Source organism: Lepidochelys kempii, chromosome 3 (assembly GCF_965140265.1).
Source record: "Lepidochelys kempii isolate rLepKem1 chromosome 3, rLepKem1.hap2, whole genome shotgun sequence".
Taxonomy (NCBI): Eukaryota; Metazoa; Chordata; order Testudines; family Cheloniidae; genus Lepidochelys; species Lepidochelys kempii.
In genome coordinates this window covers 109,029,292-110,182,724 of record NC_133258.1, presented here as the reverse complement: position 1 = coordinate 110,182,724, position 1,153,433 = coordinate 109,029,292, and the positions used below count along the sequence as shown (strand labels likewise).

The 1,153,433-nt window shown below is 41.6% G+C and overlaps 6 protein-coding genes and 1 non-coding gene across 20 annotated transcripts; 2 read left to right on the top strand and 5 right to left on the bottom strand.

Moving 5' to 3' along the window:
* Positions 1–289,317: 289,317 nt before the first annotated feature.
* UTRN (utrophin) lies at positions 289,318–876,799 on the bottom strand. 10 transcript variants are annotated; one of them, XM_073337527.1, is made up of 77 exons: positions 876,255–876,799; positions 874,545–874,711; positions 776,933–776,994; positions 753,108–753,200; positions 752,489–752,653; positions 752,200–752,277; positions 747,739–747,831; positions 746,652–746,824; positions 743,101–743,216; positions 741,645–741,808; positions 740,774–740,974; positions 739,559–739,740; positions 738,667–738,817; positions 736,340–736,459; positions 734,107–734,208; positions 729,176–729,283; positions 728,413–728,592; positions 726,891–727,060; positions 722,717–722,840; positions 714,792–714,879; positions 706,521–706,759; positions 706,090–706,270; positions 695,102–695,247; positions 692,619–692,831; positions 682,647–682,760; positions 681,601–681,756; positions 678,919–679,089; positions 676,614–676,793; positions 675,719–675,853; positions 675,072–675,221; positions 672,865–673,026; positions 672,443–672,571; positions 669,537–669,710; positions 668,725–668,880; positions 664,515–664,685; positions 660,799–660,978; positions 657,751–657,879; positions 657,448–657,618; positions 656,335–656,496; positions 655,556–655,693; positions 655,009–655,161; positions 643,325–643,498; positions 637,862–638,050; positions 635,646–635,818; positions 628,105–628,255; positions 626,504–626,679; positions 625,043–625,178; positions 622,575–622,724; positions 621,347–621,431; positions 613,824–614,038; positions 612,464–612,581; positions 608,919–609,124; positions 606,328–606,482; positions 597,775–597,964; positions 496,381–496,553; positions 487,907–488,063; positions 448,778–448,907; positions 432,294–432,562; positions 429,927–430,073; positions 428,411–428,489; positions 424,659–424,719; positions 407,640–407,701; positions 406,213–406,287; positions 397,068–397,269; positions 386,407–386,492; positions 377,468–377,625; positions 373,775–373,941; positions 368,306–368,417; positions 347,155–347,291; positions 344,922–344,960; positions 344,625–344,690; positions 335,825–335,890; positions 321,862–322,020; positions 321,189–321,432; positions 306,128–306,236; positions 304,142–304,228; positions 289,318–291,533 (listed from the first exon to the last, which is right to left on the bottom strand). In XM_073337527.1, the coding sequence occupies exons 2-77, from the start codon at positions 874,621–874,623 to the stop codon at positions 291,442–291,444; spliced, it is 10,854 nt and encodes a 3,617-aa protein (XP_073193628.1). In that variant the 5' UTR covers positions 874,624–874,711; positions 876,255–876,799; the 3' UTR covers positions 289,318–291,441. The 10 variants fall into 10 exon arrangements, with proteins under 10 accessions (XP_073193628.1, XP_073193626.1, XP_073193627.1 ...); XM_073337528.1 differs by lacking the exons at positions 874,545–874,711; positions 876,255–876,799 and adding exons at positions 293,849–293,871; positions 816,538–816,678 and having other exon boundaries at positions 291,441–291,533; XM_073337525.1 differs by lacking the exons at positions 874,545–874,711; positions 876,255–876,799 and adding an exon at positions 816,538–816,678.
* Positions 876,800–920,037: 43,238 nt separating this feature from the next.
* On the bottom strand, positions 920,038–920,120 carry TRNAL-UAA (transfer RNA leucine (anticodon UAA)). Its single transcript has one exon. It is a non-coding gene; the product is annotated as a tRNA-Leu (tRNA).
* Positions 920,121–933,420: 13,300 nt separating this feature from the next.
* On the bottom strand, positions 933,421–960,452 carry STX11 (syntaxin 11). Of its 2 annotated transcripts, none has more exons than XM_073337522.1 (2): positions 959,933–960,452; positions 933,421–936,795 (listed from the first exon to the last, which is right to left on the bottom strand). In XM_073337522.1, the coding sequence occupies exons 1-2, from the start codon at positions 960,450–960,452 to the stop codon at positions 935,924–935,926; spliced, it is 1,392 nt and encodes a 463-aa protein (XP_073193623.1). In that variant the 3' UTR covers positions 933,421–935,923. The 2 variants fall into 2 exon arrangements, with proteins under 2 accessions (XP_073193623.1, XP_073193625.1); XM_073337524.1 differs by lacking the exon at positions 959,933–960,452 and adding an exon at positions 938,075–938,198.
* A 43,691-nt stretch (positions 960,453–1,004,143) lies between these two features.
* On the top strand, positions 1,004,144–1,005,281 carry SF3B5 (splicing factor 3b subunit 5). The gene has a single exon (XM_073337521.1). The coding sequence runs from the start codon at positions 1,004,471–1,004,473 to the stop codon at positions 1,004,729–1,004,731; it is 261 nt and encodes an 86-aa protein (XP_073193622.1). The 5' UTR covers positions 1,004,144–1,004,470; the 3' UTR covers positions 1,004,732–1,005,281.
* A 16,103-nt stretch (positions 1,005,282–1,021,384) lies between these two features.
* On the top strand, positions 1,021,385–1,108,055 carry PLAGL1 (PLAG1 like zinc finger 1). 4 transcript variants are annotated; one of them, XR_012158073.1, is made up of 9 exons: positions 1,021,385–1,021,661; positions 1,040,887–1,040,929; positions 1,087,405–1,087,560; positions 1,088,886–1,088,998; positions 1,091,399–1,091,548; positions 1,096,793–1,096,918; positions 1,097,853–1,098,349; positions 1,099,012–1,103,380; positions 1,106,796–1,108,054. XR_012158073.1 is itself a non-coding variant. In XM_073337518.1 (8 exons), the coding sequence occupies exons 2-8, from the start codon at positions 1,040,911–1,040,913 to the stop codon at positions 1,100,252–1,100,254; spliced, it is 2,304 nt and encodes a 767-aa protein (XP_073193619.1). In that variant the 5' UTR covers positions 1,021,385–1,021,661; positions 1,040,887–1,040,910; the 3' UTR covers positions 1,100,255–1,104,665. The 4 variants fall into 4 exon arrangements, 1 of the variants encoding a protein (XP_073193619.1); XM_073337518.1 differs by lacking the exon at positions 1,106,796–1,108,054 and having other exon boundaries at positions 1,099,012–1,104,665; XR_012158074.1 differs by lacking the exons at positions 1,021,385–1,021,661; positions 1,040,887–1,040,929; positions 1,087,405–1,087,560; positions 1,088,886–1,088,998; positions 1,091,399–1,091,548 and adding an exon at positions 1,094,988–1,095,074 and having other exon boundaries at positions 1,106,796–1,108,055.
* Positions 1,100,766–1,125,592, bottom strand: ZC2HC1B (zinc finger C2HC-type containing 1B; the record flags this gene model as incomplete). Its single annotated transcript, XM_073337520.1, has 9 exons — positions 1,100,766–1,102,051; positions 1,103,518–1,103,550; positions 1,108,997–1,109,517; positions 1,115,475–1,115,565; positions 1,118,708–1,118,801; positions 1,119,834–1,119,964; positions 1,123,909–1,124,047; positions 1,125,050–1,125,169; positions 1,125,509–1,125,592. Coding segments are annotated over 7 exons (717 nt in total), but the record flags the coding sequence as incomplete, so codon positions are not given.
* A 769-nt stretch (positions 1,125,593–1,126,361) lies between these two features.
* Positions 1,126,362–1,153,106, bottom strand: LTV1 (LTV1 ribosome biogenesis factor). Its single transcript, XM_073337519.1, has 11 exons — positions 1,152,379–1,153,106; positions 1,150,041–1,150,172; positions 1,149,011–1,149,202; positions 1,147,636–1,147,723; positions 1,145,321–1,145,465; positions 1,144,380–1,144,626; positions 1,142,617–1,142,744; positions 1,139,328–1,139,464; positions 1,138,970–1,139,022; positions 1,137,881–1,138,081; positions 1,126,362–1,136,263 (listed from the first exon to the last, which is right to left on the bottom strand). The coding sequence occupies exons 1-11, from the start codon at positions 1,152,379–1,152,381 to the stop codon at positions 1,136,150–1,136,152; spliced, it is 1,440 nt and encodes a 479-aa protein (XP_073193620.1). The 5' UTR covers positions 1,152,382–1,153,106; the 3' UTR covers positions 1,126,362–1,136,149.
* Positions 1,153,107–1,153,433: the final 327 nt, after the last annotated feature.

The following is a 1,153,433-nucleotide window of genomic DNA, read 5'->3' as shown; positions in this document are numbered from 1 at the left end:
TTGGGATCCTGAACTTCTGCTAGAGGATTGCAAATAGGTTTCAAGGGGCCACGACCATCCTTCTTTTAAGAATATAGGACTAGAGGGGCCTCTTAGGTCATTGAATCTAAACCCCTGGTATGACAGGCATATAATCCCATTCATAAACATCTTAAGAGCCAGCCATCTTAAAATTAGTTAAATGGTTTATCTCATTATTCCTAGTGGGAGGTTGTTCCAGAGCCTCACTCTGATGCTTAGAAACCTTCTTTCAATTTCCAGATTAAATTTATTCACGGCCGGTTTATACCCATTTGTTCTTTTGCTTTATGGTTAGATGGAAAGGGGTCCTGAAATGTCTGAGACGATCCTGAGCCTTTTTTTTTAAATGCCATGGACCAAAGCTCAGGAAAGGTTGAGAAACACTCTTACATCATCTTCCATTATTAGTACAGAATTCCTCCTCACACTATGTTCACCTGTGGTTTATCCAATTTTAAATAGTACACTTCTCTCCTGAAAGAACAGTCATAGACTTCTGAAGCCAGAAGGGACCATATTATGACCTCCTGCATCACACAGGTTATAAAATTTCACTCAGTGATTCCACAGTCTAACACTCTGTCAGAGTGCATAAATCTTGGGTAGAGTTTATTTCTTTATTGACTGGTAAATCTCTTCTGCTCTAACATGTACATTTCAAAGGGCTCTCACCCTGACCTGCCATTTAAATCAATTTTTGATAAAATTAGATCAGTCTGTCCAAAATAATTACTCCTTTTCATTTTGAAGGATGACAGCTTGCTTTTATTCTTTGCTTTTAAAAGCTGTGCCAATACCAGCCCTGTTCTTATTTGATTCCTTCATAAACTTTGGATTCTGAAATTAGAGGAGATTACAGCCTCTTGGATTAGTTGCCTAGACCCCATCCTCGAAAACGTACAAAGCTGGCAAATGAGCCAAAGGTTAGCCTTATGGGTTGATTTCTGCTTAGCAAATGAGAGGGTATTATGGTTCCCTTCCTATACATGGGGTATATAGCAATAGTCATAACAAAACTACTCTCTACCCAGTCCTTGTGGCTAAGCAATAAATGTATAGACTATCAAGATGGTCAATGGATTTTTTACTATCTGAGATACAAACCTTTGTCCCCCTTCTCCATTGAATCTAGTCTCCTGCTTATATTCTGCCATGATAGGGGCTGTTACCATCTTTTGAACAATGTGAGAGAAAAGGTGGCTGGTGACTGTCATAAATATAAAAGGAAGGGTAAACACCTTTAAATCCCTCCTGGCCAGAGGAAAACCCTTTCACCTGTAAAGGGTTAAGAAGCTAAGATAACCTCGCTGGCACCTGACCAAAATGACCAATGAGGAGACAAGATACTTTCAAAGCTGGGGGCGGGGAGAAACAAAGTTTCTCTCTGTCTATGTGATGCTTTAGCCGGGACCAGAGCAGAAATGCAGGTCAGAACTCCTGTAAAGAGTTAGTAATCAATCTAGTTAGATATGCGTTAGATTCTGTTTCGTTTAAATGGCTGATAAAGTAAGTTGTGCTGAATGGAATGTATATTCCTGTTTTTGTGTCTTTTTGTAACTTAAGGTTTTGCCTAGAGGGATTCTCTACGTTTTGAATCTGATAACCCTGTAAGGTATTTACCACCCCGATTTTACAGAGGTGATTCTTTTACTTTTTCTTTAATTAAAATTCTCCTTTTAAGAACCTGATTGCTTTTCATTGCTCTTAAGATCCAAGGGTTTGGATCTGTGTTCACCTATGCAAATTAGTGAGGATTTTTATCAAGCCTTCCCCAGGAAAGGGGGTGTAGTGCTTGGGGGGATATTTTTTGGGGGGAGACATTTCCAAGTGGGCACTTCCCCTGTTATTCTTTGTGTAACACTTTGGTGGTGGCAGCTTTTAACCTAAGCTGGTAAGAATTAGCTTAGAGGGTCTTTCATGCAGGTCCCCACATCTGTACCCTAGAGTTCAGAGTGGGGAAGGAACCTTGACAGTGACATCACATATAAGTGTTTACTTCTGGCCATAGGAATGTCCAATAGAGTTCTCTACAGGTAGTATCCTGGTTTTTGTGGTTCCTGTCTGTTGGTGCTTGCAATCATAAAAGAATGTCCTTATTACACAGAAAGCATCCCCTGTGCCCTCAATCCCTGTCATATGACCCCTTTTGGAGATCACAGAGCAGCACTTAGCAACCATATTGTGGGTTCCCTGGATCTGTACGGTATTCACTCCTCTACTGTATTTCAAGCAGATGACTGGTTCCTGATGTGGTATGAAAGTAGTCGCTTATTTCTTTCCTGCAACATTTCTTCTGCACCCAGCCTGAGCTTGCATAATATGAGTGGAGGGAAGGTTGGTCTATACACATCTGAGTAGCATTTGCACTTCTGATGTCATAGGTTTCCTGGGTTTGTGGGTTCTTCCTTTACGCAGTGGTCACCACATAGGTGTGGCCTGGCTTCCATCTGAGGTCCCCACACAGGATGGAAGTGATGGAATATTTGGTAACAAGTGTTCTGAGTGGTGGCTGGGTAGCATAGCCTCATGTGACAGCTGATTTTGAAAATCCTGTCTCATGAGTGTGCAGCTAGAGCCGGAGTCCCATATTTTCAAAACTCCAGCACTGCCCACCTTATTTTTTTGAAATTTCACTGGTGTCCAGAGCTACCAAAATAGAGCATGCAGATTTCCTGCTGTGCACACAGATCATCCCCTTTGAAAATTTCCCTGTACATTTTCCACTCACTTTTTGAAATTACATAGGTACCTTTACGCATGAGCTGTTAAGTATGTTTATTAAGCAGCCTTTCCTGTTTAAATTTAAAACACACATTATTACAACAGTATGTGAATATGTAACAGAACATCCTCTAACACTGGCCTTATGATTTCAAGCGTGATGTAGAACTTTAAATAGATCCTCTTAGAGAGAGAGAAACTTTCACTCAATTCCTTTCTTCATGCATAAAAAAAGGTTTAGGCTAGCTTCTAAATCTCCTGATGACAGCATCATATAAAATATCATTTTAAAATAAAATAACTAAATCACTTATTCCATATTTTCTCTTAACAAGAGAAAATTACTTCATTTTAGCCAACCACAGAAAAAGGAATCTTAGTGGCATGCTTACGTTTTGGCAAATTGTTTCTTAATCTGAAATTTTATTTTCCATGAAGCCTTGAAACTATTTCTGTTCGCTGCATCAAGGCTTCAGGCCTGTAATCACCAGTGATATGCATAACATTATTATTAATAAAATACATGTTTGATGAGCCCCATTCTCCTAATGTATTCAGGCAATACAAAACAAAACAAAACTCCACAATTCCCCTGCTTAAGAAAAATACAGATATTGAGCCAATGTGAAATGTTTTAATAATAGCTAGAACTGAGGAGCAAATTAGACCCTCCAAATAAAAATCCAACAGAAGGACTTGAAAAGCATTAGCAAGGAAGGCTTTGGATGCTTGTGGTTAAGACACTAGTTGGGGACTCAGGAGGTCCAGTTTCTAGCTCTGTCATAGAGCTCCCATGTAACCATGGGCAAGTCACATAATCTCTGCAATTCACAAATCTATAGAATGGGTCCAATCATACTTAATAGCTCTGACTCTTTGTCTTCTCTATCTAAATTGTAAGATTTTTGTGGCAGGTACCGTCTCTTAGTCTGTACCGTGCTTATAGCAATCGGGCTCTAATCTCAGTTGGGGTCTCTAGCTGCTACTGTAGTATAAATAACAAATGCTCTTTACAACAAACTCTTTTTTTCCAAGGTGGGGTGCATCCCACACCCGGAGTGTGGCAACAGACGGCCACGATAAGTATAGGGGAAGTCTGGAGCAAGCCTCAGAGAGAGTTATGAACCATATCTCAACCCCATATCTCAGACTTATCTCAACCCCAAACGCAAACCAAGTCCTGTTGCTGAACTTTGGGCACTGCATATTATTGGGTGCGCTGGTCACAGCACTCTTCCTCTTGGAAGTCTATGGTTTTAAAGGAAGTTCTGGACAGAATGTTATTACATTGTGAGGAAGAAGGGAACTTAACCCAATTAGTTTCTGTTTCAATCAATGCTGGTCAGGCACACTGTAGGGCTGCACATGAGTCTTTGTCCTAATATATGGATTTAAAAAATCCAATACATGACTAGAAAATAAAAAGGATTGACGTTTCACTTGAGCTATCCGTTCCCTCCCTTTAATCGGGCAAATAGACCTCACATGAGGGAACTCCCAGCAGGAGACCTTCATCCCGACCCTAAGGAGAGTTCAGTGAACTCCCAGGGCAAGCCGGACAGACTAAGCCTGAGTCAGCAGCCTAGCCAGAGAGATTTCTTGAAACCCTCTATGCGTGGGCAGCATTGTGGACTTTCCCCCACTTTGATAGACACTCTATTGGGGTTTGTGATTATCATTTTGACCCATCCGAAAAGACTTAAGAAGGCCCACAAAGGGCAGGACCCCCTTGCAAGTAGTGAGGAACTAGGGCCCTGTGCTGGAGCCACCCAGTGTAAATAATGGGGTGCAGTCAGGTTCTCCCACTATCTGGGGGAAGAACTTCAGGGAACTCTGTTATGCTCCCCAAACCACTCTGCTTAGACAAAATACAACAAACTTCTGTGTGGATTCTTCCATCCTCTCAGTGTGTGGTCCCCCCTTCTGGGTTCTGGTGTGAAATTTTGTCGCAAAGTGACATGCCTGCCACAGTTGCTTTTTGAGAGTGATTTGCTATAGGCTCCCTGTAAGTCTTCAATGTAGACTCTGTCTGCAACCAACTTCATGAAACAAGTTTGGGATTGCTCACAAAAGAGACAACGAATGCCATACTGTGATGATCATTGTGTTTTGACTTTGTCATTTGAGGTTTTTCTCCGACTCACTGTTCTTATTACTGATTCTCTATCTGTAATAAATAACACAAATGTGAATGACCTTTTTAATCTTCTTTTCCTTTTTATGTTACTTTTTTGTACATTACATTTCTAATGACCTTATTAAATGACCTGAATTTAATAAGATATAATACTTTAAAAAATAAGAAAAAAACATAAAATGTTAATGTCCTTGTTCTGCTGATGCCTAAGTGACCAGCAATCAAATTTACCTTCTACTGCCTTTTATGTGGAGAAAGATATATTTATGTGACTTTCCTATTTAAATGACCCAGACTAGTTATTCTTCTCTATAAATTAGCACAAGAAACTTGGATAAAGTTACAGTAACATGAGAAATAAGAAGTTCATTGTATAACATTATTGTTTCATAGGCAATTTGTAGTTGTGACCTCTTGCCATGCAACTCTTTGTTGCCTTGCAGTTTCTGTCATTGGCACTTCATGACAGTGATACTTTCAGATACAGTTATTACTCGTGACAAGATTTCAAATTGAATTCTTTGTTTGTATAGGGATCACTATCATGTGGTGTGGCCTTGATCCTTCCTTTATAACCTCCATTTGGGAGGTAAGGCAAGAAAAACAAAATTAGGAAGATATAAGGCTCTCTCTTTCCTGCTTTTCCCTTCTGCCCATGTTTGTATTTTTTTCCTCCTCCAAAATATAATACAACATATATTGCCTGTTGTCATCATGTACATTAGCTAAGCATTCATACTCTACAGCTGTATTCACTGCTTCACAGTTTAAATTGCAGTCTGTTCATTTGCTTGGTGAGCAAAGATACTGGGCATGTCTATACTACAGACTTACATTGACCTATGCGAGGTCAATTTACAGCCAGCGCATTAATTACTGGGGTGACTGATATCCACACTGCCCCCTTTCTGTTGGTGGTGTGCATCCTCACAAACAGTACCTACATCAACTGAAGAGGAGCAGTGTGAAGGGCTGAGAGTCAGTGCTCTCAGCTCCCTGTATCTCCCCACTGGGAGCTCTGCTGCCCTCCCAGGGTCTCAGCTCCCCACTCCTGGATGCAGCTGTGAAATTGACAAGACAGCCAACAGGTGATATAAGTAACGCAGTGTCTACACAGATACTAGGTCACTCAAACTACACCGACATAAGCCCTATGCCTCTTGTGGAGGTGGAGTTATTATGTCAGTGTAGTAGGGCACTTACATCAGTGGGAGCAGAGTGTACTGCCTTACATTGACCTAACTGTGTAGTGTAGACTAGGCTTTAGAGATTCTGGGAAAGGATCTTTTCTTCTTTACTGTGTATTCCATCCCCACACACACATACCCCTCACATTTTATCAGGATGTGGCCATACAAATGGGCTTTTCAAGAGCAAATGTACAATTCCCAGAGGGAGGGAGATTGTAAAAACTGGTGTGATGGGCTAATTAGACTTTAGGACCCTATCTGTGTCTGAACAATGGCCCTGATTCTGCTCTGACCATTTTTGCACCAGTATGACTTCAGTGGAGTTGTTCATGATTTACAGCAGTGTGAGATCAGAATCAAGCTTTACACCGTCCGAATATCATGTCAAATCATAAAATATACAAATAGATCATGTGAAAATTAGATTCTATTAAATTTCATATCTTCTAAAAAAAGATACAAATATTGAGTGTGACACATTAGTTCACATCCTATTTTGAAGCTCCTTTTGCATATACTGTTTGTAACTCTGTAGATAGTCTTGTGGTTAAAGCAGTGACCTGAGAGTCTTAAAATCTGGCTTCAATTCCTGGCTCTGCTACTTACTTCCTACGTGACCTTTAACAAGACCATCAGTGAAATAAAGATAACATCTTGTCTATTTAGATTATAAACTCTTCAGGACAGGGACTGTATCTTACTTTAGATATGTACAGTACCTAGCACAATGGGACCCGCATCTTGGTGGGTGCCTGTAGAAGCTACTGTGATTCAAATGACAGAGATAAAAATAAGCTCTCATTTTTCTCTTTTAAGAGACTGATACATTGACATGGTGGAAACTATCTATGGAAACATAACTATCTTATTTATTGTATAAGATGAACGACATTGACAAATTTCACGTAGTATGAGAGGAGTTTGTCTCATATAAAGGAAAACACAGATGTTCATATACGAGGCTGATAGCTGTTGTAGGAAGAGAAAGAAAGAAGGAAGGCAGATGTCATGTCTCTGATCCTGCAAAGACTTACGTACTTGCTTAACTTGAAGTCGCTTCATTGGGTTTCCTCATAATGCATAAACTTAAGCATGTGGATGCGTCTTTTCAGGTTTGAGGCCTATTTTTAAGTGTTTTGTTTAACTATAGTTTATTTTTAAGTGTAGGTTAAAATCAATCAAGACCTGATAAAATGGAAAATAACAGAAGATAGGAAATCACTAAGCTATGGAAGGAATATCTCACCCTAATTGGCATGAAGTCTCTTCACTTTTGTTTTTGAGGGCAAAATGATTACAAAGTTTTTAGGGTGACTGCCTCTCATATTAGCTGGGCATGCATCAGAAAATACTTCTGATTATTTTTGACCTCTCACCATACAACAACATGGCTGAATTGGAGTTCCTAATTTTCACGTTAGTATGCATTAACAGCCCAAGAAAACCATCTCTAAACATCCAACTCAGAATTTTCTAATGTGTTGCATAAGCAAAGCACTGCTACAATTAATATTTTTGCATAAAAAGAATAAAACTCATTTGAATCAGCTATACACTGCCTCCTCTCAGTGAAATGCTTCTATGACTCCACCTGAATGCATTCAGTAAACTTTTGTATACACATTTACAATATGTTGTTCTGAATATATTTATGACATTTCTTTTTATAGAAAAGTAATTATATTAATTCTCCAAGCTATCACAATATCATTATGACCTGGATTCCCAAGAGGTGTCTTTTAAAATTAAAAGAGATTCTGCCAAAGATTACATGTGGCATAATCTTCCCAACTAAAACTGAGTATGTAAATGTATCTGGGGAATCATAGCCCAGCTAATAGCTTCATCATCTCCCTTTTGAAGCACTATCCCTGGAAGTTTCAGTGGAGAACCTAAAATGCTTTGCCTGCTAAATGATTTACCAGCATTTCCTTTTGGTCACACCATGCAAAATTCGGCCAGGCCCTCAACCGATGTAAATCAACACTGATGTCAGGAGAGCTGTGCTGACTTACAGTGGCTGAGGGCCTGACCTGCTTCTATTCATTTGTTTCTCTGCCAAACCCTCTTCCAACAATATCATGTGCTAGTTGTTTTTTCAAGGCAGAAGCATGTCGAGAATGATAAAGTAGCCATGTGTAGTACATTTAATATCAGACTCTTGGGTGATTGCTATTTCATAAGTAATTGAGCATTTTCTGAACTAGGTTTTGTATGATCATTAATGTTATACACACCTCTTTGTATCTTATACTTTTGACTTCTATAGCATGTTCCAGTTCAGGATTTTGAAGTGGTTTACAAACATTAGTAAATTAAACCTCACAATTCTCCAGTGAGGCAGGTAAATTGTATCCTCGCAAATTTACATATGGTGAAACTGAGGCACAGAACATCAAATGACTTGCCCATGACAAATGGCTGTGATTGCAATAAAATTCAAGTCCTCATTTCCATTCCTTTGTTTGAATGTCAGGGCTATCATTTCCCCCTAATAAAATATGTATTATATATAGGTGTGTGTGTACGTACAGTTAATACATTGCTTTTATTTATATTACAGTAGCATCCAGAAGGCTCAATCAGGATCAGGCCCCGTTGTGCTAGGTGCTGTATAAATACATAAAAGATACAGTCCTTGCACCCAAAGAGATTATTTGATTCTTTTGCAAGCAAACATGTATACTTTTTAATATACATTTGCAAATGTTTTATGATTACAAATAGAATTGCTAGTAGATTCTCACATTTAGGAACACATGAATAGGTGATAAATAATTATATTCAGCCTTACATATTTGCATATTCATTCCCTCTTTGTGTGACATCTGTTATTTTTTTTCATGGTGCATTCTTTTGGGGTGCAGTTTAATTGAAATCTTATGATTAGTTTCACTCAGCATGAGAGCCCACATTTTAGTGAACATTTCCATCATCATGGGTAAGTGACAGGTTTCAGAGTAAGTTTCATGGGTAAGTGGTTATCCATCAGTAGTTAAAATAGTGTGGAGCACAATGGAACCATATCACCTGCTTCTCAAAAAGCAGGAGTAGCCTTTTGTGCTTCTACAAGGAGTACAGTCCATTTCCTATACGGTGACATGGCAGCACACCTCACTTCTCTCAGTTCTGCATTTTCATATTGTGCCATATCGGAAAGCATCATGTGACACCATCACACAATGAAACAACTGATCCAAGCATCCCATTGTAGCCTGCAGTTCTGAGGTCGATGATTCAGTGTGTCACTGCCTGACTCTGATGACAACTCCTGTACAATCTAGGTTGGGGGTAGGCTCAATCCTAGGAGCGTGGAGGAGAAAGGGAATTAGTAACGTGTGTACGGCTGCATAGCTAGTTAGAAAGCACTGGATGGAGGTTTCCTGTTAAAGAGGAGTGAGACCATATGATGTACCCCGGTGAAGACCACATACAGAGGGAGAAATATAGCTTTCCAGAGGCACTTGAATTATTATCGTATGGAGTTCTCAGGAAACATGAAGTGACTCAAGCTCAGTGCTGTGTTGCGTAAGGACACAAATATTAACTATCCCACTAGCACTGGTGGAGCATGGCACCCGGAACTGGTGCTGAATCTGACAGCCTACAGCCATCAAAGTCTATGGGTATGTCTACTATGCACACGAACCTCAGGCTGTGACTCAGGTTTGAGCCCAAGTCCTCCCTCCATCCATACACAAATCAGTCTGACTCAGGCCAGCAAGCACTTAGGACCTGGGTCCTAAGACCCAGGTGGGGAGTGGGTGTGGGCACGGGATCCTTCTCTGACTTGGGCCCAAGCTCTGTCATTTTGCAGTGTGGATGCAGGTCAAGTTGCAGACCCAAGTCAGAAGATTTGCATAATGCAGTATTGGTGCATTAGCACAGCTGTGTGACCCAACTCCAACAACTGTAAACCCAGGTTTACAATGCTGTGCGGGTGCAAAAGGGTGGGCTTGGAAACACCAAGCCTGGGTCCCACAGATCCAGCTTTGCAATTCAGTTACTTTATGAGATTCCCACTCCTCATAAGCTCTGATTCAAAGTCATTGCAATGGAAGCTACTCGGGTGTCTGTCTGAGACAGAGCAAACCTTGTTTAGAAAGGAACTAGTGAGACACTCTTATGTTTACGAAGCCAGAATCTACCATCAGATATGCCTGCTTCTGGCTCTCATCGATTTCAGTAGGAGCACATCTGAGGGCAGAATCTGACCCAAATTTTTGATCATACATATAATAGCACTATATGTATAAAATTAAAATGTAAAAATAATTAGCCATTGGGCTGCTTGTGCGGAGGGTTTTCATTGACTGGGACCCCGGGATGGAACAACCTGCCTAATTATCTTCGCAAAAAGAAAAGGAGGACTTGTGGCACCTTAGAGACTAACCAATTTATTAGAGCATAAGCTTTCGTGAGCTACAGCTCACTTCCTCAGATGCATATCGTGGAAACTGCAGCAGGCTTTATATATACACAGAGAATATGAACCAATACCTCCTCCCACCCCACTGTCCTGCTGGTAATAGCTTATCTAAAGTGATCATCAGGTGGGCCATTTCCAGCACAAATCCAGGTTTTCTCACCCTCCACCCCCCCACACAAATTCACTCTCCTGCTGGTGATAGCCCATCCAAAGTGACAACTCTTTACACAATGTGCATGACAATCAAATAGCCCAACTTGTCTGGGATGGGCTATTTGAACCCTGGTAAACGGCCACTGCAAGATCTAAGTGACACTTAGGCCCAATTTTGAATGCGTAAGTGGTACATAGAGCTTGTGGTGGTGAATTATTATTGAACAAGTTTATTATAGTAGAACCTAAGGACCAGCCAGGATGGGGAGCCCATTGTGCTAGGCACTGAACAAACAGTGGTAGATGGTCCACGTGCCCTGAAGAGCTTACAATCCAAATAGACGACACAGACAGGGAAGGGGTATAACGCAGAGAATGAACAATGTGATGGCAGCTAACTGCATATTAATTCCCCATTTTTGAAGGGGAAGGGGGTTAGTTAGGCAATAAGCTAAAAGGAGAGACAAGTGAAAGGAGTGGGGACAGTGATGGGCGGGGAGAAGAGCATAAGAGGTACAGTTGTGGAGTGAAGCTGAGGTGAAGAGACAGAGAGAGAAAGGGTTGGCGCAAACAGTCAATCAGCACAAGGCAGAGAAAATCCAGTCCAAACTGTAGAAAGTTCTCTGAATGTCCACAGGTCCCAGCTTTGGCTGCTTCTGCAGCTGCTCCTACTGGCTGTTTCCTCTGCAGTTTTTCCCTAATGACACATTAGTCCTGGAGCCTCCAGAGTGTGTGGGAGCTGTCACCCATACACAGTTCTGAGTATCAGGGTGGGGGTCCTGGCTGTAGGGGTGGGCCCAACTGGGTCTCAATTTACCCTTCTCTCCTGAGTGCAACAGTCCCTACTGCACTGGGTGCTTCACCCAGAGCAATTTTCTGCAGTACTCTTCTCTGAGACCACTTGCCTTAGTAAGAATCCAGCAGCACTGCTTCGTGAATTTAAATGGCCACCACCCTCTTCGCTCATCGTCTTTTCTCCTGTTTAGTTTTTCAATAAAAAAAGGAGCAATGACACAGTTTAGTCTTAATTGCTTTTATTTTAGGTAAAGGGAAAGAAGAACAAACCAACAAAGAACAGTATCTCTCTGATACAGGCTCTGCCAGCTGCCGCACAATGACAACTGTCTTTGCTGACAGCAAGCACATAGAAATTTAAAGGTGCAGTACCTAGAACATAAGCACCATGACTACATGACACGCCAAGCTTCCCTAGCCCTTCTATATGTGGGAGCAAAAACCTTGCTGACCCTCTTTAAACATTTCTTGGAGTGAAGTGCTACTGGAATAATCAGCGCCTATCTGATCTACTGCAATTGTAAGCCCAGTTGTTGGAAAGTAGGTACAAGTTCATAAAATGTTACAATAACCAGTAACAATGAATGCTGATAGAAAAGATATGAAAAGGAAACAGGCTGAATTAGCCCAAATAAAAGGGGTGACTGATGCTACCCAAGCACTGTGTTAGGGTCATGACTGATAAACAAGAAGAGAATAGGATCAGCAATCAGTGGGCCAAAATTGGTGTGTTGGAAGTTAAGCCTAATCAGTGAACAAAATAAATGTGAGAATGGCCTATGCCACTCATCACTCCTTGAAGTTTTAAAAAGAGAAACTTTGGGACCAAAGTGGCCAACAGGGCTCTTCTTCACTCCAGAACTTCTGCCATTCACTTTTTCTTTTTGCAAGTACAGACTAACATGGCTGCTACTCTGAAACCTGTCAATTATGGGGGTGTCCTCCTGACCCACACTGGTGAGGATGCCTGAAAATCACTAAATAACCAGTGAGTACGCCAGCCTGATACATGTAAGATCCTGTTGCTTCTTCTGTTGCTTCACGTGTTCCTTTATGTCCCCCACTATTTTTCTCCTGTGTTCTCGTTCTCTCTCTCTCAGCTTTTCATCTGATCCTAAGACCAGCTGCACCACACAGCACAACAAACCGGAATGAGGCTGCCCATTCAGCTCTGCCCTGTTTGAGAAGGACCAGTGAAAGCAAGGGACCCTACCAGATCAGTCGGGTGGCATCCCATAGCAAGAAATTAAGCCAGAATCTAGAATAACTTATCAAATTTCTAGCTCATGGTATCCATCCATGATTGACCAGCAACCTTGTATCCTGAGAACATCAACAAAAGCCATGTTTCCCCCACCTGTACTTTCCTATCTCTTTTCCCTCTTGCGTCTGTCTGTTTTGCCAAAAGGCAGAAAATGTAAACACTGTTCTCAGTGATCAATTCAAAATCCAACAGGGTTAATCCTTTCTTCCCCACTCTCAGAAGGATTGCATGATAGAACAGGAGGTCTAACCGATATCCTCTCTCTCAAAAAGGGACTTAATCAGTTTTGATTGTTTGCTTTGTTGGACAATTTAAGTTTCAAAATGCTTTGTTTTATTGTTGATTCTTTTCCACTTGTGTATCCCAGTCAATGTATGTTCCAATTTTGGCATGAATTTTCGTTTTTGTGCCTTGGAGCCAATCAGACCAAGATCTCTGTGCTCAAAACCTTGAACCTAGTTTAACTGTTCAGTGTTGCATGGTGACAAGGTCATGTTAATACCTTTGACCCTCTGGGCTCATTTAGCCCATCCAAGTTAACGCAACTGTGTCTCCCCTATCTCACTGTGATCTCTCCTCTCCTAGTTCTGCTGGCGTCCATTTTTAATGACGTAACTCTGTCAGGCCTTAAATTGGCCTCCTGCTCCTGGATAGCCTTTCCTTAACACACATTAATGCCTAGAAGCAGATTACTTCAATTGTAAGCTCTTTGAGGCAGGGACTGTCTTTTTGTTCTGCATTTATTTAAGCTCTGGAACACACTGGCTAGGGAGGTTGTGGAATCTCCATCATTGGAGGTTTTTAAGACCAGGTTAGACAAACACCTCTCAGGAATGGTCTAGTTATTACATAGTCCTGCCTTGAGTGCAGGGGACTGCACTAGATGACTTCCTGAGGTTCTTTTCATTCCTACACTTCTATGATTTGTACAGTACCTAGCACAATGGGTCCCTGGGACTTCTGGGCACTATGTGATCCATATAATAAATAATATGCTGTACTGGGCTCAGCTTCTGAATTACCACCTTGAGTCCTAATGTCTCCAAAACCTATGCTCAAAACCCTCTAAAACTTATAGTCAGGAAAAGGAGGAAGATAAAACCCAGAAGATTCCATCTGTGTGGATTTTGACAATAAAATAGAAATTATCTCGGATTAGATGGCTCTGGGAATTGAGAATGGAGTCATCAGCCTTTCACTTTGAGATCACTGGTTCAAATTCAGTCCAATTTGTGATTGAATGAAATTCTTTACTATCTAATGACAGCTCAGCAGTTCAAAGAAAACATTGTTTAGCTAAGTCTGGTGCCTCCTAGTGGACAGGAGTCTATATCACAAGCACCTATATCACAGCTGCTACTACTTGACATCCTGATCAGCAGCCTCAGAGGACCAAAAGGCTATTAATACTGCAATACCCACTCGCTCCTAGAGGTGCTCCAAGAAGTCTAGGTTTATGGTGTACTGGTAAGACAAAGTGAGGAAGCTTAAGAGTGGTTGCCTTCATTATACCTGTTCTGTGAGTAGAGAACATCAGCCTCCACTCGTCTCCATCTGGCACCTTTTACCAGAGCTAAATGTACACTGAGAAAGCAAACTAAAAGCATCCCATTAGGTTAAAACTGGCATATTGTATAACTCTAGGAAGTCTAGTCTTTTTTTTTTTCCTTTTGTGGACACACTCATTCAACCAGATAACTGTGTAGAAAGAGAGCAACTCATGTCAAGGGACATAACTGGGGCTGAGATAAGAGGCATTTCTGGTTGAGAATATGTTCACAGGCCATTGAATTAAATGGAAAGACTCCCCTTAGATTTCAAATGACTTTGGATAAGGCCTAAATGGAGGGTGGATACATGAGATTGTATAGTATTTAATGGCTTACCTTTTCTAATATTAGTGCTTGCTTTTCCTTACTACTCTCCCTGGGATATTATTCATGATGTGTCTGTGTAAGCTAATTCCAATGCAATGTTTCCATTCCACTTGCTGCCTCCCTCTTTAGGTAAGCAATCAGGTCACTCTATATGCAGGATTGTAATAGAACTATCAAGGGAGGTTTTTGTGCAAGGCAAAAATTTTTGGGGAAAAAAACACTATTATTTTCTTCATTAGTGTGTAAATTGGTAATTTTCCTCATTATTTTAAAAGAAAATATTCCCAAGAGTAAACAGGCAAAGAAGTTCAATTTTGGATCTATTTACTCTGGCAATATTTTTTATGCAAGAAGCATCAATGATTTTGTGTTGCATAGAAGAATGATGCAGAACCACTAATTAAACCCATTAGAACTTCTGTCACAGCTAGAGGGGCTTATAAAGTATTTGAGTTAATTAGGATAGAACTGCTTATATTTTTTTTCCAAATCAAAAGATTTAAGAAAAGAGAAACAAGGTGCCTGGTGTTATTTCAGGCAATGTGAATAAAATATAACATAAGTGTCAAGAACGTTTCACTTATTGAAAATTTCTGGTCCATCAAAAATAATTTGGATATTTTAATAATGTGGAATCTAAAATGTAATGTCAGTTTTATCTACATGTTAAGATGAGGCTGGAGTTTTGTGAATTGACCCCTAGGAGATATTTGATTTCTCTATTCGTATTGAGAGAACGTGATCCAGAATTACTTTTTCAGTAGTAGGGCAATCTTTTTCTCCAACCAAATCTCTACCTCTAGGCCATATCTACACAAGGGAAACTTGCTAAAGATTCACATACTGGCCCACCTCCACCAGCATTACCAACATGGGGAGTCCTAGTGTTGATGGGTTTCCAGCCACCACTGGCATTGTTAACAACTGCATCATGTGACCTTGTTCAGAGTAGAGCTGAGTGATTTGTTGTTTTGTTTTGTTTTTGTTTCAGTAAGAAGCTGAAAAAATCAGTTTGGGTTCAAAATGAACCTTTTTTTGGGTTCTGCAAACTGAAAAATCAATCTCTAATTCCTAGTAGTTAGCATTAAAAACACTGGTGGCCCATCTACATTATGGTTTCCAATCTTGCTACATTCTGGTGGAACAGAGCAGGTGTTAGCAGCAATGGGAATGTTTTAGAAAACATCTCTAGTGCAGACATCACTATAGTTGTGGGAGGATAGTTCTGTTTTCATGTCTACTGACTTCTCTGTCTATGTCTTCACTATCATTTTCAGCTGTCCCTGCCTACTGACTCAGCTCATGTTAAATGTCCTGGTGGTGTGGGCAGGGTCTACCAAGTTCCACATACACTTCAACCTCTCAATCTAACATGGATTGGGGAACGCAGGTTTTAGATCACTTGTCTAATGCAGATGAAACTCCTACTATACACAAGGCCTCTATTGACAGGGTGCTGATAGTGGTGATGGGTTTTTTGCAACGTAGACAGTAATTCAATATAGTAACCATATGGTAATGACTTTGTCACTGCCAACCTGCCTGCATTTGAACTGGTGAAGTAGAAATGAAAGGTTCTTTATCCCATTACCAATTTTTCAAGAACATCAATATCTGCACCAGAAAAATGAAAATGGACTAGTTCTCTACACATTCTAGTAGAAATGAAAGGTTCTTTATCCCATTACCAATTTTTCAAGAACATCAATATCTGCACCAGAAAAATGAAAATGGACTAGTTCTCTACACATTCTAGTGTCATAGAATTTAAGGTCAGATGGGACCAGCTCATAATTTAATCTGACCTCCTATATATCACTGGCCACCAACTCCACCCCCACACTAAACCCAACAACTGAAATTAGACCAAGGTATTACAGCCCACAGGAGACTCACCTATTATGTGCCATGGGGAGAGAATAGGCAGAGTTGAGGTGCACCAGTTCCTAAGGCCCTTGTAATGGCAGAGTATTAATTAAGGGACATATGTAGATTATCCCGGCAAGCAGCCTTCACCCCATGCTGCATAAGAAGGCAAAATATCCCCAAGATGACTGTCAATATGATCTAGGGGGGACATTCCTTCCTAATCCCACATATGGTGATCAGTTAGACCCTAAGCACGTGAGCAACAATCAGCTAGCCAAGCACCCAAGAGAGAATGCTCAGTGCTGCCTCAGAGCCCAGGCCCACCCCCTGTCCAATGTCCCATCTCCAGCCATGGCCATCTCTGATGCTTCAGGGGAAGACAACTAACCCCTTCCCTACCCAGGATACATGGGGGATAAGGGTGAATCCCTTCCTCACCCTGCAGGTGACTGGCTGAAAACCTGAAGCATGAGCTTTTAAGAACATAAGACATAAGCCAGAAGTGAGCCCCAGGACTGTTGAGCCCTGGCTCATACTATTACAAACAACCTTGTCATACAATCATACTAATAAATTTATCCAGCTCTCTCTTAAAATTAATTGTTTGCCCCCACAACTCCTATTGGGTGGCTGTTCCAGAGCCTCACCCCAGTGATGATTAGAAACCTTCTTCTAATTTCCAGCCTGAATTTGTTCATGGCCAGCTTACACCCATTTGTTCTTGGGACAACATTGTCCTTTAACTTAAATAGCTCCTCAGTCTCCCTAGTATTTGCCTCTGTGGTGTATTTATAGAGCACAATCATATCCCCTCTCAGCCTTATTTTTGCTAGACTAATCAAGCTAAGCTCTTCCAGTCTCCTCTCATAAGACAGGACCTCCATTCCCTTGATCATCCTAGTAGCACTTCTCTGCACCCATTCCCGTTGAAATTCATCTTTCTTGAACATGGGTGACCAGAATTGAACACTGTTCCAAATGAGATCTAAGCAGTGCCTTGTACAATGGCATTAACAAACATCTCTATCTTTACTGGAAATGCCTTGCCTGATGCATCTTAGGTTCACATTTGCCTTTTCAACAGCTGTATCACATTGATGGCTCATAGTCATCCTGTCATTGACAAACACACTCTGATCTCACTCCTGCTCTGTTGCCTCCAACTGATGCGACACGAGCTTGTAGCAGAAATTCTTATAATTAGATCCTCAGTGGATGCCCTTGTACTGTGTACTATTGAATTTCATCCCACTTCTGTCACTCCAGGCTTGAAAGTCATCCAGATCTTCCTCTAGAATATTTCAATTCTTCTTTGTATTGACAATGCCTCTCAACTTTGTATCAGCAGCAAACTTCATTAGCATATTTCTACTTTTTGTGTCCAGGTGTGACAGGGTTGGGGAAAACACCGTTCAGTGCGGGGCGAGGGCACCCCGTCACACTTCTAACTCCAGTCTATATACTCACCCTTCTTAGCGGGGAGTGAGGCCCAATGGCCAGAGTCAATAAATTGGCTCCAGACGGCAGGGCAGTAAGGCCCAGTGGCTAAGTCAATAAGTTCACCCTAATGAGACAGGGCAATGTGGCCCAATGGTCAGCAACAATAGACTTGCCCCTCTTAGTAGGCCTAGTAGCCCTAATCAGTACATTCACCCCAGGAAGACAGGGCAGTAAGTCCTAATGGACAGAGTTCATAGATTCACCCTCCTTGGCAGGGCAATGAGGCCTAGTGGCCAAATTCAGTAAATTCAGCCCAGTTTGCAGGGCCGTGTGGCCCACTGGCCAATGTCAATAGATTTGTCCTAGTTAGCAGGACTGTAAGGCCTAGCAGCCAAAGTCCATAGATTTGCCCTTCTCAGTATGGTAGTGAGGCCTAATGGCTAGAGTCCATGTATTCACCCCAATAGCTGGGCAGTGTAGCCCAATGGCCAAAGTCAATAACTTCGCCCCTCTTAGCAGGGCAGTGAGGCCCCATAGCCACAATCAGTACATTCGCCCCAGGAAGACAGGGCAGTAAGGCTTACGGGCCAGAGTCCATAGATTTGCCCTTCTCGGCAGGGCAGGGAGGCCTAGTGGCCAAACTCAGTCGGGAAGGGGGCTGCACAGACAAGGAGGGGGGTGGCAGCCCTGATAGGGGGGGTCCAGGCCCTCCCTCACCACTGGGCCCCAACCCAGGTCCCTGGTAGTGGAAGGCGCATGTGCCACTGAGTCAGCAGGCGGGTGGGGGGGGTTCCAACTGAAACATGCTGACTCAAAACTCTGGTTCACTAACCAGGCCACTGTCTAATTCCCCTGGGCTGCTTCCTACCATAGCACCCGTGTCTGGGTGTCTCTGCTGTCTCCAGGTTCCCCAGTCTGCACTGTCCCCAGTGACTCCTGATGTAGCGGGGTCTCAGTAGGCACCTTAGTGTCTGCTTGGGTTACAGTGTCTCCGATCTCTATGGCCTTGGGTTTTGGCTGATCCTCAACTAGAGCCAGCTGAGCACTTCCCTCCTCCCCAGCAGTCAGTCCCAACTGAGCTGAGCTGCTCCCTATTATACCAGTGCACCTGGAGCATGCCCAGTAGAGTAAAGGGGGCATGGCTTCCTCAACCCACAATGTAGGGTTAACCCTTCCCCATCCAGTGCGGGGCGAGTGCACCAGGTCATTAAAAAAAATACTAAATAAGATCAGGCTTGTGATTGATCCTTGAGGAACTACACTAGTAACCTCCCTCCAGTCCAATAGTTCACTAGTTTCAAATAGCAAAAAAAGGACAAACATCCCAAGGCTGACAAGTAATCAAACAAGTATGTTTGTTCTATCATTAAAGAACAGGGAAGTCACACAACTGTTGATGAGAGAAAAAAAACCCCTCCCAATAGTAACTAGTTTTATGCCCCAAATAGCAAACATATATAAGGAATATGAAATTACATTTAGAGCACAGTGAATATTAAATCCTTTTTTACTGTAATTCTCTCTCTAAGACTCAATCTATGGGTAGATGATTTACAACTCTAGCATTAAAATAAAAAGGAATTAGCGTTCACTCCTGGAGATATGGAGATGAGGCAATGGGACTCCCCTGCTCATTAGTGGGAGAACAGACATGTTGTGTTTGATTACTAGTCAGTCTTGGGGGTTCTATTCCTTTCTCATTGATTAAAATGTATAGAGAACCAGCCAGTCTGGTGATGTTTTCCAGGTATGGCAAGCAATATAAGATTGCCAAATCCATGTTTTAGCTAAGATATATTACCCTAAATAAATGCTGCTGTGAGCTGCTCATCAGAGATTGGAACAGTTTCTTCTAACCTTTTAAAACCCCTCCTTTCTAAAATAGAGAAGAAAAGAGATTTACAAAGTTCTGAAATCCACTTCAGTGGTTCCTAGTGTGCTTATGGATTAATCTGTAGTTGGTGCAACACAGCTCATCACTCTTCTTGTGCTGTATTGGAATTTTTATTAATTAATTTTAGTCTTTCTCTTTCCTCTATCTTGGGACACTGTTTTCACTGTGCAGGATAGAATCACTCTCACTGAAGTCAATGGCATTTTTATATATTCCATTGGGGGTATAATTAGGTATCCAGAAGAGGATGTTGAAAAGTCCAACCCCATCCCAATGCAGGATTCTTCACTATAATATATTCCATAATGCTCTAAGTTGAAATGACCTTTGTAATAGTTACCCCCACTTTCTGGAAAGGGAGTTCATGGAACAAATTCATAGTTCTGATTGGTGACTTATTGGTTCTGAATATGAGTGAAGTTAACAACTGATTTTTTTATTTAGGTACTAATATTTAACCTTCACTTTCTCTGCACTAGCTTAACTGGCAACCTCAGTTCTGACCTCACCACTTGTGCAGAATAATTGATTCTTGTTCTCTTTGTAACATCCCTTTAGATATTTATCAACATTATGTTTACTCTGTCATCTTTTCTCCAGACTGAACATGTCTAGTTCTCAAAATCTTTTTTGAAAGCTCTCACTGTCCAAACTTTTCATCATTTCTCTTGCCCTCCAATTATCTTGTTTCAATTTGTTTGTCTGTGTTTGTTCTGGAGTTGCTGATTAATGCTTGCCATCAGCTAAACAATTGTTTAATGAGAATCTTAAAATGAACTATCAGAGAGGAAAGGGAAGAGCAGGGTAAGTGAAGGAGAATGGAGGAGAAAAGAAGAGATAAAGAAAAGATAGCCATATTTTAATGGCAAAGCTATTTTGCTAAAGAAGTCCTCAATGGCCCTTTCCCCTCATTCAAAGTGTACAAGTTTAATTTTTTTCATAGTTTCCAAGGCCAGAAAGGACCGTTGTGACCATCTAGTCTGACCTCTTGTATAACAAAAAGCATAGAACTTCCTTCCCCTAATTCCCAGAGTAGATCTTTCTGAAAAACATCCAGTTTTGATTTTAAAATGGCCAGTGATGGAGAATCCACCATGACAATTTGTAAATTATTCCAATGATTAATTACACTCACTGTCAAAAAGGTACACCTTATTTCCTGTCTGAATGTGTCTAGATTCAACTTCCAGCCATTGGATCATGTTATAACTTTCTCTGCTACATTTTGAAAAGTCCACTATTAAATGTTTGTTTCCCATCTAGACACTTATAGACTGTAATCAAGTCACCCTTTAACCTTCTCTTTGTTAAGATAAATAGATTGAGCTCTGACTGTATCACTATAAGGTATGTTTTCTAATCCTTTAGTAGTTCTCACGGCTCTTCTGTGACCCCTCTCCAATTATCACCATCCTTCTTGATATTAAAAGCATTTTCGTGGATTTTTTAAGCTATGGCCATCATGCCAGAAACACTTTGGAGAGCAGGGTGGCACAGCAAGCTATTTTTTGTAGGCACAGTTCATGTTTCGTAACTCTTCTTACTTAACCTGCTTGCCCATTTACTAGCCTACAAACCTCTAAGCCTCTTTGGGAAAGGGAATAGGAAGGGGCAGAAAAGCAAGCAGGGAGATGTAAGAGAGGATAGCAAAGAAGGCCCAGTCTGTACTTAGGTTTAAATCATGATGCTAGCAGTAGTTCTATGCTATCAGTTTGCCTGCCCAGTGGTGGCAAAACTGATTGATTTGTGTCTCCTCCCTTCCTGCCGGCAGCTGAGAATCTGAGCCAAAAAGTGACTTATCTTACTATTTCCATCAGTGATAATTTTGGTCTACTGTATTTAGCAATATTTTTCATATTTCCTTATTCCTATGGAAGGATAGGGGTGCACAGTCTTCTCCATTTCGCAGAGGAATAAGGAAATACGAAAAATATTGTAAAATACAGTAGACCAAAATTATCACTGATGGAAAACTCAGATACTTGCTTTGTGAACTGTGGTTTCTACTAAAATGGCCAAAATATATCTAACACTGCATTCTCTAGATTGGCCAAGGCAGTTATCAAAGAATTCTTCATTAGGTTTTTTAAAAAATTGTTCTATATGTTGGCTAGTATATAGTCTCCGGATCCTCGTGCCCTTTCATCTTCGCTCTTTTATTGCTTTCCCCGTCCCAGAGTTCTCTTTGGATTCCTGGAGAACTGAAGGTCAATTAAAAGGTGGTCTAATGCTACTTGCTTGTTTAACAATATCCCATCTATATTGATGATGTAATTAAAATGTTACAAATTATGAATGCCACTAGAAAATGCTTAGTCATCCCTGCCAGACTTCTAGTCCTTGCTCCAAAGCATGGGAGCACTAGAGCTTGTCAGAAAAAAGGTCACTAGCATTCTTTTTAATGGGCAAAACCCCATATTTTCCCCCTAGTCTTGCTCTTGAAAATGGCTGAACTGTTTTGGCTGAAGTTTAAAAAAAAATCTTCATACTCAGGCAGACACCTGGTATGGAAAATGTTAGCTCAAATGGATACAGTTCGGCAAAGCTATAAGGAACTGAAACAGGGTCTTCTAATGGGAAGTGTCAAATAACCTTATTAATAGGTGGTGCTTATCATATAAACTATATACATATAAAAGTAACAATACTTTGTGGATACATATATACTCTTAACACAACAATAGATTATTTGAGCTAAATTTGATGTTGGTATAAAAGTATGCACTAGTCTACAAACTTAAATGGAGCTGCCCTCATTTACACCACTGGTAAATGTGGTCCAATGTCTGTGCCTTTGTATCAAGATAAGACCCTTATCATTAGCATAATTGCTTAAATGAATGTTCTAGTAAACAAAATGCAAACACAATATAACAAAACAATACTTTGTTGCAGGCACTGACATTACTTATAATAAGAACATGAGGAATTTGATAAATTAAGCCAATTTGAAGTAAGTGAAGAAAGACTAAAAGCTCTGGGAAATCTTATCTGAAATCCAAGCTGCAGGTGGTTCATAAAGCAGCCAAGTTATGGTGAGCATACCAAGGCAGCATTGCCTTCTCTTTAGCTGGTAAATGCTGTCTGTTCATAGAAGCCAGGGAACAATTGGCAGATGTTATAAAAACTAAGGAAGAAGATGTATAATGCATTAAACAAGAAGATGCTATCATTTAAAAACACTTAGATAGGCCCACTTTCCTTTACAGTAGAACCTCAGAGTTATGAACACCAGAGTTAAGAACTGACTAGTCAACTGCACTCCTCATTTGGAACCAGAAGTAGACAATCAAGCAGCAGCAGAGACCCATCCCCAGAAAAAAAACAAATACAGTACAGTACTGTGTATAAAGTGAACTACTAAAAAAATAAAGAGACAGCAGCATTTTTCTTCTGCATGGTAAAGTTTCAAAGCTGTATTAAGTCAATATTCATTTGTAAACTCTTGAAAGAATAGCCACAATGTTTTGTTCAGAGTTACAAACATTTCAGATTTAAGAACAACCTCCATTCTCGAGATGTTTCAGAGTAATAGCCATGTTAGTCTGTATTCGCAAAAAGAAAAGGAGTACTTGTGGCACCTTAGAGACTAACCAATTTATTTGAGCATAAGCTTTCGTGAGCTACAGCTCACTTCATCGGATGAAGTGAGCTGTAGCTCACAAAAGCTCATTCTCGAGATGTTTGTAACTCTGAGGTTCGACTGTATTTATCTCCTAGCTAAAATGACACAGTCCAAGGTAAATAATCATGTACTTGTTAGGAATGTAACTGTACACTGGCCTTGCAAAAATCCCATTCATTGACTCACTGGGAAGAAATGAAAGGGTGCATAGAGTGAATGCTGGTACAGATGTATGGAGTGAATGCACTGATTAGGTGCAAGTAGGACAAAGAGACATTGTGTCTGCAAATTTATGTAAATGTACATACATGCATGGCATGCATATAAATATATAAAATAGTTTAAAATATAAATTAGTAAAATATTTTCTTTTTTTCATCATCAATCATCAGACTGTAATATCTCAGGGGCAAAAAACCTTTGTTTCCTTACATGTCTGTCAAATGCCCAGCACACTCTTGACGCTATGTACATAATGATGACAGTAATAAATTATCCTGGTAAAGATGAGCTGAGTAGATTTTGTGCCTGAGCTGGTCATTTCATGATGGTTTGGCTGGGCTACTACACAGACAGATGCCCTCCTGATGAAATGCCAAGTACGTTCAAACAGTGTTGTCAGTTGGGATAGGTAGTTGATGAGAACCAGGGGTGCAGGAACAATTTGTACATTGAGGGTGCTGAGAGCCATTGAACCAAACTGTAAACCCTGTATCTGATGGAAACCTCTTCAAGCCAAGGAGTGCTGCCGCACCCTCAGCACCCCTAGTTCCAGCACCTATGATGGGAACCACAAATTAATAGCACACAACCTAAAAAAACGCACAGCAACCCTCATGACTAAAAGATTTAGTAACAAAGGGCAAGTGGTCTACACACACAAGGACTAGAGGCCTCTGCCCACACACAAAACTATTTCATGTGTCCTTCTCCCCTGCCTTGCCACTGTCCCCTTGCAGAAATGAAGATGTAATATAAACTGTCCTCCTGCCTCACCTAGAAAAGAGGATGTAATAGTGATCCGCTAGAGGGCATTGATACAAAGTTGGTCTTGGTTCTCTTACCACAACAGATAAGGGAATAAATGGGAGGTAAACCCATTGACGTTGGTGGAGACACATTGGTATAACAGTGCGAGATGAGACTCTCACCGTAGGTGTCTTAAGGTTATCTGTACACTCTAGGCTAATGAGGTTATGTACTATTAGTTAGGAGATAAATCAAGATAACTAAGCAAATTTCATGAGTTTTGGTTCACAGCAACCTCCTGTGTATTTCTTCTTACTTTTCTATTTATCTAAAATCCCTAATTTAGACTTGGCCTCCTGCATTGATATCCTAGCTATTACTATAGAGTAACATTGTGTTCCTGAGGAAAAGGGATCTGCACACCTTCTCTTTAGAGCTAGATTATCTATTACATCCCCCTTGTTCCTGGGTTTAGGGGCAAGAGAGAAGGTGCATTAAGGGATGGGTGGTTTATACTATGGTTGAAATGGTTATACACCCAAACAGATGTTATTCAGCACCCACAAAGTACTTCTTTCTCCCAGAAACTGCTTAGGATAAGGGACAGTGATTGCTTTCTATTGGCGTACCCTGCAAAAGAATGTTACTATGATCTCATTCTCATTACTCTTCTGCAGCTTATTTCGCTGTCGTTTGTCTTTCATTCTAATCTCAGTTGCCTCGTGATCTCAGCATTCCCCACGACCCCCCATTTGCCACTCCGAGCCATGGGAATAAACTGATGATTCTAAAGAGGTAAAAACAAAAGTAAATTCTCCTGCACAAGTTGCTACCATGGAACTCACTCCCTGAATGGAGGAAACAGCCTGTGGTAGAGTCCCTCTGTCTGTCCTCATTAATACCTACTGACAGATAGTTGCTCAATTACTCTAATTCTTAATTTTCTTCCTACCCTGCAAAGCTCCAGAACATTCTCTGCTCAGACTTGCCACTCACCACATTTTCAGCCCCTCTAACCACAGCTTTTGCAGCAATTAAAAATCAATGTACTTAGCGGATACCCCAAACTGTGATACTTCTGAAGCCCTCATTTACAGAGCCACAGCTGTGGGTTTCCATACGGACAGCTTTACGATTTCACCTTTTCCTTTTCTAATTAACTCCTGCTTGTGCTATAGTGTACATGAGGATTCTCTTTTACCCTTTTGCTGTTAACAATAAGTATCTCAGTTTTATAAGAAGTGAGATGAGATTGTAGTAAAGGGAAGTTTCAAAATGGCAGTGTTTTTTGCTTTGTGGATCTCCATCTTCAAACATTAAACTTTTAGGTGTCCGTAAGATACAGGTCCTATCAAACCTGTATTGTTCCCCTGGACACTTTTGAAAATAACCTGTCTTTGCTCTTTGCTGGGAATTGTACCCTCCGACATAACTAGAAAACAGAGGGTTGTACACAATCATTTACCTTTATTTGTCTTCAGGTTCAATGTCCTGCCCAGATGCATTACCACAAGGATTTTTTAAAAATTAATTTCAACTAATTTTGACATTAGCCTGTAAAATGAGAGGTGCAGTTCTCTGATCCTGAGTCAGTGGGCTGCCATTAGAGGCTACTGATTTTGCAATGCATTTGTACAACTTTCTTTAAAATCACAGAAATATTATATCAGGCCACAAGCAGATTGCGACAGTTTATGCCATTCTGAAACCAACAGGAATAATGCTTTGCACTTACAATAATAATACTTTTAAATGTGCAATGTTTGGTACAAACAAATTACTTACTGGATGTGGTACTTGCCTTTAAACATCTCAAAGCACTTTACCAACATTCACCACTCTATTATAGCGGTTTAATAGAGTGGTGACTCACATCCAATGTTTGTAAAGTGCTCTGAGAAACTTGAAGACCAAGACACCATATGCTACTGGCTTAGGGACAGAAACTATGGAGTTACCCCAGCATAAAAATGGTGGTATTGTGTAATATTATACCCATTTTACAGTAATATAAAGTTACTTATCTAGCAATTCAGTGTAAAGCCAGGAACAGGATCCAGGAATACTAACTCCAAGCCCTCTGTTAGAAATGCATGATCACATACCTTCTCTACTACAGGACATTTGTGTTCAGCACATGCAAATTCAAGATGTTGATTTCCTTCTGCAAAATATAAGCAAGATCACAAGGTGCAAATCCCAGATGGAGCTGACATGATTACAGGGCTAGCTGTACCTCTGCTGCCTTTGTGGTCTCTCTGAGTTCACCCTCTCAAGTGTCAGGCCCTATACCTTTACCGATCCTGGGACAGACTTCCACAATTCTCCCACTCTTAGCCTGGGCCCTGGGCTTACAGTAGTTGTGTTATAAACCATGCTTACCCAGAAGGTACAACTGAGTTCAGATACCTGCAGTTCTTCCCTTTGGGAATGTGTGACTAGTGGTAACCACTGATTATACAGCCTTCTTACAACAAAGTACTGTTTATTTTGCAATATGAGCAAAGCATTTAGAGAAAAAGGATTTTAAAAGAACCAACCGTCTACACATGTCTGTCTTCCTGAAAGGCTCACCGTTCCCTGATGGTAACCTAACCAGGCCTAACTTCTTCAGGCCCCCTATGCCCCATTTCTCAACTGGGATCTTGTGTCTCAGTCTGGTTCTCCTGAATGACGACCTCTCTTCCTTGAGAGAATGTTCCTTTTTTAACCTGCCACAGTTTTTTTGATTTCCTGGCCTTTTCCTGGCCTGGCTTTGTCTCTTAACAACACTTGATTGTTTCAGAATAACAGCCGTGTTAGTCTGTATTCGCAAAAAGAAAAGGAGTACTTGTGGCACCTTAGAGACTAACCAATTTATTTGAGCATAAGCTTTCGTAAGCTACAGCTCACATCATCGGATGCATACTGTGGAAAGTGTAGAAGATCTTTTTATATACACACAAAGCATGAAAAATACCTCCTCCCACCCCACTCTCCTGCTGGTAATAGCTTATCTAAAGTGATCACTCTCCTTACAATGTGTATGATAATCAAGTTGGGCCATTTCCAGCACAAATCCAGGTTTTCTCACACACACCCCCCCAAACACACACACAAACCCACTCTCCTGCTGGTAATAGCCGTTGCCAACTGTGCCCACATATCTATTCAGGGGACACCATCACAGGGCCTAATAACATCAGCCACACTATCAGAGGCTCATTCACCTGCACATCCACCAATGTGATATATGCCATCATGTGCCAGCAATGCCCCTCTGCCATGTACATTGGTCAAACTGGACAGTCTCTACATAAAAGAATAAATGGACACAAATCAGATGTCAAGAATTATAACATTCATAAACCAGTCGGAGAACACTTCAATCTCTCTGGTCATGCGATTACAGACATGAAAGTTGCTATATTACAACAAAAAAACTTCAAATCCAGACTCCAGCGAGAAACTGTTGAATTGGAATTCATTTGCAAATTGGATACAATTAACTTAGGCTTGAATAGAGACTAGGAGTGGCTAAGTCATTATGCAAGGTAACCTATTTCCCCTTGTTTTTTCCTATCCCTCCCCCCCCAGATGTTCTCGTTAAACCCTGGATTTGTGCTGGAAATGGCCCAACTTGATTATCATACACATTGTAAGGAGAGGTTTCAGAGTAATAAATTGGTTAGTCTCTAAGGTGCCACAAGTACTCCTTTTCTTATTGTAAGGAGAGTGATCACTTTAGATAAGCTATTACCAGCAGGAGAGTGGGGTGGGAGGAGGTATTTTTTCATGCTTTGTGTGTATATAAAAAGATCTTCTACACTTTCCACAGTATGCATCCGATGAAGAGAGCTGTAGCTCACGAAAGCTTATGCTCAAATAAATTGGATAGTCTCTAAGGTGCCACAAGTACTCCTTTTCTTTTTACTTAATTGTTCACTAAGGAGGCTGATACTGAGCCATTCTTCTTTTTTTTCCCTGTTTGTTTATCTCAACAGCCTCCTGTTAAACAAAGCCAATATATTTAAACATTTGAATAAATAGGTCAACAAACACTATTCATACATTATTACAGAGCAGCTCCAAATTCATCACAGAAGCTTCTTGAGTTTCTTCAATATTATGAACTGATTCTGAATTGAGGCTGCACTGTTTAAACAAGATTTTCAGCTGAGAATTACAGCATGACTTCAGTTTTATATAGTTTGGGGATAATTTTTATTTAACGGCCACTTCTGGTATTTGGATCAATCTGTTTGTGGGATGGTATTGAACAAAAGTTCCAGTATAGGTGCATCTAACGTAGCATGAGAGATCATCGTTACTAAAAGGAATACCCCAAATGAGTAACAGCTAGTTAATATTTAAGCTCTAGTTGTATTCTCTCTATAAAAAAAGTATAGTAGGATTCTATGTAAATTCTGTCTCAATGACTTCAGACAGAATTTCCTCACTTTTCTAGTTAAAATAAGTCTATTCCATCAGTTCTGAAACCTAACTCTGGAATTTAAGAGTCAAGCTATTCCATTTCTGGCTTGTGCACTATCACTGGGAATAAGGATTTTGCAATAGGCATTTAGTTAACAATTCTGATGATGATGCACAAACTGGAATAGAATTCGGCTTGTTTTCCTGGAATTGTGATAGCTCTGCGGTGCTCAGAGATGTAAAAGTAGTTAAAATTTATTTTTGTTGCAAAGTAGATATGGCCAAAAATATAAATAGGGAGATGATCTCTGCAATGGTGCCATTTTCACAGAAACTTTTCTGTCAATGATCTAACTTTAAAATGTAAGGCTTTGATCGTGCAAAAGCTTATGCACATGTATAACTTTATGCATGGTGAGTAGCACAGTGAGCAGTCCACTGACTTCAGTGAACTACTCCATATTGTGTACATTTTTATCACATTTTAAGTGTCTGGCCCAATGTTTGAATTTGAGGGAGAAATCTTCAAGCCATTATGGTTGTCAATACTCCATTAGTGGATTGGATGTAGCCGAGTTTTCAGTGTGCTACTGTTCTACAGAAATCGGGCTTCTCTTGGGAAGATTGTGTGGAAAAAATAAGAACAGTATATTTATTATTCTTGCCTTATTTTCATTTTCTATTTTTTTCATCTTTTTAATGTTTCAGTATCTCCTTCCTCAATTTTTCTTCCTTCTCCCCTTTCCCTGTACTTTTTTCTCCCCCTTTCCATGTTGAAACTAGAAAAGGGGTAGGGGATGGAAGAGTAAAAAGGGGGAGGAAGGAAAAAAGATTAAATGAAGACTCCAAAACTTAAATATTATTTTAAAAGGCTACATTTTTTAATTTTAATTGGAACATTTTGAAAATCTTTTTTCATGGACTTTTAAAAAAATATTCAAAACAATTTGGTCAACCTTAACTGGTTATCTGGTAAAAAGCCAAAGTAGTTTTGTCATGACCAAAATGAGGTATATCATTCACATTTCCCTGGGTAAGATGCTGGACCATTAAAAGGAAAGTCCTGAGGATGAGATTGAAAATAGCACTTTCCAGTTTTCACCATCCTCTATTGGCTGTAATAGTACTGGGTTTGTGTATTTGTTTTTTCATTCTTTTTATTGATCTTTCTCGCTCACATAAATGATTGCTCCAGAAACTCTTTCACAATCGCATAAAGTGCTTCTGTATTATATTGCCCACTACCCTCTGCATGTTCTCATAGCACATTTTATACAGGACAGCTATGGAAAATTTAAAACACAATTGCCATGTAAGCCCTCTGTTCTTTTCCTTGGGAGACATTGCTTCTAGTATTTAGGTAAGGGGACTTGAGTCACGCTGTTAAGATTTATTTCCAACCCTGTCAGTGACTCAGTCTGTAACTTTGGGCACGATATCTCTCTATGTCTCAGGTTTCCCATTTGTAATATGGGGATAAAAATACTTCTCTCTTTGGGAGTATTATGAGGCTTAATTAATTTAATATCTGTAGAATGCTGTGACACCCTTGAAGTGCTATAGAAGTGCAAAGTGACTGTGTTCTTTTTCACCCTATGTATGCACATGGTATGTATAGAATCTTCTGTAAGCCTTATCCTGGGAGCAAGGGGTGGCATAATCTAGGCTATAAATGTGTTTCATTTATTTGGTTTTCTTTTCTAACAGTTGCATGCACAAGAATAGACAACCATCAGAGTCAAATTCTCTCCTTCATGCAGTTTCATAAACAAGTGGAGAATCAAGAAGCGAGAGTGGCCTAACATCACCACGCTAGGCCCCACTTGGTCCGGCTCACTTTGTCAAGGCCAGAATATATTGGTTCCCTGCTGAGGCCACATTGATCCAGGATAATGCTTTGACTTCTCTCGCTCACTGACTCTGTTATGAGGAACACTGCGAGTGAAAAGAAGCTTCACACCATGATGCTGTTTTTCTGCGTGACGCCCAGCAGGGGTGGGGGGTGGGGGAGGAGAGAATAAAGGACAAATGAAGGGCAAGGGCGAATAAGGTTATAATTCTTCAGCTGCTGTCAGTTCCTTTCATGTGTCTAATGTTTTGCTGTATAAATGGAGGACATTACTTGTATCACAGAAGTCTTAAATCAAAGAAGAAACAAAAGCTGGCCGAAGGGACCTTCAGTGGGACTCATTAAAAGACTCCTCAGGTAATCAAATGCCTCTTTCTCAGGCCTGTTGGAAAATTAGTTATCTAATAATCGGTAGGTGGTAGCCAAAGACAGCCACCCATCTCATAGTCTGTGTCTCTCTAGCTAAACCTCCCAATGCACATGTTATCAATTATTGCTAGATGCCAGCCTCCAGCAGAAATTGCATAAGCATGTTGGAAGTGGTCTGCAGTCAGTGCTAGTGTTATCTGCACACGTAATGGCTATATGTCCTGTCCTTTGAGTTTTACATAATAACTTCATTAGTGTACGAAAACGTGTGTTTTTGTACTGGTAGATGTACGTGCATATATTTGTGTGTGTGTATATACATACAAACATAAATAAGTGTGTTTGTACATTTATGTGTAATTTATTCTTAAGCGTTCAATTTAGTGATATAGTAACCTTTGTCAAGGGAAAACATTTAAAGACATAATTTGGATGATATTCTAAGCTAGTACTTTAGCTTGTGTTGCATTTCCCAGATTTGAAATGCTCATAATTCAGCACAATTACTGGGAAGCCTGTGATTTACTCACATTTTGCATAGGATTTACAGCAAATACACATTGCTAGTGTAGGGCTTTTATAGCTTGCCCTCATTATGTCATTGTGACAAAATAACCCTACTAAAATATATCCAAATTATATAGAATATGCACTGATTATGCCAAAGGTTTTCAGTTCCTGAGAAAAGTTCTTAGTCATGCAATTAGATCATATTTTGCTACAGACAGGTACTTTTCCTAATGTATTGCAAATGCCCAAAATTGACCTAAGTAAGCTAAATGTTTTAAGCAAGTCTTAATCCACAAACTACATTGTGCTGCTAGATTTATGCATTACACTTCATCAGAGTGCAATTTAGAATCCACCTCACCATTTATGTCAGTAACAGTATCCTTTTTTTTCTTTTTTAATTTAGGTAAATTATAATATTTGTGATGATGAAGGCCTGCTAAACTCAGACTAGAGCCAAGACGGTTTATTTGCTGAAAATTCTTCCAGAAATCTCTGCCAAGACACACCAGTTTTGGCATGCAGAACTTCTATTCCCCTTTTCACAAACATGCTTCCCAACGGCATGCCGTGACAGTTTTAGTAAGTAAGTAGGTGGTACAACACAGCGTGCTCCATGCGGTGCAAGGTCACACAGTGCAGAGAATGCCATTTTGTGTGAGGGCCAGACAGAATCAGCCTGTTGGCCAGATTTGTCCCATTTGTGCCATTTGGACAGTGCACAGCCGGTCAGGTATGCAGGGCACGCAATGCCTTGCATACATAGACTGCAAACCACTGATGCTTCCTCAGGCTTCAGTGATGTCTGCTGTTCTCATTCTGTCTCTGCAGGCCCCATTAAAGTCTTTAGTTCCAATTATTTGCACCCCCCAGACACTATTCCTTTCTACAGCCCTGTAAACTCTGCTCTTGCTTATGTTCTCCTATAACATCCTCCTCTGGACTCAGTATTCGTGTCTCTTCTTTGCCTTCAACATCCTTCTAATAAAATCTACTGTTCCTCTGGTTCACCAACACCCTGCCCTCTTCCAGCTTTCTGTTCCCATCACTTGCCTCATCCTCTCCTACCCCAAAATATGGTGTTCATGGCAGATATGGCAACTTCCTGCAATATCCTTGGAAGGCATTGTTGTATTAAATTTATGTATCACTGTGGGCCAGGATTGTACGTAACTCTCTAGAGGGGAGATGTGACAGATATTGCAACCCCATGCAGTATCTTTCGGATTCATTGCTCTAAATGAATGGCTTATATATGATTGTGTTCTACTCCGTGGGGGACAACTATCACAGCTCCTCCAGAAACTAAAAACAGTGGGTGGCGATTAAGGCAAATTAACCTGATTGCACTCCCCCCTGCCCAAGAGGTACCACCTTCTGGAGAGGCTCACATATACTTTCCAGAGACCAACAGAAACAGATAGGACTTTTGGATAAACAGCGTGAGTTTAAACTGGCTCACGGCCTTCCGTCTGATCCAGCAAACAGAAAGGGCCTTATGTCCAAGGGGGGTTCCCAGTCCTTGCAGAAGGGTTGGAAGGACTTGACCTACTCGGGCTCCATAAGACAGAAGGGTGACCTCTGGTAAGTGATGAGTTTGTATGTAAGTTCTTTTATTGTTTTTAAAGTTTTCTCTTGCAATGCTTTCACCTTATGAATACATGTGCTTGAGTATAAGGGACTGTGTGGTAACTGGTAACTGCGGGCAATTATGCTGTTCATAGCCCTTGGCGAGAAAGCAAAGTGCAGATGCTGGCCTGTTTGGAAAGTCTGGCTCACTGGGAATATCAGAGTGTAAGACAGGGAATTGTGCAGCCTTGAAAACCCTGGTCAGGAGGCACAGAGACGTGGGTCTCTGCCCAAAAGAGGTGATGGCTGAGAGCTAGAAAGCTAAAAGTGGGTGCCTTTGGTGGATCATGGAGGGGTAATAAAGGTACAGCTGCCCTGAACAGTGGCAGTGTTCTCTCTCCCATGGGGGAAAAAGGAAGAAAATCACAAATACGGATAGAAAATGAAACATGTACGAAGAGCAAAAATATTTCTTTCAAACACCAATCTTAAATTCCTCTTACATGTAAGGACTGTTACTTAAACTGAGGAAATGAAAAGAAAATGTGATAGAGTTTCATTTGAAATAGCCGACCCCTCACGCTGAAGGAATCTGAAATGAGCCAACATGAGCTTTGCATTCTACTTTCTCTCCTCTGTTTTTTTTAAAAGAAACTGACATTATTTCAAACCTGTCATGTCTCATTCTAAATAATTTAAGAATTTGTACACTGCTGCTGCCGATCTTGTTTGTCTCGACCAGCAGTCCCCTCAGGATAAGGTGTTTATAGGTTAAAAAAATAAATGTTATAACTAAATAAATAATACTTTCAACTGTTCTGCTGGCATTCGCTTGTAGCCAGTGAAACAGAAGTGGGAGGCCTTGGAGAGCTGAGGGGAAGCAGCAAAAAACAGAAATGGAGAATCTGAGTGCTCTCTCCCAGGGAAATTTGAAATGCCAGGTACAAATTCCTTCATTTTAGATAAATTTAAGGCAATTCAGCCTCTCACTCCAGTTAAACTCAGCTGACAATAATCATGCTCACTGGACCTATCAAACACCCTCTTCCTCGTACACACACTCATGCCTCAGCCATTCTCTCATGCAATCACTTATGCTTATTCCCTCTCTCTCTCATTTCTCTGTCACACAAACATATGCACTCTTATGGTTTCTCGGGTGGGACGCGGGGGGGGGGGGGGGCAGAAAGCAGGGGAGAGTAGAGGGTGGGGTCCTGTGAGGCAGTGTGTGTGAGAGGCACAGGGCAGGGAGTGGGGGAGGGGTGGGAAGGAGTGGAAGGGGGCAGAGGACTGTGTAGGGATGAGGTGCAGAGTGGGGTTCTGGAGGTGGGGATTCTCAGGCACTTGGTGTGTGGGGGCCACAGGAGAAAGAAGAGCTGCTGGAAGCGGGGCATGAGGTGGAGTCCAGGTGACAGGCATTGGGTGGAGTTCCATAAGAGGAGGAGGAGCTGCTGGTTGCTAGAGGGGTGGAGCCTTTACCAAGGCTTCAGCCAGCCACTTTTCTACATGTGTTCCCTGGGGGTTGAGTATACTTTCCCTCAGGGGAAAGGCGTATAAATTTGAGTATCACTGACCAGTGTGATATTTTTCTGGTATATTGTTTTATCCTAGTGACAGAAATATTTGTGCAAAACAATTATGTGGTGACAATTATGTGGGAAAATGTGTACGTTCAAATTTTAAAGAAGTCACTTTAGATTGTACTTCTTTTAGTGTGTAGGTGCTACAATAAAGGCTGAACACCTGCTTCCTCTCAAAATTAAACTTAGGGTTCTTGTTGGCACACATCCCTCGATGGAAAACATCTCACCCTTAAATCAACAGACCAACTACCTATAGCCTTGCAATCACGACACAATACCAGAGCCACATCAATCATGAAGTTCAACTGCAATGAGCCCATGTGGAGAAAGGCTCTTGTAGGCAAAGGGTTGACAATGAATCCCCATGTGTTTGTCCAACCTCTAAATCAAATTACATTTCTGGAAGAGGTGCATGCCTAGAGACCCGAGTTATAAACGATACTTGCAAATTGAGACCCAGCAACATCTTGTGAGGTGCAATACTGCAAGCTGTGGTTTTCTGATGTTGTCAGCAGCTTTTCAGTTCAGCACAGCAGCAATCCAATTTAAATGGCCATCAAAGCAGAGCTGAATGCATTAAATGGGTCTCATTAATGTCATATTTAATTTAGTGGTTCAGTGTTGAAGATGTTCATCACTGTCCTTTGCTAAATTCTGAACTTGTGGCCAACAAGCTTTATAAATTATATTTACATCTTAGGCAAGATAAACATTGAAGAGTTCACATTTCCAAACAGAAAAGGAGTACTTGTGGCACCTTAAAGACTAACCAATTTATTTGAGCATAAGCTTTCGTGAGCTACAGCTCACTTCAACTGCTCCATGTTCTGTTCCCTTTTTATTTTTATATTTTTTAAACCTGCTACGGTTGGATGACCAGTTTTCCCTTGGTTACTGATCTAGAGCACCCTAGGAAATCTTGATGGGGAGAAAACCACAACAAGGCAAATAACACCTAATTAAGAACTTTTTGTTCGCTCACTCTCTTGCTGCACAGGTCAATCCAGTCTTTTCCCACTTTGTAGACCACTTGAAACGACTGGGACTTCCTACTAACCATAGAGATCTGGCTGCCCTTTACTAAAATCAAGGAGACTTGTATTAGATGTCCTTCTTTATGTGCCGAAGCATAGACCATACCTAAATAAACGAGTTCAGTTTGTCAACTCAGTACCGGAAAGATGTCAGTGAATTGGAGATCATTCAATTTGGAGAACAGCAACAAAAGTAATTGTTATATAATGGTTTGAGATATGAGAAAGATAATAAGAATTGATCAAATCATGGCCAATTGTGTATGTGGGAAGGAATAAGATGTCCATTTGCAAGTATTTAAAGAGTGTGAATATTAAGGAACAAGAGGTATTGGTTAACATCAGCAGCAAAGGAAAATTTAGGGTGAATATCAGGAAACATCCTAATCTCAAAATGTATTAGATTGTAGAAAAATCACCCAAAGGGTATTTCATTGCTTAAGTCATTTAAAACTAGCCTAGGCAAAACATGCTTTTCAAAAATCCTACCTGGAACGTGTAATTGACCTTAGAATCTTTAAAATTAAGCAAGTCGAACATAAAGGGCCATTTTCATTATTAGCGAATTCTTATGGGTATTCAGGTTTGGAAAATACTAAGGGTCAAATCCTGAAAGATGCTGAGCAGCTGCATTTCTAAGTCTGTATCTTCACTAAGAAGAAAGGCGAGTTTTTGGTGTGAGGTAAAATCTTTGTGAAGACAAGGCAGTTAGTAATTTTCACACAAATTAGCAGGTCTAGTGAAAGACTGCCTAGTCGCAGGATTTGTCTGTTTATGTTTATCTCCCATGCCTAATACAAATCTCACCTATCAAGGGGCGCCTATGCAATTCAGATGGCAATGGCTGCACAGTTTGAAAGCTTTGGTTCCAGCTAATAGGAGGCTCTGCGGAAAACAGAAGACATGGTGATAACAATTGACAGACAATGCTGTTTTGACTGACTAATGACAGTAAAGCACAGAAATTCTAACAATAATAACTCAAGAAGACTAAATGTAATATCAAAGAATCTCCCATTATTGAATTTTTAGTGGTATTTCCAAAGGTGGAGACACTGGGTATAACAAAGCTTTTTAAAAAAAATTTTTGCAATGAATTTCGAAAATCTTTTTGTTTCAAGTAATTTCAAAATGACCATGCTGTATATTTATTGGAAATGGTCACAGTAGTGCATTACTTTAGCTCCTCCTACAATCCCCTAATAGCAAAGGTCAGAATGATCATCAGTGAAAAAAATAATAATGCTGAGAAATTTATTGTTAGACTTCAAGAATTACCCCCATTAAGGTGATTGGGACAGTCCACTCCTCTCTTAAAGCTGTTGTTTCAGGTTGTCTGTTTGTGGATTCAAGAGGACAGCATTGCATTAGTTCACATTCAGATGGTTTTCTTCATAATCAGAAGTGTTTATTTTTAAAAAGAACTTCATGGGCCTTGAGGATACTCAGTACCTGACAGAAAGCACTCAGCAACTTATCTTCTTTGACTCTTTGACAGTAAGCTCTTTGGGAAAGGTACTATGTCTTTCCATATGCTTAGTAAAGTTCTATGCATACCTATGATGGTGAAGAATATTCAGTGACCAAGTGGAATAATAGCATGCAATTTATTCTCTTGTGCAGAAGTGGCTGCTTTTCAGTGATGGGTAAGTGATATCAATTTTGCTGCAAGTGGATTGGGATCCTTTGGGTCAAGAGGTGCTCTACAAATTTACGCATCAGAAAGGACTGGTTGAGTGTACACACCAGAAAGAGTGCAAGTCGAGTTTATGCACAAATGTAGCATTAGAGTTTGTGTTTTCCTTGTTTCAAAGAAGCTAAAGTGGTCAGAATGTATTTTGCATATTAATGCTGTATATTAATATATGTTATATTTTCTCATCCTTTTAAATTCATCCTGTTATAATGGCACAGGTTGCATTAGTTGGTGCCAGTCTAAGTGCAACGCTTTGATAGAACATGATATGGCATAAGATGGATGTTCAACTCCATAACATACTTTTTCAAAGCTTGTGTTGTTAAATTTTCAAATAGTTGAATGAGATTTTTGATGTCCTATCACCATATCTTTATCAGCCCAGTGAACAGAATGCCACACCAAAACTCAGTATTTTCAGCAACCTCTGGGTATAATGGCAACCACTGCATGAATTAGGTCCTTATTACAAGAAATAGCTCATATGATTTTGGTTAAGCTCTCACAGTGTGTTGTGTTAACTGAACTCTTCATAATGAGAACACAGTCTTCTGGCAGATTTGAGTTAATGCATTGGGTGTGTTATGGTTCTATAGTACACCATGTTCTTAGTGCATTTTGAACAATTTAAATATTAGATTATGCAAGTAGAACTCATGATTAGTTCTGGTTGGGAAAATGTTTTTTTTTCCGGTGGAAAATGTGGTTTCTTCAGTCATCAAATTAACTGAATTTTGCCATAAAATATTTTCAATTTTCTGCTGGGAAAATTGAAACAAAATGTTTAGTTTTGGATTGAGTTGACCGGAATTAAAACCTTTAATTTTGGGTTAATTCTCCATTAATTTGCATCTGCCTGAACCATCTTAGTACTTCGTGGGTATTGCCGTTGAAGTGCCTCATCCCCTATTTACTTCTGTGGACCCGGCCACATCTCCAGTGCTACACCCTGGTCTCCCTCTGGCTGAACCATTGAGGTGCATCATGGGAGCTGTAGTCTGGCAGGGAAGCCCAGCCCTTACGGGAGAATAGGGGCAAGATGCACCACGACAGAGCAAGCAGATGCAGTTAAATGTTGAACCAACATGTGGCACAACATTTTGATTCGGGAATATGACAACATTTTATTTTGATAGAAAAAGTTGAAATAAAACATTTGGCTATTTCCAAATCAAAATTCTTCTGAACCTTTTGTTCTGTGACAATTTTTGATACTTCACCTTTTCATCAGGATGAAAACAAGTGTCAAAATATCGGAATTTCCCAGAGGACAGAAATTCTGACTTTTGATCAGCTGTGCTCATGAGCCAGATTTCCAAGCTATCTCACTGGCTTGGAGAGAAGACTGTGGATATGAGAAAGAGAGCTATTTCAGGGAAGTGGTGGAGGAATTTGGGAGCTCTCCAGAGCTTCTTGTTAAAATTCTGCAGCCAAGTTGAAGGCACAGGCAGAAAAGATTTCCCTGGGTCTAATTTGAAGGGTCACCTCCTTTTTACAAAGAGCTTGATTATCCGTTCCAAATACAACTCTTCTCTCTGAGCTCATAACCTACTTCTGAAGAGCAAACTTTTGCCTTTGGAATATACAAGATTTCATCACATGTAAGGTATGCTTCAGAAATTGTCCTTGTAGAGTATAAGCCTAGTCCGCTATGAGGTCTTCCACCTTCCAGCACCAATGACTTCTCAGAGTAAATTATAAACATTTTCAATCAGTGCTGCTTAATATAATTTTGTCTGCCTGTTGTGTAGTGGTGCTGCCTGACTGCCTCCTTGCTTGTGGTCATTATGTTTCTGTGGGAAAAGAAATGAATAGATTTCCCTGTCTCTTTCCCCTCCACTATGCATTCACAGACAATCTCAGTGAAGTAGAAGAAAGGGAGACATGATTGAGAGGGCTTTGTCCTCTCTCCGTAAGAGAGTGTTGTTAAATATGTCGCCTTTGGGCAAGTTTTATCAAATAAATAAGTCTTGTAGTGCTCTCTAAAATTTGTTTGCAGTGTTGCTGTATGAGAGAGACCAAGTTGGTAAGGTAATATATTTTATTGGACCAACTTCTGTTGGTAGAAAAGGTTTTGAACTACACAGAATTCTTCTCTGCAGAACAGCTTTAAAAGACGAGCCTGGGAACTTAAATTCATAACGCTGCTGGACACTGATAGTCAGGGACATTGGTTTCATGGCTCATTACAACAATCTGTGACATACACCTGCCTGCTAACTGTTAATGGCCCTCTTGAAACCCCTTATATATAACAATCCAACCTTTATTGCCCACTCCATCTCAAGTGAGATCCTACAACATGTGTTAACCCTTATGCTTAACTATCTGTCCCAACTTGTATTTAGCTCAGACACTCTGATTTCTTTCCCCAGACCTGAAGGAAAACTCCAAGTAGTTCAAAAGCTTGTACCTTCCACCAACAGAAGTTGGTCCAGTAAAATATATTACCTTGCCTATCTTGTCTCTCTCTAAAATTTGTCAGACTTTGGATCATTCTAATCTCCCTTAGTAGTTCCTTGTGCCTCAGCCGTGAATACTTTATCTCAGGTCTCCTGAACTCATCCTGGGTTTGGTTAGCTGCATTGTTCCAGAGTGCATTGGTTAGCTGCATTGTTCCAGAGGAATGCCCTTGTCTCAGTGAGTCAGGGATGAAGAATCAGTCTCTACAGTAGCTACCTTATTTCCTGTCTGAATTTGTCTAGCTTCAATTTCCAGCCATTGGATCATGTTATACCATTCTCTGTTAGACTGAAGAGTCTATTATTAAATATTTGCTTCCCATGTAGATACATACAGCCTGTAATCAAGTCACGACTTAACCTTCTCTTTGTTAAACTTAGTAGATTGAGCTCCTTGAGTCTACTACTATAAGGTATGGTTTCTAATCCTTTAGTCATTCTTATGGCTCTTCTCTGAACCCTCTCCAATTTGTCAATATCCTTCTTGAATTGTGGGCACCAGCAGTTGTGTATTACATCAGCAGTCACATCATCATCAAACCAGAGTAAAATGACCTCTCTACACCTACTGGAAATTCCCTTGTTTATGTATCCAAGGATTGGCCACAGTGTCACACTGAGAACTCATGTTCAGCTGATTGTGCACTGTGACCCCCCCACCCACAGCCGTCCCACACACCACCACAAATCTTTTTTCAGAGTCATTGCTTCCCAGGATAGGGTCCCCCATACTGAAAGTATGGTCTACATTTTCTGTTCCTATATGTATACGTTTACATTTGGCCATATTAAAACGGACATTGTGTGCTTAAGCCCAGCTTACCAAACGATCCACATCACTCTGTATCAGTGACCCATCCTCATCATTATTTACCACTCCCCCAATTTTTGCATCATCTGCAAACTTTATCAATGATGGTTTTATGTTTTCTTTCAGGTATTTAATAAAAAACGTTAAATATCATAGTACCAAGAACCAATCTCTGAGGGACCCCACTAGAAACACACCAATTTGATGAAGATTACCCATTTAAAATTACATTTTGTGACCTAACAATTATCCAGTTTTTAATCCATTTAATGTGTGCCATGTTAATTTTATATCTTTCTAGTTTTCTGATCAAAATGTTACATGGTACCAAGTCAAATGCCTTGCAGAAATCTAAGTATATTACATCAACACTGTCACCTGCAATCTCATAAAAAAAGATAAATTAATTTGATGGGATCCATCTACCATAAATCCATGATGATTGGCAATAATTACGGTACCCTCCTTCAATTCTTTATTAATCAGGTCCCAGTATCATTCATTTGGCGATTTCTTCCAAGCCTGTTATGTATATTTGTTTAAGGCAAAGGTCTTGGAATCAGGAAACCTGAGTTCTATTTGATGAGTCTGACACACATTTCCAATTTGACCTTTGGTAAGTCACTTAACTCCACTGTGTTTCAGTTTCCTCATCTGTAAAATGGAAATAATATTGCTCACCAATCCTACTTCAGCAAGGTGTTGTGAAGTTAAATACACTGACATTTGTAAATTGTTTAGATGTTGTCTGATGGAAGGGGCTGCTAAAGTCCAAAGTACTGTATTTTTATTATTGTTTTATTATAAAACTGAAATCACAAGAAAAAGAAAATATGTTTAAGTTTTCAAAATTTCATGGCCCGGAAGTGAAGCTATTCAAACCTTATGAAAATCACACCACTTTTTCCTCCCCAGTGAAGAAGACAACTTCCTTTGTATTTAAATAACCCTCTTTCCTTTGAGGAGCTCAAAGCACTTTATAAATATGACTAAATTAAGCCCCACAGTGCAATAAATCCACGTAGACACAGTTACAGTACAGGCCCCTGTGGAACTGGTACTACAAACCTTGGTCTTTCAACTCCAACATAACCGACCTTCACCGCTGGAGCTGGTATAACAGTGGGAGCTATCTGCTAGTACAAGAAGTAGTAGGCCCTTCTATCCCTTATGTTGGCCAAATGCTTGAGAATGACATTATCACACACTTCACCAGTACATTACAACACCCCTTTAAGAAAGGCAGATATTATAATAGTCATTTAACAAATGAGCAAAGTAGGCACAATGGCCCAGATCTTCAAAGGTGTTTATTTAGACTCTTAACTCCCATCGATTACCTTTGAGGATCTGGGCCATTGTGCCTACTTTATCCATTTGTGAAATGGTTGTTATAATCTGTGTCTTGATTTCAATGGAAGTAAATACCTTTGAGGATTTGGGCCAATCTACTGAAATGATTTTTTTTTCAAGGTCAACCGGAGTCAGTGGCAGAGCCAAGACCAGTATCAAAAAGGCCTGACATTTCCTTGGTTGTTCTCAGCCCTCACTTTCCCTTCCTTTCTCACACACATTCTTTTGCAGAGCACTTTGAAATGAGAGGGGAGATGTTATTGTGGCTAGTGACTTTCTAGCCAAATGGTGGTAAAAAAATTCAGTACAAGGACTGGAACTATGTTTAAATTTATTTTATAATTCTACATAATTAGTCCCCCAGGGCTGAGTCAAGATTTTATATGGAAGACTATACTGCTACTTCAGAGATAATCAAACCAATGTATGACACTTCGTTCCCAACCAGATTGGCAATCAGCTGTAGCAATTCAGCAAACTGAGCCACAAGGCAATGTAATTAAGCAATAAGCCACAGAATGACATGCATTAGTAAGCTAGTGCAGCAAGCCTCAGATAGGCTGTGGGGCACGAAGTCTAATAATGCACATCCAGAAATAGCTGATTACTATTAGAACATGTGTGGAAAACAGCATTTGTACCTTATTTTTTCCTAATCATACAATAATTTGGAGGAAATGTATATGGATAATCAGAATATCCAGAGTTATAACCATAAGAATTAAAGATTTGATCCTGTAAGGTGCTAGGCACCCTGGCACTGATCCAGCAAAGCACTTAAGTATGACAAGAAGTTAGTGCATGCATGTGACATTATCAAAAAGATTCCCCACCACCCCCGTCCAATCTGCTTTGAGTAATCAGTGTCCAAAGCCAGTCTCCCATTTTTAACATGAAAAACCTCTTTAATGGGGCACCTATGCATCATCAAATTAAACCCAATTTCCAGAAAGTTTCTACTTGTTAGTCTCAATGGGCTAAACCAGAGGTGGGAAAAGTTGTTGGCCCAAGGGCCACATCGGGGTTGCAAAACTGTATGGAGGGCTGGGTAGGGAAGGCTGTGACTCCCCAAACAGCCTGGCCCCCTTCCCCTTATCCACCCCCTGACTCCCCCCCTCAGAAACTCCAACCCATCCAACCCCTCCCCAGCTCCTTGTCCCTGACTGCCCCCTTCCAGGACCCCCCACCCCTAACCGGATCCCTGGGACCCCACCCCCTATCTAACCACCCCTGCTCCCTGTCCCCTGACTGCCCTCTCCTGGGGACCCCCCCGGCCCCTAACTACCCCCCGGGACCCCACCCCTGACTGCCCTGACCCCTATTCCCACCCCCAGTCCCTGACAGGTCCCCGGGACTCCCATGCCTATCCAACACCCCCTGCTCCCCATCCCCTGACTGCCTCCCAGAACCTCTGCCCCATCCAACTGCCCCCTGCTCCCTGTCTGCCCCCCCAGAACCCCCTTATCCACCCCCCTGCTCCCCACTCCCTGCTCCCTTACCATGCCGCTCAGAGTGGCAGGACTGGAAGCCGCACCGCCCTGCCGGAGCCAGCCACACTGCCCACGTGGCGGCATGGCTGCAGGGGAGGGGGGTAACAGGAGAAGGGCCAGGGCTAGCCTCCCCAGCCAGGAGCTCAAGGGCTGGGCCAGATGTGGCCCGTGGGCCATAGTTAGCCCACCTCTGGCCTAAACTTACTCAAAATGGGAATAATTATGTATAGCGAGATGCAGCTCTTTTAGAGGTAATTATGGTAACCATACCGATATATGAATGAGACAATAAATGTCTCCCAAAGGTCTAGAAGATTTTCAGCCTCTTGGGTTTATGCACTTTTGGAAAATTTTATATCTACTCCTTTCTACTATAATTAGAATAATTACCAACTATTCCCACCAATGTAATTATGGAACTATTTTCCAGTTTCTTTGAAATAAACATGATTAATTACATCAGTCCCCATCTTCCCATATAGTAAAGTAGAGAAATACTGCATTTTTTCGAAGAACTCAGAAATTTTTCAGATAATCTCTTGGTTTATGGTCCAGCCCATGATTTATGGTATTTTCCTCGATAAATGTTTCTGCCTTTTTGAAAAGCAGTCTGCTTGCCTGAAAGTTTTTAATTTTGCAAATTATTTTTGTTTTGTGTAATAAGGTTCAATCCAGTCTTCTGTAGCACTGAAGGGAAGAACATAAAAACATTTGAAAAGGGAAGAATTACAGCTTTTCTGGAAGCAGAGAAAAAGGCAAAGCCACCTCAGAAACACAGAAGGAAGGGGAGCTGCACTGAAGTGTTTGTAGGTTGATGCAGGAGAACCCAAATAGCACCATGAGATATTTTTTCACAATTCTTGTGAAATTTCACAACAATGAAAATAAGTATATTTTTTGCTGGGCCCAAAGAAACATTGAAGAGAGGTTTTCTGAGGTGTCATGCCCTGAATTAATTCTATTCTTGGCCTTTGAGTCTTTCATGGGCTAACGTTGTGCCCTGAGGCATCATTCAATCTAGTGACGGACCTGGGAAGGGGTTATGCTATACAATATCCAGGAGCTTCCAAGTTCCGCCTTTAGCCTTACGTGCAAAACCTGCATAACACAGCTGTAACATATTCTCTGACTTCCCAGTAGAAACTGCCTTTTGCAATGACATAATGTTCAGGTGGAGGCATGAAATGATTAAGAATTCAGCAAAAACATGAATTTTCATGAGCAGTATACATTTTTATTTTCTCATAGATCTTTATCCACCAGGCGCTCAGGGACATTTCTCAAATGCCTGAGGACAGGCTATTTAGTGAAAACAAAAGTAACAGGCAAACAAAATGACGGAGACAACTCTAAAAGTCAATTCTGCCCAAAGTACTAAACGCATTAAAAATGTCTACTACTATCACCATCATCATTACTGAATATTGATAAATATTCAAAAAAAGAATTAGATAAATTCATGGCTGATAAGTGCATTGTTGGCTATTAGCCAAGAGGGTCAGGGATTCAACCCTCTGTTCTGGTTATCCCTACACTTCTGACTGCCAGATACTAGGACTAGACAACAGAGGATGGGTTACTCAATAATTGCCCTGTTCTGTTCATTCCCTCTGAAGCATCTGACATTGGCCTCTGTCAGAAGACTGGATAATGGACTAGATGGAGCATGGGTCTGATCCAGTATGGCCATTCTGATGTTCTTAAGTAGTGCCCAGAGGCCTCAGTCAGGAGCTAGGTGCCATACAAACATAGGGGTGAGGTCCCAGAGACCTGGAGACAGGTGAACATTGTACCTCTCACACCAATTAAATACCAGCAAAACAGGCAGAGGACAAATATATCCTTAGATATTTGACTACTGTTTATTCAATACTCACAGTATATCTGCCGGCAAAAATACTAGCACACTTGCCCAATTTTGTTGAATACTGACGTGTGATAAACATATATGATTTGGTAAGTCTGAGCAGAGTCTGTAGTTTTACTCAATTTAATAATACCATCTTAAACAACACATCTTGGATGTGTAAAGAGGCTCATTCTGTAATGGTGACATGCTGCTAAGCGGAGCGACTCGATGATCACAGCATGAAGTTTAAAATAATAAGTAACAGCCAACATGGATATGTCAAGTACAAATCATGCTGTACCAATCTACTTTCTTTCTTTGACAGGGTTACTGGCGGTAGACATGATATCTCTTGATTTTAGTAAGGCTTTTGACACAGTGCCACATGATATTCTCATAAGCAAACTAGGAAAGTGGGCTCTAGATGAAGTTAATATAAGGTAGTTGCAGAACTGTTTGAAAGAGAATAGTCATCAATGGTTCGCCGTCAAACTAGGAGGGTGTATCTAGTGGGGTCCTCACAGTGGTCAGTTATACAGTCCTGGGTCCAGTACTATTCAATATTTTTATTAATTACTTGGATAATAGCGTGGAAAGTATGCTTATAAGATTTAAGGATGACACCAAGCTAGGAAGGGGTTGCAAGCACTTTGGAGGACAGGATTAGCATTCAAAAAATGATAAATTGGAGAAAGGGTCTGAAATCAAAAAGATGAAATTCAGTAAAGCCAAGTGCAAAGGGTATATGCAAAAACTACTTGAGTGATCAGATGATTTACAGTGCAAACTGTAGTTTTCTGACCAGCTGGCATCAGCTAAATTTACAAAGGACTTTAGGACAAAAGGTGGGGTGGCCTCTTCTGATATACTTTCAGGATGTAAGGAAAAGAGATTGCAGCAGGATATGGAATGTTGGCATGTTGAGGATAGTTCAGGAATATTACAGTAAATTATTTCAGGAACAAACCATTTCTCCTTCCCAGCTGTAGCAGGAGTTGGACAGTACTGCAGGTTTTTCAACACTGGCAGATAAGGAACAGGAGTCACTTGTGAGACCAATAGAGGAAATGGAGGTTTGTGCAGCTAGCTTGTCATTGAAGAAAGGAACATCCTGGGGGCTAACAGTTTGAATGGCATTTTTTCAGAAGTTTATGGATCCACTCTCAATGATGCTCTTGTGCTGTCACTGATACCTTGCCTAAAGGCACACTGGGATCTTCCTTTTATGAAGGCTTTTTAATATTTTTTAAAAAGAGGATTTGGGAGATATTCCTCTTTTGAACACATATTACAAAATTTTGGCTTCCATTCTAGGCAAGGGTTTGAGGGAAATAGCAGGGAAATTATTGCATCCTTCTCAGTGTAATGCCGTTAAACATCACATGGTGACATTTTATGTAGTTTATGAGAAGTAATTGAGATTGGGCCACAGAGAAAATAGCAGGGTTAGCTTTTGATAGCGTGAATCTTCCTTCCTTATTGTCGGTCCTGTCTCCCACAGGATTGTATGGTTTTCTCCCACAGTTTATTAACTGACTGAGGTTCCTGCATGTTCATGCACTAAGCATCTCTTTAGTAAATGGGTGGAGGAGAAAGGCTATACAGACACATTTGGGGATAAGGCCTGGGTTTCCCTTGAGTCCACTGTTGTATGGTTTTTCTTTGCTGTGGGCAGTGAATGGTGACAGAAGATGTCAGGGATTAAGGGGGAGAGGAATTGCATGCTATGAATGGAAAGCCTCACCCATGCAGATGATGGCAGAGTGCTGGTGGGCAGTGAGGAAGGTAGGGACACATTCTTTGGCACGTCACATAATTATTCAGCTGTGGCTGCAGCAGTGATTAACATGAAGAGCAAGGCTTTGTGGGTGGGGATTTCAGGGTGCTCTTTCTCGCTCCCAGAGAAGTCGATAACTGTGATGAGTCCTCCCAGGGTGATAGATATTTTGTGATTCTTCTTTGGTGGTGATTCAGTAACTAAGGTGAACTGGGAGAAGTAGTTTGCCTCCCACCAGGTTAAGGTACTGAGGTGGAAGAGATGGTTCATGATATTGGCAAAAAGGGCGAGGTTAATTAAAACATCCCGGATACCCCTTAGCATTTATACAGCATATGTGTATCCTTCCCCCGGAAAACTGTGGGTGAAATTGACCGGGTTATTTTTACAGATGTTCTGGGGTAATGAAGAGAAGTATAATCTACCTGCCAGCTAAAGAAGGGAGTTTGGGGACAGTTTGCCCTGAAGATTTCTTGATGGTGTTGGGTTTTGTTTTCTAATTTTCATAGAGTTCACATGCATGGCCACTCATATGCCAGTGTTACTGGGAAATGTCACAAGGGAAGAAATAGAGTACTGGTAAGAAAAATGGGATGAGGCCCCTACAATTTTTTGTTTGTTTGTTTCTGCAACAGCACAGCCGACTCTCTCTTACATACAACTTTAAGATGCATTTCCCATTGGCAAGTTCAGGCAACAGCATTCTAGCACTGTGGCTCACAGTTTAGAGAGCACTATATCAGAGTGTGCTTCAGGAATGAGAACATAAGAATGGCCATACTGGGTCAGACAAATGGGCCATCTAGTCCAAAATCCTGTGTTCTGACAGTGGCCAATGCCAGCTGCTTCAAAGGGAATGAACAGTACAGGGCAACTTATGATACTGGATTAATCTTCTAGTTTTCAGGCCAAAGAGTCTGTGTGGGAGGGGGTGGATGATTTTTTCTTGTATTTGGGATTTATTCTGATTGTGACTGTAATTTCTCGTTTTTTATTTTGAAGTTTTTATTTCAATAAACATGAACAAACAGTTCATGAGTTCAACAACAATAACAGCAACAGTTCAACAATAAACATGAGTGCAAACAGGAGAATTTCTGAAATAACCAGCTAGAGGGAAAGAAAAACAGTAAACAGCTGAGTGAGATGAAGGAAAAATATTTGGGGTAGCTATGAAGTTATATTATGTATTTACTTGAAAACTGAACAAACATCTACCAGTTTTCATGATTAAAATGGCTTAAATTAAGGTAATAATAAGGAGTCCAGTGGCACCTTAAAGACTAACAGATTTATTTGGGCATAAGCTTTCATGGGCTAGACCCCACTTCATTGGATGCATGGGTTCTAGCCCAGAAAAGCTTATGCCCAAATAAATCTGTTAGTCTTTAAGGTGCCACCGGACTCGTTGTTGTTTTTGTGGCTACAGACTAACACGGCTACCCCCAATACTTAAATTAAGGTAGTTTCATTGAATAAATGCTATTAAACTTTTATGTATTCTGCCTCTGAAAATAATATTTTAAGGTGGCAGGAAAAATATGTTAAATAAGTAATCCTGTGGGAATAGCATTTACATTACCGTAATTAAATGCAATCATAACGTTGGAAATTATGCACAGAGAGGTTGAGGGCTGATTTAATACTCAGGGCAGGGAGCATAGAATGTAATTTATGAATTAAGGGTGTTTGCAGTGATAACTTATTGAAAGGAAAGAGGTAAAAGGGATAACGGAATGGGGAGATAGGAACAAAGTTTACAGAGGAAAGGCTGGGAAAAGGCAGTTAGGAAGAGGGAAAATGGGGTGGGATGAAGAAAGAAAGAGGAAAAAAGCAGCAGAAGGAGGGAAGGTGAAGCAGTGGAAAAGCAAGAAGGGAAGGAGGGCAAGGCACTGAGGCAGCAAGGTGCTTAAATACATGCCTAACTTTAAGCATATGTGGCGGAAAGGGGAGTAGGAAGGCGAAGGGGTATTGCCAGATCTGTGAATGAGAGATGCGCAGGATTTCTGTGTATGGAGTTGGGAACAATCTATCAATGGAAGGACATTGTTACTCAGGATTCCTGTCTATAATGGGTCAGTTATTGCACAAAATAAATCATGTGTTTTGGGAAAGGAAAAGACAGAATTAATCGGGGGTGGGGGTTGATTATGTGGAAATGTTGAACACATAGGGACATGGTGGTGGGTGCACAGGGAGAATCCAAAGGTTCACCAGGGAAGGAGAGACACAGAAGGAGGGGACCCAAAGAGGGGGGGGAACCCAAAACCTTCCCAACTCTCATGATACAGATGAACAGGAGAGAGGTATGGAGGCTCTCTGAGGGATAGAGTGGGGAAGATGCCCCACGACTCCCACCACAACCCTCCTGCTGCAGCTTCCCACATCCTGCCTTCCTCTTAGCATTGTTGCAAGAACTTCTGCATTTAAAACGGTAGTAACTTATGCAAACACCAGTTTTTCACGGGTGTAACTCATTGGATGTTTTCCTGATTTACACTAGGGTGTCTGAAGGGTGACTCGGGCTCAATCTTCCATAGACGTGTGATGGGAGATGCATGAAGACACAAGGTCTTATTGTTTTGGTGCAGATTTAGGGCAAATAATGTCCTTGTCTCATTGCCTGTGGAAGATCTTCTGGCAGTGGAAAATGATGCATCATAGTAAGGTAGCACCTGATTTAGGGGAATGCACAGTGGGTATGCAGCTCCGGTGAGATGCAGGGGTTTGCTTTGCAATGGCTCACTGCACACCATGAGGGCAGGTAAGGGTAGAGCATGTGTGGGAGAAGGCAGGGCTGGAAAATATGCTGCTCTGGAGCTTTGCCTCCTGTATAGGGGTGCTTTGAGAGCCATGGTTGCTCCTGCAGCTAGCTAAGACTAGAGCAGGTCTCTGCACACTCCATGGCATAGGATCAGAGGGTTCCTTTCCCCACTTATCCTCCTAGCCCCAGCTCAAATGCTTGAGTTGGTCACTGGAAAATGGATTTGCCCCCTTAACAAAATGTAACTCGCCATGCTGGCAAGTAGAGAATTCCAAATAAACACCAAGTGGACATTTTTGTTGTTGTTGCCATAAATGTTGAGTCGTGAAATGTTTTTAAATGTTCTAAAAAGCTACATATTGCACCTGAAATTTCAAAGTGTTCCATCTCTAAGGAAGCTGCTGCTTAATCTGTTTTCAAAATCACATAAATGCGCCTATGGGCTTGTGCAGTACTGGATGCGTTTCTGATTGATTTGCATATGCACCTGACTAGATAGGTGTCTAGCTAACCATGTGCCTGGGCAGGCAGAAGATGTGGGTGTACACTTCTAGAAGTGTGTGCACCACACAGGACTGCATATCTATGCATGGCAATGTGTGCCTACAGATTGACTGAAAATACAATGCCCAAGAGACTAAGATAGATTAACAGGCTAAAAGCAATGAGCTCTGTTTATCCGCAGAACAGGTGCAGCATGGGAAATGGCAGTGTAAGATTCCTTATACCAAATCCTTGTGCAGAAACCACAACTTGGGGTCTGGGCATGTCAGTAATTCATTCTCTGTATTCCTTCGGTCCTTGGCTTCTATGCCAAACAGAGCTAATCATGTTGGTGGATTCAGTGAAGTGGAGTCCTGTCAAATAGGAAATAGATTGAAATCAACCCATTTTACATATGATATCCTCCAGCCATCAGATGATAATGACTTTCTGTCACTACCCAGGTTTAGTGGATTCACACCAGCAACTTAGAGGAGAAGAGCTCTAGACCTCATAATCAATGCCCTGAGCAACTCAGTCTACCACTGTTAAATTGTTTTCAAGATGAGTTTTGGCTTCAGAGCAAAATTCAAGTTTCCCCCCGCTCTGAGCTGTATTGATTTATGGCACTAGATATTCAATTCTTTACTTGTGACTCAGAAACTGAATTTCCATAAATAAAAAGGGTTAGTGAAATATTGAAATAGATGGCTGTCTGAAAAATGCTTGCAACTCATTTTTCTTTATAAAAAAAAAAAGCTCAGCTTGGCTTGCATTTATAGCGGAATGAAGAGAATCTGTAGCCATGTGAAATGGGGTTTCAGGAAAGGTTTTAAGGACCAATTACCTTAAAATAACGTGGCTTTCCTTTAAATGCAGGGATATCAATAACAGACTGTTGTTCTTGAAGCCAATGATACTGGGGTAATGTAGCTACAGTGGTGCCTTTCAGCTTTTTGTTCAGCTATAAAAAGCAGCAGGGGCATCAAATATTGAAGAGCACATCAGGCATCTCTCTGAACTTATGTATGTTTGCTCAAGGTCTGCAACATTGTAAATGCTACTGGGATTTCACTCAGGTAAAAGCCTTCAGCACATTGATGTAGGTCAAATTTGGGGGCAGCTTTTTACTAAGTCGTCCTAAGGGATTACTGGTAGAGAAACACTAGAGGGGACAAGTCCAGTATTTTTATTTTATTTTAATGCAGAGAGCTCATCACTTTTCCATACCTCCAGGACATCTCAAAATAAGCATTCTGGGGGTAGGGGTGGGGATATCACTGAAGCAGAGTTTTAGGGGCTTAAGTTTTAGAAAGACTTAAGGATGTTAAACAAACAGTAAAGTAGGGAGTCACATCATCATCTTCTGAGGACATCTGTAACACTGAATTGCTTTAGGGTATTCTCTCTTCACAGAGGGTTTTACCATGATATTAATTAAGGAACTTTGCCCCCAAAGTCCTTTTTTGAAATCTTCAAAGCGCTCTGCAACTCAAACCAGATTTAAAGAAATAGACAAGAGTCTGATTTGAGAGGTAAGGGTTCATTGGGGTGAGTTTATATTTAACCACGTGCCTTCCGTTAGAATGCTAGAATTTTCCAGGTTGCCCGCTGAGTGAATGCTTCAATTGCGGGTGTGTGTGAGTGCACATTTTAACAAGCAGATTTAAACAAGAGGAGATGCTGCATAATATATCAGCCCACACAAAGAAACCTGTTACGGTTTTGAGCAAATACCAGCATATTGCATGATGAGCAAGTTAAAAACGTACAAAAATAAAAAAGTTACAAACCCAAGCAAATAAGGTTTAAGGTGCACTTCCACAACAAGACACAGTCACACTCAAATAACAACTGCATACCTCGCTCTCCTCCATTGTGTTGGTAACCTTGTAGTAGTCTCAGAAAAAAGCAGAAAGTATTGTATTTTATTTTTTATAGTTCGATTCAGAAAGTGTATTTTCTTTTTCGTTGTAAAAGCGTATTCATTTGGATATCTTTACTTGTCATGACTCCATCTGCCACCTGTTAAAAAAAGGATGCATAAGCACCCTTTGAACATCCAACTCTACAAAAAGCAACAAAGCATTTGTCTTTTTGAAAATGGCTTCCCCTATGACCACTAGGACCAAATAAACCTTGGTTTTTGGATTACTGAACGAAAACTGAATTTGTAATGGAATGCATTGGGAAGTTACATTTAATAGAGCCAGTAGCATTGCAAACTCTTTAGCTACCTTTGATGATGGTTCTGTTCTGTGTAATGAAATGGGTGCAAATCTGAGACTTTGTTTCTGATGCCTCTACTGATGTGTGGTATGTAGTAGATGGTGGTTGTGCAACTAGTGAAGTCTTCATCTCTGGGTGGAAGAGTAGAGGTTACGCAGAGATAGACAGGGAACTGGTTTGTTTCCTTTGCATTAGATCTGGTGGAATGGAGAGTCAGCTATTTTCAATGGATCTATGATGATTTACAGCTGAGGCTCTGACCTGTTTTGTGCAACCTACCTTAGTTGATACACCGTGTAGTGTTTGTATATATGGTTATATTGTGCACATACATCTGTCCTCAGTCTACAAATCGTTAAAGTGAAATTATAGTTAGAAAAGTGACTAAAAAGGGCATTGTGAAAATTCTATACTTATTCTCGTGCTGACTTCCCTATCAGGTACTGTGTGCTTAGTTTACAATGCTTGCAAAGTCTTAATTTTTGTAATGCATCAGCCTAACAAATTCAAGCCTAACAAGCTCAAATGGTTTTCTGTTTCTTACATCAAAACTTCTGCAATCATAATGGAACTGAAAGTTTCCTGGATGATTCACAAGACAGTCTAGACTCCAGTTCACAGTTGTATACCTTTGTTGGCTCTCCAATACGAAGAGGAGTAAATAGTTAGGGTCAAAATTTTCACACCTGGATGCCAGAAGTTAGGTTGATCTGATGTTCAGGATTGTTGAGCACCCACAAATCCCATTGAAAGAGGCACGTGGCTATCTCACCATACACTGTCATTTTATCTCACGTGTATTTTAAGGTCATGGTTGTTGCAATCAAGATCTCTTCTGAACAAGGCATACTAATGTTCCTTACTTTTACTCATAAAGCCATATATATATATATATATACACACACACAATGATTCATAGTTTAGTTCTAGTCAAAAAATAACAGATTTGTCTCCGTGCAATACCTACATGTCCTGTAAATGAGTCCCTCTCTCAGGCACTGCCTCCTTGGTTAGCTTTTTTTTTTTTTCGTATCGGGAAGAGGGCAGGGGCTGCTTTTGAAGGGTTAGTGACATCATGTTATCGTTTGATAAATGGTGTGACACTGACTTTTTGTGCTAGCGAGTGGCAAACAGAAACTTCATTTACCGCTCGTCACATCTGTACATAGAAATCATTTTGCCACTGTGGTATATGTCACTCTGCACAATGGGGACAAATGATGCTTAGAAATAGAGAAATTGAAGGATTTTTTTAATTATCCTTTTGCTTCCTTATTCAACAAGTCCCTAATTTAAATAAGGTTAAAATCACATTGCAGCAGTGCACCAATACTCTGTTTTAAATACATTTTGGCCATTAATGGACTTGAAGTTTACATTGGCTGTTTCTGTTACCTTTACAGCATAAAATCCTAAGGAATCATTCTTTGCCCTTCCCTGCCTTTCAGTCAAGCATCGCAAAGCACTTGACAAACATTAATTACACCTGGGAGCAAGCAGCTGTGGTAGTTAGTATTATGATGTCTAAGTAGGAAACCTGTTGTTGTCTCAAGCTCTGTGTGCAGCCACTGTTGCATTTACCATACTGGCATTTGCGAGCAGTTAATGACCAGATAAGTACCAGTGGGAATGCAGGAGTTCATTCTCAACATTTAGCTGAGGTTTTAATGAAAAAATGTCACATTCAGGAAGAATCCTGGGTAATGATTGGCTGAAAACAGCCATGTGATCAGTCTGTAGAAAGTGCATAATCCTAAAGTATGAAACAATGTTAACCAGTTAAATTTCATATCAAAATGATTGCAAACAATTGGCTGCAAACTTAGAACCTAACACTGCTCATAGTTTTATGTAGCTCCATTGATTTATTTGGAGCTATTCCTGATTAATCATAGTGCCAAACAAAATCAGGCTGTAAACTTTTTCTGGAGCTCCAGTTTCATTGCTTTCTTAGATCATTAGTTTAAAAATAACAGCACTTTCTGAGGTTTACATAGCTAGATGGATGTCTAAGCTAGGTGCTTGAATGACTGTAATGAAGAGTATATGCAATAATATATACATTGTCTCTCAAAGTAAATTAGACCTCAATCAGACTTTAGCTTAAAAGGTTAAATCACTTACCCCAGCCTACACAGCAAAAGGGAGCAATAGAATAGAACCCAGGATGCTTCAATTCTTGACCTCTTCCTACTTATTCCAAAATTATTAAAATCTAGCACCATTATAAATAAAATTAAATATGTATTTTACATTAGCAATGTGATCTCTGTTATTTCAGTAATGTGCCATTCCCTTGACAAAAGTATTCTCTATGAAGACAAAGACTGAATAAAGATAATCCTCACCCTTCAAAATTTCTGTGTGACAGCTTTTGTTTGACTGGACTCTTCGGTTTGGATTGCCAAATGGCAGAAGACACATTTGCCTGGATCCAAGAGACTGAGTACAAAAATGAAGCTGAAGATTATGCACTGCATGTCTTAGAAAGTAATTTGTCTTTTGCTGGCGCACTTTCGGGAAGTAGTAGTTTCTGGAGTAAGGCAGAGCATGGAGAAGTTTGGTTTAAAATATGCATCTGTTTCTACAGATCCAGATCGTGTAACTTGGTGAACATCACACTAAGGACACTGCAGTTATTGTACATTTTGTTTTTTAAATGAAGTTTTCTAAGTAAATTTTTAAGGTTGTACATGAGTGCTTTGTTGTCATATGCTTAATGTTTATGTACTTAAGTCTGGTTTTAGTTGACTAGGGCTCTGACACTAAGTGATAGAGTAGAGAATTGGGTCCCTGGGGTGGGATCTTTCAAAAGCAAAATTCCCAGTTACATCAATACTAGTCACTGCTGATGTCCACTATTCATTTTCTGTGTTGAATACACACACTATAAATGAGAAAACTGTTTAACATCAACAAACCTAGAGGGAAGGACAGTGCTGTAGAAAGCTCAGACAAATAGGTTTGAATAACAATTTCCAGTGATTCTAATAGATATTAACTGCATTATAATGCCTGAAGATGCTTTACATGTTGTAAGCACCACATGGCAGAATATCAGAGTAAGTGCTGTGGTATACAGTCCGCTGGAAGGGTACATCAACATTTGAGCGAGGGGTGTAATTTCCAGCCACACATATACTAGCTTTGATAAGGACAGCATGCTAAAATAGTAGTGTTAGCCAGGGTGGTGCAGGTGGAGGAGTAGGCTTGCCAACTCAAGTACAATCCCACCAGTACTCTAGGCATCTAGTCAAGTTGCTCAGGCTGTCCCACTGCCCATGCCGCCCCACTTCTATGTTTAGCGCACTTGCTCGATGAAAGCTAGCATGCGTATGGTCACCTGAGCTGGGAATTATACCCTCAGCTCACCTGTAGACATATCCTACATGTCTGGTTGTGTGCTCTGTGTACTATGAGCTCGAAGGCAAACGCTGTAGGTGCTGCAAACACTAGGCTCGACAGGCTCTAGGTCTCAGTGGATTCCTATAAATACACACTTTGAGTAATCGAGGACTGCTTTCCTACAGCTTCCAGAAACACAAAGTGCAAACACCCTAGGCCCAACTGCTTTTAACAGTTACAAGGAAAAGATCAACACAGATCATAACCCATCCCTAAGGACAGACGACACTAAACTGGGAGGAGTGGTAGATACGCTGGAAGGTAGGGAAACGATACAGAGGGACCTAGACAAATTGGAGGATGGGGCCAAAAGGTTCAACAAGGACAAGTGCAGAGTCCAGCACTTAAGACGGAAGAATCCCATGCACTGCTACAAACTTGGGACCAAGCAGCTAAGCAGCAGTTTTGCAGAAAAGCACCTTGGGGTTACAGTGGGCGAGAAGCTGGATATGAGTCAACAGTGTGCCCTTGTTGCCAAGAAGGCTAATGGCATTTTGGGCTGTATAAGTAGGAGCATTGCCAGCAGATAGAGGGATGTGATCATTCCCCTCTATTTGGCATTGGTGAGGCCTCATCTGGAGTACTGTGTCCAGTTTTGGGCCCCACACTACAAGAAGGATGTGGAAAAATTGGAAAGAGTCCAGTGAAGGGCAACAAAAATGATTAGGGGACTGGAACACATGACTTATGAGGAGAGGCTGAGGGAACTGGGATTTTTTAGTCTGCAGAAGTGAAGAATGAGGCAGGATTTGATAGTTGCTTTCAACTACCTGAAAGGGGGGTCCAAAGAGGATGGATCTAGACTGTTCTCAGTGGTAGCAGATGACAGAACGAGGGGTAATGGTCTCAAGTTGCAGTGGGGGAGGTTTAGGTTGGAAATTAGGAACTTTTTCACTAGGAGGGTGGTGAAGCACTGGAATGGGTTACCTAAGGAGGAGGTGGAATTTCCTTCCTTAAGGTCCGGTTTGACAAAGCCCTGGCTGGGATGATTTAGTTGGGAATTGGTCCTACTTTCAGCAGGGGGTTGGACTAGATGACCTCCTGAGGTCCCTTCCAACCCTGATATTCTATGATTCTATGACAGCCCAGTACAGGGAGCTAATGGCAAGCATCTCACTATCCTCTTGCCACCAACCCACTCCACTGTATCCTCTTGCTGCAGCTACTGCGAGCCACTGGGGATGGGGAGATGTCTTCCAAGTTCTTAGACTGCCTTGTCTTTGCGCCACAGTCAGCTTCTCTAGTCTCTGCCCCTCCTCCCATGCAGCCTCTGGTTCTCTCCTGCGCCTGCTCCCTTCTGACCTCAAGGAGTACTTCCCTTTCCTGTACTCTGGGGATTATGCAATCCTCTACTGGCTGTCAGACCTGGGCATAGCACAGTGCAGGTTCATTATAAGTCAAGTGCTTCTTATTTCATAGGATCCCAAAGCTCTTGGATACCTGGGTTAGGCAGAATCTGGCTGGGGGAGCCCAGGACTGGTACTGAACCTCTCACTTTCTGTCTCTGCCAGCACGCCCACCCCTGTTCCTTCTGCCACCATTGACACAGCCTCCCCACTCCGTCATGCCTCTTTGCAGCAGCCAGGGGTGCCCCCGGAATTTTTTCACATGGTACATACATGTATCACATGAGCCAGGGAGATCCCACAAATCACCACCAATCCCTGTGGAGCCATCCCCACAGCAGCCACTGGCCCCAGCACCTCACCCACCAAGTCGGCGCATACTCAGCTCCTGTTGGGTTGGAGAGCAAGCCCGCCACACACACACCTCGCAGTGGGAGCTCCTGGAGACAGAGGCGCGACCAGGCCAACCTGAGTGACACTGCAACCCCCATGCACCAGGTTCCAATGCCACTTGGTGTGGGAGCCTATCAAACCAGGGGCTTGCGGCAAAGTGCCCCTTTTGCTCCCCTCCCCACTCTGAGCATCCCTACTGCCAATGGTACATAGTGTATACCCAGCTGCAGGCACCATTTGTCACAGCTGCAGCTTCATGTGCCAGATAGCTAAAGAAAACGGGTCAGGAGAAAGTGCTGTGCAACTAATAACACCACAGGATCAAAGGCATTGTATTACCTGAACACCTTTAATCTATTCCTGACTAAAGTACCAGCGCAATACATAAAGGCCTTTTCAAATGATGTTGGCAGTGCTGTTGTAGCCGTGCTGATCCCAGGATATTAGCAAGACGAGGTAATATCTTTTACTGGCGCCAACCTATGGCTCTTGAAAGGAACCCGACAGACAACTATATACAAGAAACCCAGGGATCACCACATGTCCCTTTACAGAGCCAGGAACCACCCCAAACACACCAAAAAATCTGTAATCTACAGCCAGGCCCTCAGATACTACGGAATATACTTCGAGGACAAAGTCTGGTATATATAACTTACCACACTTAAAACCACCTTCTCCAAATAAGTACACTCCGCTAGAGAAATAGATTGCATATTTGGGCCACCCAAATACCCTGAGAGAAGCTGCTTCAATGTAGGGGCGAGGGGTGGGGGGGACCACCAACCACACATGCCTAGTTGTCATCTAGCATCCCACACTTACTACCCCAAACAATCACAATGTATACTCAGTGTGGGGACCACAGCCTGAAAGAAATCTTTCCCAGACCCTCCTCTTCTGGCCTTTAAACAACCATCCAACCTTGCCAAGCTGAACATCAGAAGCAAACTACCCACAGACTATGATGTACCAACACAAAGCTGTTATGCTTATACAAAGCACATGAGATCTTTTTATAAGGGAAAAGGCAACACCCCACATTTATTGAGAATACAGCAGTTAGCATATACTTTTCAGTCACACATACACATACCATGCACACAGTCCCGCCAGTCGATGTTTATAATTACCAGTCCAGAGTCTGGATCAAATTTAGTGGCCAGCCAGATTGGTCACAGAGGGGAGCTGGGCTCTGTCGGTCATGATCTGATGCTCCTGGAGTTGTTGGCAAGACGAACCCAAAGCCCCATGGCAAAGCACCCTGTTCTTATAGTCTTTTTTCCTCCGTTGAAGTCTGTGGATTTTGCTGTGTCAGTTTATGACTGGTTACTCCTCAGTGAGTGTTATCTTTTGATGGTCCAAAACACCTCCGGGAGGGTCATTGTGTCTGGTTTCAATTTAATCAATTATCTTATGGTTTAGGATGCCAGCCTTCACCTCAGGGTCGTCAGTCTGCCCCTCCTCAACCATGGATGCGCTTTGATGGTTCTCTGGTGTCTCTGAGTCTATTCACTCCTCCTCCCTTGGCCATCTGACTTCAAAAATGGCCTTCACATCTTATCTTTCCCTGATGCATACATTCCTCATTCACACAAACAGTTCTTTGCAGAGACCTTCAAAAGGTAACAAATAGCAGTGTTTTATATTGAACAAGAAAGGCATCATAAATTAGACCTTACTAAATCTTGTAACTGTCCTTTCCCACATTGGGGCCTGGGCCTCCGAAATTAACATAGACACAGACAAAATCCTGTCTGTTACTTACAAGGCATGAAAAGAAAATGGCTAATACTAGTATCCACTATCCTATTAATTTATTCAAATACCTTAATTCTTACTAAAAAACATACAATGTATATAGCCAAAACATAATCAATTATATAACACAGTACCCATGGTACAACAAAGCGGCACCAGACCCTGCCAGAACAACAGATGCAAATGCTACAATGATCAATATCCCCACAACACACCTGTCAAGATCCTGTGTCCTACACAAGCCTATCACAACATGTGGTATATCTCTAGTCCACTAAATGCCCCTATAACAACTATGTGGGTGAAACGAGACAATCACTATGCTCCAGAATGAGCTCACATAGAAAAATGATAAAAGACCAAAACACCCTATCACCTGTGGGTGAACACTTTTCACAAAACAGTTACTCCATATAGGACCCCCTCAGTCCTTCTCCTCAAAGGAAACCTGCCCAATACCTTCAAAAGACGAGCCTGGGAGCTTAAATTCATAACTTTGCTAGACACTAGAAATCATGGCCCCAATAAAGACACAGAATTTGTGGTGCCCTACAGCAGTCAGTAACCCCCACCCCCACCCCACCCCCCACACTTTGTCCAAGGACTACAGGGATGTTAACTGCCCACTTCACCTTGAATGGTCTCTTGCGACATGTGTTATCTCCTTATGCTTAACAATCTGTTCCACCTTGTGACATTCTGAGTACGTTTGCCAGACCTGATGAAGTGCTCTGTGCAAGCTCAAAAGCTTGCTTCTCTCACCAACAGCAGTTGGTCCACTAAGAGATATTAGCTTACCCACCTTGTTTTTTCAAATGATGCAATGGATCCAGCCCTGAAGGGTTTTTACCTATTCAAATAATAAAAGCACTTAAATATCTCAGTGTATAATCCTGCAAATCCTAATTTAAATTAACAATTGGAACACAAATTGGGGTGGGGGGAGGGGTCAGCAAAGGGACTCATCATGTAAGAACTACTTTCATGAGTAAAGATTTTCAAGTGTGAGCCCTCATGTTTGTTAGAGAGACATAAGTTATTAAATCAGAACCATTTACCACAGTAACTGTTTTTTATAAATTTACCTCTCCTAGGATGATATGCTCATTGCTGGGATGGGCATCATAATCTCCTCCTACATCTATCAACACAGAAAGAGGTTCTGGGTAAGCTCTGTGTGGTAATAGGCAGACTGAAAAAATGACACTCCATTTACTTCTTATACATCTTCTGATGTGTATCTTTTCTTTTTTAAGTGCTCATATGTCCCCACAGTACTATAGTGTCTGAGCACCTCACCATCTATGCCGGTAACCTCACAGGGATGCTGTGGTTAATAGTGTTAGCCCCATTTTACAGATGGGAAATTGAGGCACAAAGAACTGGAGTGACTTACTCAAGGTCGTGCAACTAACGAATTTGCCAGCTACACACTATAGCTTCCTCTCACCTCTCTGCTCTCGTACACTCCAGTGTATGGGGGATGGTATAGATACCATAGCAAAGAAAAAACCTTAATCCTCAAGATGTGTGCACCAACATCTTCGGCACCCCACATTACCTTATCACTGCTGCTTTTCTCCTTCTCTCCCCTAATCTCCCCCATATGTTTGTTCACACCTTTCATGCATCTTGACTCTGTAGGCTTGGCAAATGTGTTATGGTAATTACTGAAGTGCAGTAAATATGAAGCTGCTGTGGGACATCTTTTATTTATCTGTAATGCGTAATTTATCGGGCCACAGAAATAATAATAAAATAAACGCAGCGGATGAGTTATGAACATTATTAGTGTACATTGAATATGCAACTCCGATGTGTGTAAGCCTTCTGCCAGATGGTATTGGCAGCAACAAGGGGTTTAATATGCAGGGGTTCCTTTTAACCAGGGCCGGCCTTACAGGTGGGCGACCGCCCTGAGCGCTGTGGTCAAGAGGCTGCAGGAGGGCTGTGCCCACCCGGAAGGCAGGGGGAGGGGATAAACAGGGCCGCAATGTGGGAGCCACACACTCACACACGTTCCCACTCCACCCTCCTGGCAGCATGACACCTGCAGCACCATCCTGGCTCCACTTGCTGCTGTTCTGTCTGCTGAGTGGCCTCATTTCCCCTAAGAGCAGGCCCTGCTCTTTCCCCTAAGGCTGGCCCTGCTCTTAACAGAACCAACTCCTGCCCCCACCCAGAGATCAGGGAAAACTAGCCATCACCTCTGGGTACCCTTAAGGGTACATCTACATGGGGATAAAAACCCACAGCTGCCCTGGGTCAGCTGACTCGAGCTCACAGGGATTAGGCACCAGGGCTGAAAAATTGCTGTGTAGACATTTGGACTCAGGCAACACTGTCCCTCCACCAGGTCTAAACTTCAGCCCCTGGACTAGGGATTTCAGCTCCAGTAATCACTGAGATGAAAGGACGTTTTTTTTTTTTCCCATAGATATTTAGGTCAGAAGGAACCATTATGATCATCTAGTCTGACCTCCTGCACAACGCAGGCCACAGAATTTCACCCACCCACTCCTGCGAAAAACCTCACCTATGTCTGAGCTATTGAAGTCCTCAAATCGTGGTTTAGAGACTTCAAGGAGCAGAGAATCCTCCTGCAAGTGACCCGTGCCCCAGGCTACAGAGGAAGGCAAAAAACCTCCAGGGCCTCTTCCAATCTGCCCTGGAGGAAAATTCCTTCCCAACCCCAAATATGGTGATCAGCTAAACCCTGAGCATATGAGCAAGATTCACCAGCTAGATATAGATACTACAGAAAATTCTTTCCTAGGTAACTCAGATCCCACCCCATCTAATATCACATCACAGGCCATTGGGCCTATTTACCATGAATATTTAATTACCAAAACCATGTTATCCCATCATATCATCTCCTCCATAAACTTATCGAGTTTAATCTTAAAGCCAGATAGATCTTTTGCCCCCACTGCTTCCCTTGGAAGGCTATTCCAAAACTTCACTCCTCTGATGGTTAGAAACCTTTGTCTAATTTCAAGTCTAAACTTCCCAATGACCAGTTTATATCCATTTGTTCTTGTGTCCACATTGGTACTGAGCTTAAATAATTCCTCTCCCTCTCCAGTATTTATCCCTCTGATATATTTATAGAGAGCGATCATATCTCTCCTCAACCTTCTTTTAGTTAGACTAAACAAGCCAAGCTCCTTGAGTCTCCTTTCATAAGACAAGTTCTCCATTCCTTGGATCATCCTAGTAGCCCTTCTCTGTACCTGTTCCAGTTTGAATTCATCCTTCTTAAACGTGGGAGACCAGAACTGCACACAGTATTCCAGGTGAGGTCTCACCAGTGCCTTGTATAACGGTACTAAAACCTCCTTATCCCTACTGGAAATACCTCTCCTGATGCATCCCAAGACTGCATTAGCTTTTTTCATGGCCATATCACATTGGCAGCTCATAGTCATCCTATGATCAATCAATACTCCAAGGTCCTTCTCCTCCTCCGTTACTTCTAATTGATGCGTCCCCAGCTTATAACTAAAATTCTTGTTATTAATCCCTAAATGCATGACCTTACACGTCTCACTATTAAATTTCATCCTATTACTATTACTCCAGTTTACAAGGTCATCCAGATCCTCCAGTAGGATATCCCTGTCCCTCTCTAAATTGGCAATACCTCCCAGCTTTGTATCATCCGCAAACTTTATTAGCACACTCCCACTTTTTGTGCCGAGGTCAGTAATAAAAAGATTAAATAAGATTGGTCCCAAAACTGATCCTTGAGCAACTCCACTTGTAACCTCCCTCCAGCCTGACAGTTCACCTTTCAGTAGGACCCGTTGTAGTCTCCCCTTTAACCAATTGCTTATCCACCTTTCAATTTTCCTATTGATCCCCATCTTATCCAATTTAACTAATGATTCCCCATGTGGCACAGTATCAAACACCTTACTGAAATCTAGGTAAATTAGATCCACTGCGTTTCCTTTGTCTAAAAAATCTGTTACTTTCTCAAAGAAGGAGATCAGGTTGGTTTGGCACGATCTACCTTTTGTAAAACCATGTTGTATTTTGTCCCATTTACCATTGACTTCAATGTCCTTAACTACCTTCTCCTTCAAAATTTTTTCCAAGACCTTGCATACTAACAGGCCTATAGTTACCCGGATCACATTTTTTCCCTTTCTTAAAAATAGGAACTATGTTAGCAATTCTCCAATCATACGGTACAACCCCTGAGTTTACAGATTCATTAAAAATTCTTGCTAATGGGCTTGCAATTTCATGTGCCAATTCCTTTAATATTCTTGGATGAAGATTATCTGGGCCCCCTGATTTAGTCCCATTAAGCTGTTTGAGTTTCGCATTTACCTCAGATATGGTAATATCTACCTCCATATCCTCATTCCCATTTGTCATGCTACCATTATCCCTAAGATCCTCTTTAGTCTTATTAAAGACGGAGGCAAAATATTTGTTTAGATGTTGGGCCAAATTGGGTTCTTAATTGAGTCTGATCCGTTCTGTCTTTAAACACTGAAGAGACAGGTCATGCAGTATGGCGGACTCTTTAAATAGCAGCCACACCCCCACATAAGTGTACATGTCCCCACTCCCTCTGACTTCCACTTGGACATGGCATTACTACACCCTGCTTAGCGAGTGAGGCTGAATTTAGGGTTACCCTGCTAAATCAGGGTATATTACGTATAGTTCAGCCCTTTAGTCAGACGATAAGGATAACAACATTTCATTGCCCCTGCAGCCAATACTAAAGTGAATTTTAACCCCAAACAGCCAAGATCGATCACTTTCTCAAAGCAGCTCTATCCCTGATCACCTAGGAAAAGTATGTGTGTCTATGCAACTACAGTCACCTCCTGAGGTCTTCCTCAGCCCCAGTTCATCCATAGCTGGCAGGGGAGAGCTCATTCACACCCTGGCTCACACATGTCAGTTTTAGGTAACTGTCTAATCATAACCACCCTGGAAGTAAGGCACTGGAACCCTTTATAAGGGTAAAAGTGACCATAAATTACATGAGGACAATCTTTAGCTATATTCCTCCTAAGCTGTTACCATCCATATGGATGTTGTATCCCTCTTTGGATTTTTAGTGTGTTCCTTAAATTACTGTTCATGAGACTGATTCTCTTTTTCAGGTTTTTCTATGTTTGAAAAGTTATAAGGGATCTGTTTCATAGGGGCAACTACATATGCTTTGTCATATATAAGTGAATTGTTCAGCCTCACTTCCATATAATCTTCATAGTTTTTTCTTTTTAATGTCATAAAAGAGTGACATTCAGGTATGAATTTAAATGTTTCCCAAGATACTTTTCGTAGTGACTATGATTCTTTAATAAATCTGAAATCCTATGTTCTCATTAATTAACAAAAAGAGTGATTAAACAAATTTGTTTGAAGGAGTAGGTTTATATCTATAGATGGCACACTCTTATTTTTCATAGTTTCCTTGCAAAGCAGAAAACCAGAATCTGAATATACTAGCGGTGAATAGATTTCAGAGTAGCAGCCGTGTTAGTCTGTATCCGCAAAAAGAACAGGAATACTTGTGGCACCTTAGAGACTAACCAATTTATTTGAGCATAAGCTTTCGTGGTCTACAAGCTTATGCTCAAATAAATTGGTTAGTCTCTAAGGTGCCACAAGTACTCCTGTTCTTTTAGTGGTGAATAGTTTCTTATCAACTGCCTTAGGAACCACAAAAAGAACATGAATGTCAGGAAAGGGAAAATAAATCTTTTATGTACTTCTGCTGAAATTGATGGTATTACATAGGGGTGAATTTAGTAGCCCATTGCTTATCTTTGCACAGGCAAAACTCTACTGTGGGCTTGGGGATGATGGAACAGAGAACAAACAGGGTTAAAGATGATCATGTTTCTTGTGTCTGCCGTGGTCTGTCTTTTGCTGTCCTCTTCTAATCTGTGCTGTGAGACACTGAGCCTAAAATGAAGCAAAATTAAAGTGTTTCATTATAACTAGGGAAAGCCCATTCACTTACTATATCAGTATGGCCTATTGCTTCTAAAGATCACAAGTGCCAAGAATTATTATGAATACTTGAGGTCATGTCTGTCAGACTTTGGAATCAGAATGGTACCTTTCATAGCAATGAATAAAGCTGATGTAATAGTTCATACATGTATATTCTGCTTTTTAGGAACAGGAGAGATACAAACTTAGGGTCTAGTGTTGCAAACAGTTACTACTGGGAGCAGACTTCTCATGGTAGTAGGGCTTATTCACAATAGAAAATAGTTGTAGAATATTATGCCTTTAAGATATGGGTAAATGAAGACTGCAGTGGTAGTTTCTATTATTAATTTTTTGTTGAAAAAGCTTAATTTGTGACCTGAGAAATAGTGAAGTGTGTCGCCATCCATTGCAATGCTCAGTTTTTATGCCACCACTTTTTAGTTAGCAGATTTTGAGGAGTATTTAATGTTGGGCTCAGTCCTGTTCCCACTGAATTTCATGGCAAAACTCCTACTGATTGTTCCCCAGAGCAGAACCGGGTCCATTGTATGACTGTCTAACTTGAAGAATAAGAGAAACCTATGTAAATACATACAGCACCGGTAACTCTGATACAAAACAGAGTAAAGCAAGATCAGAATCTATACCCAGATATGGAGTACCCTTTGCTATAATTAGCAAATAGTAGAAACATGCAGTTCTTCTTCTTAAATTGCTACATCAGGACCTGAAATATTGTCTTGAATCTCTCTCTGTGCAGCTGTCTTCAAAAAGAGAGAACAGTGATTCTGAAAATGTTTGGCTCATATGGTCACCCATAGTACAAATAATAATGAACTAATAAAATAATAAGCTAAAATAGAGAATCCAGAAATGTATTAAACTTTTTTTTAAATTATTCTGGGTTTGATTCATTTTGATTTTCATGAGTTGGTTCCATTAGATTGAACTGAAGCTAATTTGTTCAACACTATTTAGAAAATCGCGCTAGAGCATGTTTCATTGGGTGTCTTTGCTGGTCCTTTCCTGTGTGCAAGTATTTAGTAATCTGATTGTTGTCAAGTACTATATGGCAAACTCCATCCAACTTTCCTGATTTCCCCACCACCACCTTTAGTTCCCCCAGAAAATACATAATCTTCTCCAAAGTCAATAGCTGGATAGATAAGCAAATGAGTGAATCTTTATTTTCCCCCTGACATATGCCACCTCTACAGATCTAATGCCAGCTGATAGAGTGATATGGTTATGCACCATAATCAAGTAGATTATGCACAGACTTGATTAGCACCAAGAATATTTTAATAGCCAAGTCAAAAGCAATCTGTAAATGTTTATTGATAAAAATAATTGGGAAGATAAATTCAAGCATGACTAGGGAGAACATATAAATATCAAAATTACGCTTCATTTAGTCAGTTTTAAATGAGTTCATTCCAAATATACTTCTGAAACTAATCAGAGCTGAGTAATGCCCAGATCAGGTTTACACGCATGACCTATGAATCCACAAGCATCTACAATAGGGTGACCAAACAGCAAGTATGAAAAATCGGGACAAGGGATGCGGAGGTAATAGGAACCTATAGAAGAAAAAAGACCCAAAAATCGGGACTGTCCCTATAAAATCGGGACTTCTGGTCACCCTAATTTACAGTAAGTTTCATCCTCTAGTTAGGGGACTGTCATTTGAAAATGCCTGGAGAATGGGAAGTTGGCTGCCTGAAGTAAAGCCTGGTACATAGCTGACATAAACTTTTTAGTGCTCCACTGCCTTTGTAAATCTACTCACTGTATGACAATATAGTTTCGATCGTATTCACTTGCTGTCCAGGCTACTGCTAAATGAACACCAGTCTTACACAACACACTTTACAGAAGTTCCCATGGGTAGCAGAAAGTGGACCATTGTGTGCTCCAGAAAACCATGCTCTACCCAAGAAAATGAAAATTTACTTCTCAACCTCTGCTAAGCTCCATATTAATACCTTTGTTGGATCACGTGCTGTTTGTTCCCCATTTAGGTATTCTTGCAGGCTGGCAGGGTACAGAATCCACATTTTACAGTCTCTCGCTCCCAGGATCCACCATTAGCCTCCCTCTTGTCACCAGGAGTGGGCAGGTATGTGAAAAGTTCCATTTATAGAGCTGCTTTCAGTTGTTGTTGCAAACTGCTTTACAGTAATTAATGAAGCTTCACAACACTCCTGACTGGTAGGTAAATATTGTTAAACCCATTCTACAACTGTGAAAACTGACAAATGACGAGGTTCAGAGACTTGATGAAGGTCATTTAAACAACAAATCAGCAGCAGAACTAATCATACAACACAGCAACTAGAGTTTAAAAAACAGGAGACTAAAATTAAGGGTTTAATTCTGTATTTCGGCACCTAAATAAATGACCTGATTTTCAGAGGTGCTGCTGAGGTCCAACTGCTCCCATTGATTTAAATGGGAGCTGTTGGGCACTCAGCACTTTTGAAAACTCAGGCAGGTGCCTAAATAAGACAGCAACTTTAGCCTCCTGGGCTGGGTTTTGGGGATTTGTGTGCCTCACTCCCCTTGGCTCCTTTGAAAATCCCAACCCTATTTTAAAAAAATTCTTGCCTCAGAAGTCCTGTCTCCCCATCCCTTGTTCTAAGCTTTAGTCATCACTTTCTCTCTCAAAATCCACACATACCTCTCAAACAACACATATCTCTAAAGTTCAGAAAAATGTTTAAACAGAATCCGTTTTCAAACAATTTCCTTTTTTTAGGGGAAAAAACACTGGGGATTTTCATTATTGCCAAGTTCAGAACAAAACAAAGCAAAAATACAAGTCTTGTCACTTGAAATTTTTAGCTCCCCGCGTTTCCTTTTTCTTTTTCAAAGAACTGTCTGAAATGCCAAGGATGGCTGAAAGAATAAGTCAAGTAGACATCTGGAAAAAATATCTTTACTTCAGTGCCAAAATGGGGGAAACTACCCTAGCAGTGAGTGGCACATGGATGCATTAATGGAAGTGTGATATAGCATGGTTTATACATACTTTATAAAATTGTTTTGGTAAATGACATTGCTGCCAACTTACCCTTTAAAACAGGTGATATTTAAACAATTTGGGGCTGATTCTTCTCTCGCTTGCATTAGTGTAAATCAGGACTGACTTCACTGAAGACAATGAAGTGATACTGGTGAAAGTGAAAGGAGAATTACGTCAGTTGGTCACAGGAATGTATTAGTTTATGCATCCTGAGGAGAAGCTGGGAGGCATTTCACACTCTAACAAACCCTTCATTAACTACAGATCTGGAGGCTGTTAATACTTCAGTAAAATATTTTCAGCTGTTTATCTCAGCAGTATTATTTCATTCTGAAAGGAAAAAAGTTATGGCTTTAGGTAAATATATTGTGATCTCCATCTGAATGTGATTACAAAGCGTCTCTAATGGATAAAGGTAAAATAGGAAAGTAAGTATTTAAAACCACTAATCAAAAAGAAAGATAACTTGAGTCAAAAGAGAAGAGCACAAGTATTTGTTACATTGTCTGACTTATGAATTGAGTCCATGGATCTATAATTTTTTGCAATATGTCTCATCCAGGCACAGCTCTAGTGGTTCTAAGGACACATCTCTTCCCTCAACACAAGAACAAACATCAATTCAAACATCCATTGTTGAGGTAGTGGCTGACTATGATTTTTGTGCAGGAGCGCCTCATTTCCATTAACCCTCAGAGAGCTGACAGTTGGCAAATATCTATCTGGGTTTTCAGGAGCCTGGCTGAGGTCACTTGATGAGCAGTTGAGGAGAGTTTCCTGTAGCAGTGATATTAGACACACTGGACCTCTTGCAGTCCCAAACTGCTTCTCAGCTCCTGGCTGCCAGCACCTCTCCTTGACCCCCATGTTGCACAGCACACCACATATGCCCACATCTCCACTGTCAGTTATCAGTATGACCCACAAGCTGGTAATCAGCAGCGTGGAAAATGGGAGTGCACACCTGGAGCGAGAGAGACAACTGGCTACAAGCCAGAACAGGTGCTGATGGCAACAGGAACAGCAGCATGGGTGAGATGGGAGAGTGACATGAGTGCATACACCATGGAGAGGGGCATTTATTGTACAGAACCCTATCCTGGGGTGAAGTCTCAAGGAGCTGAAAGGTGCCAGGAAGTCATTTTAACCAACAAAACCATAAAGCAAAACTCCTGTTGAAAGAAAGCACAGAACAGAACCAAAGAAAAGATGCAAACTGAGTTTAGCTTAAAGGATGAAGATTGATTAGAGCTTTCTAGGGTACAGTATTGTTTTAGTAACAGACTACAATGTCCCTAGGCTGAGAGAAAGCACACAAATGTGGGCCATTGGAAATTATTCTTGAGCTGTTAAGTTGGACATATCTTTTCAGGGAGCACATGGCAACTTCCTCATCAGAGTGAGGAAGCGAGCGGTGAGCATAGCAGGGCACATTAGTCAGCTTCATCTGGAACTCAAGCTGTTGGTTTTGACCTATAGAGCCCAAAGGGAAGGGTGATATTTTCTAAAGCACCTATGTGACCTAGCAGCCTAAGTCCCGTTCCCAAAAGTGAGTTAGGCAATTAGGACTGGGCAACTTAAGTCACTTCGGTGCTTTTTAAATATTTACCCCAAATGTAAATCACAAGTGAGGCAAGGCAAGGGATCATCTGTGTATGTCTACATGGCAAAAAAAAAGAATAAAAAAAACCCCACCCTGTGGCAGCGAGTCTGTAGCCTGGGTCTACAGACTTGGGCTCGCACTACAGTGCTAAAAATAGCCATGGAGGGTATGTCTACTCAGGGATAAAAGCCCAGTGGCATGGCTGCAGCTGGCCTTGGTCAGCTGACTCAGGCTCACAGGGCTAAAAATTGCTGTGTAGATGTTTAGGCTTGGGATGGAGTTTGGGCTCTGAGACCTTCCATCGTTGTAGGGTCCCAGAGCTTGGGCTCCAGCCTGAGCCTAAATGTCTACACAGCAGTTCTTCAGCCCCGCAGCCCAAGCACTGCAAGCCCAAGTCAGCTGACCCAGGCCAGCCATGGCGTTTTTTAATCCCCATGTAGACATATCCATAGACTCCCAGGCTCAGGCTCTGAAGCCTGAGAAAGGGGGGAGGTTTCAGATCCCAAGCTCCAGTCTAATCACAAATGTCTACTCAGCTGCTTTTACTGCCATAGCACAAACCCTGAAGCCTGGGTCTGTAGATCCAGGCTCTGGGACTCATTGCCGTGTTTGTCTGTTTGTTTTTGCCATGTAGCTATACCCTCTAGGGTCAGCTGCTGGAACCCCTAGGAACAGCAAATAGTGGGCACACTCAAAATATTTACTTAGGTGCTAGAGAAATTATCAGTTCTAGCATTATTCTCCATTTTAACTACAAGGAATATTTCTGAAACCTTTTCAAAATCTGGCCCTTAGGCACTTTAGAAAATGTTACCTAGCTGACCACTGTATTTACCTGTCAGTGTGTCCACGAACAGAGGGGTAAAGGGTGCTCCCCACCATTGAGCATCTGAAGAGACTCAATGTGAAGTTTCTAAGCTTTTGGGAGGAATCATTTAAATTGAAAAGAGAGAGAGAAAGAGATTAATTGAAAATATGTACAGATATGAGTCAGCGCTTATGCAACTGCTTAACACCAGAGTCAGCACTACAGCTATGGCATAATCTCCTTTGATACGTTGTACAGTATATACCATTATCCATGGATAATTAGTATATCTTTAGTTCCTAAAGAGCTTCTTTTTAACACTTTAATAGTTGTGACTATTTCATAGCATAGAGAGTAACAATTACTTCTATACAATGAGAATAGAAAATATTACCTGTGGGACTTCAAACAGAAATTTAATTACAAACCAAACAAGTGTATCACTTCATACCTGAAAAAGATAACATTAGGTCTGGTCTACCCACACATTTTGTACTAATATAGCTATGTCTGCAAGGGGTATGATTTTTCACCAAAATAGTTATACCAGGACAACTCCTAAAGTTGTCAGTAGAGTTATATAAGTACAAAGTTGCCTTATATCCATGCAGCTTTATCCCTCTTCCCATACAGGAAGAAGTTATAATAGGCTAAGTACCGTTGTACCAGTATAACAGTGTAACCAGGGAGATTGTAGTGTACTCTACTGGTACAGTTAAAAAGATACAACTTACGTTGTACACAAGACCCGAATGACATTGGAAAGCAGAATCAAATTGTCTCTGGTAACAAATCAGGGTTTCACTAGTGCAGCTTTTCTATATATTTAATACAATTTTGTCATTCGTGCTGCAGTTATGGGGCTTAGAGGAGTTTTTAACATATGGATTTTTCTATTCTGCTGAATTTCAAATAACTATTGTTTGCCAAGGGTCAAAAGTGGAAGGAGAAACTTTATGCGGCTCTTGATCCTTGCCATCCAAAAGTTATATGGCACATCAGTTCTTGTTCATCCCACAACAGCATGCTAAACTGTGTGCTGGCAACTGTGTGAGCCTGTCATATATCGTGCATAGCCAGAGTAAGCATGTGGTCATATTTTTCCCTGCCTGATGCCTAGTTTCTCATCTTCCTGCAACTGTAATACTGGCAGTGAGGCAAAAGGGTTGGAAATGTATGGGTGCAAACATGTATTCCACTACATTCATTTTGTCTGTATGTGACTGAATATATTTTGAAGGTTTCTTTCTTGGCCAGAATTAATTCATTGATCGATTCTGTTCTAAGGGAAGGAAGGACAGATCCTAGCACACCTCCTGTCCATTACTTTTTACCTCCAAAAAGGAGGAGAAGTTGGAGGTGAAGAACTGGTAGGAAAGCTCCACAAACTTTTTCTTCATTTCTGGTATAATGACAAGATTCCAGAAGACTTGAGAAACACTAACATTGTTACAATCTTTAAGGAAGGAGATAACCCAGAGTGTGGAAACTATCGAGGCAGTGCCTTGCTATCTACAGCAGGGAAAATTCTTGCCTGTATCCCCTTAAACCGATTACTTTCCCTTGTTGAGGAAATATTGCTGGAACCTCAGTGAGGTTTTAGACCATCCCATGGGACAACTGACATGATCTTTGTTGCCCGCCAAATCTAGGAAAAGTCTAAGGAGCAAAATCAGGACCTGTACATGGCTTCCATCGATTTGACAAAGGCCTTTGATTCTGTCAATCGCAAAGCCCTGTGGAAAGTGCTGGCCAGATTTGGCTTCCCTCCAAAATTTAGTAAGGTCCTAAGGCTTCTCCATAATCAGATGACGGCCACGGTTCTCTATAATGGCCTGGAGACAGAACCTTTCATCATCAAAACTGGGGTTAAGCAAGGATACCTTATTGTCCCAACCCTGTTCTCCATCTATTTAGCAGTCATTATGGTACTCGTTAAAGACCACCTCCCCAATGCAGTTGACATTCAATACAGAACGGATGGGCAGCTCTTTAATCTTCAACGTCTCCGCTCAAAGTCTAAAGTCCTCAAGGCATCCATTACTGAGCTTCAGTATGCTGATGATTGTGTCATCCTCACGCACACTGAGAATGATATTCAGTCCATGCTGGATTTTTTTGCACAAGCTTACCAAAGCCTAGGACTCTCACTCAATATTGAGAAGACTAAAGTGCTCAATCCACCTGCTTCAGGCCTTGCACATGACCCACCACAAATCACCATCGAGGGACAGACTTTGGAGACTGTGAAGCACTTTTGCTACTTCTGTGCCAACTTTCTCAAAATACAAAAATTGACAGTGAGATCCAGCACAGGATCCAGTGTGCAAGTGCTTTCTTTGGGAAATTCCTCCAATGCATTTTCATGGGCTGTGACCTACGGCAGGACACCAAGATCCAGGTCTGTCATAAATATAAAGGGAAGGGTAAACCCCTTTGAAATCCCTCCTGGCCAGGGGAAAGCTCCTCTCACCTGTAAAGGGTTAAGAAGCTAAAGGTAACCTCGCTGGCACCTGACCAAAATGACCAATGAGGAGACAAGATACTTTCAAAAGCTGGGAGGAGGGAGAGAAACAAAGGGTCTGTGTGTCTGTCTGTAGTCTTCTTTGTCGGGGATAGACCAGGAATGGAGTCTTAGAACTTTTAGTAAGTAATCTAGCTAGGTATGTGTTAGATTATGATTTCTTTAAATGGCTGAGAAAAGAATTGTGCTGAATAGAATAACTATTTCTGTCTGTGTATCTTTTTTGTAACTTAAGGTTTTGCCTAGAGGGGTTCTCTATGTTTTTGAATCTAACTACCCTGTAAGATATCTACCATCCTGATTTTACAGGGGGGATTTCTTTATTTCTATTTACTTCTATTTTTATTAAAAGTCTTCTTGTAAGAAACTGAATGCTTGTTTATTGTTCTCAGATCCAAGGGTTTGGGTCTGTGGTCACCTATGCAAATTGGTGAGGCTTTTTATCCAACATTTCCCAGGAAAGGGGGGGTGCAAGTGTTGGGAGGATTGTTCATTGTTCTTAAGATCCAATTGGGTCTGTAGTCACCTAGGCAAATTGGTGAGGCTTTTTACCAAACCTTGTCCAGGAAGTGGGGTGCAAGGTTTTGGGAAGTATTTTGGGGGGAAGGACGCGTCCAAACAGCTCTTCCCCAGTAACCAGTATTAGTTTGGTGGTGGTAGCGGCCAGTCCAAGGACAACGGGTGGAATATTTTTTACCTTGGGGAAGTTTTGACCTAAGCTGGTAAAGATAAGCTTAGGAGGTTTTTCATGCAGGTCCCCACATCTGTACCCTAGAGTTCAGAGTGGGGGAGGAACCTTGACAAGGGCTATAAGACAATTGTTCCTACACGCCTCTATGGATGTGAAACCTGGGTGACCTATCGACAGCACCTCAAGAGTTTGGAGAGGTACCACCAATGATGCATCCGGAAGACCCTTCGCGTCAAGTGGCAAGATCGCCGCACTAACACCAGCATCCTTGCTGAAGCCAATGTCACCAGCATCGAAGCAATGATCCTCATGCACCAACTTTGCTGGGCTGGACATTATGTGCGGATGCCAGAGTCTTGCCTCCCAAAACAAGTCCTCTACTCTCAGCTCACCCATGGTCAGAGATCCTGTGGTGATCAGAGGAAACACTACAAAGACACACTGAAAGCATATCTTAAGAAAACTGAAGTGGACATCACAAGCTGGGAAGATCAAGCCACCAACCACCCTCAATGGCACCACATCCTCCATCAGGCAGTAGCCTGCTTCGAGGAGAAGTGCCTTACCCTCGAAGCTGAAAAGAGAGAGATGAAGGAAAAAGAAAGAACTTTCTCCCAGCAGGCTGCTGGCCTGCCACAAAATGTCTGTATCTACTGTGGGTGGACTTCCAGTACCAGGATCGGACTCCTGAGTCATCTCAGGACCCATATGTAAATCCAGGGTAGAGATCATCTTCAAATCAAGGGATTCCCCAATCAATCACTTTTTACCTGAGATATATGTGCACGCATTGTGTTGTATGTGAACGAGCAAGCCACATCATTCAATAAATTGCAATTGAGTGTATTAGTTTTCAACTGGATTTTTAAATGGTGGTATGACTGAGGCGATGGAATGCAGACATAGTGTAGCTCACACTGTGCTGGCTCAAGCTGTCACAAATGTTTGGGCAATAGATTTGCAGAAGAATGACGATTGCACTCAGGTGTGTGCATTATCAGCAATACCCCATCATACCCCTCTTGTCAGGAGTAACGTTTTGTATATATATGCCACTTGTGACCTTCCTTTGAAAATTTTCAGTTGGCACATGCACCACTGATGCCTGTTGCTGCATATGCTAAGGCCGGACGTAGTGCTCCAAACACTTTGAAAAGGTAGCCCATGGTGATGGTTCCAGCTTTTAATATCCACTCTTTGATCAAGTCAGGGTTTTTTGTTTCTGGCTTTGTGGTATGAGGTTCTTTTTATGGGGGAAGGATGTGTCTGCATAGGGATTCTATTGACAATCAGACAGCAAACGTGAGCTGGAGGAAAATGTTCATATATAGCTAGTTCTTACTCGTATAACCTGTTTGTTGTCCAAAAAATTAATAGAATCTTATTTAAACCCTTCAACATTTACTAGCACTGTAGTTAAGTACAACCTAATTCCAGTCTAAGCAAGTGTGCCTCTAGTTTCCAAGGAATAATGTCAGTATGACACAATAGAACAAAAGTGTAAGTCACTTCCACAGCAGTCTCCTTAGTTTAGATTGATTTAGTCAGTACTTACAGCATGCACTAAGAGGTATAACTAGGTTCAAAAAGAAATCTGGAGGATAGGTCCATCAATAGCTATTTGGTCAGGGACACAACATGCTCCAGATATCCCTAAACGTCCACCTGCCAGAAGCTGAGACGGGATGGATCATTCGAAATTGCCCTGTTCTGTACACTCGCTCTGAAGCATCCGGCACTGGCCACTGTCAGAGACAAGATAATAGGCTAAATAGACCATTGGTCTAACTCAGTATGGCAATTCTTATGTCCAAAAGGAATATTGAGAGGAAAAGGGCAGCAATAAAATTCTAGAAAGAGAAACTTTTTTTGTCTTCAGAGGATACTTCCTATGAGGGTGAAATGCCAAATTTTGATAATTCTGGCAGGACTATCAGACCCAACCACTTAAACTGAAATCTGGAGCAAGCAATAGCTCACTCAGACACTGGAGTTTCTGAGGTCTGGTTCTATGCATCTCTCTGACTGAGCTGATGTGATATAACCAGGGCATGTTAGATGAAACTCACGTCATTAGAAGTGATGGCCCCCATCACTGGGTGCAGAATTATTAGACACTGACAGAAAGTGCTATGAAGAACATCCAGTTGACTCAAAGCATTCATAAATTCTTTGTCTCCCTTTTCTTTTCTTCTGGTGTGGGATTGAAAGCAGTTTTCTCTGGACCATTTAATTAGCCTGTCAGTATATGTTTGGAGGCCTGCTAATTCATGAGCCTATAAGACTGATTTATGGCGTGCGATGTCAGTACTCTCAGATGGAAGAAGAGAATGAAGAGAAGCTTCAAATCAAAATCACACCACAGCAGAACCATAGGAATGTAAGGCTGGAAGGGACCTCTAGTCCTTCCCCCGCCATGCTGAGGCAAGATTGAGTCTATCTAGATCATCCCTGTCAAAATTAATACTGAGATGTTTCTTTGTATAAGTTTTTTTTATTGTACTGCCATGATAGTGTGACTTCTTTGTTTTGTACAGGACCAAAAGAAAAAAAAAGCGGAAAGAGTAGAAACACATGCCACTGCCCTGTGGCCATAGTACTACCGGTGTCTCCTGCTCTAGTTATAGGAAGAGATCACAGAATTATTGCAGGATTCTGAGTCAGTGAATTTTCATTGAGTCAAAGATATTAAGGTCAAAAGAGGCCATTACAACTATCTACCCTGACTTCTTGCATAACCCAGTCGATAGCCTTTCAGCCAATAATTCTTGCCTGGAGAGCATAACTTCTGGTTGAGCTAAAGCATCTCTTTAAAAAACAAAACATATATTTTAGTAATCTTTAAATTGGGCCCACACTCTGCCTTGCAAAAAAAAATTGCTATTCAAAAATCTCCATTAGCCAAGTTTTGCTTTTTAAAACTAGAAGCTTAAAGCTGGGCTCCAAAGAGGGAAATCTTCAAAACACCTAAGGGATTTAGGAACCACAGGTGCCAGCTTCCTCCTTGCCCTGAGGGTGCTCAGCAACACCCAGGCCATGCCCCCACTCCACACCTTCCCCCAACCCCCACTTCTTCCCCCCCCAGTTCTGCCCTCTCCCCCAAGCATGCCCCATCCCTGCTCCTCCCCTCCTGCCCAGCACCTCCTGCACGCCGCGAAACAGATGATTGCGGCAGGCAGGACACACTGGAACGGAGGGGGAGCAGTTACTTGGCAAGGCTGCTGGAGGGGTAGGGAAGGAGCTGGCTGCCTGTGGGTGCTAAGCACCCACTAATTTTTTTCCGTGGAGCAGGCTTGGAGCACCCACAAAGTTGGCATCTGTGTTAGGAACCCAAGACCCACTGCAAGTCAATGGAACTTGCACCCTCAGTCCATTACACATCTAAAAATCAACCCAACATCCATATTTAGGGGTGGGATCTTAACACATGTACACACACACACACACAAAGGCACCTCGCTCACATTAGCTTTCAATGGAAATTGGGTGCCTACCTCCTTTAGGCACTTCTGAAAATCCCACATTAGGCTCCTAAGTGACCAGATTTTTGAAAGTGTTGAGTATCCTAGAGCTCCCATTGAACTCAATAGGTGTTGGAAAACCAGACCCCTTATTTAGAAGTCCAACTTCAAGGTCCTATGTTTGATTACTGTTTTCCCTGTAAACGGCACTTGCAATAAGTACTTTGTACATGTGTTTTAACCTTTTGCAATGTGGAGAGCCCAGATGTCTGTGGCTTCTTCCTCATCTGCCTTTCCAGTTAGCAAAAGAAACTGTGCCAATAACTTCTGGAGGTGCTCCACTCCTGCAGCTGTGTTCTACATGCAGGGAATGCAGGAGATTATTTTCCTACGGTTAGTTTGTTGGCTCCCAGACACTATTCCAGCAAACTGAAATTTTAGTTTTCCTTTGATATTCCCAGCTCCCTGCCAATCTCAGGGCAAGAGAAGAAGAGACCGGGACCCTCCTACCACTTCCAGCTGAGCTCCCAAGTTTTAGGGTTACAAGTCCTTCTTTTCTTTTTGCGGATACAGACTAACACGGCTGCTACTCTGAAACCTGTCATTTTCCAAGGGGCCGTCATTATGCCCAAGCAACTGCTTTGCATGCTATCCCTTGCACACAAATAACAATGTATGAATTCCTACTCCCAGCTAGGCCTGTGGTGTAATGTGCTTTGAGATCTATTGATGAGAAAAGCTAAACATTATTACAAAAAGCACGGGTGCCTTGCCTACAGAAATGTTTGTGTGCAACAGATAGACATGGATACAGCAAGAGAGGCCACATTTTGAAAAGCTGACTCTGAACATCAACAGGATTCATTTCCTAGTGCCACAGTCGTATAATTCCTTTTTTGAAGTGATACCCCTTTCACCAGCTGGGACGGAGTCAAAAATCCTGAGAGCTCAGGACAGTGCATTTGGCACTTAAACACCAGAGCAATACGCACTTTAGAAATAGCAGTGGAAGATTAGATTAAGGAAAAAATACAGCTGCATGGAGAGTTTTAAAAAAGTGAATAGGAGGTGAGGGCACTTAGAAACTTGAAGGAGGCACTCACCACCGCACGTTACCAGGCCTTTTATCAGAGTTTAACAGAAAATTTACTGGTTTCAGAGTAGCAGCTGTGTTAGTCTCTAAGGTGCCACAAGTACTCCTTTTCTTTTTGAGAATATAGACCAACAAATTTATTTGAGCATAAGCTTTCGTGAGCATCCGATGAAGTGAGCTGTAGCGCACGAAAGCTCATGCTCAAATAAATTGGTTAGTCTCTAAGGTGCCACAAGTCCTCCTTTTCTTTTTAGAAAATTTACTGTGTATTTAGTACACCCAGATTACCTGTACCTGAGTACAAGCATAATGGACTTTTGGTGACCTTATCAGACTTTTGTATATTTCCTCTTACTTATTACATATTTAGCACTATGCATGTGCATGGTGTTATCTCTGTATCCTTGACTTTGCTGTTTTACCCCATACCCATGCCATTGTACTACATCCCTACATTAAGTGTATTTACAAGATCCCTCCAGTGCTCAGATCTATACTATGTAAAGAGGACCAATATTGTGTAGAACTCCTCCTCAGCATGTCTACATATAGCAGATAGGATGAAAGAATTTAATGTGTCAAAATGTGTCATACAATTTAATGTGTCAAAATGCATTCGGTACTTATTTAACAATTAGTTATTAAGGAATCGAAGGATAGGGTCCTGGAGTTGGGGGCTCTTTTTTTAGGGTTTACTATATGTATTATAAAATCTGGTGCTGTCTATAATCTTCCTTCAGCTCACTCCTCCTCTCCTGTTTTCAGAAATATTTCTTCACTACTGAGCACCATTGAAAGAACCATGGACGACCTCCCACAGAGTAATGGGGCCCACTTATTTTATATACACACACACACACACGATAGGGTAGTTATTTTATTTTCCTCGATAGGGTAGTTATTTTAGCCAGATAATCTGTCGGTCATCTGGAAATATAATGGCCTTTTCCAGCTACCTTTAATTCCACATTAACAAGTTGTATGGAATAACTAGAAGTGTTCCTATATCTCAGTGGCATTCAAAGCTAGGGATGGGTTCTGACCCTTATTGAAAGAGGGAGTCCGATTTTATCCAGGATCTTTTACAAAATGGTGAAGTGCACCCTAATACAGAGCCCATTGTGCTCTTGGATGTTTCTTTAACAGATCTGCTCTAGGAATTATTTTGGGGGGGTTCTATGGCCTGTGTTTATAGGAGGTCAGACTAGATGACCACAATGGTTCCTTCTGGACCTACCAATTCTCTCTTACACATTGGGTTGGAGGGAGTTCTATTTTTCTCCCTTCCTAGGGGGCTTAATATTTTCCATGCAGTCCCAGTACATCCAGGAAATGTGCTTATCCATAGGGATGATTCTGGTACATTCTGATGGAAACTGTGGCCCGAGCACTTACAGAATCCAGCAGGATACCTGAGGAAAAACAAGGCTTCTTCCTTGGGAATAAATACGTGAATATACTATAACGTTTTCTGAAAAATTCATATCAAATAATAGAGTTGAAAACTGGGAGCCCAGCTTTTAGCATCACATGTGTAGGGCCATTTCACAAGGATTCTATTTACAGTGTTCAGGCACAGAAGTTCTACTCAATTTTATGCCACAGCAACTTTACCCAGTACAGGTGTTCAGCTTTTGTTAATATTCTGAATCAGTCTGTCCACATAAAAACCCATTCCATAAAATATGTATGCTCCTTTAATGTCTGGTTAGCGTTACATGTACAGTAGCCAAGAAGATGCTGCACTTCAATTATTCAGAACCCCCCCTTTCTCCCTACATACTGTACAAGTCACTATTTTCCCCCATAAGTTTGCCCAACTCAGAAAGGGACAAGAGGTTGTGAAGACACACCACAATGCTTCACTGTGAAATATGCCACTGAAACAAAATGTAATTGAAAAGGTAGACAAGTAAATCAAATGAATCAATTGCAGCAGCCTGAAGGTGATCCTATCAGGTCCTCAGTGCCAATTTTGGAAGTGAGCAGTGCTCACTGTGCATTAGGAATACAGTGTATTGTGACATTACTCAGGGTACAATCTGGACTGTTGAACAGCTATATCCCCTTAATTCTTTAGCCTGGGGTGCCTTTTACACTGCTATGCTGTCAGAATATCCATTCCCAGCTTGCTCAGCTTTCAGCATGCAAATTCACTCCCAGCTAAAACCATGAGCACTCTGACCAGTCACTCATGAATTACATACAGGATGACACCTGGAAGTTTGTAGTCCCAGCCTTGTTCCCCCAGAAATGTGTGTCTTGTTCAGTAGTGTGCTGGACAGTACAATGCAAGTTCAGAGAAAGTCCATCATTTCCGATGAAAAAGATAATGCACTAGTTTTATTATCCCAAATGGAGTTTCCCCACACACTTTAATCCAAATACACTGGTTAAGATAAGATAAAATAAGTTTATTAACTACAGAAAGATAGATTTTAAGTGATTACAAGTGATGCTGCATGAAAGTCAGGATTTGGGTACAAAAAAATAAAAAAGAGTAATACACATGCTAATACCTAATTTAACAAGCTAAGTGCACCTAAAAGCAAAGGTTTTGTCTCACCATATGCTGCTGTAAATTTCATAGGCTGGCTCTCCTTTCAGCCTGGGACCACTCCCCCTAGTTCAAGTTCTTTCAGAGTCCTTGATGTTCCTCCTGCTTTATAATTCAGTTCTTTGTATTAGAAACATCCTTGCTGAGTCATGGTGACACGCAATCCATTGTGGATGTGAGGTTTGAATTGTCCCTGTGAGGAAATGTAAATTTCTTGTTTGCACCTTCCTCCGCTGGAGGATGGCCACTTAAATGGGTAATGGCCTGTGAACACCTGTCTGGGATGCTAGTATGTCTTTGTCTCTGAAAAAGGTATTATCCAGAATTACGCATATTTCAGTAATAATACAATAGAATCTTATAACTTGGCATACAATGTTGCTACACATCTTAACAAGTTAATGGTATTCAGCAAATTTTGATTTTTCAAATGATATTTTGTACAAAATATGTATCAGTCTTGCAAAAGGGGTGACCATAATAGTATAGACTGTCACATATATATTTGGGCTTTGTAGAAGAAGGGGGAAAGGCTGAAAGACTCATGGCTATTATAATCTCACTTCTGGGAACAACAGTGTGTGAGAGAGACACTAACCATTTCCTGATAACCATTAGTAATAATAAAAGTCAGATCCTCAGATGATGTATTCTGGCACAGTTCCATAGATTTTTAATGGAAGTATGCTGATTTACACAAGCTGAGGACCTGGCCCTTGGACCTTACATAGCACTGTGGATGCTTTAGATGGGCAGGAATCACTCTTCCACCACTAAAACACAATCACCTCTGGGGCAGGATCTGGCAGTTGTTTCACAGCTCATGGTAAAGTTACAAAATAGTTTCGAGCAGGATATTAAGAAAAATATCACATGCCATTGAAACTGCTATGGAAATTTAGATATAGAATATAATTATTTCCTGATTGGGATCACCAGCTGTACGGCCACCTTTTTCTATACTCATGTTGCCAGTGACCAGCCTGCTTCAGCAAATATTTGCCTAGGCCCTCAGCCCAACTCTTCTCTCACACTCATTTTACAGATGTATAAAGCCACTGAACTCCATCCTGTTTGTGGAAGTAGATCCAAGACCAGTGAGAAGGGTGTCCTATTAGACACATCATGTCATCTTCCTCACAAACAACCAGAACACAAAATCCTTCTCAAAAGTAACCAGATAACCATTTAATAGCCTCTAGAACACATCTCCTTACAAGGGGAAAAACACTAAAAGAAAAGAAACTGGTAATCACAGTACTAAATTATAACCGGATAGAATGCTCCTTGCTTGCTGAAATCTGGTAGTGCACATATTGTGAGCACTGAATTAGACTTCTAGGAAAAATCTTAAAAGCATTGTTCTTTCTCTATCGAGTCAAGCTGTCCTTCGTGACCCATCTCTTAAGATGAAAGAGTGGCGTTTTGTCAGCTCTTCAGCTCCATCCAATGTAGAGTGTAATTCTTTTCTCTCTGGGTGGTAGATATAGGAAGATTTTTTTTCCCATAACAATTTACTTTTAATTAAAATGCATATTTCTGGACAATCCAATTAGCTTGGAGTTTTTCTTATGTTTTCAAACTAATTTCCTTCACACTTTTAGCACTTCTAAAAATATACACTGCCTTCTCTATTTCCATTAGCCATAAGGGTACGGACTCCAGGTCAGGGACAGTGTTAATTTTGTGCCATGTACAAAGCAAAGTGCACTGGGAATCACTCCCATTATTTACAATCTCTAGCTAAATTAAAGTGAGCTGTGGTTTTGCAAGGACCTTCAGCTAACCTGTCATGGCTCTGACTATAAAGCTCAGAATTTTCTTTAGATATGACGGGGGTGGGAAGTTAATCTTGAACTAAAGAAGGATTTTTTTGTGCAGTGTGGAGGAAGCATCTGTTAAATTTATTAACTGAAGTCTACAGTTGTCAATTGAAATGATTGCAGAATATCTATCCTCACAGCTGGAGAATGTTTACTTTAACAACTTCATTCCCAGAACCAGCTATGCAAATGTTGACTTATTCAGGAGAAAGGGAGACTTACAAAAATCTCAGAGAAAGTCCTCTCCACAGGAAAACCTCAGAAACCACACTTAAATTCTAATTACCTCATTTCACAGATCCTCTTCTGGGCCAGTGACCCTTCATAATTTCACCTGCCAGTCTACTCAGTACAGAAAGAAAAGAAAAGCTGTTATCAAAATACAACACTCCTTCAAAAACTAAGGATTTGTCTACATGGGGGAATTAATCTAGAATTAAGTAGGGTGTGACGTTTAAGCAGAATAGCCAACCTTGATTAGCTCCCTGTGTACATGTTCTTATTCCAAAATAAGAGTACATTATCCTGAATTAGCTTAATCTACTTCCAAAATAGATTAAACTCATTCAGAATAAGTCACTTTTATCCCAGAATAAGAATGTCCACACATGGAGCTAATCAGGAATAGTTAATTAGGAACAGCTATTCTGGAATAACTCTCCATGCAGACAATCCTTACCTTGTAATTTACATACCAATTCCTGCACTCAGTATGATGCAGGCAGTTCTTTGGAGGCTGCTTCAGAGATTAAAGGTGTTGTTGCAGTGTTAAAACATGGGACTATTTCACCAAAAGATATACATAATTGTACAGACACATATACACAGAGTTTATATACATGTGATGATAGGAATTTTCTTCAATTTCTTAAGATGTCTCCTAAAAGCAATCCACACAGCAGTGGATGTTGGAATACTGCGGTCATAAGAAATATTAATTTAGTGTCCTTCTCTATGATGGAGCTGTTTCATATAGTCCTTAAGGCTGAAGCTAGATTCCCTCCAGGATCCATGATGGATTTGAAAAACAAGGATGTGAAAACACTAGCTACAAGCTGACACCCATGTAAAAAACATTTTCTGGCCTTTGCCAGAATCAGCTCCTTAGGGGCAGCACACTGGGATATTTCCCAAAAAGAAAGTCTTAGATATATTACAATTACTTTTAGCAATGCTTCCCAAAAGCCAAAGGTTACTTGAACAGATGAGGGAGGGAGAGACACCTCATGCACAGAGACAGACTTTCATGTGTTTTTCTTTCTACCATTCCTCATATTCTGTCATATGCCTTCAGTGAAATTTTAGTAACGTTTTTCCTCTGCTGGTGAGCTGTAACAATACAGTCCTTGGGACTCTGACATTGTAATTTGTTGCCATGACAATGATAGTGATATAATAAATTAAGCTACTGCAAGGTCTCTGTGCCTCCAGACAGAGGCTGCAGGAGATGGGGGGCATAGAAATTTGATTTAAAACTTATGAGAAAATGTCCCCCGTCCCTCCCCCAGCAGCAAATATAGAGTATCTGCTGCTCCCATAGAAATTAATAGCAGTTCTTCCACGTACATCAATAGGAGCAGCATAAGGCAGAGTTTGTCGTGGAGATTATTATGCAGAAACAAGAGCCTGTGAGAAATAAAAGCTGCTTTGCAATCCCATATTAAAAATCCATTCTTGCTTTTTGGATTTTTTCTCTCCATGAAAATAAGAGTTAAAAGTCTGAGCAATGAGATTGGGTGGTAATCTCTAAAGTATGACACTTTGTTTTTTAAAAGGACGTGTTTGGCTATTTTCCTTGCTCAGGGAAGACAAATCCTCCTAAATAGGCTTTGCCAGTGATTACGGACCCAGTGGTCATGACACAGTGATATACAAGATGAGTGTCAAGTCAAACTGATCACTTAATGAGCGAAGGGCTTAAGACAGTATCCTTCAGCCCTCACTCACATGCATAGTCTTTAATCACCTGAATAGGTCCATTGAAATCAAGGATTAATATAAGTGAGAACTGATTCCATGGCTAAAGGTTGAGGATTGGGTCCTAAAAGAGACTAATTTTGATCTATGTCACCAACTATTTTCCTTTTCTATGATAGTAATAAAAAGCCACATCTGTCATTGGTTGTCTAGGCATGACAAATGGATGGTCTTGGTCCAAATATCAAGAGACAGCAATCTGCATGCATGAATGATCGTCAGAATCAACACTAATGATCATTCTTCATAGCAGTTTCAGTGGAGAGACTGAAGGCTACATATCTAAGGAGACCAAACTACCATTTCATTCTTAGATGTGAGCCCTCTCTCTCTCTCCAGTTCAGGATTCAGTCACACTGCCAGGGTGGGTAGAGAAACTTGCAAGAACAAGACTGGCTTCACCCTGCAAACTCAAACAGCAGCAACATTTTCAAAAGTGCTTAAGAGACATGTAGGCACTTCTGAAAAGTTTTCCATTGCTTGTGTTTGCAGGGCTAGCTAGTTTTTTGTGTCCCTGTAAGCTGAGCACATTTGATACAGAAAGAATTCAGGCCCAGATCCACAAAGGTACTTAGGCCCCTAAATCCCAGTTTTAGGCTTCACTGTGGTCTGCAGAACTTCTGTTCAGCTGCTTTCTCATCTTGTAAGCACCTAAACTCACTCAGCAGCTAAACTGTCAGGGTAAAAGTTTCCTAGGTGCCTATGTCTGACTCTGGCCATGCATACTGCTGCCTCTCTCTAGGCACCCAGATGCCCATCTTCTGCCTTAGCCCCAGCACAATCCACAAACTGAGGAAAGCTAGGCAGAGGAGCACCTCTCTCACCTGTCGGGCCTGATCTGGTAGGAATGCTCAGAGGCTGCCTACTGCTTCAGACTCCATTCAAAATCTGCCCATGGAAGAGATGGTGGTGACGGTGCCCACCTTATAACGTTTAGCCCTGTGGTTAAAGCACGCACCTGGCATATGGGAAAGCCAGGTTTAATTCTCCCCTCTGTCTGATGGGGAGAAGGATTTGAACGGGAGTCTTGCCACCTCTCAGGAGAAAGCCATAACCTTTGGAATATGTGATATTCTCATGTGGGGTTCCCTGTCACTCCTGTTGGAGTTGTTCCACTTTGGATGAACATTTTAATAGCCAGAGAAAGAATCAGAATCACTCTATGGTCTGATAGTTAAGGCTCCCACCTAGGACGGGGAAGATCCAGGGTGCAGTCCCTGTGCTTCAATGGCTCTCTAATTAGTTATACAAAGTGGAACAGCTTCAACGGGAGAAACTGACTGAACCCACATCAGACTATCCCATAGCTCAATAGTTAGAGCACTCCCCTGTAGAGGTGGGAGATCCCTGTTCAAATCCTCTCTCCACATCAAGCAGGGGGAATTGAACCTGGCTCTCCCACATCCCAGGTGAGTGGTTTAACCACTGGCTAAAAATTAAGGAGAGCATCACCACTGGCCACTTTGCAAGGAATGGGGCAGGTGCCTAACTCACTCACAAGAAACAACTTAGGTGCCTAAGCTTTCTTATCTGCAGATGGCAGATTCCCAGAGGTGGATCATTAAGCAGGGCTAGGCTCCTCCCCTCAGCCTAGATTTAGGTGCCCAACTCTGAGAGAGGCAGGGCACTTTTCTCTTGGTAAATCAAGACTAAAGTATATTGTTTCTCAAATTATTGTGAAGTAAGTTTTAGAATCTTATCAGACAATTGAAACTCCTTTAAGTATGGGCAAAACAATTTATTTAAGGGCAAGTCAAGTCTGTTTATTATTAATAATCTCAACAGTTGATAGCCAGGCAAAGTAGGCAATCTTAATTAAATCCAATGGAATCAAAGAAAATATTTAAACCAGTTACTTAGAAAAAGCCATTTACAGAACGGTTTTAAAAACAGGCTAATTATGAATATTAATAATCCTAAATCCAAATAAAATCCCACTATCTTTCTTTTCCCCCAGAGTTTAGCCCTGTCTCTTCTCCAGGAATACATGGTCTGACCACTTGGTGATTCACAGCAGAAACATTCAGTAAATTACGTTACAACAGCCTTTCGATATTCCAATAAAATCATTACAGGAGTTTTAAACCTAATTCCCTGGCAGTGTTAGTTAACTTTCTCTCACCAATCCATTTTGAAGTTTACGGGAGGTTTTACTTGAGCTGGTTTCTTCTGGAGACTTCTGTTTTCTTAGCTGTTTGAGGCAGCTTGCTTCTAGAGTGCTGTGTTTAAGCAAGGTAGCAGAGGGTGGGAGGGAAGTGATGCTTACTTCAGAGTCTTTAGGCCCTTCTCCTTCCTAGTGTCATGAAAGGAAAGAAAAAACACACCTCCTTCCAGCATGTTTAGATTCAGAATTTGTTGCTGTCACCCTTTCATTGGCTTTATGCCTTCAGGGTTGGCTCAGTTGCCAAGAAAGCAAGAGCTAAATATAACTTTGAAAGTTCTTTTGTTCATCCATTCTCTGAGATATTCTTTCAATTGATTAGAGTTTGACAGGAAATGAAATTCTGTTTTCAAAGAGTCCAAACAGTCCTGTTCTTTATAGAAAAGTCCTTAGTTCTCAGAACAGTCTTTTAAAACTAAGTAAGTCTTACAAAGCCTTTAGCTTAAATAATTAAAAATCTTATAATAATTTTTGGAGAGATGAATCTTGTCTTTCAGAGTTGGTTTAGGGTAGCCTGAGCACTGCCAGTAATTAATCAATTTCCTATTAATATACATATTCTATAATTAAATGGCTTCTTACACTAGTAATTAGTTTAGCATCAAATGACCTTGTGATATTTGTACATAAAACATCTTACTATTCACATAACAATGTTATCAGACAGTTACTATATGAAGACTTGCATTTAGATAAAAATATAAATTTTAAAAGACATTTATGCTATCTTCAGCATTTGAAAAAAAAACAAAGTTTTCAAATTTCAGTGGACACATGAGTTGGAAGTAACCAATATCTTCTATAAAAGATTTCCCACCATAAATATTCTCCAAGTTTGAATAAGGAAGACGTTAGTGTGTTTACAAAAGAAATCAATTTCAATAATATTTCTAGAATCCTTTGGTGAGTTTAAACTAAGGTTTCTCTTTGCAAAGATGAGGGCTAAAACCACTTTGACGTGGTTTATAGGTTTGATAACACACCCTAGGCCTGCCTCTTCTTGGAGTTTTCTAAATAAAAATAAAAACATCCTCACATTTTGACACAACCAGAACTCTTTCTCAATCACAAATAATTTACAAAATCTGTTAGACTAAGATATCCCAATTGGTATAGATATGATCTTTTACAAGAGGGATGACCCTATCCTTTGATAAGACTGTGATAGGTTTGGTTGCCTTTTGTCCAAATGGTTTCCCGATTTACTACCTACCATTTATAACTATATTGCAATTTGTAGTTGTCACAGATCAGTGTAACTGCACCTATATTTCCTCTCTGTAGTCTCTGGGCTCCCAGCCCCTCAGCTGTCACCTCTCTTGAGTGGAGACCTGTATCTCTCTCCCTCCTGACTGGGTTTGTTTCAGGCTGTACAGTTCCCTGCCGACACTGTGATATCCTCAGGAAGCCAGGCTGCCTAAACAGGCCAGTGTCTGCACTTTGCTTTCTCTACAAACGGTACGAACAGCTTTTGCCAGATACCACACAGAAAGCACGTTTCAGGTGAAAGAATTACGAGGAAACATAAAAACAACAACATTTCCTATGTGCTTGCTAACAGCTTATCAGAGATCACTCATCAATCTTATGGTGCCTCAGTAGGCCAAAGTCCTTCCAAGCTGTGATGAGTGGTGTTGTGTGTTACCTTCCTGTTCTGTTTCCTGCTTCCTGAACTCAGTTTAAAAATCAGGCTACTTATCCAAAAGTCCTTTCCTTGTCTGTTGGTGTCTGGAGAATTCAGACTAAATTAGTATATACAAGCCTCTCCAGGTGATGATTCTGGAGGTGTTACAACATGAGTGAATGTGCCTAATCACCCACACTGTTCTTAGTTCTTGGAAAATCCGTGGTCACCTCCACCTTAGAATTACATGCAATCCCTGTCCCACAATGATACATTAACTCAATATAGTAAGATCTCCTAAAAATATTTCAGGAAAATTGCCATATCTGCCCCAGTAATTACAAACTCATATAGAGTATTCTATACAAAGGACAGATCACAATAACTAACACTTATGTACATCTTTAAAAACACAGTATAAAAGAAAGTAGTATAGAATATTAAAGCAAAACAGGAGTTATAATGTTGGATTCCAAAATATGCGTAAACACACTTGAAGGTAATAAAGGCCATAAAGCCATGTTTAACTTTGACATTTGCTTGTCCTTTGAAGATAAGGTAGAAACCTCCTGAGACTCCTTTGGTCAGCTTGAATATTTCCTATAATTAAGCAAATAGATATGCATATGAGGTGCTTTCCTCCAAGCACATATATATGAAAGTAATGATAAATATATTGTGAGCTTCAGTAAAGGCACAGTCATGTTTAATGAGCTGATATTAAAATTATAATAATTTTAATACAATTTTGCATCAATATTGAGATCTCACTGACAGTGCCTACGTGCCTAACTCAGGCTTTGTGGATCACACTGTTGTTCCAGTGATTTCTAGGTGCCTAGAAGTTAAGCACCACAATGCTGAGCACTGCAATCCCTAAGTCCTTTTGTGGACCTGGGCCTCAAAGCCACTAAACATGGAATCCAAAAAGGCTATTTTCGCAGCTACTTTTCAGAGTGATTTGCACCCAGATCAACCCCTGCTTTTCCCACTAAGTACTGCGAATACACAGATGTCCATGGGAAAAACATGGGTATCTGTCAAGGTTCCTTCCCCACTCTGAACTCTAGGGTACAGATGTGGGGACCTGCACGAAAACCCCCCTAAGCTTATTTTTACCAGCTTAGGTTAAAACTTCCCCAAGGTACAAACTATTTTACCTTTTGCCCCTGGACTCTATTGCTGCTACCATCAAGCGTCTAACAGATATATAACCAGGAAAGAGCCCACTTGGAAACGTCTTTCCCCACAAAATCCTCCCAAACCCTATACCCCCTTTCCTGGGGAAGGATTGATAAAAATCCTCACCAATTTGCATAGGTGAACACAGATCCAAACCCTTGGATCTTAAGAACAATGAAAAAGCAATCAGGTTCTTAAAAGAAGAAGAATTTTAATTAAAGTAAAAGAATCACCTCTGTAAAATCAGGATGGTAAATACCTAACAGGGTAATCAGATTTAAAACATAGAGAATTCCTCTAGGCAAAACCTTAAGTTACAAAGACACAAAAACAGGACTATACATTCCATTCAGCACAACTTATTTTATCAGCCATTTAAACAAAACAGAATCTAACGCATATCTAACTAGATTGCTTATTAGCCCTTTACAGGAGTTCTGACCTGCATTCCTGCTCTGGTCCCGGCAAAAGCAGCACACGGACGAGACAGGCTTTGTTTCTCCCCCCTTCCAGCTTTGAAAGTATCTTGTCTCCTCATTGGTCATTTTGGTCAGGTGTCAGCGAGGTTATCCTAGCTTAACCCTTTACAGGTGAAAGGGTTTTTCCTCTGGCCAGGAAGGATTTAAAGGTGTTTACCCTTCCCTTTATATTTATGACAGTGTCCTACTACGGCGTTGGAACGATGACTATCTGACTGAGCTACAACCTGAAGACAAGATACTCTTTGGCTGCATCTACGCAATCCTGGAACCGGAACTAGCTGCTCTACATTCCTGTCTTCAGGAGAATCTGGGCAATGGGTTTAGCCCCTGTTCTTTTTGTCAAAAAAGGGGGATCCTGCACCTACGCTTGGATTACGGGACCCTCGGACAAGTAACTTTCAGAAACCTGTACCCCTCTTGCTCAACCTGGAGTTGTCTGACCATGTGCAAACATCCCAGTTATTCACTAAGCTTGACCTGCAAGGAGCCTATAACTGGTCAGGATAGGAGCAGGAATGGAAGATGGCTTTTCAAACCAGGCATGGCCATTATAAATACTTGGTAATACCACTTGGTCTCACATGCCTGCCTTTGAAGTGATGCCACTACCTAGAAGGGCCCCAGCACCAAATAAAGTGTACATGGATCATAAAAATTTATATCTTCTCAAGGCTAACATACTAAACCACAAACAACTCTGGGTCCTGTCCTGCACATGTTTTAACTTACCACCCCAGAACAAGGCCACCAAGGGTCACTCAGGGTGACTTGTACAGAACCACCATGCATCCTTACGCCCTGCAATTTTCTGGACACCACCATTTCCCAAGCCCTCATATCTTTAATCTGGTCAGTGAAGGGGGAGGAGCATCCTCCCAGGAATTCAAGATTGGAAGCAAGAGGTAACATCAGATATGGGATGGCTTACTCTCAGCGTACGGTCACCTATATGTTCTGCTAGGATGCCCACAACTGGAGGTACTGAGACTCAGCCACAACTCCTGATAGCAGGCTTCAGCCACCTCAAGACCCTTCTCTGGATTGCCTGCTCCTTCTGGTGTCCCTGGATGTGTGCAATTGTGCATTCCTAGGTAGATTCTTTCAAGGTATGCACTCATACCAAGAGGCTGCACACAAGATCGCTCGGCACTCTGCAAGCCACCTGATAGACCTTGGGAGGCCATCACCTTCAATTTTATAGTGGAGCTCCCTGTATCTGACAGTTATTCCATCGTCTTCACCATGGTCAAACAGTTAACCAACATGGCCCACTTTTCCCCCATTGCATACCTTCCCACCAGAGAAGAGATGGCTCAGCTCCTGGTGGTGCAGATTGTCTGTCTCCATGGACTCCCTAAACTGATCACATCTGACTGAGGTCTGCAATTTGTTTTGCAATTCTGGTGCAATACCCTGTGGCTGCTTGGGGTCTGTGCCTACACATGCTCCGCCTATTACCCCAGATCATTGGCCAGTCCAAGACAGTGAATCAGGTTTTAGAACAGTGTCTATGGCACTTTAAAATTGTCATCAGAATGACTGGTTAGCTTTCCTGCTCCAGGCAGAATTTGCTACAATAATGCTGATCATGTCTCCAGCAGGCAGAGTCCATTCTATTTGAACTTTGGGTTCCATCCCTGTCTCCATCTGGCTATACCTGCCATCTCCACAAACCCTGCAGCCATGAGCTGGGTCTGGCACATCCACAAAGTCCAGGAAGAGCTTAAGATGCAACTTGAAAATGCAAAAAGGGGGTACTAGTGATACACTGACCAGAAAGGCCCAATGTTTGCAGTTGGACAGAAGGTCTGGCTCTCAGCACAACACATGGACTGGTTTTGTTGCAAACTAGCCAGGTGATCAATCTAGTAACTGTCAGGCTCCGACTGTCCAGATCCAGCAGGGTTCACTCAATGTTCCATGTATTGCTGCTGAAACCGCATGTCAATAACTCCTTTGCTCACTGACAACAACTGCCACTTCCTCCAGTACAGGCCCAAGGTTATGATGAATATGAGGTCCGTGAGATTTTTGGATTCTAAAAATCAAACACTTCCCTCTGCTACCTCATTGATTGGTAAGGTTACAGCCCCAAGGAGTGCTCCTGATGATGGTCATCCAGGTCCATGCGCCTGACTTTGTAACAGCCTTCCATGCATTCCACCCAGTTAAATCTGGCCTGGTATGTATGTGGGGTGCCCCTAGAGAAAGAAGTCACATAAGGAATGGCAGGACTCAAACCCAGGTCAGCAGAGCCACCAAGCAACAGGCACCTCCACACCACTACTTGACAACAACAATGCACAAACCACTGCAGATGTACACTACAGGAAGTCCCTCCCATGAGATCTGATTAGCAGCTGCCTTGGAGGCTCCTGATTGGCCCCTTGACCTCATATAAGATCATGGAGCATACCAGGAAATGTCTAGGTAACAATGTGGATCCATGCTGAACTGTCACAACCAATTCTGCTCCCAAACCTCTGGCATCGGCTTTGACTTGGACTCGGACTCTCTCTCTGGACCTGAAATCTTGACACAAGTTCTAACCACTGGTAATGACCTCAGCCCAGAAATCTGACCTTGAGCAGCTCATGCCCTGACACCTGTCCCAGGACCCTGATTGTCCTTCCTGAATAAGCTATACCCCTTTATACCAATATTCCACCCATGAGATTTATCTCATCAAGACTCAGTGATGAGAATTAAGTCACAATTTAGCTTGTATACTGACACTTCCAGTTCTTCCTATTTATTCCCCATGATCCTGGTATTTGTGTATGGACATCTATGATTCCTCTTTGTCATGCTGTCTGGCATGGCTTACAACTGAGTGTGCCAAAATCAGGGCAGACTGTCAGAAAACAAGGCAGACACCCTAAATTGGTGGTATTTCCATAATTAGATTTCACCAATCCAGTAACAAATGTGTACTCCTGGATCACTACATTAGTCTTACCAGGGAGTCACAAACAGTCCCCTTAGGCTCTCCAGCCCCTCTTTACAGCCCAGACAAACTCAACTTTGTGATGAAAAGTTATTAAAACCAAAAATCATCTCACCATAGGTTACTCCCAACCAAGGGGTCGGTCACTTACCCCAGGTCAGTGGATACTCTGGATCTCACCCCAAAGACAATGCTAAGAAAAAGAAATGAGAGTTATTGAGACATTAAACCAGGTAAAATACATTAACTGGTGATTCCAAGTTTGTAGGTCCAAAGTGCTAGCAGAGATGTAATGACCTGCTAGCTTTCCATAAGTCTCTCAGGGTTACCCAACATAATTTTGGAGTTCTCTGTCCAATCGCTCAGTGTTTCACCGTGTCAGAATCCATCAGTCCAGAGATACAGAATCGCTTATAGCTGTTTTCCCCAGAAAGCAGTCTGGCAAAGGTCCCTTACAGCATGAGTCTATAGATTCCCCATTGCTGAATACAATGACCTGTGCTTTGCAGTTTGCATGCTTCTCCATTTACAGTTCTAAGGCTTCAATCCCATTTCATGGGCAATTAGATTTCAGATATATGCATAATGCGTTTAGTTACAGTAATTCAAATAATCATTCATTAGTTTTCATGAATAATGTGATAGCCAGAAACAATCCTTCATTAGTTTTCATGCAGTTTTATGCATTAAGTAAATTCTCATCCCAAAACGATCACACACTTTTGATCTGGGGTTATCTAATTACAGGGTCTACATATATAACAAATTGTAATGCAATAGCATTCAACTGGTTACAGATAAATGAAGACAATACTATCACATTGCCTTTGAACTATGCCAACACACAAGTGAAGTGGCCTGATCACTTTACAATGCCTTTTTGATTTCTATTAGCATGCGAATGAGTTAGTGTGCTGCCTTGGTCTGAGCGGGCAACCTGCAAGCCTCACAACCTTATTATAATTGCTCTCCTAACTTGTAGCCCTCTGTTAAGGTCACCCTTTCTTGTACCCACCTGTGGGCTTTTGTCAGCCTCTTTGAACCTAGTTTAAAGCTCTTCTCAGTAGGTTGAAGAGTCAGTCTCTGAAGATGCTGTTCTCCTTCCTGGTCAGGTGGACCCCATCTTTTCCTGTTATACCCATTCCCATCTCCTCACTCCAGTCTTTGCTTGTATGCCAGTGCCATGTACTGAGCACCCTTGCTTTCAGCTCCCCACCCATTTCAGCACTGGTGCCTGTGACATCCACTAGACCTGTTCATCCCCATCCCAGTCTTGGCATTCTGGAAACATGCTTTGACATGGAGACAGAAATGGGGGGTATGGAAGTGGTTTGCGGGGCAGAGAAGATGCTCCCTACGTTCCCCCACTGCACAGTTCTGACCCCTTCCTTTCCACACTCCCCTGCACTGCTCTGGCCTCCCCTCTTATCTGAGAAGTAGCACCAACCAATGTTACTGGAGGGGAAGATGCCCAACTTTCCCCTTTATGGCTCTGCTCTGTCAGCACTTTTGAGCTCCCAGCCAGCAAAGGTCCCTTTGGGAATGACCCATATTTGGAGAGGGATCACAGAAAACTACTTTTTTTGGAAACCCAATTCTTCATCGAACTCTAGTCAAACTGGGCTTTAAAAACAGCATTGGGATGTTCTGTCTTCTAGGGGTGTGCTGACACCTTAGTAGCTGTGTCAGAGCACAGTCTTAAGGGATGAAGGTTGGCAAGAAGGCAGAGGTCCCACTCTGCACCCTTGCAGCCCCCACACTCTGAATTGCTCTAACATGTCTTCTCCACCCCATTTCACCCTCACTGCTGTAATACGCTCCCCATATTCCCTAGCTCTGCTCCAGAAAAGTTATATCAGGAGCCCCTTGACCAAATGATCCAGCCATTTGCTTTCATCTGATCACACTCAGTTCCATTGTTCAGGAAAATGTAGCTCACGAAAGCTTACGCTCAAATACATTTGTTAGTCTCTAAGATGCCACAAGTCCTCCTTTTCTTTTTGCGGATACAGACTAACACGGCTGCTACTCTGAAACCTATAATAATTATGACTCATGCTCTTCTTATACCCTAACTACTTACTAGAGTCAGTCATCTTCCCTTTATTTCATTAATGCGGATTTCCATGACAATACTTTTGGTCGTAGGAAACAATTTCCAAAAGCAGCCTCTGTAGAAAGTAAGGACCATGCAGAACACATGTTCTCTGAAAGCTGCCAAGGGTAAGGCACATGAATGTAGCTCAGGTTCAATGACCACAGCATGTCTGCTTGAGCCACCCCAGTCACAGTTACGACAGACTGTCTGCAAACTTTTTGGCTTCATCAGAACCCTAATCTTTGCTGCAGGTATACAATTAATTCTCTTAGCTGCATCAGTTTAACTTGTTCTTACCTGGAGTTCCAAACTTCACTCCAATATCTTTTTGTATATTACTTCCTCAAAGGAGCAATGGAGCTGTGCATTAGCTGAGATCAATCCCAAGTGGGTAGCTTACAGTGACAGTATGTGCACAAAAAAATATAAGAACCAAGTGATTTTGTAAATATATGATTTTTATGAGGGGGTTTTTCTCAGGAACTTCTTGCACAAGTGACCCCACATTGAGCCAACCTACTGTACCCTTCACCCCCAAGAGGTACAGCAAATTGCAAGACTATCTGAATCAGCATATGGATTTTAGAGTGCTTAGAATAGTTGTCCTTAAACAGTAAGTGATTTTCAACCTGGACTATAGTAGAGCCTCTCTGATATAATATATATGCAAATACCATGGATGCCAGAGCACCTCCTCTGCTCTTTTAACTTCCCAAAGACCATCAAGAATCAAATGCACCATCTTTTGCTACTAAAACCACCAGTTTTCCCTTATGAGCTAAAGTAGAAAATCCAGTACTAGAGAACTATCATATAAATAGCTCTGACAAAGTTCCATATATATTTATTTCAGTAGTGGGCAGTTATGCACATGCACAAACACACACCGACTTCAGGGTGCTCTTTAATATCTTCATTTTACTACACACTTTCACATTCATTCGTAGAGCAAATTTGTTGCTCTCAGATCTCTATGGCAGTATTCAACTTTGATCTCCCACTCTCCCTAGATCTGTGGCTCTCTCCTTGATGTCAATGGGAGAGCTGTACATGGAGTGAAAGTATAATACCAAACGACAGGTTTCAGAGGAACAGCCGTGTTAGTCTGTATTCGCAAAAAGAAAAGGAGTACTTGTGGCACCTTAGAGACTAACCAATTTATTTGAGCATGAGCTTTCGTGAGCTACAGCTCACTTCATCAGATGAAGTGATGAAGCTCATGCTCAAATAAATTGGTTAGTCTCTAAGGTGCCACAAGTACTCCTTTTCTTTTTATAATACCAAAGCAGAGCAGTATGCTGTGTTGATCTGAGAAAAGAAATTTGCCTTTAGTGTTTTAACCAAGTTACAAGTGAAGATATAGGTCTCGCAGCTTGTGCAGATACCCTGCACAGATTTATAAGCCATTTTGCCATCATTCTGTCCATTTCTCACATTCTATATTTCCATATATCATTCTGATTGCAGTCAAGTTTCTATCCGCACAGGATCCTGCTTGTATCCTTGGAAAGGATGGAAGATATTTAATTTCCTAGAATTAAGGATAGAGGACACTGACAGGAGAGGAAAAAACCAAACACTTTCACATGGCAATAGAACTGGCCTTGGAAGGAGTGAAAAATGATAACTAATATTTAGAAATCTCTAAAAATCCCTAAAATTGCTTTTCTTTATAAAATAATGTTCTACATTTAAAATCCAATATATCATTGTGTACCTAGATTAGAATCATATGCCTAATGCTATTATAGAGGAGGAATTCTGGCTATCTTCAAGTATTAAGCTTCCATTTCTAACGCTGAGTTGGCCTTAAAAAAAAAACCACCTAGGATTTAAATTAGGACTGTCAATTAATCTCAGTTAACTTACACAATTAACTAAAAAAAATTAATCATGATTAATCACACTGTCAAACAATAGAATACCAATTGAAATTTAATAAATATTTTTGGATGTTTTCTACATTTTCAAATATATTGATTTCAGTTACAACACAGAATACAAAGTGTACAGTGCTCACTTTATATTTATTTTTGATTACAAATATATGCACTGTAAAAAAGAAATCATATTTTTCAATTCACCTCATACAAGTACTGTAGTGCAATCTCTTTATCATGAAAGTTGAACTTACAAATGTAGAATTTTGTACAAAAAACTGCATTCAAAAATAAAACCTTGTAAAGTTTTAGACCCTACAAGTTCAATCAGTCTTACTTCAGCCAATTGCTCAGACAAACAAGTTTGGTTAAAATTTGCAGGAGATAATGCTGCCAAATTCTTGTTTACAATGTCACCTGAAAGTGAGAACAGGCGTTCGCATGGCACTTTCATAACCGGCGTTGCAAGGTATTTATGTGTCAGATGCACTAAACATTTGTATGCCCCTTCATTCTTCAGCCACCATTCCAGAGGACATGCTTCCATGCAGATGCTGCTTGTTAAAAAAAAGCGTTAATTACATTTGTGACTGAACTCCTTGGAGGAGAATTGCATATCTCCTGTTCTGTTTTACCTGCATTCTGCCATATATTTCATGCCATAGCAGTCTTGGATGATGAGCCAGGAAGTGTTCATTTTAAGAATACTTTCACAGCAGATTTGACAAAATGCAAAGAAGGTACCTGCAAGTGTTGGGAGGATTGTTCATTGTTCTTAAGATCCAAGGGTCTGGGTCTGTAGTCACCTAGGCAAATTGGTGAGGCTTTTTACCAAACCTTGTCCAGGAAGTGGGGTGCAAGGTTTTGGGAAGTATTTTGGGGGGAAAGACGTGTCCAAACAGCTCTTCCCCAGTAAACAGTATTAGTTTGGTGGTGGTAGTGGCCAATCCAAGGACAAAGGGTGGAATATTTTTTACCTTGGGGAAGTTTTGACCTAAGCTGGTAAAGATAAGCTTAGGAGGTTTTTCATGCAGGTCCCCACATCTGTACCCTAGAGTTCAGAGTGGGGGAGGAACCTTGACAGTACCAATGTGAGATTTCTAAAAATAGCTACAGTACTTAACCCAAGGTTTAAGAATCTGAAGTGCCTTCCAAAATCTGAGCGGGACGAGGTGTGGAGCATGCTTTCAGAAGACTTAAGAGCAACACTCCGATGCAGAAACTACAGAACCCGAACCACCAAAAAAAGAAAATCAACCTTCTGCTGGTGGCATCTGACTCAGATGATGAAAATGAACGTGCATTTGTCTGCTCTGCTTTGGATTGTTAACGAGCAGAACCTGTCATCAGCATGGCCGCATGTCCACTCGAATGGTGGTTGAAGCATGAAGGAACATATGAATCTAGCGCATTTGGCACATAAATATCTTGTGGTGCTGGCTACAACAGTGCCATGTGAATGCCTGTTTTCACTTTCAGGTGACATTGTAAACAAGAATTTGGCAGCATTATCTCCTGCAAATTTTAACCAAACTTGTTTGTCTGAGCAATTGGCTGAAGTAAGACTGAATGGACTTGTAGGCTCTAAAGCTTTACATTGTTTTATTTTTGAATGCAGTTTTTTGTACATAATCCTACATTTATAAGTTCAACTTTCATGATAAAGAGATTGCACTACAGTACTTGTATGAGGTGAATTGAAAAATACGATTTCTTTTGTTTTTTTTACAGTGCAAATACTTGTAATCAAAACTAAATATAAAATGAGCACTGTATACTTTGTATTCTGTGTGGTAATTGAAATCAATATATTTGAAAATGTAGAACACACCCAAAATATTTAAATAAATGGTATTCTATTATTGTTTAACAGTGCGATTAATCATGATTAATTATTTTAATGGCTTGACAGCCCTAATTTAAATCTCTCCTTGGTCTACTAGTGATTACTGTCCTGTGCCTGGGACAGGGTAACTTTAGGGGAAGAATTCCACAATTTTGAAGGAAAGAAGGCTCTGGGAAGATTGTTTTTATATTTAAAAATGAGACCTGTCTGAAAGTGCCCAGAAGCTTTCAATGTCTGAAATTTACAATCTTAGTATTGCTGCATTTTATACCAGATGAAGGCTAATTAATATTAATATATCACAAACATACACAACCCCTTATGAATAACACCTTACATATGAAATGGTGGTTTTGTGTACTTTTCCACAACATAGGTACCCGGTTTTGTTTTGCTCAGTCTTTTGTATAATTAATCTGATGTTTTGAAAGTCAATGTTAATATATGGGCTAAATCCTCAACCAGTATAAATTGATGTAACATAAGAACGGTCATACTGGGTCAGACCAATGGTCCATCTAGCCCAGTATTCTGTCTGACAGTGGCCAATGCCATGCCAGATACTTCAGAGGGAATGAACAGAACAGATAATCATCAAATGGTACATCCCCCGTCACCCATTCTCAGCTTCTGGCAAACAGAGGCTAGGGACATTTCAGAGCATGGTTTTGCATCCCTGTCCACCCTGGCTAATAGCCATTCATGGACCTATCCTCCATTAATTTATCAAGTTCTTTTTTGAATCCTGTTATAGTCTTGACATTCACAACGTTTTGTAAATTCCTTGTTTACAGCAGCTGAAGATCTGGCTGGCTGTTTACTATTCATCCCTGATAAACACTCTGAGAGTCAGGCATACTTTGTCATCAGGAGGTTTAGTTGGACTATTCAGTGTTTTTTTGTTTCATTTTGTTTTGGTTGGTTGTCTTCCCTCCCCCCCCCCGCCCCTCACACACACTTTCAGGACAATTTCCTGTGGCTGCCTTCATATAACCCCCTCCCCTGGTTAGTTTGTGAGTTTTCATTTCTTATGTTGATGTTATATCACTTAAGCCACACACATATACTCTGTGGAGTTTCTTTGATTCCAGAAATTTATCATTTCTATGGGTTTTGCAAGACAGTAATTAGGAGTGAAAATTAAACTTTTATTTGGATTAAAATTCAACCAGCAAACAGCAGAGAAAGACTAATCTTACAAGGATAATGCTGCTCTACTGGAAACATTAGTGAGTGTTTGAACTGAAAAATCAATCTTACTGTTACCTTGGATGCATGGTGCACTGGCAAAACTAGGGACTGGGATGTTCCATGTAAAGCAGTATAATATTGGTCATGTTACATGCTGAAATAAGGCAATGTGAAAAGTTCCTAAAGTTATAAAAATCTTGTTTATTAACAGTGCTTCTGGCCATCACCTGGGAGTGATACCTGGCTTCGAGTTAACCCAGGACTCTTAGGCTCTCATCCTGCAATAAGCAGGAGGACCCTTGCCCCCACACTGAGCCTCATTCAAGCCACTGGGATGCAGTTGTAGGATGAAGGCCTTAGATTGGATCAACAAGAGCTGAGAGAGTCACCACCTAAAGATAACCCCTTTAGCAACTCTCTCACTGTTAAATGACTATATTACAGGTCACTGCCACAACAATTTTTCAAACATTCCTACCCCTATCCCCTGTGATGGCGAACTATGTCCACTGATACTGAGGGGAACCCAGACCAGTTTCTAGCATTCCCCCCCCAACAATGACTTGGTCTGGGTTCCCTCCAAAATCAACAAAGATTGGCTGTTGATTTCACAGATCCCAAGGGCCACCTCTGGACAGCTGTGGGGAGGAATATATGCAATCCATGTTTTTTGGTTAAAAAAAATCACTGACACAACAGCCATGCTACTTTCACAATGAAAAGGTTTAGAATGAAAAATGAAATGAGAGCTCATATTAGCCTTGACCTAGCTAGACTTCCAAAAATGGCGGGGCGGGCAGAGTACAACCCTGGGCTACATGGCCCACAAAAGCTAACTCTGACAGGATCAAACCCTACAGTGACTTTCTCACTTTGTCAGAATCTTCTGAGTCTGTCAGATTCCCAAAGCAATGAGCAGCATTTAACAGAGGAGACAATTGTCAGCTTGGGTGTAGAGTCGATGGATAATAAGGGCAGGGCTATTTCTGCTTTGTGCATCATACACTTCCCAAGCCTGTCTTGAGAGGAAAAGTGAGGTCTGCTAATAGAAGACAGTCTAAAGCCATAATGACCCCTCTCTTCAGTTAGCTCTGTTCACTCTGAATTTTAAGGCCAGACTGTGACTGGCCCTTAGCAAGTTTGCAGGGGGGGGGGGAATGAGGTGCCTTCCCTGCTGCCTGCCCCTGAGCTGGGCTAGTGCTTGTGTAGCTTGGGAGCACAAGCACTGTACACATCTAGTGCTGTCAGTATGGCAAACTTCCACAAAAGCAATGAAGTGAGTCAAGGCCGTGGCCCCACCTCTCTGCACACCAGCTAGTAGAGGGGAGTGCATGCTACACTCTGTCTCAGAGTGGCAGAAGTGCTATAATGTGTGCCCCCAAGAAGAAATCCTGACTGAACTCCACCCCTCCAGAGGCTCCAAGTGCAGTGTGGCCTGGCTGTGGCTTTAAAACAATCTAACCCTCTGTGTAAAAACGATGCACATGGAATGATTTTAGAAACCCCAAACATCTGATTTACCTCTGTGATCACAGTGTGGGTTATCCAACGCCAGCCAACATACAAAGTAATTGAAAACACTTGGGTCAGAAGGGATCGTACTGTGGTACTACTACGAATGAATAATTAAAGAAATCTAAATTGCAGGACTTCAGACAAAAACTTGTACAGTCTTTAAAGACCTATAAGTAAGGCCCTACTTGAATTGTGGGATGATTGTCAAATAATTGAGGCTGAGTTACAGACAAGACATAGAAAATTGTAGAAAAGTAATAATGGACCTTAGGTAATTGTGGTAATTTAGAAAAGCCAGAGAAGAACTATTTGTTTAAGAAAAATTTGCTGGAATAATATAAATACTCAAGTATTATGTTATACCTGCTAATTTTTTTTGATAACCAGATATTTTGCTGCAACTATATTACAGTCCTTAATGCGTGGGGCTGACAGCCACAGCCATAGCTGCTATCTGCCTGGGTAAATGGGTTTCTACTGTACTAATAGGGTAACGTGTGTGCTGCAAACTTCAAAATGTACGCAAAATTGTGGACTGTGCAAAGTAAGCTAATTAAAATCAAAATTGCAGTGAAAGCCTAATATTGTGTGATCCACAATTTTGCAAATTAAGTAGGCCATTACCTATAAAAACCAGTATCCACCCTTAGCTGAGTTTTTTTAAGGTCAGCAATGGGTTAATGGAAACTTTAGCTTCTTCGATAAAGCTGCCTAAAAATCAAAATGGATATATACAGGAAATGGAAGGAGGGACATGTCACTAAGGAAGTATACATGAGAATAATTTGAATGTGTAGGGACAAAAATCAGGAAAGCCAAGGCAAGGAATGAATTACAGCTTGCAAGAAATGTTAGACAACAAGAAGGGGTTCTACAAATGTCTGACAAAAAAAAGAAAGATCAGAGATGGTGTGTGTCCGTGCTCAATGGAGAAGGTAGGGTAACCAGACAGGAAATGTGAAAAATTGGGACAGGGGGTGGGTGCGGGGGTGTAATAAGAGCCAAAAATTGGGACTGTCCCTATGAAATCAGGACATCCAGTCACCCTAGGAGAAGGTGAGCTGGTAACAGAAGATGATAGAAAGGCAGAGCTGCTCAATGCCTACTTTGCCTCACTCCTCTCAGAAAAAACATCATGACTAGACAACTAGTGAAGTTACCATAGACAAAGGGGAAGGGATGCAGATCAGGATAAGTAAAGAACATGTCAGATCTTCTGACCAATTTGAATAAATTCAAGTCAGTGGGGCTTGATGCTATTCACCTCAGGATGCTGAAGGAATTAGCTGAAGAAATCTCAGAGCCAGGGGCAATAATATTTGCAAACTCATGGATGACAGGAGAGGTCCCAGAAGACTGGAGAAAAGGGCACTTTGTTAACCTCTTTTAAAAGGGGAAGAAAGAGAAGCTGGGGAACCAGTTCAGTCAGCCGGACCTCAGTACTGAGAAACTACTAGAGCAATGTATAAAACATTCAATTTGCAAATACCTGGAGGAAGAAGGGGTTGCACCAAGCATGGATTTGCCAAGAACAAATCATGCCAAACCAGCTTATTTCCTTCAACAGGGTAACTGGTTTGGTGGATAGGGGGAATGCAGTGGACATAATATACCTGGACTTCAGCAAGGCTTTTGACACATAGTTTCACATGACATTCTCATAAGTAAGCTGGAGAAATGCGGGCTCAGTGGAACTACCATTAAGTGGATACATAATTGGTTAAACCACCACAAACAGTAACTATTAATGGAATGATGTCTGATTGGAGGGAGGTCTGAAGTGGAGTTCCACAGGGATCTGTTCTGGGTTCAGTGTTTAACATCTTTATTTATGACCTGGCTGTAGGAATAGAGAGCATACTGATCAAATTTTCAGATGACACATAGCAAGGGGGAGTTGCAAACACTTGGGAGGATAGAACTAAAATTCAAAGAGATCTTGATAAATTGGAGAACTGGACTATAGACAACAAAATGAAATTCAACAAAGACAAATGTAAGCTGCCACACTTAGGGAAGAAAAACCAAATGCACCAATACAGAATGGGGGATAACTGGCTTGGCAGCAGCACTGCTGAGACAGGTCTGGGAGCTGTGGTGGATCACAACCGCAACATGAGTCAATGTGATGCTGTTGCAGAAAAAGCCAGTGCAATTTTGAGTTGCATTAACAGAGGCACAGCATGAAAGTCACGGGAGGTGATAGTGCCACTCTCCTCAGTGTTGGTTAGGCCTGAGCTGGAGTACTGTGTCCAATTTTGGTCACCGATGTATAGCAAGGATGTGGAGAAACTGGAAAGGATCCGGAGGTGAATGACAAAGATGCTCAAAGGGATGGAATGCAAGCCATCTGAGCAAAGGCTGAAGGAAGGGGGTATGTTTAGTTTGGAAAAAAGGCAATTGAAGGGGGACATGATGGTGGTCTTTAAAGGCTGCCATAAAAAGATGGAGAAAAGTTGTTCTCTCTTGCCACAGAGGGCAGGACAAGAGGCAATGGATTCAAATTACAGCATAGCAGATTTAAATTAAATCTCAGGATAAACTTCCAAACTGTAAGAACAGTAGGACAATGGAACAGACTGCCTAGTGAAGTTGTGGAAGCTCCTTTGCTGGAGGTTTTCAAAAGGAGGCTGGAGAGCCATCTGTCTTTGATAGTTTGGCCACAACAAATCCTGCATCTTGGCAGGGGGTTAGACTAGATGACCCTTGGTCCATTTTAACCCTAAGGTTTGATGATATATTGTTAATGGCAAAGGATGATGTCCTAGCATTTATATAGATGGAAACTTTCCAAATGTTTTAAAAATGCATCCCGACTGCCAGCATTTGTCATGTTATCATTACAAAGCAAGAGAGATCAAAGGTAGAAAGCACTGTGAGTCCAAATAAAATACCACAGTATTCTGCAGGAATAACTCAAACTGTTGTCATGCATCTATTGCACACTGTAGGGCTTTGGAGCATGGCTCCAGAATAAAATAAAGATTCCTTGTCCTTTGTTTTATATCTATTCTGTTGCCAGTAATGCTGCAAACTGACTAGCCATATACAAATGTTTTCTTTTAGAGTTTGTGAAAGATCCCCAAGTTGTTTTCTGAGACTACAGATGTATGACTCTCAAGTCAGAAACAACTGGTTGAGTGTTTTATCACTTCCAATGCCCCTTCCACCTCTAAGGGCTTGTCTATACTACCCGTGTCTAATATAGATGCAATAAATCAAATGATGAGCACTCTCCTGTTGATTCCAGTACTCCACCAGAATGAGGAGCACAAGTGGAGTCGATGGGAGAGCATCAGCTGTTGACTTACCACAGTGACGACACCGCGGTAAGTAGATCTAAGTACATCGACTTCAGCTACGCTATTCACGTAGCTGAAGTTGCGTATCTTAGATCAACCCCATGCGGTAGTGTTGACAAGCCCTAACTTACCACTTTAGGTGTCACTTTTATCATTAACACTTCAAATGCCCCTTTCACTCAGAAAGTACTTGGCAAAAAGAGGTGTCTCTAAATACATGGGATTTAAGCCTCCTTCAAAAGGCCGAGACAACAAATAATGTAGTGGGCCAAATTCTTCCCTAACATACCCCCTTAAAATTCCATTGGGGTCAGGGCAGAACTAAATTAATTCCATCTCCACTTACACCAAGTTGATGCAAATCTAGAGGTTGGGTGGTTGTTAGTTACAAATTCTATAACAAAAAAACCACTGTATAATAAAGCCTACCACTAATAAAGTGGCAGAAGGGGACATTTGTAACATATTTTAACAAAACAAGTCTAGTTCTTTATCATTAATTTTTTCAATGAGACTTCATGGACTACATTTTCAGAAATGTCTAGCTGTTTTAGGTACCAAAATTAAGCCATCTTCAAGGGGTCTGATTTTCTGAGGGCAGGATGCTCAGAACTTTCTAAAAACCAGTCCTCCTTACAGTATCTCAAATTGGGCATCCAAAAACAGAGGCACCACAAATGACGAATCACTTTGGAAAAATGAAGTCCATGTGTAAAACTTTCAAAAATGCCAAAGTCACTTAGGAGCCCAAGTCCCATTGCAAGTCATTGATTTAGGTGCTTTTAAAAACAGGACTTTTTTAGGTGCTTTTGACACTTTTTACCCCGTCTTTTATTTTCCCAAACAAAGGCTATCAGACATAATATTTCATAGGCTGATGGGGAGGCACGATGTCAAGCGTGAGCAGACCTGGGCTCTGTTTCCAATCTTGTTGCTGTCAAAAAGAAGCCTGTCAGAGGCTTTGTTTCCAGACTCAGAGCACCCAGCAGCATTTCATTTCCTGCTCTAGTGTTAAAGGATGGACAGGTTGCCAACCTTCCACAAGACCTATGGATACAAAAGGGCAGGGGCCTTCCTTGCCAACTCTGCCAAAGAGCCATGAGCCAATCTGGAATGTCCTGGAATGGGAGAACAGGCCAGTCTTTACATCTGAGAAGTCAGTGGAGCAGGTGAGGTAAAAGAAACTGAAGTTTTTTAGAGGAGATGCCTAACGGTAACTGCAAGGGAGGTCAAAGTCTGCTGTGGGGAAGGGTTTGCATGGAAAATGGAAGATGAACAGAGGTGATTTCAGTGTGGGGAGGAGATTCCTAAGAGCCTGTTGTAGGGTATAGGCAGCTCCCCAGATCCTATACTGGAAAGGGATCTTGTAGGGGACCAGAGGAGGAAATCACTGGCTTTGCATGAAAGCCATGAGGGCAGAGATAAGGGGAGGATACTGCTTCTCTAGTGCAGGGAGGATGGAGTAGGAGACCCAGAAGTTCCTGGTTTCCAAGCCCTGTGAAAAAATTCTAGTGAAGAAGTGGGCTTTGCCTGCGCTGTAGAAGCCACAAGCAGAGGAAGCATTTTACACCTTAAAAGAACACCTTTTATCACTCAAGACAATTATCTCTGATGTGAATCAAGTAGTCTGTCTGATCGTCAAGTATTGCCCACCTTTAGTGCTGCTGCCTCTCTTTATCAGAGCCTTTTCCTTTTACTGTGAAAGCCTTTGTGAATCCAGCCAGCAAAACATTAAATATTTTATGCCTTTTCTGTAATAAAAAAAGTCTGCATCTGTCTTAAAATGCTTATTTAAAGGGCTCATGATCAAACTACAGTAGCTGCAAGCTCAAAGAATTTGCTCAACGGTGGAACATCTGATGGGTGTCCTGATTTTCACAATGGGTCTCTCAATATATTCAGCAATGTGTTTGTTTAAATATTCACACTTGTTTGCTTATAAGCAAGCTTTTAACGTATTTAATTTTGGAGGGTACTCAAACTCACTCTCTCCTGGCCCCCTCAGGACTTGTGGTATGCCATTAATGCGTCCTCCTAAGGTATTATTAGCAGTTCCATGCTGTCATTCTGCAAGATATATTACCCAGAGGTAAGTTAATTGTTAGTTGGTATAAAATTTATGATGTGCTGTGAAGTGTCACATGAAGTGTTGCATGGAGCAGCAAAATAAAAAAGCAGAGAGAACAAGTAACTGCTAAGCCTTCAGGCATTGCATATACATTTATGAGATCCTCTACAATTCACTTCTCCAGCTTGTTTTCCTAAAGTTGCCATGGGTTTATTTTCAACTAAAATACAAAATAGTACCTCTAACATTCATTTGTTTAAAGTGAACTTCACTCTGTGATTAGTAAAGTACTAACAATGATGCCAACATTTACAAACATGTCCTTCATGGCAAACCCGGACCCATGGTAATGGCTCAGAGCTATCTCAACACTGTTGTAAAAACCTTCTGTGTTCAATTCCACACACCCCGATTTAGTAGGAGCCACATTAAGCCTTTTATTTGACCAAAGTTACTAAGTTTTCCTACTCACTGCCTGGAAGTGTTGCCTGAAGTATTATAGGGATTCCTTTGTAAGAGGGAAATGTCTCTCTGTAGAAGATTTCAACAGTCGCTAGATGTTTTCATGATGTTCATACTTAACTCTTCTACAGTATTTTACATGAAGAAAGTTCTATACTAACATTAACTAATTAAGCCGTATAACACCTCTTATAAAGGAAATAACTGCCTCAGTTGGCCCATTTATAAAATAGACATAGCATAGGTAAAAATGACTTACCTAGAGGTAACACTGTGCTTAGAACTCAAGAGTTCTTGACTGTCTAACCTTTGCGTATTCCTATTTCCCAAAGCTACTCTTCTATAGTGACTGTTTGCAAGTGCTGACTTTGATGGTGAGCACTCCCTCTACCAATTTCTAATGTACCCAATTACTGTGGTAATTGCTGAGATCCAGCTCCATGGTTATTGCACTATTTAAATCAGAACTGCAGAGATGCGGCTATCTTGGTTCAGTGGAAGCTCACAAGGAATGGATTAAGAGGAAGCATTCTTCCATGGAACCCTGTGCTGAGGAGTCTCCTACCCCTTCACAGACTGGATTAAATTGAGGTGAGCAGAAGAGTGAAAGAGAGAGAGAAGTTTGCGTTTCCTGTTTCAGAAAAACAAAAGTTCTCTTATCTTTTGAGGTGGAGGCCCATTGACTCAGAGAATCACTGCAACCTTGGCTTTCACAGGCCGCTAGTGATGCCTTTCGGATTGCCTGTAATACAGAACGAAGTGGTAGCCATTATAATAATGAACAAAGGACAAGCTATCTTAGAGTACCATTCCACTATCTGGTTTGCTTTTAGGGCTGGGTTCAAAGAGGTTCAGAACCAACTGACCAGTTTTTCCTAGAGATGAACTCTTCCTTGTTCTGTGGGTCTGGGGTGTATAGAATTGTTTTCATGACAGGATGTTGCAGAAATGTCTAAGTAGTGTCTGGCAAAATTAGCTCCCCACATTCAGGTTTGCTGCAGAAGGTTACATTATGTTCTGATTTATTCCCAAACAGTTTGCCAAGCACTATTTTGTTTACAAACCACCAGGGCTCAATTACAGAAAACTGCCATTTTACAGAAATCATTTTCAGGGTCTTACTCTTTCCTGAGGATTTAAAGCATGGAAATTTGGGCCCTGACATACATTATAAGCACAAAGATATAGATGAAGCATGGAGAACAAGGAGGCGCTGTCTTCGTAAAGCAAGGGTCCTAGAACACAGGCAGGGCTGGTCTTGGAAAATGCCGCCACACCACAAAATTACTTTATTGAGGTAGTTAACAGGAACCTGGAAAATTGAGCAGGAGCAGTGCCATCTGTTGGCAATGCCTAACATATATCATTTCCCTCATCATGATTAATGAATCACCACTCCGTAGCCCACATTGATCATCACTCTGTATTCAAACAGCCAATGCACAGCAGTGTTACTGTCAGGCCACTGGTTCGTGATGAAAGATACTGAAGGGCCAACCGTTCTCAGCAAGAAATTTGTCTAAATTAGCGTTTTCCTGCATTCCCTAGATTGTGATTTTTACTAATTTGTTCACCACTTGAAATGTTTGACGAAAGTTGTGCATGAACAAATTCCATCCTTTGGATTTGCTACAAGTTTGCTTGTTTGCCACAAGTATCAATAGTGAAGCGTCTAATTGGTCATCTAAGTCACATGGCATTGTGTCTGTTCCCTGACAGCTTTTTCAAGATGGCCTTGTGAGTGCTTCTGTTGTGAATATTTGCACAGATATAAATTTGTATGAATATTCGAGGGATTTTCTCATGGGACATTCTTGCAAATGTAAAGATATGTCACTTGCATTGATGTTTGTGGGAAACTAATAAATAAGGTTGTAAATTAGTAGAGCTGGTCAAAAAAGTGATTCTATTTTCCATGACAAATTTCAAAGAACATAAATTGTTCATTTTAATTGAAATTTGAAGAATTTTTTGGGTTAACACCCCTCCAAACCAGAGTTTTTGACAATGAAAATTGTAAAGCTGATTTTGTTTTCAGATTTCAACCCCCTCAGCCCCCAATGACTTGTGTTTTCAGTAAAAATAAATAAATAAAAACAGATTTATTTGCAGAAAAGAAGACTGGAGGGGGATGAACCAATTTGAGAAAAAAAGATGTACATCTAGAGAAATAAGAAAAAAGGTGCTTACCCAGGAAAAGGTAGTAAGGAACAGGCACAAGAATGTCTATGAACTGTTGGGAAAGGAAGGGGTAATTCAGGCAGAGTATTTTGTTTTTAGGTATTGTCTGAAAAAAGGCTGCAAAGCACTGGGGGTGGAATAATACAGGTATGCCCAAGGGATTTGTTTCTATGGGTGATTTTATAAACTGTGAACTGATAGCAGGAGCAAAATCATAAAGAAAGAGCCATTTGGAAAGTGGTGCCTTGGGAGCTATAAACACAAATCCTGTTGTTTGCTAACACCATTTATGAGCAGAATTCCCCATTTGCAATGTTACAGACTATGTCCTGAAAAGATCAGAATATATCCAGTGTTGCTTTATTTAATCTGCTCATTTTTATTCCTTTATTTTTCCTTACTACTCAAGGTGTCATCATATTCCCAGCAAGAGGGAACGTTTGCCGGAGGTGCAGCACTTGTCGGCTGCATTGGTATGGGAATTAAACTGTGTAATTTCATCCCCTGAGAGCCAAATTCTGCTCTCAGTTGCACTGCACACAGGAGTAACTCTGAATTCCAGAGTCACTCTGGATTTACACTGGTACAACTAAGAAAAAAAAAGAAGTAAGGCCTGAGAAGCTACTGTGAGTGGCAGCGTTCGAAGAGTCCTGACTTTTCACTAGCAATTAAAAAAAAAATCTTTTCTAGCATACTTAAATGTGCAGGGTAATTATGAGCAAGGAAACAGGCATTTCTTACATTCCCTGAAGACTGGGGGCTTATTATCCTCTAATGTAAATTGGTGTAAATCAGGAGTAACCCCACTGAAGTCAATGATGCTATCATGGTGTAAAACCAGTGTGTTAAGAGAATCCAACTCTGTGTCTAATCATGTTTTGCTTCATCCTAATGAGATAAAACAAATTCTTCCTGCCATCTGATTTGAGTTCTGTTAAGGGAGATAAATAGGTGCCAACACACCTTTCTACAAAATTCTATCTTAAGATACATGTCTTTGATGATGGGTTTGCATAGGTGTTGCCACAACCAAAAGTAAAACATTCAATTATTGAAATGTAACTTTTTCATCACTTTGGAAAGAAAATTTAGCTCAGATTTGTTTAGTAGCTTATCCTACTAATAATTTTTAAATAAATTACAAGACCCCTGTCCATAGCTCTAGGTGCTGTACAATAACTGAAGAAAACAACTTACAAATCCAATTCAAAATACAAACAGAAGGGTGAAATTCTCCCCTGTGCCAAGAGCCAGCACAAGGCCAATGCAAATCTCAAAATAAGCTTAAATGGCTTCATGTTGGCCCTCCCCACAGAAGTAAATTTTACCCCAAGTGAAACTTTAAGCCCAATCAAAGTCATTCATACTGAAAAACATCACCTCTGAAACTAAATAATAAAATTATTTTGCTATCTGAGAGAAAAAAGGGAGGAGCACCTTGCCCCACACCTGTTTGTCAACTGGGAAACAAACAAAAACAAAAGCCCCTGCTAGTACCACTGGAAGTGAAGTCTGCAGGGAGATACTCAGACAGAATCTGTCTTTGGCACAAGAGTTACAGCCAGTGTCACATGAGCTCAGAGGAAGAAGCCATGATCCAAACTGGAAGCATCCCTTCACATCTCCTTTTATCTGTAATCATGATGGACCTGTCTGAAATGTGATCCATATCTATTCATTCAGGGGATAATAAAAAAAAATTAAAAGTCCCTTTCAAAATGATATCAAATTTGTATCTACTGTAGTTGATTATGTGTAACTATTCCTGACAGTTTGGTGGAATAATCTGGATTGTGCTTCATCCAGAGATGCAGATATTTTGGTCTAGTCATCTTGAATATTACATTCCAGTTCATCACTGCCTTGAATCTTGTGTAGTCATTTCGATGAGTGTGAGGTAGATGTAAAATAGTACCATTCTGGTCTGATAGCATTTGACATCCCCTTGGCACTGGTATAAATGACTGTACAAGGCACAGGGCAACTGAGAATCAAGCAACTGAGCATCTTAGAAAATAATATCACTAGATACCAGAGACCAAGTCAAGGCTATGAAACTGGTGTCTGTAGTTGTTTCATCTTATTTGCTTAGGAATTCAATATTAGTCGCTTGTATCTCCATCTGTGTTTGTTTTTCCACAGAAGCTGTTAAGAGGAGAGAGAGAGAGAGATTATGTTTTAGAGGAGAGGGGGAGAATTTCTTTATCTGCATCTATTGAATTAGTTATATTTTGTGGCGTGGAAGCTGGTTCTATTCAGTGTATATTGGTCGTTTTTAAAATAAATTTGAGGTTCTTATAAATCCATGCTAAGTATATAAATATTAGATCTTTCAATTGGTTCCAAACCTAACTAGAGCTGCTAGAAAATTAACATTCTAGGTCAGGACTCAGAATAAGCCTTGTGGATGGGGGGAAGTGGTAAAGTTTTTGATACGGTCTCGCATGACCTTCTCATAAACAAACTAGGGAAATACAACCTGGATGGAGCTACTATAAGGTGGGTGCAAAACTGGTTGGAAAACCGTTCCCAGCGAGTAGTTATCAGTGGTTCACAGTCATGCTGGAAGGACATAAGAAGGGTGGTCCCACAGGGATGAGTTCTGGGTCTGGTCCTGTTCAATGTCTTCATCAGTTATTTAGATAATGCCATAGAGAGCACGCTTATAAAGTTTGCAGACGATACCAAGATGGAAGGGGTTGCAAGTGCTTTGGAGGATAGGATTAAAATTCAAAATGATCTGGACAAACTGGAGAAATGGTCTGCAGTAAATAGGATGAAATTCAATAAGGACAAATTTAGGAAGGAACAATCAGTTGCACACATACAAAATGGGAAATGATTGCCTCGGAAGGAGTCCTGCGGAAAGGGATCTGGAGGTCATAGTGGACCACAAGCTAAATATGAGTCAACAGTGTAACGCTGTTGCAAAAAAAAAGCAAACATCATTCTGAACGTATTAGCAGGAGTTTTGTAAGCAAGATATGAGAAGTAATTCTTCTGCTCTACTCTGCGCTGATTAGGCCTCAGCTGGAGTATTGTGTCCAGTTCTGGGTTTCACATTCCAGGAAAGATGTGGACAAATTAGAGAGAGTCCAGAGAAGGGCGACAAAATTATTCAAGGTCAAGAAAACTTGACCTATGAGGGAAGATTGAAAAAATTGGGTTTGTTTAGTCTGGAAAAGAGAAGACTGACGATATAACCATTTTCAAGTACATAAAAGTTTGTTACGAGGAGGAGGGAGAAAAATTGTTCTTAACCTCTGAGGATAGGACAAGAAGCAATGGGCTTAAATTTGCAGCAAGGGAGGTTTAGGTTGGACATTGGGAAAAGCTTCTTGTCAGGGTGGTTAAGCACTGGAATAAATTGCCTAGGGAGTTTGTGGAGTCTCCATCATTGGAGATTTTTAAGAGCAGGTTAGACAAACACTGTCAGGAGTGGTCTAGATTAGTGGTGGGCAACCTGCAGCCCGTGGGAATGGCGAACCGCTGCTACTGGGAGCTGCAGGTGGCCGTGCCTGTGGATGGTCAATGTAAACACTGTCTCGCAGCCCACCAGCGGATTACCCCGACGGGCCGTGGGCAGCTCGCAGGCTGCCCACCACTAGTCTAAATAATACTTAGTCCTGCCATGAGTGCAGGGGACTGAACTAGATTACATCTTGAGGTCCCTTCCAGTCCTATGATTCTATGATAATACATGGGCTTAATTCCATGCTCTGGCATGGATTTCCTATGTGACCTTGGGCAAGTCACTTAGCACTAGATCTACAAAGGGATTTAGGCACCTACTGCCATTTCAGGCACATAAGTCCAAAATTTTAATCCTCAAAACCTCTTGTTCATCAACTCCATAGATGCCTAAATTCCCTTGGCAACTAAATTTCTACTGGCAAATATCCTATAGCGACTAAATTTCTACCACCTGACTAAACTTTTGCACATGTGCAAAGCTCCCTAAATCCTGATGCTGCAGGGCTGCTCAGTGCCTAGCTCATGCCTCAGTTGCAGCTGGATTCACAGACTAGACATTCCCTTGCCTATCATGCCTGCAGGACCCAATCTAGTAGGTGAGCTCTGAAAATGCTTAACTCCATGTGAAAGATAACAACAATAGTACCCCACTTTCCTTTCCCCTATGTACAATAGCCAGTGATTAAAGTACTCACCCAGGATGTGGGAAACCCAAATTCAAATCCCCACTCTGCCTGATGTGGAGCAGGGACGTGGACCCAGGTCTCCTAGCAGAGTGCTCTAACCCAGGGGCTATTCTGGTGTGGGTCTCCTTCAATCTCTCCAGTTGAAGCTGTTCCACATTGTATAAATAATTAAGTAGTCATTGGAGTAGGGGTTTTCTACCCAGAGGCTATAGTAAATCATCACTGGGCCAGTGAATGAAGTATTTCATACAAAGTGGAATGACGACTACACCTGTTTCCCCCCCTCCGTGATCCCTTAAGGGCACACGCTCTAGGCTCCTGGCTCCATAGCCATCACCTCTCTTGGGTAGATACACATGTCTCTCTCCCTCCTGAACAGGGTTTTTCCAGGCTGCACAGTGCCCTGACTACACTGTGATACCCCCAGCAAGCCAGGCTGCCTAAACAGGCCACTGTCTGAACTTTGCTTTCTCTCTGAAGGATATGAACAGCTGAATAGGGCTGTATTAAGGGGCAGGCAACCCAGGCAGCTGCCTGGGGTGCAGGGCTCGGGGTGTGCCAGGCTCAGGGGGCTGTTTTTTGTTATGAGTGACAAAAGGAAAAATAGAATGTTTGAAGTAACACGTTTCAGGTATTCCGTATGTGGATTCGTTTTTCACTAACCGCCTAGAATGTTCTGGACTTTTGTAGAATCTCCAGACTTTGTGAGAACTACATTTTCCTCAAACGTCCTAGAATGTTGTCAGCCGTGCCCTTGTGGCTATATAAGGGGCAGGGCATCGCCAGTCAGTCAGTGAGATACAAGAATGAATTTAAGTGAAGTGAAAGCCCAGAGGCGATATTGTGAACCTTGTTTTATTGTGAATGTGTACTTGTATTTTAATGAGTTCAGACTCATTTAAGGATGCTGCAGAAAACTGCCATGTCTGTCCAAAATACAATGGAGAGCTATATATCCTACTCATCCCCCCTACAGACTGCTTGTACAATCCTCTGCATGCTGACAAGGAACATGTTCAGTGGCAAACTATATCAATTCTATACCGATGAGTGCAATGTTACATACCTGAGTCTCAGTACCGAGCACTTTTGCTGCCAGACGAAAAGCCAATCTCCAACAGGACTTGTGTGCTCAGAGAGACTCTCTACATTAAGAAGCTGTTGCGCTATCTAATTTTATGGGACAGAGGAGGAGGAGAGATCTGTAGCTCAAATGAAACAAAGATGGCAGCATTAATCACAGCTGTGGTGCAGCATGAACGTTAGGTATTAATAGAAACATGTAAACCATGAGAAATAAAGAGCTTTGGAGTCAGGTCTTGATGGCTGTGTTCAGACCATTAGAAGGAGATTAATAGGATGTGAGATGCATTACCGATCAAAGGTCTGCACGCAACTCTGAAAACGAATGTGTATTTGCCATAAGAGTAAACAGTCTCCACTGTAAAATGAAATATATAAGACTATGACAAAGCAGGGCACGTGACTCACCACCTCAGCGCCACCTGCTGACCGTCTTGGGGATTAGCTCTCAGCCCTTCCAGTCTGCCTTCGACTAGTAGTGTCACACCTGCCATCTTCTCTCTTTGGACCTGCATCACTCCCCAGACCACGGCATCCTCTTCTGGGCACAGTCCTCTGGCTGTGCCCCCATTCCGGTATCTCCCCACTTCTGGGGGACCAGCAGCCCTTAGTCCCTCCACTTACCTCAGCAGCCAACTGCAGTCCAAGGTCCAGCCCCTCGCCTCAGTCTGGATACCAGCCACTCTCCTCATTGGCAAGTGGGGTGCAAGGGCAGGGAACGACCCAGGCCTGCCCACTACTCTGGGTCCCAACCCAGGGACCCTATAGCCGGCAGCCACCTACTACCCTCTTCCAACCTGCTGCCTATTTTCCCTTGGCCACTTCCCCCATAGCCCTAGCACCCTCTCAGCCCTTGTAGCAAGGCCCCAGCCTGGCAATGTTCGGCCAGCAGCTCACCCTTGCACTCTGCTGCCCCTGCCTACTACTCTATCTATGGTGCTTCTTCAGGCAACCAGTCCTCCTCTCTTGCCTTCCAGGGAGAGATTCTGTTTGCGCTGCTGAGCAGCCCTTTATATACGGCCCTCACCAGCCCTGATTGGCTGCTCCAGCAAGCCTTCCCCCTATTGGTGGGCTCAATAAACCCTTTCCTGATTCGTGGGTTCTGTGCAGCCTCCCTGGTGCTGCTTTTAACCCCTTCTTCTCTCTGTGTGGGGCAGCCATCCAACCACAAGGACCCTTAAAAACACATGCTGGGAGGCCTGATTCTTAAAATCAGCCACCCCACTTTTACCTGTGGATTATGGAGTTAGATGTCTGCCTGCTTCCTATTTTGTCCACAATTATTTGTAGGCAAAAAAAGAGAGAAAGCAAATTAAGGCCCATAGTGTGTATGAAGTACAATAACGTGATTCTTAGCTTGGAGACTTGGCTTGCAACAGCTTTTCTACAATAGATAGAAACATAATTGGCTGGCACAAACAAAAAAATATCTAGAGCCAAAACAACAATATAACAATTGTTTATAGCCATTGGGTGAACTTGATACAGTTTAGTGGCTCAAATACCATTGAAAACTGCAAACGCTTATTTGAAACTGGCCCACACTTCTTTGTCTGTCACATTAGGCCTGGAAATCTCACTAAAGCATGCTCTGTTTTTAGATTTCTGGTATTATGTTGTGCCATGCAGATTAGATATGCAGTGTATTGACCTTTCTGTTTTCTGTCCTGTGTGATTCCAGGATATGTAGATGGAAAATCGAAACAGGTAAACAATTTCAGGCGTCAGACTGAGGTCTAGGTTTGGTCTGAGCTAGTTCATATTTTATCTGAACCAGCTTTGCCCATCCCATTACCACACAAGGACCTAATGAATTACAGCCAATTTTTCAAAAACTTTATTTCGTGCATACATACAATTATTACACTCAACCTGTTGCTTGCTCAAACACAAATTTTTTGTTGCAAACACAAATGTGGGATCTGGGTGTGCATATGTTGCACACACAAAACAAAGGCCATTTGAAAAGCTGTTGCTAAACATGAAAAGCAGTGGTTAAACACCAAGCAATGATTATTGCAGACGGTTGGCAATGTCAGGACATGGTACAATATACCAGGGTATGGTGCCAACATCCTAGGGAAGTAAAGCTTTCCTTTCACTCCTTGCCTCAGAGAACTATGCACAACTTCCATAAATAGGACAGGCAAGAGTACAAAGGCCTCGCAAAGAAAAGTGACATGAGACAGGGTCACCTTGCAAAAGTCTGCAGAAGGAACTCAAAGTCATGATCTTATATCATGACAGTCTGAGGAACAATATTCATAAGCACTTGACATTTCAATTATGGTGAACACTAGGAAGGCTTGAGTGATTAAAAATAAAAGTAAATGGAGTCAAGCACTGCATCCATTCTCTCTATATGAGACCTTAAGCCAGTGCATCAGTGCACAAGACTGAGCAAGAGACAAGAGGTTTATGAGATATAGTTTCAGAAAGATGCACCTGAGTGAAGTCCCTCTGCAGCTTCTATTCTGGTTTATAAACTCAGACATCTTTCAGTTTAACTTTTAAAAATCATATAAATTAAAGATTGAAAAGACCCGTTTATTCATCTAGTTCTCACTCATTTTTCACAGAACACAAAATGCACCCCTGGCTTCACCATGACCATCAAAGGCCCACAATCCTTTGTGGCAACAAGGATTATTCAGCTGGGGTCATATAGCAAGAACCCATGTCTGGGTTTGGTTGCGGGAGACTGATGTTTCATGGGATAATGGTTCGGAGTCTTCTTCCTTCTCCTCCCTGCCTTCACAGCTCTCACTGCTGCAGGTAACACTGGTTCAAGAGGCAGTTTACTCTTAACCTGCTCTTGCCCAATCCCTCTAGGTTCTAGAGTAGGATTATTCTGTCTCTTCCCCACCACCCCTCCCTGACCCAAACTTGTGGAATGTAACCTAACAGACATTTGCTCACTACCTGCTTGTGGGTCATACCATGCAGTTTGAGACTTATTGCTCTAGTTTATCCACCCGCAGGTTTCCTTCAGCGTATTCTTTCTCCAAGACTTTATCCAGTTTAGTTTTATTTGTCCCTGGCAGATTAATACTCCGTCACTTCCCTTGGGAGACTACTCCACGGTCTAGCAATTCACCGTCAGACAATCTACTATACAAACTGTGTTTTACAAGCTGCTGCTAGTTTTGGTTCTTCTCAGAAACAATCTCTCTGTTCCTAGATTGCTTTGAGATGAGGAAAGTAAGGAAGAGATTATGGTGATCTGTATAAAAATATCTTCCTGGGATTCCCCTCAGAGGGTAGCCGGACTTCCATCTGAGAAAAATATGTTGTAATTAGAGCTGTGCAAAATGTTCCTGCCAGTACATAAAAGCACCACCAAAAAAAAAAATAGCAGGGGGTTTCATTCAAAACACAAAAATTCAGACTAGGATGAGTTGATTATGAGTTTGTTACCAAACTGACCCCTGGGCTATTGAGTCTGAAGGGGAAAAACCCCGAAGAAGTGAGTAAATGCTTGTATCATCCTTATGAGGTGAGCATACTGCATTATATGCAGCTTGAATACCCTGAAACATTGGATGGGAATGTGGAATCTGAACCCAGATCAGAACTTCAGTTAGCCTCTCTCTTTCCAATGGGTTGCATGAAAACCTGGGATTAGAAACACCCCAGTACTTTGCAGAGTTAAAAACCTATATCCAATGCTGGCACTTGGGTCCATCTCTAGTTGCAATAAAGCAGAGTATGTTGCATAAGAAAAGTGATAAAGATGTGAAAATACATTAATTGAAATATGTCATATTTGAGATGGTCCATCCCTTTCATGGCTCAGGCTTAATGACTTCTGTCCTCAAGATACTCATTACCACTATTATCTTAAAGACAGGAGTTCCTTTCAAGTGTCATAGGGCAAAATGACTCCCTTTTTGTCAAAAAAGGAACCTCTGAAAGATTGGTCTTGTTTTGGCAACTGAGGTTATTCAACTGAGCCATCTTAAAGGGCTTTTTACTCTTGAAGCCAAAGTTGTTTTGCTAAGCTCTGAAAGGGTTGCTACCTCTGTTGGTAAAACTGTCATTTGCATTTACGATTGATATCCCACTTCAGTAACTTGTCATTAAAATGGACTAGGAGTTCAATATCTTTTGCCTTTTTCAACTATTTTCTCTCTCCACAAGGACTAACCCACTTTGGAGCCCAAACTCTTCTTGACCATTTGGAGAGTGGGACAGTCTGAAGAGATGCATCTGGCTTGTGTTTGACAACTGGTGACCCCATGCAAGAATAGATTTAACCAGTCAGCAGAACCCCTCCACCAGTTGGCATCTGGACTTGCATAGATTCATAGATACTAAGGTCAGAAGGGACCATTATGATCATCTAGTCCGACCTCCTGCACAACGCAGGCCACAGAATCTCACCCACCCACTCCTGCAAAAAACCTCTCACCTATGTCTGAGCTATTGAAGTCCTCAAATCGTGGTTTAAAGACTTCAAGGAGCAGAGAATCCTCCAGCAAGTGACCCGGGCCCCATGTTACAGAGGAAGGCGAAAAACCTCCAGGTCCTCTTCCAATCTGCCCTGGAGGAAAATTCCTTCCTGAATCCAAATATGGCAATCAGCTAAACCCTGAGCATATGGGCAAGATTCACCAGCAGGATACTACAGAAAGCTCCTGGGTAGCTCAGATCCCACCCCATCTAACATCCCATCACAGGCCATTAGGCCTATTTACCATGAATATTTAAAGGTCAATTAATTACCAAAATCATGTTATCCCATCATACCATCTCCTCCATAAATTTATTGAGTTTAATCTTCAAGCCAGATAGATCTTTTGCCCCCGCTGGTTCCCTTGGAAGGCTATTCCAAAACTTCACTCCTCTGATGGTTAGAAACCTTTGTCTAATTTCAAGTCTAAACTTCCCAATGACCAGTTTATATCCATTTGTTCTTGTGTCCACATTGGTACTGAGCTTAAATAATTCCTCTCCCTCTCCGGTATTTATCCCTCTGATATATTTATAGAGAGCAATCATATCTCCCCTCAACCTTCTTTTAGTTAAGCTAAACAAGCCAAGCTCCTTGAGTCTCCTTTCATAAGACAAGTTTCCATTCCTCGGATCATCCTAGTAGCCCTTCTCTGTACCTGTTCCAGTTTGAATTCATCCTTCTTAAACATGGGAGACCAGAATTGCACACAGTATTCCAGGTGAGGTCTCACCAGTGCCTTGTATAACGATATAAAAACCTCCTTATCTCTACTGGAAATACCTCTCCTGATGCATCCCAAGACCGCATTAGCTTTTTTCACAGCCATATCACATTGGCAGCTCATAGTTATCCTATGATCAACCAATACTCCCAGGTCCTTCTCCTCCTCCGTTACTTCTAATTGATGCGTCCCCAGCTTATAACTAAAATTCTTGTTATTAATCCCTAAATGCATAACCTTACACTTCTCACTATTAAATTTCAACCTATTACTATTACTCCAGTTTACAAGGTCCTCCAGATCCTCCTGTATGATATCCCGGTCCTTCTCTAAATTGGCAATACCTCCCAGCTTTGTATCATCTGCAAACTTTATTAGCACACTCCCACTTTTTGTGCCGAGGTCAGTAATAAAAAGATTAAATAAGATTGGTCCCAAAACTGATCCTTGAGGAACTCCACTTGTAACCTCCCTCCAGCCTGACAGTTCACCTTTCAGTAGGACCCATTGCAGTGTGTGTCCATCACATTTCTACAGATACCATTTGAACTAGAACCCTGAAGGCATATGACCAGTTTCCAAGCCCACTAGAGGGACAGTATAACACTGATGACATCTCTGCAGGTGTTAGAGCACCATCAAAGTTTTACTTTGGATTATAGAGAACCACTCTCTTATGTTTTGTTGTCAGTCAATTGGCAATGACGCTAATTGTAAGAGAAGTGTTGTACAATGTATTTATTCATATATTGTGTTTTTAAACAGTGGCAGGTACCGCTTTGACTCCCCTTGGCAAACACGACCAGCTTCATGGCTTGTCTTTCTATACTATAAGAGATGGCCTCCGCAAGAAAAGTTCATATGAATTAAATATAAATACTGATCTTGTAGCAACTTAAAAGAGTTCATGAATTAATTATAGCATGGTCATTGAATATTAGTCTTAAATTATGCACAGATGTGAATGTTATATTTATTGTCATTTAATCATACAAAGACATCTGTTAGAACATTAAAAAACTAGCAAAATTTTCCATAAAACAAAGAGCCATAGCTAATTTGCAGAATGTAAGGTAATTATTTGGCTTCTTTTTAATGAATGTACTGAAAATCCTGAATGACCATGACATTAGCTGCATGCCTAATGCTTTATTTTAGGACACCTTCCAAGCATCATGCAGAATAATGTGCACAGAGCTTAATGATCATAGTTTTGTATTGAACAGTTGGCCCCCTGGCACACATACCTTTCTTGTAAGTATGAAAAGTCTTTATAATTTGAGATGCAACATCTTACTCCTGCATCTGCCTCCTTACATGGGAATTGAGACAGGAGAAAGCCAAGCGAATTGCCCAAGGTCACAGTGTGAGTCAGTAATAGATCTGAAATTGGAATTCAGGCCCTATCCTTCTCCATTGTTCAATTGTCTGCTGTCATCTTACACAAAAGATGAAATTTAAATAATGTTAGGACTCAGCTAACACCACAAAAGCCCTCAATTTCCAAGCAAACCCCCAAACTCCATCCTTAACTTAGCCCGTTGTCTGTAAGTAATGTGAAGTCTTAAAGGTAAGAGATTTTAAGTATCTAACAATACTACTTCTGCATAATCTGGCAGGAGAAACAGGGAAATGTCTGCCTTAACTCTAAATGTCCTTACTTTTGTGCGTATGATTCAAATTCTTATCATGATCTGAACATTTAAATAATGATTATGGCATCCTGGTTTGTATCATTATGCTTAAAAGTTCTGGTACCATTTTAACCAGAATCTGTAAACTCTGAGTTCAACATAGAAAATTGTCAGCTTGTGTCAAACTTGATAATGAATGATCACACTAGTAGGGACTGGAAATATTTGTATTTATTTGTTATGGATCAAAGGCCTGTTTCTCCACTCACTTACACTGGGTTACATCATTGTAACCCTGCTGACTTCAATGCAGCTAGTCACAGTTTACGTGGGTGTATGAGAAGAATCCAGTCCTCGTGTCCCCTGCATAGATCTGTCCTTGTCAGTTGTGGAACTGGGCAGTCTAGAAAGTTGGAACCTAAATGACTGAACTAACTGGACATTTCTTTAGTTAAAAGCTGCCTTTCCTAGGTTTTGCTTAATGGTCAAGTCTCTTATCTTAGGATTATTTTGACTAACACCCCACACCAAGGATCTTTCACTATACATTTTTCAGGTAGTTAGCTCCTTACATCATGTGCCTGCAAGGGTTGGGGGGGAGATACCAGTGAAAGGAGGACACTCAGGCCTAAGAATAGTAAACTAGGCTTTATTGAAGGAAGGAAGGAAGGACTTACACTCCAATCTGCGCAGGGAGCCCCTAGGACACGTGGAGGGGCTGCAGGGGACTCTGGCGGTTCGGGACAGCTGACCAGGCAGGACTCCCCTGTGGGGGGAGTCCTCTGCGGAGCTATATTTTCCGCGCTTATCTCGGGGTTACATGGGGTCAACAGCTGGTTACATTCTTATATGTATGATTTATGCTTATTACAGAAACTAACTTGTTTACAGGCAAAAATATGCTGAGCTATGCTACAATATCTTTTGGCAGGGTTTGTCGGACAAAGTTCATTGAAACTGCCTGTATCCTTCGCTTACATCCAGTCACGTACTCAGTCCAGCACTTAGCTCCTCGCCAATCTTCCACAACCTTGCCCCTACACTCTACCCCTTGGCTGACTGAGGTGTATTAGTTACTGCCACCAGTGCACGGCAAGTGTGTGCACTGGTTTGGGGGTTGTTAGTCGGGCCAGGAGGGTGGAGGAGCAATTCACGCAGCATTGAAGAATGACAAACATACATACAAAGCCCAGTCATCCAATCAATAGCAGGAGCCCAATGCGTCTCCCCCAGGTGCCGAGATCTGGAAGCCAGGAGGTAAGCCACCGCCAAGGGTCATCCATACAGAAGCCTCAGAGCCCACGTCATGTAACACCTTCAAGTGGTCCATCACATTATGAACATCAGTCTCAATGCACTTATCCTGATTTGAGTAAAAACAACTTTCATTAATCAAGGCACACATGCCGCCTTGAGCGGCTAATAAATAGTCCAATGCCATATGATTTTGTAAGACAACTTGCAACAAAGAAGCTACTTCTAATTGCAGGGCTTGGATTGCATCTATGGTATTATTCTCTATAACCTCTAATGTGGGTGAAATATTTACAATAGCCCGCTCAGGTTTGGCCACCCCTAGCCAGGGGAGGAAAGCGTGGACAAACTGATGGAAGCCCGTGGGTCTCTGCACAATGGGGTTTGGGCTCCGTCATGGTCATGCCACCAATATGTAATTATGCACTGCATGAGTGTGCACTGCGGCCCATGGAATGCCAGCACTTGCCAACTGGGGGGCATGTGAGCAGTACCAACAGTCCGACTTGTTACCTGCTAGTGCCACTGATTGCATCCACTGGACGGCCGAGTTGTGGTGCCAAGTGGCTTGGGCACCTATTGCAGCTAAAATTAGTGCAAAGATTATGCCATAGAGAACATGCCATAGGGCCATCACAGGTGTCGGCCTTCAGGTGGCGTGACCAGGACACTCCATGGACCCACCCAAACTGCAGTGCGGCGGTTATGGTTGCCTGGAAGAAAGACACTTAGAGGGCACATAAATTGGGGTATCTTCCCCTTTTAGCAGTACGAGGTGAGTGTCTCCGGGACCATCAGCTAGGATTTCCCCTTCAAGTGGGTTATGTTTGGTGGGGTCGTGGACCCAAACTGCATGTCCAGTCGAGCCGAACCCCCCCATCCAAGTGGTGGGTGCAAGCGCATCCCCTTCCTGAACATTTGCGCTCGCAAATCAACTGCCCAATACGTTCGCCTTGGGGAAGGGTTACTGCCTGTGGGCTATTGTGAACCAAAAGCACCTTAACCTCCCTGGTATAGTCAGTGTCGATTACTCCCATTGCAACATTTATGCCCTTAAGGGCCGGACTGCTGCATGGGGCAATGCGCCCATAATAGCCTTGTGGTAGTCCTATGGCTAAGCCAGTACTTACAAGGTTCCGGCTATTGGGCTGTGGAGTGAGGGACCCGCAGATCAAGACCAGCACTTCCCGGGTTGGCCCGAATGGGGAGGTGGGCTTGCGGGTGCAGGCGCGCACTCACAACACATGCGCTCGATGACCTCCCCCTTGAATCTAGCGTACGGGGTGGAGCCGTACAGAGGGCGGAAATTGAGCACAGCCATGGGCTGGCGAAGATTACAGCTCCACCTGGCCAGGGACTCAGTGGGAGATAGTTTGTGTAACTGTTCTTTAAGCAAGCCATTCATGCGTTCAGTGAGCCTGGTGCCCTGCAGGTGGTATGCGATGTGGAACACCCACGCAATCCCCCATCTCCTAGCCCATTCTCTTACTTCCAGTCCCATAAAATGGGTTCCCTGGTCACTTTGCTCCTCAAGGGGGGGATCCGTAGTCGCGGATGAGTTCTTCCGTCCCCTTATAGTCTGCTCCTGTGTGGCACTCGTGCATGGGTATACAAAGAGCAGACCTGAATATGTGTCTACTGCAGTTAGCATGTATTTATGTCACTGACTTTCAGGCGGCGGGCTGATGTAGTCCACCTGCCATACTTCCCCAGGTTTCTGACCTCACTTCAGGTACCCCTTCTCTGCTTTTAAGCGCTGGGGGGAGAGCCTGGTACACTGTGTGCAGTGCTGGCAGGCATCCTGCTGCGCACTAATCGTCGTCTGCAAGCTACGATCGGTGGCCCATTGCATTGCTTTTTCCCCTCCCAGATGACCACTCTTTGATGTATCCACTCGGCCAGACCGGGGGCGGCTACTACATATACTGTGACTATGTCATCTACCTCTCTGTTGAATTGGGCCTCCTCTGATTCACCCGTCAGGTGGGCATCTACTTGACAGACAGCAACGGGCCTTTAGCTACAGGCATCCCAAATGGCAGGCTACATGTTGTAACCCCAAAGGGATTTGTCATGCACCTTCCAGCCAGTCGCATGCCAGACAGCCATCCATTGTGTCATGCCTTTATAGACTGCCCAGCTAACCGTATACATATAAAGGGGCCCTTGGTTCTCTGTAATGCATGCCGCCCGTAGTTCAGCCCACTGACTAGACAGGCCAGGTCCAGTTTCGAACAGTATTTCCTTAAGGCAGGGATTATATGCAGCCACTTGCCACCATTGTTCTGCCCCCCTGTACGAGGCCGATCCATCAGTGACCCACACGACCTCTCGTTGTTGTTCGGTTAAGGAGGCATAGAGAGGGGCCTCCATACAGGGGGGTTGAGGCACTTCAACCGGGGGGCATATGTGTGCTGGCCTCCAGAGGGCAGTTCCTCGAAGGTGACAGCACCCAGAAACCACGCATGCGCATCGGTAATGCTTGCCTGGGTCATTTGCATACGCAGCTGCAGGTAGTGTTTCCACTTCCATAAGGTCTGAGTCTGGCTACCCCAGTCCGTGTGAGTGGGCTTTTGTCCCAGACCCAAAGCGTAATCGGAAGCAGGGTACGCACCTTTACAGGCTTTGCACCCATTATGGGTTCAGTTTGCTGAAGGGCCCATACTACTGCAAGCAGCTGCTGCTCACGGGGTGTATAACGCTCAGACGAGCCTCGTAGGGATCGCGACCAATACCCAAAGGGGTCCTTTCCCGATGACGCTTGCTGCCATAGCCCCCATGAGGCCACATGGTCAACCACCGTTACCTCAAGTTTAAAGGGGATGCCTCATCTGCCTGGGCTCAGCACTGCGTGTTGGCTGAGTGCCTCTTTAGCCTGCTGGAATGCAACATGCTGCTTGGCCCCCCCACCTAAACGTGACTTTCTTCCAGATTACTGCTTGTATGGGCTGCAAGATGTACCCTAGATGGGGAATAAATGTGCGCCAATACCCAAGGAGGCCCAGGAAAGTTTGGGCTTGGCTTACTCTAGTGGGTTCTGGGAAGTGGGTAATTTTTGTGGGATCTTACTTTGAGACCCCGACCAAAGTATTCCCAAGAGGATCACCTCCTGGCTGGGCCCCTGGATTTTACTAGGGTTGACAGCCCATCCCCTGGCTGCCAGAGCCTGCAACACATTGTTCTTGGCCTCGGAGAGTGCCACCTCATCGGGCCCGCTCAGCAGGACATCATCAATATAGTGCTCTAGTACCACTCCCTCTGGAAGGACTAGGTCTTGACTAACCAACTGGTGGCAGATGGTTGGGCTATGCTTGAAGCAGCACAGTGAAAGTGTACTGCCGATCCTCCCATGTAAAGGCAAATTGATCCTGGCTCTGTGGGGCAATGAAAAAGAAGGTATTTGCCAAGTCCACCACGACATGCCACTGCCCTACTTGCGTCGCGAGGCGCTCCATGATGGAGACCATGTTGGGAACTGCTGCTGTCAGGATTGGGGTGACCCTATTCAGGTTGCGGTAGTCTACTGTCGTGCACCAGGTTCCGGCCTTTTCATGGACTGGCCAAATTGGGCTGTTAAATGCACTCATGATGGGCGAATGATGTCCGCCTAGAGCAGACCTGTAACGGTAGCGGTTATTTCATCATGCCCACCAGGTATCCAATACTGTTTGGTGTTGACCACAGTGGTGGGGGTCGGACGCACCATGGGGTCCCACTGCGGATGCCCCCACTTATGGTTACAACCGCTCGGACATACAGCGGGCGCCCAAAGGAAAAGGGTCCCCATTGGGTATCTATGGTCTGCCCTTGGAGGAGGTGGAAGTCAACGAATGGCTACGCAGGTGGTGTCGGAGAGAAGGCTTTGGATTCTTTGACCATGGGATGGTGTTCCATGAAGGAGGAGTGCTGGGCAGAGATGGGCTCCACCTTACGAAGAGAGGGAAGAGCATCTTTGCGAGCAGGCTGGCTAACCTAGTGAGGAGGGCTTTAAACTAGGTTCACCGGGGGAAGGAGACCAAAGCCCTGAGGTAAGTGGGAAAGCGGGATACCGGGAGGAAGCACAGGCAGGAATGTCTGTGAGGGGAGGGCTCCTGCCTCATACTGAGAATGAGGGGCGATCAGCAGGTTATCTCAAGTGCTTATATACGAATGCACAAAGCCTTGGAAACAAGCAGGGAGAACTGGAGGCCCTGGTGATGTCAAGGAATTATGACGTGATTGGAATAACAAAGACTTGGTGGGATAACTCACATGACTGGAGTACTGTCATGGATGGTTATAAACTGTTCAGGAAGGACAGGCAGGGCAGAAAAGGTGGGGGAGTAGCACTGTATGTAAGGGAGCAGTATGACTGCTAGGAACTCCGGTACAAAACTGCAGAAAAACCTGAGTGTCTCTGGATTAAGTTTAGAAGTGTGAGCAGCAGGAGTGATGTAGTGGTGGGAGTCTGCTATAGACCACCGGACCAGGGGGATGAGGTGGATGAGGCTTTCTTCCGGCAGCTCGCAGAAGCTACTAGATATCACGCCCTGGTTCTCATGGGTGACTTTAATTTTCCTGATATCTGCTGGGAGAGCAATACAGCGGTGCATAGACAATCCAGGAAGTTTTTGGAAAGCGTAGGGGACAATTTCCTGGTGCAAGTGCTAGAGGAGCCAACGGGGAGGGGGGAGCTTTTCTTGACCTGCTGCTCACAAACCGGGAAGAATTAGTAGGGGAAGCAAAAGTGGATGGGAATCTGGGAGGCAGTGACCATGAGTTGGTTGAGTTCAGGATCCTGACACAGGGAAGAAAGGTAAGCAGCAGGATATGGACCCTGGACTTCAGGAAAGCAGACTTCGACTCCCTCAGGTAACGGATGGGTAGGATCCCCTGGGGGACTAACATGAAGGGGAAAGGAGTCCAGGAGAGGTGGCTGTATTTCAAGGAATCCCTGTTGAGGTTACAGGGACAAACCATCCCGATGTGTCGAAAGAATAGTAAATATGGCAGGCGACCAGCTTGGCTTAACGGTAATATCCTAGCAGATCTTAAGCATAAAAAAGAAGCTTACAAGAAGTGGAAGGTTGGACATATGACCAGGGAAGAGTATAAAAATATTGCTCGGGCATGTAGGAATGAAATTAGGAGGGCCAAATCGCACCTGGAGCTGCAGCTAGCGAGAGATGTTAAGAGTAACAAGAAGGGTTTCTTCAGGTATGCTGGAAACAAGAAGAAAGCCAAGGAAAGTGTGGGCCCCTTAATGAATGAGGGAGGCAACCTAGTGACAGAGGATGTGGAAAAAGCTAATGTACTCAATGCTTTTTTTGCCTCTGTCTTCATGAACAAGGTCAGCTCCCAGACTGCTGCACTGGGCATCACAACATGGGGAGTAGAGAGCCAGCCCTCTGTGGAGAAAGAGGTGGTTAGGGACTATTTAGAAAAGCTGGACGTGCACAAGTCCATGGGGCCGGACGAGTTGCATCCGAGAGTGCTAAAGGAACTGGCAGCTGTGATTGCAGAGCCATTGGCCTTTATCTTTGAAAACTCGTGGCGAACGGGGGAAGTCCTGGATGACTGGAAAAAGGCTAATGTAGTGCCAATCTTTAAAAAAGGGAAGAAGGAGGATCCTGGGAACTACAGGCCAGTCAGCCTCACTTCAGTCCCCGGAAAAATCATGAAGCAGGTCCTCAAGGAATCAATCCTGAAGCACTTACATGAGAGGAAAGTGATCAGGAACAGTCAGCATGGATTCACCAAGGGAAGGTCATGCCTGATGAATCTAATCGCCTTCTATGATGAGATTACTGGTTCTGTGGATGTAAGCAGTGGATGTATTGTATCTTGACTTTAGCAAAGCTTTTGACACGGTCTCCCACAGTATTCTTGCCAGCAAGTTAAAGAAGTATGGGCTGAATGAATGCACTATAAGGTGAGTAGAAAGTTGGCTAGATTGTCGGGCTCAACGGGTAGTGATCAATGGCTCCATGTCTAGTTGGCAGCCGGTGTCAAGTGGAGTGCCCCAGGGGTCGGTCCTGGGGCCGGTTTTGTTCAATATCTTCATAAATGATCTGGAGGATGGTGTGGATTGCACTCTCAGCAAATTTGCAGATGATACTAAACTGGGAGGAGTGGTAGACACGCTGGAGGGCAGGGATAGGATACAGAGGGACCTAGACAAATTGGAGGATTGAGCCAAAAGAAATCTGATGAGGTTCAATAAGGATAAGTGCAGGGTCCTGCACTTAGGACTAAAGAACCCAATGCACAGCTACAGACTAGGGACCGAATGGCTAGGCAGCAGTTCTGCGGAAAAGGACCTGGGGTGACAGTGGACGAGAAGCTGGATATGAGTCAGCAGTGTGCCCTTGTTGCCAAGAAGGCCAATGGCATTTTGGGATGTATAAGTAGGGGCATAGCGAGCAGATCGAGGGACGTGATCGTCCCCCTCTATTCAACATTGGTGAGGCCTCATCTGGAGTACTGTGTCCAGTTTTGGGCCCCACACTACAAGAAGGATGTGGATAAATTGGAAAGAGTCCAGCAAAGGGCAACAAAAATGATTAGGGGTCTGGAACACATGACTTATGGGGAGAGGCTGAGGGAACTGGGATTATTTAGTCTGCGGAAGAGAAGAATGAGGGGGGATTTGATAGCTGCTTTCAACTACCTGAGAGGTGGTTCCAGAGAGGATGATTCTAGACTATTCTCAGTGGTGGAAGAGGACAGGACAAGGAGTAATGGTCTCAAGTTGCAGTGGGGGAGGTTTAGGTTGGATATTAGGAAAAACTTTTTCACTAGGAGGGTGGTGAAACACCGGAATGCGTTGCCTAGGGAGGTGGTGGAATCTCCTTCCTTAGAAGTTTTTAAGGTCAGGCTTGACAAAGCCCTGACTGGGATGATTTAATTGGGGATGGGTCCTGCTTTTGAGCAGGGGGTTGGACTAGATGACCTCCTGAGGTCCCTTCCAACCCTGATATTCTATGATTCTATGAGGTCTATACCCAATATGTATACATGAATCACATTCAGGTGATTAAAACGGTGACTCGTAGGTGGGGGGGGGGGTTCCTGATGGCCAGCCGTAACTGCATCGGTGCAGACCAAATGTCTGCCCCTCCAAGGCCGCTCATTGTTACCAACCAGCCCCAACAGGGCGGGGTGCCATGCAATATAGTCACCTCCACTCCTGTGTCCACAAGGGCCATTACTCATTGTCGCGCCCTGCTAGGCCAATAGATCTCTACTGGGACATAAGGGCAGTAGTCCCCCACTACATAGCGCCTTACCTCCAGGACAGGGGGGACGAGGGGGACCCACCACCCCGTCAATACTGGGCGGGCAGTTTCCATTCAATATAGTCTGCCTGTGGGGCAGACTGTTGGGGCCGCTGGGGGATGCCATCTACCTTGTTTTGGGGTCCCCCTTTTCATCCGGGCCCCCATCCTTTCCTTGGTACGCTGTTCTGGCTTAAGCTGTAACCAGCGTTTTAACAGTTCAGCATTGGTTTTCCCATCCACTTCCCTCAGGGGAATCTTTAAACATAGTATTGTGGCTAACCCTCTCCTTTTACTTCACATTCACCTGCCGCGGCTTTGTGGTTTTCATCATACTGTCAATTTCCGTTAATTGGATCATGAGCTGTGCCTCCACCAACCCTACGGCTCCCCCAACCATCGGCAAGATCATCGCCTTGAGGTGTGTGGAGGGGGGGGGCATTCCACAGAAGCCTGGTATGGGTCAGCTCTACGACGTCAGGCCCTTCAAAATGCTCAGCAAAGATGCCGGTGAGCATCCCCAGTGGCCGGAGCTCACTAACCCCCTCTGGGAAGGAGGCCCACTGTTCCAACCCATCATCCATGTCTGCAGGCAACCTCCAGATGATTTTGACAGCCATGGTCAACCATGCCATGAGGGAGGGATACGGATAACTCGCCTCCAAGTTGGCCCCTATCTTGAGACTCCTACGAAGGAGGGGGTCTCTGGTGAGGGAGCCCATCCTGCCTAGCTCAGCGGGGGAAAGGGTAATCGCATCTGCTCCATCGTCTCACAACCATAGCAGCCAGGCCAGCAGTGATTCCTTGGGAAGCTGCTTGAAACGCTGCACAAAATCCTGTATCTCGGGGGATTTATATTCCCAGATAAAATCCCTTCCTACCATTTGATCGTTCTCCCATGCGGTCCCTCGTATTGTGTCTCGACAATAGGCTGCAGTTGTGGGTACAGTCCCGCCTTCCCCCTCCCCGGGAGACTCGTCCCCACTTGTCTCCCAAATGTCCCCATCCCAGGTCTCTAGATTCCAGTCGCTTTGGCGCACCAGTGCGCATACGGCAAGGGGATGCACGTCTTGCTGTCCTCCCTTTCGCAACCAGCAGTTCACAATGTGAGCCGCCATAACCATGCATCGGTGCTCTAACCGCTCGGCCCATTTGGCCGTACTAGTGATGACTTCTTAGGTTAGTGAATGGGCCTCATTTGCTTGCTGCAAATCAGCCTCTAATCTTCCTATCCTCTGGCGCTGAACCAGCAGCGCCTCATCCACCGCATGAAGCGTGGTCAGGAAGACCCATCCCAGGTCCCCCACTGCTTTTCGCTCTGCGGGTCCTACTTTGTCCAGCCAGAGCTTGAATATCAGTTCCTCCAGCCTAACTGGGGTAACCCCCGGACCCTGCTCTAGTTCCGGCCATGCAGCGGGAGCAACCAACCCTACCAGCTTGCAAGCCACCGGTGCCCACCGTCCCGTCGAGGGCCACCCGGGGATGCGGCTCTCTCCCTCCCCCTTATCCTTCCTTCCTCAAAGAGGCATCCCTCCACTGGTGTCCTGTTCGTGATGCCAATTGTGCCTGCAAGGGCCGGGTGGGGGAGATACTAGTGAAAGGAGGACACTCAGACCTAAGAATAGTAAACTATGCTTTACTGAAGGAAGGAAGAACTTATGCTCCAATCTGCATGGGGAGCCCCTAGGACAAGTGGAGGGGCTGCAGGGGACTCTGGCCGTTCGGGACAGCTGACCAGGCAGGACTCCGCCGGGGGGGAGTCCTCTGCGGTGCTATATTCTCCGCGCTTATCTCAGGGTTACATGGGGTCAACAACTGGTTACATTCTTATATGTATGATTTATGCTTATTACAGAAACTAACTTGTTTACAGGCAAAAATATGCTGAGCTATGCTACAATATCTTTTGGAAGGGTCTGTCAGACAAAGTTCATTGAAACTGCCTGCATCCTCCACTTACATCCAGTCACGTACTCAGTCCACCACTTAGCTCCTCGCCAATCTTCCGCAACCTTGCCCCTACACATAGTCTATATTCATGTGGGAATTAAAAGGCTTTAAAATGACAGGTTTATTTTTATTTCCAAAATAACGATGCCACTAGTGAGTTACGTGAGATTCCGATGAAGTGGTGTGTTTAATAGGAGTATTAAGGGAAGAGTGCCAAGCGCAGTCCTATTCAGAGCCAGTGCAGATGTTGCAATTCAAGCCAAGCCAAGCCTTTAATACTGGCTGTTCTGTGATGCAGAAATGGAACCACACCAATGCAAACATCCTATTCACTAGTATATAAAAGCCACTAAATGCTTCCCTCTTCCTACCATTCAGACAACATTCAGGTTCAATGCCAGGGGTTCCAAAGCACTTTCATAGTGTAGTTCACATTTTAATATAGGATTGTCATGTGGCATTTGCCTTCAATCCTCCAATTCAGAAATGCCTAACATCCTGGGGAAACTACAGTGATTGTTTACATGAAAAAGCAATACCGGGAAAGGATTTATTCGTTTGCACCTGTCTTTAATGTGACTTATTCTTGTGAAAAAAATTAATTAGTTTCCCCTTCTATCTGTTCTGTACCTGTCAATCCCCTGTACCTCCTCTGCTAACTCCTGCCCTTTTCCTCCTCTCCCCCTGCATGTGCTTCCCAGTTGCTCCTGTTTTCCTGCTGTGCCATACTGCCTAGCAGGCTTTATTCCCTTTCCCCTGTCCCTTTCCCCTGCTTACCTGGACATTCCTTTTTAACAGATGGCTGGCAACCCACAGGTTGTTCCTATTTCTTCTCCCTCTCCTTTGTAGCAAAGGCCCCTAACACAAACATCTAGACTTCTTGTTTGCAACTGCCTTTATGGCCTTCCCAATAAGTCTTTGCAATTCAGAGCCAGCCTCCCACTACAAACCTCCTACAGGACTTTTCTTGGCTTGGTCCATGTTTTGTGCTCATGTCTGTTCCAGCATGATGCATACTAATTTCTTTCTTTAAGAGTGTGGTTTAACCCATTGGGCATTACCCATTATAAAACATAATTGCATCTTCCAGCTTGAATATTGGATGGTGCTATTTTTACCAAAGAACTGGGAGTGAGACTTTTGACGTTCTTTTAATCTAATATAATTTCTAGTTTGGGTCTTCTAATGTTTTGCTTGAGATGGTACTAGATGTTCAATTTCCCTTCTTTGTTTCTTTTGGTATATTGATTAGCAGAGCCATTCTAGTCCTTACACACCTCAGACTGTAAGTTCTGTGGTATTTAGACTTCTACTAAGAAAGCTCTGACATCAATTGGGATTCAATTGGGTTCATAAAAAAAAGTAAGAGCAGCAAATGATATTGGTTACCTGTAGCATTTATCGAAGATGAAAAAGCCATGCTGGAATCAGTGGGCCACAAACTACAGTGTTGTAAAAATAAAGTATTTTACTGTAACAGAATATTGATTTGCCACAATATTTAGTAATGTATATTAATATCCTATCATGAAACCCCTGCTGTTAGCAACTATTAGCATGCTCAATATATTCAGAGTATTTTTGGTTTTGTTTGAGAGAGGAAGCCAGATGAATGAATCCTAAAATGGAAACAAATTAAGATTTTTTAATGTATTTTAAATGAATATTTTACTAATGCTTTCAATAATACAAGAAACATACAACTAATTATGGCCAATCCAATCCAGCCTTGAGTGACAGAACATTGAAGAGGCCTAACAAACTGAAGTGTTTGAGACAGTTATGCAGCAAGTAATTTGTACTAACCCCCTAATCACTGGATCTAGACACCCCTTTTTCAGCTCTGGGTCAATATATGAATTTTGCATCTGGCCCCTTTATAAAGGTCAAAGCCAAAACCTCAAATCCAAACATTCCCAAACTTTGGGAAAGTTCAGATCCTAACAATGCAGCTAAAGCCCATAACAAACACCAGAGAAAAAAGGCAGGCACTGATAGGAAACCTACATTATTCATTACTCTGTCAGATGTTTTGAACTATTGCTCATATAAATGAATTTCTTTAAATAAAATGACATGGTGATTTGGTCTCCCCATTAAAAAGAGTGATAGTGACATGTGGTGGCCATCTGTCCATAGCTCTAAGAAAGAGAAAAATCACTTTTCATCAGAAAATCACCAGAAAAATCTCTGGTGTTTCCCATGTCTCAGGTGCATCGAAGAAAAGCCAAAATTTACAATATAGAACTAGAAAAACCAAATCAGTATATACATGATTGATAGTGATTTGTGATGATTGCAATACAATATTAAGAATTCTTCACAGACTGTCCTATTGGGGCAATTCTTGCATTTCTGTTCTTAATAACGATCTATTCAGGAAGCTTTAACAGGCTTACAAATCATTAATAGGTAAACATGAGAAATAAAACATCAGACATTACAACACTGAGCTTATTTTTTTGTTTAGAGAAACATTATGCAGTAAACATCAAATTTCTGTGCCTAGCAGGGTGTTACCATATTACAGAGTGAGCCTTTTTACACTACTCAGGATGTGTCATTTCAGCTGATTTTATTAAATTGAATGGAACTCCTGACTCTGTACATATTTATTGAAAAAGGTATGTTAATTGAACCGTTCATATTCAACAACATTGGGCAGGTGAGCTCGATTCTGTTTTGCAAGTGAAGGTGCTTTGAATATTGAATAAATAATAACCAAATATCTAAGTATCTATTTGTCTTCTGCCTATTTTGCTGGGGAGGTAATTGGTGCTTTAATTTTTCCATTACCACCCCCTCCCATATTTTTGGGCCATTCCTCTCATTTGGGGCCATTTTTCTTTTTACAGTCAGAGGCTATCCATAGCCTAGTTGCTACTGGCAGCTGTGAGATTAATTTTTCAATTCTTTGCACACGGCCATTTCCACGAAGAAAGCCTAGGAGGATACGACTTACCCATCAGTGTGCAGCAACGGCACACGTGCACCCTTTTGACATGCATACGTTCATAGATTGGAACGAGTGTCACAAGCAGAAAGACTACACATGTCATTTTGATCAGGGAGACGTTAACATCAAGAGCCATATTGATGAGTATCCTTCTGCTGTGTGATAAGGAAAGGGTCTAGCTTTGCAGTGGGGGAAGAATTTCTGTATTTGTCTAATTACATATCATTAGAAATTCTAATAATAAATGCTCATCTGTGGTGCCCTCTCCCTGCTGTTGCCCTCTATTTTTACTCCCTGTAAACAAGGTCCTTACAAATCTCAGTATGGGGTAGAATTTTAAATCTTCAGTTCCAATTATTTTCTCTCTTTCTGACACCTCAGCAGGAAACTGGAAACCTTATCAGCAGAGACGGGAGGGGGGGGAACCAAAATAGTTACGCTCCTTTCCTCTGAGAAATACATTGAGTGTGCCTGTGGAATCAATAATCTGTGATTGTAATAGAGAAATGGGGCAATGGACTTTTCACTCCTGAGTCTCAAAGACCGCTGAATCCCCAGACAGACTATGTTCAGGGAGGAGCATGGCTAGGAAGTCAAAGGGTGCAAATTCAGGCCCCAATCCAATTAAATTTAATGGGACAACTGACACATGAGTTTGTAGGATCAGGGCCTAAATATGCATTTTGTATATGCATTTCCATTGGAAGTCAGGCCAGTCCCTACAGGATGTGAGAAACATGGATCAGTTTAGGACTTTACATAAGACAACCTTATTGTTCAAGCCTTACCTTAACACTTCTACTGTGTTGCTACAGCAAATCCATTGTTATATTTTTCACTGTGTGCGATACACCATTTTCCAGCACCTAAATCTGAATAGTTTAAGTCGCTGATGGATGTCCAGGATTAAATTGTGGTAAACTGGTAGCTATTTAAATGACTTCTATGAAAATAAATGACTATTGCTAGAAGCCCAGCAATAATCTCCAAGCAGTTTACAAACAATGAATGAAGCCTCTTAAAACCCCAGTGAGACATTATTTTCTCCATTTTACAGATGGGGACACCAAAGCCCAGAGAGATTTAATTGGCCTTCTTTAGGATACCCAGTGAGTCCGGGGCACAGTCCCAAATGTTCTCACTCCCATTTCCATACATTAACCAGTACACCAGGCCTGCCGTAACTTTCATTTGAACTTCATTTGATTTTCACAAAAAGTTCTCCCAGGTTACTACTTACTATAGAGAAACAAAAGTATCAAAACTTTAGCCACACTCTTCTTAATGGGAATGGCATATTTAAGTGCAAATATCTAATGCAGCTTCCTCCAGTGTCCCCAGAAATATGCTTTGATAAATAATGGGGGTGAATCGAAAGCATGAGAAAACTGGATCACCAGAAAAAGCTCCTTTTTAACAATTTTTTCTTTAATTCTCATAAGAGAATTAAGTTGAGGTATTGATATTTGAATCCAGGGGCAACGTCAGCCTCTTCCCAGTGGGGCCAGGGGAGGTGGGCTAGACAGAAAATTGGGGGGGCTGTGCTATACATCTCAAACTGGGGGATGCACCCCCCTTCTCCCCGGGAGTGTAAAATGTATTCGGGTGTGGGGAACGGAGCTGCCCAGCGCTGAAGGCAGCGCAGAAGTAAGGATGGCTATACCACACCATGTCATCCTTACTTCTGTGTAATGTTTGACCTTTGCACTGGGAGGGGTGGCTACAGGAGGGATAAGGCAAATTTTGGAGTGGCTATCGCTCCCACAATCCCTCTTCCCTCCTCCCACCTGCACCACTCCTGTTTGAATCTTCTGAAGAATAGATGAGGAAGTGGAAGTCACTGCATTCGGAAAGGCAGAGAGGGCCAAACATTTGCAATAATACCCAGCCTCTTTTCAGCAACTCCTAACCTTCCCAGGCTCAAAGGGCCTGAAAAACAGTGGAGCCCCTTCTGTTCTGCTGTGCGTGAGCATGTGGAAGGGTGGCTGAACTTCTGTCCACAGTGGACTTTGCACAACCTGCTCAGCTGTCTCTGGCAGCATGAAGGGTGTGAAGGCAGAGTCAGTGGCATGGCTGGTAACTCTACACACAGGGTCTGTACCAGGCCATTGCTAAGACTACAGTACAGACCAGAGGCTTCAGCAGTGGCTGCATGTGCTTGCTGGGAGAGGAAGATTTAGTTGCAATTGAGTAGGTCCTTGCATGAATCCCAGGAACCCTGGTTTTCCGTGAGAGATGAGAATTTGACTGAGTACTCAAATACAAGTTTACTACATTTCTTTTTTAAATTATATCAGTTTAGTCCTGGTCAGAAGTGTCTGATTGACAGCCCCGGAGACTGAAGCCCTCTGCTTATTCACAAAACAAACAGAGGCAGTGAAAGCTTTCCTACACATCCCAGCCCAGTGGACCAGAGCCTGATTTGGAGGAACCCTCTAGAACAGTAGTTCAATTTCCATGCCCCCTTCAGTCTTTGGCTTCTCTAGTGAGCTCAGAAGTCAGCCAACTAACCATAGGTATGTTCAGGGTAGTCAACATTTATGACTTGGAGCCATTTATTGTGTACATGGCTAACCCGTGTATCTGTATGAACTTAATACTGTTACTCTTGTCCTCTTTTCTCCCTCTTCCCATCTATCATGTGTTATGCTCACTTGTTCTCTCTTGTCTTAAATTAGATTGGCAGCTCTCCAGGACAGGAATTATGTCTTCCTCTGTATTGGTACAGCACATAGCAAAGGGGGCCCCAGTGCTAAGTGGGGCTTGTAGACACTCCTGCAACAAATTGCAGTTTTGCAGGTTAGTGGCCAGCATTGCACATCTTAAGTGCACATGCCATGGAGTTGTCTTCCTCAATAGTTCTAGCCCATCAGGTCACCTTGGAATTCTACTCTCAGGCCTTGTACCTACAGAGTGTCACAACTGGTTCTTTCAGCTGAGCCTGATGACTAGCCAGGCTATCCTCCAGGCTGGTTAATGAACTCGGCTAGGTTGCATTAGGATGGCCTAATTGGACAGCCTGGCTGATTGGCTGAAGGAAGCCTGCAGATCAGCAGCAGCAGCAATGTTGCTGATTGTTTCTGCCCTGTTCCTGTCTTGCTCCAGTTCTGTGTTTCCTTCCTGGTTTCTGATTCTGGTTCAGACCTTTGGCTCTGGTCCCTAGTTTCTGCCTCTGGCTCCTGGCCCCCTCAGTCCAGTTCTAACCACTCAGGTGGGCTGCTGGTGTGTGGGCTCCTGACAAGAAGTAGCCTGGATTCATCTCCCTAACTCTCATAAGATTACTTCGTCTTTCTTGCAACCACTACATCACCTGTTCTCTAGGGAATACTCCTGAGTTCAGCTACATTTTAAGAAGTTTTGCACAACCAGAGGAGCTGTGCAAAGTACAGTAGGAGAAAAGCTCCAGGCATGAATAAACAACAACCCACCATCAGTGCCAAGAAATGCTCACTAGTAAAGAATGTTGTTGAAAACAGCAAGAGGATGAATCCTAAATTGTACTGGCTACTGTCAATAGATGAAGAAAGGAAATAGGATGCTTGGTGAAGCAGAGCCAGACCTCCATAACCAAGATAGATAATCCAAAAAAAAGTATGAGCGAAGCAGAAAGGGTGTGGGTGAGGAAGAAGCCCAAGAAAATTAAAGTTGTTCTTTACAGGCTGCAGGGGTGATTACATGAAAAGGAAAAATAAGAAGACGAAGAAGAAGCAACAGTAGCTGTTTGCATCTCCTGACTGAAGGAAGAAGTGCTTTAACACCCAGAATGCTGACATTTTTCATACTGCTAGCTAAGTGAATCTATAGGATGATATATAGGTCTGGATTTTACCTAGCCCTTACCTGTGTGAGCAGTTGCAGGAAGGGAGTAAAGAGCCTCCTCCCATCTTGTGTGACCTGCTTAAACAGGAGCTGCTCCCTAATTATTCTCTGAGGAGCATAAGAGGAGTGAGGACCAGGCAGAGCCCTGGCTCCACACATGCAGTAGAGTGTGTGTGGTGGGAGGAAGGAATATGGTGCACGCTTTAATAGGATATAACAATTTGCTTGCTCCTCCATGCTCTGAGGATCTCCAGGAGACATCTTTTGCCTAAAGGAGGCAGAATGCTTACCCTGAGGCAGCATGGCTCTGAACTGCCCCCAAAACGGTACTGTGCCTAAAAGACCCAGCCTTGCCCAGAGGTAATAAACGATGATGTGAGTGTGGAATTCATATCTGTTCTAGCTTTATGAAGCTTTCCCTTTATCTAGCTGATTAGTATCAAGAGAGATTTCTAAATATCAGGCTAAAACGCAAGGCTTGATCCTCCACTGCATGGCACATTGGGTAAATGTTTACACAGTTCCAATCTCATGGGCAACAGGCATTGCAGGCCAGGGGAGACTGAGCCTACCCAAACAGCCAGGTGTGACCCCACCCACACTCCACCCCAAGGCCGCCCTCCTGCTTCCTGCTCTTCCTCCTTGGCCCAGAGTGGGGGTTGGACTTGGGCAGCCAGCCTGTGGTGACATAGGGCACCTAGGGCCAGTGTTCAGGCCACCCGATGCTGGGGTTACCTGCCCAGCACTCCAGGACTGGGGGACTATATATATATATATATATATTTTTATATATATATGAGCACAATATGTTATTGTTGGGCAGGAATTTAAGAAAAAGGAATATAACTTGCAAATTAACTACTGGAACATAAATATGGCTGCTCAAACAACCTGGAAAGGGGAGGAAACAAAATCACACCTTCTTCTGTTGGAACAGTCTGGTGGTCCTCACCCATGGCCAGGTCTCCCAAATAAAGACCATTGGACATAAGATTTTCGGTAAAACAGAGGAAGAGCTTAATCCCAGTGCTGCTTATTCCAGAGAACAGGGCAAAGTTCTCAAGCAAGTTAAAAGAGAAGATGACGGTATGGGAGATAGGTGCCCAGGCACTTTTGAAAATGCCCGTAGGTGCCTATCAGCATCTTTAAGCACCTAAATATCTTTAAAGCCTGCCCTATAAAGATTTATGCAACTAGAACTACCCACATTAGTAAAGTTACTCACATGCATCTGCATTTGCCGGACTGGACCTTACACAGAGGTGAAAGTAAGCCGGTACGCCGGTGCGCCGTACCAGGACCGGCTTTCCGAGAGGGCAATTTAAAGCCCTGGGGTAGCGACGGCGGGGCTGCAGCAGGGATTTAAAGGGCGCCGGAGCTCCAGCACCCGCCACCCTCCCGGGGCCCTTTAAATCCCTGCCTGAGCCCTGCTGCCAAAGCCCTGGGGTAGCGGCAGCGGGGCTCCGGAAGGGATTGAAAGGACCAGGGTGGTAGCGGCGGCTGGAGCCCCGAGCCCTTTAAATCCCTGCCTGAGCCCTGTTGCCCGAGTCCTAGGGTAGGGGCGGCAGGGCTCTGGTGGGGATTTAAAGAGCCCCGGAGCTCAGGCCACCGCTACTGCCCCGGCCCTTTAAATCACCACCAGAGCCCTGCTGCCAAAGCCCTGGGGCGGTGGCGGTGGGGCTCCAGTGGGCATTTAAAGGGCCGGGGCAGTAGCAGTGGCTGGAGCCCTGGGGCCCTTTAAATCCCCAACGGAGCTCGGCCACTGCTACCCCAGGGCTCGGGCAGCAGAGCTCAGGCGGAGATTTAAAGGGCTCAGGGCTCCGGCAGCTGCTACCACAGCAGCGCCCCAGGCCCTTTAAAGCTCTGCCAAAGCTCAGAGCCCTGGGGTAGCGGTGGCAGCCGGGAGCCCCCAGGGCTCCTCAGTGATTTAAAAGGCCCGGGGCTCTGCTGCGGTAGTGGCAGCTGGAGCCCTGGGCCCTTTAAATCACCCCCGAGCCTCAGGGCTCCCAGCCGCCTCTGCAGCTGGTAGCTCGGGGGTGATTTAAAGGGCCCCGGGCTCCCAGCCGCCACTACGGCAGCTGGAGCCCTGGCCCTTTAAATAAGATTTAAAGGGCGCCGGGGATTTAAGGCCCTGCCTCTTCCGGTTGAGGCCATGCCTCTTCTGATTGAGGCCATGCCCCCTGCTCAGGACTCTGGCGTACCGGTAAGTCCTCTAACTTAGTTTCACCTCTGACCTTACATTAATTGAGTTACACTCATACCTCACTGAACAAATCCCCCGAGGCTTTTTGCCCAGATGGTGGGAGAACCTGAAACACCCAGTTATTTACCCCAGGTGTCTTCAACCTGCTCTTTACATGTTCCAAGGGGCCCTTGCTCTTTGCAGGCCTTCTTAAATCTAGCTGGCTTGCCCTGGGAGTTTGCTGCACTCTCCATAAAGTCAGAGTAAAGAGCTCCTGGCTGGGAGTTCCCTCCATGGCTTCAGGAGTCACTCCTTCAGTCTACTCACTGCTTAGAACGATCTTCATCCTCCCGCTCCATCCCCACTGCTGACTGCAGTTTCCTCCCTTTTAAAGGCCTCCTTGCCATGCATGCCTAACATATCTGGAGGCATAGGGCTAGCCTTGTCCCCAGCATCTCTCTGGGACCCTCCTCTCCAGTATGGGGTCTATACACCACATCACATCCTCATTCAAATTTGTGGAGTATTGCACATGGTTAAAACAAATGCATATATTTGTGTAAACTATTCTTTATTTGATCTTAAAACTTCTAATGCACAGCACTAAGTTCACCTAAACCTACCCCAGAAGTTGCTATCAAAAATGTATAATCTGTTATTTTTCTCTTTTCAAAGAAGACTTTCTTACGCACTCTAACCTTTCTCATAAATATTCTGCTACAAAATTGCAGCACATTCAATCTACTGACTGAGTCAGTTGACACACGCTGGTACAATCAACATAAACTGAGCTGTTTATTTGCAGGCTATGTTGCTACAAGTCTATAAAAGTATGTAAAGCTATTGAGTAAGTAGTCCACACAACACCCCTGGATGAACTACCAGAAACAAAGGCCTTTTTTCCCCTATGGGTAGAGCTAATCAAATGATGGGGGGAAATACATTTGTGAATAATTATTCCAAAATCCAAAATTTGCCATTAATATTTTATACAAAGATTGGTTTGACCAGTTTTAGTTGTGAGTTAAAGCAGGGGACCCTCTTTAAGGATGCCTCTCAGAAAAAGAATAGCAGTACGTCTCGTTCTGACAGACCACTAAACGGCAGAATAAAATACATGCTAAACACCAAGGATATTTTAGGAAATGTAAAAGGCTTACATGGGATCAGCAAATTTTACACTAACCAAGCAAATGTTAAAACAAAAGTAAGATTAAAAGAACTTGGCAGAATGAGGCAGGCTAAAAATAACTCTATTCAGGGTAAAATTAAACATAATACAGAGAAACTAATTGTACCATGCAGTTAAAAATACCTCTCTATAAAGGCCTATAAAAACAGAAAAACAACATAATAAACAACACTAGAGGAGATAGAGGAAGACACGTAAAGTAAGGAAAACAGGCCATAGTTTTCACAGAAGGTTTAAAGAGTGAAAGAGCAATCAAAAGCACACATCAAAGGGAGGAGAGATAGGTAGCGCAGAGAACTACAGCGTCAGCATCACCATAGGATCAAATCCAATTAAGGTTATAGTGGAAATGAGTGAGGTGGTTTCCTCCTAGCCTGTGGTGTTTGTGCACACAGGACAGAACTGTTAGACAATTTGACACGATTAGCCAAAGAAGCCTCGAAACAGAACAACATTCCTGCAGTAGTGTCTTTCCAGCAGTGGTTGCTAAACTGGTCCATGGGCTACTAGTGGACAGCAAAAAGCTGGCTGGTCGCAGCTGGCTGGCACTAGCTTTTCCTTTTTTCTAGCTGCTAAATTGAATAAAAAGACAGCTAGAATACGTATGAATTACTTTTCCTAATATTACCTGTCTACATCAGCAATTGCTGTCGTTCCATAGGGATGTAACAAAGGAGAGAGGAAGTGCTCCTCACAGTTGTGAATGGGCTAGGAGGTAGCCCATGTGATTGAAAATGAAAGGGGGCGTGAATCAACAATACAAATCTATTACCTTGTGGTCCACACTACAAATTTCTTGTGAGGAATTCTTGCTTTTTAGCATTGTATTTAGGATGTTGTCAGCTGTCTACCAGAATATCCATTATAAGCTCTCCTTTTCAGAGGAAAATATTTTGCAATCCACTTCATAAGAATTAGTGTCCCAATCAATGGCCATTCTTCCCTATTAAGTTAAATTCTCAACTAACAGAAGATACCATGTTATACCTTAAATGGTTCTCCATTGCTCCCAAATTGCTTCACTTCACTGCATGAGTCTGTTGACTCAATGAAGATATAAAGATAATTAGGTCTGCCTTTAGGAAAGGCAGAAAGTGATTTTTCCCCATACTGAGCTAAATGCTATACCAGAGAGATAGGATGCCAAGTTTTGGAGAAGACTTGTGATGCTGCTCACCTAAGAGAAAGAGGGCGTTAAATAGAGCTTTAAGAGGGCCTTTGCTGAACTATCACTGCAGAGGTCACTTGAGGAAAGCAGAATTTACACCCAGGTATCCCTCTGAGTCTTACTTTATCACACAAATACAGATATAAACAACAAGCGACAGTAAGTCCAGGTTCACTTTCTTGGGGTGGAAAACAGAGTGAGGTAGGAGGAGCAAATTTCAGCAGAGCGCAGGAGTTTTAGTTTCATAGAGAACTTTATTATGATAATTAAAAATATCCACAGATTTGAACGATTTGATCTTATTATTGCTACTGCTGTTCTCCCCTCTGCCTTACCTCCTGTTGTTTGCTATCCTGACTTGTTGCCTCTGCACTGGGACTTGTTGCCTCTGTAAGTTCCTGTTGTTTGACTGACCAAGGCTCAGAGCAAGAGAATTTTCAGGTGAGAGCTCCTCATGTCTGAAACTTACCTTGTCATAAAATCCATAAGAGAATGGGGTTTAGAGTTTCAGGGCACAATGAAGACCTTTATCTAACTATTATGCCAGACTCTACAAGTTTTTCATTTAAACAGGTTCATAACCTCGTCTGTCATTTTAATCTGCTTCTGAGTTTCCCAGACATCACTGCACTGTGGGCACTGCACAAAATAGGAGGCATTTTTAAAAAATGCATAAATGTCAACACTAGACAACACAAGTTGTCAAAATATGTCTTCTCTTAGTCTACCAAGGCTTTAGAATAATCAGTGCATGCATCCTGCTGGCAGTGGCAGAGGACTGAAATAGACTAAGATATTAGATTAGTAGTGGCAAGAGCAGCAAATATTTAAAGCTAAGGATATTCCTCAGAAACATTCCTCCCCTTTCCCCTTTGAAGATTGGGGAAATTTCAGTCTACATCCACATTGAGTCTTGGGCTCACCTCTTATCCTGCCTTCTTTCGAAGAACACTGAACTTCTCACAGAACTGAGGCAAATTCAGTCAAGCCAAATGCAATGGTATATCTGAGGACAGGGTTTGACCTGCTACTTTGGTCTTCCAATACCTGGGTGGTCATAATACAGAGTGTGTGTTCTTTAGCACTGTTCCAGATGTCAAGCACATCTTTAGGCTTTACTGCCAGCAACTTTGGCTAATCTCTCTACCATTCCACCAACCCAGTAATAGTCAGAGCTGATCAGGTTTAGTGGCGACTATAGCTAGAAGGAAACAACTCTTATTACTGAAATGGTTTACTGCTCTCAGGGTACGTCTACACTACGAAATTAGGTCGAATTTATAGAAGTCGGTTTTTTAGAAATCGTTTTTATATATTTGAGTGTGTGTGTGTCCACAGAAAATGCTCTAAGTGCATTAAGTACATTAACTCGGCAGAGTGCTTCCACAGTACCAAGGCAAGCGTCGACTTCCGGAGTGTTGCACTGTGGATAGCTATCCCACAGTTCCCGCAGTCTCCGGAAATGAGATTCAAAAGTTCATGGTTCTTTTCCTGTCTACCTGGCATGTGCATCTGAGTTGAGAGCGCTGTCCAGAGCGGTCACAATGGAGCACTCTCGGATAGCTTCTGGAGGCCAATACTGTCGAATTGTGTCCACAGTACCCCAGATTCGACCTGGCAAGGCCGATTTAAGCGCTAATCCACTTGTCAGGGGTGGAGTAAAGAAATCGATTTTAAGAGCCCTTTAAGTCAAAAAAAGGGCTTCATCGTGTGGACGGGTGCAGGTTTACATCGATTTAATGCTGCTAAATTCGACCCAAAGTCCTAGTGTAGACCAGGGCTCAGAGAGCAATGGCTAGCATACCAGCAGCAGTCTGACCTTCGATCCTTAATAATGGCACACACACACACACACACACACAGAGAGAGAGGCAGCTACTTTTACAGGGCATTGGGAACAGTATGTCATGAGTTTATGAGTAATGAAAGACTTCAAGGGCACTTTATATGAAATGGTGCTAAGTACTTTCTCTGCCCTAGCAAAGGTCCATTAGTTATCACTCTAATCGAGTCAGTGCATTAGTCTTCAAGACGAACTTTCACATTGGCATTCCTGGGAGGCTATGGAATGCACAGGAACAAAAGACAAGAAAGTCTGTCTGAAGTGTTATGTCAATATAATTTACTGTAGGTCTTGCTCTAATATCTAGTATGGCAGCTCACCATAAGATAAATGTGTCTCCTCAATTCACCTTGACAGGTAGGTGGGGTATCCTTTTTTCCTTATTGGCCAGATTTTCAACTGGTGTAAAATAGCATTGCTTCACTGACTTCAACAGAGCTACAGTGATTTACAAAAGTTGAAAATCTAGCCCTACCATTATTTTGTTCTTCCTTCATTTAGTTTCTTGTATATATCTAGTGTTTTTAATGTCCCATTTCACTGTCACTGTCAAAGAATCATCTACTGTTTTATTAAAATTTTAAGTGAACTCAGTGTGGGTGAAAAGTGCCAGATTGACAGCCCTAGAAACTAAATCCTCTAATTCTATCCATGGAGTTACAGCATGGGGAGCAGGAGTACAAAACAGCACCCTGAAAAACTGCTTCAACCTTTTGCCTGGGGTTCTAACTTACAAAGGTTTGAGGGCACTGCAACATCCAAGCCCATTCAATTCTTGGCCTCACTGTTGATGCTAATAGTGATGCTCATAATTAATGGGTAATTCTTGGACTGTAAATTGTGTTCTGGAAGACACTTGAAGAGTTAATACAAAGCCAGAAGTAGTATTGATTGCCTCAGTCAAGTCCAGCTTTTGGTGATAAAGCAATTACCTGTTTTGCAGCAGTTCTTGTGCTTTTTGATCCTGCCTGCCCCGCAACCCTGACATTGTGTCAGGACTGGCTGGATCCCACAGAGAGAAAACAAAGGGACAGGAATAAAGGCAGAAAGGGCAAGTAAGAAGAGGCTTTGTTTCCATCACTCTAAAATACCAGAGCAGCTGGAAGAAGAGGGTGTGCTGCTAGGCTACATTGAAAGATAGACAGTGGAGAGAAAGCAATTAAAACTGTGGAGGGCAGCAGAAGCAACACCCAGATGAGAAGACAAAGAGAAAAGCAACCAGAGCAGAGAAAAATAAGCTCTGCTGTAAGTGTATATGCCTCTCTACATTCCCTGCACTACAGAATGACACATTGTTTATGTGCACTTCATACAGTACAGCCAATTCATGCTATTTTATTGAGAGTCTGGCAACATGTCATGTTTTACTTAAAGCCCCAGTTCCTGGAAACAAGTAGAATTCTCAACGTTTATTTTCTGAAAAATGTATATTTCTAGTCCTCCTTATTGCAGTGGAAAGCTTGAAAATGTGACTGGGTGCACGCAAAAAGCTCAGAAACCAGAAGGCAAATAAAAAGAACCCCACATTTGCTGTTGTTTTTAAATATCGTGATTGGGAGGAGGGACTGACTCCTGAGTTTTGAACATCTGAGGTTAGCAATACTTTAATGTTTGAAATTTGAGCTGTTTAGATTGGACACAAAATCATACAGTATGTTACTGTTCTCTAATTGGATGAGAATAAATGTTAAAATCTGTTTCTGAATATTAATCCTTATGAATGTGACTTTGAAATTTGCTCTTTGTTAACTAGTCTACAATGTTCTTCTAAAATTCACGGTTTTGGTGAATGATAAACTAATTTGCTCAAATATTGATGGAAAGCAAAACACAAACAGGACACGGACATGGCTGAAGCAAATGTATATGAAAACTTGAACAAGTAATAGTGGAGGAGTTTTGGAGGATTGTCCGAGCAGTAGTCTACTAAATCCTGTTTTCTTTGGGGAATGGTAATGGTCCTGACTGTCACTGCAAAAGATTCAATCAGCTACCTGACTATCTAAAATATGTTCGCCAATTTCTGTGCCACTAGCAACCAAAATTCTAAAGTGGACCACCAGTTGGCTATGCTTACGGTATGGACATCCAACCAAGAATCAGCTTTTTTAGAAGAACCAAAAGAAATCATCAACTCTGACCAACCAGAAGGAGCAGTGCAAAACTTTTCTCAGTAGCTCTAGGAATCTTTCCAGTAGGCAGGAGAAAGGAACTGTACATCTACAGAGAAACATCCTGTGAAAATAAACACATTGCCTATCACCATTAGACAAGCTTTCCACCGCAGTAAAAAAAATCTCCCTGGACATTTTCATTCTGCACACTATTACAATCAGAAAACAAAACAATCAACCCTGTAAGCATGAGATGAAAGTAAAATTCAAGAAAAAAGTACATTTGAAATAAATCAGCATGATAAAGCTAAACTGCCTAGAATCAAAACATGCACACACACAGACCTGGAATTGAAAAATCATATGCTTAAGGGAAACCAAATCAAAGCACAGATTAGTGAGGAAAGTCTACAATAATCAGACTGAGGAATATACATGTGAATACCACGAATCAAAAACCTTACACCTCAAATGACTGCCATCTCTGCCGGTCACACATTTTTTCGTATCAGTCAACCCACACCTACAAAAAAATGAATACCAATTAAGAACTCTATAATAAAGATAACAATAAAAAGAGAACTCTGTTACCCACAGTTAAGAAAGGCATGAAGTGAAGGAGCATTTAAACAGAGGTGTTTCCAATAAAAACAAAAGATAAAAAAGAATCTGTTGGGAGTGTAGAGTGGGAAACTGAGCCATATTTCCACCCAATTTAGGGTTAATCAGTTTTTGCCTTTGTTTAATACTTTTCAGACAGAATTATTGTCATTTATAGTGTCTGGACACATATTTCTGACAGATGAGTAGTAACACACAAGACGGATTAGGTAAATGGGCCCAAACTACTGCATTCTGGGGCGCCAAGAATTCCTTTTTTCCTCCACGATGGTCATCACCTCCCCTGAGCTCCTGGTCTGGTCTTCAGTCTCGTTCTTCAGTTTCTGATCTGGCATTTCTCCAGTTTAGGGCCCATTTTCACATGTATTCTAATACATTTTCACATTCTCCATAGGGCTGTCAACTGATTTAAAAAATTAATCATAATTAATCATGCTATTAAACAATAGAATACCATTTATTTAAATATTTTGGATGTTTTCTACATTTTCAAATATATTGATTTCAATTACAACACAGAATACAAAATGTACAGTATTCATTTTATATTTATTTTTATTACAAATATTTGCACTGTAAAAAAAATTGTATATTTAAATTCGCCCATTACACGTACTGTGGTGCAATCTCTTTTTCATGAAAGTTGAATTTACAAAAGTAGAAATGTTAAAAAGAAAAAAACATGTAAAACTTTAGAGCCTACAAATCCACTCAGTCCTACTTCTTGTTCAGCCAGTCGCTAAGACAAACAAGTTCATTTACATTTGCAGGAGATAATGCTGCCCGCTTCTTGTTTACAATGTCACTTTAAAGCGAGAACAGGCATTCACATGGCACCGTTGTAGCCGACATCACAAAATATTTACGTGCCAGATGTGTTAAAGATTCATATGTCCCTTCATGCTTGAACCACCATTTCTGAGGACATGCATCCATGCTGATGATGGGTTCTTCTCAATAACGATTCAAAACAGTGCGGACCAATGCATGTTCATTTTCATCATCTGAGTCAGATGCCACCAACAGAAGATTGATTTTCTTTTTTGGTGGTTCGGGTTCTGTAATTTCCATCTTGGAGTGTTGCTCTTTTAAGAATTCTGTAAGCATTCTCCACACATCGTCTCTCTCAGATTTTGGAAGGCACTTCAGATTCTTAAACATTGGGTCGCGTCATGTATCTATCCTTAGAAATCTCACATTGGTACCTTCTTTGCATTTTGTCATATCTGCAGTGAAAGTGTTCTTAAAATGAACAACATGTGCTGGGTCATCATCCAAGACTGCTATAACATGAAATATATGGCAGAATGTAGATCAAACAGAGAGGAGGCATACAATTCTCCCCCAAGGAGTTCAGTCACAAATTTAATTAACACATTTTTTTTTTTTAACAAGCAGCATCAACATATTCTCTGGAATGGTGGCCGAAGCATGACGGCGCATACGAATGTTTAGCATATATAGCATGTAAATACCTTGCAACGCTGGCTACAAAACTGCTATGCGAATGTCTGTTCTCACTTTCAGGTGACATGGTAAATGTAAATAAACTTGTTTGTCTTAGAAGTTGGCTGACTGACTGTGTAGACTAGTAGGCTCTAAAGTTCTACACTGTTTTGTTTTTGAGTGCAGTTATGTAACAAAAAAATCTACATTTGTAAGTTGCACTTTCACAATAATGAGATTGCATTATAGTGTTTGTATGAAGTGAACTGAAAAATACTATTTCATTTGTAATCAAAAATAATACTATAAAGTGAGCACTTTACACTTTGTATTCTGTGTTGTAATTGAAGTCAATATATTTGAAAATGTAGAAGATCAAAAATATTTAATAAATTTCAATTGGTATTCTATTGTTTAACAGTGAGATTAAAACTGCGATTAATCACGATTAATTTTTTTTAATTGTGATAAATTTTTTGAGTTAATCGTGTGAGTTAACTGCGATTAATCAAGAGCCGTAATTCTCCATTACCTAATTTTCCTCCAATCACCATTCAACACATTATCACCCATTGATTTTTACATGACTCATGTACAAGTGTTAATCACCTAATGTCTACAATTTTCCTGCCAAATTTACAGTTTCTGGGTTGTGTTGCCCTGGGTCACCCTCTGTCTAAGTTTCCCAGAAACAGGGGAGGGGATTTTTTAAGCATTACGTCTGTATCTCTTACTTACATCTTCCAACACTTCACATTATTTATCTTGCCAACAATATCATTGTAAACAAATCAGCAAATTTTATCATAGAGAAATTAATGAAAATACACTTATGCCAGGCAAATCTTGCCCGGCATGTTATCTTCGGTATACTTACTCAATATCCATCATTACAATTTATTAAAAATATAGTTAACAATGCTTGTAATCTTAGCATTAGCAATCCTCCATTTTAATGTTATAGATCTGCACATGTTTTTATAAGTATATTATCGTCCGCTCCTCTCAATCCCCCTCAAAATTAGAAGGGGGTTATGGAGAGCACACTCTGATAGATTCTTTAATGTCAACATTTCTTATGTTCTACAAACACAAATTTGTCAGGGGATTTTTACTCAAAGTCAAAAATACTTGGTGCTTTTTTATAACTAAATCCCGTCTGTATTTTTTCTGTTACAAAATTTTAGGTTCTCTGGGTTTTAGGCATCAGTTTTTTGTCGGTTTTAATGATTCTTCAACAAGTCACAGAAAAAATTCCAACCAAAAATTACAAACAATATTAAAAATAAGCATTTTTATCCAGCCTCAATGGAATTTCCCTAAGAAAATTCAATATGTGTCTATAAAAACTGCTCAAATCAAGCAGTGCTGATAGCAAATTTCATAGCTTTACCCACAAGCCCAGCATTTTAAAAACCATTACTTTTCTGGCAATCACTGCTGTATTCATTTAAATGTAGTATATGGGCCAAAGATTTTAACACAACCCAGTCTCTGTCCAACTTTAAACATTGTTAAACAAGATTAGGTGTTTGGTATGCAGAGACCTCAGTTTGCTTCGTACCATGGCAAACACACCATTAAAAATCCTTTTATTAAAATACAAAAAAAGAAGGGGAAACAATTGAAGCATTTGAAATATAAGGTATTAAACAAGGTTTTCTGTGACCATTGTTGCATGGAGGGGCCACACTGAGCTTGTTCAGTCAGGGCAAACTGCAAAAGAATGGGGCAAACGATCCTCCAAACTGGTGGTTATTCTAATAAATATTAGAATATTGCACCCAAGTTTCATCTCAATGTTAATATTCCCTTCTGATCTCTGAATCAATGGACTATAGTAACAGACAGGAACCCTCTGGTTACATGGTTAACATCTAACAAGATATAAGTAAACGGATACCATTAATATTTACCTCTACTTCTCTAACCATATAGGTTTACATTTCAAAGCGCTAGTCTATCTAACGTGGCTTTGTTAGCTATTTATAAGGAATGGCCCTAATTTCCATGTATATACTTTTCTAATATGCCTTCAAAGGTTGAATTTGGGTCATTTAGCCTGCTAGTCGCCTAAACCTTTCTGGCTCAATGTCACAATTTCAATGTCTCACTTGCATGAGAGGAAAGTGATCAGGAACAGCCAGCATGGATTCACCAAGGCAAGGTCATGCCTGACTAATCTAATCGCCTTTTATGATGAGATTACTGGTTCTGTGGATGAAGGGAAAGCAGTGGATGTATTGTTTCTTGACTTTAGCAAAGCTTTTGACACGGTCTCCCATAGTATTCTTGTCAGCAAGTTAAGGAAGTATGGGCTGGATGAATGCACTATAAGGTGGGTAGAAAGCTGGCTAGATTGTCGGGCTCAACGGGTAGTGATCAATGGCTCCATGTCTAGTTGGCAGCCGGTATCAAGTGGAGTGCCCCAAGGGTCGGTCCTGGGGCCGGTTTTATTCAATATCTTCATAAATGATCTGGAGGATGGTGTGGATTGCACTCTCAGCAAATTTGCGGATGATACTAAACTGGGAGGAGTGGTAGATACGCTGGAGGGGAGGGATAGGATACAGAAGGACCTAGACCAATTGGAAGATTGGGCCAAAAGGAATCTGATGAGGTTCAATAAGGATAAGTGCAGGGTCCTGCACTTAGGACGGAAGAACCCAATGCACAGCTACAGACTAGGGACCGAATGGCTAGGCAGCAGTTCTGCGGAAAAGGACCTAGGGATGACAGTGGACGAGAAGCTGGATATGAGTCAGCAGTGTGCCCTTGTTGCCAAGAAGGCCAATGGCATTTTGGGATGTATAAGTAGGGGCATAGCGAGCAGATCGAGGGACGTGATCGTTCCCCTCTATTCGACATTGGTGAGGCCTCATCTGGAGTACTGTGTCCAGTTTTGGGCCCCACACTTCAAGAAGGATGTGGATAAATTGGAGAGAGTCCAGCGAAGGGCAACAAAAATGATTAGGGGACTGGAACACATGAGTTATGAGGAGAGGCTGAGGGAGCTGGGATTGTTTAGCCTGCAGAAGAGAAGAATGAGGGGGGATTTGATAGCTGCTTTCAACTACCTGAAAGGGGGTTCCAAAGAGGATGGCTCTAGACTGTTCTCAATGGTAGCAGATGACAGAACGAGGAGTAATGGTCTCAAGTTGCAGTGGGGGAGGTTTAGATTGGATATTAGGAAAAACTTTTTCACTAAGAGGGTGGTGAAACACTGGAATGCGTTACCTAGGGAGGTGGTAGAATCTCCTTCCTTAGAGGTTTTTAAGGTCAGGCTTGACAAAGCCCTGGCTGGGATTATTTAACTGGGAATTGGTCCTGCTTTGAGCAGGGGGTTGGACTAGATGACCTTCTGGGGTCCCTTCCAACCCTGATATTCTATGATTCTATGATTCTATGATTTTAAGAACATCCCTTATTCCCTTTTCCTTTAGTTGGAAACAGGTTTTAGAAGGAACCCCCCCTTGTTTGACAATCTCTTAGAGCAGAGTTTCCCAAACTGTGGTCCATGGACCACCAGTGGTCCATGAGCTCCATTCAGGTGGTCCGTGGATAGTTCCCTCTAAGGTTCGTGCTTGGGTGGTCACACACGAGAGAATGAAGGGCCACCCACCTCATTAGTGGAGCTGCACAGGCGTGGGTCCACTAATTAGGTGCCTGGACTCTGGAGAAGATGCACTTGTAAGGTGAGGTGGTGGCCTTGGGGGGAATAGGGAGTAGGTGGGAGGGGGCTGTGCAGTGAGAAGAGGGGGTGGGGGGAATTTGGGATGTATAGGGCTGCGGCAGCCAGAGAAAGAGGTAACTTTCCCCAGCTCCAGGGCTGCCGCCGCAGGGGAGAGACAGCCCTCCTTCCCAGCCTCAGCTGTGTGGTGGGGGAGAGACCCCCTCCTTCCCAGCCACAGCTCGGGGGCTGCCATGGCGGTGGAGAGAGGGCGCATCCATTGCATTAGAAAGGTAAGACTACAAATATTAAAATATGAGTTGTGTGCTTTTATTTGTAGAACAAAAAAAGATAATTATTATTAAGGGGTTTTTTTATATAGTGCTTTTATCCAAAGCACTTTACAATAGTTAGCTAATGGTACAAACAACATTTGGAAAGATCCTTAAGTGACCCGCTGAGACCCTCAGCAATTTTCAAGTGGTCCACGAAAAAAGAAGTTTGAGAACCACTATCTTAGATGGTATCAAAGATAGTAATAATTGTCCTTTGGGGGAGAAGAGAAGAAGTCAGCTGCGATGGCCTGGGGCAGTTGTTGCTGCTCTTATTAAAGTTCAATCCCATTTTATCCAGGTGAAGTTTGGGATTCAGCTGAAGCCCAGGTAGGTACCAATGTCATCTGGCTCCCTTTTTGCCCAAGTCTGGTCAGGACATCTCTCAGGATCAAGATGATGAAGGCCCAGGATCCCAGGAGGGGACAGCCATAATGGTGAAACTAGATCATTTTTTTCCATAAAGTCTCTTTCCTTAAGTACCCATGGAGGGTAGGCAGAATAGCATTTTGTCCACAAATTAGACCTAGTTTTCAACACACCGATTTTGGTTCACTTTATTTCTGGTTCCAAACTTTTCTTGTTATTAGCATGATCTTCATACAATCCTTGAGTTATATCAGGAGGCCTTCTTGTTTGTTGTAACTCAGTCTGTCTCCCTTTTGTACCTTTCCCCATCAACATTTGTTATATTAAGTTATTGTATCGTATTATGAATTTTCAAATACATTTTACCTGACCTCACAATTAGGGGAAATTTGTAGGCCCAATTATGATGACATAATCATAATCTGATTATCTATCTGTTATATCATTTCTATCTACATATTATCCATTTTTACACATGCACACAAAAAACAAGACAATCAGTCAATTTCATAACAATGAAGTGAAATTAATCCACTTATATTATGTTGTTTGTTTTGTAATATTGCATAATTTGGGTCCTGATTTAGTTGAATAAAAGACTGCATAATCCCATATTTAACTGTGAGACTAGGTGGTAAATTATGATTAAAGACAGAAAATAGCACTTGGGTTCAGTCAGATATCAGCTGCATTTGTATTAGCTATTTTAAAGAGAATAAAAGAAAATTCAATTTCAAGAGAGAAAATAAAATAAGAATGAAAATTCTTCTCCATAGTTTTTACACTATAATTAGTCTGTCTTGTGCCCAAAAGGATGTGGAAGAAAACCAGAGCATATTATCTGAGTGACAATGACTAATGAAAATAATAGTAAAGTAGTAACAGCTTTTTCTAATACAAAAAGGACCATTAGGCACAAAAATGCTGCTGTCGCACACATTGCTACAGGACTCTGGTATTTTCATGTGTTTATAATCAGTGGTTGGCTAATACTGCAAAAAGTTTTCCATTAATAACCCTATAAAATTTGTTCATGAATTTGCTTCAGCTGAGTTTACTGGAAGGAATACCTGATGACATAGCAAAATTTAAGAATATTCAGAATATTTTCTGAAGTGTGTTTTGAATTCAAAACCATGAGTATGTTAATCTTATTCAGAGAGTTAAATTTATTCTTTTGCCACTTCTAATCCCATTTTTGTTATGGGATGTCACTTAACTTCATGACTTAGTGAGGTTACTAGTTCAAATTGCAAACCAAAAATGTTTGGATAGTCATCCAAAATTCTGGATGCTTATTTAAAACACTGAAACTTTTGAGGTTCCCCCATCTACAGTGACAAGATAGCAGCAGAAGCACCACCAATGTCTTTTCTCAGCCAAACAGGTATATGGTTCAACACCCAAGAATAGTCTGAGACATATCACATGGTCTGGCTAACAGATTTTTTTCCACTGAATTATATAATGATTATAATATTATATATGTGTTCAATAACAAGGAAGCATCCCTGCAGTTTCTGTGTGGCAAACAAACGTTTGTCTAAAATAAGCGGTACTATACTCTGTCATGATACCAACTGGCAGTTAAACCAAACTTAGCCATTAGAAGAGTCCTACATCTCCAGTATGAAATTGCTGTGAGTGTTACCCTCTCACCACTTTTGCTGAATTAGAATAACTTTTCTAACAGAGAAAACAGCTAAAGAGAAACTTCCCAATGGCCAGGTCAGTCAGAGCAGACATGAATTTTCTCAGCTTGAAGTCAGTCATGTATCACAAAATCCTATTCCTGTAGATTTTAACTTCTTTGTTGTTATCAGATAGTCTCACTTGAGTGGGAACTACTGTATTTTTGAATATAAAGGCTGCTGGGAAAGAATTCAAATACTGCTCATTTGCATCATTTTTCTGAATCTCCATAATTGACTGAAGAGGTAATTGACTGCAGCTTGTGCTTAAAATGACATGTGGGCACACCAGTCTCTTTTAGAAGACTGAAAACTTCTAAATGTTTGTTACCATTAACAGAGATCCGATTTTTGACCCTGGGATATGAGGTTTTATTGATGTTACTAGGCCTGTACCTACCAAAATGTTCTGTTACTGTAGAAATCACTGCAGAACCCTAGAGGTCTTGCTTGCCTGAGCACATCCTGATTCAGCAATCGAAAGATGCTTCTTTTTCCCTCCATCCCTGAGCTCAAGATATACCTTGAAATCAAAAGCCTCGACCCATTTCTCTGGGGGTTTGAAATCCATTCCCTCAATCCCCACACAGGACAACAGGTTTTACAAATCTTCCTGGTCAGTTTTATATCTGTCTTGTGGGCAGAGCACCTACTGACAGCATGTGCTTGCCTTCCTATACAAACGTTCTGAGAAGAAGATAGAGGATTTACCTGAAGTCTTTGGTGAGATTTTCAAAGCTGCCTTGGACACACAATTCCCATTGAATCCCAGTCTTCATTTTGATTCCCTCTGCACCAGGTGCAAGTGGAATTTGGAAAACGTGGCTGGCCTGCTTTGCTTAGTTGATGTCTTTACCCAGTTTCAATGGCAGCTGCAAAAGGCTACTGCTGAGTCTTCTCTGGTGAGGTTGAGGTTAAAGTCCCCATGATTTTCCATTAAGTTGTGCTAGGGGCTACAAATATTTGAGACATCCATTCTGGGATGAAGCAACATAATTAAGACTAATTTCCTGAGCACAAACTGAGGGACAATGGCAATTATTTTGGAATTTCTACCTTATTTGTCAACAGGCTTCTTTTATTCCCTCTTCTGCTTTTATCCTTTGTTCTCTGCTGTATTTTCCCATTTAAAAATAGTTTCTCTGGAATACATTCACAAACAGAGTAACCATAATATAGCTGTGATTCAAAAGAAAAAAAAGAAAAACGTTCTAAAAAAATCAGATTTTTAAAAGAAGACACACTGTGTTCTTGTTGCACCCTGAAAACTCTGTTCTTGCACGCACAAACCAATATTTTTGCACAAATATTGGGTAACTTAATTATTTACATGTGCCAATTACCCAAATTATGAACACAAATACCACTTTGTGCATGCAAATGCAAGTTTTTGCTGGTGCAGGGGAAGTGTGTTAATCCATAATCTTTAAGCATTCTGAAAATTTGGACCAAAGTTGCGTCCTTTTTTTCCAAACCCCAGAAGCAGAAAATTCCTTTGGTGAGTTTTGAATACAGTTCAACAAGCCAGAAGATTGGATCTGGAACACCTGACCCAGTTCAGTCACTATCAAGATTAGAAGATCCTCTTTTTCAATTCATGGGCATTTCAGGGTTAGTTTAAGTTTGTACAAAGTTTTAGTTCATTTTTAAGTGTTTTAGAATCTGCTGATTTCTAGTCACTACTGAACTAGACTATCTTCAGATCAGGAGTGGAAATTTTAATATAGCAATATAAATCACCTGCCCCTTGACAAAACAAAAAATTTGAAAGTAAATAATTTGGTGCATTCTTGATAACATTACAGAAATTATTACCATCAATTCATTCTGCTTTGAAAATGAGAACAGGAGTTCAAGTCATTTTTAAAGTAAAATTTCTAATTTTACATTTGACACATTGAGTTGCCCTGTCTTCATCTACTGATCTCTGGAGCCATACCATTGTGTGCTGTGTTCCCATCAGATCTCATACGCTAGGCAATTTTGAGATGGGTCAGTACTTGGATGAAAGTCCTGTTAGGAATACCTAATTATTATAAGGAATGGGGTTGGTAATTGCAGTGGATGGCACTCTTCCTTCCAAATCTGTTTAGAAACAATCCCCTAGCATAGTGATAGGATACGATATGCTGCTAGAAAAGGTGCATTTCAAATAGAATGGTCTTGGAAACTTCTGTGCATGAAATACTCCTCAAAAAGTAGAAAGATTCATAATGAGTAGAGTGTAAACTCCATTGTCCTGGCCATATGTCCTGGCTATATTTCTCCATGGGTAATTTGCTAATCTAAATTCCCCTGGAAATTAAACAAAGTATTTTACCTCCTCTTTTAAACTGTTGTGTAGTTTATGGTGTACTCTGTTGATCAGCGGTACCACTCTCGGGGTTAATAATTGGTGGTGCTAATGAAGAAAGATTGATCTCCAAACTGTTGAGATTTGGAAGAATTGGTTTGGTATTTCACTGCCCAACCACCTACAAGTAGGTACATGGATATCTCATTGTTTGGAAGTAGTTGACCTTTTTGAACTACAAATCCCTCTCTAACAGGAATCATTTGTTTTTAAGATTCAAGGGAATGTTGAACAACTCAGTTACTCAGAGGCTCTCTGTCTGGAATGGAATTTCTTCAGTAATTTAGAACATCTATAACAAGCCATTAAAAGAGTGGAAGTAAAACTAAGCAAAAAAATCACTAATGACTTCCAATAACCATGTTTTCTAATTACGTTAGACATGCTAATGGACTTTCCAGTTACCATTCTGGAAGATATATCAGAAATAGGAATCAGAATTAGGATATAGTAAGTAGGCCCCCCCTACCCCCCGGGTTACCTGCTGCGGTGTAGGTTGCCCCCCTCGACCCGCCCCAGCTCCCCTCCGCTCCGCCTCCCTGGGCCTGAGCATGAAGCCACCACTTGCTTCTCAGGCCCCCCCAACCCCGGCTTCCCGCGTGAACATTTGTGTCACAGGAAGCCAGGGGAGGGGGCAGAGAAGCAGAGCGGGGCAGTGCGTTCAGGGGAGGAGGCGGAGCGGAGGTGAAGTGAGCTGGGGCCGGGCGTGCGGCGGGGAGCTGCCGGTGGGTGCTCTGCACCCACCAAATTCTCCCCTTGGGGGCTCCAGCCCCGGAGCACCCATGGAGTCGGCACCTAAGGTGCCACTTTTGATGTGATCAGTGGGGGGAGCGGCCGCTGCTCCCCCCCAGCTACACTACCCCGCCCCTAGGAGCCAGAGGGACCTGCCGGATGCTTCCCGGGAGCTGCCCCAGGTAAGCACCACCGGGACTCCTCACCTCACCCCCTGGCAGGTCGGTCCCTCTGGCTCTTAGGGTTCGGGCAGGGTGGGCACCCACTACGGTGGCCCACAAGACCCTCCTGCCCGGTTCTGGGGGCAGTCAGGGGACAGGGGAGGGGGGTGGATGGGGCAGGGGTCCTGGGTGAGCATCAAGGAACGTGGGGGGTTGGATGGGGCAGGAGTTCTGGGGGACAGGGGCAGGCCACAACCTCCTCGTGGGGTGAGGAGGGAACCGGTTGTTAAGATTTTGGCACCTCATCACTGCATAGACTCACACATAGGTGTGGGAAGTAGAGGTGTGGGGGGTGCTGCAGCCCCCACCCCCAATGTTTTATGTGGGGTCCCGGCTGCTGGTTGCGCATGCAGGGTCTCAGCTCCCGGCCCTGCACATGGGGTCCTGGCTACCAGTCCCACGCCCAGCCCTACACACAGGGTCCTAGCTTCTGGCCCCGCACCTGAGAGTCCTAGCTGCCAGTCCTGCACGCGGGGCTCCATACCTGCCCCCAGCCATGGCCCCGGCCTTAGTCCTCTTACCCCTCTCCAAGTCCCCCCCCAACCCTCCTGGAGACATGACCCTGCTCCCAGAGTCACCTCAGGGGGTGGGAGGGCAAGGTAAAAAGTTTGGGGATAGTTTTGCTGACTTTCAGCACCCCCACTATAAGAAGTGTTCTAGCACCATGGGACTCTCAGAAATGTAAGACTAGAAAGGACATAAGAGGTCATCTAGTCCAGCCCCCTGTGCTGAGGCAGGTCCAAGTAAACCTAGACCACCCCTGACAGAGGTTTGTCTTAAAAGCCTCTAATGATAGGGATTCCACAACCTCCCTATTCCAGAGCTTAACTATTCTTATAGTTAGATTTTTTTCCCTACTATCTAACCTAAATCCCCCTTGCTGCAGATTAAGCCCATTACTTTTTGCCCTATCTTTGGTGGATTGGAGAACAATTGATCATCATCCTCTTTATAACAGCCAATACCATATTTGAAGACCATTATCAGGTCCTCCTTCTGTTTTCTTTTCTCAAAACCAAACATGCCCAGTATATTTAACCTTTCCTTGTAGATCAGGTTTTCTAAGCTGTTTATCATTTTTGTTGCTCTCCTTTCATTTTCTGCATCTTTCCTAAAGTGCACTGCCCAAAACTAGACACAATACTCCAGCTGAGGCACCAAGCAAAGCTGAACAGTTACTTCCCGTGTCTTATATATGACACTCCTATTAATACACCCCAGAATATTAGCCCTTTTAGCCCTTGTCACTTTGTTGGCTCATATTCCATTTTTGATCCACTATAGCCCGGATTCTTTTCTGCTGTACTATAGCTTACCCAGTTATTCCCCATTTTGTAGGTGTTAATTTGATTTTTTCTTCCTAAATGTAGTACTTTGCACTTGTCTTTATTGAACTTCATCTTGCTGATTTCAGACCAATTCTCTAATTTGTAAAGATCATTTTGAATTCTAATCCTGTCCTCCAAAGTGCTCCCAGTGTGTTGTCGTATACAAATGTTATAAGCTTACTTTCTACTCCATTATGTAAATCATTAAAGTATTGAATATTAGTGGATGTCAGACAGACCCCTTGTGGCACCCCACTAGACACAGTATGAAAGTGTTACAAACTACACCTGAGAGGACACGCACACAACTGCTGCGAATTACACCTGGTAGGACACGCACACAACTGCTGCGAATTACACCTAGTAGGACACGCACACAAATGCTGCGAATTATACCTGATAGGCACGCATACAAATGCTACGAATTACACCTGGTAGGACACGCACACCAATGCTGCAAAGTATACCTGATAGGTCACGCACAGTTCGAATCTAGGCTGAGGCACATAAACAAAGTCCACAACTGCAGAGTTCCTAAAAGACACTAAGTTTATTACACTCGAGCGTGGTGCCCCCCTGTTAGCCAGGAGGGGACCCTGAATACAGATTATACAAAGGTTATATACTTTTTAGCAAAGCATGTTGCCCTCGTGTATTGGAAACCTTAGCCAATAAACAAACCCTTTTCTTATCTCCCACTTATCCCTGCTTGGTGCATTCCTCGTGCTAAACCAGTATGTTAATTACACAGCATGGTCCTAAAGCCATGCATCAGTAACTTTTATTATTAGGATGGGAGGCCTCACATCAAAGGCCAAGAGATAGGGAGTTAGAGACTGACAAAAAACAGATACTGGGAGTCAAGGCAGGCTGGAGACAAGGAGGAGGATTTTCACAGGGATTCAGTATCTAAGGATCACTCCTCCTGGTGTATGATGTGCTTGCTTTTAGACAATGGTGGGCCCCAAACCAAAATGGAGTCACATGTGCTAACTTTTCCTTAACAAAAGCAACCCCCTGATAACTATTTTTTGAGCACAGGTTTTCAATCACTTTATAGTGCACCCACATTAAAGTAATTTCATCTTGACCACATTTCCCTAGTTTGCTTACAAGAACGTGGGATTGTGTCAGCATGTTTATTAAAATCAAGGTAAATCACTCCCCCGCTCCATCCACTAAACCAGTAACCTGTCAAAGAAGTAAATTAGTTTGATGTGGCATGATTTGTTCTTGACAAATCCATGTTGGCTATTACTTGTCATCTGATTATCCTCTGGGTGCTTACAAATTGATTGTTTAATATGTTTTTCCAGCTACCTAAGTTAGGCTGACTGGTCCATAATTCCCTGAGTCGCCTTTTCTTCCCCTTTTTAAAGATAGGTACTATGTTTGCCCTTCTCTGGTCTTTTGGGATCTCACCCAACCTCCATGAGTTCTCAAATCACTAATAGTTCCAAGATTGCTTCAGCTAGTTCCTTAAGTATCCTACAGTGAATTTTATCAGGCCCTTCTGATTTGAATACATCTAACTTATCTAAATATTCTTTAACCTGTTCTTTCCCTATTCTGGTTTGTGCTTCTTCCCTCTTGTTGTTAAGATTATTTGTATTAACCATCTGGCTACTGAAGCAAAATAGGCATTAAATATTAGCTCTCCTTCCCCACTAAGTAGTGGACCCACATTTTCCCTCTTTCTTTTGCTCCTACTGTGCTTATAGAACCTGTCCTTATTGTCTTTATAGCCCTTGCTAAGTGTAGGTCATTTTAGGCCTTACCGTTTCTGAAGTTGTCTCTACCTGCTTGCTATTTTTTTTTTACTCCTCCTTAGCAACTTGTCCACTTTTTGTATGGTTCCTTTTGATTTTCAGATCACTGAAGAGCTCCTGATGCAGTCATATTGGCCTTCTACTATTTTACTTATCTTTTCTTCACATTGGGATAATTTGCTGTTGTGCCTATAATAGTGTCTCTCAGAAACTGCTAACTCTCCTGAACTCTTTTTTCCCTTAGATTTTCTTCCTGTGGGACTTTACCTACTAGTGCTCTGAGTTTGTTAAAGTATGCTTTTTTAAGTCCATTGTCTTTATTCTGGTGCTCTTACTCCTTTCTTTCTGTATGTCGGAGCCAACCCTCAGCAGTGCCAGTCCTCTGGCAACCCAATGAGTGCATAGAAGCTGTCTGATCAATTGCACCACCTGACTGGCTGCAGGAGTCTGCAGATAAATACTTAAGCTCAGGAGCAGCAGCAGTCCAATGGCTGCTCAATGTATTCCTAGCTTGCAGCTGCACTTGGTCCTGTCCCTGCCTCCACTGTCTCTAGCCTTGCTCTACCCCAGCCCCAGCCTGTAACTGCTCCCGTCCCTACCTCCTTCCTGACTCTGATTCAGAACCCTCGACTCCATCCTCTGACTGCCATTCAGGTTAACCCTTTGGTTTAGGTTTTGACCTCTGGCTCCCGGCTCAGACCCTCGGCTCCACCTTCTGACTGCAGCTGCGGATAACTCTTCAGCTTAGGCTTTGGTCTCTAACTCCACCTATGACCCTGGGCTTTGCTCCTAGACCTGTCCCATGTGGATGCAGGTCTAACTAGACTCTTGCTTCAACCACTAAGCCAGACTGCCCACAACTCAGTCACCGACACCTTAAAATCATGCAGCCTATCGTTTCATGTTCACTTTCACCCAAGTTTCCTTCCACTTTCAGATTCACAACCAATTACTCCTGCAAGTCAGAGTCAAATCTAAAATGGCAGTCCCATGACTACTTCCTCTATATTTTTTTTAAAAAACAAGAAATTGTCTGCAACACATTCCAATAACTTACTGGACATTTTGTGTTTTGCTGTATTACTTTTCCAACCAATATCTGGCTAGATGAATCCACATCCCCCAGCTCTTGTGGTTTGGATATTTCTGTAATTTGTTCTAGAAATGCCTCATCCACGTCTTCTTCCTGATTTGAGGGTCTATAGTAGACTCTAACATGACATCCCCCCGGGGTTTTTTTCACTTTTTATCTTAACCCAGAGACTTTCAACTGCTCTGCCTCTCACTTCCTTCTGTACTTCAGAGCAAGTGTGTACCTTCTTGATGTACAATGCAACACCTCCTCCTTTTTCCCCTGCCTGTTCTTCCTGAACCAGCTATGCCTTTCTTTACGAATATTCCTGTCAACATTTATCCCACCAAGTCTCAAAGATGCCAATTCTGTCGGAATTTTTCTTGTGTACTAAGACCTCCAGTTCTTCCTGTTTATACCCCATACTTGTATTTTTGTTTCAACACCTACGATATTGAGGAGAAGCTCAACAGTTTTCCCCCATTACTCCTATGACCTTATGAACATAAGTATTTTCACCGTTATATAACGGTACTACAATTATTTTCTTTCTTCTTTATATGATACCAGACATTTCACTGCCTGTTAGAATTGGTCGACTATTGTAGTTTACCCTGACTATAACTTTACAGAACAGAAATATCTCCAGGCTTGTTTGTATTCCGTAAGGCAATTAATTTAACATGTCCCCCTTACGTTTATGAACAATCAGCATTGCCTTGAGAAATATTTTGAGGCATGTCTCTGTTATCTCTGAAACGGTAAAACATATAGCTTCCTTGAGATTCTGACTATAGAGTGGAACTCCAAATTATGGAGAATTATTTCAGCAAGGTGTCAATTCACCATCCATTTGTATGCATGCAGCTTAGTTCACACAAATCATTGTACACAGTGGTAGAGCCAGGTTTTGCAACCAGGGAGGGTGTGAGTCATTGGTGGTGCCACTTTCAATTATTCATAGAGTCTAAGGCCGGAAGGGACCATTATGATCATCTAGTCTAACCTTCTGCATATCACAAGCCATAGAATTTCCCCAAAATAATTCCTAGAGCAGATCTTTTAGAAAAACAGCCAATCTTGATTTTAAAATGGTTGGTGATGGAGAATCCACCACGACCCTTGGTGCATTGTTCTAATTACCCTCACTATTAAAAAAGTATGCCCTATTTCAGTCTAATTTGTCTACCTTTAACTTCTAGCCATTGGATCAGGTTACACATTTCTTTGCCACAGTGAAGAGCCCATTATTAAATATTTGTTCCCCATGTAGGTACTGATAGTCTGTGATCAATCACTCCTTAACCTTTATTTTGTTAAGCTAAATAGATTGAGCTCCTTGAGTCTATCACTATGAAGCATGTTGTCTAATGCTTTAAACATTCTCATGGCTCTTCTCTGAATGCTCTCCCATTTATCAACATCCCGCTTGAATTTTGAGCACCAGAAATGGATGCAGTATTCCAGCAGCAGTGGTCGCACCACTACCAAATACAGAGGTAAAATTACCTCTCTGCTCCTACTTGATATTCCCGTTTATACATCCAGGATCGCATTAGCTCTTTTGGCCACAAGCGTCACACTGAGAGCTCATGTTCAGCTGATTATCCACCACAACCCTCAAATCTTTTTCAGAGTCACTGCTTTCCAGGAGAGAGTCCTCCATCCTGTAAATATGGCCCTATATTCTTTGTTCCTAAATGTATACATTTACATTTATCTATATTAAAGCACATATTGTTATAGCTATTGGCTTGCTAATTTCACCCATTATCATGCCTGCGTATTTTACACTCTATCATACCTGGCACTGCAACACCAATCTCAGCCTGGTATCAAGGGGCGGCCCTGGGGGAGGAGGGGTTGGAAAGCGAGTCCTCCCAGCACACACTTGGCAGCAGCAGCTCCTGTCTCATTTCGCTGCAACTCCTTTCAGGTTCGCCCCAGCCAATGGAGGGTCAGACAGGCCAAATTTCAGTGAGTCCCGTTGCAACACGGTGCATGAGGACTCAGCACCACACAATCCCATGCGCTATGTCACAAAGCCCATAGTGGGAAGCCAGGGCCAGCTCCATGGGAAACAAATTACTGCTGCTGGGTGAGTGCAGGGTAGGCTCAATTTTCAGCCCCTTTCTGAAAATTTGTGTTGTACACCCAGTGCTTGAATTATGGGGGCAAAATTAGAGGGCCCTGAATGAATGCAGATGTCCGGGAAGCAGCACAGAGCTAGGTGCCACAGTATCTCTTGGCCAGCTTCTGTACTGGCAGCCTCCATGTTGCTGAATTGAGCCGAACCCTGCTGTGGCAAGAGTGTCTTCTGCCCTCTACCTTTACCTCCTACCTTCTGCCTTGCCTCCTCTGCTACCCTTAATTGACCTTTGGCCTTTACCTGTTAATCCTTGTCTTCTGGCCCTGCCGCATCCGTTCCCCCAACTGTCCCTGACGTAGTACACCAAAGGTATATGTATCTCTTTACACACCAATGACAGATTTATATGAGTGTAGCCCATTTACATGGGTGAATAGGGTTTTGTGCATGTAGTGAACTCTACCATTCATGTGCAAAATGATATTGAGCAAGTGAGGCAAAGCAACAAATGCACCAATTGAGGCCATATGTTGACAATTCTGCCCCCAAACGTAAACTAAATATTTTATATCATTTTATTAATTATTTGATGTTGGTCTTGTTGTGGTCATTTTTTAACTACTCTTTAAGGCGCTTAGCTAGAAAGAATGTCTTGATTTGGGAAGTAAATTATTGTCTTCACAGCAGATCAAGTCTGCATTTTCCTTTAAATGCTATCATATATTACACCGTGTCTATCTGTTAGTTGAGCATGGATTTAAAAATGGAAGTTATTGACTGACTTTGGAGATAAAAAAAATACGGAATTGCATAAGTTACAATAATAACATAATTAGAGACCCAAACCTGTACCAGCTAATTGGCTCTTAGTGCATGCAAGAATAAAAAGCTTAAAGATTCTTTTATTGAGAATGACAATAGACAATATGAAAACATCCACGCATTAAACAAACTACTCCTGAAAACACTTAGAGAAAGCTGTTTCAACATAATATCATTGCTAAAGAAGGTGAGCACCTAATTAAAAGGAGACCAACTGAATGTCAGAGTCGACTAATCATGTCATCAGCCAATTAGGGGAAGCAGCAATTTCATAGGGAGATTACAAAAGCAATGAAGGGGGAGCACAATCATTTTGATTTAAAGTGGTTTTAACTTTAATCATGAAAGGCACATCTGTCATTAGCTGTATAATCTAAAATGGCTCTTTTTTAGTTCCCTTCAGCCACTGTAGAGCACAAAACAGTCACTTTGACTTCTTCTTCAAAAATGTGATGAGGTGATTAAAATGAAGAGAGACCAGTGAGTGTCTTCCTATCCTCTTGGCTGCATTCCTTCCAGCTCATTAACACTGTGGGCTAAAATTTTTCATGCCACATCTCAACTAGCCCTCTGAAAGGAGACACAAGGGGTGAACTTTTCTCTCTGTGCCGACTTTGAGTTGAAAATTCAGAATTGTTTTCTTTTATCTCTAATGTATCCAGATGCCATAGCAATGAGTGCCCTAGAGCCTTCTTGCAGTGTGGGGCCCAAAACTGGACACAGTACTCCAGATGAGGCCTCACCCGTGCCAAAGAGAGGGGAATGATCACGTCCCTTGATCTGCTGGCAATGCTCCTACTTATACAGCCCAAAATGCCATTGGCCTTCTTGGCAACAAAGTCACACTTGACTCATATCCCGCTTCTCGCCCACGGTAACCCCTAGATCTTTTTCTGCAGAACTGCTGCTTAGCTGCTCAGTCCCTAGTCTGCAGCAGTGCATGGGATTCTTCTGTCCTAAGTGTAGGACTCTGCACTTGGCCTTGTTGAACCTCATCAGATTTCTTTTGGCCCAATCCTCTAATTTGTCTAGGTCCCTCTGTATCCTAGCCCTACTGATTTGTAATCAGCTGCTGTAACCACTAGACTGTATTACAAACAGGATGGCTTAAAGCCTGAAAGAATCAATAATAGGATGCCAAGTGCTTTTCTCCAGGTCACTAGTTCTGATGTGATCAAGGTTTGGAGCAGTGAGCAAAATTCATATCTGTCAGCTCTTTGGTTGGTCTATGTGAAATGATAGCGGCCAAGTCATGTTCCCAATAGCATCACAAAATCACCAACACAACTGGCAGCAATTGTCACAGATTAGATTCAATGGGCATGGAAATTCAACTATTTTCATGTCCAGAGAGTGAATCCTTCCAGTTCAGGGTGAAATGGGAGGGGTTTCCTACGCTACCCTTCCATCTTAAATTAAAAATATGAGTAAATTCAAGGCAGGACAGCTAGCAGCTATCCAAGGTGCTGAGAAAGGACTACTATAGGAACTTCAGCTTCATAAGGTAGGATCTGAGGTATGGCATCCAGAGCTACAACAGCCTCTACAGAAAGTGCCCCCATGTTCCCCTGCGCGTTCTCCCTCCCCCCCCCCCCACCCACACACACACTTGTTCAATCTCTGTAGGTTAGCTCCAAGCGGGATTTTTTTCTTCCTCTTTTTCTCACCTTTTTTTTAGCCAGATTATTGTAAGAGTCAAATTTTTTTACCCATGCTCAGCCTTTCAAAAAAATCATGAAGGGATTTTTACCACAAAAATTACAGCTCTGCAATCTGATTTTGGAAACCACTGCACAACCTGTTGCAGTCAGAGAGCAAAGCCAATTGTCTTCATGCACAGAAAAGTGTGACGTAGGACTATACTTCTCATACCACAGTCTTGCAGACACAAACTTATTAAAATTTAGCACCACTCTCTCATGTTGTTTACTGCATTTGAGGCAGCAAATTAAGTAGGTAGAGTTCAAAGTGTGGCATGGCCATTTACTGTGCAGATATATTATTGGAAATATGTCTTTGCACTGTTAATCACTCATGCTATAATGAAGGCTGAATGGGAAATTAGGTGTCAAACAAGGCTGTATTTCTTTTGTGGAGAACTCGCCATATCATGAAAAATACTCTTGCTCGCTTATATTTTTTTTCCTTCCCTTGATTGTTTGGAAATAGCTTTCTTGGTACTTGGTACAGTCTCCTAGCATTTCTTTAACGTCTGCAGATTTCAAACAATATAATGACAGTAAATAATCATCCTGTACTTGAAATTCTATCTCCTTTATTTCTTGAAATGCAGAACAATATTTGAAAGGAGACCTGGAAACACAGTGCTAAGAAAGCTGAGGGAACAGCACAGCCAGGAGCATCAGAACATAGTTAAAAGATGGTGTCTAGTATCTCTTCAGTTTAATCAGTCATCTCAAAATGTTGATGAAGAAACCAAGGACTTCCACAGTGAGTGAAAGGAAACAATAAGAGCAGTTTTATATGGCACAACTTATGACAGATGTGCCCTTTGTGATTAATGTTAGAACCCCTTTAAATCAAAAAGGATTATGTTCCCCTGGAGTTTTGGGATTTTTTACCCTTCCCCAATGCAACTGCATAATCCCTTAATTAGCTGGCTGACTAATTGTTAGAGTCAGACCTACATCATTCATTTGAACTAGACATGCTCTGACTGACAGCTCTCTGGGTATAATTTATTTTACAAAGCCACTTTTTAAAACAAAGATATATCTAAAGTTTGTATTAAAGACTCTACCTTAAATTGTAAAAACTAACTTTTGCAAGGGAGTTATCACTGATTTCTTTAGTCATAAAATGAAGCCCAGGGAGGAAAGCAGATGTTGCATATAATTTGAGTGGAAAGTTGATGGCTCTTGGGTCTTGCTGAAGCTAAATAGTAACAAAAGCTATGTACTGAATTTGTGCAAGAAAGTATACATCAAAGGAACTGCATAGTCCAGGGAGCTGGAAATGAGACAGTAACAATATCCAGTCACTATCAATCAGATATTCATTCCAAAATGGTGACAATCTGATTTAGTATGAAATGAATTGTGTTAGTCCAGTTCCTAATGTGCAGGTGTCCACATCACAAACCAAAAAAAAAAATCTGTGGGATTAGCTTGGCATCTTTCTTAGGACTCTCAGTGGTATGCTATTGAGTGGGCAGAGGGGCTGAACTGTGAAACAATCCCCTCAGTCCAGTATTGGGGAACATTAGCTGGGAGGTATGTGGTAAAGCTTGCACTGCTACTGCCTCAGGATGAGAAGACTTCACTCTAGGGCTGATGAACATGTTGGAATGGCAGCCCCAAATATTTCCTACCAAAAAAGATGAGAGGAGTTGTTCTACCTATGTATCTCTGGATTTTATACTTCTACCCGTCACCACAGTATCTGATCATCTTCAGCATAAAATCAATAGCAATAATGAAGTGCCTAATGGCCTTCATGGAGTCTCTAGCATGTCTCCCTTTTCAGGGTCAAAACTCTGCTTGGGATTTTGGGTTGGTTAGGGTTTTGGAGTAGAGGGCATGTCAGCATTGTGACTGTCATTCTTGTGGTGGATAGACTTTTTAAAGAGGAAGGTTTTGGAAGCCTTGCCCTCGCTTTCAGTGGCAACAGGATGAGACCATGAGGGCCTGATTTTGAGAGGTCCTGAAAACCCAGAAGTCCAATGGGAGCTATGGGTGCTGAGCACCTCTGAACATCAGGACCTTAGTGTCTAGAACCTCAACACTAATGTGTGTGTGTGTTCATCCACCTCTAGTTATAACGTTTCCTCTACCACCCCAGTCCTGCCAGCACTTGTGCACATACACTGTACATAGTCCCCGTCCTTTTCACAATACCACGCACCCCATGCTATGGAATAAATGGTAGGAGAGCAGTTGGGGTGAAATATTAGGTGGCAGTTTAACCCCTCCTGATTAAAAGAGTTCTCATTTTAAACATATGCAGATTTAGGATTTTTATTTTCTTTTGACACAACACTAATTCCAGTCACGTCAACATAAAAATTGATGGGCATTCTTCAAAGCCACAGTGAGAGGCTGGGTAATAAACTATGTATCGCAAAAAACTAAGTTATGGTTACACAGGAGGGAAATGAAAACTTGTCTGCCAACTAAAAAGCCCTGAAACAAAACACAAGAGACCCCAGTCACCTACATTATATTCCAAAATTTACCAACTATCCTGTAATTGCAAAATATATCACAATAAAGGAAACTTTGCGTTTTACAAAATAGGGAATTTGGCTGGAAGGATATTAACTGCAAAATACCAAAGCCACAGCTAAAGGAAGTAATTATTGTTCCTCAAAGATTATTCCTCCTGCAGGAGTTATAACTACCTCATCAAACCAATTAAAAATGGGATTCTTACAATTTCTGTCAGCCATTTCTGCCTCAGATGCAGTAGGCAGGAGAGAATACATGGACAGTGTCCCATTAGTACAACTCACATTAGATAAAACAATATGCTAAATGCTGCCATAATGGGAAAGGAAATGGAAATTGCTATTTAAAACCCAGTGAAGGGAAACCTCCAGGGGAAGAGTGGCTTGTTATTGAACTTTACACTATAATCCAGGAAGACATTGGACTGTTTCAACAGCAATTGTAAGAGGAGTGTCTCTTTTCAGGTACCTGTTTTTTATGATAAGGAATGATCTAATAACTTGTGTGCCCAAACAAGGTCAGGAAATGGCCTTCATCATGCACAGAACTGCCTAATGTCACTGATAGAGATGTATTTGAAAAAAATCCTTTAAAAAGAAAAATCAGCCAGACTGGAACAAACCCTGCATAAAATGCACTTAGACCCTGAGAAGTGGGGAAGTAAGAAGGGTTTTGTAATAGGGAGATTAACTGCTGACAGTGTAAAAACAAAACAAAAAAACACACCCCACAAAGAATATAATTCAAGTGACATATGAATTGCACATTGTTGATGCAGTGTTGTAGCCATGTAGGTTCCAGGAAAGCTTGTCTCTCTCACCAATGGAAGTTAGTCCAATAAAAATATATTCTCTCACCTACCTCATCTCTGTAATATGCGTCTCAGGTCCTTGCAATTGTGGTTTCTATCATTGCACACAACGCCTTTGCTGGGGATGAGTCAGATTATGAATGTTTGCAACATGGTTAAGCACTCAGAGCCAGAAAATGGTAAGGTTCTACATGCAGCATTCAGTGTTAACTCTCTCAATCCCCTTGTGTCCATGCATTACAACAGTTTTTAATTAAATGCATGATTGCACACTATTTCTCAACTAATTCAACAATATGTTTTCCTGCAAGCTTAGATACATGTATAACAATACTTTTTTCATTCTTTTATGCTTGTACTAATCTCATTGTTTAGATAGATACTTTTGAGATGGTAAATTCTTGCCTCTCTATGGTATGTATTTTAACAATTTGGTGCCAGATTGTGATTGGCCTCTGAACACGTGTGCATGGTGGTTGGGTACAAGGTACTGGTGTTGGATCATGAAACAATTAAAGAGTTTCATAGAAAGGGATGCTTTCTTCTTACAGCAAAAAAAAAAAACAAAAAAAAAAACTACTAGCTTGTGGAATATAGTGCATTCTTTAGGGATGACAAGGTATGGCTGGCCAAACATTCTGAATTCTAGAATATCCATCAATAGACACTGGAGATATTCAAGCGGTGGTGATGGATGAAAGGTAAAAAAGATGAAAATCTAGCATGAAATGAAAAAAGTGATTTGGTTTTCCCAAAATAGGCAGTATAACATAAAACACACCACGGTGTCTGTACAGTTATAAGAACTAAAGGAAAATTCCCCTGCATTCGTTATTTTTCTTCACTAAATATGAAATCAAGCAGGTCTGGAGGATGCTTACATTTCCAAAAGAATGTATATATCTGTTTCATTATAAGGGAATCCAGATGTAGAGAATCTTTGCCAACACCAGAGAAAGTCTGGATCTGTCTGAAGAATGCACTGGAACACAGTTAGGAGGACTTTTCCTTTAAGAAGTCAAAACATACCAATAATCTTCACAGCCAGATTTTTTCCCCACTCCATATAGATCAAAAAGCATATTGGAACATTTAAATAGCCAGGAGAATTTATTTCAGATAAAAATGAGCTAACGATGTCCCATATCTGAAGATTAAATATTGAAATAACTTCTCCGCTCTATTCAATTTTGCACGATGTTGACAGTGATAAACTGCATGATGAAGTGGGAGTTCAGTTCAAGACAGAAATGATTCCCCCCAGAGGGGACACGAGGGCTGCTAGTAGTGTGATGGTGTAAGAGAAAAGTTAAATTAACATAATCAGTTGCATCCTGGTACACAGGCATTGGTCGGATAGTACTCTTGTCCGTTAATGGCATCTTTATGCGTAGGAGTGATTGCTGCACAAAAATAATGGAGATTGTTTTTTGTAAGACTTCCTTTAAGATGTGACCAACCACTGTCAGGATATGAACAAGGATTAAATTTCAAATAAAAGAGATTGAAAACAAATAGATGTTGCCCACCAAAAACTTTCCAAATGAGCCAGACTCTACCACTGCAGCAGCTAGCTTCACACAAACAGCTTTCATTAAAAAGACAGTCTGGAAGCATGTGTAATTCCTTGGGCATATTAGTGATAGAAAGGTAAGAAAGCTGGCATTTGATTCATAAAAATTGACAGAATCATAATTTCAATTATGTCACCCTCTGAGGTGGAGCAGGGGGATTTACTCTCAGCTCTAGGTCCTCTGGTTGCTGGAAATTTTCATAATACAATATCATAAATTAGTTAAGTTGGGTATCATTTGAAAGCCCTTTCTTCCATGAACACAATGGTACCAAACATGACAAACCTAGTAGATTAAAGATAGATATGGGGAATTCTATGCCAACAAAAAATTAAAATTCTGCGCACAATATTTTAAAATTCTCCATATTTTATTTGTCAAAACAACATGATATAATCACACCAGTTTCAATTATTTTTGGTAATTTATTGCAAAATACCTGTCAGTAAGTATGTTGTAATAACAGGCAACAAAAGATTCGGGAAATGTTTTTTGACAAATAGATTCCTTACTGGCATATTAAGAGAGAACTGAGCAATAATTCATTTAAACTACAATACAGAACTGTCTTTCCCTCCCCCTTTTGGCCCTGTGCCTCCACTCCCATTCAGCCCCTGCCCCCGTCTGTCCTTTCCCACTAGCCCTTATGAGCCCGTCTGCGCCCCCCCCCCACCCAAGCAGCCCTACACTGTCTGTCTCCCCCTATCCCATCTCCTGACCCGGCCCAACAGCCGTTGTGAAGAGGGCACTGCAGGTTCTTCCTCTTCCTTAGCTGGCTGGGAGCTGCTGCTCTGTTCTATTGCCACAGCACCCTGCAGTGGACAAAAGGTGGAACTGCACCAAACTTTCCAGCTGAAGCAGTTTACTGAACAAAAAATTAAAAATATGCATGGCACATTAATTATGCACATGTGCAGTGGTACATAATTCCTCCAGGAGTATATAGGTTACAAATCAATTTTTGGTTAATTATTAGGGCTGTCAAGCGATTAAAAAAACCAATCGCTTTTAATCACACAATTAACTGTGCTGTTAAACAATATAATATCATTTATTTAAATATTTTTGGATGTTTTCTACATTTTCAAATATAATTATTTCAGTTACAACACAGAACACAAAGGTACAGTACTCATTTTATATTTATAACAAATATTTGCACTGTGAAAAACAAAAAATAGTATTTTTCAATTCATCTAATACAAGTACTGTAGTGCAATCTCTATCATGAAAGTTGAATTTATAAGTGTAGAATTATGTACAAAAAACTGAATTCAGAAATAAAACAATGGACATCTTTGGAGACTACGAGTCTACTCAGTCCTACTTCTTGTTCAGCCAATTGCTAAGACAAACAAATTTGTTTACATTTACAGGAGATAATGCTGCCTGCTTCATGTTTACAGTGTCACCTGAAAGTGAGAACAGGCATTCGCATGGCACTGTTTATTTATGATATTTATGTGTCAAATGTGCTAAAGATTCATATGTCCCTTTGAGCAGGGGGTTGGACTAGATGACCTCCTGAGGTCCCTTCCAACCCTGATATTCTAGGATTCTATGCTTCAACCACCATTCTAGAGGACATGCATCCATGCTGATGACGGGTTTTGCTTGATAACAATCCAAAGCAGTGCAGACCAATGCATGTTCATTTTCATAATCTGAGTCAGATGCCACCAGCAGAAGGTTGATTTTCTTTTTTGGTGGTTCGGGTTCTGTAGTTTCCACATCAAAGTGTTGCTCTTTTAAGACTTCTGAAAGCATGCTCCACGCCTTGTCCCTTTCAGACTTTGGAAGGCACTTCAGATTCTTAAACCTTGGGTCGATTGCTGTAGCTATCTTTAGAAATCTCACATTGGTAGCTTCTTTGCATTTTGCCAAATCAGGCTGGCCTTACCATGAGGAGAACTGAGGCAGCCACCTCAGGTGCCAGACTGTAGGCGGGAGGGTGGGGCGCTCCACGAAGACCCAGAGTTTCAAAGTTCTGGCCCAAGCGAGCGGGTATGGGGGTGTCATTTGAGCTCCCTGCCTCAGTTGCCAAAATGTTGTGGGCCAGCCCTGGTGAAGGTGTTCTTAAAATGAAGAACATGTGCTAGGTCATCATCCAAGACTGCTAGAACATGAAAAATATGGCAGAATGCAGTTAAATTGGAGCAGGAGACATACAATTCTCCCCCAAGGAGTTCAGTCACAAATTTAATTAACACTTTTTTTTTCAAAGCGTGTCATCAGCATGGAAGCACGTCCTGTGGAATGGTGGCCAAAGCATGAAGGCGCATACGAATGTTTAGCACGTAAATACCTTGCAATGTCAGCTACAAAATTGCCACACATATGCCTATTCTCACTTTCAGGTGACATTGTAAATAAGAAGGCAGCATTACCTCCTGTAAATGTAAACAAGCTTGTTTTCTTAGCGATTGGCTGAAGAAGAAGTAGGACTGAGTGGACTTGTAGGCTCTAAAGTTTTGCATTGTTTTGTTTGAGTGCAGTTATGTAACAAAAATTCTACATTTGTAAATTGCACTTTCACAAAAAAGATTGCACTACAGTACTTGTATGAGGTGAATTGAAAAATACTATGTTTTTGTTGATCATTTTACAGTGCAAATATTTGTAATAAAAATAATATAAAGTGAGCACTGTACACATTGTATTCTGTGTTGTAATTGAAATCAATGTATTTGAAAATGTGGAAAAATATCCAAAAATATTTAATAAATTTAAGTTGGTATTCTATTGCTTAACAGTGCAATTAAAACCGCAATTAATCATGATTAATTTTTTTTAGTTAATCATGTGAGTTAACTGCGATTAATTGACAGCCCTATTAATTATACTATAACACAGGGATGCATTGCTTACACACACAAAAAAAAAGACATTGATCTTTGGTATTTGTAGGGAAGTTAGCCTTGACACGTAGGACTAAAACGTTTATCAAAGTCATCCTCAGTGTTATCTCCATCTAGGACACGATTGCTAGACACTGATCCTCATCTGTGCTGCATTCACACATCTCTGTATGAGGCAGGCTGCTAGCCTAACATTTGTAGGGTGGTAAGCATCTAGTCTTTGCACATGAGCATTTATTTAGCTGGAGTGTTGATTCAGGATTGCATAGTATTTCACACAACTCATATGATCATTCCATCCTCAAGACCCATCCAGGCCTGATTGAGCTGGTGGGTGGGGGGTGTAGTTTTGAATCTGCTCAATCGTCGCTAGAGACTTTCTAGCACTAACTTGTCAACACAATGAGATTTTACTGCATTATGCTAACAGACTACATTTCGGGATTCTCTATGCAGAAAAGGAGAGATGGAAAATGTATTTACCCACTTAGAGCAATGCCTCTCTCAATCTGCTGTGATTTGAAACCATTGCAGTTAGCAAGACCCAGATCCTCAAAAGGTATTTAGATAACTCCCTTTGATTTCAGTGAGAGCTAGGTAAGTGCCCAAGTACCTTTGTGGGATTGTTCTCAAGGTTCCAAACAAAGACCCAGCCACTGAGCTGCGGCTGAGTAATGATTGAGGTAACATAGAGTGGAGGGAAGGCAAGGGAATGTGAAAGTGACTTAAAGGTACATTTCTTTTCCCATGATGGAGGGAGATCTCCAAGGCTACATCTACACTATAAACTAGGGATGGGATTCCCCTGCTCCTAAACTCAGCATGACTCAGCCATGCCTCCACTGCTACCCATGTTACGATGTCTATACTGTTGTTTATACTCATGCTAGCTTGATGACAGCTAGTGCAAGTATGCATATACAAGCAGGGGATCACATCCCAGCTCATAGCGTAGACATAGCATTAGACAGCTAGGCCCAATCCCCTAGAAGATTTTGAGTATCGGGACTTTAAATTGGATTCTATGTTCAATGGGGAGTGGAGCACCAGGCTGGGGGTTCTCAGGGTCCGATGTTGCTGAGCAGGCAGGCAGGCAGGCAATGTTTTCTATCAGTTGGAGTATCATGGGGTAGGTAAACCCTGTCCCGGGTGTCAGGTCACATGTGGCCAGAAGAAAAGGCAGAGGCGGTACTGCAGCCAGTTAGGTTCTGTGCTGACAACCCTTATTATAAAATGTGGTAGTATTGCCTAGTGACTGGGGTCAATCAAGATGCCCTTCCACACAGGGCTGTGTGGCCCAATGGCTAAAGTCAATAAAGCAACCCTCCCAGTCAGGGCAGCATGGCCTAATGGCCAAAGTCAGTAGAGTGGCCCTTTCATTCAGAGAAGCAGAACCTAAGAGACTTAGTCAATAATGCGGCCCTTCCACTCAGGACGGTGTGGCCTAATGGCTGGAGTCAATAAAGCAGCCCTTTACAGGCAGAGCAGTGTCTCCTAGTGGCCAGAGTCAATAAAGTTGCCCACTTCTGGGGTATCGTGTGGTCTATTGGCTCATTGGGGAAGTGGGACACCACCACCAGTGTGGAGCCCAGGGTAGGGGGACTTGGGCCCTCCCTATTCCTCCAAGTCCCAGCCCAGGGCCCTTGCAATGGTGAGGGTGCTCACCACTGAGACAACGGGGATCCTTCCAAAACACACCAACCCATTTCCTGGTTCACTCAGAGAAAAATCAAAGTTTCCTGGGCTGCTTCTTACCCTTTCTCCCTCAGCGATACTCCACGGTCCCCCTGGGTCTCTGGGGTCCTCAAGTGATTTAGTCCCTGCCAGCATGGCCTCTTCTCTGGGCTCGGCAGACTGCGTGGAGTCCATCTGAAGCTCTACGTGCTGTGGCTCTGTAGTCAGAGCCTGTAGCAGCTCCCTGGAGAGAGCCTGCAGTCATATGCCCCCCCCCCCCCTTCAGCAGCTTGCCCTGATGGAGTTGGGCTGCTTCCTTTTATACTCTGTGTCCAGGCTGAGCACGCCCAGCAGAGTCAGATGGGCAGGGCTTCCTCAGCCTGCAGAGCACAGTTAACCCTTTCAGGGCTGGTGCAAGGTAGGTACACCCCTTCACATGGAGCTTCTTCTAGAGTGCTTGGAAAGTGGAAGTGTATAGTTATTGCTGCCCTATTTCAGCACCCAATTGCATTTGTTCCTGGAATTCCCAAATATCTGTGTAATGTACATATTTGATTACATTCTGTATATTTTCATCTATTTATACCTCACTAAGTTATGGGAAGGAAGTAGCTTCCTTCAATATTAAAGATGTTAAGCCAAGTTAAAACTTGTGCTATGTTTCTGTACAACATTTATGCTATTAAAGTTTCAGTTTATTTTCCACATGTGCCTTAATCTTTATAGTTTAAGATCTGGTTCCAAATAATTACAGGAGGTAAATCCTGCTTAAATAGGATCAGGGAAGCAGAAGAATGTCTCACATGAGGGATTTAGAACACTCAACTGACACTAGAATTTAAAGTCACCGTTAATTACCAAATGATGAAAATAATGTGTAAGTATTCTCCTGAAGTAACCAGAACTACCTGTTCTTAAATTTTAAAGCAAATTCTTTTCCCCTGTAGAGCAGGCAAGAGTCTTACAAAGTCTAGAGAATCCTTCAGGAAATCCGTTTTTTCCCCCATTACAATGCATGGTGTCTCTTATATAAGTGGTATCCTGCTACAGATAAATATACCACACAGTGGCTGAATACAACTGAACACTAACCTACCATTCATAGTAAAATGTTCTCATTAAGCACCTTTTAGTTCAAGATCCTTGCTCCAAAATACCATGCTATGACTGCCTGCAAATTCTCACTGAATGCAGCTGTTCCAGTAGCAACTGCTTATTGATGATCCTTAAGATTTGAGTAGGGTATAAGGAAAAGTCACTCAGGCAATGACTAACTGTTTGACTTACATTGTAAGTTCTTTGAGGCAGCGACTGTTTTTTTTGTTTTGTGTTTGTATAGCCCCTCGCACAATGGGGCCTGGTCCACGATTAGGGCTCTTGGGCACTACCACAATACAAATAAATACATACAAGATGAATAAACTGGATACAGTCTGCCCTCAGTTGTACTTGAGCAACCAAATTTTAGCTAATTGTAGTCAATATGGTCTTGTGGGTAAACTGAGGGCAGAATCTGGCCTATTTATTTAACCATGTAGAAGACTAGCGAGAGAGTCAGGAAGCCATATCAGAATCTTCTCAGTTGCTTATTCGTGAAGAAGAGAGAAAGCGGAGTTCTTCATTACCCCTCCCCATATCTTCTCATCATGAAGCCAATGACTTGGAGTAGGATGCAAGGTTCAGATACAAAATGGAAAGGAGGTTGCTTCACCCCCTGCCTTGCTCTTTTCCTTTTACTGAAGCAGCAAGGAGAACATTATTGATCTTCTTTTCCCTCTCTGTGTAGTCCCTTTTATCTCATTGCCTTATTTCTGACTTATTTTTCTCTCAGTGAGAGAATAGATTTTTTCCCCCTGAAAACTCAATGATACTTAGTAATTAACAAATAGAGATGTGCAAATTGTCCTTCTCCTCCTTGATTTGACCTGGACCACAAGCATCATCAAAATTATCCTGGAAGAGCTGTTTTTCATCTTTGTGGTGGGGCGGTTGCCCCATCCACTGAGAAAAGGGCTGGAACAGGCCTTTTGAGTCTGCGCAGACCAACAGCCAATCAATAAAGGCCTGTGGAGGGCCAATCAGGGGAAGGAAGAGGCAGCCAATCTACAGGCTGCCTAGCAGAGAAGAAGACAGTCTCTCTGTGACTAGTGAGGGAGAAGGACAGGCTCCTGAAGTAAGGGAGCCTGCCCAGCACTGCTCTGTCCAAGGTGCTGGCTCCAGGTGCAGGAGAGCGCTCCAGCCCCCTTACCTGCCAGGCTGCAGACCCTGCTACAGAGGCCTGAGAAGGTGCACAGGGCCAAAGGGGAACTGGCCCAGGGAAGAATAGGCGGACAAGAGGGGAATGAAGGATGGCAGAAAGAGGCTGCTGCTAGAGGGTCCCTGGGTCGGTACTCCCTCTTCCCCCCCTTACACTGTACCTGGCCACGGAAGATGGTGGCCAGTATAGACTGCATCTTGGCCCTGAGCTAAGGGGCCAGACTTTGGGTTGTGGTTGGTCACTGAAGCAGGCGAGAGTCCCAAAAACTGCTGTTAATGCCTCCCCACCCCCGAAGGGGGTGAGTCTGGAGTAGAGGGCACTGCTGGAGGGCAGTGTCCTGAAGCGGACGCCACCAAGCGGGGAGCAACGCAGGTCCCAGGGCAGCAGACCAGACAATGGGCAAGACACCATGCGCTGAGGACGCTCAGCGGCAGACAGAGCTAATTCCCAGAACAACCAGTGGGAGGTGCCAGCAGTGGTGAGTCTTGAACCCTGTCACAATCTGTGTGAAACTAAAAAGGAATTAAAATATCACATGGTGTTGTGAGATTTCCACCCTGAACTAAATACATTTTGAATCTAACCTTTTGACATTCTACCCATCATCACTAAGAACTAGAGAAGAGACAAGTCATTTTGGACTAATGTTTCTGGACTTTTATTTCCCCACAACCTCCTACCTCTCATACTGTGTTTTTTTTTCTTCCCATCATAGCGAGTACTCTTGCTCCTGAGGATATAGTTCAGGTCAAGACCCCCAAGATGCAGAAAGCCATGGTCACACTTTATAATAAAAGTATTGCAATTTTGGTGATTATGCTTTTTGATGAAAATTTTCCAGTAATTAATGTAATCAGAAGGTTAATTACTCAGTGCACCTTTGGTTTCAGAGCTCTTATAAGTACTTTTAGAATAGTATTTATGCTATAAGAGATTACATCCAACCCCTTCCGTCCAAACTATGTTAAAAGAACATTATGGTTGCAAAGTCCAGCACTTAAAAGTTAGGAAATGCCAGAATTTAGGTTGCCTGTGCAACCTTAATTTGCTTCTCCCACCTCCTCTTGAGCATTTTGCTACAGTCTTTAATTTTTCCCCACAGGATCCAGCCTTAAGTGAATTTAATATCACTTTATCTTCATCATTCAATGTGTGGCTCCATGCCTTATTTACCACACACCAACCAAACCATGCACTGGATTACAGAATTACTAAATTTCCTCATGGGCATCTCTTTTGTGCTCTCACCCATAATAGCTGAGTACTTCACAAACAGCAATGAATTTATCTTCACAACTTCCCCTGTGAAAAATAGGTGGTGATATTCTCATTTTACAACCAGGGAAATCGAGGCACAGAGATTATTATTTTTAACAACATCTAAATTGGGGGAAAAAATCCTCTAGTTTTCTGTGCCCAAATTGAAACACATAGGGCTTGGTTTTTTCTGAGTACTTAGCAGCATTTTATAGCGCTTTAAATGTTCAAAGCACAACTCCTATTGATTTCAGTGTCAGTAGCGGAAATCCATCGATTCGCGGATGATCTTTACCACGGATTTACATATTCGTCCCAAGATGACTCGGGAGTCTAATTCTGGAACCACAGATCCACCCGCAGTTACAGATATTTCCTGGCAGGGCAGCTGCCTGCTGGGAGAAAGTTCCCTCTTTTTCAGCTTAGCCAACCCTAAGCATCTTGTCCTCTAACTGCCAAGGTGCTTGTCCTCAGAGTGGGCCATTGCCAGATGGAGGATGTGGTGCCATTGAGGTCAGTTGGTGGCTTGCTCCTCCCAGCTTGTGATGTCCACATCAGTTTTCTTTAGATATGCTTTCAGTGGGTCTGTGTAGTGTTTCTTCTGATCAATACAGGATCTCTGACCATGGGTGAGCTGAGAGTAGAGGGCTTGTTTTGGGAGGTGAGAATCTGGCATCTGCACACAATGTCCAACCCAGTGGAGTTGGTGCATAAGGATCATTGCTTCAATGTTGGGGACATTGGCTTCAGTGAGGATACTGGCATTAATGCAGCGATCTTCCCATTTGATGAGAAGCATCTTCTGGAGGTATTGGTGGTGGTACCTCTCCAGACTCTTGACATAGGTCATCCAGGTTTCGCATCCATAGAGGAGTGTAGGGATGACAACTGACTTATAGACCTGAATCTTGATGTCCTTCTCTAGGTCATGATCCATGAAAACGTGTTGGAGCAGTTTCCCAAAGGAAGCACTTGCGCACTGGATTCTGTGCTGGATCTCACTGTCTATTTTTGTATTTTGAGAGATTTGGCTGCCAAGGTAGCAGAAGTGCTTAACAGTCTCCAAAGTCTGTCCCCTGATGGCAATTTGTGGTGGGTCATGTGCAAGGCCTGAGGCAGGCTGAAAGCACTTTAGTCTTAATATTAAGTGAGTCCTAAGCTTTGGTCAGTTTGTGCAAAAAGCTTTTTGAATTCAGTTATGGTTACAAGGGCTGAGCCCTTCTGCAAATCTGGCTCCATGTGTCTCAGGTTGGGCATCCAGAAAATGAGGAACACACAATCAGTGAACATCTTTGAAAAGTCTGGTTTAAGTGAATCTTGACTGACATCACACAGGAATTCTGTGGCAGAGGCAGGGATAGAATCCAGTTCTCCAGGGCAGCACTCATTTTCCTTAACCATGAGATCCTTTCTTTTCCTACAGGGCCCTGCCTCATTCACTGCACACCTTCCAACTTCTGAAACAAATGAGGCATGCTGAGTACAGACAAGTCTTCATCACACAAACCTATTTTTCCCCCCACACAGGGAACGAATGTGATCATGTAATTAATTGTAGATTGTATCATAATGCATACTCAAAGGGGGTTTGTAGCGAGGCGCACGCTGGACCCCTCTGGTTTCGGAGGAACACCTCAGCTTGACGCAACACCAAGGTTCTTTATTTACAGTTCTTTTCCTGCCACCACTTTCCACCTATGTACAAGTTTCACAGCCAACTTTGCCAAGTGCAGGCCTGGCTAGCAACAGATCAGAAGGCTCCCACCTCCCTCTGTGCCTGTCCTTTCTCTCCCCACCTTCCTGTGGCTTCCTCCCAGCCTTTATAGCCCAGGCTAATGAGGCTGGCAGGTGCTGCCCATTACCAGGCAGACACAGGGCTATTCAACCAGCCCCAATCCATTGGCAGGGGGTGATTAAGTGCTTCTCACTCAGCACCCGGTCACAGGGCTTAATTAAGACTGCACAGGCAACCTTGATTCTGACTTTCTCAGTTTTCAGTGCTTGACTTTGCAACTTTAACTTTTTTTAAAAAAAAACAACAGATGGATGTAATTTCCTAATTTTTTAAAAATACAGACTGAAAGACAGGAACCATGTTGACCCACAACAGGGGTCATCAGCAAGGTCTGGCCCATTAGAGCAACAGTCCAGAGCTCTATCACTTGAGCTAGTAACTGGTAGCAGTAGTAGGCTGTTATCTTCTGTGTAAAATAGTCACTAGATGGGAAGGACAGACACACTTTGCCAGTGGACAGAGGACTGTACAGACTAACGACTCCTGGGTTCAATTCCAGGTTCTGTAGGGGAATGTGCACTAGTAGTTAGACTCTCTGCCTCATGTCCCTAGTCTGTCTCGGTCCCTTTTTGCTGCTATCTTCCCTGTGCCCATACCTGGTCTCTGGGCCCTTACTATCTCTCCCTCAGCTCCTGCCTCCCCTTTGTTCCTATCCAGCCCCTCCGTTCCTGCCCCCATCCCACTCTGCCCCTATCCCCTCCTCCCCATTCCGATCCATCCACCACAGCTCCTGTACTAGTGTCCTTACAGTCACTGTATTATGAAGTGTAATTGGCAACACTTTGTTCTTTGGTTTTAGCAAGCAACTTTCTTTACTATTGCAAAAAGTAGTTGGAACTACATTGCAGGGTGAGGAGAAGAAAATGTAGGTTACATACCTGTAAGCTGGAAGTTCTTTAAGATGTGTGGTTCCTGTGTATATTCAACATGTGGATACACAAGCACATCATACACCTGACATTGGTTGTTTAGTGTTCACTGATCTGCACCTGCATGTTGCTTTCCTTATGCTCTGAACCAAGGGTGTAAGTCTAAAATATCAAGGATGTCTACAGATTCTGGAGATGACTGGTTACTTTGCACCAAGGAAGAACTACTCCATTTAGCCAGATAACATTTTTCTGGTGAAGTCTTAGATGGTGAATAGATTGAACTGCCTCCCAGCATTAGCATTCTAGGTATGGTGCCTGTCCAAATAGCAGGCCATGAAGTGAAGGGGGCCTGTGCTGGGATGTCTGGTCTTGCCATTTTCCACAGATGATGGACCCAGGAAGTGTTGGGTGCTGATGGGCAGATGCGTTAGCAGAAGGTCCAGAAACCAGAATTGTCTGAGCCAGTTGGGTGCTATAAAAATAACTTGAGCTTTATCATTTCAAATCTCCTGCAGAACTTTGATAACAGAGGGATGGAAGGAAAGGCATACTTAAGATGCTCTTCTATTATGGACAGACTATCAGCCCAGGAGCTGAGACCCAGAGTTTCTCTGCAGCAGTAAAGGGTGAACTTCTTGTTTGTTTAGGATGCAAACAGATCCCAGGATGATGATACCCGTAGTGTGAAGATCTTTTTCAAAATGGAATTGTGTATTCTCCACTCATGGTCCGTGGAGAAGTGGTTGCTGAGATTGTCCACTAGATAATTCTGTACATCTGGTGGGCATGTAGCAGAGAGAATTGTGGTTTCTGATGCACCACTTTCTTAAATTGCTTCTAAGCTGAGAGGACTGGATTTTGCTCCACCTTGTTTATGTAAAAGACAGTCATCATATTGTCTGACATTATTTGGACATGGCAAGATTAAATAAGTGAGAGGAATGCATTGCTGGCTAGATGACTAGAAAGCTGCTATGCATCATGGCTTCCTGGGAAGACTAAGATTTTCCAGCTGGACTCCCCATCCAATGAAGGATGCATCTGTGACAATAGTCACATTGTGGGAGTTCCTTTCGTCACACCCATACACTTGTTCTGGGTTCATCCATAAGCCAACGGAATCTGTGACCTTGGCAGGAATTGTTACTCTATTGCCTCACTGACAGAGAGCACATGAACACCAGACTAGAGCCAGGGCTGTAGGCAAGTAGGTGAAGTGATGAATGGTGTTACGTAAATATATAATGCCATATGGTCTAGAAGGGAAAAGCAGACCTTGACAGTGGCTCATGGTCTGAAAGTGACTTGTCTTATCAAATTGTTTGTATATTGGAATCTTTCCAAAGGGATTTAGGCCCTTGATGAGATCAAATGTAGGGTTGCTCTCAAAGTCTATAATCCTTGAGAGAGTTAACATGGGCTTTTCTTTGTTGAGACAGATTCCCAAAGCTGCTAGAAGATGGAGCAAGAACCAAGTCACTGATGAGACCTCCTGACTGGAGCGACCCATTAGGAGCGAGTTGTCCAGATACAGAATTATGTAGCTGTGATGTCTCATTTGGGCCACTGCTACTATGAAGACCTTAGTGAAGACCCTGGGTGCTGTTGTAGCCTGAATGGAAGTACTCTGAACTAGCAGTATTCTTGTCCTACCGGAAACTTGAGCCAAGATCTGAGAGAGGTCTTTTCCATAAAATGTTTTCTCAGCTAGAACTCTTGAGGTTTGAAGGGGAGACAAGTGACAAATGCTGCTCTTCACTGAGATATGCACCTCTCACAGACAATAGAGGCAGTGTTGATGCTTGTGGCTCACAGAGAAGGAGTGGGGGTAGGAGACAATTGTTAAACCCTCAAACTCTGGGCACAGTCTTTGCCCATGGGAAGAAACTCTCCAGGGCAGGGAGAAAAAACTAAACTATACTAACTCTGCTAAGACTAAAAGTTCTAACTAGACTACAATACAAAAACTATTTACAATATATTCATAGCTTCACTAAGAAGAAAGAAGCACAGACAAATCTGTGGACACAGAGGATTCTGACTCAGGCCAGTAAGAAGGAACTAGAGACATGTCAGTCCACACCGAGACTTACACCCTTGGTTCAAAGGACAAGGAGAGCAACCATGCAGGTAAAGACCAAACACCTACTTTCTAGAAATCTCTGATCTCAGGCACGTGGTGTGCATGTGTACCCATGTGTAGAATACACATGGGGACTAGTACTTGAAGAATCAATTACTCTTTTCCACTTTGGGTGCTTTACTGAAAAAAAGAAAAGCAAATTTAGGCACTTTCTTCTTCGTGAGCACAATTCTTTGCACAGCTGTGTTTGTAAGATTCATGTCATGCAGTTCATAGAATATCAGAGTTGGAAGGGACTCAGGAAGACCTCTGTGGTTTTACTGGTTGCATCATTTAACTGAGTATGGACACAGTGAAATGAACAGGGATGGTCAAAACAAGGTAATAGGAAAAACTGTTTCAATAGCATTTGGCAGCCTCATAGCAAAATATTTAAAGCAAGAGCACCATTTAACTGTGTACCATTCCCCTTATGTATTTTCAGTCTTTTCATTATCTTTTTGATATTAAGTAGCCTCATCCTAGCATTTTAAACTCCTCCTCAGTTATATTTAAATGTGTTACCACTCTTGGCAGGTGTGAACAATTAAGTCTAGATAGATTTAGATATTATTTACCCAATAAATGAGTCCCATCATCCACCCAGGAGTGCAACCAACCTTACATATAATTGCATGGTTTCAAAGGGAGCAATTGAAGATGTTTGCAGAACAGGTGCAGTATCTAGTTCAACAGCTAAATTTATACTATAAGGCAAAGAGTGGAATTAGAAAAGGTCACCTGGCAGCATTACACAATTGTCGATGTGATCACTTGTCACGGGCAACGAGGTTCTGCCTTCTCTTGTGTTCAAACTACAGAGCACAACAGTGGCAGCAGAGACCTCATTTTTGCAAATACTTTGCTAGAGTCTCCAATGATGTATCAGAGGTCTATTTTTCAGGGAAGAATGAAGTGGCCAGCAATACTGACATTCTTTTTTTCATATCATTGCCCTCTGCTATCAAATACAGAGAAGGAATCTAGCAAAAGCTAAAGGGTTGTGGGGTTTGGAACATCTGTTAATAATATCATACATGGGAATCTTAACTTCACATGCCATATGTAATGGGGCTCAACTCACCACTGTGGTGCCTCCTGCTGGCCATCCTGGGAATTCTCTCTCCTTTCACCAGAGCGCCCTCATCTAGTGGTGTCTCGCCCATCCTCACTCTCGCCTCCAAGACCCACGTTGCTCCCTGGACCATGGCGTCCTCTTCTGGACACAGCCCTCTGGCTGTGCCCCACTCAGTTCTGTCCTGAAAGTCCTCAGTCCAGCCACTTGCCTTGTTGGCAAACTGCAGTCTCTGGTCTAGCCACTCACCTCAGTGGCAAACTGCAGTCCATGCTCTGGCCACTCCCCTCAGTGGCAAGTGGGGAGGCACGAGGGGTGGAGAGGGGACCCAGGGCCACCCACCACCCAGGTCCAGGCCCAGGGACCCTGTAGCCAACAGCCATGTACTGCTCCTCCTCCTACTCTGCTGTCTGTTTCCCTGGGCCATTTCCCCACAGCCCTAGCACCTTCTCCACCCTTGTATCAGGGCCTCAGGGCTTGTCTACACTACCGCCCGGGGTCAATCTAAGATACACAACTTCAGCTACATGAATAGCTTAGCTGAAGTTGACGTACTTAGATCTACTTACCGCAGTGTCTTCACTCCGGTAAGTCAACAGCTGAAACTCTGGTCAACTTCACTTGTGCTCCTTGTTCTGTTGGAGTACCAGAGTCAATGGGAAAGCGCTCAGTGGTCAATTTATTGCATTTATACTAGATGCGATAAAGTGACCCCCTACCCAACCCCACTGGATCGATCGCTGCATGCCGATCCAGCAGGTAGTGTAGACAAGCTCTTTTCAGTCTGGCAGACATCAGGTGGAGCTCCCTCTTGCTCCCCTGACCCTGCCAGGCACTGCTCTGTCCATTGTGCTGTCTCTCTCTACCCTACTATAGGACAGTCCTCCTCCCTTGGCCTCCTGGGAAAGACTGCCTCTGTTCTGCTCAGCAGCCCTTCTTATGTGGGCCAACCTGGTGTTGATTGGCTGCTCCACCAAGCCTTCTCTCTATTGGCTGGCTCAGTAAGTCATCTTCTAATTGGCTGGGTTCTGCACAACCTCCCCAAGGCTACTTTAACCCTTCTTCTGCCTGTGTGGGGCAGCTGCCCCACCACCACCATTTTATCAGGACAATACTCACCAGCAAATTATGAGTAAGGTTACAATTTTTTCAGGGTTATTTTTTAGTAAAAGTCATGGACAGATTACAGGCAAAAAACAAAAATTCATGGGAGCTGTGACCAGCCCATGACTTTTACTAAAAATAATGGGGGGATACAGTGCAGGGGAGGGAAGGAATGATAGCTGGAGCCCCAGTGGTGGGGGGGATTGAGAGCCCAAGCCCCAACACAGGGGGTAGGGGGACTGATAGCCCCAGGGCCATGGGGAGGGCACAGTCCCAGCTCCAGACCCTGCTGCAGCCACGAGGAATGAACAGTCTTGGCTCCAGCCATGGGGGACGGGGAGGGTGCACCATCCTGTCTGCAGCCACGGGGGAGGAAGGGGAGGCACAGCCCTGGCTCTAGCTGAAGCTGTGCAGGGAGAGGGGCACATAGCCCTGGCTGAATCTGCAGGGCAGGGATGCACAGCCCCAGCTCCAGCCCCGGCTGAAGCCCTGGGGTGGGAGGTGCACAGCCAGACTCCTGCTGCAGCTGTGATGGGGGAGCACAGCCCCGGCTCCAGCTGAAGCTGCAGGTCCAGGGCACAGAGCCCAGCACTGCCCCCATTACTGACAGCTGATGTGGAAGTCACAGAGGTCTGGTAAAGTGACAGAATCCATGACCAAATCATATCCTTAATTATGAGTTTTCAAATGATACCTTACAATATTATTACAGTTATGTGTAGGCTGTGAATACAGGGCTATATTCTATCACAAGGATGTAATAAAAATGTGGCACAGGATTCCAGTTAAGAGGCTGCCTTTAGTTCCTGGCCTCAATGACATGAATCGTCATTAGCAAATTTTATATCCCACTCCCATATGCACTCATTTCAATGGTTATTGTTTCTCAGGAGTTCGTATGTGTCTGACATCACTCACTGACTTCGGACTTGTACATCACTAATACTGAGAGCAAGCCCAGGCCCCCTTTCTCCAAAATAGAGCCATTTACAATGGAGGGTCTCTAAAAGGCAATACTTTATAGTATTAATGGGCTTCAAATAACCCTACAGTGCAGAATCCTCAGCTGGTCAGTCTGTCATAGAGCTTTTTGGCCAAACCTAGAAATTATCACTGTTTGTTAAGCACACATTGGCTCCCTCACCTCTCCCACAGGGCTCAGTAATGATTTCTGCAACCAGTCACATCTGCACCATTAACAATAGTATGTTATCGTACTTATAGCATAGCACAGGTTGTTGCATTGACTTTTTGTTTTAATACAGTGGTTATGTGGGTGCATCTTCCCAGTTTATAAGCTATTAGAATAACTGAAGTCCTATCTCTGACAAAAAATTACCAATAGATTGTGGAATGCAAACAAATTTAAAAAGTCTGACTTTTGTCACATTTAATTTTTATATTTTCATTCTTTTAAAATAAATTCTATGTAAATATAAAAGTGATTCTGGAATAAAGTATTTTTTAAATCAACAGCTTAGACTGCAAGTTCCTTGGGGCAGAGTCTTGTTCTGCGATTGTACAGCACCTAGCACAATGGGGTCCTGGTCCATGAGTGGGGGCTTCTAGGCACTATGGTAATAAACATATTAAATACATTAAAATGCAACTGGAGACAACAAATATCATTAATCTGAGAGATAAGATAAGTGAGGTAGTATTTTAGGTACTTATATACCTCTCTTCCCCCTACCCATCATCCCACACACACCATAGTATCCAAGCCCTCAAAATCTAATGTGTTTATCGTCGCAAAAAAACCCATAGATAGGGAAGTGCTATTATCCCAATTTTAAAAATGGAGAACTAAAAACACTAAGTGGCTTGACCAAAATCACAGAAGATGTTAGCAAAGCATGGGATCAAACTACTTGAGCTAGCTTCCTAACCTCTGGACTGTCACTCTGCTTCTCTTCATTGCCTGATTTTCAGATTGTTGAACATGCAGCAGCTCCCATTGACTCAGCACTTCTGAAGAGGAGGACATTTATTTGGCACCTAAAAACAACATATGAGCCTCACCCATTTTTAAAAATATTGATCTTCATGTACATTTAGGCCCTTATCCGCCTAACTGATTCAAATGAGAGGAAGGGATTGCCTGTGTGGAGCAGTTTGCAGGATTGGGATAGTGGATGTTATTGTTGCAATATATTTCTTAGAATTTCAGATGTATTTTTATCTTTAAATACATTTAATTCTATACAAAGGTCAGCCGCCATATTTAGACCAGCCTTAGCAGGGTTTTCTGTTAGTGTACCCTGACTGGCCCATGCCAGGACTTTCATCTCATACCCATTTGGTTGGGCATCCTTTGCTCACAGGACTGGTATCTTCTCTCAGTCAGCCCTGACAGACAGAAGTCCCATGTTTATTCACAGAAAGGGTATACTGTAGACAGAGAGATGCCCCATACAATCCTGCCAAAGTGCATGACGGACTTGGACATACATCGTGGTGAAAGAGTCAGAGGTAAGACTTTTGATCAGTCTCTACACTCATTTGGTCCTTGGCATCTCTACCTACAGTGGTGCTAAGTAGGTCTCATTTTTGTCATGTGGATGCCTTAATACTGGATCAAGACCTCTGGCTCTTTTCCAAGAAGAATATAAAATTCAGATGGTAGTGGCTAGCTTTTGGTCACTACCATCCTGAGCTTGGTTCAAACAAAGGTCAACTAGAACTTTATTTTCCCTTACTAATCCCCCATGCCATACAGCCTTCGCCATCCCCCTATTCCATCATATTAGGTGTGACAAAGCTCTGTCCTTGCCTCCGCTGGTCCCGTATTCCCTGGCAGATCTCGCTAGGCTCAGAGGCTCACTGTGACCCTGCACATAACCCTTCTCTCTCTAGAGAGAAGGGTCAGTCTACTGAGCCACTTTCATCCTAAGCCAGCGAGGGAGGTGAGGAGAAGTTATCCTTCCTTGCATAGTCTCTGTTGTCTCCCAGTCTCAGTGATTAATCAGGGGGGCAAAGGTGGGGCAGGGGAGCCTGGGCCCACCCTCTACTCCAGGCTCCAGCCCAGGGACCCTAGTAGTATCAGTTATAGTAGCTGACCTTTTAGAAACATGTACAATTCCCTGTGCTACTTCCCCCACAGCAGCCCTCACTTCAAGCTCCACTTCACCCTTACCTCAGGGCCTCCTTCCTTGTGCCTGATATGGTATGTACTACTCAGCCTCTTCAACAGCGCAACTTCCTCCCACAGCTCCTGACATGCACACCCACCTGACTAACTGGGAGGCTTTTAACTAGTTTCAGCCAGCCCCTGATTGGCTTCAGGTGTCCCAATCAACCTAGTCTTCTCCCTGCATTCTGGAAAGTTCTTAATTGGCCCCAGGTGTCTTAATTGACCTGGAGCAGCTGCCATTTCACTTATCCTCGTACCAGGGATTTGTTTAACCTGGAGCTAATATCTATCTCCCACTACTTTTCTATAGTCATCTGGTAATACATCCATATGGTTTATACTCTTACTGCATAAAGGCCTTGAAAGAGAAGCATTAATGTAGTGTTGAAAGGCAAATCCAGAGTCTGGCAGGTCCTAGCAGATTATATTAAAGTGATCAGCCTGATGAATGTTCAGGTTCTGCTGCTTTTCTTTAAAAAAAAAAACAAAAAAACAAAACCTTGTCTCCATTAAGACTTTTTTTTTTAATTGTGATTGAAAGATGAAAGAGCCTCATGACCTTTAAGAAATCTTTCGCCCTCCTCTCTGCCTACTTCCTCCTACAGCACTCTTCCATTAAAAATATAAAAAACATTTATACTTTTCTTTTTAATTGAACAAGATCAGCTCCAGTTCCTGCCAGGCATCACTCAGATGCAAACTGAGTACTAATTGCAAGTACTAATACTAATAGTACTCAAATTGCAAGTACTAATAATCAGAGTCACTTGCTAGTAGGGATAGAAGCCCCTGAAACTGAACTCTCCACAGCAAGCTGGATTTCATTATGTTGCTTTTCTATTTAATATCTGCTTTTAAAGATTAGAGGAAGAAACTCTCTTGATGTATACCTGAGATTTGTTTACTTTGCTGATCCTTGCCAGATGATGAGCTGACAGTTTTCAATGTCCACAGCAATCATTTCTAGTCTCATGCGGACCTAATTTTGTCCTGTTGAGCATAAAGGCAGCGATACTGCAACATCTCAGGATAACTTTTATGACAGGTGTTAAATCACTGTGTATTGTATACCTATGCAATTATCATGGGCAAACTTCACACAGACACCTATTCCATATAAGTCAACGTCTGTGTTAGGACAGAAAGATTTTGCCTCATGTAATTCTATGATAAGACTATGTAAGTAAAGCTTATTTTTACTGTATTTCTAAGCTCTGCAAAGCAAAATGTTATAGTCTGTGGAAGTAGGGAGGATATTTGGGATTGTCTTTATTTACACTATTACTGCACTATAACTAACATAGTATCTATGGTAAAGCATAATTGTATATGCCATAAGAATGGCCATACTGGGTCAGATCATTGGTCCATCTAGCCCAGTATCATGTCTTCCAACAATGGCTAGCACACGATGCAACAGAAGGCATGAACAGGACAGGGCAATTATCAAGTGATCCATCCCCTGTCATCCAGTCCCAGTTTCTAGCAATCAGAGGTATAGGGATACTCAGAGCATGGGGTTGTGTCTCTGACCAGCTTGGCTAATAGCCATTGATGGACCGATCCTCCATGAACTTATCCAATTCATTTTTTAGCCCAGTTATACTTTTGGCCTTCACAACATCCCCTGGCAACACGTTCCACAGGTTAACTGTGCATTGTGTAAAGAAGTACTTCCTTATGTTTGCTTTAAACCTGCTGCCTCTTAATTTCATTGTGTAACCCCTGATTCTTGTGCTTTGTGAAGGGGTAAATAACACTTCCTTATTCACTTTTTCTACATCATTCATGATTTTATAGACCTCTCTCATATTGCCCCTTAGTCATCTTTGTTCAAAGCTGAACAGTCCAAGGCTTTTTAATCTCTCCTCACATGTAAGCTGTTCCATATCCCTAATCATTTTTGTAGCCCTTCTCTGTATTTTTCTTAATTCTTTCTTGACATAGGGCAACTATAACTGCATGCAGGGTGTGGGTGTACCATACATTTATATAGTGGCATTATGATATTTTCTATTATTATCTATTCTTTCCTAAGAGTTCCTAATGTTCTGTTAGCTTTTTTGACTGCCACTGTACATTGAGCAGATGTTTTCAGAGAACTATCCACGATGACCTCAAAATCTCCTTCTTGAGTGGTAGCCGCCAATTTAGAGCCCATCATTTTGTTTGTATAGCTGGGATTATGTTTTCCAATGTGCATTACTTTCCATTTATCATCACTGAATTTCATCTGTCATTTTATTGCCCAGTCACCCAGTTCTGTGAGATCCCTTGGTACTCCTCAGAGTCATTTTTGGCCTCAGGGCCCAGACATATAAACAAACTTTTCAATATTATTATATATTTAATCTCTATACTTATTTTTTCCTCCAGGTGGCCCAGCTAAATTCTGCTGTAATTAGTTCATTTAACACTAATGATTGCATGGCTTTTGCCAGGTGTTCTCAGAGAGTAGCAGATGAGTTGTTCCTCACAAATCTCATCTAAAGATCAGAAACTCAGTCTCAGACTCATGTCATGGTCACTGGTGACCCTCAAAAGTTATACGACCAGTGATTTGAAGTTCAGTCTTCTATTTTCATTCAGGAAGACAAGAAATAAACGAGGGAGGGAAATTATGTATTCTATTGTTAATTCAATCAAAATATATTCTAATAAAACAATGAATTGTTGAAAAGATTATCACAAAAGTGAAATTTCAGAAGGGTTATTTTTCTATAACTTGTCATGATCTTTTTTATCGAAACTTTTACTGAAAAATTTCAATAGCCATTCTGATAACATTTTCAATAATATTTGAAATAAAATATTTTTAAAGGCACAAAAATTTGTGCAAAACAAAAATTTCAATATTTTTAAAAAGGCCATTTTTCAACTAAAAATGCTTAGTTTGAAAAATTTTGACCAACTTTATTTACAATATTGGTGAATTTATTTGTGGGAAATTAAGGACCTCTTTGTGGAAATTTTAAGATATTGGCTATACATTTTTCAAATCATTTAGTTAAATGAATAACATCATCCTTTATATAAAACAAACTACATGCCAACTGTCTGAGTCACCTCCCGCTTGGGTTGTAGAATTATTTGGAATCTCAGTATATTAAATCCATCAGCATATTTTCTGATAATACTTATGCAAATATTTTTCAAGTTGCTACTACTTAGTTTTTTCCTTAGTGGGTGGAAGTTTTCTACTCACATTGCGGTGCTGACTTAAATTAGACGATTTTGTACAAGCAGAAGAGGTGGTGAAATACAGTATCTAGTTTAGTTCCATCTGGATATATCTCAATACCCCAAGCCCTAATTTATTTTTCACATCAAAAACTTGGCATAGTTCACTTGTGCATCTCTAAGGACTTAAAAGAAATATAACCTCACAACACAGCAGTTCTGTTCACAACATATAGCAAATATGTAACAGTTACTGAAGGCTAATCTGTCAGTGGGAATTTGATTCTATCTTACAGTGGTTTGAGAGGATTCAGTGTCTAGATCAGCTACAGTAGTGAAACTGTCATTAGACTGCAGACTTTGTTTAGCTAATATAATGTATAACGTTACTACTCAGATAATAGGTAGTGAATTGTCTCATGTGCCTTTCAAACAATTCCAAACACTAATGTGGCAAAGTAGATAGAGCCATTACTCACATCGTCCTTTGTGGGGGCCCCCAAAGTAGGTGCTCCAGGCATGGTCATCAGGTCAGCATGTTCCATTGTATGCCAGAGTACACAGGCTTTTAAAAGGGGGTTACACTATTGCCAACATACCTCATATGTATTCAATAATGGTTTCAGCCTCTTTTCCTAATACGTACTTCAACACCTCAATAATATTGGGATCCCAAATTTAGAAAGGTCAATTAGCCATGTATGTTATATTCATTAACATTTATGTCAATTAGTTGCCATGGTATACCTGCAGTTAGTACATGAAAGTTTCAGTTAATCTCAACATCCATTACATTTTTCCTAAAATTCCAACAGTCTATTCTTGTAGTTTTGTACTTCCCCTTTTCCCAGCACATAACAATTTTGTTTACGGTTATACTTACCTTGAGACTTAAGGTCACGAGTCAGTTAGTTCCTTATTGCAAGCTACTCATGTGGAGGTAGGCCTTGGTTATTTTAAGCTAATTGTCAGATAGGCCTGAAGGTCTTGCATTACAACAATATTTATGCCTTATCTATAAAACCTAGATGTGGCTCTTATACAAATGGTCACTACACTACTATAGATACACTATCCTCATCACCAGAGTAAGAACCTACACAGAATAGAACTAAACTGAAATACTGGTCTTGCTGCTGCCATGGTTTGCAGGATCTTATCAGATAGTCCTACATATAGTATATGTACAGGAGATGAATTCTGCAGTGCTCTAGGTAACTCTATACGTTATTGTAGCAAGACAGGACTCGCCCTTGCAGCGCCTCCTGCCGGTCTCTCAGAGAATTAGCTCTTCTGCCTCTGGAGCGCCCTCTGCAGGCCAGTGTCCCACTTGCTGCTGGTCCCCGTGTCCCTCCCAGACCCTGGTGCCCCTTCATCCTGGGGTGCTGCCCCCTGGCAGTATCCCCACAGTCTCAGGGTCCCCCTTCCCCAGGGAACCCCCACTTACTATCCCCACCTCACCTCAGTCTTTGGCTACTGCCAGTCACCCCTGAGCCCCCGCACACTGGGATAGACTGCAGCGTATAAGCCAATCATCACAGGCAAGGTGGGGTTTGGACCTACTGCCTCTTCCTACCTTTGGGCTGCCCCCTACAACCCCAGTACCTATCCAGCCTTACACTAGGCCTGCAGCCTGAGGAGTTTCCAAGCTGGAGCTCCCTTGGCCTTCCCCCAGCACTGCTCCAGCTCAGGAACTCTAGGACACTCCGCAGAAGCCAGGCCCTTCTCCCTCTACAACTAGAGAAGACTCTGGCTACTCCTAGCCCACTGCCCTCTTATAAGGGCCAGCTGAGGCCTGATTGGGGCATGGCCACAGTTGAGCCAGCTTCCCCCAATCAGCCTGGGAACTGCTTGCTCCCAGCTACAGCCCTCTCCCAGGACTGATTTCAAGCCCTTCAGAAGCAGGTGGCCACCCGACTACCAGAGGGAGGCCTCCCTCTTCTCTGGCTGCCCTGCTGGCTGGAGCCCTCCCTCTTCTCTGGCTGGAGCTCCTTCTCCCTCCCTTGAGCTGTTGCTGGTTAGAGTGCTCCTTCCCTGGATTGCTGCTGACACTGCTGTTGGGGGGGGGAGCCTTGCCCACCTGCCCCCTCCTCCACCTCTCAAGGGAGAAGCCAGGACCCCACTACTGCCACCCGTGAGGGGTCCTTCCTGCCTGGCCACTAGGGCTGCGGCTGCTGCTGCTGCTCCATTTGTCCTGGGGAGCTGCTGGAGCCTGGAGCAGGAAGACAACTGAGAGGATCATCTGCTGCTGGGGGAGCGCACAGACACTCTGGAGACCACTGTGGAGGGGACCATTAAGGACTGAGTGACTATCGAACTGCGCTTTTGTGGTGGGGGTCCTGACTGTCTGTGGGGACGTAGGGGGTGTGGTGTGGAGCCTGCCCCCTGGTCCATCTGTGTCCCCCCCAACTCCCACCACCAGCATTGCCCCCTCTACCACCACCACCACCAGCCACTTACTATCTGCCTCAAGCTCCTGCCTCTAGGACTCCGCTGCTTGCCTGGCCTGCCGTGCCCATTTCCACCATTTGGGCCTGCAGCAGAAGCCAGCTAATCATTGACTTTTCACAAGCACATGTGGGTGCACTTACTCCCCCCCGCTTTTTCTTGGACTGCCCCCTCCCCTCTGATTACAGCCCTTTGTCCCCCCCGATTCTTTGCTTAAGCCCTTTGCAAGCCCAGTTTGTTTTCCTGCCCTCCCTTTTCCCTCTGCGGTTTGGTTTGGTTGTCCCACCCGAGCCCTACAGCTAGCCCCTTGGTTCCCTTGCCCCACCCCCAGCCTGGTTGCTCCCCTTCCTTTATGGTAACCCCATTGCCCTGATTGGCCCCTCCCTTTGTGCCCCCATCCCCCTGTTTTGGTTGATCACTGCACCCCCCTGATGTTATTGCAACCTTCCCTCCCCTAGTGCACCTAGAGGAGCCAGACTTCCATCCTAGGTTGGTAACTGACCCCCCTCCCCCCAGTCCTTGATAGCCCCCATATCTGCCCCCCCCCATTTCAGTGCCCTCCTCCCCTGCCTGCAGCCTAGGGGGAGGAGTGGTTGACCTCCCTCCCCTCCCCCCCTTTTCTCCAGTGTTTTTCCCCTGCTCATAGCTCATTGTGGCGGGAGATCGACGGGGTGGGATCCCTGGGACAGACCCCGCCCCCCTGACACCTCCCCTAGCCTCTACTTCAACCGCTGCTGCCGAACCACCTGCTATCGCCCCCACTGGGGCACTGGCAGGGGCAGGCAATGGGGTGACCTCCACTGCTACCACGTCCCTCGCCCCCTCCAATTCTGGGAGAGCTCCCCCAGACGGCGGGAAGGGCTGGGGAAAAAAGAAGGGAGAGAGCCCCGCTAAAAAGACTAGGCCCTCCATGGCAGGGGCTGACCCACTGCTGCGGCCCTGCCTTTGGCCGTGGCATCCCTCCCCGCTGCTCCCTCCACCAGCACCGGGGGCGCCCCCCCCTGGCTCCTGGAGCGTATGCCCAGGTGGCAGCAGCCCTCCCCCCGCTGCCAACTACTACGTCATCTCTCCCATCCACCGCCGCTGTTACCATCTCTAGCGGCCGGGGCTCCTTCCCTACCTTGACCAGGAAGCACGGCGTCCGTTACCTCCTGGTGCCCGCCTCGCCCCACATGGGTGGTAGGGCCCACAGCCATTGTGGCGGCCTCCAGAATGTATGGCAAGGTCGTCTTCTTCCTTGCCTCAGAGGCTGCCACCCAGGAGGCAGTGGAGAAGGGCCGGGGGTGGGGTGTGCGTGTTCATCCCCCTGGAGCCGCTGGGGGATCTGGGTGCCCGTGTAGTCCTGACCTCCATTCCTCCCCCAGTGCTGCCCTCCCTCTCTACCCTGGGGAAACCGGTCTCTGTCATCAGCCCTCTCCTGCTGGGCTGCAAAGACCCCGCCCTCCGTCACGTTCTCTCATTCCGCCGGCAGGGCCAGATACAAGTGCCGCTGCCGGTGCATGATGGAGAGGCACTTGAGGGGTCTTTCCTGGTCCCCTACCAGGGGGCCCATTAGCGGGTGCATTATTCCACGGGGGAGGTCCCTCGCTACCTCTGCCAGGCGATGGGGTATGTCTGGAGGGACTGCCCCTTGGCCCGCATGGAGGAGCACCCGGGATGCCCGAGCCCCGGCAGGGCGCCAGCCCTGTCATTGCCGGTGCACCTGGCTGCCTGGCACCTGGAGCCACCCCTCCTCCTTCTCAGTCCACCACTGCTCCCGCTCGGGCCCAAGGGGTAATCCCCCCCAGTGTGCCCAGATGAGTGGGAGAGCCCTGCCTCTGCTGCATGCACTCTGACGGGGCCCGTAGAGGAGGGTGGTGGGGGTATTGCCAGGAGTGGGAGAGGGCCCCCCCAGGGGGAATCTGCTCTCCCTCGTGCTGCCCCACCATTGCCTTCCTAAGTCCCCAAGTCATCTTCCCTGCCCCCAGACCAAATCCCTGTTACTCAGCCTGCAGACAATGCCATGGATGGCTGGACCCTAGTACAGGGAAAGCGGGGCAAGTATAAGGCTCGCGCTCTGCTCCTGCCATCCGATGTGGAGGCCCGCCGGAAAACTAGGAAGGGGGACACCGCTGCTAAGTCTTCCACCCTGCCCACAGCCACATTCCATCCACCGGTGCCAGCTGGGGAAGACACGGCAGCACCTGAGATGAGCACCACCCCTCTGTCGGGGTCCCTCCCCATGGAGGCCTCTGATGGAGCCCCTCCTGCCCACTTAACAGCTGAAGCCCCTGCGAGTCCCAAAGCGAGCGTCGCCCCGGATGCTGGCGGGGAGGGCCCCGGGGTGGTGGGAGGTGATCTCTCCTCCATCTATGAGGAGATTGAGGCCCTGGGTCTGATCCCGGTCACCCAGCAGGAAGACAACCCTCTGCCAGTGGGCCTCAACCTGAGCAACCTCAACCTGGCCCCCCCTTCCCCATGCCTCCTCCCCCTGACCACTGCTTCTGCTCCTGTCTCGGAGGGTCCCCTGGAGTCTTCGACCTGCCCGGTCGCAGGTGGCACTCCACTGATGGCCACCGAGGCTGCTAAGGCAATGGCCAGTGCCTTGTGGCTGGGACCCGAGTTACCGGGGTATCCCCTGTTGACGTGCGGCAACCGACTTCCTTCCTGGGCGGGGGCCCCACTGAAAATTGCCCACCTTCTGATGCCATGGCTGTCACACCTGCTGTTGAGCCTGAGCCCAGCATCACTGGGGACCCGCTCCCCATCCCTCAGACCCCTGAGCCAGACTGAGGGGAGACACCTCCCAGCGGCCTAGTTATTGGGACCCAGGATCCCGCCTCTGTCCCTCTCCCCAACCCTACTCCTGACCCCGTCCCTATCCGCTCCACCTCCTGCGATGCCATTGCCGCCCCTGGGGGTGTCTCCTTCCCTCTCCTGGAGGGTGACCCCCAGAGAGCGGCCTTTGTGTTTCCCTGTCCCGACCCACTAGGGGTTGCTATCTTCCCTCCGCCGCCCCTATTGAGCAGGGGTCTGAGGCAGGCCACGTGGCGCCGGCCCATCGGGCGCCACGTCGAGGGTCCGCACCTTGCCTGCCCGTCTCGGTGGGCCACAGGGCTGTGCCAGAGGCCCCACCGGGGACTAGTGACCCCACCCCCCATCGGCTGTGAGAAGAGCTGTGGGAGTTTCTAGAAAACGTCTGTGGCTCCCGTAATAAGGTGCAGCTCACTCTCCAGCGATGAGGAGATTTTCATCAAATCCTCCAGGCAGTAAGGGCCCTTATGGGGGACAGTAAAAGGACCAGGAAGCAGGGCGCCCTGGCTTATCACCGGGCCCCCAGCTTCCGTGACTCCCTGCTCAGCTTTGGGATAGGTCACGGTTTGCTGCACGGCCCACTGGGGGCAGTGAGCGTCCCTGCCGGTGAGGATCCCCCCAGCCCTCCTCATGGCACCTATCACCTTTGCAACACTGAACACCCGGGACTGTAGGATGGGTCTCCGCAGGTGCCAGGTGCTCACCTTCCTTTGGGAGGGGGTTTTTCTGCAGGAGACCCATACGGATCTGGCCGTCGAAGACAGCTGGCGGCTGGAGTGGGGGGACAGGGTCTACTTTAGCCATCTCACAGTTCGTATGGCTGGAGTGGCGACCCTGTCCTCCCTTGACCTACGGCCCGAGGTGCTGGAGGTCGCTGAGGCTGTGCCGGGCCACCTGCTGCACCTCCGGGTCCGCATGGAGGGGCTCGTGGTCAACCTCATTAACGTCTATGCCCCTACATCAGGCCCAGAGTGGCTGCATTTTTATCAGCAGGCATCCGCCTTCCTCAGCTCCTTGGATCCCCATAAGTGCCTGGTCCTGGGCAGGGACTTTAACGCCACCCTCGAGGAACGGGACCGCTCGGGGACCAAGCAGAGCCTGGCCGCCACAGACATCCTCCAGGAGATTGTCGAACATCACTCCCTGGTGGATGTCTGGCGCGACCACCACCCGGACGATGTCTCGAAGTTTAACTATGTCCGGGTGGAGGCCCATCGGTCGTGCCACTCCCAGTTGGACTGCATCTATTTGTCACGCTTCCACCTTTCACAGGCCCACTGCTCCAGCATCCGACCAGCCCCTTTTTCAGATCACCATCTGGCCACCATGACAGCCTCGCTTAGAATCTATGAATCTACAGAAATGACAAAACCCAAATTATTAACCACCAACCAAACCACAATCAGCAAAAAATGATGTGCAAATGACTGAGACTGTACTGTATATTAAAATTAACCTTGTGTTATAATGGGTCTAGTTCTCTACTGTTGTGCACTTTGTGTAGTTATTTACAGCTGCAGAAAGTGAGTGTGAAATGCTACCATTGGTGTAAAGTATGGGAGAATTGTGATTTAGAGAGATCTGTGTCTATGTAACTAGATGTGAACTAGGAGCCATAGGCTTCCTATTTTGGGAAAAATGCATGTAGGAGGCAGGAAGGATCATTAATTTCCTCACCACCATCACATCAAGATACAGTTTTCCCCACAGGAAAGGGGTTTCAAGCCCCTAAACTGAAGATTTGGGACATCTAGTGAGACCCAGGACATCCACACAGCCCTTCCCCCATTGCGCCTTTCCCTCTCCCACCAGAAACTGGCAGCAGGATTTAAGGTAGCATGCCTCAGAGCACCCAGCTCTCAGAGCATTCTGGCCTTAGCTGTCAGGCTAGGCCCTGCTACATCCAAAAAAAAAGCAGAGAATCTGGTGTTTACTTTGTTTGAACCCTGTGATGCCAGTACGAAAAAATCAATTACATTTTCTTTGTCGTTGTCAATTTGACTTTATTTCACTGCATGGGACTCCTTTTTCAAAATCAATGATGTTGCAACAATGTAAGTGACAGATATGTTTTCAAAATCTGTGTGTTTTCATTCAGATTGTGATTAATAGTTTGAGAGGGGGTTCAGTATGATATGGATGAATTAATTATTTCCTCTTAGTTCTTCCAGCTTTCTACAATGAACAAAAAAAAGTAACATCCTATCAAAGATATTTAACTCTGACAAAAGAACCCAAGTTAAAAGAATAATTTAAATTGAGATCTGTTTTAGTAACTAAGCAATTGATATCACAAAATTGGAAATCCTTCTTATCCTAAAAAGAGACCCAATTTATGAGAGGATCTAAGTGAATTAGCTGCGGGGGAGGGGAGGGCAGGATTTCAGCCAAAAGACAGAAATTAAGTAATGTCACCTAGGATTCATAGTTCCTACTTATACTGTTATTCTGAGCGGTTCTGGTGACTGCTTAGGCCACAGACTGTGGTTGGCGCAAGTTCCATCAGGATACCGCTGCCGCAGTTATGTCGCTCAGGCAGGCGCAGACTTCTCTGATTGCGTCAGCACTGTGTGTACTCACCAGGAGTGCTTGTGTCAATGTGAAGTGAGGTGCACCACGAGTAAAGATCCCAATGTGCCATGTGCCGTTGTCTAGCACAGTGTCTTTTGGGAAATTTTTGCAACGTGCTGTAGAATCAAAATGACTGGAAGCTAGAGGTCAACTTTCTCCATCCCATAATGCCATTCATATCCTATAATTTTCATGCCTTTTTAAAAAATCCTTTAAACCTGTGTGGTGCTTTTCACATCTGCCATCTCTGAGAGAAGCATGGAGCCCGCAGAGCTATGCACTAGTCTCCAGAACATTGAAAATACAGGACACACGATTCTCCTGTACTTGCAAACCCCCAGGAAGTAGTGCAACAACAGGGGACATGACAGTTTCTTAAAGGAAAGTTTGCTGTGGGACAAAGGAAAAAAATTCAAGGTTGCTGGTGGCATTCACAGAGCAGCTGCAAACGGTGAAGCACCACTTCTGGGCCGAAGTCACAAGCACTGACTGGTGGGATCATAGCATAACACAGGTCTGGGACAACGAGCACCAGCTGCGGAACTTTCACACGCAAAAGGCCACGCTGCTGAATCTGTGGGCCGAGCTCACACCAGCCCTCGAGCAAGGGAACCACAATGAGAACTGCTTTGACAGTGAAGAAATAAATGGCAATCGCACTGTGGAAACTTGCAGTGCTGGCTGGCTACTGGTGAGTGGGAAATCATTTTGGAGTTGGAAAATCCACTGTTGGAGTTGTTGTCTTTAAGTGCATAGGGCCATTAATCATCTTTTGCTAGGCGGGACTGAGAGTCTCAGCAATGTGCAGTGGATGCATTTGGAGCAATGGGTTTCCCAAACTGGGGCACGGGGAGAGAGACAGTATGCATGTCCCTATTTTGGCACCAGATCACCTTGCCCCAGACAACATCAACAGAAAGGGCTACTTTTCTATGGTTACTTTTCTACATTGCCAGCCTATTTACTGCAATAGTGCCAGTTGAACTCCTTGCAGAGTGGCATGGGAAACAAGGAGGAAGAAACAAGGCAGCCATCCCTAGAAACATTCAGGAGAGGATTGCGGAGTACCTCCACGAAAGTTTCATCTCTCAGTAGGATAAAAGGGACATCCCTACACACATAACCAAATTGCTCTGCATACTGCCCGTCCCCTAGCCTAACCCAACAGAATGAAAAGCAGGTGCGAGCTCCACCTCTGTTTGTTGTATCTCTACTTCCGCTCATACGAGTAAAACAGTGAACAGTGGAAACCTTTTTCTTGTTAACTTAGGGATGGTCCAGGCACCATCTTTAAACTTAAACACTGTAAGGAAAAATGCATGCACACACTTATCCAAGTTTCCTTCCCCTTCATCAGGCTCATCTGGGATTGGCTGGACTGTGCCTCTCTCACACAGGCCCTGACTCTCTGCATGACTGCAGTCCCTTGCCATGTCTTTCTTCTCCTTCTGTTCTTGGGGTGGGGTGGGGTGGGGTGGGGGAGGGGGAAGTCTGTCTTACACTCCTCTGAGGTATCCTAAGTGACCTAAAGGGTGCTGGTGGGTCTTCACCAAGTAGGACACAGAGCTCCTCATAGAAGCGGCAGGTTTATGGCAAAGCACTGGATCTATTATTGCACTCCCTGGCCTTGTAGTATTCCTAGAAAAATCCCTTCACATGGCACAGCTTCTGATCCCTGTCGCACCCTGTGGCCTGCGTCTCCCATGCAATCTGCTCAAGGATATCCATGTTAGTATAGCTGGTCTGTAGCTGCGATTGCTCAGCCTCTTCTCCCCACAGTCCAGGACAACCAATAATTCCTGTCTACTCCAGGCAGGAGCAAATCTAGGGTGTGGAGCCAACATGGTCAACTAGGCAGTTGCACACAATGAGGGTGAGCTGCTAAGTGGGCTCACCAAGGTGGGAAATCAGAAAAAGCCATTTCAAAAACATGCAAGGGATTTAAAGGAGCAGGTGGCTTCCGGTCTCTGTGATCCCTGGGCAGTGGAGTTTAAAATGATGGCCAGCGCTTTGTCACAGCAAACAGGGCATTATGGGACAGCTGCTGTAGGAAAGTTAGGTTCTATGCCATTCAGGGAGATGGTTTTACTGTGTCATTGTAATGGGGCAGTGTAGGCTGTGTGGCCGTCCCTTCCAGTCACTCTCTGAGGGGGGCCATGCCTCCTCACTGCCATGTACTGTACAGGTGAGCTCAAAGGGGGGAATTAGCTGCACCTAGTGCTCCGGCCCTACAGCCAGGCAGAACAATAAAACAGTCTACGAGCCCCGAGGCAGCAAACAGTGAGTAGGCTCTGGCCTGCAATCAGGGCAGAGCGGTTAAGCAGTCTAAGAGCCCCAGGTAAGGGTGAGCACCTACAGAGTCTAGGGGCTCAGGTAAGGGTGAGCAAGCAGTAGGGTACCACAGACCTCCTGGCCTAGGTTGGGGTGGCAGGAGGTAGGGGAACACGGACCCATCCAACTCCACCGCATCCCGGCTCAGGGCCCTAACAAAGGAGGAGTGGTCCACCACTGGCTCAGTGGGGATCTGCAACTGGGTCAGCAGGGATCCACCCGCAACCCTTTATCAGGCCAACATTCAACCAGACAGTCATCTAGTTCCCCTGGGCTACTTCCTACCTCCCCAGGGTTTGGTACCTCTATACCATGAGGGTCGTCCGTTATCTCGGGGATCTCTGGCCAGTCCTCAAGGAGGCAGCCCCGGCAGCTCCTCTGCAGGCTCCAACAGCAGACGGAATGCATCTGTCTCCTGTGGCAGCTCCATACCAAGTGAGCTGCAGGGCCTGCCTTTTGTACTTCCGCTTCCTGTCTCGTCCTTCCGCTTCTGGCAGGGCGGGCGTGGCTCTCCTGGTTCCACCCACCAGGGGGTGTGTTGTGGTCCCTCCTAGTCACTCTCTGAATTGGGGGGCACATCTCATTACAGGCGTTTATGTCTGTCAGAGACAAATTTTCATGCAGACACATGCACACACGAGTCATTTTACGGTTTCTTTTAGATCACAAACTTCTTTGAGATGGCAGGTTATGTTCACACTCAATTAACATTACTGTTAGGATGAGGGAATCAGAAACCCGCTCACTTAAGACAAAAGGGAGCTGTCTATCTGCCCAGGAGTTTGGACGGAGTGGCAGAGGGCTTTTGCGGAATATTGTTAGTGTTTTGGAAAGGGGAAGGCAGAACACACAGAAGCTGAGAACAGGGAGAGAGAGGCAGAGGCAAAAAAACAAGAAAGCCAAGAAATAGCCTCTGAGCACAGCATGACCCTGGAAAAAGCTAGAGAGAGTGCTCTTGGGTCTAGTGTTGCATAAAGAGGGTTTGGGCAGTAAACTAAGAAGTGCTCCTTTTGTTCTTGGTTCCTCCTGAATTTGGCAAAGCAGGATTTTGTACCTTCCTTGTAAATAAACAAGACTGCATCAAAGAAAAACACAGACTCCATCAATTTCTACTTCCAACTGGAACATCCTCAGGGCCCCAAACTTTGACTAGCCACTTGGGTCAAAAAGGGGCAGCAGAACAGTACTCCTTGTGCTTTCCCTCATATAGCCACACAAAAGCAACTATGAGACAATATAGCCCATAGTGATGAGCTATAGCCCTTGTTCCAAGCAGCTTTTGTAAAGAAACACAACACACAGGGTAACATTTCAGTAGAGGGAGGATGTGGAGAGTATTGATGAGGAGAAGTGTGGAAGGATTGCTTGGGTTTGAAAAAGAGCATGAGTGCTTGGTTGATGAGGATAGGATGATAATTCCAGGAAGAAGATGCAGTGTTTTAGACAGCACAAATCTAGAATGGGGGAGAAGTGAAGTAAGGAGTAAGGCAAGCTGATTGAGAACGGCATCTGAGGTGGGAGAGGGCGTACTGGGAAATTAGAACAGAGCGGTAGGAGGGACATAATTATAAAACAAGGAGCTTGAGTTTGAAATTTTGTTAGGGACAGGAAGTTAATGGAGGTATTCAAAGTGGGTTAATTTTATCGACATTGGTGAGGCCTCATCTGGAGTACTGTGTCCAGTTTTGGGCCCCACACTACAAGAAGGATGTGGATAAATTGGAGAGAGTCCAGCGAAGGGCAACAAAAATGATTAGGGGTCTGGAACACATGAGTTATGAGGAGAGGCTGAGGGAGCTGGGATTGTTTAGCCTGCAGAAGAGAAGAATGAGGGGGGATTTGATAGCTGCTTTCAACTACCTGAAAGGGGGTTCCAAAGAAGATGGCTCTAGACTGTTCTCAATGGTAGCAGATGACAGAACGAGGAGTAATGGTCTCAAGTTGCAGTGGGGGAGGTTTAGATTGGATATTAGGAAAAACTTTTTCACTAAGAGGGTGGTGAAACACTGGAATGCGTTGCCTAGGGAGGTGGTAGAATCTCCTTCCTTAGAGGTTTTTAAGGTCAGGCTTGACAAAGCCCTGGCTGGGATGATTTAACTGGGAATTGGTCCTGCTTCGAGCAGGGGGTTGGACTAGATGACCTTCTGGGGTCCCTTCCAACCCTGATATTCTATGATTCTATGATCTCTCTTTCTCTCTCTCTATATATATATGATGTATATAGAAACATACTCATTCATATACAATGTATAAAACACCACACAAATTGTTTATCTCATATCTGAATACTGCAACAGAAGAAACATTTTTGTATGTGTGTGCTGTTTTTAGCTGTATACACACAGCCTATCCTATGAAAAGGAACCTCCAGTCTGCACTGCAACAACAGTATAATGTTTAGTAGAAAATTCTCTTTTATATGATACTGTGGCTATCAATAAGAAGTATTTTTTTAATGACTGGTTTGCCATTTTTTCGCTGTATTCCTATGACAGCAATTATCTCGTAGTTGCAGGTATTGTGACTGGGCATGGTATTTTTGTATAGTGTAATTTCCTCTGATTACTATATTGTGTAACATGAATGCTGCACTTCATCATGCTATACAATATCATTGCAAGTGTGCGTGGCTGCTGCCTTGCCTGTGGCTTCTGTGGATAAGGAAATGAAATATTAAATTGAAGGAAGACTTCTGGTTAACACAATTATTCGCTTACTGGACTGCACTTTCAGTATGCATAAAAGATAGAAGAAAACTGGAAAGAATAAGAAATTACACAATTTCTCTTCATAAAGATATTTTAAAAATCATCAAAAAGCAGAAATTAATTCATACAGAGTTCCTGTTACTAATGCTGACTAGGCTTTGGAAGCAACCAAAGTAATATCTAGTTATTTATATAATGTAATTAATGCAATACTGAGTGTCTAGGGGTTATTTGGGGATTATTACAAGTTTATTTGAAGCTTCAGGTTATTTAATTAGCATTTCTTATTCCACCCTGCATCCCAAATAGCATCATAAGACCACTCAGCCATAACGTATAGTTCCCTAGCCTGACAAGAATCTAGAACAATTTATACACTACGTTACACCAATGCTGTAGGTACAGTCAAGGTAAGCCAGTGATTTATCAGGTAATTATTGTGCTAGTCCCACCCAAACAGCAGTCTCTTCACTTGGTATTGCCTTATTGGACTTAACTCCAGATTTGTGCCAGGGTAACATAGCAGAATTTGTCCCTGTGTATTTAGTCTTGTAGAAGAGGTGAGATGGGGAGGAAGACATTCAATCCATTCATTGTTTTTCCTAGCTAGCACCTGGAACAGTTAAATGCACAGTAATTTTCCTGAGGCCTTGATGTGCTACTGCATGAAGGTTGTGCCCTTTAAACTACAGAATAATTACCTGAGTAATGATTCACTTACTGCAGTGAGAGTGCTGCAAATAGCAATGTCCTGTGTTCCTCTTGGCCTAGAATGCTGTGACGCTAGCCTTATGACTTCAGCAGAACTATTCCAGAGTTACACCAAGACAACAGAGTCTGGACCACGCTGCTGTCAAAAAAGAAAGGCACCTTTTTGTTTGACTCTTTAACCTTTGAGGACAGTAAAGCTGATGATGAGCTGCTAAGTGTGTGAGCTGCCATGAATGTAGGGCTGATTCTTGGAGATTAAAATCATTGAAGGTCACAAAGCTGCTAAAACTTTCAGAGATAATCGGGCAGATAATGCACTAAAGATTAAAAATGATCTATAGTTTCTGAGACTTGCTGTCACTCTTTCTGACTCACAGTTTGAAATGCAGTTGTGTCAGTATCTGATAGCCTGGTGAACTGCCCCAAAAAACTTCCACATGGGAAACTGCTGACCTACAAGTATGTTATTACTGGGAGAACCTTCACTAGGATCTAATGCTTCCAGGAGCGACAGAAAGAAGTAGGAGATCATACTCTGAGGACATAGAACTGTACCAGTGTCAAAAACACCTGACTTTTTCATTGATGAAATTATAAGTGTTTAAAGATTACACAGTTGTGTACAAAAGGGCTGACTGTAACTCTTTGCTATTTTAAGTTCAAGGGGGGAGGGAAATATTAGTTTCTGGCATAAGCAGTTTTGTACAGTTCACTCAGAGAGGCGGGCAGGTTTTTTGTTTTGTTTTGTTTTTTACAAAGGAAAATCTGCTCTTGGCTTCCTGAAAAAAAAGTGAAACATACTGTGATGGGTTGGATCACAACTGATGCGCCAAGACTACTTCTGCCCCTGTTTTCCCTGCCGGCTTGGGACTCCAGCACCCTGTCTTGTTGAGCCAGACACAGCAGTCTGCTCCAACACAGACCCAGGGTCTGAACCATGTGCCCCAAAGCTTCAATGGTAACTTAGCAAGGATCAGACTGATGAGTACCTACTGACACTCAGAATCACCATCTCCCTGTCCTCTTCAAGCACACAGATACAGGGATGAGGAAATCTACTGGCCTCATTTCTAAGCTGCTAGGAGGCAGGGGCTTCAACAGAGGTGTGTTGGGAAGCTGCTTAACTCTGTCTCTCAGCACCTACTGCCTCAGCCTCTTGTGTGGCGGCTCTGCATCATCTGGTGACTCAGAGTTCAATACCATTGACTTTCAAGTACCAAAGCTCCCAGTGCATCAAGGAGCCTTTGCTTGGTAGCACCCCCTATTTAACTAATCATGCTGCTGGGATTGAGTGTGGGGCCAGGTCTTTATTGACATGAATGATGCTGCTACTGAGTCCCAGTGATCAGAGTCTCAGGTTCTATCTTTCATGGTTTACTGGTCCATCCTAATGTCGGACTTATAGGAGTCTCCTTGGAGCATGTCTAGGAAGACTTGGAGGTGGACATACGTTGCCTGTACATGCCATCAGTTCTGGAGGAAGGGGCTGATTGCTGGGCTTCATTAGGATGTAAGATTTTAAAAAGGAAGGTTTTGGAGCATGAGAAACACCTGTGCGCTTTCAGGAAATAACACACTGGGCTTCAGGCTTCGAGAACTCATTCCTGAAGGGCTTAGTGCCATGCAGCACTGAGTGGAGCTTAGGCTGTCTTGAGACACACAGGATTGTTGTTGTAATGTTCCCTGGAGAGCCAGACACATTTGACTGTGAGTCAACCTTGCCAGTGGAACTGAAATAAAACCCTCTATTAAAGACCTACAATGGTGGTCTACATCACTGTTCGAACTAAGTCATCTGAACCCCAGTGACCCAGCCAGGGCTGCCACAGTGGGCAAATAATAAATAAGGTGAGAAAGAGAAGCCCCAGATAGGGAGCAAAGAAATCAATTTGTTTTTCAAATTAGGAAGAAATGCTGGGGGGGGGGGGGGGGGGGGAATTTAAAGAACGAATGTAACTACTTCATGAAAAGACAGTAAAATCACATGAAAAAATCAGGATTCATAGGCCAATAAATTTAAAAGGCCTTTAAGGACTGAATTTTTTCTTTAAAGCACACAAAGTTTTCAATAAAAGTGTTATCCCTACCTGAGTCTTTTTCCAATGGGGACTGACTTAGCAAACTGATTGGAGAGCAACCACATGCTTTTGACTTTTCTACCTGGAGTTTATGCCTTCCTTCTTACATGATTGTTGCCCTGCCCTTTGTTGAAGAATGGTTTTGCCCCTGCAGTTTTTACAAGCACAAATGATATTCTAGGCAATCCAGTTTAATTTCTACCTTAAGATGGTTTTGAATTGTTAAGTGAGTTCTGTTTGACACCGTTCCAGTTTTAATGGGCTTTGACACACATTCTGCACAGCTCAGAGGAAATGCTCTTCTTCATGAAGTGTAGGTGGAAACTGGGCTAGCAACAGTATTTATTGATTGATTGATTATTCAATAAGAATCAGGGCCACATTGTGCAAGGCACTGTATGCACATGTAATAAAAAACTCAAAGAGTTTATAATCCAAGTGCATGATGAGAGACAACAAGTAGATAAACAAATGAGGGAGGGAGGGAGGATAAGGTAACTGTTATTGTGTTCAGTGATGACTCATTGCTTAAGGTGTTTATTCTGTGTCTGATTCCAACTGGCTTTATTAGAACAAGAGCTTCACTGTCTGCAAAGCTCAGCCCTTAAAGTCATGAACAACCATGAAACAATCATGTCTAATACAAGTAGCTGTCACAGCACACCAACTTTCTAAATCAGCTGCATACCTAGTCTCTCTTCAACCACAGCTGAAACAGTTATCCCTAGCTTGGTTTCAAGTGCTTCCTGGGCAGGGCCTATATTATTAATTTATTTACTTCCCTCTGGCGGAAATTACTTTTATGTCAGCTTCATTCCAAGGATCTTTTCTTCTTCCCCTTGTCAGGCAATTCAGATAGGGAAAACCCCTTATAATCCTCACCGAATGGGCCTTTTTCAGTCTGTCTAAAACCAAGCCAAAACAGTGGAAAAGAAAATCACTCACAAGACCTTTGGAAACTAAGCAATATAATTCAAATTAATATTATTTACTTGGACATATTCTTGGCAGGCATGTAATTTTGCCTAATAAAGCTAAGTTATTCTACACACGCACACACACACACACACACACACAGACAAAGAAGAGTGGAAAGTCCCAAGGAACTCAATGGTGTGTACTGTAATTGTGTTCCATTAGTCTTTTTTCCTTCAGGTGATGCTAAGTGGCCTTAGTAATAAAAGATTACAGTGACAAAGGTTTTTACATTTCAATTAAGGGCTGTGATTAATGAATATGTTATCTTAGTATTAATGGACTGGCAGTTTGTGACAAGCTGAAGACATAATGGCTTCTACCATTACTTTTATGATAATAGATGTTAGCACTTTAATATTAATATTTCTCACATCACATCAATGTGGCAAAAAATCACCTACTAAATAAGGAATGATTAGAAAAGGGTCTCTGGGGGAAGGCCTTTTGGAAAAGAAAATACTCATTAAAGTATAAAGGAGAAAAGGGAGGAAACAGCTGGCAGGTCTCCAGGTTCTGAACCTTGTCTGCTGAAATTCCTGCTTGCAGCCACTGTTTCTCCATAAACTTGCCTAACTTGTGGAAGGAAAGGGATACAGGTTACTGTGACATACTGGGGTTCACCCAGGTTAGTAATGGCTTCAGTCACTGTCTGACCTATACCCCTGGGATTCTTGTGGCTGTGAAGCTTTGGTCCAAAGCTCTGACCCAACAGCCTTCCAGCAGCCCACGTGCCTTACCCTGGCTTTGCCAACCTGGGTATTGCTTGCAGGCTGACATTAGTGCCCTTCCAGCCCTGAATTCATCCCCAAATCATCGTACTGCAGTGAGCAGTCCCTCTCCCTGGACCTTCATAGAGAAAGAGTTAGGTTGGCTGCCTTTACAGAGACAGAAAAATACTCTAAGCCTTCTAGAATCAGACACTTTACTGAATTTACCTAGCACTGATGATCGATAATGAAAGCAAAAGAAGTTTATTAACACAAGAACATGGATTAAGTGATACCAAGAAAAAAAGATAAAGGTAGAAATGGTTATAAGCAAATACAAGTGAAAATATGCATCTGAAAGTCTAAAATTGAATCTAGCAAGTTACAGTCTTTGTTCAAGATGGTTTCTCTCACTCTCAGTCTCCTTTCCAGCTTTTTACTGGCAGGCTTGGCCAGGACCCATCACAGGGATCAAATCACTTGATTTCTTTGTCTCCCAAGGTGAAGGATAAAGATGAAGTCTCCTCTCTGTTCCTTATATCCCCAAAGGGATGTCTTTGTCAGGAAGGCCCCCGAGGACTCTGTCTCCTGTCTCTCTCTCTCTGTCTCTGAGATGCAGGAGCCATGTTAATTCCCTGTCTCCTAGTTCAGGATAACCACCCCTTCCCCCTGCGCCCCACCCCACCCGTTTAGCTCAATGGTTTTGTTTACTGATAATAAATAAATTAGGGTAAACCCAGATTCCTTTGTCTAGGACAGAACAGTTTCTCTCTTTCACCTAGGCTAGACTGTCTGGTCTCAAACATATTCTAGTAACATCATACATAACTAACAACTTCACACATAACGTTAAAGTGCATTTTACAATTATATTAGTAACCAGCATGTTATTAGCTTTTGTGTGACACCTCACAAGGCATATTTTGTACAAATATTATTGTGGTAGTGAATAGGATGTGAATATAGGGATGCCTGGTCACAATCACTTAGTAACAAACTGCATTGCATTTAATGTCCTTGAGACTCTTGATGCATCAAAAATACTCCCATTTATATTTTAGTAACATTGGGGAACGTACTAATGAGATAGCCTTGTTTTAATTCAGAGTCTACATATTTGTATAAGTATCTTATTATGTATTAATAAATTAAATACTTAAGTCAAGTCCTTTTATACATACCTGCTCGCTCTTTGTGGCTCCCTTTTGATTTATGGACTAACTCAACAGAACAAAAAAAGACCACCTAGTATCACAGAGAGGAGCCCAGTGGAGGAGTAAATCAGCAAAATAGTGACCCTGTTTCAAGGTAACTTCTGTTCATTACATAGGTTCGGTCACATTCAGCAAAACAACTCAAGAAACTCACGCACAGCCAAGTGAGTCATGAAAAATCCTCTGAAGAAATTAGACTGGGCTTCTGTTTGTTTCTGGATTTTAGTGATGCTCTGGTTCAAAACACTTCTTTTTGTCCAACATGACATTTTTCTTTGGTTGTTTTTTGTCTTAGTGCTTGTCTGCCTTGCCTGTTTAGGCCCTGATCCTGCAATGAGCTCTGTACTGGCAGACGCCCACTGAAGTCACTGAAGGATCGAGGTATTAGACTGTAAGCTTTTGGGGGCAGGTACCATCTCTTTCTCCATGTCTGTAAAACTTACCACAATGGAGCCCTTATCCTAACAGACCCCTTTGGTGTAATACAAATTTTAAAATAAAAATTAATCTATTCTTCCCACGGTTCTCCTCTTTTCTTCTCACTGTGTGTTGAAGGTCAATCAATCTCTTACTAATGCACTTTTTTTCTTAAATTGAATTTCATCCAAATGCACACAAGCATTTAACATAATAAGCAAGTCAGTCTGAACAAAGTAAGCATAGTACTTTAGTGGAAATAAAATTGTCAGTCCTAGAAGTCTCCCAGATTTTGGCAGGAACAAATGGTCAGTGGCAAATTCATGCTTGAAGTGTGTTATTTCATATTCTTCTTCTTCTTCCATCTTGACTTATTTTCCAATTTATAAGGTATCATCCAGAAAATGATGGAACTAGAAAAATGACCATACGACATAGAGGACCAACCATGAACCACATTTAATGGCTAATAAATAGTTAAAATGACCAATCCATGAACAACTCATCCAGGCTAGTCAGTCATTGTGCATACTTAAAATGAACAAAAGCATTTGCAGAAATCAGGATTGCGTCATGAAACGTTGGTAAATAAAAACAAAGGAATTCAGCCAGCTCAAATTGTTAGCAGGCATTTGACAGTGACATGGCATATAACATTTAAGATTTCTCTATTGATAGAAGCCCAAAATGATGTGTCAGGTTTCTAGAATTTCTTGTGAAAATTCCTGCCTCTCTCATTTTGAATTATTTTAGTACAGAAAGTTGTAATTTTAGCCAAAGCTTTTATGGCTAGTCTTGCAAGCTTCCTGAAGATTCCCTCCACCCCCACAGGTTTCTACAGAAAGTCCTGTAGGTATGGGTACTTTTTCAATAGATATTTATTTCTAGTTTACAAAATCTGTCCACAATTACCTCGCCTGGGCTACTGGACTAACTAAAGGATTTAAGAAAGGCTTTTGTTTATTATGTTTAGGTAGTTAGTCGGAGAGTGTCTCTTTTCCAACAAATGTATGCGCTCTCTCAACAGCAAGACATTTACCAAAAAAAAAAAAGTCTGTATTAAATTCCCAAATGCCCACTCTCTTGTATGGTGTATCCTGCTCATTAAATAAGGCTATACAAGGAATTTCTTTTAAAAACTGTGCTTTTTGTCCCACACAAAAATAGCTTAAACTGTTAGGGTCCCACTCTGGAACGTTTACAGAAAACCTCAACACTGTTGCAAAATCTTATTGTTTTCCATTCTAGCATCTCACTGGTGAATCTGCACCCATATTTTAGCTAATGTTACAAATTCTTCCTTCCTTCCTCCTTTGAATGTTCCTGGAATTTTCCTGAAATTCCTCTCTCCACACCCTGTGAGAAACTCAACTTTAAATGGTTATTTAAAAATGAAAAATTGTTAGATGTGAAGGATGTTTTTCAGTTTCTGGTATTATATTGAATACAGGTTGAAACAAAGGTCTTGCATATAGATGCTTACTAGCATAGCCGGGAAGAAAGAAAAATCAGCTTTGATGAAGGTGAGCTAATGCAAATGGGTATGAACAAGGGTGTTTCTATAAATGAATGAAGGTACTGAATGCCAAGTAATGTTATCTCTAAGCGATTAAACATCATGACTGGAGAAACAAATGCCTTCGCTGGCCAAATTAATAATAATTCTTTCCTGTGATCCAAATGGTCACCAAAGGGTGCTTCTCACCTCAAGGGAGTCTATGGTTCAGAAAACCAAAAAACCTCCAGCCAGTAATTTAGGTGTAGGATTCAGATACTCTTACTCATGTTGGGAAGTAACTTTACACCACAAGTAGCCACATAGAAGCCAATGGGCTACAAAGAGAATAATAAATAAGAACAAGCAATGACAAACAGTTTAGTAATTCAGCCCAATTACAATCACTCTGTCTCTCTCTTTGAGAACTTCCATCTGAAGTTGCACTTTCTAGCAGAGAGAGATCCTCTTCCTGTTGGGACACGTTCACTAGAAGAGAAGCTGAAATAGACGCTGATTATCCAGAATCAACAAGTTGATCCCATCTGTTTATGACAAACTATTTAGGCAATTTACTAATAGGCCCAGGATGTTGTGTTCCCCAAAGTCAGATCTTAACTTAAGTCCCATGCCCATATGATTACTAACTATCACGCTATCCATGCTATTATCAAGAATTTTACAAGTGGGAAGACTACTTTAATTCTATTTCTTGAAGAAAATGTTTAAAGAGTATTCACTTAAGATCTCAGCATGTATTTTTTAACCCATAGAGTTGCTTAAAGACTGGTTTTTCAAAAGGCTGGTAAACAGAAATCAGGAGTCAAATTCAAGTTAAATCCCACAAAATCTGTTTTAGCTAAACTAGAGGTTCCAAGTTAGGCATATTGACACCTAGAAGGATACAAGCAGTTGTTAAGGGGTCATTTCCAACCATCCCTTCTCATATTCCAAAATGAAAGGAGAGTCACACCAGGATTTGGGTGTGGAAAAGGGAGTCTCATTATGGAAAAAGTTGAGAATCACCCTGACCTAACTGATCTCCTTGTTTGCTCGCCAGGAACATGATGTGCTAATAATGTTCAAGAATTAGCATGAGAAACTGTTAGTACAATTTAAGATTATATGTCATTACCCCCAGCTAAAATCAACTTCAGTACTACTGACCTTTGCCTGGGGCACGACTTACGTTTGAACTTTAAACGATAAACCCTGGATGATAGCGATGACACCTTTTTCCGGCGTAACACCACCTGAAGAATTCTTCAAAAGGGAGCTCTCTGCACTTCCTTTAAGAGGGCCTGAATCTTCACTGCCTTGCACTTTAGGAAGTCACTTGCGCCTCTGCAAAATGGCAGTAAAACATTACTCTTCAGATTTGGTAGCATTTTTACACCTCTTTTTCACAGGTGTAGATGATCACAAAATTGCAAGGAAGTGAAGAATCAGATCCTGTACATGTCAGGCAAGTCTACGCTACAAAATTAAGTCTACTTAAGTTACTTTGACAAACAGCCACTGCAGTTATTAAATCAATTTTTCATGTCCACACTACGCTCCTTCTGTTGGCAGAGCGCGTCCTCCTCACCAGGAATTCTTCCACTGATTTAACTGTAAGCATGGAGCATTCTGGGGCACTGTCCGCGGAGCCGTGCCGCGAGGGGCTGGCAGCCCGGGCACCTTCTGCTCTAAAAGAAAGGACTCTAAAGTGCCTTTAAAGTTTTATTTTTAAACCTCCTCATAGTCAGTTCAGTGTCTGAGATATCATTCCAGTTCCACAACTGTTTAACACATAGTTGGTCAAATCATTTTAAAAATTGGAGTTTAAAATGCAAAGATTTGGGCATTAATAGCACTAAAAATAAAGATGGTGCATCATTAATCTGGCATAAACCGAAGCTACATTTTTCTTTTAACTTACTATTCTTTGACGGATGAGTGTTGTAAAGATAAGCAGTGGGGGGAAATGCTCCATTACAGTTAATGGACAGTATATGCAGACCATAGGGAGAGAGCGGGAATGGGTAGACAGCTAAAGAACTAATGAGTCAAAATAAATAATGAATAATCAAAAGATTTTCTCAGCTCTGAGACTAGCCAAGATTAAATGCAAATAGCATTAAAAGCTGGTAACAATCAATTATGCTGTTTAAATTCCCCTCGTATTCACCCCATAAGCCTATGTTGTACTTTGCAGGTCCTGGAATGATAAATGGAAATTCAGTTGAATGCTCCAATGGACACCATCATTCTCTGAATGGCATCCTCCGAACTGCATATTATGCAGCCCACAAAGGTTTAGTGAAAATCAACCATTAATACAAATGCATCCCAACAGTCGGGTTGGATGGCTCCTGGCTTGTATCAACACACTGCATCCCCATGATGTATGTATGATGAGGTGATCTGCTTTTCAAAATGAGAAGTGGGCAGAACTGTTTCAGAGAAGTCTGGATACCTCCAAACACCGAAGTGTAACTCTTCTGCCTGGTGTCAGTCACTGCCCAGTTCAGCAACAGGTCTCAGGGACCTCTCTTCAAATAAATATAATGTACGGCTCAAGTACCCACCTAAAATGTTATCCACTCCCAACATTTAGGAATTTAAAAATCTGGCATCCTTTCCAGGTGTCTCTTCGCCATTCACAAGCACACAGGAGTCCTTGGGAATATGAAACCACAAACACCTTTTATCTGGGAAACATAAAATAACCATATACTTACATAAAAATAAAACTAAGTAAATCCCAATATATCACAAGAATGGCTGACACCAAAGTCCCAGTTAATAGTTGTCCTGTTTACTGAGGCCCAGAACTCTTATGCACAAGACAGTTCCCACCCACTTACAGACTCATTCACAAAGCCAAATAGACTAAGTGGTAGTCAAGTGTGTGTCAAGGGTGGCTTCTCTGCACCAGTCCAGCAGCAAAGCCCACACTATACTTTTGTTCCAACATGCATCAACTTGGTCTAGCTCCACCAGCTCAGCTGCTGCCTACTCCAGATGAGGAACTCAACTCCTCCACCACTGGTCCAATCCACAAAGTAAGCTGTACATAGGGTTCAGAATCTATGGGAAGGAAACCCAGAGCAAAGAAGAACCCGTAAGGAGCTTAGACAGAGTGCTCTGGTCTCCCCTGATTCTGGCACAAAGGGCGGGGCTGGCTTGGCTCCGCCCACTAGGGGGTCTGAGGTGGCTCCTCCCCGTCAGGCTTAGAGGGAGGCCACTCTGCCGCACTACACTAACATTCAGTTCATAAAATGGTTCATAAAACGTCACATCTGCGGCTAATTTCCATTATCAGGTTCCTGCTTATGTTCAGAAAAGAAAATGAAGTTTGGCACAAAAGAATGTAAAATCAAAAGCAAGCTGGTATCAAAAGCTCTGTGGACCAGTTGTCAATGACCTTTAGTGTGTCAGTCACTGATGGAAATCTCTTGGAGTAATTAACAGTAATAGCATAGAATGTGTTTTGCCTCACAAACTTCTAAAAGCCCCAGATTCATTTAGATCTACAAAACACTATATTCTCTTGGTATTGGATATCTGATTTAGATCTATAACCACCATATTGTTTGGGTGCTGGATATCTGTTCCCCCATTAAGAATATCTTCACCTACTTTCATGCATCACTTTGGTAGTCCATCAGAGCTGCATGAGCTAAAAGTTGCTCACAAGGTGCTTGAGCCAAATGGAGTGCCCACAACTCTGGAGTTTACTTTCCTGACTGGTATGACAGCTCCAAATGGCTCACTTTTAGCTTGGTACAAGGCCTTTCTCTCAAGCTTTGGCCTAAATGAAGGGGGTAGGGTATATGGTTATTTACTTTGCTTTTATGAAAAATCTTTTTCTTTCTGCTTTTGGCTTAAAATGTAAAGACCAAAGACTGTGTACATCTGTAGACTTAGGGATAATGCTAATTCTTTTAATTATACATAGCCAAATAATAGATATCTTCTTTCAAAGGAGCATCTCAATTTGCATGTGAAGTGGCATAACCACAAAACCCCATGTACAACCAAGGAATGGAAATGGATTCAAGACCCTGGTCTGGTGGCATAAAAGAGCTGTAACTGGCTGGATCTGGTCCCCCAGGAACATAAGTTCTCCACTTGGTGTAGAGCGTCAGGAATAACCCCGTACCCTCCCTCTCATAGACTCCAGTACAGGGTGTGTGTGACAACAGCGTGGCTGGAAGGAGTGGAATGTGGCTGTGTAACAACTATTCTCAGCTGCCAGATGACTCCTTAATGGCAGTTCAGCAGTGGCTGAAGCAAGAATCCAGGGCTGCAAGGATGGCTTAAAGCAATCTTTGCCATGCCCACCTTGGATGGTGAAGTAAGTGGACCCAGCTCCACCCATAAAATCAAGTGATAAGAGGTCTACCTGATTTGCATAAGAAAATGTTGTTTGCATGCACGTCTTCCAGTTTATCTAAACATGCAGATGACCGCACACACAAAATTAGGGATCAAAGGTAGGGGACATACTGATCTCTCCTTGAAGACTTGATCCTCGTTGTTAAGTGAGTGAATGGTTTTTACTGCACTGATCTAAAGCAATACTGGAGGATGCCAGAAAATGGCATCAAGGTCTCTTTAGATCTCAAATAGAGTGAAAGAAAGCAGAACCATAAAAGGAACAACTGCTCGAGCCAGTTGTAGCCTCTTGTATAAAAATGCTGCATCTGCTACTAAAGCTGAAACTTTCCAGCTGCAGCGAGGGTCAGATACCGGTTTCCTGAATTAAGCTGCACACAGAGGGATGTCCAGGAAAGGATGGAAGAAAACAAAAAGTCCACAGCTCAGCTAAGAAATACGTACCCTTCTGCTCTCTTTTCATTGCTTTCTTTCCATGTTTATCCTTCATGCTATGGCAATGATGTTGTGTGCTAATAGCACCACCAGATGTATTCCTCGACAGATGCTTCTGGATGATTTCTCCAGCTACTGAATAACTAAGGTCTGATTCTCCATTGCCCTGCATATTGTGTAGCCATTTACTTATGTGCAGAGTGAGTATAAAATGCTACCACCATCATGAGCAAGTGAAGAATTCTGATTTGGTAGTATTTTACACCCACTTTGCGCAGTTGTAAATACATGACTGCACAAAAGGCACGGCAGTGGAAAAATTGGGTCCACTAAATTTGTTTGTCGGTTTTTGGAGAAACAATTTTTTGGGCAGAGTAGAAGGAGGGTTGGGTTACCCAGATATACTGGTACCTTGGCTATCAGTGTAAGTATTCCGAGCCCGGGCCAAATCTAATCATAAGCCAAAGAGATGTACTGACAGCTTTAATATAACAGGAATTAGATACCCCATTGGGGCACACTGAGATGTCGAGCTACTGAGATTGCAGTGTAATTTTTTTTGTCTGACATATCCATTAGTTGAAGTTCAGACTTATAGCTTTTGACAATAGGATCAATATAAAGCATGAAAATTTTCAAAGCTCCTGTATCTATTGCCTGGCTACCTTTATTTTTTTAATAAGCAGCTCGGTTTCCCTTAAAGCTGTTAACAATCAAGAGAAACAAATTGTGTTGCCTTTGAAGTGCCTGAAAAGGATCACTGGTATTAACATCTCCAAGATATGGACACTTTTAATACCATTTCCCAATTTGTGCCTGAAAGCTTAGTGAACAATGAGAGCCCACATTAATGAACACAGCCTTTCAATTAAAAAAATAAATAAATAGAGTCCAAGTCTTTGTTTAGCTCTTCATAAATTACTCTAGTTTCTTTGCCATTGTTTTCACACTCAGAGAGAATGTGAATATCTAGTGGGACTAGAGTATAGTAAAGAAGGGGCAACATTAGACTGTAATCAGTATAAAGGTCATTGTTTAATAAGGAACCTGGATATAAACAGGGCTTTGTAGATTTGTTTTTTCTAGTTCCCAGACTAATTAACAAGAACCTGTGTTGCCAAGCATCACCACACAGGGTCTGCCTAAAAGGGAGAGGATTCCTAACTACATGCTAGTGATAGCTCATTCATTTCATATTAGAAGTGGGCCCAAACTGGACAAATCAGTAAGTCAACTAGAAAATCCAACTGATGCTATGATGATGGAGAAGCAGAGCCACAAGAAAGTTCTTCATTTGAAACAGGGAATCTTCGCAGCTAAGTTTAAGACAAGCATTGGGTGTTGGAATGTTAGATTACTTTGGAGCACAGGTAGGCTGATACAAGTTTTCAGAGAAATAAAAATCTTTGGCCTAAGTATACTTAGACTGAGGGGGATAAGATGGATTGGATGAGGCAAATTATCATTGCAGGGCATGATTATTTTATATTCTGATTGAGAGGATGACAACACTGGTAAGGGGTAGGCTTGTTATTGAGCAAAGAAGCTACTAAAGGACTGAAAGAATGGGAACCTGTAACTTCAAGAATATTGACTGCATGCTTTGTGACAAACCATGCAAAAGTCACAGTTATTCAGTGTTATGCACCATCAGATGATAGGGATGAGCAGGTCAGACTGTTTCTGTGAAAGATTGCAGAACATCCTTGCAACATGATGTTGTTATCTGTAAGAGAAATCTAAATGCACAGGTTGATGATGATCATAGTGGAAAGAACTCATTACCAACAGACATGGCATCCCAGGACAGAGTGACAATGGAGAACATTTTGTTGAACTATGCAGTCTTTGCTTTGGAGTTCTTTTGGATCACTACCTCTACCTGGAAAAGTGCTTTGCATTCTCATTTTGAATAGGATGAAAACTGGTATTCATAAAGTACTCAGGGAAGGACAGGCTGGATTTCAATCTGTTAGGTCATATTCTGACCAGATCTTCACCTTGAGAAGACTTTTTGAGAAAGGCTTAAAATACCAGCAGAAGATGGTTTTTAACTTCCTTGATTTTACAAAAGCATTTGCTAGTGTCCACAGAGAAGCCCTTTGGACAATTTGAAGCACTATATAATTCCAGCAAAGACTGTCAATTTGATAAAAGCTTTATACCACAAGTCTGTGTGCTGCATTAGGATAGCAAGTGGAGACACGAAGGAGTTAAAGATGGTTATTGGTGTACGGCAAGGTTGAGTATTATCTCCCCCCAGCCCCATCTCTTCTGCATTGCTATAGACAGTGTGATGAGAAGGGTGACAGCTGCTGCAGAGGACACTGGTATTATTTGGGCAAGAGCTAAGCTCTGAGATTTAGATTTTGCAGATGATATAGTCATACTGAGCAAAAAAGCAGACGTGGCCAAAGTGGAACTTCATATCAGTACACAGAAGACTAAGATCACGGAGACAGGAGAGAATTCTGTCAATACTGGTGGATATCTTGATTGATGGAGAAGAGTATGAAAGAGCTGAGGACTTCATCTATCTTGGAAGTACAATAAATTTTAACGGCCGGCACACTAAAAAAAAAAAGTGAAGGCAAGCATCAGCAGAGTAAGTGGATCATTTTCCCATTCAAATTTCAAAGGGGATTTCAAAGGGGTTTACCCTTCCCTTTATATTTATGACAGGACTGAACAAATTAGCAATCAGGTTCTATTCAACAGCCTTGGCCAGGGGTACAATAACTGAAGAACCTAAAGTTTCTTCACTCCAGGTATATTTCCATTCACTGCCAAGACTAACAGAAAGCACAAAGTGATACATCTCTTCACTCCATGGAAGCTTATACTATTGATGGACACAGCATGCTCAAAGAGAAAAGTCAATGAAAGGTCTGTAGGAAATAGATTGATCTCACACCCTTCACTTATTCACACAAAAAGGAACACACGTCTATTCTGTGTCTTTTCGACCAGGAAGATCTGTGTGTCTCCAAATTTTTGACCACTGTTCAGAATGAGTGCTTTAGGATCCTGCTTCAGCAAAGCAGTTCAAGACATTCCTAAGTTTAAGCATATCCTTAAGTCCAACTGACGAACAATAGCCACTGTTTCATTAGCAAAGAGTGAAGCTGAATGCAGAACTAAATGTAGAACTTTATTAAATCCTGTGTACTGCCCTGTCCATGGGGCTGCATTGCTTCTAGCCTAATTCCATCCATTCCCTAGTTCTCCTTCCACAACAGTCCTTCCAGGATCATGGGCTCTCTGACTCCAGTTCCATTGATCGTGATTAAGGCTACATTTATGTCATGGAGGTCATGAAAGTGACAGAATCTGTGACTTCCAGAGACCTCCATCACATTCTCTGCTTCAGCCCTAGGGTCTGTGGGACTCTGGAACTGGCAGCCAGAGGAGCCCTGGCAGGGTTCTAGCGACAGCTGACAGCAGTGACAGGGGGCCCCCTCCAAAGTTGCAGCAAGAGGTGACAGACTCCTGAAGGGGCCCTCTTCAGGGTTCCAGTGACAGGAGACAGCCTCGCGTGGGGGAATAGGTAGGGGGCAAGCAGCTGGGATGTCCCATTTTCATTTTGGGAAATATGGTCACCCTGCAGCTCCCAGCTGCTCTGCGTGGAGGGGACCCCCCCATTCAGATTCCAGCTGCCTGTGGGTGGAGGGGGAACCCCACAGCTCCCAGCCACCATGGTGGCAGGGGAAACCATGGAGCTGCAGCAGCAAAAGTCACAGACAGGTCACAGCATCCATGAATTCTTGTTTATTGCCTGTGACCTGTCCATGACTTTTACTAAAAATAACCATGACAAAATCTTAGCCTTAATCATGATATAACTGCCAAAAGGTAATAGCTTCAAGAAAACATAATCCATCATAATCTTCTCCATAGGGAAGTTCTTGCACCTTTTCTTGGGTTGCTATTTTGAAATCCTGATGGCTTCTGTTTCCTCCTTTTGGAAAACTCCAAATCCATGACATTATTTTAGCTAGGATTCTGTCCAAGGAACTGGCTGCATCCTGGAGACCCCACCTGCTGTATGGCTGCATCAAAATACCCTAACATGTTAAAAAGGTATTTCTCAGATTTTGATTCAGTATGGAAATTAAACTACTCTGTCACTACCTAGAAGTGTTGCCTTCATGTAAGGTTTAAGGCATACTGGTGGGTAGATGAAAGAAGGTTGCATTCCTGCTGCCAAACTGTACTGGTTCCGTGGATGCTGGCATTTTCGCAAGCATTAAAATCTGTGCAAAAAATAGTGTCTAATAGAACACTGTACTGCAGCACAGAAAATAATAGAAGTGGCATGCATTAAATATGCTACCCAGTGGAAACCTGCAATCTAATCTTACCTAGCTATGAACATCACATTGAATTCCTGGCACTGTAATACCTACAGTGTTCATTTGCCTCATTTTTATGTTGATCTCAAGCTCATCCTCTTATAAAAAATGAAGAGATCAGCAAATATTCAAGATATTTTTATCAGCATTAAACAGTCATTGTATTCAATTTTCTCTTTCATTATGCATACCACATTACCCATTTAATCCCAAACAAATACACTCATATATATATATACACATAAGATTTGCCAAGAAGTTATTGTGGAGTGAGTTTATGGAGATCCTGAATTTCTTGTACCTACCTACCTACCTATGGAATGCATAATACATCAGGGAGGACTTACCAATGAGTGCTTTGTTCTATGGATAAATTATAAGTAGGGATGATTCTACGCCTGAGCCCCGACCTGAACATTCCAAAAGGCTGGGAAATTCTCATTGGAAGAGGATCCAAATTTTGCATCTAGCTTCTCTGAACAATAGGTGAAATCAGAAGCCCATATCAGAACACCTGAAACTTTGGGAAAGTTGGAATCTAGATCCAGTTCTGAACTTTGCAGAAAGTGCCACTTTCTACTTGGATCCAATAGGCTCCAATTAAATTATCTCACTTAGAGTCTTAAATTAGGCATAAATGTTTTATTACGAAGGGCTTTAAAGACTCTCACTTGTTTTTCTTTTCTTTTTTAAATCACATGGATTCAAAGGCTGAAATGTTAGAGAACTGCGAATCGATGAATAAGTTATGAAACACACTGAGGAGAAGAAAGTGCAGAAATACAAATCAGAATTCCAGCTCTAACTATGAAGGACATTTCAAGTTGCACTCACCCTGTCTCTGCGGATGTATTTTAAATAGGCCATCAACACAAGTTTTTCTTAAAAGACTGTTCCCTCCCCCTTTTATCATAACTAAGGATTGAGTTAATATTTTGAGTCCAGTGTTCAAATCCAATTTAAAAGGGTGGTTGCCCTGTCAGTTCCTTGATCCTCATTTGTTTAAAAATTGGCCCTCCCTTGAAGAAAGACAGGCAGGCAGGAGGGCCAGGGACCAGCAATTAGGGATTTGCATCTCAAGGTGGATGCAATCGGGACAGTCACCCTCCCAAATGCCAGAGTTGCGGAGAAGGAACAGGGAGAGGCAAAGTTGGTTTCATTGCCTCTGCAAAATTACAATTTGGGTCTGATCTCCTCCACACCCTTCTTCATTATAAGCAGGACTGCCACCATTACTCCTCTCAATGCTCAGGAAGACTTTTGAACTACAAAGAGCAGGAGAGGAAACTGGAGCTGTTTCAGCCAATCCTTCTCTACCCCTTCTGGATCTGGGTGAGCTGCAGTATTGCCGTCCCTGAAGAATTCGAAAAAATTAATAGCTGACTGGGATTTTAAATAAATAAATAGAATTGGGACCCTTTGTCTTTACCTTTTAGCACTGGAGCATTTGAAGTTCACATATGCAAGTTTTTCCTTACAACAGTGATGCTAGAAACTTACATTTATATAGAAAGCTGAGCTTCTCAGCTAATCACAGGTACGCAAGAGCTGAGGATTAAAGAAATACATCAAATATCATGAGAGTCAAAATAAACACATCAGAATTAGCAACACTGGAGCTTAATCCTTCGATCTGGGATGGGCCAAGGAGTGAGGGTCTAGCCAGACATAGCTTCATTTCTGCTACCCTCCAGGAAATTATGTAAAAGGTTGTCGTGTTAGGGAGCAAGTAGCCTGGCAGTCGCTCTATTACAAAATAGGGTTTGTAGAGCAGATCAGAACACAAGGTTCTTGTTTTCGCAGCCAGTGACATTGGCCACAGCTTTTCCTGCTCTCCTGCCTCAACTCCCTGGCATCTGTGGAATTTTGGGATGGTGCTACTCCCCCGCAGCTCTCTCTGCCCCAGCCAGAAAGATGTCTCTGGGGAAGAGCCATTATCTGCTTTCCTACCTGCCGATCTCTATAGTGAGCCTGTCCTGTCCCCCAGTTACTAATGTGACTTGGAATGAAGCATAGCTTGGATCCTGTTCCTGATCTCCAGCTGCCTGTAGGAATTCCTGGTGCTATTCCTCTGCCTGATAGTTGCTGAAGAATGTCACTCTTCATCAGCCATGCTACATTCTCCAGCCTTCCTCCTTGCTGTAGCCATGAGGGCTTAGGATACAGCAACTCTTTAAAGTCATAAGTGAAAATGTGTTTGATTGGTGTTATCTGGACCGGTGATCTGCTATGTCACTCCAATCCTTGACTCTGGGAGCCATCATTACCCTGCTCTGCTGTGAGAACCCCCATTCCTGGGCTGTTCACGCACAGCCTCTGGCATGTAAGCTGCTCCCAACTATTTGCAACTGAATGACACCAGCTAATATCTCCGGTCCCAAACACAACCCTCGGAACCTCTGTCTTACACTGTCCAGTTATGCTTGCTGGACGCTGCAAGCTTATCTGAGTTTGTCAATTTAACAGAGAAATTGATATGCACCAGGCTTGTTATCCCAAGGGGAGTCTCTGACATGCTTTAAACCAAATGCACTACTTCAGGTAGAACAAACAAACAGATTTATTAACTACAGAGATAGATTTTAAGTGATAATAAGTCTAAGCATAAGAAGTCGTATTTGGTCAAATGAAATAAAAGCAAAATGCATTCTAAGCTGATCTTAACACTTTCAGTGCCCTTACAATCTTAGATGCTTCTCACTACAGGCTGGCTGGTTGCTCTTCAGCCAGGCTCTCCCCTTTGATCAGCACTTCAGTTGCTTGGTGGTGATGTCTGTAGATGAAGGTGGAAGAGAAAGAGAGAGCATGGCAAACGTCTCTCCCTTTTATCATGTCCTTTCTTCCGTCTTGGCTTTACCCCCATCTTCAGAGTCAGGTGAGCATTACCTCATCGCAGTCCCAAACTGACCAAAGGAAGGGGGGTGACTCCCTCAAGAGTCCAACAGATCCTTTGTTGTTGCCTAGGCCAGTGTCCTTTGTTCCTGTGAGGCTGGGCTGGTTTTGTCCCATACATGCCCTGATGAAGTGTGAACTGTCCCTCTGCTTCTGGAGAGTTTTGCCTGGGCTTGCTTTAAGCCATGAGGACACATTTACAGCCTCATAACTATATACATGAAATTACAACCTACAATATTACTACAACAACAATGCTGAGTGTATCATGAGCCTTCTGAAGACACCCAACATGACAAACTTTGCATTAGATACCATACAATCATATTATAAGGATGAACATGGGGGTGCTGGGTGTTCAGTACAGAATGTCACACCCACCCTAATTTAAATATATAATAAACACAGACACACACACGATCACAATACACTCTGCTCCAGAGGGGCAAAGGACTGTAGTAATGGAGAGTGAGAGTTGTATGGGGCAAAACTTGGTGAAGTACTTGCTCAAACATTATGCATGGTTCCAAATAGTGCTCTCACACTCACTCTCTTTTCTGAGCAAGAAATTCACGGACACATTTTCATAAAGAAAAAAACAGGTTCAGCTCCCCAGCTGCAGTTTAAATGTCTCACTTGAAGAGAAGAAGAAAAGCAGCAGCAGCAGTCAGTCTATGGACCCAACATGACTTAAAAGATCGTCCCTTTTTAATCTTAATGACAGCATGTTGATATTTCTATGCATCAGCAAGAAAGTACACAAAAAGATTCATGGCCATTAGCATGTTCCCACTTCACCATAGTAACTTATGTTTCAAAACCAAAGCTCATCTTCATTCACAAGTGATACCACAGCAAACAAACATTAAATAAATGTATTGATTGGAAACATTTTACATCAGTTAGTTTCCCTAATAGAGGAATCATTTAAGAACACTTTACCAGATGCCCAAAAAGCCACAGTTGAGAAACCAACCTGGTTTAGAGGGGAAGTGAAGACAACTATTAAAAAAATAATAAATAACAAATGGAAGAAAGTGGAAGTTGATAGTAATGAATATAAATCAGAAGACAGGAATTGTAGAAATTTGCAAGGGGACACAAAGAGAACTCTATAGCCAGTGGAGTTAAGGACAATAAGGAGTTTTAAAAAATATATTAGGAACAAAAAGAATCTTGACAATGGTATTGGTCCAGTGTTAGATGGAAATGGTAGAATTATCAAGAATAATACAGAAGTATTCAATAAATATTTCTGTTCTGTATTTAGGGAAAAACATGAGAGAGTCTTATCATATGGTGATTACAACACTCTTTCCATTCTGCTTGTATCTCTGGGGGATGTTAAACAGAAGCTACTAGAGTTACAAATTTTTAAATCAGGAGGTCCAGTTAACTTGCATCCAAGAACTTTAAAAGAGCTGGCTGAGGAGCTTGCTGGACCGTTATTGCTGGTTTTCAATAAGCCTTGGAGCACTGTGAAAAGTCCAGAAGACTGGAAGAAAACTAATGTGCCAATTTTTAAAAAAGTAAATGGGATTACCTAGGTAATTATAGGCCAGTAAACTTGACATTGATCTCAGCAAGATAAATGGAGTAGCTGATATGGAACTCAATTAATAAAGAATTAAAAGATGATAACTTGATTACAGCCTATAACTATCTATGTGGGGAACAAATATTTAATAATGGGCTCTTCAGTCTAGCAGAGAAAGTTATTACATGACAATGTCTGGAAATTGAAGCTGCACAAATTCTTACTGGCAATAAGGTGTACATTTTTTAATGCTCTCGCACTCACTCACATTTTTTAAGGTCAGAATAATTAACCATTAGAACAATTTACCAAGAGTCATGGTGGATTCTCCACTGACACTTTTTAAAACACAATTGGATACTTTTCTAAAAGATATGCACTAGGGATTATTGTGGGGAAGTTCTGTGTGTTATACAAGAGGTCAGACTAGGTGATCAGAATGGTACCTTCTGGCCTAGGACTCTATGAACCTATGAAAATTAGTATTTTATAAAATGGGTATAGTTTTCCAATTAGAAGGTAAACTTTTCCAACACTGTATGTCAGCTAGCAAAAGGCAAGCCTCAAAAAGTTGAGTTCTGTTCTGATAAGCCCCCAAAAGTTTGGATCCTTACCTTTCTCTAGCTGTTTTTAACCATGCTATAGAATTTCATAGTGTGGATATAATTCTTTATTAAAGTCAATAGGCTGGCTCAAAAAGTCTATAAAATAGTTATTTTGTATTATATTCTAGAGGACTTTTCCATAATGGTTGTAGTTTGACCAATTAATTCTCCCATCCCTCAAGTTAAAATGTCAAGTTTTGTGAGGAAATATAAATGACATACAAAGGAAATTGCTAAAAATTTCCTTTCTCCCTAATGGCATCACATGCAACCTGTGCTGGCAAAGCTAGTCACTCAGTGCTCAATGGAGGTGTACGCAGCCATCTGGCCACTGTGTTTTTTTAAACTATTTTTACATGATTACTTCAAATAATGACTTACATCTCCTAAAAGTGAACATCAGTTAGAAAAAGAAAAAAACTTCCCAGAAGATTTGGCAGCATATCACAGATTACTAATGAGGAACCAAAAGTTGCCAAGGAGAATGGTCCCATCTCAGATGTCACTTTTGATAAATAGCTTTAAGTAAAGATGCCTTCAACAGGAACCTCCTGTCTCGGTGAAAACTTAGTTTCTGTGATAACCCAAGCCCTTGATTTCCTTGTAATGAACTAAGAAGCCAATTTCAAATTCTTCACAAAAGACAGTGTCACTAATTATTTCATACCCAAAATTTCCCCATCACTTTATTTTTAAACATGGATATTTTGCATCACATTCTCAGCTGATGTCAATCAATCTAGCTTCATGACAGCCAATGGAGTTATGCCAATTCATACCAACTGAAAATATGACCCTTTATTTGTAGATTGTTGGCTGTTTGGAGCAGGGATTACTTCATCTTCTGTGTTTGAAAAACACCTAGCATGTTTTGGGTACTACCACAATATACATTAATCATCATCATGGGTATAAATTTTAGAGAGTAGCTTTTCCCCTTTTATGCTGAAAGATCTTGTACTGTGAAGGCTATTTGTTTTTAAAAATCCCCATGATGTAATACTAATGGAAAATAATAATAAATATCATTACAACAACAAAACCAATACTGATTTACTAAAAGTTGCATCCATTCCCCTAAGTGTTTTTAAAACACCATTTGTGGGAGCTAAAGAAAATCTATTGTTTCCCCTGTGGAATACAGAGAACAATAAAACATGTTTATTTCAAGTTAATAAAACCAGAATCGCGAAGCTTCTCATCTTGTGTGCTTGAGAATGGAGACTGAAGACCCCAGATGACAAGTCAGGATACCTCACCAAGAGTCTGTGGTAACACTTACAAGAGTTTTATATCAGTGTAACTCTATTGACTATAACAGTTACTCCTGATTAATACTAGTGCAACAGAGATAAGAAACCTGAACTATTATACCATAGGGAGTCATCAGTGGCAGCCAGATGGTTGGTGTTTGTGCGTAACTAAGTGGTAATCAGAAAGCGTGCCTTTACTTAGACTAGTTTCCATATCTATGCAGAAGTTAATCAGGACATGTTTGCAGTGATGGCCTGGTTTAGTCATCAAAAGAGATTGTTTCTTGCATATCATCATATAACAAGACAATTTACCATGAGCCATGCCCCCATAATAATTCTGCTTAAGTTTTAAAGATAAATCAAGCATTAGTAGACTGATATGGTCACCATCCAGGGGTTATGGATCAGATAAATACACATTAAAAGGGATTGCATGTTGACCCATAAGATGTTTGGTGGCCTCTGAGAAATGAACTATTTGTCACAAACCTTTTCACAGTAGATAGGTGCCCACAGCATAAAAAAAACTCCACAACCTAAATAGTGCCCTTATAGCCAGTCTCAGGAGAAAGGCCAAGGACTGGACTGGCATGAAGATTGAACTATCACATCTTGAAGGCCAGACTGGAGGCAGAAAGCTAGTGCAGTTGGAAGAGCTTGCTCTGCCAGTCCTCTAAATTTACCTATTTTGTTGATAAACAGGGAATTTCTGTCTCCAGAATTGTCAATCTCACATTTTCACCAGGTACTGAATTTACACCATAAACATTAAAGAAAAAATTTAAAAGTTTCAGAAATCATTACATTACAGTCTGAAGGTCTTTACTAAAGAAATGAGGTACAACAATCCACTCTTCTAGCTGCTTTTATGATAGTACTGAGGTAAAATTACCTTCTGATGGAAGAGGGGCTTTTTATTAAATTGTAAATACACGACGCAACAAACACATGTAACAATGAATTAAGAGAGAAAACAGATGAGAAGAGGAAAGAGTCTTCATGAATTGTGGGATTCTCATTTCCAGTTAGTCTGTAGAAAGATAAAGCTTAGTAAATGTAAAACTAATCCTAAGGATGACAAAGAGAAAAGTAAATTCAGCTGGATCGTTAAGAGTGTTAGGAAGGTCTGTATAGATGCATAGATTATACACCAACAAACTAAACATACAAAAAATGGTTATACTCTACAATTAATTCAATTCAGTCTAACTTCCCCTGCTTCCCCTCCCCCGGCCCATTCACCCCTCCACCTCTGAACAAAGAAGAGCAAAAATTTCAAAAGACCTAAAGATGAGGTAGATGGAGGAGAAAGACTCCATGAGACAATCAACAAAAGAGAATTTAATAGCAGTATAGACACACCCTTCATGATTAATCACCATTGGGAGGCTCCTGCCACAGGCCATCTGCAGGTGTTTAATTGCAGTGTAGGCATACCCTAATTGGTCTAACTGGATTTTGAGAAACAAAAGACAGGGATTATTCCAAAAATGGTGAATCCTTTTGTATCAGCAATTCCATTTAATTAATTTAAAACTGAAATTGAACTTTTTCAATGTATTTAAGAAAATAAGACTAAAGAGTTTTTTGCACTATTAAACCATGTAGTCAGGACAAAGAAGTTGATAGCTCCCTCAGATAGAGTAAAAGATTATAGAGTCTGCAAAGTAAAGTTTCCCCTGCAATGAACTCAAACCCTTCAATTGAGATGTACAACGTATTAACCTACAGTTCTTGAAAATATGATAATAAAGGAAATTGGACTAATTTTAAAAGATATTCTCTTAGTGTGAGAAGGCATTTCAGACTACCTAAGTAAGGCTGAAGATGTCAGTTTTACGAAAAGATGGAGAAGAAGATTGTTAGTCTTTTTAGAAATTAAATAGAGAGTCACATAACATGAAGATATGTGACAACATGACAGTAATTTCAATAGACTGAAGTGTGAACCCAATTATCCCAAACAAATGAAAAATGCTCCTATTATTATATGTATAACTGTATTATTTAAACAATACCATATGTGTACTAGAGGCTTTATAGACAAATAAAAGGACCAGATCTGTAATTTAGACTAAAGAGAGCAATAAATAATGATGAACAAGTATGTGGGTGGGGAAAGAATCAGGAGGACAAGGGATATTATACAGAGTGATCATGAGATATGTTTCTGTTGCGTACACTTCATCTCTTAAACTGCTTGATTCAGCAGCAATGGAAGGCTTGTCAAAAGTCTTGCTGTTACTGGGGTCCTAGTGGGGAGCCAGCTATGATCACTCAATTAGGGTGAACTGCAAAGAATGGGGCAGACAATCCCCATACAGCTGGTGGATATTCCACTACTTAGATTCACCAACCCAGCATAAAACAGCTTCTTTATTACCTTACTGGTTACTCAGAAGTCCAAACAACACACTTCCCTAAAAGTGATCCAGCCTTAGGCCTCCATCCAGGTACCCACGTCAAATATGATGAAAATTTCTGTAAATCTTATTTCATCATATAAAAGAAAAGGTTCTACCAATCCCAAAGGATCGGACACATTACCTCCCAGGTTAATGAATGTTTCAGATCTTACCCAAATACACGCTACAGCTGGTTCTTATTAATTAAACTAAAATTTATTACAAAACAAGAGAGTATGGTTAAAAGATCAATATACATACAGACATGAGTTCAATCCATTGAGGTTCAGATTCATAGCAGAGATGGTGAGCTCTGTAGTTGCAAAGAGTTCCTTTAGAATTCAGTTAATAGGTTATAGTCCAATATCCAAATATCATATTCCCCATGTAGCAGCATAACGGGAACCTCAGTCTTGCGACTCAAACTTCCCCTGATGAAGCCTAAGCAGATCTGAGATGACGGAATCAGGACCCAAGGATCTTTTATACAATTTCATGTCTTTTGACAAGTTGGAGTTCAAAAGGCAATTAGCATGACTTTGAAGGAAGTCCATCACTGCCTTATGTTAAATCTATAGCTAAGTACCAATTTGCTTGTTCCTCCACCATTCACACATTGTTTGCTATACATTTCAAAGAGATGAATACAGAGATATCCTGTGTTTACAATTCATTTTAATGATCGGATGTTCTTTTGACCTCTGAATTATTAGAATACAGCATAGACAGGGACCATTGATTACATTGTCGACCCTATTCATACATATGTAAATACACAAAAACACAAACATTATCTCCCCATGTGTCTTTTGAGCGTTATTTATTTTGCAGAATGTATAACCCTTTCTGGCCATGCATCACACTTGCAAAAGGTTGTGAAGGAGGTAGGAGAAATTGCATGACATACAAGACCAGGGAGGATGTTCCAGGCAGAGAAGGCAGCATGAAAAACAGCATCTAGTGCAGATTCAAAACTGCAAACTGTACTAAGTTAATAAAGCATGGTTGGGCCCATTTACTTATCAGGGTCCCAACACACTGCATGTGCCTTCATAGCTGTGGGAATTAGGGGTGTTGGGGGTGCTGCTACACCCCCAGTTTTGAAGTGGTTTCCATTATATACAGAGTTTACAGTTCAGTTCAATGCCTCTCAGCATCCCCACTATACAGATTGTTCCAGCTCCCCTGCCTTCTACTGCAATGAAAGGCAATTCACCCACACTGAAGGTCCGATAACCTTTAGCAGTCATATTGTAGCCTAGCAATTCTTGTAGGATGATATACTCATATCATGCAGGAAAGACACAAGGGCCTCACAGAATACCAAGATTGAGGCCAAAAGTTAGTTTGGTGGCCCAAATTAGGTCAGAACCTAAACCAAAATGTGAAATCTTACTAGGCTTTCAGAATAAGCAGAAAGACCCAACTCAGAGAACTTTGATACCTATAGCCATAGGTGCTTGAACTAGGGGGCTGCCGCACCCCCTGGCTTGAAGTGGTTTCCATCATATACAGGGTTTAGTTTGGTTCAATGGCTCTCAGCACCCCCAATATACAGATTGTTCCAGCACCACTGCCAATAGCATTAGACTATGACAAAGAATACCCATAGGCTGGTGAGAGAAAGACAGATGTTCCCGTCTGATAACCAATAATCATTTTTATAGACTTTTAGAAATTCCGCTACTCTGTAGCCGCCACAGTACAATGGACATAGGACAACTGAAAGACATTTTTTCTTACGCAACATTGTGGAAGAAGGTCACATTTTCACCCCTCTACGTTCCACAATTTTGGGATACAATATTGGGGACATTATTTCCATCCTTCACTCTATAAAGAGGAACGGACTGGTGGCAAACTTTGCAACAAAGAGATCCTGCATTAGTTCTGCTGGTGTATAGAACAACCTCCATATCAGTCATCAGAGCAAACCCAGTTCAGCTGCTTAGGAGTTGACTGACCAGAAGTATTGAACACAAGCTGCTGGCATTAGCTGTAGTTACACTCAGAGATCCATCCTACATGGTTGTGTGTGACCAAGGCATTCAGTACAAAGGAAACAGTCAACATCTTCATCTGGCTTCAAACCCAGATTAATTGCTGTGTGACCCTAGTGGCAATAGTTTTATACCATGAAAACCTCCTAAGCTTACTTTTACCAGTTTAGGTTAAAACTTCCCCAAGGTACAAACTATTTTACCCTTTGCCCTTGGACTTCCGCTGCCACCACCAAACGTTTATCTGGGTTTATTTATTAGGAAAGCGTCGTTTGGAAATGTCTTTCCCCCCAAAATCCTCTCAATCCTTGCACCCCACTTCCTGGGGAAGGTTTGGTAAAAATCCTCACCAATTTGCATAGGTGACCACAGACCCAAACCCTTGGATCTTAAGAACAATGAAAAAGCATTCAGGTTCTGAAAAGAAGGATTTTAATAGAAATAAAAAGTAAAAAAGAATCACCTCTGTAAAATCAGGATGGTAAATACCTTACAGGGAAATTAGATTCAAAACATAGAGAATTCCTCTAGGCAAAACCTTAAGTTACAAAAAAACACACAGACAGGAATATCCATTCTATTCAGCACAGCTTAATTTCTCAGCCATTTAAAGAAATCATAATCTAACGCATATCTAGCTAGATTACTTACTAAATTCTAAGACTCCATTGAATGCATCCGATGAAGTGAGCTGTAGCACATGAAAGCTTATGCTCAAATAAATTGGTTAGTCTCTAAAGTGCCACAAGAACTCCTTTTCTTTTAGCCTTAATAAAGAGAGGTAACTCTTAGGGCTTGGCTACACTTGCAGACGTAGAGCGCTGGGAGTTAAATCAGCCTTCAGAGACCGCAGCAGGGAAAACACTGCCGTGTGCTTACACTATCTGCTGCAAGCCCACTGGCATGGCCACATTAGCAGCTCTTGCAATGCCACAAAGAGCAGTACATTGTGGTAGTTATCCCAGCGTACAAGTGGCTGCAGCATGCTTTTCAAATGGGGTGTGTGTGGAGTGTTACAGGGAGTGTGTTGTGTTTATGTGGGGGGAAAGACAGTGTGTTTTGGGGGGCAGAGAGCGTGTCAGCATGCCGTCTTCTAAATTCAGACAGCAGCAGACCCCCCGCCTCCGGTCTCTCTCTCTCTCTCTCTCTCACACACACTCACAGCATTCCACCATAATGGTTGCTTTGTCCTGGAGCAGATAAGCAGCCGGCTTTCAGAAACGGAGCTTTGAAAGGGGATATCCGCATGCCTGCAGCCGAATTCAAAACAATGACCAGAGGCGCCACTTGACTTCAGGGGATTATGGGACATTTCCGGAGGCCAATCACAGTGCAATAATGTAACACATCGTCCACGCTGACACCAAGGCATTTCAGCCGGGGTGCAGCAAGCTGTATGCTTCTCGTGAAGGTGGATTACCAGGAGCGCTCCAGCTGCAGAGTCCAGGCGCTCTAAGTGCCTTGCCAGTGTGGACACCGCAGGAATTAGGGCGCCCGGGGCTGATTTAATGCATTCTAACTTGCAAGTGTAGCCAAGCCCTTAATGAAAATAGATCTTTGAAAAGAGTCCTATTTACTGAGTTTATATACTTTTGGGATTTTGCTAATCAACTTGGCAAAACCATGCTCAAATGCCAGAAGATGACTAGCTCTGGATGAGGGTTAAGCTGATGACTCATCTAGATCTATTAATTCTTATTAAAGAATATACAGAAAAAGGAGTGGAGTGGCAGGGCTGGAGAAGGGATTGAGTGAGTTTAACTCTATAGAGCACGAAGCCAGATAGAAGGGTGCCGGGGACAGTTCTATGCAGAAGATCTAAACAATCAGAGAGAGAGGCAAAAAGAGGCAGTATAGCTTCACAAATAATAATGTTTTCTAGAGCTGGTCAAAAATGGGAAAGGAATGTTGCAAAAATAATTTAAATTTCTGAAGTTCTTTCAATTTTGCAGGGTTCAAAACAGAATGATTTTCAGTTTTATGCAAAAAACATTTTTTGATATTTCACAATTTTGAATTTTAAAATTTTTCAAATGTCATTGTTTTTCTTTTTTCTTCTTTTTCCCACTGAATTCAATAGAAAGAATGATGTCCAGAGGTTTGTTCTTCACTTTTTTCCCCCCTACTCTAACTTTTCAAATGTTAAAGAAATTTTGGAAAGTTAGAGTGGCAAAAGGAAAAATTAAAATTGGGAAATGAGAAATGACCTGGGGATCATCCATTTTGCTACATTTGTGGGTTGGGAATCCTAAAACAAGACACAAATTTTGAAATTTTCTATTTCAACCAAAGAAAATCCAGAAAACTTCTGGAAAATAAAACAAAGCTTTTTGCAAAAGATTTTGGTTTTGAAAAAGGTAATTTTCCTTTATAAATAATAAACTGAATGAAAGATTTCAGCCAGCTCTACTGTTCTCCTTATTCTAATAAAGTTCCTTTTTCAGTGTTAAAAGAAAAACTGGTTTCAGAGTGGTAGCCGTGTTAGTCTGTATCAGCAAAAACAACGAGGCATCCTTGTGGCATCTTAGCGACTAACAAATTCCTTTGGGCATAAGCTTTTGTGGGCTAGAACCCACTTCATCAGAAGCATTCAGTCGAAAATACAGTAGCAGGTATAAATACACAGCACATGAAAAGATGGGAGTTGCCTCTAACAGACCTAAAAGTGGCAATTCTTGAACAAAAAAACTTCAGAAACAGACTCCAACATGAAACTGCAAAACTGGAATTTATTTGCAAACTGGACACCATCAAATTAGGCCTGAATAAAGACTGGGAGTGGTTGGGTCATTATAGAACCTAGTTTCCCCCATACTAATTTCCCCCTACTGTTATTCACACCTTCTTGTCAACTGTTTGAAATAGGCCACTATCATTACCACTACAAAAGTGATTTTTCCTCCCGTAGTATCCTACCGTTAATTGAATTGGCCTCGTTAGACTGACCCCCCACTCAGTAAGGCAACTCCCATCTTTTCATGTGCTGTGTGTTTATATACCTGCCTACTGTATTTTTCACTCCATGCATCTGATGAAGTGGGTTTTAGCCCGCGAAAGCATATGCCCAAACAAATTTGTTAGTCTCTAAGGTGCCACAAGGACTCCTGGTTGTTTTTTTTAAAAAGAAAAACTATTTGTGATTCTCTATCACTGTCATATAACCAGCTATTCCCTTGAATTAAAAATAATTATCTGTCTAACAACAATGGTTATGTGTGTGTTTTCTTTAAAAAAAAATACACAGAATAAATTATTTGCATATAATCTTCCAGATAAATTTCCCATGAACTAAGTACAGGTTTAAAAAAAATAAAATAAAAACAAAAACCTCCTCTAAATCCCTTGTATTTGTAAGTGTCTTGTAATTTTCAATATCTTACTAATGCATTCAGAAAACAATATGGGAACCCTCCAGTGGGTAATTTAACACCAGTATGTTTGCATGGCTTCTTACCAGAGACTATTTCATTTATTGAATAAAGTGCCTGATATTTCAAAGCCATTGAGTTCAAATCCTATAAGGGTTGTAATTTTTATGAAATATTAATCAGACATTTTCTCTCAGAATTAAATTATGAAAAATTATACCATTCATGAGTTTTATCTTTCAAGTAATATTTGTCACCTAAATTTGGTTTATTGTTATTAGCTTTTAGAACTAACTAAGAAACGTGCTTTTAGGACTCTTTCAGAGGTTTTTTTAAAACTGTATCATTAAAATATTGATATGGTCAGAAAGATCAAATGTAAAAATGGCATCTTCTTACTCAGCAGATTGGCTCCAAAGATATATCTTATTACTATACAAAAAATAAATAAAGTGTACTGCTTTTCATTTATGTTAGCACTGCAGAGCTAATTTAACTCCGGGAGAATAAGCTAAATTCTCTTTTGGCTTATGCATCATCAGCAGAATTGTTACGTAACTTCCAACTGCAGGGGGAAGGATAGCTCAGTGGTTTGAGCATTGGCCTGCTAAAGCCAGGGTTGTGAGTTCAAGCCTTGAGGGGGCCATTTAGGGATCTGGGGGAAAAAATGGGGATTGGCCCTGCTTTGAGCAGGGGGTTGGACTAGATGACCTCCTGAGGTCCCTTCCAACCTTGATATTCTATGATTTCCCACTGGTGATGAAGTGTGAAATAGAAAGAACACAGACTGACTTACAGTTTCTGGGTACAGTTTACCAGACCAGCAATTAGAAAAACAACAGCATCTTTTGACTGGTAAATTGAGCAAATTTTATATGGAGACTCAGAGAAAAACACAGAGCATCACAAGGTCATTGTTACAGAGTCACATTTCATTGTAGAACCACATTTCTACTGCATTAGTGGAAAAATATGGGCACCCTCTACTGGTTAAAATAATAAATACGTTCAGATGAATATTAGTGTTTGTTGCAAAGATATGGGGTGAAATTTTGGCCCTAAATAAGTCAATGGGAATTTTGTCATTCACTTCTGTGGGACCAGGATTATTTATAGAAGAAAATAAAAAGAAGTATATATGCACAGTTCAGGCTATTTCCTATGGTTGGGGGGTATTGGTTCAGCCATTTGCCTATAGGCAGAACCCCAATAGCTCTGCTTTGGCTCACTTTCCCTGAGATCACAGTTGGTTATGACCCTTCCACTCACAATAGCAGAAGACTTAATGAAAAAAAAAGGGAATTCACACAAATGAAGGGGGCATGTTTTGATTATTAAGCCCATTACACAAATTGCTTCAAATCATAAACATTAGTTTGGGAATCAAGTCTTTATTTTTATTTCCATTTATCTGAAAGGACCATTGAACCAAAGGCAAACACATGGAACACTGGCAGAGTTGGAGCTTTGCTACGTTTGGGCTGGAAACTGAAATCCATCCTCACCCACATGGTGCCCACAGAAAAATCCCCAGACATTCCAACCTGAAGAAGCAACCATGATTAAAAATGAACAATGTGCTTCTGCCCACTCAAGGTAATGTAACACGTCGTCCACACTGACACCCGGGCGTTTCAGCCGGGGTGCAGCAAGCTAAATGCCTCTCGTGAAGGTGGATTACCAGGAGCGCTCCAGTTGCAGAGTCCAGGCGCTCTAAGTGCCTTGCCAGTGTGGACACCTCAGGAGTTAGGGCGCCCGGGGCACGATGAGCCTTAGCCCATATACCTGGACAGCTGGTAGTGTATTCTGAGCACTCGTACAGATTTCCTGGGACAGCTACTGCAAAAAAAGGATGATCACAAGAAAACCTGGACAGGTGGCACACTACTGTCCCTCTTCACCCTCCTCCAGTTCCTGTCACCCTCCACCTCTACTCTTCCCCATCCTCTGGCTCCTGGAACCCCTCTCCCCTCCCCTTCTATTTCTCACCACTTTGCATTCCAATCAGGCTGCTGCATCTTCCTCCTTGAGTCCTTGCTACCTGGGTATCAGCACTGAGGTCATTGAGAGAAAAGGAGAGACATTTCCCTGCCTGGAGCCATTGTGGCCCCTGGCAACAAGAGGAGCAATTGTAGGAAACATCATGCTCAGCACTTGTAGCCCTTGTCTGAAGTGTGCTCCGAAACTCTGTGTACACAGTGTGTGTGCACTCTAGTTGCACATAGGAGCAGTGAGGGAATGGAGCATTTTCAGTGCAAATGGAATCTTTGGAGAATTAAACTGCCAAACTCTAACAAGTCTCTACTGAGCATGTGCAAACTGAAAATTCAGTGACTTAGAACTTGGTCAAATTTAGGTATATTTTCATGAGGACAGCAAAAAGCACATCCCTGACACCAGGGCAACACCTTCCTCTCATTCCTCCCCCCATTCCAGACATTTCAAGTCTCTGCTCCAAAGTATGAAGGAGCAAGAGCTTCTCAAAGTGGTTGTAAGAATTTAATATGGGAGAAACAACCTATTTTCCCTAATCTCGTTACCAGAAATGGCTGAACAATTTTTGCTGAATCTTTCCAAAAAAGCCTTCAGCACAAGACAGACTCTTAACCTTAACTACAGTCAGCAGTTCCAGTTCCAGCTATAGTAGTTGTATTAAAAATATCTACTAGCACTAATACAAAAAATAAATTCTGTATATCTTGAGGATTCAAAACTATTAGGTTTTAAGCTAGGGAATGTCTTTTTTATTAACGTTATGTGTGTGTACAATACTTACCAAAGTCAGCCTGGAGGGCTGCAGTAGAAGTAAATATGAATTAATAAACTAATAGTCATAACGATAATGTCATACTATGAACCTATACACTTTGTGTCTATGATGCACATTTGATGAGGGATAAGGTTCAGGAATTTTTTCCTCCAAAAACTGATTCATCCCTAATAAAATGCCAGAGCTCGCGGTAGCTATAACATTGCTTACTGACCCATCACCATGGATGCTGTTTAAATGAAGATTTTCTTAACAACACCTGTGACTGGGATGAGGAAATTAGCTATTGAAAAAGAAATGTGTGTCATTAATGGTATATTGTGCATTCAGGGATGATGGGAGCTATTGCAAACAGAGCTCACTAGGACAGAAATATCCAGTTTTTTCAAAAGCCTGTTTTAAATTCAATTTATAAAGCCCAAACTGGGTTGACAGTAAAACCAAATCCTACCGAGCTATTTGTGACCTTGGCTCACATGCTGAGCCTCCTAAAGAAGACCAGAGATTCAGTCCATATACTATACACTTCCTCACTTAGTTTGTCTTGTTTTCCACTTGTTTGACTTCCATTCCTCTGCTGTCAATTTTCTCTCTTGCCCTACTCAGTCTCTACTTAAATATCAGGACAAGTGATTTGCTTGCTGTATGGTTCAGTATAATTGAAAGTGTTTCCAGCCTCAAATGGTCAAAAATCATGACTCAGGTCCCAACAAATCATAAAATTGGCTTAAAGAATCAAAGTTTTTTCAAAGGATACATTCTAGGTTTTTATTTGCTTTTGGTGAGGTTAGTAGTTAGGGTACACACAGGTCACTTTTCAGGCCTCTCTCTTCAACACTTAGGCCTAGAAACTTACTTTAAAAAAAAAAAAAGAAAGCTGAGATTGCCACATAAGCAGAGGATTCAGGAGCTGGGGCTTTATGACATACACCAAATATCCCAAGATTTATGAAAAAAATTCCAAGACCTGGTGACACTGCGACATTTCTTTTGTGTTCTCTTTAATGATGTCCTCTTTTAGCATCTTCTTTTGTCTAGCTGTAAAATCAATTGTAGCTGGTTTAGGGCCAGATTATGATCCCTTATTCACACTGAATAGTACCTTACACCACAAACAGTTCCACTGAATTCAGTGCAGTTAGGTACTACTTCATGTGAGTAAGAAAATACTCTGTAAAGGAGAGGAATGAAATGATGTTATGGAGTGATCATGTTATATAAAGATTTATTAATACTAATAACGCAAGAGAGAAAACATTCACGTGAAAAGACAAACATTCAACATGCCAGGCCTCTTTGCTAAACTAGGATATGCCACTGGGATTTGTTTTAAGCAGCTGTAAACTTTTCTGACATCTGTTTCATTGCTTCCTCATCGGCATAGCTGCTACTGAATATCAACAGCACAGGCTACCAACACAGGATGAGAGCGGAGTCAAATCTCATCTTGGGAATTTCTGCTCCATTCTGAAGTTAGGGAAAGTGAGGCTGTGATTTGCTAATGGTCAGGCAGGAAGTACATAAAAAAAGCAGGATCAGAGTCCAGATCTTGTGATTCGTAACCTTAATATTTCTTCATGAGCCCGCAGCAGAGCTCCTGCATATTGCACAACAACATCAGCCTTTAAGAGGACCCAGCTAAAGGGAGAGTGTTTTGACACCAGGATCCTGAAATAGTATAGGGAGAGGATTAAAGAAATCTGGGGGGGAAAGGGCCTAGAATCAATGACATTGATAGTCATCTATCCAGGATGTGCTGTTCTTGCAGTGAACAAAGCAAAAGAAAAGAGTCTGTTAACTCCAAAGCACATTTAAAGAAAGTGATTTTGGCCAAACTAGATTAACAGCAAATCATTTGAGGTAATTTAAATTGGTTGCTTACACCTTGAGTTTGTTTGATTTCTTTAACTCACCTGAACTTTCACCACTTCCTCTCCTAGCTTCAATTAATCTTGTGTTCTCCAAGCATTGCTAGAAATATAATATGCAGTACGATATTATGAAGCTTTCACAGCGTTCATGCTCTGCACATGTTTTCCTGGACAGGTTTCACAGCAAACAAGTCATGCTTTGCTGTCTGGTTAATCCTCTTAATAGAAGTGATGGGGAGCCAGGAGAACCAGCACCTTCAGTTTCCTCTTCGTTGTAACAAGTGGGTATACAGAGAAACAGCATTGACCCAGTCACTTCCCCGAACTCTACACACATTGGGGGACAGAATTTAACTATTTATGGATATATTTTAAGAGTAGACGCAAGATGTGTAACACATCACATTCTGGGTTTTCCTTGGTCCTGGTCTTTTCATCCACAGGCTGGCAGTGTCCATGTTGGCTATGCAGGCGTGTTACTCTGTGCCTGGGAAAACAGAGAAAGAAGCTTTTTTCAACAGTAATAACTCCCCCACTGTGTCCAGTATAAGGAGAGCTCTCTATAACCCGGGTCACTGCCATGCTAGGTTTGTGGGAGTATGCAAATAGATAGGCTAGATCCACAACACAGCATGCATGGTTAGTAGGTAGCTCATCTTCAGACATACCAAATATTCCCTTCAGGCACCCTTAAGCTTTTCTCCCATCTTTCTTCAGATCCAGCAGCAGGTTTCCCCCCGCCCCCCCATTTCAAAGTGTTCTCTGCTTTGAGAAAACGGTTTATTCCTTCCCACCATCACAGTGGGTTAATTCTGTTCAGAGAGGATTCTATGTTAGTAGTGATATATGTTGACATATGAGACTTGATAGCATCATTTAATGTGATGTTTCAAATGTGCCACTGAATATGCATTGAGACTGTACTGCAGGAAACAACCAGGCTGCTTTGGAATTAGGAGTGAAATATGGGAATCCATAGAGAATGTAGATTCATTATTGGGGGCTTGCAGGTTCTCTGTTTGCACTAGAAGATTTCTTGTCAGCTGTCCAGATGTCTGGCTATTTTAACATCCAGAGTATACTCTCTAATACAAACAGCGCCTTAGAAATGTCTACAAAAAATTAAGTGGTTTTTACTTTTAAATTAAATTATATTTAACATTTAAAAGGCCAAATTCTAAATGGTCCAGGAACACATGCACATATATGCTGCAAATGAAGAACACACCTGTATTCTGAGTGATAGTAATTCCCTTCTCCTGAGCCTTCCCGCCACCCACTACATACAATATACTCCAGAGCAGTGTGTGTTTGTATAGTGGAACTCTACATGGTTAGGTCAGAAGGCATACATGTGTAAACATGCAGATCTTATTCCCTGATAATAGACCCTCATTCCCCAGTAATATTGCCCCAATATATTCCTGCATGGCTTCAGTGTTAGAAGGCCAAGGGAAACTCTGAAGAATGGCAACCAATTTTCACAATGCCAGAATTTGCCCTTAAATGTTTTCCCTCATCTCCTTCCCTTAGGCAACAAATCTGCTGCGTAGTATCTTGAGGCTGTACTTATTCCATTGCATGAAGTAAAAACTATAAATGCACACTAAGTCATTTGTTCTTTACCCTAATCCAAAACTGGCCTTCTGAAACAGGGTATTGATATATACACCGAAGTACAGATACTAGCATATAGCAGACTGGGACTGGGTCAGTCAGAGCCATTTCCAACCTAAAGCACATAGCAATGGCAAATATACCAGTTTGTTCATTATTTTTTTCCTAGATACAAGGGAGAGAATGTTAAAGCTAAAAATAAATCCCAACACCTGTACTTTTTTCTTGTACGGAAAACTGGCATCCAACAGAACAAGATGACTAACCAGCTCGTGGTGATGAATATTCCTCCCACAGACAGAAATCTTACCTCACCTGTCTCTCCCCGCTGAACTCTGATTGTGCTTGTTCATGTCAGGCAAGCATTTGCAGGGCAAGACTGCAGGCTCTGGGAACGTGCTGAGACACCTTATGCATTTTCCTCCAGCTCTTTGCACAGCCATGTAGGTGCAGCCTGAGTTTAAAAATGACACACAACTTTGATGCGTAGCTGTAGATAGATTCTAAAGTACATAACCTGCTACATTAATTTTTATGTGTTTAATCATTATTATCAGCTGTTCAGTGCAGCTGCAAAAGTTTCAGGCATCCAAACATAAGTTAATGCTTGATTGCTTTTATAGGAAAGAACCTCCCTCCCTCACAACAACTTCCTCCGTTTCACTGATGTTTCAGATGCAACGCTATTTAAATTTCATTGCCAGTTGCATCTCATTTACAAAGGTAACAGAGTGATGGGAGGGGAGTATGAAATTGGGATTGAGTTGGTTGAACTTTATGGCTAGAACCTAGCCACATATTTCTTCTGTTGTCCGTACTTCTTCTAACAAATAAATACTCCCATGTAATGCAGAAGGAATTAATGTCAGTTTAACCAGTTCTGTGATTAATTTAGTTTTGCTCATTCTTACGTCACCTCCCCCCCCCCACCATCAGGAATAAGCTAATCTCCCCATCCTTTGACTTACACAGGTGTGCCAACCAGCACACTACATGTTCCAGAGGTTGTCTGCCTTTAATGACCATGTGCAAGTGTAGTGCTGCAGCCACACACTGTACATTTCAAGAGAAGATAACGGCCTATCATAAAAACTTCCTTCTTACCCAAGGGAGACTCTTCTCTCCAAGATCAGAGGAACATTCGCAGGCACATAAAAACTTTCACACTGTGTCTTCTTTTGCAACACAGACAAAAAAATTCCTCCCCAAATGTCATTCTATGATCAGAAAAAGACAAAAAGGATATTCGGTGATCAGACTGGACTCTGTGTCTGGAAGTTAAGTTACTCACACTCCACTGAGCCCATGCCTTATTAGTTTGAGAGATCCTGACACTCTTCTTGGGATAAAAGAAAAAATGACCACATACCCCGCAGCTTAAAATGTCTATGCTATTAAATCTGGTGAAATAGAGAGTGCTGGCCCATGTGGCCAGCTAAAAAAAAACAGCATGCAGAAGAAGAGAGCTGGACACCTTACTACAATGGAGGAGGAACTATCTTTGAAGAGCCTGCGGGCCATACCTCGTGTCCTGCATTACACAGTACATTGCGTATTACTATGATACTACCATACCTCCCAATGTCTCCCACATCTGCCTCTCTCCCTATTGTGAGATTGCACTCCATATGTTTTATGGAAATATGCTTATGAGTGTGAATATGATGTAACTGGAATATGCTTTATGCAAGAGGTCTCTTGTAAGGTATCATTACAAAGCTGATAATCGACTGAGTGTGTTAATCTTATTTGTATGCATGTATCATTCTTGTATCTGAAGCTAGAAATATGAAGTATAACTCTGAGGCCCTATTGTAATTATGCAAAGTATGTGCCTTTAATGATGGTTTAGAATCTTGATGGCTCCCATTGACTAGAACAATTGGTTGTAAATGGTTTATTTACCTGCAAGCCTTCCTGTGTGAGCCAGCCCAGGAAGAATGGAGGTTAGGGTCTCACAGGACATGTGAGCATGTCACCTCATACTGGAATCCATCTTAAACCTGGTGCTTTTCCATTTAGGAGGAGGGTTGGGGACCCAGAGAAACAAAAGATTCTTGCCTTGTGCCAAAGCTATAAAAGGGGGTGGAACAGAACAAAGGTGGCTGCCAGTCATGAGAACACCCCTGTTTTCTACCTAAGAAGTCTGCTAGAACAAACAAGGACTGTACCAGGGGAAAGGATTGGGCCCAGACTAGGAAGGAGTCTAGTCTGTGAAAGAAGCTTATTGGAACATCTCTGAGGGTGAGATTTTACCTGTAAACAGTTTCTTAATGTATTAGTCTTAGACTTACGTGTTTTTGCTTTATTTTGCTTGGTGATTTACTTTGTTCTGTCTGTTACTACTTGAAACCACTTAAATCCTACTTTTTATTCTTAATAAAATCACTTTTGTTTATTATTGAACCCAGCGTAAGTGATTAATACCTGGGGGGAGCAAAAAGTTGTGCATACCTCTCTATCAGTGATATAGAGGGTGAAAATTTTATGAGTTTACCCTGTATAAGCTTTATACAGAGTAAAACAGATTTATTTGGAGTTTGGATCCCATTAGGAGATGGGTGTCTGGGTGCTGGAGATAGGAGACCTGCTGAGCAGTTTTTGGTTTAAGCCTGCAGCTTTGGGGGTGTGGACCAGACCTGGGTCTGTGTTGCAGGAGGCTAGTGGTGTCTGGCTCAACAAGGCAGGGTTCTGGAGTCCCAGGCTGGCAGGGAAAATGGGCTCAGAGGTAATCTCAGCACATCAGGTGACAATCCCAAGGGCACCTCTGTGACCAAACCGGTCACACCTATGACTTCAGAGTTCAGGCCACTGTGTGATGTCCCTAATGATGCCCTTCATTTCAGGATCAGCATCCCTCATTGTCACTAATCTTGTGATTTAGTATGTCCCATATTGTGGCATTATAATTCCACGGCACCTTAGGCAACTGCCTATGTCATCTGTCCCTAAAATTGGCCCTGGGCAGAGCATGAATAGGAGATCAAAGGATGAGGTTACATACCATGAACACTGCAACTATATAGGCACAAGTTCAGGATGCAGCAAACCTCCAACATAAGCTCTAAACTCTGAATTCTCCTACTTCCCTCACTATGTGTCAAAATCTCATTTGTAGCTTGGATTTGTTCATTTTAACAATAAAACATGTTAAAATAATCTGTCAGGGAAAGTGCCTGAGAGTTGACCCAAAAGACTAAAGCAGCTGTAGTGATGGGAGCTGTTCTGCTGTCTCTGGTAAACGCATACCAGTACTTAGACCCAGAGCATTTCACATTAATATTATAAGAATTTTGTTCACCAGTTAGACTCTGACCTAAGGACAACCACATTATTTTGTATGCACAGTAATTACTCATCCGTTAATAGTCCTCCATCTATCCCACTCAATCCAATATATCCATATGATAGCACTATCTAAAGCAGCAAATCCATTTTAAAGCTCTACTGAAGAAAAGCTAAACAAAAATGTGTATGCCACGTGATCATTCAATACTACTCACTAGTACTGTTGACCTGCCATGGGAACAATAGTAGATTTAAAAATTGAAAGAAACTAACGACAAAACCCAAGAACTACACAGTTCTTCTCTCCCTTCACCCCATCCCACCTCAACCTTCCGGCCCACAATGACCCACTTGCTGTACATTTAACCTATCCACCAATGGCTGCTACACTATACCTATGAGTTACTTGTGTGAAACAGAAAATGACGTCACCAACTTTAAGTACAACCTCCAACTATCTCTGACTTTAATACTCATATTATCCTTGATAAATCACCAACCAGCAGCTCATCTCCACTCAGATTAAAAGGAAGTGTTGGACATATCTGGAATATTTACTCCAGATGCCAACACTGACTCCCACATGAAGCCGTTACATGGAAATCAGCTGGTGTGAGGAAATGTGGGTGTCTAAGAGAAACCTTAAGATGAACCCATAGCAGAGACGGCAGAACAGTCAATCTCCACAGTGTAGAGTAATGGAATCAGCAGTAAATGACAGAGAGGGATGGAAGAGACTCGTTTCCACCTGTGCACCACAGTTGGCTTGAGAAGGACATAATAATAGTAATAATAATGCGTAATTCCTTTATGGCTTTCCATTGGCTGGCAGGTTGACTCCCTAGGCCAGCCAGAGAGAAATGCTGTTTATGCCATGTATTACTTTCTACCTACTCACCAGTACTAGGGAACATAGAGGGTGACAAGTGGTTGGCATCCACAGTAGCTCACTTTGGCTGGCCTCAGGAATGGACCTGCTGGTCATTTAGCCGTTATGTCTGCTACCTGGGGGTGGCAAAAAGGGAGAACTTATTTCCACTAGGTTTTCCCAGAAGAAAGCTAGGCATTCCCAAAATTACCCACCCATACTATTCACAGCCCAGAAAACAGACTTTGATCTACAGCTACACTGCATTCCAGAAAAAAAATATTGGCCTCAAATGCTACTGCAGCATAATGCACCAAGATATTCTCTCTGATGAAGAAAGAGCAGTCTGTGTTGTATTTATGACAGCTTACTGATCAAAGCAAGACAGGCTCTTAGATGAGTACACTGTGTCTCTTACACCTTACCAGTGGTATGTGAACAACAGCCAAAGAAGACATTCTTTTTCTAACAGGATATTGGGATAGCTTTGAGGCTCAGAGAGCAGGTAGGATTCCTATTTCCTGCATTGCCACAGGGCATTGCACTTCTGCTGTTACCAATACATAGAGGCAGCAGCAAGCAAACACACAAGAAAACAGCTGTGCTCCAAATTGCTCCAAATTGCTCATTTCCTTCACACATGCACAGACCATACAAAAACAGCTGGATTGTCCAGTCACAAAGTATCACACCTGTCTTCTTCACTGGAGGCAATGTTAGCCAATGTAAAAAATACTTGGGGATTCTGGTTCACACATCTGCTGCTTCACCTGTTAATTTCATTTTATCATGCAGGATTTTCTTGACAGTGAACAGCAGACAACCATCACGTTGGAGCTGGTGTGCAAGATTTGGAACCATTTAAGCCACTCTATGAATAGTTATGAGATTTTTGCCCAAATCCGTTATCCTTAAAAACACACACACACCCTTGCAGTGCTTTAGGTAATCAAGCCTGATGCCATGCTACTGTAATGCTGACAGACCCCAGTCATCAGCAGGCAGGATCAAACCTGGGGCCTCTGGAGCTTAGTGCATGAGCCTCTACCGCATGAACTGAAAGCCATCTGGCTGTTAGCTAAGGCTGTAGAGCAGACTCATTTTCTCTCTTTCTCTCTCTCTCTCTAAGGGGTCTCGGTGCCACTAAATGGGACAGAACACCACACCCAGAAGGTGTGTGGGTTACCTACTTCCCCTAGGTGAGGAAGCGTGTCCTGAACTTGAGACTTTCCAGTTGAAATCCTGGACGAGCCCCCACTTGTAACACTGACAGACCCTGGTTGGTGGGAGGGATCGAACCTGGGACCTTAGTGCATGAGCCTCTACCTCATGAGCTAAAAGCCAGCAGGCTGTTAGCTCAGGCTGTAGAGCAGACTCATTTTCTCTCTCTAAGTGGTCTTAGTGCTACCAGATGGGACAGAACACCCACCCAGAAGGTGTGTGGGTTACACTACCTCCTACATGATTAAACTATCACTACTACGCTCTTATACCTCCTGCACTGGGGGCTTGGGGGCCAGGGGAATAAGGCAGGTCACGGGCAGCTGAGTGTAAGGAGAGAATTCAACCTTTGATTGAAATTCAACTCCACCATCACCTTCTTCTAACATCACTCACACAGAACTAGTACCCTATCTGATCACAAATCAGGACAGCTGATAGTATAAGAATAAGTGGTAGTGACACTGGTCTCTAAGGTCATTGAACTAAAACTTAAATAGCTAAAGTGAGCTCTGTTATTTAATACTGGAATAAAGGACGATCATTTAGTGTTCAAAAAAAAGCATCTGGCCAAACTTGCACCAACCCCCCTCACTCTTCTTCAGTTGCTTCAAGCTCCTATGGCTAACCCTGGAGCATCCTCCCCCAGGACCCCTCGCTATCCCCTCTTCACTTTGGAGAGTTATGCAGCCACTGTGGAGTGAGTGCAGGATGGGCTCATTTTCCAATTCCCCCAGTCCTTCCCTCTACAACAGGCTGAGATAGAAACAGAAATCCTCACACATATGCCTGACCACAGGGCCTGATGGTTTTACTCAGCCCCTCCCAAGAATATTTTCACCATCCTCCTATGGACAGAGGTGATGCTAGTGGTCAGAGGAAAGCAATCTGAAGAGTTTGCAGCCACAGGGCAGTCTCATGGGGTTGAAAACACACACTCACAATTGGTCAGTTTGGTCTGCGGTACAAGTGCTCCTAGATACCTCCTGAACGCTAAGCTCTCACATAGCAGCAACTGCAAGTAGTAAAAGGAGACACTAGTGAGCTGTAGTTCATGAAAGCTTATGCTCAAATAAATTGGTTAGTCTCTAAGGTGCCACAAGTCCTCCTTTTCTTTTTGTCCCATCCCAGTAGACAATGACCCAGCCTCAGCTTTACCAGCTTTCTTCATTTCTCATCTGGTTTATGGCAATGTGATATACCTGGGCATGAAGATACCATCCCTTAAGAAACTCCAACTAGTATAGAATGCTGCGGTGCAGTGGTTCTCAACCAGGCTATGTGTACCCCTGGGGGTACGCAGAGGTCTTCCAGGGGGTACATCAACTCATCTAGATATTTGCCTAGTTTTACAACAGGTACATAAAAAACACTAGCAAAGTCAGTACAAACTAAAATTCCGTACAGACAATGAGTTATTTATACTGCTTTATATACTATACCAGTGGTTCTCAAACTGTGGGAGAGTTTGTTTTAATGCAGTCACCAGAGCCAGCATTAGATTCGCTAGGGCCCAGGGCAGCAAGCTGTACGGTACTGAACCCAAAGCCTGAGTTTTTAAGTGAGGTGAAACTTGGGGCACGCCAGACAAATCAGACTCCTGAAAGGGGCATAGTGGTCTGGAAAGGTTGAGAACCACTGCTGCACTGCACCTCCTCAGCAGCACAGGCTACCACAAGGCCAAAATAACCTGTCCTCTGATCTCTATACTGAATCAATACTGCATATAATACTGAATCAACTCAAAATCTTGGTCATTATCTTTAGAGCCCTCTGCAGATACAAAAAAATTGGATCCGCATCTGATCCACATCCGCGATAATTAACTTGTATCCGACCCATGAGCCGTACTCCACCTTTTATATGTATCCACATCTGCACCAGCACTGTAAGAGCCCTGCGCAGATACAAAAATTTGGATCTGCATCTAATCCGCAAGCCGCAAAGATGGTAAACCATACAACGGCATCCATGGATGAAGATATCTGCGGATATAAAGCAGTTATCCACGGGTTTGCATGGCTCTATTTATCTTCACAGAGTTCAATAGCCTGGGACCAGAATACCTAAAAGATCATCTTGAGCTCAGGATGAAGACCACGGTTGATAACTCCTCTCCTCTGGCACAATGGAATTCTCTACATTGAGGGCAAAACTCATCTGTGCAGGAGATAGAGCTTTCTTGGGGGCTGGTCCAGGAATGTAGAATGAATGCCCAGGAGCTATGAACCATCACAATCTTCACCACCTTCCATTCCAAGTACAAGATGGACTTTTTTTTTTAACCTTGCCTTCTCTACAATAAACATATAGCAGCATGTATTTCACAAAAAATAATCAAAAAGCCTACAAGAACAAAACACTCAGTTGCACACACAGTTCTCCCTCGGGGGAGAAGCAAAGAGAGAGAATGAAGCACAGATGAATAATGACAGTCACATCACTTAATGTGCTACTGGAAGGTGCTCAGATACTACAATGATGAGGGCGGTGTAAGAACCTATATAGAATAGAAATGCTGGAGAGAGAGAAAGAGAGAGATCTGTGATTGCAAGTAAAATTATTAGTTAATTGCAAAGATTTTCTACTGCAAATATTTTTCAGAACTGTGTGCTAAATCAGAGACCTGATAAATCTGTACATCCATGGATTTCAAATATGTGAAACTGTTGAAAATCTGTTGTTGCTTCACTTTACTTGCCAAGGCCTGAGTGCTGTGTTTGTCCTCCAACAGCGGATGATATCACAATTGCAAGGCTTTGTAATGTTTGGTTTGCTTGGGTGGGTTATAAACTAATCTGTAGGCAGCAGCAGCTGCACCTAATGATTTTTAGTCAGAGGGAGAGATAAAAAGATTCAGGGGAAGACAGACGTTACTCATGCTCAGTCTCTGAAAGGAAGGGCATCAAAGCCAACAGTAAGTCATTCTGTCAGGCCGAGCTCCTATACATTCAGAGAAACACAAATTAAACCACTATTTGTCGTAGCACCTTTTAGTTCATGCCCTGGTTTCAGAAACCAGCCTGTGAGGTGCATTAATGTTGATGGCTGCTGCAGGTGCTCAGCACCTTTTAGCAGTCACACAGCATTTTGCAGGATAAGTCCATACAAATGCAAGAAGGTTGCAATGTTATGCCTTGAAGAGATTGGCTGCTGTTGCAGTACAAACACCAGTTCCTGAACTCAGGTCTAGGCAGATCATAGAACCAGACTGAAGAGGCAGTCATTTGATTAAAAGGATATTAGATTTAGGTGTGATGACAAAGCAGGGGGTGAGGACACGAAAATTTGTTTTTGGCAAATTTTGGTTCAAAAAGACAATCTCCTCCTGAGATCAGCTATTCTCACAAGAGTCCCATGTTCTTGGGCTGAAGACTAGTGAGAATAGCTGTTCCTGCAAATTTTTGGCTGCATACAAACCAGAACCATACAACACGTTCCTTCCGGTTCTGAAACTAACCTACAACACTGAAGCAGCAAATTCAGATCCAAGGACTTGAACCTAGGTCTTCCCTGAAATAGGAAGGGGGGTGGATTAGGGGCTGCGATTTTGGCCCATCTCTATTTTCAGTTTTTAAGTTTACATATGCTGTATATGCTATCAGACGCATGCCCACAGCTCCCATTAAAGTCAATGGGAGCTGCATTTTTTCACATATCCTTTTACTTATTTGGGATCTTTACCTATTAAGTGAACATTGCAGTTTATATTTAAGAAATTGGCATGCTGTAAGGGTACGTTAACATTCCAGTTTCCCCAAGAGCAATACATAGATACAATCTTATGAACCAAATGTTAACAATCCTTTGTGGCTGGAAAATGAAATGATGCAGCTGAAAGGACCTGGCCCAGGGACAACTGGGGAGGCGGGTGAGGGGAGGTGTGAAGATGGTCAGTCCTTATAATAGATTAATTGCATCCCAGCTGTTCACCTGTACCATCCTGTGATAAGGGCCTGTTGTTATAATCCTTCTGAAAAATAACAACTCGACATGCACAGTACTTCCCATGCTGTTTTAATGGGAGTTATGTTCCAAACTGCACATTAGTCACAGATTATTGATAGGACATTAAATTCCAGCAGAGCCAGAACAAGTTTTCACAGGAAGGTTTACTTCATAACTGTCCCACTGACTGCATGAAGCCAGGATGGAGGGAAGGGGAGCGTCAAGCCGATGTACTGTTCTAGGCAGCTCGGTATTATGCAAACCACAATTTATTTCACTGGGTGTTTGCATGAAAAAAGAGTTCCACGAATATAACAGTGGATCTGGAGGAGCAGCACAGAGGACAGTGTCAATTGTTTTTCTCAGTGCAGCTGTCCAAAGCAGTAATATTGACTGTGGGAAGTGGTTACTTTGCACTATCTGTGTACGTCTCATTATGAAGCCATGGAGTGATTTTCCTCCCCTTTGTTTTTTACACTATAATTAAAAATAAGACAATCCCCAAATACCAAATACTATGTTAAGGGCATTACTTAAACCAAATAAAGACAAGAAAATCTCTCCTTAACTTGTCCCTCGTTGCCCATGCTATACCACTTGTGAGGTCTCCTGTGCTTCTGAGACTCTTTCAGAGCTATTCTGAGATCACAAAGAACTCCCTGCAAACATCAAAAGATGAGCCATTTCTCCCTCCATAAACTAAAGAATATTGCGACCACTTTAATCCCTGCTTCTTTTGAAGTCTAAAAGCCTAGGGCAGATACTCGACTGCAAAATAAAACTTTCCTTGGCTCCACCTAGCAAGTGAAACACAAAATGACAATCAAATGAATTTCCTGAAGCCTGACACTCATTATTTATACAGCACCTAATAATCTACATGCTTATATCTGACCCTTCTTTTTTGATAATAATTTATAGGTAATATTTCCATTTTATTATCAGGGTTGTTTTGAAGAGTCTCTGAAAGCATAACGATCCTTCCGTTTTGTTTTTACTAGGGCTGTTGATTAATCGCAGTTAATTCACACGATTAACTAAAAAAAATTAATCGTGATTAATCGCACTGTTATACAATAGAATACCAATAGAAATGTATTAAATATTTTTGGTGTTTTTCTACATTTTCAAATATATCAATTTCAATTACAACAGAGAATACAAAGTGTACAGTGCTCACTTTATATGATTTTTATTACAAATATTTACACTGTAAAAATGATAAACAAAAGAAATGGTATTTTTCAATTCACCTCATACAAGTACTGTAGTGCAATCCCTTTATGATGAAAGTGTAACTTACAAATGTAGTTTTTCTTGTTACACAACTGCACTCAAAAACAAAACAATGTAAAACTTTAGAACCTACAAGTCCACGCAGTCCTACTTCTTGTTTCGCCAATCGCTAAGAGAAACAAGTTTGTTTTCAGCTACGGGAGATAATGCTGCCAACTTCAGCAAAGAAAGTGAGAACAGGCATTCACATGGCATTGTTGGCTGATGTCCCAAGATATTTACATGCCAGATGCACTAAAGATTCATATGCCTCTTCATGCTTCAGCCTTTGTTCCAGAGGACATGCTTCTGTGCTGATGGCGCTCGTTAAAAAAATAATGCGTTAATTAAATTTGTGACTGAACTCCTTGAGGGAGAATTGTATGTCTCCTGCTATGTTTTACCTGCATTCTGCCATATATTTCATGTTATAGCAATCTCAGACAATGACCCAGCATATGTCGTTCGTTTTAAGAACGCTTTCACTGCAAATTTGACAAAATGCAAAGAAGATACCAATGTGAAATTTCTAAAGATAGCTACAGCATTTGACCCAAGACTTAAGAATCTGAAGTGCCTTCCAAAATCTGAAGGGGACGAGGCGTGGAGCATGCTTTCAGATGTCTTAAAAGAGCAATGCTCCAATGCAGAAACTACAGAACTCAAATCACCAAAAAAAAAATCCACCTTCGCTGGTGGCATCTAACTCAGATGTTGAAAATGAACATGCGTTGGTCCACACTGCTTTGGATGGTTATTGAGCAGAATCAGTCATCAGCATGAATGCATGTCCTCTGGAATGGTGGTTGAAGCATCAAGGGACATATGAATCTTTAGTGCATTTGGCATTTAAATATCTTGCAATGCTGGCTACAACAGGTGCCATAAAAATGCCTGTTCTCACTTTCAGGTGACCTTGTAAACAAGAAATAGGCAGCATTATCTTCTGCAAAAGTAAACAAATCTGTTTGTCTGAATGATTGGCTGAATAAGAAGTAGGAACGATTGGACTTGTAGGCTCTAAAGTTTTACATTGTTTTATTTTTGAAGGCAGGTTTTTTTGGTACATAATTCTGCATTTGAATGGTTCAGCTTTCATGATAAAGAGACTGCACTACCGTACATATATTCGGTGAATTGAAAAATACTACTACTTTTGTTTTTACAGTGCAAATATTTGGAATCAAAAATAAATATAAAGTGAGCACTGTACACTTTGTATTCTGTGTTGTAATTGAAATTAATTTATTTGAAAATGTAGAAAACACCCAAAAATATTTAAATAAATTTAAATGCTATTCTATTATTGTTTAACAGTGTGATTAATCACTATCAATTTTTTTAAATTGCTTGACAGCCCTAGTTTTTACTCCTACTTATCTTCAGTCTCCCTACATCACAGTAACTATCTCTGTAGAGGAGGAGAGCTAGGTGCAGTCACTTCAGTGTAACTGCTGAATCAAAAATAGCTAGATGAGAAACTATGGAGAGACCCAAGGTACCTTCTGCACTTCAGGGACAGAACATGCTGCCTCCCCAGCACTACTACTGGACAAAGAGTGAAGGACTGATCATGATACACAGCCATTTATCTAGGCAGTCTTCAAAAAGGGAGTAGAATCAAGTGACCCAGAAGTCTTTGCTTGCCTGTGTGTATTCTTCATATGGCTTAATGGTTATATAGAATGCTTGCAATATTATTACAATTCAGCATAGTATTTGTGAACCCATGGGTTATGTTCATCCTGTCTGTACTGATGTTTGGGATTTGTATAACAGGTACAAGAGGAGAAGACCTAAATGGGAAGAAAGAAACAGGAAGGTGAGGTCCTGCTGAGAGGAGACAGCCAGGAGACTGAGAACTAGGAATTTGTTCTGTTTGTGTATGTTGCTGTGCTGTGCTTGATGAATCAGACTGGGAGAGGACAATTAATCCTGTTGTGTAAAAATCTGATGAGCAGGCTTTTCAACACAACTGGTACCATGACTCAGAACATGAGAGGTAAGCTTGTTCTGGTTTCCGATAATGGAGGACATTTGTGGGACAAGACCTTCATTATCTGAACAAGACATTTTTACCTCAGGTTAACTGATCTGTCAATTCACTCATTGTACTTTCCACACTTGTAAAAAGCTAGTGTGTTCCAACATGTTTGATACAGGCTATGGATGTAAAACACAAAATTGATAAGCAATTAACGCAAGGCAAAAAATTCTACTGAGGACAAGTGCTATATAATTTACCTTACCAAAAAACAAGTAATTATACTGTGAACACTACAAAGTCTCCTAGTTGAAATGGCATCTATTACTCCAACAATCCCACACAGACATTATCAAAAACTCCTAGCCATGTCCCCTTTTTGACTCTCTGATTCTATGAATATTCCTTTGCCTTGGTTCTTTAGTGAAGTGTTCTTATGAACTGGTGCTGCTCTATTCCCTTCATAGGCAAATATTTCTGCTGAAGCAGATCCCCGATAGCTGCCGACACGTACACACACAATGCAGATTGGTGATTACTATCTGCTAGTTACATGACAGGAAATCAATTTAACCTCCATTACAATATTAAACCAGTGGAAATTACATTTAAATTATCTTACAAAGTCTGACTCAAAGAAATTAAAGCTGAACCTTTGAGTTTGAGTTAAACCTCAACAAAGTTGTTTAAGTCACTATAGAGCAGGGGTGGGCAAACTTTTTAGCCCGAGGGCCACATCTGGGCATGGAAATTGTTTGGCGGGCCATAAATGATCACAAAATTGGAGGTTGGGGTGCAGGAAGTGGTGAGGGCTCTGGCTGGGGTGCGGGTTCTGGGGTGGGGCTGGGGATGAGGGGTTGGGGTGCAAGAGGGTACTCTGGGCTTGGACTGAGGGGTTCAGAGGGTGGGAGGAGGATCAGGAATAGGGCAGGAGGTTGGGGCACAGGAGGGGGTCAGGGGTGCAGGCTCCAGGTGGCGCTTGCTTCAAGCAGGTCCCAGAGGCACATCCCCCCTCCAGCTCCTACACAGAGGCGCTGCCCCCGTCCTCAGGCTCCACCCATGCAGCTCCCATTGGCCATGGTTCCTGTCCAATGGGAGCTGCGGGGGCAGCAGCATGTGGAGCCCCCTGGCTGCCCCTACACGTAGGATCCAGAAAGGGGGACATGCTGCTGCTTCCAGGAGCTGTGCAGAGCAGGGCAGGGCAAGCTCCTGACCCCACTCCCCAGCTGGAGCGCCAGAGCACGACAAGCTCCGGACCCCACTCCCTGGCGGGAACTCGAGGGCCGGATTAAAACTTTTGGAGGGCCGGATACAGCCCCTGGGCCGTAGTTTGCCCACCCCTGCTATAGAGCCATAATAGTGACTCACTCCATACAAATGCTTTAATCCTGAAAACACTTAGGCACGTTGTGTTGCCTACCCCAAATGTTCAAAAATCATGAGTCGGATCTCAAAATATAATGAGAGTGGCTCAAAAATAAGATATTTAAAATAATAAGTTGTGGGGAGGTTACTTGCCTTTTGTTTTTTCAGCCTTTAGAGTTTACATTTTCCAGCTTTTTCTCTGCAACCATGAAACCTAGAAATTAATTTTTTTTAAATGAAAGCTGAGATTGATTCTCGTGACTCCAGGTGCTGGAGCTTTAAGACCACCACCCAATATCACAGAAGCTGGCAACACTGCCAAGGTGAATAGTCCCATTGAACTCAATGGAACTAGCCACACATGCAACTGTTTGCAGGACCAATGCTTAAGGCTGCTACTAGCTTTCCATTATAAGTACAATATTTATGCATATACCAACTTCCTTTAAGAAATCCTGTTCCACTTTATTTTTATCATGTGTGGTCTCCTGCCAGATATCATGCATGTAAAAAAACTGAGATTAATTGAACAAGGAAGGCGTAGCAGAGATGGGAGAATTTTACTTAGATTTGTCTTTTCAGTTTCACATCTTTCATATATATATTTAAAAATAGATTGGTGTAGAAACTCCAGATTTGTTTTATTCCTCTGTCTGCAATAAAGAAAGTGCCTTTGAGATTTTTAGGGAAGGGTTGGGGTTAATTTCCCAAATACTTCTCTCTAATTCTGCATTATGAATTTCACTGCTCTCAGGTTGATATACTATAGGTAAGGCTCTGTGTTTGTCATGGAGGTCATGGATTCCGTGATTTTCTTGGATTTCTGCAGCAGCTGGTGTGTCTGGCCTGGGGGCTGCCTGAGCAGTTCGGACAGCCCCCAGGCCAGGCACACCAGCTGCTGCGGGTGCAATCTCTGCTCCCCCCCCGCCCCCCAGCAGCAGGAGTTTGGGTGTGTGTGGGGGTGCTCAGGGCTGGGGATTGGGGCAGTGCTTACCTGAAGCGGGGAGCTCCCCTCCCTCAGATCCTAGCTCCACATGCTGCCTTTGCCAGCAGACACCGCCCCCGCAGCTCCCATTGGCCATGGCTCCCAGCCAATGGGAGCTGCAAAACCGGGGCTTGGGGAGGAGCAGAGGCAGCATTTGGAGCTCAGGAGCCAGGTAGGGATCCCGCCCCAGCCCCACCAACCCTCCCACCCCAGCACCCGCAGGGCCTTCCCAAGGCCGCATCCCTCCCTCCCCCCATGGCCATCCCGAGTCCTCCCACAAGTTTTAGTCAGGGGTATACAGTGAATTTTTGTTTACTGCCCATAACCTGTCCATGACTTTTACTAAAAATACCCGTGACTAAAACGTATCCTTAACTATAGGACATTTGCAGCCACAGATTGCAGGTTCTTAAAACCTATAGATGGACTAGCAGGATTAAAATACAAATAAACTGTGGTTCTACTCTTTAAAGAGACTAAGTGTAGATTATGAAGATTTACCTTTGTTGTGTCTCAATGATGCCTAATCAAACGTGTTTACTTTACAATGACAAGAAACTTCTTATTGGCTTTAAAATCAACCTGAGTTCTTTCCTTCTTGTATATTGCCAACAACAACAAAGGCCAGATAAATGCCCGATGTATATCCTTCACTGCATTTCTTCAAATTCTGCCTTCACTGTGAAACTCCATTAGTGTCATTAGGCTTACCCAGCTGTAAAGCACACAGGAGTCGAGCAGAGGTTTCAGAATCTATGGCTTGATTCAAAATACAAAAAAAAAAAAAAAAGGGTAACTGCTAAAATATGCAATTTATCTATTGTGAGATTTCCTAGTGGGAACATTCACTGATTTGCTGGATCATCTGCCACGCTGCCTCTCATGCTCAGAAAAAAAAATTATACACCCAAAGATGCCTATAACATTCTTACAGGCTCTTTGTAAGGTAAATTGCAGACAGAATAGATTTTTCAAGGAAGTATGAAAAAAAGTGATGAAGGAGTATTGCACATAGGAAAAACATGGAAGCTGACTCCTGACATTACCATGCAGCGATTAAAGGATTGTAGGGAGCCAGGGTGGCTCCCCTCCGAACCAGAGGGTAAAGAGCCACTCTCTGAGCCTGAGTGGGCGGGGCCAGGCCAAGCTTCCACCAATCCCCGGAAGGAGATAGGTGGGACAGGAAGTACAAAGGGCGGGGCCCTCTGCCCAGTGAGGAAAGCACCAGGGAGGCAGGCAGACAGACACAGGCTGCTCCCTCGCAATCCTGCTGCTGACCCAGGCGAAGCCCTGGGCAAGGAGGAGCCTGACCGGGGGGGAAGGCCTGTGGCAACCTGGGCTGCCGGCCGCTGAATACCCAGAGGACCTGGAGGGGCCTGACGGCAGCCCAGGCCAGCGTGAGTCCGATACCGAGGGGGAGCGTGGGTGGCCCGCAGCGGAATACCTGGAGGAGATGGAGGGACCGGAGCGACCCGCCTGAGAGAGACCGGGTAGGAAGTAGCCCAGGGGCCCAACTACACCGTGGGGTGGGTGTGTTTGGTCAGCGGGTGCGGATTGCCCCGCTGACCCAGCGGCGGGACCTTCGCCTCCCACCACTGTCAGGGCCCTGGGCTGGAACGCAGTGGAGTTGGGTGGGCCTGTGTTCCCCTACCCCGGCGCTCCCCTGCCCGAGGGGTGCGCTACGGACTCTGGCCAGCACACCTTCCCGCTAATTCCCCAATGCCTGGGAGGTGGGGCCAAGGCCTGCCACGGAGACCATTGCTCTCCATTGCCCCTAGGGGCTCGGAGGACCGACCGACGCCTGTCACAAGGATATAATCTGAGCAGGCCTGTCTGAACCTACGCTGAACGACCATTCATGCGACCAGGCATCTGGCTTACCAAAATCCCAGTTTTCCAATTAGGTCCATGTTATGCCCAGGCAAAACACCATTGAAAGGTCTGCCAATGCAGACCTGATTGCAGGGCTGGGACCTAGCAGAGCTGGTAGAAGAATGCTCACAGCATATTTAAAAATGTTTTCCCATCAGTTGCCAAATAGGTCATTCAGTAAGGTATTATTTTCCCACTAGTCAACCAGCTCGCTAGATAAATACATCAGCAAATACAACTATTCTCTTCTCTGGCTTATTAGCAAATAATGTATTCAGAAATTATTTCTTTCAGTATCCTACCTGCTCTACTGGGTAGTGTTCACAGTGCAATGCACAGAGACAGCGTGATTACCACTTAGTGGCCATCAACAGAACTGCAGCCTTAGAAAAAATGGTTATTTTTTTCCATTCTCTAACTATGATAACCTGTCTGAACATATAGGCCCTGATCCTGCAGTTGGCTCCTCATGTGCAGACCCCCCTACCTACATGAAACCTGATCAGTGGGGCAGATTCTCAGGTGGTAAAAACTGTCGTAGCTCCATTGAAGAGCTGCCCCAATGGATCTCCACACAGGCTCAGTGTTCATGGGGTCAATTTCAGGATCAGAGCCTTAGACAGCAATTAAATGAATAATTTGTCATCTACGAGCTTAACATGCAATACATTAACAACAAATTCCATATATACAAAAACTTTTTTAGGTTATGTGCATGAAGGCATGAATTCAAAAGGACAGTATCAATATTAAGAAATAGTTTGCTATGCTGGGCTAAAAAGTGATCCATAAATGAACAGAGAGGCACTCTTGAAATTAACCTGAAGGACAGTAATAAATCTTCATTACCTCCAACCTCCTGAAATTTCAATAGGGATGCAACAAAATATAACTGACCAAATCCTCAGAGGGCTTAAACTCTGATTTAAATCTCTCTCACACAAACACACACACACAGACCCACACACACACGGGGCTATCCTGCAGTGAAATCCATGGAGTTATATCAGAAGACAACTACCTCAATTTTTTCCTAGGGTTTCTCTCCTAGTGCAGGGTAGGGTTGTGAGCTGCAGTTTCCTGGTCCATTTCCAACTAAGGCAATTATTCTTGGAAAAGTGTTGCTGGGGCTGTTAACTGGCTGATGCATTCTGTCTGAGAGGCGACTGCCTTTCAATGATGGGTGAAGCAGTGTCTGTATATGATCCATATAGCACTTCACAATCTTTCTGGATGAAACATCTTTTACTGGTTGTTTAACCTGTGGGACTGAGTGAAGCCATTTTGTAAGCATGAGGTATTATTAATACTCCCCCTTCGTGCAAGCCTAGGGAAAAATCTCACTTGGGTTTATCACAGATTTTAAAAAAATTCTTCATATTATGGCTTTGTATAGAAGTTCAAAGCTTGACTCATAGTAAAAAAATAAGTTTGATTTTTAAAAACAGCTTTTGTAGCCTTTGTCTAGGTGACTTAGCTTTAAAATGTTTAATTACTAATTTCAAAAGGCAAAAGAAGTGGCTATTCCTAAAGCCCACCTTTGCTCAACGCTTTCTTCTATCCAGTACTCCACAATACTTAAATGTCTAAAATATATTTGGGAAGAAAAATGTCATCACTTTGAGTGTTCAGAGATTTAACTTTGATCAGAAAATTTACTGGCAACTGTGTCATTGGTGGTGTAATAATCTATGGAGGTATGCTTCTAATTGACAAAGACAAATCCCTCTCACTTAATTCTACAGTGGGATAGGGGAAAATATCTATTTTCTTTGTAAATCCATATTTCCATGCTTTCATAGAGATGGATATAATCTCCTCCAATTGGAGAAAAGGTAATGGGAAAAATTACAAGAAGCAGTGTATTCATGAGTGTCCCTGTATATTAACTGCTCTTGAAAAGTGAATTAAAAGAATCCGACTATACTTCTTTTTATGTAGTCTATTGTGTTACCTATAATATTACATTATTAGCATAAATCCATATGCAATATGACATGAAGCAACCTAACTTGCTGTTCATATTCACTTTACAACTGCTTTAGTAATTGTCATGAAAAGAAATGCAACAATGGCAAACTGACAAGCAAAAGTTAGATTCCCAGACAGCTAATCCTGCTTTTTAGGTTTGGTTTACTTTGAACCAAATATAAAGCTATTATCATCAGTGTCATCAAGAGGCAACATTCAAGGGAACATTTTTTAATCACGGCAAAAAAGTTGATATTTCATCATCTGGCAAAGTTATTCTTTAAAACACTGTTTTCCCAGCAACTTCACACTCAAACATTACTTTATAAGGCAAAGGAATAGAAGAAGTGAGTCAATTTTCATACCGTGGTAGTCATATGCAAGCCAATGGGAATGTCCAGAAGGAAACAATGTCACTAATTGGCAAGGGGGCAACTGCACTGACCATCTTAAACAAGATTTAGTCTTTGAAAATCTACAGCTTAAAGACCAAATTATGAAACTTCAGTTTAACTGTTATTTCCATTTTAACATATGGATGGAAAAGCTGGAAATCCACCAAGTGTTTATACAGGCATTTCAATGCCTTCAAAAGCAAATCCCTTAGGAAAGTACGAGGTATTAATGAATTTATAACCAATACTGAGCTTCATCAGAGAATTCAATAATCATGAAGCTCTAATGTTACCCAGTAAAGAAGAGAGAAATATCTTGGATAAGTGTTAAGCATGAAGCAAGAGAACGCTGTTGCCTGCTGACTGTGAGGGTGTTGGTTCATGTTTTTGCTGTGACAATGCACAGGTTGATTATACCCCACATCCTGCAACGAAGATTCACTAACTGGGCAAATCAACTTTGGTGGCTGTCTGGCTACCAGCTAGCAGACAAAACAGTAAAGCCATTGTGGCTCTCAACACTTCTTTAAGGCATTTCAAATACTGCACCGTGTCGAGTCTCTTCCCTTATAAACTTTAAAAAGCCACCACTGGGAGGTGAACATCTAGGTCACAGCAGTGTGCCTAGAACAGTTTACATTTCAGATTGTTTTCATTAGTTGCAGCTCTGATATGTCTGAGTCTACGCTGAGGAGTAATCTTTGAACAAGACTCACACACAGCTGCAAACATCTCCCAGTCTTCTCAGTCACTAGCTGCAGCCTGTGTGCAGTGGGGAGATCTATGTGAGCCTCATTACTTTCTTCTGGTATTTTTTCCACTCTAAAAAGCAATTCACACATGTGATGTTTACCCCTCTGAGGAATGCATCTGCTGTATTTCATTGTACACTTTTTAGAAGTGCAGCCATGTAAATATAAAACTTGGTGAAATAACTACTGAAAATAGGTGATTTATTTTCAAATCGATATCTGCCCTGATTATTCCAGTAGCTTGAGAGTACTGAACCTTGGGGGGGGGGAGTGCTGAGTCTTACAAGCCTCAATCATCTATTGTCTTTTATGTTACCGCTGTGAAAAGATGGGAAAGAGATGCTGAATCTCTACAGAAATATCTAATAAGGCATTGTAACGTGATCAGTAGTTTAACATTTTTACCAAATTTACTTGACTCATTAAGGCTTTTTTGATGTATTTGGGGAGGGATGATCCCTTGATTCCTCCAGGACTTTGAAGAGATGCCCCCTTCATCTACCCTCTTGATGCTCACAAGCATCACGATACCACACATTGAATGCAAACACATTGCAAGTGGCCACAGGGCAGAGGGTAATTTAGCACAATTGTTAGAAAGTGCTTCATATGAATGTGACAGGTTTGTATTCTAGTTACATTGCAACATAACACTGAATTCAACTGGGGGAGTTGTTCAACCATGAGTAGAGACTGTTCACCTCTAAGGGGTTGCAGGGCTGGGTCCTCAGAGGGTAGCTTTTTCATAGAATCATAGAAAATAAGGGTTGGAAGAGACCTCTGGAGGTCATCTAGTCCAACCCCCTGCTCAAAGCAGGACCAACCCCCAACTAAATCATCCCAGCCAGTGTTGACAGATTTTAGGAAGGTCAGAGAACAGTCAAGATATTTGTCTCCCTACCCGCATCTATCATCAGGGTTTAAGATCGCCCAAAATAAAAACCAATAAGGGAGTGTAGGAGTAAAATGCAGGTATGTTTATTAGACCAACAACAGTCAAACAAGGTAAGTAAACGGGATATGCTCTAAAGGACTGCCAACACAGTTAAGTAAGGTAAATAGGTAAAGGTGACACTATAACTATACTGACTGTGACCAAAAAGGGTTTACTCCCTCTCCAAGATGGGTCCCAGGTAAGGGGTATGGGGAACTTGAAAGGTCTCTACCATTTCTTGTAGCTTATGTCTGGAGCTTCACGACCTCATGACGCAGATTGGGTCCGGAACCGACCAGGTGACTCAGTGGGGTGAGGAGTGGACCTCAGGCAACAGGTAGGTGGTAACTCTGCTTGATGCTGGTGATTCTTCTTTATCCTGCATCGGCGTGGCTGCAAGTAAGATCCAGGTGAGAGGGTGGCAGCTAGCAGCTCACCCTTGCGTGCAAGTGTGTTAAACCCTCCCGCAACCCTAAAGTGCGATGTTCTGGCTTATGCACCTGAGTAGAACACACTGCTGTGGTCCAGCACTCTGCCACTCAGATGGGCAGCCCCGTCCTTCTGGCATGCTAGCCCTTATATGCCCTACTGTTCCTGGTCAGATTGCATGTCACATGGTTATTTGGTTTCCCACCTTTTCGGTGGGAAGGGCGGAAAACTATACCTGAAGCAAAGCGGGAAGAAGGGCATCCAAGATGGATTCCTAGTTGTTGTTGCCAGAAATTCAAGATGGCGTGTGGTTATTAATGCCAAAACAGAAATTTCGCCCCTTCTGTCCCCTCCTTGTCAGCAACCATTCCCTTCAAACATCGGGATCTGATGCCGGCACACCTGGATTTCTTGTCTACCTTTCTGAAATTGTTGTGAGCCCACCTGTATTGTGACAAATGCAATATAAACATAAAAAATTGCAAAGAAAACAAGATCCTAAAAGATGCACCAATATGTGCCAGGATTCAGCAACCTTGGTGGGGGTCAGTGAACAGAGATTTCCACCAATTACTTATAGCCGCTGTCCTCTTCACTCTTTTGAGAAGAACCACTTCTATTTGTTCTGATGAGTGGTGAACGATAAGCATAGCTGATTACATGGTTCTATGACCTCATTGACATGCCTGGTGAAGTCTGGGTGCTCCATCAGTTGGCTGATAAGTGAGATGTTTAGTCCCAGACTCACCAGTTCGACATGGTCATAAAGATAGTACGTAGTTTGAATGGCTCTAGATGTCATCCTTTCTGATTGAAACATCACACACCTCTATGGTTAAGACAAAACATAAGCACAAGTTTGGGTGGATGTCATTATCTAGTCATTATTGACAGGCTGGCTATGGTCAGGGGTTCCTGTTTGATTAAGAAATGGCAATGTGGGTGGGGAGCCTTCTGAGGATATGGAACGGATTCTCCTCTGGTGTGACTCCATTGCCTTCAATGAAGTTAATCCTGATTTACTCTAGCATAAGCAAAAGCGAATCTGCTCTTATAAATTCCCCACTTTGGCCTCTTGGAGCTCAGTACTAGAGCTGTCCCTGTGCAAGATGGAATAAAACTGTTCTCTCTTTGATTTTAAATGCTGTTTCTGACCAGCTTTGTTTCAGGGCCCTGCCACAAGTCCTCAACTCACGGAGCACAGCCCCAAGCCAGGACAGCCTGCAGTCTTGTGATTGCAATTCAGGAAACAAAATGTACATACAAAATCAAAAGCATCCTTCATTCCAGTAAGGCTCATGTTAATTTCAGTTCTTAATCAAGCAAGCTTACTGATCTGTGGAGAGAGAGACTGTCAAACAGATGTATCCCAGGATACCTCTTGTTTGTCTACAAAGCTTGATTCATAATTTTTCATAACAAAATGAAACACAGGTTGATGTTTCATTTCAACAAGTCTTAGTGTTCAACCTCTGACTGAGTAAATTCATTACAGGAACAGGGCCTAGGATTTGGGGGAGGAAGTGACATTCTTATTCAAGTCCATGTTTTATCCAGTCAAGTTTTAATTTGTTCACATCTGTCTTTATGGAAAATTGAAAGGGGCTGTAATTACAGCCTGTTGGAAGTAAGTAGGTAAGAACCATACTTTCCGTTACTGAGGGGCCACTGGGATTAGAGAGAGGGATTTACATCTGGGCAGAGATTCTTTTTGCCTCTCTCTCTCTGCCATCTATTAAAACCTCATCACCATCACCCACCAATACACACTAAAAGGCATCTAGCAAAATCAGCTGAAGCCTCTCATGTGCCTCAAGGCTTCTGTCAAGAGAAGGTCAACAGATGAGTAGGAGAGGGCTATCTTCTCTTTCAAAGAGCTGCCTTGACTGAGTGTTACACTAATATTTTAACTGGGCCGTACTGGGAAGGAAAGTTTCCCCAGTGGCTACAGAGAAGCACTTGAGTCTCTTGAGGTTCTAGGAAAGTGAGGGGGGTGGGGGAGGGGAAGTTGTTTGACTTGGTTGTAACATAACATAACATGCCAGCTGTGCACACTGCACTCCAGCATGCAGACAGGTTACTGCGAAAGGCTGGGCTTTGCTTCTTGTATTTTGGGCTGTGATGTCATCATGGTTAGTGCTCTAGTTGGGTGTTGTTCCAGTGGGGACCACAGCAGGATTCACTACTGACTTAAAGTGGATGCTCTCTTCAGGCTGCGAGGTCTTTGGGTTCAGAGACAGATGATTGCACAGGCTTTCCTGCCACCATCACTTCCTTTTCTACAGCTTAAACTACTTACTGAAACAAGATACCACAGGGATGAGCACCTTATAAATGAGAGAGCTCTATTAGCAGTGCAACAAGGAATCATTTGTCTGATAGAAATAACCTGACCTTTCTGTAGTAGCTAGTTGTTTTTCAAAGCTTCATTCATACTAATTTAATTCTTGCCACAAGTTTGCCATAGGAAATATTATGATGGCTGTAAAGTGTTCGTTTTCCCCCAGTGACAAGAAACAATGACTAACCTGTTCCCTAACTGTTGTTCTTCGAGGTGTTGCCCATGTCCATTCCACTTCAAGTGTGCATGTGCCCAACTGGAGATTTTTCCCTCACTGGTATCCATCAAGGTGGCGTACGTGCCCTCTGCTACCTCACACTGCTGCACTATGGGCTGAAGGACAAAGCCAACCCTGGCCCACCCCCCAGTGCCTTCTTACCAAACAGACTTCTACACCCAGGAGAAGGAGGGTGGGTTGTGGAATGGACACGTGCAACACATCTCAAATAGGTCAGTAACCATTCCTTCTTCTTCGAGTACAGCACATGTCCATTCCACTTTAGGTAACTCGGGAGCAGTTTGGTCTCGAGGTGGGATCAGAGTCTACCTGAACAAGCAGAATGCTAATGCTTTCCTGACTTCCAAAGTGTGGAGTCTCTTTTAATCCTTATGAGCATGAGACTTTGGTAGAAAGAAGGTAGATATGCTGCCTGCTTGACGTAGAAGTGAGACCACTTTTGTGAGACATGTCAGAGGGACAAGTGAATTTTGTCATTGAAGAAGGCTGTATATAGAAGTCCATACAATTGAGCACGTAGTTCACCTGCTTTCCTGGCTGAGGTGATTCCAACAGTAAAGTCTACCTTCAAAGAAAGATTTAGCAAGGAACAGGTAGATAAATAGAACAATTATAAATCAGAGGATGAGCGGGGGGAGGAAGCCAAGATAGCTGCCAGATGGACCTTGATGGAACTAATGGCTAGACATTGTTTTAGGAATAAGAGAGAGTCCAGAATACAGCGCATTAGAGCCGGGTCCAGAGAAACCCTTGGCCCAGATGGAAACCCTCCTTCTACTTTGCCAGGTCAGTATACCTAGTAGATGTCTTTCTACTACTTAAAAGTAGATCATGAACTCTCTTTGAACAAACCACTTCCTGGGAGGTTAGCCACAGTGCATCCAGCTGTCAGGTGGAGGCCCTGCAGGTTGGGATGGAGGAAGTGATCGTGATCCTGAGAGACTGGGGCTCAGTCTGATGGTAGAGTCAGTGCCTGATTTTCACCAACAATCTGGGAAGGAGTGGAACTGAAGGAAATCTATATAGGAACTTGTCTCTGTAGGGCAAAAGGAAAGCATCTGGCTGTGACCTAATCAAGAACAAAACTGATGACACTTTCTGTTGACTTTCATTGCAAAGAGGTCTATAGGGGGAGGCCCTCAGAACTGGAAAATGCATCAGGCCATGTCTGGAAGGAGAAACCACTCATGATGACTGGTGAAAGATCTGATAAATTGTTCTGTACACCCATAAAGTGAGAGGTTTTGAGGTTAATTGAACTGGTGATGCAAAAGTCCCATAGCCCAAAAGCCTCTCTGCATAGCAGAGTCAACTGGCTTCCTCCTTGCCTGTTCACATAGAACATGGCTGCTGTATTCTCTGTAAATACAAGCATATTTCTTCTCTTGACAAGCCAGTTGACTAGCCCTCAACTCCCTTACATTTATATATATTTAAATACTGTGTAGGTCAGGGGTCGGCAACCTTTCAGAAGTGGTGTGCTGAGTCTTCATTTATTCACTTTAATTTAAGGTTTCACGTGCCAGTAATACATTTTAACATTTTTAGAAGGTCTCTCTCTATAAGTCTATATATTATATAATTAAACTATTGTCGTATGTAAAGTAAACAAGGTTTCCAAAATGTTTAAGGAGCTTAATTGAAAATTAAATTAAAATGCTGATCTTATGCCACTGGCCTGCTCAGCCCGCTGTCAGCCTGGGGTTCCGTTCACCTAGGCTGGCAGCAGGCTGAGCGGGGCCAGCATCTGGGACCCCAGACCAGCAGTGGGCTGAGTGGCTCAGCTCGCTGCCATTCAGCCCACTACTGGTCTGGGATTCTGTCCGCCGTCTCCTTCCAGCCAGGGTCCCGGCTGCCAGCCCCGCTGAGCCCGCTGCCAGTCTGGGATCCCGGCCCTGCGCACATAGAGTGGGTACCTACCTTCTCCCTGGTTCTAGCCCATTCTCTTCCTCTCTCTCTGCACTGAGCTAAGGGTGGGAGTGCACTGAACACAGGGCTGGGGGTGAAGGAGCAGGCTGGGGGCTGGGGTGCAGGGTCTGGCCAGTCACTAGAATGAGGGAGGGGGGTCAGGGTTGGCACAAGAGGTTTGGGTGTGGAGTGCTTACCTGGACAGCTCCCATTTGGTGCAAGGAGTGCAGGTGGGAATGTGGGAGGGTGCAGGAGCTCCTGTTTGGTGCTCGGGGTGGGGGTGGGAATGTGGGGGGTGCAAGAGTCAGGACATGAGGTGTAGGGGGGCTGGCTATGTGTGGGGGGTGCAGGAGTCAGGGCTGGGTATGTGTGGGGAGGGTTCAGGGGTCAGGGCAGGAGGCTGCGGTGTGGGGGGGTGCATGCGTCAGGGCAGAGGGCTGGGTGTGTGTGAGGGGGTGCAGAAGTCAGGGCATGGGGTGTGGAGGGGCTGAGTATATGCGGGGGGTGCTGAAGTCAGGACTGGGGTCGTGGGGAGGTGCAGGGATCAGTGCAGGAGGCTGGGGTGTGTGGAGGTGCAGGGGTCCAGGCAGAGGGCTGGGAGTGTATGTGGGGGGGTGCAGGGCAGAGGGCTGGGGGTGTGGGCTAGGCTCGTAGGGGTGCTCCCAGCCCCCTGCCCAGAGCAGCTCATGGCAGGGGGCTGGAGGGGAAATGCCGATTCCACCCCCTTCCCCAAGGCTGGGGGGAATGCGCTGTGAATGCGCTGCGGCTCCGCTGCTCCCTCTCCCTCGCAAGGGCCTGATCGGCAGCAGGGAGGGAGAGGAGTAGGGGCAGGAACCCAGCATGGCGGGGGAGGGGGGAGCTTGCCTGCCCTGCAGCAGTAGCCGGCAGGACCAAGCTTCTTCACTTTGCCCCCGCAGGGTGCGGGGAGGCGGAGAAGAGTGGGTCGGGGCGGGCACAATTTTTAATGGCACGTTGCTGCCTGCTGGGGTCCCGGCCCCGCTCAGCCCGCTGCCGGCCTGGGTTCGGCAGCAGGCTGAGTGGGGCCAGCGGCTGGGACCCGGCAGGCAGCAGCATGCCATTAAAAATCGGCACGTGTGCCATAGGTTGCCGACCCCTGGTGTAGACCATAAACCTTGTGTCTGTAGGGAACCCAGGTGAGCTCCCCAACCTAGGGCACAAGTGTCTGTATGCAGAGTTAAAGCTGGCTGAGGAGGGGCAAACAGAAGCACGCACGAAGGATTTGTCCACCCGTTTAGAGAGGACAAGATCTGAGTGGGCACTAGCACCACCATGTCTAGAGGGTAACGAACTGGAGAGTACACCAAAGCTAGCAACTTTTACAGTTTCCCGAGATGGTGCCTGGCATATCAGACAACGTAAGTACATGAAGCCACATGCTCCAGAAGCCTGAGTCAATGTTGTACTATCACGGTAGGATAAGCCTTCAGCAATGGCCAGTTTCATCTGAAATCCTGACAGAGGAATAAAAGCCTTGGGTTCTGTAGAGTCTAGGACCACTCCTATAAACTCTGTGTTTTGTACAGAAGAGACTTCTCTGTGTTGATAAGTTCTAGTGTATTGAAGATGGATTGGAGGAGAGACCGGCGGGACAGCACTTGAGCTTGGATTGGCTTTTCATCAGCCAGTCATCAAAGTACATAAACACGTGTATTCCTGACCTCCTCAACAACATCACTACCATCTACATTGTGAAAACTCAGGAAGCTATGGACAGGCTGAATGGTAACATTATAAACTGGTAATGGAATTGATGGACCATTAATATGAGGAATTCCCTATGGCTTTGATGAATTGCCACATGGAAACATGTCTCTTTCAAGTCAAGAGCAGCATACCAATGTCCAGGATCCAGAAAGGGAATAATGGAAGCTAACATGACCATGAGAAATTTTATTTTCTTCAGATGTTTGTTGAGCTGCCACAGGTCTAGTATAAGGACTGAGAGCTTCTTTTGCTTTCAGGATTAGGAATTAGCGGGAGTAAAACTCCTTCCCCCTGAATAACTGAGGAACTTTCTCCACGGCTCCCTGCCGGAGGAGAGATTGCACCTCCCAAAGAAGAGCTTCACTATAAGAATGGTCCCTGAAAGGGATGAAGAAGGAGGGATGTGAAGGAGGGATAAAAATAAATTGAAGGGTGTATCCCAATTCCACTGTGCTTTAGGACCAGCTGGTCTGAAGTGAAGCAGGACCAAGCATTTAGGCAGAGGAGTAGGAGAAGCTGGCACCATGGAAGCTGATATGCTGTCCTTGATAAACACATCAGAATATTTGCTTTGCTCCCAGATTGGCTACATGAATGAGGAGTTGCAAATGAAGGAGGGGTGGTCGTCTTCTATAACCTCTGCTCTTTTTCTTGCTAGCTCCTGGTAGCAAGGCATGAAAGTAGGAAAGTGGTGTGGCTGCTGAGGAGAGAACTTCCTTTTCTTTGTGGCAGGTGTATAAATGCCCAGTATTTTTAGCATTACCCAGAACCCCTTCAACCTATGCAGTTTGTCAGAGCAGGCTCCTCAATGGGCAGATCCTATATGATCTGTTGGACCTCTTGAGGGAGACCTGATGACTGGAGCCATGAACATCTATGTATTGTAATGGTCGATGCCATCCTGCAGAGTCAGCAGCATCCAGACCTGTCTGAAGTGAGGTTCTAGCCATTAATTTACCCTCATCCACCACTGTAAGAAATTTTTGCCTCATGCCTTCTGGAAGTCGGTCCTGAAATTTTAATACACTGTACTAGAGGTTAAAGTCGTAGTGTCCCAGCATTGCCTACTGGTTAGCAATCCTGAGCTGCAGGCCAGCCATTGAATAAAGCTTTCTACCAGACTGAGTATTTTAGTATCCTTTGATTTTGGGCAGATGCCTGCTGCCCCGCCCCCATGATCTCACTGCTTAGCAGCTGAGACCAACAACCACCCCAGTAGGAGGGGTGTAAAAATGCTTGTACCACCCCAGAGGGTACAAAATACTCACATTCAGCCCACTTTAATGTGGGTGGAAGGGAAGCCAGAGTCTGCTATAGTACTATGGTGGGCTCCAGAATAGCTTCATTAATTGGAAGTGCCATCCAAGGTGGTCCAACAGCAGTCAACACGTCAATCAGACTAGCAAAATCTCTTCCACCTGGATATCCAAGGTAGAAGTCACCCTCATTGATGGGGGGAATAACCTTCTGACACCACTGCCTTGTCAGGTGAAGAGGAGGATTGGGGATGGTGGAGCCTCCTCTGGTACAACCAAGGTGGGGATTTACGAGAGCACAATCCTCCTTTTCAGTATTAAGTGCAGTACTGTGCAAGGGCTTCCCACTGTACTTGGCAGGATGGGTCTTGACACCTACTTGAGGAAGCAGAGCTGGTAGGACTACATGCAGAAGATGACCTGTTGGAAGGCAGAAACCCCCAAAAGGTTCCAAAATAGGCATTGGTAAGGACCCAGAGCCCAATTCCTTCGAGACCATAGATACATAATGGCACGCCAAGATGGGCCCATCAGTAGGTTCCATTGGGGTAAGCCCTTGGAGGGTAATGGTGAGGTACAAGACATGACTACAATACGTATGACCCAACCTCTGAGTCCAAAGATGAATCAGCTTCCTCTGACCAATGGAGGGGCTGTTCCTATCAGTGCCAGTGAACAGTGCTGAGAGCCCAGAAAAGATGGCATGGGAGAGATTGCTGCTGGTTTCCCTCTGGATGGCACAAACAATGAAGCAATTAAAGATCTAGAGTGACCACAGTACCAAACGTTGGGTGGTAGTGATGAGTTGATAGCCGCTTGCTGGTGTGACAACCTAGATGGCACCACTAAACTCAGTGGTACCACTTCAGGGGCCTGTCGCTATGTGGCCTGTGCTGGCACTGGCATCAACAGTCTCACATGAGCAGATGACGGCTACAGGAAGTGCCTCAACTTTGAGTGCACTCTACTTCCTTTGCCCACATGCTTGCTGGACTTTGGTGACAGGGATCTCCCTCTCCCAGAAGCCGAGTCCTTCCGGGACAACTTGCAGTACTTCTTCCTCAGCACTGGGGAAGGAGACAGGTGCGAGGATCCAGCCAACACAGGAGGGCTGCTCCTGATGGAAGCAGGAGTGCTCGGCAGCCATTCTGAGCGGGAAGACTCTGCAGGAGGGCACAGAGCTGCCTCCATCTGTAGAAATTGAAAGTCTGGCTGCCATGTCTCTCTTGATCCTTGGTGTAAAGTCCCTACAAATGGAGACCAATCCCTGATCAGAGACTCTCAGAAACACTTTAGGCAACTGCACTGAGGGTCACTTACTGACACTGGCTTTCTGCAGGAATGACCAAGTTTGAAACCTGGTGACATGGGCATGCTTCAGCCCTGGTACCGAAACCCAACAAAGGGAACCAAAGTGCATAACAACACTGAAAAAGAGACAATACTAAAAACCACCCGACGCTAAAACTATGGCTAAAGCAGTACCAACTATGTACAGAATAGGCAAACTGGGAAAACTTGCAAAGGTAGGACAAGATGCTACAACAAATGTCACGGGCGCTAAGAAGGAACTGAGTGGGGATGCTCTGCCATTTATACCATTGTGCAGTGGCACGAAGTGGGCACATGCACCACCCCAGCTGGTACCGCTGAAGGAAAAAATCTCCACCAACTGTGCACTGAGTGCACACACAACGGAATGGCATGGACATGTGCAATCACTCGAAGAAGAATTGTTTGCATGTCCATCAGCTGTTCAAATATTTTTAAACAAGTATGTTGTGCTAGTTTGTATAGGTATAACAAGGGCGACTGAGGGGAAGAAAAGGAGGATAGAAAAGCTGCCTGCCCTAGTGCACGCATCGTTTATAGTCCTCAATGGAACTGACATTGTCACAAGCACTTGGCATTCATTCCTGTGTGAATGTGGCATGATGAATTCTTGGCTTTCCATTTATCAAGGGTCAGTGGATTCAAGACAAAGTTAAAATGGATCTTTAAAGTGCCAAGGGTTAGAAAACATGCCAGTTAAAGTCCAAAGGAATTTCTAAACCTCATGGCTTTGGAAGATGTAGAAGGGCCAGAATCTGGCATAAAACTTAAGTGACGATTCATGCTTTTATTACTTACTGTGACATTTAATTGCCCTAGTGGATGGTTTCACACACTCCCAGACAGAATTCTGTCCAGATTAAAAACTGCAGATTGTTACAGCAGAAATCTTGCCCACCCGAAGCATTTTCAACATGTCCACCTGTCAGTCTTTGAACTGACTACTCAGGTCTCATACAGATAGGATAGATATTCTGTTTTACAGAAAATATCTGGTGTGGCTTATTTTAGCAACTTCCTTGTGATTTATTCATTGAGTGAAGCATTGAGGTCCAGCCAAGAAGCTGCCCAATGATTCACACCTACAGGTGTAAAACCACCAGGCTCAGAGATTTATGTGTAGCCAGGTCCTTCAAATTGGGAATTGCCCGGTCTTTCTCGACACTATCTCTGTTTCAGCTTTCAAGTTTCATCTCAGACTGCACCTGTCTGATTTGCCATATTCCAAAGCACAATGAAGTGCTAATTTACTTTTCACTGAAGTACCTTGGCATTCAGCATCTGGAAGCGTGATGGCTTGATGTGATCCATCTATCTTTGACAGACTGATTCTCTATTAGTAACTTCAAACCTGATGACTTTTGTAAAGGTAAACAACAGGAGGAGAAGGTGGAGATATTGATAATACATGGCACTTCTACAGAGTCTTTTATCTAAGAATCTCAAATTTCTTAAACAATTGATGGAGCCTCACAACACTCTGGTGAAGCAGGCATTATTGTAATTTTGCAGATATGTAAAGTGAAGCAAGAGAAATGACATAAATCGCTCAAGGTTACAAAGGGAGTCACTTTCAGACTAGGATTAGAAACCATGGATGAAATCCTGGATCCACTGAAGTCAGGGGGAGTTTTGCCATTGACTTCAACCCAAATCTCCTGACGCATAGACCCATAAGCTATCCACTGGGCCATGCTTCCTTCCTCTTCATATAGGGATAACTGGGGAACATTACCTCATCAAGAGCATTTTAAGATGCCCATTGGTTGCATTTTTAAAGGGTCATCCTAATTTTATTGTGGCCTCTTTCAAGTCCAGCAAGCCTAGCTTGCAGGATATCAGAGTATCTCAAAATAAATGTTGGTAAAAGTATGGAAAGAGAGTCATAGGTGAGAGGTGCTGGCCACTTTGTTTCATTCAGTGTTGGAAGATGCTCAGATGTTACACGGATGGGTGTAGTATAAGTAGGTGAACAGAATAAAATCCTAAACTAAGGCTGATAAAACCTTTATATTTCATCATGACTTATTCTTTCTATAGCCATAATGTAATGATTCTGGCTGACCCTGAACTCTGAAAACCTCCTTCCATTTTTTGCCATCTTACATTGCTTTAGACATTAGGCAATGTGTTTTCAAATCAGATTGCAGGAGTTAGCATCTAAGAATCCCATGCCACTTCTCCTCGCAAGGCCTTGTTCATCATTTTAAAAAAAAATTGCCCTAAGCTAGTATGGTTCTTAAAATGAAATATCAAAGTGTTGTAGTTTTCTGTTGTTTGTTTTAGCTGTTTGATAAAAGATTAGAGTCTATTCCCTAGAACGGTGTTCAACACACCACAGAGTGCTCCCCAGTGAAAACAACCAAGAGATGGCAACTTCTATCTTGTTTCATTCCCAGCATTCAGTAGAATAACTAATCATGTCTCAGTGCTCTGAAAGCTGGTCAAGACTCATTCCTGTATGGTAGGTACTGTCAAATGCAAAGAACTGAAGGGAGAATGGGAGTCTCCCTTCAAACTGTGGATGTATCGATGCAGCTGTGCCACTGTAAGCTCTGTAGCATAGCCATAACCCAAGACTGAATCTCCTTTGTGAATCTGCCCCTCCTGGTGCATGGGTTGTAACTGGAAGCTAGCCAAGTCTCTAAACTCTGCCCCAACACCATGGAATTGCAAGTAGCACCAAATATGAGAGACAAGCTCATCCTTGCCATCCAGAATGCAGAAGCCAAGACAGTTTTAAGCTCTGGTAGACTCTGCCACTGTGCTTCGTGTGTGTGATTTTCTCTGCCGAGGAACATTTCATATAGCTGATGATTCCCGGGAGCTCTTTGCCTGTGAAACAGACCTGACCTTTTCAAGCTCTTTACTCCAGGGTGCTTTACAATAACTAAAACCATTCATTGAAACATCACCATGTAAACCAAGGTTACAAATCCAGCCAAGCTTGTAAACTGATGCCATTAACATTGCTTTTGTTATTAGGAATGATCATATGCAAATTCCCAGCTTTGTGATTTCACCCTTTCATCTCTTGATGGTGATAGAGTCAGGATATATTCATTGGCTTTAGCTACATCTCTCCTATGTAGTAGTCCTCTCTGTTCTAGGGCAGCTCAGTGTTAAGGTATAAAACAAATATCACCTGCAAAACCTCACCTGCTGCCAACTGGGCGCTTGTGCAGAGAATATCTTCAGGTATCATATACCTCCAGCTCTGAACTGTCATTAATCACAACACATCAAGGATATGTAACTATAGCTCCTCCTGGCTCCTGTCCTGGTGCAGCCCCAGTCAGCCACTCTGTCCCTCCCAGGCTTGGGGCAGGTTCTCAGCTGCTTCACTATGTGATGATCTGCTCCCTGTAGCCCTCTTGTCCAGAGCTCAGACACACACCCCGTCACACTCCTTCTCTCCACATCCCTGGAACAACCAACATTTCCTCTTCCCGGAGCAAATAGCTCTTCCTTCCCCTTAGGACAAGCTTTTAAAGGGGCCATGCTGTACTCTATAAACTACAAGGGGGTTACAAATATAACTATTTCTCTTACTGACACAAACAAAACAGTAGAGAGGGTTCCAATTACTGATTCAAGAAGAATGTAGTGTCCATCAGGTCATAGAGGATGGGGATTTCTCAGGTGTGCGTATACAGTATTCATCCATAGTTGCCATGTCTCCAATGACCTCATATTAATACCTGTAGGGCTAAAATCCCAGTAAGTTGAAAGTTAGGAATCAGAAAAAACTTTGTCCAAAGAAAGGCCCCAACACACCACCACCAACTTCATCACCTGTAGCTTTAGGAAAGCCAAACTTCAGCTAGACTTCTCCTTTTTAACCTGAAGCAGAAACACTTCTGTGCTCCAGCACCAGTCATACAAATCAATATTATACCCTGTTTAATACACACACTGATTTGCTGGTAATGTTTCAGCTCACAGAGCTTTTGTCAAAATGATTTAAGCAGACAAGTCATCTGCCGCCCAATCCGTAATCAGGTTTTCATGCTTAGGTTGTCCTAAATGCACATGTATAGGATCAAGGATCTTGCTGCTGGAAAAATTGAATTGCTCAGTTGAAAAACGTCACAGTCTTTCAACAGCCCATATCCTAGCTCTCTCTCTCTCTCGCTGCAATGGGTATACCAAGTAGGTAAGAGAACAAAACATTTATTTTATATCTTAATTTATTAAATGTGTCCTATTACAAGAAGCCTTAGTGTAAACATACACAATTGAAAACAACAATTACGGTTTAAAACCACAAGATTCCAGCTCTCTCAATTTACAAACACAGTCGTACATCCTACTAAACCTGCCTGCACCCTTCCTCAAGCACAACCTGGGGGCAAGAAGAGGATCCACCATGCCTACAAGGTCAGGAAACTAAATTCCAGAGTTGAGCAGCCTCCACTAATAGCATCCAATCACCTGCCTCCTTATACTTAGCTCTGGGAACGGAATTGCTTGAGGGCATCATTGCTAGAGTCCTGCACCGATAAAAATTTATATCCGCAGATGCAGACACCCACGGATATAAATCGGTATCCGCAGAACAGCAGGGCTCTCCCAGGAACCGCAGCAGTGAAAGGAGCAGAACATGGGGCCAGAGCGCCATGTCAGCAGCTCCTCTGGCACAGCTGTTCCGCCCCAGCCCCACCCCATTGGCAGCTGTCCCTGGTGGCACGCTCATGTTCAAGTGGCACACACGCCCCCGGACAGGAGATGCAGACAGCTGCGTGGAAGGGACGGGGGGGGGGGGGGGGGGGGTAGGAGGACCGGGGGTGGGCAGAGCCGGATTAACCTTTTGTGGGCCCGGCGCCCAACATATCTGTGTGCCCCATGGGGGCAGTAGAGCATGGTGCAGGGGGGTTGGGCCCTGGAGTGAGTGGCTGGCCAGGGGCATGGCATGGCGGGGCAACCCTGCTCCGCCCAGCCCAGGGTGAGGGCATTATTTACAAACTGGCAGTTGCCAGGCGCACAGTGGCCCACCCAGCCCTATGCTGCCAGCATGCCCCTTCCCCTCCAGGGGGGGCATGCCATGCCACAGAGCCCCCCCACCCAACACTGGAACAGCCCTCAAATTCCCTATGGCACAGCACCACCCCTGCCAGGATATAGATATTCAAGCCTGTCTGTAAAGACCTATACTTTAAGAATTTAGGTATATGTTTATCATTTAGCTAGTTATAGAGGCATAAAAGAAAGAATCTGTGTAAGGGCCTTCTCTCACCATGACAGTCAATCTGGGGCTGTTGGAAAGGTGAACCAATCTATCACCTCCAGAGAAAGGGAAGAGCCTAGAAGATGTAAAAGGAAATTTAGTTTGATAGTTTTCTGTCTGTTAAGAACTCAACTTATCAATAGACACAGCTGGGAAACCCTTATGTCTTTATAGATGTAGTTGTGAAAACCTCACTTCTGTATTGTTTTGTCATTATAGTTCTCCCTTTACTATTGTTTATTTGCATGGTCTCTGTTTGGTTCTGTGATTGTTTCTGTCTGCTGTGTAATTAATTTTGCTGGATGTAAACTAATTAAGATAGGGGGGATATAATTGGTTAGCTAATCATGTTACAGTATGCTAGAATTGGTTAGGTAAATTTCAGTAGAATGATTGGTTAAGGTACAGCTAAGAATATTACTATATAAATTAGGGGCAAACAGGAAGTAAGTTGGGATTCAAAATAAGAAAAAAGGAACTTGGATTTAAGCTTGCTGGAAGGTCACCCCAATAAACATCAAATTGTTTGCACCTTCGGACCTCGGGTATTGTTGCTCTCTGTTTATGCGAGAAGGACCAGGGAAGTGAGAGGGTGAAGGAATAAGTCCCCTAACAAGCCCCACCACAACTGCCCAGCACCTCGCACAGAACCCCCACTCCCTAGTGCCCAACACACACAGATCTTCCCCACCCCCTCACAGCCCAGCACCCCGCCCCTCCAGACGACCTGCCTCCCAGCTGCATGCACCAGCCCTGCTGAGAGGCGACTGTCTGCCAGTGCAGGTCCCATGGTGGGGAATAACTCCAGCCCCTCGGGAGCGGTACAATCAGCCAGGGCCTGCCCCAGCCAGCCTCCCTTAGGACCCACTTGCCTGGAGGGGCCCAGCCAAACCCGCATACTGTCCCACCCAACTGGCTGAGACTGGCCAGGCTTCTGCACCAGTCCCAGACAGCTCAGCTCTGGGGAGGCAGGTGAGGCCCCACAAGTGGTGGGAAGCGGAGACTTCCTGGAGCTGGAGGTGCACTGGGGTCCGTCCAGGGGGCAGAGAGAAGCCAGCAGGTGGGGCCAGGCGGTGAAGAGGAGCCCTCGGTGGGTAGGCCGGCCAAGAGGAGCAAGTGCTGGGCAGGATGGGGAGAGCCAGCGGGCTGCTGGGGTCTCAGGCACAGTGCAAGCAGAGCAGGGTAGTGCGCCTTCTGAGCATGGGCCTGGCTCCGTGGCATCACTGACCCCATTGTAAACCTGGCACTGGAGGTGGGGCTGCAGGCAGTACAGCTGCGCCAGAGGAGCTGCCGGCGTGGGGCACTGGCTCCTGGGAGCGGAAGCCCCACGTTCTGCTCCTTTTGCCGCTGCGGTTCTCGTGAAAGCCCTGAGGTTCTGCGGATACCCATTTATAGCCACAGCTATGAATTTGTATCCACACAAGACTCTAGCCATCTGAACTCAAATGTCTGGGCAGTACATGAGGAAAGGTGTGGTCTCTTAAATAGCCAAGACCCATTAAAATCAAAATCTTGAACTGATCATGTAACTGAATAGTAATCCAGAGTTTTTCTGCTGTAACATACTGCTGGCAGCCAGTACCACCAGAGGCTCCAGGGAGGCCCTATACAGAACGCATTCCAGTAAGCCAATATGGAGGTCTCAAATGCAAGTCACCGTGTTTGCAGAAAATGGTGTGTTCTAGCCCGAGAAAAGGGGAGACAACTATCCTGGGAAGGGGTTGGACAATTTCAAGCAGGTACGCCCAGGAGATAAGAAAGGACTCATAAATCCAAAACTGCTTCTTGTTTGTAAACCACCAGTTGAACTAAAGCACTGTGTCCCCTAGCTGGAGGCCGCAACAGGTTTAAAGGTTCATAAATTGTGTGTGTGTGTGTGTGTGTGTGTATGTGTAGGAGAGAGTTAGAGTGAGTTTGTCCATTGTGTGCTTGCTTGAAGATTACAGTGTGGTCTGTTTTGGGGGCTATGTGCTGAGCCAAGTGGCCTAGCAGGCTACGCTGAGAGCTTGCTATCAAGGCTCTTGCCTGCTATTCCTTGATCCCTAATCCCTTTAGGATCTTCTGACAAGAGGGCAGGGCTAACTCAGGGAGAAGAGGGGGGTTAAAAAGTCAGCTCCTAAACAACCAGTGGATCAACAGAGACTTTTGCAATGGAGTTTAGAGAGGGAGCATGAGAAGCAGCTACATCCAACAAACATTCTCTAAATTTAGGCCAATAAACATCCTTCACCCCCTCAAACAAACAAGACCCAGCAAGAGTAAAAATAATGCAGGCAGAAGTACAGCAGCAGAGTAGGGGCAATCCAGTTTATTGCACTGAATGCAGCAGATATGATTATGATGTATGTATGCATTCAGTGCTGGTAGCTTATAGCCCTCAGAGACAGGGTATGGGTTCCTGAGGACAGAGTGGCTGAACTGGAGGAGTTAATGGAGACAGAAAGGTACATAGGGGCACAATAGAGCAGTCCCACCCCCCCGTCTGACAGCCTGTGTGCTGTTAAGAAGGATGAAAATCTCAAAGAAGGAGATCATCAAGCTAGACTGTAGTGACACAGTCCCATAGTTGAGACCCTCCTTCCAGATGATATCATGGTATCCTCTCACACTGAGGATACCCATCTTGAAGAGGGAACACCAGTTACTAGAACGAGCAAAGTAATAGTGGTGGGAGATTCAATTATAAAAAATACAAGTGTTTGAAATCTTAATACTAACATGGGTGAACTAGAATGCCTGGCATAAAAGGAGAAAATTGATATAATGTGCATTACAGAAACTTGTTGGAATGCAGATAATCAATGGGACATGGTAATACCAGAGTACAAATATATAGAAACAACAGGGTAGATTGTGCTGGTGTGGGAGTGGCATTATATGTGAAAGAATGCATAGTGGCAAATACAGTAAAAATCGTAATGAACCAAACTGTAACATGGAATCTCTATAGATAGAAATTCTCTGCTTGAACAAGGAGTATAACAGTAGGAATATACTACCAACCACCTGACTTGGATGATGATGGTGATTGTGAAATGCTCAGGAAGATTAGAGAGGGTACAAAGGCAGAAAACACTATAATAATGGGAGATTTCAACTATCCTCATATTGACTGGGTATATATCACCTCAGGAAGGGATTCAGAGAGAAAATCCTTAGACACTGACTGCTTCTTGGAGCAGGTTGTCCTGGAGCCCACAAGGGGAGAGGCAATCCTTCATTTATTCATAAGCGGAGATGGGATCTTGTCCAAGAGGTGAATATAGCTGAACCACTTGGTGGTAGAAACCATAATGTAATTCAATGTATCATCTCTTCAGGGGATGGAAATGCCAAAGAAATCCACCATTGTAGCATTTAACTTTAAAAATGGGAACTACATAAAAATGAGGAAGCCAGTTAAATGGAAATTAAAAAGAAGTCACAAGGGTGAAATGCCTGCAAACTGCATGGAGACCATGCAAAAACACCATAATAGAGGCTCAAACTATATGTATACCCACATGAAAAATAAAAAGTAGTAAGACGACAAAAAAAAAAGCCACTAGGGCTAGCCATCAGATTAAAAGAGGTAGTTAGAGACAAAAAGACACCCTTTAAAAATTGGAAGTCAAATACTCCTGAGGAAAATAACAAGGAGAATAAATTCTGTCAAGTCAAGTGTAAAAGTATAATTAGACAGATCAAGAAAGAATTTGAAGAGCAACTAGCAAAAGACACAAGAACTAATAGCAAAAAAAAAATGTTTATGTAATCTGAAGAAGGAAGGCTGACAACCAGTCAGTGGGGGCCCTGTACCATGCTAAAGGAGCACTCAGAGATGATAAAGGCCATTATGAAGAAGCTAAATGAATACTTTGCACCGGTCTTCACTGCAGAGGATATGAGGGAGAGCCATACACCCGAGCCATTCTTTTTAGGTGACTATCTGAGAAACTGTCCCAGATTGAGGTGTCAGTAGAGGTTTTCGAACAAATTAAACAATAAATCATAGAATCATAGAATATCAGGGTTGGAAGGAACCCCAGAAGGTCATCTAGTCCAACCCCCTGCTCGAAGCAGGACCAATTCCCAGTTAAATCATCCCAGCCAGGGCTTTGTCAAGCCTGACCTTAAAAACCTCTAAGGAAGGAGATTCTACCACCTCCCTAGGTAGTATCACCAGGACCAGACAGTATTCACCCAAGAGTTCTGAAGGAACTCAGATATGAAATTGCAAAACTATTAACTTGTTATGTAATCTATTGCTTAATTAAGTCTCTGTACAAGATGACTAGAGGGTAACTAAAGTAACGCCAATTTTTAAAAAAAGGCTCCAGAGACTATCCTGGCAATTACAAGCCAGGAAGCCTAACTTCAGACCAGGCAAATGAGGTGAAACCACAGTAAAGAATAGAATGATCGGACACACAGATAAAAACAATATTTTGGGGAAGAATCCACCGAGCTTTTATAAAGGGGAATCATATCTCACCAAGTACAATTCTTTGAAGGGGGTCATCAAGCATCTGGACAAGGGTGATCCAGTAGATATAGTGTACTTGGACTTTCAGGAAGCCTTTAACAAGGTACCCTCAAAGGCTCTTAAGTAAAGTAAGCAGTCATGGGATAAGAGAGAAGGCCCTCTCGTAGTCAGTAACTGGTTAAAAGATAGGAAAAAGGATCAGAACAAAGGGTCAGTTTTCACATTAGAAAGGGGGAAAATAGCTGGGGTTCCCCAGAGTTCTGTATGGGGACTTGTGCTGCTCAACAAATTGATAAATGATCTGGAAAAATGAACAAACAGTTAGGTGGCAAAGTTTGCAGACGATACAAAATTAATCAAGATGGTAAAGTTCAAAGCTGACTGCAAGAGTTACAAAGGGATTTCACAAAACAGGGCAATAAAATATCAACAATGAATTTCATCTGCCAAGTGCAAAGTAATGCACATTGGGAAACATAATTCCAACTATATACACAAAATGATGGGAGTCTAAATTAGCTGTTACCCCTCAAGGAAATTATCTCAGAGCCGTCATGGATAAGTCTTGAAAACATCCGCTCAATGTGCAATTAGGAACCATTAAGAAAGGGATAGATAATAATAATGCCACTCTATAAATCGATGCTATGCCCATACCTTGAATAATGTGTGTTCAGTTCGGGTCTCCCCATGTAAAAAAATATTAGAATTGGAAAAGATGCAGAGAAGGGCAACAGAAATTATTGGGGGTATGGAACAGCTTCCATACGTGGAGCAATTAAAAAGCCGGGGACTGTTCTGCTTAGAAAAGGGGGAATGTGATATAGGTCTATAAAATGATGAATGGTGTGAAGAAAGTAATTGTTATTTACCCTTCCACGTAACACATGACCTAGGGGGTCACCCAATGACATTAAAACAAAAAAGCAGATTTAAAACAAATGTAAGGACTTCTTCACACAACTCACACTCAACCTGTGGAACTGGGATGTTGTAAAGGCCAAAAGTATAGCCAGGTTTAAAAAAGGAATTAGATAAGTTCATGGAAGATAGACCTATCAATGGCTATTAACTATAATGGTCAGGGATGCAACTCCATGCTCTGGTTGTCCCTAAACCTCTAACTATGAGAAACTGGGTCACTTAAAATTGCTCTGTTCAGTTCATCTGTCACTGACCACTGTCAGAAGACAGGATACTGGGCTAGATGGACCACTGGTCTCACCCAGTAGGGCTGGTCTTCTGTTTGCCAGCATTTTGCCCATGGGGATGAAAAAAAATACAAAAAGCTGATCCCATCTGCCTCCTGAGAAACCCCCCAAAGAAAGTTTGGGTTTAATGTTAGATGTCTGAGAAAGGGTGGGTGGGGTGTTCTGGTGTGTGTTTTCCTACTGAAAGGGAGTGAGTTTTCATTAAAGAAGAGAGATTAGGCTGCCTTTCTGGGAGGCTGGCCTAGCATATGGTTTTCTTACCTGGTAAATCAGATAAGGAGGAATTTCAGATTGCCCCGTAATCCTATCCCTTTCATTCAACCCTAGCCTTCATTCTAAACTGAGAGAAGAAATCCCACCACCTTCACCATGTTTTAACCCATAATACTCTGTGCACCACCAAGAACAGAGTATATTGGTAATTAACCTGGGAGAGTCTTGGGCAATGTTTTTAAGGCTGACGACAGCCAGCAAGACTTCAGATAGGTTTTCCTGGCCTTTTAGGGAAAACCAAAAATACCTCATCCTGCTGTAATTCCAATAGTTAGCAAATGGCTAATTAGACTTTTAATTTCGTCATGGAATGTTTACAAAATTATAAGAGAGAGCTCATCCAGTACTCTCAGTATCACCGAGAGACTTTTAAAAATACACAAATGGAGAAGGGATCGAAAGCTGAAGAAACAGGCACACAGTTCAAGGTACACACACGCACATTTTCTCTTTCTCACTGCTCCACTTCCCTATCCAGGGTCCTTTGGTAGTGTTGGATTCTATAGGGATCTCTTTCTGCTTTGAATACAACTCAAGATTTTTTTTTAGTTGATAGAAAGAGTCTTACTCTTCAACAGAAGTTTAGCGGTTTCTTTTGGGAGGCTTTTAATTTCATGACTGTGAAAATGTGCTTCAGCAAATACTTGTAGTCCTCATACGCAACCCAAAGTAATGGGGGCAGGGCCTGCCTCTTTAAGAGAAAGAATACCTCTCCTTTTCCTGGTTTGGAGCCAGAGCCCATAACGATGGCTACCATATCAAAGTATGGGAAGGGTGAGGGCCAGTGCCCATCTTACAGATTTTGTTTCTAGAAAAAGACTGCGTTTGTAGCAAACATACCCCTGGAAACAATGGAGGAAGTAGGTGAGGATGCTGGGAACACATCAGCTTTGTGTGTGTGAAGAGGGGAGAACTTTCTGGAAGGAGAGGTAAAGTCAGATTCAGCCACCAGGAAAGGCTCATTAATCCACTCTAGCATCTCTGGAGAATTGTGGGTTTGACCACTGACACCCCTTACCTACAGAAGTCATGACACCTAGATTCTCGGGCTGCTTCATGGAGACCTTTGCCTCCACAATCTTCTTTCCCCCTTTAGGGAAACTGCATGGACTGGTTTTGTCCATCACAGCTCAAGAACTGCTTCAGCCACTGCCTTGCTTGACTGTGGAAAGGGGATTTCATGGTGAAAGCCAAAATGGCCCTGTAGCGATGCGATGACTCACCGGTGTGGAGCCTCCTGCTGGTCATCTGGGAATTAGCTCTTTTCCAGCTTACGGAGCGCCCTCTGCAGGCTGGTGTCTCACCTGCCGCTGACCCCGTGTCCCTCCCAGGCCCCGGTGCCCCTTTAGCTTGGGGTTCTGCCCCAGAAATATCCCCACATTCTGGGTCTCCCTCCCTGGGGAACCCCCAACCCTCTAAATCCATCTTGCTTCAGTGGCTACTGCCAGTCATCATCTAATCCCCTGCTCATTGGGGCAGACTGCAGTGTAATGGCCACTCATCATTGGCAAGGGGTTAGGACCAGGTGCCTCTGCCTATTCCCAGGCTGCCCCTCTGCAGACCCCGTACCTTTCTGGGGCCTTACCAAGGCCTTCAGTCTGGGGGTTTACCAGGCTGGAGCTCCCCAGCTTCCTTTGCCCTTCCCCAGCACTGCTCCGCCTAAGGTACCTCGCTCTCAGGCAGCTAGCCCTTCCCACTCAGCTTCTGGCCCACAGCCCTCTTATAAGGGCCAGCTGGGCCCTGATTAAGCCAGCCACATCTGTGGTCAGCTACATAGTCAGGGCCAGCTCTAGGTTTTTTGCCACCCCAAGCAAAAAAAATTTTGGCCGCCCCCTCCTTTTTCATGTGAGGCTTTTACACATGTATCTGCCTGTACCTGAATTGGGGTCCTGCCAAATGAATTAACAGTATTGGGGTTCACCCCGGCTTTCAGCAGCAGCCACATCCTCTTCACGTCCCCCTGAGCCGCGGCGTTAGCCAGCAGGTCCCTCTCGCTGCCTGCATGCCTGAGGGCACCAAACAGCCAGCTCGCCCCGAGCTCCCCCACTCCACTGCGTTAACTAGCGGCACTGCTGGGACTGCCCAGCATGATAGATTTGCACCGCCTTTTTTTTCCTTACAGTCCCACCCCACCCTGATCCTGCAGGGGCACCTGTGTGCAGGGCTCCCCCCGCCAGCCATGGGTGACACCCCAGCCGCGGCAACGATCCCAGGAGTAACTTGGCCGTCGGCTCCCTGCTCACCTGCGCATGCGCGCTCCCCCTGCAGAGAGAGACCGCAGGGAAGCTCTGCCATTGCACAGGGAGGTGGCGGGGGCGGCTGCAGTGGCTGGGTTTGGAAAGCAATCCCTGCCCCTCGCAGGCGCCCTGCCGAGAGCTGTCCCCCTCCCCTGCTAGCACTGCGTGCCTTCATAGCTTTCCTCCGCCCTGATGCTTCACTCCCTGGACAGCCGGTCTCCTCTCCTCCCAGCTGCAGTGTGTCCCCCTGCCTTGCTCAGTCACCCCCGCACACGGGCATCCCCCCCACGCAACCCCCTCCGCACTGAGCCTTGAGTGCTCACTCTCTCCTGCAAAGAGGGGCGCCCTGTGGCTGGGCTCACGACCAGCTAAGCACCGTCTCCTCTACCGTGCCTTTGCCGCTTGACAGCGAATCTGGACCCAAGCCAGTCTCAGCCGGCCAAAATCGCTCTCCTGATCTCGACAGAGCGACCCACGTGGTGGATTTTTCCAGAAAAAAAAAAGAAAAAAGGATGGCCAGAATGCCACCCCTGGAAAGGTGCGGTCTCAAGCACATGATTGTTTTGCTTGTACCTAGAGCCAGTCCTGTACATAGTCAGCTTCCCCCAGCTTCACTCCCCTTATTTCCAGCCACAGCCCTCTCCCGAGCTGCATTTACCATTGGCTTCCCAGGCAGAGCTCTTGCTGAAAGGGCTATGGAGAGAGAGGCACTAACGGGATAGACAGGAGATGCATAAAAATGAATTTATTTGTCTTTAATGATTTAAGGGTTAAGTGTGATCTCCAAAGTGTGATGTGAGTACACTAAGGGTCTAATTTTCAGAGGTGCCAAGTGCATCTGTAAATCATGTCCTAGACCACTGTTCCACATCTCGCCTATTCCCCTTAAGAACATCGGAATGGCCATACTGGGTCAGAGCAAAGGTCCATCCAGCCCAGTATCCTGTGGGCAATGCCAGGTGCCCCAGATGGAGTGAACCTAACAGGTAATGAACAAGTGATCTCCCTTCCACTCTACAAACACACAAGCATACATTTAAAAGGCTATGCCCGATTGTGTTCCTTCCTTTAAAATTTTCTAGTAAATGTAGCAATTTTAAAGAAGATCAATTCCTATTTCAAATCATTTTTTTTAAATTGACTATTGGATCATTTGCAAATAAGTTGCTTTTCCCCATAGCTTGTTTTTTTTTTTTTTTAAATACAAAATGTATATAAGTAGCATCAACCAACCTTGTTTGGAAACTACAGCAAATTGTTTAAAATATGTATTCACATATTATTTGTAATACATACAGTATATTTTTTTTAAAGCAAGCAGTCAATTGTTTGGTTGTTTAAATTTAAATCTGTCACACAGCAGAGAAGGATTGCAGAGTGTCTGTGTCACCAAAGAAGGAAAATTGCAGAAGAATATGCAGAGATTTATTTTTTAATTTCCCCCATATGTTGTTTTCATAAATGTACCTTGAAGCCTGAAATACTATCCCACGGGAATAGTTTTTAAAATGTGGTTCATTTCCGAGCTGAGGAATATCAAAGCAATCTTGTGTTAAAAATTAATTTTATTTCAAATGAAATGTATAATATGTATCCAGATTAGAAGGGAGAAGAGTGATCATTCTCTACCACAAAACTCAAAAGAATGACATACCTTTTCTCAATGTTACTGCAATATACTCCTTTTATTTATTATTGTCTCAGAGGAAGAATGTTACAATGTAGTGTTTTAAGTAGCTTTTACTTGGCAGAAGAGTAGAGGACATAGCTTGCATACAAACACAGGCGGAAAAACAATTTTATACATAACCTTTCACAGACAGAACAAAAAAGCCACCAAATTGACTACTGAGACCTTTTGAATTCAGGGAATTTTTTAAAAGGATTTCTTACATTGATATGATGTGGCCTGGTAAAAACAAAATACCTTGCAGAGAACAGAGCATAAAGCTATTTTCAATACTACTCATGAAGATTGGGTCTGAGGTAGAAAGGCGGTCATGGCTTTTCCTCTTCTGTAAAACTATTTTCCTTCTCAAAATAACTCTACTACAAATATATTTTTTCATAGATGAAGGAATCCTATAATAGCCAGTCTCTCCCCATCCCACCTTGACAATTCCTCCATTTCCCCCATCCAAAAAGAATAATACTTATAATTTATACAGCACTTTTAATCTTCAAAGCACTTTACAGACACTAGCTAATTAAGCCTCAACACCTCTGAGAGGTAGGTAAGTATTATCATCCCATTTTACAGATGGGGACAACTGAGGCAGAATGGTTAAATTCCTTGTCCACAGCTTCATATGGAATCCGCACCAGAGTCTGGTGTAGAACCTGTGCTCAGACCATGCCTTAAGCATATACTGGTGAGTGAAAATTATGAATGTAGGACATTCTGGTAGGCACCACCTCAGTGAAGATAATTAGGTATTAACAAATCCTGATGTTTTAACTGCGTAACTTCTAGAATGAATACCAATAGAACTATCCAATTTGTAGCTTTTCAAGACCATTCCGAGATTTTCCTTCAACAACATTATTTTAGGATATGATTTTGTTTCCTCTCATTGTATCTGAAAATTGATTATTGCATGCCATTTACCAATCAAATATGTGTTCTGAAATTAAAACAAGTGTCCATGCAACACTGTAAACTCAACAGTGAAGGCAGAAGAACCCATCACCTGATTGCTAATTTGAATATTTGTATTGTAAATCAGTGACACAATCTTCCCAAAATTATCCCTACCTTAAGCACATAAATAAATGAACAACAAATGAGCCTTTCAACAATAAAGAGCAAGACTGAATGAAAACGTCCAGGGGCCCTGAACTGGTTTAAAGAAAATGTTCCAGCCCTGATATTATTGGAGAGGGCTTCTTAATTGATTAGACATTTCCAAAAGGAATACAAAACATGTGTGTACATTCAGATCTTATGTATAAGATCCCTGGTAACTGGTCTTTACTTTGCAAATTGGAGAATCAAGGCTTTAAAAAAATGTTTGGCACAACTTGGAACAACAAAGCTCTGTCTCTGCGGGGAAAATAAAATTGCATTTAGTTAGAGAGATCCTATTAAAACAACTTAAAATATTGTTAAGTCTTTATGTAGCTATCTCCTGATTTTTGAGTTGAAATAAATCTTAAAAACAAAAAAACAAAACTTATCAAACATAAAATCTTGAAATGCCCTTTTGGTGCATAGCATTTATTACTGTAGTTTTAAAAGAGGGTCTACAATTGTTAAATGGAGCTTAGCCTTCACACATTGCCACTATGATTTTTTTGTTAAATAATAATTGTGCAAGTTATGTGAACTTGTTATTTTGCCAATCTTGGAGACAACGGAAGGGTCTTCAGAAATCTATCTGGTTAGATGGCTGACACAAGTATAAATAACCTGTACAGAACAGTGAGGGTGTCAGAAAATAAATGTTTTTGCAATGGAAATGCAAAGAACTGAAAGGAATGTATAAATGTAACATTTTGCTCCGAACTCTATGCAGTTCTCTTTACTGTTATTAAAAAGAATGTATATAAAGCCCCCGCCCCCTTTCCCAATGCTATATATTTATACAAATCAATGACAAATGTATAATCATTTCCAAATACTCTGCTATTCATTAATTTACAGTTGCATAGAAAGGGAAGAAGGAGGAAAAAAAGAACATATTATAAAAACACAACTTCCTCATCTTTGGGTATTCAGTGTTTTACTATTTCAAGTAGAACACACAATCAAGCTGAACAGCATGTTCCAAGGTCCCATGCAGTCTTCTGACTAAGCAGAACTTGTGATTGGCATTTGTAGGAAAGGGCCATACTGCAGGTCAGGAAGTGTTGGTTGCCTTCGAAATGAATACTTCACATTGCCTATAGTGATGAGAAATAATGTCACAACAATATTTACATACATAGTCCTCTATGCAGTGTCCTGAACACCCATGACAGAATGCAAATACGAAATTTTGAGGCAATTTAAAATAAATGGGGTATTCCAAGTGTGACAGTGCCCCCCATAAGGCTTTTTGGAAATATGCTTATGAATGTATATATGACATAACTGGAATATGTGTTATGCTACATATGCCATGTAACATATCTATGTAAAGATTATGATCTACTGAATATATTCATCCTATTTGTATGCATGTGCCATTGTTGCATTTGAAGTTATGAATATTGGCTGTATACTTGTTTGATTTTAAATAACCTTAGTAAGGCATTTGGTCAGCTTCTTTAGAAAGGAATTGGCAAGTTAAGTGCCCAATCAAGAAGCATTTAATGAACAACGGATGTTGGAAGGCCCCAATCCACATAAGAAGTCTTTCTGGAGACATTCAAGATACCATGTGGGCAATGGCTGCTGCCTGTAAAAACGGAGTCATGCATGGACATGTGACTTGCCCAGGTGACTCCAAAACTCCATCTTGGAGCTGGACTTTGAATAGTAGAGAGGAGGGTGTCTTCTCCCACAAGAGAAAGTCTATTTAAGCCCATGGGAGACCCCTCCATTTTGTCTTCAGCTGGCTAAAGAGATAGCCTCTCCACCCCCAAGGATACCTGAAAGAAACTGGAACAAAGGACAGTAACTACAGGGGGTGTGCTGGACCCAGACTAGAAGGAGACTAGTCTGTAAAAGGAAGCTTACTGGAATTCCTCTGAGGGTGGGGTTTTATCTGCGTTCAGTTTTCTTAGATATAGACTTGCGTGTTCTATTTTATTTTGCTTGGTAATTCACTTTGTTCTGTCTGTTACTACTTGGAACCACTTACATCCTACTTTCTGTATTTAATAAAATCACTTATTAATTAACTCAGAATATGTATTAATATCTGGGAGGGGGTGCAAACAGCTGTGCATATCTCTCTATCAGTGTTATAGAGGGCGAACAATTTATGAGTTTACCCTGTATAAACTTTATACAGGGTCAAACGGATTTATTTGGGGTTTGGACCTCATTGGGAGTTGGGCATCTGAGTGTTAAAGACAGGAACACTTTCAGTTTAAGCCTACAGCTGTTAGGGGATGTGGTTCAGACCTGGGTCTGGGTTTGCAGCAGGCTAGCGGGTCTGGCTCAAACCAGGCAGGGCACTGAAGTCCCAAGCTGGCAGGGCAGGAAAGCAGGGGCAGAAGTAGTCTTGGCACATCAGTTGGCAGCCCCAAGGGGGTTTCTGTGATCCAACCCGTCACACCAAGTATTAGACTTATAGGCGCTGGATTCAGCAAAACACTTTAGTCCTTGCTTAACTATAAGCACATGCTAAAAATAAGCCTTTTAAAGTGCTTTGTGCTAAACGCTTTAACAATTTTAAAAGGGCCACAGAAAACTTGTATTACAACCATAGATGATAATGCTTAGCATTTATACAGGGAAGTGCCTTGCCCAAGCCTCAGAGTGAGTCAGTGGCAGAGCTGGAATTAATACACAGCTTCTAGCTTCATGCTCAATCCACTAGGCCGGGATACTTGCTTCCAAGCTCTGGAGCCAGGCTGCTTCCTGTACTCAGGGAATAGCACCCCTTCTCCAATGGGTGTGGAAATTGCGGAGTGACAGATTGGCAGTCTGGCCATCTTCTTACCACACTGTATCTCTACAAAAACTGGGGGTGTGGAACTTTCATCAGAGAACTCATGGGGCATGTCTGAAGTCCTCTGAGAGCCTGTTAAAAAGTAAGGTTCTTCTCTGGAAAACAATGCAAGTTAAACTAAGGGTTGGGGGTGGGAGGGATAAATTAAAGGGACTGCAGCCCCAAGTTATTTAGTCATTGACTGTAAGTCACAATTTAATTTATCCCCTTCAGAAATGATCATAATTTGGGAGAAGCCATGAAAATTAGACTATTTCTGTTATTTATAGACATATGGCATTACTTTCTCATATAATTAGTGTATATATTTACAGCTATTTTTGTTATTTATGTTTCTGCAATTTATAACAGAAGTTACTGAAGTTTTATTAGCAGACATTCCATCCAAGAAAAAAAGTGCCATCTGTTTTTGAATGACCTTTTTTGACTTACTGATACAAAAAATCAGTAGCATTTAAATCAAACTAGTTTGCTTTGTTTTTGTCAGCTGAATGCGTATACCTGAAAGCCAATAATTTGTTATAAAACCAAAGGAGCTCTTCTGCCTGTATTATATTAACACTACGGAAAAAGTGCACCATGCAACATGTACCATACCTGTGGTCTGCCAGCGAGACTTGCTGTAAATACACCAAAAAAAAAAAAAAAAAAAAAAGTTAAAATGCAAACGTACAGAATAGTACGAGAGTTAAATATTATTGTATTCAGAGAATATTTGCAACACAAGGAGAGGAAAATTTCATATGTGAACTTCATAAAATGTAAAAGCTGAATGGTGCTTTGAGGGCCAAGGCATAATTTTCTTAGCATCATAATTACTCTAATTTATCACATCATTGTAAACACTGAGCATGTGATTTGCTGACAGTTAACACTTTGTGTCTTATATATCTATACAATATTTAAGATTGCTGCATTTCAGTACTGTGAATGATAAATGTGGGTCATTCTCGAGAAATCTGGATTCAGTTAAGAGTAATAATATAAATATTATAAATATTGTGTTAACTATGTGGATAGCTCATTATAAGTGCAACCATAACAACAACAACTGATGATCATCCCTTAGGAATCAAAGACTATATGGACTTGTACACTAACTTCCTTAGGGTTACACTAAAGGACCAGGTCCCAGTAATGCTCTCCCTGTTAAGTTCCACTATAATTTTTTCCAATTGATTTTCTTTGGATACATTTTAACAGAAGAGGTCAGTGCTGTATTTAGCAAAATTTACAAAGCATATTAACAAAGGTGAGTGGAAGACCCAACAACTTAGGAGCAAGAGTAAAGGTCAGGATGTGGGAGGAAAGAAGCACACAAACACACAGGAATCTGTGAAATATCCTTGGCAAATATATAGTGAGCTATATTCCACAGCTAACTCCAGGTATTTACTTCATTAAAATGAATGCGTTTCAGGAAGTCTTTTAGAAATTGCTAGAGAACAAACAGCCAAAATGAGAAAGGAGGGGGTGGGGCAAAAATCTCAGGCAGTGATGTTTTCACAAAAGAACTGTTTAGCATCACGTTATGAAGGTTTCAGAGTAACAGCCGTGTTAGTCTGTATTCGCAAAAAGAAAAGGAATACTTGTGGCACCTTAGAGACTAACCAATTTATTTGAGCATGAGCTTTCGTGAGCTACAGCTCACTTCATCGGATGCATACTGTGGAAACTGCAGAAGACATCATATACACAGAGACCATGAAACAATACCTCCTCCCACCCCACTCTCCTGCTGGTAATAGCTTATCTAAAGTGATCATCAAGTTGGGCCATTTCCAGCACAAATCCAGGTCTGCTCGGCAGCTCTCCAACACCACTTTCTACAAGCCATTACCCTATGATCCCACTGAGAGTTACCAAAAGCAACTACAGCATTTGCTCAAGAAACTTCCTGAAAAAGCACAAGATCAAATCTGCACAGACACACCCCTGGAACCCCGACCTGGGATATTCTGTCTACTACTCAAGATCCATAAACATGGAAATCCTGGGCGCCCCATCATCTCAGGCATTGGCACCCTGACAGCAGGATTGTCTGGCTATGTAGACTCCCTCCTCAGGCCCTACGCTACCAGCACTCCCAGCTACCTTCGAGACACCACAGACTTCCTGAGGAAACTACAATCCATCGGTGGATCTTCCTGATAACACCATCTTGGCCACAATGGATATAGAAGCCCTCTACACCAACATTCCACACAAAGATGGACTACAAGCCTTGGATTTATGCTGGAAATGGCCCACCTTGATTATCATGCACATTGTAAGGAGAGTGGTCAGTTTGGATGAGCTGTTACCAGCAGGAGAGTGAGTTTTTGTGTGTGTGTTTTTTCGAAAAAAAAAAAAAGGAGGGGGGGTTGAGAAAACCTGTATTTGTGCTGGAAATGGCCCACCTTGATTTTCATACACATTGTGAGGAGAGAGAGTGGTCACTTTGGATAAGCTATTACCAGCAGGAGAGTGAGTTTGTGTGTGTGGTTTTTGGAGGGAGGAGAGAGGGTGAGAAAACCTGGATTTGTGCTGGAAATGGCCCACTTTGATTATCATACACATTTTAAAGAGAGTGGTCACTTTGGATGGGCTATTACCAGCAGGAGAGTGAGTTTGTGTGTGTGTGGGGGGGGGGGGGGCAGAGGGTGAGAAAACCTGGATTTGTGCTGGAAATGGCCCAACTTGATGATCACTTTAGATAAGCTATTACCAGCAGGAGAGTGGGGTGGGAGGAGGTATTGTTTCATGGTTTCTGTGTATATAATGTCTTCTGCAGTTTTCACAGTATGCATCCGACGAAGTGAGCTGTAGCTCACGAAAGCTCATGCTCAAATAAATTGGTTAGTCTCTAAGGTACCACAAGTACTCCTTTTCTTTTTACGTTATGAAGGTTACAGGTCAGAGATTAATAAGTCAGTGTCATTAAAACCTCTAGCTACCCCTTTGTCTGTAACAAATTGGAACAGATTGTGTTCACCAACTTCCCCTCTTTGGTACATGTTAGTAAACACAAGACAGAGGTTGTGACTAAACTACACCCTTTTCGGTCTCTATGTATTTATCTATTTTAAAGATACCCGTCTATCACGGATGTATGTACAGGCCTGTGCTCCTGTGTAAGACATCAGTGTACTAGTACAGAGCACATTTCATACCAAAGTGGGCATTTCACAAAACTAGACAGCCAATAAAAACAGAATGCTTTGCCAAGAGTGAGGATAGTCCAGTGCTTATGGCCCTAGCCTCGGACTTGGGAGACCTCAGTTCAATTCCCTGATCTGCCACAGACTTCCTGGTGATCTTGTGCTAGTCACTTAGGCTCTCTGTGCCTCAGCTCCATATTTGTAAAATTGGGATAATAGCACTTTCCTATCTCACAGAGGTTTTGTGAAAATAAATGCTATATCTATACTAGAGAGCTTGCAGCAGCACAACTGTACCTGTGCCAACGGGTGAGGCAGCAGTGGAAATGTAGGCACCTAGGGGACTTTAACAGTGTAAATTTAGGCACCATGGGATTTTAGGAACATCTAGGTTTAGGCAGTAGCTTAGCAGGGGTTTTGAGCATATCAAAGTGTCTAGACTTTGCATCTAGGCACCTAAAGTGAGAGTTAGGCCCCAAATCCTGTGGTTCTGGGCCTAAGTGCTCCCAGTTCTCAGGAAAGTGGTGGCACTGAGCAACTTCTAGGAGATGCTCAGTACCTCATAGAAGCAGACGTGCTGGCAGTTAGTGTAGAAGGTATTTAATACCCCACATTACTGAAAAGATGGGATTGCTGAAGCATCGTGTACATTCAGTCTACATAAGCAATGTAGATTCAACTTTGTAAAGCACAAAGGACTTCCAGCTGGGCTAGTGACAGACTATTACACGGCTCCCATTAATTACAGCAGCTTGGGGCATCTGGAGGAACTCAATTCTTGTTTGCTGCAATAAACAGTAGTGGACACGGTCTATATACCTTTATGAAATGGTTATTAAAGAAGTATGTTACCTGACATTCTATTTGTCATAAAAAGTCCTTTAACTTGATTATATGAATTATAATTATATGAAACCTGATCCAGGAGACAAAAGAAAAAAAATGGTAGTAGAATACACAACAGAACCTCTTCCCACCCTCTAAAAAACGAAAAACCTGGATATTTTTATCCGCTTTCAGCAGCAGAGAGCCTCTCTTTCCCAGAGGGAAAAACAGTTACCTATCTCTCGTAACTGTTGTTCTTCGAGATGAGTTGCTCATGTTGATTCCATTCTAGGTGCGTGCATGCCCATGTGCACAGTCATCAGAATTTTCTGCCTTAGCGGTATCCATAGGGTTGGCCAGAGTGCCCTCTGGAGTGCCACACTCATGTGTCAGTATATCAGGTGCTGCTGGCCCTTTGCCCTCTCAGTTCCTTCTTGCCAGCAACTCTGACAGAGGGGCCGCAGGGTCAGTAATGGCATACCAGTCTCCCGGATCCAGGGAGGAGATGATGGAGGCCAGGGAAACCATGCGGAACTTCAACTTCTTGAGATGTTTGTTGAGTCTCCACAGGACCAGAATGGATCTTAGGAAATAGTGGAAGTAGAATCCTTTCATCCTCATTTCCCAAGGGACCTCCTCCATTGCCCCCAGCTGGAGAAGGTTGTTAACCTCCTGAACAAGGAGTTGCTTGTGAGAAGGGTCCCTGAAGAGGGATGGGGAAGGAGGGCGGGGGGGGGGGGGTTGGCGGCCCAGAATTGCAGGGTGTATCCTAGACATACAATTTCTAGCACCCAATGGTCCAAGGTGACCCACAACCAGGCCAAACAGTAGGAACGAAGACGGTTGAGGAAAGGATGAGGTGGATCTGGGGAGTTGACTCTCGAGCGCACCCTCAAAATGAACACTTCTTGCCCCTGTGATGTTTCGCCAGGCCGGGTTGCGCAGGTGAACGGGAGGAGGAAGGGCAGCGACGACTAAAACTCGTGTCCCAAGGCCATGGCGGCGGCCGGAACTACTTCCTTGCCAGCTGAGGTGTATGCAGATCCAGCGAGTTGAGGGTGGCCCGAGTGTCCTTTAGTCCGTTCAGCCTTGCATCTGTCTGCTCTGCAAAGAGTCCAATCCCATCAAACAGGAGATCCTGGATTGAGGAGACTGGAACTGTGCCTCATGACCACCGCTGAGGTGACCACCCGAACAAGGTCCTTTACCCTTGGTCCTTCTTGCTTGGTGCCTGGTCATGCTTTTTTTACTTCTTTTTGGGCACTGGCTAAGGGGAACAGTGCCAGGTACAGCCCGGTGCTGAAGGTGCACTATGAACCGAGGCAGATGTACTGGGAGTGAGGCCAGGTGGAGAGCAGCCTCTATGAGGAGAGCTCTCAAACGGATGTTGCGCTCTTTGTGTGTCTTGGGACAAAAGTTCGTACAGATATGACACTTTTCTTTTACATGCGATTCTCCCAAGCACTTCAAAGAGCTGCCTTGGGGGTCATAACAGGCACAGACCTGTTACAGTCAGTGCAGGGCTTAAAACCCGGAGACCAGGGCATTCCCTGCCTGGGGCAAAGTCCCTGCCGGGACCCTAACTTACTAATTACAGTGCTTAACTGGTAAGTCACTAACTAACTACAGTAAACAAAACTATTTACAACTCTAATACACAGAGTGAAAAAGAAACTGCTGACCACTTGGCAAGGCAAGGGAGAGAGGTGCTCTGACCAACCACCCTGGGTGGTAAGAAAGAACTGAAAGGGCATAGGGCCGGTGGTGCCTGATATACTGAAGCATGAGTGCGGCACTCCAGAGGGCGCCATAGCTGACCCTTGCAGATACCACTAAGGCAAAAATCTCTGACAAATGTGCATGGGGGCACGCACACACCTAGAATGGAATCGACATGAGCAAACACTTGAAGAGGAATTCTTATTTTTCATAGTTAATTTTCCCCCTTTTTTTCCCTGGGGAAAAAAAACAAAACAATGTTTTCCTGACTACAGAAAAAGGTCAAAAGCATCTTATCTGTTGAGGATAACTGACTCTTATCATTGTCCCATGGACCAGTTAATGTCATTGCAAAATACAAAGCTTTCCCAACACATTCTATTTTGGATTGTAAGATTTCACTAGAGAAGGACTTCACTGAGGGACTGTATTTCCATTAGATTTTTTTTTTTTGAAATTGCAGCTATCATGAGTTTGCTCCCAGGCTCCTTACTGATTCTAACTCAGGGAAATTACATATTAAAAACTGGCTGTACTCGAACATTACACTCTTACAAAATGACAGACTCTATCTGTTATTAACTCACTCTACAATAGTGCCTCATCTCACGTCACACATGCTGAAATACTCAGCGACAACAAGTTGAGTTAAGGAATAATAACAATACATGTACTGCTACTAAATATATTATTTAGGGCTGTCGATTAATCATAGTTAACTCACACGATTAACTAAAAAAATTGTGATTAAAAAAATTAATCGCAATTAATCACAGTTTTAATCGCACTGTTAAACAGAATACCAACTGAAATTTATTAAATATTTGTGATTTTCTACATTTTCAAATATATTGATTTCAATTACAATACAGAATACAAAGTGTACAGTGATCACCTTATATTATTTTTATTACAAATATTTGCACTGTAAAAATGATAAAAGAAATAGTATTTTTCAATTCAGCTCATCAAGTACTGTAGTGCAATCTCTATCATGAAAGTGCAACTTACAAATGTAGATTTTTTTTTTTTTGGTTACATAACTTTGTAAACAAAACAGTGTAAAACTTTAGAGCCTACAAGCCCACTCAGTCCTACTTCTTGTTCAGCCAAATCGCTAAGACAAACAAGTTTGTTTACATTTACAAGAGATAATGTTGCCCGCTTCTTATTTATGTCACCTGAAAGTGAGAACAGGCTTTCGCATGGCACTTTTGTAGCTGGCATTGCAAGGTATTTACGTGCTAGATATGCTAAACATTCATATGCCTTTCATGCTTCAGCCACCATTCTAGAGGACATGCTTCTATGGTGATGATGCTCGTTAAAAAAAAATAATGCATCAGTTAAATTTGTGACTGAACTCCTTTGGGGAGGAGAACTGTATGTTCCCGCATTCTGCCATATATTTCATGTTATAGCAGTCGCAGATGATGACCCAGTGCATGTTGGTCATTTTAAGACCACTTTCACTGCAGATTTGACAAAAAGCAAAGAAGGTACCAATGTGAGATTTCTAAAGATAGCTACAGCACTCAACCCAAGATTTAAAAATCTGAAGTGCCTTCCAAAATCTGAGAGGGACGAGCTGTGGAGCATGCTTTCAGAAGTCCTAAAAGAGAAACACACCGATGCAGAAACTACAGAACCTCAAACACCAAAAGAGAAAATCAACCTTCTGTTGGTGGCATCTGACTCAGATGATAAAAATGAACATGTGTCAGTCTGCACTGCTTTGGATCATTATCAAGCAGATCTCATCATTAGCATGGACGCATGTCCTCTGGAATGGTGGTTGAAGCATGTAGGGACATATGAATCTTTACTGCATCTGGTATGTAAATATCTTGTAACACTAGCTAATACAGTGCAATGGGAATGCCTGTTTTCACTTTCAGGTGACATTGTAAACAAGAAGTGGGCAACATTATCTCCTGCAAATGTAAACAAACTTGTTTGTCTGAGCGATTGGCTGTACAAGAAGTAGGACTGAGTGGACTTACAGGCTCTAAATTTTTACACAGTTTTATTTTTGAATACAGTTTTTTCTGTACATAATTCTACATTTGTAATTTCAATGCTCATGATAACGAGATTTCACTACAGTACTTGTATTAGCTGAATTGAAAAATACCTTCTTTTGGTTTTTACAGTGCAAATATTTGTAATAAAAACAAATATAAAGCGAGTGCTGTACACTTTGTATTCTGTGTTGTAACTGAAATAAATATATTTGAATATGTAGGAAACATTGAAAAACCTTGAAATAAATGGTATGAATCAATCAATAAATCAATTGAACAGGTTATGATTAATAGACAGTTTCTCAACAGAACAGCAAATAAGCCATTACACTTCACCCATTGCTGTCATTAGTGGCTGTAAGAGACAACGCAACTCATCAAATGTGCACACAGCATCCATACACTTTTATCATAAGTAGAACTCATCATCCAACATTTATAGCAGAAGTTACTCTGGAAAATGCACTGAATAATACACATTAGATGTGTTTCAACATTAAATTACCTGCCCTCTTGATCTGACCCCTTCCCCTGCAAACTAACAAAAGAAACCAAACTCCTTAATGAAGACGAATATTGTACTATGCTTCAATTTTTAAAACTGAACACTACTTTACAGTTAGAATGGTCTTAAACCTCCCTCTCCCACTACTTATTTGAATCTGCTCCAAATGTTTCGATTACTCAGTATGTAAGAACCACAACATATCCATTTTGCACCACTGCTGAGCAAACGAATTAGCCTTTGGACCTACCTCTCAAAAACCAAATCTTAGCCAGATGTAATTTTAAATGAGTGAGAAAGAGACCTAAAATAAGGTTTATAAATAAAACAGCAGGTATAAATTTTAATCTAAGTGGGGCTACTCCAGCTTCATGAAAAAGAAACATAAAAAAGCACAGCTGATTGGGCTGCAGTGAAGGAATTTCTCAAAGTGAATTTCTGAAAGGAAATTCTATTTTGAGCAAATAGCACTAGTTAGCTAGTAAGATCTTTGCGATGGTTACTGGTGATACTTTGGCAAAAGTGGCTGACATTACTACTAGTAAACCCCAGAAGTTATATTACGGCTAACGGCATCCTGCATTGGAGAGGGAGATGGGGAAGGGGGGGACGACACCAACAGGAAGGGATCACATCAGCTGGAAGGATTGCGGCTAACTCTGTGAGGAATGCTCTGGTGGTGCTAGGGAAACTCATATCAGAGAGGGATGCAGAACCACTATTACAAGCTCAGCTCCACTCCCCAGTGTAGAAAGGGCATGGAGTTTAGAGTTGCTATGGGGAGTAGATTCTTCCACTCCTGTTCAGGGAAAGCACAGACTGGGATTATGGCTGTCTCTTGAACAGGAATGCAAGGGAGCTAAAGAACCCTCCATTCCCTGTGGGCCTGAGCATGTCCAACCATGATCTAACCCCATACTGCTTTCACCATTGCATTACAGGCCTTCACAAAAGCAAAATAAAAAACATGGGAGGAGGGGATACTTTTCCTTTGCATTTTCCATTCACTACAGTGACAAAGAAACAGTCTTATGGCCAAATGTGAGCGGCGCTGAGCACCTGCACTACTGACTGACATCAGTGAGAGTTCCTGCAGCATAGCACCTCTCAGAATTAGGCCCTTAACATGCACTATAGTGGCCAGTAATCTAGCACTAACTCAGGACCTCAGGGGACTGTTGAAACAAGCCATGTTTTGCAAGATACTAATTTGCTTTCTCAAAATGTGTAAAATGCATTTTCTCTGATGCAATTCTTCAAAGACACGCAAAGTGTGTCGGAGAGATAAAGGGCGTGTTTTAATAGGGTTCAGCAGAGTTTGAGAAACGGAATACAACACTGAGCGAATAGCTGACTTCTTTGGCAGGGATAAGAGATAGAAACCCTCAACATTTTTTTTCCCCTAGTGGCCATCTTCATTACTTTGTGGACATTTAAAACAAAGCTTTACAAAGATGCTATTGAACACCAGAGCTTTTATGGATGTTTTTGCTCTTGCTTAGCTAATACTGAAAACAAATTTGTTACATATTATAAACACAAGCTCCCTGCAACATCCCACAGCTAGGAACAATAGCATATACACAACGCTGGCAGAACTAAAGGGATTCTATCTTGTGTGACCAGAGAATGCATTGACAGTAGGAAGAGAGGTCAGCAGATACATGAATTAACTGCTGTAAAGCGCTCACAGGTGTGTGAGGTGCCTCCAGCTGTATAATCTTTTCCAGGGAGCCTTCACAGCACTGGAAAAGAGACCATGATTCTCTCTCCTCCTCCACCGCCAGCCTTCCTACTTCTCCCCATGGCTGGCCCAGTCTCCATGCCTATCTTGCAGGTCAACAGAGCATCCCTTCCATGGGGCATGGAGGAAGGCATTCCAAGGAAGGCAACGCAGTCTCACCCCTGGATGCTGGAAAGCCATGCACAGAGGGTGTTCTCACTGGGTGAATTTAAGTGGGTCAATCTGCTCAGGCTCAGGAGGCAGTGCGTGCTTAGCCCTTAGGGGAGAAGGCTATGCCTGGTGTCTCTCTCTCCTAATATTTTATATGGTTATATTCAAACTATTTGAAGATATTTTAATTGATGCTGCCTAGAAAATTGCACAGATTCCTGATCTGGGAGGTCAGTGGTGTGGTGAAGGACCCAATCCTGCAGCTCCTATTTTGCCCCCTAAATTCAAGAGAGATCACTGGCACCCAGAATTCCAGGGGCTACATTTACTACTGGTATACGTGAGCATAACTCTATTTTACATCAGCAGAGAATCTGGCTCTGCATCTTCATTTCTTCTTCTAGACACAATTGAAGATCCTGTTTGAAGCAAACTGCTTTTCTTAAAGTAGGCCACGTTAGAGTGAATATTTTTTCTTTTTTGAACACAGGATGACTATGATTTAATTTGGCTTCATTTTATCACTCGCTATGTACGTTAAACAGTTTCAAAGAACAGGATTACGCAGCCATCACATCTTGCCAAACGTTCTTATCAGACTTAAGCTTCATTTTTCTTGGTCAATACTCTGCATATGACCTATTTGCAAATAAGGTTCAGTCTCATATCTATACTGCTCCGTGTTAACTTTCCAGAGAATGACAAGGGGAAAGAAGCAATGGCGGGGGGGGGGTTGGGGAGGGGGAAGGGAGGGAGACAGATTTCACTATACTTAACACTTACAGCAGCAAGTAGGAAATGTGCTGTTGATTTGTTCCATGACATCTGTTAGATCTGTGCTGGTATCATGAGGTGGGCCTAACAAGTCATCTGCAGATATGACAACAAGATAAGCAATAAATTTAATAAGGAAAAAAAAAAAAAAGACAGATTCTGAAAGTCATTCCCATCTAACCTACCGGCTAAATGCTCTTTTATATTTAAACTGAAACCCCCTACTTGAAGCATTTGTAATGTAATGTGCAGGAATTGCTCATTGATAATTGACAATCTTGGGAGGGGAGGTGGAAGCTCAATTATCAATTTACAACTGATCTCGTTTTTCTACTTTTGAGGCTTAACCACTGTGCCTGAGATTTAACCAAAGGAAATTGCCCACATGAAGCAGAGTGTAAGAACTTACTGTTAAAATAAATAAATTATTCTCTCATCTTGACAGGTTTCAGAGGAACAGCCGTGTTAGTCTGTATTCGCAAAAAGAAAAGGAGTACTTGTGGCACCTTAGAGACTAACCAATTTATTTGAGCATGAGCTTTCGTGAGCTACAGCTCACTTAAGCATTTTTGGCAGCTGCACATTTGATATTCTGCTTTATTTTAAAACAATTTGCTGCACAATTTCCAAAGCAAACAAATCTGAGATTTTTCAAAAAAACATTTATCTTTCAGATAGTCTTTGTTCAATATGCATCAGCAATCCCATCAGTGCAAATGTTTTCCAGGCCATTTCCTTGTTTGTTTGTTTCTTAAAGGGCTTGTTAAATTTAGCCAATGAAATGATTAGGGAAATCCATTTACTTCACTTTTGGCAGTATTATTACAAAGCATCATATATAAATCTATCAGTTCATGAAAACAGCATGACAAAAGTTTCATGTCACATTTACATTTTTTATGCCAATACTGAAAGAAAATGCTTTAGTATGAAAAACAAAAATCAATATTTTTTAAAAAATTGTTTCCACTGCATTGGAATCAGATTATCAATAGTTCAATGATTTGCATATAAGGAGTGGTGGTTTCTCCCCTCTTAGCAAAGATTTAATCTCTGAGGCCTTGAGTCAGGAGTTTAACCCTATTAAGGACTTTAAGCACGTGCTTAAGTTCAACTGAAGTCAATGAGAATTTGAATTAAGTGATGTCCTGGTAGGGACGGATTTAAGTATGTGCTTCAGTGCTGTCCTGAATTGGACCCAGAGTCCTGTAGTAATATAGCTCCATTACTTTTACAAAACACTACGTAGTACTACATCCATACGATATTATTGGAATTAAAATGTACATCAACTGTTAAAATAAATGAATAAAGTATGTTAATTGAACAAAGTATGATGCATTAGTCTTGTTTTTTAGTGTTTATCTGCAAAGGTTTTCCCAGCCATTAGTGAAAATTATTGAGGTTCCAATAGAGTAAGGTTTAAAATGCCCATTTAGGTAAGATTCACCCATGTGCAGAGGGTCTGCACAACTTAAATCCCACTGAAATCCTAACAAATAAAAGTTTTTTCATCAGAATGTCACTATAAGATGAAGAGGTTCATTATATCCAGAATTGCATTTAGGACTAGGAAATTATACTATTTGCTGTCTTTAAAGAAAGAGTGCTTTGCAGCCTATCCTTATGATGTGAGATGCATACCATGGCTGTAGGTTCCTTCAGTCCGATGGGATTTAACTCTTCCCTCAGTGCATTAAGGGACTGTGTCAGTAATTCCCCTTCTCAGAAGGGACAGGAGACCAAGTAGTATACACTGTCATCCATTACTCATAAAAAAACAAGTCTTCTTTCCCCAAATCACAACACTATATTATTCTTCTCATGATGCCCAGTTCTGAAAACTCCTACTACCAATTGCAGTGAGCTTTGCACCCAGCAGTGTTAGCTACAAATTATAATGGGACTAATATTGCTACTTCAGGCACACATTAGTAAACCTGGTTGCAACCACTTGTAGACAAACACGGCACAATATTTGACCAAAGTACTAACCTGTCTGATGAAACTGTGAGCTGGTGTCCTGATCAAATGAGTAGCTGTGAGCAGAATACTGGGGTGAAGCACAGGAAGAGACTCCATTAACTCTGGAATCAGATTCAGGCTGAAAGAGGTTTAAGAAACAAAAATTCCATCATTACAGTAACGCAGAAGTTTACATGTACCAAGTTGCGCACGCGTGTGTGTGTGTTGTTCCCTTTTTAATCACTGTCATCCATTTTTCTTCCTTTTCTCTTCTCATGTTATTTCTTGTATCCTTTTAATTCTTCCCCACTCATCTCTGTTCCAACGTGGGTTGATCTTAGGAAGATATACTTTCTAGGAAAGTAACCTATAAAGAAGATTTGACCTTTCGATGTTGTCATAGTCAGCCTCCAATTAGCTCCATCATGTTAAGGCAGTGTTTGGCTGTGCATGTGTTCCACAGAGTAACAATCTCCATTACACAAAACAGTCCACTCTTCTTGCCCAAATCCCTTGGTCAGGCCAGGAAGGGATAATATGAAAGAATCTTACAAAGGGGCTTGGGTCTTCCATTAGACTATCTTGGAATCCTTAGGAGAGGTTAACTCCAAACTCTTCAGTCTTGTATAACTTTATAAAATTCTCCCCACACACCAAGTCAAGCAAACACTAGTTTTCAATAAGAATTATGTCCAAATGAAGTTTAAAACTTCAGCTGCTTTTGTTATAGCCTGTTCTAAAATGCATGGAGTGTGCATTTAAAAAAAAATGTGTGTGTGTGTGTAGACATGAATATAGCTGAACTGCTTTGTAATAGTGACCATAATGTAGTTAAACGTAACCTGTAGGGGGAGAAATACCAAAGAAACTCAAAACAGTAGCATTTAACATGAAAAATGAGAAGCAAGCTAAATGGAAATTAAAAGGAACAGTCACAAGAGTGAAACGCTTGAAAGTTGCATGGAAAAAATTTTAAATCATCATCATACTAAAGGTCAAACTAAAGGTATACTCCAAATTAAAAATACAACATTAGGAGGACAAAAAAATGCCACCATGGCTAAACAGAAGAGTAAAAGAAGCAGTTAGAGACAAAGAAGACATCCTTTAAAACTGGAAGTCATATCCTAGTGAGGAAAATAGAAAGAAACATAAATCTCTGGCAAGTGTAAAAGTATAATTAGACAGGCCAAAAGTGAATTTGAAGAGAACCTAGCAAAAGAGACAAAAACTAACAGCAAAATTGTTTTGAAGTACTTCAGAAGCAGGGAGCCTGCCAAGCAATCGATGGGAGCACTGAACAACCGAGGTGCTAAAAGAGCACTAAAGGAAGACAAGGCCATTTGGAGAAATTAAATGAATTCTTTGCATCGGTCTTCACTGCAGAGGCAGTGGGGGAGACTTCCCATACCTGAGCCATTCTTTTTAGGGGACAAATCTGAAGAACTGTCCCTGACTGAGGTGTCAATATAGGTGGTCTTGGAACAAACTGATACATTAAACAGTAATAAATCACCAGCACCAGATGGTATTCACCCAAGAATTCTGAAGGAATTCAAATATGAACTTGCATAACTACTAACGGAGGTATGTAACTTATCGCTTAAAATAGGCCTCTGTACCAGGTGACTGGAGAATAGCTAACATAACACCAATTTTTAAAAAAAGGTTCCAGAGGCAATTCTGCTAATTACAGGCCAGAAATCCTAACTTCGGTACCAGGGAGATTGGCTGAAACTATAGTAAAGAACAGAGTTATCAGACACATAGACAAACACAATATGTTGGGGAAGAGTCAACACGGCTTTTGTAAAGGAAATCATGCCTCACCAATCTATTAGAATTCTTTGAGGGAGTTAAAAAGTATGTGGACAAGGGTGATCCAATTGATATAGTGTACTTGAACTTTCAAAAAGCCTTTGACAAGCTCCATCACCAAAGGCTCTTAAGCAAAGTAAGCAGTCACGGGATAAGAAGGAAGGTCCTCTCTTGGATCAGTAACTAGTTAAAAGATAGGAAACAAAGGGTAGGAATAAAAGGTAAGTTTTCACAGTGGAGAGTGGTAAATAGAGTTCACCAAAGATCTGTACTGGGACAAATGCTGTTCAACATATTAAAAAATGTTATGAGAAAAGGGGTAAACAGTGCAGAGGCAAAGTTTGCAGACACTATAAAGTCACTCAAGATAGTTAAGTCCAAAGCTCACTGTGAAGAGTTACAAAGGGATCTCACAAAACTGGGTGACTGGGCAACAAAATGGCAGGTGAAATTCAATGTTGACAAATGCAAAGTAATGCTCATTGGAAAACATAATCCCAACTATACATACGAAATGATGGAGTCTAAATTAGCCGTTACCACTCAAGAAAGAAAACTTGGCATCATTGTGGATAGTTCTCTGAAAACATCTGCTCAGTGTGCAGTGGCAGTCAAAAAAGCTAATAGAACATTAGGAACCATTAGGAAAGGGATAGATAATAAAACAGAAAATGTCATAATGCCACTAAATAAATACATGCTATGCCCACACATTGAATACAGAATGCAGTTCTGATCACCCCATCTCAAAAAAAGATATATTAGAATTGGAAGTACTGTAGAGAATGGCAACAAAAATGATTAGGGGTATGGAACAGCTTCCATATGAAGACAGATTTAAAAGATTAGGACTGTTCATCTTAGAAAGGAGATGACTAAGGGGGGGGGATATGATAGAGGTCTATAAAACTGTGAATGGTGTGGAGAAATTTTCAGGGTTCCTAAGCACCCAAAACTACTTAAAATCAATGGGGGCTCAGCAGTGATGAAAATCAAGTCCTAGGTGACTCATGTTGGTGACCTAAAGATTGAGGCACCTAGTCAGAAGTTATTTCTAAAATGTTGGTTGTATTTAGTTTGAGTATATGTATATGTGTACATACACACACACTATATCTATATATCTATATCTAGATATATGCACAATTCTTGTGCATACACACACAAATACACATAAAATGTAAAAAGATCAAACTGTTGGTTCAATGTAACATAAATCCCTTCTGATATTTTTGAGTTTGTTCAAACATTCCTAAAAAAATTCATTTTGAGGAAGAGACTAGTCATGGAAAATTCCAGCTCCAGAGTTAAATATTTTGGGAAGCTATGAGTATGTGACAACAGGTGTTTGCGTAGGTTTGCAACCTTAACCACTGTTATCATGTATGCTGCTGAATGCAAATTACTCATCTTCCATGTTATTTAATTAAACCTGGAAAAAGCAGCCACAGAAATTATTTTAAAGAATAATATTTTAGGACTAAAGTGGAAACAATTACTGTTTAACATTCTGACTTTTAAAACTTAGACTGAAAAAGTATTTAGAATGACTAAGAATGATGTTAAATCAATGCAGGGAGTAGGAAAAAGATGGAAAAACATAACTCCTTCACTGAAAAACCCTGCTCTCCTTTCCAGCTCAAACAGCCTTAAGTGAAACATTTAATTTCCTCAGACAATTTCTAGCTAAAAGATACCTAGAAATTGTTTGACGATGCGAGTTTGCCTTCCCCTCCATATACAATAGAAAGAAATATTCCATTGAGCACTTTAACAAAGCTGTTTTTCCCCTCTCCAAACGTCACTTTTCTTTCATTATGACATTATGAGTACACAGCATAAATCAAGGAGCACAAGTCTATATTCAGCGGAGACATAGAAATGCTTTCAGGATCTCCAGGTGTTTTATTATCAAGAAGTTCACAGGCATGGTGGCTGACTGTTGTGTAGTTAAGTCACTTGCCATTCAACTTCAAGCTCAAATCTAACTAGAGAATCCAGATAAAATGAGTTTTTGTTGTTCTTAAAATAGTGAAGACCAAGGTAGTGAGAAAGCTGTCACAGACAATTTCGTACAGCTGCTAGTCTCAACTTGGGAAAAGCCTAGAACTGCTGTGGCACAGAGATTAAAGGTCAAGACAGACTGCTTCTTCTAGAACAAATCTGAGGTCAGTGGCATGGCAGCTGCCTACCTATCTAACAGGTGGACTGAGATTAGTAAGAGAGAGAACATTTGAATTCTCAAAGTTGCTAGAACCCTGGCTAGTTTTGGTCACCTCACCTTACAGCTGTAACTGTGAACAAAAAGGTGCAGAGAAGGGTAAGGAAGAGGATCAGTGTTATGTCTGGACTTCATACAAAGCAATACTATAGCAATCAACACTTTCAAATTTCACATACAGATAAACTGAATTAAGCCTGGTGAGAGATTACAAAACCAAGATTAATTAGGATAGAAAGGAGATCTTGAGGGATTTAGAGGTAGTGGTGAAAACAGATTATTTCCTCTTAATTATGCCATTTCACAGCATGAGAACAAGGAGCTTGCTTGGTGAATTCAACGGCAGTTAAATTTAAAACAAATAAAAGGAGATGCTACTGTACTCCACATAGTCTGTAGTCAGCCTACAGAATTCATTGCCACAGGAGGTGAGAATCAAATATTGCAGCTGGATTTTAAAACAAGCCTGTATAATTTTATAACCAGTAACATTTCATGCATGCACACTTTAATAAGGGTGGCTATGCCAAAAAGGATCATCAAATCTCACACTTCAAATGATTGTTGCAGAGGGCAAGAAAGAATCTAGGACTACACAACTGGCCAGATAAATTATTTTGCCTTCTCTGAAGAATCAGATACTAGAAACAGCATACCAGCCTTGATCCAGTATATATGTAAATAAATCAATCCATCCATATAGCTCCTTCAACCTGAGGATCTCAGTTTTTTTTTTTAAAATATCATATCCCCATTTTGCTGATACCGAAACTGAAAGTGTCTTGCCCAAGACTACACAATGGGTCAGTGTCAGAGCTGAGAACCCAGGAGTCCTGACTCCCAGTAAATGCTCTACCTACTAGAGCTCACTAGCATAACACTAAGCAGTCTACTTTCTCCCATGTCAACCACACACACACGTATCACAGAAAAGTTCAGGCACACATTCAAAACGAGGCAGGCAGCAACATTATACCAAATGAGATAAGAAAATAGGCCGAGACTTTCCCCTGCACTGGGGCTGCTTTGTGCCATGTTGCTGGACAAATAAAATCCAGAAAAAACAAAAGTAGTATAAGCATGTGCGCATTTTGCTCCCCAATCCAAAATCATTTTAATCTACAAACAAATAAAGAGAGGAGGTGCAGGCAGGCTCTTCTCCAGAGAACTCTGAAATTCTGAAGCAATTTTCTACATTTTAGTAGACACTTCAAAATAGATTTTGAACAACCTCTCTATGTCCCATGCAACTGTCTTCCCTCAAGAGGAAGCTGGCAGTGTTTAGAGGCTAGGAAGTGTATAAGAAACTCTCTCTTCTTCCCTTGTCAGCTGCTGTTGCTTTTCCATCCACTGGTGGGAAAGAAAAGGAGCCACAGGAAAAGTCAGCCAGGCATCAGCTTCCTTGTCCTGCACCCACCTCAGATTTCTTTGCTAGGTACATCCTTACTCCACTAGTCGGAGAATGAGGGAAGTTAGCTCTCTGCTTTTTGGCAAAAAGAGGGGGAGCTGTACTCTACCCCTGCTCCTCCTTATGGTCTAATCCTGTGCCTACTGAAGTAACTGGCAAGCTCCCATTGACTTCAATAGTGCAGAATCAGGTCCCATATGAAACCTCTGTTCAGTAGATTAGTCAAGTAGGAAAGAATCACCACAGATCTGTAAAGTACAGATTTGTAACGTCCCTAGTAACAGGGTCTTGTTTTTGAGTGCAGGACTGGCTTGAGGCACCAGCAAAGCAAGCAGGTGCTTGGGGTGGCACATTTCCAGGGGCGGCATCCGGCCACCCTTTTTTGCGGGGGGCAGTTGCGCTCTTGGAGCTGCACCACTTAGATGGGGCGAAGGCGCCGCACCCCTGGCCTCAGTGGGAAGGGGAAGCCCCAGCCCCGGGATGCTGAGCTGCCAGGGTCCAGCCGCTACCTGGGGAGGAGAGGACGAGTCCTGCCGGGGCCGCGCCACCGCATCTAAGCACTGGCTGCTGCGCTGCCTTGTGCCACCCCTTATATCGGGGCTTGTCGGCGCGGCCGGGCGGGGGAGGGGGCAAAGCCCCTGCAGGCGCTGGGAAAAGGTGACGTCACTCCCTCCGCTTCCAGCGCCGCCTGTGAGCCCCAGCCCCACCTGAGCTTGGGGCGGCAAAAAACCTAGAGCCTGTTTGTGTGGCATGGAACCTGTAGTTTCTAAAGGAGATGAAGACGGAAAAGAAAATAACTTTTTTATGTCTCCTCTTTACAATTAACATGTCGGTGTCAAAACTGTCACATGCCAGTTCTGTTTCATCTCCATGTTTGGCACTATAATCAAACAGACAGACAAACATGACAGCGTGTGTGTATATGAGAGAGTGCATGCATATGTCTGCTACGTTTGTTCCCTAAAGAATTTCCTTCAACGCTCTCAAATACAGATCAGACTGTTATGGCAGGACAGTTTTTAAGTTTTACGAGTTTGCTCCCCACACATCTGTACGTAGAGCCACCCACTCTGCATCTACTGGAGAAAGACGTACCAGTGCTTTTAGATTCATTGACAGGTTATTATCCCAAACAACGATCATGAGGTTACCCACTGTAACTAGGCAGCTGAGTGAGAAAAGACGGTCTTGCAGCTGACAGAAGACAGGAACAAACAGATGATGAGAAATGCCAGTGATGGCAAAAAAATTACTGTAAATAGGACAGTATTTTCAGACTAATACTAGTGATTATTATAAAGAAACATTGTGACAATCAGCTAACCATCCATCTCATCAGTGATGAAAAATGATCTCTTAAATCACATATCTTTAAACAGATTTCTTTAAGGAAGTCAATAACATTAAAGAAAAAGCAATAAATAAAATTTATTTGGACTTTCAAAAAGCTTTGATAAAATCCCTCACAAGAAAAGAAAGAAGGGACAGCGTTGAAGGCAAAGGTTTGTCATGGATTAGAAATTGGCTAAGAGACAGAAAACAAAGTAGGAATAAATGGTCAGTATGGAAGAAGGTTAATAGTGAGGTGTCCCAAGGATCCACACTAGGACCAGTGGTGATGATAAATGCATTAATGATCTTTCATATAAAATAAAGCAAAGAAATGCACCCTTGAAAGTACAACTGGAATTATTCATAAACACTGATGTGCTCTAAGTGAATCTGAGGAAAAAGACCAAGGTGTAATTGTAGACAACTCACTAAAAACATCTGTTTAGTGTGTAGTAGTGGGTAAAAAAGCAAACTAGATATTAGGCGTGTACTTAGAAAGGCATACCAAAAACTATGGAGAATGTTATGTAAACCAGCGGTACACCCGCTCCTTGAATATGGCACTCAGTTTCTGACCACCCCACCTCAAGAAGGGTAGAGCAGAAAGAGAAATGGCCTGGAAAAGGGCAGCCACAATGATTAGAAGCATCAAATAGCTCCCATATGAAGACAAAGGAAAATTAGAGCTATTTATGTCAGAGAAGAGGCGACATGATAGATGAGTTTAAAATAATGAAATGTAGAGTGAAGGTGAATTGTGCTCTTCCATTTACCCAGTTAGAAAGAACCAGGGGACACTCAATAAAATTAAAAGCCAAAGCTGCTACAATTTTTTTTTTTTTTGCACAACACAGAATTCACCTTAACTGCCAAATGATATTATTGAGAAAAAGAGCTTATGAGGATTCCAAAAGGATTACACAATTATATATACACACAATAAGAATATCCACAGTTATATTGGACGGAATAAAGAGTTTTAAGGAATGTAAACCCTCATACTTTAGGATGCAAGCTAATTATTAACTATCTGCAGTTCAACAGAAACTTCCCTGATGAGCATGTTACTGCACAACCACCTTTCAAGGAGGTTTTAAAAACCTTCCCCTGAAGCACCAGGTAATGGCTACTGTCATCTCAAGATACTGGACTAGATGGACCACAGATAGGAAGAAACAGTTACTCACCTCCTTGTAACTGTTTTCTTCGAGATGTGTTGCTCGTATCCATTCCAAATAGGTGTGTGCGTGCCACGTGCACAGTCGTCGGAAAGTTTTTCCCCTAGCAGCACCCACCGGGTCAGTTGTGGAACCCCCTGGAGTGGCGCCTCTATGGCACTCAATAAATGACCCTGCCGACCTGGTGCTTCCTCAGTTCTTTCTTGCCAGCTACTCCGACAGAGGGAAAGGTGCATGGGTCTGGAATGAATATGAGCAACACATCTCGAAGAATGACAGACAGTGAGAAGGTGAGTAACTGTTTTTTCTTCTTCGAGTGCTTGCTCATACCAATTCCAGTAAGGTGACTCCCAAGCCCTACCTCGGAGGTGGGGTCATAATTATGGAACAACAGATTGGAGCACTGCTCTGCTGAAGGCTGCATCATCTCTAGCATGCTGGGTTATGGCATAGAGAGCGGCAAATGTGTGCACAGAGGACCAAGCTTCCGCCCTGCAGATTTCCTGAATTGGCACATGGGCCAGGAACATTGTCAATGAGGCCTGCGCCCTCGTGTAATGGGCCATGGAAAGCCGGGGCTGGAACGTTGGTTAATTCATAGCAGGTGCGGATGCAGGAGGTAATCCACAATGAGATCCTCTAGGACAAGATCGGGAGACCTTTCATATGTCTGCTACCACCACGAATAGCTAGTTCGACTTTTGGAACAGCTTTGTGCGTTAGATGTAAAAAGCAAGCATTCATCGAACATTCTGAGAGTGGAGCCATTGCTCTTGGCTGGTCACATGAGGTTTAGGGTAAAACACCAGCAGAAAAATGCCCTGGTTGGAGTGAAATTGGGACACAACATTTGGAAGGAAAGGCGGGTGAAGCCTGAGCTGCACCTTGTCCTTGAAGAAGACTGTGTATGGAAGGTCAGAGGTGAGGGCCCTGAGCTCCGAGACCCTCCTTGCTGAAGGAAGGAGGAGGAAGGCGTCTGCAAGGGAGCCCTGGCTCTGGAAGGAGCAGAGCCTTGGGCACTTCCTGTTGCTCTGAGTGGTGAAGAGATCGATATGGGGTGTTTCCCACCTCTGGAAGATGGTGAAGATGACACCTGGCCAGATGGACCACTCGTGGTTGTGGAAAGATCAGCTGAGGTAGTACGATAACTCGTTCTGTGATCCTGGGAAATACGTCTCCTCCAAATGAATAGTGGGGCTATGCAGAACTCCCACAGCTGGAGGGCTTCCCAAGAGAGGGGAGAGGAATGGGCGCCACCCTGCTTGTTTATGCAAAACATTGCAGTTGTGGTGTCCATCCTGACTCCCACACATTGACCACTCAAGTGGACCTGGAAGGTCTGGCACGCTAATTGAACCACTCTCAGCTCCTTGAAGTTGATGTGGAGCGAGAGCTCATCTTGAGACCAGAGGCCCAGCATCTGAAGGTCCCCCAGGTGTACGCCCCACTCCCACGCCAACATGTCTGTTACCAGGGACGTGTCTTGTTGGTTGAACTACCAGCCCATGGACTGGAGGACATGACCTGGAAGAGTGACCACAGAGTCCAGACTGTTGCATCCCGGGCAGTACGGTGACGCAAGCCAAATTTGGAGAGGTCTGAGATGCATCCTGGCATGCTGTACCACATATGTACAAGATGCCATGTGATCGAGTAGTCTTAGGCAGGCCCTTGGTGTGGTGGTAGGGTACCATCGGAGACCTTAAATGGAGTCTGAGATAGTTAGAAAATGGGTCTTCAGCAGGAATGCTCTGGCACAACCTGAGTCCCGCACTGCCCTGATAAACTCTACCCTTTGAGTTGGTATCAGGGTCGACTTGCTCTTGTTAAGAAGAAGGCTCTACCTGATGAGCGTGGATACATATCTGTACTTCTACCTGGTCCCTGCAGTACCCCCGGAGCAGCCAGTTGTTGAGTTACCTGCCTCCAGCGAAGGAAGTCGGCAATGACTGATATGCACTTGGTCACTACCCGAGGAGCTGTGGACAGGCCAAAGAGGAAAACTGTAAACTGGAAGTGGTTGTTATTGACCACAAAACTGAGGTATCGTCTGAGAACAGGATGAATGGATATATGAAAGTGTGTGTCCTGGAGACTGAAGGCGGCAAAACTGTCTCCCAGATCCAGAGAGGGGATGATCGAGTTCAGGGAGACCATGCGGATCTTCAGCTTCACCATGAATCTGTTGAGACCCCACACATCTAGAATGGGTCTGAGACTCCCTTTGGCTTTGGGGATTAGGAAATAACAACCTTTCCCTTTAGCTCCTGAGGAACCTCCTCCATTGCCCCTGCAGCGAGAAGCACCTGCGCCTCCTGGATAAGGAGTTGCTTGTGAGAAGAGTCCCTAAAAATGGATGGGGAAGGGGGAGTGGGAGGGAGGGGAGAAGCAAAATTGGAGAGAATAGTCCACTTTTACCAAGCGAAAACCCAGCAATCTGATGTTATTTGGGACCAAGCACAGTAGAAGTGAGATAGACGGTTCAGAAAACAGGGTTGAGGACCCGGTCCATAGTCTGACACACCGTCCCCAGTTACACCTTCAAAAGGCCTGCTTAGAACCCAAAGAGGTGCACGCCTAGCCCTGAGTGGATGAGGGCTGGGACAGCTTCCATCTGCCATTTCTACAGCACTTCCTAGAAAAATCCTGCCTAGGACGAGGTTGGTAGGGACATTGAGGAGGCTGTGGTTTAAAATGTTTCTGCTGAGTAGCCGGGGTGTACACTCCTAGCGACTTGAGCGTACCATAGAATCATAGAATATCAGGGTTGGAAGGGACCTCAGGAGGTCATCTAGTCCAACCCCCCTGCTCAAAGCAGGACCAATCCCCAACTAAATCATCCCAGCCAGGGCTTTGTCAAGCCTGACCTTAAAAATATCTAAGGAAGGAGATTCCACCACCTCTCTAGGTAATGCATTCCAGTGCTTCACCACCCTCCTAGTGAAAAAGTTTTTCCTAATATCCAACCTAAACCTCCCCCACTGCAACTTGAGACCATTACTCCTTGTTCTGTCATCAGCTACCACTGAGAACAGTCTAGAGCCATCCTCTTTGGAACCCCCTTTCAGGTAGTTGAAAGCAGCTATCAAATCCCACCTCATTCTTCCCTTCCGCAGACTAAACAATCCCAGTTCCCTCAGCCTCTCCTCGTAAGTCATGTGTTCCAGTCCCCTAATAATTTTTGTTGCCCTCCGCTGGACTCTTTCCAATTTTTCCACATCCTTCTTGTAGTGTGGGGCCCAAAACTGGACACAGTACTCCAGACGAGGCCTCACCAATGTCGAATAGAGGGGAATGATCACGTCCCTCGATCTGCTGACAATGCCCCTACATATACATCCCAAAATGCCATTGGCCTTCTTGGCAACAAGGGCACACTGTTGACTCATATCCAGCTTCTGGTCCACTGTAACCCCTAGGTCCTTTTCTGCAGAACTGCTGCCAAGCCATTCGGTCCCAAGTCTGTAGTGGTGCATGGGATTCTTCCGTCCTTAGTGCAGGACTCTGCACTTGTCCTTGTTGAACCCCATCAGATTTCTTTTGGCCCAATCCTCTAATTTCTCTAGGGCCCTCTGTATCCTATCCCTACCCTCCAGAGTATCTACCTCTCCTCCCAGTTTATTGTCATCTGCAAACTTCCTGAGGGTGCAATCCACACCATCCTCCAGATCATTTATGAAAATATTGAACAAAACCGGCCCGAGGACCGACCCTTGGGGCACTCCACTTGATACTGGCTGCGAACTAGACATGGAACCACTGATCACTACCAATTGAGCCCAACGATCTAGCCAACTTTCTATCCACCTTCTAGTCCATTCATTCGATCCATACTTTTTTAATTTGCTGGCAAGAATACTGTGGGAGACCGTGTCAAAAGTTTTGCTAAAGTCAAGGAACAACACGTCCACCACTTTCCCCTCATCCACTGAGCCAGTTATCTCATCATAGAAGGCAATTAGATTAGTCAGGCATGACTTGCCCTTGGTGAATCCATGCTGACTGTTCCTGATCACTTTCCTCTCCTCTAAGTGCTTCAGAATTGATTCCTTGAGGACCATGATTTTTCCAGGGACTGAGGTGAGGCTGACTGGCCTGTAGTTCCCAGGATCCTCCTTCTTCCCTTTTTTAAAGATGGGCACTACATTAGCCTTTTTCCAGTCGTCAGGGACTTCCCCTGATCGCCATGAGTTTTCAAAGATAATGGCCAATGGCTCTGCAATCACATCCGCCAACTGCTTTAGCACTCTTGGATGCAGCGCATCCGGCCCCATGGACTTGTGCTCGTCCAGCTTTTCTAAATAGTCCCGAACCACTTGTTTCTCCACAGAGGGCTGGTCACCTCCTCCCCATGCTGTGCTGCCCAGTGCAGTAGTCTGGGAGCTGACCTTGTTCGTGAAGACAAAGGCAAAAAAAGCATTGAGTACATTAGCTTTTTCCACATCCTGTCACTAGGTTGTCTCCCTCATTCAGTAAGGGGCCCACACTTTCCTTGACTTTCTTCTTGTTGCTAACATACCTGAAGAAACCCTTCTTGTTACCCTTAACATCTCTTGCTTAACATGTCTTGTACCCCTTGAGTCTTTTAGGCTATGCAGCCTGGAGTCAGTTTGGGCTGCAAATAATCCCGCCCCATCAAAGGGCAGGTCCTGAAGGGTCTGCTGAACCTCAGGTGGCAGATCTGCGGCCTGCAGTCATGAGCGTCTCCTCATGGCTATACTGGAGGACAAGGTGCACACCACTGAGTCTGCAGCATCCAGTGAGGACTGTAAAGAGGTCCATGCTACTGCCTTGCCCTCCTCAACAATAGTCCCAAACTCCTTCCTGGATTCTGAGGGTAACAGTTCCCTATATTTTTGCATGGAGTTCCAGAAGTTGAAGCTGTATCTGCTCAGGATGTCTGCTGATTAGCAATCCTGGAGCTGTAAGCCTCTGGTAGAATAGACCTTCCTGCTGCAAAGGTTGAGACCTTGACCGGTGCCAAGAACGGTACTTCTCCCAAGACAGGGATCTGTGCCAGGATGGTGAGCAGTGCCGCTAGTCCGACCGGTGCTGCGAGTCCGAGCGGCGTGGTGAGATGGATCAGTGCCGCGACTCAGAGTGGTGCCTTCTTGTCGATACCGGAGAGCGGTGCCTTGGAAATGCAGGCGGATGCAACATCGCTGGCTTGCCTTGGGATGGTGCTGCCTTTGGTGGCGCTGGAGGCTTGTCGCGGAGAGCCGGGTACTGCAGTGCCATCATGGCAGTGAGATCCCTCAAGGCTTCAAAGGTGCCTGGGGTGGATGGTAGCCCCATCTCTTCCACCACATGGCTTGGGGAGTCCAATGGCACCGGATTCAACGGTCCCCTTTGTGGGGCTGAAGTCGACAGTGCTGGCATCAAAGCCCTCGGCGCTGGGACCTCCTCCCTGGGACGTGCTCCATTGGCCAGCTCTGAAGGAGTGGGTCTTGAAGGTGGAGATCAGCTCCTAACCTGCTTCCATGTCGCTAGGGTATGGGACAGTTCCCACCGACTTCGGTGCTGGGGAGTGGCGGTGCCGCGGGTTTCTGAGCTCAGCATCTTTCCGCAGTGCTGCTTCTGCCACGGATGCTGGAGCGCTCTGCACGGATGAACTCTGTGCCGGGTCTTGCCGTGCCGAGGCGGATTGCGGTCTCAGTGCCACCTCCAGAAGGAGCTGCTTTAAATGGAAGTCCGGCTCCTTTTTTGTTCTAAGGCGAAACCCTTTACAAATCCTGCATCTATTGGCTTGGTGCACCTCCCCCAGACACTTTAGACAAGCGTTGTGGAGGTCACCCATTGGCATGGGCTTATTGCAGGACTTGCAGGGTTTGAACCCTTGGGACCAAGGCCTGCCCCGAGTCTGCAAGGGGAGACTACCTGCAGAGATGAGAGAGTAGCTCAGTCTTTGGAACTGTTTATTTCTTGACCTTTCTTCCAGGACTGTCAACAAGGGTATGAATTAGTTCTTAGGTGTTAATAATAGAATAGAATAAAATAGAATAGAATAGAATGCCAAGTGTGATGTCCGTTTGATCTGATATGGCCAACAGGTTCATTCAGAACTGGACTAAGACCACACACTTGGCCCACCTGTGTCAGGGAATATTTGTCACATTGAACTAGGATTGATCAGAACTGGTGATCTAGAAGGCAAAAGTGATGTACCATCTCTGCAAATTTCTCAAGTTCCCAGATCCAAAACAGTGCAATCAAAACAATGCTTAAAAGCCAGCTTTTTCTGTACCTAAACAAGACTGTCAAAAAACCCACCCCATAGTTATTGGCATTTTCAAGAAAGAGGTAGGTTTCTCTACTGCAACTTTCAGTTGTAGCTACACCATCATTTTACTGCACATACCAGATGTATATATGTGTTACTCAAAAGACTTGGTAAAGGAATTGTCTAGTTTTCCCCACTTTCCTTAGGAATTAATTTCTTCACTGCCTGCGAGACAAACCTCTTCGTCCTCTCTATCATCATAATTCTGAGCAATGGTGCAGTGCCCAACTTTAAAAGCCAGACCAAGCTTTTGGGGAAGGAGTGATAAGGAGCAGAGAGATATGGGCGAGGCAGGTATATTGTGTGGCTGGGCCCACTGGCTGAAGAGGGAGATGGATTTTTTTCCTCACTTTTTTATTTGTTTTGAGAAAATTGCTGCACTTATTTTTGTTATTTAAGTAGTTCTGAAATTTTCATAGATGTCAAAAGTGCCTTGAGCTCTTGGAAGGAAGGAAGGAAGGAAGGAAGAACGCCAGCCATATTATTAGCATGCTGAACATGCCGGATGATTATTTGGTTATTGGCAGGAGGGTGCCAAAACTGGCAGTTTTAGGGATAGAAAATGTTTTAATTGCCCCATGTGACAGGTTTTATCAATGGGGGATTTTTGAAGCATCATTTTGCTTCAAATTTTGTTTTTTGCTATCGCAAATATATTTATAACTGAAGGTAGAAAAATACACACCCTTTTCCAGACCATCAATAAAACTGAAGGCAACAGAGTAAGCTAATAAAGGGAGAAATGTCCACAAAACATTTAATGCATTTGCATTGAATGCAAAAAAATTCAACGCCGACATGAATGCCGTCTCACAAGCATGAAAGTTGACGGAGGGCGCCACTACTTATTGTACCTGCTCAAGCAGCTGCCGTAGCCGGTGAAGCTGAGATTCTAGCTGTTTATTGTGATCTTCCAATATTTGCATTCTGGCCTCCAAACGACCTTTGTGCTGCCTTAGGAGTTTGGCCTCAGCAATGAGCTCAGCATCTTCAGAAGTGTGCTGGGGCGATACAATGGAGTCTGGGGGGGAGGCAAGAGGGTTTATTCCTCTCCGAAGATGTTGTTCCTTTAGCTGCTCATATTCCACCTGGAGACTCCTAATACAATTATAAAGAGAAAAAGGAGATTACATTTCATAGCAGCATACATGACAACATAATTTAATATATTTCCCCTAATTCAGTGCATCTTTTCATTATCTATATCTTTGGAGCCTAAGTACCTTATACCAAGATAAAGTCTAGGCTTCCAGTGTATGATAAATTAGACAGCTGCAGCACAAACTAGGAGGAGTGAAATTGCTACTTTGTTAGACTGTCTGATCACAGGCCCAGCAACTTAACTTACAAAGGGCCATTGTGAAGAGCTAAAACTCTGATCAGGTTTTCAGCAGAAACTGAGACTTCAGTGCCCATTTCAGTTCCTTTTCTCATTTTGTCCAAACAACGATTATGCAGTGTGTGTGCACGATTAAAACAGAGTTAATGAAATGCCAGTTCAGACGCTGCACCGGAAGATTACAAAACCTTTGCTCTTCCTCGAGGTTGGCAATGATGCGCTCCAACTCTCCCCGTTCTTCCTTTTCCACTGACTTCAGGATTTGGGCAGGACTCTGCGGTTGACTCACAGGCGACTCTCCTCCCAGAGTTTGACAGTACTGCTGGATGAGGGCATGTTCATCCTCTCTAGAATAACAAAGCAACACAGATGGAAACAGCTCATGTAAATGTACTTGATACCCCGGAAGTATAAATTAGCCAATGATCTAACAGCTTTGCTAAGTTTGTCTTTTTAAAAAAGGCTGGCACGGAGGTAAGTTGGTCTCCAAGAGTTTGGGACACAGCTGTCAGTTATGTGTGGGTGAACTATACATATCCATATTTTTTCTGACTTGCTCCCGGCATAAATATACTGCAGGATTAAAAAATCCACATGAAAAAGACAGATGTTCTGTATTAGTGTAAAGCCAGTTTAATTTAAATGCACATACACAGCACAATGGCTGGTGATACTTCTAAAAGAAACAAAGAAAAAAAGAATCAACTACTCCTTGATGTCTTTTGCAGCAGTTGTGTATTTTAACAACACACACCTGACATCTAGTGTACTTTGAGAGATGGGAGAGAAAATGCTAGACATATGTTTCACATCCTAGTAAAAATTATAGATGGGAATATTCACAGATATCTTAGCATGGTCACAGATCAGAGATACAGAAAGAACTGTGTGCTTAGCAAAGTGGAATGGTTGTGGCATTAAAGAGGAAACATGCTTATAAAATATTCTGTGAAGTTTTTATAAGCATAACAAACACAAGTTACAAATTGGTCTTTTCCCCCATTTCTTAAGATTGTGGTTCTCACATAGGCAACATACTCAGGTTCTTTGAGGGAGGTAGCTAGATCCTTCTGGCTAGAGCAGAAATTATCTTGTGGTAGGCGGTATGGAGGACCTGAGGGATCCAGTAATGGCTATTACTATTTGGCTGAACCTGCTTTTCTAGATGCATCATCCTTCCCCCCACTTCTAAGTCTATTAAATAATCCTGCTTTTTCTCCCTAATAATCTTCAGATGGATAGGAGGTAGAAGATAGACTCTAAATTCATTCTCTTCTTTAAAGAGAAACTACTGAACTACAAAAAACTTGAATGCTAGAGAACTTTCTCGATAAATTCCAATCTTTACACATCGGCTTACAAACAAAAGCTGTAATACTTCCTTCTGTACAGCATCTATCAGACCAACTGTACCCCAAAATGCTCTAGAATTAAAGAATGAATAATCACACAGGGAGAAACACATTAACAGCTACAGATATGTTTTGAGATAACATCTGGGAAAGTGAAAGAGTGAGTGAAAGACAGAGAGATGGAAAGAAAATTCTAGATGGGAACTAATCACAGAGGAGAGACTCCCTACACCAGATGTCCTGAGAATGTGGGAGGGTACAGCGCTAGATGCTGAATAGGGAGAAGAAAGGGAAGGGACAGGGAACAAGAGAGGACAAGACTTGTGAGGTAGGCTGAATCTAATCTGACAGTGGATGCAAAGAGGGCTGTTTTGACACTACAGGTGAAAGCCTAGTCCATTGAAGTCAATGAGTATTTTGCCACTACAGTGGGGCCTAGGATTTCACACGAGGAGGACAGTTTGGAATCAGTAGAGGGTGTTCTTTCTTTCTTTGTTTTGGTGTTTTTCCATAAGGATGGGAGTGGTACAGCTATTTTACATGGGAGAAAATGGTTAACAGCAAAAAGATATGATGAAAGTTCTGTGTGTGAAAATAAAAACCAATTCCTCTAAAAATAATCCATAATTCAGAAAGATAAAAAGACTAAACCATAAACTATTTATTATTGAATGTATAGCCATCTCTTTCCTTAATTCATGTCTTCAACACTCTTTCATTTAAAGGTTACATTTTAGACATTTATTAGGAATAATAAATTCTTTGCCATTTTTGATTGAAACAATTACAATTCACCCAGCATAACTACGGCTGAGAGAATTCTAATGCTAACATCTGTCTTAGGCTATTACAAAAAAACCTCTGCAAAATGCTCCTAGTATTGACCTCTGTCTTCCCAAAGAGGGAAGTCCTTGTCCCACTCAGACACCTATTTTGGAATAAACTTACTGAAAGTCTTTTCATGAAATAATAAAAATACTAATTGGAGTTAAAACAGATATTTGCTGTTCTGAGGAACTTGGAAGTGATTTATTTTCTTAAAAATGAACATACAACGTTGTTGGGTCTAATTTAGACAAACAGTAGCATCCTGCTACACAAACTATTTCTCATCAACAACGTTTATCTCTTGTTATGAGTTTTTCGTCAACGAACTAACCCATAACTCCTTGATCCAACTAATGGTGCAATGGACATAACCAAAAGTAACCTGAGCCAATGCCCTATACTGGACATACTTAAAATGACAACTGGTTATGTGGAAAATATTTATTTTTGATATCAAATGTAATGGAACATTTAAAGAGACCTTTTTTTAATAGAATAGGGCCAATAAGCAACACACACTTATGTAATACCATTCATCCCAAAACATTCAAATGTACAGTCACATTTTAATTATTTGAAAAAATAGCTGCTTAGAAGCAGACTCCTTTGATGAGAGACAAACCACAGTTGTGGTGGTTGGTAACCAAGAGGAATTAAACACTCATATATGTGAATTACAAGCCATCTTTATGGATGGCAATGACTTCTCAAAGATACATCAAGTCATCATCATGAAGGGCATTCTCTATTCTCACAAATGCATTTAGGTAATGTATATAAGCCCTAATGAGAATTATGAACATAAACTGAGTGTGTATGTATGTTAAACCTTCTTTAACTGGGTACACTGCTGAGGCAAGGACTTTCCTGATAGCTCACTGCATACACAGCAAAATCTGTGCAAAAGACCACTGCTATTAGGTAACCTCCTAGAGACAGTGCCAAAATATCCACAAATGTATGCAGTAGTTTTCTGCTCTTTATTAGAGGATCACTTCTACTAAGTGACTGGTGTAAGCTCATTGAGTATTTGCTTCCAGTACGTCTTCCTGTACACTAGTTCCTATGTTAGAGTAAAATGGAAATATCTCCAATATTTCTCTGCTTGAGTATAAGTAAACTACTCACTATAAGCTGTTACGTGGGCTTCTGCTTCTTGACTCTAGCTGGATTTACTTCTTGTCATTTAGGTATGAAAGTTTGGGGTTTTTATCAAATACTTATATGTTAAGTAACCCAAAGTGAAAAACCACCAATTCCACCTATATCATGTGACAGTCCTGTCAATTGTTTCAATTCATGCTGTTTCAGTCCACATGCATTCATTTATGTTACAAGAATTAAAAACAGAATAGAGATGAGAAGCTCCTTCCTCTATGCTCCTGTTTTGTGTAATAATCTCTCAACTGGTGCAGGGATGCCTCAGAGCTCCTGGACACTGGGCAGTGGGGCCCCCAGGAGCTCCTTGCCATCGCGGATGGACCCCACAGCTCCCAGCTGTTGTGGGCGGCAGGGCAGCAGGGATGTCCCGGAACTTGGAGCAGCCATGGGCGGTGGCGGTGCCCTGAGCTTGGACCCATGGGCAGTGGGGGGAAGCCGCAAGCTCAGAGCCGGGCCCTTCGGGTTGGTGTGAGGACCCCATAGTTCTCCATTTTGTCATGCATATTTTTAGTAAAAGTCACGAATAGGTCACGGGGTCCAGTGAATTTTTCTTTATTGCCTGTGACCTGTCTGACTTTTACTAAAAATATGCATGACAAAATCTTAGCCTTATTGATTAACACTGTTGGCAGGGGTAGAAAGAGATCAATGTGCAGGTTGTTTTTTCATTTTTCTTATACTTACAAAAACAAGCCCCTTTGTCCTTTCTTCTCCCAGCTACTTTCATAACTCAGTGAAACTCATAATTGCTTCTTTTCCAATAACCTAGTTACAAACTAAAGGCCTGATTCAAAGACCAGTGGGAATCTTTTTATTGACCTCAATGGACTTTAGAGCAGATCCTAAAACATTAGTGAAAAACTGCAGTAGCTTGCCCATGTTCTTCCTTTATCCACCTTAAAAATATTCTCCAGTTATAACTAAGATTATTGCTTAAGTGTATTTCAAGGGAAATTATGATGTTGCATAAAGCCCTAGAATATTTGTAGGGCTTCATAGAATAGAATCATAGAATATTAGGGTTGGAAGAGACCTCAGGAGGTCATCTAGTCCAATTCCCTGCTCAAAGCAGGACCAACACCAACTAAATCATCCCAGCCAAGGTTTTGTCAAGCCGGGCCTTAAAAACCTCTATGGATGGAGGTTCCACCACCTTCCTAGGTAACCCAGTCCAGTGCTTCACCACCCTCCTAGTGAAATAGTGTTTCCTAATATCCAACCTGGACTTCCTGCACTGCAACTTGAGACCATTGCTTCTTGTTCTGTCATCTGCGACCACTGAGAACAGCCTAGCTCCATCCTCTTTGGAACCCCCCTTCACTCTTCTCTTCTGCAGACTAAATAACCCTGGTTTCCTCAGCCTCTCCTCGTAAGTCATGTGCCCCAGCCCCCTAATCATTTTCATTGCCCTCCGCTGGACTCTCTCCAATTTGTCCACATCCCTTCTGTAGTTGGGGGACCAAAACTGTACTCCACGTGTAGCCTCACCAGTGCCGAACAGCGGGGAATAATCACTTCCCTTAATCTGCTGACAATGCTCCTACTAATGCAGCCCAATATGCCATTGGCCTTCTTGGCAACAAGGGCACACTGCTGACTCATATCCAGCTTCTTGTTCACTGTAATCCCCAAGTCCTTTACTCCAGAACTGCCGCTTAGCCAGTTGGTCCCCAGCCTGTAGCGGTGCATGGGATTCTTCCTTCCTAAGTGCAGGGCTCTGCACTTGTCTCTGTTGAACTTTATCAGATTTCTCTTGGCCCAACCCTCCAATGTGTCTAGGTCACTCCGGACCCTATCCCTATACTCCAGCATATTTACCGCTCCCCTCATTTTAATGTCATCTGTGAACTTGCTGAGAGTGCAATTAATAAAGATGTTGAACAAAACCGGCCCCAGGACTGACCCCTGGGACACTCCGCTTGATACCAGCTGCCAACTACACATCAAGCTGTTGATCACTACCCATTGAGCCTGACAATCTAGCCAGCTTTCTATCCACCTTATAGTCCATTCATCCAATCCATACTTTTTTAACTTGCTGGCAAGAATACTGTGGGAGACCGTATCAAAAGCTTTGCTAAAGTCAAGATATATCACATCCACCACTTTCCCCATATCCAGAGAGCCAGTTATCTGATCATAGAAGGCAACCAGGTTGGTCAGGCATGACTTGCCCTTGGTGAATCTATGTTGACTGTTCCTGATCACCTTCCTCTTCTCCAAGTGCTTCAAAATGGAGTCCTTGAGGACCTGCTCCATGATTTTGCCAGGGACTGAAGTGAGGCTGACTGGTCTGTAGTTCCCCAGGTTCTTTTTCCCCCTTTTTAAAATATGGGCACTATATTTGCCTTTTTCCAATCCTCTGGGACCTCCCCCAATCACCACGACTTTTCAAAGATAATGGCCAATGGCTCTGCAATCATACTAGCTAACTCCCTCAGCATCCTTGGATGCATTAGATCTGGACCCATGAACTTGTGCTTCTTAAAATCCTGGAAGCCATACAGAATCACCCCACTCAAAGCGGCATGTTCTTGGACATACTGAGAAATGCTGGCAATTCTAGCCTCACTCTTCAGGTGAGAAGCGAGTGCCACAACACAGCACTGAACCAGACCGAAGAGACAGAACATTGTGAAATCAAGTTTTTTGTTTTTTGTTTTTAAAAAAGATGGTCTAAAACATTCATTTAACTGATGAGTGCAACTATTTCTTCAGGGCTGTTGTGAACGAATGGCATCATTTCGAAGTGCAGAGACATCCTTATGGTGAGAGAGAGACGTTTTTGTGAAAAGTTCAGGTGATACACGAAGTAAAATATTTCTATTTTGGCTACTTGAATTAGTTTTTAAATAGATACCAAAAAAGCACTGTCTAAATTACAAATTTATTCATTAAGCACTGACGTCTAAAATAGAACTTTTTTAAAAAGTGCTCCCAAAGCTGAATTCTTATATGTTAAAGTCCTGTTCTGTCATTTCTGGCATGACGTGATAATCTGTGAATTTTTGCATAACATTTATAAGACACTGAAAAATGAAATTTACAAATGATAATGTCTGACAGAACCCTCATGGTACTGCTACTAGCTGCTGTGACTGCAACAGATAAATACAAACTGATAAAAAAAACTACTAATTTTTTTTTTATTTCGAACTCTACAATCATATTCATTCAGGACAAGAGATTTTCTCCCCTTCTCTCTCACTGTGGCTACCTCACATGGAATACAGAGGACAAAGATTGGAAGTATTGATTTGTCCATTATAAGCGGCACATTCTTACAGATAACATTCCTGTTCAATGAACACCAGATAAAGGAAGAAATCTACTTAAGGAAAAGATGAATCTTTGCTATGTATCTCTCCCTCAACCTTCTGTCTGCCTCACTAAATTATTGGTCTGAAAGGCAGGACCTTGTGTCTGCACTAACAAATCTCATGACAGTAATTAAGATAGATCTATTAGTGGCACTGGAGTTTTAATTCAGGGTTTCATGATGACAGAATGGCCTACAAGACAAGGAAGCAGCAAATGCACTCTGGCAAACAAACATTTTGATATTGCGAATCCATTACACTTTCTTTTCCAGAACTGATAGGGGACGGTAGGCAACAACCTCTAAAAGCAGAGAATCAAAATCAACTCCTCAGCCTTTTTCAGTAGTTATTCCACTGTAGATTTTCAGCTTACTTTGATTCAAAATCAGGATCATGAAGATGGAGAAGTTATAAGACTGCACTGTAGTGTTTAGTGCCTGTGCCATTTAGCAGAATGACAGCACTAAGGTGTAAAAATGGGCTGCAGGAAGGTCAAATTTAAGAGAGGTGCATCTCACGTAACAAGCCATGGAAACCTGCACTTGAAACACGCTATTCTGTGTGTGTGTGTGTGTGTGTGTGTGTGTGTGGATATCTTTAAATAGGTGTGTATAGATTGTATGCATAAGTATATGGAGAATAAGGGGCAAATGGGTGTAGTTTCCCACGTCTTTCAGAGCATTCAGTCTGAGCTCTAAAAAAAGATCAAGTCTTTCTGACAGAATCATTCTGAGCTCTGGTGGATTCTTGATTCTATTTGATTGAGAAAACCAGATAGTAAATTAAATCTTATGCACTAACCTGAACGTGCTGGTGATAATTGTATTTCCCCCTTTGACCTAGCATTGTTGTGAAAAATAGCAAAATCCTGAAGGTTCAACATCGTTGTCAAAATTTCTCTCTCCCGCTTTCACTTTTGCTTATCTGTTCTTTTCCCAATTTATTGCCAACTGAAATTAATTTCTCTCTCTGACTGGATGGTCTTTAATTTCTTGATTGTCACTAGCTGATTTAGGCACTTTGAGGGAGAACACAGCTGCTGTGCTGCTGAATGTTCAAGGTAAGTTCTAACACGGCACAGTTTTTGGTGGCATGTTCACCAGCATTGGCAGCATAGAAGGTGTGGAGTGAGACTAACAGCAAAGGGATTAATGAGAAATGTATTGTCTGTCGTAGCAGACATATGTGCATATTCTAAATAGATCTCAACCTTTTAGGTATGGTACATGTACAGATTTGATAGAATAGTTATATAGGATAATATAAAAAGTTACTTCTAATTATACATTGTGGCATTTCACAAACATTTAAAAAGTAGAAGAGAAGAAAAAGTTAGTTATGTTAACAAAAATTATCAGTATTTACTGATACAGTACTGAGTTTTGGCCTATTGCTTTATGCAGATCATTACAACTTATTTCATTAATGCTATAGATTAAAATGAGTATAAATTCAAAATAATTATTTTCTCAATAATGTTCATTTTCCATTTACTACACTAAACCAGTGTTTCTCAAACGACATGACCAGGATCTCTGTGAGACACCAGAACATTTGGGGAAAGAGTATGAGGAATATCTTAATCTTTTTCCTCATGATCATTCTGAGTTTAGATTCAACAAAGGGGAATAATCTATTTTATAAATGAATAGCCATTAGATTTAGCTGTATTTGCTAAAACTAGGGATGTCAAACGATTAAAAAAATTAATGATTAAAAAAATTAATCACGATTAATTGTGCTGTTAAACAATAGAACATCATTTACTTAAATATTTTGGATGTTTTCTACATTTTCAAACATATTGATTTCAATTACAACACAGAATACAAAGTGTACAGCACTCATTTTGTATTTATTTTTATTACAAATATTTGCACTGTAAAAAACAAAAGAAATAGTATTTTTCAATTCACCTAATAGAAATAACGTAGTGCAATTGCTTTATCATGAAAGTTGAACTTACAAATGTAGAATTATGTACCAAAAAAACCTGCATTCAAAAATAAAACAATGTAAAACTTTAGAGCCTACAAGTCCAATTAGTCCTACATCTTGTTCAGCCAATCGCTCAAACAAACAAATTGGTTTACATTACCAGAAGATAATGCTGCCTGCTTCTTGTTTACAATGGCACCTGAAAGCGAGAACAGGTGTTTGTATGGCATTGTTGTAGCTGGCGTCTCATGATATTTACATGCTAGATGTGCTAATGATTCATACGTCCCTTGATGCTTCAACCACCATTCCAGAGGACATAGGTCCATGCTGATGACGAGTTCTGCGAGCTAACAATCCAAAGAAGTGTGGACTGACACACGTTCGTTTTCATTATCTGAGTCAGATGCCACCAGCAGAAGGTTGATGTTCTTTTTTTGGCAGTTTGGGTTCTGTAGTTTCTGCATCAGAGTGTTGCTCTTTTAAGACTTCTGAAAGCATGCTCCACACCTCGTCCCTCTCAGATTTTGGAAGGCACTTCAGATTCTTAAATCTTGCGTCAAGTGCTGTAGCTATCTGCAGAAATTTCACATTGGTATCTTCGTCGCATTTTGTCAAATTTTTAGTGAAAGTGTTCTTAAAACGAACAACATGTACTGGGTCATCATCCGAGACTGCTATAACATGAAATATATGGCAGAATGCAGGTAAAACAGAGCAGGAGACGTACAATTCTCCCCTGAGGAGTTCAGTCATAAATTTAATGAACGCTTTTTTTTTTTTTTAAATGAGCTTCATCAACATGGAAGCATGTCCTCTGGAACGATGACTGAAGCATGAAGAGACATATGAATCTTTAGCACATCGGTCATGTAAATATCTTGCAATGGCAGCTACAACAGTGCCAAGTGAACGCCTATTCTCACTTTCAGGTGACATTGTAATTAAGAAGTGGGCAGCATTATCTCCCGTAAATGTAAACAAACTTGTTTTGCTTAGCTATGGGCTGAACAAGAAGTAGGACTGAGGCCTGGTCTACACTGGGGGGTGGGGCGGAGGAATCGATCTAAGTTACGCAACTTCAGCTACGTGAACAACATAGCTGAAGTCGACGTACTTAGATCGACTTACAGTGGTGTCTTCTCCGCGGTGAGTTGACTGCTGCCGCTTCCCCATTGACTCCGCCTGCGCCTCTCGTGGAGCTGGAGTACAGGAGTCGACGGGAGAGTACTCGGGGTTGATTTATCAAGTCTAGAGTAGATGTGATAAATCAATCCCCGCTGGATCGATTGCTTCCCACCAATCCAGCGGGTAGTGTAGACATACCCTAGGTGGACTTGTAGGCGGTAAAGTTTTATGTTGTTTTGTTTTTGAGCGTAGTTATGTAAAAAAAACCCCCTACATTTGTAAGTTGCACTTTCATGATAAAGAGATTGCACTACAGTACTCATAGGAGGTGAATTGAAAAATGCTATTTCTTTTAGCATTTTTACAGTGCAAACATTTTTAATTAAAAATTATATTGAGTGAGTACTTTGTATTCTGTGTTGTAATTGAAATCGATATATTTGAAAATGTAGAAAAACATCCAAAAATATTTAATAACTTTCAATTCCTATTCTATTGTTTAACAGTGTGATTAATCACGATTAATTTTTTTCACAGAGATTAATTTTTTTTAGTTATTCGCCTGAGTTAACTGCGATTAATTGATAGCCCCAGCTAAAACTAAATTAACCTACAAGAAAAATTAACAGGACCCCCTTGTTCAAATGTTTAGAACATTCTTCCAGAATTAATGTAGCAAAGGCTATGAAGGAAAAAAAATTCTCCTTTTCTTTAACAGATTTACATCAGGAAGGTCCTAATATTTTGCTTGATTTAGACACATTTTGGACACTCTGCATTGGACACTTTCCATGCTTATGTGCTGGCCGCCCTTCCCGCAGCCCCCATTGGCCTGGAGTGGTGAACCACGGCCAGTGGTAGCCATGATCAGCTGAACCTGCAGACGCGGCAGGTAAACAAACCGGTCCAGCTTGCCAGGGGCTTTCCCTGAACAAGCGGCAGACCGGCTTTGAGAACCACTGCTTTAGAGCATGAAAGTGTGTTAACAAGCTCATTAACAGGGTTCAGCTGACAAGACAGAAGTAGCAACTTTCCAATGTTAAAAGTGACTTTGCCCCTATTACAAGTTTGCAATACACTGAAGGACTCTCAGGGATCAATAAAATAATACCAAATAACAGAGCTCTGATTATGAGCAGTACAGAATTTGATTTACAAATCAGTAATTCTCTCCTGAGGCCCAGCAGAATGCACTAAGATATAGGGATTTTGCCCAGATAGGTTTATATTAGATGAGCCTGAGATTAAAAATTTTGACCTAAATTTCAGCCACCCCATAAAGTTCAGGTTATTCACATCCAGAGATTTCATTTCTGTGGTATGTTGTATCTAAAAAACCTTCAGATGGGCCTGAACCAAAATCCCAGGTATTACAGAAGTTCAGGACCTGAACTGGGATCTGGATCTGAATTTCATAGATGTCTTCTATATCTACAGTGGGCCTGTGACAGGGGCCCATTGATGGTTCACCACTCTGTGTCATCAAGTCTTGTCAAGCATTACATACTTATTATAGCCAACACACTGTTGTCATAATCTGAATCTAAAAGATTTCATGTAAAGTATCATATACAAAGTGGTAAGATACTGATAATCATTGAGTGGTGTATGTATGGGGTATGTACTAGAATAATAAATACGTACTAGAATTATGTTCTTAAAATGTGTTTGGAAAGCAATGCACAAGCCCAGTCTGCCTTAGACAAAGAATGTGCATTTGCTTGTCAGGTGGAGACAATGAAGGTACATTTACATAGAAGCTAAATAAAGCTAGTAAGCAGGGGAGAAGACAGCATGCTGCCCATGCCCCAGCAGAAGAGAGAAACTTTATCTGGGGAAATGCTACAGAAGAATACATTTCAAAGGTTTACAGGGCTATCCAAAGGGGGTCTGAACTTCAAATGATAAGCAATTGAATCAACTAATTGTATACGATATTCCTGTATTATAAAAGTGTATTCAGTAAACCTGGGACACACTGTTGATTAAAACCATTGTGAAATGTATGCATTAACACTATATAAGGAATTATGGATACTCACTGATATTATGCTTTAAAGTGGGACCAAACACATGGAGAAACAGGTTTTCTCTCAAACAGAAGGGAGGGCAGCTGTCTCCAATGTAAAATTAAGCATTATGGAATCAAAACAATGGAAGCCCTGTTTACATATGAATCAGTGGGGGAGAATGGAAAATCAACAGGAAGAGAAGAACAGCAGGAAAACGTCCTGCTTCTTGTAACAGGGTCAATAAACTTTAGGAGATATAAGCGGAAACAAAGTCATTTTGGTATTCTTCACCTGAAGAGGTAAAGGAACTGAGCAAGGTCCTGGCTAGAGAGTCCAGTCAGCTATGTTGGAAAAGAGACTTGGTGAGAAACACTTCTTTGAACAAGAGACGCTACTTTATTAAATCAGATTTTGGTCTTAGAAGTATATTTTTACTTTTGTTTGCTCGTGCCCCATTCTATCTTTATTCCTTCTACTTGGTATCACTTAATCCTATGTCCTTTTATTAGATAAACTTGTTTTACTAATAATATAAACCAACACAGTGCTGTGATTGAAATAAGAGAATTTGTCAAATTCCAGCTAAATTAATGAGCTGTTGCTTACTGACTCTTTAAAGAGCAGTAAACTTAACTTCTGTGAGCATTCTGTAAGGGGGCTAGACACGGCAGGGAGACATCTCTAGGGAACTCAGGAGTTGGGGCTTCACTGTTTGTTACCTACAAGGCAAGGTCTGGACTGGCAGAATCCTGAAGAGTTTGCTGGCAGAGCAGACAGGCTAGTATGTCATACAACTTAGCAGTAGCAAAACTTTCACTTGCTGAGGCTCAGAGGAGTAGCAGTAACTCACAATTCTGGGAGCCCCAGCAGACTGTCACAGGGCCAAATCAAAATTTTAAATCAAAACACTTTTCAATTTTGTGGGGGTTATTTATTTAGTTATTGGATCCAATTATTCCAGTTCAAGCACATCTCAAGTAAAGCCTGAAAAATACCTGTAATCAGAACCAGGGCGCAACTGGAAAGAAAGAGTTAGTGTTGCTGCCCTCCTTGACACCTATGGCTCTGCTCTTACAAATACTTAAGCACATGTGTAACTTTTCTCTACAGAATCAGGACCTAAACTTGGAAGTCATCCCAGCATCATAATAGACAGAATTTACTGAATTAACCTTTGTTATGAGGCTTGAGACCAATTTCAGACCCAGGAGTTTTAAACATTCAAAATCTTAGGACAAAAGAGGGGATGAATTACTAATAAAATATTACATGTGCAAATTATGTTTTAAATGTTAGAATACATGGTGTATCTGTCTCGCCATCTTATTAGATTCATTAACTGGGAAATAAACTACTCAACCAAATGTGTAGGCATTTAGCAGCTTTCAATTTTTCCTTTTATGAATACAAGCCAAAAGGCAGTGAGTTTGCAAGTTTTTCAAGTGAACCAAGAAAGGATAGCTCTGCATTCCAGTCACTGATGAACTCACTAGTAAGGAAATATGTGAAAACAGATTTAGTAGCTTAAAAATTGTGAGAGCGAGAATGCACCAAGTGTGCAGGAGTATGGAGAAGACTTCAAGGTAAACTTAAATGTTTCTTTGAAACAAACTTTTTGAAATTTCAAATCACTAATGAAAGTCATACTTAAACGTAATACATGATTAGGTTTTAAAATAATAAATACATTAATTTTAAAAATGAAAGGGCTTTCTACCTAATGAAAATTGAACAACAAAGATCTGTGTTTCCCCTGCAAGAGCTGATAATATCACAAATAGCTAAAAAGAGGCAGGATTTATCTTCCTATGCTTGGACGTTCACAAAGCTCCCAATTTCGGTCTTGGCACAGACATAAGAAGTTTTTCAAATATTTTTGCTTGACAATGAAAAATTATTCATATTTAATCTATCAGGAATTTGGTATCTTTTTTATTCAGCACATCAGTTCATCTCAATTAAAGCTTTTTATAAGCAAAATATCCCATAACGCTAATAACAATGTGTCTCCGTGTAGATGAGCCAATAGCTGGCAAAATCAATATAATTGTTCTGCATAAGTAACAACACAGTTCTAGCACTGTATATTCCTCTACTGAATAACTTTTTTCTCCTTTAAATTAATGGGCTAAACTAGAATGAATTTATATGTGCCTTTCAGCTGAAATGATCCAATTTCTTGAGGCAGAACCACTTCACTAAATGACACATCAAGCTGAACAAACCCTGCCAATTTATACCATTACTGCTTGGAAGCATAAAATTTATGCAGGCTTTTTTGCGCCCCATTTATTACCTACTTTGATTGGGACTAAAATTCAGCACTGCAACCAATGAAGATTATATTAATTAGACATTTATAATCAAATGAGTTGGCCTTTCCCAGTAGCTCTAATTGCTTGATTTACTTACACACTTCCTGTGGTGGAGCTGCTGTCTGTCAACAAGGAACCATTGGTCCTTTCCATTTGTGCCAGCCTGAAAGAAAAGAGAAATGTGACTTTGGGAGACCATGCATAGAAAACAGACTGGGATCATTCTATTTGGGAGTGTTTCAGATATGCCAATTCTTGAAGTTGATGAGGGTTGAACCCCTAAACTGCTGGTAGTTCACAGAAAAGGCAATGTGGATGGATGGATGGATGGATGGATGGATGGATAACAAAAACACACTAATAACTAAGGTGTTCCAAGTATTTTAACAAAACTAGAAAATATGGTGACATTATAGGTTTATCCACAGAAAACAGAATTGGTTAGTCTCTAAGGTGCCACAAGTACACCTTTTCTTTTTGCGAATACAGACTAACACACCTGTTACTCTGAAACCAGAAAATAGAGCGCAGTGGTATGAACCACTGATATGGATGGACTTTTATGAGAAAACTAAGTGAGTTAACAAAGTCTGCCTGCCCACTCATCTGCAGCAAGTACATTATTTGGCAATCCAATAGAAGACCATTAGATTTTCATTAGCATTATCACAATCATCATGGAACCTTTGAAGCTATGCTCAAATAAATACTATTGCACAATGGACAAATTGACCTATAAAGTATTAACAGACATATTCCTGGAAAAATCATAAATTAATATAGAATAACCGTGGGGAGCTATTGCCTGTATTTCCCATTTTAATAGAATTAATTTAAAGGTTTGGGTATTACATTTTTATAAATTAAAAATATAAACTGTTTTTGTCATGCTATCTTGCAGACATATTATCTTGTTATTGTATAGTTTGCGCAGCATTATGGAAAGAATAAGATAAGGAACACAGAATGACAATCATTTAAATTGAACGCTCATGGAGCAAACATCATCTTGGTAATTTGTTTCTTTAAAGATGTGCTAGAAATTGTTTCAGGTCTATTCAGTAGTTTTCACTGCATAAAAGGAATACAAGCCATTCTAGAAACATTTAATGGTGTGTGTAGATCCATGGGTGGCACAGACAACTCCCCTTATTACTCTACTGAATATTTCTATGGAACCACCCTCTTGGAGTCTACAAAACCGGAAGGATGTCTCTTAACATTTTCAAATCCAATAACTGACTAAAAATAATTAAAGAAATCACTGAAGATTAAAATAGAAGACAAGAAGAATTTCCAGCGCTGGATTTATCTTGTTGATAAACGCCTGAAGTTGAAGGAGTTCAACCTGGTTACAAGAGATTTACTGAGTTAACGTTGGAAATAATGATGACTCTAATGTGCAATAAATAAAATAAAGAACAACAGAAACAATCAAATATCTTTCATCAAACTTATACTGACCTCAGGAAAGTGAAATTCCCTCCTCACGCCAGGAGTACTTCCCGTTCAGAGACCTGAAACCTGCACTACCTCTGTCCTCTGGGAGTTGGACCAAATAACCTAATAGGTCTTTCTTTTCCTGTTCTAATTTCTAGGATCCTAGGGAAGCTACTATGGCATTCACTATAAAGAAAAATTACCACTTACATTATATAGACATATTTGAACTGAAGAAAAATATAGTGTGCACCACCCCATGGCTCATTTTTGTTAGTTTTCTTTTTTGTCTAAGAGCAAGTTATTTAATCTGTAAATGAATTAGCCTTCTTTGAAAAAATTAGAGGCAATGAAGGAAAACCTATTATAAGATAAAGGACTCTTGATATTCTTGGTCACCTTATTCCACTGAAGTGGAGGCATGGTATAGCATGTGATGGAATAGCACTATCTAGACTGGATTGTGTATTTGGAAGTCACGTTTTTAACTCATAAGATGGCATTCAGATAATCCTCTATTTCTAGACCTTGATCTCCTGTAGATCTTCAGCATTAGCTCACACTGAATAAGCCTGCAGTAATAACAATCCTAGTCTCCATCTGTAATGTTGCCCACGTAAGCATCTATGTGGCCTTGAAAAAAATTCTAAATTTAACTTCAAGGCACCCCTGTAAAATAGAAAAGTGGCATAACTATCACTATTTCACAGAAGGGCAAGCTGAGGCACAGAGTGCTTTAGTGACTTGCCCAAGGTGTCTCAGCAACTCAGTAGCAAAACTAGGAATAGACCCAGATCCTCTGACTCCCAGGCCTGCGTTCTAGCCCAGGGGTGGGCAAACTTTTGGCCTGAGGGCTACATCGGGGAATAGAAATTGTATGGTAGGCCATGAATTCTCACAAAGTTGAGGTGCGGGAGGGGTGAGGGCTCTGGTTGGGGCTGTGGACTCTGGAGTAGGGCTGGGAATGAGGAGTTTGGGGTGTAGGATGGTGCTCTGAGCTGGGACCGAGAGGTCTGGAGGGCAGGAGGGAGATCAGGGCTGGGGTGGAGCTGGGGATGAGAGGTTTGGGGTTGCAAGAAGGTGCTCCATGCTGGGATCGAGGGGTTTGGAGAGCAGGAGGGCGACTAGGGGTGGGGCAGAGGGTTAGGGCGTGGGGAGAAGGCTCTGAGCGGCACTTACCTCAAGCAGCTCCTGGAAGCAGCAGCACATCCCTATAGCTCCTATGTGTGAAGCAGCCCCTGACCCACAGAGAGTGGCCGTGCGGCTGCTTCCAGGAGGTACGTGGTGCAGCCCCCAACCCAGTGTCCCAGCTGGAGCATGGCTGAGCCATGTGGTGTGGCCCCTGACCCGGTGCCCTGGCTGGAGTTCGTGGGCCAGTTTAAAACGGCTCGCGGGCCAGATTCGGCCTGCGGGCTGTAGTTTGCCCACCCCTGCTCTAGCCACTACATCATACTTCCTCCCCTGTTATTTTAGTCCTGTGAAGACATGTTTGGAACAGTTCTCAACAGCACACAGAGCCTATCATTACAGTTTACAAAACTCCTCAAATAGACATAATGGTGGAAAATGAGGATGGCTGTGGAAAAAGTGGACTAATGAGGTAAGCACTGGTGACATGGCAGAGGGGGTGATATAATGTGAGAGAAAAGCAGCTAGATAAATAAGGGCAGCATTGCAAAGAGCCTTGAAAGTGAGGACAAGACATTTGAACATGATGTGATGGAAAAATGGGGGTCGGAGGATGGATTCAAAAGCAAGAGGGAGGGGACAGAGTGATAGGCAGGGGAGATTATATTTGTGGCTGTGTGTTGAAGGAGGATATTGGGAAATGATGGGGACAAGAGTTTTAGCTTTGTAGACCGTAAGAAATTATTCTTATAGAGGTTCACATATGGCCTCCATGTTTGGCAGAAGGGACAGGGAACAGCTGAAGAGTCTCCCAGGTTCTGGACTGGAGAGACAGGGTGGACATTGGTACTTACTAAAACATCCTTGGTAAAACAAATGTCTACATGATTTTAAGAAAGTATCCCTAAGTTTTCAAAATGTAGGGATGGGCATTTTAGTTCAATGCAACTCCCATAAATATCTATACTGTCTGGTTATATGGGCCCATGGGTCCCATGCCCCACCCATATTCTGGGGCTGCTTTGGAGCTGGCACCCCCGCAGAGGAGAAAGCCCCCATACCAGCATTCAAGCTGTGCCAGAACGGAGTTCTGGAACTTCCTTTTGGAGCCAGAAAAGCATTCCAGAACTTCTGATCCAGCTCCCCCTTCCAGAATGAGTGATGATGGCTTGGTAACCTGGGAAGACCCACAGGGAACCCAGGGTACCCCTCTCCTCCTGGTGCAGGCCTAGAAGAAGAATAGGTGGAGGCAGCAAGGATGCCACCTCCTCATGCTGCCTCCTCTACATCTTCTGCTTCTGGGCCTGCTCCAGAATGAGTGATGATGGCCTGGTAACCAGGCTGCCCAAGTTACTGAACCACCATTTCTTCTTCTGGAATGGGGGCCCTCCTGGGCTTGCCCCATTTATTGAGCTGCCATCTTTCCATCTGGAGTGGGAGTTAGGTCCAGAGATTATTTTAATTTTTTTCTCTTACCTGGGGGATCACCACCCCCCAGACACTCAAGTATAGGGTGCTCCATCCCCTACATCACTGCTGGAAGATTCACCCCTTGATCCCCACCAAAAATTTTACAAATCTGGCTTTTATGTAAAGGTCAATGGTCAACAAATGACTAAAACTTGAGCAGCTCTGAAAATGTGAGCTCTGATCGAAAGACCGTTGAAATTAATTGATGTCAATGGGCTTTGGAACAGACCTTTTACTGCTTTAGATTATACCCCAGTTCTGATACACAGCCACCATTGATACATGTCGAGTATTAAAGGGCAAGATAATACCCAGACTTTTGTTTAAGATCATTAAAGTTCTAACAATTAATTTGGTGTAATGCAGGAGACACTAGAAGATATAAAGAAGACAAATATCTCCTTTTATAACATCTTGGCGCCAATATTTTTAGGGTTGTGACATGTACAGAATTATTGATGCCAGTCAGCAGAAGAAGTGAGTCTAGAATTATGCTCTCCTGGTTGCTATTTATTATTTGTATGCTTCTCTGCTCCAGAAATTCTGAGTCCTTATCCTTGGGATATTGTGTTGGTCCTTAATTGCTGAATGTATGTTTATTAACTCTTTTCTGTTCTGAAACCAGAATCATGCTCAGGTTGCCCCATTTCTCATTTATATTGTATCTTTGAGGTGGGGGTAGTCTTTCTTAGGGGTTAAATTGATTCAGCTGCTTGGGCTGGGACAGTAGGCAAGGAGGGATGTATATCCCCCAGAACTGAGAGACTCAATATGTAGCTGTGACAGAGAGACCAACCAGCAGAGGTCACCCGAAGTCTGCCTCAGAGACAGCTCTAACCGTTGGGCTACAGGAATGGAGCATGGCTTGTGGTCCAGGCCTGGCTGGGCCAGACAATATATCTAAGTAGCCATTTTGATTTTGGGACCTGCCAATCAGAATAAAAGGCTTGAGATTGACAGCTTCAATCAATTTTGCTTTTGCAGCTTTGCTGCAAAGACCACCTTCATTTGTTTACATTTTTATTGATTTAATAAAGCTATAGTCATTGTGCCTTTTCTTGTGAGGTATCTTTCTGGCAATCTCCTAGAATGGAAGATTAGACAACCTACACAGAATAGTCACTGCCAGCTACGCAAACAAATTATGTTACTATTTATAGTATGAACAATATTTGTTGAATATTTTAAAACACTTGACTCCTTCCCTAAGTAACTGAAAGGGGGAATTCAGCACAAGAGCTCAGGTCAATCATAAATGTTCTGCATTTTGAAGGAGAAATACCAGTTGGACCAATAACAAAAAACAACCCAGTTTTAATATGCAGGCATATAAAACTGGCATGCAGAAGATAAGGTGTCACTAAAATAATTTCACTTCTCTTAAGCATATATTAATAGAAGGAAAACAGTTCCATTAATTTAAGAAGGTCAAGTTATACAAGTAATTAGCATTTTCTTTTAGCTTCTGAACATGGTAGGTACAGTTATAGTTCTGTAATCCTCAAGGACCCATCCATCAGTAACATGTGGTTCAGAACACTTCCAACTCCCCTTTCTATAGCAGTATGACCATAATCAGGATTGGTCAGGCCAGCATGGAGTCATCACAAATGGGACTAATGGAATTATCTATTATGGTACCACTTACTGCTCTACAGTAATCTTGAAGTGTGGTTTTCACCTGGGCTCTATGAATCATAAAATCTAAGTGCAACAGGATGAATAAAGGATAGACAGACTAAAAATACTGACATCACTCCGATGGAGGCCAACTTATTTCTTAAATCCAAGTTTCCTTGCTTTTGTCTGGTTTCAAGTTGGGCTCAATGGAGTTGTGCATGTTTTTGTGTGTAATTATATCACTGACCTATTTTTTATTGTCACATGGATATTGGTGCTACATTTTCCCACATGAATGGCACATATCTGAGCAACTAAAGTGCTTATGATTTTAGCCTTTAATAATCATAGAAATGTAAGGCTGGAAGGGATCTCAAGTGGTCATCTAGTCCAGCTCCCTGTGCTGAGGCAGGACTAAGCATATCAAGATCAACCCTGTTGCATGTTTGTCTGACCTGTTTTTTTAAACCTCAAGTGATGAGGATTCCACAATCTCCCTTGCAATCCTATTCCAGAACTTAACTATATACTTAGAGTTAGAAAGCTTTTCCTAATATCTATCCTTAAGCCCATTACTTCTTGTCCTACCTTCAATGGACATGGAGAACAATTGATCAGAGTCTTGTTTGTAACTGCCCTTAATATATTTGAAGACTGTTATCAGGTTCTCACTCAGTCTTCTTTTTTCAACACTAACCATGCCCAGTTTTTTTTTAAACCTTTCCTCCTAGGTCAGGTCTTCTCAACTTTTTATCATTTTTGTAGCTCTCCTCTACACTCTCTCCAAAACTATATATAGTATTCCAGCTGATGTCTCCCCAGTGCTGAGCATAGCAAGACAATTACCCCCCATGTCTCCTGGAAATACACGCCAAAATGATATTAGCCTTTTTTGTAACTGCATCACACTGTTGGCTCATATGTAATTTGTGATCCACTGTGACTGCCAAATCCTTGTCGACAGTACTTATTTTCTAGTCAGTTATTCCCCATTTAGTATTTGTGCATTTGATTTTTCTTTCCTAAGTGTAACATGTGGCACATATCTTTATTGTTCATTTCAGATCAACTTATTAAGGTCATTTTGAATTCTAATCCATTCCTTGAAAGTGTTCACAACCCCTCCCAGCTTGGTGTCACCCATAACTTGTATAAGCTGCTCTTCACTCCATTATGCAAGTCAATAATGAAAATGTTGAAAAGTACTGGAGCCAGGACAGACCCCTATGACACCCCACCAAATAAGTCATCCCATTTTGAAAGTGGCCCATTGACAACTACTTTTGAGTATAGGCTTTCAACCAGTTATGTATCCACTTATATTTATTAATGGCAAGACGAGAAGGACAAAAACATTAATTGTCAAATCAAAATGAGGAAGTTGTGGCTGGTAATAGGTAGCACTTAAGTGTTACTTTTCCCCCTTGTATGTATAATTGGTCCTTTTCTGATTGCATTTTCCTTTACAGCTACAATGTTTTTTAAGATGGTTTTGAAGCTGTTTCTTTGTGGTGCGTTTAGATAAATTCAATGGCAAGTTATACCAAATTATTTGATTTTGACTAGCAGATATAAGCTCTGCATTGCTTTTAAAAACAGAAGAAATGAAATGTGAGGAGACTAGATATTTCTGTTGCAGTGCATAAAGCAAAACTGGTAAGCTCCTGTTCTAGATACAAATCAGCTTCTTTGTTGTCTGAAGGTGAATTGTAAGCACATACCTCTAGGGTTGAACAGTGCTGAACGTCCCATTCTCCTGGGCGCAAAGAGGTGAAATGCCCATACAGTCACTGCAGCACTCAGCAGATCCTGGCAGCATAGCAACTCTGCCCTAGTAAAACACACTGGGGTACTGGCTCCAAGTATGGCCCTAGAGAATCTGTCACATAGTCCAGAGGTTCTTAACTAGGGGTCCAGGGCCCGCTAGGGGCCACAAGCAGGTTTCAGGGTGTCCACCAAGTAGGGCCAGTGTTAGACTCGCTGGGGCCCCAGGCAGAAAGCTGAAGCCCCACTACATGAATCTGAAGCCCGGACCCCCACCACCCAGGGCTGAAGCCGAACCCTGAGCAATGTAGCTTTGTGGGAGCCCCTGTGCCATAGGGCCCCAGGCAACTGTGCTGCTTGCTACCCTAATGCCAGTCCTGGCTTTTATATGCAGAAAACCAGTTATTGTGGCACAGGAGGGACGCGTAGTTTTTAATAGCATGGGGGGGGGGGGGGAGGACCTCTGAAAGAAAAAGGTTGAGATCCTCTGACAGTCTATTTGTAACAATTTGTTCTTCTGATATAGAACAGAAATTCACTATTTACAACTGGAGCTGCAAATACACATTTACAAATACAGCTGTAGCCTCAAGTGAAAGGAGGGGAGGTTTACAAAATGGCTCTGAGGTTACTTTGCAGAAAATCATTTATGCTCCAAGAATTAGGACTTATTCAATGAAAACTTTCTTTCAGAAAATAATATATTCTATAGTCGCTAAATAAGAAAATTTTATATTAGGTCAGCAACTCTTTCCCAAAACAGTTAGTATGCACGATGCAGAAATCTCTTAGAATCTCAGGACCCCAGAGATGAAAAAGACCTATCCAGTCCCTAGTCCTTCTTCCCACATGATACAAGATTGTTTCCTAAGGAATTGTCAAGAGTTTTGTCCCATCTACTTTTTTACTGTTATGACTCAAATCACAGAGCTTCCACCATGTTGCTTGGGAGACTAATCTACAATCAAATATACTATTCTACCGCCCTCTAAAAATGGATGCAAGTAAATGCAATACTTCCTCAGTTTGTTTCAGAATCAAATTAAATGGCAGTTTATTCCTTACTTATTTTACCCTCCGCTGAAGTTCAGTGGTTAAATTGATATTTTCAATTATGTACCTTTCCATGCTGGGTCTTTATTTATGAAGACTAGACATATTAGAAGGTCAGAATAGAAAGAAACTAACATTTGCAGAAATCCCACAGTAATGCTGCAACACTATCCATTCTATACTGATCAACAACAATTTTGATGTATGTATTTCATTCAATATCATTACATTTTAGTTAGGATAACTCCCCAAATCTTGGGGTGGAAAGATTTAACTTTCCTCTGGGTATTAAAAAGTCATGAGACTTAGTCATGCCTTTTTAATAAATACTGTCCATTCAACATAACATACATTTCACCCTGCAGGAATCAATCCCAAAATGCAGAGGTGCAATTAAAATAAGAAGTCTGTATGTTTCTTACCTGGTGGCATACTGCTCTATCCTGGAGTGTGTGTCATCATGAAATAGCTGTGGAGACTGGGAGGGACTATTAAAAGAAAATAAGCACAAAAATGTTAATAGTATCTAATGTAATCTAATTACAGAGACAAGGGTTTAAAAAAATTTAAGACTGATGAAGTTGTCAAAAAATAGGCTGTTATGTGGGCTTTTGGCCAGGTGTGTATAACAGGTCATACAAATAGGTAAGCAATTAGTCAACATTAAGAAAACAATCAGCATATTCAGCTTTCTAGATACAAGAGTTGTGCATACTCACTCATATTGCTCTGGCCACATACTGATGAGTGTGATAGGACTGCAAAGAAGAAAGAAAAAAGAGAAGGAAACGACAGAACAAAATCTTTACTGCAATTAAGCAAGAATAAGGTGTAAAAGCACAAACTATCTACCAATCAGCCCGCCCAGATGATTTACATTAGCAACATCTATGACACAGGAAAGCAGTAGCAACAGAGACTGCCGTGTGCCATGTGGAGGATAGGACAGTAACTGAAGCATTTCTTAAAAAAAGGGAGTTTTAAAAAATACACCATCACCACCACACATTGAATTAATCATCTAAAACTATGCCTAACTTGTTTAAATTTGGAATTTCTTATATTTAATTGCTGGGACTTTTCTTTAAAGTTACTTGTGAAACTGAACTTATAACAACTTATTTGTAGAAAAATTAAAAGGCTAAAATCAAGGTTATTACTACAATATTTTTCTATTACATAGCAAATAACAAACAAATATCCTATAAGGGAGAGGTTTTTCTTAAAGACAAAATACTTATGGCTGTTTTCATAGAATCATAGAATATCAGGGTTGGAAGGGACCTCAGGAGGTCATCTAGTCCAACCCCCTGCTCAAAGCAGGACCAATCCCCAACTAAATCATCCCTGCCAGGGCTTTGTCAAGCCTGACCTGAAAAATATCTAAGGAAGGAGATTCCACCACCTCCCTAGGTAACGCATTCCAGTGCTTTACCACCCTCCAGTGAAAAAGTTTTTCCTAATATCCAACCTAAACCTCCCCCACTGCAACTTGAGACCATTACTCCTTGTTCTGTCATCAGCTATCACTGAGAACAGTCTAGTCTAAGTTTTATTGCTTATGGAAGCCCTGATAACATCCGTCGAAGTGGGTATTCGCCCTCAAAAGCTTATGCTCCAATACGTCTGTTAGTCTATAAGGTGCCACAGGACTCTTTGCCACTTTTACTGATAACATAGGCTACAGCCACCCTTTGCAGAGAGACTATATGTATGCTTACCTCATAGCTTGACAATACACCTTTATCCCGACCTGTTGAAATATCCCTACTATTCTAATCCTTAGCCACTCCTAAGCTGGACTACCAATTTGCCAGGGAGGTTGAAGTGTTCTCCGACTGGTTTTTGAATGTACAATGTACATTGGCCAAACCGGACAATCTCTATGCAAAAGAATAAATGGACACAAATCAGACATCAAGAATTATGACATTCAAAAAACAGTAGGAGAACACTTCAACCTCCCTGGTCACTCAATTTCAGACTAAAAGTTGCAATTCTCCAACAAAAAAATTTCAAAACCAGACTCCAACGAGAAACTGCAGAATTGGAATTAATTTGCAAACTGGACATTATTAAATAAAGACTGGGAGCGGATGGATCATTACACAATGTAAAAACTATTTCCCCATGCTAATTTTTCCCCTACTGTTACTCACACCTTCTTTTCAACTGTTTGAAATGGGCCATCCTGATTATCACTACAAAAGTTTTTTTTTCCCCTCCTGCTGATAATAGCCCACCTTAATTGATTAGTCTTGTTACAGTTGGTATGGCAACACCCATTTTTTCATGTTCTCCGTGTATATATATCTTCCTACTGTATTTTCCACTGCATGCATCCGATGAAGTGGGTTTTAGCCCACGAATGCTTTGACCAAATAAATTTGTTAGTCTCTAAGGTGCCACAAGTACTCCTCATTTTTTTTTTGTGTTGATACAGACTAACACGGCTGTTACTCTGAAACCATGCATATATGTTTTAGAATGGTTTCATTCACTTTAAGACAAGTATTGTGTTTATAGCACTTGAAATTCCAGGAAATAAAGGAAAGTCAATTAATGGAATTACTCTCATTGTCTCTTCAATGCATCTTAATTTTTGTTCTACTAAAAGTGGCCTCTCCTGACAAGTAGTAATAAATAACTAACTAAATAAAAATAAACTGTTCTCCATGAGAAAAGTTTACCAAAAAAAAAAAAGAATTCCAACTTCACTTTTTTCTGAATTCCATGACTTTATGGCAACATATTTATACAACCAAAGTATAAAATTATTTTTAGAAAATAAGCAAAGAAAGTAAAATAAAACAAAAAAGGGTTCACAAAAAATATTCCCTCACTAAGGTTCTGGTACGATTGCTTCACATTAATTTTGTTTTTGATGGTTTTTTTAAGGGGGGAAGAGGCTTCTGAACCACATGGCAGAGATCATGCTTCATTCAAACTTACGCCTCCAAGTTATCGCCTTCAAGAACTGTTTGCACAGGAAGGTAGCCAAGTCGTGGGTGCTTAGCAAAATACTTCTTTGACCGGAACTTGTTCTTCAGCACCTTAGTGAAGTCGCGTACATCTTCTCCGGATGTTGTCTAGAACAGTAGAGAAATAAAATTAAACATTTCTAATTGGCACTGGGTTATATCTTAAATAACGCTGGAAGAGTACATATAGGGGAACTTCTAAAAGCTGGTGATTTTATACTCTATGAATAGCCTGAAATTTACATTAGCAATAGTGGAAAAATGCATCGCCAGGATTTGTTATGCTGGCTTGAAAACCCACAGCGCTTAAACCTGTTAACAATGAATACACAAGGTTTCTTTATATTTTATGAAATGATGGCTAATAAAAACTAGAAGTTACAAGCCTAAAAAGGCAACAAATTATAATCAAAATGATAAAAAGTAACAAGCTATTTTGTTTAGAAACAATTACAGTCAATTCTACTCACAAAAAAGTATTGTGTTCTTTTAACTATATAAAGCAGTTCTGATGATGTATTCTATAGCACTTGCTTCTCTAACCCCTCTCTCCATTTACATGTCTGAGTACTGGTAGGGCAAGAAAGCATATACTTTATCAACAGGGTCACGTAAGAGACTAATGCATTCTACTTTTCCAAAAGTGCCACAGAGTATTGAATGACCTCTCCATTGTCTGATTGAACTGAAGAGAGTATCACAAGTAGTAGATTGCCCACTCAGACTCCATGCTGGGTCACTGATTTAATATTGCCTTTAAAAAAATAGGTATTATCTGCTCAATCATAAGAACTCCCCTGCCTGCAACACCTGAGTTTTCCTTGGATGCTTCCTGGTCAAGTTACCAGAACTAATCCTACTTCTCCTTATCTGTATAACAGTAGCTCCTAGAGGCCCAAACTAAAACTAAGGCTCCATTGTACAAGGCTGTATAAAGACCTAGTAAGAGGCAGTCCCTGACCTGAAGAGCTTACATTCTAAGTGTATGTCCATACTGCAGTATAACAGCTGCAGCTGGCTGACATCAGCTGACTCAGGCTAACAGAGCTTGGGCTGAGGGGCTAAAAAACTGCAGTGTAGATGCTGAAGCTCAGGCTGGATGGAGCCCAAACTCTGAGACCTCATGAGGTGGGAGGGTCCCAGGGCCCAGCCCGAGCCCGGAAATCTACACTGCAACTTTATGCAATCTACAGAAGCTCCACAAGCCCAAGTCAGTGGACACGGGACAGCCACAGCTGTGTTATTGCAGTGTAGACATAACCAAAATAGAAAGACAGGCAAAGGAAGGATGGAGAGGAAAAAGACAGAACGGTGAAGTGATTTGCCCAAGGTCACACAATAGGTCTGAACTTGGAATATAACTCTGGTGTCTCATTACTTCCAGTCTAGTATCCTATTCACCAGACCCCAAGAGCCTAAACATACAAGTTATGGCCATCAATACTCTCAGAAGTCCTTTTCAAACTGGCACACATTCATTTTTCATCTGTTTGGAATGACTGCTTTTAACATTATCTATATCGATTTTAATTTGAATGGTGATGGCAACATCTCTTTCATCTTAGAGTTCAGTAACTTCTGCTAAAGAAACATCAGAAAGAGTATAAAATTTGTCGATGGGTCTTACATGAAAGTGACCTAAAAAACCTCAGGAAGGGAGTTGTAATTTTTTTAAAACTTATACTTAAAATGCATAGAACTGTTCCCATCTGTTCTAGCTATACCATCTTCAGCATGCTTCTAATTGCAGTACCAAAAACCAAAACCAAACTAACAAAAAAAAGACTATTTCCTTCCAAAAGCAGCTATTCGTTGAAGATCACAATGGAATCCATTGCTTTACATACAAAAGGACTCTTTCCAAATGGTTCTAGGTGTTTTCTCCTCACTACAAATTATAAAATTACATGAAACAGCATATGATATGGTGTCACTGAACGACAGAAAATTCTATGTTGGAAGCAGCTCATCAACATAAAGTGCTGCTAAAGCTAGGTGGAAATCCACAGTGAAAGCAGAGCTATTAACATTTTTCAGAGTTGTAAATTTTTTCCCCATTAACTACTGTAACAACCTCAGATTGAATAAGTCAAGCCTTTCCTGCCTTTTATTTCTTACTGTGAAAAGAGGTAGCTCTCATCCCACATGTTTAAGTATCTAATGTAGATACACCCGAGTATTTCATTATATATTTTTATGCAAACTGAACTCCCCCCAGTAACAGTATATGATTAAATTTATGACAGGTTTCAGAGTAGCAGCCGTGTTAGTCTGTATTTGCAAAAAGAAAAGGAGTACTTGTGGCACCCTAGAGACCAACACATTTATTTGAGCATAAGCTTTCGTGAGCTACAGCTCACTTCATCGGATGCATCGTCTGATGAAATGAGCTGTAACTCACGAAAGCTTATGCTCAAATAAATTGATTAAATTTATGTGACCACTATCTGTTCGAAACAGTTTCTTAAATCTGGTTGAGAAGCGTTTGAAGAGCAGCATAGAATACAATGAGCAATAAGGTAGAAAAGCTAGAATGGAATTCACGGGTCCTTTAAGCTCCAGAAGATATAACCCGGTGGGCTCCCAGGGAACAGCCTCACAAGATCAGTCCCAGAAAACATCTATTAGACTCTCAGATTATCCAAAAAATAAACATGAAGCCCAATGGGGTCGCCTACTTTCCTGCAAAATAACCTGAACAGATGGAACTCTGCCACAAGGCCAATAAACTAAACTTCTAATTCTTGTGAACTATAAAAACAAATGCCTTTTAATCTGCCAAAATGTTTCTCTGGGGTACAGTTTATGTGGTATGACAACCTGACCTAACTGCTTAAAAGGACCGATTTGGTTAAGAAACGAGAAATAGAACACACTAAGCACTGATATATTAATAATGGGGGAATATTTTATCTATGTTAAATGTGTATAAGTCAGAGCTTGGAAGAATCATACAAACAAACCATCATGTAATTACAAGTCAAGTGTTAGTCATGGGTGTGCATGTAGCTGGTGTTGCACGGTATTCTAGGGTTGCCAACTTTCTATCTGCAGAATACTGAACACCCTTGCCTTGTGCCTTCCCTGAGGCCACGCCCCTGCCCCACCCTTTTTCTGAATCCCTGGCCCCTTCCTACTCCCTCCCTCTCCTCCACCCTCGCTCACTCGCTTATTTTCACTGGGCAGGGGGTTGGGGTGTGAGAGGGAGTGAGGGCTCTGACTGGGGATGCGGGTTCTTGGATGGGGCTGGAGATGAAGAGTTCAGGGTGTGGGAGGGGGCTCTGGGAGGGAGTTTGAGTGTGGGATGGGGCTCAGGGTTGGGGCATAGGAGGGGGTGAGGTGTGCGGGCTCCACGTGGCTCCCAGAAGCGGCAACATTTCCCTCTGGAACTACGGAGCCGGCGGTCCAGGCAGGGGCAGTGCGCAGAGCCCCCCTGGCCACCCCTATACCTAGGAGCCAGAGGGAAATGCTGGCCGCTTCCCAGGAACCATGCTGCAGGCGGCCAATCAGACTTTTAACAGCCTGGTCAGTGGTGATGACTGGAGCTGCCCAAGTCCCTTTTTGACCGGGCATTCTGATTTGACGCCTGACAGCCCTTTAGCATATGTACTAGATATGCTAAACATTCATATGCCTCTTCATGCTTCGGCCACCATTACAGAGGACATGCTTCCATGCTGATGAAGCTCATTAAAAAAATAATGCATTAATTAAATTTGTGACTGAACTCCTTGGGGGACAATTGTATGTCTCCTGCTCAGTGGTTTACCGGCATTCTGCCACACATTTCATGTTGTGGCAGTCTCAGATAACAATCCAGCACATGTTTGCTTTAAGAACACTTTCATTGCAGATCTGACAAAATGCAAAGATGGTACCAGTGTGAGATTTCTAAAGATAGCCATAGCACTCAACCCAAGGTTTAAGAATCTGAAGTGCCTTTCAAAATCTATGGGGGACGAGGTGTGGAACGTTGTCAGGAGTCTTACTGAGCAACACTCCAATGTAGAAACTACAGCACCTGAACCACCAAAAAGAAAATCAACTTCTGCTGATAGCATCTGACTCAGATGATGAAAATGAACATCGTCAGTCTGCACTGCTTTGGATCGTTATCAAGCAGAAACCATCATCAACATGGAAGCATGTCCTCTGGAATGGTGGTCAAAGCATTAAGGGTCATACGAATGTTTAACATATCTGGCACATAAATGCCTTGCAACACCAGATACAACAGTGCCATGCGAACACTTTCAGGTGACGTCGTAAATCAGAAGCAGGCAGCATTATCTCCTGTAAATGTGAAAAACTTGTTTGTCTTACCGATGAGCTAAGGAGGACTGTGTGGACTTGTAGGCTCTGAAGTTTTACACTGTTTTGTTTTTGAGTGCAGTTATGTAAAAATAAATAAATAATTCTACATTTGTAAATTGCACTTTCACAATTAAGAGATTGCACTATGGTATTTGTAAGACGTGAAATGAAAAATACTCATCTGTTTTACAATGCAAATATTTGTAATCAAAAATAATAATATAAAGTGAGCACTGTACACTTTGTATTGTGTTGTCACTGAAAGCAATATATTTGAAAATGTAGAATAGAACAATAAATTCTATTATTCTTGAACAGTGCGATTAAAATTGTGATTAATCATTTTTTTATTGTTTGACAGCCCTACTACATACTATACTAACGATAACTATTAAGCTAAGATTTAAAACTATTTACAACTATTTTATTTTACAAGTTATGATTTAGGCCATGTGGGAGCTAGAAGAAACTGGAGAGGTGTTGACCCGGACTGCCTCTTATGCCCTCAGTTGGGAGCCTGAGGGAAGCTACTGCACATGTGCGGGTTAACGAACACTGCTTTGAAGAATTTCTGTACTTGGGCGCATGGCATGCATGCATGCATACTCACGTGTGGAATACATCTAGGGACCAGCATTAGAAGAAGAACCAAAAGTCACCATAAGCAACACAACTGAATGCTGTTACAATTTTTATAGTGTATTGCTGAATGATGTTACTCTACACAACGAGCTGAGAAGTCATACCAACAAAGTCAGTTCATCATTTGGCAGACTGTTAGGCAGAGTCTGGAAGCAACATGGTAGTAAGTTTCAAACCAAGCTACTAATAAAGTAGTCATGCTTGTTGTATGCGTGTGAGACCTAGCCCTATTTCAGGCATCACATTAGGCTTCTAGATAAGTTCCATATATGAGGTGTGTGCGCCATACTTTGCATCAAATGGAAGGATAAAGTTACCAATAAGATTCTGGAACACAGTCACTTCACAGGAACTGAAGCCACGCTTATTGCATCAGTTATGCTGGGCTGGTCGTGTGTTGAGGATGGACAACATCAGAATGCCAAAGCAGTTGCTGTATGGTGAACTGAAAGTGGGCAACCACAAACAAGGCAGCCAGAAGAAATGCTTCAAGGACACACTGAAGCATAACTTGAAACACTGCAACATTGACACTGACAACTGTGAGTCATCAGCGACAGATGGATCATGTTGATGAGCAGTAGTCAACGATAGGGTTACCCAGTTTGAGATTAACCACTGTATGGATCTCGTGACAGACGTTGAATCGTAAACAGCAGCAGACTGAGGCCTTGTCTACAGTACCAGGGAAAGTCGAACTAAATTACACTACTCCAGCTATGTGAATAACATAGCTGGAGTCGACGTAGTGTAGGTCGACTTACCACAGTGTCTATACCATGCTGTGTCGATGAGAGACGCTCTCCCATCGACTTACCTTACTTTTCTCATTCCAATGGAGTACCAGAGTGGACCGGAGAGTACTTGCGGTCGATTTAGCAGGTCTTCACTAGACCACTACATTGATCCCCGCTGCATCAATTGCAGTAGCATCGATCCCTGATAAGTATTGACCTGGCTTCAGCAGTCACAGTTTATAATTCCTTCCTTGACATCCAACTATCTATGAACTTCATGCGGAAAAGACTGCCACGCATGAATTGGTCTTTTTAGTCACAACTGTACTCACAAAATGTAAAACCATTATCAGTGTGCCATCTTTGATTACGAAGGATGATGATAACATGGGGAACAAATATTTGATAGTGAGCTCTTCAGGCTAGCAGAGAAAGGTATAACACGATCTAATATATGGAATATGAAGCTATACAAGTTCAGATTGGAAATAAGGTGTACATTTTTTAAAGGTGAGAGTGATTAACCATTGGAGGAATTTACCAAGGGTCATGGTGGATTCTCCATTACAGGCAATTTTAAAATCAAGACTGAATGTTCTTCTAAAAGATCTGATCTAGGAATTATTCTGGGGAAGTTCTAGGGCCTGTGCTATACAGGAGATCAGACTAGACGATCAGAACAGTCCCTTCTGGCCTTGGAATATAAAAATAATCCCCAAAACAAATAGCCCCTCACCATAGTACATACCTCATTCACCGCCTGCACGAATTCTCCCAGCACAACAATACAACAAGCACACACAACAACCCTAAACATACACAGCTCCTCCTGGTAGCACACACTAACACACTCAAATCAATACAACTACCCACACAACAACACAACCAGCACACACAAAATAATCCCAAACATCACTCTGAAGATTATAATGTTGATGCGATGAAAACAGCTACAAGTATGGTTGAAAGCTCTTTTTGTTTAGACCATCACCAAGTTCAATCATCACTGGCATTTGTGGTCTGTTACCATCCAATTCTGAAGCCATTTTCACCCCCCTCTCTTTTTTTTTTTTTAAAGGCACAACTTTATGAATTATACCCATGTGACAGCAAAAGGCTTTCAGCTACAAGTTATTTACATTAAAGTAGTACTCCAAACACCTGACTGTGCTAAGCATCGTACAGAGTAAAAGATTGTAATCGGAGATTGTATTGTAATGCACGTGCACATGAAACAAAGTTTTATATTTGTGAGGATGGCCTTATTATTACTCACAAATGATGAAGCTATTATTGAATTATGCAGGCAACCCTAAAGAAGTGCCAGGAAAGCCTTTGCAACCCAGCACACCATCAATTATTCTCCAACAATCCATACATTCTACAAAAAATGTTTTAGACATGTTTTAGTGAGTTTTAAATGTTTAGTGAGTTTTGTATCCCTCTGCCTATAAAGTCAGGATGACTCTGTATCATGAATCCAACTATACTGTATGAAGAAAATTCATAAATACTAGAAGACATATAAAATAGATTTTACATATACATGGGTGTTGTAGTTTTAAGGTGAGACAACTCTGGATCTTAAAGGGCTATAAGCTACCTTTTGGAAAGCTGGGAAACTCTCCAACCAAATGGTACAAAACGTATCAGTTCCTTGCCCTGAAAATTCATAATACGTTGGAGATTAAGACCCTGATTTTGAAAAGCACTTATGTGCTTAACTTTAAGAATCTGTTTAAATCCATCCCTATCCAGCAAAACACATAGGCACATGTTTACATTAAGTGATTTTTTTTTTGTTTGTGAGCTGTAAGATGGGTTAGTAGGCAGAGTATAAATGACAGTTTCAAAGGTGCATCACAAATGACCTTATTGTATGGCTATCACTAACAAGTAAAAAGAAAAGGAGTACTAGTGGCACCTTAGAGACTAATCAATTTATTTGAGCATAAGCTTTCGTGAGCTACAGCTCACTTCATCGGATGCTCACTAGTACTCCTTTTCTTTTTGCGAATACAGACTAACACAGCTGCTATTCTGAAACTAACAAGTAAGTGGAGTTTGCATGCCACTACAGAAGCACTGTGAAGATTCCTCTCCTGGAGGTGATGATTTTGGAATTCTTAGCTACAGGAATTCTTCGCCTGTCTCACAGTGAGAGTACAAACCCAAGATGTCATTACATCTTGTACCTTGGGAAAAATAATATTTTTTAAAAAATATATCACACAGAAATTGATCTTTCTGCAATTTCAAGAGTAACCATCTGATTTTAGAATTTAGCAAACTGGAAGGAAAATGGGAACTAGGCTGCCAAATGTCAGAACAACTATTATACAAGCAGTGCTAGAGACAGGAAGCAATATTCACTTTGACACAACTGTTTGGATTCAGACTATTCTGATCAGCTGTTCAATCTTCTAAGGGCATGGATTAATCTCTGAACTCTACAGCTGAAAATAATGTTCTGCATTTGAAATAGCCAGATTCATCTTCTTTCAGCACACTTGTTATTTTCCTCCTTCTTCACAGAACAAAGTAATTCTGATAAAAACAAAGTGATAAGCTTGAAGGAGTGAAAGCATCGTAAAGTGGCGCTTCCCTGTGCCAATTTGTTGCTTACAAAATACTCAGACATGCTGTTTAAATGCTCAGGAAAGTAACCGCCTTCTCAAAACGTCAGCAACCATTACATTTTTGGGGTGTTGTCCTAGAGGAAGGTTCTTAAGAGGAATAGTTGAAAGGAAGCTTTATTGTGTCTGAAACGTATTTTTCCCCTGAGGTCAAACCATTGGTTGGACTAATAATTTTTGACATCTTGCCTATCGTGTTATGAAATTCTTCAGAGAAATACAATATTGGTCAGATTCCTTCCAAGGTAAGATGTCAAGAATAATTATAACAACAAAGGAGCAATCCTCAGAGAAATTTGCATTTCAGATTTGAAACATTACCAGAAGAAACTCTAGAAAGGAGACAACCCTACCTATTTCTTACATCACTTTTGACAGCTCAGTTTACCACGAAGAAGCAAACCAATGACAGAAGTTGCAAATCATATACTGTAGGCAGAGTAATGAAAGAGTAAAGAAATTAGTAGTGCTCTAACAGGAGCAGGAAGGCAGGAGGTACCATGAGCTGAAGAAAAGGACAAAAGGATCTCAATAATAGTAACCCCAAGCATTACCCATTAATCTGCCTCAACAGTAATGTCCATCTTGCTTTAGAGAGACACAGTGAGTGAGATAATATATTTTATTGCATCAGCTTTTGCTGCTGAGAGAGACAAGCTTTCAAGCTTACACAGAGTTCTTCTTTAGTTCTGGGAAATGTACTCAGGGTGTCACAGCTAAATACAAGGTGGAACAGATTGTATAGAATAAGGAGTTAACACATATTTCAAGGGACCATTCAATCATAGAATATCAGGGTTGGAAGGGACCTCAGGAGGTCATCTAGTCCAACCCCCTGCTCAAAGCAGGACCAATCCCCAACTAAATCATCCCAGCCAGGGCTTTGTCAAGCCTGACCTTAAAAATATCTAAGGAAGGTGAAGAGGCCCATTAATACCTCTCCAGTCATAGGGTGAGGGAGGAAAAAGATAAAAAAGAAAAGAAAGCAGGGGAGGGGGGGTTAAGTGGGTTACAGATGGTCGTAATAAGCTATAAATCCAGTCTCTGTTCAGTCCGTGATTTTTAATATCTAACAAAGTTATGAATTTAAGCTCCCAGGCTCATCTTTTGAAACACACCAAGAAATCTGTTATCTACAGCCAGTCACTCGTGTACCACAAAATATACTCCATGGAGAAATTCCGGGATATGCACCATAACACACTTAAAACTGCCTTCATCAAACAAGGACGCGCCATCGAAGTAGAAGATCGCCTCATGGAACAGGCCACCCAAGTATCCCAAGAAAACTCGTTTCAATACAGAAATAAAAACCACTCCGACCACACATCCCTAGTTGTCACTTACCACCCCACACTGGAACCTATACAGAAGGAAGCTCCCTTCAGACCAGAACCCACCAATTCAAAGTGGCACCAGAGCCTGCCAGAACAACAGATGCAAAGCCTGTAGACATATCTTCACAGCTACAATGTTCAACACACCTTTCAAGGTTCATAGGTCCTATACATGCCTATCCCAACTTGTGGTGTACATCATCCAATGCACTAAATGCCCCCAACAACAACAATACAAGACAATCATTATGCTCTCAAATGAACTCACACAGAAAAACGATAGAAGACAAAAACACCACACCATGGGTGGGTGAACACTTTTCACAAAGTGATCACTCCATTTCTGATCTTTCAATTCTCATCCTCAAAGGAAACCTGCATAACACCTTCAAAAGACAAGCCTGGAAGCTTAAAATTATAACTTTACTAGACACTAAAAATCATGGAGTGAATAGACATACTGGATTTATGGCTTATTACAACAATCTAGAACCCACTTAACTCCCCTCCCCTCCCCTCAGCCTTTTCCCTTATGACTAGAGAGGTGTAATGCATCACTTCATCTTGAATGGTCCCTTGAAATCTATGTTAACTACTTATGCTAAACAATCTGTTCTACCTTGTATTTAGCTGTGATACTGAGTACATTTCCCAAACCCGAAGAAGAGCTCTGTATAAGCTCAAAATCTTTTCTGTCTCACCACCAAAAGTTGGTCCAATAAAAGATATTACCTCAGCCTTTTTGTCTTGCTAAGGGGAGTACTTTTCAAACATTGCTGTGGTTCAGTTTCATATACAGACTATGTAGCACCTTTATCATACTGCACAGCGGATAAAGCTGCTTGAGAGCATTCTAGATGGATATGATGGTTGCTCACTCTAAAGCAGCAACAGCTTTACAGATTTATTTTTGGATACTTAACACTTAATACAGTATATCCTACCTCTTACAGTCAAGGTACACAAAGACACACACAAGCAAAAGCAACCTCTGTAGAGCTGTAAAAACACATATGACTGTTGAGAAGGGTCAATGGCCCTAACTCCACAAACCCTTAGGCATGTATTTAAGTGCTTTCCTGAATTGGGTTTATGTTCTGAACTGTGGGAATGGCTTTGAAAACGGTTACCTGTCTCTGCAAAATTATCTATGTATGAATTATTATATTAAAATTATGATTCCCTCCCCTGCCCCTCTTTGTTAAAAACATTTTTGCCAGATAAGGGAATTTAATGGCTGGACAGGTTGAACATAGTTATTGGGATCAAGCATTTGTGCTGGATGTTTACATAGAAAAGGCCTAGTGTAAATCTAGGCATTATTACTGTTTTGGATTTCAGGCCAAATTCTTAGCTGATGCAAATTAACACTCAATGGAGCCACGCTGATTTATACCAACTGAGAATCTTGCCCTCTGGTTTCACTGCCAACTTAAAAACAAAATCTTGAAGCTGCTTTCCAAATTATCCTGATTATTTAAATTTATGGCCAAACCAGCTTCTGAAACAAATCCCACACACTGAGTTGCTTATCCAACCACGACTCAAAGGTTTTCCCCTCCTATATTTAGCCCAAGTTGCAGATTTCAGTTTTACTTATCAACTATGAGGCATTTATATTTTTCTAAAATATTTATTGTAATGTTGAAATTAATACATTAACAACTTTGAGACATTAAGAGACATTTGTGACTAGTTCAAATTTGATTCATCTATGTTTACATAGTGCTTTGCCAATATGGGGCCAAGAAAGACTTACATTGGCTTCTGTGGTCACTTTGGATCAGGTCTATAAAGCTCTCTAAAAGTGCCAACTATCATTATTGTACGTAAAATGTACACGTTTTCTGTGCTAGAAATGTATATTGAAATAACAATGCAGCCTACATGGATTGTGAGACACAAGTCATTGTCTACAATGCCGAAGAAATTGGGTTATACCACGGCAAACACAAACCATGTTACAAACTATTGCTTTTTGAGAGATTTCCATTTAAAGGATTTAAAAAAAAAATCTATTCTCTCTTTCAAAGTTTTTTGACATTACCTTGATTTAAGTGAGTTCAAGATACAGAGGGGGCTGCAAGGCAATCCATCAACAGAAATAATGTTGTTAACTAACCATTTAAAATAACATTGACTTTGTTTTTAAATCAATTATTTCTGAGCTACCTAGAAATAACTGGTCCAACAGACGGGTTTCAGTACACCAGAGCCTCCAGCTTTCTACATGGCTAGAACTAGAGGGGAGCTTTCAGCATGGCCTATGAAAGGCCCCAGCCCCCCAGATCTAGCCTCAACAATATCCGAGTAGTATCTCTGCTTGGACAGTTTGAGACTATGACAATTGCATGTCCATCCCACCTCCTGGGCCTGTCCAACTTCCTCTTCCTCTCCGTTCTCCCATCTCTCTTTCCTCACTTCACCTTCCCTACTCCAGCAACGTCATCTCCTCCTTTTTCCTCATTCTCTCTTTTCACCCCATCATCCCCACCAAAATTACACCAGATGAATTTGCATGCCAACTTGCGCCCTGACCTCTTGTTTATATGCTGTACCTCTTTTCCCTAATATATTTTTAATGTTTGGGCTTTTTAGGCGGAAAGCTCTTTGGGATGGGAGTGGAAACTGTCTTTCTACATGTTTGCATAGCACATAGCACAACAAGATCTTGATCCCAACTGGGACCATGGGGCATCAGTGTAAACAGGGTGACTATTACTGCTCATGTGAATACCACAAATATTTGTGTCTGTCACATATCAAATTCCTTGCTTCAGGCTAAAACTTGAAGAAGTCAGGAAGGAATTTTTCACAGCCCACATTTAGAGTATTGCATATATCTAGCTAAGTGCACTGTGTTTTCTGTCTTGCCTCCCCAACATATCTTTGACTAGCACAGCAGGAAAGGATATCTTATTACATGGATCAGTGGTCTCAGCTGGTATGGCAAACAATGTGTTTTGTTCTTACAATTTTCCACATATTCCAAATATTAACATATACAAAGGTTACTATGGATATAAGCTGAAGAAGGGGAATTGGAGAACCTGACCTGGAAAACAGCTACAATTGTATGCATGTGTGGCAAATATATTCTAACGTTGTTAGGACTTTCTGGTTAAGTCTTCTCAGGAGGAAAATAATCCGACAGTGGCTATGGCTTTTGAAAAGAAAAGAAAAATGTACAAAAGTAAAAATCAAATGGAAAAAGATGACTTGTTTCATCCACACAATCAATATCAATAAACATGTTGTGACAAAGTTCCTCCCCTGCCTTGGTGAGTCCTGTGCTTATTGGCAGACTTGCTTACCTCAGAGGTTCACGGCAGCCCTCAGTTTGGCCACTTTCGTGGCTCAAATCTGCCGTTTACTCAGTTAGCCTCATCACTGGCCAGCATGGGGAAAAGGAAAAAGAACAATCCCCGCAGTCTCTGCTGATCATAGAATCATAGAATATCAGGGTTGGAAGGAACCTCAGGAGGTCATCTAGTCCAACCCCCTGCTCAAAGCAGGACCAATCCCCAATTAAATCATCCCAGCCAGGGCTTTGTCAAGCCTGACCTTAAAAACTTCTAAGGAAGGAGATTCTACCACCTCCCTAGGTAACGCATTCCAGTGTTTCACCACTTAGTGGATCGGGGAACAGGCCAGAGACCTTCCCCTCTGGTGGAACCCACAGTCCAGGTCAACTCCTCCAGTATCAAGTAGGGAGTTGGGGGGATGGAGGGAACCTGGGCCTGCCCTCTAGTCTGGGTTTCAGCCCAGGGCCCTTTGGATTGCAGCTGTCTACAGTGGCTCCTGTAACAGCTGTGTGACATCTACAACTCCCTGGGCTACTTCCCCATGGCCTCCTCCTAACACCTTCTTTATTCTCACCACAGAACCTTCCTCCTCATGTCTGATAATGCTTGTACTTCTCAGTCTTCCAGTAGTACGCCTTCCCACTCTCAGCTTCTTGCGCCTCTTGCTCCCAGCTCCTCACATGCCCACCACAAACTGAAGTGAGCTCCTTTTTAAACCCAGGTGCCCTGATTAGCTTGCTTGTCTTAATTGATTCTAGCAGCTTCTTGATTGGCTGCTTGTGTTCTAATCAGCCTGTCTGCCTTAATTGTTTCCAGAAAGTTCCTGATTGTTCTGGAACCTTCCCTGTTACCTTACCCAAGGGAAAGGGACCTACTTAACCTGGGGCTAATATATCTGCCTTCTATCACTCTCCTTTAGCTATCTGGCCTGACCCTGTCACAGTGTACAATGTTAACTACTCCCTTCCACACAGATACTTATCATTTGATGAAAAAGAGAAGGCAATGCAGAGCTTCTTGTCCTCATTACAGTGTAAGGTAAAAAATCTTTCCTTCAAACTAGGGAAACTTGACATAAGTTGGCTTATGTCAGACCTGGAACACAGTACAGAGAAAACCAAGAACTGAGGTATGTGAAAATACGATACAAGAAAATGAGACTGTAACCAAACACTGACTTTAAAACAAGATTGTTTTTTAGAGCAAAAATTAGAAATTCAGGAGAAGAAATTGCATATCCAAAATGTTCCAATTTTAGCGATCCCTGTTGAAGAGGAAGGAACTTTTCTTACATTATGTATTTGCAAATTAATCCTGCAACTGCTAAGACTTAACATTATGGATGGCTAAAAGAAGGCATCTTAAACCAGATCCTCCAGGGCACGAACATGCTAAGTACCATTGACTTCAATGAAAGTTAGGCGCCTAAAATACCTTTGAAGATCTGGACTCCTGTTACTAGTATGGGGTGACTGCAAATAAAACAATGCAATGTTAGGATGAGCTTGACTATGCCAAGACTTATGATTAAGCATCTGAGTATGCCCAGCAAGAAGTAGAGCTGATGTCAACTGATCTAAGAACTGGTGTGACGGCTGTTACCTTCGCTGACATACTGAGCACACAACAGGAGACTTCCGAGTTCCAGAGCTAAAAGCATGCTACAGCTTGAGATAAGAAGCCAACATATTCTAGCAGGGGTTGTAACAGACTCAAGCCCTCCGAGAACTGGGCACAGAGGGGGGACCTGTAGCACACACAGCAGCACTTAATAAAAGTATCAGGCCAGATCTTGGTAAATGTGACTCTTGCGGTTTCATGAAATGTTTTATTGTGTTAAAAGTTATATCACACCAAAGGAGGAACAATTACTTCCTTCAGTTCCTCTCAATTTGCAAATGAATCTTATAGGAAAATTCTGCCAATTTAAGCAAAAGTTGAATTTTTTCTAATTGCCATGCGGGCTGCAGAGGAAGCACTTAAATCAGGTGATGGTGATTCTCCACATGATGGGCCCAGCAGCACTGCAAATTGCTTTTATATGGGAGAAGGAAGGAGAAAAAAGGTTTTGGCACAGATTATAGATAAATGTGAAAGATACGCTAATGTAAGGATATTAATTATGAGCTGGGATATTTTACTCTTATGAAACTGACAAAGCTCAGACACGAATTTGGGGAGTATACAATTCCTTAATGACTTCTGTGTGAAACATAAAATGGCCATAGAGGCACACTCTGTTGCAAAAAGTTGATTTAGCATTGACCCAAGCCACAGCGATATATGAAGAGCCAATCAAAGAACTGAAATGTAGACTCCGATTTCAAGTGACTTGACAAAGAAAGAAAAGCTAGTCTATATGGCATCATTTCAAAAAGATTGAAACTAAATGTAAAAGAAAACAATGAGCAATTACAAGAAAAAGGTTAAAAGATGTTATTGATTAGATGAGGTCACATAAGCCAAGAAGTTATCCAAGAGTTGGCTGAATATGCCAAAATGCAACCCCCCCCCACCAAACTATGTCATACAGCAAAAGCCAAAAGCATCTTCATGACTGGAGAACTGTACAGAAATATCACATCTCTCTCTGTAGGTTCAGTGTCTGCAGCACAAACTGCTTTACTTTGGCAAATATAGCTATTCGTTAGCGTCAGAGTTCTGGACTGTAAATTGGATAGTGAAGTATAATTCAATGTTATCCCAAGGAAAACATAAAAATGATAGTTAAGGAAAGGGTACTGAAATATAAAGTAAACCTTGTTTCATATTTGGGATATAAAATACTAGCAGAAGGACAAGTTATTATTATAACTTGTTTAAAGGTTGGTAAACAGACCTCATTTGTTGAGTATTGGAAAGGAAACCCACCTCCATATGGAATACCCCAGAGAATATTAATGGCAACAGTCACAGAATTAACAGATACACGCATTCATCAGCAGAAAGGAAAAAAACAGGAGGTAGAATAAAGATTAAGCAGTTGAAACATTTTGAAATATTTACATTTTAATATTTAATAAAAGTTGTTAAAATGCAGAGAATTAAGCCATTTGAAAGTCATTACTGCAGTGCTGCCTTCAGTTTTTTGAGTTTAAAGGTTGATTTTCTTTTAAAATATTTTCAGGTTTTGTGCGTAAAACATGCAGCTGTGAACACAAAATGCATAATTGCACATGCAATTTCTGCTGGTTTACTTTGCAGTTCTGTGCACAGTTACTTATTTTGTATGTGCAACATGTTTTTTCTGAATCACAGATATAATTTTCAAAATATAGGTCGCAGTCAGCCAATTAACTGCTAGGGAAGATGAGACAGGAAAAATGGGGATGTAAAGAGAAAACTAATTACAGAATATGGAAAAAAACAGAACTGACTTAACAAAACTGTGATATAACATGAATATCAGCTTTCCTCAGAGTAGTTTCATTTATATAGCTACAGTATCTGGCATGCTAATTTACCAGCCCAATCCTACCATTAAAGTTTACAAAATTAATGAACTGAAATGTAATGTAACTCATGGCTATACCACATGATAATGAACCACTAGTGCTACTCAATATCATTTGAATTCTGCTAATAGAGATGTACAACATGCAAAGGGATGTTATACTAATAAGCCCACCTACTGCAGTAATGGAAAACAACCAAAATTTATCTAATGCTTTCTCACTCTGAGGATCCCCATAGGGTTCATGCATCAATATAAGAAATGAATGAAAGAAGGTCAGATTCAAACCTGAATTTTGTTCTTTGGGTTGTATATTCAAGGTATAGATGTTTGAACAGTTGTACTTAAGATGCAAATCCAAACACTATATCCTTTATTTTTGGTGATTTGAGAGTTCACACAGGTCACATATCAAATAAAAAAGCAAACTTTAGAAAACAAAAACACCAAAAATTATACTACCATCCTCGTACCAGGAAAATAAGAGGTTACTCACCTTGTGCAAAAACTGTGATTCTTTCAGATGTTTCCCCCTCTATGGGTATTCCCCTTCAGGTGCACATATGCCTCCTGAGCACTTGATTGGATACTTTCCATTGGCCCACATATGCACCTTATAACTCCTCATGCTGGACACCGAAATTACATAGGGATGCACAGGCGAAGTGCTCTCAGTTCCTTCTCCACCTGAACATCCCATAAAGAACTGTCCAAAGCACAGGGGAAGAAGGGTGGGTAATTGAATACCCATCCAGGCACACATCTCAAAAAACTGCAGTTACTGCATGAGATGAGTAATCTCTTCTTCGAGTACTGTCCCTATGGGTGCTCCACTTCAGGTGGCTTCCGAGCACTATTCGAGGGAGGAGGGAGCTTCATAATTGAGTCTAGAACTGACGTTAAGTGCTTGGTACTGCAGTACTATCAGATCTGGCAGCATGGATCAATGCACAATGTTTAGAAAATGCATGTATTGATGTCCATATAGCAGCCCTACATAACTCAGACACTGCCATGTTCTTGAATAATGCTGCAAATGTTGCTTGTGAACAAGTACAATGTGCTATTGCCCTTCGGTGGCTGCATCATAACAAGTGATAATACACCCAGATATCCATCTCAACAGTCTCTGAACAGAGATTGTGGCCCCTTTGAATCTATCTGCGAAGGAGATGAAAAGTTTAGGTGAACTTTCAAAATTGTTTCATACTACCTAAGTACAAAGATATGAAAACAGTTCTCTTGCAGACAGTTATGTGGTTTTGGAAAAAACACTGGTAGATTAATAGATTGGTTAAGAGGAAATTCTGACAGTCTCTTAGGTAAGAATTTAGGGTGCAGGCGTAAAGAGTTTGTCACTGAAGAACAGTGTAAAGGAGGCGGCGGATGGGATCTGCCATCAAGGCTCCAAACTCCCCAACCCTACAGGCCAATGTGATGGCTACTAAAAAAAGCCATCTTAATAGACAAATGGAGAGAGAGCAGATTGCCATAGGTTCGAATGGAGATCTCTTAAGGTATTCTAGTACTAGGCTGTGGTCTCTAATCTGGGGACAGAGAGTCCCCAAACATTTAATAAACCAAGATGACATAGGGTGAGCAAATATGGAGAACCCTTTACTAGGGAATGAAAGGCTGATATTGTGGCCAAATGGACCTTAATTGAACTGACAACCTTATTTCTTAATTGAACTGACAACCTTAGATCCAACAGGTAATCCAGGATGATTGAGAATGGCACAGCTTCAGGCAGACACCACCAATGGAAAAATCTTTTCATTTCTTCAGGTAAGTAATACAGGTTGACTCCTTTCCACTGTTTAGAGCAGTAGGATCCTAATCCTGTGAACCATGGAGGAACCACAACCTGAAGTGGAGAACCTGTAAGTGGGGGTGAAGCACATGTCCCGCATCCTAGGAGAGGAGATAAGGACTGGTCAGAAGCTTGAACAGCCATTGAATACATAGATGAAACAGGTAAGGGTACCAAGCATGTACCAAGGACACCAGCCAGGTTGGTACTATAAGGGTAACTTGGCCTTGTCCTGCCTGAATTTATCACCCTCAGTATTAGCGGTATTGGGGGAAATGTAAAAAACAGATCCTTCTTCCAAGACAGAAGACAGGTATCTCCCAAAGAATGGTGCCCCAGATCCCTCTTGAGAAGAATAGAGGGCACTTCTTGTTCCTGGAGGTGGCGAAGAGATCCACTTCTGGAAGTATCCCTCTCTGAAATATATTGTGGAGAATTTGAGAGTCTAGCTTCCATTCATAGTCCTGCAAGAAGTCACTGCTGAGAATATCGGCTGTGGTGTTCCGATTTTCATGACAGGGTTGATGTCATGGTAGGCATCTACCATTGACCACCCAACCAGGAGAAGGAGTGGAGGAGGCTGTGATGGGTTCGGTCACAGAGACCCCCTTGGGACTGTCACCTGATGTGCTGAAACTACCTCTGAGCCAGTTTTTTTTGCCAGCTTGGGACTTTAGAACCTTTCTTGTTGGGATAGACACACTAGCCTGCTGCAACGCAGACCCAGGGTCTGAACCATGCCCCCAAAGATGAAGACTAAACTGAAAACAGCTCAGCATGTACTCCTGTCTCTAGCACCCAGACATCCAGTTCCCAATGGGATCCAAACCCCAAATAAATCCCTTTTACTCTGTATAAAGCTTATGGGTAAATTCATAAATTGTCCGCCCTCTATAACACTGATAGAGTGTAATGCCCAGCTGTTTGCTCCCCCAGGTATTAATCACTTACTCTGGGTTTATTAATAAACAAAAGTGATTGCACTAAGTATAACAAGTAGGATTTAAGTGGTTTCAAGTAATAACAGACAAAGTAAGTTACGAAGCAAAATAAAACAAAACTAGGGGGGAAGGATAACTCAGTGGTTTGAGCATTGGCCTGCTAAACCCAGGGTTGTGAGTTCAATCCTTGAGGGGGCCATTTAGGAATCTTGGGCAAAAATTGGGGATTGGCCCTGCTTTGAGCAGGGGGTTGGACTAGATGACCTTCTGAGGTCCCTTCCAACCCTGATATTCTATGATTCTATGATTTCCTGAAATTTGGATCTAATGAGCTAATGCACCAGCTCCATAGGTTCATGGCTTGATGATACAGAACATGCAGGATATATTGTCTTTCATGACCCAGACTGATATCCACCGATGAAAGGTAGGAAATGAAAGCAGGCGTCCCTGACTTGTGGAAATTGGTTTCCTGAGGTATCCATTTGTCCTGAGTCATGAGGTCATTGACATGAGCTCCCCATCCCAACAGTGATGTGTGTCTTGTCATAGTTACTCATGGAGCGGAGCGACAGAAATAAATGCCTTCACAGACACTGAGTTGATCTTTCCACCACTCATTCGGAGAGTATCTGTCATAGGCCTGTCCATGGAGCTTCTGTCTGTAGAATAGGTTGTTCTGAGCCAACCCAAGAAACAGCAGTTGAAGGTGTATATATCTTTCCCCCACCAGTAAAGTAGCCTTAGAGTTCTTTAGTGTGTACAAGGACTCATCCCTGGTCTCCAAGAAAAGCTTATGACCACTGAAGGGGAACAGTGTTCTAGTCTTCTTTCAGAAACCTTGAGAGTTGGAGTCATGACACCCTGCATGTAACTACAGCGGTGGAGATGGACCTTGCAGCAGCAGCAGCAGCATCCAAGGATGCTTGAAGAGTGGCTCTGGCCAATAACTGATCCCCTGAAATGATGGACTGGATAACCCTAAACAAACTATTTTAGAAACTGTAAACAAGATAGCTAAGGCATGCTCAAGGTGAACATGTTAAGGCTCTATCTCAGGCTAAGATGGTTGAGAAGGGCAGTTCATCTGTGCATCCCTATATAGCCTTGGCATTCAGCACAAAGACACAGAGCACATGCATGGGCTGAACAGACACTGCTAACAAAATCTCTGATCAAGGGTTCAAGAGGCGCATGCACACTGAAGTGGAGCACTTATAAGGACACTATGCGAAGAATTACCAATTATTTTAGTTAAATTTCACAGAAAACACCTCGTAGAAACAGCCTTAATTGAGAATCCCATGACTACTTACATCAGCAAGAAGATGCACAGTTGTGGAAATTAATGATGGTTAGTTACTGCAAGGGGACTTTTCACATTGCTTTTTGGGGTGTCCTTATAAAAAATAAGCTAATTTTTTTCATTTCTCAGCAATGATCTAATTAAAAAATCCAAATAAATATTATGAATTCAGAGGAAAGGCTGGCATATTTCCAAACCAGATTTTGATAAAGTAGGCCAACTACTGGGCCTGGACAAATTTATCATGTACTTTGAAAAATACTGAAGTTTATTATGAGTACACAAATGTTTATAATGCAGTAGTAGCAAAGTGTATCCATCTAATCTAACAACGCCTCTTCCATACAAATGCTTATGTATATTGTAGGTTTCTTCAATACTGTACATTTGTTTTACAAAAGAGAAATCTATCTATATTAGGACTATAGATTGCCACCCCTTATCTGAGAGCCTTCCCTGTAAAATCAACAACAAGAGCAAAGTCCCTAGTGGATTTCATGTGGAAATGCAGCAACACAAGCCATGGTAGAGTCTATACCAAAAGTAGGCAGCCTATTTAGCTGTCAAAGACGGTGCAAGAAAAACTAGACTAATGCAAAAATAATCTACTGGAAACAGTTAGTAAATCAGCACTCACAGGTATACAGTACTCCACCATTGGGTAATTTAATTTATGGCCCTTAGCTGTACGGCCAGAAAAGAAACAGCTCTGGCAGACATCATAGTTGAAATGTTTCAGGCTCCGGTACCTGTGGAGATATTAAGCAGAGTTATTAAGTCATTTACCGGAGCTTCCTAAATTTAAGTTCTATTATTTGCTTGCTATTAAATCTCATAAGGTAAATTAGCTTACTTTCTCTCTCTTTTGTGTTCTTAAAAAAGTGGAGAGGAAGTTGCTCTTTGAAATGGTGACAGCTCATTTGACTTGGATGCTCTGTAACAACAGCAGTGCAAGGGGGACACTGAGTTTGTGAAGCTAAGCTTAGAAACCACCATGTTTGTCTTCATAGATTAAATTGTGGGAGCATGGCTCATCTGCCTGATGTGGTTAAGTCACATCAGTTTCATAGCGAGCAGCAGACCAGAGAGTGATGCTGCCAGCATCACGTCCAACTGCCTTTGATTGTCCTAACCCGATAGATCAGGTACCAATTTTGCAGCTGGAGGAACTGGAGGTGGCCTTTCCATGTGAGATCAAGCAAGGTTTGAATCCACGATCTACCACTGAGCCACTGCATCTCTATAATACTGCCTGATATAAGACACATGTTTCAGCATACTGCTTCAGGATGTAGCCCATTGTCTGTGTATCCATGACATGACACCTCAGAATAGAAAACCTTGCAGAACATGAATTCATATGCGGGGAGTAGAGGTTGGCTCTGGGAGGTATAATGTGAAAAAACAGAGTTTATAATTCTACAATTTAAATCCACTTTTAAAACTCGTGGTTGCTTGAACACATTTTTACAAAAATGTGCCTCAGCAATCCTTCTGTGAACATCCTCAATTTACCACCTTCCTGTGCATGGTAGAAATCTTTCCCTGTGTAGCAGCACAGCACAGAAACAACAGTTAGTAGAGACAGAAAAACACAGCAGTATCGCAGGGTTGGATTTAGGATCTGTGTAGAGCCCCATGCAAGAGCTTATGCATAAACTGCACCATTCTAGAATACAGGAAGACTCCTCTGACCCATAATTTCTCCCCCCCACCCAGTCTCCTTGCTTAAGGGGATCATATTTGCTATTGACCTATACAGGCAGCAAATTTCAGTGCCCCCCTCTACCCAATACCAACTCAGCTGCACTGCCCAGCAAATGTGGTGGTGAAGCTAAGGGTGCACAGCACGCACTCACTCCTGTATGCCTAGACCTAAGATCCAGGTAGCCCATATAGAAGTGTAAGGGGGTTCTTACCCTTACACCTCTGGGCAGGTGTGCAGCCTGGCTCAGATCTAGCCCCAGTTAGAGAGAGCAAATAAAAACAACCCCTCCAAAATATGTTGCATGTATTTAAACTGCACTTGCACATATGCTCTGGTATGTCTTGATTTCAGCTATCAGAACCGAGCAGGGGCTGCTTATGAGTGAGCCAATTCAGGCTTGCTTTGTGTGGCTTTGGTCTACAGAAGCCATGATGTTTTGTTGGAGGGATTTAACATTCTTTTCTTTTTTACTTCTATCTCAATTCTCGGAAGACTTCCAGCCCCACAATTTGCCAGAAGTCAAGGCTGTAGCAGGAAAGGTTGCCTTATCTTTTGGCCCAAGTCCCAAGAAATTAAAGGGAGTAGTGGAGCTGGAATCTGTGCTGTTATGATTTTAGGGTAGTGACTTCCAGTAGCTAAAGCAGATTTAACTAAAAATGCTGAGTTACTGTGTACCAACATGTGAGAGAAAAACAGAATTATCCTCCAAGTAACTTTATGCAGTAGAAACTAGAATGGCTGACCGTGTGAGCACAAGGGCTCACCTTCTAGTTTACGTCTTATGTTCCTGAAAGGTCATGCTTCAGGGCTTTAGCCAAACACCTACATGGGTCGGGAAGGGATTCTCCCCTTACATTCCTTGTATTCTGGTGGGGAAAGGGTTTGCTCTCCTTCATCTGAAGCATGGCTGGAGATGGGACATGGGATGGGGGTGGCCAGGGCTCTGAGGCGTCACTGAGCATCCCCTCTTTCACATGCTTGACTGGCTGTTTCTTGCTCACATGCTCAAGGTCTCTCTGATTGCCATATGTGGGGTTGGGAAGGAATCTTCCCCCAGGTCAGATTGGCAGGGACCTTGTGGATTTTTTTGTCTTCCTCTACAATGTGAGAGTGCAGGTCGCTTGTCAAGATTATCTGTGTACATTGCACTTAATCATTCCCCTGCCATTGCAAGGGGCTCAGGAATTGGTGTGCCTCAGTCCCTCCTATTCTCTCCCTGTGGCACATAACAGCCTAGTCTCCTTTGGCCTATAATACTTGCGTCTAATTTCAGTTGCTGGGTTTAGTGCTCAGGTGGTGTTGGTGGCCTGTGATATACAGAAGTCAGACTAGGTGATCTGGTGGTTCCTTCTGGCCTTAAACTCTATGACTCTGACTCCACTCCCATGTGGGTGTCCAGGTCTTTGGGAGGGAGGGGCTCTTGCCCCTCTAGAGGAGTCTGAGCTACCTCCCTCATATGAGGTGTGATATGGGGCCTTGCCTTACCCCACTGGGGGTATCTGGTACTGCGCCTGGTATGTATGCAAATAATTCCCACTGGCTACCACCAGATTCAGATGAACAGAGGGAAGGTAGGGTAGACAACCTTTGTTTTTTTATTATTAGCGTTAGAATGGACTCCTATGGGGAGTGTGAAGGGGTTGTAAAAGAAGATGAATGGCTCGTACATTTCAGCAACTGTCAGGTTAGCAGAATAAAGGTATGTGTGGTAATGGGGCATACTGGGGCACTGCTGAAAGACGGAGTGGCATTTCCTGGCTTTCAGGCATTTGAATTTTGCTCAACGCAACGTTCACCAAGTGACCTTAATGCTGCATTAATGTAGTTTTTTGTCTTTGAACAGTATATACCTTTCTTAAAACTAACAGCTCAGAAAGACTAAAAGGCATTTGCTCCCAGGAAAACCAATGAAGCCCAACAAATTTTGGGTTAATAGGCCAAGCCATTTTGGAGACATGATGTCCAAAAAAAATTAGGGATTTTTTCAGAAGGTCAACAACAGGGAATTTTAAAAGAACACCGCCTTATGCATCCTGGCCACAAAATTTAAAAGCCTCTACTCTGATTTTTTCCAAAGTTCCCAAGTGAAAAAATAAAGGTATACTGGGATGAGATGTGATGTGAAATTTATGAGGAATTGGTTTCTATTTTGGGAAAGTTCTGGGGGTGGTGCTGAAAACTGAGCTCATAAAGGGAATTTCAAACTTCAACTGTTGAGCCACTACCTCATTTCAAACATTTTGATCTCATAGAGTAGTATAGGATAGTATATATCTATAGTATAGTATAGTCATAGTATAACCTTTCCTAAAGCTGGACAGTTCTAAAACATGTCAGATAGATTTGAATTTGCAATCGAGTAATTGCTTTAGTCACCTTACAGAGATTTTAATCCTACTCGTTTGGGCAATATTTAATGGAGAGAAAACCTAAGCGTTTTTTGTTTTGTGATGCATAAGAATGTGTTTGTGTATAATTTATAGATTTACTTTTAAGGTACACTGATGCAGCTGTTTATATGATTTATGCAGGGCCCCACATAAAATATGGCCAGTTAAATCACTCTTTGCCATGATGTTATATAAACCTCTGGCTGTGTTGTATAAACTGCAAAAAAAAGCTATTTCCCTGCCATCTTCCTGCTCTCAGCTTCTGTCTGTCTGTCCTTTTGACTTTCTTTTCCATCTCTGTTTTTTTTGTCTGTGTTTTTCCCATAGAGGGAGTTGAGTAAGATTCCTGCGTTTGGGCCCTTTATTGTTGCTCTTAAAAGGATAGAGGGAGAGGCAAAAAGAGGAGATTTTTTATAGTTCAAACGAGCACAAGAGTCACCTGTCCCACCAGACCTACTCTCAGAATGGGCTGAATTGTCTTGAAGGGGACATGAAGGAGAGTTGTAAGAGGCAGAAGCTGCCTTCTGTAGCTCTTAAATGTCACAGGTTACTTTCATGCACACAACAAGGTGAAGGGGAAGTGATATGAACCTCCTAAACCTTGCTCTGCTCTTGTATGCTTTTATATGCATGCTTTTATATTCCATAATTAGTTGTAACAGATTTAAAGTGTGGTCACCAGCCAATCCAAATCATAACATTTTTGGGACTAAGTTGGAGAATTTTCACTGTCTTTTTCTTTAAAAATTTCCCAGGCTTCTTTTGGACAGACATGGGAAGAGAGACCTAAGTTAGATTGTTTAGTGCTTTTGGAGAGAGATTGTACAGAAGACTTATCATAGCAATGTATTAATGCTCGAGCCAAAATGAAGAGAGATTGCAGCTTTAGGGTATTTTAATATTGGCTAGTGTCCATTACGTTGGCATGATTTGCTGGAGAGCATAATGCCAGACTCAGTGTAAAGTATAAACATGAACAAATATATATAAAACTTTCCAGCTGCTCAGTTCTATTTCTGATGTCTACAGAGTACATAAGCTTATTTATACTTCATTCACTGCCTATTTGCCCCCACTGATGCAAAGACACCTCTGTGACAGCATTTCTGTTATACGGGTCAATCACAGAGCCCTTTAGAGTCTATCAGCACCATCTGCAGGAGGTAGAAAAATAAACTAGCTCTGGGGACACAGCAATGAAATCCAGATATTGAGCAGCCTGAGGAGAGCAAGATGAACTCATCTGTCAGATGGGAGGGCAGTGGCAAAACAAAGAAGGGCAAGTAATTTAGCAGGAAGATATGATCTATTATATTAAGAAAAACCCATTAACTAGGGCCCTACCAAATTCATGGTCCATTATGGTCAATTTAATGGCCATAGGATTTGAAAATTGGTAAATTTCACATTTTCAGATGTTTAAATCTGAAATTTCAGGGTGTTGTAACCGTGGGGGGTCCCAACCCAAAAGGAGATGGGTGTGTGTGTCACAAACCTGTTGTAGGGGGGTCATGGGATTGCCACCCTCACTTCTGTGCTGTCTTCAGAGCTGGACAGAGTGGGAATGAGGGGGTGCAGAACTATCAGCAGCCAGGAGAGATACCCAAGAGCAGCCCTGCGGGGAAAGAGCAAGTCCTGTCCTGCCCCAGCCCTTTGCTGGGGCGCTCCCAGCAGCACAGGGAAGATACAATCAACTCTACAAGCGTCCTCCAGCTGCAGGAAACTCTGGGGCTCCTGCCCAGTCCCAGAGCATCCTGCAGCAGGTGGAGGCACCTGGAGGTGAGTCTAGTCTTCCCCCCCCCCCCCCCCCCGAGCAGCTGTGCAGGGGTATGGACAAGTCCTGTTGACTCCTGTCCCTCCCCAGCCCAGCCAGAGCTAGGAGGCCCCTTTGCTGGGGTGCTCCTAGGAACAAGGGGACATCAGATTTCATGGGGAAAAGCTTATTTCACGGCCCTGAAATTGGTAGGGCTCTACCCATAAAACTCTGTACCAATTCCACTCTTCTTACCTAAAGCCAACAATTGGACATTCCTTGCAGATGTTGCACTTGGCCTGGTGTTTTGCTGTTTCTGCAGCTGCCACTCGGTGTAGAACTGGTAGCCATACCATAGACTGTGGCTCCAAACGCATCCAGTCTATAAACTGCTTTACGCTAATTTCCGGCTTATTGTGATTCTGGTGAAGGAAAACCAAAACACAACAACAATAAAAGCGTAAAACACAAGATTTTTTTTTTTCATTACTCTATTTTAAAACCAAAAATCAACCCAGCTGTAGGCACTGCACAAAAAACCCAACAATATAATTATAAATATGAGAAATAAATTTAATTTCATTAAATTTCAAGCAAAGAAACAAATAAGGTGAGCCTGTAAAAAAGGAGGAAAAAAGCCAAAAAGGGTAATAAATATGGGGCTACCAGTGACCCATACTAAAAATTATCTTTGAAATAGAAGCTGTTAGAAGGAATTGGAAAGTCAAGGGAAAGAAAGATCTGCACTGACAGGCTACTTTTAGAAAAGGCACCCTTGCCTGCTGACGTAAGATGCGGCAACAGGCCACCTAAAAAGCATAAAGTATTTGAGTGTAATTACTCATTGAGGTGAGGCTAAAGGAAGTGATAACAATGTTGGCTATTTTTTTTAAAAAGTCCTAAACATCGCAGAATTTAAATTAACATGTACACAAATCTAACAAATAATAATTTAAAGTAAATCTTTAGGCAACCACATTATCATCACACTTGTTCCATGGCAAGCAAACATGTTTGTGCAGTTTGAATATGCTGAAACCAGTGGAGAAACCTTGATAAAATGGAAATATATTAATCATATTTGATGATCATAAGGACATGTGCTATTGTTCTGAGTTCCTGGCAAGAGAAATAAGACACAGCCTAAAAAACATCAATGGTAAGCAGTAATGCATGACCAAAAGTGACTCCAAGATTCTTAACCTACTCATTGCACAAATGAATCCCTCCCAGTAAGTGGTAACACCAAGGAAGACAGTAATAATGAGCTCTACCCATCAGCAAGACATTTGTTTTCACAGAACTAAGGACACCATAGCTCTGACACATCCAGCTGAAAATATCATCCAAGCACTCCTCTAGAGCAGAGGCTTAACTGGCAGGGTCCACCTGACAAGAGAGATGTAACTCTATCGTCAACAACATAATGATACCCTAGTGTGTGTTTAAAGATTATCTTGCCAGGAGGCATTATGCATACACTGAATATCACGGGATATGAGATTGATCCTTGAGGGACAGCACATCAAATACCTTATTGGTGACACACAAAAAGTCTGTCACCAACAATTGAATCCTCTCTTCTAGATAGGACTTGAACCACTTCAGGCCAGGACCAGAAACATGAGCAATATCTCATATTTACTGAAGCAGTATACGAAAGCTTAGGAGAGGTCCAGAAGGGCCAACCTGCAAACTGACCTTGATCTTAATCTGGCAAATTACTCATGAACCTAATTAATAGATTCCAAAGCCAGAAGGGATCATTGCTATCGTCTAGTCTGACCTGTATAACACAGGTGATAGGAATTATTTTGGGGAGGTTCTAACAAACATGGTCTTAATTCCAAAGGAAGACCAGAACCCAGATTGGAAACTACCACTTATCTCTTATAAAAACAGTTTATACCACTCAATCTTTCTGAGCGCCGAACTAACAAGGGAATAAAGCACAAAGATCACTGAAAAAAATCCCAGATGCCGCAATAAGGAAAGGTAAAAGAAGAGATGTTGCCCCTCTTCCACGGAAGTCTTCTAACATTCTCTTTTGTAGGATTTAACAAAGTCACAATACTATTAAATGTCTGACATTTCACTTATAGAGATTAATTTATATACAGCATAGTGACTTTTTATTCCCTATCTGATTCTTAGCATTGCTCAAAGACAGCCACATTCACAAAAATAATAAATGCAACCAACGTAATTATCACTACAAAACAGCTAGAGCCTTGGGCATCCTTTACAAATTCAAAATTTGGTTGTGTTCCATTAGAACGTCTTCTCTTTCCTCCTATCTTCCCTAAAAAGACAGACATCCCCTGCAGTCTAATCAACAGCCTGCATACAGCTGAACTGCAGTCCTGTACTATGATCTGTCTGTTGCATAAAGACTCCAGACATATAAATGACTATGTTGCAAACATTGTGAAATTGCCAGCTCCCTTGTAAAAAAACTAACACTAAGTCATCTCCTGATGTGTAGGATCAAAATTACTAACATCACTCCCCTGAACGGCTGAGATGAAGCCTTGTTCCAACAGAAGAAAGTGTGTTGTTCCCACAATATAAGGCTGCCCAGAAAATGTAACGCAGGGTAAATAATTGCTACTATCAGTTTTAACAGGGCTGAAAGCTGCCAAGACTGCCATAAGCTTAAGGGTTTTAAGATACTTTCAGATGCACTCAGAATAATTTATTTTCCTGCACGGATATGTCATTCACTGGAATTACCTTTTACCAAAATCCTCAGCTTCTTGTTTTCCAGAGCATGCAGGTCTCTGAATAAAACTTAACTGATGAATTATGTTTTTAAACACCCACCTGTTTATTTTGTATATGCCTTTTAAAAGTGGAGATCAGGAGCATACTGTACTTGTGAGAGGAAGGATTGTCCATTGGTCAGGGCACTAACTTAGGACTTGGGAAACAGAGTTCAATTCCCTTCTCTGCCACAGACTGTGTGATTCTGGGTGAGTGACTAAGCTTCTCTATGCCTCAATTCCCCATCTGTAAAACTGGGATAATAGTACTTCCCTACCTCTTCAGGGTGGTGTGAGGATAAATACATGAAAGACTGAAGTGCTTTGAGATCTACTGATGAAAATTGCTATATAAGATGTATTATTATTTTCAGTATGGCCATTATCCAAATACAACACTAGTCAATAATTTGACTCATTTTACATACAACCCACAAAGAGAAAACAAAAACCTTTTAAAGAAATTTCAGATGTCTTGGATGGTTTTGACACAACAAATCCTGCATCTTGACAGGGGGTTAGACCCTTGCGATCTCTTCTAACTCTGTTCTATGATTTGTGTGAAAGACAGACAGAGAAGAGTCATGGTTACCACCTTAAAACAGGTTTTAAACGTTTTATCACTATGGACTGGGCATACTCTGTCTTTTTTCTTTACTATAAGAATAATAAAAACAATCCTTACATTATAGTTTTGCCATTAATGGGAGCTATAGGTGTCACTGAAAATCACACCAGTTATTGAAGTATGTAAATGTGGATGCAGCTTTCTGCCTTTATGAATCCAAGTTTAAAAATTTTGACCTATAGCTGAATTACTTTAGAGTGAATAAAAATGTGTAAAATTATTTTTTCACATCTGTAATATGTATTTCTTAATATAGCTCTAATGCATAATTGTTTTTTAGGGTGATCCAGTCTATTTCTTGAAACCATTTACATATTTTAACTCTTGATCTGCCTTCTGTTGGTCTTCCATGAAAGAGCTGCATTTAATACTCATTCTAATTACATATTTGGATATACAGTGTGCCTTTTATTATTTTTACACTTTACTATGAAGAGACTGTCTGCTAATGCCACAGTTGATTTTGACCTAAATAAAGTTTCTGAATTTATAAGGAGGTACAAAACAAAAAAATACAGCTGACGCATTTCATACATAAAGAAAGGGTGTTGAGCTTACCTGCTGGAAGCAGCTACGAACACTGGGTTCAATATTACTGCCACCAAAAGCTGCTACTTCTCCAAGCTGCCGGGGGATCTGGATGGCATCATGAAGCAGAAGGCCAAGCTGCCTCTGGTCACACATTTCTGTAGGCCCTGCCACTTCCTTAAAGAGATCTGCAATACAGACAAGAGTCGATGGCTCATATGGGAAAGTCATTTTAGTCTCAGTCCGGTCTTTTTTCTTTTTCTAATTTATTTGTCAGCACTTCAGCTCTATGGGTTTTATAATATTTCCTATTCCAAATGTAACTACGATGGGTTTGATTCTCCCATGGCTTACAACCGTCTTATCTTAGTGTAAATCAATTAACTTCAATAGTGTTTTTCCTGATTTACACTGATGTAAATGAGGATAGAATCAGACCCAGTAAATGTAGTTTATGCTGCTTATTTTAATATTCTTTACAACAAGAAGTGGAATAAGCACTATCGTATCATAGCTCCCGATTTACAATCAATTAACTATCTGATAAAAATGTGGGAAATACCACAAAACAAAATAATATAGGATTAAAATAAGACATTATATTATATTTATTTTTGCAACTTATAAAGTTTTCTGTGTTAACACAAGTATGATAACTGACAACATTTTATGCTAAAACTTGAGCTATCAGTAGATAGGAATGGGATAGAAGAAAATTTGCATCTGAACTGAGAGATATCAGACATGGTACATACAAAAGTTGAAAGATTTGAGAATCAGCCAACCGGTCACTGATCTATCTACAGCTACTTATGCTACATCCCTGGATAATCACATCCTTCCACGCACTTTCCCTTCGCTGGTCCCTCCTTTCCTGCAGCACATGTCAACCCCTGGGGCATAACTAGAAGTATTGGGATGATATTAAGAAAAGAAAAATTGAGGCTGAAAAAGATCAGGAATACAGTTCCTGATAATGAGACCTATTGGACATTGGAATAGTTTTTCAAGGGAAATGTTGGAAGCCACTTGAATCATTTAATATCAGGCAAGACAAGCTTTGTAGAATAGTTTGTAGGCAACAATTTTGCACTGACTACTGAATATGGATTAGATGCAAATCAAACAGGTCTCTTTGGGGGGGAAGGGATAACTCAGTGGTTTGAGCTTTGGCCTGCTAAACTCAGGGTTGTGAGTGCAGTCCTTGAGGGGGCCATTTAGGGATCTGGGGCAAAAACATTGGGGATTGGTCCGGCTTTGAGCAGGGGGTTGGACTAGATGACCTCCTGAGGTCCCTTCCAACCCTGATATTCTATGAATCTTCCGTTTTTCACTTCTATAAAGTCCAACCACTCAGGAGACAATTGCATTAGTTGGAGGTTTCTGCCTAAATGATCAGCAACTAAATAGATAAAAGGGTGGCCATTTAAACTGTTATTAAAAACTTTAGCTGTTGAGATTAATGGAGCAGTGAAAAAAATCTAAGAGCTGTTTTTCCAGGGTGGTGACTGGAGTCTCAGGAAGACAGTAGTGCAGCAATTTATATTCACGCGAAAGGTTTTTTTTGACAGTTAAGAAGTCAAAGGGTTAAATCCTGGACCTCGTGAAGTCAATGGAGATTTTGCCTCCTCTGTTGCAAAATGAGGTCTTTCATACTTTTTAATTAAAGAATCTATTTGTACAGTTTTCCATATATTGCACCTCTTATCATAACACACGTGTTGTTTAAGAATGAGTATAGTTAAAAAAACCCATCTGACTACATTTCTGAGGGAGAAGCCGGCAGAATCTGTAAGTGTAAGCACTTTGCATAAAAATTGGGCACAGATGTTTTTTGGTATGGTGGTTGGGGGTCATAAGAGGAATTTCACAAAAGGGACATCTGGGTTATCAACTGCATTTTGGCAATTTTGACGTATTTCTTGCTGGTTTTGGCACCCTCGTCATAGGCTTTCAGAGTCCTGGCCAGTTTTCTAGGGAACAGCAGTTGGAGTCATTTTTGTAGCAACTACGGGTCACCTTTGCAGAGCTGATGGGAGGACAGAGCTACCCCTCTGAAGTGTTTCTGCTGGTCTCTGTGCATACTAAAAGTTGATGCAAACGCAGGCACAAGGGCTCGGCAGTCACTGTGACTGGGAGAAAGGTGGAATAGCACATCTTCTCAAGTCCTAACCCTTCCATTGATGATGGGGGTAAAAAGATGAGTTAAGAGGGGGTAGGGAGAGAGAAAGGTGATCAGTTGATGGTGATCTAGGTAGGAGGTGGTTTTTTTTTTTTTTTTTGCAAAAGGGATTTGTTTAAATCATTCACAATCCCTCCCTGTGAATTACTAACCCAGAGAGACTAACTGTGCTGGGGCCAAGTGCAGAGAGAAGTCGGGGGCACCCAGCACCAGCAGCTTGACTGTGTTCTGCAGGGGAAAGGAACCTCCTGAATCAAGAATACAATAAGCCATAGCTCCAGCACTTTCTGACCAACTGACTTCAACTAGTCTAGAAACAGGAACTCTGGCAGGTGAAGAGGCTGGCGGTGGCTCTGATACTGAGGGGGAGCGGCAGGGGACAACATGTTGATAGCAGCTCTGATGGGGAACACGCGGTGTCTGTTACTTTAGTAGCGGAACCCATCAATCACTCACTGAGGATTCCACAACCCATAGACTCCAAGAAATCGTCTACAAGTTGAAACCAGTAAGTAGTTTAAATTCAGGGGGAAAAAAAAGAAAGAAAAAAAAAAGGTTCCCCTTCATCAAGATGGACAGGACAGGTGCGATGGGGGAGCTGCGAGCTTAGACATATTAGAGGTATGGGGGACCCTAATCTAATACTCCCAAATTCCTGAGAATGCACACACATTCTGATAAATACAATTCTGTGTCATTCAGATTCATAGATATTTAGGTCAGAAGGGACCATTATAATCATCTAGTCTGACCTCCTGCACAATGCAGGCCACAGAATTTCACCCACCCACTCCTGCGAAAAACCTCTCACCTATGTCTGAGCTATTGAAGTCCTCAAATCCTGGTTTAAAGATTTCAAGGAGCAGAGAATCCTCCAGCGAGTGACCCGGGCCCCATGCTACAGAGGAAGGCGAAAAACCTCCAGGGCCTCTTCCAATCTGCCCTGGAGGAAAATTCCTTCCCAACCCCAGATATGGCGATCAGCTGAACCCTAGCATATGGGCAAGATTCACCAGCCAGATACTACAGAAAATTCTTTCCTGGGTGGCTCAGATCCCATCCTATCACAGGCCATTAGGCCTATTTACCATGAATATTTAATTACCAAAACCATGTTATCCCATCATACCATCTCCTTCATAATCTTATCGAGTTTAATCTTAAAGCAAGAAAGATCTTTTGCCCCCACTGCTTCCCTTGGATCTTGCTTATTGGAGAAGAGTCTTTGAAGAAATATGACCACAGGTTGGTAACTACAATGCACACGAGGCAGTGCAGGAAAGTTTGTTCAACACTTTCCTGCACTGTTTGTTCCCAGTAAAAATTCCACCACAAGTGTGTTGTCTGTGTCTTTTGCTGGCAAAGACTGCTGAGCCACCAAATTACATTTTAGCGCTGTCAAACCAGAGCCATTCAAGCAGCTACAAAGAGCCCAGTGACAGAGACTCCATAATTACAATGAAATATGACCTTAATTAGAAGCATAAACGGAGAAAAAATGTATTTAAGACTAATTTCATTTGTTCATGCTGATTGTCTCAGAAATGGGGTCTATTTTCCCCACCTAAAAATAAAATGCAGTACTAGCAGTTCCAATCCTTACAAAGGATGAGAGGCCATGGGGTTGATTCTCCCACAGTTGAACTGGAAAGTCAATTTTCCAGGGTCTTGTACATTTCTTGAAAACTGAGTTACTCAACCAAAAGTAGAGATCTTTCAATGAACAGTTTTCCTCGTGGCACCCCAAATCCTTCAGGTCCTGAGTCCTGGATGGCATCGTCCCAAAAGCCAAGGAAACAGTAAATTTGAGATGTTTTCTGTCAGTCTCAAAGCTTGTTTTAATTGCCATTCACACTCATATCCTGGGGATGAGTTCCAGATTCAGTGCCAGAGTTCAATAAATAATTTAAAACATATCATTTATTCAAGTAAATTTACCTCTGTTTTCTGCTTATGAATTATAAGCAAGCAGAATGGGCTTTTCTTGAATGTATTTGTTATTTGAATTTTGCCAATTGTTTTCAATTGTGGATTGATTGCAAACAATTTTCTGTGACTACCTGATCATCATTCTTCAAGTTATGTTTCTTAGTTGTGACAGGTCAGATAAGTCACGTAGTGGTGCATCTGTTTCCTGTCTGGATGACTGTGAAAGAACTCAGTCATGAATAATCACGTGTGAATTTAAACTTTAGTTTCTGTGAATACTTACATATGACTTTGAAGTTTGCTTTCCAAGAGTATTTGTGCCAGTAGAACTAAATAACTCACAAATGGCCTATTTTTTCTGCAGTATAAATGATGTTATGTAACTAATTGATAGTAATGACACTGTATAAAATAACTGACAATAATAGAAAGAATTGTAGAAAGAATAGTAAATATGGCAGGCGACCAGCTTGGCTTAACAGTGAAATCCTTGCTGATCTTCAACACAGAAAAGAAGTTTACGAGAAATGGAAGATTGGCCAGATGACCAGGGAGGAGTATAAATTTATTGCTCAGGCATGCAGGAGTGAAATCAGGAAGGCCAAATCATACTTGGAGTTGCAGCTAGCAAGAGATGTTAAGAGCAACAAGAAGGGTTTCTTCAGGTATGTTAGCAACAAGAAGAAAGTCAAGGAAAGTGTGGGCCGCTTACTGAATGAGGGAGGCAACCTAGTGACAGAGGATGTGGAAAAAGCTAATGTACTCAATCCTTTTTTTGCCTCCGTCTTCACAAACAAGTATGGGCTGCACAGCATGGGGAGGAGGTGACCAGCCCTCTGTGGAGAAAGAAGTGGTTCGGGACTATTTAAAAAAGCTGGACGAGCACAAGTCCATGGGGCCGGATGCGCTGCACCTGAGGGTGCTAAAGGAGTTGGTGGATGTGATTGCAGAGCTATTGGCCATTATCTTTGAAAACTCATGGCGATCGGGGGAGGTCCTGGATGACTGGAAAAAGGCTAATGTAATGCCCATCCTTAAAAAAGGGAAGGAGGAGGATCCGGGGAACTACAGGCCAGTCAGCCTCACCTCAGTCCCTGGAAAAATCATGGAGCAGGTCCTCAAGGAATCAATTCTGAAGCACTTAGAGGAGAGGAAAGTGATCAGGAACAGTCAGCATGGATTCACCAAGGACAAGTCATGCCTGACTAATCTAATTGCCTTCTATGATGAGAAAACTGGCTCTGTGAATGAGGGGGAAAGCAGTGGACATGTTATTCCTTGACTTTAGCAAAGCTTTTGATACGGTCTCCCACAGTATTCTTGCCAGCAAGTTAAAGAAGTATGAGCTGGATGAATGGACTATAAGGTGGACAGAAAGCTGGCTAGAAATTGTCGGGCTCAATGGATAGTGATCAATGGCTCCATGTCTAGTTGGTATCAAGCAGAGTGCCCCACGGGTCAGTCCGGGGGCCGTTTTTTTTTTTTTCCAATATCTTCATTAATGATCTGGAGGATGGCGTGGACTGTACCCCCAGCAAGTTTGCAGATGACACTAAAGTGGGAGGAGAGGTAGATACCCTGGAGGGTAGGGATAGGATACAGAGGGACCTAGACAAATTAGAGGATTGGGCCAAAAGAAATCTGATGAGGTTCAACAAAGACAAGTGCAGAGTCCTGCACTTAGGACGGAAGAATCCCATGCACTGCTACAGACTAGGGACCGAATGCCTCGGCAGCAGTTCTCCAGAAACATTCCTAGGTGTTACAGTGGATGAGAAGCTGGATATGAGTCAACAGTGTGCCCTTGTTGGCAAGAAGGCCAATAGCATTTTGGGATGTATAAGTAGGGGCATTGCCAGCAGATCGAGGGACGTGATCGTTCCCCCCATTCGACATTGGTGAGGCCTCATCTGGAGTATTGTGTCCAGTTTTGGGCCCCACACTACAAGGAGGACGTGGAAAAATTGGAAAGTGTCCAGTGGAGGGCAACAAAAATGATTAGGAGACTGGAACACATGACTTATGAGGAGAGGCTGAGGGAACTGGGATTGTTTAGTCTGCAGAAGAGAAGAATGAGGGGGTATTTGATAGCTGCTTTCAACTACCTGAAAGGGGGTTCCAAAGAGGATGGCTCTAGACTGTTCTCAGTGGTAGCAGATGACAGAACAAGGAGTAATGGTCTCAAGTTGCAGTGGGGGAGGTTTAGGTTGGATATTAGGAAAAACTTTTTCACTAGGAGGGTGATGAAGCACTGGAATGCGTTACCTAGGGAGGTGGTGGAATCTCCTTCCTTTGAGGTTTTTAAGGTCAGGCTTGACAAAGCCCTGGCTGGGATGATTTAGCTGGGGATTGGTCCAGCTTTGAGCAGGGGGTTGGACTAGATGACCTCCTGAGGTCCCTCCCAACCCTGATAGTCTAGGATTCTCTGATTTTAATAGTAATGAACAACAGGCATTTTGTTTATTCTGTTCCTAATATTTCAGAATTAGACTAGGTTATATAGTTATTAAAGCAACTAATAAACATTTTAACACATTCATTAACTCTTTGTTTGCTGTATACCTCTGGTCTACAGCTCAGGAAAGCACTTAAGCATGTTCTTAACTCTACCTCTATTCAAGAAACCACACAGGCAAGTGCTTAAAGTTAAGCATAAGGATTTTCCTGAATGGGGATGCTTTCTTGAACTGGGGCTTTAAGTGTGTACTCTTTTCTTAATACAACTAGGAATTTTATTTGATCTAGCTTCTTCCTTATATCACCTACACAAATCTGCAGTCTTACAAAGATGACTGGGAAGCAGTTTAATTATATCAGGAATTGCTTCACCAAAACATGTTTTCAGAATGCATCTGAGTCAAAGTATTCCTAACTTGTATGGGACATGAACTTGGCTTTGTGTGGTAGATAAACAGACAAACTAATAAGGTAAATGGAAGAATAGCCCAGGGGGAAATTGTTCTTCATTTCCCATAAAACCAACTTGCCAAAAGCAGAGCAACAGAGGAAGATGCTACCAACAATCTGTGCTGCTTTGAGACAATCTGACCACATCAGATAACACTTCCACCCCTCTAAAGAAAAGTCTTGTATTGTCACAAGCTCTGGAGGTTCATCAGGAGGTGGACACTAAAGCTGACAATTATGAATGTCAAAACCTGACATACTGAAAAAGAACTGAATATAGAAATTAAAATATAAAAAGATATTTTATGTTAAGTGACAGAGTAACTGTTGAAGTCCTAAAGAAACAGATCAGGAAGCTATTTAGATATTTAAAGTCTCTTTGATACAATGAGTTTTAGAATTGAACTTGTGATTGTCTTAGTACACAAATCTTCTGAGACAAGTAAGTTAACCTTTTGTGCCCCCAAAAACCAGAACTCTTCACTTTAATTTGTTTCTGAAGAGTGCTGTAAACTTGTAAGTCAATTATGCAAATTTGTACTGGCGGTCAATTGCCACTTTTGTTTTATATTAGAAATAATTGCTGAAGTTTACCTTCACCTAGCCAATTTACTATTCAACTTAAAAGTTTGTATTTAGTCTCTACAGGAATATTTGATCAACAAGGTCTATTTTACATTGTTGAGGGCAATTTTGAGTTTGGAAAAAAAAAATCAACCTCTGTGAAGTTTTCCTAATATTTTGGTTGGTTCTTACCATTTTATCAAGGGAACCTAACCTTTAGATCCTACAATCAGCTTTTCATTTTTCACAAATCCCATTCTGCCACCTTATTATGAATTTTGATTAGTTGTATAGAGACTCAGCCCTCCCCCTTGTTCATGAAAACAAAGACCAATTCAGATGAACTAAATCATGCTAGGGAATAAAAAAATGCACAACATGCTGCGGAGAGACTATGACTGTACAAAACCACAGATGTTGAAATTGGCCCCAAGTCACAAGATTTTTGCTAATTTAGCCATGGTAATCAACAGTTTACATAAAAGTGCTCTTTTTAAAAGCCAGGAATATATTCCCAAAGAGCTCCACAGTTTTCTTTGAAAGGTATAACAAATATTCTCTCTATATACTATTACTTACTTCTGTTTCTGCAAAATCTGTCAGACTGCTACTCCCATAAAAACGAACTTTAAGTTCCATAAGTCCATACTGTATTAGCAGCCCTCCCCTAGGACTGCACTAGTCCTTTGTTCTGAATTACTCATAAGGTACTGTACAGTAGAATGTCACTCTATGTTTCTGCAAATATTTTTGCTAAATGTTGCTATTTTACTAAAGGTTTCCAAAATGTCCAACACCCTCAATATTTTCAAAATATCTAAATCAGTACAACTTCATGCCTTTGTTCTGTTACATTGGGCAAGGTTTTAGCAGGAAGTTCAGATGATGGAGCAGTATCTGCAAAGTGGCAGTCATCCTTCCTCAAACAGACCCATTTAATGCTGCTGCTGTATGTTGGTATATTTCCTCGCAGCAGTTTATCGAACCTATGCACTTGTTCCTATCAACTCTGACTTGTTTGATTTTTCCGTAAACTGAACAGATGAATGTTGCACCATTTTGTTAAACGGGTAAAGGATCATTCCAAATATACGTAAAACAAGACTTTTTCTGGCTTCTCTATAGAAACCCTGTACAATTACTTAATCCCACTTTACCATATGATGTAACTGCATAATTTACAAGTCACGGCATAAAATCTACTTGCCCACACTTTACCCCAGTGACCAATGACAGTGAAAAAGCTCATGTTATTCTACTATCTCATCCAAAAATATTTCTTATCCTGGGCAAGAGGATGATTTTGCTTTTGTTTAAATCATGACTCAGTGTCTTTTAATATAAAAAGTACAGATTCACACATTTTATGAAAGAAGTTCTTACTTACATCTGTACTTTTCTTCTAGAAGACCCTTGGAAAGAGACATCAACCCAATCTTCAGGGACTGGACTCTGATTTTTCCTGTCCGACCCCTGAAATTGCACAAAACTATTAGAGAGCTTAAATACAGTTAATATTATAGTATAGGTTCATTTCAAATTCAAAACACCTGGCAAGTTATACAAACTATATCTAAATTCTTTAAACAAGATACTTCAGGTCTTTAGAACAGATAATCACATTAAGGGAATTCTCCTTCACAAAAACTAAACTTGGGTACACGTCATCTTAACATTTCACATTACCCCCAAAATGATGAAATTTAGCACTATAAAAATCATAGCCTTATTTGATAAATGTGATCTACACAACAAAAAGTACACACCAGCAGACAGCTGGGAAGCACACTGCACAGTGAGAGATGGGGACTGTAAAATGAAGCTGAGCTCTTGTACTGTACAGATTCATTAATGTTTTTTACCCACTGTGCTTCATCTTTCTTTTTAAAACATTTTGGTGTATCGATGCACCAGTACATAAACAGCTGAATGTAAATGCTAATTAGAGAATGTGGAGCTGTTCGCAATATGACTTCAGACTCATGCTGTCTGACATTTTAAAAAATATCAGGATACACACTGGGCTCCAAACGATACAATTTTAAACCCATAAGCAAAGTGCAGTTCATAATTGGTACTAATGTGATAAAGTTAGGAAATGGAGAGAAAGGACCATCATTTAAGAAAATTCAAAAACTGCACTAATTAAGGACTTGCTGATTTTTGCCTTTACTAATGACCCTTCCAACGCTGAAAAATATGCACATGCTTCATTTCTGACATGGTGTGCATGAGAGGAGTTGTTAAAGCAACACACACGTTTTTGTTTTCAAATAAACAAACAAAAAATGTTTTGAACCAAAAAGTGAAACAAATGGGAAATTTGTCAAAACCAGAACTGTTCACAGGAAAGGATCGATTTTGATAAATTGTTACTTTCTACTTCAAAAAATGTTGTCAAAAAATTCTGGACCAATTCCAGTCTCAATCTCCGCTCCCAGGCTCCTAGTCCAATTTCAGAATCTCCCATTCACCCGATTCTTTGTCCTCATCCCTGTTATTAACCGATGCCAGTTCTTCCCCCGATATACCAGCTCCTTGTCAGATCTACCTTCCCTTCCCCATCAATACCTTCCCTACTGGTTCTCTGTCCCAGCCTCTTTGCCCAGCCAGACCAAGTGTTTCTCTTGGCTCCTCATCCAGTCTCAGTCTCCTCGCCATCTACTGGCTCACATTCCCATACAGCGCATTTTCCTCCCCAGCTCCCAGTCCCCCGGACCAACCAGTCCTAATCTTCCTTCTTGCTCTTAGCCTTAATCTCTACCCATCCAAATCCCCAAGACAATTTCTCTCCCCCTTTTTCTTGCCAGCCTCCAATCCTAGTCCCCCTATCTGGGCTCTTTGTCTCAATCTACTCCTCCCAAACCCCAAACGTGCTCATTGCCTTAATCTACTCACACAGCCCCTCAAACACAGGGTGGAAGAGGAAGCTGCCTGATTTGAATGCAGAGGGATAAAGAACCTCTCTTCCGCCTCTGCATTTGAATCAGGAAGCTTCCTCCTCTATGCTACCAGGACCTGGACCTGACACAGCACATATTAGCCCAGAGCTGCAACTACAGGTTAAGTCCCGCTCAGCCTAGGATGAAGAATGCCCAGTACACAGAGCATCTTTGGGGAATTTAGCTGTTAAAATATAAAAAGTTTGCACTGAGCATGTGCAAAATGCAATTTTGCACAGGCCTATAAATTGGCCATATTTGGGTGCATTTTTACAGGGATAGGAAACCAAACATCCCTAACACCAAAGCCACACCTCTCGTCACCTTCAAGTCCCTACTTCAAAGCATGGAGATGCTAGAGCTTTCCAAAGAAAAGGTCACCAGAATTTTTTAGGCTGGGCAAAACAAGGTATTTTTCCTGGCCTCATTTTCTCAGAAACAGCTGAACCATTTTCACTGTTATTTTCAAAAAAAATTCACACTTAGCATGGAAAATTTTAGCCCAAACAGTTGAAGTTTTGCCAAAGTTATAAACAGCTGAAAACAGGTTCCTATAATGAGAAGCGGATAATCTTAATAGGGCACAGTGCTACCAGCCTGACCTATCATTTGAACGCAACACTCCAGAGTCTAACGTCACTATACTGATCTAATGACATTTGGTATGACACAACTCAGATGCATCATCATAAAGATTACATGGACAAGACAATGTAATTTACTGTGCACCTATCACTGCAGCAACTCAAAGTCATGATTTGTTTGTTACTTCACTGTGGGATCCAAATTGAGAAGAGTCCATAAAACCATTATAAGATATGTTGGAGCAAAGTTGCCAGTTCTTGATTAAAAGAGCACAATATGTGAGCCAGCAGGAAGACTGGAATTTGCTGCCATTTGACCTAATTTCAAGTAAAAAAATGGGACAAGATAAAAAATTATAGTAAATACAACATCTATGAATGGATCACTGGCAATTTTACAACAACAAAGCCATGATTCTTTGTAGGAGGAGCAAACCACAAATGAAAGATAATGAGGTGGCTCTAGGAGAACAGCTTTGAGTCTTACAGAAAAGCTTGGGTCTATAACATTGCCTAGCATACGCATCACAGACAATTGGACACACAGAACGCAAGACAAAAAGCACACCCAGCCTTTCAAACAGGCATTTATACAGAAAAGACCCCTCACTTCAGGAGACCTTGACATTTGAAAAGATTAAATTTCCCTCCAAAATACAACCACCTGATAAAGTAGTTACAAAACCAGCGGAAAACCCATACAAGTTTCCCTATGGACACTATGTGGTTCATTTAGGGTTCTTTGAATTACTTTCAGATAAAAAGAATGGGTCATTGACCACCATAGGGAAACACACTATACACCACATATTGTGTTCACCTTAACACAGGTGAAGCAACTGCTTCGGGGGGGTACTATATTTTACTGTAATCTATAAGCTTGTTAGCCCATTTCCATGTAAGTGACACATATATTTCCTAAGACTGGACAATGTATGATATCCATAAGAGATAATTATGTACTTATTTATTTATATGTGCTTTCAGATTAATAAAATTTATGTAAGTGTCCTAGTGCAATAACCTACCTGTGAGATTTATTTAAAAACCCATACGAAGTACTTGACTCCTCACACAAACACTTCTCTTCCCTCTATAAGACATTTAAAACTATTTCACATTGTACCTATAAGTTATATTTTCAATACTGTATTTTTAAAGGTGTTCTAGACAAGCCAAAATTCTCTCAAGGAATCGAGTTTAAGGCTGAAACATATTTACAGGCAGATGCTAATCAACAAAATAACCTTTTGGGTCCCTGAGAATATAAAGGCTGCAGGGAGTCTGCTCCTTTTTTCTATCGAGCTTGAAGAATTAATAATTCTCCATATGTCAGAAAATAGCAAACACAACAGACTTCATTGTTGCCAACTGTCTCTAAAAAAAAATTGCTTCTTTTTAATGGCCATATACATCAGTAAGTGAGTTTTACCACAAACTGGGAAAAGTTCCATCTGCAAACCACTAATTAAATCTCAGGTTGACAAACAGATGCTTTTGTAGGAAGTTTAATGATTTGAAACACTGTATATGTATAACATGATGCAATAAACAAAGGAAATGTCAGGAGACAAATTATTTCCTTTCTAAAGGACATTTCAAAAATGGCAATTTAAAATGATTTCCCAATCTTTAATATTTTTGGGGATGGAGAGCGAGGGGGTGAAGATGGAAAGAGAAAGAGAATATTTACTCTCTAATTTTGAGTGACTAATATTTTTCATATTTTGTACCCTAAGACTTCTGTAATCAGTCTAAAGAGTTTCGTTTCAGACATCATATCAACACTTTCAACACAATAACCAAATAATGTTCCAATGATAAATACAGAGGAATCAGAAGTTAATATTCTCCTTTGACACTATCCATTTTCTGATACTAAGCATGCAACAGCTTCCAAGTCAAGGAATGTATCTGAACCTGCCCCTCTCTCTGTTTTCCACTGATACATTTGTGATGAACTGGAAAAAATGTAAAAAGAAAAGGAGTATTTGTGGCACCTTAGAGACTAACCAATTTATTTGAGCATGAGCTTTCGTGAGCTACAGCTCACTTCATCGGATGCATACTATGGAAACACTTTCTACAGTATGCATCCGATGAAGTGAGCTGTAGCTCACGAAAGCTTATGCTCAAATAAATTGGTTAGTCTCTAAGATGCCACAAGTACTCCTTTTCTTTTTGCGAATAGAGACTAACACGGCTGTTACTCTGAAACCTGGAAAAAATATCAGCTCTATTTCTTATGAATATTGTGTGTGTCTCAGTTTCCCTGTTCAACAGACTAACACGGCTGCTACTCTGAAACCTGTTCAGCTGTGTATTGCTACCTGCCTGAAAGCATAGAGTTAAATCGAAGGAAGCTGTTAAGGCGCTGATGAGGGGCCCAGAAAGAAAGTTAAAATAGTGACATGATAAGACAGCCAGGTACCCAGCTTTAAGGGAGTTAAAACAACAATGGCTGGGCCATCAGTTGAGGGGAGAAGTCACCTAGCTGGTTGTATCCAGGCTAGGATATCCTATGGATGGCTCTGGAGCTGTGAGACTATCCCACTTTGCAGAGTCCTAGAGCCTAGGCTCAAGCCTCAGCCCAAATGTCTGTACTGCAATTAAACAGCCCCCTTAGCCTAAGCCTTGTGAGGCCCAGCCAGCTGTCACAGGCCAGCCACAAATGTCTAATTGCAGTGCAGACATACACTCAGAGACAAGAGAAGACTGCAAAGAACCTGGGCTTTTTCTCCCAGCTCAGAGATGGAAACTAAGCCAGATCTGCACCAGTGATGAATAGAAAGGTTAAACTTAGGTAAGAGAACATGCACATAGGTCTCTTATTTTAAATCCACTTTTCTAAGCACTGTGTATCTTTTGGGCAAAATAAATCATGCTTTGTTTTGAAGAAGCTGTCTCTTACTGCAAACGTATACTGTCACAGACTCCCAAAGAGAAACCCCATGGTGTGGGTGGTGTCTTAGAGACCTTGGAAGGCGGGACTGAAATTCTCTTATTTCTCCACAAGCAAGGCAACATTGTCAGCATAATCTTGGTCTGTGGCACCCATCGGACTGCAAACGAAGCCCTGATCTGAGGCTGGGCAAACTGTGGACGCCACCCCAGGAGAGAAAAAGGCCTGAGGCCTGAAGTTTGAGGAGGTGCACTCAGAAAGACCCTTAGTGAACCTAGGCTGGTAACAGTCACATTAGTTATCTAAGGGCACAGCTTTCAGACCCTTCTGTGGCTCCCCGTCCCCTAAGAACTTCACAGGATAAATACATGGTAGGTAAAGCGCCTCGCTGGTTTATAACTGCTGGTTGGTCAGTCAAAATGTAAATGAACCTAACAGGGGTGAGGGAGGAAATTCTCCTCAGTAGGTTGGAAAAAGGGAACTTGGCACTGGGGAAGATGGGAATCCCTCATCTATCAGAGGCCCACTCTGCTGGGGATCCTTCTGGGCCCACCCCAACTAATCATAAGTATTTGGGTGACAAGAGCATATGGAGAGAGTTCCTGTGCCCCACATATGTACCTCCTTCGTGGGGGATCATGAGGGAGGAGATCTGTAATGACGTACATAGAAACTGATTAGTGATGTTTTAATGAAAACTGTATATTGGTGTGATTTTGGGACTGTTTTACTGTATGAAGTTTAAATCAATAAGGTGCAACAGCAGAGGGTTGAGGGGGAGGGAGACAAGAACCGCCCTGGAGTACTTGGGAGATGCCTCTGCTCTGTTCGTTTTGAAGTGGGAAGAGATATGTGACAACTTGGGGAATCTATGTACAACATATGAATTCTGACTGATTTTATGAAATCTACAAATAAGTAACCTATAGTGTGTATTAAAATCAGCCATACACATATCAGAGATCACATACCCTATCTGGAAACAGCTACAGGACAATCAAAGCAGTCATTTACATGGAATGACTCTGCCTGGCAATACAGTGAAATTTGGCCAAGCTGCAGGACACTGGTTTTCTGTCCCGTTCATCTGCAGGGAGGAGGGTTGGAGAAGTGGAAATGCTGCAGCAGCAAAAAAGCAACAAGAAATAAGGTGTTGGAACTGACTTTGAAAAATTCAAACTCTATGAGGTCCAGGAAACACAGAGACGTACTTTCCAAGCTAGAAGGAACCTTTTGATCATCAGATCTGAACAAGCTGGAGGGAGCGCGTTACATGGGCCAAGAGAATGAACCTGAAAGCTGATCAGGAGCAGAGGAGGGTCTGGGGACCCTGAAACAACTGAACTAACACCCAGTGAGCACTCAGTGTAGTGGGGACACTGGAAGGAGGGATTTTGTGGGCAGATTTTGTCCAGTAGGGGGGCTCAACCAAGGCTGTGAGAGAAATATAAGCTTGGAAGAATTTGATTTAAGGGGGAGTAAACATTCCACTGTATATACACAAACCATAGAAAAATATTTCCATTGATGAGAAGCAAAATTTACAGATAAACAAAGTGAGAAACTTCCGTTTAAGAACTTAGAGCCCCACCTTAATGTGTATAAAACGTGTTGTAATGAAGGCTGCATAAAGCACGTATTTACAACTCTATTAAAAATTATGGTCTGACCCCTCGCCACTGAATTTTCTGTAACTGTGAACATTTAAAATGACAAGAACTGAAAAAGTGGTTAAAAATAATCAAAATTATCTGTCAAAATTATAAAAAAAAAAGAGAATCAAATTCTGACAAGCTTACAGATACATAACTATACAATAAATGACTGAGATGTTCCCTGTTGTAGCCCTAGAATTGTGGAGTTATTTAGGTAGAGTAACTGATTAAAATAATTCTGAGACACAAGGTGAGTGAGATAATATCTTTTATCAGAGCAACTTCTGTTGGTAGAAGGTACAAGCTTTTGAGCTACACAGAATTCTTCAGGTTGGGGAAGGAAGCAGAGAGTGTCTGAGCTAAATACAAGTTGAGACAAGATTGTTAAGGAGAAGGGGTAACCTGTGGTAGGCAGTCACTTGAAATGAAGTGGGCAAGAGTGGGTTAGACTGTTACCCATAAAGGGTTTGAAGTGGGCAACTAAGGGTAGAAGGCAGTGTGGCATGTTACAAATTGCTGTAATGAGCCATAAAACCCCAGTGAAGGCCACACCTTTTGATGTCATGAAATTTATGAATTAGTTATAGAGTTATGAATTTAAGTTCCCAGGCTTGCCTTTTGAAGGTGTTTTGCAAGTTTCCCTTGAGGACAAGTATTGAAAGGTCAGAAACAGAGTGATCACTTTGTGAAAAGTGTTCACCTATGGATGATACGGTGTTTTTGTCTTTTATTATTTTCCTGTGAGAGTTCATTCAAAAACGTAGTGATTGTCTTGTTTCACCCACATAGTTGTTACTGGGGCATTTGATGTACTGAATGGGGTACACCACGTGTTGGATAAGCATGTATAAGACCCATTAATCTTGAAAGGTGTGTTGTGGAATGTACGATCATTGTAGCAGTGGAGAGATACCTACTAGTTTTTCATCTGTTGTTCTGGCAGGATCTGGTGCCACTCTGAGTTGGTGTCCTGGTTTATGGGGAGTTTGCTTCTGATAATGAGCTTGGAGAGGTATGTGTGGGGGGCAGGGAAATTTGGTAGTCTAAAGACCAGCAGAGGGGCTTCCTGAAAGATTTCTTTCAGGATATTGTCCCCATGAAATATGTGTTGTAATTGATTGATGATACCTGTAAGGGTTCCAGTGTGGAGTGGGAGGCGACAATTATAGGGAGTGCAGTCAGTGAGTTTCTTCTTCCTGCAGTGAAGCAGGTTCGCCTGGGGTATTTGGGTGGCCCTTTCCATGATGCAATCTACTCTTCTGGTGCAGCATCCTTGTTTGGTGAATGAGGTTTTAAGTGTGTTAGGTGTGTATCTTGGACTTTCTCCTTGGAGCAAATTCTGTGGCATCTGAGTGCTTGACTGCAGGTAACAAATTTCTTGGTGTGTCTGGGATGGTTGCTGGATCTGAGGAGGTAAATGTGATGATAGGTGGGTTCCTTGTATATTATTGTTTGCAGCATTTTTTAAGTTGATCATGGTGTCCAATTGATGCTGGTATGGGAGTGGTCTAGAGAAATGTTGTAGTGGGTAGTGGTAGTGGTTGGGTAGTGGTTGTTTAAGTTGTGGTGCAAGTCCATCCGTCCAGAGAATGAAAATATCATCTATGTATCACTGGTTTCGTGGTGCATTTTTCTAGAGATTCTTCCTCAAGGTGGCCCATGATGAGGTTGAAATTGGGGAGCCATCCTAGTACACATGGCTGCAAAGTGTTTGTCGTTAAATGTGAAGTGGTTGCGGATAAGGATGAAATGGATGAGTTCGGTGATGTGTTTTGGGTGGATTTCTGAGCATTGTGTATTATCTTGTGTGTGTCTGAGGCAGGCAGTGATGCAGTCATGGTGAGGGATATTGGTGTATAGGGAAGAGATAGTCATGGCCAGGATGGTGTTCTGAGGGAGGTTGTTAATATCATGGAGTTTCTGGAGTAAATTGATAGCTGCTCCTTTGTCCAGAAAGTAGTTTAAGGGTGGTTTCTATGAGTCTTGATACTTCTTTGGTAAGAGTGTCATGGCCAGATATGATGGGTATGCCTGGGTTCCCCGGTTTGTGTGTTCTGGGAAGCATGTAGAAGAAACCTGGGGTAGGTTGTGGGGGGATGTGGTTGCAGAGTTTTTCTTAGAGTTGTCTGGGGAAGGATTTGATGGTATCTTTAAATTCCTTTGAGTTCTTCATAGTAGGAGGTGTGAGAGTTGTCTTTGGCCTCATTGACATAGTCATCGCAATTAAGGACTACACTAGTGTCCCCTTTGTCTTCAGGTTTGAACACAATCTGGTGGTTGGATTTCAGGGACTGTGTAGTTATCCCCTCAGTGGTAGAGAGACTGTGATGGATGTAGTGTCTTGAGATTTCAGTGTCAATTTTTTTTCCTGAGGCATTCGATGTTATGATCCAGTGTGTGGTTTTGTTCTCTGGGAATCAGATGATTCTTATTTCTGTCAGTGGGGATGTGGTAGTTGTAGATAGTGTCATCTTTGTTGTGAAATAATTCCTTAAGGAGGAAACGGTAGAAGAATTCTTTTTGTTCTCTTCATTAGTATATTATCAGGTTCTGTGGTTGGGCAGAATCAGTCCACTGGAGAGTTCAGATACTTCAGTTCTGGTTAGGCTGGGGTGGGCAAACTTTTTAGCCTGAGGGCTGCATCTGGTATGGAATTTTTATGGCGGGCCATGAACGCCTGGTGAGGGAGGGGTACTCTATGGAGTGTAGCATGGGAGGGCTCTATAAGGGATGTTACCGAGGGGGTGGGAAGGGAAGACTCATGGGGTGTGGCGGCTCCACAGCGGCAGTATTGGGGACTCCTACTGGCAGTGACACCAAGGCAGCCGTACCAGGTGCGGCCCCTGGGTGGTTTTGAGGCTCTCGAGGTCGGGGCCGTAGGAGACCATGAGGGGATTGGGCATGCTGCTGCGTGGGGGGGAGAGGGGGGAGGGGCTGCCACATAGGAGCAGGGTTCTGATCCTGGAAACACTGTGGTGAGGTCACGACTACGCAGCGTGACTCTGTATGCTGGAAGATGGTGCTCATCAAGGGAATTATGAGTTAGGGCTGGGGATCGCCAGGCAGGTGGAGCGGGGCAAGCTCCTGACCCCACTCTCTGGCGGGAGCACTGGGCAGTCAGAGCGGGGCAAATCCCTGACCCTGCTCCCCAGTGGGAGCTTGAGGGCCGAATAAAAACGTCTGACGGGCCGGAAGTGGCCTACAGGCCGTAGTTTCCCCACCCCTGTGGTTGGGGTAGTCTTGCTAGGCGGATGTTGTTAGGGTGTTCTTCAGTGTCCATGTTGCCCAGTGTTCAATATCTTGGTTTCTGCGGGAGCCGGTTGTTAGTTGGTTGTGGAGTTGTAGTTAGTTTCACTTTTTGTGTTTGTGTTGGATGGCTGTTATCAAGTTTTTTTTTTTTTAAGAGTTATTTTGTAATTCTGGCCATTTGTTACCTTTAAATTTGGAATGGATGCTATACAGGTTGCAATGTTTTCAGTGCTTCTCTGGTTCGGCACCCAGCACAGTAACACTAATTGCCAAATGAAGGACACACCTCCTTTACATTTTTTATGCTTCTAGGGTAGCATTTTCCACACATACATACATACGCTTGTATTCCAGGGCTTTTGAGTAGGTGGGATAAGAAACAGGTGATTTTAAATACCCATAGTATCACCAGTGAATCGAATCAAACTCAGTGTCACCAGTGAATCAGACAGAAACTTTATCAATAGGAACAAATGCATGTTTTTCACTGAAGTATTAATTGAAGTTTTGCTATCACAGCTTTTCTCTCACCACCCAAAAAGAACATCTCAAAAAATAGGTAGACAAATCTAGAGTGCTACGCTCTAGAATCTTCTCTTCTCTACACATCATGCCAAGTACAACCCCACTGAACTCACTGTACACATGGTATACATTTTGTGTATACTACACTGAAACAATGAGCTACACGCTGTAAATAAGAACATGTTACTTACGTATCATACACGTTGAGCAGCCAGTTGAGACACATATCTACACAGAGAGGAACATTCACCAGGTCCTTGTACTTCTCTTCAAGTCCAGTGTAAGTAGTAGTGAGACAACTGATCACATCCTGGACACCAAGGAGCTGGTCGTTTTGGCTCAGCTTGTGCTCTTTGAAAACTTCATTTGTTCTGTTCAAATCCAACAGGTCCACTAATAACATAATAAAAAACAAAACAAATAACAATGATGCCTCATCACTGGATTCACTGTTTGCCTCCTGAATCCTCATGTCATTATAGCATTAATTACAGGCAGGTTAGCTGAAGCAGCGGCTTAGCTGTACTAACACTGGTGAAACACTCCTGTTAAGCAGGGAGCTACAGCTTTGGCTGTTTTTGTTTCTTGTTTGTTTGTTTTCTGGGTTAGTTTGGGTTTTTTAATCTTACAAGCAAACAACAAAAACACTCTGCTACTCAGCATAATGTTTAAAAACAGCTGATGAGAACTGTATGATCAGAGAATTCTGCCCTCAGCTGCAGAATTCAGATGGGATTCCACTCACTTGACTGAGAGTCTTCTGCAGCGCTCAGAAAGCAGAATCTGGCCTTGACTGCTAAGGTGTCAAACTAGCATTGAAGGGCTCTAATAGTGTAAAGCTGTGAAAATTCTTTGATCATAATATTTGATAGTAATGTGCATTACGGATGCAATGAGGACTGATTAACTGAATAGTAGATGCAGAATTATGAAGATTTAAAAGAAACTAAGCCCTGGTCTACACTAGGACTTTAGGTTGAAGAAAGCAGCATTAAATCGATGTAAACCTGCACCCGTCCACACGATGAAGCCCTTTTCTTCGACTTAAAGGGCTCTTAAAATTGATTTCCTTACTCCACCCCTGACAAGTGGATTAGTGCTTAAATCGGCCTTGCCGGGTCGAATTTGGGGTACTGTGGACACAATTCGACGGTATTGGCCTCCGGGAGCTATCCCAGAGAGCTCTATTGTGACCGCTCTGGACAGCGCTCTCAACTCAGATGCACTGGCCAGGTAGACAGGAAAAGAACCACAAATCTCATTTCCGGAGACTGCGGGAACTGTGGGATAGCTACCCACAGTGCAACACTCCGGAAGTCGACGCTTGCCTCGGTACTGTGGAAGCACTCCGCCGAGTTAATGCACTTAGAGCATTTTCTGTGGGGAGACACACACTCGAATAAAACCGATTTCTAAAAAACCAACTTCTATAAATTCGACCTTTTCATAGTGTAGACATACCCTAAGGAGAAGCAGCTTGATGTAATTTTCATCTTATATTTTTATCCTGTTAGTCAAGGTGATAAAGTGCATAGTCATGCAAAATCTTCAGGCTCCCTCCATAAAAGAACACACTTCTGCTATGAATTTCTGATGGATAACAAGGAGTGGTGATACTAAAAAGCACACTCAAATGTAATAGTGATCATGAAAATCTAATTATCAGCTGGATGATGAGAAAGAAAAGGCGGCTTTTATTGAATTCTTTCAAGTCACTTTATGTAATGAAAAGAGGCATATCTTTGTCTAAAAGAAGGAAGGACAGTAAAAGCCAAATGGTGGCATAATTCTCAGTGACATCTTTAACTACACAAGTTGGAATTTTAGCAAGAAGTAGTGGCAGTTTCCTGGCATCTTTTCTCATATAACTACAGTATCTATAGCATGAATTTGAAACTCCATCATTCAAAACTGTTTCTTTGTGGGCAGAGTTATTAGTGTATTAACAGTATAAATGTCACTTCTCAATGGAAATAAGTCTTGACAGTTCTAGGATGAATTATAAATTGCTGTATACCAGGATAAAATAAGGACCCAAGAATAGGGTGACCAGATGTCCCGATTTTATAGGGACAGTCCCAATTTTGGGGTCTTTTTCTTATATAGGCTCCTATTACCTTCCACCCCTGTCCCGATTTTTCACATTTGCTGTCTGGTCACCCTACCCCAGAAGGGCATCAGTCTTTGTGCAGCGTCAGATTGGTTCAGCATTGCCTGAAAAATGAAATACGCAGAAAACAGACACCATAACGGCAAAAACTAGAATGTTACTGGATGTCTAGCTATCTTTCTTCTGCCTATGAGCAATTCAGTTGAACCTCAATGTTTTCTTCTACTACATAGAAGGAGATACATGATTTAAAGAAGCCTATGTTCCCTATCCCCGTTTTGTCCAATCCATTTTCCTACACACCTTTGTAAAAATGAGACTAAGGCAATAAAAGATTTCCTGTATATTCCTTGCTTTTCCCTTTCCTGACACATGCATATTGTACTCTGACTTTACAGCACTCATCCATACAAGATATTAGATTCTTGTAGGTTGTTTTTGAAGGAGAAGTTATTGTCAGATATCTCAGGCTTGGGAAAAAACACTACACATGCACAGGCTGGATAGGGGAGGACTAACTATAGCAAACCATTTGTTGGAATGGTAGCTACTATGCCTTGCAGTATCAGGGTAACATTATACAGTAGTTGAAATGAGTGAAATATACCCAAAATGGCACACAAGAAAATTAGAATTCAAAGATTGAAACATACACAGTACAATAATCTTTTATTTCATATTCTGGGGAGTCAGAAGCAAGACTATAAAGTACTATCAATCTTCAAACATATCCAGTCCAAGAGGGTTGAAGAGTATGTCATTTTTTTCACACCCCCTGTGCGTGAAATACAGGAAAGAACTCAGAATTGTAAGGTTTCAGAGTAACAGCCGTGTTAGTCTGTATTCGCAAAAAGAAAAGGAGGACTTGTGGCACCTTAGAGACTAACCAATTTATTAGAGCATAAGCTTTCGTGAGCTACAGCTCACTTCTTCAGATGCTTCAGAATTCTTCAGATTCTTCAGATCTGAAGAAGTGAGCTGTAGCTCACGAAAGCTTATGCTCTAATAAATTGGTTAGTCTCTAAGGTGCCACAAGTCCTCCTTTTCTTTTTTCAGAATTGTAAGGTTGTCATAACTGGTGTCCTTATAAATTGTATTATTATTCTTTCTGTGTTGGTAACTGCAACTTCCCCAGTATTAAAACAGAACATCTTCATCCTTGTTAGTTTATTTCATTAGGGCAACGGGAACTTCCCACCCCTTTTGAATGCTAAAAAGGAAGTAATAATGTCTGGAACTGGATGTTCCTAACACAGTGGCCTTTGCAATGAATACCTCTGTGCAAGCAGATAATAGAGCTACTCTGTTGACTCTAGGACTTGACATGTTATGCTTATGAAGATCTTCTACTAACAGCAGCGCTTAAGATGCTGGAGGAATTCAGCTTTTAAGCTTTATACCTCACAATACATGAAGGAACTGAACACACTTTAAGGGCAGTATAGTTAGAGCACTTAAAGGAAATATTTCATAGTTATGTAAATTAAGCTAATAAATCAATGCAAGTGTAATCATGTCTTGGATAAGACTAATTGCTTGTGGAGTATGGCAAGAAGGAATTTACCCTATCCCAATGTATAGCACTGCTCATCTGGCTGGTTTAATCTGGACATAGGAGGTAATCATACAAAGCCATTAGGTACTGCCCTCAGTCAGAGACAGTATACTGAATTCTACAGACCTGTGGACCAGGTCGCAATACCACGCACTCACTTAAGTGAAGTTCTTTCAGTTCATGTGCAAATCTATACCAGTGGATGAGTGGACAGAAAAAAAAAATCTCTCTTCTCAAAAGGTCAACTTTTTTAATACAGCAGCAAATAAGTTAGAGGGACAATTTTGTGTACTCCATCATATCCATGCAAATGAACTAGGTCAGTCTCTGGCTGCTGTACATGGCTACTGATAATTATATTTTGCACTGAAATAGCACCTTACATGAAAAAAATCTGAAAGCACTTTACTAGTATATTATACTAGTTTCAGAGATGGATGAATATCACAGAAGTTAAGTTTCTTGTTCAAAGTTGCACAGTGAGCCAGTGGCAGAATGGGAGAATAGAACCCAGGAAGCCCTATCTCCACTAACTCGCTCTTACCATTAAAATTCTATCTTTCTGTTGAATGGACACAGACTGTAAACGACAGCCCAAAACCTGGATTCCAGCAGGGTCCTTAAATTATGTATTACTTAATTGGGTTATGCAGCTCTACTACTGCGTTACCAATTTACACTTCAAAGTCAAAGTTCATTAAGTGTCAGTAGGCTTAACACTCCTTCAGTTTTGTCCTTGCATTCTTCTCAAAAAGGCCTTTTCACAGTTATGCACTCTGCAGCTGTGACAGCAAATTGGCACATTTCACAATCTACAGTGACCCTATTTGTAGTGATTCAATTTGACACTTTCTTTGCCTTAGTGCATAAGCCAGACATAAGCCTTTCTGAAGTGTTGTACATTCAGATACCTTTAGAGACATTCCACATTTAAATTATGAGAAATGATTTTCTTTTTTCAATGGAAGGCAAATGACAACTTGGTCCAAGGGGTGAATGAGAGAGACACAGCAGACATGTCCGCACCCTTCCTAAAAAAACCCCAAAATCAAAAGCAGAATTATAGATTTATCATTTTGACTCTCTTTATATATAGGCTACCCTGAAGTATCTGCTGATGGTGCGCTCTAAATATCTCAGTAGTAATCCTAAGAACAGAAATGTTCTAATTACTATGGTCACAAGGAATCAAACTGTACCTTTGGCTGGATGTCAGGTATTCATTTGTAAGCAAACAGTGACAGAAAGAACAACATAGATTTTTGAAAGTGTCTATAAAATCAGGCTAGCAAATATAGAGTTTGGGTAAAGGAGGCAAGAAAGTGTGTTTGGAAGCTGAAAATTCCTCAGATTAGTTTGCTTTGAGGTGCAAACAGCAATGCGTTTCTCAGCGATCCGTATGCCTCCTGAGTCGTCCTCCTGTATTAAATAAATCCATTTTCCAAAACACATGTTCAATTAAGTTCGCAGATTTCTTTGGCTGTCTCTCCTTTCTTCAACTTGACAGCTACATTCTCACACAAGAGACAATGAGATTCAGGACATAAGAGTTAAGAACAGCTATACTGGGTCAGAGCAAAGGTCCATCAAGCCCACTGTCCTGTCCTCTGATGGTGGCCAATGGCAGGTGCGCCAAAGGGAATGAACAGACAGGTTATCAAGTGATCCATGTCCTATCACCCAATCCCAGCTTCTGGCAAACAGAGGCTAGGGACACCATTCCTGCCCATCCTGGCTAATAACCATTGATGGACCTATTTTCCATGAATCTATCTAGCTCCCTTTTGAACCCCTATAGTATTGGGTATTTATAAGTAGGGGTATTGGAACCCCTATAGTATTTATAGTATTGACCTTCACAACATCCTCTGGCAAGGAGTTGCACAGGTTGACAGTGCATTGCGTGAAAAAAACACTTTCTTGTGTTTGTTTTAAACCTGCTGCCTATTAATTTCATTTGGGGGCCCCTTGTTCTTGTATTATGAGAAGGGGTAAACAATACTTCCTTATTTACTTTCTCTATACCACTCATGATTTTATAGACCTCTATCATAACCTCCCTTAGTCGCCTCTTTTCCAAGCTGAAAAGTCCCAGTCTTATTAATCTCTCCTCATACGGAAGCCATTCTATACCCCAATCATTTTTGTTGCCCTTTTCTGAACCTCTTCCAATTCCAATATATCTTTTTTGAGATGGGGTGACCAAATCTGCAGGCAGTATTCAAGGTGTAGGCGTACCATGGATTTATATAGCAGCAATATGATATTTTCTGTCTTATTATCTATCCCTTTCTTGATGATTCCCAACATTCTGTTCGCTTTTTTGACAGGTACTGCCCATTGAGTGGATGATTTCAGAGAACTATCCACAATGACGCCAAGATCTCTCTCTTGAGTAGTAACAGCTAATTTAGACCCCATCATTGTATATGTATAGTTAGAATTATGTTTTCCAATGTGCATTACTTTGCATTTATCAACATGAAATTTCATCTGCCATTTTGTAGCCCAGTCCCCCAGTTTTGAGAGATCCTTTTGTAGTTCTTCGCAGTCTGCCTGGAACTTAACTATCTTGAGTAGTTTTGTACATCTGCAAATTTTGCCACCTCACTGTTTACCCCTTTTTCCAGATCATTTATGAATATGTTAAATAGGACTGGGCCCAGTACAGATCCCTGAGGGACACCACTATTTACCTCTCTCCATTCTGAAAACTGACCATTTATTCCTATCCTTTGTTTCCTATCTTTTAACCAGTTACCAATCCATGAGAGAACCTTCCCTTTTATCCCATGACTGCTTATTTTGCTTAAGAGCTTTTGGTGAGGGACCTTGTCAAAGGCTTTTTGAAAATCTAAATACACTATATCCACTGGATCTCTTTTGTCCGCATGCTTGTTGACCCCCTCAAAGAATTCTAGTAGATGGTGAGGCATGATTTCCCTTTACAAAAACCATGTTGACTATTTCCCAACAAATTATGTTCATCTATGTGTGACAATTTTGTCCTTTACGATAGTTTCAACCAAATTGCATGGTACTGAAGTGAGGCTTACTGGCCTGTAGTTGCCAGGGTCACCTCTGGAGCCCTTTTTAAAAATTGGCATCACATTATAGCTATCGTCCAGTCATTTGGTACAGAAACTTGTTTAAATGTTAGGTTATAGATGACAGTTAGTAGTCCTGCAATTTCACATTTGAGTTCCTTCAGAACTATTGGGTGAATACCATCAAGTCTTGGAGACTTAATACTGTTTAGTTTATCAATTTGTTCCAAGTTCTGTTCATGGTTCTGTTGCTGGTCAGCTGGGTGACATTGGGAAAATAACTTCTTCTCTCATTGCCTCAGTTTCCCCATCTGTAAAATGGTAATAATACTTACACCTCCTTCGGAAAGCACTTTGAGGTCTATGGATGAAAAGAACTATATAAGAGCTAAGTGCTGTTATTCCTGCATCTTCCCACTTTGCAATGTGGGAGGAGGGAAAGAGAAGGCGGTTCTTCCCCAAAACTTGTTAAAAGCACCATGAATTAAGATGGATGGTTAGTATCTCCACTTCAATTTTGCAGGGGTCAGGCTGAAAGTCAGCACTGTGTTTGGATTTTGAGAGAGAAACCTTGTAAAGTGACATTTTTCAGCTGAGTCATTTGTAGTCATTTTGCACTTCATTAGTTCTGTGGAGACTTGTACTAACCAGTCAGCTGGATCCTGGACATGCAACTAAGGTTAGAGACCTAGAACAAAAATAAAAGTGCTACCACTAACCCACTGAGCAGAGTCTGAATATTCCTTTTGCACCTGTCATATTTTGATTTCTCCTTCCTTCCGGCAACTGCCTTTCAAATGGCTGCTGTGACCCCTCTTTCCAAAAGCTCCAGAAACGAAGGCTTTGTAGTATGAGCCACCCCCCAAACCTTGCAGTCCTGTTGTCAGAGGTGGGAAACCAGTACAGTCCCCAAGCGGTGAATCTGCAAGCAGGAGTCCTAGCCAATCGCTTGCTCCACTGGTACTTCAGACTGGCTATCCTTTCCTCTCACTTCTTCCCACATACTCTACAGACTACTGTACTGTAGACACTTGACAGTTGATTATTCCATTTATAATACAAGAGTCTGATTCCTGAGTTCAAATCAGAGGAGCTACAAAAGCCATACAATATTTTAAGCCAGTTGTTGCCAAATTTATAACAAATCCAAGTCTTGGCCCCCTCATGCACTACTATAACCCCCTCAATACCTCACACTGGCAAGGTTCCCATATCATACCTGTTTTTACCCAGTCTCTCCCCCTTACTGCTGTTCTCTCTTTTAATTCCTGTCTTTCTTCCTTTTCTATGTATTTAGTGGCTTTTTCCTTTCCATTTTTATTCTTTATTTTACCTTTAGCTGTGTCTCCCCCAGTCCCCTCCTCGTTTCCTCATCAATCTTTTTCCTCCAGTTTCCTATTCCTTCCGTCGTCCACTTCCCTCCCAGTTTCTTCCCCATCTGCATCTCCCCTCCCCTCCCGCCTTCTCCCTCACAAATTCAAAAAAACAAGAACAAACCATCAAAGCACTACTCCTCATTTTCCACTGAAACCGACCTCCTTAAGAGCAATAGACAGCAGTCCAAGGCCAAGTTAACTCTGCCAAAACAGTATATTTCTGTTTTTCCTTACCCTGACTATTCATAAGAATTCAGGGGAAATGCTGAGTGAAAGGATAAATCTCAAAGGAAGTTAAGGCCCTGAGCAGGCCACTCAGATGAGAATTTGGGATATCTTGTTTTGAGGATGAGGAAGCAATTGACAGTTTTGAATCAGAAGGACAGTTCTAAAATCAACCAAACAAAATCCCCAGATATGCTACTTCTAAGACTTCCAAAACTGTACATGTCAACCTTAAAAACAAGCCTTTAAACCACACTTTAATAATGAAATAACACAAAAGGACTTCTCAAAAGAGTGTACAATACGGAGCATGTGCAATGCACTCCTGCTTTCTGGATACCTCAGAGAAAAAACACTATATAAAGTGAAAACTATTGCTATTAGTAGTGTATTTGTTTTCCACAACTTTCCTCTATTTGTAAGGAACGTTTACAGCAAACCCATCTAATAAAGTTAGAAAATGGACTAAAGTAAATTTACAGACATTAAGATCCTTTACCTGCACCCCAACTCTGAGCAGTTTACACAATTTGAAGTTCACACAATAAGAGTCATTTTCTGTCAGGGCAAATATTTTTGTATTAAGTATAACAGTTATAAAAGATGATGAAATAGCCCAGTATTGGACTTGATGATCAGAGATCAGCTTCTTAATAAGAGTAATTTCCTATTGCATAGTATCACTTCACACTATGGATTGTATATATATGATGCACATTTTCAATTTTTTTCCCCATTTGCTTTTCAAAAAATAACCAGGGGAGAAAGCAAGTTAATTTAGCTCATTCCGCTGATCTGCCCTCCTTTGTATTCATTAACTTTGTTAATTCGTAACAGTGACAAGGGCCACGGGCAATTAATGTCATTTTTTGGTGTGAATGATGAACTATCAAGGAGACATCTGACCCCCCCACCTTTTTCTCTCTTTCTTTTTATTGATGTTAGTGTCTTTAGGATCAGGCCCACCCTCCTTCCCCCAAGTACTGCACAGAGTGATTAATTCATTTTGAAGGATAAACTTACAGCATAATGCTTTTTGCAATCTTCGGATTTTGATGGCTGTACGGTATGCAGAGAAACGTACGTTGTTCAAGTCAGCTGAAATATTACAGAGCAGAAATATTAGTGGTTTCTAAATAAGCACCAATACCAAGAAATCCACAAGTCTTCCTTGATACAATTTCCTAAATCATCATATATCAATAAAGTTTGAGGTTAATTTCATTTTACAAAGCTGGACAGGAGGAAGGAATACTATATTTCAAATCAAAATACAAAGACAGCCATGGAATTAGGACCTTAAAGTCAACAGAAAGACTTCCCCTGGACTTCAGTGGGTCAGGACCTTAGATATTATTACATTTTCAATGGTGTGCTCAGTATTTTCCAGACAAGATGAGGAAAAAGTCCATCTCCCAAAGAACTCACAATCTAAAAACAGACAATGTACAAATGAAGGATAGGGGATATGATACAACAAATGTCAAAGTGATTGAGTGGTGAAGTTTAGCAAGAGTCTTCCTAGCTATGATTTCCATAATGTAATGATTTTGTTAACAACTCTGAGATGGGAACATGGATGGATGGATAGATAGATGAGCAGTCAGAAAGATATATACTACTAATTTTACAAACTGTTAAATACAGTCATATCTTTTCCAATTTAATAACGTTTTATCCTTGCATTCCTCAGACAGAGGGCATTTCAGAGTAAATGCAGATGTTTACATAGGTATGCTGCTGAACCAGCCCTACCCTACCATCATAAACTAGGCTTTATTGCTCTGAGTCATTGCAAACCTTAGCATTCTACAGGCTATGCATCCTTGCTTAAATGCACAGGGAGCCTGAGTCCTATGATCACCCGAGGATAGAGATATAATTGCTATTTGAAATTAAATAAATAAAACAAACACGACATTACAAGGTAACATCACGGAAAACATTCTATTGAGTTAAAGTTGTTTACTGAATAACAATACAGATTGTGTGATTAAAATACAAAGTTTCCTAGCTCTAAGTCTTCAGTCACGTAGCCAGGTATGCTTAGTTAAATTCATGACAGCTCAGTCATGGTCAGCAGACAATGAGATTTTCAGTCAACCCGTTAGAAGTGGTCCCCACATTTTTCTGGCTCATGCCCCCCCGACCCCTGTCTGCACACTGCCCACCAACCAGGGCTGGGAGCAGGGCTGTGCCTCAAAGGGAAGAGAGGAGATGTGGACGGGGTAAGGGGGCCAAGGCTGGGGCCAGGAGCGGAGCCAGAGCCTGGGGCCAGCAGCAGAGCCGGGTGGTGCTTGCTCCCCGCCCCCCGGGGGGGCTAGCTCGGGCCCCAGCTGCACCCTCCTGAACAGTCCTCTGTGCCCCCATGGGGGGCACCCCCCACAATTTGGGGACCTCTGTGTTAGATGAACTCCATAAAATTGTTTATGTAAAAGAAGTGTACTCACCTAGGGACTGGAAGAGTTCAGACATTTTAGGATGATCCCAACAGGTTGTTTGTGTCTGGTGACTATAAGAGAATGAGAGAAGCAAAGTTTGAGGAAAAACCCCCGAAAAGAAAACACATTTTGCGGCACATACAGATTAAACTCTTTGGTTATAAGCAAAACAGAAAAATTCCTCAGCTCTTATATCAAATTACAAGATTTGTATCATCCAATTGCTCGAAGCATTTGATCCAATAATAACTTGTAAAATAATCATCCCATATTTAGCATCCAATAGAATGATTTATTTCTGATCCTTTTTCAGTCCTACTTTTGTCTGTTCTCTCTCACTGTATCAGTTGGACTCTGCGTCTGAAACCAAGATGACAACTAATAAGGTAAAGATGCAAATTCCCGGCTATCTCAGCGTACCAAACTCACTTTTAAATTAAGTGTTTTTACAAAAGGGAGGCTTTTATTCCAAAGTCTTCATTATGCATTTGCAATTAGTCAATATCAGAATACAAACAGTGATCTTATGACTTATCCATAACGCTTTTAATGAAGCGCATAATAAACTTTCTCACATGTATATCTGTAGCTACCTAATGTCACAAGATGACTTTCTGCATTTATGCTCTCAGAACATGAAGATACAATGAACACCACCTTTTAACAGCATGGGTTAATCTATCAAAGTATCATATATCCAGCCATGTGGATAAAATGCAGCTTATCTCATGCCCAATGAAATCTCAGTTTTTTCATCAGTGATGTTTTGGTTCTATTTCTGTATATTAATTGCTGGAAAGATGACACATTCATACCACACACAGGTGTTTAAATTTAAATCTAATTAATTAGACAATTAATATACTGGATGTTATACTTAAAAAACCACAACATTCCTGCTAAGAATTAACTAGTTAGTACTGTAAATGAAATGATCCCAGGTTAGAGAATTAAGCAATATTTAATGAAGCGGAAAAACCTACTGTCTTTAATCTTTGTTTTCATTTGAATTTGTCAGCAAACAGACAGAGATAAGCATAAACAAATGTTTTCATAAAATTACTTAATTTCTGAATGAATAGAAATGTTACCAGGCGTGAGAAAATGTGCTAATTGTAGCTTTTTTAAGAGAGGACAGTAATTTGAGGACTCTATAGATTTGTCATACTCTTAAAAAAAGAAGGGGTATTTATTTGAACTTGTCAGTAAGCAGACACACAGATAAGCATAAGCAAATGTACGGTACAAAATAAATATTAAGAACTGGCTACATTTTAACTCTTGATAGTTTTGATTTTTTAAAGGTTCTCTGCTTGTTGTACTTTTTTTGGTAGAAGTTATTTAGCATATTATAACAAAACAAGGTGGCATGGTACTGTGACCAGGATTTACCAAAGAAGTGAGGGGGGAACAAGAACGATGTCAAGGTTTGATAAGCATCCAGGGGTTCAAACACTCTTTAAAAAAAAGTCTGGACTGAAAGTCTCATGAAAATAAACTTTCTTGGGACATTTCTGACATTCAGAAGAACTGGGTTTCTTATAAAAGAGTATCCAAATATTTCAGAACCTTAAAGCAGAGAAAGTTTGTTTCAAATCTGGCTGTCAAAGCTTCCTGAGCAGAGGGAGGCACTTAGTTTTCCCATATACAGACGTTTCGTTCATAACTGAATTACAAGATGGTATTTTGCCATTGAACTCAGTGGGCCATATCTTCAGCAGGTGTAAATGGAGGATCTGGCCCAGTCATACCTTCAACCACTGCTGTAGAGAGAGGAAGCGTTTGTTCTTTTTTACTAAATATTTCTTGACAGTCATTTGAAGGCAAAAAATAGCAGCATACCCAAGTGACAGGACTCTACCCAACTTACAGATTCGTCTGTTAGACCTGAATTCAGGAAAGAATTAAGCATCTGCTTAAATCCTATCCATCTCTATTCAGGAAAGCAATTAAACATGTTAATTAACATTACACACATGCTTAAAGTTACAGATATGCTAAAATGCTTTCCTGAACAGGGACAACTTCCTAAACTGCAACCTTAGACAGGTTTCAGTTTCATAATAAAATTGTGTGAACTGAACACAAAAAAGTCAAAGCCTTGATATCCTGGACTAGAAAATAGTGCCAATGTCAAAAGAAACACATCCAATCATCGCAGTTTTACAACTTCTAAAAGGAAGCCTTAAAAATGCCACTAATGTATGCCCTTGTCTGCAACAAAGTCACCTGAAAGAAAACAGTAACATTGCTAGATTTGACAGTTATTCCCTGTCAGACAAACTAATAAATCAGCAGTGAAACCAACTCCGAAAGAAAGAAAACCCGTGTTTCTTGGTCCACTGTTGGCACAGGGCTATGGCAATTTACTGTGCTGCATTCTGAATGATTCTAGTGTAGCAATAAATTAAGATTCCTAAACCAGGGTAAGGGGCCTGTATAGCTTCAGTAAATGGGAATGGCAAATGTAATATAATGGTCTGCATTGATCAGCCCATTAAGTAATCTGAGAACTAGTGCCTCAGCTGAAGAGGCAGGAGGCTGATATTGCCAAGTGTCTCCAATACACTGTTAAGTGAAATGCTGTCATTATCACCTCAGCTGTTTCTCACTGGCCTACATTACTAGCATCAGCTGTATCCATCAAACTGTATGGTCACAGCTAAAATATGGGCCATTAGTAAAGCTCATTTAGGAACACTCATTTGAAGCAGTAATGAGTCTCGCAAAAAAAAAAAAGCGACTGGTAAGTGGAACGTGGTAGTTTGAGAAACACTTTTAAACACTGTTTATATCCGATTTTTAAAAGTTAACATTTCAAAGGATTTAAAAGCTAAAATATTTGTTATAGTCCAATCCCCAGATGGAAGTGCATATAATAGATCACGCTCTGGTTCACCCCAAACCCTGTTTATCTGACTGTGCCTTCAGTGTCTTCACACACTTAGTACTTTGCTGAATCAGGGCCTCTGTACCTCAGTACACTCATCTGTAAAACAGGTATTATGAAACTTTACTACCATCAGCTGGAAGGTGCTGTAAATGTACAAAATTTTAGTATTAGCTCCTATTACCTATCAAAAATAATGATGAAATTATATTACCAGTGATGGCTCAAAATTTCTCCTCCCCAACACAGAATTATTATATTCTATTAGGCCCAAAGAAGTGGCATTTTTCTCCTTAAGAACTACTGTATAGACAATTCAGTATATTTATGACAAAGGGGGAGGAACCTAAAACAACTTTTACATAGAAAACGTAATCACTTCAGAACATCTTTTTAACGTCTACTGTAGAATGCCAGGACTTGTGACATCTTCACTGGCATAATCGCGGGCAATCTGGACTCCTGATCCTGTAGGATTAACATCCCCAAAATTGGATAACTAAGTGTTAAAAACAGTCTGGGATCCCTGGATAATTTTTCTTTTAATTATATCATTATTATTAAAATTACATATATACATTTCTGTGGCACTCTTTAATTGAAAATCTCAAAGGGCTTCACAAGTGTTATTTTAGCCTAACCATATCCCACATGAAGTGTTATTTTCCTATTTCACATATGGTTAAAAAATGAGGTAGAGAGAAGTTAAGTGAATCTGCCCATGTTACACAACCCAAAGGTAAAGTAAAGATTATACTCTAGGAACCCTCTCTCCCAATGCTCTGCACTTTACACTATGCCTCGCTGCCTCCCTGTCATGGAATAACCACCTGGACAACTGAATTTTCCCTTTGATATGAAAAGATAAAGAATGTCAACATGAGATCTGTGCTATTTATACAAAAATCTTCCCAGAACGCAGCCATTTTCAACAATTACCCCTATAACTCTACTAAGATCCACTATGTTTCACCAGTTGGAGTAGCGCATTCTGAACATGTCTGTTCATGGACTAATGGATTTTTAAAGACCTCTCTCACTCCTTTTATACCGGTATGCTTTTGGTCAAATGCAATTCCATCTGTTAGTAAACTGTATGAGAAAGGCAACCCTATGACCCATAGAACTGAAAATGGGATATAGAACTTTTTTCCTCTAGGTTACTGATTCAATATAGCCCTGTTTTCTAGTGACCAAAAAGTTATTACTATTGGATAGCTGCTAGGTGTTTACATGAAATGAATTTGGTTGTCTAAGTCTTATTCCCAGAGGACAAAGCTTTACATCATAAAACCACCACTCATAGTTTCCAATCTTGTTGGCAGGTTTAGCAGAGAGGCTTGCTCCCAGCCACAGTGCAGACATTCCCTGAATGACCCACGTGTTGGAGGTGACCCATTCAGGTGAAAGCAGCAGTGCATTGTCACTGCTGCTGCTGGTGGTGTCACTGTTCATGTTATATCTCTTCTGTGGATTACAGACTACAGTTTCCAGGGCAGAAAAGCTGGCACCTTTCATACACACTGTGTTCAAACACAGAAGCACAAAAAAGCTATATGAAAACTGCAAATGAGGGCACATTGGATAGGGCTGTAAAAATGCTACGATAGCTTCATATTAATAAGGAGTTAAAAAGGAACCAATCTCAATGATGCTATTTCTCACAACAAAATTGTGTTTGATGACAATTTCATAACACACCGGGACTTTTTATGTGCACACAAATCGAATTTCACAGGAAGAATGAATGCGTGTGCAGGTAACCTTAACATGCAACAAATAAGAATGTCAGTTAGAGAGTCATTTTAAGAGTTTCAAAATAGGAGGCAAGCAAGATACACCAATTTGTGTGGATTTGGTTTAAAAAGCAGCCCTCTGAAATGAGACTCATCTTTCTGTGCTGTAGACACATTAGCTTTTGTGCTACTGATGCATGACTAATACAAATAGACCAACCTATAAAAACTGTGCTTAGAAAGTAAAGAGGCTCATAATGCTGGATAGACTCCTGCAAAGATGACATGGACTTGCAGAGACTGGGGGTAGAACTCTCTTGCTGTGTCCTGATGCCTCTTTTATGCATACTCAAGCCATAGTGACCAATATTGGTTATGATTGCTCAGCAGGGATATCTTCCAGGCACAGTAAGGAGCCATTGGATGCTTCTTTGCTTTTCTGATATCCTGGCTAATAGGAGAGTAAACACGCAGAAAAGAAACTCTTTTGACAACAAAGAAAACCAAGAAAAACTAGTAAAATTAAGACTAAATTTTCCCTTAAACCTTAAAAAGAAAACCAACCAACCAAAAAAAACTTGTAAAAGGTGTTGTACTAACAGCCTCAGAGACCAAAAATAGCTACAGCAGGGTAATGACAGTGCAACCTTGTCACTATCCTACCAATGGGCTTCAATCTTTTTCTGAAAGTTCTCCCTGGTCAGAGAGGTAGTGACAATTAGGGGGAAGAGATTTCAGTCTCAATTCCCATTTAGGTCTGAACCCCCACTGAGACCATGCAAGGGTAACATTTAGTGCAAAGTGTCATGATGGTTTTCACCACACAGCTACCATAGTCAATCCTTACAAAATTCAGTTACTAGCAAGATGTGAGATATAAACACGGGGAAGCTAAATTATGGTCTTCAAGCAATTCAAACTGGGCAATATTTAGTTCTATCTCAATGATTTCAACTCTCTCTCTCAAACTGCAAAGCTAGAAACAGGACATTTATATTATAGGAAAGGGGAGATTTCTAGTTTTCCACATTAGGAGGCACAGCACTTTATCTTAGCTCTAGAAATCCCAAGAAATCTCACTTTAAATCTGTGACATTTTCAGGCATAGAAAAGCTATTTTAGGTATTTTTAGAGGTGTTTTAGATTTATTCATTTTAAATTTGGTCCCTTTTTGAGCCCTGTACAATTGGACTTGTGACAATTACAGTGCCTGGATTTGTAGAACTGTCTCGATACAAGTTTTTAAAACTCTGACACATTTCTAAAAGTGTGTGTCTTTTGTATAAACAGCATATACTGAATACATGTATTAGCAGGAGTGTCGTAATCAAGACACGAGAAATAATTCTTCTGCTCAACTCCGTGCCGATTAGGTCCCAGCTGGAACATTGGGTCCACTTCTGGGCACCACACTTCAAAAAGGTGTGGACAAATTGGAGAAAGTCCAAAGAAGAGCAACAAAAATGATTAAAGGTCTAGAAAACATGACCTATGAGGGAAGATTGAAAAACTTGGGTTTGTTTAGTCTGGAGAAGAGAAGACTGAGGGGGGACATAACAGCTTTCAAGTACATAAAGATTGTTACAAGGAGGAGAGAGAAAAACTGTTCTTCTTAACTGTCTCCTGATGGAGACATGATGGAGATAAGGTTTAATTGATATTGTTTGGGATAATTGTTCACTTTAAACTGTAAACAATCTGGAACAGGTCTGTCTGTTTTCTCTATTTTGTATAACACCTAACACAATGGAGACCCAATCCCAACCGGGGCCTTCTGAGTGCTAGCATAACAAATATTTATTTACTGCCACCTCTTTCAATAACTTAACTTGACGCTTTGGCACTCATGAATAGCTCAATCATCCCAAAGTCTGTACATCACACCACCTTGTACTGTATTAATTAAAATATTCCATTACACACAAATCCTTCGGTGAAAAAACAAAAATGAGTAGTTGGGGGTTTGACATACTGGATCCAACAACACTGTTACGATGCCAAAGTGACCTAAGATGGCAGTATATGTAAGGATAACCTACTCACATTTGGCAACTGGATAGAAGGAGGAAAACTATTTTTCCCCACTGTTTTCTTTCTAAAGTTACCACTAGCTGACTCATTAGACAGAGATACCAGTGTTAGTGGGAACTGTGGGGAGAAAAAAAAATGTCTATTTTCAAAATATAGTGGAAGTGACTGTAGTATATATAACGTAATGAATCCTACTTGCTGCAATTAGATTATTGTAAAAAAAACAACACAACATAAAGCAACCTAGTATACAATCTAAATGAGTTAAGAAGAGGGTATGAGAATCAGATTTATGTTTAGTCTGCAGTTTGGGTTCAGATTCAACTGCTGAAATCTCCTAAAATGTCAACATGGTACTTATAGTAGGATATGATATTTATTATGTAATTATAATTTTGTTATATGTGGATTGTTTTTCTTTTGTGCAATTATAAAAAAGACTAACCATCTTTTCACTTGCAGTTAGGGCTGTGTTGATCCCAGGGTATTAAAGACACAAGGTGGGTGAGGTAATATCTTTTATTAGACCAACTTCAAAAATTACCTCAGTTATCTTATCTTTTCATTGGTTCACAGAAATAGCTAAATACATTTATGAGTCAGATCTTGTTAGGCAGTCAATAAAGACTCAAGAGTACAATATCTCAATTACCACCTGGAGATGAAAGACAACTGTTCTATAATGGATGCATTGTACCAAAATAGCATAAATATGATAAGACTGTGGTACGGAGGAGTTTCACAAGAGCAGCTGGTCTACCAATTTAGACTGAAACCTCACAACAATCTTCCAGGAGATTTTAAGAAGCTTCCCAGTCAGAACCAGAAAATAGGATCTGATCCAGCACTGAAGCCACAGTAGTAGATTTGGATCTAGACATTTGACTCTGAACTCTCCTACTTCAGAAAACTCAAAGATTCCACCAGCAAGTATTTTCCTTCCTTCACACACACAGTCAGTTCAACAGTGCTATCAATCTCAACACACACCAAAGAACTGAAAAATGATTGCATTTTTCATACAATCCTAACATAATCTGTTTTATTTATTATGCAAACAACTGGACCCAATTCTATTGCCTCACCTGTGTTGAATAGCACCTTATTCCACAAGCAGATGAGTGATTTCATTGAGACTACTTGTGGAATAAGACATTACTCAACTTGACTGAGAGAGGCGAATCAAGCCTATTATGAATATACCTCTGAAACAGGTCTGTTTGATGGGCAGTGGGCAAGTAGGCCTTACAAGGTCTACAGGAGGGTCCAGAGAGAAGTTCCCAACCTGCGGACCATAAGAGGCAAAAAGGAGTGGAGTTCTTCTCTTGTGGAACTTAAGAAGTCTGCAGGAGAGCAATTCTTCTGCTACAGACATGCCAAGCTCCAGGAGGTCCCAGAGATAATCTGTGTGGGAGTGGGTCTTTTCTTATAGCTTAGACAGAAAAACAGAACTGTTTCACTGACTACGCCACAAGGCAGTATTTTTGATACTGAATTCTTTTTCTGTTGGTTTCACATATGCGACTCATTCGGCAAAAGTATGTTGTACATCTCATTCTCTAACAAAAATTATTGACAATATAAAACCATATTCTACAATATTCCCAGTAAGATACATTTCATGAGAAATTTGAAGCCTCCCCCAAAATAAGACCAACATCACAGCATGAACAGATTTATGTATTAATAAAAATAAATACAACTGGTTACAACTAATAGTGTTATAACTTAAAAATCTGAAAATTAATAAACTGAAAAAATAGCCCAGGCCTTCAATTTTAGAAGAAACTGGGGGCAACATCAAAGTTTTTGTCCTCAACTCTCAGACACGAAAATTTCAGATACCAAATTTATCATACAACCCATGTGTTATCAACTCCATTTGATGATAAACTTTCTAATAATTCCCTTTGCCAAATAATACATTTTTAACATTTGCTGGACATGTCTGTTAAAATGGTAAGTAATGAAATACTTAACAGTGTTGCCATTTAAATTGTTATTGGTAGGTATAAGCGTTAGCCACTCAATTGAGTTGAATGGGACAGTTCGCACATCTCAGAGGTATTGTTTTAGGCTGCCTGCAGACTCAGGAATACTCTAGTCACGTAATCAGGTTTTCTCCATAACAATGTAGGTTAGAGGTGGGAATTATTTTTGTAAAATTCCAAAGCGTAGACAAGGCTAGAGCTAGTTCTAATACTGATTTGGCTCACAGAAAATATACCCTGGCATGGTGTATTTCTGAAGATGAAGTTTTTTGGATGGGATGTAAAACTGAAGTTGTGATCTCTAATAGTCTCCAGTAGTCATTAATAGTCTCTAATAGTCATTAACAATTCCATGGCACTTTACAAGCTGGCACTGTTGTCCTGGCTAAATTCCAATTGGAGGAATTACTTCCTGCCTGTCTAAGCTCCTCATACAGTTTCATCTGGATACAGCATATTTAACTTCCTTTCTTAAACTACTGCAAAAGTGTGCTGTAAAACAGCCAGCATGCTGTTGTAAGGGCAGCTGCATTTCAGTAGTGGGTGGAGTAATTTCTGTATGTATACTGTGAACTCCCTTAGGACAAAAAGCACTACCTGTAATTCTTAATTAGAAAATGAAGGCTAGTGGTAACTAACGAAATAATCTCAAAATTAAAACTATATTACATTTGGAGGCAATTTAATTATTATTTTCCCCTTCAGTTCACACAGAAGATGGTATTATGAATGGGGCCAGGAGGAAGAAAAAGATTTACTTCCAGAGTCAGTGGATTTTTTTCTCTCCCCTAAACTAATGGTACAACTGAGATCAGAAGAGAAAGAATTGTTCTGAAGGAAGACTTGAAAAGTACAGCATCATTCCTCACCCTGGAGAGTTAAATGTGATATAGAAGGGGATAAAGTAGCTTTTAAAATGTTTTTGATGATGCTAGGTCCTTTTCAAGATCATTTAGAAGTATGTGATTACGGATTTTGAATTTAGTGGCTTGATGATGATGATTGCTGGGACATCACTGCCCTTAAGTAAAATGCCTTCTACAATATTAAATTTGCTTTGATCCCTCTCATTTCCTTTTGAGTTCTTCTGGACAGTACAATACCTAATACATTATAAATATGGAAAGACTCATAACTGTAATAGGATTAGTTGTGTTTAACTGAACACCACTGAGAAATGCCAGGGTAATTATTTCTTTCCTCCAATCCTTTCACTGATGACATATTCCTCAAATTTATTTACAGACTGTGAATTTTAATGGATGTATATTTCAATGTCGTTTTTTAAAAAATGAGTGGATGTAAATTTTCATGGTTTTTTTTAAAAAATTTTGTATGAATATATATTTCCTTACGTTTTATTTTTGCATCATCTATATGGAGGCCAAACATGCCTTGTGTGCTTCAAATGGTTATAAATAAAAAGTTGCAGAGAATGTCCATTAAAGCCCACATATCTTTGCAGCACAGCCAATGAAAAATGCATTCAATTTACTGCTTGCTCAAAGAAATCAATTTTTGCCTCTTGTAACCATTTCTCCAAACAATAGTGGATTATAAATACTGTGAGACTTATATTCTATCCTTCTCCATACGGCTCATTAGTCCCAGTCTTTTGGACACGTTCTTGTCAAAAAGTTCAAAAAAATCAACTTTCCTCAAGAGCATTTAGATTCTACAGATGTAGACCTCAGTCACATCCTCAGTTTCAAACACCGTCCACTGAATTCTACTACAATAATTAACCCAAAATGACAGAACTATGGAACAATTTGGTAATATTTTGCATTAAGAAGAGATAGAATAGAAGTTAAATAGGACCAAGAAAAATCTCAAAAGCCACTTGGCAACTTGTTTTATGTAATAAAAGATTTGAACAGGAGGAAACAAAATAACAGAGTAAATTGTATATATTAACAAACATGTATGTTCAATTCAATCAAATATTTTCACTGTGCAGAGCATAGAAGCATAAACAGCTTCATAAATCTGGGCTCTAGAGAACGAATCTCACGTCCATGGAAACCAAACTCTCTCTCCTCTTCAAAGTACTCCACTGGTTTTCCTCTTGCTTAAGTAATAGGGGGCCAAAAGGGTTTTGTGCAAACCTCTCTTAGGCACATTACATGTAATTGAATAACTATACAACACCAGAACCAGTATGCACATCAAAATTAGTGAACAGGTGGGAGGGAAAAAAGCCAGCAATAAAACCCTCTTTTTCTTTGAGACATCCCTGTCTGGACACATAATAGCCTGTTACCATGGGCATCAGGCAAGAGACAGAACAAATGCTACTTATCTCAAAATACAGACGTTTTAAATCGTTTTGACACTCTCCTTACTTACAGATCCATTGCAGGCTAAAACACACCCTCCACCTTCTCAGAGAGAGTTTCCTAATTTGTGAAAAACACTTCCCTTATTTGTGTCATAAAACTTGTGAGGATGTAGTATATTTTCAAAAAAAATCATCATCCTAACAGGTGTACTTCTGCAGAATCCCAATTCAAAGGTAAGATTATCTGCAACTCATCTATCACATTCTCACTCTCTGAATATCTCTGACAGATGTCAAACATTGTATCGTACTCTTTGTAAGAGGGTGGCTTGCTCTTAAGGGCTGAATGCCTGGGGCCAGACAACCCTGATTACTGAAAAGGCACACCTGGAAGAGATCAGGTGATTCCTCTATAAAGGAGCAGTAGGTAGCTGCAGTGAAGGGGGTCTGTTTAGGGAGACCAGAGCAGGAAAAGCTGGACACAAACTGCTGGTAGTGAAGAGGCTCCAGCAGAAGACCTTGGGAATGGAAAATGAGACTACAGGCAGGAAAGGCCTGGGAGTGACCCAATGAGAGGGTAGAGAGATGGACTCTGTTTTGGGATGCTGAATTTTATTTTCTATGAATAAACCCAGACCCCAACAAGGGGTGTTGTGAATGGCCCCCCAAAAGGGTGTGTAGTGTATATTTAAGAAGCCCTTTGAGGGGGAAACTGAGGCAAGGAGACACTGTCCTAAGGCTACCAGGGGGCATCAGCAGGTGGCAATTCATTGATGCTCTTATTCTCCCCCTTTTTCAGTTCATTTTTATTCCTCAACTCAGACGAAAGGATATCCAGTTTATTAAGCCCCATCTCTCTACATACAACCCCGACAGTAAAAATGGCACAAGCAGCATGCCTTAGGATATCTCCTTGAGACCATTAATCTTAAATATAACTATTCTTGAAAGAAATGGGATGCTGAAAGACATCACTGCCTAGACTCCAGGGCAGCCCTGCTTCTCTTTCAGCTTAAGTTATGCGTTATATCAGCTCAAGGTTTACACTTCATTTAAAGACCAGACCTTGGCCTAAGCAACCAGAGAAGCCAGCGAACAGAAGCAGCTAACAGGGGAGTTTTGAGAGGGAGTTTGGAGGGAGAGTGTGAAGGGGGGCTAGATTCATTTAACATTTTTTAAACTTCCTTAAACTTCATGCCAAAACCACCCCCTGATAAAAAGAAAACATCAACAAAAGAATGAGCTGCAGGATTAAAAATAAAGAGAATGCAGGCAGTAGTCCAGCAACAGATTGGGGGCTTTCCAGTTTAATGTACTCAATGTGGCATGTATGATTGATTACCTGCCCTATGGGCAGGTGGTGTATGTTTGCGTTTGGTGCAAGGAGCTCCTGACTCTCAGAGACCGTGTATGGGCTTTGGATACCAGAGTGGCTGACCTGGAGGAGCTAAGGGACACAGAGGTATACAGATGAGACTTTCCAGGACACAGCAAAACAGTCCCAACCCCTGGTCTGACAGCCTCTGTGCTGTTGAGGAGGATGAAAGTCTCAGAGAAGGAGAGCATCCAACTGGAGCAGAAGAAAACAATCCCATAGATGAGACCCTCCTTCCAGAAGATGTCATGGTATCCTCTCACACTGAGGATCTCTCTCCAGGGCAGGGAACTCCAGTTACTATAAATTATAAGATGGGTGAACTAGAGTGCCTCGTATTAAATGAGGAATATGATAGAGGTCTATAAAATCATGATTGGTGTGGAGAAAGTAAAGAAGGAAGTGTTATTTACTCCTTCTCATAACACTAGAACTAGGGGACACCAAATGAAATTAATAGGTAGCAGGTTTAAAACAAACAAAAGGAAGTATTTCTTCGTACAATGCACAGTCAATCTGTGGAACTCTTTGCCAGATGATGTTGTGAAGGTCAAGACCATAACAGGATTCAAAAAAGAACTAGATAAATTCATGGAGGATAGGTCCATCAATGGCTATTAGCCAGGATGGGCAGGAATGATGTCCCTAGCCTCTGTTTGCCAGAAGCTGGGAAAGGGCAACAGGGGATGGATCTCTTGATGATTACCTGTTCTGTTCATTCCCTCTGGGGCACCTGGCACTGGAAGACAGGATACTGGGATAGATGGACCCAGTATGGCCATTCTTATGTTGAATCCAGAAATATCATTAGGAAAATTAAGTGACAAGCTAATCTGTACATTTGTCCAAGAACTCGTTCCTTGTATAAATGGTAATTATTGCAGATGTGAGATTTCTCTCTTGAATTGTACTGTCAAAGCACACGAATTGTTCAATTAAATATGTTTTTAATTATGGCATTGTTTTCCCTCTCTTCTCTTAACTAGGTCTGAAAGTAGGGAATGGACATAGTTTAGGGTTAGGGTTATACCAAAAATATATAAATTTAAATCTGGATAAAATGCCTCAGCCTGATAATTCCCCAAAAGACAAAATTAAGAATCAGCTTTTTTCTGACACTTTTTTTGTTCTGTTTTCCATAATTCAGTACTTTCCTTACCTGCTGCTGGCAAGTGTGAAGTTTGGAGACAGTATGCAATGAGAAAATAAGGCAACTGCCAAGGAAAGATGGCCTAGCAGATTGTGAAGCTATAAATATTTAGCATTCTTCAGCGTGCTTTTAAAAAACAAATAAAATCTGCCTATTAAATATCAGATTGTTCTACTTTTTTTCAAGGCATAAATATCAAGGCAGTCTACATCAAGCTTATAGTAAAGAAAAAGCTCTGCAAAAGCCTTCTTGTGGGGACAGTGGGTGAATTTTCTACTTCAATTGCTTTGGCCTTGCTTATTAAAACCAACCTTTATAAAAATAGACAAATGATGAAAAAAATCTAGTGGGGACATTAAAAGACTCTTCCACTCGCTGCCTACACTTGACCATTCCCCTTTTATAATGCTGTCTTAATGATTATTGAATGATGATAGTGCTTTGTCTAAAAATCCTGACTGGCCACAGCAAAATTTTACAGCCAAGTTTTGTTTGTTTATTTCTAAACCTCAGGTGTAAAGTTAGTTAAAAACAGAGAGGTTAGAATGACAAAATCCGCGGCTCGACTACAGCTGGAATTAGCCAAATTTCAGGCTGAGGAAAAACAAAGGGAACATGAAAGACAGATAGAACTCATGCGGCTGGAGAAGGAAGTACAGGAGGCTGCCCACAAGAGGGAAATGGAGGCAAGGAAGCATGTGGAGGAGGAGAAGGAAAAAGAGAGGAAGCATGTGGAGGAGGTGGAGAAGATAAAGGCTCAGCGGAATATACCAACAAACCCTAGCAATCCTTCTCCAGGTACCACTTCCCATCCCAGAAAGTTCCCCACCTACAAGGCAGGTGATGATACTGAGGCCTTCTTAGAAAACTTCGAAAGGGCCTGCCTTGGGTACAGCATCTGTGGGGCTGCCAGATTAAAGTAACTGTTTTGCCTGCTTTGCGATCATCCTTGTTGAATCTTTTTAAAAAAATCCTCCGCTTTATTACATAAAACATGATTTTATTTATTTCAGCTAAATCTCTTGTTAGCAAACTCTTCTCTTTGGCCAGCTCTGATAATTTTATTCTCTTTTTATGTTGTTTTCCACCAAGGTAATTAACAAGATATGACTGGAAAGACTCAATACTCTGAATTTCTTAAGCAAGGATCTACATAGTTGGTCCAGACTCAAATAACGTGTAGCCTGCTTTCGAAATATATATGCTATGTATGTTTAAATTGTTTCTCTTTGCTAATCAAAAAAGTGCATTAAAATTGCAAAGTGATGCACTCAAAAAAGGCAGGAAATGCAAAGATCATGTTGCCAATGCAACTGTATCTCGCTGCTCTCAACCCCCCGATATGCATGCGTTATTATACATTAACTATAATATAAGCTTTCACATGAGATGCCTGCCTCATTCAGCAAGCAGGCTGGGGAAGCCCCCAAATGCACAGAGTGCGCTAAATAACAAAAAAGAAAAGAAAAGAAAAGATTAAGGGAGAGAGGCAGCAAGCTGTGCAGTTAGCTAACAGACACCACTATGCTCTGTCATAAGCTGCAGACAGGTTGAGAAGGAACTGGAGAGGCAGCGGGTATACTTTGCCCCAGAGCACAATGGGGAGGAGGGTGCAGGCATGGACCTGCAGAACTGGTGATGAAAATCTGCAATTAAGGGTGCATGGGTTCGCAGATATCTTGGTGTGGAGCAATCATAGGGACATTACTCAAAGAAGAACCCCAAATGTTAACTGTGGTGAGGGGGAGACCCATGATGCTACTATAATGACTGAGAGTGAGCCCCACAGTGCTCCTTCCTGTCAAGAGAAGGTGATGAGGTTCACAAAGCAGCCCAGATGATGTAGCTGTGAGGTACGAGGAGCCTCTACAGGGCTCTCATAGCTGCTGGTGTCAGAGAGGATCAAGCACCACAAAATCCAGCATTAATTGTAGGTTGGAAGAAGATGCACCAGTGACTTCTCCCCCTCCTACCCAGAGATACAAAGCCGTGAAGAAGGGACAAGCGTATCCAGAATGAGAGAGGCAATTTGGGAGATGCGGGGGGAGGAAGGGATCCCTTCCCTCTCCCCCAAACTATGCGTAGCTTGGCAGAACCTCTATCAGTACTAACACCTCTTTATCCCCAAATGCTCCAGCCATTGGAGGATGAGTCAGTGTGAGCAAGGATGAGTCAGTGTGATCAAGGACATAGCAGCCAAACTCACTTCTTCAAGCATTTAACTTCCCTGCACACCTAGCACTGCAGACATGGTTGCACCAGTTTTGCAGCTGCCTGAAGCAGGGTGGCCTTTTGAAGCACTGCAGAAAGGGAGAGGCACTATAGACTATGCTTTTTCAGTCTCCTCCTTCTCACCTCAGCTCCTCTCCCCCATCCTGGGCATGAAGGAAGGAATCTCCTACTCTGAGGAAGAGTAGGAAAGGCTGGGCAAACACAGGCAGAGAGACAAAGAAATAGTACAATTAACTTCATATTTAGAACACCCAAATATTTCTAAAATAGTTTTTAGTGAGACTCTGAATGCGAGATCTACAGATAAACGACAATGTCATGTACTGCAGCATAAAGGTTTTGATGGCACTGGTTTGGGATGACCTACGATGCTCACTCATAGATATGCTACAATGAGGAGTAATATGGCCCTTCCAAACAGACACTGACAACATTTTGCATGGACTTTCCCCCACTCAGAACTAAAACAAACTACTCCTGGTTTGGTTTAAAATGGCTGTGCATTGGATATTCCAAAACAGCATTTATCCCTTTTGCAAACAGCTGCTGGTTTCCTGATAGAGCCATGATCTTTGTCCTTCTAGCATACAGGAGAAAGTACAGGTATATAAACATCATTATATAAGAAAACTGATTGCAAATGATTTTTTCCATTAGAACACACTGAATGTCTCCACGAAGACCTATTTCCATTATTTACAATTTATTCAGCAAATAGGTTAATTTTATGCCAAGTCGGTATTTCAAAAGCAAAGAAAAAAACTAGGAGAACAGGAAAAGCAGAAGGATCAGCCAGATGGCTATGCATATAGGAGCTCTGAACAAAAAGAAAAACAACAAATTTCAACTGTAAATCATTTACTTTTTCTTTGTAAAAATTAGTCACTACAAAAATGCTTCTCAACTATGGACTTTGTCATTAAATGATTGAGAGTAGATATACCATGTATTCAGACTTTTACAGAAAAACATTCCCCCCCCCCCTTTTTTTTTTCCTCTACGGGTTAGGCTTTGAATGAACAAGGTTCTTAAACATGTGCCAAACTTTAAGGACACGAGTAGCCCTATTGGCTTCAATGGCACTACTCATGTGCTTAAAGACAAGAATGTGATTAAATAAACTTGCTGAATCAGAGCTTCTATGCTGGATGATTTGTATACATTTGTAAACCAGTGCTCATATTGTAGAAAAAATATATAACACATACAGCATGATACATTAAGCTGTGAGTATGCTGGTAACATTTCTTCTAATATTGTAACATTAGGTTCGTAACAGGCTTAGCTCACAAAACTCTTTGCTTTCTTTAGTGCAGCTAAATGAGAATCAAGGCCAACTTACTTGATGTAATAGGGCACTTTGTTATGTGAAACAGATCTCTGCCATGGAAGCTGAACTGAAGCTGGGGGGAAAAACATAGGAGGTGGTGATTAAACAGCACCTGTCTTAAAAACATGATTTCTTTTTACATTTAAACCCTCTTATAATAAATTAAGTGGAAAAGGCTCTAATTTTCCAGTCAGGCTTTCAGTAATTCGGCTGGAGAAAACCATGGTAATATATCAGGGTGGTGTTATCCATCCATTTGATGCCAAGCAAGAAATAAAATAAACAAATATGGTGATTCCATTTCAAAGAAGGATAATAAATTGTAGCTTAGTAAGCCATCCACTCAGAAGCAGGCTAAGAAGGTATTTTAAAACTTTTTCCTATTTGCAGCAATGGGTTTCAGAAATTACAAGCAATTTAAGCTTTGGAAATATGGGCCTCCACTACCATAATTAATATACTACAATATAATGAAAAAGAAAAATAATAACTACGCTATTAGTTATTTTCCTCAGCTCCTGTTTGCAATCCAAATTAACATATATTAATGTTCTGTGAAATACAGAAAACATTAGACCGATTCCCATGCTCCTGGAGACAGTAATCTGTGCAAAATTTATGTAAATCTGACAGCAAAAAAGGTAATCTGTAAAGTCAGGTTGCCCTATAACACACCCACAGATAAGACATACAAAATGTAAAATACAGTACAATTCTGTTTATCTAAAAGTCTCAGGAGACACCAGAAATCTTTAGATGAAGAGTGAGGATAGGTGGCAGATTATCTTCAAAGTGGCCACATGCTGGGCATCCCCGTATACATATTCCATACCTCCACATACTTTATATCTCCCCAGAGGACATAACCAAACTGGTGTTTGGTTAAACAGTTTCTACTATATGGGAAATTCACTTCATCATATTCACTGTGGAAGCAAATGATATTTGTTCTTGAAAGAATAAGAAGGAATAATTAACCAGCACAATGAGACGAATTTATATTCAACACACAAGCCAAAGTTAGACCCCGAACGTTAGGCATCAAACCCCATATTTAAACATCTAGGCAAGTGGGATGAAAATCCTGTCCACATTGTTCAGAGTTAATAAATTAATTTACTAAACAACAGATTAATTGGGGCAAAAATATGAATTTATGAAAAAAGTCTACATTTTATATGGTATTGAAAGAATTAAGCAAAAATTCTGTGCCACCCATAAAGGGGAAAAAATGTATCCATATTTTAATAAGTGTTGCTAATTTGTAAGAAAAAAAGTTCCATGACCAAGCAGTCATTTTATTTTCTCATAATTTGAAACAAAGAGAATAGTAGGGCTTGTATTTTAAGGATTTGTAGTGTGGAGGAGAGAAAGAAAGAGTGAAATCACACGGATAGGCCAAGATAGCAGACAACTTTAGAAATATGTTGCTTTCAGACCTTCATTTCCTAATATTGTTAGTGATTGCCATTGATTTCTGCGGTACTATTATTTGAATGATGTTAGCTAACTGAGAAGATTAGCCCTCTCTGAGTTTTGCTCAGATTTGACTTATTAGTTATGAGTGACTGCAGATATTCTGCACTGGCAGGCAGAGAGTCTTGATAATATAATAATAGATTTATCTCTAATTCCTGTGGATCAAGTGATACCATTCTTATTTAGAACCATACTCAATAGAAACATTGTCCATTTTCTGTGCTGCATGAACCTGTGCAAAGATGAATTTTTTTTAAATCATTATTTATGGGTGGAAGATGAACAGAGTAATTATTGATTCTGGGCCCCAGTACGAATATTGCAGATATTAGTAAAAGGTTGGATGCAGTTGAGGGAGGCATTGAAGAGGGTGGCTGAAGGCTTTGGTTGAAAAGTACAGCAGGCTGAGTCACAGAGCATATGCAGATAACAACTGATTGACATTAATCTATTCTTCTAAGAATACAAAAGATGAACTATAGAGTTCTGGAACTGTGGACCTGTAAAATAAATTAAAATGAGCAAAAAATCAAGCTAGTATTTCTGAAAGCTTTGAGATAGTACCATGGGTTTCTTTTAGGGAATTATGGATTATTTTATACTCATCTACATTAGGGATGGCTAAACTTGGCCAACATGAGGGTAAGCTGTAAGGAGCCCAAGGATTCCAAGTTGAGAAAGGATGCAATTAGATTGCAGATGTCTTCCCTCTCATAAAATGTTGGTGGGATGACAGAAATAGATCAGGAAAGAGCTGGAGCATGGGTTGGGGCAACCTACTGAGATTGCTTCAAGCTCTCCTCTGTGTCAGGTTGTCCTTTGTAGAACAGGAGTGACTAGTGTTTCAGGATTGACTGCCAATCCCCAAAAGGGACATTCCTCAAGAACAAAGCTGAGGCATGCTGGTAAGGCAGCTTGAGGATGCTTCTTTAGCTGTACTAATTCTAAGACTAAACAGAGTCCTCCAGTTTCCCAGGCATTCCCTGGTACTATTGAGGTATTTTATTTACTAATTTGTGCAAAAAAGGTGTTAAGTGGCTCTGTTCTCAGGGTCACTGTTGAAGTAACTGGCAGGACTTAGAGGTACCAGCTGGTCTGCAAATAGGTCCCATTTTGGAGGAATTGCTCTAAAAATCTTTGTCCTATGTGTGACCTGTATTTTTGAATTAAATGTATGACACTGCACCTCTTTCACCAGGCTCTTTATTTCAAATGCACTTGTGGGTTTGAAATGAGAATATGGCTGTTACATTTCCTGAAAAGGGGACAATAGGTATCTAGGGCTTTTGAAATTATTTTAGGGTATTTGGCTTGTCAGCTGACAAGATGCTCCTAGCATTATGTCACGTATCAGCATACAATACATTGAGATCTATGGAATCAAAAGTGGAATATAAGAATTAAGTCATTTATATGACACTATCTGCCCATCTCAAAGCACCTGAACAGAATACATGACAAAGAGCTATGATTATTATGGCAGTGTTCATCTAAAAACTAGAGACAGGCCTGAATTAACACCTTATATCTAAACATACTTGAACTTCGGGGGTGCTGGTGGGTGAGAGAAAGATTCAGAAACCAAACATGGATCTTTATTCCACAGTTCCATTATGTTTCCATAATGGAGCAAATGTTGGCCATGAATCTGAAAATCCCATAAATACTTGGGGGTTCCAGATCTATATTTCTAATAACTCAGTACATGGGAATAAATAAATAAAATTGTCTCTCCAAAGAAGAAGGAAATTGTTAGACTTTTCGCCTCATTTGAAATTCTGAAAAGACAGAGCATGTCATACAATGAAACTTTTGATTAGTATGGGTTTTTTGTTTTGTTTTGTTTTTTGAAGAAGTTTGACCAGCTCGTGTCTTGTATCAGTTTGGTAGCTAAGGTTAGAGGTAAAGATAATTTGAATGAAAAGAATATGGATATCAGAGGGCAAAAGGACAAGAACTGACATATATCACACTCTCTCTATATAAAAAATAGATGCTTGGTGGAGAAAAGCAGCAAAACCTGCAAACAAAGAATGAGTGGTTAGATAGGTAGGAGTAGAACCATTGTGCATGGAGACACCTAGGTGATCCATGAGGATGGAACAGTATAGAAAGCTGAAGAATGAGGAGGAAGAGGGAATCGACCCATCTGAAAGAACGGAGTAGTTAACTACAAGGAAGATAAACTTCCCGATGTTACGGGTCAGTGAAGGGTATCATTGTGAGAGGGGTGACTGGAGTGAAAACTACTGTCTCAAATTTATCAATTAATTATTAGCACCTACTGGAGAGAAAATGTTGAGATGTAGGGCCAAAATCCTGGTGTGCTTCCTGTAGCAGTTTAAGGCGATCCTCTACAGATACCTATACACAAACAAACAAAAAATAACAAGGTTTCTTATTTATTTCATAAAGGAGGAGTCACAATAAAAACATTGGTTTGCATTCAATTCCAAATAAATTTCATGTGTCTTCCAGATTTATTTATTCTCAGTTCATTTACATCCACTGTTTTTCTTTTTAAAAGCAAGGTAACGTTGCACTTGTGTAAGCAATGCAGATCAATAACGAACAACAGAAGTTTCATGGTGACTAAAGTTGTCCATTAAAATTTCTGTTTTATTTCTCCCCATTTCTCTTGTCCAACTATCTGTAGTCAGCAGGCCTCACTTTGATCGTATCAATCTTACAGCTGCCTTTACAAGATGGGACCATTCTGGAGCATGCTTCTTCACTGGCTGACAGGATGGCCAGACTTCCTTCTGGTTTACTAATTAAACTTCACTAAGCATATGCAGCAGGGGCTTGGCTGTTTAGCTAATTCTCTTTAAGGCAGAAAATCATTCCAACACCAAATTACATTTTAAGAGACAAGGAGGGATGCTTCAGAAATGTTAATAACTTTGCCTCCCAGGACAGCTTGTTTTGAGCCTACTAGCCCAGGAGCTTACATCCAAACTCTGCAGGTTCCCAGCAACAAAGATAAAGATAAAGGAGACATATTTTTTCCCTCTTTCAAAACATTTTGATTTCCCCAATTCCTTCTTTATGTGGCAGGAGACAGTCTGAGATTTGGGGAAATCAAAATTAACAGAAGTGGATTGACAATAAAAATACCATAAAAGATAGTGGTTCAAAGGGAGTGGGTTAAAAGATTGGTAAACTGATAAATAAAGAATCCTCATTATTTCATTCAGCATAAAACTGTAAATGAACTGAATAGATACACAGGTTCTGCCTTACCAGTCCTAGACCACTGAAGCACCAGTGAAATATAAGCCGTATGAATTCACTCCAGACCCCCCAAGCATGTTTTGTTATCCTAAACCTTCACTTCCTTTCCCCCACCCCATGGTCCCAGACCTATCAGTGTTCACATTATTCATGAAAAATTCCCTATGGAAACTGGACATTTAAAAAAACAAAACACTTTTACACAGATGGCAACACAGCAGAAATATATGTGCCAACTTTCAAAAGTTTCAATAACTATGATTTATGGAGTTATTTCAGTGCTTACAAATTGGTACAAATATTGCTAACACACAGATGAAACAAAAATAAGATGTAGTCTCTGAAGAATAATGCAGTCCCTTCAGTGAGTGAACTGCTGAGAGAGCAGAAAAGGGAGGCTATCAGTCAAGACAGTGAAGGAAAGACAGCTCCTTTCATTGCTATTTGCCACTATGGAAACAGAGTCAAGAGAGCAATAAGGGAAAAATAGTAATAATTTGTTTTGTAAGAGAAAAAGAAGAGTACTGCTGAAGCACTTCCCCCTTCAGGGAAAGGAGGAGGGCATACCTGCAAAAGTTTCCAGCGCATATTCAGGTCATCCAGCTGGCGAGACATCTTTAAAGATGGATGAAGGTCAAGTGGAGACAGCTGACTAGATAAATCATTCACTGTTTTAACTTTCAAGTTGATTGGTGCAATCTCTTCTCTGAAAGCCTGATAGGAAAAAAAAAAACACACTTGGCTTGACCACCATCTTACAGAACAGAATAAAAGCTTGCATGCCAAAGAAAAAACAAGTTACATTTGGTTGACACTGACACGGCAGTATAAGGTGGCTATGCTCAACAAGAGCATGCAGAGGAGATAATCAGCACTCTCTCTGGAGGAAAGTCTATTTACTTAAATAGTCTGACTGTAAAGGATTCTTCCCAGTTGTATTATTTCACTTTAAATCCACTCCAGTACACAGGGCCCATATAAAGCCTACTTACATCCCACTTAAGCCATCAAAATAGGCCTTAAATAAGTTTTTGGGAGTGCATAGGGCTTGTGCGGTCATTCTGAACAAGAGTAGATTTCATTCAATACTGCAATATTCTTCAGTGAGTTTTAGTAATACTAAAAAGAAAAGGAGTACTTGTGGCACCTTAGAGACTAATAAATTTATTAGAGCATAAGCTTTCGTGAGCTACAGTTCACTTCTTCGGCTTCACTTCACATTCATGAAGTGAGCTGTAGCTCACGAAAGCTTATGCTCTAATAAATTTGTTAATCTCTAAGGTGCCACAAGTACTCCTTTTCTTTTTGTGAATACAGACTAACACAGCTGCTACTCTGAAACCTTAGTAATACTCGTTCACATAAAAGATTCTTAAACCAAATCTATTGAATAAGCCTGACTATTGTTCCCTGATCAAAAGCTGCTGGCAAAATCTTTATTCAAATACCTCATTACTGAATTAGCAAACAAGAGGCAGTGCATCTTCCAAGGAAAAAGAATAGAATACTTTATGGGATTCTGACTGTACAGTTAAAACAATTATGATTAAAAAGAAGAAGAAAGGTTTTCTGAATCAAACTAAACTAAATATAACATTAAAAAGTAAAAAGTTTTAGTTATGGTTGAAAATATGCACTAAATGTCTTTCTTGCTGTGAGCAGGTAAAAGTAATTGTTTGATGTTGTGAAGAGCTTGACTAAATGTCACTGAACAAGCCAATAACAACTAGAAAAAGAGAAAGGTTTTTTGGACAATCCAGTTATTCCCTACCTTCCCTGAAACTATGCCTAATCAGTCCCATTCACAGCAAGAGGGGAAATTTTGGTTTGTGGGCTGCCTACAGTCCTCCACAACTCTAGCAGATCTTTCTGATTTCCATAACAATGAAAATTTAATAGACTTTGCTTTACCCTCCTTTGCAGGAATGACATCAAGATATGACACACTGTTTCTTAACACAAGAACAAAGAGCTATTCCCTGCAGCATGCGAGAGCTTGGTTTACTATCTATATGAAAATGGAAAAGGGGGAGGAATGTATGCATTACTCTTCTTAAATCAACTGCAGTCTGGATATAAATCAGCTTTGACTGTGTTTGACTCAAAATTTCTAGGTTCCATTGAACCTGAAAGTCTGAGCAAAACTTCAGAGGACGGAGATGTAAAGCCCTAGTCATGTATGTATGAACACCAGTAAAGTGAAGCAGTCAGATATACTACTTACATAGTACCATACATGCACATAATTATTTGCAATACATATAAAGATGGAATCTTTTTGCAAATGTTTACATGCTAAGATGGTTGATCCTTTCATGAGTAACTTTACATGCTAAGGTCAGAAGTAAACCTGTGCATTTGAGCATGGCTTTGATCACTGTGTATTGTGCGTGCTATATGTTGGAACTGAAAGATTTTGTTGTGAAGCTAAGGAGTCTGAGTGTTTCTAGGTATGACATAATTTCGGTACTACGGAATATGAAATGAAGTTAGTGACAATTATAGCTGTTGCCTTAATTCGCAATTTCCTTGAAGTTTAATAATTGTGTTATAGGAAATGCCCTCGAGCAAACTTAATTATAAGGCCTTGTCCATACTGTAGGCGGCATGCCGGGTATGCTTACCTAGTGAAAAGCAGCCTATGTTCACACGGCAGCACGTAGCCACATGTGGCAGTGAAAGGCTCTGGTGGGGGAGGCAGCTCCCTGATACTAGAGCCTTTCACTGCGGTGAGGAAAGGCTGTGGCAGAGGGGAGGCAGCAAGGAAGGGCTTTAGCTGTGAGGAACTGTTAGAGTGTTTCCCTGCTGCCGACCCACTGCCAGAGCCTTTCCTTACTGCTGGAGCCTTTCCCTACAGTAGGGAAAGGTTCTGGCTCTGGGGCTCTCTACCCTGCTAAAAACAGTTGTTATATTCACATAGAATTTCATGCTTACTGTAGTTTTCTCAATGTGTTCCTGCAATGAGTCAATCAGTAAATCTCCTACTGATTTCCAGCCATTTCGCACATTCTCAGCCTCTTTCAAGTCAGCATCCAGGTCGTCCATGGCACACTGCAAGTCTTTTAGTTTCTCTGATGCTTTGTCCACTAGCTTCTGCCAATTGTTGGCACTGGCATTCAGGCTCTCCCATTTCTCTTTCACCTCTGAAGACTGCTTGCGCACAGCTTTGGCAATTCTCTGTGCTTTCTCCTCAGGAGTCAACTCTGCAGTGAAAAGGTAGTTTCAGGGTTTAGGATTTTTTTTTTTTTTAAAGCTGCTGTTCATTTTTGGTTGAACAGATTTAATTCTGTACAAGGAGCACATTCAATAAGACGTCCAGCCAATTCAGAGCTCATCATAATCCAGCAGATTTTTCTTTAAATAACTCAACAAGTAAAGTCCAATAAAATAAAATGAAAAACAAACTTTATTCTTAAAGAACAACATGGCTAGGATAATTGCGAAGAAATTCATCCTCATTTCCATGCATTACAAAAAGCAAGAGCCTAGGACTGGCTATTGGTGTTTGTGGTACCTCTGGAATCTGCAAGGTGTGCCACCTCACTTTCCCAGTTCATGAACCTCTGCCCCAACCCAAATCTTTTTTCTCTCTTAACTCTCTGTTAAAGTGAATCACGTTTTCTCAGTTTCACACCTTAAATATTTCCGCAGCTCTGCAACAGTGATTTTAATGTTAATGCCCCACTTAAACAGTCATATAAATGGAGTACTGCAAAGCTAGAGCTGCACAACAAAACCAAAAACAAAACCAGGATTCCTAACCAAAATGACAGAGTTGAGATTTTGATGCACATTCCTCATTAATTTCAATGCTTTATGTCTAAATCCTCTAAGCAGCTTTGAAAACTGCACCCAGGATCCCCAGAAAAATCCCATTTATGTCAATGGAGACCTGTTATAACTCAGCAAACAAAGCTGAAGGTAGGATAAATATGGCAAGGATGGGTGCCTTAGTCTTAAGAAGATAAAATGGATGATGAAACTGATTATGTCTGGAAGTTTTTGTTTAAATCCCACTCAGAGTCAAGACCTGAGCATGCATAGTATTATTTGACATTACTGTAACTTACAAACACACTGTCTAAAGTTTCACACTCTGACAGTATGTGTTAAGTATGCATATGCCGGATCTCTTCCTTCTTATAAACAATTGGTGGGAGCCTGATAAGTGGTCTACTAGCAGCATGATGTGTGGACATACAGGAGTTCCAAACTTGGGACTGAGCAATGGCTCTCATTTTCTAGAACAGGGACCGAGAATGCACTCAGCTTGTAAAGAGAAGGCAAATCTCCATTTCACACTCAAGCAAGACCTTTTGGCTGGCACTCAGAGTGGCCTCAATGAGCTCTGGTAACAGCTTCATCCAGCCTCTTTCATCTGAGGGAATGCTGCTGTCACAGTGACTGAAACAAAAAGTAACTCCCAGAGGACTCCTCTTTCCTGTGTGTGTGTGGACCCTCCTCCACAAACACACAATTTCTGCAGGCACATAAATACTTGGAACAGCAGAAGAAAATTATGGTGCATAAACCAAAACACACACACACACACACAATGTTACATGCACCTAAAAATAAGCTAAATGTTATTACACTCATGCCTTTGTACAGAAAAGCAGCAGCATTTTAGGAACATTTCATTTATGCAGTTTTAACCATTAAAGGTGAATGTTGTCTAGAAATATAAGGAGGACATTAATGAAAAAAATGAAAGCAGCATTTTTATTGAAAGAGATCAAATGAGTCAAATAACCTTCCATCTAGTGGTGGGTAGCCATTAAAAATATCTTTATAACTGACTTGGCTTATCAGTCAGGCAGCTGTAAAAAAGAAACAAAGGGAACAGGTTTTTCCTTCTTTGGAGGACCAAATGTTATAGTCAAAAGTATATTATTGTGATGGCAAAAATATATGCTATTAATATGCCTCTAATGAAGGTGAATACTAATCAGTTTGTTACCCCCTGGTCTCTAACACTTGCAACCTTGCTGGGGATAATTAACACAAAAGAAACTTGTAAAAATATTCAAGTCCGTACTACTCATATTTTAGCTAAGAAAAGCAGACATCCTTAACTAGGGGTAAGAGTGGATGGAAGGACCTGGTTTAGATTTAAAACAGAATTGCTATTAGCCCATTGTGTGAAGTTTGAAAAACGTGTTTATTTATTGTGAGCCCCTGCCTTTCTTTCTTTTGGTACACACAAGAATGGAAATACCATCAGCATCTATTTGACAACAGCTGAAGGCAGAAGTACTTGAAGTTTTCTGAAAACCCCTGTTTTCCTATGATTTTTTTTGAACAAAATGCCATGACAAAGCCTTGTTGGAAACTGCAAAACAGCTTGCAAGAAATTTTATTGCTGACTATGTAAACAAAGAAAGGGAACTAAAAAAAAATTCAACAGAACATGCACAACAGTGGAACCAGAGGCTAATAGGTAGACTGGAAATAAGACGTAAATTCTTAACAGTAAGAGTGTTATAGACTATACCCCTGTATTCATCCCTTGAACACTACTGTGATAATTTTTGTACAAAGTATGCCTTGTGGGGTATCATTTGAAAACTATAATTTGCTGACCATTATTATCTTGGTAAATTATGTGTGAGAACGTTAGATGTAAAGTTATAAGATTTCACTGTGCAGTGTTACTTAAACATTTTCCAAGTCTGGGGAATGGCCAAACCAGTTCCTCTGAGACAAAGGGCAAACTGATGCCTCAGCCAAGTCTAAACAAGGTCAATGGGCCATTACCTGCTAAATGGTCATTCTTTGGCAGGAAAGGGGGCATGGGTGAGAATTTGCATTTTAGCAGAGAAACAGCATTGGGTTCCTGTCCAAGCAGACTTTTTGTCTCCTGAATCTCATCTGGAAATAACTCTCAAAGGAGAGAGAGGACTATAAAAAAGGAGACACCACAAGAGCTCCTCCTCCTCCTCCTCTGTTCTCTCTATTCACTGCAGCAGAGCGAGGGTGCTGCCTTTACTCAGGTACTGGATGGATCACTTGATGATTGCCCGTTTTGTTCATTCCCTCTGAAGCACCTGGCACTGGCCACTGTCGGCAAACAGGATACTGGGCTAAACAGACCATTGGTCTGACCCAGTATGGCCAATCCTATGGGTCCTGGCCTAAGAAGTTTGGCTAGTAATAATGTTGAGAACTTGTGGTGAGAAAAACTTAAACTACATTAAATTTAGTGCAAAGTTAGACACTAGTTGTGTTTTAAATTTATTTTTCTTGTAACTATTTCTGACTTTTATGCCTCATTACTGTATTTGCTTAAAATCTATTACTTTGTAGTTAATAAATTTGTTTTATTGTTTTTATCTAAACCAGTGTGTTTGACAAACTCGATTTAGGATAACAGGATTTGTGCACATCATTTCAATTAATAAAATGATGGACTTTATATGAGCTGGGAAGTACAAGACATACATTTCTGGGGGGAAATCTGGGACTGGGAGTGTGCTGGAGTCACCCTGCAGTATAATTCAGGTTGGTAAAAGTTTGAGTGTGATTGGCAGGTTGCAAATGCACAGAGACATAACTGGGAGTGACTTATATGCTGGAGGCTGTTTGCGAGCAGTCCAGGAGTGGAGACAACAGCAGCAAAGCACTGCAGGCTGAAGGGAAGGGATGAGACAGCTACTCACTAGCCTAGATTGTACCCTGGGTATGTCACAGAGGCTAATTAACCATTAGATCAATTTACCAAGGGTGGTGGTGGATTCTCCATCATTGACCATTTTTAAAACAAGATTAGATATATCCTAGGAATTTGGGGTAAATTCTATGGAGTGTACTATACAGGAGGTCAAACTAGATGATCACAGTAGTCCTTTCTGGCCTTGGTTTCTATGATTGTCAGTTTCAGAGCATTATTTGAGTTCTAGAACTGGGGAAAAAAGCTCTTAAAAATGTAAAACTATTTTGAAGAAAGTCTGAGAAAAGGCAGAAAGAAGTTTTGTACACCCAATCTTACTAGATGTTTCAGGGAAATATTCCAAGCAATTCCCAGACTGCCACGAACTATTAAGGAAAACTTCCATCTGTGTACATTTTAGCCTGCAGAGCCATAACTGAGCCAGATGCTGACCATGCTTGGAGATATCAAGGATTTTATGGAGCAGACTTCCAGGGACACTTGTGACAGAAAGCTGGGGCTGCACAGGTAGATGTGATTAGTCAACAGGCTATGTAGAGTCCCGGGCACCGGGAACTGGTAACCTAGGCATGACGAAGACCCACTATTTGTGACATTGAGAGGAGAAGAATGGAGGAAATCATCCAAGAGATGCTTTGAGAAGAATTCTGACTAGGGATGTTAAGAACCACTGGGGAAATATGAGAGGCAGAGATTCAATGTTGTTCTAGATTTGTTTGTTTGTTACAATTTTATTTCCTATAGTTAACGTGCAAATCTCAGACTCTACCCTGCCACCTGAACAACTCCACCACAGGGTTTTGCAACACAGTTTACCTTATACATTAAACTCAGTTTTCAGATGAACTTTTTACCCAAGCCTTTGCAACAGATTTCTGCAAAGGGGAGAGAACGGTCATCTAAAAGCTTTTAGACAGAATCAACTATTAAAGTAATAAATTATATAGACAGGGCAATAACAGAGGGTTTGAATACTTGGGGATAGATAGCAAGGGAGTTTTCATTTTAATTCATTTGGGAATTATTCATGTTAAGAGTTTACAACTGCCATGAGCTTTTCTAAAATAATCTGAATTGACTAAAATCCAGTGACAACAAGTCAATTTACTGATCGTAAAGTCCCGGGACGATTTAAAAATAATTTCTTGTGTACCAAATATACTGATGCTGTGATAAAAAAACAAAATGTAATAAATACTTTCCATTTGGTTTTTTGGAATAATGCACTTGCAATTAGTTACTTTTCTGTACAGTATAACAACTTGCAGGTTTTATTTAGAAAATTGAACACTGTTAAAAACTAAGAATTGTTTATGATAAAAGATAATGATCCTCTTTGGAGGATTTAACAACTAAATAAGAGATAATCTGACATCTCTGCATAAAATGGTGATGAGATATAGGGACTTAATTATCTTGGTCAGGTGGCTAGTGACAATTTGAACTACTCAAGCCACCAGCTAACTGGCCTCAACTCTGGAAGAATGGGAAATCTCTCTGAGAGCTGTTGGCTGATCGGTATTGACAGTAGGCTCAAGAAAGGCCTCATTCTCCAACCTGATTCGAAAGCAAGTATGACAGCACTTGATGACAGTATTGGGTACAGAAATCAGAAAAGTATTCTACACTGAAGGGGGGAAAAACACTAATAAGGTGACCCTGAGAAGATGGTGGTGATGGCAAATGTTGGGGAAGAGAAGAAGGAAGATTCTTTTACTTGGTTTGTCCTGCTAGCTAAAACCAAACAGAAGCACACGTGACAGATGTTAGTCACATCCCTTACTGTGTGGAAGGCACCTAGAAACCACGGTGACAGGTGTAAGAATCAGAACTGAACAGAAATAAAAATAGAAACATTATCCTGATGCTGTTGAAAGGCATGTGAAAGTTATTTGTTAATTCACTGTCACTGTGCAAACATGACTATTGCATTTTATTTGAAAAAATACCTGTTGTATTAATGTGTTGAGACTGTTTTATTTAACTTTAGAAAACCCTTGGGGGTGCTTATCAACTTGCTTTACAAAGACATTTACTATGGAAATAAAGCCAGATAATTAGTTTTATGAGGTATAAAATCATTTAACTTCTATTCACTTAAGAGACGAATTCATCTTGCATAACTATATTTGCCATTGTCATAGCCCAAAATGTTAACAAGAAACCTCTTATTTTTTAAAGCAGAGAATACATTTGCAGTGACTTTGGTTCCATAGTCTAGAACTGTAGACCTGATTTCATAAAAGATGATTTAACAGTGACAATTTTCCTGGGGTTAGGAAATCTTTTCATCAGTCCATCATTAAACAAGTTGGCACAGGGATACAAAACTCCTTTATGTTGTGACAAAAACACCATACACTCTTTATTACTTTTTTTGTCTTTTGATTGATCAGTCTCTTTTTGATGGTTCTTATTACATTATCTCCACTTCAGCAGCTGCTCAGAAAGTAAAAAAAGCTCTATAATCATCAGACCATCTGGTTACCAGAGAGGAAAAATATTAACGGACCTTGGAATCAGGGAAGAGAAAAAAGAAATCCACTGCTCTGGTTGCAACTGCTTCATTTCAATAAGCGTCTTTTGTCACAAAGTGATGAAAATAGCAAACGTTTTTCTAAATGTCTAGCGGAGGTAAACTGCAATGGGATGTGAACTTCTGAAACTGAGCCTTAGAACACTTATTTTGAGAATTAAGGCAAGCAAACAGGTTTCAAGGAGTGGACAATATGTAAAAAGGAAAATATTATGTATGAACAGTATGTTGCTTGTTTACAAATTTATTTTAGAGAAGTTAAGCTGCTCCTAGTTCTACCAGTTCTTGGTTTTTTGAGCACTTATTCTTCTTCATTTCTCAATCAATAGAAAAAGTGATCATTTTAGGGCCTGACAGGAGCTAGTGGTTTCTCTCTCTCTGCTTAGCAATCATTAAATTTATTTTCCCTTACCTTTACTATGCTCTTTAAACAGCATAGAAGAACTGGAGCCGATTTAATGTCCATTCCCCCAATTATACAGAACATGTTCTCTCTTCCACGGTTCAGTGGGTCTTTGCAGCAGAAAGTGATGGGTGCAAATGACACTGTCATCATTATAGCACTTTCAGAGCATTTGAACAGGCATAATGGGATACTGTCAAGTTCATAATCGGAAGAATCCAACAGTATTGTCATCACATAATTATGTCTAGCATCACTCCAATGAAAAATATTCTTCAAGCTTCTAATAACCCTGGCAGAAAACTTGCTTATAACAAAAAGTACTACAGGAACAAGAAGTTTAGATAATAAGAAGCAACTGGGTACTACAAAATGTAGCAATTAGGCAAATTCAAAGCAGCCATCCACGCAGGGATAACATGGCATGCCACTAGTTTCTCATAATTCATATATCTACTGTGCATATAGTTGGGGGGGGGGGTGAAGATAGTTGATCATTTTCATCTTAACCCTTTGGTTTTTCTCTGATTAGCACTGAAAGTTCTTGAAATCAAAGAAAATTAAAAAATGATAAAGAATGAGGAAAATGGCTGCAGGATAAAAGACAAATTTTTTTCAACCTGGAGATGAATGAATTACTAGGAGCAAAGAACACTGAATATCTGAAGAGTGAATTCGTATATTGTGGGTATTTCTGGGAAGAACAGTATAAAGTCATCAATAAAGGGAAAGAAGAGGGATGCTAGTACTACATGCGTCCCCTGAATATTAAATGCAGTGTAGTTGAAGCCATGTCGGTCGCAGGGCCTGTGAAAGGAGGCCTACTTGCTGGAGGATTCTCTGCTCCTTGAGGTCTACTTGCTGGAGGATTCTCTGCTCCTTGAGGTCTTCAAACTACAATTTGAGGACTTCAATAGCACAGATATAGGTGTGAGGTCTTTTTTAGGAGTGGTGGGTGAAATTCTGTGGCCTGCGTTGTGCAGGAGGTCAGACTAGATGATCATAATGGTCCCTTCTGACCTAAATATCTATGAATCTATGAATCTATGAAAGAGAAAGTGGGTGAGGTGATATCTTTTATTGGACCAAATTCTGTTGGTGCAGGAGACAAGCTTTCAAGCCACACAGAGCTTTCCTTCTTCAGCAGCCATTGCATTAACATACCAACAGGTAAATCTGAAAGAGAACTACTATGACAGGAAAAAGCAGACTTCTCTACTACAGATTAAGCTGAAAACTCACACAGCAGAACTATTTTTTGAGCTTGTCAGAAAAGTATATTAACGCTTATTCCTAACCTTTTCTATTTTTAAAAGGGAAAGTCAGAAAAAATATAGCTATTTATCCTTTTTATTCTTTGCACTGTAAAATTATTTAAATTTAAAAACATATGGGCCAACCTAGTAAGTGATTAATTTCATGGGCCAGTCTCTTGGCTCCCAAGCACAGTGGAAGTACCGGAAAGGCAGAGTGCTTCGCCCCTACAGAGAAACAGCACTTCAGGTGCTCTGCAGCATTCCTTTGGTCACAGACTTTGACAGGTGTTCCACCTCTCCCCAGTAGGCCAAGAGGGGTCCTGTGATACAGAGGAGAGAGCATGTGAGAGCACGTACACAAGTGACCAGTACAAGGTACTCAACTTTTTTTTTTTTTTTAACCAAAAATTGCTTCAATTTTGCAAAAGCGTTGTGACTTCAAATCAGGCCACAATATTTTTGCAAAATGGAAGCAACTTCATGGAAGTGTAAGGCCCAACTCTCTCATCAGTGCAGAGTAGCTGAAAAGCCAGCTTTAACTGCTCCCCTGTCCCGATGACTCCCCACTGTGTAAGAGGAAAGCTTGGATGGCACAGAGCTGGGGTAGCATCTCTAAGCCACCCCTTGCTTTCTGCAGTCCCCGGTGAACAAGACATTCATCTGGAGAAAAGAGGCAAGACAGAAGCACCCCTCTGCTGTGGTGGTGATTCTAGGCAGCCCAGGATGTGGTTCTGCTTCCTGATGCACTGGGGGTGAATGGTGTGAGGGCCTAATGTTCCTCCACCAAAGACCATCTATAATTTTAGTGGCACAGAGGCCAGGCCTGGCAGTTCCCGGAGGATGATGGAAGAGACAGCTGTCCATCCCCTAAAGACACCTCACTGGTATGTTAAAAGGTGACTAAAATAAAAAACATATGATCACAAGCCTTCTCATCAATCAGCCTGTTAATCGGCTGCACTATTAGCAGCACCGGTGGGAGACCTAGTACTGACACAGCTCTGGTGACTTCTGGAGTCTTTACAAGCATGTGTCAATTAACCCTGATCACTAAAAGTATATCTACACTGCAGTTAAATGCCTGCAACTGGCCTGGGCCAGGTGGACTTGGGCTAAGGGGCTGTTTAATTGTGGTGTAGATATTCAGACTCGGGCTGGAGCCTGGGTTTTAGGGCCCTGTGAGATGGGAGAGTCTCAGAGCTTGGTCTGCAGCCTGAGCCCAAGTGTCTACGCCGCGATTAAAGAGCCACTTAGCCCGAGGCTCATGAGGCCAAGTCAGCTGGCACAGGTGAGCCGTGGGTTTCTAACTGCAGTACAAACATATCTTAAAATTCCCGTTGGTGCTGTTGATGGCATTGGTAGGATTTTTGGGTAACATATCTGTGCCTGAGAGGGCTGGGGGGGGAGATACCAGCAAAAGGAGGACACTCAGGACTAAGAATAGTAAACTACGCTTTATTGAAGGAAGGAAGGAAGAACTTACGCTCCAATCTGCACGGGGAGCCCCTAGGACACGTGGAGGGGCTGCAGGGGACTTTGGCCATTCAGGACAGCTGACCAGGGAGGACTCCGCCGGGGGGGAGCCCTCTGCAGCGCTATATTCTCCGTGCTTATCTTGGAGTCACATGGGGTCAACAGCTGGTTACATTCTATATGTATGATTTATGCTTATTACATAAACTAACTTGTTTACAGGCAAAAATATGCTGAGCTATGCTACAATATCTTTTGGCAGGGTCTGTCGGACAAAGTTCATCGAAACTGCCTGCATCCTCCACTTATGTCCAGTCACGTACTCAGTCCACCACTTAGCTCCTCGCCAATTTTCGCAACCTTGCCCCTACAATCTCCTAGTGTATCCATGGCACAGTGTACACATTATAGGAATCAATACTGCTCTGGAAACATTCTGGGGTCCACCTGGTAAACAAATTGGTCTATTTGCTGTCATATTACAACACTAAAAATAACCATTATATCCTCAGGTTCAAATCTCACTTCCCCTACTCCAGCTGCCCAAAATTCGGTTTTAAAAATCTCCTCTTTGGCCATGTGCAGGATTCCAATGCCACCTCTGGATAGGGAAAGAGGGTGTTTACATCCCTGGCCACTTCTTGTGCTTGTTTATCTGTCACACACCTGTCCACTAGTGAGTTTGAGACGACTTCACCTAGAACACCAAAGAGCCAACATATAGTAAAAAAATTTGGACTTTACCACTATAGACTGAACTTAAACTGGTGACCTATACGCCTGGCTAAATATCCCTCCTCCGCTCAGTCAGTCAGGCATTACATCTTTGGTAGTTATAAAGTTGTAACCTTAGTACGTCTCCACTCTTCCACAGAAGCTTTCAGAAAAGACAAAGATGGGTGAGACCAGAAATTGTAATATAGGGAGAGATTTTCAAAAGAGCCTAAGGGACTTAAAAGCATATGCTCCATTGACTTTCAATGGCATGTGCGTGCCTTATTCTTAAGCTCTTCAGCACATCCTCACGCCCTTATACAGTAAACCACCTGGGGTTGAAGGGAGTGGCTTTTCAGGCCTTCTAACAACCAGCTGGTTCAGTATCTTGGTAGGTGTATGGTTACTAGCTGCACTGGTACTTTGGCAGAAATCGGTGTTTCAGGCAGCAGTTCAATTCCCACCCATCAGACAAAATGATAAGTTTTAAAACTTTGCTTAAGTCCTTTATTGTATTTTTCCTTGCTATGGATAAAAATATTATATCAGGGAATTTATCTCACTGCATTGGGCAGCAGGAAAAGAAAAAAAGCGGTTCCCCTTCATTTATATATGAAACATGAACACATGCCAGATGCCTGCTAGAATAACTAAAGTATATGCATGTAATTTACTGATATATGATATTGTTCTGATGCAACTGTGGTATATTTTTGCATTTCTAATTTAAAGGTAGAACAGATGGTGAACATTAAATTAATTTAAAGTGATGTGTCCATCAAAATAACCTTTGCTACCAAATAATTGCTCACTAAGTGGGGATTTGATCATTTTCACTAGCTTTCTACACTAGCAATGCACATTGATATGACTGAAGACTTCTGGAAATGTTCGCAATTTCACTGTATCATCCTGATCTGTCAGCACTTTATTTTATAGTACACTTCATAAACTGAATTTTAAGGACAGGAATGCTTACCATATCAAGAAGATCATATGGTTGATCTGTGGTTAAGAAGCCCAAGGAAAGAAATTAACATTCTGTTTTTCTGTGTTTTTCATGGGCTGTAACTTCACTAATAATTCTTGGATCTGAGAAACTAATTGGAGTTATGTTCTTGATCTAAATGTCTGCCAGCAGTTAATTATACTCCTCTAAATTTTCTTACTATATATCATGGACAAGTGACAACAAAGCTAAAAATATAAACATTTTCACAGTGCCCTTATCTTGTTGATTTATAAAATCTAGCAGCTGGTTTATCAGTCTACTGTATTTAGAAACTAGAAGTTCAAAAGCAAGAAACAGGCTTGTTCTTTTGTGATGATGTGATCCCTGGGGAGATGAAGATGAAATCAGAAGAAAAAACAGATGGGATAAGAAAGAACTCAAAAAATTAAAACTTCCTGGATTATGGAGGTTCAGTGTTCAGAAGGGCCAGTTACTGCACGGTTGCAACATAAGGCCAACACGCTAAAAGGGAACAGCATCAGAGCTAATATCATAACCTAAGTGAATGTACTTGTTATCGTAGGACATATAACAAGATCTTATTACATGTAATACAGCAATGGAGTTAATATAAGGTATCTTGTAATGCATGAGCAGGTATTGTACTGTTCTTACAATGTATCACCCGACAACAAAGAATTGATGTAATTGTTTAGGGACTTTTTAAAGTATCTTTTCTTTGAGCAAACCCCACACTGATTTGTGTGGGCTCACCTCCAAATTTTGTCCAACACCTTCAAACAATGTATTCCGTCCCTTCCACAGAAAGTGTAGAGGAGCAAACAGGCCTCGCTAAGTGGCTGTAAGGTTAACAGAATCAGGCTCTCGTGAACTGAAAAGGGAAGTGAATTTTTCAATTGAGGACCCAGCGCAGAGAATGCACCATTTCCGTTCTCCTTGCACTTAACCCCCAGGGTATTAGACCACGAGCCTTGGACAATTTCAACTATCGTAGTATCACAAAAGAATAGAGGCAGTCACTGAAGTAACTAGAACCCAATCCGCTGAAGGTTGTATATGAAAAACCTTAAATTGGATCTGGAAATAAATAGGAAACAGGAAAGAAGTTGGAGCACTGGTGTTGAGGTGGTTTCTATAAAGGATATTTCTAAAACAGGCACCCTGCATACTATCAGGCAGCAAGTTTCAGAGTGGTTTTAAAGTACAGTCCCAAATAAAGTGCCCTGTCGTAATCAAATCTTGTGCTGAAAAAGGTGTGGATCCTGTGGCGAGATCCACATGTAAATGAGTGGACACAAACCTTTTGTTGAGTGTCAGAAATAAGAAACAGTATTGACCACTCACACTATACCGAATGCTCAGAACTAGTTCTGGAACCAACAGGCTGTGCATCTGAGTAATAATGAAAAGGAAACTTTTCCAACTAGGGAGCAGGGATCTTCTCCACCAATTTCTCCAGTCCACTAGCATAACCTCAGTCTTGTGCAGGTTCAGTCCTCATCTAAGCCGCAAGCCTCACAAGTTACTCATCTTATTATTCCACATGCATTTCCTCATCACCTTTCCATATGTTCCATACACCCTTATTATATTGCAATCTGAGGTCCTATCTACACAGGAACAGAGGAAAGTCAATTTGGATCTATAAGGGTATGAATTTATATTGCATTAGTTAAACCTCATTAAATCCTTTTGTGGAGATATTCATACAGAATGAAATTGCCCTTAATTCAGATTATCTTAATTTACTTCAAAAGTGTCCACATGGGATTAATGTGGTTTAACTAACATGCTTTAAATTCTCACCTTTAGTTGATTCAGATTAACTGGCCTGAATGTTCCATTGCAGACAAGCCCTAAGATACTGTTGAATACTTAATACCTGCCTACACAGAAATTACATTTTACATAAGTCTGAGCATAAATTAGCTAATATCAGGCTAAATAATCTAATACAAAAACTAAATTATAGTATAATTCAATGTATCTTTGTAAAGTGCCTTTCATAAAAGAGTAACAGAGAACGCTTCAAAGACAATGTCTGAAAGGAAAAAAATCTGACAGGATCTATTTAAAAATACCATCAACATCTATGACACATTCTTGAAATATAGTAATTTTGTTAATTGAGTAGTTATTGTGTATTTTCAGATGTAGAGAGAGATCAGTGAGATTACCAAGTACTTTACTGTTTACTGAAGACACTGAATTGGTCTCATATTGGAATTAGTTGGTCATCATTTTGCATTATTCTGGAACTCTCATTTCACTACATGCACATATTACCCAGACCATAAGGGTATTTATCCCAGGTATATCCTTGCACAATTGGCTATGATGCATTAGAATTGTGTGTTTTGGGGAAGAGGATTTTTTTTCTCCTTACTCTGAAACACCTGGTGTTGCCCCCAGTGCAAGAAGCGGGTTACCAGACATGTTCTCATTAAGAAAGATGAAAACCCTAACTCTTATTTTGTTATTATCTATATAAGAGTAGTGCCTAGAGGCTTTAATCTACTTCTGGATATCATTGTGCTTGATAGACTGAAAGAAAGTCACTGCACACTGAAAACTATGATCTAAAGGCAAGATTCTGCCACACCTACTCCTGTAGAATAGTACTTTAATCAATGGGATTATTTGCGTCTTTAATAAAGTGGAAAAAGGCATAACAAAAACCTGTGTCTGGAAACTGAAGCCAGACAAATTCAAATTAGAAATAGGGCAGAAATTTAAGGGCTGATTAACCACGGGAACAAACTCCCAAGGGAAATGGTAGATTCTCCATCTCTTGATGTCTTCATATCAAGACTGGGTGCCTTTCTGGAAGATACACTGCAGCCAAACACAAGTTATTGGTCTCCATACAGGGGTACCTGGGAGAACTGAATTGTCTATGACATACAGGAGGTCAAACTAGACGATGCAATGGTCTCTTTCTGGGCTCAAACTCTATGAATCTACGTACAGCAAGGTACTGTTTTTGCAATATGATATGTGGACAGGAGATATTCATAAAACACTCTCAGACCACCAGCCTGCCAATTATCATTTGGCAGTTTACTATGGTCAGCCAACCTCCTAGTCTGTCCCCACTACCTTTTGAATATTACAAGATACTATGTTTTCATAATATTGTACTGTGAGAATTTAACATGTGTATCATCATCTAAAGATCACTCTCGTGTTTTCATTCAACACTGACCAGCTTACAAAAATCAAGTCCTGACAATTACTGCTGAATAAAAAACACCTGGCACTAGTGGTGTGTTATGATTTGGCACAGATTGATTTGGGTACTTTTACACATTTTGAGATGTAAGTTATAAAATTTGTTGAGCTCATGACTGGCTGAATGAGCAAAGCTAAAATCGGAATATATTATTTTCATCTTCATGACACTTCATGCAATGTTGGCCAAACAGCACATTTATTATATATGCAACATATCAAATAAGATGCAAAACTACCAAATTTTGCATAACATACTCCTGATTTTTCAAAATAGCAGGAGATAAGATCTAATATAACAACCAAGAAGTAAGTATTAGTCAACGAAAAAAAGGTTCATTTGTTTTAACCAGGAGGTATTCAAACTATGCAACGCAAAGCCAAAGAAGGGAATCAGAAATGAGGAAAAGAAAAAACTCTTTGTGGTAGAAAATTACACAAAAGTAAAGTCAGATTGCTATAACATTAGTTATTTTTAATTAACATTAAGTTGAAAAGTCGTCTAGGAAGGCTCTACAGGATGTATGAAATCAGGAGAATGAATATTAACACAGGCCAGAAATAATCATATAATGACTTTGCAAATTATATAGAGTACTGAATGATATGCATTTGCATGGTAATTCAGATTTCTGCAGATTACTAGTTTTTTTCTAGTACAATTACAATGCAATTTTCAGCAGTAAGATTTCATGATAACAGAAGAGATACAATTATGAATTCACTCCACAGATATATGATACACTTCTACACCGATATAACGCAGTCCTCAGGAGACAAAAAATCTCACCGCATTATAGGTGAGACCGCATTATATCGCCCCCTGACAGGCACTCACCGGCAGCTGCAGGAAGCGGAGAAACGTGACACCAGCCCGCTCCACTCCGCCAGCTCCCAGCCATGGCGCTCCGCTTCCCGCCACCGGTGAGTGCGGGGAGGTTGGGGAAAGGACGTCCTCTGCAGTCACTGGTGACAGGAAGTGGAGTGACGCAGCCCCAGCCCGCTTTGCTTTCCTTGTCCTGACCCCAGCCGTGTCACTGGGGGGTTGGGGAAAGGTCCCGCACTCACCTGCGGCGGGAAACGGAGCACCGTGGCTAGGAGCTGGTGGAGTGGAGCGGTCTGGAACCGAGCTGCTCCACTTCCGCCACTGCCGGTGAGTGCAGGGGGGGATCCCTTCCTCCAAGCCCCCCTCCCCGAGTGACACGGCTGGGGCTGGGGCGAGGGAAGCTAAGTGGGCTGCTCCTGGCGCCCCGCTAATCTCCCAGGTCACTCTGGGACTGCGGGTCCCCCAAAAGTGCCCCCCCACAGCTCCTGCCTCCCAGACCCTGGTGGGGGGGGGGAAGAGCCCCTGACCGCCTCCGAGACCCTCTGCCCCTTATCCAACCCCTCGGCCCCGGCCTGACACCCTTAACATGCTGTTCAGAACAGCATGTTGGAGCTTTATTGCGTTGTATGAGAACCCGCGTTATATCAGGGTAGAGGTGTACTTACTGTATGTACTATGTACTTATACAATTATTACATTTTTTTTTTCTTTTGAACAATTATGAATAGACTTACTACTTTTTCTCTGGTTCCTGAAAATAGCTAAATATGAGTCAACTCTTGCAGTCATTAAAGAGTTAAACATTCAAATAGCTTAATTACCACCTAGAGATGAAAGACAACTGATCTAGAACAGATGTGTTTCATATTTCATCAGGCAATTCCAGAATCTATTTTGGTTAATATTTTACAAAGAGTAATATATGCAGATTTTAATGGCTTATGTTCCAATATTCTTCACAATCATATTTCAGGTGCATAGCTTTGATATTGAAGCAAGAATATACAAAATTGCACTGATGTTATCCATATTTTGAGTTTATAATGAAAGGCAAAAAATTCCAGATGTGCCTCCTCAAAATGTTTTTGATATAAAATATAGCCTTCTGTGATTTATTTGTACATTTCCTCCTTCCATCATTGAACACTGGATATTTACAAAGCAATGAGGGTTATACTTGATCAATTTGTAGGATGTGAAATGCCCAATTGCTTTAGAAATTCTAGAAGGCTACATAAATAATGAGCTATAAAATGTATACTGGGGACCTAAAAAGTGGTTTGATGTTGCAACATTCATTTTACATGTTCCAAATATGAAGAAAACAGTAACTGACCCGTTTTTGAGTGCAGGTTTTTCCTTGGTTCTTCAGGGCCCTCGATTGGTTGGTCGGCAAGGAAAACTCGTGCCTGGTCTATGGCATTCAGAATGGTTTGCTCTTTATCCTTCAGTTCACGCCTCAGTGCCTTATGGAAGGGAAAATGAGAGTTGCATTTGTAACTTAATGTTTTGTACAACAGGCAATGTAGCAACTGCTCCATTTTCATCCCTCTGACCTGTGTAGTGAGTGACTAATAGTCAACATTTAATTCATGTTGCAAGACAAAAATTTAATTTTGCAAAAGAGAGATGGGAAGAAAATGAATTTAGACTGCAGAGGTTTTTGCAGAACTAAGTTAAATATGTGAATACAAGAAAAATGATGATGATGATGAGTTTAAAATATTCACCAAAAGGAAATTATTATACTTGAACTTACACAAAAACACACTTCGAAGCCTTCATTACTATCTGAAGGATTCATAGGATATAATAGACTGCTCTGACTTTTTGTTGTTGTTAGCCAGAGTGAAAAAAAAAATACATTCAATGGAACACAAGCAGATAATTTCACAACTGGTAATGAGAACTGCAGAAGTATTTTAAATACTTCACAATATGTTACGTTAAAAAATATGAAAATTAAGAGGCAGGAACAAATTAAACTACACAGAATCAAAACTCAACCAAAGAGAACATATTATGAAAAGACAGTCTCCAATTAGCGTAAAATATTTTCAGCCTGTTACGCCAAGGCAATTGCAATTTTTCTTTGAGAGGTTTTTCATGCAAATGTAAATGAATCTCAACAAACTTTATTCTATAGTGCTTTTGTTCTTTCATTTGTAAAGGGCTGTGTGTGTGAATTTAACCTTCCTCCTTTGAAGTCTTGTGTTTATGAGCAGTGCGTTCCAATATTCTCTTCTGAAAAACATTTAGCTCCATACAATCTTTTAAAATGATCCTTCTCAGATATAAATAATTTTTCATGAAACATTTGCATGTTACTACTACTGTAAATACACAATAGCATACCTTTAATGCTATGTATTATGGTTTTCTGCTTTTAAATATAATTTTTTACATCTCTAATTAAAAATAAATGTTACTTTCACTGAAAAAGGCCAGTCACTCCCCACTGCCCACAAGAAACAGCATAGTACTCCAGGGACTGTACAACAGAACACACATCTTTTTCCCCTATAAAAACGAGTTCCGAGTGGAAGGATAAGAGCAGAAAGCAGGAAAATGTCTTACTATCTTTTTTCCAGATATTTACATATGGGGTGACACACACTAAGGCCTCAATTATGCAACTGGATCTACATATGGGAAGACCCAATGGGACTCTATATGGACACAACGGTCTGCTGCACGGATCTGATTGTAGAATCAGGGCTTAAAAAGCTCGATTTTAACCTCCATTCTGTTTTGCAACTAAATTCTAATCTTAATCCTCCTCCCTATTCTCTCCCCAAATTTTCTTCACAGCAATGAACACGTGAAAATAACAGTTTTTCCTTTGAGAACACACATGGCCATTCCTCAGAACCAACACAGGGTATAGCACATCATACTGAAATTCTCCTGCACATTTGACATTAGGAGGTGTCGAAAGCACAGCATTCTCAACACCAAGGGCTTGACCCCAACAGGTCTATTCATATGAGTGAAGACAAGAATGCATATATTTGTGCATCAGATCCCTAATTTTAAATAAGCCTTACTGACCAGCTTTTCCTGATTTAAAACTCTACCCCTCCGTTTAGAGGGCATTTTCATTAGAGATAGTACAGTATGCTGGATACGTTATTTTAAAAGTCTGAAAGACAATTCAAGCCAGATAATCTTTCACTGATTTTCTGCTCACCTTACTTTCTAATTCCTTACTTGCACACAAAGACTACATGCACATTTTAGCAGTCGTGAGGCAGAGGGGAATGGTACTGTACTCATTTCACAGCCCTTCCATTGTTATTAGATATTCGTAGTACATCAAAACAGTTCCACTAAGCACTTAACTTCATGAAACATGAAACACACACACACACACACACACACTAAATTAAAAGAGTCTTTTATAGTACAAAAAGAAAAGGAGTACTTGTGGCACCTTAAGGTGCCACAAGTACTCCTTTGCTTTTTGCGGATACAGACTAACACGGCTGCTACTCTGAAACCTTTTATAAATACAGTATTTCTTTTATCACCACCTAGTCAATTAGACTCTACATAACTAGAATAAAAAAATCAATGTGGGTAAATAAGATCACATGACAACTAGTACAAAGTCAGATAATTTCTCAATAGTTTTTAAACTAACCGGCCCATAACATTTCAATATAGAGCACAAAGCTAAAATATAAAACTTGTATGTCACCAGCTGCTGTCTGGAATTCCTTTCCTCCAGTTCTATCCCATTCCCACCCCCTGCCCTGGATTCTGTCTTCCACACTCCACTGAAATTGTTCTTGTCAGTCACTAATGACCTCTTCACGGTCAACTTACAGAGCCTGTAATCCATCTACCTTTGTTAATCAGCCTTTCCGGTTTCTCCTCTTCCTCCTCCTGCCTAATTGTATCTTCAGCAATACAGTTAGTGGTCATCCTTTTCTTCTTTCCAACTTTTGGTGTGGGTCACACAGGGCTCTGTCCTTTCTTTTCTCCTATATATCACACATCACTAGACAATCTTATTTACTTGCACAACTTTACCAGTCATCTTTTTGCTGATGACTCTCAAATCTCTCTCTCCATTCCAGACCTGCTTTCCTCCATGCAAACCCACATCTCTACCCATCTTTCTGAAATCTCTTTGTGGATTGATGTCCAGCCATCAACTTAAACTCAACATGGCCAAACATGACCTCTTGGTCGCTCCTCTTCCCCTTGCTTCATCACCATAGATAATAATATCTTCTTCTCAGTCACTCAGGGTTATAATCTGGATCCCAACATTGAGTCAGCCCTAGCTCTAGAGACATACATCCAGACAGAAATCTCATAGCTGCTTCTTACATGACCTGTCTAGGATTCAGTCCTCCTTCTGGCCATTCCATCAAAACTCTCATGTATTGATGCCTAAAAACTTACTCTTCCCAAGTCCATTCAAAATTCTGCTGCTATAATCATCTTCTTGGCTTGTTGCTCGGACCATGTCAACCTGCTCTTTGAATCTCTCTGCTCACCCCCCACCACCCCCCCAGCTCTGCATCAAAGCTTTGTATATTTACCCTTATGGACATTCACAGCTTTGCCCAGCTCCAGTTAACTGATTGTGTAACTTAACCTCTTGTTTACCACTGACAATGTTCCATTAGCTTTCCCAGACTTCACTCCCCACCATGCTGCTTCTGCCTCAAACACCTCTGGTGCACTCTCACACCAACCCTTATGCATCAAAAATACTCTCCATAAAATTCCATACCGACTCTCCTTATCCTTCTTCAGATGCATCCTTTAGTCTCATTATAATGCATGCAAAACCCAGCCTCCTGACTTAGGCAAGTGATGAACTGCAACTATTTAAGCCCTACATATCAAGTCAGTCCACTTCAATATTTAAATTAAACACAGAACAGATTACAATAAACCTCTTAGGAATCATCTACACATTACCAAGTAAGAGACCAGTCCTGAAAGCACTCTGTATGCAGGAACTGATTCTAGATAAGGAAGTAAGGCAGGAGGTCAGTATCACTGGCATATGCATAAGTTTCCTTGGGTGAGCCTTGGATGCAAGTCTCTACTTCTGAAAGTTTGTTGTTTGTGTATCATTAAAATAGAACTTTAGCTTTAAAATTTCTAGGATAATATTTTTTGTGCAAAAAATACATTTATTTTAAAATGTTTGTGGGTTGGTTTGGTTTTTTACCCTCTGAAGTGAGAGATTCCTTCAATGTTAACTCCAAATTAATGAAGTTTTTCATGTAAGGGTTTCCATAGGATTTTTCAACCCCTGAATTTTTCAAAAGTGTTCAGAGAAAGGAGTCCATGTGGAATCTGTGCAGAAATTCAAGCTAAGCTTTGAAACTCTATAAGGACGGATCTCCCCATCTTCCTAGATTGCCTCTAGTTTACAATCTCAAACACTAACGAGACTCTTCCCTCATCTCTCATTTAAATTCTCTCCATGACTCCTTCTTTGGTTCTCTGTCTACCATGCCCTCCATTATAGTTGTCTGACTTGAGACTCCATTTAATTGAGAACTTTATCTAGAGGATGAGGAACATATGGGCATTAAGTATGCATAGGGGCATGTATACTTGATTACTTCCACATCATCAGTGGAATTCCTCATCATTAATTCCTCCCTACTGTGAGATCCTTCAGCATGAAAGGGATTTTACAGATGAAAAATTAATATTCAAATAGCAATGATTTGAGAGTAAAAATTAGTGTCTTATTTGTGCAACATGCCCTGTAGTTTACATATATCTAAAGCTACTTCAAAAATATGCTCCAACCCAATCTTCTTATTCCTTATTTCTTTAGCAGTACTTAATTTCCTAGTCTGTTTTTGTGCCAGTAAAAAGGAATAGCAAAGAGAATATGTGATGCAATAATAACCGAATCTATCAGCAATATCCTACATTTCCTTCCAGACAAACTTTTCTGCAGTGTACAGATAATGAAAAACAAAAATCCACTTGTAAGTCTACTCCTTTGCTCAAATTTCATTAATCTGAAGTGGACTGAGGACAGGATTTGATTGGAAATTCAGATCTATAAGAACACTATGGAGAATAAAAATAAGACATAAAAAAACCTATTCAGAATCATAAAGAAGGCTGTAATAGTAAATTTTACTACTATATTAAAGATTTTGGTATAATACCTGTGAAATGTATGAACACATTTTTAAGTTTCAGTTAGTTTTGCAATAGCTTCATGGACTAAATTAGTTAAGGCATGCACAGTGCTGGCCCATAACTGGCAGCTTTGAATGCAGTCTGGGTTGCGGTTTACTGTAGCTGACTAGGTGATGCTGCAGAGATATTGGGAAATTTTGGCTCACCCTGTGCACATCTATGGTCACTATACAGCAATTACATTGTTAGGCTAAAGTTACATTCCTTAAGCAGTGGTCACATTTATTTATATTGTTGCAACTTTATGGCAGTTGTCTTTGCCCTGTTCTGGGATCAGACTGGTATAACTGAGACAAGCTGCTAACTTCATTGGATGGGAGGACTTTCAGCACGGAACTGTCCCCAGCAGTACAAGACCAGCAAAGAAAATGTGGGACCATTCGCCGAATGAATCTCAGTATGGGAGCTTGGGTACTCCCCCCCCCGCACACCTCCTCTGCAGCATGGAGTGAAGATTCCCTGCTAGGATCATCTGGGCACATCTCACCTAAATTACTGCCTGCCATTGCAGGGGCCTTGAGCATTGGCGGTACCTCAGTCTCTCCTCTCCTCTGCCTGTGGCACACCACAATTTATTGTCCTGAGGACTGAAACACTTTGGTTTAACTGGTTGGGCTCAACACAGGGAATTTGGGTGGAATTTAATGACCTGCAACATGCAGGACATTAGACTAAATGTCTGATCCTACCTCATTTTCTCTGGCATTCACTATGTTAGACATCCAACATAGTGAATACCAGTGATAATGAGGTAGGATCAGAGGCTATAATAGGGAAAGAACAAGTTAAAAATTACTTAGACAAGTTAGATGTCTTCAAGTCACCAGGGCCTGATGAAATACCTCCTAGAATACTCAAGGAACTGACTGAGAAGATATCTGAGCCATTGGCGATTATCTTTGAAAAGTCATGGAAGACGGGAAAGAACTCAAACGACAGGACTATCTATAAAAAGGGAAATAAGAACAATCTGGGGAATTACAAACCAGTCAGCTTAACTTCAGTATTTGGAAAAATAATGGAGCAAATAATTAAGCAATCAATATGCAAACACCAAGATAATAAGGTAATAAGTAACAGTCAGCATGGATTTGTCAAGAACAAATGGTGTCAAACCAACCTGATAGCTTTTGCTTGACAGGGTAACAAGCCTTGTGGATGGGGGGGTGGGGAAGGAGGAAATGGTAGATGTGGTATATCTTGACTTTAGTAAGGCTTTTGATACTGTCTCACATGACCTTCTCATAAACAAACTAGGGAAATTCAACCTAGATGGACCTACTATAAGGTGAGTGCATAACTGGTTGGAAAACCATACCCAGAGAGAAAAGGAGTACTTGTGGCACCTTAGAGACTAATAAATTTATTTGAGCGTAAGCTTTCGTGAGCTCAGCTCACTTCATCAGATGCATTCAGTGGAGAAAAAAATAAATGTTAGTCTCCAAGGTGCCACAAGTACTCCTTTTCTTTTTGCGGATACAGACTAACACGGCTACTACTCTGATTCTCAGAGAGTCATATCAGTGATTCACAGTCAAGCTGGAAGGGGATATTGAGTGGGATCCTGCAGGGATCAGTTCTTGGTCTGGTTCTGTTCATTATCTTCATCAGTGATTTACATAATGGCACAGAGAGTACACTTATAAAGTTTGCAGATGATACCAAGCTGGGAGGGGTTGCAAGTGCTTTGAAGGATAGGATTAAAATTCAAAATGAGCTGGACAAACTGGAGAAATGGGCTGAAGTAAATAGGATGAAATTCAATAAGGACAAATGCAAAGCACTCCACTTAGGAAGGAACAATCAGATACGCATATACAAAATGGGAAATGACTACCAAGAAAGGAGTACCGCAGAAAGGGATCTGGGGGTCACAATGGATCACAAGCTAAATATGAGTCAATAGTGTAACACTGTTGCAAAAAAAAGCAAACATCATTCTGGGATGTATTAGCAGTAAGCAATACTCCGTGCTGATCAGGCCTCAACTGGAGTATTGTGTCCAGTTCTGGGCACCACATTTTAGGAAAGATGTGGACAAACTGGAGAAAGTCCAAAGAACAACAACAAAAATGATTAATGGTCTAGAAAACATGACCTATGAGGGAAGACTGAAAAAAATGGGTTTGTTTAGTCTGGAGAAGAGAAGACAGAGAGGGGACATGATAACATTTTTCAAGTATGTAAAAGGTTGTTACAAGGAGGAAGGAGAAAAATTGTACTCCTTTACCTCTGAAGATATGACAGGAAGCAACGGGCTTAAATTGCAGCAAGGGTGGTTTAAGTTGAACATTAGAAAAAATTTCCTAACTGTCAGAGTGGTTAAGCACTGGCATAAATTGCCTAGGAAGGTTGCGGAATCTCCATCATTGGAGATTTTTAAGAGCAGGTTAGATAAACACCTGTCATGGATGGTCCACAAAATACTTAAGTCTATGGGGTATGATAAACCAAGTTTCATATTTTAAAGGCTCTTGTAGTAAAAGTCATCAGGTTAAAGATTCCACTGAAACTTACAAGGGAAAGGGGAAACAAGAGCACAAAATCTGACTGTCAGTCTAGTAAAAAAAACCCTGCTCTTTAATCCTGAGTTTAAACAGCGTTGATCAATAACACAACCGTCCTCCACTTAGTCTTTAAAGACCTACCACAAAGCAACATTGCCGTCTACTGTTACATTTTATGCAAACTCTCAGAAAGCAACAATAGAGCAATGGCAGCATTCATTTCACAAGGATGAGGAACATCCTTCTGACGGCTTGAAAATGACATGGTAATCCCTAACCTCCTATACACAAGTCTTCTGTCATCTAATGTTGGTTCTCTGAGGTCATGGAATAAACCAAAACTAGTAAAATTAATAAAATCATTATCCTATGATATGCTGTCTATTTTGATTCCTTCTTCCTTCAATAACTCTGAAGGGTATGGTTGACCAATTCTAATTTGGGATTTCATGTCTATTCCATTACACCAAGGCAATCTAAGACTATATGTGCCATCTCTTCAAGGGAGATTGTGATGGGGCTTCTGCTCCACACAGCCCCATAAGCGGTTAATAGAGCCCCAGGGAGGCTGCGCAGGAGGCAGCCAATTGGAGAGGGGCTGCAAGGAGTAGCCAGTCAAGGCCAGGGGGGCCCATATAAGAAGGGCTGCAAAGCAGATGGCATGCTGAGGCCCTGAGACAAGGGTGGAGAAGGTGCTAGGGCTGTGGGGAAGTGGCCCAGGGAAGTAGACTGAGGGATTGGAGGGGACGCAGCACATGGCTGCCATCTACAGGGTCCGTGGGCCAGGACAGGGCTGGGTGGGCGGGGCCAGGTCCTCCACTGAGGAAGTGGCTGGACTAAGGGACTGCGACATTCCCCTGGAAGGGGGGAGCACAAAATGCAGCACAGCCAGAGGGCTCTGTCATGAAGAGGATGCCAGGGTCCTGGGAGTGAGGTGGGTCCCTGGATCAGAAGAGGGTTCACTGGCTAGCAGAGCTTATCCCCGAGACATCCAGCAGGGGGCACCACAGTGGTGAGTCACACCCAGTCACAGAGCTATTTATGAGTATATGTGACTTCTCATATTAAATAATGCTATTTGAAAGCTAACATTTTCTAAATCCTTCTTCAACCAACGGAATGTATTGAACTGAGGACTTCCAAGATTTCTGATGGGAATGCTTTATACCAGAAGTGTTTCCTCTCTCGAGGAATTACATTGCTGTGAAAACTTTCACTATTCATGATTTTTATGTTATATGGTATACCACATAGCACAAACTTCTTTCAGAGTTAACTTAAAATTTCTAGCATAATGAGTGGGCTTCCAAAATTAGATGCTACTGATTTATAGTCCTTCATTCTTTTTTTGTTGCACAGGCTTACATAGAATATCTCAAAGAGCAAGTCTACTTAGAGGCTCAAAGACAAAGCTAATTTCAATGACAACACATGAAATAATTTCTTGAAAACAGAACACATTTAAATCAGGTTTCATTATGCACCCCTTTCAGTGAAATAAAGGCACACATTACTGGAACTCAAATCTGTTTCCTCATTGTAGCTTTATGTAACAATCAGCTCTGCTTGTGTTTAATTACCTAGTCATTCTTCACCAGGTGTTGGAGAAACTACACTTTCTTTTATGTTTTGAATGGAAATAAAAAATAACTGAGCACCGAGAAGTGTTGGAGATAAGCTGTTTCTATAGATCACAGAGAAATCAAGTTTGTCACTGGCAGCTGTTGCAGAACATTAAATATGTCTGCATCATGAAAGCATGAACTTGATCAAATAAAAAGAATAGAAAAGGTAAATGTAATAATGTGTAGTGACTGTTCCTCCATGTCAGTCAATGCATCTTCTTGCTGTTTCATATGAAGTCCATAGAAGAAACATTCTAGTCTGTGTGTGTGAAAAACCAGATATAATTACCCCCAGGTGATAAAACTATGCTCACAAGCCAAAAATAGTATTTTTGTCATAAGAGGCAGGTTTTATATTACATTCTCTCTCAAACTTCAGCACTCAAACAAAACAATAAACAACTGTGACATATTCTAAATGATGCATTTTATTCTGTGTTTGACTACTGCATTCAGTTGTTACTTCAGACTTCATCTATACAGGACCACTGATATTTATTCTCATTTATACACCCCTGAAAGCATGCATGGTGCTTCACAAAAATATGTAAGACAGAATCCCTACTAACAACCTAAACTAAAGCCTTGTCTACACTACTGTGGCAAGTCAACCTAAGTTATGCTATGTAAATAATGTAACTGGAGTCGACTGATGTAGCTTAGGTCAACTTACTGCAGTGTCTCCGATGAAGTGAGCTGTAGCTCACGAAAGCTTATGCTCAAATAAATTGGTTAGGCTCTAAGGTGCCACAAGTCCTCCTTTTCTTTTTGCGAATACAGACTAACTCAGCTGTTACTCTGAAAAGTGTCTACACTGTGTTGCGTTGACGGGAGATTCTTTTCCATCAACTTACCTTACTCTTCTCATTCTGGTGGACTACTGGAGTTGACTGGAGAGCACTCTGCCATCGATTTAGCGGGTCTTCGCTAGACCTGTTAAATCAACACCTGCTGCATCGACCGCAGCAGTGGCAGTCTACCAGTAGTGTACACATGGCCTCAGATAAGACATAAGAGATGGTGATAAACCACTGGAGTGGGGAATGTAGTAAAGGGGGGCAAAAGTAACACACTTATCCAAAAAGAAAAGGAGTACTTGTGGCACCTTAGAGACTAACCAATTTATTTGAGCATGAGCTTTCGTGAGCAAAAGGTAAGATTCAGAAAAACTGCAATCTATTCTCTTTTAGTTTACCAAATGCTGCCTGGGAAAACTATTGCTATATACAAAATTAGAGTGATAACCCTTAGCTCACATAACATGAGAGGGGGGAATGAAGTTGCTCCTGAACCACAATAAGTGCTATGCAGTACAACAGCCCTGCAGAACTTTCTGTGACTTATAGGGAAGGTCAGTCAGAATTTAAGATCATAATTCTGAGTAAGGGAGAGAATTAGACTATGTATGCTGATGATCTCTTACTAGAAGGCCATAAATGTTAGCTTAACTAGGCCTTTTCCCTTAATTTATTGAAAATGATATTCACACAAAGTACAAAAGGTATGGAATTAACAAAAAGCATGCTAAATGTCATCATTCTGTTCGATTACTTTGCATGCCTTTCTTGTTCCCCATCCATCCTGAAAATACTACCAAGTATGGTACTTCTCAACATGACAAATCCTATTCAGTTTAACGTGACTACTAATAATATTAAGCACAATATATGAAAGTAAGTGTGTATAGAAGAAGGCCATTAGAACATAAGCTCGTTGAAGCAGAGGCATTGTCTTCAGATTTGTTTTTGAAGCACCTAGAAAAGTGACGACACTACAGACATAAAGAAAAGGCAATAATATTCTATTTTTGACTCTGTGAATTTGTTTCCTGTAAGTACCATTACTTTCTCTGGTACACACGTGAGATTTAGTATATGAAATCTGAAACTAGGGGTATTCTTCCTGGAAAACAATCAGACCCTTAATGACATTTTTTGTCATTGGAATATCTATGGTTACACCCCACACATAAGTATGGGCTTTCACCTCAGTATTTATACTTTTTGCATGCTGTGTATACAACCCATCTGAGGCTTTTAATAGTCTTTGCAGTCTTGTAGTTTAGAATCACACATGGCTGGTGCTTATAATTACTCCTTAACATCTATAGAACAGTCAAGTTTGTAAAGAGCTATGAAATTATAAAGAACTATACAGTAGAATATATATTAGTATTTCTATAAATACAGTAAATTGAAATTCTCCACCTGTACCTATTGGGGTACTTTTGTAATGCCTCACAAATAATTTAAAAAGTAAAGAGGCTCTCATTCCTCACCCCTTCCTTCTTCACTTGTATGGGATAGTTTCAAAGGTGGACAGTTATCTTCTTCTTCCTCTTTTTAACATAAGAATTTTGGAGCTGCAATTAACAATGTTCACCTACAGAGATCTTGAAAGACTCCGGCAAATATGTATTATTTCTTTCAGGGACTAAAAGACACCTAATATTTATTACATCGTAAGTTATAGATAAAGGCACAATTTTAATATGATGCCATTGACACAACTGTATTGCATTCCCACATCTATACTGGAAAAATTAATATAGGGTTAATATTTTTGAGAGAAAGATGTAAACCTGTAGTTAACCACTCAGCAAAAGGGAACAGTCTGTCCCTTACTGAAGAGCTGCAGTAAGCATTTCCACCCCCATGAACATGACAGAGTCTGAGTATGTCTAGGAATGAGACAAGGCACTGCTTAATTGAGTAAAGGTTACTAAGTAGGAGGCATAATGATGTTCATTAATAAGTCTTCCACTGACAGTAATTTTACATAATTGGACCTCATAATTCAGAGTCCTCTGAAATGAGACTTTTATTGTTTGCACTTCTAGGTCAATGATTGTTTCAGCTGAGGAAAGGGCCTGGGTTATGTTGCTAACAAAGTTTGAAGGGCCCTGCAGAACAGACGGTCTTCTCCTCAGCCACTGGAAAGTTTGAATGATTATGAAATTCGGTTTTGAGAGAAAAAACCCTGCTAAAATGTTACACAGCATGCCCCTAAAAGGCTAGCTGGTGCCAGAGTGCCCACTGTCTTGGGATGAGTTTTGTTACAACTTTGAGATCTTTGTTGTCATATAAAAGTAACCTGAAAGATTAAAGAAAAGGAGTACTTGTGGCACCTTAGAGACTAACCAATTTATTTGAGCATAAGCTTTCGTGAGCTACAGCTCACTTCATCGGATACATACTGTGGAAAGTACAGAAGATCTTTTTATACACACAAAGCATGAAAAAATGGGTGGTTACCACTACAAAAGGTTCTCTCTCTCCCCACCCCACTCTCCTGCTGGTAATAGCTTATCTAAAGTGATCACTCTCCTTACAATGTGTATGATAATCAAGTTGGGCCATTTCCAGCACAAATCCAGGTTTTCTCCCCTCCCGCCCCCCTCCCCACACACACACACACACACACACACACACACACAAACCCACGCTCCTGTTGATCGCTCTCCTTACAATGTGTATGATAATCAAGGTGGGCCATTTCCAGCACAAATCCAGGGTTTAACAAGAACATCGGAGGATGGGGGGTGGGGGAGGAAAAAAAAGGGGAAATAGGTTAGCTTGCATAATGACTTAGCCACTCCCAGTCTCTATTCAAGCCTAAGTTAATTGTATCCAATTTGCAAATGAATTCCAATTCAACAGTCTCTCGCTGGAGTCTGGTTTTGAAGATTTTTTGTTGTAATATAGCAACTTTCATGTCTGTAATCGCGTGACCAGAGAGATTGAAGTGTTCTCCGACTGGTTTATGAATGTTATAATTCTTGACATCTGATTTGTGTCCATTTATTCTTTTACGTAGAGACTGTCCAGTTTGACCAATGTACATGGCAGAGGGGCATTGCTGGCACATGATGGCATATATCACATTGCTGGATGTGCAGGTGAACGAGCCTCTGATAGTGTGGCTGATGTTATTAGGCCCTGTGATGGTGTCCCCTGAATAGATATGTGGGCACAGTTCGCAACGGGCTTTGTTGCAAGGATAGGTTAAACCCTGGATTTGTGCTGGAAATGGCCCACCTTGATTATCATACACATTGTAAGGAGAGTGATCAACAGGAGTGTGGGTTTGTTTGTGTGTGTGTGTGTGTGTGTGTGGAGGGGGGGGAGGGGAGAAAACCTGGATTTGTGCTGGAAATGGCCCAACTTGATTATCATACACACTGTAAGGAGAGTTATCACTTTAGATAGGCTATTACCAGCAGGAGAGTGGGGTGGGGAGAGAGAAAACCTTTTGTAGTGGTAAACACCCATTTTTTCATGCTTTGTGTGTATAAAAAGATGTTCTATACTTTCCACAGTATGCATCCAATGAAGTGAGCTGTAGCTCATGAAAGCTTATGTTCAAATAAATTGATTAGTCTCTAAGGTGCCACAAGTACTCCTTTTCTTTTTGCGAATACAGACTAACACGGCTGTTATTCTGAAACCTGAAAGATTAAGACTGCACTGCAGCAGGGCAAATTCCCAGCTGCAGCTCTGTCTCCAGCCCTCAGCGATCCATCCACTCTGAATTTCTCAGATAGCACGTATTCAGGGCCCCAGTTTTGGGAGGTCCACTGTGCATCTTGTGTATTCACTGCATTTGGGGAGTTTGTATTTTTGTCTTCAAGAAAATCATCTAATATTCAATATCCGCTTTATATTTGGCAGCATGTTTGTGTCAAGCCAGGGCTCCTCCTTCCTGACTCTCCCTTACTTAAGCCTCGCTCTCTTATCAATGACAATTTTGGCATAGAACAGTAAATGGGGCAGCAAGCTTGTTTTCCTTCAATGAAATGTGTGCCTATTCTTTAATGGAGAGAGCAAGCAGAAAGAAATTAAAAAAAGATAATGTTAAAAAGATCTGCTAGAATACAATTCTTTTTTGCTCATCCCATGGTTTCAAAGCTAAATCAGCTAATACTAGTTTAAGGCTGTTACAATATGACAGCTAAAAAAGGGCAGAAGAATCATTACATTTGATAGCACTAATAAAACTACACAAGAAGTGGATGAACACAGACTTACATTAGGATTGGTATGCGTATGCTATAACAAAATTCTTACAGTGCTTTAAAAAAATCTGATTAAGTTCCATAAATGAACATTTAATATGAAAATTCATATTGGTTCCACCCCAGTAACAGCAAAAATGATGTCTGAGTCAGAGTGTGGCGTGTGCATGCTAACGACCGGGAAAGAGTCCTCTACGGTCTCTCAGCATATAGTAAATCATGCCCCCAGTGGAATTTTCAAAAACACACACAGAGGTAGGGAGGAAGAACCATGATGACTTCTGCTTCTTCCATCTCTAAGTACTGTTCTATCTTCATTAGACTGTAAAAAGGCCCGTGTCTGATGCTTTTCTCTTTGATGGAGGAAAGAGACCCGGTATTTTTCTCAACTTTCAAGGTGGCACTTTACAGTGGTGCTAGCTTTAGTACTTACTTTAAAATAGCTATATAAACTCCTTCCAATTATACAGATGCTTTTATGCCAAAGGATTACGTGTTTTATCGGAAGGAGAATTAACCCTATCATCCTGGAATGCAGCCACCCTCTGGAGTAGAAACACAGCAACCATCCTCTACTAGCAATACTACAAAGGCTAGACGTTTTATTTTATTTTTTGTGGAAGGATCTGATAGGGGTGAGGACACAGAGCAACTTCCCCATGGAAAATTTGGAACGCAAGATTAAGTCGTTTACACTTGAAAGTACAACCAGTACTTGGGAGCTAACCAAGGATTCTTGCAGAAGAAAACTTCAATAACCAGAGGTGATCACACCCGCTGTTTTACATCACACTAAAAGGAGAGCACTTCCAAAGCATAATGCCTGCTAACGCCATGCAAAAAGATTGATTAAACACAGTCTGAAGAGAAGAGTGCCATCTACTGAGCCATCACCACAATGGCCTGTAGAAACTAGGTTTTCCCTGGGCTTTCCAATAAGTAAGTACACAGTTATGTAAAACAGAGCTGGGCTGTCTCTCAATCACCATGAGTTATATGTTATAATACAACTGATAAAGAAAGAACACTATATATTCCTTATGATTCCCCCTTTCCAAACTCATCACACAGATACAAGGTGGGTGAGGTAATATTTTTTATTAGACCAACTTTTGTTGGTCCAACAGCTTCTGTTTCACCAACAGAAGTTGGTCCAATAAAAGATAATACCTCACCCTCCTTTTCTCTCTAATACACTGGTGATAAGTTTTAAGCACACTTGTGCATTTCAGGAAGTTAATAGTCCGCATCAGTGGTGAAAGAACATGTTTAATGTATTGATGTACTCTATGGTTCATCCAAGATTCAGGTAGGAACATGTTTAATGTATTGATGTACTCTATGGTTCATCCAAGATTCAGGTAGCAGCAAGTAAGTGCTATTGACCAACCTGTAGGTAAGGCACATACAAAAGAAGAGCTGGTCAGCTGCTGAAACTCTGAATAAGATTGGAAGTTTCAATATTGGTTTTGAGAAGCTGCTTACTAGAAACATTCCCATATGAACACAATGCATTATTCACAGTAAATTAATGTTAATTTAACAAAAAAACTAATAAAAGGTAACAAAACAAACCCATAATAATTAAGTTTCCAACTTCTTACATGCATTTATTCTTACATAGTTCATGCTTTTGTCATAAACTAAGGTTATGACTATACTTTGAGCAAGGGTTATAATTTCCAGCTTGAATAGACATACCTGCACTAGTTCTAGTCCACTAGAAACAGAGTGTAACCACAGCAGCGCAGCCCCACACACACGTACCGATCCAAAGTGCTACGTATGTTCTTGGGGCGGTTAGCCCCTCCTGCTGCTCACTCTGCTGTGGCTGTACTCTTATTTTTAGCTTGCTATCTCAATCAGAACTAGCGCATATATGTTTCCTTGAGCGGGAAATTTCACCTGCAGCTCAAAGTGAAGACATACCCTATATATCAGGAGACTGGGAAGAAGGCAAATTCTTTAGTCATTTTCATTATATTTTAAAGATATTTTAGTAATTTACATACTTTCACTGCTAGATTAATTGATTGGACCAGATCATTAACTAAGCCCAACTCAGTAGCTTTAGCAGGATCTGTGAGCACTTGCAAAGGGGTTTCTTTCTCATTGACAAGGCACTGGATGATGCAGGGACCACTTTAAAAAAGTTTCAAAAAGAATGGATACCAGTGTCTCTATCCTAGGACAGGACTGCGGACAGCCAAGGAACTCGACTGTCAAATGCACTTAGGCCTGGTCTACACTGAGGGGGGATCGATCTAAGATATGCAACTTCAGCTACAAGAATAGCGTAGCTGAAGTCAACGTATCTTAGATCGACTTAGAATCACTTACTTTGCATCCTCGCAGTGCGGGATCAACGGCCGCCACTCCCCTGTCGACTCCACTTCCGCCTCTCGTCTTGGTGGAGTTCTGGAGTCGATGGCAGAGCAATCAGCGATCGATTTATCGTGTCTACACTAGACGCGATAAATCGATCCCCGATAGATTGATCACTACCCGCCAATCCGGCAGGTAGTGTAGATGTGGTCTTAGAAAATAACATAAGAACGGCCATACTGGGTCACATCAATAGTCTATCTAGTCCAATATCCTATCTTCCAACAGTGGCCAATGACAGGTACTTCAGAGGGAATGAACAGAACGGGCAGTCATTGAGCGATCCATCCCTTGTTGTGCAGTCCCAGCTTCTGGCAATCAGAGGCTAGGCACACCCAGAGCATGGGGTTCCATCCCTGTACATCTTGGCTAATAGCTATTCATGGACCTATCCTCCAAGAACTTATCTAATTATTTTTTGAACCCCATTATAGTTTTAGTCTTCACAACATCCCCTGGGAACAAGTTCCACAGGTTGATTGTGCGTTGTGTGAAGAAATACTTCCTTTTTGTTTGATTTCATTGGGTGACCCCAGGTTCTTGTGTTATGTGAAGGAGTAAATAACACTTATTCACTTTCTGCACACCATTCACAATTCTGTAGACCTCAATCATATTCCCTTTTAGTCGTCTCTTTTCCAAGCTGAAAGGTCCCAGTCTTTTTACTCTCTCCTCATACAAAAGCTGTTCCATATCCTTAATTATTTTGTTGCCTTTCTCTGTACCTTTTCCAATTCTAATAGATCTTTTTTGAGATGAAGTGACCAGAACTGCATGCAGTGTTCAAGGTGTGGGCATACAGTCCTTCTACTAGTAGTAGAGGGAGAAGGGGATTTAGTATAAAGAGATCTAAAATGAAAACTCAGAGATCACCTAATAATCTGACTCAAGGTTCAGACAATAGAATCCTTTTGGGAAAAATCCTTAGAAGTGCCTACATGACTTAGGAGCCTAAGCCCCATTGAAAGCACTTTGGAAAATGTTACCCATTGAGTAATGGCATGTCCTACAAATCCCAGATAGCACCATATTCCTCCATATTTCAAACAGGAGTGTCTGTCTCTAGAAAAGGTTGCTCCTTTCCTATGTTCCCCAAAGGGCTCCAACAGGAAATTATAACGGACCCTAAAAACAACAGTTTGTCTAAAAAAGGCTAAGTATTCCACAGCTTGCCCTTCTCATTTATTTTTTTAAAAGTTTATGTCCTAGAAGCATAAGAGAGCACATCACAGCCAAATGGAGCACATATGATATATATGCCAAAAAGAAATAATGAAGGACAATTCATGGTTCCTATAGATTTCCTCAGAAGAATGAAAAACTTCTATATTTCTGATATTGTAAAATATCTTGTTTGTGTTGAGCACTGCCAGACTATATAAACGAAAGACATCTTCCAGGTAGCAGAAAGCAAAGGTGATTTGATAATACCTGTGTAATTGCCATAAAAATTAATTATACTGTCAATTATTTCACAATCTCTAAATATGTGGTATTTGAATAACTCCACTAAGTATGGCACTGCAGATCAAACAGATCATTATTTTAATTAAGTATCCTTCTTCAAACTAGCCCTGGATGATTCACTCTCTGCAAAGGAAAGGGAGATGGATTACCTATGGAGATGGATGGAGAACTCCTCCCGTCAGCATAGGTAGTGTCTATGCTGAAGCGCTACAGTGATGTACCTGCAGTGCTGCAGCTGTACTGTTCCGAGTGTAGACAAGTCCCGATATAATGAAGTCAGAGAGTTTAAGGCCAGAACAGAACACAAAACCATTTAGTCTGACCTCCTGTATAGCAGAGGCCAATACCACTTCAGCACCCACATGTTAAATCCAACAACTGAAATTAGACCAAAGTTTTACAGCCCACAGAAGACTAGACTATTATGTGTCACAGGCAGAGGAGGGACAAAGGAGTACCAATGCCCGACGCCCCCACAATGTCAGGGAAATGATTGTGAGATGTATTCATATAATCCTAGCAAGATATATCCATATGATCCACACCCACACACTTCAGAGGAAGGTGAAAAACCCTTTAGGTCACTGCCAGTCTGACCTGGGAAATTTGTTCCTGACTTTACATAGGTGATCAGTTAGATCCTAAGCATGCGAGTGAGAGAGAATGCCACTTCAGAGGCCTGGCCTACCCCACCCAGTATCCCATCTCCAGCCATGGCCATCCCTGATGCTTCAGAGACAGGGGATTAAAAACAAAACACACTCGCAGAATATACTGGGGGGCTGGGGGGGTTCCCTTCCTGCCCCCTGCTGGTGACCAGCTGCAACCATGAAGCATGAGTTTTTAGGAACATAAGACTTAAACCAGAAGTGAGCCCCGAGACTGCTGACCTCCTCCTCTTACCATCACAAGCAACCCCCATCATACACATGCACTCAAATTTGCCCAGCTCTCTCTTATAATTCCTTAAGTTGTTTGACCCCACAACTTCTATCGGAAGGCTGTTCCAGAACCTCAGTCCTCTGATGGTTAGGAACTTGCTTCTAAATTACAACCTAAATTTGTTCATGTCCCATTTATACCATCCATTCTTAGATCAACACTGTCCTTTAGCTTAAAGAGTTCTTCACCCTCTCTGGTATTTACTCCCCTGATGTATTTATAGAGAGCAATCATGTCCCTCCTCAGCTTTCTCTCTGCTAGACTAAACAAGCCAACCTCTTGCAGTCTCCTTCCATAAAGTAGGCCTTCCATATTCCTAATCATCCTAGTAGTTCTTTGTACCTGTTCCAGCTTAAATTCAAATGATGAAGAAAACAGCAATATAGGACTTAAAATTCTGTCCTCTGGGGAAAAGGCAACACATTATGATGAATAGCACTGAAACATCAAAATGCTCTCTCAAAAGTATTTCAAGAGACGACATCTTCAAGGATCAACCTTCAAAACGAGGAAGTGACCCATTAAAATAGGGACCCTTCCTCTTGAGATGAATTGCCGCAGCTGACGTATATGCAAGATCATCCGAGTAGATAATGCAACTTCCTCATTATAAGGAAGAGTCCCTGGATTTATGAGGCTACCTTCTTTGCAGCAGGAAAAGGAAGAAAATGTACGTGCTCCACACTGACCCTGATTAGCTTCCGACTGTAAAACTGCACAATATACAACATATATTAACACAGTTTGGTACAAATTTTGTCTGAGCTATATAAACCCTTAAACAGGTTTTATAATGGAAATGTTGAGACAATCTCAAACGCAGCAACCATGGTTTGCAGGCAGTGATTGCTACAAGTTTTGGCTTTCATTATTCTATTTTATAAATTAGTAAATTTTATATATTGTAAACAAACATTTGATTTCTTCAGTTTGATATATTTATATTCATGTTCAAGACGACACCGGATACCATTTGGAGTGTGCCACTTAATTATCAATATCACTCAAACATTCTCTGTCAGAGCCAACACCACTATATCTACCTAGATTTATTGACACCCATCACCACACAGTAGCATCTGAGTGCCTTTCCAGCATAACACAAACAATTGTGTCTTTCTCTTCCTTGTTTGCCAGCTTAGTTTTTTGTTGTTTTGTTCTTTTTAATGATTATGGAGTATAAAAAAGTGGGAGTGTTGGTATGAGTGAAAGTAGTGGGCTAGAAGGATGTGGTTTCAAAACCCAAAATTTAGCCTCATATCTAGTGCTGACAACGCAGTGCAGTAATGCAAGGATGTTGCATTGTCATTCTGATGATATATTAAACTCCTGCTTCTTTCTACTCTTTCTTTGAGGTTGTATTGATGGAGGAAGTTAAAAGTACCATTGCATTAAAAACAAACAAAAAAACCCCACCACACTCAAATGACAAAGTCATTAAATGAGGTCCTAAAACAGGTTTTAAATAAATGTGTGAGTACCAGTTGAGGGCACAAATTTGCCTGCACAGTCACTGCATTACCTGTGTGATATATATAAAACTACTGTAAAATTTGGAATATTCTTTAGAGAGCATGATGCATATTGGAAATATTTAAGAGTATTTGAAAGATATATAAGATTATTATGTATACTTTGGTTTTAAGATGGAAAGAGCTATGGATGATATCCATGTATAGGAGATATCCACACGGGAAAAAAAATATTATTCACCCTCAAGGCCTCACACATCACCTCTTCACCAGGACTTACTCTAACATCTCAAACTCCTGAGATGCTTCAAACAATTGCCATTTTGAAAATATCAACTTGCCATACAAATGTTTCATTTTCCTCCTCTCAAAAGTGGAATTTCCCTTCTAAAATTACACCAGCCTTAGATTGAGGATAGACAAGATTCAGCACTGAAATAATGAAACTCACAATACATAAAAATGTAATCACAGTTTAAGATTGAGTATCCTACAGCTCCATGAGGCAAAAAACAGGAACTTTGTACTACTGCTAAAGGAGATCCCCTGCTTCCCCAGCACTTGTTTCTAGCCCTGAAAGGGCATAAGGTAATATACTTCAAAATAGTTCTATTTTTTGTTATAAAAAGCTGTTTCAGATAATTGTAGAATTTTTTATAGCTCCTTCTGAGCTCTGTAGTTAGGCTCATGATAACTATAAAAACACAAACATTTCTAAAATAGTTTCTCTGTAACATGACAGACCAAATCTATGATGTGTGACCTAACAAAGGTTTTATTAGCACTCCCTTGGATCACCTTCATAATGCACCCATCCCATACTCATGCTGATAATACCTTCATACGCCTCACATCATCATGTATTTTCACCCGGAGTTTACCTGACTTCACTTGTATGTGTGTATAAAATGCAAGCACACATACAATTGATCACACTTTGAAGTTGCAAATACCTGTCCATATCAATAATAAAGTGGCTCCTTTACTTGTCCAAATGTTAGAATTTGCACCCATAAAAATCCACTACAATACATGGGTCTGGCCAACACAGCCTAAAAAAATTTGCATGCAGGGTATTTACACCAGAAAAATGTTGGCTTGTGTAAATCCCTGTGCAATTTTGTGCATGCACCAGTGGAGCCAAGGGGGTGAGAATCAGGCCATTACATTTGTTACATAATAGGGGTTACATTTACACACACATTCATTTCAAGTAGTTAAGATTTCATATCACTGGAGAAAGCACATATAATATATTGATTTGCACCATGGTTAATCCCAAATTGAGGTAGCATCAGACAAGTGCTATGAACCAATTGCAAGTAGAACATACTTTGACACAATCTCTGTCTGGCTTCAGTATATTTCAGACTGAGTAACTGCTACTGAAAACTTCTGCGTAAGTAGAGGCCTTATCAAACCCAATTAATCCTCCCTTTGAGATTTTAAAGGGAAACTGAAGTGATTATCTCTAATGTCTTAGACAGCTTAAATGAAGTCACTAAAAATTGCACACGCAGTCCTAGCTCCCAAGTAGCTAAATCTTCTTTTTCTTTGCAGTGACAACCAGGACAATACGAACAACAATTGACTGCAGAGGCAACAGTAGTAAAATACTACTCTAAGAGAAAACCCCAAGATTGTAGCATTTCATCCAAAGCCTTTGATACAACATACACAATCCAGGGAACTATTTTTACCTGTGAAGGTGTAATTCAATTGCATTTACCACAGCAGCCATTCAATGTTTGTTTTTCTACACACCTGATTTTTATCTCTTTGGCCTGGTCTAAACTGGGGAGGGGGCGGGGGGCATGAGCTAAGTCGGTCTAAGTTACGCAACTTCAGCTACAAAAACAGCGTAGCTGAAGTCGACGTACTTAGAGCTACTTACCGTGGTGTCATCACTGCAGTAGGTCGACTGCTGATGCTCCCCCATAGACTCCGCCTACACTTCTCGCTCCAGTGGAGTACCAGAGTCGACTGGAGAGTGCTCAGTGGTCGATTTATCGCGTCTTCACTAGACATGATAAATCGACCCCCGTTGGATTGATCACTCCAGAGGTAAGTGTAGACATGCCCTCTGACCACTACTACAATCATCTCTCCCATCATTCCTAGCTCCCCAAGATCAGTCTCTCTCTCTTTCTGCCCCTTCTTTACCCCAATCTCTCAGCAGCCTCTTGTTTTTTCAGAGACACGGTGGGTGAGATAATCTCTTTTATGGGACCAACTTCTGTTGGTGAGAGGGACAAGCTTTCCAACTTATACAGAGCTCTTCTTCAGGTCTAGGAAACAGAGTGTCACAGCTAACTACAAGGTGGAACAGATTGTTTAGCATAAGTAGATAATACATATTCCAAGGGACCATTCAGTGTGAAGTGACAAATTAACACCCCTCCAGTCTATAGAGGGGACAGGAAGTCAGGAGGGGGGGAGGCATTCGAGGGAGGGAGTTATTATTGGGTTATAGATTATTGTGGTAAACCATAAATCTGATGTCTCTATTCAGTCTGATTTTTAGTGTCTAGCAAAGTTTTTCAAACATTCTTATAGCTGACAAAATCTAAGGAGTCTAATAAATACACTTAGACCACATGTAGGGGTGACGTCAATGTGATTAATTATATTTGTTTTACACCTCTGACTGCCTCACCTATTAATCTCTCTCTGCCAGAACTACTGCTAATATTTCAAACATCTGATCTGTTTTAAAACAGAGGGACCAATCACATAAAAAAATAAGTTGGAAAAAACTGAGTGCAAACTCACACATTCTACATCAGTGCTGCAGGAGACATCAATGGGATAGTTAAAACACATCTGGGGAGTAAACAAGTGGGTCTTGTCCCCCTCTTTTCTTATCAGTAACTGCACCTATGATAGGTTTCAGAGTAACAGCTGTGTTAGTTTGTATTCGCAAAAAGAAAAGGAGTACTTGTGGCACCTTAGAGACTAACCAATTTATTTGAGCATAAGCTTTCGTGAGCTACAGCATCCGATGAAGTGAGCTGTAGCTCACAAAAGCTTATGCTCAAACAAATTGGTTAGTCTCTAAGGTGCCACAAGTACTCCTTTTCTTTTTGCACCTATGATTCTAATGGTAGAACCAGAGTTCACGCATCCCTGCATTTTTCTGTCCCTTTCTGGCATATGTTTGTGTGTATAATATAGAACAACTGCCTGTGTGAAATCCTCTGCCTTGCTTAATTACTTCCAGATCTCTCCAGAAACCAAGCTTGGCAAAGACATTTGCCTTGGTACCATGTACATAAAATTGTCAATGTCTGAAAAAATTACATTTCACAAAAAACAAAATGGGAAAGGTTTGAAAACACAAAATGGATAAGCAAAAACAAAAGGTGTGAAATTACACCTGTAATTTACTGCCAGTTTCACTCAGCCCTAGCAACAGGAATAAAACACTAATGACCACAAAACATATTTATTTTATAAATATTGGTTAAACCAGGCTGAAGGCACTAAATTAAGTTGTAAATTGCCTGTGGTAAACCTTCAGATTTCATACACACGCACTCTTTCTATCCAAGTAAGTTTGTCACTTGATTATTTTACTTTACCTGGGATTTTCTAAGGAAAAAAATCAAAATGAATTATCCCCAGGAGAGGCATTTAAAAAACATTTTAATGCTAAGTGAAATCATCTTCCCATTTTGCCCCATGCCATTGTTTCCCATAACAACTGTTCACACAAACCATGCACCTAGATCAAAAACATGCAATCATATAATGTAGTTCACTGTAAACTTGAAGGAAAAAACCCACTTGTACCATCCTGCAATAATTAGCATTAACTGCTGTTTGGAGTACAACACGATGATTGTCTATTGATGTATAACAGGAAATCATTGAACATGAACTGATATTAAATGGTTCAGATGTACTGAAATAGTGTGAAATGGGTTGGTGCTTGAAAACACATTTCCATTAAGTAAGCGGATACTAAGTGGGCTTGACTGTACAGGTATATTTGCACAAAAGGTCGCTCCATCAGACAGCTTTGCAATGCATTTATTATGCAAGTTTACATACTTCATTTCCTTTCCCTGCTTTGTTTGTAAAGTGTACAAAGGTTATTTATTTATTTTTATTATTACTCAGGCAGCAAACCAGCGTCTTTTCCACAGTGCACTATAATGTAATTTAAATGAAGCTGCTCTTTTTAAGGCAATATTAAAAAGAATTTGGAGCTGTAGCAAGCATACATATATCTTAGCTCTGCCTGTTTCACAATACTGCCTTGCATTACATGGTCGTATTTTACTTTTTCCACAGGGCCCCTCACCAAAACTGGTCAATGAACAAGGCCACTGTTCAGTATTTCTTCCGAGCCTCATTGAGCCATGGACCCACACTCTGAACAAACACTGAGTGCCATTTAAGTTTTGCCCGAAATAAGGAAGTTTTTTTCTTCCCTATAGACTTGTCCACAAGGCTTATCAATTTAGTATCTGAGTGCCTCAAACACATTAATGAATTTACCCTCAACACACACCTGTGAAGTTGAGAAATAACGCTATTCCATACGTTACAAATGGGAAACTGAGTGATTAGGTGATATTTTTCCCCAAGGTGACAGTCTGTGACAGAGCCTAGACCAGTGGTCACCGACTTGTCAGTCTTAGAGGATCTCCCAGTCTATTGCAATCTCCAGTGCTGCAGTGTGGCTGCTGCTAAGGCAGGTGCCTGCCCCAGCCCCAAGCCACTCCCGGAAGCGGCCAGTGCGGCCCCCGGACCTGGGGGCGGGGAGCCTCCCTCCGCATGCTGTTCCTGCCTGCAAGCACTGCCCCCTGCAGCTCCCATTGGCCGGGAACAGGGAGCTGTGGCCAATGGGAGCTTCAGAGGCGGTGCTTATAGAGAGAGGCAGCATGCAGAGCAACATGCCCCACCCACCCCCAGGGGCTGTAGGGACGTGGCGAGGGGCCGGGGCGGGCAGGCAGGGAGCCTGCCTTAGCCTTGTTGCTCTGCCAACTGGGAGCCGCCCCAGGTAAGTGCTGCCTGGCAGGAGACCCCACCCCAACCCCCTCTCAGAGCCAGCACCCCATAGCCCCTCCTGCACCCCAACACTCTGCCCCAGCCCAGAGCCCCCTCCTGCACCAAAACTCCTTCTCAGAGCTTGCACCCTTCACCCCCTCCTGCACCCCAATTGCCTGTCCCGGCTCATCCCAAAGCCCCCTCCCACACTGCGAACCCCTAGGCCCCAGCCCAGAGCCCACACCCCCTCCCAAACCCCTACCTCAGCCCAGTGAAAGTGAGTGTGAGGGTAGGGGAGAGCGAGCAATGAAGTGGGGCCGGGATGGAGTGAGCAGGGCTGGACTTTGGGGAAGGGGCAGGGCAGATCCTGGGTTGCCCTTAAATTCAAAAAGTGATTTTGGGCATAAAAAGTTTGGAGACCACTGGCCTAGAGCCTTAACCACAGAGCATTCTTCTTTAAGTAGACTCTTGCCATATTCACAACACACCATACAATTCAGTGGTCAAAGAGATATGGCTGCTCTAAATCTCAGACCAACTCAGCACACAGCCTAGCTTTTTTCTCTGCCCAGTGCGCAAACTGCATAGGTCAGAAAAAATAGCATGACCTTGTGTATGTGTGGAAGGAAGGCAGAAGCAGCTGACAAAATTAGCAGAATCTACTGACCTTGCAACTGAATTGATTCTCAGCCTTTGTGTTTTTTACCTGTTAGTCCTGCTCCCCTCTCAGGGGAGGAACACACTGAGAGTCTGCTGTGTGTGTAAAAGCATAGCAGCATGGGTATCTGCCTGGCTCTGAAAGTTTCCAAGCCGCAAAGGAGACTGAGACCCTGTAGATGCCGCTGCTACTACTAGATCACGGCTAAAAATCCTAACAGGACTCTAATGCCAGTTCGACAAGACATACCACACTCCTGAATGACATAATTATACCAACCTAGACCCTGGTGTAGGAGTGCTACATCGGCATGAGAGCTTCTCCTGCTGACAAAGCTACTGCCTCTCGGAGAGGTGGATTAAGTATGCCGACGAGAGAAGCTCTCCCATCGGCATAGGAACGCCTTCCTTAAAGCGCTACACCAGTGCAGCTGTAGTGCTGTATGTGAAGACAAACCCTAGGGTCTACTCAGTTTTCTCCTTTGTGCGCGCCTTTCTATTAAGGGCTGGTCTTCACTGACACAATAAGATGGGAGCTAAATAAACTTGAGTTACAGTGCTGGAGCTAGCCTAGCTGGAGTAAGAGTAACTACATTCCAAAACAACACTCCAGTTACACAGAATGGTTTGATTAGCAGCAGCAGTTATTGGATTAGGAGAGTGATTAGATTATCTGATGATGAGATGTTGTAACTCAAACTATTGCATCCTCCCTGCAGTACTAGATTGAGCTTCAACAGCACTCAAACTTCAACCTGCACCCTCTGAGCTCTGGTCTACACTACAGAGTTAGGTTGACGTAAGGCAGTTTACATAGACCTAACTCTGTAAACATCCATATTAGAATGTACCTCCCACTAAAGTAATTTGCCCACTACACCGACTTAACTCCACCACCATGAGAGGCACAGAATCAATGTTGATGTAGTTAGGATGACAGTGTCAGTTGAACACTGCGTTGCTTACACTGACTGTTGCTGACTTTCAGAAGCCGTCCTGCAAAGCCCCACAGTGGCTGTTAAACCAGTGCAAACTCTCCTGGTGAGGACATGCACCACTGAGACAAGGAGTGAAGTGTGGACATGCAAAAGTGATTTAATTACCGCAATGGCTGTACGTCAACATAACTTAGGTTGACTTAGTTTTGTAGGGTGTGTCCACATTGCAAATAAATAAATAAATAAAAACAGCAGCGAGTCTGACTCTACAGACTTGGACTTGCTGGGGTCATGCTACAGCACTAAAAATAGCCATGTGGACATTCCTGCTGCCCACTGTCCTCTCCAGGTTTCAGAGCCTGAGTGGGAATGGCTACACTGCAATTAAAATCCTGCAGCTGGCCAATGCCAGCTGACTGGGCCTGTGGGACTTAGGGTAAGGGGCTGCTTAACTGCTGTGTAGACATTCGGACTCAGGCTGAAGCCTGGGCTCTAGGGCCCTGTAAGGCGGGGTTTTAACACCCACTTGGGCTAAAACACTCAGGACAGGTCTACACTACAAATTTACCTCAGTATAGCTATGGCGCTCAGGGGTGTGAAAAATCCACTACTATCCTATGGGCCGGATATGTACTACTAGTATTTGTGAAGTAGTAACATAACGCTTTCATAAATCAAAATGTCTGTAACTTTGTTCTTTTGGAAACTTACTTCAACCATGTAAAATGATGAGTCAGCTCTATTTTCCTGTATTTTTTAAGAATATATGAGAACTTCTTGTCCATATTAGTATCTATAGGTTTCTAAGAGATCATAATTTCAGCAATATATAATCCTATTTGAGGTCAGAATAAATTTTATAAAACAATCTTGTTATTTGAATCCCTACTGAATGGTTTGCTTTCCTTTTTAAATCATATATGTTTATTTAGAAAAGTAAACTTGGTAACCACAATGCTATGAATCTTATGGAATCAATATATTGATACAATCTTACATTGCATAAGTTTAGACTAAATTCTTTCCTTACTTCCATATAAATTCCACCAAAAATATCTAAAGAATTAAACTCAGGTATTCAGATAATAATGTATGGTTTCCATACCTTACATCCATTGAAACTGCTCTTGCCAAAGTCTCTACTGCCTCTCCCTAGCCAAAAGTTCAGAACCACTATTCCATCCTCATCCCCCTTGACCTGTCAGCCGTCTTCGATGCATTCAAACCTTCGCTTTCCTTGAAATGTTGTCCTCCTTTGGCTTCCATGATTCTGTTTTCTTCTGGGTCTCCTTCTACCCCTCTAATATCTAATCCTTTGGAGAGTCTGCCTCATCCCACCTCCAGTTTTCTCCAAATTCCTCAGAGCTCTGTCCTTGCTCCCCTTCTCTTCTCTCTTGATACCTTTTCTCTGGGTAATGTCATCTGCAAGACCTTTGTTCACCTACACAGATAGGTGTCATCAAAAATGTATAAAGTACAGTAACTCACTTAAAGTTGTCCCGGTTAACGTTGTTTTGTTGCTGATCAATTAGGGAACATGCTTGCCTGAAGTTGTGCAATGCTCCCTCATAACGTTGTTTGGCAGCCCCCTGCTGTGTCCACTGCTTGCAGGAAGAACAGCCTGTTGCTGGTGGGGGCTTGGAACCAGGGTGGACCGGCAGCCGCCCATCAGCTCCCTGTGCCGCAGTCACCCAGCAGGCTGTCAATTGCCGGCATCCCCCACTGCCATGTGCTGCTCCAGCCCTCTGCCTTGGAGCTGCTCCCCGGAGCCTCCTGCTTCGGGAGCGGCGGGGGAGTGGAAAAGGGGGGGGTTCATGTCAGGGTGTCCCACTCCCCCCCGCTTACCCCATTTCCATAGGGGAGGGGGGACATGACAGGGCTCAGGACGGAGTGAGCTTCCTGGCAGCAACTTCTGTCTCAACTTGCTGATCTACTTAAAAAGGCAGTGCACTTAGAGTGGGGTCAGCATACTTAAGGGGGCCTTGTGCATCTCTCTCTCTCTCTCACACACACACACACAAAGTGTGTGTCTCTGTCTGCTATGCTGTCTCCCCTCCCTCCATTCGTGCTGCTTTGTAGAGTGTGAGGCCACATTAACAACAATGGGTTAATCAGCTGATTGCTAGTTCATCATTTTGCAGTAAGGCATTCCCTAGGAAATACCCCACCCTCTGACTTCACCACCTCAACCAAGCTTCACAATCATCACTGTGTACCAGTATTAAACAGTTTGTTTAAAACTTATACTGCGTGTGTGTGTGTGTGTGTGTGTGTGTGGTGAAAAAAATTTCCCTGGGACCTAACCCCCCTATTTACATTAATCCTTTAGGGGAAATCGGATTCGCTTAACATCATTTTGCTTAAAGTTGCATTTTTCAGGAACATAACTACAACATTAAGTGAGGAGTTACTGTACTCTTCATCTTCAAAGCTCTTTGCACAAATTAAGTAGCTATTCCACAAGACAGCCTTATGAGACTGGTAAGTATTAACCTCCTTTTATAGATTGGGAAACTGATGCAGAAAAGTCGACTGATTTGTCCCAGGCCATAGATGGAGCCTACATCAGGAACTAGGAGCATCTTCTGATGTGATCACTGTAATTTATCAGAATTTTTATACAAAAGTGCTATTACCATATAACTCTTTGAAAACCTAAAATGAACTGTTACAAGGAAGACTGGGAAAGAGCCAAGAGAGTGAAAGAGAAATCAGACTTGAAACAGACTGGCATTAATGAGAAATATGGAGTAGTAAAATAGGAATTAAAAAGTGAGTTGCCTTCATTCTGACACTTCTTTCTGGCACAGCAAATAACCCCCTAAGAGAAGAGTTAAATTACATCTGAGTTTTCAGTAGTATGTGAGGCAGAATGTAATCTTTGCCTTAGGTATATTTTATACTGCTCATTTTTATTTACTTTTAATTCCTCTCAAATTACTAATATACTTTTCTTTACTTAAAGTATTTTTGGGAATATTCACCTTGGGCTGTTTTGAAAGAAGCAAAATGAACTTCTGGACCCTGGTGCAACACATTACTCCACTTGTAAAAGGCTCCTGTTCATTTGAGTAATGTGGTCTTGATTTTGCAGCCCTTACTCCTGGGAGTAATACAAGTATGTATTCTCTTTGAATGTAAATCTTCTTCAGAAAAATTGACATGATCACGGTTATCAAAATCAAAAGCCAAATTTATAATTAATTTGCAATCCATTTCTTTCCTCCCACCCTAAGACTTCTCAGTAGCACACAAATAAATCAAGCAAACATACATTTAAAATTACATTATATTGTACTTATATATAGTGCCTTTGAAGCTGAGCACTGGGGAATGCTAACAGAAGGAGAGAGCAATAAAGCAAATTGCATTAAACAGGAACAAATAAATCAACAACGGGCATTTTGGAGTGAGAACAAAATATTAGGTTTACAAGGAGGAAGAGGGGTATCAAATCATTAGAATTAGCAACACTACAATGAGGAAAAGATTCAGGACTTATTAAAATGAACTGAGAGAAGATGATGTTTACAAAGAGCTAAATGTGGATAAAGTCTGGGGTGAAATCCTGTCCCCAATAAATTCATTAGCAAAGCTCCCTCTGATTTACTGCTATTTTTAAATGGCAGTGGCAAAATGATTTGTAAACTGGCTGGGTGAATATGAGTGAAAGAAGCAAAAAGGCAGGCATGGAGAAGTGGGAATAAAAAAAGGGAGGAAATACTGACCAGTTTGGTCGATGGCATTAAATGACGATTTCAAATCAACAACCTCAACAGAAGAAGCTAGTGAAGGGAAAAGAGGCAGCACGTGAGAGTAAGGCAAAGCAAATGCTGTATGATTTTGGGCTGATCTGCAGTTGCTGAAGAGAGACTTTTGGAAGACCAGCAAGGAGAGCACAATAGCAGGGCCTGGAACAACAAACAGGAGGTTGAGGAGTTTAGTAGCATTAAAAGTAAATCTTGCAGATATGTGAAATGTTTAGAAGATTTAACAATCTAAGAGGTAGGGTAAGCAAAGAAATTTCCTGGTCGAAAATAACGCGAGGGTTCCCAGTGCTGACAAGTGGAAGGAATATCATTGAAAAGTAATTTTCTCTTGGTCAGATTTAGCGAAATTTAATTGGCTTGTTTTACCAAAGAGAAAAGAAAATCAAAAGAGAAGCTGAAGGAAATCAATTGTTCTGTAGCATGCACGCACACCCACCAATAAATATGGGGAATGTAGTTGAATGGTTTAATTTAAAGATTGCTAATAAACAAAGATTTACTCTAATTTGTACGTTTACAATATTTATGGCGACAATGAAAGCATAATTCTAAACTAAATGCCCACGAACCTCACTATAATCACAACAAACAGAACCAATCACTGAGCATATGTCAGAAAATAGAAATATTAAATATTTGGCATTTGGAAGAACAAGGTTCAAATCCTGAGTGTTTTGCTCTGTAAATCAGAAGAGGGCTGCAAGTAGTACTGTGGAAAGATACTTCGCCCCAGAGAAAGGGGAAAGCATGCCACACACCTCTGCACTGAAAACCCTCTAGCCAATTAAGGATTGGCACTGATGGAATCGAAAAGGAGACCCATCATGTCATCCTTAACTGGAAGGCAAGTGATCCCAACATTAGGACTTGAGGATGAGTGATAAAATGGAATCCCTTGGTGTTCATTTACAAAGGCAGACATTTGGTGTAAGAGGTGGAAACATCAGTTACTGCACGGGTGATTGTAGAGCAAACCCCCAAGTTGATAGGCTGGGGCTTCAGAGTTGGTTTGTTAAAGAGCACAGGGTATCCAACGCCGAGTTCTGGGAGATTGCATAATGTTGTACGAACGTGTCCACTGACATCCAGGTGACGGCTCTATAAATATCCCTAATTGGCACGTTGTTCAGGAAGGCTACTGAAGTGGAAAGCGACTGGGTAGAATGTGTTTGAGTTCCTGGTGGAAGTTGTAGATTATGTTGCCATTAGCAGAGATGAATGCACTCAGAAATCCATTTTGAGAGTGTGCTTGTGTCAAATATAAAGGGAAGGGTAAACCCCTTTAAAATCCCTCCTGGCCAGAGGAAAAATCCTCTCACCTGCAAAGGATTAAGAAGCTAAAGGTAACCTCGCTGGCACCTGACCAAAATGACCAATGAGGAGACAAGATACTTTCAAAAGCTGGGAGGAGGGAGAGAAGCAAAGGGTCTGTGTCTGTTGGTATGCTGTTTTTGCTGGGGATAGAACAGGAATGGAGTCTTAGAACGTTAGTAAGTAATCTAGCTAGGTATGTGTTAGATTATGATTTCTTTAAATGGCTGAGAAAAGAATTGTGCTGAATAGAATGACTATTTCTGTCTGTGTGTCTTTTTTGTAACTTAAGGTTTTGCCTAGAGGGATTCTCTATGTTTTGAATCTAATTATCCTGTAAGGTATCTACCATCCTGATTTTACAGAGGTGATTTCTTTACTCCTATTTACTTCTATTTCTATTAAAAGTCTTCCTGTAAGAAAACTGAATGCTTTTTCATTGTTCTCAGATCCAAGGATTTGGGTCTGTGGTCACCTATGCAAATTGGTGAGGATTTTTACCAAACCTTTCCCAGGAAGTGGGGTGCAAGGGTTGGGAGGATTTTGGGGGGAAAGACGTGTCCAAACTACGTTTCCCAGTAAACCCAGTTAGAGTTTGGTGCTGGCAGTGGATATTCCAAGGACAAAGGATAAAATTAATTTGTACCTTGGGGAAGTTTTAACCTAAGCTGGTAAAAGTAAGCTTAGGCGGTTTTCATGCAGGTCCCCACATATGTACCCTAGAGTTCAGAATGGGGGAGGTACCTTGACAGCTTGGATATGGCAGATCTCTTGATCTTTCTGCAACACACAGAAATAGTCATGATGCCTTTCTAAATGATTTAGTTCTTTCGAGATAGATGTTAGAAGAGCGCTGGCCTTCCAAGGTGTGCAATGTGGCTTCTTGCTTATTTTCATGCGGCATGGGGAAGAAGGACGGAAGGTGAATAGGTTGGAACTTTGGGTAGGAACTTTGGACATGGTCTTTAAGTGACGTTACCTTGGAAGAAAAGTGTGTACGAGGGTACATCATGATGGCCCCTATTTCCCCTACCCATTGAGCAGATGTGATGGCTACGAGAAGGGCTGTCTTCATGGATAGGTGTATATAGCAACAAGTTGCCGTGGGTTCAAACAGGGAGCTGGTGAGGCAGCATAAGAATAGGCTGAGATCCCAAGATATGGTGAAATCTCAGACTTCTGGGTAAAAGTTTTGAAAGTCCCTGAGGAATTGTTAGGTTATTGGGTGAGTAAATACCAAATGACTCACAATGGAATGTTGTAATGGTGGCAAGATGTACTTTAATGGAGCTTGTGACCTTTTGAGCTCTAGGATGTAATCCAATATGAATGGTAAAGGAGCAGTCAGCGCTGAGACATGTATGTTGTCGCACCAAGTCTGGAACCTTTTCTCTTTGTGAAGGTACATATAGCGTGTAGTTAAGTGTCTGCTATTTAAAAGGATCTCCTTTAGCCCTTCAGAACAAGTCATCTCAGGGGCTTGGAACCATGGAGGAGCCATGTCTTCAGATGCAGAAGTTCCAGTTTCAGATGGTAAATTTGGCCTGTGTCCTGAGGAGAGGAGGTATGGAGCTGGTGGAAGGGTTATCAGTGGACAAATGTGCAAGAGGTAAGGAAACGATATTTTTCGGGGCCATGTTGGGGCTATTAAGGTGGCTCTGGCCCATTCCACTTTCATCTTGTGTAGCACTTTGAATAGTAACTCTTAGAGATTGATGTGCAACATTGACTCTAATGGGGGGGCCACTTGCCCTGTGCTGTATGGTTCTGTAGGTATGCCCCTCAGATGAATAGGGAGATGTTGGTTGTCAGTATCAGGGAAGGTGATGGCTGGAGGAAGGGGACTCCTGTGTAGACATTGCGGGGTTTCATCCACTAGTCTAATAAGTCCTTGACTTTGAGTGGTATCGAGAAAGATTTATTCAGACTGTGTCTGAGTGATAAGTAAACTGTACGGAGCCAGACCTGGAGGCAGCACATCTGTAACTTGACATGTTTTACCACAAATGTGGTTGCTGACATACGACTGAGCAATCTTAAACAAGTTCTGGCTGACAGCTGCGGACTGGTTCGTACGGTTGTAATTAGACTATCATGGCAAATCTGTGGGTTGGTAAGGCGGCTTTGATCACCACTACCAGTGCGAGTGGGGCCCAATAAATATCAGTTGTTGTACTGGTGTCAATGTTGATTTTAATGTGTTTATTTCAAGGCCTAGTCTTGAGAAAAGGTCCATTCTTCTTCAAATGTCTTCAAGCGTGTCAGCTCGAGAGGGAGCTTTGATTAGACAATTGTCTAGGTATGGGGATTTTATAATTCCTTGTTTAAAGAGGTGTGCTGCTACCACTGTTAAAACCTTGGAGAACACTCTGGGTGCTGTGGAAAGGCCAAAGGGCACTTTGTACTGATAATGTTCCGACCCCAGGGCAAATCTTAGGAATTTCCTATGAGAAGGGTGTATGGTGATATGGAAATATGTGCCTTGGAGGTCGAGGGCTGAGAACCAGTCCCCCTGTTCCACTGCTGGGATTATTGTTGATAACATGACCATCCTGAACAGTGGTTGTTTCACGAACTTGAGGTTTCTCAAATCTAGGATCAATCTCCACCTGCCATTTTTCTTTTGCGTTATGATGTGTTTGGAATAAAATCCTTTCCCTCTGTGTCAAAATGGGACTGCTTCTATGGCACCCAACCATAGCAGGTGATTTATTTAGTTTCGCAGATGGTGCTTATGGGAAGAGTTCCTGAAGAGGGAGCAGGTAGGGAGCTGGGTAGGCAGAAGGGAGAGGAACAGAATCGAGTACCCATTGCTGATGATTTCCAACACCCACTTGTCAGAGGTGATCTTCTGCCACATTGGGTAGAAGTGGATCATATGGTTACCAAATTAATGGAGTATCTTCAGTGGTTGCAGCATGTGATCCAGGGGGAAGCATCTCAGGGCCTCAACCAAATTTTCAAAACTGTTGATTTGAGGTGGATGGGTGAGGTGTGGATGACTATGTTGAGGTCTGTCTACTCTTGGGACATAGTACTTCTTTGCGGGGACATAGTACTTCTTGTCCGCTTGCTTACACATAGGAGGTATCAATGCTGGGGTATGCCAGATCACCTTGGCTGAGTCCAATAAGGCCTCATTGACCGGGAGTGCGATTTTAGTCTATGTTGAAGTCTGCAATATATCCAGCAGCTTGTGCTGTAATTCTTGCACTTCCTCCAAGGGGATTTGGCGAGAGTCTGCTATTCTACAAACCAGTTCTTGAAATAGTTTAAAATCATTACCAGATGTTGGAGGTGGTGGCATAATTGCCTTATCTGGCGAGGACAAGGAGATGTTGGTTCTACCTCAGGTTTGGGAGGAGAGTGCCGGTGTCGATCCTTCTGATTAATGGGCGGTTTGTGAAAGTGTTGCCTCTACATAGCACAAGTGTCCCAATAGGGCTAGTGTGGAGAGATAGGCATGTAGGGTGGCATCCACGGAGTGCGTGTACCAAGATCCTGGGTTGGTTCTGGACTCCTGATACCGAGGGCGCGTATAAGGTTCGCATTGTGCAGTCCCCTGGCACATGGGGGGAATGCATGGTGTAAACCTCTTCATCTTCTTCCTCCTCCTCACTGGAGAAGGGGGAGGAGGGCCTACATGGTGAAGGAGATTGGTGCAGTATGGAGGAGTGGCAATTCTGGGGTGTCAGAGACAATCAGGTCTCTCAGGAATGGAATTCTTGTTGTACCAACAGCAGCAGCATCAGGGCTAAGGGTCCCAGCAGACGCACCTTGCAGTGCTGAAGCCCCGAGCCCCGGCAGGCGTACCCAGCTCTCGAACTTCTGAAGACTGTTGTATGTGGCTCGGAGGGTCAGTAAGTTTGGCCGCCCCGATCTAGGCACTGGTGAGGACAATGCTGATGGTGCCAAACTTAGTCTACATTCTCCCAATTCACCAGTAGGTGGCACCAAAAGGTGGTGCCAAAGCACTTGGTCCCACATGTTTAGTCGGAGCAGCCAGTGCCAACTGTGCAGCTTTGGGCCTGTCTTTGCTAGTACTATCTTCCGTGGTCCTGCCCTCTTAGGGTTCTTGGACTTATCAGTAGTGACTGTACCGGAAGTCCCCAGGTAGTCACTAGAGCAGAGTCTGACTGTGGAAGATGTTGAGGCTACTGACCTTGTGGTGGGACCCTTTTTCCTGGGATGGCTCCTTGAGAGGCGAGCTCAAGGTCCATTTCTTGCCATCTTTGTGAGAGTCTTTTCTTTTTACTGTGCACATCGAGCGCGGGGCGGCAGATGACAGTGCCGGCAGTGACCGCTGTGAAGGAGAGATATTGGGGCCACAGTCTGAGTCTGACCGCAGTGCACACGCCATCATTAACATTTTTAATTACAGCTCCTGTTTTTTTCAGGTCCAAGTCTTGAAGTTGAGGTAGTCAGTGCACATCTGTGGTATATGCCCCTCTCCCAAGCAACGAATGCACCGTGAGTGCCTGCTGCTTATGGGGATGGCCTCATGGTAAGATTAGCACCTCTTAAACCTGGGGGATCCAGTCCTAACCCCGTGTAAGGAAGAAAATAGAAAAAAAATACTATCCTAGCCTAAGGAGTAACAGAGAGGAAGTTTTTTTAAAAAGGCGGGGCAGGAAAATGTAAGAAATGGAAATAACTATCAACTATAAACCTTTAACAGAAACTGTTACATTGCTAAAGGCAGTAAAGATTCTCTCATCAAGGTCTCTGCTAGAGATTCCATCCCACATCAAGGGCAATTGAGAAGGAACTGAGGGCAGTTGGACTGCACAGCGTTATACAGTTGCCACTCGCATGTGCAGCCCATGTTGCATCCCTGTGTGTAGGATTAAAGTGCACCTAAAGTGGAGCATCCATAGGGACACTACTTGAGGAAGAAAAGAGAAATACCACATGCATAAGCCTTTTAGAGTTGATCAAAAGAGATCCTCTTCATTTCACGTCCTAAGTAGGGACAAGTCAAATATGTTGGAGGAAGAGAATCAGCAAAAAGATCTTTTTCGATTTTCATAGAAGAGACAGCAATTGCTCTGTTTGATGTAATACTGAAGTAATATACAGTACCTATTAAATATAGGAACATAAGTGTTGCCATAGAGGATCAAATCACTGGGTGCATCTCATCTAGGTTTCTCCCTCTGGCAGTAACCAATGGACAATGCTACAGAGGAAGGTGAAACACCACATCCAAATAGTTCACACTTGGGTAGGTGCAATGACATACATGTGGGATGAGAAGACAGGATGTTAACTAAAGGATCTCTTCCTCCCAGCAAAGATAAACGTTAGAAAATAGTGGTTCAACCTACAACTCAAAATTATTTATACATACATATACACATCATACATACACACAAGAAATCTGTTCATTTCATTTTGTTGGGTGGTGTGAGAAAATGCTCAGAATCAAATCTAAAACCAGACATTGTTCTTGGACATCGTATTTCAGCTGACAGCGTCAAATTCTGCTGTGCCTGGGACTCCTATTTAACCCAAACAGCAGTATACTAGGGAACTTTTACTGCACAGCAGCTGTGTCCACCCACACAGTGCATGGCAACAGGGTCCACACGGACAGTTAGTGCACGGCTTGCTGGAGTGCTGCAGGTTTACACCGAACCTTGCCTCATACTAACTGTTCATCTAAACATACCCTCAGAAGCTGCACATCTGCATTTAAAAACAGTATTTGGCCCACAATGGGGTTTTGTTGTCATTTTAAATAGATTATTTAAATTCTGGAAAATGAACAATTGTGTAACAATTGGTAAGGATGCTCCAAAACCGCATCTCTATAAAGATATACTTGGTGTGTTCCATAATCTATACCTAGCTTCACCCTCTCCCATAATGTGAAAGAGTTACTCCTTAAGCAGAGGATAGGGAATATGGAGTCTTGATGTTTTCTCCTTCATGTTGCCACTATCTCACTAGTACCTAGGATGAGTCACTTAACTTCTTTGTTCCTCAGTTTTCCTATCTTTGGGTAGAACACCCATTTTTGTGAAGCATTTAAGATCTTTAAATGTTATATTAAAGGTTTGCTTTCCATGTAGTACTAGCATACAGTATGTGCTAAAGTTCATTTGAAGACAGTTAACACCTGTTTGACAGACTTTAAAATATATATTTATCTGCTCCAGTCTTTTATTGTCTATCTGATCTTAAAAAACCCTCTGTTTGATCACCATAAAGTATTCACATAAGTTGCTCCTGCAACAGCATGATTATTTTATTTCTATTTCTTTTTTTGGCCAGGTGGTGCGGGCAGAGAAGATGAACTGTTATGAAACAAAGATCCTGTATTTAAGGAAATACCTTTATTAAAAATGAATGCATGAAGAGATACATAGGGTACCAAAAAAGATTTTTTTTTAATTTTCCTATTAGGAGTTAGCAGCTCTAAGCCCCTCAAAAAACCTTACTAAGGCAGAGCATCTTTCTTTTGGTCAAAAAATTGAATGTGAAAAATATTTACATCCCCACTAAACAGTCATAGAAAAGAAACCAGTGTGTTATTGTGCAGAACTACTCAATTTGACAAGTTATATACATTATGATTAAAGTTATAATGCTCACTACCAGGATACATTTGGTTTAATAAGTATATTTACTGTACTTTGAGGCTTTTGTATGTGTATATTTTAATGTACACCAAGATATTTTAGGATTCACTAAACAACACAGAAAAGCTAGATGACAAAATGTGAGGCCTAACTAGTTTTCTTTTTGTGCTTGTAAGCAGTTCTGAGTCTTTGAAAACAAAACTATCCACTAAACAGAAAAAAACAATACTGGCCATTTAACAGTATGTGGAGAACCTTTAAGATAATTCTACTAAATTTAGAGTCAACATTGTTTTACAGTTCTTGCTTAGTTCTTATTTTTATAGGGTCTTGATCAGTTCTGCTCACAGAATGATAGACTTACCTGTTAGAAGATGAAGAAAACCAGGAAATGGACCAAGTTTTTCTTCAGTAAAAATATATAAATCAGAAACCATTCTGATGTAATTTTAAATAGAGTTTCTAAATTACTCTGATCTGGTAAGAAAATGTGGCCATGGTTTAAAAAGGTACACTTCTCAAGATTTATCATTAGGGGAAATTCAAATCTATTTCTGCTTATTCCTTTATTTTAATATATTTAGTTTCTAAATGCAGCCAACTCACTTTACAGTGGTCATACTGTTGCTGTAAAGTTGAAACATCCCCTCCAATGGGCATCTGCTTTTTCAGCTCTTCATCTTTCACATTCAGCCATTTGATTAGCTCTTCCAGTGATGTCAGCAGCCTGTTCCATTTTTCTGCACTTGCCTCCAAGTGGGCCCTGCAAAAAGATAAAACAGTGTCCTACTCAGAGGCTTGCCCTATATCCAAAATCTACTACATTTTATTTGAAGAAACTTGTCCCTGTTAGAACAGGAACACGTCCCTAACACCTACATGCAAAATAACTGCTTGAATGTGCATTAAAAGTCACCACTTTAAATCATTTTGCACTGCAAAAGCAAATTAGTCTGAGAGAGAACAGAATGTGGACGAATGTCTGTCTGATGTGTGAATCTGCCTCAAACAATGCAGAGTGCATATCTGAGAGGGATGAAAGAAAATCCCCACTCTCTGTTATGAATCTGAACTTGTAGTGTACAAATTACATACATCTAATCTTTGCACCAAAATACACTATTTCTGAACTTTTGAGGCAAACTTAAATCTTTGATGCCAAGAGCCCAAATCTCCAAGGCTGAAAGAAATGATGTACACCAGCAATCAGCAATCATCAGAACTAAGTAATTATGAATGGCTGAAAAGTAGGGCTGTTAAGCAATTAAAAAAATTAACCATGATTAATCGTGCTGTTAAACAATAATAGAATACCATTTATATAAATATTTTGGATGTTTTCCACATTTTCAAATATATTGATTTCAATTACAGAATTACACACTTTATATTTTTAATATCAATATTTACACTGTAAAAATAAAAAATAGTATTTTTCAATTCACTTAAGTACTGTAGTGCAATCTCTTTATAATGAAAGTTGAACTTACAAATGTAGAATTATGTACAAAAAATTACTCCATTCAAAAATAAAACAATGTACAACTTTAGAGCCTACAAGTCCACATGCACTTACTTCTTGATTCTTGAGCCAGTTACTCACACAAACAAGTCTGTTTACATTTGCAGGAGATAATGCTGCCTGCTTCTTGTTTACAATGTCACCTGAAATTGAGAACAGGCATTCACATGGCACCGTTGTAGCCAGCGTTGCAAGACATTTACATGCCAGATGCACTAAAGATTCATATGTCCCTTCATGCTTTAATCATCATTTGTGAGGACATGCGTCCATGCTGATCTGTTCTCTCTTTTAAGGTCAGGCTTGACAAAGCCCTGGCTGGGATGATTTAACTGGGAATTGGTCCTGCTTTGAGCAGGGGGTTGGACTAGATGACCTTCTGGGGTCCCTTCCAACCCTGATATTCTATGATTCTATGATGATGGGTTCTGCTCAATAACGATCCAAATCAGTGCAGACCGACGCATGTTCACTTTCATCATCTGAGTTAGATGCCACCAGCAGAAGGCTGATTTTCTTTTTTGGTGGTTTGGGTTCTGTAGTTTCTGCATCATAGCGTTGCTCTTTTAAAATTTCTGAAAGCATGCTCCACACCCCGTCCCACTCAGATTTTGGAAGGCACTTCAGATTCTTAAACCTTGGGGTGAGTGCTGTAGCTATTTTTAGAAATCTCACATTGGTACCTTCAAATCTGCAGTGAAAGTGTTCTTAAAACGAACATCATGCTGGGTCATCATCTGAGACTGCTATAATATGAAATATATGGCAGAATGCGGGTAAAACACTCCCCCAGGGAGTTCAGTCACAAGTTTAATTAACACTTTTTTTAACGAGAGTCATCAGCATGGAAGCATGTCCTCTGGAATGGTGGCCAAAGCATGAAGGAGCATACGAATGTTTAGCATATCTGGCATGTAAATACCTTGCGATGCTGGCTACAAAAGTGCCATGTGAATGTCTGTTCTTACTTTCAGGTGACATTGTAAATAAGACGTGGGCAGCATTATCTCCCATAAATATAAACAAACGTATTTCTCTTAGCGATTGGCTGAACAAGAAGTAGGACTGAGTGGACATGTAGGTTCTAAAGTTTTACATTGTTTTTTCTTTTTGAGTGCAGTTAGGTACCCAAAAAAAGCTACATTTGTAAGCTGCAGTTTCATTCATAAAGAGATTGCACTATGGTACTTGTATGAGGCGAATTGAAAAATACTATTTCTTTTGTTTGTTATTTTTACCGTGCAAATATCTGTAATAAAAATAATATGAAGTGAGCACTGAACACTTTGTATTCTCTGTTGTAATTGAAAAATTTATATTTAAAAATGTAGAAAAACATCCAAAATATTTAATAAATATAAATTGGTATTCTATTGTTTAACAGTGCAATTAAAACCGCAATTTATCACGATTAATTTTTTGAGTTAAATCGCGCGAGTTAATTACAATTAATCAACAGCCCTACTGAAAACACAGTGGTGGCACAGGCTATTTACTACATTAAGCCTGAGTCAGTGATTCGTTTCTGCAGTATTGTGCAGTAATGCAATTAAAAAGCATGCCCTCACTGTAATTTCTCTTGATAATAAGAAAAGGAGTACTTGTGGCACCTTAGAGACTAACCAATTTTTTTGAGCATAAGCTTTCGTGAGCTACAGCTCACTTCATCGGATGCATACTCTGAAACCTCTCTTGATAATGGTAGACATTCCTGTTTCCTTTATTTCTCCCTCTGCTCCATTCCAAGCTATCCTGACATGGGACCTTCAACCAAGATTAAATACTTAACAGGCAGTTGTGTAATCTCATGCCACTGCCTTTCTACTGTACCATCAATATACCTAGTATTTTCTGTTCTCTAGCTGCCCTCCCTACAACGTCTAGACAATTGTAGTAATGTCCCTCTGTTCTACTTTAATTCCGGTCATTCTGTGCTTTTGTCAATTAATTTTGAACCCAACATATAAATTACTTATACTTGTTAACAATAATTTCACTTGCCACATGTCAGCCAGGTTACAGAGCAGAATTAAATCCTTTTCAATGTAACTTGCTGCTAGCTCCATGGTCTCTGCTTTTTTGTTATCAACAAGCAGTATTATATATATTTGGTTTCTGTCTTTTTTTTTTAAATACCTGCTATTTCAATTTTTTTAATCCATTTTAGCTGTTACTCAGACCTTAACTCTTTCAATGCAACACTACTTTACCTGCCTTCTTCTGTGCTGTCATCTTAAATAGCAGTTCCAATGAATGCCCAATACTGACCGTTATTAATCTGGCACTACTTGGAGGTGCATATGAAATATGCTGGAAGGTCTACTTCAAGAGGATCATTTTGGTGGGGTTGTGATACTTAGGAGGGGTGTGTGGTTCTGAAGTGAGGGAGGGATACGAGGTGGATGAATTGGGAAGCACTTGTCATTGGGATTAGATGGAAGCAAGATTAATTTGTAGAGGCAAGGTGTCTCCAGGAAGGTTGAGCTAGGAGGATATAGGGAGAGGAATCTGTTCTCTCTTCACCCTAATCCATGAAAGCACTTAAGCACCTATTTTGTTTTTAGCAAGTACTTAAATGTTTTCCTAACAGACATGCACTTAAGCAGGTGATTTCCTAAATTGGTGCTCCTAAGCTTCCAGCCTCCCCACCATTCGTCTCTCTTAATGCTGAATTCAAGCCAGCTGTCTATATGCTGAGATTGAACATACAGCCAGCTTGCTGCCCCACACGGACTTGTGAAATGAGGTACTGCAACGGAGTACAGAGCATGATGTTGGAATCCACACACTGCCTTGCTCCACAGAATCTTCTAATTCAAAAGGGAGAAAGCCAACAGAAAAGTAAGTGGCACACTTAAACCTATTAAGGCCTGAACCCAGCTTTAAGGTAGAGAGGGAACCAAGGGACTTCAGTGGGAGGAGTCACACAGAGGGCAGAGACAGAGTGCCTCCAGCAAATTCTGTTGAATGGCAAAACCCTAGTTTCAGCAGAAAGGTCTGAAACCCCAGGACTGCTAACTCAAGAGAATCTCGTAAATAAGTATCCACTGCCATCCAATAAACCACATGCAAAATCACTGCCAAACAATACATTTTCAGAGTCCGCTCTTTTAAATCTAATAAAGATTATGTCCCCTTATATCAAGATACTGCACTGTGCCTACAAACTTCAACAGTATCTATTCAAAATATTTCACCCCAAAGGTGGCTGTGTTTCAAAGCAATATGAAGAGATTCATGTGCACAGTTTGTATTTACATATTTTAATTTAAACTTTTTGACCATAAGCCCCTCTTAAAAATAATAAACTCAGGGAACTCCTAGGATTCTCAACACTCCGCCTTCCCCTTAATCAGTGCATTGCACCAGCCCTCCTTACAGTAGATGGAAATGGTATTATGCTTTCTACCGCATATGTTATTGTTCTCTTTTGCACCTTTTAGGAAAGAGGACCACATGTTGAGTTCACTGCTTTGCTGTTGAACCAACAGACTGGCCTTTTATTAAATAAAAGAAATCTCTCTAACCGCAGTTGATTTACTTGTACTGAAATGAGACATTTGTGGAGATTTTTAGGTCAAATAACAATTAGATTTAAAAAGAACCAACCTATCCATCTAAGTTGCTCTCACCTCTAAAAGCTGGTGTTGCCTGAGGTTTTACAATTCTGTCCCAGTTATTTAGCAGACTTCCCATATGCAAAATGAATTGAAACTTTGGAAGGAAAAAATATGTCACTAGTCAGATATTTAAAGGACACTTTAACAGTGTTTCACTGTTAATTTAACATTCCCTGCAATAACATTAATCATAAATGAACTCATTTGGCATTAATGTGAATTTTGTGGTATACAATACGAGATTAAATTCACTATTATTTATCATTAATGAGTGTCCATTTGTGTGCCAGATTAATGACAGTGTTAGAATATTACCAGCATATGGTTTCAAAGTCTGGTGGAACCCAGATGTTCAGAAAAAGCCATTAAAGTAGTATAAAAGTACTGCTTAGGAATGAAAATGAGTAAGTATCTCACCAGAAACATTGTAAAGAGGTATAAAAGAAATGCACACTTAATGTGAGTATCATGGTTTATTTTAACCCAACATTCCTGCTTTTATTTTCAATATTATTCCTTATAGAAGTGTGATATATAGCTGCCGTAGATGAGTGGACACATGCTCAAATCTACAAAGGAAGAATTAGGTTTTTGATGGAATTCTGCTCAGGGTATGTGCTAAGCAGCAATGGAAAAAACATCGTCAGGTTTGGGTTTCAGCCACAAGGTTCAGTGAATCCATTTTGTAATCTCATTGTATTTGTGACACAGGCATCAGTAGGGGAAGAGCTAGAACTAGGGGGAAACTATGTGGGTCTGGAAGGCATCTTGAGTTTTGGAGACTTTTTGCTTTTCTTTTGTACCTCATGGAGAAAAGATTTTTGTCCCTGTTTGGAGACTGGTCCCACTCTAGATAGTGCTTCCCACTCTAGATAGTGCTTTTCTCTGCAAGGAAAGCTTTGACTTTCTGTGCCCCGGTCACTGGATTCATACAAGAGAACTTCCCTGAGAAGGCCATTTGAAGTGGACTGGGTCAAGGGATTTGGAGGTGGGGGAGCAGTCAGTGGGGGATTTATTCCAAAAGCATCGCAGGTTGGTGAGGAAGGATGTGCCTGCTGGATCCCAAGCATTGAACTAGGCTGATATTCCTTCTGGAGATGTCCCTATCAGATTCTTGGCTGGAAGGGAGGAAGGCAGAGGCCACAAAAAGCAAGCCAGACTAGAGTGAGACTCTGCAGGCTGAGAGCAACTGTGAAAGAACTCCCTTTCTACGAACCCTGAGAGATTCTTCTCACAGCTGGAGCACCTCTTGGCCTTTTGGCTTGCTCTGTTTGGATAACTCCATCACACTGGGGGACAATGGAACAAATGGAGGAAAGAAGTTCAGTGGGTGGTCTCATTCAGGGAATCACTCTTCCTCTCCCACACTTCCTCCTCTCACCCCACAAAAAACCTTTTGTCCCCTATACAAAAAGGGCAGAAGAGGAAAAAACACCAATCACTGATGCCCCAAAATTCTGCTTTAAAAGACAGGCCTCTAATGTAGAAGACAGGAAAATGCTGAGCTGCTGCTCTGTTCATGTTGTAGACAGCAGAGAATCAGGAGTGAAAGTGGAATAAGTGTGGTCAACTCTTAAAATTCCTCTGGTATTAGCAAGAAGAGAGATGCAATCCAGGTATCTGAGATTGTGGGCAAGGCCACAATTGCCAGAAATGTAAATTTTGCAGTAGCTTCTGGATTGTATCTGAAAGTACACCTCTAAATGCTGGCAGCCTTTCCAAACTATAGCACTCTTTGCACATGGCAACAAGCACGGAAACTAATCATTCTGGATAAAATCCACTCCTGTAAACAGGGCTAGCACTAGGCTCGATGTTCCATTGGAGTCTCACTTCAGTTTGATATTAAGGGTTTAAACTGGATTTAAGTGGTGCATGGGACTTGTGCTAGCCATTTGCAGGGTGAATTATACTCAAGAGTGCCTATTTCAATAAGGACTAAAGCCCAGATATGAAAGTGCGCATGATTGGAAATTTTATTCTGTAAAAGAAATGGAATAATCCTAATCTGGGCACAGTACAAAAACAGAACACAAAATCACAGCAAAATCAGACTTTTCAAACATCAATATTAGCCTATAAATTCGATTTGTGGTTCTTCCCAGACCTATTCTACATTTCACTTATAGTTCACCTCTCAATCCAGGCACAGCAAGGAAACAGAAGCATAAAATGCAAACAATTAGAGAGAAACAGTCTTCACACAAACAATATTTATCATTTCTGTCCCTCTCAGATTTTTTCATTATTATTTTATTCTTCGATTTAGACAATAGAACTATAAGTGAAGCATGGGGCTGAATAGGCAGAATCACAAACATTTCAGTTTCAATGGATATTAGAAAAGATTAATCTGTTCTGTATATGTTACTCCAGTTTGTCGACAAACTCTTTCCAGACTGTTTTTAGTTGTAGTTCATATTCAGAGTGACATGCTGTTCAGCAGCATAGTGGATGTCAACAGTAATCACATCCACACTGCTAACATTAATGATGTCCTGTGGACAGCGTGTTCCATGTATACACAGAAATTTAAAATAGCTTTATATCAAAAAAGAAAGTATTTCCACAAACCTTCCTTTTAAAATAGCAATCACAGTTTTGTGCACAGCCTCTTGCCTCGGAATTAATGACTGACTGGGGTAAATGGCTCGAGGGCAATTTGGACCATTAATTTCTCTCAAATGATCATTAATCCCCAGGAAAGGTCAAGTAACTCAGCTGTAATTGCTGGAACTCTTCAGCTGTTGATTAAACTGTAACATACGAACGGCTTTTAATCTCCCTCTTTTGGTGATTTATTCGGTGAGTGAAGCTCATGGAAGTCCAAGTTTAAAGAAACTTGCTTCAACTAATCACAAAGCAGGTCAGTCTCTGCAAGCTCCCTTCCAAACTCTGTTGGAGCCCTTAAATTCCAAAATATGCTATTCTGGCTGTGGGCTGAGCAGAGGCTGCCCCTTGGGCTTGTCTGTGTGACAGTTCAGCAATACGGCTAAGAGGAGTCTAAAATTAAATGATGCAGTCATTTGTACCCTTAGTTTATAATTTAAACTGTTGTGCCAAAATTCAATTCGATTGAATTTTCTGGCCTTTGGAGAATTAATACGGATACTTAAGATTACTGGAATAGAACACAGTATAGTTTGCTTTAATCAATAGCAAAGTAATAGCTATTAAAACCTCTGTAAAGGCATTTACAAATAATTAACTTTAATATAGGATTCAGTTTACTCCCTACAACAACTATAAGATAATATTGTCTTCTTACAAAACGATATTTTAAAGATTTTAATGGAGACTCTTGTACAACATTGGATTGGATGTTCTAAAAGATATACTTTGGGAATTATTTGGGGGAAGTTCTATGGCCTATATTATATAGGAAGTCAGACTAGATTATCAAAATGGTCCCTTCTGGCCTTGGAATCTATGAATCTGTGAACATTTAAAAAGGCAGGGTTTTTTTTTCCACTATTAGGTTCAAAATAAAATAAATGAACACTCCTTTTGCCTATCTACTCACTTTTAAACAATTTTTCATAAATCATCATCTGCAAAGATCTTCCACAACACACACACAAAAATACAAATCCACATACCCAGGATATGAACCGTATAAAAGTACTAACTTCAGTTAAAAATATAGATTCTCTTCACACCAGATGTAACTCTACAGAGACCTTCTGATTTGCAACACTGAGATAGGAGAATCAGGCCCACTTTCAGAAGACCTTAATAGCATGTGCAGCTGTAACCTGCCAGTTTGTACACCACTGAAGAGAGTTACCTAAGTAGTTAAACCTCCATGGTTAGCAAGTGCCCAGAGTTCTTATATCTGAGCCCAAAAGTCTTTTAAACAAGAGAATACAGCAATATTTTAGAACAACAATGAAAGCCAGACATTGTCCCATTCTTATTTTGATGCTTCTGTTACTAACCTGATGCCAGCTGACTTTGCTTTCAGGTCATTCCAGCGCTGGTTCATGTCATCAAGACGGTGCTGGAGCAGTGCCGCTTCCTCCGAGTTTCCCAAGGCTTTTACCATTTTCTGTCTGTTTCCATCAATGCTCTTGAAGATGTCATTGTGGGCATCAATCTCAGCCTGGATGTCCTGGAAAAACAGAGAGAAAAACTCAGGTATGTTAGTTCTGTAACCAGAGCAGAAGGGATATATTTGTTATGAGCTTCCCTCCCACCACACCTCTGATGAAATTTGCCAGTTATCAAGATGGCAACATTGGAACTATTTTGCAACATTTTCTTCTAAATAGAAAATTTCCCACTATCTGGATGTTTGCAGAAAAAAGAGCCACATTTCCATGAAAATTTGTAGTTGTGAAATTTCAAGGAGTTGCCAAAGGAGGAAGTAACTCAAGCCCAGGCTGTCTAGAGGACTGAGCACACTGCTAGGAGCCAAGAGACACGGAGCTTTATTTCCACCCCCAACTAGCCTTAATAGTACTTTGCAATTGGATAGCACTTTACCACCATTAATCCTCAAAACATATAGGTAAATAACTATCATTATCCCTATTTTATAACTGGGGAAATGTGAGTTATAGATATTAAGTGGGTTGTTCAAGACCACATAGCAAGCCAATGTGGGAACTAAATCTTCTGAATCCTAATCCTATGCCTAAAGCCTTCAGACCAGCAACCCCCAAAGCAGGTGACTTGACCTTTCTGGCTGGCACTTTCAAAAGAGCCGAAGGAGCAAAGAACTCAAATCTCATTGACATTGCTATTATAAATATTAATAAATAATACAAATAGCAGTTAGGTTCCTCACTGTCCTTTATGCCTTTGAAAATCTTCCCCACCTGACACCTGTCTATATGTGGCTCCAGAAATGAAGTCCCCTACATTTTCAGATGTCATTTAAGGTGACTACCGCTACTCTCTTCTTCCTCCACTATACAACATTTACAAATGCACTCCCAAATCTTAACAGGCAAAAAGTATGTGATCTCAAGCTTCATCACACTCACTTGCCCCTTAGCTCTTTAAAATAAAATACAGCGGGAATTTCATGTACATATCCAATGAGATCCACTCACCCTGCAGTGCTTTAGGCTATATTCTAGTTAGAAACATTCACAGTGTATTTCTGCAAGTTAGACCTAATTTTACTGACTACTACAGCAATCACTAAAATCTTTTTCCAGTTCAACTACTGTACACTAGCTTTTGCGATATATGGTACAGTATACATGAGAGGGCAGGATACATGTTATACTCTGCAGTAGATACTACCACTGGGGAGAAAAAAAATTAAAGTAAAAGTAGATGGCAAGTTCCTCATTTCCCAACCCTCCAGATGAAATGGAGTATATTCACTGATCTCACATCTTCCCCAAAAGACATTACTGTAGTCCATCAAACCAAGCACGCCACAGCCTTCATTAAAATAAAATGCAACAGCACTGACTGACATTGAAAGAAGCTCCAGTATGATCAGCCACTGTTTTCTAACATCTGTGTATGAATGTAGAAATAGACAAATGTAAATGAATGAAAGAGCCCTGGAAATCTCAATGAGATCAAACAACAAAGATTATTACAGAAACCTGTTACAGATACAAACAAAAACTTCCTTTTTCAGGGGAAACAAGTATGAAATCCCTTAAAGGTTTAATTCTTCCAAACTCTCTTCAACATAGGCCATCCCTTCCCAGTGGGCTTTTAAACACACCCCCAAGTGGGTGGTGCTGCATCTAAAAATGGCTGCTACACATACGACAGACATTGGGAATGCACTGAGTGTTGATGTTCACTTGGGATGCTGTGAAACTTATAATTATACGCCTTCAAAAAATCAGATGAACAGCTGAAAAAATGAAATCTTTGGGGGAGAGTCTATACTTGACAGAAATCATGGACTGCAAAAACATGTATATCTCTGTTCCTTCAGAGGGCAAGTAAATTACTCCCTGTGCCAGTGAACATGGCACAGTAACTCTGCCTGGCACTGCCACTGAACTGCCGTGTGGCTTTGGGCAACTCACTTTGCTATTCTGTGCCTCAGTTTCACCCATGTAAAAGAGGGACAATGATACTTGTTCTGCTTTGAAGAGCTAGATGATATTAAATTTCTCATCATGCTGAGAACAGACCTTATGAAAGGGGTATTACGGGAATGAATTTGCACTGCAGTACTGGAACCTGAATTATGCAGCAGCGCCATCAAACTCCAACAACCTTCATATATTCATGAGAGTATCTGTGGTTCTGATCCTTCATGTTCATACATGCAGGCAGATCCCTGCAAATGTGTAGACACCTTAAAATCAACTAGACTCTGCACAGTTGCAAAGGGCTGATCTTGTAAGAATGGGAGATTAGGTAAGATGTTCATAGATAATAGATTGGGTTGACATTTGAACTATGTATTTCACAGACCTAGCCAAATCTCCATCTCCAATCTTACCTCTCCGACACTTAAGTAGCAAATCCAAACTGATTTCTAATTTTACAACAAAAATATTTTGGGCTATTCAGAACCTCCAATCAAAATTTCAGCCCTGATTTCATTTAAAAAGGGACACTGGTTAGTATGTTCACTTAGAAGGTCAAAAATAATGTTTCTTTCAAAATGGTTGTGATTCTTGTATTTGAAAAATGCTATGTTATGTTGAACAAGCCACTATGAATTTATTGTCTTTGCATTCCTGTTCACATGATTCATCTATGATGCCCATGCTACTGTTTCTATGCTCCTTTGAGGAGTACAGTACAGTTCAGTGAATAAGCTTTAGTAATTAACTTGTCTTCCTATTGTTGACCACCTCTGGTTAGACAGAAACACATACTACCAGTTGCTACATAAACAAACACAAAGTGGTGGATCAGTTTCTACAAGAGCAGAGACATGCCTCAACAGAGCTTATGAAGACAATCAGAACAGGGGCTCCCCTACTACACACATCAGCAAGCCCCTGGCACAGATGGTGGGTGTGGGCAGGGTGGATGGTGGAAGGTAACGGATGGACATAAGAGCCATTTATCTGCACTGGAAATATAAAAGAAAATAAATTTGTTAGTCTCTAAGGTGCCACAAGGACTCCTTGTTTTTATTTTTAAAAGAAAAGACAGTTAGCTTTTCTGTAACTGGTGTTCTTTGAGACATGTTGCTCATGTCCATTCCGTATTAGGTGTGTGTGCTCGCCACATGCACCAGCGCCGGAAGTTTTTCCCGTAGCAATATCCATAGGAGACCAGCTCTGGCACACTCTGGAGTGGCACCCGCATGGCATGGTACAAGGGGCACCGCCGCCAGCTCTCCCCAGCCTCAGTTCCTTCTTGCCAGAAGTTCTGACAGTGGGGAAGGAGAGCGGGTCATGGAATAGACATGAGCAACACATCTCGAAGAACACCAGTTACAGGAAAGGTAACTGTCTTTTCTTTGTCGAGTGCTTGCTCATGTCCATTCCATATTAGGTGACTCCAAAGTAGTACCCCTGGAGGCGGGGAGGAGTTCAAGGACATGTAGATTGCAACACAGCTCTGCTGAACCCAGCATCGTCTCTGGCCTGCTGAATAATGGCATAACGTGCCGTGAACGTGTAGACAGAGGACCATGTTGCCACTCTACAGATGTCCTCAATAAGGATGTGTGCCAGAAAGGCCGAAGAGGATGCCTGAGCTCTAGTCGAATGGGCTTTGACAACTGGCGGCGGGATTGCCGCCAGGTTGTAACAGGTCTGTATGGAAATCCTCTGTGAGGACACCAGAAGGCCCTTCGTCCTGTCTGCTGTAGCGATGAAGAGGTGAGTCAACTTACAGAAAGGCTCTAGGTGAAAAACTCTAGGTATGCTCTAGGTAAAAAGCCAAGGCCATTCAGATGTCCAAGGCATGCTGCCGCCTCACCTCACTGGTCTTGTGCAGCTTAGGACAGAACACCGGGAGGAAGATGTCCTGGTTCATACGGAAGGTAGACACCACCTTCGGCAGGAAGGCCAGGTGAGGCCTCAGCTGGATCTTGTCTTTGTAGAATACCTTGTACAGCAGTTCTGAGGTCAGGGATTTAATCTCAGAGACTCACCTCGCCAATGTCACCGCCACCAAGACAGAGACCTTCCATGAAAGGTGGGAAAGGGAGCAGGAGTCCAGCGGCTCAAAGGGCAGGCCCAGGAGCCTGGAGAGGACCAAGTTAAGATCCCACTGTGGGACCAGAGTCCATACCTGCAGGAAGAGTCTCTTGAGGCCTCTCAACAATGTGACTGTCAGGTCATGAGAAAACACCATCTGGCCCTGGATAGGTGGGTGAAAAGTGGAGATGGCTGCTAGATGCACTCTAATGGAAGAGTGTGCCAGATACACTGTACGGAAGAGCGCAAGGGACAGATGCTATGCTCGGATGCCCCCTGGGAAAACCTTATCCACTTGGCCAGGTAAGTCAGTCTGGTTGAGGGCTTCCTGCTTCTCAGAAGGATCTGTTGGACCTCATCTGAGCAGGTCTGCTCCTCTAGGTTCAGCCACACAGCATCCATGCCGAGAGGTGGAGGGACATGAGGTTGGGGTGCAGGAGCTGACCATGGTCCTGTGACAGCAGGTTCAGTTGGTTGGGCAGGGGTTAGGGAGGGGCTGTGATCAGTTCACGAGCATGCCGAACTAGTGCTGGCATGGCCATGCCGGGGCGATCGTGATAACCTGTGCCTTGTCTCTCTTGATCTTTGCTAGGACCCTGCTGTTGAGAGGAATCGGAGGGAACGCGTACATCAGGTTCCCTGACCGTGACTGGAGGAAGGCATCAGAGAGGGAGTCCTTGCCCAGGCCTGGCAATGAACAAAACCGGTGGTATTTCCTATTTGGCCTGGTGGTAAACAGGTCTACAAGAGGAGTTCTGCACCTCTGGAAGATCATGCAGGCTACCTCTGGGTGTAACAACCACTTGTGGTGAGAGGAGAAGTCCCTGCTGAGGTGATCCACTAGCCTGTTCTTGATGCGAGGGAGGTGACAAGCTTCCAGATGGATTTTGTGGTTGGTGCAGAAGTCCCAGAAACAAGTGCTGCTTGACAGAGAGTCAACGAACATGCTCCCCCTTGCTGTTGATGTAGAACATCGAGGCCGTGCTGTCAGTCAGGACTCTCATCACCTTGCCTGACAGGTGAGGTAGGAAGACTCTATGCCAAGCGGACCGCTCTGAATTTTTTGACATTTATGTGTAACATCATCTCCTCCAGGGACCCTGGGTCTGGAGGTTGCCGAGGTGCATGCCCCAGTCAAAATCCGAGGCATCCAATACCGACTTGATGGAGTGATGGGGGATGTCGAATGGAACCCACCCTAGGACGGTCGTGCAATTAGTCCACCATCGCGGTGAGGTGAGTACCGTCAGGGGAATGGTAATGACCTTGTCCAGGTGATCTCTGGACTGGGAATAGACAGTCACCAGCCATTGCTGCAGGGACCTCATCCAGAGTCTGGCATGGTGGACATATGTGCATGCTGCCATGCGACCCAGCAGGTGCAGGCAAACCATGGCCATAGTCAGGGGGAAGACAGAGACTTCCGCGATGAGGTTCATCAATGTATGGAACCTTACTAGAGGCAGGAATGCTCTGGTGCAGGTCAAGTCGAGCACCACTCCAATGAATTCGATCCTTTGCACCGGAACTAACACAGACTTTTCATCGTTCACCAGAAGGCCCAGGGAGCGGCATGTGGCTTTCAGCACCACAGCATCCTCTTGGACCCGAGAACTAGAGCTTCCCTTGACAAGTCAGTCATCGAGGTACGGGTAGATCTGGATACCCTGATTCCTGAGGTAAGCACCCACCACCGACATGCACTTGGTAAATATTCTGGGTGCTGTCGCCAGGCCGAATGGGAGGACCGCCAACTGGCAGTGGCAGGGGCCCACCATAAACTGGAGGAAGCTCCTGTGACCTTGAAAAATCACTATGTGGAAGTATGCGTTCTTCAAGAGCGGCATACCAGTCTCCCGGATCCAGGGAGGGGATGACAGACGCCAAGGAGAGAACGCATAACTTTAGCTTCTTTAGATACTTGTTGATGTCCCTCAGGTCCAGGATGGGCTGCAAACCGCCCTTGGCCTTTGGGATTAAGTAGTACCAGGAATAGAACCCCTCGTTCCTGTACTTGAGAGGAACTTCTTCCACTGCACCCAGTTGCAGCAACCCCTTTACCTTCTGTGTGAGGAGACTCTCGTGAGAAGGGTCCCTGAAGAGGGACAGGGATGGGGTGGGGTAGAAATAAACTGTAGGGTATAACCCTCCACCACAGTATTGAAGACCCAGTGGTCTGAAGTTATAGTGTTCCATGCAGGAAAGAAAAAAAAGTTGGTCTCTTTGACCAGCAGAAGCTGGTCCAGTAAAACAGACTACCTCATCCACCTTGTCTGACGAATATTGAAAAAAGCCCCAAGGCCCAACTGACATCAGTGGGAGTTGCTATTGAAATAGCCCCAAAAATGAGGCTTCCTAAAATTAATGACCACTTTGAAAAGTTTGGCCCTCAACTGACTTGTCCAAGGTCACACAAAATCTGTGGCAGAGCTGGGAACAAAACCTAAATCTCATGAGTTCTCCCATTCCTGAACTTCAAGCTACAAGACCAAACAGGTGGTTAGGAATTGTTTGATTTGTTAGTGACAGCACAGTGGATATTTTAAACAGTTATTTCGATAGCAGAGACATTACCCACCAGATTATAGCAATTTATTACAGAGTAGGGTTGCCAACTTTCTAATTGTACAAAACCAAACATCCTTGCCCTGCCCCATCCTGCCCCTTTTCCGAAGCCTCACCCCCTGCCCTACCCTTCTCCAAGGCCCCTTCTCCAAACCTCCTGCTCTCTCCATCCCCTCTCCCTCTGTCACTCACTCTATCCCACCCTCCCTCACTCATTTTCACCGGGCTGGGGCAGAGGACTGGGGTGTGGGAGAGGGTGAGGACTCTGGCTGCGGACGGAGATGAAGGGTTTGGGGTGCAGGAGGGGGCTCTGGGCTTGGGGTGGGGCTAGAAATAATGTGTTCTGGGTGTGTGAGGGGGCTTCAGGCTGGGATAGGGGGTTGGAAGGCAGGGAGGGTGAGGGATACAGCTGGGGTGTGAGCTCTGGGGATGGGGGATTTGGGATGGAGAAAGGAGGTAGTGAGCTAGGGCAGGGGGTTGGGGCATGGGAGACGGTTGGGATTAGGGTTGTGGGCTCTGGGAGGGAGTTTGGGTGTGGGAGGGGGCTGAGGCAGGGGGTTGGGGTGTGGGAGGGGGTTCAGGGTGCAGGCTCTGGGCAGCACTTATCTCAGGTGGCTCCAGAAGCAGACGGCATGTCCGGCTCCTAAGCAGAGGGACCAGGGGACTCTATCTGCTGCCTGTGCCTGCAGGCACCGCCCCTGCAGCTCCCATTAAGCCTCGGTTCCTGGCCACTGAGAGCTGCAGAGCTGGCACTTGGGGCGGAGACAGTGCATGGAGTCCTCCTGGCTGCCCTGTGCCTAGGAGCCAGAGGGACATGCTGGGAGCTCCCCGGAGCCGGGTAGGGAGCCTGCCAGCCCTGTGCCACAGGACTTTTAACAACCCGGTCCTGCTAACCAGAGCTGCCAGGGTCCCTTTTTGACCAGATGTTCTGGTCAAAAACCAGATACCTGGCAACCCTATTACAGAGTGAAATTCTGGTCCTAAACTACACAACAGTATTCTGTAGCAGCCATGTTTGAAATGGCTTTTTCAGAATGGAAACACCATAGGACCCTCAATTCAGACTGCAGTAGCACAAACTGTGCTACTATAATTACTGCCACTCATGTTTTTGTTTAGATTTTGCTTGTTTATTCATATATGTGTTTCCATGATGTTACATGCAGAGCCATAATATTTTCTTCTGAAAAAGGTCTTCAGAGCCTGCCCTCCACTAACGGTCAAAATATGATGGGTTGGAGAAAACTCCTTATTCCCAATCTGGGGTTTAAGCAAAAACAAACAGAATGAACTTTTAAGTAAAAGGTAAAATCTCACTCTTTTCTGTTCTTAAGAAACTCGAACCCCAGAATACTGCAGTTATTTGGTTATGAGTACTAACGCACAGAAGTTATGTTATTAGCCACTGTGGATAAAAAGATGTATGTCAGGCTTCGCTAAATAGCATGTTAACGATACACAAAATCATATTAAATAATAATATAGTTTAATAGTTAAAATTCATTTTGGAAAAGTCCTATACTATTTAATACAAAATTATAATATTTCTATAGGTTTCTTTGTGACAACTGCTTAGAATTTAATAAATATTTTTCTTCTCCTGTAAAAAATCTATAGCGTTTTAGAGAATTTCTATAGAACTCCATTAAATTTCTATAAAAAGCTTCTGGTTTCATTCCCAGCAAACTCAATATGAATTTCCCATAAAGCAGAGACTATAATAAGGTTTTAAGAGTGATAATCCCCAGAGGACAATATCCCAGGCTATTTCACCATTGTGGCTTTATTTTGTCACTCTCTCCATCTGCCACCTTCTAACTCCTGACCTCTGAGGTTTATGAGTGCTCCACAAGGGAACTCAAATGCCATGGAAAGCTCTTTCAATTGGAATAACCCATGAGTGTCAATTGCAACCGAATGGAACAGCAACATGCCAGACAGACATCAGCCAGGACATCTCTATTTGATCACTACCAATGAGGGCCCACAGTGGTTAGCAAAGCAGTGGAGCCACCTTAGGGCAGACTACTTGCTCTGTTTTGAATCAGATACATTATTATATTTACCTACTACTGCTGTAAATTGTCTGTGAGTGCATTTGTAGGTCAGATTCAATGCTCACTAGCCTCCATTGCAGGAAGGGCTTTGCATTTCTTATGGGGAAGAATACACATTAATTATGTGCTTTTCTCCCCCAAAGAAAAAAAAAAAAGCTGCAGCCAAAAAGAGACCATTAAGAAATAGGAGGAGGATAGCGTCAAGAGAAACAAGGGACAGATTTCCTGAAGGGGCACTTTCTTCTAGCCCCAGAAGAGAATTCTGACTTTTGAAGGATTCCTCCCATCTCCTATGCCACAGAAGCCTGAAGTTGTCTGCTTTTAGGCAATCAATTCAGAAGGAATTCACACACAGAAGAGCAGCACACATGTACATGCAAACCCTTGGGCAGAACTGCCACGATCATAAATCCAGTACTGGCAGAACTATGTATAAAGAAAGACATTAAACCGTCTAAAATGTCACACAGACAGCACTGCCTATCATATCTATTGTGATTACTGTGTAAGTAGGTCAAAGCAGTATACAAAAGCAATCGGCTCGAGTAGGACAGTAACTTAGTGTTTAAGCTCTCAGATACTTTCTAAAAAAAGAGTTTCAAAGGAAAAAACCCTCTAGATAGTATTTTTCATCTCCTTATTTTCCATGCTCATATTATCAAAAGTCTTGCACTGTAGCAAGGGTTTGCAAGAAGCTGACTCAATTCTCAATCAAACCTGTAGAAAAGCTTAACAGGGGACATGCAAAATGGTTAAGGATTCTTTTAATAACATGAACTATTTGTTTTCAAAGCTTGAGATTTCAAAGTGTGTTGACATGTTTTAATTTTCTTGATACTGTACAAATTCTGCAGCCCAGTCATGTGGCAATGACTGAATGTCTGAAGGGCAGCATAAATCTAGTTCTACTAATTCCAGCAGTTAGATCTTTGGGACTGAATAAAGCCAAAGCAGCACAAACCTCTTCAGTGTAATGTGACTCTGCTTTTGCATATGGGTTGCTCAAGCTTTGGGAATTCCATCTGGCTTCTGCATTACCACCACAGTAATTCTCTCCTCACAACATGTATTCATGCTTCCAGAAAGTTAGGAGTAGCTACAAAGCACAATCTCTCATGATGCTAGTATTCCTGGCAGCAAACCATTCTGCCAAAGGATGAACATGATGTGTGCATGTGTTTATTGGTGTCATGGGGGAAAAGGCACATGAGGAAGAGTTGTTCTGAAAAATACATATTCAAATTTCTGATCACAGTTCAAATAGTGAATGTTACATGAATATTATTAACATTCTTCTACAGTACTTAGTTATTCTCCTATACCATATTAGGAAACCCAACACAAAAGATAAAAGGATACAGCAAGCTTTAGACAAAAAAAAGCAGAGAAAAGCGGAGATTTGTAAATTCTGCCTTTTGTCTAAAACTGCTACAATCAATTCTTTTAACAGGAATAAGATACTGGATGTCTTTCATTGGCACATTCAAAAACACAAGGGAGGATGTGAAATGTGCAGACACGAGGGCTCTATATGGTACAAAAGAAATACACTAGTGCTAGCTACTACCACAGCTACTTTCTAAACTGTCATTAAATGGCCCAAAGGCATCTAGAAGAATGAAGCTTACTAACATCTGGTGTCTGACCTAAGCTTTTAAGACAAACAGCAGCAATTACAGCACTAATGTCCAGATATTGCCTACAATTACTGACTCTCAGAGAGGTTAAGTGTAGCACAAGATTTGTGTTACACGTACTATATACTTATTAAGAAAAAGCACATGTACACACAAACAGCCTTTTGTTGTCAAACTGTCACCTGCTGTTACCAGCTGTCACTAGAAGACACTTTTTCATTCATAATGGTGGACCTGCAGTACAGTACCCATCTCACTGTCTCTGCAAACTAGCTGAGAAGTCGCAGATGAAACTGCAGTTGAAGATACTACAGAAAGCTCACAGCTATCAATCTTTTCAGAACAGTGGTACTACTGATTTTGAAATGAAATGAAATCATTGAAACAAACCATCCCTCCCGTAAGAAGAATAAAAAACCTTCACTGTATTCAACAAATAACTTTAGTTTCAGTTTCCATCAGGGACTACATTGGTAATGTCTCTTTTAGAGTTGTTTAGGTGACAAGTATTTATTTCTAACAAAAATTGCATACAGAGTGTGAACAGTTTTTAGGATTTTAGGGCATGGGTGTGTGGCTTTCTCCCTTTCCTATCAATAACCTACAATTATTTTTAAAGCTGAACGCTTAGGAAAAACAACATTTATTTGCCCTCCCAACTGTGGCTCTGTATAACACCAGCAGATTTACTGTGTATTTTCCATGGAAAAAAAGACTGCATGAAAACACAGTAAGTGGAGCCAAGCTAAAGATTCTGTTACATGAACACATACTACTGGTCTCAGAAATGCTGACACTTAGGTGAAAGTGGTACGTTTTAGATGAGTCCAAGTACCATACACTCTGATCAGTGTAATTGCTACACAACCAAGCATCCTGCCTCACAGCATTACAGTTATCAAGGGTTTAGATAAGGGAAAAAGACTAAAACTAGATTGGGATGAGGAAGAAGTGATGAAGGTGTGGGGAGAGTACTATTCTTATTTGATAAAGTCATTATACTGTTAAATTCACTCAGATCTTTTAGTTTCACAAAAACAATTTTCAGTTAAATTAACAGCAGGTTATGGAGCATTCTCTCCTGATGTCAAATTACATGAAATCATGAAAAGCACCCTTGTACTCAAGGCTGAGCAACGCTGAATACTTCTGTGACTTATTTTAAAAAAGAGAAAGAAGGTGATTGGCAGAGTAAATGCTACAACAATACCTCTACAGACTGTGAAGGAAGAAAGAGAGAGAAAAATATTACTTTTAAATATTTGGGAGTTGACATCTAAGGACCTAGACAAACAGAAAATGAAGTTGGTAAAATTAGAATGACCTGCCCTTTTGTTTCTTTATTTGTTTGAAAAAAATAATACCTTGAAACTTGTCTCCTCGTACCTTTTCAAATTTTGTCAGCAACTCCTGTAAGCTGAAGGTCAGGCCAATCATGGTTAGGTGTCCCTTCGAGCCTACATCTTTCTGATAAAGATCCTCCAGTCAAGTCTATAGCCGCCAAAAAGTTTTGTGTTTTGTTTTTTTCCCAACTATGCCTCCTTTAAACCCTGAGGAAAATCCTGAGCACGTACCTCCCTTGCACTGTACTCCTTTGGTGGAAGCTTACATTGTATCAACATTTTAGTGTTCCCACTGCACCCACTTGTTCTTATGGGCTGGGCAGTTCAAAGTGAATGGACTCGATGCTATTTTTTCTGTTAACCAGGTTCCATGATGCTGGCATGTTCTCCTTGTCTCTCTAGACGACCCAGGATTCCCTTTTGTTCACCCCCTCTAATGACCTGCAGGTCCCAACAGTTTTCTGCTGGGCCCCGAGCTCAACGTTTGGTCTCAATTACACACAGCATAAGAAGCTATATCCTCGTGGCGTGCAGAAAGAAAAAAGCACACTACTCCAATCTTGTTCCACTCAGGAGATTTTTCCCCAAAAGACATTTTTGGGTACAGAAACCAAACGCCATCTTCTTTAGAGGGATTAAAATAGGGCGAAGTAAACTTCGGTCTGAAGAAAAAGAAGAGATATCACCAAAACGCTGGACAGGAGGCCACCCCTTCTCTCACTCACTCTCTTTCAGCCACCAGCAGATGTGTTGCTATGGTAACGACCAAGCTAGTTTCAGCCCATTTCCTTCTGTCGGCCTAGCGTAGGGGATGCTGTCGTGAAACAGAATTAAGGCCCAGTTTAAAAGAAAAAAGTTGCTTCCCCTATTTAAGCGAAACCTCCAACAAAGGATCACGTTGTCACCTCTGAAACCTTCGCTGGGGATCTCATCCATAGAGTCCTTCGCTGCTCTGCCAGCAGTGTGCTAATCTATTCCCCAGCATTTGTTTGTTGTTTTACTCAGCATCCTCCCTTCCACCACCCCACATGCTGCTCAGCAGCTAAGCTCACTCCCACTTCCTGGAGGCCTCCCTTGCTGCAAAACATTAATAACGCTAAGAAGTGCAAAACTCCTGGACCACTAGCCCCCCACTTCTGCACTTACTCATCACACTTCCCTCTCCTCAAGAGGAAACCGGGATATTTAATCGTTAAATAGGTTTTTTTAAAAAACTGTTAAATGAACTGTAATATTGCAACAAAAGCCTACACACACACACACACACGAACGTCTTATTACTTCATATGCAGATTGTTTTCATTTGAGGCCTTTGCTCTCATTTCAGCAAGAAACCTGACACCTGAAGTTTGCATACTAGGGAATCTCAATTTAAAATAATTTCCACTTGAAACAGTAAACATGCGTGTGGCGGCCTGTTGTAGCTATCAATATTTTCTGTACATCGCTTATTATTCAATTGGCAAGTGCTTCAATATGCTTTCCAGCAAGTGAAAAATACAGTAATAGTTTAAAAAACAAACCTAACACTCACAAAGTATCTCTGTTATGGCTATCACTCATGTCACCCTTCTGTGAGCCATGCGATGGTTTCACTTTTTTCTTCTTCATTATGTCACTATTTAGAGTGCCAATAAAATTATTATATGACAAAACTGTTCAAGTGACAGATTGTTCACTGTCTGCGGTATGTTCTCTAGAGACAGGGGGATGTTTTTAAGATGAACATGTTTTGTAAAATACATTAACATGAGCAGGATTTTACTGCAATAATTGGTCTTTACTTTGTTTACATGTGTATGTATAAGTATGTTACACACATGAACACACCCAAACAAACTAGACAAATGTTCTACAGAAATAAAATTATATTCATAATATTATGTGATAAAATTAGAATAATTTAGCTATGGGTTGCCAACTTCCTAATTGCAGAAAACCAAACACCCTTGCCCTGCCCCACTGCCCACTTCCTCCATCCCCCCTCCCTCCATCACTTGCTCTTCCCCACCCTCACTCATTTTCATTGGGCTGGGGAATGCGGTTGGGGTGCGGGAGAGGGCAAAGGCTCTGGCTGGGGGTATGGGCTCTAGGGTGGGGCTGGGGATGAGGGGTTTGCCATGCAGCAGGGGGCTGTGGGCTGGGAGGTTTAGAGTATGGGAGGGGGCTCCGGGCTGGGAAATGGGGTTGCAGTGTGGGAGAGGGCTCCAAGCTGGGGCAGGTGTGTGGGAGGGGGTATAGGTTCTGGCGTTCGGAGTGCGGAAGTGGTCTCCGGGCTGGGGCAAATGGTTGAGGTGCGGGAGTGGGTGCGGGATCCGGGAAGGAGGTGGGTGTGAGCTCCAGGAGGTGCCGACTACAGGCGGCTCCTGGGAAGCCGCAACACGTCTTTCCAGGTTCTAGGCGGAAGGGCAGCCAGGGGACTGTGTATGCGCAGTGAATTATTCCCTAGGAGCCAGAGGGACATGTTCCACTTCCCAGGATCCATGTGGAGCCAGGCAGGAAACTGGGCAGGGAGCCTGCCTGCCCCGCTGAGCCGCCAACCAGACTTTTAATAGCTCGGTCAGCAGCGCTGACTGGCACCATCAGGGTCCCTTTTCGACTGAGTGTTGTGGTCAAAAACCAGACACCTGGCAACCCTATTTAGCTAACCAAATTCATAGACAGTGAATCAGGAATTGTTTATATTCATTCAATTTTTTTTTTAATGGAAAGCAATAGCTGTCAATATATTACTAGTGAAAAGTGAGTTCAGCTACATCCGACTATATCTGTATTTTGCAAGGACTCTTCTCCCCTTTTATAGTCTGTATTTCCCTTAAATTAAATTTCTTTTCATAAACTCTATAAAACTGAATCCTGATCCCTGAAAACCTTCTGCATTTTACCTCCATAACAAAGGCTGCCAGATGGCTTGTGGGATTGGTAGTTCACATAGAGCTTTCACCTGAGGTGGCTGGTTTCAAATTTGCATAAGGAGAGTTACTAAATAATTGTTATTCTCCAACAGACTTGCTGGTGGTCTCTGTGCAGTTCTAATGAGCAGGTATCCACACCACAAGACAAACACATTGGTACTTATTGGCCCAATTGACATATAAGCAGATACCTTAAGGAACAAATGGACATGGAGACTGAACTACTTGCTCAAGGTTCACTCACACGGGCACAACATTTTGGGGTTATATGCAAGGCTGCTGCAGTGTTGTGCTCTAGTGACAGAGGAATGTAATCACCAAAGCTGCCTGTCACCTTTCACCAGCACTGAAAATGCACTTTGAGAAAATATATTTTTAAACAAAATGAGTTTATTCAAGGGTGACATCAGGCACTGTATTTAAACATACAAGGATCTTTGGGAAAATCCTCAGTTGGTGAAATTGTCATAGCTCCATTGAAGTCAAGGGAGACATAACATTTACCACAGCTGAAGACCGCCCCCCCTCCCACATGAGCAGTTCAGAGAGTAGGATTCTTTACTTACTCACAAGACCAGAAAAGATAGGTAAAGTAAAGGGGGGTTGCGCACTCCCCGCACCCAACCAACTCAACATATAAAGTATTGTTAAAGGTCCATTAGTTTTGATGGTACCCCATCGAAGTCAGTGAAGAAAGCATGCGTTAAAATGTTAAACTACCAAGTCATTTTATTATACTAAGAGTTTTCCTCTTTTTATATAAAGGCTCATTTTAAACTCCCTAATCTTCCATAATGGATCCTATTAAGATCTAAAATATAGACTAGTCTGATTGGTTTTAGACGTATTAACTGTGCTCAATTTTCTTCTTCTCTAAATTAACCATTTACTGAAAAATCTGAAAATAAATATAGTGTGTCAGAGCCTTAAGACTGTACCTGCCCTGCAGGGGGATTCCATTGAATTCCTGTTTATACAAAACCCCACTTCTTTTCTGCAGGATACAGAAATTTTAGGTCTGATTCTTATTGACACTAAGGTCCCTTTCCATTGCACTGGCAGCGTAAAGGGGTTGGCTTTAAAGTTGGCATAAATTACATTTACACCCACATTAGAGGTGTCTTTACACTACGCCCATGACCCCAGGCCTGTACACAAAGTGCATACGTCAATTTCTGTTTGACAGGAATACTCTTATGTTGCGTAGTTGGAGACAGTAATGGGCAGCTCCCAGTTACCTATCCTATCATTCAAAAAATCATACATTCCAAAACAAGATCTATTTTATATCTTACACGAGATGTAGAAAGGTAAGTAGAGTGAGGTGGAAATGTATTGAATTGTCCTGTAGAATTCTGTGAAAAATGTTCCAATACACAATTTACTATTAACCTAACGTTTTCTGTAAATTGGCTCCTCAATCTGAACTGTAAAAGTAGCAATAAAAGTTCTTGATGCTCCTTCACGTGAAATGAAAATAGACTAATATTCACAAAAGTCTCCACTGGTAAAAGAAAAAAATCCTCACTCATTTAGCTAGATTCTATTTTGCCAAATACTTACTATAGTCTTTGTGGGAAAATAATTCTGTAGACATTGAATGGTGGTGTTGGGTATAAGAGGTGCCAACCATGGATGCTACATATACCATAAAAAGTTACACTATTTATTACATATTACTGTTTAAATTTTCATGATCAGCATCATAATTTTGTATAAAAGAAACAATGCATCTGTTGTTGATAACAAAAATGGAATATAATAATGAAAGGTACAGCTCACAGAAAAGTCTTAATTCAATACCAGAGTTCTAAGAAGCTGACATTCTGCCAGTTTAAACCTTCATACAAATACCTCTGAGCTAATCTTCTAGGAATGAAACAAGCTTTCCACTAACAGTACAGTAACTTACTCCTGGGGGAATTCTGCATCACTGCACATGCACAGAATTCATGTCCCCCTTAGATTTCTTTGGTTCCTTGTAGAAAAATTACTTCTGAAAGGGAAGCTGCAAGAGCAGTTACACGCCCCTCCCCGGCAGCAAAGGCATGTTGGTTTGGGTGCCCGGAGCAGCCAGTAGCGATTTAAACCACCGGGGCAGGAAAGCTGGGCACTCGTGCGAGAGAGAGAAGACAGAACTTGCTATATTTTGGCTTATATTTTCAATCAATTAAATGGCCATATCATCTCAGAAATAACAGTTTTCAATGAAGATCGCATTGGCTCTAGTCACTTTCCAAACCTGGATTATTCTCTCAATTTACAGTGAACTCAAAATCACAGAGGAAGCAAAACAGTTGATTCTGCTCAGAACTGAAAGTCTGGCTAATCTTTTAATGTCAAAAGATTGTAGTTTCAGATCAGCGATCCTAGCACCCATAACCATTCATAAAATGATCTTTCCTATTTAAAAAGGGACTCAATATGTATTGATTTATTATAAACTGTGTTTTTTTCTTTTGAAGTTAGTCTTAAATTTTGGGGTATTTTTTAAAAACCTTAATGCAGAACATACCCCTACTAGAATAGTCAGAGAAATACTCCACCAAGAGCATAATTAATCTCTTTTATATAATCTCTGGATATCTACTGAACAGTTCTATGAAGACAAAAAAGGCCATCCACTTCATCAGCTGAGAGATATCAGAGTTCACCTCAGGAGAGGCATAACTGAGCCCAGCATGTTTATACCCGTTATATTTTTCATACATCTTTTCATCAGAGTAAGCTTCCAGCTACTGATCAGGCAATTGACACTCATTATCTCTATGTTGTCCTCAAAAGAATTTGGATGCATTAATCAATGAATAAACTGTGAACTTTCTAATCTGCATAGCTTTCAAGGATTATAGAGAAATACAATTACAAAACTGGAAAAGATAAATTACTCAAACCTTTACCACCAGCTAACGAACTTATTCCACACTCTTTCCTACCTGTAGATATCTGTCTCAGTTTATCATATGCTCTATCTATTAAACATGTGTGCGAGTTAGATGAATACTCTTAATCATCATAACTCCCATAACCGCATTGGGGCACCATTATGGATAAGCAATCAACCAATTGTCTCCACCCCTGACAATTGTGCGTCAGTGCTTGAGTCTCGGCAAAGTCCATTCCTGTCCACTCTTTTATGTTGTCAATCCATTTCTTCTTCTGTCTACCTGTTCTCTTCCCCTGTACTGTCCCTTGGAGGATGATCTTGTATAGGACAGATGATCTTGTTACATGGTCATAACACTTCAGCTTGCACTTCTTCACGGTCATCAGGAGGTCTTCATGACCCAGAGCATTGGGTGATGATGTTGCAGACCTCTTCATTAGTTATGTGGTCGAAGTAAGAGATGCCCAGGATTTTACGGAAGCATCTCATCTCTACCACCTGTATTTTCTGTTCAAGTTCTGCTGTAAGGGTCCATGTCTCACATGCATACAGAAAAATGGAGATGACCAATACGTGCAACAGTTCCAGTCTGGATTGCAGGGAGATGTTCTGATTTGTCCAAATTGGCTTTAGCTTTGTCACTGCTGCTGTTTGCACAGTTCTTGCCCGAATTTCTTCCCTAGATTCTTCATCAGTGATGACTGCCCCCAAATACTTGAAGTGTTCCACTGTCTCCAGCTCTTGTCTACTGAGTGATATCTGAGCTGATCCCATCACATTTGTTTGTTGTCAGCTTGGTTTTCTCTGCACTGATTTCCATATTTTATGGAGGTTTCATCCAATCGTTTCACAAGGTTGGCAAGTTCATCTTCACTGCCTTCTGGCCATCAATGTCATCAGCAAACCAAAGATTTGAGATTGTTTACCCCCCCCCCCCCCCCCCCCTGCAGTGCATATGTGATCTTCTAGGGCAGGGGTGGGCAAACTACAGCCTGTGGGCCGAATCTGGCCCACAGGATTGCTCCCTGTAGTGCCGCAGGCCCCGAGTGGCTCTCAGAAGCAGCCAGCACAAGAAATCCTATGCCTTTGACATGTTTGTCCTCTCCATTATAATAGAGTATATGGCCTTCTTCTGTTAGTACCTCTCCAAAGTTCTTCCATCTGACCTCAGAGATTCCTAGGAGGTGCCAGGTGTATTGTTCCATTTCGTACGCGAGTTCTTTCAACCTCCCTATTTGTCCCAATGTCCTTACATTCCACATGGCTATGGTGATGTTATCTCTTCCACAGATCCTCTTGGTTGGGGTTACACCAGTATTATACTTGCAGCATCTGCCCTGGTGGGAGACGGATGGTGTGGTCATTATTAACCCGGGCTCCGATATGGACATCATTGACTTGCTCATCATATGGCGTGTCCTGGGCAAATTTCTAACCTGGCAGAGCCCATCCCTCTCCAGGCAGCCCCCTTTTAGTTGCCTCTTACAACATGCAGGAGGAGCAGTGGGCTTATTCTGTCCCTGGATCCACAGGTCATGCTTATCTCAAAAAAAGAAAACCTCTCACTTTCATATCACACATCCAATGCAGAAGATCACAGACATGGTCACCACCCACTGAGAGCAATAATAATCTCCATGACAAGGACAAAGAGTTAAGTTAATATTTGGCCTTCATTAATGAAGTTGCCATCTAGTAACTAGAGTAGGGGTGGCCAACCTGAGCCTGAGAAGGAGCCAGAATTTACCAATGTACATTGCCAAAGAGCCACAGTAATAAGCAGCCCCCCATCAGCGCCCCCGTCCCCCCTGCTTCCAGCGCCTCCCACTCACCGGCAGCCCCGACGATCAGTGCCCCCTCGCCACACTTCCCAATCAGCTGTTTCATGGCGTGTAGGAGGCTCGGAGAGGGAGCGAGGGCACAGCAGGCTCAAGAGAGGGGGCGGAAAGGGGTGGAGTGGGGGCAGAGCCAGGGGTTGAGCAGTGAGCACCCTCCAGCATATTTGAAAGTTGGCGCCTGTAGCTCCAGCCCCAGAGTCGGTGCCTAGACAAGGAGCCACATATTAATTTCTGAAGAGCCACATGTGGCTCCGGAGCCACAGTTTGGCCACCCCTGAACTAGAGCATCAACCTTTCCTTTTCCTAGTGACCCGAAACTGAAGTTACTATGATAGGACTTTAGTTATTTTTTTTTTGTGTGTGTATATATTTTTTTTAAAGCAGCACTTGTCAGATGATTTGTAAATACCTAGACAGCAACCACACTCTTCTTTTGCTGAAATTTCCAACCCGAGTGAAGTTATTACACGCTGAGCTAAAGATCATCACAGAAGGATGTTTCTTATTAGCTTTCAGTATGTGGAGCTATTGTGTCAGCTAAATGGTTCACATGCAGATTTTAGCATTGGTCTGTCGAAAAGAGAACATCTACATTTGAAATTATGAATACATCATCTTTACTCTTGGAATAAAATCTAAACTGCAATATCTATAACTGTGAATTTAGCACTGACCAGAACAAGGAGCTTATTTAAAGAGAGGGAGCCTAGGGCTCCCTCCTCCCCCAATGGTACTTATCTTTCTGGGAACAAATAGATTAACATAAAAAACTTTTTCTAACATTAGGGTAAGAGATACATTCCCACTGTAACATCTTTTCAGAACCTCAGTTGAAGTCAGTTGAATTGAAGCCCTTGCATCTTCTAAATGTAACAATGTTCCTAGCACATCTCTTTATTCTTAATCTCTTGTATTTCTCTATATTGAAATTGGCAGGTTTCCATGCATTAGTCAGGTAACATAATGAACTTTATGTTATAATATTCTGACATCTCCTTTTCAGTTCAACCACCAGCATAGCCTCAAATATATCTAGGTATTTTGCAGTTCAATCAGTGAAAAAAACCTACAATTAAATGTTAAGGAAAAGTAAGTAACATGTGCCCTGATTTAAAACATTTTAAATTAAATAATGTTTTAATCTTATTGGATTTAATCAACTAACCTTAAAATTCAGAGGATGGTTTTAGTTTCTGTTTTGGGGTGGGGAGGAGCACAAGGGAGTTGAGTGATGTATTCTGAACAAATAATGAATGAGAGAAAGTGACAGAAAAGATTACTCATAGCCTCCCTTATAAACACTGGAAAAGTTAGGTTAAAATAGGTGACTATTTCTTACAAATGACAACAATCTGAGATTTCCAATGTGTAAATGTATTTATGATAGTGAAAGTGCTTCTGCTGCATTATATATGCTTCAAGCATTTTGGGTCAAATTCTGTGGACCCCTTCACACATGTGCAAAACCAAAAGCAGAAAAAATTCAGTGTTCCACTGAGCAGGAAGCAGAATGACTTTTCACCTTCTGTGTACAAAAAGGAATTAGCACTATGGTGGCTGATCTAAGCAAGAACACTGAAGGTGGCCAGAGGTGAGCGAGCCACGAAGGTGTGGCTAATGAGATCATGTATAATACGGATCCCCTGACCCAAAAAAGCAACTAGGGAAGAGAGTTTCAGCTTTCTCCTACGTACAGTCTGCAGTAGGAGTCATGGAGTTGCTCCACATGGGCTATAACAGATGCAGACTCAGAATTTAATTTTTTATCCCCAGATACATTTCCCTGACACGGCAGCCAGTTTGTTTTCTTGGGCTGTGTGTTCTATTTAAGGATTTTGTTTCTGGTCTGTGCCTCAGTGAGATCCCTAATTAAGATAAACATGACAAAATATAACTTTCACTGTAACATTTGCAAAGAAAGAAATGGCAAAGGGAGGAGACAGCGCAAATTAAATGCGCATTCAGCCAAACAAAAGTAAAGTGCTCTTTTCAGTTCCTGTGCAAAAAAGGAACTGAAAAGCTATTGGGAAAAAGTGGGATTTGGGATAAACCTGAAATAATTGTTATACACATGCCTAAAGCACTCATCAGCATATCTGGGTGCTTTTACATAAATCCTTCTTATACAAGGGATGACCCCCCCACATACACATTTAATGCGTGCACAATGCCTGGTGCTCTTTGATCTGAGGTGATAAGGCTGATCGTTGGTTAATCAGAGGCTGTATTTTATTCGTCACTAATGCAAATATCACTTTTGGTTCCAAATTCAAAAATTTAGTTTGCCTGCACCTAACCAATCTTTACTTACATAGAGAAATAATGAAATGATGAATAGATTTTATGTACAGCAGTTTTGAACATGCTCTTATGATCATTGGTTTGGCCAGCAAATTTATTGTTAGCACTGACCTATTCCAGCACTTCTCTCTAACACCTCCACTACACTGAGCAGTGAAAGATGGCCACATTTTCATTTGTTTTTTCTTTCCCACAACCTTTCCTCTCAATATAAAGAAGATTATATAGAAGACAAAGTAAAAGGAACGTTAAAATAACATTGGAGCTATTTTCAGAGCTGCTGAGTAGTTGATGTTCCCGCTGAGGACAGTGGAAGCTGCAGATACTCAGAACCTCTGAAAAAATCATGTTTTATATATTTTAATCATTAGAATCATAGAATCTCAGTGTTGGAAGGGACCTCAGGAGGTCATTTAGTCCAACCCCCTGCTCAAAACAGGGCCAATCCCCAATTTTTCCCCAAATCCTGAAATGGCCCCTCACGGATTGAATTCACAACCCTGGGCTTAGCAGGCCAATGCTCAAACCACTGAGCTATCCCCCTCCCCCGAAAAGCAACTGGAATACAGTAAAAGCCAGCTTGTGAGGAAATAAAGCCAATCAAAATATGGCAGGGCACCAAAAGGCATTGCAAATAGATGAAATGACTCTTTTCACTGTGTCAAATGTACTTTGGAGGACAAGAGAGTCATTATTATTATTTTTGTAACAAAGCACCTGTTTAAAGAACGTATTTCCCATAATGGTACTAGGTTGTACATTTAACAAGTTTCTGTAGCAACTGGCAAAATCATGTTGTATCTTCACTTCCCTCAGTGAAGAAGTAGTGTTTGATTTATGTTATATTTTAAGGAACATATGCAAATACCATATATTTATTTAAAAAAATCAAGGTTACCATTACTATCCTTCGAAAATGACGACAGCAATATGGTATGACTCACACTTAGCTTCACAGGAAAATGAACCAGCACAATAGTTTGACTGCTATTTTTTTAAATATTATGCTGTTAAATAAAAGGTAGACCATATGGCTAGACATTCTCATTAACACTTCTTCATTCAGTCCTCAGCCTCTGAGATCTGCATTAAAATGCTGTCAAAATTGGCATACTACATATCTTCACATGGCATTCACTGAATACACAAAGTATAAAATAACTTCATCAGTACATTTTGCAAGATAGTCTCAAGATGGATCTTTTTGACTGTTCAGCAGAGTTCTAGACTGTGGCAGGCAGAAAGAAGCTGAGTGATGTTCAAACCAAAAAAAACAAACATTTTTTCATACTGAGGAATGGAAGCCACTAATCTAAAATGTTTTCTAGAAAGGGTATGAGTTTTAAGTAATCCCACACACAGAACTGGAGGGCAGAATAAGAGGCATCACTCATGGCTAGTATATTTTTAAGTTCATTTCCTTTTTGAAACTATGTGTCTGGTTACAGAGGAGAGCAGCATTAGCAATTCTAGACTCAGGTCTTTGTGGGACGTGCCTGTGCCCTACTTTGACAATAGCAGCCACTGAGGCAAATGAGGTCTCTGACAGGAATGAAATGAAGTTCCACTCTTAGAGCAAAAGAACTCCCATTGATTTTTTTTCCTCTTTCAGCTGACGTAAATAATTAAGTAACCATAAATTTGACAAGGAACAATTGCTGCACTGTCCCTTATATGTGCATCCTGAAAGGCATTTAAAATCACCATGAGTAGATGGAAAATGGACCAATGTCAGTTCTTTTGAGCTATTATACAAATAGCAATTCACTCTGTGCTACAATGCAACCTGTAGCCACAATCATCTACCAATGAAAAAATGATGGCTTAGTGGTCTAAGCATCAGTTTAAAATTCCTCACAGTAATTCTGAATTACTACTAGGGTGACTAAGCCCTTCATCCTTCCAAACAAGTTCCATGCAATTTATAGATATGACCATTTTTAAAATACCAACCACAGAACTAATCTGTGCTGCATGGATATTAATATTCCAATGGCATTTGTCATGAAAACAGCGGTTTGCCACAGTAACCTTGACCAAAATTTTCTTTAATCTTCTATCCCTTTGATCTGCCACATTTCCATGCTATTGTGATGGCTGCCCTCTCAGCTGACAGGCTGGGGATTGAACTGGGAACTTCCACAGCTAAGAGCATGAGCTGCTATAGCTCAAGCTAAAAGGTCAAACCTCTGTAACTGGGAGCTAAAACAACTCCTATCCTTGGAGCTGGGCAGAGAGGGGGACCTATAAAACCTACTCACCCATGAGTTACACGAGGACCTGTTGTTTCTGCATGCTTGGACACTATATTAAAAGGAGGGTGGAAAGGATGTATTGTGTTTTATCCAAATTAAGTTCCTCCCTCAGACTTCTGGAAAGTTCTTAATGTGGTCTTTAGTTTGACAAAATGAGAATGCCATGGTTCCCAATGCACACTGACAGCACTATGCAAGGAAAAAATAGCCCGCTATAGAAACACATCATAAGCATTATTTCTTATCTTAGCCCTCTTACAGCTTGCAAGTCATTTTCCCCACAGCCAGATCTGACATCTTAACTTGGCTTAACTCTCACTCAGTGACAAACTAGTTTTTTCTAAACAGACAAAAACTGTTGCTAATTTTCTCTCTCTGCAGGGTAACACCTGAATTTCTACTATCACAGTCCCTGAGCAATCAGATTCTCAATGAACCTACATCATGTCAGCCACTACTCACGAAGGACCATAATCATAAAAAATACATTTTTTTTTAAAAGTAGTTGGGTTCCGCTTAGCTGAGCTCAATGGAAGTCCACAAAATTGCTTCCAACTGATTAAATATATCATTACCTGTGAGGAAAATGGTAGCTTTGGCATTAATACACCTAAAAGTTAGTTTTGAATTGTTTTACTTAATGTAGCAGCTCTGATTCCTGTCAGAGATAAAGTAAGTGTCATGACAACCAGCACCATTTTAAGAAAAGCTTTCAGAGTTTTTATTGTAGTGCAGTTAGAGATCAGTTAAGCTTTCCGTACGACATCAACTTTTTTCACATAGTTAGAGCTTGGTTGGTGTCAAATGGCACCAGTCATATTCAGATTTTAATTTCTCTCTTTCCTTAATATTTTACAAAAGATCAATAAAGAAAAGGGGGCATGACTGTACTGATTTCAGACTTCCCAGTTCAAGAAATAAAATAATCACAATAGTAAGAAATACAAATTAGTCTTTACCATGGCTCTGGTTTAAAAGCAATGATGTCCATAACTTTTTGATTTATAATCACAAATAATTTTAATAAAAGCATTAGGCTCAGAGGGTTTGCAAGTAAAAGAGATCATAGAGGCTTTGCACATCAGATGGCAATTAATATCACCCCCACCCCAGAACAATGTGGCTAATCAAGTAAGTTACACACAAACTTCTAACTAGCCCCTAGCTGAAGAGTAGTAGAGGGGAAACTGAGGCTTGTATACAAGAAAAAAGATGTTGCAAGCTTGAATAGACGTAGAGCTCCATTCAGTTTCCAATTCTGCCAATGTATTACTGTGTCACCTCAGGCACCCTCTAGTCCAAATGACAAATAAGAACACTTGGCTGTAAGAATTTAATTAATTAATGTTTACAAAACACTTTGAGATCCAGGGAGGGAAGGTGTTAGCAAATAAGATATTGCTACTGTTACATCAGAGAGAGGAAAAAAAGGGGAAGAGCAAGATGTTCACGAAGGCTGAAGCTCAATCTGGTGCCATGCTCAGGAGTTTCACCAAACTGGATCCTCCTTGTATCTGAAAAGGTTCCCCTATATTCTGGGGGTCTATAATTTGGGAAGTAGTGCCAAAGGCAGCAGTATGGGGCTCAGAGAAATCTGAGGCAAAAGGATTAAAAAAAAATAAAAAAGAAAAAGGAGGCTATATATTGACATAACACAGCAGTGGACAAATCCCTGAAAATGCTAATGCTGATCACTGTATAAATTATAGCATAGAAGAGAACTATTAGAATTCTACTATGTGCCTCCCTCTCACACACACTGATACTGGAGTATCTGTAAATAATGAGAGAGCCATGAGTGACTTAAGAAAGGAGTTGAAGGCTTAATTCTATTTTCTTGCTTTTTGGAGTATAAATCATAGACATATAGGGATGGAAGGGACCTTAAGAGGTCCTCAAGTCCAGCCTCTTGGGCTGAGGCAGGGTCATTTAAACCTAAACCATCCCTGACAGGCGTTTGTCCAACCTGTTCTTAAAAACCTTCAGTGAGGGGAATTCCACAATGTCCCTTGGAAGCCTAAGCCAGAACTTAATTTATAGTTAGAAAGCTTTTTCTAATATCTAACCTAAATCTCCCTTGCTGCAGATTAACCCAGTTACTTCTTGACCTACTTCCAGTGGACATGAAGAATAAGTGATCACAGTCCTCTTCATAACAGTTCTTAAGTTATTTAAAGGCCATTATCACTTACCCTTACCCCCCCACCCCATCGTCTTTTCTAAAGACTAAACAGGCCCAGTTTAACCTTTCCTCTTAGGTCAGGTTTTCTAAATCTTATCATTTTTGTTGCTTTGGATTCTCTCCAATTTGTCCACGTTTCCTAAAGCTCAGAATTGGACACAGTATTCCAGGTGGGGCCTCTCCCGTGCCAAGCAGTGTGGGACATTTACCTCCCACATCTTATGTACAACGAATTTCATCCTTTGTGACAGAGTTACTAGCCTAGTGGACAGGGGGAAGCTCTAGACAGTGTCTTGATTTTAGTATTAATTTAGATGGGATATATGAGCAAAAGATGTTAACATAAGTTAGTCAACATCCAACATCATACAGTCTTAAACAAGGTTCAGGGTTTACTATACAGGGACCTCAACCTGCTTAGTACCATGGCAAAGACGACATTACAAATCCTTTTAACCTTTTATTAAAAATAAAGAAAAAGAAGGAAAAACAGTTAAACCTTTTGAAATGTACAGTATTAAAAAAGACTGTTCCTTTCCCCTTTGGATAGAGTTTTTAGAAGGAAAACCCCCTTTATTTGAGAGTCTCTCTTTCATAATATGAAAGATGGTAATAACTGTCTTTTTGGGAAAAAGATGTTAGTTAAAATGGACTGAATCTGCTGTTGCTGTTAGGATGAAATGGGATCAGACTTTATGTGATGGTTGGGCTTCAGCTGGAGCCGGTAGAGGTGGTGATAGCTGGATTTGTCTCTCCTGTCAGGACATTTCGCAGGATCAGGATGACAAAGGGTTGTGGTTCCCAGAGTCAGTGGGAATGGCAGCCATATTCCACCTACCATTCCCTCGTTATTTTGGCCTAGTTTTTGACATACCAATTTGGGGTCACTGATTTTTGGTTCCACGCGTCTTGTTTACCAAGCACGATCTTAATACAGGTTTTGAGTTATATCAGTAGGCCTTTTTGTTTGGACTGATTCAGACTATCTTCCTATCCTATCTTTTCCCGTCAACATTTGTTGTTATAGGTTATTGTGACGTTTCATGAACTTTCACATACTTTTTATAGTTTAGCTTACAATTAGGGTAAATTTGAATGTCCAGTTGCCACAACAGGCTTTTGACACAGACCCACAAGACATTCTTATAAGCAAACTAGGGAAATGTGGTCCAAATAAGGTGCGCAGCTGGTTGCAAGACCATACACAGGGTAGTTAGGAGGATGTATCGAGTAGGTGCTACAGAGGTCTGACCTGGGTCTGGTACTAGCCAATGTTTTCATTCATGGCTTGAATAATGAAGTAGAGAGTATGCTTACAAAATTTACAGGGTTGCAAGCTCTTTGTAAGACTGGATTAGAATCAGAGTAACCTTGACAAATGGAGAATTGGTCTGAAATCAACAAGATGATAGTCAATAAAGACTAGTACTTAGGAAGAAAAAATCAAATGCACAAGTAGAAAATGGGGAATAACGGGCTATGTGGTAGCACTGCTACCCAGAATCTGCTGGGGGTGTATTAACAAGAAATGCTTTAGCTAACCCAAGCATCATAAAAATAGTTATTGACTATTGCCTGTTAGATGGCAATAGTTGTGATTAAGCACAGATAGGCTATTAGCCGTCACTGATCAGGTTTCTGTGGATTATTATTGAACAGTTTATTTTTCAGGATGGAAAGGCAGGTTTACACGATACGCAGCTGTCATGCCAGTGAGAAAATGGTGAAAAACACCAAACAAACACCACACCCACGCTGCATAAACTTCATTCAGTAAACATCATATTCCATATGTCACCACCGGTTGAACTAATGGATGGAGGAAAGCATCCAGTGGCTGTAGATAAGCATTTGGCATTTTCAAAAACAATATTTTTAAAAAAATTATCAACTAGAAAAAGGTCTTTGGGAACAACAGCAACAAAGAAAGTCTGCAATCAATACATATACACACAAAAATATGAAAATGGAAACAGTACCAAGCATAGCCTGTCGTGGATATGTTCACAATGTTACCAATGTTAGACTGACCCAGTTCAAAATTATCCAGACCTAATTTTCACTGGATTCATCTGAAGGAAAAGAGCATGCATGGTATGATGATACCTTGATGAAAGGTGAACCTGTTGTGTGGAAAACCTGTAAGAAACTCATCCATCTTGCAGTTTCAGCAACTGGAATGATATGGGTATGAGGCCAAAATTGCAAGTATCTCAAATCCTCAGGAAAATGCATCTTCCAGTTTTTTTTCAACACCAGATTGGGTAATTGAATACTAAAATAAGAAAAGTATTCAGCCAACACAAGTTTGATATTTTGATAATAAATTAGCTATAAGACCTTGCACCTCTAAGGAGCTCAATTATTGCACTGATGGCATCCACAAAATTCTTCATAACAAACTAGACTGAACAACCTCTGATGGGCATCGTTTGCAGTCCAACTTGATTGGCTTGGTTTTGAGTATTTCAGACTGAAAAACTACTCTTGTTTTTACTACTCTTAATAGCCTCTCAAAGCTCTGCAAAAAGATTCCAGAAACCAGACACAATATTACTGGCACATCATTTTAAAGGATGTTGTGAAAATATATTAATTTTTATGTAGTGCTTTGAACATACAAAACCAAGTAAATGTTTATCATCATTATTATTTAATAAGAAATTATATGGCTGTTCAAGTCTGTATTCTACAGGTCACAGGAAAGGGCCTCTACAGTTAAAGTTGCAGAAGAAAGCATCCAGTGTTTTCACTTGCTCGTAAATTTCCAAACCAACCTAATTAGAGCTAAAAAAATTTATGTTTGATCCCTACCCAAATGAGACCTTGTTGATGGTTTTTAGTTTTGTTTTGTTTTTTAGTTTGTGCAAAATCCATTCAACCATTTCTGAGGCCTGGTGTATACACAAATGTGCACTGGTTTAATTAAACCAGTACAAATTCTTATGCAGACTCTCCTACCGCTGCATACTGTGGCTTATTTTGGCTTAACTTAAACCTGTTCCTAATCAATTTAGGCTAAACCAGATAAGCCTAGTTTAAACCAAAATAAGTGTGGCAACATAGCTCTTTTGCACTGGTTTGATTAAATCAGTTTAAAATTGCAAGTTATATGAATGCAATTCTGTACCCAGAGAAGACCTGAGTTATGAGAGAGTGAAAAACAATCTGCTTTCTCTTGTAAAACAGTTCTAAGCTCAATATTTTTGACAGTGCTGCAGCTAAAACAGTTAACTTTCAAACATGATAGTATTTTGTCTCTATACTGAGGACTAATGGTTTTGCTTATTTTGAAAATTATATACATTTTCCTTTACTTGACATACATATTTGAAATTTGAGAACCGAGCATTTGCAGCAGAAAGTGTCCTCACATATATCACTTATATGCTGTGCTTCTGTGCACCTGCAGTTTTTTTTCCCTATTATTTCTAAGTTCCAAAAACAGTAACAGCAAAAGGATGCCATACCACAATCTTTAGTATAGGTTCTGCCATCGGTATTAATTAGGTCTTGTTATACATATGTATTTCCAATATCTGTCTTTCTGTTTAAATAGGTAACTTTACTTAGTACTTTTATGCTGTAAAATGTATAATAAAATTCCAGATTTTTGACAGATTTTAGCTGTTCATTTTCAAGAGTTGCATTTCATGTCAGCATGTCAAGAAAAACACATATTTTAACTATTACTTAGTACATCCTTCCATTTTGATTTCTCATGCTAAATTCAGGCCTTCTTCAGCACTCCTTACTCATTCAAAACTCTTACTGACTTCACTGAGGGTCTTTTCTGAGTCACAAACATAGAATGAGTGAAGAACAGCTCCTTAAATCACATCTCAATCTAAAGCAAAAGTAAGGACAAGAAGAAGAGAGAAAAACAAGTTACACTCAAAGAAAATTAAGGCCAACCCTTATTAAGTGACTATTCTCTCTCTTCACAAAAAGAAAAGGAGTACTTGTGGCACCTTAGAGACTAACCAATTTATTTGAGCATGAGCTTTCGTGAGCGAGCTGTATGAAAGCTCATGCTCAAATAAATTGGTTAGTCTCTAAGGTGCCACAAGTACTCCTTTTCTTTTTGCGAAGACAGACTAACACGGCTGTTACTCTGAAACCTATTCTCTCTCTTGTTGAGCAAATCGCTTATTTCCATGTTTATGCTAACAAACCTTTCTCTCTTCAGCAACTATGTGATGGGGTGGACTAGTCCCGCCACACCAGAGACCGGGGGAATGCAAAGAAGCTCTGGGCTGGCTGCTGGAACTCAACCAAGACAGAACCCTGAGGTAAGGGTGAAGAATGAGCTGGGGCAGCAGGGAAGCGGCCCAAGGAATCAAAGCAGAAACGCAGCTTTGGGGACAGGGCAGACTGCTGCTATCTGCAAGGTCCCTGGACTGGGACTCAGAGTAGAGGGCAGGCCTGGGTCGCCCTAGGGTTGCCAACTCTTGACTGACGCTATTCCGGGAGATTTTTTTTCCCCAACGTGACAATGTCATTTTCTTAAAATATCCTATTAAAATCTTCCGGATGGCTTTCAATAGGCACCGGGAGATCAACGCCAATTCTGGGAGACTCCAGGCCAATCCTGGAGGATTGGCAACCTTAGTGCGCTTCCCCCGCCCGGGAAAGTGGCCTGGACTTTGATATACCCTAGAAGGGGAACTGAACTCTTTTAGTGGCCCCGCTGAAGACTTGGGGCCAGAAAACCCCAGAGATGCAAAGAGTCTCCAGGGAGGGAATCCTGGGGGACATGGCCTCTCACCAGGTCCAGGACCGCTTGAAGAGCAGGGGCAATTCAAGGGAGCCCAGAAGGGACAGAGAGAGTTCAGACCAGGGTACTGTGATAGGCCCTGCCAGACTGATCAAGGAGCAAGCACAGGGATAGGGCTGCAGATAAATGAACCTTACAGAGGGCACTCTGATAGGCCCCCATTGGATTTATATCCTGGAAGGGATTTGATTTATCTCACATACAGACTGTGTGCGACTCAGCCATTGGTCACTGAAGACTCATCACAAAGCAGAGAGAAAGTGCAGGCATACGTACTCGGCCAAGGGGGCACTTGCAAGAGGTAAGTGCACCCCATCACAGACCACCACATATCCTTTCCAAATCCTTATAAAAACGAGTGAATGAAAAATCTTCTTTATACTAAGCAACCAACAAGACTCCCTGGTAACAGTTAACCACATATACACAGACCTGCCAACATACTGTCAACAAAACAATACAAGTTAAGACCTGGTTTAATAGAAAGTTGCAAATATTGAATAATTATTATTACCTGGCTGACCCCACCCTCATTCCTGCATTCATTTACTCTCTGGACTTAACATCCATCATTGAGAGGAGCTACCTCTTTTGGACCTTGCCTGTATTTTGTCTATATACACCCAGGCAAAATCTTTGTTAAAATGGAGTTAAGATTGGGGTGTTGTAAACATTCCAAACCAAATGTTATTTAAATCAAAAAATTCCAAGTTAAGGTTAAACTTAGGGCTTGTCTACCTGGTGGGGTAATGCACACTACAGGGGTGTCATTTCTAATGGCCGTTAACATGCTGAACGTTAATTGTCCCACGAAGGCCCTTCTGGTGCACCTTAAAGAATCCTAGGGAGTTTTTACCATAGTACTGTTTGGATCCTTTATGCGTGCATTTTCATTCCTTAACACATTTTGATTTCTTTTAAGTTTTTAACCTTAACTCTGAAATTCCTGAGTTTATAACTCTGTTTTGGGATAATTATTATATCCTTGTAATTTACTTTACCCTGATGATGCTGTATGGAATATGTGGAACACCTTATGATATGGTTGATACCAATATTATAAAACTGCAAGGAATCTGACCAGATATGCTGTGTGAGGTATCTGTGAAAATGTTATAAATTTCCAAGTATGATCATCTTTTTAATATGTTTGTATCATCTTTGTATTATAAGTTATAGATATGTATGGTATATCTGTATTTTAGAACTTGTGTTGTGTTTCTAGGTGACACCACCAGACAGATTGGCATCAGCATTGCCTAGTCTGTTCGATGGCCCATCAAGGGTCATCAGCTATACAAAGAATCCATTGAAAGGAGCCAAGGGATATGACTTAGCAAAGCATATAGAGACATGCCTATGGACAAAACTCTAAGACTTTTCCATGTCCATGTGATGTGAAGCTTGTGTTTGGGACACAGGAAGTACAAGCTATGTGGCAAAAGGAATATAAAGGGCAGCTGCATCTTCTCCATTTTGTCTTCAATCCTGCTTCTTACCTCTGGAGTAACTTTTCTACAAACAAAGCTCTGAATGACTCATCCAAGCTGTGGATGTGTTCCAGAGGGACTTTACAAGCCAGCAAACTCACCAATGCTGCTAAGAACCTGATATATGGACTTGGAAGTCTCTGTATGCATCTGACTGCTTTACCATTTAACAACTCTCGTTTTTTTTTCTTTATAGGCACTAAAGGATTGGCTGGCAGCGTGGTATTTTGGGTAAGATCCAACCTAATATTGACCGGGCAATGTGGCTGGCCCTTTGCATAGGGATCAGAGTTTTTTTAAATAACTTCTCACTGTACTGTACTTAGGTGCTGATTGGGAGCCAGAGAATTGACATACAATAAGGGGTCTGTGTGGTTTTTTTTTTTAAACTTCTTGATAACCAGTGTGAGAGATCAGAAGTACAGTTTGTGACTGGTTGGTGAGTTTAACTTCAGAGTTAACCACCACTTTTGGGAGTATCTGCTCTCCCTTTTGCAGCCTGCCCTGACCTTGGCATTTTCAATGAGGGCTACCACAGGCACCCCAGGTCACAACCCTAAATTACTGATATGTGCTGTTCAGTTTTAACTCTATTTTAATGTAGCATGCCAGAGAATATATACTAAATACAGGTTTCAATATCTGAAAAATCTGTCTCGTCAGCAGAGGCTGGTGCCTAAAACCTTCTCTTTCAGAAAAGCTCATGAAGAACAGTTCTCTGTGTAAATGGCCACCACCTCCCATTGTTCCCAAAGAGAGTGAAACCAAAGAATGTGGTGGGGCATGGGCTGTCAGAAAGAAGAGATGAACATACAGTCCGACTGAAAGCAATGAGAGATACATGTGTTTCTCAAAGTGGGCACCCGTGGCTTCAGTTCCATTAAGGAGGATTGGAGATGCCTGCCATTTTGAAAGAAATCTCTGTTGAAGAACATTACTCTTCAGCTTCTACTAAACAAGAAACTTTCAGATGTGAATAACTGAAAAAACCCATTGATCTTAAAAAAAAAAAAACGTCAAACATAATCTATGTAGAAAGTTTAAATGCGTTTGAAGCTGCTGCATTATTCTGATATTAAAATCATTCAGAACAAAATTAAAGTGTGAAACCGGGTTCTAAATTTCCTAAATACTTACTTTTTAAACTAATTTTAACTCCTAAGCTACACAATATATTTACTTGTAAATACTTAAACTCATTCATACTCAGAGTGAGACTAAACCTCAGCTCAAGTACAAAACCAAAGCCAACCTTAACTATGCAGCCACAATTGACATCTCCATACTTTAGTCCATAAAAGCCATATCAGTCTTACAAAGGCACTTTAAAGAGCTTAAAAATGCACAAATGTTTGCTGCTATTCTTGTCTAGGTTACTCTTAGCCTGGTAACAAACAAATGTGAGACACTGGTCCTTTAAAATGTATTGTTATAACTGAAAAAGTTGTTTGAAGCAAAGGAGAAAAAAATGTTTTTAACCTGGATGAAATTTATGTTGTTTCCACATTCATATTCCAACTAATGGTCAAATTCACAGTATTTTTAGGGTATCTGTGTGGAATAGCAACAGGTCAGAACTGGAATAAATTTGAGACTAAAACAACTGAGCAAAGGTTGAGGAGATACAGATTCAGAGATTTTAAGGCCAGAAGCAATCATCTAGTCTGACTTTCTGTATAGCACAGGCCATAGAACTTTCCCAAAATAATTTCCTGCCGGGTATCTTTTAGAAAAACATCCAATCTTGACTTTAAAATAGTCAGTGATGGATTAATTACTCTGACCATTATTTCTGAATTTGCCTATCCTTAACTTTCAGCCATTGGCTTGTGTTATACCTTTCCCTGACAGACTGAAGACCTATTACTAAATATCTGTTCTCCATGTAGGTACTTATACACTGTAAACAAATCACCACTTAACCTTTTTGTTAAGCTAAATAGATTGAGCTCTTTCAGTCTAGTACTATAAGGCATATTTTTTAATCCTTTAATCATTCTCAGTGATCTTCTCTGAGCTCTCTTCAATTTATTAACATCCTTCTTGAATTGTGGGCAGCAGAACTGGACTTAGTATTCCAGCAGCAGTCAGAAATACAGAGGTAAAATAACCTCTTTGTTCCTACTTGAGATTCTACAGAGGGCTATAGCAGACACCAACTAGTACTCATATTGTGCTTTATCTGTTGGGATACTGATCTATAAGCATTCAAGATCATTTTCTTCTGAGTTATCACTGACTCAGAAACAGGTAATGCCATTTTTGCCCATTCAATCCTTTCTAAATAGGTTATAACCATTGACTTTAACACTCCAATTGTGAGAATCGTCTCACCAGATTTCAGTAATATCAACTAAGTTGAGTTTATACGCACAAATAAGCAATTCCAATTCCTCTTATTCGTTACCCAGGTGCCTAGCATTGGTGTTATAGGAAATTAAGAATTTTTCCTCTTCCTTCGGCTTCTTGATTAATTTTGTTCTCAACATCTCAATCTTGTGCTGAGCGCTCTTATCTTTCCCTTTTTTTACTCCTCTCCTGCTATTAGTTTAAACCCCTCCTGGATGCCACACAATGCAATGGGGAATGATTTCTTGTAATGACTGAAGGATATAGAGCTGATTAAATGGTACCTACGAATCAGTTCACTTAAGCTCAGAACTATTAATGAAATGAGAAACACTTGCCTCTCTCACCAGCTTCTAATTAAAGGCTTGTTTTTCAGGCTCCAAGTCTTAATCACCCAGGTACACTTGACTTTTTCACTGTTTTGTCATTCAGTAATTGGTGAGCTGGGGAACAGAGTGCAAGCAGAATTTGAGGAACAACAGTGTGGCCAACTCTCATGATTTGTCATAAGTCTCAGGATAATTATTGTTTACTTTAAAGCCCCAGCTCCTGGAGTCAAGTGGATATGTGATTATTTCAGCCTTCATTCTTAAAGAAAAAGCAAGTTTCTAGCCTTTGCGGCTATGGAGAAAGCTTCAAAGCTTCAAAATGTGACCCCAGTGCACGGTAAAGGCTCAAAAAGCAGAAGGCAAACATTATTTTTACATAATCTCATGATTTTAAAGCCAATCTTATTATTTTTGGTGAACTCATGATTTTTGAACATTTAGGGCTGGCAATACTGGAATGTTATCATTGGTCTCATGCTGGACCACAAATCTCTCTTTAGCAGTAACAACATGAGTCATATTTAAACTGAGTCAGAATGACAATTGAGCGGATCTACAGTAGTTCATTGCAGTGCCATCTTGCAGCATGGATTCAAAAAGTGACCTAAACTCCCACAGTTTGGGGCTGATGAAGACAAAGAGCAATAAAGATGGCATGAAATCAGTATTACACATGAGGAAGCAACAGCCTAATCTAAGCAAAGGGCCTAGTGTCATTAACAGCAATACAATTTTCTGAAGAATAATGTTCCACTCTTCCAACTAGAGGGAAGGGTCGTCTGCAATTGTTTGGAGAAGGGTTATGATAGGAAAAAAAAATCAGATTCCAAACTGAAGAGATCGCTTTGCCAGCGCTGCAGTGACTATGGTGGAAAAAAAACAAAATTAAGGAAGGGTATATACAACAGTGAAATTGGGAGAAAGAATCATTCATGTATTGAAGCAACTAAAACTTTTTCAAAGGAGGCTACAAACAGTGCGGCACCCAACTCCCATTACATTTCAATAGGATTTAAGTCCGTAATGTTATAAAACAAGAAAGCCCCACACAATAAATATTACTCTCTGGAATCAATACCACCCTTTGGGGGCATGTGAAGTAGGTTTGGGGGAGGAGGAGAAGCAGCAATTCATGCTAATTCGCAGAAAGAGAAAAACACTTCCATCTGACAGCTCCCAGCCACACAACAGTCTCAGTATGACAAATATAAACACTGACTTACTAAAGAACTGATTGTTTAATATAAACTCCAGATCTATATTTTCACCCACAAAGAACAAGACTGCAGTCTACGTCTCAACTATATAAATTATTAACATTACTTACTCAAATATGGATAGTACAGTGAACACCACTGGGATTTTTGCTATTATTGCTGCAGTATCTACAAGGCATTGTGATGAAAATTTTACTGCACGAGCAACTTCCCCATGAAATTCCCTGGTAAACAATAGAAGCAGGAGCAACTTTTAAATTTTGCTATGACAAATGAGGGGCTACAGGAAGCCTATATTGTTTGCTTTTGCAGATAAGCCTCTTAGCCTAACTGATGTGCACAATGATGGCAGAAGTAAATAACAAGGCAGTTGAAAAGCTGTGATGCTTGTTAAAGAAAAATTTTAAAACAAGTTATGTAAACCTTATCTGCAATTTTAGAATAAATACATTTAAGATTTATGTGGAGGCAACTCCATTTTAGCAACAGATTCTTCAGTATTACACATCTAGTTACTATCTAGTCAGACTTTTTTGTTGTTGTTGTTAACATTAGGGTCGTATGAAATAGAAATCATCTATTAAAATCTCCCCCTTTTTTAATGAACTTCATATTTAATCCGGTTATGTTTTCTAGTCAAAGCCATAAGGCATGAGATACTGAGACCTCACAAGGGCTACTGATGACTTATGCTCCTTCACTCTGCGGCAAGTGGACAAAGAACTACAGCATCTTCTCTCACAGAACTGGATAAAGGGCCAATGACAGAGGAAGGAGAGAATCCAAAAAATATAGGAGAGGTAAAAAAGTGAGAGAATTCTGTTTATTTTTTAGATAAGAAAAAATACACATGCTATCATAAAATGTTATACTACAAATGACTATGAGCCCAAGTTATGGTGTTGGGGAGGCTATAAAAATGTATCATCAAAATGGCTAGAAATATGAAGAAAAAATACATTCCCACTGTAGCATGGTTTTTTTCTTTTATTTCCCTCCTCATTACTGGAAGATTTTGTTATAGAGCCTGGTTAGAGGCAGTGAATCTTGTCAATTTCCAATAGCCAAAGCAAGAGCAACTCTGTAGCACACATCAGCATTTGAAATTATACAACTATACAAATTAAAAGCAAAAATACAAAAGTGCAAGATAATCACCAAGGTAAGACAAAATCAGATCAAATAATTCCTGTAGCCCCAAAGGGGGCTGGCTATCTTAACAGGCAAGTCTGCCCATGTCCATTTCTTATGGAAATTTAAAGAATCATCCACATACAATAGGTTGAATGGAATACAATCAACTTAAACACATCTAACTTTTTTAAACTGTTATTGTTACAGTACATACAAACACTAACTAAAAAGAGGAGAGAAATCTATTCCCAGTTTACTTTGTGCATTTGGCAACCTTGTTGTGTAGTCAATTTCACTGTTAGTCTTGTCCAGCCCTCACTTAATCTAACTGTATGTGTGGGCCTTTCACACAGCAAAAGGGGAGAGAGAAAAATGTAAATATAGGAGAAACTGGCTGTAAAATTCCAAAGAGTGGCTGGGGGACCAAGAGGCAGGTGTGGTACCTGAAAGTATTTAACTCCCCAACACACACACACACACACACAAACTGACTAGATTTAAAGAGCAAGTACCAAAGAAAATCAGTTGTTACAAACTAATTTAGACTGAATATTTGACATTTCTTCAAACTGTTACATAAAGGTTTCAGAGTAACAGGCCGTGTTAGTCTGTATCCATAAAAAGAAAAGGAGTACTTGTGGCACCTTAAAGACTAACAAATTAATTAGAGCATAAGCTTTTGTGAGCTACAGCTCACTGCATCCGATGAAGTGAGCTGTAGCTCTCGAAAGCTTATGCTCTAATAAATTTGATAGTCTCTAAGGTGCCACAAGTACTCCCTTTCCGGTTACATAAAGGCAGTGTCATGACCCACAAACCTCGAACCTGGGTTCACAGGAGTAGCCACGCTTCAACTCTCCACTTGGTAGTCTGCTGTGTCTTTGTATTATTCAGTGCTGACCAGGTCCAGGGCCAGCCTTAGGAGTAGGCCATCCGGGTCACAGCCCAGGGACACTATCGTCAAGGGGGTGCCGTGCAGCAGTGCGGAGGTATGCTCTGCATGGGTACAGTCAGCAACTGCTCCCGGCTGGCAGGGGAGTGCTGCGTGAGGGGGCATCCAGATTTCTCCCCGCTCCCTCCCGGCAGAGGAACATGGGGGAGGCAAGTGGTGACGCATAAATACTGCTCCCCCCTCAACGTTCCTCTGCGCCCACTTAGGGGGACTGTGAGGAGCAACACCAAGCACTCCATGCGTCCAGGTCACTTTCCCCACCTGGGCTGTGCTGTGAGGGGAGTATCAGAGCTGCTACTCTCCTGCCCTCCCATTATGCAACCCAGGTGGGGAAAATGACCTCGATCCAGGGAGCCCTGATACTGCTCCTTGTTCCCCCACCGCAGCTCCCTAGGGGTGACAGAGGGGCAGCGTTCCAGAGGTTGGGGGGGTTGGGGGGGGGAGAAGAGGGAAATGAGAAGCAATGCCAGCTGCTCCGTGCATCCAGGTCAGTTTTCCCATATGGGCACAGGAAGGGGGTGCAGGGATTAGGCGAGAAGTGGGCACGGTCCAGGGGTTAGGGGCAATGGGGGGGTGGGGAGCCCACAGGAGTGCCAAAAGACAGGTTTGCCCAGGGTGCCATTTTCCCTAAGGATGGCCCTCTCCATGACTCATGAAGCCCTGCCCCAGTTTAAGGCTCCACCCCGGTATCTCAGCAGCAAGTCCCAGAGCAGCTGATTGGCCCGCTGGCTCTACTTAAGCCTAGAACAGCAAGCTGTCTGAACAACTGGGATCCAACCGCTCTAGACTGCGTACTTTGTGCCTCTTGCTCTTCCAGCTTGACTTCCTGGCATCCTGACCTGACTTGGCACCTGATCTCTGACGTTCAGTTCTAATCTCTGGTTTTGTCTCCTGCCTCCGACCCCCTCACATCCTGATCCGGCCTGACTCTGATTACCCACTCATGGTTCCAATCCCATGTTTGTCTATTCCTTCTCATCTCCCAGTTGACTCTCGACTCCTGACTGTGGATTCCAGCTCTGACCATTAGGTATGGCTGCCCATGAGCCAGCCTTGATGGGCAGTGAAAAAGGCCTTTCAAATTTGAAAATTAACCACTCTGTCACTGCAATATTATGAAAATGGAAACAAATGTTACTGCTTAAGTAAACCTACAAAGGAGAACGCCCTGCTGCTGCAGAAGCAGCCATCCAGCCCAAAGGAGTACCAGCTCATTTTTGACACGTGCTTCTGAAGTTGTACTGACGTTGCTGATAATATCAAGGGAACCAATAAGAATGTAACCAATAAAGATTGTACTGGCTCTTCCCTAAAAAGCAACAAGTGGAGGAGCAGGGCAGGAATGCAATTTTTGCCAACCCGAAATAGTCTAAACTAATAAGGGGGAAACATATTACTTTTCCAGAGAGACAGCAGTACAGAGAAGTAAAAAAAACATTTTGAAAGTTTCTAATGCATCTACTCAGTAAAAACTGAATGAAGCCGATTCATTCACAAACCTATAAATATTGAAAAGAGAATTCCTTGAGTATGTAAAATACATACCACTGAATAATACAAAGACACATTCTCTGCTGCAGAATATTACCTCAGACAGTACCTGAAACATTATTTCTTTTGAGATAGGGTCCCTTCTGAAGTTTGTAAGTTATTATTTGACACACAACCCTACAATCTCTTTAGAAATTGGCTAATTTGATAAATTGATATAGCAGATATGTATGTATTGTTTTAATGTGAAAAGAAATCAAAGTATTACTTATGAATGGAATACTAATATCTAGCTTTTATATAGCATTTTTCATCTTTGTAGAATGCTTTACAAAGGAAAGCTGTATCATTACCCACAATTTACAAATTGGGAAACTATAAAGATTATGACTATTTTGATAGTCTCTTTCTCCACTACTGTTCATATGCTGTTTGTCCTATTTGTTCAGGAGTATCGAACCCATTCTATGGACAGGGAAGTCAATATTTATTTATGATCAGTCGTCACAGACAAATATTTTGGAATATGTAATACCCTTAATCCAGAGTAGAACTTCAAATCATATCAACAAGCGGTTTCCAGGGAAAGAATATTGCCTGTAAGTAGTAATTACAATTATTATTTAATCATTGTTGTCTGCTTATTATTTATTCAGTAATTTCTCATATTCAGCATCATTCAATGGGAAAATGTGGTCCCCTTTAAGAGTATTGCTATTTCACCCCTTTGTTTCTCTTCTATCCTAATCCTGCTTTCTATGTTTCTTTCACTCTTCCTTGTCTTCGTCTCTCTCATCTGCATGTTCATTCCACTGTATTTCCTTCCCTTCAGTAACTTCCACTGTACTTTTTACTCCCATCTCTTATTCCATCTCATAGGCTAAACTGATCAGCAACTAATAGTGAATACTGACATTTAAAGTGTCATCATTAGATTTGAGAGTTAACACCCACTACAAATTACTGGGAAAGGAAGCATTCACGTCTCTCAGGGTGACTGCTTCATGCTGTTTGCAGGCTCAGATAGTATACACTGCATAGGTTACACTACGTTAATATTTGGAAGTATTTTTTCTTCAGAACCGTGAGGGCTAGAAATTAAAATTTTTGAAATGAACAAAGACTTATATTCTGCATAATCTGATAGGTAGGCCCTCCCTCTAAAAACATCAAGGCAGACAGATATATCCAGAAGGCCAGAGTTGAGATTCTGTACTGCAACACAGAACTCATAGCCTGGGGGGCAGTTGTGCCCTCCCAGTCCTGAGATGTTCTAAGGCAGTGATACTCAGACTGAAGCTCGCGAGCTGCAAGTGGCTCTTTAATGTGTCTCCTGTGACTCTTGGCAGCACAATATTAAAACACTGTGTGATTGCTAATTTGGCTCCAGACATATGAGGTCTCAGTATCACTACTCTAAAGTCTATGGCTCCCATCGTAATTTAGAAAGCCCCACCAGGCTGCATAGGCATGAAAGAATTTCAAATTTTATGAATTTGCCAATTAGATTTTAAAGCTGAAATCTAACAAGCTAGGTTTGTCAATTGGATAGATGTTATAATCATTAGAGATTGGAATCAAATAGAATAACCCCTTTTTACTGAGTCTAGGAAGCATTAGTTTACTAATTTTAATGCTGGGTATCTTGTTAAGTCTACAACTCTCTAGTGAGTAACCCAAGAAACCATATTATGGATTTTAAATCCTTTATCATTCCAAGCAAATTGGCCTAAAAGAAATTTGAACCATAACTTCAAGCAATTGCTTTTGATATTCTAGACTTGTCCCTTTTGAACCCATCCATTCAAATAGCAGGGACCAAACACTCAGAGGTGCCTTAAAGACAAGTACATCCCCCCGCCTTGGAGAAATGTTGGAAGGGAGATAAATGTGTTACATATTAAAGAAATGATGATCAGAAGTAAACTCGATAAGAAATCTTGATGATTTGCATTGTTCTTTCATATAACTGCTGAGCCTCAATCTTAGTCACTGACAGTAGCTTGAAAGACTGTATTGGTCGTTCAGTAGTACATGCCTTGAACATGGTATGTATCCTATGTGTATCCAGAAAATATAATTGTAATACCTTATTGTAAATGATCCAAAATATCAATAATGAAAGTCAGCCCTACACTCAGAAAGGACAATGGCAATTTACACCAGCTACGGATATACCTCCCAGCTTTCTTCTTTTATTCTGTATATGTATGGACCTAAAAGGCTGTCTTACTGATTTCAATTTTTAAAAAAATCAAAATTATACTGTATAGATGAGGTTACGGTATCTTACAATTAAGTCAAACGGGCAGAGTCAAGAATATGATGTAACTCCTGCTTCCTGTCCAGTCAGGCATTAGTGAGAAGGCAGAGCTGTATACAGCTCCTGTGTAAGCCTACTTGCAAAACACCATTGTTAATCAGTGCCTTTGGGCTGTATAGAGTAGGTTATTTGTTATTCCCTCAGCCATCTATACTTCCACTCCTCCTTTCCTCCGCCCCCCACATCGCACAGTATAAATGCGACATAATAAAACCACAAGTATTTCACCAAATATCTTAAGTTTAGATTCTAGTTTCAAAGCACAGTAAGGAACTAAGACTGTATTAATATCAATGGTGGATGAGCTCTTCTGCGCAGTGGTAGAGACATCTATACTATGGATTTTTTTTTTAAAAAAACATCCTCTCTTTAATCTGATACCGTAGATCTGGAGGTCATAGCTTACTTACAGGAGTGGTCGATTGGCCATCCATTGGTTCATTCCTTCCATTCAGAGATCACAGAAGCTAGAGGTTACGCGTGGTGCAACAGGGTGTATCCTTTTTATTACCCCTCCTGTCCAGTGTGTTGGCCAGCAGGCCAACATGTCTAGCAATCACTGTGCAGGTGACATTCATCTCCATCTCTTTTTCATCAAACCCAGATTCTGTAGGTTTGTCTACATTAGAGATCTAGATGAGGAGAGCCCAGTTACAACTTTATCCACACAAAGTGAACTGCTGCTTGTGAGCAGAAGGAAGTACCTAAAAGCATGGGCTGTGGACAAATGTTTGCAAAATGGTTCACAGCCTCAGAGCCCTCCTAGACTCACTGCGGCTCTTCGATACCCAGGTGGTGGCAGCAGCAGTGACTTGTACTGGATTTTGAGTCCTTGTAGCTGGTCAGGAGACTGCTAGTTCTCCTCTTCTCTCATTTGGACCAGGTGACCATGCCCCCTGGTTCGCTCATTTCGCACTATGCTAATTTAACAGACTTTATTTGGAGCTATAACCGGAGCATCACCTGGTGCAGTATACGCCTTCCCATTTCCTGAGTGGAACAGTCTATTATAAGAACACTCCACCTCTCTTGTTGCTGTTGCTGCTGCTGCTGCTGATTTTAGAGCAAGCAAGTGTTGAAATCTCTAATCTAGCTTCCTATTTACCGATGAATACAATTTAAGTTGTCATCAATTATCTTCTTTAAAGCCCTGCAGAGTGTGGTATATGGTTCCAGGAGTGACTACTACTAGTCTTATACACCACTGGGGCAGTGAGGTGCTTTTAGTTGGTTCCTAGAGTAAGATTTTTTTAAAATCCAAGGCAGGGCCCTCTCAGTCATGGACCTCTGCCCTTGAAATGCATTTCCCTTAGGAGTCCTCAAGAGCCCAGGTTTGACAAGCTTCAGGTCACAGAGTGTAAGGTCCATTTACATGTAAGATCCATTTGCATAGTAGTTTTTATTTGTTTTGATTATTAATTACTTTGAGTGACTTTGGATTGACATTTGATCTTACAACACATAGGCAATATTCAGGATAACAATCAATTTTAAAAGGCTTTATCCAGATGCTCATGAAATGTTTTTGTATTTACTGTGCCCTATGTTGCCATAGCACTACGATAACGATACAAAATAAGTCTCATTGGGCTGCTGACTATGAGATCTAATTCTCAGACTTCGGGGGTAGCGTCCCAAAGTCAATTAACTACTCCACAATTTCACCTTTTACTTTAAAAGAAAAGGAGTACTTGGGGCACCTTAGAGACTAACCAATTTATTTGAGCTCACGAAAGCTCATGCTCAAATAAATTGGTTAGTCTCTAAGGTGCCACAAGTACTCCTTTTCTTTTTGCGAATACAGACTAACACGGCTGTTACTCTGAAACCTTTTACTTTGTGGCTTATCATCAATTAAACGTTATCGGTCCCAAAACCATAAGGAATCACAAGAATGATGAGCACACCATAGAAATCCAAACAAGGCTGCTTTTATTTTACTTATGGCTACAAAACAATACATGGAATTAGAGTCCAGATACCACTATGGTGGCCATAGATGCATAAGTGAGGGGAGAATTAATTTGCCCATGACCAATGGACACATTTTCCATCACTGTAGCAGGCGGAATGCTGCACAAAAGCTTAATGGTGTGAACTGTACTGTTAACAGGAGGGGAGAGAAACAATTATTCACAGAACAATTCAATGACTTTTTCTACTAGAAGTAAAAGCTACCTTGTTCATGGATTAAAAAGTCAGTCAGTAAGTCATTTTAAAATAATTCCAGCACCCAAAATTCTCTGCATTTCGGAGTTCACAAAATCCTCCCAGTTGGGATTTATCCCTATGGTAATGTATGTTGTAAACACTTCTACAGAAACATTCTTCACACCAATAAAGTGCAAGGAATCTGCATGGCATCCCACACCACTTTGCCATCTCTCAATTTTAAGACATGTATTTAAGGCTGTCCTCTGAGGATCCCAAATAAATATTCAAAAGCAATTCTCACCTACTACTCAGGAATATACTAACGCTGAAAATCACACACAGCCTAACTTCCCTCTAAGCTGTGCAGCTGCACAGCTGCCTATTAAGCCCCGCGCAGGGGCTCAGGCTGGGGGAGTGGCACCCCTCCCTCAGCCCAGCCCCAGCGCGAACCTGCCGCAGCCAGGGGAGGAGCTCCTCCCCCAGCTCAGCCCAGCCCCACTGGAGCTGCTGCGGCCGAGGAGAGGCACCTCTCCCACAGCCCCGAGTTGCTGCGGCGAGAAAGGGCCAGGGGGAGTCATCTCTCCACACTGCAGCCCCGGGACAGCCTGTACCCCAAACCCCTCATCCCTGGCCGCACCCCAACCCTCTGCTACAGCCTCGAGCCCCCTCCCATACTCCGAACCCCTCAGCCCCACCCCTACCACATGAATTTTTGTTATGTGCACCAAATTAATTCCGCACATGGACGTAAAAAATTAGAGGGAACACTGCACACAGCCCACACATATTAGAACCCATATAATGTGAGAAAACTTCTGGTGAAACTTCTACAAGCCTGCAGAGAACCTGCTGCTTTATAGGATTCTGTGTGTTCTATTTTCTTCTGTTCTCTCAGTCCTCCAGCCTATAGGCATTCCTATCCAGGTTCTCTCAGTGACAGTCAACCAGGATGTGTAATGGAGAGAAGAAGTGACACTGATGCTAATCATCAAGAGGAATACTCTGACAACTCTACTTTGTCTAGTAGTTAGTATATCACTTAAAAACAGACAAGCATTGCAAAAAATGTCTTCCTATCCGAACGCATGAGTAGTTACAATCCTTCATTTCTTTTTAAGGACAGAACCAACTAAAAGTGGTGCCTTTGGCACAGTCTCTTTGGAAGAATGCAGCTAACCAGTGCTGTAGATTTCTAGCAACATGCCCCTCAAATACATTAATTTAATATCACATTTTAAGTTGCTGTGTTGGGTGGTCTCATCCCAGTAGTTTCAGTATGCATAGAAACTCAAACACAAACTCAAAATAATTCAATCAAAAATTAAACAGAAAATGTCTCTGAAAACAGTACCCCGTCTCCTCCTCCTGCAAATATTTCTATCAAGCTACTGTAGCAGCGTTTATTACAGCAAGTACTGTACCATTAACAAGTGTCAACAAGGGAAAACTATGGAACATACCATTTAAAAGATATGCTATCTTCTACAAAAAAAAAATGCCCTGTGCAAGTCAGCTAAAAAGAAAATTAACTGTAGCTTGCAACTCTGCACTAATACAGTACCCTCACTCTTTGTAATTGCTGATGTAGGGGGAAATTGCTCACTTTGCGAATCCAGCATGTCTTGACTTTTCTTCTTGAAATTTCAGAGCTGTACAAACCATATCTTTGCAAGTGCATAGTAACAATTTATTAAACTGCAAATTAGGTGGCTTTACCTCTACATCTTGGGAGAGGGATTGCAAACAATATAAATGTATAATAATCTGGTATTTGCAACCAATTAAAAACCAGTTAATTACATTTAAGAATAATTTTGGTTTAGTATCTGAGAAAATAATTTTCATTAACTCGTAATTAAATGGAATTTGTTTTTCTACAGAATAAAATATTTATATACAGGTTTTCGCAATTAAAAAGATATTCCCAAGTGAACCTTAATTGTATCTGCAATACTCACTACATGACTTTTTCCTCTTATAATTCGCTGACAAAAGCCACCAGTGGACATGAATCAGATCAAGCATCAACTAAGACAGACAGAAGTCTACATTATATGAAAAGCACTATATAAGCAAGTCTTGGTCAGTTCTCTAGGCAACAATAAAATCAAATGGAAACCAATCAATTCTCAGTTGTACAAAGGTCATTATATATTTTTAAACAGTTAGTTTGAAAAGAAATTCAGACTTTTAAATTATGAGTAAATAACTCTGAAGAAATTACCTCTTCCTCTCAACCTCTCTCCTGTGGAATTATAAAGCAGAGTGGAATCATGATCCTGTTCTATATTACATTAGAAATTAGAAACCCAAGATCTTTCAGCTTCTTACAAAGTCTTTTTGGGTGTAAGAACAAAAAATGGTCCACAGGCATTCATTCTTCTTATTTTTATGTGGTGCAGAGCTTATCTAATTAAGCAACATATAAACAAAAGAGTGAAAGAAGAAATCAATAAAAAGGAACATGGCACATCTCGTTAGTTCCACGTCTTTTTTTAATGCAATGATTGTGAACACGGCCCAGAGGAGAAGATTACTATTTAAAAATTTGGCAAAAGAAGTTTGTTTAAAGGAGAAATTTGAAGGAGGAGAAAGCGATGGCAATGGCAGGGAGGGAAAACTCCACAGCAAGGAAAACTTGTAGCTCCTAAGTGCAAGAAGTCTGAGTGCACTAGACCAACCACCACTTTGAACTACTGGTTAAAGCTTCACCAAAACGAAGGTGCAGGAACACAGTTGCAGAGCTGGAATATAAAAATTTCTGTAGTGCATCAACCCACATTTTGAATGCATCATGAATCACCTCGAGTCTCATGTGTCACAGGTTGTCCATGTACTATAAATTGCCTGGACCCATTCATCATTAACTTAATGAAACATTAAGGGCGGGATTTTTGAAAGCACTTAGTGTTGGCTCAACAAAGCAGAGCATTATATATAGTATATAAAAAGAAAACTTGGGCCACTTATTTCCCTTATACCTCTGAGGAAAAACCTACACACACATTCTCCAAGATATCAATAGTTTTTGGTATCAAAAGCTACTGGATGCCTACTCGCTGGATGTGACTGGGTTATATTACTCTTACAGCTAAACTAAAATTATTTTCAGGGCAAGAAACAAGCACATGCAAGAGAACAGAGACCAGAGAGCTATTTTAATTTTCAAATTTCTTCTTCATAAAGTATCCTTTTCTCCTCACCGGACAATAAATGGTCCATATGCATTCATGCTTCTTTTTATGTGCTGCAGAGCTTATCTAATTAAGCAACATACCAACAAAAGAGTCAAGCTTCAGAGGGGTAGCCGTGTTAGTCTAGATCTGTAAAAGCGGCAAAGAGTCCTGTGGCACCTTATAGACCAACAGACATATTGGAGCATGAGCTTTCGTGGGTGAATACCCACTTCATCGGATGCATGTCGTGGAAATTTCCAGAGGCAAGCAAGCAAGAATCAGTATAGGGATAATGAGGTTAGTTCAGTCAGGGAGGATGAGGCCCCTCTTCTAGCAGTTGAGGTGTGAACACCAAGAGAGGAGAAACTGCTTTTGTAGTTGGCTAGTCAGTCACAGTCTTTCATAGAATATCAGGGTTGGAAGGGACCTCAGGAGGTCATCTAGTCCAACCCCCTGCTCAAAGCAGGACCAATCCCCAATTTTTGTCCCAGATCCCAAATGGCCCCCTCAAGGATTGAACTCACAACCCTGGGTTTAGCAGGCCAATGCTCAAACCACTGAGCTATCCCTCCCCCCTTTGTTTAATTCTGAGTTGATAGTGTCAAATTTGCAAATGAACTGAAGCCCAGCAGTTTCTCTTTGAAGTCTTGTCCTGAATGGCTGCAGGATGGCTATCTTTAAATCTGCTATTGTGTGTCCAAAAGAGTGAAAGAAGACATCAATAGAAAGAAGCATGGCACATCTCCTTAGTTCCACATCCTCCTTCTGGCTCTGTGGATAAGGGGAAAGCAGTGGACATGTTATTCCTTGACTTTAGCACAGCATTTGATATGGTCTCCCACAGTATTCTTGCTAGCAAGTTAAAGTAGTATGGGCTGGAGTGGAAAAAGCAGTGGACAAAGCAGGCAGCTGACAAACAACGATATAAGGGAGCATTTCGTAACTTTAAACGAGCACGTTCCCAAATTGATCAGCAACGTAACAATGAAACAACTTATTGTTAAGTTGAGGGACGACTTTAAGTGAGGAGTTACTGTACATTGATGAGCAACAACAAAAAAGCCTTCTACTGGTGAATGAAAGGCTGTTAATAGCCACCCAGCAAACCTTGGCAGAACTCATAGCAAGACCTAAAATTTTTTTTCAACAGGTAGTCTAGAACAATAGAGGGCAAGAAAAATCTGACAACGGGTACAGCAGAGATGGTAACTCTTCCATTTCTGAAAGAAAAATGCATCCTGTGTTACTCCTTTGTACTATTTAACACGACCTGTTGCACGTCTGTTGAACAGGAAGTATCTAACCCAGACAACTATCAAGGAGCCATGCCTGGAGTTGCAGAACTTCTAGACTGGGGTGAAGTGCCCAACTAGCATCCTGAAACAAAGATGGGAACTGATAGGAAGTGTAGTGGTGGACAAGAAGTAAGCCCAATGAGATAAAGGTACCAACATTTTCTTGGCTAAGTTAGTGCAATCAAAATGACTTAGGCCTTGCCTTGCTTGATCTTGTTGAGAACGTTCAAGAGCAACAGCATTGGTGGACACATAAAAGAGGCCCTTCATCCATGGAGATAAGAAAGGCATCTTTCAGTGACTGAGAATCAAGTCCTCCTCTTGAACAACACTTCTTGCATTTTGCACTGGCTATGGTGGCAGAAAAGCCCACTTCTGGAAATCTCCAGGTTAGAAATATGCTGTTGAGGATTTCTGAATCTAACTCCCACTCGTAACTCTGAAAGAAGGGTCTCTGAAGTTCTTGGCTGATGGTAAGAAGCTGAGAGAACTACCTGGTTGGCTATTGCACCAATTACAGAGCTTTATCGCTTTGGCACAGAGTGAGGGAGAGTACGCCCCACCCTGAAGATTGATGTAGATCATGCAGGGCAGGATGTCTATTGTGATCTTGATGGATGTGGCTTTGATCAGCAGAAGGAAGTGGAAGCAAGCCTGAGGACAGCTCTGAGCTCCAGAATGTCAGTATGCAGAAGGTTCTCTTGGGGACACCATTTGCCTTGGATGGTGAGGGATCCAAGATGAGCTTCCCATCCCAGAGGGATGGGTCTGATATTGTTACAAGAGCCAGAGGAGCCTGAAAAAAAAAAAGAACTCCTGTACAGACCTTGGAAGAGTTCACCCACCATTTGGGCAAATCCAAAACCAATGGGGAACAGAGACCTCTCTGTCGAGATTGTGCTTGTCTAGCAAATCCAAGGAGGAAGTTGCTTCACAAGACCAAAGAGAGAAAGCACAATTCCCAACTGCCATGTACCACAATTTCCCATTCTGTGCCTGTTCATCTCTTCATTCCGCTGTTCCCCTAGAGTTTTTGGAGCAGTCATCCAGGGAGGCAAAGTTTCAGAATACTTTCCTGTCTGACTCATCAAACCTCTCTCCATTAGGATTTTGGGTATACTCACTGCATCCCCCAACAAGTCTCCCAGTATTACTCCTAGACTCCACCCCTTCCACCCTCCCCGAGTATGATCATGTGACCATGCAGGACATAAGTGAGATTAAAACCTATAGCACAAACCCCTGCCACATCTTCATCACGGCTCAGTCAGAATGCAGCAATGCAATATATCTAGGCATGAAGCTTTCACCGCTTAGGTAACTTCAACTGGTACAGAATCCTGCACCATGTCTCCCCAGCATTTTCTCGGCAACATAGGTTACCACAAATACATCAAACCTGTCTTCTGCTCGCTATACTGGCTTCCCATAGACTATTGAACCAAGTTTATAAGTAAGAACCTATATAGAACAGACTAGAACAAAACTTCCCTAGACTTTGAATGTTAGTGCACAGAAGTAAACAGACTCAGTGTGTCTGCTACTTTTTGCCTCACTCCAATGGGCACCATGCAAGAGAGGCAGAATGTGGGTGGGACCTGCTTTCCCAGCATTCTAGCCAGAGCAACTGAGTCAGTGCAGATGATGGAAGGGATAATAATCACAACTGGCCAGGGCCAGAAGCAGATTGTTTTTCTTTTGTACCATGGGGAAATTAGAGAAGGAATCTCAGCTGCAGGCTGTCCTTTACATAAACTAATATTGCATATGCACAGTCTAGTCTTTAGGCATTATATGGCCACTCTTAAGAATAAAATAGGATCAGCCTCCATGGTAACATAGCCAAGGAACTGTCATGGCTTAAACAGATACTGAAGCTGGTTTATTTTGGAAAGCGCTCTGAGTAGGCAACCATCACTTGAAATGTGCTTTAGATAGTAGCTTTCAGACTTCCATATTTGTATTAATGCAGACACTATAGATAAGCTTCTGAGCCATCAAGGTCCCTTTATTCAGGACCTGGAAGTTTAATCATTACCCCGTAGAGTAACAACAATCTTTGTAAGTGGCTTATGTGTCTCAGGAAACTTTTAAAGATGGGAAAAACATATGTCTGTTTTGAAGGATAATTGCATATTTATTGCTGTCTGTTAAGACTGCTGCTTCAGTGACTCTTTTCACAGAGGCATCCATCTCTTTCCTCCCCTTTAGTCAATAACTGATTTTCTAAAGCACACAGTCTCAGACCTAAGTTTGAAAGAGTATCAATTATGCATGTCAGGATTTTCAAAATCATTAGCAATAATTGAATATTCTCTCACTATTAATTGTTTTTCAGATACTTCAGAAACATCTTAGTGTAAAGGAGAAATGGAATCCATTGATTCTAGAAAACAACAACAACAAGAGGCCAATAGTACAGCATTTACAAAATACTAACTTCATGGCAACGGTATTGCTGCTGATGGTCTGCTGTTTCCATTGAGGAAAAGACAGAATAGAGGAAACATGCTAACAAAGACTAATAATCAAAAGATGGGAGAAGCTTTTTAGAACACAATACATTCTATAGTATCATAGTTTTGCCACTTCTTATTGAAAGAATCATATTAGGGCAAGTTATATATATGAAGCACTTGTCAGACAATTCCTGAGTTATTGCCAACAGAAGTATCACCTCACTGGAGTCTTGCAAAAGTGTTATCAGTCTAAAGATAAATGTTCTTGTGATTCAGTTTACGTTGAAAGCTCAATTTTCCAGTACTGGCAATGGCAAACAAGAAAGCCAACAGAGTCAGGAACAGGATATGAAAATCACAGCATTTTAAGAGGCTCAAATAACAATAGCCAAATAAGATAACAATTAGTTCTTAACTACTAGGTATTTTTTTAAAGCTTTGTGTTTCACCCAGATGTATACTACAAGATTCCAAATATTCAAGGTTTAATCATATTCCTTGAAGCCTTTCCCACACTGATCCCTGTATAGTCAGTAATGAAATTAGATGGAGAAAGCCCCTGGAGGGGATGTCTCTCTATTTATAATCATTGTCACAGTCTAGTAGGGATGATTAATGTCAGCTGAAGTCATTTAATAATTTGGGAGTCTACAGTGCGGGACATGCAATTTCTTACTGCAGTAATTAAACACTCAACTCCTTTTTTTCTGTTGACCCCTGAACAGCTCGAAGGACAAAACACAATTGCACTGTCAACCAAGACTACCATACCTACTGTACAACTCTAATATTCTAGCTGCTACACTACAAAATAACTGTTTGGCAGTTCTAGGTTTTTAATGACTCCACTGACATCTTTCCTAGCCTGTACTATATGAGGACACCAGAAATTCAAGAGGGATTGTGCTCTTCTACTTGCTGTAGCAAAAATCTATTGTGTCACAGGAGTTTCTGTAGAGCTCACCCTTGATTCTGAATTTTAGCTATAGGTATTCATATGAGTATTTCAGACGTAAGATACTGACTCGATGTACTCATACTCATTAGCCTGTAAATATCCTTCTGTCATAATAATCAGTTTCACATTAAAAAAATTTACAACTACTACATTAGTATCTCAAATCACGGGCTGCATATATAAGCAGATTTACATTCCATAGCATTTGTAAGGCAAGCTAACATCATCTAGTCCTATATTTTTTAATTGAATTCCCACTTTTTTTTAAAACTGTATATATACATACACACTTACACAAGTATGTATTTTCTATATATAAAGTATTATAATTACTATCCTCTTAAATTAGCATACTTCATATTTTCCACATAGCACTTAATATCGTTCCCAGTCATTTTGTAACCGGCAAAATATGATGTGTACATCATTTCCTACTATTGCATAAAATATATCAGCAGAATGTGTTTTCTCTCAACCGGATTTACAAGGTCACGCCATCTATTTTTTTAAAAATTCAACAAATAATGAACTGCTTTCTTGCAAGAGAACATGTCTGCAAAATGACACAAATGGTTTTTACCCTTTAGGAACAGCTTCTTTAGAATCATTTATAAAAATTAATCTCAGGCTACTGTCAAATGTAACACGAAATATATTTATAAGCAATCTCTAGTCCATTTACAGGTTAATAGGTTGACATACTCATTATCCCTTTTTATTATATTTGATCTACCATTAGTTCTGAGGGGGGTAAAATAAATGAAGCACAGTATTTGATTTTAAAGGAGCTAATTCATCATTCATCATTTTAAAGGAGCTAATAGAGATTGAGTCTGCTCCCATAAAAGCCAACGCAAGACCCTGCACTGAATGAAGGCAATGGAAGTTTTGTCTTATAAGTGCCCAAACCTTTTGAGCAACTGCACCAGTTTCATACACTAAGGGCCAAATCCTGCTCATCCTACTCTGGTTAGCAATATATTGTGACATTCAGTGGGACTGCTTGTGTGAATAAGATAAGCAGGATTTGGCCATAAACCCTTGACTAACAGCTCATCTTTCTGCCAGTATGCTACTCTGTATTTCTCATTCATTTATGATTCTTCCAACCCATAATGAAGCTTAGGCTCTCCAACATCTTAGAACATAAGAATGGCCATATCTGGTCAGGCCAAAAGTCCATCTAGCCCGGGATCCTGTCTTCCGACTGTGGCCAATGCCAGGTGCCCCACAGGGAATGAACGAAACAGGTAATCATCAAGTGATGCATCCCGTCGCCTGTTCCCAGAATCTGGCAAGCACAGCTAGGGACACCATCCTTGACCATCCGGGCTAATAGCCATTGATGGACCTATCCTCCATGAACTAGTTCCTGAAAGAGCACATACAATTGATTGGACAACCAGTTATCTAAGCTATGTTAATGAAATACAATTTTACACTATTTCATCTAACAGATAAACCACGAATCATAAGGAGCTCTTTCCTGAATAGGACACCCCTAAACTTTCACTCCAATTGCAAAAAAGAAGCAAAAAAAGAGTATGAAAATTCCTACAACCATAATGGAGATAAGGTGGAGGAAAAATAGAATTAAAAAGTAGTAGCCAAAGTTTCTCTGTATTTGTCATTTAAGGATTATAAGCTTTAGCTGTACAAGACGACCAACACTGAATGATTCTACCCATCTCCTCCTCTAGGCCCAGTCCCTCTGCTGCGTCTTCTTACGACCACCCCCCCAGGTGCAGGGACAATTTGAAACTTGCCATTCATTTAAAAGCTAAATAGTGTAACTTCTGGTTCCAAAGTTAAAGTTTAGTTAAGAGCGTAGCATAAAGATATGTTGTATGAACCACTTAATTGTTCTTCTAATTGATTTATTAAAAAGATAATTTAAAATGTTGAGCCAGATTCTAAAGTCAATAAGCTGTACCATTACACTGGGTAATTTATTGTGCTTCTCAGGTGGCTGACAACACTTGGTCTAAGTTTTTAAAAAGTGACTAATAATTTTGCATGATTCAATTTGTGGGTGCCCAACTTCAGACTCTTAAAAAAACGCCTAATTTTCAAAAAGTACTGGGGCACCTACACTCTGAAAACCAGGCCCTTTTAAGATGTCTCAAGTTGGACATCCAAAATTTGAGACGCAAAATGTCACTTTCGAAAATCTTTGGTTGTTTTTCAGCCTTATGTTCACAATGCAATATATGTATATATCAGTAACCTGCTAAAAGACACCATGCTGTAGCCTGTGACTATATTAAAATACAAAATTTCCCCCACAAAAAAAATAGTGTAATTTTCCTGTTACAGCACAAATAAGAAACTTTTAATCAAGCTGCAGTACTACGACCTTGTAGAGTACCTTTTACATATGTAGACCCAGCAATTACAGTCACAAAGCACTGTGGTCACTGATATAATGGGCTACTTTCTAAATGCTGACAAAACCAAACAGCTTTATTTGAAGTGACAGACAGGTTTAATTAAAGCTGTGAGCTTGTGAGATTTCCCCCTGTTCCGAGATAAAAATTTTCATCTCTCAGAAAAGAAAAAGTTGTTTTGTTAACAGACAATATGAAATCTGTAAAATGTTGAATAGAGAAATTTTATTACTATAAAATAACTGGTCACTGCTCTTGGACTCCAGAGTGCAAAGAAAAAGCTTTTTTAAAATGACAAATACCTAGAGTGCTACAGCTCTAAAAACAGTTCATATTGGTGATAACTTGACATGCAGTAAATGTCTTCTGCGTCTCCCGATGATAAAGATAAAAGAGCCATTTTTCCAAAAGGGACTTTACTTGGTTAGTTGCATGGAGCCTTTGAATGCTGCTAACATTGTTACGCTACCAAGCAGTCCCTGCTCCAGATTGCTGAACTGCTTCCAAACATGTTTTACTTATTTTAAAAATTCAGTACATGTCCAGCTCAAATGATTCCTGGAAGCACCTGACTCTTCCCAACCAAAACAAAAAATTCCACTGTAATAAGCATTCCAAAGTATCATCTTTCAGAAACTGCATGAGTTACAAATAGCTTCCATGACCCACATTTTTAATGGCCCAACACACCCCTCCCTGAACTTTCTTCAGTGCTCCAACTTTTTATATGGTAATATGTACATACACATTCAAAAAAATCAAGTTTGTGTCTCTTAGTTGCTAATTAATACAAAAGTAATTATTTGGCTGATGAGGTGCAGCACTGAAACACCTCTAAGCTTAAGTGAAACTCCAGTCCTGAATAATATTACGTTAAAACTCTGCATGATTATTCGAATTCCTTTTGTACAATTTTAGAAACTTACGCAAAATGCACACAAAAAATGAGTTAAAAATGCCTGAGTGAATATTTACTAATATCACACTATTTGTTACAGTTACCTATGTTTGCTATAATTATAGGTGTTTCCTATTATTTAAAATTCTAACGTTTCCAGTCTATTCTCTGCATCCAGAGAATGTTCCAGGTCATGTATACACTGACTGCTATAGATTTTCTTCCTATTAATATGGTAATTGTTATTGATCATACAACTTCCTTTAAGCCATTAGTGTGCATACTAGCCAATAACTTTTCTTCACTGGTTGGTTTTAAGTGACAGCAATAAGCGACTAATAATTTCTTAGATCTTACCACAAAGGCTTCTTGGTATTCAATTATTCTGATATACCATGCAAGAAAATTCTCTGCATAGTAAGGTAAATATTCAGTATGAGGCTTAGCAAGATAAACAGCAGGACAATGGCTCACAACCTCCAGCTAATGATTGATTGATGGGCGATCACTCATTGCCAAGTATGATCATCTTCCATAGGAGTTATGCATCCTCAGGTGGCTAATAAGGCCAATCCTTGAACCACAAGTTCTATTGCAATGAGGGCAGATGTTTTCAGACTCAGCAGTAGGCTGTTGACCATGACTGGAAGCCAGTCTCTCCTTCCTTCTGCGCCTCTTGTCCTCTTCAGCTTGTCAGCGAGCAAGTTCAAAATGCAGGGGACCATCATGTGGGAGGACTTTACTCCATTTTAAGCGATCCTGGGCAAGTGTCTCCCAAGTGTCAATGTCAACATTACTGAAGGACAGCCTAAAAAAGTGTAAGTCCTTATAACTGTTCCATGGTCTACCCAAGTTACAGTACCCTTCTTTCAGCTGAGAGAACAGGACATGTTTTGGGAGGCGATGGTCTGGCATCAGGGCAACGTCATCAGTCCAGTGGAATTGCTGACAGATGATCATTGTCTCGATACTGGTGGTCTTTGCCTCTTCCAGAACACTAATATTGGTGCACCTGTCTTCCCATTTGATCTTCAGAATCTTATGAGGCAGTGTTGATGGTGCCTCTCAAAGACTTTCAAGTGGTGTTTATAGGTTGTCCAAGTTTCGGTCCCATACAACAGTGTTGGGAGAATAATGGCTTGATAAACAAGAAGCTCGGTGTCTGTTCAAATATCGATCTTCAAAAACCCTGTGCCGTAAAGAAGAAAAAGCTACGCTGGCACAGCTTAAGTGATGTTGAATTTCTGCATCAATATCTGCCTTGGATGAAAGATGATTTCCAAGGTAGAGGAAATGATCGACATTCTCCAGTGCCACTCCATTGATTTTGATAGATGGGGCAATTAATACCTCATTTGGAGAGGGCTGATAGAGCACTTTAGTCTTCTTGATATTAAGAGGGAGACCAAGAAATATGTAAGCATCGGCAAACATATTCAAGATAGTTTGAAGATCTTTCTCAGAGTGGGCAAAGATTGCATTGTCATCAGCATACTGAAGTTCGACAATAGATGTTGTTGAGATTTTACTCTTGGCTTTCAGCCTGCTAAGCCTCAACAGCTTTCTGTCCATTCTGTAAACGATTTCAATGCCAGCTGTAAACTTCCCAGCAACTAGGTAAAAAAAGAAGGCGATAAAAACCGCAAGCATGGTTGGAGCGATGATACAGCCCTGTTTTACTCCTGTTTGTACTTTGAAAGGTTCACTCTGGGAGACAGTGCTGTTCAGAACAGTTGCTTTCATGTTATCATGAAGCAATTTTAGGACACTGATGTATTTATCAGGACATCCAATCTTAGAGAGTATAGTCCAGAGGGCATGGCGATTCACTGAATCAAAGGCCTTAGTTAAATCAATAAAAGCCATGTATAGTGGTTGGTTTTGCTCCCAACACTTTTCTTGCAGCTGCCGTGCTGTGAAGATCATATCCACAGTTCCATGACATGGTCGGAAACCACTCTGACTCCAGTAAAATTTCTTCTGATAGGGGCAGAAGGCGAGTTGCAAGGATCCATGCCAGAACTTTGCCTGCAATGGCTAGGAGGAAGATACCACGATAATTTCCACAATCCGCTTTATCCCCTTTCTTGAAGAGGGGTGACAATCAGGGCATCCCTCATTTCACTAGGTATCTCCTCCTTTATCCAGATTTTAAGGATAAGCAGGTAAAGCTGCCGAATTAGCTCTGGTCCACTGTCTTTAAAGATTTCAGTAGGGATCCCATCTAGACCTGCTGCCTTGTTGTTCATCTGCTTGGTAGCATTGTGTACCTCATACAAATTAGGAGGGTCTCCGAGCTCATCCCTAAATGGTTGATGAGGGATTTGCTCAAGGACTTCATCTGCAACCACAGAATTACGGTTAAGGAGATCTTCAATATTCTCTTCAGCGAGAATTGATGGCTTTGTTGTCCTTCAGAAGTGTGGTTCCTTCCTTAGAGCAGAGAGGATTCATACAATGGCAAACTGGCCCATAAACAGCCTTGGGGCACTAAGGAAACTGCATGTATTGTGGATGTCCGCGAGATGTTGGAGTTCTTGTGCTTTCTCAGTCCACCATTTGTTCTTGAGTTCTCTGGTTTTACATTGGACTTTCGCCCTCACCTTGGCATGGGCTTCTCTCTTGATATTACAATGTATGTCATTCTGCCAATGCAATTCTCACATTCCCACACTTTCCCTGACCACCTTCTTGTTACTGACCTTCTTGTTATCTGTAGAAACCCTTCTTGCTACTCTTCAAATCCCTCCAAATGTATTTCGGCCTTCCTGATTACACCCCTGCATGCTCAAGCAGTATTTTTATACTCCTCCCTAGTCATCTGTCCAAGTTTCCACTTCTTGTAAGCTTTCTTTTTGTGTTTAAGCTGAAGCCTTATGTTTAAGCTTAAGCCTTTTTGTTTTTGCTCTCCCCTGCTTGTTAAAGGCATGATGTATGCTGTGAAGGTGGTGGGACTCCTTTATAAATAAGCTGCACAAGGATCCCTGTGTAGTCTGTCGATAGAGACAGAAGCAGGACCAAGGAGGCCCTGTTACAGTGGCATATTTAAAATAGGGAGGTAAGCACTGTCAAGGTCTATCACAGGAACACCTGAAGCTGTAAGATCTCAGATTATGTAGTCCATATTGTAATAATTTGTAACACTCATCCCTGGGGACCAAACTACACTGGCCTCCATCCTCACTTTCTCTAGCACCACTGACCAAACCATTATCCTCACAGTCACTCATGGCTGTACCTTTGGGGACAACTTCAACTTCTTTTCTTTCTTTCCCCCACCCAGGCTCTCTCCAAATTTTGTCAATTCTCTCTAGGACATTTCTAAATTCTATGCGTTTCTCTCCATCCCCACTGCTGAAACCCTGGCTCACACCATGCATCTTTCTCATCTTAACTCCTCATCTCTGGCCTTCCTGACTCAGACCTTTTCAATCTATTCAACAGACGATAGCTAAAATAGCATTCTTCTCCAATTGTTTCAATCATCATATCCCAACTCCTCAATCTCACATTCAAGGCACTTCACAACTTTTTTTCCCACCAACGTCTCAGATTTCTGTTCAATCTCCCATCTAAAGTATTATATCCTGTTCATTCTTCTTGATGCCCCATTTATTTGGAAGAAGCTTAGTCTTCCAGTGCATTAAGCTTTCTTGTTCTTTTTCTATAATTTCTCCTCAAAACTTGATACTTTTCTATTAATGCCATCTACTTCTGTCCTCTTGTTCACAGTGGAAAAATTCAGCTAACAAGCTGCATTTAGCAAAAAAGAATTACACTCTCTAACACTCATCCCTTCTGTCTTTTCTCTATTTTTATAATTTAGGTTGTGAGTTCCACTGGGTTTTTATTTTTATTTGTGTAAAATATGCCATGCTTACTTATAGTACTGTATAAATTCTATGCAATAATAATTAAAATAATCTGCTGCCAACAGAAAATTGCAGCTGGATTAAATTAAACAATGTTTTCTAAATATCCTCATCTGTTGATTTTGCTGGAAGATGTTAATATTTAAGATGACTGAGGCATTCATGGATTTGGTTTGCTTATCCCCACAGATTGAAAGTTCGTAGCGCTTTGTTCCTCATCATGATCAAACGGAAATATCTTTGAGTCTGATTTTAACAAAAAAGTCTGATTTTAACAGTCTCTATTCAGCTTCAAAAGTGAGTGCCCGCCAGACCCCGAGGCTCAATAGCAGCACACCATGTTGGCTACCCAAGCACAGGTGCAGCCCAAGGGACTGCACTCATTGCTTTGATTGCACTCACTGCCTGGACAATCAGCAGCAAAAGTCACAACCACAAACAAAAAGCCAACAAGCCCTGAGGATGACAATATTTTGTTGCTGCTGCCAGTCATTAAACCTGTTATAGCAAACATGGCAGACTCTTATCAAGTCATTTTTCATTCAAACCTGTCAAATTCTGTACAGAAAACTTTTAATCCCTTTAGTGACAAGCTACCAAAGAGCCAGAAGGAAGAAGACAGAGAGACCAATTACAACTTTTGACTGTTGAACTCGCCAGTTCCCAGGTGCTCTTGCTTACATTTGGGCATTTATCTTCACCCCACATATGTACAAACTTCACTATCTTTATTTACCTCTAACTGGAAAGACAGAATTTTACTGTAATTGTACATTTAACTCACCCTGGCATGAAAACTTAACAACCCAGTCACAAAAACTAAACAATAATGAAGAGCAAATCAATTTTACTTGATCATTAAAAAAAAAAATACTTGCCATGGACAAGCAGATTTACCTAGTGGCATAAAATCCTAAAAATATATTGTTAGGTTCCTGGGAGATAAGGGAGAGAGGTCTAGAATGAGGAAGTAACATTAAATATTTCATACATTAAACAGAATTTGTCTTTGTTTTAACTCCATGATAAATCCCATGTTTAATCTCAGGTGGGTATACAATAACAGCCAACAATTCAATGAGAGAAAAGATGGATGAGGTAATATCTTTTATGGGACCAACTTTTGACAGGGAGAGAAACATGCTTTCGAGCTCACACAGAGCTCTTCCTCGGGTCTGGAAACAATCACAGTGTTACAGCTAAATACAAGGTCAAACAGATTGCTTAGTTTAAGTATTCACCACACATTTCAAGGGACAATTCAAGGTGAGGTAGCCCATTGACACCCCTCCAGCCAGCAGAATGGAAGATAAGATGAGGTTGTTAGTGGGTTACAAATCATTGTAATAAGCTATAAATCCAGTATCTCTATTCAGTGTATAATTTTTAGTGTCTAGCAAAATTATGAATTTAAGCTCCCAGGCTCGTTTTTTGAGAGTGCTCTGCAGGTTTCCTTTGAGAATGAGGACAGAGGTCAGATCAAGAGTGATCGCTTTGTGAAAAGGTGATGTGGTGATTGTGTCTTTTATTTCCCTATGCAAGTTCATTCAAGAGTGTAGTGACTGTTTGATTTCACTGACATAGTTGCTACTGGGGGATTTAGCGTACTGGTTGAAATACACCACACATTGTGATAGGCATGTGTAGGACCCATGCGTGACACACTGTCCTTCGAAGTAGCACCCTGGAACCTCCATATTCACCACTGTCATAAATTATGATGTGTTGTACAAAGTATGCCTCGTGAGGTATCACTTTAATATCCTGTTGGATTGTATGTGCTATCTTGGAGTTATGAAGTATTGCTGTGTGGATTACTGAAATATGCTGTGAGATTGGGAACACCCACAACCAGCCTTTCAGTTACAACAAAGGAGTAACCATTGATAGCCAGATAGTCATTAATGGCTCATTAACACACAATCCACTATCCATCTTAAGAGAAGGCACATACACAAAGGAAACTGCTTGACCAACGGGGACTGTCTGACCCCCAAGTCACAGCAAAGATCTTTCTAGCAGATGGAAGAAGGTATAAAAAGAGAGATAGTGACATCATCGCTTAGCCTCTCTCTGCCCCCATCTAGAAGAACATCTGGGGGACAAAGATTTTGAACTAGGGAACTTTGGTCCCAGGCTGAAAGTTAGTCCCAGTGTACTGAGGAACTGTAACCTGCTTGTACCATCTGTCAGAGTGAGAAAAGCTGTTTGATTCAACATCTGCTTAGACTAAAAGTTTAGGATTTAGAATGCGTGTTTCTATTTTTATTTCTTAAGGTAACTATCTATGACCTTTATGAATACCACTTATAATCACTTAAAATCTATCTTTCTGTAGTTTATAAACTTACTGCAATGTTTTATCCCTACCGAGTTTGTCTAAGGGTATGTCTATACTACCCGCCGGATAAGTGGGCAGCAATCGATCCAGCGGGGGTTGATTTATTGCATCTAGTCTACGTTAATCATTTAGCTGAAGTTGCGTAATTTAGATCGATCCCTCCCGAGTGTAGACCAGGCCTAAAATACTTGGGAAATCTGCTCAGGTTACAAAGATTGGTGTGTGTCCACTTTCCTATGAAAAAGTGATGATCTAAGTAATGGACTTACATTAGTCAGGCTTCTGACCAGTGCAAGATGGTACAGTTCTGGGGTGCAAGACTGGGAAGCTGGGGAAGAATTGGCTGGAGCCTCTCAATTGGCTGAGAGATCATTCATGTCCCTGCCCATGGATTTCTGTTTAAGTGCAGTGACTATCAGAGGTTTGTAGCTTGACATCAGCATCACAGTGTGAGAGGCTGCCCAGGTTGGTGGGTTTGAAGGTCTCAGCGGTCCCACAGTCCAGGTTGCGCCCTGGGGACCCCATCACACCATGGATCTTGAAAGGTGTCTTGTAGGGGGCATTGATCATTGCAACAGTGAAGATATGTCTGCAGATTTTGTATCTGTTGTTCTGGCCGGGTCTGGTGCCACTTGTTGGTGTGTGGGCAGCTTCCTTCTGATGAGCTTGGAGAGGTTGCGGCATTGTTTGAAGGCAAGAACAGTAGGTTTAGGAAAGATTACTTTAACATGGGGTCCCCACTGACTATGGGTTGTACTTGTTTGACACCCCTTATGGGTTCCAGTGTGGTAGGTGACAATTCGGGGTGGACAGTCAAAGGGGGGTTTATTTCTGTACTAAAACAAGTTTTCTCTGGGTCAGTGGGCTAATTTCTGCTTCAATTCTCACAAACAAATGCCACTGAAATCAATGGGAGTTATCAGAATGCACCCAGGAAGAGAAATTGGCTTGAAAAGTATATTGTTTTGCTGGGGCAGTACAGTACATTAAAGTCATGCAAACCAAAACATTATCTAAGCCAAGGGTCCTCAAGCATTTCCCATATCACAAGCCCCTTTTCCATTCATGACCACTCCCCCCGCTTGGTTGGGACCCCTTTCCCATTTGGCAATGTGGAAAGGCAAGATGGTCATGACTTCCTAACATTTGTTCATGAACATCCTCTTTTCTGCCACAGCCTCCCGGTGAATTAAACCATGTGTCATAATAGCTTGTACAACACACTGAATTCTAGGCAGAAGGCTGCTGTGTTTTTTGGTCATGGCTCAGGCATTATCAGTCCAAATATCAATACAGCAATGTCAATCCAACCCAGCTGCAAGCTTATTGTTAGGAAGCTTCGAAGATTCCAGCCCCCTAGCCCCACCCCCCCATTGCACGTCCTGTCAGTGGAGAACAAAACATGGTTCCCTCCCCTTCATATTGATCCAATAATAAAAGTTTGACAGAAGAATATACAACTTTAGTTTCACTCAGTTCTGTTGAGAAGTACTACCTCCCTTTACCTTTTCTGAATGGCTAATCCCAAACACCTGCAGCCATGTTGTGAACTTGTTAGCTGACTGCAGGAATTGCTGAGCCATTGACAGCAGCAGATCACACCTTAACTTTAACAACATCCACAGCATATGGGTGGAGGGGTGCACACATGCAGTCAATGTTTCCCTAGTAATGAGATGCTTTTCAGTAAACAGTGAAACCAAGTACGATTTCATGTTTACAGCATTGCCATTCAATGAAACAGCCTTCTGATTTTGAAAACCCATAGGCATATGCTTGAGAAATTCCATCAGTTTCTTCAAGGTGGATGTTGGGTCTCCAAATAGCTCAGCGCTCCCTCCTTTAAAAGGCCATATGCATGCCCTAATATCCTTTGCCAGCTACCAGTGACAACTCCTTTGAAGGGAGGTTGCAGCCACTTTGCTGCTTGGCTCCATGGGACAGTGCAGGGAGATGCATTGTACTCCAATTCAGAAGAAAGCTAGAGAGCAAGAGGCAGCTGTAGGCTAGTCCCAGCATGGCAGGGAGACAAGACAAAATGTGGAGTGCCTGGCTGCAGCAAAATGGTGGATTCCATGGTAAAAAATGCTGCTGAATTATCCGAGGTTCTCCTTACAGCCAGAGGTACTGAAACTAGGGGTCCTGGGGTGGAGCAACACCCCCTGGCTTGAAGTGGTTTCCATCATATACAGGGTTTACAGTTTTGTTCAAAGGCTTTTAGCACCCACACTGTAAAAGTTGTTCCAACACCACTGCCTACAACCATTAGGGTTAGAAACATTTATTTTAAATAAAAAGGAAACCGATTGAGAATCCTTGATCTAAGACACATATTACTCAGGAACTAATTAATGTTTTTCCCAGAACATTTATAGGAGATGCAGAAAATCCACCTGCATTGGCACCCACATTACTTAGAAGAAACAACAGCTTGGCACAGTTAAGCCCACGGTCAAGCCCAGGAGCAAAATTAATAAACGCAATGTTCAACTGACCAAAACAAAATAGGAGAAAATAAGATTTACCATCAGCATTTTTCATTTAAAAATGTAACTTTACTGAACTGAGAGCAAACAAGCTTTTGTTTGAAGACTCACTGGTGCTACTGCAAGCCTTTCAAAAATGTGATGGTAAATGAATAACTCATTATGCGTCTCCAACTGGATCCAGCTCACTGAGCTGTACAACTGGATCATTTACTGTGAGCTACAGGAAGTGTAATAGACGGAGGGAGTTAGCATAAGAGATACCAGGTTAGTCTACTATTTGCAGGATCAGATATGGAAATATAAAAAGTACATTAATTGCTGTGTGTCCTGTATTTGGAAAATGCCTAAGCACATTTTGTATGCAAAGTGGTTATAGCTGAGTCGGTCCCAGGATACTAGAAAGACAAGGTGAGTGAGGTAATATCTTTTATTGGACCAACTTCTGTTGATGAGAGAAAAGTATTGAGCCATAGGGAGGTCTTCTTCAGGTTTGGGAAAGGTATTCAGGGCTGGTCTCCACTATGAGGAGATCAACGCTGCTGCAATTGATGTAGCAGGGATTGATTTAGCGGGTCTAGTGAAGACCCACTAAATCGATGGGAGCGCGCGCTCTGGTCAACCCAGGTACTCCAGCTCTCAGAAAACAGTGAAGGAAGTCGACTGGAGAGCGTCTTCTGTTGACTCAGCACCATGAAGACACCGGGGTAAGTCAACGTAAGCTACATCAACTCCAGCTACATTATTCACATAGCTGGAGTAGCGTAACTTAGGTCGACTTACCCCCATAGTGAAGATGAGCCCTCAGAGTGTCTCACCCAAATACAGAGTCAAACAGATAAATTAGCATAAGCAGTTAGCACACATTTTAAGGGATCATTCAAGGTGAAGTGGCCTGTTAACAGAGTCTTCTGGACAGAGAACTTAAACTCCCTCATATATTTCCATCACAACTTCAACCCATCTATTAAACTCTCTGTGTAACATTCCCACTCTAACATGAACATCAATATCAGCTTCAACAATAGAACCAGACAGACAACTATCTACAAGAAACCCAAAGATCACCACACCTATCTTTGTAGATCCAGCAACCACCCCAAACACACCAAGAAATCAGTTGTCTGAAGCCAGACACTCAGATACCACAGAATATGCTCCAAGGAGAAAGTCTGGGATATATGCCTCAACACACTCAAACCTGCCTTCACCAAACACTCCACCAGAGAAGACGACTGCACCATGGAATGGGCCACCCAAATACACCAAGAGAACCTGCTTCAATACCTTCCACCACACATCCTGAGTTGTCACCTACCACCCCACATTGGAATCCATACGGGGTATCATCGAACAACTACAACCCATACCCCATAGGGACCACATCCTGACAGAAATCTTTCTTGAACCCCCTCTTCTGGCCTCAAACACCACCCCAGCCTCTCCAACCTCATCATCAGAAGCAAGCTACCCACAGATCAGGACAAACCAACTCAAAGCAGCACCGGACTCTGCCACAGAAACAAATGCAAAACCTGCAGATGTATTTCCACTGCTACAATGATTGACGCCCCCCACAACCCATCTTTCAAGATCCATAGGTCCTACACATGCCTAGCATAACATGTGGTGTATCTCACCTCCAATGCACTAAATACCTCAATACCAACTATCTCAGGGACACCAGACAATCCCTATGCTCTCAAATGAACTCAAACAGGAAAATGATAAAAGACAAAAATACCATATTGCATGTTGAACAGTTTTCACAGGTGATCACTTTATATCTGACCTCTCAGCTCTCATCCTCAAAGGAAATCTGGCACAGCACTTACAGAAGTTAAGCCTGATCGGTTAAATTCATAATATTGCTAGACACTAAAAAATCCTGGTCCTAATAAAGACACTGGATTTATAACTTATTACAACAATCTATAACCCATTAACCTCCATTTTTGTCCTATGACGGGGTGTTAACAGGCCACTTCACCTTGAATGGTGCCTTAGAATGTGTTAACTATTTATGCTTTTAAACAATCTGTTTGACCTTGTATTTGGCTATGACAGTCTGAATACCTTTCCCAGACCTGAGGAAGAGCTGTGTGTACCTTGACAGTCTGTTTCTCTCACCAGCAGAAGTTGGTCCAATAAGAGATATTATCTTACTCACCTTCTCTCTACCACATTTTTGGCACTTCCATAATAAAAAATAATAATTCGAATAATGACAACACCTACACTAATATCAATCTATGCCATAGGTTCTGACAATATAGAAAAACAATTATTCAATAATAACTCTTACCCAAACCTTTATTCATCATCCCTGTACTTATTGGTAAGGCACACATAATATGTTGTTAAACATTGTTCCATGTTTCAAGCCAACCTGGCAAAAGAGTCAAGGATCATGCTGGCAGCATGACTGAGTTGGGCAAAAAAATTGCTAGTTAAGCTTAGCCCCTTCCAACAGAAAGATTTTTGGCAGGGCCCCAATCCATATGGCAGTCATCCCACAGAACACCATTTTTACTGGTAATTCTACAGGTATTTAAGCACTGCACTTTTTTTTTTTCAGATGGTTTTTAAAGTAAAGTAAAGGGGGGAAGGAATGAGTGACAAAGATGGAAATTAGAGTTCATCAGAAGAAGAAATGCTGAGCCTTTGATGTGGTATAAGAAGAATGACATAGTTCAAAAGTCCTATCCACTCTGAAAAACTAGGGAGACAGTAAATTTAGGCTTGGAATTTATTTCCTTGAGGTTTTTTATGTTAGAAATGTAATATTTCAACTTATTCTGTGGCAATATTTTTTTTAAGAAGGCAAACACACACCCAAGGGTGTCATTCTTCCATTCCACCCCAGGAAGAGGTCAATGTGTGCTAAGCCTAAGTGCCGCCCCACTGCATCCACACAGCACAGTTTGAAATCAAACACATCAGTGGAAAGCACTGCACATCATCATAGCAGCACCGTCAGAGCTGACCCATCATTGTGAAAACAGTCCCTATGCATGAAGAATAAATTATTTTTAAACAATTTAAAAGCCAACAGTCATGAACAAGGAACTTTAAAAAGCACCAGGCATCCTCTTTTCCCCAGAAATGTGGGAGGAGAAAAAACAAATCAGATAAACTACTTTCCTCTGCAACAAAAGGGCTGCCCGAATACAAACACTATTATTAACACGAATAATGTTGGGTTTTTTTTAAATGTAGTTTCAGTGATTTTTTTAAAAACTTTTAATTAACACATTTAAAACTGGTTGCATACTGCTCAACCAAACAAGGGCATGCTGGTGGGAGACCAAACATGTTTCTTAATATAAAGTCACATTGATTTAAAACAATGATAAAAACAGAGGGACAAGGAAACTGCAATCTGAAGCTGGAGGATTCCTGCATCAATACTGTAGAAATCATAAGATTGCAACCTTTTAAACGAGCACTGATACAATGACCTGACTCCAACAATTAGTTTCCAAGGAACTCCTGTGAGCCAAATAATTGAGAGGCTCACTCTTACCATTTTGATTTAAAAAAAGGAGTAAAGTCTATATGGGAAATAAAGACAACTGCTGAGTTACTGATGAAATTATGGGATTATTTTACTTGTAAAGTCCCCTAAGCAGGGACATTCTCTTCTTACTTGCCTCAAAGAACTAGTACACTTTTGGTGCAATGCAAGTACTTCAAATTCCAAAGAGGTTGACTAAGATTGTATCAGCATCTTCATTATAAACTTCTTTTTCCTCTAGAGAGTCTGTGATTCAATAGGTGATTCCCTGAATCAGAACTGAAGCATCAGCATGGTATTAAAAGATACTGTGCTATCAAAAGACCCAACTTTCAGATGACAGGTAAAAAACAACACCCTAATGCAAGCAGTCAAAGATTCCATGTCATTTTCTCAATAATAGGAACTACCTCAGTGCTTTGATCTAATTCTAACCTGAGCTAGTGCATTTCACTTACCCAATTTCACCTATCACTTTAATGGGTCAAGGTGACCAACACTACTTCTCCCTAAACAGCTTTGCTATGTTGCTGAGACAGAGCAGCTGCCACATTCCACCTTTCCTCCCATTTGGAATGTATGGTCTGTAATTCTGGAAAGGCTAGCAAATGATGCCATATAAATAAGCAATATTAATTAAGGCATAAGAAATACTACTTTGGTCATCTGTTTGGAAACCAACAGTATTAACTAAATGCTGGATGGGAATAAAATGGTTTACAATGTAGCCAGATCTGGTGCTAACAGCAAATTTTTATATTAGGCATCTACAACTAAATAACAAAAAAGGATACAGGGTTCAGAGGGAAACAAAGAACACTCAGCATCAACCACATTTGATTAAACCAGAACCTGAACCACTCTGGTGACAAGCAACAACACTGTATTTTATTTAAGTTTGCTCATTACATCACACTAACATTTTCCTCCCATCCCACCCCTCTTTAAAATTTAGCATCACAAATAAAGAATTCAGCCCCTGTAACAATATATCCGACAGGACCATGAAGAAACAGACATCATTTAAAGGGCAGCCTTAATTTTTCTAATTTGTTTCTCTGGGCAATTTTTCATGCTGCCCACTATGCACCAGTCTCTCTGATTCAGCATGCCTATCCATTTTAAGTTCCTCATTCAACTCCCTCCTAACAGCCTCTCTCTTTTCCAAGGCTCTCACGAACTGGGTGGGATTATATATTTAAGAGGGATGGCATTTAATAATTGTGAGAAGTTGATAGTGAGTAGAGTTCCTCATTTTATTTTATTTTTAGTATTTGGGGAGGAAGAACACTTTAAGGAAAGAAAACAAACAAAACTGTTTAAGAAAATTGAGGTTGTAAAGCTTACAGAATCTGTTTTATCACTGTCTGAAGTTATGCCTTAAATGATCTGCACCGCATAGGCCTAATGGGTTCAAATAGACGCTGAATTGCCTTGCTTTTGATACTTAGTCTCGTATCGTATTTTTAACTCAGCCTAGTGTACCAACAAAATTACTGTGTGCCTACATATTTATCTTTCCAAAACATATTATTCCTTTCACTCTGGAAAGGACATTATTTTTATGTTGATTGAAATATATTTCTTTTAACGACGGAACTATTTCAGTAGTCGAAACTGAGAACATTACAGGTCAAAAGAGAAATTAAATGATTCACACTGCATTAAAAATTCCAAGTCCCAATAACACTATAACAGATTTTAAACAAACAAACCTATTACGTACACACATGCTCTGCAAACAAAATGAAAAAATCCACAAAACAGCTGTTCTGCTTTCTATTCAAAGTTCATAGGATTCCCCACCATCACCACCAATGTCCAAATATCACAAACTAAACATCAGAAATGGGAGCGTAAACATTCAATATATATGTTAACCCTACAGAAATCACGCAATCCCTTTTATTTTGAAGATGTGCCGGGCACTAGTCCTACAGCTCTCCAGGGGATCAGTACTTCTAACTGAACACTTTCAATTCACTGTCGACTTTGATCCAATATGATTACCACTGTTGGCACTACAACTTTTGGAGGGAATTTCCTTTATGCAGATTCCATGAATGGCCAAGACGATAATGTATAACCTACTCTTCAATCTTTGAAAACTATCCTAATTAGCGAGACTTAAGTAGTAAGAACAAGAGTTGAACAGTCTTTAAAGTGTAAAGTGGCTATATAAATGTATTCAGTAACACAGAAAAGGTTGCCTATAACAAAATAGCTAAAAGTGGGAAAAGGTAGGAGATACATAAGAATTTTATCCTGCCAGTTTTAATTACAATACTTTTTATGATAGTTGATTTCTGTATGTGGGTGAGGCATGTTTTTTTTTAGGTTACTAGGTTTTGCCGAATCGGATAGGTTTTGCCGAATCTCAGTCTTTAACTCCATCTATGATTCTAAAACCTGCAAAAGAAAATGGCTAAACCATACTAATTTTCAGGCTGATGTGTCAACTATTGTTTTTTAATCTGGTCATCTATCTTTGTTTATTTTTCTTGACTGATAATTTTAGAATTATTATAGTTTCATAGGAATCCTATTGACTTTAAAGAACTATTAAAATGATGGTGTCCCCTTCTGAACAGGATATACTCTACTGAGAAAATATACCAAATATTAAAACACTTCCTCGGAGCCAAAAGGCCTGATGTATTATGGCTGGAGCCAATAGGGGGAAAAAATAATTCCAACTAATATTTTTAAACTGAACTGTTTACTTACTATGGACTACCTTTTTCATTTATGGAACAACTGAACCCTAACTTCTGAAAGGTTTAGGCTATATTTTTATTAGTTATTAAACAAAAGAATATAGATCCCTACCTTATGGAAGATCGATTAGTCAAATTTACCTTGTATAAAATTGTTCAGAAACTAAACCGTTGACTTCCGTTGTAATTCAGGAACATCTCAAATAGAAACAAACCAAGCACTTGCTTGGGAAGTTCTCTCTCCAAATATTTACCATATCACAGATTTTCAAGGTATATGGCATACCAAAGGATACTCTGCTTTTGACAAGCTGTGTTACTACACACAAAGAATGTTACTTAAACAATAAAAGAGAAGCGATTGTAATTTATCTCTTAACCATTTTAATTTGTGTGTGTGTTCTGGGAATGACTTCTGTTGGGAAAATAAGAGCTGATCATCTCTAACTTTCCATACTGGGGTCATTATTATTGTATATTGGTTTATTTAAGTTAATCAGAAGAGTTAAGAGTGCTGAATTTCAAGTCAACTGGAAGTGCCAAAACCACCATAGAAAATTTGGTGGAGGGGACAGCTGATTTTCAGCAGGAGTTGGGAAAAAACAGTACTGGTCCCAGTGTAGGTTTACAGAAACCCACAACCCTTTTCAACCATCCAGAAGAGTGTGCGAGTATATGCACACATACATGTGCACACATAGCTTTAAGAGGAGGGTAATCCCATGAAGACCAGGATGGGACACTGACAAGAGAGGCAACTTTCTGAGGACTCAAGGAGAGGGGACATTTATAGATTTGTCTGGTACCACTCATTTCTTGGAATCCAAAGACTTTTACCACAGTATGCTTTCTGAGCCAGCAGCTTCATTAAACAAACGTGTCAATAAACCTAACAAACTTCCTTCAAATGTTAGATTGCTCTATAAACAAAAGATTTGTATGTGTATTGAAGACAAAAACAAGAAAGTACCAGTCTACCATTTTGTCAAGAAGAATTTGCAACTTATTGCCTGGCATAAAGAAAAGAAACACAATAGAAAAATTAAAAAGTGGCACAGCAGTCTTTTGTAGCAAATGCAAGTAAGCTATAAGCACATATGGTTCACTAACCGTTTACTAACCCTTTGTAATTCCCACCAGTTTAATTTGCTGTGCTTTCAGTGATCAGCCTCGAGTTATTATTTTGCCTTCTACTTTATTTTCCATAAAGTGTTCACTGCTTTGACCTGTGGCTCAAAGCTTTCAGACTTCTGTACCCGTTTCAGGAGTCTGATTTGTTGCATACCCTAAGTTTCACCTCACTTAAAAACTACCTGCTTACAAAATCAGACATAAAAATACAAAAGTGTCATAGTACACTATTACTGAAAAAATGCTTACTTTCTCATTTTTTACCATATAAAATAAATCAACTGGAATATCAATATTGTATTTACATTTCAGTGTATAGTACACAGAGCAATATAAACAAATCACTGTCTGTATGAAATTTTAGTTTGCACTGGCTTTGCTAGTGCTTTTTATGTAGCCTATTGTAAAACTAGGCACTATCTAGATGAGTTGATGTACCCCCAGGGGTACACATACCTCTGATTGAGAGCCACTGGCTTCAATGTACTCTCTGTAGTTTGCTCCATTTCTGATAAGCCAGAAGAAAACAATGAGCTCCTATAAGGTTCTAAAATCATCCTTCTGAATTTGTAGTCCCTTTCTTGATTAAATAAATACATATAACGTCTTTTACTTTCCAGTGCCTATGGGAAATTGCATAATAATTTCTGTGTAATGAGGTCTATGGAACAGTCCTAGTACCCTTCAACCTTTCTTCAAAGGGCAACAGATAAAGCCTCGTTCCCATTAATGATACTTAATCTCTAGTTTATTTAGAAGTAAAATGACACTGCCAATGTTTTAATGAAGGCATTTGGGCATAAAACAGGTGTTTTTTGTTTCAGTAGGTTTCTGCTTTCTGACTCCTACCAAGTAATTATTTTTAAAGCAGAAACTTCAAAGAGTGATACATTTGAAAGAAGTGCTTCACATATTCTCCAGTCCTACCATCAGTGAAACTTTTTATATGCTACAGTATGACAGCAGGACATGTGCGCTGCTTAGCAACTAAATCAAGTTAAATTGCATAAAACCACAGTTTAATAAAATAATTTTTATTTCTTGTGGTGTCTTATATGGCAAGAAGGAATTTAAATAAAAAAACCAAGAACATACTTGATCATTAGAATGTTAGACTAAGTCACACCACGGAAATAGTAAACCAAGATATTCTGCTCCCATGTCTTATCTCCTCTTCCTACCCACTTTCTGCCCCTGTACCTTGCTTAGAGGAATGCAAAGGTATATAGAGGATTTTTCCAAGCATATTCCAAAATAAATATTTATTTCTCCACATGCATGCATGCACGCACACCCCAAGAGGTGGCCCAACTGTGGCTCACGAGCCAGCTGCGGCTCTTTTACCAAGTGCTGCTTGCGGAGCCCCCACACCAGTGTTCCCTCTCATTTTTCCCCCGCATGTGGGGAATGAATTTTGTTATGTGCATCAATATGGAGGTGATGTAGGACACAATGCACATAACAAAATTTATGTGGCGGGGGTTGGGCCGAGGAGTTCAGAGCATGGGAGGGTGCTCAGGACTGGGGCAGATGGTTGGGGTGTGGGGAACGGGGTGAGGGCTCTGGCTGGGGATGAAGGGTTCAGGACTGGGGCAGAGGGTTAAGGTTGGGAGGGCTTTAGGGTGGGGCAGGAGATGAGGGGTTTGGGGTGCAGGAGAGGGCTCAGGGCTATAGCAGGGAGAGAGAGGAGCACCTCTCCCCACCACGGCAGCTCCATGCCTGGGGCCGTGGGATAGGCACCTCTCCCATGGCTGTGGCAGGTCTGGGCCAGGCTGGGTCGGGGCTGGGGCTGCGGGAGAGGACTCTCTCCCCACTGCAGCCCTGAGCGCCTGCACAGTGCTTAATAGGCTGCTGCATGGCCACGCAGCTTAGAGGGAACTTAGCCCCATTCTCCGCCTACTATAATGGGGGCGGGGCAGTAGAGATCAGGACCTCTGCCTTGCAGAGGGGTGGTAGGGTAGGGGCTTCTGCCGAGCGGGGCAGGAGTCTCAGGGTTTCTGCCCCGAGGAGTCAGGGGGAGAGGCCCTCAGGCTGAAGCCTGAAGCCCTGAGCCCCATCAGGCTCCTCTCACAGCGCTGAAGCCCTAAGCCCTGGCCCCCCAGCAGGTGTTCCCCAGCTCTTGAACTTCTGAAGATTTGTCCTATGCAGTTCACAGGGCCAGTAAGTTTGGCGACCCCTCATACATAGAGTTCATTCCTGCATATAAAAATCACTGCAAGAAGAAATCTTCTAACCTTAAAAAATAAGACTATTCACTTCTCATGCTCTGGTTAATAATAATGCCTATAACAAATATTGCACAATTCATTATTAAATACTGTGATCAAGAAGAAACTTATTGCAACCTGATCATGCACTTGGATCCCCTGGGTGGACCACTACAACTATGCAGAGCTCTACTGGCTGGAGGATTACCCATACACAGCTAATTGTCGGATTGAGTCCTACATATGAATCTTGTGGTTGTGAACCATACGAGAACTTTTTAATGCAGGACCACACACGCTATATTTTTAGGGTGAACAAAATTCTCCAAAATTTCAGTGAAAGGGGGAAGGAACATCTGAGTGTAGAACAATATAAAATCCACATGCTATAGACTAAGTCACAAGAAGAGTTGCATGCAAGTTCTACTAAAAGGTACTTGATGAGAAGCACATAAAAAGTATCATGGCGCATGTCTATGAATGCCTATTCTATGCTTGCCCAGCTGGTTCAGCTCTCCACATACTAGTTAAAAATGAGAACCAACATTACTAATTAGGATTATACTTAACGTACTTAAATTATAATGAAAGAAATACAGTAGAAATCTCATCAAGCCATCTTTTTATCCTCTTCCAAACCCAGATGGCAAATCTTAGAACACATTTTCCTTTCTTCAGTAACATCTGCCTTCTTAGCAAACTCATCATTGAGTTCTGTTTACAACTTTGAAATTGCTTCTGCATCTGCAGGACAAATGATTTATCTCAAGAGAACTAAAGTGTCTCTCTCTTATTTTAAACTAAGTCTATTTCCATCACACAAGCTGAAATATGTAGCTGACCTTTTCCATATGCACACAAAAGTGGGCATTATAAGATACATAGCACAGGTAAGTAACAGCCGATGAACAGCTCCATTGTGATCACATTGGAAATACTGCAGTTCAGTTCTCTGTGTGCCCAATTTGACATGAAAAGTATTGACAAATTGAGTTTTTAGAAGAACAAGAAAATGATCAGGGAGACTGGAGGAAAACATTTTGTAGTATTCAACCAGCTTAGCAGAAACTCAAAAACACTACTAGTAAGACCAGACAACATTTGTTAACTTTAGCAATAGCACATAGTAGACTTGGTATCACCTCCTCCCAGACCAAGCATCCTCTCAATTAGAATATCCAGTTGAGTTGCTGAAGATTTTGCTTCCAGAGAGGGAAACGATCTGGCAAAAACAAATCTTCTATTCTAAGCAACAACCACCCATCTTCAGGAAATAGCAAGTAGTGCGAAAAAGGGAGGTAAGACTGAATAGAGGACTGTAAAATGCATAGTTCATATTGGACTATCTTGGAATCACTACATAGAGAATGACAGAGGAGCCATGCGCAGAGGCCAAGAGATGCAGTACACAGTACTTAAACAAATGTAATTGATCGTGAGGCAGCTACTATATAGATCTCTGTTGCAGAGGCCATTTTGGCCCAATGGAGTGAGTAGAAGAAGCTTTAATAATAGTAGCTGTTTGGATATTATGTACAGCAATCTTTTCTAAAACAGCATTTTATCAAGCTGGCTATGGAAAATTTGAAGGATTTGGTTCCGAGAGAGAGAGAGAGAGAGAGAGAGAGAGAGAGCCGCGCGCGCATGGATGATCTTCTAAATGATTCATTAAATTTCAGATATATTTCCACCACTCTGCTGACATCCACATTTCCTCATGGTGGTTCTGGCTGGGACTGAACGATAGAAAGTCTGTTCAGAGAAGTGCTCAAGGTGGTTTTATTCCAGCAGCAGTTCCCAAACTTTATAAGTTTATGCACTACCTGCTGAAAAATTGCTATGAAGTAAATCGATGGGACATCAAACACAAGTACAGATTTGGGATCCTCTGCTCTAAGGTACATAAAGCAATTTTGTCATTTTAGAAGACACAATATGGTTTTTGAATACAGAAGCAGCATTTTCCACTAACCCATAACCTTGGCAAGGGACTGCGTTAGAAAGCAGATCTCATTCAATAGAAGTATACAGATATAGAAAGCAGGCTTGAATAGAAGTAAACATACAGACAGTTGAACTCTCACATAAAAGAAAATTTGACAGACTGCTGGCAGGGCTAACCATGATGATCTCAGAAGTATGGTGCCTTTGGGGGGCTCAAAAAGAAAGGAGTAGGACCATGAATGATTGGCATTATAGATTGTGCTTACCTAAACTTCCTCTTGAACAGAGAGAACTTTTCTCACATAGCCATATACACCAAGAAATAAAAACCTCCCAAATAAAGTAGACTAATTAGGAGACTCATTCTGATATGCTGTGGATACATGGACTTTAGTCCCGTAAGAGCAATTTGCTGGTCCACATACGTTTCCCAGCTCAGTGGGCTGTTATCCATTGTAAAGAGCTTGTAAATCCAGAATTTGCAGCAAAGTTCATTCCATCACAAAACTCCTGTTTTTCCACTATCTGCATGACTGGATAACCTGATGGAGAACAATGACTCAGTCTTTGTCTGCTATGTGAGGAGCGAATCCTGAATTAGAGATATCTGTGGCAGTCTCTCTGCTAGATTGGGGATTGCTTGCCTTGAATGCAGGTTTCAAATCATACTTGTGGGATTTTCAGGAGTTGGCTGAATATTTAATTTGAGAGCTAACTCCTGACTTACAATGGCAGAGTCTTCAGGTGGGGAGATACTAGGAGATCATATTACAGTCTGGGCCTCTGCTGGATAGGGTCTGTTGTTAGGAGTTCTTGTGCTTTCCTAAGGAGTCTCTACTTCATCTTCATCCTCCTAAGACTCAGAGCATCGTGTTTGAATGATGGTTGAATGATGCCAGCAGGCATGGCAAAATTCCTATCCTGTGACAAGTAACAATGGTGCCTCCAAAACTGGGTATTTCCTCGACTTGGTGTGGTAATACTCAATTGCTCCACCCAGCTGAGTAGACATACAGATTACAGAGTTGCTTTTCACTTCCCTAACTCACCCCACCCCAGAATTAAGTGTGTAAAAATAATAAATGTAAGTGTCAAGAAATTAAATACCAAACCAGGAGGTGGAAGAGAGGTTATGGAAAAATCAAAAAATGGGGTGTGGGTGTAAATATAAACAAAACTGACAAAGAATCAACTTCTGCACCGATGCTGGGACAGTACCAAACAGAAATGGACGTCTAAACATATTAAAATCAGGTTAAACAGTGCTAAACAAGACAAATCATCATATATAGCTTTATGCCGTAGGCTTTTTAAAGGACTCTAAATCACAGTCATCTTCCACACTCTGTGGGTAATTGGACTTAGGTCTGGAAAGAATAAAGTTTAAAGCCTTCCTATACCAGTTTTCTATTTAGCTGCCTGTTGTATTCTGTCCCAGAGTTGTGTTTCAGACAGTTTCACAACAGAAGTTAACGAGCAGATTTATTTTCTCTTTTCAGTCCTCATGTGGAGGCGATACAAACATTTGATATCTATGCAGTCTTCCTTTTTGGCAAATTCCAAATTTTTTTAGCATAATGCCATCTATACATTTCATGTTACCATTATCCTTCCTGACAGGAAGTTTTCCTGTTTCAGCAGCATGGCTAATTTCACAAGTTATGGCCTCATTTCAATAACTGCATATTATTCTGGCAAAATTGGGGGGGGGGGAAGGGTGTGATCCATTTCCCCTTCTTTTGCAAACCAAAAATTCCATAACAGCCATCTGTTTTTACTCTTTGTCTAGTCCCCACTCTTTGTAATCTACCTTTCCCACAGGAGAAGCTTGTATATTGTTTATTTTTAGATCAGTAGGGAATCCAGTAGTTCTTTTATGGGTAGACTAGCAGTCTGACAATTTGGTTTCCTCTGATATTTTTTAATTTTCCAAATCTAACCAAACAGCTGAGACAAATAATAACAGATCCTCTAAAAATCAGCTGAGTGGCATAAAAATAGCTTATTGGAATATATAATAGTTGGCTCTTAGATTGCACCTTTCATCTCAAAAGCTTAAGGGCTCTCTTTTTATCCTTGTGATTTTCCACAATTTTGAAGAGAAAGACGTTAAGTGATTTGCTCAAGAGTGCAGTGGAGTAGTTGGGAACAGAACCCAGGACATTTGTTCTAGCCACTAGAAAAACACTGCCTCATTTTTCAATTGATCAGGTGAGCTACAATTGCTGGCACTGTTATTCAAAGGACTAATGCCCACACTTTCAAAGCTCATTCTCTGCTGCAAACCTCAATTTAAGTCATACAGCCACATTTTTTCTAAGCATTTCAAACAATATCAGCAGATCTTGATTTTGCTGGTTGGGTGCAAGTCTCTGTTCTATTAGGGAGGTTGGTTTCCTGCTCCTGAGAAGGAAAGAAGAAAAATAAGTCTGCATTGCAAAAAATACATCAATGTCATTCTCTGAACATTCCATGCTGCATTGAGTGCTGTGGAATCTTGCGGCTCATCATTTCTGTCACTACCAAAGAGTTTTGCCCTATAGCATAGAACTACAGTTTGGGTACCAGGGAGGATAAGGGGGAAATTATCCTACTGTGTAGGCATGCATTTAAAAAAAAAAGTTGACAAAATTAGAATTATATGTAGGGACAAAAAGTTCATGAAAATAATCAGATACCAGGAATCAAGTTAATTTAAGGACTCTAAAAACCTTGATTTTCACAGAGCTTCAGTTCCAAATTTTACAGCACAGGCCCATTACTAATCAAATCTCTCTTCTACTATGTTTCTATTTCCTTTTACGCATGCTCCTGCACAAGGAGAGATTTTATCACATTATTTTAAAGAATCACAATTCTGACACAATGTTATTTGCCTCAAGACAAAATCACCACACTTCTCTCAGACTGTTAATTTTTTACAGAAAGAAAAGGAAGCAATTCAGAGCTGATTGTTTTGTGACGCTATTAGGCTATATACAGTGAAAGATCAGACAAAGCAGATTTTCTTTTTAGTGAAAATACCGGAGGGAGTCTGCATGTTTCTGCTGTTCAGCTGCCAGTGGCTGGCAAATACATAGTGGCCCAGCAAATACCATTAGGAACCGTAAAGATCTTTTTATGGACAAGGGGGAAAAAAGTGTGGTCTCCTAACAGAGAAATAGGAAAGGGTAAGCGTGGGACATGGGGAGTATTTTGGAAGGTATGTCAGTTTCATTGTGTGTTTGTTCTCAAAGAACTTGAAGGGAAGAGAACAATCATGAAAAACAAGTAATTTCCATTGTGCTGTGAAAGATTAAGTGATCCTATTTTGACTGCTGTTTGGGCAGGGGAAGGAGTGAGGGATTCTCTCTATTCTGTAATGTAATGTTTGTATTCTGTAGCCATTGAGTAATTCTTTTGCATCACAGAGTGAACCAGAGTGACAGTGGTTGAACTGGAACATTTGAAACGGAACATGAAAGATAACTGGTTGGCTCAGTGGGCTAATATTGTGTCCTTCCTCTCAAACATGTTAGTTCAAACTGAGACCAAGATGGCAGTGAGAGAAAGCAGTGACCTCAGGTGACTGTTCCGGAACCAAACCACAAAGGCCACCACAATTAGCACTAATTGGCACATTAGTGGTCAGCCTCAGCAGAAGAGGCAAGAACTGAACCAACACTGAGACTGAAGTACCCATCCCTCCATTAGAGCATGGTCCTTCCGGGTCAGGGATTTCGCATACTGCTGGGACAATGTGGAAAAGCTTGCATTCCCCTGCCAGTCCACAGATTCAGTGGTCACCACTGCACAATTAACATTTACAGCATCCTAGTATTTGTATTTGTCACTGTATTTGCTTATTGTATACACCTATACTTATTGTAGAATAGAAAATACCACCATAAGGTATCAATGGCACCACAAATTATTATTTTCTTTAGTGACAACCAAAATGAACATACTACTTCAGTCTACAGGACAGTCACCCTCACCTTTCACCAACAGTAACTTTACACTCACACACCATGTAGCAAAAATTATTTGTTTTCCAGTGAAATGCTTTGTAGCAAACTATGACATGAGCTGTACATTAAGCGAATATGGGACAGTGCAACGTAAAGCCGAAGCAAGTCTGCAGTTATTAGCTCAGCAAATTTTAATGTAAGATATTCAGTTTCACGTGTGACCTGGGAACATTTGGTCTCCTCACTCTCTGCACCAGTTAAGAATGGGAGAGTAAGAGGTGATAGGAGTTTACGTTGCATCATTCTGTCAGAGTTCCTAATGCCTGGGGTGGCACTTCAACTTCAAAAGAGGTTGCTTATTTTTCTAGTTGTTCAGCGAGTGCAGTATCCATGCTATTAGTTTTGGTGATCTGTGTGAAACAGAATTATGTTATATTTGGAGAAGACAGGCAGTTTTGGAGGAAAGAGTTGGTGAATCATTATAATCCTTCCTTGGAGCCATTCAGAAATGCTAAGTACAGCTTGAGGGAGACATTATGAAACAGTACATCACGTATGACTTTTATGCAGGAATATGGGATTTGGGCTGAGGCAAGGTCACAGTTGGATGCTAGTGGGACAGAAAAAGAGTTCTTGCACTGCAAAAAGAGTAGCAATCAAAAAGTGCTGTGTAAAATATTATAGAGGATATCATATATCAAATATTGATCCAGTTCCTGTGAACACATGAAGTTCAAGGAAGTCAATTTTCCCATTAATCCTACGCTCAGTCCTTAATAAATCTACCCTATATTTTGTCTTCTTTTTTGTTCTTTCTGCATTGGCAACGTTGAGCTGTCTGTCAGCTCAACAAGCCAGACACACAACTAAACCTGATGTGATTTCTAAAGAATGTCATAAAATACTTTTTTTTAAAATAGTGATTTTAAAAAAATTATTATTATTATTTTTTTAAATACAGAGTATCGGGCTTTAGCCCTTGCTAGAGAAAACCTAAAAGATGCTCAGGAAGAGCAAAAAGCCTGGTATGATAAACATGCCAGAGAGCGTTCCTTCAAAGTAGGGGACCAGGTCATGGTCTTGAAGGCGCTCCAGACCCATAAGATGGAAGCGTCATGGGAAGGGCTATTCATGGTCCAAGAGCACCTGGGAGCTGTTAACTATCTCAAACCCCACCTCAAACCTAAAGTGTACCATGTTAATTTTCTAAAACCCTTTTATTCCAGAATATTAAAGTTTTGTCAGTTTACAGCCCAAGGAGGAGATAACGCTGAGTGGCCTGAAGACGTCTAGCACAAAGGAAAAAGTGAAGTGGCATGGAAGAGGTGAACCTCTCTATGATCCTTGGACACATGCAGTGACAGCAGATTAAGGAGCTGTGTGCCAGCTTCGTGCCGATGTTCTCAGCCGCCCCAGGTCGGACCGAACAGGTGTACCACTCCATTGACACAGGTAATGCTCACCCATTTAGAGCCCAACCTTACCGGTGTCTCCTCAAACCAAAACTGCTATAGAACGGGAGATCTAGGACATACTACAGATGGGTATAATCGGCCCCTCTGGCAGTGCATGGGCATCTCCAGTGGTTCTGGTTCCCAAACCAGATGGGGAAATACGCTTTTGCGTGGACTACCGTAAGCTAAATGCTGTGACTCGCCCAGACAACTATCCACTGCCACGCACAGATGAGCTATTGGAGAAACTGGGACGTGCCCAGTTGATCTCTACCTTAGACTTAACCAAGGGGTACTGGCAAGTACCACTGGATGAATCCGCCAAGGAAAGGTCAGCCTTCATCACCCATGTAGGGCTGTATGAATTTAATGTGCTCCCTTTCGGGCTGCGAAATGCACCTGCCACCTTCCTAAAAACTTGTAGATTGTCTCCTAGTGGGATTGGGAGAATCTGCAGTCACCTACCTTGACGACGTGGCCATCTTTTCTGATTCATGGGCAGAACACCTGGAGCACCTACAAAAAGTCTTTCGAGCGCATAAGGGAGGCAGGACTAACTGTTAAGGCTAAAAAGTGCCAAATAGGCCTAAACAGAGTGACTTACCTTGGACACCAGGTGGGTCAAGAAACTATCAACCCCCTACAGGCCAAAGTGGATGCTATCCAAAAGTGACCTGTCCCAAAGTCAAAAAACAGGTCCAATCCTTCTTAGCGTTGGCTGGATATTACAGGCGATTTGTACCACACTACAGCCAAATCACCACCCCACTGACAGACCTAACCAAAAAGAAACAGCCAAATACAGTTCAGTGGACTGAAGAGTGTCAGAAGACCTTTAACCAGCTTAAAGCGACACTCGTGTCTGACCTTGTGCTAAGGGCCCCAGACTTTGACAAACCGTTCCTAGTAACCACAGGTGCGTCCGAGCGTGGTGTGGGAGCAGTTTTAATGAAAGGAGGACCGGATCAAGAATTCCATCCTGTCGTGTTTCTCAGCAAGAAACTGTCTGAGAGAGAAAGCCACTGGTCAATCAGCAAAAAGGAATGCTACGCCACTGTGTACACGCTGGAAAAGCTACGCCCATATGTTTGGGGACAGCGTTTCCATCTATAAAGTGACCATGCTGCGCTGAAGTGGCTTCACACCATCAAGGACAATAACAAAAAAATTCTTCGGTGGAGTTTAGCTCTCCAAGATTTTGAAATACAACACATTTCAGGAGCGTCTAACAAGGTGATGACGCACTCTCCTGTGAAAGTTTCCCAGAATCAACTGGTTAAAATTGTCCTTGAAATGTGGAAAATATTGTTAGTTTCTATATAGTCAGTAGTGTATCTAAAGGTACATGTGTCTTATTAACTCTGTTTTCTCCTAGAGCTCCAGGAAGAAGTCACAGCCAGTGTGGAACTGGCTGTCCAACACGATCTGTGATTTGGGGAGGCATGTCAAATATAAAGGGAAGGGTAACAACTGTATAGTATACAGTACTATAAAATCCCTCCTGGCCAGAGGCACAAAATCCTTTTACCTGTAAAGGGCTAAGAAGCTCGGGTAACCTGGCTGGCACCTGACCAAAAGGACCAATAAGGGGACAAGATACTTTCAAATGTGGGGGGGGGGGGGAAGGTTTTGGTCTGTCTGTCCTGCGTGCTTGCCGGACACAGATCAAGGAATCAAGCAATCCAACTCCATTAGAATTAGTAAGTACTAGCAAGGGAATGCGTTAGCTTATTTTTGTTTTCGCTTGTGTTTTTCTCTGTGCTGAGAGGAAGGTGTATTCCTGGTGTTCTTTTTGCAACTTTAAAGTTTGGCCCAGGGGGAAATACTCTGTTTTTGAATCTGATTACCCTGACAGATTCGGGAACTAATTTCATGGCAGGAACCATGGAAAGCCTTTGGGAAGCTCATGGGGTGAATCACTTGGTTGCAACCCCTTACCACCATCAAACAAATGGCCTGGTGGAGAAGTTTATTGGAACTTTGGGGGCCATGATACATAAATTCGTAAATGAGCACTCCAATGATTGGGACCTAATGTTGCAGCGGTTGCTCTTTGCCTACAGAGCTGTACCACTGCCCAGTTTAGGGTTTTAACCTCGCAGCCATACACAAGTTCAAATGGTGAAGGGGCCATTACAGTTGAAGGAGTAATGGGAGGGGTTTATGCCTTCTCCAGGAACTAACATTCTGGACTTTGTTGGCATAGCTGGTCTTCACCAGACGTGCTACAGAAGCACAGTTGTGTCAGTGCAGTGGCACCGATGTAGCACAATAGTGTTCCGAGGGTTCCCTCCTCCCCCAGATTTGAAAATATCTTGTCCCCTTATTGGTCCTTTTGGTCAGTTGCCAGCCAGGTTACCTGAGTTTCTTAACCTTTTACAGGTAAAAGGATTTTGTGCCTCTGGGCAGGAGGGATTTTACAGTACTGTATACAGGAAGGTTGTTACCCCTTCCCTTTATATTTATGACAAGTGTAAAAGAACAAAATGTCTCAGGTCATCCGGTCTTAATACCAATTGTGTGAAACTTGTTCCCTATTATAGATCCACTACGATTTTGTCCAGTTTAGTCTCAAAATGGGTCAGATGTTGAGGGCTCTAACGAACTACTCCCCTTGGGAAGTCACAGGGTACTAGATCTTGCTGTCAAAAACTTTTCTAGCTATTTAGTCTACATAACTTATTTTAGTTCATTCTAGTACTCTGAATTATTACCCCCTTATTGTACTAAATAATTTATATCTTTGGTTAGCGGTTACACTCTTCAAATATTTGGAAATGGCTACGTAACATCCCAACACTCAAATACTGGCGGAACTCTACATCTTTAAGACTTTTCATCTGTCTTTATAAAAAAATTCCTCTAGTCCCTGATCATTTTACACTCTTCTCTGATCTTCCTCCAATTTATCACTCTCTCTTTTGCTACAGACGCTCAAACCCCAACATAACATTTGACATGTGGATGGTTATCTCCCTGTCCCATGACATAATGCCTGTGTAAATGTAGCCCTAGTTGCCCTGGACTTTTATTTACCACCCCTCCACTGCCACACATACACCCCAAATCAAGTCTAATTTGATGTTAATAAATATTTGAAGTGTGACAGCAGATATTACTGTTTTCTAAATTTCTCCCTCCCATTGAGTATTTATGTTTCGAGTTATTTTTCCCCTACCTTCATTTTTCAAACTTCAATTTCATTTCAGGAAAAATGTGGACAAATTGGAGAAAGTCCAGAGAAGAGCAACAAAAATTATTAAAGGTCTAGAAAACATGACCTATGAGGGAAGGTTGAAAAAAATTGGGTTTCTTTGGTCTGGAAAAGAGAAGGCTGAGAAGGGACGTGATAACAGTTTTCAAGTACATGAAAGGCCGTTACAAGGAGGAGGGAGAAAAATTGTTCTTCTTAACCTCTGAAGATAGGACAAGAAGCAATGGGCTTAAATTGCAGCAAGGGAGGGTTAGGTTGGACAGTAGAAAAAGCTTCCTAAGTATCAGGGTGGTTATGCACTGGAATAAATTACCGAGGGAGGGGTGTGGAATCTCCATCATTGGAGATTAAGAGCAAGTTAGACAAACACCTGTCAGGAATGGTCTAGAGCAGTGATTCTCAAAGCCGGTCCACCGCTTGTTTAGGGAAAGCTCCTGGCGGGCCAGACCAGTTTACCTACCTGCCGCGTCCGCGGGTTCGGCCGATCGTGGCTCCCACTGACCGCAGTTCGCCACTTCAGGCCAACGGGGGCTGCGGGAAGGGTGGCCAGCACGTCCCTGGCCCGCGCCACTTCCCACAGTCCCCATTGGCCTGGAGCGGCGAACCGCAGCCAGTGGGAGCCGCGATCGGCCGAACCTGCAGACGCAGCAGGTAAACAAAGCAGTCCAGCCCGCCAGGGGCTTTCCCTGAACAAGCTTGAGAACCACTGGTCTAGACAGAGTCCTGCCATGAGTGCAGGGGACTGAATTAGAGGACCTCTCAAGGTCCCTTCCAGTCCTATGATTCATTTATATTTTTGCCTACATTTTTAATCTTTACTTGAGTTATTTCCCTGTTCTCAATTATGTTCAAAACTCCTTCTAATTTAGAATTAATGTGCTGTTTACCTCACCTCTAGATCATCAACTTAAAGTAACATTAACACCAACCAGACCTAAAGCAGACACTGATGGAACCACAGTAACCACAATGTCCTAACTAAATACACTGCAATTCATCATAAGCCTGTGTGTAATACACTTTAACCAGTTTTCAATCCATGCAAGACAGGGCTCATTCCAAAGCAATATCAATTATTTTTTCAGAATCAGACTGAGATATACAATATCAAATGTTTTGCTGAAATCCAAATGGATTGATTCCCTTGTTTTCCCTTCATCCACAAATTTAGTAATTCTAACAAATTCCAACAAAAAGCAATCAATTACTCTTTGGCAGTATCTATTTATAAACTCTTCTCATATTTTTCATCTGTTTTTCTATAGATTTTTAATTATTTTCTCTCTCAGTAATCCTTCCATTATTTTACTAGGGAGAGGAGAGACACATCAAGGACAGTCTCCAAGATGACTTACTTTCTTTGAAGATCAGTACTAATACGCTTTTTTCCAAGTCTTTCCCAATACCTCATTAAGTTTTCCATGACTTTTTAAACATAAATTATCAGTTCCTATATTGCATATAAACTGAGCCAGTTGAGCTGCAGATGTTCATATTTCCAAGTATTACATTGCCTGTTTTTTAATAGGATCTTTCAGACTTCATAGTTTTTTACATTTCTTTATTTTGCTTGTTGGAGACAGATTCCAGATAGGACTTCAGTGTTCATTTTTCAATAATCATTCATTTAATCCCACTCAATCTATTAGTTAATTTCTCTCTAGCAATCCTTTCCTCTCAATTCTTATAAATCCTTTAGTCTCACTAGCACTCCACCAACCTACTTTTATGGCTCTTAATTGTCCCATGTAAATCATTCCTCTTCGGGTTGCCTTCAATTTACAGTGAAGATTTTTTTTTAAAACAACCTTCAGATCTTTGAGTGGTACTTTATAAAAAGCATATTGGCCACTAATTGTTCTTTGCCTTCATTTTTTTTTAAAGATATTAATAGTGTGTTGCTTTTCAATCATCATACTTCCGTCAGGCTTCTTCCAGAAGGGCGGATCTTAATACTGCCTCTCATCAGATATTACTCACTTGATTTCTCAATTCCTCAAAATTCACTCTCATGAAATCTAATATCCTTACACTAGAACTTTCTTTAAATTCATTCCTTATTCAAATAGCTCATGTTTCCAAGGTTTGCTTTTGTTCTTATATTTGTCAATGTACATTTCTTTGGTGGCAGATCTTCGTAGATGGAAAATCTGAGTCCCATGGCTTGTTTGCAGGGCAAGTTGCTGAGCAGCAAGCCAGGGTGTGAATCTACAGCACACCAGCTTGCTGTTTGTCCCATGTGAACACTGCTACAGCACAATAAAATTTCCAAATGCAGCAGCCACACTCTGGGACTTTCACTGTGCTGTTAATGCAACCAGCCAGCTCTGGGATTGTGATTACATTTACTCTCCCTTTAAGGGCTCTTCACACCAACAGAGTGATATAAAGCAGCTGTAGTATAAATGAGAATTAGCTCCAGAGTTTCTACTATTGAGATAATAAATCTGCCTTATACATAGTTCAGGAATGCCTTTGATGATGTGCATATGGCTGTACTTGTCACTCATCAAATATTAGGCAGCTAAACAATGCCACAAGTACAGTTTTGACCACCCCAAGAGTTGCTTCAGGAAATTCTGGTTCTCTCTCTCCTTGTGCCCTTTAATTCTGCTATTGTTTCTCCTTTTTGCCCCCAATTGATTGCCACTACTTCATCAGCTTGAAAAGATGTCAATACTTTACCAAGTTCAGACCATTTAACTATTAAAGGTGAAATCCTGGTTCCACTGAAGTCAATGGAAAAACCTGTATTGACTTCAGTGGGCCACAATTTTACTCTAGCCTTTTGCCACAACAATCCCTATATTTTTTTTTTTTTGGCCTTATTCCCAGTCATGTTTTCCCAACTTCCATAAGACTGTAGCACTCTATACCTCAAAGCAACACCCATATTCACCCGTCATATAATTATGATATATTTCATACAAAGCATGCCATGTAAGATATCATATGAAAGGTCATAATCTGATTAAACAGATTGTTCTGTCAAAACATGTATTGCATTAGTGTGTATGTAGTTATGAGATTTTGCTGTGTGGTTGTTACTGAAATATGTTGTACATTTAAAGAGTCTCTACTGCTAGTTCCCCAGTGACAACAAAGGAGATGATCCACTCCTAGGAGAGTGTTAAGCGACCATCAATCAGCAGGGGAGTTATTAACAAGGGATTTACAATGCTGTAAGAGGACTGCACCAGCACCATACAATGGGGGATTGCTCAAAGCCCACCGGGACACGTCTGGACTAGTGTTTTCCAGGCACATGGACTGAGGATATACAATGGGGTGTGGCATCATACCTTTACCTTTTTCCTTCTCCACCAACGATGGAAGCAACAGGAACACTGGGAAGACAAAGATGAACTGAGGAAACAGACTGTGTATTAAAACTGTAACCTAGCTGCAACATCCATTGAGGTAATAACAACTGCTTGATCCAAATACTGCCTAGTCTAATAAGGTTTAAGATTTAGATTGTGTGCTTACCTTTTATTTTCTTTGGTAACTATCTCTGACCTTTTGTGCCAACCACTTATAATCACTTAAAATCTAGCATTCTGTGGTTAATAAATCTGTTTTATATTTTAGCTAAAACCCATGGGAAATCTCAGCTCAGTTTATAAAGGTTAGTGTGTGTCCTCTCCAATCAAGGGAGAGGTGGACTGGGTAATAAACTTACACTGGTCAGCCTTCTGATCAGGGCAAGACCGCACAGTTCTGGGGTATAAGGCTGGGAGCATTTGGCTGGTACCTTTTTCAGTGTGATTTGTGACTGGTTCAGGGAGCATTCATGCAATCTAGCTGGGCGTGGGACCTCACATGCTGTTGTACTCGGTGATAAAAGGGACTGGAGGGGTTTGGTGCTTGTCAGTAGCAAAGCATTGTGAGAGACAGCTCAGGCTGGAGAGTTAAGGGGGAACAGTGGTACCCCAGTTCCAGGTCTTACCCCGAGATCCCATCACAAAGTTGTTGCTACTTTCAATATTTGAGGACATCACCAATGTCACAGTGAAAGGTGACTCTGAGCTACCTTAGTGTTCATTATATTCAATATCTTCATACACGTTTTAGATAATGGCATTGAAAGTCTGCAGATGATACCAAACTGGGAGGGTTGCAAATTCAAAATGATCTTGACAAACTGGAGAAATGGTCTGAATTAAATAAGATGAAATTCAATAAGGACAAATGCGAACTACTACAATTAGGAAGGATCAATCAGCTACACAAATACAAAATGGGAAATTATTGCCCGGGAAGGAGTACTGCAGAAAAAAGATCTGGGGTTTACAGTAGATCACAAACTAAATGTAACACTGTCACAAAAAAAGTGATCATCATTCTAGGATGTATTAGCAGGAATATTGTAAGCAAAACACAAGTAGTAATTCTTCCACTCTACTCAACACTGATAAGGTTTCAACTGGAGTACTGTATCTAGTTTTGGGGACCACACTTCAGAAAAGATGTGGACAAATTGGAGAAAGTCTAGAGGAGAGAAACAACACTGATTAGAGGTCTAGAATATATGACCAAAGGAGGAAAGATTGAAATAAGTCGGTTTGTTTAGTCTGGAGAAGAAAACTGAGGGGTGACATGATAACACTCTTCAAGTATGTAAAAGGCTATTATAAAGAGAAGGGTGACAAAGCGTCCTCTTTAACCACTGAGGATAGGACAAGTAATAATGGGCTTATATTGCAGTAAGGGAGGTTTAGGTTAGACATTAGGGAAAAACTTCCTAACTATTAGGGTAGTTAAGCAAGGGAGTTTGTGGAATCGCCATTGTTGGAAGTTTTCAAGAACAGGTTAGAGAAACACCTGTCAGGGACTTAGTCCTGCCTCAGTGCAGGGGACTGGACTAGATGAACTATCAAGGTACTTTCAGTCCTACATTTCCATGATTCAAAACTTTTAACATCACTATGTCTTAATATATTCACTAACAGTAGTGAAAATAAATAGCAGAAAAGGAGGAACATTTTTAAAATATGAATTTATACATATTTTATGTTTTAATTTTTTTGATGAGCACATTTTTTCAGAAGAATATTCTCTCATATACCAGCTCTTTCCAATTCTCTTTCAAACGGTCTGCATACATGCTAATAGTGTGTAGTAATTCTCCAACAACATAATACATATTTCAAAATGTTCACTACATTTACCTGACTGAGCTATAAAACATTTTATCATTTTTGTTACAAGCATTCATAAAAGCTTTTTAATTTCATATAGTGTTTTCATAAGTAATGTTGCAGTTTTAGCTTTAGGGGAAAGATCACATGTTTTATACCTTCTCATGAAGCAATTTTTCTAGTCTTCAGTGATAACCTCATCCACTCCCAAAATATCTGAAACCAGTTTGGACGTAACAGTAGAAAATGTGCTATTTGAATAATCTTGCATTGGATAATTGGTCTTTTAGGTTATTCCATCTCTTACTTCTGAATTCTATGACGCAATAAACTATTTAAAAAAAAGATTTCTGACAAATAAGGCAAAGTTAACCATTGAATGATGACATTCTAGTATGCTCTGGTACAACGTAACTGTTGTCCTGCTACACATACTAGTTATGTCCTCAAGTGATTTCAATGTACAAAAATAGTTATGTAGCAAGTTCAGTGGAGGAGGATCATCAGAAAAAGAGTTAAGCATTCTTCATTGTCTTCGTGTCTTCCGATCATCTTCCAACATTCTAAATGTAGTTCAAGGAAGGGCTGAGTTTTGTTTCTGCTTTTAACAAATTTACAGCCTGAAGACTCTGAGTTTTAAGTTATTACTTTACCATGCTGCTAAATTAGAAGAAAAGCCATTCTGATTACAATTTGAGGATAATGCCTGTTTTTGTTTATGATGCTCTAATTAAATAAGCACCCTGTTTGTCTGAGCATTCATATTGCTGATGCTAATTTCTTTGCCATGGCTGACTTTCTCACTAACTTCAGAAGGGGCTTCTTTTACATGGAAAGTAATTAGTATTTGCTAGGTTATGCAATAAGAAAAAAAAAACAGTGAGGCACCAATCTGTTCATTCAATAAAGCATTCAGAACCCTAATAATGATTATGTAACTTCTCCTGCAGAATTTAACTGTTAACTCTATATTTCCACAAATATACAAGAGACGTATATACTGCATTTTTTCCAAAGGTTTGAGGAGGTGGAGATGACCACTTGAGTGTAAATAATGATTTCCTTAAAAGCTATTTTCAATTTGTAATTTAATTCTCAGAAGCAAAAATGGTTCCATCATCAGTCTCAGATATCACTGCCTTACACTGACACCTGCTGGAAGTGGCTGGGTTTGTAAATATTTCCTTTTCTATCAGTAGCTGATTTAGCAGGGCAGGACAATTCAAACTCCAGTTTAAATCACCAGGCTATCTATAAGAAAAACATACAATATATAATCACAAATTTCCCAGAGCCTACCATTCAGTCAGAAAATGTTTTAAGTAACAGCTTCTTTAAGATTTTTAGAATCCCTTAGGTAGATTTAAACTCAGAAAACTATATACGTGGTTAGTTTCTAGACTTCCACTTAGGAGGTATTGTTTCATATTCTCTGTGTATATATAAAGTCTGCTGCAGTTTCCACGGTATGCATCCGATGAAGTGAGCTGTAGCTCACGAAAGCTCATGCTCAAATAAATTGGTTAGTCTCTAAGGTGCCACAAGTACTCCTTTTCTTTTTACTTAGTAGACAATTACTGCTGCTATTACCTCCCATCTATAGTATTCATTGATTACTAGCAAGTTGACAAACATTCTGTTACAAGGTAGTTTATCTACAAACATAAAAATGACTAAAAAGATGCTTTTATGTATTCATATTTACTAGTAATTTTTCAAAAGAGAGAATGAATGTTTTCTTCTCCATTCATAAAAAATTGCTTTATTTGCATTACAAATGTTCTTTACCAAAGCAAAGTATTCATTGTTAAAATGACAAACAAAAAGTACTGAAGCAGATATGCTTAAATAACTTGTATTTACACAACAAACTAGCTATTCTCAATTGTTCATTTCTGTGAACTGAAACACCACTTAGCTACATTATGTAAATAGGGGACAATTTCAAATGTATATACAAAGGGAGTACGATCATCCCAAAAAGTCAAAACTCTATCCATGCAAACTTACATTCTATTCAACTGGTCAAGTTTGGAAGTAATGAAAGAATATAAAGCATTTGGGCAATGCCTTTGTAGCTTATTTCACCTCCAAATTTCCCTCAACAGAAACTCTCTCACACTGATGCAAAACTTCATGATTAGCTAGCAGCATGCCATTTTCCAATCCAACAAAAAATGAACACTGAGAACTTTTCAGTTTACCTTCAGACATACATTGGTTTACACACCTCATATGTAATTTGTGTGCATTTTCAATATGAAACAAAAAGGTTTAAAAACATCATAAGCACCAATTAACCAACAAATGGATTTCATGGTAATATCAAAATACCCTGTTTTTCTCATGGGCATGCACCTCTCCCAATATCTGTACTGTCAAAACTCATGAAAGAGAGAATTCACCTGTTAGGCTCCAATAACCCATGATAGCATCAGGCTATGTTAACTGCCTAAGAAATGGCTTCCAAAATACAGCACAAACTTGCATTCAAAAGTCTCACATCCATGAAGTGACAATCCTTTTTAAAAAAAGCTGACTTCAAGTGGGCTGCTTAGGATATTTCCACAGCAACAAAGTTGTCCAGCTGTACCTGTGCAAGTTATGGAACAATACTACAGTCCTGCTGGAATCTGAACCTTCGGTCTCAAGGAATGAGATAATAGTTCTATTCAAACAAAAAGTTGTCAAATCTGTCAACATGATTTTCATCTAACTTTTTTTTTTAATTTTGTAGAACACTAAAAAAATTAGAATCAGAAAATAGAAGTGCTAACACTGTTTACTAACCTGCTGAAATCATATGCTTGTTTAAAGTTTGTTTCAACTCAAAACCAAACAAAAAATAGGAATTTAAGAAAGCTGAAGTATCCTGGATAATGACTAAATAGGAGTTGAAAAACTATAACATTTGCCAGAACATAACCATCATCCCTAAATAAATAAATAGACTTTTAGGGAAGGTAATTGAATATTAAGAGTTCCTTCACAGAAATCCTTAAATGTTATCCAAAAACATTTTATCAAAAAAAAAAAAAAACACTTCAGCAAATGCATTTAAAACATATTTCACATTCTTGAATAACTCACATATATGTATGTACAACAGAATATAACAGGCTTTCAAAATTTACTTTCTAGGGTAGGATGCCTTCTATAGGATGCCCATCTTATTTGTTGGCTTTTTGAGATAAAAATAAGGTCTACAGACTCTCAAAGGTCTGTTTTTTCCCATTTTTTACTCACCTTACAAAGCTTTTGGTAACGTGGAGAAGAAACTGCCATCCTCTGCAAGCAATGCAACAAGACCACAACTTTCTGCAGAGATGTTCTCACCACAGCCATCATTTTAAGTTTGCCACACTTCTGAAGACACCTCAGAATTTGCATTATAAATGAAGAGCAACTATGATTTCCTCCTGGTCACTGGACAATGATTTGCCAGCTCTCTGAGCATGCTCGCTTCCAGGATTGCTTTTGACAGCTACAAAGCTTTAAATGTCTCAAAGGCAAAGGAGGTTCATACAGCATAAGTTTCTCTCAATTGAAAACAAAAACCAAGAAAATAAAACCCTTTACAGATCCTCCTAGCTAGTATATGCTCAGCTCAGCATGCACAGAGAAAGAACGAAGTTGTTGAGCAGCCGAATGTCTGCTACCATACTGGAATGCACTAAACAGCAGAGAAGATTGTTAACTGAAACATTAAAGCTGCAGAAACAAAACAGAATTCCCTTAAGAAGACAGCTCCAACATATCCCAATAGTTCTTCCCTTATAGCTGTTTTATAGTGAGAGAGAGAGAGAAAGAGAGAACACGAACATGGCATTCACTCCCTCACTCGGGAGAACTGTGTTCTCGCTCTCAGACTAAATGCAGCTCTGGCAGAGCTGTGGAGTGAGTGAATAACAGACCATGTTATCAATCTTGAGAGAAGAGCAGAGGGACACCTGCCCTAATTATATCAGCCATATGTTAAGGGCTAATAAATCATATACAGGCACATCTCAAAGCTAGATTATTAATAAAAAAGGAAAGACTGCTGGGGACAAATCTCTTTCCTGTGAAAACTCTCCTAAAGCTAATTCATCCAAAGGGCTCCCAAACGAATAATTTCCACGCCAGTAAGCATGAATATTTTTAAGATGCCATTTCCAATTAGAACCTTTTCCTGAATGACTCATTAAGAAACGGAAAGAACAAGAGTGAGAATATGATTTTGGCAAACTGAACATTTCAAGTCACGATCACGATCCCTAGACAGGGTCTCCACTGCCTTGAATCCTCAGAGGCAACACTTTGATGTATATTCACCGTAAAGCAATATTATTTAAGCAAGCTATCTAACAGCAGAAATAAGACACAACAATGTGGGAATTTTTTTTATACCTATAACATACTCCAGGTGTAATCCAACCAACATACGTAGCCATATTACAGCACCACCACATCCAGCCGCGTCTTACTGCTTAGAGGGGTGAGTCAACCAAGACATTTTCTTTTCTATTAGAGGTGCTGCCAGAACAAACATCCAAAAACATCAACACAGCAGGAAGCAAAACAGCCAGAGTTTTAGATACACTGGACAACGTCACTGCCTCAAAACAGAGACAGATACAACTTTGATTATAGCAGGTATGGCAGTCAATGCAAACTGGTAAAAAAAAAATTAGTGTTCTAGAAACCCATCAAAAAACAGTGCACAGTGAAGAAAGAACACCCAGTGAGCAAAGCCTTTTTGAATTATTTTTACATTCATGTGCATGGCTTCCACTATCATGGCATCCTAAAAATTCTCCAAATTAAGGGAGGGAAAAAAACACATTGCTGATGGTAACCACATTGCTGAAAGAACAGGAAAATGCACTTATACATATACACTTACACTTATACAACTACAATACATACCAAAACAGAACAGAAAAAAATATTAAATTAACATATTAATTAGAATGTTGGGTCTCAACCTGGGGTGTCAACCCCCCAAGGAGAGATACCAACAGGTCCAGGGGCTCTCGACCGCCTTTTCTTTCTTTATGGATAGATAGGAGAGCAGAGGAATGTCCAGAAACTATGGGAATTAAGAAAATAAGAGCTTCCATACTGGATCAGACTACAGTCCACCTTGCCCACTGTCCTGACTCCTGCAGTGACCCATGACAGAGATTCAGGGGAGTATAAAGAACAGGACAACTATGGAGTGACCCAGCACTGTCTTTTACTCCCAGTTTATGGCAGTCAGAAGTTTAGGTTTTATCTGAGCAGGGGGTTGCATCCCTGCCGAGCCTGGCTAATAGCCATTGATGGACCTATTTCTCTATGAACCTACCTAGTTCTTTTTTTAACCCAGTTATGCTTTTCGCCATCTCAACATCCCCTAGCAATGAGTTCCACAGGTTAGTTTTGCATTACGTGAGGAAGTACTTCCTCTTGTTTGTACTCCACTTGCTGACTTAACATAGGGTGACCCCTGGTTCTTGTACTGTGTGAAAGGGTAATACTTCTCTATTCATTTTTTCACACCATTCATGATTTTACAGACCTCTTTCATATCCCTCATTAGTTGACTCTTTTCTAAGATGAACAGTCCTAATCTTTTTACTCTCTCCTTGTATGAAAGATGTTCCATAACCTCGATTATATTTGTTGCCCTTCTCTGAATCTTTACAAGTTCCACCATAACTTTTTTGAGATGGGGCAATCAGAACTGCACACAACATTCAAGTGTGGGTGTTCTATAGTCTGATATAGGGACATTATGGTATTTTCTATCCCTTTCCTAATAGTTCCTAACATAGTTAGCCTTTTTGACGGCTGCTGTTCATTGAGTGGATGTTTTCAGAGAACTATTCATGGTGATTCCAAGATCTCTTTCTTGGATGGTAACAGATAATTTAGAACCCATCACTGTATAATCATAATTGGGATTATTTTTTCCAATGTGCATTACTTTGCACTTAATGTTGAATTTCATATGCCATTCTGTCAAGTATCAAGGGATAGCCGTGTTAGTCTGTATCCACAAAAACAACAAGGAGTCCGGTGGCACGTTAAAGACTAACAGATATATTTGGGCATTAGCTTTCATGAGTAAAGCTTCTTCTTCAGATGCATGAAGAAGTGTTTTTTTACCCATGAAAGCTTATGCCCAAATAAATCTGTTAATTTATTAAATAAATAAATTAAATAAATAAATCTTTAATGTCATTCTGTTACTCAGTCACCCAGTTTTGTGAGATCCCTCTAACTCCTCACAGTCTGCTTTGGACTTAACTATCTTGAACAATTTTATATCATCTGCAAACTTCTCCACTTCAGCTTTCACCTATTTTTCCAGATTATAAATGAATATATGTTGAACAGCACTGATCTCAGTACAGATCCATAGGGGACCCCGCAGTTCACTTCTCTCCATTGTGAAAATGACCATTTGTTCCAATCCTTTGTTTCCCATCTTTCAACCAGTTACTGAACCATGGGAGGACCCTCCCTCTTCATCCCATGGCCACTTAGTTTCCTTAATAGCCTTTGATGATGAGAGAGCAAGTCAAAGGCTTTCTGAAAATCCAAGTACAACTATATTGACTGGATCACCCTTAGTCTTGCTGATTCCCTCAAAGAATTCTAATAGATTAGTGAGGCATGACTTCCCTTTATAAAAGCAGTGTTGACCTTCCCCCCCACCAATCATGTTTATCTGCTAGGTGTCTGATAATTCTGTTCTTGATTACAGTTTCTACCAATTTGTCACCCAGTGCTGAAGTTAGGCTCACTGGACAGTGATTTACAGGATCTCCTCTGAGGCCCTTTATAAAAATCAGAATTACGTTATGTACCCTCCAGTTATCTGGTACAGAGGCTGATTTCATTGTTAAATTGCAGAACTACTAACTATGGTATGTAACCTGAGTTCCTTCAGAACTCTGGGGGTGAATACCATCCATTCATGGGGACTTATTAGTGTTGAGTTTGTCAATTTGTCCTAAAACCTCTTCTACTGACACATCAATTTGGGACACTACTTCAGATTGGTTGCCCAAAGATAATCTCTCTGATGTAGGAATCTGCTCTGCAGTGAAGACCAAAGTATTAATTTAGCATTCCTGCAAGTACTCCTTTGTCATCTATTGGCCTCACTGTAGGGCAAGTTTTGTGCTTCTGATATACTTAAATCATTTTTTACTGTTAGTTTTTGCATCGTTAGCAAGTTGCTTCTCAAATTCCTTCTTGGCCTGCCTCATTATATTTTTATATTTTACTTGCCAGAGTTTCTGCTCCTTCCTATTTCCTGCATTAGGATTTGTCTTTCAAATTTTTAATATGCGCCTTTTTGGCTCTAATGGCATCCATTAATCTGCTGTTTAGCTATGGTGGCATTCTTTTGGACCTTTTACCATCTTTTTTGATATGGGGTATACGTTTATATCCCAAATTAAAGGATTAAAACTTTTCTTTGTAACGTGGGGTGATAGCATACAAGAGATTTGAGCCACTGAATTAGGATATGAGATCTGGCACAGGATGAAGATGAGAATGGAGACTGCAACCAGTACTACATGCTCATTTTTAGACTGCAGCATTAGATATATTCTACAGAGCTAGAATACAATTTACCTGTTCACCTAGAAGATGCACACTTTTTTTCCCAATGTCTAGCCTGACTGGATAGCCAATGTCTAATTTCAGGTTTAGTTTGAAAATCTGAAAAAATTAATACAATTATGTATCTATTATTAATCTGCATATTATCCATGTGAAAGTCTCCATATATCTTTCTAGTGCATCAGTCAGCATGGTATGGAGGCACCAATTAAAATTAATATTAAGGCTCTGATGAATTCACAGAACCTCAGGTATTGCATAGCTTTGAAGTGACCACGTTATACATTGCTCAGTTTTAAATGTTTCAAGTGCTGGCGTACTCCCTTTCAGACAGAGCGATAAGCTTGAAGAAGATTCTACGTCCTTGCCTTGGTTCCCTGCGAAGCAATCGGTTCTCCCCCCTTCTGTATACTCCCTTTTCTGAGAAATAGACAGCATGTAGGAATATGAGAAAATTAAACACTTCCTGTCTTAACTTGCTTTTGTGTTTTTCCATTTCTTTATTCTCTGCTCGCACTCTCTCCCGATTTTATTCTTTTATCTCCACATTAAATATTATACATTTCTCTATCTTTGTAATTATTTTCTTTCCTCTTCCTGTTTGCTCTTCATTTTCCCATTACCAGGCTCTATCCCTAGCTCACTTCCCCTCTTCCAGGTCTCCTATGCATACATCCCCCTGCTTATACCTGTGCTAATGCTGGCTTGTTCTGCTGCACCCTGTGTTCGTGATGGGATAATCCCTTCTGCATGGAGTCTGTCTAGAGCCAGCCTTCTTCATTTAAGCAGATTCTTCTGCCCTACACCAGCCTCCTCTACCACAGCCTATGCATTGGATTGGATGGTCCCCCAACCATAAGTTCTTCCTCCTTGAACAATTTTAAAATAGATTTCCCAGCTGGCCTTTTGGCTTCCCACCTCATTCTCACCTCCTCATTTGACCGTCACTAATGAATCAACTATTCTACTCACCAAAATGGCCGCTCCTCAAACTCATCTTCACTAAACACTGACATGGCAAATATCATATGAGAGCAATTTCCCCTTCTCACCTATCACCACCTCACTTCCAGGGCATAGCCCACCTACAATTCCATCCAGTCTTTTTGTAATCTCACAGCCATCAGTACCCTTGATTTCCACACCATTCTCCATCCCCTTCTCTCTCTTCTCTCAGCTCCTCTGCCTCCATTCAGTCCTTCCCCCAAAGCAGAATTATAGCAACACATTCTACTCACTCCATTTTGACTCTTTTTCCCCTCTTATCCACCACAAAGTCTGTTCCTTCAACCCCCTACCCTGACTTACACTCAATATCTGATGCTGCCACTTCCCTTCCCATGCCACTGAACACTTCTGGACTTCCCATGGCAAAATAGATTTCTTCCACTGCAAATCTGCCCTCTCCTCTTTCAACTGTACCATTTTCTTTGTCACCCATTTCATCCAACACACGCAAGGAATTAGACCACCAATAATAACAAGGTTGATGACTAGTTAAGTTCATTTTATCTATTTTAAAAAACAAAAAAAACTTACAAATGATTTGGAACCATCAAATTATGCAACAGCTAACCTGTCGGAATCTAGTCATGTTACTCTAGTCCTCTCTTCTGTTATTTGTTAAAACCTCACTTGTGTCTTGTTTCAAATTAGATGTGTCACAATCTGAACACCTTGTAAAGTGCTATTCAATCAGTGTATAGTTCTCCTAAAGAATCTCCCCTTAAAGCAAGGACAGTATGAGCACAGCACATGTTTTGTAACCAATTTGATTTAGGAAATACAATGCCTTGTACATTTAAACACATGAAATTGTGAGATAGACAGAGTTTCATGTTAATGTATATACCACAGCACCAGGGTTAAAAATAAAATATTTTGAATGTGAACAGATTGTGGGTCTGAGTCTGGAGTAATTTTATTTCTCTTTCCTGTAGGTATAACAAGAAAGACTAACTGTACAGTGCTGAAAGAAACATAAGATAAAAAACAAAATGTCTGAAAACACAAGAATACACTTGGAATTATTACATCAATACAATAATATGAAAATCTATACTTTTAGAAGACTAATAATCATCAGAAAGTGAAAGTGACCTTGGAAGTTGGGGGGAGGGAATTTATTTCAAAGTCACTGAGTAATGAAAGCCTTTGATATGTACTATAGTTAAACCTTTCATATTTGAAAGGGAATTTAAAATTATGTGTTGACTCATGGGTAGGTTAGGAGACTATGCTCCCTCTGCTGTGCAGTGCAGAACAGAGCACAGCCATGGTAAAGATAGAAAACAACAGTAAAGGGTGTTGAACTAAGGGAGGTGGACAAGTGGCTGCGCTTTAACTTTCTTAGCCCCAAACAGTCACCTCTAGCTTCTCTGTGGCCACAGAACAAGAACTCTGCTCCTTGTGGATGAGAAGGAAGATCTCTGTTATTTTAAAAATGGAAACTTTGTACAACTACAGAGAGCTGATCACACCTCGTGACACAGAGACCAAAATAAGGCCTCTTCTCCACTGTCTTACCCCTTGTGTACTCATTTTCACCTGTGCAGAGGGGGTGTAAAACACTAACATTCTGATTTAGCCTTTGAACAGGTGTAAATGACTACAAGGCAATGTAGAATCAAGCCCTCCACACACCACACTATCTCAGATCATTAACTCTCTGTTGTCCCATTTCAGATCCCTTACATCTCCTATTTGTATACAAAGTATTATTACAGTATTTCCCATCTGTGGTGGATTTACCTCCTGCTTTTGTGATTATTAACCATGGAAGGCTTTTTTTTCCTTTTTAAAGGAGAAAATGCTAATTCATGGAAGATAATTACAGACTACTATACCACCATGATACAATAGTTACATGAACATATCTAGAGAGAAATATTCTGATTGGCCACATTAAAGCATTGGCCATACTATGTCTGCTATACAATAAACTACTCTTTCCCTAAACTTTTGTTATCACAGATTTTAGATTAGTTAGTTTCATTTAAATTATATAGATATGCTTAGATCAATTGCACAACGGATTCTAACAAGCTCTTGCTCATTAAAAACTACTCGAGCACCATCAATTTAGACCATGAAAAGATATTACTCCAAACTTGGGGCTGGACTGTGTGGCTGACCTATCTATTGTGCTTTCTTTCCCCACAGAAAGAAAATACATTACATTAGATGATAAAGTAAACTAACTGAAGGAGAAACAACATATTAAAAAAATTAGGAAGAAAGGGGGATAGCTGTGAAGGAAATTCACAGGATGTCAACAGGGCAACCAAAGAATCCATATTATTTCAGAAATCATTTTAACCATTTATGTCCTAGCACAAATGCAAAACATGGAAAATTATTTTAATCTAGTGGAATCCAACCTTTTCAGCCTGAGGTCCAAACATAGCATTACAAAGAGGTCAAGTGTCTCCAATCAACCCTTTGGTACATATTTTCTGCCCTGCTCTCTTCCAGTTGTGCCCCTAAGGCAGAGCCTGTGTCGCCCTCCCCACATATTCCAGTAAAGAGGCATGTTGGGTATGGAGAAGGGAAGTAGCTGGAGTGTGCTGACCCTAGGGGGAGTCTCCTGTCTTCCCCTCCCCCCGCCATCCTCCTTTTGGCCTTTCCTGAATGGCTGTGTGAGGGAGGAGGAGCCATTCTTTGCTAGGTATTCCCCAGGCCCAGGGAGGAATACCTAGCTTTCCCAGTCTGGCAAGGAAGTAGGCAATGGATCAAGCAGAGCCACTTTCTCTTCTCACTCCCATGTAATGCAGCTGGTTACCAGCAGGGGAACTGCTGAGCAACAGTGAAGGGATAGCAACAACTCAAAGCACTCCCGGCTAACAACAGCTCTGCTGCTGGGGCTGCAAGGAAAGTGCCTAGGAGGAGGGGGGAGTGAGGGAGGCATCTGAGAAGACATACCTGTGCTGCCTAGTGGCAGGGCAGAGTCAAGCACTTAAGTTAAACAATTGGGTGTAGCTAAGGGGGCACATTTTCAATTCATAATATACATTTTCTTCTTAACACAGCTACCCACCAGGGTCACAATTTAGAACCTGAGGGATGCAGACTGCCCAAGACAAAGGCTGGACACCCTTGCTTTAATCCCTAGTAAGGATTCTTATATTTCATTAAATCAATAACTTCCTCCATACCCACTGCCATTTTGAAATACTGTTTTCATGAATAAGATGCAGGATTTCCAGTTTATTAGGCGCCTTTTCCCTGTCAGATTCACAATAATAAATGTGTAAATAGTAAATGTAAAAACACACACACAAACACACTCTCGTGCTCTTACCTGCATCTGTTTTTTCAGTTCCCCAATACAGGCACTGTCCTCCAGAGCAGTCTCCCGCTGGGATGCATCTGCAAGGACATTAACTGTAGTTTCTGCCTCTTGCATCCACTTGAGAAAGCCCTCTAGATCCTTGACTAAGGCTTGCACTATCTTCAGTTCAACCTCCAAGGCATTCTGCCTATCACCAGCTCTGAAAGCACAAATAAGACAGGCATCTCAATTTTTTTTCCATCAAGACATACCATATCATGTGAATCATAAATGCAGATACTATAAGATGATCTCAAGATTCATTAAGATAAAACACTAAGAAAACTGTGCAGACTGTTCCCACTTGTTTTCTTGTATGTTAGGTCATTGGTTCCTGGAATGTTGCATCTGTATCTATCATTCTGTACTGGATATATGTAGTACACCCCAAACCCCTGGATTTGTGTGAGGAAGATACAAATTATTCAATAAAACCTAACATTTCCATCTATGTGTTATCATAATGGCTGTGTGACACTGCAAGTGTGAGAAGCTGTTATTGCCACATTTTGAATGTTTTTCTCACTGCTGTTAGCAGTAGCCCGTTGCTGTGAATGGAAACCATTTCCCTAAAATTGAATATATTTTACACATTACAGCATTGTGGAATATTGAATAGGTGTACTTCATTTGCATTTGTTTAGGAGAGCCAAATGACTTCCATACCCTAAAAATACAGGGCTTCCACAAACATAAATGGTATTTGCCTTTATGTGACAGTGTGGACTTAACACTAGCTGACAACAGCCCCCATTAGGGTGGAAACATCTAACTGTATTGACACCTCTTGCCTTTGATAATTTTCTTGGTGAAAATCATTGAAATGTTGCAAAACCAGTTACCTCGAATGACCTTAATTTCTCCAAATTGGTGGCCTTATGCCCAGCATGACCGCCTCACACTGGAAGCTAAAATAATGTTTGCAATTCTCTATACCGATAGCCTTTTGGTACCCTAGGAAAGAAGTGTCATATTTAACATCTGTGGGTTTTCTTTTCTCCCTGTGGTCAGGAGTATATACCTAAAGAATGTGCCATATTTCAAAACTATAAGCCCAAAAAGATACTGGTTACAACATCCCTCGGCCCACACCACTTCCCTCATTGGTCTGGAACAATGAACCGCGGCCAGTGGGAGCTGCAGTCGGCCGAACCTGCGGATGCTGCAGGTAAACAAACCAGCCCAGCCCATCAGCGGATTTCCCTGATGGGCCGCGTGCCAAAGATTGCCAATCCCTGTTCTAGCTCAAAAGGCCATGTGAACAGTAAATCAACTGATAACCTTTTGGTAATATTTGACAGAAAGGTCAATGGTCAAATCTGAGATTTTTCCATACATAGCAGCTCATAAGTAATAAGCCAAATTTAAATATTATGGATTCAAAAAGACACTTAAATGACTGAAATTGCATTAAACAGACTTGAAGTATTGCTAACATTCAGTGGACAGATCAAAAAGTCAAATTTGGGGGAACCGGCTCAGGCCCATATCTAATAAAGAGCAAGATTTTGCCAGCCTCACTCATGCTGAATAGAAGCTTTGTACCAAAGAGTAAACTCAACTACTAGGATACCTGAATATCTGGCAGAATCTAGTCCAAAAGAGACATACAGAAAGGAGAATTCCAGTGTGTGGTTTCCAATTGTATAACCACACACACTTGTGAGCTTATAGTGATTTCATCATAATAAATCACAAGGGATAGTGTCAAAAGGCTGCAGAGCAAAGCCTCTCAAACTGTGGTCTGCGGAACACTGAGCTCCATTCAGGTGGTCCGCAGATACTTCCCTCTAAGGTGTGCACCTGGATGGCCAGACATGAGTGAATAAAGGGCCACCCACTTGCAGGCATGGCTCCAGTAATTAGGTGCCTAGACCCTGGAGCAGACACACATGTAAGGTGAGGTGGTGGCCTTGTGGGGGGATAGGTGGGAGGTGGCAGGGGGCAGTGCGGTAAGAAGAGGGGGTGGGGGAAATTTGGGATGTGCAGGGCTGCGGAGGCCAGAGAAAGAAGAGACTTTCCCCAGCTCCAGGGCTGTGGCTACCAAGGAGAGACGGCCCTCCTTCCCAGCCTCAGCTCTGTGGCTGCCATGGTGGGGGAGACAGGGAGAGATCCCCATCCTTCCCAGCACCAACTTCGGGGCTGCTGTGGCAGGGGAGAGATAGAACAACTTTATTACAGAAATGTAACAATTCAAAATTGTTAGTTAACATTTTTTAAAAAAAGAAAAGGAGTACCTGTGGCACCTTAGAGACTAACCAATTTACTTGAGCATAAGCTTTCGTGAGCTACAGCTCACTTCATCGGATGCATTCAGTAGAAAATACAGTGAGGAGATTTATATATACACAGAACATGAAAAAATGGGTGTTTATCATGCACACTGTAAGGAGAGTGATCACTTAGGATGAGCTATTACCAGCAGGAGAGGGGGTGGAGGGAGGGGGAGAAACACTCACCAGCAACCACACATCACACAACAGAACCACTAACCCAGGAACCTATCGTTGTAACAAAGCCCGTTGCCAACTGTGTCCACATATCTATTCAGGGGACACCATCATAGGGCCTAATCACATCAGCCACACTATCAGAGGCTCGTTCACCTGCACATCTACCAATGTGATATATGCCATCATGTGCCAGCAGTGCCCCTCTGCCATATACATTGGTCAAACTGGACAGTCTCCACATAAAAGAATAAATGGACACAAATCAGATGTCAAGAATTATAACTTTCATAAACCAGTCGGAGAACACTTCAATCTCTCTGGTCACTCGATTTCTGACCTAAAAGTGGCTGTTCTTCAACAAAAAGACTTCAGAAACAGACTCCAACGAGAGACTGCTGAATTGGAATTAATTTGCAAATTGGATACAATTAACTTAGGCTTGAATAGAGACTGGGAGTGGTTGAGTCGTTACACAAAGTAAAACTATTTCCCCCCCACCACCACCCGCCACCCCCAACTGTTCCTCAGATGTTCTTGTTAACTGCTGGAAATGGCCCACCTTGATTATCACTACAAAAGGCCTCCCCCGCACTCTCCTGCTGGTAACAGCTCATCTTAAGTGATCAGCCTCCTTACAGTGTGCATGATAAACACCCATTTTTTCCATGTTCTGTGTGTATATAAATCTCCTCACTGTATTTTCCACTGAATGCATCCGATGAAGTGAGCTGTAGCTCACGAAAGCTTATGCTCAAATAAATTGGTTAGTCTCTAAGGTGCCACAAGTCCTCCTTTTCTTTTTGCGAATACAGACTAACAACGGCTGCTACTCTGAAACTCAACATTTTTAAAAAATCTCATTTACCCATTACCAGTTATACATAGCACAGTATGAAACTGAATTTGATGATGTTTTTTCAAAATATGGACCAAATAAAAGTGAGTACTTTCAGTAGGACTCTCATTGTATAGGCACGTCTACCAGTAGCTGCTATCCAAAATGCTGCTACTAATTCAGTAAACTGTCTCTTCCCTCCAAGTCAGAACTAAACTAACACTCTCATATGGTGTCAATGGCAAAGTGTTCATGAAGAGGCTGCTGTTTAGAGGAGACATAAAAGCAAAATCCTCACCACTTGTCATTTTTGTATGTGTACGAGTTTCCCTGTTATTTTGGCCAAAATTCTAACCTTGTACATTTACATTCAACCTCCTTACATTCTCCTTAAATTTTAAATGAAGGAATGAATTTTCTTCCCCTCCTTCCTGCTGTACTATGCTGTGCAGTGTTTGCTCAATAGTATTAAGCAGTTGCTGTGTTTGAAGCTACAGGTGGCTGAATTTCAATAGTGGTTGAAATGATCCATAGATGCAAGACCTGATTTTAGAAACAAAAGAAGTTTCAGGTTACCAGTTCCCTTCAGGATCAAGCCCATGGTTTGTACATTAGTTTATTGGCACTCTGGAAAAGCATTGCATAAATGCAAAACAACTGTCATTTAAACGCAACAAGTCTAATGTTATATTTTTATAACTATTCTGTTCAAAGAAATATCACTTGAATAATCCCCATCTTTTAGAAACTAAGTGGTTCCTACACACTCCAAATTCCGGCTACTGCCAGATAAACTATTGACAGAGCAGTACCCTTTAATTTAGCCCTGCCTCCATGGCTTGATGCTTCTGGCTCTAGATCTGGTGGGAATATGCCTGAACATTTATCTTCTTATTGAGGAAATAATAATGGAATGTTAATTCAAAGGATAGGGTGCTTAATAAATATGTTGTCTAATAATAACGCAACACCCTCTAAAATTAAAGCAATGTAACTCAAAGAGAGTAAGAAATAAAGACGTCAAAGCAACTAGGAAGTCTTGACTTCAAAATCATTTTCCTCTGTAAGGATTTCCTTCACAAGCAAGGGAGTAAGTTTGAAAGTGAAATAGCGATGAAAACAGAACAGTCTGGAAATAAAGGTGGCTTTCAAAGAAACAGACAAGCTTCAAAGTATACCTTGACTTTAGCAAAGCTTTTGATAGTCTCCCACAGTATTCTTGCCAGCAAGTTAAAGTAGTATGGATTGGATGAATGGATTATAAAGTGGATAGAAAGCTGGCTAGATCGTCAGGCTCAACAGGTAATGATCAATGGCTCAATATCTAGCTGGTAGCCAGTATCAAGCAGAGTACCCCAGGGGTTGGTCCTGGGGCCACTTTTGTTCAACATCTTCATTAATGATCTGGATGATGAGATGGATTGCACCCTCAGCAAGTTCACGGATGACACTAAGCTGGGGGAAGAGGCAGATACTCTGGACCCTATCCCTACACCTCCAGCATGACCTATACAAATTGGAGGATTGGGCCAAAAGAAATCTGATGAAGTTCAACAAGGACAAGTGCAGAGTCCTGCACTCAGGATGGAAGAATCCCATGCACTGCTACAGGCTGGGGACCGACTGGCTAAGTGGCAGTTCTGCAGAAAAGGACCTGGAGATTACAGTGGATGAGAAGCTGGAGATGAATCAACAGTGTGCCCTTGTTGCCAAGAAGGCAAACGGCATATTGGGCTTCATTAGTAGGAGCATTGCCAGCAGATCGAAGGAATGATTATTCCCCTTTATTCAGCACTGGTGAGGCCACACCTGGAGTATTGCATCCAGTTTTGGGCCCCCCAATACAGAAAGGAGGTGGAAAAATTGGAGAGAGTCCAACAGAGGGCAACAAAAATGATTAGGGGGCTGGGGCACGGCTTATGAGGAGAGGCTGAGGGAACTGGGCTTATTTAGTCTGCTGAAAAGGAAAGAGTGAGCAGGGATTTGATAGCAGCCTTCAACTACCTGAAGAGGGGTTCCAAAGAGGATGGAGCTCAGCTGTTCTCAGTGGTGGCAGATGACAGAGTAAGGAGCAATGGTCTCAAGTTGCTGTGTGGGAGGTCTAGGTTGGATAGTAGGAAAAACCATTTCACTAGGAGGGTGATGAAGTACTGGAATGGGTTACCTAGGGAGGTGGTGGAATCTCCATTCTTTGACGTTCTTAAGGCCCGGCTTGACAAAGCCCTGGCTGGAATGATTTAGTTGGGGTTGGTCCTGCTTTGAGCAGGGGGTTGGACTAGATGACCTTCTGAGGTCTCTTTCAACCCTAATCTTCTATGATTCTATGAATCAAGACAATTGACCCAGATTTGTAAGCCTAAGAACTGGTGCACTGGACAGGAGGATGAGCTGAACTTTACACCTAATTTCATCACTTCAGGAATGATGGCCACTGCACTAAATTTTAATATCTCAAAACTTTCTGCTTGATTGAAATTGAGAGAAAGGACTATAACAGGCTTACATTCTATCACTTTCATGCTATTTGAACTAAAGCTGAAAACATGTTATTAAGTATGCTCTTCATATTCCAGCAGCATGATTAATATATCAAATGGTTTGAGAGTGATGATGTGGATAACCTAGGAATTTTCCGTTTTTCAGTTAGAAGAAAAACTAGGGCTTATGTGATGGCCTAGTGGTGATCCACACTGTTATAAAAAAGACTTAGATACTTTTCATTTCATTCTCAGAAACTGCAAATCCAAAACTAAAAGAAAAGAGAGAACTCTACCCTACACCGTAACCACCTTTTATGACAATACAGCAAGTGCAGTCAGACTCCAAGAGGAGTCCAAATCCAGTCATGAAAGGACAGAGTCTCTGACAAGGGTCTTCCAAGGTTGTGGAATCCATACTGGATGAAATTCAGACTTCCATAAAACTGCAGAAGTGACACTGGACTAAGGAGTCCATAGGGAAAAAAATATGTGAATTCTATTAGTAAAGCCATGATCAAGAACAAGAAAATCATTCCCCTTTTAATTTTAGGCTCTTCCCAGCCCGGCCCGAACACTAAATTCCATCAACTTGTTTTTCAGATTCATGCTAAAAATCAATACTCTGCGCAGGGGGGGGAGAATGTGTCAGGAAGAAACAACTGGGATGCTGAAGACATGGAATGTAATCCATTATTGAAGCTGTGAAGATACTGATGAATTACCATAGTTTTAGCCCTTGAGTATAAAAATGTTATTAGCCACTGTACAGCATATCCAATTTACACCACATCAAACTGGAGGGCTCAATCTCTTTAATGTCAATAGCTTTAAAATTAGCTGTTGAAAATTTAAAGTTCTGCTGGAATTATGTTTTATAGCTGTATTGTAATGCTATGCAGAACAGTGAGTCTTCCAGCTCAAGTAACTAAGGAGAGTCTTCCTGGTTTCTCCATGCATGAATACTGCCAGAACAGACCATGTAGCACTTCTAAAATGATATTGTAAGCATAAATCTTTATTTAACGCATAAGCCATAGAACTGAACTTTGTGCACAAAACAATCTCTTCCCCACCAATGCCCCATGTGAAGTAAGCCTCAGATTGTATGGTATATATGGCCTAGGTTGCCAATCACATATACAAACTGAGATTTTTACTTCCATTCTTTTTTCATTTGGGCAATTACAGTAACAGCCATAGGGATGACCCAAAATCCCAAATCTGAATGTGAATGGGTGATCAAAAAAGGACCTGATCCATGAGATCCTCAACACTATGAAGTGGCCCACACTATGGAAAAAAACTGGGCATCTCTGCCATAAACCAATGCCTTTTCCCACAGTGTGCCTGGAGCCATAGGAAGTTAGGTGCCCAAATCCCAGTGAACTTAAATGGGTTTTCAAACTCCTTTGAAAATTCCAGCATATCTCTCCAGACACATCTAAAGAGGGATATATTTTTGTTCTCTCTCTCTCTCTCAAATCATCATGTAAGATGAGCTACAAAGTTTTATGCCATTTCAGTTGTCATCTCTGGAAATAACCAGGAAAGCATTTGTATATATTCCATGCCACATCAAAAGTGCAAACTACTAAGGTAGAGTTTTCCCTCCCAGGAAGAGTAACAAGATTCTATACACTGCTTCCTTCATTACCTCTGATACTTACTGCATGCCACTGCAGTCACCTCCTCCTCTCCCATTAGGTCATAATGCCACTTATACAAAACTTTCATTATCCATCTCTCTCTTCTCATTCACTTTCAGCTACAAAAGCAGTTTCGTTGGTTGTCGTTATTTAAAAAGACTTTTTAAACACACTGAATTTTTCCCCTAATAATAATGATTCTCCCTACTGAATCATCATTAAATGATTGGGCCAGACAACTATCGTGTTTTAAAGCTTTTGATATTCAAAAAATATCAGTCATATACTATTCTTGTATCATTTGTCTGTCAGCTACTAAAAAATATAAAACAGGAGTTGAATGGAGATTTGATTACCTTTCAGGCAATATACACACATATATATGCACATATACACAAGTGGGACCATATTTTTACTGAAAGGAAGACTTTCAGCACCCAAGTAACTACATCTTTATCAGTGAGTGTAAATAAGTAAATTTCAAGCGGAGAATAATTTACTCTTCTTACAGCTCCTCAAGTTAGATACTCAGGTTGAAAAATAAAAGGTATCACATACGAGACCCACAAGAAATGACAAACTGGAGGCACTTCAGGAAAAGGATCACCAAGATCTGAAGAGGCTCATAGGAATTAACGTATGTCAGAAGACTGAACTGAATACATATAGACTCACAAAAAGGAAACTCGGAAACCATCTATAACTATCCAAAGGTGCTGATTTCAAAGAAGGGAAAGAATTGTTCCAAATGTTGCAGACACAAATGGCTAGGGGCAAAGAAATAAGACTGAACGAAGGAGAAATTGTGACTCTACATCAGAATTTATTTATTTATTTAACAAGAAGATCAATACGTGTATGGAAAAGTCTTCCAGGGTCAGTTATGGGAGTTCCCATAATGAGAAATACTCAAAAATAGACTCCTTCTGATATATGTGACTGTTGAACAGGGATAACCCTACATGCTACAGAAAATGAATGGGATTACATGACCTATGAGGGCCTCTCATATCCATGAGTTTATGTCCAATATTTTGACTATTTAAAACTGCAAGATCTAGATTTACCATGTACAATATTTACATTCAACAGAGCCTTGAAAAAGTTACCTTTGATTCAGGTTTATCCAAGATGTGTTTAAGTGATCAGTGATTTCTTTCACCTTCCTTGTGTCATCATCACTGTAGTCCAGAAGAAGTTTATTAGAGAGGTCATTGAATGCAGCCACAGTTATGTCCCCTTTACGCAGCTCTTGTATTAGCAGCTAAGGAGAAATTTCAGAATAAGTCAATAAAAATAAACAAGGCATCAGAGCAACCTTAAAATCAAAGTCTGATTTCTTATATTTTGAATTTTGTTAAATTATTGCACACATAGACTATAAAACGTTTATGTGTATATTTTCTTGTCTGACGTAAATCCCCTAATATTAAGGCACTACAAATTTCAGTTGATGCTAATGAACTATTCAAATAGAAATATGAGAGAAAAAACTTGCCAAAGAGAACAAGGGACTACACAAATTCTTTTCTGCATTTCATTGCCCATCTTTGCCAGCTGTTAAGCAAATACAGAGTAAAAATAAAGATGAACTTCAAAATCAAAATATTTTTCAAAAAGTCTGTTTTGTATAATTTTTCTCGCACTGTGTTCCACATAAAACCTCTAAAATATTATGAGACATGCACCTCCTGCCATTAAAAATGGGAGGAGCTGGAATTTTTCTTCAGGAGCTGTAGGCCTGTTCTCTTTATAGGGAATGATATGCCATACTTGGTAACCAAAGATCAGAAGAGCATAATGCACGCCTGCTTACAAACAAACCAATAATATGCTGCTGTACATTACATATTAACAACAGAGAACATAAGAGGAAAATTAAATTTAAAAAAGGTTTAACGTTAAGAGGACAAAGCTCAAACTGCAGAGTATATGAGAGAAGTGCATTATGAATGGTTATTCATAATGTGTGAATACATTAAATATATTTTTCCATAATCTAAACACATTTAGTCTAAACTCTTCATTTTGCATGCTTCACTCATGCTACATTATCCATCATGGTATATTTATTAACAAACATTTAAATTATGTCCTTTAACAAACAGTGAACCATTTTACTCCCACTGCAGATGGGTTTAACTCTAGTCCACTGCTCTAGCGTATCTGGTGGGCACTAACTCTAATATCCAGAAAGGGGGTTTAGGTGGCAGTACAAAAGTGAAAGGGGAATACTGACGGGGCTCTCATGCCTCCCTAGTTCTGGGTGCAAAGGATTGGAAATATATGTGCTTCACACAGTACAGGCACTGTTGATGCTTTTCACTGACAGAGAAGGAGCAAGGGCAGGAGATGCAGTTCTTGAATCCTGGAACTCTGGGCATAGTCCCAGGACTGCGGGATTGTCCCCAAAAGGGGCAAGGGAGTGAACTTATCCTATCCCAATTATAAGCTTACTAACTATAGACTTATTCTAATTAAAACTAGATATATACAAACTATTTATGAGTTTACTTTACAGATTATGCACTGAAGGAGGACACGATCCCAACTCAGGCCATGCAGCAGTAAGAAGGAACTGGAGAGGCGTCAACCCACACCACCCTTTATGCCCTCGACCAGGAGCGCAACGGAAGCTATTGCACATGTGTAGGTCAACTGACACTGCTCTGAAGTATTTCTGGACTCCAGCACATGGCATGCATGAGTACCCACATGTGGAATATACCCTCAAGGAGGACCAGCACTCAAGGAAGAATATTTGAATGCTTTTTGGAACATTTGATGAATTCTCACCACATTTTCTCCCGCCTCCAACCCAACTTTTATCTTAATCTCCTCCCCTTAGACTATTTTTTCTAAAATTACATACTGTCTCTATCCCTTCACTCCTCCACCCAGCCCAAGAACAACCCACATTGATTGAGTTTCCTCCTCACTTTTGATTGTGAACCTTTAGTTCATCTTGTCCTACTCCTCCCCTAGCCCTCTCTATCCTTCCTTGTATCAGAGAGGCATGGCCAATCTCTGAGACACTCTCATGTCCTATGAAGGTAGCAACCAGCCCTGAGGCAGTTGGATTTGCTAATGTACTACAATGGATTTACTGGAATATCAAAAGCAGGGTACCTGATGAGGGATAGAGAACACATTTATTCAAAGAGATTCATAATAAGAGGTCCTTAAAAGGACCTTGCACTCTGCATTTGGGGTGACAATTCAGGTCAATTTTGGAATCAGTTGGCCCATCTCTAATAATTACTTCCACCGTCTCCAGTATGACTAATAAGTTGCTGTGAAGTAACATGCACTATGTTCAGTGATTGTATGATAAGCTTGTGTCAGCACATTGCATTAATCCTGTGCTTAAGTAAGGGAATTTATTAGATGGAGATATTAAGTGAATGTGATACAAATATATCGGTTATATAAACATATACAGACACACTCGCACACGCACCATAAACTCACTACTTTTCACCAAACACGACTCTCGGGAATTCTGAACAAAAATAAACGTGGCTATTTAGAATATATAATTATATACAAACAGAGGTATATACTCAAACAAGCACAGAGAACCTGTCAAAGGATGTTATCAATATTGAATCATATACTTCTAAGTCAGAGAAGACCTTAGGCTGACCCAATAACTTCATACAGTCTGAGGAAGGAATTAGGAAGCATGAACAAATCTTACTTTGTTTTCAGAAATCTGTTTGATAAGTGTCTCTTTAGGAGCCTGCAGAAGCACATGCAGACGGATATCATACTGTCTTACGATTTGTTCCATTTCTTGCCTCTGCTCATCCCACTGCATGCTGTCAGAAAGCATGTATTTTAGCTGCTGCTGCCGTACCTCCACACCATGCTGAGTATTGTCCCACTGGTTCTTGACCTTCTCTACTGCAGAGGAGAATGCAGAAAGTTATAACCTGAAGTTCACATCCACTAGCCAGGACTTCCTTATCTATTGTTTCCTGTGACCACCTGAAATGGAGCAAACCACCTGTATACAGAGCTGCTGCAAGACCCATAAAAATACTTCTGCCGCACATCAGGAGTATTCATACTCGCAGAGGCAAGAGAAAAGGGCAAGTGGTTATACAGATTAGCCAATGGGTAAACAGTAGTGAACAGGGTTAGGAAGACTGTTTTTATTAATGCATATATAGTCTGTCCAGTACAGTGATACACAAAATAATGAAGTGTGGGTATAAGGCCACATCTACACTAGAAAAGGTTTGTCAGGATAACCATTGATAGCTGGCTAACCTTCCGAGCAAAGAGACAGCTTACAACTGCAAAAAAGCACTTGTGCCAATATAGCTTATACTGGCCTCTTGACTGCACTAAGCTATACCGGTCAATACGTTTTTATGCTGGTATAACTGCCTCCACACTAGAGTTTTTGCCAATATAGAAATATCACCCAAAAGAAAAAATAATCACATCCCTAATCTACATTACTATACCAAAAAAAGTTTCTAGTGTAGACTTGGCCTAAGTGGCTTTTACAATAATATACAATAATCATTCATTACAATGTATTTCCTTCAAATATTACCAGTCCAAGAGCTGTCAAGGAGATTTAGCTATGTTGAAAGTTAAAAGGGGGAGTAGCAAACCATTCTGTTACTAGAACTAGAGGTAAACAAAGAAAGAAAGGTCAGATTTTTCAACTGTGAAATTATAAAATGTCCTATTACTCTAGAATTTTGACCAGTTTTCATCATACTTTGAAGAAATATTTTCCTTTGCATTTAGAGTAAAGCTAGGCAATGTTCAGCACTAACTAACTATACCAGCCTAAGTTACAGGAGTGGCTCATAATAAGGTTCATACAGAACTCAGTTTCAGCCTTAACAAGGAGGAGACTCATCTCTCCTGAACACATTTAAATCCTGCCCATCTTGCTCACACAAATAACTCTCTTAAAATCAATTTAAGTAATAATTACCAACGAGTTATGTAAATAAAGCCTATAGTCGGGAGCATATTGTTCCACTGATTTTTAAGAAATCTATATAGAGTTTTACTTATATATTAATGGTAAGATATGGGTCTCTGTTATTTATCTACATGAGGCATATTTATTATTATTTTAAAAATAAAAATTCTTTCAAATCAATTAGGGTTTCTATGGACAGATTTAGAAACTTTCTGTGCATAGATAGGAAAACCACTGTCACAGCCAACCGAACAGATAACTTAAAGTTTGACAGTATCTGCACCAATTCTAAATGACATGGTAATTCTATTACAGTCCTTGCCATTTTCCTTCAGTACTGCTACTTCCATCACCTATGGATAGTATTGATTACATTGTTCTGTTGTATATCACACTCCTGAGCACATCCTGAGCACGGCTTTTATAGAAAAGATTCGCACTTATAATAATAGTGCCTCATGTACATAGGACAGATTTTTTTTCTAAAGAAAAATCTTGTGTACTTATTTCCTTTCTATTTCTAATGCTGTCTATTTTAGGTACTTACATGACCCCAGCTACCATAATATCTGAGCAACTCACAATCTTTACTGTATTTAACTTATAATACCTCGATCACCTTTGTTCTGATCTGTGGAAAATCAAATGGCCTGTATTCAACACAGATAATAAATAATACTAAGTATGCTTGATTCCAATTTATATTTGTTTATCAGCTCCAGGGGTATTTATTTTGCTGTTAAACAGATATAAGTGGGTATCAAATACACTTGGGTACTCAAGTCATTTTATTTTCCACATCTGAACAAAGGCAAAGAAAAGGGCCATATTTAATTTAATGGCACTTGTATGAATTCTAATCCCATATAAACGATTTCAAAGTATTCTAAACCATCAGAGTTCTCTTATCTGCATGAGGGCCTCTTTACTCATCCTTCACCAGTAAGAAATGGTACACTCAGCTTCACAACTCTCTCCCTGAAGAATGTTGACAATAACTTGTACCAGAAAAGCTATTGTATTGGTACATAAAATGTACTAGAGTCACCAACTGCAACCTGAGAGCAGCTTCAGGATGATTTCAGAATGATTTCAGTAGTGCTAAATTAGAGCTATGAAGAAAGAGCTCCAGCACCCCTAACAGAAAATAGAAAAATGTTACTATATTGGATAAATGTTAGGTTCAAAAGCAAACAGCAGTTGCTGATAAAAAAAAAATCAGTGATTTCATTAAAACAGCAGAAGCAAAAACAACAGAAGTGAAAATGGTGTAATATTCTGCACTGGCTAATGTACTGAAGAGGAGAATCTCCAGAGCATTCAGGTCTCCTCTGCAAACCTAGCTGAAAAAAAACTCCTGAGACAACTATCAACATTGGCTGTCCATTTAAACCAGGACCCAGATTTTTAAAAATATTTGGGCATTGTGGCGCTTATCGTTGCAATGCTTAACTTACTTAGACAACTAAATCTCATTTTCAAAAAGGACTGCCAATAGGATTTAGGTTACTAAGCATCTAACTCCCTTTTGAAAATGAAATTTAGTCTTTTAAGTCAGTTAAGCGTTGAAACATTGAGTGCAGCAATGCCTAAGTAGCTTTAAAAATCTAAGCCCAACTCACTGGCTCTGAAGTTTTTATGGCACATTATTACAGACAAGAAATATCCTTTCCATATTACAGATCAAGACATTTCCCCCCATTATATGCTCAATTTGACCCTCCACTCTTTATCTCTATTAAAGATTCTTTCCACTTTCAAACACACAACTCAATTATCTTGGCTTTTTCTTTTTTTCCTCCGATTCCCCAAACCCAACAAACAGGGACAAACACTATCAGAGTCTTTATTGCCCTCAGTTACAAAGTGTTGAGAACACAGCAGTTCATAATGAAATAAACAATACATTAATTCCTTTATACCACTGAATATGATGGAGAATAAGCAGGAAGAATTTTGCAAGCCGTTCTCAAGCCTTTCATGAGCTACTCTGTACTGAGCTATCCAAGATATCTCCCCTCCTCCCCCCATACTTAAGAAATGGACAGTAAAGAAGCAGGAACATTTTAATTAGTGATTAGTGATAAGTGTTTTTAAATAACACTGGGAAACTGAAAGTCACTTGACTGTTTTGACTGCTAAGTCCTACATGCGTACAAGCTAGTCTGCTATAATTAGGGAAAATGTTCATACTTTATTAAGAAAGAAAATAAAAGTTTATTTTAGTACAATGAAAAACTGATTATGCTTGCAAAAAAATATATATATATACACATATATGAGAGAGAACTTACATTTTTCTGTGATCACTGTCCTAACATCTGAACTGGAAGTTTTATTTTTCAAATTTTGAGCCAAAGTAAAAACAGAATCCAACTGAGGATGGCGCTGTTCTAAATCCTCCTTTGTTATCTGTAAGAATCAATATTAGATTTTTTTAATTACAAAATGCAAATTTTAACATTATAAAAACATTTTCTGGACTACATGCAGTTATGAACTTAAGACAGATTGTGCTTCTAGACAGCTGTTCCCATCTATATTTTACATCTACAAGTATAACTTACTTTCAGTGTCACGGTATCATAAAGCTACTTTATTTTGATTGGCTATTATTGAAGATTCTGAAGTGCAGATTAATCTATGTGAGCTACACATTAATTGGAAGTGAAACACAATATTTTCGGCTACCTCTTTTTTCTCTTTTGTAAATTAGTTTCTCACTATAAAACCTAACAAAGCTATTACTAAAGAGTAATCATTATTAAAGGGGAAAAAGAAAATCAGCCTGTTTGAGGTAATCAAAAATGTCTTGTATCCAAAAATGAGAGTATAACATGATTTTTGCAAAGTGCTGCCTAATTACTATACCAAGATGTAATGAATGCTATGAAGTTAAAAGAAAATCTTAACTTCTCTAAAGCTACTATACACTGAATTCTTCTTCGAAAAATTCTGACATTAGAAGTCACAATACAATGAGTTGCTCAGGGTTTGCCTAGTTTTTGGTCATGTTTTAACTCATATTGATTAATGTACAATTAACATAAGTAAAATGATCACAAATGCTAATGTAGACACTCACAGATATCTATGCCCAGTCCTGCCTCAGCCCCAGGTGGACTATGATCAGGAACAAACATTTGTGAGTGCCTAACATTAGCATTTACAATCGTTTTTCTAATTTAAAATTAAATGGAAATAAATTAACTTGCATTATAATACAATCTAAAATACCCTTATATTGCACAGATAACAGCATAGCTTTTTAAACTGACCAAAAGCTGATGTACTTTCAACAAAAGGCATATACCAGCAAAAGATTTTGGTAATGCCCCTACATATATTCACTCTACATACAGCACTTTTTCACAAAATCAGAAGGTCTAGGCATAAAAACAGTATGGCCCTGGAGCTGTAGGATATCAAGGGCTTAACAGGGGAAAGAAGAAAAACAATTTTAGAACTACAGTATATATAACAAATTTTTATTTCTCAAACAGTCATTTTCAAATAATTTTCACTAGCTGCAGTAAAGTACAATGATTTTCTCTTTGTTTCTTCCCTCACAGAATATATGGAAATTAAAAAAAAAAAAAAAAACCACTAAAGTTGTGTATTATCAAGATTACTAGTTTCTCCAGTGACACGTACTTTCATTCGTGCAATTGTACGATTGATCTCTTCTGCATTTCCCACAGTGACTATGTTCGACTTGAGCATCTGGTCAATCAACACCAGCCAATCAGCCAGTTCAGTTGTAGTTTTATCCAGATCAGCAGGTGCAGAAAGTTCCAAAGCCTGCTGAGTCTGTACAGGAGCTTCAAAGGGAGAGGATAGTAGCACCACGTTTTGGACAGCAGGATAAGCTGAAACAATAAATATAGTCAGCATTTTAAAAAATATTCTTTCCTTAATATTTAAAAAAATCAAGTCCAAAGTGACACTGGTAAGAACTACAAAAACCATGGCATTTTCTGCAAGATCTACAAATTCATGCCAATGTGTACAGAGAAAGAATAGCAACAATGACATCTGAAGCACCTTGACAACAGCACACACAAAAAAATCCTTCAGAGAACACAAAATACGTCACTTAATTTTACGCCAATAAAGAGTGACCCAATGATTCACATTAATTAGAAAACAACAACGGTTTCCAAAGAAGGAAATGTTGCAAAAATCAAACCTGAATCACGATTACTTGAGATACAATAACTTGCCGAACTAAAAATATCAGGGCCAAAGAAGAGTGCATATGCCCTGGACATGTAGATCTTGTTTCCAGTTGGGTAGGAAAGGGAACTACTGACCCACTCTCTGAAAGAGAAAAGTTACTTACCTTATAGTAACTGGCAGTTCTTCAAGATGTATAGGCCCTATCTCTATTTCACTGTAAGTAGGCATGCACTCCATGTACCTGGAGCTGAGAACGTTGAAAGCAGTGGCCATTGGTCCACACATACACCCTGACTCAAGCAGACCAACCGCCTCAAGTTCCTTCTCCACCATGAATCAGAGATGATCTGCGGCAGAGGGGAAGGAGGGTGGGTAGTGGAATAGATATATGGACCACACATCTTGAAGAACCTCCAGTTACTATAAGGAAAGTAGGACTTGTGGCACCTTAGAGACTAACCAATTTATAAGAGCATAAGCTTTCGTGAGCTACAGCTCACTTCTTCAGATGCATATCGTGGAAACTGCAGCAGGCTTTATATATACACAGAGAATATGAAACAATACCTATTCCCACCCCACTGTCCTGCTGGTAATAGCTTATCTAAAGTGATTTCCAGCACAAATCCAGGTTTTCTCACCCTCCACCCCCCCACACAAATTCACTCTCCTGCTGGTGATAGCCCATCCAAAGTGATAACTCTTTACACAATGTGCATGACAATTAAGCTGGGCTATTTCCTGCATAAATCCAGGTTCTCACATCCCCCCCACCCCCATACACACACAAACTCACTCTCCTGCTGGTAATAGCTCATCCAAACTGACCACTCTTCAAGTTAAAATCCAAGTTAAACCAGAACATCTGGGGGGGGGGGTAGGAAAAAACAAGAGGAAACAGGCTACCTTGCATAATGACTTAGCCACTCCAAGTCTCTATTTAAGCCTAAATTAATAGTATCCAATTTGCAAATGAATTCCAATTCAGCAGTTTCTCGCTGGAGTCTGGATTTGAAGTTTTTTTGTTTTAAGATAGCGACCTTCATGTCTGTGATCGCGTGACCAGAGAGATTGAAGTGTTCTCCGACTGGTTTATGAATTATAACATTCATAAACCAGTCGGAGAACACTTCAATCTCTCTGGTCACGCGATCACAGACATGAAGGTCGCTATCTTAAAACAAAAAAACTTCAAATCCAGACTCCAGCGAGAAACTGCTGAATTGGAATTCATTTGCAAATTGGATACTATTAATTTAGGCTTAAATAGAGACTTGGAGTGGCTAAGTCATTATGCAAGGTAGCCTGTTTCCTCTTGTTTTTTCCTACCCCCCCCCCCCAGATGTTCTGGTTTAACTTGGATTTTAACTTGAAGAGTGGTCAGTTTGGATGAGCTATTACCAGCAGGAGAGTGAGTTTGTGTGTGTATGGGGGTGGGGGGGATGTGAGAACCTGGATTTATGCAGGAAATAGCCCAGCTTAATTGTCATGCACATTGTGTAAAGAGTTATCACTTTGGATGGGCTATCACCAGCAGGAGAGTGAATTTGTGTGGGGGGGTGGAGGGTGAGAAAACCTGGATTTGTGCTGGAAATCACTTTAGATAAGCTATTACCAGCAGGACAGTGGGGTGGGAATAGGTATTGTTTCATATTCTCTGTGTATATATAAAGCCTGCTGCAGTTTCCACGATATGCATCTGAAGAAGTGAGCTGTAGCTCACGAAAGCTTATGCTCTAATAAATTGGTTAGTCTCTAAGGTGCCACAAGCCCTCCTTTTCTTTTTGCGAATACAGACTAACACGGCTGTTACTCTGAAACCTATAAGGAAAGTAACTTTCTCTTCTACTTCGAGTGCTGGTCCCTGTGTGTATTCCACTGTGGATGACTGATAAGCAGTACTCATATAGAAGGAGGGTACGAGGTTGCAGATGGCAGAGCCGAATGAAGGATTGCTGTTCCAAAAGATGCATCTACAGAGGAGCCTTGTACCAAGGCATAGCATCTAACAGAAGTATGGACTGAGCTCCACAAAGCCGTCTTACAAATATCAAGTAGAGGCGTTTCTTGAATCCATGCCATAAATGTTGCTTACGTTCTTGTGGAATGAACTCTTATCCCACGAGGAGGGGGAAGATTAGACAACTGATAGCAGAGCAAAATATGGCCAGAGATCCATTCTGAGATTGCTTGAGAGGATACAGCCTGACCCTTTCCATTATGGTGACAAAAAGTTTAGGGGATTTCCTGATTCTTTTCATTCTCTGCAGACAAAAGGTTAAGGCTCGCCAAACGTTGAGGGAATGGAGCCTCCTTTCTTCTAAGGTTGCATGAGGTTTTGGGAAGAATACATATAAGTGAATAGACTGGTTCAAGTGAAATTCAGACTACTCTGGGGTTGAATTTAAGGCGCAAATTTAATGAAACCTCATCCTTATGGCAGGATTGGCCATCAATGGCCCCTGATCACTAACCCTCCTGGCAGAAGTGATTACTACCAGTAATGAGACCTTCATGGACAGGAGAGACATGGAGCAAGAAAGCTAATGGTTCAAAAGGAGGCTTAGTGAGTACTGAGAGAACAAGGTTCAAGTTGCATTGAGGAACAGACTTTTTTAATAAGCGTAGGGGTTCTGATTTGGTCTTTCCAGAATCTGCTAGTCAGAGGGCATGCAAAGATCAAGTAGCCCTGTGAGGGCAGATGGTATGCACCGATTGCTGCCAAGCACACCCGTAAGGAACTGATGGACAAACCTGCTGTCTTCAAGGAAAGAATATAGTTCAGAATTAAAGAAATATCTGTGGCTTCTGGAGAAATAGGTCTGATGCACTCAGACAGAGAAGAGATTCCACTTGGCTAGGTAACAATTCCTAGTGGAATCCTTCCTACTATTAGAAAGGATGCTCTGTACAGCTTCAATGCACAATTACTCTAAGGACGATGCTCATTTAGGCTCTGAGATGTAGCAGACAAGGATCGGGTTGCCTGCTCTTGCCATTCCACTGAGTAGGGAGATTGGGAAGCATAGGAATAATGGTCAGTGCCTCAGATGACATGTGTAGGTGGTCTGGGAACCAAAATTATCTTGGCCAGTTGATGACATTAAGAATAACTCATGCCCTGTCCTGCCGAATCTTGCGCAAAACTTGAGGCCGTAGTGGAGGGAAGGCATAGTTCATATGATCTGACCATGGAAGATGTAGAGCATTGTCCTGTGAGCAGCAACCCAGGATTCCTCTAGAATGGCATATGTTACATTTTCTATTTATTTGGGAGGCAGACAGGTCCCTGGAGGGGGACCCCTCCCCCGAGCAAAAATATTGTTTACCACAGAGTTGTGAAGCACCCATTCATGATCGACCACAAAGTGTCAGCTGAGAGTCCGTTAGCACATTCTGGTTTCCTCGGAGGAGGACTGCCAACAGGGTAATCTGATTATCAATACACCAGTTCCACAGACTAACTGCTTCTGTGCACAGAGGGGTGGATCTTGCTCCAACCTTTTTGTTGATGTAAAAAGACTGTTGTGATGTTGTCTGACATTATATGGGGATGGTGACCCTGCACAAATGGGGGAATGCTTTTGCAAGCCCTTTGAACTGCTTGTAGCTCATGGACTCTCGAAACATCCAGGGGCCTCGCACTGCACTGTTGTTCACATGAGCTCCCAACAGGGATGTGTTGGTAATGATTGTCCTGTCCCATGTGGAGGCAAGGAAGGGAACGCAAATGCACAGCTGGAGGGGATTCTTCCACTATGACAAGGATGACATCCTTTTGCTGGGAACAGTCACTATGGTGCTCACAGACTGTTGGTTTGGCAAGTACATAGTTTGAAGCCACGCTTGTAGGCAAAACAAAGGTGGAGTCTAGCAAAAGCTGTCACATACGTGCATGAGACCATAAGTCTTAAGGGAGAGAGAGAGAGAGAGGGGTCTTGACAGGCACTCTGTGGCTGGCGATGAATCTGTCCCGGAAGTCACAGATTCTGGGATTTTATGAGATCTCCGTGACTTCTTGAAAATTCCAATAATTCAATCCAGGGTGGCAGGGCTTGGGCTCCGTCTTCAACAAATCCGTGATTTATTGTTTATTGCCTGTGTCCTGTCTGTGACTTTTAATAAAAATACTCATGACAAAATTGTAGCCTTAGTTATGATCTAGTCTATGATAAAGTTCATAGCTTGAAAAAGCTCCGTCAATAAAATCCACAAATTTCGAACAATTCAGGAAGTCATACTTTCCCTGTAGCGCTTGGTAACTGGCTGTCCTGAACCACAGGCTAGAAGAAGAAAAGGACTTTCATTCCCAATAAGTTGAGACATTTGCCCTCCTTATCAGTCGGGGTAGATCAGGGTTGTTGCCTAGATCACTCTGCAGTGGCTAAAGAACAAGAAGTATGGTGAGAGAACAGGAATTCTGCCTCTTTGACAAGGCCATAGTGCCCTTTTAGGTATGGGGGTGCAGGTAGCTCGGATATTCCAGAGCACTCTAGCTGGTTCCAGGATGGCTTCATTAACTGGAAGGGATATTGTACTGGAGCATGTCCAAGGGCTTGGTTTAAGGATCCTGAACATTCTCGAGGAATCTGCAGCTCCCCTACAATTCTTTGGAGTTCCTGGAATTGATTATAGTCATCATGGGGAGATGGAAACAGAGTTACCACCATGTCTGGCACTTAAGATGGCAAGCTCATCGGATCTGATGGAAACACTGGATCCGGTGCATACTCCTCCTCAGTAGGGTTCAGGGGCAGCACCAGTTGTCCCCTCAAAAGGGAGGGGAGGGATGACTCCCTAGCAGACGAGACCAACAGGATGGCACTGGTCCGATGGGCGCCAGTATGGCCAAAAGGATGGGTCAAATGGGGGTCATGGTGGTCAACAGTTATGAGGTGCATGGTAATGTGAAGGTTGGTCACAAGTTGGCCCAGGATCTTCTGACTGAGAAGGTTTGTCCTGGAGAAACAGGGCATAAAGGTTCATTGGGCAATTCAGAATTTCCCAAAGAAGAAAAAAAATTGATTCCAGTTCCATAGGTAGTGCCCATGGTGCTGCTGGAGGAAAATCATAGCCCAGAGATGGAATGGGAGACAAACTCCTTCCAAAGGCCAGCTTCTGTGGTGGAGTTGTAACCCTCTCAAAAGGGAGGGAACCAAAGAAGTGGAAGTCTCCGGATCTGAGAGCGCGAAGATGTCCTCAGGAGGAGAGTAGGTCTCAGCTCTTCCCAAAGTGAGAGGATTCTTGTGTGTCTGAACCACTGGAGCCACAATAAAGACAGTCTGTGCCACAACTGTTGCAGATGGTACCATGGGTGGCCAACGCTCTCAGCAATATATCTTCATCAGTACCACCAGACCACGATCTGCTGCCAGTGAAGCCCTAGACTTCTGAGCTTTCTTATCAAGCCTCTGAGACTTAGTACGTTCCAAGTTCTCCTGGGCTGAGCTATTACTCAGTTTAGGCAAGATTGGATCCGACTTCTTCTAAGTGGATTTGAAGGAAGACTTAGCCTCTGGTTTATGAGAATGCTTCCTGCTCTCCCACAAGACCCTACCAAATGCTCTGTTGGAGCACACTCCTTCACTCCTGATTTGGCAAACTCCTTGCTTAGCTTGGCTCATGCATAGGGGACTGTGGTTAGGGGTTCCCTAGCCGTGATCATATTGGGCCACACGGTGCATCAGGAGGCAAAGTTCTCACCCTTCCCGGGAACAAATGGCAGATACTGCACCCTGCTGCAATGTGGGTTTCCCCAAGGTGTACAAGGAGCATTAGTGGTCATCGCTGACTGAGAAGGATCATGGGCAGGAATCACAAGTTTTGAAGCCCAGAAACCTGGGCATAGCCTAGTATCCAACCCAGACCACGCAGCAGTTAGAAGGAACTGGAGAGGCAGTCAGTCTACCCTGCGCTTTGTCTCTTCACACAGAGGCAACAGGTGAGCCGGGTGAGACACTGCTTTCAAAATTCTCTGGCTCCAGGCCCATGTGTACCCATAGTGGAATACACATACATACCAGCACTCAAAGAAGAACTGAAGTATTTCTTCCATTATGGCTAGGTCCAAAACTAGTACTTTTGGTGGAAAACCACAAGATCTTTAAAATTCTCAACACAGAACTCACCTCAGACACAAACAACTTAGCTACTGCTTAAGGTCTTGCACAGATTTAGCAATTTACAGCTTGGCCTGATGTCTGGTTGGATGGAGCAGAAACAACAACACTTCTAGTCTGGTCCCCATCCCTTCTTTCAACACTCAAACCTGGTTACATTGAGGGCTCCCAATCTTACAAGTCAGGTGGCTTAGGGATGTGCATATTTTAAAACAAACACTTCAACGCATCACCAGATCACCTTCCAAAAACTCCACAAATTACAACTGCTCTTGGTTTACTTAGTTCCAAAAACAGATAACAAGTTCATCAAGCAGAAGTTCAAACCATGGAATTTTGCCTTCCAGTAACAAAAATTATGAACCATTGTTCACCTAACAGTCTTGATTTCAACTCAAGTCAATACAGACCCTTGACAGGTTGAGATTATAATAAAGTGTTTTGCTCCATTTAAGTTTTCCTTGGTAAGGAATTTTGAAAAACATTATGAATCCATTTACTTAATTTCAGATTGTAATCTCTTTCAGGCAGGGACTGCATTTGTTGTGTGTTTGTACAGCACCTAGCACAATGGGTTTCTGGTCCATGGTTGGGGTGCCTAGGCGCTATGGCAATACAAACAACAAACAAGCAGTTTTATTAATCAACAGTCAACTCTCAAGCAACAACAAAAAACTGTAACCTGTCCTTTTCCCCAATTAAGTGCTCCAGTGTTGCCAATAATATAAAAGCAGTCCTAAATACAAGGATGCAAAACCTTCATATTATAATCTCCACTTCACCCAAGTTAGTACAATTATTATTTTTTTTACTGCAAACAGGATTAAACTCAGCCAAATTAGACATGACCGTAAAATATGTTTTCTGCTCATCACTCACCAGAAGGCTTTGCCTGTGTCACAAGATGGAGCTGCTGAACATATGCCTCGAGTTCTCTCACTCTGTCAGGTACCTCTTTGAACAACTATAGCACAGAATGCAAGTGAAAAAAATACCCGTAAGAATGTTTTTAACAGCTACAAAGAAACACTTATTAACATAGCTAAACTACTGATCACAAAATACACAAAAATACTAACGCTATGTTTACAAAGAAGATTTCTTTAGACAGCAAACAAAGCATCATAGAAACCGATCATTTAATAACCACAAGCAATGTCACCCTGTGCTCAAGTTTCGTTTTTATATCTATCTATAGTGTAGTGTTTTATATATGAGTATGTCTGAGTTAAGAGTCAAACAGAACAGAATTTAGAGACAGGTCAAAGACCCTCTTTTCCGCCCAAGTACCCAAGCTGTGACCCATTCACTGCTAGTTGAGATATTAGCAGAGGCACACAAGATGTACCATAATATGAGGTGAGGTTTTTTTAAAAATTTAAAAAATTATCCCACTACTAGAGCCAACCAAATTTAGTTACACTATTATTTTGGGGAAAGGAAAGGAAAAGAAAAAGGAAGAGGGTTACTTGGCTTGAGGAGGCAGCAAGAGAGATACAGGCATCTTTTTCCTCCCCACAGCTACCAAATCTCTCTTCCCCCTGGTAAATGCTCAGATTCCTGACCCACAACCAAACTGTCCTATCAATCTTCTCCCACAACCTCAATCACACTACTCCAGTCTCTGGTATTCTCCTATCTTCATCTGGTCATCAAGCCAAAGAGGTCACATTTCATTAGAATTGCTAATTCCTACTATCTAAAAGGAAAGAGTTTGGTTTTATTCAATATTTGCTATGATAATTGCAAACATTCGATTTCTTAAGAAGATATTTTGAAAGGTCAATTTCTAATTGATACTTTACAGCTTGTTTAAAAAAAAACGCGGTCTAAATCTAGCTCTTTGAAAGAAAACCAGTTCAACCAGAAAGATCCAAACCAAAGGAGAATTCATATGAATTGAACAATTTTTACATGAGTTTAGCACTTAAGACATGGAACAGTACTTATGCTCTACACTATGGAGTCTAGCCTTCCCTCGACATGCATGGACAGCTTCCAAAAGCATTAGTGGGAGTCACACGTGTATGGAAAGGACGACAGACCTCTGTCTAATAAACTACTAGACATGCTGACTACACATAATCAATATGGAGAAAATACACACCTTGTTCCATTTCATGCTGATAGTCCTTAAGGTGTCAGAAATTCTCTCTTTTTCCTGAAAACCAACGCTTTTATCTGAAAGTATCTCAGGTTCAGTTCTGTTCAACCATTTCAGTTTTTCTCCTTGTACTTCCATTTCCTCAGTTAAGTCCTACAGGGGGCAAGAGAGAGCTTTAGTCTGAAGACGACTGTGCATGCGCGCGGGCAGACACACACTCACACACACTCACTCTAATAAATGTTTTAGTTAACTAAAGAATTTGACATTTGGAGAGTTCATTAGGAAAAATTAACCAAATCAAACAGCATATAAACTAGAGATCTAATAACTAAAGCCCTGCGTGGATACAAAAATTGGTATCTGCATCCAATCTACAATCCACAAACATCTGCAGATATCCGCAAATTTGCAGGGCTCTACTAATAACATCCCAAACAGAAAACATTCAGATTATTTAAAAACTTTACTTGATTATCAGAATTTATTTTCTTCCTACATGAAACACAAAAATCTGAGGAACTGAAACTAAAAGAGAATAGCAAATGGATCTGCTTTTATACATTACTCATGAAAGCTACTGAACTGCTATATGCATACTTGGGTTTGGTTACCTTTTGGTGTAGCCAATATATTCAGAATTATAAAGCACTGATTACCTGTGTCTCCACCTCAGTTAAAACTACAGTCTGTACCAGTTTTCAAGTCTTTAAAAACTAAGGCCCCAATCCTGCAACAAGCTCCACACAGGGAGACTCTTGAGGCCTGTGTAAAGAGTTTGTGCACAGCAAGCTGAGGATGTAAATCTACAGCGCACGAGCCTGCTAAACTGAAAAGTTTCCTAGTGCACGATAGCAGGGTCCACTCAGCTACTCAGCATGCAGCAAGTTAGTGAGCTGCAGATTTACTCCCCAGTTTGCCCCAGACTAAGTCAATGTCTAGAAAAGCACACATGCAGTTTGTTACACAATCAAGACCCAAGATTGCGCTGTTTTTTGTTTTTTTGTTTTTTTGGGGGGGGGGGGGAGAGGTTAAGAGGAAATTTTAAGTAAATGGTTTTGAATAAAAAGCCTCATTATCTTATTTTGATTCCTGAATCTTCCCCCCTTATTTACTGTTGCCTGTGTTAATGTTACATTGCAGGGCAGATCCAGCAAAAAGTTTTTCCCTGTGTGTAGTCCCCAACTGACTTCAGTGGGATTATACATGGGAAAAACGGTCTGGGTTCAGGGCCTCAAACTGTAAGCACTGCACAACAGGTCTTCTGTTTGTCTGTAAAGCACCTAGCACAACTAAATAAATAATTACACTGTTAAAAACAAGAACAACAACATGTAGGCAACCATTTATCCATCCAGATTTTTATATAATTGACGCTCATCAGACTATCTGAGTGCCTATAATGATCATTAGTAATACTTTCCTAGCAGGGTTCGCGCCCCCCAAAGTGTGGGCAGGGAGGATATAATGATCAGGAAATAAGATTAGCTGGCAGGGAGAATATAATGATCAGGAAATAAGATTAGCTTTGATAACTACTGGTTGGGCACTATACAATAAACTGTACTCGAATGAACAATTGATGTAATTGTAACCAATTTACCTCATTTAAACAGATTTGGAGAAAGTTTGATTTTTGTATTCTATTTGGGGCTAATAGTTGAAATTTCAAAGTAGTAGCATTGCCAGACAGACTGATCTGTTCCAGTCTATTCAGGTCCTGACAGCATTCTCTCATTATCATGCTCACAGATACAACAGTATTAAGTTATCGATGTTCAACACTGATAAAATTTAAAAACAAAAAAGTATTCCATGCTGACTAAAAGGACAATTAAAAAAATATTCAGCTTCCCAGTAACAGGACACAGGTGTCATTGTTTACATATATTTTAGTTGGCTATTTACTTGCTTATTTACCTTAAAGTACAATAAAACATTGACACACACACTGGATAACTTTATAGTAATCAAATGCATTGTGATATTAATTATAACACTTCAACCTCAAAAATGTTAATATGCTTTGATAAGTAAAAACACACTTCAAACAAATTATAATTACGTGCCCTTGTTATAATTTTTGATGGTATTCAGTCTGTTTAGTCACATGGAGATATATAATGTTCGCAATTGCCCTTACTATTTCACATGCCACAAATTCTTTTTCAGAAGTGCCAGGTGTTGTTTTTGAACTGAGAATATAACAAAAACACTCTAAGGTTCCACGGCATAAGTATGTACTGACTTACTGCATCCAATGGCATCTTCTCCTATCTCATACACAACTCTCAATTGGCCCTCAGTAAAAGCTGTCCCTTATTTTGGTAATTAATCCCATGTCACTTTATGCCATACTATTTTTCTTGTGCCTCTCCTCATTTTGGATATTTGTCCCACATTAGGACCATGGCAGATTCAGAATTAATGAAAGACACACATGCACTCATACACATTTTAATCCATCTTGCCTTTAATTCTCGCAGGTTTTCTTCAGGGTTGAATGTAGGTCTCATTTCCAGGGAATTTTCTACATTTTCCAACCAGCAACTAAACTCATCCAACTTCTTCCTGTAGTCCATTAGCTGCTGATCCTCTCCTTTCAGTCTAAAAAACACAAATCCCACAGCGGATAAAAGACTAAAATGAAGCAAATCAACATACATGATTAAATGGAGACAACTTGATTAAAAGTGGAAGAAAATACATGTTTACTGAGAAAGACACTTGCAGCAAACCTAACATTTGCAAAATGTCACATTCAAATACTAAAGCCTGTTGAGGTGTGAGACACTGCTATAACAGCAAACACATTCCCACACTACCTCCAATGTGACATGCAGCTCTCTGTTTTACACTAATGAGAGTTACCAAAAGAGTTGGTTTTGCTGATCAACGGATTCTTTCCTCAACCATAAATAAGCAAATCACATTCCAACAACTATGGCTTAAACTTTACTTTAAAAATCTCCGAATAGGTTTATTCCAAATAAAATATTAAATTAAAAAGTGCACATGAACCAAGGCATCACAAAGCCAAGTTTCAACAATTACTAGGGCCTAATTTCTATAAGACACTAAAAGACCATTGTCTGTGAAAATATTTAGGAGAGCCTCTAAACATGCAAACATTGGGAAAGGACATTTTCTTGTAGTACATGAAAACTTACTTGGTTTCGCCTAATATAATAATCAAGAAGATTTTATTTATTTTCTATATTCAGCAGAGAAGACTAAAAATTAGATTTGTTTCAGAAAACTCAAAAATAATATTAATTATGGGGATTTAGAGTCACAATTTCTATTAAAATTAAATGACACACAGGCATTTCATATCCCACATAGATATACTGAAAACGTGTACTTTTGCTCAGACTACCCTTGAACTTTGATCTTTTACACAACATTTACAGTACTACTTCAAAATGGATTCTGATCTTATTTATAAACTGTCCATTCAAAAAACAAACAATTGTGTATGAGTCTTTCAACTCCTACAAAAAAAATGTATTTTCTCTTTGTGTCCTCTATTACTTTGTTTTTGGATTTCAGACAATACGTTCAGGTTATTGAAAATTAAAGATCAGCAGAAATGTACTTACAGCTAATTCCTCTGGGTAAGGTTGAACTGAACGTAGCAGTGGTCCCTCCAAATAATCCGATTTTGCAGTGAAGCCATTTTAAGTGGAGAAAACTGGGGGGGGGGGGGGGGGCTTGTGTTTGTTCGTGTTAACAGCAATCTGAGTAGTCAATTGCTGATGCTTTTATGAGAAAGTGGTTCTATGAGGCAGTTTGAAAATGGAGTCGAAATGTCAGGAAAATTCACACTAATGATAGTGTGCAATAGAATCCTATACCTCCTCTGGACTCTTCTAATGAGATTTTCCCCATCATATCTGCTCAGACACCCAAATTTCTGATTAACTTATTACCTCTGTTGTCTATCCACGATCTCAGCAGTAATTGCTTTCCAGCGTTTATTTAACCCCGCCAGTTTTTCCTGCAGGAAGCTCCCATCTGTAGTGGAGAGTTTCTGTATGATTCCTTCCCCAGTTCTGTTCAGTGCTGAAAAGCTGGTCTGATGACTGCTGACTCCTTCTTCAAGTTCCTGTCACAAGTATGAAAACCACGCAGAATTTTATTACTGACCTAACCTGACTTTGATTTATGGTTTATAACATTGAGAATGCATCCTGGCTGCATATTATTTTACCAAAAAGAGCATTTTAAAGAAACTTTACATCAACAATATGCAGCTTTAAACGATAGATTAAATGCTCGTTATTAGTAAGTTGGCTTAGACTTAATAAATATTTTTAAAAGACTGATGCACAATCGGCTATTGAATACAACTGAATACAGGATAAAGGAACTGACTTTTACATGGTTAGTATTAGCATCTACATTCATGCCCTGATGTTTTTATTAAGTGCTACATTTTTTTCTTTTTTTAAAATTGCCCACAGATTAAAATTATTTTTCACCAGTTATTCTCTGAACTTGTGTGCACCGTGTACTTGTAACCTTACAACACTGTAACTGGGATAATTTTGGCCATGCTGCCATAAGCTGCGGAGATCACAAAAAATCCAGGCAACTGAGGAAAGTTAGATAAAGTCAGGTTCAAACCTTAACCTATCCCTCGGGGCTAGAAAAAGCTTTTTACATTATTAGTACAGGATCTCTTTGTGCCTAGAACAGAACTGACTATGATTCCAGGAAGAGAAAGGAAATGCCCTAGAAGAAAACGCCCAAGAGCACTAAGAACAAGAATAAAATTCAACCAATTCTCAGTGGATCATAAATTTCTCCTGTAAAACACAGGTATTTAACATTTGGATTTCTAAAATATAGATATAAATATAGATATATATATAAATATAGATACCTGGTATTTATATAGGGTATTTTTTTATTTGGGGTTTATTTTAAAGTTATGCTTTAGCCTCTTGCTTTTAGCTAAAACCTTAATTTAATTTTGTAAACAGAAAAATTGCTTCCCCTTTCTTGGTGATACATGAGAAGAACCAGGAAAACAAAATCTGAAAAGGCAAAACTAAAGCAAATAAAATTACAGTTTTCTGGAGTCTTTACACAAGACAGTTTTATAAAAACAAAACAATTGTGCTTGCTTTCTACTCAGAATGGAAAACTAAACCCTGCAATAGCCAATTATAGATATACTGATTATTTTTAAAAGTATACCCAATTAAGGACTACAGTACACATTAATTCTAATATATTTTTAAAAGTACCCAACTGAACCTTCATATAGGAAAAAAAAAATCAATAGAAGACAGGGACAAAAGCCCTGTTTTCTAACCCCTGATTAAAAAACTTTAAAAAACAATTAACTGAAATTACAATCAGAAAAGCAATTTCAAGTTACACACAGACCTATTTTCCTGCGAAACTTTAGAGGACCACCACAATTTCAATATATATTTTTATTCATGGGCAGATTTGAATTTTTGGCTCAAATCCATGCTCAACTTTTGTCAGCTTCCCTGTCCTTTGACTGAACGCCACGTACCTGTTGATGCATCCCAGCTGTCTCCAAATCCAGGCTACCATCTGCAGCATGGGCATCAGCCAGTAACCCTTCAGCTTCTGTTATCCACTGTGTGAGGTCATTGAGATCGCAATGGAACTGCCTCCAGTCTTCAATTGCTCTGTCAAAACAACTGTTGGGGAACAAGAAAGGGTTTCAAAATTACCTAGACTGTTTCAGGGAAAAGACATGGGCTGACCTATTTATATTTAATATGAAGAGTAGTTAATTCATAACAACTTGTCCTGCAAAATAAAAAGGCCTGATATATTACATTTAAGTAAGTCTTGTACACTGAACAGTTCCTGTCATTGCACTGACTGCGAAAACCAACCACGCAAACCATCACTGCCTTCTAAATTGAAGGAGCTGAGGGCAGGGCTGAGGAATATTTGGTTTCCATGACTGGGGAAATAAAGATTAATTAGCTGCAGCAAAACTGGTCTGCAGAACAATTTTTTAAAATAGTTCATACATCAGAGGGCATGAAAAATTAAATATGATTAATTGCTCAGCTTGGGTTTTTTGCTCACAAAACCACGATTTCCTGCTGCCAGAAGCCTTAAAGAGTGAAGCTGATCTTCATCACACTGCACTGATTGTGAGTGTTACCACTCCACTTCCATTGGATCAGAAATAGACCTGCACACAGTAGTTCCCACAGACTTTAGTACACAGTAAGTTTCAATATATTTTACTTTTGCAGCATCATTAATGTTAAGTTTAACTTAAAAGGCAAACATTTTCTCTGGCATGCAAAAGGACAAGTAGAATAGTAGTATAAATGACGTTTTCATAGTAGCTAAAAGGACAGCGACAGTAGGCGGACACAGGAATTTTTTTTTTTAAATAAACCAAGAATATACTCTTCAGAAAACCATCTTAGCCAGGCACGTGACTTTTATAATTTGTTGAGTGCTGACGGTATCTCTGCACTGTGTAGTAGATAAGATCTCTGTCCCCAAAGGATTTACAGTCCACGTAAGACAAAGAATACAGAAGAGACAACACACTGATGGACAAGATCATGTCTCACTTCAAAATACTGCATTTTGTTTGCCTTTACAAAATATAAAACAGAGGGCAGATATCCTCAGCTGGCATAAATCTGCATAGCTCCATTAATGGATCTGGAGTTGAGATCTGGTATGAATTTAAGAAGGCAGTTCATTTTTGAAGACCGAAATTAAGACATGGTACTAGTTTGCACAGTAGGAGTATGAACCATTTTTCCATAAACTTCAATAGGAGTTGGATCTAGAGTTCCACTAGAGAGGACAACCTCAATGCTTATGTATACAATGATATTTAATAAGAAATAAGTTTCACTTGTCTTTATATCATGAGATACCAAACCCTACAGATGTGAACCAATTTTAAACTGTGAACACAGCATCTTTTTGCCAATCTCAAATTTTTCTTTGGTTTCACACAACACTAATATATGTTTAATTCATCCTTATATTTTTGAATTCATCATTCTGACTGGCTGTCATAAATGTAAAGGGAAGGGTAAACCCCTTTAAAATCCCTCCTGGCCAGAGGAAAAATCCTCTCACCTGCAAAGGGTTAAGAAGCTAAAGGTAACCTCGCTGGCACCTGACCAAAATGACCAATGAGGAGACAAGATACTTTCAAAAGCTGGGAGGAGGGAGAGAAACAAAGGGTCTGTGTCTGTCCGTAGGCTGCTTTTGCCAGGGATAGACCAGGAATGGAGCCTTAGAACTTTCGTAAGTACTCTAGCTAGGTATGTGTTAGATTATGATTTCTTTAAATGGCTGAGAAAAGAATTGTGCTGAATAGAATGACTATTTCTGTCTGTGTGTCATTTTTGTAACTTAAGGTTTTGCCTAGAGGGATTCTCTATGTTTTGAATCTAATTACCCTGTAAGGTATCTACCATCCTGATTTTACAGGGGTGATTCCTTTACTTCTATCTAGTTCTATTTCTATTAAAAGTCTTCTTGTAAGAAAACTGAATGCTTTTTCATTGTTCTCAGATCCAAGGGTTTGGGTCTGTGGTCACCTATGCAAATTGGTGAGGATTTTTACCAAACCTTTCCCAGGAAGTGGGGTGCAAGGGTTGGGAGGATTTTGGCGGGGTAAGACGTGTCCAAACTACGTTTCCCAGTAAACCTAGTTAGAGTTTGGTGGTGGCAGTGGATAGTCCAAGGACAAAGGATAAAATTAATCTGTACCTTGGGGAAGTTTTAACCTAAGCTGGTAAAAGTAAGCTTAGGAGGTTTTCATGCAGGTCCCCACATCTGTACCCTAGAGTTCAGAGTGGGGGAGGAACCTTGACACTGGCCATCTTTGTAGACAAATTTGGAGTACCTGTATAAGTTCAGATATAAGGTTGATTTAATTGTATCCCATTAGGAAATACCAAATCTAACTTTTCAGTTATTTACTTGCTGTGATTTAAAAAGTTACGATTTTGATGGTTGCTGATTGAGTTAGATCTAATCTTTGCCAAGACGCATGCATATTTCCTGGCCTAGATTTTTTTTTTCTTAATGTTTGTTTTACTTTGTTTGTATGGCTTAGTTTTAACTACCAAGTTCAGTTAAATTGGGTTAGCTTACATCTTACAAGGATTGAAGGATAGGCTTATCTGGGCTTCAACTTGTAAACATGAATGTTTCCCCAAAATGAAATCTGTATATTGTAATGCAACCCATTTAGAAAATGAGCAACATTTAGTTTACATACAGCTTTAATCTAAAAAGTTTTGCAAACTGAGTATACTTTAGACAAGATCAGTGGTTCTCAACCTATTTACCCTTGTGGAATGCATACATAGCTTTCTGGGTGTTATGTGGGCAGCATCTACACAATATATATACTACCTGTATGGCCCCGAGGCTGTCACATGAGCCGCAGCTGTGTGTTAATTGGGCCACAAGCAGCCCACAGGTTTATGAACCATTGAACTAGGTACAAGCGTTCTTTCTTCAGAGATCACTGTTTATTGTTCATCTTTTAAAAGCCAATGAATGAGAATGTAACACCTTCTGATTTCTTCAAATAAACTGTTATAATATCCCAACAGTAACATTTTAAGAACCGTGGGCCTGGTTAGAGTCCAAATGGCTCCTTCACATTAACATATACAGTGACTTTTACATTTAATTTTTTCATCACAAAAAAAAAAAAATCAAAGAACACACGAACACATGGGGAAGTCAAAGCAGGTAATGGGAATTAGTGAAAAAAAGAAACCTTCCCAAACACACCTTACTTTAAGAAATTAACCCAGTAAAACGATTTCTACAACTAAATGGGAAAACTAGTTCTCTTTTATTGCCAATGGAAACATTTGAACACCTAAGCAGGTCTCAATGCACTTGGTGAACACCCTTGGAGCTGATGACAGCTCGTAGGGAAGTACTGTGAGATGGGTCCCTGAAAAGAGCAGGAGGTGAATTGGATAACGTATCCCTCATTTACTGTGCTGAGCACCCACTTGTCTCACATGACATTTTCTCAAACTCAGTGGAAAAGGGACAGGCATGTTCCAAAGGCAGTTGATATAGTTAGTGTGCAGTCCTCAATGGAGCAGTCAAAATGACTGCATGAAGTTTGTGTTGTCTGGTAAGAAGGGCCTGCTGTAGACGAAGATGACTAATATCTTCAAGGAAGTCTTGACATTCGAGGAACTATATGACCTCTGCTAAAAAGAGGATCTACAGTAAGGGTGTGACCTAAACTGTTTATCTTAGTCACTGGAGTGTAAACTAATATACAAAGTATTGAACAGGAGTCTTTCAGTTTGCACCCAGTATTTTCTGTTTCAGGGTGGTAGCCATGTTAGTCTGTATCAGCAAAAACAAGGAGTCCTTATGGCACCTTAGAGACTAACACATTTATTTGCGCATAAGCTTCGTGGGCTAAAACCAATTTCATCTGATGCATGGAATGGAAAATACAGTAGAGATACATAAATACACAGCATTTGAAAAGATGCGAGTTGCCTTACCAAGTTGGGGGGGAAGGGGGTCAGTGCTAATGAGCCAATTCAATTAAGGTAGAAGTGGGCTAGTCTCAACAGTTGATAAGGAAGGAAGGAAAAAATGACTTTTACAGTGCTAATGAATTCAGTGTAATCAAGGTGGCCCATTTCAAACAGTTGACAAGAAGGTATGAATATCAGCAGGGGGGAAAATTAGTTTTTGCAGTGACCTATGCAATTCCAGTCTTTATTCAGGCCTAATTTGATGGTGTCCAGTTTGCAAATTAATTCCAGTTCTGCAGTTTCTCATTCGAGTCTGTTTCTGAAGTTTTTTTGTTTTGTTTTGTTTTTTGAAGAATTTTCACTTTTAAGTCTGTTACTGAGCATCCAGGGAGACTGAAGTGTTCTCCTATGGGTTTTTGAATGTTATAATTTTTGATGTCAGATGTGTGTCCATTTATTGTTTTGCACAGAGACTGTCCGGTTTGTCCAATGTACATGGCAGAGGGGCATTGCTGGCACATGATGGCATATATCACATTGGTAGATGTGCTGGCTGATGTGGTTAGGTCCTATGATGGCATCCCTTGAATAGATATGCGGACAGAGTTGGCACTAGGGTTTGTTGCAGGGTTTGGTTCCTGGGTTAGTGTTTTTGTTGTGTGGTGTGTAGTTGCTGATAAGTATTTGCTTCAAGTTGGGAGGCTGTCTGTGTCATTGCAAAATAGTTTAGACTCTTCAACACCCTTCAAATGGTAAAACTTCACCTATATTTTGCAGCTTTTTCAGAATGCCAGAAACCTGCAGCCAGGAAGAGTACATTGTGGAAATCACAATGTCACTGAACACAAGGCTGTATCAGCAATATCAGTAGCTGCCTGAAGGGATATACTGGCCATGAGATACCCCTCTGAAACTAGAGCCATAAACTGTTCTTTATATTCCTCTGGCAACTTGTCAACAAACTTTGAAATTGTAGAGAAATTAATAAATATATATTTAAACAAAAAAGCCTGACAGTTAGCCACTCTCTTTTGAAGAGAAACGGTAGAGTAAGTTTTTTGGTCACATAAATCCAGCCTCTTGAATTCTTTGTCTTTTGGATGGGACTAATGGGATCATTCATTAATGACCATGACCACCAAGGAATCAGAAACTGGATGGAAAAAAATCAAAATCTTTTTGATCGATTTGATATTGTCTGTCCACACACTTGACCTTAGGTGATATAGAGAAGTCTGCCAGAGGGTTTTTGCCAGCTCCAGAAAGGCTTTATTAATAGGAAGAGAACCCCTTTCTGTGGGCAGGAGTTGATAAAACATCAAGGATGCTGTGCAGGTTTTCTTGCACAATTTCCATGTACATTCCTAAAGAAGTGGCTACCCTCGCCATGAGGTTCTGGAAGACCTCTAAGGTCCTTCGGTGTGGGGTGGGGGAGGAGGGGAAAAGAGGAGATGTCCACTTTGGAGTGATGGCTTCATCTGCAGAAGATAATTAACTATGGGTAGGGAACATCCAGAGGTTCCTTCATCATTTCTCCTTCCTCCATAGGGTCCAGTACAGTGGGTGAAGGGATGGTAGCAGGATCATGGGTAGAGGTTTCCTGCACTGGGGGAGGAGTAGACTCTCTTTTAGAGTAAGATTTAGAATCCTTCAGCGCACCCCAAGACCAGTAAGACACTGCACTGCCTGAGTCATCCATGGTGGGAGACACCATGCTGGTGCCTCTTCATAAAAAAAACTAGCCCTGTTTCTTAGATCCTGTCTCTCCAATAACAGGTCTAATAGGGCAAACTGAAGACTTCTAAAGCAATAGAGTTTCCTCCCTTTCAGAGACCAGAGAAGAAATGTAGATTTCTTCAGAATAGGGAAGAGCAGTCCCATTGGTGCTCAACGTGGACTGGGAGACACCCACGAATACAACAAAAATGAGGATTCAGGTGGTTGGAATGCTGATAAAGTGATCAGTTCAGATGATGTCAAAGGAGCTGGTGCAAGTGCTGCAGAAGTCACAGAGGTCCGTGAAAGACACAGAATCTGTGACTTTGAGACCTCCATGACAGATTCGCAGCCTTACTGATATTCTATGAAATTAAATAGGATTTTACTGACTTTTTTTTTTTAAAAAGAGACAACAATGGTACTTGCTTTTAATTATGTCACCAAAAAAAAAAATCCAGAAAAATATATTATGTGCCAACAAAGCAAGGATGAAAGAAAATAAAAATTATATATATATATATTTCAGTCATGTGTATAGTATATCAGTCAAAATACTACCATGACTGGCACCCTATATATATATATACACACACACACACACACCATACAGAGAAGAAGCAGCATGCATAAAGACATCCCTTTATGTAACAAATTGACAGAGGAGGATGGGGAGTAGTATTTTTAAATTTCTTCACGTGTTATAAGATGTGCATGTTTTACAGGGTGAGGGTTTAAAAAAAGTGTTCAAGACTTCATTTGCATAGTTATCCATTCTTGTTACCTCCATTCTCTCCCCTTTTAAATGCTGCAACTACAAATGAGCTCTTTCAATACTTTAAATTTACTAGTACAGCCCAGTTCAACTTGGGAACTACTGATTAAAGAAATCGCAATCCTTAGTATTAAATGTTAGCAAGATCAGACCCTTCCAGTTTAATTAATGATAACTTCCTGAATTCCATTAGAACATTTTCACCGTTTTACAACCACAATGGAAACTTCTTATAAAAATGGTCCGTGCATTTCAAACAATATAGCAGTTTTACAAGTGATTAACTGTAACAGCCAGCTATTAAATTATCTTTTAAGTGTAAAACATCCTACAATTGTGTCCAACAGTTAGCTTTCAGTTTAAGATTTTTTTTTAAAGAATTGAAAACATTCATATTTGCTCAGTGAAAATACATGAAATTTAACTTGTACTCAAAAACTGTAGTTCTAACATGCTTAGCCAATCAGAAAAGTTTAAAATATCTGAAAATTTATTATTGTTCATGTTAAACTAAACATAGGAGATCTCATCTGTTTTCTTATACATTTACTTAATTGTTCTTTCAGGATCACTCAGCTGGAAGCAATTTCTTCTTATTCAGCCACATTTCAATGTAAAAACATTTACATCACAGATTATTGCTGTTTATCATGCACACAGTGCCACAGGTGTATAGCATTTTACCAAACATTTAATATACATAAAAGACAACTCATAAAAACTTTTTGAAAACATATCCCATTCAACACATTCTCTATTAAACCAGAGCTTTGTAATATCCTTACAAAATAAAAGTTGCAAACATTTTGCTATAATGTAAGAATATTCTACACTATCAAGTAAACCAATCATTTAAGATATTCTAGCTAAGGCGGATTTTTTTTAATAAAAACCGCAATACAGTTTGTATGATAGCCAGTGTTAAATAATGTTCAAAATTATTTTGCAGCATTGAAATAGGAAACGTGCTGATTAAACTCTTTGATTAAGTTTTGTAAATAGTTAAAATTCTACAAACATAAAACAGTTACCACTATTCACATTAAAATATATTCCTATAAAATCAAACAGACTTACCACTTCTGATCATTGTACATCCTATTAATCCTGTCCCACTCTGCATTCAGCTGTGTTAGTGCATCTCCTATTTGAATTGCTTCAGGTCCAGATGCTTCCAGTATAACATCAGGTTGTTTCTCATGAATGACTGCAATCTGGTCCCCAAGTTTATCCAAAACGTCTTTTATGTTCTACAAGCACAGTGATGGCACCAACCCGTTAGTAAAGTCAACACCAGCAGGAAACAAGAATAGTCAATAGCCCCTTCAAAAAACATTGTGAATATTGCCAGTTGAATAACCAGAAATGGAAGACACTGGCTATCATGGGAAGAGCACCAGCAGTTGATAAATCAACAGAGAAAAACTGTTTTCAGTTGCACCTTTTTAATCGATCCTTTCCACAAGCTTATAAGACGACAACAGATATTTAAAGCCAATCGTTTTTTAAGTTAAGGGAACAAGTAGTATTAGAATGAACCTCACTTTTTCTCTTATTCTTTTGAGCAAAGACTGCACTTGCAATACACTGAAGGTTAATTTATCTCTTTCTTCCTCGTCTCATAAGAAAAGGGATAGTTTAAATTACTCCCCACCTTACCTGACATACCCCGAACTGCATTAAAGTAATGTGAACATTTTAACTTTAAAGAACAAAAAGATTTCAGAGTTAATACTGCCAATTCCAAAGATATTGCAGTATTGTGTCTAGGTGTTACAGAACATTACACAGTTCTGGCACTATTTTGAGACTTCATGATCTAGATACAAAGGCATATGGATGAAATAGCAGAATTGCCTTGTATTTATCAATTGTAGTTTCATCATTTCCACAAATCCCATACAAGTCTGCATGCTGTTTTTTTTTCCAAATGTATTTTAAATAATGTGAGATTGTCAAAAAGAAAAATGTATGGGACACTATTACTTAAAACTATGATGAGCCTTTTTAAACCCATACAGTATTACTACCATCACTGGAATTCCTCCTCGGTGGGTGCACATATACAGCAAGGAGGGAATAGGGACTGAAAACAGCAGCATCATCACAATGGATTAAAACACCCCACCCTGACAAGGCATGATGTTATAGTTATGTATGCTTTTGAAAACCTTTGGGTGAGTACCAGTAATTGCTTTTCTCAGTGAAACAGTTCAGCAATTTTAATTCTCCCTTGCTCCAAAAACTAATAAATGGTACTAGTCCAGAAGTCCTCAGACTGAGGTCTGTAGAGAGCTGGTGAGTCACATGTTGCTATATCTTTCTCCTTGTTTCCAGCTGCTTTTATAGAACTTCGTAAAGAAATTACAAAGACGCACCAGGACATGTATACAAGCAGCAGGCAACAAGCAGAAGCAGCAGTCAGCTTAGCTACCTCTGTTAGGGGACATTGCTACAAAGGGAAGCTTGTGCAGTGAATGGGAAACATCAAAAGGCAAAAAAACATGAATGGAACAGAGACGTATATGTGGGATGAGGAATGAAATGAAAAATAAAAGGAGACCAGCTATAAGTTTCAAAAACTTATAAAGTAAACGGGACTTAAGACTCCTAAGTATCTAATTCACTTCTGAAAATGGTCTCAGGTGCTTTGGAAAATTTTACCCAGCAAGTTACTTTTTCAAAAACAACAATTAACTAAGTATGTAAGTAGTCCAATTGACTTCAATTGGAATGAGTTATGGGCTTAGGTGCTTTACTGAATTGGGACAGAAGTATTTTCATGCTTAAAGTTAAACCTTATTTGCAGTAAACTCAGCTATGAACAAATACTTTCCTAATACTTTTCCAACTAACAGCTACGGTTACTACAGGGATATGTGTATGAAATCACGATTGAGACAGTGGAAGGGAAGTTTACCCATTAGGCTCTCTCTCTTGAAATAAGATGTTGATCACATTGTGAAAAAAATTGGAATCCCTGTAGCAGTCAACATTTTAAACAGACAACTGTAAAATTTCACTGAAAGAAAACAACCACTTCTCACATCTCTACTTGCCATTTCAAACTTGAGTGTTCCAAACAGAGAGAGAGAAAATATGCACTGACACGTGACAGTTACGAACAGCAGCTACAGTGGGAAGGACACAAGTAGGATTTATTTATTATTTTCTTCACGATATATATTGAACCAGTACACTACACAAGTTGAAAATGTAACCACTGAATCATTTCTTGGTTTTCATCCTTTTTTGTTGCTCTTTTTGCAATACAACACTTAAATTTGCAATACCTTCAATGAGTCTTCCTGAGTAGAGAAGTCCTCATAGACACCAGTGTTTAGCTCTGGTGCATTCAGCAACAGTTCAACATCGGCCATAGCCAGCAAAACTCTGTTAATTTCAACGAGGTATTCATTAGGGAAAGGAGAAGCCATAATTCCTGATGGATAGTTGCCTTTTAACCTCAGGACAGGGATCGCCTAAAGAAACATAAAAGGTCATTTAATTATTTATTCTTCTCAATTTAATGCATTTTGGAAAAAGAAAAATCCAAAACAAAAAGGCTACTGTTACAAATGAAAAATTTCTACTATATTCAGAGTAGGCATTTTCTAAATTAAAAACAAAAGACATAAGAGTTCTTTCTATCATTCTCAAAATTACCCAATATCAGGATTATACCAGCAATTAATTAATTTATTTTTTAAATCCTTTTAAAAAAAAATCTTTTTAGTTCTCCCACCTTCATTTTTGTACCTCATGCCATAACACTTTCTCCCTGGACTCATGTTTACAGGCAACAAATGGAAAGAAAAGATAGTCTCTGCTTTCCTGGTTGTCAGTGCTTTACTGAAGACAAAACACAGTTGTAAATTTACTCCAGCACATCCCACCATTTTTCCTCCCCGTCTTCTTAGCACATTTTGCTCCCTAAAGAATTTTTAAATATCCTCTCGTAAGTTTTAAGCTTTGCATGGGATGACTAAGGCCCTAAAAGGATTTAAAAGCATGTGAGCACTTTTCCAGCAAGTACTAAATATTCTTGCTGAAAGATGCTTACATGGTTTCCAGCATCAAAGTGCCTCACTTTCCCTCATAATGACAAAATACTGCAACCGAGTGCCATATTTGTATGTATACAGCATCCACTGTATCCATTTTCCAGCCACAAAAGATTAGCAACTTCTGGGGCCTCTGGAATCATCTGATGTGGCTCCTATAGACCAGAATCTGTTTGGGTGAATTTCTAGTTAGCAGAGAGGGAAGCACTGGAGGTGGTAAAATGCAGCTTTCTTCTATGGCATGTGATATAGATGACATAAGTGCACTGGAGAGTTCCTGGAAATTAGCTCCAGGTGGCCTAGGTTACATCGTTGCCATATCTGGAAAAGACAGTAGTCACAGGTATATGAAGCAGATTTTCCATGGGCTGAAGCATCCTGGAAATGGTTTCCTGTTTCAAAAGCTTGTTAAGGGACAGAGGACACTGTGTTGTCAGAGGACACTGAAAACACCAGAGCTTTAACATAAACCATAAAAATTAAAATCTTGCAATGAACATTCTCTACTTCACCTGCTGTATGTAGAACACACTATCATGCTTACATGAAGCAAATGAGCTGACAAAACTGCCTGATGGTGCAATGAGTATCAGAGCTCTATATTATTTGCAAGTTCCTTTGTGTTTTGATCAAATGGCTTAGTAAGGAAATTGGAGAGGAAATGGAAGAGTTCTCTCTTATAAGTAAGAGGTTGTGCCAGTTTATTGAAGTGCCTACAGAACCAGTGTCCTATTTGAACTCCAATTCAATGCCAAATCTACTTGTACCTTTTAAAATATATAACAGTCCCACAAGGTACTTTGGGGGGAAGTAGGGGAGAAGGTGAAGTGATGCTGACTGTAATATTCTAAAAAGTGTTCTTTGTAATGACAGCAGCGAGAACATTAGTAACTTCAATGCCTTTAATATTGCCTCCGCTGAATTGTGTAGACATATTGAATAGATCACTCTTAGTACCAACATTAAGGTTTGCTGCCAATTAGCATGATGGTAGAAACACATATCAGAAGAATTCATCTAAATTTTCATCCTGTGTCTACCACTCTATATATAAACCATAAAAAAATTCAAAGTTACTCTAAAATTCATGATTGGGGTTTTTGGTAAACTCACTTCAGGTGTTCAGCTACCAAAGCAGGGTAATTAACTGCACCAGTAACAGCATGAAGTGGCATTTTTTCTTTCCTTAAGCTATTAAAAGTGATCTTCAAAAAATACCTCTACTTACAAAAGGTCTCTTCCGCAGCTGGGTCTGCAATCCTTAGAACAGTATTGAGGAAGATCAGCTTTTTGTGCTCCACTCCAAATGAACAGACCAGTTATTCAATCTCAGGAAGACTGAAGGAAAATTGGCAACTTTTGCAATTGATTTCTGCATAGCTGCTGTTCATCTGTGATATTTTGCATTTTCTTCCTCCCATTGTGCGGCTAAATCTCTTACAGTTGCTCAAATCACTCAAACGACATCTGGCCTCCTCATCATCCACTACCCAAATGTACTTCAATGGTCAGTGAGACAAACAAACAGCTCTCCTTCTCCCTTGATATAATAATTCTGTGTTTGATCAATAGCAGTGGCTGAGAAAACACACTTGGGTCTTTCACTCTATGAACTTGTCAAGCTTAAAGTTGAATTCAATGTCTGGATATTTCTGGGCACCTTAAACACGTTGTTCAAATCTACTAGAACCCAGTGGGCATAATCTGCGTGGTCAAGAGTAAAAGAACCACAGAAGGGCACCTAGCTGTTGAATGAAATTTATCTCAGGTACTGAACACTTCTAAGGAAGGATGCCAAACTGCAGTGCTAGCACTGGACTGAAACTGGACCGTCAGGGCACTGCCACAAGACTACTAATTCATAACATGTTATGTCTCAGCCATTTATCATGCACAAAAAAAAAATCATGATGTACAAGCACAAAATTGGGTCTAATGCAATTGAGAGCATAGTTAAAACATAGGGGCTTAAAATAATCATAAGAACAGCCATACTGGGTCAGACCAAAGGTCCATTTAGCCCAGTATCCTGTCTTCCAATGCCAATTGCCAATGCCAGGTGCCCCAGAGGGAATGAACAAAACAGGTAACCATCAAGTGATCCATCCCCTATCGCCCATTCCCAGCTTCTGGCAAACAGAGGCTAGGGACACCATCCCTGCCCATCCTAGCTAATAGTCATTGATGGACCTATCCTCCAGGAGTTTATCTAGTTCTTCTTTATAATCTTGGCCTTCATAACTTCCTCTGGAAATGAGTTTCACAGGTTGACTGTGAGTTGTATGAAGAAATTCTTCCTTTTGTTTGTTTTAAACCTGCTGCCTATTAATTTCATTTGGTGGCCCCTCGTTCTTGTGTTCTAGAATATCAGGGTTGGAAGGGACCTCAGGAGGTCATCTAGTCCAACCCCCTGCTCAAAGCAGGACCAATCCCCAATTAAATCATCCCAGCCAGGGCTTTGTCAAGCCTGACCTTAAAAACTTCTAAGGAAGGAGATTCTACCACCTCCCTAGGTAACGCATTCCAGTGTTTCACCACCCTCCTAGTGAAAAAGTTTTTCCTAATATCCAACCTAAACCTCCCCCACTGCAACTTGAGACCATTACTCCTTGTCCTGTCCACTGGGAATAGTCTAGAACCATCCTCTCTGGAACCACCTCTCTGGTAGTTGAAAGCAGCTATCAAATCCCCCCTCATTCTTCTCTTCTGCAGACTAAACAATCCCAGTTCCCTCAGCCTCTCCTCATAACTCATGTGTTCCAGACCCCTAATCATTTTTGTTGCCCTTCACTGGACTCTCTCCAATTTATCCACATCCTTCTTGTAGTGTGGGGCCCAAAACTGGACACAGTACTCCAGATGAGGCCTCACCAATGTCGAATAGAGGGGAACGATCACGTCCCTCGATCTGCTTGCTATGCCCCTATTTATACATCCCAAAATGCCATTGGCCTTCTTGGCAACAAGGGCACACTGCTGACTCATATCTAGCTTCTTATCCACTGTCACCCCAGGTCCTTTTCTGCAGAACTGTTGCCTAGCCATTCGGTCCCTAGTCTGTAGCTGTGCATTGGGTTCTTCCGTCCTAAGTGCAGGACCCTGCACTTATCCTTATTGAACCTCATCAGGTTTCCTTTGGCCCAATCCTCCAATTTGCCTAGGTCCCTCTGTATCCTATCCCTGCCCTCCAGCGTATCTACCACTCCTCCCAGTTTAGTGTCATCCGCAAATTTGCTGCGAGTGCAATCCACACCATCCTCCAGATCATTTATGAAGATATTGAACAAAACCGGCCCCAGGACTGACCCCTGGGGCACTCCACTTGACACCGGCCAACTAGACATGGAGCCATTGATCACTACCCGTTGAGCCTGACAATCTAGCCAACTTTCTACCCACCTTATAATGCATTCATCCAGCCCATACTTTAACTTGCTGACAAGAATACTGTGGGAGACCGTGTCAAAAGCTTTGCTCAAGTCAAGAAACAATACATCCACTGCTTTCCCTTCATCCACAGAACCAGTAATCTCATCATAGAAGGCAATTAGATTAGTCAGGCATGACCTTCCCTTGGTGAATCCATGCTGACTGTTCCTGATCACTTTCCTCTCATGCAAGTGCTTCAGGATTGATTCCTTGAGGACCTGCTCCATGATTTTTCCGGGGACTGATGTGAGGCTGACTGGCCTGTAGTTCCCAAGATCCTCCTCCTTCCCTTTTTTAAAGATTGGCACTACATTAGCCTTTTTCCAGTCATCTGGGACTTCCCCCGTTTGCCACGAGTTTTCAAAGATAATGGCCAATGGCTCTGCAATCACAGCTGCAAATTCCTTTAGCACTCTTGGATGCAGCGCATCCAGCACCATGGACTTGTGCATGTCCAGCTTTTCTTAATAGTCCCTAACCACCTCTTTCTCCACAGAGGGCTGGCCATCTACTCCCATGTTGTGATGCCCAGCGCAGCAGTCTGGGAGCTGAGAAGGAGTAAACAACACTTCCTTTTTTACACCCTCCACACTGGTCATGATTTTATAGACCTCTATCAGATATCAATAATGACCTTTGATGCAGTATCACAATAGTGGATAGGCACTGTTAGAAAAAACTCGCAACAATTACGCATATGCTGACTGCACAATTCTGTCGTGACAGACAGATCTAGAAAATTTATAAACCAGTACATGTGCATGCTACTATTTTCAGGGTGTCCCTATATGTTCATTTTGTTCAGATGCTTTATTACTTCACCAACTTCAGTGATTTAATTCTGAAGACATAAATCCAGCTCTCTCTTCTGCAGCCATGCAGGTCTCCCCGGCCTTGGAACCAGTGTGCTTCTGCTGCAGAAGGAGAGGGCAGTCTCTTTGCATCATCTGCATCATCATCCTTGCTCTCTTCAAAATCTTTCCTCAGCAGAGCACAAGGTGTAAAAGAAGACTGAGAATGGACAAATGCCTAAAAGTCATGTAGGACAACTAAGGTGCACTAACCCACATGCTGTGGTTCTGCAGCTACCTCCATGGCAGAGGATGAAGGATGCTACAAATTATTGCAGCACGCATGCCAGTATGCACTGGCCAAATGCAAGGCTCTGGATTTCATTCAAATGGATAGTTCTTTTGACTTATCTTTCTGTCCTGCTGCATTATAACATACAATTGTTTACCTTCCATTAGAAAAAAAGCTTACCTGGGATTTGAACTGCATCTGTTGACATACAGCAAACTGGGTTTCAACTTGTTGCCAGCGCTGACAAACAGTGTGCTCTGCTTCGCCAACTGGGCCATATTGGGACAGGTTGCTGCTCTTCTTCTGCAAAGCAGTGAATTCCTCGCGGTGCTGTTCAAGCTCCTGAAGCAGTTCCTGCAGAGTACACCTAATTACAGCTGGCTGCAATCACTGAAAAGTTATTTCCCCCTTTTCACGCATCATTCAATGGGTAAACACACCAGAGTGGTGTATGTATATTACTACACTACTGCTTTATATATTCAGCTTTTCTCCTCCTTAAATGTGGAGATGCAGACCCAACAAGGCCTGGGGAGGAACGGTAATTTCTGCCTCACGTAATTATGTCCCTTGCAAGTTGGCTCACTCCAACTAAATCTCATGTAAATCTGGTGTTTTTCTTTTTAAAAAATTGTAAGCATGGAAATTTGGTGCCCAACTTTATCTTAAGCACCAACAGATAAAAAGCAAATCAAAGATCAAGTGGTTGAGCTATTGCCTTGGAAGAGGTGACTGGATGACCTAATTGTCTTTTCCATCTCTAATTTCACTGCTGAAAGGACAGGTTTATTAAACGTTTTGACCCATATCCTCAAAGATATCTAAGGAGTCTAACCCTTATTGCTGTCAAGGGAGATAAGCACCTAAATACCTTTGAGGATCTGGGCATCTCTCCTTACAAAATACACATCTTCAATACGAATGGAGAATACTCACTCAGAGCATACATTTTATACAATAAGGTACCTCAGTTAATCAAGCTTCCACTGTATTCCCATCTTTGCAAATAAACATCCTGTTGGTCAGGGAAATCCAGCATTTCAAACCACTCTTGCCATACACACTGAATTCTGGAAACAGGCTTTTTCATTTGAGTATTGAGATTGCTGTGTCAGTTTTTCGTGCTCATCCGAGTTAAATCTATGCAATCAGTGAGTGCGCAAATTTTCTACTTAACTACTGCAAAAGAAATTGCTCACATTTACGAAATCCTGAGGTCTTTTTAAGTAAGATGAACAACAAATACAGAATAAGAGGAAAAATGGAGAGCTTTACTTAACTATGAGAGAATATTACTTATGAGCCTCTGGTGGCTGTGTTCTGACCCAATTAAATGTCAACACCAGTGTATCAGGAAGAGAACAGCATGAATACCAGCAGCAAATTCCCTTTCAATCTGTAAAATGATCATTTGTTCATGTCAAATAATTTTCTAAATCTTGGGGGTGAGGGAGGGGAGTAATCTCAAGGACTTTAGTCCACTAATTTCCTCCTGCAATTTAAGAATTCATTTGCCTTTATCTCAGCTAAATCATGGGGTATAGCAAGGTAGGAAGAAAATCTAAATGAGAACCATCCTCTTGAAATTGAAAGCGATTTTAAAAAAATGCCTTCACACTGAAGATCCAGCTAGAAAAACACTCAGGGAAAGTTTTACAAAAGCTATAAACTCCTGATTTATGCTTCTCCAGACAATATATATTTCAAATAAACTTTGTTTCAGTATGGGTGGGCAAGGGACACATAGCATATCATCAATATTTCAGGAAAGACTATCAGCCATTCTATAGAATAAGCGTATAGAATAAGCGTATACAATCCTAAGTGGGTAGAGTCCATCCCACGCCTAACAAAAGTATACATTTATTGAGTGTTAAAGTCTTCCCCTTCCTTGGCCCTGGTTTAGTAACAGAAAGGTAACTCTTAAGTAATACTATATGAAACCCAAGTCTAAGCTTTCTTCCCAGGCCTATCTAATCCAAGAGTTGTTTCCCTCAAACTTGCCCATTCCAAATACTAGCTCCATCTTCTTGAGCGCTTATCTCATGGTTGCATATTGAGCTAGCTGCATCAGTGAGTTAAAAAAACTCACCGAACACTTTCCAATCAGGATCGAACCAGAAGTTGGAAATGCATCAGGCAAACACTGGCAGCTTAGCAGAGAGTTGTGTCAGGTTTCTAAACTGGGATACTTCCAGGGATTTTTCCTCTTCCACATAAAGCAACCTTACTGAGATCACAGGCACACAAAGAATCAAAATGTTTGCCCTTGCTGGGGGGAGGGAGGAGAAATTAAATGCTTTATCGGGTGATTCAGCATTTTTCTAGTTTCAGGATCAGACTGTCCGTTGGCTCCACAGGAACTCTATGGCAACTGGGTTCATCTCGACTGATCTTTCTTGGGAGCACAATTTCTCACTTCAGAAATGTTGACATTTAAAAAAAAAGCCTCCGGGGACATACTTGCTAGCAAGAGTTCAAGATCACTCAACTAAACAGATAATACACAAGCCACAAAAACAAACCTCTGGAAGTGGAAGTTTCACACTCTACTCAAAGCGCACCTCAGTATCAAAAGTCTGGGGGTAAAAGGGTATGAAGCAATATCGGCACTATACTATCTGAGTTTTAGACCATTACATTTGAACAGCTCATCCTCTCTGTAAATCCAACTGATTTAACAATACTGGTTACGTCTGGAAGCTAGATGATGTTTTCAAATAAAGTAACTGATTGTGAGCAACCAACCTCCACATGAAAATTCTGGTCTATCAACATTCTGTGCTACGTACATACATTCCTACATGATTTTTTACATACAGGAGCCACCTTAAAAATTTACTAATTGCTTTATTATTTAAATGCCTTTGATTCAGGAAAGCATCCTGTTCAGCAAAGCACCTTAGCATGGGTCACCTGAGTACTCAAATTATGAGTAGCTGTCTAAAGCCACATGTATCCTTATCCCATATTGAACCCGCATTTGCCCTCCTCCCACTGAGCATTCATAGATGCACGGATCTCCCTCCTCTCCCACTGTCTACTCCAGAACTCACTGCATGAGGCAAGTCAATGCTATAAAAGCTCTGAAGGCTGCAGAGGTGCCTTTTTCCTTTCTTCTCAGTGAAGATTCCACCTTCCTATCAATAGGTCCTTGCATAGAAAAATTACTCTTTGAAGGATCTTTGTTAGGGAAGAGAAAGCTGGGATGCTTGATGCCAGTTTTGCTTCAGTCTTCACTAAAAAGGTTAATGATGACCCAATACTCAACCCAATTAATATTAACAGGGGGAAGGAATGCAAGACAAAATAGGGAAAGAACAGATTAAAGAACATTTAGGTAAATCAGATGTATTCAAATCAGCAGGGCCTAATGAAATTCACCCTAGGGTACTTAAGGAACTAGCTGAAGCAAGCTTGGAGCTATTAGCAATTATCTTTGAGAACTTCTGGAGGATGGAAGAGGTCCCAGAAGACTCGAGAAGGGCAAACATAGTATCTATCTTTAAAAAGGGGAACAAGGAGGACCTGGGGAATAATAGACCAGCCAGACTAACTTCAATATCTGGAAAGATACTGGAACAAATTATCTAACAATCAATTTGTAAGCACCTCAAGGACAATAAGTTTATAAGGAATAGTCAGCATGCATTTGTCAAGAACATATCATGCCAAACAAACAATTTCCTTCTTTGATAGGATTACTGACTGAGTGGTAAGGGGGAAGCAGAACACATGATATACCTTGATTTTAGAACTGTGTTGGACATATTTGCTTATGAGAATGTCATGTGGAACTGAGGGAAAGGTGGTCTAGATGAAATTACTATAAGGTGGTTGAAAGACTACACTCAAACAGTAGTTATCAACGGTTTGCTGTCAGACCGGGAGGGTGTACCTAGTGGGGTGCAGAGGTCAGTCCTGGGTGTGGTTCTAGTCAATATTTTCATTAATGACTTGGATAATGGAATAGAGAGTACATTTACAAACTTTGCAGATGACACCAAGCTGGGAAGGATTGCAAGCACTTTGGAGGACAGGTTTAAAACTCAAAATTACCTTGACAACGTGGAGAACTGGTCTGAATTCAACAAGATGAAATTCAATAAAGACAAGTGCGAAGTACTTCACTTAGGAAGGAAAAATTAAATGTACAACTACAAAATGGGGAAGAACTGGTGAAAAGGATCTGGGAGTTATAGCAGATCACAAACTGACTGTGAGCCATTAATATGATGCAGCTGCAAAAAAAGGCTTATATGATTCTGGGGTATATTGAAAGGATTGTTGCATATAACATATAGGAAGTAATTATCCCACTCAGCACCGGTGAGGTCCCAACTGGAGTTCAGTGTCCAATTCTGGGCAACACATTTTAGAAAAAGATGTGGACATATTTAAAAGAGTGTAGAGGAGACTAACAAAAAATGATAAAAGAAGATTTAGAAAACCTGACCTATGAGGAAAGGTTAAAAAAGCTGGGCATGTTTAGTCTTGAGAAAAGACGACATGGGGGGACTGGACACCAGTCTTCCAACGTGTTATCAAAAGGATGATGTTCAGTTGTTTTCCATGTCCACTGAAAGTAGGACAAGAAGTATATGGGCTTAATCTGCAGCAAAGTAGATTTAGGTTAGATATTAGGAAAAACTTTCTAACTAGGATAGTAGTTAAGGTCTGGAACCAGCCTCCAAGGGAGGTCATAGCGTCCCTATCATTGGAAGCTTTTAAAAACAAGTTGGACAAACACCTGTCAGGGATGGTCTAGATCAGTGTTTCTCAAACTTTTGTACTGGTGATCCCTTTCACACAGGAAGCCTCTGAGTGTGACCGCCCCTTATAAATTAAAAACCCTTTTAAAAATATTTACCACCATTATAAATGCTGGAGGCAAAGCAGAGTTTGGGGTGGAGGCTGCCAGCTCACGACCCACTATGTAATAACCTTGCGATCCCCATAGCACTGGTGCTGGACTTGATGATGACTCAAGGTCCCTTCCAGCCCTATATTTCTATGATCTCTGGAAGGGTAGTCAGACTGGATTTGTTTTGAAGTACATTAAAATGCAGCCTTGTTCGCCTGTATAAGGTCTTAAGATTTTGTGGGAAATTACATTTCCCGGCACTGAGTGGAAGCAGTTCTTCATCCCACAAGGAGACCTAAGACTCCATTGGTTTACTCGTTTGTGGCTTGCTTCCTCTCAGAGATTATGTGTCAGGAATGCACAGTAGAGAAAAATCCAGAGAACTGGAAGGGACCCTTGGGTGAATGGTGAAGATCTGAAATCTGTGCTGAGAGGCCCCCACTGTCTTTCCTGTCCAAACCCATCTGGACTCAGTGTCTGAAAGGGATATGGGCAAGGTGAAAGATTACAATGGCTCACCTCAAGATTAGACAACCTCAGGAGTTCTTTAGCTATGAGATTTGTCCTTTGTTTGATGGGAAGCCTTAAGAGGCTCTTTGTAGAGTATGAGGGGGAGGAGATTGATCCTCTTGGGAATAAGCTGCTGTCTGACATGCAGGGAGATCTTAAGCATCCTGTGAAGTAAATATAGTCCCATTTTAATATGGCTTGTCTCAGGGTGCCTGCCCCCTGGTGCAGCAGTAAACCCAGACGGGTCATGCACATAGGCAGGAGTGATTAATGAAGTACCTGATAGAGCAACCAGATACAGGTTCAGCTAACAGATGTTGGGACTTAGAGTCCATCATTAACAGCCCACTGATCCTGCAGGTACACAATAGAAGGTTAAATGAGTTAAAATGCCCATCTAAAGGGGATTACCATTAATGTGAACCTGAAACCTTAATGCAGCTATCACGATATACAAAGTCGCTAAGGACAGCAGACCAGCTCTTATAACCTTATGGCTGTCATAGGTAGCTGATGCAATGGGGCACTGAATGACATGTATCACATTAATATTTCATGCTGTATAGGTCTCATTCGGAGCATGAACATTCCCCATCCCCCTCTTTAATTGGTCCTGAGTTTAAAAAGTTACTGAACAATTAAAGAGATTGATTGGTTTTAATTATGAAGCTTCATAACCAGAAATTCAGAACTGACTTCACAGATTGCCTAACCCCCAAGCTTGTCCAAGAAAGTACTTACTCCTTCACAGGGCTTTTCATTGTTACTGCATAAAATATTAAACTAATTGTCATATCAGCCAAACTATCTTGGTAGGATGAAAAGGAGAAATAGAAAAAAGAATTCGTAACCTCAGCACCTAAACACACAGATTTCTGGACAGGAACTAAATCAATAAATAGTGTCTTAGCGGAAAGTCCTCTCAGATTATTTGGGAACTTCTAGCTGTTTGGGAATCTAACTATTACACACAATAGAATTCTCATAAGTAGTTAAATATTAATTCTCAGACAAAAATTATCTTTAAAGAATTATGAGGTTACAAAGTGAAGTACTCAGAAGTTTGCACATGAAAGTGAAAGTTGCTTATGCAACCTAAACTGCACCCTCTTTTGCATGTACCTTGATAGTCCATGTTTTTTACATGATCACATACTAGTACTCAAATAATGCAAGACATCAGAATCATATTATTTTATACTACCTTGAGTAAGTGTACAGAACTTTATGCATAATGTAAAAAAATTAGTATTCTCAAAGTTTAAGAGAAATTATTTCATATGTTTAATATCTAGGTTTCATTTTTATATTCCACTGAATTACAGAATATATCATTTTTCTTTAGAAAATTAGCACACAATCCAGCAAAGATTTATGCACGTGCTTAACTTTACACACACTGAGTATCCCCACAAACTTCAATGAGACTTTTTATATTGTGTAAAGTTAAGTACACATATAAGTCTTTATACGATCAGGGCCTGACATATTAATATTTGTTTAAAAAAAAGAGGAGAAACCTAAGAAAAATATTATACATATTTCCAAGTTAAAATTAACAGAAAATAAATTTATGGGGATTTAGTATGTAATTACTTCTTTAGACAAATTTATTCTTAAATTGCGTATAAATGTGAGGAAGGGGTCCCCAAAATTGATGGTATCATGTTCCCCTGTACTTTTATCCGTATGAAAATGGTTTGTTTCCTTCTTCCAGTATTTGGTGTGTATGTACCCTTCATCTTCTATTTATGTTATATGCACACATTTTTAACACCATTTATACATGGCTGCATAGAATCCTAATGCTGCAAAGAGTTCTCTATGACACAGTGTTTCCCATGCCACCAGCTCCATTAACTTCAGTGAGCTATTCATATGCAGCTCACTGGAGAACTGAGACCACATTTACATTTTATTTACAGTAAAGCTATTACATTGTAATGGATTTAAACAGGACCACCCAAACCCAATCAATTCAGTAGCTCTTTACAGAGTAAAATTCAAATTTATGAAGAGGACCATAATAAAATACAATAAAAAATAGATAAGGTAATACAAAAATCTCTTTAAATACATATATTTCAAATTTTAAGAGATACATATGTACATGTATATTAAAACTGAATGCAATTAGAACGAATGGGTGCCACTGGAGGATGGTGGGTACATAGCTTTACAGCGCTCTTCCTCACCTCCTACAATCCACAATCATCAGCAGCTGGATTGCTTCCCCCCCTCCCCCATTTAACATTCGACAGATATTATTCTACAACTCTTTTCTTTTAATACATTTATGGATGCTGCACCATCTCCAGACATTCTAAGAAATCCTAAAAGGTACAAGCTGTCAAATCGCCCTCTTGCAGCCAAGATGGCCAACTAGGGAGAGGCTTCCCTTCTGAGACTAGATGAAATTATGGACTGGCTAAAAGTAAATTTTAAGTGAACAAACTATCTTGAGAAAAATATCTGAAGACGTAACAGATCAAAAATATTACTAGTACACATCAAGCTAATTTGCAAAGTTTGGCATCAAGATTAGAGGAAGCTGAGAACCTTAACTAGAGACAGCACTGAACACTTGCCTGTAATAAGTATTTATATACAAAAAAAAAACCGGTTACTTACCTTCTCGTAACTGGTGTTCTTCGAGAGGTGCTGTTCACGTCCATTCCACATTAGGTGTGCTCGCGTCACGTGCACAAGCATCGGAAACTTTTTCCCTTAGCGGCTCCCGTCGGGACCCCCTGAGTGGCACCACTGCACCGTGCATATATACCGCTGCCAACCTAACCCCCCCCGAGTTCCTTCTTGCCAGCAACTCCGACAGAGGGGTAGGAGGGTGGGAAATGGATGTGACCACCACATCTTGAAGAACAGTTACGAGAAGGTAAGTAACTGTTTTTTTCTTCTTCGAGTGCTTGTTCACATCCATTCCACATTAGGTGAATCACAAGCTTACCTCTGGAGGAGGGTAGCAGTCACAGAACAACTGCTCAGAGGACTGCTCTGCCAACTGCCGCGTCCTCTCTGGCCTGATGGTTGACCGCGTAGTGGGTGGTGGAGGTGTGCTCCGAGGACCAGGTGGCTCTCTGCAGATCTACTGGATTGGGACCTGTGCCAGGAAAGCCGTGGAAGTCGCTTGCGCCCTGGTCAAGTGGGCCCTGACCGCCAGGACCAGAACACCTGCGAGCTCACAGCACGCCTGGATGCAGCTTGTAATCCAAGACGAGATCTGCTGCGCCGACTCAGGGAGGCCGTTCATCCTCTCTTCTATGGCCACGAACAGCTGCACAGATTTATGAAAGGGCTTGATGCACTCCAAATAGAACGCCAGGGCTCAACGGACATCCAGGGTGTGTAGGCTGTGGTGACTCGGGTCCGTACAGGGTTTTGGAAAAAACACTGGTAGACAAATGTCCTGGCCCAAATGAAATTGGGAGACCACCTTAGGGAGGAACTTGAGGTGCGGTCGGAGCTGCACCTTATCCTTGTGAAACACTGTATACGGTGGCTCAGAGGTGAGAGCCCTCAGTTCAGACACCCTTCTGGCCGAGGTAATGGCCACCAGAAATGCCACCTTCCAGGAAGGTGGAGGAGGGAGCAGGTAGCGAGGAGATCAAACGGGGGTCCCATGAGCTTAGAGAGGACCAAGTTAAGGTTCCAAGAGGGCCTGGGGGGCGTGAGTACAGAAACATCCTCTCTAATCCTTTAAGGAACCATCCAACCACTGGGTTGGAAAACACCAAGCCCCCCAAAAACCCTGGATGGAAGGCGGAGATGGCCACCAGGTGGACTCTGAGTGAGGACGGGGCCAACCCCTGCTGCTTGAGGTGCAGGAGAATGGCTTGCACCGGGGCCTGGCACGGCTATACCTGTCAGGTCTCACACCAACAAGAGAACCTTTTCCACTTGGCCATATAGGTAGCCCTGGTAGAGGGTTTCCTACTGCCAAGCAGAATCTGCTGCACAGAAAGGGAGCACTGGCTCTCCAAGGCATTTAGCCACAAAGCTTCCATGCCATCAGGCGTAGCAACTGCAGGTCGGGGTGGAGAAGCCACCCGCCGTCCTGCGTGATGAGGTCTCCGTGTAGGGGCAGGACTACCGGGGCCTCCACCAACAGCTCTAGGAGCGTTGTGTACCAGTGCTGGTGGGGCTACGCCGGGGTGATGAGGACCACCACTGTGACTCTGCGTACCTTGAGCAGGACCTTGTGTACCAAGGAGAGCAGGGGAATCGCATACATCAAGCCCCCACCCCATGGGATCACAAACACGTCTGCCACTGACCCAGGCTGTGGTCCTGGAATGAGCAGAACAGCGGGCACTGGGCCTTGTCCCTGGTGGCAAACAGGTCTACCCGTGGAAACCCCCACCTGTGGAAGAGCAAAAGCACGACATCCACTCTGAGCGTCCACTCGTGCATGCGATATGACCTGCTGAGGTAGTCCACCTACTCATTTTGCGCCCCCGGGAGATAGGACGCCTCGAGGAAAACAGTGTGGGCTATACAAAAGTCCCAGAGGAGGAGAGCCTCGCGACAGAGCGGCGAGGAACAGGCCCTGCCCTGCTTGTTTATATAAAACATGGCAGTAGTGTTGTCTGTCAGAACTGTCACGCTGTGACCACTCAGAGTGGCGTGAAAGGTCTGGCAGGCTAGACGAACCGCTCTGAGCTTCTTCACATTGATATGGAGTGACCGCTCTGCTTTGGACCACAAGCTCTGAGGTCCCCCAGGTGAGCCCCCCATCCATGGTCTGATGCGTTGGTCACCAGCATCAGGTCCGGTTGTGGGATGGCAAAGGGGATGCCTTTGCAAACCACAGGCTGGGACTGCCACCACAGCAGGGAGTCCAGCACGTCCCTTGGGGTTGTCACTAACAAGTCCAGGGGGTCCCTGCCCGGGCAGTACACCCAAGTGAGCCACGCCTGCAGCGTCCGAGTCACAGTCTGGCATGCTTGACCATGTGTGTGCATGCTGCCATGTGGCCCAGCAGCCACAGGCAGCACCTGGCCGTTGTCATTGGAAACTGGTGCAGGGAGGTCACTGCTTGCTGGATAGCTCAGAATCGGGATACTGGAAGGCTTGCCCTGGCCTGCACCGCGTCCAGAACCGCCCCTATGAATTCCACTCTCTGCGTGGGCATGAGAGTGGACTTGAGGACATTGACCAGGAGCCCCAGCTCACGTCCACAGACGCGGAGCTCGACCGAGACCAACTCCAGGAGCGATGCCGGGATGGTGTCCTTGAACGGCGCACCATTGCCAGCTTACCCCTCAACAGCACCAGCGGCAAGGGTGCCGGCGGATTCTCCCTGTATAGGAGGAGGCTCATCGCCGACAGCTCAATGAGGTCCTTTGCTGCCTCAAAGGTTCCAGGCGTGGAGGGCTGACCCATTAAGTCCTCGAGCCCATCGTCCGCACTGAGCTCACTGAGGCCTGGGCTCGGTGGGACTCGTGGTGCCGAAGCCACTGGTGCCGCGCCAGTACAGCGGCCTTCCCGCTCTTCTTGGTGCTCAGGACCTTGGAAGGCGCCGGCCTCCTATGCCGGGAACGTCCGCGCCTTCCTTTTGGCCGCGCCACGGGCCGCACCAGGGAAGACAAGCGGTGCCGGGGCCTAGTCTGGTGCTCTGGAGCCAACAGCTTTTGGTGTTTAGCCGGTGCCAGGTCTCCCGACAGCTCTGAAGCAGTACACACCGAGGAAGCCGGAGCTGATGTCAGGTGCTCTGGGCCCGGTGGCTGCAATGCGGCTTCCATCAACAACTGCTTCAAACGAAAGTCTCTTTCTTTCTTTGTTCTTGGCTTGAACGCCTTGCAAATCTTACACCGCTCAGTTTGATGCTCTTCCCCCAGGCAACGTAGACACGAGCTGTGGGGGTCACTAACTGGCATAGGCTTGCGGCACGTGGCACAACCCCTGCGGCCCAGGGCGGGTGCTGGAAGCCTCCAAGCACCTAATCACTTAAGTGTCCACAACAAAGGTAAGCTAACTAACTGATAACAGCTGTATATAAGAGAAAGGCTAAGGGACTGCTCTCATACGAGAGAGAGAGAGAGGTTGTTCCAACGCCGTCACAGACGGGAAGAAGGAACTGGAGGGGGTCGGGCCGGGAGGGGGTATATATGCACAGCGCAGTGGTGCCACTCAGGGGGCCCCGCCGGTGCGACGGGAGCCACTAAGGGGATAAGTTTCCAATGCTCGTGCACGCGACACACGCGCACCTAATGTGGAATGGACGTGAACAAGCACTCAAAGAATAACCAATTTAAAAGAAAGTTAGACAGGGGTTGCTACTGCTCCCCCAGTAATGATAAGACAATGCTCCAGGCTAATCCCAGACTGACACAATGGAAAAATTAATACAACCCTTCTGGACACACTCCTTACCATGATGGCATCAAAAGAATATCCCTGAGCACCAGCACACAACTCTAATATGAAGTCATTTATTACCTTCACTCTTAATTTTTTAAACATCTGTATTTACCTGTAGTTTTTGTTCATCTTCGTCTCCGTGCAGTCCTGACAGATGGTGCTCTGTCTCATTCAGCCAGTTCAATAGACTGTCCTGTTCTCTCTTATATTGTGAAAACGCAGGGGAGAGCTCCACCATCTGCCTCCTTTGAAAAGACTTCAGTTCCTATAACAAAATAGGCATGGGGGGATACGCAGTGTGAGAAAAATTAATGGGGGGGGAGCGGGGTTTTACTTATTTATTTTAAATCGAGCTCAGATTCTGTTTAGTATGGGGGTTAATTAATTACAACAAGTTCTGATTGGCTCGGGGGACAGATTTAAAAATTTAGAAAATCCAACTGCAGAAACACAAAACTATAACTTTGGAGAATATTTTGGAATTAGGGATCACTGAGTTTCAGTCAGTCATTTTTTCTGTATGTACAATAAATATGCTGAAGGCTTTCATCCCCAAACCATGCTACTATGTGGTCACAATCAGATTTCAAATCGGCTTCCAGAAGTCCACCAGGTAGACTGCACCAGAAGTCAGTCATGTTAAAACTCTGAAGTCACACCTTTACATTGTTGTGCCTTGTCTGCAGAAGCAACAGCTGCAAGCGGATCTTCTCCCTCTTGTTGTCCTCCATGGGCCGCTGTAACACTTGCTCCCCACTCCGTAAAACCTCCTCAATCTGGGCTCTCTCTTCATCCATCTGAAAATTATAGAAGCCTATGGTCATTTACAGAAAGCCCAAGTTAGAGTATTCAAAATGGATTTGCTGACTGCCTGAATGCTAACAAAATTAACACTCAGACCTGTTAAGCATCCCACTGTCACCCAAAACAAATTGGAGCTGAGAAATTCCAGTTCTCCACAAGCATCAAAGACTAAAGGACATATAAAGCCATCATTAAAATAGATTGAGACAGGATGGGGAGTTCTCACTGCACCAGCCAAAGAGCAGGGGTGAACAAGGCAGACCGTACAGCTTATCCATGCTAGGGAGAGGAGGAGAAGCTACTCTACTCATCCCCTCATTCTGCCCCAGCCGCTCTACTTTACTGCTGATTTAAAGTGGTTTTCAGTCAAATATCCTTAGAGGTTTTTAAGGCCCGGCTTGACAAAGCCCTGGCTGGGATGATTTAGTTGGTGTTAGTCCTGTTTTGAGCAGGGGATTGGACTAGATGACCTCCTGAGGTCTCTTCCAATCCTAGTATTTATGCAATTGTGGTATTACATATTCATTGAGATATCAAAATTTCCTTTTCAGAGAGATCAGTTAATTCAGCAGTGTATTTTAAACAAACAAAGAAGAGGTGATCAAGCTGTTTAATTTATCCATTACTCACAAACCTTTTCATCTTCATCACTTGATTCCATGTGTTTTTCCACAACTTTTAACATGTTTTGTAAATCACTCTCAAATTTGTCAAGGTCTGCAGAAGCCACTCCAGGTTCCTGGGGTTCTGGCTCGACAGGAAATTTATAAGGCAAGGGTTCCTGACCAACAAGTATCTGTAGCACAAAAGCAAAACAAAAACCACACAAATTAAGGGCTCAATCCTGCAAATACTGAAGTAACTCATGTAAATGTGACTCTCTGTGTAAGTAGTTATCAATATGCATGCCTGTCTGCAGGATCAGGCCATAAAACTGTATACTGAACTATTTATTTTCAGAAAATAAAGCTAACCTCCTCCCTGCCCAAACAAACAGTATTACTCACCCCAGGATTCAAAAATCCTGAATGAGGTTTCCCCAAAATCAGGAGATTTTAAAATTAATTCGTTTGGACTGTTTTCATTTGGTTTCTGGTATTTGAGCCTTTAAGGTTCATAATTTCAAGCTATTTTCCACAACCAAAAGGGCAAGAAGCTTAGCTTTCATTAAAAAGAAAAGTGAGACTCTCATCATACACATGACCATGACAGAAAAATACCAAAATATCATGGGACTTGTAATGAAATCACAGGAGTTGCCTCATTACAACAACTAGAGATAACTAGGTAGAATGTTGGTACATGCCAGAGACTTTCTGCCAATGAATTTCAGCCCGCAGGCCTCTGGCTAGCCTAGTCCTGTGGCCTTTCTCTAACAGAGACTGACAATCATGCCAAGATATGGATTTACTTTATCGTCTAAATAAATGACTACTGGATAATAGGTTAGTGCCACTTAGGGTGACCAGATAGAAAGTGTGAAAAATCAGGACCGAGGTAGGAGGTAATAGGCGCCCAAATAAGAAAAAGCCCTAAATATCATGACTGTCCCTATAAAATTGTGACATCTAGTCACCCTAGTGCCACTACACCCTTTCACGTATGATCAAATTCAGGATTCAAACCTGCTGATTGCTAGGTGTGACTGCTCCCTACAAAGCTGTTAGTAGTAGTATACCCACGCAGACATTCAAATGTTTTTAAAATATAAATTAACTTCCTGGTTTTGTGACTCTTTCTTGCTCACCTTAGCACTTTTGATGTGCTGTGACACCTTCTCAAAGTTCCGGTTCAGTTCAGACAACTTCGGTTCTACAAGTTCACGGCATGACACACCACGACTGTTCATTAAGATAACGGCTTGGTCTCGCACGTTATCCACTCGAAGACTCACATCATCCAATTCTGATATCAAACGCTGAGAGGGAAAAGCAGCAGAAAGTTACTGCAGTGCACAGAAAAATCAACAGAAAAGCTAGCTCAATCTCACATGGAATCAAAAAGTGCTATTATTTTATAAGTCCCTGCTTTAAAAGATTAAGTTTGCAACCTTCACTGTTTCTTCCTTTTTGCTCACTGGCTTTTTCTCAGTCTCATCCAGCAGAGCTTCAGCTTGATAGAGCCAAGTACTTATGTGGGCAACATTCTCATCAAAGATTTCCAGCTGACTCTGATGATTCTGGAAAGGGAAGCAAAAAATATATCCAAGTAATAAAAACAAAAATATTTGTAAATGTCCCAGGTAGGGAAATCCTAAATGAAATATAAAAATGCTACCCATTCTTTAGGAAGAAAAATACTGAACATTTTATAGCACTTTTCACACCTTCAATCAACTTTATAAACGTTAACCAATGAATCTACACTCTGATGATGTAGGTAAGAGTTAGTGTCCCAGTTTTACAGACAAGGAAATGGACAAAGGTAAAGAAGGTGTTTTGCACAAGGCCACACAATTCTGTAGCAGAAACAGGATTAGAATTTAAGAATTCCCGTTTTACAACATCATAATTTCATCACTAGTCCACTGTGACTATTGGAAAGTCATGCATTTTCCCTTTTTAAAAGGATATTTTTCTCCCCATGTAGCTGTGTAAGAGACCTACACAAACGAAAAAGGAAAGTGACGGACTCTACAGGAGACATACTGAAATGGACTGTCAGATTCACAACGAAAATGCAGGACAAAAACAGAATATTTCCTCTAATCTCTATCAATTATAGTAATCTTAGATGTTTCATAACAATAGTAGGTAAAAACAATTCAGACTAAAATGTGATTTTGTTTTTAAATTGAATACCCTTTTTGTATAGCTTTCAGTGTGGTTTTGATGTTTGTTGCCATTTATGCAATTCCTGTCCTCTGATTCATCACATCCGATATGCATTTCTCACTTTACAGATAAATAGTCATGCGATGAATATACTAATCCTTCTGCTCTGATTGGCTCACATATTTAGAATTTTTAAGCTGTGCGCTAGCAACAGAAAACACATGCATCTCTGCACTCCCTCTGTCTGATGCTCCAAAGTTCCCATTGGGGAGAAACACGATAGTTATTTTCATGGAAGAGGCTAGGAAGAGAGAGAGAAAGAAAAAGAGAAAGAGAGAGGAAAGGAGAGAAATGGGACAGATAAGCAGAACAGGGGGCCAAATGGGATTTCTTTTTTAATTTAAGACACAGATATAGGGCCCAATTCAGGAAAGCATCTCTATTCAGGACAGCACATAAATTTAAGCATGTGTTTAAGAGCTGTCCTGAGTAGAGATGGACTCAAAGCAGGTCCCTATATGCTTTCCTGAACTGGAAAAACCACCCTTAAAGTATCAGTGTATTACACAATCACCAGCTGAACCACCAGGAGCTGGGGAAGCCACCCACAGAACATTCAGCGTCCCGTAGAGTGGGGGAGAAAGCAGTATTTTGTATTGCTCAGCAAGGATTCTTCCAAGCGGATGAAGCAGCAGCACTGGCAGACTCCAGAGGGCGAGCAATCCATCACTCTTTGCTTGTTTTTTTTCTTTACAATGCAATGATGCTAACCACAAGCGATATAGCAACTTACTTAGAAAAGGTTACATGGAACTATATACCACCCCCGGAAGTCATCAAATGAATGATTCATTAACTATGTTGCTATTTATTTGTATTGTGATAGCACCGAGAGGGTCCCAATCAGGATTGGGAACACATTGTGCCAAGAGCTGTAGAAAAGCATAATAAGACAAAGCCTCTGCCCCAAAAGGCTTGCAGACTAATCTGAGAAGGTCACAGATGAGTATGATTGTAATGAGGACCAAAAAAAGGAGGGGGGGGAAGATATTTAAAAGTACCAAAACTAGTTGGGGGGGGGCGGGTGTTCAGGAGAGGGGTGAGGTGGGGGTTGCTTTATTATTTTGGTTTATTTTATTCTATTCCATAAAATCAGCTATCCCCAACTAATGACTAAACCATTACAGGATACATTATTTCTTATAGGTGTCACAATAGAGATGGGTCTTGAGGTGACATTTTGATGAGAAGAGGATAGTGACCTTCCATCCAGATTAATTCAGGGGAAAGCACTACATGTATAAGGAGGACGGTAGAGAGACAATTATGGGATAAGCTGACAAATGGGTGGACAAGACTGGCATCACTGGTGGACCAGAAGAGGCAAGAAGGTGTCACAATAAAGGACTCGACAGGACAAGTAGGGCAGAGCAGAGCTACAGTAGACCACGAAAGTAAAGACAAGAAGCTAGAACTTAAGTGGTGAAATAGAGGATGCCAGTGTAGGGTTTTAAAAGGGAAGTAATGAGATCTGTGCAATAAGTAAACATGGTGATGCTGCCAAAGTGCATTTTGAATGGATTGGAGTGGAATGGCATGGCATGTGTGATACGGTGACCAGCAAGAAAGAAATTGCAGTAAGTCAGACTGGAGAAGATGAGGACCTGGATAAGAATTTAACAGTGCAGCCAGAAAGAAAAGCCTGAATGTTGAAATAAAAATATATCACTGTTTTTATTCACTATGACTAAGCATCACTTCCAATGTAGTGAGTTAAAAATGACAACTTATCTGTCTGCCTCAGGAATTTATGTAGCTCCATCACTGTAGCAAGTAGGCACTAGCAACGTGCATTCCATTCCCAAAAACCATGTGGGGGCCAACGTCTGTAAGCTAGTCTGAAACGCATACTATCTCAAAAGAATTTCCCAGCTTCCTCATTTCATGTCTTCATCACTTCACTTGCCCTGGCTGCACAGCAAGTGGGCTGCCAAAAAATCTATCCCCCGCTTCCTTTAAGACATTGGTTCCCAAACTGCAGTGGGGGGGAAGTCAGGAGACAGGGAGCGGGGGGGGTTAGATGGGGGGCACGGGGGATTGGATGATGGTAAAGGAGAGGTGGGGAGCATGAGGGTTTCTCGAAAATTAAAAAGGGGGCATGGTGCCGAAAAGTTTGGGAACCACTGCTTTAAGACAATGGGCACAGTGGAAGCTTTACTGTCAAAGTAGAAAGAGGACTCTAAATTGTTAGTGGTTGGTTGGTTGAGGGGGCGGGGGACAAGAGAAGAACCACACACAAAATATTTTATTCACAAACAATTTACCAACAAGGTGTTGCACCAGTCTTCAGTCCAGGTCCGAACTCGACTCCAGCCAGCATTAAGAACACAGAGCTTCTCCTCCAGTGAAGTCTCGCTGCCTTCCACCAAGGCCTGGAGCGCTGCACTGCTCTCTGTGATGGTGTTCAGATCAGCTTTCCTTCTTTCCAGCTCTCTCAGTACATTCTGAAACAAGAAAAACACTTAATAGGATACCGCCACATCCAGTGGATCACAAAAGCAAGAAGGCAGTTAGTATGTTTGTTTTTTTAATGGTTTATTGCTTTTCACCAAAGAAAGGGTGTGCATTCTGTCTGTACATCACGTAGTGGAAAAAAATTACGTTCATTCAGTCAAAAAAATCTTGAATATTATTTAACTATTTTTGAAGCAAGTATTACCTAAGCAGATAGTTCATTTACAGCACACACTGCCAATCACTACAATACAAAAACAGCTGTGATTTTAAGAAGAGTCCTTTTCACACTATAAAGCATCATAAAGAGTGAGATTTTCAAACACACTCAGTATTGGCCTAACTCTGCTCCTACTGAAATGTTTTACCATTGATTTTAGTGGGAGAAAAGTTAGAGCAATGCAAAATGCTTCTGAAAAATCTCAACTTCCTTTTGCAAAATCCCATGATCATTTTTCCATATTTTGTTATATTACCACAATGCTTCTATTGCCATGTATGCACATATACAACAGACAGAACTATTTCAATTAAGTGTTTATGTCTTCCTTAAATTTAAAAGTCTGTGTGTCACCTTGTTTTTCATCATGGCATGTGTTTAAATATATTATAGAGTGCTCAAGAATTTTATTAGCCAGGGGTAAAGGGAGTTACCATACAATCACCTTTGGGCTCTCTCATACTTATAAGGAGGATTTCAATAATACAGTTTATTACCTGAAAATAAATAAATTGATACCGTGAGGGAAACCAAATATATAGTTCAAACTCTCATCATATAGGGTCACTGTTCACTAATGTACTCAAATCTGGTTATTTACAAAGCTCCCTGATTTATATAATTATGGAATAATAGAAACGTAGGGCACCTTGAGAAGTGACCAAGTCCAGCTCCCTGCACTGAGGCAGGATCAACTAAACCTAGACCATCCCTGACAAGTGTTGTTCAGCCTATTCTTAAGAACCTCTAATGATGGGAATTCCACAACCTCCCTTGCAAGCCTAACCCAGAACTTAACAACTACCCTTATAGTTAGAAAGTTTTCCCTAATATTGAACCTAAATCTTCCTTGCTGCAGATTAAGCCCATTGTTCTTGTTCATGTTGCCTTCCGTAAACATGAGCAACAACTGATCGCTGTTCTCTTCGTAACAGTCCTTACTATATTTGGAAACTGCTATCAGGTTCCACTCCCCCCCCCACCCCGTCTTCTTTTCTCAAGACTAAACACGCCCAGTTTTTCAACCTTTCCTCATAGGTCAGATTTTCTAAACCTTCCCCCTCATTTTTATTCTTCTCCTCTGGATTCCCTTCAACTTGTCCACATCTTTCCTAAAGTGAGGGGCCCAGAACTTGACACAGTACTCCAGTGCCAAGTAGAGTGGAAATTACATACAACATCTTACATACAACACTCCTGTTAATAAACCCCAGAATGATATTAGCCTTTTTTTCAAATGCATCACATTTTGGGCTCATATTCTATATGTGATCCACTATAACACAGATCCTTTTCCGCAGTACTACCCCCTAGCAAGCTATTACACATACTATATTTGTGCATTTGATTTTTCCTTCCAAAGTACTTGGCACTCATCCTTATGAAATTTAATCTTGTTGATAATTCAGACCAATTCTCCAATTTGTCAAGGACATTTTGAACGCTAATCCTGTCCTCCGAAGTGCTTGAAACCCATCCCAGTTGGTGTCATCTGCAAATTTTATAAGATACTCTCCATTCCATTACCAAGTCACTAATGAAAATATTACAGTACTGAACCTCAGACTGACGTTGTGCGATCCCACTAAATACACTCTCCCAGTTTGACAGTGAACCATTGACAACTACTCTTTGACGATAGTCTTTTAGCCAGTTGTGCACCCACCTTACAGTAATTTCATCTAGAACATATTTCCCAAGTCTGTTTATGAGAATGTCATGTGGGACAGTGTCAAAAGCCTTACTAACATCAGGATATCTCACATCTACTGCTTCCCCCACATCCACTAGACCAATAAACCTGTCAAAGAAGGAAATTAGGTTGGTTTGGCATAATTTGTCTTGACAAATACATGCTGACTATTTCTTATAACCCTATTATCCTCAAGGGGCTTACAAATTGAGTGTAACAGTACCTTTCCATATATATTATAACTTTATATAAAATATATAAATATTATTGTACTTCTCTTTCTCTCAGAGAGAGAGAGAAGTACTTTGAGCCACTCATCCATCCTTCGGTCCATTAGGTGAATAATTATTTATTGATTAACCTCAATGTTCTCTAACTACAGCAACAAATAATGAAAGACAAATAAGCAATTAAGTTAGAAAAATGTGTTGAGTTAATGGAAAATATGACTGCTGAGTAACTATCGCATCAGATATAACATGACTGTATTCTTGCCAATGCAATTTTGCAGTTGTGAACAAATCAGGGAACCTTAAATAAATTTCCATGTATCAGTGTGATCTATAGTATAAATCCTTTAATATAGAATACATTGAGCTTGTCAGAATTCCCCCCCCCCCCCTTGTGGAAAATTTCAATTTATCCTTGAAAAACCCAAACGGTTTCTACAAAATTCTAGAATTCTTCAGTTTTTCCAGCAAAAAGTCAAAATTTTCCACAGAAAGCAGACAAAAAACCCCTTTCCATTGAAAACTCAATTTTCCACCTAAAACAGTTTTGATGGAAACTTTCTGAACAGACCTGTTGCTATGATAGTAATATTAATGTGTTCATTGATTAACACCATATTTATTAAGGATTAAGAACTATGTAGGAGACATTATAAGATAGCTAAACAGCTAATTCTTAACATCATTAACATTGTCCTGGCATTTATACAGAATAAATAAGCTCACAGTTTAAGATATTTGTGATACCACAGATCTGATTCCGCAATGATCAACTCCAGTAAGAACTAAGCATCTAACAGGCTTGGGAACAAATGGGGAAGTCCCCAAATTCCAGACAGAGTCACTGCAGCGTTAATGCAATAAAAATAGTAATTGATCTAGGAATTATAATTATGGCGGTCAATTAATCACAGTTAACACAAGCAATTCACTTAAACAAATTAACTTGATTAAAAAATTAATCACAATTAATCAGAGTTTAAATTGCACTGTTAAACAATATAAACACTTTTGGGTGTTTTTGTACATTTTCAAATATACTGATTTCAATAACAGAATACAAAGTGTACAGTGATCACCTTATATTATTTGTATTACAAATATTTGCGCTATAAGAAAGATAAAGAAAAGAAATAGCATTTTTCAATTCAGCTCATACAAGTGAATCAATATTTGAAAATGTAGAAAAACATCCAAAAATGTTTAAATAAATGGTATTCTATTAACATTGATTAAATGTTTAATGATTAAACTGCATGATTAAATGTTTAATGATTAAACTGCAATGATTAAAACTGCAACTGATTTTTTTTTAATCTCCCAATTAATCGTGATTAATTTTTTTAATAGTTTCACAGCCCTATAATAAAATAGCTTGCTTACTTTAGCCCAGCCAATTTCTGTATCCAGATCAGCAAGCGAACTCTCTGAAGTGGACTTCTGTACTAATTCAGTCTCTGTAAGGGCTAGCCATTCTGACAAAGAAGCAGTTTCTTTCTTCATTTTGCACGCCAGCTGCAATGCACGTTCCAGGTCTTGTTTCCCCTCAGTAACCTGCAGAAAGAAGCCAGCAATTAAAACTCACTTGAACACATAAAATAATGGCATTGTAAAGTTGTCTTGTATTGCAAAGTGCCCTGAAAAGAATATTAAGTTCTTTACAATTTTTACATCTTACTATAAAGAACAAAATCACCAGTTTCCTCCCGCTAACTGATCAACAGTTGAAACTACATAATACACTTACACAAAGAACAGAAGAAACAAATGGGCATGTCACTTCTTTACAGCTACTAACTGACAAATTTAACCACTGACTAGGTGATCACTAACAGACTGAAGCTTAAAGCTAAATGAACTTAAATGTAATAGTTATTATGAAAATGAACATTCTGTTTTGTTTATAATCCTGAATCGAAATGTTACCTCAAAGTGTTTTATATTCACTGAAGTCTAGTTCCATCCTCCCTGAAAAGGAACTCTGTAAAAGTGGCATTGGGGGATTCCATTTCTATTGTGTCCCAATGGCTTCCACTTCAAATGTATTGAGCATACTAGTAGTTTTTTTCCCCCAACTCAACTATGGGTATCAGAATCAAAATGGATTATTTCATTCTTGTTCATCACCAGTAATAAAGATCTGCAGGAAAACCTTTGTAACTTCACATGTCAAAAGTGCCATTATTGCCTTCAAAGGTAGTGCACCATGAGGGCTGACCGGTACTTTCTAAACAATTCTGCTGATGATGCATAAGAAATATAATGCAACTCCCTTTGAGTTAGCGGTTCTACAGGTCTAACAAAAGCATTCAAAAGTTTTGGGTATTTAAATTAGCAGACGTCCCTTCAAATACACTGAGGGAGCAGATTTGTTGAGTAAGGTAGTGCCATTTTTCAGTTACTTTCCAGAGTAGAACCACACTAACGTATGAGAGAGAGACAGAATGAATCTTCTCGAAATATCAGCCAAAGACTATGCATTTACCAACCAGTAAGATTTTGAACAAAAATCAAGTAGTAATTGTTTATGTATTTATTTTAAACAAGCCTAAGACAATTCTAAGGCCCAGCCAGTGATTACACCAGAATACATTAATCAGTTAAAATTGTCATATATCCCTCCATAAGAGAAGACATGGTATATATTAGATAGTTGACAAATTATTTATAGATGAGATTTTCCCTCCCCCCGCCCCCGTGTTTAAGAGGGGGGGGGGGAGAAATATTTGTTATTTAGGTCCAAGTGGATGAAAATGAAGGTATTACTAGCACAAAAACAATTACTTTAGGTTAAAAGACCGAGATATTACGAACCATCCTCACTTGTCCAGATAAGTCGAGACTGTAACATTAGTAGGCAAATTATATTGCCAAAAATGTATTCAAAATCTCAACAATAAGAATTTATCTTAGTTTAGTATTTGTACTTGTATTCCTTTTGTGTTACCAGAACAATACATCCTCAAAAGTTCTGAAAACAAAAATACCTTGGCTGTAGTTTTAAATCTTTTTCCTAAATGGCTTTGGAATGCTGTAAGCAACTCTGCTCTTCTAATAGGCTGTCACAGATTTTTCTACCCAGGTGCATAACGAGCAGTTAATGCACAGGTCTCAGTGGTATCTTTATTGGTCTGAATAGCCTCCACTTCAAATTGCTTCCTGGAATATTTTATTGTTCTGAACATGTGTGAGTGAAGTAATTTGGCCATATACCATAACTTTAGCTGAAGAATGCTACATTGCGAAAATTCTGCTTCCTTTTAGATTTTATGTCTTAGCTAAAAATAGAAGAAAACAAGTTTTCTACTCTTTTCTTTATTAAATGTTTGTCCAAAGAATTATATTTTCTTTAGACTGGGCACGTACATCATTCCATGACTGAAGCAAAAATCTGAATCAGTATCTAATGGAGTTCTTAATGTCTATAACACTATTAGTTTGCACTGTTGTTGTAGCAGTGCTGGTCCTAGGATATTAGAGAGAAAAGATGGGTGGGGTAATATCTTTTATTGGACCAACATCTGTTGGTCACAGACAAGCTTTCGAATGACAGAGTTGCAGAAGAGTTCTATGTAGTTCAAAAGCTTCTCTCTCTCACCAACAAAAGTTGGTCCAGTAAAAGATATTACCTCATCCACCTTGTCTCTTCACTAATGTTACTTGTATTTCCTAAAATTTTCATTTCACTCCCATCATGAAGGAAAAACTTGTCAAATGGATCTAGCTATCCACCAAATCATTTCTAGTGACCTAAGCACCCCCGGAAGACCAAATAATCATAAAAGTGTCTTGAACGGGGTTCAAAAAATTGCTGATGAACACACCTTGTTTTAGGATTTCATACTATAGGTTGCTAAAAGGAGATATGCTATAAGCCTGCCCAAAGACAACCCAGACGCACAGCAAAGAATGGAAACGACCTTGCCTCCATGAGGAACAAAAACCACCACCTACCATCAAATTGGGATAGTAAGGAGGAGCAGGTTTCAGAGGAACAGCCGTGTTAGTCTGTATTCGCAAAAAGAAAAGGAGTACTTGTGGCACCTTAGAGACTAACCAATTTATTTGAGCATGAGCTTTCGTGAGCTACAGCTCACTTCATCAGATGTTTACCGTGGAGGATCTGCTCCACCATTCTGTTCAAAAAGTGATTTTTTTTTTAAAAGACTAGAACAAGCTAAAACCAAAACTACTGTATCTGTGATCATGCTGCAATTACATGAATACAAACTGACAGGTTTCAGAGTAACAGCCGTGTTAGTCTGTATTCGCAAAAAGAAAAGGAGGACTTGTGGCACCTTAGAGACTAACCAATTTATTAGAGCATAAGCTTTCGTGAGCTACAGCTGCATCTGATGAAGTGAGCTGTAGCTCACGAAAGCTTATGCTCTAATAAATTGGTTAGTCTCTAAGGTGCCACAAGTACTCCTTTTCTTTTTATGAATACAAACTGTTACACTTAAGCTCTGATCGTGCAACTGATTATGAATGGATGCAGCAGTTTGCCTGCACAATGTCAGTTCATAAACTTTAAACCCAGAAGGGATCATCATGATCATCTAATCTGATCTCCAGCACTTTGCAGGCCACAAAACCTTGCTCACCCACTCCTATCAGATCTATAACATCTGGCCGAGTTACTAAATTCCTCAAATCATGTTTTAAACACTTCAAGTTACATAGAATCCGCCATTTAGACGAGTTTCAACCTGCAAGCGACCTGTGCCCCATGCTGCAGAGGAAGGCAAAAAAATAAAAATAAATAAATAAATGGGTCTCTGCCAGTCTGACCTGGGGGAAAATTCCTTCCCAACCCCAAATATGATGGTCAGTTGGACCCTGAGCATTTTGACAAGATCCAATGGCCACCTGGGAAAGAATTCTCTCTTGTAACTGAGAATCTAGTGTCCAGTCTCTGATCATTGGGGATATTTGCTACTAGCGGTTTTATCACATCATCCCATTCATAAACTTATGAAGCTCAGTCTTCAAGCCAATTCAATTTTTTGCCCCCACTGCTCCCATTAGAAGGCTGTTCCAGAAGTTCACTCCTCTGATGGTTAGAATCCTTCATCTAATTTCAAGCCTACACTTGTTGAAGTCCAGTTTACATCAGTTTGTTCTTGAGTCCACAATAATGCTCAACTTCAATAACTCCTCTCCCTCCCTGGTATTTATCCCTCTGATATATTTAGAGAGAGCAGTCATATCTCCCCTCAGCTTTCTTTTGGTTAGGCTAAACAGGCCAAGATCTTTGAATCTCCTCTGAGAAGGCAGGTCTCCATTTCTCTGATCATCCTTTTCTGCACATGTGCAGTTTAAATTAATCTCTCTTAAACATGGGAGACCAGAACTGGATACAGTATTCTAGATGAGATCTCACCAGCGCCTTGTACAATGGTACTAAGACTTCCCTGTCTACTGAAAATAACTTGCCTGATGCAACCTAGGACTGCATTAGCCAGTTGCAGGATCACAACCTTAATTTGAAACTCTGAAATCAAACCTACCACTGCTCATATATGAGTATTTAAGAAAAGGAAAAAAGATAAATGCTCTATATTATATGGTATATATTTGTCACTCTTCTTACCTGTGCACCCAGATCATTATAAAGAAATTTTAGTGCTGTGAGTTGTTCATCCATTCCTTTTGGATTGTCTGTTTGCTGTTTCTGTACAATCTGCCTTCCTGTCTTGATTACAGTCTCCACCTCAAGCTTCACTTCACTTAGAGTTTTATACAGTTTCTGAAACCAGAGAAAAATACATTTTAGCTACATTTTAGATTTAGTAGGTAATCGTTCCCTGGGACTGTTAAGAACTTGGACATCACAATGCATATAAATGCTGTGTATCATCTTCTTCAGGTCAAGTAGTAAGAAGCAAAATGTTTCATCACAGATCAATTCTCAAGTTTCAGATGATCCATTTTCCACTTTATTATTAAACCGAATATTCATAAAATTTACTGTGCATCACCACCAAAGGAGCTGGCAGAGATTTCCCATGATCCCTTCTCTTTTTTTACATAAAGGTATTAGAATTAAGCTAAAATGAAAAGCCAAGTAAACACTTCTCTCTAAAGTGCATGTTGCCTCCAGAACATGAGCAATAGCCAGGGTGGGGAATTTTGATAAGTGTTGTACTACTTATATCCTGTAATTAACAAAGCATTACCTTTATGACTATGTATTTTCCACTCAAAAGTATTACAACTTTTATCCAAGCCTTTACCCAATAACAGTTCTGTTTGTATACTGTGGCAAATTATATAAGCATTTACTTTAATCAAGATACAGAACTAAGCAAAAAATCCTAAGCACATCATTTTAGAGAAAGAGAATGTTATATATGGGTTAAATACACAAGATTTGGAAAAAATCCACCAATAAAAGTACTTTACCATACACTTGTCCAGGTGACACTGGATTACATCGGGGTCAGTATCCTTCACATCCAAAACATGGAGTTCTGCCTTTACACTATCCAGTACCCGCTTACAGTCCAACATGCGCTGCTCAAAATTGGCTGGTTTCTGGAAAAGTTGATACTTTGTGGATACCTCTCGGAGTTTCCTCTGTTTATAAGACACCAAAAGGGATCATTTTAAATTAATATCTGAGCTTCGAAACAATGTTTATAACTTCTCCCTTCAGATTCCATTTCTTTTTTCTTTTATCATAATTAAATAATTCAATGCATGAGTATGCCAATTTCTTAGTACAATTTAACATGACATTATCCATCCTTAATTATCTTTCTTCTGCAATACAACAGGCCTCAGACTCTACAACACATACTTCCGAAGTAACAGTTCCATTAAAAGAAAAAAATCCCTTTAGCTCTCTGCATTCCAGTCTATGACACTTAAGGAATTAAGTTATTTGCTAACTCCTTCCCCTGGTACTTTCAGCTCCCATTTAGACCATTTTTCTTAGTAGCAGCCATGTTAGTCTGTATCCCCAAAAAGAAAAGGAGGACTTGTGGCATCTTAGAGACTGGCCAATTTATTTGAGCATAAGCTTTCGTGAGCTACAGCTCACTTCATCGGATGCATTCAGTGGAAAATACAGTGGGGAGATTTATATACACAGAGAACATGAAACAATGGGTGTTACCATACACTGTGTAACGAGAGTGATCAGGTAAGGTGAGCTATTACCAGCAGGACAGCGGGGGTGGGGGGGAGAAACCTTTTGTAGTGATAATCAAGGTGGGCCGTTTCCAGCAGTTGACAAGAACGTCTGAGGAACAGTGGAGGGTTGGGGGGAATAAACATGGGGAAATAGTTTTACTTTGCGTAATGACACATCCACTCCCAGTCTTTATTCAAGCCTAAGTTAATTGTATCCAGTTTGCAAACTAATTCCAATTCAGCAGTCTCTCGCTAGAGTTTGTTTTTAAAGTTTTTTTGTTGAAGGATACTCACTTTGAGATCAGAAATCGAGGGACCAGAGAGATTGAAGTGTTCTCCGACTGGTTTATGAATGTTATAATTCTTGACATCTGATTTGTGTCCATTTATTCTTTTACGTAGAGACTGTCCAGTTTGACCAATGTACATGGCAGAGGGGCATTGCTGGCACATGATGGCATATATCACATTGGTAGATGTGCAGGTGAACGAGCCTCTGATAGTGTGGCTGATGTGATTCAGCCCTATGACGGTATCCCCTGAATAGATATGTGGACACAGTTGGCAACGGGCTTTGTTGCAAGGATAGGTTCCTGGGTTAGTGGTTTTGTTGTGTGGTTGCTGGTGAGTATTTGCTTCAGGTTGGGGGGCTGTCTATAAGTAAGGACTAGCCTGTCTCCCAAGATCTGTGAGAGTGATGGGTCGTCCTTCAGGATTGATTATAGATCCTTGATGACGAAAAAGCACAAGAACAAATCCACACAGACAAACCCCTGGAACCCCAACCAGGGGTATACTATCTGCTACCCAAGATCCATAAACCTGGAAATCCTGGACGCCCCATCATCTCAGGCATTGGCACCCTGACAATCCGTTGTCTACAGCCAAGCTCTACGATACAACCGCATTTGCTCCAACCCCTCAGACAGAGGCAAACACCTGCAAGATCTCAGTCAAGCATTCTTACAACTACAATACCCACCTGCTGAAGTGAAGAAACAGATTGACAGAGCCAGAAGAGTACCCAGAAGTTACCTACTACAGGACAGGCCTAACAAAGAAAATAACAGAACGCCACTAGCCATCACCTTCAGCCCCCAGCTAAAACCTCTCCAGCGCATCATTAAGGATCTACAACCTATCCTGAAGGATGACCCATCACTCTCACAGATCTTGGGAGACAGGTCAGTCCTTGCCTACAGACAGCCCCCCAACCTGAAGCAAATACTCACCAGCAACCACACAACAAAACCACTAAGCCAGGAATCTATCCTTGCAACAAAGCCCGTTGCCAACTGTGTCCACATATCTATTCAGGGGACACCATCATAGGGCCTAATCACATCAGCCACACTATCAGAGGCTCGTTAACCTGCACATCTACCAATGTGATATATGCCATCATGTGCCAGCAATGCCCCTCTGCCACGTACTTTGGCCAAACTGGACAGTCTCTACATAAAAGATTAAGTGGACACAAATCAGATGTCAAGAATTATAACGTTCAAAAACCAGTCGGAGAGCACTTCAATCTCTCTGGTCACTCCATTACAGACCTAAAAGTGGCAATTCCTCAACAAAAAAAACTTCAAAAACAAACTCCAGCAAGAGACTGCTGAATTGGAATTCATCTGCAAATTGGATACAATTAACTTAGGCTTGAATAAAGACTGGGAGTGGATGTGTCATTACACAAAGTAAAACTATTTCCCCATGTTTATTCCCCCCCCCCACACACACACACACACTGTTCCTCAGACGTTCTTGTCAACTGCTGGAAACGGCCCACTTTGATTATCACTACAAAAGGTCCCGCCCCTGCCCCCCCCACCCCCTGCTGGTATCAGCTCACCTTCCCTGATCACTCTAGTTACAGTGTGTATGGTAACACCCATGGTTTCATGTTCTCTGTGTATATAAATCTCCCCACTGTATTTTCCACTGAATGCATCCGATGAAGTGAGCTGTAGCTCACAAAAGCTTATGCTCAAATAAATTGGTTAGTCTCTAAGGTGCCACAAGTCCTCCTTTTCTTTTTTGATTTACACCATGTAAATGCATCCACCATTTATTTTTAAAACCTGGTTGACTGCACAAAGTGATTTGCAAGTGGACAAAAGCGGTTTACAACTGGAAGCTGACTGAGTCTAAATTCATGGCTGGGATTTCTTTACCTGCAGGACATCCAGCTGAGTTCCACCACGAGGGGACCTGCATTCAGTGGAAGCTGAGGGCAGTGACCGTGCATTTTTCTTGAGCTCCTCCAAGGTGGATTCATGAACTGTGATTTCTGCTTCAATTTTCTGCCAATATGTAAAAATGGGGGGGGGGGGTCGGGAGGGGAGATAAAGGATACAAAACCCTTAGGGTATGTCAGATATCGAACAGTAAATCCACTCTGAAGAAATGTACCATAAATACTATGAAGTCTATACTGACTTTGATGACTGCTTGCTAGGTCGAATGCCATTATGTACATTACAGCAGCTAGTTTAATGCATCCTTCCCCCACACAAACAGAATATGCTACTCCAAGGAGGTAATCATCTTCATACAACAGAAAATCTTATGCAGTGAAAAAGCTCTGCTGGAATACCTGGGCCTCCCGTGGCAGCTGGAAGGCATCTATTCTATCAGTCAAGTAGGAAGCCAACTGTTTATCCAGCTCTGTTAAGTTTTCCTGCAAGACCTGCAGCATGTGATCATTTTCCCGCATGGTGTGAAGCTGCTGTTCCAAAGCAATCTGCCTGCTCACTGCCTGAAGGGGAGGGAAGTATAAGGAGGAGTTGTTCAGCACCAGTATTTTTAAACTTTGTCTCAGAATATGAAAAATAAATTCACACACAAAATAGTCATTAAAAGGAACTCCACACAGCACTGCCGTCTGAAACCTGGTGTGCAATTTATACCAGTAATTGATAATAAACAAAAAGAGTAACGCAGAAGGGAAACTCTGATGCTATGTCTGAGTTATTGAGAAAGTCTCTTTTTAATCACCTCAGTAAACAGAGGCAAAGTAGTTTGTTAAAACAGCTATGTTTCATAAATTGGATCATACAGGATTTGGGGAATTTGTAACATGCATCAAAAAACACTTCTTCTTGACTAGTATACAAACAAGTATTTCCTTTATGAATAATAAACTCTCTTCCCAATTCTTTTTCCATTTGTTCAAAAGCAAAAAGGGAATGTTACCTGTAGAATCACTTCTCACAAATGAATGCCAGTTCCCCTACCACCAGCATACATGCACACAAGAAACAAAACACCTACCTAACTTCCAGATGACCACACTAAAAAGTATCATCAGTGCAGCTACCAGGAAAGAGGGTTATTTGGAAACAAATAACCAAAGTGTAAAAAATCTAAGAATAATATTGACATATACATTTTTAAAAAGCACACCCCCACACACCATTCCAAGATAGGGCAACCAATTATCCAAATACACTGGACTCAGACTATGCTTCTCTGTCCTTACCCTTCAGGTAGGAGCCTGGGTTACGCAATTATGATGTGTAAATTTAATAACCTGAGATGCAGCTACCATTTCACTGCCCATTATATCTATATCACATATTTCAAGACTAGAAGGGTCCATTGTGATCATCTAGTCTGACTACCTCTATAACACAGGTTTTTATAACAGAGCTTCACCAACATAATTCCTACAAGCATATATTTTAGAAAAGCATCCAGAGTCTTGATTTAAAAATTGCCTGTGAAGGAGAATCTACCACAACACTCAGCAAATTGTTCCAATAGTTAATTACTTTCATTGCTAAAAATTTCCACCTTATCCAGAGTCTGAATGTGTCTAACTTTCAGCCATTGGATTGTGTTATACCTTTCTCTGCAAGACTGAAGAGCCAATCATCAAATATTTGTTCCCCATGTAGAAACTTCAGGGTAACCAAGTCACCCCTTAACCCTCTCTTTGATAAACAGATTCAGCTCCTTAAGTCTACTACTATGAGGCATGTTTTCTAACCCTTTAGTTATCCTCATGGCTCTTCTCTAAACCTTCTCCAACTTATCAACATCCTTTCTGAACTGTGGACACCAGAACTGGACACAGTATTCCAGCAGTGGTCACACTAGTGCCAAATACAGAGGTAAAATAACCTCTCTACTCCTACTCAAGAGTCACCTGTTTATGCATCCAAAGACTGCATTAGCCCTTTTGGCCACATGTCACAAAACATGAAGAGGAGAAAAATAAATACTCAAGACTTCAATGTCAGAAGGGACCATGATGATCACCTAGTCTGATCTCACGCAATGGCCTCCTCACATACTTTATTTCAGTTTGACTTTGTTCTAATCATATTCAAGAATAAAAATGGCAACCGTACATGTTCTTTCAGTGTTAGGGAAAATGTGCAGAGATCTGCTTCTGGCACTACAGTTTTGCTAAAATATAGGATAGTGGAAGAGGAAATTTAATCTGGAGTACTGGGATGAACTCCATTTCAAAGCGCATTTTAAGTTTTGAAAATGAAATCTCCTCCATTTTGTCACAGCTATTTGGAAAATGAGGTAAAAAGATACTGTAGCTTTTCCAATAATAATGAATTAATAGAAAAATAAACGATCGTGGATCTGAGTCTGATGGCGATTTTCTACATCAAGTATGCTTAACACCATTGTGAACACTTTTCTGTATTACTGCCTTTCAGTCTTGTGTCCATGATTTGAATGGCCTAACCATAACCATTTCAGCTTTTGTTCAAACCCATCTGAGTGCACGAAGCTGACTGTGACACTTAAAGGCTTCCTCCCACCACACCCCCAAATTCTTACCAAGTGACTTAATTCTTCATAGCGGGCATTGAAAGCCTCCAATTTTTCACTGATGATGTCATCAAGAATCCCTCCATCAATCAACGTCTGACCAAGCTCCCGAATCTGGGTTCGATTATCAGCTGGATGACGCAGGACAGATTCCAGGGACTAAACAAAGGAGAATGACAACAACTGTTAGGATGCTGAATTTTGCTTTGTTTTTAGAATTCAAATTTTGGCTGTACGCAGAGCACCTTTTATACTCCAAATGTTCTCTAACAGAATGCGTTAGGTACAGCTAGTGCAGCGACTGTAGAGGGCAAGTTCAACAATCGTTATGTTTTCAACAGGTAAATCACAGCACTTATTTGCTATTCACAACTACCCCAAAATGAAGGCTACTGAGACGACTTAGCAATTTATATGGGGCAGAAAACAACATGTAACTGTATCTCTAAATGATACAAAGTACAATAATCTTTAGGCTCCCTCATAACTGTATCTCTTCACTGGTTATCTTTACAATTATCAGTTCTGTAGATTTAAATAAATTATATATTCATTTGACATAGGAAATGAAAAGTTCAACATACATTTTTGTATGTATATATACACATTTAACAGGGCTATCTGAAAAGTCACCAATCCAATGGGATGACTAATACCTCAAGAGCTTCATTGACAGCATTCAATTTATCAGGTAGATTTTCTGTGCTTTGCACCCTTTCCTCTAAAGAGTTTAGCCAAGCAGTTTCTAGGTCCAGATACTGAAGCAGCTCAACCCAACAGGACCATACCTCCTAAAGGTAATACAAAAACTGAAATTAGCCTAAAGAGCATTTATTCAGATACCTCTGAGCGTTCCAAGTATGAACAGATTTGCCTAAGATAGTAGAACAACGAGCACTATTATTCATAAATGCAACAAAATTCGAACACACGTTACAGTAGGTTCTGGAGTTGGATAGCAAATGCTTTTTTTTTTTTTTTAAGTTGGCTCCTGGACACAAGAATAAGAAAAACAGTGTTTCATAATGCAAAGAATCTAGATATCTGCAAATCACATAATACAGCATAGGAAATTTACATGCAGAATTAATATGTACACTCATATCATCATACCATACCACTCATCTGTCCTTCGTAAAAAGGACCACATTTACTCCGATCCCACACGAACCTATACTTATTTCAGTTTTATTATTAGAGTTAACATTTAAAATGATAAATAATAATGTTGTTCTGTGGAGATTCTTTTTGCCATTTTGGAAGCAGTGGCAACACATAACAGAGCTGTGTGACAGTACTCCTTGGCTGGAGAAATGTTTATTGCAGTACAATATGTGGGCCTAGTTATTGGACACAGAATCAAATCAAAATTAGATGGTGCCTTGTGGGTTCCAGTAACCTACCCCTGAAGAAAAAGAAAGTGATAGTAAACTCTGTGTTCACAAAAGACATTGGATTTAACGATGAAACCTCACATTTTAAGTGTCCATCGCCATCTTTTTCTTGTGCCTCTTTCCTGAGTTTTATTAATTTGAGAGCTATGAATCGTACCTCTAAAGTGTGGCATTTCCCCCGGATCCGATTACACAGTAGTTGGTAGTTCTCTAACACAATGTTAAGTTCCGATGTCAAGTGCTGACCACCAGATGGCACTTTTGCAGCTAACACCTTGATATTGTCTTTCAAAATCTTCACCCGCACTTCTTTCTGCAACACATCCTCTTTCGCTCTCTAGTCAAAAAGATGTATTATTTGATCAGCTTCTGCTTAATTCAGTGCCCCCCCAGTAGTTAACATAAAACAAACCAAAACAATTTACTAATCTGATAACTAACCATTAAATGTTATTCTAATTATAGGCTTAAAAGGCTCATCCTTATATTGCTGTAGTTACGTATGACCTGACCAAATGCTGACTTGCACACATTTTGACTGAAGCCCGTGTGTTTGTGCATATTTTACATGTACACACGGATGGTAAACAAATACACACAGAATGGTCTATTGAGAGAATAGGGAGCTTCCCAAGACTTCTGAGCAGCAGAAGATTAAGCACACATGCTTTTGATATGTGGATCTGAATCTTGGCTGGCAGAACTTAATTCCAACAGAACTTGGACCCCAATGGACAATAAGGGATAGGAGAGAAGAGCACAAAGTGAAGTCAGTAGAGATTCAGGTGGGAAAGGGATTGTTGGCCCAAGCTATCTTATATTGTCTCTTGTGCTGAAATTTACCATACTGCAATATTATGGCTCAGAAGACACCTCATAACGCAAGCAGAGTAGCATGTTAAATACATGTTAAGTGGCAGCAAATGGCAGGAGGGTAGCACACATGTCAAGCCAAGGACGGAGGCAGTTTGGCCCAAAAGAGAATGACAACATGAAATGACAGCCTCCTTACCAGAAAAGATATTATCCTCTCTAGGTTAGAGAAGGTAGAGGTAGGTCAGACACCACAAAAAAAAAAATGCTGCCCTGGGGGTCCTTTTCTCATTTTTCTCTGTAGGCCCTCGCCTCCACAGTTTGAACCATATGCACATGGTTCTGTTCACGTATTCTTTTAGGATGGGATTTTCAAAAGCGCTTATCGTTGGTTTAATTCTGCTCCCACTGAAGGCAATGGGAGTTTTACTATCAATTTCAATGACAATGAAATTAGGCTTCTGAAAATCCTTGAAGAGAAAAATCTCTTTTCCTTTCAAATATTAAATGCAATCCCAAAATAATACCCTTTATCAACAACAGAAGAGTTTGGTTAGATATTAAGTATATGCTAAAACTATGGTCAACCATCTAGATTATTACAATGTTCCTATCACATTAAGTAGTATAGGGTATGAATCTGGACTAAACAGACACAGACTGCACTCGGATTTCTCAGACATTTATTCTACTGAAAAGACGCAAGGAGGTTCTCTGGCCTGTGTTATTCAGGATGTCAGATTAGAAGATCATAATAGTCTCTTGTGGCCTTGACATCTATGAAAAACCCTTGCTGAAAACTGCTTCACAAAGACTCCTTGAGAAAAGCAATTTATAACTTTGAATGTAGATGTGTCAGGATAGTAGAAAGTAAAAATAAACCCTATATTTAATATTCTACTGGATAACCTGGGTCTATAATTGTTTTAATGCCCAGACAAAAATGCTAGTCAGTTCTGTACCTCCACCCAAAAAGATTAGATCATATAGCCATCTGTTGGGTCAATGATCTATATTCAACAAGAATATATATTTTAAATTTGGGACTGCTGGCCTGGAAGTTGAGAGGAGCAGGGACAGGGCTGCTTTTCTGACATTAAAGTCACAAATTTGTCTTGGTTACAAAATACAAAGCAAATTTGTTTTAATTTTTTTCCCCACATCAAGACACCATATTTATTCAAGGACATATGACCCAATGGCTGTAAATGGATGGATCAGTTTATAGAATTGCTAATTTACGTAAGTATAATACCACATTTTCTCTTGTTTTCTCAATTTTTGGCTCCTGCAATAAATTTCTATTGTTCTCACTTTTCACATCTTTCCTTCTCCCCACGCCGACCCCGACCCAATTTCCTACAGACATCAACCCTGCTTGTCGGTCCGGGTGGGTAGCCTTTTATTATGGAACTCTTGCTGCTGTTTGCCCAATGAGAAAATCTGCTTATTCAGCCTGTGCTTTAAAAATTAAAATTCCATAAAGTGTAGTTGAAGAATAGCACTAATCTTATCATGAGCAGAACACCCTTCCAAGTAAGTAATCATCATATAAAACTCAAGGTAAGCGCCCAGACAAAAAGTGTTAAGTGTTGTTTTTTATTTGTTTATGCGTAACCAGGTCTTTGTAATGATCTAGTATTTCTGACCTTCATTTCCTCTACAGCATTCTCTAGTTCTTCTGGAGATTTGTACTCAAAATCTCTCTCCAAGTACTCCTCTTCAGCCTGCGTCATCCATTCTTGCATCTCTGCCAAATCCTTCTTCAAGTTTACAGTTTTTTCCTGACTTTCAGACAACCGATTTTTTTGACTAACAATCTAGAAATGTCAACAAGAAAAGTTACGGTGGTTTCACTATTTGAAGTTGTTCACATCATTTGAAACGCATTTTAACATAGACTCAAAGTCAAGTAATTAAATACCCTCAACCCAAACATTTTTTACAGTTCTCTTTTTAGATAAAAAGATTCAGAAATTCAAAACTAATAATTTTAGCTATTTTAAGCAGACCAAGCCACCTGCTTCCATGGAGGAAGACCAAGATCTGGCGTGGACAAAAGATACGTCTTTCCTCTCTGAGTATAGTCTGGTGACACTCCCAGAGATACTAGAGAGTATCAAGTGCCCTTCGGTGTCCTATCTTTTTAGTTTATAAGTATTAATAAATAAGTAGTCACTTAGGAACTTCACAGGTGTCCCTATGTTGCTCACCATGGCCACTCAAGACACATTCTCTTGCTCCAAAAGTACAGCCCCCGCCACTTTAGCTAAAGAAAAGTCACAGCAACAAGCAGTATATGGCCTATGGCACATGGATGTGTAATTATTTTTCTATCCAGAAGAGGTACAAACACATTCTGATTAATGTGGAGACCAAAGACTGGAGAGGGAGGATCAGCACTGGAAAACTAACAGTAAAAAAAAAAATTTTCAGAAGGGTTTTGAAGGATGGGTCAAAAATTGGGTGGCACACAGTGTCAGGAATAATATTCCAGACCTCCCAGGCAACTTGAGAAAAGGCCTACAACTGTCTGTTAGGGAAAGAGATAAGATGAACAACAGGCAAGTTGACTTGGTAAATCAGATAATCTTTAACTACAAACAACTAAAAACTGAACAGGAAAAAGATCTAAAGCAATGATACCCATTAGATATGGGAATAATGCATTTCAACTTTTAGTGCATTTGTCAGAGGATTTACTGGGCCTGGGTTGAGCTTTCAGCGTTTTAACAGTTGAATATATAAGGTGTACTGTAATTTAGAAAACAGAAGTTTTGTTTTAGGAAACAAAAACTTTATTTTTTTACCAGCAGTGAGGAATTACCAGTCACTCTAGAGAACACATTTTTTTAAACTCCATCGGGGGACATTATAACACAGAAGATGGCTACTATTTTCCTTTTAGGGTAAAATTTTAAATTCGGGCCTGTCAATCTCAAACCTGTTCCCTTTTGTAAGCCACTTTCCAGACATGCCCGAGAACGCTTCCTAATATGGAGCTCAACTGTATTGAGTGGAAAACCGATGGACCAGTTTGAACAATGCATTAACTAAAATTAACCAAAAGGTAAATTAACTGGATTTTTGATCATTTATTGTAAAATGAAATACTGATTTGACAAGGTACAATATTAAAACTATATTCCCTTGTGACAGAGTGCTGGGAATCAGCAACTTAACCAGCACTCTGGTCACTGTTTAGCCAGTTAAGCCCTGGGCATGGCCTGATTAAGAAGAGGCGTTTCTGATTATTAGTTCAGATTGGGGTTGTGAAGCTAATGAGCCCATTAACAAGGAGACTGGATAAAAGAACACAGGAATAAAATGCAGGAGACAGAAAGAGACAGACAGACAAGACTAGCAGGACCTGACAAAAGGCAGTTCTCTGGGAAGAGAAACTTCTCACACATACATGCTTTGGAAAAGGAGTAGTAGTAAAGATACATAATATTGTAAATACTATGACTGTACTAATATGTAAAAGCTAGGGTGACCAGACAGCAAATGTGAAAAATCGGGACAGGGATGGGTAGTAATAGGAGCTTATATAAGAAAAAAGACCCAAAAATCGGGACTGTCCCTATAAAATCGTGACATCTTGTCACCCTAGTAAAAGCTGGAGGAGTGACACTGTAAATAAACCGCATGGTGGTATCTACAGAAGGGAAGGTCTCTGTGCAAAACAAAAAGAGGACAAGAGCAATGGGACCCCGTCACATACCTGTTTTAAAAGTCTTCCACTATTATCATTAAAAATGATTTCAATATATTACTTTTAAAACTTAAACTAAGGGCCATCTATCTCCCAGAGCCACAAACGCAACTCCAAATGAAGTCAATGGGACGGTGTTTTAAGACCTCTGGCAATAGAGCATGCGTGCTGCAGGCTGTTCTGTTCAACAGAACCAAAAGGGCACATCACAGGATGTTAAAATGTGACTTAAACATACTTAATAAAATGAAACACATGCGCTGGTAAAAACTATTCTTGATCAGTCATCTTTTCTTTTGATTTATCATTGTATCAACAACTTTTTGAATTATAAACATTTAAAAATTAGAAACAGACATTTACCTCAAAAAGTTCAGTGTCAAAGTAAAGCATTGATTCCTTGAACAAGCCCATCATACCATTTTTTCCTAGCAGGCTACAATATCAAACTACAAATTTCCTTTTTAAACAGATTTTATAAATGGGATGTTACATCTAAAGGCTTGACTATTCTATTATTACCCATCTAGCCCATTAACACCCACAGAGTAAAAAAGCAATGAACAGTTACAGTACCAGATAAAACAAATAAGTAGTAATGCTATCAGTTACTGACCTGTTTGCTCAGTTTCTCCCATTTTGCCTCGCAGTCGAATAGCCTAGACTTTATCCAGGTATCAACTCCTACAACAGGCTGGCTTCTTAAAGTGGACTCTACTTCTTTCATCTCTTTCAAAGTCAGCTCAGTCTTTTCCATTTCATTAACAAACATCTAAACATGTATCAGAGAAAGAACATGTTAACAACCCCTATTATGGGAGTACACGAATTATGCATTTATTTTTGTAAGACATCTGTACGATATGCATTCCTGTCATTTTTATTTTCTCAAATACATCTGTACTAAAGGCAATGAGACACCAAGATAAATATCAATCCTATTCATATACCAGTCAGCAGAGTGTGTACCATAGGCATAATAGACAATATAACTATAGCCCACCTGACTCAATCATTACATCATTCAAATTAATATTCAAAAAATGCCAAATGCCTATATTATCCTCTTGGAACGCCACGGGTTTGAAGAGGATGCACAAGTGTTTTGGACATTTCCAAATTTCCAGAAACAAGGGAAAGCCACACAAACAAACTGACTACGTTTCAGGGTTTATTCACATGCTCTCAGCGAAAATTCATAAGCATTGGGGGATAATACTACTAGTCATTGGTTGGGAAGAAAGGTTGAGGCCCAGAACTGGGGAGTTGGGAGATTTGCATGTGGTTCTTGACTCTGCGCAGGACTTCTTTTATTACCAAGGAAAGTCACTTTTTCCTCTGTCCCAGGTCCCTCATCCATAAAATGTGGGAAACACTTACCTATCTATCATGGGAGTTGTGTAGCTACATTATATTAGATATTTGTAAGCATACTAGGAGGCCTGGAAGAAGCTCTCTGAAGTGCAATGTATTATTAGGGTCAAATGGATTGAAGGGCTAATTGAAAAATACAACCTGGACAAGAAAAAGATGACAACAAAGGGAAAGAATTTTTGCCATGCTTCACTGAACGTGTCACACACTCTGTTTAATAACAGCAGCAAAATAATAAAGATGAGAAAAACACTATTGCAGAAGGTTCCCTAGATAAGCAGAACTCACTGTGCATTGGTCAAGCTGTCTTTGAAGCCCTTCAGAATCTCCTTGGATAGCCTGTTCTTTCATTAAGAAGTCCTTCACACCATCCATCCACTTCTGAATGATTTTTGAATCAGCCTGAATTGAACACAGTAACTCCATGATGAACAGCCTATAACTACAGCATTTCAACAGCTATCAGTAACAAGGGAGGACAATTTTAAAAGCTGCTAGCATAGCTTCAATTTCTGTTCTGTTTGAGAGATTTGTTTCCCACCCTCAGACTTATATGAATGTTTGTAAAGTAATACATGCAAGTAACAAAACTTCTAAATACAGACTGCACTGATCCTGGCCACTAAACAGGTGCACAGAGGAGGGGGGTGAGTACAGGGTTAAGGAGTTTCTGCCCACACCCTACTGTAAGGCCTCTGTGAAGACCAGGCACAACTATAGGCCACTTTGTAGACAGGAGTGCAGGGACTGCCCCCGCCATATTCCCCAGAAATGCACTGTGCCCAAGGAGGTGGGGCCATGAATCCTTTCCCTCCCCATTGCACTGCACTGACACAGGTAGGAATGGTGCACACTGTATCTCTTTAAAAGGTGCAGTACCAAGGATGCTCCTCCTCCGTGCCTGCTGGGGACCACTGGGAGGCATTTTGCCTTTCTAAGGAACGCAGATGTGTAGAAAATGTCACACCTGATCACAATAATGATACACTAAATCCAATCGCCTATCTCAGAGTGGCCATTACCAGATACAGGGAAGTGTCTTAACTCTTATCAGTTAGCTTATGCCCTGAAGAATGAAGATTTGTATCCCTTCTAACAAAAAAGTTTTATCCTGTCTAATGTAATTGTGGATGTGTAATATTGTTATTTAAGCCTAATGTTTTAAAACCCCTGATATACTCGCTGCTTCAATTATATTTGGGATAAAGAGGTCCTTGGGTTAGCTACACTTTGCAGAAAAAAAGTATTCATTTTCTCATTTTTCAATTTGTTGTACCTCAGTTTCACTTTATGCTGACACAACCATTCCAATACAGAGCTGTTCCTTAAAAGCTACAATTGAGTCTTATAAAGTATATATTCCATACTGCATTCCAAAGCTGAAGAAAGGTATGTCTTATTTCATTGGAACCTTGTAACAATAATACTTTCAGGATCCAAATATGACACTGCCAATTTCTAAAAAAATATCTGCATTGGAAGCCCATTAAAGCACTGCAGTACTTATTTTTGTCCCAAATCCACTATTGGAAAGATTTATGGTTAGATTCTTGACCTTGTTTTGTTCCTCCTCCAGCTTTTGGAATTTTCTGCAGCTGATTAGACTGGTTTGTGAAATCAGTTTTCAAAACAAACCATAGGAAGCTCCAACAGTGAAACAACAGTTCCATATGAAATATGTATTTACTTAAGACTAAGATTTGACAGTTTACTTAAGCACCTGCTTAACGTTAAGCACATAACTAGTCAAACCAAATGCAATAGGATAATTCACATGCTTTAGAGTTAGGTATGTGCTTAAGTACCTTGCTTTTGAATGTTCTTATTTGAAAAACCAGAACATTAAGATTGTTTGCAGTGTTGTTGTAGCCATGTTGGTCCCGGAGTATTAGAGACACAGTGGGTAAGGTACTGTCTTTGACTGGACCAATTCCTGTTAATGAGAAAACCAGTCTTTTGAACTTACTCTTCTTCAGGTCTGGGAGATGTAGCAGTAATGCTGAGTACCTCTCTCAGACCTGACAGGGAGCTCTGCATGGGCTTAAAGGCTTGTGTTTCACCAACAGGAGTTGGTCCAATAGGAGTTATTACTTCACCTACCCTTGGGTCTCAGACAGTTGAGATGTGGTTTCATCTTAATTAAATTTCATACTCTGGATGCCCTACATCTCTGACTGCCAGATGCTGGGACTGGACGACGGGGATGGATGACTTGATAATTGCCCTGTTCTGTTCACTCCCTCTGAAGCATCTGGCATTGGCCACTGTCGGAAGATAGGATACTGGGCTAGATGGACCATTGGTCTGACCCAGTATGCGTCTTATGTTCTAGGTTTAATGAAGTAAATACTTACACATCATGCAGAAAGAGAATGAGTCAGTCAAATGCATAAGGCAGGGGGTGTTTTTTTTTTTTTTAAATTATACCCTAAATTTGGATGAGGTCAATAATAGGACAATTTCATCCCAACTGGAAACAAAGATTACCAACTGGAAACAAAGATTACATGTACTGAATATCAACATGAGTCCCTATAAGAAGCATGTGCAATATTTCTTTGCAGTAGGTTAAAGAAAAATGAAAGCAAGAGTATAAGTATGCAAACAAGAGAACCAAATATTACAATATGGTGGAAGTATGATAATCTAGAAAAGAATTTGAGGAGGGAAGAGAGACGAAAAAGATACTTAGCATTCCTTTTAAAACAACTACAATGCACAGACAATCCAGGAAGTTTTTGGAGTGTGTTGGGGACAACTTCCTGGTACAAATGCTGGAGGAATCAACTAGGGGCCGTTCTCCTCTTGACCTGCTGCTTACAAACACAGAAGAATTGGTAGGGGAAGTAAAAGTGGGTGGCAACCTGGGCAGCAGTGACCATGAGATGGTTGAGTTCAGGATTCTGACAAAAGGAAGAAAGGAGAGTAGCAAAATACGGACCCTGGACTTCAGAAAAGCAGACTTTGACTCCCTTAGGGAACTGATGGGCAGGATCCCCTGGGAGGCTAATATGGGGGGACAAGGAGTCCAGGAGAGCTGGCTGTATTTTAAAGAAGCCTTATTGAGGATGCAGGAACAAACCATCCTGACGTGCAGAAAGAATAGCAAATAGGGCAGGAGACCCAGCTTGTCTTAACAGTGAAATCTCTGGTGAGCTTAAATTCAAAAAGGAAGCTTACAAGAAGTGGAAATTTGGACAGCTGACAAGGGAGGAGTATAAAAATATTGCTAGAGCATGCAGGGGGTGTAATCAGGAAGACCAAGACACAACTGGAGTTGCAGCTAGCAAGGGATGTGAAGGGTAACAAGAAGGGTTTCTACAAGTATGTTAGCAACAAGATGATGATCAGGGAAATTGTGGGACCCTGATTGAATGGGGAAGGCAACATAGTGACAGATGATGTGGAAAAAGCTGAAGTACTCAATGCTTTTCTCCCCCCCTCAGTTTTAACAGACAAGGTCAGCTTGCAGACTGCTGCACTGGGCAACACAGTATGGGGAGGAAGTGAGAAGTCCTCAGAGGTGAAAGAACAGGTTAAGGAAATCTGGACATGCACAAGTCCATGGGTCCAGAGTGGGAGGGGACCCAATGCATTCAAGGGTGCTGAGGGAGTTGGCTGAGATGGTTGCAGAGCCATTGGCCATTATATTTGAAAATTCATGGCGATTGGGGGAGGTCCCGGAAGTTGGAAAAAGGCAAATACAGTGCCCATATTTTAAAAAGGGAAGAAAGAGAACCCAGGGAACTACAGACCAGTCAGCTCACTTCAGTCCCCAGCAAAATCATGAAGCAGGTCTTCAATGAATCCATTTTGAAGCACTTTGAGGAGAAGAAGGTGATCAGGAACAGTCAACATGGATTCACCAAGGGCAAGTCCTGCCTGACTAACCTGATTGCCTTCTATGATCAGATAACTGGCTCTCTGGATATGGGGAAAGCAGTAGATGTGATATATCTTGACTTTAGCAAAGCTTTTGATACGGTTTCCCACAGTATTCTTGCCAGCAAGTTAAAGTAGTATGGATTGGATGAATGGACGATAAAGTGGATAGAAAACTGGCTAGACTCTTGGGCTCAACTGGTAGTGATCAACGGCTTGATGTCTAGTTGGCAGCTGGTATCAAGTGGAGTGCCCCAGGGGTCAGTCCTGGGGCCAGTTTTGTTCAACATCTTTATTAATGATCTGGATGATGGGATGGATTGCACCCTCAGCAAGTTCACAGATTACACTAAAATGGGGGGAGAGGTAGATATGCTGGAGGGTAGGAATAGGGTCCAGAGTGACCTAGACAAATTGGAGGATTGGGCCAAAAGAAATCTGATGAGGTTCAACAAGGACACGTGCAGAGTCCTGCACTTAGGATGGAAGACTCCCATGCACTGTTACAGGCTGGGAACTAACTGGCTAAGCAGCAGTTCTGTAGAAAAGGACCTGGGGATTACAGTGGACGAGAAACTGAATATGAGTCAGCAGCGTGCCCTGGTTGCCAAGGCCAACAGCATATTGGGCTGTATTAGTAGGAGCATTGCCAGCAGACTGAGGGAATTGATAATTTCCCTCTATTCAGCACTGGTGAGGCCACACCTGGAGTACTGCATCCAGTTTTGGTCCCCCAACTACAGAAGGGATGTGGACAAATTGGAGAGAGTCCAGCGGAGAACAACTAAAACGATTAGGGGGCTGGAGCATATGACTTACAGGGAGAGGCTGAGGGAACTGGGGTTATCTAGTCTGCAAAAGAAAAGAGTGAGGGGGGATTTGATAGCAGCCTTCAACTACCTGAAGGGAGGTTCCAAAGAGGATGGGGCTAGGCTGTTCTCAGTGGTGGCAGACAACAGAACAAACAGCAGTGGTCTCAAGTTGCAGTGCAGGAGATCTAGGCTGGACATTAGGAAACACTATTTCACTAGGAGGGTGGTGAAGCACTGGAATGGGTTACCTAGGAAGGTGGTGGTATCTCCATCCTTAGAGGTTTTTAAGGCCCAGCTTGAGAAAGCCTTGACTGGAATGATTTAGTTGGGGTTGGTCCTGCTTTGAGGAGGGGATTGGACTAGATGACCTCCTGAGGTCTCTTCCAACCCTGATCTTCTAGGATTCTATGACAAAGACATATAATACAACGTATATTAAAACTCAGGGCCAGATCATACCACTTATGTTCTCATGTGGGGGTGGTCCTCTTAATGCACAGATATGAACCATTCTGCACAAAATGGGAGCGCTCACACTTATTTGGCACCGCCCCCACCCCTGCCGAGGGCCTCTCAGCTGTCCACTTTCCATGTGGAGAAAAGGAGGGGAGACGGTGATGGCCAGGGGGGCGTATATCATAAGACCCTTAGGAGCCCCTTCAGAACTCTACCTAAAAAATAGGACAAACTTCTCTGTATTCTCTCTCCCAGGTCAGTCCCTGCAAGGAGGAACCCAGGGACAGCTGCAACCACAGAGCAGGAGAGATCCCTGCAATTCTCTTCCATTACTAGCTGTGCTACCTGAGAGAGATAAGAGGCCAGAGCCAGTGCAGGAGGCTGAAGAGACGTGTCAGCTTTAGGGGCAGGCTTTGTCGCCTTCATGACAGGGAGGCAAACCCTGCCATCCATGGACAAGATGCTGAGGAGGAATCCTTCTGGATATTTCTACACAACAGTCCCTCCCACAGCTATCAATCCAGCGGATGTGCGAGTGTGATGGTCTCTTTAGAGTGGGATCATTTGCCAAATAGTATTTTCTACAATATTTTCCACTGAAATTTGTAAAGCTGCGCACCATTTAACAAAGCTGAATAAAATTACTGTTTCCTCTCTTATTTCCCAAAGTGAAATCTAAACACACATTTTAGTCCATGTGCCACTGATGACCCACAGAATTCGCTTCCCACAATTAAGGGGAAATTCCATGGTCCCTTGTAGCATAGTCCAGTGAACAGGACAGGCTCTGCCACTGACCTGCTGTACGACCTTTGATAAGTCACTTCACTCTCTGGGTTGCCTATATGTAAAATGGGGATAATGATATTTGTCAGGTGTAGATCTCAGAACTAAGTGTTCATATTGCTGCAAAATGTAAATTTAAAAGCATGAGAAAATTGATTAAAAACAAAACAATAATCATATAAATGCAAACTATCTTCATCAGGATCTCACTTGCTTCAACTCACTCCCATGTCTCTTGCCTACCCACTCATCTATCTGCTTTACTAAGTCTGGGTATAGAATATCTATGCAAATACAACTAGTTTACAGATTAGATCCTCCCTCCCCTGGCACTGCAAACTTCACTCTGATCTGCCCAGTCCTAACCATGAAGTTTTTGTTTCAATCTTCATGTTTAAACTATGATGGTTTTTAAACTACAGCATCCCGGGATATCACCGCCAATGTATGCGCTAACAAAGCTCTTCAAAGGAACTCGGAAGCTACAAATATGCAGCTTTATGTAGGTTTGTTCGTTTATTGATAGCTTTACAAAACATTCAGGAAATGCTGGCAAAAACTATCAGAAAAAAGTTTCAGTGTATTAAAAAACACCCACATTTAAGCCATTTGAAGAACCTCTCCTCAGGCACCACCACTGCACATTTCAGAATACTCCAGTACGGTCTCCTTCTGCAGTTTTCTTAAGCTTTTCCCCTCTGTTAAAACTATGTACTGGTACCTAGTTCCCCGCTGGGGAAAAAATTCTGTTCTTAGATCTGCACAGCAGAACTCAACTTCAGCATTCTGTTCTCCCTATGTCTCCAGAACTCCTATTGACATCAGTAGAACATCAGCAGCCTTGACATCAGTGGGTGACCCAAACACACAGGGAGGGCAGTACACTAACATTGAGTACTACTATGAAGATCAGAAAGGAGAGTTTTTCCCTCAGCTTGTAGCTGCATCACATCACGGAGATAATTCTGATACAATAACGGAGTACGCTACCTTGTTCTCTCATGCTCATGTGTATGCAAAAGGGAGCATTTTCAGGGCCCAATCCTGCACAGGATAAGCATGTTTAAGTGGGTGAACATGGGGATTATTCAAATGACTGCAGTAAATGTTGAATTTGATGTGCAACTAGTTACAAGAAAGATATTGCAATTACAAGAAATTAGAGGGAGTTCTGAAAAGAACTGCAAAACTGAATGAGGAGCTGAGGCAATACTTAAAAAGTTAAGTATCTATAGTTAAGTGAGAACTAAGAGGGAACCATTGTAAGTCTACTAGTAATTTGAACGATGTGAACATATGGAAGAAGAGGAGTTATTTAGCATGAAGGGCAATACTAGGAAGAATGGGGTGAGATTAAGAAAGGGAAATTGTAGGCTTAACATCAAGATAAACCTCTTAAAAGTGAGATGCATGCAGAATAATCACCAAAGGTTTTGGCTGAAATTCCATCACTTGGCAGGTTTAAAACTAGACTGGGGAAAATCCTGGTAAATTTACAACAGGGAATAACCCTGGCCAGCCAGAGAGAATAAGTAGATGACTTAAATGGTCATTTCCAGCTCTAGACTATAAAACAGAGATGCTCACCTTAGGCCTTCTCCAACTCACTGAAATCAATGAAAAGGATTGCCATTGACTTCAACAGAAGTAAAATCAGGCTGCCCCCTGAGCTCAGACCTTCCCTACTTTTTAAGATCCCTCAGATTGGTGCCATGAAAGTAGCAAAAAAGTGAGAGTTTTGATGAAACAGAGTGAGCATATCTTGGCAGAAATGGATCTCCACCTGATCCTGGGCTGCATAAATAATTAAGCAGCAACTATTTTTTAAACAAACCAGGTATTTCTGATAAAGTAGACAGACCGCTCGTACTCCTCTCAGTATTACAGGCAACAGGACTTCCCAGTAATAAACAGAAAGCAGCAGATAGCTTCCTTCTGAGAACTCCCTTCACCTCCCTCTAATTTCAGACTGCTTTGTGGATTCTATTTACAAGTTTATTAAATAGGGGCATATTTCAGTGATTGTTATACCAATACTCAGAGAGCTTGCCCAGCCAGTTACTCAGGGGTAAACTGGAAGCCAGCTCCAGATCTAGGATGAATAATTAGTAAATAACCTAGCAAAATACTCACATGAGCATGTGAGTGTATACTCTGTCCCTACGAAGGAGTGAGGCTAGGATTTAGCACCACAAGTATGTTTTTCCAAGCTTATGGTAGCAAATCCCAACCATTTTTTCATTTATCAACCTTAATCAGCTTATCCAGCTTTGACTAAAACTCTGCAAGCCAGGCCTATGTTACTTAGCCATACCATTAACAGTCTCAACTTAGGCAAATGTAGGTCTCCACTGACAAGTTCTTAGTATCAGGGTTGGCCACCACCCAAGCACCCCCTCGTGCCCAGAGGTGCCTCTGCAGTAATCTGCTCCTGTAGACTTCTTCACATGGGTCCCCAAAATCAAGACAGTCCAAAAGAAATTAAAACATTCCTAGCCTGGGGTCCATTTTATTCAGTCCTCAGAAATACACAGGCCCTCGAGGCCCCAACCCCCATTCAGCATCTCTCCCCACTTCATTAGAGGGTTAACAACCCCTTTTTCCCAGAGCTGGGCACAGTTCAATGTCTCTGCAACAGTCAAATCTTTCTCGTTGCTGCAAGCTAACTCCTCTGACTTGTATTTCCTGAGCATTCCCCAGCTAGCTACAGCCACCTGCTGCCTTTTACAGGGAATTTCCTGATCCCGCTAAGGCGAAGCTCATCCTGTAATCAGCGCTGACTTAGCCTGAGGCTCAGCAGCCCATAGGGCAAACCACCCTGTTACATCCTTGTCTGGATTAAAATTTCTCCAAGTAAAGTGTACATTCTACCCCCCACTCCCACCCCAAAAGTAGTGGGATCAGAAGAGGAAAAAAGCACTCTCTCCTTTCTCTGAATCTTATGCTATATTATAAAACATATATTCTTCAAATGGAAGAGAATATAGAGATTATTCAAAGATGTTTAATGCATATTAAAACATCTCCAAATAAGGCAGATTCTTGAAGTGGAAATATAAAATTCAGACAGCAGTTCAATTTGAGAGCTCAGCATCTCCTTTGTCAGCAATTTCTAGCTGCAAAACGGTGGTAAAGGAAACTTTATATTCAGAATCTGGAACTACCATAAATGGACTAATTAGGGATAGATGAGTAGATCTCCCAGACACACATTTTTTACTTTCTAGATTTTGAAATAAAGTAAGAAGAGGAAGCCCAGATCTGAAATGTATTCAAAATGTCTGCTTACACACTACACTAATCACATTAGACACACCAATGACTCCTTATTAACGGACAGGCTGGTTTTTAATCTGCTCTGATTGGCACACACTCTCCACTTCATAATTACAAATGATGGTTAGTACTATATTTTTTGAGCTACATTTTGAAAGCAAGTTATGATGCACTCAATTTTCATGTTTTTGCTTCCCCATAGAGATAGTACAGATTAATAAACTGAGAATGGGAAGGCGACCCAGAAGTTAATTTAAATCCATTTTACACAATGAATCTGTGACACAGAGCAAGTAATCCCTCCCATTCTAAAGTGAGGCTATTTCTTTTCCTTCCTCAGAGAACTGTTGCCGAGGACTGCTTGAAAAGCGTTTTAAAAAATGATGAAGTACCATACACTGTAAATGCTAATTATTCTTACTAACCATTACCCACCTTCCTGAGATTTCAAAGACTAATTTTTAGAACTGGAAAACCGTTCCTGTATATCACCCTCCTTTTCCCCTTACTCTTTGAAGGCTCTGTGCCAATCCAATACTACACTTAATACAAACTCAACTTCAAGGGACTCAGATTCAGCAGCAGAAATGGGACTCTTACTTTTCAGACACAGAAAAGCAAAACATTTAAAGCTGTATTCTGTAAGGTGCTGAACATCCCTGAGAGGCGCTGAATGCTCTCAGCTTCCACTGACATCAATGAGAGCTGAGGGCACTCAGCACCTAGCAGGAGTAAACTCTTAATGATAAACTTGACCCTTGCCATTCCAGAAACAGAGTAAAAAGGAGGATTTTTTTTTAAATAAAAATTCTCAGATGATCAAAAAGTAAATCAGAGGTTTTAAAATTGAGAGACTCATGACAACACTACACTATGAATACTTCAGCATTCCCTGTGATAAGATTTTTATATTGTACTTAAATCTGTGGCCAATACATATTTAATGTTGAAGTCAAACATCAGCTGGATTCATACTTGCATAGGGAGAAGGAAAAGGACTTTTACTGGGTATGTAAACAGATATAAACCCAAATATTTTTCACTTTACCTCAAATATTCTCAGTTTAGAGACAATTTCCTCTAGTAGGTGAACATCATTAGAAAACTTGACCTTTAACTTGTCCCATTGCTCCTGTACATGCTTGAACTCTTGCTTGTAGATCTTTGCTATATCAGAGGAAGCATGTTTTTCCAAAGCTTTTGTTTCTGCAGCAAGTTTATCTACGGTGGGTTTCTGGCCTTCTATTGTTTCACAAACAGTCTGCAGGGAGAAAACAGAAAAAGAATGTACATATGAGTAGTACTTTTAGGGTTACCATATTTCAAGTTCCCAAATAGAGGACACTGCCAGAAGGGGAGAGTTGTGGTGGGAGAGGGATACAGCAGCCGTCACTCTCTGGCCACCCAGCTCTGAAGGCAGCGCCATTGCCAGCAGCAGAAGTAACGATGGCAGTACCAAATCATCGACATTTGTTCATATTTCAAAAATCGGCCCAGACCGAGACTGGAAAACCAAAAAAGATGTCCTGTCCAGGAAAACCCAGACATATGGTAACCCTAAATACTGTGATATACCCAGTATGTGCACACATGCAAATAGTCTACATTAAGGAATTTGAGTCAAAAGAGGCAGAAAATGGAGCTAAGACACTCCCTTCAGCCTCAGTGTCCCATTGATATTGCATGTTATCACATAAATCAAAATATGTTACAGGAAGCACTATGGAAGCAATGGCTACCTTGGCTTTTGGTGCTGCTATACCAGTTATAATATAAGATTATAGTAATAACTATAGGTGTCATGATTTTTAAAGTTCTAAAGAGCCACAGGATAGGCCAAATACCTAATTTTCAAATATTAACTACAAAGAAAACCCTCACATCCTTTGAGACAAATTTAAAATAAGAACCGAGATCACCACAGTTTTACTTAAATCAGGCATTTCTGTTAGTGTTCTGAAGTTTGGTTTTTTAAAAGAATCCCACAAAAATGCTAATATTTGCACCCATTGCTGACTTGTGATGATCTCTAATTACACGTACTGTAATGGAGAAGTTTTCTCCTCTATGAACATTTTAACATTTTCAAATTCACCATGTAATTAGTGAGAAAAGACACACAGGAAACTTATTTTGTGCTTCCTCTTATGACTGGCACTTGCTTATCAGTCTGTACAAACTGCAAAGTGTCCATCTGATAAGTCTGTTTTCAGGCTAAAGTTTCTGGAAAGAAGATGCACTTTCTGTAAAGGGGTATAATGATATACCTGAGTGGTATAATGATGACTAACGCAATCCCAACGTAAGCTCTATGCCACAGGCACTTATGGCTCTTTGTTAGTGGTGAGTGAAGAGAGCAGACAGACTCAGGTTCCTCCTACTCAACATCATCTGAGATCTTTGCTGCCCTCCACTATAACTCTCATGTCTCTCTTTCTTATACTATCATACATCTGCACAGTATCTCTCTTCAGGTCCATTAGTCACAGAGGTGGAGTGGGATTCTTAAACAGAAGTCCAGTCAGACAGACCCCAGAGACTAAAAAAATGGCATGTTCATGATTTCCAACAGCTCATGTACTAAAGGCTTCTGCCAACTTTAAATTACACAGCAGCAGTATCAAAAGAGCAAGCTATAGAATTCCTGCCATATTGTAATCAGCTGTCTATAAAGTAAAGCACTGATAGCCTCACTTACTGGGGATTTTAACACCCCCAAATACCCACCCACAAAAAAAAACCCAAAAAAAGAAAAAAATTAACCAGTGATTAGTCTTCAGCAGAGTTCCTCCAGCTTCATCTCCTACACTAATGCATAGAAAAAAGTTTCTCCATGCACAGCGTAGTTACAAAAAGGGGTGAGGAGGGGAGAACAGTTAATTTAGGGGGATTTTTTTTAAACAGTTTAACTATTTGGAGAGAGAGAGAGAGACACACACACAGACACGAAGTGGGAGGTTCATATATTTATATAGCAGGTTTTGACAAAGATATCTACTTACTTTATAAAAAGAACAGGAGTACTTGTGGCACCTTAGAGGCTAACAAATTTATAACAAAAAATAATTGGTTAGTCTCCAAGGTGCCACAAGTCCTCCTGTTCTTTTTGCGGATAAAGACTAACACAGTTGCTACTCTGAAACCTTTACTTACTTTATATACATGCAATAATAGTAAGTGAAGTCTCACTTCTCTCGAGCTACAGATGTTTTAAAGCAATGGTCTCCACGGTTCCAAAGGGCCAGTACTCTTTGCTTCTGAAAGGCAGGTCTTTCAATAGCTCACAGCTATACTTCTTCACAGTTTAGGATAAAAAAAGATAGATTCCTTACCCAACTGAAATTCCAAGGTGATGGGAAAAAGTTTAAATTATCCCAATTCATTTGGCTAGAGAACACCTCTAGTCACAGTTAAGCTGGCTAAAGCACTGGGATGTAGGATGGGAAAAAGCAGCTGCATTAATGCTTCTTTGGGGTAAGTAAATTATCAAGACCACCAAATTTCTAGATGCAAAAGTGAAAATAAACGTACCTTTGTCTGCTGCAAAGCTCTCTCAGCCTTACTTGGGTCACCCGCGGCACTCATGATGGACGGTACTTTACTCTCCAATTCATTCAATATATCTTTCAGCCTCTCCAAAGTGTCCAAGTAATCCTGGCTAGGCTGGCATTCCAGCTCTGTTTTTGATAAAAAGGTTGCTATTTTTAAAAGAGGGAGGAAATGGGCACAGAATGTTTTTATTTCTAAAAGGAATTAAGCTATATTTCATATATTTGAATGAATGCTAGAACACAAACTCCTGCAGTCAAAATACTGATTATCATGCTAGCAATTCAGGCCAAAATATGCAAAGTGCTAGGACTTCATGGAAAATTTTTTGGTGGGGGTGGTGGTAGTTTATCTGTAGGTGTAGTTGTTGGTGTTTTTACATAATGAAGTATCAGAGGGGTAGCCGTGTTAGCCTATATCCACAAAAACGAGGAGTCTGGTGGCACCTTAAAGACGAACAGATTTATTTGGGCATAAGCTTTCGTAGGTAAAAAACCCCACTTCTTCAGATACATGGAGACATAATGAAAAGAATTTACAAAATGAAGTATCAGTAAGGAGGAGGAGGACTCTTTCTTGTTGCGGTTTTTAATTCTAGGGAGTCTTTAATCCTAGTTTTAAAAGTGATTTAGGCACTTAGGAGCCTGAGTCTCATTGAAAGCCAAAAGGACTTAGACACTTAAGACCATTTTTGAACATGGAACTTAGCTCTGAAAATTTTAACCTACGTCTAATATTCCTGAAGTAATAACAGGGAGTGAATCCATTCTGGCAATACATCAAATAATATTTGGAAACACTGAGGAGCAGCCTAAAACTAGGGACCTATGAATCAGCAAGTTAGTATGTGTTGTGAACTGTTTGCACATCTTTATTTATTTTTAGGCTTGGCAGAATTCTTTTTTATATAATTTTGATGGATAATATTTTTTTCAATTTTTATTTATTTGAATTTTCATTTGTAGGAAATCAGGGAGCAGAGAATAGGGGCATCAGACAATTATTTAAAGTACAGTAGATGTTGGGATTCAAAAAGTTAAAGTTTTATAATGATCAAAACAAACAAAGTATAGTCTTAAGTCAAACTCTGATAAGCTCCCAAAGTAACATTTTTCTTACTTTGCCTATCTTGAAATTTCAGTCATCAAGGAAATATTTTTTCCATCAGATTGTGTGTGTGAGGTGAAATCAATGTTTATTAACCTTTATCAATAAAAATCTAATCCTTGCAAGCCTATTTATTTTTAATTAGGTTTCCTGCTTCTGACTTCTTTGGAATCTCAAAGGATTTGTTAGTCTAAGGTGCCACAAGTATTCCTTTTCTTTTTGCGAATACAGACTAACACGGCTGCTACTCCGAAATTTGGCATATTAGTTTGTGTGTTTCAGAAACTACCAACACAATATTTAATTTAAAATCAGCACTGAACACGATTATGGCTATCAAAATAGTACCGCAGTATGTGTACTCTCTGGCCTCGGATACATATGCAACATTCTTCACTGCCACCACCAAAAATTAATCAAAAGGCTCACTTTCAACAATGGGTTGTTAAAACTATCAGTGCTACTTCATACCATTTCTAATTGAATAATAAGTGAACACTTCTGGAGACAATTAGACCTATCCAGCAGCACCATTTCTCAAAGGAAGCCATATCAGTTTTAAAAGGAAAGCTTTCATGATATAGCAAGTAGGAGCACAGTGTTTAATCAGTGAAACCTGCTGATAAGGAACTGACAGTGAAATTGCAACCCTATTTGAAATAAAATTCAAGTTGCAATTCTCAACACAACATTCCTATGGAGCTGTACAAGCTTATAAACTCTGCAGATTCCAAGCACCAGTACTTCTCACCATTGTAGGAACTTATAAATGCTGAAGGTTCCTTCTATTTGCAAGCAATTCAAATTATGTTAAACCACAAAAAACACAGTATACTGCACTATATGCAGTTTCCACTACATAAGAAAGTTTTTTTTAACAAACAATAGGTTCTTTTATAAAAGTTCGGAGAGTACCTTGGGGGCAAATACCATGCGCCCCAATCTGCAGACAAACTACACTTTCAAAGACTATAATCTACACTGAATATATTATCTGACCCCTTTAATTAGGATGTGTTTCCTAGGTAATAAATGGTTAAAATATATGGTCATTCATAAACAAACAAGCTTACTTCAAATGATTTTCTAGATATTAAAAAATCTCAAGCATATTCCAGTCACATCTTGCAATGATCTACTGCAATGTATGTTACCAATATATCTGTTTATATGCACGTGCACTAAATGATAATAATTACAAAATAATTCATCACAATGAGCATGATAAAACCCCATAATTTAAGCATAATACGTGGGAAACTTTTCTGACAATGTGAGTTAAAGAGTTCGTTCCTTACGGGATGCATTAAATAGCTGCCCTAATAGCATAGCATTTTAATCTATTTTTATTGCACTGGAAAGACAGCTTTTCTCCTCCCCCAACTGGAGCCAGCATAAAACACTTCATCCAACCTCTTTGAAGTATAAAACAAAAGACTATGGGGTGAGGAATCTACTTATAGATCAGTGCACTTGATATTGGGCTGTAAAATATTAAAAGCCACATATTTGTGCACTACATTTAAAATCCCTCAGAAGCCAGTATGCATGACTTGAATGTTAATAGTGAAGCTTTAATGATACAGAGAGGCAAGGAGAATGTTCCTGAGAAGCAGGTCAAACTCCTAAAAGCTTCAAAGATGGAATTCATCTTCAGACAAGTATTTCCAAAAAGAATTATGTATGCTCGACAAAGCTGAAAGAGAAAACAAATTTCTTATGCACATTTCAATTTCATAGAGCTCTCTATCTTCCATTCTTCAGTGGCATGTGGTTGGCTAATTTACCCTGCACTAAAGTATTATTTATTTCTATAATGCCACAGGCGTACCTAGTTCTTTATCCTGTATCATATACTTCAAATATGTTTTGCTAATTAATTAAATTTAATTTCAGGAATGCAGCATCCTTGCATAATCACTTTTCCCATTAGGGAAGAACATATTTAGCAAGGTGCATGGAGGAGGTAATCTGGCACTCCAATTTTCTGTTACATTCTATGGGCCTCATCCAAAACCCACCGATGTCAATGAAAAGACTCCTGAGGAATTCAGTAGGCTCTGAATCAGGCCCCATACAAATAACTATTTAAATTTAATCATCAGTACATAGGAAAGCAATTCTTTAATCTAATCATGAACTGTCCTGCTTGCGCCTTCCTACCAAGTGACAGTAAGTAGCTGTTTCATGGGGTTCTGAGCTCCCATTTTAGACATGGTAATAATAGTGGAAGCCCACCATTTTAATTTGCTAAAGTAATTACACACCTTTCAGGATTTTTAAAAGTTGTTCTTTTATGTATGAGTTTTAGTTAGCTACACTGAGGAAAAACATATTTTGAATTAATGTTTGAGGGCCTCATCTAAAACCCACTGAAGGCAACGCAAGCGTTTCCACTAACATGAGTGGACTTTGAATCAGGCCCCTGCCCAGAAATGCCGAAGCTAAGGCTTTGCATGTACACCTTACACTTTAGTCTATGCAGTTACATATTATACTCCTGGGGGAATTCTGCACCAGAAATTCTGCAAATTTTATTTATCAAAAACAACACTATATAATCACACCAGTTTCAAATATTTTGCTAATTTATTTCAAAATACCTGTGAGCAAGTATGTAACAATATTGACACACAAAAAATATCCCTTAGGAGGCAAGAGTTAAAGAAACCTCTAGAACAACTCAGTTCCTGTTTCTTTGCCCCCTCCCCTACAGAGCCCAGCTGGGGGTCCAGACATATCATCCCCTCCCCACAGAGCCCAGTTATGGGGCCCCACCAGCCCAGAAACTCACACCCCTCACCCCCCCAGAGGCCAGCTGTGGTCCCCACCCCACCCATGGCCCCCCCTAGCCCAGACACTCACAGCCCCTACCGCCCCAGAGGCCAGCTGCGGTGCCCATCCAGACCAGACACTCACACCCTCCTCTCCCCCACAGCCCACTTGCAGAGCCCCCCTGGCTCAGATACTCACACCCCTTACTCTCCTAGAGCCCAGGGATCCAGAGGGAGAAACATCCTGACGCTGGGTCCCAAGCTTGCAAAGAGTTTCCTACACACTTCCTTCTTCCCTCAGGGCATGCTGGGAACTTCCCCGAGTCTTGTCTATTTGTGAGCGAGGCTCTGCTGGGTCCAGCAGCCCCTTGGGGCAGCCAACATCTCTGCAGCCCATTTCTGAGGTGGGGGGGAGGGGGAAATTCTGCACACACAACATTTATTTCTGCAAAATTCTGCATTGTGCAGTGGCACATAATTCCTCCCCCTCCCCCCCGGAGTAATATTATTTATTTTGAAGAGCCCCTGCCTTATTTCATGTCAGAGTGATTGGTGAATGAGACTAGAGGCCCCTTACTACATTCAGTGAGGATGATGTGCACTGCATGAGGTTTATAACTTTGTACAGTAAAGCATTTAGCAGTCAAAAAATTCTGAAGTTAAGGACGTCTGTGGAATCTTAACTCTTTGCTACCACTTTTGCTGTATTATGTTATAGTCTTGAATGAAATGGTCACATCCCGTTTTTCTCCATAGGATCACTGCCTTGTTCAACTCACAAAATGGACTGTGCGCAGAGAATGAGGTAAATGTTCAGTATTTTTCAATGTAGCCAAAACTGATAGCACTGAAGGTCTATGATCCAACAGACTATGAAATATCAAACAGCACATAAATCACACTACATTTAAATATAGTTCAGGCATAGATACTGAAACAAAGTTCACATAACTTAGGATTTATTTCATGCAGAAGAATGCTACTTTTTTGTAAATAAAGGTACATATATGCCCATGTTATCATTTACTAAGTTTAAAATTGGCTAAAAATTAAGAATATATTAGAAATTTTAATAGTTTTGCTTAATGAAAAAGTAGTTGGACATCTTTAGTTTACAAGCATATATGGTAATACAGATATAGGTCAGTCTGGCAGGAGCCCATCCAAAAGCTCTGCATCAGAGGAAATGCTACAAGTATATGAAAGATCTTAATAAAAGACCTAAAATGAGATTCCCGAACAGATCATTACCATATATGTGTTTGTGCGTTTACCATTTATATATTTGGCTGCAGTTAATTACAAAAATAGCTCCATCAAGAGGTTATGGTAGTACATGAAGTTACTAATTGACTCCATGAAAGAGGTAGATATTACCACATCCGAGGTAGAAGCTAAACTTGAACAGCTTAATGGGACTAAAACAGGGGGCCCAGATAATCTTCATCCAAGAATATTAAAGGAACTGGCACATGAAATTGCAAGCCCATTAGCAAAAATTTTTAATGAATCTGTGAACTCAGGGGTTGTACTGTATGACTAGAGAATTGTTAACATAGTTCCTATTTTTAAGGAAGGAAAAAAAGTGATCCGGGTAACTACAGGCCTCTTAGTTTGACATCTGTAGTATGCAAGATCTTGGGAAAAAATTTTGAAGGAGAAAGTAGTTAAGGACATTGAGGTCAATGGTAATTGGGACAAAATACAACACTGTTTTACAAAAGGTAGATCATGTCAATACAACCTGATCTTCTTTGAGAAAGTAACAGATTTTTTAGACAAAGGAAACTGAGCGGATCTAATTTACCTCGATTTCAGTGAGGCATTTGATACAGTTCCACATGGAGAATTATTAGCTAAACTGGAAAAGATGGGGATCAATATGAAATTGAAAGGTGGATAAGGAACTGGTTAAAGGGAAGACTACAACGGGTCACACTGAAAGGTGAACTGTCAGGCTGGAAGGAGGCTACTAATGGAGTTCCTCAGAGATCGGTTTTGGGACCAATCTTATTTAATCTTTTTATTACTGACCTTGGCACAAAAAGCCAGAGTGTGCTAATAAAGTTTACGGATGACACAAAGCTGGGAGGTATTGCCAATTCAGAGAAGGACCTACAGGAAGATCTGGATGACCTTATAAACTGGAGTAATAGGATGAAATTTAATAGTGAAAAGTGCAAGGTCATGCATTTAGGGATTAACAAGAATTTTTGTTATAAACTGGGGACACATCACTTGGAAGTAAGAGGAGGAGAAGGACCTCAGAGTATTGGTTGATCACAGCCAATGTGAGCCGCCAACGTGATATGGCCATGAAAAAAGCTAATGCAGTCTTGGGATGTATCAGGAGAGGTATTTCCAGTAGAGATAAGAAGGTGTTAGTACCATTATACAAGGCACTGGTGAGACCTCATCTGGAATAGTGTGTGCAGTTCTGGTCTCCCATGTTTAAGAAAGATTAATTCAAACTGGAACAGGTACAGAGAATGGCTACTAGGATGATCTGAGGAATAGAAAACCTGTCTTATGAAAGGAGACTCAAAGAGCTTGTCTTGTTTAGCCTAACCTAAAGAAGCCTGAGGGGAGATATGATAGCTCTCTCTAAGTATATCAGAGGGATAAATACCATGGAGGGAGAGGAATTATTTAAGGTCAGTACCAATGTGAACACAAGAACAAATAGATATAAACTGGCCATCAGGAAGTTTAGACTTGAAATTAGACGAAGGTTTCTAACCATCAGAGGAGTGAAGTTCTGCAACAGCCTTCCAAGGGAAGTAGTGGGGGCAAAAGACATATCTGGCTTCAAGACTAAGCTTGATAAGTTTATGGAAGGGATGATATGATGGGATAGCCTAATTCTGGCAATTAATTGATCTTTGACTACTAGCTGTAGATATGCCCAACGGCCTGTGATGGGATGTTAGATGGGGTGGGATCTGAGTTACTACAGAGAATTCTTTCCTGGGTGTCTGGCTGGTGAGTCTTGCCCACATGCTCAGGGTTTAGCTGATCGCCATACTTGGGGTCGGGAAGGAATTTTCCTCCAGAGCAGATTGGCAGAGGCCCTGGGGGTTTTTCACCTTCCTCTGCAGCGTGGGGCACGGGTCACTTGCTGGAGGATTCTCTGCACCTTGAAGACTTTAAACCATGATTTGAGGACTGCAATAGCTCAGACATAGATTAGACGTTTGTTACAGGAGTGGGTGGGTGAGATTCTGTGGCCTGCATTGTGCAGGAGGTCAGACTAGACGATCATAATGCTCCCTTCTGACCTTAAAGTCTATGATTCTATGAAATATATTTCACTGAAACCTTGCATATATTCAATAGTTTACTGTCTGACTGCAACATGTGGAGTACCTTCAAATCCCCTTCACTTCACAGTAGCAGCTGAGGGCACTCACAGCCTTGCAGGATAAAGCCCATAGCCAGATAAGATCCCCCCCTACATCTGTGACCTAAACAATAACTGTTACTATCACCTATTTTTTCTGCTTGACAGAACCAGTTACTGAGATTCAGAAGATGAACTCAATAGCATAGAGGCTACCTGTGGTACCCAGAGCTACTTCCATTACAGTGGTTGAACAGGTGAACTAAAAGGCCAGTTCAGCCCTACATAGAAGCCAATATTCAAGCACTGACCCATGCACCCACACAAAAAAAAAGGGGGTGTGTGATTTCACATCATCTTGCTACACACTACACCTCAATTTAAGTAGTCATGAAGAATGTAAAAAAGATATTTGGATTTTGTGAGATTTAGCTGGTCAGATGAATCCTCTAGAACAGTGGTTCTCAAACTGGGGTCACCCGGATGGCGTTAGACTTGCTCAGGCCCAGGGTCAAAGCCCAAGCCTGGGCCCCATCGCCCAGGGCTAAAGCCTTCAACCCAAGGCTGTCAGCCCTGGCTGATGGGACTTCAGGTTTGCCCCCACCCACAGCCGGGCTCAGGCTTTGGTTTAGTCCACCTCCCACCCTTCCCCCACCAGGGAGAGCAGGGCTTGGCCAGGCTCAGGCTTCGGTCCCCTCTTCTGGGGTCATGTAGTAATTTTTGTTGTCAGAAGGGGGTTGCAGTGCAATGAAGTTTGAGAACCCCTGCTCTAGAAGCTCTCTAGAGAGTCACAACTAATGAGACTTTCTGTAATACCACATCTCTCATGGATCATATACAACACAGCAGCAGATAGGACTGAAACCTGCATTGTTGCCTATTTTACAAGTTTCCCCATCTCCTTTTTTTGTCAAATAATTATTCTTTTCCTCAAAATTAATTTTAATCTTGTTCCCTTACCAGTCATTCCTCCAGAGTTCCCTCATATCTGCTATACAGCAGTGTTTCTCAACCTTTTGGTTACCATGGACAGGGTTGTTGCCTTCCTAAATTGTGTCAGGGAGACCTGTCCACAGACCAGTCGCTGAGAAACACTGGTATACCGGAACTGAGAAACTCTTTCTTTTGCTTAACGTTTCTTCTGTGTAATTTCAACCAAATTTGCAGACACCACCAAAATCAGAGGTAAACAACATATAGAACTGCAAAGTAACCAGCAAAAGGTGAGAGCAGTCAAGTCTGCAGGCAACAAGAAGAGGAGACTTGATGTTAAAAAAAGCTGTACACCCAGGAAGAAATAAATAAATAGCAGCCACGAGATGAGAAGATGTACCTAACCAGTTGCACCACTATGTTATTTTCACCTTGTCTGTATCTCCTTAATACAATCCTGATATTAATTTTTTAACATATAAAGCCATATAGTTGCTGCAGGAAATGTGGGAGATCAGATTGGGAATTCAAAATGGGAGGTTCCTCAAGAGTTATTTCAAGTGTGATTCTATTCTGAAACCGGTCCCCTCCAGTTCTATGAGATAGGTATATCTCCATATTATAAATAGGACACAGCAGATCAGTTATTTGTGTCTATTTAGAAGCCTATAAGCTCAGCAACTAGATCAGTTTTCACTACTTTTTACTCCAATTGGCACCAGAGAACCAACACAGCTTCTTATGCACCAAGAGAAATGCTTGTTAATTTTCCATCAGTTACACCCACATGGAGGGCAGTGAGCACAGATAACACTGCAGGCCTAATTGCTAGAGATATGTAAACAGCTATCTTAACTTTCATGGGGCACTGGAGGAAAACTACAGAGAGGAGCCAGCCAGAGACTGCAGCTGGAAGGGGCAGAAGTAGCCAAAGCGGGGACCACCTCTGGACAATCAGAACTTTTTACAGTTTTAACAGGACTTTCTATTTCCTGTGCTGATTGGCTGTTCACTCTAATCACCCCCTTCCCTCACAGCCTCTTCCCCTTCAGCTTCACTCCAAACCTGCTCCTCTTACCCTCTTGTCCTACCCCCTTTACCCCCTTCCCTTTCTATTTAATTTATCCTCTTCCGAACAAAATCCACCCACAAAAAAAAGTGGAACTAATGTGTTGTTTGCTGTGATCACAAGGTTGTCTTTGTTTGTTACGACCCTATGTTTGTCTCATCTATTTGGCTTATAAGTAAGGCTACAATTTTGTCAGACATTTTTAGTAAAAGTCAGGGACAGGTAATGGGCAATTAACAAAAATTCATGGAAGCTGTGACCTGTCCCTGACTTTTACTAAAAATATCCATGACAAAATGGGGAGAGAAGAGAGTCTAGCACCCTGCCCTGCTATGGATTCCCCTCCCGCCACACAGCACTGCCAGCAGGCATACCCCGCAGCTCCTGGCCACCAGCAGCTGCGGGGTGAAGTCGCAGAGGTCTGTGGAAGTCACTGATTCATAGCCACCAAATCATAGCCTTACTTATAAGCTCTTCAGAGCAGGGTCCAACTACTACCGTGTGTTTGTTTGGTGCATAGCACAATGGGGCTTCCACAGTAGGTTGGGTCTTAGTCATAACTAACTTCATAAACATGATTAATAATAGATCATAGGCTAGCAGAGCTAGCAATAGGACATGTTTTTTAAACTTGTAAATTGAACACATTTGATAAGGAAATCAGAGACACAAACATGGAACCTTACTATTATTATATGTATTATTAATTATTTTGATTGCTGTAGTGCCAAAGGGCAGCAATCCGGGCTCCATTATAGCCACCCGAGAATCATGTGAGATGGTTCCTGTCCCAGAGAGTTGACAATCTAAGTCTAAGACAAGACAAAACAGGTAGATACAAAAAACCAACAAACTACGGAAGTACAAGGCAATATGGAGACAGATAACTTTACAGGGGCACTTTACAGACTTTTAGAAGAGAAATGTATTTTAGACATAGTTCTCAAACTTTTTCCTATTTTGTAGATTGTGGCCTAACCAACCAGCCAACAATCAGAAGAGAACTAAGTTTCTCAGCAGCACAGCAATTTATCCCATAATTTTAGCATATACAATTCATAAAAGCATAAACGTTTCCTTTCTTAGACTATAATTGGCTGGTGCTGGGTCTGGTCCTACAATGTGTATGTCAAAAATTCCCACTGTAGTCAACAGGAATAGTGGCAGAGTGAAGGATTATAGAACCAGACTGATAAATGTATCACTTTTTTAATTTATTATACATAGTTCCAACAGTGTACTAGACATCTTCATAAGGGGTGAACTGTCCTTGACAAGAATAGTTGCAAGCGGTTTCTTTAACTGTTATATTTATAATAGTGCACGGTATAATTAGGTTTCAAGAGCAATAATCTGTCCTTATATTACCTTTCAGAAATTCTAATCATTCTTTCAGCACTTTCTATCATTTTCTGAAACTCTCTCTGGATATCACGGACTTATAATGTAACCTACTCTAAGAACTAATGATCTGTGGATAAAAGAGGAAAATGGAAAAGCTACTTCTACATTTCTACACAGATACAAATTCTACATGGCACTTGCAGTGCGACTACATGATGTATATAGTATGTCAATGAAGACCTAAGACAATCATACACATTATACAGTGCAGCACCACTTCTTTGCAGGCTCGGAGAACATCAGACTATGCACCAAAAGAGTATGTATCAAAATCTGATTTTTAAGAGGGACAGAATCAAAAGAGGCATCAATGTGATTTAAATAGAAGAAACGGAATATTTACCTTTATTCAGCTGCTGATGCCATTCTTCCAATTTCTGTCTGACAGATCTGAAGCGATCAGTAAAACTGCTCAAGCTGTCTTGGATGAAATTTGGAGCAGCAGGTTGGGATGTGAGCACCTTAGAGGTAGCAGTCTGATGTTCAATTTGAGGGCACAGACTTAACAGATGAGTGAGCTCCCGCTGTGAAAAAATTAAAAAACACAAAAACAAAACAAGACATACATTTAAACCATTTGTATAAATAGTTGTGCTATGATTATTCAACAGATTTAGGATAACCTTTTCAAATGCATCTAAGTCCCATTAATTTTAAGTAAGACTTGAGTGCTTTTGAGCTGATTAGTTTAGCCTGTGTCAGAGTAAGGGTGATCTGGGGTATTCCGTTCTTCTATAAGTTTGATATCAAAGTAAACAAAGTTGCCAACCTTACCTGACATGACTCTTTCAGGGCTGTTAAAGATGGTTGTTGCAATGATGAAGTGACATTTTTTAGCCACACCTCCTTCTCATTTATAATCTTCTCAAGTTCACCCATTTCCCTAAAGTATGTGTTTATTTCATCCTGGTATTGTATCTTTCTTGCCAGTTCCTCCAGGTGCCTGATCATCTCTTTCCACTCTGTCAATATCTGTTCCAGGGCACTTTTCACATCCTCAGTAAAAAGTTCCTCTGAGTCAATGAAGGAAATAAACCATTGTGGTTAGAGAAACTGCAACACATCTTGATTTACAAGTATCTAATCATTACATTCTTCAGATATATTAATGCAAATATATATGTTTCATCTATAATCACACAGGTGGTGGTTTTTTTTGTTTTTGTTTTTTTTTACTTCCAAGTCAGCCTTCCTTGAAACTATGTCAAATAGTGGTAACAAGCATTTTGGCTTTTAATTTCATGCTTATAAGCAAGACTTAGGGTATGTCTACACAGGGATAAAAAAACCCTGTGACTGGAGTAAGTCAGCTGATTCAGGCTCAGAGTCCAAAAATCACTGTGTAGATGTTCGGGCTTGGGCTCCAGCCCAAGCTTCAGGATCCTCCGCACTCACAGGGTCCCCCAAATGTCTACACAGTAATTTTTAGCCCTGCAACCTGAGCCCCACAAGCCCAAGTCAGTTGACCCAGGCTAGCCACAGCTCTGAGTGCCACTCACTCCCTCTGACAAACAAATTCACAGTTTACAGTGATGAGCTGCCACCCGTTTTTTATTTTAAATATTGAATTGTAGTTTGCAAGTTAACATTTAAACATCTTAAATCATTAAATAAAATTAACTTCATTAAACAATGGGCTTTTTAATGAAGTTTTCCCTGCAGCTCTCTAGAGTCACTGTTGAAAAAGGCAAGCAGCAAACTAGAAAGCATCAGTCCCTAACTGTACACTGGGGTCAGTAAATTTGTTGAAAGGGTGGATGGAAATGCTGCATTGTCAGGCTGGGAAAGAGGAGGAACAGTACCAAACAATGTTACATTGCAGACAGATGTGATTAAGAACTAGATGTTAATAAGAATAATAACTGCAAAACACAAGCTGACAAACACAAGGCTATTGCCAGCCCACAGAGACTGAATGAAGCATTTCTCTAGCTCTCACACACTTTTTTTTAAAAAAAGACTGAATAAATTTGAACAGCCAGTACAATACATGCCTTGAAGATGTAATATTGTAACACGAACAGACTTCACCCACACACTTCTCTCGCTGTGTTTGTATTTTTTTTCCCTTGTGGTTGGTAAGTAATTGGGGATTTTGTCTACGCTAAAACGTTATATATATGCTTGTCTTCATCACACTGCCTTGAAACTTGCAATCACTTTCAGTGCTGGTAACACCACGATTTGTAGTAGAAACTGTGGCTTATGTACAGTGATCTTACAGATACTTTCCAGATTCATAACCTTCATCCCTGCAGCACCATTATTAATAAGACATCCGATGAGGTGAGCTGTAGCTCACAAAAGCTCATGCTCAAATAAATTTGTTAGTCTCTAAGATGCCACAAGTTCTCCTTTTCTTTTTGCGGATACAGACTTACACGGCTGCTACTCTGAAATCTATTATTAATAAGGTATCTGGATATTCAGGTATATGAAGAATTTGTAACTTTAATTAGCAAGGCTATAAAATCTAATACTCTAGTATAATGATTGAGGCACTCTGAATTACAGCCTAAAATAATCAATAATTCAGATTCTTAAAAATACACTTTATAACTTGCAGTTGCAAGTTTATGTTGCTATTTCTGTTTCAATTTGCCAAATCCTTATACAAGGTGTATTTGGATGAGACCTTATGAAGTATATGCACTAGGTGAAGAAGTCATAAATTTTAAAAGAGAAATCTACATATTTTCTCTTGCTTGACATTATATATTTTTCCCCTCAACAGAAAAGTTAAACAATACTTCTATAATATCGTATTGTTAAGTGGCGCTAGCTAAATTTTGAAACATGTGTTTTACATTATAATCAGTATGTAGTGCTTGTTAAGGCCAAAGACCTTCATAGTTTAGAGAAGAATAGATTCCTCCCAGAAAAAGGTTCGAAACCTAGAAACAATTACAAAGCAGCACAAGTTTTTACTGTCTAGCTTTACACTGAATTAGCTAGCTCATGAGGTTGTGAGAGATTCTGACCCATTGTAACAGAGACTCAGGTGCAACGTTAAGCACTCCTATATTCTCACCCTATACACTATTGTAATAATCTTTGTACAAAATGTGTCTTGTGAGGTATCATTTGAAAACTAATAACTCAACTGAATCAACTGATTGTACACAGTATTACTGTATTATAAAAGTTTATAAAGTGAGGTCTTCTCTGAAAGCTAATGACACACTGGTGACTAACATCATTGTAAGATGTATGTATTAACACTATATAAGAAATTACATATTGATATTAGGCTGTACTGTCTGCGGAAACAGGAGAGGATGTCACAGCTATCTACCTGTCTCCTATGTAAATTAAGCATGGTGGAATCAGAAACAACGGAAGCTCCATTTACTTAGAAATTATCGTGGGGACGGGAAGCCCACAGGAAGGGAAGAAAAGCATGAAGTCATCCTGCCTCTTGAAACAAAGACCACATCTAATCTACAGACCTGTATCAGCATAATTACATTGCTCAGCGGAATGGATTTTTCACACCCCTGCACAACATCGTTATACTGAGCTAACCCCATACGCCAACAGGAGAGCTTTTCCCATCAACATAGCTAATCCACCTCCCTGAGAGGCGGGTAACTACACCGACAGGAGAAGCTCTCCCATTAGCATATGTCATAAATATAAAGGAAGGGGTAACCACCTTTATGTATGCAGTAACATCAAATCCCTCCTGGCCAGAGGTACAGAATCACTTACCTGTAAGGGGTTAATCAGTTCAACTAACCTAATTGGCACCTGACCAATGGGGAAAGAAGATACTTTCAAATCGGGGGGGGGGGGGTGTTTGTTCCCCCTCAGGACAGAGGAGAGACCAAGCAGGTAAACCAGCTCCTAAAAAGATACCTGAAATTATACATCTATAATTACAGAAATTGTAAGTAAAGGCAAACAAATGTGTTAGCTTGTGATTTTTCCCTATGCTAAGAGGTAGTTTTATTCCTGTTTTTTGTAACTGTGAAGTTGAGTCCAGAGGGGAGTCCTCTGTGTTTAAAATCTTTTATTACCCTGTAAAGTTACCTTCCATCCTGATTTTGCAGGTGTCATTCTTTTACTTTTTTCTTTATAATAAAGTTCTTCTTTTAAGAACCTGATTGATTTTTAGTGTCCTAAAAGCCCAAGGGTTTGGTCTGTGCTCACTTTGTTAAACTATTGGTTAGTATATTATTCTCAAGCCACCCCAGGAAAGGGGGTGAAGCGGCTTGAGGGGATATTTGGAGAAATAGGGACTCCAAGTGGTCTTTTTCCTGAATCTTTTTCTAAATCACTTGGTGGTGGCAGCAGTTACGTCCAAGGACAAGGAAAGGATTTGTGCCTTGGGGAAGTTTTTAACCTAAGCTGGTACTTATAAGCTTAGGGGTTCTTTCATGAGGGTCCCCACATCTGTACCCCAGAGTTCAGAGTGGAGAGGAAACCCTGACAGCATACAAGCATCTTCACTTAAGCACTGCAGTTGCACCAATGCACATTTTAATAATAGTGTCCAAAATAATAAAAATAATGCCCAAAGTCATTGAATTTTGGAACATATAAGCAAGGAGAGAAGCGGTCTTTGTCATCCATCACTCGACAGACACACGAGGCCAGAATTCTTGCAAGCTGAGAGGATGCCCTTCAACCAAAAGGTTGAAATATCTGGAACCAAATGTATGTGAGTAACCTGCTTAGGCAAAGATCTTTCACCTAAGACAACAGGGGAAGCTAGCACCTTATACTTTCGTTGAAGGTCCTTACCGAGGGAAAGTCAGCCATGGCTGGGAAGAAGAATGACTGGTGAGAGCAGGGTTTTGGAGAGGAGCCCAGAGTTGGAGCGCGGAGCAGCTCCAGAGCAGTGGAGCTGCAGGTTTTTGCCTGGAGCTGGAGCAGAGCCGGAGCACAGCTCCAAAGCCTTGGGCAAGAGAAACCATTTTGAACAAAACCTGTATCTTTCTAGATCAAGATTTAGACTTTTAGAAGCATATTTATTTTAGAAGCATATTTTACTTGTAACTCTTTCTATCTTCATTCCTTATATTTAAACTCACTTCAAGTCTGGGATATACACCTTAATCCACTTAAAGCTGCCTTCTCCAAACAAGGCCACTCCACCGGAGTAGTATATCAAATCATGGAACAAGCCACCCAAATACCCCGAATCTGCTTCAATACAGAAATAAAAGCCCATCCAACTGCATACCCCTAGTTATCACCTGCCTCCCACACTTGAACCCAGATTGGGTATCAAACAACTGCAACCCATGCTCAATAGGGACCTCATCCCAAAGAAAAGCTTTCCTGAACCCTGGCCTTCAAACACTTCTGGCCTTCAAATACCACCCCCTGACTCTCCAAGCTCCTCATCAGAAGCAAGCTACCCACAGACCAGGACACACCAACTCAAAGTGGCAACAGATGCAAAATTTGCAGACTTATCGTCACCGCCACAAAGATCAAAACTCCCCATAACACACTTTTCAAGATCCACAGATTCTACACATGCCTAAGACAAGATGTGGTACACCTCCGTCAGTGCATTAAATGCCCCATCAACTATGTGGGTGAGACCAGACAATCACTATGCTCTTGAATGAACTCACTCAGGAAAATGATAAAAAGATCAGAACACCCAATCACATGTGAATGAACACTTTTCATAAAGTGATCAATCTATTTCCGACCTATCAATCCTCACCCTCAAAGAAACCTGCACAACACTTTCAAAAGATGATCCTGGCAGCTTAAATTCATAGCTCTGCTAGATATTAAAAATCGTGGACCCCTCTTTTTGTCTTAACACTGCAGAGATGTTAATGAGCTACTCAACCTTGAATGGTCCCTTAGAATGTGTGCTAACTACTTATGCTAAACAATCTGTTCCATCTTGCATTTAGCCATGATGCTCAGAGTACCTTTCCTAGACCTGGAAAAGAGTTGTGTGTGGCTCAAAAGCTTGTCTCTCTCACCATCAGAAGTTGATCCAATAAAAGATATTACACCACCTACCTTGTCTCTGTAAATCCTAATTTTGTTAATAAATTTATTTCACTTTACCAAAAAGAAAAAGGAGTACTTGTGGCACCTTAGAGACTAACCAATTTATTTGAGCATAAGCTTTCGTGAGCTACAGCTCACTTCATCAGATGCATACTGTGGAAAGCGTAGAAGATCTTTTTATACACACAAAGCATGAAAAAAATACCAGCAGGAGAGTGGAGTGGGGGGAGGTTTTTTTTTTCATGCTTTCTGTGTATAAAAAGATCTTCTACGCTTCCCACAGTATGCATCCGATGAAGTGAGCTGTAGCTCACGAAAGCTCATGCTCAAATAAATTGGTTAGACTCTGAGGTGCCACAAGTACTCTTTTTCTTTTTGGGAATACAGACTAACACGGCAGTTACTCTGAAACCTTTCACTTTACCATAAACCAACTCAATGCTGTGTTTAAAGAGAAAGGAGTATTCACCCCAGTTAATAAGCTTGTGATGTGTGTGTGTCTCTAAATGAACCATATTATTTCTCTGAACTACCCAGGAGAGGTTAGACATTGCAGAACACATGGTTTTGGTAAAATTTGGGAGTAGGAGTATGTTGGGGGTCACCCTGCAAGTAGCAACCATGACTAGTGGAAGCTAGAGCAGGAATGTGGACAGTCTGCTGGGGTCAGAGCACCTGACCCACAGCTGTCTAGCACAAAGACATTCAGGATGCAACCTGCATGCTGGCAGGCTGGCTGTGAATGGTCCAGGTTGGGAGCTACAACAGCAAAGCACTGAGAGACACCTAAGGTAAGGGGTTATCATTGTCTGCCACCACACTGGTCTGGACTGCACCCCCAGAAAGTGACACCAGGTCACTGACAAAATTAGAGATTTGAGCACTGGCAGGAAAAGAATAGTCTGGCTAGACACTCCTAGCAATAAGGGCTTTCTGAGTGGGAAAAGCCAACTGTTGGGTAGCCTAGCAGAAGTTTTATGAAGTCTATCAGAAAAAATGGTCAACACCAGTGGTGTGCACTATTAGGATATAGATATTCAGGCCTGTCTGTAAAGGCCTGTACTCTAAGAATGTAGGTGTATTCTTATCACTTGGCTAGTTCTAGAGGTATAAAAGAAAGAATCAAAATCACTGTCTGCCAGTGTAAGTGCCTTCTCTTACTGAGACAGTCTGAGGCCCTGTGCTTAGGCTAAGGCCTTTGGCTAAGCAGCAGAGGCAGCCATAAGCTGGGAAGCGACCGGTCACAACCTCACATTCCAAACTAGTCACATTGAAATAAGGTGCTATTGGGCTGTTAGGAATACAATCCTGTCCTGATAGTGCCTATCACCTCCGGAGAAAGGGAAGCGCCTAGAAAATGTAAAAGGAAATTTAGGATGCTGTCTGGCAAGAACTCACTTATCAATAGCTGGGATGTGAAATCCTCACTTCTGCATCGTTGCGTCATTATAGTTCCCACTTTGCTATTGTTTGTCTGTATAATCTCTGTCTGGTTCTGTGATTGTTCCTGTCTGCTGTATAATCTGGGTGTAAACTAATTAAGGTGGTGGGATATAATTGGTTACATAATCATGTTACAATGTGTTAGGATTGGTTAGTTAAATTTCAGTAAAATCATTGGTTAAGGTACAGCTAAGCAAAACTCAAGTTTTACTATATAGTCTGCAGTCAATCAGGAAGTGGGTGGGTGGGTGGGTGGGTGGGGGAAATGGGAACAGGGAATGGGGGTAAGGAAGTTGGAATCATGTTTGGCTAAGGGCAGGAATGGGAACAGGGACACAGGTAAGGCTCTGTGGTGTCAGAGCTGGGAAGGGGGACACTAAGGAAGGAAACTGGAATCATGCTTGCTGGAGGTTCACCCCAATAAACATCGAATTGTTTGCACCTTTGGACTTCGGGTATTGTTGCTCTCTGTTCAAGCGAGAGGCCAGGGAAGTAAGTGGGTGAAGGAATAAGCGCCCTAACATGCACCACAACACTTTTAGTAAGGCATGCAACTTTACACGTGTATGCGAGGTCATGACCTCGTATTGCGAAGGATCCCATTTTGTAGAACATGTGGCATGATCTCTCATGTGTGTGAGATCACACGGTGTGGAGGATGCAATCTGGTTCTTCAAAATGCTGTCCTCCATGAAGTGTTCAGGGGCCAGACAGAATCATCCTACGGGCACAGTCAGTCCTGGGGCATGCAATGCAAGTGTTGCATACACAGACATCACTGTCAACACGCTAATGGTGGTATGCATCACCCCTTTTACTAGCTGAGAGCTCTGCTAATCATAACTATGGTGCCAAGGTGCAATTGTGGACTAGACCTCAGAGCAACAACCATTCTGTCTCCAGAGTATGTGAAGAGCTGCTTTACAGAACAATGAGACATGCTTTACTGACAGCATTTCATTATATTTATTGGAATTATTATCTAGGAATCCTTTGGCATGGCTGAAAGATTCAGCTTTCACTGATGTTAATTATAAGTTTTCAAAAGTTCGGGTTTTAACAAACATTCACTTAGATTAGGTCTCAAGCTGTGATCGTCTTCTTTGCGCCATGGGTAGTGACTGTATTTCCAAAAACACTGACGAGAGTTTTTACACAGAGTCATAAACATGCATAAAGTAGACAAATATTCAGAGATAGATACACTGATATTTGTCCAATTCAAACTTTGCTCTAAAACGGCAGGCCAGTATGCAAGTCTTTAAGACACATGCTTTGTGTAAGATTCCAAAAGAACAATATATAATTTGAACATTGCCTTTTCCAAAGTCTTCAGATCATTGGAAATAAAACAGAAACCCTAGGAGGAAGTGAATGGACACACACTACTTTAGAGAAATGTTTTCAGAGCTGACCTTTTGTTATTTTTGTTAACATTCACATGCATTGTGTTCACCAACACAATTAAGACCCATTCAGCTCTCTAGAAGAGAAGAGTTGAAGAAAGGCTTAATCTGGAAAAGTATCTTCAATAAATGCCTCTGTTTCCACTCAGTCAAGTGCTTACATCACTTGCCTCCACCAAAACAAAATGAAAGAACTTTAAAGATCTCTTACCCTTTCCCATTTGATCCAACAGATTCTGTCCGCTTTGGCTCAGATCATCTATCTTCTGGCTTTTCTCGGCCATTTCTTTTTCTAGGGCCTGTGAATCAAATCCCAACAAAGAACGTAGTTTCAAAGATGGGCATTTCAATTGACATAAAAACTTTTTCAGTACAGCACGTAATACGTACTTCCCTGCCACTCCCCAGATAACTCAGGATTTCTTTAAGGAGATTCCAGTTGCAAACAGCAACACATCTTTGAGTGTTTTCTAGTCATGTTTCCTTCAGAAACTAGTGCAAAACTGTATTACATAGTAAAACTTACTGGTCACAAAAAAAGCGAAAGATTAATCATAGTAGCAGGATACCAAAAATAAAAGGTGACCAAAACAGTCTAGTGGGCCAGTGATGGTGAGATGTGGACCCTTTCATATATGAATTCCAATTCAAACCTGAAACATGCAGCATGTGACTAACTATTTAGCAGCCATTCAGTGTCCCATGGGAAAGTGACTTTTCAGTTAAATTCATATTAAAATACAGTAAAAAGTACAGTTGGAAATCTCAGAAGAGAACAGTGGGGTGAAGGTAACAGCCCACTTACTCAGCAACACGGGCCAGCAAGGGCACACCACTCTACACTCTCTGTACTGGCCTCCCAGGGAATATTTTATTCCCTGCATTTAAAGCCAACAAGCATTTTCTCCCAGTGCCAGTTGCAAGAAGTTGATAAAACACTGCAATTTTATTCCTAGTGTTGTTGTAGCATTCTTGGTTTTTTGGTTTGATCCATGTTTATTAAGTTTAGTCTAAGTCAAATTCAGCCAATGGGTAGAATTTCCTGGCCTTTTATTCTTGAATGCTTAACTCCCATGTTCTTTTCCAGTTAATTTTGTGTGCCTTAAAGGGCCTCATTTTGGTCTCCTAGATTCATAGATTCATAGATATTTAGGTCAGAAGGGACCATTATGATCATCTAGTCTGACCTCCTGCACAATGCAGGCCACAGAATTTCACCCACCACTCCTAAAAAAGACCTCACACCTATATCTGTGCTATTGAAGTCCTCAAATTGTAGTTTGAAGACCTCAAGGAGCAGAGAATCCTCCAGCAAGTGACCCGTGCCCCATGCTACAGAGGAAGGCGAAAAACCTCCAGGGCCTTCCAATCTGCCCTGGAGGAAAATTCCTTCCCGACCCCAAATATGGCGATCAGCTAAACCCTGAGCATATGGGCAAGATTCATCAGCCAGATACTACAGAAAATTCTTTCCCGGGTAACTTGGATCTTACCCCATCTAAAAACCCATCACAGGCCATTGGGCCTATTTACCATGAATATTTAATTACCAAAACCATGTTATCCCATCATACCATCTCCTCCATAAACTTATCGAGTTTAATCTTAAAGCAAGATAGATCTTTTGCCCCCACTACTTCCCTCGGAAGGCTATTCCAAAACTTCACTCCTCTGATGGTTAGAAACCTTCGTCTAATTTCTAATCTAAATTTCCTAGTGGCCAGTTTATATCCATTTGTTCTTGTGTCCACATTGGTATTGAGTTTAAATAATTCCTCTCCCTCTCTGGTATTTATCCCTCTGATATATTTATAGAGAGCAATCATATCTCCCCTCAACCTTCTTTTAGTTAGGCTAAACAAGCCAAGCTCCCTGAGTCTCCTTTCATAAGACAAGTTTTCCATTCCTCGGATCATCCTAGTAGCCCTTCTCTGTACCTGTTCCAGTTTGAATTCATCCTTCTTAAACATGGGAGACCAGAACTGCACACAGTATTCCAGGTGAGGTCTCACCAGTGCCTTATATAACGGTACTAAAACCTCCTTATCCCTACTGGAAATACCTCTCCTGATGCATCCCAGGACGACATTAGCTTTTTTCACAGCCATATCACATTGGCAGCTCATAGTCAACCTATGATCAACCAATACTCCAAGGTCCTTTTCCTCCTCCGTTACTTCTAGTTGATGCGTCCCTAGCTTATAACTAAAATTCTTGTTATTAATCCCTAAATGCATGACCTTACACTTCTCACTATTAAATTTCATCCTATTCCTATTACTCCAGTTTACAAGGTCATCCAGATCCTCCTGTAGGGTATCCCTGTCCTTCTCTAAATTAGCAATACCTCCCAGCTTTGTATCATCTGCAAACTTTATTAGCACACTCCCACTTTTTGTGCCCAGGTCAGTAATAAAAAGATTAAATAAGATTGGTCCCAAAACTGATCCTTGAGGAACTCCACTGGTAACCTCCCTCCAACTTGACAGTTCACCTTTCAGTAGGACCCGTTGTAGTCTCCCCTTTAACCAATTCCCTATCCACCTTTCAATTTTCCTATTGATGCCCATCTTATCCAATTTAACTAATAATTCCCCATGTGGCACAGTATCAAACGCCTTACTAAAATCTAAATAAATTAGATCCACTGCGTTTCCTTTATCTAAAAAATCTGTTGCTCTCTCAAAGAAGGAAATCAGGTTGGTTTGGCACGATCTACCTTTTGTAAAACCATGTTGTATTTTGTCCCATTTACCATTGACTTCAATGTCCTTAACTACCTTCTCCTTCAAAATTTTTTCTAAGACCTTGCATACTACAGATGTCAAACTAACAGGCCTATAATTACTTGGATCACTTTTTTTCCCTTTCTTAAAAATAGGAACTATGTTAGCAATTCTCCAATCATACGGTACAACCCCTGAATTTACAGATTCATTAAAAATTCTTGCTAATGGGCTTGCAATTTCTTGTGCCAATTCTTTTAATATTCTTGGATGAAGATTATCTGGGCCCCCCGATTTAGCCCCATTAAGCTGTTTGAGTTTCGCTTCTACCTCAGATATGGTGATGTCTACCTCCATATCCTCATTCCCATTTATCATGCTACCATTATCCCTAAGATCCTCTTTAGTCTTATTAAAGACTGAGGCAAAGTATTTGTTTAGATATTGGGCCATGCCTAGATTATCCTTGACCTCCACTCCATCCTCAGTTTTTAGCGGTCCCACTTCTTCTTTCTTTGTTTTTTTCCTATTTATATGACTATAGAACCTTTTACTATTGGTTTTAATTCCCTTTGCAAGGTCCAACTCTACTTGACTTTTAGCCTGTCTCACTTTATCCCTACATATTCTGACCTCAATAAGGTAGCTTTCCTTACTGATCCCTCCCTTCTTCCACTCCCTATATGCTTTCTGCTTTTTCTTAATTACCTCTCTAAGATGCTTGCTCATCCAGCTTGGTCTACAACTCCTGCCTATGAATTTTTTCCCCTTTCTTGGGATGCAGGCTTCCGATAGCTTCTGCAGCTTTAATTTAAAATAATCCCAGGCCTCCTCTACCTTTATGAATTTAAACCCATAAATTCTTCAGTCCAATCCACTTCCCTAACTAATTTCCTTAATTTTTGAAAGTCAGCCCTTTTGAAATCAAAAACCCTAGTTGCAGATTTATTTTTGTTAATCCTTCCATTCAGTTTGAACTGAATTAGCTCATGATCACTTGAGCCAAGATTATCCCCTACAACCATTTCCTCTATGAGATCCTCATTACTCACCAAGACCAGATCTAAAATGGCATCCCCTCTAGTCGGTTCAGCAACTACTTGTTGAAGGAATCCATCAGCTATCGCATCTAGGAAAATCTGAGCCCTATTATTATTACTAGCACTCGTCCTCCAGTCTATATCTGGGAAGTTAAAGTCTCCCATGATCACACAGTTTCCATTAGTATTTACTTTATTAAAAACATTAAAAAGGGCTCTATCCATATCCAAATTAGATCCCGGTGGTCTATAGCACACCCCAAGCACTATCCTAGGGGAGGCTCTAATAGTTTTCTTCCCCAATTTAATTATTGCCCAGACAGACTCAGTCATATCCATTTCATCGCTTCTTATTTCTTTACATTCTATCTCATCATTGATATACAGTGCTACTCCACCACCTTTACCTTTATTTCGGTCTTTCCTAAACAGCACATACCCTTCAATACCTGTAGCCCAGTCATGACTACTATTCCACCAGGTCTCTGTTATACCTATAATATCTGGTTTCACTTCCTGCACCAGTAACTCTAGTTCCTCCATTTTGTTACCTAGGCTCCTTGCATTAGTGTACAAACATCTTAATTTTTGCTGTTTGGCCTCACTCACATTCTGTACCCTATTAGGCACGGTTATTTTACTACCAGTATAACCTATTAGACTTGTATCTACACTGCCCTTCCTCCTACCTACAGCTGTATCCACTCTTACTTCATTTTCTTTCCACTCTATGCTAAATTCTGGCGTGGAGATTACCTGGACATCTCCCAACCATCTCCCCCAAATTCCTAGTTTAAAGCTCTCTTAATCAGTTGTGCCAGCCTCCATCCTAGAAGTCTATTTCCTTCCCTACTCAGATGAAGTCCATCCCGAGAGAACTGTCCTCTATCCATGAATGCCTCCCAATGGCCATACATCCCAAAGCCCTCCTTATAGCACCACTGCCTAAGCCATCTATTGATAGTCATAATCTTGTCACACCTTTGTTGCCCTTCTCTAGGAACAGGCAAAATCCCACTAAAGATCACCTGAGCCTCAATTTCCTTAAGCGTCCTCCCCAGCCTAACATAGTCTCCCTTAATACTTTCCAGTGAGAATCTAGCCGTATCATTTGTTCCCACATGAAGGATAATTAGGGGATTCTTTCCCGCTCCCTTTAGAATCCTTTTTAACCTCAGGTCTACATCCCGTATCTTAGCACCTGGAAGACAGCACACCCTCCTATTTTCTGGATCAGCTCTGGTTACAGGCCTATCTATTCTTCTCAATAAAGAGTCCCCAATCACATAGACCTGCCTTTTCCTAGTGACGGTGCTATTCTCCAGTCTATCCCCTGTTCCCTCTGGCTGCAAGTTTTTTCCATTCCCATTCTCCCTTGTAATCCTTTTTAACCCATCCTGTATCCTCCTGGGGCTCATATTTGGTGTAATCTCCATTAACTCTTCCCCTTTTCCTATAGGACTAACCGCTCTTCTCTTCTTCCTTGCCCTGTCACCTTCAGTGACTACCTGCTGAGCCCCTTCTTCATTTTCCAACTCTGCAAACCTATTCTGAAGCTCTATTTCTCCTTCACTAGCCCGTCTTTTCCTCTGCCTAGTTCTTTTAGTCACATGCTTCCACTGACCACTTTCCTCACCCAGTCTCCCCTCAAAATTCCCTAGTCCTGCTTCCATCTGCAAGTCTGAGCTTTTCCCTTCAGATACCTCATGTCTTTGCTCCATAATCTGCTCAAACCCCTTCCTAAACTCTACCAGACTTTCCACCTGCATCTCCAAACCTCTGATCTTTTCCTCCATCAGCTCTATCAGACGGCATTTCATGCAGACAAAACTCTTACCAGGTGCCCCCTCCAGGATCATGTACATACCACAGCTTCCACATCCAGTCATCTTCATTGTGTCATCTGCTACATGGGTCACTCCCACTGCCACCTCTGAATCTGTCATAGCCTTCCCACCTAAATCCTGTTAATCTGGGAAACACAAACCACACCAAAACACCACCACCCACAGCAAAACCAAACCCCACACAAGCACCACAAGACAAACTCCGCTTTCAAACTCCCACTCAAACTCCCCTGTTTACAGCTCTGTTTGCTAGCTCCTGTGCTGCTGCAGCTGTCTCCTAATGTCTCTGGAAAACTTTCATAAATTCACAGGAGTAGGATTTGGCCCCAACTTAACAATAAGTGAACAGTGTTATCCGCTGAGTAGAGCTAACTGCAGTAATTTACACTGTGAGCTGCAGAATTCTTTAAGTTCTGTTAAAGAATGCGTCGAATCCTGTGAAATCTGAAGCTTCCAATTTGCCTAGAAAGTAGATATTGCAGATGCAAGCTTCTCCATGTTGTCCTGCCTACACATTTTTAATTTATTCTTTTGAGAATACCCTGACACTTGCAAGATCAGGGCTCCAGGCGCTTTTATTTTTCCCCCTCTCTCCATACCACACATCATTGGAAGTGAAACTGTTAATTCTTTCAAATAACTGAAGTTTCTTTTCCCTCCTATCATTTCCCCCAAAAAAGCTTCTTTAAAAATAATTGAGTAATGAGGGAAATCTGAGTCGAATTGATGAGCTTTCAAATGTGGTGTGAAGGCAGAGAGATTCATGGTCATTTTGATACATTCTGGGAGTGAAGTCTGCAATAGATGCTGGAGGCCTAGAAACCTGCCCTCTGTAGTAATGGGTGTATTGCTGCAGTGTGATTGTGTAGAGGGAGATGGTTCCTCAGATAACCTGTGCCAGCCCTGTGGAGAGCGCTGAATACCAAAACCTCAACCTTGAATTTAAATTTCTTAAATCGAAACTGTCAAAATCATTTCCCTTCTTCCTTCCTTTTTATTTTGGGGGCGGGGGGCAGTAATTAAATTATTGGTTCAGATTGGCTTCTTTAACTTATTAGTAAATATAGGGCCAACGTTTTGAAACTGGAGTGGCTCCATCTTCCTTCTTAGCTCTTCTCTCCTTTCCATTTCCCAACATATCCATTGTGCTCAGGTCAAACAGCTCAGCTAAATAATCCTTCACATCCTTAACCCACATTTCACTGGGTTTTTTTTATTTTTAAAATCTCACACACACACCAGGAACCCCCTCGCTACTCCCTCTTGCGCCATCCATCTACCCCTCCTTCCAGTTCCCCCTCAAAATAAATCTTCTTGAAGGGATGCACAAGCCACAGTCTCAAATTCAATTAACTTTTTAATTATAAGCCCTCCTGATGCATGCCAGTGACCTCACAGACTTATTGTTTGCACACTCATCCTTTTCTCCATCAACTCTTCATGTTTGTCACCTTCTTCTACTCCTGTCTTAACACAGACTCCAAGCCTGCAATTGACAACAGACAGGTGGAACTGCTACATTTCCCTGGAACCCTTACTTACTTAAATGGGGCTCCACAGGGGAGCATGCTGTCTGTGTGCTGTAAATTGCAGAATTGGGATCATACTGTAAACTCTTCTGGGCAGGGACTGTTTTGTGAAGAGCCATGCACATTTATGGAGGTTTATGAATAATAAAATAATAATAATAATAGCAGCAGTAGCTATAACATCCTTCCATATAGCCTCAATGTCATCTTTTTGCACTGGAGCCTACTCAAAAGTGAGCCTCCTTCTGGAGACTTACATATGCACATTAAGATTCCACAAGCAGATTCAAGTACTGCTAATATTCCAGTAAGCTTTTGCAAAGACAATGCTTCAAAAAAAAAAAAAAATGGTGACAAGGATTCAGGCTTCCAATGGCATGAATCCAAGACAGAGGAGGCATAGCTCCCACAGGGTCTTGTAAATTCTACACTGTCTCACAGGTTGGTGACAGTTTTATAGCAACAGTACTGTATAAAGCATATAATTACAGGGACTCTGACCTATGCTAAGATTCTAAGTAGTAAGATTCCAATTACTTTAGCAATAAAACACTTCAGGCTCTTCTGAGGGATAGGGTGGGCAGAGGGTATGCCTCCAGGGGATTGTGTATAGAGACTGCCCACAGCTGTATACTTCCCCAAAGTTTCTTGAGTTTTCAATCAGTCCCCATCTCCAGTTGTCAGCCATGAGGCCAAAATAAGTAGCCAGATAGAAAACACAATAATCCTCAAGAAATGCACTTATTACTACACTGAAGATAGATATTAGCAAGAAAAAAACCCCAACTCCCAGTAAATCAGTAAGCATGACCTTACAGCCACAATATCGCTTATAGCCAGAGAGTTCCACATTTGTCCAGCATTCTAGAGCCATTTAACAATGGGACTTAATCCACAGAAACCTCTCAGATCTGACTGTACCACCAACTGATAGCAAGCAAAAACTGACACAATAAACTATTCACTGGAACATCCTTCCATCTTCTCAGTTTACCTTCAACTTTTCTTTCACGTTTGCAGTCTCTCTCATCTTCTTGTATTCTTTGATCTCTATGGCCTGAATGGCAGTTTTTGATTTCAAAATCCAGTTCAACAGCTCAGCATTTTCAGCATCAAACCTGGTTTAAAAGGTCAGACAAAATTTTTCATCATTTTTTTTTCTCCCCATTCAATCATTGTGTCTTTTATTTAGTTCCCCACGTTCCTCCATCAACACTGAGAAAGCAAGGTGGCACACATACATTCATGTATTTTCACATTACTGTCCTACCACAAGTAAGCAGCGACAAACCTCACTGCTTACAGGTTTCAGAGTAGCAGTCGTGTTAGTCTGTATTTGCAAAAAGAAAAGGAGTACTTGTGGCACCTTAGAGACTAACCAATTTATTTGAGCATAAGCTTTCGTGAGCTACAGCTCACTTCATCGGATGCATTCAGTGGAAAATACAGTGGGGAGATTTGTATACACAGAGAACATAAAAAAATGGGTGTTTATCATGCACACTGTAAGGAGAGTGATCACTTAAGATGAGCTATTATGAGCAGGAGAATGTGGGGGGGGGGGGAGGAGAAAACCTTTTGTAGTGATGATCAAGGTGGGCCATTTCCAGCAGTTAAAAAGAACATCTGAGGAACAATGGGAGGTGGGGGGGGGGGGGGGGGGGGGATAAACAACGGGAAATCGTTTTACTTTGTGTAATGACTCAACCACTCCCAGTCTCTAATTCAAGCCTAAGTTAATTGTACCCAATTAGCAAATTAATTCCAGTTCAGCAGTCTCTCGGAGTCTGTTTTTGAAGTCTTTTTGTTGAAGAATAGCCACTTTTAGGTCAGAAATCGAGTGACCAGAGAGATTGAAGTGTTCTCTGACTGGTTTTTGAATCTTAGAATTCTTGAAGTCTGATTTGTGTCCATTTATTCTTTTACGTAGAGACTGTCCAGTTTGACCAATGTACATGGCAGAGGGGCACTGCTGGCACGTGATGGCATATATCACATTGGTAGATGTGCAGGTTAACGAGCCTCTGATAGTGTGGCTGATGTGATTAGGCCCTATGATGGTGTCCCCTGAATAGATATGTGGACACAGTTGGCAACGGGCTTTGTTGCAAGGATAGGTTCCTGGGTTAGTGGTTCTGTTGTGTGGTGTGTGGTTGCCGGTGAGTATTTGCTTCAGGTTGGGGGGTTGTCTGTAGGCAAGGACTAGCCTGTCTCCCAAGATTTGTGAGAGCGATAGGTCATCCTTCAGGATAGGTTGTAGATCCTTGATGATTTGTTGGAGAGGTTTTAGTTGGGGGCTGAAGGTGACGGCTAGTGGCATTCTGTTATTTTCTTTGTTGGGCCTGTCCTGTAGTAGGTGACTTCTGGGTACTCTTCTGGCTCTGTCAATCTATTTCTTCACTTCAGCAGGTGGGTATGGTAGTTGTAAGAATGCTTGATAGAGATCTTGTAGGCGTTCGTCTCTGTCTGAGGGGTTGGAGCAAATGTGGTTGTATCATACAACCTGGCTGTAGACAATTTTTTCATGTTGTGTGTATATAAATCTCCCCACTGTATTTTCCACTGAATGCATCCGATGAAGTGAGCTGTAGTTCACGAAATCTTATGCTCAAATAAATTGGTTAGTCTCTAAGGTGCCACAAGTACTCTTTTTCTTTTCACTGCTTACAGACTCTTTATTAAACTGCCATAGTGAAAACCATATCATCATCAACTTCCCTTGCAGGAACTTTGATGCAATGATACCATTTGTTTTCTCATTTTACAGATACCTTACAACACATGACATAAGGTCCTATAGGATGCATCTTACAATGCTATAAGCATAAGAATAGGTTTCCCTAAAACAAAACAAAATTAAAAATATGAATGAGACAACTAAGGACTTTTTTTTTCCAAACTGTAAATATATGTAAAAAATACATATTAGCTTAAAAGAAGAACCAGCAGCTAAAGAACTACATAATAATTCAGAGAGCAGCTGGCAAAAGCATTATAAATGATCAGCTGATTGAGAAATATCTTATAATCTGGCTCTTCAGCTACACTAAGGGCTTGTCTACATAGGAAAGCTAAGCCACTATCAGCTAAGGTGTGAATTTAAACCAACATATTTACACCAGAATAGCTCACCATAAAAGTGACTTTTTTAGGTTTAGTTTAAACCATTTCCAAAAGTGACAAATTAAACAAGAAAAAAATAAAATAAAAACAAACACACACTTGGGACTATACCAGTTTAACTATATTGGTTTAAAGTCACACTTTAGATTATACCAGTATTACTTTCCCATGCAGAACAACAGCCTGTAATTAACCCAGTGAGAAACTAATTCCAGCAAGTTACTGTTAATTCAGTCAAACTGTTCATGGGAGAATTTGCAAGTTTCCTGCCATTGTTCATTTATTGGCTCAAATGTGTGTTGCTGGGAAGTAACAAAAACATCGACTGAAAGTTTAACCTGTTTTTTCCAACTCCATTTTCTGATACAGCTTTCACACTAGTAAAGGGAGATGGTAAAATGAGGCAGGATCAATCACTGCCTTAAAAAGCAAAAACAGTTTACACAGCATTATGAACCTCTAATTCAAGAACTGTAAACAGAGAAGGATGATCTTATGGTTAAGACATCAGACTGGGACTAAGGTGCTCTGGATTCAATCAGACACTGCGCTACAGACTTGTCAGGTGACTTCAGACAAGTTCCTTTATCTCTCTGTGCTTTAGTTCTCCATCTTTAAAATGGGGATATTTTAAGCTATAAAAAGATACAGCTATTTCTTACCATGTGTAAGAACAGCATCTAGCACAGTAAAGCCCTGCTCTTGGCTCAGGCCTCTAATATTAATAAAGTACAGAAGACAAACCGCTGACTGGTCAAATAAACTATTGAATTTTTCAAAATAGAGAGTAAACGGAAAATGACTATGGATAAGACAAGTGCATGCACAACATCTACTCTGTTCATTTATCTTGACCATAGTAATTTAGTTTTCGTTACAATATTTCATAAAGGACACTAAAGTACATTTTGCTAAAACACACCACACACCCAAATGAGTTCCTTGCAATGAGACCTTAATACCTTCTGGTCTCTGCTATTAAATATATAAGAAGGCTGGGGGCAGACCACCAGTTTTTCTGTCCAGATAGTTGCGACAATGTATTTTAATGCAATTACAAGTAAATAATAAATTAATAAATTATATATTCCTAAATAAAATAAATATTACTTGGCACTTGCATGGTGCTTTTAATCTAAAGATCTAAAAGTGCTTTACAAGGGAAATTATCTCCCTTTTTCAATGGGGAAACTGAGGCACAGAGAGGCTGAACACCACATTTTTCAGTGGTCTTGAGCACCCATAACTCCATTTGAAGTTAATGGGATCTGCAGGTATTCTGTATCTCTGAAAACCAGATGGTGAATTGACTTCCACAAAAAACACACAGTGAAGCAGAGACAGAGCTACAAACAGAACTCAGGTCTATGAGAAAATGTCTTCTAAATAAATAAACGAACAAAATGGAGATACATTCACTTTTTGAGTGGTGGAAAAATTCATGATTATTCGTTACACACCAATTTCCAGAAGGTTGTGTGTAACATCCTTAAACCTTTGCACAAGTGGAGGTGCAATGCAGAGCATACGTCACTGTCAGAGATGGGGACCTACCAAGTATAATTGGGGCCCGCACTTATGTGAAAATAACAGATTTTTCTTTTGAATCACAGTTTGGAGGGGAGGGGGGGAGCGGAATCAAAAAAACAATTGTGTCAACCTGAAACAAAATGTTTGGCAAACCAAAAAGTTGGAAAAAAAACACAGATGATTTTTGAAAACTCATTTTTTAAAACTTAGTTTTGAAATGTACTTGAAATTTTGTAAAGTCATTCTGAATCAAAAATTCAAAACACATTTTGTTTTAGCTTTTCTTTTAAGGTTTTTCTTCCCCCGGACAAACAAATGTACAAGCTCGCAAAACGTTTTGGTCAACCCAAATTTGCATTTTTTGTTTAAAAAAGTTTTGGCTGAAAAATTTCACCCAGCACTAGAGGTTATAGATATTTCTTACTTGCATAAAGACAATTTCATATATAAAGACTAAGGAAAATAAGTTTAAAATATTGTCTAGTGAGTAACAAATACCAATAATGCATTCTTACCTTTTTTTTGCTGCAATATCCACGGGTATCTGCCTTTTCTTCGGTGGTGGAGGTGGTGGTAGTTCCTGTCTGGATTCTTTTATCATTACCTGCTCCTTTACAGAAATCATTTCAGTAACTGTCTTCTGTGAAACGTGGGACACTCCGACATTTCCCACAGCCTGTGTTACCTACACAAAAAACGATTTAGCAAATAGAGTTTATATTTTACGGGACAAATTCTGTGTGGTTTTCCTCCCCCCACCCCCCAATTCAATTATATTTACATGTCATTCAAACCCATTTAATAGTTAAATTAAATTAAATAGTAAAATCAATCTCTTTTAGACCTTCTCATCTGTAGATCTCAAAGCACTTCAACAAAAGAGTTAAGTAATATTATCCTAATTTTTCCAGATGCAGAAACTAAGCATCAAAATGCTCAAATTGACTGAAAGTTTGTAGCAGATTGAGTAAATATAATCAACAAAGCAAATGACAGATTTTCATTCACTGGTAAAAACTAACACACGGGGGAGGAGAGGGGAAGGAGGAAGAGGAGTTGTTGTTTTTAAGTATAACACAGAACTTTAATGTTTATGCTGCCAGTTCATCACAACTAGACTCCAACTATGCAAAAATTGACATACAATCCATAGACCCATTGGGAGTCTATTGACTTTACAGGGCTTTGGACTGGACTCATGGGAGTGCTCTAGACAGTTAAAGTCAAGCACGTGATTAAGTCTTTTTCAGAAATGTGGCCTAGCTCAGTACTTCTCAAGCTATCTGATGTAAGGAATTGGCATTTTTTTTTTCCCAATGTGCGCGCAGACCGGCAGCCGATGGCTCGTGGACCGGCACCAATCCACTGACCACCACTTAGAGTCGCACTGGCCTACCTTACTCATCACTCCTTACTCAACGGGAGTTTTGTCCAACTAAGAAATACTAACTGGAGCCCTAAATAGCAAGATATATGTTGTAAACATGCAAGCTTTGCTCTTATTCTTGCATGCCAAAATAAACGTTTACTTCTATAATTTCAATATATCACGGTAAATCTGAGAAAATGTTAAGAAAAAAATCACACTGGTCTAAATTCAACCTTGGTATAACTCCAGGTACTTATTTATTCTGACTTCTAAAGTATCACCAATTCAGCCAATCTCAGCACCCTTACAACAAAAATTCACATAATCAATAAAATTCCAAACAATATAAAATAAACTATTTTGCCCACCAGTAAAATATAAACATATTAATAAGCCCTCCCTCAGCCCCAACCTGAATGGAAGAAATTGAGCCCCACACAGCTGTGTCAAAAAGGTTAACAAATTTGGGCTGTGACAGACCAAGGCAAGTTCACAGAATTACATCAGGGATTAATTTAGACATAAGTAACTGAATGAACCTTCCTTTACCAAAACTGGTGCCAAAGGCTTTGATGAGCAATTCTGTCCATGGTGACAAAGATTTTTATTTTTTTGAGTATATGGACACATCTCGAAGATTGAAAGACAATTTAATATTGTTTGCTTACCTGATTAGAGAAGTCCTCAAGCTTCTGAACTAAGCTGTCCCACCTCTGAGTTAGTTCCTCCAAATCACTGTCAATTTTCTTTGAAGCCCTGTTATTCCCAAGGAGCTGTGCCACATCCTGACCAACCTCACTTAGCTGATCTAGCATGTGACGCTTCATTCCCATATCTTCCTTCAAAATCTGACATTTAAAAATATATATATATATCACTGAAAGGTCCCAAATATTTCCCCACCCCTTCCCAGATTTTACTCAATTTTTCTCTTAATTTCATAGACAAACTTATCCCATGATCTACATGAACTATGTTTTAAAAACAATTCTTTATCATGCAACAAGAGAAAGAATTTCATAAAAAATCTGCCCCGGAATCAGCTATTATATTGCAGAGTATTCAAGAGTACACATACTCCAAAATTTAGTATAGGTCTTAGCTAGCACTAGGAACTATGGAAAGTGTCTTTTATTGAAGTCTTCAGTGAAACAATGGGAACTGCTGACCGCAGAGGCAACTGGTCATAATGCGGCACAGAGAACCAGAGTTTGCCACAATAAGTTAAATACTCAAAACAGATGTCATTTTACAAAGAAAGAACTCCATGAAGGACTTTGACACACATAAGGAGGGAAAGTGTGGTCTGATTTTCAAAGGTGCTGAATGTTCACAGCTCCTACTGACATCCAATAAAGTCAAGCCAAAAACATGTTACTTATTCATGTTTTCTAAATTGACAGGGAAGAAGACCAGGATACCAATACTCACAGCCAGTTTTCGAACATTCACACTCAGCTCTGTTTGATCTCTGAAGTTCCTTGTTTGGACTTTATTTAAAGCCTCCTCTTTTTCAGTTAACCAAGCTTTCAACAAGCACTGAAGAGGAAAAAGAATACAGCACTTCTGAAACATACTACAGTGTCAAACAACTCATGGCAAATTCCTCCTTTCAGATCTTCTTGTTAGATCACACCACCACTGTTCTGCAATCCTTACACGCAACAAATTTCTATTGGCATTAATAGGAGTAGCACACATGTAGGTATAAAAAAATACTAGATTAGCTATCTGCCAGAAATTCAGCCTGAATTTACAAATTATTATACCAGAGTTAAATGCAGTGAAATATTTAGAATAATCCATTTTCCTTCTCATCACTAGCAGGCCCAGTGCTCCAAAAATCTTGCTCTCAGGACCTGTCAGTGCTTCTAGCCTTGGCAGCTTGTCGCAACCAACTTTCAAATCACATGATTCTAATTACCAGCCTTGAATCTTTCTCAACTTCAACTGAAACACAGTTTTAGCAGGCAATGCCTCACAAACTGCTAGAGACAGACTGACACTAAGGATACACTACTGTCGAATTTCACAGATGAGGGGTGCTCTAACTTTTTCATAGCATGGAGCACATCTTTAAGGAGAAACTGTTTCATGGCTCCTCCTCCTCCCATCTCATCTGGAATTGTGAAGACCACTGTCCTTCCTCATCAGTGGTCAAATACCATCGTTGTGGTAACAACAACAATGCCTTATGTGAAAAAATGTTAGGAATTTATATTAGCTTCTTTTAATATAATTTAACAGCTGGAAGCAATAAGGAGCTGCCCATGTCCCATCCAACATTCCATGGACCACAGTTTAAGAACCACAGGGACACAGGGGTTTTTTTTTTGTTTGTTTTAAAGCAGCCCTAGTAGTTCACTAGACATTAGACTATAAAACGGTCACCAGGATCCTCCATCTAGCTGTGCAGTTTTGGCATTGGCCCAGGACTGATTAGCAACTCCTGGACCTAAGACTACTTTAGTTTTCCCTTCCCATATAACCTGAGTACATAAATGTATAGACAGGAAAATATACGGGTGATGAAAATGCCATAAAGTATGAAAGTACGAAGCCACACCACCACATATTCACTGGAAAAATTAAGCTGATGTTCCAGCCAACACACTTTATGTAACTGAGTTAAGAAGCTGTTCAACGTGAATGATTAATCTCTGCTAACTTAGCTGACAACGATAACCCGCCTCCAGAAACAAACAATATAATCATTACAGTGCTAAGAAAGGAATGGCAATGACTGACTAATGTGTTTCCTGAGTGGTAAGAATTATGCTGCCTCGGCAGTTAGGTGTCCAAAGATTCTTTAAACACAGTCACCAAAAGACTGATGCATCTCTGCTCATTCATCCAGCTGCCTGGTGCAATGGTGGAAGCGACAGCAGCTGACTGATCTAAAATATTTTTCTCAATGACAAATATTTTCCTGGAACTTGAAATTAGTTCTAACTTCAGTATTTCTAGTTAACTTAGTTTTCCTGGAACATATTAAGCTTGGTAGTTACAGAGGACTGATCCCAAGCCAGTACCTCAAACTGAAACAACTGTTGCTTTAAACCACTTAATTATTTCTTCAGATGAAAGGACATTTTGGTAAAACACTGACATTTCCACATCACCACACTCACTATATTTTAAGTATACAGTAAAAAACCTTCAAGGATTTTTCACTTTCAGAGTCACACAGTTCATGTACATTATGTAAAATACTTGCACATGGAGACTCATGTGTAAGTTGCACTCATTTCCACTGATTAAGCTGTTCCCATTTCCCGGTTAGCAAGCAATCCTCCTGAATGCACATCTGATAAGAACTGCACTTGCAGCTCTGCAAGGACCAGAAGCACATTCACATAAGCTACTTTGACATGGGAGTAGTTGAGGGCCTGTACCCTGACCTGGAGTGGGATTAGTGGCTCCTCTGTTCATCTCCTTGACTCAGATATAAGCCTACCCCACACAAAAACTGCCATAAAATTTTGCTCTACATTTCTCTGCTTATACAAGAATATATGTATGACATTTGAGAGACCAGTTTCTAAAAACAGCAGAGTCATGCTAGCTACAATCAGAATTAACGGTAGTCTATAGAAAACGTTACTGTAACATGGTTCCCAGATGAAAAAAATCTCAGGCCTGGTATACACTACAGAGGTTAGGTCAACATAAGACAATTTATGTCAACCGAGGTCTGTAAGCATCTACACTAAAGTGTAGTTCCCACTGACATAAATTGCCCCCTATCTTAGCTTAACTTCACCTCCATGAGACGCATTGCGTTATGGTTGATGTAGTTAGAGAAATGCAGCGTCTGAGTAGGCACTGTGTTACTTACATCACCTGCTGGCTGTCAGCCCTGTGCAGGGCTCACAGCTGGAGCCGTCCCCATCCCAGGGTGACAGCTCAGCAGCAGGGCTCCAGCTGTGAGTGCCCCACAATGCCCCACACAGTTAAGTCGGTGGAAGCACTCCTGGGGAGGACACGCACCACCGACAGAGGGGGCGTAGTGCGGACATAAACCACTGCAGCTGCACATCAACCTAAGTTAGGTTGACTTAATGGCATTGTATAGGTCTGCTCTCAGTCACAGAAGCCAGGCTGGAACCCTGCTAGCTACAACGGGATAGATACCTTTGTTCTACACCCACCAGCCATAGGACCCAAACAGATTTTATTTTTCATAGACGTGAATAAGCATATCTTTATTCTTTATAGCATTTCATGCCTCTATTTAAGAATACCAAGCTGCCAAAGTACTGCCCAACTATTGCTATTAAACAGGACTACAGAATAAGCACTAGCTCTCAAACAAGGGCTCTGACTATCATAGCTGAAGAAAGCACCCAGTGTGGCTGTTTACGCTAAGACTTAAATTGTTATTTTTAACATGCTGTGCAAATAAACTTAAGTGTAGTGTCACATCAAGTAGGCTTAAACTCATATTGCCATCTCTTTGTATCTCAAAATTATGTAAATAAATCAGCAAATATTGAGATAGGGCACGTACCTCATTCTATTAAAGTGCCTGTTTTATTTTATATCCATAACTATAAAAATATTAGTCACAGGATTGATTAGCTGGCTGCAAAACAATGTGTTTGTGTGAACGCTGGCAGCACATAGAGCACGTTTGGGAAAGATTCTAGAATTACCAGGCTGCCAATGAGTTAGTGATTCACTCTTACTTTGCTCTCAGGGTCAATGACCAACAGTTTCCATTTTACTCCATTCTTGACCGGTCTTAACCGAAATAAAACAATCTGTTATTTAAATACTGTTTTACAGTTTGAATATAAATCAGATACAAATCCTTTAACTATCTCACCATTACACAGACAAACATGCACTCATGGGTGGCAGGTATAATAGGCAAGGGGAGGGTAAGCCACCCCAAACCCAGGCCACGGCCCCACCCATGCTCCACCCTGAGGCTATACCCTGAGACTGCTCCCTCACTCCCCTAAAGCTGGTGGGGGCTCAGCTCAGGCCAGTGGCCTGGAGCTTGGCCGGCCAGCGGCAGGCTCGGGCAAACTGGTACTCAGGCCGGCATCTGGGGCAGGTGGGCCATGGCTCAGCTCGGCTCCTCCAGCCACAATGGGGAAGAGTGGCAGAAGGGGTGGGGCTAGCCTCCCCGAAGGCGGTTTCATGTGCTGCCCATATATACATGGTTAGCTAACAAGACAGGAGAGTCCTATGTCCATGGGGTCCTAAGTTGACAAATTATCCTCAACACTCCACAAATATTGATCCTGCAAGATAAGATGCTCAGAACTGCATTGTGATGCAATGACTTCTATATTAAAGTCACTGGAAATGCACACTGATATTATTATGAACGAGGAGTAAGGATTATTTATTTTAATAATGCAAGAAAAATGAAGCTGGAATGCAAAAATGTGCAACCGATAATTTTATTTTCTACAACACTTCACCTGTGGAACACACTGGCACAATATATTACGGCAAAACAATCATTTTAATTTTTTAAAGGATTATATATTTTTACAGTTATGAATACCACTACATTGGACAGGATAAAAATGTGCAAACTCTCATGCCTAGACTTAAGAAACTTCTTCCTCGGGGGCTTGAATAAAAGGGTCACTGTGTTCAGGAACCCAAACCAGAATGACAACAAAATCCAACTCCACAGGGCTGTTTTCTCCCTGAGAGGAGTTAGTCCTTCATCAGAAAAACAAAACAAGAAAAGAAAAAAAAAAAAAACAAGCTCCTTCCAGGTTGCCCCATATCCCAAATCCTCCTTTGTATCAAGTGGAGGAAGAAGAGCAACCTGGTCCCCTTCACCAGGCCCCAGTCCAATCCTTTCCATTGGAGATGAAGCTCCACTCATCTCTCACTGGCAAACCCTCTCCACCCTGATTCATTGAAAACCTGAGATACTTAATGGCTTCTCTTTCATAAGGCACAGCTCTTCGCTCCAATCTTCAATGTATTAGTTCCCAGTTTCCTTTATTTAGTTCTGAAACCTCAGGCAGTTCCTACTACATGGATTTTTAATCTCAACAGAGCAAAGGGATTTAATTACTTCATGATTCAGCTACTAACAGGTAGGTATTGTATCCTACCACATCACATTATTGTTCATTATCAGGGTTTTAAAGTTTCCTCAGGAGCATGGTAGAGACAAGGTCCTGGATGAGACTGGTCTGAGCCACTACAGTTATTCCTACATTACTTTTATGTACAGGTTGGCAGGTCCCAAGGAGAAGAGATTATTTTGCATCTTGTAGCAAATAATTTTACAGATGAAAATTTTAGTTTGTTTGACAAATGTTTTTGGTAGTTACAACTGTAATGAGTTAGAATCAGAATTTTGGGATAATTGCACAACTTCCTACCTGCTCTTCCACAAACTCCTGCCACAGAATCTGAATGTCTTGCAGCTTCATCCAACGTTCCTCAGTCCAATGACAAACTGCTGTCCAACGCTCGCCAAGTCTCTACAACAGCAAGAAATGTTAATGAGCATTCAGTCACACTTTGAAATGCATAAAAAGCTAGATATTCAAACACATGATTTTCTCTAAATCTCTATAACCTCTTTCTAAAATGAAAATTATCCAAGCCTAGAATTGCAATTATTGTTGTACATAAAGTCAAAGGAGGGAACTTTTAAGAGTCCTCAACAGGTGGCCTAACTCTGAAAATCCCACATTTTATCATCTCTTGTTTTAAGCCAAGTAGTAGTGTTTTTAATGTAGGACATTTTGGGGAAAATACTTTAAAAACTACAAGAAGTTATTTAGGCAGTACATAAAAAGGTCAACTCTTCAAACAGCAATATACTTTACAACCAAATTTCACATGTACATATCAACCAAAATTACTTATACAAAAGAGAAGGTTAAAAAAAAAAAAAAAACTACTGTGAATCATAGAATATCAGGGTTGGAAGGCACCTCAGGTGGTCATCTAGTCCAACCACCTGCTCAAAGCAGGACCAATCCCCAATTAAATAATCCCAGCCAGGGCTTTGTCAAGCCTGACCTTAAAAGTATCTAAGGAAGGAGATTCCACCACCTCCCCAGGTAACGCATTCCAGTGTTTCACCACCCTCCTAGTGAAAAAGTTTTTCTTAATATCCAACCTAAACATCCCCCACTGCAACTTGAGACCATTACTCCTTGTTCTGTCATCAGCTACCACTGAGAACAGTCTAGAGCCATCCTCTTTGGAACCCCCTTTCAGGTAGTTGAAAGCTGCTATCAACTCCCCCCTCATTCTCCTCTTCCGCAGACTAAACAATCCCAGTTCCCTCAGCCTCTCCTCATAAGTCATGTGTTCCAGTCCCCTAATCATTTTTGTTGCCCTCCGCTGGACTCTTTCCAATTTTTCCACATCCTTCTTGGAGTGTGGGGCCCAAAACTGGACATGGTACTCCAGAGGAGGCCTCACCAATGTCGAATAGAGGGGAACGATCACGTCCCTCGATCTGCTCGCTATGCCCCTACTTATACATCCCAAAATGCCATTGGCCTTCTTGGCAACAAGGGCACACTGTTGACTCATATCCAGCTTCTCGTCCACCCTAACACCTAGGTCCTTTTCTCCAGAACTGCTGCCGAGCCATTCGGTCCCTAGTCTGTAGCGGTGCATGGGATTCTTCTGTCCTAAGTGCAGGACTCTGCACTTGTCCTTGTTGAACCTCATCAGATTTCTTTTGGCCCAATCCTCTAATTTGTCTAGGGCCCTCTGTATCCTATCCCTACTCTCCAGAGTATCTACCTCTCCTCCCAGTTTAGAGTTATCTGCAAACTTGCTGAGGGTGCAATCCACACCATCCTCCATATCATTTATGAAGATATTGAACAAAACCAGGCAGAGGACCGACCCTTGGGGCACTCCACTTGATACCGGCTGCCAACTAGACATGGAGCCATTGATCACTACCCGTTGAGCCCGACAATCTGGCCAACTTTCTATCCACCCATTACTTTCGCATAGTTCCACAAATGAAATTGCATTAAGGGTAAAATTTTCAAAAGTGTCTAGTCTCTTAAGAGTACAAATCTACCAGACTATCAATTATCTTCTGTAAGCTGGATTTGTCCTCCAAAGTGACTTAAGCACTCTTAAAAATGGGTTTTGGACTTTTGAAAATTTTACCCTGAGCAATTTTATTAATTCTTTATGTTATAAGAAATGAAGAGCAATCTCTCAGAGATAACAATGATTTAATAATTTGTTTACAGCGCAAAAATGTGTCCAATTTTAAAATTCCATTAAAACTGATGTGTGGGGTATTATCTGTATTCGGGCAATGACAAATTAACTTCTTATTTTGGGGCCTGTAAGCCAGGTATTCTGCAAACACCTTTCTATGCTTCAATTCTAACATTTTATTTCAGAGGAATAAAGCATATGCTAACAAATCATAGGTGTCAAAATACACTAGTGACACCTAGTGAAGTTGGAGAAAAATTATGAATTAAGCTAGTTTACAATTAAGAGGTACTATATTTACAGCAGCTTCACAATTAACTATCAGATAACAAATGGACGAAAACCAAGCCATCCTACATAGTTTGTAAGTAATGTAATGTAGTACAACAAACAGTACAAAACATTTACCTGCAGTTGTTCTTCCAGTACAGCTGTGGCACTCTCACCACTGTTTTCATCAACAATCACCACCATGTGGGTCAATGAGTTTACCTTAACCTGCTCTATCTCAAGATCATTCTGCAGCCCCTGGAAGTACAAATCAATGGTTACAGGAACTAGATGGGGGTAAAGAGACACCTTTTTGGCCATAGCCGTTAAAACTGTTGCTGTGGAAAAGTGCTAAAGACTCAACAATTAAGCAAATGTTTTATTAAGGAGAGCCATATCTATAATGTAACTAAGTACTAGAAAATGCAACTAGAAAGTGTAATGAAGCTAAAATACATTATTTCAGACGATGGAAGATACCAGGCAATAACAAAAAATTATATATTTAGTTTTTACCAGCCTTCTGTTTTCCTTTACAAAAAAAATGTTCTTTGTGCTCTCACAAATAAAAAGGGATCTCTGAAAATTCAAATGTTTGGCTCTCAACAGCTAATGACATTCTGAACCTCTAATGATGCATGTAAAAAAGCTAAGGGTTTCTATAAAATGTGTTCCTATACATAATAAAGTATCAGATTGCAAGTATAACAGCAGATTAAATTACTTACTATGCACACTTGTCTTAATAGGTTTTGATGGAACAATAATTACAACTAACTGTACAGCTTTGATGATATATATTGGACACTATGTTCAGAGACAATACTGACAAAAAAGACTACACAACAACTACAAAGAACATGTAGGAGAAGAGAGATACTCCTGTTATTTAGCAATATAGAAGTGTAGGTATTGTAAATATCTAGGTATTACACAACAACATGTATCACCAGAGTACCTCTGCCCCAGAAATACAGTTTTACATTTTCTATAGCATCTTTTATCCCAAAGGATCCTTGGTCCAGTAGATACAACACCGGAGTAGGATTTGGGAGATCTGGGTTCTATTCCCAGCTCAGCCAGTGGCCCGCTGGGTGACCTTGAGCTAGTCACTTTATCCTCATTTTGAAGATTGGGTAAGTGAGGCACAGACAGATGATGATACTGACTTCTGCAAAGCACTCCGAGATCCACTAATGAAAAACACTATATAAGAACTATGCATTATTATTCAAAATCTATATACTTCAAGCCACACTGAAATGTAGCCACTACTCAAGATGGAGGAAGGAAACAAACACTGCACTCAACTCACAAAACTGTGAGGGGCGGGGAAATTTTTACCAATGCCTTTCAAGGGCAAAGCCTACTATTGTGGCAGTTTTTATAGCCTCTCTAATGCCCTTTTCCCTTAAGATACATACCTTACTGGGAACCGGGAAGAAGGTCAATAAGCTACGTCCACCTCAGAATGAATGTTCTTTTTAATGCTTACCATAGAATGCCTTAAGAGTGATGAGCATTCAAAAGCCCTCTCCCCTCTAAAAGCACCTGGGGCAGAAGGCAAGACTCTGCTCTAGAAACTTGGCTTAGAGCCATACCACTAGTGGAGTGCTGGGCAAATAAAAGAGCAATTTCTTCTTGGCTTAGTGGTTTGTTGGATGGTGGTGTTTTTTTGGGGGGGTGAGGGGTGGGGTGGTTTGTTTTGTAAGTGGCAAGAGGTACAGTGTACTTGAGCACACTCTGCTCTTCATTATGGATAAATTATTTGTTATTTTTCAGCCCCTCTCCTACACAGGTAACTTAATGAAGAATTTTTTTATGCAGCAAACAAGGCAAGATATGCAACTTCCACTAAAGGTGCTTTACTCAGTTAGTAATCAAAGTGCTTTCAAAACTTAATTTTTGAATTAATTGTCATGCTTAATTGTCATGCACATTGTGTAAAGAGTTATCACTTTGGATGGGCTATCACCAGCAGGAGAGTGAATTTGTGTAGGGGGGTGGAGGGTGAGAAAACCTGGATTTGTGCTGGAAATCACTTTAGATAAGCTATTACCAGCAGGACAGTGGGGTGGGAATAGGTATTGTTTCATATTCTCTGTGTATATATAAAGCCTGCTGCAGTTTCCACGATATGCATCTGAAGAAGTGAGCTGTAGCTCACGAAAGCTTATGCTCTAATAAATTGGTTAGTCTCTAAGGTGCCACAAGTCCTCCTTTTCTTTTTTCAAAACTGTCCAGTTCTCTTCCTTTCCATTACCATCCCCTTCCACATCAAAACTATCACGCATGGGCCTCAGTGTACAACCAGATCTGAATCTTTCCTTTAAAAAAAAAAAAAAAGAGGACCGTGAAGTGGCTGCCACAATTGTGTTTCTCCATTGTAGCCGTCACTAAGTTTAGAGCTTCCGAGTATTTTTTCCTATATCATGTGTATTACAGAACAGGCAAAAGCCATTTACTTTATGTACTTCTATCTGTTTTTGAAGTGACTCTAAATCTTCAGCAAAGGCCTGAGATTCCATCTTTTGAATGCGCTCTTCTGTGACTGTCAGCCAGTCAGACAACTGCTGCAATTGCTTCTTCTGCAGTTCCATCAACACATCATGCAGGCTGCACATGGGAGAAAACAAAGGCAGAGTAATTCCAGAAAGGCTTTTGCAAGTAAAAAGCATAAGATCTAGGTATAAATAAGAGGAAAGCCACATAGCCATATCTAAGTCATTTATGTCTAAATAAAATTGTTCGGCATTTAATTCTAAACTCAAGAAAACATAGTTAAGCTTCTGTTTACTCCTCAAAAGTTAGTGAAATATGCCACCAGGGTACATAGAAATACGCTCAGAATTTCTAACAGCTTAATTGTTTCTTGCATCAGATGTTCACTCTTAACGACAATGTCAAGAGCAGCAATGAAATGCAGTTTCCCCCTTAATGACTGTAATAAAACGTAGCAGGAAAAAATCCTTCAGATAGTCCTTAGTATATAATAAATAAATACCACCCTTTACAATGACTGAAGGCTTTTATTTGTTTGAGAACTTAAATTATTACAACAATTTTAAGACTATTTGCTACACGTAGAAGCACTACACTGCATTTTCAGTCTGGCACCTTCTACATTATATACATATAAATATTCGCATTAAAGTAGCCAAGAACGCAGTTTTTTTTTCTCCTTCTTGCTTTGCTGAAGATGGGTTACTGAGCCACAAACAGGATGGATTTAATGCTACAAAATGACACGTCCATTCTGAAAAATCTGATATTAGGCCTCAAAAATCAGGCTAAATACACACGGACTTCCATTAACTAGTTTGCCAGCTATTCAAGAAGTTTTAGGGCACAACTCACCGAGCTTGCCTGTCCATGCTGTCCACTCTTAGAGCTTCCCATCGAGAGTTTAGCAGTTTCATTTGTTCCTGGATCTCATTCTCCTCTTCTTCTGATAGATTGCCCTGTGCTATCAATTGGTTCCCAGCCTGCAGTACACTACCCACACTACTCTGGTGTGCAGTAAGCTCCATCATAAAAGCCTGGAAAAGGTACAACAAATGACATCTTAATTTGTGAGCTGCCATCAGGAGTTTATAACAGTCTTAGTAAATTGATAATGTTCAAACCACAACGCTGCAGAATAAGCTGGCATCATCAAAAGCACAAGCACAGCAGACCTTAACCCACTGGTCTCTACATCAGAAAATTTCAAAAGAACTGCCAGGATGTGTTTCGGTAAAGCAAAAGAGGTGGCAAAGGAATAAAAATAGATCTTTCCCAAGAGAAGAAGTTGCAGGTTAGGAGACAACCTTTAAAAATAAGTTCACTAACAAACATATTAATTGGAAACATTGAAAACCAAAAACAGAACGAACTGCAAAGAAAGCAGATACGTTTTCAACTATGGAAATAAGAGTTTTATTTATTTATTTATTTAACAAAAAGTCCAAAAAATGTGCACATGGGAGGGGGTCTTCTCTTCTCTATATATGGTCATACAGCTCCTACACATGGAGAAGGCAACTATTGTGAAGGTAGCTCTATTTTCTGATGACATGTGATCATATATTTTACATTGACAGAAACACAGACTAAAGTATCTAACAGATTTTTTCCATCTCCAGCACCTACAGCTTTTAGCAACATTATACTTACAACCAGAAACCTCACACTAATAAATCGGGAAACAGCAGGACCAGCTCCTCCACTGGTGTACATCAGCATAGCACCATTGGATCTGGCCCATAAATCATGACAAAGTCTATAATATTCCCTTCAAATAATGTAGAAGTTGAGGAATGAGGACAAATTGTGCACTAAAAGTAACATTCTAATAATCAATTATTTCTATTATTTAAAAAAAACAAAACAAAAAACCCAAAAGGTTAAAACTCAAAATCTAATGCGCAAAACAAAGCATGATGCAAATGACACAAGCCTTAAAATATCCTACAAATGTTCAGTATAAATTTAGCAAAAGCAACACAAATGAAACAGAAGGGTGTTTTTATAGTATCAAGAACTAACAATTTTAAGAATGGGCTGGAAAAAGACCTGCCAACACAAACTTACTTCATGGGTAGCAAACTGCTCCTTGACTTCTTCAACATCACCAGATATGTTATCTTGCTGATATGTATCTTCAGCTGAAAGCAACCATGTGAGGACCTCTTCCAGAGCTTCTTGGTAGCTGTCCAAGTCCATATCCACCTCAGTCACAGTGCTAGGGGTTTCTGCTCTAGAACCTTCATGTTCCTCTTCAGGTGTTGCACTCTACATAGCAAAGAGGAAAGTAACATTTCTTAGCAACGCAGAAATGTTGTTTCCATAATTGGCACAAAACACTGATTGTTTAAGATCCTTTGAGTACTTGAGCGATGTGACAGTGTGTCTGTTATGCCAACTCTTAACATATTAAAATAGGATAGTTGGTTACTTTGTAGACTAGAGGGGCCAACTGTCAGATCTGATTATTTTCCTTTTTTTTCTCCAAGGGTAATACAGAATCTAGAGGTCACCACTAACAAATAAAATCACCCTCATTAGTGTTTATTAAATTAAGTCAGCAGGTGACACTGAAGTAGAGCGGAGGAGTACCAAAGAAAAATAAAAACCTCTCCCCACGCAAATTCAATTCAGGATCAGGAGCCACCATGTCCAGCACACCAAGATGAATGAGAGCGATGGGCAGAAGCAGGAAGCTTAAAGCGTTAAACTTTCCAGGACAAGTAGACAATTGTCGGTGTAGGAAAAGGGAGCGGGAGGAGAAGGAAAGGCAATGCTAGAGTGAAGATGAGAGAGAGAGAACCAGGAGGAGGATTGTCAGGGTGCAATTTTAGTATCCTCCAATGAATTTTGCAGGGGTCAGGAGAGCTACCGGTATACCTGAACAGGTGAAAATTATAGCCAAGAACCTTCCAGACCTGGATGGACAGAAACATACTTGCTGTATATTAAATGCTCCTCCTTCACATTCCTTTTTGTATCTCCTTGGAAGAGTCTCCACCTCGCGGATGTCTTCCATGGTGACTTGCTGAGGAAGGACCTCAAACAAAGAGGTCAAATACATGATGATAGATTTTTTGTCAGGAAGCTGTACAGCAACATCTACACAGGAAATTTTAAAAAAATGAAGTGAGACTGCTTTTCTAGAAAATCTCCTAGATAGCTATGGTGTGGTCTGTATACCAGAAAGCGTCAGGGTCTAAAAGTTTTATGCCAAAAGGTCAGGCCTTCCTTCCCCAATGCATCTGGAATGGCTAACAGATCAGAGCAGCACCAGCAATGGAAAATGCAAGTAAATAAATAAATAATAGTGGAACAACCCCCTTTACTTCTTGGAATGCTAGAATATTTTTGGTAAGAGGTTGGAGAGATTCTGCCCCAACTTTTAACTTCATGTTTTAAAGCTGATCCCCAACTCTTCAGAGCAAAGAGGCTCCTGAAATCAAGGATTTTAGTTTGGAAAGTCTTGGGAAACTCAATGCTTACAAAAGCTGAGCAGAGAACAAAACAGAAAGTCCACATTCTGTCAGTCCCTACATAGTATAGGCAGTGCAGCAGAAGCTACCAAATCCTATAAACATACCAGTTTCCTCAGAGCTGCAACAAAACCATAAGTACAGCCCCATACCATCCCAATGGAGAGTCAGGCCCCATTATCCTCACTTGGGGGGATACACTGGGTGATGGGCTTAAAGAGCTCTCTCTAGACTGAATCTTATCTCTATACCTGTACCTCTAGGACTGATCACCTAATGCTGTAGAGGCCATCTGCTAATCTATTATGCAGGATATATCTTTGGGAAGCCCAGAGTCCACTCAGAGCGGTGGGGCTTCAGCAGAAGTCATAGAAGCTTGGTAGCAAGTGCTCCCACAGGTGAAGCACTTAAGCAGTTAATAAGTGGCTACTGCTGTTCAGTGGGCATAGAAAGCAAAGTGGGTTTGTGTATGAGAAGAGCTACCCAGTATATAGTATTTAATGTTTTACATGAGCCTGAAAAATGCTTAGTTATTTATAGTTTGAACTCCTACACGTTTTGACATGTACAATTATAATCAACTCATACTTCATTTAAAAAAAAAAAAAGAACAGATTGCGAACCAGTTTTTGCTTCTTTCTCTTCCTTAACCAAGGATCATCATTTGTTGCATCACTTAATTTTAAATAAAAACAATCAGTGAAGACAGATGTCACTGTTACACATACACACACACACTCATCCACACACCCCCCTTAGTAACTGGATCTCTCTTCAAAGACAATGGCTGAAGACAACAATAAGTTACAACTGGAAAACAACTTGACACTGTATTTACATTAAAAGTAAATGGAAGTACATTTTGAACACTTATCTCAAAAATGATTTTCTAATCAAGAGCAAGCAAACACATTTTACCTTCAGGATCTAACAATTTTTCTATTCCCAGGTGGCTTTTGGCTATGGTGAAAGCATGTTCTAGTCTCTCAGTTGGGGTCAACTTAGTAACTTTATCCCAACTGAAGAGCTCAGGTCTGAAAGAATAAGGAAAACAAAATCAACCGGGGGAGAGGCGGGGTGAGGAACACCTCACACACATCAGATAGTGTTACAATACAATTACAGATTTTAAAAAGAGTAACCGAGACCCCAAGCAGAAAACTCTAGTATGTGCAACAAAATTCTGAACATATTTGAATCACTAACTTTATATCTATATGACTGTAGTTATATTCTCATCCCATGCCACATAATACACTCTATAACTGCTATTTTTGTAACAACATTTGAAGAGATAGAGTCAATTTTAAAAATGTACAAATCTATTATTAAAATATTTATTTTTCAGCATTACTGCAGAGTATTTACTTTTTCTGTTGCACTCAGTTTGGACAACGTAGAAGAAAAAGTCAGTTTCCCTCTTCTTTCGAGTTACTATGATTAGCATGGCATTGCAGCGTTTGAACTGCAAACATCACAGGGATAATCATTTCCCATTTTTTTTAAAATACAGACATCGTGAATAATTGCCATTTTTTCATAAGATTTCTAAAACTTGGTAGAGGAGGGATGGGGTGGGTGCTTAAATGCAACTGAAATGAATACAGAGCTGAGGACAGAGGCAGATTTACAGTAAAAAACAGGGTGCCCTGGCACGGCACCCCCCAGTGACAGGGCCCCAGGGCCGGGCAGCTGCGGAGGCAGAAGCCTGGTCCTGCCGGCTCCTGGGGCTTCTGAACCGACCAGCAGCCAAGCTCCCCCGTCCCCCGTCTCCTCCCCTGAGCGTGCCGCGTTCCAGCCCCTTCCTGTCCCTCCCAGAGCTTCTCGGGGGAGGAGGTGGAGAAGAAGCAGGGCCTTGGGGAAGCAGGTGGAATCGGGACAGGGAGGAGCAAAGGCGGGGCCGCTGCACTCCCCCTACACATACACCCTCCACCCCCCTGCCATGAGCCAGTCAGGGCCGGGGTCTGTGGTCTCAAGTTGTGGGGATGCCCCCAGCCCCCTGCCTTGACTCCTGCATCCCCTCACGCACCCCCAGTCTCCTGCCCTCTCTGACTCCTATACCCCCTATTCCCCCACACCTTGAGCACCAAAGGGGAGCTCCTGCACGCATACCCCACATTCCTACCTGCACCCCCCTCGCACCAAATGGGAGCTGCCCCAGGTAAGTGCTCCACACCCCAACCTCCTGCACCAACCCCGAGCCCCATCCTGTATCCTAACTCCTGGACAGACCCTGCACCCCAACCCCCAGCCCGCTCCTGCACCCTAACTCCCTCCCAGACTCTGCACCCCCAGTCCACCCAACTCCTGCACCCCCTCACACACACCCAGCCTTGACTCCTGTCCCCCCATCCCATCCCCTTGCCCTCCCTGATTCCTGCACACACCCAGTCCCCTGCCCTCCCTGACTCCTGCACACACATCCCCAAATCCCCACCTGCACCCCTCGCACCAAACAAGAGCTGCCCCAGGTAAGCACACCACACCCCAACCCTCTGTCCCAGCCCTGAGCCCCCTCCCACACCCCAACCCCCAGCCTGCTCCTGCACCCCAGCCCTGAGCCCCCTCCCGCACCATAAGTCCTAGCCAGACCCCACGTCCCAACTTTTTTTTTTTACACATTTTTTTACGTTTTTTTAATAAACCGCTCTTATCCAAATCGCTTTACAAGAGTTAGCTAACAGTACAAACAATATTTGGAAAGATAATTAAGTGGTCCACCAAGACACTCAGAGATTTTTAAGTGGTCTGTGGAAAAATAAGTTAGACTACAAAAACAATCAAGGTACCTCACTTTATTTTCATTTACTTCCTATTACCCATAGGAGGAGGAGGAGGAAGAAAAAAAGAATGAAAAAGGGGAGTGGAAGGGGAGATGAGAGAATGTTCTTTTTCTTGGCTGGGTCCCAAGGAAGGGCCCCAAAAATTAAGCTGAGCACAGGGCCCCACTAACTCTAAATCCGCCACTAGCTGGGGAACAAGACTGAATAGGGAGTTAAAGGTTCTGACATGTAGGAAAAGGTTAAAAAGCTCTAACATCTAACATAAATAGGATAAATTGCAACTAATAGGATTTTAATAATTGACTACAAACACTAGAAGGAGGGTTAGAAAAGGATTTACAAAATGATACCCCTATGTGTAAAGGAATAAAGTAAAGAGAAGGAATATTTAGGTGACATTAAAAAAAAATCCATTAGGCAGCTAGGAAGTTGCAATTTTTGCTGATAATAATTTCACACCTCCTAATATTTTTGCTACCCTGTCTCGCCTGAACCCCATCCCAAACTGTTTGTTCATCACATCACATCCCATCCAAATGTTATGCTTTGCGTTTTGGATTAGAAGATCACCGAGGCAGGGACCGACATTTAGACAATGACTGTACAGTACCTGGCACAGTGGAGCTGTGATCTGGTTGGCCCCTAGGGGCTATAACTATACATTTTAAATGAATAATTATAAAATTATACTGTGGAATAGCTCATTCTGGGAAATGATGGATCCTGAAACATTTGTGAAATTTAAAATTACACTGGACTGACCAAAAGCAGAAATATCTGATGAAAGTCATACTTTTTTAAAAAATTAGGAATGATTATTTCTACAGACTACCTAACACACCTCCCAAGACAAAGAATACATGATCTTTGCCCAGAGCAGCTTAAACAATACCTCTCAGAAGAAGGGCCAAGGGAGAATAAAACACCACAGGATAGAAACAAAGAATTGTATTATCCTTTGATTCTTCTGTTAAGTAATGTATGCCAACTGTGTGAGAATAATTACTTTGTCTCTCAAATCACACTTACTCAAAACTAAGAGGGAGCCATGGTGCCTGTATTACTTGTTGATTTGTTTCAAAGTGTTCCTTTATCTACTCACTAGAGATGCTACAAAAAACAAGCTGGACTGGAGCCTTTTTTCCAAGTGTTTTCAGTTTGGGGGAAAGGAGTAAGATGGTCTAACAGCCAAGATATCCTCTCTGTAAAGATGTATTCAGCTTGCTTTCTAGTTAATGTAGGTCATTTGCGATTTAAAACACTCCAGTACTTTTATTTTTTGGTAATTGAAAAGTGAGCAAAGGAACAGCGGAAGTTACAGTGTAGCCCTGGCTTTGCCCTCTGCAAGTAAGTAAGTGCTGGATTGGCCAATTTCCCTCCATTGTTAACATAACCACACCAAAAAAAAAATAAATCCCCAAAACTAAAAAACCCATCACCAGTGAATCATTTAAATAGTCTAAAAGCTGTTGTCAAGTATCAGGGGGTAGCCGTGTTAGTCTGTATCCCCAAAACACAACAAGGAGTCTGGTGGCGCCTTAAAGACTAACGGCACAGTCTCTAAAGACCTTCAGTCTTTAAGATGCCACAGGATTCCTTGTTGTTAAAAGCTGTTGAACACTCCAAGATGAAGAAGCAAAAGCTGCTTATTGATGTAGCTGTCTAATCATCTAATATGTCACTTACTTGTGCCTGTGGATCACAGCATTAAAGGCAAGTCCATCAGTCCAGCTTGTGGTAAAGTTCAGAACATTGACCTGACTGTAAGGCCTTGTGGATTGCCGAACCCAGCTCAGCAGGATTTTCTCACTGTTTGTCTGCTGCAAGTTTGACATGATGTCCTTCATGACATCTTTCACCTGCAGAAAGCAAATAATCAGTCACAACTACAATTTTACACAAGTTAACTGTTGATCTGCCAAACCAGCATTTAAGCTGAGTTGTTGCACCAACTGGTATCAGAGTTCAAGACACTGTTTTCACTAAACACAATAAGTTAGCTGCAGACAGTGAACTGAGGAAGGGAGCCTTTAAGACACTTTGCACCCTCCTGATCAAGGGCTGCTGTGTGTGCAGAATGGGACCCTAGTGTAACAGTCTACGACTGCTCTACGTTACAACAGCATCCCCAGTGCTGCCCAGGCTTGCACGGCATACACTATGGCTCTGTCTCCTCCTGTCCTTGGTTCTACCCCTAGCATGTTCCCCTATACTGGGCCTTGTAGGGGGACGATTCCACATGGGGAATTCTCCCGAGCCTCTTACATGCCATTTGCTGCTTTTATATGATGCCTAAGCAGAGACCAAAGTCCCTCCCAAAGCATCCAATTCTCCTCTCACTCATGCTTGTGTAAATCATGAGTAACTGCATTAAAATCGGGGAGGTACTTTGGTGAGACACTAAAACCAGGCCACAATTACAGTACCGAGGCCATTCTGCTACAACACTTTAAAAATACCTTGCAAGTAGTTCTGTACAGAAAGCTTGAATAAAAATGTAATGCTATTGTCTCCATTTAAAATGTTTCTGTGTGGTAACAACACTAAGAACAGAACCAATTGACTGAGTACAACTGGACACGCAATTAGAAAGTGCGTTGTGGGATTCAGCCAACAGAAGAGGTCAGAAACTAAACTCTGATCTACACTAATTACAAACTCAAAAGAAACGTGATATTTTCCACGCTAGAGGACAAAGAAAGGTTTGTAAGAATTTAAAAAGATCAACGTGGAAATTCCTGGAAAGAGACCCACCTCCCCAAAGCTTCCTCACCTGCCAGTGCAAGATGATGCTCCACAGTAATCCCAGCGTCAGTTTGGGATTTCCATCAACAATGTCAGTCCCTCCTATATTCACCAATTCCACCTGGAGGAGACATTAAATTAACATTTCTCACCAAGGATTTGAGTGTCCTCCCATTTTCTTATCTACCAACCAGCCATTAGCAAATGAACAGATACATTTAATTTTGTGGAAATTGCCAAGCAGAGCTGCTCTCTTCAGAAATCTTATCTGAATTTGTCATGAAGGCAATCAGAAGCAAAATACATAGGCAACAGAGTAAGGGTTCAATCCCGACCAGCAATATAGGGGGGTACCAAAATCAACCAATACACAGGCAAAATGCAGTAATTCATCTGTTTTGCAAGGTAAGAGGTAAACCTTAATACTATAGGGCATTATAGAGCCATGGAAGTGTCATAATTACAAACAACTTTAGTTTTCAGATTGACACAGGAGCCACACATGACAAGCTTTGTATGTGGTAACACAGTGTCCAAGGGAGAATCAATTTGCATTCGTTTTAACTGAAGAAGTTTAATTAGGGCTTACTTCAACAAAAATTATATTTAATTTTTCAGGAGGGGCTGCAAGGGGCAAGATGACATTGGTTTTATCTTCCTTTTTAAATTTCCTTAATCACTAATGATCTCTGCTTTTTTCTTGACACTTCCCCTCTTGTTTTAACTTGACCTCATCACTTATGGAAGCTTTTGAACTCTTCTTCATTTCTATTTTACACTGAGAAATGTAAAGTTTTTGAAACAAACTCAGTTCTTACTCCTTTTTTCACAAGAGAGTACAAATGAGAGTCAGATTCCACAGTTTTTCCTCAGAGAGTTGAATAAAAGGGGCGGACCAATGAAAAGAGCAAACTGCCTAGAAAGCTGTGTGTAATGCCAAGGTAGCGTTATCTTTTAAAGTTAAGCAGTCCATAAACAATGTCCATAAGATGTCTTAATGGGAAGAAATCTGAACTGATAAATTTAATGTAGGGAAGCCAGAACTAGAGACTGGAAATTCTCTTTTTGGGTTATGAGCTCTCCAAATCCAAAATGGACAATGGGATAGCATACCTTACAGCAGCAAATCTAGAGGCTATAGAAGAAAGGCAATTAAGGTGACCATGGTGCTATTCCCAAAGGCAACACCACCTCCACTGCAGTATCAAGCACTCAGTGGAAGAACTTAGATTACGCCTGGGTTGAGGCACTTCATAAAGCACATATACGTGTGTCAGGTGCAGCAGCAATTTCTTCCTCTACGCAGAATGGGGGTCATTAAGCTCACAGAATGAATGTGAACAGAGAAGGAAAGCAAATTCCACTCTGCCTTACACAGTTACTCTGATACAACAGTGAATCTCTTTCCTGCTATCTCATCTGATAAAGCATGTTTTGTTCAACATCTTTATTAACGATCTGGATGATGGGATGCATTGCACCTCCAGCAAGTTCACAGATGACACTAAGCTGGGGGAGGGGGGGAGAGAAGAGGGAGATACGCTGGAGGGTAGGGATAGGGTCCAGAGTGACCTAGATAAATTGGAGGATTGGGCCAAAAGAAATCTGATGAGGTTCAACAAGGACAAGTGCAGAGTCCTGCACTTAGCATGGAAGAATCCCATGCACGCTACAGGCTGGGGACCGACTGGTTAAGTGGCAGTTCTGCGGAAAAGGACCTGGGGATTACAGTGGATAAGAAGCTGGATATGAGTCAGCAGTGTGCCCTCATTGCCAAGAAGGCCAATGGCATACTGGGCTGTATTAGTAGGAGCACTGCCAGCAGATCAAGGGAAGTGATTATTCCCCTCTATTCGGCACTGGTGAGGCCGCACACGGAGTACAGTGTCCAGTTTTGGGCCCCACCCCTCTACAGAAGGATGTAGACAAATTGGAGAGAGTCCAGCGGAGAGCAACGAAAATGATCAGGGGGCTGGGGCACATAACTTACGAGGTGAGGCTGAGGAAACTGAGCTTGTTTAGTCTGCAGAAGAGAAGAGTGGTGACGGATTTGCTAGCAGCCTTCAACTACCTGAAGGGGGGTTCCAAAGAGGATGGAGCTCAGCTGTTCTCAGTGGTGGCAGATGACAGAACAAGGAGCAATGGTCTCGAGTTGCAGCGGGGGAGGTCTAGGTTGATACTAGGAAACACTATTTCACTAGGAGGGTGGTGAAGCACTGGAATGGGTTATCTAGAGAGGTGGTAGAATCTCCATCCTTAGAAGTTTTTAAGGCCTAGCTTGAAAAAGCCCTGGGTAAGATGATTTAGTTGGTGTTGGTCCTGCTTTGAGCAGGGGGTTGTTCTAGATGACCTCCTAAGGTCTCTTCCAACCCTAATCTTCTATTACTAGTTGGTGTCTGCTATAAATCACACAAGGGAACATGACGACGAGCTCCTTATGCTCCTATCTATAATGTGTAGGGAAGAAAAAGCTGTGTGAACATGTGGGACAGGACTTCAAGTTAAGTGACATGTGCTGGAGGGTAATATAATTTATGCCAATGATTAAAGGATTAGAAAACGTGATTTACAGTGACAGACTCAAGAAGCTCAATCTATTTATCTTAATAAAGAGAAGGTTAAAGGGGTGATTTGATTACAGTGTATAACTACCTATTTGGGAAACAAATTTGATAATGGACTCTTCAATCTACCAGAGAAAGGTATAACCCAATCCAATGGCTGGAAGCTGAAGCTAGACAGGATGGAAATAAGGTGTACATTTTTAAAGGTGGGGGTAATTAATCACTGGAACAATTTACTAAGGGCCATGACAGATTCTCCATCTCTGGCAATTTTTAAATCAAGAATGGATGTTTTCCTAAAAGATATGTTCTGTGAATTATTTTTGAGATGCTCTACGGCCTGTGTTACAAAGGAGGTCAGACAAAATTATCAGAATAGTCCCTTCTGCCCTTGCAATCTCTGAATTATCACCAATACTACAGATTCTTCAGTCTGCCTATGTAACTCCACTGAATTAGTGCCGAGTGTCACCTTTTCAACCAATCTTTCTGTTTGTTAGGAGAATGAAACTGACATGGAATCACTGGGACAGACATGGAACCTCAGAGTCACTTTTCAGGAAGACACACATTTTAAAGCAGCAGAAACTTATGTTTTTGGAGAGACAGTGAGGAAGGCAATGGGATGGGAAGGGAGGGAGAGAGAGAAAAAATAGTCACCAATGCAGATAATTTAACCATAACACTGGAAAGACAACTAGGATGCAAAGAGGGGAACACATTATAATGGAAGGACTCCAAGTGCCGCCTGCTGAAAATTATTTTGTAAAAGGTGTGATTTAATCTGAGTGGAGAAGGAAAGGTTCTGAGAACACGTAACAGAAATGCTTATGGTTTTGGAACCTGTGTGATTATAGACAACTCTTTCAATATCCTCTCTGTATCTGTACTAAATCCTACATCCAACCCTGTAACTATACAGTATGAAAACCATTGCATGTTCTGATCTTCAAATAGCTTTTTCTATCATCATATTCTAAACTATTCTGCTCACATGAGTGAACTGAAGTCACAGCAATCACTGTAAATTTTGACATCTAGTACTCACCTGTTCCTTAGAATTTTTTTTTTAAATGCTCAATACTAATTCTTTCAAAAGTTATTGATATTTTATAGCCCCTAAGCTCCTAGGTAAGAGGGAAGTAACAAATATTTTAACAAATGTTCTCTAAAATTATTGTATGTATTACAGCAATGGAAAGAGCAGAGCCGTACTGTGCTAGGGATGGCACAAATTATAGAAACATACTCCCTGCTCCAGAGAATTAACAATCAAAGTCTCCAATCCCACTAACATTCAAGCACGTGCTTAAAATTCAATATATTGTATTTTTAATTTTAAATAATATCTATCATGTGTTATTTCTAAGGCCTGTTGCCATTAGACCAATTGAGGATTGATCAAACGACTCTTCAGGACACTTCTACCGGCTGAATCATAGAGATTTCTAAAGAAGCCATATGTGCCATATATAGTTTACATACCAAAGGTTTGGTGAAGTAGTGCTCAAACACTACTATCATGAGTGCATCTAAGAAACCAGATTAAATAATATTGATTCAATAACATACACCAACTAGAAGTGATAATGACTTATAAGCGGCAAATAATGAGAGATGAAAACGTAAAACAGTTTAACCCACACAGAGAACAAATGCCTATAACCATTCAGTTCCTCTTCATCAAAATCTCATCCAAAACTATGCCATTTTCGTAACATCTTGCTTGCATTTAATTATTTCACAAAAATATTAGACAGTTGAAAATACTGACCACCTGAATTGTGAATAGTTTTCATTGTCTGGTGGCATTTTTATTTGCTATGTGCAACTGGCTTATGATCTGCAATTCCAAGTCTTATCTGAGAAGACTTATTAAACCAAAATTACCACAAAAAATATTTTAAGTTACAATATAAACTTACACTGTTCTGATGTAAAACTTGCAGTACTCTGTTGACATTATTTAGGGCATGTACTCTTGTGGAACCACGTTCTTTGGGCTAAGAATAAAAATACAAAGTTACATTTTGTTCGTGTCAAAACACTTGACAGTTGAAAACAAACAGAAAAACGGGAAATTTGTCATTTTATCCTGTTATTTTTATAAAGAAAAACAGAAAAATAAGGAAAACTGCAGATTAAAGAATGTTTACTGAACTATGAAAAAAAGAGTAACACTTAATACAATACTCCTTATATGTTGAAACAAACCTCAGTTTCAGAATGTTTCAAATTTATACAAAACTTCGTAAGTTTTAAATTTTCAATGTGCTGCGGAATTTTGTAGTGGTAACATAACTGCCTTGTGGAAGTTCCCAAGTGGGGGGGAAGGTGAAGTTTTTGGCAGTTCGACAGAGCAGCTGGGATTATTGGCTCCTGGAAAGGAACAAGAAGCAATTTGTTGTTTTGACACCCATAAGACAACTGAGGCCTTGAGCACTGGGGAGAGGCTGCACTTCCTCTTTTTTCATGCCCTACTTTGGGTAGGGGCAAAGAGAATTTAAAATTCAAAGCAATACTTGACAACACCAGCCACTACATTTCCCCTGTGCTACCACAATCTGATTCGTGCAGCAGGCCTGCGTGGAGCCCTATTGCCCTACTGGTGCGAGGATCTAATTGCAGGATCAGCGCCATAAAGCTTATCGTGGACTGCCACAAACGGGTATCAAAGCATGAAAGACTCTCCCTCTTGTGATGCCTTGCAACTTCAATGGGCTTTAGATCAAGCCCAAAGTTACATGCACTACCATAGTGGGATGTTTGTATTTAGGAAGCACAGGTCAGGTGGTTACCATCCTTCACAATCACTAACTAATACTTTTCTTACCAGTGGATTTCCTGTGAGCCCTTCTAGAAGATCCAAAAGCTTCCTTCCATCCTTGAGCTCTGTGAACATATCCTTAATTGGTGGCTTCCCACTCTACAGAAAAAAAATAATATGGGAACAAAATGAGAGTTTTATTTCAGCAACAGAAGCCTCTTTAAAATTAGAGAAATTTTAATTTTTCATCATATTTTCAATTCACGATTACTGTAATAAAGGAAAAAAGAAGAGTCCCACAACTGTGAGTTGTGGCCATCCTCTACAGATGAAAATTCTTTCCTTACCTTTTTGCTTTCTCCTTCACTGTACATCTACAGCCTAATATCGACACTCTCTGAGCACCCCCAGCTCATACTAACTTTAATGTAGGTGCTTCAACACCCCAGGGAAAAAACCCCATGTGCTATACTTTTGGAGATTTCTTTGAGAAGAAATGTTCTGTTCTAGCTACACCTAAGGCAGAACCAAGACAGATTCTCAACAGCAAGATTCTTGGCTAAATTCTCTTGGTGGTGTTGCTTTTCATTGTGGGGATGATCCAAAGCTCACTGAAGTCACTGGGAATCTTTCTGTTGTCTTCAATGGGCTTTGAATTGAGTCCTTAGGAAGGAACACCACCACTTCTGTCCAGATCAGTTGACTAGAAGATGCAGAAATTGGGGTTTCCATTAATATTTTGAAACTGTTCACTTTTTTCCCCCAGCCATGTATTCATTTTCATGGAAAAAAAGTACAGGAACAGAATCCCAGTAACCATTTCTACTGAAATGGGTACATAATTGGTGTAAGTTAGGCAACAAAATTGTAATATCAATCCTTTCCTATACTTCCCTTTAGTCTCATTATCCATGGATCCAATCACAGATTCTATGGAAATGGGACTGGAAAAAACACAGGCAGCCGGTAGCCAGATTAGTGTGTTACATTCATCTACTGGCTGTGTGATATGCAGATGAGTGCCAGATTGGAGAACAAAATAATTCCAAAAGGTGTCTAATGTCCATAACATTTCAGAATTTCACTACACCATCCCCTTAACTACATGCCACTCTTTTTCAGAAAGCAAAACCCGTCAATTTACACAGTTATGTCAAGTAGTTGTGCTATTACCACATTCACTGTCCTGGCTCCTCTTTCCCCAATGACAGGTTTATAAAAAGAGACAAGAATTGCCGAGTTCTACTAATACATTAAAGCAGAACTCACGCTTTGTAACATCAACACAATTGCAAAACGGGATTATTTACATGTGACCCGAAGCAGCCAATTTTTTTTTAATAATGTTTATTGTTTCAAAGCTACTTTTTGGTTTCAAAACTTAAAACCTTAGTTAGAGCAACAGCTGCCAGAAAGGTCTGATACTATTAAAAGAATTTATAGAATCAAAGTTAAGCTATTTCAGACACTGAACCACATTGTGATCTCGTTCACATCAGCATAATTGCAATCAAAGTGCAGTCCCCAGTTTTAACTAAAACCATCTGAAAAAAAATAGTAAGGATGCTCATGTAACTGACACAGCTCAACGTTATTTTTTTTATTTTTATTTTTTAAAGTAGCAACCATCCAAGATTTCTGACATTAAATTAATGCAATAAACTTTTCTGGCAGAAGGGTTACCAGTCAATTACTGTCTCAATCGATTTTATAAAAAGTGTGTACAGAGCGTATATATACACACACAAGTCTAGGATAGAGAGAGCAATGCAATGGACATACTATAATTCCAAACAGAGTAATGATGAGATAATGTGCACAAATTAGAGTTTATGAGCAGGAACATTACATATCAGTATTTAATAAGTGTAACTATACCCTTCCAAGCATGGTAAGACCACCACATATTCACACTATTCGCATATGCTTTTCAGGTGATGTATGTGTCGTACAGTTCAATCTCAACCTTTAAACTTGGCCTGGGATGGCAGAATGGGAGAAAGGAGAAGGTGGAATTTTTTGGATACTCCCACACAATGTGGTGTGCCACGGGAGCAGCTCGGCCATCACAAATTACTTTTACCACGAATACCAGCATACAAGCCAACTTAATTTAGGATTGGATCAACGGATAGGTGATGGGGTCATGGCAATTAAGGTGCACGAGTCGCTGCTCCTGTTGATTACAAACTACCTGACCATGAGGGGCCAATGGAAGCTTGACTAATTGGAGGAAGCCCCAAGGCCCCCCTTCCCCCCCCCCGCCCCATAAAAGCAAGTACCTGCTAATGTGTATGTAAATGGTTGGGCTAGGGGGCTACTACAGAGTCTACCCCTGCCCAGTTGCTAAATAGCAGAACCAAAGGTGCCAGATTTGTGGCCATGGGGAAAGGAAGAGGGTAGGGAAGTTAATATTCCGGAAGTCCAAGGATTTCTTTCCCTCAGGAATCTGTTGTCGTTGGTTTGATGCACTGATAAAAGTTTCCTACAATCTTGCCAATTGTCTTACAGAAAGAAGAACAAGTATTCTATTGTGTGTCCACGGTTATAGGCTCGAGCTATGTGTGCATCACCCCAGAATTGCATTCCTCTTCATATTAGTGGCTAACACACACACACATAAAGATTCACAGAGATCTAGAAAATGTGCAGAGCCTGAAAATACCAATATCAAATATCCTGACGTGCATTTTGATAAATAGCCCACAAGCAACTTTTCTGTCTCTGCTGTGGGATTGTAACAGTTTTGTTGGAGAGGATAAAAAGATCTTCATTGTGCTGTATTACATTTAGGAGGTTCTGGACATATACCATCTGATTTTTTTCCCAACTTGGATGTTTTAAGTATACGAAGAAAAACATGATTATTTCCTGCTCTGAGACATTTTGTTGTGCAGGTCATGATATTTTTCCATCTACAAGTAACTTTCCACATACTGTACTGCTTGAAAAAGTTTCGATCCGCTTTTCCAAGAGAATGGTTTTATTTCACTGGCATCAGAGCAGCACTTTCTTCTGCCAGTTTAAACAGCCATCAAAAGAGCTTTAGATTATTTCTGAAATTTAAACTACTCATTTCTGCTTTACTACAGCATTCATTATCCTCAAAACAAACAGATAGATAAAGCAATATTAAAAAAACTGTTTTGTAGATTTGTAGAAAGCTTCCAGAGAAAACAATGCACGGTACTGGGATGAGAACTAGGGTCAGATGATAAAATAATAAAGGTATCTTAGTACTTTGTTAGATTGCCATCCAATATGCCTTGGGAATTATTTTTCCTTTTTTCCCCCCAAAATAGAGAGTCATAGAGCATAGTTTCTGATATAATTCACTATTTTGTAAATTTTGCTAAGCACTTTGGACCCTTGTAGGAAGGGAACTACATAAGTGTTATTTTTATAGCAATGTGTTAATGGCCAGATACAAAGCCCCAGGAAATCAATAGAATAACTGTCTCCCAATTACTTCAATGGACTTCAGATCAGGACTGTTAAAAAAAAAAAATTAGCAAAATTTTCCACCACTGCCATTTACACCGATGCAAAGTGAGAATAAAATGTTGCCATTCGGAACTGGTGTATTTTATATTCACTTTTCACAGGTGAAAGTAACTACACAAGGGCAAAGCAATGGAGGCCTAATGATATCCCATAAAACAGCCATTTTATCACTGAAGAGATCAAAACGGAGGTACTAAACACTATTAAAGTGACAATCAGACAAATTAGACCAGGACCTGAAGCCAGTGGCAAGTGCAAACACATCACGCCATCAGCCAGGAAGTAAGAGAAAATGAAAGGCGGAAGAGGAGTCCAGAAGAAACAAATTTTCACCCTAATTACACCCTAATTATCCTTCATGTGGGAACAAATGATACGGCTAGATTCTCGCTGGAAAGTATTAAGGGAGACTATGCTAGGCTGGGGAGGACGCTTAAGGAAATTGAGGCTCAGGTGATCTTTAGTGGGATTCTGCCTGTTCCTAGAGAAGGGCAACAAAGGTGTGACAAGATTATGACTATCAATAGATGGCTTAGGCAGTGGTGCTATAAGGAGGGCTTTGGGATGTATGGCCATTGGGAAGCATTCATGGATAGAGGACAGTTCTCTCGGGATGGACTTCATCTGAGTAGGGAAGGAAATAGACTTCTAGGATGGAGGCTGGCACAACTGATTAAGGGAGCTTTAAACTAGGAATTTGGGGGAGATGGTTGGGAGATGTCCAGGTAATCACCACGCCAGAATTTAGCATAGAGTGGAAAGAAAATGAAGTAAGAGTGGATACAGCTGTAGGTACAGAATGTGAGTGAGGCCAAACAGCAAAAATTAAGATGTTTGTACACTAATGCAAGGAGCCTAGGTAACAAAATGGAGGAACTAGAGTTACTGGTGCAGGAAGTGAAACCAGATATTATAGGTATAACAGAGACCTGGTGGAATAGTAGTCATGACTGGGCTACAGGTATTGAAGGGTATGTGCTGTTTAGGAAAGACCGAAATAAAGGTAAAGGTGGTGGAGTAGCACTGTATATCAATGATGAGATAGAATGTAAAGAAATAAGAAGCAATGAAATGGATATGACTGAGTCTGTCTGGGCAACAATTAAATTGGGGAAGAAAACTATTAGAGCCTCCCCTGGGATAGTGCTTGGGGTGTGCTATAGACCGCCGGGATCTAATTTGGATATGGATAGAGCCCTTTTTAATGTTTTTAATAAAGTAAATACTAATGGAAACTGTGTGATCATGGGAGACTTTAACTTCCCAGATATAGACTGGAGGACGAGTGCTAGTAATAATAATAGGGCTCAGATTTTCCTAGATGCGATAGCTGATGGATTCCTTCAGCAAGTAGTTGCTGAACCGACTAGAGGGGATGCCATTTTAGATTTGGTCTTGGTGAGTAATGAGGACCTCATAGAGGAAATGGTTGTAGGGGATAATCTTGGCTCAAGTGATCATGAGCTAATTCAGTTCAAACTGAATGGAAGGATTAACAAAAATAAATCTGCAACTAGGGTTTTTGATTTCAAAAGGGCTGACTTTCAAAAATTAAGGAAATTAGTTAGGGAAGTGGATTGGACTGAAGAATTTATGGGTTTAAAGGTAGAGGAGGCCTGGGATTATTTTAAATTAAAGCTGCAGAAGCTATCGGAAGCCTGCATCCCAAGAAAGGGGAAAAAATTCATAGGCAGGAGTTGTAGACCAAGCTGGATGAGCAAGCATCTTAGAGAGGTAATTAAGAAAAAGCAGAAAGCATATAGGGAGTGGAAGAAGGGAGGGATCAGTAAGGAAAGCTACCTTATTGAGGTCAGAATATGTAGGGATAAAGTGAGACAGGCTAAAAGTCAAGTAGAGTTGGACCTTGCAAAGGGAATTAAAACCAATAGTAAAAGGTTCTATAGTCATATAAATAGGAAGAAAACAAAGAAAGAAGAAGTGGGACCGCTAAAAACTGAGGATGGAGTGGAGGTCAAGGATAATCTAGGCATGGCCCAATATCTAAACAAATACTTTGCCTCAGTCTTTAATAAGACTAAAGAGGATCTTAGGGATAATGGTAGCATGATAAATGGGAATGAGGATATGGAGGTAGACATCACCATATCTGAGGTAGAAGCAAAACTTAAACAGCTTAATGGGACTAAATCGGGGGGCCCAGATAATCTTCATCCAAGAATATTAAAAGAATTGGCACAAGAAATTGCAAGCCCATTAGCAAGAATTTTTAATGAATCTGTAAACTCAGGGGTTGTACCGTATGATTGGAGAATTGCTAACATAGTTCCTATTTTTAAGAAAGGGAAAAAAAGTGATCCAAGTAATTATAGGCCTGTTAGTTTGACATCTGTAGTATGCAAGGTCTTAGAAAAAATTTTGAAGGAGAAGGTAGTTAAGGACATTGAAGTCAATGGTAAATGGGACAAAATACAACATGGTTTTACAAAAGGTAGATCGTGCCAAACCAACCTGATCTCCTTCTTTGAGAGAGTAACAGATTTTTTAGATAAAGGAAACGCAGTGGATCTAATTTACTTAGATTTTAGTAAGGCGTTTGATACTGTGCCACATGGGGAATTATTAGTTAAATTGGATAAGATGGGCATCAATAGGAAAATTGAAAGGTGGATAGGGAATTGGTTGAAGGGGAGACTACAACGGGTCCTACTGAAAGGTGAACTGTCAAGTTGGAGGGAGGTTACCAGTGGAGTTCCTCAAGGATCAGTTTTGGGACCAATCTTATTTAATCTTTTTATTACTGACCTGGGCACAAAAAGTGGGAGTGTGCTAATAAAGTTTGCAGATGATACAAAGCTGGGAGGTATTGCTAATTTAGAGAAGGACAGGGATACCCTACAGGAAGATCTGGATGACCTTGTAAACTGGAGTAATAGGAATAGGATGAAATTTAATAGTGAGAAGTGTAAGGTCATGCATTTAGGGATTAATAACAAGAATTTTAGTTATAAGCTAGGGACGCATCAACTAGAAGTAACGGAGGAGGAAAAGGACCTTGGAGTATTGGTTGATCATAGGATGACTATGAGCTGCCAATGTGATATGGCTGTTAAAAAAGCTAATGTCGTCCTGGGATGCATCAGGAGAGGTATTTCCAGTAGGGATAAGGAGGTTTTAGTACCGTTATATAAGGCACTGGTGAGACCTCACCTGGAATACTGTGTGCAGTTCTGGTCTCCCATGTTTAAGAAGGATGAATTCAAACTGGAACAGGTACAGAGAAGGGCTACTAGGATGATCCGAGGAATGGAAAACTTGTCTTATGAAAAGAGACTCAGGGAGCTTGGCTTGTTTAGCCTAACTAAAAGAAGGTTGAGGGGAGATATGATTGCTCTCTATAAATATATCAGAGGGATAAATACCAGAGAGGGAGAGGAATTATTTAAACTCAGTACCAATGTGGACACAAGAACAAATGGATATAAACTGGCCACTAGGAAATTTAGATTAGAAATTAGACGAAGGTTTCTAACCATCAGAGGAGTGAAGTTTTGGAATAGCCTTCCGAGGGAAGTAGTGGGGGCAAAAGATCTATCTTGCTTTAAGATTAAACTCGATAAGTTTATGGAGGAGATGGTATGATGGGATAACATGGTTTTGGTAATTAAATATTCATGGTAAATAGGCCCAATGGCCTGTGATGGGTTTTTAGATGGGGTAAGATCCAAGTTACCCGGGAAAGAATTTTCTGTAGTATCTGGCTGATGAGTCTTGCCCATATGCTCAGGGTTTAGCTGATCGCCATATTTGGGGTCGGGAAGGAATTTTCCTCCAGGGCAGATTGGAAGGCCCTGGAGGTTTTTCGCCTTCCTCTGTAGCATGGGGCACGGGTCACTTGCTGGAGGATTCTCTGCTCCTTGAGGTCTTCAAACTACAATTTGAGGACTTCAATAGCACAGATATAGGTGTGAGGTCTTTTTTAGGAGTGGTGGGTGAAATTCTGTGGCCTGCATTGTGCAGGAGGTCAGACTAGATGATCATAATGGTCCCTTCTGACCTAAATATCTATGAATCTATGAAATTTAACAGGTTATATAATGAAAACTGGTTACTCACCAAATAACAGAATCAGATGAGAAGTTTTAAGGGACACTATCATTTGAAAGCTACTTAACAGACCAAAATTAGTAGAAAGAAAAGGAGTACTTGTGGCACCTTAGAGACTAACCAATTTATCTGAGCATAAGCTTTCGTGAGCTACAGCTCACTTCATCGGATGCATCCGATGAAGTGAGCTGTAGCTCACGAAAGCTTATGCTCAGATAAATTGGTTAGTCTCTAAGGTGCCACAAGTACTCCTTTTCTTTTTGGGAATACAGACTAACACGGCTGTTACTCTGAAACCTGTCAAAATTAGTAGATTCAGATACTCCATTTAGGGTGACCAGACATCCCAATAAAATCGGGACTGTCCTGATATTTAACCCTTTGTCCTGCGTCCCAATTGACGTACGATCAGGATGCTGTTTGTCCCGATATCCAGGTGAGGAGGTGAGCAGCGGGCAGGGGAGTGAGGAGGCAGGCAGGGTTCAGGGGTCTCACGGCAGGTTGGGGGAGGGAGGTCCAGCGAAGGAGTGAGGCAAGCACCAGGCACGTGCTTGCTCTTGGCGAACAAGCTTTGGAATCCGATCCAAAATTAACTGAAGTCCCACATTTATTTTAAGGGGTGGGGGCAGCACCCCCAGAAAGCTCTGCCATCAGGAAGACTCACTCTGTGGCAACAGAGAGGAAAACTCACCCCAGCCAATTGAGCCTGGAAGGCTGCTGACCCCTGGCCCAGCCCCCAGGCTGAAGTGTTCCAATGGCTCTCGGCACCCAGGGCTGAGTGACAGCCCTGGAGCGGGGTCCCCCCTGCGCTCAGGGTGCCCCTAAGAAGGGCTGGGCAGGGCAGCTCGCACCCAGAGCCAGGCAGTGAGTCCCCCGGGGCTGGATCTGTGGATGCAGTGGAAGGGCTAGAACTGCCGGCTCTGAAATGAGACACGGCTCCATGTTCAATGGGGGGGCTGCCAGAAGCTGGCAGCTGTCCAGAAGCTGTTTCCAAGCTTTTCTTTCCCCACTGTTTTTCCACAGGGGGAGCGGGGGAAGGAAGGTGCCCCACAGAGCTAATAGCAGCAGCATCACCAGCAGGGCATGCGCAGACCGGCCCACCGAGCTCACAGCAGAGCCAGGGAGAAGAGGTGCCCAACTACACCTGGGGCGGGGCTGCTGGAGCTCTGCACGTGCTGATTCCACTCAAGGAAGGTGGGGGCTGAGCACTGCTAAGCTGCTACCCAGGTCACACTGGTGAGCGGGGGGAGGGGGAGCAGCGTGCACCTGACTCAGCACAGTGTGAGTGCCCCACACACAGCAGCCTAGCTGTTAGCCACAACACCCCGACCCCAGCTATTCCCAAGTTGCACAAATCGCATGGCCTTGACTCCTCCAGTGGGGATCCAGACATTGCCTCTCTGGGCACAAACAGCTGCTCTAAAGGGAGCCAGAGTTTTCAGAAATCAGCCCCCGCCCTAGAATTATTTTACTGCAACAGGAGACTCCATAATCACGACTGACAAGCAAACTCCTGCTGTCTCCTTCTGAATGCTCCATTCCAGAGGGAGGGCTCCAAGGGTGCTTCAGTTACCACGCTGGCCTCAGTGGAGTCACTCCAGATTTGCACTGGTGTAAATGAGGGTAGAATCTGAAGTTTCAGGGGTGCATGCTGCCTCAGCCTCTTGTTGATTCCCCAGCCTAGGTGGAGCGTGGGACTTGTGATGAAAGACACCACCACACTGAAGAGATGAGCTCAGAAGTTACAAGTGGTGGGGTCATTCCAGACTCCTAGAAAGTCCTCCCCAGTGAAAGTAAATATTTCTAACACACTGCCTGGACCTCTGGGCACAGGCTGGGGTGTGACTGTTGGCAGTAGGGATGTGCTCTGTGGGTTTTGCTTGTGCAACTGACTCAAGATATTTAGGGCCAAATCCTGATACAAAGTCTTCCCTGGGGGTAATAACCTGTTACCATGATTAGGCTCCCAGAGTATACTGTGATTTGGACACAGTATAGCTGGGGTGGCCAAACTGTGGCTCGCAAGCCACATGCGGCTCTTTTAACATTAAAGCGTAGGTCACAGAGCCCCCAACAGCTCCCCTCCCGCATCTCCACCTACCAGACTCTGGGTGGAGCTCAGGACCTCAGTCTTGCAGCAGGGTGGTGGAGTAGGGGCTTCTGCCCATCAGGGAGAGGAATCTTGGGGCTTCTACCCAATGGGGAGCACCTGCTGAAGCCCCGAGCCCCAGGAGACACGCCCCATCGCTCAAATTTTTGAAGATTGTCATATGCGGCTCAGAGGTCAGTAAGCAGGGCTGGCTGTAGGGAGTGCGGGGCCTGACTGGAATACCTGCTTGTACTCACCCAGTGGTGCTCCAGGTCTTCGGCGGCACTTTGGCAGCCGGTCCTTCACTTGCTCCGGGTCTTCGGCGGCACTGAAGGACCAGTCGCCGAGGTGCCGCCTAAGACCCGGAGCAAGTGAAGGACCCACCACCAAAGTGCCGCTGAAGACCCAGAGCGCCACCGCGTGAGTAAAACTTAAAAAGGTGCCAGCGTGGGGCCTGATTCTGGGGCACAGGCCTAAAGCTGGCCCTGTCTAAGTTTGGCCACCCCAGCAATATAGCCTGCTCAAATCCATGCAGGGCTCAAAGACCCGAGAGGGGAAATGGCTAAGCGGGAGGGCAGGGGAAGGGAGGGTGTATTAGGGAAAAGCCAGAACTCTCTATAGGCCAACCCAAAGCACATTCAAGGGATTATCATCAAATTACTTGTATTGTCTCCTTGCGAGAGGCAGGGTCTGGCAGGGGAGTGAGGTGAGCGGACGGTGGGTGGGGAGGGACACAGCAAGCCAGCAGCAGGCAGGGGGGTGAGGTGGGATGTGGGGACAGGGGGCCCCAGGAGAGCAGGAGCTGGGCCAACGGTGTCCCAGTGTGTCCCGATATTTTTCTGTTGCCATCTGGTCACCCTAAATTACATTGGCCCTAAATCCTCCTGACAATTGTGACTTTACAAACACATTTTTATTCTTTTTCATTGTTCTCTCTTATTACTGAGTGAAAGACACACACACACGGGAAACTAACAGAATGGCTGTACAAGTGGAAAGATTAAATTGACCGTACACAGGAGTGCTGTTAGAGGCACAAAGTCACATACAGAAAAAATAAAGATTTTTCCTCTGATCTCTCATTATGTAATACATATAATAATAGCAAGTAGATGCATATCACTTTAAGTCAATAATGTCCTTTTAAACGGTAGACACTATTAAAACAGCAAAAATTATTGAAGGAACAGTGCAGGTGCATGAGAGGGAGAAAAAAGGATTTATATATTGGACTCAATTTTCAATGTTGGGTGCCCAACTTGAGACACCTAAAGGAGCCTGATTTTTAAAGGGTAAGCACTCAGCAATTCTGAAAACCTGGTTTCTTTAAGGAGTCAGTTTAAGCATCCGAAAATTGAGGCAATCAAAAACACTAATGAAATTTGAAAATTTAGGCCGTGTGCTGAAAACATTTAACTGACAAAAGGAAAGGAGTACTTGTGGCACCAATTTATTTGAGTCTTTAAGGTGCCACAAGTACTCCTTTCCTTTTTGCGAATACAGACTAACACGGCTGCTACTCTGAAACCTGTCATTTAACTGATACACATTTCCCCTTCTCATGTTATATCTCTGAACCATTCAGATTCTCTCTGTTGACTGAAATAAGACACATACAAAACCAATCTAGAATATGACCTAGTGAGAAGCCCCATTGATTACATCTATCCCATCAGATATCTCTACCAGGTTCATCACTACTGCAGTGGAACATCTTAAAACATTTACTCTGCTCTAGATCAGAGACCAAAAAACCAACCTAGATATTTCTTTTATCCCTACTTTAATGAACAAGAACGGACTTTTTTTCATCTTAACTGTACTATAATAATTTCATGTCAAAGCCACCTTACTCCCACTCCCTCAGGCTGCAAGTTTGATGCTGTGCCTCCTTGTAGCTCTCCCCAGAATTTCACCCCATGGCTTCTAAACTTGATCGGATACTCAACGGGCCAGTGAGTGTGACGGAAGCGCTGAAGGATGTGCTCTGAATGAAGTGTGCTGTTCAGCAGACAAGTTGCTGGCTAAACTCTTCACCAGGTGGCGTTTACTTTACAGTCACTAGCTGCATTTTAAGATACAGCATGTTGGTCAAGCCTGGAGGTCATAAATGCATAGATTACCGAGACTCATTTTATCTCTGACAAGATAGGCCAAAGTCTCTTGGAAAGCTGGAGGTCATTTTGAGTGCTGTTGCTCTCTGGGTATCTAAAATTCAGGAGGATTTTTTTCTAGGCTACAACCACTTGGACAATGATGGTTCAGACACGCTCTCTTGAAGGAGATGTTTTATTGGCTGATTTTTAAAAAGTGTTTCCCTTTATGCACAAGCACCATTGCCATCTTGCCTGAGATTAGGCATCGATTTTTCATCCAGGAGTTGATCTCAGTCAGGTGCTGCAACAGTAATAACAGATACCCAGCTATCTTTTTCCGGCATTTCAAAACACTCATTGCTGGTTTTTAGATAGATGTTGAAGAATACAGGGAAAGAACGAAGCTTTGAAGAACTGTCCAGATGAGAGAGCTCCATAAGCAAAGGTGCTGCTGCCTACCGTAAACACCCTGGGTACTATTCATCAATTAGGAGCAGAACCAACACGCTGTGTTTACTCCTGCCAGATTTCTGAGCAGAACCTCACAGTAGCCAGAATTAAGCACTACAGAGAAACAGAGCAGAACAAGGATGGAAGTTTGCCAGTTAATCATATGAAGACGTGCCACTCATATTGTTTTGAGCCATATGACATGTAACCAGGTTATCTGAGAACACATGTAGCTTAAGACAGCTTTCAACTAGTTTCTCAATTACCTTCTTAGAACTGACTGACTGGATACAAGTCAGTAATTGCAAGGTCAGTTACCTCAAGCTTCAGTTTCATGCATACCAGTGAGACTGTTCCGTGTTTAGAGGAGGGAAGTAGGCAGCAGTCTTTGAAAGAAGCCCCCTCTCTCACTCTGTGAGCAGCAAGCCCAGATGCTCTTGGCCATCATTCACCAACCAGAGCGGATGTGGGTCAGTGTCACAGACAGAGAATCAAATTTCCTTCAGTGTATCTAGGATTACCTGTTGTGCAAATGGGTTGAATTTTGTAAAGGAGGGTGTAGCACCATTAGATCAGTGTGGAGCTATGCTAAGTGTTCCTCCTCCCTGAAATTTATATGATATAAAGTAAGATCTGGCCTACTGAAAGTTAAGTCGTCTTATACTACTAACAACTCTCAGATAATCCACTTACATACGTAAGCTTCTGCTGCTAGCTTGCAAATCTGTGCAGTTTTATTAGAACAAATGACTTCCTGTATTTTTCAATTAAACATCCTTAAGTTTCCATTTATTACTAATAGAGAAATATTTCAAATTCAATTATGATGAAATAAGAGGGTTCACAAATTCTCATTAAGAAATTTCCTTTTTCTAGGTTGTTGCTTAGTTTATTTTATGTTACAGGGACTGTGCAATTTATTTTGTTTTTACAACCTCAACTGTTTGCACTCTGTGTTTTACTTGTAATGTATTTTAGTTTATAAACAAAATCAACTCACAATCATAAAATCTGTAAACAAAAGCCATTATAATAAGTAGTGCCTGGTTACTTTTAGCAGAATTTCTTGTAGCAGAGAATTTAACATGCTCTCCTTTCTCATTAAATGAATTGAGGATAGCTTGTGATAAAAGTATTTTAGTAACAATGTGTCAACATGGGGGGTAAAACGGCCTGCAGAAATCCAGCCTCTGTTAAAATCCTCTGCTTACAGAAACATTAGCAAGAAGAGCAGCAACAAAATAAAAGAGTCATGATCCCTGTCAGCTTCATACTGATGCACCTTAGGGGGCACCAGGGAAATGGCGTGTACTGGAAAAGCGAAGGTATAATTCTCCACCAGCTGTGTGGTGAGACTCAACAGGTTCCAGTGTTTAAAGCAGTGCTGGCAAGAACTATAATAAAGTATTAGGTCATCCACAGCCTCCTGAAAACCAGTCATTTAGCCATATTTTCCCAGATAGCCTAAATTATCTTGTGAAACGGTTGGGGATTTTTTAACCTGCAAAATTGTCCAGTTTGTGCACCCTATAAGATGCTAAGTAGTTAAGTCAAAATTGGGACATTCCCATATAAAATTATGGCCATGTGTCAACTCTAGTCTTGCAGGCATGGAGGTTAAATCAGGGGAAGAGATCAATGTAGTTAAATTAAGTAACTAGAACACAAACTATTTATTATGTTTTAATTTTTTTCCCCAAAGAGATTATGCTAATGACATTTGCAATTTAGTTACACTCCTCAATAATATAGGCACCAAATAAAAAGCAAAGATAACTTGATCATGCCCAGTGCCAAATCATGAGTCCAGTACATGGGAACTTGATGTGGGAAACAGTTCAGAAAGTGAAAAGGTCATTGTACAACGTACACGATTGCGTCAACAAATAAAATCTGTTGTAGCTTCCCAATTTCTAAGTTTAGACCACAACTTGAAAATATTTCTGTAAATAAAGATGTGAAAAAACTTCTTTCGTATATCTGGAGGACTAATAGAAAGGAGGACAACAGGGCCCAACATACACGAACACAAACAGAATACATTTTTCAGGCCCCAATTTAGCAAAGTACGTGTGCATGTGATTCATTTAAGCATATGCTTAAGTCTTATTCTCTTTAAAAGGACATAAGCCCATGCTTAAGTCCCCTGTTAAATATACTTAAGCCCTTTGTGGTCTTCTGTCTTCTGGTCTTCTTACCAAAAAGCAACTAATAGAATTAAACATTAATGCTGATGCTTTTTAAAAAATAAAAACAATCAAATAACCAATTAAGTCTCCAGAAGACAGGTGAAGAGCAAGAAGATTCATCATTGAGCTATAGTGCAAAGTTTAATTAAACAAAGATGACAGATATAGGTTAAAGTATTTGTAGAACTGAAATAGGGAGGTTACTTACTGTAACTGGAGGTTCTACAAGATGTGTGATCCCTATCTGTATTTCACAGACTGTTACGCATGCGCACCATGCATCCGGAGCTGGAGAAGTTGAAAATAGCGTCGGTTGGTCCACGTATGCACACTGGCTCACCTCATGCCTCAGTCCGAGGGAATAAAGGGTGGGGAGGACCAACCACCTCTCCACAGTTCCTTCTGTACCGTGATTCAGGTCAGATCCAAAGTGGAGAGGAAAGAAGGCAGGTAGTGGAATACAGGTAAGGATCACACATTTCAGAAAACCTCCAGTTACCTCCCCTTCCTCTTTGAGTGATGTTCCCTATTGTATTCCACTGACAAGCAGTACCTAAGTAGGAAGAGGGTGCGAGGATACAGATCGGGGTGACCAAACCGAGGCTTGCAAGCCGCATGCAACTCTTCTACACTCAAAATGCAGTTTGCAGAGCCCCCTACACCACCACTCCATTCTTCACCTACCAGACTGAGGTGGCAGGAGCTCAGGGCTTCTGCCCTGAAGCAGGATAGTCAGGCTAGGGGCTTCTGCCCTGCAGGGAACAGGGTCTTGGGGCTTCAACCCTGGAGGAAGCAGATTTCCTGGGGTGCGGGCTTCAGCAGGAGTGGGGCTAAAGCCCCCAGCCCTGGCTGACACGCCCAGCTCTTGAACTATTGAAGATTATCATATGTGGCTTAGAGCATCAGTAAGTTTGGCCACCCCAATATAGATGCTAGGGCTGAGTGGAGTATCACCACCCCAAAGGAGGCATCAGCAGAAGAGTCCTGCCCCAGGGCATAGTGTCTTGAAAACGTACGAACGGAGTGCCATGTCCATGCCATGCTACTTTACAGATGTCCAGGAGGGGGACCTCCTGAAGAGATTCCATAGTTGTTGCTTCCATAGTTGTTGCTTGCACTCTGGTGGAATGAGCTCTTACCCCATTGAGGGATAGAGGGGAGGGAAAGTTCAATAGCTGATAGAGTAGAATGAAACCCGAGATCCATTTGGAGATTCTCTGGGTAGAGATGCCGTGCCCTCTCACTCTTTCCACTACAGTGATGAATACTCTCAGGGATTTTTTTAATTGGTTTTGTTCTCTGCAGGTAAAGGCCAAGAAGGCCTGCCGAACATTGAGGGAATGGAGTCTTCATGTCTCTCCTGAATCATGTGGTTTTGAGAAGAACACTAAACTATTAAAACCGCTAAAACTATTTACAAACTAGATTATTCTTATTTTGTAGAGCAAAGCCGAACCTGTGGACATTAAAGGTTCCAACCCAAACTATGCAGCAGTGAGACGGAACTGGAGAGGCAGTCAGTCCACCCTGCCCTTCATCCCCTTGGACAGAGACATGAGGTGAGCTACGGCGCACACGCAGACCAACGGACACTTTTCAAATTCTCCATCTCTGGACTCATGGTGCACCTGCATAATTCTGAGCGGAATACAGAAGATAAAGATACCGCCACTGTACTCTCAGAACATAAGAAACACTATTGACAGTATGTTGAAAAGAAAAAAAAAGCAAACAAAATATGGAAGCAAACTTCAGATCTAACAAGCAGGTAAGAAACATGTTGCAACAGAAAATCCATGATTTATCTGATCACCTGCGAATATACTGAGCCTGGTCCCACTGAAAATGATAAAAGATATTATTAATTCTTGCTCATTTTTCTCGCCTGGGTTCATGCATGCATGCTACAGACAAAGATCCTTCCTTTCTTCATCCTCTTGAACTGGATTTTTAAAGAGTAAGTTTTGAATGTCTATTCTTTTGATTTTTTTCCCTTAACTAGTTAAGAATATTTCAGTTCAAAATTAAACATAATAAAATCACACTGAATGGGCAGACTATTACTTTCATTTCTAGCTCCTAACTTAGAGGCAAACTAATTGATTCATATTACTTTTATGACAAATGCCATTTATCCTCACACAACATATTAAAATTAAAAATGAGGATATGTTTGCATATCAAGATTACTTTACCAAAAAAAAAAAAAAAAACAAAACAGATTAGAGCACTATTCTGAGCTCTGGTAAGAAGTAGGTAGAAGTAGAAGAAATAAGAACAGGCCCAAACACTGAACCTGAATGTTTTCAAAGGTTTAGATCAGTTCAGATAAATACAGTTTATGCCAATACAAGAAATGTTCTGTCCCCAAACTGATGCTGATATTCCACCAATCTGCTAGGCTCTAGCTATCTTGCTGAGCCAGGTTACATCTTTCAGGGTAAATGGAATGCAATTTAGCAAAGGAGAATCTAGATGAATTTTGAAAAATGTCTCCTACTGCAAAAGTAACAATAATTAGGTTAAGGAATACTCTACCAAGGAAATGAAAGACGTTTCTTCTCTTGAGCCACTCAAAAATTAAACTGGAGAAAGTACTACAGATATCTTGGATTGTATTTCCTTGGACAGACAAGACAACTTAACAGATCGTTATGACCTCTATTTTTGCAGGATCCATACACTGCACATTCCATAATCTCCCTGAATCAGACACACATAATCCTTTTTGCAATGTCTCTGGCCTGGAGAATCCCCAAATCATGTGAAATTGTAGACAACAGCAGGCCCAGGCAACATAATTACAGATTTATCAGACTTGCCAAGACACTGCAGTGCATTTGGCAAAATGTCAAAAAGGTAAGGGGCCCAGCGTTTGTTGTGTGCTAAAACAAACCTTAGATTGGAAGAGAGAAAACCAAAAAGCAGTAATGCTGAAAGAGACCTAAAAGTAACAGCAGAAAGAAGATTTCACGTGACTTTTCAGTCACAAAACAAAATTAATGTCTCATAAGTATGGCAGAAAACATTTAAAAAGCTACTGTGATTTTAAAATGCATACACAAGGGAATAATCTTACAAAACAGGGATCTAAACCGTCCCTCTCTAATAACTCCAGTTCAGAAAAGTACTTTAGCATATAAACAGCTCTTTAGGAAAGGGACTATATTTGTGTATGTTTTTTCAGTCTTTAAGACAACTGGACCAGGAACCTGATTGGGGCATATGGGTGTTATCAACGATTACTATTTTTATTTATTTGTATTAACGTTATTATAGGCAGAGCTGATAGCACCACCTATTGCAGCTGCCCACTACTTCCAACTGTAAGAATATGGGGTTTCAGTTACTTATAACTTAGCCAAACTTTGACCATTTGAGCTGAATTTTTCCATGACAGGTGTCTGCCTCAGGTTGAATATTTCTGCCATTTCTGAAAACAAGACTAGGGAAAATGTGCATCATCCATGTTAAACAATTCTGGAAACATTATCTTGTAGAAGCTCTAACACCCCCATGCTTTGGAGCAGGAACTTGAAATTTGCCAAGATGACTACCTTTGCATCCGGGATGTGTCTTTTGCTATACATGTGAAAATCCATCCCCCTTCCCTGCCTACAGGGTTCAGACCCAGGGCCTTGATCTGTTGCAAGATCGCTCAAAGGCCCGCACCTGACATAAGGAGTTCCCTCCACATCAGCATTCCACCTTGGCACCCGAGGAGGGGACAGATGGCAGAAAGGCGTGGGGGGCTCCCTCAGGCCTCCTTCATAATGGACTCTGTGAGGGGGACAGCACCAACCCCCACTGTTGCCAGAGCTTGCTCAGCCAGCTCCACGCACTGCACTTTCTCAGGGCGTGCAGAAGCAACCCTATTGGCAGTCACCCTAGATGCCTTTTAGAGGCGGTCTAGTTCGAGGAGGGGGAGATGCTGGGCCCACAACTTGCTGAGGCTTTCCCCCTGGTAACCAGTACGCAGTCCTCCATGGTGTTGGGGGCTGGCCAGTGGCGTTGGGTCCAGGGAGTAAGGGCAATGGGATCAGGACTTGGGGAGAGAGGGGGTGTGAAGATGGGCAACAGAGAAAGGGGTGTTCTTCCCCAGAGATAGGCCCCAGACATTGCAGCAACCTCCTCTTGCATAGACACCCCAGATGGCTTTTATCAGCAGCAGGGTCTGTCCACTCGGCTGGGTTCAATGATGGGACCATCCCTGGCATCCAAGTGAGACTGTCAGCTGGTGCTGGTGGAGGAGGGGGAACTTGGCAGGTAGGATCACCAGTGGAGGCAAGGCCAGCATCCCTCGAGACGTTCCCCAAAGCCCAGCAGGGGGAACACTGAGCCTTTCCCTAAAGAGAAGTGGGCCCAACAGGGCATTCTAGTTGGGAACGAGGAAGGATGTTCCAAACTCCCCACACACCGCCGCCAGCAACTGAATGGGGACTTGCCAGCAGAAAAGAAGTCATGCCTCCTGGTCAGGGTGGGGAAGAGGAGGCAGTGGCAGCAGTAGAGGGTGCAGGGACCACAGCAGATGGCACTGGGACAGCAGACGGAACCACAGCCACCTGTGTGTAGGCCCTGGGTGCTGAGGAGCCAATGCCCCTAGAGCTGGTGGATGGATGGCAGGGGGACAGGGAGCCACAACCGACGGTGTGGCTGCCGCCACGGAAGGAGCTTTTTGGGCGGGGATCTTGCCCTTTTTCCTGCCATGGCCCTTTCCGACAGCTATGGGGGCCCCCTTGATGGCAACGGTAGTTTTGGCAGTACTGTCCCTTCTTCTGCCTGCTGGTATCAGCAGCGGCGCTAGTGGTGGTTGCCACAGGGGCAGTTAGGGGAGAAAACCTAGGTGGGGCAACAACAATAGTTAGGGGTCCCCATCCCTCAGCCCCGCACCCCACACAAGGCAAAGCTGCTAGAGAGAAGGACTCGCATATAGCCTGCTCAGAGTCCACCTTCAAAGTCAGATGATGGGAACAGCCAACCAGGGGATGGAAAGAAATGATCAAGGGAAGCGTGGGGGGTAGGGAAAATAGAGGCTGACCGCTCCTCCCCACTAGCTTACATAGGATGCGGGGGGGGGGGGGGGGGCAAACAAAACAGGAAACGTTAACAAAATAAAGGAAGGAGGGCTTGGAGCATAATAGGCAGTGTGTGGGGAAGCACCAGCTCCTTCAGGTGAGGGGCACCAGTGAATGGGGGATCAAATGAAACAGGAGGTGGACCACAAGAGCAGAAAGTGCACAAGTGCATGGGGCAAACAGGGCCAGGCAGGGCAGAAGACAAAATAGTAAGCAGAAGGGGTCTGGGTAGGGGACAAACAACAAAAAGCGTGGCTTGGGTGGGCTAAGGAAGGCAGTTAAACAACAACGTGGGCCCAGGAGGGCCAGGCAAAGAGGGAAACTGGCACAACAGGGGAGGTAGGCAAACAAACAGCAAAAAGCAGGAAAGACCAGGCAGGGCAGGAGAATTATATAGCAAACAGCAAAGGGGCATAGGGGTCAGGTAACAAGCAAGTCCCCACATAAAATGGGTAGGGAGGAGCTGCAGAGAGGAGGGGAACCACATGCGACAACAGGAGCAGCAAGCTGCAGGGGAGACAGACCATGTGAGATAGGGGGCTCCAAACCATGAGTGTTGAGCACTTACAGCTGCAACTGAAGTTTATGGGAGTTGGGCTTTGAATGTATAAAGTGCTATAAGTACTATGAAAAATCAGGTACTATGGGTCTCAAGTTGGGAACCCCAAACTTTTGACCTAATATCTGAGTTTTCCCATCTATGAAATGGGGATAATATCTCACACACACCCCGCATCTCACAGGGACATAGTGAAAATAAATTTAATATGTGTGAAGCACTCACATGCTAATGGATGCCAGAGAAAAACCCATGAGGATTATTAATAATTTAGTCTTCAGAGCAGGGTTTCAATAGGGTACAGTAAACAACAACTGGGGCCACACACTGAACAAAATATTGAATAGCTGCTCATTAATTGAACACCACAAACTGAAGTGAGTTCCTTGTTAAACCCAGGTGCCCTGATTAGCCTACCTTAATTGAGTCTAGCAGCTTCTTGATTGGCTGCAGGTGTTCTAATCAGCCTGTCTGCCTTAATTGTTTCCAGAAAGTTCCTGATTGTTCTGGAACTATTCCTGTTATCTTACCCAGGGAAAAAGGATCTACTTAACCTAGGGCGAATATATCTGCCTTCTATCACTCTCCTGTAGCCATCTGGCCCAACCCCACATAACAGAGGGGAGGGGGAATTAGATGTGGCACAGGTAACCTTAATTCTGGCATTTCCTAATTTTTGAGTGCTTGACTTTGCAACCCTAATAATGTTCTTTTAATGTAGTTTTTTCACATGTTAATTATAAGCATAGATTAAATTAGAGGTGACAGAGGGAGAAGGGGTAAGGACAGGATAGGAAGTAACAATTGTTCGAAGAGCACACATTTGAAGGATAAACATTTACACCCGAGTATAACTATGAGTAGCAGTATGCAATTAAAAAAAACGTTTTCCAGATATTCACTCTAAACCTTCCTGACAATTGGTTACATTATTTTGTGGAATAGTCTTTTTTGGAAATTGGCAGAAGTCCTATAACCTGTCTCTTAACAGTAAATTGGACAACACAATAGAAAATGAATATTAAGGAACAGATTCCCCTGGCTTAGTTGTGTTGGTTTGTAGCTTTCCAGCATTTTTGCAATTTATAATTGTTTCCACATTTAGCTTTTATGTTGAGTACATATTAATAAGATGGGGTATTTTTCTGCCCATTTTTCTTACAATACCTGAAAGTGTACAATTTTTAAAGTATATAGATTTTTAGAATTAGCTGGATCATCTTCTGATGGTGCCAGCTTCATAGACTTGCTGAAGTCATATGAAGCTGGGTATACTACAGCTTTCAGTAGTTTGAGGCTTAGCAGAGTAAATTAACTTCCTTCTTTACCACTTAAACTATTTTAAACGAACTCTGTTTTATAAAAAAATTGATGTGCAATTGGGGTGTAATTAAACTGCCAGTGTAATTCTTGGAGTGATGGACGAGACAAAAGAACAACATTGTTCTATACTGTACAGAAGTTTTTTAAACTACTTCCAATTGGTTTAATTAAAGTTCAAGCAATTTGTAAAGTGCATGAAACTGAAGTGGCTATGAAATGGCAATATTTTCTATTTCTCTGTACATTAAGTTGTTTTATACAGCAAGTACAGCATAAACTATTTTCCACTCATTTATACATTCAAATGAAGGGTACTTACAGTAAAATTAATGTTCAAGTTCCTAGAGCCTGAAGTTAGAAATTCTTTAAGCAATTTCTCAGTTTTATATCCATTTATATTTTCTGTGACAAACTACATAAACCTACCCAATTTCTCTCATCTTCACATTTCTCTATCGTGAGAGATGTGCCAATTAATCCAACTGTGATTTACAGAAATTACATTTTAAGCAGCCAAAATGATTTCATAAATACAATATTTTGATGAGACTGCTTTCAACTACTAAGTATTCCTGTCTCATTTCCTTAGGTTCTTAAAAATATAAGCTAGGCTAATATATTATCTTTCTACCTACACCTTTTATCATGTTCATCACCACAGTATCCAAGTGCATTAGTCTTCCTAAGCTAGTGCCCTGCCTGTGCAAAATAGCCATACCCAGTGCTTGAGCTGAACGTGAAAAAAAAATTAGAAGTGCATCATACAGGTGATCACTTTATGCCCTAGAGTACAAATCTTCTAACCATTAACTGAGCTTGCATAACTTCATGTGTTATTAATGGGTCATGAAATTGCCCAGATTTTTCTAAATCCAGCCATAGTATTAGACTACTTCCTGTGAAAGAGAATCCCACAGGTAGAATGTGTGTCACGTGAAGTGCCATTTCTTTTTATATATATATATATATACATATATATATATATATATACACATATATACATATACACACACACACACACACACACACATATATATATACACATACATACACACACACATATATATACACATACATACATACACACACATATATATACACATACATACACACACACACACACACACCAGCCCTTAATTTCATTGCTTGACATTTTAAGTTACATTTGCCCATGTCACATCAAAAATTATACCTTGAGATTGAATAAATAGAAAACACTTGTCCTTTCACTTGAATTGTGATATGCTAATGAAATAACATTGTCAATTTTTCTGTTTACATACTGATTGGGGCCCAAAATAGGGAGAAAAATATCACCATGCTTCAAATTTTTCTCATCTTGTTTTTGCTTTTTCCCTTTGTTCATTAAGCAGCATTGAGAAGGTGGTGTCCGGCATGTTCAACTTACACACTCTTCTCCCCAAACTAAAACACTGGCCAAGATTATCTTGGCTAAAAGCTAAGAATCTCAGCTATCAGCCAAAATGAACCTTCAGACCAAAATGAATAAAATCATACCAACCTTGCATTTAAATGATATACTGTAATTTGGAGAGTCGAGGGGAGGGTAATCAAACCTCTACATTCTGCAGACCAAGCTACAGCTTTGAGAAGTCTATGATATTATCATTTCCCACAACATTGTCACAAAGGTTTTTAAATTTGTCTCCTCGTACTCATCTTCAAACACTGGACTTCACATGCATGTACCTTTCCACACTAGTTGTCCTATTTTCAGTAGCCTTTCTGGCCAAGAAAGAGATGTTCTTTACCTGAGGCCAACCTGGATTCCTCTTTTCATGCTATTAACTAGGCAATAATCCCATGGCCATTGTGTTTACTGAAGATGGAACCTTGTCCATAATCAGCAGAGTGGCATAAAGCAAGGTTTAAAATAGCTACTTTTCTTCCCTGTGAGATGTTACAACTTCCTTTCCCATCCCAAAATAAGAAGCAATGTCCTCAATAGGTTTTAAGTCACAGGAAAGTTAGAGTGTGAAAGCAAAGGAGTGTGCAAAAATGAGTGAACAATTATCCACCAATTCATAACCAAGACTCAAACTGGAAGCACCTTGTGGATGAGTGGAAGTTCACTGACTATTTTGTATGAGTAGAAATGACTCAGCATCAATATAGTGGAGACTAGTTTTTATAATCCACACTAATGCACTCAGGATATTGTATGCAGAGTTAAACTATGAACCGAACAGACACTGCCATGCAGAAAACTGTAGTTCTTAACACCTGTATATATATAATTGTCTCTCACAAACTAACAAGAGTATATTGGTGCAATACTTTTGAGGGGATACAGTGTGTTTAGTTGAGGGGGAAGGGGGGGGAGAGAGAAGGAGACATTACCAATATTTTACTTAAAACATATATTCTGCCATTATACATTTTACTATGTTTTTCAGAGACAGTTCTTCAAAATTTTGAGCCAAGTAAATTTAGTAAATGCTAAAAGCCCTGAAACAAAACATGGCATCTAGAACTGAAATTTATTTGATTTCTATTGGAATTTTTGAAAATTATTTCTACCTTGGAAAAGCGAGCATTTATCCATTTTGTAAAGGTCTTCTTCTGTACATCATTGTGTTCATCTAGAGAGAAAAGAGGGGAGGGGGAAAGAATGAGTGAACATTTATTCTTTAAATTCCTCAAATAAGAATACCTCAATCTTGGGGTGTCAGAGATAGCATTTCAAAATAAACAATTCCAGCCTCACTGTGAAGAACTTGCTGGCTACTTTGCAGCTAGAATTGCTCAGATTCAGACCAAACCTCCTGCATCCAGGGTAGAGGGCAATGTCATGACTGCAAGACAGCAACTGTGGAATCTATTGTGTTCAAGTTACAACCAGTGACAGTTTATTTCTGGAAGTGGTGGGGGCACTCTGGGCCTCTACATATGCATTTAACATTCAACTACCTGAAAGGAGGTTCCAAAGAGGATAGATCTAGACTGTTCTCAGTGGTAGCAGATGACAGGACAAGTAGTAATGGTCTCAAGTTGCAGTGGGGGAGATTTAGGTTGGATATTAGGAAAAACTTTTTCACTAGGAGGGTGGTGAAACGCTGGAACGCGTTACCTAGGGAGGTGGTGGAATCTCCTTCCTTAGAAGTTTTTAAGGTCAGGCTTGACAAAGCCCTGGCTGGGATGATTTAATTGAGGATCGGTCCTGCTTTGAGCAGGGGGTTGGACTAGATGACCTCCTGAGGTCCCTTCCAACCCTGATATTCTATGATTCACATCCCTCCTGGCTGCTAACCACCAAGTGAGACAGTGGGCTCTTTGCTGGTAGAGCCTGTCAGCACCTTGATACCTGATAGCGTGTTACCAAGGAGGCATTGGTGAGGCCCTTACTCTATTATTAAACTCTTGGTGCTGCTAATCTCATTGATCTCCTAGTTTGGGGAAATGCTAATAGAGAAGGCTATGGCAATATTCACAGTATTCAGACTTCCTTAACCCTAGGCCTGGATTAGAACCTGTGTGGGTGATATTGGATGATCCCCTCTTGGCAATCGAATAGGCAATTCACCCACACTGATTTTTAACTCTGTCAGTTGCTTTCAATATAGCCGATCATGGAGGTGCTATTGTATTGACAAGGTTTCAGGCCTTAAACGAAAGCAGATGGACCTCTGAAGTGGTTCACTCCTTTTAATATGGAAGGACCCAGGTGGTCATTATGAACTATTGTACACCCAGCCCAAGAACCCCTCAGAATAGAGGACAGCATGATTCTACTCTGTCCACTTCCTGTTCAACATGCATATGAAGCTGGTGGTATACTGTCTGCAACATCCGTTGAAGTGAGCTGTAGCTCACAAAAGCTCATGCTCAAATAAATTGGTTAGTCTTTAAGGTGCCACTAGTACTCCTTTTCTTTTTGCCTGCAATAAGTAGACGATACCATCTGGAACAAATGCAGTGGAACAAATGATCCAATATCTATTGGATAAGACATGGACAGGAACCTATGGAAATCATGAAAGTGCCCCAAACCACGATCTTGTACATATTTTCTTCCTTGAAATTGATTAAATGTATTTGTAACATTCATTCCATGCAAACTCCATGAAATTCAATCCTTTACTGTTGTGGATTTTTCTTAAAAAAAAAAAACCCCACGTGATTTGCACAGGGCCCTCGTTGTGGGTGAGGACTAGCAGCTAAAACTTAATCCAGACAAGACAGAAATAAGGTTGTTGGGTAGGAGAAAATAAACCAGAAAAATTTGTAAAAATTACATCATCCTTCATTAGTTATGAAACAAGCTTGCAATTTAGGGATATTATGAGATTTAAAACTACCACAGGATGACTAGGTTGAAACCAGGTTAAAGATATGTTAAAGATATGTCAGAGTACTTTTTTACCATCTGCCTTGTCGTTAGAGTCACCTTGTGTTTCAGATTCAGACTTTTTACACTTATCTATGTCTTTGTCACCACAAGTTCAGACTAAACACATTACTTTGAGCTACACGTTGAGCCTATTCAGAAGATTAAATTCATCCAAAGCATAGCAGCCTTTTAAATATAACAGTCTCACACTGGACACAGAACCCTGATGATGCAAAAACTGCACTGGCTGACTATCAGCATCTGAATGGAGTTGAAGGTGTTGGTTTTGATCCATTAAAGCCTTAAATGTTTGGGGACCCAATTACTTAAAACACCAACCCCTCCCCATGCCACACTGCAACAGTTCTGGTTAATACAGCCATTTGAAATGGCACTCCCAGGACATTACAGAGAAGAGGGAGCTGCCAGCCTGGCATTCTTCACCAGGTCCCTTGACTCGAACACCTTTCCCCTATGATCCTCGAGGGCTCAGACATACTGACAAAGCTTATCTATTTTTTCAGACATTTGCTAAGAGGACAGAATAAGGGTTGGACGAGGGTATTTATTAGCATGACATAATTAAGTTTGGGGGCCGGAACTGATAGCGACTGTATGGGTTTAAGCATTTCGTATTAATTTTGGGGATTAATATGAATGGAAAGCCTTGTAGGGGTGCCCAGATTATCATCCCAGTGTTTAACACAAAAATAAATAGATAAATAATAGATGAGATGAAGACTGAAATACTGAGCATTATTCGCTAATCTCCATCCCCTACCAAGACCCCATCGATATGCACGTAGAACACATCTTTTCATGGGCTTGATTTGTCTCTTTGCATTCCTAAGCCTTTGAGAGAACCAACACCAGTAATTTAAACCAATATTTGAGGGTTTAGGTGAATTTAATTTGGTTATCATTGAAAAATAATAAAGCAGGTTTATTAATGTTTGCAAAAATAAAAGTCTCAATGATCATGTAAACCAACAATGATTAAGAAACAAATGAAACAGCATTTGCAGTAAACTGTCATCTGACCTTCACCACCACAACCCCATGCACACACTCCGACACCCCACCAGGAGTTTACAGTTAGTGCTACCCCAGAAAAGCTTTGCTCTATAGGTTTCCTCCCCCTCTCCCCCCAGTTTTCAGACCCAAGGGCTGAAGTACTATCTAGGCATTTATACCATATTCATCACAGTGGTATTTGGGGGCAAGGATTGTGTGGGCAACACAAGCATCTGTCAATGCAAGCAACTGGACTAGCAGACTATTTCATTTCACTTTAAATGGGAACCCCTTGTTTTTTCAGCTTCTGACAAAGTGACAAAAATACACACACTCACTCCAATCCTCTGTTTTAGGAATTTTCTACCTACCCTACATCAAGGAATTTATGTGACCCCATCAATTTAACAACTAAGCATTCTTGCAACACAAAAAGTCACATTTACTTTACGGGTTTCAGAGTAACAGCCGTGTTAGTCTGTATTCGCAAAAAGAAAAGGAGTACTTCTCTAAGGTGCCACAAGTACTCCTTTTCTATTTACTTTACGTTTCTCCAAAGCATCCTGCTCACTTTCAGAACCTGTGGATGTTACTTTCCCCTCCAGGCCACACTTTTATATTTGATTTATAAAGCTCTGAAATTAGCATTTTAGTCATTAGTGATTATAGTTAATGAGAGGTCATGTCTACTGTTCATTTATAAATCCCCAGGAAGAGAATTTCAGATCTGAAAGGCTGATGTACTATTAACTAGAGCAACACACACAATGCCCAATTAATTTTATGTGCTACCTGTCTGTAAAGGTAACTTCCAGAGACTGACATTATGACAGACGACAAACTGTTTCCACGGCATGCATCCGATGAAGTGAGCTGTAGCTCATGCTCAAATAAATTGGTTAGTCTCTAAGGTGCCACAAGTACTCCTTTTCTTTTTGCGAATACAGACTAACACGGCTGTTACTCTGAAACCTGACAAACTGTCTATGTTTGACCAAATAAAATATTACCATTCAGTGAAGCATATGATACAATATACACACACCTTCATGTGCATGACATTAACTTTAGATTTTTCAGGCATATGCCAATAAAATTCTCTCTCAAAGAGAGACAGAAATAAGTAAACATTATGAACCAAAATTATGTTCTCAGTTACACATGCGCAACCCCAAAGTCAATGGGGTTGCATAATGACAGTACAGAATCTGGTACATAACTCACTCAATTATTACAGAAACCATTCCCTCGGTTAGTTTCTTACTTTTTAGCCCTGCCCTCAGTCATTTAATGACCTTTCCTTTGAACAGTTAGTTGCTGATCCCTCTTCCCAAGGGATGACATCACCCAGAAGCTCTCAACTGAGGGTCCGCAGCCCCCCCAGCCCTTTAGGGGGGCCACAGGGCCCCATGGCTGAAACCCAGAGTCCTGAGCCACAGCACTCCTGCTTATAGCCCTGCGGGGAGTTGCAGGGCTGAATCCTAGAGCCCCGACACTCCAGGGGACATACGGAGAGCTGACACTCCCTCCCCCCCCCACCCCGCAAACTGCAGTGCCTTACCCAGAGAGGAGCAGTTCCACCCACACACCACCTCCTCTCCCTCCCTGGCCCCCATCCCCTGCTGGGCCCTTGATTGTTTATAACATTTGGGGGGGGGGGCGCGCACCTCAGAAAGAAAAAGGTTGAAAACCCCTGCCATTAACAATAGCAAAAGACATTTTCAAACTCTCACAACAAAGAGAAAAGAAAAAAGGATTTTCTAGCAGGTTGGTTGTTGTCTCTTGTACCATGTTGTGTAACAGGAGTATGTTTGTGTCACTGGACTGCACTCATAACAAATGGCTCTTAAGATCAAATGCCAGAGCTTCATTCTGAAGTTTAAACACCTACAGAACACACTGGCAGCTTTGCATATTCCTCCACCGCAAACATTATCCTTTCAGTTGATCAGGACCTTTTCATACTCCAGTTCTGTTCTAGTTTTCAGCTTTATGCCTCCTTTTTGTTCCTGAAAACACTATTCATACTGATATACATATAGGAGGGGACCGCACTGAGTTGTGCTTTGCCCTTCACTTAACCTCTGCTTCTAGTATTCACCTTTAAAGCCAGCCTCCTACTTTTACCATTTACATTACACTTGAACTATACCGGATTTTTTATTTATTTAAGACAAAAGATTTGTTCAGGGATAGTTGGAAGAGCACATTTTTGTCATGAAAAGGGCACTGGTGAGGTTTTATGGGCCAGATCAAACAGTCCCACTGCCTTTTGTGTCAACCAGTCCAGCAAGAGTGAACGAGGGTCAACGTTCATCTAAGTCATCCTTAAATTTGCCTTGCACCCTTTGTTTAAGCTTCTAATTTTCTACAAAGAAGGAATTTAGAAATAAAATAAGGAATTAGCCTCTGGGTTTTCAATTATGGTACTAGGAATGTAACAAAATTAGAAATGCCTATTTGTCTAGCCTTGGGGTAGGTACACTGTATTTATCATAAATCTCTCCTCACATCACACCAGTATGAGTTTACAGAAGAAAGGGGAAAAGTGCTCAGTTTTTCTGGGCGGGAAAAGCAGTTAGCATTTGTAATGTATTAAGTATACTTAAAAATAGAGATTTACTCACATATGTCATCATAAAATCTGTGTATGTATTATTTACAAAACCGAAACCACTTAAGTGTTTACTTCCAATTAATGGAGTAATACAAAAAAGTCAAAATAAAAATGCTGTCAGTACAGTAGGATTTCATACAGTGGCTAGCACAAGCAACCCTGATGCCGATCAGGGCCTCTACCATTACCATAATATAATTACTAAATAATTATCTTAATGACTGTCACTGTTTAAAAAGATAAACTTAAGATTGTTAAGCAGATCCCCTCCCTTCTCATATATGACCGACATTAAACAGGAATCTGGGAGGAGTAACCTTTCACCTCCATATTGCAAGTCTGCATTTCGCCCAGGTCAATAATGACCACAAGTCTTACCACTTTCCGACGCTTTGGTTGTCCATGTGAAAAGAGCTGGGGGTCTCAGCCCAGGTCCTAACGTACAAGTATCTACATGCCAAAATTGGCATCCTTGTTGGCAGTATCATTAGAGAAGCCAAGAATCAGTTGAGGACGAACACTAACCCCCAACACTTTGAGGTGGTCAGTGCAGGTTAGGGTACAGAAAAATGGTTGGGGCATGACAGAAGGAGGCTGATAGGAAAGGAGGAAGTAATGGTGGATTGACAATCATTTAAATTTTTAAAAGGTCAGCCAGAACTATGGTTCTTTAATATCATCATGGGCCAAATCCCACCTCACAATGAAGACAAACTTTGGTTATTGACTTCAATAGGACCTGTGTCTGGCCCCTTATCTCTCCATAAGGCCCTGTCTATATTGGGAATTTGCCCCAAAATCCAGTTATCAGTGGCTAGCCACTAATGTACTTGCACTGGTTCACTCTACTACCGAAAAAAGAAAAGGAGTACTTGTGGCACCTTAGAGATTAACAAATTTATTTGAGCATAAGCTTTCGTGAGCTAACGCTCACTTCATCGGATGCATGCCGTGGAAAATACAGTGTGGAGATTTTAGATACACAGAGAACATGAAACCATGGGTGTTACCATATACACTGTAACGAGAGTGATGGTAACACCCATGGTTTCATGTTCTCTGTGTATCTAAAATCTCCACACTGTATTTTCCACAGCATGCATCCGATGAAGTGAGCTGTAGCTCACAAAAGCTTATGCTCAAATAAATTTATTCGTCTCCAAGGTGCCACACGTACTCCTTTTCTTTTTGCGGATACAGACTAACACAGCTGCTACCCTACTACTGAAGTAAGGCAAAACTAAAAAGATAGGGTAATAACTCCACCAGCGCAAGTAACGATGGTGCCTGTCTGCATTGGGGCTTGCACCAACACAGCTACATCAATGACCGTAATAGTGGTAAAACCCCAGCGTAGGCAAGACAAAGGAATACAAGATACAGCCTCTTTAAAAAAAAATTACACCTCACTTAACTATTTCTTGGAATAAATTACATCAGAAACAAAACACCAAAGAGGAGGAATCGAGGACCCTGACACTCTCATGAGAGTATGCTGCAAGTCTCTGAGCTAACAGTATTTGCTTGACAAAATACAAAGCTTACCTGGAAACTGGTGTCCCAGCTGCTAAAGAGATACTAAAATAGCTGTTTGCATACCTCCCAGCTAAAATATTCTGACATGCCATGTTGCCAGTCTCTACACATAAAAATGAAATTTAAAAAGAAACTTGAGAGTGCAAGGCTCACAGACACATCAATGATACTGTGACATCAGACAATAGGCCCTTTTCAGACACCTACACATATCAGTCAGTTACTGCACTGTTTTTACATAATGACAATGCAGAACTAAAAATGCCAGGCACAGTGTCATAACACCTACAAAGTACCTACTGTAGGTGGCAGTCTCAAAGGTTATGGTTAGGAATCCAGGGTTGTTCTGTTGACTCATATAGGGCCTGGTGCTAAAATCCTGCATTACGATTACTGATCATTAAATGGGTACAAAGAGGAGCAGAGAGCGCAAACAGGAGACACAGATGAAGGTTAGAGTAGAAGGAAGGTCCAGTGTCCAGTTAGGGCACTAGACTAAGATTTGGGAGAGCTGGGATAAAGTTGTTGATCACAGATTTCCTGTGTGATCTTGAGCAAGTCACCTGACCCTCTCAGTGCTGAAGTGAGACTGGGCCAATTAACTGGCTATAGAGATATGGAAAAGATAACTATGAACTAGATTTGCATAACAGACAGTAGGTATTTGCATTTCAGATGGAGGTTACATTAATATTATAATTGATTTCCACATATTCATGTGCTCCCATTTTCCCTTTTTAATCTCTCTAACCTAGGAATTATTTGGCTCACTTGCATTCATGGAGGTGACTCACCAGTTTTAAGATCAGAAGTGATGATTATAATCACCTAGTCTAATCTCCCGCATAACATAAGCCATAAAATTTCACCAAGTAACTCCCACATAAAGGCCATCTGTGTACCAGAATGAGAAGACATCCAATGGATGTTGATTAAGAGCTGAGAAAAATATAGCAGTAGAGATATTGTTAAGGGGTGGAGGAAGGCCAGGCAGGCAAATGAGGACTATAATTTGTAGCTGTCCAGATGTATCTCAACTATCAGTTTTTCACCTGGACATCTTACGATCAGTTATGGCAACAAAAATGATTACAAATCCAGTGGACAATATCATGAACAACCAAATGATCCAGGCACTCAAGAGGCTGTTCAACATTTCAAGGGGGAAAAAGGACATGGGAATCCACCCATCTCCAATTATTCTGCAATATTCTCTTACCATCTTTACTACATCTTGTATTTTTTTTAAAAAGTAAATTTTGTAAAGGCTGTAACTGCTGACTTGTAAAACAGAATTGATACAAGGTGAAGGACACATTTTGGTATTCCATAGCAGAGGTGAAATTTCCTGCTTGAGAGAGGACGGCCGAGAAAGGCACAAGGCTAAATGCACAACAATGGGAGTCAAACAACTTGAACACCACATTTAAGCAATAACTAAGTTTCAGGATCATGGCAAGCAGTACTAGACTACTGTATGCGAAGAGGAAGCTACATCCTTCTTCCATTTAGCTTACCATAGAAGCCAACATGTATAGGTTCATTTCAAGATTTTACAACTAGGATTGAGAGTCTTAAGCAGCAAATCACCACACATTTTGTTCACAATGCTGGGATTAAAGATAAAACTGACCAACTTTGAGTTCTGAATTAAAAGCAAGCAATTAATTAGGAAAATTAGTCTACTATCCCAGTTGGAATGCAATGATAGGAGAGATTCAAATTCTTGGACCACACCGATCACTCTTGGCATAAAACTCACTAGTTTAGTTCTGAAGAGATTATACTCAAACTAGAAAGGGTCCAAACAGGGCTCGCTATTTTTAAAAGTGTCCCAATTGTCAATTTATAATTTATATTTATTGTTGCAAATCTTGATGTATGTGGGAGAACTGTTGATGGTAAAGAACTTTAATTTAGCATGAAAGACTAGAGAAAACTTTCCTGAATAGTAATGTGTGTTAAATATCCAAGGAGAAACACTATCACACAACTGACATTTAATCATTACAAATCAGATCAGAATACCAGTGATAAAACAACCTACAGTCTGTCTAGAACTTAATTATTTTCTGTGTGCCTCAGAGACAAAAAAGGTTTTGCAAGAAAACGTCATGCAGCAAATATTAGGGAACATTTCAAACAAAAAAAAATACATTCTTCTCACCTGTGAAGATATTCATGTTGACAGGGGTATTTCAGTAAGATAAAAGGAAAGAAGAGAAGTTGTTATGTACACTACAGATAATTCAGAAGTAAAAAAGATGTCATGCAGGTTAAACCTGCTCCAGTATAGGTTAGCATGGATAACGTTTAGCGTAATGGTACAGAGGTAAAATGTTAGTGTAATACTAAAAGCCATGCAACTATTTGTATCCCTCTGCTGAACTCTTTAGTAACAGCCTAATCCTGCAAAGTGGTTGGCCTCTCCTGAGTGGTGACTTTATTGAGTGTTGAGGGAACTCACAAGAGGTGCTGAGTACTTCACACGATTTGACCCTATCATCATAACCCTATGCCACCAACGACATCTCCCCTCCCCCCCTCCAGTCACATGTGAACTTTATAATCACATTTGTGCTAAAGTCAGGGCACTAACTTTTCATACACAAACAAAAATAGACTCCAATGGATGAAAAAATTGAGGGGAGTGTAAAATAAAAATATTTAACTGTATTTAAATAAATTAATGATGCTTAGACATGCCTACAAAGAGGGTTAACTAAATACCAAACAACACAGGCACCGTAGCCACCATTCCAGTTTATTTCAGCAGATGACAAATTAACTAGGGTTATTTAAAATAAATGGAATTTATACTAGGCTGTTAAGAAAGATTTATGAAGTAAGTTGCAACCTACTGTAGTGAGTCTGTTAAACTTGTTAAGTATAGGTATAGTTTTGCTATATTTGGTTGCCTCAAATTTCTGAAAATAGAGGAACAGATGTAAGCCAAACAGGATATTTATTGGGTCATTTCCATAAAAGGTAATGGAAAACAAATTCTTTTATAAAGTAGTAATTAACCCACAGATTTAGAAAAGAAAACCGTAAAGAGTTTTTTTTTTTTTAAGAGAAAATTGTGATAAGCCTCAAAATTAATTTTATTTTTTTTGCCACTTGAGTCACACTTCTCTAGATAAAGATAGAGATGGGATTTAAAGATTGTACTTCAAAATAATAAACTTCATAAATCTCAAACACAACAGTAACAATAATAAATGATTGGTTTTCCTTAGAACTTTCATCGGAACACCTCAAAGCATGCTATAAACATTTAGGCAAGCATCACTACTCATCTGAAGTTGGTATTATGATCACTTTCCCATTGGCCAAGTTGATAAATCACTGGGTTAAGAGATTTGCCCAAGGTCATACAGCCAGTCAGTATGAGATACAGGAACAGAACCTGGGGAGTCCAGCCTGCCAGTCCTCTTAGGTTTTTAGGGATATTTTCTAGAAAACATACATATTGTGCTGTTGGGTTCCCAAAAGCCCTTTGATTCCCATTTACCTGGGAACTCCTGTAGCACTTTACAAGATCAGAGAACCCTGTACACCAACCATATCACAAATAAAAAAGACCCAGTGAGCCAGAGAAGCATGATAGAACAATGCGTTCCCTCCCCCCGGCCTCATCCCTATCCACTAAAACAAAATCGGAACTACTCTCATTCACTGGCAAATCATCTTTCCTTCTTTTTATTAAGCTACAAATGTTACTTATTGAGATCCCAGATTTTCATTCCATTGTCATGTGTGGCTGACACCAGTTCTTATTCACCAAATGACAGTTCTCTGGGATTCCTCTCACAAAAGGAGTGAAATAATGGACCCTTCCACTCGACCAGACAGGATATATTACTAAGAAATAACCTGCAAGATGTTTAAGTACTAATCAGCTCTGCTATAGGCAGTCTAAAATATACACAAAACAATACAATTACCCTTACCAATCTTGAGAACCACGTCTCCAGTCTGATAGGACTCTCAATGCACTGAACCAGTGAGACTGGAAAAAGAAACAAACCAGCAAACTTTCGATGCAGACTACCCTTTAGCTCAATATGCTGTAATCCAGATCCTGTCACCAAACCCAGCAATAGAAGGAAGTCCAACTTCTAACTTAAAATGGTTTACATTCAAATGGATGGATTTTCACATGGCCACCTCACAGTTGATTTTTTTTCTTCTTTTGTCCTCCAAATACACCGTCAAGAAAGTATCCAACACGATAGAAAAGTAAACATACAATTTACCAGTGTAAACTATGCGCCTTAAAAGCCTCCTTAAACCTGCAAGACGTAATTGTTCACAAAATTTTAAGATCAAACAGGACCACTGTGATTGGCTAGTCTGATATCCTATAATACACAGGCCACAGGGCCGTTAATTCCTGACTGAACTAGACCATATATTTTAGAAAATCATCCCATCTTGATTTAAAAATTGCCAGTGATGGAGCATTCACCACAACACTTGTTAAGTTGTTCCAATACTTAATTATCCTCACCATTAAATATTTGCACTAGTAGAACCTCAGAGTTACAAACTGATTGGTCAACCACACATCATTTAGAATTGCAAGAACGCAACGGGGCAGCAGCAGAGACAAAAAAAGAATATATAGGACACTACTGTGTTATAACCTAAACTACTACAAAAATAAAGGGAAAGTTTAAAAAAAGATTTAACAAAGTAAGAAAACTGTTTCTGTGCTTGTTTCATTTAAATTAAGATGGATAAAAGCAGCATTTTTCTTCTCCATCTTAAAGTTTCAAAGCTGTATTAAGTCAATATTCAGTTGTAAACTTTCAAAAGAACCACCATAATGTTTAGTTCAGTTATGAACAACCTCCATGGCTGAGGTGTTCGTAACTGAGGTTCTACTGTACCTTTGCCTGTATTGAAATGCAGATTATTTGCTTGTGCCAAGCTTATCAAGTGACCCAGATCACTCTGAGTTCATTATCATCTTCATTATTTACCCCTCCCACAATGTTTGGGTCATCTGCAAACTTTATCAGTAAGGATTTTATGGTTTCTTCTAGGCCATTGATAAAAGAGCCTATGGCCAAGAACAGAACCCTGAGGAACTTGACTGGAAACACTCCCACTCAGTGATTCCCCATTTACAGTCACATTTTGAAATACATCAACCAGTTTTAAATCCATTCAATGTGTGCAATGTTTATTTTATATCTTAATCAAAATGTCATGTGATACCGTCAAACACCTTACAGAAGTCAAAGTCTGTTACTTCAACGCTATTACCTGTATCAACCAAACTTGTGATCTCATGTGGGGGAAAAAAAAAAAAGAGACATGCAGTTCGTTTGCCAAGAGGTATTTTTCCATAATCCATGTTGATTGCCATTAATAGTATTACCTTCCTTTAATCCTTTGAGTCCCAAATCAGCCATTCCATTATTCTATCTGGGATCAGCATCAAGGTGACACACCTATAATTACCCAAGTTGTTCTGTTTACCCCTTTTAAGAAAGAAACGCATGAAGATTGTGGGACAAGTAGGTGACAGAGGCTAGCATTAGTGGGGCACAAGGCAATTAAAATCCCATTATTAGTTGAAAGAGACTGGGTCAAAAATCATTTCAATCCATGCAATGTGTTAGGAAAGCCAGTACAAAAAACCCCACAAAAACAAGAAGTTATCAAAAGTATCCCTGCACACTTGTGGAAGTATAACATTGTATAAGTATAACATTGTATAAGGGGACATGCTGAATACATTGTATATGAGAGGGCATGCCAAAACATGTTACAAAGTATCTGAGGGAACACACGTAGGGACAGTTAGCTTTTGAATGGAGAAGCAATTAAGATAGAGCCAGCATGTCTAAGAAGCAGGCATCAGAATGGAAGGTGTGAAGGGCAATTAGTTAAGTTAACTGGAAGCTGTTAAAGGAGATTGTTAAGGGTGGCAGGTAATTGAAGATACGTGACTGGTCTCAGGGATCTCGAAGGGTGGTGACTAAAATCTTTTTCTTCTTTTGTCTGTAACTTCTCTGTAACTTGTTCTCCAAAAAACTGTATAAATTAAGAGACACAAGCCCCACTCAGGGGGCTCACTTCTAAATGTATTAGCAGAGCAACTTTGCTAATAAAACAGAGTGGTCTGATAAATTGTGAGTCTGAGTCAAACTTTGACACACTATAGTTTGAGCCAAGAAACTTCTCAAGTGGGGGAAAGGAATCCACTTCCTTCGACAAAAAGGCATACTACCCTCTTTAGTAATGCTCTTTCACTTGCCTCACTGCCAGGGAAAGGTGTTCTGCGCAGTCATGAGCAACGGGCCTTTGCACAATAACGTCGGACTACATAAAGCTTGAATGGTTGAACATATGCAAAAACTACCTTTCTGAACAGAAATATAGCAGATTTTTATCTAATATATTTCTTGATTGCTGCCATTTGAGGAGGAATGAGGAGAGTATAAATGGGGCATTGGAGTAAAACGCCATCTCTCATAGAAGGTCCCTTTTCCTGGCACCTGTTACAGAATTTTTGTTTCTTGCAGTTTGAACAGGATAACAGGCCTACGCATGGCTGGCCCTACAGAACTGGTTTTCAAACTTTTTGAGCTGAGCCTCCTCTCCCCCCCGCCCCCTTTAGAGTTACAATTTTTGGTTTTGCCCCGCAACTCAGACAAACAACAGTGGGTCTTGGCTCTCTCCCCAAGCCCCGCTGTGCTGAAGCCCGAGCCCCGCTACACTGGACTGAAGCCCAAGCCGCCTAGTGTCACCATGCCCCTCTAGAGGGAGTGTGCCCCACTGTATGAAAACTTCTGCCCTATGTCCTAATTAAGCTCCCATTACCTTCAACAAAATAGTTGTCATGGAAGCCAATTTACCCCCTGAAGTTGAATACCCTGCCTGATTAACTGCCTTGACAGTTCATAAATTCAGTCCTACCTACTAAAGGAAAGCGTAACTATCTGCGCACTGAAACACAAGTTTTTATACAATTAACACTACCACTGAATATCAAATTGGTATGACCCATGTTATATACAGGTAACCCTATGCTTTGTAGAGCTTATTGTAGCTCACCACAATAACTTCTTGCTAGTTATCAATGGTTCACTGTCAAACTGGGAGGATGTATGTAGAAGAGTCCCACAGCAGTCTGTCCTGGGTCCAGTACTAATCAATATTTTTTATTAATTAATTGGATAATGGAGTGGAGAGTACGCTTGTAAAACTTGTAGATGATACCACTGTGAGCAGGGTTGCAAGCACTTTGGAGGACAGGATTAAAATTCAAAATGATTTTAATAAATTGAAGAATTGGTCTGAAATCAACAAGATGCCATTAAATAAAGACAAGTGCCAAGTACTACAATCAAAAAGGGAAAAAAAATCAAATGCACAACTACAAAATGGAGAACAGCAGTAGTACTGCTGAAAAGGACCTGGGGGTTATAGTGGATCACATATTGAATATGAGCCACCAATGTGATGCCATTGCAAAAAAGCCTACTAACATTCGGGGGGGGGGGGGGGAGGGTATTAACAAGATTGTCATAGGCAAGACACAGGAGGTAACTGTCCTACTCTACTCAGCACTGGTAAGGCCTCAGCTGGAGTACTGTGTCCAATTCCAGGTACCACACTTTCAGAAAGATATGGACAAATTGGAGAGAATCCAGAGGAGAGCAACAAAAATGAGAGACGGTTTAGAAACCATGATCTAAGGAGGAAACGTCAAATAACTGGGCATGGCAAGTCTTGAGAAAAGAAGAATGAGGGATCATCTGATAACAGTCTTCAGATATGTTAAGGACTATGATCAGTTGTTCATCATTGCCACATAAAGTAGGACAAGCAGTAATGGGTTTAATCTGCAGCAAGGAATATTTAGGTTAGATATTAGGAAAAACTTTCTAGCTATCAGGGTAGTTAAGCACTGGAATAGGGAGGCTATAGAATCATCAATGGAGGTTTTTAAAAACAGGTTAGACAAACCTGTCAGCAATGGTCTAGGGTACACTTGATCCTCCCTCGGTGCAGGAGGCTGGACTAGATGACCTCTCAAAGTCTCTTCCAGCCCTACATTCTATGATTCTATAAAATGTTCCCCAGGATAAACTATACCTAAACGGATTTCAGAGTAGCAGCCGTGTTAGTCTGTATTCGCAAAAAGAAAAGGAGTACTTGTGGTACCTTAGAGACTAATAAATTTGAGCATAAGCTTTTGTGAGCTATAGCTCACTTCATCAGATGCATTCAGTGGAAGATACAGTGAGGAGATTTACCTACATAGAGATCATGAAACAATGGGTGTTACCATACACACTTTAAGGATAGTGATCACTTAAGGTGAGCTATTACCAGCAAGACAGTGTGGCGGGGCGGGGAGAATCTTTTGTAGTGATAATAAAGGTGGGCCATTTCCAGCAGTTGACAAGAACATCTGAGGAACAGTGGGGGGTGGGTGGAAATAAACATGGGGAAATAGTTTTACTTTGTGAAATGACCCATCCACTCCCAGTCTTTATTCAAGCCTAAGTTAATTGTACCCTGTTTGCAAGACAACCCCCAATCTGGGGCAAATACTCACCAGCAACCACACACCACACAACAAAAACACTAACCCAGGAACCTATCCTTGCAACAAAGCCCGTTGCCAACTGTGTCCACATATCTATTCAGGGGACACCATCGTAGGGCCTAATCACATCAGCCACACTATCAGAGGCTCGTTCACCTGCACATCTACCAACGTGATATATGCCATCATGTGCCAGCAATGCCCCTCTGCCATGTACATTGGTCAAACTGGACAGTCTCTACGTAAAAGAATAAATGGACACAAATCAGACGTCAAGAATTATAACATTCAAAAACCAGTCGGAGAACACTTCAATCTCTTTGGTCACTCGATTACAGACCTAAAAGTGGCAATTCTTCAACAAAAAAACTTCAAAAACAGACTCCAACAAGAGACTGCTGAATTGGAATTAATTTGCAAACTGGATACAATTAATTTAGGCTTGAATAAAGACTGGGAGTGGATGTGTCATTACACAAAGTAAAACTATTTCCCCACGTTTATCCTCTCCTACGCCCCTCCCCCCACTGTTCCTCAGACATTCTTGTTAACTGCTGGAAATGGCCCACCTTGATTATCACTACAAAAGGTCCACCCTCCCCCCCCCCCCCCCCCGCTCTCCTTGAATGGAGTATCAAAAGAAATGAGAGAATACAGAAATGGAATTTGTAGTGAAAGGGAAGCCAATCCTAGACTGTCAGAGCATATCAGGACTTTCCAAAACTCCAAGCCAAGGGATTTCCGCAGACAGTTGCTCAGGTAAGTAATTGTGTACACATATTCCACGCCCCATGCTTTACTTATTTTTTTAATGGGACTGTGGTAAAGATAAGTGAGTATGATCTGGATTTCAAACAAACACCGTTACTAAAGGTTTTTCTGATGGAACTGCAGCATTGGGAACATGGAAATCAGCATCCCATTTTGTACACACAGGAAAAAAAGGGTCATCTAATTAATGTAGAAGACTGGAAATCGGACAACTTTCCCACAGCTTCTGGTGACATGGTGTCTAAGTCAGTTAGATCCACAAAGACAATGCACATTAGAGAAATTTCCTGAGCAGTTTTAAAACGTCTTTAGAAATTTTAAAACCAGTTAGAACCATAGTGTTTTAAGGATGCCTGAAAGACTTCTAGTGAACCAGTCTGAAAACTAAGGGTATGTCTACACAGCTTGCAACAGTAAGTCTCCACCCTGAGTGGACAGACTCAGGCTTGAGGGTTTCGCACTACCATGCTAAAAACAGCTGTGTAGACATAGAAGCTCGGGCTGGTTCTGAAGCCTGGAGAGGGGGATAGGCTCTAGAGCTCAAGCCACAACTTCAAAGCTCTGTCTACGCAGCTATTTTTAGTGCAATAGCAAGAGCCTGAGTCTGTTGACCCAGGTTAGGAGGCTCACTGCTGCAGGCTTCCACAGGCTGTGTAGGTGTGCCATTGGGTGACTAAAGTAAAAGCTGTCTTGAAATTAGTGCAGAAGAGAGAGAGAGAGAGAAAGAAAGAGAGAAAGAGAGACCACATTAAATGGCCTAAAACTAGGTCCACACTTTCACTTTAACTAGATATAAAACTGGATAATACCATTTTAAAACTGGTTATAATGTTTCTCCAGTAGGGGAGACAAGCGCTATGTACTTTGGCATGCACTGCTTTTAAAAATGAATACTAATTGCCTCACAGGAGCACTGTGAAGATTGTTCCCTAGAGTTCTGAGATAACTGAATGGAAGTGTAAGACAACACATTAAAAGTTTCCCACCTCCCCAGCCCTTGCTGTGGATGTAGGATGTTCACCCTGAAATGCTGATGAACAATCGACGTCCATCAGGTGCAGTACTGGACTAAATTAACATGGTGATGGAATTCAAATAAACTGAAGGATCACTGGACAATACCATCATTGTGGGTCACAAGTCTGCTCCTTTGACAGGGCTGGGGGAGGTTATGTGGTATCTGCATCTTTCCCTTTGAAGAGAATAAATCTAGTTGTAAGCAATGAGGATCAAAGACTCTTAAAGAAACATAATTAGAACTGAACTTGCTACTACTGGCTTCCCTCTTTGACAAGATGGAAATATGGTTTAAAAAGTAGTTAATTTTTAAGGGTTGTGTCTTTATGAGAAATAGGTATGTCAGGAACTGCAGAATCAATATGTCAAGTTCTACACATGGCAAAAAGAGTCTGCAACAACACTGGTCATTACCCTGTCTCAATTCTGGGGAAGCAGATAATCTACAAGGCTAAAGAAATGAGGAACTAAAGTAAAAATCATTTATTCTGGGAAGTGCAGCTTTAAAAAAAAAAAACCTAAAACACAAACCAAAAAAAAAACAAAACAGAAAAACAAAAAACCCTGCATTGTGCATAGTTTGCTAACTAAAATAAAACACTCTAAACCCTTTCGAAGATTAGCTTATTAAAACACTAGTAAAACTACCCTCATGGTGAGGGAAAGCACTATACACTGGCTCAAGGCTCCAGAATACTCCAGTGGTTGATGTGACATCACAATACAGAGCAGCACACTGGAGAAGCTGACAGTGATCTGAGTAGTGCCTGAACACCGTTGAACTTTAAAACGTGTTCCCTCCTACTTAGGTAATTTACCTAACGATCCTTTCATCTGGGTACTGGAGCCATTCAGCATTCATACTGCTGAAGTTTATTACATTTTGACAATTCCTTTTGCAGTGAAGCAGAAAAGCCCTATACTAAAATATAGCAATGGGTACGAAAATTGTGTTTGCTTAAACATCATAAGACATACAGAGAGAACAACTGTGCTTCAAAAATGGGAAATACTATTAAGTGGAGTCCCTCAGGGGTCACTGAAGATTTACTTTTCTCTCTCTCTCACAGTGACTCTATAAACCAACAAGATGGAGAAACCTGCTAAAAATTAGTTAAATTCATTTTACACACATTTCCAGAAGCAGGGAGCAATAAATATAAAGTGATTTGTACACACTCTGGGCAGACTATGAAATTCAATGGTTAAATAAAATAAATAAATACATACATACCATACTTCTCATTGGCTGAAGTACATAAATAGAAGCATCAAATGAATAAAACTAATAAAGCAAGAACATTATAATTTCTAAAGCACGAGAATATCACTGCACATCTCTAGAGAAATGTCTCAAAATGCTAGCAATATGCTGAAACATGACTGTATCATAACAGCCACAGGATGATCTGGTGAAACAATATTTGGCCAGTACAGACCTTGCTAGAAATACCCCTTAGTTTTGTTCACTACCTTAAAAAGAAACAATTTGGCTATAATAAAGGCATAGTGTATCTGACCTAGGATTTAAATGGTATTTTTACTTGTCTTCACAGCTCCACTGATATAATTTAGGAAGACAAAACAATTTAAAATAAAACATTACATAGCCAGAGCTATTTATAAGCAACTCCAGACTAACACGGCTGCTACTCTGAATCCAGCCCTATAGTCAATCATCTCTGTATCATGCAAGGGCAAAATTAGGAACATTTTAACTGTTAAACTTTGCCAACAGGCTATATAAAATAAAATCATTTTCCTTCTTGTAGTAGCTCAAGAAATTGTTGGCTGGTCACCACAGTTTACGCACAACAATTATTGAATCACTATACTTTTATAAAAATATGGCAGTTTTAATAATGTGGCACTATTTATATTCTATATAGTACTGTGGTAATAATGGTTACACCATCCAATGTCCTGCGTTATACATTAGGACCAAGCTGTGCATCAGGGACCCTTGCAACACTACTTTTTTTCCATCATTAGTCTCCTCTCTCTGAGTCCCCAGTGCAGTACAATGCATACTGTGTGTCATATTTCATTTGGCATTAAATTAAACATATTTCACTCTGTCAGAGTTTTCAGAACACTACATATTTTTGCATTGCAACACAGACCTGAATTGTGGAAGTTGTCCAGGTTTGGCAGCTGAGCAGGGAACAGATGTGGCTTCTGCTACTCACGACAACATGGGAGGAAGTTTTGGTGTTTGAAAAGTGTAAGCAACTAAATCCTCAACTGCCTCCTGTCTGCCAAATACTTATGAGATTTATCACATCCTCCTTAGCCAGAATTTAGCGAACTCCATTTTCCATATGTAGCTCTTAAATCTTCCCACTTTTTTAAAGCACTCAAGCCCCTTACTAATTTTAGGTTTCAGAGTAGCAGAATTTTAATAATTCTTCTACAATTTCGCTGCAGTTTTTAAGTCCTCTTTCTGCTACTGAGTAGCTCAAAAGAAATCACAGAATTATAGAAGGGATCCAATCACAGCCATGAACAACATTTACCACCATATCAAACTGAAAGCTATCTTTGCTGTTATCTACCACCCCTTAGACCTTTCCATAGCATTACTGCTTTCCAAGCCTGTTCTTCTAAAATTGTACATTATGCATAACATGTATTACAGAAAGCAGAAAACACTTAATCGGCTATAAGGGGGGAAAAATACATGATGTATGAAGGAGCATAGTAAATCATTTGCACCCTGTTTAAAACATCATGAATGCAAGCAGCAACACTCACTAGTCTTGACATATGTGAAACACCTTGACACACGTGTCAAAATTCTGTAATGTCCATGGGACTTACCACTTCATGGTCACTGGGGGAGGAATTCTTGTGACTGCACTTTCAATCTTTATGCACATGCACAGCTGGCTAGAAGACGTTAAAAATCAATCACTTGGCTGCTATTTTTTATTTTTTTAATTCATATTCAAGAAGGAAAATACTTCTGATATCAGTCATTCGCAGTTCAGTACTTCTGGAAATCTAAGGGCATTTTTACACTTGGAGCTGGGGGTGTGATTCCCAGCTGAGGAACAAAATACCTGCACCACCTCCAACTGAGCTAGCATGCTAAAGATAGCATACCCATGGCAGCACAAGTAGAAGGAGGAGCTACTGCCCCATGTCGGATGGGCATTTCTGACAGGCACACAGTGAGGGTGGCTAACCCCCACCACCACCTGCGCTGCCATGGCTAAGCACCATTTTTAGCACCCTAGCTCTGATTAAGCTAGCACAATGTGTCCTTAAACTAGTAATCATAACCCCAGCTCCAAGTGTAGACATACCCAAAGAGAGGACCCTGTTTGAAAAGTCCTTCGGTGGCAAGTAACCAAAGTAATCCTTCATTTACTGCACTGTATGTGGAAAACTCTGGTTCAATTTCCTCTCAGAATCTCATCACCCAGGCCACTGGGGCTTTGGAAGGCTACACACAGGGGTGAAAGTAAGTCAAGTGACTTACCAGTACTTTGGGGCCAGCCCCAGCCCACCCTGTAAGGTAAGTGCCCCCCTACCAGGGTAGCAGCAGCAGCAGCCCAGAGCTCCCCTCTTCTACCACCCGGGCCCTTTAAATAGCCGCCGGAGCCCTGGGGAAGCAGCAGGGCTCCAGCGGCTATTTAAAGGACTGGGGTGGCAGAGGCAGCTGGAGCCCCGGCCCTTTAAATAACCTCTGAAGCCTCCGCTACCCCAGGGCTCCAGGGGCTATTTAAAGGGCCCACGGCTCCCCTGCTTCTACCGCCCCGGTCCTTTAAATAGCCGCCGGAGCCCTGGAGTAGCGGTGGCAAGGCTCCAGTGGCTATTTAAAGGGCCCGGGCGGTAGAAGCAGGGGAGCCCCAGGCCCTTTAAATAGCTGCCGGAGCCCTGCAGCCGCTACCCCGGGCTGCAGTAGTGGGGCTCTGGAGGCAATTTAAAGGGCCTGGGGCTCCAGCCACTGCTGGGAGACCCAGGCCCTTTCAATTGCCCCCTGGGGTAGCCGGGCTGCCCCAGTACAGTGCACCGGCTCTTGCCAGTAAGCCATACCAGGGCCTTTAGGACGGCAATAAAAGACTCATGGCACAGGCAGGGTTTCAGAGCCCGGGCTCCAGCTGAAATTTCACAGCCCAGCAATCCCAGCTTGAGTCAGCTGACCGGGGTGCTGAGACTTAGTGCCCATGGTTTTTTTTTATTGCAGTGTAAATATACCTAAGATGGCTGTCAAAGTCAGAAAAAGAAATGGGGAAGAAAACTCTGCAAATACCTGAAGAGAAGATCCTAAGGCAGTTTGTAGGAAGAGGAATGCATTCACAAAGCCTTTTGCTCAAGAAAGTATTAGCATGCCCAAGCATTGTCTCTAGCAGATTATATTGGTTAGCAATTTTTTATATTTAATTACAACCTTTTCCATGTACGAGGTTTGCTTTCAATCCCACAGAGAGCAACACAATGAAAATTAAAAAAAAGGTAACTTGCCAAAGGAATAAATAAATAAGAACTCCAAAGCCTCAGTTGTGTCTATAATCAGAGTTGTTCTACTCTTTCAATTCATGTCACTCTGGTCCATTATTATTCCTCAAGCCTTTATGTGGCTGTGGAAGAAGAGAAAGAACAAAGGATGACTACTAAGCTTTTTATCCTTAAAATCTAGAAACTAATTTGGGTTCATTAAGTGAGCATTAAAAGATAACACACACAGGTTCCAGCTGCCAAGCTGGAGTACCTAGATTTCATGGCAATAAGTGCAATGTAAAAAGCAAGTTAGATCGTGACATCCGCCTAACAGAAGTCTGTTTTTATCGGTTCTACCCTCTTACCTGTGTATACTTGAAGAGTAGACATGGAATAAACTGAGGCGCCATTATCATTCAGAACAAAGGGTTTGGAATAATACAGGTGACCTAAAATCGTATTTCTTTACTTTACCAATACATATTCAGTTGCATCATCTGGCTCCCAAGAAAGCATCGTTCTGCAATTTCACAAGCTCTATGCACCTACCATGAAGCATTTAGGCACCAGGGGAGAACTGATACGAGGTAGTAGTTTTGTATACTGCATGTTTCTCATTTTATTTTTGGGGGGTAATTTTATATTCTTTTGGATAGCGTTCAAACAGTTGGCGCAATGACTATTCCCTGACTCTAGCTCAATCTATCCCTTTCTCTAGATGCTGCTAAAGCAGTCATGGCTCATAAAGGTTCTCTTGAAGAGCAAATTTTACTTTTTGACTGTACCAAATGACTTCATTTTTGCTGATGACATTGTTCTGCTTAGATCAGCATAGCTCCAAATGGAAGAAACAACAAGGCAAAACATATGGCTATCAATGTCCCCAAAGCAACCATCAGAATAGATAGAAATACTTGAAGTAGCAAGTTATTTTACCTAACTACGGAGTGAGATGTGCAATGATGGCGACACCATGTTAGATGTCAACCAACGAACACCAAAAGCAGCAAACAACTTTTCCCAATCTTTTCAAGTTTATGAAAATAGCATGACTGGAATGGATACAAACATACACATTTTTGACACCAGCATCGTGCCTGTCATCATTTATGGAAAAGAGCCATGAAAATCTATGACAAATTGATAGCTAGGTTATTCCAAAGTAAATGCCTGCAGAAGATCCTCAGAATTAATTAGACTTGCTTGCAACATTAGAAAGTCTAAGTAGAGCAAACCAACCTAAAGCATCACACATGGAGAGAAGAGGATGATGGATATATTTAGGACATGCTAGAAGGATGCCGCCACCACCACAACTTCCAGTTCAAGTGATAATATGGACACCACCTGAGAACATTACATTGAACAATAGAAAAAAGCCAAATACCTCAACATGACACTCAGAAGTCCGAACAGACCAACACAAGAACAAAAGTGGTGGAAACAGCTGGACACCTCATGCACCTGAATGTGCAGGAGAATAAAGAGAAAAAAGAAAGAAAGAAATAACATGCAAATAGTGTTTTGGGAAAAGATATCCCTGGATCATGGACTTATGCACTCCCACCCCACTTGCAAATTAATCAGTTCAAACGCTGCTTTTGGAATTCCTTGCTTCAAAGAACCAGAAAATATTCTGTTGCTCATATATTGACTGTTCCTCATTGACTGGACAGTGGGGCAACACAGGAGCTACTCCTGAAGAAAGTGGATTTTAAATAATTTACAGTTCACCTTTCGAAGAAACTGTTACTCAACTTGTTTTACACTCATGCCAGTCAAACAGGCAAAGGTAGCTAGCTATTCGGGAGGAGGGCTGATACTGTGGCTTAGCAGTGGGTGCAGCAGAAAGGGAGACTCAGCCAGCAGACTAAAAGCAATTGCCAGATGAGGGAGCTGTCATCTGGGCAGTCAGAGGAATCCTCAGCCACCCCATTTCAGGCACTACTTTCTCTACACAACACAACGGGATCTTAGGGTACTGTATTCACTGCACTGTTAACCTAGGCTCTTAACCAGGTACTCCTCACACAAAAACATCTCTGTCCTGTGTTTGGAGAGGAGTTAAAACCGGGCTAGTTACACAGTTGGGAGGGCATGTTAGAGTCCAGTATCTACTTTAACTCAGTTTGGAAATTGCTCACTTTGCAGTGAGAACACAAGCAAAAAAAATAAATAAATCACTCAAGAGCGGATAGTTCTCAAATACTCTTCCCACAATTGCCCCAAAGGACAGACTAGTTCTCTCACGGTTGACACAACTGACTGGAAAAGATACCTACAACATCTCAGCACAAAGAACCATAGGATACACCCCCAGACACACATGGGTAAATGCAGAAACAGTGAGGACACAGTAAAACAGGCAGGGCTTTGCTGAGGAATGCTCACACCCAGTAAGCTAACCCAGGTGCCCAAACTCAAGTTAACTGTAAAGTGAAGTGGGGTTAGGGATCTGGCCCATGGTCTACACTTCCTTTAAAAAATTCTCTTCTATAGTTAATATGAACTTAGACGTCTGACAGTACTGAAACAAAAATTTCATCAGAGATGAAAATTGTTGGGATTAGTGTCTATCCGGGCCCTTAAACACCTTCCTATACATATTCACCCCCTCATCCTATAATGATTTGCTTCACACTTGTGTTAACAAACAAGTCACAAAAAGGAAAGAAACATCTTAAGGGGAAAATCTTAAGGAAAACAGCAACAAAGTACTTAGGTCAATGAGCGATATACATTTTCAATTAAATTCAATGGGTTTTGCCCATTGAATAAGCCTGGTAGCAAGGAAAAGTAGTCAGGTTTTGTTAAATGTTAAATCAATTTAGAATCCTGCATTATAAGTTTGTGGAAGTTATATAAGTTTTGAGGAAGACTATTTAGGGACAAAAAGGAGAAAACCCACACAAACCAAAGCTATGTCTACACTTAACACACAACTTTCACTGTAGCTCTTCAATTTAAACATTCACTACAGCTACAGTTGGGAGGGGTTCTCCCATTGCTATAGTTAAGCCACTTCCCCAAGAGGTGATAGTTAGGTTGAGGGAAGACTTCTTCTGTCAACCTATTGCTGTTTACACCAGGGTATTAGGTAGGGTGACCAGATGTCTCAATAAAATCAGGACTGTCCCGATATTTAGTTGTTTGTCCCACATCCCGACTGATGTATGGTTGGGACACCATTTGTCCCGATATTTTGCTTCGGCCGCACTCTGGCTTTTTTTTTTTTTTTTTTTTTTTGCGTGGGGCGGCAAAAAACCTAGACCTGGCCCTGGCCTGCGGCTGCCCTGCCAGGTCTCCTGATATTTTGTTCTTGTCATCTGGTCACCCTCGTATTATGTCAGCTTAACTACACTGCTCAGTGGCGTGGACTTTTCACACCCCCTAGTAATGTAACTGAGTAGCCCTAATTTTTCACCATAGGCCAGCTAAGGTTGCCAATTTTGGTTGGACATATTCCTGGAGATTTCATCATATGAACATCTTTATATAAAGATCACTCCAATGCCTGAAGACTCCAGGACAATCCTGGAGGGTTGGCAACCCTAAGGCCAGCCCTGAGAAACTACCTGTAAAAGGGTATTGAAAGTCTACAGGGGGACAGCAGAAATTCAAATAAGAAATCAAAGGACTTGGGAAGGGTGGCTCCATGTAATTAGAAGAAAAGGCTAACCACAGGGAGTAGTCTCTACTAACCTAAAGATAAACAAAGTGATACTTGAGAAAGAAGATAATAAAACAAACACTCAGCCTAGCCGCTTCTTGTTTTTCAGTGTCACTGAAACCAGGTAAGAACTTCGTTCACCTATTTCAGAACATTACATCCCAAATTTTTCTGTACTGTTTGGGATTGTTTACAGAAGTAAGAGTCCATGCTTGGAGATCCATTTGCAGGATAAGGTCTTAAATGAGAATACAAAGAAAGATGACAAAGATCTGAAATAATGCCTCCTAAACACAGAAAATGGCCTTGCATGACTAAGGGTATGTCTTCACTAGTAACGTTAAGGCATAGTCGTGGCACCAGCACTGGGAGAGAGCTCTCCCAGCACTATAAAAAACAAAAACAAAGACCACGAAGAAAACCACCTCCACAAGGGGAGTAGCTCCCAGTGCTGGGATTGCTGAAACTTTGCAGTGCTGAAACTTGCAACACTCAGGAGGGTATTTTTTCACACACCCCGAGCGCTGCAAGTTTCAGCACTGTAAAGTAGCAGTTTAGACAAGGCCTCAGATTCAGGAGACCCGTCTCTAATAAAATTCTGAACTTCTGTGCTGCACTATCTACTGTTCATTTTAATAGAGGAAATCGGACTAAGTAACTATCTGCACCCCGAAGTCTATTGCCAGTACACTTAAATGAACAGAAGGCAAAGCACAATGGTACATATTATGGTTATTACCACCAGTAATAATAATAGAGCAGATGTCAGCCTGGTGATATAGCTGTTCCCCCTTGCCCACTTCCCTCACAAGAAAGATTAGGAACCATTGCTCAGGAGGAACACACGGCTGTCAAATAGTTTCTATTGGAAGTCCAGTGCTTCCCAAATGCTGCAGGTAATCTTGCAGACAGTTTATTGTCAGTGTTATCTCTGCCACGCTCTAATGGATTTCAGTATGGAAAATAACATACTGCCAAGAATTACTAATTTAATGCTACAGTAGGAGTATCTGATATAGGATCAGTGATTGGTTGAAGGGGTTTTGTGTAAACAGAACTTCTCAAATGATGAAGACATCAGCAGAAATAACAGAAGTATTAATCAAAAGCCTTTAAACACTAATGTTTTTATTCATAAAAAAACAAACAATTTAAATGGCTCCTTAAATAATCAAACATCACACTAGCTCACTGTTTCCTTATTTCACAGATGGAGACCCTCAAGTAGTAGCTGATTATTTACTGGTGCATGCCTCTGCTCTGTAAAATGCTTGAGGATACTTAATAGGACAGTGTTATCATTTGGAACAAGCAGCTCTGGTAAACTTGCCTTGACTTGCTTCCTATCATATTAGAATGCAGTTGGTCATGTGTACGTGGGTTTGTGTGTGATGTGATGGTCTGAAGAGGTAAGACGAGAAAGAGAAGCCAAGTCATTAGACTTCAACAAAACACTTGGAAAATGTCTGACTCCTTTCTCTGAGTAATCATATACCAAGTGACTATAACATATGGTTAAATCAATGTTATTTCTCCTATGTGACCTTGGTGTGAGCCAGTAAAATACACACACACACACACACACACACGCTCCCCCCCTCCCAATTTAACAGAAGGACTCCGCCATTGGAATACTCTCTACATTTAGCAGAGAAAACAGCTGTGTGGTAGGCGTTTTCAAGATCCTTCAGACAATCTAAGAAACTCTGCCAACTTCAGTAATGGAAATTCAAATACTGAACACAAATCAAAGCCCGGGGCTGGTCTACACTGGCAACTTACATCAGCATAGCTACGTGTCTCAGGGTGTGAGAAATCCATGCCCCTGAGAGACAGAGGGCAGCGCTACACTGGAAACTTCAAAGCGCTGTTGCTGGAGTGCTCCCATGGCAGTGCTTTGAAGTGCGAGTGTGGTCGCCCATGAGCACTGGGAGAGAGCTGTCCCAGCGCTCCTGGTAATCCACCTCCACAAGGGGATTAGCTCCCAGCGCTGGAAGCACGGCTCTCAGTGCTCGAGCTCGAAGCCTGTTTACACTCATGCTTTAAAGCACTCTGACTTGCTGCGCTCAGGGGGGTGATTTTTCACACCCCTGAGCCAGCAAGTTAGAGTGCTATAAAATTTAAGTGTAGCCAAGCCCAGAGTTATCCCAACCTATCCACCCCTCTCCATCCCCCCGTGTAGACTGTAGTAAATCGACAGAGGACTTCTTTTGTCAACCTAGCTATCACCTCTCGGGAAGGTGAATTACCTACACCGACAGCCGAATGCCTCCCATTGGCATAGGCAGTAGTGGTTTAAACAAACCTACGCCCCAGGCGTGGTCTGGACTGAAATGTTTTATCTGTATAGCTACATTGGGCAGTGCTGTGGAGAAAAAAAAAAAAGAGAGAGAGAGAGCCAGAGGCCTCTGTGGTGCCTCCTAAGCAGCCATATGGCTGCTATCTCATTGCTCCCCACTGCTAGATCCCTGCAGGAAAGGACCTGCCAGGAGGAACAAACAGGTAGCAGTCACAAGAGCAGGGACTGAAAGTGAGGAGAGCCAAGTATCATCCCATCTCCCCCTCAGCTACCAGTTAGAGCATCCAGTCAGGTCCCAGCTTCCACAAATTCCCCCACAAACCCAGCTATACTTTTCTTCTCCAGGTTATTCAGCTATGCCTCCTGGACACCCCTTCCCCCCAAATCTACCTATCCTCCAGCCCCACATCTTCTCCCAACCATCCTCCTTTCTGGACATCCCAAACCCAGCTTCCCTCAGCCACTCCCTCCAGCTCCCTCACCCCCCACTTTTCACTCAGACAGCCCCACAAAGACAGCTGTTCTTGCTTCTCCCCACCCCCAACAGCTGCCTCCGACTTCCCAAAACACCCTTGAGCACACACTAACTTGTCCCAGCTACCAAGTTTTGTGCTGCTCCATTTCTTACCCCTGCCACTCCTTGAGGCAGGACATACAGAACTTAACCTGAGGTTTGTGGTCATTTGCAAATAAGTTGCATATTAGCAAATATTTGCCATAAAATGTCACATGAGGCTACATGAGACCTGGCCATTCTGTACAGCCTAAAATACACAAAGAGGCAACAGTTACTCTTTGTTCCAGGAAGCTCACACAACTTTCACTAAAGTCCAGAATAGAAACAATTATCAATCAAAGGCTAAGAATTAGATGCTAAGATAATGTTTTCAACACCTGATAAACTTTTCCTTTGTTTCTAATGCACTTGATAATCAACTATCCCCATACCCCAGTACTCCCACTTCCAGTCGCATTATTAAGTTCAGGTATTTAATTGTTCCTTCCAAAACAATTAAAAGGCTCACTGTTACATTTCTCACTTTTTGTAGGCTGCCCTGAAAGCAGGATTTCCACTGACATTTCGTGAGGATAACCCTTCATACGCCAAAATCAAAGCAATGGGTTAAAGTATGCACATATTTTACAATATCAGATTATTACTATTCTTAATCTGTGCATAAGTGAAAGGGGAGGTTGTTTTGTTTTTTGTTGCTAACTTGCATTCTTACATCACATGCGCACCATGCAGAACGCTCCAGTGATCAGCACAAGATATGCTCTTACAGGCTTATACAGAGTAAATAATAAGACACCGAACTGTCAGACAGGGCTGCATTTGCCTGCTGGCCAATATCAAAAGGCTGTAGCAAGCAGGCAAATACACTGAAGTCTTGTTCACACACTCCCATTTAAGATCCAGATTCAAATATCCTTAAAAGCTGGTAAACACAACCCTTGCTAAAGCTCACAAAATTTAAGGGCTCCCCAGCATTCACAGGGCTAATGGCTTTAGAATATTAATACATCTCCACAAGGTTAATTCTTCATTGACTTCAGTGGAACCCTGATACTAGGTACCTTCAAAATGCAGTCTGTTCTAAACTGCTTCAAAAAGATCCTGAGCTTTCATGAGTGTGGTTCTTCAAGATTCAGAGCCAAATATTACCATTTTAAATGTGAGACTTAAGTTAATTCCTAATAAACTCTCACCTAAATTTGCATAGTAATGTAAATTCCTAGTTATGTTACCCAGCAAAATCAGGAAATTCCATATTTTTTATCTCCTAGACTACTGTCCGAACCAATAGGGCTAGCAAGGAGTCAATTATCCTGCACTAGACTGGTCACCTAGAAGCAACCAGCTTTAAACCTTCTTGGTCCAGGACTATCCCTTACGGCTCCTTCAGCATCTCCATAGGCACCCAACTCCACACAGTCCTCAATGGCAATGGGATAGTGCCAATAGGCAAGCGTGATTACCATTGGATTAGGCACTGGCAAGACCTCATCTGGAATAATACATGCAGTGCTGATCTCCCATGTTTAAAAAAAAAAAGTGGGACAGGTGTAGAGAAAGGCTACTAGGATGATCAGAAGAATCTGTCTTATGAGAGGAGATTTAAGGAGTTTGGCTTGTTTAGCCTAACAAAACAAAGGAGGAGGGGAGAGCTGATTGTCGCTCTAAATAATCTAGAGGGATGAATGCTAGGCAAGGAGACGAGTTATTTAAGTTAAGGGCCAATGTGGGCACAAGAAAAAAAATGGATATAAACTCATCATCCATAAGTTTAGGTTTGAAATTAGATGAAGGTTTCTAGCCATCAGAGGAGTGAAGTTCTGGAACAACCTTCCAAGGAGAGTAGAGGGGGCAAAAAAGTAACTTGTTTCCAAGAATGACCTTGATATGTTTAGGAAAGGGATACTATGATATTGCCTACAAAAGTATATGGCCCATCTGCAACTGCTATTAGCAAATATCTCCAACAGCCAGAGATTGGACTCTAGATGGGGAGAGCTCTGAGTAACTGAGACTTCTCTCTCAGGTATCTGGCTGGTGGGTCATGCCCACATGCTCAGGGTCTAACTGATCGCCATATTTGGGGCTGAGAAGGAATTTTCCCACAGGTCAGATTGACAGAGACCCTGGGGAGGGCAGGGGTCATCTTCCTCTGCAGCGTGGGGAACTGATCAGGTTTGAACTAGTGTAAATGGTGGATTCTCTGTAACTTTAAGTCTTTAACTCAAGATTTGAGGACTTCAGCCAGAGAACATGGGACTACTACAGGAGTGAGTGGGTGAGGTTCTGTGAACTGTAATGTGCAGAAGGTCAGACTAGATGATCATGAAGGTCCCTTTTGCCCTTAAAGTCTATGAGACAGTTCAACCAGGGCCCTCATTTTCCTCCTCATTTCAGGTAATTTTGTCGATCCCCTCAAAACTCTTGCATCACAGTCTCAGTCAGCTGTTCCCTCACCCTTTCTTCTCACTCTCTCTCCACTTATGTCCAGCAAACGTGACAAAGAATCTATATGAAGAATTACATCTTCTAATCATCCCGGGGGACTCCCAGAGACCTAACCAGCCCCTGAATCCCAGAGTCAAGAACAGAACCTCCCTTTCAAGGCCCTACCCTTCACCTGGATAGGAGACCCTCATTCAGGGGGATGGGAATGGCAGTACAGTTCCTTAAGGTAAGCATACAATTCAATGAATGAAACTTAATCAGCTCAATTTAGAACATTCTTATAATTGTTCAAACACAAATACCAGTTTTTAAGATTAAGCTTACCACTCTTATCAGTAAGCACTTTAGGGGCTGGGACATAGCCCTCTTTTGTGTTTGTGCAGTTCCTAGTGCATTGTGGTCACTAGCAGAAATGAACTAATAATTCATAATAGCATTTCTGTAATATCAATAGTAGAAGAGCTCTGCAATTCTTAATGACATTCCTTGTCTTAGCTACAGCACAGAAGTTTTGTACAGATTTCCTTGCAAGTCAAGATCTGAAAAAAGTTGTCCGAAATTTCACCGTCATTTAGTAGGATAGGCCCCAATTCTGCAAAGTCAAACTTGCTGAATTTTACTCAGTGTAGAGTGTTCTTGGCAATTTCAGCAAGGCTCCACTGAGCAGAGTCTCCCCACACTGAACAGATTGCAAGGTCAGGGCCCAAGTCTTCAATACATAAGCAACTCTATGGATTCCTTCAGAACATTGATTTTGTAAGGTGGATTTTACTTTTTAAAGATTTTTCTCAGCACTAGGCTGAAAATCCTCATCTTATGAATTGCAGAGAAGATCCTTTATCATTATGGATTCCATGATTTTCTTTTAGTATTTTGCACCCCAATCCTGCAACAGAGCCCCGTTCAACTTTATGCAACCGCATGTGGGTGTTAGGATTCGCCCACATGAATACCTTTAAGGACTCAGTCCACCAATTAGTATAGTCATGGATTCTAGAATCTTATCTCATATGATTAACAGTCTCATGACAACCTACTTTTACAAACTGCATTTAAATTTTCCCCCCTTCCATTTGTGATATCTCATAAGATGCAAATTATATATAATCTAATTGACTTCTCAAAGAACTCGTTTGGTTCCATTCTTGTGGATAAAATAAACAGAAAGATGTGGAAAAATTTTTATATCAGTAGCTGCTGTTTTAATTTTTAAAAAACCCACTACATGCATTTAAAAATTATGTCCCAGAACAAAATATATTCAACTTTTGTATACTTTTTTTTTTTTAAAAAAACACTTTTTGCTTATATCCTCTGAGAAGCTACAAAACATTTTCCCTACTAGTTTTGTCCTATATTATTTAGCAACCCTGGATTTTATCTGCATTATTTTTGACTCTATTGTTTATGTTCGCAGTAAAGGAATGATCCATGTATCAGTATAATTGCATCTGGCAGTTTCTGGGATTGAGGTTTGTTAGCTAGCTGGTGCTTTTTCTAAATGTACAAGGCAACAATGCAAAACTTCAAGAATCAACCAAAGCCTTTTTGTTGATTTTCTTAAAGGAATTACCATAACAATTAAAAATCACTTTTTAAATGTCTAAATAATAAGAAGGATCTTTTTAAAGAAGAATTCAAATTATCAGAATCTTTTCCCTCCAGCTGATTTAAAACATTCCAAAGCAGATTATAAGAAGACCTTGTAACACATATTCTTCTTCTCTCAAATTATTTCTGTGGCAGAATAAACCAAATTAGCAAAGCCCACTTAGAAGCCCACATTGCTACTTAGGATTAGCTTCTTTTACATATCAAAAGTCACCAAAAAGTAAAACAAAAAACAAACAATCACACCACTAGAAGTCTGCAACACCAGCAACACAGATTTATTTCTATTTAGAATTTAGGCTCAAGCACAAACCTAGAATAGGAAAAGGACCTTTGTTTTTATTCACTTAGGTGTAAGAATATTCAGAGTAGCAGCCGTGTTAGTCTGTATTCGCAAAAAGGAAAGGAGTACTAGTGGCACCTTAGAGACTAACCAATTTATTTGAGCATAAGCTTTCGTGAGCTACAGCTCACTTCATCGGATGCATTGGAATCACATTCCAGGATTAGATCAGGATGCTACAGTTCTCTATCCTTTTCTCTAGATATCTCTAGATATCTTCCGTTACTCCTGTAGGACAGACCCTCAGGAGCATTTCTGAAGTCTGGTCTGTGAGACAGGTTGCCAGCCACTTTCTGTTTGGAATCTACCATTCTTTCTCACACACATGCATTTTCTGCAGAATCCAAATATTTCTGTGTGACATTTTTAAGAAGCATCACATCACATAAGGAAATACAAGGTATAATATGACATTTTTCCTGGAGAAGAAAAGAAAATCTACCCTTTTTTGGGGGGCAAATATAATTTACTTTTGCTTGTTTTACCTGATTACTATCGGTCTCCCCACACATGCTGAAAATGAACTTTACACACTGGCTAGTTTTCAGTATCTTCCCACAGTTACCCTCAGCTGCAAGCTCTCTCACAGCAGTGTTGTGCATGCCACCAGTCACTGGCTGAGAGGTTAATAACTCATTTTTTAATCCCAAGCGTAAATCCAGACTGATTCTCTTGTGTGAAATGCACTGATCTACAAATCAAGCAAGGATGATGAAGCCATATTAGTTAACTATCCCATTATATACAATGCATGCAGTTAAGTCACATTAACTATTTCTTCTCAAAGAAGTAGTGTCATGGTTGAGGACTGATGAACTCTCTTTCACAGAGTTTACTAGGGCATGTATAAATGCTTGAAATCTACTCTAGAAATTGCAGTTATTTGAAGCCGTCTTTAGCAGTATGTTCAGTTTGCACGTCTGCTCTAACCTATGCCATTTTGTACACAGAACACAGCCTAACATTCTATCTACACTATTAAAACCTAGCGTGTTCCAGTACCGGATTACAAACTGGTAGTGCTCAAAATGGTTAAAAAGCAGTTTACTCTCACTTGTCTAGAGTAACTGAACTGCATCTTACTCAAGGATTCTACAGCCTTGCACTCCAACACTTGTGTGGTTCAGTAAGATGGTTAAAACATAATCTGGTCCGATCTGCACAGGCAATCCTACACAATGTTTTAACTCTCGAGCATTACCAAGTTATCACTGGTCTTGCTTACATCATAGCTTTTACTAGTGCAAACAGGACAGAAGAGTGGATAGATGTCTACTTGAACACCACCCCACAGAATCCATTCTGTAAAGGAACCAGCTTGAGAAACTATCTCCCTTCCTCTCAGCATTCAAACACACACACACACACGTACACATCCTCACTGCATTTATGTGTTATCATATGAAAGTTACTTTACTAAAAAGGTATTCCCCCCCACACTTAGTTAAATCTCATCTTTGACAAAAATATTTTTTAAATTCTAACATTTGAATAAACTTCCAAGAAAATTCAAAGTTTCCAAAACTATACAGAGATTTATACCTAACATTTTGTTATACATTATTTAATTTTGTGGAGGTGTTTCCATAATCTAATCCATCTGGACATCAAACCAACTCATCTGTTACAACCTACTTTTTTAAGCAGAAACTTCAATCAATCACTTTCTCCATCGCTCCTTTAAGATTAATATATAAAAATTTATTACAGAAATCCATTTCACCATGACTCATCTTACTTCCCCTCCAAAACAATTACACATTTAATTCAATGAAAGGATAGTCCAGGAGTCAGACCAACTCACTTTTTGAATTACTTGCTTAGTAAGATTTACAATACACTCCATCCAGAAATAAAATTCACAAACCAGGTCACATAACAGACTGTATTTCAGCCATTCTTGTACTCATAGCTGACTAGAACAGGAAGCATATGGTGCCGTTCAATTAAGGGTCAGAGCATTTCAGTGGAAATTCATGAAAGTGACAACATCAAATTCATGGTCAGTCTAGGGAGGATCCCTGTTTCCCACAATGCTGCAAGTACACAAGGATTGTTCTTTATTTTTTTTGCAGAGGGTTGGGTTTTGGGGGGAGAGAAAGAGGGAAACTGTTTATCTTTTTACCTCTCATGGTTACAAAAATTACTCTGAGTATAGAGAAAAATATCTCTCTATTTTTCAGTTGTTTACTCTGAGTTTAATAACACTTAAGGGATAGTCAGCATCAATAGTTGCCATCATTATTAGTCAGTTTCCCATGTTGCTCATGTGGGTCCCTTTACGCAGCAATGGTAGAGAGAAAAGGGTTAGAAAAAATTCCTTGAAAAGCCATGAAAATTGACAGAATGGCTCAAGGGGAGGTATTCAACCTGAAACTACTTACAACTTATCCTTACAAATCGATTAGATATCAAGTTGACTGTATCCCTTTAATATATTTCAAGATAAAAAAGTTAAACAGCAGAGTGTTGCCAAAAGGAAATAACTGCATGTATACAATTTTTAAATGTTTCTAAAAAGCAAAACGCAAAAAATTAAAATGATTGAAACAATAACGTCACACACTTACAAAACGCTACCAGCGTATGGGATGGCACAGAGCAGGAAACTGTGTTTGAACAGCTGAAGGAGGCAGGACCCTCATTCTCTCTCCCAGTTAAGGTCCAAACTTAGAAAATCCAAGGCCTCTCTAGCTGGACCAAGTCACTGGAATCAAACCAGCTGAACTGAAGGTCGTCAGATTGCATCATTGAGCACCACATCCAGAGCTTTGAATGAGGCAACAAACCTATTCCTAACTATATAGAGCTTGTACTCCATGATCCCTTTAGCATCAAGACTAAGAAAAAGACAAGAGAAAGGCACTGCAAGATTAAACCCACTCAGGGAAGAATGTTTATTTCAGACGTCCCTGATGCAAGATCATCTCATACCCAATAGATTCTATTTATGCACTCAACTGAAAACTCCTTACGCAGAGGAACAGTTTGTGCATTTGCCTGAACAGCCAGTACATAACTCATCACTCCTAAAAAGGTTTGGGATGAGTAGAATGCAAAAGGAACTACATAAAAATGAAATATTTTACACAACCCAACTTAGCCGTGTACCACCATACCAGTAGATATCACAGAATCCAAGAGCTTAGAAGAATTCAAAAGAAGATTCAATCTTCATAAATGTAATGAGACTATCCCATTCAATCAGAGAAAAAAATTAGTATGGTAATAAACCCCCCAGGTTTCAGGGTGTAAAACAGCCTCTAATTAGAAACATCCACTATAGAGAAGTTAGTCCATAATTGCCCACTACAGGGTTTCTTATGCTTTTTTGAAACATCTAGTACTGGCTCTTGTCAGACATGGGGCACTGGACTAGCCACGCGTCTGGTTTGAATTTTTACAGACTGTTGTATGTAGCAGATCACAAAAATATGCAACATCAGCACCCTAGGGCATAGATCAGATTCAGCTGGGCCTTGCAACAAATGCACAAATACACTTTCAGGCCAACCCAAGCAGCCACCCATTTCACTGTGACCACATTGCTATTTTTAGCATGCTAGCTTGAGCACAAGTAGCACGTGTCTGTGTAGCCACACTGAGAAGCACACTCCCAGGTGCAGTTGTAGACATGTCCTTAGAGAAAGAAGAGTCTTCCTAATAGTTTGGGGTTTTTTTAATATTTGGGTTTAACACAAGGAATTGGCAAAGGGTTTAGTCTAGTTCTTTTTTTGTCCTAAAACAGTTTAATCCAGCCCTAGCTCATACGGTCAAATATCAGATTTTTTCAGAAAAAAATTATGGTGATTTCTAGCAGTGGTTCTCAATCAGGGGCACACATACCCCTGGGGGGGGGGGTACATCAAGGTCTTCCAGGGTGTACATCAACTCATCTAGATATTTGCCTACTTTTACAACAGGCTACATAAAAAGCACTAGCAAACGCAATACAAACTAAAATTTAATACAGACAATGGACTTGTTTATATTGCTCTATAGCAGTGGTTCTCAAACTGTGAGTCAGGACCCCAAAGTGGGTCATGACCCCATTTTAAACTTGCTGTGGCTCAGGGTTGAAGCCCAAGCCCCACTGCCTGGGGCCAAAGCCTGAGGGATTCAGCACTGGGGATCAGGTTACAGGCCCTCAACCGGGGCAGTGGGGATCACGGAAATCCTGACTCCGAAGCTCAGGCTTCAGGTCCCCCTCCCGGGGTCATGCAGTAATTTTTGTTGTCAGAAGTGGGTCATGGTGCAATGAAGTTTCAGAACCCTTACTCTATACACTGAAATGTACGTACAATATTTATATTCAAATTGATTTTATAATTGTATGGTAAAAATGAGAAAGTAGCAATTTTTTAGTAACAGTGTGCTGTGACACTTTTGTATTTTTATGTCTGATTTTGTAAACAAGTAGTTCCTAAATGAGGTGTAATCTGGGGTATGCAAGACAAATCAGACTCCTGAAAGGAGTGTAGTAGTTGGGAGGGGTTGAGTGACACTGATCTATAGCACCCAAAAGGGGTCAAAGCCTGGAAAATTTACAGACCTGTACATTTGCTACAAACAGTCAAACCACCATTAAACCACATAGTCAAAGCACTGCAAACTGCAGCTTTTTATACATGACTGAAAAAGATTTGGGGGTTGTGGTGGATAATCTGAACATGAACTTCCAATGCAACACTGTGACCAAAAGGACTAATGCAATCCTTGAATGTATAAACAGAAGAATCATGAACAGGGGTAGAGAGGTTATTTTACCTCTGTATTTGGCACTGCTGCTGGAATAATGTGTCCAGCTCTGGTGCCCACAATTCAAGAAGGATGTTGAGAAATTGGGAATGGCTCAGAGGAGAGCCACAAGAATGATTAAAATCAAGATTGGATATTTTTCTGAAAGATATAGTCTAGCATGTGGGGGAGGGCGGCGGGGAGAGTTCTTTGGCCTGTGTAATACAGGAAGTCAGACTAGTTGATCACAATGGTCCTTACTGGCCTTGGAATCTATGAATTTCTGCTAAAAAGCTCTCTCCTTCGTTTTTCACCATCTACTTTCCTGTTTCACTTATGGTCCTTTGATTATCCATCTATATCCTGAAAGGTCTTTTCCACTCTAACCTCTCTCTCTCTTTTTCACCCTTTCAATGTTTCCGTTTACTGTTTCTCTAAAACTCCCTCATTCTTTGTTTAAAGAAATGTTTCCTTTTTCAATTTAGCTTCTTTTCTCGATCTTCAGTGTTTCCCTGGAGAAGATCCAAAGGAATGCAACTCACAGCTAATCTGTGGATGAACTAAACTCTTGAGAGCTTTCACAAAAGCAGCGTTCATCAGTTAACAAAACACACTACTTACAATACTGTCTTCTTCCCCCAAGCCTGTACTCTAGGAAAAACAGGTACAAAAGATACAAAAGAGTCCTCCAAAACAGCTTTTCATTCAAGATGGAGAAAGGCGAAGCTCAAAATGTTCCTTCTGATCAACAGTTCAGGCTCAAGACAAGCCTCCCAACTTTTTTCTAGCCCTGGCAGATCAAGAGATCTGACCTTAGAAATGACCTGCTTCTGATTAACATTTTGTTTTTATTTCACTTCAGCTTTAGTAGGATTCAAGAGCATCCCAGCTCTCCAAAGTCTGTGGAGCATTGTTAGCCAAACCCTTGGATCCAACTCCTACTGAAATCAATGAGTATGCCCAGAAATTTCTATTGACTTAAATGGGAGTGAATTGGGCCTTTAAAGCTTAAGGACCAGATGCAGACCTTATTTAACTAGTATAAATGCAGACCAACTCCACTGCTCCAAATTTATGCAGAAGCAAGCAAAATCAAGAATCTGATCCCACAACTTTATTCTACTGGAAATGGGGAATTCCTCTTCTAAAACAGCATAGGTTTCTTGCTTTAGCAGTTCACAATCCCGCAGCAAAAAATTGGGTCAAAACTGAAATTAAATAAAAGCAATGGGCCAAACTCTCTGCTGTTTGACTTTAAACCAGCAAAACCAGCTGATGGACCTGTGCCAATTTACATCAGCAGTCAGCATGAGGCAATTATTATCTCAGATCTGACGCCCTGCCATAGCTAGAGTACCATCCAAAAAAATGGAATTCAGAGATATTGGAATCTTGAATCTGTTCCTGCTCTCCTGGTCTAGTTTTTTTTAGTCCTGGTTCCATACTTCAGAGCACTACAATTTTCAATTCCTAAAGAAGTTTCAAACAGGAAAAGAACATGCATCCAGGTTTGTCTCCCCACAAACCCCATCTGGGTTATTTTCAGTTGCAGCAAATCTCATTCATCTGTCACAAAAAACATTAAAGATGCCTTTTTTCAAACTTGGATTAAAAAAAAAAAAATCATTTCAGCAACTGTGCTGAAATGTGAAGGGAGATAAAGTTGTTAAAAGGAAGTATGTACAATCCAATATACTCAAATCACAATAAGCAGAACTTTATTATATATGCTTAATTGGACAATTAAATCCAAAAGATCCAGTGTTTCTCTCAGCTAACAGGAAATGTCAGCAAGACTTTCCGATCTTGTCTATACTCACTTTTCATACTCCAAAGTGCATTCTCAAGGAAGCCAGTCAGTGACAGAGTAGACATAATTTTAATAACTAACTTCACCAAGTTAACACTTCAGATTTTAAAATATATATCAATTCCAAAAGGTGTTACGTGACAATTGTCTAGCAGCAAATGCTAACCAGCCACAATTCACATAGTGCTTGCAGCAGAGTTGTGCCCCAAACAGCACACTGTAAACTATCCTTCCCATGGACTGTTTCCTGCCATGCCTTTAATGTCACAGCGCTATTAGACTAAACAAACAAACTGTATTAACAAAAAAATGGCTAGCAAAAGGTAAAATTTACTTCCCTGTATCTCCACTCTTGGAAATATATATGAGACTTAAATATGCACTTACCTGGGGGACGAGAAGAAGCCTGGATAGCTGTATGCCCAAGAAAAGCAAACATATACTTTTTCCACTGAACTTTTTTGATTGTCTGAATGCTCATGATCAAGCTTAATGTTTAAAAACAGGAAAAGTGAAGATGCAGAGGAAGTGCACACCACTAACAGCATGAGAACTGCATGCTGGGATTTTTGGAGGGGGAGTAGAGGAGAGAATTGGTTTTTCTATGAAAGAACTGGACTTAACCACAATGTGAGCCGACTCAGGAAACACGTAAACCTTTTACAGTTGAAGAATGTATGCATATAACAGACTTGAACTAATTAAAGGTGCCCCCACGTAACAATTTACCAATACAGTGTTTGTGTTCTTGACAAAAATAAACTTTGTCTTTCTGCTTCCAAAGCAGTAGTTCTACATACCGAAAGTAGAAAAGAATCTGTGGCTGTTCTAGACTATTGAAATGACATGGAACATCCTTTAAAGGCTATGAAAATACTTTTTAGCATTTAATTTACAAAATGCTGTAATGATAATAAAATAATATTTATCACGGATATAGCACTTTTCTTCTTAATTCATTATAGCAACACTCCTGTAAGGCAACTACCAGAAAGTACTTTCATCAAGTATTTCAAAGCAGTGCAGGAGATTTAGGCATAAATCTTCCATTAAAATGAATAGAAGACGTACAGCTGAACTGATCTGAAAATAAGCTCTGTAATGTAGGCATAAACAAAGGTTGAAATCCTCAATGTGTAGAAATGTCAAGTAAGACGGAGGCAAGAATAGTAATGTTCAGTTTTAATAATATGAAGTAATATTAGCACCACAGTTAATAAGAAGTTAAAAATCATATTTGTATACACAAATACCCCAGGGTGTCCCTTCAAGAAGCACAGGACACACAACTCCCTGTTCTCCCTTTGGTGTTCTGAAATCAACAAGCACGAGAGCTCTAAACTCTGGAATTAGCTAGTTAAATGTCTTTCAGTTTAATTATAAAATATATTTGTAATTCAAGGCTACATATTTTAGGATCTTAATCTGTGTTTATGTATTCACAGGGAAGGTAACAACAGGTAAGTGATGTATGATGAAGAATATATTACAGACAGAGGGAGAGCTCTGTACAGAAAAGATAAAATAGTGCAAAAAAGGATGCCATGAAACTTACCCTAGGTACTTTTGTATTAAAGTATATTTTAAGAATAGTGCCCACACAGCAATGTAGTGGATTTCTTTAATATATCAGACTGATGAACTTCTCCCAAACAAATTTTACCAAGACATATCCCATCCAGGTCAATTTTTAATAAAAGAAAAATTACTTAAAACTAGGGCTGTCAATTAATCGCAGTTAACTCACGCTATTAACTCAAAAAAATTAATCGCAATTAATCACACCGTTAAACATAGAATACCAATTAATATTTAATAAATTTCTTTGGACTTTTTCTACATTTTTGAATATATTGATTTCTATTACAAACACAGAATACAAAGTGACCAGTGACCACTTTATATTATTTTTATTTAGGATGACCGGATAATATCAGGACTGTCCCGATATTTTGGTTTGCAGTTTGGGACCACACATACCTGGGGTCCCGGGCTGGCGGCACTTATGTGGGGCAGCTCCCGCCTCCAAACAGGGAAGTGGCCACCGGCAGGTGCCCACGGTGCAGCCTTTAGCTAGGCAGAGAGACAGCGAGAGGGTCTCCGTCTCTGCACGCTGCACTGGTTCTGTCCTGCCCAATCAAAGCTGCGGGGGCAGGGCTTGCAGTCGCCAGCAGCACGCAGAGAGCCCCCTGCCCTGACCAGACCCTACCCTAGGAGCCAGAGGGACCTGCTGGATGCTTCCCGGGAGCCATCCCAGGTAGGCACCGCCAGGACCCCCCACCCCCAGCAAGTCCCTCTGGCTCTTAGGGTCGGGGGCTCTGCAGGCTGCTCCTGCCTAAAAGCCCTGCTCTGCGGCTCCAGCAGCTCCTATTGGTGCTTTTCCCGGCCAATGGGAGCCACGGAGCTCGCACTTGTGGCGGGCGCAGCACATGGAGAATCTGGAGTCCCCCCTCGCCACTCTGACCCTAGGAGCCAGAGACCTCCCAGCAGGGCAGGTGAGTGCGGCCAAGGAAGGGGGTAGGGTGTCATGGAGTGAGTGTCTGGGAGGTCTGTGGGGGGTGCTGGGCTGTGAGGGTGTGGAGGGCACTGAGCAGTGGGGGAGGTTTCTGTGTTGCTAGGCAGTGCGGGCCTGTTGGGGTGTGCTGGGCAGTGGGGGAAATCTGTGTGCGTCAGGGCACTGGGCAGTAGGGGTCTGTGTGGGGCATCGTTCAGTTGTAGTGGGGCTGTGGGGAAGGGCACTGGGAGGGAAAGAGGAAGGGGAAAATCTGTGTCTATTGGGAAACTAGCAAGTGGGGGGGTTCTATGTGGGATGCTGTGCAGCTGTGGTGGGGCTGTGGGCACGGGGGTGCTGGGTAGGGGTGGCAGTGAGCACAGCAATGTGCATTTGTGGTGGAATGGCTTGGAGGGGCTCTGGGCATAGTAGATTCAAGGGGTGCGGGGCACAGTGGATCCAGGGGGGCGCTGGGCAGGGGAGCTGTGTGGCGCAGCATGGGCCCACCCCTAACAGGAAGGGGCATGCTGGTAGCACAGGGCGAGGTGGACCAGTGTGCCTCTGGCCATGCCATGCATGCCCCATTGCCCCTGACCGACCCACCCCTTCCCCGCTGCTCACCTCCTCATCTGAAGGCGGGGTAGGGAGTGATGGGGTGGGTCCCGGCATTACTTATCTGGGGCGGCTCCCAGGAAGCGGCCGGCAGGTCCCCGAGGTAAGCATCAGCTGGGCTGAACCAGCAGTGTGGCCCGGGCCAGTCCCAGGGCAGGGAATCACTCTTGTGAGCAGTGTGATCAGCCAGGACAGGGCCTGCCCCACCACGTTTCTTCAGGACCCACTTGCCTGGAGGGGCCCAGCCAACCCCCCCCCCCCCCCGCCACACACACACACTCTCTCACCCGCCCCCACTGGCTGACTCTGGCCCCTCTGCTGCACCGGTTCCAGGCGGCTCGGCTCTGCGGAGACAGGCAGGGCCCAAGAGGTGGCAGACACGAGAGACTGTCCAGAACTGGAGCTGCACTGGGGTCCAGCCAGAGCAGGGGGCGGAGAGGAGCCAGAGGGCTTGGTGGGATCTGGGGGCGCAGCACAAACTGAGCGGGTTATGCCAGGGCCCCTTCTGAGGCCTGGCGCCACTGAATCACCATTGTAAACCCGGTACTGAGAAGACTGCCCTTTTCTTGAGGCTGGGAACAAAAAAGTCACACTTAAGTTCAGTTGTTTATGACCAGGCTTCGCACTGCACCAGATCCAAACCTGCTCTTGACGAACGAGCTGTGGGATCCAGCCGATCCAAAGTGAACTGAAGTTGCCCATTTATTTTAAGGGGCGAGGTCAGCTCCCCCAGAAAGGTATGCCATCTGGGTAACTCACTCTGCAACAACAGAGGAAAACCCACCCCAACCAATTGAGCCTGGGTGGTTGCTGACCTCCTCTCTGGCCCACCCACAGGACTGAAGTGTTCCAATGGCTCTCAGCACCCAGGGCTGAGTGACAGCCCTGGAGCAGAACCACTCTGCACTCGGGGTGTCCTTAAGGAGGACTGGGCAGGCCAGCTTGCAGGGAGCCCTGACTTCCAGAGCCAGGCAGAGAGTCCCCTGAAGCCGGCTCCGTGGATGCAGCAGGGGGGCTAGAACCGCCAGCTCTGAAATGAGATGCGGCTCTGTGCTCGATGGGGGAGGCTACTAGAATCTAAGAGTTGCCATTTCCAAGCTTTTCTTTCACCTCCTGTTTTTCTATGGGGGGTAGGGTCAGGTGCCCCACAGAGGTAATAGCTGCATCCTTCCCCCAGCAGAGGGTGTGCAGACCAGTCCACCTAGCTCATGGCAGAGCCAAGGAAAGGAGGCACCTGCCTCTGCACGTGCTGATTCCCCCCAGGGCAAGCCGGGGCTGAGCACTGCTAAGTTGCTGCCCAGTTCACTTACCCACATTGGCAAGCAGAGATTGCACCTGGCAGCGTACATCTGCTTGATGTACAATTGGGACGCCATCTGTCCCGATATTCGGGTAAAATTTAACATTTGCTAGTGAAATAGAAAATCACTCTATTGAGAATGTCCCATTAAACCAGACTGTAATCTGTTCTCTACTGGCAATTTTGATTTTTCAGGTTTTCAAGTGTAATGCAGTTTACAGTAGGGATATGTAGTTTACAGTTCTGAACCACAGTGCATACCCTAGGACAGACTACAGTGGGCACGTAATAACATGTAAGCAGCACAGAGACTGCACGGTTTTTTTCAGCGGATAGCTATCTAGCTAACGGTCTTCAGCCAAAATCCCCACCCGAAATGGCAACGGTAAGGGAGGAGCCAACTACCAAAAACAAAACAAAAACAAAAACAAAAAAAAGACAGTGCAGATACAGGACAGAACGGGAAACCACTTACACCTGGATTCAGAAATCCTACGAGTGTGATTCGAAAGCTTTTTGTAAAGCATGCAGGAAGGAAATTTAGCATTTGCCATGGCAGTGAGTCTGATGTTAAACATCATGCTGATTCAAAAAATCATGAACAAAACCACCAAGACTCACAAGAGCAATACCTCGGGGTCTCATTTTTTCAGCAGGCCAAATGAATCCTTCAACAAGGTTAGCGCTGCTGAGCTAACTCAAGTTTACCACACAGTAGTCCATCAGTACTCCTATCGCTCAAGTGACTGTAAACTTAAACGGACGCCTACCCAGTTTCCAGATTCAACGATTGTGAAGCACGTCAGCTGTGGCCGGACTAAAGTAGAGTCATTGATCAAAAATGTGCTGTCACTGCTCTCGACAGAATTTTTAAGAGACCTCAGCAAGCCAAATGGTCCCTATTTCTCAGTTGCCACAGATGCATCTAGCAAGGGCAACGTGTAAACTTTCCCCTTATCACGGAGATACTGGACACCCGAACATGGGGTCCAAGATAAACTGTTAGACTTCTATGAGCAAAGCAAAGACTGCAAAGGCAATAAGCAACACATTACTTGAAAAACTTGCGACACAAACTAGACCTAAACAAAGTGTCTTCCTACTGTGCTGATAACGCAAACATAAATTATGGAAAGCGACAATCAGTGTACCAGAATTTAAAAAAAACAAACTAAAATATCTTGCCTGCAAACTGCCCTGCCCATGTTATGCACAACGCCGTGAAACATGCTAGCAATACCCTACAAGTTGACATTGAGACTCTGGTGATTAAGACATTCAATCATTTCAGCAGTTCTGCTAAGAGAGTAGCAGCATTGAAGGATATGTTTCATTTTGTGGATATGGAGTATGCCACTTTACTACGCCACATTCCGACACTCTGGTTGAGTCTTTTCCCAGGTGTAAACAGGCTTGTAAATACGAGGCAGGTTGTTAGAAACAAAATAGTCCTTATGGGCAGTGAGACGTGCCCAATAATCTCGATGGATGCTGTTCTCAGACATGGAAAACTGAACCAGGGGAGGGGCCTAGCAAATTTGAGGTTCACCTGTTTTTTCTCCAAAATGTCCCATAAATCTTCAGTGATACCGTGCTCTGTTTGAGAGTATGACAGCATGCGAAGTGTATGCCCTAATGAATACTCTAAGAATTAAACTTCAGCAACGGAAGAACAACAAATTCTTTGGCTTCAAAGTTGAAAATGCTTTAACTGAGATGCTGCCTGTCACTGCTGCATGTCTCCAGAAAGACTTCATGAAATTTTACAATGTGTCAATCCTATATTTGGAGAAATGGTTTGATTTTTCAACAGCTGGCTACTTGTTCAATACCCAGTGCTTGAACATCAAAGTTAATAGGGCATTCGAATACAAGGATCTGTCTGCGACCATGACAGCTGTAAATCTCCAGAAAACAGTGGATCTTGAGCAGATCTATGAGGAGTACTGTATCATCAAAGACATCAGCTCCAAGTTGGAGCTTGGAAAATACTCAGCTGGGGAATTCTGGTCTCAAGTGCTAAGAAACAAGGACGGTAGCACTGAATTCCTGAACCTGACAAAGCTGGTGTCATACATGCTCAGTATACCAGTAAGCAATGCATACGCAGAGCGTGTATTTTCAATCATGAAAGATGCACGTACTAATGTCCGGAATCGACGCAGCATAGACTTGGTACGGAGTGAAACGCTTGTCAAAATGAATTTCCAGATGAGTTGCAAGGACCTCTACAGCTTTGTAATTGCCCAGAAGCAAGTCATGACGATGGCAAAGTCATCCAAGAAGTACTAGACTTCTGGCATGTCTGAGAGGTATGCAGATTGTGAAGTTGATTTATTGACTGAATAAAAAACCCTGCCCTTTACATCTGTATGTTTAAATATGGATTACAACCAAGTTTATAATTTAGTCAGGGGGCCCATGACACTCCAGACCTCTGTGACTTCATTTGCTTCAGCTGTCAGTGGCTGAAGCTGGGGCTGAAGGCAGGACTGTGGGCCTCCTCTCTGACTGCTGCTGGAGCCAGGGCTAGAACTGGGACCCTTTGCTCCCCTGCCCTGCAACTGGGTCTGACTTTGCAACCAGGATCCAGCGTCCCTGTCCTGCGGCTTCAGCCGGGGCTGGAGCTGGAGCCCCGTGGTTTCTGCTGGGGGCTGGGACGATGAGTCCTTGCCCCGTGGCAGCAGGGACCATACACCCCTCTTGCAGATTCCTAGGGTTGTGCGCCCCCTCTCATGGCTCCAGTCGGGGCTGTGCACCTGTGGCTGTCTTCCCCCCCGCTCACCCAATGTATCCTGATATTTCACTCTTGTGATCTGTTCGCCCTATTTTATTACAAATATTTGCACTGTAAAAATGATAAAAGAAATAATATTTTTCAGTTCACCTCATATAAGTACTGTAGTGCAATCTTTTTATTGTGAAAGTGTAACTTAAAAATGTAGGGTTTTTTTGGTTACATACCTTCATTCAAACAAAACAATGTGAAACTTAGAGCCTACAAGTCCACTCAGTCCTACTTCTTGTTCAGCCAATTGCTAAGACAAACAAGTTTGCTTACAGTTATGGGAGATAATGCTGCCTGATTCTTATTTACATCACTTGAAAGTGAGAACAGGCATTCGCATGGCACTTTTACAGCCGGTGTTACAAGGTATTCACGTGCCATATATGCTAAACATTCATATGCAGCTTCATGCTTCAGCCACCGTTCCAGAGTACATGCTTCCATGCTGATGATGCTCGTTTTAAAAAAAAAAAAAAAAGCACGTTAATTAAATTTGTGACTGAACTTCTTGGGGTAGAATTGTATGTCTCCTGCTTTGTTTTACCCGCATTCTGCCATATATTTTATGTTATAGCGGTGTCGGATGATGACCCAGCACATGTTCATTTTAAGAACACTTTCACTGCAGATTTGACAAAATGCAAAGATGGTACCAATGTGAGATTTTTAAGAATAGCTACAGCACTCGACCCAAGGTTTAAGAATCTGAAGTGTTGTCCAAAATCCGAGGGGGACGAGGTGCGGAGCATGCTTTCAGACATCTTAAAAGAGCAACACTCCAATGAAGAAATTACAAAACCCAAACAACCAAAAAAGAAAAATCAACCTTCTGCTGGTGGCATCTCACTCATAATGAAAATGAACAGGTGTTGACGGTCCACTCTGCTTGTCATCAGCATGGCTGCATGTCCTCTGGAATGGTGGTTGAAGCCTGAAGGGACATATGGATCTTTAGCGCATCTGGCCCGTAAATATCTTGCGATGCCAGCCACAACAGTGCTGTGCAAACATCTTTTCTCACTTTCAGGTGACATTGTAAACAAGAAGCGGGCAGCATTGTCTCCTGCAAATTGTAACCAAACTGGTTTGAGTGATTGGCTGAAGTAGGACTGAATGGCCAGGTAGGCGCTAAAGTTTTACATTCAAAAATAGAACAACGCAGTTATTTTTTGTACATAATGCTACAATTGTAAGTTTAACTTCATGATAAAGAGATTAAACTACAGTACGTGTATTAGGTGAACTGAAAAATACTATTTCTCTTGTTTTTTTACAATGCAAATATTTGTAATCAAAAATAAATATGAAGTGAGCACTGTACACTTTGTATTCTGTGCTACAATTTAAATATATTTGAAAATTTAAATAAATGGTATTCTATTATTGTTTAACAGCAAGATTAATCGTGTGATTTATCACAATTAATTTTTTTTAATCACTTGACAGCCCTGCTTAAAATTCAAGGTTCATTACTGCTAACGATTACACACAGGTGTAGGCCCAATCAGCTCCCATTCATCAAGATATTGACATAGTTAAATGTTTTCAAAGTCAGGCCCTAAATTTGAATCTATGTAATAACACTCACTGATGTAAAACTAAATTGTGTTAGATGTGATTTGCAAAGGAGTCACTTATAGAATTAGCAGGTTGCAGGAACAATAAGACATTAAAATAATCTAAAGTCAAAATGAAACTAGGGCCTCTGCCAAAATATCACACTGGATGCGAAACACATATCAACTGCAAGAGCTGGTAACCAAGACAGGAACATGCTGAGTTTTAGGAAGTAGCCTTAATACTAGAGCTAGGGGATTGTTTAAAAACAAAATCCTAAGTGTTCAACACATGCATTCTAGCTACAAACTACTTCATTCATTCTAATAAGATGGTCTCATTCCTACTACTACAGAATTCAATAGACCATTTATTTAACAGCTATCTGTCTAGGGTATGCAGTCTCTTTTATTCATTCGGGTGTTGACAACAGTAATCAAATTTTATACATACCACTGGCTCTATTATAGCCCAACAGTCACTGGCTGGTTGCCTAGTTTTCTTATCATCCCACAAGATTTAAAAAAAAACCAAAAAAAAGGCCAAAGAGAATGAGAGTGTAAGAAGTGGAGCAAAGGCATTTGGTTCTCCCACAAGCAGAAACTAAGAGTCTTTGACATATAGCTACCTATTACCAGGTAAGAAGAATATTCAAACAAGGACAGATCGACACCAGCACAAAGCAAACAGTCTTTAATAAATAGTTTTTTCAGGAATATAGTCTTGAGGCACGTTTGAATAGGGATCATTTTCCTTTAGGAAACCTCAACTCCACACTTAAAAAATGGAGTCTACATCCACCAGCTCAGATCACACCCCCAGGAAACAGAGGGCGGGGGGGGGGGGCGGAGAAGGAAAAAGGGTTGTTTAAAAAAAAAAAAAAGAGAAGGAGAAGACGGTGGGCGGGGGGGAAAACATACTGCATCCTGTTATTCTAAGGCAGGGGTGCCCAAACTACAGCCTCACGGTCCATACTTGGTCCGCCAGAGCATTTCATAAGGCCCGCAGCCTGCCTCAACGCTGTATGCTAACAGCCGATTCATTAGCATTGTGTCATGTTTACATTATTTTAGTTTACACAAATGTGTACTTAGATAATGCTGTATATAGAAACAACCTTGGCTTAATGGTGAAATCCTAGCGGATCTTAAACATAAAAAAGAAGCTTACAAGAAGTGGAAGGTTGGACATATGACCAGGGAAGAGTATAAAAATATTGCTCAGGCATGTAGGAATGATATCAGGAGGGCCAAATCGCACCTGGAGCTGCAGCTAGCAAGAGATGTCAAGAGTAACAAGAAGGGTTTCTTCAGGTATGTTGGCAACAAGAAGAAAGCCAAGAAAAGTGTGGGCCCCTTACTGAATGAGGGAGGCAACCTAGTGACAGAGGATGTGGAAAAAGCTAATGTACTCAATGCTTTTTTTGCCTCTGTTTTCACTAACAAGGTCAGCTCCCAGACTGCTGCACTGGGCATCACAAAATGGGGAAGAGATGGCCAGTCCCCTGTGGAGATAGCGGTGGTTAGGGACTATTTAGAAAAGCTGGACGTGCACAAGTCCATGGGGCCAGACGAGTTGCATCCAAGAGTGCTGAAGGAATTGGCGGCTGTCATTGCAGAGCCATTAGCCATCATCTTTGAAAACTCGTGGCGAACGGGGGAAGTCCCGGATGACTGGAAAAAGGCTAATGTAATGCCAATCTTTAAAAAAGGGAAGGAGGAGGATCCAGGGAACTACAGGCCAGTCAGCCTCACCTCAGTCCCTGGAAAAATCATGGAGCAGGTCCTCAAAGAATCAATCCTGAAGCACTTGCATGAGAGGAAAATGATCAGGAACAGCCAGCATGGATTCACCAAGGGAAGGTTATGCCTGACTAATCTAATTGCCTTTTATGATGAGATTACTGGTTCTGTGGATGAAGGGAAAGCAGTGGATGTATTGTTTCTTGACTTTAGCAAAGCTTTTGACACGGTCTCCCACAGTATTCTTGTCAGCAAGTTAAGGAAGTATGGGCTGGATGAATGCACTATAAGGTGGGTAGAAAGCTGGCTAGATTGTCGGGCTCAACGGGTAGTGATCAATGGCTCCATGTCTAGTTGGTAGCCGGTATCAAGTGGAGTGCCCCAAGGGTCGGTCCTGGGGCCGGTTTTGTTCAATATCTTCATAAATGATATGGAGGATGGTGTGGATTGCACTCTCAGCAAATTTGCGGATGATACTAAACTGGGAAGAGTGGTAGATACACTGGAGGGGAGGGATAGGATACAGAAGGACCTAGACAAATTGGAGGATTGGGCCAAAAGAAATCTGATGAGGTTCAATAAGGATAAGTGCAGGGTCCTGCACTTAGGATGGAAGAATCCAATGCACCGCTACAGACTAGGGACCGAATGGCTAGGCAGCAGTTCTGCGGAAAAGGACCTAGGGGTGACAGTGGACGAGAAGCTGGATATGAGTCAGCAGTGTGCCCTTGTTGCCAAGAAGGCCAATGGCATTTTGGGATGTATAAGTAGGGGCATAGCGAGCAGATTGAGGGACGTGATCGTTCCCCTCTATTCGACATTGGTGAGGCCTCATCTGGAGTACTGTGTCCAGTTTTGGGCCCCACACTACAAGAAGGATGTGGATAAATTGGAGAGAGTCCAGCGAAGGGCAACAAAAATGATTAGGGGTCTAGAACACATGACTTATGAGGAGAGGCTGAGGGAGCTGGGATTGTTTAGCCTGCAGAAGAGAAGAATGAGGGGGGATTTGATAGCTGCTTTCAACTACCTGAAAGGGGGTTCCAAAGAGGATGGCTCTAGACTGTTCTCAATGGTAGCAGATGACAGAACGAGGAGTAATGGTCTCAAGTTGCAGTGGGGGAGGTTTAGATTGGATATTAGGAAAAACTTTTTCACTAAGAGGGTGGTGAAACACTGGAATGTGTTACCTAGGGAGGTGGTAGAATCTCCTTCCTTAGAGGTTTTTAAGGTCAGGCTTGACAAAGCCCTGGCTGGGATGATTTAACTGGGAATTGGTCCTGCTTCGAGCAGGGGGTTGGACTAGATGACCTTCAGGGGTCCCCTCCAACCCTGATATTCTATGATTCTACCTAACAAATATAAATCAATACAGGTGACTTTAAATCTTATTGGAATATGTAGAATCTGTTAAACCTAAGCACAACCTTGCGTGGGCCAATGTGGCCCTCCTGGGTAATAAGGATGGGCAGCACTGTTCGAAGGCACAGAAACACCATCACCACTCTCCATCCTGGCCCCAATATCTATTGAATCAGGACAGGGGCTTCTTCTGTCTGGTCCAAAAATAAAATTAAAAGTGAAAAACTATAGACTAAGAGGATCGGTGTGCAAGGGAACAGAGTCCCTAACTTACACAGTCTCTTCAAAGCATCACAATCTTCTTTAAGACCATATTATAGTTCCTGGCCTTCTGGCTCTGGGAGGTTCTGGAGTCTGTCTGCTGCCTGGACTAGGAGGAAGGAGTTCTATTCTCTCTCCTGGCACTTCTTTTTAGCCCTTTTCTACCATTTCCTGTCTATCTTATTGTGGGGTATGTACACCTGATCACAAGCACTTTACATTTATCATTGCAGTTGCCCACATTAACACTGCCTTCTCTTGCACATCAAAAAGCAAGTCAGCAAAGGATGGCTTGCTTTAATCGGGGGGGGGGGGGCGGGGGGGAGAGACAACTTGACTTTCTTATAAGCAATACAGCTAGATGGCTAGTTAGCGAATTCTTCCTTTTTTTGGAGATGTGGGGCTAGAAATTTCTTGCTCCGGTAGGAGTAATATAAGCATTTTACTTGTTCCCAGGGCTACTGTCCCAGCCTTCCTTTGCCTCCACTTTATGTCCCTGCTCTAATGAACTCTTAGCTAACCCCTTCCTTCCCTATCCTGTTTTACTGTGTGGTATTAACATGCCACCCATCATAAGCTCTTTTTATTATACCATTTTAATTCACAATACTAAGATCACCCTTGGTCAGCAAAGCCAATCAAAGACGACATTTAATAACTAGGCTACGCAATTTTGAAGTGATGATGAGCCAGAAAAAAAAAAAGTTAGGGGAAATGCTGAAAAAGGAAGGAGAGGAAAAAATGTATTATTTTAAACACCTTAACTAAGTCTCCTGCCCACCCCCCAAAAAACAAAATAACGTACAAAAAAATTCTACCCTGGTTTGAAATGCGACACATGATGTTTCAGGGGAACTGGTTTCATTTTGGGGGACGTTGAGAATTGATTATAAGGTTTAAAGTGGGAAGCAAGCTCACCTTTGAATTATAGAACTGTTAATTCCATTGCATAGTAAAGTAAGAGGATTTCTCATCTCTTTTGAAACTTTTATTCAAACACCAGAATTTTGGGCCGATTTAAAATACCCTGCTCAACACAAAAATAAAATTAAATTAGGCAGTACGATGTTCAGGTGCACAGGTAAAAGGAACAACTTTGCTTTTTTTGCTCAGAACAGCATTGCAGAGAGGGTATTTGATGGGATTCCCAGGGTGCAACCTGGACTGTGGAAACACTGAGCCCTCTGTCCACCAACCTGGGCTGCCTCTCACGCTGTGATGCTGTTGGCAAGCTACAAACCTCTGGCAGGTACTTCACTTACACAGCCATCCACAGGCTGGGACACACTCAACTGAGTGACATGAATGCTTCTCCCAGACACTCATGAATCAGCAATTGAGAGGCTACAGCCAATTCCCCTCAAGCCCCCAGCCTTGCATCCCAGAACTGTACCAACTTGCCCTGGTCAGGAACCTGACTAGTGTGTAAGTTCATTACCCAGTCCACCCCTCCCACGACGTGGAGAGGACACACACTAGCCTTTGTAACCCAAGCAGAGATTTCCCAAGCACTTCAACCAATACACATGGTTTTAAATAAAATATAGAACAGAAAATCTACCTTTCTGCAGTTAATAAGTTATTACAAGAGGTAGGCACAAAAGGTCAGATATAGTTACCAAAGAAAATAAAAGGTAAGCACACAGTCTGAGTCCTAAACCTTACTGTACAGTCTAATATGTGGATCAAGCAGTTTCTCACCCTACTGGTTGTTGTGGGTAGGTTACAGTCCTTAATATACAGGTTTCCCCTTTAAGCCTGGAACCAGTCTCCTCAGTTCAAGTCTTTGTCTTCCCAGAGCTCTTGTTGCCTCCAGCGTAGTTGGGGGAGGGGAAAGGGGACAGTGGCATCATACTATTATCTATTTAGTATCCTTAGTCCATGTGCCTGGAAAACACTAGTCCAGACATGTCCTGGTGTGCTTTGCTGAGTCCTGGAGTTGAGCAATCCCCATTGCGTGATGGTTGCACAACTCTTACAGAATTGTAAAACCCTTGTTTATAAAACTTTCCTGCTGATTAATGGTCATTTAACGCCCGCCTGGCTGTGGATCACCTTTGTTGTCACTGGAGAACTAGCAGTGGACAACTCCCAAACTCACACCATATTTCAACCACCATACAACAAAGTCTCATAAATTCATACACACTAATGATATACGTATTTTGACAGAACCTAGAACAATGGATTTGAGCAGATTATGACCTTTCACATGATATCTTACATGGAATGCTTTGTATGAAATACCACAATCATTTATGAATGATGAATATGGGGGTTACAGGGCTCTACTTTGAGGTATGGTGCGTCACTGGGTAGTCAACCTGGAAGAAATGTATCATCTACATGGGCACTAAAAGGACAAACAGCTTCTATTATGCAAAGAGAAGAGGAGATGGTATCAATCATTTTTAGAACCCATAGAGCTCTTTTTAAAAAAAAAAAAAAAAAAAGTATTCTTCCGCCAACTGATTCAGTTTCATTAATAACAGCACCGATGTGGCTGTGCAATAATAGCTAATCAACTGACTCATTTTGCAAAAGAGGTAATTATAGATTACAAAAATCTTAAATCTTTCAAGAATCCACAGTTTCATTCACTTTTTCCTGAAAAGTGTTCCTGACTGGTGACATTAAGAGAAGCCATATTGTGGTCCTTTTCAAATTTCACAGAGAAAGATATTTCAGAGACAGTATCACAGAACATCTGGAAAACCATAAATATTTAGGAATAAGTTATTATTTATATTGTAGTAGCATTTATAGGACCCAGTCATTGGTCAAGGTCCCCACTGTACAAAAAGGACAATCTCTATCCCTAAGAGGTTACTGCTTAAGTACAAGACAAGGGACAACATATAGGAGGAACACAAGATAAGACGACAATCGTAGTTACCATGACAGTTGTTTCAGCACACCAACTGCCCAACCCCGGTTAAGTTTTTTCTAGGCATCACGACAGAACAGAATTTTAAGAGGGATTTGAGGAAGGCCAATAAGTTCGCTTTGCAGATGTTTATGAGGAGCCTCACGTGTGAGTGGCAGCATGGGAGAAAGCACAAAGAGCATGTTTGAAATTTTACCAAATGGGTGACGAAGACTGGCATCATATGCAGACTGGAGACAGGAGCTGACATCTCAATAGCTTCCTGGGAGTATCTTAGTAAGCCCTCAGTCAAGTTCATCAGGAGAGCATCCACAACACCCACATTAACAGCATGAACAGCCAGCTCTATCAGAGACTTCGAGCTTCTGGAAGCCTCTAGTTCAGGGGTTTTCAAAGTTCATTGTACTGCAACCTCCTTCTGACCAAAAAAGTTACTACATGACCCCAGGAAGGGGGACTGAAGCCTGTGCCCTGCCACCACAGGCAGGGGGGCTAAAGCCAAAGCCCAAGGACTTCAGGCCCGGGTGGGAGGCCTGTAACCTAAGGCCCGCTGCCTAGGGCTGACACCAAAGCCTGAGCCCTGCCTCCCAGGGGTGAAGCCCTTTGGCTTCTGCACCAGATGGTGGGGCTCGGGCTTTGGCCTCAAGCCCAACAAGTCTAATGCCAGCCCCAGTGACCCCATTAAAACAGGGTCCTGACCTCCAGTTTGAGAACCACTGCTATAGTCCACACAAGGATGCTCACAGGTTCGTTCAGACACTAGCAGACACATTTACTTAATACTTATCCTTATGGTTATGAGTCAGTGCTTTCATTTAGAACAAGAGTTTATCAATAACACTGATAAAGGAAGTTTTATGTCAATTATTTTTTAAATCACTACAGGTTTAAGTGTAGGATTTAAGCATGTTTGCTTATTGTTGAAGTAACTGCTAAATTAAGTTTAAATGGAAAGAAGACCACACAACCAGCAGAAGTTTGTCCAGGTCTTCTTTTCTATGAAGATTTTTCTCAAACACATTCTTATCCAGATCTGCCATTCCATTATACTTTAGGCCACCTCAACACCGTCTCCCAACTGGAACATGGACCTAGGATTGGAGACAACTCTTTTCAACAAGCGCTCTGGCAGGGATAGAGACTGATTTTTAGGTGGTGCAGGAGGTAGCCAGTTATTGTGGGTGGGCAGCTGGCTGGAGTTGGATGATGCTTAGAAGGCAATATTTACCAAGGGGAGAACACACATACAATTTTATGGGGAGAGAAAAACCATTTTGTAAATGGTGAGACACTATAAACATGGAATACAACAATACCATCTTCACAAAGTCCCTTCTCAGAACAGAATCACACTAAGACAAAGCTTAAAAATAAACTTGAACAAATAAGAAACTTTTTTCAATACAGAATAGGTACAGACTCTTTACCTGAATCAAGAAAGATAAAGTGTGTTATCAAAAAATGGTATTCCCAACCCCATAAATGGGTTAGAGTGAGTCTATAAAATATTAATGAAGCTGCTATAGATGGGGGGGGGGGCGGGAGAGTGGCATTGCATTACTTTACCCCACAGGCGACTTGCAACTGTTGCTAGTAGAGGGGGAACATATTATGAAACCACTCCCCACAAATATAAACAAACCCTGGCAGAAATCTCAGGGAGAGGTGACCCCACGTGTCTCCCCCCGCGCCAACATTGCCTAAACACAAATGTAGGGTAAAGGAAACTGGGATATGATGTTGTTCCAGTTTTATTTCCACTGGAGCCCTGCACCTGCTGTTGGCTTCTCACTGTACTGTATACGTGACTTCTACAAGATAGAAAAGGAGTACTTGTGGCACCTTAGAGACTAACCAATTTATTTGAGCATAAGCTTTTGTGAGCTACAGCTCACGAAAGCTTATGCTCAAATTGGTTAGTCTCTAAGGTGCCACAAGTACTCCTTTTCTTTTTGTGAATACAGACTAACACGGCTGTTACTCTGAAACCTGTTCTACAAGATAGGAGCAGCTACTATACACTTCCTATTTCCTCTCCAAGTCCATATCCTTGGGGGATAGTGGGTTGGGTTTGTAACTGATCTGAAGAGCAGCTGCTCTTGCTGAGCTGTTTATGAGTTTAAAAATCTAAGCTGTCTCAGTAGTGTGTACCATGCTGATGATGGAGGACAGATTCAAGAGTCTGAGACTGATCCGTCGAAAGACTAACTGTGTCAGAAATGGTGGGTTTTCCCAACAGTGGCTGCTAGCTAAAACTTGCAGCAGTGTCACTATTAAGGAACATGTAACACGGTCACTGTTATATAGCTATTAAATGAGTAATAGGAAAACCATTCCATTACTACCTAGATACATATCTCTGGTGATGAGAGCACTCTGCCAAGGCAGACCCACCCTGAGGAAAACAAAATATGAAATTCCTTTTGTTTCTACTAGCCTGACTCAGATGCGCAAGAGTGATGTGACAAAACCTGATTTGGACTTGGTCACAGAGCTATTCTGTCAAACTTATATTTGTTAAATCTCCAGAGGCATGAGCTAATTGAATCTCTAGCCAAACACACGTACATCATGACATATTATATATAAAAATCTAAGATAATCAGTTTCAGAAAGAAAAAAAAAAAAGAGACCTGAGACTATACACTAATCTATGTACAAATCTAAGGACAGAAAGTATCACTTATATCACAGACAGTTCCTACAGGTCAGTCATATTGGGTAAAACTTTCAAAAATGTTTAAGTGACACAGGAGTCTGAGTCTCCACCTCCAAAAATAATAGAAATTAACTCCTTCCCATATAACTAAAGTCCAGTAAACAGCTTTCTAAAGTTAAAGTTATGGCCATAGACATGTGTTTTTGCTGGATTTGTATACATAGGCACCTTAATTTTTATATTAATAGTTTTATGTATCCTCTCTAATTGTACTTTATGTAGGTGTTAAAATTTATTTTTAAAAGACCAAGCACACAAACAAGAATACTCCTTGCCCTTCATTCCAAAATATCTATGTGTCACTGCTTCACTGAGCCCAAGAACCCTGATCCACATGTGGTACTGAGATACGCTTCACTGTATGCAGACAAAGTGACCAAAAAATACTACCAACAATGATAAAATTTACAGAAAGACAAAAGAAACCTGAGAACATATTAGAGTTTGAGAACATATTAGAGTTTGATTTAAGAATATTTACTGTGTATATTTTGACATGATGCTCACAATTTGTATTTTAATGGTTATAAAAGCTTTAACCTTTTGAATCTCAACATCATTAAATAATTAGTCTGACATTCCTTCCCCATAATTTCACCCAACTGTGAAATTTTAAAAAGGATAAAATTTGAAAAAAAAATGCGTAAGACCCCACGTTTCATGCAATTGTGAGAGTTTAAAATCAATAAAAGTCTAAAAATGCTTAAACATTGATATTATCTGTCAAAATTATAAAAGAATAAAAATCTAACTCTGCCAAACCTATTTCTAGTTAACACTGTTATCGAGGGATGAGGGAGGGAGAAATCGCTATCCACACAGGTCAGAGACCACGTTACAGCTGTGCTTACAGCAAATGTGTTTTAACGTAGCTATCACTGATGTGGTTTCATCACAGTAGGGATACGGAGCTCTAAAATCTTTGCAAGGGGCTGTTATAAAGTCATACATATATAGTCTAGCTATTTCACCCTGGAGGAATAGAACCCCTAAACATCTTCTGTTTTATGGATTAGATACCACTGTGATAAGTGCAATATAAAATCCTTAAGCAGATATTTATAGATTTTATATAGGCTATTTTAATCCCAATGGTACTAAAAGACATTCTCTTCTGGCACCGCTACCCATTGGCCTGTTGGAGGATCAGACTCCACACTGAGATGTTAGTAGGCTACCAGGTATCTAAGCACCAGCCCACCCACCACACCCCCCCCCCACAGTTTCTCATTACAGTATTCTAGGCAACACCCTTTTCTCCTCCACACAAACATTCTCTCTGCCTGTATTTACTAAGATATCTATGGGTCCAATCCGACACCCGCTGAAGCGAGTATGAGGCCTGCGTGTAATATCCTTAAAACAGGCTAAGGAAAATATGAAATCAAGTTTTGTAGAAGAGGTGAAGCACTTCCCACCCAACTGCAGGTGCTGAAGCCAAATAGTTCATCCATCCACCATGTGACAGGAATATGCGGTCCATAATGTATTTTTAAATATTAATTTTAAATATGAGAGAGCAAGAGTGCACGCTCATACATGAATTCATTTCAGATTCTAAATATCTACCTGATATTTCAGGACTCATTCAGTTTGGTTAATGGGTTTTCAACAGCACATCATCTCTGTAGTACGCATGGTAACGTGCTTTAATTGACTGATGCATAAAAAAATGAGCCTTCTTCATCTAGTAGAATTATAGGTCATCAAAAAGATACGGATTTTTGTGAAAAAAATCGAACTATTAAAGCAACGTCTGCTTGTAAACAGCATCCTCTAGATGTAAGGTTGTATAGGTCTTGGGGTCTCAAAACAATACCTAAATCTGAAATAAAATTGAAGGTGTCCGTATGTAGTTGAATCCAATAGCTTGGCTGCAATTGCTTAAGTATTTGCATTAAGAACCTAGTGCTTTAGAACTACTCTGTCAAAATTCCTTCTATACTAAAGTACATTTAACACTCCTTATTTCCATGCCCAGTAAATTTATTCATAATATTTTTCAAATACACATTTCCATACTAGTATTAACAGGACCTAAATACATATTAATACAGTACAATCAAATCAAAAGACCTGCTTTACTAATGTCTCCACAATATTGGCTGACATAACATAGATAGATACAGCTAATATCTTGGAGTTATCTACTGAGCCACTATTCTTATTCATGCTGTCATGTGTTTCTTTCAACCTATACTGACTCAAGGAAGTGGCAACACAGCCACATTTTGAGACACTCCAACATGAGTGAAAACAGAGGTGTCTGACAGCTAAGTAGTAAGTTATATCTAAACTTAAAAGGAACATTTCAATAATTCTTTACATTATATGCATTGCATATATGCAGAATAATGTTTAATCCTCCAATTACTGCAAATGCCTACAAGCTACCTTGCGTTCAAGACCAGGCAAATTCACTTGGCCAGTAAACCAGAAAAGAAAGAAGAGTGTACAGTCTTGTCTATACTAGAAAAGGTTCCAGTACAACTATCCCAGCAAATTCTCCTAGGGTAGATGCCACTGATACCAACAAGAGTATGCCTTGTCAGCATAGCTTATACTGGTTCTCCAACAAAGTAAGTTATAATGGCAAAAACACTCTTGCCAATATAACTGCACATACACTAGGGCTATTAAAAGCATAGAAATGTTTAAAAAAAAATACATCATCAACATTGCTCTACTGGCAAAAAATTCTAGTGTAGTTTTCAGGATTAGCTGTTTTGTTACAAAACCAGAGGGCAAAATTGGAGCCAAAGGATCTCTCGCGGTCCTTAACACCTTGCATATAAATGCAAATATATCCAGGTTCTTCATTACCAAGGCACATAGAGCAAATGAATGACATAGCTCTAACTCTGAATTTTTTTGTATACTACTTAATTCAGTAAAATGTCAACCAGCGTCTCGCACCAGCACTGCCTATTACTGCGTATGCCCTACTCATCTCTTCGTCTGTGGTTCCTAGCCCCCTTTACACTCTAACGAACTGGGAAATGTGTATTCTTATTTATGAATATAGTACATGCCTGTGTTTATGGGGAGTTACTTGCTAGGGAGCTAGATCAAAGAGGATTGTTAAAGAAACCAAATCAAGAAAGGTGTCAAGGCTGACCCCCCACTCTGGTACTGAGTGCAGAAGATGGGGGCCCACAAGGATTCTAAAAAATAATACTGGCAACTCCAGGCTTGTATTAAACTTCCAAGGTTACAGCTTTTTTTTTTTTTTAAACTTTGGATGGGTAGATGCTGCCACCAAAGTGCAAAAACCCCTTTGAGAACCCAGGAAGGCACTCTTGGGAATTCCTTCCTTCCTGTGGGGTACCCTCAAGCCCTTTTACGCCCCCTCCAGGGAAGAGCTGAGAAAGAAAAAGTAAATCAGCTGTTGCCACCAGCTAATTAAAGAACATGGACAAACCTCTTAGGGACACAAAAATCCAATCCTGTTCTTAAAAGAGAGAAATTTTATTAAAAACAAAAAAAAGATAGAAAATAAATCTGGAATGTAGGCTTTTTGCTAGATTTTAAAAAAAAACAAATTACACGGATTAAGCATCAAGATAGCTTTCTTGAGGTCCAGCTTAAAGGTTACAAGCAAAACAAAAGCACCCAGGTTAGCACAGAGGAGTCCACAAGCCATAAAGAAATAAAAAAGATAAACCTAATAGTATCTTCCTAGACATTTCCTGATCTACTTACATATCTGGGGTTTTAAATGAGTAGCTCCCAAACTCTTACAGCATAGCTGCAGCCCCTTCTCTCTGGGAGAACAGACAAACAAAGGGGAAGTTTTTTCCCAATTTTAAAAAGTTCTAGACTTCCATTAGCTCTTTGGTCAGGTGCCCACTCCCCTCCTTTGACCTATGAACTTTTTAACCCTTTACAGGTAAAGCAAGTAGAGAACAGCCACTAACAGGGATTTTATAAATAACTGGATGTCCATAAAAGGGAGTTTATACACACACACACACACCTCATTTATCACAAAAGGCAAAACAACGGCCCAGATATGAAGTATCCCTGCAAAACATTCAAACACAATAGCAAGGTTTCTAGCCATGACAGGAAGATAGAGGACAAAGCAAACAAAATCATTATAGACCCGGGCTCAGAAAAGAAAAGGGGATGGGGGGTTGACCAATTTGGGAGCAGCTGCCTAACGGATGTCAGTCAAAAGCTGAAAGACTGGGACTGACAAAGAGACAAAGTCAGAAGGAGGTTTCCTGCAAGCCTAGAGTCCATGGTATTATGCTTTGCTTTACCTTTTTAACCCATTATACGGTATCCCTGTTGTCTCATAACGGTGCCCCCTTTTGAAAAGGCTGTCCCTTTGTCACTGCCAACATTTTCTGGTTGCCTAGCTTATGAAGCGGAGAATGCGTCCAATGGGGGTCCAAGCTCCTTTGGACCTGCTGAAGAGCCACACTGAGAAACAGAGGTGCTGAAGCCACGGACCAGCCTTGGAGTAAGGGAGTCATGGGGCTCCCTCTTGAGAAAAATGGAGGGCCAGGGATTATCCTGTGGGACCATGACTTTTTCATATAACTTATCTCATTCATATACAGTTCCATATATTCTAACTGAAGTACACTGTAAGAGTTGTATGAATGATAAGTTACAAAATTGTATTGCACTGTACCGCTTTGCTTTTTTCAGCTTCTGGCATAACCACAGCATTACTCTGAAGTTGTTTTTTAAATTTGTTTGTTTCTTTGTCATCACAGCGCTTTTGACCTTTCAGCACATTAACATCCCACTAAAGGGATGTTACTGTTTAAAATAACTATTATTTGTATTACAGGAATGCCTAAAGGCCCCAACCAAGATCAAAGCCCCATTGTGCTAAGCACTGAACAAAACATAGTGAGAGATTCTAGAGTCCCTGCCACAAAGAGCTTACTGTCTAAACCAGTGATTCTCAACCTGTTTACCATTGTGAGCTGCATATGCAGCTCTGTGTGTGTGTTATGTGGGCTGCATCCACACAATATACATACACACTACCTGTATGGCCCTGAGGAGGTCACATGGGCCGCACCTGTATGTTGATTGAGCTGTGGATTGAGAACCGCTCGTCTAAACAGATAGGACAACCATGGGGTGGAAGAGGAAATAGAGCCATGAAGAGGTGAAATGACTTTCTCAAGGACAAACCTAATCTGTGGCAACTCTGGGAGCAATCCAGTGCTCATTGTCCATTGGAAACACTGGCTCTCCAATGCCCAATTTATGGTGGGTTATAGTCTGGGATGGTAGCTGAAACCCAGGTTCAAGCTGCAGAGCAAACTTTTATCGCCTGAGTGAGGCTTAGGCCTTGCCTAAGAAAGAAAGTTACACCAGCTTAACTAAAAAGGTGTTATTTTTAAAGCAGTTTAATTAAACCAGTGAAAACCTCTTTTTTGACACTCTTATTTCAGTTTAAAAGTAGCATATTTCAGTTTAGCATAAACTGATTCCTAATGACTTAATCTAAAACTGAAATAGGATATTAGTTAAAATTAGAGGGGGAGGGGGTATTTCTTTTCTTTTAAAAACCACACTTGGAGGTAAACGGTACAATTTTATGTAGACAAGACCATAGGCAGTGGCGGCAGAGTTCTAGAGCACACAGCCAAAAGAGCACAAAAGGAATATGACAAGAGATTCCCATGCAAAAAAAGAATTCAGGTTCAAAAGGTGTTTCAATGAAGTTCAGCTAACAGCTCCTTCCTGTCTATCCCCATCCCCCCCACATACATACACATGATCGCTCTTTGTTTACATAAATTCTACATTTTTTAAAATGCCAAAAGATCTGGAAGTGAACAGTTAAGGAATCCAGCCAATATCTCACCCCATAACCCTTCATCAGTCACTGTCACGCCACTGTAATTAACTTTGCCTCCCTTATTTCATTCTGTAATTTAAATATATAGTCAGTACTGTGTAGAAAAAAAGATGACCATGCTTTTGTGCACCACTGGTGCACAACTGTGATAAATCTTGTACAAAGTATGTTTTGTAAGGTATCATTGGAAAAGTTGTCATCTGTTGAACAATATCCTGTTTATGTGTGTTTTATCATTGTATATGAAGTTATGGATCTTTGCTATGTGTTTGTATCCCAAACATGTTGTGTTCTACCCACAAGACAGGTTTACATCAAGACCAACCAAGGTCAATGGGCCATTAAAGAGAGTCAGCTTCCAGTGGGACCCGCCTCCGGATGCCTCAGACACATATAGACAATGGAGGTCCAATGACTCAGCAGGGCACATAGAATATGTGATCCCTGACTCCATGTTTGAGACAGTAACTTTCCATGCAAATGGACTGGGAGGTATAAACTGGAGACTGTAATATCGCCTTCTTGCTTCTTTCCTGTTCCACATCTCTGGACTATGATTTCTAACAGGGAAGCTTTGAACAATGGACTGAGGACCCCCAACCTTTTGGGTGATCCAGAGAGACTTGCTGCAAGCTAGCAGATTTAACAGCACTACTATTATCCTGATCTATAGGATCTGAAATCAACTGCAAAGTATGTGATTCACTTTAACGATTTAATAATTCTCTTCTTAAATATTTATTTATTTATTTAAAAAAAAGGACAAGTTAGTTTACTAAAGACTGGCTACCAGCGTGGTGTTTGGGTAAGATCCAGACATACATATTGACCTGGGGTGTGTCTGGTTCTTTGGGACTGGAAGAACCTAATATATGTGATTTCTGGTTTTAATAATCATTTATCACAGAAGTCTCGTTTGTCTGGGTGGTGCATGAGGGGCTAGAGAGCCTGAAGGGGACTGTCTGTGGCTTCATAATAAACTAGTATAGAATTTTGGAAACAGACATCTGTTACTGGCTTGGTGAAATCTTACAATAAAACATGCCCTGTTTTCTGACAATCTGACCTGAGGAGACTGGCGCTTTTAGATGTGTCCCATTCCAGGCAGCATGACAGATACCATGCTAAAGCCCTCATCTTACAGTGATAAAGGCAGGTGGACCTCATGCCCCAGCCCCAATGAATTCAATGGGGTTGAAATCTGCATGGCTATTCAAAATAAATATTGCACCAGACCGTGCGCCTTGGTTTTGGTCCCTTTGTGTAAAGGGAGCATAGAGATACCCTAAGAGCGTAAGAGAGGATAGTGGCCTCCTTGGAGGGCATGAAGCTAGAATAGCAGGATTTTCACACCTGATGGAAGTGGTTAGTAAGGGGTCAACAGGAGGCACAGTGGAGGTCTACCATTCTGACAATGATCAGAGTACTCTGAAGCAGCCTTCAGGAGCCATTTTGGCAGCCAGTTGGGCCAAAGATCCAGGGAGCAGGCTGAGAGCCACTTTCGCCAGTAATCCCTGACCCAAGCACCGGTCAGCCAGACCTAGATAAAACACCCACGGCATGATCCAACTGTCATTGATTTCAACAAGAACTGACTGGAACAGAACTACCTGAGCATACTTATGAATCTACACAAAGCTATTCTGGTTTTGTTTTGTTTTTTTTAAAACTCTGCAAACTTCTCCTGATGACAGAAGTTGAGCTGGAAAGCTAGTCCCCTAATATGGCTATTTTGCTACCTCTAGATACTACCACAATTACAGGCACAAGAAAGATCAACAGCACTGATACTGCCCAGTTACTGTAATGACTGTTTGACCAACTCCCACTCTCTCACCAGATAATCTTTGCTCAAAAATACCAAGAGAAGAGAAACTTTATGGCATAACATATTTGACGTTTGTCCTAGTGCTCCAGGTCAAGAGTTTCAATGACAGGCTAGTCCCACAAAGACTGAGCAAATTAAAACCTCTACTACAATTGCACAGATTGTTAGAAGTCATGCCAGGATCGTTGGTGTGCTTTTCTTTGGAAATACAAGTATGGACACTTAAAAGAACATGTAACTACTCTGAAAATATTCAAACACACTTTCACCCACTCTGAATTTTGGCTCCTGCTTCATATTAACAGTCAAGAGTCTGAACAACAAAGCAACATATTTCAAAGCAGAATAGTGACTAATTTTCAATTTTGAAGCACATACTCCAAAACCTGAGTGTACCAAGTTCTACTTTCCAAACGCATCCCAGAGTGCGAAAATTGCTCCATCAGATAGTTGAGGCCTAAAAAGAGGAATACCAGATTGAACAGAATGGCTAAAAGAGGACTCCCACCAATCAACTCACACAGGTTATTTAGTATAGTAAATGAAGTTGCCAAATTCCTTTAATTACAGATTAAAATTCCAGGATTGCACAGGTATCTGCCATCATGTCTACTCCATGTAACATGTAGAGAATCTGGGCAGAGAAAGGCCAGGCTGTATGTAGCAAAAAGCTGACAAGGTATACCACCATAAATGAACTGGGGACTAACACAAAAGAAAATAAGAATCTGTGGAGGGTAATAGCAGCGAACATTGGCAGACTCAGATCAGTTCTTTGACTGCAGGGCGTGCAAAGGGATGGCTCACGGTTACAAGAATACAACCACAGAAGCACTAACTCCAAAATGAGATACAGTCTCCCATCTCAGGAGTGAGGTAGCAGGTCAGAGCTTCTGATCTGCACTTCCAGATATTAAACAGGAATCCTGCAAGAATTTAAAATTCCAAAATTGCATTAATGTTTCTCCAAGTGCTGAGGGTCACAGCCAAGGACAATTAAAACACCAATGACAAGAGTGAGGAAAGTTCCCACATCTCTTACATAGTTCTGTTGCTTCAGCCTGTCAAGCTGTCGAAACACCGTAAGAAAAGAAAAGTATTCTCACTCTGGTGTCCGGGCAGCATTCTGTAAACAGGTTATTTTTTTTCTGCCACTTAAAAGCCTCATGCAATTTTAGCTGGACAATGTATTCTTGGTTTCCTGCCCTACACTGAAAAAATGGATAAGACAATCCACCCCAGAGGGGGCTGGATTTCCGTCAAAGGAGCATTAGACGGAATTAGACTTTGTCTACACTGGCACTTCGTCAGCAAAAAAAAAAAAAAAACACAACTTTTGTTAAACAAAGGTATTTAAAGAAAAAAAAAACACACCACACACCCCAAACGACAGAAGTTTTACAGACAAAAAGTGCCGGTGTGAACAGCACTTTGGCGGCAGGAGCACTCTCCTGCCAACAAAGCCGCTGCCGCTCATGGAGGTGGAAGTTTTTTTGTCGGCAGGAGAGACCTGTCCTGCCAACAAACAGCAGCTATGCTGCGTGCCTTTTAGCAACACGGCTGTAGCGGCACAGCGGTGTCACTAAAAGCCTCGTAGTGTAGCCATAGCCTTAGTGTTTATAACTTGTCCATCAAACAAAATATGTTAGAGTGCAAAATATTGTTCTTATAAACAAATTAGTTACAATATTCCACATAAGATGTAATTAAACCATACTAAGTCTGGCAGCATTGTCAGTTTAAAAGAGTCCCCAGAATGGTTCTGAAACAGCCTGAGTATCCAGTTTAGTTTTAGTATATATATTATACATAAAACATGCGTGCACACACACACCAACTTACTTTACTTGCAAATCTATAATGCACAACACTGTAGTATCTAAACACTTCCCAAGTAAGCAAGGACCCTAGTGGACTTCATAAAGTCTTCTGTTCTCCCTTCCTTGCTACAAGCAGCAGGACATGCAACAAAAGAGGAGAAACCACTCCGTGTACACATGCATGTGTCTAAACATACATGCACTTATTGAGAGACTGGTCATCCTTACCTAGCCTGATAGCAAGTGTGAAAAAAACAGGACACTTTCAGGAGGTGAGGGGATATAGTTACGTATATAAGACAAAGCCCCCTATTATTGGGATATCTGGTCCTCCTAGGCTAGATAGATATGTAAATTAGAACAAACCTAATTTCTATACAAAAAGAAAAAGGAGTACTTGTGGCACCTTAGAGACTAACCAATTTATTTGAGCATAAGCTTTCGTGAGCTACAGCTCACTGCCGATGAAGTGAGCTGTAGCTCACGAAAGCTCATGCTCAAATAAATTGGTTAGTCTCTAAGGTGCCACAAGTACTCCTTTTCTTTTTGCGAATACAGACTAACACGGCTGTTACTCTGAAATTTCTATACAGTAACTCCCCACTTAACGTCCTCTTGCTTAACACTGTTTTGATCTTACGTCCCTGCTCAATAACAGAACATGCTCCATTTAAAGTTGTGCAATGCTTTGCTAGAACATCGTTTGGCTGCCTGCTTTGTCCACAGCTTGTAGCCCCTCTATCAGCTCCCCTACGTCCTGTCCCCCCCACCCCTGCCTCCTGCCTGCCAGTAGACCAGGCAGATCAGCACCCTCCCGCTCCTCCCCCCCGCCTCCTGCCCAGGGCAATCAGCTGTTTTGCAGCGTTCAGGAGGGAGGGGGGAGGAGCGAGGACACAACGTGCATGAGGAGTAAAGGGGGAAAAGAAGAGGCAAGTTAAGGGTGGGGACTTGAGGGAAGGGGTGGAGTGGGCAGGCCGAGGGTTGAGCCCCCCTGCCCCTGGTGCTTGCAGAGTAGAAGCTGCTGCTGCACAGCGTGCTTCTCCTAGCCTACAGCACCTTCAGCCTCCTTGCCTGCCTCATTGTCTCCAGTGCCAGTGGGCTGTGCCTGTGTGGGGTAAGGTGGGGGAACCTCCCAACTATAATACTGTACAGCAAAAAAAATTTCCCTGGAACCTAACCCCCATATTTACATTCATTCTTATGGGGAAATTGGATTTGATTAACATCCTTTCACTTAAAGTCGCATTTTTCAGGAACATAACTGCAACATTAAGTGAGTTACTGTACTAAAAAGTGATTCCCCAACCCCTGAATAGGTCTTATGAACAACAAATGCAGAACACGCAAGCCGTAGCACTTCAGTGTAGACACTACCTATGCTGATTGGAGGGGTTCTCCCATCAGCATAGATAATCCACCTCCCCAAGAGGCAGTAGCTAGGTCGAAAGACTAATTCTTCCATTCACCTAGCACGGTCTACACTGGGGATAGAGTCGTAATAGTTACATCTCTCTAGGGTGACCATATTTCCCTATGCTGAATACGGGACACTTGGTAAAGTGACTCACATTCAAGCAAGTTTAACAGCAATCAATCATGCTGACATTCAAATTAACATCAAGTTGACTGAGCCCGTTAAAAAGAAATACTACGTAGTTGGATTCTTTTTTTATTTACCTTCTTATCTTTAAGATTTTAGAGTTCACACAGGGAGGGATCACACACACACGCCCCCAGGACAGACCCACCTCTCCTAGTACCATGTCTTCTCGAGGAAAACATGGGGGAGCACGCAGTGGGGCCCCCACCACCACTCCTGTGTCGCTAGAAGCAGCTTGTCCTTTCCTGCCCGCACCGTGTCAAAAGGCAGCTAACGCCTCCAGGCTACTGCTGGCCACTCACATAACCCAGCCGCCTCCTGTCCCCCAGCTATAGCGTGGGCAGGAAGGGGTTAAGCCTTAAGGATGCATTGTGCACTTGGACCCAGGGAACCTGACTGCAGGGACTTCAGCAAACTGGGCCAGAGAGGTGGCTCAGCAGAGGAGGGTGCCTAGGGGACAGAGCAGCCCGTGCTCCCTGGGGGCAGGACCCAGGACAGAGAAGGGAGGGTAAAGAGGGTGCTAAGCCCCTGCCCTGGGGGCTGCTGTGGTGCCTGCTGGTTTGGGGTATGAATAGGCTGGGTATCACTCCCTACCACCACCACCACCCCCCTCCCTCCAGAGCTTAGCTGAGGGGAAGAGAGGCTTCCCCAAGCCAGCGCTGTGCAGGGCTTGGCTCTTCCTGGCCAGAGGCCCGGGCCAGAGGGTCTTGGGCTTTCCTAGGGTGGCAGCCCAGCCAGAGGCAGCAGGAGGAAGGAATGAAGGAGCCTGCCGGCCAGGCTGTTAATGAGCTGAGCGCTCCAACCCAGGGCTGGTTCTCCACACAGCACTGGGAGCAGGACGTGCCCTGCTGGGGCAGAGTGGGGAATATAGAGAGCAGTGGGGCATGAGTGGAGGAGCAAATGGGCAAAACAGGGACAGGACAGCAAGAGGGGAAGCATGTAAAGGACCAATGGGTGGGCAGCAGAGGTCACACGTAACTGTGGCGCCTGCCTGCACTCACCAACCCACCAATCACCGCAGCTTGCAGCCAGTGCCCACCAGAAAACGGGACCGGGCGGGGGGGGGGGGGGGGGAGGGAGGAAGGAAGGAGAGAGAACACCTTCTGGCTGAGAGCATGGCAGTGTGGGCTCACCGATGGACCAGCAGGGGAGAGAACGGCCATTCCGTGCGCTTCATCTTCACCCCGCCACCAACCTTGCACACCCACCCCCCATTCTTTGCCACTTGACCCCCCCACTCACTGATGGTGGGAAGGCAGCTGGCGAGCAGGGATCCGGCCAGTAGCAGGACCCACAAGTACTGATGGGCAGGGGGAGAAGAGACAGAAAATACTGGACAATTTGCCCATTTTCAAGAAAAAGTCGGAACACCTGCAGGAGAACTTAAATATGGGACTGTCCCTTTAAAAATGGGATGTCTGGTCACCCTACATCACTTGGGATGAAAAATCCACATGAGTAATGTAGAGTTCCCAGTGTACAGCATCCTAAAATAAAAACACAAAGTAATTCCTCCCTTGGCTGAGAAGGAGCACATAAGGTTCAGACAGCAAATAAAGTCAAAGAACCAAAAGAAAGCCATATACAGTACATTTGGAAGTGAAATTAGATTTTCATTTTAAATAAGTCAAGCTCAAGAAAGCTAGCCAAATGCTGCTACCCCCACAGAACTCTGCGTGCTTATTTGTGGCTGCCCAACTGGGTGGGGACCTTTTCACGTTGATGCACAATTGTAAGATTTTCCAGCATATTCATGAAATTGCAAACCTCCCCCTGCTTGCTCATTTTAGCAGCTCAACCACAGTTTTCAATTTCACACACACACACACACCCCATCTAAAAACAAACCTTGAAGAGGGTAGGGAGGAGTTAGGAAAGAGAAATGTACAGAGACTATAGAAAGAACAGCTAGCAATCCCAAGCAGGGATTTTCAAATTCAGAGTCAGATCCAGAGCCCAAGAAGAGGTGTGTGTATTAAATGTGTCATACCATAAAGGAGAGCAAGAGGCAGTAGGCTGATGACCCTAAGTCATTTGTCCAAGATGCACTCTCTCTCTCTCGTCCCCATTTACCTAATGCACATAGATTTAGTCTAGCTATATTTTGACTTTTTAAACAAATACTGAATGACAAAAAAAAAGTGTATGCATTTTCCCTGCCTGGTATTTCATTCATTCTTGAGAATGAATTCTGTTTACAATCAAGACAGCTGCTATTCAAGGCCATAGATTGTAAGCCATGCAATTTATTTGGGCAAGGAGAGGTCCTGCAAAAATCACAGGTCCCCTGACTTTTCAGATATTAAATACTAAAGAATATAAGAATGGCCTTATTGGGTCAGACCAATTGTCCTTCTAGCCCACTATCCAGTCTTCCAACAGTTAACACTGCCAGATGCTTCAGAGGCAATGAAAAGAACAGGGCAATTATTGAGTGATCCATGCTGTCTTCCAGTCCCAGCTGCTGGCATTTAGAGAGTTAGGGATACTCAGAGCATGGGATTGCATCCCTGACCATCTTGGCTAATAGCCATTGATGGACATGTCCTCCATGAATTTATCTAGTTCTTTTCTGAACCCACTTATATTTTTGAAGTTCACAATATCCCATGGCAATGAATTCCACAGGTTGACTGTGCATTGTGTGAAGTAGTACTTCCTTACGTTTGTTTTAAACGTGCTGCCTATTAATTTCATTGGGTGAGCCCTGGTTCTTGTACTTTCTGGAAGAGTAAACACTCCCTCCACACCATTCATGATTTTATGGACCACTATCATATTCCCCCTCCTCCCATTGTTTCTCTTCTAAAATGAAGAGTCCCAGTCTTTTTACTCTCTCCTCATAAAGAAGCTGTTCCATATCTCAATCATTTTTCTTGCCCTTTTCTGTACTTTTTCCAATTCTAAATATCTACATTGAGATGAGACCACCAGAACTGCACACATTATTCAAGATGTGAGCATACCATGGATTTATATAGCCGTATTATGATATTTTCTGTCTCATTTTCTAGCCCTTTCCTAATGGTTCCTAATATTCTGTTAGCTCTTTTGACTGCTGCTGCACAATGAGCAGATGTTTTCAGAGAATGGTCGATGATGTCTCCAAGGTCTTTCTTGAGTGGTAACAGCTAATTTAGACCCCATCATTTTGAATGTATAGTTGGGATTATGTTTTTCGGTGTGCATTACTTTGCACTTGTCAACACTGAATTTCATCTGCCTTTTTGTCACCCAGCTGTGAAATCCCTTTTAACTCAAATTTAATTGACATAAAAAATGACTATTAAAGACTTGTTTTCGATTGTGGAGATGGTACTGAAAATTTAAACTAGTTGATGCGATTTGGAGTTTGTCACAGTGATCCACAAAGTCTAAGGAGAAATCTCTGAATCAATTCACAGTTGTGGACAAGAAATGGTGCCAAACGTGAATGCTACCATTCACAATAGTAGAGCTGTCATCACCAAAATACGCCGGCCTAATACCAGCTTGCAAAAGTTTTAACTGACAAAAATGCTAGTGTAGACAAAGCCTGAGTTAGAGAGCCTGCCTACTACACATTAGTCATACTAATGCCAGTGATTATCTGTAAGCAGATGAAGTATGAGAAGGAAACTCATTTCACAGTTTTACCTCTCGATTAAGAGAAGAAAGCTTTTCTACAATATAAACACAAAGAAAATCTCAATTGAACAGGAAACCTGAAAACAATTCTTTAAAAATAAATCAATGACTGTTAGTAAAGAATAATTGTGTGTCCCAGAGATACTGTCTTAACAGAAACAGGTCTTTGGTGATTCAAATTTAAGTGGGATTAATACCACAAATGATACCCTTCATGCACCAGAATAAAATCACTCTCCCACTTCACAGCTCATTTAGAGACTGCATAATGAAACAGACAGCAAGAAGAACAAACAAAGTTAAAGATAAGTGAGTCAAGTAAATTTTTAGTAGCCGTAAACATATTGGTGTCTCCCACTGAAAAAACATATACCCATGCTTGAGAGTGAACTACTGCAGTTAATCAGCCCTATCGAAAGATTACACCTAAATTTCTTGGACTGCTGAACTGCTTTAAAAAAAGATTCCAGTTTCAAGCAATCAATAGACATTAAGTGACAAGAATTACAAAACCTTTGATATGCCAGGAAAAATCTCCAGCTACAGGAAAACCACAAAAGCATCATCCCACTATCAGCAGAAACAACTACAGAAGTCTGAAAAGAGAGACGAAAGAGAAGATAGGGTGAGTGGCCAAAAAACAGAAACCCACACATAGGAGAAAAAGAGATCAGAATCCAAGGGGCGGGATAATTACAATCCAAGGCACAAATTACAACAAGGGAATATTTTTAAATATTCTGATGCTTAATTTATCACTTTATATCTTCCAAGACGTCTTAAAGGCAATTCCAAAAGGGATATGAGCTATAATAAGAAAAGGAGTACTTGTGGCACCTTAGAGACTAACCAATTTATTTGAGCATAAGCTTTCATGAGCTACAGCTCACTTCATCGGATGCATACTGTGGAAAGTGGAGATGATCTTTTTATACACACAAAGCATGAAAAAATACCTCCCCCCATACATCCGATGAAGTGAGCTGTAGCTCACGAAAGCTTATGCTCAAATAAATTGGTTAGTCTCTAAAGTGCCACAAGTACTCCTTTTCTTTCAGCTATATTGAGTCTCCTTCGCTATATTAAACTGGAAAAGGTTTCTAATGTATTTTAAGGTACTTCCCACTTTCATAGACCCAGACTGATACGTGGTGAAAGGCTTGTCTGTAACAAGTCATTACTTGAAGTAAAAATTTAACAGATCACATTAAATTTTGGCTAGATCTGGTTAATGAAGAAACTACTGACAGAGGGTAGAGTGTCCTGATCTTTACATCTTGACTTTTCATTACCTATAACAGACAGTAAAATTTACTGAGCTTTCCACCTGTACAAAGCTGCATAATTTATCTCTCTCCACACTACACAAAGCAGGTTAAGAGGGACTCCTATTTCATTCAGTCTATTGTTTTGCCCATTGTTTACCTGCCACACATCCTGTATCCAGTTTAAGTAGAGCAGGTGGGTCAAGTGTGACACAGGCATAATGTAACTGAGTGTGCATGTTACGAGGGAATTGTCTTGTAGATACTAAGGGTATATCTATACTACCTGCCGGATTGGCGGGCAGCAATCAATCCAGCAGGGGTCGATTTATCACGTCCAGTTTAGACGCGGTAAATCAACCCCAGAGCACTCTGTCGACTTCTGTACTCCAGCACCACGAGAGGGGCAGGCAGAGTCAACGGGGGAGCAGCAGCAGTCAACTCATTGTAGTGAAGACACCACAGTGAAGAAGTCTAAGTATGTCGACTTCAGCTACGTTATTCACGTAGCTGAAGTTGCGTAACTTAGATTGATCCCCCCGCTAGTGTAGACCAGGCCTAAGCTACTCAAGAACCATGTCTACCACTATTTCAGTCACCAGAAATCAAACTATTTTAACAACCAGCTCTATTCTTCTGATTTGTATGGTCTCTATCCTTCCAGATTTGTTAAACTTTCTTCTTCAAAGTGAATATATTTTTCATTCCTAACACTGGCTCCCTTCAGTCTGGGCAGGCTGCCACAGAAGAACAAGGACCATTCTGAAAAGAAAGTCAGCTTGAAAAGATTAAAGGAAAGAAAGTGAATATTCTTCAAATCTTTCCACTAAAGTAAAATTCCTCATTTTATTGGAAAAAAGAATTCCGCCCTATTCAAAGAATGAACTGTACAACAGCCCAGAATAAAGCACAATGGAGATGAGTCAATCCCCAGGCCAATTTGACATTTTCTGTTAAAAGTTAAAACTCACTCAAAAAGAAAATCAAACAAAATATCATTAAAACCTGAAATTAAGTTGGGACAACTGTTGGGGGGGGGAGGCTACAGGACATTTCCCCCACACATACACTCAAAGTTTAAAAAAACAAATCTGAACGAACAAAAATTACCATCCATCAGAAAGTTAATGTATTTTTTTTCTGGAGTAGCAAACTGGCAGATTTGATTCCAATTTTTCTTTACTAATAATCTATTTTCAAAAGATTTTTTTAAACACAAAATGCTCTCTGCAAATAAACTGTTGACTTCACCTGGAGCAGCCTAAAAGACCCTGAAAGATTTTCTGCCATTTTTATAACACGTATCCGGTTTGACTCAGGCCCTGATTCTGCAATTGGATCAACATAGTGCAGACCCCAGGGCCATATCAAATCCCATTGATTTCACTGGGGCTTCACACACATGTAATCATACTGATCCACTTGAGGAGACTAGGCCCTAAGAATTTTAGGAAATTCTCCCACCAGTGGTGCAGCTCTGTAAGTATGAGCAGCAATAGGAACACTACCGAAGGCCAGCCCATAGCATTTTTACCAATGTTAACTAAGTAACTAGCACGATCAGAGAATTCCCCCAAAATTCTCAGGCTGGACACAACAGAGATGCATAAGCAAGGGGGCAGGCAAGTCTGCCATGCTTTTTAGCTAAAAACAAGCCTAAAAAGAACCGCAAGACAGAATTAGAGTCTATAAAAATAACTGTGATGGAGTACATGGGAGTCCTGGCACTATTCTTTGGAAGGCTTTAGATGTTACACAAACTTTGTATTGCGGCTAGAACCCTCTTTACTGGATTTTTCCAATAAATTGACCACAAAGCATAGAATATTACCTCCACACAGCTGGTGTCCATCAAGTCTCTCGGCTAAACAAGGAAAGCTACGTGAGGTTGAAAGAGTCGTCTCCAGGCTCCATTGCTGATGGCCAGATTGCAAATACTAGATGTCCCCGCATTAAGCTAAAAAGTTTGGGTACTAAGGAGCATTTCCATTTGGAGGGGGCATTCTGTACAATCATTGTGGTTGGGGGAGGGCACAGGAAAATGGAACAATCAGACAAGAACTCTCTTGTGGTCAGCAGCATCTTTCATCCGAAGATTTCAAAGATTAGTTATGCCTCTCAACACCCTTGAGAGGCTGGTATTATTTCCATTTTACAGATGGAGAAACTGGGGCAAAGTTCTTAGCCTGTCCCATTTCTTTCCACCATTATTTCATCTTGCTCTACGTTCAATTTATTTATTCCCTTCAAGAATGCCATTTTAAAACCTTGAATAAAATCTCTGCTTCATCTGTATTCTTATTTGAAGACATATTGAAAGTACTGATCTTTTTCAAAATTAAATGTATGGTTATACAAATTACACTTAGTTATTTATACCACACGTAAGGGGAACCCTGAAATGGAATTAGAAATTAGTTAACCCTGAGCAGACTTGTCAAACTAGTTATATGTTATTATGGAAAAAGGTAAATTGTAATTACAGGATCAGTTCTCATTAAACTATTAGAAAAGAAAAACCCATTCATCTTTTTCCACCACACTCTCCATTATGAAGTATAATTATTTTGTAATAAGATTGTAATACAAAAAGCTTTGCAATTGTAGAGCAGTAGGTTAAGATAATGCAATACTGACATTTGGACAAACAAGAGCTAATTATTCGTAAAACGAGGAGACAGACTTGGAAAATTTGAGATTCAATACACCCACACCTGAAAGGAAAAAAAAAGGGGGTGGGGAAAGAGAAGAATCAAAGACTATTAGAAAATACAGCATTTGTATAGTAAGTTAGAGGCAGTTCCTTTTAATAAAGGTACATAATTCTCTCTGGTTAAACTATTTTGATTTGGCAGCCTTTTGAAATTTATACGAACAATTGCATTTTTTTTTTAAATCTGAATACTCTGTATAATTCCTCTGACAGATAAGGGGCCCCACAACAATATAGTGTTTAAGAAAACTCAAGCCATTGTAGAGACAACTTAAGATCCCCATACATTTCTGTGTCTATTACATCCACATCCTTGTCCTAACATTGTAGTTTCATTGTCTGACAAGACTTGGAGTCCTTCTATAGTGAAGTACGCTGACTGGACACCCAGGTGGCTCAACCCCAGTTTGATGTATGCAATTTCTTCATTCACAAATAAAAGAAATGACACAGAATGAATATTTTTCTAAGTGTTCCACAAGAAAAAAAAAGTTACACAAGGTTTTAGTAAAAAAATTATTCAAGTTCAGCTATATTCACCACACACTTGCAGCATAAGGCGGTGAATAGAGTTAACTGGACAAATTCCAGGGAAGCATATTTGTCACAGTTTACAGATTCATCAAAATCAAAACATTTTGCAGAGACTGTTCACTTCCAATGAAGTTTCAACAGAACTCAGAGGCAGTATTTCTACATCTACATGGTCACCCACCCAACTCCTCAGGACTTTGCCAGGCAGGATGTCCTAGAGCAGTCCACAACTCTGGGGCAGCCCACCATGCAGACGGCCTGGCACAGGGGACCCACGACTCCCATAGTCCATGGCTCTGGGTCAACACGCCAGGGCACGCCAGAGCCACAGCTCCATTCCCTTTCACAGAGGATGTCAAAAAATATATATTTATTTTCATTCCAAACTGAAACAAAACCAAGTTCTGAATATCAAAACCCTCCCAAAATTGAATTACCTTTCTCTGCCCAGCTCTAGTGGTGAGGTTTGTGATTGTCCTTAGTTCAAGTTCATGCTACAGTCTCCGGACTGGCCTCCAAGAAAGCTGTTTCCGATACAGAGGATCTTTACCTTTATGACAAAGTTCCACTGTGCCTAAGGAGTGGAGTTGTTTACCATGATCACCCAAAGCTCTGGGGTGGAGACCTTGTAGATTCCTTGGGCCCAGGCCACAGAGCACCCAGAAAGTAAGGACCAAAATCTTGAACCTGACTCAAAATTATATGAGAGCCCTGTGTAGGAAGCAGAGGACAGGTCTAATGTGTTTGTAGTAGCCGGCATTGCTGAGGAAATATGTTGTAGCACTCTGTACTACTTGGGAGTTTGCAAAGCACTGAAAGCTTCAGGCCCAAGTATTTTGCTGCAGTCCAGTCAAGCAGTGACAGAGTACTACACCCGTACAGTATTTGCAGAATGAAGGAGATCAATTGGAGTTGGCTCACACAACAGAATTCACAAAACTTCAGTCTCTTAAAGAACCCCACATAGTATGCAATGCATAGACAACAAGCCCCTCACCTTCTCTTTCACGATTCACATTGCCGAGAGGCAATGAATTCTGCCTCAAAACTGGGAATTTTGCTACCGTGATCATTGATTACTGAATAATTCAGTAACATGTGCAGCTCTTGAGAAAAGAAGAGGAGGGACTGGGTAGTGTCAGCTGAACCACTGAACAGCTACCTCATGAGGGAATGTCAGGGTAGTTGCAGGAGGAAGCAGCTGTTTTTCAGGGCTCCAGAACCCCACCAGAGCAGAGCTCCAGTCATATAAAGCACAGCATGGAAAGCACTTTCCCTAGCTGCAGTTACACAGAAGTGGAGTTCCACTCTTATGGCACCCCAGATGACAGCAGTTTTCTCCAACAAGCCTGGTCATTTTCCCTCCAAGACTCACAGCTTGACCACTCAGCCCCTCCTGCCCAATATGACACTGCATTCACTTCATGCACCAAGACAGGCGCATACACCTTAAGAACTCAAAATGGCAGGCAGGCAAGCTCAGAAGTCCGAAGTTGGCTGTAAAACGGCTTTTCCCCCCCTCCAATTTATACAGCTTCTTGACAAAAAAAGGTAAATCATCTACACAGTCACATAATCCCATTATATTCAGAGCCTGGATTACAGTCCCCTCTTCTCTGATGTCTAAAGTGTTTTATGACTGCTAAAGCAATCTGTACTTCAAGATGACATTTTACCCTCATCTGTCTAAGTGAATTTACTGTGATAGCCAAATAAAGTCTTTCTGCCTCTTCTCATGGACACTATGTAGGGAATTCTACCAGAAGCGTGGGGGACGGGGGGGAAGCTTTGGGGAAAATTTACCTTATCTGATGACCTGATTAAGAGACCATAATAATCAATCTGGGCTGGCAAAATCTCTTCACTGCTACAACCTTTCCGGACTAGACCTTAATGACAAGGTCCTGTCAACCGTACACAGGCAGGAGCAGAATTTTCCTTCCAACCTTTGCCTGTCCCATCTACCCAACAGGTGCCTGCACTTCAATGGTTAAGTGATTCCTGCACCTATACAATAAGCCACTTTGGAATTCTTCAGGTTAAAAGATAAAAGTTTTGTTACAAAAGTAAAATAAAGTTGTTTTCAATCCATTCAGTCGATCATTATCTCCTGGCCTAACCTCAAGACACAGTAGCTTCTTACACAACACAAGCTTCCATTATAAAAGCCTATTTTGATCATCTAACTTTGACTTGGAAAATGGGCTGAGTCCAGGGGTGAAAGTAACTTACCAGTACGCTGGGGCCAAGCTCTGGCCCCTGGAATGGGGGGGCCAGGGCCAGTCTCAGCCCACCCTGTAAGATAAGTACCCCATCCCCTTCTCCTCCTTCCCCCCCCCCCCCCGGCCACACAGCTATGTCGCTAGAAGTCAGGCAATGTAGCCACTGTTTGTCGGCACTTTTGCGGACAAAATACTTCCACCCCCAACAAGAGGTATTCGCATTGTTGACAGGAGAGCGCTCCTGCAGACAATGCACTGTTCACACTGACACTTGCCCCAGCAAAACTTTTGACTTTCGGGGGGAGGGGACAGGTGGGTTAGCACCTTTGAACAACAAAAAGTTGTGTCACTCAACTGCAAGTGTAGATGTAGCCTAAGTCTCTTTATTTTCCCTCAGTTTGCCTCTGGCACTAAATTTGTTGCTCCTCCCTATAACTTGTTTTAGAGGGAATAAAGTGCTAATTCAGATTTGTAGCTACAGCGAAGCTATTGGTGGGGATAATCCAAACAAGTCCCATGGCAAGTGACACTTCCCCTACTCTTTACATTATCTCCTTTGATAAAAACACCAGTATTTGTTTTAATCAACATATTCATTCTTTACGATTCTGGAACTCATTGGCATGGAGCTGCTACAGGGTCCAGTCATGCACAACCGTGTCATACATTTATTCAAGAACTGACTGGTTTTGACTGGATGGTTGAAGTGGAAGCCATTTGGGATATTTCATTAGCTGCAAATTTTTCAAGTCAAAGAAAGCAAAGAACAGATCTCATCCTTGTGTCTTCTTTATGGGGATGAAAATCCACATTAGTATCCTTGTTTCGTATTATTGCCCTATATAAAGTGGTAACTATATAACTCTGCCTACTGATAAAAGCAGTGATAAGAATATATTAACATAAAACCCTTTCTCTCAAATTATTGGGAGAAAAGAGGTCAAAGAACTACTGAGAAATCTTTGCTCACAAAAGATCTAGAAAGATAGGTCATGGGGCAGTTTAAAAAAAGAAAAAAGAAACCTACAGTTCACATGGAATTCATTAACATTATGCTTCCAAACTTCTAAACCCATTTCCTTTAATATTTCATGACTAAATAAGCACATTTCTCAACTGTTGATCCAGGCAAACAAAGTCTGAAGCTTAGCTGTTCTTAGCTTTAATTGTGTCCACACCCTCATCCTCCCTCTGAAAGAAAAAGAAAAGAAAAGAAAAAAAAAAGACGGTATAAAGATGTGTGAGAGGCCTGTCCAGCATTCTTGTGAAGGGGAAGGCACTGCCATGTGCAACGGAAGTTGGGAGGGACATCAGAGTTCAGTTCTCCTCCTCAGGTCATAAGAAAGTAGACATGGCAGGCACTGTATTGAACCTAGGGGAATAAAAGAGATTTCACTCAACTATGAAGTGGCCTCCTCTAGCTAACTAATGACTGGTCTCCAAAGGGAGACATGTCTAGCCCACCTCAGCTCCAAGGAAAAACCACCACTTCTTTTTTTATATATATAAACACACACACACAGAGTATGAGACTTTGGAGAGGATAGAGGGGAATAAAAAGAATACTGGATAGGATCTTGAGGGATCCCAACCTTCTTATTAGGAGCAAGGAGGATAGAAAAGAAAAATCACATGTAATAAGAAACAGACTATAAATGTAACTAGTTTTCCAACCTTTACTCTATGTGAACAAGAGTAAATCTCAGCAGCAGTTATGACACTTGAGCAGCTGGAGAGGGAAGCGGGGGCGGGCGGGGAACTAAAAGAGGCTGTGTTTATACTATGGGCACTACAGCAGCACAGCTACGACACCACATCTGTGCTGCTGTCGCATCCGTAACATCGATGTTTCCTACGGCAACAGGAGGATTTTTCATTGCTGTAGTTAATCCCCCATCCCAAATGGCAGTTGGTAGGTCCAGGCGTTAGGTCTGCATAACTTTGGTTCTCAGGGGCGTCAAATTTTTACACTACTGAGCACCGTAATTATGTTGATCTAACTTAAGAATGGTCAGACCAAGTCAGACCAAAGGTCCATCTAGTCCCGTATCCAGTCTTCCAACAGTGGCCAGTGCCGGGTGCCCGAGAGGGAATGAACAGAACAGGTAAGCATCAAGTGATCCATTCCCTGTCACCCATTCCCAGCTTATGGCAAACAGAGGCTAGGGACACCATCCCTGCCCATCCTGGCTAATAGCTATTGATGGACCTATCCTCCATGAATTTAGGATCTAGTTCTTTTTTGAACCCTGTTATACTCCTAGCCTTCACAACATCCTTTGGCAAGGAGTTCCACAGGTTGACTGTGTATTGTGTGCAAGAGAACCTTGCCACTTTTTAGCTACCTGCCATTACATGATCTCAAATGAAAAAAACATTCCCCATTCAATTACTGTTTCTCATCAGATCCTACCTGTATTTTATCATCTTTCATCCTCTCCTCCTCATTAGGACAGAGGGAATCTCTTTTTATAGATCCTCCCCTACGGGATGTCTGAACCATGTGCTCCTCCGCACCTGTCAGCTTTCCCCCAGCCCTTAGTTTAAAAACTGCTCTAACTTTTAAGCGTAGACCAAGACAGACTATATGTTCCATGATCCCAATTCTGTTCAGCTTTCACAATTGTTACCAGCACAGCTCATCTTCATGGGAGGAAAGGGAACCTACTCCAGGCACCCCAAGCAGCAGAAGACAAGCCTAGCAGCTACAGTGGAAGTCAGAAACTCTGAAAAGGTAGATGCAAGTGTAGCAAAGAAGGGCTGGAGGCACCCACAATGATCTACAGCAGCCGCTGGTCACAGTTTTCTTTAAAACTAAATTTCTTTTCCCATAGCCCAATCATTTGTACCTGGCTAATTAGGAAACAACTGTTTTCTTGCTGAAAGTTAATGAAGCATTTGAACTTGTATAAGATGCACTGACTTCAAAGAAGAGCAGGTGGGGGGGGGGGAGAAATTCACTAGTAGCTGCTGTCACACTAGTTCATCATAAAAATTGCCATTATGCACTCTTATTCCCCCTTCCCTCTGCTCAATTATGGAAACCCTGGTTGTGATTCTAGAATTAAGGTGGAGCTGACTTTTGCATTTCAAACAGGGATTCAACCACTGTTATTTTTCAAGATTACAGTGCATCCTCCCCAAAATTACAGTACTCTCTTTTTTAGGACAGAATCAATTTTCTAAGAATTTATAAGTGAATCCATTAGTTAGTTTAGGAGTTAGAATGAATTAGAAATGGCGCCTCTAAGAAATTTATTACCTTGCATCAGGCCATTCTTTCGTCCAAAATGATCTTAATAAAATAATGCAAACTTGAGAAAAGGAAGGAGAAAAAAAAAAAAAAAAAACTTTGAAGCATTTACTGGAACACTAACCTCAAATGAGATACCCAACCACTGATCAGGAGGAAGAAACTTAAGCAGTCTTGGCATCCTGCTGGATTCCTCACTGCTCCTGGACACAAAAACAGTAGCAGAATGGAACATTTTCCTACTATCTTCATGAGCCCAGAGAGCACATCCCTTCTTCTCCAACCAGGTCCTTGGCACTGTGATAGTCTAGCCTTCATTACTGACCAGGCTAGACAGCTGCAGTTCCTTCTATCCAGGGCTGAAGACAGACTCTCACATCACTCAGTAGCTGATTTATTGAGCATCAAAGGCCAGAGAGAATACCATCACTCCTGTGCTCTGTGACTCCTGATTCATTCACCGATTAAATTTAAAGTTTTGCTACTAATCTACAATGCTTTGAATGGGCTACAACCAGGCTATATGAGTATTTAGTTCCTGGAAAGTTGGGGTGAAAATTTACCCCACACTAGCTTGCCGGGGACCGACCGTCCAAGTTGACCCTGCTAACGTGCATTAACAGTTTGTTAATGTGCTTTGATCTAGTCCTCCTTGAAATAAAAACTAGAGCAAAGCACATTAACAAACTGTATTCACAGGGTTCACACAGACAGTCCTCAGCAGACACACCGCAGTTTGCCATGGATTAAAGGCATGGCTACACTAGAGTGTTTATTTAACTATTCCCCCAACAGCATAAATGCCAGTGTGGACAGTGCTATGTGAGTATAACTTATGCCAGGGGAGGTGGAGGGGGTGATTTATTCACACCCCTGAGCAACACAAATAATGCCAATATAAGATGTATTGTAGACGTACCCTAAATGTTCACGTATACAACCCTGAAGAGACCACTTATCAATCCCCAATCAAACAAGTTGGGGACACTCTAAAAGGACACTATAGGTAAGCCCCATATAAAAATTCCTGAGCACAGGTGCAACAGTCAAAGCAGGAGAAATCTGAACATGTAATGCCGTCCCAGAAGCCACCAGACAAACCCAGACAGTTTTCAGAGTTAACTGCAAGTTCCATCTCTTCAGGACAGCTTTTTCCCCAGCAAAGGGCCTTCCCCCACTACTGAAATCTGTTTCCATGGAGTCCTGAGAGGAAAAGAGCAACAGCACATATTTCTGAAAAGTCAAGACAGAGTTGGGGCTCCCTTTGTGAGTGATTTATGCTAACCCTAGTTGTTGCTCAATGCCAGGTTATATCAGATAGATGTCTCAGAAGAAATTAAGAAAAAGGGTGGACCTGTTGTGGCATTTAAATACCATTTCACCCAGACTCATTTTACATTAAACAAAAACATAGCTATGTAAAAGCTGTTAGAGACCAGAGATGCGCATGCTACTCCCAATATGCACTTCTCTAACTGCTCAAATAAATTCATCTAAGCAGTACTTTCCTTTGTGCATCCAAAACTGTTTGCTTTTCATTTTCTTCCTATTAAATACCATCCAAAATATTTAGAATGTTATCCAGGACAACACTTTTTCCTTCTCAGTAATTTGTGACATAATATTTGAGGGGCATATTCCTTCTAATTCCCTCCCTTGACACTTCAAATGGAGTGGAGGAGGAGGAGGGAACCACACATACATTTGATTTAAAACAAAACAAGCCAGTACAGAGAAATTAACAAAAACTATTTGTTAAATGGATTGTGAAAATTTTTCAAAGTATTTTGTTCCAAGACTCAAAACCTCACATTTCTCCCAAGCTAACTGCATAAGCCAGCATCTGCCCTTAACTGTATGTATGCCTGTCCAATTCCACATCCTTCTTAACTGAATTACTTTGTTCCACCTCCACCAGGTTTTGTATCACTAGCAAATTTTTAAGGCCACAAGGAACCACTTAGACTACCTAGTCTAACTTCCTGCACAACACAGGCCATAACTTCTGAGTGATTAGACCAAATTGTCACATGTTCCTTCTCAATAGCCCATGGAAAAAATATTTTCTTCAACTATATACATCCTAAATACCAATCCACATGTGTTACTCAGTCACAATTTCTTTCCCTCACAAGTACCCAAAAAATTTTAAATATACAAGGCACTACTTTGTCCGCATAAATATGCCACATTCTATCAACACAATATGCATGCCAATCAGCAGTTTTCCCACAGCTCTTCCTCAGGTAACAAGACAAATTTCAACCCTCTCAAACGTGAAAGAAAACCTAAAGCACAATAGGTATATTGCTTAATTTTCAGAGGTGCTCGGCACCTGCTCCAATCTATGAAGTCATAGATACAGGAGTTGGCAGAACCTCTGAAATCAGGCAAATGTGCTAAATGGGATGAAGGTGTTAGTCAGCAAGAATATTACTGTAGTGGTTTGGAGCAGAGTTATGAACCAGGACCTCATTGTACCAAGCGCTGTACAACACAGAACAAAAAAGACAGACTATACGGTTTTGGGAGCAGAGACTGAGCATAAGACAAGAGATGGACAGACAGATAGGGGAGTACAAGGAAACAATGAGACAATACTGGTCAGCATAACAAACAGTGATCTCAGCACATCAGCAGCCTTGACGTTATCAAGTTTTTTTGTACGCATAACTGAAAGGGATTTTTAAGGAAGGATTTATATTTTAAAATCCTAATAAATAAATAATAATAAATAATAAGGGGGTAGAGGTGTAAAGCTTTTTCTAGACTGTACAGTGAATACTTTTTAATGCCATCACTACTCTAGACTATGCGATGCCCTTTCACTTAACAGCTCCTCTTATGCTACTGAGGCCCACATTCAAAATTGTTCAGCCAAATCAGAAAGGAGGAGTATATTGTGCAGGAGTACTCTGAACCTCACACTAATAGGATTTCTGGACACTAGAGGAAACTGCAGCTACAGTACACTTTCTGTAGATAGTCTTCTGTCATGATTTCCAGTTTTGGAATATCCTTTTCTAGGTACAGTGAGTTAGATTCTCAAACCTGCTCTGTTCCCTCTGTATTGCACAGGCAAGGAAAAGGGAGCAGAAATTGCCCGTAGCCAGCTGAGGATATCCACACTTCTTCTCCAGCGTGTGGGAGGCCCCACAAGCACAGAACTGGCTCTGACACCTTCTACTTTGCAGCCTCTATCTCAGGAGTGGGGAGAGATGTGCTGCAGGAGGGACCAGAGTTCAACTGGAGCCCCTTAGCTTCTCTAACCTGGGAGGGGAGGGGGCACCCCTGGGGACAGTAATCAGCTCCCCAGCAGCCCCCTCATTTTGCCAAGCCCAGCAGATGCACAAGGTAACTGACCCTCTCCTCTGCCCCATACTTTATTGCTTTGCGTAATCTGTTTGGCATTTCCTCATTTTGGCTTGGTTTGTTTCCTTCCCCACCCCCCAAACATTAGCTACGCTTCTGTATAAGCCTTCCTCAAGTCCAAGTCAGTTATGCATGACTTCCTCAGGTCAATTTTCTCATTACTTTATCCAATCACTGTATCAGATTTCTTGACCGTCCCTTAAAAATAACTCAGACATGTCCTAAACAAATCGCAGTTTTCACATTCACAGATTCCAAGGCCAGAAGGGACCATCATGATCTAGTCTTCCCCAAAATAATTCCTAGAGCAGATCTTTTCAAAAAACTGCCAATCTCTATTTAAAAATTGTTAGTAATGAAGAATCCGCCTTGACCCTTCATAAATTGTTCCAATGGTTCATTATTCGCACTGTCAAAAATTGACCTCTTATTTTGAGTCTGAATGTGTCTAGGTTCAACTTTCAGCCATCAGATCATGTTATACCTTCCCCTTAAAAAACAGTATGCAAAGTGTTTTTTAAGTGTTCCTTTATTCTGTCTCCATTCAGAGTTTCCACTGCCTCTACAGCTGTTCCGCCTTGTATTGAGCTGTGACAGTACGTTTCCCGGGCCGAAGAAGAGCTCTGCGTAAGTCTGAAAGCTCGTCTCTCTATCCCCAACAGAAGTTAGTCCAGTAAAAGATATTACCTCACCCACCCGTCTCTTTAATATCCTGGGACCAACACAGCTACAACTACACTGCATTTGGCAGCTGCTGGAATTTATAAAACTGCAGTTTCTTGACTAATCCCATGGTCTTGGCTAATGGAAATGATTCCACACAATTTTCTCTCTAGTCCCCAGAGGTTTATTTATCTATCTGCCCAGTAACTTTTGCAGTTACTTTTAAAATTCCCTCCCTTCACTTGGAATAAAATAATCACTTTCTGAAATGCTAGTTCATTGTGTATCCATTCTTAATTCCAGAAATTTAATAGAGAAAACCAGACTCCTGATATGCGCTGACCATGAAGTTATCCTTTCATCAACGTAAGTCCACCAAAGGAAACCACAGCCCCTGGCTGCCAAAAAAAAAAAAAAACCACTACACACAACACACCTTAGTCATAGTTTAGATTGTTGTTTTATGCCAGCTGCAGTAAGTGCAACTCTCCCCTACACCAAGCTGGGAGCATTTCAGTATGCAGGAGGAGGAACAGCTGCTCTCTTCGGACTTTTGAATTTCCATCAAGGGAGGGTTACTCTCCATCACAATGAAGGCAGAATAACGTATTCAGAACATGCATAATATATACATCTACAAATATTTCACAGCAGAGCATCTGTATCAGCTGGAGGATAGAAAGATGGTCACAGTCAATTTGTTCTCCCTCTGTTCCCCACCCCCCAAACACACTGAATTATAATTTTCCCAGGCTCTTTGCCAGTCCTCCAAAACCAAAAGTGTTACTTAAAACATTGCCTTGCTCTTCCCTTTTCATAGAGGTGTGACACATTGTGCCTGGTATAATCAAGAGTGTTTACTCTACTAGGAGGAGTTTTCAGTGAGAGGAAAGGTAAGTAATTTTATGAAAGATGCCAGTAGTGACATAGCTAAGCCTTGCTAAATGGCTTTAGTATATACTAGTACAGTACGACAATCTTTAAGAACATTATATGTAGGATAGAGAGAATTAATATGTTTCCACATTTGATTAGACTCATCCCCGCCCTGCTCTCAAACTTGTGAATGCTAAAATCTTCCTCAAAAGAGAGTGTGTTAGTTAGGGGGGTAGGGTTGACAAAGAATGTCAGTGGTCTGTCCAGGCATGTTACCTATACTTGTGTTTTCACTTTCCTTTGAATCGGTCTGTCATAAATATGGGAAATATGTTTGCTTAAAATCTATTACTTATACGATTCCAGGAAATAAAGAAGCTAGATATGAAGATTCACGGCTCGCAAAAACAGTGGTAAAGACACTGTAGCCATTAAAAGCAGAAGGAGATGTGAAAATACATGAGACCTGCAATTATATTGATGGGAACCAAAAATAGGTTAAGAATTTGAGGAAGAGGGACCCTCCCTGTCCCCACCTCAAACTTCTCAGTGGTTGCAATTCTAGTGCAATATACAGTGAAGCTTGTTTGGTTTTTGTCTCTCCATCACAGCACTCCTGCATGGGAGTGCAATTTGTTAATGCACTGACCGCTATTTATTTGTATTACCATAATGCCAGTCATAGACCAGGATATCCAGTACCCACGACCCTTCCACTGATTTCAGCCAGGCAATCAAGTCAGGTTTGGAAGTAGGAAATTCTGCTCAGAGAGGTGAAATCAAACCAGATTTCTGTACAACACACAGAACAAAAAGATTGTAAGCTCCTTTGGGAAGGGACAGTCTAAATATAAGGCAAATCACAACAGACTGATACAGGGGAGTAACAAAATAATGAGATATTAGTGACAGGTCATGACAGCTACCAAAACAGGTTGTTCCATACAACAAAGGCTAAATGCAATATTTTACCATTTATATAGTATCTTTCAACCTGAAAGATTCATATACATATACTAAACAACTGAAATACACCCTGTCTACAGTAGAGTGTGGAAATCATCCAGTATTCTGCATAAGGACAAGGGGTAAGGAGATTTTGGCCGAAAACACACTGATAGAACCCAATCCTATAACAAGACTCAAATGTCTATTTTTAAAAATGAGGAACGACAGTAAAAATTTTGTTGTGCAACAATCGGATATTGTACTGAAAGGGGAGAAATAGCCTTGTGGAGTCCTTGGGGGTAGAGATAAGGTAGCAGCAGCATTTAAGGGACATTGATCAACTCTAACGGACCAATTTTTAAAAAGTTCCAGGTTTCTGATCAAGCACTATTTGAAAATTCCTTTAAAATAACAAAACTATTGCTGCTCCCCTGTTTATGTTTATAAGGTCTGTTTCAGTTAGCCATTTTCTCCCTAGCTAAATAACTATACACAAAGTGAATACGTACACAAAAAAAGAGAAGCATCTGCTAACTTAAGTTTTAGCAATCTCAGGGGTTACTGAAATAGTAATGCCTGTAAAATTTTCTGATGTGATTTTCAAATTCACAAGGCCCCATTAATTTGCTATAGACCCACAGTTTGAATTTAAACCACCAAAAAAAATTTAAGCAATCAGAAGCCCCAGTGAGAAAAGGCCTCATCCAAAGCCCATTTGAAATCAATGGGAGTCTGTTGACTTCAGTCACCTTCGGATTCAGGCCAATCCCTTCTAGTTCAAATTCTTTTATTAATGTTTAACAAGTTTCTGATTGCTACAGTGGTACATATGTGCAAATGCTCAAAGTGATACCATAACCAGCTGGTTTCCTCTACATCAGTCAGTCAGTCAATAGCTGCTTCACCTGGCAATTTTTGCACTTTAAAAAAAGATAGATATCTAGATACAGAATTAGGACATGTGTTGCACACAGTATATTCAACAGTCACTGTTTTATGGGCCAACATCCAAGAACTATGGAATGAACATGTCTCCTTCTCAAAGCATGTCCCAGGGCAGGGAGATCTCTTAGCAAAACAGCCGTTGACCATCTAAATATCCTCACGAAGCAGTCATACTTCTCTTCAAACAACAGCGTCAACTCCCAAAAGTGATCCTCACCAAAGAGCTCTCAAAATAAAAGTACAATTTTTAGATCAGTTCTTCCAAGACCCTGTCAACCACAATTAAAAATGAAAGCTAGATCAGGAGAATTAAGCTCCTACCAATCTACTCTTGTACCTTAAAATGCACCTGAGGCACTCAGTAATATTCCAGAAATGTTTTGCCTGTCTGTCTTACTGTTTAATTATATACACATTACTGTTCAAACTATCATGACAGATTTCAAGTGCGGGTTTTTCCTCAGTGTTACATAATTAATCACAGAAAAAATCTGTTCTTTAAAAAAAAAAAAAACCACACTGATTACAGCACTGTTCCCGACCCACCACACACAATAAAGCAAGCATCCCCTGCTTTCCTTCTTGAAAGCTTCTGTTTGAAAACCAAACACAAATGCACAGATTTCTCCAAAAGGATCTTTTTAAAAAAAAAAAAAAAGCTACATTCTAGATTACATATAAAAATTGTTTGTGTTATGGAAAACATCCATTAAAATGATTTTTGTTTTAAGGAATAATACAGACATATGTAAAGTTTGAGCTATGCCCATTTAATGTCTCCAGATGCCTGGAATACCCTTTATAAAATGGTAAATATTTTACTTAAAAACACAATATAACCATTCAATTGACAGATATGCTATCATTTTTCAAGAAAAAAAACAAACACACACCCCACACAACTAATATTTGCACACTAAGGACTGTTCTACAGTACATGGTTATTTCTTTGAATTAGCCAAGTTAATTCAAAATAAAACTGATTCCGTCCACACGACCAAACAGTTTTTCGATTTACAGGGCTCTTTAATCCAGTTTCTGTACTCCACCTCAGCAAGTGGAGTAGCGGTAAAAATCAAGATTGCAGTTCCGGATTACAGGTACTGTGGATGCAATTTGACGTTACTGGCCTCCGGGAGCTATCCCAGAATGCTCATTTGTGACTGCTCTGGACAACACTGTCAACTCCAATGCACTAGCCAGGTAGGCAGTAAAAGCCCCGGGAACTTTTGAATTTAATTTCCTGTTTGGTCACCGTGGCGAGCTCATCAGCACAGGCGACCATGCAGAGTCCACCATCACAAGAGACCACACAGTCCCGGATTCGCAGACAAGCGCCAGCATGGTCCAAACAGGAGGTACTGGATGTCATTGCATGTTGGGGAGATGAATCGGTTATAGCAGAACTACATTCCAAAAAACCACCCACACACGCAAATACGTACACTAAAGTCTCCAGGGCCATGACGGAAAGAGGCTACTCCAGGGGCACAGAGCAGTGTCGTACAAAAGTCAAGGAGCTCAGGCAAGTGTACCAAAAAGCCAAGGAGGCGAACGGGCGCTCTGGGTCACAGCCCCATACATACAGCTTCTACCGTGAGCTGCGTGCAATAATAGTGGGTGACGACACCACTACCCCACCACTGTCTGCAGACACCTGCAACGGGGGAGTTGCACGGAGCGAGGAGGATGAGTTATTGGAGGACGAAGAGGACGACAGTGCACAGGTGGCAAGTGGGGAATGTGTTTTCCCCCCCAACCAGGAACTATTCTTAACGCTGGAGCCAATAGCCTCCCCCGACTCACAAGGCGGGCTCCCGGACCATGACCCTGGAGAAGGCACTTCTGGTGAGAGAGAGCCTGATAGGAGCCATGCAGTGTGGGGAAACCCAGCTGTGCTGGGCTGTTCACGTTTAGTTTAAAGGGCTCATCCCTGCTCAGAGCCTCAGAGCCACACGGTGGGTGCGGGGGTTGTGTGAAGCAATCATCCCAGAGAGCCCGCAGGCCCTCTTTATATGGCAAGCCCACCAGGCATTGCTTGCTGTGGGAAAGGGGGCGCGGCAGTTTGAAAGCATTGAAATGAATGCGGAAGCAGCAGAACCCCGCATGCCCCTAGGGCTTACCATGGTTGCCTGCAAGCTGAATTCCGTTGCCCTGCCGCCCGTGATGGCTTACTCACACCAAAGGGGCAGGCACTTCAGTATGAAGCAAAATGGGACCTTGTACAGAAAGTACCCAGCACACATTCTATAAATTGCCTGTTGCACTGAGAAAGTGTCCTCTTTGTTCTCTAAAATGTATCTTTTAAAATACTACCCTCCCTTTTCCTCCTCCCACAGGTGCAAATGTTTCAACGCCCCTATCTACTCCGTCCCAGAGGCTGGTCCAGATTAGAAGGCGGAAAAAAACGAACTGAGGACGACATGTTTGCTGAGCTCATGCAGTCCTCCAGCAATGATAGGGTCCAGCTGAATGTGTGGAGGCAAACAACTGCGGAGTCCCATAAAGCGTTCAATGAACGCAAAGAGAGGAGGGACGCGCACAATGAGAGCAGGCAAGATGCTATGCTCAAGCTCATGGGGGAGCAAACTGACATGCTCTGCTGTATGGTGGATCCAATGAAGGAAAGGCAGCAAGACCACGGACTGCCACTGCAACCCCTGTGTAACTGCCCTCCCTCCTCCCCAACTTCCACAGCGTCCTCACCCAGACGTTCAAGAACACAGGGGTGGGAAAGAAGGCTATGGGGACCCACACACTCAATCCCAGAGGATTACACAAGCACCAGAAGGCTGACATATCCTACATTTTGATTTGGTTTCCGGACTTGTCCTTCCCTTCCCCTCAACCCCCCTAACCGAATCTCCCCCCGCTTCCCCGGTCTATTTCTCATTTCTCTCAATGTGTTGTGCAAGAAATAATAAAGAACTGTTTTTAAACCATTGTGACTTTTTTTTTTTTTTTTACCACACACGGAGCGGATAATTTCAAGAGAAACAAACAACTGTCACACCATACCCTGCCAGTCATGAAACTGGCTTTCAAAGCTTCTCTGATGCACAGTGCACCCTGCTACGCTCTTCTAATGGCTCTGTTGTCTGGCTGTGCAAAACTGGCCGCCAGGCAAGTTGCCTCAACCTCTCACCCCACCATAAATGTCTCCCCTTTACTCTCACAGATATTGTGGAGCATACAACAAGCAGCAATTACAATTGGAATATTGGTTGTGCTGAGATCTAACCGAGTCAGTAAACTGCGCCAGCGCGCTTTCAAACATCCAAACACACATTCTACCACCATTCTGCACTTGCTCAACCTGTAGTTCCTCCTTACTACTGTCCACGGTGCCTGTGTACAGCTTCATGAGCCATGGCATTAAGGGGTAGGCTGGGTCCCCGAGGATAACTATAGGCATTTCAACATCCCCAACAGTAATTTTATGGTCTGGAAAATAAGTCCCTTCCTGCAGCTGTTCAAACAGACCAGAGTTCCTGAAGATGCGAGTGTCATGCACCTTTCCCAGCCATCCCACGTTGATGTCGATGAAAGGTCCCTTGTGATCCACCAGTGCTTGCAGCACCATGGAAGAGTACCCCTTGCAGTTTACGTACTGGCCGCAGCAGTGTGCCAGGGCCAAGATAGACGGAACACATATCCCTATCGCCCCACCACAGTTAGGGAACCCCAGTACATTAGCGCCATCCACAGTGGTCTGCACATTTTCCATAGTCACTACCCTTTATAGCAGCTGGTCAATGATTGCATGGGCTACTTGCAGCACAGCAGCCCCCACAGTAGATTTGCCCACTCCAAACCGATTCGCGACTGACCGGTAGCTGTTGGGCATTGCACACTTCCACAGGGCTATGGCCACTCGCTTCTCAACCGTGAGGGCTGCTCTCATTTTGGTGTCTTTGTGCTTCAGGGCAGGGGACAGCAAGTCATGAAGTTCCACGAAAGTGGCCCTACGCATATGAAAGTTTCGCAGCCACTGGGAATCATCCCATATCTGCAACGCTATGTGGTCCCACCAGTCTGTGCTGGTTTCCCAGGCCCAGAATCAGCGTTCCACAGCATGAACCTGGCTCAACGCCACCATGATCTCTCAATCACCACATGCCGTGCTTCTAGGAACATCTGTGTCCTTGTCCTCATCAGTATCGTAATCGCACGGTCATCGCTTCCTCACCTGGTTTTGCAAGTATTGCACGTACTGCTGGTTAATGCACGAGGTATTTACAATGGTGAAAACTGCAGTGGAGACCTGAATGGGCTCCATGCTTGCCGCGCTATGGTGCCTGCAGGGTAATCTTAGAAAAAGGGTGTGAAACGTATGAGAGCAGAGTGGCAGCGGAAGAGGTGCTGTTCAAGTTCACAAGTGTCAAACAGAGGTGGGAAATGGTTGTCTTCGGTAGCTTTCAAGGAGGCAGGAGCCCAGGGCAGACAACATGGAGAGGCTCAGTAGCGCAGCAAGAGTGGGAGAGCAGAGTTGGCAGCAGAAGCTGTGCTGCTCGGTTCACGATGGCTGAGCAGAGTTGGCAGCAGAAGCAGTTGACGAGGAAAAGAAAGTAGATATTATAGAGATTACATAGGAAGACGAGAGGAAATGTGAGGTGGATTCATAGTAGCAGGAGAGCAGTGGTGCACCATACTGCACCGTCTGCTGAAAGCAGTATGGCATCTGCACGCCAAAAAGGCACGAAATGATGGTCTGCCATAGCTTTCACGGAGGGAGGAGCGACTGAGACACACCCAGAAACACCCACGAGACTGTTTTTGCCCAATCATGCACTGGGAGCTTATCCCAGAATTCCAATGGGTGGCAGGGACTGCAGATTAGCTACCCATAGTGCACCGCTCTGACATTCGATGCTAGCCTCAGTACTGTGGATGCACGCCGCCCAATTCATGCGCTTAGTGGGGACACAAAGACCAAATGTATAAAAATTGCTTCCAAAAATTCCAATAGAATAATTTCAAAATAATTTCATACTGTAGATGTACCCTAAGAAGAGAGGTTAACAGTAAATACAGTTCTTCTGCAAACCTTGGGTTGGCTTCCATGTAGTTGCCAGCGTTAAAATAGTTATTTCTCAATATAGTTTTGGTCACAATCATATGTTATTCTAAACATACAATAGATTTAAAAAAAATAAAATCCATTATGCAAAACAGCTTTAATACACTATCTAATCAGAGTATGTGCCTATATTTGTCTAGTCTATGTAGACTCTCTCCCAAAATTTGATTATAACTAATAAATCCTAATCAGACATACTTTAAAAAAAAAACCACAACACCTCACACCCTCAAAAGATTCCTCTTTAGTATTATGCTTTACAAGAAAGGTTACTGAATGAAACCAAATGTGTTTATGATTAGTCAAACAAACTAGGGTATTCTCAAGCATTTATGACTTGCACTTCTGTGGCCTTTGTATCACTGTCTTAGAATATGCTTTCTTACTGAACAAGACAGTATTGGTAATGCATTCAATAATGTGTTTAAAGCCATTTATGTACTGGGTAGGTCTTACTAATCCAAAAATATGATGTACCACCCTCACAATCTGAACGTACAAGAATTCCCATGCACAGTGAATTTAATCTTTGAATGACAGAACTAGATCTTGAACTAAAACTTTTCTATAAACGTTAATATTTTTCCAAATATTCTTATGATACAGTTTCGCAGACACTAAGGTTTTATTTTTAAAAGGTAGGCATATAAAAAGATCCATCCCCCTGCAAATTGGTTATGAAACTGTGTAACCCAGGATTCTTTTTCTTTGTGTAAACAACGTTTTTAAATTGTTCCATCTTATTTTTTAGTACTTAGTTTTTTGTACTTTTATGGCAAATACATATCATATGGTATTTCTACAGATTATTCATTCTTCCCATCCTCCAACTGTATAGTGCACTTATTTTTCTAAGTTTTTCTTTAAAATTGTATATTTAAAGTAAGTTCTAGTTCATTTTTAATTCCGTAATATTGAGAAATAACAGAAGACAAATGCACTGCTACGCATGCGACATATCCTAGCAGATCTGTAAGGCCTGACATATTTTAATAAATTATCATGAGTAAACACCATTTTAGCTCAAATAGCTATTTCTATAATTTTCTATGCATTCATACGATCTGCTTCTGAATTTTCCAAAGCCAGCTAATTAAAGCAGCAAATCTTACAAAGATTGGTCATGTACTCAGTTTGATTGTTTTCTGAGGATTATATTATCCACTCACAGGCAGCGAAAACTTTTTGCTGGTCTGCATTCTTTCCTTGCTGCCCCCTTTTTGAAATACTGGACATTCCACTGAACACAAGTTACTATTTCACGGCTAAATTTTGCTCCCTAAATTATTAAAATAATCCAGGCATCTTAAACATCTTGTCTGGCAGCTTTGTTTAGTTAGAAAAAGAACAAAAACAATGAATGGGAGAAAAGTTGGAAAAAAGTTTAACTTTTGAACCTCAGGGTCTATGGTCATTTATTATTGTCTGGCCCTTACCCATTGTGTGATTCCCCCAACGCTTTTCCACAACAGTGAAAATGTAAATTGATAAAAATGCTTTAAAGTACACACTGATATTTGTCAAAATTATAAAAAATAGAAAGATTGAATTCTGCCAATCCTACTTATAAGTGGCACTATATATTACCCTCCCACAGAGGACTCAAAGTAGCTGCTTTTTTAAAATGCCTATTAAAAAAAAACCTGCACTACAGTAATGAGACATTTTAAACAAATATTCTGAAAATTTAAATTGACTTATAAAGAAAATTCTGACAAGCAGCTGTTTTCTTGCTTCCACTATTAATTAAAAGTTGTGCATGCATACTTACATCTCTAATCTCTATCTTGTCCCATCCCATATCCTCCCAAAAATATATTTGTGAAGTCAGCTGTTACAAATAATTAGGGAGCATTTTATGAGAAGTGAATTATTTTACAGTAATATTTTTGTTGGACTTTGACCATTTGTATCTCTATCATGAACAGCAACCCAAACTGAAAATACAAATGATAAATGGAACACTGGGTTCTTTCCCATTAAAGTGCCAACATGAATATCGCTTTAACTTAGCATTTTTCTTTTTTCAGTGGGTAAGAGGAGGGGAAAAGTATGCAAAATATATATTTTAAACCTGGCAATTAGCCTTTACTTTGTTGCTGTCTATACTTGGATAGATTATGTCCCTCTCATTAAAAAAAAAAAAATCACTCCTACAGGCTTAGTTAGAGGGGCTGGTTCAGATCTCAGCTATGTAGTGTAATAATTAACTTTAAAATGTGTAGCGATGCATGCTGCATATCTGAGAGCCAAATTTAGTCCTTAGGGGTTTTGAAAACAGGATTTAAAAAAAAAAAAATCCCATTTTTCATTTAGGCTAAAGTTGAATTAAGTCACTTCTGATTTTAGTATAAACAGATCTTAAATATATAATTAATTTATGAGATGAGAGAAGTAAAAAGGCCTACTGTAGATAGGTGTAGGTCCATATCAGAACGGAAATTACAGCACATTCTATTTATACAGAGGACTCATGAAATACAGCAATGATTCCGCAAAATGCCTGCAAAAATTACAGTATTTGTTAAAAGAAAAGGAGGACTTGGGGCACCGTAGAGACTAAAAAATTTATTTGAGCATAAGCTTTCGTGAGCTACACAAAACACACACAAAAAAACAGGTGCTCACCAACCCAGACTCCTTGGCTTATAGTAGACATTTCCAACCAGGTCAAATATAGTCCAGAATTTGGAAAATATCTGAATGAAACCACAAATATTGTTTCACAAACTGCACTTCCAGAAGTTAAGAAAAATTTTCTACACTCTGAACTTGTGCACTACGAAGAAAAAAAAAGTGGAGCTTCCTAAAACTAAGCTGTTTTCACCAAAGGCCTGATGCAAAGACATCTGAAATCAATTAAAAGATTGCCATTGATTTCAATGGCCTTTGGATCTGGTCCCAAATTTATATCCTACTTAATTTGATAGATAGATGGAGATAAATAACCTGATTATACTAATTGCATATACATAATTTTGAGTCTGATCTATCTGCATTTGCACTAGGACACAAATATATTTTGTAATTACGAAGCCATTTTGTTACTATTCATAAATAATTGGAAAAGTTCCAGTTTGTTACATTGTGGATATCAAATCGTCTGCCTTTAGGAGAGAAAAAGATAGCCTTTAGGATAAAACACTGAATTAGGGATTGGAGCGTATTCAGTTTTTGGTTCTGCAAAAAGATTTCCTGGGTGCCCTTAAACAAGTCATTTCACCTTTCTGTGCCACCAATCTGTAGAACAGGGTAATAATAGTTCCCTACTTCATAAACATATTTTAAGAATAACTTCATTAATGTCTGTGAAGCACTCACATACAAAAGTGATAGGAACTACAAAAGGACCCATAAGCAGAACATTTAAAAATAGTTCTGAAAAGAACATTAGCCAGAAACTGGTTTCTTTGACACAAATGGTTTTGGTGCAAGACACACCTGTGGTGCTAAAGTGAGACAACAGCAGCAGATCAAAAAAAGTAGATTAATTTTTACAGAGTACTATTAAACATGTAAAGCACCTTACAGTGTTGCAACCCTGTAATAGCCATTCTCCCCAGCTTGAAATAAACACAGAAGCAGCCGCCAAAACTTGGTTGCATAAGCGCACTTATTTAAACACATGCTTATTTACAAAAGCAGAGGTAATTATAATGCAGGAGGTGGAGCTTAAATAAAAAGATTTGGTTACCAATGTAGAGATATCCAATTATTTTTATACATACACACACACATTTCAGTTGTATCAATAAACTCCAGTTAGAATCAGTGCCTCCGTGTGCTAGACGCTACACAAACATACAGAAAGACAAAAAAAGTCGCAGGAACTTAAGAACAGGCCCTACTGGGTCAGACCAAAGCTCCATCTAGCCCAGTATTCTATCTTCCGACAGTGGCTAATGCCTGGTGCCCCACAGAGAATGAACAGAACAGGTAATCACCAAGTGATCCATCCCCAGTGGCCAGTTCCCAGCTTCTGGCAAACAGAGACTAGGAACTTGTCAATTAAACAGTTTGTCTCACATTATGTGATGCATTTTCATAATCAATGGTCTATAAAGAAAGAGATATACAATTTTGCTTTTCTGCAACCTACCAGATCTGGACTTAATGATATCACTGAATTCATTGTGTCCTCCACCAGGTCCTTCCTCTTGATCTGAAACCGTGGCCATTCTTGTACAGCCTTGAAGTTCTTCGCTGGTATACTCTAAACCCTTCCAAAAACAGTTCCTATGTACAGGACTGGTTTACCATTAATACCTAAAATATAGAAGGAAAAAAGTAGTTAAAAATTGATCATTCCATATATTAAACCAGAAATTATTATTAAACTCTATACAGGTGAACAATGGTATATGCTTGACATTCATACATGTTTTCAGTGTATATCAAATGTTATAAATATCACGGTCATTAAAAAGTTCTGTTCCTCTTCCAATTAAAGAACATTTTAACATAACAAACAAAGATTCAAATTTGTTTTCTACTCCGAGTACAAGTCAGAAAGAAAAAACACAGCCAAGGAAACTGCTTAATGTTAGTCTACTGGGAAGTGCAAAACATACAAGTGAAATGAAAGTGAAGTCATTACACTTTAAATTTACTTGGGACATCAAAGACAGACTTTGGGGCAAAGATCAAGAATTATGAAGCTTGTCATAATTGGACTATCAACATTGTATACCTAACTTTTAAAATCTTAGGTATTTGGAAATCAGTTCCACATTTCTTCCAATGCAACACTAATCAAACCACTATTAAGAACATTACCCTCACCACTTGCTAGTCCCGCTCCACAAAACAGAAAAACTCAGACGGGCTGGATTAACCCTTACTGGTGTGCAAATTATAAAGGAAGCAGTTTGCCCTCTACCCCAGAGCCTGGATAGGTTCCCAAACTTTATATAAATATTCCTCACCAAGTTATATAGGGGGTTCAGTTACTTGTCTCCTATGGAGTTTAGACACATAACATAAAAGAAGAACGTGATTTTTTCTTCTTAAATCACATCTCTTTCCCCACCCCCGACACACACACACACAAACGTGTTTTCATCTAAATGACACCTGCAGAGAGCGAGAGGAGAAGAGAGAAAGAAGTAGCCTCAAGATGCTATGTGCTGAGAAACAATTGTAACACATTGGGTGGGAGGAGAGGAAAGTGACCAAACAAGAGGTCAGATCACTGGAGCAACAACAATGCGGGCTGCAAGTGGGATTCGGCTGGCACACGACCACCTGCCCCCTCCCCGCCCCCGAGTGACCCGGAGCAACCTTTACACCTACGGTCCCAAGCTGTATCTTCCCCCACGGTCGGCGCTAGAGCGGCCACAGCCCGCAGGGCCCCTGAGCCGCGAGGGGCCAAACCCCCTTGGGTCCAGGCGTCGCCCTGGCCCTGCCTCGGGACCTGCTGCCAACCCCACAGGCCGTTACCAGCAGCGGGCACCATGCTATGGGCATTGCTCTTCCCACGCGCGCCCCAGCCCCGCTGCGAGGGGTGGGAACGGCACCTGCAGCTCCGAGCGAGCCGCCCGCGGCCCCACACGCAGGGTGTGAGCCCTGGCTCCCCTCCAAGGGTCTGGCTGTCGTTACCCCACCCCCACCCCCCATTCGTGCCGGGGGCTCTCTCCACCCGCGCACCCGGGGCTGGGCAGCTGTCGGCTCCCCACGCCGGGAGAGAGGAATCAAGTCCCGCAGGGGGAGTGCTCGGCCAGGACCCCTCCGGAGCTGGGCACAACACCCCCATCCCCTTCCTCGCGGAGGCGCCGGCGTCCCGCCCCCGGGCTAGCGCTCTCTCACTCACCTCCTGCACGCCGCGCCCAGCCCCCGCTGCACCCCACGCCCGGGGCCAGGGAGCTCGGGCTCGGCGTGAAGCACCCCGGGCTGCAGCTCCTCTCCCCTTCGCCCGACCGGGCTTCCCACCGCCGGGGCCGGGACAAGCGGCAGCGGGTGCAAAACAAAACAACCAAAAAAATTTTTAAAAAAAGCTGTTCCAGCTGAAGAATTCCTGCTTCGCCTTCCCACCCCCGAACCGCCTCCTCCGCCCTCTCGCCGCGTCCCTCGGCAGTAGGAAGCGGCTCCAGCCGCCTCCTTTGCAGACGGGCTCTCAGCAACTTTTTGTACAAGCTGCTGCTCCTCCTGCTGCTGCTGCTGCTGTGGCCCCCGGGGTTTCCCCTTTGTTTGTAGGTGAGACAGGACGGCGCTGAGGCTCCGGGCAGGGCTGGCGCTCACCGCGCGCGCCTGCTTCCCTCCGAGCAAGCGAGCAAGAGGTGGCGGGACAGGCAGCGCCCGGGCTGCGAGTGCTCCCAGCTGCTGCTGCGCCTGGAACTTTGTTTGTTCCCAGCTCCCCTCTCCCCGCCCTCCGGCGAGAGCAGTGGCGGCGGCGGCTGCTGCAAGCTGGCGATGGGAAAGTGGCGTGGCAGCGTCATGTGACCGCCTGCCCTGGCAATCAGCCCTCGGAGATCCTCGGCACGGGGCGCCAGACCCAGCTCCCCAGCCCAGCCTCTGCTTGCCCTCCTTTTTGGGGCGGTCGCTCTCCCCCTGCGGAGTGGGTGAAGGTTAGAGGCCGTGTTTGCAACTGACTCCAATGAAGTGAGCTGTAGCTCTCGAAAGCTTATGCTCAAATAAATTGGTTAGTCTCTAAGGTGCCACAAGTACTCCTTTTCTTTTTGCGGATACAGACTAACACGGCTGCTACTCTGAAACCTGCATATTCAGAGACGCCCATCCAAACCACACATTTGCATGTACAAATGAGATAATGACAGGTTTCAGAGTAACAGCTGTGTTAGTCTGTATTCTCAAAAAGAAAAGGAGTACTTGTGGCACCTTAGAGACTAACCAATTTATTTGAGCATAAGCTTTCCTGAGCTACAGCTCACTTCATTGGATGCATACTGTGGAAAGTGTAGAACATCTTTTTATACACACAAAGCATGAAAAAATCTCTCCTCACCCCACTCTCCTGCTGGTAATAGCTTATCTAAAGTGATCACTCTCCTTACAATAAGAAAAGGAGTACTTATGGCACCTTAGAGACTAACCAATTTATTTGAGCATGAGCTTTCGTGAGCTACAGGAAGTGAGCTGTAGCTCACGAAAGCTCATGCTCAAATAAATTGGTTAGTCTCTAAGGTGCCACAAGTACTCCTTTTCTTTTTGCGAATACAGACTAACACGGCTGTTACTCTGAAACCTCTCCTTACAATGTGTATGATAATCAAGGTGGGCCATTTCCAGCACAAATCCAGGGTTTAACAAGAACGTCTGGGGAGGATAGGAAAAAACAAGGGGAAATAGGTTACCTTGCCTAATGACTTAGCCACTCCCAGTCTCTATTCAAGCCTAAATTAATTGTATCCAATTTGCAGATGAATTCCAATTCAGCAGTCTGTCGCTGGAGTCTGGATTTGAAGTTTTTTGTTGTAATATCGCAATTTTCATGTCTGTAATCGCGTGACCAGAGAGATTAAAGTGTTCTCCGACTGGTTTATGAATGTTATAATTCTTGACATCTGATTTGTGTCCATTTATTCTTTTACGTAGAGACTGTCCAGTTTAACCAATGTACATGGCAGAGGGGCATTGCTGGCACGTGATGGCATATATCACATTGGTGGATGTGCAGGTGAATGAGCCTCTGATAGTGTGGCTGATGTTATTAGGCCCTGTGATGGTGTCCCCTGAATAGATATGTGGACACAGTTTGCAACTGGCTTTGTTGCAAGGATAGGTTCCCTGGGTTAGTGGTTCTGTTGTGTGGTATGTGGTTGCAGGTGAGTATTTGCTTCAGGTTGGGGGACTGTCTGTAGGCAAGGACTGGCCTGTCTCCCAAGATTTGTGAGAATGTTAGGTCATCCTTCAGGATAGGTCCTTAGGATAGATCCTTAATAATGCGTTGGAGGGGTTTTAGTTGGGGGCTGAAGGTAACAGCTAGTGGTGTTCTGTTATTTTCTTTGCTAGGCCTGTCCTGTAGTAGGTGACTTCTGGGAACTCTTCTGGCTCTATCAATCTGTTTCTTCACTTCCACAGTCGGGTATTGTAGTTGTAAGAATGCTTGACAGAGATCTTGTAGGTGTTTGTCTCTGTCTGAGGGGTTGGAGCAAATGCGGTTGTATCGCAGAGCTTGGCTGTAGACAATGGATCGTGTGGTGTGGTCAGGGTGAAAGCTGGAGGCATGTAGGTAGCAATAGTGGTCAGTAGGTTTCCGATATAGGGTAGTGTTTATGTGACCATCGTTTATTAGCACTGTAGTGTCCAGGAAGTGGATCTCTTGTGTGGACTGGACCAGGCTGAGGTTGATGATGGGATGGAAATTGTTGAAATCATGGTGGAATTCCTCAAGGGCTTCTTTTCCATGGGTCCAGATGATGACGATGTCATCAATATAGCACAAGTAGAGTAGGGGCGTTAGGGGACGAGAGCTGAGGAAGTGTTGTTCTAAGCCAGCCATAAAAATGTTGGCATACTGTGGGGCCATGCGGGTACCCATAGCAGTGCTGCTGATTTGAAGGTATACATTGTCCCCAAATGTAAAATAGTTATGGGTAAGGACAAAGTCACAAAGTTCAGCCACCAGGTTAGCCGTGACATTATCAGGGATAGTGTTCTTGACGGCTTGTAGTCCATCTTTGTGTGGAATGTTGGTGTACAGGGCTTCTGCATCCATAGTGGCCAGGATGGTGTTATCAGGAAGATCACTGATGGATTGTAGTTTCCTCAGGAAGTCAGTGGTGTCTCGAAGGTAGCTGGGAGTGCTGGTAACGTAGGGCCTGAGGAGGGAGTCTACATAGCCAGACAATCCTGCTGTCAGGGTGCCAATGCCTGAGATGATAGGGCACCCAGGATTTCCAGGTTTATGGATCTTGGGTAGTAGATAGAATACCCCAGGTCGGGGTTCTAGGGGTGTGTCTGTGCGGATTTGATCTTGTGCTTTTTCAGGGAGTTTCTTGAGCAAATGCTGTAGTTTCTTTCGGTAACTCTCAGTGGGATCAGAGGGTAATGGCTTGTAGAAAGTGGTGTTGGAGAGCTGCTGAGCAGCCTCTTGTTCATGTTCCGACCTATTCATGATGACGACAGCACCTCCTTTGTCAGCCTTTTTGATTATGATGTCAGAATTGTTTCTGAGGCTGTGGATGGCATTGCGTTCTGCATGGCTGAGATTATGGGGCAAGTGATGCTGCTTTTCCACAATTTCAGCCAGTGCACGTCGGCGGAAGCACTCTATGTAGAAGTCCAATCTGCTGTCTCGACCTTCAGGAGGAGTCCACCTAGAATCCTTCTTTTTGTAGTGTTGGTAGGGAGGTCTCTGTGGATTAGTATGTTGTTCAAAGGTATGTTGGAAATATTCCTTAAGTCGGAGATGTCGAAAATAGGACTCTAGGTCACCACAGAACTGTATCATGTTCGTGGGGGTGGAGGGGCAGAAGGAGAGGCCCCGAGATAGGACAGCTGCTTCTGCTGGGCTGAGAGTATAGTTGGATAGGTTAACAATATTGCTGGGTGGGTTGAGGGAACCATTGCTGTGGTCCCTTGTGGCATGTAGTAGTTTAGAAAGTTTAGTGTCCTTTTTCTTTTGTAGAGAAGCAGAGTGTGTGTTGTAAATGGCTTGTCTAGTTTTAGTAAAGTCCAGCCATGAGGAAGTTTGTGTGGAAGGTTGGTTTTTTATGAGAGTATCCATTTTTGAGAGCTCATTCTTTATCTTTCCCTGTTTGCTGTAGAGGATGTCGATCAGGTGGTTCCGCAGTTTCTTTGAGAGCGTGTGGCACAAGCTGTCAGCATAGTCTGTGTGGTATGTAGATGGTAATGGATTTTTTACTTTCAGTCCTTTTGGTACCATGTCCATCTGTTTGCATTTGGAAAGGAAGAAGATGTCTGTCTGTATCTGTACAAGTTTTTTCATGCAGTTGATAGATTCCCACTCCATACGGCTAAATGCAGTGCCTTGCATAATGACAGGTTTCAGAGTAACAGCCATGTTAGTAGTAATGACAAAGTTCTTGGTTCAGGCTTGTAGCAGCGATAGAATAAACTGCAGGTTCAAATCAAGTCTCTGGAGTACATCCACAGCTTGGATGGGTCATTCAGTCCTTTGTTTAGAACTTCAGTTTGCAGCAAAGTACCAAAAGGACTGAAGGTAAATATCCATTACAATCTACATACCTGGATTTGTGCTGGAAATGGCCCAACTTGATTATCATACACATTGTAAGGAGAGTGATCACTTTAGATAAGCTATTACCAGCAGGAGAGTGGGGTGGGGGGAGGTATTTTTTCATGCTTTGTGTGTATAAAAAGATCTTCTACACTTTCCACAGTATGCATCCGATGAAGTGAGCTGTAGCTCACGAAAGCTTATGCTCAAATAAATTGGTTAGTCTCTAAGGTGCCACAAATGAGATAATGGTGCACACAATTTTGCCAGTTTGTACATGCAACTGACAGGTAGTGTAGAAATGCTAGACTTTGTGGACACACCAGATGTGTCTAGCTTTAAAAAGGTGGCCCTATCTGTAGTCTACCTGTTCAACAATTTTCCAGCCTAGGGGTTTTCTCCTCCGCTATATATTTTCTGACACTTTTCATTATCCTTTGCTAAATATTTATCAATTCTCTATTTACCTCATTCTTCCACCTCAAGATCTTCCTGTAGATTCCTTTTCTCTTGAAATTTAACAAATAACTCTCTGCGAGGAATAGCAGGAGAGGAGACTGGAGGAGTTTGCATTGGACATTTGTTCTGTGGAATAACACTACTGAGGGGCAAAATAAAACGCAAGGGAGATGCTATAAATATATAATTTACTGCATCCTAGCTTCAAGTGGAATGAGTTTGTAAATAATGTGAAGGGATGTTAACAACTGCAACAAAAACAATGCCCTGAGTTCACTTTAATATGATTTGCTATTGTGAGCACAATCACATTTACAGTTAATTTTAAAGTTGTATGTTGAGTGATTTTAAAAAATGACAGAACAATTAAACTCATGCAGATTTGTGTATCAAGAGCAGGAGCTTGCTGTCCTGAAAATTTCCAGACAGGGGCTAATTCTCCTGGGCATGTCTCACATATTTGCAGAACAGTTAAAGTCTCAGATTGTTTTGTGTCTCACACCATTATAACATTACTTCCATATATAATGACATTATACCATAAATTGAGAACCTCAGCTCATGGGGTATTGACAGAACATGAAGGCACACCGGTTGTGACATTATTAATCAAAGTATTTATATAGCATCTCCCTTGACTATCTTGCCTGTTTAAAATGTATAAGACAAGGACTGTGTCTTACTATGTTTGTGGAGCATCTAGTACAAGGGAGTCCTGATTTGGGGCCTTTAGATATTAATGTAATAAAAATAATTTTAAAATTATTATGATATAAATGCCAGTCGACACTGAGAAGCGGGATATATTCATACTTACCCTGGTAGAGACTTGGTATTCATTGCCAACAGCAAAAACACTGAATAACAGTGGTAGATTTCAGGCCAGAAAGACAAGTTAGGTACTTTGTCACCACAGTGAATGTGTCTATTGGCCCCAATGTAGCAAAGTCTCTTAGACACCTCCATCCCTAGACAATGAAGTGAGACACAATGTTTTCTTTCATGTGAAACATTTGTTAGGTAGATCAAACAACAAGACACACGCATGCACGTACGCACACACACACACACACACACACACACACACCCACCCCTTAAATTATTAAAACCAGTCTGTCCACAATACTGGAAGATCACTGGACACAGCAGGGAATAGTGCAGAAATTGAGAGCACTGATTTTATCATCTTTATCAGTGATGTTAATAAAATCTCAGACAGTGAAGGCTCAGAACTTGCATGTCAAAGAAATACTGTACTAGTCTTACAGTTAACGCACAAGACTCAGAGGCAGAAGGTAATTTAGGAAAAATAATCTCTCAGAACAGGGAGTCAGTCTTTTTGTTCTGAGTTTGTATGGTACAGAGTTTTGTTAATGGTGTAAGGCCTAGCACCCTGATCTATGATTGGGCCCCTACACACGACTGCAATATAAATAATAACAATCATAACAGAAGAACTGACTTTTATTCCTGAGTCTGCCATAGATTTCTTATGTGACCTTGGGCAAGTTACTTAATCTCTCTGTGCCCCAGTATCCCTACCGCTAAAACAGAGATAATAATACTAAACTACATCCCTACAGTTTTATGATTATTCATATTTTGAAGCACTTGGATATCCTCAGATCTCAAATTACAGACATTATAGAAATGCAATGTATTATTTATATTAAAATATAATTATGTACTATATAACACACCTCTATAGGTGTGTTATATAGTACATAATATATACATATACACCTCTATATGTATAGTTTGATAACTTGTTAGAGTTTTTTGTTTGTTTGTTGTCTATTATATGTGACCCCGATAGATCAGTAATAAAAAATAACTTGCACGTATACAGAAACACATTTTGCTGCTTGCATTCTGCTTTACTAAATGAACAAATGTTTGCATACATACTGTATTGCAATTCCACTATTATCCCAGTAATTCCCAGTGTATACTGAATATCTATCCTTCAGTGCCTGTTCAGTAAAATTCCAGAACACAGCTTCCATGAATATAATAGCTAAAGATGACAAACACATAGATCTCTATGATTCGATACTTATCCAAGAGCAAGGAGTATCCTAGCAAGCTGGGGAAGAAAAAGAAGTAATTTTTCACTTCTGTTGCTACCTAGAGGTCTAGGATTAGCAATGAGTCTAGCAACGTTTGAGTTTGCCCTAATGTATGTAGGGAAATCTTCACTGAAAGGATGGAGAAAGAGGTCTGTCTTTTGGAAACTGGAGTGACATGATCAAAGTCGCTTCAGAGAGGTTACCAAAGAGCCATGGGATGGTAATATTTTCAGTCCTTACACTCTGGGGCTGGATTCAAAGGCTCTATATCCCATTACAAATTCTCTCAGCATCCAGTTACAATATCCTGACTTTCATAAACTGACACCCACACATCACCACACCTATCTTCACAGATCCAGTAACCACCACAAACACACCAAGAAATCTATAGCCAGGCACTCAGATACCACAGAATATGCTCCAAGTAGAAAGTCTGGGATATACACTTTAACACACTTAAAATCACCATCACCAAACAAGAATACTCCACCAGAGAAGTAGATTGCATCACTGAATGGGTCAACCAAATATCCCGAGAGAATCTGCTTCAGTGTGGAAATAAACTCCCCTCCAACTGCACACCCATGTAGGGTATCATTAAATACTTACAACCCATACTCAAAGGGGGCCACATCCTGAAAGAAATTTACTGAACATCCTCTTCTAGCCTTCAACCAACCACCCACCCTCTCCAAGCTCATCATCAGAAGCAAGCTCCCCACAGACCAGGACACACAAACTCAAAGCAGCACCAGAGCCTGCCAGAACAATAGATACAAAACCTGCAGACATATCTCCACTGCTAAAATGATCAACACCCCCCACAACGAGTGGCCGATTAGCCACTGGGCTGACTGGGCCCAACTGAAGGGCCCCCGGAAAAAATCCACTGCTGCGCAGCAAAAGCCTGGAGCCCTGTCTGCCAGGTGGATGGGGTGGGGGAACCCCCGAGCCCCGACCCGGCTCCCCAGCAGCAGCACTCAGCAGTGGGATGGGGGAAGTCATGTGTCCCCCCCCCAACCAGCAGCCCTTGTCCCCCGCAAAAGCCACGGGATTGGGAACCCCCCCCCAACAGCCTCCTTCTGCAGCAGAACCCCCCCAGACAGGGGAAGCCCCAGTGCCCCCCACAGGATGGCAGGGGAAGCCCCGGTGCCCAACCCCACTCTCTAACAGAAGTGCTGGGTGGGTGGGGTGGGAGAATCTGCAGTGCCCCAACCTTGGTCCACCACAGAAGCACGGAAGGTGCAGGGGGAAGCCAAACCCCCGTTGCAGTCCTGGGACTGGAGGAACTGTCACTCCCCACTGTGCACTGGGGCCGTTGCATGAGGACAGGGCTTCTCCAGCCTTGGGGCCACAGTGGGGGGTGGCAGAAGGGAGCAAAAGGGTTTGCAGGGCTGCAGTAGGGGGCAGAATGGGGGGGTCTGGGTGGAACAGGGACAGGTCCCGCCTCCAGGGAAGGGGCAGAAAGGGATGGGGCTGTGGCTGGGGCTGAAGGCAGAAGGGTTCAGAGAAGAGCCACCTACTTGGTCTGGCCAGGATCCCAGGAAACCTTAATCCACATCTGCCCACAACACACCTTTCAAGACCCATGTGTCCTACATATGCTTATTATTAGAACATGTGATGTATCTCATCCAGTACACAAAATGTCCCAATAACAACTATGTGGATGAAACCAGACAATCACTACTCTTTTGAATGAACTCAACAGGAAAATTATAAAAGACAAAAACACCCGATCACCGATAGGTGAACACATTTCCCAAAGTGATCATTCTATATCTGAGCTCTCAGTCCTCATCCTCAAAGGCAATCTGAACAACACCCTCAAAAGATGAGCCTGGAGCTTAAATTCATAACTTTACTGGACGTTAAAAATCATGGACTGAACAGAGACACTGGATTTATAGCTTATTACATCAATCTCTAACCCTTCCCTCCCTCACTGCCACCTTGACTTGAGGGGTGTTTATGGGCAACTTCACCTTGAATGATCCCTTGAAATATGTGTTAACTCCTTATGCTAAACCATCTGTTCCACCTTGTAGTTAGCTATGATACTCAGAGGGTTTGTATACACTTAAACCCCCTCTGACCACACACCCCTAGTTGTCATTCCACACTGGTATCATTAAACACTTATAACCCATACTCGATGGGGACCCCATTCTGAAAGATATCCGTCCTGAACCTCCCCTTCTGGCCTTCAAACAACACCCCCAACCTTGCCAACCTAATCATCAGACGCAAGTTCCCCACAGACAGGACACACCAACTCAAAGTGACACCAGATCCTGCCAGAACAATAGACGCAAAAAATTCTTCCATTGACCTAGCTCTGATCTACACCAGGGGTTAGGTTGGTATAACTATGTCTCTCAGGAGGTGTGGATTTTTCACACCCTTGAGAGACGTAGCTATACCAAAGTAAATTCCTAGTGTAGACCCGGCCTAAGTATATCTCCCAGACCCAGAGACGAGCCCTGTGTAAGCTCAAAAGCTTTTCTTTCTCACCAATAGAAGTTGGTCCAATAAAAGATATTACCTCACCCACCTTCTCTCTCTAATAAACTGATTCTGACAGTTACTTAAAAAGAGGTTAAAGCATTAAACCTTTCCTGTAAATACATTAATTTTGTTTTAATCAGGTGGGATCTTTTTCCTCTTTACATTTTAATAGTTATTTTTAATGTTTTACACAGAAGGGGCATCATTCTGGGTCAGAACTGTCTACTACTCTGTGTTTGTACAGTGACTAGCACAAGGAGGTCTCTGATTCTTGGTTGCTCCTTGTGCCGCACTGTAATAAACACAGTAACATTTTCTTCTCTGAACTGCACTGTGCCAATGGAAGGTGAGTATAATATCTAAGACAAGTATTGCCATATGGACGTGGGAAGAGAATATTGCCCTAAGGTTTGAAACATGCCTCCATTCAGACAAGTGATCAAACTCTGTGCATTCGTCCTTTAGATTGTAAATAAGGCAAAAAGCACAGAAATTCTTTTTGTAATGCGTTTATACAGTGCCTTGCACAATGGGGTGCCAATCTTATTGTGGTTTTTAGGTACTTCTGTAATGTAAATAAAAGTTATAATAATGTATATGCTACACCTATGTATATTTTAGGGCTTTGGATTGTAATGGTCTGCACAACTGCGAAAGCAATGAATAGCACAACAGTGTATTCATTCAGGCATAAAAAGGGCTCCACAAGAACATTTGTCTAAAATACTTCAACAAGACCCCTTGATTGCTGTGGGACTTTAAGATTAAATCATGTGACATGGTCTAAATTTATGTACAATGTAAAAGAAATGAAGAAAAATACATGAAGAGCTGAGAAACCCTCCAGGGAAAGGAAAGGAAGGAAAAGCAAGGGGGATAGCAACAGAAAGCATGAAGAAATTGGCTGAAATGAAATGTATCCCTCCAATTTTGGCCCACATCAGTAAATACTTTTGTTTCCTTTGCTCTCCTTACCGCTATTTTTAGGATGCACTCATGATTGATAGGTTTACAATATAACTAAGAACTTCGAGGTCAGTACCTGGTGATAGACTGCTATAATAATACATGTACCCATTCATCAATGCTTTGTCATGATTTCAGAAAACCATTCTATATTAAGAAAGACATAAGATACCATATGGATTGCTGTGTAAGTAGAACAGCTTCGTTGTCCTTATCTGCAGATCACATCATGTTGTCATTCTCAGTTAATGTAGCAGGTAGATTGTAACTTGGCAGGAATTTTTTCTTCAGCACTCGTATCTTTAGCTCCGATAACAGTTATACAGTGCTTCCATGTTGATATATTATAAAAATATGTTAGTACAAGCCTCTTACTATTTTGGTACTTCATTTTCTCAGAAGACAAAACAATACATAAACAACAAACATTATCTGTAAACTTAGAAATATACTCCATTGTATATATATGAACACAGGAGTATCTATATCATGTGCGATCATGCTGTCCATTCACAAACTCTTGTCAAGTCCCTCAGAAGGTACTTACAGTTGTTTCTAATCTTGACTAGCCAGATTATTTTGGTTTATCTGTACATTTTGCTCCTCATTGGCCATCCATTTTCATGACTTCAGAAATACATTAAATAATCCTGGTTCTTGTGTGAGCATTGGGATACCTCCTGTTAACTGTTTGCCATTTTGAAAATTCACCATTTATTTTTACTGTTTGTTTTTGTCTCTCTTAGCCAGTTTCTGATCTATGACAAAACTTTACCTAACTAACTTTTCCATAATAACCTCTTGTGAGGGACTTGATCAAAGGTTGTTGAAAAGTCCAGGACAATGATATCTACTAGTTCATCTTTATTTTCTCCTTTTGGGACATGCTGAAGGAATTCTAGTAGTTTGCAAAGGCACTTACCCTCTCACATTATTTCATCTATGTGTTTTGTAGCTTTTTTTCCCTTGAATTATTTTTCAACCAGTTACTCGGTACCAAAACACAGCTCACTGGTTTGCAATAACTCGGAGAAGCTCTAGCACCAGTTTTAAAAATAGGTAAAACATTTGCTACCCTCCAGCCCACCGGTAGAGTAGCTGAATTTAATGAGAGACAGCATAGTTTTGTTAATAGTTCAGCTATTTCTGTGATTAAATTCCTTCAGAACTCTGACATGTATATCATCCAATCCTGATGACTTGTTGCTATTTAATTTATATTTTGTTCCAGCACCTCTTCCTCAGTTCCTGACAGTGCCTCACTCTTATTACCAGAAAAGAGGAGGTCCGGGGTAGGAACCTCAGCAACATCTTCTGCAGTGGAGACTGATGCAAAGAAATTAACTAGCTTCTCTGCAATGTCCTTATTCTCCTTCATTGTTCCCTTCACATGTCATTAGCACAGCAGACTCTCTCACAGGCTTTCTGCTTCTGATGTACTTACAAACTGTAATGACCAAGATCGGGCCACCTTTAGAACCACTCTCTAGGGTGACCAGATAGAAAGTGTGAAAAATCGGGACAGGGGGTAGGGGGTAATAGGCACCTATAAAAGAAAAAGCTTCAAATATCAGGACTGTCCCTATAAAATCAGGACATCTGGTCACCCTACCACTGTCACACACAGATCTTGCCTCTTGCATGGAAGTAGAGATTCAAGGTGTGTCTGCAGTACCATCTATCACCATCCCCAGGTCCTGTAGATAGGGTGGAGTCAGGGTAGGGTTGGGGAGTTGCACTTTGTCCTCTCTTGTCTGACAAAAGTTGCCTCCAAAAACTAATACAGATTCTGATTTTTCCACAGGTCCCTCCTCCTCCAAGGAACCTGGAGGCAGTACAGCAAGAGGGGGTCCCTGGTAGCCTGTCTCCACTGGAAGTTCCGGAGAGCTGAAAGTAGAAGAAGCACCAGAGACCAGAACTGCTACAAGGGTTCAAGGCTTCTGCATAGATGACCTTGGCCTTCTTCCATGGATCAACAAAGGTATGTATAGAAGAATCTTGTTCCAACATAATGTATGACCGACCACCTCTGTAGCTGAAGTTACACATTATTTAATTATGATTATTTATTATCTGCATTGCTGTAGTGCCTACAGGCCCCAATCAGGGATCAGGGTCCCAGTAGGCTAGGCCAGTGGTCTTCACTATTTTTGAAGTGGGGGCCACTTTGGCAAAAAACCTTCAATGTGAGAGCCCCATCAACTACTAAATTAAAACATTGATTACTACTCCTTAATGATGTAATGTTACAGAGCCACTCGTGTAACTAGAACAAAGTCTATTTGTACAATAAAATGATACTCCTTTTATAAAATAATAACCAGGAAAATATATGGAATTAAAAAGGCACCTATGCAAATAAACTTTTTAAGAGCAGAATCATTGAAAACTTACTTTAAAAACTGGATGAGCAAAAGTGTACCTGTTCCTCCTTGACTTTGTTCATGCAGTATTTGTAATCTGTCATCCCAATACTAGTAAGGCAGTCCAAATATTATTTGTTCCTCTGTTTTCTTTTCACAATATTCATTGTTGAAAATAGAAAAGGAGGACTTGTGGCACCTTAGAGACTAACCAATTTATTAGAGCATAAGCTTTCGTGAGCTACAGCTCACTTCCTCAGATGCATATCGTGGAAACTGCAGCAGGCTTTATATATACACAGAGAATATGAAACAATACCTATTCCCACCCCACTGTCCTGCTGGTAATAGCTTATCTAAAGTGATTTCCAGCACAAATCCAGGTTTTCTCACCCTCCACCCCCCCACACAAATTCACTCTCCTGCTGGTGATAGCCCATCCAAAGTGACAACTCTTTACACAATGTGCATGACAATCAAGCTGGGCTATTTCCTGCATAAATCCAGGTTCTCACATCCCCCCCACCCCCATACACACACAAACTCACTCTCCTGCTGGTAATAGCTCATCCAAACTGACCACTCTTCAAGTTAAAATCCAAGTTAAACCAGAACATCTGGGGGGGGGGGGTAGGAAAAAACAAGAGGAAACAGGCTACCTTGCATAATGACTTAGCCACTCCAAGTCTCTATTTAAGCCTAAATTAATAGTATCCAATTTGCAAATGAATTCCAATTCAGCAGTTTCTCGCTGGAGTCTGGATTTGAAGTTTTTTTGTTTTAAGATAGCGACCTTCATGTCTGTGATCGCGTGACCAGAGAGATTGAAGTGTTCTCCGACTGGTTTATGAATGTTATAATTCTTGACATCTGATTTGTGTCCATTTATTCTTTTACGTAGAGACTGTCCAGTTTGACCAATGTACATGGCAGAGGGGCATTGCTGGCACATGATGGCATATATCACATTGGTGGATGTGCAGGTGAATGAGCCTCTGATAGTGTGGCTGATGTTATTAGGCCCTGTGATGGTGTCCCCTGAATAGATATGTGGGCACAGTTGGCAACGGGCTTTGTTGCAAGGATAAGTTCCTGGGTTAGTGGTTCTGTTGTGTGGTATGTGGTTGTTGGTGAGTATTTGCTTCAGGTTGCGGGGCTGTCTGTAGGCAAGGACTGGCCTGTCTCCCAAGATTTGTGAGAGTGTTGGGTCATCCTTTAGGATAGGTTGTAGATCCTTAATAATGCGTTGGAGGGGTTTTAGTTGGGGGCTGAAGGTGACGGCTAGTGGCGTTCTGTTATTTTCTTTGTTAGGCCTGTCCTGTAGTAGGTAACTTCTGGGAACTCTTCTGGCTCTATCAATCTGTTTCTTTACTTCTGCAGGTGGGTATTGTAGTTGTAAGAAAGCTTGACAGAGATCTTGTAGGTGTTTGTCTCTGTCTGAGGGGTTGGAGCAAATGCGGTTGTATCGCAGAGCTTGGCTGTAGACGATGGATCGTGTGGTGTGGTCAGGGTGAAAGCTGGAGGCATGCAGGTAGGAATAGCGGTCAGTAGGTTTCCGGTATAGGGTGGTGTTTATGTGACCATTGTTTATTAGCACTGTAGTGTCCAGGAAGTGGATCTCTTGTGTGGACTGGACCAGGCTGAGGTTGGTGGTGGGATGGAAATTGTTGAAATCATGGTGGAATTCCTCAAGGGCTTCTTTTCCATGGGTCCAGATGATGAAGATGTCATCAATATAGCGCAAGTAGAGTAGGGGCTTTAGGGGACGAGAGCTGAGGAAGCGTTGTTCTAAATCAGCCATAAAAATGTTGGCATACTAGGTATACGTACTGAAAAATAATGACAGCATTTTTTGCACACAATGTTTCAGAGATGGGTATTGTGTATCAGGGACCATGTTCCAGAAAAGATAAACACCTGTATTAAGTTCAGACTTCTTGTCATTTGTCTGAAGTTACAAAATTTCACTCTCCAGTTTAGCACAGTTATTACAAATGTCTGTGATAATTGGTGACAGAGATGTCACTGGTATGTGGAAGGGGTTCTCAATTAAATTTAAAAACTCATTGTACTCCATTATGTCTTTGAATCGAGACTCGAATTCCACCCTTAATTCTCCCAATACTTGTACAAATGAATTGTAATTGAAAATGTTTGAAAAGCTCAGGATTTTCTAAGGTGACTGCTCTGAGTTTTGGAAGGTGAACAAACTGCATGTTGGGAATGAATAATGTCATAATCTTGTTTTGAAAAGCAGTTATGACATGCAACATGTTACTAGGAAGTTTCTGTTTCCCTTGCAACTGGAGATTTAGTGCATTCAAATGGCAAGTGAAGTCAGTCAAAAATGCCAGCTTAATTATCCACTCTGGATTTTCTAAGTCTTTCTCCTTCTTCCCTTGCTTTCAAGGAAATCATGAATCTGAGGAAGGAGACCCAAAAATCTTTCAAGGACTCTGCCACGAGAGAACCATCTCACTTGATTGTGCATCACTAGGTCACCATAGCTTTCAGAGTAGCAGCCGTGTTAGTTTGTATTTGCAAAAAGCTCACAAAAGCTTATGCTCAAATAAATTGGTTAGTCTCTAAGGTGCCACAAGTACTCCTTTTCTTTTCAGGTCATCATACTCTGTCTCATATTCTTCCAGTAATGCTCAAAACTGTCGGTGATTCAGCGCTCTTGAAACAATAAAATTGACCACCTTTACAACCAACTGTATGACACTTTGCATTTCACTATTTTTAGTTTACCCACAATTGCTTCTTGGTGTATAATGCAATGAAACACGTCAAATTTGGGTATTTCTTTTCATTTCCTCCTCAGGCCAATCAATCCATTCTCCTTCCCTCAGATATTTGGTGCACCGTCTGTACACATGAAAGTTAGCTTTGTCCAGTCCAAGTTATTCTCAGCAAAAAAAATCAAGCAGGGCAGTTAAAATATTTTCCCCTTTTGTTTGACCTTTCAAAGGTATTAAACACAGCACTTCTTCCCGGAATAATTCTTCTTTGGGGAAACGAACCCAGACACACAATTGTGAGACATCACACATATCTGTACTTTCATCCACCGCTATGCTAAAACACGGTGCTACTAAAATATCTGCAGTTAACTGTTGTCAGATTTCTTTTCCAATTTCCTCCACCCTTCTCATTATGGTTGTGTCAGACAGTTGCAGCCCTTTTATTTGCTTGAGGATTGCATTTTTGTTATTGAAATCAGCATACAGGATTTCCGCAGAGGCAAAAAACACTCTTTAGCAGTCTCTGCCTCAGTAAATGCCTTGTTATGTCTTGCTAAAATCCATGCGATTTTGAAAGATGCCTCTGTCAAACATTCTGCAATGGACCTCGATCTCTGTATTATTGTTTGCTGGCCTTTTAGTGAAGCAGCAAGTTGTTCAATTTTACTTTTTCTTAGGTTCCTTCCAGGTGGGCACTGTTGTGTAATGGCATTCTAAACTGCTGCACTTAAAACCAGAACACATCTGCTGACAAATTAAACAAATAGGTTTCATACATGTTTCATTAAAGCACAAAGAAAAACTCAGTCCACTTTTCTTAAAACTTTTGGTTTTCATCTTCCAAAGCACGTACCTTTCTCTCTTTTTTTGGCTCACTCTGTGAGGGGGCTCAGGGCTGGGGCATGGGGTGCAAGAGGGGCTGGGGGGCTGGCCCCAGGAGGCTGCAGGTTGGGCAGTGGAAGAGACATGCTGGTCCAGCATAGCTGGCACTGCGGTACTCATGCTACTCCTGGCCTTAATGCTGCAGAGCTATTCAGAACCTGCCCATTGAAGGGGGCGGCACTTACTTCAGGCGGCCCCGGCCCCAGGCAGCTTCTGGAAGGGGCCAACGCACCCCTATGGCCCCTCGGGGGGCAGGTGGCTCTGTGCGCTGCCCTCTCTGCAGGCACTGTCCCCACAACTTCCATTGGCCATGGTTCCCCGATTCCAGCCAATGGGAGCTGAAGGGGTAGTGCTTGCAGGCAGCATGCGGAGATCTCTGCTCCCCGCCCCGCGGGGCCACGGGAGCGTGCTGGCCACTTCTGGGAGCAGCATGGGGTCGGGGCAGGCAGGGAGCCTGCATTAGCGGTAGCCCTGCTGTGCCACCAGAGATCACCAGAGATCACGATCGACAGGGAGCCGCATTTAGGGTCTATAGGAGCCACCACTGGCTCACGGGTCTAGAAGTGAAAAACACTGGGCTAGGCACTGTAAAACATAATACACAAGGCTGTCCTTGCCCCCACAGAGTTTACACTCTAAACATATGATAAGAGTCAACAGGTGGAGAAAAACAGAGAGACGGAGGGAGTGGGAGGACAAGTGAATGGTGAAACAATTATATTGAGTACAGTGAGCAGCAAAAACAACATGCTCACCACCTATTACGGCTTTATTAGATTTGGTTGCTTCTTTGATCTCAGTCAACATGGTTATCTCCACTCAGAAACTTTTATCTCATTAGATTCAATGGAATATATATACACACACACACAAGGTTCCAAAACAGACGCAAACACACAAATATATATATATAAAATCTCTATTATATATATTTATATAAAAATTTATATATATATATATATATTTGTGTGTATAATTTATCATCATTTAGACGATAACCACCTTAAGAACATTACATAAATGCTACATTAATGAACAATTATAGCCATCAATTTACCTTCCTGGTATGATTTTCTTAACTGAACTAGACAATTAAAAACAGCAACAACAAGGTATCTTTGTAAGTCAGGAAGCTTTAGGTTAATAAAAAGGTGTGTTCATATTATGGGCAGATGTAAATTGTTACTCAAAGTCATGTTTGATACAGATTGTTTTCCATTTTATTTATTTTTATTCCATTTGTTTCCAAGTTGTTCTGATTTTATCAGTCTGAGTTATAGACTTGGTTTCGGCTTGATTGGTGGCCAGACATATAACACACAATGGTTGGGTAGACAAATTGTAATTTCTTTCTTTTTAAAGGGAGTGTCATTTAGTGGTTAGAACAGGGAACTAGGTTCTTCCACTGGCTTATTATATAAATTTCAACAATTCCCTTAACCTCTCTGTGGCTCAGTTTACTCATCTGTAAAACAGGGGTAAGAATTCCTTCACAGACGCTTCAATAACTCATGTTTGTAAAATAAAGCGCACTGACTGAAAGATGATACAGAAATGTATTTTACAAATTAATGGTCCCACATTGCTGAAAATATTTATCATCTGGAGGATCTGAAAGATAGGGTGGATTTTTGGGGGTCTGTTTTGTTTTGGGGGGAGGGTGTAACACTTAGTGGGCTTAGTTCCCAAACCCACCTTTTTATTCCCCTGATCCCGAGTTAACCAAACGCTGAAATGGCCCCCAGCACAGGATGAATTATAAGCATGATTTTAAAAAATGACCAAACAAAACCCATTTAAATTAAACTGTGATTTGTTTAATTTAGATCAATGTTGGAAAATTTAAATCAGATTTTTGTGTAAATTCGCTAGTTCTTTATTTTCTTCCCACTATAGAGTCTTCAATGGCTCAAGTGGATGTTGTGTACCTGTGCTGGCTTTAATCTAGCTAGCGCAGCTAAAAATATCAATGAAGACACAGCAGCACAGGCTTCAGCGGTGGCCATATGAGGCTGCCCAGGTCCCTGAGTTTGTACTTGTGTTGCTAGGCCACACTGAAGCTCATGCCACCATGTCTTTGCTGCTCCTTTTCGCCACACTAGCTCTCTGTGATCACACCTTTGATTGCAAGACAGACATACTCTGAGATGTTTTTGAAGCCCCATCCATAGGTGCCTAACTTTAGGCTCCGAGCTTTGAAGAATTTAGCCTGTATGTATTAAAACATTCAATAACATTATTAATACACTGAAAGTCTAAATCACTTTTCATTGTCAACACTGAATCAATTGTGTTTTAAAGTGACAAAGATTTGATGTTCTAAGTGAAAAGCTTGTCATAAAAATATAATTTTAGTCCCTAATGTTGCAAACACTTATGCACATGCTCAACTTTAAGCACATGAGTAGTCCCTTGAAGTCAATGGGTCTATTCACATGAATAAAGTTATGTACCTGCTTAAATATTTGTTAGGATAAGGGCCTTTATTTTATTTTATTTATTTTGCTGACAGCAGTTTTGTAAAATGAAATAAGATAACCATCCCACAAGTAGTTGCTTTTTTAAAAGAGCATTTATAAATTTAGTTCACTATATATTTTTATCTCCATTTGCAAAAGGACAAATTTTAAAATTAGTTTTACAAAGCCTCAACCTGATTTAAATCAATTGTCTTTTTTTAAAAATGAAGTGATTTCAATCTTAATTTAAATCAGTGATTTCAATTACCTTGATTAAAATCACTCCACCATCCCTAAACTCGTCTACACTGTAACTGGAAGGTGTGACTGGAGCTTGTGTAGACCTACCGGAGCTAGCTTTGACTGAACTAGCTTGCTAAAAATAGCAGTGTAGTCATGGCAGCATGGGACTGAGACAATGGGTATGTACTCTGGTGGCTAGCCTCTGACACCACAGCTAAACTACTATCTTTATTGAGCGCTAACTCCAGCAAAGCTAGCTGAGAGATGCCTACACATCAGTGGTGGGTGACCTGCGGTCTGTGGGCCACACGCAGCTTGTCAGGATAATCCGCTGGTGGGCCGTGAGACAGTTTGTTTACATTGACCATCCATACAGCCCATGCCGCTTCCCGCAGCTTCCATTGGCCAGGAACGGTGAACCGCAGCGACTGGGAGCTGTGAGTGGCTGTGCCTGTGGATGATCAATGTAAACAAACTGTCTCACGGCCCACCAGCAGATTATTCTGATAGGCTGCAGGTTGCTCACCACTGTTACACATGCTGCAGCCACACCTCCCAGTTGCAGTGCAGACATTCCCTTTCAGCAGCCTTTAGGCTAGCCCTTGCCTACAGCAAGATCTGGTGGAATGCCACATGCTTTGCTCTCCCTTCCTCCCCCCTATGCCGAGGTGGGTGGTATAGATCTGGCCATGCCAGTTTTGCGGCTTCTGAGGATTCCTCTGTGTCAGAGGAAAATCTTGGCTGCCCCTTTAAGGCAGCTTTCCAGCTGCTTATGTGTTGCTGGAACCAAGAGCAAGAACTGAGCCCAACAGATGTTGCGGTTTTGAACAATGTATAAGTCTAATTTATATTCTTGGGACTATTTTCAATGTGCATGCAGGGCTGGATTTTCAGTAGTGATGAGCACCCACAATTCCAGACAAAATCAGTGGAACCTGTGTGAGTTTAGTATCTCTGCAAATCAGGCTTATGCATTGTATTTTTGGTCTTTATATACTTGGCATAATGGGAAAAATTCTGCATTCAGACTCCAATGGGAATTGCATGCATGCAAGTAAGAGAAGAACTTTGCCCAATGTATGCAATTCCTTAGGAAATTAGACATTTTCCAATAAAACATTTTTTGCTGGCTATTTATATTATTTTGAAGCCAGTTATTTAACTGCTGTGCTAGAATTTCTGCATGTAATCATTCCTACTCCATTTTCTTCCATGAAGCAGACCTGAACCCCTGCCAGGCAAACTGCCTTGAAATCACAGCAGACAGAGAGGGAACTTTTGAACATCATTTACTTTGGGACATTCTAAACCAAAGCCAAAAATGATCTTCCAATCCAGACAGGAACTTAAATAAGTCCAGCCCTGCCAAGTACTTTATCATTGTAATGCAAAGAGACAGAGACCACAGAACCATCTGAAAAGATAATTGAAGCCATTTTGATGTTCAGGGGGAAAAAACAGTTAAGCCTTTTTTGAAGGCATTATTGGACAGACTGAGAAGAGGAGGGGGAAATGGAAAAGACACACTTAGAAAATCAGTGAAGTCTGTAAACTGGAGTTGGATGCTGATGAGCAAGTGAAAATGAAATGTTATAATTAGTTCTTGCTAGCAAAGAAGTCACAGCAACATTCCTCATTTCAGAAAATAAGTTTGCCATTGAACAGAGAGAGGATTTTGCTGAGCGTACAGGGATCAGATTCTTTCCAAAGGAACTAGTATGCTAGCACATTATTCACTTGTAATATAATATTCAAGCACTGTACAATCTTAGGGACCGATCCTGCGAACATTAGCTACCAAGAGTAGTGCTTACTACGGTACAGTAGTGCTGAAAGCTCCAACTGAGACGTGCGTGCCATCATGCTAGACCATATACAGACACGTAGGAAGACAGTCCCTGCCCCAAAGAGCTTGTTGAGCCTAGGAAAAAAGCTCTATTTTAAAACTGAAGTGTAACGAGGGCAAGTTAAAACATTTTAGCTAACGTGTTTTTAAAAAAAAACACTTTTTAATCCTAGTCAAGACAAACCCAAAGAGTTTATAATCTAATCAGAAATGTGATGCAATAAGTGTAATAAACAATAGCTGTAAACAGGAGCGGCTCTAGGCACCAGCAAAGCAAGCACGTGCTTGGGGCGGCACAATTCCAGGGGCGGCATTCCGGCCACCCCCTTTTTTTTTTTGCTTGGGCAGTTGCGCTCTCTGAACTTGGGGCGACAAATTTTTTGCTTGGGGTGGCAAAAATCCTAGAGCCGGCCCTGGCTGAAAAGGAGAACGAGAAGAAGAGGATAACAATAATAAATCACAGGCTTATAAAGTTTAGCTTTGGGTAGAGTTTGAGGTTTTTAAATCATTTGAAATTTTTTAAAAAAATAAATAAAATCAGCAATGCTTACACAATCGAGCAATCAACAGTTTTTTGTCGGTATCAGCAGAAAGGAGATTTGAAGGAGAGATTTGAATGAGGAAAAGGTAGTGGCATCACAGGGCTCAGGGAGGGTGTTCCATTGATAAGCAAAGCAGGTAGAGATTTGTGGGAGCAGCTTCGCTGAAGTCCCTGGGGCCACTCAAGGTAATAAGCACATTGCTCAGTAGTAAGTGGGATCAAACCCTCATCTTCACCATGATACTTGTTTCTTAATTGTATTGATTTAATTCACTTAAGACACAAAAAGCATCTTCTCCAGACTCCAGGTGCCTTGACAAATAATTAAAACCACAATCCTTAACAAGAAACAAACAAAGCAAAGCAAAAAAAAACAACCCAACAACATCAGCAGAACAGCAGCAAATCCCACCCAACAGCCAATAAATATTCATAAGATGCCTATGAAGTACGCACTGGGTAGAGGGTAGGGCAGCAGTATTTGCTGCGCTACTTCAGAGTGCGGTTGCCCCTGCCAACACAAACCTCAGTTCCAGCAGGCTCCAGCCAGTAGCATCTGATAAGGGCCCCTGTTCAGGGTTATGAGCAAAGGCCAAGGATAGACCCAGCAGAGAAGGCAAAATACTTCCCAAATGATGGGGAAGGCAGATGAGCTATGACCTAAGAACCATCTGCTTCCTGGTGTTCCCAAACAAAATCACCACTCTATATCTCCCCTATCCCAGGAGATAGAGTGAATCAAGAGGCATCTGATAAAACATGCTCCACACTTTAGACCGAACTCCATAATGAGTATGGCGTCCCTAACTGATTTGAGAAAATACACCAGGTTTGCCACTTGGAATGTACAAACCCTAAATAAGGTTGGGAACCAGGTTTCGTTAGTCCAAGTGTTGAAAAGATACAATGTTGCAGTCGCTGGGATAACCAAGTTGAGACTCATGAAAAATGGGGTTAACATTCTGTGGAGGATGCAAGTGTACTGTACTCTGAAGGAACCAGCCATACAAATGGGGTAGCACTTGTCTTCTGTCCACCCTTTACTAAATCACTTACAATGTGGCACCCTATTTCTGATTGACTGCTATAGGCCAGGTTGATACATCGCCATGGGCAGCTGTCCATCATGATAGCCTACGTGCCCACCGAGGAAGCTACAGACACTAATAAAGATTAATTCTGTCAGCAGCTTACAGCAGTGACGTACTTTGTTCCACAGCAAGACAAATTTATTATACTTGGAGATATGAATGCTGCACCAAGTTGTCCCAGAAATGGCTTTGAGACTACTATTCTCGGGCCCTTCTACTCTAGAACCATAAATGACAACTCTGTGAGATTTCTCTCCTTTTGCAGTTCTAATAATATTATCATCACTGGCAGTTGGTTCAGGCACTTAGAGGAAAGAGCTGGTTCATATACTGGAATCATAGTATAGCAAGGTCATATTGGGTCTACAGAGGTGCAGAAGCCCTGGAAAATACTGACCATTGTCTCCTTGTTGCTAAAATGGCAATTAACCCCCAATTTCTGCACAAGTGCATCTGTTATGACACATTAGGCACAATGCATCTGTGAAAATTCAGCACTTGCTAACAAGTACTCTGTCACAGCGCATAACAAATGTGACACACATGGCACTGTCCCGGATGATGTAGAATCACTTTGGACAGCCACAAGCACAGTCATCTAAGATGCAGATGCCATTCCCAAACTGAAATGCTACAAGAGATGTCCTTGGTTATCTGATGAGACATTTCAAATTCTGCAAAAGAAATCTGAGGTGAGACAGCACCATGACGACACTGAATGTAAACATTTACAAGCTATTTTTTGGGCAAGAGCAAAAGTGGATGATGAAGCTTATTTTGGGAACTTGGCAAAAGAGGCAGAAGAGGGAATCAGATCTAATAAATCACGGCCTGCATTCATAGCTATTCTGTCACTTTTATCCAAAACTGGACTTTACGTGTGGTTTAAGACAATAAATAAATTGGCAGTAAATTGTCATCAAATGGGAGCAGCCAGCAAGACATCCTAAGAAGTATCAGTTTAGTAGCCTCAGCCATGAAGGATCTGTATAGAGTCTAGAGCCAAAAAAAGATGAAATTATATACAAAAGTATGGATTTATCAAATCTGTGTACTTCTGATCCTCTTATGCAGACCTGCAAAATGGATGTTGCTTAAACAAGAGAGCAGGAGGCTGAAGGCGTTTCATGTATGTTGCCTTTCCAGAGACAACTACTGAACAAAAGATGGTTTGATTTTATCCGTAATAGGAATGTATTATTGAAAACTGGCCTCAATAGGATTAAAGTAATCATTGGTCACCGCTGGCTGGTACTTTTTGGCTACATAGCTTGCCTCAGAGATAAAGTCCCTGCATGTCTAGACCTGAAGATCAGACTTGGGGTCAGCAGGGGACATTGCCTGGCCATGGACTGGGAACGGTCATGAATGCTGTCATCCATGATTAACCTGACAGCACCAGATTCAGTAATAATCCTGTGGAGTTTTTGGATGCCTGGAATAAAGCTGTATAATGAGGCCACAAACATTCGGTGGTATAGATCCTTGCTGTTTAAGCGTGTCGTTGTATGAAATATCTACAAAGTAGAACATGAACTATTCTTTTCAAGGCTCTATTACCATTTGTTGTCGTTACTGTTAAATAAATAAAAGCTAATGTAAAACCATATTTGAGATCAGCAATGGGCTGGAGTTTTTCCAGGTAGGTAAGGCTACTTTGCACCACCACTTACAGCTTTCAAGCAACAGCAGGCTCATGAAGAATCTCTTCCTCCACAGGGGAACGCTCAGCTGGCAGAGATGGCTCAACCATTTCCTATGCCAACCATCCTGATACCTCAGCAGCCACCACCTTTACTTCAGTATAATGAGACAGGGGGAGCATGTAAGGACTGTGCCAGGGTCAGAGAGTGGGCAGGAAGAATATAGGAGGGAGCGGGGCAGAGCTCAGCTCTACTCTACCTAGTCCTCCACTGGCTTTAGTTGGAGCTGCCCATCTGAAGCCCTAACTTGCACTCGGGGCAGGCAGCCCTGACTCAGAGTGCTGCAAATGTCTCCTTGCAGACCCTCTTTGTTCCATCCAAGCTCCACTCAGAGGGAGTGGAGAATAAAGCCCAGTGTGTTTATTGTTTTGCCGCTGAATTTAAAAAAAAAAATCGATTCCTAGTATTTGAAGAACATAAGTCTTTACAGGCAGAAAAAAATATTCAGCACCATTCATGGGGTTTCCCAACTATGCCACCACAACCAGGGGATTAGAGTTTCACTCGTTCATGTGTGCCCCCTCCAATTGCCCTCTGCTGTTTCTTCTTAGTTTTGTTGGTGCCAAGAGGCCTCACTGGAGGAATTCAACTTTCTGATAGTGAAGATAATTTCAGAGAATAAACATTGCAGATGTGGCTAGAAACAGAGCTTCTTAGGCCTGAGAGGATGCAGTGAACATAGACCTTGGGACCATGGCCTTTTGGGAAATGTAGGTTAGCAATTAGATGGTCGTTTTGTTGCAGGCGTTGTCGATTGGTTAATTTAGAACATGATTTTACAACAGGAATCTTTCTATTCAAGGTCAAGGGTGATTTACCCATTCTGTTTGCAGCATACCTAAAGTAAAGAGGGGATTTTTCTTTTGAACAGAGAGGAAGATTTAGATGGTTGGGTTATGAGCATCTCTCCTCCTCTAGGCCCCAATGCTGCCAAGAGAATCATGCAGACATCTCCCTCTGCCTACAGGGAACCACAGTAATGTCTTCAGTGGATGCCTGAGTCTGCTCATATGCTTCTTTTTGGAGAATAGGGTCCAAATAGATTTGCAAAAATAATCACTGAAGCCTTAATTATCTGTTAGTAAAACAATGTACAATAATCTGCAGAAGAGGTGTTATGGGCACACAGTAACAGGTTTCTAAAATATAAGGTAGGATGGTCAGAAGAAGCAAATATAGAAGTTCAGATTACTGGTTAGTTGTGCTTCTTGTTTATACCTCCTTGGACATATCTAGTTGGTATAGCTGATGAAAGAAACATACAAAAACATTTTTTAAATGGCTGTTTAGGTTTTTTTTTAATTTTCTGCCCAACTCAAATAATAGATTATTTATTTGGGAAAAGAAATTATTTATTTATTACATTCCTAGTGTGCCAAAGCCACTCAAAGTTTTCAGAGCAGTAGACTGAAATAAATAATGTATTGTGCAAATGATCATGCAACCCCCTACCACCACCAAAAGATACAGAAGATACAGAATGCAGCAGAAGGATAAATAAAACTGGCTGAATATTTTGAGTTTCAGAACAGATAATATAGAGGATTTACTTTGGCTTCCTCCATTCCTATTACAAATAAATCACAGAATAAGTATTTTAAAAATAGCTGTTGGTCCCATTCATTACATTATCAAATGCTACAAATCTTCCAAAGGACTTTCTCCTTTTTCCCACTGAATATCTCTTCCCATGAATGTTTATTTAAACCTGGATTTTTCTGGCAGGATAGCAACAAATAGACAGAAGCAGAGTAACAGCAGCAACAGGAAAGAAATGTTAACAAGTTAGAATATGAAAATTAAAAAAAAAATCCTTTCAGTGCTTTTGAGTAAGCCTACAAATCCCTATAGTTGGCTCAAGCATTTTGCTAATCCAAAGCCTTACACCTCCAAGACACAAATTCAAATCCAGCCAAAGTTGTCACAGACTGAACATTTCTGTAATGTAATAATGGCTTTTTGGCAGCCTCACCTATTTAAAATAAGAATAATAATGATTTTGCATTTATTTAATAATTAAATTCCTCCACTTTATTTAAATCATCATTTCATTGGTGGGCAAAATGATCCTATACAATCAATCATTTTGATTTGACACACAGACTCTAATAATATCTAGCTTTTATACAGCACCTTTTACCTGTAGATGTCAAAATGCTTTACCAAGGAGGTCAGTATCATTATCCCCATTTTACAATGGGGAAAACAAAGAGTTACCCAAGATCACTCAACAGGTTAGTAGATGAGCCAGGAATAGAACCAGGTTACCTCAGAGCTAGGCCAGTATGTTAGCCACTAGGCCACAGCACCTACTGTAGATAGTGTGATAGTATAATGATATGTAAGTATAATTTTACCCACCACTGGAACACAGCTACCTCTCTGATGAGTAACAACTGTTTGAGGCCCTGAGCCTGCAATAGTCATGCCAGTGACTAATGAGGGTAAAGTTACTTGCATGTGTAAGTGTTTGCAGGACTAGGGCCTGAGACTACACAAGAAAACTACACATTTCAACACAGAAGGCAAAGGCTACTCTGTCAAACTGAAATAAACTAGAATATAGGTAAATAAAATGTAATTACACCTGTGAGCATTTAGCCAGGAAATCAGGGTTAACACCTGTACTCTTCTCAGAAGAGATGTAGGATGCTGCCACCTCCATTTTAATTCCCAGCCAAAAAAATGGGACCTCTAAGAGCAAAGCAATTTTCTAATACCACTGTAGGGCCATTGGCTAAGTAATGACTAAGGGTATGTGTAGACTGAACTCATGGAATATGACTGCCGCTTGAGCCAACATCACCATGCTAGCTTTAATCTAGTTTGCTTGGGTAGCAGAACAGTAAAGCTTCAGCACCATGAGCTAGCCCCACACGTAATTACCCACGGTTCCTGGAAGGTCTGTACAGCCTGTGCTGCAACCATAGTGCCGACTCCATGGGTGTTCCAAGGTTGGCGCACCCACAGGGAAAAAATCAGTGGGCACTCTGCACCCACCGGCAGCCAAGCTCCCCGCTCCGCCTCATCTCCTCCTTCTCCTCTGCCTCCTCCCCTGAGCGCGCCGCGTCCCCACTCCTGTGCCTACCTCCCAGCGCTTGCCACCACCAAACAGCTGTAGCAAGCTCTGGGAGGGAGTGGGAAGGAGCGGGAATGTGGCACGCTCAGGAGAGGAGGCGGGAAAGAGGCAGGGCCGGGGCAGGGATTTGGGGAAAGGGGTTGGAATGGGGGTGAAGTTGGGGTGGGGATTTTGGGGAAGGGGTTGGAATGAGGGCGGGAGAGAGCAGGGAAGGGGTGGAGGAGAGGCGGGGCTGGGGGCAGATGCGGCTCGAGCACCCACCGGCGCCAGAAGAAGTTGGCGCCTATGGCTGCAACAGCTTCCCTGGTCCAGGATCTAGACTTTTAAAGCTAGCTTCGGTATTTTCATTGGCTCTAGCTGCAGTCACACCCAGTTATTGCAGTCTGGCTATGACCCAAGAGAAAAAAGTGCCACCTACTGAAGCACCAACCCCTTTCTGCACCTATGTTTTCCTTAAGCAGCCTCCCATCCAAATATTAACTGCTTCAGTTATGAGCTCTGACAAGACCATATGAGATGGCAACTAGGCAAATGTCTAATCGCACAAACCCAAATACCTCTGGCCCGCCCTGCCCCTGCCCCAAGGCCACGCCCCTGCCCTGCTCCTTCTCTCAGGCCCCACCCCCCACTCATTCCAGCCTCCCTCCCTCCCTCGGTTGTTCACTCCCCCCCACCCTCACTCACTTTCACTGGGCTGGGGCAGGAGGTTGGGCTATGGGAGGGGGTGAGGGGTTTGGGCTCCAGGAGGGAGTTTGGATGTGGAGAGACTGCGGCAGGGTGTTGGGGTGCAGGAGGGCGTTTGGAGTGCGGACTCCAGGAGGGAGCTTGGGTGCGGGAGGAGATTGGGTCAGGGGGTTGGGATGTGGAAGGTGTTAGGGGTGCAGGCTCCAACCAGGAGGTGCTTACCTCAGGCAGCTCCCGGAAGTGGTGGCATGTCCAGCAGCGGCTCCTAGGCTCAGGGGCAGCTAGACAGCTCTGCACGCTGCCCCCACCCACAGTCACTGCCCCCGCAGCTCCCATTGGTCGAGATTTCCTGTTCCCAGCCAATGGGACCTGTGGAGTTAGTACTCGGGCAGGGGCAGCGCACAAAGACCCTCTGACTCTGACATGGCGGCCACTTCCAGGAGCAGCGTGGAGCCAGGGCAGGTAGGGAGCCTGCCTTAGCCCTGCTGCACTGCCAGACTTTTAGCGGCCTAAAATCTCCCAGATTGGCTTCAGTAGCCTCCAGGAGATCAAGCCTGATTCTGGGAAACTTCCAGCCAAATAGGGAGGGTTGGCAACCCTAGCGGAAGCACTGAATTACCAAGGATTCAGTCTTGTGTATCTGAGCTCCACTTAGCACAGAGGAGAAAGGGACCATCGGGAAGCCAATTAAGAACCCTGATTCAGTTCTGGCCTGGCCCTGGCATTACTTAGAGCAACTGAGGGGTTACTTTAACTCACAGTAGTGAGGAATTGGCATAATGGAGCCCAATTCTGCCACATCCCCAGCGCACCATGCCTGTATCAGGCTCTCTCACCCAACGTCTTGTCCACCAAAGTGGAGTGAGGGCCTGCTCCACAGGCTCTGCTGGCTTTTTGACAGCAGGGAGTTCCACTCTGCAAGAAGAATTTTCCACTAACCTTTTCCAGCTGGAATCCATGCTCTTTGTGTCACCTGAGTGGCACAAAGTGGTAGAGCAGATTGGAGTCCCAAACATTTATGTAGTACATTATTTTTCAAAGTGCTGTCCATATAGCTTTGCAAACTTCCCAACACCTCTAAGCTTTGGAGTATGATGAGGTCTCAGAATTACCAGTGAAGCAGGCAATCCCTTAACAGGAAAGTGGCAAAGGCTTCTACACACACTATTTCTAACCAGCTGAGAGGTTTATTTGTAATAGCACCGATAATTCTGCTATCTGAGCACTCTCTGGGTTACTTGGATTGGCACAGAGAAGTCCTCTGTAGGGTTCATGTGATCTTCAGCTCTTCTCCCTTTTGGTATTTGGAAGCTCTGTTTGAGATGTGGTTTTGGTTTGGTTTAGGGAGTTTCCTAGTGGTGAGAGGATAATGATAAAACTTTTCTATCAAAGAGGAAGGTCTTGCAGCACAGCCTAAAAGTGGTATACTTTTTGATTAGTCTAATCTCCTCTGGGAATTTATTCTGCAGTGCATCCACTTGACTGAGAATGCTTTGTCTCCTATCTTATTTGCTTTGACCTGGGCTTTGTGATCTGCATTGCCTAAGAAAGATACAATTGTTTGGGCATTTCACAGATGAAGATTCAGTCTCTAATGTAGCTGGGACCTTGTTACTTAATGGCTTTGAAGGTCAATTTAGATGTGGAGTGGGAGCTAGAGGACTGTCCAGAGCAGAGGGGTAATGTGCTCAGAACAGGTAACCCAATGGAGGAGGCTGCATTCTGCTCATGCCTTTGCATTGTTTTCACATGCAGTTTCAGAAAATGATATGAGGTCTGGACTCACAGCAGGCCAGGAGTCTGTGTGCTTTCCCAGACAACTTCCTGGGCCACCCTCCAGGGTTAAATTGTGAGCACAGACCAATCAGAGGGCCACAGAGTGCTATCGCGCTGGACTCTTTGGGTGATACTTCCCGTGGCATGTAATCTCCATGGTGCTCCTTGGATGTAGGTCTGCATGGGCTCCTAGTTGAGATGTGGGAATGTCAGCTGGCCCAGGCTCTGTAGATCCAGCTTCCAATCCCATGGATCCTTATATATGGATTACAAGGTCCAAAGTAAGCAAAGCTTCCTAGTAAGCAAGAGATGGATTAAGGTACTTTCTGACACTACCTGATCATCCTAGACTCAGTGCCAGCATGGCTGATGCTGGGTGGGGGAAGGAATCTTTACTTGTCAAGGAACAATAACCAAGGAACCTCAATTGTCATGAGTATGGACGTGTGGATTCAGGGGGAAAGAAAGTAAAAGACTGTCAAGGAAAAAAGTCTTTGACTAGTTTGTTGTGTCACACTGAGAGTCCCCTACTGCAGATGCATAACATGGATTTTGTTTGAACTTGCATTGTTTTTTAAAGCAGATGTTTACAAAGAGAGGGCACGAAAGAGCTGTTGGTTAAACATAAGGTTGTATCATGTGGCCTTTCTGGCCCACAAGCTTGTGCATGTGACCATATACAATATGTTTAGTCTACGCCATCACTCTAGCTCCTGTTATAGCAGAACCAGCCTACTGTTCAGCTGCTCAATGGGACTTGGCTGACTCAGCTACCACAAAACCATCTCAGTCCTCCAGTAGTCCAAGTCCAACGCAAAATCAACTGCTTCTCGCAACTGGCATTCACACTGAGCAATCAAAAGGTTATAAAGCTCTGTGCAGACAGAATCTTACCAAGTTAAGAAAAGCTTCTGTCACCAGAATCTCTCAGGCTCCATTGTCTCAAATACATTCTGCTCATTTTCCACTTCAACTCATAAGCCAAGTCTTTCCCTTCCTATTCAGTTTCCCCCTGCCCCTGCCTGATGGAGGAGAATGCTGATTAGCTAAGACCAGCCTCGTTTTGTCGCTCCACATCACAGAAAGGGTTCTCTCCATTTGCTGCAGAGAAGGCATATACCGGTCATTTCCTTGATCTTGAGCAGGTCTCTCCACTAGACTCAGAACTGGGTCTATCCACTCCATCATACAACTTTATCGACTTACACTGATTTTTGAGACATTATTACCAAAACAACTAAACTCTGCAGGAGATAAAGATACCAGATTAATAGAACAACACTGATTCCATGTCACCTACCCCAATTATTCTACCACATTAGGGAGGCAAAAGAATAGGATCCCATTAAAGCAAAAAATAATAGCATCCATTAGTTTTAGGGTGAGAAAAGCTATCTGAAGATTATGATCAAACAAAAATGTCCCACATTATCCTTATTGGATAGTCCAGTGCTTTTATGGAATATAATACAGTCAAATTTATTATCATATTGATACTATTTTAAAGCAGTCCTGTTCTCATGCCAGGATTATTTGTAGTTGTGGCTGTAAGCCTTAAATTAAAATTTACATATAAAAAAAATTAAAAATTGCACTAAAGAAATTTATTCTTCATTTGACTTAAATTGTCATTAAGGAACCATTTTGCCTAATGCAAGTCAAATTTCTATTTTACTTAAGATAACGTATACCTTTATATGCTAGATTTGATTTTATTGTAGTGACGGAATTATGTATTACATTTTCACAGCAAATCATAACAACATATCTCCTATGCTTAATGAAGGGCTGAACACCTGGCTTTCCTTATAATTACGCAAACTTTGTTTTTGTCATAATAAAATAGAGATTGTTAGTATTTTGGGTGGGGGAAATAATTCAAAAATCCAAGGCAGAGTTGCTGATAGTGCCACAGCTCATTTAGTTTACATATTAGAAGTCATTCTGAAACTGAGGTTGAACTGGGTGGAACAGTGTTACAAGTGTTTAAACCATGAGAACAGTATTCTTAATATAGCTGTGTGCAACTAACACAGTGGGTGGAATTCCCAAAGGAAACCAGTAAATACTGTTACCATATGTTAAAATAACTTCACTTTAAAACCCTGAAAGCTGTAATCATATTGATATGAATGTGCTGGAAAAACTGAAATGCATTTTGGCTCAAGAAGCTAATGTTTTGTTGACAGATTCTTCACAGCAACAGGCACCAAATGCCAACAGTAGAAGTACAAAAAAAAAGGCACAAAAGTGTTATAAAGTGGGAGGAGGCAATAAGTTGAAGAATGCAAAGTAGAACCATGCAATGTGCTAAAATGCAAATGAAAGTCTGTCCCTTTAACACAGACAGCAGGGTCTTTCCCTATACCCCATCCCCATCTGTAGTGTGTGCATATGAATGGAATACAAAAGGCTTTATCTAAGAATGCCAAATACCCTAAAACACCAGGCCTTTGACCTTATTCTGACCTCAAGAGGCAACAGTAAAAAGACTCTAGCAACAGAACACTTGAGATATTACAAGCTATGCAAAAAGCTAGGCAAGTACAAGTTTAGGTTTGAGATTTTAACTGCACAGCAGTCAGGATATTCGGTGGTGGTTCCCACAGCAAATTTAACTTTGGCTCTTTTTGCATATGCACTCCAAGAAAGCCTTTTGTTTTTCACATGATCTGCCCTTAAACAGTAATTTTTATGAAATAATACAGTGTTATATATGTATATTTAAGGTGCTATTTAAGGTACAATTTAGTGGGAGTGCAGTACTAAAAATCGTTTGATGAGTAAATACAATACAGCAACCGTTTTTAACATGCTGGGTGCATTAGGTATGCACATTCTAGGTAGACTGCTATGGGTGCTGCACACTGGGATAAAAGAGATCATATTTTATAAATCTAAAATATAAATAGACAAATAAACAAGCCCTGGCTTCTTTGGCCACTGGTAGTACCTGGCCTGCAGTGCCATTAATTTCAGAATGTAAAGGAAAGGGCAGCTCTGTTCCCTATCCTCCCACTTTCTCTGATTGACCAGATGCCTCAGGAGAGTGGCAGGAGCCAAGAAACAAAAAACAAGGGGCAGAGAGCACTGAAGGACGTGAGAACAATGGCGCTGTCATGCCCTGGGTCTGCTTCCACTTCCTGCTCATACCAGAAAGCAAGGGATACAGCAGGCAGCTCTTTAAGCTGTGGTTTACCCTCCTGCAGCTTGCTCCTGAGTGGACTCAACTTCCAGAGCAGCACAGAGCCCTATACTGGGTTGGGAGAGAAGGAGGGCAGAGCTCCAGAAAGATACAGAGAATCCCCTGAGGGAAAACAATGGGACTGAGAGAGCAGTGTTGAATTGTGGTCCAATGGAGCGAGGCCTGAGGCTGCAGTGAACAAGACACAACGTCCACTAATCAAAGATGAAAACAGAAAATTTTCCACAAATGTTTCCATTTTTGTTTGGATTGGGTCTCATGGTTCATTCCAGCCCACGGGATAACTCTCTGGTCTTGTGGATGCTGTCTCATGCATTCTTATGCATGCCTGAAGCTTGGAATGTTCACTGAATGCAGCATCAGTAATCTCAATACAGAGCCAATGCAGAGCCTTTGGAGCCTGTGAAGCATGCCCATACCCCCTACCTACGCTTAATCTTGGGGAATGGGAAATGTCAGGACTAATCTCAATTTAAAAAAAAAATCAAGCCCTTCTCCTTGTGAAGTGTCTTGAAAATGTAAATTGATCACTAGGACTGAAAGGCTGTCATTGATTTCTCCTAATGTGTGCTTATTTGGAGTCCCTCTTACAGCCATGAACGGTTCTGTGAAAACCATGCTCTTAGTTCCCTCAGTTTTTGAGAGCATCTCAGACTAACTTTGTGGCTGTGTGCAGAAGGACCAAATCAAGCTCCCTCTCAGTCAACTGCCTCCTCTACTGATTAGCCAGCGTAGCTTCTGACCACAAGAAGGAGCAGCTCAACAGCACGAGAAGCAACATGGTCCAGTAAACAAAGTCCTGATCCTGCACCACTGAAATCAAAGGGACTCTGCTTTTTACTTCAATAAGAGCAGGATCAGCCTCTATATGTAGAACTGGTAGCAAGGGACATTGTTATACCAATAAAATAAAAACCAACAGGATCTTATTAAAGGGAAAAAGGCAAAATACCACATTTTGTGTGAATACAGGAAGAATCATAGTAAGCAGTTATAGCTATAATATTCCATTCAATTTCATATTTATTCACACATTCATTCACACACACACACACACACACACCACACACACAGGTTCTGCAAGGTTGGCATCATAGTTACCAGCCTTAGAGTTGCTCATGCCAAGCCACTGGCCAGGTGGCCTGGACATGAGGAGGGAGCAGGGCCTTGTCAGATGCTCATCTGATGCTCCTGGAAGTTGGTTTGCAGAATCAGACCCCAAAGTTCTCACTTTCTAGAGTCCATTTGTATAGGAATTTCTTCCTATGCCAGTCTATGGGAATTGCTTCATCAGCAGATAGCACATTCCTGACGGCTCCGTGCTGCTAGATGTTATCCTGTTCTTTGGTTCTCCCATTCTTGAGGCTGTTGGGTGGATTCCAGTCTGCCCTCCAGGGGGCTCCTCTGGTTATTTCCACTTGACGCCTTCTTCAGCAGATGGACATTGGATTCTTAGGCTGGCACCTCCCTGATCATTCAGTTATTATCCACACCAAGCATCCATCCACATACATCCTCTATCTCTATTTTAATCACAATTGAGAATACAACAAAAGGGTGGGGAGTCTCTGGGTGCTGTTTCTGTTGTTACAGAGTATTGCTTTGAGTCTCTCTCTGTGAATTGCTTTGAGAACAGACTCTGTCTTAGAATGTACTAATGCAATTAGCAGCTTGCAAGTTTCACACATAGAGGGAGAGAAACAGTACCAAAAACCAAGAGACCTCTTAATTAGTAATACCCTGGAATTTAAACTATGGGGAATCAAACTCATTTGTGATTTTAATACAGAACTTCTTTAGTATGATCCAACAACATCTGTGTTCTAACCCCAGCTCTGATGATGCTGCCTTGTCTGGAAAGTAGGGCTGTCAAGCGATTAAAAAAAAATGAATCACAATAAATCGCATGATTAAAAAAATTAATCATGATTAATCGTGCAATTAATCACACTGTTAATAGAATACCATTTATTTAAATATTTTTGATGTTTTCTACATTTTCAAATATATTGATTTCAATTACAACAGACTGCAAAGTGCACAGTGCTCACTTTATATTTATTTTTATTAAAAGTATTTGCACTGTAAAATAACCAAAAGAAATAGAATTTTTCAATTCACCTAATACAAGTATTGTAGTGCAATCTCTTTATCATGAAAGTTGAACTTACAAATGTAGCATTATGTTAAAAAAAACAACCCTGCATTCAAAAAGAAAACAATGTAAAATTTTAGAGCCTGAAAGTCCACTCAGTCCTACTTCTTGTTCAGCCAGTTGCTCAGACAAACAAGCTTATTTGCAGCAGATAATGCTGCCCACTTCTTGTTTACAATGTCACCTGAAAGTGGAAACAGGCATTCACATGGCACTGTGGTAGCTGGTGTTACAAGATATTTACATACCAGATGCAGTAAAAATTCATATGTCCCTTCATGCTTCAGCCACCATTCCAGGGGACATGCATCCATGCTGATGATGGGTTCTGCTCAATAACAATCCAAAGCAGTGCAGGCTGATGCATGTTCATTTTCATTATCTGAGTCAGATGCCACCAGCAGAAGGTTGATTTTCTTTTTTGATGGTTCAGGTTCTGTAGTTTCCACATCGGAGTGTTGCTCTTTTAAGACTTCTGAAAGCATGCTACAAACCTCATCCCTCTCAGATTTTGGAAGGCACTTCAGATTCTTAAACTTTGGGTTAAGTGCTGTAGCTATTTTTAGCAAAAAGAAAAGGAGTACTTGTGGCACCTTAGAGACTAACTAATTTATCCGATGCACCCGATAAAGTGAGCTGTAGCTCACGAAAGCTCATGCTCAAATAAATTGGTTAGTCTCTAAGGTGCCACAAGTACTCCTTTTCTTTTTGCGAATACAGACTAACATGGCTGTTACTCTGAAACCAGCTATCTTTAGAAATCTCACATTGGTACCTTCTTTGCGTTTTGTCAAATCTGCAGTGAAAGTGTTCTTAAAATGAAGAACATGTGTTGGGTCATCATCCGAGACTGCTATAACATGAAATATATGCAGAATGCAGGTAAAACAGAACAGGAGACATACAATTCTCCCCCAAGGAGTTCAGTCACAAATTTAATTAACACATTATTTCTTTAACAAGCGTCATCAGCATGGAAGTATATCCTCTGGAACGACGGCTGAAGCATGAAAGGACATATGAATCTTTAGCATATCTGGCATGTAAATACCTTGCAATGCCAGCTATAAAAGTGCTATGCAAATGCCTGTTCTCACTTTCTGGTGACATTATAAATAAGAAGAGGGCAACATTATCTCCTGTAAATGTAAACAAACTTGTTTGAGCAATTGGCTGAATAAGAAGTAGGACTGAGTGGACTTGTAGGCTCTGAACTTTTACATTCTTTTATTTTTGAGTGCAGTTATGTAACAAAAAAAAATCTACATTTGTAAGTTGCAGTTTCATGACAAAGAGCTTGCACTACAGTACTTGTATGAGATTAATTGAAAAATACTATTTCTTTTATCATTTTACAGTGCAAATATTTGTACACAAAATACAATATATATGAAAATGTAGAAAAACATCCAAAATATTTCATAAATTTAATTTGGTATTCTATTGTTTAACAGTGCGATTAAAACAGTGACTAATCGCAATTACTTTTTAAAACTGTGATTAATTTTTTTACTTAATCGTGTGAATAACTGCAATTAATCAACAGCCCTACTGGAAAGCTCTTCCCACACCTGCTGGCCAAGCTCTCACTAATATCCTGGGGGACATGGATCAGCATTCACGTCGCACTCCCCGTCAGTACTTGGCCCAAGCCGGGGAAGCTAATGAGCCAACCAGGAGACCAAATGCGGATGAATCCTAGTCATGTGCCACCTGAGGCATGTTGCACATATGCTAAGAAGAAGACTCACATCCTCCTAAAAACTTGCTTCTGCCATTTAACCCAGAAGAAGTGAGATGGTGGAAATGTGCATCAAAACCAAAAGAGGTACCATAACCCTCCAGATGTGTACATAGCTTACTGAGATACGTAACCATGGGATCTTAATATCATGAGGCCTGTCTGTCCTTTCCCCCTTTTTTGTCTGCTTATGACCTTCATTTTGTTGTCTCTTGACAAATTTGTCTCTTGACAAGTACTGTACAAACTTCTGGCCAGGGGCTGTTTTTGTTTGTTTATGTGAGGAGCCTAGCATATTTTGGGTGTTCAGAAAATAACTAGTAAATAATTATCAAAGTCTTGATCCTGCACTCCCTTAAGAATTAGAGGTGGACAGGAAACATTTGTCCCATTCTGTGAAAATTTTTCAGATTTCAAAACATTTCCCATTCCACTATGGGACAAAACAGATCTTTTAATTTTTTTCACATACACATGCATCACATGCGCGCATGCACACAATAGGCTTGTAGTCAGAGCACTCACTTGAACCCAAGTCTCCCATGTCAGTCCACTAACCACACAACCCTTTCCTGAAAAAAGTTTGGTTAGACAAATCAGTATGTGCTGACAGAAAATCATTCAGTCAGATTCCCAACCAGCTCTACCTGGTGGGGTGTTGTGATAATGAATTAGTTAATGGTTGTAAAGCACTATGTAACTGCTAAAATTCACGAAATACACATAACCCCTCCTGTATCTACTAGAGGCTCCCAGATCTCCAGTTTAGGTGTTGAGAACTATGCATTGACCCTGGCACAAGCAGCTGGGTTCCACTTCTCATACAGCTGGAGGGCTGGTGATAACCTGAAGATTCCCTGCTTCCTTTTTATATAAAATAACTCAGATTTGGGGGAGGAGGAGTTGGTGATGTCAGATGGGCAGAACAAGCAAACATACAATCAATCACCTCCCTTAGCCCACGCCAGGATCCTCAGACTGACCTTGTGCATTGTGGTGTTGTCCCAAGGACAGGAGTTGGCTAGATCTGAGAAGCAAGAAAAATAGTTGGTAGCAAGTTGATTAGTTCCTTTCATCAGGTGAATGGGGTTAGGGAGCATCAATTTTAGTCTTAGCCCAGGATATCAGGAAGGATAGATCTATCACTGGACAGATTGAAAGCAGAAATCTGGGATCAAAGGTGAAGTGCATTTATTTCAAAATGTTAGACGCTATGAAAATGCTACATACTGTGTGCATCTTCATTTTACGTTATGCTCTGAACTTGTTCTTACGGATTTTAGTCAGTCCTCTAATTACTAATATTTGTCTCTGTACACATGCATCAAACTGCATGGATTCTGGAGTTAATTTAGAGGGAAGAGCACCACCTACTGGCTCACTTCCTGTGCTTTTCTTGACTGGAGGTTTCTTAAGAAGAACTTTTAAATAGTAGTCACTATTTTTGGATTTCAGCTGTCAGGGTAGGATGCAGCTGTCTTGCTACAGTATGGCCCACCTGTTTTTTTCCAGTTTATTTCTTTCCTTGATAGGGATCAGGTTGATAAAGTCTGTGCTGCATCTCCTGGGAGACACAATACAGAAGGTGAGGCCCAGAAGCATGAGAGGCAAAGCAGGTTTTACAACTTCCTGCAGGTTTTACACCATCCTGCATTGCCTGGATTCTGGGATGCTGCAGGAATCAAAATGACCCAGATGAGTATAAATTTGAGCAGCAGCCTTATTGCCTATGGGTGGCTCTGCAATCCAGAACTTCCATAGCATTAAGTATTACAGGTTCACCCTTTCCCACTCCTTCCCTTGCCCCTCTATACATGCCCCTACACCAGGGACAGCAAAGGAGTACAGCATAAGGCTGTTCACATGAACCCTATGCGATTCTCAGACCATTGCCTCTCCTTTATGAGCAGAGCAGTGTACAGGGCCTGGAGAAGGGGCCATAAGCTGACCCAAGATCTTTTGTGTTCACTATAGTGAACACAAACAACAAAATAAATACTTCCCCAGGACAAACTATTGGGAATAAAAGCAACAGGAAAATATCATGGCATACCTGATAGACTCTGTAGTGAATAACTCACTTAAATCTCCATTTCATGCAAGTAATTTAGGATTACAGGTTTCTGCTACTATTAGACACAAGCTCAGGCACTCCCTTTTAAATAGCTTTGTCAGTTACCTCTGCAGCATGTTAGGAAATATTTCTAAAAATGCTCTGACAGTTATTGCCAAAGCCAGCCCTGGGGTATCACTGTTTCAAATATATTTAAATGAGATTTGTCTGGGAAATAAATAAAATATTCTTCTGAGCAGAATTAAATACATTTGCCTCAATGCCGAAAAGTTTTAATCCCTGAAACTTTTTTAAAATGTGTGCTCTACATACAGAAAAGGGATTACACACAGCAAAAGCAGTAACTTGAGACACTTCCATTTTTAGCGATATACAGAAACAGTTATCAAGTGAAGACATGACTTCAAGAAGAAGAGCATGGTCAATTGTGTCAAAGCTGGCTGACAGAATAAGGAGGATGAATATGGAGTACTGGTTCTGACATTTGCCAAAGAAGAGGTGTCAAGGTTCCTCCCCCACTCTGAACTCTAGGTACAGATGTGGGGACCTGCATGAAAACCTCCTAAGCTTATTTTTACCAGCTTAGGTTAAAACTTCCCCAAGGTACAACCTATTTTCCTTTTACCCTTGGACTTTATTGGTGCCACCGCCAAGCGTCTAACAGATATATAACCAGAAAAGAGCCCGCTTGGAAATGTCTTTCCCCCCAAAATCCTCCCCAAACCCTACACCCCCTTTCCTGGCAAAGGCTTGATAAAAATCCTCACCAATTTGCATAGGTGAACACAGACATAGTCTAAACTCTTGGATCTTAAGAACAATAAAAAAATCAATCAGGTTCTTAAAAGAAGAATTTTAATAGAAGAAAAAGTAAAAGAATCACCTCTGTAAAATCAGGATGGTAAATACCTTACAGGGTAATTAGATTCAAAACATAGAGAATCCCTCTAGGCAAAACCTTAAGTTTCAAAAAGACACAAAAACAGGAATCTACATTCCATTCAGCACAGCTTATTTTCTCAGCCATTTAAAGAAAACAGAATCTAACGCATATCTAGCTAGATTACTTACTAAATTCTAAGACTCCATTCCTTTCTGTTCCCGGCAAATGCATCACACACACAGACAGAGAGAGACTTTATTTCTCCTTCCCTCCGACTTTTGAAAGTATCTTGTCTCCTCATTGGTCATTTTGGTCAGGTGCCAGCAAGGTTATCCTAGCTTCTTAACCCTTTACAGGTAAAAGGGTCTTTCCTCTGGCCAGGAGGGATTTTAAAGGTGTTTACCCTTCCCTTTATATTTATGACAAGAGGTCACTAGAGACTTTGGCGAGAGCAGTTTCAACTGAGTGCAAGGGTCAGAAGCTAGATTGGAGAGAGTCTAGGATGGAATTTGAGGAGAGGAATTTCAGAGAGTGATTGTAAACAGCACACAATGAGATTAGAAGATTAAAGGGAGATGGCACAATAGTTGGAGAGGCAAGTGGGGCTCTCGTCCTTGACTAGGGCTCCTAGACACTGTAGAATAATTAATTAATAAACAATAATAATAATAATGGCTCTGCAATGCTAGTCCTTCAGTGAGGGGTCAAACACCTTAACTGGCCAGGGCAGTTGTCTGAATGCACTATAGTAGGTTGTCTTTGGTTGATTTCACTCAGAGTATAACACGGAGTTCATATTTTGACAAAAATATAGCCCACGTAGTCACAGTTATATCCATATAAACAGTGTATGTAGACCAGGCCTAAGATGGTGGATAAGGTTTAAATAGAAATCAAACCCAAAAGTGGCCTAATGTCCAGAGATACCAGCTGAGTCAGTACCTAGAATGAGGGAGAACCTCTTGCCTATAATCTGGTGATCCACTTTGGCCAACACCTAGGCGTGGGGTTGATAAATTCTGAAGGGAATAGCACATAGTCCTCCACAGCCAGAGAGAGGGTCATCATAACACAGAATTCTTGAGGGTGGCAAAGGAGTAATCCAGGAAAACAAAGGAATCCTGTAGGATGTACTCTACTCCTAAAAATGCTGTGATAATTACACCCCATTTAAGAGAAAGGAAGACAGTTTAACAAATTCATATTGAAGAAAACAAACTGCAGCAGATATTACATTTGTCTGCTGCCTCCAGTCAAAAGCCTGTCTTGAGAGGCAAAAAGCGTGTGTTTTTCAATCCTTCTAGCTCAGTCAGGTTTCTTTAATACAACTGAAAAGGCCCTGTAAGATGCAGGCTAACCTGTTTGAAGCCATGTTGTCTGATCCTGTTGGAGTCTAGGCAATAATACAGCTCGCTATGTTTTCACATTTGTTAGCCTGCTTCTTACAGAAGTTTTTCAACCCTGTTAAGCTAAAGACATTGACCCAATGTGATTGAAAAAAAAACCATCCTTTTTTGCCTCTCAAGAGTAATGCCGAAGAGTAATGGGATTAAGAAGTAAAATTCTTAAAAGGTCTGTTTAGAACTAGTATTATGTATGGATTTGGACAAGGAAGTAGACAAAGAATTAATGAAGTCTGGTTGACAACACTCAATTGTTGCAGCTATTAAATCTCATAGATGATTGGGGAAACTCCAGATAGAATCAGACACACTGGAGGGATTGAATAACACTACAGATGTTGAATTGGAACTTGGATAAATGCAAGATTACATACACTGACAAAAAATAGTCTAAACTCAAGTACCAGTGGCTCCTGCATGGGTATCCTGCAAGGGCAAGAATTAGGCATCAATATTGGTAGCTTATTGAAGACATCATCCCTTTGTGCAGCAGCAGAAAAATGAAAATAGGAGGAAAAATGAAAATAAAAGGTCAGTTCCTGCTCCTGTTGAAGTCAATGGCAAAACTCCCATTGACTTGTATAAGGGGGAACATATTTCTTGACAGGTTTCAGAGTAACAGCCGTGTTAGTCTGTATTCGCAAAAAGAAAAGGAGTACTTGTGGCACCTTAGAGACTAACCAATTTATTTGAGCATAAGCTTTCGTGAGCTACAGCATCCGATGAAGTGAGCTGTAGCTCACGAAAGCTTATGCTCAAATAAATTGGTTAGTCTCTAAGGTGCCACAAGTACTCCTTTTCTTTTTGCATATTTCTTGAGTGCTTCCTGATGGAGGAGTGTGGTACTGCAGTATTTTTCTCAACTCTGGCACCCCCTGCAGGCTGCCAGCCAACCTTGGTGGGTCTTCAGCAGCTTGACCCTCTGGCCACATCACAAAGTCCAAATGCACCCCCACCAGGGCAGGAAAGAGTCTAGCAAACAGATTATTTGCCCTCTCTAGGGTTTTCAGCTCTGGGTCCTTTAAATTCAGCCACTTGTTCAGGCTCCCAAATAAGGCCAGTTCCCTTCTTAAAGTTTATGGCCCTTTACCTGTGACCAGTGGGGAAACCTGGGCCTGTCCACTACTCCAGTGTCCAAACCAGGGACCCTCGACACGCTCTGCTGACTCCAATCTGTTATGGCTATTTCCCTGACTCTCTTCTTACCAGGCCCCTTTTATCTCCAAACCTATCTCAGGGCCAGGGTCCCCAGGTTCTGCTCAATTGTCAGGGTGGGGAGCAGCTTCCCTCCCACCCACCCACCCCCAATCCCAGCCACAAACTGAGCAGCCTAGGCCCTGCAGCTCCTCTTATCTGAGTTTGCTAGGCTCTGGCCATGTTCCTTGCTATCTTGTTCCTTACCCTGCATTTCTTAGGGACCATCATTATATGTGCTTCTAAATCCCCCAACCAAGGGAAAAACATGCCACCCACTGGCTCCTCTAAACAGGGTGGGAGCCCCCTTCTTGGGCCATTTCTTCCACACTCTTGACTTGAACAGCCTTTCTGCTGCTGCCTCCCCAGCTGCCCTGGGCCTGGAATCTCCTCTCCGCATGTCTTTCATGTCTCACTAAATCTGTTTCTGCTAAGTCTCTGTCTCCATTTGTACTCCTGTGTCTGTCCCTGTATTTATCTGTCTCTACATGTGCATATTTCTGCATGTTCTATGTCTCTCTCCATCTGCATATGTAAGTCTTCATATGCATAGCTGGTTTCAGAGTAGCAGCCGTGTTAGCCTCTATTCGCAAAAATAAAAGGAGTACTTGTGGCACCTTAGAGACTAACAAATGTATAGCTGTGTCAGTGTCTGCTTGTCTGACTTTTCCTGCTTGTGCATCTGTCCCTGTATGTTTCCCTGCATTCAGACTGTGTATGTATGTCTCTCGCTCTCTTGCTGTGTGTTTGTGGCTGCCTGTGTGTGTCTGCAGGTCTTTACTTCTGTCGTGGCATGCCAGTGTATCTATGTGTATCTGTTTCTGCATGTCTGTGCATCTCTCCCTGTGTGTTTGCATGCTTGTCCCTGCATGCCTGTGTCTCTGGAAGTCTGGGCGTCGACCTCTGCACGTCTCTCTGCCTGTCCATGTGTCTGTGTGTCAGTCTTTGCATGTGTCTTTGTGTGTGCATCTCTGTCAGTCTCTGCATGTATGTGCGTGTTTCAGTCTCAGCGTCTCTGTACCTCTCCCCCTGTATCAGTTCCTGTATGTCCGCATCTGGCATATTTGCCCCTGTTTGTGTGCAGAGACCATGCCCGAAGGAAGCCATGTTTACTCTGTGGCGGGAGGATTTTCCTACACTAGGGGTGCTGTGATCCCGGAAGATGTTTCTTTACACAGTTCTGCACAGCCCCTGTCCCCATGTGCAAGCAGCAGCCACAGCTCGGTTACATGCCACTCTTCCTGGTGTTAAGTTGGGTGGCAGGCAGAGGCTGGGAGTCTCCCTGGGGCATGACTGGGGTTTCGGCATTGGTTACATTGCCTCCTTGTGAATTTAACGAGCCCAGGGGAAAAAAACATCAGCTACCAGGAGTGGGGTTCGAACCCACGCGGACATGCGTCCATTGGATCTTAAGTCCAACGCCTTAACCACTCGGCCATCCTGGTGCAGGTGCAAGACTTGCACGAGGACACTGCTACATAGCTGCCGCCGCCAAGCCTGACTTGCCCCATCTACGGGAGGAGAACGGGGCCATTAGCCCCCAGCGGGGCCCCCCGCAGCTTGTCATCGTCAGCGCGGGAGGGCGCAGAACCCAAAGCAGCGAGCGGGACGCGCCGGGAGAAAGGCGGGCCGCGCCCGCGCGGGGAGAAGCGGGCGGGGGATTTAGTGTGAGAAGGGCGGGAGTCGCGCGCTCCGCCCGGCAGCGCCAGGGCACGGCCTCACCTCACCCCCCCCGCCGCCCCACGATGGGAGCGCCTGGACCGGCCGCCCCGCAGCCAGGCCGAGGCACGGTGCCCCCGGAGCGCCCCCCTACTCCACACCCCTCACTGCAGCCCCCCAATCCACATGCCACTCCCCCCACATACTGCACCCCCCCACTGCGTCCCCCATCCACACCCACACTGTGCCCCCAGACTGCATCCCCAATCCACACCCCACATGGCACCCCACACTGTGGCCCCACTCCACACTGTTTCCCCCACACGCTGCACCCTCCAGCTGCACCCCCCACACTCTACCCCCTGTTTCACCCACCCCTGGACACCCCACGTGGCACCCCCGCTGCGCACTCCACACTCCTTCCCGCCATGCTGCACACCCCACACGGCAACCAACTTCCTGCACTCCTTCACTAAATAAACCCGCACCCATTGCACCCCTATATGCAGCCCTGCTTATACGCCACACCCCACTGCACCCCACATCACCTCCCACATGCCTCAGTGCACCCTCCCCCACCCACGACACCCTTCACTGCCCATACACCTGCACCCCATACGCACCAGTACATTCTCCATACACAGACACTTGCACTACTGTATCCCCCCCTAAAAAAAAAATCACTAACACACTCCCCTCCCTCACAAACAGCCAGACAGAGAGCATGGAAACTTCTGCCTGACAAAAGGGTAAATTTTTCTGAAAAGTTGTAATTTCTGGAGTTTAGAATAAAAGTACTTCCACCCCCAGGGTTCCAGTGCCCTTGTTGGGTCACCAAATGAAATTAATAGGCAGCAGGTTTAAAACAAACAAAAGGAAGTATTTCTTCACACAGCGCGCAGTCAACCTGTGGAACTCCTTGCCAGGATGTTGTGAAGGCCAAGGCCATAACCGGGTTCAAAAAAGAACTAGACAAATTCATGGAGGATAGGTCCATCAATGGCTATTAGCCAGGATGGGCAGGGATGGTGTCCCTATTCTCTGTTTGCCAGAAGCTGGGAATGAGCGAGAGGGGATGGATCACTTGATGATGACCTGTTCTGTTCATTCCCTCTGGGGCACCTGGCACTGGCCACTGTCAGAAGACAGGATACTGGGCTAAATGGACCTTTGGTGTGACTCAGTAGGGCCGTTCTTATGTTCTTGTAGTGCTGTGTCATGAAAGTGCCACTCTTAATAACCATAACAGGCTACTGACTTTGCTCCATTTTGCGCAAAGCCAGCAAGAAGCAGGTATCATGGCTGAAATGCTGCCCCTCACTTTCTGTTTAATTTATGTAATAAAAGCAGTCTTCCCTTTCCCCTCAGTCTTTCCCTTTAGAGGTCTTCCCTTTCCCCTCAGTCCTGCATGTGGTACACACCCTTGGGCCTACATGAAACTGAAAACAAATCCTTCCTTGCTCTATTTCACACTTATGGAACAAATGACATTTTGTTTGTTCTTTGGCCATTTAATTAATGCTCTGAAAATGAGATTAAGTTGGCAAAACAGTCACATTCTAAGGAAGTGAAACCCTATGGTGCAAAGTATTTCCTGGCAAAACTGTGGTTTCCTTAAGGAAATGAAGAACTGTTCAGAAAAAGTCCCAATCAATTGTGATAATGAAGAGACCATCAGTCTACCAAAAAGGAAAGAAAGAGAAGAAAACAGACACTAACTTTATTATTTACTGACATTTTACTTATTCCCATTTAATTGTATACTGGAACATACGTGCCCTGGCTGATAGAAACAGGCTTCTCTACTTAAACAGGTTTCTTTAGGGGGGAAAATGTTACTCCTGGAATTGTATGGTGTCGCCACACCTTTCCCTTCAAAGGCATGTTCGGTCCCACAGAAATCTGAGCACTATGTATGACACATGAAATCAGGCAAATAGTTACATATTTTCTGTATGTAATAACTAAAGGCAAAAGCAGGATTTGACAATGAAAAATGTTTCATGTCTTTCAGTTCTTCTTTTTCTATAAATATATAGATCATTTTATATTGAGGTTCCATTTATAAATAGCATATATTAACACTTTAACAAATCATAAATCAGTTGCTAGTGTCGCACAGGTCACTACATTGCTTCTAATAATTTATAACTCCTTTAGCTGATGTTCTTGGAATTCTATAACATATGCTATCTATATTAATGGGTCCTAAGGTTAGCAGTGCTGGATTTACAATGGCGCCAGTGGCACCATGGAGCCGGACCCATGCTCAGAAGGGGCCCTGGCCTGCTCCGCTTGCACTGCACCCCGAGACTCCTCCAGCCCGCTCCCCTGCCCCACGCCCACCACTTGCTCCTCTCCACCCTCTGGCCCCACCTGCCAGATAGGTCAGTGGACCCAGTGCACCTCTGGCTCCAGGAACTCTCTGCTTCCCACCACCTATGGGGCCCCACCTGTCTCCCCGGAACTGAGCTGCCTGGGACTGGTGCAGAAGCCTGGCCAGTCTCGGCCAATTGGGGCGGGGGGCGGGAGACAGTGAGGGGGGCTTGGCTGGATCCCTCCAGGCAAGTGGACCCTGAGGGAGCCCAGCCGGGGCAGGCCCTGGCCTGGCTGATTGCGCCACTCCCAAGGGGCCGGAGCGATTCACCGCCCTGGGACCAGCCCTGGTTGCACTGGTTCCTCAGCCCAGCAGACAGCCACCTCCCAGCAGGGCTGGTGAATGTGGCCAGGAGGCAGAGAGTGGGGTTGGACTCTGGGGAGGTGTTCTGGGCTGTGAGGGGGGAGGGAAGATCTCTGTGTGTTGGGGCACTAGGGAGTGGGGGTTCTGTGTGGGGTGCTGGGCAGTTGTGGTGGGGCTGTGGGCCTCTGGGCAGGGGTGGTGTGCAGGGAGCTGTGCATTTGTGTGTGGGGGGGTGGGTGCTGGGCATAGTGGTTCCAGGGGACTCTGGCCATAGGGAGTCAGGAGGGTGTTGCAGAGCTGCCGACTTTCTGATTTCCCTGGGGGTGCTTGACCCCCCGCTCTCCCCCTGGCCCTGCCCCCACTCTACCATTTCCCCCAAGGCCCCACCCCTGCCCCGCCTCTTCCTGCCCCATTCTGCACCCTCCCCCGAGTGCCCCCCATCCTCGCTGTGACATTGCACTCTATATGATTTTTATGAAAATATGCTAATGAGTGTGAATATAATGTAACTGAAATATGCTTCATGCAAAAGGTCTCTTGTAAGGTATCATTACAACGTTTATAATCTACTGAGTGTGGTCATCCTATTTGTATAAATGTATCACTCTTGTATCTGAAACTAGAAATATGAAATATAACTCTGAGGGCCTACTGTAGTTATGCAAAGTGTGGGCCATTAATGGTGGTTTGGAACCTTGATGTCTCCCATCAACCAGGACAACTGACTGTGGATGGCTCTGTTTGCAGGCAGGCCTTCCTGTGAGTCAGGCTGGGAGGAATGAAGGCTTGGGGGTCTCACAGGACATATGATCATGTCACCTGGTACTGGAATCCATCTTAAACCTGGTGCTTTTCCATTTAGAAGGAGGGATGAAAACCCAGAGAGAGACAAAGGATTCCTGCCTTGTGCAAAAGATATATAAGTGGGTGGAATAGAACAAAGGGAAGCAATCATGAGAAATCTCCGAGCTACCACCTTGAGCTGGAACAAGGGCTGTACCAGGGGAATGGATTGTGCCCAGACCAAGAAGGCATCCAGTCTGTGATAGAAGCTTATTGAAACATCTGAGGGTGAGAGTTCATCTGTAATCATTAGGTTTGGACATGCGTGATTTTTTTTTTTTTTTGGTTTGGTAATTTACTTTGTTCTGTCTGTTATTACTTGGAACCACTTAAATCCTACTTTTTGTTATTTAATAAAATCACTTTTTACTTATTAATTAACCCAGAGTATGTATTAATACTGGGGAGGAGGGGGGCACACAGCTGTGCATATCTCTTTATCAGTGTTATAGAGGGAGAACAATTTATGAGTTTATCCTGTATAAGCTTTATACCAGGTAAAACGGATTTATTTGGGGTTTGGATCCATTGGAAGCTAGGCATATAAGTGTTAGAGACAGGAACACTTCTTAAGCTATTTTCAGTCAAGCCTGCAGTTGCTGGGGGATGTGGTTCAGACCTGCGGCTGTGTTTGCAGCAGGCTAGTGTGCCTGGCTCAAACCAACTGGCAACTTTCCCAGCTGGCAGGGAAAGCGGGCTCAGGGGTAGTATCAGCACACCAGGTGGAAGTCCCAAAGGGGGTTTCTGTAATCCAACCCATCACACTCACTTCATCTCTTCCTGCCCCTCTCCCTCTCCCTCCTCCCCAGCGCCTCCTGCCCGCCACTGAACAGCTGATCAGCAATGGGCAGGAGGTGCTGGGGGGAGGGGGAGGAGCTGATCAGTGGGTGCTCAGCACACGCTATTTTTTTTCTGTGGGTGCTCCAGCCCCAAAGCACCCATGGAGTTGGCACCTATGGGGTGTTGGGGGAGGAGGGCTATGTGGATCGGTATGGGCCCACCCCTGAGGGCAAGGGGCATGCTGGCATCACAAGGCCGGGCGGGCCAGTGTGCATCTGACAACTGCTGGTTTGTAAATAGTGTCCTCGCACTGGGCTGGGCAGAGTGGGGCCGCCCCTGCCATACCATGCCCCATTGCCTTTGGCTGGCCCCACACTCCGGGGACTGACCTCCCCGTGCCATGCTCCATTGCGGCCCACAAATGTGTTTGGCTCTGGGCCCACAAAAGATTAATCCAGCCCTGCAGGCCAGAAGAGACCATTGTAATCATCTACACTGACCTGTAAAACACAGGTTATGGGATTTTCCTGCATTAATGCATGTGTGAATTAGAACATATCTTTTAGCAAAACACCTGTACGTATCTATAACATGCTCATGACATTAATGATTTATTAAGCCATATTATTATAACATATGACCAATGTAATACACATACAACCACACATATGATGATATACACACAGGACATTAAATGTCATGTAATATATTAGTAGCCAGAACCCCAGATCAAACCAAACATGCCTTTGAATGGAAAGGTTGATCAACTCTTGTTATTAGAAACAAACAAACAAAAAAACCCCAAACCCCACTGTTTATATTATACATAAGAGAGAGAGAGACTCACTCAGGTCTAGTCTACTCTACGAAGTTAGGTTGACGTAACACCTTGCGTTAACTTAGTTGTGCATATGTCTATACTTAAATTTTTCTCCCACCAGTGTATGTGCCCCATTATGCTGTCGTAGTAACATCAGCTCCCTGAGCAGCACTAAGCCATGGTCAATATACGGAGACTGACACAACACGACTGTAGACCCTATGTTACCGATGTCAACCCTAACAGTCTTCCAGCTGCTGTTCCACAATGCCCAGCACTGAGCACTCTGGTCACAATTGTGAATTCCACTGCCCAGGTGTCACACATACTTGGAGTACCCCCCTCCCCCTAAATCCTTAAAACCCCCACAAATGCTTGAAATGTCTTTTTCTGGTTGTCGAGCCTGGTGAGCACACCTCTATCTGCTCTCCGTTGTTCTGAGCAAATGCCCAGCTGACCATACGAGCTACACACTCCAGACATGCTCTACATGGAGTAGACAGGAGATTTTAGATTTCCTGGACCTGTGGGGAGAAGATGCTGTGCAAGCACAGTTCCAAGCCAGCTGTAGAAATTTTGACATCTATGAGTAGATTGCTTGGGAAGTGCAGCAGGTGGGTATGACAGGGACCAGCAGCAGTGTCACATGAAAGCCTAGGAACTGCAGCAGGCACAGTAGAAGGCCAAGGAGGTTAACTATTGATCCAGTTCCAAGCCACAGACCTGCCACTTTTACGAAGAGCTGTATGCCATACTTGGAGGAGACCCTTCCACCACCCTGCATGCCACCGTGAATACCTCAAAGGAGCTTGAGTCACAGGCCCCTGCCATGAACCATGAGGAGGAGGAGTGGTATAGTGGCCAGGCGACCAGAGAGTCCAGCTGTGAGCCAGGACCTGTTTTTGACTGCACCAGATTCAGCCAGTCCCTGAAGCTGAGTATGGACGATCCTAATAGAGGGGAAGGAACTTTGGGTAAATGTGTAAATACATTTCTCATTATGGTGATGTCCCCCTCCCCCGCAACTTCGTTATTATCTGCTTTTCATTCTCCTCCAGAGTTAGGTGGGAGGGCATGCATAGCAGTTTGTTTCTGTAAATAGGGATGTCACTTGAATCCTCCTGAGAGATCTCAATGAAACTTCCATGGAAGTACACTCTGTAATCCTCTCCTGAAGGTTTCTGGGCATGGCAGCCTTATTTCTTCCTCCACAGTAGGACACTTTCCCATGCCAGTCAGTGATAACTCCAGCAGGCACCATCGCAGTAAACAAGCTAACGGCATATGGGCCTCGTTGATTTTAGGATGCCAGCAGCAGCTGTGCTCTCTCTGCCATTGTTAACCTCAGGAGTTAGACATTTTCTAGAACCACTGCCTGTGGAAAATGGTGCCAGTATTCATGACCAGTGTCCTATGCTAATAGTTTCATGGAACTAAGCAATTGCCTCCTCATTTCCCTTATCCCTGGTGGGTCAGACTCACCACGGCTTGAGCTGAGAGTGGTACCAACACAAACACTCAAAACTAGAAGTGTCAATGAGCATGTTGTGTTTCACACTTTAGGGGAGCAAGGGAAGGGGGGAGTTCTGAATGTTAAGTTTTGCTTTCCATGTTATACTAACACTGGGGCACCTAGCATTGGCCACTGTCGGAAGACAGGATACTGGACTAGATGGGTCTTTAGTCTGACCCAGTGATGGCTGTACTTATCCTCTAATATTTTTATGTTCTTAAGAATAGTACTTCTGTGAGTTTTATCTGTAGCTGTGGCCTTGAGAGGGTCCCCTTCCACACTAGTGGAACAACTGGTAGGACATGGTCTCTGAGATTCTGGATGTCAGTGCAGCATCAGACCTTGAACAGAGGGCATGGAGGGTGAATATTGCCGACTGTATGGAGATGGAAAGAGCAGACAGGAGAAAGACACAGGAAAAGGAGAGAGGGATACACCAGGACATACCTAATGGGTCTTCTCCATCAGCAAACTCAGATGCTGCAGTGTAGACTCCTATGGAGCTCCAGGTTCAACAATCCCAGGCTCGACTCCCATTGCAGTCTGTGGAGAACTGCAGCATAGCTGTTCCCTAAGCACTCCCCCGCCCCTACCTAGTATTCTGCATGGCCTCAGGGCCTTCACATCTGCTTCCACTTCACGCTGGGAGAAAGCGTGGACAACCCCAGCTTCATCTACACTGACGTGTGAGAGCCACGGTTGATATTTGTGTAGCTACAATGGACATCAGTGTCTGCTTTATTTATTAAGGTTCCTAAATATTTTTAAGTTAAAATGTATATACTTTTAAGTTCTTCAGGAAATTTTTGAGCTATTTTCATAAGTGAATAAAACTCTTTTGTTTTGAAAGTGAGTCATCTTCATTAGTTTACAACACATGGTGTATAATGCCTGCTGGCAGTAAAAGTAATGGTCTTGCATACTCACAACCCATAGGATCAATGCCAAACAGTGTAGTCATAAATGTATAGCAAGCCCCCACCATTAATAAGTGCACTGTCAGGAAGCACCACACAATTCCTAACAGGCCCACAAACTGCAGTACCACGTTGAGTCTAGTACACTACAGCACATTAACAATGAGCCACAATAAAGTGCTCTTTCAAAGCCTCCCTGAGCTGTATAGCTCCTCACTGAGTTAATCAGATAGCCCTTGTGTCTGGCTGTTCAAACTCAGCAGACAACCGCTCACCCTCCAACCCTGCAACAAGTTTTCTCCCCTTGCTTAACAAATATTATACAGGACACAATGGGAAGCTATACCCACTGCAATATTCTTTCGCACTGACATCCGGTCTGGTGAGGAAACACCACCACTGTCCCTTCAATCTACCAAAAGCACATTCAACTGTCATTCTGCACCTGCTGAGCCTGTAGTTGAATCTCTTATTCATGCTGTCAAAGTGGCCACTATATGGCTTCATGAGACAGGGACTAAGGGGTAGGCTGGGTTCCCCAGGATCACTATTGGCATTTCAGCATTGCCAACGGTAATCCACTGCTCAGGGAAGAATGTCCCTCCTTGTAGCTTTCTGAACAGTCCTGTGTTCTTAAAGATGCACATGTCATATACCTTCCATGAGCAGTGCACACTGATGTTGGTGAAGTGCGGGCACGACCACGTAGCCCATTCTGCTGATGTACTCTGGGGCCAAAATAGGGATATGCGTGCCTCTATTGCTGCACCACAGTTTGGGAACCCCATAGCTGCAAAGCTATCCACTGCATGTTGCCGAGAGCTGCAGTCCTGTGTGGTTGGAGATAGTTAATGGGCCCAGGCACTTGCATGAAAATGGCCTCCACCGTGGATCTTCCCACTCCAAAATGATGTCTCACTAACTGGTAGCAACATGGTGTGTAAGTTTCCACAGCATGAGAGCCACTTGCTTCTCCACTGTCAGTGGAGCTCTCAGTTTGGTGTCCCTGTGTTGGAAGGCTAGGGGAAGCTCGGCACACTGATCCAGGAATGCGCCCTTGTGCGTCCGAAAGTTCTGAAGCTGTTGCTCATCATCCCAAGCCTGCATTACATTGCGGACCCGCCAGTCAATTCTCGTTTCTTGAGCCCAGAAGCAGCTCCTCAATGAATGCCACCAATAACCTTGAATTGGTTCTCGCAATGACCCACAGCAAACTGACCACCAGGAAATCATCATGTTCCCCACAGTTCTTCTTGTGGCTCTGCAGATACCAGAGGATCATGCATCCTGTGCTTGCAATGCTTATGACAATAGCGCAGAGACATGCAGACTGTATGGTGGCCAGCTACAGGTCCCATGTGGGCTCATGGGAAATTGAAAATAGGCACAAAAATTATGGGGTAGAGATGATATAATGAGATGAAGAGCATTGCATTATGGGAAGTTGACCCCTTTTTCCCAGTTACCTCCGGGGGGTCTCGTTTCTGCCTCACCACTCATTGCCACAACTTTCCAAGTGTCAGCGTCCTTATTGGTGGCAGGTTGCAAATTGAAATTCCTACCTATGGTGCACCACACTGTGCAACAACACAAGCCCTCTTAACGAGTACATGCAGCACTGATGCAAGGAATCAAGTATGCAAGTGCACAAGTGATATGCTAAATGTGGTAGCTATATGCTGCTGTAACTTGCGTCAGCACAACTTTGTAGTATAGCCATAGCCTTAGTTTGTCACCCAAATTTGGGCCTTTCCCCATAAATATATCAGGAACTGTCCCTGACTTCAATAGGAATTTACAGGACTTTACAACAAAAAAGTGTTAATATGACTAGATCCAATCATCACTGTCCATCTTCTTTTTTGGTTAAAAATAAGTGTTCTTGGTTGCTAGGCAAAAGTAATCTTGATAATTGTCTTTCTTTCACAAATTGCAAAATCATTAAGATAATGGTTCTGAGAGAAGTGAGAAGGAGCTGGATAAGTAATATAATTAAGATTTCCTTAGCATTATGAATATGTGGCCAGGTTAAAAGTGACATACAACAGTTTCCTAAGAAGGAGCAGTTCTTCCTTGTAGTACAATGAAATGCTGACACCTTTCAGAGACATTTGGCTCCTAGGTGAACAAATCACAGGCCTATGCAAAACTAGAATTGAAACAGCTGGGTGTGTGCACATGTCAATATGTATGCACTGAATGCAACGTCTCATTAAGTAACATTCAGTCACTATTTGAACAATGGGGTATTAATATTTTAATTTGTTAATTGATAAAAATACATATTTCAGTCATTAGCCCACCCCACTTCAATAGTATTTAAATTATTGTAATTCTTAATCTAAAATATCCAATTATTTTCCACCTCTCCCCTTAATTACTATTTTAATTATTTTATGACTAAAATTTCCTCTCTGTTCTCAAGCACTGAATTATAGTGAATGTTTATTATTGAAGGGAATTGTCTATTATTGAAGGGAAACTGCATATTTTACAGTTTGTGCCACACCACCACATATTGTTTGTATAAATGCCAATGCTTAAAAGTAACCTCTTTAGCTAACAGAAAAGGACTGATGATCATAAAAGTTGAGAGGCTACAAGATAAATATTTTTAAGAACGTTTTCACTCTTCTGCAATTTCCTGACAAAATCTTTTAAGCATTTCAGATCAGCAGCATCTACAAGAACCTGAATGCTGAAAAGCTTCCCTACAGATGTGTACACAAGCACTGCACTTCACAGCTGTTTACAATTACCTATCACCTTCTCTGCAGTAACATACAGAGGAGTGAGGATTTCGCCTATGTATAATTTTAGAAGCACTGAAGTTTTCTGGAATTTCACACTTTTAAGTAGCCTCTGCTAACCCTGTTGTGAAATTACAGAAACAGCAGACAGCAAGCTCCATTTTAAGTTCCTTCTATTTGTAAATGAACCCAAATACTACTACATTTGTTGTCCTCTAAATTACAGAATTGTAGAGATGCTTCAGTATTCTCTGGGGATTCCATGTTGGCACCTACAAACTAGTGAATCTGAAATTTGCTGGCATGGCCCTTTTAAGATTGAGTGTTCTGTGTTGACCTGCATCTTTTGTGTGTGAGCTCCAATTTCTTGCAGGTTCTCTCCTTGAACCAATAATTATTTGCATGGTGAGGCTGTTTCCCACAGTTAAAACACACAATGTTCGAGTGTTCTTCATGTTGTGCTTTCTGCTTGACCCAAATGTGCGTTGCTCAGTTTTCTTGATACTGTTGCAACTCTCTGGCATCTTTACTAGACGTCTCCATTGCTGCTGGTGGTAAAACAGAAGCACAATGGTGAGATTTGGGGCTTATAACTGGGGAACCCATCTGAATGTCTTTGCAGAGGTCCCCCAACTTTGTAAAGAGGTGGCACTGAATGCTCCATCAACCACTGAAATAGCCCTGCTCTTCCACAGCATAGGTCCAATATACATAGGCCCTACAATGAAACTGGTAAATGGAATGTGTAAAACTGTCTCTTCCGTACTCTCTCATTATTGTATATTTCCCAGGGTGTTTGCAAAACCATCCTATTTGTGCACAGTGTGCACCTAGAGCGCTAAAGTTAAACATCTGCATTTTGTCAGCACATTTCAAAAACAGGGTTGTAATTGAGACTAGGGCACAGTGGCTGGTTGTTTATTACATTTCTGAAGAAAAAAGTATTAGGTTCACATGAAAATCACATTGTGTTTTATCTGCTGTAGAGGCAGTCATGTAAACGGTCTATAAAATGATAGTTCATTTCCTGTCATAGTCATATCCTTTTCATTTTTAGAGAGCTCTGAAGCATCAAGTCTTGCAACTGTGCCCATCTCCTTTATCTTCCAGTTGTTCCTGGCTTTCTGACAAGGCTGGAAAGTTTATTCAAATTTCTAAAATGTAACTATATGTAAAATTAATGTAACAGTCTAGTGTGCTGGCCAAAAATCCCATAAATATCACAAAGTAAATAGAGGGCTGCCAATAGATATATTCCATTCAGCCCAACCCCTCCTCAGTCGCTTTACAGAAAAGAGGAAAAAAGTTTGGGCCAATTACTCTATTTTTATTGCTTTGATGGAGGGAGACGGGGGGGAAGACTAGACGCTGTACAACCTTTTTTCCTAGATGATTCTCTCAAAACAAGTGCCAAAGAGATGCCCCCTAGACTGCTGCAGTTCTTGGGGTGGCCTGAACCCTTCACATTGAAGTTACAATTTAAGAGCGTTCTACCCCAATAACTCAAAGCAAATTTTATAAAGTGTAGCAGAAACATTGAACCCTCAAAGGTGCAATAGAGTAACCACTAACATATAGCATTGAATATTCCTCATCCATTAGTGAGTGCATGGTATGAGTAATACAATTTTTCCTTCAATGCTAAGCGCATAATTTTAGAGGAAGTGCAGCACTGTGTTAGGGCTCGCTTGGTTTTCAGTTCCCCTCTGCCAGTACCAGGAGGATCCTGCCACTGTCACCAATTTCCTCATGAAGCTCCTGCCATTCCCCTCACTTCCTCTTTCACATTAACTGCCTCCTCCCTACTCCTCAAAGCCAAAACAAACCAAAACACCTTCTTTCTTTAAGGCCATTGCTCCTGGCTCGAATCCTGTGGCTTGGAAGGTAGTGCCGTGTCATTGGCAAAAGGAGGGTACATGCAATCCAACTGTTTGCATCTCCCTAAGCATGGCTCTAGATTTACTCCAGCTCATTTTCCCCATGATTCCTTCCATTCCCCAGCTTGTTTTATAAATGCACTGACACGCTATCAAGCCCCTTTTATCTTCTTCCCCCACCCATCCTATGGGAACCTGACATTGTGTTTCATTCTTTGTAACTACAGTGAAACCCATCCTTTCCAAAACACTATGTAATGGTGACAAGGCAAGTTCACAGACTGGTAAAGTCAAAAAGCAGAGCATTAAGCAATACACATTTACAAGAAACAGAACTCTTAATTCTTGAAAGTAGTTCACTATTTAACTTCACAAGCTTTAGATTTCTTAAGAATATATTTTACAAGATATATTATATACTAGATATAGTTTTTCCATCTTGGACTAAACTATTAATTGGGGATTGCCAATCACAACCTGTTTGGATGCATGCAAGCCTTAACTACTTTCACAACATAACTGTATTTTTCTTGTTTCAAAATAGGTTTCTTCTTCTTGCTTATCTCAGTTCCTTTCCTGTGTGACAGTGAGGATGCAGCATTAGAATGGATACTAGCAATGTGATGTTTTAAATATGATCTTAAGGATCTCTCCGAGCTGCTGGATTTAATGTGTACCCCTTTTTACAATGGAGGAATGTTTAAGATTTTCTGAAAAAACCTGAAGTGTGAGTTACATTGGCAGGGAACAATAGCAGGACATTTTTTCACATTAATGTTTCAGGCACACATGTGAGTTGATGAAAGAGGGTAATGTTTGGTAATGTGACTTTTTCCAAGTTCCACAGAATATCAATGTGCATGGAACCATTTAGATCTGCCGATTCAAGGTGTGACTCTCTGCATCTTTACCATTATGCTGAAACACTTTTATTGCATTTCTAGATATATACACGTACAAAAAAGAAATACAATTAGAACATTTACATAACTTTATCATAAAGGGGGAGGAAAAAGCTACAATACACAGAGCAAACAGATTCACGTTTTTCTGGGGCCCGATTTAAATCCAGATTATGATATCCTCGCTTTGTACCTTTCTTCAGAAACAGTCTCACTCACTTGATTGGGACTACTTATGGAGTAAGGTGCTACTCAACATGACAACGGCTCTTAAATATTAGTAATGGGTGCCAGCCAGTCCATTTGACGCCCCAGTCTCTTCCCCCTTACAGTTCAGATTTGAATTGTTTGAATTTTCCCAAGCAAATGTAACACTGATGGCTTCAAGACTTCACTGTATACCACAAACATTCTCTTGTTTGAGGCTCATTTGTCCCCTACATAAATTCTAGCTAATGAACACATGCAAATACAGGCACAGGTGCTTCATATAATATTTAGTTCAAAGCAGTGACTTTCAGCTTGAGAAAAAAAAAAAGTTCTTGTCCACAGTTCTTCATCTAACTCCCTCATCCTCCATGTGGCAAACCTGTCCAGCAAGCAACATTTTCTTGCTAGGCAAAGAAAGCTTAGAAGTGTGTATCAATTTGTTTTTGCAAGGCCTTATTGTTTTATAAGTAATTTAAAATAATTTGTTACAATATACATTTAGTGTGCAAAAGACAGAAAGAGAAACCTTTCATTGTGAAGGGTGCAGAAGGATAGCTGGGAGCATCTGGGCAGGAAATCACCAAAATACAAATGTGAAATGTTAAAATATAATATTATTAAAAGGACATAAAAAAGGGGAAAAAGTTAACCAAACAGAAGATCTCTGAAGTCACTAACTTCTGGAAAGGGGAGGGAAAAAAAAATAAAAAGTCTTGTATGAGTTCAAAGTACCAATAAATCACAATGTAGCAGAAAGCTGCTTAGAAACACATACTGTAGTTGGAATATTGTGCATACTTTTGGCATTGCCCTCTGTTCTCATTAGGACTAACACGGAGCACAAAGGACTTCAAAAGTAAGGGCCAAATTCTTCAGCTTTCAATCAAGTGAAACCAATGTAATCAATTAAGGACTGCAAAATTTGGCCTTAAATTTCTCTCTTCCTCCCTTTTTGTCCAAACCTAATATGGTCAATCAGAAATGGTTTTACAGGAAGGAGGGAAAACTTTTCGAACCCAATAAAAGGAAGTGTAATTTTGACTCCAAAATGTTGGCTCATACAGGAGTATTGAATAAAGGCGTCTATTCTCTCTTCAATATGCAGTTGTTCCAGAGGCAGAAGACAGTCCTATCTGTCTTCATATACAAACCAGAGTAAACATTGTTATTAATACCTTCATGTTAACAAATACAAAACACAATATATCAATACATTGTCTTACAAAAATAAGCATCTATTTACAAGGTAAATCTGTCACTATAACTTCAAATTTGTGTGTGTATGTGAATCACTAAAATGTTGCATTTGCCTTCCAGACAAATGTCCATTTATGGGTGTTAAGTCACATTTGAGAAGAGATGGCTGCATTAATTTTATTTATAGGGCTAAAAATCTTTGAAAAGTTTGCCATGACCATTTTCAGTCCTCCAGCAGATGACATTACAACCTTAAAGAACAACATTAAAACAGAGTATTTAAATGACTAAAGTAAAGAGTCAATTGAAGAGAGGTCTTAATTTTTCAGTGTTTCCTGTGACCTGGTCAAAATTCTGGTGTGTTCACAATGATGAAAGGGATGGGGGGAGAGGAATGAATACTTCTTGGGACCGAGTTTGATCTTATCTACACTGGAATAGATCAAAATTCACTTCGTTCATTTCAATGGAGTTCCACTGGTGTAAAACTAGTGTGAGATCAGAATCAGGCTCCTTGTGTAAAAAGGTTTAAGAAAATAATTCTATATTTTCTGTAAATAGTTTAACAGACTTACTGTTTCTTCAAATGAATGTGGCAATGAATTGCTTAAGGATTGCATCACATGGGCTCCAAGTTTCCTAAAGGCAGGCAAACTTACAAAGCACCACAGAATTACATCACTACAGCAATAGAGCTGTACCCTATGCAGTCTCACTGTGGAAGATAGAAAATAGCCATCTCGTGGTACACCAACACTCATCCTTCATCGATTAACCGATTAGCCTTTCATTCATTCTTTTAAATTAGGTGGTGTCAGGTTGGAGCATGTATCATTTTATGAGGCTCTCTTAAGCACTCTAGCCTAGATTACAACCAAATAGGTTAGGTTTGAATTTTATTTATTTTTTTTTTAAAGATAATAAAATTTGCCAGCAACATTTGGCTTTTATTAGCACAAAATCTAAGACAAGGGGTAACCACCACCCCCCCAAAACCAAAAGCAATCCTGTTCCAAAGAGTAGCCCATTTTAAAAGTACTATTTCAATTGTACATTCTTAGGGCACATTCAAGTTGGTCTGTAAGGCTTGAGTAGGAGAATCAGCTTTTGCAGCACGAAAAGCAACAGCAGAGGAGTGTTCGACAAGGGTGTTTCCGCCTGTATTCCAAAGCTTTCCTCACCTGACATTTAGCCTCTCCTACATAGTCCTCAACTTTTTCCACGTTCAGTTGAATGATGTCGAAGGTGTCAGCCTGTTGCTCCACCAGTAGTGCCACCTGCAGAAAGAGCTCATGAACTTCCCTGATGCGAGTCTCCAACTTCATCAACTCTTTGTGTCGCGTCTCTATCTCATTCAATGCTGCACGAGCCCCTCTGACATCAGACAGGAGATTCTCGGAGAAAACGTCCCACTTGCCTTGCTCAATCATGTCCTCAATCTGGTTTCCGGAAACATCCTTGCCCATGATCTCCAGCTGTCTCTGGATCCGAATCTTGCAGTTCTCCCGCTGGTTCATCTCTGCCTCATTGTACTCAAACATGGCTTCCTGAAAGGCATGCATGAGGTCAACATAGTGATTCTTCGATACACGGGTTATGACAGACATCGTGCCATGTTTTGTTTCAGCATCTTCACTGAAGTCTCTCATTGTCTGGAGTTTCCTGTGGATGCCTTCTCCACGGGCCTTGATGTCTTTGGCGATGCTGTTAGTATCTCGTTTGATACTACTAAGACGGCGCATGGAGGTAAGAAAGCGGTTATTTTGTTTACCTAGCCGTTTGACGTCCTCTTTCAGGTGGAGGTTGTCTGTTCTGATACTCTGGACATCTTTGTAAAGAGCTGCGAGGGCATCATCAGTCTCGAACAGGAGGATTTCATGAGGTAAAATCTCATCATCCTCATTGTTAGGAAACTGTTGGTTATAAAGCCTAGCTAACTCATACAGTTCATATAACCGGTCTTTCATCCTGCCTGTAGGCAAAGAGAGTTGGGGAGAAGGGAAAAAACAAAAACAAAACAGAAAAATTAAAGAATGTATTAAAATGAAAAAAAAATTTTTTTTTTAAAGTTTCACATTTAAAGTATCTTTGCATAAAACACACCACAGAATACCAGTTTCTCTTAAACTTCCCTGCATCGCTTGACACAGGTCATTGGATTAGAGGTGCTAAGACACTGGCACTTGAGTCCCCCTGTGGTAGCAACAGGGCTCAGTAAATTCCCCCCGCCCCTCCCACTTTTTTACTCATGCATTATTGAAAGCTGTGCATCCAAAAACCTGTCAATAGTTAAAATAAAAAAACATTGCCATGATTCTTGTAAACAAATAATTAAGGTTTAATAAGAAGCTTGCAGTCATTACTGCAGTGTGTAGAACAGCATAGATCTAATTGAAAAAAAATCAAGATTCCTCTGCACCTAGATGCCTTCTAGACCCTAACCCTTTACTGAATCACTGACCCCAATGATCAGAAATTCTGCCTTTGCAGTTCCTGCCTCAGTGAAACCTGTCAACATGTTTGCAGAGTACAAACACATGCACAAAAAATGTAGCAGGGAAAGAACTGGTTACAAGGATTGATAGGGAAAGGTTCAGGCTGGGATTTTAGGAGAGGAGGGGGGCACCTAAGGGGATCCATGTCTGTTAAAGCCCAATTTTGGTGTCGTTCAGTGAGCGCTAAATGTGAAGCTGTCAAGGTTCCTTCCCTACTCTGAACTCTAGGGTACAGATGTGGGGACCTTTATGAAAACCCCCCTAAGCTTTTTCTTACCAGTTTAGGTTAAAAACTTCCCCAAGGTACAAACTTTGCCTTGTCCTTGAACAGTATGCTGCCACCACCAAGCGTTTTAAACAAAGAACAGGGAAAGAGACCACTTCGAGAAGTCTTCCTCCAAAATATCCCCCCAAGCCCTACACCCCCTTTCCTGGGGAAGGCTTGATAATAATCCTCACCAATTGGTACAGGTGAACACAGACCCAAACCCTTGGATCTTAAAAACAATGAAAATCAATCAGGTTCTTAAAAGAAGAATTTTAGTTAAAGAAAAGGTAAAAGAATCACCTCTGTAAAATCGGGATGGTAAATACCTTACAGGGTAATCAGATTCAAAACATAGAGAATTCCTCTAGGCAAAACCTTAAGTTACAAAAGGACACAAAAACAGGAATATACATTCCCTCCAGCACAGCTTATTTTACCAGCCATTAAACAAAAGAAAATCTAATGTAGTTTCTAGTTAGATTACTTACTAATTTAACAGGAGTTGGAAGCTTTGCATTTCTGATCTGTTCCCAGCAAAAGCATCACCCAGACAGACAGAACCGTTTGTTCCTGCCCCCTCCAGATTTGCAAGTATCTTGTCCCCTCATTAGTCATTTTGGTCAGATGCCAGCAAGGTTACCTTAGCTTCTTAACCCTTTAAGAAAAACCCTCAGATGAAAGGGTTTTGCCTCTGGCCTGAAGGGATTTTACAGCACTATAGCATATAGTATATAGAAAGGTGGTTACCCTTCCCTTTATATTTATGACAGGAGCAGACGCAGAACCAACTCTTTATAGAGCTAAATAAAAACTAAAACTAAACATCAGATTATCCTAGTGGCACGCCTCTTCCATTATTGGAGCACTGTATGTTTATTTTCAAAATCTTGGTACTTGAGACATAAAACTAAACTATCGACAGCAAATACAAGAGATCAAATTTACTAAAGCAAGGATTCTGTGGCACTGCAATTTAGAACCTGGAATTCCATGACAGGGCCGTTTAAATTAAAGAGAGTGATTACTGAATTAAATAAGAACATGAATAATGCAATAAGCATGCTGCCTCTAGTGTTCTATGTTTTGACACTAAACTGAATTTTACTCTGCCTTACGTTTTCATTTTTCAAGTGCATGTCCACGCTAGCCTTTACAAAGATGTTAACTACCATGAATTAATTGACACTAAATTATTTCAAGGTTAAAAAAAAAAAAAAGCTTAGTGTAGACATGGCCAAAGGGTATAGGTGTGGACCCAGTGAAGACAATGGCAGTCAAAAATGCAGATTTATGATCTGTTGCATAGTTTTTAAAAGTTAAAGAACAAAAACAAAATCCTAATTGCAGCCCCCTCACACAGTAACTACCCTCTTTGACGCACATACCTTAAAGTTTTGTAGAACAGGCTTAGCAGGAATCTTGCTAGGGATTTTAAAGAGCTTTTAAGCCACAATTCTGCAAATGCTCATGCATACGCTTATTTTTATGAACATGAATAATCCCACTTAAAGACACTGGACACATGCAAGTGTTTGCAGGATTGAGGCCTTAGGGCTTGTCCTCAAGGCAAAATTTACCAGTGGTACCAATAAAATTATAGTAGTATAGCCCCAGAGTAGACACACTTACCTTGGCATAATAGTGGCTTTTTTGGTTTAGCTTTATTCCTTTCCAGGCAATAAAGCTAAAACAAAACAAAACCACCCAAACAAAAACCAAACCAAACCACATTCTTTACACCAGTATAAGGCTATGTCTACACTGGCAATTGAACGACAAAACTTTTGTCTTTCGGAGGTGTTTAACCAGCCTCAAAGTCCCCCGCCCCCCAAAACCAAAAACAACACAAAAGAAAGGGCAAAAGCTTTGCCGTGACAAGCACCAGTGCGAACAGCGCATTGTTGGCAGGAGCGCTCTCCTGTCAACAATGCAAACGCCACTCATTGTGGGAGGAAGTTTTTTGTCAGCAGGAGAACTGACAAACAGCGCGACTTTTCTATACTACAGATAGCTAATAGCATCAAGCTGTTTGTGGTGATTTAAAAATACATACTACAGTAGCAGAAATGAGCTAAGGCACAGAAATCTCTGTCATTTTTTGAGGCCAAAAAGGTTTTTAAATTTGTTAACTTAAATGCAGTGTTGCATGAGACATCTCCCCACCACCACCACAGAGAAAAGAAAAAGATGGTTTGGGTCCTGTTAAGACAGAGAATTCAGTCTTCCACAAAAAGCTTGTGACAAATTAAGAACGGGGACCTAGCATGAGGTTTTGGTGCTGGAATATTTCTTGCCTCTTTCTGCTCTAAAAGCAGGCCCTGAGCACCTTCTCATGAAACAGAATGATTTACTCCTAACAATTTCAAAGAAGATATTTGTCTTCCTGTTCTCATAGTAGGTTTTATAACCAAGTTTTACATGCCACCATCAATAAAATGGAAGATGTGAAATAATATGAAATTATTTGGGCACTGTTGTGAAGCACTGGAGAGGCAGACTATGGATTCAGCCACTCTAAAAAGGATCAAACTGCCCATGAAGTACTACAGTAGTCTAAATCCAAGATAAAAATAATTGAAAATTAATTCCTTACTCTTAACAGTATCTGAAATTTTTTAAATTGCAAGAATACTTTTAGAGAATGTAAATTACGCTTCACCATGTGCACTCTTTGTTTTCTGTATTTCATTCAGTTTAGATGAAACACACAAACAAACAGGATAGCTTAGATAGTTTTGCTTATAAATTAGTTTCCTTTTTCAATTCTCATGCACTAGTACAATGCTAAAGTGTTTGGGGATAGCCACCACAGGAGACTATTCAAAAACAACAACAAAAACCCTACAGATAGCCACTGAAGTTAAAAATAAATACATAAAAAGTAAAACAAAAACAATTGTTAGAGAAATATAAATAGCTATACCCACTTCTCTCTTTCATGAGAGCTAACCCCTAAACGTGTGTGTCATAAATATAAAGGGAAGGGTAAACTCCTTTAAAATCCCTCCTGGCCAGAGGAAAAATCCTCTCACCTGTAAAGGGTTAAGAAGCTAAAGGTAACCTCGCTGGCACCTGACCAAAATGACCAATAAGGAGACAAGACACTTTCAAAAGCTGGGAGGAGGGAGAGAAACAAAGGATCTGTGTCTGTCTATATGCTGCTTTTGCCGGGGATAGATCAGGAATGGAGTCTTAGAACTCTTAGTAAGTAATCTAGCTAGGTATGTGTTAGATTATGATTTCTTTAAATGGCTGAGAAAAGAACTATGCTGAATAGAATGACTATTTCTGTCTGTGTGTCTTTTTTGTAACTTAAGGTTTTGCCTAGAGGGATTCTCTATGTTTGAATCTAATTACCCTGTAAGGTATCTACCATCCTGATTTTACAGGGGTGATTCCTTTACTTCTATTTACTTCCATTTCTATTAAAAAAGTCTTCTTGTACGAAAACTGAATGCTTTTTCATTGTTCTCAGATCCAAGGGTTTGGGTCTGTGGTCACCTATGCAACTTGGTGAGGATTTTTACCAAACCTTTCCCAGGAAGTGGGGTGCAAGGGTTGGGAGGATTTTGGGGGGAAAGACGTGTCCAAACTAGGTTTCCAGTAAACCCAGTTAGAGTTTGGTGGTGGCAGTGGATATTCCAAGGACAAAGGATAAAATTAATCTGTACCTTGGGGAAGTTTTAACCTAAGCTGGTAAAAGTAAGCTTAGGAGGTTTTCATGCAGGTCCCCACATCTGTACCCTAAAGTTCAGAGTGGGGGAGGAACCTTAACAATGTGTCTCTCTTTAAAGTTTAAACTCGTCCTCTTCATAGGCAGCCCATGAAAGAGAAACTGCTTAAGTTTGCAGAAACAAAAGGAGTACTTGTGGCACCTAAGAGACTATGCTCAAATAAATTTGTTAGTCTCTAAGGTGCCACAAGTACTCCTTTTCTTTTTGCGGATACAGATTAAGACGGCTGCTACTCTGAAACCTGCTTAAGTTTGGTTCAAGATTTACATTTTGCAAGAACAGCTTATATAAAACCTAGGATCGAGGGAAGCATTTCCACCTCAAAAAACAAACAAATCCAATTACAATTAAATTAAAATAAGCATCCTCCAGCAATATTGAAAATGCATCTATTGCAGCATGGAGGACCCAAAAATGAAAGTGTTGAAACAAACATTAAATTGATCTCATTGATTTTCATTGTCGAAACTGAGAGAACTTCAAGAAATACATACACAACCCTCCAACAAGTGACAAACACACACTTCTAGTGATTTTAAATATTAGTACATAGGTAAAGAAGTGTGGTTATAAATTGACAATGTTCCTTTAAGTCCATTCTACATCCTAAGGTGTGAAACTAGTGGTGAAGACTGTAGGGGAGCTGTAGTCGGTCAAAATGACAGCTCCGCTGGATTTAAAAAAAAAAAAAGAGTTAGTTGGTACTTCTTAGGGGTGCAAAGATAACCCGACAAAACCCAAAGCTAAGCTGTCTGAGAGTGCAGACAGCCTGAAAGAGGTGAAAATGAATCACATTCATCTGAATCAAGTGTCATCACTGTAACCTAATTAACTATGCTGTCATTTTAGCAGAAACATTTCCAGTATGGTTTTATACTGAGGAGTCCAGTGATGCAAAAAACATTTTACTGCAGGTCATCTAGCCGATACTCAGTTTCAAATGTCATAAATATATAGTGATGCTAGTTCGCTTTCACTAGATCTAAAATCAAAGCACTATTAATGGTAAGCTAATTCTCTGGGTGAGGTGCAAAAGTACTAAAACGGTGTCAGTTGAAAAAATTTCCCCATTTAAAATCCCTTAGCAGTAAATAAGAGGCAATTTGAAGCACAAGCACGGAGCACTGCTCCAACTTCAATGAACTAGCTTCACAACGCCCTTTTGAGACAAAGGAAGGGTCATCACCATTTTATATATCAGAAAGCTAATACGTGCACTCTCTCTACAAGAACACTGTTTTTGAAAGTTATTCACTTCACAACCATCAAATATGGCTCCAGCATTGCTATCACAGTACCTTCAAGAAATGCTCCAAGAATTAATTCCTTTAACAAGAGCAAAGAGGATTATGTAGCTAGACTTATTTACATTGAGATTCTCACATTTGTTTATAGTGTGGACCACAATTTTAGAAAGCCTCCCTTGTGGATCACCTCCCTCCCATTCACAGTCATCATGACACATCCCTGTAGTAACTAGAGAAGTTACTGTACTTACATTTAAAAAAAGAAGTCAAGCAAGGAGTGTATTTTTAGTAGTCTTTTCATACGATTTAGCAGTTGGACGTTAGAAAAGCCTGCACTATGTGACTAGCCAACTCTTTTCTGTCTCTCTCTTTCTGTCACACACAGAGAGCGTTTAATAAAGGTTGCAGTTCTGGTCCATATAGTGAGTGCTCCCCAAATTAGGTAAATAAGAGGAAAGCTAATCAAACCCAAATTCTAGACACAACAGAAGCGAAGAGAACTGGATATGTGTCTATATGCACAGGCTGATTATCAGAATTGTACAGCTCAACAATTAGTCTAGGGCAAGATTTTCAGTGCTTATTTAGGTGCCTAAAGATGCAGATAGGTTTCAGAGTAGCAGCCGTGTTAGTCTGTATTCGCAAAAAGAAAAGGAGTACTTGTGGCACCTTAGAGACTAACCAATTTATTTGAGCATAAGCTTTCGTGAGCTACAGCTCACTTCATCGGATGCATACTGTGGAAAATACAGAAGATGTTTTTATCCACACAGACTAGGATTTGTGCTGGAAATGGCCCACCTTGATTATCATACACATTGTAAGGAGAGTGATCACTTTAGATAAGCTATCACCAGCAGGAGAGTGGGGTGGAGGGGAGAGAAAACCTTTTGTAGTGATAAACACCCATTTTTTCATGGTCTGTGTGTATAAAAACATCTTCTGTATTTTCCACAGTATGCATCCGATGAAGTGAGCTGTAGCTCACAAAAGCTTATGCTCAAATAAATTGGTTAGTCTCTAAGGTGCCACAAGTCCTCCTTTTCCTTTTTTAAAGATGCAGATAGGTACTTCTGAAAAATCTCACTAGGCACCTAACTTCCCTAAATCTGATGTTCACATGCTGATTAAAACACCAACAACAAAACAAAACCCTACCCGGTGGTGGTCAAAGCCTCCTGTTACAGCCCAGTAACTAGTGTTATCAATTTAAGAAAAATATTTTACAAAAAGTTGAGTGTGAAAAGCAGCTGAGCAGGCAAGAGATATAGTTCATAATTCTACACTTATTTTAACGCCACAATCGACTGAAGACGACTTGGAATATCACATCAAAGTGGTTGATGTCAATTCACACCTGTGGCGACAACATGTAACATGAAACTATTGTACCAAAACTCCTTCCTGGCAAGCCTGTAGAATCCGGGTTAAAGCGCCATTGTCATGTTAACATTCTGTGAATATAGTTTTTTTTGGTATGTTGAAGTTGTAAAACCAAGCATTAAAAAAAACTGGGAAATGCCAAGATGATGGTTGTCTGTGCAACCTTTGTTTGCGCCTCTCTTGTGTGATTCAGTCTTTAAATTATATGATCACATATTTCCTCCGCCCCCACACACCCCGTGCCCCTGCCACATTCACTGAACAGGATGGACAGTGCTCACAAAATGAGCAGCTATTCAATATTTTATATTCAATGTATGACCTCAGGTTTTATTTATTGCAAACCATTCGAGCCATGCACTGAGTATAGTATTAATTTCCGCATGGGCTTTGCCATGGTACTCACTGTAATATTTGAGTGTTCAAAAACATTAATAATTTATCTTTGGATAAATTACATCTGTGGGGAAGGGTGTTATTGCCCTTTTATAGATGGGGCTTTAAGGCACAGAGAGATTAAGGGCAAAACTGTCATTAGTCCACTAGTTTTGGGTGCCCAATTTGAGATGCCTAGGGCCTAATTTTTCAGAGAATTGCTTTTGTAGTACTTCACATATTTGAAGCACAGTTCCCACTGACTTCAGATGCAGCAGTGAGGTGTCCAGGTAGTGTGGTGAAAGGGGAACACCCTGACTTGCCTGAACATATAGGGGGTGAGGTATGGGAAGCAGACAGGCAGGATGGAGGATGTGTTCTGGGAACAGAGGGAGAAAGGGGCAAGCTCTGGGAGGATGGGAGCAGAGGAAGGTAGACAGGAGGACTCACATGGGGAAGGAGTGGCAGGATCAGACTGGGTGATATGGGGCAACTGTCTGCAACCAATAGAACATACTCTTTCAGAATCTGGAATAGAACCCAAAATTCCTAGTCCCAACAGTTCTTTGTTGTCAATCAATAGCAGCAAAGTGGCAAAGAGTGTGTACTCCTCCTCTAGTGGCTTGCCCAAACAGAGCATAACAGCCTCTTAATGCTACCAGTTGACCCATTAACTCAAGTGGAAGAGGTCTGTTCTGTGGATCTACTGCTGATCCTCGAAATTGCAAAAAACAAACAAACAACAAAACAAAACAAAAAAACATATTCAAAGAACATTACGGTTACAAAGTCAAGCATTCAAAAGTTAGGAAATGCTAGGATTGAGGTTGCCTGGATTCTGATCCTGCCTCTGCCATAGAGTTGCTCTGAGGTGCTGGGCAAATCTCTTAAACTAAACTTTGCGTGTGTAGCCACTAACTGTGTGTTCCACATTAACTTCACTCTCAGACATAGCCAAACCATTTTAGCGAAAACATTTCAAAAAATTCAACATGAGGCAGGCATTCGGCATGAAATTTCAGCCTGAATGGCTGTTTAGCTAATTATAAGCAACTGAAAGCAGGGTCTTAAAATGGACAGTATCGGGCAACCTTAACAATGGGTGGCGTAATTATAATTAAATAGCACTAGGGTATAAAATATTATTCTTTGACAAGTACAGGCAGTCGAAGTTGGTCCAGATATTACCTCATCCAACTGGTCTCTCTAGTATCCTGGGACCGACAAAGCTACAGTCACACTACATACATAAGTATAGGCCTAAACATTCACCCTTTGAAATTAGTGGTAACAGTCCCATTGATTTCATTAAGCTCTACGTGAACAGGTGAGAGTATTTTGCACGCTATCATAAAGACTCACTTAGGAATATGCAGTATTGTCCAATGCTGTGATATTGTGAGGACCAAGCACAACAGGGGAAGAGATTCCAGAAGACTGGAAAAGGGCAAATATAATGCCAATCTATAAAAAGGGAAATAGGACAACCCAGGAAATTACAGACCAGTCAGGTTAACTTCTGTACCTGGAAAGATAATGGAGCAAATAATTAAGCAATCAATTTGCAAACATCTAGAAGATAATAAGGTGATAAGAAACAGTCAGCATGGATTTGTCAAAAACAAATCATGTCAAACCAACCCAATAACTTTCTTTGACAAGGCAACAAGCCTTGCAGATTGGGAGGCGGGGGGGTGGGGAGAAGATGTGGTATATCTTGACTTTAGTCAAGCTTTTGATGCTGTCTCGCATGACCTTCTCATAAACAAACTAGGAAAATACAACCTAGATGGAGCTACTATAAGGGCAGTGCAAAACTGGCTGGAAAATGTTCCCAGAGAGTAGTTATCAGTGGTTCACAGTCATGCTGGAAGGGCATAACAAGTGGGGTCCTGCAGGGATCAGTTCTGGGTTCGGTGCAAATGCAAAGTTCTCCATTTAGGAAGGAACAACCAGTTGCACACATACAAAATGGGAAAGGACTGCCTAGGAAGGAGTACCGTGGAAAGGGATCTGGGGGTCATAGTGGACCACAAGCTAAATATGAGTCAACAGTGTAACGCTGTTGCAAAAAAAGCAAACATCTTCCTGGATGTATTAACACGAGTGTTGTAAGCAAGACACAAGAAGTAATTCTTCAGCTCTACTCCGTGCTGTTTAGGCCTCAACTGGAGTATTGTGTCTAGTTCTGGGCACCACATTTCAGGAAGGATGTGGACAAACTGAATAGAGTCCAGAGAAGAGCGACAAAAATGATTGAAGGTCTAGAAAACATGACCTATGAAGGAAGATTGAAAAAATTGGGTTTGTTTTGTCTGGAACAGAGAAGACTGAGAGGGGACATGATAACAGTTTTCAAGTACGTAAAAGATTGTTACAAGGAGGAGGAAGAAAAATTCTCTCTTAACTTCTGAGGATAGGACAAGCAGCAATGGGCTTAAATTGTAGCAAAGGAGGTTTAGGTTGGACATTAGGAAAAGCTTCCTAACTGTCATGGTGGTTAAGTACTGGAATAAAATGCCTAGAGAGGTGGTGGAAACTCCATCAATGGAGATTTTTAAGAGCAGGTTGGATAAACACCTGTCAGGGATGGTCTAGATAATACTTAGTCCTGCCATGAGTGCAGGGGACTGGACTAGATGACCTCTCAAGGTCCCTTCCAGTTTTAGGATTCTATAAAAACCTGACTGAAAATGTCCTGGTTTAGCCCTCATTTTTTTCATATGTAATTTTTAATATTCATTTTGAAATGTATACTTTCAGCAAGTCTGTCCCTCTAAAGAGTATTTTCCTTTTGCAATTCAACTGTTCTCAGACACACACGGAATGTAGACTACCTAATGTCTGCAACAGTCGGGTTAGGTGCTTGAAGCTAGATCCTCTCCTGGTGTAAATTTTAAATTTAGCCAGCTAAGTATCTGTCCCATAGTTATTTTCCCATGACAAAATGAAACTTCTGTCTATTAGTCACAACCCAAACAGTTTTCCCATGATGCATAGGAGAGTTACAAATTCTTGATGTGGTATGTGTTGCAATAAGATTGCAACTACTGTACGTTTAGCTCTCTGAAATACCTGGTTACTGAGTGGCTTGGGCAGAGCAAACTTTAAGTACAAGCAAAAGCTGTGTCAGCTAATGAGGGCTCTGAATTGATGCAATTTAAAATATCTGTCAAAACAAGATATTTGCAGTAACGGAATTCAGTGGCACAGGTGACCTATTATTTCACAGTGCTGCAAGTGTTCATTTCTACTATTGCTCCAGTGTTATGCATCATGCTGCTTCACTAATTATCACACTGCCACGCAGCGTTCACTCTCCAAATTTAAAAAGGCAAAAACCAAACAATTGTCTCTAACTGCAAAGGACTAGTTTCAGTTTAGGCAGAGCTGTTACTGCTTGATTCAGACAGTCAACTAAACCCTGATATGTATCATAGCAGGCCAGATCTTTGATAGCAGATAGCACCAGAAGGCTAATTGATTAAATGAGCTGTAGCTCACGAAAGCTTATGCTCAAATAAATTGGTTAGTCTCTAAAGTGCCACTAGTACTCCTTTTCTTTTTGCAAATACAGACTAACACGGCTGTTACTCTGAAACCTGTTAATTGATAACCGGAACTTATAACAAAAAAAAAAAAAAAACCACCTTTGTTTAAGTTTTAGGATGTACATGTCCAGTGCCCTTGACTTTTGAGAAGAAAAACTAGTGAAATTTCCAAAGGCTTCAATGCTCCGTATATCACAAACAGAACTGGGGAAATCCAGTGTGCTTTTGTTTCTTTTTTGTAGCATAAATAAATTAATCCACTAAGTAATAACAGTTAATGAGAATTGGTTAATAGCATTTACTTCCCCAAATTCTGGCGAAAATCTTAATACTAATGTGGATGTGGATATAGCAACAGGATATATGGAAACAATAAAGGGTCAGTTGCCACCTAAGAAGATAAAATACAAACATTTCTAAAATGCATTTTGAGCCACAATACACATTCTTCTTTCATCTGCAACTTCTTCCAAGAAGCTAAGAGCTAATACATATTGTAATATAAAAAACATAAGAATTGCCATATTAGATCAGACCAGTGGTCTGTTTACTCTAGGATCCTGTCTTTGGCAATAACCATTACTCAATGTGTCAGAGTAAGATACAAGAAATCCTGCAGTGGACAATTATGAAATAACCTGGCTATAGGAGAAGTTTCTTTATAATCCCATCTCAGTATATTCCTGTAGTTTTCCCACACTGTGGACAATTTAGTGCTGATGGACTTTCACCCAATTAGATCATTTGACTGTCCAAGCATTCCTTTATGTATTTATGCAATGTTGCAGCTGTGTTGGTCCCAGAATATTACAGAGACAAGGTGGGTGAAGTAGTATGTTTGAATGGACCAACTTCTGTTGATGAGAGAGACAAACTTTCCTTTGTATGTATGTATGTGTATGGGGGTGGGGGGGATGTGAGAAAACCTGGATTTGTGCTGGAAATGGCCCACCTTAATTATGCACATTGTAGGGAGAATGGTCACTTTGGATGAGCTATTACCAGCAGGATAGTGAGTTTGTGTGTGTGGTTTTTGGGAGGGGGGTGAGAGAACCTGGATTTGTGCAGGAAATGGCCCAACTTTATTATCATGCACATTGTGTAAAGAGTTGTCACTTTGGATGGGCGATCACCAGCAGGAGAGTGAATTTGTGTGGGGGGGTGGAGGGTGAGAAAACCTGGATTTGTGCTGGAAATGGCCCACCTGATGATCACTTTAGATAAGCTATTACCAGCAGGACAGTGGGGTGGGAGGAGGTATTTTTTCATATTCTCTGTGTATAAATAAAGTCTGCTGCAGTTTCCACGGCATGCATCCGATGAAGTGAGCTGTAGCTCACGAAAGCTCATGCTCAAATAAATTGGTTAGTCTCTAAGGTGCCACAAGTACTCCTTTTCTTTTTGCGAATACAGACTAACACGGCTGTTACTCTGAAAACTTTCCTTTGTCTGCAGTAGATTAGAATGCAGTCACAAGACAACAGTCTCATGCTCTTCCTTAAATTATTCTGATTTTATTTAAGAAACATTGAAGTACAGCTGAAATGTTCATTTTAAAAGAGGTTGACATTGATCTCATGACAGTTTTCTAATGACTTATTTCAGTTATGAAAGTAATACTTATTGTACAGTAGATTTAATAATTTTGTCTGGTGGATGCAGTTGGGCAAAAGTGCAGTTGTGTGATACAACATTAACTTGGAGAACAGATGTCTTTTACAACATGGATTTGTTAACAAGATGGCTTTCATAGGAGAATGATGATCCGTCATCTCTCCAAAGGTAACACAATTTTGAGTAGGGTGTGTATTGTGTATTTTAAAAAGTCACTGTGCACATTAAGTAGTAGCTGATATTGAAGTTAGTTCTTGAGATCACAGTACACACTAAATCAAGATGTTTTGAAATTATGGCCTTTGAATTATAGAAATACAAGAAGATCAGTAGCTACTGAACTATTTCTTTAGCATTTTTAGAACTTAACACGAACAGGGAAAGGAAGGGGATGTAAGCAGGGAAGAAAGGGCTGCTTTGGGAAAGCATCCTGTACTTCTGAAGTTATCACAAGCCTGTCAGCTCCCAAAACATCACTCCCTGACAGTCTAGAGAAGCAATTCTCTCCACTATAGCCAGCAGCTTGTAGAACTATAGACTGCGATCCCTCAAGCCATGTATCTGTTTTTCCTCTCTCTCACAAACTAGCTCTGCACAAGGCTACATACAGTATAGATACACACAAGAGGACTTGTGGCACCTTAGAGACGAACAAATTTATTTGAGCATAAGCTTTCGTGAGCTACAGCTCACTTCATCGGATGCATTCAGTAGAAAATACAGTGGGGAGATTTATATACACAGAGAACATGAAACAATGGGTGTTACCATACACACTGTAAGGAGAGTGATCACTTAAGGTGAGCTATTACCAGCAGGAGAGCAGGGGGGAAAAAAACCTTTTGTAGTGATAATCAAGGTGGGCCACTTCCAGCAACTGACAAGAATGTCTGAGGAACAGTGGGGGGGGGGGGGGGGGAGGAATAAACATGGGAAAATAGTTTTACTTTGTGTAATGACCCATCCACTCCCAGTCTCTACTCAAGCCTAAATTAATTGTATTCAGTTTGCAAATTAATTCCAATTCAGCAGTCCCTCACTGGAGTCTGTTTTTGAAGTTTTTTGTTGTTGAAGAATTGCCACTTTTAGGTCTGTAATCGAGTGACCAAAGAGATTGAAGTGTTCTCCGACAGGTTTTTGAATGTTATAATTCTTGACGTCTGATTTGTGTCCATTTATTCTTTTACGTAGAGACTGTCCAGTTTGACCAATGTACATGGCAGAGGGGCATTGCTGGCACATGGTGGCATATATCACATTAGTAGATGTGCAGGTGAACAAGCCTCTGATAGTGTGGCTGATGTGATTAGGCCCTACGATGGTGTCCCCTGAATAGATATGTGGACACAGTTGGCAACAGGCTTTGTTGCAAGGATAAGTTCCTGGGTTAGTGGTTCTGTTGTGTGGTGTGTGGCTGCTGGTGAGTATTTGCTCAGGTTCGGGGGCTGTCTGTAAGCAAGGACTGGCCTGTCTCCCAAGATCTGTGAGAGTGATGGGTCATCCTTCAAGATAGGTTGTAGATCCTTGATGATGTGTTGGAGAGGTTTTAGGTGGGGGCTGAAGGTGATAGCTAGTGGCATTCTGTGAAGCATATACTCACCAACAAACACACACACCACACAACAGAACCACTAACCCAGGAACCTATCCGTGCAACAAAGCCTGTTGCCAACTGCATCCACATATCTAATCGGGGACACCATCATAGGGCCTAATCACATCAGCCACACTATCAGAGGCTTCAGAGGAACAGCCGTGTTAGTCTGTATTCGCAAAAAGAAAAGGAGTACTTGTGGCACCTTAGAGACTAACCAATTTATTTGAGCATGAGCTTTCGTGAGCTACAGCTCACCTGCACATCTACTAATGTGATATTTTCAATCATCTCATTCTCTCCAAGTTTAGAGATTTAAGTGTACCCTGGGGTGAGAAAAGTCATCCTTTAACACCAACTGTAACATTTAAAGACCTACAGAAATCTCATAAAACTATCAAAACTTCACCAACAGAATATTGCAGGTTACAGCTAAGACCTGCTTCCTTTCCTCTCTGGTAGGATGAGCTCTCTCTCTGCTTATCCACCCCTGTGTTTTAAGTACTCTACATAGGAGTGTGTCCAATTGCCAAGGTCATAGGCCAGTTCTCTTTTAAAGACTTGCTCACACACAAGGGTCTACTTCTCTTTTCCCTTTCTTATTAAGATTTAATTAAGCTTTTCAGGATAAGCTTGCATCCTCCACCCCATCATTTATTTGAATAGCTAAATAGCAAAATTCTTGAATACTAAGTCCCATCTCAGAGCACGATGTCATCCCAGAACACGTTAATTACATATGTCTAATGCCATATCTAATTCCCTGGACATGTTAGCTTTTAACGATGCTTCCAGCCTTTGATGGCTTTGTTTATCCAGTAGACTCAATCTTCAGGATGTCTATTGTCTTCCCCAGATGATAAGAAGAACTAGGAATCAAAAACAATTAACATTCAAATGCTTGGTGCCTCTAGCACTATGAAATGAGGCATTAACCACTTGAATGTTAATTGCCTTTGAGTGTCCTGTTTGACTAATCCACATTTCTGTAATAGTATTCAACACAGAGCAAGACTGTATTGCATCTCCTGAGTAACACTTCCCACGTCTATTTATATCTCATATTTCCCAGGCTTATTTCATGACCCTGTCTACCTTGATATTTCCAACATACCATTTATCATGTTATCTGGATGCTAATATTAATGAGTCCCTTACTGGTACCAGCCATCTTTTGCAAGGAAAAAGTTTTATTGGACCTTTTATCCAGAAGGCTTGGGCTAAATGAGGGTTGGGAGCAGGTGAGGATAGAGATAGATGTGTAATTGCTTTGTTTCCTTCCTTGATGTATTTATGCGCCAGCAGTGGGCAAGAATTTTAACTTAGAGTATTTTTTTATTGTTTGTATTCTAGCAGCACCACAACATGTAAGTGAACATAGTTCCCGGATAGTCAGAGTAGAAAGCCTGTTTTATTGTACCCAGCTAGGATTCAAATCTCTTCAAGAGTTAATGAGACCATAAATTAGTTTTCAAAGTTCTCTGTGGGAAAATTCTGTACAGCTTGTGTATCACTACTGACCAGTTTCCAGCATCCTAAGACAGTCTTCTGACCTGGATTCGTAATAAGAGTCCCTTGGTCATCTTGGTATACAGACATAGAATATCAGGATTAGAAGGGACCTCAGGAGGTCATCTAGTCCAACCCCCTGCTTGAAGCAGGACCAATCCCCAATTTTTGCCCCAAATGGCCCCCTCAAGGGATTGAGCTCACAACCCTAGATTTAGCAGGCCAATGCTCAAACCACTGAGCTATCCTTTCTCCCCTTCATGGGAAAGAAGGTATGAATAGTGGAAGTCTAGAATGCTGGAAGTCACTCTTCGAATTTGATTGATTACAGCTAAGTAAGTTTGGTTTCTGAGTGTCTTATACCAGGGCGGTGAAGACTAGATTAAAAGTTTCATTCACCCTCACTGTAAGGCCCATGAAACAGAGTTAACCTTAGCATTTTTGGTCCCTCCCCCCCCCTAATATTGCCGATTCCTTTTGACTGAGGATCATACATGTATGCCAAAAGCATTCTAAGGATTTGGGTGAGGGTTGGGGAGAGGATAAATTAGTTGGGTGTCCTTGAGTGTACAGGAAAGTAATTCTACAGGATTGTACTGGAGACTGTGCATGTCTACCAACTTTTTAAAATGGTTTTGCAAGAGGCAATCATCAGAAACACTGAAGGCTTGGGGCTAGTGGGCCCATTTTGGTGAATTTTAGCATTTGTACGGCACTTTATAAACAACATCTATTCATCACAAGACTCCTGAGAAAATATTTATTTCTTCAATTTTAAAAAAAATACAACTATAGCTACACATCCAGTGTTCTGGGCTCTTACCCTATACATTAAAAACAAAAAACACAAGATAAAACAAATATATCTTTATATACACATTTTGGTAATTAGGTAAAATAGAGTAGAGGAGTTAGTGACTTGAATAGAGTCACAGAAATCATACGTTATGCAAGTTATACAAAAAGAAAAGGAGTACTTGTGGCACCTTAGAGACTAACCAATTTATTTGAGCATGAGCTTTCGTGAGCTACAGCTCGGCTGTAGCTCACGAAAGCTCATGCTCAAATAAATTGGTTAGTCTCTAAGGTGCCACAAGTACTCCTTTTCTTTTTGCGAATACAGACTAACACCGCTGTTACTCTGAAGCAAGTTATACAGTAACACATACATATCACTAATGCAAGCAGTAAGACACAGCATCCATGCATTTCTGGGCAATTACTATACTTCTTGGGCATCATTATGAGTCAGTAGGCAGTATTAATAATACTAAGCACTTACTCATACTGTAATGCACGTAATGTAATGTTTGAACATATAATCACCACGATATTCCTGTATGGAAGACAGGATCAAGTGACTGTACCCATATGTAACAATCAGGGTCCTGATACACCAAGGAGAAAATGGGGGTCTGAACCCCAAAGAATAAGCAATTGAATCAGCTGTTCGTATATAGTGTTACTATGTATAAAAAATGTCAAGTAAGATCTTTTATTAAAGCTCGTAATGTTCTGAACTCAATGGTCATTAGGGGACACACACACACACAGGTTTTTGTTATAAATGTATACATTATGTGTAGAAAATTGTAATTTTAACTACAATACCTCTAGAACATCATCTCACAGCAGTGTGGTGAGGCAATCAAGCAGGGAGCAATCTCCCAGGCCAGGTGTTTATAAAAAACCAGCGTCAAGCACCTACATTGTCCAGCCAGTAAGAGACGTTATGGGAAAACAAAATTTGAAACCTGAAAAGAAAATCCCAGTCTGGGAAACCCCCCTGCTCTGTGTCACCATGAATTACCACACTCTGAGAAAAAGGGAAGGGGGGAAAAAAATAAAGAACTGCAAACCCTGCTAAAAGGGAAGGGATCTGAAGTGAAGACTATCCAGAAACTGAGGGCCAGCAAGAAAGTGGGATCCTGTCTGGGAAGCACTGGATCCCCTCTAGGACCAAGGGCATACTGGGAAACTGTTCTGATGCAATAGGTAACTTGTATTAGAAAAGGGAATACCAAAATGTAAAGCCTGAGATTACATCTTTATTTTCTGTGTAACTTGGATGCATTTGCTTTCCCTTACTATTTCATCTTTGAATCCATGGATTTTTCTGTTAAATAAACGTTTATTTTTACCCCAAGCAGATCTTTATTGTGCAAACTGTGTGGAGCGTGTGTGCCAAAGTGAACTAATAATTGGGGGCAGGTTTCACATCTTTGAAGGTGATGAACCAGAGGGGAAAATTCCAAGTGGCTGATGGTCAACAACTTGGGGAGATGGATTGGGGGGTGGGGGAGGAGAACTTGGACCAAAAGTGATTGTTGAGGTCACCATGCAAGTAGTAACGAGGCTGGTGGAAGCCAAAGTGGGACCTCATGCTTGTAAGCTGGCTACTTGTGTCAGAGCACTAAACCATAGCAACACAGTATTAAGATACCCAAACGTACAAGGCAGATATGACAGAACCCTTTATTGGTCTGGGTGATGCCCCCAAACGTCACACCACAGAAGTACAATATGATCATGGAAATACTATTTCTATTATGAAATAGAATTTATAAATAAAAAGCAAGCAAGAGGACATTAAACATACATCTGAGCAGTAACATCAGGTTGTCAGTGGTTATCAGTCAGATAAACCAATTTATACGGATAATTCTAAAGATAGACCATACATCCTGGTGTAATGAGTAAGTTTATGAAGATAAGAGTGGAGGAAATTTTTAAGTTTCAAATAAAATCAACACAGAATTTAGAATACATATCTTGAAATATCATGGGGGGGCAAATGGGGAGGTTTGCATTCTCATATAGTTATGCTGCTGATCAGACAGCATTTTTAAAAACTATCTCCAACCAACATTGTGTTACAACAGATTATTGTTCAATATTATTATTAATCTAAATTAGTGCCTTGATACAGTTAGGGCCCTAATTTTGAGGGTTACTGCAACCACTACAGCAGCTCAAAAGCTATAAAGGGTCCAAAAAGCCAGCTTAACTGGCCCCAGGAAATACCCCCGGCAGTTACACCCACATCCTGCAAACTCAGCACAGGGACATGCCAATAGTTGGAATGCTTTGTACTGATTATTCTGTAGTGCATACCAATCCATGTCAGGGACTGGATCAGCACATGTAACAAGAGAGAACCCTGGAAGTGAAAATCCACTTTTGCAATGCTAGCCTTCCCTTCCCACCCCATCCCTTTCCACACACCCTATTACACTTGGAGAGAGAGCACAGATCGTGACCTTTAGTCTATAGCTGCAAAATACTGACAAGCATTCCACTCCAAATACAAAAAATGTAACCACTCTTGCAGAACTGGACCCAGTGGCACAAAGCACTTCTTCCCAAGGCAAGCCCCTGATGAAAATGAATGGGAATCATGCCTGAGAGCCCAGGAGTCGGTCCCTATTAAATTGTTCTTTTTCTGTGGCAGGATCATGTTGTCCCTATCTCATTTGTGTCTACAATGCATATATATTCTTTTAGAGTAGATATTTTTTGAGATGTAAACTGAAACTAGTTTGAAGCAGAGGGCCGATCTTGCACTCTAGTTCATTTCAGTCCAGCCATGTGCAAGACCCATAGTCGTCCCCCACCCAGCTTGCAATTTAAGTTAAAACGGAAAGCCACCGCCATGAGGAAGTTAACCTCTATATCTTCTTGTACATTTAAAGCAGTAGCTTGTAATCTGCCTTGGCCACTTGTCATATACAGAGTTGTGTCTGTAAAGGCAAGTCAAAGATTAAAATCAGCAGCACTGATTAATGAGATCATCCTGCACAAGAAAGATTTCCCTAAACAGAGAGAGCAATGTATTCTTTGTTATACTCCTGGGACACCAGCAATGTTGACAATGGTGCAAAAGCATAACTAGAAATATTATGGCATATGGCACTTAGAGTATCCTTTCCTGATCAAGTATATAGAACCTCACAAGGTGTTTTTCTTGTTTGTGTTTACAAATTGACTTCTAATACACAACTGCAGCCACACAAGTCAGTATCATAAAAGGCTCTGCAGTGCTAGATCTATTTTATGGATAATGAGGTGCTGATCTGTAGAAGTATATGGGACTGCCTTTGGTAATTTGTTTCTTTTTTTTCTTTTCTTTCTAATAGATTCTTGAGGGTAGTTTGGGTACTTTCCTATTCTAGATGCATGAAAGATTTAGCAAGGAGGCATGGGCTGAAGTGTTTTCAGAATGACGGCAACATTCATCAGCTTTATCTCCGGCCTGGAGAGCGTAGCTGAGTGTCTCTTGTGGTTCAGGTGAAATTGAGGAATGGATAACAGTGAGCTGGTTCAGACTTGAGCCAAATAAAACTGAGACGTTTATGGTGGATGGGGGAAGTAACTATTAGGTCTGCTTTCATTCAGGGAGGCCACGTGTCGTTTGTTACGAGAAGTTCACAAATTGAAGAGCTGGTCAGATTTCCAGATGATTTCAGACAATCAAATATCAGCGACCAGGGCTACTTTCCCCCCCATTTGTGTAGTCGTCTCAGTTTGCAAACTTTTCTCTCAAATACATATATTCAGTGAAACAATCCAATACTCAGTGGTAGAGATTGCTGGAATCATCCTGAAAACATTTTGACTTTTCATTTTAAAAGAAAAAGTTTGGCAATTGCAAATGAAAACATTTTCATTTTTTGGGCAACCATTTTCAATTTAAAAACAAACTGAGGAAAGCAGACACCGCATTTTTTTTAATAGTTGAAAATGTTTCTTATGGAAAGAAGTAGTGAACTTGAGCATGTAAGTTACCAGGCTGCCACTCTATTACTGTGTACCCTGGTACAGAACATGGCTTTAATCTCTTACTAGATCCTGCCTGCAGTGTGGAACCCTATTTGTGCTGCTCCAACAGCACAAACCCACAGGAAATTCCTCTTGCTCTCTCCACCCTGCCTCCCCTTCATTCTGAGTCAGGTACAACACATGTGCCCGTCTATAGTTGTAATGTACTATAGTACTGTCCCTCCACCACTCCTCACACACTATTTTTGCTCCATAAGCATGCAAAGAAACTACGACAATAAAAAGAAAAGGAGTACTTCTGGCACTGTAGAGACTAAAATTTATTTGAGCATAAGCTTTCGTGAGCTACAGCTCACTTTGTCTGGGGGGCAGAATGTGAGAAGGAGAGGACCTCTATTTGACAGCAAGGTAACACTAATTTAACATTAGTTAAAATCAGAAATTGCAAATTGCACCGTAGAGACTAACCAATTTATTTGAGCATAAGCTTTCGTGAGCTACAGCTCACTTTATGTAGCTCACGAAAGCTTATGCTCAAATAAATTGGTTAGTCTCTACGGTGCCACAAGTACTCCTTTTCTTTTTGCGGATACAGACTAACACGGCTGCTACTCTGAAAACTACTACAATAAAGCAATTTGTGACTTTAACTAATGTTAAATTAGTGTTACCTTGCTGTCAAATAGAGGTCCTCTCCTTCTCACATTCTGCCCCCCAGACATATAAGTATACATCTAGACTTCCCAGCACTATAAAAATAATAACTTAACAGTTTATTAGTACCATTAAAACTATAGCAGTAAACCCAACCAAATCACATGGTTAACCTTCACGACAGTATGGCATGACATGTGATTTTGTATGCTGTTGTGTTGCACTTATTTGCAATGATCAGAAGCTACTATTACCACAGAAAATGATAATCTGCAACATTAGGCACATTATCCACGAGAAGATGTTGTGTCTCACCCTTCTATTCTTAATAGAAACCTAACAACACCTGTTATCTTACCGTTTTACACTAAAGGGAAAAACCAAAACATGGAGACTAGCTGGCTAAATCCATTGTTTAGTTCATAAATTCACCTGCCATATTTAACTGGTCACTCAATATATTGTCTGTCCTCTAAAGCCTTAAGCAGAAAAAAAAATTATTCATGGGGGAAGGGCACCATAAGAAAGAATAAAGGCTCAGCCTCAGCTTCTCAATCTGAAAAATAAGAATACTGTCTTACCTATCAAAAAGGAGCATCACAATTACACAGCCCTTTGAAAATTTAAAGTGCTAAGTAACAGCATTATCAGAAAATCATGCCACGGTTTAAGTTTTCCTCAAACTGTGAGGCCTTGCATAAAAGCCACTGATTTTCCTTCTTCGATGTCTGAACACTTAAAAAAAAGAAAGCCTCACAATTCAAGGGTAGGAACAGGATGTTTAAATTACCATTTTCAGGCCAATGCCAGTCCTCTGGTCACTTCCTGTCCCACTAACATACAGTTTGTATTACAAAAGGCCATCTCAGGTATATGCAGGTACTCATTCATTTTAGCAGGAATGTCAATTCCAATCAGTTAGTAGGAAGAGCCAGAGAAAACTAACTTGTTCAGTCAGTTAATCATGGGTCATTCTGGGGTGGCTAAGGAAAGAGCAAATGACTTTTATATTCTGGATCTAAAGGCAAATACACATATTAGCTGGGTTTGGACTGTAATACACTACCAGAACTGTTAATGAAGTTAGCATTTGTTAGGGTACATAGACTGGAGAAGTAGGGAGATCCTGATTTTGTTCTTCTTAGTGACAGGAAGAAGAAATTACAGCTAAATACATTTTAAAAAAAAGGATTTAAAATAGTTTTCAGCCAGATATTATAAATTCACCTTCTAAACCTGTTACTTTCTTGAAAAACAGACACACTGCATCTCTTTTCCCTGAGATAAGAAAGAAACTATTTCAAAGCACACCCAGGTTCAGAACACTAGCTCGGTCGGACACCATAATATTGTTCTCTCTTTTGCTTCTGTTTGAAAGGGCCGTGATACTTTCCTTTCCATCTCTCTGGAGAAGTACTTGAGCCCCAGGTAGTCAGTTCCTACGTTCCCCTGGAGGTTTCCAAATGTGGCACAATTGGAAGGGCACCTGAACTGTGCTAGTTTCTTACTGGCTGATGGTCTTCCAATTAAAGCAACCACCCGTTCCTTGTTAGGAAAGGGAAATACTAGGACACCGGCGCCCCAAGTTCCCGTCCTAACTCGGATTGTTCCCTTAGTCCACGGCCACCCCTCCGCCCGTCTCCGGCGGGTACCGCATCGGCCTGTTCGGCGAAGTTCAGATGCTACAACGTCCCCCGAAGCGAGCGGCTCAGCTCACGCCCACCCCACCCAGCCGAGAGCGGGGCGCGCCCCTCCCCAGGCGGCGGAGAGGCGTCAGGCGGACTCGGGGCTCCCACGAGCAGCCGAACGAGAGAGGGGCGCTCGCCGCCAACCCCAGGCGGGCCCCGGCAGCCCTCGGCTCGCTCTGCCCAAGCCGCAAGGCAACAGGGCCCCCGGCGGAACTCACCGCTCCAGGAAGATGGGCGCGAGGCGGCGCCCTCGCTGCTTGCTCCAGCCGCGTCCTCGCGCAGAAACGTGCCGCTTCCTCGAGGGAGCCTGTCAAGCCGGGCTGGGCGCAGGGAGTTTCCCCGGCCCCTCACGGGCCCCGCCCAGGCTCCTCCCCCGCCCGGGCCCATTGGCCGCAGGTCCAGGCCGCGGAGAGCCGGGGAGCGGGCGGCGAAGGAGGTTTCCAGAGCCTGGGAGCGAGCGGGGGAAGGGGGCTCCAAGTGGCTGCCTCGGCATGGGGCGAGGGGGAAGCCCGGGGTCCGGAGGTGGAAATGGGGGGTGCGCGGGGCTCCCCCAGGGTCTGCTGCGGGAGCCGTGGAGGATTTGGGGAGCGCCTGGTACAATCCCCTCCTACTCCCCCACCAGGCCTGCTTCAGGGGAGAGGCTGGCGGTGGGTCACTTCCGAGAATTGGCTGAGGGGTTTCCCCAGCTGCTAGGAAGTGTGGGTGGCTCTGGTTGTAGCCAGCAGCTGGGTCCGCCATGCTCCTTGCTACCCCCTTCCCGGTGCTCTGGTTCAGAAGGGGCCTTTTGCCAGCTGTGCCCAGATGAGCGCCTGGTGAACACGTGCAGGGGGCCAGCACAACCTCCCTTAAGTGGCTCTTTTAACCCTGCTCTGTGCTGCTGATACTCTCACCTTCTTGTCAGCTGTTCGAAATGGGCCACCTTCATTGCATTGGCCCCATTAGCACTGCAAACGTGATTTTCGGGTAGTATTCACCCTTTCTTGTCAGCTGTTGAGAATAGGCCACTTCCACCTTAATTGAATTGGCTCCTTAGCACTGACAGCCCCCCCCCCCCCAACTTGGTAAGGCAACTCCCATCTTTTCATGTGCTGTGTATTTATACCTGCCTACTGTATTATCCACTCCATACATCTGACGAAGTGGGTTTTAGCCCACGAATGCTTATGCCCAAATAAATGTGTTAGTCTCTACGGTGCCACAAGGACTCCTCATTGTGAGTGCAGTTAGAGCAGGTTGGGGAGCTAAATAAAGGGGTGTGGAGCAGAGAGTGTAGAGTAGGGGAATGAAAGGGGAGGAGATGATTGAGAATGGAGCATCAGAACAGAGAAACAGCAGGGTGAGTGGGGGGAGGGATGTAGGAGTGACAGGGTGAAGAGTAAAGTTAAGGGCAGGGTAGAGGAATAGGAGTTCCTGGGGACCTGAGTGAGGGGGTGGGGGTGTGATGGAGGGGGTGCAATGGATCAGAGCATGAGATATCGGGAGCAGTTGCGTAGCTAGGATAGGACATTTGGGTGGGTGGGCAATGATGGGGGGAGGAGGGATCAGGCCTGCCTACTCCCTCCAACCAGCCTTATGGGGGGTGATGGACAGGACCAGGAGCAGACCCAGCTCCATGAGGAGAAGCTGCTCTCCAGCAGCAATGGCTCCCCTCCCAGTCCCACACCGGGCCTGGCTCCCCAAGCGGCAGGCCTACCTTTTTTGAGGATTGCTCTGCTGCCACTGGGTCGCCTGAAGCTTGCTCCTCCCAGTGGCACATTAGCCACTGGGCCAAAGTGGTGTGCCCAGGGCCTCCAGCCAATTGTGGGCCCCTGGAAAAATGGGCACCCTGTCCGCTCTGCCTCCCTGCCCGGCCCTCCAGCCAGGGAGCATGGTCAGGGTGCGGGCGCTTGCCCCACTCTGCCTGCTCTCCAGCTAGAGCACTGAGTGGGTGGAGCAGGGCAAGCCCCCGCACCCCGACCACGCTCCCTAGCTGGAGTGCCGGGCAGGCAGAGCAAACCCCCACGTCCCGACCCCGCTCCCTGGCTGGAGCACCAGGCAGGCAGAGTGGGGCAAACCCTGAGCGCACTCCCCAGCTGGAGTGCTGGGCGGGCAGAGCGGGGCAAGCCCCCCACTGCCTGCAGGAGCGCTGGGTGGACAGAAGGGGGCAATGCTCCATGCCCTGCCCTCTTTTTGGCTGGAGCACTGTGCGGATGGAGCTGGGCAAGTCCCTGACCCCGCTCCCCGGCTGGAGCGCCGGGCGGAAGGAATGGAACAAGCCCCCGCACCCCAACCCTGCTCCATGGCTGCAGTGCCAGATGGGCAGAGTGGAGCAAGCTGGAGCCGAAGCAGAGCTGGGTCTGGGTCTGGATGCTAAGTGGGTGGGCTGCGGCCCATGGACGCCCACCCATGGCTATACTCCTGATTGGGAGTAGGAGGCACTGCACAGAATGATACAGGAGAAGGGAGGTAAGTGATAGACGGAGAATTGTGGATGGAACAGACGCAGCCCCAGTGAATGTCAACAATTGCCAGTAGCAACAAAAGTGGCAGAAAGTCAGACTACAGTTTTTTGGGCCCTGTTCATGTTATAAGTTGTAATCAGTTGCTGGCATGGTTGGCTGTACACATGGCTTGCGTTTGAATACAAGAGGTTAAAACTTTATTTGTGAGTGTGGTAAGTATAGTAACTGTGTTGCATTAACCGTATTTTGCTGTGACAGAGGCCTAGGGGTAGACAAAGCATCATGCTGTAACAAGTACAGCTTTTTTGCGGTGTGGACCAGACACCCTAAATAAATTTGTATAACCAGTTTGACGAGTCCTTCTTCACTGCTCTGTGTGAAGTACAAAGCCCATGCCAAATTCAGTTGTGAGTCTATTAGTGTAATTTACCCAGGAGTTGTACTAACATACTCTGCCTTAAATTGGGTCTGTACTGAAGAAAACTTCCTCCAAATTCTAACCACTTTTAAAAACTCGTTCAGCTAGAAACTGTTAAAACTAGATGGACTGTAACATTTCTCTAGTGAAGATGAAGCATCTAAGTTACTTCAAACTTGCTGAGCTACACTCACTGATGTGCATCTTTCACGCCATTATATCTGACTTTTGGATCTTATCATCTAAATCTGGAAGTTTCAAAATACAGAACTTAGGTTTAGTCTTTGTCGGTCCCACGCTGTAAATGAAATAGCATCTGTACTTTCTTCATGGCTGTTGTGCATTATAGGAAAGTTTTAAGCCACCTGTATTATTTCAGCAATACACTCTTGAATGTTATGTGAAAATTCATTCACATTGGAGATTGTTGCCCTTAGATAGTCTTTGATGCAAACTTGCTTTTTCCTTATTTGCTGTTGCTTTTCCTGTCACAAAAACAGCACTCTCTTCAGCGGCACGAGAGGATTTAAGTGTTTTACAGTTAGTGGTCAGTTAAAGAACATAAGAATGGCCATGCTGGGTCAGACTAAAAGTCCATCGAGCCCAGTGTCCAGTCTTCTGACAGTGGCCAATGCCACGTGCCTCAGAGGGAATGAACAGAACAGGTAATCATCAAGTGATGATAAAAGGTGATAAAAAGATATTGAGCATTATATCTTTTACCCCCTAAGGGAACAAAAGGCCACAATTAAAAACAAAAAAACACCCATTTCCCTTCAGTGAATGAACTCACTCAGTTTTTGTATGTAATACATGTGCTTATGTTTTGTGAAACATAAATCCAGAACTGGAGATTAATTTAGATTGGGGTGGGCAAACTACGGCCCGCAGACAGTTTTAAACCGGCCCTCAAACTCCTGCTGGGGAGCGGATTCTGGGGCTTGCCTGCTCCGGCGCTGCGGCTGGGGAGCAGGGTTGGGGCTGTGCCATACGGCTCTTGGAAGCAGCCACATGGCCCCACTCCGGCACTCAAGCCGGGGAGCAGAGTTGGGGGCTGCTCCAGGAAGCTACGACATGGCCCCGCTCCAGCTGGAGAGCGGGGTCAAGGGCCGCTTCATGTGCCTCCCAGAAGCAGCAGCATGCCCTGCTCTGGCTCCTACATGCTCCAATAGCCCCTTCTGGCGTTCCAGTGGGAGCTGCAGGGGCGGTGCCTGCAGACAGAGTAGCATGCAGAGCTGCCTGGTTGCGCCTCCACCTAGGAGAAGGGACATGCTGCTGCTTCTGGGAGCCATTTGAGGTAAGCGCCACCTGGAGTCTGCACACCTGAGTCTCTCTCCATGCCCCAGCCCTGATCCCCCTCCTTCCCTCTGAACCCCTCGATCCCAGCCCAGAGCACCCTCCTGTACCCCAAACCCCTCATCCCGAGCCCTACCCAGAGCCCATACCCCCAGCCGGAGCCTGCACCCCTTCCCACACCCCAACCCATTGCCCCAGCCCTGATCCTCCTCCTGCTGTCTGAACCCCCAGTCCCAGCCCAGAGCACCCTCCTACACTCGAAATTCCTCAGCCCCAGCACCACCCCAGAGCCCGCACCCCCAGCTGGAGCCCTCATTCCCCCCCGCCCCGCATCTCACTCCCCCTCCCCAGCCCAGAGCCCCCTCAACTCCTCATTTCTGGCCCCATCCCCAAGCCCGCACCCCCTACCAGAGCCCTTACCTTCCTGCACCCCAACCCCAATCTTGTGAGCACTCCATACAATTTCTATTCCCAGATGTGGCCCTCAGGCCAAAAAGTTTGACCACCCCTGATTTAGATCATAGATCTTCCATTGGTGACAGAATCCTGCTCTCCACAGACGTAGAGGGCACCTAAAGGCAGCAGAACACAGCAAGGGAGAAACCTGCAGAGGCTCTGCATGTTTCAGAGGAGAGCTCTCTGGCCAACAAAAAGCAAAGAGGCTTGCAGGCAGGCTTAAGGAGGAGGAGTGGTGGTATGGCCAATTGTTCCACAACTACATAAACCTAATGATTAACTTAAAACCCCTCAGAAGGGAGAAGCAAGTGCCAGGGTTGCTACTTCAGCTAGAAGCAGAGCAACTCTACTCACTTCCAGGGACATGGTGGGGGAGAAGGAAGAATTCTCTCCCATCCATCCACCCACACAGAATTGCTGTGCAAACCCCATTTGGCCTAGGTTTATAGGTGGGACTGGTAGAGCTGTCTATTATTAATGTTACCTGACACAATTCCCATTATAAAATCCTGTTTTCAGTTGCTTATAATGTTGCTGGATTTTATCTGCCTGGACTGAAGTTCTCCATGCTGGGTTTTTGCCTCAGGTTTAGTTTTTTGGGAAAATTCTAGGCAAAACTCTTCAGCCATTTCCAAAAATAAGGCTAGGGGGAAATGCATTGTTTTGCCCACGCTTAAAAAAAAAAAAAAAAATCCATTGACTTTTTTTGAATACTTCTATTGAAGATCTCCATGTTTTGGAAGAGGGACTTACAATTTGTGAGGGGACTGGCCTTAGTATCAGGCCACGTGCCTTTTGCCAGCCCTGTAAAAATCCCCCTGAATTTAGCCAAGTTATAAACCTTAAAAAAAAAAAAAAAAAACCCAACTCTTCAGTGCACACAAACTCTTAAGAAGACTCTACTGAGCATAACAGCTAAAATTTCTAAAGAGCCCATCGTCACTGAGCTTGCTCAAGCCTCTCAATGCTCCTAATGCAGACCATAATGCACATGTGCCATCTCCTCACAATTCCTACATGGAACTGGACTGCACATGTGCCATCCCCACATTGTGTGCTCCAGGCCAGGGCTTCAGGGGCAAAATTGGATTTTCCCTTTAATGATTGCTCCAGATGGGGTGGGTCCAGGCACTGTCTCTCCTGTGTGCTTAGTAACCCCCCTGCTTGCACCCAGGCATTGTGACCCGTCTGATTTGAATGCAGAAGGGACAAAAGCTAGACTGGGGAGAGGGAAAAGAGTAGATTGAGAGAAGGAGTCCAGTGAGACCAAGGGCGACAGGTGAACCCACACTTCTGGGAGGTCAGCCCCCCGGCCCTATCCCCCTGCCCGAGCCCCCCCCCCCCATGCAGCCAGAGCCCTGAGTGCCCTAGCTGCATGGGCGCCTCAGCTCCTGGCTGCCAGTCTGAGTTGAGCCTCTGCCAGCTTCAGGGGAGCGTGGGTGGGGCCACAGCCTGGGTTAAGGGAGGCTTAGCCTCCCCTGACCTTTGATATTCACTGCCCATGGGTGAAACTGGGCCTGGAGTTGGGGAGAAGCCTGGAACTGTGAGCTAGGGTGGGGACCTGGGAGACAGTTGGCAGGGGAGGACAGAGATCTGGCAAGGAGGTAGGGGGAAAGACTGGGACTAAGAACGAGTGTGTGTGAGGAAATAGGAGTGAGGGGGAGGGGAGACAGATCTGACAGGGAACTGGGGTACAGGGGGAGAACTAGGACTAGTTGGGCAAGAGAGTATGACAAAGGCCAGGAAGGGGGAGACTGAGATTGGATGTGGAGCCTGGGGAGGGAGACTAGCACTGGGAGCCAGTGGCGGGGAGGTAAGAGGCAAATTGGATGAGGAGAGACAGGGAGGGAGAAAGCGTGAACAAAGAGTTGGGACAGGACTCCTCGCTGGGTGAGGAAACTAGGAATGAGTACGTGGAGGGGTGACAGTGGTGGGTTTTGGGACTCAGACTGTTAGACTAGGACTGACTGGGCAAGAAAACTGGGACTGGAATGAGAAGACTGAGGAGTAGAGACTAGGACTGCATAGTGTCACAGGGTCCACTCACTGCTGGTGGTGCCTCCTGCTGGCCATCCTGGGGATTAGTTCTGGCCAGGCATTGCACCCTCCTCTGGTGGGGTCTCTCCTGTCCTCCGCTCATCCTACGGACCCCTCTCATTCCAGGGACTGCAGCCTCCTCTTCATGACTCAGCCCTCCAGCCACGTCACTATGTGGTTCTGGTAAGTAACAAAGTCTTTCCCAGACTGAGTTGTCCCAGGCAGTTCACAGTCCTTTGCTTGGTATTTGCCACATCTTCAGTGACTGGTAGGAGAACCTGGGCCCATCTTCTACTCTGGGTTCCAGCTCAGGGGCCCTCCAATTAGCAGCCAAGGCCTGCACTGCTATTCTTTTCTGCTATTCCCTGAGCCTTCTCCTACCTTCTTGTCTCCCCACTCTCTGGGCTTGCCAGCATCCCAACTCCCTTCACCCAGGGAGAAACCGTGGATCACCCTCTATAGTCTTAACATACCTCCCTTAGAGTGACTTCAGCCTGCTTTCCTGCAGCCCCCTTCTGTTGTCTGCTCCCTGGCTTTATGGAACTCCTGCTTTTTCCTGCCCTGCTGAGCCTGCTCCCAATCAACCCCCTGCTCTCTGGCAGCTCCTCCTCCAGGTGCAGCCAGTGGAGTTAATTAGCCTGCCTGGTCATCTGAATCCTTTCCAGTCCTGCGTGGGTAGACACCCTGTCACCGTTCCTCCCCCACTCTGAACTCTAGGGTACAGATGTGGGGACCTGCATGAAAAACCTCCTAAGCTTATCTTTACCAGCTTAGGTCAAAACTTCCCCAAGGTACAAAATATTACACCTTGGACTGGCCGCTACCACCACCAAACTAATACTGGTTACTGGGGAAGAGCTGTTTGGACGCGTCCTTCCCGCAAAATACTTCCCAAAACCTTGCACCCCACCTCCTGGACAAGGTTTGGTAAAAAGCCTCACCAATTTGCCTAGGTGACTACAGACCCAGACCCTTGGATCTTAAGAACACTGAACAATCCTCCCAACACTTGCACCCCCCCTTTCCTGGGAAATGTTGGATAAAAAGCCTCACCAATTTGCATAGGTGACCACAGACCCAAACCCTTGGATCTGAGAACAATGAAAAAGCATTCAGTGTTTTACAAGAAGACTTTTAATAAAAAATAGAAGTAAATAGAAATAAAGAAATCCCCCCTGTAAAATCAGGATGGTAGATATCTTACAGGGTAATTAGATTCAAAAACATAGAGAACCCCTCTAGGCAAAACCTTAAGTTACAAAAAAGATACACAGACAGAAATAGTTATTCTATTCAGCACAATTCTTTTCTCAGCCATTTAAAGAAATCATAATCTAACACATACCTAGCTAGATTACTTACTAAAAGTTCTAAGACTCCATTCCTGTTCTGTCCCTGGCCAAGACGACTACAGACAGACACAGACCCTTTGTTTCTCTCCCTCCTCCCAGCTTTTGAAAGTATCTTGTCTCCTCATTGGTCATTTTGGTCAGGTGCCAGCGAGGTTACCTTTAGCTTCTTAACCCTTTACAGGTGAGAGGAGCTTTCCCCTGGCCAGGAGGGATTTCAAAGGGGTTTACCCTTCCCTTTATATTTATGACACACCCCATCATCGTAGGCAATAAGAATGGTTCTGCGACAAGGGCTGGGATAGGGAACAGACTGGACTGGGGGAGGAATAGATTGGAGGGGATGGGCAGATGGGGTCAGGCTTTGGAGGAAACAAGTAGAAGAGCCTGTGGCCACTACAGCACACTCCTTTGCAGAGCCTGGAATGGAACCCAAGACTCACCTTTCCTCTGCTGTCAGAAAACCCACTGCCAAAGTGTGTGTCTCCTCTCCCTTAAGTGCTGGTCCACATGGATGATGACAATTTACTACTGCTATCAGTTACTACCTTAGCTCACGTGACTGAGGTATGTGCAGTGGATCTAAAGGTTCCAGACACATAGATGCAATAGGTGGGTGTCCACATGATGCCAAAGGATGGAATTTCTGTCTTTCAGTTAGCTTTTTAAAAAACCCTAGGAAATAGTATATGATCATGTAATTAAAGACAATTGTTATACTATCCACCGGGGGCCAAATTAAGATTGAACAAGCAACCTTAGTTCTCACATTTTCTACCTTTTGAGTGCTTCACTTTGCAACATTAATATTCTTTTAATGTAGCTTTGTGTGAGCCATAACTGATATAGGCTTATAATTGATATTTGCATGTTTACTTTTATAGTAAATAAGGGGGTCATTTTTGATGTATGTAATAGAATTTGAAGATATAAACGATGACTGAATTTGAATATTTAAATACCTTCCCTTGGCTGTTCATTCCTTGACACACATGCCTACCAAGAGAACTGAAAGCCAAGTCAGTTCACAGACACAAAAATTGTTAACAGGAGTTTTGACTGAATAAAGACTTAAAGATTTGGGGCCAGATCCTGCAGCCTTTACTCACATTCAATATGAGTACAAGCTATAGAATTGGATCTTTGGCCCTCTTAGTCACATAACTGACAGCACAATGTGTATATGTTGCATCAGTAATCTTGTGTAATATGTTCCAATGCTGAGCCTATTTAAATTGGTACATTTACTCAATATCTAGTTCTCAAAACCCTTTTTACACCATGTGACATTTTCAGATAAGGAACTGATGAAAGAATGAAGTGCAATAAGAACAACTTGAAGACAAAGCCAGAATCAAGCTGTGAAAGAAACAAACAGCGTTTTATTGAGGAAGATTTTTCCAGAGATGTTCAAAGGCCTACTTAAAGTGCTCTCCTTCTCTCTCACACACACACACACACTCTCTCTCTCTCTCTCGGAGAGAATTACTTTCCATTTGACGTGATGTAGTTGGGGCTTTGTTCTGATTTCTCAAACAAATAATTTTAACTAAAATTTCTTTAAAAGTTTATATTAAAGAAGTAATTTCATACATTGCATGACCTCTTCTCTTATCCTCTAAATCTCTCCAAAATTACCGCTTTTGTATAATCTCCCTCCCTATTCATGAAATATTTCTGTGGCGGTTCTCAGCTATGGGTTGGAACTCCACAGTGGGTCGCAACCCTGTTTTAATAGGTTGCCAGGGCTGGCATTAGACTTGCTGGGGCCCAGGGCTGAAGCCCCAGGGGTTCCGTCCCCCTGCCTGGGGTGGCAGAGCTTAGGTGGGCTCAGGGTTGGCCTCTGCTCCTGGGGTCCTGTGGTAATTTTTGTTTTCAGAAGGGATCACAGTGCATTGAACCCCTGGTAGAGTATCCCTTTTATTGGGTGAAATCCTGAGCTAAGTGAGGTCAATGAGAAAACTTCCAAAGACTTCAAAGAGGCCAGGATTTCACCCATTATATTTTTCTGAATCAGAGTGGGAAGGACCATAGGTCTATTACAAAGCAAAGTGTACACTTTAAAAGCATTCTATAAATAATAATAATAATAAGCAGCCATAAAAGAAAACCCTACATTTCTGAGTACAAGATTTGTTCCTCCTCTTCCCTCTCTTTTTCACATCCATCTGGATCCATCTCCTTGGTAGTATTGATCAGTTAGGCCTGGATCCCAGCATCCATTTAAAGCTATCTGCAGGATCAGAGGATTGGATACTTTCTTGCTTTCCCTCTTCAAACATAATGTTCCTTCATAAGGCTGACTACATCACAAGATTTCAGGGACACAGCTTTCTCCTTTACACTGGACTGAAGAAAATAAATGAAACAATTTAGAAAATAAAAACCATTATAGCAAACATCTAGAAATAAAATTGCTTGTTAATATAACTGCATGGGTCATCAAGGATATATTCTGGCTGGTATAACATAAAACATTGATTGAGAATTAAGTAAACCCATAGGCTGTTCCAGAAAAACTGCAGTTAAGAATGCACTGTGTGACAGGCTAGTTGACCAAGAGAGGAATTAAATGCTTATCCAGAAACATTTGCTGCCTGCAACATCATTGGTGGAGACTGTTACCTGCACAGATTAGGGCACCCCACCTTTTCCCAGTCCGTAGGGCTCCAGGCAAAAACCACTTATCCTTACCCAAACCATAGGGCTCAGGGCCATATGTAAACAATTCATAGGGCTCAGGGTGTAACTAACCTGGTCAATTTAAGTACGCACACCCTTTTCCAATACATAGGGCTCTGGGTGTATACTACTTCAGCAGGTTTGCAGGACCTTTTACCAGTGAAAGAATCTTACACAGTAATATACTACATAACCTCTATTTATTAACAATCACCAAAACCAGACTGCCCACGCTACACATACAGTGCTCACCACTCCCAGTAAGACAGATGAACTTTTTTTGATGGCCAGTCAGGATCAGGTCCACCTGCGGGACTCCAGTTTCTGCACAGTGTTATTGGCAGAATGTTGAGGTCTGGCAGCTCTGATCTTTGGGGCTGTGTCCTGGAGTTGGTTCCCAAAGAACTTCCTTTTGGACCTCAATTTATATAGTGAAATTTGAGTCCTGTTTAGCTGTACCTTAACCAATCATTATACTAAAATTTTACTAACCAATCCTAACATAGTGTAACAAAATTCTCTAACCAATTCTACTCCACCACGTTAATTAATTTACACCGAGCAAAATTAATTATGTAACAGACAGAAACAATTAAAGAACCAGACAGAGACCATACAGATAAACAATAGGGGAGTGGGGACCATAATGATAAAACAATAAATTAGGATTTCACAACCACAACTATTGATAAGTGATTTCTTGCCAGACAGAATGCTATCAAACTAAGTTTTCTTTAGCCATCTTAAGATCCGTTTCTTTATCTGGTGATAGTGGGTGCTATTAGGACAGGGTCTCCTTCTTAACAGCCTGATTTTTTCATTGTTTTAATGTAATTTAGATGGAATGTGAGGATGTGACTTCCTGCTTCTCAGCTAATGGCTGCTTCTTGGCTGCTCTTTTAATCTGGCTGCAGACAAAGGCCTTAGGCTTTAGGCCTTACAATATGGCTGCAGACAAAGACCTTCTCCTTACAGAGACGGTATGGAAGATCAGATGGGTCAGGACTGAGGCTCCTCCTGGGCTCTTGCCTCTCTCATGATCTATGCAATTTTTATTATCTCCTCAATATATGTGCTGCAATGCTGTATTACTGTTACTAATTAATGTTATGGAAAAGGGAATGAACAGTGAGATGGTATAATTTGCAGAAAATAAAATAATTTAAATTAGTTAAGACTAAACGAGACTGTGTGGAATTTCAGAGGGAACTAAACAATCAATCTGAATGGTCAGCTTGATGGCAGAAACACTTCATCACTGACAAATGCAAGGCCATATACTGTATAAGAATAATCTGAACTGCTTCCTCTATATTAGGTATAGCCATTCAGGCAAAAGACCAGGGTATCACTGTGAACAGCTCAGCGAAAATATCTGCTCAATGTGCAGCAGCACTAAAAAACAATCAAGATGCAAGGATAAATTTAAAAATAGGAGAAATAATACTGAAAGTATTGTTATGCCATTATAGATCAATGATATGCCCATGCCTGGACTATTTTGTTCAATTCTGGTAACATTATCATTTGGGGGATGTTCTGTGGCCTGTGTTTTACGGGAGGTCAGACGAGATGAGCACAATGGACCCTTCTGGCCTTGGAATCTATGAATCTCTATATATAGCTGAGGTGGGTGATGGAATGATTTATTTATGAAAAGAGATTGAAAAGTATGAAACTTTTTAGTTTAGAGGGGGGACATGATAAAAGTACACAATATAATGAATGCTACAGAGAAAGTAAATCTTGTACTCCTATTTACCCTCTCTCATAATACAAGAACAAGAGAAAATATCCTGATTATTTCCTGATTGTGTACTCTTTTTGTTGGTTTCAGAGTAACAGCCGTGTTAGTCTGTATTCGCAAAAAGAAAAGGAGGACTTGTGGCACCTTAGAGACTAACCAATTTATTAGAGCATAAGCTTTCGTGAGCTACAGCTCACTTCTTCAGATGCATATCGTGGAAACTGCAGCAGGCTTTATATATACACAGAGAATATGAAACAATACCTATTCCCACCCCACTGTCCTGCTGGTAATAGCTTATCTAAAGTGATTTCCAGCACAAATCCAGGTTTTCTCACCCTCCACCCCCCCACACAAATTCACTCTCCTGCTGGTGATAGCCCATCCAAAGTGATAACTCTTTACACAATGTGCATGACAATTAAGCTGGGCTATTTCCTGCATAAATCCAGGTTCTCACATCCCCCCCACCCCCATACACACACAAACTCACTCTCCAGGAGAGTGAGTTTGTGTGTGTATGGGGGTGGGGGGGATGTGAGAACCTGGATTTATGCAGGAAATAGCCCAGCTTAATTGTCATGCACATTGTGTAAAGAGTTATCACTTTGGATGGGCTATCACCAGCAGGAGAGTGAATTTGTGTGGGGGGGTGGAGGGTGAGAAAACCTGGATTTGTGCTGGAAATCACTTTAGATAAGCTATTACCAGCAGGACAGTGGGGTGGGAATAGGTATTGTTTCATATTCTCTGTGTATATATAAAGCCTGCTGCAGTTTCCACGATATGCATCTGAAGAAGTGAGCTGTAGCTCACGAAAGCTTATGCTCTAATAAATTGGTTAGTCTCTAAGGTGCCACAAGTCCTCCTTTTCTTTTTGTTGGGTATAAACTGTTATGGTTTATTGAGTTACATATGTGTATCAGACCCAATAATCAGTTTTAAGGATATTGCAGCAATCCAAGATGGGGTCTGAACTGTCATCTTGTGACTCCATCTTGTGACCCCCTGTCAGCCTGGCCTAGATGAAACTGGATTGAACTGTTTTTTCTTGCCACTGGGCGATCCCCTGGCCACACCACCTCAGACTGTTTCCCTCCTTTCCCAGGATCATACCATGTTTTCCCACCACAGACTCTATAAAAGAACTGTAATCACAGACTGGTGGCACAGTCCATCACAGTGACTGTGTGTGCGATTCAGGTCTTCCTGGCAGCAGTGCACCACCGAAGAATACCATTCATCCCCGGAGTGAGAAGAAAGAAGAAGACGCATTCCACCTTACCTGTCCTGCTCCTGGGAACGCCAACATCCAGCGGGTTCTCGGTCCGCTTCTTCAGTTCCAACAGTCATCGAGGGACTCTCCAGCGCTCCTCCTCCACAGGTTCCAATTAATCCATGGAGTAGAGGTCCTGGACTTCGCCGCCGCCACTGAAGTGCTAGGAATACAGTGAGACAAATTAGGGTTTCTTAATTGGGGTTATATTTTCTTGAATGCCAGGGTGGGTTCGGTTTCAATTTTCAGCCTGAGCTTTATGCTCATAGGAAGGGCTGCTGTGTCACTGGTTTTGTGTTCTTTGTATAGTTATTGCTCATTCACATATATCCCTTCCCTTATCTGTAATTTATCCCTTAATACACTTACCTGTTATTTAACCCTTATTTCTTTGTCAGCTTTTATTTATTGCACACCACACAAGGGAAGAGGGGAGGAAATCTGCACCAATCCACTGGTGACAGAGATGGCAGAGGGCGAATCTGCTCTTTTGGGAAAAAGGGGCTAGTTCCTATTCTGATACCTACACCATTTATACATTCAGAGTTATCTTGGCTCCCCTTTGAGATAACATTTCTGGTGACCGCAGCAGGACTCTCTGGGGACTGGATTAGCTATCTCCTTAGGGTCCTGTTAGGCTATTTTATTTTTATTATGTGAACAGCAGCAGTTTCGGTCCTTGAGACTCGGGGAGGGAGTTCTTACTGGGATATTATTGTGTTAGCCGAAGGGCAAGTGAACCAGTTGGCTCCTTTCCCACCTCTTTTGACAAAGGGTGGGATTTTATCCTAGCTCCATTGAAATCCTGTTATTGTGGATCAGGGGTCGCGGGACGCCCGCCCACCCCGCCCCTTTGGTAACAGATAGCGGTTACTGGTTGCCCTGTCCAGTGAAGTTAGTACTTTTCTCTGTGCAGGGTAGGTACGGAGTGGTCTGGGCCCCAAAAGCGTGGCCACTTTTCTTTGGCAGAAGGCAGTGTATTAGACTAGCCTAGCCCGAGCCGAGGTGCCACGTATAAAGGCACGGATTCTTACCGGAGCCCTCCTATCTTCACTTAAGTTACCCTTTAAATTCTGTAGTTGGGCAAGCAACTCCCTACAGCACGATGGACCGAATTTTCAGTCTGCAAGGATGGACTCCCCAGTCTAATAAAAATTCTTTGGATCATGCTATCGATTCTTTCGGGAAGGGAGAAAATCCTTAGCAGCAGGAATCACTATCAGGAAGGGATTCCATGGGTAAATTTTCCATCTTGTGGGCTCCCTACCACTAGCAAGCCTAAGCCCAGTAAAAAGGAACAAAAATGAGCTCTAATTTACAGCCTGACCATGGCCGGCCGGGAGCTCAATTCTCAAGTGATGCTGCTGAAAGAGCATGCAGACCAGGGACTTGAGAAGTGCAAGCAGCAAACCAGCAGGCTGAACAGCAAGCCGCTGAGCTGCAAGCAGCTAAGGCCACTGTATCCACTCTAATATTACAGGTGGCTCAGATTGAACAGCACCTGAGAGACCTTAGCGCTAAAACTACAGCGGCTGAAAGAAAAGCAGACATTAAAACACAAGAACTGCTGGAATCTCAGGCAGCAGTTAGTTAATTAAAGAGCCTGCTGACAATCAAAGGTCTGTCTCCCATGCTGGGTGTCAATGCCACATCCAAACAACTGTAAGACCAGCTGTACTTAACATAGGCGTTAATAAAGGCAGTTGACACTAACCCCTTGGCTGCCTTAACTATGGATTGGTGTGAGGAACATCCACCAGAAAATTGGTATGGGAAAGAGCAGCTACCCTCTGCACCTCAAAGCTGGGAGGAGGTGGAAGCTGCACAGAAAGGATGCCCAGTCGGAGAACACTTCAATCTCTCTGGTCACGCAATCACAGACATGAAGGTCGCTATCTTAAAACAAAAAAACTTCAAATCCAGACTCCAGCGAGAAACTGCTGAATTGGAATTCATTTGCAAATTGGATACTATTAATTTAGGCTTAAATAGAGACTGGGAGTGGCTAAGTCATTATGCAAGGTAGCCTATTTCCTCTTGTTCCCCCCCCCCCCCAGATGTTCTGGTTTAACTTGGATTTAAACTTGGAGAGTGGTCAGTTTGGATGAGCTATTACCAGCAGGAGAGTGAGTCTGTGTGTGTATGGGGGTGGGGGGGATGTGAGAAAACCTGGATTTGTGCTGGAAATGGCCCACCTTAATTATGCACATTGTAGGGAGAATGGTCACTTTGGATGAGCTATTACCAGCAGGATAGTGAGTTTGTGTGTGTGGTTTTTGGGAGGGGGGTGAGGGGGTGAGAGAACCTGGATTTGTGCAGGAAATGGCCCAACTTTATTATCATGCACATTGTGTAAAGAGTTGTCACTTTGGATGGGCTATCACCAGCAGGAGAGTGAATTTGTGTGGGGGGGTGGAGGGTGAGAAAACCTGGATTTGTGCTGGAAATGGCCCACCTGATGATCACTTTAGATAAGCTATTACCAGCAGGACAGTGGGGTGGGAGGAGGTATTTTTTCATATTCTCTGTGCATAAATAAAGTCTGCTGCAGTTTCCACGGCATGCATCCGATGAAGTGAGCTGTAGCTCACGAAAGCTCATGCTCAAATAAATTGGTTAGTCTCTAAGGTGCCACAAGTACTCCTTTTCTTTTTGCGAATACAGACTAACACGGCTGTTACTCTGAAACCTGTGGTGATCACAGTTACACAATTTGAAAACACTGGGCAACCCCCCTTGGTAAAACACCAGAGCAGGCTAGAGCCATGGGAAAGCACATGCGCCCTTCTAACCAAGATACAGTGCTTAACGGGTTAGCCAGATTATCTGTTACACCACGTTTGACTCAAGATGATGTGATATGTATACTAAGGGAATGTATGTCTAATGATGATTTTGCAGCTCTTCCTTATAATGTATTAATTGATGCAAATAATGAACCATCTACTATCTATTCATGTGTATTTTGACTGTTTTATCCACATGATAATGTAATGGGCAAGGCATATTCAGAAAAGCAGAGTGTAGAGGAAAGGCCAGAAAAATATTTTCTGAGGAGAAAATTGTTATTCTGGTTGGCTAGACTAGGGGTGAACTGAAATGGGGTAATCATTTAAGATACACCAGAGTTAAGAGAACTTTATGTACAGAGTTTAGCTCCTAGCATATGACTAGCTATGGGTCCAGTAGATATATGTAACACTCAGCTGCCTTTACTAGAAGCAAGAGCTTGGGAGATTTTTGAACTCCAGAAACTAGCCCATCAAGGAACATCAGCAAAAAGGAAGGTAGCTATAACAGTAAGGAGACAACGAATGGTAAAAGCAGCAACACAGGACAAAGTTCCTCCACTACTAAACCCCTGGACAACAGAAACTTTATGTTCAGAGGAACTGGAGATGAGATAAGGATTTTTAAAAAGCGTATGCTAAAAAGATTATCTCAGTACGAGCCATGGGACAAACTAAATAAGCAGAGACTGTCAGGAGAGGACATGTTTCTAAAATTGGCTAAATATGAATCTGGGCAAAAGGCTGGAGGGCCAAGTTCCGATGCTCCTGTAGAGTCTGTCTCAACTAGCAGTACTTACTGAGGAGGCCGAGCTTCCCAAGCCCCTGGTATGGTAGCCTCTGTAGTTCATGATGAGTGGGGCAGGCCTACAGTAAAAATTAAAATCATGGGAAGCTTTGGAAAAATAGAACAATCGATGCTGGTGGATACAGGGACCTCCACTAGTTTGTTATGTTTCAAGGGAAATACTACAGCTAAGAACTTGCCAGTAAGAGAACTGAAATCTTTGGTCTCATATAATGGTAAAGAAAATGTCATTCCTTTTACTTATGATGTTACATGCCATATCAGGTCTCTATCTACACAGGCCTCATTTGGACTGCAAAAATTGGATGGTACAGGCATAATAGGAATAAATCTGTTGCAACGACTGGATATAAGTATTGAATTACCTAATAAGATGTTGATTCAAGCCGAACACGGAGAAGCAGGTATTCTAATCCCTGCAACACACCCTATCTGTGCTGCCAAGGCTCCAGAAGAATTGCAGTTTCCTGTATGGGAGACAGAAATCCAACAAGAAAAGGAGTACTTGTGGCACCTTAGAGACTAACCAATTTATTTGAGCATAAGCTTTCGTGAGCTACAGCTCATTTCATCGGATGCATACTGTGGAAAGTGTAGAAGATCTTTTTATATACACACAAAGCATGAAAAAATACCTCCTCCCACCCCACTCTCCTGCTGCTAATAGCTTATCTAAAGTGATCACTCTCCTTACAATGTGTATGATAATCAAGTTGGGCCATTTCCAGCACAAATCCAGGTTTTCTCACCCCCCCCCACACAAAATCAGATGTCAAGAATTATAACATTCATCAACCAGTCAGAGAACACTTCAATCTCTTTGGTCACGCGATTACAGACATGAAAGTTGTGATATTACAACAAAAAAACTTCAAATCCAGACTCCAGCGAGAAACTGTTGAATTGGAATTCATTTGCAAATTTGATACAATTAACTTAGGCTTGAATAGAGACTGGGAGTGGCTAAGTCATTATGCAAGGTAACCTATTTCCCCTTGTTTTTTCCTACCCCACCCCCCTTCCTCAGACGTTCTTGTTAAACCCTGGATTTGTGCTGGAAATGGCCCACCTTGCTTATCATACACATTATAAGGAGAGTAGTCACTTTAGATAAGCTATTAGCAGCAGGAGAGTGGGGTGGGAGGAGGTATTTTTTCATGCTTTGTGTGTATATAAAAAGATCTTCTACACTTTCCACAGTATGCATCCGATGAAGTGAGCTGTAGCTCACGAAAGCTTATGCTCAAATAAATTGGTTAGTCTCTAAGGTGCCACAAGTACTCCTTTTCTTTTTGCGAACACAGACTAACACGGCTGTTACTCTGAAAGAAATCCAACAAGTTATCAACAAATACAAGGAGGTGTTTGCTCCTAACAAACTAAGTTGTGGAAAGGTTCAAGCCTCAATAAAGGTAGAAAGTCCTGATGCAAAGCCTATACATCAATACCGGTATTCTGCAGAGGTGAAGGAGGGGATTCGACCCACAGTAAAGGCATTATTGAATCAAGAAGTGCTGATACCTTGTCAAAGTGTCTGCAACTCTCCTATCTGGCTGGTTAGAAAGGCCGATGGACGCTCCTGGAGGTTAACCGTGGACTATAGGGGATTAAACAAGGTGACACCCAGGTTGGCCCCCGTTGCTGCTAAATTTCCAGAGGTGATGAATTTAATCACTGAAGGTGCATGCTGGAACAGCATCCTAGACATCTCTAACGCCTTCTTCTCCATACCACTCCATCCCTCCTGCTACTATAAATTTGTTTTCACTTATGAAGAACAGCAAGTCACCTTTACTAGAGTTCCTTAAGGGTATCACAATACTCTGAGTTTATGTCATCGTATCGTAGCAGCATTATGAAAAACCACCTCTTACTATGACAACATTGTCAGTTATGTAGACGATATACTGATAGCTACCAAAACCAAGCAAGACAACATCAAAGCTCTAGATGAAGTACTAGGAATTCTGAAAACAGCAGGGTTCCTAGTAAACCCAACCAAAGCTCAGCTAGTTCAACAGGTAGTCTACTTAGGGATGCAACTGGGCCCTGCCAGGAGGAAACCTGATACTAGTTGAATAGAGCTAATATCTAAACTGCCTGCTCCAACAGATCAGTTAGCACACTCAGGTCCTTCCTAGGCCTTGTTGGTTTTTCCAGGGACTTCATTGAAGGTTATAGTGAGAAGGCAAGGCCACTTTACCAGCTACTTAAGAAAGGCCAACTATGGAAGTGGGGTGAGGGAATTGTACAACAGCTGAAGCAAGCCTTAATGGAGGCACCTGCACTGGCATTGCCTCAGATGAACAAACCCTTCCACATCCAATTAGCAACCACTAACACAGCAATCAGCTCTATCCTACTGCAACAACATGGAACTTCCTTGAAGCCCATAGCAGATGGTTCCAGAGTGTTATCAGGAGTGGAACAGCAATTCACTGAATGTGAGCGAGAGGTATGGGTGCTGGTTCATTGGGAATATATAGTGGGCATGGCTCCTGCAGTGTTAAAGTCCCCGCAGACTCCTGTGAAGTATGTGCTGACTGGAAGAGTAAGCCACCCTTGTCTAGCTAACTGGACCTTAGCTTTGATCAACAAAGAAATACAGGTAGAAAAGTTTGCACATCTTAGCCTGGCACCATTCGCACTTTGAGTTCCTGCACCAAAAGAGCCCCTGATAAATCATTGGTGTCCTCTTCCTGAGAATATGAATCCTGAGATCATATCACCTTTCAAGTTAGAATCAGTGTTTGAAAAAGCTAAAACTTGTAACCTAGACCTCTGGGTTGTGGATGGAAGCAGCATGTACATCAATGGAAAGGCAGCCACAGGGTTTGCGGTTTTACATGTTGCATCTGACAAAGCATTCCAAGGAACCATCGCACACAACTCAGCCCAGGCTGCAGAAATAGTGGCAATCGTAGCCTTGGAAAATGCTGAATCTTCCACAGATATTACCATCTGCACAGATTCTGACTGGGCAATGAGGGCATTGCTGGACTGGATGGTTATTTGGAAAACAAAGAAATGAGGACAGCAGACAACCAGCCAGTTGCTTATGCCGGATATCAGCAATATGCATGGCAGTTAGCTGAGTCCAGGAGGCGTGACACTTTTTTGTTTAAGGTTAAGGCTCACTGAAAGAATCAATCAGAAATCACTCTCCTGAATAGCAAGGTGGATCGACTGGCAAAACAAGCTGCAAGCTTGGGACCAGAGTTTAGATGGAACAAGGTAAAAGCAACCATTGATGCCTTAACACAGGGGTGGGCAAACTTTTTGGCCTGAGGGCCACATTCGGGTGCAAAACTATATGGAGGGCCGGGTAGGGAAGGCTATGCCTCCCCAAACAGCCTGGCCCCTGCCCCCTATCCGACCCCTCCCACTTCCCTTCCCCTGACTGCCCCCCTCAGAACCCCCTCCCATCCAACCCCCCCCACTCCTTGTCCCCTGACCGCCCCCTCTCGGGACCCTGCCCCTAATCGCCTGCCGGGACACCACCCCCTATCCAAGCCCCCCGTTCTCCGTCCTCTGCACCCTCCCACGAACCTCTGCCCTATCCAACCGCCCCCTGTTCCCCGTCCCCTGACTGCCCCCCTACTCCCTGTCCCCTGCCCCCCCAGCCCCGGCCCCCTTACCATGCTGCTCAGAGCAGCATGTCTGGAGCAGCGCCACCTGGCTGGAGCCAGACACGCTGCCGCGCTGCCCTGCATGAGCGTGCAGCCCCACCGCCAAGAACACTGCCCTCACGGTGGCATGGCTGCGGGGGAGGGAGAACAGCAGGGGAGAGGCCAGGGGCTAGCCTCCCCTCCGGGAGCTCAGAGGCCGGACAGGACGGTCCCGCGGGCCAGACGTGGACCGCAGGCCGTAGTTTGTCCACCTCTGCCTTAACATCAACAGACCCCCACTGATCACCAGGACATCATAAGGTTACAATCACAAGACCCAGAAATTAGGAGCTAGTAAAGGATGGCAAATGCAAATCCTATACCATTAAACAGCATTCATCTGGTTTAATTACGGTAACTAAAAACAAGGGTGGAGACCAGGAATCTACAGAGGATGGTATTCCATTGCTTGTAATCCCAACTGTGCTTCGACAAGAATGGATACAACTGGCACATAGACAGGGTTATTTTGGAGTCCAGAAAACGCTATGTAAATTGGCTATTGTGGCCTGGTGGCCAGAGATTGCAAGAGATACGGAGCATTATATCAACAACTGCCTGAGATGTGCTCAGAATAACCCAGACACCAAAATCATCAAAGCACCTCTTCTCCATAAACCAGTGGATGGTCCATGGGTAAGGGTGCAAATTGATTATATTGGACTCCTACCTCAAACAAATAGGGGAAACCAATATTGTTTAGTATGCATTGACCTCTTCTCAAAGTGGATCGAGGCTTATCCAGCATGTAATTGTACAGTTCAAACTACTGTCAAGTTATTGCTGGAAAATGCATTCAGTCAGTTTGGTCTACCAAGAGTCATCGATTCCGATCAGGGTCCTCATTTCACTGGGGAAATAACCAAACAACTCTGTATAGCCCTGGGGGTGCGTGAAAGATACCATGTAGAAGGCCACCCTCAAGCATCTGGCCTTCTAGAAAGATCAGATAGATCTCTGAAGACTGCACTCCGGAAAGTCACTGATTCCTCAGGCAAAAACTGGGATCGATACCTCCCATTAATTCTCATGGCAATGAGATCCACCATTGGATCCCACGGTTTCACTCCTCATGAGGTGTTATTCGGACGACCTATGGCAAGGCCAGAACAAAGGTGGGTGCCAGAAGGGGTACCCCACGATGAATATCGACCAAGAGCAATAACAGACCAATATATAAAATCCATGCTAATGATCATCACTGGTGTGCAAAGGGCAGTAGCTGTGACCCTAAAAGCCAATTGTAGGAAGATGGACCAAAGGCTCAATAATAACCTTAAGTTCATTGAATGGAATGTGGGTAATCAAGTTCTATTCAAGTACTATTCAGAAAAAAAAAACATCCACTCAGTCCTAGATGGGTTGGTCCTGTTACCATTATAAACAAAGCAAGTCCTACTACTTACTAGCTGGAATTAAAATCTGGGAAGAAACGAGTCACCAAATGGTTTCACAGCACACAACTCAAAGCGTGGAAGGGAAACATCTGCCTAGACAACACTGTAAAGGAAAGAGAGGAGAAGTAATCATAAACCACCTTAGGTAAAATTAATAGTTTCATGTTTCAGAGTAACAGCCATGTTAGTCTGTATTCGCAAAAAGAAAAGGAGTACTTGTGGCACCTTAGCGATTAACCAATTTATTTGAGCATGAGCTTTCGTGAGCTACAGCTCGTAGCTCACGAAAGCTCATGCTCAAATAAATTGGTTAGTCTCTAAGGTGCCACAAGTACTCCTTTTCTTTTTGTTAATATTTTCATGTTTTCTTTTATAGGGTACTGAAGAAAGCATGAACGCTCCTGAAAAATATCTGATGTCTATAGTTATGGCATGGTTATGCCTAAGGATTTGTCAAGGTCTAATAATTCAAGAAAACAAGCACTGGTTTGGTTAAGTGAATGAGAGTCTACTCTACAAGTGGAAGATCCCTGTTTCTGAGTATGACCAGGATGAGGATTCAGAAAAGGAGGTATATACACAAGAGGACTTTGAAAACGAGGAACATGATGAGGAGTATGATGAAAATTACGAGAAGGAAAACAAAGGAGCTAGAATCCAAATGTTGCCAAGGGCACCACCTAAAGCCCCAACAAAACCCTTTCCAGAGGAAATTAGGACAGAAGCATCGCCTAAGGCACTATTTAAAATACGCACTTTTGGATTTAAACGGGGAAAACGAGATCTGCCAGCAACTCGAATCCCTCTCACTCCTGCATATTGGGTCATCCCTGAGGATGTAATGACTGGATTATCCAGCATTTACTCCTACATAATGGAAGGGTATTGTTATTTAGTTATAAAGGAGAATAAAGGCAACAACTCACTGGTGTCATTCACCCTACACGACAATCGAACACACGACCCAATGCTAAATCCAACTGGACAGCTAAAATATATTAAAAAGTTATCTAATGGATGTGCGTGGATGTTGGACGCTTTCCCTTTCATAGGTTGTTCACAGGACATATAGGGACGTTCACTGGGACATATCCAAGTGTATCAACTTTAAAATCAGCGCACCTTCTATCACAACACCAGGCTTTATAAATATTACTTCTAGTTTACATCACCATAATCTTCAATCCACCTCAATTAAATTATATGCGTATCCTCCTTATACCAACAAACATTTAATCATGAATCTATCCTGTCAAGTATGCAGAAATCAGTGTTCTCTCTCTTTGACTAATTATGTTTCATCTAAGTTTTGCAAATTGGATGACTCAGTAAAACGACAACCTCATTTGCACAGGAATTCTCATGGTTAATACTAGTATTTTGCCCGTTTTAACTGAAAACATTTGTTCAAATTGACCATTGCTCCACCACCACCAATTAGTGGGACCTTTTGTTTTCAAAAAGGATGTATCAAGAATTATGATGATTGAACCTCAGTTCGGCCTAAAGAAGATCATAATACCTATTCAGATCTCTATCATTCCACTACATCTTCCGCGTGCACCCTTTCTGACGCCCTTATTAATGGGATGGAGAGCATGGCTACAAGGAATCTTGCTATCCTCCTTACAACAAAGAAAGAAAAGGGATGTGATAGCAAAGATGCTCAGAGGAGTAGGAGCTGGACTTGGGGTAACTAATACCATCGATGAAAACTTCCTTGCCAAAAGAATAGGTGATCTGAGTCATGACGTGTCAACATTATTGGAGCCACTATCATTGGAGTTGATGGGATTAGGAACCACCAAATTCAATATTGTAAATATCCTCCCTTATTGGTTGGATATTCAGGAACAAGATCACCTACAGGTATTGGGAGCTTTTGGCATCCTGCAACCAAATTTATCTGAGGCACTTACCTGTATGGAAGCTCAGCAATGATTATTAAGTGTGGCAAAATCAATTGTAAGGATGCCTTTGGAGTTAAAAAGAATAATTGTAAATAACTCCAATGAATTTGAGAAAAGGCATCATGAATGGTGGAGACTCATTAGTTTTACATACTATTCCCATAATGAGACTACTATAGCCCTTGTACTCACCTTAAGGTCAGCTGTTGAGGAAAATATCCTCTCGTTCCACTAGAAATTTTTGCCAACCAATCCCTAATGGTGCCTTTGTGGAAGAAAATAAATGGGTGCATCTTAAGGGGAAAGAGTATAAACCCATTTAATGTACAAGCCTGTACTGAGCAGAAAGGGTTGGGATATACTTGCACTGTAGGAATATGGGAGGAGCCCCATGTGTGTCTAAACTCTTTGTCAGGAACATGTAATTACGAGCTGCACCACCATTCCCTTGGTAACCAGTCAGCCATAGTGCAGGTAGATAGACACTGTGTCTGTGTAAGAAGTCTGTGTCCAATGTTTACTGTAAATAGGTTTTACCATATAATCAACAATTTTATTGCACATATTTGTTTGTGTCAAGTATCTAGTCTAAGGGGATGTGATATAAATGTGACGTTGCATGACCTAGAGTCAGAAGTCATTCAGTCTAAATATCGACTATACGACTACATAGAGCCTATACATATTGGAGCTGACTTAGAGGCTATCAAGAAATTACTACACCATAAACAGCTCACCTATTATATCAACAACTTAAAAACAGAAGGTCTTAAGACTCTTCTCACGGTCCACCATTTGGTGGATAAAATCAAATGAATCCTTAAGAAAGTAAAGGATGAAACCACACCACTACATTGGTGGGAAGGTATTTTTACCACCAATGTGAGTGAAGCTCATGCTGCTTGGATCATCATGCTCCATCCAATTATGGTACTCTTAATCCCACAATTTCTTTTAAACATTTAGTACGACCACATAAATGATTATCTGTGCAAGCTCAGAAAGGTTAAGAAAAGGTCTAAGCAAGTTCCCTTTGACATCTCTATTCTTAATACCTAGGTATAGTTATTTAGTTAGATACTTGCCTGTTGTATTATCTGTGAATCTTTATATGTGCATTGTTATGTTGATACTTACCTTTGTTATAATTCTACATTGTACCAAGGTTGTTTGGGACCTTTGTACTTAGTTAAGTAAAAAGGCCCCAAGGAGGGGATATGTTGGGTATAAACTGTTATAGTTTATTGAGTTACATGTGTGTATCAGACCCAATAATCAGTTTTAAGGATATTGCAGCAATCCAAGATGGGGTCTGAACTGTCATCTTGTGACTCCATCTTGTGACCCCCTGTCAGCCTGGCCTGGATGTAACTGGATTGAACTGTTTTTTCCTGCCACTGGGCGATCCCATGGCCACACCTCCTCAGACTGTTTCCCTCCTTTCCCAGGATCATACCATGTTTTCCCACCACAGACTCTATAAAAGAACTGTAATCACAGACTGGTGGTGCAGTCCATCACAGCGACTGTGTGTGCGCGGTTCAGGTCTTCCTGGCACCAGTGCACCACCGAAGATACCATTCGTCCCTGGGGTGAGAAGAAAGAAGAAGACGCATTCCACCTTACCTGTCCTGCTCCTGGGAACGCCAACATCCAGAGGGTTCTCGGTCCGCTTCTTCAGTTCCAACAGTCATCGAGGGACTCTCCAGCGCTCCTCCTCCACAGGTTCCAATTAATCCATGGAGTAGAGTCCTGGACTTCGCCACCGCCACTGAAGTGCTGGGAATACAGTGAGACAAATTAGGGTTTCTTAATTGGGGTTATATTTTCTTGAATGCCAGGGTGGGTTCGGTTTCAATTTTCAGCCTGAGCTTTATGCTCATAGGAAGGGCTGCTGTGTCACTGGTTTTGTGTTCTTTATATAGTTATTTCTCGTTCACATATATCCCTTCCCTTATCTGTAATTTATCCCTTAATACACTTACCTGTTATTTAACCCTTATTTCTTTGTCAGCTTTTATTTATTGCACACCACACAAGGGAAGAGGGGAGGAAATCTGCACCAATCCACTGGTGACAGAGATGGCAGAGGGCGAATCTGCTCTTTTGGGAAAAAGGGGCTAGTTCCTATTCTGATACCTACACCATTTATACATTCAGAGTTATCTTGGCTCCCCTTTGAGATAACATTTTTACACAATGAATAGTTCAATGATGTGACTCATTTTCAAGGAGTATCACTTATACCAAGATCATACTAGGATTTTTTTAAAAAAAGTTACACATGTTGAGCAGTGTGGTCTCGAAGAATGAGGAAATCCCTAATTCCAGTCTTGGCTCTGCGACTTGACTCACTGTGTAGCCTTGGGCAATTTATACTTTTGTTTCAGTTTTTCCATTGGTAAAATGGAAATAATAATGATCACCTGAAGATCTGACAGAGGTTGTTAGGATTAATGAGTTAATGTTCTTTTACTAATGCTTTGAACATATAAAGTGTTGTTATATGGATAATGGAAACATCCATAGTTACATCCCAAATCACTGCTGTTCCATGTCTGTTGAAAAATATCACCCTCAGCTCCTTGACATAGACTGTACTCTTCAAATGTTTCACTGGATGGAACATAAGAATTGCTATGCCAAATCAGATCGGTAAGGAGAGTGATCACTTTAGACAAGCTATTACCAGCAGGAGAGTGGGGTGGGGGGAGAGAAAACCTTTTGTAGTGATAAACACCCATTTTTTTCATGGTCTGTGTGTATAAAAACATTTGCTGTATTTTCCACAGTATGCATCCGATGAAGTGAGCTCTGGCTCACGAAAGCTTATGCTCAAATAAATTGGTTAGTCTCTAAGGTGCCACAAGTACTCCTTTTCTTTTTGTTTCTGACAGTGGCCAACAGAAGGTTTACAAACCCCAATATAGAATACCCTATGCACAGGGAAGTTTCTTCCAAAATCCTATATATTCGTGGTTGCTTTATGCCTAGAAGCATGAAGGTTTCTCTTTCTCTAGACTTCTCTCACAAGCAAGTATTCCATAATTCAATTGTGGTTTTTCTGGCACCTACCTTTGAAGCAGTTAGAAACAGGATACTGGACAAGACAGATACTAGGCAGGAACATCTTCTCCAACTCATATCTGTAGTTATGTGCTTGGCTCCAATTCTGCAAGCTAATCTATGTGGGCAGGTCCCAATGCCTGTGTAGAGCCCTACTTTACTAGAATTCTGCCCAGGCATAAATAGCCATTTGCATGGATCAGCTTGCAGGGATCATCAGATGCTAAATCAAACTCCATCCCTCGCACCTGTAACTATTTCAAATAGTGAATTACTGTGTTGTGGAGCTATACTTTTTTTTGTTTGTTTTTGTTTATTTTGGGTCAAGCTAAATTTTAGTTTTAAACATAATAGGTTGCTAGCAATCAACTACTACATAATAGGCCCAATTCTTAGTTACGTCAAACTCCTTTACACCACTCTGAGAGTACACTGCAGTGCAAAGTGAGTGTAAACTACATTTATGCTTATTTGTAAGCCCATTTATACTGCCAGAGCAACGTAAAGTCACCTTAGTGTATGTGAGGATCAGACTCAATGTAATCTAGCCAATATTAATAATCACAGATATTAGCACTCCAAGCCCCTGGACACATATTATTAGATTAATTAGTTTCCACATTTTTATTTTTAGCTTTCTGGGTGAATTTAAGTGTTCATGGAACTGAAACATTAACTAACTGCTGAGTTGAGTGGTGGAATATGATGTGGAGTAGATGCTATAGAAACGTCCTCACCCCACTGATCTGCCAACGGAGCTGTATCTGAACCTACAACACCCACTATTTCAGCACTAGTCTTCTGCCTTTGACAGAGACTGCCAAATGTACCAAACTGCTGTGTTTTTTAAATCTTACCTTCCTGTGTGAAATAAATTCTCCTGAAAAGAACTCAGGAGCCAAATTTTTTAAACGTGTGTAAATCCAGATTAATTCAATTGAAACCCATGGATTTACAAGGGAATAAATGAGAGCAGTATTTGGCCAAGCGAATGGTGTTCTATGTACTTTGCAGTCCTTCATTAGGAAGGACTAAGCCAGTGGTCCCCAAACTGTGGGACACACTTCCCCAGGGGGGCACGGAGAAATGTTGGGGAGGTGCGGTGGGGCCTGGGCCAGCCCCCATCGTGGGCGGAGAAGGAGTGCCACCCAGCCCCACTCATCCCCCAGCTCTGCTCCAGCCCCTCCCCCAGGCACAGCCCCAGCTCCGTGACTGGCCCAGCCCCCAACCTTGGCCCCCAACCATGGCCAGGCTGTGGCTCCACACCTGGCCTCAGCTGCCAGCCATGGCTCTGCTTCTGGCCGCAGCTCCATTCCCGGCCCCAGACCCACCCCCAGCTGCAGCCCCCTTACTCCTGGCTGCATCCTCACCCCCTGGGAGGTGCGGCCCAGCTCCTGGGCACGGGGGGTGCGGAACGAGGTGGGGGGCACAATCCTGAAAAGTTTGAGGACCACTGTACTAAGTGAAACTGTTGAAAAAGAATGGACTGTTAAAAGATCTACAGACATAATGCTCCAATGTTAGAGACTTTTCTCTTGTTTATCTAGGAATGGATGTAGCATTCTTTTTCAATTATGCCTGAAAAGCATTTGAAACTAACTTCTGAATTCCTTGTGAACCACAACTTGCCACCCATGCATGGCTTTTTAGGTTCATTGCACATACATGGGTTCTTAATAGCTGCAGAGTCAGTTAAGATTGTATCAAATGCCAGATTGGATTAATTTTGTGTCTTGTGTTGACACAGAAGAGATGGCATGTGCCAGCATGTTTGACTAACCTAATAGCTGAGTAAATGGAAATTCAAAGTATTTTCCCATAGTGGGCCAATAATAAACCACTGGATTTTTGCACTGTTCCCATTAGTTTTGGATGCAGAATAAAATCCTTATATGTGTGATAAAGAAAAGCTTTTGTTTGAGTGAACAATTTTATTTTTATTCAAAGGTATTTATCCACCACCTATCACCATAGTACAATACAAGTAAGTTACCATAACTAGCATCACAGTATATCTGCATGCACATAATACGGCTTACATTACAAGCAATAAACTTTCAAAGCATAAGGAGCACAACCCTTTGTGACACTACAGCTTTAAAGAGTAGAGATGGGAAAACCTTGCCAGTGGTCTCAATACTAGAAATACCAGAGCTAGAAGATAGCAAAAAGCCTGAATAGAGAGGTGCAGCTCAAACAAGTTTCTGAATGCAGCCTGGCTCAGGTTTAGGTGTAATTCTGGCAGTACTGAATTCCAGAGGAAAGTTCCTGTTATCAAGAATGCCCTGCCCCAACCCCCTCAGTTGTCAGCCTTAGGAAAGTGATTGGGCAGATTGCCTGGCAGATCACAAGGGAGAGGTACCATGGGATAGCTGGGTCCTAGACTTTTAAGGGCTTTGAAGATGGTAATCATTCACTTATGGAAATGATCTGACAAATGTAATAGAAAATGTTAGCCTTCTGTAGTTTTTTGGAGCATCCTATATAAATAACTAGAAAATGACATCCTTTCTACTGAATAGATAAACAAAAACAACCCACAAACCCCAAGACAGAAACCCATTGTATGGGTTTTTAATTTCTATAGAACCATATTTATTTATAATCCTTATTCAATTCTATAGGACTTTTCCATAAAGGGCACCTTGCAATTCATTCGGAAGGGGCTTGGCAGCCAGCAAAGACTGCACAGAATATTCTCTTATCATATAGCCACTGTATTCTGAAGGCATTGGTCACTAGCTGAAGCTTTCAAGTGGCTTGGTTAGCACCAAGAAGATCACTTCACAGTAGTCTAACTTAGAATAATGTAGCAAATTCTGCATCTGAGAAGAAAAGGCATAGTTAGCCAAAAGGCTGTCTGAAGCTGAAAAAAGCCTTTCTTGGTGACTAATTTGGGAATACATGGGCAGAGAACAATAAATTTCACAGACCATCCATGACTAATTATTGTTACTGAATAGAAAGCCAGACAGGTAATTTGTAGATAGCACATTAATGGCATGGCAGATTTCCATGTATCACTTTTAATGAAACCATGTTATATTTATGTTTGTATTTGATAGGGTTGTGTTCTAGCAAGGAAACAAATAAAAATCAATGGTACATATTGAGGTGCAGGGATATTTGTCAAACAAGTCATGAACCTGAGCTGAGGAAAATAGGGGCTCGTGTTTTATTTTTTGAAACCTAGCTGTAGACAGTTGTGGCTATTTAAAAGATACTGCAAATAGTTTTTCAGCCACAGTCAAGCACTCAGAGTACAGAAAGTGAAGAATTACTGGCACTGAATAGCTATAAATGTCCTTTAAAAGTTTCACTGAAGTCAGTGGAGTTATGGTGATTTATACCAGCTAGGGAACTGGCTCACCATTAAAAATGAAAATGAGTGGGGTGGCAAGTGGGAGGACAACTGTATGACTGTATCAACACAAGGACCAGTAATTTCTAGTGAGTGCAATCCCACAGGTGGTGGTTCAAAGTACGATTAGTCAGGAGGGTGGTAAAAATACCTTAGTCGACCTAAGCCTTGGCTACACTACACCGTCCACCAACAGATCTGTATCCATTGGGAATTGCAGGTAAAAAAAAATCATGGTGTAGCCAAGGTCTATGGGCTTGTCTACAGATGGAGTTATTCCTGATTATCTCTATGTGTGGACTCACTTATTCCAGAATAAGAGTACCCACACAGAGTTGATCAGATTTTTTTTTTTTTACCTGCAAGGGATAACGTGTCTAATATATATGTATGATGAAAAAAGGCTATTTTTAGAGACAATGGATTTCACATAATTAATATAAAGCTACATATTAGAGCTACAACAGAAAATTCAAATGACTTAACTTTTGTTTCTGGGGAGCATTTTTGTACAATCTTTTTACTCTTACTTTTTTCCTTTACTCAAAGGAAGCTCTTGGGGGCAGGAACTGTCAGTGGCTAGCACACTGAGCCTCCCTTCTTGGTCGAGGCCTGTGAGCACTGCAATATTGTAAATAATGCACAGGAAACAACCACCACAAGACAAGATGCAATCCAGTCTAAACTAACTGTATGGAGTCATGGAGAGTAATTCAAAACAAATAGAGAATACAATAAAAGTGTTTTGTGACACATTGGTAGGAAAAAAGCTATACAAAGTTTGCGAAATAAACTTTCCTCCTTATAGAATAATGCTTGTAAGGACTGACAAACAACTAACAATTATTTCTTTGCAGTTATGGAAATAGGTTCCTCTCCAGAAGATGTATGAGTTTATGTAAATAATATTTTAATACAGTATACTATGTTCAAATTTAGCATGTGAACACCATTCCTAGAGTCAGAGTGGATGTGCTATATATTTTTAATTATTTGTCACGTCATCAGTTGTATAATCCTTCACCATAAAACATCACCTCCGCCTCCAAACACTTTTATAACAGCATTCAGGAGCAGATAAATGCAGTTCATGGATGTAGAAACCCAAAACACGATTTCTTAGGGTTTGTGTACACTTAAAAACACTACAGCATCACTGCTGCAGCAGCGTTGCTGTAGTGTTTCAGTGTAGACACTACCTACACTGATGGGAGGTGTTCTCCAGTCAGTGTAGATAATCCACCTCCCCAAGAGGCGGTAGCTAGGTCAACATAAGGATTCTTCCATTGACCTAGTTCTCTCTACACGGGGACTTAGGTCAGTTTAACTACACCACTCAGAGTGTGGATTTTTCACACCCCTGAGTGACGTAGTTATGCCAGCCTAACTTTCTAGTGTAGACCAGGCGTTAATCTAAAATGTAAATGGAAAAGTGCTTTAAATGTTACTTTCATGAGTAAACAATGCTCAATCTTCAGCTAGAGATGCGAAGTGTATACTTACTCCTGTTCAAAATAATGCATCAAAATACTTGGACACCCAACAGACACATAGATCACCCCTTCATACACAGATCTTCCTTCTTTACCAAAGAATGAGGTTCAGCTGCCTTGACAGCACTGGCTTCCCCCTCATTCAGACCCTGTGGAGGACATCAGGAACACAGAGACTGGACACAGAGACTGGACAGCGCAAGGGAAATCCCCACTTTCTCCCTTCTAGCTCTGTGGAGCCTATCCTCAGGCTGTATTGTCTTTTCTCCAGAGCCCCTCCATGGGGCTGGAGCCTCTAGACCAGAGGTGTCCAATATGTTTTCCACTAGCCACAATTGGCTAATAGCCTATTGAATTGTGGCTAATGCATGTGGCTTTTTTATAATGTGGCTTAATGTCACTTTTTTTTAATGTGGCTAATAAGAAAAATTCAAAACCACAAGTGTGGCTAGCATCGAATTTCTATTGGACACCGCTGCTCTAGACAGATAGAGGATTCCTGGGAATTCACCAGGTTTTGAGGCAAGCTTTGCAATATTTTTCATGGTGGGGTAGGTTCACCTCTGAGTCACAATTGCTCCACTGCTTCAACCTTATTCCTGAGGAAAATTCAATATGATGGGGGCTAATTCAATATGATGGGGTCTAATTTAGCTACAACTAATCAGCAGAAAGATCTTGGAGTCATCGTGGATAGTTCTCTGAAGACATCCACGCAGTGTGCAGCAGCAGTTAAAAAAGCAAACGAGATGTTAGGAATCATTAAAAAAGGGATAGAGAATAAGACGGAGAATATTTTATTGCCCTTATGTAAATCCATGGTACACCCACATCTTTAATACTGCGTACAGATGTGGTCCCCTCATCTCAAAAAAGATATACTGGCATTAGAAAAGGTTCAGAAAAGGGCAACTAAAATGATTAGGGGGTTGGAATGGGTCTCATATGAGGAGAGATTAAAGAGGCTAGGACTTTTCAGCTTGAAAAAGAGGAGACTAAGTGGGGATATGATAGAGGTATATAAAATCATGAGTGGTGTGGAGAAAGTGAATAAGGAAAAGTTATTTACTTGTTTCTATAATAAAAGAATTAGGGGCACCAAATGAAATTAATGGGCAGCAGGTTTAAAACAAATAAAAGGAAGTTCTTCTTCACTCAGCTCATAGTTAACCTGTGGAACTCCTTGCCTGAGGAGGTTGTGAAGGCTAGGACTATAACAGGGTCCTATAAAGAGAAGTGGATAAGAGAACTGGATAAATTCATGGAGGTTAAGTCCATTAATTAGCCAGGATGGGTAAGGAATGGTGTCCCTAGCCTCTGTTTGTCAGATGGTGGAGATGGATGGCAGGAGAGAAATCACTTGATCATTACCTGTTAGGTTCACTCTCTCTGGGGTACCTGGCATTGGCCACTGTCGGTAGACAGGATACTGGGCTGGATGGACCTTTGATCTGACCCAAATGGCTATTCTTATGTTTTTATGAAAAGTAATTTACTGCTGGGCTATACCAGCACCTAGTGCATAATGGCTCAGCTACTCTAGCCAGTGAGAGTGTGTATGCACATTGGGGAGAGGAAACAGGGGTGAAGCCACGACTGTGCCCATTCTTTGCTCTCTCCCACCCACTTGCTCTGGGGAGGGAGTAAGTAGCTGAGTAGCCTCCCTTACCCTAGATCCAACCACCCACGGAGCATTTTAGAAGTTCACAACCATACCTGAACTTTGTGGTTAGCGCCCATATTTCATAACCAGTTAAACCAAAATCCCAGCCCTGATGCACCCAATTTTTGAAGAAATTTCAGTTCAGATCTGGAGCCAAACTTAGTGACTCCCACCACTACCAGATAAACAAATACAGTACTAGTAGAATAAATAATAATAATATTTTGCACTTAAAGAGCATCTTCACCCAAGCAACTCAAAGCATTTCAGCCTTCATCAGCACCAATGTACACATGCTCTTCGGTATTTTAAGACATATATGTGTTGTGTGTACAAGGGACATTGATGATACTGCTTTAAAAGTGTATTCATATGGACTTGATGCTGACTAATTGAGGTTCTGACAAGGAAGTGACAGTTTCTCATTTTGCTGTAGAAGTGTTAGAACTTACTGGGGTTAAACACTTGACTGGCTTTGCAGACCTAGCTTAGGTTGCAAAGACACTGTAATGCTTAAAAGTGTGAAGTATAAGAAATGCATTAGTGGCAGTGTGGGTTCAGCTTCATGACTACTTGAGAATGTAGGAGGAAACAGAATCTTAACTGATAATGAAATTTTCCATAGGGCTAATTTACAAACAGCAAGCAGTTATATTTTGTGGTCATATTTTTGCTTGTAGTCATAAGCAAAGCTTATCTGGACATTATGTACTGTGCTTGGGTAATTAGCTTTTGTAACTCACAAGAAAATAGATGGGCTAGACTGGGGAAGATCGTCAGATTAGCGCAGGAGAATGGGAATCAGACGATCTGGGTTCTATGCCTGATCTTGCCAGTAACTCATTTTGGGCAAGTCATGCTCTCTACCTCAAATGCTCTCTACCTCAGTTTCCTACTCCATAAAACAGGACTAATAATACTTCCCTGCCTCACAAAGGGGTTGGGAGTGTTAATGAACTAATGTTTGTAAAGCATTTTGAGATCATTGGATGAAAAGTACTATTAAAGTTATTCATTTGCATTATAAGGAAGTGATGTGTAATTGCCTGGCTGGTGGTTACCCTTCATAAGTATTTTGCTAGATGTAAGGCTCCATGACTCTTTAATCATACTTTAGTTGCTATTATTTCTTTGTTTGGAGAAGCATTCCACATACTAATTTTGCTTAGTGCAAAGAAGTTTCTCCCTAATTTTCCTTTGCCCTCCAGATCTTCTGAATTAAAAGCTAAATTCTGCTTTCAGAATTTATTCATACCAACTCCTACTAAAATCAATGGAAGTTGACCTCATGTATCTTAGGGAAGAATTTGGCTCTCGGTTTCCATCCTATCATTTAAAAACTTTATGCCAATTCAGAGATTCCATCCCATTTTCTAGATCTTACTTATGAGTGAACATATCATGATTCTGTTTGTGCCCTTTTACATTTACTCTTTTCTAATGGAATATAAGTGTAGTATTCCTACTCCTGTTCAGAAAGTCCAAAAATGCAGCAAACAAATGCAAATGACAGGTGGGTAGGGTTTATTAAAGACATTTTCCAATTACCATTTTCTTTCTACAAAGAGTCACCATGAAACATTACATCTGATGAAGTGGGTTCTAGCCCACAAAAACTTATGCCCAAATAAATGTGTTAGTCTCTAAGGTGCCACAAGGACTCCTCATTTTTTTTTCTCAGCTAATATGTAACAGAATCTTATTGAAAAAGCAAATGCTTAGGGTAGTTTAGTAATCACAATCTATATTTGATAAATTTGAGGGCCAGATTATCCCATATCTGCCTATTGCAAGGCTTAGAACATTAGAATGGCCATACTAGGTCAGACCAATGGTCCATCTAGCCCTGTATCCTGTCTCCAACAGTGGCCAATGCCAGATGCTTCAGAGGGAATGAACAGGACAGGGCAATTTCAAGTGATTTATTCCCTGTCATCCAGTCCCAACTTCTAGCAGTTGGAAGTTCAGGGACACAGGGAACATGGGGTTGCTTCTTGCACCTTCCTCTGAAACATCTAGTGCTGGTCATTGTTGGAAACCAGACAAGAAGGACCACAGGTCTGATCCAGTATAACAAGTCCTATTTTCCTCACTGCATGATCATACTGTGTACCTAAAGCCACAAATCATGCCTTGTTTAGCAGAAATTTGGACAGAAGAGCATATCTGAAGTAGACGTGTCACTGCAATGGTTCATGTTGTAATTAAATCTGATCTCCACTCCAGGTTACAGGTGTGTGTGCATGTGTGAAAGAATGTGATATTCAGCTGAGTCACTGGACTAGCTTGTTTTATTATTTTAAATTATGTAAGTAAGTTTATGACTCAGAAATCTGTGCAAGATTCCATTCTCCATTTACAATATAAATTAATTCTGCAGTAAAGAGTCATTCAGAGAGAACCTTTTAACAGTGATGCATGTACAAGGGAGCCAAGGTATGGAAACAACCGTGGCTGATGTAACTGAGAAGTTAACTAGCATAGAACAGGACAAATACTTTTTTAGAGAATGGTAACCTCCTCACCTGCCCCCTGCCCAAAAAATAATTGTAATGGTTATGTATGGAAAGAAAGGAACTGTAACAGAATTTGATTGGACTGATCAATGCTTGTGCTGTATGTCATATATGGATTAAATTTACTTTTATACAGCCATTGCCTACTGCTGCTGATGTGCGCTTGTCCCTTGGTTATATAGAGTGAGTGGCATATGTCTGTAAAGACCAGCCTGAAAGTAAGTTCTTTGTCTTTGTGTTTTCTCCCCAAAAGGCAGGAAATAATTTCACACCTTTTAGTGTGCCACATGGATTCAAATGTCAATGTTATATCATGTGTGAGTGTCAATTGGAATAGCAATCATTCTGTTCTTGCAATAGTGATTTTGCTTCCGGCATATCGTGAAATAACATTTCAACCTTCTTTACAATTAGAGTCTGATCCTGCAAAGTGCTGAGTGTAGTCGATTGGGGCCAGTGAGCTCAGCATCTTGTGATACTGAGCCCCTAGTGCAGGGGTGGGCAAACTTTTTGGCCAAGGGCCACATCTGGATGGGGAAATTGCATGCAGGGCCATGAATGTAGGGCTGGGGCGGGGGTTGGGGTGCAGGAGGGAGTGCGGAGTGTGGGAGGGGGTGCGGTGTGCTGGAAGGGGCTCAGGGCAAGAGATTGGGGTGCAGGCAGAGGGCTCCGCACACTGCCCTCGCCTGAGGGTACCTCCCCCAAAGCTCCCATTGGCCACGGTTCCCTGTTCCCGGCCAATGGGAGTTGCAGGGGGCAGTGCCTGCAAGCGAGGACAGTGCGCGGAGCCCTCTGCCCCTCCCCACTCCCAGGGTCCACGGTGCCGGCCGCTTCCGGGAGTGGCACGGGACTGGCAATCCTGCAGGCCGGATCCAAAGCTCTGATGGGCCAGATCCAGCCCGCGGGCCATAGTTTGCCCATCCCTGCCCTAGTGAATAGTGACCACATGTTTAGGCCCTATCTGGAGTAGAACACTGGAGAACAACCTAGGAAGATGCTTGTGATAATTTTCCATTACTTCCTTCTCCCTATTAAAAAATTTAAAGTATCTTGGTAGTGTTGACAGATGCCTGTGCTGGCCCTCTGCACAGAAGTAAATTTTACCAATATCCACATTATTATTTTTATTGCAGTTGGGGCCTCATTGTGGTAGGCTCTGTACAAAACAGAATTAGAGCCAGTCCTTGTCCCTGAGAGATTGCAATCAAAATGAGTAAGACAGACAAAGTTGGGGAAAAGGGAAAGAACACACAAGAAAAATGATAGTTTACAATCACCATGAATCAGTTCTGTAGGGGCTTTTCCCAAGCCATAAAATGGCTTAAATACCAAGGTGGATGAAGCAGCTGCTGTACATGAATATGCAAGGAAACTATTTTTCACATGGATTTTTTGACTGCCTTACTGGTAGTGTATGCGCACTATAGAAGGCAGTCTGCCCATAAGTCTTACGACAGCGTTGCCAACACTCACAATAATTGGTGTTTTTCTTAAAGCTTGAGCTCTTGGAGTCATCTGAATAAATGAGACTCTCAGCTTATGTATTTTTTTAAAATGTAAGTTTCTAGCCCTCATGGTAGAGGAGAAAAACAAATGTGATTCAGTGAAATCTAATGGCTTAAAATACAGAAGACAAAAAGAATCGCAATTGTTTTAAATCTCATTATTTTTAACCCAATTTACGATTGTTAGGGTCTGAATGATGAATTTTGAATGTTTGGGGTTGGCAATACTTTGTACAGTAGTCTGTACCATATAGTCTAGTGCAGTGTTTCTCAACCGATGGGTCATGACCCCTAACAGGACTGAAATTATTATTACAATCTAAAGCAGGGGTTCTCAAATTACTACAGAAGCCCAGGAGGGGGGATCGAAGCCTGAGCCTGCCCCAGTCCCGCCACCCAGGGAGGGGTGGGGGAGAGGGAAGTGCAAAGCCGGAGTCCTTCAGTCCCAGACAGGAGGGCCTGTAACCTGAGCCCTGCCACCCAGGGCTGAAGCCTTTGGACTTGGGCTTTGGCCCCAGGTGGTGGGGTCGGGCTTCAGCCCCACACCCCAGCAAGTCTAACTCCAGCCCTGGTGACCCCATTAAAACAGAGTCACAATCCACTTTGTGGTTCCAACCCACAGTTTGAGAACTGCTGATCTAAAGCATAGAAATCCTCACTACCCCACTCCCTGCCCGTCCTTACCCTTTAAAGTCAGGTATTCTCTGACAAGCTCTCAAAGTGCACACAAAAACTATAGGCAGGGCTGCTCGCACTGCCTATTATTAAGGTTGCCTGACACTTCACATTATAAAACCCTGTTTTCAATTGCTTATAACTCTGCCATAGTTTAACCATGAAATTTTCTATGCTGGGTGTCTTCCTCAGGCTGAAATTTTTGGAAAGTTTCAGCCAAAACAGAATAGCCATTTCCAAGAATGAGATTAGGAAAAAAATACGTTTGATTTACTAATGGTAAAAAAAATCTGGTGACCTTTTCTTTGAACAGCTCTAGAGCCCCCAGCTTTGGAGCAAGGGAGTGAAATTTGGCAGCCAGGTGACTTGTGCTGTCCCCTACAATAATTCACTCAAACTTGGCCAATTTAAGAGCCTTTGCAAAAATTGCAGATCACATATGCTCAGTAGAGACTTCAGAGATTGTAGCTACTGAAATCTCTGAAGATGCTGTTTGCTCAATCCAGCCTGGGACCGAGCAGGATTTTCCCAGCAATTGCAGCTCTGGTCCGCTACTGGCCGTGCCAGGTCTGGGTTCAGGCACTTCAACTGACAGCAGGGAGACTGTCTCTCCTGTGCTCTCAAATGTTGCCTGGAGGGGCCCATGTAGCATAGACAAGGAACCTGCCTGATACATAAAGCAAAGGGGAGGCCAAACTAAAGTTCCACAAACAACTTTAATTTTGGCATATCCTAACTTTTGAGTGCTTGACGTTTCAACCTTAAAAATGTTCTTTCAATGTAGTTAGTGTGTGTGTGTGTAGGTATGTATTAACTTATACAGGCTTATTGTTATCATTGATACATTTACTATAAAAGTAAGCTAAAAACGTAAGGGGGTAATGAACACTTTTGCTTTTGAATAAGAGATTGCCAACCTGAGAAGGTTGAGAAACACTGGTCTGGTTAACAGTCTCTTCTGTTATCGATACCCCAGAACCCAGTAACACAAAGATGAACCAGCTCTATTGTATTGTTCAACTTATCCTTAGTTTAAACTTTCCTAAATATCTATTGCCATGATCAACCACAATGATTTCTGTGTATCCATTATTGTCTGTCATGTCAGTAATCCTCAGATCAAAACTCCATAAAACAAATTAGTACACTGCATTTACGACAGCATCAAATGAACCATTTTGGTCAGTCATGTTAGCGATTCAGAGATATCAACATCTCCGCACTTCTACTGAAAGTATTTTTTGTACTTTCTCAAATTTATCTATTGACTCAGTGTGTTTACAGATGAGTTTTAGACTTGTGCGTAATAGAAACGTTAGAGTTCTGTTAAGATAAGGATTATGACACCACTGTTCTAGTATCTAATTCAAATGATAAATATTAGCGTTTTTTAAATAGATAGGCTTCTTTGTGGAAAGTAATTTTAAAATAGTTTCTTTAAAAACATAAATACATATTTAAAAACATGAAAATGAAGACTGCTATATTAAGCAGTTTTGAAGGGTCAGACAAAGAAGGGAGAATGAGAGTTGTCTTTTTCTAACTTGCCCTACTACACAGAAAAATTGTAGTGGATACAGAATATTGGTCATTGTTCTGATCAGCTCCTTCTATCTTAGGCTGACCATAAAAAGTTAAAGTGGGGTTTTCTGTTAAGGGTGATTCAAATGTGTTTATGCTACCATACAAGCCCACTTATTCAGGACAGACTGTTGTCTCCCTCAGCTCTGTATTAGCTGTGATACTTTACCTGGGATGAATGACATAAAAAGGTCCTGGAAGAAAGGTGAGAAGGATGAGGGAAAGGAGAAATCAGAGCACAGCTGCCTACATAACTGCTGATTACTGATTCTTGATTTTAAGATCCATTTTATTTACCAAAATGCATGAAAAAGAACATAACTTTGTGAATTTTTAAAAATTATCCTGCAGTAATTATAAACAGTTTAAATTCACCTGAGACTGTCTGCTCTATTTTTAGCTTTAGCAGAAACTCAGCACATTAGAGAGGCTTTTATTTTCAAAATAAAGGCTTTGGAATAGAGAGCTCCTCTCCAAATATCAAGTGATAGTTATCTCTTTCTGAGACTTTTGATGTGTTCTTTAAACAGATGCTCTCTCTCTGTTTGTCCCATGTTTCTTAAATTGCTCTATTTCAAGCTTTTGTCCATAGATGCTGTGCTAGTGAAACTCTAGTGTGAAACTTCCTTTAAATGCTCCTGAATACTATGGAATAAATTATCAATCACTTTCTAAATTAAACTAAACTAACCTAGTGTTAAATATTGATCTAGGGTATTTATTATTATTACATAATCCATTACATATGTATGACCTAATGCTGGGAACTGGAATAAAGGTGTCATCACTATGAGAGTGTATTACTAACTATATTAGTCACAATGTGAAACTATGACTTCATTACCCAGATCATCGCAGACAACCTTTAGCCTGCCTTGTAAACTGCTCCATCTGAGCGGATCCTTCTATGTAGAGCCATAGTGAGGTCAATGGGGCTCAGCATTGGTGTAGGGGCCCGTGGAAGGCAGCCTGCAGGCTCAGGTCCTTTATCCCCTACTATGCCATCATATACATGCCACATATGTTATAGAAAAACTACTTTAAAAATGCTTCAGTTTTGATAATGGCAGAAGTGTACATCTAGCAATACACGTTGCAGAGGAGAATTAAAAATTGAAATGTGTTAAACCTCTCTACAAATTTCCTTTAAAAAGCTCATAATTTTTAAATCTAATATTTCAGGCCCTTCCAAGGTTATAAGCTGGGAATCTCTCCATTCCTCTGTACAAAGTTTCTGTCGCTAGTCGGGATGCATTGCTAAATATCAAACATGTCACTGGCCCAGTTCTGGATAGTGCTTGCCCTGGGCCTCAGGCAAATGTAATTTTGGGAGTGGATGCTAGATTTAGAAAAAGGATAAAACATTTTAGTTGCAGGTTGATTTAAAAAGCCAGACACATACTTGAAGCATATGCCTTGAAGTGGTAGGATATGGTATTTTGTTGCTTTTATCTCGTTTTTATCATTTTCTTACTATGTACAGCTTTGGCTAGGATCCAGTGGCACAATCCTGTTCTGTGAAAAGTGTTTTTTTTTTCCTACACCATTAAATCAGATTCAAAACATTAAATAAAGCAAAATTTCTAGGAAATTATTTAAATTTTTTTACCATGGCTTCCTTGTTTTTATGCTAAGATATATTATGAGTAATTCACTTATTGGAAAAGAATCACAATTTGGATAGCAAGGATGAGAAATGGGGAGAGAGGGAAGGAGAGGTCCAGTTTGTGGAAAAAGCTTTACATAGGATTGTTCAGTAAAGAAGAAAAGATCTTCCAGCTGATACTTACTGGGCCAATTTATGCACATTCTACAGTTACATGAGTTGTAAGTCATCAAAGTACTTGTCCAATTATGTGCATATAATAAGGTTTGTACAATGTATATGACACCATGGGACATCTGGTGGAAAAAAACCCACAGAATTAACAAGAGAGAGGTTTTATTAGCCTAGCATGACAGAGTCGATAGAATCTGTGCAAGTAATTGTCAAAGAATCCTGTTAGGAGCCAGAGAGGCCTGCTTATAAGAAAAATGCATAATCTCTTCCCATGCAATGTATTTTCCATCCAGGAATGAGAATTCTTTCCTACCTTAGCCCCACATTATTCTCACATATTTCCATTCTGTTCAGGCTGGTCCCTGGAAAAATCTCAAGCAATTTATTGTCAGGGAGATCTCTGTGATACTGTAGCAGCAGGACAACAAACCAAAATAGTGAGGGATGCCGTGATTTCTAGTAAGTGTCAGAAAATTAGCAAAGTGCGTTTTGTAATGTTTCCAGATGCATGTCAAATATAACAATGCTCATATAACAATGCCCTTCTTTCTGGATTGATTTGTCCCTATGATTGAATTGTATTAACATAGCATGTGTGGGCTCTCCTGTTACATGCAGGACCAATGGGAGGCTTAAAAGATCAGGTAAAACCCCGAGGTAGAAAATCACAGTGTCTATCTTTCTCCATTGAACTAGCTGTCTCACATGAGAACAGTCCCACTGACTTTTGCAGCAGCAACCACTCATACTGATTATTATTGTATTCAAGTACAGGACAACTCTGACACCCAGTGGCCAGTTAGAGTCACTGCAAGTGTAGATTTCTTCTGGTTACTGGGCATCTCCTAACAACTTGGAATGATACAGTTTTTACTCTTTACGAATTTCAGCAAATAAGAAACACTATTTCCAAGTGTTTTTATTGTTTACATCAACGTATTTTTGCAAATAAAAACACCAGTTACTTCAGAGAATCCAAGTATGGAGAAACTGTAGGCCCTTAATTATTCAATATTCATAATCATTCTTGTATAAAAATCATTTACTGAAGCGTTAATTACTTAAATTGAAAATTCTAATAGTGAGCCAACTGACAGTTACAAGTATAGGCCAATACCTTTAATAAATTATTATTGTGAAATATATGAAGATTAATGTCAGTAATTCAGGATCTCATATACCCAAACCACATCTCAATTCTCTTTCAAGTCAATAACAAAGCTCTCCTTGATCTTCATAGGTGTAAACTCAAGCATCAAGTAGTTTTCTGAAGTGGAGATGTGGATTTGATAATGCAGTTATTACATAATTCACCTGTCTGGGAACCAGATAAGCACCATATTATAAAACCAGGCTAGAGAGTATCTGGGAATTGCATATAATTCCACAATCATGGGTCCTCAAAAAAAAAAAAATCCAAAAAAATCCCCTCCCCTCAAACAAAAAACCCATCTGTCTACTTTTCTCAGGCAAACTATTTAAACACAGTTGTGTAATGGGTGTGGTTTTTCTCCCACAGCCTATTCCAGCTCCTGAGGTTATCTTTATATAAACAAAAAGAAAAGGAGTACTTGTGGCACCTTAGAGACTTATGCTCAAATAAACTGGTTAGTCTCTAAGGTGCCACAAGTACTCCTTTTCTTTTTGCGAATACAGACTAACACTGGCTGCTACTCTGAACCCTTTATATAAACAGAATCTCATTCCTGCTTTAGAAATAAGCACCCCAGGAAGCCTCACATTGAAGAGACAGAACTGTACCGCAAATAGCCAGGCTGCGGTGCACCTAGAGGGAAGTAAAACCTCGTTTCTAAAGTGTTCCGTTTTCTAACCATTTCCTCTGTTCAGAGGCACGACGCCATTCTGTGCTCGTAACCCCAAGAGGCGAGTAAGGCGACAGACACGTGCACAGCAGCAGACCGATGCACGCCACAAGCAACCGGGAAAGCACTCCCCATGTCCCCCTCGGCCGCTATGCCACTCTGCGAGCAGCAGCACTCCCGCTGCAGGGACTCTGCTTAGCTCTGCGGGCCCAGGGCTCAGGCACGCCGCCCAGGCTCCGGACGGAGGCGCTTTGAGCAGAGCCGGGGCGGGAATGTCGCACGGGGGCTGCCGGCGCGCTCTGCCCCAGTCCCCGCTGCACCGAAGCACTGGGCGCACCTGGCTGCGGGGAGCCCGTTGGGCCGGCCAACGGGGGCTGGGCCGAACCCAGTTAAACCCCCGTTACAGACACGCCCCGGCCTCGGGGCTGCCCAGGAACGAAGCGAGGGGCCGGGTGGCCGGTCCTGGCCCGGGCGGGCAGCGCCCCGCTCCCGCCGTGCCCGTTTAACAGCCACGACGTGCCCGAGCTGGGCTCAGACCCCGGCGCCAGCGAGCGCTGCACGAGGCTCCCCGAGAGCGCGCAGCCGGGGGATCAGCGCGGCTCGCGCGCGCGGGCTGTTTGTGAAAAGAAAGACGCAGCTACCGCCCGGCAACAGAATCGACCCCCCCCCCCGCGCGCTCTTCGCAAGCCCAGGGACTACAGCTCCCAGCATGCAATTGGGGCCGTGCAAGTGCAATCAGCGCATGCGCCCCCCAGAGACGGGTGAATTTACCTCATTTCTCAGCCGGGCGCGATCCCATCATGCCCCTGGGCGACAGTTTCGTTTTTCTCCTCAGAATGCGCGGTTTTGTGACTCATCGACGTAGTGTCGCTTGAGGGAAGAAAGGGTCGGGAGCGGGGGTACAACTACCCATTTCCTCCCAAACGTCACTTCCGGTCGCCATTTTGTGCCTGAGCCGGGTGAAGTCTGGAAGCGTGTGGGGCTCGGGGGTGTTGAGCCGGTCGGCTGCCAGCGCCGCCATGACGGATCGTTACACCATCCACAGCCAGCTGGAGCACCTGCAGTCCAAGTACATCGGCACGGGCCACGCAGACACCACCAAGTGGGAGTGGCTGGTGAACCAGCACCGCGACTCGTACTGCTCCTACATGGGCCACTTCGACCTGCTCAACTACTTCGCCATCGCCGAGAACGAGAGCAAGGCGCGCGTGCGCTTCAACCTCATGGAGAAGATGCTGCAGCCCTGCGGCCCGCCCGCCGACAAGCCGGAGGAGTCCTAGCGCCGCCCCTCCCTCTGCCCTTCCAGGGGAGCCCCCCTCTCCGTCCCGCCCTCCAAACTTTTGGACCCGACCCGGTTTCCCGAGAACTCGCCCCGCCCGCAGGGGAGCGAAGCCGGGATGGATTCGGGGCGGCTCTCGGGAGGAGCGAGAAGCTGCCGTCTCGACACCGCCGGGGGTGGGAGCCTGGGCTCGCCGTGCTGGACCCTGCTGTTTCTTCCCGCTCTCGGCCGCGAGTGAGCCCGGCAAACGTATTGCTTCGCCGCCCCGCCTCTAGCAGCGGCCGTGGCCCGGAAGGGAGCCGGGACTGTGCCAGACCCCGGGCGGGGGAACCTGGACCCGCCGCTTCCCGAGATGGGGCCTAACTACGAGGAAAGCACGTGTCTTCGCGACCAGTCAGTGCGGGGCCCGCTGCTCCTGAGGGGACTCGAGGGACTCGGCCGCGAGCCCTTTCCTGTGGGGTAGCACTGTTTGCAACCTCATGCCACTCTTTGTTTAGCTATACGGATTTTTTATTTGTATGTGAAATAAAAATGCTTTGAGTGATTTCAAATGTTGTTCCTGGTGATCTGCCTCTAATGGCTCGGTAGACAAACCAGGGACTAGTCACCTATATATACATGGTGTCAAGTATCAGAGGGGTAGCCGTGTTAGTCCGTATCCACAAAAACTGTGAGGAGTCTGGTGGCACCTTAAAGACTAACAGATTTATTTGGGCATAAGCTTTTGTGGGTAAGAAACCCACTTCTTCAGATGCATGAAGTGAAAATTACAGATGAAGGCATTCTAGATCAGTATAATAATGCCTGCATCTGTAATTTTCACTCCATGCATCTGAAGAAGCGGGATTTTTACCCACAAAAGCTTATGCCCATATAAATCTGTTAGTCTTTAAGGTGCCACCGGACTCCTTGTTTCTATACAACTATAGTAATGTGTGTTCACAGGGTTTTTAGGTGCATTTGTTTCTAGAGCATGAATCGTGGCTTCCATAACTGCAGCTATTTCCCCATCCTGCGTTCCAGGCATTTGCTTACCAAATTTCAAACCTGTAGATTTGATGGTGCTCCAAGGGATTAATTTGAGTCTTGAATGTATTGTGCTAGTAAAATGTGCAACACAGCCACCTTTTTCAGTAAGTAATTTGATGCTTCTTGGCCCTGAATTACTAAGTGGGATACACTTATTATTTTCTCTAGTAGCTTGTTTGCTCTTGTCTCTGTTTCCTCTGGGCACTGTTGGGTTCTCTAAACCTCACCCCATCTTGTGTGCTGCATATCTTCTCTTCCTCTGGTTTCCCCTCCTTTTGTTGCTTTCACTCTTTTCTCCCCCTTACAGGTATATAGTTGTGTTGCCTCTTCTATTTTGACCATTGTACTAACAGCAAAGTGAAACTTCATCTCCTAAATGCTTGAATGTATACAGCAACAGAATACAACACTGCAGGGAGTCTGGGAGAGATGAAATAACTTTTTGCTGAAATGCTTCTCCCCTATTAGTAGTTTACATAAACTTACCCATTTCCACAACAAGCAAAAATCTATTTTGTTTTCTGTCCAGATCTCCTTTTAATAATGTTTATGTTTCTATCCTGGAAGAGTAAAGTATGTAAAACCCTAGTGTAGAAGACTTGGGCAGAGTGATGAAATGCTAGGGCAACAATTTAAAACTACTGTTAACTTGACTGGCAGAGTGGATTGTGCTGCTCTTGGTTTGTTTCTAACTTGAGAATATCATACTGTTTGCTTGCAACAGAAAAAGCAAATAGTTTGAGTTTTGGGAGGTAGAACCCGATAACATTTATGGAGCTCTTATTTTGGGAACTGGATGGTAATGGCCACGCTCCTTTATTTTTAGTTCCAAATTGAAGTATTGGTTTGTCTTTCTAGTGCAGGAAGGGGAGGTATAGTACTGTGTGCAGCTAGGAGCTGCATTGTCTCCTCTCTCCTGCACAAGTGTTTCCAAAATGATGACCCTTTTCACATGAGATGAAGGGGAATCTGTTAATTCAGCTATTTAGTAGAGCATACACCATGATCACATGTAGGCTGGACATAGGCAGAAGCTAAAATAAAGCTTCAGCACATCTGTTTTATCTAGCACAGGGTGGATACAGAAATGCATTTCATTACAGTTCTGGATATAAAGTTTATCTTTTTAAACCAACAGTTTTAAGTTTGGGGTAGACAGATTGTCTTTCTGTGCTGTCTATTCTTTTATTAAGGCCTTGCTTTCATGAGTTACCAGTTATATCACTCTGAACTCCCCTGTGTTGATACCGTATGAGTGACATTGGTTTAGCATAAATCCTTTCTCCAGTAACAAGCTAAACAAAACAACCCACCCTTCAGCTTTTAGTACTATAAGTGGCCACAGTGGGGAGGTGTTTTTTGTAGAACGCCATCACTTTTAAATTCACACCTTTAGGTTATACTGAACCTTTCCCATGTAGATAAGGCCTTAAATAGAGACCCTGTTCTAGAAGTACCAGTGATTAGCCAATATTTGCTCTGTTAGCATTTGACTGTTGTAGTACATTGAATGTATAGAGGTAAAAATGGTGCTTGAGGGTGATAAAGTTCTACACAAATAATGCTTGCAGTTCCTGTCTGAAGACAAAGTGCAAGGTATAACAAGTGACTAAGTTTAGTTTCATTTTTTTTTAAATTGACGGTGTTCTTCAAAGAGTGGTTATTTGTGCCAGATGATGCACAAACATGTAAAGTCCACAGCTTGAAGGATAAAAGCACTGTTGGTAACTTGGACCTTCAGTGACAAGACTCAGTGGGGAGTAGATGGGGTAGAGTGAGGGTGAGGAGGCCCCTGCAAGGGTAGACAGGAAAGTCCTGCAATCCTTTGGGCTGAAAATGGCAGGTAGGTTGTTGAATCTCTTAAAAGTGAAAGAAGAATCCAAAGGCTTCACCTTGCCCACTATTAAATCCATTCCTGAAGAAACCATATGAAATGTTTTATGGGGAAGCTTTATCAATTGGCTTATCTAGTGTAACAATGTGTGTTCTTGTCCATATTACATTAAAAATGCAATTTAGGGGAGTGCAGTAGGGAACTTAATGTGCATCAGCAGGGTCTACCTCAGTGGTGGGCAACCTACAGGCTGCATGCACTCCATCAGGGTAATCTGATTGCGGGCCAGGCCTGTGAGACATTTTGCTGATGTTGACTGTCCACAGGCATGGATCCCTCCAGCTCCCAGTGGCTGTGGTTCGTCACTGGTATTCTGTTGTTTACCAGTGCAATTAAAACTGCAATTAGTTTTTTTGCGTTAATCATGAGTTAACTGCGATTAATCGACAGCCCTAAATTTAATACAACATTCTATTGTGTAATGCTACAAGGATTTGTTTTAAAAGACAAAAATATAATTTGAATGCATATACTCTAGACAACTTGAAGGTTTGAATTGAAAAACAACCCTCAAATCTTTCATAGGGTTCAAAACTATTTAAGCTATTATAAAACATATGCACCAGAGAAATTAGGCCTCAGGTTATCCTAACTCATTTTTATTTGACCATTCAGTATTCAGGTCTCACGTTATAAGGGATATGTTTTGATATGAAGGTTTGAATAGCTAGCAAACAGTGATGCTATGACACCTAGTTTGCCAGAGGCTAAGTAAAAATGCCTCTTGTCCAAAGGCCACCCTTTTGTTTAAAGGTTTGTAAGGCGATTATGAGTGCTAAGGTTTAAAGGTTTGTAAGGCAATTATGCCAGAGTGCTAAGGCTATGAATACTCCAGAAGTAACATCTCATTTTGCACAAGCTCAAATTTGTTATAAATTGAAGGCCCAATCCTACAAACCTTTATTCACATGAGAATTCCTACTCAAGTATTCTCATTGAAACAGTTAGGACTTCGCATGTGGGTAAGGATTACAAAACAAAGAATAAGTGATGCAAATGTCAAAAAACAAAAGCAAAGGGTTTTTCTTAGGTATTTTTGCTCTACTTGTGAAACATTTGATGTCAAAATATGTAATGTTTAAAAATTATAAAGGAGCTTTTATAATGGGTGATAAATTATGTACACTACATATAACCTAATAGGAGCCATTGACATTTACTAACATCTGACTTAATTCTGTAGTCTTTAGGGACACAAAACTCCTATTGACTTCACTGGGAATTTTGCTTGCAGAATCAGATCCATAATGGGTCCAATTCTGTGAGATGGTTTTAAAATTTTTATTAAAGCTAAAGTTAAAAAAATTATATAATAGGTTGAGAAAAGTGTTCGTACATCTGGGTATAGTTCTTAGATTACCCACAAATACAAAGTTTGTTTTTAAAGTCATATGATACATAGAGCACATAATCAGCAATAACCCAAATTTAGGTGAATAGATTTCACAATACAGTTTAGATACTAGAATCCGAATACTTGGGTACATCACTCATGAAAAGTTATACAGAGATTTGGTTGTGGAAAGCAAAATATATCAGAGTGGAGATTGTCCCTCAATAATTGAGAATTAGGTAGGTTGTCCATTTAGAAAATACAATCCACGAGGAAAGTATTTCAGTTACTTGCCTGACTGCGCTTCTCATCGGCACTCCAGCTCATCCCTCCTGGTATTGCTGACATCCGATGATGTGTTCTATGTAGATGTCCCTCGACCACTTGATGGTGTCCAACACCCTGAGTTGCCATGTCAGCAGAGCACAGTGTTGACCAATTCTGCCTTCTCTCATTACTAGTGTCCTGTGCGCCCAAGGCTCCGATGATCAGTGCGTGTCTGAACCTGGTAACCCTTAGCTCTCAAGGTTTCGTTCAGAGGGGCATATTTCTCTACCTTTCAAGCTCGGGCATCGTGGAAGGCCAGGAGTCCTGTTCTCGAAGGGCACTGAGACATCCACCATGATGATTGTCTGGTCCTTGTTGGTGATGATAATGTCCGGTTGCAGTAGTGTTTACGCTGAATGTAAAATACCTGCTTTCGTATATTAATTACTTTGCTGTTGAAACCAAAACCAACCATTTTACATTGCATTACGTTGTTGTTGTTTGCAGTAATGACAGCCATCAAATACAAAAAGTAGAACCAACTACAACTCCTCCACAACCCATGGAACTTCACCTCCAGGCTAAACCATGCCACCAGGTCCCACCACATGGACACTGCACAACACCCCACAATTTATCAATAATACCCCAACAAGCTGAATTGGCTGCTCCACGACGGAACCTGATACTATATTAACATGGAGAACTAGAAAATTCTCTCACCTTGATTATCATACACATTTTAAGGGGAGTGATCACTTACATAAGCTATTACCAGCAGGAGAGTGGGGTGGGGGGAGAGAAAACCTTTTGTAGTGATAAACACCCCTATTTTCATGGTTTTTGTGTATAAAAACATCTTCTGTATTTTCCACAGTGTGCATCCGATGAAGTGAGCTGTAGCTGATGAAAGCTTATGCTCAAATAAATTGGTTAGTCTCTAAGGTGCCACAAGTACTCCTTTTCTTTTTGCGAATACAGACTAACACGGCTGTTACTCTGAAATTTATCACAACTGCATCTAAAATGATAGTACCACAGATTAACAACTATATTTTTTGCTCAAACATGAGAATTCAAGAATAGCAGAAGGAAGACAGGCAGTCCTCAAGAAAGAAGTATGAAATAAAAGTGTACCAACCTGAAGATTCTGCATTATTCAGATATGTTCCTTTCATGATCTTCAATGCGGCTTCCTCCTGAGAAGGAACACTTCTCATGAAGATGTTTCAGTCGGGCAACCAGGTCTTGCATTTCTTTGTTGCACTGTTTGCATTTTGAACGCATGCCTGTCTTACCCACAGGTGGAGGAACTTCATTAAAATATTCCCAAACTGGGTCTCTTTTACGGCCTGCTGCCATTACAGGTTTTCCCTTCTAGTGAGAGAATGGTATGGTAGATCTCAAATCAATGAAGGCTACACTCAGAAAGACCTCAAAGACTTCTAGAATATGCTGCTCAAACAGTTTCACTTTTGTTTCTACGGCCTGTCCCTCCCTTCTCACATTTATCTCCAGACTTCTTCTCCTTGTCTATCTATTTTGCCCCCAACAATCTTCTATTCATTGAGCTTTTTGAAACTTTGCACTTTTAAAGAGAGGTAAGGGATTGACTCTGTGTACACAAATTTGCAGAGGGACAATAGGGTTGAGGTCTATTATTTCCCACCTCTATATTTATTTATTTTATTTTATTTTAGAACATTTTTGCTGTTAACAAGCATGTTCTCTCTGGAGATACAAATTCACAGTTTGAGAACTGCAAAAACTAAGCATTTCTGATGGTATCTTCTAGACTGAGCACTGAGTCCCACTGGGTAGATAGAAAGATTAACCTAAAGAATCTATACAGAAGCCCCTGGAACCTCATAAGATTGAGTCCCTAATCCATGAACTATTGGAACTCATTTACAAAACTTTTCTTAAACATTACATGAATATATTGTCTCATACTATAAAATTAGAATTTATAATCCCTATTCCATGATGAGATATCTTAATTAAAACTATCTTTAGATAGGGTTTTTCCTCAAAATCATTTTATAAAAAAATTCCAATTTAAATAAAAAATCTGATTTTTTTTCTTTAAAAAAACAACAACATTGATTTTTATTCAGCCTGGACAGTGCTCAGATATTCCCCCCCACTCCCCAAACACATGGCTAAACTCATTCATTTCATTCTCATCCATAACAATTTCATTTTATATTCAATAACAAGCACTTTGTCCAAACCATGGGAACAGCCATAGGTACTACGATGTCTCCCCACTATGCCAATCTCTTCATGGGCCACCCGAGGAAGAATTTCTGGAAAAATGCACCACAAAACCAATGATAAGCCCAAGATACAGCAATATTTTCATGTTCTGTATGGGTGACCTAAACTCCCTCATAGATTTCCACCACAACTTCACCCACTACCACCCAACCATCAAACGCTCTCTAGAATACTCCCGCACCAGCATCAGCTTCCTGGACACCACAATCTTCCAGTTTCAACCATGGAACCCTACAGACAACTATATACAAAAAACCCACAGATTACAACACCTACCCTCACAGAACGAGTAACCATCCCACACACACCAAAAAAATCTTTTATTTATAGTCAGGCCCTCAGATACCACAGAATGTGCTCAGAGAAGAAAGTCCAGGATACACACCTTAACAAATGTAAAACCGCTTTCACCAAATAAGGACACTCCACCAGAGAAGTAGATCGCATTATGGGACAGGCCACCTAAATACCCCTAAGAGAACCTTCTTCAAAACAAAGAACAAATGAACCAAAAGCCCCCCCCACATCCTCCAATGCACACCTCTAGCTGTCACCTACCATTCCAAGTAGGAATCCATACAGAATCCATAAATAATTATAACCCATATTTGATGGGGACTGTATCCTGAAATAAATCCTTCCCAGCCCCCTTTTCTGGCCTTCAAACAATGCCCAACACCATCAGACACAAGCGCCTCACAGATCAGAACCCACCAACTCAGAGCAGCACCAGACCCTGCCAGAACAACAGACACAAAACCTATAGACATATATCGACTACTACAGTGATCAATACCTCCCTCTCCCTAACGCATCTTTTAAGATCCACGTGGTGTCCCTCATCCAGTGCATTAAATACCCCAGTAACAACTATGTTGCTTCTTCCTGACACTGGATCTTGTAATGACTTTGCCTTTTTGAATGAAAAGACCTTCATTATAAAATTTCAGTTCCCCAGGTACGTACTTACTGGTAGTCATGAAGTCACCCCTTCACCTTCTCTTTGATAAATAAAATGAGCTCCTTGAGTCTATCACTATAAGGCATGTTTTACAATCCTTTAATCATTCTCATGGCTCCTCTCAGCACCCTCTCCAATTTATCAACATCCTTATTGAATGGTGGACACCAGAACTGGATACAATATTCCTGCAGATGTCACATCAGTGCCAAATACAGAGATAATATTGTGACCAGGTGCCTGGGATGGGCAACACTGAGAATGCCACACTCAGAGCAGACTGCAAGAAATAGGGCAGACAATCCCCCCCAAACTGGTGGTTTATTCTATAATTAGATTTACCAAATCAGTAACAAAAGAGCTTCTGCAGCACCACACTGGTTAACTGGAAGCCAAACACAGTCCTCTTTAGGTATTCCAGCCCTTGGCTCTCATCCAGACAACCCAATCTAGTATAGTGAGAGGTTATTGAAAACCTATGTCACCATATGTGAGATTCTTTCTAATCCCAAAGGATCAGACGCACACCCCCAGGTCAATATGAATCTCAGATCTTACCCAAATATCACAGTCAGCCAATCCTTAGTAACCTACCTAAAAATGTATTAATAAAAGAAGAGAGTTATAAATGGTTAATAGAACATATACATACAAATGATTACATCTATTGCTCTCATTGATGGTACTGCCTACCCACAGGGAAAAAAAGGAATCCAACCCCAACAATTCCCCCAAAACGCCACCACCACACATTGCAATTTTGGATTATGGTTCCTTGGCTTTAAAATTATTTCCTGGTTGATTGACCTTCCAGCCATTCATTAGCGAGGGACAGAATTTTCTCTGTGCCAGAATTTTGCCAATACTTCATCAATACTACCCTCTTCCCATGAAGTTAGGGAAGAACATGCATCTTAACAGTTGTTAAAGTAGATTTAACAATGACGGGCAGCTCTTTCTGCCCCATCCAAGGAAGAGGGGGAGCTGTGGAGGAGCCCTGTTTACCCAAACCAGGCTGAGGAGGGGAACCTCCCCTCTCATTTTAGCACAGGAAGCTGCACTCCTCTGACATTCTCCAAATTCTCCTTACTTTAACCTCATCACTTTAGTTAAATGTTTGGGGCCACTGTGAGCATTTTCAGTGGATTCCCTTTGACACATGGTCCAGCACTTGATTGCAATACTGTATGGTGAATGGAATTAGGTACTGGGTAATGGACAATGTTAAAGCAGAGTTGCATGACTTTCAAAGATCAGGGGGAAAATCCATTTTCTCTGCAAAATTAGGATTAGCCTGCACAGCAGGAGTTCAGCAAAATACCTATGGACCAGCAGTAACAGGAACTAATTACTTTTCCTGGCAATGTTTCAAAAAGAGACTTTCATTCCATGGCATATTTGATGAAAGAATTTTAAAGCAAGAAGAAATTGACAGTAATTTAGATATTCACAGTGCTATTATTTCTTTTCACAACCAACTTCTCTTCATCTCTTTCTCTGTTTGATCCTTAAATCCTGAATTTAGATTAGTCTGTTGCTAGGAAAATTACTGTGATATGAAAATTCATCACAATTGTGACTTGAGGTAAGTAGTGTATGTTTGTGTTTGGGGGTTACTTGCTGTGTGCTGAGCTTGTGTTTGTCTGTCTGTTTGTTTGTTTGTCTGAAGGACCGTGTGCTGTGGCCGGCAGTTGGAAGCTGTGAGCTTCTAAACAAGGTTTGAATTCTAGAAGCTTCTGTTCATTGGCTGAGCCTTAGTCAGGGGGTGGGGCAATCAAGAAGGCCAGGGCTTTATAAAGCGGTGAGCAAGCGACCAGGGACCACTAACAGGGAGTTTTGAGAGGGAGTTTGGAAAGGGGGCGAGGTACACTTGCGATTCTCTAAAATCTTTAAACTAAACTATAATCAAAACTTCTTGATTTAAACAAAAACCCTATCATTAACCTAGGTAGTTGTAGGAGAAATGCAGGCAGAAGCCCAGCAGCGGAGTGGGGGCTAACCTGTTTATTGCACTCAGTGTGGCCTCTATGATTACCTGCCCTGTGGGTGGGTGGCGTATGTGTGCATTTGGTGCAAGGAGCTCCTGGCCCTCAGAGACTGTGTACGGGCTTTGGAGGCCAGGGTGGCAGAACTGGAGGAGCTAAGGGAGGCAGAGAGGTATGTCGATGAGGCTTTCTGGGACACTGTAGATTTGTCCCACCTCTGGTCAGGCAGCCCCTGCGCTGTTAAGGAGGATGAAAGGCCCAGAGAAGGAGAGCAGTCAATGGGAACAGAGGGAAACCTTCCCATAGTTGGGACCCTCCTTCCAGCTGATGTTGGGGTATCGTCTCGCACCGAGGTTACCTCCCTGGAGGAGGGAACTCCAGTCATTAGGAAAAGGCAGGTGTTAGTAATGGGAGACTAGATCATTAGAAACATATGGTGACTTGCCTGCCTGGTGCGAAGGTTGCGGATCTCTCAAGGCATCTAGATAAACTTAAGTATAGTGCTGGGGAGGAGCCAGTGGTCGTGGTACATGTAGGGAAGGGTAGGAGAGACGTCCTGGAGGCCAAATTTAGGCTGCTAGGAAAGAGACTGAAATCCAGGACCTCTATGTTCTGCTTCCAGTTCCATGCACAGGGCCAGGTAGGCAGGCAGAGTCTTCAGAGTCTCAATGTGTGGATGAGACAATGGTGTAGAGGAGGGGTTTTGATTTATTAGGAACTGGGGAAACTTTTCGGATGGGGGAACCTATACAGGAAGGATGGGCTCCACCTAACGCAAAGTGGATCCAGACTGCTGGCACTTCACATTAAAAAGGTTGCAGAGCAGCTGTTAAACTAAGAGATGGGGGAAAGCCGATTGCTGCAGAGGCGCACGTGGATCGGACAGAGACTTCTCTTAGAGGAGAGTCTATTGATAGAGATTCTCTAGATTTTAGTCAGGAGGAGGGGATGGAAGAGGATAAAATATGGGCCAGATCAGATAAGAAACATTCACATAATGAATCTGACACGTCAGAAAAGGGCAGACAAAATAAGCAGTGACAAGTTTTTAAAATGCTTGCACAGAAATGCTAGAGGTCTAAATAATAAGATGGGTGTACTAGAGTGCCTCGTGTTAAAGGAGGATATTGATATAATAGGCATCACAGAAAACTGGTGGAGTGAGGACAATCAATGGGACACAATCATTCCGGGGTACAAAATATATCAGAAGGACAGAACAGGTCATGCGGTGTGGGGGGGAGTGACAGAAAATATAGAATCAAATGAAATAAAAATCTTAAATGAATCCACATGTTCCATAGAATCTCTATGGATAGTAATTCCGTGCTCTAATAAGAATATAACAGTAGGGATCTATTGTCGACCACCTGACCAGGACAGTGATAGTGATAATGAAATGCTAAGGGAGATTAGAGAGGCTATCAAAATAAAAACTCAATAATAGTGGGGGATTTCAATTATCCCCATATTGACTGGGTACATGTCACCTCAGGACGAAATGCAGAGACAAAATTTCTTGATACTTTAAATGACTGCTTCTTGGAGCAGCTGGTACAGGAACCCACATGGAGCGCAGGATCTGGTCCAAGAGGTAACTATAACAGAACCGCTTGGAAATAGTGACCATAATATAATAACATTTAACATTCCTGTGGTGGGAAGAACACCTCAACAGCCCAACACTGTGGCATTTAATTTCAGAAAGGGGATGTCACGGTTCCTCCCCCACTCTGAACTCTAGGGTACAGATGTGGGGACCTGCATGAAAAACCTCCTAAGCTTATCTTTACCAGCTTAGGTCAAAACTTCCCCAAGGTACAAAATATTACACCCGTTATCCTTGGACTGGCCGCTACCACCACCAAACTAATACTGGTTACTGGGGAAGAGCTGTTTGGACGCGTCCTTCCCCCCAAAATACTTCCCAAAACCTTGCACCCCACTTCCTGGACAAGGTTTGGTAAAAAGCCTCACCAATTTGCCTAAGTGACTACAGACCCAGACCCTTGGATCTCAAGAACAATGAACAATCCTCCCAACACTTGCACCCCCCCTTTCCTGGGAAATGTTGGATAAAAAGCCTCACCAATTTGCATAGGTGACCACAGACCCAAACCCTTGGATCTGAGAACAATGAAAAAGCATTCAGTGTTTTACAAGAAGACTTTTAATAAAAAATAGAAGTAAATAGAAATAAAGAATTCCCCCCTGTAAAATCAGGATGGTAGATATCTTACAGGGTAATTAGATTCAAAACCATAGAGAACCCCTCTAGGCAAAACCTTAAGTTACAAAAAAGATACACAGACAGAAATAGTTATTCTATTCAGCACAATTCTTTTCTCAGCCATTTAAAGAAATCATAATCTAACACATGCCTAGCTAGATTACTTACTAAAAGTTCTAAGACTCCATTCCTGTTCTGTCCCCGGCCAAGACGACTACAGACAGACACAGACCCTTTGTTTCTCTCCCTCCTCCCAGCTTTTGAAAGTATCTTGTCTCCTCATTGGTCATTTTGGTCAGGTGCCAGCGAGGTTACCTTTAGCTTCTTAACCCTTTACAGGTGAGAGGAGCTTTCCCCTGGCCAGGAGGGATTTCAAAGGGGTTTACCCTTCCCTTTATATTTATGACAGGGGAACTATGCAAAAATGAGGAGGTTAGTTAAACAGAAATTAAAAGGTACAGTGACTAGAGTGAAATCCCTGCAAGCTGCAGGGACACTTTTCAAAGAAACCATAATAGAGGCTCAACTTAAATGTATACCCCAAATTAAAAAACACAGTAAAAGAACTAAAAAAGAGCCACCGTGGCTTAACAACCATGGAAAAGAAGCAGTGAGAGATAAAAAGGCATCTTTTAAAAAGTGGAAGTCAAATTCTAGTGAGGTAAATAGAAAGGAGCATAAACACTGCCAAGTTAAATGTAAAAATGTAATAAGAAAAGCCAAAAAGGAGTTTGAAGAACAGTTAGCCAAAAATTCAAAAGATAATAATAAAATGTTTTTTAAGTACATCAGAAGCAGAAAGCCTGCTAAACAACCAGTGGGGCCCCTGGACGATCGAGATACAAAAGGAGCACTTAAAGACAATAAAGTAATCGCAGAGAAACTAAATGAATTCTTTGCTTCAGTGTTCACGGCTGAGGACGTTAGGGAGATTCCCAAACCTGAGCCGTCTTTTGTAGGTGAAAGATCTGAGGAATTGTCACAATTTGAAGTGTCACTTGAGGAGGTTTTGGAATTAATTGAGAAACTTAACAGTAACAAGTCACCGGGACAAGATGACATTCACCCAAGAGTTCTGAAAGAACTCAAATGTGAAATTGCGGAACTATTAACTGTGATTTGTAATCTGTCCTTTAAATCAGCTACTGTACCCAATGACTGGAAGATAGCTAATGTAATGCCAATATTTAAGAAGGGCTCTAGAGGTGATCCTGGCAATTACAGACCGGTAAGTCTAACGTCAGTACTGGGCAAAATAGTTGAAACAATAGTAAAGAATAAAATTGTCAGACACATAGAAGAATGTAAATTGTTGGGCAAAAGTCAACATGGTTTCTGTAAAGGGAGATCATGTCTTACTAATCTATTAGAGTTCTTTGAGGGGGTCAACAAACATGTGGACAAGGGGGATCCAGTGGACATAGTGTACTTAGATTTACAGAAAGCCTTTGACAAGGTCCCTCACCAAAGGCTCTTATGTAAATTAAGTTGTCATGGGATAAGAGGGAAGAGCCTTTTATGGATTGAGCACTGGTTAAAAGATAGGGAACAAAGGGTAGGAATAAATAGTAAATTTTCAGAATGGAGAGGGGTGCCTAGTGGTGTTCCCCAAGGGTCAGTCCTAGGACCAATCCTATTCAATTTATTCATAAATGATCTGGAGAAAGGGGTAAACAGTGAGGTGGCAAAGTTTGCAGATGATACTAAACTGCTCAAGATAGTTAAGACCAAAGCAGACTGTGAAGAACTTCAAAAAGATCTCACAAAACTAAGTGACTGGGCAACAAAATGGCAAATGAAATTTAATGGGGATAAATGTAAAGTCATGCACATTGGAAAAAATAACCCCAACTATACATACAATATGATGGGGGCTAATTTAGCTACAACTAATCAGGAGAAAGATCTTGGAGTGATTGTGGATAGTTCTCTGAAGACGTCCAAGCAGTGTGCAGTGGCAGTCAAAAAAACAAACGGGATGTTAGGAATCATTAAAAAGGGATAGAGAATAAGACGGAGAATATCTCATTGCACTTATATAAATCCATGGTACACCCACATCTTGAATACTGCATACAGATGTGGCCCCTCATCTCAAAAAAGATATACTGGCTTTAGAAAAGGTTCAGAAAAGGGCAACTAAAATGATTAGGGGGTTTGGAATGGGTCCCATATGAGGAGAGATTAAAGAGGCTAGGACTTTTCAGCTTGGAAAAGAGGAGACTAAGGGGGGATATGATAGAGGTATATGAAATCATGAGTGGTGTGGAGAAAGTGAATAAGGAAAAGTTATTTACTTGTTCCCATAATATAAGAACTATGGGCCACCAAATTAAATTAATGGGTAGCAGGTTTAAAACAAATAAAAGATAGAATAAAACAAATAAAAGCCTTCACTCAGCGCGCAGTCCACCTGTGGATATCTTTGCCTGAGGTGATTGTGAAGGCTAGGACTATAACAGGGTTTAAGAGAGAACTGGATAAATTCATGGAGGTTAAGTCCATTAATGGCTATTAGCAAGGATGGGTAAGGAATGGTGTCCCTAGCCTCTGTTTGTCAGAGGGTGGAGATGGATGGCAGGAGAGAGATCACTAGATCATTATCTCTGGGGCACCTGGCATTGACCACTATTGGTAGACAGGATACTAGGCTGGATGGAACTTTGGTCTGACCCAGTATGGCCATTCGTATGCTCTTATCAGAAGTTTCAATTACAGCAGGTGACAACTGTTGAGGAACTAAACATTAAAATATAAATATCTTGGTAAGCTGTATAAATGGTAAGGCAAACTATGAGAAATTAAAAATGGAGTTTTAAGTAGTTTTAAACTTTTCCTAGATTCGCAGTCCATCACCTTGAACACATAAAAAGACACACTGGCATAAGATTAATAGAAATAGCTAAGTCTCACATGAAAAGATGGATTTTAGAAATAAGAATTTGAGAAATACTACAATGAGTTTCTTGTAGTCTTGTTTTGAAACTAGAGTAAATAACTTAAATCTCAGTGGGAGCTTTGCTTACCCAAAACACTGCAAGATTGTGCCACTAAAGATCTTCCTGAGACAAAGATTAAATTGATCATTTGAGCTGAAAATAATTCAGAATATTTTGGATAGGAAAATGGTTTGAAAATAATCATGTTGCTTTTTACAGCTGCCTACTATAGGATAATATGCAATTGGCAATCATAAATGAAAATCTCTCAAGGTTTAAGTGGTTAAAATATTTGTTTTTTCAATATTGTGGCATGGTGGTTTCTCCCACCCTCACTGACAGAAAATGTAGATGTAAGCATGGGGCTGAAATTGTATGAGAGAGAGAGAAGTGTAAAGAAATTGCTGCAATGGGACTTAATTTGATCCTGCAATCCCTACTCAGACAAAATTTACCATTAAAAATCAACTGATGGCAAAATGTGGCTCAGTGGGAAGCATTATTGGATCCCATATTGGGAATTAAAATTATTTGCATTTTAAACATTTCATTTTAGTATGGTAGTTTTGAAAGGTACAGAGCGCAACAGGTTACAGAGAACCACAAAGAACTTGTTTAAATGTGTGGGAGCATTAGTAGACCAGGTACCACCATTTTAATCATGGTATAATGTAGATCTGTTTCAAGCAGGGGTAGACAACACCTTAGGTGGTGTTGGTCCTGCTTTGAGCAGGGGGTTGGACTAGATGACCTCCTGAGGTCTCTTCCAACCCTAATCTTCTATGATTCTTTTATGAATACAGTGCTTAAAATACCTATAACTGCCTGAAGCCCCGTTTATGTATATAGAATTTGAAGATTTTATATAGATCAAGGTTAATATTGTAATAATAACTCTTAACCAGCCAAGGCCCAAAGCTGGGCCATAATGTATGACAAAGACCCAAAATAAGGGACACAAAAATGATTAAGGAAACTTAAAATGTTGTGTGATTCCTTCCTTCAGTGCAAAGAACCCCTTCTATAATCCCATTTTCATGATTTTGAATTGTTAAATCATTTTCTGCAATAAGAGTGTTTGTGGTGAATATAGGCTACATCACCAATTCCGGCAATTTTATCATGTCTAGTGATTTTGGAGGTTTTCTTAAAGTTCTTGCTGGAGCTAGGTCTCTCAGATGTCCTTTCCAAATAAAGTCAGTTTCTAGCCTGCAGAGAAAAGGTGGAAAAACCTCCAATATCAAAAGTCAAATGGAAAAGAATCCTATAGTTATTTCTTAAATCTAATGATTCTTTCAAAATCAAAGCCAATCTCATAATGTTGAAGTTGGTGAAACCACATGGGTAATTTTGGAGTTCAAACAAGAGGCACTGAAGAACTAGGGCTGGGGCCAGCTAGAGCTGTAGACCAGTAACCACCGTTGTGTCAATAGTCTGAGGCCCCGATCCTGCCAACACCTACCCAGCTGTGCACCAGGACTTCAGCGGGGCTGCTCACTGGCCCAAAGCTAAGCATGTGTCGGTTTGGAGAAGCACCATGGGGCTTTGTAGCGCTGTGCTCCAGGCGCGTCCCTCTCCCAGGGCCGGCCAGCGTCCGCCCGCACTCACTCACTCCGGCTCCGCCAGGAAGTGACTCCGCAGTTACACCGCGGGGAGGCAGAACCGAGTCACCCCCCGGCTGCTTCGCCACCCACCTCGCCCCCAAACCAGCCCCGCGGCTTGTCCTGCGCGCAGAGCGCGGGCTGCTCCGCCCGGGCAGACAGCGGGAGGCGGGGGCAGGGCCGGCCGGCCGAGCGGCCATACAACGCAGGGGCGCCCGCCCACCGTGCCTGGGCAAGTCCCCCGCCCGCCGCCGCCGCCGCTGCTGCTGTCTCGGCGCCCGCCCGCCCGCAGCTGAGCTCCCCGCCGCAGCCTTCCCCCGGATTTGCATCGCGCGCTAGCCCAGGGCAGGGCAGGGGAGGCGGCGGCGGCGGCGCGGCCCCAGCCGAGCCGGGAGATGAGCGAGAGTTGCGGGTGAGTGGCGGCCGCTGCTGGGGAGCCTGGGGGCTGGGTGAGGTGGGTGTTCGCGGGCCAGCGCCAGGTCAGCCGAGCGGGGGCGCTGCCCTCCCGCTCCCCTGGAGGGGCTGCCTGGGCTGGGGGCAGAGTGTGAGACTCTCCCACCTTGCTGGAGCTGGGGAGCCCTTGCCCCTGCTCCCCATGCACGCGGGGGCAAAGAGATTTCCTCGCCCCTGCTCCCCGCTCCCCCATGTGTTGTTACCGGGTATCCAGGACACTCTCCCTGCCTTTCCCAAGGAGTTTACAGGCTAAATGGTCAGGCGGCAAGACTGGGAGCCGCATAGGGATTTGGGAGTCTTATGTCTAAGCTGTAGTGCCAGGCCAGGGTTAGTAGAACTGGACTTCGCAGACCCTGGGTTTGTTAGCCTGGGGCTTGAGTGTCTACACTCATTTGTAACCCCAGGTTAGGACTTGTTGAATCCTTGGTCCCAACCCGCAGCGCCAACATCTGCACTGCATTATGGGGGCCTGAGTTCACCCATCCCTATCCCAGGCTTCCTAGTGCTCTCCCAAAATGGGGCTGCTCTAGTCCTTTGTTCATGGGGTGGTGTGGGAACACTTGACTGTCCCAAGGACAAAGAATGATGAGCTATGGGATACTTTTGGTGAGTCCAATAGGGCTGCATCTACAGTACAAAGCAATAAGGCTTGAAGTGTCCCGGCTTGCCTCCCCTCATTCCTCCATGAACTCCTGGGATCCTGGTAGGGTTGTCAACTTCAGTTGGATGAATTCCTGGAGGTTTCATCGCATGACTTTACCTTTAATTCTTAGAGACTCTGGGACAATCCTGGAGGGTTGGCAATCCTAGACTCTGGGTCAGCATTATTTGTGTGTGGACGAAAGAGGGGTTGGTTACGCTTGAGCCTGAGTTCAAACCTGGTGCTTACATTCCAGTGTAGACGTATAGGCTTTAGGGTTTGTCTACACTGCAATAAAACACCCAGGGCATGGCCCTGTCGATTGACTCAGGCTCGTGAGTCTTGGGCTACGGGGCTATAAAATTGCACTGTATACATCTGGACTTGAGCTGGAGCCCAGGCTCTCAACCCCATCAGGGTTCCAGTTTGAGCAACTACACTGCAATTTTATAGTCCTGCAGCCTGAGTCCATCAGTCGACACAGCCAGCCGCAAGTGTTTTATTGCACTGTAGGCGTACCCTTGGGGCCTTGTGAGATCCATATGAGTGACAGCATGTTTATTGCTACATAGTTAGCAACTTACTCTGAGTGCAGGAGGGAAAAGATGCTCTAGTGTCAGCAACCTATTATCCTCCCCGGTTTAAAGGAAACACATGTGATAATTCTGTTTGTTATTGCTCTCCCTGAGACTTTATTTGCTCCACCCCCTTCTCTATTGCCACCTTCTTGGCTAAAGAGGAAACTGCTGCTGCCATTTGTAAAGTATTGTGTATTGAACTGGACTGAAAACAATGATGTACAAAATGTTTTTTCTTCTGCAAAGTATTCTGGGAAAGTAGATTCTCCCTTGTTGAATGAAGTGAGAAGTGGGAAGGGACTGCAAGGTGTGTGTAAGGGGTGGTGATTTTGATTTTTACATGCACAGGCATTTCCTTCTTGTCAGTCTTGAAATGAGTAAAGAGCTGCACAATCAGATCAAGTTTCAGAGTGAGGGGCAGGGGGTGCAGAGGAGAAGAACAACATATGCCCACTATCAGAATAAAGAAATACAAAGGATTGGACAAAGTGACATTCCTCGAAACTTACAAAGGTCCAAATGGGGGATGCAGTGTATGACAAAGACAAGAATTATTCATGCAGGAAATTTAGAATACTGGGTGATTCCTTCCTTCCATGTAAATAACTTTCTGTAACTTCAGTTAATGATTTCATATTTCTTATGTAAATATTTTTCAACATTAAAAAGTAGGGGACTCTATACATTGGTGTAGAACAGTGGTTCTCAATCTTTGCAGACTACTGTACCCCTTTCAGGAGTCTGATTTGACTTGTGTACCCCCAAGTTTCACCTCACTTAAAAAGCTACTTGCTTACAAAATCAGACATAAAATTACAAGTGTCATAGCACATTATTACTGAAAAATGGATTACTTTCTAATTTTACCATATAATTATAAAATAAAACAATTGGAATATAAATACTGTACTTACATTTCAGTGTAGTATATAGAGCAGTATAAACAAGTCATATGAAATTTTAGTTTGTACTGACTTGGCTGGTGTTTTTTATGTATAGCCTGTTGTAAAACTAAGCAATATCTAGATGAGTTGATGTACTCCCTGGAAGATCTCTGCGTACCTGGTGGAGAACCACTGGTGGAGAACATGGGTAACATTAGGGCTAAAACAACTGATGTGCTTCAAAACTTGGGAGCAGTTAAGAGGTATGGGGGACACAGAGTGAGATATCTTCATGTTATATGTGATATACCCTTACCAGGGTCCTGGAGCGCCATTAAGTGTTGTGCAGCTAGGGACATATCCAGCCTCCTTCCTTTTCCAGGAAGCAGTACCACTTTCTGTGTAATCACAAGTGCCTTCTGAGGCACGGAAAACTGCATTGAGTAACAGGAAAGCAATTTACTGCACATGCATCTGCCTCCAAAAGATTTTTTTTCTTCTCCAAATGTTTTTATCCACAAGCCTCAACCTCTGCCCTCAGTGGAATGCAAATCCAGCCTCAAGCCAGGTTTTTCCACTTGTCTTTCTTCTTTGCTTTTTACAAAAGCCCGAGGATGGGCTGATATGTTTGGGCCCAACACAACTTCTACTGACTTTATGAACAAAAAGGCTACAGCATTTTTTTTGATGTTCAGCTATACCTAGTTCTTGCCAGTTTATATTTTGCCATGGTAAATGTGTTGTAAGAGAGTCTTATAACTGTGGATGTGAAGTAGCTAACTGTGTTTTGACACATTCTGTAGCATCTATGCAGAGTGAAATTTCATGTTTCGACATGGGAGCTTTATGTTTTCCTTAAAAAAACCCCTCTGGGGGCCAACTATTGCAACCACCACTCAAAACATTTGCATTGACTAAAGCAGCCATACTACAATTTAAGGAATGTGGAATTATCCTTCTATACAAATACTGTATTGGGACAAACATCTCACTTCAGATAATGGAGTCAGTTTTGATCCTGAATGTCTTTGGCTCTCATTGACTTCTAAGGGAGCCCTGTGCACATATATTAGGGGAGAATTTGCCTCATGATATTCTGGGTTTTTTAAAAACTATTCAGTTAGAATTTAAGCTCTGTTATAAAGACAGTAAACAAAAAGTTAACTTTTCTGGGAATGTGCGGTCAGGAGACCTAATTACTAGTCCAAATACTGCTCCTTTCTGCATGCCCTGGGTATATAACCTGTGTATCTCAATTTCTCCATTTGCAAAGGGGGCAAATAATGCAAATAACTTTTGTAGAGTGCTTTGAAATCATTTGGTGGAAGACACTATAAGTATAAATTATTACTATTTTTAGTGTGGGAGAGTTAATATAAACCGCTGTTTCACAGGATGAATATTTTATTTAGATTTATAAAAGACTTTATAGATATCCATCCTATGCTTTGGGTACCCATTACTTAAATTAAAAAATACATAGCACAATATACAAGACTGCATCTCACCTTGACACACATGCACATCCACATTAGTAAACCCAAAACCATTCAGCCCACCTCATGTCAAACACCTGGGAGGGAGAGGGGCGGAGAGAAAACAATGTGTTTCACAGCATAACCAAAAAGCTGACATCCAGGCTCTGACCAAATGAGGGAGGAGCAAGTTCCACAGTTGAAGAACCCACTCAGAAAGCTGCTCTACGTTTGTAGTGTGGGAGCCCCAGCTGAAGAGTCTCTGCTGTGGAACTTTGGCTCATGGAGAGAGATATTCTCACAAGAACCAAATCTACACTACACACTTATATCGGTATAACTATGTCACTTGGGGTGTGAAAAATCCGCACCCTTGATTGACATAATTATACTGAGCTAGCCCCTGGTGTAGACAGCGCTATGTCTGTGGTGTAGACATAGCCACCACCTCTCGCAGAGGCAGATTAACTGTTCTGACAGGAGAAGCTCTCCCATGGGCGTAGTTGTGTCTTCACTAAAGAAGTGCAGCGGCGAAGCTGCACCAGCGTATGTGAAGACAAACTCCAAGTCCCAACTCATTTAGTTGCAAAGTTAATAACACTTTGCGCCTGATTTTCAGTTACTCCAGCGCTTGTGTAGTCACTTGCACCATTTGTAAAGTGAGTGTGCAATGCTATCAAGTCAGAATGACAGCATTTGACACCTACTTTGCACTGTTGTAAATGGCTACAGTCACTTGTCTTGCATCTTGATTTAGGCTGCTAGAATTCCACTTGAAAACCTATTGGAAGCCACTGTAGATCCCAGAGAACGCTTCTGTCATGAAACTCCACTTAATAAAAAGAAAAGGAGTACTTGTGGCACCTTAGAGACTAACCAATTTATTTGAGCATGAGCTTTCGTGAGCTACAGCTCACTTCATCGGATGCATCAAATAAATTGGTTAGTCTCTAAGGTGCTCAAATAAATTGGTTAGTCTCTAAGGTGCCACAAGTACTCCTTTTCTTTTTGCGAATACAGACTAACACGGCTGTTACTCTGAAACCTCCACTTAATAAGTCAGTTGCCATATTAGTAGTTTCAGTTTCTGAATGGTCTCGCTCTAGCTTTTAAACCAGAACTAGTTCTTCTAGACTATATATATAAATATATAGAAACATATAAAATAAACTTAGGGCCACAACTGACAGCAAAGATGAGAAGGGAAGGGTATTTCAAATAGATTTTTAAGTACAGCAGGTCATCTAATCCTGGGGTAGTCAACAGGCGGGCTGTGGGCTAATCCAGATTGGCAAATGCTCTTGAATGGACCCCAAAATCTTTTATTTACTTATTATTGTTTTTTTAAAATTATTTTCTCTGGAGTCTGGATCTTGACTATATCTTGGCCAAGAAATTTGGACCTTAACAAAAAATAATTTAGAACCCCGATCTAATTCAACTTCAGAGTTTGACCAGATAGAGTGTCCATAGAGCCCACATAATAACTGTGTACTTTTAAATAATACAGAGGTTGAGTATTTTAAAATCAGTGATGGAAGGTTAATATGTCCTCTCTGTATTACCTATTTATAAACTAACATTTTTATTGGGGAGATGTTTCACATGCACCTTATTTTTCAAAAATACACAGTAACCCACCAATAGGGCACAGATTCATCCTTCCTAACTAAAGATAATCTTTAGTTCTCTTTGAATTCAATAATTTTCTCTGTAGTCCTGAATTCTCCAAGCACTGAGTGTCACAAACACATGCATTCCAGCCCACCCTCTACCCCAGGGCTATTCGAGGGGAAGTGAGAATTCACCCCCAGCCTTTTGTGACATCTTTACACCACCAAAGTTGTTATAGATAGTAATAGGGGTCAGAATCCAACCCTCCATTTAAAAAAAAAAAAAATTACTCTCAAATTCTTTGCAGTGGTAGATATTGGCCCCCAATCCTGCAAACACTTATGGACATGCTTAGCGGTTTCTTCTTAGTGTATGCACAACATGCCTCAGATGGCATGTGACCAGGATTCATTATCGAATTTGGTCCGCTGGTTGGATCATTAGCTTCCCCGGCTTGGGCTGGGTACTGAGGGGGAGTGTGACGTGAATGCTGATCCATGTCCCCCATGTTTAGTTTTACAGATATAAGTAGTATCTGTGACTTCACTAGAGCTACTCCTGTGTATGAAGTGTTTGTGGGATCAGACCCATATTTATTAAAGCACACATTATCAGGTAGTTCCCTAGTGGTCCCACATCAGTTTTATTTACATTAAGATGTTCTCATTTGGAATAGCCTCATTTCATTCACCTCTAATTTTCACAAGAGTTGTAAATGGACAGCAGTCTTACACTCATACTCCAGCATATGGCAGTGTAGTACAAAATATAGTTTAGTCAAGTCACTAAAATAGAAAAGACTCTTTTGGTTCTTTTTTGCTAGTGCAAAAAACAAACAAACTGCTTTTCAACTTCGCAGGGGTAGATAAATGTACCAAAAAAAAAAGCAGTCCAGGAAACACCTCTTGAAAGCTATCTCAGGGATGCTGCTATTTTTCTGATAACTTTTCTTACTTGCTGCTTGTTAAGATAGGAGGAAGGTTAGTCTGCTTTGAAATCAGTACAGGTAGCCCTGGAGTTCAGCTACTAAATTTAACTACATATATAACAAAAAAAAATTCAGGTAAATATTTTGTTTTCAATTTTATTTTATTGCCAGGTTGTATCCAGGAATTTCAAGTGGAGAGAGAGAGAAAACTCTGTGGGCTTGTCTACATGTAGAACGCTGCAGACTCAGGCAGACATTAGTTATACTTACTTCACGTTTTCATACTTTTGTTTACTGCCACAAGGGCTAGAAGCATACTTTTTTGTTAATAAATGCTTAGATTCTGACACCATAACATGATTCTGGTAGCTGGGCTAAGCTGCCTCCATCCTAATACAGCGCAAAGTCATATCTGAGCTTGCTCCCTCCCACTGTGAAAGGACCAGCCGAGCTTGCATATTAGATTTTGAACATCTGCATCATCAATAGTGCTGGTACCTCATTTGAGCAGAGCTTGAACATACCACCACGTTCTTCAGTTTGAGTCCTGCTTCACCAGCTACTGTGCCTTAAACACAGCACTTTCAAAAGGTGCATAGGGGGTTTGATGCTTATCTCTCTCTTGTTTTAATGGGAATTGAGCTTCTAAAAATCCCTTAGACAGTTTTGAAAACCTTGGCCTAAAACTCCCTGCTGGTTCCTAGGAGCTATTTTGGTACTGCTAGCAACTCCCAAATCAATGTAGTTTTCAGGTTCTGAATGTGTGTGTGTACAAAAAAGCATTATAGAATAAATTTAAGTTAAATTGGTCCTGCTCTTACACACATTTGTTAGCTTAAAAACATAGTCTGCATTACTGCTCCATGTAGACAAGACTTTGGGTACAAGTAACCATTTCTGGTGTTTATTGGATAAACAGCATTTTTTTTTTGTATTGGGGTATTTAATCAAATGTTTATTGATTAAAAGTAAAAAATTGGAAGCTGTCAGGACCGCAGCTACTGTGGGGAGGGAGGCAGAGCAGATCAAGGCCAGGGCCTGGTTGGAGCAGACATGAGAATGTGGTCTGAGTTCAGTCTCCACAGGGTGATGGCCAGAGTAGCTGTCCATCCCAGTGTTGTGCCATAGGATCAAGTCATAGTCGAGGTTGATGAGCTGTACCAGGTCAGAGTCAAGTGAATCAGCTTAAGCAGGAATGGAGGCACGGCAAGAAGTCAGGAGTGGAGCTGGGGACCAGGAACTGAGGGGGAAGGCAAGACATCAGGAGCACAGCCAGGGATCAGGAACCAGGACTAGGAGTAGGCCAGATACCAGGAGCAGGGCAAAGCCTCAGGAGTGCAGAGCAAGGTTTGTTTTCAGCAGTAAGCCAGGTACCTGTATAATTGCACAGACAGGTTGCAGGTGTTTGGCCCAGGCACACTATTTAAGACCTCGGGAAATCAGGAAACACAGTAGGCTTTACCAGTAAGAACCTCCATGGGCAGGACATCCCATGTTGTTTGAACTTGTAGGGCTCATAGGCTGCTGTTTTCAATTTCAACGGAGGTGGCAGCGTGGACACAGCAACTGCCTAGGAACTTGCAGTTCCAGGTTCCAGACCAGCAGATCCTCACAAAGCTCTGACATAATTGTGATCCAGAATCAGATTTTTATTAAATAATAATTCTTCAGCCCTTTATTTTTAGCAAAGATAACCTTCAAAATATGAACCCATTCAATAATCTGTGCTGGAGTTTGCAGAGAACCTGAAACAATAGCATTGAGTTAAGCTTGAACTGTCTCCCGTTTCTCTCAAAGGAATTCTGAAACAGCAATAATATAAATATCAAATATGATTAAGTATTTCACTGTTGACTATTTTAATAGAAACATCTAGCTAACCTTTGTATTATAGTAGCAGATACTGGAGATGAAAGTGGGTGGAGAGAGAGAACTCACGGCTAGAGTGCCGCCTCATAGCTGAATGTGGTGTAGCAGGCTCTCGCCTCTCTAGTGTCCCTGACAAAGCTTCCTGTGACGTTCTCTCTTCCCATAACTCAGCCCTCCAGACAGTCCACAATTTAGACCCACTTCTATTGGGGAACAAAATTCAATAAAAGAAAAGATTATGTCATTACAAAAGGTCCTCAACCCAGTCCTCTCAGCCATTCTTATCTCCTTCCTCAGCCTCATGCCGGTAAGGGAACCCACACCCTCTCACTCCACTGGGCTCTAGTCCAGGGAATCTGTGACCAGCAGCCAAGGTCTGCTCCATTCAACTGCTTGCTGCTGCCTTCCTGGACTCTTTCCTACCCTAGCCTTCCTCAGGACTTCTCTCCTACAGCTTTTCTAGGTTCACTCTACTTTCAAGGCCAGGACACCCAGGGCCCTCCCCTGGAATCCCCAACAAAATCCCAAACCAACAAATATAAAATTAAACCCATTTCCATGCTGCTTGGGCTTGACCCTTTGTCCCTGTCTTGTTTCCCTTGCTTTATTCCCCATACAAATGCCTCCTAGGGCTCACCATCTGGAATTCTGCTTCTTTCAGCATGCATACACCATCAAAGCCTATGCCACCTAGTAGCCTCCCTGTCTTGCTCCTGGCCTCCTACCAGCCTTCTCTGCTCAGGTGAGGATCTCAGCATTTGCTCTTCCCCTGGGGAGACTAGGAGAATAAAGCCTGCTTTAATCCTACAGAGTGAATGCAGAATTTCTTCTTCTCCTCCCTATAGTTCTTTCTGTTCTAGACTTCCTGCATTTATAGTCACAACCCAGCTGGACTTAATCTCTAATTAAGCCTGTCCCACTCTCCAGGTGCAACCTTGTACCCTAATTAGCATCTCAGGCCTATATTAACACTTCCTCAGACTATATGAGGTACATACCCCATCAGAGGGTGTAGTAGAGTAGTCAGTAACTATCAAAGATTGTTAGGGTGAAGAACAAGGAATTCTCCACAAAACCTTCAAATTTAACATGATCTTTGTCCTTGCCCAAGAAGGGGAGGGAAGGATATGACATTCTCTCTTCAGTTCTAAAAGCCTTAGTTACCTTCTAGGTGCCAAAAATCCAAAGCTGGTTCCACACCTTACTGCATGCCAGCATCCCCAGTTGTAACAATTGGTTAGGGAGCAATCTTCAGCTTTCCTCTTGGTAAGTTCTACAGTGTAGTTACATATTTCCAAAGCAACCATCTGCAGCAGATTGAAGGTTTGGTAGCCACATAACATTTTAGAAAGCCAATATAAAAACATTACACAATGGATAGTTTCCTGTGCGTGTTATTAACTAGTTGATAGAAGTCCATCCTTTGAGTGGATTTAATAGTCAACATCACATACTTGCTCACTGCTGACAATTTTCTTGGCTTAAGTCTTTTAAATGGGGCCGGGATAGCTCAGTTGTTTGAGCATTGGCCTGCTAAACCCTGGGTTGTGAGTTCGATCCTTGAGGGGGCCATTTAGGGCTCTGGGGCAAAAATTGGGTATTGGTCCTGCTTTGAGCAGGGGGTTGGACTAGATGACCTCCTGAGGTCCCTTCCAACCCTGATAGTCTATGATTCTATGAAATGCTCTACAGCTGTTGCCCTTAAATGACCTTAATTTCTCCAAATTGGAGACCTCAAACCAAACATGACCACTTCACAGAGGGAATGTTGTAAATTAGAGTGACCTTATGGTGACTAGGGATAGAAATGTCAAATGCTAGTTTCTTTCATGACACAGTCGCCCATACTGAATGCATCAGATGTCAAGCTGGGAGCTAAAAAGGGCACATGATTGGTTGAAATCTAATAAGAAAGACTGATGATCTTTTGGTGACCTCTTATTGAAAGGTCAAAGTTCAAATTTAGGATTTTTTAAAAAAATTCTTTTTGCAAGCTTTTCCTCTTCTGGAGTCTCTTTTCTATTATGAATTACATAAATCCTGGGTTCTTTCCCTCTCCAATGCTGGAAAAGTAGAATGTGAATTAAATAAAGTTCAAGATTATACCTGAAAAGAGGTATATAAATAGGTGAATCCCATAAGAATGACTTATGATCTTTCAGTGACCTCTGAAGGAATGGTCATAGTTGAGATTTTGCTGTACTTGACATTTGAATAATGAATGAGTGAACCGAATTTCAAGATTCTAGCTCAACAAGAGACATGGAAAATGTCTGGCGCTCGTACTCTTATTTCTCAGAGTTCCTTTATTCTATGAAGGTATTTGCTGAACTCTCCTTCCCCTTCTGCCTCCCTACAGAGCTCTTGAGCTATGGGCCTTGTTATTCTAATACAGGGTGACTCAGATTTCATTCCTTCCGTATTCCCCAGTACTTAAGAGAACCTTGCACAGAAAAGAACCAACCTTCTTTTGTCCAATCGAGCTTCAGGATTGTTTGCATCATTCAAGAGAAGAGCTATATTACTATGAAAGATGAAATAGCAAGGGCTAATATTTTATATAACCAAACTAGCATGATGAGTATTGTAGACTTAGTGCTACATTTTGGCTGCCTGTTTGAACAAAGGTGCAAGGAGCCTCTTATTACCAGTTCAAGAGCCAGGCAGAATGTGGACATTACTAACAGTCTCTAAGTAACAATTCCAACCAGCACTCAAGATGAGAAAGGATCTGGTTATGTCTCTGTTACTAGTCTTCAAGTCAGGGAGGTGGAACATCAACCCAAATTCTAGATGTTTGCAAACTTCCCATTTTGAACTCTCTCTCCTCTATCTGTGAAACAGATACTGCCACTGGGTAAAGATTCAGTATAATTATCTGTTCAGCAGGTTTCAGAGTAGCAGCCGTGTTAGTCTGTATCCACAAAAAGAAAAGGAGGACTTGTGGCACCTTAGAGACTAACCAATTTATTCGAGCATAAGCTTTCGTGAGCTATGAAGTGAGCTGTAGCTCACGAAAGCTTATGCTCAAATAAATTTGTTAGTCTCTAAGGTGCCACAAGTCCTCCTTTTCTTTTTAGTGTTAATACAGTGATTGGAGACTTCCTGAAAAATGCTAGCATAGATAAGGCTTGAGAGAGTTAAATGTTAACACCTGATCCATGGCACATTCACATGGGTGTTTACTGTGATCTTAAATTAGTCTTTTAACATCTGGGACCAAATTGCTGACTTATTCCTTAATGTCTTTAAGAGGAAAGGACATGAAGGATCTGAACATTTGTGTATGATAGTACTGTATGTGAAAAAGTGTCTCATCACTGACAAACCCCCTTGTCGCTAGATGCAACACACTTTCTCTTCTCTCACACCCCTTGCTGACAGTCTCTCCCACCTGACAGTGGCCTCTCTTTCCATAACCTAGTTCTCCAACCAGATCATGGTTTAAGTTCACTGCTTTCAAGGTAATAGAAAGTCCAGTAGAACAAGAGTCCCAGTGTTCCTACAAAAAGGTCTTCAGCCCTACCTCTGGGCTGCATGGTCCTAACACCCTTCTCTTAAAGCTCCCAGTCATCCTTATCTCTGTGTCTGAGTCTTCAGATCACCTTCTCTGGTAGCTGGTAGGGGAACCCAGGCCCTCCCACTACACCAGGTTCTAGCTCGGACCCAATAACCAAGAGCCAGGGACTGCTCTGCACAACTCCTTGTTGTTGCATCTTTAGACTGCTCCCCATCCAGCATTTTTCAGGGTCTCCCCTTCTTAGGCTAAACTTTCATTCAGGGCCAGGGCTTTCATGCTCCCAACAAACTCCCAAACCATAAAATATAAACATAACCCACTTCTCATCCCTTCTTGGGCTCAACCTTACATCCCTCTCCACTTTTTCTTGCTCTGTTCCCTAATGGAATGCCTCCCAGGGCTCTCTTCCTGCAGTTTCAGTTCCTGCAGCTCTTGGGGCTTCCTCCTTAACCCTCCTGGTGACTACACACTCTAATCCCAGAGAAGAAAAGGAGTACTTGTGGCACCTTAGAGACTAACCAATTAGTTACGAAAGCTCATGCTCAAATAAATTGGTTAGTCTCTAAGGTGCCACAAGTACTCCTTTTCTTTTTGCGAAGACAGACTAACACGGCTGTTACTCTGAAATCTAATCCCAGAGAGTGACTGGAAAGTTCTTCACACTCTCTCTGCAGCACGCTTCTGCTCTCAGCTGCCTCAGTGAAGCTTGATCTACCCTCTGGGTGCAGCTCAGTATGTTAATTGGCCTCTCAGGCCCAACTAATGCTTTCAGAGCCTGTGTGGGATACACACCCCATCATATAACACCCTAATTAGTAATAGAACTGGGAAACTAAGCCTCTCCTGAAAGCCAGTCCTACACAGTGTTGAAGAATTTATGTACTGAAACTTATCCTCTTCAATAGTCAATGTATCAGCACAGGCATGATTGAAAGCAGAAGCCTTAATACCTCTGGGAATTGTGAGAAAATGGAAAGACTCAGAAAAGCACTGAGAGACATAATGGAAACCAGTTATCCTAATTAGGATCCACTGTTAGGGATCCCAATATTTAATAATAAATCAACAGTCCTGTTGCTCCTCATTTCTAGATGTTAAATTCTTTATGTCTATCTAGAAGTCTTTGCTTAGCAATAGTCCTGGATTAGTCCCAGTTCTGGGCACCACATTTCAGGAAAGATGTGGACAAATTGGAAAAAGTCCAGAGAAGAGCAACAAAAATGATTAAAGGTCTAGAAAACATGAACTATGAGGGAAGATTGAAAAAATTGGGTTTCTTTACTCTGGGAAAGAGAAGATTGAGAGGGGACATAACAGTTTTCAAGTACATAAAAGGTTGTTACAAAGAGGAAGGAGAAAAATTGTTTTTCTTAACCTCTGAGGATAGGACAAGAAGCAATGGGCTTAAATCGCAGCAAGGGAGGTTTAGGTTGGACAGTAGGAAGAACTTCCTAACGGTCAGGGTGGCTAAGAATTGGAATGAATTGCCTAGGAAGGTTGTGGAATCCCCATCATTGGAGATTTTTAAGAGCAGGTTAGACAAACACCTGTCAGGGATGGTCTAGATAATACTTAGTCCTGACATGAGTGCCGGGGACTGGACTAGATAACCTCTCGAGGTCTCTTCCAGTCCTATGATTCTATGATTAAGAAGCATCAGAAGGTGGTGTTATCTACATGTTTCCTGTGGCAGAGTGTAACATTTCCTTCATGCCCCTTGGGTGCTTGTCTACATCTGGGGCCTGCTACAAGCTGCTGTAAAGAGCTGCAAAAAGGAAGTTAGTTGCTGCAGACAACCAGAAGTTTTATTGATCCTACAAAATTTAGGAAACAATGCTGCATATCCTTGAGCGCCATTTACTGGCATTTTGTCTATCACTGTATACCTATATACCAGGGGTGGGCAAACTATGGCCCGCAGGCCACATCTGGCCCACTAGCCGATTTAATCTGGCCCTCAAGCTACCACTGTGGAGGGGGATCTGAGGCTTGCCCTGCTCCTGCGCTCTAGCTGGGGAGCGGGGTCGGGGGCCGCTCCATGCGCGTGTGCTGCGGCTCCACAAGGCTTCCGGAAGCAGCGGCATATCCACCCTCCAGCTCCTAAGCATAGGGTCAGCCAGAGAAGTCTGCACGCTGCCCCCACCCCATGTGCCACCCCCGCAGTTCCCATTGGCCAGGAACTGCGACCAATGGGAGCTGCAGGGGCGGTGCCTGTGGACGGGGCAGTGCGCAGGGCCGCCTGGTCGCGCCTCCACGTAGCAGTCAGACGGGGGACATGCCGCTGCTTCTGGGAGCTGCTTGAGGTAAGCGCCACCCTGAGCTTGCACCCCTGAGCTCCTCCCGGACCCAGCCCCCCGCCCCCTCCCCAAGCGCCTCGATCCTAGCCTGGAGCACCCTCCTGCACCCCAAACCCCTCATCCCCAGCCCCACTCCAGAGCCCGCACCTCCAGCTGGAACCCTCATCCCTGGCACCCCTGTCCCAGCCTGGAGCCCCCTCCCACACCCTGAACTCCTTTCTGGCCCCACCCCAGAGCCTGCACTCCCAGCCAGAGCCTTTACCCCATCCCGCACCCCAACCCCAATTTTGTGAGTGTTTATGGCCCAACATACAATTTCCATACCCAGATGTGGCCCTCGGGCCAAAAAGTTTGCCCACCCCTTCTATATACAGATCTCTCTTTTATGTAACAGGCCAAAGAGACAAAGCCTTCTCCATATAACCCCTGCAGGTCACCTTTAAGAGTGTATGACACATCTTAAAAATATATATGCAGATAACCTGCGAAGATACCAAGTCTCTGATCCTGAAGTCCTTACTTGGGCAAAACTTCCATAGAAAGTGAATAGTCCCTTTTCAGAACTGGAAGCTAAATCAGTAAAAGAAAAAAAAAAAGATGTGTGTAGGTTTTAAAAATGACAAACTATTGTAATTTTAACAAAATCTTATGTCATAGGTCACTAAGTTTAGACTCCTCTTTTTCATACTTAATGACAAAACACGTACATGAAACAGGGCAGGAAATGCATTTATGTTCACTCTGCTAGGTATTTGCAATATCAGTAGTGAGTATATGAAACTGAGGGATTCTAAAATAATGTAAGCAAGATGTTAAATTAACATGTTGGTTTACGTAAGGCAAATCTATTTTTATGATTTATTTCTGCTACAGAAATGGTTGTTACATATGACCAGATCCCCCCCCCACCCCACCCCCCCTTTTTTTTTTTTTGGAGCCGTGGGAGGTTCGAGGCATGATTGGCCTTTCTGGTAGGATGCAGGCATATCTCTCTCTCCTTTATGATAGCTTGAATCCTCATGTTTGGAAACTTGGCAACTTGTAGTGTTTGACTTCTTCATAGTGAACTGTATAGGAAGATGAAAGAAGATGATGTTAGAGCCAAGTCTTTTGTAAAACCACTGTTTAGCTCCAGAAGGCTTATTGGCCTTTCCTGATGGTTTGTTGGAAGGGAGCACAATGCTTCAGAGAGACAAAACAAAAAAACTCTCCTCCCCAGCCCCCTTTTCCGCTATGTTGTCAAATAGGTTGAGTAAAGTTGTGATGAGTGTCCCTTCTGCTATCCTAAAGTGCATATTCAGCTTCAAATTCAAAACATTGAAAATAGTTTAGTTGATGTGCTGAGGAAGGACATAACCTGAGAAAATCCTTTTTCACATGATTTCATATGAATGGGTTTCTCATTTGCTTTGTTTTAGGTAAATCCAGAATTTGAACTGGTGATCCAATATTATTTATGCAGGCATACTGAAATGGAGATTTCCTTACCCTCTGCTTTAGAACATATTATTTTAGGAATGTGTCTGGGCCTTTTAGAGAGACAAGGGGAGAGGGGATGTCTTTTATTGGACCAACTTCTGTTGGTGAGAGAGACGAGCTTTTGAGCTACACAGACCTCTTCTTCAGGTGTTCTAGGTCACTTGTCATTTAAAAACTCACACTTTTAGGTACTGTTTTTAGTTTTAGTTTAATTGATTCCTATAACAATTATCTGCATATAATACCTCCTCTGTGGAACTTTATCCTGCAAGGTGATGAGCATCCTGACCCTGATCCAGCACATGCTTAATTTTAAACACAAACTAGTCCCACTGAAGTAAATGGTCACAGGATACTGGTTAAAATAATAATGTGCATAAATGCTTTGCTGGATCAGGATCAGAGGGCTCAGTACCTTGCAGGATCAAACCCTGGGACTGTTCCTGCAGTTTTGCCTGAGTAATGTGTCTGTCTACCTGGCCTGGGAGGCATGCTCCCAGCTGCATATAACCACACCCTAAGTGCCTTTGTATGCTATACTTAACAGCAATTTCATTAAGTTATGTTTTTACTCTCCAAATACAAAATTTAAAATGGTCTTATGATTATTGCAGAGACTCTCCTCCTGCTGAATCCTATTATTCGTTACCCAGTATATTATCAGCTTTAAAAAATTATTATTACTATTACATATTACAGTAGCAGCTAGAGGCTTCATCCAAGATCAGGGCCCCACTGTGGCAGGTGCTGTACACACATACATAAATAGACACAGCCGCTGCCCCCAATGAATTTACAGATTAAATAAACAAGACAGACAAAGCGGGGGAGAAATGAAGTGTTGTCATTACCAGTTTACAAATGGGGAACTGAGACACAGAGAGGTTAAGTCGCTTGCCGAAGGTCTGTGGCAAAAGTGGGAATTGGACCCAGATATCCTGACTTCTAGTTATAAAGAAAAGTATTCCACAACAGCCATGTTATTTGTTTTAAAACAATACCACAAAACTATAAAAAAACTATGCACAACACATTAGAGAAGCTGAATCCTGAACTGCTTCACTACTTTCCACCCACATCATCTACCTAGTGATTTCATGTTTTCCTTTGTTGTATATCTGCGTGATCCTGTATGGAAGAGATACATTCCTCCCATGACATTTGAAATTTTTTAGCTTTGTCGCTTATAAATAAGATTTCCACATGAGGCAACTTCGGCTATGTCAACAAGCCCAACTTCTAAAATTGGAATACAAGGTTTTCTGTCTGCTAAGTATCAAGTTATTTGCATAACCAAAGGAAATTGCAATCTGTTTTTTAAAATATTTTGTAGTCCCATATACTGAAGAAAAATCCTGTAGCAAATATAATTGACTCTTCCAGTAACTTAAGATTCCATGTTTAATGTTTGCTGTTCTATGCTATATACGATAGACCCCAAATACACATAAATATTCAGCAAGATTCACTCATAGAAAATGCTGATGTGTTATTCTTAACATGGGCCAAATCCTAACCTTGGATACACATGTGAAGCTTCCATTAACTTCAGTGGAGCTGTGCATGTGTCTCCAAAGTTAAAATTTGGTCTTCTATATTAGTCTCTTCCCATTAGAACTCTGTTAATACTTAAACCATTTCTACTTTACTATGATATTCCTCCCCTTTTATGAATTAAAGAGAGCAGGAACTGTATAAGAAGAAATTCAGACAAGCAAACACAAAAGTGTCAGTGATTTTTAAAATAGGAAAAAAACAGCATGGAGAATCGTATGGCTTAGTACAATCAACAAATACCTGCAATACGGAAGGAAGATAAGGGAAGTTGGGACATCATAATCCTTACGAGAACAAAACCAAATATGTTTTGTTGCTGAGGAGAGAGTTGGGGGTCTACCTACACAGCATGTGTATTAGTATACACTTTTGATTATTCTGACCATTATATGAAGCAATACAAACTAGTCTAGGGCCTGCTTACACAGTCTGTTAGAAGTGTGTAAGCTCCCACTGGCTGTTCAGCAGGTTTTGTAGGCAGAAGGGGATGCAGAGGTAACCTATTCTGTGGGGGATGCAGTCTTGCTTGGTGGGGTGGAGACCTCTTGTAAATGAAGTTCTTGTGCCGAGTTGAGCACCCGCCAGTGGATCCTGTTCCTCTTCTCTTCCTTTGCTGCCTACCCTAAGTGTGCAGTTATCCCTCATGTAGTTGCCCTACATGGGAAATGATAGGGTGAGTAGAATTACTAAATGCTACCTTTTGGCAGAGAAGATGTGTGTGTATGGGGGAAAGGAGACACATTTCCTCTTTTCTTACTCACCACCTCCAATCGCCATGTGGAGGGGTTCTATACCCAGACAATGACATGTCCTCACAAAATTTCAGGGCTGTCAGCAGGGGATGCTTGCTTCAGCCAGAAATCTCTACTGTTGTCAGCCAACCTGGGAGAAATGCTCTTTCCCAAGATGTCAGGAGGACACTGCCTTGTCTGGCATCACCCTCAGTTCCCTGGAAGCCAGGAGTAAGAGGCAGAGCCATTGGCTTCCAGCAACAGCGTAATGACTGCCAACTACAACCTTTCTGTGCTAATTTTAATACCACTGACATGATACTGTTTTTCCTGCCTCACCATGCCTTGCAGCTGCATTCTCTTGAACTTCTTTCTCTCCCCTTGGGCCTATTTCCTGCCCCCCTGCTCATGCTCTTTTTCCATCCAGCCTTCCAAACATCTTCTTCCTCTGTCACTTCCTCTGTCTCAAACCAATGTCATCAGTCCCCACGCCCAACCTCAAAATGTCTCAGTTAGAAGCATCTTATTAACAGCTCATTTATTTTTAAAAGTGAGGATGAAATCCTGGATCAATTTAATTCAATGGCATAATCCTACTGATTTCAGTGGGGGCAGGATTTTACCCTCGATTTTTTTACAGTCGTGTCTCTGTACCCTCATCCACCGCCTGAAACCTTTAAGGGTAGGTCTACACAGCAACTAGACACCTGTGGCTGGCCCATACCAGTCTACTCGGGCTCGCGGGGCTCTGGCTGTGGGGCTGTTTCATTGCTGTGTAATGTTGTCTTATTATTATTTGTATTACATAGCTCTAGGCATCCCATCCAAGCATCAGGGACCTATTGTGCTAGGCACTATACAGACAAGTAACAAAGGAAACGTGCCCCAGAGTGCTTGCAATCTAGGTGTTAGGGTACGATAGGTGGATGAATCAGATAATTAGGGTGGGTGGGAGTATGAAATAACATGACAAGAGTTTAGCAGAAAAACAGAAGTCCCCAGAAGACTTACAAAATTGCTAACACAGAATCTGATTCTGCTGTCCTTGACTCAGTCAAAACTCCTTTTGGCTTAGCCAGTGTAAGGACTCCAAGATCAGGCCCAGAAATAACAGATTCAGAGGCAAAAATGGCAGTTAAGGACATAAAAGTTGAGGCATAAGGATGTGCTCTTTTAATGCTAAAAATTAATAAAGGATGGCTTATTTTGAGTAGCATTGGGTTCATGAAAAATAAACATTTTGACCATTTGGGAGTGTTTGTGAATTAAAGAGGGAATCAGTTCTACTGAATAAAGATTTTTACTCTTTTTTTTTTTTTTTGCTCTCCAAGCTATGATATTCTTTCCTTATTAAACCTCTTCAGATAAGATCCCTCTGACTTATAAAGGAACTGAACAACTATTTAAGGGTCACTTCAAATTGCCCATGCTGATCCTTGCATTGTCAGACTCTTTCAACTGCAACAAAATTAACACATGAGGATGTATCCGTGTGTCTGTAGCTTATAATATTATGATTCTATAGTCAGCTCTACATATGATTGTCTTTTTCAGGGTTAAACATGAACACTTCCACTATAGAAAACTAAATTTTTCCATTTCCTTTATTTAGGTTTCCTTTGCCTGATCTGTAAACATGTCCACTGATCTGCTATGTAAGTAAACTTCCCTCCTAATAAATGTTAGTACCACATGGCTTTATTAGAATGGTCAGGTGTGCTCAGGACTGATGTTTCATTTTAAATTGAAGAACTATTTTTATGTTGGTGTATTTTGTCAGACATCTGCAGAATACTATTGTTAGTGAGTGAGACTACTCTTGGAATAAGGTACTACTCACCATGATTAAAGTAGTGAAAATCAGTTGAAGAACAGACCCAAATTCGTTGAGACACCATCAACTTAAAAATCACCCTTCTGTCTAAAAGTATTTTACCTGCTTTGGTTGCAAGTGAACCTAAGATGACAATAAGTTTCTTTCTTTCTTTTCTTCATTTGACAGCATGTTCTGTATTAATTGTTTCACTATTGTCAGTTTCCGCTGTTGCATACCTGCCTTTCACACAGTGGCAGAGGGGAGACCCAGAAGAAAAACAGAATCGTAAAACCACAATAATTGTCAGAGAGGCTCAAGGAAGATGTGGCAGCTGAGACTATTTTTTTAGGCACATTTTTTTAGACTGACTAGATTTCAAGTTGATGGTGTCCCTTTACTTGATTCAAAGGAAGGATATTGCCTGGTGGCAAACAAGCTAATACTTACTTATTCCTGAAGACCACAAAATTGTCTGCTGAGGACTGAGCTGCACGAGTGGGGCTGTGTTGGAGAATGTGATTACATTACAGTTGTCTGCTATCATGGTTGAAGCAAAACTGTTCTATTTTGTGCTACATACAGCAGTAGCGCTCAATCTTTCCAGACTACTGTACCCCTTTCAGGAGGTTGATTTGTCTTTTGTACCCCAAGATTTCCCTCACTTAAAAACTACCTTCTCTTTGAATCCATCCACTGCATCAAGTTCAAGCTTCTTGGCATCGCCTTCAAGTCCCTACACAATTCCATTCCAGCCTGACTTTTTTGACTTGTCCAAGTATTAGGCTACTTTTATTGTACTGCACCCTGCTGTCTCACTCTTCCAGTGGTGGGCTGGCTACATCTCCAGTAAACAGCTGCTTTTTCTTCCACAAAGCCCTTTCTGAGGTAGTATGCAAAATCACTCTTCTTTCCTTTACCTTCTCCTGCAAACCCACTTCATCTGTGACGCCTATGATAAACTCTTGCCAATTAATTTCTGCTTATTTTTTATATTCTCTCCATTAATCTCATGCAAACAATAAAATACTGTGTGTCTGTCTGTCTGTCTATGTGTGCTTAGTTATCTGCCTTTCCATATTTAGGTGAAACATGGTCACTAGAGAAGTGAACTGTGGAAAAGAGGGAATGTGACTTCTGGGGAGGGAAACATTAGAAATGTATTGTATCAGATGTGAGTGATTTTTCATAAAAAGAATAAAGGAAAATTTAGATTTTTCTTGATAATTGAAACCAGATAATAAACTTATATAGGCTAACAGTTGGCAGATAGCAGCTCATCTTGGAGGTGATATACCTGCTTTAACACAGTTATTTGAGAAAGTACATTTTATGCACGCAGCAACTAATTGGTGCCATTGGTGGATAATTTAGTGCTCTTTAGCATATATAGGAAAACTTCAGACATAAAGATTTATAATGTATGTATATACTTGGTGATCTCATACGTAACAAGGAAAACTCCCAGTTTTGGACTCCTAGCATCTTATTTTGCTGATTTGTAATTGACATCATAATGCTGCTGCTTTTGCTTCTGCTCCAGAGATTGTTTTCCTGGAAGCAGAGACTTTTTGTGTGTCATGATAGACTGGCACAAATAGTGGTCCATGCTTGGAGAATTAGTTCTAAACCAGATCTGCCATGTAGCAGGAAGCTTGCCAGTATGTATTGCTCAATTCTTGACACACAGTTTCCAGTCGCATCTAAGTGTAATGAGTAATAAAAGCATGACTAATCTGTTTACCCCCAATTCAACTGTGCTAAACCTTATCATATGTATTATTATTACATTATTATTATTTGTATCGCCATAGCACCTAGGAACCCTAGTCTTCTAATGAATAAAATTGGAAGGTTTATACAAGAAACCTCCTGGATTGGAGTTGACCCTGGTGATCCATACATTCATGATCTTCAGGCCTCATTCCTGTAATATACTGTACCTAGGACTTAAACTGCTAACTTAGAAAGTTTCAGTTGGTTCAGAACACAACAGATTCTTTCTCAGCAGCACGACTTCAGTTCTCTACTCTTTTCTGTGCATTGAAATGACCCTCATCATTGTAATATCTAAACGCCTCTCTGTCATTAAGGTAGTTGTCCTCCCAACAGCTCTGTGAGGTAGGGAAGTACTATTATCCCCAGTTTGTAGATGGGGAATTGAGGAACACAGACACTAAGTGGCTTGCCCAAGATCCTACAGGACTTTTGTGACAGAGCAGGGACTAGACCCTGGGTCTTTGGTGTTCTAGCCCCCACCCCCCAAGGCCATCCTTGCCTAGCTTCTTAGGACACGTCTTCACGAGCCATGTCGGCAGTGCTTTAATGTGGCTGTGTAGTCCCGGCACCAGCGCTGGGAGTTGGTGGGTGTTTTTTCACACCCCTGAGCGAGAAAGTTGCAGCGCTGTAAAGTGCCAATGTAGACAAGCCCTTAGTGAGCATCAGGTCAAATACAAGCTTCCTTTCCTCTTTTTCTAAGTCCATTATAGGGCTGGCCCCAATTGTCTGAGGGTGTGGCTACTGTACATGATCATAGAGCTCCAGTCCATTGGGGCAATGGAACTGTCAACTTCAGCACTGAAACTTGCATGTGTAGGAGACAGCTTTCTCTGGCGCTGGTTCACCTCTATGGAGTTATCTCCAAAAGAGATCAGGGAGACCATGAGCCTCACACCAAGCCTCTCTTATGTAACTCAACAAATACATGTGCACGCGCACATACGCACATCCCCTAAAACAATGGGGTGCAAAGAGAAAGACACATTCTTCTTGTATTCACTTTAATAAGTTTGTGAGACACTCAGATGACACAGTGATGGGCATGGCATAAGAATCTAGACAGATATATGCAGAACTTGAAAAAATCCCCTCTCCTATGATGAGTAGAAAGCTTCCCTGAGTGAGAGCCATCAGCGTTCACAGAATCTAAGTTTTAATTCAAATGGTTGCGAAGATAACTGTCTTAGAGAGAACTGAATATAAAACAATGCAATGCTGTCTTCCTAAGCCTGCAGACTGACAGTGCTCTTCTTGTGCTCCTGTCTTTCACATACTGCAGCACAATGAAATTAACAAGACGGGTCAATTTCATTGCTGTTATTTGACACCCTAGGGGCTGCAGGGAGACTATCAAGAACCAGGGCAATTTCCCCTGGGAACGCTGCATTTTCAGGGTAGGATGCTTGTCTCTGCAGCTCTCTGGCAGCAAACAAAGATCGGGATGAGTCCAGGTCTTGCCACATATAGAGAATGTTATAAGAAAGAGAGTAGTTGAAGGACCCAGTGACAGTGCATTGATATCATCTTTCTAAATAAAAGGTATACAAAACAGAAGGTGATGCTAATAGGTATGGGTAACTTCATTCATTACACCAATGTGTATATGGTGCATCAAGTTGGATCCAAATTCTGCTGAACTGTCCCCCGAGTTCTGCAACACTCTTGTGCAGTGAACTGAAAGTTCTGCAGTAGCTTAAATAAAAACCAGAGATTTCTTGAAATATTAAATATGAAAATGAATAAGACAAACAGTGCAGTAGCCTCATGTATTTTGATATTAAATTATATGTATTTTACATTTTCTGCATTTTCAGATGTAGATACGATACTGATGTTTGTATTGACATCCTAACATTGGCAGCACTGGTACTTATCATTGGGAAGACAGGAGGTTTTGGCCGCTGGTCGGGGACAATTTGGGGTTTGAGGCTTCAATGGAGGCATTTTGGGTTAAGTGAATTAGCTGGATGATTCTGCTAAAATGATTAGCAGTAAAAATAGTTGAGTTGACGTATTAAGATGTTTCCTTTAGGTTCCAGAGTTAACACCACATTGGCATGAATGACACAATTCACATCTCTCAGAGCTGTTTCATGTTGTGTGCAGAGTCCAGTCGCATTTTCAAGGTTATCTTCCTAAACATGAGGACTAGAAACATACTAATAAAGAAGAAAGCTTAAGTTCTTAGAAATCTTAGAACACAATTCTGCTGCAATGGATGGATTCTACAGAAAATTTCACAGACACATAACACAGGGGAACTTGCCAACAGCTGGAACATCAGTAGCAGTGTCAACAAACTTTGGGAAGTAAACTGAAAACCAAGGTCATAATGAAATTTTAACTGGATAAATTAATGAGATCGCAAACAACTCTAACTAGTAGCCTTAACCTGGAAAATTAAGAAAAGAGTTAAAGTTTATTTATGAAAAAAGAAAAGGAGTACTTGTGGCACCTTAGAGACTAACCAATTTATTTGAGCATGAGCTTTCATGAGCTACAGCTCACTTCATCGGATGCATACTGTGGAAACTGCAGCAGACATTATATACACACAGAGATCATGAAACAATACCTCCTCCCACCCCACTGTCCTGCTGGTAATAGCTTATCTAAAGTGATCATCAGGTGGGCCATTTCCAGCACAAATCCAGGTTTTCTCACCCTCCACCCCCCCACACAAATTCACTCTCTTGCTGGTGATAGCCCATCCAAAGTGACAACTCTTTACACAATGTGCATGATAATCAAGTTGGGCTATTTCCTGCACAAATCCAGGTTTTCTCACATCCCCCCCCCCCCCCCCCCGCCCATACACACACAAACTCACTCTCCTGCTGGTAATAGCTCATCCAAACTGACCACTCTCCAAGTTTAAATCCAAGTTAAACCAGAACATCTGGGGGGGGGTAGGAAAAAACAAGAGGAAACAGGCTACCTTGCATAATGACTTAGCCACTCCCAGTCTCTATTTAAGCCTAAATTAATAGTATCCAATTTGCAAATGAATTCCAATTCAGCAGTTTCTCGCTGGAGTCTGGATTTGAAGTTTTTTTGTTTTAAGATAGCGACCTTCATGTCTGTGATTGCGTGACCAGAGAGATTGAAGTGTTCTCTGACTGGTTTATGAAGTGAAGAGAGTTGTCACTTTGGATGGGCTATTACCAGCAGGAGAGTGAGTTTGTGTGTGGGGGGGGTGGAGGGTGAGAAAACCTGGATTTGTGCTGGAAATGGCCCAACTTGATGATCACTTTAGATAAGCTATTACCAGCAGGACAGTGGGGTGGGAGGAGGTATTGTTTCATGATCTCTGTGTGTATATAATGTCTGCTGCAGTTTCCACGGTATGCATCCGATGAAGTGAGCTGTAGCTCACGAAAGCTCATGCTCAAATAAATTGGTTAGTCTCTAAGGTGCCACAAGTACTCCTTTTCTTTTTGCGAATACAGACTAACACGGCTGTTACTCTGAAACAGTTTATTTATGAAATGTCAGACAGTTATTGAAGGTTGACTGACCAGGGAAGTAAGTAACTTCCCTTGGAGCTTGTTTTTCTTTCTTACCTTAGATTAACTAGTGGGCAGCATATTATGCTGTCTGAATGTGTGTTTGTCACGATTAGCATTCTGCACTGTCACTGGAATGTAGGAAGCAGATGAATTTGAATGAACCCTGAGGTGGTCTGCAGGGCCCTTTCCTTGTCTTGAGGAAACCTGTCACTGTTCATCTCAGCCAGGCCTAGTGAAAACAATGAAGGAGAGGAGGTGGGTCTTTGATCTCTTTGTTGTATTTGCTCCTGGGGAACTCTCTGAAATGAATGCCCTGTTTTCGTAAAAAACTGAATGGCTATGCCTAACTAGCTTCGTGAAGCCCTGGGGAATTCACTGCTTCTTTTTATTGACCGCTGAAAAGGGCACATGGTACTGAATGGGTCCTCTTGTGAAAACAAAGCAGAGCAAAGTTAGACTTTAGTTTAACATGGGGGTATTGGAAAAACAGTGCTGAAGGAGGAGGATATGTTTCCTGCTATCTTGCCCTAGACTAATTCTGACTCAAAATAGAATTTGCAGTCTGGTAAGAGTTGTTTCAGTTTTACTACACGTAATAGGCTTGTGAAGTATTTATACTGTGTTCTTAAATGCAAAAAGTTGGATCTCACTGTATTCTTTCCCATGAAACATATACATGACACTAGCTTGTTTCTTAGCTTTTTTAAAAAAAAAACAAAACCAGAATTAATTAGGACTTTTAATGAAAGTAAAAAAGGTAATAACTAGAAGTAGAATGAAAGATTTTCCTTTGACTGACATTTAAGGCTCTCTCTAAATTAAGTCCCTACCCTTCATTCACTTCTGTAGGCTGTAGTATTTATATGCAGCTCTTTACATATATGAGAATTAATTGAACTGCATAGGATCTTTCAGTGACCAGTGTATATCACAATCTTAATACTCACAGAGAGGACAGCTGATTAATAGGCCTATTTAGCAGGAAATCTAGAATCCTCAGAACCCAAGTATTGTTTGTAAAGACACCTCTCTACCTTTGCTTTTCCATTTATACACACCAAAGGCAGGAGGAGGGTTTGCCATCACTGATAATTTTTGATGATTTTAGGGTACCAGTTGTTTTCTGTAAAAATATAGGGAAGAAGATAACCAAGGAACAGTGTTTTTCTGTTTACATGTTCAGAGTTGTCAGAGGAAAGGAATCCCTCAAGTAATTGAAATGTAAATTTACTAATAAAAACAGAAAAAGCAAAACCTGACAGTATTTGTATTAGTTTCATTGGTGACCAAAGTAAAAGGCTTTGGCTCATGAAACTACACCTTTCAGATATGGCAAACAGACTGACTGAAGGCGAAAAGCTATGCAACCTAGTTTCCTTATATACCAACTTAAATCCAAGTGCAAACTTGAGATGAAATGATAGTTGTCATGATGCCTACTAGTTACAGCAGGAAGTGGAAGTCAGAATTCTTGCATTATGGCCCTGATTCAGCACTATACTTAAATAGGTGTGTAACTTGAGTGCACATGAATAATCCTATAGACTTTGATGGTCTATAGACTGCTCACATATTTAAATTTATGCATATGCTTAAGGAACTTGTTCAATCTGGGCCTATATTCCCATCTCTGACACTGGTTTGCTGTAGGACCTTGAGCAAGTAACTTTATTGTTTTTTGCCTTAGTATCTTCTTCTGTAGAACAGATAACTCTTACCTACTTATCTCTCAGAGGTGTTGAGATTTAATTTACTAATGCTTGTAAAATGCTTTGAGATCTTGTGAATGAAATGGTGGTATTTAAGTGGAGAGTATATGTATGTAAGTTTGCAGGTTTTGCTTTTATATCTGCAACATTTTCAGGACACCCCCCCCCAAAAAAAAACCCCACAAAAAAACCACAAAAAACAAACCAAAAAACTCTGTACATGATTTAGGCAGAGAAGTAAAAATCTGCACCTCAAGCAGAGTGGTTGCTATGTTTGTTGACCCAACATTTATTAAAAAAAAATGCACCCAGATCACCACTTGCTCTAGCTCTATTTGTACTTCTCAGACAGTGGAAGCAAGTATAGCAATCAGTTAGGCAGGGATGGGACCCTGGGAACAAAGGCATACATCCTCAAAGGTATTTAAGTCTCTACTTCCCACTGGAATTTAGGTGCCCAAACCCCTTTGAGGATCTGGGCCAAAGTGACTAGAAAGCTATATCTTTTCACTAACCAGATACTGTATTCTTCACTTTTAGTTTTCATTTCATTTGCAGATGTTTCCTAAAGAGAGAATTAACAGGGCTTTATAGTGAAATGGCACTCTAAACTCAGATTACAGTATAACTACGGGAAGGAGAAAACAAAGTCTTTGTTAAAACCAAAGGTGTATGTGTATGTGACTCTCAAACTCACAAACATCTACTCAAAAATCCCCTTCTACCCAAAAAAGATAATTCTTATATGGAGTCATCGCACATGATGACCAAATCCAAGCCCTGAGGAATTCAGTCACTGCTAATTTTGTTTTGGTCTCCCTACCAATCATGCTATTTATTAGAAAAACTGGTTGCCAGTTTTTTAGCAACCTAGCTGGCAAGGCATTAGATTAGAGTATTGTCTTATGAACCTGCTAAGATCTGGGAAGCTGTCAGAAATGTAATTCCTTAGAAGTTTATTCTGGACCTGTAATGATGATTGTCTAGAACAGTGGTTCTTAACTTGGCGTGCACGCATCCCCTGGGGGTGCAAGATGCCCATTCTGGAGGTCCGAGACACGCCAGATTTTTTTAGAAGGTAAATAATCGAAAACACCAATTAAGCACAGGCACGTAAGTACAACTACTTTGGTTCATCAAACCTATGTATTTATTAACACTATACATTTTTTAACGATTACTGTAATATACAAACAAAAATATATATTTAGGTTTAAAGAACTGACCTACTTCAATGATTTTTTATAAGGGGTGTGAGAACATATTTTGAGAACCAAAGGGATGCAGGCTGCAGTAAAGGTTAAGAACCACTGGTCTAGAAGTACAATAAGACCAGTAAATGGAAACACAGCACTTTGGCTGGAAAGATAGGATGGCTGTTTTATCTATTTATGAACTGGATTTCTCAATTTTATTTAATGTGTAACACCACCTCTCCACTCCAAAGCTAAAATAAAAAACTCTGCCTTTGCGTCCGTTTGGATGTACAGCAAATGTTTAAAGTTCATGTGAAGAAAGTTAAATACACATGTTAATGTTCGCAGGATTGGTATCTTAGGGAGCTGATCCGTGAAACCGGGCACGCAATAGGAATAAACAGAGACTTATCCAGGATAGAGCTGACAGATGCCAAGTCTGAGTTAAAACTAAAACACATAGTAAAAAGAGCCTCCTTGTTATATAAATTAGACATTTCTTAGTCTAACTGAAAATATCTTTTGGGAGGGAATGTTTATTGTTTTATCCATTAGTTATGGCCTCTTTGACATCACTCAAGATGTAATAAAGGCCAAAGCTAAACCGTTGGGCCAAGTAATGACCTTCACTTATAAGAAGAACTTCATGAAAAGATGCTCTGTCTGATCAAGATAGTCCATGTTTGAGTATCCTATCCAAACATACACTTTGGAACTCATTAGCTCATTTAAAACATCTTTTCTTTTCTTTCTTTTGAGTGAATTTAGAGCTGGTAACAGGTGTCAGACTTTTTACTCTGAAGGCTGAAGTTTTCTGATCAGAAAATAAATACAGTCTTCTCCTCACGTCATCATGGAAGTTTTGATTCTACAACATAATTTTGTGGCAAGGGGAGGATTCCATAGCACACTTTAGAGATGTAGAATACCTAAGTCCCTGCTTCTCACTGTTATTGTGCCAACTTCTTCCCAGTGTCATCATTAAATGCTCATATTCATATTTATTTGTTCTGTGTCTAGGAAATTTATTGGTGTAATTCTGAGGCATCTTAAGAAGGCATATGCCCAGCATTTACAGAGTGGACTGTCAAAGTTTGACTCAGACTCACAATTTATCAGACCACTCTGTTTTATTAGCAAAGCTGCTCTGCTAATACATTTAGAAGTGAGCCCCCCCGAGTGGGGCTTGTGTCTTTTAATTTATACAGTTTTTTGGAGAACAAGGTACAGAGAAGTTACAGACAAAAGAAGAAAAAGATTTTAGTCACCACCCTTCGAGATCCCTGAGACCAGTCACTTATCTTCAATTACCTGCCACCCTTAACAATCGCCTTTAACAGCTTCCAGTTAACTTAACTAATTGCCCTTCACACCTTCCATTCTGATGCCTGCTTCTTAGACGTGCTGGCTCTATCTTAATTGCTTCTCCATTCAAAAGCTAACTGTCCCTACATGTGCTCCCTCAGATACTTTGTAACATGTTTTGGCATGCCCTCTCATATACAATGTATCCAGCATGTCCCCTTATACAACGTTATACTTATACAATGTTATACTTCCACAATCCCCCCTTTTGGTCAAGGCTACGCCCATGACCAATGACTTACTGGATTCCATACATCAATCGTTCTTTTTCATTACTTTCACTGGTGACATTTAACAACATTAGATTAGCACTCTGGTTAGGAGTAACCTGATGGATGGTGTGTCTTGTGCAGTTTTGGATACAACAAGAAATCAATTGAAAACACACAAAGATTATTAGAATTCCAAATAGGATAGTCAGGATTCCTTGAAACAACCAGTTTCCCAGACTAGAGAAATTGAATAAGTTACTTATCCATTTCCACAAGGAACTTGGTTCTTCGTGGGGAAGGTATGCAATTTGCTCCAGATGGCTAGCACGATTTATTACCTCATTAGTATTATCAGGTATGTATACACAGCATTCTGTTCCAATTAGAACACAGGTCCCTCCTTTGGCTGCCAGTATTATATCTGATGCCCGATGGTTTTGGAGGGCCACTTGTCGGACCGCTCCTGCTTCTTTGGCTAGAGCTTTTAAGCTCTCTCCTGTTTCATTGGCCATGATCTCAACCACCATTTGTAACCTTAACAGCCTTTTTGCATGGTGGATTACCCCCCCTACTGGGACTAAAGAAATGCCAACAGCTTCTTCCCAAGTTAGGGGGCTTATGTTATCCACATACCATTTAGCATCTGGCAAGTCCCTCCTTTTTCGCCTGAAATTACGGAGGCGATTTCGTGGGAGGGATTGAAGCACCCGGAATTGTGGGAAAAGCTGAGCAGGATAACAGATACCTGACCAATTTGCTGGTAACACAGTGTAAGCATTTTCCCCACAAACCCAATGATGTCCCATTAAAGCTGGGAAGGGTTGACTGCAACCCTTTGACATGTAAGAATTTACAAAGGAGGAATGGTATCCTCCAAAGGGCACAGGATGATTTTCACTGGGAGAAGAGGTAGCATTCACATGACATTTGTAGATGGTGCTGTTTTTCTCAGGAAGGCTGTAAGGGGAGCAAGAGATTGAATCTTTGGTTTATCCCAGGTTGAGAGGAAGTTTATCTTTCCATACCCGGTTCGCCATTCTCCAGCATTGTTTGAATAGTCCCATACACCATGGGACACGATGTATTGGAGACAGCTGCTCCTCCCTAGATTCAGCCCTGTCCCATTACACACCCAGCACCAGTGGCCCTTTCCTTTCACCACACTTATAAGTTTAGGAACATATGTTTTTCCCAGCCCCCAAGTGTCATTTTCCTTCCATGTCCTTTTAAGTGGATAGGGTTCTCCAGCAAGCTCTGAGGAATTCAAAGGGATTGCCATGGTGGGGATACTAGCTTGTGAGTGAGCTGGGATGTGGCTGCAGACCCAGCAATTAGAAATATTCAGGATCTGGGCTATCTGCACCTGTTGTTGGATGAAAGAATTGTCACTGTCACTCTGGATTCCCCAGACCCTCAGGACACAGTAGCTGAGGATTAAGCTTCTCAAAGGACACATGTTGGAAGCAGGACCCTTTCTGGTTCCGACAACCCCTTTCGAGGGAACCGCAGTCACGGGTTTACGTCCACCAGGCAGCAGGCGCTAGGCTCACTACTGCTTCTTGTTTGTTGGGTCCTGCTGTCTGCTTACCTTCTGCTTCTGGCAACCCTTACGAGAGCGCAGACTGTAAGGTATTGCAGGCTGTTCCTCTTTGTCTTCTGGGGTTGAAGCTGGTTCTGCGTGGTCTTGCAGAGGTGCTTGGTCCCCTTGAGGTGGCGCTGGCTTACACTGTGAGGCGTGGATCCATGCAGCGATGCCGGATAATTTCACTGCTGTCTGGGTGGTGAGCAGTACCTGGTATGGACCCTTCCACCGGGGTTCCAAGGCGTGCTTCCGAAGGTGGTGCCGCAGGTAGGCCCAATCACCAGGCTCAAGAGTGTGACAGGCAGCAGAGGTGGGTTCCGTTGGCCAAGCTGCTCACACCTGTGAATGAAAGGAGCTCACAGCTTGCATTAACCCTTTGCAGTACTGGAGGAGCGTGCTGTGAGTTAGGTTTAAGTCTGGGGCTGGGGTAATAGCAGCCATTGTTTGCATAGGGCGTCCCATGATGATTTCAAATGGACTCAATTTGTGTCTCTGGGATGGGGATGACCGAATTTCCATAAGGGCCAGTGGTAAAGCAGCTGGCCAGTTTAACCCTGTGGAACTACAGATTTTTGCCAGCTTATTTTTAAGCACACCATTTCGCCTTTCAACTGCCCTTGCACTCTTTGGATGGTAAGGGCAGTGCAACAGGTGGGTGACATGTAATACCTGGTTTAGATGTTGAACAATTTTTCCAGTAAAATGTGTTCCCCGGTCACTAGACAAAGTGGCAGGAATTCCCTTGGTAGGGATAATGCGGTTTAACAGACATTTTGCAACAGACAATGAATCAGCTTTGCGACAGGGAAAGGCTTCAATCCAACCCGAAAACAGACATATTATAACTAAAATGAATTCATATTTCTGACACTCTGGCATTTGTACAAAATCAAGTTGCCAGTGTAGGAAAGGTGCTTGAGGCAAACCCCGGAACCCTTGTGTTACTTTTACAGATTTGCCTACATTGTGGCTTTGACAAGTAACACAAGCGGCACAGTGGCGGGTTGCAAAGGAGCTGAAATGGGGAGCCCACCACCCCGCCTTACTCATAGCAGAGACCATCCCCTCCTTGCTGACATGCGAAACACCATGTAGCAGGGCGGCTAGAGACGGGTAGAGTGAGAGGGGGGCTATAAAGGTACCAGTGGGTGATCGCCAAAGGGAATCAGAATGCAAAGAGCAACCCAAAGCACTCCAGAAGTCTTTCTCTGTTTCTGGGGCAGAATCCTGGAGCTGAGCGAGATGAGACAGGGATGGTGGCGTTACAGAGACAGAGAGGGGACCAAGAAACTCTTCTGGTGAAGGTTTTATAGTGGCGGCATGTTTTGCAGCAGCATCAGCAAGTGCATTACCTTTTGCCACCTCGGTGTCTGCCGCTGAGTGGCCAGTACACTTAACAATTGCCAAGGCAGACGGTAATAAAACTGCATACAGGAGGGCGGCAAAGTAGGGGCCATTCTTGATAGGGGTACCAGTAGAGGTAAGAAAACCTCGAGCCTGCCAGAGGGTAGGGTGCCAAAGTCATGCACAACCCCAAAGGCATACCGAGAATCAGTAAAAATAGTGGCAGAGAGCCCCTCGGCTAGAAAGCAGGCACGGGTTAGAGCAATCAGTTCAGCCACCTGGGCAGAGGTCACAGAGGGTAAGGGCACAGCTTCTATGGTCTCAGAGAGAGAGACCACAGCGTACCCTGCAAGAAGGTGGCCTTGGTCATTTCTATAACAGGACCCATCAGTGAATAATACCAGGTCAGATTTAGGGAGAGGTACATCTGAAAGGTCGGGGCATGGGACAGTGATAGCGGAGATAGTTGCAAGGCAGTCATGGGGTTCACCATCACTAGATAAAGGAAGGAGGGTAGCAGGGTTTAACCGGGAGCAGCGCTTAATAGTGATATGTGAGGCTGAAAGCGGCAAAAGTTCATACCTAGTGAGGCGAGCAGAGGAGAAGTGAGCAGTGTTGCGTTGCAGAAGGAGAGTTTCCACAGAATGGGGAACCATGAGAGTGAGAGGAGAGCAGAGGACAAGGGACTCAGACATCTCAACCAGGCGCGCTGCAGCAGCTACAGCGCGTAGGCAAGGGGGTAAACCCTGGGCTACAGGGTCCAAGGTTGCAGAAAAATAAGTCACCGCATGATTTCTGTCACCGTGCTCCTGAGTAAGAACCCCGAGGGCACAAGCAGATTGTTCGTGACAGAAAAGGGTAAAAGGCTTGTCATAGTTAGGTAACCCTAAGGCAGGGGCAGAGGCTAAATTCTGCTTAAGGGAGATGAAAGCAGCATTTGCTTCAAGTGGCCATGGCATGGGGTTAGGTACAGAGGATCGAGTGAGTTCTTGGAGTGGTTTAGTCAGAGAAGCATATTGGGGAATCCATTGCCTACAGAACCCTGTCATGCCTAAGAATTTTCTGACCTGGCATGGAGAGCAAGGCTGGGGAAAGCTAAGGATGGCTTGTACCTGGGCTGGATAGAGTGTGCGGGAGCCCTGGGAAAGAAGGAAGCCTAGGTATGTGACAGAGGTTTGGCAGAGCTGCAATTTTGTGCGAGAAGCCTTATGACCCTTGTTTGCTAAAGCTGTGAGAAGTGTTAGTGAATCAGTTTCTGAGGTAGACAAAGAGGGGGAGCACAGGAGTGAGTCGTCCACATATTGGATCAGTGTGGATCCTGATGGGAAAACCAGATCAGCGAGATCCCTGGCTAGGGCTTGAGAAAAATAGGATGGACTCTCTGTATACCCCTGGGGAAGGGTAGTCCATGTATATTGCTGACCCTTGTAGGAGAAGGCAAAGAGATACTGGGATTCAGAGTGAACTGGGACAGAGAAGAAAGCGGAGCACAAATCTACAACAGTAAAGTGGGTTGCATTTGGAGGAATAGACACTAGTATTGTAGCAGGGTTAGGAACCACTGGAAAAGAAGGTATGACAATACGGTTAATAGCTCGAAGGTCTTGAACAAATCGCCACGATTTGCCCTCAGCCTTTTGAACTGGGAGGATAGGGGTGTTACAGGGGCTGGAACAAGGGACAATAATTCCTTGTTCTTTTAATGCAGATATAACTGGAACAATCCCAGCCTCTGCCTCAGGATTCAAAGGATACTGAGACAGGCGAGGCAGAGGTTTGGAATTGTCTACAGTAATCTGAACTGGGTCAGTATTTAATCGGCCCACTTCAGATGGGTGAGATGGCCATAGGGAGGAAGGAACCTGAGAGATTAGGTGCTCTAGGGACGGAGTTAAGGGACAGCAAGGGACCGGAGTGGAGAGGGAAGTTTCAGACAGCAGGGAGGCTACAGAATCACATAAGGAAGACTGAGGGATTTGCAGATAGACACCATCTGGGGAGCAGTAAATAGAACAGCCAAGTTTGCATAGCAAGTCCCGTCCCAGAAGGTTTGCAGGAGTGGAATCAGAGAGGAGGAATGCATGCTCCTCAGAGAGGGGACCGACCTGAACAGACAAAGGTTCTGAGAGGGGAAAAGAGGTAGGGATCCCTGTAATGCCAACTGCAGACACAGATTTTCCAGATCGGGGTACCTCAGGCAAGTCAGTGGTGCGGATTGTAGAAAGAGAAGCTCCAGTATCAACAAGGAAAGGGAGAGAGAGATCATTTACAGTCAGGACACATTCTCCAGTAGGGGACAGAGGTAATAAGGGAGCTAAAACTTTGTGAGGTTCCCCAGCATCCCGTCATTGTTGGGGTGAAAAATAGGGTTGGGGATCAGCTGGAGGAACCAGCGGGGGGTTCACTTGATTTCCCATACAATTATTAGGTCGTCTTGGACACTCTTTTTTCCAGCGTCCAGGCTGTTTACAGTAGTTACAAACCCCAGTTAATCCAGCCCCCCGCCCCCTTCCGCAACCCCGTCCCTGTCCCCGGTGTGGTCTGCTTAGTCCTGAATAATGCTGTATCTGCAGAGCCATTAACTTTTGGGAGGACTGTTCCTCCTTTCCTTTTAAAGTGCGGTGGCAATGCTCTGCTACTGCCAGCAATTTGTCCGTGGTTTCAGTCTCCCATCCCACACTTATTCGTTTTAACATGCTGCCTGTGGCAGGGAGAAGACCATCAACAAATGCATGTGCCAAGGCCCCCTACCCATTTACATCGGGCTCTTGTATTCCTGAATGTTGTAGGAAAATATCAGTTAGCCAGGGACCTATAGTCGCCTGGGCTTTCTCCTTGCCCTTGCTTACAGCAACGTATTGCTGTCCAGTTTGTTTCAGGAGACCACACTTTGGGAATGGCTTGATGCAGGCGCTTCCAAAGAGCCATACACTGGTCTCTGTATGCCGAATCTGGGCCAGTACTTTTTATGGTTGAGTGGCGTGCCTCAGCTGGCCAGTCTGCGGCAGCCAACCATTTTTCATAATAACTGGCAGGAGCTAACAATTTACACAGTTGGAGGAGATCTGTCTCAGAGGGTTCATAGGTTTCACAGATTAACAGAAACTCCTCAGCAAATTTGACAGAGTTTTCCTGTGGTTTGGGAAAACTTCTAACTATAGATTAAAGTTCCGTACGAGTCCAGGGTTTATAATCCCATACGGACTCGCTTTCTCCCATCTTAAGGACTCGTAAGGGTGCCACAACAGTTTGATCAGAGTCTCTCATTAACCTCCCATCAGGTTCTCTTTTCCAAGAAGAGATGTCAAGAGAATCTTTGCAGTCTGCTTTGGATTTCTTCTTCATAATATTTTGCAGAGCTGTGAGGCCAATGAGGGTATCTTCTTCACTTTCATTATCTGTAGTCACTGAAGATTTTTCCTTTTCTGATTTCTTATTTGCGCAGGAGTATGGTGGGGGTCGGGTTTGATCCGGATCATTGCACAGGACTGGGCAAAGGGGAGCGCTCGGACTAGTGGTGGGAGAGACTGCATCCAATTGAACTGTTAGTTTTTTGATAGAATTTTTGAGAGAGGTGAGTTTTGACTCAGTCCATCTACGATTTGCCTCTTCCCACCACTGCATGAAGAAGTCTACTTCTCCTCTCTCCAATTTGGTTTTTGAGAGGACGAGTTTGCTTTTTAAAGCGTCCACTCGATCCTTGTCCCAAGAACCTAACAGTGGCCACTGTAATTTGGGGTTCTCTAGAGCTAATTTGGACCATTTTTCAAGAAACCTACAAGAGTCCGGACCCCTCCTAAAATACATAAAATAAGCTGGAGTTCCCTTAGGGAACTGTTCTACCTTAGACTTCTGATTACCCATCCAGGAGGACTTCACACAGCACTCACACAAGAAGGAAATTCGGGCTCAGCAGAGCGGTACCCGGTGCAACACACAGAAAGGAGCCCACAGGCTACTGCCTCAACTGCCCCTTGCTTTCACACCAGGGGTTATACCCAAGATGTGGTGCGGCTGCAGCTGTGCAGATTCCACTTATTCAGACTGTGGGGACGGGGACCCCTTGGTCAGCCAGTCTCCGGACAGAGATGGCTCCCAGATTCACACACACACCACGGGGAAGATGGATAGACACAAAGACAAGACAGTCCTCAAACCGGTTAAAGCACAAAAATAATAATTACCTGAGATGTCTGATTCCAGAAGCTGGATCCAAAGACCCCTACCCGAACATAGAATCATAGAATATCAGGGTTGGAAGGGACCTCAGGAGGTCATCTAGTCCAACCCCCTGCTCAAAAGCAGGACCCATACCCAATTAAATCATCCCAGCCAGGGCTTTGTCAAGCCTGACCTTAAAAACTTCTAAGGAAGGAGATTCCACCACCTCCCTAGGCAACGCATTCCAGTGTTTCACCACCCTCCTAGTGAAGAAGTTTTTCCTAATATCCAACCTAAACCTCCCCCACTGCAACTTGAGACCATTACTCCTTGTCCTGTCCTCTTCCACCACTGAGAATAGTCTAGAACCATCCTCTCTGGAACTACCTCTCAGGTAGTTGAAAGCAGCTATCAAATCCCCCCTCATTCTTCTCTTCTGCAGACTAAACAATCCCAGTTCCCTCAGCCTCTCCTCATAAGTCATGTGTTCCAGACCCCTAATAATTTTTGTTGCCCTTCGCTGGACTCTCTCCAATTTATCCACATCCTTCTTGTAGTGTGGGGCCCAAAACTGGACACAGTACTCCAGATGAGGCCTCACCAATGTCGAATAGAGGGGGACGATCACGTCCCTCGATCTGCTCGCTATGCCCCTACTTATACATCCCAAAATGCCATTGGCCTTCTTGGCAACAAGGGCACACTGCTGGCTCATATCCAGCTTCTCGTCCACTGTCACCCCTAGGTCCTTTTCCGCAGAACTGCTGCCTAGCCATTCGGTCTCTAGTCTGTAGCTGTGCATTGGGTTCTTCCGTCCTAAGTGCAGGACCCTGCACTTATCCTTATTGAACCTCATCAGATTTCTTTTGGCCCAATCCTCCAATTTGTCTAGGTCCCTCTGTATCCTACCCCTGCCCTCCAGCGTATCTACCACTCCTCCCAGTTTAGTATCATCCGCAAATTTGCTGAGAGTGCAATCCACACCATCCTCCAGATCATTTATGAAGATATTGAACAAAAACGGCCCCAGGATCGACCCCTGGGCACTCCACTTGACACCAGCTGCCAACTAGACATGGAGCCATTGATCACTACCCGTTGAGCCCGACAATCTAGCCAACTTCCTACCCACCTTATAGTGCATTCATCCAGCCCATACTTCCTTAACTTGCTGACAAGAATACTGTGGGAGACCGTGTCAAAAGCTTTGCTAAAGTCAAGATACAATACATCCACTGCTTTCCCTTCATCCACAGAACCAGTAATCTCATCATAGAAGGCGATTAGATTAGTCAGGCATGACCTTCCCTTGATGAATCCATGCTGACTGTTCCTGATCACTTTCCTCTCATGTAAGTGCTTCAGGATTGATTCTTTGAGGACCTGCTCCATGATTTTTCCGGGGACTGATGTGAGGCTTACTGGCCTGTAGTTCCCAGGATCCTCCTCCTTCCCTTTTTTAAAGATTGGCACTACATTAGCCTTTTTCCAGTCATCCGGGACTTCCCCTGTTCGCCACGAGTTTTCGAAGATAATGGCCAATGGCTCTGCAATCACAGCTGCCAGTTCCTTTAGCACTCTCGGATGCAACTCGTCCGGCCCCATGGACTTGTGCACGTCCAGTTTTTCTAAATAGTCCCTAACCACCTCTTTCTCCACAGAGGGCTGGCCATCTATTCCCCGTGTTGTGATGCCCAGCACAGCAGTCTGGGAGCTGACCTTGTTCGTGAAGACAGAGGCAAAAAAAGCATTGAGTACATTAGCTTTTTCCACATCCTCCGTCACTAGGTTGCCTCCCTCATTCATTAAGGGGCCCACACTTTCCTTGGCTTTCTTCTTGTGGGAACAGAGTGGGAACCAACAAGTTCAATGGCGTAGACTGCGCTGCTGCTGTGTACCTTTCTGTCTTGTGGAGGATCGCTTGGACTAAGCGTCCAGGCACTGGCTGCCATGATTGTCCTGCAAGGCAGTCAGGGATCACACAGCCTCAGTGAAGCCGCTTTCCATCTCGGTAGAACCTCCAAATTGTCAAAGTTTGACTCAGACTCACAATTTATCAGACCACTCTGTTTTATTAGCAAAGCTGCTCTGCTAATACATTTAGAAGTGAGCCCCCCCCCCCTCCGAGTGGGGCTTGTGTCTTTTAATTTATATAGTTTTTTGGAGAACAAGTTACAGAGAAGTTACAGACAAAAGAAGAAAAAGATTTTGGTCACCACCCTTCGAGATCCCTGAGACCAGTCACGTATCTTCAATTACCTGCCACCCTTAACAATCGCCTTTAACAGCTTCCAGTTAACTTAACTAATTGCCCTTTACACCTTCCATTCTGATGCCTGCTTCTTAGACGTGCTGGCTCTATCTTAATTGCTTCTCCATTCAAAAGCTAACTGTCCCTACATGTGCTCCCTCAGATACTTTGTAACATGTTTTGGCATGCCCTCTCATATACAATGTATCCAGCATGTCCCCTTATACAACGTTATACTTATACAATGTTATACTTCCACAGGACCTAATAAAATTGCAGACCTCCCAGCAGTCTTGGGATTTGCAGAAAATGGCCCACTTTGACTCCCCTGTGCCAGTTAAAGCAGAACATTTCCCACATTCAGGGCTGGGGGGAAAGGGGGGAGAAAGAGGGACAGGTTTGCTCCAGGGGCCTCATTTGAGAAGGCTCCCAAACCCAGTAGTATTGCAACCTGGCACATGGGGTCGCAGCACCACGCATGTTTGGCCTGGCTGCCCCTCTGTAGAAGGAGGGGGTAGCTGGTCCATATTTGAGTGGTGCTGTGCCCCACTTTAGCCACTTGAAATGTTTGGACATAGGGAATTAAGCACCCAAAAATTAAAGCACTCACTGAAGCACTTGTTATTTTTGCAAATCTTTGCCAAAACTTTTAAACCTGTATATCTGTGCCTTATGCTGAGAGAGAAATGGAAAACAACAATTACAGGTACGTTCAGCACGTTCAAGAGTGTACTTAAATCGCTGTACCCCCAAAAGAACCCTGGGCCAGGTCCTTGCTCAGTGGGATCTGAGGGGAGGTGGAGAGTCCTAATCAAACTCCCCCAGTCCCAGGGGTGGCCAGGAGCTAATTCAGCCCCAATATGTTACAACAGGCTATTCTAGCTATTCTGAAGGGCCATTCCATGATCTCAGGATCACTGAAGCGTAGAGTTCTGGCTACCCCTGGACTCTGACTCCCATGCATCTTAGCGCTGAAGTAGAGGATCTGGCCCCATTTCCAGTCTTGCCAACCTTAAAGAAATCAAAAGTCATGCGTCAGACCCCCCAAAACCATGAGTTTTTAAAAAACCATTGAATGCTTTTTAGTATGTCTCTTCTTGACTTTTAAACTCCCCACTTCATCTCTGCCAGTGTGTGTGCGCAAGAGAATTTCAGGTTAAAAAATCAACTTCTAATCTACATAAAAATGCATGCTTCTCCCTGGCTGCTCAGATGGAGACTCCGCTTACCCTCATCTCACCCTGAAGATAGGGAAACTGTCATCATTTCCTTTATTGCTTTGACTCTACCCCCTCCTGGTTTATTTTCTTACATAAAAGAGGGGTGTGTTGGTGAATAGTTTGAGAACCACTGACCTAATTAATGTACGATTCATACCCACACATAGAACTTGTATTACTTTTTAGGGTAGAGGAGTTACAGATATACATATTAAATAACCTATACAGATTATTCATATATGTGATAAAATCACACTGTAAAAAACAATATGGGATTGGGTTAGCCTTTTGCAAGAAGCAACACTTCTCTGAGTCCCCCACTTCTCTGCCCAAAACTAGGCAGGGTTGTCCTCACTCCCACCCCCTGTCCTGCTGCTGCTCCAGACCTTCCCCCCCACTTCAACAGCCCTTCCCACCCCAGTCCTGCTGTCTCCCCCTACTCCAGAGGATCCCCCCCCCCTGCACTCCCTTCTCCCCACCTCTCCTTGCCCCAGACCCCCTCCACCAAGTGGTTCCAGTTCAGAATATTTTTGGAGGGGAAGACAACATATACCTCAACAACCCTCCACCAGCCCCCTAAAAAGTTAGGTGCTAAGCAAATCCTGGGTGGCTAACACTGGTGTTTTTTGTCTCTGCATCTCACTTTTCAGCCTGCAGGCTTGAACTCAGAGTGTTGACACCAAAATCATGGACCATCCAAAAGTAAAATGGCCAGCTTTGTTAAAACTCTGGATGCTGTGCACATATGCCTGTGTCCTCCTAAGTGCACATTTGGCTGAGTCAAAGCTGGAAAATGCCAGTGTTCTGTACGGGTTGTTTCATGTAAGTATCATTCACTAGGAGATTTGGCACGAAAAATCAACCTGCAAAAAGTCTCCCTAAAGGGAATTGCATAGTGGCTGAGACCAGCAGAAGATTACTTTTGCAATAAGGCAATAAACTGTTTTTCAACAAAATTGGCAATCATTTTTCTGACTCTACTGCTAACTTCCACCACTATTTCTGGAAGTAATTTTATGTGACTTCATGCCAAACCATTGTGGGAAGAAAGGAGAAAAGCTGAAAACAAGTCAAACTATTTTTCAATTTGATTTTTTTGAAATGGGTTCAACTTTCAGCAATGAGGGAAGTATCTTTGTTCATGCTTATTAGAAACTATTACATGTAAACTACAGGAATTGAGTTCATTTGAACTGTACTTATTATGCATATGAATTCTGATAGTAACCAAAAAACATTGTGACCCATCATAAGCGTGACACATATTTTAGCCTTAAGAATAATTTTAAAAAGGATAATTTTTGACTTACCCTTCCAACAACCGAAAGTTAGATTTCAATTCATTTTCAACAGGAGAAAAATGCTGAAAATTTGGATAAACTACTTGGTTTGAAAAAAGCAGAGAGAAATTAAACTTGATATGCCTTCCAGTATTTGGAATCACCTTTCTTTTTATAAATGTCACCACAATATGCTATTTCTGTATTTTTCATAAATATGGAAAAATTGTTGAATTCACTATCTAGGTTGATTTCACGATTGTAAAGTTGGTGGGTGGGTGAATGAGTGGAGAGAGGGAATATTTAAATTTCTTAATTATTATTTTTGATGCGTTTTTGTTTTTATTCCTACATTGTGTGCATATATATGAAAAGAGAAACCGCAGAATTATACTTGTTGAATTGAAAAAGGTACTTACAAGATATATCAAAGGAAATATTTGTTTTAAAAAGCATTAACTTTTTGAATGTCATTGTCTACTGTCATTAAATAATTGTCTGACTCCTCCCCCATTATAATGGTGAAAATTGAAAGATAAAATCAAAAATATGCTTAAAACCCATAATTTTACACACTAATGAAAATTTAAATAGATGAAAAACACTTTAATGTCCATATTATTTGTTGAAATTATATTTAAAAAAAAAGCAACCAAATTCTGCCAAGCCTATGTCTAATAGATATCCAAAGCAATCTGAAAGAACAGCTTCATAGAGTTCGATTTGATAACTTTTTCCATAAAGTGAACGCTTCATGTTTTTTATTACAATTGTAAGGTAAGCTGTCCCCAGATTTAAATATTAAAAAAATCAATATTTTATTAAAAAATAAAAACTAATAGAAATATTACTGTATTTAAAAAAAATGAAAACAGTTGTTTTAAGATAAACATTCCCTTGCAGTGTTTGAAATCTAAACACAGAGGCAAGGATGACCTGAAAATGAGTGTCCATTAAAAACAACGAAAGTGATTTCATTTATTTCCATTGATTACTTTTTGTGTTTCTGAGCTTAGATGTAGTGCATAAATAGCAAATTGGAATTTTAAGATCACTGACTTTTAATAAAGTAAAGCATTATTAGTAATATAAATATGTTAACTTATGCAATTAAAGAGACAAAACTTAAAAATCATAGGTTATTTCTGATGGCTCTCCTAAATCAGACACTCACACTGGGTCCGGTCCCAGCCCTCACTCTGGCTGCTGAAAAGCAGCTAGGAAGGCAACAGAACCAGCTCCCTAAATCCTCTGTTAATGCAGGGTTGCCATAGCAGTTCCTATGCCAGCCCCCAATGTAGAGGGCATAGCTGGGGGAAAGTGTCATGGCTGGAAATCATAGAATATCAGGGTTGGAAGGGACCCCAGAAGGTCATCTAGTCCAACCCCCTGCTCGAAGCAGGACCAATTCCCAGTTAAATCATCCCAGCCAGGGCTTTGTCAAGCCTGACCTTAAAAACCTCTAAGGAAGGAGATTCTACCACCTCCCTAGGTAACGCATTCCAGTGTTTCACCACCCTCTTAGTGAAAAAGTTTTTCCTAATATCCAATCTAAACCTCCCCCACTGCAACTTGAGACCATTACTCCTCATTCTGTCATCTGCTACCATTGAGAACAGTCTAGAGCCATCCTCTTTGGAACCCCCTTTCAGGTAGTTGAAAGCAGCTATCAAATCCCCCCTCATTCTTCTCTTCTGCAGGCTAAACAATCCCAGCTCCCTCAGCCTCTCCTCATAACTCATGTGTTCCAGTCCCCTAATCATTTTTGTTGCCCTTCGCTGGACTCTCTCCAATTTATCCACATCCTTCTTGAAGTGTGGGGCCCAAAACTGGACACAGTACTCCAGATGAGGCCTCACCAATGTCGAATAGAGGGGAACGATCACGTCCCTCGATCTGCTCGCTATGCCCCTACTTATACATCCCAAAATGCCATTGGCCTTCTTGGCAACAAGGGCACACTGCTGACTCATATCCAGCTTCTCGTCCACTGTCATCCCTAGGTCCTTTTTCGCAGAACTGCTGCCTAGCCATTCGGTCCCTAGTCTGTAGCTGTGCATTGGGTTCTTCCGTCCTAAGTGCAGGACCCTGCACTTATCCTTATTGAACCTCATCAGATTTCTTTTGGCCCAATCCTCCAATTTGTCTAGGTCCTTCTGTATCCTATCCCTCCCCTCCAGCGTATCTACCACTCCTCCCAGTTTAGTATCATCCGCAAATTTGCTGAGAGTGCAATCCACACCATCCTCCAGATCATTTATGAAGATATTGAACAAAACCGGCCCCAGGACCGACCCTTGGGGCACTCGACTTGATACCGGCTGCCAACTAGACATGGAGCCATTGATCACTACCCATTGAGCCCGACAATCTAGCCAGCTTTCTACCCACCTTATAGTGCATTCATCCAGCCCATACTTCCTTAACTTGCTGACAAGAATACTGTGGGAGACCGTGTCTAAAGCTTTGCTAAAGTCAAGAAACAATACATCCACTGCTTTCCCTTCATCCACAGAACCAGTAATCTCATCATAAAAGGCGATTAGATTAGTCAGGCATGACCTTCCCTTGGTGAATCCATGCTGGCTGTTCCTGTTCACTTTCCTCTCATACAAGTGCTTCAGGATTGATTCTTTGAGGACCTGCTCCATGATTTTTCCAGGGACTGAGGTGAGGCTGACTGGCCTGTAGTTCCCAGGATCCTCCTTCTTCCCTTTTTTAAAGATTGGCACTACATTAGCCTTTTTCCAGTCATCCGGGACTTCCCCGGTTCGCCACGAGTTTTCAAAGATAATGGCCAATGGCTCTGCAATCACAGCCGCCAATTCCTTCAGCACTCTCGGATGCAACTCGTCCGGCCCCATGGACTTGTGCACGTCCAGCTTTTCTAAATAGTCCCTAACCACCTCTATCTCCACAGAGGGCTGGCCATCTCTTCCCCATTTTGTGATGCCCAGCGCAGCAGTCTGGGAGCTGACCTTGTTAGTGAAAACAGAGGCAAAAAAAGCATTGAGTACATTAGCTTTTTCCACATCCTCTGTCACTAGGTTGCCTCCCTCATTCAGTAAGGGGCCCACACATTCCTTGGCTTTCTTCTTGTTGCCAACATACCTGAAGAAACCCTTCTTGTTACTCTTAACATCTCTGGCTAGCTGCAGCTCCAGGTGCGATTTGGCCCTCCTGATATCATTCCTACATGCCCGAGCAATATTTTTATACTCTTCCCTGGTCATAAGTCCAACCTTCCACTTCTTGTAAGCTTCTTTTTTATGTTTAAGATCCACTAGGATTTCACCATTAAGCCAAGCTGGTCGCCTGCCATATTTACTATTCTTTCGACTCATCGGGATGGTTTGTCCCTGTAACCTCAACAGGGATTCCTTGAAATACAGCCAGCTCTCCTGGACTCCTTTCCCCTTCAAGTTAGTCCCCCAGGGGATCCTGGCCATCTGTTCCCTGAGGGAGTCGAAGTCTGCTTTCCTGAAGTCCAGGGTCCGTATCCTGCTGAAGTCTTGGTGACCTCCAAGCTGCCAAACTCCTAAGTGTAAAATACAAGCACAATCTATCTTTTTTAGGAATGATGTGGCAGATTGGCTGGTGGGATGTGTGTGCAGGTCAATTACATGTACACACACACCCTCCCCTCCACCTAAATTCAATTACATTTTGAAACAGAATTTAAACTGTTGTATATAAGTGAGTGGTTCCATCCTGAACACCTCTTAAAATGTGCAGAAGTGAACTGCACTCCAGTGCACCTTAGGAGCTGCAAAACTGAAGGTAGGTTTCATGGCTTTTCCTCAGCTGTGAATCTCCTACAATGTGCTAGAGTAGAGCTCCTTCCTACAGATTGGTTTCAGAGTAGCAGCCGTGTTAGTCTGTATTCACAAAAAGAAAAGGAGTACTTGTGGCACCTTTGAGACTAACCAATTTATTTGAGCATAAGCTTTCGTGAGCTACAGCTCACTTCATTGGATGCATACTGTGGATGCATACTGTGGATGCATCCGATGAAGTGAGCTGTAGCTCACGAAAGCTTATGCTCAAATAAATTGGTTAGTCTCTAAGGTGCCACAAGGACTCCTTTTCTTTTTGCGAATACAGACTAACACGGCTGTTACTCTGAAACCTGTCATATTTCTACTCTGTTTTTGATGGCAGTCATAGCAGAAAATGAGACTTCACAAAGATACGTTGACCCAAAAGGTAACGTAACATCCAAAACAGGGTTCCCAATGTCAGTGTACTCTTTTTGTACTGAACACCAGAATTGGGTGAGTGTGGAGTCATTAAACTTCATTTGCAAACTATGGTCTGAGGACAGCTTAAAAAGATTTTCTTGCTGATTGGCAGAATGCTGCTAACATCTAACAAAATGAATGGGTTTCTTACCCAGTCGAGCTGAGCTGAGCAGTGTTGAATGTTGGGGAAACATGACTTGAACTCAGATGTCAAATGGGCCAAATGATCTTTATCTGAAGCTTCAAGTGGTTTCATAGAAATAGTTGAAGCTTTTTTCATTTTAAGCTGGGAAGTCTGGAACTCATAAAACTTTCTTTGAAAAAATTCTACTGGCTTACCCTTATGCACAGGGTATTTTATCTTCAAATCTTGTTGCAAATGCGCCGGCTTTATACTATTATTTGTTAGTTTCTCCACAAAAGAAACACAAAGCTTGAGGTAGATCACTATTGTAGATGTGAATCCAAAAGCAATATATTCCTTGCAGAACTGGGTTTGTTTTTTTCCAGTCATTTTCAATTTCTTAAATTTTTCACTGTTGCCACTACCACTTCCTCGTTTTAAACATCTATCCATTTTTATGTTGCCACTGCATGCACATCATGATAATTGCACCATCACTTACGTGCTTGCATGCATCAGTAAATGACATAAAACACATGCGTAATACTGCACGTATATGCACTTTACATTACCATACAATAGAGAGAGAGCAATATAAAATGTCACTGTCTGTATGCAATTTTAGTTTGTATGGATTTTGCTAGTGCTTTTTATGTAGCCTGTTGTAAAACTAGGCAAATATCTAGATGAGGTGACGTACCCCCAGAAGACCTCTGCATACCTCCCGGGGTTCGCATACCTCTGGTTGAGAACCACTGCCATAAGGGTTTCACAACAGGGGAGGAAAGTCTTTGTGCTTTCCCCAGCAGGATGTGGCAGACGTGAGGACTACATGGATGTGAGATGTCTAGTTAAATAGTTCCAAATTATGCAGTTTGCACTCACTATTTGAAATTTATTGAAAGGCATCTGAGTTTTAAAGTGCTGAAGACTAAACCTCTTTCTTTCTATATGTTTTTCTGGATCTACAGTTATGGAAAATAGTGTGCCATACCATTCATCTAATAATACAATGTGTGATGTATATTAAAGATTGTAGCTTAGTGCATTCACACAAATGGGCAGAGTTAAGGTTATGCATTCACAATCTTCATTTTGTCATTTCCTGACTTTAAGTGCTTAACTGTACAATAATAATAACAGTACTTAGCTCTTATGTAGCAATTTTCATTAGTCCAGCCATAATGCTCTTTCAATATAAAACTATTTGTATGGCATAGAAAAATTAAGGCTACATAAGACTAAAATAAGGCATGAAGTCATGGAGAATTTGAAAAAATATTCTGCAGTCTTGTTAGACAAGGAATCAGTTACTATAGCTAAACATTGAAATTCAATAATTAGAAGAAATTTTAGTGAGACTAAAAAATTACAGACTAATTAAAAGACTTCAAATAAAATTCTTGACCTCATAATTGTATAATTGTAGTTGTTGTGCTATTCTACCACAGCATAAATTGAATTAGTTATTAATCAGTTCAGAGCTTCAGATACTTTACATACAAATACACTGTGCACACAAAGCTTAGAATATGGAATGTTTCTTTCACAAACATATTTTCTGTGGTGGAAATGTGTGGCTGTGGGCCAAGATAAAGGGAAAACTACTTGGGATTAACTGTTCACTAATTGAGTACTTTGAATTTCTGCCAAGGAAATTACATTCTGAAACAAGCTTTTCAGGCTCTCCAACAGTGAACTCTTCAGAACAAACACAAAGCAAGAAAACCTTGTGTACTCTTAAGTAAGGAGAGCCAAGACTTGCATCCATTAGTGTTGCTGCTATATTCTTCTTAAGTATCTGGTAATTTTAGAATAGGATTTGTTCATACTATTACGTTCCATCAGATGAAATATTGTGTGTCACAGTATAATAGAAAACAAATATGACGTAATATAAAGGTCGGCAACCTTTCAGAAGTGGTGTGCGGAGTCTTCATTTATTCACTCTAATTTAAGGTTTTGTGTGCCAGTAATACATTTTAACGTTTTTAGAGGGTCTCTTTCTATACGTCTATAATATAGAACTAAACTATTGTTGTATGTAAAGTAAATAAGGTTTTTAAAATGTTTAAGAAGCTTCATTTAAAATTAAATTAAAATGCGGAGCCCCCCTGACCGGTGGCCAGGACCCGGGCAGTGTGAGTGCCACTGAAAATCAGCTCGTGTGCCGCCTTTGGCATGCGTGCCATAGGTTGCCTACCCCGATGTAATATGTACTGCAATTATATTGTATGTTAGACAAATACATTCTCCCAGTATGTTTATTTCTTCAGCCAACAAAAAGCCTTCCACTACATAAGAACTAAATGATAATAGGACAGAACAGTTTACTCTGGGATAAATTACTTATGTTTGTTATGCAAATCTTACAATTGCAATTAGACCAAGATTGGTAGTACTGTATATCTTGATCTTTGTTCATTGGTTAAATTTAACATCTCCTTCTAGCCTTTTCACCTGCAGAACGAAGTAAAAGTTTAAATACACCTCATCTGGACAACATTTTGCCATAGAAACCTATTTAGAGGTTAGATTATTGCAGTTAGACATTGTAAAAGGAGTGCTTTTTCTCGACATTCAATGTGCTCATAAATTATTTTGTAATAATTGTGTGAGCGATTGGTGTTGGCATTTCAAAGAATTGCACTGGTCACTTGAAGGTGAAGGACACAGAAAATGTAAAAAGACATGGCTATTGTAGAATTTCCTGTCTTATGGTAGTTGAAATTAGGATGACCAGACAACAAGTGTGAAAAATCAGGATGGGGTAGAGGGTAATAGGAGCCTATATAAGAAAAAGACCCACAAATTGGGACTGTCCCTATAAAATTGGGACATCTGGTCACCCTAGTTGAAATGAATTTGTTCAAAGGATTTTTGCTGTCAGTTGTATTGTATGATATTTCTAGGCAACACTTGGATTTAGTTTGGCTTATACTGTACTACAAAAGCAGACAGCCAGGTTCTCAAAATGGATAAGACAGAGAACAAAGCTAAGAAACCTGATTGGACCTCATGGAGTCATCTGCCTATGCAACCTCCCTCCAGTCATTTATTTGGTGAGAAGGGGTGAATTTTTGCTATTTCACTAAACTGGGCTCCAGACTCTCCTTTCAGCAGGAAATTAGGCACTGGAATAGGTCAGCCTCTCATGGTTAAGTCAGACCTCCCTAACATCGTGTCCGATTATGAGTGATGCTGAGAAATGATTTACCTTCTCTGCAATGTTCTGCCCTTCCTCAATTGCGCCTTGGGTTGCCTGGTGATTGGGTAAATTCATTGATTCTCATGTAGGCTTTCTGCTTCTGCTATACTTAATTGCTTTTGTTTTTATGCTTTTGGCTATGGTTCACATTCTCTCCTAACCGTATCCAATTATGGACCTTCTTTTCTATTCCTGTTAGGTGGTAAACCTTTGGGTCATTCTAAGACAAAGATCCCTAAAGGGAAGAAAAGATTCACTGGCCATTTGTAGACTCTTTTATTGCAGGAAGGCCTCCACAAATAGGTGTATCTTGTGTTGTGCTTGCAAAGAGACAAGTCACAAACTCATCCTGATCTCTTGTGTTAGGGAATTCTACAGCTGTAGGCCTGTTGCTGAAAATGCTAGGTATTTGATGCCTGACAGTTTTACCCAGGACTCAGTCAGCTGAAAAAGTGAAAGTAATTATAGTATTCACAGTGGAGTGCAGAAGGAGAGAGACAGTCCTTGAGGTTTCAGGGTGGTGCCCGTGTTAGTCTGTATCAGCAAAAACAACAAGGAGTCCTTGTGGCACCTTAGAGACTAACAAATGTATTTGGGCATAAGCTTTTGTGGGCTAGAACCCACTTCATCAGATGCATGGACTGGAAAATACAGTAGCAGGCAGGGCTGTCCTTAGGCATACGCAGCTGCATAGGGCAACATGAAATTTGGGGTAGCTGCGTGCTGCATATGTGGCAGAACCAGCCCTATCCCTTGGCCGGCCCCTCGACAGGCTGCGCCCACTACAAGAGGCAGGGCCATCCCTAGGGAGGTGTGGGGCCCCGGACAACTCCCTCCGCCCTGCCTCTTACCCTTCCCCCGTGCTCTGCCCCCAGCCTGCCCGCATTCCACCTCTTCCCCCAGCAACCCTGCGCTCACTGGCAGCGGCGGGAAGCGGAGCAACCTCGCCCCAGCCCTCTCTGCTCCACCAGCTCCCAGCCGTGATGCTCTGCTGCCCGCCGCCGGTGAGTACGGGGAGGTTGGGGAAAGGTCACCTACCAGCGGCGGGAACCGGAGCAACACAGCCCCAGCCCGCTCCGCTCCGCTTCTCTTGCCCCGGCCCCAGCCATGTCGCTCGGGTTGGGAAAAGGACCGTCCCCGCTCTCACTGGCGGCGGGAAGCCAAGCGCTGCAGCTGGGAGCTGATGGAGTAGAGCGGGCTGGGGCCGGGGCCGGGCTGCTTCGCTTCCCACCACTGTCGGTGAGTGCGGGGGAGGGATCCCTTCCCCAAGCGACACGGCTGGGGCTGGAATGAAGGAAGTGGAGCAGGCTGCTCCTGGCCCCCCACTAATCTCCTGGGCCGCTCTGGGCCTGCGGGGCCCCCAAAAGTGGCCCCCCACAGGTCCTGCCTCCCAGACCCTGGAGGGGGGAGGCCTGGGGTCCCACACAGCCCCACCTGAGGGGGGCTGCGTAGGACACCCAAATGGCTAGGGACGGCCCTGGTAGCAGGTATAAATACACAGCACATGAAAGGATGGGAGTTGCCTTACCAAGTGGGCGGTCAGTCTAACGAGAGAAATCGGCTTAAGTCCATTGAGTGTTTACAAAAGGAGAGCTTTGGGACCTTAACCCAGATCCAGAACTGGATGGGGGAGCCACTGTAGTGAAAATAGTACAGGTGAGCTGTATTCTCAATGATCTGTCCCATTTGGGAACTTAGCTGTTGTATTTTGGATCAGCTAAAAGTTGTACGTGCTTTTGTGGTCAGCCCTAAGTAGTGGATTGTAGGAGTCCAGCCTAGAGTGTTCTACCATGGCTAAGTCCTTTGATAGGAAAAAAACCCATTTTCTTGCTAGCCAAAAGATAACAACAATGGCCAGAAACAGTTTTTCTGTTTGGATGCCAAAAGTATCAACTGATATGTTTGGCTTCACTTATATCCCTCCTCCTGGCCAATGCTGAATTTAGCAAAATATCAGAAAATTCTTCTCCGGGGCAAGATCTGTTGAACTATTTATTAGCTTCTAAGGGAACACATCGAAGCCACATCATCTGGGACATTTAAAAATAGAGTAGACAAAGCACTAACAAAAATACAGTGGGACAATCTTGTACTAACCAGTGCAAGGATATACTAAGTGACATGGCAAGTCTCTGCAGTTTCTGTGCTTTTTCTTACATGCTTATACATTGTCAAATAGTCCCGTAAACTTGAAATGGAATCCATTAATCTTGTTTAGATACACTTAATGATTTAAGGGGATAATGGTGTGGAGGAAGCATGGAGCAATATGTTAAAGTTACTATTAAAATTGGGAAATAATTTTTTGGCAGAATATTTTTTCTGTCAAAACACATTTCCTTCTCACTCCCAACAACTAACACTCTGTAAAGTACATAGCACGTCCATGTCTGTTTTCTATAACAAAATGTTCTGTATTGCAGAAACAACTTCATTATCCATTTTTTTACTTGAACAGCACAGTTAAAAGGATCTATAGAACTGGTGTAAATTGTCACCAGGAAGTTGGTGCCATACTGGGACTGTGTAACTTACATGTTTCTTTTCTGGCAATGTTTTTAATTCAGTGCACACCTACTTGCAGTAAGTTATGAGTTCTCATGTAATTTTCTTCAGAGAATAAATTTAAGATTGTCATATTTCAGAATTTTTGGAAGGAAATGGTGGAGGGCACCCTCACACGTTAATTCCAGATAACAGAGTGCAGAAAATACTGGGGAAAATAAACATTAGCTAACTTCGTGAAACCAACCCTAGCATTCCTTAAGCTTTATGGCTCACCTAATGCCCAATGTTACCTACTGCAATTGTCCTCCTAGATTTTCGTGAGTGTGCCTCTAGAGTTCACTTACTCTTCTGAACAACTGCCTAGGCCAGGGGTGGGCAAACTTTTTGGCCTGAGGGCCACATCTGAGTATGGAAATTGTATGGCGGGCCATGAATGCCTGGTGGGAGAGGGGGACTCTATGGGGTGTAGCATGTGGGGGCTCTATAAGGGATGTTACCGAGGTGGGGGACTCATGGGGTGTGGCGGGGGGGGGGCTCCACAGGGGCAGTACCGGGGACTCCTAGGGGCTCCCAGGTGGCCGTACTAGGCATCGCCATGGGTGGAGGCACCCTAGCTGGGACAAGTGTGGCCCTTGGCTGGTTTCGAGGCTCTCGAGGGTGGGGCCGTAGGAGACTGGGACGGGATTGGGCGCACTGCCGAGTAGGGGCAGGGTTCCGATCCTGGAAATAGTGCGGTGCGGTTATGCCTGCACAGTGTGACTCAGCGTGTGTTGGAAGATGGTAGAATTGTGAATCGGGGGTTGGGAAGCACTGGGTGGAGCGGGACAAGCCCCCAACCCCGGCCCCCCGGTGGGAGCTCGAGGGCCAGATAAAAATGACTGATGTGCTGGAAGCAGCCCGCGGGCCATAGTTTGCCCACCCCGGCCTAGGCTCATATTGCATGCCTGACTCGGCATCATTGAGCCTGGGGATCAGATTCCTCCCCTTGGGAATGTGTACTGTGCCTATCCCTAACCAAAGTCTCTGCCATGAATTCCAGATATCTAACACGGTATTATGCACAGGATTAAAAATAAAAGAGAAAAAAATCACAATAAATAATAAGTAAGTAAAATCATGGCTGGGCTAGCACTATGATAATCATAGGTATTAATTTAATCTTCATTTAAAATATCAAAATATGAGTTAAATATGATGAACAATCTTCCAGTGTATCAAGTCCTTCCATGGCTGGCAGTTTGCTCAGACGTCTTCCCCACAACTAGAGTGCCATGTCTCATCTAGGCCTCTTTCTGTGGCCAGTCTTCTTCGGCCATGTCTAGACTACAAACTTATGCTGACATAACTTGAGTCAACATACAGCCGCCACAGTTAGTATATTGCTTGTGTGCATGCATACTTGGCTCTGTGTCGGCAGTGTGTGTAGTAGGCAGGAGTGCTTGTATTAATGCAGAGTCCAGTGCACTGTGGGTAGGGATCCCACTGTACAACTTACCACTGTCCAATGCACAGTCTTTTGGGAAATTTTGGCAATGCATGATGGGGCTGAAATGAGTCGTGCAGGGGTGACTGGGAGCATGGGGTCAACTTCCCAGTTTGTATCTGTCTCCATCCCATAATGTTAAATGTATCCCATAATTTTTCTGCCTTTTTTTTTTTTTTTCTTCAAAATCCCACAAACCCGCGCAGGACTTGTCACTGTGCACCATCTCTGACAGACAATCAGAGCCTGCCCAGCTCTGCCCTATCGTCATGAGTGTTGCAAACACAGGGCACATGATCGTGGAGTATTTGCAGAACCCCAGAACCGAATAAGTGGGGAATATGATGATTCCTTGGAGGAAAGATTGCTGTGGGATATAGTGAGAACCAATTCTAGGTTGTTAGTGGCATTCACGGAGCAGCTGCAGATGGTGGAGTGCCGCTTCTGGAACAAGCACTGATTGGTGGAATTGGGATGACGAGCAGTGGCTGCAGAACTTTTGGACACACAAGGCCATGTTCCTGGATCTCTGCACTGAGCTCACCCAAGCCCTCCAGTGCAGGGACACCAAAATGAGAGCTGCACTGACAGCAGAGAAGGGAGTGGCAATCACCCTGTGGAAACTTGCAAGCCAGTTTGCTACCCGTCAGTCAGAAATCAATTTGGAGTTGGGACATCCACCGCAAAGACTGTTGTGTTGCAAATGTGCAGGGCCATTAATCATCTCTTACGACTGTGACTGTTGGCAGGGTTCAGGACATAGTGGATGAATTTGCAACACCAGGGTTTCTGAACTGCGGAGGAGCAACAGACAGCATGCATATCCTTATTTTGGCACCAGCCCACCTTGCTACAGAGTACATCAATAGAAAGGGCTACTTTTCTACGGTTATGCAATCGTTGGTGGATCATTAGGATACTTCAATGACATCAGTGTGAACTTGTCAGGGAGGGTACATGACGCTCACATTTTTAAGAGCACAGGACTGTTCAGAAAGCTACAAGCAGGGACTTTAATTTCCAAATGGCAGATTACCACTGAGAAGTTGAAGTGCCAATAGTGATCCTGCAGGACCCAGCCTACCCATTGCTCCCCTGGCTTATTAAGTCGTACACAAGCCACCTCAAGAGCACCCAGGAACGACTGCACTACCAGCTCAGCAGATGCAGAATGACAGTTGAATGTGCTTTTGGTTGTTTGAAGGGTCGCTTGTACTGTTTACTCACAAGACTGGACCTTTAGTGAGAAAAATATCCCAATGGCTATGGCTGCCTGATGTGTCCTGCATAATATATGTGATGCAAAAATTTCCACTAGGGTGGAGAGCGGAGGTAGTATGCTGAATTTGGGTATCCAGATACGAAGCCTGTCAGAAGAGCTCAACACAGAACTATACAGCTCAGGGAGCCTTTGAAAGATAATTTAAACAGTGAACCAGAGTAGTGCGTATGTGGTGGTGGTGTGCTCTACCTGGTCCTGCTCTTTTTGACCTGGTAGGAATCGTGTGGTGATTGATGTACATGTAGGAATACAGCATTGTCAATTCACCAATTAATTTTGTTTGTGAATTACCCTGTTAGTTGTGTAACATTGTGCAGGTAATGAGTTGCTTTCAGAACTGCTGAGCACTTGCAACATATGTTATGAACTAATATTAGTGAATTATGTTCCGAATAATAGAATTTTATTCTGTAACCAAATCATGGAGGAAGAAATAAGGCTGCTATCCCTACGAATATTCAGGAGTGGATTGCAGAGTACCTCCATGAAAGTTTCATCAAGGTCTCTCAGGAAGATTCTAGGGACATCCCTGTGTACACAAACAAATTGTTTTCCCTGCCTCCCCCTCATCCCCTGTCTAACTGTACCAAGGAATGAAAAGCAGGTAAACTCTACTGCTACATTTTCTAGTAGGAGTAAATTAATAAAAAGTTGATAGTTGTGTCCTGCTAAGTTGGAGGCACCATCACTGTAATGGAACATAAATGTGCACACTTTACCTGAGGTTCCTTCCCCTGCATTAGGCTCACGTTGTCAACTGTTAGGACTGACAGGACTGCAGTGGAGTCTCAAACAGGTCCTGCAGCATAACCGGACACACTTCCCCTCAGTCGCATGTCCCCCATCCTCCTCCTCTTCCTCACTGTTTCACACACCATGGTCCTGTGACTTGGGCTCCTTAGAGTATCCACAGTGGTGCACAGGGTGGTGCTGGGGTCTCTGCCAAGTAGGGCATGCAGCTCTTTGTAAAAGCAGCAGGTCTGAGGCTCACCACTGGATCAATTGTTGGCCTCCCTGGCCTTCTAATATGCCTGCTGTAGTCTCTTTGTTTTTACGGGGCAGTGCTGCTGATCCTTGTCGTATACCACCTCCTGCATCCCCTGTGCAATCTGCTTATAGATGTCCATGTTTCTGTGGCTGGTTCGTAGTGGTGCTTGCACAGCCTCTTCTTCCCACAGGCCCAGGAGCTCCAAAATCTCCTGTCTACGCCAGGCAGGAGTGCATCTGGCGCATGTAGCCAGCATGGTCAGCTGGGCAGTTGCACAGAACAATGGAAAGCTGCTAGGTGTGCTTGCCAAGCTGGGCAATCAGGAAAAGCCATTTCAAAAATTTGCAGGGCTTCAAAGGGGGTGCGTCAGGTGTTTGTGTCCCTTGGGCAGTGGAGTTCACAATTGTGACTAGAGCAGTCAGTGTCAGGCATTGTGGGACAGCGGCTGGAGCACTGTTATGCTAGGTCTACACTACAAAGTTAAGGTGACTTAAGTTACATTGACGTACAGCGACCGCTGTAATTAAAGTGCTGTTGCATGTCCATGCTATGCTCCTTATGTCAGCAGAGTGCATCCACACTAGCAACTCTTGCATCAACACAGAGCAGTGCACTGTGGGTAGCTATCCCACTGTGCAACTGGCTGCAGAGTGCTTTGGGAAGGGTTTGCAATGCCTCATGGGGGTAGGTTCAGCGTCACTTGATGCAGGTTCCGTGGGCATCCTACTAGGTTTTCAACTGCCCTGGTAACCAGCGAGCCAGCCATCTGTGTCAGAAAGCATAGGTCCTGCACTGCTGTTCAGTGTCATGCTGTGCGTTATGAAAACAAGGCTGTAAGAGGAGCTCAATGGGGAGCGGAGATGAGGGGGGTCTATTCACCCCCACCCTGACCCCAGACCACTCCTTGTTACAAGTGGCATATCTGTGGCTGCACACCAGAGCTGAGTATTTGCCTCCCTTGCCTTCTGCTATGCCTGCCACAACTCTGCGTTTTACCCAGCACCGCTGCGTGTGTCTATCATAGCCCTTCCCCTCCATGCCCTGAGCAAGTTCCTGCACCTGAATTGGAGCTGTGCCTGCACAGCCTCCTTTCCCAGCAGACCCAGGAGATCCATCACCTCTGGTGCACTCCAGGCAGGAGCACGTTTGCTGCATGGAACTGGCCTGCTCAGCGGGGCAGTTGCTATGTGAGCTCTCTGCACCAAGCAAACAGGAAGAGCAAGTTCAAAACTTCCTGGGGCTTTAACAGGGGAGGGGCGTTCAGCTGTGTATCTGGCTACAGGGCAGTGGAGTTCAAAACTATGACCAAAGCAGTCACGGTGGGCATTGTAGGATACCTCCTGGAGGCCACTTAGGGTGAGGTAAGCAATACAGTGTTTACACTGACACTGGGTTGCTCTAACTTGTTGCCCTAAGCTTTACGCCTTTCACCGAGGTGGTTTTATGTTGGCATAGCAGGTGAGTTAAAGTGGCGAGAGGAGCATTGCAGTGTGTACACCTTCACAGTTAGGTCAATGTAAGCTGCGTTTGCTCGACAAAACTGTGTAGCGTAGACATGGCTTTAGGCTTGATATAGGTAACACAGTGTCTACATTCACACTGCATTGACCTCAGTACATCGACCATGGCTCAACACTGATCAAGGAGATGATGTCACTATGTTGGCATAATGGAGAGCTTACATTGGTGGGAGATAAATTTAGACGTGTAGACATGCACAAACAGGTTGACACAAGGCAGCTTATGTCAACCTAACTTTGTAGTGTAGACTAGGCCTAAGATATGCAATTTTCTTCCCTATTTTAAGTTCTTCTAACTTTCCAAAGTTTGGTCTGAAATTACTCATGGTTGTTTTCAGATAGCCTAAAGGTGATTTTTGTCATCGTTGTTGAGAATTTTGTGTGAAGCCAGGTGAATATTTTTTTAGGATACTATGTAGGAGCAAGAAAAATGCTTTACAAGTTTGAATCTTTTGCCTAAGATGTTTTTTTTTTTGGTGTCTTAAACGTTCAAATTTGGCATGTTCATACGTCTTCAAGGAGAAACATAATCTTTAATAAGATACTAAATTATTGAGAAATAGTGAAGTTAAAAGTGATAAAAATTTGCTTACTGCGATTACACACACAAATAAATTGCTTGTGAAGTGAAGTTTCTACTTCCATATAAACTTGTAGGCACTTCGAGTCTGCCTGGAGGGAAGGCGCTTTATTTGTATTATTTGCATCCTGTCAAAGATATTTATGGAAGTATAAACAGCAACACACACGTACTGATCAACCTCTACCTATGTTGGAATGGTGGTTGGGAAAGAGAACCAAAGACAGAACTTTGTTTAGATTTCTTATCGAATTTACAGGGGCTGATTTTTCAGAAGTGCTGAGTATCAGCAGCTCCTACTGACTTCAGCTAGAGTTCTGGCAACTCAATTTTGAAATTCAGGCCAACAGATTTTAGTAACGTACTCAGATACCATGGCAGGACAGACAAACAACCCCCCCTTGGATCGTACAATTTAATTTATATAGAAACGTGAGTAATGATCACCACATTGGGTTAATATTAGTGGGGTGACCAAACAGGAGAAGAGAGAAAGAAGTGCTCAGGAAAGCCCTTTATAATGTTACTGTTGATGATATGTATGTGTGTGTAAGTGTGGAAATTTTAAGCTGCAAGCATTTTAGTTACGCTACATTAACTTGTTGATTAAAATAAAGTCAGGCAGTTGATTGGCACTGGGGGTGCCTGAGTGGAGATTATGATGTAATATGTTGCTAGTTAGTCAGAGGGGTCAGCTTCCTGATCTGGGTGCTGTACCCCTAACACTATTAAAAGTTGCAGTCTGCTGTGATTCTTCCAGAATCTTCCTGACACCTACAGTCCTACCAGGGGAGGAGTCAGCAAGGTCATTTACATAGCAGCTAACTCTTTAAAGGGCAAATACCTGGGGACTGTTAAAAGGGTTGTTCAAGAGTTCACAGTTTTGATGAATCACAGAGGAATGGCATGGATTGATAAGGTCACTGACTTTGTGATTAGATACATCCTCCCTATAACAGCAGTTCTTTGTCTCTTTTCTGCTTTTGGCAGTGTTTTTCAGTGGTTTGCACAAAACAAAGCCCACAGTCTCTTTTCAAGTACTCCTTTTCTTTTTTCTAGCAGTGGCCTTACAATCTGAAACAAAAGCCACCATTATTCCACTTTAGCTCAGGAAGCCAAACTAGGACCCCAAACACTTTTCCTGGCCTCAGAAGACATACAGATTGTTGGTGATTTATTTTAATGGCTCTAAAGTTAAATCACAAATAGATGGATGCTTTCTTGAAGCCCAGCTATATAGAAATTTCAAATACATAAAACAATGTATAGCAAGAAAAAAAAATCTGTTTTGCAGATAAATTTTGTGGGCTTTTTAAGTGAGGTTAATTTGTATGCCTTTGGAATGAAATGTACTCGATCAGAATCGACCAAAAAAGAAAAAATCAGTTTCAACTATTGGCAGTGTGACTGCACAGCCAAGGGCTAATAACAAAAAAAAGTAACTTTTTGCCCTAAGGAAATAGTTCCCAAATTTGTTGTAGACCCTGAACCACTGCAGTGCTTCAAACCCTAGCTGGTTTCCTAACTTTGCTAAAAATATTTTACATTTATCTATCAATCAAGATTGATGAATCTGGGCAATGTTACCTTTTAAAGAATATTGTTAGGTGATAGCCTTTTGCTGATGTCTCCCCCTTTTCAATTACCAGATACAGTTGCCAATGTGCTGAACTGCCTATAAATCTACTTCCTCATTTAGTCTGATCCAGAGCCCAATGAAGTCAACAGGAATCTTCCTATGGACGTTAGTGGGTTTTGGATCAGGCACATAGAACCCAGATTCAGCAGAACATTTAAACGTATGTAAAGTGCTTTGACAAATGAGGGGCTACCTGTTGTTGGAACTAACAGTGAATACCTGCATATATGCTACCAGTCCCTTTCCTCAGAAAACTTGCTCTCTGTTGCAGTTGCCCTCAATGTCTCCCCAGCACCCCAAGGCTTTCCCTGACCTGAGCTTAGCTGTTGGCCCATGACAGTTGTGACCCACAGAGCCACTGGAGGTCCTTCCTTCCAGCCTTCTCTCCAATCTCACACAGCCTTTTTGACCTCATATGGCATCTTTCCCATCCTCTCTCCTCATCCATCTTTCCTGCTCACTCTGTCATTGGATTACTGCAATTTACTTGATGAAAGGTTTTCCTATAAACTTTATGGAAATAAAACATGGATGACCAACATCATCTTCACATTTGAAGTCAGCCATGAAGAGCTGTGTTTCCTTTGGTTCAGATGTTGGTGGCTATGAAAGGATGGTGGTGGTTATTTTTTTGTCCAGATGGATAGCCAGTGTGTGTTAGAGCTGCTGTGAACTCTTTCCACACTCCCAACCTCAACTCCCCTGGCCCTTCTCTAAGTCCAGGCAGCTCCTGTCACTGAGCCACCACTGCATTGACAGTGGCAATTCTGCAACAGAAAAGCTTCAAAAACAGACTCCCAGGAGAAACTGCTGAGATTGAATTAATATGCAAACTAGATACCATTAACTTGGGTTTGAATAGAGACTGGGAGTGGCTGGGGCATTACACGTATTGAATCTATTTCCCCATGTTAAGTATCCTCACACCTTCTTGTCAACTGTCTAAATGGGCCATCTTGATTTTCACTACAAAAGCTTTTTTCTCCTGCTGATAATAGCTCATCTTAATTAATTAGCCTCTTACAGTTTGTATGGCAACTTCCACCTTCTCGGTATGTGTATATATATCTTCTTACTATATGTTCCATTCTATGCACCCAGTGAAGTGGGCTGTAGCCAACGAAAGCTTATGCTCTAATAAATTTGTTAGTCTCTAAGGTGCCACAAGTACTCCTGTTCTTTTTGCGGATACAGACTAACACAGCTGCTACTCTGAAATCTGAGAGATACCGTATCAAAAAGTATAGCTCTAAAAAGTGTAGTAATGCTGGAATTTGCAGACATTAGTTTTCCCATCAATGCCCTCTCTGACTGGGTCAGTTATATAGCCTTCCAGATGCCATTCCTATGGAATAATGGCAGGGAGGCTCTGAGTATACTCTGTAGAGTACTTCTGACATTGTCAAACATTGTCAGTTGCATTGGCCATACATGATCGTCTGGATGGTTGGAACTAGAAGAACCCATTGCAACTATTTTTTTATATGAAGTACAACTCTGAGCCTCCAATCCTGCATTGAGAACTGCATGGGCAGATCTCTGAATCCACACAGAGCCTTACTACCCTCCCTGGAACTCTGCACAGGTTTCCTTGTAGGATCAGGACCTCACTGCGCAGTTGTGTATACATCTGGGACATGGTACACAAGAGTATGTACTTAACCTCATCTTGCACTAATCTTAGTTCCCAGCAGCACTACTCAGAGTGCTTACAATTAAGCACACATATAAATCTTTGGAGGATATGGGCCTATTTAGCTGTATTCACACAAGCATGGGTGCAAAATTCAGTGGTTCTGTTTCCAGAGCCTTAATCTTCAGATTAAAACAGACAATATATTATCAACACCTTATGTAAAGAGACAGATCCTTTAATGGAAAATGGCAGTGACTACTTATCATAGGTAAATTATTAAATAAGATGAGTTTTAAACAGACTTACAGACACTTGCCACGGTTTTTATTTAATACTGCTCTGATGACTCATTCTTAGATGCAGGAAGGGCAGCATAGGAAAGTGAAAAGAACAGGAGTACTTGTGGCACCTTAGAGATTAACAAATTTATTTGAGCATAAGCTTTCATGAGCTCACTTCATCGGAAACAGATTGACAGAGCCAGAAGAGTACCCAGAAGTTACCTATTACAGGACAGGCTCAACAAAGAAAATAACAGAACACCACTAGCCATCACCTTCAGCCCCCAATTAAAACCTCTCCAGCGCACCATCAAGGATCTACAACCTATCCTGAAGGACGATAGGTTGTAGATCACTCTCACAGATCTTGGGAGACAGGCTAGTCCTTGCTTACAGACAGCCCCCCAACCTGAAGCAAATACTCACCTGCAACCACACACCACACAACAAAACCACTAACTCAGGAACCTATCCTTGCAACAAAGCCCGTTGCCAACTATGTCCACATATCTATTCAGGGGACACCATCGTAGGGCCTAATCACATCAGCCACACTATCAGAGGCTCGTTCACCTGCACATCTACCAATGTGATATCTGCCACCATGTACCAGCAATACCCCTCTGCCATGTACATTGGTCAAACTGGACAGTCTCTACGTAAAAGAATAAATGGACACAAATCAGACGTCAAGAATTATAACATTCAAAAACCAGTCGGAGAACACTTCAATCTCTTTGGTCACTCGATTACAGACCTAAAAGTGGCAAATCTTCAACAAAAAAAATTTCAAAAACAGACTCCAAGGAGAGACTGCTGAATTGGAATTAGTTTGCAAACTGGATACAATTAACTTAGGCTTGAATAAAGACTGGGAGTGGATGTGTCATTACACAAAGTAAAACTATTTCCCCATGTTTATTTCCCCCCCCTCCCCCCACTACTGTTCCTCACACGTTCTTGTCAGCTGCTGGAAATGGCCCAGTGTGTATGGTAACATCCATTGTTTCATGTTCTCTGTGTATATAAATCTCCCCACTGTATTTTCCACTGCATACATCCGATGAAGTGAGCTGTAGCTCACAAACACTTATGCTCAAATAAATTTGTTAGTCTCTAAGGTGCCACAAGTATTCCTTTTCTTTTTGCAGATACAGACTAACACGGCTGCTACTCTGAAACCTGTCATAGGAAAGTGAGAGAGGCAAGAAGAGGCTTTCAGTGATGTTGTAAAACTAAGTTATTTATCTGGTTTTGTTTATGGTTTTTTTCCCCCCTTCCCAGTGCTTTAATATCCATTCAAAGTTTTTAACCTGTCTCATGCTGAGTTACCACTTCTTACCCCACCCCTCCCCAACTACAGTTATTTGGTTGTCCAAATAGTGGCTTCCTAATTCATTGTTAGGTCACTGAAATCTTTTTTTTTTTTTTTTTAGGCCATCATTTTCAAGTCTAGTGTCCAAGGATAGGCCTCAAAGTCCATACTTGGGCACCTGAATAAAAATGGCCTAATTTCACTGTTGATAACACTTGTGATTTTTAATCATGAGTCTCATGATTTTTGGTAATTTTTCTGTAGCTCCAGCTTTTGGAATAATTGAATATGTGAGAATTTCAGCTTTCATTTAAAATACAAAACAAAAGTAGGTTTCTAGCTCTCAATAATGCCAAAACTAACTGGAAAACATGAACCTTGAAAGTTTAAACATCATGATGGAAATTAAAAAAGATCCTAATCTGTTATTTATTAAAGTCTAATGATTTTTTTTAGCCAGTCATGGTTTGAGTTTTTGAATGCTTGGGATTGGCAATACTGTAAATTTCAGAGATATTGAACTCCCACAATTGCCACTGAAATAAATTGGAGTTTTGGGGACTTAGAACCTCAAAGAAGTCAGGACATTTTTATTTAGGTGCTTAAATATGAATTTTGGCCTAAGCTTTCCATTTTAGTTAGTTATTGGGCCTGATTCTGCTTTTGAAGGCATGTGTGGTTCCATTTGATTTGAAAAGGAACTATGTAGGAATTAGCAGAGGGCAGAATTTGATTGATTTCAAAATTATGTAATTACTTTGGAGTTTTTATTTAATACTGCATATATTATAGACACATCCTCCTCAGAAGTCTGATAAAGCTAGTATTCTAAGTGTTAAAGAAATGAAATAGGCTGTAATTTAAAAAGCTAAAATCTCAAATATTAATGAAGTTCAGATTTGGGCAGAACCTGCATAGGATTTAAAAATCTCTTTTGACACATAGCCAAGATGCACTGGAATTTTTAACTATGCAAGTGCTCATTTTTATTGTACAATTCAGCATCTTAAAATATTCTGATTCCTTCCCACCATCTCGGAATGTACTTTCACCGTTGGTATGCAGAATTCTCTACTGAGCACAGCTGCATAGTCCACCAGCATAGTTAAGTTGGAAGTTAACCAAATCAGAAAAACTTGTGTAGAGTTTAACTAATCTCTTGGAACTGGTTTGTTTATAACACTGATAGGTGATTTGTAATGCATATAGAAAGTGAGTATCTGGAAAATTTGAACAAAAGGTCATAGCTTGTTTTCCTGATCTTCTTGAACAACATATTATAGCACTTTCATGTTAACTATACCCTTTAAAGGGACTATATTAAATATTGGTAAACAAAGTGATTTTAAAATTGAAAAGTTTAAGGTTTGAGTATAACTGCCTGAAGTGAGCTGTAGCTCATGAGAGCTCATGCTCAAATAAATTGGTTAGTCTCTAAGGTGCCACACGTACTCCTTTTCTTTTTGCGAATACAGACTAACACGGCTGTTACTCTGAAACCTGCCTAAATACTGTTGATCGGTCTTTTAAAATGGACTGAAATGAAAGGTTCATGTAGCAGGATTTGTTTTAAAGATAATGCTGTCTGGGAAAAAAAGAGAGTGAAAATAGTCTCTTGTGGTGCATAAGAACACAGGCCTTATACAGATTTGATCATTCATCCGTGTGCCTCTTGTAGCTCCTTAAAAAAGGACAGTTTTATTCATTGTAAGAATAGTTCTCACCTGAATTCTAGAGACCGTGGCAGTAAGCTTGTTTCTATGGTATTAACTAAGTGCCCATTTCTAAAGTGGTTCACAGGCTTTCAGCCACACATTTCTTGCTGATCTTGACATGAGTTAGAGCTTAACAGCTACACGCTGCACTGAAAATTTGATTTACACTCATTAGTATAAAATATTAAACATGGACCTCACTTACAAATCTCAGCACTTGGAGAAACTAATTGTTTTTCATATCAAACTGTATTTATGTTCTAGAATAACAGATTTATCTTTTTCATTATGTCTCTCTGATGAAGTGAGCTGTAGCTCACGAAAGCTCATGCTCAAATAAATTGGTTAGTCTCTAAGGTGCCACAAGTCCTCCTTTTCTTTTTGCGAATACAGACTAACACGGCTGTTACTCTGAAACCATAAACAAAGGCAGACAAGTGCTAAACTGATCTAAATAAATGTCTTGATTAATCTGCTTTGATTTTTTGATGGCAGTTGCCTGTTTCTAATGCGGTTCAGTACTCAAAATACCCAATCTTTTGAGGGACATATGTTCCAAAGTACCCCCAGAATCTTTTCTAAACCACTTTAGTCTAACTGTAATTTTATAGTCCAAAAAAAAGGATGTTTTCTTGAATTACATGCCAAAATATTCTAGCAACACTATGCAGTAAGCCACCCTAAACAGGGGAAACAATCATATCCATAAAGGTACAGACATAAAAAATCCAAAAATAGCACAACATTTTCCAAAGTAGTTTGATTTAATTAGTTCTCATTTTATGTATGTTTTTTGTGAGAGGTCAGGGGGACACGTGCAGCTGTATTATGTTAGTATGCAGTATAACTATTTTGTGCTAAGATCGATCAAGCCAAGCAAGTGATCAGGCTGGGTCCTGAAGCCAAGTGCTTCAGGGCAATTTGTTGGTGATGCAGCAGGCAGCACATTTTCTTCTTAGTCTTGATCGAAAGAGCCAGCAGGGTGAAGAATCCTTACATGCACACATAGGTTGGGCACGTAAGTGGATGGATGAAATTCTTTCCCAGTTTTTCGATGCAGCTGCTAATGCAGAGAAAATGTATTTGTGATGAGATAGGACCCTGCAGCATTAGTCTTTAGAGCTTGGGACAGAGATCCCCAAAGTGTGGCACGAAGGACCATCAGGGAGGCACCGTAGGGCCCCGGCAAGCCCCCATGGGGTTGGGGAAGGAGCTCCACACAGCCCCACCCTGCCCCCTGCTCTGATCCGTTCCAGCCCCCAGCCGCATCCCGGGCTCCTGGCCTCATGTGCGCCTCTCCCCGTCCCCAGCGTCAGCCGCGGCTCCATTCCCAACCCGGGGGTGAGGCTGGGGGCAAGGTCAAGAGTGGAGTCGCACCTGGCCACAGGGCCGGATTGCTAGCCCCCACCACAGCCCAGTTGTGGCTCCAGCCACAACCCTGGCTGCGGCTCTGGCCCCAGATCCACCTCCAGCTGCAGCCCCAGCCAGGGCCCCCTTAACCCTGTCCGCATTCTGCCCCCAAAGCCATGGCCCCACTCCTGGCCCAGGCTCAGGGGCGGTGGGGGGCATGGACCTCAAAAGTTTGGGGACCACTGGGTTAGGAGCAGTGCTGGCCTGTGCTCCTTTTGCATGAGATCAGGTAGAGGAAGTGTTGCACGGATTCGCAAGCTTTCCCTTCCCTGCTTTGGCATATGAAGGTGTGTCTACACAGCAATAAAAAACAACCTTGTCATCTGATTTCAGCTTGTGGTCCCAGAACCTGGGCTCCAGCCTGAGCCTGAACATTGACACTGCAATTTTATAACCTCAAAGCCCGAACCTGAGTCAGCTGGCATGGCCAGCCACGGGTGTTTTATTGTAGTGTAGACATACGCTGAGAGTTAAAGGAGGGGTTAGATGTGACAAGTTTCATGGTAGCAGAAAATTGTTGGGCAAATTCTATGTCCATGGAAATGTAGAAATTGTTTTGTGGTACGTCTCTCCTGAGGTGGCTGCATTTCATTTGAGGGTGAAGTGGGCCCTGTATTTTGCTAGTGTATCAGTTTAAGTTTGCAAAGGGCTTTGGGATCCTCCAGTATGAACAGTGCTATAAGGTGTTATTTTGCAGTCTCCTTTTCATTCCCAACTTCTTGGGAATAGTGGGATAGTACATTACTTTTGTAATTGGGAACTTTCTTCTTGGCTTATAGGGTGTGAGGACTGCAGCAAAAGCCTTATAGGAGAATGTAAACTCCATGGACCACTCATCAGGGTTAAAGACAGGGTTATTCCCAGTCGAGCCCGCCTTACCCTACCTCACTACCTCACTTTGCGAGTGCTGGAGCTGCGAGCTGGGAACCAACAGAGTAAGTATCGGAGCTCTTTCAGCTATGGCTTGGGAAAGAAGCGACGAAAAGGTACCAACACGGCTTGTTTTCATAAGTAACTTAGAGGTGGCATTTTGTTCAAATAGTTCTAAACAGCCTATCTTAGCTGGGCTCAACAGAAAATTAAGTCCCAGAACCTGCCACTGATGGAGACGGAGGGGCAGACAGGCCAAACCTGAGCAGTGCTGTGATCCTGTGCACCTGGTGAGAATGTCTCTTGGTTTGGGGGCCTCATCAAATGTATTTCTACAACCATTTCCAAGTTTTCATGGATTTTATTCAAATTCATGATTTATGACCTCCATGACAAAATTGTAGCCCTTTCTATAGGTACCTCAGTTAATTGTGACATAGGCGTGCAAAGGGGGAAAGAGATGAAAGAAACAAAATTCAGAGGGCATATGAAGGTTCAGTACAATTCACCTTTTCAGAATCTGAAGTCAGCATTGTAGAAAGATTGTATTGTTTCTTTCAGGCAACAAGGTAGTTTGTTGGAGTTTGGAGAGAGAGGGGGAATTAGAAATTCCTTGCTAATTTACAGCTATTCCCCAATGATTGTTATATAACTCTAATTCTGCCTCGCTAGTACTGCAGAATATGAAGGTCTTCTGTGCAGTACTATCAATCTTAATATGCGGGAATAATGGAACATGTAAGATAGCTTACTTTGTACTTCCTTAGCTATACACACTGATTGACAAAGCTGTCCTCTCCAGCAAACATGCCAAGGTGCAGAACCGTGGGGAAGGAATATTTAGCAGCTTACAATAGCCCTGCTGACACTCACGTCATTCTGACTGTTCCATACTTCTAGCCCCACGGTTTAATATGGAAAATTGGCAATTTATCATGAATTAGACTCATTGGGTAAACTTTCCAAAACCACCCAAGTCCCATTTTAAAAAGTGACTTTGAAAATTTTACCCATTAGAGCTGTGGTTCTCAAACTTTTGTATTGGTGACCCCTTTCTCACAGAAAGCCTCTGAGTGTGACCCCCTTTATAAATTCAAAACTTTATTAAAAATATTAAAAATGCTGGAGGTAGTGATGTTTTGGGGTGGAGGCTGACAGCTCGAGGGCCCCCCTGTAATAACCTTGTGATCCCCTGAGGGGTCACAACCCCCCGTTTGAGAACCCCCGCATTAGAGGTACTTGCCTGATTTATTGCTCAGCCTGAGTCTAGGAGAAGAATTCTATGTGAGCATCCTATTTTACACTTGTTCATTTCCCTCAGTTGAAGCTATTTGGGATTTAGATCATGATGTGCATATTCTTCTTAAACTGGTCTTATTTTTATTCACAGTCCTTGGAGTATTTGCTAAGAAAGTTATACAGAAGAGAACACAGTTTGGTCCTTATGTTGGGAAACTATCTACAAAACTTACCCACTATGATGACAACAGGCTAGTTCTACAGGTAATGAACTCAGAGGTTCAGCTGGGCTTTGGAGGATTTTCTTTGCTGGGTTTCAAGCTATTGCAGGAGGGCTTGTAATATTTCAATTTTTTATTTATTTCTTTTTTAAGTGGCATAAGCATCTCTCTTTTTCCTATTCAAGTTTCATAGGCAAGAGTATTCATACTGCACATGCAGTCATGTCCAAAGTTTCATGGTTTTCAGGTAAGTGTAACTTTAATTGGACAACTGGTTTTCCAATTCTGATCTAATGATGCATAATCTGATACAAACATAATATATGATGCAGACCAATTTGATCCTCTAGTGTAATGCTGAGGTGCTGGCTTGTATTTGCCCCATCTAGAATTTGTCCAATCTATTTTTAAAATGGCTATAGCCAGGGTTTTCTACTAGTTCCTTGGGAGTGTTATTCCTCAGTCATTGCTGTTAGGAAATTTTTCCAGAAGGTAGGAGAGAACAGGCAGAGCTTTGGCAAAATCTGTCCTTTTATATTTTCACTAACTGGTAATCCAGGCACCATTTGACTTTATATAAAAAAAACAACCCACTCTCACCAAAGATTAATCTTTTTCTGTGGGTGAGTCAGCAATAGTGGCAGCAACTGGTTAAAGCACCTGTTCAGTGAGGAAAACAGAATAAAAGGGGGCAAATATTTTTGAACGTAAACCACAAGACACACAACCTTTGCCACATTGCTTATATCATTTGTTGTTGTCTTGTCTATTTTGGTTGTACGCTATTTAGCCATGTCTTCCTATGAGTTTGTAGAGTGCCCAGCACAATGATGAGAGCTTTTGGGCACTTCCACAATGCAAATAAATAATATGCATCTTAAAGTTGTATCTAGGTATACCTCATGTACCATCCTAATTACGCACACCTTTATTTAAATTTTAACAATACTTGTTAGTTATTTGCCTTGATTCCCTTCTGGATTACACTATCCCCTGCTAGCCTAGCCATCTGCCTAGGGAAGGGTTGCATTGGCATAGGACATTTGCTACCCCCACAGGCCCATAGACAACCAGTGCAGCCCTGAAAGTGACCAACAATAGCTGATACAATGCACCCGGTAGGAACCCCACTAACAAAGGCTGCCTATAGACCTCTGCCAGCAAGTTAAAGCTGTCCTCCGATGGAATCCCTTTGGGAGGTTGACAGTGCAAACATCTGCCCACCTCTGCCCCCGCTCCAGATACAGCAACCTGTACTGGGGCCGAGAGTATAATTTATAACAACTATGCCAGTATGAGTGAATCAAACACTTGCTAGTTTCCTCCTCTTAGCTGTCTTTTAACCAAGCTTTACACAATTCCCCCTGCCCCTTCCTCTGTCAATCCCTCTATCCCCTTAATTATCTTAAGATTTATATTCTAAATGGCTGATGAGTTACCTCACGAGATAGAGAGCATAAGGGCATAAGACTTTACGCTGAATTTCTTCTAGCACAACAGCAGGAGTTTTGTCTTCTGTCTGCCAGAATCCTGAGTGTGACTGAGACCAGCATTTATGCAGCAGAAATGTATTTTCATCAGCAACGGCAGTGTTAGATGGAAAGCTCCCAAAGGCGATGGAAAGGCAGGGTGTTCCACATAATTGCTTCTTAACTCTCAAGAGCTTTCAAATGACCAGTGGAGCCGATAAATGGCATATTTGTGTATGTAGTATCAACATACTGGCTGTGGACATACCACTACAGCAAGACAATCCATCTTTCAGTGTATGTCACTGAAGGGTGACATCCTGGCAGCAGGTCTGAAGCCTCTTGCCCAACACATTCCTTTCTTTTTCCAACTAAAAGGAATAAAGTGAAGCTGAGAGAATGAGAGACTTTCCAGGCATTGTCATTCATTAGTATGACTTCCTTATTGTTATGGGAATACAGCATGTGGTCAGTCAAGAGGGATGAATGTTGAAATAAATAGCAATATACTGGATGTTATCCCATTAGACTTATGTGAATTATATTATTTTTCCATGCAAAACAAAACTTCAGTACAGCATTTAAGATTGAGATATCAAGCACTTTGGAAATGCATTACAGTTCAAAGCTTATCTTTCTCCCTGTCTGCTTGTGCTTAAACCTTAAAATATTATCTTTCTAAAATTATTTGTCAAGTAATAGAACCTGTAATTACAGATTTCAAACAAATACCTGGTTACTTCTATGCCTGGGCCCCTCAGAAATTGTACAGTCTTAACCTTTTTTTCCCCCCCACCCCAGTTGGCTCATTTAAAAATCACTTATTTTGTTTTTAAAAACATCTTTGTATGAAAAAAATATATAAAAAGCATTGTCCCTGACTCAGATTCAACAAAAAACAGGTTAGTGTGTTCCTTTCCACAGCTCTGTTATAACTCGTGCCTTCTCCCATACCCTCACTCCTTTTTCTTCAGGTATTGAAAGATGATGGAAAGTACTTTCTGGATGCTCCCAATGAAGACACTGGTAACTGGATGATGTTTGTCCGACTCGCCCGGAACCAGGAAGAACAGACCCTTGTAGCCTATCAGTACGCTGGAGAAGTCTACTTCACAACTGTTAAGGTAGTTAAGGCTGCACCACCTCACATTACTACCATTCAAATGATAGTTTACTGTAACCAAAAACTCAGGAGACTAGCTCACCTCATTACAGATGAGAGGCTGATTATACTTAAGTAACCTCCTCTCCATTACACACCCCTCTTCATAACATTAATGTACAATCGAACAGGCCGCTTTCTGACTAGACTTAATGTGTTATGGAATCTGCTGCAAGGGATAGGAAAGAAAATGATAGATAGTGGTGGTAAAAACAACTCAAATAGCATAATTGTAGTTTAAGCATGGATGTTATAAAAATATTTTTCAAATCTGAATTGGTTTGTGATGAGCTTGCTCTAGCAGTATTACATCCAGCACAGCTTTGTTCGGGAAAGGACAAACACTACCTTTCTTTTCTTAGTTATATAATGAAACAACTTGTGGGAGACCAGTTGCTCAGAAACTGGATACTAAACAGAAAACTTTGAAAGCTCTACAATACTGAATACTATACTCAAGAACAGTGATTTAGTTGGAGACTTACTTTTCAGAATTTCTAGCACTGTGATCCTGTTGCAAGGTGACCAGTTTCTGAGAGAAACTCTGAAAATGAAATGTAGCACCTTGCTTCTTGGCTTTGTTTCTTGTTTTGACCACTATAAAATGGATCCTAAGACTACAGCAGCTGTACATCTTAGTTTATTATAAGACTGCAATTTTATTCTCTTGCCGTCTCACAAATAAGATTTTCTAGTAATGGAGTAAATGTGACATTTTTCTTGTTTCGCATTTTTTATTAACTATATTTTACTTGAGCTACTGTATATCATGTCTAAAGATGGCATACTTTAGAGGCCTAAGAGTCAGGAACTCACAATATCTAATACCAACTCTGCCCCAAATTTTCTGTGTGACTTTAGGCAAGTTATTTAACTAATTTATCTCGGTTTCTCTATCTGTAAAATGGGATTAATACTTACCTACTTCACAAGAGTGTTAAAAGCACTTTACAAGCATTAACTAATTCTTGCAAGATATACAGTGCTATGGAAGTATTACTGGTATTTGGCTACGTAAGAACGTTAGTGTAAAAAGGGACAGGTGATAACATGTAAGATTGTCACATTGTCTTGTAGAGGTGAATAATAGTTCTGTGTTCAGAATTCTGGAGCAATCCACAGTACTTTTGTGATTTTATACAAAATAAGATTACATCTATGCCATACAAGTAAAAACCAGTAGTATTACCATGATTTGGAAAGCACAAACAAATGCTTTTTAGGGCTGTCAAGCGATTAAAAAAATTAATCGCACTGTTAAACAATAATAGAATAGCACTTATTTAAACATTTTTGGATGTTTTCTACATGTTCAAAAATATTGATTTCAGTTACAACACAGAATACAAAGTATACAGTGCTCACTTTATATTTATTTGATCACAAATATTTGCACTGTAAAAAACCAAAGGAATAGTATATATCAATTCACCTAATACAAGTACTGTAGTGCAATCTCTTTATCATGCAAGTTGAACTTACAAATGTAGAATTATGTACAAAAAATATCTGAATTCAAAAATAAAATGTAAAACTTTAGAGCCTACAAGTCTACTCAGTCCTACTTCACCCAATCGCTCAGACAAAGAAGTTTGGTTACAATTTGCAGGAGATAATGCTGCCCAGGTCTTGTTTATAACGTCACCTGAAAGTGAGAACAGGCATTCACGTGACACTGTTGTAGCCGGCATAGCAAGATATATTTATGTGCCAGATGCGCTAAAGATTCATATGTCCCTTCATGCTTTAACCTCCATACCAGAAGACATGCATTCATGCTGATGACAGGTTCTGCTCAATAACCATCAAAGCAAAGCAGACCGCTGCATGTTCATTTTCATCATCTTAGTCAGATGCCACCACCAGAAGGTTGATTTTCTTTTTTGGTGGTTCGGATTCTGTAGTTTCCGCATCAGAGCGTTGCTCTTTTAATACATCCTCCACACCTCATCCCTCTCAGATTTTGGAAGGCACTTCAGATTCTTAAACCTTGCGTCGAGTGCTGTATCTTGCCGTAGAAATCTCACATTGGTACCTTCTTTGCGTTTTGTCAAATCTGCAGTGAAAGTGTTCTTAAAACAAACATGTTGGGTCATCATCCAAGGCTGCTATAAAATGAAATATATGGCAGAATGCAGGTAAAACAAAATAGGAGACATACAATTGTCCCCCAAGGAGTTCAGTCACAAATTTAATTGATGCATTATTTTTTTTAACAAGCATCATCAGCATGTCCTCTAAAATGGTGGTTGAAGCACGAAGGGGAATATGAATGTTTAGCACATCTGGCACGTAGATACCTTGCAACATTGGCTACAGAAGTGCCATGCGAACGCCTGGTCTCACTTTCAGGTGACATTGTAAATAAGAAGCAGTCAGTAATATCTCCTGTAAATGTAAACAAACTTGTTTGTCTTAACAAGGAGGAGGACTGAGTGGACTTGTGGGCTCTAAAGTTTTACATTGATTTGGAGTGCAGTTATATAACAAAGTAAATCTACATTTGTAAGTCACACTATGATAAAGAGATTGCACTGAAGTACTTTATGAGGTGAATGAGAAATACTATCTTATTTTTACAGTGCAAATATTTGTAATAAAATAATATAAAGTGAGCACTGTACACTTTGTATTCTGTGTTGTAATAGAAATCAATATATTTGAAAATGTAGAAAAACACCCAAAAATCTTAAATAAATTTCAACTGGTATTCTATTGTTTAACAGTGCAATTCTTCGTGATTTTTTTTAGTTAATTGCATCAGTTAACTATGATTAATCGACAACCTTGAAGGAAAAGCATTAGGGCTGTGATAATGAATTAGTCAATCTATATTTAGGGTGACCAGACAGCAAATGTGAAAAATCGGGATGAGAGCCTATATAAGAAAAAGACCCAAAAATCAGGACTGTCCCTATAAAATCGGGATATCTGGTCACCGTATCTATATTTTCTTGCATAATTTATATGTTACAGGCCAAACTCTTTGCAGGTGTCAACGAGTGCTGCTCTATGGACTTCAATGGAGCAGCACTCATTTACTCCAGCAGAAAATTTGGCCACACACATCTAATTTGAAGAAGGTGGTATGGTGGATTGAGTCTTACCAGCCTAGCTCTACTCTGCATCATACGAGAGGCTGGTTCAATAGTGACCTTGCTCCTCTCACTTCTGAGGAAAAGCATTGCTCACTGTATTGTGGGAGTGTGATGAACTGTCCTGGAGGAGAGAAAGGGCCACTTGCTACACTAAAGCACATCCTGCTGTTTACTTCACAGAGTAGCCATGGAGTTGGTCACAGAGAAAGCTATTTCCTACAGGTAGGAGAAAGAACACCATAAATAACGTCTGTTAAGAGTGGTAAAAAGTGGTGACACCTCCCCTCCCCTTTATAATACAGAGATGAAGATCCTTAAGATTCAGTTTGGAACAAAGAAAGGAAACTGCAATGAGACAAATCTGCTGCTACGAAATGTGTATATGTACATGTATGTATGTAATTTTTGTTTAAGTGACTTATTTAGCTCTCATTTGCCTATTGAGTGACTAGAGAACACAGAGAATTTGGTGAAATACCACCACGAATGACAAATCGCTACAACACATTTTTAAAACAAAAATCCTACAGCATACAAGCGAATAAGCATCATCCATGATCAAAGTCCATCTGACCACTTAAGAATTTGTGTGTATTACCACATCATTCCCATGTCTAACACTGATGCTAGGAAAGAACAAAAATATTGATGTAAAGAAGTCACACGTAGCACAAGACCCAGCCATCAATCTTCTTTGCTGTTTCCTCCACAGAGCATGGAAATTATATAAAAGAGTGAAATGCTAATGTATTTACTGCTGCTCACTCTGTATTTTTCTGTAATTTATCATATCTTTAGCCAATAATAATGCATAGTATTTACCTTGGTCTTAACCTCAATGACTTTTGTTAAGTTTCCTCCTCCCGGTCTTTAAGAATTGTACAAATAAATAACTGATTTTTCAACTCACACTGAATAGTAGTTTAAAAAAAAAAAGTTGAATTTTGAAACTAGGCTGTAAACCAAGGTGCTTAGGGTAGCCCACCTTGAAAATGCCAAGGTCAGGGCAGGCTGCTAAAAGGAGAGCAGATTATCCCTAAACTGTGCTTCTGCCCCCCACACTGGTTATCAAGAAGCTAAAAAAAAATAAAAAACGTCACCCAGCTCCTTTTATTGAATTCTAGTCTCTGGCTCCCAAACAGCAAATAGGTCCAGTAAAGTGAAAAGTTATTTAAAACTCTAGTCACTAAGCAAAATGTTCTTCTGATCCCGCAAAGGGCCACCAATATAACATAATATTAGGTTGGAACTTATACAACACTGCCAGCCAATCCTTTAGTATCTAAAACCAAAGGTTTATTAGAAAAGGATGAGAAGAGTCGTTAAATGGTGAAAGCAATTATATACATACATCATATATCAGGTTCTTAGCAGAACTGGTGACTTTGCCGGCTTGTAGAGTCCCTCTGGAACACATCCAAAGCTTGGATGGGTCTATCAGTCCTTTGTTCAAAGCTTCAGTTTGCAGAGAAATTACTCCAGAGGTGAGAAGCAGGATTGAAGACAAAATGGAGAAGATGCAGCTGCCTTTCAATATCCTTTGCCATGTGGCCTGTACATCTTCTGTCCCAAACCCAAGCTCATGGGCGTGGAAGAGCTCTTGTAATCCCCTGTCCACAACATGTCCCTCATGTCTTGCTGACTCATAGGCATAGCTCCTGGCTTCTCTAAATGGGTTCATTGTAGAGTTGATTGCCCTTGATTGGCCATCCAATAGGTTAGATGGTCCCAGACAGATCAGCCTCAGCAATGTCATCCAGAAACACAGCACGGGTTGGAGATGCAGATATATCATACATATTTGTAACTTACAAATTAAAAAAACAAGGTCATCATACTTAGCAAATCAGAACTTTTCCACTGATACCTTACATGGTGCATCTTGTAAGATTCATTGCAATTTTATAATATTGGTATCAATAATATTATAAATGGTCACCCATATTCCATACAGCATCACATAAGCTATCAATGGTTTAAGCAGATATGAAGAAAACAGTTGCTGTAAAGGTAACAACTAGACTATCACCTGTTTTAAATAAGATGTAAAAGTTTCCTATAGAAACAGACAATACAAGTAAACACTGGGGATTTTTTTCCATTCACAGCCAATTGAACCCTACACAGAATTAAAAGTGTGGTATGCTGCAGATTACGCCAAGTTTATGGAAGCTTCTGCAGTTGTCATCAAAGAAGAGTCTGATAGCTGTGCTTTATCACCAGTTTTAACAACAGTAAGTGTCCAAGGATTGCATCCAAGCCAACACCTGGCCTTATCTCAGAAAACTTACCTGCTCACCTTGCCTCAGTTCACATGACTGAAAATGATAGTCAACTAGTCTAACGTTGAATTAACAGTTTCAATCAAATAGCAAAAGAAAAAAGTATTACCTGGAGCTCTATTACTTTCTGTACGGTACTTGTACTCTACACAGAGCACGATACAGTGTTGGCATGTAAAGGTAAACTTTGGAAAGGCTAACATGCTGGCACGTATTCTTGGGAAACTGAGTACACCAATCCTTAAGGTTGTCCTCTCACCCATTCACTGCTCTAGCTTATGTCCTAACTCTTTGTCATACATGTGCTGCATGTTACAGCCTGTCTCCCACCACCCAGTGTTAAAGCACAAAAGCTTTTACATCTCATTATTTTCTTTGTTCTCCATGTCTCTATGGAGAGAGAGAGAGAGATACATACTCTGCATTGTTGGCAAAATAATCCCACAGGCCCATGGTTTCTGTATAGCTGCAGTACTGCAGAATGCTCTCAGTGTAAAATTAAGTGAAAAACTTGACTCAGTCTTAACTATGGAACTGTGACTGTGCTTGTTCTTATTATGGAAGCGCAAGAGACACTGAAATTTACTATGCAGAGAAAAAAAAATCACCCAAGGCTCAATGAGAACTAGAATAGCAACAAACACCAGACAACAACATGGAAATAATCATTTACCCAATCATTTGTTTTCATGCTTGTACACAGCTAAGATTACTACGTCTCCAACTGAACACCAGTTTGGGTGGCACAGTTACGAGCTGTGCCTGTCACCAAGGGAAGCGAGAGGCCTTGGGAAGACTAAAGACGACATAGGGCTGGTGAGAAGAATGTGACCTCTCTCTCTTTGTAATGGTTAATCTGAGGGAACTGTTTCTGTTCTCATTGCAGAGAGAGCGTGCCGACGCCTGGATATGCTCCAATTGTAGTAACGTTTTTGGGACTTTAGCTCTGCTGGAATCTCACCAATGCACCAGTAAAGACAAAGCACTTCTCACCAGCTTCAGAGCAGCAAATAAATTAGAACCTCTAAAAGCCAAGGGCAAAACCAAAGGCAAACTGAGTGAAACTGGCTTGGGCACAAGCATTGTCCAGTGCTATGGGGCCATTTCCTGTTCCCCTAGTGCAAAGTCTACCTGTGCCACCTCAGGAAGTGTTTGCGATTCCATTGTGAGGTTTGTGCCTACATGGAGAAATGATCAGTCTTCACTACCAAAGGAAAGAGAAGTGAAGCAGCCAGACAGTTATCACTGCCGACTCTGCGGGAAGATATTTGTTTCTGTTGAAAAGCTCACAGCCCACACTTACACTCACACAGGAGAGCGTCCCTACAGGTGTTCCCAGCCAGGATGCATGAAAGCTTTCATTTCCAAATATAAACTGATAAGGTACAGCTCCTGAAGGGATAGCAGCCCTTCCCAGTGGGAGTGTGGGGAGGAAAAGAGGTCTTTTCTTGGCACTAGTGACATCTACTCGCCAAACTCCATTGGTCACATTTCTATACAGGATGTTAAGATTTAAATAAATGCTGTTCAAGGTGCATGAAAAAACACAGATTCACTGCCATGTGTTGCTTACAACTATCCATTCTGAGCCCCAAGTAGGTGGGCTTATATGTGACTCCTTTCTTTTAAGGAACTTGAGCACTTCACAAACATTAAATTGATTACGTCTCACCTCACTTTTGAGAGTAAGTGTTATACCCCTTTTACAGATGAGAGAACAGGCACAGGGAGGATGAATGAGTTTTCCCATTGTATTCCAACGAGTCAGTGGCAGGACAATAGGTATGCCAACTCCCAGTCCTTTGTTGTAGCCACTAGCTATTCTCTGCCTCTCAAGTACAATTTATAATTGCTATTCAAAAAGGTGTTTTTTGCAGTAATGTTAATCTAACTCTACAGACTATAAAAAACCCACTGGTTTGCTATTTAATAGAGTCTGTCTTTTTCAAAACTGTTATCCTAGAGAGCGCAAGTGCCTTCACATTCTGAAGCTGTATTCCACTTGTGTGCATGAGTTCCGTAAACATGTTGTTCTTCTGTTTTAGGCACTCGGCCACCCACTCTCCACAGAAATCTCACCAATGTGGTTACTGTGAAAAGACCTTCCACAGAAAGGACCATCTGAAAAATCACCTTCAGACTCACGATCCCAACAAAATGGCCTTCAAGTGTGAAGACTGTGGGAAGAAGTACAACACCAAGCTGGGTTACAAACGCCACCTGGCTCTTCATGCAGCCACCAGTGGGGACCTTACCTGCAGGATGTGTTCCCAAGAGTTCGGAGGCACAGAAGTGTTGTTAGAACACCTCAAAACTCATGCAGGGAAGCCAGGCAGTGGCACCAAGGAAAAGAAACATAAGTGTGACCATTGTGAACGCTATTTCTACACCCGCAAAGATGTGCGGCGTCACATGGTGGTTCACACAGGCTGCAAGGACTTCTTCTGCCAGTTTTGTGCCCAGAGATTTGGGCGCAAGGACCACTTGACTCGTCACATGAAGAAAACACATGCACAAGAGCTGCTGAAGGGCAGGTTGCAGAATGGTGACTTTCAGGGTCTCTTTGACCCTCTCTCTCCATTCAGACTGAAGGAAGATGCCAGTATCCTGTCCTCTTTTCCTGAGAGGGCTTCTATGCAGCATGGGATTCTGAACACATTGGATGCAGAAGAGTATAGCAGCCCACATATTCACTGTCAACAAAGCCTACAGTCTACTCATCCTCTGGAACCTCCTCACTTGCTAAGGATGAGCTGTGTAGATAGTCTCTCAGCCACTCATTCTAAACCATCTCCTACCAACCAGAATCTTCATCAGCACAACAAATATGAACTGAGTACTACCTCATTTGCACCAGCATCCCTCAAAAACCTACCCATCGAAGTGGATGTTAAAGCTCATAATGTGAACTTGCTCGAGGACCTGCCTTTACCAGAACCTCACAAAGTCAATCTGGAAGAAGCTTCTTCGGGGGGTACAGGCGATGCTGGCAAGTACATATTGCACAAGGAGACTGTGACAACAGTTGAATCTATTAACATGCCCTCCATGGATCTTACTCATATACTGGGTTTCTGGCAGTTCCCTCAGAGTGATAACCAGAACAGTGGGGACATCACAATGGCATTTGGTCATGAGGAAGCACCACACAGGCTGAGCTGCCTCAGCCAACAGCAAGGTGCACAGCTAGCTCTGGGTGGAGTGGCCCTAAACCAGCTTCATCCCCATTCTTTTTCATCCAGTACAAATTCTGTAACATTGCCTCATTTTCACCATGCATTCAGATAACTATCATCTTTTTTAGGGCTCCTTTTATACCCAGATTTCTGAAGGAGAAAAGCCCCAAACCATTTAAGAACTTTTAAAAAGGACATTATAAACATTGTAGAATGTTCCAGGAAGTAACAGAGTGAATAGATGTATTTTATCTAATACTTACTAGTTTCATAGCATATGACACTTGCAACAATGCCATCTTTTCTGCTCAATACCCTCCATGTTTTCACACTTAAACTAAATAGCTGAACTAGTGTTCTTCAGTGGAAATACAAATGTATCTAGAACATGCACAAAACATGATGGCTGCTATGGGGGTGAGGGTGGGAAACATAACTTTTTAAATGAGCCATGACTCGCAGTTAGTTTATACAAATGACTTGAACATTGTTCATATGTAGAATCTAGGAGGGTCCAGTAGGTTTTAATGGCAAGCACTTAATCACTGAGCTTTAAGAATTTTTAATTTAAGTTGTGACTTCCTTCAATTATTTTATCTCCTCTCACTTTTTTAAAAACAAAATATTTGCTCTGGTGATTAGGTTAAACTCAAATTTGTTTTTTTTGAAGTGCACTTCCGCTGTGTGTGGAGATATGGTGTTTTCTCCAGGGTTGGAAATAACTACCACTGTTGTAGCCTAAGAATAAATGTCTTGTATAAATGGCTTTTTCTGAAGAGGAAGTATATGGTTAAGACAACACATTAATTTTCATTTAGACCTTGATCCTGCAAGATGCTAGGCATTCTGGGCCTAATCCAAGAAAGCACTTAAGCCTAAATTTAGCTTTAAGCACGAGTGGTCCCACTGACGCCAGCACTCAGCCCCTTGCACAATGTAACTCTCAGACTATGTCTACACTAGCTCTTTTTTGTCAGCAAAACTACACCCCAACCACCAAAAGCACCAGTGTAGACAGCACTATGTCAGCAGGAGATATGTCCCGCTGACATATCTGCCATTGCTCATTGGAGGTGTTTTAATTATGCCGGCGGGAGAGCTCTCTCCTGCTGGCATAGAGCAACTACACAGGAGACCTTACAGCTGCGCTGCTGTACAGTCTGTAGTGTAGACACAGCCTCAGGAAAGATTATGTTCCTCATCCAAGCAAGCTCTGTTCACTTTTGGTTGATAATGATGGCCTTTGTTTAGTCCAGACAAGTGGTAATTCATCGTGAAAACAATGAGGAGTCTGGTAGCATACAGACTAATACGGCTACCCCTCTGATACTTATTCATTGTAACAATCTGTAGCATAAATGTTCCTTGGCAGCTAAATTACTCTAGCAACATGAGCTTGATGTTACAGTCCTCCACATATGCAAGGCAGCTCTTGTTGCAGTCAATGACTGGTCTAAAGTCCTTCTGGATGCAAGATCAGAGAAGGTCCCACCGTGACTCTTCCACAGCTACAAATAGTGTCAAACCCCCACTAAAGTTGGATAAATATATGGCAGGTATGAAAATGTTAAGTAATTTTATATTCATGGTTTCAGCACAGTAGTAATTAACAAGTTATATCTAGCCATTAAGTTACATTTGTTTGTATAAACCAAAACAGAAATATGCTCTTTTTTGTTTGTGTTTTGTTTTTGTAAATTGTCTGTACATAGTTCCTTTCTAAAAGTCTTCAGGTGTCAAAGTGCCATCAACTGACAAGACCTGGTGAACTCATGCAAATTGGAAAAGATAACACACTACAAACTCTATTTTTTTCAAAAGAAAACCTTCAGGGTTCATTCATCTCCCGTAAACCACTTCACAAAGATCCTGTGGTTTTTAGTTTGCTGCTGTTGCTGATTAGGTTCTTCTGCATCAAAAGAAAACACAGAAATGTAAAGTCCAAATCCTGCAAGGTGCTCTCTGCCCTCAAGTCCCATTACGTTGTTTAAAAATAGACTGATGTATTAATGAACTACTAAAAAAAGCCCTTCTCCGAAAACTTCAGGAATGCTAGTGTATGCCTGTTGTGCATTTTTAAATTATTCTAGGACTTTATGGATAAAAGCTTTAAAAATTTGTTTTGTGGGTGTAGATTTAGATGAATTAATTTACTGTGTTGTCCTTTCTGATTGCACATTGTATTCACTTTGCTTCATCCACTATTGTATATCTTTAACAATATGGATTTTTATAGGCATTGTCTAAACATATAATATTAATGAGCATTTTATCAGTTTGGTTTGAACTTCTGCAAAGAGTTGTAACTAAATATTTAAATCATTTTCCTTCACTTAAGGGTCACGGTTAAAAGAAATGCAACACAGATACTGAGCTAGAATCATGACCATGTTCTGTATGGAAATGTTCATCTTTAGCAGGATTCCACATTTATGATCCATCAAGAGAACCTGTGCCCATACCTGCTTACAAGCTATTCTGAAATACAGCACTGTGCCTTCTAGAGGGGTGCTAGTCTTCTGTAGTTAATGAAGAGTGCTTCAAGTTCAAATAAAAAGTAACATGAATCACCTGTGTTAGTAGAGCTCCTAGATAGCAGGAGGTAATGGTGATTAAAACATTCTAATGAAAAAGGTAATCAGTTATTTTAATTCAATTCAAAATAGCTTCTAACATTCCCGAAAGCTTAAATGTAGGGGTAGCCTAAACACAGGCCCTGTTTTGTATTGAATCACTAAGGGCACCACAGGTCATGTATCCAGTAAGAATTTTTATCTTTAGAATCTCAGAACACTACAAATACTAAAGAGGTGTGTCATATTCTAAAGTAGGAGTTTGGGGCAGGATCAGGGGGAGATTTTCTTTTCTTTAAATTTAGTGTTCTTAAGAAGGCCTCCACTGAAAGCCTTGGAGATTGACATGTGTTCACCCGTAGGACAAGAACAACTCACACAATAGCTTCCCCCACACTGCCCATTTGCCTCAACAGACTCTCTCTTTATGCAAAGACTTTAACGACTGAGCTGCTTTAGGATTGAGACATCATGTCAGTGGAAGGAAAACGTTAAAAGATGTAAAGTGACATTATGTTGAGGAGGGTGTTTGGAACGTCTGAGCTTGGGAGACCAGTCTGGGAACCAAGAACTCCCAAATTCTCATCCCAGCTGTGTCACCTCACCTGTCTGGCTCCATTTCCCAATCCATAAAATGAGGATAGTGATACTTACCTACTTCACAGGTTTGTGTGAACATTAATCTCTACATAGTTTTGAATATGTAAAGTACTATATAAGTGTGAAGCAGTATTCTGTACCGTATATAGCCCCATACCCATGTATTTTTTCTGTAAACAGGATTATTCTTTTTCTAGATTACCTGACAACTCCATTGTGAGGGTTTCATTTATGCCTGAATGCAAAACAAAAAGTATGGATTAGTCTAGATTATCCAATATCAGCACAGCAAAATTGCTTACCCTAACACAAAGTTGCAGAAGTCATGTATACATTTATGGGTTTGGTTATGCACAGTTGTAAATTTGGGGGCCTATTGTGGGTATTAATACTATTTCACTTCAAGTCAGGGACACTTTGTAAACTCAACAAGATAATCAAGTTCTAATAGCATCCTGGGCAAAATTTTCAAAAGTGCCTAAATGATTGATGAGAAAATCAAGAGAACATGAGCTCCTAAATCACCAATGCACTTTTGAAAAGCTACTCTTCCCAAGTTAGCCTCCTAACAAAGGGGTTTGACTTAATCACATTAAGCTACCTCAGCATACAAATCAAGCTACCTCTACAAGAGTTTCCCAACACAATTTTGTCATTTCACTTCACACCACCACTCCTTATATCCTTTATCGTGGGGGAGTCTCATCTCACTAGCCTACTAGCATAATCTGTAATAAAGTCTCAAACAAAATTAGAACAGAAAAGGGAAGTTACACTTATCACTACAGTAATGCATCTCACAGAACTCCTCTGGTTCAATAACTGAGCATGAGTTACACATTGTCACTATTCTGGTTAATACATAGCCACTGTAAGCATGCCATAAACCGTGCTTCCAATGGCAGGGGTGGGTGGGAAGGAAAGAGAGGGGGACAGATGGGGATGACACACATTAGAACAAGGATGATCTTAAAATCAGAGCTCAGCATCATGTAACTGTTCTTTGCCCCAACTTGAGTAATGAAGCTGCTGATTTTTCTTGTATCTGCTCTATTTTTGCAGTATTTATGTGTATCACTCTTGTATTGTCAGCTTCCCAACATGGCAGCGCTGCTGCTGTTTATCCTTCGTGTAAACCAAAACCACAAAGGGTACATCAGTACTGCAATCATGGGGTGTGGTTACAGCTCAAATAGACACACCTGAGCTATCTTAACTCTAGTTAGTTTGGGTAACAGAGCAGTGAAGCCGTGGCAGGGTGTGCTTTAGTGTGGGCTGTACGAGCTCGCCCAAAACCCTAATTGCTCATGGAGCTGGCACGCACTGCTGCAGCTTCACTGCTTGTGGACCCAAGCTAGCTAGATTAAAGTTAGCTCAGATATGTCTACTCAAGCTGCAGTCACACCTCATGTGATTTTTACATATCCTGCACTTTTTTTCAGGAACAGGCAGGATAAGTTACCTAATTAGGCCTGAGAAACAAGGTGGGTGAGGTAATACCTTTCATTGGACGAACTTCTGGTGGTGAATGAGACAAGTTTTTGAGCTACACAATGCTCAGGTTGAATTAAGCCTGGGCATTTTCTTGCTGGTTTTGGTGATTCCCTCTTGTTTTCTGTAGATAACCTCTACCATGGCTAACACTTGGGACTGAACTAGTGATCTCAAGTGCCGATTACATTCATCCCTACAACTAGAGTTAAAGAGGCAGACTCTATAGCAAACCCTTGTCCTCTGTGGAATGGGCATTGAGGGAGAGACACCACACAGTGATCAGTGGGGTACACCATCATATCACTTTAATACCTAATATGTCCTCTACTGCAAGACTAGTTTTTGTGCTCGGAGTAGACAATGATCTAATCACTCTTTTCTATCTCTAATACGAACCTACATGCCACTTTGAAGCAATACAGTACAACAGGGCAAAATACCTCATAACATCTGTCAATTCTTACAATCCCATTTGAGACCTAAAGTCTAAAATATTTTCTGTGTAACATTTACATGTAGTTTATAAACAACTTTTATATTGTAATAAAATAAGCTATGTAGAGTAGAATTATTTTAATGTGTAATGCTTACTATGTTAATCAGGGGATGCTAACTGAAAGCCTGTGGTGACAGCATGAGAGAGATCAGGCAAGTGTTAGAACCTCAGATCTTACAGGACGTGATGGCTTTGACTCTAACAAAGATTTGAGTGCAAATCAGGAATATAGCTATCAGGCATGGAAAGTGGGTCTCTTGGAGCCTGCTCCCTGGAAGTCAGTGAGAGTTTTGCATTTGAAATCAATGTGTTCAAGTCAGACAGGATGAAATACCGTATGTTATCTTATATTTATATTAAATTGGCAAAACACTATTCTATTCACTCATTGAGTGGGGGGAACATTTTCAGAGGCAGCGTGGCCCACTGATAGTGCCTTGGCCTAGACAACAGAAGGACTTGAGTTCTAGGCTCAGCTCTGCCATTGACCTACTATGTGATCTTGAACAAGTTATTTTACCTTTCAGCACTTCACTATCTAGAATACAGGAATGACAATACTTCCCTCCTATGCACAATACAGATAAAACTTGCTATATAACAGCTAATGAATAGAATGACCATCAACAGGCAGAGATTATAAAATATAACAGAAAAAAATGGGTGAATTAATTGCCATATATTAAAGGTGTACTCTTGGAAAGGTATGATGGAAACCATGCAACCCCAGTAAAACACTAAGAGGCTCATATTACATCACTCACAGCAAGAGATTTGCTATAGGAAGCAAAGGTTACACCTACATTTAAACATGTAACTAGAATGCACCATCCATCCCATAGATAGAAAGCTAAAATTCAGAAGAACCTTAGCACTCCAAGGGGTTTGTTTCTCTATCATTTTGTCTGGTTTCATTTCATGGACTGTTCTTGTTTAGATTCTCTCTCTTCTTAACCGACTTACTGCTGCTAATTTTCGAGAGAGTTTTTTGAAGTCAGTCTGAAATATTTTGACAAGTTTCATGTTACTGCTTTATTCATTTTTTGTTAACATGGAATTTTATTTTAAATGTAGGTTTTCTAATGTAACTGAGCTAAATTTATCCTAGCTGTTTACCCCTGAAAGTCAATGGAATTATGCTAGTTTGAATTTGGCCATGTGTCTCTTATTTTAACCTGTCATAACTGCAAACAACTCTGATTAGTTTACTTAAACTGTAAAGAGTAATACAGACTATAATCATTGTTGTATCCTACTATGCATTATTTGAGAATTATTTCTGGTCTTTCATTTACTGTATAAGCATTTTATATGGAAGCAGCAGCACCTTCAGGATTTTTTTTTTTTTAAAATTAAGGACAACTATTGGGAATCACTATGCTGAAATTAGTGTATTACAAACAGAATGATGGAAGGTACCCTCCTTTTCCTATCAAACAACTTGTAATAATGATTACACTTTTTTTTTCTTTTTTTTTTTTTTTATGAAGGAGTTATGTTTGTGTATCCAGAAAAAGAAATCAACTTGAGAATTAATCAGGGAACATGAAGAGCATTGAAGCTGAGAGACAAGATTGAGTTTACACCTCTCTCTCTTTTTATTGGAAGGAGGATATGAGACTATTAAGAATATGAATTGGATTCACAGTTCATACCCAAGTCATTAAACTAATGAACCTCTCCTATCCTGTCTAAACAAAGTGAACCACTGCTGGATCATATTAAAGAAGTTCTGTATTAAAATCACAAATGAGTTTGATTCCCCATAGTTTAAATTCCAGGGTATTACTAATTAAGAGATCTCTTGGTTTTTGGTACTGTTTCTCTCCCTCTATGGGTGAAACTTGCAAGCTGCTAATTGCATTAGTACATTCTAAGACAGAGTCTGTTCTCAAAACAATTCACACAGAGAGAGACTCAAAGCAATACTCTGTAACAACAGAAACAGCACCCAGAGACTCCCCACCCTTTTGTTGTATGAACAATTGTGATTAAAATAGAGCTAGAGGATGTATGTGGATGGATGCTTGGTGTGGATAATAACTGAATGATCAGGGAGGTGCCAGCCTAAGAATCCAGTGTCCATCGGCTGAAAAAGGCGTCAAGTGGAAATAACCAGAGGTCCCCCGGAGGGCAGACTGGAATCCACCCAACAGCCTCAAGAATGGGAGAGCCAAAGAACAAGATAACATCTAGCAGCACGGAGCCGTCAGGAATGTTCTATCTGCTGATTGATTCAGCAACAGCATGATGAAGCAATTCCCATAGACTGGCATAGGAAGAAATTCCTATAAAAATAGACTCTAAAAAGTGACAACTTTGGGGGGTCTGATTCTGCAAACCAACTTCCAGGAGCATCAGATGAGCATCTGACAAGGCCCTGCTCCCTCCTCATGTCCAGGCCACCTGGCCAGTGGCTTGGCATGAGCAACTCTAAGGCTGGTAACTATGATAACAACCTTGCAGAACCTGTGTGTGTGTGTTTGTATGAATGAATGTGTGACTAAATATGAGATTGAATGGAATGTTATAGCTATAACTAACTGCTTACTATGATTCTTTCTGTATTCACAATAAATGTGGTATTTTGCCTTTTTCCCTTTAATAAGATCCTGCTGGTTTTTATTTTATTGGTATAACACCACTAGTAACTGAACTGGTGGGACACCACCGATGTAAGTTATCAACAGGGCAGTATGCTCACACCAGCCAGGCTGTTTTTTCAGTTTCAGTTTTTGTCCCATGTCTGTGCAGTTGCAGTGTCATTTCCTGGCCCAGCTCCCTAAAACAGTGGATTTTGGGAGATTTCAAAGACCTGGGAAACTACAGAAAGGTTCTGAGAATATAGCAAACTCCCATAATACCCCAGTGAAAATCCCAGAAGTCCTGGTACCACCATTTCCTAGACTTTGAAGGGTGAACATTCAGCTCTCAACCTCAGTTCTTGCTCAGTTAAAAAAGGTTTCTGCTGGAGTTTTTAAAACAGTCAAGAAGTGACTACGTATGTCCTAGCTCTACCTTCAGAGAAACAGGGAGACCAGCAGTACACGGAGTTCACGATGCAATGGCTGTGTGCCCAAGTACATTCTTGGGAATGGTCTTTAGTGGGTTGAACGCTGCTTTTGAATCAAGGCCACAGTTTGGAGGGACTGAACTATTATTATGCACCTGAAATTGCTGAGAGCAGCACTTTCAGATGCTGTAGTCCAGCCTATGGGCCAATATAATGTAATCTAAATGCTTTGGCCATCATGCCTAATATGTAATTCTCACAGTAAAATTCTATTTTTAGACTTTTACATTGTGGTTTCTGTGTTACTTTTGAAATTTCTCCCCCTGCTTGAGTCCAGCCACATGGCATGGCTCAGCTAGCTGCTGTATCTGCCAAACTGCAACTTTTGCCCTGACCAGGAGCAGGCTCATGGATCCCGAATGGGTGAAGATATACAGAGATCTGGGAGTCAGGCTTAAAAGCTGCCCCTCTTGCTACAGAAGCATGTGGAAAGGGGGAGGCATTGGAGAGCAGGGTATGGCAGAGCAGTGGGACAAATGGACACTTGCACCTACATAAGGCTCTATCTGCACCTTTGCAGATACTAAAAGCAGTACTCTTAAGAACTTGGAAAACTCTTCCTATCGACCCTGCAAAATCAGCTCTCACAAATACAACTTACAGAGAAAAGCAACATACCTGCAGTAGCGGGCCCCCGGTTCCAGATTCCTCCTCCTCCCAAGCTGGCTCAGGTATCATTCATCTGTGCTTCTGGGTTGGGATCCCAGATCCACTAAATTGATTCTGAGATCCCAGCAATGCATCAGGCATCTCCTGGTCCATGGAACAACTATTTTTCCTCCTCTGTGTCCCTCACAATTAAGCCTCAAGATGCTTCTGCGCAGTATCTACCAGCAGATTGGTCTCCGTTCTGAGGATTCAGTCCAGCTCATTGTAAAAAACAGGCAAGTTTTCTGCTCTGAGCAAAAGCAGTTGGAGTCATCCTGGGTCTTGTGTTTCTGGATCCTTTATCTTCTCATGGCCTGTTTGCCGGTCTCAGTGGTGCCCATGCTGGCCATGCTTGGCTGCCTTGTCACATGCCAGGATGTTACATATGATCAATTTCAGATGGACTTGGTCTCCTCCTCTCCCCAGAGGGATACTAGAGATTGCATATTGCTCTCACATCAGCTGGCAACAAGTTCACAGGATGGTGTCCCCTGAAAATATGCCAGCAATGGATAAACTGGATTACAGAAGTGGGGACAAGGGGCAAAGTTAAAGCCCAGTGGCTCTGTAACCTGAGCCCTGATACCCAGGGCTAAAGCGCTCGGGCTTCAGCTTCAGGCGGTGGGGCTCAGGCTTTGGCCCTGAGCCCCAGCAAGTCTAAGCGAGCCAATGCAACCTCCTACCATTTTATTTCACTGAGGGCATTTCAAGTAGATCCTGGGGACTGACATTCCTTTCAACAGGAAGGGTTGCTTAAAGAAGAGGACACTGCAGTGTCTACTTCAGGGACTGAGGACCTTAATTTTACCTTAGCAACTTGGAATTTAAAGCTTAACTGAGTGAGCAGAAAAGGTAGAATTTGTATGAATTCCCTAGGTGTTTTATCAATAAGGGAATTTACTGATCATAGAATATCAGGGTTGGAAGGGACCTCAGGAGGTCATCTAGTCCAACCCCCTGCTCAAAGCAGGGCCAATCCCTAATTTTGGCCCTAGATCTCTAAATGGCCCCCTCAAGGATTGAACTCACAACCCTGGGTTTAGCAGGCCAATGCTCAAATCACTGAGCTATCCCTCCCCAGACTTTTCTCCTTCAATAAAGGGAGAGTTCTGCGAGAAATTGCAGACTGAATTCTAATAATATTCTTTGGTAACATTCGGACATGTAAGCAACTCTTCTAGCAGAACTCATCAGCAGGAACTGGTCTTTCTTGCAGCACTTTTCCTGCTCAGAATACCATATCCCTCACAACTACCCGACTGGAAGAGACTATTACTACTACTTCAGTTTTCAGAGTAACAGCCGTGTTAGTCTGTATTGGCAAAAAGAAAAGGAGTGCTTGTGGCACCTTAGAGACTAACCAATTGATTTGAGCATAAGCTTTCGTGAGCTACAGCTCACTTCATCGGATGCATACTGTGGAAACTGCAGAAGCCATTATATACACAGAGACCATGAAACAATACCTCCTCCCACCCCACTCTCCTGCTTATCTAAAGTGATCACTCTCCTTACAATGTGTATGATAATCAAGTTGGGCCATTTCCAGCACACATCCAGGTTCTCTCACCCTCCCCCCCCAACTCACTCTCCTGCTGGTAATAGCCCATCCAAAGGCTAAAAAAGGGGGGGGGGGTGAGAAAACCTGGATTTGTGCTGGAAATGACCCACCTTGAATATCATACACATTGTAAAGAGAGTGGTCACTTTGGATGGGCTATTACCAGCAGGAGAGTGAGTTTGTAGGGGGGGGGGGGGGCGCGAGGGTGAGAAAACCTGGATTTGTGCTGGAAATGGCCCAATTTGATTATCATACACATTGTAAGGAGAGTGATCACTTTAGATAAGCTGTTACCAGCAGGAGAGTGGGGTGGGAGGAGGTATTGTTTCATGGTCTCTGTGTATATAACGTCTTCTGCAGTTTCCACAGTATGCATCCAATGAAGTGAGCTGTAGCTCACGAAAGCTTATGCTCAAATAAATTGGTTAGTCTCTAAGGTGCCACAAGTACTCCTTTTCTTTTTACTACTTCAGTGGTTGAGAAGAAAGAGGCTCTAAGGTAATATTTATATCTTGATTGTCCACAGTTCTCCACTTTTCTCCAAAAACTGGTCATTATCCCTCTGGTTGAGGAAGTAGGCCTGAACTTAGGTGGCAGAGTAGGGCTAGGCTGAATAAAGAATTCATCTTGTACTCTAACGTCTACAAAAGATTTAACTATGAGGGAAGCTAAGTTAGGCAGGAAAAAATTGAAATCAGCATTAGATGTACCAAAATTAAACAGACTGAGCTGAGTTGCTTATATTTTTGGCGGACTTCAGCATGGCCAAGAAAGGTTCACCATAACTACTGGAAGTTGAGTGTCCTAGAACACACAATTCTGAAACACTCCCACAGCAGCAGTTTGGAATCCTGATGGCAGTGGAGGTGAACAGGGCCAGCAGACATAGCTCTCAGCCTATCAAACATTTTCTGCCACTTTCTCAGTTTATCTGCCTTTTGACTCACAAGGAGTTCCTCTTCTCCTGCAGTATACCTCTTTCTACGAAGAAGGAGCAGGAACACATTCTTATGTCCCAGGTGAGTCTGCATAGTAGGGTACATAACTATAAGACTTATTAATGTTTTCATGGCATAGCTACACACCTGGCCCAGACTAAGCTTTGTAGATCACTCCTAAGCATGCCACTGGGCTTAGTGTAAAGCACATAATGATTACTTCAGGACACTCTACTTTTTTGGAGATTCGTAATTTCCGGTAATATTCCAAGGACATCCCTGTGCTCTAGAGGCATGTGTATAGTAAATATTAGGGAATTTTTGGAGGGGTCAGAAAGAAGGGCCCATGGCAAGAATTCTTGGTGCCAAAATTTTAATGCAGTATGATTGGTGCTCTGGTTATCACCCGATGAGAACAATTCACCCCACCCAAGATTTCCAAATAGGTGTATTGGAGTGGCATAAATGTTTTTATGGTATACATAAAGACATGCAAGATGGTATTTGCATCTTGGGCTTATTAACTGTGGTGAAGCTGAGAAACCTCACACCAGTACAAAAAGGGTTAAAGAGAGCCTATGGCCCTCCCTATTCCTGCAGCCAATGCTAGGCCTGGAGGAAGAAGAAAAGGAGAGAGAGAACCTGGCACAGTTCAGAGCTGACTGGTGAAGAGGCAGGAGCCAGCTGCCTCCTTACATGAGGGGAGCATCAGTAGGAGCCTGACAGTTAGGACAGCCTCAAGGGAAGAAACATTGTGTCCCTGACTGAGGGAGATTGCTGAAGAGACCGAGGAGCTCTCAGCAGTGAATGAGCTGTGTGATTGACATTGTCAGGTTAGACCCCTCCAATCTTACATCCGCCCTGCTCAGAGGAACCTGGGACTGTAGCAGGATGCTACAAAAGGTCCACAAGGGGATGCTATTTGAGTTGAACCACTACAGACTATAGTGGCCATTCCCCAAACTGAAGAGACATAGACAGGAAGTAGCCCGGGGCAGTGGAATTAGGGTATATCTACACTTAAAATACTACAGTGGCACAGCTAAGCCACTGTTGTACGTCAGTGTAGATACTCCCTATGGTGATGGGAGGGGTTCTCCCTTTAGTGTAGGGAATCCACTGCCCCGAGAAACAGTAACTAGGCTGGCAGAGGAATTGTTCTGTCAATCTAGCGCTGTCTACACCAGGGGTTAGGTCATCTTAACGACATTGCTCCAGGGTGTGGATTTTCCACCACTGAGCATCGTAGTTAAGCTAATTTTCTAGGGTAGGACAGATTTTGGACTCTCTGATGGGAGGATCCTGCTAGCATTGCTTCACACAGGGCCCTGGGCTGGAACCTGGTGGAGAGGGAGGGCCCAAGTCCCCCTCTCATACCTTCTTAATGACTGAGGTACCTCTGCCAGGGAAGCAAGGGGCCAGAAGTCAGGCATGCCAACCTGGTCCTCCGGGCACCCTACTACATTCACCATGACGTTTAAAAATAATTTTAAATGTCTTGATGGTATCCTCTTATAACCAGTCATAAATGGGGAAAAACAATTTACAAAAAAATTTTTAAAAAAATCAATTATGCTTTAAAAAGGGCACTAGAAAATAATTTGTATCCCACAAAAGAAACTAAGTAAACTTTTGTAAACGTTTGTAAACTTCTGCTTGCACATTGTATTGTAATCAGTAACACACAGTTGTCTTCCATATAAAACTGAGACAAGTTGGAATGCAGATGGTTTTATGGAACTGTTTTCCTAGGACCTTCAGTAGCAATGCCGTACAAGTAAAGGCAGTCATTTCAAGTCATGGGTGATCTGCCACCTTATCTTCCGCTTTGTGCTGGGAGTCTGAAATCAGTGAAGTGACATTTACTTACTATTAGTACTGGGACAAACCCTTCATACCGTGTTACTTATATTTTTTCCTCACAAAATAAGGTTAAACCAAAGCAACAGAAACAACAAAATTATCACAGCCAGTTAGATGAATTCAGCCAACCATGGAACAACAACTATTTAGGCATTCATGAAAGGCTCTATAAATTCATGAGCTGACGCGGAGTAGAGAAAAGGAACAATAAAAGGTGCTTAACCCATAATCAGACGCCTTATTCTGCTTTTAAATTAAAAAAATATTAAACATGCTGCCCGTGAACCTGCCATTCCTTTATATGTAATACAAGAATAAACCGAATGGGCCGTGGCCAGGTGCGTGAAAGCTCGGGCACTTCTTATTAGACTGCTCCACCCTTTACTTATGCTGGAGATGACTGGACGCTTTCAAACTTGACAAATTCTTTGCATACATTTTTTGGAAGTTTTCACAGAAACTGCTTGCTCTGTTACCAGTTTATCAAGTGGTTAAAATTTTTCAAAAATTTAAATTTCTGTGAAAAAATTTGATTTTTCAGAATTTTTCTACTTTCTAACTGATTCTGTTGTTGCTTATGGATTATGGAATACTTCTCGGAGTGGTATTTTCCCTGGTATTAAATCCTGTCAAGCCTAGGGCCAGTGGAAATTGGCAGCAAATTTTCCCTATTTACTGGAATTTTTGCCCTGGATTTTGCAGATATTTTTGGAAAAATCCACTAGATTTTTAAAAGAAAATTTATACCAAATTATGTTTGTTTGTATTGAATAATTTGAAGTAAAACGGTCACTCAGTCTTGTTTTAAATTTCTTGCCCCCCAAGTTCAGAGCTTTCAGTGCCTACTTGAGATTTTCACATGAACCCTCCCCTGCCTTAGAGACCTTCCACTCTCCCATCAGACATTTTCCTGCCCTCGACCCCGCAGGTCCCATGCTAAGGACAAAAATTATGTTATAGACATAATATTCAATTTTTGGTAAAATTTGGTAAAACATAAAACTTGAAATCTTAGCAAGTCTGGGAAGGCTATATGAAAGTACATTCCATACAGATAAGTATTGTAGCTGGATGTTTCTATTAGTATACTTCAGAGTGATTATTCCACTGAGAGCAACAGGGAAGTTCATAGTTCTTAAAGCTAATGTTTCTTGGTGTATGTCTACACAGCAAAGAAAAACCTATGGCTGGCCCGTGCCAGCCAACTTAGGCTCATGGGGCTCGGGCTTCTTTGCAGTGTAGACTTCCAAGCACAAGCTGGAGCCTGGGCTCTGGGACTCTGCCAGGTGGGAGAGTCCTAGAGGCCAGGCTCCAGCTGGTGCCTGAAAGTCTACACAGCAATGAAACAGCGATGCAGCCCAAGTCCAAATCCCGCAGCTGGCCCATGCCAGCTGACTCGATGTCTAGGTGCTGTGTAGACATACCCACTGTGTCTGCAGTCTCAGGCAGAAAGCACTATCAGTTTACATTGAAACTGTTCCCTTACCAGCCAAGAGTTCCACCTAACACTTGAGAAAACTCAAGTTCTGTAGAAAAGAATACCAGAAAAGCCCACAAGGAGACCCTCCCTTCACAGAATGGGTGGAAATTCTGCTACATCAACTTCCAGTGGCACTAGTTGCGACATATTTCCTACATACTGTATATGTTGTTTACATTTAACAAGCCTAGCAAATCTGATAATTTGATTAACCTTACTGTAAAATGTACATTGGCTTGGCAAAATGAGTTTTTAAAAAATAATTTTTATGGATAATATCAACTTTTTTCAATTTTTAATCAATTGAAATTTTCACGATTGTGAGAATCTAGGCTCAGAATTATTTAATGACAATAGATGTTAATATTAAGAAGTTAAATCTTTATAACTGTTAAAACAAATTGTCAAGATCACATGTCAAAACATACCAAGTAAATATCCTTGAAGCAAACTCTAATAACTTCTCAAGCATTGTTTTTGTCTATCTGTAAATTTTATAATTTGATCATATGTCACTTTGTACATGTGTACAGTGAAACTGACGTTTAACAACATTTACTCATAAAAATCTAATCCTTCCGAGCCTCAATATAAAGTATTTCTTACCGAGAATCTCCTGAAGTATTTTTTCCAGAGGGTACACTGGATGTTTTTTTGGTTCTCTCTGGCATTCCAGCAGAGGACTGCACAGCAGGTCCTTTAAAAGCACAGTACTATATCTCAATAATTTTTTACATTAAATTACTTATTGCAAAATACACACATACATATAACTGCCTGGGTTATACCTCCAATAATCATTAATGTAACTTTTTTTTTAAAGGGACTTTTTAAAAACAAGTATTACTCCAGATAACTGAGCAACTGATTACCCAATGGATGTTGACAGACATGCTAAGTGGAATGGTATTTAAAGAGAATGAACAGCTTTAGGAATGTGGTGTAGGTTGCTAACAGAGTCTGATGGGGGCGGGTGGGTGAAACCCTGAAAGAAACTTACCAAGCCCAACAATGGGATAGATAACAAATAGCACCTGGTTTCTAACTTCCCACCCTGCTCCAAAAAATACTGAATGCCAAATTCAGCATGTTTGGTGTGTTTAAGGGTTTTCTTGTTTTGCATGGGAAGACTGCCATAGCCTCCATGTTATCATTACTAATTTGTTGTCTCATGCACCTATATGCTTTAGATAAAGGGATGTCAAAAATAAAATAAAAATAAATCAGAGTAAGAGAAGAATGAACAAGTCATAAGGTCTACTGACTGCAGTAAGACTAAAAATTGGGGTTCCCCTTGTGGGTCAAAAGAAACCTTGTCACACAAATTACATGCCAGCTGACAGCAGTGTCATATCAATAATATGTAGCATTCATAGCACCTTTCATTCAAGGATCTCAAAAGGCACAAGGATAATGGGCCCCCCTCTTATAATTTGAGTAAATACTCATCTTTAAACACTCATTATAAAGATCTCAGACAGAATTACAAGGAAAAGATTCCAGCGTTTCCAGCCCAATACTGTGCAATCGCAATATATGTAAGAAATGAAAATAAGGACAGCAGATATATTGGAATTATAGTGACACCAAGTGGCAAGGGAAATTAATCTCATTTCTGCCCCATTCCTTCCACAAGGTCCACTATAATGGATAGAAAGATTCAGTTTACTAAGCTGTATTTTTATTTCACATTAATATTAAACCTACATCAAGCTTGATCCAACAGATTTCAAATTGCTGCCATCTACAAAGTAACTATTATAGCATACAGAGGAATAATAATGGTGCATTACCCTTCTCATTACTCTTCTCCTTCTATTGCTTCTAGTCACAACCTGGTTCTTTGAGCACATAAAGAAGATGCTGCAGCATTACTGAATTCTTCATTCAGCAAAATCCTTCACTGCCATTAACCTTACTTCTCAATAGTAGAGTTCAAATGCTAAAAACTAATTCTCTTCCTCAGGGACTACTACTGAAAAACTCTCCTCAGTTTCACTTTCTGGTGGTCATGCATTTATTTGTATCAAGCTGCAAGTACTGGGGTTTCAAGGCATGCAGGGGAATGTTTACATTTAAAATATGCCTAGCTAACTTTTAATGCATTTCTAGTAATTTTTGAAAACCCAAAGACTTAGAAAAAACCTAAAGCACAAAAGGATACAGACAAGTAATTTTTAAAAACGCCCCAATGCTTCCTACACGGAAGCTTTAAAACCTCTCCCTCCTTCCCCCATTTCTTTTCTAAAAAGTGTTCTAGAGAAGTGAGTTGAGAACTAGGGCTGGTTGAAGATTTTCAATGGAAATTTTGCAACTGGAAAATGGGGTTTTGTCAAAATTGAAGATTTTCTTTGGGAAAAGATTTTGTCAGAATTTTCCACTGAAAAAAATGAAATGTTTTTACTTTGGGTTGACATTAATCTCTGCATCTGCCTTAACTACTGCAGTGCCTTATGAAAGTTGTACTTCTGGGTCCCATAAAGAACCACACTGGTTCAGCCACAGAAGTCCCATGAAGCACTGCAGCATCTCAACCATAAGGAAACACTGTGATACATCAAGGAAGATGTAATCTGCCCAGGATGCAGAGGCGACCCAGAACAACTACCACCATGAGACACTGCAGTGGCTCAGCCAAATGCAGAGATTAATGACAACTCAAAACAAAGCATTTGGACATTTCCAAGTTGAAGTTTTTCATTCTGTGAAATATTTTGACATTTTAACTTTGTCCTGATTTGGGATGAAAATGAATGTAGAAAGACTAGTTTCCAACAGCATGGAAATCCCCTTTTGTGATCAGCTCTAGTCAGGACCTCCTGAGTTCTAATTCTGCTTCTGCCACTGATTCAGTCACTGGCCTTGGATCAAGGCACTTAACTGCTCTGCCTCTGTTTTCTCACCCTGCGCCTCCCAGGATTATTGTAAGGGTTCCATTAGTTTTTGTGCAGCACTCTGAAGATGTGAAGTGCTAAGTATCATTAGTTCTGTGTGTTTGTCCTTTTCAATGCGGGGGGCGTGGGGGAGAAGAGGAGGGAAATAGCTCCTCCCGCTCATGACAGAATTAAGCTAAGATCTAAATTTATTGTTCATTTACCAAGTTCTACACGTATAACACCACCCCATCCTAGTCGACAAACACAGCCATATTTTCTTTGCCAGTCTGTGACACACTCACGTGATCCCATTACAAACATGGTTACATTCTGTCCACACAGCAGAAGTGTTGCTTTAAAAAGCAGCCACGAAAACTACATTTGGCTGTTGTAGTGCATTCTAGGAAAAGTCTCAGCAGCTACTCCATAGTGCCTCAGCAGGCGTTACAGGGCCTGAATGATTTCGACACAGAATGGCACCAAACAGCACAGGGGCCAATGCGTTCTGGCGTGTGTTTTCATAGAGAGGGTCTGATCCTACAAGTTGCTGAACACCCTCAAGGCCCATTGAATTCAATGAGAGCTGAAAGCGCTTGACGCCCCATGAGCTGCTCAGCACCTCGCAGGATTGGGCCCAGACTGCACAGACAGTGAGTGATGACTGGTTATAGGAAGACAGCCATCTACTGTAACTAGTCTATGCTGCTGGCAGGAGGTACCACCGTTAGCTGCCAGGGTTACTAAAATAATGTTACCCATGTTGCTGGACGACACAAACCGCTGTTAGAGCCAACCAGCTCACTAACTGGGTACAAAAACGGCTAAAAGTGGTAGTGCGGACAGGGTGATGCTACTCCGCCACATTTGAGCGGTAGCAGTAACTGGCGCCCAGTTGCAGAGTAGTAATGACCTTGTGCAAGTATTTCTGAATGTTCACTCGCCCAACCGACTGCAACTCCTTACCTGCAATGGCAGCTTCTTGGACTCTGTTCTGAAGCAGTGATTCCACAGCACTTGTTAAGGTTGGTTCTCTCCTTTGAGTCATTTGTTGCTTGCCCTGGTGAGGATAACACAAGCAGTCAGCATAGTTTCATGACAGAACTGACCAGGACTCAACTCAAGCAGAGATTTCATGGAGGTATTGAGAGGAGTCCATTTTCTTAATCCCCTCAGTGACAGCAGCAGCAGGCCAGACCAGAGTGAAAGGCCACCAGTAGCTTGCTCCTTCCCCAAAGCATTATTCTCCCATCTAGTCTAAAACAGCCAAGACACTCAGAGAAGCAGCCCTTCAGTGACACACATAGGCATCTCCCCCTCAACAGCACCATCCCTTTGAGACACCCGGTTCTCCAGGAACTCCCTTTATTAGACACCCACCATCTTAACTATGGAGTTTTTTAAGCCTTTTGGTGGTAGATAAAGAATTTTATCCTTGAGTTTTCCCCCTCCATTGTAGGATTTACCTTTCCTTCCATCAGAAAGCTGACCCTCCTCCAAAATTGAAATACTTAAAAGAAAACGAACTGGTGGGCATAACAAGATTTTTACTTTGCTGATTACTAGTTACTAACTCCGTCTGTCACTTATTTACTCTTTTTTTAATTAATGAACAATTTATGTTTTAATAAAATCTTTTAACAAAATCTTTCAGTAGAAGTTGTATAAACATTTAATAAACACAGCAGCACAGCTCAAGACACAGAGGATTAACCCCACTTCGGAGGCTACCAAAGGAATTCGGCCTTTGATATATCCCTTAGCATAGTACAGTAGTACTCTGTATCCAGCATGGAAGCTGTATTCGTTTTCATTACTCTACAGTTGCTTTCCTGGAATCGGATTAGAAAAGAGTCTGAAGAAGCTATTTTCTCCTCAGCGTTTGCTACCATACTTTTCTATAACTTCCTGCAGAGAAAGGAGCTCTTTTTTGAAGCAACTCACATTGCATTTAATTAAAAAACCAAAAATATCATTAGCTTCTCTGTGGTTTAAAGCTACATATGAATGTGGAGCTTCCCTCCCTACATCACAACCCATTCTATCTGGTGAGCCTGTCTGCAAGAAAACACAAGGCGAGTGTGTTACTTACCGGGGCCTGTTTGCCTGCTTTCTGGCCTGGTGCAAAGACGCGTCGTGTAGCTTGTTCTTTGCAAAAACTGATGTGCCGCTCTGCTGCGGCTTCGTTAAACCTTCTCAAGCAGTAAGGACACTGAATATAGTCTGATTACAACAAAGGAATGGGTATGATTGAATCAACAGCTCATAAGATATTGAGAGAGAATTGACTCCTCTCTGGGAGACTAGGACTCGGGAGACCTGGGTTCAATTCCCAGCTTTGCCTGTCCTGTTGGGTGACCTTGGTCAAGTCACTTCCCCTCACTGTAACTCAATTTCCCCATCGATGCTAAGAACTGCCCTTGGCAAAATTCCGCACACCGTGGCAACTATGTTAATTTGATCTGTTTGTTGTAGAGATGAAGGCTGGGTGCCATGATCAATTGCAAAGTGTTGAGATTCTTGTTGTTGACATACAGGGCTTGGTCCAAAGCCCACTGATGGGAGTTTCTCTCCCCTCTGATATTGCACTACAAATCTCTATTTTGCATTCACTGAGCACAACTGGAGTTCCACATGTGGAATGAATGCAGAGTGGGCAAGAGTGCCACATTGACGATATGTAGCAAGGATCAGAGAGTAGCATTACTTCGTATAAATGTGGAGGACTATATTATGCTTGGCTTTTAAAAAAATAAAATGGAATAAAACTCTAGAAAAAACAGACATTTAACAAAAAAATGGCAATGTGATTAACCAAAAGGATTACTGTACTATATACACTATAGTTTCAACCAATTTGCTTGGTACTGAAGTTAGGTTTGCCAGCCTGTAAGTGCCAGGATTGCCTCTGGAGCCTTTTGTAAAAATCAGCATTACATTTGCTATCCTCCAGTCATCTGGTACAGAGGTACATGAGTTTAAACTAAATGGAAGGCTAAACAGAAGTAGGTCTGCAACTAGGGTCACTGATTTCAAAAAGGAAAACTTTACAAAATGAAGGGAATTAGTTAGGGAAGTTGCCTGGACTGAAGAACTCCGGGATCTGAATGTAGACGAGCCTTGGAATCATTTTAAGTCAAAGTTGCAGAAATAATCTGAAGCCTGCATTCCAAGCGGGGGGGCAGGGCAAGGGGGAAATCTCATACAGAAGGGTTACAAGACCAAACTGGCTCAACAAGCATCTCAAACTGGCTATTAAAAGAAAGCAGAAAGCCTACAAGGAATGGAAAAAGGGAGGGAAACAGCAAGGAAAGCTATCTCTTGGAGGTCAGAAAATGTGAGGATAAAGTGAGAAATATGAAAAACCTTACAAAGGAAATTAAAACCAATAGTAAAAGCTTCTTTTTAGTTATATGGCTAAAGAAAACAAGGAAAGAAGAAGTCGGACTGCTAAGCACCGAGGATGGGGTGGAGATTAAAGATAATTCTAGGTAGGGCCCAACACCTAAACAAATACTTTACCTCAGTATTAAACAACAGTAATGAGGAGCTTGGGGACAATGACGAGGTGACTAATGGGAACAAGGATACAGAAGTAGAAATCACATCCAAGGTGAAAGCAAAACTGAAACAGCTTAATGAGACCAAATTGGGGGCCCAGATAATCTCCATACAAGAACATTAAATGAACAGGCACATGAAATTGAAAGCCCAATAGAAAGGATTTTTAATGAATCCATAAACTCAGGGGTCATAACCTAAGACTGGAGAACTGCAAATATAGAACATATATTTAAGAAATGGGAAAAAATGATTTGGGAAGTTAAGAGGACTATTAGTTTGTTCTCAGTTGTATGCCAGGTCTTAGAACAAATTTTGAAAGACAGTGTAATAAAAGACATGGCTTTACAAAATGTAGACCAACCAGATCTCTTTCTTTGAAAATATCTTCAATTTTCTAGACAAAGGAAATGCAGTAGATTTAATCTATCTGGATTTCAGTAAAGCATTTTATATAGTTCCACATGGGAAATTATTCAGTTGGAGAAGATGGGAATTAACATAAGAACAGAAAGGTGGGTAAGGAACTGGTTAAAGGGGAGACGACAGTAAGTCATACTGAAAGGTGAACTATCAGGATGGAGGGAAGTTACTAATGGAGTTCCTCAAGGACCAGTCTTTCGACCATTAATGACCTTGATACAAAATGTGGGAACGTGCTAATTAAATTTATGGATGACACACGTTGGGAGATATTGCCAATACAGAGGAGGACTGGAATGTCACACAAGAAGATCTGGATGATCTTGAAAGCTGGAGTAATAAAAATGGGATGAAATTTAATAGTGCAAAGTGTAAAGTCATGTAGTTAGGGACTAACAACAAGAGTTTTTGCTACAAGCTGGGGATTTACCAGTTGGAAGTGACATAGGAAGAGAAAGACCTGAGTGTTTTGGTCCATCACAGATCACTAAGAGCTGCCAATGTCATGTGGCCATGAAAAAAAACTAATGCAATCCTAGGATGCATTAGGCGAGGTATTTCCAGTAGAGACAGGGAAGTGTTACTATTGTACAAGGCACTGGTAAGACCTCATGTGGAATAGTGTGTGCAATTCTGGTCTCTCATGTTTACAAAAGATGAATTCAAACTGGAACAGGTGTAGAGAAAGGCTATTAGGATGATCAGAGGAAAGGAGAACCTACTTTACGAGAGGAGACTAAAGGAGTTGACTTATTTAGCTAACAAAATGAAGGTTTAGGGGAGATATGATTGCTCTCTATAAGTACATCAGAGGGGTAAACACCAGGGAGGGAGAGGAGTTATTTAAGTTAAGGCCCAATGTTGGCACAAGAACAAATGGATATAAACTGGCCATCAACAAGTTTAGGCTTTAAATTAGATGAAAGTTTCTAACAATCAGAGGAGTGAAGTTCTGGAACAGCCTTCCAAGGGGAATAGTAGGGGAAAATTACCTAACTTGTTTCATGATTGAGCTGATACGTTTATGGAGGGGATGGCATGATGAGATTGCCTAAAATGACATATGGCCCATCTGCACCTGGTATTAGCAGATATCTCCAACAACCAGATATAGGACAATAGATGGGGAGGTCTCAAAGCTACTAAAATAATTCTTTTACTGGTCTGGCTGGTGGGTCTCACCCACATGCTCAGGGTCTAACTGATCACTACATTTGGGGTCAGGAAGGAATCCCCCCCACCCCAGGACAGATTGTAAAAGACCATGGTGGGTTTTTGCCTTCCTCTGCAGCATGTGTCACGGATCACTTACTGGTTTGAACTAGAGTAAATGGTAGATTCTCTGTAACTTGAAGTCTTTAATGATTTGAGGACTTCGATGACTCAGCCAGGGGTTATGGGACTGTTGCAGGAGTGGGTGAAATTCTGTGGCCTGTGATGTGCAGGAGGTCAAACTAGATGATCATGATGGTCCCTTCTGGCTTTAAAGTCTATGAGAAGCAAGAGGCTCAATTTTCAAAAGGTGCTGAGCACCCACACCTCCCTCACTGACCTCTGAAAATCCAAAAGGTGAAATTCATCCCAATGCAGAGGGCCAGCATGGGGCCTATGCCTGACTTACAGTTTATTCCAAGTAGTAAGCGCTGAAATTCACCCTTTGTTAGTCAATGGCAGAGTCAGGACTAGAACCCAAGCATCCCAACTCCCACCCCAGAGCTCTGCTACTAGACTAGGGTGACCAGACAGCAAATGTGAAAAATCAGGATGGGGTGGGGGGTGGGGGTAATAGGAGCCTATATAAGAAAAAGACCCAAAAATCAGGATTGTCCCTATAAAATTGTGACATCTGGTCACCCTATACTAGACTGATAAGTTGCTACCATTAAGGTTGAAAGGTCCAATTATTTTGCTTCCTCTGCAATTCATCTATGTTGCTCCACTTTTCCCTGATGCTACTACTCACTGAATGCAGAAACCCTCTTTAGCTGCTCCCAGGGTTGCCCCTAATTCATGCTCTACTCCACCACTACATTTTAAAAACAATCAGGAATGAGGGAGTTAATGTTCACCTTGGATTGCAGAGAATGGAGTAAAGCTGAAGCCCATCTGTGAATAATAGGAACTTATTGTTTTATGAAGGAGAAGCAAACAAGAGCAGCAGTAAGTGAAACTAAATCACAAACCTGGATTGATGCTTGGAGGTGGAGGAGGAGGAAGGGGTCGGCCTTCTTTCATGGCTTTCGTGACTTGCTTGGCTGATTGAATAGCATTAATAAAGTCCTCATGCAGCTGTCTCCAGTTAGATTTCTTTTCTGGTTGTTTCTGTAAAGGAAACGTATGGCAACAAACTCTATATACCCATCTATGAGGCTATATAAAGACTTTGACTGAGGGTTCTTTTCTAAGTAGATTTCAAAAGGAAAAAGAAATATTAAAAACAAATCTTAGGTCAAATCCACTTTCCTGAGTCTTACTATTTCCCCACCCAACCCTCACAAATTAACCAGTGCTCCAAGGGACCAATAAAGAATAGCCTCTCATATCAAGACATTTAGGTCACAGACGACTATAGTTTATACTGGATGAAATATGAAAGTTAGCATGACAATCCCTTCTCTCCCCCCCACCCTTTTGATCTCCTCTTATATTTTTTGCCTCTTTCCCCCAATCAAAGTGTGAAACTGATTTCTCCATAGCCTGCTGCTGTTCCTAGATCAGCAGCAGCAAACAACACACAATACAGCTACCACAGCAATACAGATAATGGTCTTCCTTGAATAAAGGAATAAAAATTGCTTACTGTTTGAATTTAATAGCAATGAAACTCTGCAGCTTTGTCCTTGGGATTTTACAGGCCACAGAAGGCTCAAGCTGAACCTTGAGCATTCCTCCACCAGATCAGTGTCCTGCCATCACTTCCTCTCACTGACCTAACTAGAGAGGAAGCTGTAAGAAGCTTGTATGTTATTCATGTTTCATTTTTAAGGAAAACTCCTATAAGAACTGAGGCCTCCATGTGTTCCTACCGGTTTCACTGTGCACCAGCATGGCTCTTGCACTGAGAAGACGCCTTAAGTTACTGGAGGCAACAAGCCACTTATCAGCACTTGATAAAGCACAAAGGCTAGGGCTGGGGACAGGGAAGGCATGAACAGAGCCAGACCCACAGTTGAGGAGACATCATTTCCCAAGAGAGAATGCCACGCACAGCGAAGAACCGTAGGCTCATTCAGGACACCCACTCATCGCTGGAGTGAATGACAACATTCGTTGACCAACAATATTAGCATGAAGTCAACATGCCTGCTACAATTTAAACAATACCTTTGGTGGTGGCTGTTTCTTCACTGAGGGAATTTCAGTTCCCTGCAGTCTCTGTTTCAAAGAATTGAAAGGCTTCCGCTTTTTGGTGAAGACTTTCTTGCATATTGGCTGGTGCCTTAACTGGGATGCAAAGAAAAAACAAAATCTTACGGCAAAACCCTTGTGTTCTGCTAATGCTGCTTCCGTCTAAGGCATTATAATTATTTCTGCCACACTCTGGAATATTGCTAGATGAGAGAGCACAAATAACTTATTTACACCACAGGACAGGTCAGTACTCTGAACACTGATCAGATCAGTTTGTCTCCTTTTTCACAGAGTGAAAGTTTCTTTCAACATCTGTGTTTAACCCTACTGGCATTTACTGCCCCTTCTCCCCCCACCCAAACCCTCACAATTCCTCTACTTTCAGTTTTATGCACCCGGGGGGTGGTGGTGGGGGGGAAGCCTTTGTTTTACCAGAACATCTTGTGCAAAATGTCTTCCACAGGTTTCACAAGCTAGCAATTCTTGACTTCCAGCAGCTGTATAAAATTCAACGTATCAAACTATTAGTTACACTGGATTTCTTAAAGGTCCCCCCCCCCCACCCCCAAAAAACAAAACAACACAAAACAATGGTAAGAGCAGGCCCTATGATTTCTGGAACTGATTGTTTTGTTGTGAGAAAGCACCCTTTATACAGTCACCCATGGGTTTTATTTTTCTTCCCCCTTTGTGATCTCTTCACCTCAGTGGTGGGGTAAATTTCATACCCCACAGGTCTCCCTTGCCTCTGTTTGTCTTACTAACTGGGTGAAGCTGGCTCCTCATTTCCATATGACAGTTACTTTCAGAAACTTTAATATAAGAAATATTAGGGGTTACCATTCAACTGAAGACTTACCAAGTGGCACATTTAGATCCTAGGATGATAAATGCCTAGATGGATAAAATTGTAACTTTAAGCCAACTGATCTTCTACTATATACTTGTTCTAACTTCCTACTCTCTGCTATTGAAGACCAGTATTTTTGGCAGGTCTGACATCTCACCCTCCGAGCTGTTGACTTCCTTCCCAGTCCTGCTCCTTCCCCACTGCCCAATGGAAGGAGAATCTCATAAGCCCCTCTCTCCGCTGCCCACTTGTCAGCTCTGTTTTAACTCTCCACTGTTCCCTGCCTGAGAAAGGAGTGATGGACAGGTCATGTTGTGATTCTTGGGAGATGGTGTAGTGTGAGGACGATCACAAGAGCCATGTTTAAGCACCAACGGGAGAACTCCTCAACCAGAAAATTCCTACCTCTATTAAACTCCCAGCTGCAACATATCCTGGTGCTCTCTGGAGAACCAGGTATGCTATAAACCCTCCACATCTTCCTTTCTTTATAAAGAAAGATTAAGACTAAGAATGTACACACACACACACACACCCCACAATTCAAAATGAATTTCTAATTCCTTAAAACTATTTGCACGACTATGACCCTTTATCAATTGCATTTAAATAGTCCTGAGCAGTATTCTAAAGTTCAAGTCTTTGAAGTCTGGATCAGTCTTCCAGGCCATGTTCTCATTTCCATATTGAGTTTGTGCAGGGAGTTCCCTGTGGAGGAGGATCACCTCCCGACAAAGTACTTGCAGGTTCCAGATCCTCTGTATTGTCAGGAAACACTACAGATGTACCTGATCCCTCCAGAGAAGTACTTGCAGAGTTCTCACTAGGAAGAATGTGGGAATTTCTGCCAAATTCCAAACATCTCAGAGCTTTTAAGCCAAACTTTGTTCCCTGGTCTCAGTTCAGGTAGTGCTTTTGTTCTGTGCTGAATATTCAAGTTTTGTTGTTGCTGAATTTTTATTTTGGCATACTGTTTTTTAAATTCCTTCAGGTTGCAGCACTTAGGTTTAAGTTGAATCAGATAAAGGCATCCTGAATCATCTTCCCATCAGAAGTTCTGCTGGAGATAGTTCAGACACAAACAGTGTTGACTGATATGCCAAGGAATGCTTTTTATGGGTCCAGTGATTTTTGCAGAAGTCTTTTTTGGAGTCCACACTGTTCTCTACACTTCCCCATTACTCTGCAGTAATGTGGACTACGAGTACAATCTTCAAAATCAAGGTCTTGTGAAAATGCTAGGAAGGTTTCAGAGGTAAACCAAGGCTCATTATGAGATATGAGGACTTCTGGAGCTCCATATCTTTCAACTTTGGTTTCTGGATGACCTGTGCTGATGAAGTCTGCCAATATATCTGGAAAAGTAATCAACTACAATACATGTATGCGTGCCCTTTCCAGAAAAAACAAATCTGTGGCTAACCACTGCCAAAGTCCGTCAGGTAGCTCTGCAGAGAGTAATGGTTCTGGTGATTTTTTTTTCCTTTTACATATCTTGCAGCCCTCTACTAAAGTCTGAATTGGCCTACTCAGACCAGGCCACCATATGGATTGTTGTGCTTGTGCTCTGTGCTTGTTTATACTTTGAAGTCCTTCATGAATTTTGGCGAGCATCTCTTTCTGAAGTACCACAGGGATAAGAATGCACTGTCCTTCCACTGTGTGAAGGTCATTTTGGTCCCCTCAATATGGGTCTGCTGAAAGGTGACTCCTTTGACCTCACCTTCTTTGGCAGAGTTGAGTCAGTTTCTGGCAAGTCTCATCCTTTAATTGTTCATCTCTAATTTTCTAACGTTAGCTGGCAGATGCTAGAATTGCTGCCAGAACAAGGTCATTAAAGCCTTTGACATGTTTCTCTAAAGCCCCTTCATCTTCTGGTACTGGCTGCTCAATTTGGGCTCCAGACAGAGTGTTTGTTTCTGGGTGTTTTCCCTGGTATGTGTTCAATGTTGGGGGGGGAAAAAAATTTACATCACCCACAGTCAAAATCTCTGAATCGTAGGTGGAAGATATGACACCCTGCTCATGTCACCCAGAACTGTTACCGCCCTGACTCAGCGAGCCTTGCTGCAGCTAAACTACGAGTCAGCCCACTGATACACCAGCTTGGCCACCTTGCCAGAAAACTGCTCAGGACTCTGCCAGCCCAAACCTTTCCTTGCAAGTAACACACAGTCAATCCTAATTGCCAAGTTCCCCAGAGTCATCTTTTCACTGGACCCTCACAGAAGTTCACTGCAACGCCAGCCTGTTACTTTGGCTGAGGATTTTATTCTTCAGTTTAATACGCAGCACTGAGATGTTTTTGTAACAAAACAAGAGTATGTTTATTAACAAAGAACAGATATTTACGTGATAAGTAAGAAAGACTAGGAAACAGTTATAGTTGCAAGTAAAAAAAAACAAAACAAAAACATGCTTTCTAACTAAACTGTAACTTCAGCAAGTTGTAATCTTGGTCTAAGCAAGGTTTCAAACCCTGGAGATATTAATCCCCTTGGTTCAAAGATCCAGCTTTCTCAGATTACAAGAGCTCTGGCCCCTTGTATCCACCACAGCAATGGATAACCAATATATATATTTTGCTTCTGCTTGTACCTTCCTAAATATCATTGAACCTGTTTCAAAAGGCAGGAAGGCTTCCTGGGGTGCAGCCTCCATCCACCCCTTGCAATTGTTAAATGGTCAGCTTTCCTTACTTGCTGCCTGATGGGTTTATTTGACTTACATGTAAATGTCATTTTCAGTCTCACCTTGCTTAGTTTATATTGGAGACTCACTCAAGCCAAGAAAACAACATTCCTTTGTCTAGGACAAAGCCTGGACTTAGGCACTGTTTGCCAAACACATTAAGAACAGAATTATAGCTGTGTGCTAGAAATATTTTTACACTGCACCTACATCACACAATACTATTAATGACCAGCAGGTTACCAGTTTGCATATGACACTTTAAAGATACAGATTATGACACTGGCAAATTGGGGGACGGAGTGTATCAGGGCTGATGAGAATTATGGTTTGGTGTGCCCTCTGCCACTTGGCATTGAGGGGCTCCCTCACTTACAGGTCATCCATTGGTTTTGAACCCAATAATCCTCTTAGGGCTTGTGATTGGTTTCTGAGTTAAAATTCAAGCCAGATATGCAGGACCAAGGGATTGCTAGAGCTTCCTTTTCCACCTGAGTATGCCACTGATCAGTTTCTCTAAAGCTTCTTGATATGAATGCAACAGGTCTCCTGCCTGCTTTTTTGTGAGCACTACCCCAACCCATATGAAGAGGCATCTGCTGCTACTGTTGGATAGTTTACTGAATAGTGTGTCAGAACAGGCAGAGATGTCAGTAGTTCTTTTATACAATTAAATGCATTCTGTGGTGCAGTCCACCAGATCACATATTCTGATCATTAAGAAAATCTCTTAAGGATTTTGTTAGAGGAGCTAAAATTGGTAAGAATTTTCCAAAATGATCTGTTGTGACCAGGAATCTTCTTACAGTAGAAACAGCTTTGGGGTCAGGTAAGGTGAGTAATGCCTTTAGTTTGTTGGAATCTAGCTGAATTCCATTTGCTAAGTATGAGTCCTATAAATTTTATCTTCTTCTTTCCAAATTCACATTTCTCATTCAGAGTGAGCTTGTTGAAAACATCTCAAAACTGCATGTAGTCACTCAAAGTGTTCATTTTTATCTCTACCATATACCAACACATCATCTGCATCGCAAAGGACACCAGACAAACCTGATGCAACCTGAGACAGTCTTTTTTGGAAATGTTTTGGTGCTGAAGATATGCCAAATGGACAATGATTCAAACAGTACTTTCTAAAGGGAGTGATGAGAATAGTTAACATATAGATTCTTTAGCAAGGGGGATTTGCTCAAGGTTGGGATAGCATCTAACTTTTAAGACTTTTGTGTTTGGTTAAGTGCAGGAAGCACATGTCTTTCTCTACCCATGCTTTTATTAAGTTGTCTAAGATCCACACGAATTGAGATTTTGCCAGTGGGCTTTGGTATACAGCCACCCCCCACACCAGTCACAGGGGAGGGGGGGGATCTTGCCATTCTTCTTTGACTTTCCCTACCACAGCTATAGAAATGCAGCATGGGGCTGTGAAGCAAAGGGAGTGGTTGATGACAGTCAATTTTATTTTGTACTCCCCTGACAGCTTTCCTAGCATAATGCAGACATGTGGATACACCTCCTCTATAGTTTGCTTTGTGCATTATTACCAAATCTCTGTACAACTTCTTATGAGTTATGTACCTGGATACTAATATCTAAACTGTATTCTTAAATTTATCCAGCTAAATTTGGGTTATTGCTGATTATGTACTCTATGTAGCATGTGACTTTTAAAAACAAACTTTGTATCTGTGGATAATCTAAGCACTGTACCCAGATGTACACTCTTTTCTCAACCTATGTCTTACATAATTATTTTAACTTTAGCTTTAAAAAAAAATTTACCCATTGTGAAAGGTAGCTGATTGGCAACCCTAGAGACTGAAATGTAGGGGCAAATACAGCGAAGTACCTTGATGTGGAGTGGCCACCTTGAGGCAGTTAATCTTCCATGGCAATTTGCATCCTTAGTCTCTCTACTGACTTTGCACACAAGCATGCCAATTTCGCTCGTGGTGACACAGATAGTTTCCCCTCAAGAACTGACTACAACAGTTTATTTTCCATAGGCCAGAACAGCCATGAGGTAAGTAGCACATTTTAGTTATTATTACCCATTAGAACTGGTCAACAAATTTTTGCTGAGCATTTTCCATTGAAAATTAAATTTTTAAGGGGAAAAAGGGCATTGGAATATGCTCTTAGTTTTCAAAACAAATTTCAAGAAGTTTAACATTTCCAGCTTTCTTTTTCAAAACAGCGAGAAAATTCCCACTCACTTCCTTCCCACATCAGAAAGCAGTGACATTTTTTTTTAAATTGAGAAAGTACCGTTTTACTTCCCTCCCCCTGACTTTTCTAGTGGGTAAATGAGTTCACCGGTGAGAGAAAAAGGGGGAAAACCCTGTAAAACCTAAACTGTTTTCTGAAACACAAATTTTTTTAAGAAAAACTTTTCATTGAGAAATTCCATTTTGAGTTCTCATAAAACAAATGTGTAAAAAACAAAAATCAAATGATTAACTCAAAAACAATCACCTCCAGTGACCATGAAGGAATCAAGTCTTCTACACAGAGTTGAAAGGCTCTCTAGGCAATTATCTAGTCACCCAGGAACCATCTTTAACAAGTGCTATTGAGGCTTTAGATAAACCTGGAACAAGGAGTGGTGTAACTTACATTTGTAAAGGTGTTAATTTTTGATTTCCGTAGTATTTTAATATCTGGAATGTAGTGTATGAGACTGGAACAGTAACTTTTACAAACAAAAGCTGAAATTGCCATATACACCATGAAACAAATTTAGGGGTACCTTTGATTCAGACTACAAAGGAAATGAGTACTGCAAAACCATATACCGAGATTAAAGTCGACCTGATCTTCCTCATGCTGCTTGCAGCATAGCAAAGGACCAGGTCATTCTATGACATCATAATGGGAGAGTGTATTGTATCACATCTCCAGATAGTATGTCACTACAGAGATTACAGCTCAACAGAGAAAGGAGAAGCTGGATGCCCACACTGAGGTTTTGCTTTGTTCCAATCCTTTTAATTTATAAGCCACAAAAAAAAAATTAGGAACCTTAATGATGCACTGACTGAGTCAACTTGAAGATGATTGCCTGTATTTTTGAAAGCAGGAAGACACATTTTGTGGTTATTACAAACGTGACAGCCTTTTTTCTTTAGCAGACAATATTTAACAGATGAATTAAATAATGTTCAAGATAGATTATATTTTGTAGCAGATAAGTAATGTTCATTTGCAAGTTAATTCTGTATTAAGGGGCTAGCAGAAGTTTAGTATTTGTTCAAATAGCTGGGAGTGATCCAGACTAAGCCAAGTAGTAGGTGCATTAATAAATAAGCATATATAAAAATGCATATCAGCTAACAGCCTGTATCACAACCCCAATAAGTTACAAGTTTGCATATATTTAGACACAAGCCACCTCTATTTTAAAGTTATGCTGTACCAAACCCAATATGGAAGATAACTGCAGGCATTTTGGGAAGCCATAAACGTTTGATCAGTTCCATGTATACAAGTATAAACTAAACATAAAACCTCACATGCCATATTCCTAATAGTGTCCTTATGATCTTTCGTGTCATAAGAAGATCTGGAGGTACAAGGAAAGAAGAGAGCAGTGTGTATTAGTACTTACCCCTAATTTCTCAAATTTCTGAGGGAAGCAAAACCATTTTCAAGTGCTCTTGAATAGGTGCTTAGAAGAGCTGGTCAGTGCCAGCTTAAAGCTGTATACCGGAAAGTCAGAGATCCAAAGAACAACAGAGCAAAGGGGTGGGGGTGGGGTGGTAGGGAGACGGACATGAAATATTTCTCCTATGACTTCAGGGAATACCTGAAAAAATCCTAGGTAGCCTAAACATGTTCTTAGAGCAAATTGCAAACTTGATTCTATAAGATGAAAAATATGGCCTAAAACCCCCAAAAAACTATTCATGTACAATGTCAGAATCTAATGAATCTAAACTTGGGAATTAGTTAAGATATGTTCAAACTAAAATATGACAGTGGAAAGTAGAGCTGTAGAGGATGGAAATTCCATTTTGTTTTTCATTGTAATTTTGAAAAGCCTTCAAGTTCAAAATTCTCTACAGAAGATTGAGAAAAAAACCTGGATAATCAAAACACTTCAATTTTATAATATACCATACAAAACACAATTTTCAAAACAAAGTACTGTAGTATCAAAGTGAAGTATCAAAAGGTTTCATTTTGAAACTGTCAGAATGTCACTGTTTTCCTTCAAAGTAAAATTTCAGTGAAATTGACATGAGTTTGCTAAGCATCTCAGTTTTGACTGAATGGCATTTTTCAAGGGGAAAATGGTTCTCTCAAAGTTCTCTTTCAAACCAACAATAGTACCATGTCTTAACACAACACAATTCTGATTTCATATCAATCTCTCTGCACCGAACACAGGATTAGGCAAAAAAAGTAGATTGCTGAAGTTTACCTGTAAAGAGGTCCAACCCCTCCCCCCTTATTTATGGGGGGAGAAAAACAAAACACACAGACTTGCAGGTCTAAGGGACTGCATGTGAGCTCACAGAAGTGAAGGCAAGGTTTGCCACTCAGCAGTATGAGACTCTTGGCAAGTTTTTTTTATTGTAGCAGACATTAGGAAAAGAATACCAAGGTATATATAGTAACTTGATTACAACAATTAGCAGGGACATTGTTAACAATGGAGGACCAAAGTAATTCTATAACCTTTTGCTCTATACCATTAGCTCTCCTCAATTTCATTGTTTCCAACCAACATCTTTTTACCCTCTATTCTACCCACTGTTCTCTCTCTTTTAGAAACACTCTTGACTTCCCCATTGTGTCTTTGTTCCTGCTCTGGCCTGCTCTTGTTATCCTTACCTTTCATTCATTTTTGCTCTATAGAGGTGGTAAATCAAGAGAGAAAGGAAATAATGCAGTAATGAAGCAGCAATGGGAAGAACAGGCCTGTTTCACCCTCCTGTAGGCAACTAGAGCATAGAAAAATTCCCAGACTGGCTTATAGGGTATTACCAACATTCTCATGGCATAATGCAAGGCATATCATGACACTGACTGTGGCAAATCGAATAGCCAAAGAAATTGTGATTATTCTTTAGGTATGTAGGACAAAATCAATTAAGATTTTCTTGCTTGATCTGGTTCAGAGTTTTGGCAGCAAAGCCTAGCTACAAGCACATATACCCTTTTTCATTGCTTCCCATCTCTGCTTCAGCAACTGAACAGAATATCCAACTGCAGAGGATTATGGTTTGTCTACTTCAGAACTGTACACAACAGCAGACAGATCTTAGTACTCTTTTAAAACATGTGGAAATATTTCTAATAAACTCATGTTCACTAACTCACAAAATTATACTTAACTCAAAATATTAAGCTTTGCACGTTACTCACCTGTTCCATGCATCTGATTCATCTCTATATGCAAATTTCTCAAATTCCCTCTTTAAACACTTTCAGGAAACATGGGTGCTAGGTGGTCAACTTTTACTTAGGCAGTTCAAGTGTTTGCAATAATCCAAGTTGCCAGTTATTAGCAACCAAATAATTAACAATTATGACACATACATCCCTGCCCTATCCTATGAGATACATGAAAACTAGTATAGCTAAAAGTAAAATGAAAGCATGAACAAAGGTGTTTTTGTCATACAGGACTTCTACACATTTTTTTCCCCCAGATACCATACTTCGGTGGGCTAATTTCTACAGATTTGGTTAATATAGACCATGGGAAGAGATTTGAGAGAAAAGGAAACCTGTTTTAGGTTTGAATTTCAATAGTTCAATCTCAAAAGCACTTCAGATGTTATAACCAAAGCACTTCTAATAGTTTCTATACACAGAGGATTCACACTGCTTTCTGCTATTTGCTCACCCTCATTTAGTGTTTGTAAGGACAAGGGAAATACACGTACCGCTGTGTCAGTTTATACTAGGGATAGATAGAAATTAAAACAATTGCATCAGACCCATCAAGGAGAGAAAGCTTGTGTTGAAGAACTTAAAGAAACTTCCAAAAGCAATAAAACAATCTGACAAAAACTTAAAAACTATGGGAAAAAACCTTACTTTTTTTTTTTTAAGCCTCACAGGCACCAGTCCTAAAGTGCTCAGGATTTAGCAGCTAACTGGGATGAGATTAAATTAACCGTAATTTAAATTCTCTCCTCTTATATCCTGGGCACCAGTCCAGAACTCTTCCAAAAATAGCACCCGAAATCCTAGCAATAGGTTATGATTCTACCAGAATCTCCCACCCATAAGCAGCATACACAGACTTTTACATTGAGCTTGCCATGGCAAGACGGCATAAATGGATGTTCATGTTGTGGTCCTATGGAACTACAAAGATGAGGTACTTTTCTGCTCATAAAGGGGCAACGCTTGTTCACCTTTCTGAGGTGTATAGGTCCATTGCCATCAACAGAATGACAGACATCAAAGCCAATGCAGATTCAATGCTAGAGAGAGTCAGAACAAAGGTGTTTACGGTGTCTGATTAGGATGAGCCACCGCCCATCTCCAAGAAGTTCCTGCCTAGGACATGGATGATTTAGACTCCATACAGCACCAAAGGTTGTATTTGTAGTTTAGCTCCCTCACAGTGCACTTCTAAGGCTTCAGAGTTAAGGTCCCAGAAAGTCAGGAAATGCAACAGAATTATTGTTGCATCACATACATGTAGCATACTCTACTCCTTTTTTTCTGGTTGTGTATAGTTTTGACTTATTACTGTTTGCTATAAAATATTCAAACACTGTATGCGAGACTGTTCAATACAGCCAAGTTAATTTCATGAGGAAATTATGATGTTAATGTTGCTAACTTTGATTTTAAATGCACAACCTAAATCTTCCATTAAATAGCTTAATTATTTCACCAGCCAAATGAAATGGAAATTTATTTAAATTTAAGCGTTGTCTAAATTCACAACTGTTTTCTAAACATCTCTCTTAAAATACGATTTTCCAATACGCTTCACAATAGTATTCAAACAGCAACAGATACTTCAGACAGGGCTTGGGAGAAAATACTGCATATTCTTGATATACAGAACTGTACTAATGCCAAAGCGTGGTTTCCAACCGAGCCTGCATGTAAATACCATAGTAAAGGGAGGGAAAGAATTATTTTATGCACATTCAGATAGGAAAATCTAATTCAGAAACAGCACCGAGATCTCTTGAATCACAAGAGCAAAATTCTCAATATGTACAAAACTGGCTGCATAGAAAATATGTATTTCTGTAACTTAAGTACCATAAAACACTCCCAGTGCAACTCTTGTTTATAAATAGCTGCCATGTTATGTCCATGACAGAAAAATACAGTAATACTACTGTACATTTTAATTTGTAACCAAAAATTGTTTCAGCTGTTTACATTTAAAAAGAGATGGTAAACTACTTGATCTGGTTATAGAAAAATTCAAATACCATGTTATGAACTTCTATCCATGACGGGACAAGGTTAAAAGAGTCAGCATCTTCTCAAGATCCTAGCACAAAGAACAACGCAAAGAACTTTCCACAATATGAAAGTCATCAGTTCCACTATGACAGCTTGAGCCCTTGAACATTCTGTCTCAGATTGAGCAGTTCTTTTTCTTGCCTTGTTTTTTCCAACTTGAAGGCTAAGTTGTTGGCTTTCTTCTCCATTCTGCGTTCCTGCAAACATGAATGACTTCCACATTAAAAACCTATTTTCGAGATTTGCAGAGAAGTATATAATTCACTCCCAACACCTTTACAATCCAAAAGAGATATCTGAATAACTTACAGAAACATGCTAAATAAGGCCTGCTCTACACACAAAACTTAGGTCAACTTAGCAACATCGCTCACAGGTATGAAAAAAATCAATAGTTCAGACAACCTACGCCCCAGTGCAGTCACCACTGTGTTGAGGGAAGTAAGGGTCTACACTACAGCAGAATAGTTGCAGTGCTGCAACAGTACTGTTGTAGCTCCTGTAGTGTGGGGTGCCACACACATCTTACTTCTGGTGGCACTCTGCACCAAAAACTTAACAATTCTCCAAATTTTATTTGTCAAAAGAACACTATATAATCACGCCAGGTTTCAATTATTTTGGTAATTTATTTCAAAATATCTGTCAGCAAGTATGTTTGTAACAATTCAGACACACAAAATTTCCCCCAGGAGTAGAGTTAAAGAAACCCCTATGACAACCCAGTTCCTGTTTCTCTGCCCGCCCCCCTCCCCCCTGCATTCACCCAAGCCCCATCCTCCCGAGTCCAGTCGCAGGGCCCCCCAGCCCAGATACTCACACCCCGTCCCTGGCCTAGATACCCACACTCCCTTCCCCACTACAGCCCAGCTGCGGGGGCCCCCCCTTCTCCAGACACTCTTTTCCCACCCTGCAGGGATCCACAGGGAGAAACAGCCTGGTCCCAGGCTTGCAGAGTTTCCTGCATGCTGCCCTCCCCTTCCCACAGGGCATGCTGGGAACTGTAGCTGCCAGGAACCCTTTAGCTCCCTCTCCCTCCCCCCAGCAGTGTCTTGTGTGTGCGAGCTGTGCTCTGCTGAGTCCAGTGGCCCCTGGTGGCAGCTATCAGCACTGCAGCCCATTTCTGTGGGGAAAAAGAAATTCTGTGCGCACATTAATTTCTGCAAAATTCTGCATTGCGCAGTGACGCAGAATTCCCCCAGGAATAATATCTAAGTTTTAGAAGACACGCTGCTTCACAACCTCTTTTCCTAGGTTGAAGCAAATTAGACTTTTATATAACAAAAGAGTCCAGTTTCAGATCTCTCTTCTGTTTTTCCTTTGCCAGTAGCTGGCATGATCCAACTTTTAAAAGGTCAGAATAAATGAAACAGGGGTGGTGGTAGTGGCAGTACCAGAAAAGATTAAAAGTGGGAAGTGAATTTACTTTCTGTAGTAACAGCCCCAAGAGAGGGAGGGAAAAAAGAAAAAAAAAATAGACTAAAGACAGAGAGGGAGAAACTAAGAGCAGATAGAAGAGCGAAAACTAAGTAGAGAAAAAAGGATATTGAAAAATGGAGAATCTTTGCGGAATGACTGACAAGAAAACATTTTCCTACTTTTTGGGGGAAAAAAAATAATCAAACTTTCCAGTGGATGGTATTTTCCAGAAAGATACAGAAATCAACCCTTGAAGACCAGTGGATGTTTCCCAGTAATTCCCAGAAACAAAATAAATTGGTTTAAGAAAAAATGTTTTTTAAAAAACAGAGTAATGAGGAACAGAACACATTTTCCTGAGGGGTTGTCTTAAAATATTCAAGACTAGATTTTACCTTTCGTTCTTCCTTTATAGCTTGTTTTCTAGCTTTTCGATCCTCTCTGCTCTCATTTTTGGAACGTGGTTGTGTGGATACTCTTGGCAGATCACTTTGATCAATCATTTGCATGCGTTCAGTCTGCTTAGCCGTAAGACCTCTCTGAGGCAAGATATCCAGTGGGATTCCACTCTTCTGAGAAATTTTGATTGGTTTGGACTAAAATACAGACAGACAATGTGCCAATGAATTAGTTGTCTTTAACCCTCCACCTTCCCTCTGCTTTTCTTATAAGGTGTATGGATCACCCTTGCTTATCAGCAATAACATAGAACCACCAATAATGCTGCAAATTTTCCAATAGTGAACACACAAGCCAAATTCTGCCCTCAGACAGATGTACATGATTTCCCATCAAACTCAGCAAGAACTACAAGTACCTATCTGTGGCAGAAGTTGGCCTTAGAGGTAAAAAGTTATTTTTAACATTACTTTCCATCCCTTCTTTTATTTAAGTTTTACTTAAAGGTAACTAGAGTAAGGAAAAAATTAGGGTTGTATCCTCTTTGCTTCTTTATGAGGAGGTCTCAAAAAAGAACAAGGTTTGCTTTTTTTTTTTTTTTTTAAAAACTTTAGAAATATCAAGATGTATTTTAAATTTTGCTGGGGAACTCCTTGGAGGACAAAAGAACTGTGATGGGTGTTCTCAGTCCTCAAAGGGACAGTAGAGATCCACCTCCAAAAGAACTGATGTCTTGCAAGTGTGCGCAGGTCATACTCTTGATATTTGTGATATAATCTTACTAATTCTCCAGGAAAAACAGGTTATGCAAATTTTGAATTTTCAATGTAAAAATTATTCTTCCTCTCTTACCCCTTCCCCATCTAAAAGAAAAAAAAAAAAGCCACCTGCTAAATGTTTTATAAATCATGAAGCAGCAAAACGGAACACAACATTCCTATCTCCACACCCCATTTGCAGGTCAACTCAAAGACAAATACAGCCAACAGAAAACTAACTGTCTTTGTCTTGACTCTACAAGCCATGCTGCTGCTTAGACTTCTGTAAGCTTCATATAATATAGAAAATAAACCTAATGATTTTACCTTTGCTGGCTCCTCAATAAGTTTTGGATGATTATACAAGTTTGAGTATGTACCTAAGGCAAGAAAGAAAACAAAGATAAGGGAGAGTTGTACACTGAAAAATACCACCTCCATTTTACATAGCAATTTTTTAAAAAGTTATACATTAAATTTGAAAGACTCGTGGCAAGTAGTTATCTTTTAGTGCACTTAATACACCCTTGGCCAAATTTCTTTAATGAGAATGTATGCTGTTATGCACTCTCAAAAGCACAGAGAAATGCAGAAGCTATTTAACTAGAAACCTTGCTATAAGTAACAAGACAATATACCATCTGCTTTACTTTTTCCAGGGATAGTAAGAGCCTCACATACTTACTCAAAATGGATTCACAATCCCACTTCTCTTTGGGTTCCTCAATAACTAAAGTTATGATTTCTTCTTCTTCCTCACCCTTCTCATTAAGGGGAGAATCTAAATCCTTTCTTGGTTCAAGAGCATCGGGTTTCACACAGCTTTTAAAGAAGGTAAGAAGAGAGGGTGGGAGTCAGGGAAAAGAAAAAATAAGAATTTCACTATAACTTCTTAACACTGAAAAAAAGAATGAAGGGCTGACCCTTTCCCTCCACCCCGTTTATTTAAATCTGTGACTATATTAAAAAAACCCAAAAGACTGGAAAAACATTCCTACATGTGTTAAACAAAACAAAAAAACAAACCACTCAGTAATATGACATGGGAATTTCCTTTTCCTTTCCCCTATCCCACAAATCTCCAAAATAACCAGACTATTTAAATATATGCACTGTCAGAGGTAGATTGCTAAGAATATTTGGCGCACCTTAATGCAGGAAGAGGAAACATCAGTGAACCAACTGGCTGGCTGGCTGTCATCCCCCCCAAATCTGAATGCAAAGGATTGGGTCATAAGTGTTCAACTAGGTATGATACACAAATCATTCCACTATGTACCTAACAGGTTCTGCTGTTGTATCAGATGAAGATACTCTGCTGCAGTGTCAATTACAACAGCAACAACAGAAAGACACATGGTAGGGGAAAACCTCAGTCCAAATCAGTAACTTCCTTGCAAATCAGAAGGGCTAAGGCGGCCTCTGAACATTAGCTGTAGTTAAGTGGGATACAATTATGTCCCCTTTTCAACAAGACTTCAAGCACCAAAAAACCCACTCCGCATCACCACGCAATTCAATTGAAATCCACTGCTAAATAAAAATATGAATACTTTACAAACACTAAACTAATTACATTCTACAAACAAAAATATTGTCTCCAAAGTAAATTAAAACTTAGATAGATTTTATCTTAATAAGTGAGATACTCCTTTTCCAATTACATGTTACTTGTGGCACCTTAGGGACTAACCAATTTATCTGAGCTTAAGCTTTCGTGAGCTACAGCTCACTTCATCAGATGCATTCATAATCAAAAAGGCTGATAAAGGAGGTGCTGTCGTCATCATGAACAAGAAGCTGCTCGGCAGCTCTCCAACACCACTTTCTACAAGCCATTATCCTCTGATCCCACTGAGGGTTACCAAAAGAAACTGCAGCATTTGCTCAAGAAACTCCCTGAAAAAAGCACAAGAACAAATCTGTACAGACACACCCCTGGAACCCCGACCACGGGTATTCTATCTGCTACCCAAGATCCATAAACTTGGAAATCCTGGACTCCCCATCATCTCAGGCATTGGCACCCTGACAACAGGATTGTCTGACTCCCTCCTCAGGCCCTACACTACCAGCATTCCCAGCTATCTTCGAGACACCACTGACTTCCTAATGAAACTACAATCCATCGGTGATCTTCCTGAAAACACCATCCTGGCCACTATGGATGTAGAAGCCCTCTACACCAACATTCCACACAAAGATGGACTACAAGCTGTCAGGAACAGTATCCCCGATAACGTCACGGCAAACCTGGTGGCTGAACACCAGGTGGGTGAGGACAGAGTCACAATTTCACATTTGGGGACAATATATACCTTCAAATCAGCGGCACTGCTATGGATACCGGCATGGCCCCACAGTATGCCAACATTTTTATGGCTGACTTAGAACAACGCTTCCTCAGCTCTCATCCCCTAATGCCCCTACTCTACTTGCGCTACATTGATGACATCTTCATCATCTGGACCCATGGAAAAGAAGCCCTTGAGGAATTCCACCATGATTTCAACAATTTCCATCCCACCATCAACCTCAGCATGGACCAGTCCACACAAGAGATCCACTCACTGGACACTACAGTGCTAATAAGCGATGGTCACATAAACACCATCCTATTCCGGAAACCTACTGACCGCTATTCCTACCTACATGCCTCCAGCTTTCACCTAGACCACACCACACGATCCATTGTCTACAGCCAAGCTCTACGATACAACTGCATTTGCTCCAACCCCTCAGACAGAGACAAACACCTACAAGATATCTATCAAACATTCTTACAACTACAATACTCACCTGCTGAAGTGAAGAAACAGATTGACAGAGCCAGAAGAGTACCCAGAAGTCACCTACTACAGGACAGGCCCAACAAAGAAAACAACAGAATGCCACTAGCCATCACTTTCAGCCCCCAATTAAAACCTCTCCAGCGCATCATCAAGGATCTACAACGTATCCTGAAGGACGACTCATCACTCTCACAAATCTTGGGAGACAGGCCAGTCCTTGCCTACAGACAGCCCCCCGAACCTGAAGCAAATACTCACCAGCAACCACACACACCACACCACAGGACCATTAACCCAGGAACCTATCCTTGCAACAAAGCCCGTTGCCAACTGTGTCCACATATCTATTCAGGGGACACCATCATAGGGCCTAATCACATCAGCCACACTATCAGAGGCTTGTTCACCTGCTCATCTACCAATGTGATATACGCCATCATGTGCCAGCAATGCCCCTCTGCCATGTACATTGGTCAAACTGGATAGTCTCTACGTAAAAGAATAAATGGACACAAATCAGATGTCAAGAATTATAACATTCATAAACCAGTCGGAGAACACTTCAATCTCTCTGGTCACTCGATCTCTGACCTAAAAGTCGTAATGTTACAACAAAAAGACTTCAAAAACAGACTCCAACAAGAGACTGCTGAATTGGAATTAATTTGCAAACTGGATACAATTAACTCAGGCTTGAATAGAGACTGGGAGTGGATGAGTCATTACACAAAGTAAAGCTATTTCCCCATGTTTATTTCCCCCCCCCACCCACTGTTCCTCAGACCTTCTTGTTAACTGCTGGAAATGGCCCACCTTGATTATCACTACAAAAAGTTTTCTTCTTCCTCCCCTTCCCCCCCGCTCTCCTGCTGGTAACAGCTCATCTGAAGTGATCACTCTCCTTACAGTGTGTATGATAACACCCATTTTTTCATGTTCTGTGTGTATATAAATCTCCTCACTGTATTTTCCACCGAATGCATCCGATGAAGTGAGCTGTAGCTCACGAAAGCTTAAGCTCAAATAAATTGGTTAGTCTCTAAGGTGCCACAAGTCCTCCTTTTCTTTTTGCGAATACAGACTAACACGGCTGCTACTCTGAAACATGTAACTAGAGTTAGTAACATGTAATTATAGTTAGTTCTGATTCACATAAGTAGCTCTAAAAGTGATCCTACACACTCCTTAGCTTTCTCTTTGTAGTAGTCATTCAGGACTTCTTGCAGCCGAGTGCTGTCGGTGTGAATAAAGCCTTCTAATTCCACATTATCCAATGCTCCGATCTCATCGTCATCAAACTGTTCAAAGAACTAAAAAGGAAAAAACACAAAGCTAAACGAACGATGAATGTGTGTGTCTAGATTGCATTTGTGAAACAAATGCAATGTTGTTCAAAAGCTTCTCTTGACATTAAAAATTCATTTTCACACTATATGTAACAAAAAGTTCTGCAGGGCAGACACTGTCTGTTCTGTGTTGTTACAGTGCCTAGCACAATGAGGTCCTGCTCCAGGAACAGGTCTCCTCAGCATAACGATAACAATAATGGTAATTTCCTTCTCCCCTCATAGAATTCTTTGAAACAAGTCTACAAAACAAATACAGTAGTAGTAGTAGCAGCAGCAGCTAAGGGTAGACCTGCAGCAGATTTTCGCCTTTACCTCCGATTGACATGAGACTACCAACAGTAAACTAATCATCTTGTAATGTTATATAGTCAAATTATTCATCATCTCTCTTTTGGGACATGGTTTGGGATAATTAAGTAAATTAATAGACTGCCACTGCCTAGTAGAAAAAGTTAGAATTCATGCATCCACCACACCTTTCATACAATTAGATCAAAGCACTTTAAAAAACATATCTTACAAATCCATCTCATAGGACTAAAATACCACCCCCACTTCACAGATGGAAGTATGTGATTTGACAAATGATAAACCCTTTACTGCTTGAGATTCCACATCTCCCCATAGCAATAGAAATTATAATTGTTGGAGGCAGGAAAAGAGGAAATCCATAGTTAGGATTACATCCCTGCAGCCTTTTAATGTGAATGAGACAATACAACCACGCATTGGATGAGAACCATTTAAAACTCAGACTCAAACTCATTTCTTGTAATGCAAAATATCTTCAGAGAAGAACAGACATCTGCCACCACTATGAAATTAAAGGAGCAAGAGGTTGCACAGGCATAATGGTCTATGCACATGATCAGCTTAGCAGTGGTTTTCAAACTGGGGTATGCGAGAAAAATCCTGTAATGGCAGATAACACATCTAATCAGCGTTTAATCTCCTTTAAATTAAAACCGCAGCTGCATTGGTGTACATGTCCTTTCTATACATGACAGAGAATCAGACATTTTCACACTGTAGTGGGTGTTCCCTGGAGGGGGCGGGGGGTGATGGTGGGGGCAGAGGAATGCTGGATTAGGGGGCTGTTTTCAAACTTTTTGTAACCCCTGTCTTGAGTTCCAATTTTTGGTTGTAACCGACAGGCTGGGTGTCCCACTGAGGGGAGTAAGGGAGCAGAGGTGGTTGGGAGCCCTGCCATGCAGGGCTGGACCAAGACACCTGATGTAGCCACTTGCCGCCGCCGCCACCCCCCCCCCCCGAACATTCCTCCGTGTCCCCCATAGTTAGCAACAGCTTCTAGAGGTTTTCAAAGTGGCAGACAGAATTTTGGGGGGGGTCCATGTGACCCTGCATGGCTCCCCCCACCCCCCCAACATCACCTCTGTCTATCTCAGATGGGGATGTACAGTAGACTACCTTACTTAGAAAGGGATATGCAGCCTAAAAGGTTTGAAAACCACTGGCTTACAGGATTTGGGGTGAGGGAGAGCAGGATGGGGCAAAAAGCACATAGAAATAGCTTTAAAAATGTCCTGTCTCTCATGTTTAGGGCTTCTTAGCATTTTTATCAGTGAGTTGCCTTACCTTCTCAAATCTCTCATCTAGCAGGGTCAACTGCTCATTCCTTCTCATTACGGATGAAGTCATGGAGTATTCTGTGAAACGGCTCTTGGTCTCCTCTTGCATGAAAATAAACTCTTTCATCTCTCCACTAATTCCCTCATCATCTGACAAAGGACCCTCTGAATCATAATCTTCATCACTACCATTGTTGTCCCTTCCATCATCATCCATATCCTCCCACTCATCTTCATCCTCAGTATCAGAGCCCCTGAGTATAATATATATGTAGATCAGCCACTTAGGAAATGGGCATAGCCTCTCAGTCTACCCAGTGTTATTTTATCACTTCATAAACTTATGCCAATTAAGTTAAAAAAAAAAAAAAAAAGATTCTTCTCATGTAGATACAAGAATTCTAAATGTTTAGTAGTAAAAGTGCTCCCGAAGTTAAAATCTGTGTACCAATAAATATTTGATTAGGGTGGACAGAAAGAAATGCTTTCACACTTGGTCGTTCCCTTGGTGTTCCAAATGCAGCATTTCTGGTTAGTTATACATTAGGAAACGGAACCAGAAAAGAGAGAGAAAGCAAAGGAATACTGGAATATGGAATATTAATACAAGTAAAACTATGCATGTCCTTATGAAACAAGTGGTACCAGTAGCTAATACCTCACTTCATATTATTTCTAGCATCATGGGTAGCAAGATGTTTTCCAAGGTCTTATAAACACACTGCAATGACCACCTGTAATATTACTGCCTATAATACTGGAAGTGTTTTGAGATTGCGTTAGGTTTGGAAACAGTTTAGATCTCATAATCCTGTTCACAAATATATGGAATTTACTTAGTAAGTTTAGTGCTGTTGTTTCAAACAGATTAAAAAACCTAAAAACAAACTAGGGACAACACTGCATTATTTGTTATGACATTAAAGAGTTCTGCAAAGCTCCATATACCGACTATCCTCTCCTTTCCAGTCCTCTTTCCCTGGCTCATTGGCCTTTAGGACAAAGTCATCTTCGAGAAGATTATCTGGATTATTGAAGTCAAAGTCGTCATCAAGAGCTGCGACAATATCAGGGTCAAAATCCAAACGGGGTCCTACAATGGAAAAGGATGCTTTAAAATAGGCATCACATCCACAAGCCACTACCCTGAAACAAGGGTTCCCAACTATAAATGCTAATTTGTACTAAGTGGAGCTATTTGCTGAGCTCAGATAATAATCCCTTTTTGGGGAGGAGGGGAAGAATTTTTAAGAATTCATTAGAAGCACAGCGCAAAGTTGCTGAGTTGAATCTGACGGCGTACAATGTTTCAATTAAAAACAACTCTGCTCATTAGAAGTCAGACAAATGTGTGGTCCAATAGTCTGAACACATGATAACATGTGACTTTTCTTACCAATTATACATGATTTATTCTAATTTGGATGACTGCTTCTCTTATGTTTGGAGTACATACATCCTCCATTGCAGACAATATAAAAAAACAACTAACTTTCTAAATTACACACACACAAGACACAAAACTAATCCTCTACTTCACTTTGTGGCACAGTTGTCATTAAAACTCCCATTCTTAAACCCCAAGCAGAGAACATGTGATAGATGCTATAGCAGAATGGCACACACAGGCATATTATGCAAGCACAAGCACACTGTGCATCTTTGTAACCCTGAAGACTTAAATCATGCTACAGTTTAAACACTGGGATGCTGAATGGAATTTACTTTCCTTTAAAGGAAGACAAACTTAGAATCATAGAATATCAGGGTTGGAAGGGACCCCAGAAGGTCATCTAGTCCAACCCCCTGCTCAAAGCAGGACCAATTCCCAGTTAAATCATCCCAGCCAGGGCTTTGTCAAGCCTGACCTTAAAAACCTCTAAGGAAGGAGATTCTACCACCTCCCTAGGTAACGCATTCCAGTGTTTCACCACCCTCTTAGTGAAAAAGTTTTTCCTAATATCCAATCTAAACCTCCCCCACTGCAACTTGAGACCATTACTCCTCGTTCTGTCACCTGCTACCATTGAGAACAGTCTAGAGCCATCCTCTTTGGAACCCCCTTTCAGGTAGTTGAAAGCAGCTATCAAATCCCCCCTCATTCTTCTCTTCTGCAGGCTAAACAATCCCAGCTCCCTCAGCCTCTCCTCATAACTCATGTGTTCCAGTCCCCTCATCATTTTTGTTGCCCTTCGCTGGACTCTCTCCAATTTATCCACATCCTTCTTGAAGTGTGGGGCCCAAAACTGGACACAGTACTCCAGATGAGGCCTCACCAATGTCGAATAGAGGGGAACGATCACGTCCCTCGATCTGCTCGCTATGCCCCTACTTATACATCCCAAAATGCCATTGGCCTTCTTGGCAACAAGGGCACACTGCTGACTCATATCCAGCTTCTCGTCCACTGTCACCCCTAGGTCCTTTTCCGCAGAACTGCTGCCTAGCCATTCGGTCCCTAGTCTGTAGCTGTGCATTGGGTTCTTCCGTCCTAAGTGCAGGACCCTGCACTTATCCTTATTGAACCTCATCAGATTTCTTTTGGCCCAATCCTCCAATTTGTCTAGGTCCTTCTGTATCCTATCCCTCCCCTCCAGCGTATCTACCACTCCTCCCAGTTTAGTATCATCCGCAAATTTGCTGAGAGTGCAATCCACACCATCCTCCAGATCATTTATGAAGATATTGAACAAAACCGGCCCCAGGATCGACCCTTGGGGCACTCCACTTGATACCAGCTGCCAACTAGATATGGAGCCATTGATCACTAACTTGGAGAGTGAAGCCACAGTTCTATACTGGGATGCATGTAGATGAACTTCTGCATCAGTGGGACTCTACAGGTGCACAAAGATATACTTGCACATATCCCAATAAAGGAATGGGGCATTAAAAAACTGACAAAATCCCTAAAAAAAAAAAAAAACACCCTCAGAAGGATTTTCCCTCTCTTCTTCCTTTCCCAACTAGGGTTTCCTGCACAGTATAACAAGGCCAAGGATTAGAACCAGTTATTATATAATGCCAAAGAAAGGCACCAACTCAATTACTGAGGAAAATAAATCTCGATTCACTTTTTAGTTCTCCTCAATTTGGAGACATTCTTCTCTCTGCTATTGAGCAGTACCTGAAGCAAAACAAGAATATCAAATATGCAAGGTTCATATTAATCAACAGATGAACAACCTTAATGTTTAACAAAAATAATTTCGCCAAGAGGACCATTAGCTTCACAAAAGAACAGGTAAAGAGTTGTATGGTACCTGAAACAGGAGCAGCTTTATTTAACAGTCCCACATCCTCTTCAAACTCTGAAGCAAACACTGAGGAAGGCAACTTAATAGCGGGAGCCTTTAAACAAAAAGGAAACAAAAAAGAGTTATTTAAAATAGTCTTAAAGATGCAAGAGAGTGATCATATGTTTTGAGTACTCTGACAAAGAGACAAACCTTTGAAAATTACTGCTTACTTACCTGGAGAAAACAGGATTTTAACTATGTCTGAAGTTTCTTAGTGGACTTGAGAAGAACTCTGTATAGCTCAAAAGCTTGTCTTTTTCACCACAGAAGTGGGTCCTATAAAATATATTACCTCATTCACCTTATTTCTTTACTGAACTAAGTAATGGAAGTTAGCCAACGAAGAATTTTTGCCCTTAGTATGTATATTCCCTGAGTACAAAGATTGTTTGAAAGCTTTCAGGATGTGACTGAGGAAATGGTTGCGCAGGAAATAACTAGAAGCAACTTTCTACTTCCTTAATAGCATGAGCATTACTAAAGACCATCTTTAAGATTTCTCTTCTAAAGCGCTTTCTATTTGGAAGACTTTAAACTTAAAAACAGTGCTTCCAAAGTAATTCATTTTATGGAACTTTTTATAATGTGGTCAAAATATACTTAGTTTTGAAAACTGGCATACATGCCAGTTTTCATCAATACTGAAAAACTCTGTAGAGCCACACTTCCCCAGGCCCTTAAAATAAGATATTGTTGATTCAGTTTGTACACTGTTCTTGCATACTCCACTATGTGTCAGGGGTTACCTAATAGCTTTCCAAACCAGTAACATACAGTGTTCTGGCACACTACTGAATGTCAAGACTTCACTGTACTCAACATTGGAAGTATTCACCTGTATTCTCCCCAGATTCTGTTTCATTACTTTTTTACCAATATTTGACATAGTTTCTAGTTTATTACTACTTATTTAAGATTTCTTCACAATCCATTACTACAGCATCTGAGTGTTTTATAATAATTGTAAACAAATGCAAAAGTAGTGTGAGCAACTCACACTTTTTTTTTTTCTTCAATACAACTATTATGGGATCCCATCCCTTTTGGGTCACACAAGAACCCTCACTGTCATGATGAAAATCATATAAGTGCTTTGCAGCTTCTAAATAACGAATGGATCATTAATTGCAATTATAATACTTTGGCATACCAAATTTCCTATTTGATCATAGGCAAAAGTGCCTGGGAAAAACAGAATCCTTCATAAGTAACTTATAACCACATGAACACTTGTGGAACAAGGTTATTAAATTTAAACATGTAGCTGGATTTGCAGGATGTTAAACTCAGCAAGATACAACACAAGAATGGTCAACAGTGCACCAAATATCATACTTACTGGAATTTGTTGATTTTCTTCCTCTCTCTCTCCTTCCCCTCTCACTATAATCCTGTTCTGTTGACCAGACACATCAGACAGGACTAGCTCTGAGGGACCAGAGGCTTCTTTTAGATGCTGCAAGTAGTCATAGTCATCATCAAAAAACACCCCATATTTCCTCTGCTCTTCTCTCTTCTGTTCCTCATCTCCCTTGAGATTGTAAACAAGATTAGGATTAATAAATTAGGTCAGATTCAAATTCATTAGCAATAATATGGATCTCAAATACATAACCTGGGAATCCTCACCTTGAAAAACAAGGATATCTTACAGAAAAAAAAACCACCCAAACAGATAAAAAACAGAAATGAAACAACCTTAGTCTAAAGAGTTGAGGAGGAAACCTTTTTATAAAAACACATAAGAGAAGATCAGTTTTGTAGTATAACTAAACTTTTGTTTTAAAAACAATCCAACACACACTTAACAAGGTGTTCAGCCCATGAGTGCCCATAAGCAAAATATTTACTTACAAAACTTTTGCAAATCTCTGTGTGTACAGAAGCTATACAAACACACATTCAGTGCATACAGATTTGTTATGACTGTTCACTACACACAGGCAGCATGGATTAATTTTGAGGCTGGGAGCCTTGAGGATTTATTTATTTAAATTCCAGGGTTTATCAATGGTACATTGTCCCTGGACCTCCCTGGTGGGTTCTGCACACCCCCTTCCCTTGCGTCCACCATAACTACCTCTGGCTAGGTAAAATTCTCTCACTAGGAAGTGTTTAGTAAAATGCTGAGGACTTGCCTGTATAGGAGTGTAAAAAATTATAAAGATTTGAGTGTGTTCTCAACAACACAAACATCCAGCCTCTTACATTGTGGTAAATTTCAGCCCAATCTTCTAACTAAAACCTATTTCCAAAATATCCCCCTTTTTCTCAAGTTATGACTCTGAATAGTAAAATCTTCTTATCATTTTACTCTCCTGCAATATTAATTTCTAATCCAAGCTTCCGTGACAGAAGTGAGCATTTACCTTCTGCGAAGGCAACAGAACTCTCTGAGGTGCAGTATCATCAGCTGCTAAAGGGTCCCTCTGACTTCTGTGTACCAGGTGAAATGTTACAGCTTTCTTTTTCTCTATAAAGGGTTTCTTCCTTCTGTGAGGCTGCAAAATGAAAGTTATGTTCTGGTTATAAAAAAATATATTAAAAACTTTTCTAAGGAACCCCTTTCCTCCCCAGAACATACACACACATTCTTTGCTATAAAATTTCAGAAAATGTTACATACTCTTGAACAGCTGGGCTTAAAAAGCAAACCAAAATTAAATGTGTTCTTGCCACATGCACTGCATCATCAAAAAGAAGCACACTTCACAGGTTCTACGTGTCAACTGCAGATAGGTATTTGTGTACTGTAGAATTATACATTAAACATGAATTACAGACTGATTACAGCATATGCTTTTCAGCTTTGCTCTCATAGGTGTTCTTAAGTAACGGCACTCTGAACATCCAGGCATGCCTGACAGAAAGTTCAAGCTGGGAAACAGGGAAATGGACAGCTGGAAATTCCTCAGGACAGGCAAATGTAGCTTCCCATATATCGTTAGACAACAGTCCATTAAAAAAAAATATATATTTATTTCTAGCCCAGTTATTCATAATGAAATTGTCAACTGAATCACTACCACATACAATAAACCATCCCAGCCTCTCAGCATCCTGAATTCCTCAGCAATCTGAAGCACTATCTTGTTGGAAATATATTCTACAGCTCTCTATACAACTGTGTGAAAAAAAAAATATATATAACATTTTCCAATCAACTCTACTATTGAGAGCTCAGATGTTAAAAAAAAATAAGAACATTTTCATTGTGTAAGTTACAGTATAAGCTTAACCTTCCCCTCCTTGCTTTTTAATTTTAAAATGTAAATCAAATAATGTAACGTGTTATGCAGCATTTGGGATACATTGGTGTAAGAAGGTATCAGCTGCCAGGATATGCTTTTAATATTGTTTGCATTTTGGCATCTTAGGTCTGGAATGATCAGAAAATGAGATGCAAGACTGAGTATGCAGACATATATGTCACTACTGCTAATTGTGAATTTCCAGGAGAATGCTGGTATAAATGCAACGTTTAAAATCCAGGTCCCCATTTCTGCAGCCCAGTAGATTGTGAGTTAAACTATTAAGTGTGCCTCTAAAGCCCATTCTGTGGAAAAGGCAGAATTCCACTTATAATTATGGTCTGTATAGGACCAGGAAATAGATTCAGACCTATATGTCATCCTTATATGCATTCTTCTAATGTCAGTGGTAGGTTTCCACAGAGATAGAGGATAGAGTATTGTGTGTATGTAATAAACATACCTTTTAGTTAATATCTATTCAGTATTTTATCACACTGGAAAGTTATGCTTCCTTTTAGGGCTACCACTACTTCTACCCTTGGTTTCTCTTCATTACCAATCTTTCCTCTTCTTTGGGTCTCTCCACCTCCCTTCTCCCTGTGACTCATCACTGTTGCCAACTCTCCTGACTTTAGCACAAGGCTTGAGATATTGGTAAAGGAGTACTTGTGGCACCTTAGAGACTAACCAATTTATTTGAGCATGAGATATTGGTGTTTTTCTTAAAGACAGGCACTCTCCAGCAGCCAAAGGATTATCTGAGAATCTCAGCGGTCATTAGAAAATCCTCTGAATGTCTAGTCCTCGTGGATGTAGAAAAACAACTGAACTTCTGAAGAAAATATAAGCCAAGTGCTCAGAAACAAGAATGTAATTAAAAGATTCCCAAACGATTTTTAAAAAAATAAGTCTGATGATTTTTAGGCCTGCTTGATGATTTTTGAATACTTGGGGATAGCTATACTTGATTGTACATATACCCCTTCCTCCACCTTGCGTCTGTCTTGGCTACTTGGACAGTGAGCACTTCGGGGCAAGGCGTGGCTGCTACTCTGTGTTTGTACAGCATCTAGCACAATGCAGGCCCGGTGGTGATGGGTCTTAGGTATGACTTGACAAACAACAGCTAATCAAAGACACTGGTCTTCCTCAGCAGTTCCTTCTAATTCCCAGCAGAGACCAACCCCCACCCCAGCATTAGGCCGTTAAGTGGCCACAGCCACCATTAGGCTCCAGAGTTAACGCCCGCTGCCACCAGGTGCAGGGTGCTCCGCCCTCCCTGCGGACTCGGCGCCCATGACACGTAGTTCCCTGGGGAAGGTTTTTTCCTCACAGCGCCCTGGGGCAAAGTGCGGACAGGGGAGGGGAGCGAGTGACACAGCGCGCGCGCGCCCCTTCCCCGCGAGGCAGGTTTCATACTCTTTCCCCTCCCCCCTCCGCGGCCGTTACTCACCATGGCTCGGAAGCAGGTGCAGCGGCGCGCGCGCCTGCTCTGCACAGTGCTGGGGCGCCACGCTACAGGAGACCCCGCGTCCGGCTCACTCCCACGTGGGCCGGCCTAGCCCGGAACTGTGCTTTACGGCAGCTCCGGAACCTCGCTTTACGGCAGCTCCGGAACCGCCGCCATCTTGGGATAAACCAGTTACTGTCCATTGGCGAGGGATGGGGTGGGGGAGGCGGATAGACAACTCCAAACCAACGTAGTGGCAGTAAATGAGCCTTCTGCCGCAGAGTCAAAAACTCTCAGGGGCGACGGAAGGCAGGGTTATAGAGCCGCAGGCGCTAACACAGCCCCCAACGTTGCATGAATGGTTTTGCCCGCCGGGGTGTCGCAGTAGCGGGCAAAACCATTCACGGCCGCCACTGGAGGTGGAAGGATTGGAGGAGCCCACAGCGGGCATGCGTACCGTGGGAGGGAGATGTACGTGGGACTGGGGGGCGGGGCAGATTCCTCAGGGAGGCGCGATCACCTGCCCCCGCCCCACCCGCCGGCGTTTCTCAGAGCCATGCAGACGCCGCGGAACGGTTCTGAGCGCGGCTTTCCCCCCTGCAGCGCATGTGCAGAGTGGGCGCCCCAGCGGTGCGACGTACCAGCCAGCCCAGCGCGCCCCCTCCGGCTGCCCCGACCCGGCGGGGCCAGGCCCCGCGCGCAGCGGCGGCCGGGGTGGGCTGAAGCTGTGATGTTGGGGGTCGGCGTGACGCGTCCCGTTTTCTCACCTCCCCCAGCAACGCACGCCGGGGGGGGGCATCAGTGTGTGTAACCCCGCCCCGCCGACTACGTCACCACACAGCACGGGCAGCCCCCTCACGTGACGATCTTGTTTTCCTCCCGCTCTCAGGGACGGTGCCCCGCAGGGGGCCGCCCCCGCCCTGACTCGCTGGCTCGTGGGGCGCCTCCAGCCTCACGACGTGGGCAAGGGGGGGGGGGAATAGGAGCTGGCCAGAGTTTGGCTCTCGGGGTGGGGGGAGTGGGGCCAATACTCACCGCCACCAGCAGCAGGCGGGAGC

Bases quoted from the DNA above. Each gene is read 5' to 3' on its own strand.
- UTRN (XM_073337525.1), bottom strand. From the start codon at position 816,631: ATGAGCATTCAGACAATCAAAAAAGTTCAGTGGAAAAAGTATATGTTT. The intron at 496,554-597,774 runs GTAAGAGCACGA...CTGTTTTTCCAG, and splicing joins AACTGAAAAAACAGATGCAG to GACATCCAGGCTGAGATTGA. The intron at 306,237-321,188 runs GTACAATAAGTA...AACCTCTTTCAG, and splicing joins TACGGCAGCTGCTTGAGCAG to CCTGAATCTGATTCCAGAGT.
- STX11 (XM_073337522.1), bottom strand. From the start codon at position 960,452: ATGGCGGACCCAGCTGCTGGCTACAACCAGAGCCACCCACACTTCCTA. The intron at 936,796-959,932 runs GTGAGTTCCGCC...CTTTGCCTACAG, and splicing joins GCGCCCATCTTCCTGGAGCG to GCAGGATGAAAGACCGGTTA.
- SF3B5 (XM_073337521.1), top strand. From the start codon at position 1,004,471: ATGACGGATCGTTACACCATCCACAGCCAGCTGGAGCACCTGCAGTCC.
- PLAGL1 (XM_073337518.1), top strand. The intron at 1,096,919-1,097,852 runs GTAAGTGTCCAA...TTCTCATTGCAG, and splicing joins TATCACCAGTTTTAACAACA to AGAGAGCGTGCCGACGCCTG. The intron at 1,098,350-1,099,011 runs GTACAGCTCCTG...CTTCTGTTTTAG, and splicing joins TCCAAATATAAACTGATAAG to GCACTCGGCCACCCACTCTC.
- LTV1 (XM_073337519.1), bottom strand. The intron at 1,147,724-1,149,010 runs GTAAGTATGATA...TTTTGTTTAAAG, and splicing joins AAGAAAATCAACAAATTCCA to GCTCCCGCTATTAAGTTGCC. The intron at 1,142,745-1,144,379 runs GTAAGGCAACTC...TTTCCTTTTTAG, and splicing joins TAGATGAGAGATTTGAGAAG to TTCTTTGAACAGTTTGATGA.